Source organism: Meriones unguiculatus, chromosome 1, assembly GCF_030254825.1.
Source record: "Meriones unguiculatus strain TT.TT164.6M chromosome 1, Bangor_MerUng_6.1, whole genome shotgun sequence".
NCBI classification, from domain to species: Eukaryota; Metazoa; Chordata; class Mammalia; order Rodentia; family Muridae; genus Meriones; species Meriones unguiculatus.
The window spans coordinates 194,835,725-195,984,079 of record NC_083349.1 but is presented as its reverse complement, the minus strand read 5'-3'; the positions used below and the strand labels follow the sequence as shown (position 1 = coordinate 195,984,079).

The 1,148,355-nt window shown below is 46.0% G+C and overlaps 11 protein-coding genes, 3 long non-coding RNA genes, 1 other non-coding gene and 1 pseudogene across 46 annotated transcripts in view; 6 read left to right on the top strand and 10 right to left on the bottom strand.

Moving 5' to 3' along the window:
* Uaca (uveal autoantigen with coiled-coil domains and ankyrin repeats) overlaps positions 1 to 16,175 on the bottom strand; it is an 86,706-nt gene extending 70,531 nt beyond the window's left edge. For 2 of the 3 annotated variants that reach the window (XM_060375453.1, XM_060375457.1), the window contains exon 1: positions 15,952 to 16,128. In XM_060375453.1, the coding sequence (XP_060231436.1) occupies positions 15,952 to 16,038 (87 nt within the window). In that variant the 5' untranslated portion in view covers positions 16,039 to 16,128. Of the gene's footprint in view, positions 1 to 15,951 lie in introns of all 3 variants that reach the window. The other variant, XM_021641536.2, reaches the window with a different exon arrangement.
* A 23,765-nt stretch (positions 16,176 to 39,940) lies between these two features.
* LOC132652406 (uncharacterized) lies at positions 39,941 to 47,557 on the top strand. Its single transcript, XR_009589944.1, has 4 exons — positions 39,941 to 40,108; positions 46,007 to 46,244; positions 46,690 to 46,745; positions 47,138 to 47,557. It is a non-coding gene; the product is annotated as an uncharacterized LOC132652406 (long non-coding RNA).
* A 23,203-nt stretch (positions 47,558 to 70,760) lies between these two features.
* On the bottom strand, positions 70,761 to 91,374 carry Larp6 (La ribonucleoprotein 6, translational regulator). 2 transcript variants are annotated; one of them, XM_021641532.2, is made up of 3 exons: positions 90,981 to 91,374; positions 78,203 to 78,410; positions 70,761 to 72,269 (listed from the first exon to the last, which is right to left on the bottom strand). In XM_021641532.2, the coding sequence occupies exons 1-3, from the start codon at positions 91,178 to 91,180 to the stop codon at positions 71,202 to 71,204; spliced, it is 1,476 nt and encodes a 491-aa protein (XP_021497207.1). In that variant the 5' UTR covers positions 91,181 to 91,374; the 3' UTR covers positions 70,761 to 71,201. The 2 variants fall into 2 exon arrangements, with proteins under 2 accessions (XP_021497207.1, XP_021497206.1); XM_021641531.2 differs by having other exon boundaries at positions 78,203 to 78,413; positions 90,981 to 91,370.
* Positions 91,375 to 113,151: 21,777 nt separating this feature from the next.
* Positions 113,152 to 210,626, top strand: Lrrc49 (leucine rich repeat containing 49). 7 transcript variants are annotated; one of them, XM_021641543.2, is made up of 17 exons: positions 113,152 to 113,481; positions 114,099 to 114,155; positions 116,236 to 116,332; positions 120,405 to 120,602; positions 120,931 to 121,033; positions 123,921 to 124,124; positions 128,798 to 128,864; positions 135,081 to 135,224; positions 151,211 to 151,272; positions 176,527 to 176,674; positions 178,544 to 178,627; positions 183,247 to 183,410; positions 191,495 to 191,732; positions 194,200 to 194,385; positions 198,835 to 198,944; positions 204,993 to 205,146; positions 209,958 to 210,626. In XM_021641543.2, exons 1-17 carry the CDS (start codon positions 113,434 to 113,436, stop codon positions 210,159 to 210,161), a joined length of 2,268 nt encoding a protein of 755 aa, XP_021497218.1. In that variant the 5' UTR covers positions 113,152 to 113,433; the 3' UTR covers positions 210,162 to 210,626. The 7 variants fall into 7 exon arrangements, with proteins under 7 accessions (XP_021497218.1, XP_021497219.1, XP_021497220.1 ...); XM_021641544.2 differs by having other exon boundaries at positions 113,153 to 113,481; positions 116,236 to 116,323; XM_060375442.1 differs by lacking the exon at positions 113,152 to 113,481 and adding an exon at positions 113,788 to 113,882 and having other exon boundaries at positions 116,236 to 116,323; positions 209,958 to 210,625.
* Positions 210,627 to 274,443: 63,817 nt separating this feature from the next.
* Thsd4 (thrombospondin type 1 domain containing 4) lies at positions 274,444 to 790,542 on the top strand. Of its 2 annotated transcripts, XM_060375409.1 has the most exons (18): positions 274,444 to 274,646; positions 299,038 to 299,139; positions 314,881 to 314,950; positions 363,339 to 363,700; positions 393,270 to 393,693; positions 410,724 to 410,826; positions 538,791 to 538,927; positions 715,270 to 715,474; positions 756,988 to 757,163; positions 759,753 to 759,849; positions 762,521 to 762,796; positions 769,992 to 770,121; positions 770,933 to 771,137; positions 771,611 to 771,784; positions 775,890 to 776,063; positions 778,524 to 778,703; positions 782,124 to 782,268; positions 785,145 to 790,542. In XM_060375409.1, the coding sequence occupies exons 2-18, from the start codon at positions 299,111 to 299,113 to the stop codon at positions 785,285 to 785,287; spliced, it is 3,030 nt and encodes a 1,009-aa protein (XP_060231392.1). In that variant the 5' UTR covers positions 274,444 to 274,646; positions 299,038 to 299,110; the 3' UTR covers positions 785,288 to 790,542. The 2 variants fall into 2 exon arrangements, with proteins under 2 accessions (XP_060231392.1, XP_021497216.1); XM_021641541.2 differs by lacking the exons at positions 274,444 to 274,646; positions 299,038 to 299,139; positions 314,881 to 314,950; ... (2 more) ...; positions 410,724 to 410,826; positions 538,791 to 538,927 and adding an exon at positions 630,136 to 630,360.
* Positions 372,454 to 372,585, bottom strand: LOC132651765 (small nucleolar RNA SNORA17). The gene has a single exon (XR_009589335.1). It is a non-coding gene; the product is annotated as a small nucleolar RNA SNORA17 (small nucleolar RNA).
* On the bottom strand, positions 506,971 to 511,557 carry LOC132652405 (uncharacterized). Its single transcript, XR_009589943.1, has 3 exons — positions 511,488 to 511,557; positions 507,311 to 507,429; positions 506,971 to 507,180 (listed from the first exon to the last, which is right to left on the bottom strand). It is a non-coding gene; the product is annotated as an uncharacterized LOC132652405 (long non-coding RNA).
* LOC132650114 (uncharacterized) lies at positions 614,155 to 622,242 on the bottom strand. 4 transcript variants are annotated; one of them, XR_009588491.1, is made up of 4 exons: positions 619,282 to 622,242; positions 617,860 to 618,029; positions 617,013 to 617,683; positions 614,155 to 615,982 (listed from the first exon to the last, which is right to left on the bottom strand). It is a non-coding gene; the product is annotated as an uncharacterized LOC132650114 (long non-coding RNA). The 4 variants fall into 4 exon arrangements; XR_009588490.1 differs by having other exon boundaries at positions 617,013 to 618,029; positions 619,282 to 620,532; positions 620,880 to 622,242; XR_009588489.1 differs by having other exon boundaries at positions 617,013 to 618,029.
* A 12,520-nt stretch (positions 790,543 to 803,062) lies between the features above and the next one.
* On the top strand, positions 803,063 to 809,350 carry Nr2e3 (nuclear receptor subfamily 2 group E member 3). The gene is made up of 8 exons (XM_021641542.2): positions 803,063 to 803,433; positions 803,908 to 804,034; positions 804,170 to 804,273; positions 804,360 to 804,581; positions 804,665 to 804,822; positions 805,624 to 805,864; positions 806,100 to 806,205; positions 808,668 to 809,350. The coding sequence occupies exons 1-8, from the start codon at positions 803,337 to 803,339 to the stop codon at positions 808,798 to 808,800; spliced, it is 1,188 nt and encodes a 395-aa protein (XP_021497217.2). The 5' UTR covers positions 803,063 to 803,336; the 3' UTR covers positions 808,801 to 809,350.
* A 7,239-nt stretch (positions 809,351 to 816,589) lies between these two features.
* Positions 816,590 to 1,040,227, bottom strand: Myo9a (myosin IXA). Of its 6 annotated transcripts, none has more exons than XM_060375378.1 (44): positions 1,040,045 to 1,040,227; positions 974,002 to 974,912; positions 968,373 to 968,467; positions 964,383 to 964,445; positions 960,498 to 960,597; positions 958,768 to 958,824; positions 948,546 to 948,643; positions 943,174 to 943,300; positions 939,081 to 939,170; positions 935,323 to 935,439; positions 929,709 to 929,843; positions 927,669 to 927,790; positions 919,318 to 919,459; positions 915,406 to 915,601; positions 910,743 to 910,862; positions 905,640 to 905,715; positions 903,052 to 903,198; positions 901,001 to 901,040; positions 893,167 to 893,289; positions 891,338 to 891,418; positions 889,540 to 889,650; positions 888,095 to 888,217; positions 885,328 to 885,477; positions 880,995 to 881,314; positions 878,719 to 880,266; positions 876,111 to 876,192; positions 875,375 to 875,587; positions 866,757 to 866,869; positions 857,559 to 857,701; positions 854,356 to 854,579; positions 853,806 to 853,922; positions 853,289 to 853,477; positions 851,236 to 851,283; positions 846,491 to 846,602; positions 843,477 to 843,538; positions 842,543 to 842,735; positions 839,901 to 840,029; positions 839,086 to 839,191; positions 837,791 to 837,922; positions 837,217 to 837,340; positions 835,379 to 835,432; positions 824,758 to 824,960; positions 822,174 to 822,295; positions 816,590 to 820,997 (listed from the first exon to the last, which is right to left on the bottom strand). In XM_060375378.1, exons 2-44 carry the CDS (start codon positions 974,839 to 974,841, stop codon positions 820,537 to 820,539), a joined length of 7,848 nt encoding a protein of 2,615 aa, XP_060231361.1. In that variant the 5' UTR covers positions 974,842 to 974,912; positions 1,040,045 to 1,040,227; the 3' UTR covers positions 816,590 to 820,536. The 6 variants fall into 6 exon arrangements, with proteins under 6 accessions (XP_060231361.1, XP_060231356.1, XP_060231369.1 ...); XM_060375373.1 differs by lacking the exon at positions 1,040,045 to 1,040,227 and adding an exon at positions 1,010,928 to 1,011,274; XM_060375386.1 differs by lacking the exons at positions 958,768 to 958,824; positions 1,040,045 to 1,040,227 and adding an exon at positions 1,010,928 to 1,011,274.
* Senp8 (SUMO peptidase family member, NEDD8 specific) lies at positions 1,011,564 to 1,030,519 on the top strand. 4 transcript variants are annotated; one of them, XM_060375350.1, is made up of 4 exons: positions 1,011,564 to 1,011,707; positions 1,018,397 to 1,018,538; positions 1,023,225 to 1,023,296; positions 1,025,361 to 1,030,519. In XM_060375350.1, the coding sequence occupies exon 4, from the start codon at positions 1,025,397 to 1,025,399 to the stop codon at positions 1,026,060 to 1,026,062; it is 666 nt and encodes a 221-aa protein (XP_060231333.1). In that variant the 5' UTR covers positions 1,011,564 to 1,011,707; positions 1,018,397 to 1,018,538; positions 1,023,225 to 1,023,296; positions 1,025,361 to 1,025,396; the 3' UTR covers positions 1,026,063 to 1,030,519. The 4 variants fall into 4 exon arrangements, with proteins under 4 accessions (XP_060231333.1, XP_060231351.1, XP_060231329.1 ...); XM_060375368.1 differs by lacking the exon at positions 1,023,225 to 1,023,296 and having other exon boundaries at positions 1,018,397 to 1,018,504; XM_060375346.1 differs by lacking the exon at positions 1,023,225 to 1,023,296 and having other exon boundaries at positions 1,025,361 to 1,026,062.
* A 4,083-nt stretch (positions 1,040,228 to 1,044,310) lies between the features above and the next one.
* Positions 1,044,311 to 1,081,312, bottom strand: Gramd2a (GRAM domain containing 2A). Of its 3 annotated transcripts, XM_021638832.2 has the most exons (12): positions 1,081,215 to 1,081,312; positions 1,054,956 to 1,055,048; positions 1,053,873 to 1,053,930; positions 1,053,516 to 1,053,591; positions 1,052,925 to 1,053,028; positions 1,052,203 to 1,052,301; positions 1,051,855 to 1,051,926; positions 1,051,328 to 1,051,390; positions 1,049,805 to 1,049,949; positions 1,049,469 to 1,049,565; positions 1,047,058 to 1,047,162; positions 1,044,736 to 1,046,859 (listed from the first exon to the last, which is right to left on the bottom strand). In XM_021638832.2, exons 1-12 carry the CDS (start codon positions 1,081,253 to 1,081,255, stop codon positions 1,046,856 to 1,046,858), a joined length of 957 nt encoding a protein of 318 aa, XP_021494507.2. In that variant the 5' UTR covers positions 1,081,256 to 1,081,312; the 3' UTR covers positions 1,044,736 to 1,046,855. The 3 variants fall into 3 exon arrangements, with proteins under 3 accessions (XP_060231322.1, XP_021494507.2, XP_021494506.2); XM_060375339.1 differs by lacking the exon at positions 1,047,058 to 1,047,162 and having other exon boundaries at positions 1,044,311 to 1,046,859; XM_021638831.2 differs by lacking the exon at positions 1,044,736 to 1,046,859 and having other exon boundaries at positions 1,047,054 to 1,047,162.
* Positions 1,081,313 to 1,081,910: 598 nt separating this feature from the next.
* Positions 1,081,911 to 1,103,626, bottom strand: Pkm (pyruvate kinase M1/2). 4 transcript variants are annotated; one of them, XM_060375298.1, is made up of 12 exons: positions 1,103,487 to 1,103,626; positions 1,097,161 to 1,097,274; positions 1,094,955 to 1,095,121; positions 1,094,350 to 1,094,441; positions 1,091,331 to 1,091,462; positions 1,090,801 to 1,090,987; positions 1,089,650 to 1,089,920; positions 1,088,904 to 1,089,054; positions 1,088,652 to 1,088,804; positions 1,085,710 to 1,085,876; positions 1,083,073 to 1,083,254; positions 1,081,911 to 1,082,542 (listed from the first exon to the last, which is right to left on the bottom strand). In XM_060375298.1, the coding sequence occupies exons 3-12, from the start codon at positions 1,095,106 to 1,095,108 to the stop codon at positions 1,082,436 to 1,082,438; spliced, it is 1,596 nt and encodes a 531-aa protein (XP_060231281.1). In that variant the 5' UTR covers positions 1,095,109 to 1,095,121; positions 1,097,161 to 1,097,274; positions 1,103,487 to 1,103,626; the 3' UTR covers positions 1,081,911 to 1,082,435. The 4 variants fall into 4 exon arrangements, with proteins under 4 accessions (XP_060231281.1, XP_021494479.1, XP_021494476.1 ...); XM_021638804.2 differs by lacking the exon at positions 1,085,710 to 1,085,876 and adding an exon at positions 1,085,171 to 1,085,337; XM_021638801.2 differs by lacking the exon at positions 1,097,161 to 1,097,274.
* Positions 1,103,627 to 1,105,302: 1,676 nt separating this feature from the next.
* On the top strand, positions 1,105,303 to 1,107,129 carry LOC110549580 (alpha-ketoglutarate dehydrogenase component 4-like; annotated as a pseudogene).
* Positions 1,107,130 to 1,111,127: 3,998 nt separating this feature from the next.
* On the bottom strand, positions 1,111,128 to 1,144,061 carry Parp6 (poly(ADP-ribose) polymerase family member 6). 6 transcript variants are annotated; one of them, XM_021638808.2, is made up of 24 exons: positions 1,143,906 to 1,144,060; positions 1,142,595 to 1,142,857; positions 1,139,136 to 1,139,330; positions 1,138,474 to 1,138,551; positions 1,137,647 to 1,137,741; positions 1,137,178 to 1,137,238; positions 1,136,865 to 1,136,955; positions 1,136,138 to 1,136,204; positions 1,132,327 to 1,132,476; positions 1,130,827 to 1,131,037; positions 1,130,252 to 1,130,305; positions 1,128,595 to 1,128,690; positions 1,127,983 to 1,128,075; positions 1,126,606 to 1,126,731; positions 1,124,908 to 1,124,973; positions 1,123,942 to 1,124,009; positions 1,122,250 to 1,122,298; positions 1,121,877 to 1,121,989; positions 1,121,083 to 1,121,155; positions 1,120,423 to 1,120,492; positions 1,112,592 to 1,112,671; positions 1,112,049 to 1,112,112; positions 1,111,804 to 1,111,888; positions 1,111,128 to 1,111,484 (listed from the first exon to the last, which is right to left on the bottom strand). In XM_021638808.2, the coding sequence occupies exons 3-24, from the start codon at positions 1,139,136 to 1,139,138 to the stop codon at positions 1,111,382 to 1,111,384; spliced, it is 1,896 nt and encodes a 631-aa protein (XP_021494483.1). In that variant the 5' UTR covers positions 1,139,139 to 1,139,330; positions 1,142,595 to 1,142,857; positions 1,143,906 to 1,144,060; the 3' UTR covers positions 1,111,128 to 1,111,381. The 6 variants fall into 6 exon arrangements, 5 of the variants coding, with proteins under 5 accessions (XP_021494483.1, XP_021494486.1, XP_021494487.1 ...); XM_021638811.2 differs by having other exon boundaries at positions 1,121,877 to 1,121,986; XM_021638812.2 differs by having other exon boundaries at positions 1,130,887 to 1,131,037.
* LOC132650101 (large ribosomal subunit protein eL33-like) lies at positions 1,132,484 to 1,134,486 on the bottom strand. Its single transcript, XM_060375281.1, has one exon. The coding sequence runs from the start codon at positions 1,133,928 to 1,133,930 to the stop codon at positions 1,133,598 to 1,133,600; it is 333 nt and encodes a 110-aa protein (XP_060231264.1). The 5' UTR covers positions 1,133,931 to 1,134,486; the 3' UTR covers positions 1,132,484 to 1,133,597.
* Positions 1,144,062 to 1,148,355: the final 4,294 nt, after the last annotated feature.

Sequence of the window (1,148,355 nt, the reverse complement as noted above, 5' to 3'; positions counted from 1 at the left end):
CCAAAGCTCACGTACAGCCTAAAGCCATCTGTTTGACACCAACACCCTGTTCTCACTAGCCCCTTTCAGTACTCTGCAGCCTGGGGGACCACCAGTACCCCTTGGTGGCTGACACAGTTTCCTGCCTAAATGGGCACCCTGGTATTTATACTGCTTTAAGGGAATTACTCTAAATCCACGTTACCAATGAGCATGAGCGTTCCACAGGCATAACAGAAATCACCCACTTGTGCCTTAGACTTCGAAAGCCTAAGAGAGCAGAATTCATCATGTCTGAGGCTCTATTTACACCACCTTTCTATTTCCTCGACTTTGAGTTACAGTTTCCCACAGCACATTACACTGGAGAGAGTCAAGATGTCCTGTCCTCTTTAAGACTTATTTTTATTTTATGTATTTGAGTGTTTGGCCTGAAATTACTTCTGCACATTACATGTGTGCAACGCCCACAAAGGACAGAACAAGAAGTCAGATCCTCTGAAATTGAGGTTACAGGAGACTGTGAGCTTCCATGTGGGTGCTGGGAATTGAACCCAGGCCCCTTGGAGGAGCAGCCAGTGCTCGTAATTGCTGAGCCACCTCTCTAATGAAAGCTATTCTTAAGTGGTATGAAATATAATCCTATATCTTATCTCCAAATGGTTCAGTGAAAAATAATATACAGACTCTGTATGTTTCGTATACATATTCAAATGTCAAGAAAATATTGCCAGAGCTACAAGATGGCTCAGCCTGTAAAGACACTTGGTACCAAGCCTGATAACTTGTGTTTAATCCCTTGAACCCACTGGAAGAAGGAGAGAACCACCTCCTTCAAGTTGCTTGCTAGCTTTCATGCACAACACACACACACACACACACACACACACTCCAGAAAACAAAAGCTTAAGAGAAAATACAGTCAAACATCAGCCTCTGAATCTAACAGACAAACTCACCCTAGTTCGTTATGCCTATTTGTGCTCCGATATGTCTATAATGGAAATCAAGCACTTATCTGCTGAAACTACGCGCTAACAGTGATTAGTAGCCTACTACCTTTGATTGTCAGGGGCATTTTTCCAAACTCCCACAGCACACTGAGCCACTCATCTCAACTGGCCACACTTAAGAATATTTAAACAACACCTGGGCGGCTGATGGGTTACACACCAGGTCCCCTCCCTGCTGAGAGCAGAATTTCCAGGTAGTCGAAGCCTAGCTTCAAACGTGGGCACTGGTGGGAATATCCCAAGCTAGGAGTGGGTGGGACTCTGACAAGCTGTCTGTGGACTGGACGGCTTTGGTGGATCACTTGTGTGGGTCCTGGGTGCCCATCTCTCCCTCTCTCCAGTAACATGCTCTGGGTCCTCACCAGCTCCAGTCTGAACCACCGCAACAGCTCGGGACTGCTCCAAGCGTGACCCTCTCAGATCTGTTCTCACCACAGCATCCACAGAAAGCCACGAAAGCTGCACTGGAACATGGGACACCCTTCTGTGCTCACAGTACAAGCCTAACTCTCTTTTGCTTTTCTATGCAACTGTGTGTGAATATACATATGTGTGTTTGGACAGACAGAGAGATAAGCTATAGATACATATTTGTGCATATAGGTGTTTTGCCTGTATGTGTACTCCTGTGCACCGCATGCAAACCAGGCCAGGTGCCCACGGAGACAGATCACAGAGACAGAAGAGGCTGTCAGATCTCCTCGGTCTGGAGTTACAGCCATTTGTGAGCTATCACAAATGTGAGTGATGGGAACTGAACTCAGTGCTCTTCACTGATCCATCTACCAGCCCCAAGTGCAGCGTGCTTGAGGATGGCATCTTTTAAGACACTGTGACTCCCTCTCCCTGCCCACTTCCCACCCAACCTCCTAAAGAAAGACTGCCAATCCAGCCATCAGCTTCCTCACTCCGCTCTGTCTCTCCACTCTGTGCCCTTGCCTCTCCCTCTGAACGGCTTTTGCCCTTTCCTGGATGGCTTCCACCCACCTCTTTCAAGCTTCAGATTAAGCAGCTCACTCAGCAGCTCGGTGGTTGCCAGGGACGGGAAGAGAGAGGAAATAGACGGCATAATGGGTACGTGGCTTCCTTCTGGGATGAGGACTAAGTAGATGCAGGCAGAATCTGATAGCACTGACTGCACTGAGCATCAGGGAACAGCTCAAAATAGAGACCCCTGACTGACTCCCCACTCCTACGCCTCACCCCACCCAGAGGCAGCCAGCACACTCCCTCCTGGGCCAGGAGCTTCCACACACACCTGCTGTTTTAGCTTGCAGAGCTGCTTCACAAAGCTGGGGGCCTCTGATCTTCCAGGGCTCAGCCTAGGAGACAGAATGCTTGAGAAATAGTACTTTCCTCTCACTGACAGATACTGCAGTCATCAGGCAGCTACCAGAGGCAGACGTGGGTGAACTTTGGAAGTCTGAGCTAAATAAAAGTCTGCAAGTGCTTGTATTCCTCAGGGATGAAAGGACTGAAAAGACTTTTGCATACACACAAATGGGAAGGCAACAGAGCCAAACCGGTGCAACTGATGACCGTGACAAAATCTCTGAAGGAGGTGGCCGCAGGACAGATACTATGCGCATGGCCAGGCACTGATATACCTTATCTCACTTCATGCTCACAACTACTTGGCAAAACACAGTTATTAGCTTCCGTTTTCCAGATTCAGAAACAAATATATTTAAGTAGTTGGTCAAAGGACATGAAACCAATTACCAGGACTCAGAGCTTGCTCCCGGAATGCCAGCATGCTGACCTGGCCCCTTCCCACTGTCCAGGCACTTCCAGAGGCTGCAGACAGACATCCTTTGGCTCACAATAGGCCTTTGCTAAGACTGAAAAGTGCCTTCATTTTCTTCACCTACTTGTCCATCACCATGATTACTGCTTACAGTTTACAGAGGGTGGGTTGGTGGGTTGGTTGGTTATCTGGTTAGTTGGTTGGCTGGCTTTTTAAGTGGTTAAAAGCACTTCCAGTTCTTGCAGAGGACCAAGTTCAGTTCCCAGCACCCACAGTAGTGATGGCTCAAAATAACTCGAGCTCCAAGGCATGCAATGCTTCTGGCCTCCTCAGTCACATGCACATACACACAGACACACACAGTTATAAATAATAAAAACTAACATCTTTGTAAGAAATCTGTTGAAAGAAATGAATCATAAGAGCTACCACAGTTATGAGACCTCTTGCTGGGGGTGGTGATACCTGCCTGGAATCCCAGCACTTGAGAGATGGAGGCAGAGGATCAGGAGTTCAGGGCCAGCCTCCATTACATAAGCTTGAGGCCAGGGTTAGCTATATGAATGAGACTCAGTCAAAAACCTGCATAAACCAGCAGCAAGTGTTTCTTTACGGTCCCTCATAAATTCAATAGTGTGCCTGCTTTACTAGAACCACCCTCATAAGCTCCCCACTGAAGATTCAACTTCAGCTGAGTAGGCCCCTACAAATGAGAAAGCCAAGAAATAACCAAATAAAGAAGGAAGAACTGTACACTCCTATTTAGAAAGAATTACTGTAGGGCTAGCTGTGGGTAAAGCAACTGCCTGGCATGTGTAAGGGGGGGGGGGCCGCTTCTACCAGGAAGCACGATGTCTCAGTTTGTTTTCTATCGCTGTGATAAAACTCCATGGCCACAAGCAACCTCAGGAAGAAGAGGGCTCATCTGGCTTATCCCTCCACATTACAGTGCATCACTGGAGAAAGTTGGGGCAGTAACTCAGGCAGGAACCTGGAGACAGGAACTAGAGCAGGACCATGGAGGAATGCTACTTGCTGGTTGATCCCCATGGCTTGCTCTTGCTTCCTTATACCACCCAGGACCACCTTGCCCAGGAACAGCACTGCCCACAGTGCGCTGGGCGCTCCTACATCAATTATTAGTCAAGAAAGTGCCCCCACAGACTTGCCACTCTGAGGGAGGTAGTTCTCACTCAAGGGTCCCTGTCAGGGATCTCTTTAGCTTGGGTCAGGTTGACAGAAACTCTGCAGTGGCACAAACAAGAGGGTTCTCTGCCAGCTTCTCCCCTTTATTCTGTCCCACCCGTGATCTGGTACCCCCACACCTATGTGAGTCTTCTTTCCTTAGACCTCTCTGAAATGACTCCACACACCCACTTAGAGGCACCCTCCCTCACTAGTCACATGGACGATGATGATTACCCACTGCATGCATATAAAAAGGAAAACCTGACTTAACAAAGTGATCAATACAGTTAAAACTAATGTCATCCCCTCCCAAAAAAAAAAAAAAACCTGTATGCCTTTTCACACGTGTGCACACGAGTACACACACACTCACCATTCACACAACCTTCCAGACAACAAGCTGGTAATTTTAGTTTCTTTAGGTCCTCATGACTCACACCTTCGTAATTGCTGGAACTGGGGTTGACGGGATAATATGGCAGGTGAACACACACACACATACGTCTACAAGGGCAGATGGAGCAGAGTGAAAGTGTAACATCAGACCATGTGGAATCAGAGACGGCAGCTCTAATGGAACACACTAGAGACTGGGATACCATGAGTTATACTCTCTGTGGAGATAAAACAGCCAGGTCTTAATGTAATAACAGTCACATAATTAAATACTTAAGACAAAAACTCTAAGAAAAAAGAAGGAAGGAGACCATTAGAGGCAACACAGGCCCCTCCCAAGGCTGTGACTGGCCAGGAGGCAAAAACAAGGATGCACAGGAAAGAAGACAAAAAGCTCAAACAAGTAATTACTAAACACCAAGGAGCCACACACAAGAGCACATTTTCGTATGTCCAGTTAATGAAAACCTTAAGTTAAAGCAATACTTTCTCCTATCAAGTTGGCAGAGATCCTTAACTTCTTTGTCAGCAGAAGGGCCTGGGATGCAGCTCCATAGATCACTGGGAACCTGGTGTTGAGAGTTCTCACAGAAAACTCTTCCTTGCCTGTAAACCACCCCTCCTCTCATTTCCATATGGTTCAAGGTACAAATCCCCAGCTTTAAATCTTTGTTCTTGTTTTTGTGTTTTGTTTTGAGACAGGGTTTCTTGGTGTAGTCCTAACTATCCTTGAACTAGCTCTGTAGACCAGGCTGGCCTGAAACTCACAGAGATCTGCCTGCCTCTGCCTTCCGAGTGCTGGGATTAAAGGTGTGAGCCACCACATCCAACACTAAGTTTTAAATTGCATCCATTCAGAATGGTCAGGCCTGAGTGTCTGAGCCAGGTCACCAAGCTTTTTATTAGCTACTTGCTATAAACCACTAACTGTTTACCTGAAATCAAGGCAAAAGGACCATTTGTCAGGACTAATGTAAGGACTGAGTGAGCACACATCACTTAGAACACAGGTCAAGCAACACACTCAGTAAATGTCAGTTATGAGTACTGTGGCTAATATTCCTTACTCATGAGCAATATCTGTGCAAACATGAGCAATTAGTGTGTTCTTAATAGCTGCTCCAATAATTTCAAGTTACTAGTAACTTTTTAAAATATTTTATATGTATTTGCTTTGTGTGTGCACAGCACAGCTCATTTGTGAAGGCCAGGACAAGCTGGAGGACTTAGTTCTCCACTATGTGGGTGTTCGGGTTGAACTCAGGTTGTCAAGCTCAGGGACAAGAACTTTTACCCCCTTAGCTATCTTGCCAGCCCGATGGACAGCTTCCAAGTACAAAGTTTACTTGAATAAAACATGATTCAGAAACTATTACTGTGGTATCAAGAGGGTTAAGTGGATGACCAAACAGTGGCATCTTTCAAGCAGAGCCACCATAAGTGCTTCGAATGTTCTCTTACTCAGCTGTTTGTGGGCAGCTATGCTTTGTTTTCTACAATCAACATGCATGATCTTTTGGGAAGGAAAGCCTGCCTTCCAAGCAGGAGCTCCCTGGTGCTGAGGACAGAAACTGGGCCTCACGTGGGCTCCTCACAGCCCACTTAGCCAGGGTCTTTGGTCACTCACACATTAGCTCCTATCTGGGGACCCATGCTGGAGATGCCACTATATGAAAATGCCCATGACATTAGGATTTGTAACTATCAACAAAACTCTTTGTGATTACAAACCATCAATTTGTCTGTGGTAGCTGGGTTTTGGTTTGACTCGGTTGTTTGGCTGGTTGGTTTTGTTGGTTGGTTGACTGATTCATTTACATTAGCTAACTACAGAACAGCTACGTAGAACTTTCACTGTGTTACCATGTGAGGGAGGGGAAAAGGTAATAGAGTCAGCCATCCCAGCCTCCTTATGATGATTTCAGAGAGTCATTCCAGCCACCTGCTCTGAGGGCAAGTTCCCTAAAGAAATCACTGTGCCTATCTCCTGTGATTGCTCGTGCCTGTGGGGACACTAGCACCCTCAGGTGGCAGGGTGAATACTCGCCAAACTCTGATAGGGAGCAGTAGAGGTTTCTGATGACAGGGGAGGGAGAGAGAGCACACGCATGCCGTAATGTTTATCTAGTCTTCTTAGCTCTCCCTCCCCAGGACTCCACTGTTAAGTTTAACATGGCTGACAACTTAACTCTGCTCACCCGGAGAAAGAGACAAAGTTGTTACATCTCTACTGTAATAGTTTCTAATAATTTCTGAGGACAAAATTTCCAAGGCCCTGCCAAGATTTCTCCAAACAACCGATTACACTTGTCAAGTAATTCAATTTTTTAATTTAAAAAAAAAAAAAAAAAAAAAAAAGCTCCTTGATTCAGCGACCTCTACCATCCTCCCCCAGCCCAGGGTAACATTGTAGGTCTGTTTTGGCCTCACCCTGGGGTCCCACGGACATGTTTGCCAACTTCTGTCTTGGGCGACTTCAGATGCCTTCCCAGTTCTCTTCATACGCAGGAGACCAGGCCTTCAGCCTAAGTCCTAGAACTGCTATTGTCAGGCCTACACACACACATACAATATGTCTTGTTGCCAGACTCAAGAAACAGGCCTAAATGTAACATTTTACCATCCCTTTAGCTAAAGGACAATAAATGTTCACAGCAGTCTCACCTATGTCTCATGGTAAATAACTAGATACAAAGGCCCTCCCCTCAAAAAAAAATAATAATAATAATGTTTGAGAGTCTAAGAAAATGCCTTAAGATTGGTAAACACAAGTTATAAATGTCTAAGAGTCTAAAAGCGTCTTAGGGTTAATAAATGCAAGTCACAAAGGTTTGAGGGTCTAAGAAAAATGTTTTAAGGTGGGTAAATGCAAGTTATAATGGACAAGATCTAAGGTGATTTAAGGTATCCTAAATAGGTAAAAATGTTTAATAGTTCCTCCTGTTTCTATGCTACTGTTATGTTGACTATCCAGAGCTTTAAATTTATCAATAGAGCTCTGATTTATTAATCTAAGTCTAATATGAAAACATTCCACTATACTACGCACTGTCATGGTTCCAAGCTCAAGATTTTAAATCTCCATAATGTGTGCTTATACTAAAGGTTAAGATCAAGTGAGCTTCCTCTTCTGCTTCACGAAAGGCCTCTGCCTTTTCAGAGCTCACCTTAAAGAATGCTTGTGCTGTTAACACAAATGTGTATGTCCACTGCCTTTTCTGCAATGTATATTTCAGTGCAGATTACAATTATGATGCTAACATGTCTAAAGTTTTATCTCCTTCATAAAACTTAAAAATATTTCTTGTGAGCTGCAGGAAATCCACCTGAATCTACCTCTCAGGTCAAGTGGGCTCCAGATAAGTACTGCACTTATTGCCTATCTCAGAAGGTGGGATTCCTCCCCTTTCCCTGGTTTTGGGACTTCCCTTTCCTGGCTACCTGACTGCTATCTGCTCTGCTGCATGCAATACCAACTGGATTGGTGCCTTCTCATTGGCCAGCCACTGGATTGGTGAATTCACCTCATTTATCAGCATAAAACACCTCTCTTGGTTGGGGAAGCTTGACTGTTCAGAATCCAGCAATTTCCTACTATCATTTGAGACAGACGGCCCGCCCAACTCCTCGGCCATAGTCTTCACTGGCTACCAATGACCCTTTCTGCTGACCTCCATTTAGGACTTCCTCTTTCCCCTGGGAGAGATCTTTTCCCTCTATGTGCACAGTTCCTCCCCCCTCACGCTCACCTACAAAAATCCTAGCACTAGGCGAACTGTGTCTCCTATGGGCAACCATGCCCCTGGTCTCTGGCCAGAAGCTGATGAGCTGTTGGATCAGGCAGGACCATATATATGGACTGGGTCAAACCTTGCTCTTGGGACGCCTTGACAGGTCACGGACCCCTGCCCGCCCAATAGAAACAGTCCATTCGTCCGTTCCTCTACATTCTCCTCTCGGATGTCTTCCGGAGAATTTCAGGTCTCTACACCTACTGCCTGCTTTAAGGGCCTCTAACTTTACACACTTCTGTAACCAAACTTAACCTCAATTTCCTTAAAAGACAGATCCAAAGCAAAGCCTGTTTAATTACTGCCAGTGATTGTGTAAATGAAGGTTCCCTCGGGTAAACGGAGGTTCCCATGCTCAAGTCTCTTTGATCCAAACCTTCCACCTGTTTGCTCTCCCAAAAGTTTTAAATGTACACCTTAAGGATTTTCTCCATAACCTGCTTAACTTTATCTTCTGCATAAAGTTCCAGTATCCTACCAGACACAGATGTTTCCTATAGCCATAACAGCGCCAAAGCAGCTACACCAGTGCTCCAATCTGATTGCGCAGACTTCCATCAAGCTGGACCTGCACTTTCCCTCCCAGCCATGGATGTCTTCCAGAGCCTGGACAGCATCAAAGCAGCCTGTTCTTCCTGGACTTGGCCAACATTTCAGCCTTTTGACCTCCCTACAGCGCCCCCAGTGTCAGCAGGAAGTAGCCAGAAAAGAATCTATGCCCATGATTCACTTATTATTAACAAAAGGCTGGAATGGTGTACTTCAGGCCCAGGACACGGGGCTCCAGGTTCTCCCAGAATTCCTCAGTCCCTACCTGCTGCCTTGCATGGCGGGCAACTCTCTACTGACAACCCTCTACCCTAAATTTTCCAGGGCAGAGGCTTCCCTTCCTCCTCTTGACCATGTAATCTGACCATTTTGCTATTACTTCTTCTCTCTCTCTTAACCCCTTGCATGAAAACCAAGAGCTGCTTCCAATAAACCTAAATTTATATACTTTAACTTACCTTACGTAAGAAGCAGCCCAAGTTGCTCATTTTTTAATTATAGAAAAAGGGAGGAATGTTAGGATTTAGAAACCTGCTTCTGGGTTGCCTAGCAACCTATGATGTCATTATGGAAGGCGTGTTTACCTTGCCCCTTAAAGGAAACAACCCAACAATGGGGCTCTCTCTTGCCTTCTCTCTTTTCTCTTATCCCCTCTTTCCCTCTTGGCTCTCTGCCCTCTCTTTTTCTGTCGGGGCACCCCCGTCTCTCCCCCCATTATGTCCATCTCTCCCTTCTCTCTCTCTCTCTTCATCTCCATCTAATAAACCTCTTTCACATAAAGTCTGTTGTGCGCCTAATCGTCATTACTTAATTGTCCCCATCACTCTGTGTTTCTGAAAACGTGGGTTCTGAATGGGAAATGCTTCTGAGTTTGGGTGTGGCTCTTCTCATAAGCACTCTAACATGACAATGGACGTGAATAAATTTTGTCTGTCTATCTTTATTGAGACATTGGTAGCCTCTAATGGTCACTCTGTCCAGACTCTGAATCCATTAACTCACTGGGAACTGCAAACCACATGTAAGACATGAATGAACTCCACTGCCCCTTCCTCATTCATTAACTGGAACAGAATATGCAATGTTCTAGTTCTGCCCTTAGTCATCACTGTAAGAGTTTTCCCTTTCAGAGATTTTTGTTATGCTCAGATACAGTTCACATAGGGAAAGAACCAGAAACAACTTATCTTGTCTTTAATTTCTCTGGCTTAAAAGAATGCCTCTGTGCCCTAGCATCTTCCAAGATGACTAATGGTTTCTATTTTAAAGCACTGTTAGAGTGCAGTCCATTGACATTACCATGCTTTAAAAGTCCCATCCCTGCTTGGAAGGAGAGCCTCTTCACTGTGGTATCAAAGTCCAATCTTCAACAGCACTCTTCCATTCCAGTACAAAAACTGAGTCCAAGCTTTGCTTTCCCTGCCCCTGTATTGGAATTATCTAGTTCTCCAATTATTAACCCATTGTTGAGCCCAGTTCATGTTTTCCATCGTTTCAAAACTAAGTAAGATAACTACAAGGCTGGAGAGAGAGCTTGGAAAGGAAGTGCTTGCCTGGCAAGCCTGGGGACCAAAATTTGGGCCCCCAAGTCCATACAGGATAGCAGGTGCTGTACCCCAGCTCTGGGAAAGTAGAGACAGCAGGATTGCTGGGACTTGCTTCAGCTAACATGAATCCTTGTCTGAAAGATGTGCTCCTGAGATGACCTCTGAGCGTTGTCCTGGCTCTCCACATGCATGAGCACATACACCCAACACACGCACCCTCACATTTGTGAACACACGCACACATATTTAGTGTGTGGTTTTTAACCCGATGCTTCTAAATGTGTATATGATGCATAATCAGGTAACTAAAGTCCTAAACTACCACTCAAGTGTGTGGACTATGTGGGGGAAAGACAAGAAGCAGGAAGGAAGACATATGTGGGCAGGCTGAAGGGAAGAGTGGAAGTGGATGTGACTGAGATACACTTATACGTGTACGGAATGTTCGGTGAGTTTGACTAGGACACGGACACTTGCTGGTCTTGCAGAGGATGTTGGCTCCGTTCTCATCATTCATGTCAGGTGGCTCACAACTGTCTGCAACTCCAGCCTCACTGGGTTTGATGCCCTTTTCTGGCTTCTGAGGGCACCTACACTCACATGTGCAACACTCATACACACACAAGCATACAGACACATGTAATTAAAAATACATCTTAAAAATTACAAGAAAAAAAGCACCTGAACACTGTGGGGAAATGACGTTGAGTTTGCAGTTCAGACATGCACTGAATCCAGGTGAACCTGTTGCAGCATTAAGACTGAAGCTGAAGTATAAAAAGAGGACTCTGTGGCTGTGCGCAAACACGTGTGCACCCAGCATCACGTGTGCAATAAGAGGACAACCTGGAACGTCGTTCCTCAGGATCAGTCCCCCTTGTTCTGAGGCCAGGTCATGTCTCACTGTCCTAGGGTCTCTGGGTCCTCATGACCGTACAAGCTTTTCTCAACTGAGCCATCTCCATCAGCTCAGAGTCACTTCATTTGTAACTCCCTTCCAGGGCCACAAGGAAATGATGCAGAGACAACAGTAAGAAGCTGTCTGAACAAAGCATTAATTACGGTAAACATTTTCCATTAAAGGTTGAGCTCTTTAATGACAATGAGTAATTGTGCTGATCCCAAATTTAGAATAAGAGTAACAGCACTCTTAGTCACATTACCCTAACATGATGGCAGAATTAACTTTAGCATCATATCAAACACACTCAAATTCCAGGACCTAAAACTCGAAGCCTTCATTCTCAGAACCACAGCTAAAACAAATGCATGTTAAACCTTATGCTTTCTGATACATAGGAGCTAATATTCCTCGTGGGAACAAAAAGGGTACATTTTGATTTTGATTTTATGCTTTTGTTTTTGTTTTCCAGTTGCTCTATTTGTAACTTTAATCCTTCAGAAACATTTTTATTTTTTTTTTTTGGCCAGGTACTCATGGAGACTAGCAAGATGCTTCAGAAGATAATTAGTTAACTTACAAAATCCACAATTCTTTCTAACAAGCCGCCTAGAGAAAAAAACCAGCACAATGACATTCATGGTCAAGAGGCTACCAAGCCAGGCTGCAGCTCAGCAGTTAAGAGCAGCTGATGGTCTTGCAGGGGGTCCAAGTTCAGTTCTCAGAATCTGTCAGCTCCTAACTCCAGCTCCAAGGGATATGGCATCATCCTCTTCTGGCCTCTGCTGGCACTTTATCTACAAGGAAGTGCGCACACACACACAACTCCGATACATATGCCTAATTTTTTAAAAGAGCTAATAAACTGTAACGCTAAGGACAGGTAAAATTTAACAGGGTAGTCCCGCCAAAAGCTGCTACAATATTTGTTTGCACCTCCACTCCATCTAGAGGCCCCTTCATTTTATTGCCCAAATCTGAGCTATATGCAAATGCGCAAGCTTACTATTTCTGTGCACCGCAGACCTGACATAGAGCTGCCAGTCTATGCAGTGCTGCCAGTCATTTAACGACCCCGTTGGGAATCCGAAGCTTCAATTTAGTAATTAAGAATAAAAGTGTAAATCCGGGCACTGTGACGCCTGAAATCCTAGCACTCCAGGAAGCAGAGCGAGGTGGATCTCTGTAAGTTCAAGGCTAGTCTGGTCTACAAAATGAGCCCAGGACAGCCAAGGCTAAACAGAGAAACCCTGTCTCAAAACAAACAAAACAAAACAAAAGAATAAAAGTGTAATTCCAGGGGATCTGACACCCTCATAGATACATGCTGACAAAACACCAATGAATGTAAAATAAATAAATAAATAAATAAATAAACCATAAAAAAAAGAAAAACCAAGATTATTTAAAAGAGAGATGTGTGTCAGGTGTGTGGCTCACACCTATTAATTTAACATTGGGGAGGCTGAGGTAGGAGACTGCCATGGATTTTGGGGCCAGCCTGGGCTATACAGTGAGTTCCAGGCCAGCCTGGGATATTAAGTGAGACCTGGCAACACACAAAACAATCCAGTATAATACAGAGATTTCCAAGTTTGTGGTTAATGGAAGCTGCCATCTCCGAATATGAGCAGTAGCCAATCAGCCTTCAAATATATGCGAGCAGCATGTGCCGCGGGGCGGGGAGCCCCTCCCTCTAGGCATAGAGACCATCCTAGTCACGGAACTCTAGCCCCTTGGCATTGACTTAACGCTGCTGCTGCTGCCAGCGTTGAAACTCCCCTCTCCTCCACACAGCGACAGCTTGCAGGGGTGGTGCTGTGTGCTGCACACCGCCGTAAAATGCTCACACGTCTGCGTCTCCCAGTCTGCTGCTGCTCAGCTGAGATAGAAGCAAGGACAGCTACGGCACAAACATCAGAGTTGTTCAGAGGAAATCGTGATGATTCCGTGGAAGTTCAGTGAATGTTTTAAGACTCACATTAGGAGATTCAAAGCTGGGAGCAGGGGGCAGGAAGAAGAGCCAAGCTATACGCCCTCTTACATCACAGGGAATAAATGTTTAAAAATGAAACCCAGCCAGGCGGGGTGGCCCACACTTCTCCAATCCCAGCGTCCTGGGAGCCATAAGCAGGTAGGTCTGTAAGGACAGACCGGTCCACACAGCACATTCCAGGGCAGCAAGGCTTTATAGTTAAGATTCTACCTAAATGAATAAATGTAACAAAAATAGAAAGTAAGAAAGCAAACTACAAGAAATTTGGAAGGGTCTTGTTGTTCAATATTGCCACTTAAGAGGACCACCATGTGACATAAAGTGAGAGAACTAGAAGTTAAGTTGTATGAAAAAGCAACTGTCTTCTGCATAGGGAATGCTACAACCATAAAGGATCATAACAAATAGCTAAGAATCAATCTTAGATGTTTGTATGAAAGGTCTCAGTTTCCTAGATATGAAGCACATACACAAATCAAAAATGCACAGAAAGGTGCAAAGAACAAACTGTTTCTAGCAAAGATGCAGTTCAGAAGGACAAGAAAAGAGAGTAGAGTTCACTCACAAAGGAAATAGAGATTTAAAGTATCCTGAGGGTCTGTAAGATAACTCACTGAATAAAGGGGCTGGCTACCAAGACTGACCTAAGTTTCATCCCCAGGACCCACACGGAAGGAAAGACGCCTGGTAGTTGAACTTTGACCTCTATATGAACACTGTGGCATACATGTGACCATACACAAGCAAGCAAGCAAGCAAGCAAACACACACACACACACACACACACACACACACACAGTAAGAAAGCAGATAGATAGATAGATAGATAGATAGATAGATAGATAGATAGATAGATAGAATGTAATTTTAAAAAGTTAAAGCACCTGGAGACACTGTATCTTACCTATCAGACACATGTGCTGCTGTTTTGAGAGAGAGAGAGAGAGAAAGCGTGTGCGTGCGTGCGTGCGTGCGTGCGTGCGTGCGTGCGTGCGTGTGTGTGTGTGTGTGTTTTCCTTTCAGGCGGGATGTGCTTCCTTTGGAGGGACATGAAGGCAAATAATAACCCCAGTGGCTCCTGAGTGAGGTGGAGCTGGCGGACAGAAATGATAGACTAATAACCTGATAGTCCATTGCGGATGGCAGACATCATATGCTGGATTTATTCAAAAAGGTTTAAGGGCAAAAGGAGAGATGAAAAGAGGGGCCGCACACACCAAACCGGGGATTCTGGGCTACAAGACTGAAAAGCTTCAGGGTCTATCCTTCCTTTCACCCACATTATCCTGTTGGTGGTTCGTGGGCTCCTGCTAGGCACCACATCCAGCTACTTTCATTTCAAAACCGCTACAAAACGTGTTCTGCGCCTTAACAAGCTGAGAAGCGTGTGTTGCCCCGGAGAGAGCAGTTTTGCACCATGCATTTAACTGTTATGGTGTTATTTTAAGAGACACAGAATGCTCAGTTCAGTGTGTGCTGAAGACAAACCCATGCTCTGAGTGTACCAAGCCAACGTGCACACTGAAAACACCAACAGCTACAACCTCGAAGCTTCCAGAAAACAGGAGGGAAAAGAAGGAACATAAACCTCCAAGTGGAGACACGAATCCTCGGTGCAAACCAACCTGGCGACACACAGCTGCAGTCTGGAGAAAGGCACGTCATCTGCTGTGAGATGGGCAAGAATGATCTGTAACCATGGCTACCTCCAATACACTAAGTTTTTCTGCCAAATATTTTTTAAGTCAAGCAAAAGAAAACTTTTTTTCCTGTGAAATTACAAAGCGTATTTAAGCACAGTCAAACAGGAAAAAACCATGCCTTCTGAATCTGTTATCACTTCCTTCTCTGCCCCTGCCTCTCCCACTTTGTTTGTTTGTTTGTTTTTTAGTCAGGCTCCCATATATCCCAGGCTGGCCTTGAACTCATGATCCTCGCGTCTCTGCCACCCAAGTGCTGGGATTACAGACAAGCATCACCACACCCAGACTCCGAATCATTTTTCCCATATTTTTTTAAAGTCTATTTTCTACAGTTTCGCGTAAGGCCAACTAAACTGCTACTAAGGGATACCCTTTTGAGAGACACTGACCTGAATTAATTCAAAACCAGGCACACATTAATCTGTATCCTCAGGACGAAAGCATATAAAGGTCCATAGTTACAACCACCAGGTAATCAGGCGGTCTGCACATTCCTCCTCCTCTGTGTTTGACTCTGTGAGACTTTTAAAATAGAACTTCCTTAAGAGCAGAATTTTGACGATACCGCCATTCCAACCTGCCAAATTATCCAAGTTCCAACATCTGCAGTCAGGATGTTTCCCAAGATTTCTGTCCCCTCTGCCAACTCACAGAGAAGCTCCACTCTCTCGGCCCGCACACGGAGGCCAGGCTTGGCACCCACGTTCCGCACCCACCTGCCCTACAGGTGGGATTTACTGCCAACAGGACAATCACCTTCCCGACTTCGCCGTCTCCAGGGTCAAACACAAGCCGGGCTTTGTCTGCGCCCGAGATCCCTATTCCCGCCCAGGCTGGCCGAGAACCAGCCTTGCCCTGCGACAGCGGAGGGCACACGGCACCTCTCCCAGCCCTGGCAGCGAGTTCTCCGCGGAGCCCGGCGGGTCCGGAGTCCGCGCGGCGACGCCGGGGGAAGACCGGGGCGTCCGCCCGGGCGCGGAGGGGACTCGGGGAGGCCGGAGCGGGGAGCCGCCGCGCGGAGGGGTGGGGTGCGGTACCCCGCAACGGCCGGGGGAGGGTGGCGGGACCCCTCCGCGGAGCCCAGGTCCCCGGCGAGGCGCGCCGCGGAGAGGGTCCGCGCTCCCAGCCGCGGGCTGCTCACCGTGCTGCCGGTCACCGAGGTGGGCGACGAGGGCGACGCGGCGGCCGGCGCTTCCTGCCGCCACAGCCGGGACTTGAGGCTCTTCATGGCCTCGGTCCTCGGCGTCCGCGTCCTCACCCGGCGCGAGAGCCGGCGCCGTGGAGCCCGAACGCGCCCGGCCCGCCCCACCTGCCACCTGGGGCCCCGGGGCCTCGCTCGAGCTGGTCCCCCGGGCAGCCAATCGGAAGCGCCGCCCGCATGGGGTGGGGTCGGCCCTGGCCAATCGGAAACCGGGAAGTGGGCGGGACTTCCCTTTTAAACTCCAGAGCACTCTTCCTCTCCCCTCTGGAGGAAAAGTTAGGGAAGGGAACTTGGGCTCCGCGGCGCGTGGAGCTGGAGGAGAGGAGACCGAGCGCCGGCTCCTGGCCTGGAGTGCCTGCACACTGGGGGGTCCGAGGTTAGAGATCCAGCCTAGACCGGTTCTTATTTCCCCGCACTCCCCGGTTCTTCCCATTCGCTAGGCTGAAGTCCTTCCTTGAGGTCCTAGCTTACCTACACACGAACCAGCTTACAGGAGCAACAGGAGCCTCCTGAGAACAGGAACCCCAGGACCGCAGATCTCACCGCCACACGCGGGAAACCCTGGGACAAACGAGCCTGGAAGAAAAGGAAGGCGGTTGTGCAGACGGACGGTTACAGGATAGGGGTCAGTGCATGCAGTGTGGCTGGAGAGATGACTTAGCAGTTACTAGCACTGGCTGGTCTGGTGGAGGACATGGGTTCGATTCTCAGGACCCACCATGGAAGCTCAGAACGTCTTTAATCCCAGTCCCAACGGAAGTGATGCCCTCTTCTGTCTTCCGTGGACGCTGCACGGAGGTGGTGGATAAACATATGACACTCTAAAATACATACATAAAACTAAATATTTTCTCTTTTTCTTTTGTTGTTGTTTTCGAGACCGGGTTTCTCAGTGTAGCCTAGCTTTGTAGACCAGGCTGGTCACGAACTCGCAGAGATCCGCCTGCCTCTGACTCCATGAGTGCTGGGATTAAAGGCATTCACCGCCACGCCCGGCCTTTAATATTTTCTTTAAAAAGGATCACACTTGGGCTTACTAGTATAATTCAAGACATGTGCTAAGTGTTGGTGTGCTTCTGTGGAGAGGAAGCTGGAGAGGGGTGCTGTCAATAACTAAAACTTCACTGGTAGCCAGAGCGATGAAAGAAATTGATCAAGAGGGATTGGAAGGAGAAGTTGGGGATTAAATATAACATATCTTGTATATGAACTTCTCAAAAATCACAGGTAAAATATTCTAAAAGGTTTCATGTCCTTTTTGTAGACACACAGACATAGTATACAAGCTTATCCGACTCAAAAGTCTGAATCAGTGAAAACCACTTACGGTAGGATGAGGACACTGGTAAACAACACGGGATGATGTTCTGTTAACAGGATGGCTTTGAAAATCCTCCTTGGAGTGAGATTTTCCCAGAAAAAAAAAGTTTATTCTCACATACATCCTCATGAAATGAAAAGACAAACAGCCCACACTTCTCACAAAGGCTCTTTTTGTCTCCAAAGGCAGTTTGTTTCTTCAGCTTCCCCGCAGAGTGACTCAGGGTATTATTCAAAAAGTCCGAGAAAAGCTTCAGCACTCCCCTGAAGATGCACTCTTCAGAGATGTTAGTCCTCAGGAGAAAGCCAATAAGGAACACCTGAGAAAATGGCTCAAGTTTCTCTTTGTTAGACAGGGGGGTCTTGACTCTCTCCCTGTGAAGAGCTACAGCTGCTCTGACTTAGTTGACTGCGAGCCAGCTGTCTGTGGGTGGCAGGTTACTCTCTTCACTGTGCAGAGAAAACCAGCATTATCTCATGCTGGACTCCTAGAGACGCTTCCCAGTGTCTGAGACATTGTCCCAGTGTCTGTTGCTCGCCTTGCCCATTACAGCAAGTGACTAACGGATGCCTCATCTTGGTTGTCAACTTGACACACCTTGAAAGAGGCAACCTCAGTTGAAGAATTATTAGCATGTGAGCATGTCTGTGGGGCATTTTCCTGGTTCCTAGCTGACGTAGGAGGGCCTGGCCTATGATGGGCAGCATCATACCTAGGCACGTGGGCCTGAGCTGTATAGAAAGGTGGAAGATAAGAGCCTGGAAGCAAGCCAGTAAGCAGCATTCCTGCCTCCAGATTTTTGCCTTCAGTTTCTTCCTTGACTTCCCTCAATGATAGACTATAACCTGTAAGCCAAATAAACTCTTTCTTCCCCAAATTGTTTTGCAACAAAGAAAAATGAAAAGCTAACTATCACCGAAAAGGCTCACACAGTAAGTTCCTTTGCTTGAAACTCCCCAGGTAGAATCTCGGGGTGGTAGTGTGTTTGTATAGCGTCATTCAGGATGGTACATTAGTTGCTTTCCTCTTGCTGATAAAACATCATAGCCAAGACAACTTAGAAAAGAAAGAGTTTATTGGGGGCTTGCGGTTCGGGGGATTGGAGTCCATGACGGTGTAGCAGAAGCAGCAGACAGCAGGCAATTACATCTCAAGAAGCTACTGAGAGCTCTTGTCTTGAACCACAAAGGGAAGCAAAGAGCTAACTCAAAGGCTAGAACCTTTTGACAAACTTCCTCCAGTAAGGCCACGCCTCTTTCTCCTCCCCAAACTGCCACCAAATGGGGACCACATGTTCAAATGCCTGAGACTTATGGCGATGCCTAATTCTAACTGCTCAAGGCCGGAAACATGGCAAGGCACTGGTGAAGGAGAAGGAGTAGTAGGGGCGGGGGAGAAGGAGAAGCAACAGAGACTAGGTAGAAGCACAGCCAGGGACCTTTCAGCTGTGGATAAACTCTTACTGCCTGCCACCCAAGGCTCTGCCGCACAGAGTTCAGGGCCCACCCTCCAGCCATGGCCACCAGTGTCCACACTGTAACAGAGACAACCTTCTAAGTTTCCTGTCTGCATTCACCTAACAAGATTCTGTTCTCCAAGAGTGGTTGGGAAGGTCTTCGAGGCACAGGTTCACCCTCAAGGGCTGCACCCCATGCACCACTGGTGTGTTCAGCCTGTCACAGTTCAGGGACATGTGCAGTTTTAAGTGTTAGTTCGTTAGCTTGTTTGCTTGTTAGTTGTGACACCAGGTTTGATATGTAGGTCAGGCTGGCCTGGAACTCACAACCTTCCTGCCTGTCTCCTGAGTGCTGGGATTACAGGCATGCGCCACCACACCCAGCTCATTTGTGCTACGCTTCAATTAAAAGTCGATCTGAAAAAATAAAGGAAGAGTCCTTCCCAAGCAGGTTTCTCTAACAATAACTTCCCGGGTTGCCCGAGTAGGAGCAGACTCCCCCTTCTCCTCCCCACCCCACCCTTCAGAATGTCGGATGTCACCATTACTGAATTTCATTCCTTAGCACAAGAGAATAACAGAGTTTTTAATATCTTTTCGTGTGTTGCATGTACGTAGGTGAGTGGCAGGGCTGTGCGGCATGTGGAGGCCAGAAGTCGGCATCGGGTGTCTTCCTTGGTGGCTCTTCAGCCTGTCTTTCTCTAGGAAGAGTCCCTCACTGAACCTGGGGCGCAGTGATTGAGCTAAACTAACAAGCTCCTGGAATCCACCCATCTCTCCCTCCCAGCCTTCCTGGCTTTCCGCATGGGTGCTGGGTATTCGAAGTCATCCTCCTGCATACGTGGCAAGTACTTTACCCACTGAGCCTCCTCCCAGCCCCTCCACCATAGAGCTGAGTGTTTTGGAATGCTGGCATGGTGAATATTCAAGAAATACTTCTGAGTGAATTGACCCATTATTTGTGCTTATTGGAGTGGATTTGTGGTGGCTCTCTCTAAGTCCACGTGCTGTTTAACGGGGACCCTGACAGCTGTGAACACGGGTGGAAGAGTCTGGGGCCTGTGTTGCTGATTAAATACTCAACACCCATGTTGAGGACTCGGGATGAGCACCCTGACCCTACATGTTTGGCTGTCAAGCTAATTGTGGCCTTACTCTCTGGTGGTGTCCCCTGGAGCGTCCAGGTTACTGGAGCCTGGGTGACTGGCTTCATTTTGTTTGTTACTGAATAAAGCAAAGGAAACAGCCACAGCCACAAGTATAGTTTGCATCAGGGTCCAAAAATGTTGGGCAAGTTATTTTTATGAACTGTCTACATGATGTCCTCATGGTGTCTCATGTCCAGTGGCCTTTTTGGGATTGTTCCAGTCTAGAAACTTGATAGCTGTTGCTTGCTCATTCCTGTTTGAGAGCAGCTGAGAGCACTGCTCTGGATGCGAAGCACAGCCTTGGGTGCTGATGGAGAAGCACCCTGGGTGACATCAAGCCGCCATTATCCGCATTTAGCCAGACAGGCCTGTTCTGCTTTGGTTCATTAGTCTCACTTAAAAATAAAAAAATTAAAAAGAAAGAAAGATCATGTCTTCAGAGAAAACTTGAATAAATTTGATTTCTTACCATACTAAATCTGCAGAAGCCAGTTTTAGGCTTCACTTTCTACCAATGTATGTAAACAGAAAAGACAACGCACTTAAAGAATAAAAGATTTTCAGTTATGTCTAGGTGTGCAAGCCCGTGTGTGCAGATGCCCTGGAGGCCAGTCCAGGGCTTCAGAGCGCCTGGAGCTGCAGTTACCTGCAGTTGTGAGCTGTCCAACATGGGTGCCTGGAACTGAACTTGGATCAGAAGAGCAGCGAGTCCTCTTAACCACAAAGCCCCCTGGTGCTGTGCTATAAAAGGGGTTTCAGTAGCCAGGAGGAAGGGGCAGGCAGATCTGAGGCCAAGGCCAGCCTGCTGCACAGCTAATTCCAGGACAACTGGGGCTACACAGAAAAACCATGTCTTGAAAAACAACAAAAGATGTTTTAAAATGCTACAGTACACACACTGGTGGTGGTGCTGGGGCGTGTGTGCGAGCATGTGTGTGTGTGTGTGTGTGTGTGTGTGTGAACGATGAGCTAACAAAGATGGCTCAGCACTACAAAGGGCTCACACTGCCTCAGTACCCTGTTTCTTTGACCTGACCTCCCGTCAAGAAACATGTGCACTAGACGAGGGAACAGAGCCACCCTACACAGCTCCATTGGCTGCCTACTTCATAAATGACATAGTGGTGCAGATGTGACCCATGCTCAGAAGGGAAACAATCAGAAGATAAGCCTGCAGGCAGGGGCGAGCCCAGGCTTGGATACCCGTCCTGGAATGGGCATGAGTGAGCAGCAGAACCAGGAAAGCCCCGATACCCAGGGGACCCACCAAAACAGGGACGAGAGCATGGGTGAAAGACGATCGGATGATGCTGATGACAAAGATGGCCTGTCAGGAGGAGGAGAGTAAACAAACATAGCAATCCTAACCTTCACACCCCAACCAATCCCTCCCCAAACACCACCATTGGCTTCCAAGCTTGCATCCAGGAATCACACACCCTGTGACTTCTCCGTGATCTCACCCAGTTGAGGCAGTCAACAGTCCCCTGGAGAGGCCAGGACATCATTCGTCCTGTCCTAGTTCTGAGGCCAAGGCGAGCAAGCCCTCCAGCTACCCGGTCGTGAAGAGTGAACCTTGATCCAGAACTCAGCCCCCAAATGAGAGTCCAGGGGACAGATCTCACCCCTCCTCCCTTGCTTAAGTGAGCTTTAACCACTCAACAACCCTTCTTTGGCCCTAACTGTAAAACCATCTGAGTCCGGTGACTCCATCCTAGACACGGGAATGTGTGATGAGGAGATGGCTTGTTCCACATAACCTTCAGCCCCCGAGTGAGTTTGCACTGAAACTTCTAGACCTACCAATTCCCTCCTACAGGAAAACTTTTAAGAAATATACTCACGGTCTTACGTGAGCAAGACCGTGAGTGAGCAGGCACATGGAGACCAGAGGGCAACCGTCAGCCGCTGTCCTGAGACAGTGTCTCTTACCAGCCTGAAACTCACCAAGTGACTAGCAAGTCCCAGGGAGCCACCACCTAAAGCTGGGATTTGCCTATCTGGCTTGTTTTGTTGTTGTTTTGGAGGGCTTTTTGTTTTGTTTTGTTTGTTTTTGTTTTTTGGTTTACATAGGTTCTGGGGATTGTACTCAGGTCCTTGTGACAGCAAGGCAAGCACTCTCCCCACGGGGCCATCTCTCTAGCCACGGAAACAGCTTCTCTCCAGTCCCCTGCAGAGGATTCTTCCTGTTTAGCTTAACAATGACTCCTGTTTACCCGTTATCTCACAGAAAGTCTGCTTTCTATCTGTCTCCCTTGATGTTTACAGGCTGTCATTGATCCAGGACACATAGCATGCCATCAGTTTCATTATGGAAAGACTGAGCTAAAAAGCGGTGAGGGAGGTGTCACAGTCGGGATGGAAGCCAGACCTCTCTGCCCCTGGTGCAGGCCTTATACCTGAGAGCAGCTGAGAGATTCAAGGCTGTTTCATCCAGCTGATTTCTGTTATGAAAATTAGCCTTTGTTATCAATCTTGTGTACACAAAGCTCCAGGAATACCTCGGCCTTCCCTTTAATGAGATGATGGCTCATGGCCCAGGCTCACGCTGACGCTCCTGATCACCCTTTTCAAAGCAAGTTGATTTAATCCAGAGTGAAGATAAGCACCAGGAATTCGGTTCAGGGATCAGTACTTGGCTGAATCTAAGGAAATATTTCTGGACCTTGGAGTGTTCTTATCTTAGCTGGGATACCAGGATAAGCTCTGTAAGATAATAGCAAAGGTTTGGGAACTTGAACAGAAAAAGATGGCAAAGTCCACCTCTGATGATCTTAAGCAGTAAATTTACTTATTCTGACCACATTTTTTTTCTCTTCTAGATCTCCAAGAGACCTCTTAAAGTTATGGCAAGGTGTTCAGTAAATATTCTTGATTGGATGACTAAACCATCACTGCATAATGTACCACTCCACCTCCTGCTCCTCCGTGTCCCAAGGAAGAACACAACAGGAAGAAAAAGGCAAGCTGTCTGTCTTGGCCAATGAAGGTGCTGCTGCTGAGCCTGACAACCTGTGCTTGATCCCTAAAGCCCACCTGGTGGAAGGGAAGGAGAGAGTAAAATACTCCATGTTGTCCTCTGACCTCCATAAGAATGCGGTGGCAGAAGCATACCCCAACATACATGCATACACATGTAACATACACATAAATAAATAAATAAATAAATGTAAATGAATAAATAATGAATAAATAAATAAATGTATAATAAATATATAAATAAATGAATGTAAAGACAAGAAATGTGTCAAACTAAAGACACATAAAACCTTTGAACCAAAATGTGTCTTGTCTACAAGAAGTATTAGGGCAAAGATGGAACAGAGTTGGAGGGGACGGCAAACCAGTAACTGGCCCAGCTTGAGACCCATCCCACAGGAGAGGGCTGACCACCGTCACTATTAATGATACTCTGCTAAGCTTGCAGACAGGAGTCTAGCAAAACTGTCTTCTGAGAGGCTTCACCTGGCAGCTGATGGAGACAAATGCAGAGATCCAAGACCAAGCAATGGGCCGAGCCCAGTGAATACTGTTGAAGAGTGGGATGAAAGGATAGAGAGAACCAGTGGGATCAAGACTCCACAAGAAGACCTACAGAGTAATCTAACCTAGGCCCGCGAGGGCCTACAGAGACTGAACCACCAACCAACCAGTTTGCATGAACTGACCCTAGACCCAACTACACATATATAGCATGTGTGCAGCTTGGTCATCATGTGGTCCCCTAACAATAGGAGTAGGGGCTGTCTTCAACCACAGAAGAGCAGGCAAAGAGGATCACGAGTTCAAGGCTAGCCTGGGCTACATAGCAAGGCACTGTTAAAAACAAATCAAGCTCCGTCTCACTTTATTTCTTTTAAGATAGGGTTTCTCTGTGTAGCATTGGTTTTCCTGGACTCACTTTGTAGGCCAGGCTGGCCTCTGCCTCCCTGAGTGCTGGGATTAAAGGTATGTGCCACCAGACCCAACTTCCCATCTCACTTTCTAATGCATACAAGAAGCATCCTAATGAAGCTCTCTGGTGGCCAGCAGTCACCTTACAGTCTGCTAGTCAATTAAACTGAAGCTGCTGCTGACTCTGTTAGGTCCTGTTGAAAGGAACTGTATGAAAAAGTCATATGGACACACTTGTCATGTATTATTATACACGAAAGAATATATGAGCTCATTGGTAAGACTTTAAATGTTTTAATGTGCTATTTTAATTCTCCCATCAAATATGCTAACAAATGAATTGAATTTGTTGTGAATCTTGCCTACACGTAAAAGAGTTAAGTCTAGATAAACTGTACATTGAAAAGATTAATGTTGGGGCTGGGGAGTTGATAAAAGGCTCACTGGACAAGCATGACAACCTAAGACTGACCGCAGCACCCACGGGAAAAGCGGACACAGTGTAACCCCAGCACTGGGGAAGCAGAGACAGAGGGGCCCCTGGCACTTGCTGAGTACGGTTGAAACAATAAAGTTAGAGTGACCAAGAGAGACATCAATACCCACAAAGATTAATCTTAAAATTAATTCTTACATGATACATGATTTGCTGATTTTTCTTTTAGTGTGATTATGAAAAGACTAAGACTTTTGTCCCCCTGGAAGAGAATGGGGAGTGACTTCTTTACCTGTGTACTTCTCTCTAAAACTGTCTCAAGAATACACGGTTTTCATTGAAATGAAAATGTGATTTTACATCCAATTGCTAGGTGATGCTCACCATATCTGGGGAGATAGTTTTAGATCAAGGTGCAGGTCTTGTGTTTAGCACACGTTACGTTTAGGACATCAGAACTGCTTTTTAAAGCGCACTTTATTCGGAGAATTTTGTCTGCTGAAGTGCCTTCATGGCTTCATCATGATGAATTCTTTATGTCACCCATGTTTATGTAGTACAAATATCAACAAACATTCAATATAATGAACTTATTTACATATTTTATTGCTGCTTTTAATAAACGCTGTTGCCATAAGTGAATTATACAAGAATAACCAATAAACTAAAACACCAACACACTCTGGACTTCAAACAAGTTACATTCTAATTTCATCATGCTGGGAAGAGGTATGTATCTATTATGCTCCATAAACTTCAAAACCACCCTTGGACTAAACAGCAATTAAGAATCATTCCTTTGAACTTCAGAAGGGTGTAGCCATGCATTTACCCAAGATCAAGGCATAGCATTGTAAAGCTAACTGAAAGGTGTGCCTTCTCCCACTTCTGAGATGGGGTACTGAGAGAATGAGATGCCTGGGACCTGTCAGTTTTTTGGATCATGACTCTTAGTGACACATGTCAAATCAAAATGCAAATGAATCTAAGCCCCTCACACTCAGGGGGCTGGGACCTTAGTAGCAAATCAAACGCTAACTAGAGTTAGCGTTTGGGAAATCTTGGGAAATTTTCAATTGTGGATCGCAGAACTTCACCTGACAACAATGAAGACTGCCACACTGCCACACAAACCCTTCCAACCAGAAAGCTCTCGTGTAGCTCCACGCTGGTCCAGGTCAGCATCTCCAACAGGCAGCTGATCACCCCTTATTTTTAATGGTTTCATTTAAATCCCGTTTTGGTGTTTGAATTGCTGACTAATATCTGAATAGAGTGTGTAGTTAAGGAGAGCTTTGTTATGTCTTTATATACACCTGCCATGTTCAAATCAGGTAAACCTCGCTCTCCTCAAACATCTACCATTTATTTAGGTCAAAATTTAAAATCATTTTGGGAGCTGGAGAGATGGCTCAGAGGTTAAGAGCACTGTCTGTTCTTCCAAAAGTCCTGAGTTCAATTCCCAGCAACCACATGGTAGCTCACAGCCACCTATAAGGAGATCTGGTGCATAATGAGATCTTGTGTATCCATAATAAATAAATAAATCTTTAAAAAAAATTTTTAAATCATTTCTTCTGCCCTAACACACACAGCAATAATTATCTATAATCAGCCTACTCTGCAACAGGACAGTAGAGGTTATTTCTTCTATCTAATTATAATTTAGGACCACCATTCCACCTTTCTATCTCCCATTCTTTACTAAGTCAGATTTTACTCCAAAAGAAGGAGGAGGAAAAACTAAGATAAGGAGGGAGAATGTGTTCCACATCAGAGAACCCATGATTGTGGCTCTTGACTTTGAAAGCTGACTTTCAGGTTTCTAATGAGCGAAACTGTGTGTGACAGCTGTCAAGTCAGGAGCAAAAGACAGCAGCTTCTCAGCAATTGTTGATGCAGTATTCTGAAATTGTGTCACCCGTGAGTGGCTTTCCACGTAGGACAGGGAGCCTTGTAAGGGGCAATCTCAGCTATAAGCAATGTCATTGTTGGGCATTCATCCATTCCTACAGCAATTATAGGTTGGTCACAGCTGATGTGAGAGACACTGCTAGTGACTCAACAGGGACCATTAAGGAAACAGGTAGATGGTGACCGGGAGCAGGCAGGGGTGGTGATGTTTTGAAGGGAAGCTTAAGCAGTCTCTTCAGTCATTTTAGTTTGGGCTGCCCAATGAGCGGCTGAGTTTTCTCACCAACAGCCTCTTGCCACTTAAATTAAAAGCCTAGCCAGTGCTGCCTTCAAATCAAGAGTTAACAAAAAATAAAAAGGGACATTACAAATAGCATTCTTCAAAATAGAATTAGGCCAAGTTAGCTCTGAGAAGGGAGTTCAGTGTCAGACTGACTCATTGGAAAGGTGGGGTTGGAGACATGGCCAGAGCAGACGAGTGGCTTAAAACCATGGAAGCAGGAGAGGTACTTCACAGAAGGCCCAGGACGGTGATGCAGAGAGAAGGTATCAGCTAAAAGGGCTGGCAGGGGATGGCTAGGGAGAGGCAGCAGACCAGAGAAGGTAATGAGACAGCAAACAAGAGAGAGTGGGCTTTCTCGCATCAAGGCTGCCAGATATCTCTGAACGATGAACAGGCCATGGGGGGTAGCCACTAGATTTCACATTACAGCTGTCACCAATGGCCTTGATAAGGCAGTTCTCAAGAGTTTAGGGAAGGGAAGGTTGGTGAGTACATTTCAGAGAGAATGGAAGGTGGTAGGCGGAACCGTGGTATAGAAGGAGCAGAAACACACGGGCTCATCCGGAGAGCGCTGGCGCATCTTCGGGAAGCTTTCCACTTAGAGGTAGACACTGTTAGTTTTGTTCAGGCTTAGAGAATGGTCATGCAGGGGCCCAGCCTGTGAAACAGCAGCGCTCATCTGTGAGGCAAATCCGTGAGAAGGTGAGGAGGGGCGTGAGCCCTTAGATAGAAGCTTGGGCATAAAATAAGGGGACAAAGATGAAAGCTACAGGCACCAATGGGAATAGGCTGGCACACAGAAAAAAGTGGTCTCTCATGAGCGGCTCTCATCGCTGGGGACAGCGCTCAGGAAAGTGTGGGAAGAGATGGCGGGCTCTGGTGGAGGAGCCAGTACATTTCAGTCTGAGTATCAGCAAAGTGTGCCTGCTCTTAGAAACAGCCAGCGTTCTTCCGAGAGTGGAGATGTTTCTCGGCCGGCGTCTCTCCACGGCCAGCACACACTGGGCGCCCAGCAGGGAGCCACGAGGAGCGCAGCTTACGTACGTTCAAAAGCTGGATGGGGACTGAGCAACACACTGAATTCCCCGCTCTGTGCCCCTTACACGACAAGCGCGATAAATAGCATCTACTGAGATATTACCACGTGGCGGCGGAGGTGGACAGATGGACCGCCACGAAGGCGCTGGGTGTCTCAACTGAAGAGTCCCGGAACCTGACCACGGCTGGCGCGGCCACACAGTGCTGCCGACACCGGTGCCCAGCGCCGGGCCCGGCGTACTCCAGCGATCACGAAGGTGGTGGAGGGGACTGCGGCCACCAGCCCGCGCCTCCGGCCGGCCGTCGAGCAGTTCCACAACGCCAAGAACAGGTTCTGTGTTTTGCCTCACCGCGTGTTGCCAGGCCAGCACAATCCACGCTTCACCACCGAGAGGCCCAACACCCTCTAGACCCAGACACCCGCTGCTGAATAAAAGTCCAGAGAGTCAATAAATAAATAAATAAATAAATAAATACCACCAAGTGCACTGTAGTAAGTTCTTTAGGGGCATTATTTGAACACTCCCAACAACTAAATGGGTAATATATTCTATAATAATATCCCAGTTTTATTAAATAATGGACCTGGCGCATACACTGCTAGATTACATCGGCATTAGAGCTGTCCAGGGGAAGGAGAGGTAGCAATTACGAACCAGGCCATGCCCATACGCACCAAGAGTGTACATGGGCGTCAAACCACAACCAGAAGCAGTATTCCTGTCTGTACATAGTTCGTACGTACACCAAACCAACTCGAGGTGTAAATAAAACGATCCACACACGTACATGACATGCCATAGAAAGTTAATGTTCTAACAGAAAGTCAGACCCTGTTGAAAACGTCCGGGAACTCTGACGCCATCAATCCCGCTGAAAGGGTCCACCAGAGGTGGACTTGTAAGTTGTTTAATAACTGGCTTGTTGAGGCTGGGTGGGAAGGGACGTGGCTCAGCCCAGCAGCCGCCAATTTCCAAGGTGTAAATACTTCCACTCTGGAGTGCCAGCTCTCGTGGGACCTCAACCATTTCACCAAAACTCCTGGAAACGTCTCTGTAAGCAGCTCCAGCTCAGCACTGAAAGAACCTAGGGTGAGACGTGAAACTACCAGGACTGTTTTCTGGGGTATCGAGTGAGGATAAAAGCATAAGTTTGGCTTATGGGACCACTGCCCCCATCACACACACCGCACCGCCTAGAGACCGAGTTAAGGAAACAAAAAAGGACACGAGTACGCATGATAGGGATTACACTGAACCGCTGATGCTGGAGTGTGCTAGGCAAGAGGGTGCCAGTCCTGGTTTTTCTTTTGCATAACCCAGAAAATGCTGAATGGGCTATGTGAACAAGACAACAATGGAACACAGGCTCAATGTAGAGACTTTCAGAGTGATTGCTTTCCGTGTGTGTGTGTGTGTGTGTGTGTGTGTGTCTGTGTGTGTGTGTGTGTGACTCCGGCTCATTTGTTCTTGAACAAATACTGACAAGGTCCAGGTGTAGGAGTCTGAGACACTGGTGCCCATCTATCCAACCATGTAAGTGGCTGAGTTTTCTGTATAAAAAACAGTTCACTCAGAGAAACTTAGCTTAATTCTATCTTAACAAAGGAGTCATTGACCTTCCAGCTCCTAGTCTAGGAGCGGAACGCTTACGAGAGAGGAGCGTTCAGACTGGGTGACTGGGAGGTGAACTTTCAGAACTATTCCTCCCAGTTTCATTCGTGATTCATGTCAGAACAGGTGAAGCTAAGATTCCAGGCTTAAATAAGCCTTTTAGGCAGAGCTGTTTCCTTTTAGCTCTGTCCTCTGGAACTACTTCTCAGTGCTAATGTCCCTGATCTCAGGTGAACATTATGCTCCCCCATTTTGATTTTTCCCGTTGATTTGTGTGAGTGGGGGAGGGAGGGGTGTGCCACGCCAGATCACGCCTGTAAAGGTCAGAGCACAAGGACAGTTGGCTCTCTCCTTCCACTATGTGGACCACAGGGACTGAACTTGGGCCTCCAGGCTTTCAGCAAAGCTCTCCTACCTGCTGAGCTTTCTCACCAACCAAAACCTGCACTCATTTGTCATTTAAATTATAAACCTTGCCTCCAAATCAAGAGTCTAGATAGAGATTTTAAAAATATTTTTAAAGTGACATTACAAATAGCATTTTTCAAATGAGAGAGAATTACGCCATGTGAGAATTTATGACCAAAAATTTGTTCATGAACTCACTAAACATTTAGTGAGTTCTTACTCTGTGCCAAGTACTGTTTGGAATACTTGAAATTCACGACTGTATCTAAAGAAGAAGGAATTTCCCTGGCCCTTCTCAGGCTCTTCAAATATCCCCCTTTCATTGAGTCCCATCTTAACCTAGTCTGTGTTCCGCATCCGTGCCTCTTCAGAGGCACCAAAGTGATAGCCATAGCGCTGACAAGCCCTCTTCTGATCCGAGACCTTAACACGTTCAGTAGAGCACAAACAACTCCCTGACAATGCAACTGGAGCAGAATGAGCAGCGTTGAGAGGTGCAGGAGAGGAGGGTGTCTGAAAGCCTGCCTGGCAGGACACGGTCTGGGCTTAGGGCTTTGCTCGGCAGCATCAGGACCTTGTGAGGGGCAACTACGTTAATGTGCTGGCTAGTTTTTTGTTGTTTGTTTGTTTGTTTGTTTTTGGTCAACTGTACCCAAGCTACAATCATTGTGGAAAAAGCAACCTCACCTGGAAAATTCCCAAGCAGACTGGCCTGTGGTCAAGCCTCAGGGGCATTTTCTTGATCAATGATTGATGTGAGAGGTGCCCAGCTCGCTTTGGACAGCGTCATCTCTAGGGCTGTCATTTTGAGTTGTATTAAAAAACAACAAACAAACAAACAAAAAAACAGGCTGAGAGCTGAAGAGATGATTCAGAGGTTAAGAACACTGACCGCTCTTCCAAAGGACCTGGCCTGGGTTATTCCCAGAACCCACATGGAATTCACAACTGTCTATAACTCCAGTTCCAGGGGATATGGCACCCTCACACACACATGCATGCAGGTAACACACCAATGCACATAAAATGAATAAATAAATCCTTAAAAAGAAAAAAAAAGCAGGATGAGCAAGCTATGAGGAGAAAGCTAGTAAGCAGCATTCCCCCACTGTCTCTGCTTTCATTCTTGATTCCAGGATCTTGTCCCGACTTCCCTTGATGATGGACTGTGTGTTGGAAGTATAAGCTGAAACAAACCTGTTCTTTCTCAAGTTGCTTTTAGTTATGGTCTTTGTCACAGCAAGAGAAGCCTAACTAAGACAACCAAGGCTACGGCAGTAGAAGTGACTGGATTCTGGATACACAAGCCAGTCAACATTCCTAATGGCTGATAGGATATGTGAGTCAATTACAAATCTAATAGGCTGACGGGTTGTCCCTAGGTGAATGGGGAAAATTCTGGTGGAGCAGGTGGTAGAGAGGAGCTGGGATGACTGGACATCCATATTTACCGTGTTTAGCCTCAAGTAGGTGGCACACCCGCGTGGCAGGTTAAATCTATTCATCTGGAGGCCGTAGATGAGTCCCGAGATGGAGTGATAAATTTGGAGCCATCAGCACATGTTGGTGTAAGACTTCATGAGATTACCAATGAAGGAAATGTAAATAAAAGACACCAAGGGAGAAAGAAGAAGCCTACAAAGCAGCTGGAGCAATGGAGGAGAAGAACCGAGAGTATGGGGTCCTAGAAGCCAAGAGAAGGAGCTGGGCTCCTCCATCGAGGAAAAAGGGGGCTGCTGTCTGTGTGCTGGGTGAGGACTGACAACCACGGTAGATTTCAGTGGCGCTCATTCGCCACCCGGACCACAAGCAAGTAGTGCTGGTGGAGTGATGGCTACCAAAGGCCAGATGAGCTGAACGTTAAAAGAAGATTCTAGAAGAACGGGAACTCTAGCACTAGGTGAGCACTTCAAAGAATCATCCTGGAAAGGGGCCTGCAGATGAGGGGGCATGACGCTGGCAGAGTTCTTCCCAGACAGGAGGCAGCAGCCACATGCCCCTGAGAAAATGCTGTGTACGTAGCTCTTTGTGAACACTCCCTTAGCAAGGCTGCTATAGTCTTTACCTATCTCTCGCCGGTAACTTTAGCTCGGAGAGTTCTGACACGCTCATTTGGCCTCAGGCACCTTCATGCATGTGGTGCACAGACATAAACACAGGCACACACAAACATACATGTTAAACAAATAAACAAATATCTCCACCTGAATAAGCCTGGATAATACATACATTTTTAAACATTTATTTGTTTATTATGCCTACTATGTTCTGCCTGCATGTGTGCCTGCGCAGAAGCGGGCACCAGATCTCATTAGAGATGACTGTGGGCACCATGTGGGTGCTGGGAATTGAACTCAGGATCTTTGGAAGAGCAGTCAGTGCTCTTAACCTCTGAGCCATCTCTCCAGCCGCAATATAAATTTTTCAAGGCAGAGATTTTGTTTTATTCAGTCTGATAGGCTAACCTGAAGCATTCTTTTTCTGCACAGATGAATAAATGACCAAAATTTTAGTGGCCCCAAATAACTCAACTATAAGTTAGAAGTCTCACATAGGTTCACACAGCTGAATTCATTCCTCAGCTTATGGTCCTTCTATCCTCAAAACCCAGCTCAGGTCTTATCTCCCTCTGACTGCGCACTCAGTCATAAAGGTTCTTTGTTTGAAGGAAGTATGATTATATGGGGCCCACCTGGATTATCTCTCCACATCAAGTTCTCAAATTTAGTCACAGTTATAAACACTTTTTTTGTTTGTATGTTTGTTTTGGTCCCACAAGGTCACTTCTTCCTAGGCGGGTCTCCAATCTGCCTATCACATGCAATGCCAAAACATGTCTGGAGCACAAAGCCTATATGGTTTTCATTATGACAATTACAAGTGTTTCCCTTTATTTTACTGTTCTCCCAGGAGGGAAGGGTAGAAAGCCAGCACAAAATAAATATTAGGTGAAGAGCTGAAGACAAGCCTAGTCTTCCGTGTGAGCTGCCATACCAGAAATCTCTCTGTGGGGTGCTTGCTGATAAGCCTGACTACCCGAGTTCAATCCCTGAAGCCCACATGGTGGAAAGAGAAAACTGGTGCTCACAGGCCGTCCTCCAACCTCCACATTCTTGCTGTGTTCTCCATTGTGCCAATGAATAAACACATTTAAAGACTTTAAAAATAAAATAGTATTCATAGGTAATACATGTATTTAATTTGAATATGCAATACATACATTGAAAAGCAAGTTGGCTCTAACAGTTTATTTCTTTGGCTTTTGTATTGGGGGAGGAGGGGCTATAATCTAATAGGAAGGCTCTGCCTACACATTTTTTAATTTTTTAGAAAAAAATGAAACTGTCCTTTTAACCATCTTTTCTGTGACCTACTTTTTACTTAGCAATATCAACATTTCAACAGCTGCTTGGTGTGCCGACACGGGAGCTACAGGCATGAATCAAACCTTCATTAACAGTGCTTTAGGATGGAGACTCCAGTGAGGGAGAATTTTTGGCAGAGAGCATAGGGCCGGACCTGGGTGTGAGCAAACAGATGGAGACCGGTACTTGGCAGCCCAGAAAGGCGTCACCAAAATGACTAGAGGGAACCGCCCGGGAGGAATTGGGAAGCACTCGGTTGCCAGAGGAGGGAATCCAAGCCCAGAGGAGCAGAAGGAACGGGCACCTGGAGAGCTCTCTGCTGCCCCGCCCGCCCTAACCGGAGGCTTTGGCTCCCTGGAACACCTCCACTGTGACAGGTGTTTCCTCTGTCAGCTTGGAGCCTCTGCAGCACATTCCAGGGCTTTTGCTCACATCCTCCAGCTCCCTCGGTTGTCTGAAGCCTTTCTGAACTCCGCCCCCAGAACATGGTCACCTTGACTCTGGCGCTCTTGCGGCGTCTCTAGACTTTCTTCACCCCTTTTCCTGATCCCTCCTACACTGGCTAGCTACAGCTGCCATAATCATAGTCCACAATCGATGTGCTTACGCAGTAACTGTCTCCGAGACCAAAGGTCTGGACTTCAGGTGTTGGCAAAACTGTGCTCCTTCTGCAAGCCCCAGAAGAGACTCCTCCAAGGCCTTTGGCACCCTCCACCGTTCCCCAGCCATTCTGTGTAGATGTGTCACTTGGCTCCAGCCTCTCCTCTCCAGGGTCATTCTTTGCCTGCCTTCCTCCTGTAGGTCTTTAAACAGTCATTGTTCTAAACACATGTGCACGTCTCCTCATTAAGACACCAGTCAGTGTGAGCTATGGACTCACCCTACTCAAGTATGACCTCACCTTAAGAGTTATATGCACAATGACCTGGGCACATTCACAGTTTCCAAGGTTTAGATCCAAACACATTTATGTGCATGGCCGCATGCATGTGTGTGAGTGTGTGTCTGTGTGCATGCGCACCTGGTTACAGAGGTCAGATGAAAACCTTGGGTGTGGGTCTCTGGAAACCATCTACTTGGTGTTTTAAGAGCTGAGCTGGCAGACGAAGAACCCTAAGAATTATCCTGTCTCTGCCTCCCCTGTTCTGGGATTACAAGGGCATCACCACAGCTGGCTCTTGTTTTTAAAACGTGGGTGTTGGGGAACAAACTCTCATCCCCATGCTGGCAATGGAAGCACTTTATCAAAGCTGAGCATATTTTTAGGGGAAAAGTTATAGAAGGGACTAGTGGTTACAAAGTGAAGAAGGCTGCACTTAGAGTCTCCACGACAATCCTTTCTGGAAAGGGAAGAAGATACTAAAGTTTCTATTTCTACTTAATCTATACTTATGTTGTTGTTGTTTTTCTACAGAAGAGAAATGAATTCAGTTTTATTACTATTTAATGTGGGGACTGATACTGAGGACCGCCTTGTGTAGGCTATTTGTTAGAGCCTAGGACACAATCCATAGAGAAGTGTGATCTGAGGGGACACCAGCTCTGCTACAAACACCAGAACCAGAATGAGAGGATGCGCTTTGTTTTACCAAATCCCCAATTTTCTAATTTTGTTAGTCTTTTTTATGTTGACAAACAAGAAGTATTCTAACTATGAGATATGTTCTCTGCCTAAGGCCAATTAAAAGGCCGTAGTCATGCTGACTAAAGGTTATCTAACAAAAACTCAAGAAGAGGGCTTAAGAGAGTCTGAGATGTAACTGATAGACTTTAATGGCCTCTGATCTACTTAATTTTGACTGTCAGCTTGACACAGCTAGAGTCACCCGGGAAGAGAACCTCGGCTGAGGAATTAGCTAGATATTGGCCCACTGGCATGTTTGTGGGATACTGTCTTGCTTGTTGATTGCTGTGAGAAGACCCAGCCCACTTCGGGGGCACCATTCCCTAGGCAGAGGTTCCTGAATTGTATAAGAGAGGGTACAGCTCATTGAGAGCTGTTTACTCCCTCTACTCTTGACTGTGGCTGGGACACTTTGCATTCCTGCCTGCCTTGCATTCCCTGTAATAATGAACTATAACTTAAAGCTATAAGCCAAACAAGCCCTTTCTCTTGTAAGTTGCTTGTTGTCAGGCTATTGTATCACAGCAACAGAAATTAAATTAGAACAGGCCATTTAGATACAGTATTGAAAGATGCTAAGTCAAGGCCGACCTCCCAGGTTTAAACTAGAATATGTGAATGAATAATTTTCTGGGGTTTTTGTTTCTATCGTTAAAGCATTGGGGATGGAACTCAGGCTGTCTGACAGGATGGGCAAGTTCCCTACCACTGAACTGCACCCCTAGCAATAATGTCCTTTGACTAAACATGGACACTCACAGACAAATGAGTTTGTCGGGTAGGAAAGGTTTTGTTTGGGCTGTTAGACTAGAGAAACCTGAGCTACATCCAGCATCCAGGAAGATGCTTGGTTCTGGAGCTGAAGATAAAAGATTGGATATCAGCAGTAGAAGGAATGGCAAGCCATAGGAATACACAGGGAAGCCAAGGAAGTGTGCAGAGACATGCAAGCCTGGGACAGAGGCTTGAGATCAGCAGGGAGAGGAAGAGGGAAAAATCAACAACCCCAAGGTCATGGAGGCCAAACAGCAGTTACTACTAAGTGCAAGTGATCACTTTCCTTCTGTCAATGGTCAGTGGTCACTTTCCTCCTGTTACCGCAGAGGTGCTGTTCTTCCAAATGGCCGCCAGCACTTCCCAGCCCATTGTCTGCTGGCTCTTCATCTGTGAGAGAACAAAGAAGCCCGAGGCACATTTCAGTGGACCATTGGTTTGCAGACTTGATTGCAATTATTTGGGATAGCTATTTGTTCCGTTTTAGGTTACATTTATTTATTTGTTTGTTTGTTTATCTATTTATTTATTTTTGCGTGTGTATGTGCACTCAAAAGCAGAGAGGAAAGACAGAGAGAGGAAGAATAACTTGTGTGGAAGTTATTATTCCTTGTGGGAGAAGGGCACCCCCACTCCTGTAAGTAACCCCTTACCTATGCTCTGTTAAGAATCCCAATAACATGGTGTGTAAGTCAGGGAACAGCTGCAGGACTTTAATTCTCTATTGACTACTAGGTGGGTTCCCGGGGATTGAACTAAATTCATCAGACTTGGTAGTGAGCTCCTTCTACCCCTGGAGTCATTTTACCGGTTGTTTTTCTTATGTGCTGGTACGTAAATGTTTGAACTAGACTACACGCAGAGAAGAAGTTGGATGTTACAGCAACACATCCTTAAACTGACCAAGTACTCAATCCACTGACGGGAGAGCCAAAGACTTATCTACTGGATGTAGGAGTTTGCGTGATGATGCTCACCAAAGAAGCCTGGAGGGTCCCTACGACTCTCAAAGATCGTCCATGCTGGTATTCTTTCTGCATGTCTGTGGGGCCAAGGGAACAGGGCCAGCTCACCTCTTTCTCGTGCTGCATGTTACCTGTTCTCTGCTCACCCCTGTAACCTCTGTAATCTCTGGCCACTGTCATTCCTTGCTGCCACCATAAAGCTTTCCTTGGTCACTGTGACCTGTGGCTCTTTTTCCTAATAGAAGGTTTTGGCACGTGCTGTCTGCCACTCACCTGGTTCTTGGCACATGGTGTCTTGAATGAAAATGGATCCCATAGTCTCTTATGTTCGAATGCTTCTTCCCCAGTTAGTGGAACTGCTTGGGAAGGATTAGGAGGTGTGGCCTTATTGGAGGTGTGTCACTAGGGGTGGGCTTTCGCAGGCACATTCTAAATCTGTTTTACTGGGGTTCCTTATGCCTCTACCTCCCTTCTCATTCCAATCCTTTCCAATACCCTAACACTGGGTAGGAGAGAAAGATGGTTAGTGGGGGGTGTAGTTCTCTTTAGCTACTTCCTGCTGTTTAAGGTTGATGGGTTCCTTGGAGCAAATCCAATCTTCCTTTCAGAATATTTCCAACTTCACCTGAAACCACAACAGCAGCAACCAGGAGCTGTGTGTGTGTGTGTGTGTGTGTGTGTGTGTATGTGTGTGTGTGTGTGTTTGGGGCGTCGGGGGGTGCTTCTCTCCGGAGTCCTCAGAATTAAACTGTCTGCACCTGGCAAAAAATCATGTCCCTCTCAGAGCCTGCAGGAGGCAAATAGCCTGCTGCTCTAGACAATCTAAAGCCACATAACCCAGGATGAAAACAAAACATGTTTACATTACATAACCCAAACTCCCGCTGCAGGCTTTGAGGTTCCAAAAGCCCATGCCAGGCCCAGTCTCTCTCTCTCTCTCTCTCTCTCTCTCTCTCTCTCTCTCTCTCTCTCTCTCTCTCTCCTTACCTCCCTCCCTCCTGTCTGCGGGTATAAAGCTCTTACCTATTGCTCTAACACCATGCCTGTCTTCTTCACATCATGATGGTCTACTGACTAACCTTCTAAAACTGTAAGCAAGCCCCAAATTAATGCGTTCTTTTATGAGTTATCATGGTGCCCTTAGCAGCAATAGAACAGCAAGTAAGATGTGGTAATATTCAGTCTGATGATTAATGTCACTTGATCTCATTTCTTCACTTCTATGGCTTGTCGCCCCAAAGCTGTGTGTACTAGAGGCTTGGTCCCCAGCGTGGTATGGAGGAGAGAACACTTGTGAAAGTTGGGGACTTGTCAGTCCTGACTGAGTCTTCAAGGTTAATCCTGGATCTTTTCCTGGATCTTGAGTGTGGGTTGTAAGAAGAGAACCTGGCACCTCCCCCACACCTCTGTTACCTCCGTCCTTGTACACATGCCCTTTTTGTGAATAGCCAGTTTCTTCTCTTTTTCTTTACTATGTTAGACAACCAAGAAGACCCTTAGCATGTTGGTATCACTCTGCTGAGGGCCAGTGGTTACAAGGTCTTGTTCATTGCCCGGCTTCAGATGTTGTGTTGCAACAACACAAAAGAGAAACAGAAGGCGCTCTTCACTCTAGCTGCTGTCATACGAAGTATGTCGACATCCTTGGCAGCTTTTGCTCAGAGCTTTGGAAACAGTAATCTCTGTCTTCGGTGTAGATTTTTATTATGCAGTGAACTTCTAATCATATAATAAGATATAAAACACTGACATGTGAAGATGGTTAAGGCATGTTTAAAGTGTCAAGCTGAAAGGTCATCCTAACTAATGAGTTTATTTTGAAGTAATTCTTTTATAAAACCTTTGTTGCTTTTATTTTGTGTGCATCTGAATGCTTTGCCTACAGGTAAGTATATGCCACAAAGCCATCAGAGACAAGGAGAGGACTGGAGGACTGGAAACCGGAAGAGGACAATGGATGCCTCTGGAACTGGAGCCAGAGATGTTTGTGAGCCATCACGTGGGTGCTGGGAACCGAAGCTGGGTCCTCTGCAAGAGCAGTGGATAAACTCAATTAAAAAATTAAAAGGAGGGTTTCATTCTATGAATGTTTTCTCTTCATCCAGCCAGTGATTGTCAGAGCACCTTCGGGGGCTAGAAAAAGTGGTCAGAGCCTTAGATATTTGCCGGACGGTTTCCAGTTCAGTGGCATGGTTAACTTCCTTTTCACTTCCTATGGTGAGTGACTATCCTCCAGGGGAGTTCAAAAGGACCATCACAGCTGATCTTGATGATTTTTCCCCCAAGACAAGGTTTCTTTGTGTAGCCTTGACTGACCTGGACTCACTCTGTAGACTGGGCTGACCTCAAACTCACAGAGATCCATCTGCCTCTGCCTTCCTGAGTGCGGGGGTCACAGGCATGCACCATCACATCCGGCTCATCTTGATGACTCTTTATATTCTCTCATGGAGGATGACGGATCGTGAGACCCTCACCGAGTGTACAGACACTCCCTCCCACCCAGCATAGGCGTCTCTGCCTTAATAGGACGTGGCCTGGGAAGACTGGGGGTTCATGGGGGCTTCATCTATGCAGCTGAAGGGAACCCCTCATCCCAACAGGGTAAAGTCTTTCCCGGTGTGGATGGCTGGCGGGAAGAGCACCCACACTCCTCTAAGACTCGCCTTTGTAAGGAAGCCCAAAGAACAAATTGGTTCTCCAGAGTGAACTTGGTAGAATCATGCCTTGGTTGCTGCTGAGACCTTAGAAGAGGGGCAGATGTTACTTCTGTGTCCCCCAAGGAAGGAATTTAGCAGCACTGCCCATAGCAGTGAGTGCCCATCCAACTCATTTGACAGTGATCTCATTTTCTCTCTCCCACTCTAGAGGTTACTACAGATTTCTTTAAACCCTATAAATGCGCTTCGTTTCTTTAACAACGCAGCCAGGCGTCTACAACTAGTCCACGAGACGTGGAGGGTGGTCATTCCTCACACTCCTGTCTCTCCCCAGGGCCCACCGCTGCATTCTGCACACGATTAGTGCTCGGTGCCCAGCATGCTCCTTAATCCACCAGTCCATTGGCGATGACCGTACAAACACGAGGAAGCAAGGTGGGAGCAGTAACTCACCCCTGCGATCCCAGTACTGGGAGGCGGGGGCTATCCTGAGTATAAAGCTTGTCTCAAAAATAACCCCCCCCCCAATATAAAAGCATATAAGAGTATACCCCGGCTCTCAGGGAAGATTCAGTATGAATAAATGAAAAGGCCTCACTCAAAGTGTTAAATACCAACACAGGCAACATGGTGGAGCCTGTGCTTCATCGCAAAAAATGCAGAAGGACTTCAGTTCCTAGTCTGTGTACCTTGGGTCTCTTGTCAATCTATGTCAGGTGTCATTATACACACACACATACAGAGAGAGAGTGTGTGTGAGTGAGAGAAATGAGAACAGGGGAAAGGCCTCAAGATGAGGGAGCACACAGACAAACCGGAGCCCAGGTAGGAGGAGACCTCCGGTTAATTGACTTCTTTTGAGGGCATCCAGAAAATTAGCAAAGACAAGAGAAACAAGTCACCTTGGTAATGCATACCTGAGAGGCAGGAACCAAAGCCTTCCGTATCAGATTTTTACAACTGCCTAAGTGCCATAGGCAGCCATGCTGCACTGGCCACGCCCTCAACATTTAGCAAGGGCGTGCAGCACAGAACAAGTGAACGGAGCCGAGGCTGAAAGGGCTGCGCCTTCGAGTTAAATCCAGTCCTTCTTATTACTGCACAGGCGTGGAGAGGAAGACACACACTCGCGTGAGTCACCCCTTAGACAAGGTGCTTCACTTCTGGGCGCTTTGCTGTGAACTACAGGATCCTGAAGGTATGGGCTCCTAGTGTGACTCGCTCCATTCAGGTATTTCAGGTGGTGATGGTGGTTAAGAGAGCTGGCTCACCTCAAGGTCTTTGGGTGCAACTGCCCCAGTCCTGTGTCCTCGGAGAAGTGGGCAGGAGCCAGCTGCCCAGGAAGTGGAGCAGAAGCAATGACTTCCCGACGGAATCTGGGAGAAGCCCCAACAGGGCTTCCCATGACCCTGCTGCAGAGGCTTTTCCTCCGCAGGGGGCTGAGCCTCACACCCCTCTGTCTGACTTTTCCCTTTAGACCACAATTTTCCAGTCATCTCGGTTTACTCTCTATCGTTGAACTTGGGTTCACTCATGTCTAGAATGGCCCCGTTCACAACTTAAACCCCCAGGAAGAGGGCATGTAAAATTCCTCAAGCTCTTTTGGAAAATATTTTCATATAAAACACTGTGGTGCTTAAAATTATTCAGTCTTTTTACCACATAATCAGTCCTATATCTAGTAATCAATCTTTAATATTTAAATTTAACCAAGAGTGGCCAGAGATATTTTATGTAACCGAGGATGAACTTAAGCTTTTAAAAATATTTTATTATATATATATTGTGTGTGTGTGTGTGTGTGTGTGTGTGTGTGCACATAATGTGCAAGTAGAGGTCACAGGACAACTTTCAGGAATTAGTCTTCTCTTCCAATCATGTAGGACCCAGGGATGGAACTCAGTTGGTCAGGCCTGGTGACAAGTACCCTTACATGCTAAGTCATCTTGCAGGATCACTTTGAATTTTTGATCTTCCTGCTCCCTGAGTGCTGGAATTTCAAGGGTGTGTCCCCACAAGTATTCTTTGTGGTGCTGGAGGTTGAGCCCGGGATTCAGGGATTCTAGGCAAGCACTCTATCAATTGAGCTGCATCCCCAGCTGTGCACAACAATCTTAAGTAACCTAAATGTAGTCTAAAAGGGTAAGAGTTACATAAATTTGGGGGATGGGTGAAAATGCAATCATTCTAATCTAAGTATCCACAACAGAGGAATGGCCAACTTACAGTACATTGATGGAATATTGTGTTGAGAAATACAGAAATAGTTTGGAATTAAAATGTGATGATGACTGATTATTTCCCAAAATAAGTGGAGAGAGAAAGAGAGAGAGAGAGAAGAGAGAATTTATTATATGGCATGATTTCAACTCAGTAGAAAAAAAAGAAAGAAAGAAATAGGAAAAAAAAAAAAACACTGAAAAGAACCCTAGTAAAATCTGGGTTTTATGTTATCTCTTGCTCATTTTCATTGGTAAGTTTTTATTGCTGTCAGAATTAAAAATAGTATTCAAATACAAATATACAGAAGCCTGGATAAAACATCGGCAGTGAAGCCTTCTAGTGAGGGGGTTGGATGATGTTTATTTCCCTACAGATACAGATAGTAGGATATACATTCTCCCAATTGTATATTATTTATAGAACCAATGAAAAAAATGTACCACCCACAGGAAGATCATTGTCACCCTCAGCTGCTCAAGCTTCCCCTCTCCAGGTGGCCCTGAAGAGGGAACGAATGCTTGCTCCTTAGCCCCAAGATGGCCTGCCAAAGCGGTTGGGGAAGACGTGCCTGTCACTAAGTTTAGACTACAGGTGGCAGGAAGGACACTGGGGGAAGGATTAAAGCTCCAAGGGGGCGGCCTCTCAGGAAGTCTCAAGAACCTAAATCCGGGCCATGCTGTTGAGTGGAAACATCACTTCCAAACACCTCGGCCAGCTGTTGCTGCACTGTTGGTTCCTGGGGGTGGGAGGCGAGGCCACTCATCATAACTGGGTCCTGCTGTGAAGCCTCAGCAGGACCCAGCTGAGAGGAGAAGCCAAGTATGCAGGTACCCACTTAGGACATTGGGGTGTCCTCTGTTTGCTCCCAAGGCTGGCAGACACCAGCTGCTGGGATGTCAGGATGTCAGGCCCTAGGGACAACATTGCAGACAACTGGAACCAAACCCAGGAAACACCTGGGCAGTCATCTGTCTTCCCAAACATCTGGCATCCAGTGGAGCACAAGCCCTGCAGTGTGAGTCACACGGGCTTTCCAGCTTCTTCCACTTCCTTGTAGGAGATGCTGGACAAACTGATCTGTGTCTTTCCCCCCACTTAACACTTTGGATCTACTGCATCTCTGATGCATGGTAAATAAGGTTGCATGATGGACAAGGAGCGGGCAAGGCGGACCTCATCAAACAGGGCCCTGGGGAAGACTCACAGGACCACTTTCTAGGAAGAGACAGGGCGGCATTCCCTGCCCCTCACCCGTCACAACCACATCTCTCTGATGTTAAAGGAAACCCACTTTTGCACTTTGCTGACTTTCTCCTGGTAGGCAGGTCCCAATCCATACTCCAGTCCGAGGCTTAGCCTTACTCAGTGTGGATGGGGGTCTGGTGCTGGTGGGGGAAGCAAAGTCCCCACCAGCCCCCAGCGGGTGGGGTGGTGGGATCTGGTTTTTCCCTCTGTCTCACAGCCAGGCTTCCTCTGAAGGCTTCTCTCTCAACCTCAACCATGTTATTATATCATCTTTTAAAACGTGGAAAAGCGCCCTCTCCCCAGTTCCCACTAGCCTTACCCTCCTATACTGCCTCTGGTCACAGGCAGAGAAGTCCATACTTGGACTCTAACCAACTACAAGAGTCAAGGGAACCCCAGGAGACTTCAACATAAAAAGAAAAATAACAGCACAGTCAAGGCATTCCCAGGGGCCAGCCAGCAGACCGTGGAAGCCCACACAAACTGCTGAGTATGGAGAAGAGTGGGAGAGCTTCCTGTGTTGGGGTGTCCGGAGAGGAAAGATAAACACAAGAGAAAACCAGCTCTCAGAGAAGAGTGGAGTCTACCTCCGGGTGCTCAGGGCAGGTAGTGACCAACATAGAATATTAATTCACAGCCTTGGGTCACACTGCATCTCCATGAGCTCCGAATACACACGAGTATTTGGTGCATTTACTTGTCCAGAGATGGAGCACACCGGGAGCTAAGCCTGGCGATCAGTCCACGTTGGGAATTCAGGAAAGGGACAGGACATGTAATCAGCTGCTGCCTGGGGCTGGTCCGGGGAGATGGAGTTCTCCCAGACATCAGTCTCGTCAGCAACCACGTTTTGCTGGGCGACCAGCGTGTTTCTTTCCAGGCCAATTTAAGTCATCTGTCTGTCGGGACTAAGTAAAAACGGGGTTTTTGCAGGATTCCTATGTGGGTGCTGTGGTTAAAGAGAGATTCCTTTGAAATGATGCCTGAGCAGTAAGTCAAAATAAGGCCAGGAAGTCGAGGGGAGGAGGAGCGGGCAGGCAAGGGCATTTTTGGAGTGCCCCCTCCCCAAAGCTGAAGGCTCCTGCTCCAGCTGTGCCTGAAGGGCCTTCTGCTCGCCTTCCGCCCACTGGTGCCCTGCAGAGGACTGTCTCTGTGGAATCCTTGAGCTTGACCGAGTTCTAATGAGCCCAGTCAGTCTCCTTTTTCAAAGCGTACGTTTTGTGAAATTGCTTCTTCTCCGTGACAGTATCAACTGGTGGCTTAGAATGGAGAAAATTTAAAAACATAAACATAAAAAAAAGCTGCCTCTTTATATTAAAAAGCACTGCTGCTCATTCTAGAAAATATATGAATGAGAGGAGAAATATTTAAATACCCACAACCTCACTTACTTTAAACAATCATGGCCAGTACCATGTTAGATTATCAGAATACTCTCTTCAAGTTTTAAATTATATATCTACATGTGTATATACACATGTATGTTTGTGTATGTATAATACAAAATATACACAAATGTACCCTTTTCAAGCAAAAACAGGTTCATCCTATAATGATGCTTTTGCAGCTTTTCCCTCTTTGGTTGGCCAGCTCCTGTTGCTATGGATATGATTCTGAGGATCATTCTGACAGCTTTCCAGTGGCCCATCACTTGAAATCCTATGTATTGGTATAATGATCTCATCTTTGATAGGTAGGGTATGGCAACCTCTTCTCCAAATGTTGTAACGGTGGCCGGGGAGATGGTTCAGTCAGCAGAGTGTCTTGTAAGCATGAGGACCTGTGTTCTATCCCCAGCGCCACATAAAAAGCGAGACACGCCGGCATGTGTTTGTTATCCTAGCACTGGTGACCTGGTGTTCACTGGGCAGCTGGCCTCTACCGATCATTCTGTCTCAGAACTGCTGAAGCCCTTTCATCTCACATCAGGACATCTCAAACCAAAGATCAGCTTAAAGAAGGACATAAACGTTAGACAGTGGAGGTGGGGGAGGCGATAGATGACCCGGACCAATGGAGTACCCTTAAGTAGAGTGCTGCTTGCCCCATCCCGGGCAAGGAAAGGAGCCAGAGACACCATCAGTGGGACTGGGAGCCGCAGGGATAATCCAGCTCCTTGGGAGTGTGGGCCTCTGGTTAAAAGCCTTGCTGGGCATCCCTCATGTGCTGGAGCCCGGTTCAGAGGCACTCTTGGGATGTGCACTGCATCTTCTACCCTCCAGCGCGTACTCACCATCAGATGCACCCAGACCTTCCATCCCATCCAGGGCTTCAGGAGGAGCTGGGTACAAATGGTTCTAAAGGTTTAAGGGACTTTCCAGACCCGTTGTTACACAGGACTACTTTTCACCTAAACACCTCTGCTCTGAGGGTATTTGGAGGGACCGATCCAATGGCCTTAGGAGGAAACACAAATTATCATATTTACTAGGAAGTATGTGGGGATTCCCCCAATGCCACCTTAGCAGCTCAATTTAAACAGGCATCTGGGGGCTAGAAAGATGGCTTATCAGTCCAGAGCACTTGGTGCTTTTGCAGAGGATGGGAATTTGATGCTCTATGTCTTACGGCTCACAAAAGTTTGTAATACCAGCCCCAGGGGATCTGACACCATCTTCTGGCCTCTGTGGGCCCTTGCACACACATGTGCATACACAGAGACTAATGCAATACATGTAATTAAAAAATAAAATAAATCATTAAAAAAACCCTAATTTGAGACACTTGGTCACTAAATCTACAAGCTAATAGCCCTTCCTAAGGAGCTCACAGAGTGGCCAAGAATTGCAGGGGCAGGAAGCAGGTTTACAGGGGAATGTACTGTGGTATGAAAGAAACAAGAAGGAACACAATGAAGCTGAAAAAGATCTGGCCTGGGGATGAGGGAAGGCTTGTAGTTCTGCCAGCAGAGGCTTGGGGCTTTCAGGAAGTTGCTTTCCCTCTCAGGTCCCAGCTTTTAACACTTGGAGAAGAGCCACCATCATCTTTCCCTGGCTTCTCTCTTGCTTCCTCACTCATTCTGTAAGGTTCTCCTAGTGTGCTTCTGAGAATTCTTTTGTGACTTTTCACTGTGTTTAGAGATTGCAGAATCTTATAGACAGGTTCTGAGCCACTGACTCCATGTTGATGCTCTGGGGAGATGGCCGGTCAAGCTTTGATCTTCATAGTTGTTAAAACTGGAAACATAAAGCACAAACTAACAGTAAGAGGGCCAGACAGAAGGGTCACTGGGACTTGCTGGCCTGGCAGCCTAGCCCGGCACTAGCTGCGGTGAGGTACCCTCTTTCAAAAAGGAATGCAGAAAGAGATTCAGGAAGATACCTGATGCTGCCTTCTGCCCTCTGTAGGTGAACACACACACTCATGCACGCACACTCATGCACGCACACACACATACTTACATACTCATATACACTCATGCACACAAATACAAAAATAAATAAACATGCTAAAGGCCCTGGTCTCCTACTAGCAGCACAAAGCCAAGATGACCATATCCTGGACCTCTACAGACCACATTCTTTCTTGCTTTGATGGCTCACCCGAGCCACACCGGCCATTGATGGTGCTTTAAACTTCTCTACGCTGTTTCATTTTCTTTGAGTAATGCTGAGCCTCTCTCTTCCAGCACAGAGAACCAGGCTGGATCATTCACAGTTGACCTGAGGAGAGAATGCACACTCATCTGGAGAGATGGGCTGAAAAGCCAGTTCCTGAGATGTTTGACGTCTCCTCATTCATGTGAACATGAAGGGAAGCAAGCTTAACGGTGGTTGTCAGTGGAACCACAAGGTGGGAGCAGAAAACTCCGGAAGAGCTCCAAGGCAGCTTTCCTAGACTTGTGAGGGCATGCGTGCCTGTACATGGTGAGTCAGGACCTGGATCGGAAAGCCAGAGCTCCACTTCCAACCTCGGCACCCTGAGGAAGCAAATCCTCATTCTGGGCCTCAGCTTCTGCTGGAACATCCTGCCCAACCACAGGGCTAGCAGGGCCATGTGATAAGCGCATGAGCACACTCTACCAGAAGGCCCAAGACCAGCATTTGCAGGAGCCATGGCTGTTTATTCTCTCAGTGAGCTGTCTCTTTGTCATCACGCTAGAGAAGCTTTGGGGTCATAAGTATTTGACCTCTGAACTTTTGCTCTGGACTGGAGCAGCTGTGGGTGGCAGGAATGTGGGAAGAAAAGAAATGTAAGAATCAGCAAGCATGGGCCTCCATCTCAGGGTTGGCCAGGCTTCCAGAAAGGGGAGAAAAAAAGCTCAAGTAGCTCTTTGTGGTCATTGAGCATACACTTTTGTGCTTGTTTTAGGGTTTTAGAGTCTGAAAAAAAGCCTGGAAGGACTCTTATCACCAGAGAAGCAATGGGTAAGTTTGCCAAGTTTCAACTGCATGCAGCAGCATGAGTGAGAACCAGGAGAAAGTGTCTAAATAATTCCACAGCCTTTGTAGAGCAGACACATAGACAAAGAGATACAGGCACACCGGGACCATTTCATCTGTTGTCTCCTAGACAGGGGTTTCAATGTGTTTGGGGAGTCCCCCTTCTGCTTTTGCAGGACATGAGAGCCTTTTCAGTTTCCAGGGTTCTTCCTAATTACTTGATTTTCTTGTGCTCACCACCAAGGCAGGGCTGGCTCCCACTAAACCCTCGTGTGGGTTTGATCTACCAACTAGCACCCCGAGTGGGGTATATTGTTTCATCATAGCTTCTAATGAGCCACACCTTTCTGAACCCCTGTTCTTATGTAATCCTTTAGATGTCCATGCTGGATACTGTCACATGATTCACTTTGGCCAATGGGACCTTTGTAAACATGAAAAAAAAAAAAAAAAAGAAAAACAGAGGCTAGAAAAGTACTTATCTACTGGAATAATCCTATTGAAGAAGCCTAGGGAACCTGGCCTAGTCAACAGACAGCTTTAAAGACCAGTCATGTCAGAGACCGTTTGGCATCTTCAGTCTCGATAAAGATGCCAGATGCTGGGGGTCAGGCAGTGTCAGCGAAGAATCACTCAGCCCGCCAATCCGCTGCCTTCGAATCATGAGCCAACTAGCCAGCCCGGAACTCGGGCTAAGGCAGGAAGACTGTGAGTAGGAGGCTGGCGAACATGACAACCCAAGTTATAGTCTTAAACCACGGAAATTCTGTATGTTATAGAATAATAAATCATTGAGATGCCATTTCTGTAAAAAAAATTGGTGGTAATTTTTAAGTCAAGAATAAGAAAATATGTCATCTTCCACTTTTGATTGGTAGTGTTTTCTTTTTCTTGGGATCTCTCTCTCTCTCTGTGTGTGTGTGTGTGTTTGTGTTTGTGTTTGTGTGCACACACTCAGTACCATAGAAGACAGAAGATGTCATCAGTTCCCAGGAGCTGGAGTTAAAGGCGCTTGTGAGCATGGGTGGTAGCATCTAAACTTGGGTCTTTTTAAAAAGAACAGCAAATGTTCCTAACCACTGAGCCATCTCTCCAGCCCCTGGAGCGCTTTGTTAAGAAGAGCTTATGGGTCAAATAATAGAAAAGACAGCCACGATCCATTAGAATGTGCTCCAACAGGGCGGCCTGAGGCGGCAGTGTGTGAGCTACATCGCTCTCATCTTCCATGTTACCAATTCGACAGAAACCAATCAATAAGAAAAGCAAAATCATTAAATGGAAGAGGGCTAATTAGTGAGAGCTGTTCTCACTGAGGGAGGCTAAACTTCCCAGGAGCAGTGATAGCGAAGGCAGATCTCTATCAGAGGACCCCGCCAGACATTACTTATGTCACTGGGGAAGCTGTCAACAGCTTCCTGTTGAAGGGACTCCTCCTCCAGTCTATTATTCTGCTGGCTTCTCAAGATGCCTAGACACTGCGTGAGTTGGTTTCTATGTTGAAAGACCTGGTCCTCAACCTTATAGATCCAGAGAGTCATTATGTTGCTCCATTTTGAATTGCACTTAAGAATAAATTCCCTAAAAAGGAAGCACACTCCTAAAAAGCTAACAGCAAAATCAAAGAGAAGGCTATCCCGGGATATGACAGTTCTTGTCTGCTCACCAGACTAAATGACTCATCAAAGATGCTAGGTCTCAGGGAGCTGGAGAGATGGCTCAGCAAGCAAGAGCACTGGCTGCCCTTTCAGGGGAAAGGCAGCTCACAATTGTCTGTAACTCCTGTTTCAGACATACAGGTCAAAACACCAATGTACACAAAATAAAAATAAATACATTATTTTTAAAAAATGCTAGGTGTCTCAAGAGTATGGAGTGAGAAGGAAATAGAAAGTGTCCATGGGAATGTTCCATCTCTTCAGAAATCCGAATGCAACATCCCTACCCCACTGAAGTGTCCTCTTCAGCAGTGGGAAATCTCTGACTCCATCCAGAGCCTCTTCTGAGCATAACTGGGCCACCCTGACCACATGAGGACCTTGACTCTCCTGTGTCTCTACAGCTCCATGCCTTCTGGGAGATATTCTATCTTAGTTAAGGTGACTGTTGCTATGATGAAACCCCATGACCAAAGCAACTGAGGAGGAAAGAGTTTATATGGCTTACTCTTCCACATCACAGTTCATCAGCAAAGGAAATCAGGACAGGAGCTCAAGCATGGCAGGAACCTGGAGGCAGCAGCTCATTCAGAGGCCAGAGAAGAATGCTACTTACTGGTTGCATCTCATGGCTTGCTCAGCCTGACCACCAGCCCAAGGATGGCATCACCCACAAAGGGATAGGCCCTCCCTTATCAATCAGTAATTAAGAAATGCTCTACAGCCGAATCTTATAGAGGAATTCCCTCAATTGGGAGTTCCTTCCTTTCAGATAATTCAAGCTTCTGTCAAGTTGACCTAAAACTAGCAAGTACCCATGCTTTCCTGGACACAGTGCCATTTTTCTGTTCAGCAACACTTTGTGGAGAATGTACCATAACCAAAAGTTTCATTTTCCCAAGTCCCAGGTTATCCACTTCCTCCTTGATTCATAAGGTGTTTTACCCTTTTGGGGACTGACACAATACGTTTGATTTGATCTGTCAGAGAAAGGTAGTTTATAAGATTAATTTACGAACCCAGGACTCTCACCTGCTTTGAGCTATGTGAAAATACCCCTCGACAAATGAAGCAACAGATCAGCTCACCCTAGCAACCCTAGTAACTCCCTAGCACCCCTGTTTCTGTGGCAAACACGCCCTGGAACCAGGGAGGTGTACCTGTGCAACCTAAGGCTAGTTTGGGGCACATGCACAGTAAACTGTGTCCTCTCAGTTAAAGTAGAAGGAAACCCCCACCACCATCTTATGTATGCCTCTGAATGACTAGAATCATTATGTGCATTAGTATATTGGTACATTATGGGAAAGGACATACAAACAAAGACTTACATAGTCCAAGTCTATCAATCAAAACAGAAAACCACCCATATCTTACCCCTCGGAACCAACACTGTATGTCTCCTCCTGGACCCATAAAATGGAGTAGTTTAAGCAGAGGCCCTTAAACTACATTTGTGGGAGCACCTGTTCCCTTGGGTTGTATCTGGTATTGCCTTCACCTTGCCTTTGAACAAAATCACTTGCTACTATGATATTTGTGTGAGTCTTAGGTGTCTCACACTACTGTGATGAAATACCGAGCCAAAAGCAACTTAAAGAAGAAAGGGATCATTTGGCTCACAATCCTAGGTTGTAGTTCATCACTGGTGAAGAGACAGAAACTTAAAACAGCTCGTCATAGCGTATCCACAGCCAAGAGCAGAAAGAGAGGAGTTAATGCGTGGACGCTAGTGCTCAGTTAAATGCCACGCTCACACAGTGCAGAAAGCTCTGCTTGGGGAATGGTGCCACTCACAGTAGGCAGAGCTTCCCACCTCAGTCAGCATGATCACGATAACCCTCCACAGATGTGCCCACAGGTTGACTGTATCTACACCAGTGGTTTTCATCCTGTGGATTATGACCCCTTTGGAGGTCACAGGGGTCACATATCAGATATCCTGCATACTATATATTTACCTTGCAATTTTGCAGTCACAAAATTACAGTCATGAAATAGCAATAAAAATAATTATGGTTGGGGGTAACCACAACATGAGGAAGTGTATTAAAGGGTGGAAGCACCAGGAAGGTTAAGAACAATGGATATAAACAGTCCCTCACTGAGATTCTTTTTCAGGATGATTCTAGATTCTGTGAAGTTGAGAATTAACAGTAATCATCCAAGACTTTTCTTCAGTTCTCCAAATAAGATGGCAAGAACCTGGAAACACCCAGTTCAGTGACTACTGGTATTTTTTTCCACCCAGTCCTCCATCCATCCATTCATCCATCCAAAAATTACTCACTAGTGTCATCTGTTTAGTCAGTCTTGACTTGCACTCAGTTGATGCTTTCAAGGAGTCTCAAAGGTGATAAAGGATTCAGGAATCCAGGTGAGATTAGATCCTGGTAGAGTAGAGGTAAGGTGAGATTAGATCCTGGTAGAGTAGAGGTAAAGGAGGAAGAGAGATAGTTTTGATGCGTGCAAGGAGTCTCAAGGATGATAAAGGATTCAGGAATCCAGGTGAGAGACCAGACCTGGACCAGTTGAGGGGGAAAAATGAGGATTGGTAGAGCAGAGGTGAAATGGGAAGAAGAGGTTGGTCACAGAGAAGAAGAGATGCTGAAGACAGAAAATAGAATTAGTGGCTACCTTGTTGGTGGACAGTGGAGGAGGAAGAAACCATGAAAACATGATTATCGATAACTAAGTATTTATTAGTGTCAGGCTCATGATTATTATCAGCTGGCACTTACTATCCCCTTTCATCATGCCAGGCACCGTTCTAGGCACTTTATGGACAGAACCGCATCACTGCCTCACAACCCAGCGAGGTGGGCGCTGCCAGTGTGTCCACATTTCAGATGGGAAACGAAGACACAGAGAGATGAGTAGCTTGTTCTGGGTGGTGCCACCAGTAAGTGGAAAGGGTGGGGTGACTCTTGGGTGTCCAGTTCAATGCCAAGTGGGTGCCTCCCTCAGACACAGGAAGTGAAGGAAGAAGATCCAGAAAACAGATGTGCAATCTGAGATGCCTGAACCCACCCTGGGGAGAGCTTGGGAAGGCAGTGTGTGCCTAGGCAGGAGGCCAAGGAGAACAACTGCACTGGAAATGTCAGTTTTGACACCATCAGGTTGACCATGTTGGGGGGGCAGAAACCATGGGCTGGGGACAGAATGTCAAGGACAAAGTCAAGGACAGAATCTGGGAGGAAGCCCAAGAGCAAAAGGGCCTATGGAGGAAGTGGAGCCAGATCCAGCTTGTGGGAAGATGTGGCTGAAAGACTGGACAGGCAGCAGGAGGAAGCACGAGGTGGCACAGTCCACAGGGAGGAAAGGGTCTCTTACAAGGGTGCAGTGTGGCTGGATGTGTTGCCATGAGCTGGAGAGAAGCCACTTGGGGTATCCATGGGGTCGAATGCCTGGCACACCTCCAAGCCCGCGAAGCCCCTGGGTCAGGGTGTCACACTGGGGCAACCGGATCGCCGTGGCTCATGAACGCGCACATTCCTGGGGGCCTATTCCTAAGACTTGCACTCATAGGTTGTGGGGCTCAGGCCCAGGAATCTGAATGTTTAACAAGGCAAGGCCCTTAAGATGGTATTTATTTCCCCCACCTGCCCTAGATTCTAGCTTCTTGTTAAATGAGCCGTGTTCTCTGCTTTGGGAGATCAGCATGTGAGCGGCCAACCTTTTCAGTTCATGCCTTCCCCCAGGGCCATGCCTCACCGGCTGTGGAGGACAACCATATTCAAAGATTACAATGAGCAAAATCTCTGTCCCTCTGTCTCTGCCTGTCTGACTCTCTCTCTCTCTCTCTCTCTCTCACACACACACACACATAGAATCAAACAGAAAACCACTTGCTTCCAAAATAAGCAAACACATATCTACAGCCATAGCACCCTGAATGTACCCATTTTTTTCTGACCCCGGAAGCTAAGCCAGATTCGTTCTGGTTACACTTGGATGGGAGAAATAAACATAGCGAGTGCCCATAAGCGCAACTAACCCAACAAGAGAGAGGGAGAAACAGAACTATGAAGTGGTTCTGAGCCACTAGAGTAAATGCATTTATTCTTAGTGTGTAGGCAACATAGAGGGAAACGATGAGGATTGTGGGGGAAGAGGTGGGAAAGCTGGGCAGATGGGCTGGCCACGAGGCCACTGGCAGAGTTACACTGGGGCAACCTTTGAAGCATCCTTCACACAGGCTAAGGAACTTTGACTTGATCTTGGAGACATGCAGAGCCTTCTCGGTTTTGAAGGAAGGACCTGCATTGTGTTTTGGAGAGCTCAGGTGATCAGCTGTGGGAAGCTGGGAGAGCTTGGTCTCCTAAGATTTGCCGTCAGAGAGCGAGCGCTGGTGTGTACTGGGGACTGGCAAACTCAGGGCTTGGAGTCTGTCTCTTCTAAGCTGTGTAAGCTAAAGACTATGGTGTGGGAAATAAAACATGGGGAATGAGGAGTGGGGGGAGAGGGAGGGAAAGACACCACTCCATGCAATTTCTCAAATGGAAAAAAGGGAGGGGGAAGAACATTCCTTTCCTTATCTAAATATGCATTTAAAATAATCACAGAAAATAATGTTGAGTTTCTGCAGGCTGGGTTAAGGGAGGAGAACAAGAACTGTACAAAACCTTAGCAAAGTAGGAAAAATAAGCAGAGGAGAAAAGAATATAAAAACAGGAAGTCTGCAGGCAGCAGTTCCCCATGAGGTCATCAGCAGAGGCCCCAGAGGTTGATTCTCTGCAGGCCTCGGGTGTGGAAAGGAAAGCAGGAGTAGGAGCCTCCTCTCAGAGCCTTGGGCACTTGAACAGGGCCGAACAACGCCAGAGGCAGTTGAGAAATGTGAAATATACAGATGGGTGTGGGGTGGTCTGCAGGCGACCCAGCCTGGAGTGGGAGGAGTGGAATAGGAAATGGTCAACTGAGGGCCTAAGTCCCAGGCCTGGATCTACCTCCACAGTGCGGGGCCCACGTATCTACCTAGGACTGGGCATGGTTGGGAAGGCCTCTTCCCATGAGTGTCCTAGGGACATGACACCCAGTAGGACCTGAGACCAGGACAGAGTAGTGTATTTTAAATTTAGAGCCAACCATTGTCCTGACAGCCAAGTTTAGAGCCTGCAAAGCTGTGTCCACTCTGAGAGGTACTTTTGCTCCCTCATACACGGGGCTTCAGTGGTGGCTTTGAAAGGAGAGGCACAGGGGGTGAAGAGAAGAAGAGAAGGAAGAGAAGCTGAGAGTCCTTATGGGGATAAGGAGCTAGGACTTCCTGTGTGAGAGCTGCCAACAGCCAAGCTGGTGTCCTTCCTCCCCTCATCTTCTTTTGAGATGGGGCCTCTCACTGGCCAGGTGCTCAGCAAGCAGAACAGCCAGCAGGACTCTGCTTCTGTTTATTCTTCCCCAGATATAGGATTACAAGCATGAGCCACCAAGCCTGGCTCTTTTCACTTCAGTGCTGGGTGAGGTAGCTCCCTCTCCTTGTAGCATGTGTGTGTGTGTGTGTGTGTGTTGCATGCCTGAGTGTGAGCGCAGGTGTGTGCTCTTGTGCAGATCCTAGAGAAGCAAGGTGTGTCTTACCTAGCACTTTCTGCATCATGGAGCCAGAGACTCAGTTTCCATTAGGCTCTGCTTCTCACGATGCCGGGGTTATGGCTGTGTGCAGCCAGGCCCAGCTTTTCGCCTGAGTGCTATGAATTCAGAGTCAGGTCCTCGCGCTTACTTGGCGCCCTCTGTTTCTTATCCACCATTAGGTAAACTGCCTCCTCCACACACTTCTGCTGCCATGATGCACAGGGCATGGGGCCAAGCTCTGCCACAGAGGAGCCTTCTGAAGCCAAGAGCAAAAGAAAGGGCTCATGAATTGATAAAGCCCCAAACCTGTGTTTCCACAGTCAGTCTCCCGGAGTGCCCGCTTGGTGGGGAGGTCTTCGGGAACTAGATGGAGATGTAAATATTCTGGGCAGGGATTCGTTTGCATAGCACCCAAATGGGACCTCCTACTCTCTTTATGGACAAAATACTTTAGTTCTCAGAGCAGGCCGAACTTTCCAGAGTCAGTGAGCACACAGGTGTCAATCAAGAGGCTTTGCCACTCTAATCTTTTTTCTTTTTCAACAACTTTGAATGTTGACGATCCATCTACGTGATAAGATGAAGGGCCAAAATAAAGCAACAAAATTCAGCTGTGCTTCCTCTCCAGGTTGAGCTACTGATTCTTCTTTCTGTTTGGAAAGAAGCCTGAGCATTGCTCTACAGTGACCTTTGATGTTTCTCCATCAGTGGTCTCGGTGGTAGCTGCATGTTTACCACTCTGTGGAGTGTCCCCTCTGTCTCAGGGCCAGTGGTGACCTCCGCAGTTAAAAGCTCACCCTGGAAGGTGGTGGTTGCACTGCAGATGCTGCATCGCTGCAGTACTATAGAAACCAGGAGCATCATGGCCAAAGGTCACCTGGGGAAGAAAGGGTTTAGGGAACTTACATTTTCGAATCACAGTCCGTCACTGGGGAAAGTCAGGGAGTGAGGAGCTGAAACGGAGACACGGAGGAGTGCTGCTCGCTGACTCGCTCCCTCTGGCTTTGCACAACCTGCTTTCTTGTCCAGCTCAGGACCACCTGCCCAGGACAACTCACAGAGGGTGGGCACCACTAAATCAGTTATTAATCACAGGACAATCTGATGGAGGCAGTTCTTCAGTGAGGCCCTCTCCTTCCAGGTGTGTCAAGTTGACAACCAAGATGAGCTGTCATAGCAAGCCTGAGTCAGACATCATCCTGTTTGCTACCATCATAACTGGAAGGCTTCTTATCTTTCCCTGCACAGATGCAAGCAAACACAGATCTCCGCACATTTGCCACATGGATACAGAAACTTAGAAACAGCTGGCCCCATCTTTTGAGAATTTTAATAGTTCTCACATTTCCAGAGAGTTTCTGAGGGGTGCTAGAAGCTACCATTGAAGGAAGGTGGGGCTGGGGAAGATGGCTCAGTGGGTAAGGACCCACGTACAAGCCCCAGCACCACATAAAAGGCCAGGCGTGGTGGTACGTGCCTGGAACCTCAGCACTAGGAGTAGGGGGTACTGACAGCAGGTCCTGGGTGCTAGGTGGCCGGCCAGTTTATCTGGACCAGCGAGCTCCAGTGTCTCAAGACACGCTGCCTCAGAAAACAAAGTGGAAACGCAGCTGAGGGAACACCTGAAATTAACCATTGATCCCTTTCTGTGAGTGTGTGTTCATGTATGCTGGTATGTGTATACAGTATGCATGTGCATACATGTACAGGTCTGAGGACAATATCAGATGTCATTTCTCAGTAGTCATATACTTTATTTATTTATATATTTATTTAGAGACAGGATCTCTCCATAGCCTGAGGTTTGCTAATTAGGCTAGACTATCTGGCCAGCAAGCCCAAGAGATTTTTCTGTCTACCTCTCCAGTGACAGCATGCCATGCCTATGTGTGTGTGTGAGAGAGAGAGAGACAGAGAGAGGGAGGGAGAGAGGGGAGGGAGAGGGAAAGAGAGGAAGAGAAAGGGAGAAGATGAGAAGGAGGGAGAGAGACAAAGAGAAAGGGAAAGAGAGGGAGGGAGGGAGAGAAAGGGAGGAATAAAGGGATAGAGAAGGGAGAGAGGGAAAGAGAGGGGGGAAGAGAGGAAGAAAGAGGAAAAAAGGAGGGAGGGAGGGAGAGGGGGAATAGGAGAGAGAAAGGGAGAATGATAGGGAGTAGGAGACAGAGGGAGAGAGAGGGAAAGGGGAGAGAGTGAGATGGAAAGAGAAAAAGAGGGAGGAAGAGGGAAGGAGAGAGAGGGAGGAAGAGCACGTGCGAGAGAGAGCCATGGAGGCAGGAGGAGGACATCAGATGTCATGCTTCCTCACTCTCCACCTTACTCCCTGAAGACAAGGAGCTCATTATTTCAGGCTAAGTTGCTTGGCCAGAAAGCTCCTGGTTTAGACATGCCCCTGCCTCATAGCACCTGAGTGACAGGCACATGTGGCCATGCCCAGGGTTTTCACATGGCTCCTGGGGATTTGAACTCTGGTCTAGCAAATCCTCTCACCCACTGCACCATTTCCTCAGTACCTCGCCCCAGCTCTTGACGTGGGCTCTGCGGAACGGACCCAGGTCCTCATGCTTGCCAAGCAAGGCCTCCTTCAGGACAGAGCCACCTCCCCCAACACACAGTTTGTGAGCAAAGCAGTCCAATCACAGTGCTCTGAAGAGAATGTTTATTAAATACTCTCCGCCTCTCTGGGCAGAAGGCAGACAAGAGGTCAAGGGCAGATCAGGTGTGCCCTGTCACAAACCACTGTCTGCAGTTTTCCTTGTGAGCACCAGAAGCTTGGCCTTGGCTATTCATGAAAGCCCTCTGCTCAGTTTGGTTTGGGTAGCAGTGCCACATTCAAGCAGAGCCTTCTATAGACATAAGGTCATACCGTAGAGATGGCTCTGTATTTAAGAGTGCCTTTCCCAGAAGACTCAAGTTCATTCCCAACACTCTTAAATATCAAGCCATCGCTGGCTTACAACCAGCTGTAACTCCAGCTCCAAGGGATCTGATGCCCTCTTCTGGCCTCTGGAGGCACTACACCCATGTACCCGCACAAACACGTAATTAAAAACAAAAACTTAACTCTTATAATGAATAAAGGAGAAGATGGGGAAATAACTTTTTTTCTAAGGTTAGAGATGGGTCCCAAGGCCTTGTGCATGCCAGGTAGGTGCTGTGCCGCTGAGCTACACCCCAGGCCAGAAGGCAGAGAGCCCACAAGGAGCCTACACACTGGAGAAGAAGGCAGTCTGATACAATATCCTGGTTTTGACTACGCTGAGGAAACCAAGACCCAGAGATGGATGAGGGCCACTGACAAGCCAACGAGGTGGCCGTGGCTGGAGCCTGCTTCCCTCACTTCCCTCTCAGGGCTTGTTTGTGCTTTCAGTTTTCCCAGGTGTCTCCCTGAGCCTGGGAATTTGAACATTGGCTGTGGTAAACACACGGACGCCAACTCGTGGGAAACTCCGAGGAACTCACCAGCCTTTTATGGAGTTTTCTGGAGCCAGTTAAAGATAAGATAATAAGTTTTATTATCTCTCTGTCTCTCCCTCCCTCTCTTTTTGTAGAAGAGCAATTACCAATGTTAGTGTAGACAGGGGTGGGGTCTCTGAGTTAGAATTCCCCGCTTTGTTTGTGCGGATCCAGCCTGCAGGGCTGTGTGGGCTGAGTGTATCAAATGATTTCCCTTGAAAGGAGAACTTGAAACGGAGCCCCTGGCTTGGCTCTGGTGCTCCTGCTGCTGCTACCAGTGGGCCACGCCCCAGGCCTGTCACTCACAAGACGTTGCCCGCAGTCCAGGTGGCACCTTTGAAAAGGAGAGAGAGAGCAGGAAAGAGATGTGGGAACTTCCCAGAAATTAGACCCAAGGACCCTCTGGAGCGGAAACTAGCAACCCAACCTGGGCCTTCAAAGAGGGGCCAGTACAGACTGCTGTGCCCTCAAGCTGGAAGATCTCCTTTTACCAACAAGAAGGATGGCTATGTGGCCATTTTATCCAGCTCCAGCTGGGGATTTTGGGTGGCTATGATGTGTGGACACATGTCTACAAGCATGTCTTCTTGTGTGCAGCACACATGTGTGTGTGAAGGCCGGAGGCCAACCTCAAGTGTCCGTCCTCAGGTGATGTCCATCCATTTTGAGAGTGTCTCTCCGTAGCCCGAAGCTCTCCAGGTAAGCTAAGCAGGCTGGCCAGGAAACCCAGCGATCCAGCTATCGCCACGCTTGGCTTTTTAAAGTGTTCTCTTTCTTTTTTAATTTTTATGTTTATGTATATGAGTGTTTTTTCTTCGTGCGTATTCTGTGCACCATCACTGTGTGCCGTGCCTGTGGAGGTTATGAGAGAAAGCTGGGTCACAAATGGCTGTGCGCCTTCTTGTGGGTGCTGGGAATCCAACCCAGGGCCTGTGAAAGACTATCTGGTGCTCTTAACCACAGAGCCATCTTTCCAGGCACTTGTATTTTTATTATTATTATTATTATTATTTAGTATTATTATTAATTGGGTGCTGGGAATTGATCTCAGAAACTTGTGCATTTCATTTTTGCCTCCGGAGCTGAGCCACAGCTCCAGCCCCTTGGCTTTTTCTTCTCTATTTCCCTCTGACCTGTAGGTGCAGCAAAACCTTGCTGGCTGCCCTGCCTTTCCCACAGTAGCGGCCACCACGTAGCGCCCCCTGCTGGAAGCTGACACAGGGCTGCTCACAGTCTTGACCTGGCTCACTGCGCAGTGTTCCTAAGGTCAGAGTTACTACCCTGCCAAAGAAGCGCCATTATTCCCGTTAAGCCCCGCGACTTTGAAATTAGCCAAACAAGGAAATTCTAATCACCGGGCAAAACCAGACTGGCAAAGCAAAGTCCCTCCCGGGCCTCGCTCCTGCTTCAATTTTCCTACTAACTGGACTTCTTTTTTGGAGGCACGACTGTGTTAGCTTTTCTGCTTAACCATGCTTTTTAAATGCAGAAATACTTTTCTTTTCCTCATGTAGTAACCAGAATGACCTTTGAGAAGCAGGTCTTTGCCCAGCGCCTGCAGGTCCTCCATGGGCTGGACCGACCTGCCTCTCCCTGCCTACCTGCCCTTGCTGGATGACCACCTGCCCCCAAGCTCACCCACACTGCCATTTGCTCTAGTCACCAAGTTTTTTTAAAGGACATGTGCAGATGGCTCAGGTTTCACACTCACCTGAAATCCTGTTGTTCGTTTTTATTATTTTTTTTTTAAAGTTTTAGGTTTTGTTGTTACTGCTGCCGGATCAGCCTGTAACATTCCTACCCTTCTGGTTTCTCAACGCCATCAGCCCACAAAACCGTTCTACTGCCCTCAGCTCTGTTAACAACCCCTCTTACCCTCCTCTGGCACTGCTGATCTGTCCTCTGGCTTTTATTTTGCTCTTTCCAGGTTGCTGTATGAATGGGATCATGCACCGGATGAAAAGAATCTCTCTATGTGCGTGTGTGTATACACGAGAAGTGGGGAGCTCGCACATAGAGCAGCATAAATGGTGGAGTCAGAGGAGGATCTCAGGCGGAACCAGACCTTGAGGGTCACTCTGCTACACACACACAGCCTACACACAGCCTACACACACAGCCTACACACAGCCTACACACACACACAGCCTTCTGACCTTTGAGCTGCAGGGAGCATCCTGGTTCCAACCCCGCCTTTCTTTGGTGATAGTCAGATTATAGGCACAATACTCGGCCCCGCTTTCCCAGTTCTGGGAATTCAAAGGTAAGTCCTCATGCTTTCACAGCAAGGGGCTGGCCCACTGAGCCACCTCTGTTCCCTGGGCTAGCTCTGCTGCTTTCACTAAGCCTCAAGCAACTGAGATTTCACTGCACTGGTGTGCAGCTCATCCCTTTTTCCTGCCGCATGATATTCCATTGTATGGTCTTGCCACAGTGTGTCGACCCTTTGCTAGCTATAAAATGTCTGAAGGACTCTTAGCTTGGGTTGATTATGATTGATGCTTCTAGGAACACGTTTGCTCAGGCTTTCATATGGGTGTGATATGTCATTTCTCACTAGTAAACACATTTGGGTCAAACGGTAAGAATATATTTAAGCCAGGCATGGTGGCATACGCCTTTAATCCCAGTACTTGGGAGGCAAAAACAGGAAAGCTCTCTGTGAGTTCAAGGCCAGCCTGGTCTACAGTGTGAGTTCCAGGACAGCCAGGGCTACACAGAGAAACCTTGTCTTGAACCACCCCACCTTAGAAAAAAGAAAGAAAGAAAGAAAGAAAGAAAGAAAGAAAGAAAGAAAGAAAGAAAGAAAGAAAGAAAGAAAGAAAGAAAATTTAACTTTATAAGCAAAGTAAAGGAAAAATTCACACATTTAGGAGTTTCTGTCTTGTACCATGTATAATGCCTAGTTCATCTTAATGTGAGGCAAGATAAATACAGACAGCTATGAAGCATTTTTAAAGAAAACTGGACCTGAGAATTATCAAGCTTCTAGCCAAGGCCAAGACTTGGTGATGCCAAAGTCATCCATCAAGGTAAATAACACTTATCTTAAAAGATACAGTTTTTATTTTAAATTGTTATGTGTGAATGTACAAATGAGTGCAGTGCCTGGAAAGGCCAGAAGAGGGCACTGACTCCCTTGGAGATGGAGTAGACAGACATTTATTTGTGAGCCACCCAACGTGGGTGCTGAGAGCCAAACTTGGGTCCCCCGGAAGAGCAGCAAACCCTCTTAACCTCTGAGCTGCCTGAAATGACTCTGCTGCAACCCTGAAAGACAGGCTTAGCGTTACTCATTCCCCTTTGTTTCTGGCTCCAATGCCTCTAGTCAGACTGCTGATCCCAGCTAGATCTAATGACCAGCTCTGATGACCACCTCATACAAGAGTGAGGGACAGAAGAATGAATCTAGTGTGAGGGGAGATTTCCTCAACAAATAAATCACGTGATGAGAAACGAGCAAACGCATGTGGGACACCAGAGCAATCGTTCCATAGCTGTGTTCCTTTCTGATGCTCTTCACAGTAAAATAAAGCCGTAAAAGTTCCAGCAAAGATGAAACAAAAGGTACTTACAATCAGTTACTTAGTTCAGATGATTAGGCAACAAGCTATTTGTGAAATTTTCAAGATCACTTTACGATGCTCAAGCAATTATTTTATAATATTATAACAAAAGATATACGATTACTTTGGGGCGTTAAGTCATGGTCAACATAAGTATAAGCAGAAGCATACAGAATTTACCTAAACAAAATTTCAAGATGTTATCTAGTTTTGAGTTATCAGTGATAGCCGCTGAAGCGTGTAGGGGTAAATGTTCAAGTGTGGCGTATGCTGTTAGGCGGTTTACAAAGACTGAAGAAGGGCCAGGGAGGTGGCTCAGCAGGCAGAGGCACTGCCACCAAGCTTTACAGCGTGAGTTCAGCTGTGCTGCAGGTGCCCACATGTGTACACTCATACACACACAAATTAATAAATGTTTTTAAAATGAAGAAGGAAAAAGAAGTGGAGAACGATGAGGAAGAGGAGGAGAAATGAGAAAGATCGTGTCACATAAATAGAAAATTCATCGCTGTCAATCTGGGAACCCTTGTTAGAGTTATTGTATTCTTTGCTTTTCTGTTGGTTAAGATGTGTCCTAAGGATTTTAATAACTCTCTGCCTCACCCGCTGTGGTCCTCTATACCATGACCTGATGAAGTTTATTCATTCCTCTCAGAAAATAAGTGCCATCAAAGCAGGATGTCAAGTCTCGCTCCTCTCTCTCTTACAGGCTTTGAATCCACTCCAGTATGGCTCAAGCACTCAGTCAGAGGGCCAGGCCTTGCCTTTAGCCTGAGTTCTCAAACAGATCCTACTACACTTGATGGATTATTTTATTTCTGACATTATTCTTAAAATAAGATCTCAGGGAAGTCTCCCTTCCTGTCTCAAAAGAATCCCAACCCTTTCCCCAGGTGACCCAGTTCTTCTCCCCCGCTGGATGCGTAGGAAAACCAAATCCCCAGTGTGGGGTCTTTTCAGTCACTTTGTGACCCCCATCTGGGGATTGGTCCGTCCGCAGAGGTGGCAAACGCCAGCAGCCATTGTCGCCTGCTGACAGGCGCAGCGTGAAGCTGTTAATTTTGAAGAATTTCATGCTTTTATTGACCCCACAGTCTTATTGTTTTACCACCATCCTAAACAAAGGACAGACAGTACCGCCCCCCAGCCTGAAGCTGCCAGCTGTTCTTCAGTTCTCAATGTCAAAGTTGGCTTCCCTGCTTTATGGCTGAATAAAATAAGTCCCCATCCTAAAACGTGTCTCCTTCTATTTCCTAAGAGATATTTTTATATGTTTAAAAGTGAAAATGTACTTCTCTGTCCCACTTACATTCTTCTCATGGTTGTGAATTTGTGGGCCTGTGACACTAGAAGAATAAGTTAGTGGTAGCAGCAGCTGGCTCAGTGGACAAAGGTACCTGCTGCCGAGTTAATCCTCAAGACACTAAATGGTAGAAAGAAGAGAACCAGCTTTCCCAAGCTGTCCTCTAAGCCCCGCATCTGTTCTCATGTGTGCACACACAACACACATATCACAAAAGAAATTACTCTAATAAAAACTTTAGAAGAAAAGAATAATAGTTTTGGATGAAGAAAATGTTGCTATTCCTAACAGACTCTACCTGTTCTTCTCTATAGCTGGCCTCAGGGTGGACTTGGGACGGCACATTGGAGACGTAAGAACATTAGATTCGAATGAGTCGCCCAAGCAATGTGTGTTCCAGGCACCAGAGGCTCAGGGCACCACCTTGTTTAATTCAGAAGAATGGAGGAGTAGAGGACCTTGGATCCTGATTTCTGAAGAACCTGGTTGGCCCATGGCTTCTACCATTACTAAATAAGCCCCTCACAATCTACTCCAGGTGCCTCCTCCTTTTCAGGTTGCCAATGGACCTAGAACTCAGGAGTCCCCATCCCAGACTCTATTGTGAGATTCACAGACATTTAAAGGTGTGCTTGAGAGCCAGGGGCAAGTTGCTAAATGATGCTAAGCTAGAAAGCCCAAAGCAGACAGTCGGTCTGGACACTTGGAGACATGAAGCTTGTATGGTGCCATGAGATATTTGTGGGCGTGTATGTATGTAGTGCATGGGGGAGGGGTGCGTATATGCATGATTGGGAAGGCCGGAGGTTGGCGTCCAGTGTCTTCCTCAATAGATTTCCACCTACTATAGGGAGACAGCATCTCTCTTTTGACCCCAGAGCTTACCGCTTTGGCTAGCCAGTTACCACCTCGCTCCTGAGATCACTCACCTGTCTCTGACTCTCACACTGGATTATGGACAGGCTGTCATAGCTGCCTACTTATACATGGGTTTGGGGTCCTGAATTCCAGTGCTCATATTTGCATTGCAAATATTTAACCAGTGTGATCATCTTCCCAACCCACAAGGTATTGTTAATGATAGGGAGAATGTTTTCTTTTTAAATTAATTAATTTTAAATTAATTACAATTCATTCTTTTTGTATCCCAGCTGTAGCCCCCCATCCTCTCCCAACCCTACCCTTCCTCCCTCTTTTCCTCCCTTGTGCCTCCCCCAGTCCACTGATAGGGGAGGTCCTCCTCCCTTTCCCTCTGACCCTAGCCTATCAGGTTTCATCAGGACTGGCTGCATTGTCTTCCTCTGTGGCCTGGTAAGGCTATTCCCCCCTCAGGGAGAGGTATTCAAAGAGCCAACCACTAAGTTCATGCCAGAGTCTGCCCCTGTTCCCCTTACTAGGGAACCCAATTGGATACTGAGCTGCCATAGGCCACAAATGTGGTTCTAGGGGTTCTAGGTTATCTCCATGCGCAGTCCTTGGTTGGAGTATCAGTCTCAGAAAAGACCCCTGTGCTCAGATTTTTGGTTCTGTTGCTCTCCTTATAGAGCTCCTGTCCTCTCCAGGTCTTTTATCTTCCTCTTCTTTCATAAGATTCCCTGCACTCTGCCTAAAATGTGGTTATAAGTCTCAGCATCTGCTTCAATACACTGCTGGGTAGCGTCTTTCAGAGACCCTCTGAGGTAGGCTCCTGTCTTGTTCCCTGTTTTCTCCCTCTTCCAATGTCTATCCCATCTCCCTTTCTGAATGAGGATTGAGAATCTAATCCAGGCTCCTCCTTCTTGCTTAGCTTCTTTAGGTGTACAGATTTTAGTATTTTTATCCTATATTATATGTCTAATATCCACTTTTAAGTGAGTATATACCATGTGTGTCTTTCTGCTTCTGGGTTACCTCACTCAGGATGATCTTTTCTAGTTCCCAACATTTGCCTGCAAATCTCATGATTTCTTTGTTTTTAATTGCTGAGTAGTATTCCATTGTGTAAATGTGCCACAATTTCTGTATCCATTCCTCCACTGAGGGACATCTGGGTTGTTTCCAGATTCTGGCTGTTACGAATAAAGCTGCTACAAACATGGCTGAACAAATGGGTGTTTATTCAATGTTTTCTCAACAAATATTTCCTGAGCTCGGTCACAGGCCAGACGGTATAGTATGAGACCTGGCCTCCTTTCCTTGCGCCTCACATTCCAGCAAGGAAACAGAGCATAAACAGTTGACAGTAGCACGAGGTGACAGGTGCTCTGGAGAAAGTCTCCCCATCCTTATGCTTTAGAATGAGTTTACAGTCGAGAATCTTGGTGGTGATCTATTTTGGAAGAGCTTTTTTTTTTTTAATGTTAGTACGGTGCAATAATTTTTAAGTTATTCCCTTTAATTCTTACAAGAACACGGATGGTGCAGGCTGCCAGTTCACAGCTGAGGGAGCAGAGGGGCCAGCTTCACAGTGTGGCAAGTGGCACGGCGGGGATTTAAACAGGATCTCTTTTATTCCCCAGCAAAGGGAGCTCAAGCTTGGCGCTTCGGTGCCAGGCTGTGGTCCAGTTAGCACGGCTATACTCCAGTGTGGACACTAGAGGGCGATGAGAGCAAACCAGTGACGTTTCTCTCTGGGGCTACAACCGCGGGGCAGCCACAACAGACAGACCTTCCCACCTGCGTCTTTGAAGGTGGGTTGATGAGGACTGTGGTGTCTACTATATTCTGCGGGGACAGATGAGGACAAAGGTCACGGACTCAGCTTCCACCAAAGCACCTAACCTACGGCACTGCAACGTTAGGTTTTCTGCAGAGCCCAGCTGCTTAAGAAGCTCTGCTTTGATGTCTGCCAACAGCTGCAGGCACACGGCTACACAACTGGACGCTGTTCTCCACAGCTGCTCAGGGGTAAAAGATTTCTTAATGTGCAGCAACCAAAAGTTAATTGCAAATCAAATGGGGAATAAATCAGAGGTTTTTCTGGCAGTGCCCGACAGCCTGGCATTTCTGAACGCCACTGCAGCCTTTGTTCTGAACATAAATGCACACTTTGCCTGCCACTATCACTGACAAACACCCCAGGCCCAATCTGACACCGCTGTATGCTGTGGGTTGCAATGCTTTCGAAGCATGCCAAGTTTTCTGCTCTGATGGATCAGGGTGGCTTAATTATCAGGAGCAAAGGCTTCAAGTATAGTCTACCATCATTCCCCATCACCTACCTACAAGACTTTTGTATCTTTGAATTGTGTTGTATTCGAATGTTTAAGTTTTTAAAACTTATTGTCTTGATTTGATTTGATTTTCATCTAAAAATAATGAACTACATTAGCTTGGGATTAGGGCAGAGTTTCCAACATGTGTTAAAATGGCCCTAAACACATACTTCTGTATTATGCTTTTAGGATAAAAAGTGTTCTTGGACTTAACAATAATAACATCAAAATACTGATGAGCTCTGAAAAACACTGCAGATGCTCTCTTGGGATGCAGTACCAAATATTCAGTCAAGATTCAATTCTTAGCTAGGTGTGGTGGCACGCACCTTTAATCCCAGCACTTGGGAGGCTGAGTTTGAGGCCAGCCTCGTCTACAGCTAGAGTTCCAAGACAGCCAGGGCTACACAGAGACAGGGCTACCATGTCTCAAAAAATAAAATAAAAATGATTTAATTCTTTGCATAAAAATATAAGCTTGTCCATCTCATTAGCAAGCCAATTTGAAGTTCAGCTTCAAAAAACGGTAAATTACATATCCACCAAATTACTGTTTTAAAATAAACTCCTTGATGATTTGCTATCATCAAGTGTCTGATTGTAAACCTGGTTTAGATACCTGTATCAAACTGTAACAGAAATTTCTCAGGTGAAAGGGGTCACGAGAGGAAAGGTTTGGAGAGCCCCGGTGGAGCACTCTTGCTGTCTCGGGGAGGTGAGTCGGAGGCCCCTGTTCCGGTGCCCTCTCACCACTTGATGTTCTATGGTGTTAGTAAAAAGCACGTTTCTGCGAAGACGAACCTCAGCTAGAAAGTGGCTCCATCAGGTTGCCTGTGCGCGAGTCTATCAGGCATTTCTTGATCTAGGATTGCTGTGGGAGGGTCACCACTGAGGCTGCCAGTCCTGTGCTGTGAGAAAGCGGGCTGGAGAAGCCCTGAGAAGCAAGCCAGGAAGCAGCGTTCCTCTGTGGTTCTGCTCACCTCCTCCTTCCAGGTTTCTGCCTTGATTTTCCTTTCTGATGGACTGTGATCATGACATAGCCAATAAAACCCAAACAAACCCTTTCCTCCTCAAGTTGCTTCTGGTTGTGGTGACTTGACAGCTACAGAAAGACAACTAAGACAAGACACACCCGATGTAGCCTGCTGCTGCTTGACTTACAGCGGCTCCACGTCAGGTGCAAACAGCTGATGAGCTGGACGCCGGTCTAGGTGACAGTAGCCAGCTCACACGGAGCTTTTCCTTACACCCTCTGGATGTTCCAGCTGTAACACTCATTCCAGGTCTCCGAGCAAGGAGTGGCCGTCATGACCCCCACCATCTCCTCCCTCACAAAGTCAGGGAGGGCTGTCGGGAGCGCACAGCCTGAGGAAGAGTGATGAAGCCTTCAGGTTATTTTCTGTGAGAGAGCATGCAGGATTTATGACCTTGTTGAGAATGCCTTGTTGAGTCCCCGTGGACTCCGTCCTTCTGCCTCAGAGTTTTGCTGTTTGTTTCCGGGTAGCATTTTACAAGGCATATAGGGATCAAAATTACTGGGGAAAGCTACTTTATGATTTATGGGGAAGAGGTAAAAATAATGGATGAACCATTCATCTCCTAAGAGGACTTGCTGGCGCGTTCTGTTTCCTGTGGCAGAGGCCAGGCAGAGCTGTTTTCAAGCCAGCCACACCCTGGGGTGCTGCCGCAGCAAACGAGACCCAGACAGGACATGTTTGGGGATACAAAGCCTGTGTGCCAGCTCAGGACGTCACTCTGGGCTCTGGCAGGATGTGGATTCACCAAATTATGCTTAGAGTCCTCCCCACAAGACAGCAGCCTGGCAGGGCATTGGTGGTGGTAGCTGGGCAGCTCAGCCCTAAAAATGTGCAGAAAAACACAGGCAGCTTTGGTGTTTGTTTTTGTTCCTTCTGTTATGTTGTTGTTTTTTGTTGTTGTTTTTTTTTGTTTGTTTGTTTTTTATAGAGACGTTAAACAACAGAATTGTATTTTAGTAAGATGAATTTGGTGATAGGATGGAAGCGAGGCAAAGAGTCCTGAAGACAGAGCTGGGAAGACAGCCTAGCCAGCAAAGTGCTGAGGACCTGAGTTCAAGCCCCAGTATTAACATAACAGTAAAGAAGTAAAAATCCAGGCATGATGGCACATGTCTGTAATACCAGCCCTGGGATGCAGTGGCAGGTGGGCCCCTGGCTCTCGTCCATCCAGCCTCTCCTACTCGGTAAGTGCCAAAGAAGGTGGATGGTGCTTGAGAAACAATACCTGAGGTTTCCTCTATGCCACACAGACCCCACACCCACACACACTCGCACTCTCACACACACAGAACATGTGTATGCACATACATAAAATAAAAGAGATCTTGGGAAAGGCAGTCTTTAGAAATCTGACGCTGAGCAGAGGGTGAGGAAGACCCTTGGAGCTCCATGGATGACTGGGAGAGAATGCACACCGAGGGCAGCTTCAAATCATATGAGCATTGACCCTGAGCAAGTCTTCTGTTAGATTCAGACAAGTCTCAAGAGTTGGTCACCCCTCTTCTCTACCTGAGGGAACTGGGACACAAGAAAACTACATCATTTGGATTTGAACTCAGAACTAACTTTCTGCGCTTTGGCTTCATGGCCTCATTTCCAGTCTTGGTGCCTGGAAAAGAATGACAACATTTGTTGGGGTGGGTGGTCAGGAGAAAGAACAGGCAGGCATGTGAGTGAAGGCAGGATGTGAGTGAAGGCGCTGAGGTGGTTACTTGGACATGCGTAGAGAGCTGATGTCCTGCCAGCATCTTGAGAGGACATGTCCAGCAGACTCTGTGTTCTGGCATGGGGAGGGAGCCGGTTTTCATTAAAAAGAATGAAGCATCTGTAAAAGTATGATTGGCTGAGTTTCCTGGTCAAGCTGTTCAAGAAAAGCCAGCTGTGGTAACAAACAGGAAGGCCATGACCCGGCTGTAGACAGAGAGGTAGGCAGGGCAGGTCCATTGAAGTGCTCAGGCCTCTGGTTCATTGGGACTGCACCGACACTACACAGGAGACCAGGACCAGGCCTTGAAGGAGGGGAGGAACACATGTCCCTCAAGCTCCCCTTCTCGGGGCTGCCTGGCCACACAGTCATCCAGGGATCCTCACTCCAGAACCGTGTAAACCAGACCATCATAGGGATGAGCTCTGCAAGTGGTGTCAGCATGAGCCAAGGTCAAGACCCTTGGGAGGAAGGGTGGGCTGGCTTGGAGACAATGGGAAAGAGGGCATGCCATAATGCCTTATGCTACCTCAGGAACATCTACCTGATTCTTCTCCACTGGCTACCTGGGGAGACAGGAGCTGAATGCAGAAATAACTGTTCAGCTCAGCTATGTACTGGGAAACCCATGACTAGAACTCAGGCCTGCTGACCCCACATTAAGGACTCCAGCAGAACATCCCACAAGGCAGTTCCGGAGAGGCGAGGTCCACTCCGCCTGGATTCATGTACAAAGATGGAGGTCTAAGAAGTCCGGTGACCGTATGGGGTCTAGTGGGGTAGAAGGGTACACACGGGAACCTGAAGGGAAGATGGAGATGGAGAGACGGCCTGGCAGCCTGGGAGCTGAGGGGTGGCTGCAGGGAAGGGCCAGCCATCAATGAAGGGGGTAGAGTTGGGGAGTGAGACCCAGAGAGTGGCTGGAGGGGGCTGTGGTGCTGCACAGGGTCAAAAGGCCTCACATCTGGGGTCGAGACAACACGCCTGCAGCGGGTAGTGGGGGAGGGGAGGCTCGGTCCTGCCTTAAAGGGAACACCACCTTCCCAAGAAGATAGTCATCTACTAATTCGGACATACCCGTATAATTTAAAACACAGTCCTAGGGTTGGGAGTGAAGCTCAGGTGGCAGAGTGCTTGCCCAGGATGCGCCAAGTGGGTTTATAGAACTACACATGGCGGTAGGGTGTGTCCCTAATCCCAACGTCCCGTATTCTAGAAATGGAGGCTAGAAAAGGGATCAGAAGTTCACAGTCATGCAGGCACTCCTACCTCTGCAGCTTCCTGTGTAAATTAACCGGTAGAGCAGCCTGTGGGGGCTGAGGACAAGGGAAATAACTCATCTAACGGAAAGTCCGGCACACTGGGAACTGCCGACTTCACAGCAGCACATTTCCGAATCCCGTGCATCTGAGTGGCAAGCAAGGCTCAGCAGTGTCCGAACCAGTTAGTGGGGCCGGCAAGATGGCCCAGAGAGCAAAAAGGGTTGCCATGCAAGCCTGGCTACCTGGGTTTGGTCCCTGCAGCTCACCAGTGGGAGGAGACAACTGACTCCTGCAGCTCACACCTGTAACTCTTCTGACCTCCACACACATGCTCCATGGTGTGATCTGACTGCATACTGTGTGTCTGTGTGTCTGTAAGCTCACGTGCATGCACACACAAACACAACAACAATATGCTAGCTTGGGATAATGGTGCGCTTTTAGCCTCCCTAGACTGAGGCTGGGTATTGGGAGTTTGAGGTCAGCCAACGCTATAGGGCAAGACGGTCTCAGAAAATGGCACCACCCCTGTTACCAGCAGCGGAAGTGAGCCTCAGAGCCTCAGAGCCTCAAGCCAGCCGCTAAGCCTCGGGCAGGTTAGTCACCCACATGCGTGATCTTTTTTTTTTCCACATTGGTGTTGGGATGATTTCATTGAGAAGTCATGGAAAGCTTTTTATCAAAGTGTCTGGAAAAAATCACTACTCAATTTATTATTATTATTTTTGAGACAGGGTTTCTCTGTACAGTTCTGGCTGTCCTGGAACTCACTCTGTAGACCAGGCTGGCCTCGAACTCAGATTAGCCGGCCTCTGCCTCCCAAGAGCTGGGATTACAGGCGTGTGCTACCACCTCCCAGCTCACCATCCTGTGAAGCTCACACCTGTAACTCTGACTTCCTCAGATCTGAGGCCCCATTCTGGCTCCCACGGGCACACACGTGGCATACACTCACACGGGCAATACGAGTAAATAAAAATAAATCTTTAAAAACACACCTAGAATCCCTTCTCTGGGGCCTGGAAAGGTGCGTTTCTGGCAAGTCCTCGGGTGCTGTCAGTGCTGTTGGTCTGGGATGCCGTGGAGAAAGCAGAAGCTAAGCTGCTTGTTCAGGGAGACGCAGATAAACAGAACTCGGGGCTGCCAGGAGCGTCCAGGACTGCCCGGCCGTTACACTGTGGGGTAGAGAGAGGAGATAGAGCCTTATTGGGTTCCTTGTCAAATGGGTAGGGTCCGTGACCTCAGATACAGGACTCCAAGTGGGTGTTTTATCATTTATTCACTTGACAGGGAACAGACACTCAGTCCTGTGAGACATCATGCTGTTGACTGGAGGATTCACCATTGAGCAACACTCCTTTGAAGCCTTAAGAGGGGCCCTCGCACCGCCTGCCAAGGACAGCCCAACCATTGCAGGAAAGAGCCAGTCCTGTCCCCTCTAGGTCTTCTCAGCCTCTGTCCCACAGCCCTTCAGAGCCGTCACACTCGCTCCTGCCAGACACTGTCAAAACTACTCGCAGACAGAAGACGACCCCCAGCCGAGGCCACGCTGCACGTTTTGTCTACCTTACAAATGTATAAATTAAGAGGTCTACGTGAATACAAAAGCTTTCTAAGGGGACTGGACTCCGTTCTCTGTCAGGCTGTTGGCGAGGACCTCGGAGCACAGACGGTTTTCAGTGCAGCTGGTGTGAGAGCGCGTTAGGAGCAGGCCCGGCCTCTCTCGTGTCCACCGTGGAAGCCCCTGGTGTTGTCAGGGCCTCTGGGCAGCCGCAGCACCCCCACAGGCAACCCGTCTGCCGTCTGCATCCTCCGAGACAGCAGCGGGCTCGCCCCCGGGCTTTTCTCCTGAGTCCCCATCTCGGCCTGGCGGCGTCTGCGAACCCAGGGGCTGCCCGAGGGCGTGGCGCTGCTGTCGGAGGAGTAATCCGTGCACTTCCGGAAGGCCTCGGGGCTGCTGCTCCAGTTCAGTCTGCCTTCTTCCGCCAGCGGCGACTTCCTGGGCACGCCCTTGCGCTGCGCCGACGGGCTGCTCCAGGGGCTGGAGCAGGGGGAGGCGCTAGGGCTCAGGAACAGGCCCTGGTGGCCGCCCGGGCTGAGCTTGCCCGCGGCCGCGTGGCGCCGGCCCGACATCGGAGAGGCGGGGTTGCTCTCGGGGTCGGAGGAGCTGTTGGCGGACGACTCGTCCGCCGTGTACTGCAGCTCCTCCACCCTCTTGTTCAGGGACCTGCTCAGGTGCGGGCTGGGCGTGGGCTCGTCGTCGTGGTTCTTATCCCTGAGGGGCTTCTTCTTGGGCGGCTTCATGCCGATCAGCACGGCCTTCATGTTCTCCCGGCCCTGAGACTCGGCGGCCATGAACTCGTGGGCCCTGATGGCCGCGTCCACCTCCTCGAACTCCACGATGGCGCACTCCTGGGTCCCTAGCTGGCTGTAGCGGCTGCTGATCCTCCGGATGTCGGGCGGCAGCTCCCGCCCAGGTTTGAGCATCCGCACGGAGGAGATGACTCCGAAAGCCCCGAAGAGCTTGAGCAGGTGCTCCATCACCTTCTCCTGCACCCGTCCGTTCTTCTGGGGCGTGCCCGGCGCCCAGAGCTCGCGGGACAGGTGCAGGTCGTGCACCAGCAGCATCTTGCTGGGGAGGTTCTCGTTGGGGAACAGTGGCACGGGGGTGGTCCTCCTGACCTTCCGGTGGTCCTCATTCAGCTCCAGGGTGACGGAATACTTCAAGGCGTGCGCTGTGGTCCTCCAGTCCCGCGTGAGGTGTTTGACCTGGGGAACACAAAGGCAGGGCTGAACGGCACCTCCTCTCCTCGCCCACGCGAGTGTAGGCTATGTTCCCGTCCCTCCCCTCCGCGCCTCCACGACACCAACGACTGGTGTGGGGGACACTCAGACACCAGTCAGGGAGTGAGTAAATGAAAAAATTCTCCAACCACTTAATGGCTTCTTTCCTTAAAAAGCTTTTAGTAAGATTTATTATAAAAATTGTAAAACAAAAAGGGGGGAGGCTGGAGAGATGGCTCAGAGGTTAAGAGCACTGTGCTCTTCCAGAGGTCCTGAGTTCAATTCCCAGCAACCACACGGTGGCTCATAACCATCTATATGAGTTCTGGTGCCCTCTTCTGGCCTGCAGCATAGGTGTAGGCAGAACACTGTATAAATAATAAATAATTATGTCTTTTTAAAAAATTGTAAAATAAATCACACACTGAAATAAGTCAGCCCCAAAGCCTGTTTATCCCAAGGAACAGTTAGAATCACCATTCTGAAGCTTTCAAGCTTCACACGGGATTTTTTTTTAAATTCACTTTATTTACTTTACATCCTAAGGATTCCCCCTCCCTCCTCTCCTCCCAGTCCTCCTTTCCCTTTCCTCTACCTCCCCTTTCATCCCAGAAAAGGGGAGCACCCTTCCCCAGAACATCAAGTCATATCAGGACTGAACATATCCTCATCCCCTGAGGCCAGGCAAGAAAGTCCTGCCAGGGAGAAGTGATCCAAGAGCAGGCAATAGCGTCCATGTTAGAAATACACCCCCTCCACTCGATTACACACCCCATATTCATATTGGTCTTCACCCTAGACCGTACGACTTCACTATCAAATGTTTTCTCTGCAGCTACCATCACGCAACCCAAAAGACCCATGACAAAGTTACAAGTGGAAAAAACAGCCAGCTGTCGATCCTCTCCTCCTGTCCAACACCTGCACTCAGTCTTTCCCCAGCTAAAACTCCACCTTTCTTGCTCTCCTTTCTACGCAGTAAACTGCACTCTCGTGTACATTTGTTTGCAAACATAACATGCTACTGGCTAGATTCTGCATGTGCAAAAAAAAAAAAAACATTTTCTGCTTTCTGAGGTTCTGTGACTTCACTAAATATTATATTATTTGTGATAACATTTTTCCTTAGAGCTGAGTAATATTCATACATATATTTATTCACATGTGTGAATCTATAAATAATGGATATAATATGTATTCATTGATGTTGGGCAGCCCAGGTTGACTCCAGGTCTTTGCTAGAGTGACCAAAACAGCAATAGGAGCATTAGCTCGGGTCTCTCTTCTGATGGTCAACATCTTTTGCCTCTTTGTGTGTTTGTTTGTTTTGACAGTGATGGGGATTGAACCTAGTACCCACAGGGCAAGCGCTCTACCAACGGGTGCCAGTCCCAGCCTTTCTTTCTTCAGCTTCAGATTTGGGCAGTAGGTCTGGAGCGGCGCTGGGGAGTGGAGAACTGTGTGACAATAGAAACCCTGCCGAAGCTCACAGGTCAGATTGTGAAGTCCCCGAAGCAGTGGCTCTCACCCTTCCTAGTGCTGGAGACCTTAATACAGCTCTGTATGCTGTGGCGACCCCCAGCCGCGATGGTACGTCATTGCCGCTTCGTGACTGTAACTTTGCTACTGTCATGGATAGTAATGTAAACATCTAACACACAGGATGTCTGATATGTGGCCCCAAAGGGGCTGCGACCCACAAGTTGAGAACCACAGCTCTGACACAAGGCTGTTCTATACATAATGCAAGCTTACTTCCATCCACTAGTGAGACGTGGAAAATCATTTAACCTCCTCATCTGATGAATGTTCAGCCTCCTCATTTGAGTGCTAGAAATATCAAAAATGTCTCCTTCATAGTGCCATCACAAAGGTGAGTTGAGGGGTGATGGCGTTGGTCAAGTGCTTGTCACAGCAGCATGAGGAGCTGAGTTTGACCCCCAGAACCTGTGGGAGAAACCCAGGCAGGATGGTGTTTGCTTGTAATCCCATCACTGCGCAGGCGGAGACAGCCGCCAGCCAGCCACCAGCCAGCTTACCCTACCTGGCTAGTTCCAGGCCAGAGAGGGTCTCTGTCTCACAAACAAGGCGGTTGGCTTCTGAGAAGCAACGCTTCACACCGATCTTCAGCTGCTACATGTCTGCACATACACATGTTCGTCTGCGTGTGTGTGTGTGTGTGTGCGTGCGTGCAGAAAATACAGAGAGACACATTTGTGCATAGAATTTAAAATGGCACTTCATTCTCCAAGAATGCTCCACAACACTGTGCTACCACCATGTCAAACACACATGTCCCAGTGGGTTTGGGGAAGTGCTGAAGATTGGATGCAGAATGCCAGGCAAGCAGTTTCCCATGAGCTATAGCCCCAGGGTTTCACTCTATAGTCCGGGCTAGACTCAAACTCATGACCCCGCCAGTCTAGGCCTCCAAATGCTGGAACTGTAGACAATCACCACCAAACGTTCCTACTTTGGAAGGATTTGGAGAGCCTGACAGTCTCTGATGCTGTGATTTACAGTTGGTAAGGAGGAGCCTCCCACTGATCCTCCTTTCTCTGGAATCTCCCCGGAGAGTGACAGGCATGGACACCGCGTGGGATCACACGGACCTGGGCCTCTTGAGAACTGATGAAACAAGTCTCCCTTCCCCTCCCATGATGGAAACTGTGCATATTGATGCTGGGTATATGAAAGCTATATTTATTTCATAAAACGGCAGTTTTGCGGAGGCCCACTTCCAGTGAAGGGCATGCCAGCGAGATGAGTCACCCGCAAGAACTGGCGGGGTGGGTAACCTGAGCCCGCAACGGGAAATCACCCAGAGTCCTCTGGGGCGAGGCCCCTGAGGCTGGTCTGTAGAAGAGCCAGGGAGTCCTAGTGCCCCTGGGCCTCCAACAGAGCAGGCGCAGAAAGCAACGCAGCTGGATGCCGGGGCAGTGCGGGGAAATCTCCGAAGAGCCCAGAGTCCTGACACACTGCTGGGGCCTGCGCACTGTCCGCTCTGGCTGTGGCCTCTCGTTCTTAGCATGAAGAAACCCCAAGCTCCCTACAGAGTGACTGGGCTGATCATTATGCCACAGAGAAGCAGGTCTGGGCCTATGGTTGGATTTCTAGTGACAAGTCAGCCAATCAGGAATCCAAAAGGAACGGCTATCGCAAGGTTGTAGGGAAGCCCAGGCCTGGCATGATGAAGTCGTCTGTGAAAATGGCTGGGAAAGGAGCATGCAGGAGAGGCAGGGAAGTCCTGCCTAAGTTTAAAGTCAGAGCAGGAAGCATGTGCTGCCTCACCAGGAAGGGTGAGGATTGGGGGCCAGAGGAGAGCTCTGAAGGACTTGATCACACAGAACAAGAGCCAGGTCCCTTGAGAAACCTTAGCTACTCCCTGGGCACCTCAGGTCTGTGTTTGTGATCCTTTAGGATGGTTCCCAGGTGTTACATCAGAGAAGGAAGCAGGGCACTAGAGAGATGGCTCAGTGGTTAAGAGCACTGGCTGCTCTTGTAGAGGACTTGAATTCAATTCCCAGCACCCAGTGATGGCACCCAACACTCTCTAACTCCAGCTGCAGAGGACCCGACATCCTCTTCAGGACCCTGAGGTCCTGTATGCACATGGCACATATACGTACGCTAACACACAGCAAAGAAGTTGTTTTCTTTTAGGAAAATAAACAAGGAGGCATGTCCTCGTGCAACCCCCAGAGCTCTGTAAGACCCTCAGGAGCTCTGTGGGATGACTGAGCATCACGGTCAAGCTGACTGGACTGGAAATCCCTACAGCAACACACATCTGGAAATCCCTACAGCAACACACATCTGGAAATCCCTACAGCAACACACATCTGGAAATCCCTACAGCAACACACATCTGGATGCCTTCCTGAGGACGTTCCCGTGAGGTGCGACCGTGGAGGGGATGAACTCCTGGCTGCGCAGCAGCATCTCCTGGCTGGGCCCGACTGAATGAAAAACAGAAAGCAAGCAGGCAGCTGCACCCCTCCCTCTCTGCCTCCCGACTGTGGGGACCACGTGACCGGCTCCCTCGAGCTCACCTTCATGGCCATGATGGGGTGCACCTCAGCTGTGACCCAGGTGCTTTGTCACAGTGATGAGGAAAGGAACTACCATTTCGCAATCTCCCTGTGTTGGCTGCCTTCCTGATAAGATTTTCATTGTGATTAGCAGGCAACCTTCGAGATGGGAAAGAGTCTCTGCTCTGAATTTGGGGGTGTGGATCTGGGGGTTTCCACCTTGCTGCTGGTTGTGAAGAGAGAATGCTCCTGAGTGAATCTGTGTGTGGCAGCTGGGAAAGGAGAGAAAATCAGAGTTGCTCTTGGAAGCTGTTGGGGATCACAAGTGGGGGGAGGGGGCTGTGTAGGGGATCCCACTGGCTTTTTCATTTAAGGGTCCCAAACCCTGGAAATATTGCTCATATCGGAGCTTGTTCTCTGGAAATGAAATATTCCTTCCCTTCTGGACCTTGCAAACTCCTATTCATCTTCCAAGTCCATATCCCAATGCCACCACTCCAAGGCTTGTTAATTCTCTGGAAAGGGTGATTGCTCTGATCGGGTAGAGCCTGCATATCTCTATGTCTTACATAAATGTGTCTGTGGTTGCCCTGTAGCCTTTCATGGCTCCTTTAGCTTTTGTTGCACTGTAAATGTTTCAAGGAAAGACAGGATTCTGTGTTCATTTTCTATCTCGTGTACTTAACAACACTCATCAAATGCAGAGAATAATATGTTTGGTGAATGAATAAAGAAAAAGAGTCCAAGAAGAAGGCAGAGTATACCAGGAAGCCAGGCAGAGAAGAGCTCCAAAGCACGGAGCTTTCTCCGGTGCTTTCTGATAAAGGGTTCAGATATCTTGGCCAGGACACACCTCTTACATGGACCCACTCCTTACGTAAGCTGTTACGCAACAAGCTACAGGATGCTCTTTCATTCTAGTAAACACACCCTCCAAGGGAGATACAGAGCTATTATTCCAACTGGTTAGCTAGTCCTCTGAGAGCCAGGAGTTCAGCGCCCATGTTCTACATCTGTCCGCAGCAGGGACACGCAGTCGCCGGCCTGGCTGCCCTGAGCATCTCTCACTCTGGTGCACTGTGTTCTCACTGCTACCACACAGAGCAGATCCTGCTGGAGCCTGTGTTCTCCCCCACCCCGTACCGAGTCAGCTCAGCAAGTGGAAAGCCTGAGCAGGTGGCACGCGATTCCTGACCGAAAGGCATCTCTCAAGGCCTCGAGCAACCCTGGTTCTGGTGTAGCACCCTCTGGGCATCCATGTACCTGCCAAGAGGGCCCAAACATTACCAAGAACAAGTCACAGCGTTTCTTGATAACCACCAGCTGACATTTGTCCTAAAACTCAAAACCCTTTAGATAGCAAGTAAGAATATTGTCTAGAATGCGCTTGTCTCTCTCACTGTGTGTGCATGTTTGTGTGTGTGTTCACACACACGCGTACATGGGGACCGGATGTCACCCTTGGGTGCTGTTCCTCTCAGGTTCTGCCCACAGAGCTATTAATTTGTTTATATTCAAGATAGGGTTTCTCATTGGCATGAAGCCCACCCAGTCGATTAAGCTGTCCACCCATTTAGTCCCACTGATCTATTTTTTCCTCCCCAGCTCTAAAATTACAGGTGTGGAACCAAGGCTGGCTTTTTCACACAAGTTCAGGGGCTCGGACCTCTTGCATGGTAAACTCTTTGTTGACTAAGCTGGCCCCCTAGCTCCACTAAATCCCGTCTCCATACTTTTTCCGCTTTTTCGGGCCTCATATTTAATTGAAAATTCACTAGTCAGGGGGCCTGTGGTAGGGGGTGCAAAACAAGACACCCCAAATATTTAACAGCACAAGGTCCAAAGCCCCGGAGACATCCTGAGCGGCCTTTGAGGGCCTGGCCTCACCTTCTTGAAGGAGGTGAGCAGCTTGACGCTCACGTAGCCCAGCTTGTTCCTCCGCACGTGCTTGAGCAGGAAGGCGTCCTTCTCCAGGTTCTCGTCAGAAAAGTAGAACTCAATCTGGTCCACCAACTTCCTGATGAGCTCCTCGTCCGGTGGCTTCCACTCCGGCTCCAGTTCTTCCGGCTCGTTCTCACCTCCACTGGCCGTAGCACTGCTACGGAGAGACAATGAGTCAGTCAGTGGAGGCTTGAACCACCACCTTCCAGATTCGCGTATTGAAGCCTTGGGCCCTCAGAGCCTGAACATGGCCTTATCCAGAGCCAGTCACTTGGATGCTAACATAAGGATATGCCCATCGTAGAGAAGGATGGCTCCTCACCCCATGCAGATGGGGTCCTCGTAAGAGCCAGGAGCTTGGACATAGACGCAGACAGGGAAATGGCTGCTCGGGATGAAGGTGACAGAAGGAAACCAAGGAGGCTAGGAGCAGCCTGGCCTCATTCCCCAGTACCACAGAAGGGAGCAGGCCCCGCCCTAGCTCTTCTTTCTTCTCCCGTTTTTAAGTGTACATATCCTCCAAGCTTCTGTCCTTGTGTGTACATTGGACTTCACCTGAACTGGACTCCTCGCTTCACACTTGCCACAGATGCACCTTTGTTGTTATATACATCAGGTGTGCACCCGGTTGCCGTAGCAACCCTTGGAAATTAAACTGCTCATCTCTGAATTGACTTTCTCAAACATGGTTGGCCACATGACCATAAGAGGCTCAGAAGGTTCTGTCCTCGGAGAACACCTGAGAAGTCAAGTTTTTATCTTAACAAGTATAGAGGATCTTGAAAATAATAACACAGGGCTGAGAAGGTGGCTCATTCGGTTAAAGTGTTTGCCACACGAGTATGAGGCCTGAGTTCAGATGCCTGGCACAAGCCAACAGATGGTAGTTCCTGTCTGTGGTCTAGGGGAGCAGAGACAGACAGATCCCTAGGCTTGTTGGGCAGCAAGGCTAGCCAAATTGGTGAGGCCCAGGTTCAAAGTGAGGCTCTGCCTTCAGAGTTAAGGGAGAGGGCGATGGAGGAAGCTGCCAGTGTTGACCTGGCCTCCACGTGTATGCACATGTGTACATACAAACACACTTGCACAAAAATAAACTTTTTAAAAAGGATGTAAAAAATACTTATATCAGCAGAGCGTGGTGGCGCACGCCTTTAATCCCAGCACGGAGGGAGGAAGAGGCAGGCAGATCTCTGTGAGTTGTAAGCCAGCCTGGTCTACAAAGCAAGTCCAGGACAGCCAAGGCTACACAGAGGAAAAAAATAGTCACACCACCTGCTGAGATTTCTGTGTCACTCAGATGCTAGCAAAACACATTCACTCCGAAATGACATGCATGGCTCCTGTCCTCCCTCCCCATCTTCCCAACTCCAGGTGTGATTTTTGGAAGACAGTAGAGCAGACTGTCTGGATCTCAGGGCCTGTCCTGGAGCCCTGGGCTCTCCAAGGCCAGCTGTGCCAGAGATATTCCACACCAGTTATAAACAAAAACTTGATGCATTATCTGGCTGGGGCAAGTGTCTTCCTTCATGACTGTAGCCACAGCCACCGAGGAGCCCAGCTCGAAGGAGATGCAGCACACGCTAAGGACAGAAGCTTGGAGGGAGTGAAGAGAGAGCAGGCAGGTAAGGGGGACAAATCTGGACGGTAAATGGTGTTAAATCCTGTAGTGAGGTGCAAAAGGACCAGAGCAGCGTGAGTCCACGCAGACACGCTCTGGAGGGGATTGCGCAGACAAGGCCTCCCTGGACCCCTCTCCCAGGCCGTGTGAGGTAGCAGACAGGGTGCCATGCAGGGAGGAAGGACACACAGCTTCTCCAGGAAGCCTGGCTCCAGGCCAGGTCCTGGGGGCAGCGGCTCCGCTCATCGCCTCCTTTCCACCTTGCTTTCTTCATGAGTTCACCTTTGACTGGGAATCAACCACTCCAGTTTGGAGGAGAACACCCTGGCCTGCTCCTCTGTGTAAGCCATTTGTAGTAAGTGCTATCATTCGGCAATGCACCACAGTCCAGCCAAAGCTCTCCAGCGGCCATCATCATACACCTCACCCTACCCTCTGGCATCTCTACCGGTCTGGCTTCGAACCCCAGGCTTTCGTTACCATTTCCACTGGTGTAGTGTCTGAAGGCACTCCATTACAAAATGAGAGAGCTAGGGTCCCTTCTATCCCATGGCCTCTTCTTCCAATGTTAAAACCTTTGTTTTATTGTTGGTTTTTTACTAGTCATCTGTCTGTCTGTCTCCCCAGACAGACAGGGTTTCATGTAGTGCAGGCTAGCCTTGACGTCACTATGTAGCCACGGATGATCTTGAGCTCCTGATCCTCTTGCCCCCCGTCGCGTGTGTGCTGGGAATACAAGTATATGCCACCGAGCCTAGATTGCACAGTGCTGGGGATCTAGCCCTGGCTTCATGGGTGCCAGGCAACACTCTGGCAGCAGAGCCCCATCCCCTGTCCATTTGCCTTTGAGAGTACATCTAAGATGCTTTCTTACTTCACTGGTATTGTTTTAATTGCTGCTTGTTATGTGGACAGCACTGTATCATCCCAGCTTGCTGTCTCTCTTTCCACGTCCAACCCTCCAAATTTGACCGGAAGAACTTCCACTCCATTTTTGCCACAGTTTGTTACCTTACTCTGCGCTGCACAGGCAAGAGCTGTCTAGAGAGAGATGAAAGTCGGAAGTCCATCTGTTTTATCACTGTGGCCGTGTGAACACAATCCCTGCGCAGCACAGTTACCTGCGAAGCTAACATCTGTCTAAGAGCTGGGTGGGGTTACATCCAGGGTCCTGGGCGTACTAGGCACGCACTCTACCACAGAGCTACACACCATCTCTTTTGAGATAGTTTCCATTTGTTTTTGAAGCAGGTCATACAGTTTAGCTCAGGCTAGCCTTGACGTCACTGTGTATTCCAGGCTAGCCTTGGGCATCTTAGTGCCCCTACCTTACTCATGGTGGGATTACAGACAAGCACTGCCATGGCCGGCTAAAACTGTATGCATTTTCTAACATGCTCTGAGAGTCAGGTGACCGTCTGAGCTGATCGTCTCTGCTTGTCCTTTAGCGCGCCATCTGTCTTGCTTTTGGCTTTGATTTAGGAGCTGGGGATGTCACTAAGATCATTAAGCACGTGGTGGCTGTTCTCTCAATACTTAAAAATGGTTCTTGCTTTTCCAAGCCTTCCTTTCATGTGCCTGTGTGTGTGGGGTATGTTCATATGTATCCATGTATCTGCATACGTACTGACATGCCTGCCAGCGTCCATGCGGGTGCCGAGGACGCAAACGCCGTCTCTCACGCTTCTGCATCGGGTGCAGGACCCCCGAGCCACCTCCCAGCCCAGACAGTGCCCTTTTAAGAGCATCCTGTTCTTATTTGGTGAAAACAGCAACTTAAATTCCCTCTCAGGGCACCAACTGGAACACTGCCAACTTTTTTCTTTTCCCCAACACAGGGTTTCTCTGTGTAGCCCTGGCTATCCTGGACTCTCTTTGTAGACCAGGCTGGCTTCAAACTCACAGACATCCACCCGTTTTGCCTCCCCAGTGTGTGCCACCACGCCTGTCTTGGACACTGGCTTTGAAAACACCCCCACCTCTGCGCCCGGACTAATTAATTTTCATGCCAGTGCTTTGCTTCAAGTGACTAATAAACGATCCAATTTTTTTTTGTTTAAAATTTCAATAAGCTTATTTTAGAGTTACGGCAAAGTTATTAAAATAGATAGCACAGTGAGTTCCATGTGCCTCTCACCAGGCTTACTTATTATTAATATCTCCTATTGCTATAGTATACTTCTCAGCGAGATGCCAATTATGCAGTGTCGCTAGCTGGAGTGCACGCTTGTTTAGATTCTTTCATTTCCCCCTAAGGTACCCACCCAGGGTACCACATCACGTGCTGTATTACACATCTCCCGAGGCTCCTCTTGGCTGGGGCTTTCTCCAAAAGTCAGTGTTGAGGTGTCCTAGCTAGGTATGTCGTGGAATGTCTTGCCATTGAAGTTTCTCTGATGCCCCGATTATTTTAAGGTGTGGGATCTGGGGACCAGGCCCACAGAGCTAAAGGAGCATCTGTTATACATTGTATCAGTATACAGTTAACAATCCAACTTTGCACTGTGCTGGTCAGGGTTCTCCACTGCAAAACCATTCCTTTAACTTGGACGAAATCAGGAGTCCTCGCCCACTTCCGGAGGAAGTTAGATGCAGTTAGATGCCATACTCATCAGCTGGAAGAAGGAGGACCTGGCACTTTGGCTTGGTGGGTTGGTGGCTCCCCCTGCAGCTCTGATATTTGATGGAGGTAGGCTTCAATTCAGGGCAAACAGGCAGGCAGAGAGCCATCAGGCTGAGCCTTCCCACCAAGGTGGACCGGCTTTCTCCTGCAGCTCCAGCTCCCCCTTAGCCTCCCCAGGATTCTGTGGCACATTCAATTACTTCAGAAAACAACCTCACTTCCTTTCTCCTGCTTGGCAGTATCTGCCTTGCTGCCTGCGTCTCCTAGCTGGTAGACAGGGGCTGGAAAATAGGTCTAAAGGGAAAATAGAACTTCAGTTACAGTTCAGATATCGCATGTCTTTTTATTCTTCCATTTTCTTCCATTTCCCAAGCCAGAGCCCTTCTGCGGCTCCATCTTCCCACGTCCTCCCGCCTCTTGTACTGTATTTGGGCTCCAGCCTCCTCCACACAATGCCACATTGCATACTGTGGAGAAGCCTGTAAGACACAGTGGCTCTACTTTAACAATATTACTACTGATTGCAACTGGGTTTTCCTTGCCCGTGGAACAGCACCTGAAGCGCTTAGCTCCGCCTTCGAGTGCACTCAGAAGCTGGGTGTCTCCGTCTTGCAAGCTTGTTTCCATTTACTTCCTTCAATCCTTTGCAGCAAGCAAATAGAAAGACCCGTGTCACAAGCCTTCTCACTTCATACCTTTGCGCATGCTACCCTCGATCCTTGAGCAGCTTGTCCCCCTCTTAGCCACGCATCGCAAAAGGGACTCTCCAGGAAGGAAATGACCCCTCCTCCTCTATGCTTGTCTTTATTTGTCCCACAGTTCCTCATGTGCACACGTCATCAGCACCCTGAATCTTAAGCTGAAGGCAGGGTCTATAGTGGCTTCTCTTATTCCAGTACCATTTAAGAGGTTTGCATGTAGTAGGATTTAAAAAAAAGTATGTATCATATAAAACAAATAGGTTTTGTTGTGGTAAATCCTATCTACAGAGATCCTTTGTTGCTGTTGTTGTTTGTGTTTTGTTTTATTTTGAGACAGGATCACTGGATAGCCTTGGCTAACCTAGAACTCCATTTATAGAACTCATAGAGATCTAACCTGCTATTGCTTCCAGAGTGCTGAAATGAAAGGCATGCACCGCCATACCCAGCTCTCAGAGACTCTTCTGGAAAGGAAGGGACGCTGCTGGGAAATACATGTGAATTCCTCTTGAAGAAGACTTGAGCGCGGGGATGAAGCTCAGTTGGTAGGGTGCTCCCCTGGCATAGAGGAAACCCCAAATTTGATCCCAGCACCTCACAAAATAGGTGTGGGGATGCAGGCCTATAGCTCTGCTCTTGAACAGACAAGGCAGAAGAATCCTGGGTAACTCAGCTACCCAGAAATCAGTTACCCTCAGCTACCCAGAAATCTCAGGACAGCCGGGGCTATGCCTGTTAAAAAAGAAAAAAAAAACAAAAAAAACAAAAAAAGACGTAAGAAAGTTTTGAAGTTTCTATTTAAATGTTGCTGTTCACATGAAACAATGTAACTTGAGAATGTCTTTGGCTGTGGCTGAAATTTGGTAATTTCTCTGAACTTGACACAAAGGGTGGAAAGAGGATAAAAACATGACTGGCCCCGGGAGCAGTCCGGTAATATTTATCACTTTTGTAAGGAATTTGAAAGAAAAAAACATGAGTGAAATCTCCAAAGCGGTTTTTCTCATAAAAAAAAAAAAAATCTCAAGCTAATCTGGGTGTGTTAACTCAGTAGTTAATGAAAAGACGTTCTGAAAAAGGAAAACACCCAAATGTGTATTCGCAGTGTATGGGCGAAAACGATCCACTAGAGTGTCTGGGCCATAAAGAAGGAAATTGACAACAACAAAGAGGGCACTGAACATAAGAAACATCGGGTATAAAAACACTTCAGTTCAGAACCGTCTCTGTAGTAGCGGTTTTTTTTTTTAAAAAAATTCACTTCTACAATAAGAGAACGAATCAGAGTTAGTTCAAAAGAGGCAGGCAACATGATTAAAAACCGCGACACCAGGAGCGGCTAGGCTGAGGACGTAGCTGGGGCAGAGCACTTGCCCAGCAGGCACAGGGGGCAGGCAGTGCGTGGTCGGCCGGCCAGTTCCCATGTATTCTTATGGAAATCATAGGGAGTCAAAATTCTCCACGTGGAAAAAAAAAAAAAAAGAAGAAGAAGAAGCAAACAGGCAGATCTTGTAATGCTCAAATTGAATTATTATACAGATTTATTTTTTTTTAAAGCCCCAGCAGAAACAAGAACTTTTTATTTTAGGTCTTGGTTTCTAGATGCTTTCTCACTAGTTAAAACAAAACAAAACAAAACAAAACAAAAACAAAAACAAAAACCATGGGTTCCTGTAGAAATGGCCAAATTCCAGGACTAGAGTAGGAAAAGTACAAATTATGGAGTTCCCAAAAGTCAGGTTGTGCTTAAAGCCAAGAAGACATATGCCCAAAGAGTGTGCTAATGGCAACACGAAGGGGCAGCTCCAGCTATGTAACAGTCACCCCAAGTGTCAAAAATAGTTACCATAACTAATTATAACAAAGAAAACGGGTAAAAATCCACAAGGGAAAGTTCGGGTTTGAGGGAGAGCTCTATTTCAAAGGTAGGATAATTAAATCTCTCTTTTTACTTAATTGGGAGGCAGCTTCAGTCAATCCAGATGAGAAGGCAAAGCTCTTTTCCAAAGGAGAGGGCCTGGAGAGGTGGCTCCGTGGTTAAGAGCAACAGCTCACAATGGTGTATCCAGATCTGTGCATCTGATGCCCTCTTCTGGCACCCACGGACACTGCATCTACATGATGCACACACATACATGCAAGCAAAACATAAGATAATGAAACAAAATTTTAAATTAAAAACAAACATCCCCCATTTTTAAATAAGCTTGTGATTTGATGGTTTCACTACTGACTTTCACCAACATTTAGGGAAGGATTAATACCAATCATTTTTAAACTCATCTCAAAAAGCTGGATAGAATGAAATAGTCCCAAATGTGTTTTACAAGTATTACTCTGTTATTCAAGCCAGACAGGAGCACTACAAGAGAGCAAGTTACAGCCCAATGCCCCTGAAGAGCACAAATGCAAACATCTCAACACCATATTAAAAGGATTTTTATTCAGTAATCAGAGAGTCGAACTGCAGTCCCAGCCACTTGGGAGGCTCCTCAGACACTGTGAGCAAGGACAGACCACTTGCAAGGGGACAGACCGCTTACACCTAAGAGTTCATCAGCCTGAGCAACATGCTGGGAGTCCATCGCTTAAAACTAAAACAATAGGCTGGGTGTCATGGCACACACCTGTATCCCAGCACTCAGGGAGGCAGAAGCAGGCAATCTCTGTGAGTTTGAGGCCAGCCTGGTTTACAAAGTGAGTCCAGGACAGCCAAGGCTACACAGCGAAACTCTGTCTTGAAAAACCAAACCAAACCAAACCAATAAGCAAAACCAAAGGATTGGGTCTGGAGAGGCATATACTTCTCTTGCAGAGCGTTCGGTTCCCAGCACTCACGTCAGGCAGCTCACAACCACCTGTAACTCCAGCTCCAGGGGGATATGATGCCCTCCTTTGGCATCCAAGGGAACCTGCATGTGTGTGTGTGTGTGTGTGTGTGTGCATGGGAATCCATCAATGTAATCCACCATATAAACAAACTGAAAGCAAAAAATCCCACATGATCATTTCCTTAGATGCTGAAAAAGCATTTGATAAAATCCAACACCCATTCATGTTTAAAGTCTTAGAGAGACCAGGGATACAAGGCACATACCTAAACACAGTAAAGGGAATATACAGCAAACCTATAGCCAACATCAAACTAAACAGAGAGAAACTTAAATCCATCCCACTGAACTCAGGGACAAGGCAAGGCTGCCCACTCTCTCTGTATCTCCTCAATATAGTACTTGAAGTCCTTGCTAGAACAATAAGGCAACTAAAGGAGATCAAGGAGATACAAATTGGAAAAGGAGAAGTCAAAGTATCATTATTTGTAGATGATATGATAGTACACATGACTGACCCCAAAAATTCTGCCAGGGAACTCCTACAGCTGACAAATACCCTCAGCAAAGTGGCCGGATACAAAATTAACTCAAAAAATTACCAGCAGCCTTCCTGTATACAAAAGACAAATGGGCTGAAAAGGAAATTAGGGAAACAACAACCTTCACAATAGCTACAAAAAAACATAAAGTATCTTGGTGTAACTCTAGCCAAGCAAGTAAAAGACTTGTATGAAAAACAAAAACAAACAAACAAAACAACAACAACAACAAAAAAAAAAACTTCAAGGCTCTGAAGAAAGAAATCGAAGAAGATATCAAAAGATGGAGAGATCTTTCATGTCACGGATTGGTAGGATTAATATAGTAAAAATGGCCATCCTGCCAAAAGCAATCTACACATTCAATCCAATTCCCATCAAAATACCAACACAATTCTTTACAGACCTTGAAAGAATTCTTCACAGACTTTGCTTTTTCTTCATATGGAAAAACAAACAAACAAACAAACAACCCAGAATAGCTAGAACAGTCCTCTGCAGTAAAAGATCAGGACTTTTTAAAGTTCCCCAACAACTCATTTTTGCCTCAGAATCGTTATATGACCTCAGATATACAGGTATATAAACTAATATTTATTGATGATGAATAATAAAGAGATTTACTTTAAAATACATTCCTTGGTGATAATTTTTAATTTTACTTCATGCACATGGGTGTTCTGCCTGCATGTATGTCTGTGCGCCACCTGCATGCAGTACCCTTGAAATCAGGGGATCCCCCGGAACAGGACTTACAGACAGTTGTGAGCTGCCATGTGGGTGCTGGGAATCAAACCCAAGTCCTCTGAAAGAGCAGCCAGCACTCTTAACTGCTGAGCAGTTTCTCCAACTCCCTAATTTTATCACATATTAAAGACAAAACAAATTGGCACAACACTGAGATGCACATGATTGCTCTTCCATGAGGAGCAAAGCCTTGGCTAAGGCTTGGTACTGCAGGGTGAAGGACATCCTCCACGGTGTTTTGGAGATGACTAATATTTTGATTAACAGTTTTCTATTACCAATGCTGACAACACTGCTTTGCATAAATATATAATGCAAAGTGGCAGGAAAATGTCTAGAGCCATTTCATAATTGACTGAAAGTTCTGTGTCAATGCCAAGCGAAAACTCATTTAAGATGATCCTCGTGAAGGTCAAGACAGTAACCCAGAGAGCGATTTTCAAACATCAGCCAATCAGTCAGGAGCTGGAAAGATGGCTTACAGGTTAGGAGTGTTTGCTGCTCTTCCAGACCACCTGAGTTTGACTCCCTGCACCCATTTTGGCCAGCTCACAACCAGCTATAACTCTAGCATCAGGGGTAGGCACCTTTCTCTGGTCTCTTATTTTTATTAAAAATAAAAAGAAATAAGATCTTACAACTAAACAGTTAAAATATAAATTGATTATATATACACACACACGAAGGAATGACTAGAAAATATAGAAAGTCCATGTTTCTCATAATGAATCCATTGTTTCTGAGAGCAGAAAACAGAGCAGTCACTGCCGTTCCACGGCCTGGTATCTGAGCTGGAGTGTTCCGGCCGCCTTTGCGGGCACGGCGTATGTATGTCAGCAGACACACCACAGCACGTGTGCGCTATGCTCAGAACTAAGCTGCCGTGAAGCCACAGCACCTCACGTTCACTACACGCTTAACTTTGGGTTAAGCTTTGGTCATCGTTTGTCCAGAAGCCTTTCACTGTTGCTAAATTGATCAGAACATGCCACATTTGGGGAGTGAGGCCCCCTTCTGGTCTCCATGGACACCTGCGAGCCGGGCTCCCACACACACACCAGGTCTGGCTCAGCAGCTGTCTTTGCAGCTTCACCCTTTCAGAGAAGCTGAACTCTCCATGTAAAGGTTTTTCTGAAGCAGCCCTCTCGGCAGACTCTGCCTGAACTGCCTGCCCGCGGTATGAAGATGAAAGGCAGCTGCAGACCGCCGTGGGACGGTAAACGTGGAACTTGACTGTTCCGATCATCTGGGAGGTTAGATTGCCAGTTTGTGCTCGTTTTCCAAGCTGGCAACGGTAGTGCTAATAGCTTCCTAGGAAACCTCCTTGTTAAGAGTTACAAGAAGTATTTCAGGTGTGACTCTACATACCACATACTTTCACGTGGTATGGGAGAAACCACACACATCATATTCATTTGATAAATACAATCAAATAACAATAGTAAAACTGTTTTTACTATTTATTTGTCCCCAGGTTATAAGCCAGGTATTGGCCTAGGAACCACGGATGTGGAAAAGGCTAAGACAGAGCCCCTTCCTCCAAGGGTCTCACTGTCTCACAGAGTGTGCACAGCCCACACACATTTACAAGATGCCCGGTACATCTCGGTGCTGCGCACGGGAGCTGCGGCACAGAGCTCACAGACTTTCAAGGGATTTAGGACTGTGAAAAGTGTCAGAGCTAAAATGCACAGAGTGCCAAAGTAACAGAGGAGAGGGACCAACCTAGCTCACTAAGGGAGGGACAGGGGAAGGTGGGGAAGGCAGGAAGTTTGCCAGGCTGACTAGAGAGCCAATAGAGAATGTAACTATGGAAGGGCAGAGGCACGCGCATGCACACGTGTGCACACACACACACACACAAACACACATGCACCCCCAGACACGTGCACACACGCACTCATACACACGCATGCGCACACACATGCAACGCACACACACGTACTCATACACACATGCATGTGTATACACACGCATACACGCACACACATGCACGCACGCACCACCATGCTCAGTGGGACAGTGCTCCAGGAGCATGAGCTGAGACAGAAGGCGTCCGTGGGCTGAGAGGATGAAGCAGGCGCGTTACATCTCAAGTAGATTTAGGAGAGCCTTTAGGCACCCGGAGCTGAGAACATTCCTATGAGATAGCTACTGCCTTACCAGGCTGGGCCCAAACAGGGTCAGCATGATCCTGTCCCTGGCTGATTGTCCTCAGCCCCCTACCCCCGGGTGTCTACCCAGCAGGCCCTGCCAACTCCACCAGTCTGAGGAGTCACAGGGATTTTCAGGGGTCAACTCTATGCCACTAGGCTGAAAGCTCCGTGATCCTTGAGCCTTTAGAGCAGCGCGTGCCAAGGATGGCCCTGGAGTGACCAGGGAGGGGCAAGGCAAAAGGCCCTGAGGATCAGCTTCTCCTAGGACTCCACAGAGAGCCTTTCTCGGACCAAGAACTGCGTGGCCTTCACCTTGGCTACTCAGGGCGGAGCGGCTTCGTGCTGTAGCCGCAGGCCGACAAGGCCACAGGTGAGCAGCTGGCAAGCCTGTCGCCTGACCTCTGGCTCCGGGGCTGTCTTCACATGCTCGCCGTGTTGTGCGCAGAGAGCTTTCTGCACATGCGATGCAGGACACTGCCGTTCCTGTCCTAATCTGTGAGGCTGGTCTTTTCTCCTGCAACGGCTGCCTCTGCTGCTCTGGCCTGAAATTCGGGGTTCCAGACCCCTTTGAGCAGGAGCCAGTCTCTTTCACTGGGGTGAGGCAGCCCCTGGCTGCGGCCCCGGTGTGCCCCCCTGCTGGACCGGGTCTCAGCAACAGAGAGGGTTAGTCTCGAGAGCTGAGAGCCGGCCTTCAGCACCTCAAAGGGCAGCTCTTACCAAAGACAGGCCTAGAATTTGCTAGTGTCATCGCCGTTTTCTCATCAGCTCCACATGGGATATCTCTCTAATCTCAGTAAAGAAATCATGGCTGTGAAGGGCGCACACATTAGTGATGGGCGTCTGGCTCAGAAGAAAGCTCAGGGCCCAGGGGCAAGGTCAGACGGGTGCTATACCAACTCCAAGACACTCATCACTGAGCAGTGAGGGAGCCATCCCCAGACACAGAGGCAGGAGAAACAGAAAGCCCCTGCCTGAGGGAGGTGAAGCAGCAAAGCCCTCAGCCACCTCAGCTGAGGGGAAGAGAGCTCTCTCTACGGGGCATCCCTTCCTGGATGTCCTCATCAGCATGTGCCAGCTGCGCCCGGCCTGCGCCCACCCAGAGGCCATGATGAGGAGAGCCAGTGATGATGGTGAGGAAGATTCTTAGGACCACCGGCATCCGGAGGAAGAGGCCGGGTCTCAGGGGAACTCCTGGCTGGGGCAAGCGTCTGGTAGGGTGCATCTATGGAAGGGGGCGTCTCCTTCAGAAGCAGGATGGCGAGGATGGCCCGGGAAGATCTCCCTTCACCCCAAAGACTAGGTCCTTCAGATCCCCGCCCCCATCCTTGGACGCCTTTTCAATCAGGAATCAAGCCGTGCTCAGGGCTGGGGGAAGACTGCCCCCAGAAGCGGGTTCTGACTCAGTCTGCGCCTCCGCGGCGGGGCTAAGTCAAACCCTCTGCCCTATCCAGTTGTTGCGCACCGGAGTCCCGGGAAGCCCCGCCGGGCCCACGCCACCGCGCCTACCTGTGCCCGCGGCTCGGCTCCTCCTCACTGGCGCTGCCCCAGCCGGGACTGAGGTACCGGGCCGGGTCCCCCGCTGGCCGCGCCGAGGTCCCCTCGTCGTCCTCCTCCAGATCCTCCACGTCCTCGGCCTCCTGGATGGCGACACGGATCTGCACTCTGGTCTCGGGCCCGGGCAGAGCCTGGTCGCCAGGCTGGGCCATGGCTGGCAGGGTCCCCGCGCCGTGAGGCCGGGCCAGCCAGCAGCCCGCGAGAGCGACGGTCGCGCGTGGGCGGCGCGCGCGGCGGCGACTCGGCCCCGGGGAGGGACGGGGGTCGTGATCCGCCCCAGCCCGCACTGCGGGCACCGCCCCGAGTGCTCCCGGGGACGGCTCCCCGCGCTCACAGGCCTGTCCTGGGGTAAATCCCAGCCCCGGTCCCTCCCCGCATCCCTGTCTGGTAGCTCCCTCCTCCCGCCGACGCAGAGACGCTGCTCAGCTGGCTTCTGGCATTAGGCTGCTCTAGCAGAGCCAGGCACAAGTCAACAACTCCCAGGTTTGTCTCCCTGACAGACCTGCCGCCAAGGTGAGAGAAAGCACAATCTGGACGGTTAGTTCCTCTGGCATAGCCAACTTCAGGTTAGGGTGAGCCCTAGAGGCTCGGGAGCTTGGCCCTTCCCTGTGCGGCGGCTGTTCTAACACCACATTGTCAGGCCAGGCGCTCACGCTTGAATCAGGGTCTGCATCTCTCGATGACTCTGGAGCAACCCAAGTTTCAAGACCACCGTTGTATTGGGATAGAGCTGAGACATTCAGGTGAATAAATATTGGAGGAATAAAGGGACTGTTTAAATGCTACTGTGCTCTAAAGCCTGGACACACGTTCACAGCTAGCTTTAAGAAGAATCCCATCTCAGCTGCCGTAATGTCCAGAAACCAGGGAGATGAGAAGACTTGAGTTCGTGTCCACGAAGCTCTTCGTTGAAGATCTTAGGCATCATTTATCACATCTGCCCCATCAGGGTACCAAAGAACAGACCCACTGGCCCAGGTGGATCTGCTTTGCTGTAGGGCTCCAAGACAAGAGACGCTCGGGAATCCTGGTTTCTGCGATGGCAGCGTCCTGGTAAAAGGACACCATGAATTGTGGCCCGGTGGTTAGGCCAAGAGAGACCTACTGGCCCCGAATGGAAGCCCCTCCCCCTTGTAGGCAAGTAATGGATTCCAGGGTCTCCAGCACACGGACATTTGCTCCTGTCTCCGAGCCATAGCCACAGTCTCATGACCCCTCTTTTGGAGGCTTGACTAAGTCTGGGTTCCAATTTCTGTCTGTTGTATTTTATCTTATTTTATTAAGATAGAGCCTCACTGTGTAGGCCTGTTTGGCCTGGAACTTGCTATGTAATCTAGCCTGGCTTCAGACTGAGCTAACAGAGATCTGGCTGCCTCATCCTCTCAAGAGCAGGGATTAAGGGCCTGAGCACATCCCCCTCCCCACCATCATTACCCTCTTGTTAGATCTCTTTTGATAAAAGCCCCGGAGTGAGGGGAAAAAAGAGGAGGTCCTGGAGATGTCTGCTGTTTCTCTACAGACGTGTGGCTCACGGTTTCTGGGAAGTGAGAGACTAAGACAAAGAGGCAAGTAGTCAAAGTGTTTTCTCAGAGCTGCAGAGACGGCCCAGCAGTTAAGAGCACTGCTTGCTTTTCCAGAGGGCCCAGGTTCGAGTCCCAACATCCACATGGTGGCTCACAACCACCTATAAATATAGTTCAGGGGAATCTGGCCTCTGTGGGCATCAGGCACGTTCGTAGTGTACAGACACACATGAAGGTAAAACCCGAAACTATGAAATAATGCTTACAAGTATTTTTCAAAATCCAGATGCACTGCTTTCCGGACAGTGAGAATAAAGAACCCACACACACCTGGAGTGAGGTCAGGAGAGCGATTTGCAGTGGCCTCCCTGACACCTGACCATCCTGAGTTTCACAAGACAAAAACACCAAGGGTTGCCATCTGTACACAAACCAATGGTGCGATTAGCGGCTCCTACATTCAGGAGAAATGTGTAGCTATTTTTATGAGCAGGTTTGCAAATGCTTTGCTGTAAGAGTACCCTGGAGTTGGGGATGACACCAAGAGGTAGAGAGGCGCTAGGTTCAGTTCCCAGGACCAGAAGCAAAACAAACCAAACATCTCCTGGGACCTTTATAAAAGCATGGCTACTGCACGAAGAGTATGTCCGAGGTAGCAGGTAAATATGGTCCACAAAGCAATTTCATTTGGTTAAAAATTTTAAAGCAGCTCACAACTGTCTGTAATGCCAATTCCAAGGGATAGAACTCCTTCATATTAATGCATATAAAATAAAAATTAAACAAATTATTTAAAAAAAATTTAAAGCCAAATTGAATTTGGGGGATAGAAAGATGGCTCATAGGAGCAGTTGCAGCTTTTGCAAAGGGCCTGAGTTCAGTTGCTAGCACCCCCATCCAGTGGGCCCTCACCTGTAACACCAGCACCAGGGGGTCTGACATCCTCTCTGGTCTCTGCAAGCCCAGCACTCACATGCACACAGCCACAAGTAGATACACACAAGTCAAATCACATCAATCTTTTTTAAACAATGAATTTAGTATGTCCTGCAAATAGGCCTCCGATGCGCTTTCTGGTATTATTTATATCTCTGAGTAGAGTTTTGGATCTAGACATGTTGTGAGACATGACTCCACCCTGAGCTCTTGTATTTGTTACTTTCCTTGTTGCTATGACGACACAGATGCACTAAGCCAGGGTTGTTTTGGCTCTCAGTTTCAGGGTATAGTAGGCTCATCGTGATGGGGAGACACAGTGGCCAGCGCTTGCTCCAGGCGGCTGGTCACATGGCGTCCACAGTCAGGAAGCAGAGAGAGGTGAGTCCTGGCGCTCAGCCTGCTTCCTCCTGTCTTATCCAGCCAGATGAGGTGGTGCTCTCTGTGTTTGGGGAGGGTCTAGCATCCTCAGTTAAAACTCTGGAATACTCCTGCGGGCAGACACAGAGGGACTGTCCACCATGGTGACTACTGAGCACACAGTCCCCCTTGGCAGGAAGCAGGAACACTTCAGGGTGCAAACCTCTGGGGCTGAGGACATGTCTCTGAGGGTGCGCGACATGCAAGCACGATGATCTGAGTTTGACTTCCCGTTACCTGGGTGAAAATTCAGGTGTGACTGCCTACCTGTAATCCCAGAACGGCGGTTCTTAACCTGTGGGCGGTGTCAAACAATCCTTTTCCTGGGGTTAATATCAGATATCCTGCATGTCAGACATTTACATTACGATTGCTAACACCAGCAAAACTGCAATTATGAAGTAGCAGTGAAAATAATGCTCTGGGTGGGGCACCACAACACGAGGAGCTGTGTGAGAGGGGCCGCAGCACTGAGAAGGTTGAGAACCTTAGAATAAGTGGGGGAGAGGGAATAGCTGGGCCGTGCTGACTGCCACCCAAGCTCCAGGTTAATGAAAGACTCTGTATCAGGGAGATAAGGTAGGAAGTGAGAGAGCAGACCACGCAGGCACACACTAGCACACACAGGTACATAGCATGTGCATGCACACGCACACAGTGTAACCTCTTAACCAGGTCCCTGCCAAGGTAGGTTAAATATAGGGCATCTCTCTCCGTTACCAGTTTTGCTCAAATGTTTATAAGAAGAGTCATACACAAGCATTAAAACAACCTCAAATATTTTTGGAGTTGTAGGCAAACCTTAAGGCAACTTCACATAACATTCTCATGTTTAGTATCTGGCTCGGCATGAGGGCTCAGGGAGGGGGAAGACAAAAAAGCTCATCTGCATTTAGGGTGCCTCAGAGAGGGGTCAGTTCAGTCACTTGTCAAATGAGGCTTTCAGAGAGCACCCCCTTTCCTCCTTGCTGCACCCCTTTCCTCCTTGCTGCACCCCTGTACCCTGTGTTTGCTCCAGTGGAGCCTTGTTTCTGGAGCACGTGCTCTGTGAGGCTGCTCAGACCCCGATACTCCATCATTGGTGGAGGAACCAGGGGCCTTCAGACTCCTTCAGGTTTCCAGCTCCTTCCTCTCCAGAGCAGGAGTGGCGGCCAGTCTCCCCAGGCTTGTCTTCAGCCCCCCTGAAGAGCTGAGCAAAGTCTGTGAAAACAAAACCAGGACTTCACCAGCAACTGCTGGCTTTCCCTTGCCCTGGACTCTTAGGGACTTGGGTGTTTTCTCTTGCTTTTATTCCTTTATTTTATTCTTTTCTCATACATCCTGACTGAAGTTTCCACTTCCCCCCATCTTCCCACTTCCTTCCCCTACCTTCCTTCTCTTCCAGAATCCACTCCCCCTCTACATTCCTTTAAAAAAAAAAAAAGCAGGTCTCCCAGGGATATTAACCAAACATGGCATACCAGATTATAATATAATATAATATAATATAATATAATATAATATAATATAATAAGATTAGGCACAAACCCTCACATCAAGGCTGGATGAGTCAAAGGACACCAAGTGCAGGCGAAAGAGCCCGAGAAAGCCGTGATCCCACTGTTAGGAGACCCACAAGAACACCGAGCCACATAACCATGACATATCCTCAGACCCACGCAGGCTCTACACTTGCCCCTTCAGTCTCTCTGAGGCCCTGTGGATCCTGCTTGGTTGATTCTATGAGCTGTGTGTGTTCTTGAGGTGTCCTTGACCTCTCTGGGTCCTCCAATCCTTCCCTCCCTTCTTCAGGATTCCCCTGGCTCCATCTACTGTTTGGAAGCCTCTGCGTCTGTTCCCATCAGTTGCTGGATATGCCTCCCTGATGGCCGTTAGACTGGGCTCTAACTTATGAGTATAACAGAAAGAATATCCTTAGGAGCCATTTCATTGACTTTTTTTCCCTTTGTGTTTGGTTCTAGCCTTGGTCTCTGGACTGCCCTGCCTCTGGTTTCTGGCCATCAAGGTAGTGTTGGTAGTGGACTCCTTCTCTTGGCCTCAAGTTGGACCAGCCATTGGTTGGCCACTCCTATAAGGCCATTACCCCAAAACATCTTGCAGGAAGGACAGACTATAGATTGAAGGCTTGTGGCTGGGTTGATGTCCCCGTTTAACTGATGGAAGCCTTGCCTGGTTATAGAAGATGGCCAGTTTGGGCTCCATATCCCCAGCTACTAGGAGACTTCACCAGAATCACGCTCAGAGATTCCAGAGAGTTTTCACTGCACTGGGTCTCTACATAGCATCCCAAATGCCCCTCACCTCCAGCTGTCCCTCCCACCTCCCAGCAGAGCCCTCCTCCTGTTCCTATCCCTACCACCTCCAGTCTATCTGCAAAATCTATTCTATTTCCCCTTCCCAGGGAGAGCCATCCCCCCCCCCAGCCCCTCTGAGCCCTCCTTGTTACTTTGTCTTTCTGGGGCTGTGGATTGTAGCATAGTTATCATTTACTCTACAGCTAATAGCCACTTTTAAGTGAGTGCATACCATGTTTGTCTTTCTGGGTCTGGGTTACCTCACTCATGTTGATCTTTTCTAGTTCCATCACTTGCCTACAAATTTCATATCATTGTTTTTAATAGCTGAGTAATACTTCATTGTGTAAAGGTACCATACTTTCTTTATCCAGATTTTTGGTTGGGGAACATCTAGGTTGTTTCCAGTTTCTGGCTAGTATGAATAAAGCTGTTATGAACATTGTTGAACAAGTGTCCTTGGTAGGATGGAGCATCCTTTGAGTATATGCCCAAGAGTGGTATAGCTTGGTCTTGAAGTAGATCGCTTCCCAGTTTTCTGGGGAACGACTGTATTGATTTTCGTAGTGGCTGTACAAGCTTTCACTCCCACCAGCAATGAAGGAATGTTCATCTTAGGGGCTTGTTTCAATAGCAGACTTGGAGTGGGCAAAAGCCTTCTCATGAGCTCCTGAGGATGACTCAGAATAGGCAAGTGAGGTGCCATGCTAGATTGAGGTTCGGTTGAAGCCAAGACTCAGCCCTGCAGAAACCTTCCCAGTGCATGAAAGCCTGTTGTTTTTCAATAGGTTAGAAACATTTCAGGATATCTGGTGGGAAAGTTGTAAGCCAGGACCAAGGAATATGATGTGCCTACAGCACCATTGGGATGTCCAGGTGCAAAAGAGAACTCACTCAGAGATACAGCACCATTGGGATGTCCAGGTGCAAAAGAGAACTCACTTGGAGATCTGAGGGTGTTTTTGTAGAATCGATTTATCATTTGTTTAGGTGTGTGTTGGATACCACTCCCTGGACCAAACACAGTTTTGCGAAATGACAGGCATAACAAACGAATACCTGAGTTACAGATTGTATTAGTAAGAATACATGACTGCACTAAGTTCCCTAACAGATGACCAGTAAAGGTGTTCTAAAGAACGCCTTGAACGGTGGCTTTATTATTGTGTACATGTACACGGGTGCACACGTGTGTGTAGAGGCCCCGGGTCACCTTGGTGTTGCTCCTCAGGAGCTGTCTGTCTTGTTTTTACTTGTTTGAGGCAGGTCTCTCATTGGCCTAGGGCTTACCAATAGATGGAGCCTGGCTGGCCAGAAGCCCCAGGGATCCCACCTGTCTCTGCCTCCACAGCACAGGGCACCAACACCAGGCCTTATCACAGGCATACTGGGGAACTGAACACAGGTCCTTATGCCCGTGCAGCAAGCACTTTATCAACAGAGCTCCTGAAGCTTGCTTTGTGAGCGAGCTCATGAGCAGCAGGGTAAGCACCCGCCATGTTATCGAACAGGCCTAAACTCAGACGCCAGCCTACTTAGCTCAGCTCCGTCGTCTCTCTGATCATCATTTCTCTTGCCTGTAAAATGGCCTGAACGATCCTTATCAAATGGAGTTGGGCACACAGATTAAAATCCGATCACTCGTGGAGATGTCTAGCCCACAGCCCAGGCCCGGTAGGTGCTGAGTATGTGGTAGGTGTGGCTTTCTTCTTATAGCTATGCCAAGAAAATCAGCTGGGATTGAGTGCCCAAACATTCACTGCTCTGTCTTCATCTCCCTCCATTATAAATTAGGAAATGATGGTTCTGGCTGAGTGGTGGTGGTGCATGCCTTTAATCCCAGCACGTGGGAGGCAGAGGCAGGCAGGTCTATATGAGTTCAAGGCCAGCCTGTTCTGTAGGATAGCCAGGTTGTTATACAGAGAAACCCTGTCTGAAAAACAAAACAAACAAATAGACAATAAACAGACAATAGGTAAATAAATAAATAAGCAAACAAATAAAGGTTCTGCTTTATTCTGCTTTGGATTAACCACCAAACTCTTATAAATTGAGCCATTCAGCACCAACTTAATCCCAAATTCCCTGGCAAAGTGAAGGATTTCTCTGCGTTAATACCTAACACCTTCTTGTAGTTTATTCCCAATTTCAATACGAACTAAGATACTTATAAATAGGTGTGAGGTTTCTTTTTTGCTTTAGAGTATATTTTACTTATTCTTTGTCAGTTTCATACATGTATGCAATGGATCTTGAACACATCCACATCCCTGTCCTACTCCCCCAGACACCTCCATCAAGAGCCCCCCCACCTTCATGCCCTCCACTCCAACAAGAGCCCTCCCACCTTCCCGCCCTCCCCCCACTCCAGCAAGAACCCTCCCACCTTCCCGCCCCCACTCCAACAAGAGCCCTCCCACCTTCCCGCCCCCACCCCAACAAGAGCCCTCCCACCTTCCCGCCCCCACTCCAACAAGAGCCCTCCCACCTTCCCGCCCCCACTCCAACAAGAGCCCTCCCACCTTCCCGCCCCCACTCCAACAAGAGCCCTCCCACCTTCCCGCCCCCACTCCAAGAGCCCTCCCACCTTCCCACCCCCACCCCAACAAGAGCCCTCCCACCTTCCCGCCCCCACTCCAAGAACCCTCCCACCTTCCCGCCCTCCCCCCACTCCAAGAGCCCTCCCACCTTCCCGCCCTCCCCCCACTCCAAGAACCCTCCCACCTTCATGCCCTCCCCCCACTCCAAGAGCCCTCCCACCTTCATGCCCCCACTCCAAGAGCCCTCCCACCTTCACGCCTCCCCTGCTTCGTGACCCAGTGAGCCTAGTTAGCGCGCCTGCTGGAATGCTGACCGACTAGGTTGGCTTGCCTTTTGTGTGGGTGTTCTGAAGGGAACCATAGCTGCAGGGAGTTCATGGCTGGGATGAAATGTCATGTCCAGGAGGCAGCATTTCACAGCACTCTTCCCCAATCTCTGGCTCAGATCCTTTCTACTCCCTCCTCCCCCTAGCCATGAGGGGTATGGTAGAGATGTCCCGTAGGGCTGGGCACCCAGCCACTTCTCCTCAGCAGATCTAGGGTGAGCTGTCAATCTGTATCCATTCTCTTTTGTTAATTATGCCCCTCTCCAGTTTCAGACAGATACATGACCAACTAACTAGCAGTGATATTCCCCCAACTGCTTTGCATGTTGGTGTAACCACCTGACTAACTTCTGGTCAATAAAATGTATTTGTTTTCCATGCCTGGAAATGCAGCTCTGCTTCTCCAAACATTCCCCTCCACCCATTGTCTAGAGAAGTCATGTCAAGGCCAGAGATGGATAAAACTCTAAACTTGTTCATGATTTTCAAAAGAATAGATGAAATTCACACCCTATTTAATCCACTGTATTTTGAGGATCTTTTACAACAGTTTAGATTATATCTTAACCAACTCCTATTATTAATTCTAAGAGATAATATTAATACTAAAGTTGAATGACATAGCAGGGAAGCATCTGGCTTGGGCTCCAGGATATAATAGTTACTCAATAATTCAGATATTGGTTCTCCAATTTCTGGAATCCGAATTTAAGAAATTTAACAATCTAACAATTTATTGCATGCCAAAAGCATGAAACTTATAATAATGATGCGGGATTCCAAATGGAGTAATATGGTTCTCCTGCTAGGTAGGCAATTGTGTTCTCATGGGGGAGGAGATTCCATACTTTCCCCATCTAACTGCTTTATAAGAATTGTTTTATCGATGCAATCAGTGGAATCCCAGTCCCTGTGGCATGTGGCAGAGATGGCTGTGGATTCTGGAAGGCCCTTGCTCACTGTCACCCATTTTTTTTTTTTTTAAGTTTGAGGAATCCTCCAAAAAAAGTAACATTGTCCCAAGTTTGGGTCCCATCATTTAAAAAAGAGCACACGGGACCAGTGAGATGGCTCAGTGGGTAGGGTATTGGCTGCCAGGCCCGATGATGACCTGAGTTTGATTTCCCCAGAACCTACAAAGTGGAAGGCAAGAACTGACCCTGCAAACTGACCTCAGACCTCAGACCTCAGTGCAGGTCCCATCACATGTGTGAACTCCTGCGGTAGATAAATGTAAAACAAAGGCACCACATCTCTACCGAGGCATGTGCTTCCTGGGGATATGTTATTGTTTGCATATAAGATGTCCCCATACGAGCAAGTGTTTGAACACTTTATCCTGGGCTGTTTGCACTGTTTGGGGAGGTTGTGGGATATTTTAGAGGTGGGGCTTAACTGGAGGAAGTGAGTTTCGGGGTGTGAAGAACACCAGGGGTCATAGGAAGCCTGTGTCTCTCAGCTGTCCTAGCATTGGCCCATGAGTGCCACTGTGCCTTGTCACCACAACAGACCTTATCCCTTCCAGCCATGAACCAAAACGAGTTCCTTCCCGTCAAGTTGTGCTGTTGAGTGTTTTGTCCCAGCCCTGAGGAAAGCAAGCGGCACAGCAAAGAGCTAATTGTACTGTGTGAGCATGTGTACAGACTTTGCCTGCAGGTTTTGCCTGCTAAGGACTGGTTGATCACGACAATGGGGAGTGTGATATATGAGGAGTAAGTGGACCCTATTCACTAAGGGAAAGCCTGAAGAGCACCTACAAACCTGGACTACATAGATCAAGAGGAACAACTGCCCATTTTAGTCAGAAAGGAGATCCTGTCTCTGGCCCGCCAATCCCTAGGAAAAACGCACAGCAGCTAGTGTTCCGCCTTCATCAGGATGAGGGCTTTGTTAGGTCAAGGATTCATGGCTTTGACTTGATACTGGATATTAGAATCACTTGGGAAGTTTAAAATATTTTGCATACTCTGTTCAGATAGACTTTTGGGGTGAGTTTCAGACTTTTGGGGTGGTCAGGCTTTCAAAGTTCTCCAAGTGATTCTACATACAGGCAAGTTAAGAGCATCTGTGCAAGGACTGTCACGCTTAAGTTTTCTGTGCATCTAGGGTTTAGCTACTGGTTCTCCATACTTTAAGATGCAACTAAAAAGAATTACCTCAAGCCCAGGGTCTTAGAGTTTACTGAGACATTGGGAAATACCAGAATGAATTTCTCAAGTGTATTATATCAGATTTGAAAAATTACAGGAGCAATAAAATCCCATCCCTGGGCTGATAGGAGGGCTCAGTAGACAAAGGCACTTGCCTTTAAGCCTGAAGACCTGAGCTAGATCCCTGAGACCCATGTGGTAGACAGAGAGAACTGACTCCCCCGAGTTATCCTCTGCCTTTACACACCTGCTGAAGCCTGTTTACACACACACACACACACACACACTCGCACACACACACACACACCCATGGAAATGGGAGGGACTTTTTTATACTGTAATTAAATTTAAAAACTCCCCTCCCTTCTTTAGGCATTCTAGGGTGGTAGAAACAACCCCACACTGCAAGTGCTGGGAGGAGTGCAAAGCATCATCTTGGCTAAGGGCTGCATGATCTGGCATCTGCAGGGAACTGATAAGCAGATTCTGAAAGCTCCACAGGAGACACTGACTCCTCATCCCGGGGCTGTGAGAGCCAGGCACAAGCCTGACCCTCTAACAAAGCCTCCACTGTCAGAAAAGATGGATGATTTGGGGCTCAGATCAGTGTCTGAGGGAACTTGTTGTTGGTGGTTGTAGATCTGAGTCCTTTGGAAGCTGAAAAGACGACATCAAAATGGAAAGTGCTGGTTCTCCATAACCGTTACAAACTGACTTAATGGAAAGAATATGGCTTTGGAACTCCAGCAGCCGAGCTTACACATGGAGGCGCGTTCTCGGCCAATGCACAGAAAAATGCCACACAGCTCTGGCACCTCCTGGGCTCCCTATTGGCTGTGGTGCCCGTGGACACAACTGCGCCCAGTGAAATTTCAAAAAGGCTCGGAGGACAGGATGTTTTCCAGCAGAACGGGTGGGGCCAAGTGATCAAGTGGCAGTTAATTAAACTTAAGCACTAGTAAAGGGGAAAGCCTGATCCCTGAGCAAGGATCCCTGATCCCTCAGGAGCCTGATGGTATGCTAGACTCCTATCTGATGCTGTGACAAATACCTGGACCAAAACCAATTCAGGGGGTGAAAGAGTTTATTTGAGTTCACAATACCAGAGTGCGGTCTGCCGTCGAGGGAAGCCCAGGCAGGAAGTCAGGGCAAGACAGTGACAGTAAGGACGCTTGCTAGTCCATGAGCATTGTCTGACCCGAGGGAAGTCAAGGCAGGAACTCAGGGCAAGACAGTGAAAGTAAGTACGCTTGCTAGTCCATGGAGCATTCACTTCACACCAAGAAGAACGGCAGGCCTTGTGGAGGATATACTTGCTGGCTGGTAGCAGGCAATTCAGATAGCTTTTCCCCAGGACCTAGGGAATGGTGCCTCCCACAGTGAGCTGGATTGTCCTACATACATCAATAACCAAGAAAATAGCCCCCAGACTTGTCCACATGCCAATCTGATGTAGATATTTCCTCAGTTCTCTTTGTAGATTTTTCTAGGTTGTGTCAAGTTGATGGTCAAAGCTAATAGGAACCGATTATAACATTACCAGATGAGAAGGGTAGGCGGAAAAGGTCGAAAGCCCCAAAGTGACAGCCTCAAAAGACTATGTCCTCATTTGCCCCAAGGCTCATCGAATGGTTGATCTCTGAGAGGAGAAGTTTAGGTTGAGGAGGATGGTGGGGTTGGTCTACAGACGACTCAATATCAAGCCTGCCTGGCAGGAAACCTGGGCTTGGGCTTTGGCAACAGGCTTAAAGCAGTGTTGGTAGATGGTTGACAAGAACTCAGCTGGTGACTGCGGCTGGAATTTTGAAGGACCAAGAACAGGCTACTCCATCTCAGAGTCTGCTCTCTGCTTTCTTTCTCCTGTCTCCAGAGGAAGGTCTAGCTAGGACATGGACCCAGTCACATAGGCCTGACTTTGTGAAAGGAATCCTTATTTCAGCTCTCCAGCAGTGAGGCTGTGAGCAGTACAATGGGGTATGAAAGTAAAACAAGAACATTTAGACAAGTGCTTCCTCACTGTGGGGGAATGTCCCAAAGCAGGATGGGATTTATTCCATCTTTCTGAATATCAGCTCAGTGGAATTGTGCCCCACCCCTTTAGGTAGGGCACTGAGGTACTGAAAGGACACTGAAGCGCTCATTGCAAGGAAGAAGACTGGAATGACCATTAAATGTGGCCTACTTTAGTCTCTGCACGTGTCCCACGAGGTCTTGTTAGGAAACTGACACTCAGCAAATCTGAGCGCCACATGGTGTTAGTTTTTTCTGTGACAAAGCATCTAAACAACACAACGTAAGAGAGGAAAGGTTTGCTTGGCTTGTGGTTAAGGCTCCAGTCCTTTACAGCAGGAGGGTGAGGCAGGGCTGAGCAGCCCGAGATGGGAGTGAGCGTGGGCACTCCAGAGACAGAGAGAGTGAGAATGTCTGCGAGTGGGCCTACTCTCCCTCCTTCCCCTCCTCCTCTTCCCCCCCTCCTTCTTCTCCCCCTCCTCCTCCTCCATTCTGTTTGGCCCTCCTGACTACTGGATGGTGCCACCATCATGCAGCACAAATCTTCCTTCATTGAATTCTCTCTGGAATTGTCCTCACCGACACACTCTGATGTGTGCTTTAGTAATCCAGGTCAGTGGTTCTCAGCCTTCCTAGTGCTGTGATCCTTTATACAGTTCCTCGTCTTGTGGTGACCCCCAGCTGCAAACATTTTCTCATTGCTACTTCATTACTGTAATTTTGCTACTGTTGCAGATAATAATGTAAATATCTATATGCAGGCTATCTGGTATGTGACTCCTGTGGATGGCTCGTTTGACCCCAAAAGGGCCCTGGCTCATAGGTTGAGAACCTCTGATCTAGGCACTTCTTGATCCAATCAGGATGACCCACGGAACTTGCTGAAGACTGTGTGGTTGGAACTGACACAGTGTAGATTTATAACCGTGTTAGCCACCATCCAATCACCACCTTTCCAATGACACCGTGTGACATTCTTCTGAAGAAGCCCTGAGACAAACGTGTGAAAGATCTCTGAAGTGGGGATGTTATTAAATCCAGGTAAAGCAAGGAGACCAACAAAGCTAAAAAAACCTGAGCCCAGGGGGTCCTGCAGAGACTAATGCACCAACCAAGGACCATGCATGGAAAGGACCTAGACCTCCTGCTCAGATGTAGCCAATAGGCAGCTCAGTCTTCATGTGGGCTCCTGAATAAGGGGAACAGGGGCTGCCTCTGTTATGAATTCAAATTGCCAGCTTTTTAATCACTTCCCCCTGGTGATGCGGCCTTGCCAGGCCACAGAGGAAGAAGATCTAGGCAGTCCAGATGAGACTTGATAAGCTAGGGGCAGATGGCAGAGGAGGAGAACTCCCCCTTTCAGTGGACTAAGGGAGGGGATAAAGGGAAAGAGGGAGAGAGGGTGAGGCAGGGAGGAGTTGAAGGAGGGAGCCACAATCAGGATATGAAATGAATAAATTGTAAAAAAACAAAATAATAATTAAAAAACAAAACAGGTGAAGGAGACAATTGTGTCTGTTATGCTCTTTGAAGAGAACTGGAAATAATTTTCTTTCTTCTTCCTCGCTAAGTTTCTCCGCTGTAGCTACCATCTGCATTATTTTGAGACTAGCACCGGGGCATGCCTTTTGGAGCCGTTCTTGACAGGCTGAAGCAGAAGCGGCGGCATGTGCTCACAGACTTCACAATGCCATCTCAGTTGATACAGCCCAGATGCTGCAGCCCTGCCGGCCCCAGCTGTGGACCTGAGAGCATCATGTTCTTCCCTCTCTTTGGCTTGATTGTCCTTTCCCCTTGGGGAGGGGGAGGGCTGCTAACAGCCTGAAGAGCGGTCAGACTCCTCGATTTTGTAAGCTCTAGCCACAGCGCTGAAGAAAACTTCTAGCGTGTTTTCGTCCAGCACGGAAAACATGTTGTGTTCTGCATTCTTGCATAACCATGAAACATCTGGTGCAACTTAGCTGAAAATTTCCTTCCAGTGTCACATTTGGGCTAAATGGTGCAGAGACGTCTTCACCCGGACCATAAGACACAACAGTGTTCCAAGTCATCGTCACATGTGCTTGGTCACATACCCAGCAGGGACTCACCCCGGGCAGCAGTCTCTCTGTCACCTCATACTACCCTTAAAAGCGGACAGGGCCCAGGAAATGGAATTTAGGTGTTTAAAGGCAAGTGGCAAACACCTCTGTGGGCTTGGCAAGGACTCTTCAGTGCTTTCAACCAGTTCTTCCCAAACTTGAACTTGATCCGGACAGCTTTTTAAAACTCAAATCCTGTGCCTGGAAATATGGCTTAGTCAGCAAATTGTTTGCTCTGAAAATATAAGGACGTGAGTTTGATCCCCAGCACCGAAATGAAATCAGGATGCGGTGGCAATACTCTGAAACAACAGCATGAGGGAGGCTGAGCCTGGCAAGGTCCCTGCTCCATCCGCTAACTGAATCAGCAAGCTCCAGACAAAACAGAGACTCTGTCTCACAAAACAGGAATGGTAGCTGAGGTCAGCTTCTGGACACACAAACACATTCATCCCCGCATTCCGGCCTCCCTCTCCTCGAGACCCCGCCTCTCATTCTGAGTTTCAGATTCAGTAAGTCTAAAAAGAGCTTGATGAATCTGATTTTCTAATGATATCCAAGGTGATGCTGATGTTACCAGTCTGGGGACCATGCTTTCAGAATCACCTTAAACTTTGCTCAACCAAATCGAGGAACCGAACTGGCAAAACCTTCCCTTGTGGGGTCCACATGGGAATTACAGTGACCTCACTTCATCACTGCAGATGGGGGTACACTTTGGCACAAACTTTGTAGGAAAACAAAGTAAGTATCAGCACCATCTAGTAAACCTCAAGGTTAGGTATCTCTAAAGAAACTGTCAGAAATGAAAGACACAGCAATAAGCCATTATAGTATGTCAGTGTGCAAAACTAGAACAGGGTAGTCCGGTCTCACAGCTCAGACCTGCTAAAGCAGGGGTTCTCAAACTGGATGTCGTGATCCCTTGGGGGGTTCCCTGAGATCATCAGAAAACACAGATATTTTCATTATGATTCATAACAGTAGCAAAGTTACAGTTGTGAAGTAGCAACAGAAACAATTTTGTGGCTGGAGGTCACCACATGAGGAACTGTATTATAGGGTCGAAGCCTCAGGAAGGCTGAGAACCACTGCTCAAAAGGCAAGCTCATCGTTATTACTTTGCGTCACACTGCTCCTTGAAGGACAAAGGTGGCTGCGGATAGAGAGGTAGACATATGGAAATTATATGCATATGCAACAGCTCATTAATCACAGAAATCCCCCGTAGTGGGACATGATGCCACCATCAAAGCACCTAGGGAAAGATTTTAATGACAAGATAAAAATGCTTGTGTTGTTTTACTCAGTGAAGAGCCCAAGACAGGGTGGGTAGATGGCCCAGCTACCAAAGCACCAGACTGTCAAACAGGAAAATCTGAGGTCAGTCTCCAGAACCCAAGCCAGGCATGGGGCTGGAGAGAGGCTCCCATCGCTCTCCCAGGGCAGAGTCTATTTCCCAGCACAGACGTGGACACAGGGTCGCTGGCAGAGTCCTGCACCTCCAACTCTGGGAGGCCTCATATCCTCTCCTGGTGTCCTCAGGCACTGCAGGCATGTGCACAGTTGACCTTCAACACACGCGCGCACGCACACAATTGAAAGTAAACCTAAATCTTAAAAGAGAACCCCAGGTGTGGTGGTGTGCACTTGCAATCCCAGTGCGGCAGAAGCGGAAACAGGTGGCTGGGCAACTTCCAGGCCAGTGGGAGGCCAGCCCCAAACAGAAGAGGTGGACGGCACCCGAAACACAACAGGGGGGGTTGTTCTCCAGCCTTTATGCCATGTACATACATGTGCAGCTGTGCGCGCACACACAGACACACGAAAGGAAAACCAAGGCTACAGTTGCCTGTATGGCACATCAACGATACGGAATATCAACCTTTCACCCCTCTCTGTTGCCACCTCACAGCATACCAGCACACACTGCAATGTTAGTTCAATGGTTGGATGGCAGCATTTTTACACTTTAAATGCTGTTTCTGTCATACCTAATCTCCTGAAATAATGTCCCCCACCCATAACGCCTCCTCCCATAGTGCCCTCCCCAAAGAGGCTGCGTCTAAAGAGACCTCATCCTTCTAGTTGGTAGGTGATTGGGTACCGTACAGACACCGGAGCCAAGGTGAAGCCATCAGTGGCCTTGTGAATCTGGAGTGGCAGACCCCCGACTGTGGTTAGGCAGCTGCTGGGCTGTGGACAGACGCAGACGCAGGGCTGTGAGGGTCGTAGCCAGCACCACCAGAGGGGACTGCTGCAGACTGCAGTTTCATCAGCTCCCTCAGTCAGTACAGCGCGAGCTCAGAAACCACGCAGCAAACACTCGCCGCACCCATGAAGATGCTCTCTCAGTCTTCCCTACCAAGCAGACCAGGGAAGAGCCACGGCATGAAACTATTTGTAGCTCTGTTCTTTTATTCTTCTGGCCTTATGCTAATTAGAGTGGGTTCCTCTTCCTTGTAATTATGTCCCAAAGTAACAGGTTACTATTCATTTATATAACTTTCTTTGTTCTTACTCCCCCGGGTGTTTTAATTCTTTTGTTAACAAGAAAATATGACTAAAATTACAGTAATGAGCTCTAGCAAAACAAACAAACAAAAAAAAACAAACAAACCCATCAAAACAAACATATTCAGTGGAGAATTTTTTCTGGATTGCCTGTCCCTCCTCAGACACTTCTATTTCTTATACCCAGCTTCACAAACTGAAAGGTTTTGTTTGGTTACGTCAGCTTGGTACAGAAACCGGGAGACAGCTTATTTTAAATTTGGAAAACGTCAAAGCAAAATTCTTTTCCTGTACTGGGCTAAGATGATCCCAACAGCAAAGACCAATGTAGAATGAGTCGCAGAGCGTGGCTCTCTGTTGATTTACAGACCTGAAGCCTGGGACGGATGAGTCACGGCAAATGGGATTGGGAGGGGCTGCTGCGGGACAGCCCACACTCTGTCATCAGAACTCCACTGCGGCACCACACAGCTCGGCTGTGGTTTATCACTTGCAGAAAGCACACAAACGCTGCGCAGTTGCTTTGCAGTTCTCTGGGAGCCTCCCGGGTCACGTGAAGCCGCTCTGATGTAGTTCCCGGCAGGACTGCTAGGAATAAACTGGAGGGTCCTTCCTAACCCGCTCTCCCAGGGTCCTCATGTTGGGTTTTCAGTCTTTCTTCCTCCTGGGAATCAAGTCTTAACTACAAAATGGTGGAAATTCATTTTTAGACTTTCAATATGCTGGAAGATCTTTGAGGGCAAGGACGGATTTTTTTTTTTTAAATTTGGTTTCTGTTTTAGCCTCAGTTTATTGAATGAATGAAAAATGTTAAAAATGACTGTGAAGACGCGAGCCTAAGGAATGAGTATTTGGACCTTGAGCTTGTTTGGAGGTTCTAGCAGGGAAGTGCAGCTACTCACATACCCTTGAAAGGTCCTCCTCTATTTGGGGAAGGTTGTCCTGTTCCACTGAGCGTGCACGAAGCTTTGGGAGGGACGCACACGCAGTGGTGAGGGACGCACACACAGTGGTGAAGGAGGACAGGGACACCACCCGCCTGGCCAGCCAGATCAGCTGAATCAACCATGGCCATCAATGGAGTGACAGATGTCGCAGCCAGATCGCCCTCACATCCAGGAATGGGTATTTGGAAATAACCTCCCAAGATATCCAGTTTGGGGGATCTAAAATCGTGTCCTGGAAGTCTGGAATAGTGTTGGAGAAAAATCTGTGATGTAATTTAGGCTTCCAAAAGTTTACATGTCCTAAAAGGAAGTTTGTCAAGAAGGAGAAAATTGCTGGCATTTTTAATTAAAAGAGGCAATTTACACCAGAAAGGCTCATCAAGCAGATCTAAGGCAGCTGTTGTCCTTATAAATAACTGTGGAAAGTTATTTAGTTCTAAAACTGTAGAACACAGAGAGAATCGGGAACATGTTTTTCTTCAAGAGATTCCAAAATCCATGAGAGAAAACACGCGGGAGTCAAGTTGGATTTAAGTTTACATCTGCAATCGACCCAATTAAAAATATACTTATTTTTATTGGGGTGTATGTGAATGCGCTTGCTTATCGGCATGTTCAGATGCTGGTGGGGGCTGGAAGTGGGAATTTCAGGCGTTTGTGAGCTGCTGGATGTGGGTCTAGGATGCTGAACCTGGGGTCTCTGCAAGAGCAGCAAGGGCTTTCTCCTATTGAGTCATCACTCCAGCCCCCTAACTGACCCAATTTTAATTTAAATTATAGGCTATTGTTGTATCATTGAAGTAAAACACCATGTACACTCAAAATTACTAACCAAATAGATTAGTGTAGAAGAATAGGAAGATGAGGGCTATGGTGAGGAGAGACGAGAGTAATAACTGATATATTTTCTTCTTTTTTTAAGAAAGTCTGATGGCCAGGCAGCTGTGGTGCATGTCTTTAATCCCAGCACTTGGAGGAAGAGTCAGGCAGACCTCTGTGAGTTCGAGGCCATCCTGGTCTATAGAAAGAGTTCTAGGACAATCAGAGCTACACAGAGAAACTCTGTCTCAAAAAAACCAAAACCAAAACCAAAGTCTGATAAACCACTGGTATATCAGGTAGTCTTTGCTGCATAACAAATGATACCACAACTCGATGGATTAAAACCCAGTGCTGACTCACCTCACAGTTCCCTGGGTTGACTGGAAAGGTCAGTGCTGGCAGGCTCAGTGCTCTATGGCTTCCTCATGTGTAAGGAGAGCCTCAGTGGCCCAGTGTCCTCATCCACACAGGGACAGTTGGAGAACTCTTTCAAGGAGCCAGCTGCTTCTCTAGATGTCTTGTGCATTCTCAGCATGAAGTAGTTTTCCTTGTAGTCCTGGGGTCAGAAACACACCAAGGGGATCCCCATTGCCCAGGTTCTTTTCAAATCTCAGCTTGAGTTACCTTTCCTGGGAACTCAATTGGCCAGAGTAAGCCACTCTGCCAACACAAAGTCAAGAAGTGAAAAAACAGATTTTATGCTTTGATGGGAATGCTGAAAGTTTTCGGCCTTTAATGCAATCTATCAACTAGGCAGTACTGTTAGTGAAGAAATAAAGCATCAGTAGAGAAAATATAGAAATAACAAAGACACAATCCTTGGCTGTAGAGATTCATTATTCCCTGGTGGCAGTAGCTAAAACAATACCTGAATTAAAATTTAGTCCAACTAGAAAAACTTGTCTAAGGATTATCTGGTTTTAGCTATCTCAGTGTGCAGTATAATGTTGAGAATATGAAGTTACAAATACCATCCTAGAATGATAGCGGACATGTCCTAGGTGTCTGGGGTCCTTCCGACCTAAAACGGGCAGTGGTAATTTCCTTGGGATACTTCCCAGCCCATCCCCCGGTAGCATCGGGGAGAAGATCTACCTTTTCTTTTCCAGGGGCAGGAAGACCTGGGGGTAGAAAGCAGATTAGTGTGACAACACCTGGTAGCTGAGGTATTTATAACAGTATCAGGAATTAGACGCACGTGAATGTCAAGCCTTGCCTCAGAGGGAATCACCGAAATTAAAAATAAACTTAAGAATATGATCTAGAGGAGAGATTAGGGAACATTCAAAGGGCAGGTACATGACAGTCACGTAAAGAAGTTAAACAGTCTGGGTTTTTATGCGTTATTACTTTTTTGGTATGTGTACATACACATATATGCCATGGTGCAGTGGAGAGGACAGCTTGAGGGAGTCAGTTCTCCCCATCTATCTGTGGATACTGGGGATTGAACTAGGTCACCAGGCTTGGTGGTAAGTGCTTTTAATGGCTGAGCCATCTACCTGGACATAAATAATTTTTTAAGTTGATGAGCTAGGGAAGATTCTTATGTCATCTATCACTAAACAGTTGTGCAAGTGTTGGGAACCATTTCACTGCATTTTCTCCTTGACAAATTGAAGCATTCTGATTGGTGGATTTTCCAAGTTCTTTAAAGCTCTAACCTTTTCAGGGGAGCTGGACAATGAAAAGAATGGACACATACACAAAATGAATGAGTCTGTGATTGACAGGGTCTTCTTCAGAGAGCGCCGGGAAGATCTGAACTGTCTAGAGCTTTAAACACATGGAACACCTCCATCCCTACTATGACAGTTATTAGCTGAGCATCTGCGAAAACACATTCAAGGAAATACAGTAGTTAGTGACCAGGTGCGTCCTATCAGAGAGCTGACAAAGCCAATTGGGTTTGATCAGAGCACTCTAGAGAAATCCACTAAGCAGGACTCACTAGAGCATCCAGATTCATTACTGAACCGTTTCTGAAGAAGGGTGGGCTTGGGTTTGTCGGAAACTGGGAGGCTGGTGTATTAGTTAGTTTCTATAAGGAAGAGACTGATATACTCAGCATGTACTAAGAGGTGATTTACTAGACTGCCTTATAGGATGTGATCGTACCAGAGATACTGGGAATCTGCTAGTTGCTCAGTCCACAGGGCTGGGTGCAGTCCCAGGCTCGCAGGTAAAGCCAGCAGGATTCCTGGAGAGCTGCTCATCTTCAGACACTGTTGGAAGCCCTAAGAAGCTTTCTCTAATATTGGATAAGAAATGCAACAACAAGAGAGATGAAAAAACTTGCCAGGAGAAAAGGCAAGCAGGCAGAAGGCAAAGTTTCCGTTTTTCATCTCCTTTCACCTGAGCTGCCATCAGAAAGTGCCACTCACACTGAGGGTGGGTTCTCATTGCTTCAAATGATCGGATCAAGGAATTTCTCAAAGGAGTTCCTAGGGCCTTGCATTTTAGTTGATGATAGCCCTAGTCAAACTGACAAACAAGCTCAACCATCACAGTTGGATTGCTGAGAGCACTGCAGTTAAAGGTCACAACAAATAGGTAATTCCCCTGAGCTGCAGCTGCAACGGCGTGGCCTAACTCCCACAGTTTTATGCAGTTCCACAGTGCTACCTCAGGTGCCCAGTCTTCTCTCATCACCACATCTACTGTCTCCATGAGATTCAGGGTATTTAGCATTCAAAACATTGCTGGAAAATGAGTCAGTGAAGAGAGGACAGGCTGAACACGGGCTTCAGAAGCACGACGCATGGGCCAATGGTCAACTGTGATTACAGTCATTTTGTAACACGAAGGAACATAGAGGAACCAAAATCTGAGAAGGTCAATATTACATTTATGAACGTTTTGAGACAGTGGTATTAAACTGAACAGGTGTGGAAGGGCAAGGATCAATCCAAAACAAACAACAACAACAACAAAAAACCGCACACACATTCGAGGATGTGTAAATTGGGTAAATAATTTTTCTCCAAAGATTACATGTTTGCATTCCAAACAGTAATAGAATACGACTTTTTAGTATTCTAAAGAGAAAGAGTCCAGGCATCCCCCCAGATGTGGGAAGCGGCTCATTATTGTAGAAAGAATATTGGTCTGGGAATTGCAGCTATAATGATTCCAGGCCCCCGGGGACGTTAATTTCTGGATGAGTTTGGGTATGGAAAGGGTTACTATCAGCAAGCCTGTCTTCAGCAGTAGCCTCACAGCTTCGTTCCTCAGACGGGTCGACTGTCTTGGGGACAGTCAGTAGGGGCTCCCAGGTCCGGCGCACTAGGTCCCTCCGCCAGCAGTGGCCTCGGGGAAGCTGACTTCTTCTTCACTGTTTGTCTCCAATCGGGCTTCCTGGCCTCGGCTCGGCGGAAGAGCGCAATTGGGGTTCCAAATGAGAAGGTTCTGGGTATCTTTCTCCAGCGATTCCCTGCGACTCTTCCAGGAAATCAGGAAGGCGCAGGGAAAGGGAATCAAACTTCCCGCGGGCAGAGTTGAGGCGGGTCGTAAAAAGAAGAGGACCGGAAGTCGGGGTTGCCATAGCCACCAAAGTGTCCGGCCTCTTCCCCATCTTCTCCTCCTCCGGATCTCCCGCTGTTTTCACGCGGCCCGAAAAAGAGCAGAACGAGGAAGTGCTGACGCACCGGGCCCCACCGATACACCCGGAGGCCAGCCGCTCGGCCGGCCGGCAGATCTGGGGCGAGGACCAGACCGGAAATGGTGGTTTCTATGGCAACCACTGAGCGGGTTGCCTGGGAGATGACCCCTTTTGGTCTCTTTGAATCTTAGCTGTAGCATTACCTCGAAGGAGGATCGAACATCCTGGACAGTCTCCTGCCATGATTCCTGGGAAATACCGCTCCGTTTCTGGCCGGGCAGCAAACAACGTGAGCTGGGCCTGCCTGCTTTTCCTTCCTTTCCATTAGTCTTGTCCTCCCTGACTGGAGCCTTTGTCCTAGGTGATGGGCTGCATTACTGGGACCACGGCTGCTCAAGCTATTGTCTGACTGAGGCTAGGGGTTCCTGCGCTAGTCCAAAGCACTCCGAGAGTATTTGAATATTGTCTGATAGATGCTTAAAATCCTGTCCAGGATCTGAGCTCCCCAGAAGGTGGAGCTGGTCTGCTGGGCAGACACTGGGGTTCCTTTAGTTACCCCCTACCTTCTTTCTTTCCTTCGTTTTTCAATTGAGAAAGGGCCTGTTTTTAGACACTCCCAACTCCTTCATTCGAACACTGACATATTGACTGGCAGGAAAAATTGCGGGGATCCAAAGCCTGAGGTAGAAGGTGGGTTAAATTGGTGCCTCTGAAATTTTGAAAAATAAATCAGTGAAAGCGTTTAATTTATAGACATGATTTTACAAATCTGCTTATTTTCTGGTTCTTTACCAGAAAAGCAAACAAAGATGGAGCATTTGAGTGTGTTCCAAGCTTTAACTTTGTACCATGTGGGGGGGAGAATGTGTGCCTATAACATTTTGTAATTTAATTTTTACATTTCAGGTGAACTGTGGACTTCATCTGGTTATTCAAACGTCGTCGCTTCCTGACAAAAACAAAGTAAGATTTAATCATATTTGTATTTGTTGAAAATAAATTGTCAAATATTCCACACAAATAGTTGCATGATTAAAAATAGATTCTGACTTGGGGATTCTATTTTGGTCTTCAATGTAAAGTATATTCTGCCTACACTCAACCAAATCACCCCTCTTGTTTCAATTTAGGTCATTCCATTGACTACAAGAGTCCTGTCCCTTACATTTAAACATTTCTGGAGAAGGCATTTCTTAAAATTGGTTGTATGACATAATTTAATTGAGAAATGCTTTTATATCTTAGTTATAGGTAAAATGATGGTGTCATTCTAATAGTGGCGTCTCAGGAAGGAGAAAATATGACAGTTTAGGAGGGTTTCACTCTATGCCTCATTTCAAACTAGAGAAGAAAAAACTAGCTTAGTAGTGGAAATATTGTTACAGTGTTTTTATAATGTAATGAGTGTGAGATTCATGTGTGTGTGCGTCTGTGTCTGTGTCTCTGTGAGCCAGAGGAAGGTGTCAGATCCCCCAGAGCTGCAGTTACAGGCATTTGTGAGACACCTGTTATGGTTGCTAGGTGAACCATGAAACACTGAAACATCTTTCTACACTCATACCGTTTACTTGTAAAATCTTGGAAATTTCCAGAATCTCTGGGTTTTCACTTGCTTTCTGAGATTTTTTTTCTTCCTTTCCTGCCTCACCCCAGCACTCACGTATACTCACCCCCTCTCTGCCCGTGCTATTTGTACACAATACACTTCTGCCTTTAACCAGAATGTACATTCTCAACCATCACAATTCACTTGTTCCTTAAAAAGTTGTGAAATGGATATCACTGGAAGAACTCTGTAGCATAAAGGCTGGAGTTTACAGATAGTAGCAGAAAGAGCATAAATGAGGGCCAGAGCTGGGTGAATGGATGGGACCTCCAATTAGGAGGCTGCAGCTGATTAATTACATTTAGATGTGAAAGTAGTGACCACTTCCTTGTTTGAATCCCCTGGTGTTTGGTCATGTCCAATAACGACTGAATTAATGGAAATGTAGTTATCAGAATCAGGCATAATGGACTGTTTGTGAGACTGTCCTGATTGCCTTTGCCAGGTCAGTCCTTTCCCATTACAGTGCTCTTAGGAGTGCTGTGTTTTCAACATCCTTTAGGTACCATTCACTTCTGTGTGTGTAAACTCGTAGTGTTGATGATATGATCGTGAAAGGGTGGGTGAATGAGAAGCATCATAAGTCTTTGAAGATATATTTTAAAACTTTTTATGGATAAACATGAGGTCACTCTGGTGTTTGACCTTCAGTTCTACTGTGAAAAATTAGTTAAAATAGTTAAAATTCTTTTTTTCCCTTTGATTTTTTTCAACACAGGGTTTCTCTGTGTAGCCTTGGCTGTTCTGGACTCGCTTTGTAGACCAGGCTGGCCTCGAATTCACAGAGAGCCTCTACCTCCTACATGCTGGGATTATAGGCTTGTGCTACCGAGCCACACTTAAATTCTTAAGTATGCAATTTTATTGTGTTACAATTAGACATATTAAGGATTTAAAAATCAAAACAGTTCTACTTAGCTTTTATTGTTTGCATTTTTTTTATTGAACAAATAATCCTTTCAGTCATTGTGTTTGTGGCAATCATATTTGAGGAGAATTTGGAAGCATTTTAGTCTGATCTTGTATAACTGATTTAATCTCGTGTCTGGAAAATCTCGCCTCCTATGCACATTCCAGTTTAGCCTGTTTTAAAGTTTACAGCTCAGTGGCATCAAGGACATTCTCATTGTTGTGCAGCCATCTTGTCTGTTTAGTTCTAGAACATTTTCATCATTCCAAACATAATTCCATATTCATTAAGCAGCTGCTCCCTATTCCCCATGAATCCTAAATCCCTGGAAATATGCTTTCTGTCTTTATGAATTTTCTAACCATGGCTAGTTCATATAGATGGAATCTTATACTATGAGGCCCTTCTTGAAGTTTTCTAGGGCCATCCCTTTTAAAAGTACATTTTATCTGCTATTTCATTGTAAACTTCATTTCTGACTGTTAATTTTTTCTTCCCAATATCTTTTCTTAAACACCGCTTTTCAGCCTGAACTAAAGCTTAATAGAGAAACACCACCATTTCCTGGTAGACTGTTACAGCATGACCTGGAGAGAAACTACGCAAGCAGGCAAGGTACTGACAGTAAGCAGACTCAGATTCATTTTCTTTGAACAGTGTTATTTAATGTTGTTGTACAACTAGAGCCAAATAAACCTGAATTACAAAATGAAATAGTTCATTTGGTTACAAATTTGGTTTGATTTTTGTTTTTTGTTTGTTTAAATCAGAATTGGCAATATAGATCGTACACACAGACACACACGCCATAGTGTATTGCTTCCAGTGCATTAAAAAAAAAAAACAGGCCTTATTTTAGTTTGAAACTGGGTTACAATAGACAATAGGACAAGAATGTTCTGATCATATATTAGATATAAAAATAATGGTTAATCAGTAAAACAGATGGTATAGGAAGACAAGTATTTTGAAAATAAGAAAACAGTGGAAATTCAGGAGTAGAAAGAAACTATCTTTCTCCCACATTGTCACACAATCACAGGCATTTCGTCATCTTTAATGCCTTAATCTTGGTGTGAATCACTTGGGAGTTTGTTAAAAATTCAGGTTCTCAGTGCGTCTCTCTCTTCCCCCTGCTGATTTGGTAGGTTTGGGGTGGTGGTTGGGGTGTGCATTCACAATGCTACAGTGATTCTGACAGCGGTGGTGCTGATGTGGTTTATGGACTGCCCTCACAGTCATCACGTGAGTGGGCTGTACTGCCGAAGGATGGTTTTAGAGTCAATGAAAAGCCTCCTTGAGAGCATTTGATTCCCAATTGGGCTAGTTACTCGTGTGTGCTAGTGCTAGTCAGTTCTGGGTCCTTGGCTATAGCCCCACCTCTGCCTCCTAGGAGCACTTGCTTCCCATTTCTCTGCAACCCTCTCCCATGCTTTCTGGCTCTGTAGCTTTTTCTGCTGTGTCTAGATGCCTGTACAAGAGGGCTATTCAATAGGGGCTCCTCAATGATCTATTTCTTTCCTGTATAAACTAGGCGCAGTATTGAATAGTTTGAATATTGATTAGTGTGTCTTTTTTTTTTTTCTTTTTAAGTATCTCTGGGTCTTCCTCTTAGACTTGTATAACCTTTTCCATCTCTTCTCTTTCCTACATCCTCCACCCAAAACTTTGTCAATTCCTGGAACTGACATCAGCTTAGTTCTAGACCTGTATCTGTAGTGCGGAAACGTGTGTCTTGCCTCCTTCATTTGGTTCCGTGTGCATTCTAGATTGTGCTCCCCCTTCGCTCCTGTTCCGCGGGGAGCTGTAGACTGAAGGCTGCAAGTTCTCAGCGACAGGTTATTTGTGTTTTCATTGTGGATTTCTTTCACACTTTTTGCATAATGTCTTACTTTTCCATCAGCTATGAATGAAACATACTCTCTCACAGTTTTTTTAGGGTTAGAATAAGGAATTGGTGGTAATCTTGCAGAATCAGTGCAAAAGCACTACTAGATACTTGCTGATGAGGAAGTAGTGGGGATGTATTGATTTTATGAGCCCCAGAGGCAAAGTTTTATATAGAAAAGCCATCACTCATAAAATACAAAATAAAAATAAGTTTAGGCAGAAATTGAGTTGACTTCTATTTAAAAGATTCCATTCGGAATTATTGTTTGTGACAAGACGTTCTTTGCTGTGTCTCAAATGTGGACGTGATTTCCGGTGCACCTCTTCCACGCTTAGGCGGTGTTATGTAAAGAGGGCCGTGCAAGCTGTAACAGTTACCTTGACTCCTGTACTCAATTTTCTACAATTCAGAGCATACAACTCTGGAAAAGATTTAAATTCACAAAGTTTAAAATAAATGTAAAGCTGGTCCGGCAAAGTTTGGCCTCTTACATCTAGCCCTCCATAACCCATCCCAGACATTTATTGTTTTTTAAAAATTAGCCATGCATACAGCCTACCAGCACAACATGACCAATGGCACTCTCAGTCCAGATAAAGGAGCTCAGTGTTTCAAAGCTAGTTCCTCTAACCCTCGATGTGTGTTTTCCTTCAGGCCTCTTGAGGTCACTGAACGTTAGTCCTGTGTCCTCAGGGTTTTTTAGAGCTGGCTACTCCATTGGTGCTACCGAGATCTCATCAAGTCCCATAAGTAATCATGTAAAATCCGTACACAGTGGGGAGGAGGGGACAGTGCTCACTGCAGTGGGCTGGGCTGCCCCTGCAGCTACCTGTCCGTCTACCACCTCTCACACATCCATCGTCAGCCTTCTAGCTACACCACACTGAGTGTTAAACCAGCTGTAGGCCATTTTTGCCTCTGAGCACTTTACGGCGCCTCCTTCTATAAAATGCAGGAATTTCTGATTTTCCTTTTTTAATAGAAATAAAACCCGTATAAAGTGGAAGAGTAGTTCATGTACTGGTTGCCTCCTGTTCTGAACTCTGCTGAGATGTCAAATGAGGCCAGCTCCCAGGAGCTTACAGGTCTGGTGGGGGAGCCAGGACAAGTGTGACAGAGGAGGGGCACAACCTGTTAAGTCCTGCCACCTGGGGCGGTCTCCGTGTGAGCGCTCACACCCAAGGTAAACACGGCTGTTCAAAGACTCCGGGGTGTTCCAGTGCAGGATCTGTGTGTAGATTTTAAGGTCTTTTTTTAACCTAATCATTTCTGTCTTTTGCTATTTATGGTCCAGTGTATATTGCATCAATGGTAACTTATCATGCTGAAAATAATAAAATTTTGTATGTAAGGGGAGTTGAAATATTTAAAGATTGAATTATTTTATTCACAAAGTATAAATGAAGTTTATTCTTTGATATCTCCCTCTACATTCCAAATCAGGAAAGGGTTTGATCTACTGTTATGTCTTGGATTGCCTTGAAGTTTTAATAGCAACTCAAAGAGACTACTGAAATGGTAATCAGACAAACGAGACTCGTTATTCCCTTGCGTTTTCTTTCTTCATCTCTCACGACCTTGTCAACTAATATTTCTGCTGTCGCTAGTCCTCGGGCTGTTTTTGGCTTCAGACTTCAAACCGGTGAGAGCAGGTTCCTGTGGCTTGGGACTCCTGCCTGCAAGTGTTCGTATCGTGTGGTGCTTGTTGGCGAGCACAGTGCTGATTCTACATCTTATCTCCCGGGACAGCATGGTTAGCTGTCTTGATGTTTCATGTTACTAAGAAAAGGGAGATGGGAGCACTGACTGTTTTGTGGAAAGGGTGAGATGCCCTGGCCTTGTAGACCTGAAAAGGCCAGCAACACGATAGCACTGCTTCCCAGTGAAGAGTCAGGTGTGACTGATTTTAGGCCATTACCTTTTTTCAGTGACCTCCTGAAAATATGTCAGCTTCTTTTTTCTTTCTGGGTAGTTTAAGCAGCACAATTCTGTGGTAGTCTCGAGTTCTGTCATCCTGCCTCATGCTGGCACCAGGTACTTCCTCGTCACTTACTGCTTTCAGTGGGATTTCTATCTACAGAGACAAATATGGCAGATATACTCTGGTATTCACATTTTTGGAACTTTTCATCATTGCTTCCAGACCATTCTATAATCTTCTAGTTCTTTAGAATGTGTCTTGGTATCCACTTCTTCTTAAATTTGTCTGTGATGTCCATTGTTAACCAGTAAATAGATACGCCTAAGTGCAGATGTACTGCTCTTCTTTTTAAAGAGTAGTTATACGTATTTTTAAAGTTCATGTGGTATGTCTGCACCACAGGCATGCAGTACCAGCAGAGGCCAGAGGGGGAGTTGGCTCTCCCGAATTGGAGTCCTGGATGGTTGTAAGCTGCCGTATGTGGTTACTGGCAGTCAAACCCGTTCCTCTGTAGGAGCAGCCTGCACCCTTAACCACTGAGCTATCTCTGCAGCACTGCCTGTGCTTTTATATGCCGTGTTTTACACGCTGTTCTCACTCATTCATTTCCTATGTGTTTCTTCTCCAAGGTGAAAAGCTTCTTACTGTCGGAGACAGCCAGACTTCGTGGGCTGTCACCTTCTCTGTGTCCTCATTACAGTGGCCTGGATTTGTTGTTGTCCACTCTGCTGTCTTTTCAGCATTCTCTAATAATAGCAGTTGCCTACACAGAGGGAGGAGAATGGGAATGTGAGGTTCACATCTGCTATCCCAGACTGCTCTCTGTGTATATCCTATAGCAAGGTCATTATGTAGCTTTTAATCCACCTTTTGATATTTTGAAGGAGATGGAAGAGTAATAAGTCCTTCGCCACGCAATAAGTCATCATGCATCTCATCCACAACTAACGTGACAGAACTCTGTGGGCTGGACATGAAAGCTGCCACCAGCTCCCTGTCAGCATTCGGAGACTCTTCCATTCAGACACCTTCCAAGCCCAGAATCCGGCAGGGCTGTCATAGTGCTGGCCCCAATGTTTCGGGTAATGAGGGGCTATCGTGTAGCGTATCCTGTAGTTGGCGTGTAGCGTCAGGACTCAGCACTGGAAAGGGATAAAGAGAGCCAGAGTGCTTCTGGAGTTTTCTGCTGACCTGCAAGGCAAGGGAAAGCTATCTGGCACCCACAGAGCATAGAGCTGAGGGTTGAGAAGATGAAAACAACCCCAGCGTAATAATCAGCTTCCAGTACTGACACTGTGGAAACATCTAGAAAAGATATCCGTAGGCTCCAAAGAACTTTAATACAGTGGCTCTGGTTTCACAACAGTTAAGATTTGCCTTAACCAGGAATGTGTGTATCATTTTCAATAGGTGATCACATCAATTTGGTGACCTCATCGATGCCGTCATTTCCTATTCTCCAGCGCTCTTCTGAAGAGAAAATTCTTTACTCAGACAGGCTGACCCTGGAAAGGTGAGGACATCATCTTTTCTCCTTTCAGACGTCTGTCTCTCCTGTTTGCTTCCCTCAGGTGTCATCATCCCAAGGGTGACTTTCTGTGGCCACCTTCTCCCCAGACACAGTCCCTATGACCTACCTCTGCTTTATCCCCTGCCTAGTCCTTACCGTCCTCTAACACGCTGCTCTCGTGTGTTTATTGTGGTGGCCTGCTAGAATAGAAGCTTCACAAGCAGCGACTTTGGTTCAGTTGCGTGTCTTGAGCACCTACAACAGAGCCTAGAACAAAGTGGGTTCCTGATAAAATGGTGCATAAGGGGTGAACGTAAAGGCTTGATGCCCGTCTTTATACAGGAAGAGAGCTGTCACAGATCAGTGGGTGTTGGACCGATAGAGCAACTCTGCCATGCACAGCTGGCCTTACCGTGGTGCAGCTGACAGAAGGGAGAGGCTCTGTTGTGTAGGCCAGGTTTAAGTTGTGAACAACATCTCACGACAGCCGTAGAGAGTGAGTGGCTTTTGAGATCCCAGCTTAAATGCTGGCTTACGTTTATAGTTTTCTTAGTAGTGTTTTAATGTTTGAAGGGTCATGTAGGAACTTTCCCTTCTGTCATTAAAGACACAGCAAGACTAGGTACTCAGTCTCATGTCGCTTGGTATTAGCAGGGGCCCTGCTTGTAAGACTTAGGAAATTCAGTGTCGACCAGGGTGGCTTGGGCAACTTTAGAGATGAGTTTGTGGTAGCATGAGCCTCTAGAATAGAAAAACCAGCACTGATCAGTAGACACTTGCTTATCAAAAAGGTAAAGGACAAGGACACAGTTGTCCTTCAGAGGCTGGCTCTGAGATAGTGGCATTACAAAGATGCCATAAACTGTCATACGTGTAGTCAAGAAAGTTGGGCCAGCAGCAGAGAACCACCTTGGGAAACCTAGTAGTGATTTCTGCATCATTGTGTGGCTTCTTAGTCAGGGACTGAGTGTTCAAGAGAAGAGTCTACTCCAAGAAGAAAGACTTGGCCCTTATGATAGGAAAGGAGGCCTGAAATACCAGGAAGGTAGCCTTATCTCCAAGAAGGAAACAAGTCAAATCACAGTCCCGTACAGGTTTCGGCAATTGGGCAGGGAGCATCATAACCCAAGGCCCTTACAGGCATAGCAGGGCCCTTTTGGAGGTTGGTAGGCTTTGCTTCCTATCTTGTTTTGGTGGAGTGGCAGGGATTCCTGGGGTAAAGGAAAGTGACTTTATTTCGAGGCATAGCAGTTTGTGAAAGGAGGGCAGGAGGTGATTTCCTATGTGAGGAAGGACTGCTTCAGGGATTGGAGTTAATGCTCTCACTATGAGAGACAGGGGGACTGAGCAGGGAGGATGTAATTCACGTTTTGCTAAGAGCAAAGATACAAATTTCTACTAGCATATTTGTAATAATTTAAGTTATAGTTTGCATAACAAATGCCATCTGTGAGAGTGTAAAGTGTGAGATGAGTTCTAAATATGCGCCACACAAAACCGAGGCTATTCCCAGTGGTTTATTCTCACTTTCTATCCATTACTGACATAGAACTCACTGTGTAGATCAGGGTCACCTGAAACTTAGACACCTACCCACCTCTGTTCCCCAAGTCCTGGGCTTAAAGGCGTGCACCACCATGCACAGCTTTGAGGGTCTGTTTTTAAAGCATCATATCTTTATAACAATTAATATTCCCTAATTTGTTCCTGCTAACCATTTGGTTGTTTTTTTTTTTTTTCATTGCAAAAAGAATTCTGATCACTTCCATATTCTGCCTGTGTTTATAGCATTCTGATTTATCCTCGTCAAAGCTTCTTTTCACGGAAGTGATGTTTCTGATGAGCACTAATACTGTAAACGCACAGACAGCTGTATTTTCCTTGAAGAGTCTTTTACTCTTTATGCAGAATCCCTCAGGACCATGCGTGGTCTCTGTGGCCATGCTGTGATGGGTAGAGCTCGTGATAGGGCCGTGTCCTTACTCCTTCACAGCAGAGGCAGTCCAGCTGTCTGTCCAGAAGAGGCTCACTTTTAAATAACTAGACACACTCAGAATTGTGTCTTTCTCGGCCTGGTAGAAGCAGGCATGCTCTGCAAGAGTCAGGCTAGTGTTGGCCGCCTGAACCCTACATCCAGCCTTCTGTAGAGAGGCTCAGTACAGGCTGCCTCACAATACAGAATCTTCACATGGAATTTTCCATCAGAGTGTCCTGTTGTAGATGGCAGGGTTTCTGCTCACTCTCACAGAAATTTTTGAGTCAGTGATTCTAAAAAAAACCCTTTAGTATGGTTCTTGGTCCATGGCATCAGTGACTGACAACAAAGGCATTTTTTTTTCTTTCTGTTTTTGTGATGTTGTTTAACCATCTAAACCTTTCCCACAGAAGACAATTATATTTGAAAATTTTTGGTGTTAATGTCACATGAAATGATTGATACTGGAGACTTATTTTTAAAATACAATGAGAGTTTAGACTTAGCTTTAATTATTAACCTTGTTAGTATCTATTGGCCTTTTTTTTTTTTTTGGTGTTCAATTTACCATTAAATTTATATCTCATCCCTGAGGAAAAGAAATGGTCCAAATTACCCTTTTCTTTAAATTTTTAAAAAAATTTTATATGTATGCATTCGTACCTGAGCCTGTGAAGTCAGAAAAGAATGTGGGTACCTTGAACTGGAGTAACAGGCTGTTGTGAGCTGAGTGGTGAGGGACAGGGAACTGAACCTGGGTCCTCTATGAAAGCAGTAAGTGTTCTTAACTGCTGAGCCAGCTCTCTAGCCCCAACTTATCTTTCCCTGCGCAAAGCCTAGGTGCACAAACATGCTAGTATTTGACAGCGGAGGCAGGTGCTGACTCAGAATCTTCCTCACTCTGTTTTCTTCTAGACAAAAGTTGACCGTGTGTCCTATCATCGATGGGGAAGAACACCTTCGCTTGTTGAACTTTCAGCACAATTTCATAACTCGGATCCAAAATATTTCTAATCTACAGAGGTTAATATTCTTGGACTTATACGATAACCAGATTGAAGAAATTAGTGGTCTTTCTACTCTGAAATCCCTCCGTGTCCTTCTATTAGGGAAAAACAGGTATTTGTAAAGCAGTTTCTCTGTGTGTGTGTGTGTGTGTGTGTGTGCACGTGTGTGTGTGTGTGTGTGTGTGCACGTGTGTGTGTGTGTGTGCACGTGTGTGTGTGCGTGTGTGTGTGTGTGTGTGTGCACGTGTGTGTGTGTGTGTGTGTGCGTGCGCGCACGTGTGTGCGTGTGTGGTGCAGGGATATACACACACCTGTCTGTGCTGGCGATTCCAGTGCATATAGAGGAGGACCTTGGGTCCCGCTCCGCCGCTCTCTGCCTCTCTCTCTTGAGGCAGGCCTCTCTCTGAACCTAGAGCTTGCCTTTTGGGTGTGGGGGCATACTAGTGACCTGGCTGTGCTCGTTTGACCTCTGCAGTGCTCTGGACACTGCTCCACCAGCTTTTATGTGGGTGTTGGCGATACAGACTCAGTTCTCTGTGCTTGTGGAGGCAGCTGTCTAGCCGCTCAGCTGGGAAGCAGCTCTTGCCTGTGGCCTGAGAGCATCCTTCTCATGCTCAGGGCCAGGTCAGAGAAGAGCAGTCCAGCAGGCGTCATTAGAGGAAGGACCGGGGGAAAGCCGTGGGGGCACACCAGCCCAGCATGCCTGAGAGCCTGGCTTGGAGTTCTAGCACTGGAAAAACCCGTCATGATTTGTTCTGTGGGATTCAGTCTGACAGTCCTGTTAGCATTGCTCCCGTGCCATGACGTAACTAAAAGGGAAGGGAAGAGTCGGCTTTGACTTTATGGTTTTTAAGGATGTGTTTTAAGCATATGTGCCCACTTGAAGCTTGTGTTTCATCTGCCCTTCTTGCTAGTGTTTGCCTGAGGGGGACATTTGCTACTTTGTGACTGTCAAATCAGTGTTTGGTTCTTTTTCAGAGAGTAATTTTTGTATGTGTTATTTAAAGATTTGTGTGTGTTTTGATACTATGTAAAAATGTGTGTTTTTTTTGAGTGTGTCTCTGCACCCCCTGTGTACTTGGTGCTGGTGGGGCCGAGAAGGCGGTAGATGCCTGGAGCTGGAATTCAAGCCACCCTGAGCTGCCTGATGTGGGAGTTGGGAACCAATCCCAGGTCCCATGCGAAAGCAGCAAGTGCCCTAAACAGAGGAGCTGTCCCCCACCCTCAGCATGCTTTAGTGTCTCGTCTAGTCTGCACTGCCCTGGCTCCTTTTCCATAGCTCTGTCAGCAGTAGCTACACAATTCTTGACTCATGGGTAGTACTCATGACTTTTCATTCAGTTTTTCCAAGTAGCTTCTTAATACCTTAGAAGAAGGATTAGCAGAGTCATAAAATGAGTAAGTTTGCTTTTCCCCTTTAAAAGATTTGTGGCTGACACCCTGATAATAAGGAGCAGTTTGTAAGGGAAGATCCTAATAGGTTTGTACAGCTTAGGTGACGGGTGGCCTTCAGATAAGAAGGCCCAAAGGAAGACATTAAAGTTTCATTTGTCCTCAAAGGTTTGATGGCTAGTGGGCAGCCTTAGAGAGCCGTGACTGGACAGAGGGTTCCGTTCTGTGGTGGGAACCTGGGCCACTAAGCACTGCCCATTCATGCATGTTCTTCTCGTGTCTGTTAATCCCCATTTCTCTCTGCTTATGGTAGGACTCATCTGAACTGAGAGTCTTATGATAGACTCCCAAGGGATGTAGGCCAGAGAGGGTTTTTTTTTGTTTTTGTTTTTGTTTTTTGTTGTTGTTGTTTTTGTTTATGGCCTTAGGGTAAAATGGCGGGAGGAGGTCAGTGTGACCTTCCTGCTGCTCCAGTTTCCTTACTTTAAATTCAGCCCAAATTATGTAATATTCAAAGTGCTGTGTTTGGAAATGTTGTGTTCTTAGGTCATGTCCCAGAATTTTAGAATCTTATTTTCCCTGAAGTTTCTATCAGTGTAGTTTATTTAGTTCAAATGTTGTGTTAAGGATTCCACTAAAAAATGATAGAGTTTGAGGGGCTGGAGAGATGCTCAGTGGTTAGGGGTGTATACTGTTCTGGTGGAGGATGGCAGTTCATTTTCCACCATCCGCATCAGGCCTGCCCTCCACATAACTCCAGCTCTAGGGGATCTGGTGCCCTCTTCTGGCCTCTACGGGCACTGTACTCACTTGCCCTCCTCACATATAACACACAAGTGAACATAAAAATAAAAGAAAAAAAAAGTAAAGTTCCACATAGTTTGAGATAATTTGGAAAATTATAGAACCATGAATATGAAAATTTGAAGTGACCTCAGAAAAAAGTCCTTTCATTTTAGGGGTGTGGAAATGGAGATGCGAACGGACCTGGCAGAGTCAGACTGTATACACATGCGACAGTCACCACCCGGAGTGTGCGTCCGGGCAGCTCACTGAGCCGTGAGGTGGGAAGCAAACCCACTGCTGGCTCTAAGGCTTTCCTTTCCAGATCTCCATGCTGACCCCCACACGCATGGCTCCTCTCTGGCTCTGAGTTACTAGTGTCTATAGCTCACAGTTACCCTTTAGTGTCACTGCCTGAAAGTCTGCCTTTTCATCCTTAGGTCAAGATATTTTCTAGAGACAGCTGTGATTCCATCTCTCATTTTAAACTATTCAAATTCTGGTTGCATTCAGTTAGAATCATCTCTCTCTTCTTTCTGCCTGTTTCTATTTTCAGTTTCTCAGAAACAATGTGTTTATCTTGACCTAAACATCATTGTTTCGGCTTTATTAAAGTTCTTGGGGTTTCCTACTCAGAGGAACCTAATGCCATCTGCTACGTTCTTATTTTGCTTCCATAGAAGCAGTCTAACATAAACTCCTCTTTCTTCTCTTCTTTCTCCTTTGTCTTTGCTTCCTCTGGACAGCTGTCCTTTGATTTTCACAGAAGCAGATGCTGTTGAACAGTGGTTGAACTGCTAGGGCATGTGAATCAAAGGGAAATGTGTCACAAGAAAACTTGCTTCATTCTCCAAGATCAAGTGTGCCTCAAGTACATACACCTCTGATTCCGAAAACAGCTGCCAGTGCTGGTTGGCCGGGCATCCTGTGACCAAAGGCTTATGGAGAGCCCTGGAAAGCTCTGGTGAGCAGAAGGGAGCTGACTGAGCACCCCCAGCTGTGTCCTGTGGTGGCTTTCTGCCCCTGTTGGTCAGAGCAGATTTCTCCAGCTTCTTTTGAAAATCACTAGGCCCATGGAACCAGGGCACAGGAGCTTCTAAGTTCAGGGCAGCTTCTTTGGTGCCATCGCCTTTATTCAGCTCTGTTTCTCAAGAATCTCCAGCCCTCCTATCTGATAGCACAAGAGGATCTGACAGAATGGGCTCAGCCACTCCTCCAGCACCCCTTAGGTCAGATCGCTGATGGAAAGCATGGCTCTGCCTGAGCCATAAGGTTCAGCTTCTGTAGCTTTCTCTAAGTGTTCTAGGTATGTCAGGAGCACAGCAAATGCAAAAATAAAGTGAAGAGAAAAATCATCGAAGCTTTGTCTGTTCCATCTATGTTACTATCAACCAGCCAATTAGGTGTTAGCTAAGATGGTACAGAGTACTGGTCGTAGGAAAAGGCTTTTGAGTCCACAAGGATGCCGTTCGGCTGGATAGTGTGACATGCCCTGCCTTCAGCGAGTCCACAAGGATGAAGTGAATTCCGTAAGCTTGTAAGGCAGTGTGTTTTCCAGGAAAAGAACAGATTCTGAAGTTTTAGGAGAGACAAGTAAGGGTGTGGGGAGTGTGGGAGGTTGAAGGGAGAAGAGAGCTACCGACATGTTGCAGTGCTGCCTGGTGGGAGAGGAAACGTTTTTTATCAGGAAGATGGACTTAATTGGGTGGCGATGGAGTCGTTTTGCTCAGGCAGTGACTTCAGAGGCTGAGGTCTGAAAGCGGCAGTCATTCATGAGGGTTACTTGTGCACTATGCTAGCATGACGGAAGCATTGAGGAATGTGGACGTTGTTCTTTGAGATGATAAATACTGACAGACGATAAGTACTGATGGACCCTTAGTGGTAACAGTGAGATTTTACGTCATTTTTCTTCTCCCTTCTGAGTGGTTATGGTGTGACTCTGTAGGATCCATGGGAACAATGAAAGTAAGAACCTTTCATGCTGAGAGTGCTTGTGGGCAGCGAGGCGGGTGACAGAGCCCTCTGGCAGCGGTGGTGAGGAGAGTGCTTGTGGGCAGCAGGGCAGGTGACAGAGCTCTCTGGCAGCGGTGGTGAGGAGAGTGCTTGTGGGCAGCGGGGCAGGTGACAGAGCCCTCTGGCAGCGGTGAGGAGAGCGTGGCAGACCTACCAGCAGGGGAGGCTTCACTTTAGTAATGAAGTTGAATTTCTTTTCTTTTGTTTTTCATTTTAAAACATCATCCTACTCTGTTGCCCCAGGCTGGCTCTGAGTTTCCAAACTTCTGGACTCAAGGGATCCTTTGGCTTTAGACTTTCACACAGTTGGGGTGAGAGGCATGTGCCACTGTGCCTGGCATTCCCTTCCCCCACCCAAGCACACACTTTGACCTAAGGTTAGGCGTTGAATTGCTTTTCTCTAAAATAAGACATTTGTGCATCTTTCCCCAGTAGCAAGCATCTGTTATGTATGTTCATGTATGCAGTGGGGGAGCAAGAATTTAAATATTAAATATTCAAATGAATATACCTTCCTACCTCAGCAGGCATTGACGGACTCATAGATGTGAAGCATTTGCATTTCCATTAAATTCTGCTTATTTTGATTTTCAGAATCAAGAAAATCTCAAATCTGGAGAATCTAAAAAATTTAGATGTCTTGGACCTTCATGGAAATCAGGTACTGTACAGCTCCTTCCTTCCTCCCTCCCTTCCTTTCATCTCCCTCCCTTCCTCTCTTCCTGCCACCTCCCTTCTTCTTTCTCTCCCTCTCTTTCTTCTTCCTTCCCTTCTTCCCTCTTTACATCCCTCTCTCCCCACCTTCTCCTTGAATGTCTCAGCACATTTTATATTATAAATGTTTCAAAAATGATGCTAACATTAGGCAGTGAGAGTTACTTTCTGGATTCATTGCCTGTCTCAGGTCTTCAGCATATTGGTGCAGGGTTTCCAAGCTTCTTAGAAGTCAGCCACATGGTAGACTCTGGGGTCTAGTGATGAAAACTTGTACATGGGCGAAACTCGCACGTGAACTGTGGTCTTACTGACTCCCTTCTGCTTCATGCCTCTCCTTCATCCTGCCCCTTGCTTCTTCATCAAAGGTCATCGCTGTCCTGGATTTCATGACCATCATGCTTTTGTGGTTTAATTACTCCAGCTCCTTTTTGGGGTTTTAAAGCTGATTTTGTGCAGTAAGGAGTTGGTATTGTATCTTGTAGCACACTTAACTAGTTGGTTCTCTACAGGAGCAGAACTGATACAATGTGTAATGACATATAGTTTTATGTCAACTGGATACAAGCTAGAGTTATCTGAAAGGAAAGAGCCCTCAGCTAAGAAAATGTTTAAGATCCAGCTGTAAGGCATTTTTCTTAATTAGTGATTGATGTGGGAGGGTCCAGCCCATGGTGGGTGGTGCTGTCCCTGAGCTGGTGGTGTTGGGTTCTATAAGAAAGCAGGCTGAACAAACCATGAGGAGCAAGCCATTAAACAGCATTCCTCCATGGCCTCTGCATGAGCTCCTGACTCCAGGTTCCTGGCTTTCTTCAATGATGGTCTACAATGAGGACGTGTTAGCCAAATAAACCCTTTCCTCCCCAAGGTTGCTTGGTCAGGGTGTTTCATTATAGTAAAAGAAACCCTAAGACTGTGTGTGTGTGTGTGTGTGTGTGTGTGTGTGTGTGTGATGTATTAAAGTATCTCATACAGTATGGCTCACATAGTCCAACAATGGCTGTCTTCCACTGCTCAGTCTGCAATGCTGGGTGTTTCACAGTCCCAGTTTGGTGCAAAATCTTGGCGGATTCTGAGAGAGCTGCTTGCCTTAAATTTACACTTGAAGCCCAGAGAATTTAGTTCTAACATCAGTCAAGGGATGCTGTGGCAGAAAACCTTGTCAGCAAGAGCGAGGGCAAGCAGGCAAAAAGCGAAGTCTCCCTCTTCCATTTATCGGGGCTACCACCCCAAGTTAGGGTGAGTCTGTCCTCTTCAAGTAGGTGGATCAAGAGATCCCTCGCGAGCTCATCGGCTTGCATTTTAGCTGATTCCACATCCAGTCAACTTGAAAACCAGATCAGCTATCATACATATTATTTTTAAAACTATCATTACAAGTAAAGCTTTTTACTGTGGTAATACTCTTAGGAAGACTGTTTGGATATATAAATAATGAACACATTGTGTGATTCTCTGAGAGCCACGGGCACCTGCACATGAACGCACGTCCTCTGGCCATGCGGCACCCCCCCGCTGAGCACTGTTGGGAACACATTCTGTGCTTCATGGCCTCACCTATGGCGTGTCGCACGGCCTCCCCATCCTGACAGTCAGATCTGAAGATCTCGCATTTGTACCAAACACTTCGTTCCTCAAGTTCTGTAGTCACGAGGAGGAAATTTGAAATGAAAATCTCATTTCATGCCTTACAGCTGAATCTTAGGGAAACATTTTCTCAACTGAGGGCTCTTTTCCTCTCAGATGACTCTAGCTTGTATCAAGCGGACACAAAACTAGCCAGCACATATACATTGTATCAGTTCTGTTTCCGTAGAGAACCCTGACTAATAAGTATGCTCAAGATAAAATCAACTTAAAAAACCCACAAGGACATGACATTCACGAAATTTCTTTCAAAATCTCCTACTCAGCAAGCAAAACTTTGGTGTATTTCAGAGAGAAGAGGGATAGACTTGGTGATATTAGGGTCTTAAAATATCAAGAAATGAACCAGTCAGTACAAACATCAAGTTAGCACCAGGGCGGGTGAGAAAGCTCAGAGGTAAAGGCAGGCGTGTGCTCTCGGACCTGACAACCTGAGTTCCAGTCCTGGACGCACATGGTGAGAGGAGGGAGCCAACGCCACAATCTGTTCTCTGACCCACACTCACACTGGACATGTGTGTGCCTCCCACACTCACGCTAGGCTGTCCGTGCCTTCCCCTAATAAAATGAATAGATGTGATAAAAAAATAAATAAAACCAAAGCTTCAGTTCGGTGAAAGCTTTGAACCTTGGAGTTCTCTCATTAGCATTGCTGGAACCTTTCTGGAGTAAGCACTCTGACGCAGGTGAGAGTGAAGAGAGGTGTTAGCAGTGGAGGGAAGCCAGGACAGCTCCCAACGTTTTGATGCCAGGTCCAGTCTGTGTGCTCACTATGCTCTAAAACAAGGTGGGGAGCGAGTGTGCCTTACAGATGCTGACGTGGCAGCCAGCGAGAAGCCTGTGTGGTAGCCAGCAGGTTGTTAAGCTAACCTCCCACTGTTTCAGCTTTTTCTCCAGGTCATTCTGTTCCAGGTAGCAAGTGAAGCCAGGATTGGCAAAATGAAGCAAGACAGTGCTTTACGAGAATCACTAAATACATCATTATCTGATGTTGATTGTTTCTACCTCATTAGAAATTAAAATTACTTAGTGAACATACTGTTCAGCACAGTTGTCTTATGGATATAAAAGTGTCTTGAGAAGGGACTGTTCTGGCAGGAAATAGATGGGAGAGTGGAAGGAGATGGGGAGGTGATGTCTTAGTTTTCTTTCTATCGCTGAGGTAAACACCGTGGCCAAACTCACTGTAGGTCGGGAAGGGCTTATTCCAGCCGAAAGTCTGTAGTCCAGGAACAGAAGTCAGACAGGAGCCTGGAGGCAGCCACGAAGCAGGGACTGCAGGAGTGCTGCTGGCTGATCTCTCTGTTACTTGCTCAGCCTGCTTTCCTGCAGCAGTCAGGACCAGCTGCTCAGGGATGGGGACACACTCAGTGGCTGGCCCCTCCCACCTTAGCCAATCCAAAAAAAAAAAAAAAAAACCTAGAAGACTTTCCTTCAGGTCATCTTGTTGGAGGTACTTCCTCAGCTGATGGTCCCTCTTTCTTGATAACTCTGGCTTGTATCAAGGGGGTAAAAACTGAGCCGCACAGGGGAAACAGCAGTCACAACAATCCCATGATGGGAGCATGTAGTGCTAGGTATGTAGCAAGGGGACCCAGACTGAACAAAGATTTCAAAGTGGAAACGTCAAGACTCAGCCTTCTATATGAGAGTGGTGGGGAACGCAGAGGAGTCGGGGAGATCGGCGCTAGTTTCGAGTCTAGATTTTGAACCAGATTGTGTGCTTCTCCAGATGCTTTAGACAGGTACAAATGTGCTCAGTTCTGCTCTTTCAGCGCCAGCTTTCTCAGCGAGAACACCTCCTCCTGCGGTGGCAGACACCGCCCCTTCCTTATCCACAGGTGGAAAAGCTGTCTGTGTCCACACACCGGAGCACACAGCTGCCCGGGTTCAGAGCCCTGGACTCCAGCCAGTGTGGCTCACAATTAGGTTTTCCTAGTCAGCGTTCCCATCATCATCTTGTCTGCCTGGGAAGCAGGTCAACAGACTCATTGTGTGCGTTTGCATACCACTCGCCTGAAGCCGCTGTCTCCGTGTCTGCGACTTTGTCTACAGCTGAGAGAACAGCTGGCTGTGTCACCATCGCTGTGGCTGATGGAGTTGTGCGAAATTGGACAACATCCTAGTGATAGTTTTACAAATGTATAGATTCAGGAGGCTGAAGAGATGGCTCAATGGTTACAGAGGACCTAGGTTCAATGTCCAGCACCCTCATGGGCCACAACCGTCCATAACTCCAGTTCTAGGGGATTCAATGCCCTCTTCTGACCTCCACAGGCACCAAGGGCACATGTGGTACACACACATACGTGCAGCGTTTTAAAGTTATAGACCAATGCTTATGTACAATAACTAACAGTGTTTTCAGAGTAGCGTAACAAAAATACAGGAGCTCTATTTTAGGCCCCAAAGGTATATGAGGAATTGGAATGTTTTCTAAAAGGAATGTTCAGGAATCTAAGCAGAAGGGTGAAGAAATGCTGTACATGTACCTTAGTCAAGTTTGTTCACTAAAACAAAATACCCGGTATGTACTACTTGAGGAGAAAAGAAATGTTTGCTTTTGCTCACAGGGGTTCATATCCAAAACAAGATGGCTGCACTTGGGCTTCTGGCCAAGCCAGGAAAAATCACTAGAGAAAATATCCTCATCTTGAACCAAGAAAGAGAAGGCAAGAGGAGGTTGAGCTCCCATAATCCCCTTCAGGGGCACACCCCAGTGACCTAATGACCTTTCTCTAGCCTTACCTCTTTAATACTCATGGCACCTCCCAATATCTGCACCCTGGGAAACAAGCCTTTCTGTGGGGACTTGTGGGGCACACTGACCACAGCCAGAGTAACTCATTTTTTCTGAGTCCCAGAGAGTTTCACTTTGTTTCCAAACATGGCTTTTTTTTCTTGTCAAATTATAGTTTGTGTCTGTCTTCATACCACATTTCTTTCACTGTCCTAGATCTGCTTTTTCTCTGTATTTTGAGAGTTTTTCAAGCTTGTGTTTACATTACTGATTTTCTTTTATATAGTCTCTGTTGAAATTTTATTAAATCCATATATTTAAACTATATACATTTAATACCAAACATCTTACTCTGTATCTTGTCCAGTTATGTCATCTACTTCAAAACTTTATTTCTTGTAAAATTTTTATATAACTATTTCACTTTAACTCAGATGAAAAATCTTCAAATATTTTTAATTTATAATATACTTATACATAAGTCTCTTCTTGAGCCTAGAAAGAATATTGATGATGTTTGCTGATTGCAAAAAATCTAGATAACACCATGGAAACTGCATTATGAATCTAAAAAGAGATTCTTTTAGAAAACATATGCTTTAAAATGTTAGACTACAAAAATACCAAATTGAAGCCAGCATGATGGCACACACCTTTAGTCTCAGCAGAGGCAGGCAGATCTCTGTAAGTTCAAGGCCAGCCTGTTCTACAGAGTGAGTTCCAGGACAGCCAGAGCTGTACAGAGAAACCCTGTCTTGAAAAACCAAAAAAAAAAAAAAAAAAAACAAAAACAAAAACAAAAGAAACAAGTTGCTATAGCCATAGAAATGAGCAAATTCATATCCTCTGATGGTGGAATCTGTGCTTAAAAAAAAAAAAAGGTGTGTGTGGGTGCACATACCAGAAGAGGGCATCGGTACCCTGGAGCTGGAACTCCAAGCAGTTGTGAGCCTCCATGTGGGTGCCGGTAACTGAAGTCTGGTGTTCTGCAGCATCCTCGAACTCTCTCCACTCTAAGGGTTCTCCAGTCCCTGAAATGTACCCCTTAATGAAAAGGGTTCCTTGAGTGACCCACTGGTTCTTAAGGCTGTCCTGTGGAGAGGCATGAGTACCCCTTCCGGTGTCGGAGACACTCATCCCGTTGTGCTGTGCTGGCTGAGCAGCAGCAAGGGGGCTGGACATTGTGCTGTGCTGCCTCCCTTCAGGGTGAGAAGTGGGGCTCCTCGGAGGCCGTGCTCATGTGACTGGGAGGCTTCCCCACCCTAAGTTGTTGTGTTCTGCAGGCCAGGCCTGCCATTGCAACCTAGCTGAGCACTGTCCCCTCCTGTCCTAGCTTTTCCCACTGAGGCTCCTGCTTCCTCACTCTCTTCACTCAGACTCCTCCCCTGACAAGGTCCTGGCAGTCTTAAGTCAGTCCCGTCTTTTGCTTGTGCACAGAGAGGCTTTATCTGTGCTGTGGCTTGGGGCCAGAGTCAGTGTCTGTGTGACAGGCGGTGTATAGACAGAGGACCCGGCAGCCTTAGAGCTGCTCCAAAGGAACTCATTATTGAGGAAATTTACTTCACATGTTTATCATGGTCAAATTATCAACCAGGAGCCTTAGCTAATATTACAAGTTAAATAACTTCATAAGACTTGCAACATGAGAGGACTTTAAATGTCACCACCTAAACTTGCACTAAATCTGGTGACTTGAATATTTTATTTTTGGAGTTCTATAACATATATATGCTAATCATGCTCCTCTTATTTTATTTTATCTTAATTTTTTTACAGATTTCCAAAATTGAAAATGTTAATCACTTGTCTGACTTGAGAGTTTTAAACCTTGCCAGGAACCTCTTGAGTCACGTCGACAACCTCAATGGTCTGGATTCACTGACGGAACTTAACCTTCGGCACAATCAGATCACCTTTGTGGTGAGTACCGCTGGGGGTCCCAGGTGCTTCTCTCCCAGGGAAGTGATGTAAGCGTTCAGCGTTCCACCTGCAATGCTGGAGCCTGAAGTTATTTAGGCTTTTCTGAATCTAATTGTAAATGTAATTATAAACCTTTGTAATATGTTGATCTGGAAAGCTGTTTTCTGTTTTAAAAGATACATATGAAATAAAAAATGGTGGAAACATTAGCTCTGAAGGAAGCGGCTAGTGTTTGCAGACACTGACTCCTCATCCCTTTGCTGTGGATACTGAATTAGAGAGGATTACAAAGGCTGTTGGTGAGTGACAGCTAAGGAATTGTGCTCCCAGGAGAGGCACAGAGGGAAAGGAACATATAGTGAGAGGCCTATATGTTCCGCTTGGCGGTGCTAAGGAGGCCTCTTGATGTAAAGGGAAGAGTGCAAGACCACAGAGGCCTGGTTCTGAGTGATTAGCTTCGCCTCTAATCACTCATGTGACCCTGAATGAAACAATGGAACTTTCTGGGTCTGAGTTCAGATTTGTCTAAAGTGAAGTAGTTGGGCTTTATTGTTGTCTGTGTCTCTTTTGGCTTGCTGGCTCTAAAAAAGTACATGCCAGCTTAGATTACTGTGTGAACAGAGTGGAAAGAGATACATGTAGGAACAAAACCTGAGCTCGAAGACCAACTTGGCCAGTGGTTCTCAACCTGTGGACCCCCTTTGGAGGTCAAATGACCCTTTCCTGAATATCAGTTATTTACATTACGATTCATAACTAGCAAAATTACAGTTGTGAAGTAGCAACGAGCTAATTTCATGGTTGGGGTCACCGCAACATGAGGCGCTGTGGAAAAGGGTCGCAGCATGGGGAAGGATGAGAACCACTGGGCTCAGCTGTTGTGCTGTGTTGGCTGTAATACCATTGGGGCTTACGTCATGGGGTGCTTTCTTTCTCACTTCACGACAAGAACTTGGGCTCCTGCTGTGGCATTAGGAAGTGGGTTCAATTCCCAGCACCCTCAGGCGCCTGCCCCTACTTTTGCCCACCCCTGTAGAAGGACTTGATGGTTTTGCTAGAAGTAATCAGTTAAATAGGAGCTTGGGATGGAGGCCTTACCTGCTGACACAAAGGAGGAAGGCACTAGAAAGACACCTTCAGCTTTGTGGTGTGACGCTGGCCAGCTGGGCTTGACATTGTCATCATTCAAAAGTTTCCTTTGTTTCAACTCTGTAGTAAACTGCTTTTGGGCTTCTCTAAAAAAGATGTCATTCAAGCACTTTCAGAGGCACACCCTAATGGAACCCCTTCGTTAGCACAGAATACAGTGTGTCCTCTGGAATGCAGACTGGGGGACAGATGATGTCTTGTTGCCAAGCTTCCCGCACAGATTGGTTTCACTTTGTCTTTTCCTGGAAGATCCAAGGCAGCTAGCGCTCGCGTCTTCTGGAAGGTCAGATACTTTCAGAATCTTTTCTAAGACATGGGTTTATTCTAGAATTTCTGAGTTGTGTCGGGTCCTCCCCAGATTGATGAAATATTGGAGTTGCCAAGTCCTCCCAGGTTGGAGAGAGTGGTGGGGTGGGGCTGTTTGCTTCCAAAGCTTCCAGATTGGATTGCGTTGCTGAATTGCTGAGTCTTCACCAGTTGCTCAGTCAGGACTCGGTCTGTCCTCAGGACACTGGGGTGGGAAGCACCAAAAAAGCTCCCTCAGCTGGGGGCAGAATCTGTTGACCTGGCATGTTCCTGCCTGGATTTTGGCTTTCCTTGGAAAGTGCATGCTGCTCATCCAGGGACTCATGGCTAGCCCTGGGGGTTGTCTCCGCTTGTCTCTGCAGCAGCTGCGACGGCAACAGCATCTTGTGCTCTTGTGGAGAGGAAACTGTCATGCATGTAGCACAGGACCTGAATACACATGTAAGGGTGCATTAGGGTGTAGTTCAAATAAGTTCTAAGGGTACTCCAGTTTTTTTTGATTGTTGTTGTTGTTGTTTTTCTTTTCTTTTTTGGAGGCACAGTCTTCCTGTGTAGCTCTGGTAGTCCTGGAGCACACATGGGTCTACCTGCCTGTGCCTGCTGAGGGCTGGGATTAAAGGTAAGCGCTACCATGCCTGGTATGCAACCTTTGCTTTCAAAATCCAAAAGACTTTAACATCTGAGGTTACATTTTTTTTTTCTTCATCTTTTTCTGTCCTTAGAGTCAGTTATCATGCTTATTCTTTGAGATTTGGGGTGAGACAGGGTCTCATGGAGCCCACACTGACCTTTAAATTCTCTCTAGCCAAGGATTGCCCCCACCCCCAATGCTCCAGCCTCCACATCCCAGGCTTACAGGTGTACGCCACCATACCTGGCTTTCCCCCTATTTAATGGCTAGTGATTCTTTAAGATTTATTTTTTATTAATTTTAAGTGTGAGTACAGATGCCGGAGGAGGCCAGAGCTGGAGGCATCACATCTCTTAAGTGGGAGTTACGTTGGTCGTGAGCTGTCTGACATGGGTGCTTGGAACCGAACCCTGGTCCTCTGAGATTGCATTCTCTGGACCACTCAGCCATCTCTCCAGCTCTAACTGGTAGTCTTTAGGAAAATGCTCTGCCACTGAAAGACCCCCAGCCCGTTGACTGCTAACTTTAAAGTGGAAGCTCTTGTTGGGTAGTGGGTTGGTGTTTGAGCCCTTCTTTAAAGGGGCGTCTCTCCCTCAGCTGGTCGCTAGACTGTGTAACTTGTTGGACTGAACACACTGCATGTTCCTTCAGGATGAGTGTAAGGGAACCGTCTGGCTTACTTGGTAATTGCTGAAATAAAGATTCTACTTTGTGGGTAGAGGACTTTGTTTTCTTCTGTTGTGGCCGTTACTAACCATCTTCCTAGAAGAAGCGCCGTCTGGTTCCCACCCTACACTAGTGCTTGCTGATGAGAGAGCAGGTCTGGAGCGCCTGTGGAGACGCCTTCTTTAGGGTCTTCTCTGGCTGCATGTGTGTTTATGTGCAAGAGCAGTTGGTTCAGGAATTGCTGTTGGACAGGTGTTTAATCACACACCCACCTGCTGTGTGTCATGATGCAGCCCAGGCCTGATCTTTGCATGTCCTGACTGTGACTGCCATGGCCTCCCGTCACCGTGAACGGAGTCAAGAGCAGCCTCCCTCTGTGGTCCCCCATGAGTCCCTCTGCTCAGGGTGATCTCTTAGGCCTTCCAAAGTTCGCCTAAAATGTAGATCTGTCTGGGACAACGCTCCTGCTTTGTTGATTTCTGAGAATGTGCTCACCTTAGTGTGTTTCTATTGGGGAAGGGACACGTTACTTGACCCTCGTGAGCAGAGACTCTCTGCATTCAGGGTCTCATGTTTGTTTGCCAGGCTTTTCTTGGAAATTGGCTCAGTGTCAAGCTAAATATCTTCTTCGTTTCCATGGTGTTGTTCCCTTTTACAAATTACAACTTGGGTGTGGTACTAGGCCTATCCTCCCAGCTATTGGGAGGCTGATGAGGTTCACTGTGAGGTTAAGTACAGCTCGGCTACATGGTGGGTTCCAGATCAGCATGAGCTAGAGTGAGGCTTGGCAGCAATCATTCAGCAGTGAAATGAGCTAATTCAAGACAAGTTAGAGTTATAAATGCCGGTTTATTGGGGAGCGGCTGTCAATGGGTTCACTGGTCCTGAAGAATGGTGACTGAGGAGAAGTCACCATGCAGGGGGAGACAGAACAGTGCACATGCAGAGAGAGAGGGAGAGAGAGAGAAGAGAGAAAAGAAATGCAGAAAGAAGAGGAGGGAACCAAAATGTGTGGTTTATGTAGTGAAGAGCCTCTGGGGGAGGGGAAGCTCCCTTCTCCTCTCTCCCTCCCCCCCACTGCTGGAGAGTTCAGACTAGAGGGCAGGGTATGCCAGCCACAGCCACACCTTATAGCAGGGAGGGACAGAGGAATGCTGGGAGAACCTGGAGGTCAGGTCTGCCTTGCTTCAAGGGCACCTCAGCTGTTCTTCCAGGGTCCAGAGCCCAATAGTTCACCTCCTACTAAAATTTCTATTGAGACTCTGTCACCACTGTGGAAGGCTTGGGAGGTGGGGAGTGAGTTGGGAAATAGAAGTAACTTCTCTAGAGGAGAGGCCTGCAGGAGCCTGTTGCCCCTTTGTCCTGTGAGGAAATGTGGAAGAAGCCTTTAAGTGAAGGCCCCTCGCTAGATACTCAACTCGATGGTTCTGTCCTTCACTGATTTAGGAGAACCTTTAGCACAAGGCCGAACGAAGCGAAAGGGCAAGTGGATTCTTGGGTTATTCCTGATATAAAGAACATCTGTCACCAGCTACATTCATTGGCTGGCTGTTGGTGGCTGGTCTGGTGCTGTGTATTCTAACGCTAATTACTGGCTCCCAAGATCCATTGCCACCCAGATTGTGTTCTCACATGCAAACGATGTGGTGTACTTGACTTTATGTGACTTTGCTCATCAGTATTCTCTGACTGGTTAAATAAAGTAGCTGACAGCCTATAGCTGGGCAAAAGAGAAGTAGGCGGAGTTTAGGTTCCCAGGCTGGGGGTCTAAGAGGGACCACAAGGCTGGGAGGAGAAGGAGGAGGGAGAAGAGAAAGAAGGAAGGAGCTCTGGATTGGATGTGGCCAAGAGACGTTCACCCTAAGGACAGATTGATGGAGCAGAAGCTGCCTGGGAGTCATCAGATTGGCAAGTGACGGACATTTATGTGCATTTTAAAGGTAGTAGTGTTAGAATAGCTCTGAACCTGCCCAGCATAGTGCATACAGCCTAATAATAAATCATAGTCTCTTTGTGTCAGTCACTGGGGAACTAGCTGGTTAAAGAAAACTGCGGCCATATTGACCTCCTGCATACATTAGTATTATTAATCACTTTACAGCTGGCATCTATCAGTCTGAAAGTGTGTGTGGTGCGTGCATGCGAGTGTGTGAGTGCCCATCGGTGTGCATTCAGAGCTGAACAGGACTTAGAGCGCTCTTGCCCTCACGCCCCAGCTGTGCCGCCTTGATGGAGACACAGATGTGCACAACCATGCCAGCGTTGTCTGTTGGGGCTGGAGATTCAGACTCAGGTCCTCATGTTCACAGCACGAGCACTCAACATCTCTCCATCCCAAGAAGCTGTCTTCTATATTTAATTTACTTTGAGTTTATATTATGAATGATAATTGAATTTTATTAAAATATTTTCTATAACTCTTACATAAGTAATATTAGATTCACCCTTTATGGAGCATGTAAATTAATTTTTGTGACTTTTAGGTCATTCTGTTTTTTGTTTTTTTTTTTGATCAGATGTGAAGGATTTATTTGACTCATTAATGAACAGAGGAACCAGTGAGATCTGAGAACTGGTTTGTAAGACAACTTGAGCAGCCACACATTTCTATTCAGATAAGGAATGCTACGATAAATTACAGATGGATGCAGACTGTAAAAACCTTGTGTGTCCACAGAACCACACTTTTGTATTCAGATAAGGAATGCTACAATAAATTACAGATGGATGCAGACTGTAAAACCTTGTGTGTCCACAGAACCACACATTTCTATTCAGATAAGGAATGCTACAATAAATTACAGATGGATGCAGACTGTAAAACCTTGTGTGTCCACAGAACCACACATTTCTATTCAGATAAGGAATGCTACAATAAATTACAGATGGATGCAGACTGTAAAACCTTGTGTGTCCACAGAACCACACTTTTCTATTCAGTTAAGGAATGCTACAGTAAATTACAGATGGATGCAGACTGTAAAACCTTGTGTGTCCACAGAACCACACTTTTCTATTCAGATAAGGAATGCTACAGTAAATTACAGATGGACGCAGACTGTAAAACCTTGTGTGTCCACAGAACCACACATTTCTATTCAGATAAGGAATGCTACAATAAATTACAGATGGATGCAGACTGTAAAACCTTGTGTGTCCACAGAACCACACTTTTGTGTTCAGATAAGGAATGCTACAGTAAATTTACAGATGGATGCAGACTGTAAAACCTTGTGTGTCCACAGAACCACACTTTTCTATTCAGATAAGGAATACTACAGTAAATTACAGATGGATGCAAACCGTAAAAACCTTGTGTGTCCACAGAACCACACTTTTGTATTCAGATAAGGAATGCTACAATAAATTCACAGATGGATGCAAACTGTAAAAACCTTGTGTGTCTACAGAACCATCATCAGTTTCACTCAGTCAGATAATTTGCACTTACATGGATAAAAGTTACATCAGTATAATGTGCTGCAAGTTAATTTTTATATGTGTAGATTATGAAAGTACCTAGTCTGAGACAAAGCTAAAGATAAGCCACGTGAATAAGAGAGGATCCATTCCATATCAACGTATTTTGCAAGCCTCAATTAAGGAGGAGCATCTCAGACCTGTCTAGATCCACTTCACACCTTTGGTTGGGATATGGATCCATCATATCCTACAAACTTACCTGTTCTCATATTCTAGGCTGTAGTTTGTACACAGTCCTAGAGGCTTTTGCTCAGGTTGTTTGTAAGAGTTATGTCTATGGTTCATGACATGACCCACAATTCCATTCCCTCTTACTCTTCGGGTACTGATACCATGCTGCTCTGCCCGTCTGAGTGGGGATTGCAGAGGGCCTCTCTCTTGCACATTCTTTGGTTTCCCACTTTGCTTCTCTACTTAGAAATCTCCACCTGTGAGGTAAAGAGCCTTCCTTAGACATTTAGTAGAAGTTAGTTGGGAAATTGGCTGGGTGATTTTGACTTTGCCTGGGCAGTCTTGGCTGTTTTGATAGCTTCCTTTACTATAAGGACACTAGTTGTAGTTGTTTTCATTTTGGTCACTCTATCTGTATTTCTGCCTCGCCTCCATCACTTCTAATGCTTTTTTATGCTTTATTTTTTCTTGATTAAGATTGCTTAACAGTAGTTTAAAAACAGCTTTTGGGTTTTCTGAACCCATTTGTAATCTTTAAAATGCATAATTTTGTTCTCATCTCTCTTGTTCCGTGTTATTTTCCTGTGTTGGACATTTAATATTTAGTTTTTATTTTTATAATTTCAGCATTTATAGATATAACGTTTTTCTAAGAACCACCTTTGTTTTTTGACTACAGAGCGTACATTGTATAAAGTCTTTGTCTTTTGAGACAGGGTCTTGCTGTCTTTCTTGGGTCAGGCTAGAAGCAGCAGTCCTCATACCTGTAGGCCTCGGCCAAGGCCCCTGCGGTCTGTCTGTTATTGTATGGAGCTCCTTGCAGGAGGAAGTCTGTGTCAACAGTAGGGTTGTTTAAAAATGTGTGATGTTTTCCTTGCAAGATGGCTCACTCTGCAGACCTGAGTCCAGTCTTTGGAACCTGCACACACACACACACACACACACACACACACACTTACACATGCATATATGCATGAACACACACATGTATACACTATACATTTTTTAAATTAAAAAAATAAAATCCAGTCTTTTTCCCTTAGTGCTGGGATTAAACCCGTGGAGCCCCACGTTAGGCAAGTGCCCTGCCTCCGGCCCCTTGAATTTTCTTATCTTTATTATTTAATTCAAAGTGTTTTCTAAGCTCTATGTTTGAGCTGCATGTGTTTGGGGAATATATGTCTACACACACACATACATGCATATATATGTATGTATGTATGTATGTTTCTGTATGTGTGCATACACACACACATACACACAGTTTGGAGTGTGGAGGTGAGGGTGAGCATGCAGAGGCCAGAGGAGGACACTGTGTGTTTTTCCGTCACTTTCTATCCGGGTTCTGAGTTAGGCTGTCTCTTTGGACTTGAGGCTCACTGCATGGTCTAGGCAGACCGCTCAGAGAACGTGCAGAGTCTGTTCGTCTCGACCCCACGGCGCTGGGTTACAGGTGTGCACGTCTACACGGATGCTGGAGAGTTGAGCTCAGGTCCTGCTTTCACAGCAAACGGGTTACCACTGAGACCCCTTCCCAAGCCCCTGGAGTGTATTTTTAATGTTTGAAATATGCAATTTTCTTATTCATTTTATCATAACGTTCTTTTCTAATTTAATGGGTTCTTTGAAGTTTATTATAGTACCTCGCATGTCATCAGTATTTGTCTAGTGCATGACCAATATTTTGAAATTATGTTCTAGAAAATATAATTTTGAAATTTATATTTCTTCCTGGCATTGTTCCTTCCATCATTGTGTGTTGCTCACAGCTTTCCCGAGGAGCACCATAGGAGCATGCGCTGTGTGTCTCCCCAGGTCTTTAGTCCAAATACACGCAACAATCACAAGCAGCCTATGGCCCGCTTTCTCCAACTTACACACAGTCTCAAACTGCGTTGGTTTTTAAGGGGCTGCACATTCTTTGAATCCTTGAGTGCTGAGAACTCAGCATTCCTTCCTTCTGTGATGGCCCTCGCCAAAGCACATGAGCTTACTCTAATGACCAGGATGCTTTAGGCAAGTCCACACTGAGAGTCTCCAAACTGACAGGCTAGTGCTTTGCAGAAGTGAAATGTGACTGTCTTCAAAAGGGACAGGACTAGAGCAGTGAGAACCTCAGCCTAGTGTTGGTAGAATAGGTGGGTTTTCTTGGAAATGACCACACTTCGTCTACTCCTATAATTAAACATCAAATATGGCGGAAGGGTTGCAGCCATGTGTTCGCGGAGCTGCTCTGCGCTGTCACTGAGTGAGGCTAAGTAGTGCAGCGGGAAGGAGGAGAAAATGAGCAACCCCCTGAAATGGATGAAGGAAGTTGCAAAGTAAGAAGCCAATAGTTCATATTTTGCATAATTTATTTAATTTTTTCCATTCTTATTTTGTGGAGCTGATAGGGGAGTGGGGATTGTGTCTCCGAATGGGCGTAGCGGTCAGAGAACAATTTAGCAAGAGTCAGCTCTCTCTTAACATCATATTGGTCTCAGGGATCAAACTCAGGTCATCAGGCTTGGCCCGAGCAGCCGGGCACAGTGCACTCTCCCCAGCTCTGCTTTATTTATTTATTTATTTATGTGTGCATATCATCGCACACAGAAGGCGCTGTGACTGCTTGGGGACCGCTCCTGCAGACAGGAAGGAACCTCTGCAGCGTGCTGCATCCTCCACGCTCCCACAGTGCCCACGGCCTTTCTCCAGACCTGACTGAGTAATAATCTAGATGCAATAAAATAGAGCATCCCAGCTGTACAAGCCAAAGTGTTTGCATTTTGTTGAAACTCCCAGACAGAGCAAGATGTCTGAAATGTTTCCATTATTCTAGAAAGCTCTCCCTTACCCCTTTTCTAGTCAGTGCTGTCCATCCCCCAGAGGTACTCTGGTATCTGTCTCTGGATAATTTTGTCTACATTTGTACTTTATATAAAGTGTATACAGCCACATATGTCATAGCGGGGATGCAGGCTTGAAAATTTAGTCTTAGTTGGTTTTGTTATTGGATGGACACCACAGACTGGATGTAAGCTTGAGTGTGTGGTCTGCACACACCAAGATTATACTCTGTCATTAGCTGCCAGGCCGTTGCGTAGCATATAGTTAGGTAAACATAGATTCTTTCCCACACTTGCTATGTTTTAATGGTCATCAATTTGTGTTTCTCAGAGTTTTTAATTGCTAGATTGGGCTCCACCGGAGAAAGCCGTTAGGTTGGGTTGCACTGGAGAAAGCCGCCATAGCATTTGCTTGCTTGTTTTCTAATTTTCTCTCTATATTTTTGGCTAGCACAAGTCGCTATGGATAGCCATGTATTTATTTATTTATTGATTTATGTGGGCCTAAGGCCTTTTTCCTTTCTTTTTTTTTAAGATTTATTTATTTATACACGAGCACATGCCTATATGACAGAGGGCATCAGATCACATTATAGATGGTTGTGAGCCGCCATGTGGTTGCTGGGAATTGAACTCAGGACCTCTGATAGAGCAGACAGTGCTCTAAACCCCTGAGCCATCTCTCCAGCCCAGGCCCTTTTTCTATGTCACATGAATGTCTGAATTTATCAGAAACTGTCTGAATTTAGTGGAAATGCTAAATTTATCAGAGACAGTTGGCACTGAGCACCTGTGATTCGAATCTGTAATTCTCATGGTTTTAGATGTGCATTTCCTTGATGGGTTAAAGGCGCTGAGTGTCTTTCAGGCATCTCGTCGTCATCTGTGGTAAAGCTTTAGTCTAGACTGTTGATGGTACAAGTTACCTCACATTCTAGATCGGCCCTTGGATCGCTGTGTGTGCGGGTGTGTGTGTGTGTCCTATATCTATCTCTCTGTCTCTCTGCCACGGTGTCTTTCTCTATTTGTCTGTCTGTCTCTCTCTTTACCCTAGTACCTATCTGTATGTCTACAGAGAGTACATTTTCCATGGCTTGTCCTTTTCACTTTTTACAAACTCTTTGGTGTGTGGAAGCTTCCGGGTTTTGTGGTGTCGTCTGGCGCTTGGCCTCCTCTGCCATCAGTGTCTGCTGTGTCCTGTCTGAGGCGCTTATTCCCAGTGCGGTCGTGGCTCTGCTGTCCTGTCTCCTTCTAGGTTTACAGCTTTACGTCTTCATTCAGGACCATGAGCCACCCTTAATTAACTTTTCATTTTATCCACATATAGACACCTGTTTTCTTGGCTATGTTTTATTTAAAAGACCTATTTCTCCTTGAAAATAAACTTTCATGTTTGTGGAAATATCTGATAATTGAAAATAAGTTTTTCTGGACCCATTCTTTTCTTCCATGTGTTTGTCTACGGCTGTGCTCTAAGTTTTCTCGTAGACTCGTACTCTATGATATTTTGAAATTTTCAGTATATTTTCTTTGTATAATTCTCCTCTTAGTGTGTAGGAATGTGTAAAAGAATGAGTAGGTAAACCACAAGCATTCCTTCAGTTGCCACTAAAACTTCTCTAGGGTAGCGTGCCTTCACAGGTTCTTCATCTGCATTTTCCCACTTGCTGGAGAGATTTGACCATAGTGGTGATTTTTGTTAACAAACCTACGGGAACATTCTGTATCTGCATTTTCATAAACAGTCTCCGATTTTCTTTCTACTAAACCCTCAGAATATAGTGCAGGCCTTCCCATTACATTGCATCCTAATCTCTCTTTATAATTTCTGTCATTCTAATTTCTCCCAGGTGCATCTCTGCTTTCTTATTACTTCTGTAGTTACACCTTGAAATTGATTTAAAAAAAAAAAAAACTCTTATTTAATTAGATTTTCAGTCTTAACTATTGAATTTTCAGTAATTGCCTTTTTTTTTCTTGTAGAAGTTGTGTGTCATGTTTTCCATAAGCTTCCAAGATCCTTCCCTCCTGGTGCCACGTTTCCCCTAGGTCTCTAGTAATTTCTCAGGAGAGCTGTTCGTACCTGCACTGCATTACTCTCCCCGCCACTGCCTTAGCAGTTCTTCGCTCGATGCCTCGTCATTGCAGCTCAGTCTTCCTCGTAGTAATCATGTCTGTAGAGCTCGGTGCCCTGGGATAGTCGGAACACTACGAAACTTGAGTTGAGTTTGTGTCTTCCTGCAGCTTTGCTGGAGGCTTGAGGTGTGTGTGTCAGGTGCCATGTTCATCACTTTTTAAAAACTTCATTTTTAGATCTAGCTTGTCATATAAATTTCAGGGACACATTCAAATGCAGGAAGGCCACTGATTATGACATGGAGATGCTGTGTCCTTTTCCTCATAGCTATTAAAGTAGAGCTTCTAGAGTGCAAGGTTGGGAATCCCCCTAGTTAGCATACTGGCACCTACTTTCTAGTATGGTTTTTTAATGCCTCCTTGATTTTTTCCCTTGGTGAGATGACACAGTATATAGATAAAAATCAGATCAAAAAAGCAGAATGCAGCTAGATTGATTGATATTAATTGCCATAGAAAGGGTAGAAAAATAAAAAAGCAGATAAGAATAGTAATGCCTTTCAAAAACATGAACAGTTTTGTTTTTTTTTTGTTTTGTTTTGTTTTTGCACTTAAATAAGTGTATGATTGGAGTGCTGTATATGATGGCTTAGTAGTTACAGCTTTGGATAATGTATGTGAATCTGTATTACAAAATGAAGGCTAGAACAGTTAGTTTGGAATTAATTTAGTCTTTTAATGAAAAAGACTACTATTTTCTTTTTCCTGTTCTCAAACATGCACAATAAATTCATTTATAACTTTCCAAATAATTTCTGCTACATGTATTGTACTTAACTTTTTTAAATAACAAAAACAAGAATAAAAATGGTTTTCTTTCAGTCCTCTTTGTCCTGTGTTAGTACACTGTGTCTTCCCCTTGCTTCTTCCTTATTCCTCTGTAGGAAGAGTCGCTAAGAATAGCCCGAGTAATAGACTTCTATCAGGCAGAAGGCTGAGTCATGGAAATAGACGTTCTATGCCGGCAGGGGGCTGGGGCTGAGGCGTGCGTGAGTAATGGATATTCTGTGCAGGCAGATAGATTGCTGAGTCACTCAGTACTGTTCAGAAGGGAGGGAATATGGAGAACAGTGCTGAGTAGAGAGCACAAGTTCTTCACGTGCAAAGTCATTATTCTTTGGAAAAAATAAGGATTTCTAATCTTCACAACAGGCTTAGAGTTCGTAGTCTCACTCAGCTGTTTTTATCAGGATAATATTTTAAAACCATGTTAAATGCTTTAAATCATACTTTAGAAGTCTGTTGAATATAATTTCCAGTGGGTTTTAAGTCTGATAAATATAAGGTGATGAGCAGATTAATAATGTGACCTCTAAATGTAGGTATCAATATTTACTTTTCATGCTTATGTATGTTAATATTCTAGCTTTCCCACAATAGTTTCTCTTCCTATGGAATAGTTACCTCCATAAGAGATATGATGGGACTGTTGAATCCTTAACAATAAAATTAATTTGTTGGCTTTTCCTTAAGAAGATAAGACTTGAGCATTGTTGCAGAATTCCAACCTCCATTTTTCCTTTCTCTATCATTCCAAAATACTTACACCATAGCCCAGTGCCAGTTCTAGAGTTAAGTTTTCAGAATAGCTTATTGGCACAGCACAGCTCAACACACTACCTCAGTGTAGTGTTGGTCTGGTTTCTGAAGGTGAAGGCAGAATATTTGTTGAGATCCACACCAGGGAATCCAATAGCAAACGGTCAGCTCTGAGCTAATACACATAGAAGCAACAGTACAGACTCTGAACCAGTTGTAGTGATGTATTTAGAAATATATATATATATATGTAACAACAGTTAAAGAAAAAGAGGAGGGTCCATGAGAGAGGCTAGAGGGAGGAAAAGGAAGGAGGAAATGATGTAATGGCATTTGAATTTCAAAAACTGAAATAAAAAAACTCACCAGCAATAACAAAAAAACAACCTACAAGATCTTAATAAGAAAACTAAGGACCTTTAAAAGAAGATTTATTAAAAAAAAAAGAAAACTAGGCTTTAAGGGGTTGGAGAGACAGCTCTTTGCTTAAAAGCCCCGACTGCTCTGCTAGAGGACTCGGGCTCAGTTTCCAGCACCCACTTGGTTGCTCATAACTGGCTGTAACTCAGGTTCTGGGAGGAAGGATTCAATGCTCTTTTCTGGCCTCCAGGGGCACAAGGCCTACAGCTGGTGTGTGGACATACACAAGGGCAAACCACTCATGCACATAAGATAAAAGAATAAATAAAACAAAAATTTTAAATGCTCTATAAAAATGAGGCCTTAATGTAGGCCTTTTAATGCCCAACTAAAATCAGTCCCTTTATGCTTTAGTAGATCAGATGGTTAGACAAAGCGAAGCGAGGTTTTCAACGTTTGTTTTGGACTATTATGTTAAACTTCGATGGTTGTTTTTTTTTTTTTTTTTTCTGGACTCAGAACGAACTCATTTCCCCATTAATTGAGGTTTCAGGTATTAATAGCAAAGATCCCCTGAATGCAGTGACATTTCTCTCTATTTAGGACTTAAGGTGATCTGTTCCATTTGTCCCTGGAGCTGCCCCTCCCAGGACCCTCTTCTTCTGAGGGAGACTGTGTGAGCCCTTGGCCCCGCCCTGCAGACATTACAGGTCCCTCTTTCCTCTCTGGGTGGTGAGTGCTGCTAGCTGGACCTCACAGTATCCATTGCTGATATTTCCCTTCTTGTTAGAAGGGCCATATCTTAGTAGTTTCTAACAGGCTTTTTACTAAAGAAATTCATGCCTCGATAGTCAATTGGTATGACAAATATGTTTTCTTTCTATCTATTTTAAGGTTAGAAGTTTGCTATGAAAAACATCTTACAATATTTTTAAAAATTAAAAACAGTAATTTTCTCTTGATGTTAAATTTGGAACAACAAAAATATTGTGGGTAATCTATTTTTTTGAAGTCCTAGAAAGGGTTCAAAAGTAGTTATTGAGATTATGTAAATTTAGATCTTTTGTGAATACTTTTTATAATTATCAAGAAATGGCAGTTAACAATTTTGAAAACTTGGAAGACTTCTGCTAAAATTGATTTCATAAAAGAAGATAAATACAGAACATTATAATTTTGTAAAAAAAAATTAGTATGTCCCTAAAAATAAATTGAGTTTGTACTTTAATTTCAAAACATTTATATCTTGAAAGGCGTGTGTCTACTCCGCCTGTGGCATGGGAGACAGTGAGCCTGCAGTCTGAGTCAAGTAGATGCATGCCTGCAGCTGGGTGCCAGCTGGGCCAGGCAGCCCTCAGGTAGACCCAAGAGGAGTCTGGGGGTGAGAGAGTAGAGAGACGGCCTTCAGGCCAGCTCTGATGTTTGTTTCTGGAGAGAGAAGGGAACAGCTCCTTATCCTGTGGGAAACGGTCCTAGAATGAAACCTGGCACTCCTTTCCTCTTTAACTGTGGGAAAGTCAGAGAGAGGTCGCTTAAGAGATGATTCTAGAGGTTTGCCAACTCACAAGCCCATTGCGCGTGGGGGTACCGCTCTGCTGTCCTGTTTCCTGTGGACTAGACCTTGACCACAGAAAGATCCATAAACTGCTGCCTCACCTTCATGGCTCAGGGTTCTTAGGGAGGCCCAAGAATGAAGGAGGACACTGTACTGGAAATGAAGCTGTTTTTCATGTGCAGTGGAAGAGTGCATAAAGTCTGGCATGTCCTGCCTCAGCCTCTAGGGCTGTTGGCCACCCCGCCCGCCCTCCCTACACCCCGCCAGTCCTCTTCCACCCCGCCAGCCCTCTTCCACTTTGCCAACCTACCCCTCACCCTGCCAACCCCTTACGCTGCACCTGCAGCGACCTCAGTTGTTCTTTTCTCTAGACTGAGTCAAACTGCTCCATTTCCTCAGCAGAGTCCGTTTCTCTAGTATGTCAATTTTTTTCAGAAGGTTTTTGTTTTTGAGGTTTGTTGTTGCTGCTGTTGTTGTTAGGCCTAATGAAATAGAGTGTATTTATTTTGTAAATGATTTTTAGCCATCCGAGCCTAAATCTTTCAGTACTAACTAAGGGCAACCTTTTAAAATAGTACAATTTTGAGTGTTTGGTGCAAACCTTCAGTCTGTGCCTAGATTAGGAGCTGACCTTAGAGTGCCCTTCAGTGACATTGTGATCTGCTTTTAGTTTGGGGGTGGCTGTCTCTTTATTGTGTCTTTATAACTGGATGATCTATTTCCAGCAGTTTGAGAATAATGAGGCAATCACTTTGAAACTCGTACCATTGTTTGGAAAGCTTTTGACTGTCTCCTTTTGAAAGTGACTTTGAACAAGCCGTGATCACACCGCTTGTGCTACAGTAGATGCTGAAGTAGCATCCTGGCACCCTTCCCAAAAGCACGCCTAAGGAGGCTAGCCGCAGCGATCCCTGCTGCCTCCCCGGCTTTTACCTTGCTAGCGCTGGTGCAGCCTGTTCTGCGGATGTGCTGAAACCCTCCCACTTGCTCGCTCTGCAGCAGAGAAGAATGGATCTCCGAGTTCACTAGAAATGAACGGTGGAGCGAGGTTGTGGGAGGGGGAAGACAGGAATGTCTTCCAGCAGCTGAACAAGAAGGCATTTTAATACCATATTTTTTTTTCTTTCAACTGCTAAATTTTTGCTTTCTGTTTTCTTTTTTCTAGAGAGATGTGGATAATTTGCCCTGCCTCCAACGCCTCTTCCTCAGCTTCAACAATATATCTAGGTATGTGGGAACTCCCAGCTCATTAATAGATAACTTGTCTGTGTGGGCTCTAGCGCTTTGAGATCGTCAATGCCTGGAGAGTTTTACTGTCCTAAAAGATTGTACATTTGAAAATGAAGGACCGCCCATGACTAAGTTCTTTGTTGAGAAAAGGAAGCTCTTGTGTTTTCTGTCTCTGTTTCTAAAGATGATGCAATTAGCAAAATGAGGCCTTTCTGTAGTTACGCTGGTGGGCTGCGTGCAGCCAGGGCAGCCGTCAGTGAGGATTTGCTATCCTTTGTTTGACAGCCACTGCCTTAATCAGTTGAATCAGTTTCTTTCATAAATTACCATCTGCAGTTTGTCCTGCCACTGAGCAGTTTTGATAAAGCAGGCTGTATTTGACACTGGGCTGCATGGGAATTAGGCTGTGCCTGCCTTCTAGGTGAGTCTCTGCTTAGAGTGAGTGTTGCTAAGAGAAAGTCATTAGAACATACAAATGCACACATTTGCTTGTGGTCCTTATATCATGATGTCTCACCCAGTGTTAGGGTGGGAGGCTACAGAACTGGGGAGAGACTGAGGCCGACTTCCCAGTGCAGAAGACCGCCCTGTTCACTGTGCGGCTCTTCTTTCTCCTTCCCTCTATCTCTGTTTAAACTTGACTCTATAACTTTCCCTCTGCATTTTAGTTTCTCTTCAAGGCTGTTCTCTGGATTTGCATTTGTGCAAGCATGACCTTTCTTAAAGGCACATATCCTCCTGGACTCCAGGGCTGCGCTTCTGAGGACCAGAATTCTCTGCATGTTTCTGGCCACATCTTTTCTCTCTGCCCAGCTCATACCTACACTTAACCTCACCTTCCTATCTTGTACTTCCAAACGGAAACAGTTACTTCCAGATGGTGAGCATTTTAGAGGATGGTATTTCAGAAGTGCCCTTCAACCCTCCTTCCTTTATTCCTCAAGTTTTCTGAAGGACTTTCCATGTTCTCTCAGTCTGTATCCTGCTTTTCTAGCTTTGGGGGGGGGGCAGTTCTTTTGTTGGAATTGGTTTCCTTCAGGGTATTTTTACCTAAAGATTGTCAAAGCTCTGGAGAGACTATTCACCGTTTAGGCTGCTGCAGACCTTTAGATTTCCCCAGTCTTCAGTGAACTCACTCCTAGTTCCTATGAGCAACTGAAGAGATCTATGTTTGCTTACGTACAGATTATGTTCCTCCCAGGTACCAGCTCTCTGAACCCCTACACTTCAGGATGGTAAGGAGCTCACTTTGGTTGCTTATATACTGGAAAACTTTCTTTCAAAATCTGGAAGGGGAGTTTACCAGCAAAATAAGATTAATGGATTTTTTTTTCTTGGAAAAAAAAAAAGCAAAAGCAGAATTTCCTAAGAAACTAAGAAATAAGTACATAGCATTTCAAGGCTTTGGCCCCTCTCCCCACGCTTTCTCTTTGTTTCTCCATAGGCTGAGCTATAGATTTTCTTCATTGGGTTTCCACTTGATCTGCTTTAGGGGCAGAGTGGGTCTGTCTATGGCCTAGAGGTTTTGTATTGTGAATGTGGTGGGTCTGGGGAAGAAAAACCTCGCAGAGAACAAGCCTTGAACACATTTGTGTAAACATCCCTTAACCTGGAAGCGTGTCAGCCAGCTGTGCTGCAGAGCTAGAGACCACCTTTCATGTTAAGTCAGGGCTTTTCTGGGCTCCATGCTCTGCTTCAAGGCGTTGCCCCGCTTTCCAGTCTGTGTTCCTGGGGAGCAGTGGTCACAGAGAAGCACAAAGTGAAGGCCCATGTTATAGGAGCTGGTAGTCCTTGGTGTGGAGACGCCAGCTGCACTGCAGTGATGCTAGTGATGGCTGTTCAGAGGGCGAAACCTATTGAGCCTTTCTGTTGGAGGACTTCCTGGGTTTTCGCTAGGTTGTTGGAATCTTTTTTTTTTAATTTTTATTTTTTAATATTAGTTACAGTTTGTTAACTTTGTATCCCTGCTGTATCCCACTCCCTCTTTCCCTCCCAATCCCACCCTCCCACCCTCATCTCCTCCCTGTCCCTTTCCAAGTCCACTGATAAGGGGAACCTCCTCCCCTTACATCTGATACTGGTTTATCAGGTGTCTTCAGGACTGGCTGCAAAGTCCTTCTCTGTGGCCTAGCAAGGCTGCTCCTCCCTGGGGCGGGGGGTGGTCAAAGAGCCCGCCATTGGTTGTTGGAATCTTAATAGTCCATTAGCATCAGTTCTTAGATGCCTTGTGGAAATACAGAAACTTCCAAAATGAGATTTCGCATGAAATTCAGGGAGCTCCAACATGGGGAAAGCAGGCCCTTCTGTTGAATGCTGGGTTAATGGTGAACAATGAACAGGCCTGTGGTGTAGCTTCCTGAAGAGAGCAGAACAATGCCGTGAGTTCTGTCAGCAAGCATGGAAGACACTGTTAGAGGATGACCCTCCTACCCCATGTCACTTCTTCAATACACCGTGCTTCTGTTAAGTACCCTAGGCATGCTCATGGTCTCATGGGGAAGGCACAGAAGGAGATAGCACACCGTAGTGCCTGTGTTAGACTTAGTTCTATGGAGGGACAACAGGAGAGCACAGAGATAAATGCCCATCTGCTGCCGAGTGCGAAGTGGCTCGGCTGAGCTCTAGGTGGAGAATAGGCCTTAGGACAGTAAAGGATGCAGGTGACTCAGATGACTCAGAACTCAAGCTTCCAGGTCCACACTGTGGGAACCCTCCCTTCCTCATCCCGCACTAACCCCATAGATAGATTTAAGTGAATAAGAATGGCTTATATATTTGAATGTGTAGGGAGTGGCTTTAGGAAGTGCCTTTCTGGAGCAGGTGTGGCTTTGTTGGAGGAAGTCTGTCATTGGGGGTGGGCTTTGGGGTTTCAGAAGCTGAAGCCAGGCCCAATGGCTCTCTTCCTCCTGCCTGCTGGTCTGCTAACATAAACTCACAGCTTCCTCTCCCCCACTGTCTGCTTAAGCGCCACCATGATTCTTGCCATGCCGATAGTGGAATATAAACCTCTGAATATAAGCAAGCTGCATTAAATTAAATGCTTTCTTTGAGTTGCCATGGTCATGGCGTCTCTTCACAGCAACAGAACTAAGACAATTTATTTCCCCTACACAACCTTATTTGAAAGTCTCTGTGGATTTAGATGGTAAGTTCAAGAGGGAGGGAGCATATCTGATCTGTAGCTGGGCTTCTTTAGGATGTGCACATACAGTAAGGAAACTTGCCTCCTGGGAGTGGAGGGGCCCTGTTGACCTCAGCCATCAGAACATACTAGAACCCCATCCTTCCCTCAGGTTCTTTTCCAGAATGGCTTGGACAGTCTACTAATATTTGCTCCCAACACTTTGCTCTCACTGTTCTAAGAAATCTGAGGTTCTGATGATGACTTGAAATGTAATGGTTTTTCTCAAATGTCTATATCAGTAGTGTGAACCACCACGTTTGACTAGGTGTGGCCCCCACAGACTCGTGTGTGTGAATGCTTGGCCCACAGGGAGTGGCACTCTTAGAAGATGCGGCCTTGTTGGAGGAAGTGTGTCACGGTGGGGGTGGGCTTTGAGGTCTCCTATGCTCAGTCTAGTCGGAGTGTGGCATTCACTTTTGCTGCAATCCAGATGTGGAACTCTCAACTCCTCCAGTATCACGTCTGCCTGCACACTGCCATGTTTCCTGCCATGACGGTAATGGAGTAAACCTCTGAGCTGTAAGCCAGCCCCAATCAAATATTTCCCTTTATAGAATTGCCGTGCTCATGTTGTCTCTCCACAGCCATAGAAACTGTAACTAACACAGAGGTTGGTACTGAAAGTCAGGTAGTGCTCTGCTAAGCCTGCTGTGCTTTTGTTTGAAAGAATATGGACTTCGGTTCTTTGGGTCACAAAAGCAGTTGGACTCTGTAGTGGGGAGCATGGGAGACAGTGGTGCTCAGAGTGATTTGAGCTATGGGGACTCAATTCTGAAACTGGCTCAAGAGCTTTCAGAGAAGAGTATTACTATGTAGCCTAGAGGTTATTTTTGGGATATACTGGTGAAGAATTCGGCTGCTTTTTCTCCTGGTCTGAAGAAAAGTCTACCTGGCCCTAAAATGAAGAGTCTGGATTAATTGCACTGGAAGAGGATATCTCAGAACATTCTAATATTGCCTCTGCTGTGTGATCATTAGTGACCACTCTTGTGCGGATCTACAAGGAAAATCAGCAAGCTGAGCAAGGGAAAATACAAAACATATAGGTTGAGGAGAAAAGGGCACTCCTGTGCTGAAATGAAAGAAAATTCTGGTGTTAAATGGATAAAGGGAGTAGTGAGCTCAGGAAAAGATCCCACTCAGCTCAGCTTCCAATCTGTGAAAAGAAATTGAGGAAATCTTAGGTCTAGGTGTTGTGGCACATGCCCTCAATCCCAGAACTCCAGAGGCAGAGGCAGGCTGATCTCTAAGTGCAAGGCTAACCTGGTACAGAGCAAGTTCCAGGACAGCCAAGCTTAGATAATGAAAGAAACTGTGGAAACCAGGAAGCTGGTGAAGATGTAACTGGTGAGAGGGCCATATTCCAGCCCCAGCAAGCTAGTAAAACCTGGCTGCTTCAGCCTTATGATTCTGGCTTTCAAGTCAAGATAGAAAAGGGGTTATGGAATTTTTCTCCACAATTAAGGAAAGCCATTGAGGCCAGTCATGTGGGTCCCTGAATGGAGGCCTAGAAAGGCCAGTGCATGAAGCTGTGAAGTGAAGCCTGGATTGTCTTGGAGACTCCCAAGATGTAGGAGATGCCAGAGCTATGGTATACCTGCAGAGGAGAGCCCTTAGCAGGGAGTGGAGCCAGCTCAAGAGAGAGAAGTGTGCTGCAGTCAACAAGGCTGAAAGGAGTTGGAGGACTGAAGAGGCCTTTGACATGACACATGGAGATGCAAAGTCTGGAGTGTGCCCAGCTGGTTTTCAGTCTTGCTTTGGTCTAGTATTCCATCACTATGCTCCTTTCCCTACTTTTTGGAACTGTAATGTATATTCTGTGCCATTGGTGTGATCTGCTTTTTTGTTTTGATTTTCCAGGGGATTTCAGTTAAGAGATTGAATGAATCTTAGAAGAGACTTCGAACTTTGCACTTTTAAACAGGTTTAGGCTGGTATAGACTGTGAGGAGTTTTGAAGTTGGCCTGAATGCGTTTCTGCATTACTTTATGCTCAAAGCCTGTGGGGCCAGGGAATGGCATGCGGTGGTCTGAATAGACATGGCCCGCATAGGCTCCTGGGTTTGAAGGCTTGCTCCATAGGGAGTGGCACTATTAGGAGGTGTGGCCTTGTTTGAGGAAGCGTGTGGCTGAGGGGGTGGGCTGTGAGATCTCCTATGCTCAGTGTAGGCCTAGTGGGGCACTCCTTTTTTTACTGCCTGCCAATCCAGGTGTAGAGCTCTCAGCTTCTCTAGCTCCACGTCTGTGTGCGGGCTGCCCTGCTTCCTGCCATGACAAAATGGCCTAAACTTCTGAACTGGAAAGCAATAGAAAGCAATAGAAACCCTAACTGTGACAGTGAGGTATGTCCATCTTGCTTTGCAGCCAATCTCAAGGGCTCTTTCATCTTGTAAGCCTGGAGCTCTATATTCACAAACATTCCCTATCCTCAGCCACTAGCAACTTCTGTTTTACTTTTTGTCTCAAGAATTTGATTGCTAGAGGGAGATCCCTTGCAGGAATGAATCTTACAGTGGTTGTTTTTTATGTGCAGCACATTTTACTTAGCATAATATACTCAAGGTCATCTATGTTGCTGTGTGTCGGAATTTCTTTCTGGATTTCTCTCTTCTGAAGCTGATGAAGACATACATGGCTGTGTCTGAATACTCATGTATTCTTGGCATCGTACAGAATACACTAGAAGAGGGAGCTTTCAGAATGGGCCTGGCCTCCCTTTCCATTCTCAGCTTTTTCCACAGTGCACAGCATCCTGTCCCACCTAGCCCCTTCTGCTCAGTCCTTGTGTCTACCATGACGTCACCTCTCCTCCCTATCAGAAAAACTTGAGATCATCCTGTACCTCTCAGATTAAATGTCGCTAAGAGTGCATACGCTAAACACAGTGTTTGGAGTTACTTTTTGTGGGTTCTAATTCCACAGATCCCCCTAGCCTCAATCCTGTAGTTTTAAACCCAGTGCAAGAATTCATAGGTAAAGCCAGTAACCACACCTGACTTGAAAGTCCCACTGGTCTGTGTTTGCAAACTCAGGTCAGAACATGTCCAGGGATGCTACAACCAGCTTGGTTCTTTAGAACGAGGAACTGAGACAGAAGAGAAAACACCAGAGACCCCTCTGCACTCTATGGGAAATGCTGCTTCAGGAACATTTTCTACTTTTGTTTGCAAGTGGATGTCCGTGTGTGTGTGTGTGTGTGTGTGTGTGTGAGTGAGAGAGAGAGAGAGAGAGAGAGAGAGAGAGAGGGAGGGAGAGGGAGGGAGGGAGAGAGAAGGGCATGTAGGTACCCATCATAGGGGCCAGAAAAGGGCATCCATCCTCTGGAACTGGAGTTACAAGAAGTGAGCCACTTAATGGGTGTGGGAATCAAACTTGGATCTTTTGCAAGAGCATTTAGTGCTCTTCACTACTGAGCCATGTCTTTAGACTCACTCTTTAAAGACAATCACAGTGTTCTCAGCACAGTGTTCTTTCACATTTACATTTTATTACGGGCAGCTGCATGCACTACAGCATCCGAGTAGAAGTCAGAGGACAACATGCTGGATGAGTGTTCACCTCCCACCATGTGATCTTGGGGATTGAATTACCAGGCTTGGTGGCAGGTGCCTTTACCTGCCTTTACCCTGACATTGAAACTTCTAATCTAGGCATCTAATTTGGCTTTTGAGGATGCAGTGCTGTTAGAAACCATCTAATATGGTAGTAGAAGCAGCTTAGCGGTTCAGAGCACTGGCTGCTCTTCCAGAAGGCTCTGGTTGGATTCTTAGAGCCCACACGATAGTTCACAAATGTCTGCATCTTCAGGGCATCCACCATCCTCTCCTAACCGCTGCAGGCACCAGCCATGTGTGTACATGTGATGCTCACACACTGGTTTCTTTTAAAGAGAAAAATTCCAATAGCTGCTGTTAAGAATTGTAACCACTAATGATCACTTCCTTCGTGTGTGTGTGTGTGTGTGTGTGTGTGTGTGTGTGTTTTGCTGGGGCTAGATGGAGCTCAGGGACTGCACATGCTGGGCAAGTACCAGATTTTCCTCTGTTATGGAAACCAACTTGACTTCATTCTCTTACAACTCTGGGGTTTAATATTGCCTGTAAACGTTTCTGTAGATAAGTGAGCATCAGAAGTCAACTTCTTTGTATACCCTCTGCGTCTTTGTATTTGTCCAGTTGTAATTTGGGTGAGGTTCTCTTTGAACCTCTAACAGCGTGTACTTCCATTGTGTCTTCTAATTCACTAAATTGTATATGGAGTTGACTGCCAAGAAAAGCATCTAGGTGGTGTGGATAGAGCCTAGAGGTTCATTCTTGCAGTTAGCAGGGAGCCCTGAAAATCAGGCAACTTCCATCTGTAGCAGTCTTGCTTGAATGGGCTGCTGAGAATTTGAGAAATGTGGCCCTATGGCTTTTCTTTACAGCGGCCCTCTCCTGCCCTATGATTCTGCTCTTTCTAGTTTCAGCAACTATCAAAAGTGGTGTTTTCTGAGGACAGTGTTTGTAAGCCCTACAGTTTATTGAAGGGTCAGAGTTCATGAAGCAGGCCCAGCTGAAAGAAGGGAAGAAAGGGAAAGAAGGAAGGAAGGAAGGAAGGAAGGAAGGAAGGAAGGAAGGAAGGAGAGAAATGAATAGAATAGAAAAGGAAAGAGAAATAAGGTGACTGTAAGTTGGTGAGAAATCTGGGAGCCTCTATCAGGCCTGTTTGCTCTCTTACATGGTTGCTGAAGGAGATCTAATGTCCAGCATTACCTTTTTAAACCATTACTATATGCCTTCTTTTATTTTTTATTTTTACTACTGCTTTTATTGTTTGTTTTTATGTATTCTTTTTTAACATTTTTTATATATTACAATTCTCATCCCCTCCCATCCCTTCCTCATCCCCTCCCAAATCCCTCCCTCCCTCCCTGTTCTCCGCCCATGCCCTTCCCCCAGTCCTCTGATAGGAGAGGTTCTCCCCCTCCCATCTGACCCTAGCCTATCAGGTCCCAAGCAGGGTATTAAAGCAGATGCCGAGACTCATAGCCAAACTGTGGGCAGAGTGCAGGGAATCTTATGAAAGAAGGGGGAGATAGGAAGACCTGAAGGGGACAGGAGCTCCACAAGGAGAGCAACAGATCAAAAAAATTTGGACCCAGGGGTCTTTTCTGAGACTGATACTCCAACCAAGGACCATGCATCTATATAAACCTAGAACTCCTGCACAGATGTAGCCCATGACAGCTCAGTGTCCAAGTGGTTTCCCTAATAAGGGGAACAGGGGCTGTCTCTGCTATGAACTCAGTGGCTGGCTCTCTGATCACCTACCTCCCCCTGAGGGGGGAGCAGCCTTACCAGGCCACAGAGGAAGACAACGCCGACAGTCCTGCCTTATTTTATTATCCTCCACTTCTGTCATGTCTTACCTGTAGTTATTTAAAATATTAATTCTGCTGGTACAAAAGTACATAAGAATGCTGCCCTGGGTTGTAGGAAGGCATTCTGAAATGGGGTGTGGCACTGAGTGTACTGTCCAGCTCCCCTGGAGAAAATGATGAGGTTAATTATTCCACAGTTGTGTTTTCAGTTCAGAGATCACCTGTCTTCAGCAGGTACCAATCGAGGATGTGCTGGACCTTCTCAACCAGCTTTATAAATAAGCATATACAATTTTGAAGTCACACTGAATTTTCTAGCTCCTTTTATTGTAGTTATAAAGGTTCATTTTCACAAGTTCAAATAAATTGAGGTGTTTTCTGAAAAGAAGCCTTCTTAAACTAAAATTAAATGAAGGCCCTGGTTGCTGGCTGTTTACACACCTTGCATCAGGCTGAATTCACACTTAAGAAGCTGAGAGGTTTGTGGCTATTCATGGCAATGAATTAGCATAAATGTCTGTATATTATTTATTTAGAAAGAGGCTCTTGTTATGTAGCTTAGGCTAGTCTTGAACTCACTGTATAACTAAACTGTTAAGTGTTAGGATTACAGATGTGTGCCACCATGGTGGCTTGGTTAACATTTTTAATACAATATTTTTATCAGTCTTTGAAAATTTCACAGATGCAGGTAGAGCATTAATCACATTTACCCATAACTCCTCCCAGAATCACCCTAACCCCATCCCAGTTTCCTGTCCCCTTGCTTTTTTTTAATAACCCACTGTCTCATCTGTGCTTCCCCTTTACTGGTGGATCTGGGGCCACTCATTGGAGTAGGACGACAGGGTAGGGGCCTAGACACCAGCCATTGGCCAGCCCTTAAAGAAGACTGACTCTGTCCTGGAAGCCATCAGCTGTCCATCGCTTACCATGGGACAGAGCAGTGCTTCTCAGCCTTACTGATGCTGAAACCCTTTAATACAATTCTCATGTTATGGTGACCCCAAACTATAAAATTATTTTCTTTGCTACTTCATAACTATCATTTTCCTACTGTTATGGACAGTAATGTGCATATCTGTGTTTTCTGACCATCTTAGGCGACCCCTGTGAAAGAGTTGTTAGACCCCCAAAGGGGTGAGAACTGCTGGGGTATGGGCTTACAAGCCCCACCTTCTTCTATCTATAATATGGACTGGCTTGATCCTGCACAGGTCTTGTGAAGCAGCTATAACTGCCGTGAATGTGTGAGTGAGTGGTCCCTGGCATTCCAATCTTCCCTGACCTGTGGCTCTGACAATCTTTCTACTTCTTCCATGATGGTGCCTGAGCTTGGGGTGTGTCTGTGTGTGTGTGTGTGTCTTATAGATGTCCCTTTTGTAGATGAGTAAGCACAGACACTTATTCTCTGTTCTTTGGCCAGGTATGAGTTTCAGTGTTAACTTCTGTCCATTGAACAAAGAGGCTTCTCTGGTGAAGTCTGAGAGCTGGGTATAGAGATCTGAATTTAGAGGGCAGATTGACACTGTGTTCATTTAGCAAAATATTAGTGTGCAGGTTCACCCGTAATGCCCATGAGCTCCCCATCCAGTTCTTGGCCAGATTTCAGTACCAGGCATACTTTTGTTGTTGTTGTTTTGTTTCCCCGTGGAACGGGCTTTAAATCTAACAGGAGTGTGGTTACCCTTACGTGGTTGCCGTTATCACAGTCCGAGGCATTTGTCATCATAGCTCGCAGGGTTCACTCGTGGGTTAGACTGTTGATGACTTTCCCTTAGCAGCTTGCGTAGCACAGTCCAGGTACGAGAGCTAGCCATCGGGAATTGGCCCATTTGATTTTCCTATGTGTTGTGATCAGAATGTGTGGTGTCTTCAGCAATAGGGCCTTTTCAGGTTCTAGTGGCAACCAAGAGAAGGTGCCGTAGTCTGTTTTGGTTTGATTTGGATCTCTCAGACACCCTTGACCAACAACCTGAAGGAAGTATCCCATTCTGGTGCTGTACTCCTTTTCCTGCTTCAGACACATGCTCATCCGTGTTCATTGCTGCCCTACTCCTAATAGCTAGGACATGGAAACAACCTAAATGCCTACCAGCTGATGAGTGGGCAATAAAAACGTGATCCCTATACACAATGGAAATTTATTCGGCTGTAAATAAAAATGAAATCATAAAATTTGCAGCCAAGTGGATGGAACTGGAGAACTTTGTATTAAGTGAAGTAACCCAGACCTAGAAAGACAAATGCTGCCTGTGAGGACCCCAGCACCGAGTCTTTAGATAAGCTGGTCTAAGTTGGAGGACTTGGAGAATTTAGTAAACTAAAAATGGACCATTGGTGATCATGGCAGGAGAAAAATCTCAAGGGAAAGGGTTAGTAGAACACAGGTGATATAAAGGTGAGGAGGGAATGAGAGAAAGAATCGCTAACACTAAAGACATTTGAAGAAGCCATAGAGAAACTCTCTCTGTCTGTGTGTGTGTGTGTGTGTGTGTGTGTGTGTGTGTGTGTGCATGTGTATGAGAGGGAGAAACAGAGACAGACACAGACACAGGTACAGACACAGAGATGAAGAGAGATTTTAATTATCTTACCCTACATAGTACACAAGGGATAATGACATTTCGGAAGCTGTAAGTTGAATTGACATTTTTTTTTCATTTAAAAATAAATTTTATTAGTGTTAAATGAAAATAATAACTTGCATATTCACATTTTTTTCATGTCTGTCAGTATATTATAAACAGTAAAGCCACCAATATTATTCTCACCATTGGGAGACAGTTCTTTTTTTTTTTCCTTATCTTTTTTAAAATTCTTTATTAATTACACTTTATTCACTTTGTATCCCCCCTGTGGTTCCCTCCCTCCTCCCGTCCTAATCCCTCCCTTCCTCCACCTTCTGCCTGCATGCCTCGCCCCAAGTCCACTGATAAGGGAGGTCTTCTTTTTCTTCCTTCTGAACCAAGTCAATTAGGTCTCATCAGGAGTGGCTGCATTGTCTTCTTCTGTGGTCTGGTAATGCTGCTTCCCCCTCAGGGGGAGGTAATTAAAGAGCAGGCCAATCAGTTCATGTCAGAGACAGTCCCTGTTCCTATTACAATGGAACCCACTTGGATACTGAACTGCCATGGTCTACATCTGTGCAGGGGTCTAGGTTATCTCCATGCATGGTCGTTTGTTGGAGTATCAGTCTCAGGAAAGACCCCTGTGCTCAGAGTTTTTGGTTCTGTTGCTTTCCTTGTGGAGTTCCTGTCCTCTCCAGATCTTACTGTTTCCCACTTCTTTCATGAATTGACATTTTTAAAAGCAATGATGTATCAAAGACCCTCTGAGGTTTTGTTAATATGAAGGTTCTAAAATTTACATAGAAGTTTTTTTTTTGCATATTCTTAAAAGGAAGGCCCTTTAGCTTAAAATTATTGTGATTAAGTACTGGGTAGCTTTTTTCTTGGTTCAGAAGCAAGTAAGTATGATTTCTTTTTTAGTTTTTCTAAAAAACAGAAAGAAATCAAAGGTATATTCAGAAACAAATTTAAGGCATCATTAGATTAAACCCACAATTTAAAAACCAAACTCAAGATAACTCTGAGGAATAGTCCTAAGTGGTTCACCTCTTGTAACAGTGATTTTGTAGCTGCGTTGTAGGAACGCTGCCAAAGGCCAGATGCAGTCCTTAGTGCTCGAACGGAGCCCTGACTGCTGTGGTGTGGCCACTTGACACAGAGGCAAACAGAGAAGGGCAAAGCGTTGAAGTGACGACACAGTAGTCAGCTGATTTGAGCATTTGCTCCTGTGGACGGTCAACCGTGCCAAACCCCGTGTGGCCTCCCAGTTGCAGAACTTTGCAGTTGGATTCCATGGAGGGAAATGTGTTTCTTTTTACAATCAAAACTCAAATCCAAATGGAGAGAATTATTTTCATTCTGTGGGAATACAACCCCAAATGAAGAAATGCTTTTCTCTTTCCTTCCTCTACACTCAGCCTCACAGAGTACAGGGTGCCCAGGCAGCTCATGTCACTGCTCATGTCGCACCAGGCACACATAGGCTGGCAGCTGGTAGTCACTTGAATGAATGAATAAATAAGGCTGCACTGAATCTGATGTTCTCAGTATTCCTAAATAACGTTTACAAGCGTGTTTGAGTGTTTCCCCACACGTGTGTTTTATGATGTTTTTCTGGGGCCCACAGAGGCCATAGAGGCCTCTCCTGCATTGCATGGCTCTTTTGATGGCTTCATTCAGCAAATTCTCTCATGTGGCTGTCTCAGGGTTCAGCCTCTCTGTTCCGTGTGGCCACGGCCCAGCATGTGAGTCTGTTCAGAAGTAAACAGGACAGAGAAGTTGTTAGGATTGGGCGCACTCAGTTCCCTTTGTTGCTCACAACGATCCCAACACCTTCCACACCCAGTTTCCTCAGGCTTCAAGCTGTCAGTTGCTTTTTGAACTTCTGAAAAGATTTAGATTTCTTTCTTGGAGAGAGCTGACAGCTCCCTGTGGTAGCTCCTGAGTCCGCTGTTACAGGGAAGCGAGCACCGGCAGTGTGTGGTGGCCTGACCTGGAGGAGAGGTGACTTGCGCACTGCCATAGGCCCTGGCTTCCTGCCTCTCACTGCCGTGTTCTCCTTGGTGCTCTTTTCCCCCTCAATATGTGTTTCATATTTTATTGCTTATTTTCTGGTCGGGCAACTTATAAGGAATTGTGTTTTGGGCATTCCACAGTGTCAAAGCATTGGTGTGAGTGTGGGTAATGTTGCCTTGCTTAGAAGTACCAAGTGCTTGCTGCTTAACCTACTGAAGTGTCAGCTTTGACTCAGCTGAGACTCACATTAGGAATGCTTAGAGTTGTTTGTTAATTGAATAGGGCAGATCTACAGTGATACTTATTCTAGAACTAGGTGATACATTTTAAAATACATATTTGTGCTATTCTTACATTAAACACAGGGCTTCTGGATCCATGGGAGAGACAATTATTTACCCGCGTTGTTTTCCATGCTCTGTTTTGCCCTTTGAGGCTATGTGATAAAGGCTTATGCCAGCTACATGAATGAGGAAGGACTTCAGTACATGGCAGAGCCCCGCATTATTAGCCCCAGAATTTATATAGGAACTGTTTACACATCTGTACCTTCTCTCCAGAGATGAAAGAGAAACAGTGGAGAGGAAAGAGGGATGAGGAAGGCCAACCAACCTTATCTTCCTAGCATAAATATATCCTGAGGTGAACAGGCTGAAGTCTTAGCCTTTGGAATGTAAGTGAATGGCTCCAGATTTTATTTCTGTTTGAAGTGTAAACACATAGCTCTCGGAAATAAATATCTAGATTATTCTCTGTTTAATCACCCTTTCAAGCCTCTACCACACAGGAAGATGGAATCATCTTCTGTGATTACCCTGTACTTGAGGACAGGTAGCACGCTAGTGGATAATCCGGATATTCAGTGAAATTCCTTCCTTCCTTCCTTCCTTCCTTCCTTCCTTCCTTCCTTCCTTCCTTCCTTCCTTCCTTCCTTTTTTTTTTCTTCTTTTTGGTTTTTTAGAGACAGGGTTTCTCTGTATAACCCTGGCTGTCTGGACTCACTTTGTAGACCAGGCTGGCCTTGAACTCAGAGATCCATCTGCCTCTGCCTCCCAAGTGCTGGGATTAAAGACGTGTGAAATTTCTTCACTCTGTCTAGAATGCTGTTGTCTCCTAGTTCTAGGTGGTCTATAGATGCTCTTGATCTCACAGCTCCTCAACAGTTACATTTTGCAAGGGCTTGTGGCATCGGGCCTGCGTGTACATCCTGATCTCAGGCAGCTACCCAGAGACCCACTTACAGGCTCCTGGGTTTCCTCTGGGTACTGACTCCTCTTCGCTACCTACCCCTACACCCAGTACTCCCAGACCCAGAGCACGCCCAGTACACCCCAGCAGACCCAGAAGCTGCTCTGTGTTTCATCTTGCTCGTGAGACCTCTGGGCTCTTTGGATCCACTGCCAAGTGCACCCTGTGGTCTGGAAAGTGTCTCCAGGCAGAAGTCAAGGTCAATGTGACTTTCATATTCTTTCTCTCTCTCTCTCTCTCTCTCTCTCTCTCTCTCTCTCTCTCTCTCTCTCTCTCTCGGGCCCAGACTCTATACCATGTCTTATTTAACACTTGGATTCTCTTTTTCTCCTGTTTTATAGCAGTTTATATTGTGATAAAAAGCCTGATATCCTTGTGACTAAAACTGCAATTCTGTTTCTCAGGTTTTCAAACTGCTGACGGGACATTATCTTTGCCATTTGCTCATCTGTACCCATAGGCCATGAATTCCTTATAAATCATCAATAAAACATTGATCCATTATCTCAGTTCTAGTGATACAGTCTAATCTTTAACTGAAAGATTGGCCTTTCTGTCTGAACCTTTCCTTCTAACTGAGATGTACAATGTAGGAAAGGACTAAAACTATACTCTAGATTTTCAGATGCTACCCAGGTGTCAGCCCTGTACTTGAGTCTTCATTACTTTACCTCCCTATAGAAACAGTGTCATACACTAACTGTCACTGAGTGTTCCCTAATCTTTATTGAAGAGAACAGCAGAGTTAAGTGGACAGACTCTGAAAGGGCAGCATGGTGCTGCTTGGGCGAGAGAGCATGTGTTCCACTGTTTGTGATGGAAGCGCAAACACTGCTTTGTAAGCTGTGTAGGACTAGACTTCCCAAGAGTTGCTGCTGACTCGAGGTTCAGTAATTCTAGCCTTTAACCTCTGCTCTAAGTTTTGAATCAATTGAAGAGCCACTGGAGTCAAGACAAATGGTGTTCAAAATAACAGAATGTAATGTTGATACACATAATCAGAATCTTTTTTATATTTGTTTGTTTGTTTGTTTGAGATAGGGTCTCTCTACTGAGCCTTGGCATATCTTGGCTATGTAGACCAAGCTGGCTTTGAACTCACAGAGATCTGCCTACCTCTGCCTCCAGAGTGCGTGCTGGGATTAACAGTGTACACTTCCACCTGGCTTTTAAATTTTGATTTATGTATTTGTGTGTGTGTGTGTGTGTGTGTGTGTGTGTGTGTGTGATCTGTGATCTGTGCAAGTGCCTATATCTATGTGGGGGTTGGGGGGTGGTCTACACAAAGGCCATACAAGGGCATCAGATCAGTAAGAGCTAGAGTTCCGGCATTGGTGGGGAGCCTGGTTTATTGCCTGGATGCTGGGATAAGAACTCCAGTCCCCATAACTATGCAGCAAGCACTCCTAACTGCCATAGCACCTCTCCAGTCCACCACAATCAGGCAGTATATCTTTTCAAACAGAGTTTTGCTCACACCATTGCTGGAAGAGAGGAGCTGGAAGATAGGAACCATTTTTTCTAGGAAGAGCAGAGCTACAGCTCTGGTACCAATGGTTCAGAAAAGACAGAGAGAACTGAGGGTTCTTCGGTGTACAGTGGGCCCTCCAGCCTCTCCAGGGGGAGATGTCACATTTGTCTCTTTGGGGAGGTTTTCTTGGAAGGTGTGTCAATTTCATTGCTATGAAGAACTAGCAGAGAAATCAAAGGAGGAGGGTTAGTTTGACTTATGGGTTCTTGAGTTCCAGTGTCTTTTGGCCCAGTTGCCCTCAGGTTGCAGTAGCTCAGTATATCATTGCCAGAAGTGCCTGGTGGAACTCTCTCAAGTTCCTGGCAGCTTGGAAGGAGAAGGAAGGTGCAGAGATAGCACACACTCCTAAGGCCTGCACACAGGTTCCACCTTCTGAGGTTTCCACCACTCTTCTAATGCCCTTTTGAGCTGGGAATGCAGGCCTGAGGTCAGAACCCTTGTGTCCTAGTCACCTCCCAAAGGCCTCTGAACACCATTGCCTCAGGGACCAGATCTAAACACACCAGCTTTTTGGTAGCATCAAACATCCGAACTCTAAAAAGGCCATGAGCACAAGGTTAGGAGTAGTTAGAAGGCTGGCTCCTCACTCTTTCGTTCTCATCTTTAGCGTTAACGGCGACTCTCATGTGGCGCAGAAACCTGACCTGTCCAGGAAGGAAAATAATTACCCAACCTTGTGGAGTACTTGACTTGGTTAAAAGAGGGAGCACTATTTTCTCCTTTAAAATGCTTTCATGCTAGATGGTCTTAGGGGAGCACACCTTTAACCCCAGCATTGGAGAGGCAGAGGAAACTGGATCTTTATGAGTTTTGGTCAGTTTGGTCTACAAACTGAGTTCCGAGCTAGCAAGGGCTATGTAGAGAGACCGTGTCTCAAAACACAACATGTGTGTGTGTGTGCGTGCGTGTGCACGCACACGCGCACACACACACATGCGCGCACACACACACACACACACACACGCACGCACACACACACACACACACAGGCATGCATATGCATGAACTCCCTTGTGTGCAAATACAGTAGGTGAAGGAACTTCTGGATTCTTGCATTGAAGGGAAATCTAACAGCCTTGTTTATCCTGAGTGCATGAAAAGCTATGCCAGTGACCTAATTATAAATGCCAAATTCTGTAAGGATGGCTCAAAACTTTCAGCTAATCTCTGAGAACTGTTTTGGTGTTTAAAAAATACTTTTTATTTTATAAAAGCATACATGTTTATGGTGTGCAACTTGAGATGTAGAGACATTCTGTCATAATTAGCTTCATGTCAACTCACACACCCAGGAAGGACTCTCAGCTGAGGCATTACCTCCATTAGGTTGGCCTATGTGCATGTCTGTGGGGCATTTTCTTAATTGCTATTTGATGTAGGAGGATTGAACCCACTGTGCACGGCGCCATCCCTGGGCAGGTGGGCCTGGGCTGTATCAAAGAGCAAGCTGAGCAGCCATGGGGGGCCTCTGCCTCAACTCTTTCTTCCAGTTCCTGCCTCGAATCCTGCCCTGACTTTCCTAGAGTATAGGCCAAAGAAACCCTTTCCTCCCCAAATTTCTTTTGATAGCAGTGTTTATCACAGCAACAGAAAGGAAAGTGGGCCATTTGCATATCTTATGGAATGACCAGATCAATTTGCACTTTTCACACATATGCTACAGTATTATTAAACAGAACCAGCATGCAGTACGCAGATCTCACGCCTGCTAACAGAAAGGTGGATCTGTTGAGAACCCTTCCTCTCACCGGTCCTGCCCCAGCTCCTTGTAATCTCCATTCTGTTAAATGCTTTTATAAAGCCAGCTGTTTGAGATTCCGCATATAAGTGAGAGAAAATAGATTTGTCCCTCTGTCTCTGGCTTATTTCCCTCAGTCCAATGTCCTCTAGATTTATTCCTGTTATTGCAAAGGACAAGATTCCCTTCTGAGGTGGACTAGGATTGTGTTGTGTATATATACACCTCACATCTTCTTCCTCCGTGTCTGGGTGTGTAGGTGCCTGCGCACATGCATGTAAGAGTGCACATGTATATACATGAACATACATACATGTACCATCTTTATGCACATGGATGGCACAGGGCAACCCTCAGATATTGCTCATGGGCATTGTCAATCACACCACGTTTCTTTATCCATTCAGCTGTCGATAGATGCTGAAGTTGGTTCCATATTGTACCTTCTGTGAGTAGTGTAACCCTGGGCCTGGAGACAGCATGTCTCTTCACATTGTCATTTCATTTCCTCTGGATAGAAAATGGGGTTGCTCAGCCAAGCATGGTGGCACAGGCCTGTGATCCCAGCACTTAGGAGACAGAGGCAGGTGGATTTCTGTGAATTCCAGGCCAGCCTGGTGTACAGAGTGAGTCCAGGACAGCCAGGGCTCTGTTACGCAGAGAGACTCTGTCTCACAAAAGCAAGTAAACAAACCTAAAAGGGGATTGCGTGCTCATGGAGGAGCTCATGCTCACGGAGAAGCTCATTTCTTTTAAGCTGCTCCCCACTGTTTTCCATATTGGCTATGGTGACTTAGTCCTGCCAACAGTATGCTACAGTATACGAAGGTTCCCCTTCTCCATGTACTGCTTTTCCATCACTGTGACCACAATATCTGACAGAAACAAATGAAGGAAGGAGAGATTCATTTAGGCTCAGGACTTCTGAGGGTTTGGGCCCCGGTGGTGAGGAAGCCAGACTACTGAAGCATTGGTGTGGCAGGGACCCTTCAGGTCACAGTAGACTGGGAAGCAGAGAGCAAGAGAACTGCCAGGGGCAGTGAACCTCAGGAAACACTAGTGGCCTGCTGGGCAGTGGGGCCCAACCTTCAGAACGGGAGCCTGTGGGGACATGTGTGTCCTTGCTGACACCCTCCCCTCATGTTTTGATGTGGCTGTTCTAACAAACATGGTGAAATAGTGTCTCACTGTGTTTTCAGTTGGAATTTCAGTATGATGTGTGTGTGTGTGTGTGTGTGTGTGTGTGTGTGTGTGTGTGTGTGTGAGAGCCTGTTGACTGGTTGCATACATGCTTTTGAGAAATGTATATTTAAATTCTTTTTTTTTTTTCATAAAACTTTTCACAGTTTGTTGGCCTTTTGTTGGCACAGGGACCTCGAATGTGCTCCCAGTTTTCATAGGGGCTGAGTCAGGAGAACCCTAAGATACAGAGGGAAGCTGACCTTCGCCCAGAGCTGTGGCCAGTGTCCTCTGCCGTACCCTTTCCCAGCTCAGCACAGTCTCTTCCCCACTTCTTTTCTCAAGGAACTTGTTTTTACTGCAGCCAGTTGTTGATGACATTTCTTTGAGTAAAACACCACAGGGAGCATTGGTGAGAATGGCAGAAATTGGACGTATGGGTTTTCTTTCCTACAACTGTATGATCGAGTCACAGAGAACACACCACACCCCATGTGGAAGGCATGAATGTGGCAGGCTGTAGGAAAGCTGGCTCCATGCGTACCAGTGTGCCCTTCAGGGCTCTGTGGTGAAGAACATTCAGTCTGGCAGGAAGTTTCTGAAGAACTGAATGTTCAAACTCTCTGAACCGTCAACATTCACCTCACGGGGAAGCTTGATAGATGTTCCGATGGCCAAGCCCCATCAGAGGCCTCCTGGACCACAGTAGCCATTTTCTGGAGATCCTGGCAGCTCAAGGGCACATTTGGGAGGCGTTGCTGCAGAGGGTTTCAGGTGTCCTTAATTAGGCCAGGGAGCAGTCGGAAGCAGTCACCCTGGCCAAGGGCCAACAGGCAGTGTAAAACACCCAGTCTTGCAACTAGGGGCTGGAGTCAGCTTGCGGAGCGATTGCTGCAGGGAAGAAATTTGTTAGCAGGGAAGGGGAGCTGGCCAGAAAGATGACAGAAGATCCTGGTGTGAGCACATATCTTCATTAATGGCAGGACCTTCTATTCACTAGCACTCTAAATTCAACTCCCCCCACCCCGTGTGTGTGTGTGTGTGTGTGTGTGTGTGTGTGTGTCCATGCACGCCATATCCCCTCCTGTGCTCTACTTCAGTCTCTTTCACCTCATAGAGCCATCTGTCTGCCTGACCTAGATAGGCAAGGCTCTGCTCCCTCCTCCGTGTGGGACACCTGCTCTCAGTGAGGACTGGTGTGCTAGGCACGGGCTCCCACATGACCCTGCTCAGGTGTCACTTCTACTCCCCATGCTCTCAGGAGAGCGGGGAGCCTGTTTGCTCACCCACTGTGTCCATCCTGTCGCTGAGGCACCAATGTGGATTCTGCCTTTTACAGCTGTGAACCAGCTGTTCAAACACATACTCCTGTAATGCTTTTTTCTTTAAATATGCTTTACGCTCTAATACTTACACACATTTTCTGGGTCTTTCTAGTGACTTCATGTCTGTGTGCATATCTGAGGATGAGTGTGGGAGAGTATGCGTGAGTGTGAGTGTGTGAGAACATAGGTGTGTCCTTGAGTGCTGCAGTCCGGGAGCTGCTGGGCCTGGCGTCAGGGCAGGACCTGCCTAGAAGAACAGCCGCCCTCGCCCTGCGGTCTTCCGTTGTGTCTGAGTTGCAGGCGTGGAGCAGCTCGCTCTCTAGATCTCAGATCTGAAGGGTGGCGCAGTGATCACGGTAACAGCTTCCCTATCCACACAAACACAGTTTAGGCTCAACTTTGTTGAAGACAGCCTTCAGTTCAGTGTGAGGCACCACCCATTCTTTCAACTGAGAACTGGTAGACCAACCCCAGAGGGCTACTTGAGAGACAGACCTGAGGGGACTTACACTAAGAGGAGGTGCAGAGTGCTTGTTAGCTGACATTTTCATATACCCTTCGTGTTGATGATAATGTTACTTTAAAATTACCAGCAATAAGAAGCAAACCGTGGGCTCTGCAGTCTAGCTGGAGACAGTGAATAAAAATACAGGTAGAACCCACCTATCGTGAAATGAAGGCATCTCACTTTTCTTTGATTCTTGGCATGCGGTTTGCATTTTTTAGTGTATCTATCTGATTAGTTATGCACATCAGGTCATAATAGTTCTTGAGTGGCAGATGACCTTTTACACAACTATTAAGAATAGGATGAGAAAGTTTAGCGACAGGATGGACACAATGGGTGAGCAAGCAGGCTCCCTGCTCTCCTGAGAGCACAGGGAGTAGAAGTGACACCTGAGCAGGGTCTTGTGGGAGCCCATGCCTAGCACGCCAGTCCTCACTGAGAGCCTGAGAGTGGGAGGAGGGAGCAGAGCCTCGCCTATCTAGGTCAGTTTTTATCAGCAGAAAGTTATTTTTTGTTTTTGTTTTTGTTTTTTAATAATTAGACTTTGTTCTATCATCTCATCCAGAGTATTGCTTACAAAGTAATCTCATTTTTTCTGAATCAGTTTTTTGAGAAATAAGTTACATGAAATAAAATATACTCATTTAAAGACTAGTCTAATGAATTTTTATAGTGTTTCTGCCCTATAACCATAACTATAGTTAGTCACTTAAGAGAGAAGCCTAGATATTCAGCATTCTCTATCACATCCAAGTGATTACAAATCCCTGCCAATTCACAATCTTTTCATAGATCCTCTGCTCTCTATTCTCTAAACGACTACCATAGTTTTTATTACGCTAGGCCCTAACAACTTTTCACCTCCTACTGCAATCTAATTTACAGCTAACTTTCCACTCTCACCCTTTTCCTCCCTGTATTCACTACACAGCGTTACTACATGGTGATTCTTCTCAGCTACAGCTCTGGTCACCTCACCACCACCACCGCACTGCCTCCATTACCCAACTCCTCCATCTCCTCCCATCACGTCATTTTTAAAACCCTCTGAGGACTCCTCAGTCACTGGTTTGGGGGAAGGGCATCAAGGCAGAGTGGCAGCTGCTTATTCAAATCTACTAATACTTGAAGCCATTATTAGATTAGATTTTCAAACTCCCGTTTTCTCCTCTTTAAAATGCTTCCTGTAATTATCCTGCCGTGTCTCAAATGCCTTGACACACATCAGTTTATGAATTCATCTTATAGATCGATAAATGACAGCTAGGAGCTGAAACAATCTCAGGATGTTTTTACTTTGAATCTGATCAAAACATGAAGAACTGTCTGACTGTGGCAATAAAGGAGGAGGAGAGTGACTGTCATATGGCTGTCTATCGTAGCATGTCTATTGTAGCATCTCATTTATCTTCATGAGAGGTGTAATGTCAACATAAATCCTGAAACAGCACTCTTCAGCATAAGTGTATGAGTTGAGTGTTGATGACCTCTCGTTCATTAAGCATTTTCCTGGAGTACTATTTATGAAGTGATTATTCCCATCTTCAAAAAAAAAATCTTAAAATCTCAGTGTGTGGTTTTCTAGATATCATAAGATGTTTTCTACATCTCACATGTAAGGGCCAATACCCAGACTCTTGGCGTAATACCGAAGGACAGAGCTTGAAGAGTCACACTAGCCTGTTAAGTTCTGTTTCGTACAGTTAAGTGAAGTTGACCATGAAACTGAGATTCCATGAACCACAAGTTCATTGCCTGTGGGGAGTCCTCTGATTTTATTCACAGTGCTTGATGAGGGAGACAGGGATGTACTTGACAGCATCGTGACCACACAGGAAGTTTCTGTCTCAGTTAGAACCTAATTATTTCAGTCTAGGTACTGGAGTAGATAGAAAGTCCAATTAAGCTGAGGAATATTCTTCTCTTACATCCTCATGGCAGGGGGGAGTGGGGGCGGCGTCTTGACCAGCACAGGCAGGATCCATGGCAGTACACAGGGGCCTGCACATTCGTAAGTGGGCTGGTGCTGGGAGTGTGACTCGGTTTACAGTTTATAGCTGACAGGGGCAGCCCTGCCATAGGTTGGCTCTTCAGTGTGTCTGGGGGAGTGTGGACTGATACATATTTTGGAGTCTAATAGTTGAGGACAGTCATCTACCTGTGATTATATACAATGTCACATTTTCATGGGGAGGAAGACCATACTTCATGTTCTTGTCAGTGACACATGTCATTCATAGAGTGAACTCTGACCTGTTTAGACTCATTGCAAAGCTGTGTTACAGAGACTTGCTCTGAAGGCCCAGCACTTAAGGCCCGGGGCAGTGGTGAAAGAGTAGACACATTTATCAATGGGCCCGAGCACACGCCTGGAAATAGCCACAGATACAACCAGATGAATGTCAACAAAACATAGACAGTTCATCAATGTGGGAAAATGTGAATTTAGATCTTTCAGTAAATTAACTCCAAATGGGTTGTAAGCCTGAATGTAAAACTCTCAAAACTATAAATTGTAGAAGAAAACCCAGACATCCTTCAGAAACCAAACAGAATTCAAAGAAAGAAAAAAAAAGAAAGAAATTATTAAGTTATCTCTCATTAAAAACGAACCCCACTGCTCTGTGAAAGGCACTGTTAAGAATGAAGAGGGGCCAGGAAGCTGGCTTCACGGTAAAGGCCTGTGAGAGCCGGAGCTGATCCCTGGAACCCACATGGTAGAAGGGGAAAACTGGCTCTTACAAGTTTTCCCCTGACATTCACATGTGTGTCATGACATGTTTACATCACACATACACTACATAAGTAAATATAATTTTAAAAGAAACAGATAGTAAATACTTGCAAATATTTTAAATTGTAAAGTTTAACAGTAAGAAAACAAAGACTCCACTTAAAATAAGCAAAGGCTCTGAAAACACCATGAATTTACACAACAGGCAACTGTGCATGTGAGAAATGTTCAAATCGCTTGTCACTGGGGAGCTGCAGAGTAAAAGAGGCCACACAACTGTTCACCCAGCAGTGGGGAACTTCCAGAGACACCAGTGAGTGCCAAATGCTGGCGGGGACGGGGAGCTGATAGCGCTGGAGGAGTTTCTCACACAGCCAGATGACCATCCTCTGTGTAACCAGGCAGCTGTGTGACCTGGATCCAGCTGAGGTTAAAACATGTCCACACAGACAGCTGTGGACAAGGATTTACAGCAGCTTCACCAGCTGTCAACCGAGACACCTCCTGTAGTTGAGTGAAGAAAGTGATAAGCTCATGCGATGGAATATTGCTCAGTCACTACGAAGCCATGAGAAGACACGGGTGGATTGCCAAATGAAAGAGCAGATCATAGTACGTGATTCCAGCCACCCAGCATTCTGGAAATTGCAGAACTCCGAGAGTAAAAGATCAGTGCTTACCAGGAATTTGGGGGATCGGGTAAAGCACAGGGGAGTTTCTTAAGAAAATTATTCCCTATAGTACTTGAGTTGTAAACACATGCCTCTGTGCATTTGTCACAGTCATGGTGTGTTAGAGCCATACAGAGTGACCCTCAAGGTGTGCAGCATTTAAACACTGATAAGTTCTGACTGCATTGTAAATGTTTGAGGTGACCCCAGCTACGGAGGGACACGGCGGCCACCATAACACTTAAGCACAGCCATGTGATCAATAATTTTTGGGCGCGTTTAAAATTTTTAGTGCCCTATACATATGGTTCCTCTCTGCTGGAGCGGGGCATTCCAGACAGGGAGAGGGGAGGACGTGTGGATAATGGATGAGATTCGGAGGCGTCAGTGTGAACTTGTGTAAGTTGATGTAGTCACAGCTGGCTATACGGAGACATGCTAAGGCATGTGCATGCACATGCGCCCGGGGCAGTGTACACACGTGTCCTCTCTAGCAGACAGGCCTAAAGAAGCAGCGTCACAGTAGCAAGAAGCTACATTTCCCTTCCACCTTTTTGGCGGATCCTAACGTAAGGGACTGTCGTGTTGAGAAAGGCTGTTTCAGGAACGGGGCAAGGAATATGTGAGTTTCTAGAGTCTTGTAGTGCCAGACATTAAGGGAGCACTAAACATATTTTCACACATACTCACACGCGTATTTAACTAACAGTGTAGATAGAGGGGCGGAGAGGATGTATCTTCTCCGTTTTCCTGTACATCTAACTTAGTATTTTAAAGGATCTATTGAATGTGCTGTGCATGGTGGCACGTGCTGTCATGCCTGCACTTAGAGGCAGAGGATCATTGTACCAAGGCCTGCCTAGTGTACCTAGAAAGTAAGTTCTAGGCCAGCCAATAGTACGACTATCTCAAAACACCAAAACTAAAACAAAATCTCATTTAAAAAAACAAAAACAAAACAAAAAAAACCTGGAAGTATTGGCTGGTTGTGGTGGCACATACCTGCAATTCCAGCACTCAGGGAGGCAGAGGCAAGTGGATCTCTGTGAGTTCAAGGCCAGCCTGGTCTACAAAGTCCAGGACAGCCAGAGATTGTTGCATAGGGAAACCCTGTCTGGAAAAAGGAAAACAAAAAACTGGAAGTATTATTTAAAAAGCCTGAGAATAATGCAGTGCCTCTCTTCTGCAGCTTTGACAGTGTTTCCTGCCTTGCTGAGTCAACTTCCCTCTCGGACATCACCTTTGATGGCAACCCAATAGCTCAAGAGTCATGGTACAAACACACGGTCCTGCAGAATATGATGCAGCTGCGCCAGCTAGACATGAAGAGAATCACGGTGAGCACCCTTCTGTGCACCCACTGAGGGTGCCTCCACCTGCTCCTGTTCCTGCTCCCCCTGGTCCTCCTCCTGCTCCCCTGTGGTCCTCCTCCTCCTCCTCCCCTGTGGTCCTCCACATACCTCCTGTTCCCCTGTGGTCCTCCTTCTGCTCCCCTGTGGTCCTGCTCCCCTGTGGTCTTCCTCCTGCTCCCCTGTGGTCCTCCTCCTGCTCCCCTGAGCGTGGCTTCCCACGTACCCTCTCTACTGCCTTGAGTGTGGCCTCTGTGTACCTTGCTGTTTCCTTGAGTGTGGCTTAGGAAATTTGGGTTCCAGTTGCATGAGTGCTTGTTAATTTTAACTAATTAGGAAACTATGGGTTATTGTAATTATATACTTTATAATTTTAAGTACAGAATTTTTTTTAAACCATCATCCCCATATCCAGTTCCATCAAATAAGGCCTTAAAATCTCTAGGCTTCTATTTAAATCAAACTCTACATATTTTAAATTCTTGCCCAGTATTTAGCTAATAATTTATTTTGAAATAACAAAAGAGAATATCATAAGCGACAGTGCCATGCTGGAACCAGAGAGCAGTTTGACAGCAGGCTTCACCACTCCTTAGCAGCTTACCCAGTCTCTTTCAGTCTCCTTTTCCTTCCAGTAAATCACAATCCTAAGTACCCCAGACAAAGCACTGCGGGAGAATAAAAGTATAAAATCCTGTGTGAGGCTCCTAGGAGATCTGTGTAGTTCTGTGGCTGCTGTTACTGCTGTTGATGAAGATGTTGTATTTCTGGTTTGTGTCTATGACAGTGAGACATTTTGATGTGGCCTCTGCTCTAAGGGAGTCTGCATATGACTCTCTAGTGTTCCGTGTACATCAGCATGGCACTGGCTCCCAGAAGTTCTGTAGTAATGAGACCCACCTGCCTCTCTGTCATGATACCCTACAGTTATTTGAGTATTTGTTTTCTCAGAAAATAACCAAGGTAACTTCAGGATGGTCATCTCTGTCTGTAGTGAGGATTTTGGTTTCTTTTAAAAAACACAGAAATACTAATGGGAATGTTTTTGTTTTATTCCCAGGTGTGGAGTTATAGGGCTTCCTCACAGCAGCTGACTGTGATTTGCCTCGTGCTCTAGCAAGGGCGTGGTTTTGGCAGCTGCTGATAGTTTCTGCACATGTGTGACATTTGGAATTCTGGGAACTTTTCAGAGCACATATAAATGCTAGGGTCCAGAGAGGTGGGGTTGTTTTATTGGCTGTTGGTGGTTGGTTGCTGTTTGTCAAGGAGACGTTCAAAATGAGAAGAGAAGAAATTAAATATCCTGGTGGTGAAGATAAAACTTGCTCCAAGGAACTTGATGCCTCTAATCAGCAGGAAGTAGTCTAAGGATAACTTTGCCCTCTCTCCCCTCTATCTAGTGTTAGGGGGTTGAAAGGGAAGAAATAAAGGGGCGGGGAAGGGTAGAAGTGAGATTCTGCAGCTCGGTTCATTCAGTTTCCTCATGACTTACTCTTTGAATGTCAGCTTCTCGATTTGCCATTTCCATCGACCATTTAGTGACACTGTGGGCATCTGGAGTGGTAAATAGCTAAACATGTAGATGAACAAGCACCATGAGTTTTGGGCTTTTCTTATTCTCTTCTTTCATGATGGAGAAACAGTTCTTTGTCCTGTTTACTCAGATAATTTGCTGTTGGTAGTGATTTGTATTATGGGCTACTCTTTTCTCATATCCATGCTTTTCTGAATTTTGCATCCTGGATACTCATCTCCTGCAATGGGGCCAACACCTTACTGCAATGCAGCTGACATCTCACTGCAATACGGCGAACACCTCAGGATGCTTTCTCTAAAAAACATTTTTCTTTTCCCTAGGAAGAAGAAAGACGTGTGGCATCTGTTGTAGCCAAAAAAGAGGAGGAGAAGAAGAGGGAGAGTCACAAGCAGTCCTTGCTGAAGGTACTGCCCACAGTGTGGCCTCCACTGTGCACAGACACACCCCCACACTGGCCAGGAGCATGGCTTTCAAAACTCAGTTTGTGTTTTTGTAGCAAACACTCCTGAGGTTACTGTGGGGGATAGACCTGAGCTTAGGGAGTGCAAAAGTGCTGCCTAATACAAGGTGTGCAAGATGGATTGTAAAAGAAGGGATGTGGCGTCAACATAAAGGGAATTGGCATTGCTCGTGCTAGTGAGGCTTTTGTGCATTGCCTGGCATTCGTGTGCCACTTTGGAAAGCTCCATGGTTGACCACCGCGCTTATAGATATGCTTTCACGGGCTCTGCTTTGAGTTTTTAATAGCAGCTTTTAAAACCCACAATGTTTCTCCATTAGTTCTCTTGATACAGAAATGCTGAAAATCTTGAGGAATTCAGAAATGGAAATTTGTTTTAAAGTAGTTCTAGGCAATCTAAGCATATTTGATACCAACTTTCCTGAGTAGTGACTTCTCTTAAAAAACTTGATGTTATCATCACAAAGTTTGATAAAAACAAGTTAGAATGGCTAGCTCTTAGCTGTGTCACACTGGGTTCTAAATTAGCTGTCATCCTGAGAGTACTTTCCACCCTTAGGTAAGTGACATGAAAAATTCAAAGTGACCAGAAGAGACACAGCCATGTGTCCTTAGTTCCCCAAAGTGGCGGCTGTGTTCTGTGGCTTGGTAGGGGTCCTGGCTGCACAAGGGCATACTTTTGTCAGAACTGTTCTACACTATGAACAGTTTCTATGATGGTGCACGCCTGTAATCCCAGCACCTGGGAGGCAGAAGCAGGAAGAGCTCTGTGAGTTTGAGACCAGCGATCTACCGAGTGAGCTCTAGGACAACCAAGGCTACACAAAGAAACCCTGTCTCAAAAAAAAAAAAAAAAGAAAAAAGAAAAAGCTTCCTAAATTAGCATCCAAACCTGTCCCCAGCACCTTGCATATCAAGACTACAGATCTGAAAGTCACTCCAGCTAATGTGCTGACTGTCCATGATTGTTCCCTGCAGTTACCTCTGACCTCCAGACTCCTCCCCAGCTCTTGTGGTTATCTCCTATCCCGTTATTCAGTGGGCCTTAGCCCGCTCCTGACAGACTCTTCTTTACTCATTACCTAACAGGATTTTAATTTTCTTATGTTGGACTACCCCTAAGAGTTGATAAAAAATACATTTTAAATAATTTTGTCTATAAAAATGTAGCTACAGTGGTATATTTAAAAATGTATAGGAGCAAGATTAGCCATTGACAGGTCACACTGTGGCCAAACCTTTCCAGATTGCTCATGCAGGGGAGTGGCCTTCCCTGTCACACTGCTGCTGCTGTCCAGCCCTATGTGAGTGAGTTATTACATGATCCCAAACATGCATGTACATTCACAGTGAAGACTGTGGAGCCCTCCTGTGTGATAGACCCAGAGCATGGCAAGAAGGACAAACATGGAAATTGTTGATGAGTTAGCTAGAAGTCTGGCAGCCTACCAGTGTGAGGAGAGCCTGGCACTAGGCTGTCCTTCCTGTCCAACTGAAAGTCTACCTCAGTACTGGCCCCCACTCCCCAATTCAGCTGATTTTTTCCATAAGTATTTGGGGAAATATGCCACAAATTTTAGTGAGCATTCAAGGAGTATTTGGAAAGCTTTAGTGGCAAGTTTAGAACACAGCAGATTGGTGAAGTCTTGGAGTTCTGATTGATTATGAAGATTGTTTAGCTTTTTGGTTTTGGTAAGAGAAGTATTGGTATCAGCAGGCCCAGATCTGGCCCCTGAGTGGGGAAGCTTCAGAACAGAGCTTCCGCACCTCTAAAGCTGTGCCCCGCAGTGGCATGTACTGACCATGGAGGTGAGGGAAGCCAGGTGGGAAGGAGCCCAGGTGTGTGAGGCCTGTTTCTTCAGCAGCATCCATATTCCTTTCACATTCCGCCTTTGAGATGAAGCAAAGTGATCGCTGTGACAGACACTGACGAGGTCCTGCCTGGAAAGTGAAGAATAGACTCAAATGGAGAAAATGGACTTCGCCCCCACGTATTTACCACTTCTGCATTCACCTGCAACTTGCAGCCTCCTAAGTGATTACAGGCACAGCTGGCTGTCAGAGCTCTCTCAGGCACCCTTTTGGTCTTGCAGAGCCATGATCCAGCTCCTTTTTTTTCTTGCTCCATAGGCATCTTGAGCCCTCCTGTGCTCCCTGCCAACCAGGCATGCCCACGTGACCTCAGAATAGACTCGTGACTTACTGTACTCTTGTCCTTATCTAGACTCCAACAAAATCACCTATTCAGGCCGTCTTGTACCAAGCAGCTTTTAACAGCCTAAGGAAAGGAGGCTCCACTTTGGGCATGAGAAAGTGTTTGCATTTTCAAAGAACATCTTTCACACATTTATTAATATACCACGCAGTGGGAAGATATACTATGACTTTTTAAACAGTTATATCTGTCTCATTATGATTTTTTTTTTGCCAGCTAAGAAGCCAAATGTTTGGAGCCAATGGTCTTGCTACTAGGTAGAAATAACTACATTGTTTAGATTAGGGCTTGGGTTGGCATAGCCATCAGCAAATAACTGAAATTGAAGTCCATACAGTAAGTTTTGTTTAATTTTGTTTTTAATTCTAGATTAGGGAAATAGTGTTTTAGTAGAATAGCAGGATTCTAATTGCTGTGTACAAGAATGAATGGTACACACAAAATGTCAGTCATTTCAGAGATACACGCAGAGGGTTTTCAGTGCTCTAAACTGCACAGAAATTTGAAAGAATAAACTGCAGAGCAAAGAACTTGGGCCTAGAAAATTTCTAAACCTAGAAATAGAGTTTTGAAAAGGCTACTTTGCAGCCAGTCCTGAAGATAAAACAGGATCAGATGAATGGGGAGGAGGTCCCCCCCATCAGTGGACTTGGAAAGGGGCACGGTGGAGATGAGGGAGGGAGGGTGGGATTGGGAGGGAATGAGGGAGCAGGTTACAGCTGGGATACAAAGTTAATAAAATGTAACTGATAAGAAAAAAATAAAATAAAAAAAAAACCTTTATGAAACCCATATATAGTTTGACTATGACTATATATGTCTTATGTACTTTAAAAAAAAAAAAAGAAAAGAAAAGCTTGCTTTCATTTATACAGGGGCTGAGGCAGTGGGAAAGAAGCCTCCTAACCCTATAATCCCCTTTCTGGGAAGGGGTCGTTCATGGGCAAATTTTGAATGAAAGAGAAAAATGCTCTTTTCAGCATTCTGCTCTAACTGACCTCTAGCAATGTAAAATGGTAACTTTGAGGCCAGCAAGGCAACTCGGCCAGTAAAGGTTTGGCCATCAATCTTGACAGCCTGAGTTTAGCACCAAGAAATCACACACACACACACACACACACACACACTACAAAATGTAATAAAAATAAGAGCTGCAGACATGGCTGCACTGCAGAGACACTGGTTCAGTTCCCAGCCCTGACATGGCAGTTCAGAACTGTCTGTAGCTCCACTTCAGGGGACCTGACACCCTCTTCTGGCCTCCATGGACGCTGCACCCACGTGGTGCAAACAAAACACCCACACACATGAAATCAATAAAATAATGAAGTATTACTTTTTGATAATGGTGATAGTACCAGAATAGGAATCCTTCACCCAGTCACTCTAAGCTGGAACTCCACAGAATAGACATGTTAATGGAACACGGCTTCTTCAGGCTTACATCTCCTTTTCTCAGCGGGCTTCTATGAGACAGCTGGTTTTCAGTGTTCTCCGTGTGTGAGCAGTACTGGAGCTTGTTAGAGGGGCAGACTCCTGAGCCCTCCAAGTACTCCGTCAGAGTAGCCAGCTTCAGCATCCGTTTTTAAACCCCCCAGGTTAGTTGAGGCACCCTAAACTTGAGAACCACTGCCTGAGGCATCCATTGGTGTAATTAACTCATCTTTCCTTTCTTCTAGAATAATAGTAGTTATCAAGAAAAAAAAATTACTAAATAGAGCTTCTTCTAGTAGCCTACGTAATATTTCTTTCATCCTTATACGTAGGGCTGGAGAGATGGCTCAGCAGCTAAACCTCTGGCTGTCTTGCAGAGGACCTGAGTTTGGTCCCCAGCACCATGTTTGGGGGTTCATAATCACTTTAAGTCCGGTTCCAAGGGAACTGATGCTCTCTTCTGGACTCCCTGGACAACCCCTGCCCACATGAACATTAATAAAAAAATAAATATTTTTAAAGCAAGATATACCATGAAATATGAAACACAAATAAATCCCTGTTTTTTTTTTTCTCTCTCCCTTATCATTGAGTAAAAGATGAAGGTGGTTTTTTTTCCTTGCTTTGTTTAAGGATAGAAGCATATAACTTTGCCAAGTCAGAGTTTCAGTTAGTGAAATAAATCTATAACCCACTGTTCGGAGCAGGAAGTATTCATCTTATAGACAGTTTTCCATGCAGGCTGACATTGCTACTGAGATTTGAACACAGGGTGAACACAGGCTTATGGGCTTGCTTTAGAAGTTGTGTTGGTTGTTTACCTGCAAGGAGTCGTCTTTGGAAATTACCGAAAGCTGGTGCTTCTCTCTTCCAAATAAGCACTGTATAACTGTTGTTCCATTGACTTTCCATAGGAAAAGAAAAGGCTAACGATTAACAATGTTGCTCGGAAGTGGGACTTGCAGCAACGAGCAGCCAGTACTGACGCCACTCAAGACAGAAAGGACGCCGCATCTCCTCCTCAGGAACCCTGTCAGATTGACGGAAGCACCATCTCCGAATTTCCAGAGGAAACAGGGTATGCAGGGGCACGCTATCTTGCTCCTGGCATTTCTAGAGTTGAATTTAGAATGGACATGGGAGGCCATTTCACACATAATTAGTTTTGAGGAATAATTTTCTTAAAAACGTAAAAGGTGAAAGTAAAAAGTCAAGAGAGAAGTGTGAATCTGGCTGTACCATTGCCCTGCTGGAATAGCCCTCCCGCGTTTGTTATTTTTGTAGGGGAGAAGTGTAGGTGACTGAGTGCAGCCTGTGGGGCCGTTTGTCCATGCGTACAGCCTTCTAGACCCCTTGGCTCAAGGGAGCATCTGCCAGCTCCCTTCCTCCTCCGTGCACCTCCCTTTCCAGCCTTTTCTGTCTTAGGCCTTTTGGGGAGTGTGTTGCTTGCTGCATCTGCTATGCTATACTCGTGTGACAGCTACAGGCACCTTCAAATATTTCTGACAGCCAGGCCTGGTGCCAAAGTCCCAACGATGTGGGATGCTGATGCCAGCGGGTCACAAGTTCAAGGCCAGCCTGAGCTTTAGAGTAAGTTTAAGACTAGCCCGGGCAACTTATTGAGTCTTTGTCTCAGAATTAAAGAAAAGTAAATGATAGGAGGTTGGGGTGTGGGATGTGGGAGAGCGCTTGCTAGCATACACGAAGCCAGTTCCGATCCTCAGCAGTGAACACGCTTTGGACAAATGCCACCCCAAGGCTGCCTTAGACCCAGGAAGCTTCTAGTCAAGCTCAACAAGGGCAGACCTCCGAAGGGTCAAAGCCAGACACAGGAAAACATCGCCACAGTTTTGGGGACTGTGGTCTGTCCTGTGGCCCCTGGGTGCCTGCAGCCTGCCCCAGGAATATGGCTGCCACCTTCAGGACCAGCAACAAGCTGTGGCAGGAAGAACATCAACGGGATGGAGGATGCCAGCCCGTCTCCCTGAAATTTGGCAGACCATTTGCTGTTGTTCGTTGAGTGTTCTTCTGGTTGTGGTCACTTTTAGATGTCAGAATTCCGAGAACCCTGAACTGCTTGCTCTTCCTGGTGTGCTGCTTTGTGGAAGACTGGAGTCAGCAATCTAGCTTCTACTCTACATGCTTCCTCCCTCTAGGACTCCAGTGAGAGTGTCTACACCGCTGCATTGCATGATCAAGAACATTTACATCTGTTCTGCAAGCCTAAGGCTTCTCAGCAGATAGCACTAAAACCTTGAAAACCATTTGGTGGAGCTGAAGTGTCTATAGGACATGTGGTTTTAGATTTCAGAGTTGAGGTATGTACTCGGATGCCTTCTGCTCCCCTGGTCACTCAGAAGAGCCCAACATAAAATTCAGACACCCTCTTTGCATCATACCTCAAAATCTGCTCAACCCTTCCCACATTGTGGTCTGCTTCATACCTGAGCCATTCTCCTCTTACACAAATTGTTTTAATCTGGAATTTCATGTTGCACCCTGCTTTTAAAGCTGAAAGAAATGCACCTGTTCTGTAGTCAAAAGTTTCTCTTCTGTGTCTTCAATAGAGCTGCACTGAGTCTGCTCTCTCCATGACCAACCCAGACTCGTCCTGTCCTTTGTACTTTATTGTTCTATCATGTCATTAGTAGACTGTGACTTTTTTTCTGGTATTTTATTTTGTTCTCATATTCTCTCTATTTCTCATATTTCTTTTCATCCTTTCAGCTTCTTAAGTGGTAAAATGATAGGAGGTTGGGGTGTGGGTAAAATTCCTCAGCTGTCGCTCTGGTAATTTTTTTCTTATTCTCTACTGTTCAGCTTGGGAAGCTTGTACGTGTCGGAGACTTTACATGCCATGTGTAGACAAGGCCACCAGAATGTCTACCTTTTCCTTTATGGCTTGCCCATTTAGATGTTGCATAAGAAAGAAAAGATAAAAATCTTGTCCCCATTTTTTAATGAATGTTTGGAGTTTGGTCTTCATTGCACCTCAGATTGGTTTGTGTGATGGAGGTTAGCACTGATTTTTCATTTCCTTCTCTGAGAACAACCGCTTACGCTAATGTTGAATTCAGAATGCTCTTTCCTTTCCCTGTTGGGATCTATTTGAATGTTTTCTTAACAGTGGGAATAGGTGGGATTTTCTTTCTTCCTCACTGAGTGCTGGGAACTAACCCAAGGCACCACTGTTCTCCGTGAGAGCTCTTCCCCTGAGTTCAGTCCCCGAGCCCAGTCCTTCAGAACTTCAGCTACTCCTGTGTCGTCTCCCTTCTCACTGCCACACTATTCGTCCCTGCCCCTCTAAAAGCTCTCTTAGCAGAGTGCCTGCCATCTTTATTCTTATTCCCACTGCAGAGTCAAGGCAATGGTTTGTTCCCTTGGCAGCACTGGACAGTGGTCACTCTCCAGCCTCCTGAAGCTTGCTGAATGCCCTGCAATCGGCAGTCCTTCCACATCTAGTCACGGGACTTTATCCCTGCCCAGTCATTCTGCATTTACATTTCTGAATGACGCCTTGGAGGGAAAAGATTTAGACATGTGTGCGCATTCCTATCTGCTGTTTCCCGAGAGTACAGGGTAAAGCATTTTAAATGTTGGAGATTGTATTCCTACATTCTTTGTAAATAAACTAACACTTGCCTGTGTGAGCCTTCTTCCTAAAGGCGGAAAGCCAGTCTAGAGAACCACAAAGTCTTTTCTTTAGTGTTCCAATTTGTGTTTAAGTACTACAGGAGTTTTCCACTTTAAACCATCATTGATAGTCCTGAGTATTTCATAATGCTAAAAAGAAGATAAGTCATTCTTGTGTACAGTGTCCATGGACTTAAACCTATGAGCACATAACTAAATGCATAGGAACAAGTGTCCATGAAAACATCATGGCTATAGAAAGGAAAGACGTTCTTTAACACTTTGCTAGATTCCATTAATGATTTTACTGTTCCCTGAACGTGGGACAGATCTACAGTGAACGATGCAGAGAACTTTTGCCCAGCAGGAATGGCAAAATACTAGGTGTAATGTTTCCTTTGCTTACATTGGATGCATGCAGTGAAACCAGTTTATTTTTGGTCATTTCCTGTCTATGAACACTGGCGTTTTAGCCAACACTACTATAATAAAATATAATGCATAAAATGAATTTCCACACACATGGATGTTGTAATAGAAAATTCATAAAATGAGTTTTTTTAGAAATCGGTACCACTTACTTGGCGGGAAAAGAGTCTTCTGAAAGACTTGAAGTATTTCTGTTCTTGCCTGTTATACAAAGCCTAAAGGCAAAAAAGAAGAAAAAATGTATACAGGCCTCTGGAGTAGTACCTTTTTGTTGACATGTACACTGAGGTGAGGTTCACAGTCAGCCTAGCATTTAAAAATTTGACACTTTAATGCATCAAGTCAACCCCCATCTTTCCTTAGGTTCTTCCAGTACTTGGGAAGACACAGAACATTTACTAGTTGTCTTAGAGAGAACTGGTTGATACATGGTATTTGGACTTGAAATTAACTACTAAAGAGCTTGAACATAATTCCCATTGGCCATCTATTTCCTGCCGTCCCTTAATTTTGAATTGGAGAACATAAGTAGTGAGGTCCTGGCTTGATGTGAAATCAAGTATGAGGCCACAGAAGAGAGCACTCACTGCCTTCCTCCGGTGCAGGCTCAGGCTAAATGCAGAGAGGAAGCTGGCTGGACCCAGCATCCACTGACCACTAGAGGCTGAACTCATACCTAATTCTTCCTTCCTCCCTCATTTTTCATGGCCAATTAACCATGAAGTCCCTCTTTTATCTTCTCTTAAACACCTGGTGATATGCTCTTGTTCACTGATAATGATCTCTAAATGTATTGAGCTAAACACAAAATGAGGCTTTATGCCTTCATTATTTCTAGTCTTCCTAGCACCCTTGAAAACACAATTCTAGGATTACCATTTGTAGAAAAGGAAGCTTGAACTCAGAAATCCTGAAGCTTCTTGGGAGAGTGGCAGATTTGGAGGCGTAGCCAAGGGCTGCCTGGTTTTCTTGGCCATGCCAGCTCTCCTCTACTTGACCCTGTCTTTCTGTAATGTCCTCGTGTGAGCTGCTTGACATTGTGTTGATCTTCTTATTAGTCGTTAATCTCCCTGCATCCAGCCTCTTTCTCCCAAATCCTTCACAAAGTGCATACACTAACTGGTCTGCAGTGGGTCCTTCAAGGCAGGGGATGCATGCTCTGCGTGTGTGTATGTATTCCAGCACCAGTATTCACATGTGTGGCTCTTTGGAGTTAGTTACAAAAGGTTTTAATTGTGTAGTCTCATTCGCTGTCTCTGTCTCTCTCTCCATTTCTCTGTCATATCTGTGTGTATTGCTGGAGCTTGAACCAAGGGCTGTTAATGTTATTTTTATAAAACTGTGTTTGTTTCTCATTTTCTCTCTTAACCCAGCCACTACACAAATAATTGAGACTCTTTTATATTTGTTTAATAACAACCTCACAGCACAAGAACTGAGCAGTTCTTACTCTGTTCTTAACTCTCTTAGCTAATTGGTTTACTCCCAGCGAGCATCCCAGGGATTCTTGCACTTTGTGGCTTTTCTTGCTGAGCTCTCTCTCCTGGTCCCTCCTGGACATCTCCCTGTGGCTGAATCCCCTACTTTCTCTTCTCTAACTCCTTCTCCCATGGCTGGGAGGAAGTCTAGCCCTATTCTTTCCCCTGCTCAGCAATTAGCTGTAAGCTGCTTTATTGGCATTTCAGGAGACAATTGGGGAACCGTGTTTACACATTTCCACAGGAAATTCTCAGAAAGAGGATTGCAACCAGATGTGGGGGAGGGGAAAAGGTACGGAAAGCAGCATTTGAACGACACAATAACCTGTTCTCCACAGTGCCTTAGATATAATGGTGCTGCACTTCCGAAACTAAATCCCAAGTTTAAAATTGTCTTCTGTTCTTCATTCCTGTGGGATGACATCTGACTTTTCAGCTCCCTCCCACCCCCCACCCCGCTACCACTCTCCTGTCTCTCCACCTTAGTGTGTCTTCAGTTCCAGTCATTGAAATTGAGCTTTCACTACTGCTACAGATGGTCAGGCTTCTGTCCTTTCCTTGTTCCTCTTGCCCCTTGTTTGCTCCTGATAAAACAGTGTACCAGCTCCTCAAGAGAGTCAGTTCAAAGGCTGCTTCTTTCTGAGACCCAGCTTCTCCTTGTAAAGGAGTTTGTTATTCTTTCTTCTGTCCCATGACAGAAGGTGGAAATGCTTGTTCTGTGACAAGCACATTAAACTTAATGTATATTTTATCTTCTTTTTCTTTCCCTATCTAGATTGGAAAATCTTTGAGGGCAGGTATACCTTGCTTTCTTTTTATATCTCTGAGGCCTAGCATAGGACCTCCCAAACATCATAAGCTCTCTGTAAGACCCTACTGATAAATTCAATGACATAGTGAGGTCTTTCTGTTTGAGAAATTTCAGGTTGCTTGCTTGATAGGATTTCAGCAGCTGTATTTGGGAAATTATAGCTCCATAATTTGGCTTTACAAGAAATAGTCTTGATATACGTATGTGTCTGTGTGCACACTTGCGCAGGCTCTTCTAACTGTCCACATCAATACATACGTTGATCACCTGTGCCAGCAGACTTCGCACTGAGCTTTGCACACAGCAGCTGTCAGGAGATGTTTGCTGAGTGAATAAATGAGCTAATATGCGCATGTCTAAAGATATGAACGTGTTGACTACTCACACAAGGAAACCAGGAAGGATACTCTCCCACATATAAACATTGTTTAAAGCTTTCTGCGCCGTTTTTATGGAAACCAAACGTGCTGTTAGAGAAGCAAATTAATAAGCAGTGGCCCGAGTTTGAGGCTGACCACAGCAGCCTCTTCATGAGCTGGCTCATCCTCCCATGACCTGGCTAGCAGCTCTTCTGTTTCTGATCTCTACAGCCCAGCACCCATTTGTCTCATTGTATGAGGTCTGCAGCAGCTGGGACTCCTTTTGGCTCTGCTTTCTGATAGTGTTATGGCATCCTACCTGTAGGCTTATTTACTTTTTTGCTCCTTTTCCCAGCAGTTTGCATTCCAAAAATGTGCATAATATAGTCACCTTATGATAATACTTTTTACTTTAGAATTTATGTTAATCTTTTAATCACAGAGCAGAAAAAAAAGCCACTCCTAAATATCTGATATGGAATAAGATGGCTGCCCAGTGGGCTTACCCGTCATTTTGGTATTTAGCTAATTCTCCACTATGTTGGCATTAAAACTAAATGTTTCCCATCTGTGGTGTCTATAAGGCATCCCACATCAATTGGCATTATTTCCTTTCACTGTCTTTCACTGCATGTCTGTGTCACGTGGCCAGCCTTGTGAACTCTGCTCCTGTGTCCATGTCACTCATTCTGCCTGTTTGCCCAAACCATAGCTATGGTTGGAACATTCTTTGAAGATTTAACAGATTGCCCCCAAAGTCTCCTCAGTTTATTGATCCAAGCAATATTTACTGAGCTGGACATTGCTGATACTGCTGTGGTCCACTCAGCAGATGCTTGGGAGGGACCGCGGCCAGTGAGCAGGGTTGCAGCGAGCGAGCGCTGACCGCTGGCCTCTACCCTGTCAACGGCAACCGTGCCGCTCTGCCTGCCTCGCTCTGTTTTTCAAAGCACGGTAGATGGAAAAAGTTTGCATTCTGTGCTGTGATCAGCTTTGGCCTTCTGAGACCGTCTAAGGCTCATCTGCCCTGCTACTTATAGGTGTTGGATCAGTGTTGTCGTAAGCCTTTGATAGAAGTTAGGATGTGAAATAACTGTATAGTTTCTGAGCTGCACATTCACTTTGAGAACACAAATGCCGTTAGCTAACTTCTTAATGAATAGACAGATGTGTTAACAGTTCACTGGCACCTCTGGAATACATCCAATAAGCCAATGGGATAATAGTTGGTCAGACTTACCATCCGACATCAGCATTTGAACTCACTGAAGATCCTTCTTAATTTGTACACTGTGAAAGCCCGTTAGTGGACCTGAGAGTCTCCAGATGTGAAAACATATGGTCTTCTAGCTTTATGAGCTCACTATGTAGAAGAGGAAACAAACTTGCCAACATAGAATTGTAATTCGTCTGAGTCATGAAGCCCTGGACGAGTGTGCAAGTCCCAGCTAGCTGTACTGGGAGCAGCAGAGCACAGTGGGAAGCCACAGAGCGAGAGGCAAGTGCTGCCCAGGTTTTGAGCTGGAGCAGAATGATATGTTATTCTTCTGTTTAAAAAGCAGAGATTCTGAATTGGGTCAAGGGGCTTCGTTGGCTCTCTGCTTGCCATTCAGGTTGGGTCTCATAGGCAGCACGGCTCCCACCTGGGAACAACAGAACCGGCCTATCAGTAGAGTATCCAGTTCGACAGCATGCGTAGCATAATTGGTTTTTATCACTCTTGTTTCAGTTTCAGCAGGAAGACCTGGTTGATTCGTATTGATTACAACTGAACAATACTCTCACGGTTTTTAAGGCATCTGACCATTCAAAAGTAGAGTCAGCATTGTTTACTTAACTTGGTAACTAAGATAGAAACTAGCTTAAAGTTATCTACTTTACAAACATTTTATATTGTATTTTATAAATAATATTTTATGATTCTTTGGAAATATATTGTTAAATGTATTTTTCTAGCTAGATAGCTTTATAAATCAGGAAAATGTATTTATATTGATATATAAATATCTCAATGACATGTTTAAAGTATATGAAATTATATTTCATTAATATGATGAGGAATTTGGACTTGGAGGTGGTTTCTATAAATTTTCCAATACTCAGCTAAGATACATGATGGGATGTTAACCTTTCAGATAGTCTAATAATTTCGTCTGAGTACACATGTGACATGAAGGCAAGAGGGAGTCTCTGAGGGAGGAAGGGGAGCAGCAGGAGCGAGGTGAGCTGGGAAGAGGCAGGGGCGGAGGCTCAGCAACAGTGATTAGGAAATGGACATCCTAAGCCTGCTACTTTGCAATCTACTTTCTTAAATCGGATAAAGATCAGTGTAGGATGCTCTGGGTTAACTATGGAAGGGAAGTGGTGAGCATAAAGCTGTGGAACACTTCCGCACGCCGTCCTGGCCTGCCTCTTCCTGTGCTGCTCGAGACTCACACAGAGACTTTTGCAGGTCCCTAGATCCAGGGCTCAGCAGCGGCTTGCAAGGCCTGTCAGTCACAGACACACACCTGGTGGAGGTCGAGGGGGACACTCTCTCGCTGTACGGCTCAGGGGCGCTGGAATGCCTGGATCGGAACTGGAGTGTGCAAACAGCCGGCATGGTCACCACCGTCTCATTCACATTCATCGAGTTTGATGAAATTGTCCAAGTGCTTCCCAAACTGAAGATGAAGTTTCCAAATTCTCTGGTAAGCACTTTCCTTTGGAAGTATATTTGAATTGTCCTTCATGTGTGTTCAAGCCAAAGCCTACTTCAGCTTTGGTTTCTGCAGTTTACTTTGTGTTGATTTTGTGGTGCTGGAATTTAAATTAGTTCCATAAATGGCCTTGCAGGTTTGTGTTAATATTAGAAATTATGTCTCTAAAAACAGTCCTTTATGAAATAGAAAAGACCAAAGGAATTTTTTTTTGCAATTTAAATGTTTTATTTTTTCATAAGTGACCTTGGTCATTGTGTCTTATCACAGCAACAAATGTAACTAAGACACAACTGAATATAAAATAGGATAGATAGTATAATGCGTTTGAAATTAAAGAAGATTGGGATATTGGCATTAAAAAGATTAAGAATGAGGACAGTGGATGAAGAAGAGTGGGATTAGTTAGTGTGTTAAGCAAAACTAAAGATACACGGGAAAGCCTTATAAAAACCCAATTATTTCTTTTTTTTTACTTTCTTTTTTTTTAAATTCTTTATTAATTACACTTTATTCACTTTGTATCCCCCCTGTGGTTCCCTCTCTCCTCCCGTCCCAATCCTTCTTTTCTCACCCCTCTGCACGTATGCCCCTCCCCAAGTCCACTGATAAGGAAGGTCTTCTTTTCCTTCCTTCTGATATTATTCTATCAGATCTCATCAGGAGTGGCTGCATTGTCTTCCTCTGTGGCCTGGTAACGCTGCTTCCCCCTCGGGGGGTGGTGATTAAAGAGCAGGCCAATCAGTTCATGTCAGAGACAGTCCCTGTTCCTATTACTACGGAACCCACTTGGACACTGAACTACCATGGGCTACATCTGTGCAGGAGTCCTAGGTTATCTCCATGCATGGTCCTCAGTTGGAGTATCAGTCTCAGGAAAGACCCCTCAAATTTTTTGGCTCTGTTGTTCTCCTTGTGGAGTTCCTGTCCTCTCCAGATCTTACTGTTTCCCACTTCTTTTATAAGATTCCCTGCACTCTGCCCAAAGGTTGGCCATAAATCTCAGCATCTGCTTTGATAGTTTGCAGGGCAGAGCCTTTTAGAGGTCCTCTGTGGCAGGCTCCTGACTTGTTCCCTCTTTTCTCCTTCTTCTGATGTCCTTCCTCTTTGCCTTTCTGGAGAAGAATTGAACATGTTAGCAAGAGTCCTCCCTCTTGATTAGTTTCTTTAGGTGTACAGATTTTAGTAGGTTTATGCTATATTATATGTCTATATGAGTGTGTATATACTGTGTGTGTCTTTCTACTTCTGGGATAGCTCACTCAGATGATCTTTTCCAGATCCCACCATTTACCTGCAAATTTCATGATAAGATCCAGCTATACCACTCCTAGGCATATACCCAAAAGAGGCTCAAGTACATAATAAGGACATTAGTTCAACCATGTTGGTAGCAGCTTTATTTGTAATAGCCAGAACCTGGCAACAACCCAGATGCCCCTCAACTGAGGAATGGATACAGAAATTGTGGTACATCTACACAATGGAATGATACTAAGCAATAAAAAAACAAGGAAATCATGAAATTTGCAAATAAATGGTGGGAACTGGAAAAGATCATCCTGAGTGAGCTATCCCAGAAGCAGAAAGACCAAAGGAATTTAATGCACATTATCAATCTCAATCTATAAAGAAGGCCACACAGCCCTATAGCGTGCATTCAGCCTTGAAGCCGGTGTGGCTGGGATGTGTATGTTTGTTACATGATCTGGCAGCTCCTGCACCACTGAGAACACTGCGGTGCTGCGCGGAAGGCAGCCTCCCTGCTTTTGCAGACTGCACTGGTGGCTGATAGGCACTGGCGGACAGTGGCTTGACACTGTTTCCTCGGGAGCTCTTCCTACAGTGTTTCTCTATTTACCCTTTACGGTACATGTCTGTCTTCTTCATCAACCGAAAGATGATAAGTAGTAGTGGAGGCAGGTATTTAGGAAGGACATGCAAATTTGCACATAGACCATTTTGCTTTAGCATTTCTATTTTAGTAGTTTGATTCTCCTTGGCCAGTTTAAGTAACCAGCATGGTTTTCAGAAAGCTGCAGTATTATTGGCAATGCTGGTTTTCAGGACCAGGGTGAGTCCTGTACTTAGAAATTTCTGGAATGTTCCAGTCTTTCCTTTACACAGTAATGTCAGTATAGAATGTGTAGAATCTGCAAAGCTTGGAAGATTCTGAATTATTACATAGTGTTAAGGAATCGTGGTTGCTGATAGATAAGGATGTCCTTTGCAGAAGGAATCACCCAAAACTCCTGAGTTTTGAGCTGCCATCAATGACTGATGAATTGAGCACATTGAAGTTAAGTGAGCATAGAGCATTCGTTAGATTTAATGTAACTGAAAACATTATTTCTAAGCCTAAAGCTTACAGGGTTCCGGGGGAAAGGGCCTGTGGTTAGCGTCGGTGTGTAAGGCAGCCGAGCCAGCGCAGAGACTTGCCTGCGGTTTGTCGTTGCAGCACCTGAAGTTTAAGGAGACCAACCTTGTAATGCTGCAGCAGTTCAACGCCCTCGCACAGCTCCGCCGGGTTGACCAGTTGACAATTGATCCTCAGGGAAACCCAGTGGTCAGCTTCACACTCTGGAAGTACTACGTGTTATTTAGGCTCAGCCACTTCGGCATGCAGAAAATAAATGGAACAGAGGTAAGAAAAAGCAAAGCAGACTGCAGAATGATCTCCCACTTGATGGAGCCCCTGATAGCACACACAGTGGGGATCTAACTGTTAAAACTGCTAAGAAACACTGCTTCTTTTTTCAATTTTATTGTTTTACAATTTATTCATTATCTATCCCTATTGAAGTCCCCTCCCTCAACTCCTCCTAGTCCCATCCTCCCTCCCACTTCCTTTCCTATTCCCTTCCTGTAGTCCACTGAAAGGGGAGTTCTTCAACTCTGACATCTGCCCATTGCTTGTCAAGTCTCATCAGAACTGCCTGGATCCTCTTCCTCTTCTGTGGCCTGGCAAGGCCGCATCTCCAGGGTCAAGTGATCGAAGAGCAGTCAACCAAGTAGTTGATGACAGAGACAGCCCAGCTCCACCCAGCAGGGGCTCGATTGAAGCCAATGCTGGGCAGAGCACGGGGCGTGTTATGGAAGAAGAAGGGGTGAGAAGGATATGGAGGAGACAGGAGCCCCACACAGCTAAAAATTCTCAGCCCAGGGGTCCTGCAGAGACTGATGCACCAACCAAGGACAATGCATGCAGAAGACCTAGACCTCCTGCTCAGATGTAGCCCATGGGCAGCTCAGTCTCCAAGTAAGGGGAGCAGAAACACTGTTTCTTAAAAATAAAATCTCAGCATTCAAAATATTAGAAAGAAAAAAAAAAACATATAGAGGCCATGCCTGTGCACATCCACATACAACAATACCCCCACAAACATACACGCGTGTACGCGCACACGCGCATGCGCACACACACACACACACACGTCTATGTGGACAGGGTGTGAAGCACTAAGCAGATTTTTTTCTTGGTGAATAGTAGCTACGTGTTGTTTTTAAGCATTCAGAGAAGAGAAACTTTTTTAAAAAATGACATTAAGAAAATCTGACTTGTGCAGGTAAGGCAACCTTTCTAAAGTGCTCTGCAGACTGTGGCACATGAGAACATGGGCGTCACACCCGTGTCCACTCCTAAAGGAGGGAAGGAATAATGTGGCGAGAACAAGCCTAAGCACACGTCTGCACTGATCCATCCATAACTGGCCATGGCTGCTGTGGCATGAGGTAGAAGAACTCAGGTCCGAGCCGAGTAACTGGAACATTATTACGGGAAAGCTATTTTTAGATGGAGTTTTTCCTGAATTTGTCATAAGGCTAATCTCCTAGCTACTCAAAGACTGTGTTCTCTTTAAATATTAACTTGGGGAAAGTGGAAACTATGCTTTTATCACGATTGAGGCTAAATAGTCTTGCAACAGGAAGCTTCTTTAAACTGATGCTAGTCTCTGGGTGCCTCTTGAAGTTCAGAAGGTCCCCTCGTAGAAGGTGAACTATGCAGTCAGCTTCACTGGGTAATACTGCTTTACGACTCCGACACCACAGCTACCTCTAGGTGCAAATTACAAAAATCCAACATGGTGCTGGCAGCCTGGAGATCTGTGGGTCAGGGTCAAAAGTGACCATACTATGCAGCAACCATGGCAGGCCCAAGACTGTAGTGTCAGCCTTCAGTTAAAGTGCTAGGGAAGGCTAAAACATTGGGATAAAGTTTCCCATCTAGTTGTCAGGAGTCTGTACTCAGTCTCATGTGCCCTTCAGTTCTGCATCAGGCAGAGCTCGTAGCTCTGGTAAGGCCAAGTAATTAACGGAGGGTTTCAAAGTAATTCTGGACTAGAAATACAAAGGTTCTTCGGACTGAGTGAAGGATTCTTCCTCTTTGGCCTAATTGGGTGTGTGATTAGCTGTACAGAGTAATTCCCTCAGATGTGGGATTGTACTAAGAGAACTGCTGAAATAAGAAAGCATATTGTACAGAGAATTAACAGAACCAATGCAACACTTTAGTTTAACTTTTAGAAAATGCCAGTGTCAGGGATATTCAACATTCTATTAAAATACCTGAAAGAAATGCCTTCACACATGGCCTTGTCATTTTATATCATTCGCTATGTTTATACTTCCCTTTCTGTAACATAGTAGAGGTAGAACTGAGGGTGAGTGCCAAGAAGATGGAGCAGTGTCCTGTACCGGCCACTAGGTGACTGTGTTGGATCAGCAACTTGCTGTCAGCTAAAGGAAGGCTTTGAGGAGCAGCAGCCCTAACCTTGAAGGTCCAGGATAGAGAGCTCTACACGACCGATGTATATATGGTGTGAATTAACTACAGGTGTGAACTATGGGGTTTCCTCAGAAGACTCTTCTGTAATGTATTGTCACAAACACACATACTTGCTTTTCCAACACCAGAGGGCTGAGACAGAAGGTTGGCTGTGAGACCCTGTCTCCTGGGGCCCAAGGGCATGGGGCACTGCAGAAATGGCTCCATCTGAAAAGTGCCTGCTGTACAAGTGTGAGAACCAGGGTAGATCTTCCACACCCATGTAAAAGCTAGGCTGGCAGCACATATGTGTGACCCTAGAGCTGGGTAGGATAGAGAAAGGTAGCTTCCAGGGGCTCGCCAGCCTGTCTACTGTATCCGCAAGACTCAGGTCAAAGGAGGACCGCCTCATAGGCAGCAGGTAGAGAGTGCCACGGGAGACACTTGACAGCAGCCTCTGTCCTCTATAAGTGCATGCATGCATTGGTGAGCATTCCTACACACGCGCACACATACACAAGTACACATATACCATAACACACATATGCACTCCCTCCAAATAAATAAATGCATGAAAGCCCCTCTGCTTCTTAACACTCCAGAAGGACTTACACAAAGATAAGGGCTTTCTTAGCTTCTACTCTGCTGCCGCTGGGGCAGATGGCCACTGCAGCAATTCTCATGTGCATATAAAACAGTCAGCAGCATCGCTGGCTCTGTGCACTAGATGTCAGTAGCACCCTTCCCTGACCAGATGTTGTCAATATTCCTGAGGGAATAATTTGGATCTTGGCTGGTGAGTCAAATTCTACTATGTAGGTAAACTAACTGCATTAAAAATGTAGCTCACCCTGTTTGGCATTATTTTTTAATTCATCTCTCCAGTATCAATGTAATAGAATTAAAAAAATCAAACAGCAATTTTTCTCAACAGTTTATTGAGCATTTGTAACTGTCAAATGTACTAGGAGGGGCAGTAGTGGCGCACAGCTCCAATCCAGCACTCGAGGGGCAGAGGTGGCGCAGGGCCAGCCTGGGCAGGGCTCGCGTTCCAGGTCTGCCAGAGCTACAAAGTGATACCATGTCTCAGGAAAGCAAAACAGGAGAAGTACTGGAAGGGATACAATATCAAAATCAAGCGTTATTTTATCCCTGTTTTATATTAAATAGAAGCAGATATTAATCCAAGTCTTCCTTTAGCTGGTTGGTTGGTTGGGGACAGGGTCACGCTGTGTGGCCCACGGCTGGCCGTGGCCGACATATTCCTGCTCCAGCTCCCAAGTGCTAGGGTGGCATCCGTGTGTCGGCATTCCGCCTCAGCACTTCCCTGATTATCCAGGGATGAGCCTTCAGAGCACATACTTAGGACGTACTGTTCTCTATCGGGAAAAGGTTACTATGGATTTAGGATGCACAGGGATGTCTTTGCTACTATGCTAAGCATCCCATCGCTCAAGCAAGGGACAAAGTTGTCACTACAGGACCAAGTCATGACCACACCTTCTGAAGATGAATCTCCCCATTGACATTTTCCCTAAGCCATCCTACGTTAAGAAGCTCTAGAATTCCCTTAAAAATAGCCTTTAAGGGAACGGGGAACGCTTCAGCTGTTTAAATGCCGCTAAACAAGTGAGAAGATTGGCCGTTGGCTCCTCAGAATCCACCTGTAACTCCAGTCTTGGAAGGAATAGGTGCGATCCCTGGAGTAAGGTGGCCAGTGAGACTGCATGCTCCGGGATTGAGCAGGACCCTGCTTCAAAATCTAATATGGAAGATCGCTGACATCAGCCCTGGGCCTCCACAAGTGCCCCCCAACAACCATACACACACATGCACACAAACCACACACACACTCAACTACATGCACACATTCCTGCATACCAGCAAACATACATATACAAATGCATGCGTGCTGCACATGCCTACAAACACATACACACACCTGCAAAAACACATACATACCATACACACATGTATGCACAACACACACACACACACACACACACACACACACACACGATCAAAAAGAAAAACCATCCTTTATGAATTCAAGGTGCCTCAAGCACAGTCTTTAGGCAACCTGACGTGAGAATCAGAGCTAACTCCTGAGCCTGAGTCAGCCTCCAGGAGTCACGGCTGAGCAGCATCTCTGTGATTAGACTCCAGGGAAAATGAAGGCTTGGTGCAGATTCTTCCACAGTCCGGGGATGTGTCCCTTCCTGGGCTAGAAGAAAATACCTGGTCTAGACTTGTATTTTTGGAACTGTGTCTGTTATATCGAGAGAAGAAGCAATGTCATTTTGACCTGTCTCTACTCTTTCTTCTCAGGTGACCCAAAATGACATGATAATGGCTGAAAGGCTCTTTGGGATCCTAGCACACGTAGCATCTTCCGAGTTGCCTCAGTACCGCATGATTTCAATTCTGGGTGATGCCAGGTAACACTGGAGCTTTTATAGATTACTGTGGCGCTAGAAATGCCTCTTAACTCTGCCTCTTGTGTATTCTGCAGACAGTGTGCCCAGGCTTCTCTTGTGGCTGGGCCTGCTCAAGCTTAGAATGAATAAAGATGACAGAGACAAAGTCTGTCCTGTTCTGTGGTTGTAGTCTAAGAGCTAAAGATGTGCATTAAATAACTAAAATGTGGTATGTCGGGTACAGCAAGAGCACTGGAGGTGGAGGCAAGGTGCATTTGAGAACACGGGAAAAGGCCTCCTGTTTGATCTTTTTGGAGGAATGACTGTGGGGGGAGTAGGTTTAGAATATGGGGAAAGAGATCTATTTTTTAAAAAACAAAAAATTATAAACAGAGGACAGTTTGGTTCTGAATTCAAATTTTACTGAAGTGCATTTGATTGATCAATGTAAATCTCATTTACAACCCACAGAACTGTTCTGAAGGATAAACATCCTCGGGGTAAAGTGCTTGCCCAACAAACATGAGGACCCGAGTTTGGATCCCCAGCAACTGTGTAAAAGATGGGTGTGGCTGTGCATCTCTGCCCCAGAACTGAGGGACAGGAACAGGCCAACCAGTGAGTCTGTCTAAATGACAACCTCCAGGTTGGGTGAGAGAGCAACTGAGGGAGACAACCAGATGTCAACCTCTGGCCTTTACACACATGGGCATAGACACAGACACAGACAGACAAACAGAGACATACACACCCTACACGTCTCACATGCACACTCACACATATACACATATACCTGGACACGCATGCACCACACCACATGCACCACATCACATACACCACACATCACTTACACATACACTTAGACACAGTTCGGCACCTTCCCACTTACATACGCAAAATTACTTGGGGGCAAAAATACTAAAGAGGTATTGGATGAAGTGATAGCTTAGAAAGAAGTCAGTGAAAATTGTGCTCTTCGGAATAAACATTGGTGCATAGTGTTTAGAAGATTTAATGACTTAAAAATAAGAGTCCCTTATAACTCATATAAATAAGAACGAATATGAAGGATTTTAACAATTTATCAAATAGATATAGTTCAAACTTTGTTCCCAGAATCTCATTCTCAAAGTCACATTGGGAAAAAGTATCCAAGTTTATGTGGGATGTAGAGGCTTTGCAGAGGCCGAACACACCTTAAACTCAAAATCTCTGTGTATCTGAACACCGTCCTCACTTGAGTATTGTCTCCAATCAACATTCTACAGGTGGAAAACAATGAGACAGCGAGTGAGTTAGGAGCCTGGGGATGCAGCGCCATGGTGGCAGGGAGAGCACAGAGTTAGCTTGGCATGGCCAGCCAGGGAGGCCCAGCACTGAAGAGGCAGCGTTGAGATCGGCAGCTAAGCCTGTCATGGTGCAGCTGGAAAATAACAAAACCCAGACAGTGAAGTTGCCAGAGTATAAAGTAAAGGAGACTTTAAACTTTAAAAATAAAAACGAGAAGAGCCCGTTTGACCCCATTCAAAGCTATAGCCATGCACATTTTAAACATTAGTGAGGAGAGCCACAACCTTAACAAGCCCAGGACAAGGTGGGTTCTACGTGCTATTGCCCATGCTGGCTGACGCTGTGATGCTCTCCTATCAACATAGTAATGCCTGACACCTTTGTAGTAGCCATAACTTTTGACTTAGCTGTTTCACTGAGCAGAATGTCTTTCCACAAATGATTTTAGATGAAGATAAGTATGTGTCCAAGGACTTCCATCACAGCATGTGTTTGTGACAAAATAGTGGATGCGCATTAGTAGAGCAGACCTACTGCCGACAGCTGTAAAATGATTAGCAGCTCCTTGAGGAACTAGTGGGTATGTCCTGTTCTTTAGTGTTGTTTGGCTACAGCATACTCCCCTGGGAAGATCCACCCTCAGTTGAAGACTTGCCTGGATCAGATTGGCCTGTGGCCGTGTCTGTGAGGGGATCTTGATGGTGATTGATGTGGGAGGGCCCCGCCCACTTTAGGTAGCACCAAGCCAGTGGGCTGTATAGAAAGCTAGCTGAGCGAGAGAATAAGCCATTCAGCAGCATTCTTCCCCAGTTCCTATTTCCAGGTTCCTGTTTTGAGGTCATATCCAAACATCACTCAGATTGTGACCTGGATGAGTAAGCCAAATAAACCCTTTCCTCCTCAAAGTTGCTTTCAGAGACAGTGTCTGTCACAGCAAAGAAATGGGACTAGAGCAGGCTGTGTTGTCCCAGAACAGAAAGCCCCAAGGAGAGAACAGTTGTGTGCAGGCTCCAGTTGTGAAGATGGGGTATATAGTTCAAAAATCCTCAGGATACTTTTCTATATTTGTTTTGGAGTTTGGGCTTGGTTTTTGTTTTTTAAAGAACAATTGTCTGTAAGTGTTAAATAGGAAAAAGATTTTTAAAGTTGCCTGTGTATGTGTGGACTGCGTGGATTCTCGTTAGTGATTGTCCCGCTTGTATGGTTTTATTTTTTAATTCTCATTTTTAAAAAGCATGTTGAAAGCACTTTCTCTTTTTTACTGTGTTTTAGGTTAGAATACAAAGCAGTAGCTCCTGGTACAGCATTTTCCTCCTTGTGTTGCACTTTAGAAGTATTTCAGCTCTTTTGAATTGAGGAAGAAATTCAAGCTGAAATACTAAGTATGTGAGTGCACTTAACAGGTAGAACTCTGTGTGTTTGAACCCCTGGGATATGACCAGAGCTGCACTGAGAGGAAATGATGTATGTGTCTTTAGTGTACTTAATAAAAGATGAGAAAGAAAGTAATGAAAGAGGTTCCCTTCAAGGACCTAGAAAAATCCCTAAGTTGAAGCAAAAGCAAGCGGAAGGACTCAGAGAGGCAACATGACATTTAAAATAAAATAAAAACCAGGAAAAAGAAGTTGATGAGTAAAGGCGTTATCGCTCCCGGCATAGGCCCACTCCACTCGGGCTGTCGGAAGTTATCCGAATGTACCGTAATAAACCAAGATCCTCCGTCAGGCTGACACAGTGGCGACACGATCTGCTAGACCAGCACATTAGAGTCACACAGGAGTGCCCATCGCTGTGGTGCCAGCCCCTCTTACAGTGTTAGTGCCTCTATCCCCTGGCCATCTCAGTATGAAAATAGTCTTCATACCTGCAGTTCCAAAGGTGTGTGTGTGTGTCCATAAGTGTATGTGCTATGTGTGTGTATGTACATGTGTCCATGTGTGCATGCATAGTTTCTTCAGTATTATTACTATTTTTTAAAGATCTGTTTTAATTTTATGTGCATGAATGTTCTGCCTACATGTATGTCTGTGCCCCACATGTGTGTAGTGTCCTAAGAGGGCGGAAGAGGGTTTGGAGACATAGGAACCTGCAGTCGCAGACAGTTGTTATCAGCCAGTAGGTGCTGAGCATCAAACCCGAGTCCTCTGAAAAAGCAGCTAGTGTTCTTGTCTTCTGACCAAACACACCCGCACCCAGTTCCAAAGTTTTACTAGCATTTTTTGTTCAGGAATTGGAGAAGGTAGAGAGAGAGGAAAACTAAAAAGAAAGAAAAAGAAGGGGAAGAAAAGATAGAAGGGGAAAGAAGGAGGGAGGTGGAATAGTTAATAAAGCTGACCAATGGAGTCCACAAAGCATATGTCAACAGACCTCGAAGGACTGAAACCACGTGGCCTGTGTTTTCTGGTAAGAATGCAATGACGTTTAACCCAACTACAGAAGGGTAACTTGAAAATGCCAACGTATTTGGAAGTAAAGAGACAGACTGCTGAATAACCCACAAGTCAAAGGGAATTTTCTAATGGAATTATGCAAGTAATTTGTACTGAAATATAATGAAAATACTATCTTGACAAACTTACGGGATCAATAATACACTGCTAGACAGAAACATGTCAGACTTGAACTGGACATATTAGAAAGAGTAAAGGTTGAAAATTAATGATCTAAATATTTATTTCAGAACATTAGAAAAAGAACAGAAGAAAGTTAAATGAAAAAATGTTTAAAATAAAATGGAGCTCTCTATTTTAAAAGTCTAATAAAACATATAGAAGGGGCCAGAGAAATAGCTCAGTGGTTAAGAGCGTGTACTGATCTGGTAGAGGACCGGAGCTCAGTCCCCAGCACCCACGTGGGTCTGGCCACAGTCCTATGCAGTTCCAGCTCCAGGGGATCCAACCCTCCTTTCTGGCCTTCTCTAGCACCCACATTCATGCGTGTGTGTGCTGGCGTACACACACACACATTTAAAAGTTTAAAAGGTAATATAAAGTGTGTGTGGACATTACTTTTGTAATTAAAAAATCAGTAAAAAAAAGCACATAAAAGCAAATAGATCTTTTTTTTTTAAATGGAAGTGGGGAAAGTATGCTCTGTAAACATCTTGTAAAAGAGACGGGTGAGGAAAATTGTGATCCGCATCACAGTTGACTTCCATTCACTTATTAAAATTATGATTTTACCTTCAAATGTGTTGAATGCAAATACTGGATATTTATATAGCATTATTAACCGTAGATATTTCCTTATACTCAAAATGTATCCCTCTCCAGTTTTCTAAAATACATCACTTTACTTTTTAAAATTATTCACTTTACATCCTGACTGTAGCCCCTTCCTTATCTCCCCCAGGTCCCTCTCTCTCTTCCTCTTCCCCCTCATGCCCCTCCACTAGTCCTCTCTTACCAACTGGGCACAGACTATTTCTCTTCAGGACTGCTTACATTCTCTTCCTCTGTGGCCTGGCATTCTTCCGCCCTGCCAGGGGAAGTGATGGAGGAGCATGTACCAGAGTCCATGTCAGAGACAGGCCCTGGTCCCCTTACCCACATGGAGACTGAGGTGCCTATGGGCTACATCTGAGCAGGGGGCCTAGGTCCAGGGCCAGATGGTTTCAGTGCAGAATTCTACCAGACCTTCAAAGAAGAGCTAATACCAATACTCTTCAAACTACTCCACAAAATAGAAACAGAAGGAACAGAACTCATTCTCTGAGGCCACAGTCACCTTGATACCTAAACCACACAAAGACCCACAAAGAAAGAGGATTTCAGACCAATTTCCCTTACAAACATTGATGCAAAAATACTCAGTAAAATTCTCACAAACCAAATCTAAGGACACATCAAAAATACCATCCACCATGACCAAGTAGGCTTCATCCCAGGTATGCAGAGTCATTATACAGAAATCCATCAGTGTAATAATCCACTGTATGACCACACTATCCTTTTAAATTAGAGAAAGAAAGAAGAGTTTCTGCTCTCAGTCTGTAGTTCCCAGTGAAGTCATATTATGAGTTCTCAGAGGCATCCTGAGTAGTGGAAAAGGGACTCATGTGAGATGAGCTGCAGCCCCATGGGATTCGGGGTAGAGAGCTCTATGATGCTCCAGAAGCCATTGGTGTTCCCTTTGTGATCCCCAGATGCCTCTGTCCGTCACCTAGCTTTCTGCCATCATGTGTGGGGATTCTCACTGCTTTTGGTATCACTTAATGTTAACTCCACACTTAATTTGATTTCCTAGCTAGGAATATAACTCAGGTGAACAAAAGAACCCTGAGCTTTGTATGTGGTTATATGAGCAAACTAGCATGTCTTATATCTATGAAGACTGTGGTTTGGCCCTCCATCTTTTTCATTGGCTTATGCTTTGATTCAGTTTTTAAATTGTTTCCTGTTAAGGTGGAGTCCTTTTATCACTGTAGAAATGTTTGTGAGGTGTTAATGTTGATAGTTAGCCGTCACAGAACAAAAGCACATAGGTGGAGCTCAGCATGCTGTCACAAGTCATCACCTCAGGAGGCCAGGCGGAAGGACAGGGAGTTTGAAGGCAGCTGGGCTACAATGGCGAGGCCATGCCTCAAAACAAATAAATCATGTGCATCAAACACCTTAATTAATGGAAATATTGGGGTACTAAGCTGAGCTCAAACATAACTATTCAGACTCACAAATCTGGTCTTCAGCAAAGCATTCACTCCTTCTGACATCAGCAAAAGTTGTGCGTGATCTTTTTATTCTGATGAGTAACTCTGCGTCCCTTTACTATCTTCTGCAGGAAAAAGCAATTCCGATATCTGCTCGAAAGCAAAGGTAAAAAACCTGGCATCATCAGTGAGGAGAACAGCGACAGCAAAAGGCTCATTGGGGAAAACACGAACCGCGCGACACTGAATTACACCACCAGAGAATTCTACCACGAGAAGCTGGAGGTACAGTTCCAGGGCCTGTGGCTCCAGCACGGGTGCTCACGAGGGCTGGGCTGTGCGCTCGGTCCTCCTTACACACAGTGCTGGGGAGAGCGGCAGAACCTAGGAGGACAGCAAGCTTGAGAGGCGCCTCTGGCTCCCAGGTTTCCATCGCAGCTCAAAGGCATTGTCGAAAGAACTGCACCAAAAATCTGGATTAAAATAGGCCCCACACACCTGATCTACCTCAATTAAGAGAAAGGGGAGAAAGGCTTCCATGTTTGTCCAGCTGGAGCCAGAGCAACAAAGGACACAGCAGACTCTCCGCTCCAGAGCTCTGGGCTTGGCTGATGGTGTTTAGTTTATGCTTTTTATCCAATACCATAAATGTCCTAGTCACACTGCATGCTGCTTCCGTCTGATCAGAGCATCTTAGTGGGAGGAGAGGGGGCATATGACCATGCTCTTCTTAGGTTTGCTGAGGGGAAGCAGCATTGTGTGGCTAGAGCCGCAGCGCAGGACGCATGCAGCATCTGCCTTGATGGCACTCCCAGGTAAACAGCCAGAGAGTGCCATGCTGCAGCAGACCTGTGAGGTGAGAGACCAGAGAGCAAGAAAGCGTGTATGAGGCACTGCATGAGGTCTGTCTCAATGTCTGCAGCTCTTCAGACAAGTTAGATACAGCTGTAAACAGAGAGGGAGAAGAGAGGTTCACAAGTGTATATATAAATTAGAAGTAGAATTTAGGCAGGTGGCCTTCAGGTGTTCATCTGGCAGCTCTGACCTCTGCATGAAGACCAGTGCGCCTGACAGTGCACGCACATGCTGGTGCCAGAGAGGAAATGCGCTGGGGAGCGGCTAGCACTTTCTTTAATTGGAACTTAGTTGGAGTTTCTGGTTTTCCCCTTTCCCTTCACTCTGCCCTCAGTTGGAAGCACGTTTGGGTTTCAGACATAATCCACAGAAGCCTGTGGGCTTCTGCTGCGTCCTGAAGGGTGCTCTCTCCTGCCGTAAGTCCTAGTGTGGGAGGCCTGGGAAACTCCGTGGAGCATGTGCGCAGGGCGGAGGGTGCTTCCTGGCATCACGCATACTCACCTCCACAGTCGTGTTTCTGTAGTTGAGCAGAGCAGGCGAAAAGAAGTTCAGTGCTTCAAAGAAGGTGTCAAGTGAGACATGGAGCTGGCAGGAAGAGGCTGAGAGCAGAATGTCAGCTGATAAGGACTTCTTGGTTTTGCCAAAAGAGGGAAATGAAAGCCAGGCTGTCAGGATTATGAGTCCTCTTCCTAAGGATAGTTGGTCCTGTGAGTCAAATAATTAATATATACATATACTTAGAGAGTCTAAATATACAAATTCTCATGAAAGGATTTTTTAAAAAATGTAAAATTGCTGCATGCAGACAGGGACAATTTCATAGGGAAATCTGCCAAGTCAGTGGCCTAAAAAAAAAAAACAGGTCTCTGTGAATTTTAATTTTTAGTTTTTTGAGGAAAGTTTTAAAAAGGAAAACTGTTTTCTCAAGGTAGAGAACACAGCATTTACTCCAAAATCCACTAAAATTGCTACAAGAAGAAAAGCCAGATACTTAGACATACTGATGCAAAAATACTTTAAAATACCAAGTTGGGGCTGGAGAGACAGCTCAGCAGTGAGGCACATGTGCTGTTCTTGCAGAGGACCTGAGTTTGGTCCCTAGCACACGAACATTTTTAGGTCCAGCTTCACACACACGAATGAAGAAATAAAACATCAAGCAGAATACAGAAGCACATTAAATGGGTTACAAACCTTACAGCCAGTGTAGAGGTGAATCTAGCATGTTAGCATGTACTGGGACAGATAAGAGAATAATTATAAGCTGGGACTGGAGACAGCGCAGTCAGCAGAGTGTTTGCCTCACGGGCATGAAGGCTTGAACTGGGATCCCAAACCAGCATACAAAGCCTGATGAGGTGGTGTGCGGCTGTAGTCTCAGCCCTGGGGCTGGCTGTCCAGCCAGCCTTCCTGACTCAGCGAGAGACCCCCACCTCAGAAAATAGAGTGGGGAGCAGCGGGGAAAGCACACGCATCCACTTCAGCCGACACACGAACCAAACCATACATGCATGCCCTTACTGGGAGAAACTGAGCTTTGCTGCCGGTCACTGAAGAAGAACTGGAAAGTTTATATTCAGAGAAACAGCGCTAAATCTTCCTAAGTCGGTGGATATAGCGCAGTCCTAGTTCAAGTTTGTGCAGGGTTATTTGACCCTGAAAGTTATCAGATGGAACTAGAGCGTTAAGCATCTCGGAGTAAGGGTGTTTTGCCGGACACCGAGTAACTATGGTGAGGGTATGTGTCTAGTTAGGTGTCCGTTGCTGAAACACTGGCCAAAGCTACTTGGGGAGGAGTGGGTTTAGTTTGTCTCACAGCCTGTGGTTCTTCATCCAGGGACATCAGGGCAGGAGCTCAAGGAAGAAACTGGAGGCAAACTGGACAGGCGCCACGGTGGGGTGCTCCTTACTCCCTTGTTTCCAATGGCTTGCTCAGCCTGCTATCTTAGGCCACCTATGACAGCCAGCCCTGGGTTGAGCCCTCCAGCATCAATCAATGGAGAAAATGGCATGTACGTTTGCCTACAGACCAATCTAATGGAGAAGGCATTTTCTCAGTTGAGATTTTTGTTCCCAGGTGTCTCTGGATTGTGTCAGGTTGACAAGAGCCAAGTAGAACAATGTTATAGTTAAGGCAAGACAGGAATAGACATTGGACAACACAGAACCAAAGCAAGTGACCCTATGCATACATAGGTGACTTAGGCAGGCAGCAGCCATTGCAGACTGGCAGTCTACGTCATAACTAACGCTGAGGAAAATGTCCTGAACCCATTCTTAACGTGCAACAAAAAGTTAAGTCCAGATCAAATAAAAGCCCAAATAGAATAATTAAAACTTTGACGTTTTAATTTTTCATTTTATGTGTGAAGGTGTCAGATCCCTTGAAATTGGCATTACAGACAGTTGTGAGCTGCCATGTGGTTGCTGGGAATTGAACCCCGGTCCTTTGGAAGAGCAGACAGTTCTCTTAAGTGCTGAGCCATCTCTCCAGCCCATGAAATTTTAATTTTAAAAATTAGGAGGAGACCTTACAGTCTTGGTTGTGTAGATGTGGCTTTTGAACACTCCAAATGACCAACTATACAGGGAGGTTTTCTTTATAAATTTGGCAGTCAAGGTCACATTTTAATGGAAATAGCTTCAGCAGAATCAAACAAACAAGTCTGGATTAAAGTGGCTTGATCAACAAAAACACAACGAGGAAGTAATGTGAGGAGATGTCGGCTCCTATTCTGAGAAATCTCAAAGGTGAAGAAAGAAACCTGAAGCCACAAGCCACGGTGGGACAGGCACCAAGCTAGCCGTCAGGAGAGCTGGCCTTGCGCCCTGATCACCACTTACTGCTGGTAGAACTTGCCCGCGTCCCTTAATCTCTGCCTCTTGACTCACAGCCCAGCATTCCTTCTCTCCACCCTGCACCCCACATCTTGAAAAGCATTTACCCCAGTGCAGCAAAAGGGCTCAGCCCCTCTCTCCTGTGTGCACCGAGTGGCTGGGAAAATTCATGGAGGTGAGCTGCCCACAAATCAGGCTAAACAGTCCTTTTCATTGCTCGTCCTGTTGCTTGAGGCTCACCTATTGGTCCATTCTTCTGCCTCATCCAGGCAAGATTTAAGAGACTTTAAAGGGCCCAGTTCTCCTTCTAGACAGGCAAGGAAAACTGGAAGCTCAGGAATTGTCCAGGGTTGAGTTGTGAGTTCCTGACAGCTGCCGGATTGCTGCAGCCTCCTGAGTGCCCAGCCCAGGTTCAACTGTTTCCTGTGTTTGCTGAAGATGTCCTAGTACAGGGGCTGCCCTCTCTAGACACTGGCTGGCTAGCCATTTCACTTTGTTCATTAATTTAGTTCATCTAAGAATTTTTGTGCTTTGAGTTTGAGGTTTAAATTAATCTTTTCCTTAAATTTCTTTTCAGCATTTAACCTTGATCAGCGCAAGTTACTTAGAATATAATTCTCATCATCACATGTAGTTAAGGCAAGACAGGAATAGACATACTTTGCGTCAACTTTTTCTTCTAATAAAACAAAATAAATACTGAGTGTATGCATGTGCGTGTGCGTGTGTGTGTATTGGGAATCAGACCCAGGGTCTTCACGCAAACTAGACTAAAAACCTCTACCACTGGAGCTAGATCCCCAATCCCAACAGAATAGCTTTATTGAAATTGAAGTTGAATGCCCAAATGTTGTCTGGCCCAAACTCGCCCTGCTGTCTTTAGAAGCTGCTTTGTCATCTTCAGACTGCCAGACCCAGCAGCTGGGTGAGGATGCTGCTGCTTCCATGGCAGTGGCCTGGCGTGGGTCCTGGCTTACGGTATTTGTTCTTCCTCTTTGGCACTTTTCTCAGACTTTGTTCAAACGGTCTGGGCTACACTGTGGTGTTCTGTACTTTTCTATACTAGAGAGTAAACTCAAAGTGTGAGTATAAAGGGTTATACAGATAGTGGCTAACCCCAGACTGGTTAGAGTGCTCAGCCTCAGTACCCCAGCACTCTCACCTCTGGAAAGCCCCATGCTCAAATGAGACAGGGGACTGGAAGACAGTCAGGCCTTGTTTGCTGCCTACCGAGGTAGAGCCCTCCGTCACGAGCTGCGGGGAGAGAATTCTGCCCTGAAGGAGCGTGGCAGGAGAGGAATGGGGGTCAGAGCAGATTATTCTAAGCTTCTCTGATACTGTTAGTTACTGATTTGGCTTTTGGATTCATTATGATTTAATGTAAATTTTTCTTTTCTTAACAGGAAATAAAGGACAAGAAGAAGTTCTGCAAGATGTATGTAGAAGATCTTGTGAAGGAGGCCACGGCCATCAACATGAAGAACGAGGCTCTGCAAAAGCTGTGGCCACAGATGTTCATTGAGCTGGTGAGGGACGCTGTCATCGAGATCCGCAACAAGGACTCCTATATGAAGCTCTGCCTGCAGCAGATCACCGACCAGAAGTAGTCCTGCACCGGCGACCTGGCCATCAGAGCTCCGTGAAAGTTTGCCAGGGTGCTGGTTGGACATGCGCAGACAACACCACTACCCACAGACTGAAAAGAGGGCGTCACAGCCTCATCCCTACACTGTCAGAGGAGAGGAGAGCCAGGGAGAGGGAGGGCTCCTTTGTCACGCATGCTGACCACACATGGCCGCGACTGGAGCAGGCCTCGCTGCTGGGACGGAAATGCTTCTTCAGCTCCTGCTCGGACTGGTGCGCCTGCTCCAGCCCCAAGCGTGCAGTCTGCTGATGGGCTAGCATGAGATGCCTCTACCACCCTCTAGCTGAGACTTTCTCTCTCTCTCTCTCTCTCTCTCTCTCTCTCTCTCTCTCTCTCTCTCTTTTGCCTTTTTATTTTATGTCATGATTTCAAAGCCAAGCATATGTTCTTTTTTATGAGTGAAGAATAAATACATTAGTAAAAAAAATATGTCCAATGTCTTGTGGGGTTATGCTCTCCTGTTGCTGGGATCTCTGCTGCTCAGCTAGTCCTCCGGGAAGAGGAGGCTGGTTCAGGCACCTCAGGGCACCACAGGCGAGCACTGTGGCTGAAAGGAAGAGGATGCTTGGTCTGAACGCCTCTGGAGAGGATGGGAGATGCAGTCGTGTGTGACGCGCTCCTCCGAGCGGTGTTTCGTCCTGCCGTTGGCCACTGCAGGCCTCTCTTCATAGGCTGTGTGCATACCCACCCTTCGGAAATATTAGGGCGGAAGATTCTAGTTTTTAAGTTCAATTTGAAAATCAAACAGGAAAATAAGATGATGAGGGGTTTGAGCTGGCCCATTCTGATAAGAAGAGATGGTGATACAACCTCAGGAAGCCAGTCTTTCAGGTCAGTAAGGGACCCCTCCCTAATGCGCTCAGATTCTGCTTACAAGCTGTTGTGTCAGTAAGAACACCCCATGAGAGAGAAGAGAGCGAGATGTAAGACAACAAAGCCCAGCAGAAAGGCCTGCGAGGAAGCTGAGTGCTGCTGCTGCTGCAGCCCTAGGAGACCTACCTCCCCAGAACCTCTGCCAGCCTCTCCCAGGAGTGCCCCGGCTAGACGGTGAACATGATGCTCCTGAGCATGGGTCTCCCCAGAACCACCAGCCTCTTCCAGGAGTGCCCCAGCTAGACAGTGAACATGATGCTCCTGAACATGGACTTTTTCACGACAAGGCTGGGTTAGCAGGAGTTATTGCCTTACTAGCTTGGGATGCACCTGAACTCATTTTCTTCATTGTGTTACAGACCCAGTAATGGAAAGCCATTTCCTTCTGTTTCCTTCTGGCCAAGAGAATGGAATCTTCTCCTGGCCTGGATGGAGACTTGGGACCGCAGCTGGGCTGGTCAACAGGCTGGTTAAGTGACCACCCCTCAGGAAGATGGCTCACCTTAAAGGCGTACTAAAGAGGTGGGAGGAATAATTACTCCTTTGATGAGAATTACTCAGAAAGGTGAAACATGCCCTTTTCTGCATCTCTTCTGAGCATGGTTTTAGACACTGGGCTTTCTCTCTCATTTATCCATTAGCTTCTACACCCATTTATCCATCAGTTTCTACACCCAAAGCTCATTTTGCTTACTAGAGTTCTGAGGTGAGAATAATCACCTCTCAAGTAAAGGACCACCAGGTGACCCGGAGTCCTCTGTTGAGAGTGAGTGGAGATCCCTGGGACAAATTCTGCTTGGGATTTTCAGGGCTATAAGGTTAGGAGAACAAATGACAGACCTCCCGACAACCACCCCAGGAAGGTTACTGTGTGCCAAAGAATCACTTTGTTTCCTGATGTGATCTCAAGCAGAAATGGAACACATTTAGAAGAGGCTGGCCTTGAACCCCCAAAGTAGAACCACCCCGTCTCTCCTCAGTAGGGAGACACTGCGCCCATCCATGGTCAGCTTCAGCAGAACCAGCGGCACACTCGAAGTACCCGTGGATCTGCTTCAGGTTCTGCAGTGACTGTGCTGATCCCGAGGATGGAGCTGGCATCAACTCCCCACTCAGGGCGCTTCACCGAACGTCCGTTGTGTGGTCTAGCACAGTCTGTTCTCTTTCCTGGTCCATTCCTGATCAGGCCAGGGAACACAGTGAGACACATTTTCTCCTGGATGAATGATAGTGACCATGAAACCAAACCTCGCTGAGCAGTGTCTTAGGTGGCTAGGGCATTGCAGGTGCCCTCTTACTTAAACCAGCAGTTTAATGTGTGCATTTGAGTCACACCTATCTGCGTATTGAACAGCTGAGGCAGAGAAAAGCTTGGAAGCTCAGCCCAAACTAGAATGCAGGGCTTTCACTGTCAAGAAAAGTCTCTCTCTGTGTGTTATATACTTTTGTTCATTGTGTAGGTATGTATGTGTGTTTGTGTACATACTAAGGTATACATGTGGATGTCAGATGACAATGGGTACTAGTCTGTTCTCTGCTTCCACCACGAAGGTTCCAGGGATTGAACTCCATCAGGGTTAGTGGCCAAGCCTCCTCGCCAACCTCAAGAATACGCTTCCTGCTTAGTGTTCCTTTTGATCTGCTTTTGTGTTTTGTTGTTTTGGTTGTTTGGTTGTTTGTTGTAGTTTTTTAAGACAGGACTTGTCTGTGCCTTGGCTATCCTGCATTTACTTTATAGACTGGGCTGGCTTCGAACTCACAGAGATCCTCCTGCTTCTGCCTCTGCAAGTGCTGGGATTAAAGGCGTGTGCCACCACTGCCCAGCTTTGTGTTTTGCTGTTATATTGAGAACTTAAAACAGAATCTCTCCAATATGTATAGTACACTGAAGGACATAAAGTATAAATACTTACATGAAATACATATGAACATATACATACTGCTATATAGTGAAGATACATGAAAAGTATATCGGCCAAGTAGCCAGGTGTGGTGGTGCATGCCTGTAACCCCAGCACTCAGGGAGTCAGAAGCAGATGGAGCTATGTGAGTTTGAGGCCAGCAGCCTGGTCTACAAAGCAAGTCCAGGACAGCCAGGACTACACAGAGAAACTCTGTCTCGAAAAAAAACCAAAAGAACAGAACAAAACAGAAAGAATACAAGCCAAATTCTTACCAGTCATATATGGCTAATCAGCTTGAAGTGTCAAGTGCAAGAATGGAATTAGAGCGGCCATGCTGAGCAGGTACTGGAAGCATCCAGGAAGACACAGTGGGGGGTCGCGATGGCAGTGGTGGGGTGTCAGGGAGTGGTTGCACTGTGCATTGACATTATCGGCAGAGGCTATAGTATTTACTAACTGGTAGGATGTGGGGTAGGAGAAACAGGGCTGACTGATGGCCCTGGGGCATTGGCTTTGGCAAACAGGAAGACCCAGTAGCCAGCCACAGACGAGAGGCCGTGGTATACAGAACACCCCTCCAGAGAAGGAGCAGAGAGTGGCCAAATATCCACCTGCAGGTGTTTAGTGGGTGTGGCCCTAGGGATGTAGAGGTGAAAGGAGACGCTGGGATTGAATTAAGTTATAAATTTTGAGCCATCAGCATTTAGCAGCAGGTGTCATACTAGTTTACATTTTAGAAAATTACTGGTTTTTCTTTTGTTTCTTAATATAGTCACATCTGTTAGTGCTTTATGACTTTCTTGATTATAATTAATCTTAAGGAGAGTTGATAATAATTCACATCTTCCTATATTTTGGGGGTGTGTGGAGCGATGTTCACATATGTGTATTAGTGCATGTGACTGTGGAGGCCAGAAGTTGACGTCACTCACACTTTGTTTTTAACTTTTATTAATTACACTTTATTCACTTTGTATCCCCCCATAAGCCCCTCCCTCCTCCCCTCCTAATCCCACTTTCCCTCCCCCTTCTCCACCCATGCCCCTCCCCAAGCTCACTGATAGGGGAGGTCTTCCTCTCCTTCCTTCTGATCTTAGTCTATCAGAGCTCATCAGGAGTGGCTGCATTGTCATCTTCTGTGGCCTGGTAAGGCTGCTCCCCCCTCAAAGGGAGGTGATCAAAGAGCAGGCCAATCAGTTCATGTCAGAGGCAGTCCCTGTTCCCATTACTATGGAACCCACTTGGACACTGAACTGCCGTGGGCTACATCTGTGCAGGGGTTCTAGGTTATCTCCATGCATGGTACTTGGTTGGAGTATGAGTCTCTGGAAAGACCCCTGTGTTCAAATTTTCTGGTTCTGTTGCTCTCTTTGTGGGGTTCCTGTCCTCTCCAGATCTTACTATTTCCCACTTCTTTCATAAGATTCCATGCACTCTGCCCAACAGTTGGCCATAAGTCTCAGAGTCTGCTTTGATAGTCTGCAGGGCAGAGCCTTTCAGAGGCCCTCTGTGGCAGGTTCCTAACTTGTTTCCTGTTTTCTTCTTCTTCTGATGTCCATCCTCTTTTCCTTTAGGATGGGGATTGAGCATTTTAGTCAGAGTCCTCCCTCTTGATTAGTTTCTTTAGATTTTAGTAGGTTTATCCTATATTATATGTCTATATGAGACAGGGTGTCTCACTGCATCTGGAGCTTGCTGGTTAGGCTAGACAGGCTGCAGGTGATCTCAGGGCTCCTTTCTCTGCCTCCCCAGCGCTGGGATTGCAAACGTAATAACAGATTACAATACAGCGTCATCCTGGCTGCTTCACATGGGTGCTCAGGATTGAACTCGGGTCGTCATTGCTCACATGGCATGCACGTCACAGACTGAGCCATCTCCCCAATCAGCCCCTGTCCTGTGATCCCATGCCTGCATGGTAGACCTGCATATACCTGAGTCATCTCCTCTGTGGGTAAGTCCAGGCTTTAGTTCTGCCAGCTCTGAAACTTAGTAAGCTACTCTGGGGTTGGCGTCGAAGAGGAAGAAGTAAATAAGGGTGAAGGAGGGGCCTGGCTAGTTAGCAAAGCAAAACCAAGAAGAAATAGAGAGAAGGCTGTTCAGGAAAATGTTAATTTTAAAGCTTGAAGAACACAGGTTAGTTTCCTTGCCTGCTTTTCCAGGTCAGCCTGAGGTGGAGAGGTGGTTGCTGTTGCAGGAAATCCTGAGCCAAGCTGGAAACTCCATCACACCACTGTGGTCACCAGTATTGATGGAGTATCTGTTATCTTTGATCCTGGCCTTCTGCTTGTGTTTATGTCTCCCTAGTTCTTGGTGTATGCCCTTTCCTGCAGGCTACCTCGAATCCTTCCCTGAAAGAGCCAAAGTGTATTCAAAGCCCTAGAAAATCAGTGAGTCCCAGAGAGTAAGTTCACTCCCCAGGGAGCGAAATCGGTTTTCTTGGGAGACACTGAAACTATGAATTCCTTATTATGGCCTTCTACACTTCAGCAATAAGAGAACGGACTCCTTCTTAGTGTTTATCTTGAAATATTTCAGCATGCAGAAATGCACACTGAATAGTATCTCAAATAAATACCCAGCTCCACCACCAAGCATAACAGATCTTAATATTTTCCACATTTGCTTCAGGTTCTTAAAATAACACATTACAAATAAAGAACGAGCACCCGAGCCCTCAAGCCGCTCCTTCCCTAAAGGTAACCACTGTATTGGATTTCACGCTGATTTTCTGTTCCTGTTTCCCTTCTGTTCCTGCTGCGCATAAATGTATGGGGAGTGTATTTAATTGAGTTTTATATTTTCCAAATTTGTATAAATCGTACGCAGTTTTCCCTACATTTTCTTTTCACTTTTTCTGAGGGCCGTCCTCGTCGATGGTGGTGGTCGCTTTCTTTTCGTTACTGTTTGTGGTTCCTCTGTGGGCTGAGCCTGTGAGTGGACAGTAAGAGCTTCCCATTGAGCACACCTGTTGCTCTGGTGAACAGCATGCTCGGGACCTGCCGGCCTAAAGCACCTGCATCTGTAGTCATTCCTGTCACACTGCTTTAGAAAGGGAGATCTACTAGATTCCTCCACAAGCAGACAGTCCACTTGACCCACACCATCGCTGACAGAATGTTCAGGTTTTGTGAGCTGGCCTATGAAAGTTAGTGTGTGTGTGTGTGTGTGTGTGTGTGTGCACTCATGTATGTATGCCAGGTTGTATGTGAGTGTGTATTTGTGTGTTCATTTTTATATGACAGGTTGTGTGTATGTGTTATATGACAGGGTATATGTCAGGTTCTGTGTGTTTTCATGTTTGTATGTCAGGTAGTGTGTGTTATGTGTTTGTGTTCATGTGTGTATGCCAGATTGTGCGTGTATGCCAGATAGTGTGTTTGTATTCGTGTGTGCCAGGTTGTGTGAACATGTTCATGTGTGTGCCAATTGTGTTTGTGCCAGGTTGTTTGTATTCATGTGTGTGTGCCAGTTGTGTGTGTATGTTTGTGTGTGTATGCTTGTGTGTGTATGTTTGTGTGTGTATGCTTGTGTGTGTATGTTTGTGTGTGTATGCTTGTGTGTGTATGTTTGTGTGTGTATGCTTGTGTGTGTATGTTTGTGTGTGTATGCTTGTGTGTGTATGTTTGTGTGTGTATGTTTGTGTGTGTATATGTGTGTGTGTATGTATGTGTATGTGTGTGCATATGCCCAGTTGTGTGTGTATGTTTGTGTGTGTATGTCTGTGTGTGTATGTTTGTGTGTGTATGTGTGTGTGTATGTGTGTGTGTATATGCCCAGTTGTGTGTGTGCCTGGTTGTATGTGTTCTGGGGTGTGTGCCAGTCATGTGTGTGTGTGTCAGCCTGTGCGTGTACACTGCATAAAAACATTTGGTGACTTGTGCAGAGGAAAGAGGACTGAAGGACTTTGCATTTAGATGAGGGTTACATACAGCGCTGCTAGATTTGTTTTTGCCAAAGTGAAGTGATCTAGAGTCTCCTGGTCAGGAGGGAGGCCAGCTGAGAGAGGGCCCCCTTGAGTGGCCTGGCCTACCTGGGAGGCATTTTCTTGATTGGTGATGGAAGAGTGAGGGCCGGGCCCACCACAGTTGTTGCCACCCTGGCCAGGTGGTCCTGGATGGCACAAGAAGGCAGGCCAAGGCAGCCATGAGGAGCAACCAGGCCTCAGCCTTCTGCAGTGACCTGCACCTCTGCTCCTGCTGGAGTGTCTGCCCTGACTCTCCTTGATGACTGGCTGACTGGACTATGTTAGCCAAACCCCAGCACCCAATGAACCCCAAGCTACCTTTAGTCACAGTGTTAACGCAGTGATGGAAAGCAAGTTAGCACACAGGAGAATGCAGTGAGTCCACAGTTAATGCAGGCTGAAAACAATAATGCCCTGCTCACGCCAGTTCTCTCTAGACAACCTGAAGAAGCATCTCCGGCTGTCATTCCCTGCAGAGCAGAACCACTAGACCCTTCTGAGTCTAGTGTCTCGTGTAAGCATATCACAAGTTGATTGTGCATTCTGCTGGGCTCTTTCCAGCCTGGCTTCTGATAGGTAAAAACATTTTTGCAGCAACCATTTTCTGCAGCACAACTGCTTGTCACAAAATAGTTGCAAGTTTAATTTTCGAAGGGATGGCCATGCATTTTTCATCCTGGATTGACAAGTCTACACAGCCTCCGGCAGAAGTCATGGCCAAAGGCTCCAAAGCTATAAGCTTTTGTTGTGAGCTTCAAAACAATGTGAGCTATGCTCATGGGGCTGCTCCAAACATTTTGTCACTGCTTTAATTGTGTTTTCACTGATGTGGAGTTCTGTTGGGTACATTTTTGTGTGTTTTGTGGTCATCTTTAAATCCTTTGTGAAGTGTTCAGGACTGTGGCTCTGTGTTTATAGAAAGCCTTGAACTGTCTTCAGTGCTGATTTACGGTCCTCTGTGGGTTCTCTATGCAGTAGCAGGGTATACATTTCTATTCTGAGTGATTTCTAGGCTCGCTCTGAAAATGCTTTTCCTACCTCCCATTTCCGGATGGAACCTTGCTCTCAATTGGTCCTCAGCCTGTGGGCTGTAACCCCTTGGCAAACATGTACCTCCCAAAGTATGTACATTATGGTTCCTAACAGCAGCGAGATTGCAGTTAGGAAGCAGCAACAAAAATGATTTTATGGTTGGGTGCAGTGGCAGTTCTGGTTGTGTTGTGTGGACATGTTTTTGTTGTAGTCTCAAGGGTGGGGTGTGCGGGAATGCTTTGCCCATAGCTGACAGCAGCCGTTGGGAGACACATGATCTTTGTCAGCTGATAAACAGCCCGGTGAGAGGCTCCGGATCCTTGTTACCAGGAAACTCTCGTGAAGGGAGTGTGTGTGTGTGTGGGGGGGGGTTGGCCAGCTGAAAAACATAGAAGGTATAATTAGGAGCCCACAGACACAGAGAGAAAAGGATACACGTTGCTTAGCTTGACATTGCTTTGCTTCACTTCCTATCAAGCCGCTATGAAAGAGAAATGCTTCAGAGAAGCTTCACGGTTGCTGTGGCTGTTTCTGGCTGCCCTTGGCTCTGCAGCTCCTGTGGCTGGTGCAGACGAGGACTGTTGCTGCTGTTGCTTGCTATTTTGCTGTTTGCTGTTGGCTCCTGGTTGCTGTGCTATTAGTTCCTGGTTGCTGTTGCTGTTTGCTATTTGACTGGACTGTTGGTATCCTGACTATAAAGAGTGGAATCGCCCCAAGGAACTGCTCTAAAGAGGTCCACATCCCCCATCGCTTTTAACCTTCTTTCTCCTAGCTAAGGTTGGGTTGGAAGGCAGGTAGAGGTGTTTAAGAACCCCACAACCCTACCAGCAGGAAGTAGTCAAAGAGAACCATGCCCCCTTTCCCCACTAATGTTCTTTCTTTCCTACCTGGTGTTGGGGTGTTAGAAAGGATTGGGATGGAGAAGAGAGAAGGAGACGTAAGGAACCCCAAATGAAGTAGGGTTAAAAAAATCCAAGCCTACAGTTGGGGGTCACCACAGCATGAGGGACTGTATTAAAGATGGGCAGCTACAGGAAGGTTGAGGACCACTGTAAGCTTTAGAGTTGGGACCACAGCCCTTCTTGGATTGATTGGATTTTTGTTGTTTTGGGGCTGAACTCAAACTCAGTACTGTTGTCCAAGCTGTTGGTCCTCCTGCCTCAGTCTCCCAGGCGCTGGGGATATAAGTATACACCTACCATGCTCATCTTGGAATTTTCTTTGTGAATGGTGTGAGGCAGACATCAAACTTTACTTTCCTCCCCTGCAGAAGCCCACTTGTTCCAATATAGACTGTTTTGAAGGGTTTTATTCACCCACTGAACTGTCTTGTCATTTAAAAAGAAAAAGCAAAGCCCGCCTTTGACCTATCTACTTGTGTAGATTTCTGGTTTCCCTTTTTCATTTTTTACACAAAGCCTGTACTGTCTTGATTACCACATCGCTCCGTAAGTCACGAAAAGAAGTATCATAATACTGTGAACTTTGTTTCATTTTCAAGAGTTGTTTTAGCTAATCCATATCTTGCATTTCCATATAAATTTTAAAATCTGCTTGCTCATAATTGTTTAAAAATATTTGTTGCTCTGTCCAGTCTACGATGAACTGGAGAGGCTCTCAAACCATGGCTATCATAGATGATATGTTGCTTTGTGTAATTAAACACTTCTAGCTGTAAGTTTTAAGACTACATTTTATTCTGAGGCAAATTACTCCTAAGCATGCTGTCGTTTGAATCTTCCACTGTCTCCCAAAAGGCTGCGTGCTAAAGGCGTGGTTGGCTGGTGTGTGATTGTTAGGGCTGGAACATTTAACAGACGAGGAAACTGAAATGGAGTGTTTATCCTGGAAGGAGGTGGTGGAGCCTAACTTTGCTTCTTTCTTTGCTCCCTGAGGTAAACGCCTTCCCCACCATGCTTTCAAAACTACCTCAGATGCAAAGCAACAAAACCAACAGACTATGGGCAAAAGTCTCCAAAACCATGAGCCAAAATAAGTATCTCTACAGGTTGATTGTTTGTGCTGGAGAGACGTTGCAGTTGGCAAAGTGCTTCCCGGGAAAGCGCGAAGATCCGAGTTCAACGCTCAGCACACACGTGAAAACCAGGCATCGCTCCACATGCCTGCAGTTCTAGGCCTGGGCAGGCAGAGATGGGCAGGTCCCTCGGACCTTCTGGCTACCCTGTCTAAAGGGATCGATGAGTTGTAGATTCGGTGAGAGACTCTATCTAAAAAAAAAGAATGATGTGGGGAGCAGGTGAAGATTCCTTACATTGACCTCTGGCCCTACACAAATATGTACACACATGTGTATACACCCAGTGTATGCACACATAAACGTATACATGCACAGACACACATGTTGATTATTAACTGAATAACAGCATTTTTATCTATTAAAAGTATATTACAATGCTATGTCCAATGACATAGCTGTGTTATATTGTTGATTCTTATAATTCTAAGCTTCCATATTTGGAAATTTGTCTCCTAGATAAAAGATATTTGTAAACTTCAAGTCAGTACTCACAGAACTTTCCCAAATAATTGCGGAAATGCACAAGCTGCTTTAAAAATGCCTGGTAAACATGGTAAAACATGGTAAACATGCTCCCAGCAGAAGTCAAACAAAGCCACAGCTGCCTTCTCCTTTGAGTTCTCATGATGCAAGCAGGTGCTCCTGTCCCTTACTCTTTGGCACTATGCTTACTGCACTTTGTGCTCTGTGTTGGTGATTCTGCTATGCTATTCAGATGCTCCCACGGAGTTACTGATCCTACATTCTCTAGGGTTCCTATAGGCAAGGAAGTTGTGATGTGTGTCTTGGAAAAGAGTCATGTGTTACATAAACTTTGCTTAGAGCATGAGCTCAGTGTTAACAGACTAGCAGTGTACATTTGAAAAGATGTCTTTAAGCAGAAACACACTTAAAAACAAAGTAATGCATTGATTGCTTGATTGAAAGAAACAGAAAGAAAAACAATTCACAAGAATCTACTTGTGTTTTTCCCATAGGGGCAAATACTTGGTATTGACTCATTTCACGTCTGCAGCAACTTTATAGGAAACAACTATTCCAAAAGCTTCAATGATGTAAGTTTGCTATTTTGACTTTGTATCCCAAAGCCATCCCATATTACTTTCTTAGGACTTTTCACATTAAAAAAATTTTTTTTATATAAATAATGACACTTTATATCTTCTTTTCCTATCCTAATTTGTTTATGTTCCCCTCTTGTCTTATTGCATAGGTCAGGATTGCCGAATCGATGTCTAATGAAGGATGATGGTTATCTTTCCTAACCATGGGCTAGCTATGCTCAATATCTCACCCTAATAGGATTTTTATAGATTTGAAATGATTGAATAAGTTAGGGTTTTTTTTTCTTAGTTTGTTGAGATTTTTTTTAATCACAAAAGATAGTGAATTTTGTGGAACTTGCTCCTTCTTTTACTGAAATGATCACATGATTGATTTCTCTTTAGTGTTCTGATGATGTTGATTATACTCACTAGCTTTTCAAAGTTCAAGCCAGCCTTGCATTCCTGGAATAATTATGTATTATCCTTTCAAATATTGCTTGATTTTAGTGGCACATGTTTATTTGTGTCTGTCTCTTTGTCTATGAAATGTATTCATCTAGAAAACATTTTTTGTCCACATATTCCATCCTGTTCCACTTTATAAAGAAACTTGGAAGAGCCACATGCTTTAAAATATGTCCTTTACTTTCTAGTAACATCTTCTTTGACCCAGAGGCTGTTTAGGGACATACTGCCCAATTTCCGAGTTGTTGTTTTATTTTTTTTAATCTCATTATGTGAATACTAAGCCTTCTGCCCTCTTCATACCTGTATGTGATGTCATCGACGTCTAACCAGAAGTTTGGCTGGGACCTTTCATGCCATGTCTGAATGAGGATCACAACAACTGTTATTGTCAACTAGGCCAAAATTCTAAAACACCTGTCCCGGTCACCTTTATCCTTTCACTTGTCTACCTGGCTGATGAGTTATTAATTCCTTGGAGATGCTCTGTTTCTAGCAGAATTGTGCAGTTTTGTTTTCTTGAAGACAGAGTCTCACTGTCGTCTGGCTTCCCTGAAGCTTGTGCTGGCCCCTGCCCCTGTCTCCTGACCTTGGAGTAACAGGCACGTATCACCATACCCAACTTTCATTGTTTCTTTTTAAAGGTATATCTTGTAAAAGCCTATTTCTGCCAAACCCAATAACTAGCCCGTTAGAAGGGTGAATTTGGTCCACCTATATTTACTAATTACAAAATTAACTTAGATTAAATTAGAACCTAATGTATGCTTTTACTTGTTCTACCTATTCGTGTTTTACATTCCTCTTTCAGCTGCTGTGTTTATGACAACCACATTGTTTGAGTGTTGTGATGCTGCCAGTCAAACCCAGGACCTCACACATGCTAGCGTGTGCTCCACCTCCCGCCCAGTGAAAACTCTTTATCCACATAGTTCGCCCTTTATAGACTTACTAGCTGGACAATGTGGGTCTATCTCTGAAACCATTTCCCTAGAACTTATCACACAGTCCCTTTCCTTAATTGATTAATGCTGCTTTCTAATGTTCATCAAAGTCTGTTCTCCTTCTGGGAAAACACAGACCTTGGAACAGTTTTCTCCATCCACCTACTCTCCTGTGGGCATGTGCAATGCTTTGGGCATAGAGTGTCCCACGAAGGTTTGTGTGTTGAAGGCTTGGCGTTCCATCTTGGGAACTTTCAGATCCCATTTGTATTTCCAATCCTAGTGACCAAGTTTTATTCTGTGAATTCTGAAATCAGGGCAGATTGGAGTGCTGGAGTCACAGGGGTGTTCAGGAAGCCATGGGGGGTCCGCTGCCTTTCCTGTCAAGCTAGAGTACGGAGTAAGAACGGGCACGGGAAGCTCCTTCCCATGACACTCCTCACGTCTGTTCTTGCTTCAGTGTCACCCAGCTAGGGGTGTTGGTGCCAGACAAAAGATTTGTACAGGCTCATCCTCATGACTGTGCCTTCTCTATTCTGACAAGGCAGGCAGCCTCCCCCTGCTTCCTAGAGTCTCCTGAACCACTGCCGGCTCTAGCTGATCTGCCATTTCAGCCCCTGATCATCAGTGCCAGGAGCCCAGGTGATCTGTTCATACCTGAGCCACTCTGACAGAAAGCCTCATTCCTCGGGATCACTCAGGATGGGGCAGCCTCCAGGTCCACAAAGAACAGAGTAGCTGAGAAGGCAGCCCGAGTGGACATTCACTTCTTTTTAAAATTTTTAGGTTTTAATTTTTTAATAAAATATATTTTATTTTGTTTTTCCCTCCTCAAACTTATCGCAGAACCTCTCCATGTCCCTACTCACATGACTCTTCTTTCTCTCTCAAAAACAAAACAATGATAACAACAAAACAAAAACAAGCCAAAAACCAAAAACTCAAAACCACAAACAAAAACCCAGTAAGACAAAAAGTGCCAAAACAAAAGCCCCCTCCCCCCATCACAACAACAAAAACTAACATGAAGTTTGCTTTATGTTCCTCAAGTACCCCTGGTCATGCAGCCTGCCTTGGTGTGTGGCTAATTACCCAGTGACACTGCACTGGAGAACCCAGTTGCTAAATCGCTTCTTTGTGAGAGGCCAGATCCTCCGCCCTCAGCACTGGAAGCCTGTCTGGCCTGTGTGGCTTTGTGCCTGCTGCCCCAGTCTCTGAGTTCACCTGTGCATCAGTCCTGCTGTGTCTGGGAGACTGTTCCCCTGGAGTCATGCACTGCCTCTGCTCTTAAAATCTTTCTGCTGCCCTGTCCACATAGATCCCTGAGCCTTGTGGGAGGGGGTAGGGGGAGCGATAAAGACATCCCATTTAGGACATGTTCTTCCTTATGCTGTCAAAGCCACCTGTCCCCTGTCCCCTGGATCCCAAACCCTGCCATCCCCACATCTCCTGAGTCGTCGTCTGTTTCTTCACCTGCCAGAAAGGCAGACATGCAGCAAGTCCCCCTCGGCTGATTATTTTTATCATATTCTCAGCACAAGGAAAACAAGCCGGAGAGCTAGGGGGAAGTTCAGCTGAGAAAGTGCAGTTGTACAAGCATGAGGACCTGAGTTCAATCCCCAGCCCAGCAGCGTGGGAAAGCTTGGTGTGGGTGTGATGGATGCCTGTAGTCCCAGCCCTGGGGAGGAGACAGGAGGCTTTTGGGGCCTCCCATCCATTCTATCCAAATCAGTGAGTTACAGGTTTGGTGAGAAACTGTCTCAAAAAATAAGATAGGGAACAATTAAGGAAGACACTATTGACCTCTGGCTTTCATATGCACATGCATTTGTGCACACATACACACACACACACATACACACACACACGAGAATACAAACCAGTGGATTTTTTTTTTTTTTTTTGTAAAATACAGTGGGAATAGATCCCTTTTTTTCACATCAGTTTTCTTGCCTGGAACATAGCTGATACTCAGCCAATCACAAGCACCTAAAGACCTCATTTTCGGTTTACATCACAAAATTGGCATCAACTAAACAGTAAAAGAATGTTCTTCAGCCCGAGGTTTCTCTGGAGAAGATGGTGGCCGACTCTCCTCCCCTCACGCGTGCCACACAGACTGCCAAGTTCCAGTCTGAACTCCACACAGCCTGTCTTCTGCAACCACAAACATCTGTAGGTACACGCGAGAGAATGTCTGTGCTCGCCTCGAGTGCCAGCGATGTTACGCAACCCCAACGGCAACACGCGGTAGGAGTCCAGGTTTCCGTCCAGCCAAGCATTCATCACTCTGTGCACGGCTAGCTTACACCTCTGGACAGCGATGCGGCTTGGACCTCTTCTCCCCTGAGGGATGAAATATCAAATGCTTCAGCAGTTTGAGTCTCTGCCTTTAGTAGTAGAGTTGCCGGTTTCATATGATAAAGTGGTATGTTTTGTTTGTTCTGGAAAAGTTAAATTTATTTACCAAAACTGTGCTTTGTCTAATGACAGCGTAGTGCTAGGTGTAGTTCCATAGTACATAAGGAATGAAGAGCTAGAGGTGAAAAGGTCACCAGTTAAATAAATCCAATTAAAAAAGATTTACCCTTTAACACGTGTGAGTACCTTGCTTGACTACGTCTGTACCATCTGCATGCTGGTGGCTGTGGAGGTCAGAAGAGGACAACAGGTACCTGAAGCTGGAGTTACGGGCGGCTGTGAGCTGCCGTGTGGGTGCTGAGAGCCAAGCCCGGGTCCTCGGGAAGAGCAGCCCTCACTCTGGACACTTTACCAGAGCTGCTATTGCCACCTGTGCTCTCCAGCCACTCGTCCGTCCTTCGGCTTGTGCGAAACCATCCGTTTGCAGAGTCTCGCTGCTGTGTGCTTTTCTCATCCTGCTTTTACTCTGCGCAGCTCAGTATTTTACCTTATTTGCCTTTTAGCGTTGATTGACTCATCATGACTCTTTCAACAAACTGTCTCTTAAAGATTTATTTTTGTTTGTATTTATGTGTGTATACAACATGCGTGCAGTGTCCGCAGAGGACAGAAGAGGACGCTGGAACCCCTAAAACTCCAGGCACTTGCAGGCACCCAGCATGGCTGCTGGGAACCACTCTCAGGTCCTCTGGAAGAGCCATCTCTCCGGCTGTTTTTGAGTTGGCGATAATCACAATAGAAACAAAAGATTTGAAAAAAAAAATCAACAGAGATCTACTGAGCCTTTAACACACGCCAGACATGGCGCTGTATGAAGTCACACGCGTGATTCTGATGAGCAGTGAGAGCTGCCACCGAGGAATACATGTGGACATTAGAATGTGAGTTGGGAGAGGCTGCGCTGCCTCTGATTCTCAGCAGAAAACAACTGAGCACAGCACATACAACCAGAACATAAAAACAACAGGTCTGCATTAGGGTGAAAATGATAATTTTATGTTCCAAATTTTCGAAGTGTAGGATAAACAAAACCCAAAACTAGAGTAATTTTGACGAATTTGTCTATAGCCCACTCACTGCCTGGCCAACCGGTAGCCTGAAGAAAATGGCCAATAAATGCACATATCAGCGTGTGTCGCTGCCGTGTTGTGGCTGGTGTTTTAATGGCCACACAGCCCGCATAGCAGAACCGTGGCTGGGGGTCCTAGCTCTAGGGTGGACGTTGGTCGGCTTCTTGGTTTACACTGTTCTGCCTTTGCTACAGTCCCTGTGTGTTAAAACACTGTCCATGCATGGAGTTGCGTGAGGAGAATTCTCGGTGTGTGTGACCTCAGTTTCTTCAGAAACACAGGATTGTTCTTGGAATGTGCTTTTGCGCTCCTCCCAGGGGTAGTGGGCACAAGTGAACTTACTTCAGAATGTTTATCACGACTGGCTGTTGTTCTTCCTCATATGCCTTGGTGGGAAAACATGTTTTTGCCATGTGCGGCTTGTCTTGTGATTGGACGCTTTACTCAGGTGGCACTTCCTAACCCTCAGAGTAGAAATTGTCTGAGCTATTGCATAAGACTTTAGTCGGCCTCCTTTATCAGCTCTGTTCTCCCAGGCCCCATTGCCTCCAGAGTGACGCACTTGGAAAGTCAGCCAGACCAAAGCCATGAGCACATCAGTTATTGACTTCAGTAAACCCAGGAGCACTGAGCCATGCCACACAAGTGGCAGGCACAGGACAAGTTGGAACAGCCAGCGATTCCCTTCCGCCAAGCGGGTCCCAGGCACTGAGCTCCGGTTGTCAGGTTTGGCAACGGGCACCGTCAGCTGCCGAGCCATCTCGCCTTCCCATCAACTGGGTTCAAGCAGAGAGAAGTGCAGACTGCTTCATTTCACTTTGTCTGTGTGGTTGGGAACAACAGGGAAGTACTCTGAGTGTGGAGTGTGCAAACACAAAGCCGTGGTCCCTGCAGCTGCTTTAATGCCACAAGGAAAAGTGAGAGTGAGAAACCGGAGCAACAAGAAGGAGCCAGGCTGGACCGTGCTTGAACCTCTGCACTGCTAAACTCTATATCCATCATATGATGTCTGGGGCCTCAGCAAGGAAGACATAAAGGCTAGGGTCTGAAGTCATCTGAGGCTTAGTCACATGATGGTTGACACTAGCTAGAATTTCAGTGTTACTGTCACATAAAACAAACCTCTTCTATTGGCTGCTTGGGCCTCCTAGCATGGCGACTGGGCCCCAAGAACCAGAATCCCAATCTCCATTATCTTATGACCTAGGTCAGGAGTCACATAGCTTCTCTTTAGATTCTGGATCATAGAGGCTGAGTTCTCAGCAAATACCAAAGTCCCATCATCACAATTACCTTCTCAGAACTACCTCAGCAACCAGGGCTTTTGTGTGTGTGTGTGTGTGTGTGTGTGTGCGTTGACACAGGTCCTATGTAGCCTGGGCTGGCTTAGAATTTCTAATATAGCCAAGGGTGACCTTGAACTCCTAGGCGTCCTGCCTCCAGGACCCATGTGACATCACCCAGTTGCTATAGTTTTTGAAAATTACCATTTGCCATTTGTAGTGTTCCCTTCCATTCTGCTGTCTGATGAATCACACTAAGCCTGGCCTGAGTGAGGTACCTTCGTCAGCATGCATGAAGCACCCTACACTTCTTTTACTGTGTTAATTATCATAATTTTATGCTTACCTGTTCTTCTTGGAGCCTAAGTTTCCTTGGAATGTCTCTTTTCCTTTGTTGTTTTGACTCCAGCAGTTAGTAAAACATCAGTTGACTGTGAAAGCTTTACCTCTGGCTTTGTAGTCAAACCCATTCAGAGACAGTCTCCTATGCTGGTCTTAGCATATGTCTTATTTAGTTTTCTGTTGCTTTAACAAAACACATGACCATAAGCAACTTGGGAGGAAAGGATTTACTTTGCTTTATAGTTCCAGCACGGCCCCTCATCTAAGAAACTCAGGGCAGGAACTCAAGGCAGGAACCTGGAGGCAAGAACTGAGGCAGAGGGCATGGAGGAGGCTGCTTACTGGCTTGCTCCTTGCGTCTTGATTGGCCTGCTGTCCTAGATACCCGAGGACTCCTTGTGCACGCGTAGCACCCACACACAGCCCAACGCCCCTTCCACATTAACTGTCAACCAAAAAATTCCCATATAGACTTGCATATGGGCCAATCTGATTGGGACATTTTCTCAGTTAGATTCCCTCTTCTCAGATGACTGTAGCTTGTGACAAGTAGACAATAAATAAATAAATAAATAACCAGGAATCTTTACATCCTGCCATTCCAATCACTCTGTGCTGCTGGCCTGTGTGTCCCCAGATGCCAAGCCCAGACCTTTAGAAGTCAGCATCAAAGAGCATTTAGAGCAATCCCATGGTGGCTCTGCATGGCAGCCAACTGTTCCATCTTATCAAAGTCACCATGTGTGCACAACAAAGAGAGCAGAAAAGGAAAAATATGTACTCTTGATACTAGATAAGAAGACCCCACGGGTGTTGCAGTGGCCAAGGATGGAAATCATTAGGCGTGATGAAAGTGCCATAAAGCAGAAGAGGACAAAAATGTAGAGCATGTGTACCAAATGCTGGAAAAGCCTCTTCAAAGATGGAATGGGAGGGTGCATTACCATGGTATTCTCCCCCATCCCGCCTCAGCTTTCTAAGAATGGATTATCCCTCACAATGCTTAAGATCTCCTTGTGGTTGCTGGTTGTTGTGAGGTGGTACACATGTATGGTGCATGTGTTTATATGTACATGTATGTGCAGATGCATGTAGCTCTGTATGTTATCTGTGTGCATGAGACCAGAGGATTACACTGCTTGCCTTTCTCCATCACCCTTTGCCTTGATTCCATAACACAGGGTCTCACTGAACCTGGGGCTCACCATTTCAGCTGGGGTGGCCAGCCAGTGAGCACCTTGGATTTGGCTGTCTCTGCTCCACAGCGACAGGGCTATAGGCACACACAGCCAAGGTTGACTTTTTAATGTAAGTACTGAGGATTTAAACTCAGGTCCTCATGTTTGCCTAGCCAGTGCTCTTACCCCCTGAGCCATTTCTCCAGCCTGAACTTTTGGCTTCTTAACAAGCTTACAAGGACACCTAGGTTTGGAGCTTATCACACGTCTACATCAGCTCTGCCCGTCACAGGCACCTGTGCTGAGAACTTAGGGTGGCGATGGTGACCATTTTAATGGACCTGTGCATGACAGGTACAGCAGGTAGTTTAGGACTGGCAAGACTCTTTCCTAGAGGTTAGCAATGACCTCCCTAGCCTGGGAAACATTTCTTGAAGCCTGGCCTGAGCCGTCCTCGGGGCATTGCCCTTAGATGAGCTGTGAGAGGTCTTTAATTTTAAGTTGTCTGTCCCCATTCCAGCCCCTGAACAGGCTCCTGTAGGGCTCTTCTGCCTCGCACATTTGGGGACCAATATTTTAGACAATGGTGTCATTATAGTGAGGCACCTCTGAGCCAGTCCCTGATGTCAGGCAAGGAGTCCATTTTAACCTTGTTACCTGATCAGGTGCCAAATGCTATAAGCCTGTATCAGTATGAAGAAATGGTTTTGCAACAGGAAGAAAAATCCAAAGAACACTTCTCTAAATGGCTTCCACCCGTCTCCTCACTCTACCCATCTTCCGACGCCAAGGGCTTCCACCCGTCTCCTCACACTGAAATGGGATGGCTGATTTGGGTAGCCACTCTTCTAATGAACTTCTTCGGCACAGGGATAGGCCGGTCCCTGCTGCTGATGACATGTCTTCAGAATTATGTCACCAGAATTAGGGTCAGAACCTGGCCGAGCTAGCCAACCAGAACCAGCTGCCTGCCCCCAACAAGATAACAGTGAATTAAATAGACAAGATGACACAAACAGTAGAAAAAGTGTGGCTACTTTGGGAAGAGGAACAAAGAGGAGATCCAGTAGCATGCCCCGCTCACAGCCCTGATCACCCGCTGCAGTCCATCTTCCATGTCCTGAAATGAGGATCAAATGAAGGATCAGGGTCATGTAGATCTTACTAGTCCATGGCAAGGTGTGGCTCCCCCCATCATTTTCTGAGCTCCTGTCTCCTGCAAGGTCTATGAAATGTAAACCTATTTCCTGGAGAAAAGCCCTCCCCCAGGCTGGCACCAGGGACACAGACTTTTCCTTCTCACAGAGTGACTTTCCTGGGGAAATTCCAGTTTAGGGAGAAGGTCTGCTGTTTCAATAGTCTGGTTGCCAAAGGGAGGGATTCAAGAGGCTCTTCGGAATATTGTTATTCCTGCCAGGATGGTTACCGGGCAGGTGGGTGGTAGCAGGTCACGCTGTACAGTTGTAACACAGAGACTGAAGACTGGGTTTTCAGAAGGATAAGGCATCTAGCTTGCATGTTGGCAGACATGGAGAGTAGCAGGACAGGATGGTCCTGACTAGGCCTGTGGGCGGAGGGCAAGGCTGTCCCAGAAGCCCCAGCCCTGCATGTCAGAAAGCAGAGGCGTTGGAATTGTGACCGGCAGGTCTAAGTAGTCGTGGTTCTTAACAGTGGCCAAACGAGATGGCCATGAGGATGCTGTAGCCACACGTGAGGAGAATGATGACTGGCTCACGTCATTCAAACCAAATATGGAAACGTTCCAAGTCCTGTGGAGCCTGGCCCTGCTGTCTTCTCTACTCCGTGTTGTAGACACCGTTGTTACAGACATCTTAATCTGCTGGTTGCTCCCGTCGGTTGTCCTTGCAGTCCAGGGAAGGCCCTGCCTGTCCACCGCCTCCTCTGCCTCTCTTCTCTCCACGTTGCTGCCTGCCTCTCCTTTCCTGCTGCAAATACCTTCTGCACATAAGTCATCGTCTCCATATTTGTTTTCTCTACATTTCCTTTGGTCTCGTAACTCACTGTATTCCCCTAGTGTATTTCCACTCCATCCCTCAGAACCTTCTCCCCCCACGTAAGTGGCCCCCCATTACCCTCTGGGGGGTAGAGATGAAGAAAGTATTAGGGTTTTGGCAGGAGCCAGCCCCTACGAGTTACTCACAGGAGGCAAAGGAAGGGTGGGAGAGCTGGCTCGGTGCTGGCGAGCACTTGCTCTTGCAGAGGACCCAGGCTCAGTGCAGCACACACGGTGGCTCACAACCATCTGGAACTCTAGTTCAGGGGATCTAGGAACCTCTCTGGCCTCCAGGGCACCAGGCACATGTGATAGACACATATACATGTAGGCAAGACACACATGAAAGTTAAATTAATAAACCTGAAAGGAAAAAGAAGAAGTAAACGTTAAACACGGGGCATTTGATGACATGGCCACATGACCGTCTTACCCACCACCCTGCACCTTGGCAGTGCCCTTTCGTGCTCATCTCTGCTCCAGCCGTGACTTTTGTCTGTGTCTGAGCAAACCCACTTTCCAATCTGTGCTTTTATCTTAGCTTTCTAAGACCTCCATGAACATGTTTTTAAATCCTCATGTTTGCTGCTGTCTCCATAAATTATTCCCAGTGGTGTCATGTGGCAAGGGAGATATGGTATTTGAACAAGCAGCATCGAAGGCCCTAAGGCCAAGAGAACAGAGGAGGGAGGGACAATTCCTGTCTATCTCCTACTGTCCCCGCCTTCAGGGACAGGCTTCATGTATATTTGTTTGCCTGTCTGTTGACATGGCTGTTGGTATAGGTACAAAGTGTTAGTTCTAGAAGACACCACTTACTGCATGAAGAGTGGGATCTTATTGTATAGCATGTTTCGTGTTTTGTTTTTGAGGCAGGGTATTGTAGCCTAGGCTGGCCTTGAACTCACTAGGTAGCTTGCATTGAACTTCTGCTCTTCCTGCCTCCACATCTCAAGTGTTGGGATTACAGATGTGTGCTGTCCCACCTGGCTCTATGTGGTGCTGGGAGTACAGATGTGGTGCTGGGGACCCCAGGGCCCCTGCATACCAGGCAAGCACTCTGCCAGCTCAGCTACATCCTCAGCCACATAGAGCATCAAAAACATCGGAAACCGTGATTTATCTGAGAAGTTATTTTCCAAAGCAGATGGTTCAGCAGCCTTGGCAGAATTCCCTGGGTCTCCTTTCATCTGTACCCTCCCAGGCCCACTGTTTAACTCTATTGTGAAGTAAAAGAAACCAGGACCCCTTAGAGGACAGATGTACCCTTGTGTTAAGAGAGTCAGAATGAGCCTGGAATAGCCTGCTGTTAGCAAAAAGTAGGGTTTTTTGTTGCTTGTTGTTGTTGTTGTTTTAAATATGTTAGGGGCAGTAGCCAGACCAAAGGATCCAACTTAAGGGTCTTTGTGGATGAAGCACGGACTGTTTGAGCACAAAGAATTAATCTTTTTAAAGAAACTTGAAATAAGGCCTATGAAAGACCAATGGATTTATAATTATATCCTAAAAGAAAACTTATAGTTAGTATAAAATATAAAAATGTATATAAAACTAAAACTTAGTAGTAATTGTTTTAAGATATTCTTTTGTTTTCATTTGTGGTGTGTGTGTGTGAGAGAGAGACATGAGTGCATGTGCCAATGGGAGCTGCTTCTAAAGAGCAACGAGTTCTCTTAACTGCTGAGCCATCTCTCCAGCCCTGGTGGTAATTTTTAAAAAAGATATTTAGTTCTGGATATATTTCTTGATAATAAATTTTAAAATGGACATTATTATACAAGTAATTCATTACTCCCACTAAATGACTGTTTCATAAAAATATAAATGTGTGTACATATGTTTGTTTCTGAGGGGAAAGTAGGATGCAGAAACAAAAAAAAGCAATAATTCTGGGTAGCAACGAGCTTTATCAGAAAAAGAGAGGAATGCTTTGCTTAGTCCTGGGATTAACGTTGAATAATTTAGGCAAGCAAACGTCCAGCGTTTTATCTTGATCTATGATTGTACAAAACCATCAGGTAGAAGACTCAGTGGGCTGAAATTAAAAAATGCCATAAAGCAGGCGTCTTGGAGACAGCCCTGTTTCCCATACACTCTGGTGGCTGGAAGGCCAGGACCCAGATGCCAGCACCCTGGCTGCATGCAGAGGGCTCCTTCTCCGCAGAGGGCAACTTCTTGCTATGCCATTTTGGGGAGGGAGGGACAGACATGCTTCCAGAGGTCTCTTCTAGTTCAGCACTGACACCGCTCATGGGGTAGTCATGAGCAATCCCCAGAAAGACTGCATCTCACAACACCATTGTTTTGGAGATTAGGATTTCGGCACCTAGATGGGGGGGCACAGTTGGCTCTTAGTGAGGGTCTCTAAAGGAGATAAATTAACCAACTACACCAGAGAGGAAGAATGTAAGACCCATTCCCAGTGCTTCATCTCAGAGGAAATGAAAGCACCAGTTGACCCTATTCATTTCGATAATAAATTACCCATAGTGAATATGTAATTGTTTAGAAAGTCAGTATGTCATATTGATAAGACATCAGGTTTCGTAACTTTGGCAAAGTGAGACTTTAAAGGTTCATCATGTCTTAAAAAGTATCAGGTTGTAAACAACAATAATAATACTGGCAAAACCATGTAAAAGTGTCACCTTAAAATGGTGTTGTGGTAATTCCCAGTGTTGAAAGCTGCCCGGCCTGAGGGCGAGCACTGTGCACAGACTGACAAAGGACAGGCAGAGCCGGCGGAGCTGGCGGAGCTGCGCACAAGTCCTTGCTCTTTAGGGTCTTGTAACATGACTCGACCCCTGGGAAGATATAAAAATATACAACTGCAGCCTTAGGAAGATATTAAAACACATACACTGATATCCCCTAGGAAGGTGCAAAACAAGCACATGAGTTATCAAAGAAATGAATAAGCCCATTGTCTATGGCCTCAGGCTGGGCTGGAGGGTAAGCGTAATGAGCTTGGGAGTTGTGCATTTGTGCCAGTCTGACCAGGTTTGAGGAATTAAGGAAAACAGCTAGAATGAATTTAGACTTGTATTTTTAATGACTCAAGAGATTTTAATCAAATTAACATCATCTTAAACTATCAAGATAACTTGTTCAATGTTTTTGTTGCCTGTTACATATTTACAAAAGAATTTTGGAGGGAGTATTTAGAGCAAATCCAAGACATATTATTACACCTTTAAGTCTTTTAACATACATCTGAATGATAATGCCTTTAAAAACAGATACTAACCACCGTGCAGGGTAGTGTATCATAATATGAAATGTGTCACTTGGTGCTATTACACATTCGTATTTTTCTCAGTCTTAAAAAACAAAAACAAGCAAGGCAGTGGAGGTGCACGCCTTTAATCCCAGCACTCAGGAGCCAAGGGCAAGGAGATCTCTGAGTTCAAGGCCAGCATGGTCTACAGAGTTTCAATACAGCCAGGGCTACACAGAGAAACCCTGACTCAGAAAGCCAAAACAACAATAACAACCACAACAAAAACCCAAAAGCAAAAACCAACAAACCGAACTACAAAACAAAAACCCAACGCTTTGGTACTTTGAATCCAGAGTCAAACAGATTCTATGTTGGGGTTCAGAGAAGAAATATCCCCATACACATTTGTGTTAGAATGCTTGCTCCCTGCTGGAGGTACTGTTTGGGAAGGCTATACTACCTCGAGGAGGCGGAGCTTTGCTGGAGGAAGTGGTCATGGGGGTGAGCCCTGAATTCCCGTAGAACACTTCCTGTTCTCGCTTTGCTTCCCGGAGAGGTGGCTCAGCAGTTAAGGTTCCTGTATCAGTGGACCGGCGTTCGAGTGCCCGCACATCGGGCAGCTCACGAATGCGTGTAACCCCACGGGCTCTAGATCTCGACCCACGGGATCTCCACGGCTGCTTGGGTTGTCTTGGGCACTCTTGCCTCTGGGGTGCATATGCACACAGAGACGTGAAAAATAAATACAGTTTAAACGAAAACTTAGCAGGTCCTAAAGAACAAATGTTCTCTGACCGCATTGCAGTTATTCAGAAATGAATTCCACAACCATCTCGCTCGAAATGAGCGAGTGGTGGTCCCCGTGTTTTCCGGACCCTTCTGAGCAGGTGAACTGGTTGGCTTTTGTTCCAGCTATCTTTCCAAGGAGTTTATGGGAACAGCAGTGAAAACAAGCTCCCCACCCTCAAGTCGTAACCAGACCCTGCTGCAGACCCCTCCAGCCTCACACATGGATTCCTCACGTGTGTCTTAGAGAGGAACCAGGACAGCCCATGTGATGTGTAAGTGACGAGGTCCCTTGCCTTTGAGCCAGAGAGACAAGCTGTTCTGAAGCGATAGCTGTTTCATTGCTCTCCACAGGTCCATATTCTTATTGTATCTATTTATTTGGGAGGAGAGGTACGGCCGGCCGTGGCACGTGTAGGTCAGAGGACAACCGGACCATCAACCATGCAGATCCTGAAATGTTGAACTTGGGTCATCAGGCTTGACAATGGGTGCCTTCAGCCCGCTGAGCCATTTCCCCAGCCCTCTTTACACTTCTCGATACTAACGTAAAATAATAACCCAAAGGCATAATTGTGTCATAGCACACAATTAGATGGTTTTTAAGTTGATAAGAACTCATGAAACTATTAAAGTGAATAACCCAAAAGCACCTTAAGCCCAGCTTTACAAGTGCAGATAATCCAGTACTTAGAGGGGAAAGTGTAAACATTTAGACAAGTTTATTAGAAATCAAGAAATTCTGAAATCTATCAGGGCAAATGTTTAGTTCAAGATGAAGAGAAATGATTTCTAATGAAGTTAAGAAGAAATAGTAACAAGCAAAGAAACGACAGTGCAGCATTGTGGCGGTAACATCAGTCAATACTGGAGATAGGTAAACGTAAAAATTGTTCACTGTTTTATATGTATGTGTGTGTACCTGTGTGCATGTTCACGGTGTATAGGTCAAAGGTCAATCATGAGTGTAGTTCCTCTTGTGCCAACTGCTTCAATACATATGTGTGTTTGTGTGTCTGTGTGTGTTCACATGTGGGGGTCCGAGGTCACTGTCCCGTGTCTTCCTCTATCGCTCTATACCTTACTTTTTTGATACAGGGTCTTACCTGGAGCTTGCTCTTTTAGCCAGGCTGCCTGGCCAGCAGTTCCCTGGGATCGTTTTGTGTCTGTCTGCCCAGCCAGTGCTGGACTTACAGACACGTGCTGCCTTGCCTGCTTTTACACTAGCTCAGGTCCTCAGGCTTGCACAGCAAACACTGTTCCTACTGAGTCACCTTCCTAGTCCCCAGTCTCATGGTGTGGAAGCTTGATCACCAGCTAATATCCCCGTGTTGAAAGGTCCTGGAACCTTTGAGGAGTGAACACTAGTTGGACGTCACTGCCAGGGGCCATGCCTAGGGCATCTTTTCCTACTTCCTACCTAGTTCTCAACTTCCTGGTCTGCCATGCTGTGTAGGAACAGTCTCAAGGACATAGCCCCAGGACCTGAGGGCTATCACCTGCTCTTGTGGTGATGGACAGAAACCAAGAGCCCAAATCAGTCTGTCTGTCTTTAAGTTGTCTCTGTCAGAGATTATGGTCTCAGAGACACAAAAGTACTGAGTATATACATCACATCTGTTTGTGATGTTTTTGTTGGTATAAAACATCACAGAGGCTCAAACCATATGAAGCCAGAGATGATAGACCTGAAAAGAAAAATGAGCAGATTTCAGCATCTCTCAGTAATTGATAACACATGTAGAGAAGAGTAAGAGCACAGAAGGCTTGACCAACAGGCACGACAAATCAAACCATTTATTTATCTGTACTTGTAGACTTTACCCAACAACACGACATACATTCTCTTCAAGTATGTATGACACAGCCATTATTCTAGGATATGAAACACGCCCCCAGGAATTAGAAATAATTCAGTTCTTTCAAAGGACATTCTTTCTCTCTATATATATATAAAATCTATATATTATTATATATAATTATATCATTATATTAATATGTTTTATTATAATAATATATTATTATAATTATATATAATATATAATTATAATAATATATATTTGGAAATTAACATACAAGAAATGAAGAAGTATTTGAACCAGATGAATATCAAAACATAATATTTCAAATATAAATATACACTGATAAAATCATATTTGGACCATGGAGATGACTGAGCAGGTAAGGAAGTTTGCGACTGTGCCTGGGGACTTAGTTCATTTCCTGGAATGAACATGTGGATGGTGGAAGGAGAAACACAAGTTGTCCTCTGACCTCCAGAGGTGTATAGATGCTTCTCCCACACATACAAATACACAAACTAAAGTAAATGTAAAAATTTAATACCCGAAGGAAATATGCAGAAAGGTCTCCCCTTTAACAAAGGAAGAGTGAGACCGGAGGCCCAGCCTTCTGATCTCAGCACTGGGGAGACTGTGGCAGGAGGACCCCATGTGGGGGTGAGCCCTAGGCTCCAGGGGACTCCAAAATGAGTGAGCCCTGTCTCAAAGCAACAACCATAACCACACCCAAGACAGGCAAGCAGAGGAGGGAAGAAGGAGTGAGTGCAAAATAAACTTCAATTTAATGAGAAGCCAGGGCTGGAGAGATGGTCCCTTTGTTAAGAGCACCGGGGGCTCTTCCAGAGGGCACGGGTTCCCAGGAATCACATCCATTGTGCCAGCTCCAAGGGGTCTCAGCCCCTTTTCTGACCTCCTTGGGCACCACACACACATGTGCTGCATATACATACATACAAACAACACACACACACTTTTTTAGTTAATGAAAAGTCAAATACTAATTTTTAAAGAAATCAGCAAACTTCATAATCTCTAGTCAGAACTATTAAGGTTTAAAAAAGAGCTGGGTGCAGTGACGTCTGCCTCTAGTCCCAGCACGAGGGGAAGCAGAGGCCAGCCTGGTCTACAGAGCCCAGGCCAGGCTGGTCTACAGAGCAAGCCCAGGACAGCCCAGTCTACAGAGCCCAGGCCAGGCTGGTCTACAGAGCAAGCCCAGGACAGCCCAGTCTACAGAGCCCAGGCCAGGCTGGTCTACAGAGCAAGCCCAGGACAGCCCGGTCTACAGAGCCCAGGCCAGGCTGGTCTACAGAGCAAGCCCAGGACAGCCTGGTCTACAGAGCCCAGGCCAGCCGAGGCTGCACAGAGAATCCATCTCAAAACAAACAACAACAACAGGATTTTTAAAAAGATGATGGGAGATGCTTTAACGGCTATCGTGCTTTCTGGAGAGTTTGGATCCCAGCAGCCACAGAAATGCCTTGGGAGTGTGGCAACAGACCTGTCACTCCAGCCGGGGAGGCGGGAACAGGGGATCTCCAGAGGAAGCTGGCTGGTTGCCTAGCCATGCCTGCCGGCTCTGGGTCTGACTGAGAGACCCTGCCTCAGAGAAGAAGGAAGCAGAGCCATGGGGTGAGGGGAGGGGGGACGACAGATTCCTAATATCAACCTCCAGCTCTGGCCTTCACATTTATGTGAATCTCCCCCCCCACACCACCACACACACACACACACACACCACACACACACACACACACACACACACACACACACCACACACACCACACACCACACACACACACCACCACCACCACTACCACACACACACACACACACCACACACACACACACACCACCACCACCACACACACCAACACACACACACACCCCACACACACACCACCACCACACACACACACATACACGCACAAATGGAAAAAGCAAAAAATCAGAATGTACAACGATGTGAAGAAGTAGGAACAGACACAAACTGCAGTTTCTGCAGACATTAGCGGGGTCAGAAAGGAATGTGCGGGAAGTCCGCATGCATAGACTTAGCCGCTTAGATGAGCTGGGCCGTTAGCTGAAACAACCACAGTTCCAGACCCAGAATGGAGCGGTGAAACATTCTGTTTGGGAAGAGAAGCGATCTTCTACTTAAAAGCCTTCCCACAAGGAAACATCCAGCTTCAGCTGGCATCCCTTCGAAGCTGAATTTAAGAAATGGAGACTGCTAACTGCACACAAACGCTCCCAGAAATTTTCAGCAGACAGACGCACTTCCCAACTCCCTCCTAAGTCCAACACGACTGCTATGAAACTCAAGAACATTATGAGAAAAAATTCCATAGGGCTACAGAGAGGCCGCGCTGGTTCCAACCCCTGGCTGCTCTTGAAGAAGGTCTGAGTTTGAATCCCAGCATCCACATGGCAGCTCACAACTGCCTAGAATACCATCTCTACAGAATGTGACGCCCTCTTCTGGCATTCGTGGACACCCTACGCACGTCACACACACACACAGATGCACACACATACACATAAACAAACTCCTTTAAAGAAAATTTTATTTCAAGCCCTTCATGAAAACAGACACAAAAATTCGTGATCATATTTTACTGAATTCAACCTGATAACCTAAAGAGGTAAGGCAGCCGACCGCGCACCTTTCATACGGAATGAAGTGTTGGCATCACATTGGAAAACGCAAATCGGCGTCATCCCCATGTTAAGGACAGAAGGAAAACCAGATTATCTCTTGATTAGACACAGAAGTACTGTCAGCTCCCACACAAGACAGAGGATCTACCTGGTGGAGCGATCCACGCAGCCTCGGGAGGAACAATGAGCTAGAACCGTCTCCCTCACACGTCTCCCCGCTTCCGGGCTGGGACGTCTGGGCTGGCCTCGCCCTCAGTGGGCCGGCTAATGAGCACGCACCTTAGTACTGGGCGGGATAGCCCCCTGCTGCCCGATTCCCTCCTTAAGATAATGGTTTCACTAGAGCTAAGGTAGCAGGATTTCTGAGGGACACTGGGACACGCACATTTTCAAGCCCTTCTCGCCCCATTGCGCATGCCCACACCTCCTCCCCGCCACAGTCCCTCAGTGATGGCTAAAAGCCTTCTTCCTGTGGGACTCTGCTGTCAGGTAGGTAGTTACTACCACTCCAGGCAACCCCTGCTGTCTACGCGTGTGTGGCTGCTGCCTGCGCGCCATCCCCGCTGGATTACAACAGCAAGCCTTGGTTGTTTGCCTAGCCAGCCTCACTTGTGCCAACAGCTCCTGCTCTTACTATCAAATCACCCATCTCCCTTTCACAGATCAATCTCCATGCTTTGGTATGCCTCCAGCGGTCTCTACCCAAAGCCTATTAGCGTGGCCTCATCACTGAGGGGAGGGGAGCCTGCTGGCAGGATGTGGAAGAGATATTACAAACCCTGTAAACAGGGGCAGTGAGGGAAGGAAAGAACTGATTTCCACAAGTTGTCCTCTGAACCACACACTCATGGCGTGAGAGCGCGCGCGCATACACACACACACACACACACACACACACACACACACAATTTTAAGACTGCAGCCTTAGAAACACTGAGTTTTTAAATTGTCTCTGTTAAGATTTTCAAAAGGTCATGTGTCCAGGTGCATCTGTGCGGGAATTGGGGTTTGCGCACATGAGCGGTTCCTGTAGAAGCCAGAGGAGGGTAGCAGATCTCCTGAGGTGGGAGTTACAGGCAGTGGTGAGCTACCCGAGTGGGTGCTGGGAAGCAAATTCTGGTCCTCTACAAAAGAAGTCAGTCCTCTTACCCGCTGAGTCATCCCTCCAGGCCCTGACTTTTTAAAGGGTATGCATGTCGTTTGGGGATAACATAAAATTTAAATCAAAAAGGGAAAGAAAAAGCATTTGCTGCCTCCGCAGTCCCAGGCCCAAGCGACCAGCCTGACCCTTAGTAGTATTCTTTTCTGCCTAGTCAGCTCAGGGCCCCTCAGTACTGCCACCTGCAACTGTCATGGGGAACATTTTTCCATTCCAGATATTTTTACAAAGGATTTTCAATTCATTTATTACATAATATATACAGTACATCTACTACGTATGGACTCTGTCTGCATGGACACCTGCAGGTCGGAAGAGGGCACTAGATCCCAGTACAGATGGTTGGCAGCCACCCTGTGGGTGCTGGGAATTGAACTCAGGACCTCTGGAAGAGCAAACAGTACTCTTAACCTCTGAGCCATCTCTCCAGCCTCCATTCCAGATCTTGTCTAACGTTTGATTTTGTTTCCCGTGAACTGTGTGTCTTTCCTAGATTCCGACCTGCAGCCCACCAGCTCCCTGTACCCTGCCTGAGCCAACCAACCCTCAGGCCATGCGGGGCGGGGAGGTGGGGAGTCAAGGCTCCGCCCTCAGCCTCCTAGCCCCGCCCCCGGGCAGGCGGCAGACTGTCCCGCAGGAGTTGTTTAAAGTCCACAGAGACTCCCGGAACCCTGGGTACCACCAACGGCCCCGGAAGGCTCCAGGCTGTGCTGTTGATGGGCAGTGGCTCAGGTCCGTCTATACTTTTCTTCCTTTGAGAAAAGGCTGTGGGTAGAAGTCTCCAATTACATCCAAACTGTGGTGAGGGATATGAGGCAGGAAGTTAGGATGGTAGAGCTGTCGCTTCCTAGCCTGCCCATCAGGAAGCAGGCTGCCGCTTTTTATGAGGCAGTCTGGGAAGCAGAGCCATCAGTCATGTCAACGCGAGTAGGCCTCATAAAGTTCAAAATGAAAGTCACTCTGACACTTTACATTAAAAAAAAAAAAAAAAAAAAAAAGGAAAAGAGGAGGTTAGCCCAACTAACCTCCCCGGGTCTTTCCCTCTCTCCTGTCCTGTGACTTTACGACTTCAGTCAACAATGTAAAACAAGAGCAGAACGAAGAACACTTCCTCTGAAACTTAGCGCAGGGCTCTGGAGCAGGGCAGGCGCTTCCAGAGGGGTAGATGTGAAAGCGAAGAGGCCCAGGTGCATTCTGATCCCCAGAGCAGAGCATGCCTGTAAAATGCCTCAGTGCCTGTGCGCCTTCCAGCTGGCTCCGTCTCTCCAGACAGGGAGAGAGCTGACCGATAAGAATCTTCCTCATTAACGTAACCACGGTTTGTCATGTTTGTGGAAGGCGGTGAGAAAATGGAGCCAGGAGCCCGAGGCCAGAAGTTTCCCACACCTGCCCTCCGCATCTAGGCAAGTGAGTTTACATGAGCTACTGTACTGCAAAGCAAGTGATTTTAACTGTGTGTGTGTGTGTGTGTGTGTGTGTGTGTGTCAGGGAGGATATCATTTATGTAGGGGTGTGTATGTGTGTGTATGAGACAGAGAGAGAGGGAGAGAGCTAGAGGTCCATCACAGTTGGCATTACATATTGTTTTTAGAGACAGGGTCTCTCATTGGCTCACCAGGCTGGTAGGCTCCTCCCCTGCACTGGGATTATAAACCCAGGCCACACCCAGATGTTTTACAAGTGTTCTGGGGGTCTCACTCAGGTCTTCATGACAGAGCTATCACCAGAGCCCAAGTAATTTTGACTTTGCTTCTGTTTTTCTGTTGCCCTGAAATAGTATGTTTCCATGGCAACAGGGGATGCATTTTCCTCTCACTAGCAGAGGAGGAAGCATTAGCAGATCCTCCAGCAATACAGAAAAGTTGCTCGTTCCTGGGAGGCAAACACGCCCAAGTCTAGATAGACAAGCTACATCATGGAGAAATGACGGCTGTAGAAAATCGCCTGGAAAAGCCACAGGCAAGGAACACAGTTTTGGAAAAGCTTGTCTTAAGTTTGGCACACAATTTGGAATCCTTGCTGCAGGGATCAGAAATGCTGGGATGGGAAGGGCCAAGAAGATGGGGGAGCCGGCTCAAAGAAGATGAGTGCAGGGAGCCAGGAGAGGACTAACAGGAGGGAGGTGGCCCGTCCCGCAGGCATGTTTCCCTGGCTGCTCAGCTTCTCTCCCTCTGAAGCTTCCACTGGGCTGACGCAGGCTGCATCTGCTCAGTTTGTACCCGGGCCATCAGGCCATCCGTTTTCTTACCTTCTCGCCTGCCCATTCATTCAGATAATAGTATTCCATGCCACTGCAGGACAGATAACTAAAACACATCTCCCGATCCTGGGGTCCAGAGTCTGGATTGGAGATCAGGCTGATAACTAAACAGGCAGACACGGTGCCACTCAAGAGAAATGGTGGGCTAAGTGCTGTGGGCTCTGTACTGTGGAGGAGGGGCATTGCAAACCCCCGAGAGGCAAGGGACACTATGTTTGGAGGCAGGTTTTGTAATGACCCAGAGACCAAGAAGAGCCCGTGGTGCCTCCAGGCCTCCAGTGGGCCTGGTAACCCAGCTAGCAAATTGCTTCATGGTGGCCTTTCTCCTGTGCTGACTGAGCTGTCCCTGTGACAGCATCTCTTCCACAGGCAACCACCTGAGATCTGTTTGGGATGACTGTCTCTGACTCCTCTGGTTTCATTAAGATGGTTTTCCTACAGAAACAGAGGAGCCTAGAAGGAGGATGCAGCCATGGACAAGAGGGGTGGCTCGACTGGGAAGAACAGGTCTTTGCATGGTTCCCTCAGCCCATAGAGAGAGGGAAAAACTCGTAGGGAAGGATTATGACCTCGCATCAGCTCTAGAAGAAATAACACTCGCAGGACCTCATGCCATTCTCTAGAGAATTTCACAGAGTAGAAAGTGGAGGCTTGGAGTCCCCCTAACCCACGGCCTCACAGAGCGTTGAGAAGTTGGCCATGGTTTTCCTGACTCCATAAAGGCTGGGCACCCTCCTCGTACCCAGACCTTCGCAGGATCAGATCCACAGTGAGGGCAGAAGCAGCCCCAGGCTATGCCTGAGGCTCAGGAGGAATGTGAGCCTGCTGATGACTTGTGCATACATGGGACAAGGCTTGTATATGTCCTTCTGGGAGCAGGGAAGACTCCAGTGGTGGGGGATTTAGGAGATATCTTAAGTCGCTCGTTCACAAACAGCTTCTCAGCTGGCGAGATGACCCGGGGGGCTAAAGCACCTGCTACCAGGCCTGATGATCTGAGTTTGGTCCCAGAGACCCAGACAGCGGGAGGAGAAAATCACTTTTCAGGTTGTCGACTGACCGTTACTCATGTGCTGTGGAATACACATGTTCCCCTCCCCAGCTAAATAAATGTGATACATTTTTAAAGAAGAATGCATTCTGCTCTAACAAAGCAGCACGCAAGAGACAGGAGGCCACATGCTTAGGAGACTTGCATTCTGGTGGGAGGTACATAGAGCAGCAAGGAGCAGCTTTCTCTGCGGTAAGCTACGAGCTGGGAGAGAACCAGGGGACCTCGGGGCACAGAACACATCAAGGCAGTCGGTTTGGGGTGGCATGAATGGGAAAGTGGCACCGTGTAAAGGCCTGGAGGAAGTGGGGGTGGGGGCACCTGAGGGACAAGCGTTTCAGCGCGGTAGTAGGTAGGGCAAGAGGCAGGTGGCAAAGAGTGTATCTGGAAAGGGTGAGACCAGGCATGGAGCCTGTGGGTTGTAGTGCAGTGACTCACAGTGGCTCATGAGGAAGACAAATGTCAGCAAGGGACCAGGCCATCGGGTCAGAGCGGGGGGCGTTGCAAGTTCAGCTTCCTGCTCTGTTCTAGTTTTATCTCTGTTGCTGAAATAAAACAGTCTGATCAAAAGTAGCTTAGGAAAGAAGAGGTGTATTTGGTTTACAAGTCTAGCAATAAGGGAAGCCAGGGCAGGAACTCCGGCAGGAGCTGAAATGGAAACGCGAGGAACTCTGCTGGCTGGCTCAGGCTCATGCTCAGCTAGCTTCCTTCTGCAGCCCAAGACCACCTGCCCCAGGAACGGCTTCACTCTCAGAGGGCTAGGCCCTCCTACATCAGTTAACATCAAGACAGCCCCCAGATTTGGCCACAGGCCATTCTGATCTGGGCAAAACCTCAGCGGAGACTCCTTTTTCAGGTGTCCTCAGGCTATGCCAGGTTGGTTAAAGCTAACTGGGATAATGTGTGCTGAACCAGAACCCTTTGAGCGAAAATGATGACTTCCTTCTTTTGCCTTAACACCATCAAAAGTACTGTTCCCTCATCCACAGAGACAAAGCAAAGCAAGTAGGAGAATCAGGAGACAAATTCGGTGACAGATACTTGGGACCTGGGCAGGGGGAGCAACAGAGGCAGAGTGTAGAGAAAGAGTGGGATCCGAGCATGACTGGGAAGCTAAGCCAGCAGGGCTCACTAACAAGGTTGATGTGGTGATTCATGCAGGAAACTCAGCTGGAGCCTGAGGTCTGGAAGAGGAAAGGGAGATGAGTGAGTAGGTTGGAGAGGAAAACCAGGCGTATTTGTTAGTGTGAAGCAGAGACAGAGGAGTGTATGAAAACAGGGCAGGTCCACAGAGGCCAGGGATGGAAGAATGTGTGTGATCCACAGGGTCAGAGGAGATGTGCATTTTGAGAAGGTCATAGGAATTTGAGACGCTCAGGAGCCCATGGGCAAGTCATAGCATGTGCCAGCGATACCACCCTCCTTGATGATCTCTCCCTCCCTCTTCCTCTCCCTCCTTCCCCCGTGTGTGTTTGTGTGTGTGTTTGAGACAGGGCTTCATTATGTAGCCCAAGCTAGCCTTGAAATCACAACCATCCTATTTCAGTCTCTCACATTCTTGGATTCCAGGTGTGGGCCATCATGCTGGCTATTCATAGCTTTCTTCTGACCAGTTTCTTCATTCTGTTCTCTTTTCCAGCTCTTTACAGACCCATGCCACCCTGTGCCTTCTATACTGGCTTCAAAGCCTATCAAATGTAACTGTCATTTCAGAAATCTCTTGGCAAATGTTCTCTGTATGCCATGTATGCATTGATTTTTATAGGACTTTTATTTTCTTGCTAAAAATATCCCATTATCTCATGCCTTTCTGGAGGATGGCATGGAATGAAAAATCATTTCAACATCTACCTTAGAAATCTGCTCAGTGAAGCCAGAGCACTTACCTACTGCGGGTCTGAGCACCAGCTCCACGTGCCCACTGCTGGATGCCCTTGCCAGCATGTTCAGCCCAGGCACTTCCTGTTTAGTGAAAGCAAAGCAGGAAAGGGGGCCTTTCCACCCACTCTCCTTAGAAGCTCTGTCTGCATCGCCCAGACACTTTCCATCCCAGTAGATGTCACGGGATTGAGGTCACAGGGCACAGAGAATCTGAGCATCTGTTTCTGTGGTCCTCATGAGATCATTTGTTCTGAAACACCCTGGTCCCACACAAAAACCGATTCTAAATTTAGAGAGAAAAAAATCCCAGAAGGGAAATTCCCAACAGGGTGATGTTCTGGAACGCCCAAATATGGCTTTTATGAATGGACCAATTGAACAAGGGAGACATAATCATGTCTCATGGACATAGAGACGTAATCTCCATGACTCCCTGGGCTCTGTCCTAAGAAAAGAAGGAGGGGAAAAAAGATGAAAGTCAAACTAGACAATGTCATTGTCAGGTGAAACAAGGCTGAGAATTAGGATTTTCATGGGTCCAGGAGCTACTGAGTAATAACTCATATATAGAAATATATATATATATATTTGACTTCAAGCTAGTTCCATTCATATATCTGGATAATCAAACAACTGTTCAAAGAAAATTGACTTGGAGCCTGAGTTAGGATTTGGTTTGCTTTTAAAAGATAAAAGTCAGTCAGTCACATCCCATTTGTAGAAAGAATTGGACCGTGGAGTGACAGGGCAGAGGAACCAGAGGACTGTGCCCTTAGGTGACTCAGAAAGGGAGCTTCTTTGCGTTCACAGTCTGATGGCACAGTGAGGGCATCGCACTTGGAGCACATAGCAGAGGCTCCTCACATCTTGAGAGATGGGGAAGCATGAAAAGGACAAAAGCAGCTTGAGCTGAAGCTCTTAAGGCTCAGCCCCAGGGGCCAAAGTCACCACAGCCTTCTAGAACAGCAGCACTGAAACCAGGAGCCTGTGGGAAGCATTTCCTATTCAACCCTTCCCAAGGTCACTCACACACCGCCCCTTCTCACCTGAGCTCCCACCAGCAATCTGAGCCCAAGTCAATTTTTCTTAAAACACTTGCTCAGATGTCCTCTGATACATGAATGGAACATAAGCTCTAACAGATCCCTAGCATCTACTTTTTACTCTAAGCAATATTTTGTGAGTTCTTTGAGAATTCCATGCCTGGGTACAATGTGTTTTGATCATATTCACCCCCACTGCCCATCTACTCATGGATCGTTCACTGGAGCACGGTCAACCTTCTGGGGCCAGCCCCTAAAGAAAACTCACTCTTCTCCCCCAGAAGCCATAGCTCTGGGTAGCCCCCATGCTGGGGTGGGGTGGAGGCTCGATGCACCTCTCACTCCAAAGGCCCTGCTATCTCAATGGGATCCTCTTTGTGAAAACAAAACAAAACAACAAGAACAAAAGAAAACAAAACAAAAAACAAAACAAAACAAAAAACCACGCATCAATATTTGGGGGTTAGGGTTTTATCTTAAAACTTCAGAAAGATAGCAAAGGGTTTGCTCATATTTGCACCGCGGCTTGTGAATGAGAGCTTTGTGGCATCGTTATATGCACTGTTTACTTTAACTATATGCCTCTGAGGAGAAGGAAGCTGGCAGACGGAGGCTGCGCTCTTAGGAAGGCCTGGCTGGGCGCGCGGGAACTTGACTCATAAACTGGATCTAAACCCTCCATAGGACTCTCCCCAGCACCTGCAGGGCTATGTGTGCACAGTGCTCTCCAGACACCTCCTCTCCTTCAGAGGGTCTGGGATCCAGGGCCTGCTAGGCAGAAAATGCTCACGTGACCAGCTCTGGTCCACCACCCCCAGTCCCTGCTCCAAGTCTTTATTGAGCTTCCTACAGAAAACACCACATCTTGTAGAGGGACCTTGCTGGATATTCAGGATATCTGTCCTGATCCCACGAGCAACGGGCTTTTAGGAGCTTGCCCATGCTTGCTTCTAGTTTCTCCTCATGTGCCCTTTCCATTTGATGACTTTGCTTTCCGTCTTTTCAGTGTGTGTGTGTGTGTGTGTGTGTGTGTGTGTGTGTATGTGTCACTGTGTGTGTGTGTGTCACTGTGTGTGTCACTGTGTGTGTCACTGTGTGTGTGTGTGTGTGTGTTCTAGTTTGTGTGGATACACATGTGTTCAGGTGTTCATCATTCTGGACCCTCCTTCAGGGACCAGAAATATGCTCATGAATTAGATTATAATAGATAACACAATGGGATTTAGAATCACCATGGAAACCGAGAGTTGAACCCATGTCTCTTTGGAAGAGCATCAAATACTCTTAGCCAAAGAGGCATCTCTTCACCTTCACAGCACACACACAAACACATTTTATCTATATGTCTATCTGTCTATCTATCTATTTATCTGTCTATCTGTCTGTCTGTCTGTCTATCCATCCATCCATCTATCTGTCTATTTATTATTTTGGGGTTTACTGTGTTTTTTTTTTTTTTTTTCAATTTGAAATCCTGATTAGAAGAAAAGCAGTGAAAATAAAGCTTTACAAATATTGCAAAATTACTACATTATTGATAAACTCTTGCACTGATAAGATACAGAATGAAGGCAGTGACAGCATGTGCAAACCAAACCACCCCCCGGTGCCATCCTACCTGAAAGCTGCCCTGCTCAGGCGGGATTTTACTGCTGCTGGTCTCAGAGCTTGGAAGGATGCACTCCGAATGGCATCATCCATGAAAAAAAGGTGACTCTCTCCCACTAGCTAGCAGTGGCCAGAGGCAGCTTTCTGAAAACTTACAACCATTGTGCTGAGGGCTTCTTGTATATCTGGTGAGCACTGGGTTTTATCTGAACAAGGTCAGTCTCACTTCCAGTGACCACAGCCGGCCAGGCTGGCGTCATCTGGCTGGCCCCTTTCGTGGCATATGGACTCGCTCAGCACAGATGGCAGTTTAGAGCACATTGCAAAGTGGTCTTTAAACCGCTTTCAGCAAACCCAGGAAACTCCTGGCTCACACTGCTGACTAAATCTTGAGTATCCTCCATGGGAGCTTTCAGCTGAGGAAAACTTTCTGGGGTGAGGACCATACTGAAGCAGGCTCTCTGTCCCCAGCCTCCCCTCATCACGTGACAGAGGTGCTTAGTGTCTCCCAGCCAGCAGTCATTTCCACTCTGCTTCTTGTCATGGTTTCCCAGGCACCTGGATGTGAAAAGACATTTGGAATTCCCTGAGGTACCTGACCTGATGTCCAGCTCAAGGGCTCATCTGAATTCTGATGGGTAATGTCTGACAGATTCTCAACCTTCTTGATTAGTTCCTGTGTACACACTACTGATACAGGCCCCACGCCTCTTCTCCCTGCATCGCTGCCTGTAAATTCATCATGGTGTACAGAAGCAATAAGCGGGGAAGGGATTACTTCTTGGTATTTCCGCTCAGTTGACTTGAGATCTTTAGTTAAATCCTTGCCATATACAGTCTTAAAAGTGGCTTTAGTTTTCTGTGTCTGAGCACTGCAACAGTTGGACACAACATCTGCAATTGCCTGCTTGCCTGTACCAAGTCCGCTTTGTGGAGAATTTCTGCGTCTCCTGTAGCATCAAAGTTGGTGGCTGGCCAGATTGTCCCTGGGGTGACCTGGGTCATCACAATGGGCTGGCGAGGGTAAGTAGCTTGTCCCCTAGTGTTACTGATAAGGCGTCTGTCCTTCAGGGAAGCCACCTGCACTGGGCCCTGGGCTGATCCACCACCATAACCACAAAAGCTTGCTCCACCAGGTGGGCACCGAATCCTCGGGCTCCAGGATAGACTGGAGCTCTCCCTGGCTGTGAGGTTAGCCTGGAACTGGGTAACCTCCATGTGAAGGCTGGCTTCCAGCTCCTGGGTAGTTGCCACTTGGTGCTGGTGGGTAAGCACCCCTCACTGGAAGAAGGCCACCGGGATATGGATACTGACCAGGATGGGGAAAGATGACTTCTGACCTGTAGGAGGATATCCTGGGAAAGGTGGGCAGCCTGTTGGAGAGACAGCTTGGGTATGGCATTCTGAACCTGAACCTAGCCTTGTCCCGACCTTAATTTTTGAGGCAGAGTCTCTCCCTGAACCTGGAACTTGCCTGGCTTTTGCTGAGGATAGAACTTAGGATTTCAGGTCCATACCCCACCATAGAAGCTGGCTCTTCTAATTTTGCCCATCTAGGCTGAGATGTTGGGCCAACTCTACACATTTTCTTACTGTTTTTAATCCTTAAGATTTGCTTTTCTCATGCTGCTTTCTCTCATTTTCTGGAAGGAAAGGTATCTTAGTTTAGGGTCTCCATTGCTGTGAAGAAACACCATGACCACTGCAGTTCTTATAAAGAAAAACAGTTAATTGGAGCTGGCTCACAGGTTCAGAGGTTTAGTCCATTATCGTCAGGTGGGAGGCATGGCAGCATGCAGGCAGACATGGTGCTGGAGCTGCTGAGAGTTCTCCATCTTGATCTGCAGGCAGCTGGAGACTGTGAGCCACACTGCATAGCTTGAGCGTAGGAGACCTCAAAGCCCACCTCCATGGTGACACACTTCCTCCAACAAGCCCCCATCTCCTAACAGTGCCACTTGCTGTGGCCAAACATTCAAGCACAGGAGTCTATGGGGGCCACACCCATCCAAGCACCGCAGAAGGTATCTGTTAGCCTTCTCCCGAAATCAGCTGGAGGCATTTCCTCAAGCTAGAGCACCAATGCGTGAACACTGTAAGAAAGGGTTCTCCCAGTAAGAAGCAGGAGTTAGCAGATAGCTCTTCAACAGACAAGGCGTGTCTCCCCGTGTGCTAGAGGGTACCCACAGCAGTGCCATTCCTTAACATGTCCTTTGTCATCTGTCCTTCTACAGACAACACCCTCCTCCAGAGCCAAAGTGCTACCATCTTCAGTTCTGCTGTGCCCACTGGCAAAAGATCACAGCCAGTAGAGCTGGGCCTGTTGGCCGTTCCCCTTCTCTCATTGAAGGTGGGCAGGCAGGGGCGCGTGGAAGCCTCACCTGACTATACACCTGCCCTCTGTAACCAGTTCCTTGAATATCTGCCTGAACTGCTTATGGCTTCGAGGTGGGAGATGGAGGGAGTAGAGCAGTGGTTCTCAACCTTCCTAACGCCGTGACCCTTTAATGCCATTCCTCATGCTGTGATCCCCAGCCATAATTTTTATTGCTGCTTCATAACTGTAATTTTGCTACTGTTATGAATCCTAATGTAAAAATCTGATATGCAGGATATCTGCTATGCAACGCCCATGGAAAGGTCATTTGCCTTTCCAGAGGGGTCATGGCCCACGGGTTGTGAGTCACTGGGCTGGAGACTCAGGTGGGGGAGGGCGGAGGGGACTCATCTGTGCAGGTGTGGGGAGGCCATCATCACAGCTGGCTGCAGCGACCTTCCACCATGGGTGCTTTAAAGGCACCCATGCTCCTGTAACCCTCTCACTCAGTGCTCTGTAAGTCTAGTGTGCTCCTGGGGTCCCAGGGGATCTTGGGGGAACTGCACTTGGCTTGTTGTTAGGACCTTAGGAGGAGGGGTAGATGCTGTTTATGTCTCTCCCAGGGAAGGGATTTTAACATCGTCCTTCTGTGTTTTCCCCCCTCACTCATGCTCCTGTGAACGGAGCTCTCCAAGGCTGATTGACGGATGGAGAATTCCTGATAGAAGAGAGCCAGAACATAGTAGGTCTGGATCCAAACGATCTTCGCTATTGCTTGCCTCCTTAAAGTCCACGCATGGCCCTCCTCTGTGCTTCCCTAACATCCTTATGACTTAGGTAAATCCTTCAGGGAGTGTAGCGGTAGATGCACAGATCTCGAGCTTCCACAAGAGCAAAGTCTAGACCTCAGCTGATAGCATCTGAGACTCATCACAGAGACTTCCCTGCTCTTCTGTAACCCACCCACTTGATGTTCCTGGTAAAGCATTTTTTTCAGGCCTTAATTCATGACATTCTTTATCCTGTTTCTATAAACACTTCAGTATATGCTCACACATTGGAACATGGCACTAGGCCTGGTCACTCGATTTTTTGGCTTCAGAATTAACTTCCCCCTCCCCCCATTCCCTTTGAGGTGAGGGCTGTGTTCTGAGCTGACACCCACACAAACTTGGTCTACCGAAAGTCTAATCTCAGGGTCTGACCCAGACCGTCTTCCTCTTTGGAAATCCGCCCTGCCAGCTGATCTGGATGTACCCAGCAGTCATCGGGGAAGAAGAAGCAGCTTCCTTCCAGAACACTGCAAGGCACAGCTATTGTCAGGTTTCACTGAGTGTCCTCTCTCAGTTCCTCTCAGTGTGTGTGTGTGTGTGACCAACCCATATCATACATGTGAAAATGAGAAAATGAGGCTCCTCTGGGCATGAGGAGCACCTGGCTATCCGATCATGAGGATTCAGGTAGGTCTCTTTTAGCCAGGAAGAGCTTTGTAAGGACTAGGTCAGTTCTCCATAAAATACCTATCAGGGAGCCTAGCTGTCCTGAGTGGCGTTCATCCAGAATTAAGCTCCTTTTTCTCTTTGGCATCTATCAACTTTTAAACAGTCTTCATAGTTGGGTAGATGCAGATTGAGCAGTTCTTTAGATGAACACAGGCACGTGGTTCGGCAGTTTCCTCGGAGTCCTTGCTGCTCTCCTCACAGGTATTGATTAGAAAGGAGTGACAGAGCTGCTTGATGTGTCTGGGGAGGCTGCCCACCTGCAGGTGCTGGCCGGCCTCGGCCACAGCTGCTGGTCCCCCGCCCCATGGAGCCAGCCCCGGTGGCCGTGCTTCTCCATAAACAGGCAAGAGCCCTCTGAAGCCCCAGGGGAGTTCCAGGGGCAAAACAGCCTCAGCTAGAGCTCCAGCAGAAATGCAGGCTCATTCCAGAAGAGGCCCCTTCACCCCTGCACAACATGGCTAACCCACGTCCACCCTGGGAGCGCCGACGCATGTTGGCTACCTGAAGGCAGAGGAGCCTGTGTTCTGCCTGTTCGGGCTGTGACTCCTTCCTCTGCTCTCCATTATCGGTACCCCACATAGCAACACCGACAGCCAATGGAAGTGCCCTGTGTCGCCTTCTGAGCCTCACAGTGTCTCCTTAAAGAAACACACACCTGGAAATGGAGTCTCTCAAAAGATTCCTGGATACTCTCCAGAGGAACCCTGGCAACATGCACAAACACCTTTTTATTTTCCAATACAGCAACAAATACTTTCGACCTTTCTTCTCACTGGGACCAGGTTCAATACGCTTTCAGGTGTCAGTTTTCAGGGTTTGGTAGTGGACAAATGTGAATGATCAGCACATGTAATTTCCATGGGCACTATGAGTGTAGGGAAATGTTCCTGGAGTTATCTTCAAAATGAAGGAATTTTAAGCTATGAAGATGGGAAAAATCTCCATGGAAGAGAGAAAGGATGAAAGCGATAGATGAAGGCTGGGGCCTTAAAAGTAGGGTGATCATGTAATTTATTCTCAAATTGCAACACCTTTAAAAGTGACAGGGAGCCGTGGTAGGTAATGAGCCTGAAATGTAGACCATGATTGCATTGAACACATAAGGGCACGTGGTTATCCTAATACCAGAGCTGTCTATTGAGGGGGCTGCTGAGCATTTCTGCTGTTTGCACAGCCATGACGCTAGTTTTGTGACGGTAGGATGGCCCAGGACATGATGCCTTCGGTAGCCCTCACTGGGAGCCCCTTGTGCACTGAAGTTTCTGGAACATGTCTTTTGTGGCTAGCCAAGGTCTGCCTCACTCTGCTCATCTTCATCCTTCCACGGGGACAAGGAAGGGATGGAGAAGGCAAAACAGATGTGTGCATGTGAGCCAAATGTCCAAGAAGACAATCATCAGAATAATCATATCAATTGTTGAGCTAGAGCTACGGTTCTATGATAAACATACACCTCTTTTTTCTTCATGTGAAATGAAACTAACCATCATCCATATATTCTCCCATTCCAATTAAAAAAATATAGCTTAACCCAGCCTCGAACTCTCTATGTAGCTAAGGATGACCTTGAACTTCTGATTCTCTGGCCTCCACCTTGCCAGTGCTAAGATCTCAGGTGTGCAGCACCATGCCCTGTGTACATGGTGGTACACACAGAACCCAGGGTTTGTTCATAATAAGCAGGCAGTCTGCCAACAGGGCTACTCCCCGAGCGCTTTGATGTTCCCTTTGTTTCCTACCCAGTCTCTTTATTCAACGTCTTCTTTGTCTCCTGAGATCTTCATCCATGTTTACAATAAAACAAATAAAAAATAGTCCCAATAGCTGTTTCAACAGCTGTCTAGAAGAGCATACAGAGATGGAGCGCCGAGCAGGTCAGCCTCCTCTCTGACTCTCTAACCCTGTGTAACCCAGACTCCTCCCGGCCCCACCCCTTCCTGTTTCAGACCAGACTGAAAAGTGAACCCTCATTTGATCTGAGTCAGCGTGGTTTACTCAGGTTCAAATGAACAAGGCCATTCTGCTTGCCAGAGAGCTCCAAGAACCAAATGAAAGTTGGTTAAAACCAGTTTAAATTGGTTCCAAGCAGGTCGAACCCACCCTCCCTAGATCCAGCTTGAGAAAGGTAGCCTAAACAGGAAAAATGGTTCCAGGGGGAGACAGAGCTGGTTCAGCTTAGACGGCCCGACTGAGACCAGATAACACTTCACCCACCCTACTCTGTGGGCTCCACGTGGTGAGGGCAGATGGCAGTTCTGAAAGGACGCTGGGCGTGGCCCACATGGCTGTCTAACGTGAGAGGTAAAGGGTGTAAAGTGATTCTCAACAGAGCAAACAGACTCCAAATGAAGCTAGTTTAAAATCACATATATCATAGCAGACATCTTTAAACTCTCTCAGATAGGATCCGATTTCAATAGCTTACCCTGGCTGATTAGAACCAGCTTTGACCAGTTTAAGCCAGCTTGATTGATCTAGCAGCATTGCCAGATGGTTTCACAAATACTTCAATTATATATTTACTATGCAGGAAAGGTGCGGCTGGATTAATAATGTTATTCTACCGTATGCCTTTTCTGGCGCTGAGGATGGAACTTGGAACTTCAAACGTGCTGTCTCCACACTAAGCCTCACCCAGTCTTATCATTTACATTTTGCTTTCATCGATTATTGAAATACAAAGTTACCTAGAGAGGTGTATTTACAGGCGTCTGGTCTCTGGACGTCCCAAGAAGACCCAAACCACAGATGCTAATTTCCTTGTATAAAATGGAACAGTATTTGCATATTTGCATGTACATTCATATGTAACCTCTAAGTTAGCTCTTACATTATCATACATAATGCATATCAGCTACACAGGTGTTGAAGAGGTCTGCTTAGGGCATGACAGAATCCTGTACATTATCAATATAGACACAACTTAAAAAAACATTTCATTTATTTTTGATTGTGTATGTCTGTGTGGGAGTCTGTGCCGGTGTGCAGGTGCCCTCAGAGGACAGGATAGGGCATCACAGGATTCCTTGGGGTTCCTGCTGCAGGTGGCCGTGAGCCCCTGATGTGGGTTCTGGGAACTGAACAACTGAGCACTAAGGGCTTTTAAGTGTTGGACCACTTTCAGCCCCAGATACAACTTTTAGTGTTTCCGAAGAGGTGGAAATTGTGGAGATAGACTAGGTTCCTGTTCTTCCCCTCTCTGGCTCCCCATATAGATATAATTCAAAGCAGGGTGTTGGGTCTGAGTGTGGTGGTTCAGCAGGTGGAGTCATGTGCTGCCAAGCTTGACACCTGAGTCAACCCCAGAGAGTCAAATGATGAAAGGAGAAAACTGACTCCTGAAAACTGCCCTCTGACCTCCACCAGTGAACTGTCGGCCCCTCTATCAATCTATCAATCAATCAATCAATGTAATTAAAAGTCTTTATTAGTAGGTGTGGTGACACCTACTAATGGCACTAATCCTAGCACTAAGAAGCTGAGGCAGGAGGATTACAAGTTCAAGGGCAGTGTGAACTGCATACTGAGACCCTGTTTGTCTTTTTATTTAATCTAAAGGCTCCTCGGTGATTCAGCACATAGTTTATTATGTCTGCTGACTTAGAGATTCCTTTTGACACTAAAATGCTTTTTCCTCAAGTCATTTCTTACACTGCTTACTAGCCCAAGTTTTAATCAGCTTGGGAGAAATTTTTTTTCCCAAAACTACTTTTCCCCCTTAATTATGTAGAGATGGACTTCCTTCCGTGGAAGAAAACACTGTGTCCATGTGCTGGCCTTCTCATGGAGATGTTTTTGGGAAACGTTTTCTTTTCATGGGAACAACACAGTTGAGTGACTTCACCCAAAGTAATTCATGACGCGCCAAAGTCCAAGACAGGACAAAGAGAAGTGATTCTTGAGGGCCAAGAGGACGCTGTGTACAGAGTCACTCTGAAAATAAATTGGCCCCTGCTCAACAGCCCTTTCATAATCCCAGTGCACATGAAGTTCCGGGGAAACCTTTTCAGATTTCTTTATTCAGAGTTTTTGAACTAAAACCTTCAGGGAACTCCATAGCTTGTAAAGGGTCGCAGACCCCACCCGCCCCCCGCTGACTGGCAGGTGGAAATGAATTCAGAGTCACATGACCACTTAGGAACCATGGACTAGTAATGATGCTTATTTATCAGAAGTGGAGAGAAAAGGTATAGAGACTGAACAGGTTAAGGTATGATCCGACTCCCATTACAAATGAAGTGGGAGGAGAATGCACACCAATCACAGTTTGAGCAGATATCCTTTCCAGACAGAAAGAAAATATTGGACTTTGTGTTTGAAAACCAGATACCTACCAGCTCTCAAACCAGGTCTAATCTGATCAAACTTGTTTAAACAATTCTCAGCAAATACAATTTTTCTTTAGTTGTTTAAACTGGTTACAATTAAATTAAAATGAAACCTGCCTTTTAATGGTTCCACAGTGACCTTCAGGAAGGGCAAGTCTTGGCCAGACTGGATAAAACTCCCGACTCCTACTCGGTCCCCACTACCCACACGGCCCCTTTTCCCTGGTGGCAGATGCGCTTCAGGCCTGGCTGCAGCAGTCGGTTTGTGCTTCTCTGACACCCCAGCTGTGCCACACCCACTGGGAGGGAATGTGCGTCTGCTGTTAGAGAGAGGGCAATGCGCGTCAGTAAAATGCAGGTGGCTGTTGGTATTCTGCTTTGTTCCTGCTAGCCTGTCTGTTTGCACTGTTACTGAATAAGAAGTTCCAAATCCGTAACATTTGTTATAGATTTGTTACCTATCCACTCAGTTCTGTCTGTTGTGGTAGTTTTTATTGTCAATTTGATACCAGCTAGAATTGTAGGCTTAGATTTTTCACAAAACGTACTTTATTTGGGGTTCTTAAACACCTTTACCTCCCTTCCAGCCCCCTGACCTTAGATAGGAGACTGCAGACCTCTTTTATCTACTTCCTGCTAATTAGGGTCAATGGGTCTTTAGGGGATTGCCAAACTCAGTAGTCAGGATACCAGCAGTCCAAAGGCCTGACTCCAAGCTGCAAGACTCAGTGGGATTGCCTGGAGGTGTTCTCTGGAACGTTTCTCTCTGTGAAGTCAAGTGTGAAAGCACTAAGATCACCACAGCGATGTCGATCCAGAAGGCAGAGCCTCACTGTGTGTGGCCTCTATGTATCTCCTCTCCTCAGAGTCCACTCACAGATGTTCTCAGCTGGCCAAAGTCATGTCCCTCCTAAAGAGAGCTCACAGCAAAACATCACGTGCCTTCTCACAAGCCAGCCTTCATCACGTGCCCGGCTAGCAGCAAAAGGCCATGTGACAAAACGGACTTGTCAAGGAAACCAGGACCTTCCACCTCATCGAGTCACTTGGGAAGAGGGCACCTTCAGGTCAGAGTGACCAGTGCCACATCTGTAAGAGGTGGTCTCCAGGGGTCACTGTTAAGGGAGGGCCAGCCCACTGCAGGAGGAACCATCTTTAGGCGGTAGCCCGAGAAATGAAGACCAAAGACACTTTCTAAGGGGAGGGAAGGTAAGAACCTTCAGGCTACCACATACTGCCTAGAAGAAATGTTAGGAGAACATTTTCACAGTGAAGGGAAATGAGATGGTAGAGGGAAATTTGTATCAACAGTAACAAGGAAGGAGGAACAGTTGATGTGGTAAACAGTTTTCTAAGTTCTTTTAAAGAACTTAGATTTTTCAGAAGAAAGGAAGATACAAGTTCTGGTCTTAAGTCATGTGCTTAAGGAAGTGAATGACTTTGGCCTTTTGTACAGGTTAGAAGCAATACATAGCAGCTATTGGCATGTAAGAGGAATTATGCAGGGGCATCCATTCGCTATGGGTGGGGGCTATTTTAGGATCTGGCCATCAGATTTGGCAGGAAAAAGACAAGATACAACTACCTACTTTCTATAAAACTTATTTTACTTAAAAATTTTTTTGACAGAGAATGATGTAGCCCAAGTTGGCTCATGATTATCTTGCTTCAGCACAGTGATAGGATTACAGGCATACACTACCCTGGATAAGAGACTCACTTTAATACAATTGTGTGTGTGTGTGTGTGTGTGTGTGTGCGCACACACGCATGCCATGGTGTGTATGCATACGGGTTAGAGGACACTTTGGGGTATCCCTTCTCACCTTCCGTGGTGTTGAGGCAGGGTTTTTCTGCCCTGGGTACTCCAGGATAGCTGCCTGGGAGCTTCTAACGATTGACCTCTACCCACCTCCCATCTCACTGAAGGCATGCTGGGCTTACAGGTCCGTGCCTCACATCCATCTCTTTACACGGGCTCCAGGGAGCCACCTCACGTCATCAGGCTTGTGTGGGCTTGTTTTTGCCAGCCGGAGCAAACCTTCTCAGGCTTGGATGTGTAATTGCTGATTGACAATGTTTTTCTTTTAGCACTGGACATGGAATTCTGAATTGACAGATCTTTCTTTCAACACATTACAAGTGTTATTTATGTCTTCTTTCTGCTTTCATGGTTTGCTGAAAATAAACCTCAGTCATTGAGTTATTGCTTCCTGTGTGAAGCAAGTCATTTGGTTGCTTTCAGAAATATTTTGATTTTGGCTTTCGTCACTTTGATTTCTAATGTGTGGGTTCCTTTGATTTTATTCAGTTTTAGAATCACTGATCATCTTCAACATCTCTGTTTACTCTTTTAAACATTTTTGTGAACTGTGAGAAGTTACTCTAGCATGGTGGCTTATATTTTTTTTTTCTCCATTCAACACCTTCCTCCCAGTTTCTCTCCAGCAGAATTATATCATAAGATAAGTCTTATATACTTGGGTTTTCCCCACAGGTCTCTGAGACTCTATTTTTTTTTTAATGTTTTTAGATTTTTCCTCTATTGTTAAGAAATGATTAGATCACTTCAATATTTTCTATTAATATGTCTTTAACTTAATTTCCACTCAATGAATTGTGTTTGTTTGTATGTCTTCGTGTGTGTTTGTGCTTGTGTGTCCATGTGTCCATGTGGAGGCCAGAGGTCCATGTCAGGTGTCTTCCTCCGTCACTCTTCACTTCTGTTTTTTGAGACTTGGTCTTCCACTGAGTCTGGAGCTCACGGATTCACTTCCACTGGCTGACCCATGAGCTCAGGGAACTGGCGCTGGGATTACAGCTGCCTAGTGCTGCATCCAGCTGTTTATCTATTTATTCATTATTTAAATATTTTTCATTCAATATTTTTTATCTTAGTTTTTTTTCCTGTCCCCCTTCCCTTCCCTAGCCTTCCTAACTTCATGCTTTCTTTCTCTCTGTGTCAAATAAAGCAACTCCCCAAATTAAAAAATCAAAACAGACAAAAACAAGTAAGAAAAAAAAAACAAGGCAAAAATCATTCACAAAACTCCATAGTTTGTTTTGTGTTGAGCAGCTGCTCCTGAGGCTGGGCCCTGCCCTGGAGTGTGCCTGGTAAACTCAGTGTCTGTCAAGTCACTGGAAGAGGCTGCTTGTCAGTTGCGAATGGCTTCTTGGTTCGGGTCTCCATGCTGGATGTTGCCTAGTTTGACCCTGATTGATCTTGGTTACACCTGCTTTTTACGTGGTGCTGGGTCCACATGTGAGTCCTTGAGCTCAAAGAGAAGCACTCTACTATCTGTGACACCAGCACTCCTGAGGTGGAGGTTTAAGTTAGTGTGACTTTTTAATTAAAAATTTTCCACTTAGTTTGTGGTTAAGTTGTTTTTGTTGTTGCCTTTTATTAAAAAAATTCTCTTGGAATATTCCTCTTTATTTCATGCAGTGTGGTTATTCTACTTCCTGACTGATAATTCCAGCTTCTTTATGTGGTAAGGGTGGGCATCTCTTGCTTATCTATTTTCTTATCAGGACTTTAATGGTTCTTTATATGATGAATAATTTTGGATTACATTGTGACAGTTTAGCTTTATTTCATCTCCCCCTCTGTGTGTAATGTATGCGTGTGTGTTCCAGTGGGTGAATGTGGTGTGTGTTTCTGTGGGTGTGGGCATATACACCTGCACGGATCCCTTATGGGGAACAAGAGCAGATACAGACAGATGGGAAGGGTGGGGATGCGCTGCACCAGGCACAGGCATGCTTCCGGGGACTGACCTCGCCAACAAAGCCCAACCTCCTAAAACCCCGTTCAGCATGAACTCATCAGTGGATTAACCTGTCAGCAACATTAGAACCCTCGTGATCTAGTTACCTCTGGATAATAAGGTAAGACTGGTTGTGGGCTAAGCCTCAGGGACACTTCATACACAAACAAAAGTGCAGGAGGAAGATCACTCTGGTTGAAGGGAACTTTAATTCTTTTCTTCCCCACTCAACCCGCTACAATCCGTTTTATTATTTATTCACTCTTTGAGAATTTCTAATTGCATTGATTGCTCTTCCTTACTCCTTTTCTGGACTTGCTCATTCCTTTTGCTTTCTAAGCTTTGTCTTTGAGGCAGTGTCTCACTGTTGTCTAGGCTGACCACAAATCCTGAGCTAACATGGTCTTCCTCAGCTTCCTGAGTAGCCAGAACCACAGGCACATGCCACACCTGGCTTCCTATGCCTTTTTTTTTTTTTTACAGACTTAATTCACTTTAGTTTTCTTGTATAAAAACGCTTGTGTGGTAGCCATAGCTGGAGCCTGGATTCTCTGAACAGAGACTCTGGTGGGGGTTTTAGAGACGGTCAGTAATTCCTAATAAGAAGACGTGGTAATGACAGTCTCTTTCCAGAGGTGTGTAGGGAGTGGGGGGGGGGGGGAGGGAGTCAGTTAGCTGTGGATCTTGGAGATGGGCATCAAAGGTAGCCTTGGGAAGGTTGCCCAGGGTGGCAGTGCAGCCCCTGGCTGGCATGGAACAGTCATCAGCATCCAGCAGCAGCAGCAGCAGCTTCTTGGGCACAGGAGCAGCGACAATGCCAGTGCCTCTAGGGGCAGGAATGAGACGCAGGAACACAGAGCCACGGTGGCCTGCACAGAGCATAGCGGGGCTTGCCAACCCTGTTCCCCAGCAGCCTCTCTCACAGGGACAAGGGAAAACTTGGCCAGGATGACGGATGGCCCCTGGGGTGGCAGTGGCTACCTCCTGGGAGCACTTCACACCATACCAACATGGCCATCGTAGTCCCTAATAGTGACAAAAGCCTGGAACTAGTCCACATGCCAGCTTGGCTCTGCTTCTGCACTGGCATGATCTTTAGAGCCTCATCCTTTAGGGGTGCACCCAGGAAAAGTCAATAATCTCAGATTTCTTGATGGATCGAGAGAGCAGGTGGCTCTCCTCCATGGACTTGACCTTCACATCTTTAACCAGGTGGCCTAGCGTGGTGATGGGCCTCCACTCCTTGTCTTGTAGGTCCCTCCATGAGACCCACAGCCTCCTTATGCCTTTAAAACCAGTGGTGAGCCAGTTCAGTGAGTATATGTACTTGCTGCCAAGCCTGATGACCTGAGTTCTATCCTCGAGACCCACATGATATCCACATGATAGAAGCAAACTGACTCTGAAAAATTGTCCTCTGTCCACTTCAGATAAGCCCATTCCTGCAGACAAAAATAAATATTATAATAAATAAATATGATAAACAAATAAAACAGTCAATCAGTATGTGGAAAATGATCTTAGTTTATCTAAAAGACATGTATTGTCCTCCAGAGTGTCACTTAAAAGACTCTAGTGATACCAATACTGCTTTCATATAGCCTGCAACCATTGGGCGTTTAGAAGGAGAACTAGCAGGTGGTTTCCCACTCACAGTGTTCCTAGACCTAGGGCTTGGCTGCTCTTTACTCAATGGCAGCGGCTGGGAGCAGAGAGGCCGTGAAAAGGACATCAGCCTTGTCAACCCTGAGCCAGCATCCTGAGATGGGAACGGACAGGGTCCGTAAAAGTTCATCTCTCTGAACTTATTTACAAAGCAGTATGTGTGCATGTATGTGGGGGGGCAGGTGTGTGTGGGCATGCTCATGCGTGTACTTAGGGGTAAAGGAAGGGCCAAGAATCAGCCCTACCACCCTCTGCCTTCTTCCTGTCACACATGGTTTCTAACTGAACCTGGAGCAAGGCTGGTAAGTCCCAGTGATCCTCCTGTCTCTGACTCCCACAGTGCTATGGGACAGCGTTGGACTTGGCTACACATAGTTTTGTACATGGACGCCGGGACTTTAAACTCAGGTCCTCTGGCTTATGCAGCCATTGCTTTTATTAGCCATCTCCCCAGTCTCTAATGGGCTTCTATCGAAATGAAAGGAGGAACAGTAAGACTTCATGTTGAAGCAGGGCGTGTTGGCACACACCTGTAATCTCAGCACGCAGGGAGGCAGAGGCAGGCAGATCTCTGTGAGTTCAAGGCCAGCCTGGTCTACAAAGTGAGTCCAGGACAGCCAGGGCTACACAGAGAAACCCTGCCTCGAAAAAACAACGAAAGACTTTATGGTGAATATTTGTGTTTATTGCCCAGGGCATGTGCCTCCTTTTTGTTTGTGGGACACCTTAATCCCCATCTTCTTGCGGCTAGTTCCTGCGTATTCCTTAGAAGCCATGGTACTTTCCTTCAAGTTAGACCTCCCAGCAGTTAACGTGCTTTGTGTTCGTTAATGCATGGGATTAACAAACAAGGAAAAGAATTACAACTGTTGATAGTACATGAATGTTACCAGGTGCTTGAGGTTCCGTGAGTCAAAAGAGAGATTACGTAGCAGCTCACATCCTCATAATGTCGTTACAGCTACTCTTGAGCATTAAGAACGCTGAGCAAAAGGGAAGGGATGGACCTTGCAGGAGTGGTTTTCACGAGGAGCTGCCACTCACAAGGATGCCTCTAACAAGAAATGTTTGGGGATAAGCAGCTCTCCAGCTCTGCCTACAGCAGCCAGACATGCTACTGCTTATTCCGTTCTGGCACCATGGACCGGGAGTCAGCCTCAGACCCCAGCAATATGGCTCAGTTTCACAAGACTGTCTCCACTTTAGACGCCAATCACAAGGGTGAGTAACCATAGACCAGGCTTCCCGTAACTGCCCTCCTCAGGTTCAGCAATTTTCTAGGGTGGCTTACGGAACTCAGGAAAACACTGTCTTTAAATTTTCCATCTCATTAAACAGGGTATGTATAACATCCAGAGAGGAACCGAGGAGAAATGGGCTCCTGTCCCATTAAAATAGGGTTGTGCTATCTTTCTGTCGTGTGAATTCATTCACCAACTTGGAAGCTCAGCAAATCTCATCGTTCAAGGCCTTTTCTGCACCTGCCCTCTGTCTCCCCATCTTTCCACCCCACTCCTGGAAGTATGCAAGAAGGCTAAAAGTTTCAGCCTTCAAATCATTTGGCTTCGTTAGAGAACAGCCCCAACCCACACTCTATCTAAGGGCCCTCCCTGAAACAGCATTAGTCTAAATTCAGGTGTGTAAAAGAGGCTAACTACAAATGACAAGGGCACCACTATTCCTCTGGAAACGCCCCAGATTTTAGGCACTGTGTGCCTGAAACCAAGAGAAAAACCCAAATGTTACCCACATCACTCTATTTTGTGATTCTGCCATTAGAGACTCTCCCAGAGAGAATTCCCCAGGGGGGAAAAATCACTCCGACACTGAACCAAAAATCTGCCTGGCTCTATGCTACCCCAGCTGTCTCCCTGGCTTTCAGAGTTCCCTTTCATACTAATGGGGGCAAATCAGTGGTCCAAAAGGCCGTGCAAACTCTGAGAGGCCGAGCCTGACAAAGAAGATGACTTCCCCTCACCCAGATTGGGAGTTCATCATTGTGAGATATAGAATATGGAAAAACAGGGCCAAATGTGATGGGACATGCCTGAACTCTATGCATTTCTGAGGCAGGAGAATTCTAAGACTGGCTGAGCTGGGCTATAGTACTTCTCTGCTAGCCAGGGTTAATTGCAAATCCATATCTCAAAACCTAAAAGGAAAACTGAGGTTTTGGTGGAATGGGTATTGATATATTTGTAACCACCACGCTGTATTTAAAGAGGCTCCCAAAATATCCAGTAAACGGGGATCTAGAATGGGGATTTCAAAGGTCAGATTGATGGAGCTATCACTATTAACTAATCTCTTATATTGACTTCAAAAGACAATGCTAGCTTGGGAGATGGCTCCTGGGTAAAGGGCTTTATGTGCAAGCATGAGGACGTGGGTGTGGATCCCGAGAGCCCGTCTAAAAGCCCAGGCATACATCTGTGACCACAGTCCTGGCGTGGTGAAGACAGGAAGATCTTCAGGGCTCCACGGCCCGTCTAGAGAAATTAACAAGTTCCAGGCTCAAGGAGAGATCCTGTTTCAAAAACAATTGAAGAAGTCACCCAACAGCAACGTCTGGGGCACACACATGAACACACATGCACAGGAACCAAAGTGCTTATCTGTGCTGATGTTCCACACGAGCAAGGTGAGACCAAACCAACTGTTCACCTGCAGTCTGGGGAACTGGAGTGATAACGGCGGGCTTTCCCCGATAGACTGGTTTCAACCGGCATAATGACGGCATTCTTTGTACCTCAGCAGTAAAGTAATGAGGAGCAACATGCAGTAACTTGATGTCCAGCAGCAGCTGTGTGCACTATTGTCCTGTCCCCATGATGCCACAGTCTGAGGTCAGTGACTTGAGAAGAGCTATTGTTCTTCCGGCTGTAGCCATCTGTGCCATTTCACTCAGCAGACACTCATCTAGTCCGTGGAATAGAGTATGGCCTGATTTTAGTGCAGAGGAAAGCCAACCACGCCAACAAATAAAACACTCGACTATGCTTTACCAAGTTAAATTTTCGTGCTTCGACCGTGACCTAGATGCTGTGATGGAATGATGAATGGCTACAGAATGTGATGGAGGAAATGCGAGAGGAGGACAGAGTGCAGCATGGCGGGAGATGTAGACTAGGCCATGAGCAGAGCATGGGTCTGCTGCAAGTTGCCTCAGCCCCTGAGTCGGTGGTTTTGTCCCAACTCCTCCTGCTTATGCTTTTACTACTTCCCAGAAGCCTCTGCTCCTCAGAGGCCGGTGAGTTTCTATAAGCGTCTCCTTTGGTCATAGTCTAGGCCTTCATCTATGATGTATTGCAGAGGTGGCTTTTGGAGCAATTGGATCGCCAGGTCTTATTTCCAAAGACTGCCATATTTTGTCATAATAACTGCTGTTAACTGTTACAGCGTTCAGTAATAACTTCCAATCTCATTTGCTTAATACAATAAAAGATCCAGCAGGGCCTGAGCATTCTGGGCTCATCCCAGGCTTCGGAGACTCAGGCTAGGCAAGGTGCCATGGTCCTGGTCGCTGTGGGAACGAAGATCATGATCATATATTGATTTCATTGGATATTGATCAACATTTTTTGAATTAAAAAAACCAATAAACATATTCCCTGTCCACAGTACATCACATGACCACCTTTAAGTTCGAGGGGATAGGGACATGAAATCCCCTCTTGTCACCGAGGAGCAAGTGGGGACTCTCAGTAAGGTGACTTACCCAAATTGCAAGAGTCATTATTGCCACTTGGTGTTGGAAAACAAACAAACAAATAAACAAACAAACACTCAGACTCTATAATGTCACTTTTCCAAAAGCTTGGGAAGTGAGTGGAGCAAAGCTCACAGGCAAATGTGTGTTCGGTTAGCACACACATAGCTGAGCATCTCAGGTGCATGTTCTCCTGGCACACGAATGGCAGAGCAAGGATTATGGGTGCATACGTGTTCTCTAAGCACACACGTGTCTCCCTTGACTTGGGTACCTCCTCTTCACAAACCCTTAGGCAGAGGATGGTTTTTATTAGCTTCAAGGGAACTTCAGATGCTGACAAGGAAAAAGTGTGACCTAGCAGTTAAAGTTAATCTTGTGAAAATGTGTTTCTCTCCTCCCCTTGCAGCACCCTGCAGGAAGGGAGGAAGAAGTGGGGGGGGGAGGGGCAGACAGGGAAATGGGCAAGCACCCTTTGGCCTGCCCACAATATCTGATTACAGATTATTGGGTGATGTGTGGTTTTTCTCCCCTCTGGCATTTTCCATCCACCAGACCAGGTCAGAACGTTTATACCTTAACCCCCACACCTGTTCTCGCCTGTGTGTGTTCTCTGCTTGCTCCCATGCCCTTCATTCATCTTTAAGGAGGGTCTGTGACAGCCCAAGAATGGCAATATCGCCAGGCACACCAAGGACACACCGAAGCGCTGCAGAATCAGACTGCTCGGCAGGAAGGTCGAGAGCAGGAGTCTGTTTTCACGTCTCTACTGGCAGCAAGTTAGGCCTAGACCTCTTTTCAGAGGAGAATTCTGGGGCTCAGCAAGGTTCAGTATCTGCTCAAAGTCACATGGTTAGAGCCCAGATTAACCCTGCTTTTACTGTCATTCTCCCCCCCCCTCCCGCTCCCCCAATAGCTTTGTTCTTGTCTGTTCCACTTGGCTGCCTTGTGACTATCCTTCGGTTCCTAGGAAAACTGCCAGGATACCTGCCAGACAATGCAGGGGTCTTTGCCTTGTCTAATGGCATCCACAAACCAGGAGAAGTTTTATTACTTGCAGCAAGTAAGAGCAGGGGGGTTATTTGTTCTAAATGTGGAAATTTATTGGAGAGCTTGTACAGGAAGGTACATGGGGTGAGGGCAAGCACCTTCCTGAGCATGCTCAGAGTCAGGACATGCATCACTGGGATAGCAGAGGCAGAGGATGCTGGCTATGTCCTGAAGGTCCTAAGAACAGGAGTTCAGAAGGAAGAGATGGCAGACAAGAACTTTCTGGGCAGAGAATGTAGCATAAAGAGCAAAGTTTACACTAGGTGACCTGAAGGAATGAGTCAGAGCGACTGGGTGACCTTGGCTGCTTCCTCATGCAGGTGTGTTGATCTCTTAAAGGGACAGCAGCTTTCTCTCTGCCGGGGAAGATTTCTTTGCTGCTTGGCAGCTAACAGCTTATTGACCAGCAGAGATGAAGGAGACACATTATGAGGTGGCACCCATGTAGCTCAGCTGCTGGGCCCAGGCTCTAAGGAGCAGTGTTTCTTGGGCCTCAGAACTCTTTATGAACACATCTGGAAGCCTGGGGAATGAAGCTGAATTCTGCGAAGAACATAGGGAAAGGCAGAAACTGTAGCTGCATGCTACCCAGCTGGGTCTCAGGACAACCTGGTGTTCATGTGGGTGGGGTAGTGTGTGTGTGTGTGTGTGTGTGTGTGTGTCCGGTGGTGCTTTGATTTCACTCTCAAAGAAGGCAAACAACTTGACTAGGTGAAGCATCCTTTACACGGGGCTGAAAATGCCCAGGCTTAGACAGATGGTGGTGGCATGCTCTTTTAATCCCAGCACTCGGGAGGCGGGGCAAACAGATCTCTGCTTTTGAGGCCAGCCTGGTCTACAGAACAGGACAGCCAGGGATACACAGAGAAACCGAGAAACCCTGCCTTGAAAACACACATGCACACACACACACACACACACACACACACACACAAAGAAAGAAAGAAAAAAGAAAAGAAAAACCCAGGTTTAATGTGTGCAGTATTTGACACTTAAGGTTTCTTAGTAGCAGAGTGTCACTGAAATTGTCTATGATTTTAGGACTTAGGAAGCTACATGGAGATAACCACGAATTTGAGGCTAGCCTAGACTACATGCAGAATAAGAGAAAAAGAATCCTTACTTATTTCTAGGATTCCATGAGTTTAAATAGGAAAAGATGGACTTAGAGGGAAGCTGGCCTGCGGTTTTGGACCAGCACATGAGTCAAGGGGAATACGGGGGCTCTTCAGGATCAGTCCACAGCAGGAGCTCTGTGACTCCCGGATCAGGAGGCATGGGAGCTTGGTCCATGACCAGGACATGAGCTGTGGGGAGCCTTGTCCTGCGTGATGTGCCATCGTGGTTACATGGCAATCTTCCACATTGTGGTGAATGAAAGGAGTGATTTCAAATGCAGCTTGAAATGCTTTTTGAAAAAAGAGAAGCCACATACTTCTCTGCGTATGTCATGTTTTTCCCAGATGGATGGACCGTGAGCCGTGTAATTTCCCTCTTGCCTTTTCCGAGCCAGCGGCACATCTGAGAGCTGGAGGGGGCGCCAGGCGATGTGTGAGCAGCTTCCCTTCTCCAGCAGGTGTACTGCCGCTTGCCCACTGGACTGAGGGGCCGCTGCAGCTGTGGAGCCACGTTTTTCCGAAATAGACGGCCGGGGCTGCTGCTGACACAGGGACTCGGCTGTCTCAGCAAACTGCTTATAAACAATAGCTTCCCAGCTTCATGGACAGAGCTGCAGAGAGGAAACATTAGCGAGTGGAAAAGAGCAGAGGGACCGGGGGAAAGTCTGTCAACGGCCTGCATGGGGACTGTTGCAACACCCATGTAAAAAGCCAGGTGTGGCGACCCACATTTTTAATCTCAGTGCTGGGAAGGGAGACACACGCTGCTCAGCCAGTCCAGCCCAACTGTGAGCCCCAGGTCCCAGGGTAGGAAGGTGGGCTGAAGAGATGGTTCCCCAGCACCCTGGAGGCTCCTCTAGAGGACTCGGCTTGACCCTCAGCATTCACATGGAGCCTTGCATCTGTCTACAACTCCAGCCCCAGAGGACCTAACACTCTCTTCTAGCTTCTGTGGGTGCCGGGCACACATGTGGCACACAGACATATGTGCAGGCAAAACACATAGACACGTGAATAAAATAAAAAATTTAAAAACCAAGGTGGGTGGCTCCTGAAGAACAGCCCCCAGGTTAACCCCAGTCTGTGTGCAGGTACACACATGTTCAAGCATACACAGTAAACATAAACCACACCTTCACACACAAAGTTCCTACAGGGGTAGCTGAGTCTAGTGCGGTGTCACCACTGGCCCTCAGTAGGCAGCCTTGGGCAGAGAGGCGGGAGGAAGGTGAGCGAGGCAAGGTGAAGCAATCACCTCAGACTGCCCTCGCCTTCCTGGTGTGCCGGCCTTGGTCTTTACCTAGGCTGCACCTGACCAGTGCTCACTGGCTTTGCCATGTCTCACAGGCTTCACTGAGGGTCACCTTCAACAAGAAAGACGGTTTGCTCGCGAGGGAAAGCTGCCAGTGAGGGCAAAGGGAGAGTCATGTACAGCAGTGCAAGCTGGTCAGCTTCAGACACGGCAAGGGCCCCCTGACGGAGCTCTCACCCACTGGCCACCTTGGGTGTTTGCAGTCCTGGCCTTGGGAGAAGTGAGAGGCGCTGTGCCACTGTGCGCAATGTGTGAGGGACAAGGCCTTACTAGGGGAGTCTCCCAGGAAGCAGGGGAAGGCAAACAACATTCCTTTATAATGATGAATTGCTTTTATTTTGCTTTGAGTATTTTCATTACAAGAGAATTGTGGAATTATTTTTTGTATTACTTTTAATACATATTTTTAAAAAAACCAACAGAGGGCCACCCTCCCTGGGATTCCTTTGATTTGTTGGAGAATGGCATAGCTTTCAGACATGGTCAAAAGCATCTCTTATGGGCTTGCACAGAACAACTTTCTCCATTCTTTAAAACTAGATGCTTTTCTATCTGTTGACTGCAGCTACCACCTCAAGCTGTCCCCCTTCTTCGCTGGGGCGCTCCCTAGTTCATCGTCCGGGACATCAGGGACACCCTGTCCCAGCCTGCAGCTTCCCTTGGCTCTGATGCACCGAGGCCCTGGCCTCTGTGGTTCACCCTGCAGTGATCATTCACCTGGCAGGTGCCTCCCAGTCATCCCAGCTAACCCCTTGCCCCACATCCTCCACTTTTCTCTCTTGCACTCTGAGCCCTGGACACACTCAGAGCTCTGAGCCGCCTCTGCCTCCCTCTGGCCCTTTCTAAGTGGCTTCCTTTCTGAGCAGACCTTTCTCTTCTGCCCCCTGTACTGGTCACCTGGCTCAGGCTTCCCTCCTGCTTCCTCCCAGCACTGCCACTCTTAGTGAGAAGCAACGTCAGATGGAAGGCTGCCTCCTGGCTGAAATTGGGAAAAAGAGGAATAAGCAGAATGCTTGGAATTCCAAAAGTTGTGCTGTGCCAGGTAAAGCCACTTTGCTATCTCTGCTGACAGGATGTGGGCAAGAGGGGAAGAGAGAAAGCTGGAAATAGAAAGGGCAGAGCAAGATAGCCGGAGGTGTGCTTGAAGCCTCAGACACAGTTCCCTGACAGTCCATCTGAATACCTTGATCCCTGTGACCTCAGAGACCGTGGCCGCAGACAAATTAGTCTCTGGCCTAGTCTGTGGTGAGCAGTGTTTCAGGTCCAGACGCAGCCATAGACAAGGACACAGACTCGGTGTGTAGGTCACTATTGCAGACCCCTGGAGGAGGAAGAAGTGAGTTAAGGAGGCAAGCAAGAAGGAAAAGTTATCCTGAAATACTTAGATCCAGTTTATGGAGAGTTGATTTTTAATTGCACCTTTATAGTTTATGGCAGGGAGCACACGGTACCACAGTGTCTGTGGCAGGACAGCTTCCGAGTCACTTCTCACCTGCTACCCCGTGGGCGCTGGGGTCAAACCCGGGTCACCACACTCCATGGCAAGCTCCTTTCCCTGCAGAACCGTCTCATTGCCCCACAAGAAACAGGTCAAAACAATGCGTTTATTAGCACTGGAAGAGACTTTATTGTTCCTGACAAGATACCTGACCAAGCAACTTTGGGCAGGAAGGGTTTCTTTTGGCTCAGTACGCCAATGTCTTGTCTTCTCTCTCCTTTCTGTCTGGTCCAGAGCCATAGCTAATGGAATGTGCCACCCACATGCAGTCATCCAGGTTGGGTTTTCCTACTTTAATTAAGCCCCTCAGAGACGTACTAAAGGTGTGTCTCTAGGCAATTCTAGGTTCTGTCAAGTTGACAAGACCAACCTTCAAACCATGTCTTCTTGTTATTCATCTCCTGAGTGCAAGCCTGTCTTGACTTTACAGTGTATAAAAGTTTCCAAGTAAGAAAAAGAAAAGAACTATACAAGAACCATGATGGATCCTCGTGACTCAACAGAAGGTTGGAATGAGGGACTTGGATGCATGTCTGGTTTCTTTCTGCCTTCAAGTGCAAGCAGCTAGCACGGTGCTTTCCATCTCTGCTGGGGCACAACCCTGTATTACCACTGGTGTGTTCAGAGCTTGTAGTCTGGCTTCAGGAACATTCTATTGGTAAAACAATTCACAGCCAAATGACTGTGGCTACGCTGCCTCTGCCTCCCCTGTGGCTGTCTCAGGGCTGCTTAGTGCCGGAAGAGTCAGAATCCCATGCCGCTCTCCTTCCGCATGGACACGCCCCACTCTGACTCCTGCTCCGCTGGCTCTGGGACCTAGCCGTGTGCCCTTCACGTTTTTAGGAGCCACCACACTCCATTGCTGAACCTCCAGCCGGGAGGCGCATAATTGAACGAAGTGCCATGGAGCTCTCCAGAGAGGGCAGGCTCAAAGAGAGGACGTCTCCCACGGCTGACTACACCGTCTTCCATCCCATCTGGAGCAACACGAATGCATAATTATGCTGGGGAGACGGCTATGTACAGACGCTCTCCTCCACGTACAGAGCTGACACATCACAGAAGGATTATATATACTTTTCTACCATTTTAGGGGCCACCCACCTCTGGGACCAGCACACCAATGGGGAGTAGCCACAAGGAAGAGGCTTCGACTCAGGATTGAAAGGGGCCTTCTGTCAGAGAGCCTCAACCAAGAGCAACACTGTTTGAGAGCATATAAAATCCTATGTCTGCAGTTCTGCGAGGGCGGTTTGACCCGCCACCCAAGAGGTTATATCTCGATGGCGTTGACACTCAGGCTAAGTGGCTGCAGCTGGCCTGTGACTAGTCAGCGGCACCGGCCCTTCGTTACCCAGTCTTTGGACAAGGGTAAGGAGCTTATTTTATACATGAGGACAGAATCCTCCCCATCTGACTCATACATACACACATACACACATTCTTAGATACATACATATGTACATGAGTTAATAGCAGGATGTATAACAGGACTGACAGTAAACACTTGATGGGAAATGGGATGTATTCCACTTCAGCATAAATATTTAAAGTGCTCTTATAGAAATAATTCAGCTTATAATTACTGTCGCTTGTTTTACGTCTGGGTGAGTGCCTGCAGCGTAGTATAGAGCCCACAGAGGCCAGGAGAGGGCATCAGATCCCCAGACGCTCGCTCAGGTTACAGGTGGTTGTGAGCTGCCCAGGGTGGGTGCTGTGAGCAGAGCTCCGGCCTGAGGAAGAGCAACAAGCACTTTTGTCTGCTGAACCATCCATCTCTCCAACCCTTTGACTAGTTTTGCTTGAACACAGAGAGCCTTCTGTGACACAAGCAGGATGTGTTTAGAGTCGTCTCTGTCAGCGACTGCCCCTGCTTCACTTACTAGGGAACCCACTGAGCTGCCTGTGGGCTACATGGGGGGGGTCTAGTTCCTCTCTATGCATGGTCCTTGATTGCTGCATCGGTTTCTGAAGGCCCCCCGGCCTAGATTTTTTGGCTCTGTTGGTCTCCTAGGCTAGGGTCAGATAGTAGGGGAGGAGGACCTCCCCTTTCAGCGGACTAGGGGAGGGGCATAGGGGGAGAAGATGGAGGGAGGGTGGAACTGGGAGGAGATGGGAGGGGCTACAGCCGGGATACAAAGTGAATAAATAATAATAATAATAATAATAATAGACAAAAGAAAAGAAAACTGTGTTTAAAACACTGAACACTTTGTAGGCGGGTCAGGTGAGTCTGCTCACTCAAAGTGCGCTTTGGTTGTGTAACACATTAACTTTAGGGAGGGAGGGGGAGGGGAGGGGAAAAGGACGGGGAAGGCAAAGGGGAGGGAGAGGGGGCATTATTTATTCCCTTTATTATCTTTGCAGCTTTAAGCCCAGCAGTTCTTCAAAAGTAAAACAATAAACTCGTGTCCTTTCTTCTTGTGCTCTGTTCCCACTACATTCTGTTTAATAAGTACCCACTGACCTTTAAGAATTCTTTATTTCTGGTGGTGCTGGGGTAGACCCAGGGTCTCATGCCTGACAGGCAGGCATTTTGCCCTCCACTACACCCCCAGCCAAGCTTATGCTCTTTGCTTTGAGATAGGATCCCCCTACATTTCCCAGGTTGGATTTGAACTTTCAATCCCCTTACCTTAGCCTCCAGGTACCTGGGATTATGGACTGTACTACTCTGTCTGAAACATAGTTTCATGGCTGGCGGCATGTGGAGCTAGGGATGAATTTGGCCCCATCCTCTTGCCTTCTGCATCAAAGAGTTGGGACTGCAGGTGTGGGCCACCGCCTGGCCACTGCCTGGCCACCGCTGGGCCACCGTCTTTAAATGGATGAAAGGAGGTGGAGTTTGTGAGATCTATTCAAGTCTCTGTATCTGAACCTGAGACACCCAGGATTCTTCTAGCCACGCACACTCACACCAGATGCCTGTCCTCAAAATTTGTTTGTCTGAACCCGATGAACTCAGTCAGCCCCAGCTGTATCCAGGTGCCGGGCACTGAAACTTGGTTCTCCCCTTTGGCCTCATCGCTTGTGTTTCGCAGCTTTCTTTGTTATTTTTTGAATGGCGGGGTGTCTTTCCCGCCCACCCCTGGTGTGGCCTGACTCTGGGGTGCGGTGCTTGCTCTCTGCCAGCACCCACATCAGCACCCACGTGCACCTTTGCAAACACCCAGGCGGGCAGGCTTTTGAGGCAGCCGTAAACAAACGGGCTCATTCACGTCAGGGAGAGAGACTCCCGAGCTTGGGGGCCTCCCCAATTGTTTGAGGTCACCCTGCCCTCTCTGGAAGTGGGGGGTGGGGTGGGGGAGACATTTTCTCACTCGTGCTTCCTTCTCTCAGCTCTAGACACCTGGGTTTAATTTAAACAATTTAGCATCGTGTCTGGACTCAAGAAACTGGGAGTGAGACCAGCACGATGGCTTCGCAGGCAAAGGTGCTTGAGGCCACGCCTGAGGACCTTAGATCAGGAGGGCATGCGGTGTTCGGGTTCGCCGGGAGGTTTTCTCTTAGGGATGCCCTTCAACCCTGGAGGCCGGAAAGGAAGGCTTCACTGTAAACCAGCCTCAACCCCAAAGTGGCTGCTCTTCAATACTCAAGGCTGTCCTGCCGCTCTCAGTGATGCTGGCTGGGCTGAAGGAAGCCTTTGACTTTCAGGCTCTAGTCTCCACTGCCTTCCCCTTTGCTCTCCTTTTGGGGACGCTGGCCGCTTAGAGTTCCCTCCAAGTTCCATGACCACCACTCTCCAGCCCTCTAGCCTCTCAGACAGTCCTCCCCTCTCCTGCCTCTGCTGGTGGATGTCCCATCTCCAGGGGTCCCTTGGGATCACGGATTTAGAGGGCCCCCGATCCCCGGGGTGGTGAGGTGGGCCGGGGCCAGCTCTCCCCGAGGCGGCCACCAGGGGGCGGCAGGGGCGGCTGGAGGTGACAGCGGGAGGCCGCGCGGGAGGGCAGGGCGCGCGGACCCCGCTCTCAGTCCGCAGACTCCGCGCCTGAGCGAGCGCGCTGGGCACTCGCTGGCCGCCCGCGCACCGACGTAGCGGGGCGCCGCGGGAGCCCGTGCGGGGCGGCCGTCCGTCCATGCGGCAGCGCTCGGGAAGCACGCGGGGCTGAAGCCGCGGCCGCTCCGGACCAGTCCAGGTGAGCAGACGGCGCAGCCCGGCCCGCCACGGTCCGGAGCCGGGCAGCCCGCGGGCTGGCGCGCCTGCCTAGGTCGGGCCCGCCGCAGCCTTCCTTCTCTTCCCTTTCTCCTTCCTCCTGTTCCTCTTCCTTTCCTACTTCCCTTCCTCTTCTTCTTCTTTTCCTCTTCTGTTTCCCCCTCCTGCCTTCCCCTCCCCTCTCGCTTCCCTTCCTCTTTCCCTTTTCATCTTCCCCTGTCTTCTTCCTCTTCCCCTTTACCTCTTCTTTTTCTTTTGCACCTTCCCCTCTCCTCCTCTTTCTTTTCCCTTCCCCTTTCCTGGAGGCCTGCTCTGCCCTTACTCTGCAGCCCTGACTCCACTCTGGGGCCTGGCCACCTGGGGTTGGGGGAAGCCGTGAACTGGCCCTCCTGAGGTATGCTCAAACCAGAGTGGCACTCTGAGTCTCCCGTGCTGCACTTGCACCCTGTGCCAGCGCTGTTCCTTTTGCTTAGCCTGGGATGGCTGGTGGAGTGTCAGCATCTCCCGAGCCCCAGGCTGGGCCTCCATCATCCTAGCTTCTGGAAAGCCTCTGTGATGCCCAGGTCAGGATAGTCATGGCTAGCTCAGGTGGACCTGTTGCTCTTCTGTTCAAGTGCAGCTCGTATACCTGCGTGTGGCCCTGACTGTGACTGCAGTTAGCTGTCGATCAGTTGAAGGTGGGAAAGACTTGGAACCGAAGTTACATTTTTCTTAGAAACACTTTTCGCTGTGTCTTGGGAAGAGGACTTGGAGGAGCCCACTTTGCCTGTGGAATTATGGGTCTAGGGAGGTTTTAAGCAGCCCAGCAGCTTTCTGTGCTGTTAAAAAGTGCACCCCTTTGCCAGACTGTGTCTCGCCCTTTCGCAGGCAGAAGGTGAACTGAAGCCTAGGATCTGGGGAGCTGAAGCTCATTAGAACTTGGAGTAAGTGAAATAGCCCAGAACTCACAGAAATTATCATCTCCAACGTCCTTTGCATCCGAGACACCTGGACATCAGCTGAGATCTTGCCCTTCTTAGTGTTATCTTGCAAGTCTTTGACGTCCTGACCTGGTAGAGATGGAAATGCTGCCGTTGCAGGACGGGAGAGAATATCAACTGGTGTCTGTGTACAAAAGAGCAAATATTTTAAAAATGTGATTTAGGTGGTAGCCCTACTCAATTCCTATAGATTTTTGTTGGCACCATAGTTGAATTCCTTTGGAAAACACAATCCTGCCCCGGAAATTAATGTGAGGAAGCAGATGAGAGTCCCGGGACTTTCCTCTAAGCCTCCACAAGCTGGAGCAGGGAAATCCCAAGGGTCCAGCCTGGAAAATGAGTTTGGGTGATGAGAATATGAAGAGCCACCACTGACCCAGTGATTGCATTGGCGTCATGGGGATGACTGTGCTCCTGTGTTCTCCATGCCCAGCCCAGGGCTGGGTACCACTCTGGTCTCACTCTCACTCCTCTGCCACAAGGAAGTCGCTCTAGGCATGTGAAGAAGGAAAGCGGAATACAGTGTTGGAGGAAGATCAGGGCTTGAAGTTTTTGGTTTTGCCTAGCAACCTTGTCTGTTCCCTACTGAGTCTGGGCATGGCTCTTTCCTTCTCCACCCTTCATACTGCTCTCCTGGCATCGTTTTTATCCCTATTGACTGTTGGTATCCGTGTTCAGGTGCACCTCCTCCCTACGCCAGCATCCTCGTCCCTACATGCATTGCCCATTTTTCACAAAGCCCTTTCCACATTCTTCTGTGATGTCTCAAATTATTTTCCTGCCCCTACCTTAAACCATGTCCAAATTGCAGTAACAATCTTCCTTCCTGACCCGAAGCTATGGGTGGCTCTCTTCATTTTAATCCATCTTCTTTCATGCTGACAGATCATTATTCCTGAAATTCTGACTTCCCCACATCATTTCTCGTGAGAACTCACAATGGCTCTCCAGTATTCACTTCCATTTAATTTTTCTCCAGCAAATACTTCTGAACATCTGTTGCGTGCCAGGGACCATTACTGTGTGCTCAGGCCTTATACTGAATAAGACAGCATCACTGCCCTCCAGGGCCTGCAAGGAGAGTAGCTGATAAATGACCACCCAGGGAGAAAGAAGGGAAGGGGAAGTAGGGTGAGGGGGGTTGAGAGTGGCGGGTAAACAATGCAGGGAGGGAGAGAAGGAGAGAGAGGAAGAGAAAGGGAGGGAGGGAGAGAGAGATAATATCCATGTGCAGACACAGATGCGGGAGAAATTGACTCTTAAGCACATACAGCTTGGGAGACCTCAGGCCCACGCTGCCTTTTGAACCAGGAATGAGACTTTAGTGACAGAGTCCATCTCAAATGGCACATCACTTTTTCCTCTCTCTCTCTCTCTCTCTCTCTCTCTCTCTCAAGAAAGTCCTCACCATGTAGCTCAGACTGGCCTTGAGCTGTTCATCTTCCTGCCTCAGGTACTGGAATACTGAGATAATAGGTGTTACCTTGCCTGGCTTAGAACGCTCTCTCTCTCTCTCTCTCTCTCTCTCTCTGTGTGTGTGTGTGTGTGTGTGTGTGTATGTGTGTACATAGGTGCACATGTCATGTGCCACACGGGTATGAAGGCCATAGGATGTCAGTCTGAGTACCAGGGATGCGCCTGTGTTTGCCTGCCCCAGCACTGGTGTTATAAACACGTATCACTATGCTTGTTTTTTTTTTTTTTTTTTTAAGCAGAGGCCTTAACTCTGACCTTAAGGAGTGGGTAGTAGAGAATTTTGATTTCAGGAGAGCCCCCACATTTTTTTTTAAAGGGCCTTTGAATGAAATCTTTGAAACTCCATTCTCGCCCTACCTGAAAGCATCTAAGCCCTTCCAACCACGGTCTGAACAGGTATCAAGAAGAAAGATCAGAATGCTTTGGTTTGGGAAGCCCAGGCTGCGGGGCTGTCACACGGGTTGGAGTGTAGAGGCCAGCTAGCCACAGCCACTCTCCTTCCCTAGAGCAGCGCTGTCAGACTCATTTAACAACACTTTCTGTCTGCCCACCTCCCAGCCCCATCTTCACATGTAACAATGGGATAAAGCCCTTTAGGCCAAGAGCTGATACAGTGTTACTTCCCTTCTCTGCTGTCCACTCTAAGTAATCAGTGCTTGACGGAAGTGGGTACTCACTAAACAAACAAAACAAACAAACTTGCATACAGTTTTCTTCCAGTCAGGTGCAGAGTTTTGTCTGAAGGACTGTTAGGCCCCACACTGAAGCCCAGCCATTGAACACACACAGCTGTGCTATGGAATCCTCCAGCAAACATCTTGTCTTTCTCCACTTCCTGTCCAGGTTCCCCTGGGTTCCCTGAAGAGCACAGCACTGGGTAGGCAGTGGTTATGGCCTCTGGTCTTGGGGAAAGCGGCACTCTTAGTTTGTTCCTCTTTCTTTCCCTCATCTTTCAAGCTAAGCAGAGGACGCTGTGGTCTGTCCTGGAGCCTCAGGGATACCTGAGGTGGAGGCCAGGCAGTTCTCCTCTGCCCGGGTGTGGTCCATGAAGCCCTGAGCCAGGCTTGTGCCACTGTGTCTTGTGCCCAGAAGGGTGGCACTGGACAGCTCACAAGCAGCCTCCCAGGCCCCTTGGCAGGCTGCCCAAACTCTGGCCAGCAGGGAAGTCAGAGGTAGTGAGTGATTAATGGTGCCTCATCTAATCTCCTGCCAGGGGAAATGAAGGACCAGCCATGGGCTGGGGGCTGGTCTTGACCTGCTCCAGGTGGGCTTGGAATGTGCCCAGCTCAGGATGGGGATTAAGGCTTGAAAGACAGGAGGAAATGAGATGTTAACCCTTTAGGCCATGGCCCTCTGAGTCCCAGGGGGAAATGGCAGGGGAATTATCTACAGGCATCTGATGAAAGCTGGGCATCTCCTTTGATTTGTAGCAGGGATGCAGCCACGTGTCTGACTACCGTGGAGATGGACGTGAGCCTTGACTTTGTGATCATTCTCTTTGAGGTGAAATAATGAGAGAGATGATTAATTGCTGCTGCCCAGGCCTGCAGCCACTCCTGGGGAGCTACCTCGTTGGAAAGTTGCTGATGGTATCAGCGAGTGGTGGATTTGCAGTTACTGAACACGATTTTTCTCCTGCAACAGTTTCTCCAACAGCCTGTCATTTCCAGGAAGATAAACAAGGAAGGCATTTGCCCCTGGGATACTGTATCCCACAATGGAGTCCTGTCTACTCCCACATCAGCAGCACGTGTGAGGAGAACAGGAGGTGACAGCTTTCCAGGGCTGTCTGAGTCCCAGCCTCCGTCCCAAGCTTCAAACAAGGCCCTTCACCGCTGTGCTCTCATCTTCCCACCTGTAAAATGGGTGCTATAATAACAGCATAATGTATCCCCCAGGGGAGATTTGTGACTTTGTAAAGTTCTCCCAGCAGTCGCAGGCACACACCGGGCCACCTCAATCTTAGCTATTGTCTTATCCTTGCCTATCCCTGGACTCCCAGACCACAGGAGACAGAAGCCGCCTCCTCCAGGGGCTCCCAGGCGCTCTCTTCTGTGAAGTGACTTAACTCTTTGATTGATGTGGCTTGTTTGACCCCTGACCCTGCGTGCTTTAAATTCTGGTTCCACCTCCGCTGCTGGCCCCAAGGCCTCCTGCTGCCCTTTTGATCAGACCTCCAGCCCCCTTACCCCCTGACTCCATGCTAGCTGGATGGAATGCTGGTGGGCTGGAGAGTGATGTCAGCCTGAACCTGGTGGCTTAGGCCAGTTCTGCTTGCTCATTGCTAGCTTTGCTGTGACCCAGCAGCCCCAGGCCAAGTGGCTGAGGGTAGAAAAGAATGCAGATCAGGAGCTGTGGAGACCACCTGGCCAGGGTACAAACCCAAGCACCGCCCCCTGTTGTGGCTTCCCTGGATTGATGCTGATAAGTTACACTTCCCTAATGTTTGCTAGGAGGGCTATCCCCCCAGTAGATGTGAGATCTCCTGGAAGCTATGGAGAGCCAGGCTCCAGTTACAGGGTAGCCAGGAAGAGCCTTGAGGGACATTTTTTTGTTCTTGTTTTGTTTCCTTCTTTTTTGGTGATACCAGGGATTGAACCTAGGGCCTGACCAGGCATGCCAGGCAAGTGCTCTGCTGCTGAGCTATATTCCCAGCCCTGTAGGGATAAGATCTGAAGTCTCAGTACTGGTGCGTACTGACAGTGCAGCCTTTGGCTCCATGGAGAGTCTGGAACAGACTCTTTTCTACGCCTGCTTCCCTTAGGACGCCTTAGTCAGACGGAGGCCTTTACTCTGCTTCAAGTGGAGAAGCTCTGTGACAGCTGAGGGCGGGGAGCTGCTGTGCACAGAGCCCCGCATCAGGAGCTGGCTTACCCATGTGAACTCAAGTCCTCCAAGTCAGCCAGACATTATCCTGTTCCTTAGCTCTGACAGCGGAGACTCCTCTAGCTAGTGTACAGCAGGGTGACATTTGAGTTTCACCTGGCTCCAAAACAGATATTCTGAGGACAGACAGACCGCTTAGTGAATGATAACCAAAAAGCAAAACTCTGTCTGTCTCTCATATATGCAGATATATGCTAGCTGCCTCTAATGATTTGTTTTTTCCTGTGTATATGCTTAATATGTTTTTGGTATGTATGTATGGTATGTGTGTATACATGTTCATGTATGCTTAATATGTTTTTGGTATGTATGGTATGTGTGTATACATGTTCATGTATGTGCACATATGTGTGTGTAGGCCAGAGTCTGATGGTAGACGTCTTCCTCAAATAGTCTTCCACCTTAGTTTTGGAGGCAGTGTGCCCTCGTCTGTTGCTTTGTCAAATGCCACCACGGAAGCAGCTTAGGAAGGTCAGGGTTCACTTGGCTTGCATATCCTGGTGGGCCATGTCCATTCCACCACTGAAGGAAGCTGGGTAGGAACTCAGGGCAGGAACCTGGAGGCAGGGACCTGAGCAGAAGTCATGCTGCTTCCTGGGTAATTCAGCTGGCTTCCCTAGACCTCCCGGAACTACTCGCCCAGGGTTGGCACTGTTTATTGTGGGCTGGGCCCTCATACATCAAATATTGATTAATAAAATGCCCCACAGATTTGCCTATAGGCCAATGTGATGAAGGCATAGTCTCAATTGAAATCACTTCCTCCCAGATGACCCTTGTGTCAAGTTGATAAAAACAAACAAAAAACAAAACAAAAAACCCCAACCCAAACCAAACCAAAACAACGCACAAAAGAAACTAGCCAGAGCACAGGGGCTCTTTCTCATCCTGGAGGCTCACTGATTCAGCTGCACTGGCCAGCAGTTCCCAGGCACCCTCAGCATCTGCGTCCCCAGCACCGACACTGAGTGGGGCAATCATGCCAGGCCTTTTATGCATGTGCTGGGGACAGGAGCTCAGCTGATCGTGCTTGTGTAACAAGCACTTTTTTGACCGAGCCATCCCCCAGCCCCAGTTCAAGCTGTTGTTATAACTTAGCTGACGTACATTTGTCTTTTTAGCTAACATGGATCTGTGCAAATATTTCCCATTTTTAGACGATTGTAAGGAGGCTAGTTTGTTTTTATTCCCGTGTGTGTGTGTGTGTGTGTGTGTGTGTGTGTGTGTGTGTACCAATAGAGCCCAGAAGGCAGTGTCAGAGCCCCTGGAGATAGAGTTACAGTTGTGAACTGCTGATGTGTGTATTGGAAACTGGACTCCGGTTCTCTGAAAGAGCAGCAAGTGCTTTTAACTGCCGAGCCCCCTCTCCGGGTCCCCTTTTAAACATTCTCGGTTCCCATTCCGTAAGCTAGTGACGGTCTCCATAGCCCTTCCCTCTGCCGTGTTGAGAGCTAGAGTGTTTTCCCTTCTTCCCTAATCCCAAGGATCATGTAGCAGTAAAGGCACCCAATCTGCTGTTCTTTATGTGTTTATACCTCTTGTTCTGCTCTGGAATCAGACCCAGGCCACATGGTCAGCGGGTGGTCATCCTGACCCCTGGCACTCAAGAACCCCACAGAGAGCGAGCTGGAGGCCTGTGCGAGCACCAAAGCAGGAGACGGCTTACCAGCTGCTCACTTCTTCCTCGTTCTCTTCTTACCCAGGCTCTGGTTGAAGGAACCCTTCACTTAGCAGACAGGAAGATTCGGTGTAGGGCGGGGGCTTTCTGAATTCCACAGAGGAAACTGTCAGTATTCACAGAGGCTCCTTGAAGGCAGGTGTCGGCAGCTTCCTAGGTTATGTCCACACATGTTACTGATGCTCTGCATCCTTTGTTCATCATGCCCCCGACCCTCTTCCATTGCCACTGTGCACCAGGGCACAACACCACGCATTGTAAAATGTGTGGATTCCAGACCCAGCTGCTGCTTGTATGGCTTTGAACAGCATCAGTTTGTTCTCTTGTGAAATGGGCCAATAATCTCTGTACCGACAGAAAAGGTAGTGGAGATAACTCAGTGTCTGTGCACAATACTGTGGTAGTTAGCTTCCTGTTACTGTAACAATATGCCTGAGGCTATCAGCTCTAAGGAATAAGAGTTTGTTTTGGCTCATGGCTTCAGAGATCTAATGGCTGCTCGGTTCCATTGTTTCCTCTGTGGCACCAGAGTACATACATCATGGTAAGAACATATAGGACAGGAAGATGTTCGCTTCATGGTGGCCAAAAAACAAAGAGACGAGGAAGCTGGATCCTCCTCCGCATGCCTCCAAGGTTAGTCCCTTGGGGCCTTACTTCCTTTACCCGCCCTCTCAGTTTCTGCCACCTCCCTACAGCGTTAGCACCTGGGACTAAACTTCTAGCTCGTGGGCCGGAGGAACGCCTCAGTGCGTGAGAGCATGTGCTGCTCTGGCGGTGGACCACAACTGCCTACAACGCCGCGCCTTCCTAGACGCCTTCCTGAGGCACCTGCGCTCATGTGCACACTGCCACACTTGCCACACACACAGAAAATTAAAAATAATCGAAACAAATCTTCTTGAGAGAAAATAGCAACGGGCCGGCCCGTTCACATTAAAGTGGACATGAGAGGCCTGCTGTGTGCTTTCACGAGCATGAAGACTCCTGTCTGTCTTACAGGCCATGGAGATGGCGATTCTGCCTAAGAGCACTGTGGTTCTACAGCCTTAGGCAGAGGCAGGTGAGAGGAGAGTCATTTTAATAACCACGGTGAACAGCCCGGTAGACCCGGGTGAAAGTCCCTGGACTCAGAGGCAGGGCTCAGAGGAACTGAGGGGAAGAGAGGGTAGAGGCACGGGGAGTCATTTACACTTTATGGGAGTGCTTTGTTGGTCCTCCTAGGTGAGCTCCTCCCCCGTGAGGGCAGTTTGTGTGCTTCCCCACACAGAGCTCTGTGCTTCCAGTCCACAGCATCTCTTAACGTGGCCCCTCTCCGTGTGCCGTGGTGGTTCCTTTGCTCTGTCAGAAGCCACAAGGTTGCCTCTGCTGTCTTCCTCATCTCGCTGTGTCTGGAGCCTGGCTTGTATCACCGGGTGACGGATGGTGTCAGGCAGGGGTTGGCAGCCTATTCCTTACAAGGGGTCAGAGAGCTGACATCTGGGCTTTGCAGGACATGGATCCCTGTTGCACCTAATTAGTGTTGCCCTTTGAGCAGGCGTGAAGCCACAGGTAGTCCATAAAGGTCACTGATGCAGTCTAATAAAACTTTATTTAGGGGCTGGTTCGGTGTTGCTGCTCTGGTAGAGGAATGGCGTTTGCGTCCCGGTGCCCACACCGGGTGACTGCAGCTTCAGGGGACCTAACCTCTGCCAAGGAGCTGTGTGCACAACACACACACACACACACACACACACACACACACACACACATACACACACAAAATAAAATCTCATTTAAAACCCTTTATGGGTACTGGGATGGCAATTTCATCATCCCAGCATCCATTTCACATGTCACATCACATTCTCTCTCTCTCTCTGTTGTTTTTCAACCATTTGAAAATGTAACCACCACCACCACCACCACCACCACCTGTCCCCCTCCCCCCAAAAAAAAGTAGTCAGTCAGGCTTGGCTCATGAGCTAGAGTTTACTGACCCCTCGTCTAGATTGCCGCACTATTGAAAACTTTCTCAGTGGTAGGAAGGATGACTGTGTGAGGAATTCCGCCCTAACAAAATACCTGGCAGGCAGTGTAAGAGAGGAACAGCTGATCTGACTTATGGGGGAAGAGGATGATTCCAGCCTGGCCAGGAAGACGTGGCAGTAGGTGAGGGAGGGGCAGCAGCAGGAACGGGAAGCTGGATGGTCTCACTGCACCCACAGTCAGCAAACAGGAGGAGAACAGGAAGTGGGATCCGGACTATAAACCCCAGGGTCCGCCCACAGTAGTCTGCTTCCTCTAGAATGTTCTGCCTCTTAAAGGTCCCACAAGTGCCCAAATACCACGACCAAATTCAAGTGCACAAAAGTATAGACACCTGACGTTTAAACCACAGCAGTGTCCCAGAGAGTCCACAAAATTACAGGCGTTCGGTGTCCCTAAGAGTCTAGCTCAATCCATAAATTTCCAGCAAAAATGTTTGATTATTTATGAGCTTGGGTTATACCAACTGAGGTGGTCACCATAATGCAAGTTGTCTTACTTGAGTAGTTATTGTAGTGCATAAAAAATTACAAAATTTCAAAGTTCTTAGCAGCCGATGATTTCGGTAGTGCGCTACATCCTCTTACGATTCAGACAGCTGCAGATTGAATATATATATACACACACTATATATAACACACACCTATATGTGTGTATATACATATATATTGTTTGTTTGCTTCTGTTTTTCAGACAGGGTTTCTCTGTATAGTCCTAGCTGTCCTGGAACTCTCTCTGTAGACCAGGCTGGCCTCAAACTCAGAGACCATCCTGTTTCTGCCACCTGAGTGCTGGGATTAAAGGCATGCTCCACCACTGCCTGAAAATATGTTTTAAAGATTTCTATCAGTATTGAACATGTTCAGACCTTCATCCTTGTCTTTATCTCCTGAAGATATATGCTACAGCATCCATTTACACAACATGTGCATTTTAGGAGGCATTACCCAGGTGTGGTTTAAAATGGACAGGCAGGAGAATGAACATGGATCATAGGCAAATACCATTCCATTTACATGAGATAGCGCTTGCATGGCATTTGCACTGTGTCAATATCCCCAGGAGTAATTTAAAGCATGGGAGAGGACATACATAGGTTATATAGGAAAGTACCACAGCATTTTATATGGGGGACTTGAGCGGCCACAGATGCTGTTGGTGATGGGAATGCCGATGGACCAGCCATCCTAAAATATTGCCAGATGAATCCATTGTATCGTGTTTCAGTTCCTGATTGGAAGGAAATGTGCTTCACACACTGGTCTCGTGTGTGTGATCCTGGAGTACAGTAGTAGCCTGACTCCTGATATCCTGGTGGCTGTGGTAAGGAATTTGGACTTGATTCTGGCTGAACCTACCGGGGGGGAGGGGGGGCGGAAGGCGTTCCCAGGCTTGTGTTTGGCACGTGGTGAGTGCAGGATAGACTTGTTCCCTTTCCTTCCAACTAAACTCAAAAGTCCTGTGTTTTTGGTCAGCTCCAAAAACATGCTGGGCCTCTTTGAGCTTGTTTCTTTGGTTCTTTCCACATGCAATAAAGTCACTAACCTTTTTAAATGGAAACAAAAACAAAGACTGTTGGAAAGCTGAGTTCCCTGCCCGGGTCACCAGCTCTCCCTTACTGGACAAAACACAGCTCTGTGCAGACTGCTGGTTGGGGCCAGAAGAGAGGCCCCAGCTCCAGAGACCCAGGCTCCAGCTCTCCAGTCGGGAGGGGCTGCCTGGCCTGCTGGCTGCTCCCATCTCCCCAGCTCCTGGGTGTACCTTGGTTTCAGAGATTCCTATGGGCAAGAAAGCAGGATCCTCTCCAGATGGGAGACCACCAGCCCTGAAGGTGAATATGAGGCTGTGGTTCTTGGCTCCCAAACCCGCTTTTGCTGTGTGTGTTGGATGGAAACCGACTGGAGCCAGCGTGTATTTGTGTTGTGTAGGGGGCGATGGCACATAGCCATGTGTACTTTCTGGCCTGGGGGCTGGCAGGATGTGAAGGGAGGCAGCTGTTGTCCTTTGGCCAGAGAAGTTTTTTCATTGTTTTGTTGGGCAGGGGGCTGGTGTTCTTCTTGGGCAGGGAGCTCTTTGGTGTACAGACACATGCTCTTGGAGGTATGGGCCTAAATTTTGAGTTCTCCTTTGGCACTGGCTTACCATTTGACCCCCAGTAGTCATTGTCTGTTGTTGTGCCACTAATTCTTCATTGCTAAATGAACAGTGATTACCTAGGTCATTTCTAGGGAATGTTTCTCAACTGAGACAGGTGTGAACGTTTGGCCTTCACCCTTACCCAGCAATAAGATATCCTTCCCTTCCACGAAAGTTGTCATAAGGCCTCCTCCTACCGTCCACAGAAACGAGGTCATGCGTCATCTCTTGCCTGCCCCCACCTGTGGACTCAGTGGAGGCCACATGAGGAACTGTGGCATGTACCAGGCTTCATTGTTGTCCCCCTAGCAGGGGAATGCTTGTGGGATCTGCTGGAGAGCAGGAACCACAGCCATCCTACCCAGGAGTATGCATAACTCCCCCCCTTTTTGTCCCCAGCTGAGCTGGTGAGGGGAAAGCTCCTCCCTGACTTGAGCATGTTTAAAGAAGACAATTAAATGGAAGCTTTAACTAAGACTTTTGTTCACAGCACAATGCCTACAATGTGCAGGGTTAGCAGAGAATCGGTCACGAGAACCAGGAAGGCCTTCTGCTGAACGGAAAAGGACAATGGGTCGAGGCCAACACTAGGCTGACAAAGACGTGAGAGATACCCAATAAAGGTTCAGAAACCACCATCATGAAAGTGCCTCAAGAAATAGTCCTCAATATGCCTGCAAGAAAGGAAAGAAGAGCTTAGTAAAGATAGAAGAAAAGGGCTCAACAAATGGAGATTTTTCCCTATTATCCCTTATCCATCAATTATCTGTCAATCCATCTGCCCACCAAACATTTATCTACCATCTGTCTATCTATCTATCTATCTATCTATCTATCTATCTATCTATCTTATTTATCCACCCATAAATCAATCTATCATCTATCTGTCCACCAATCATCTACCTACCTTCTATATCTATGTATCTATGTATTTATCTATGGATCTATTCTTCCACTTGTATATCAATCTATTATCTCTTTGTCTACCATCATCTACCTGTCATTCATCTATCTGTCTGTCTATCATCACACATTTTCTACCTTTTTGTCTGTCAGTTCTGGATATATCAGTCTTCTACCTCTGTCTGTGTAATGCTGGGGTTAGATTTAGGGCTTTTCACATGATAAGTGAGTATTATATCACTAAGCCCTGAAAATTTTATTTTTAAATGTTAAAATTATTATAATCAACAAGTTATAAAACTTTCTAATTTTACCGTACAAAGTGGAGTGTTTAAATCAAGCTAATTTTCCTTCATCTCAGATACTTGTCACTTTTTGTAGTGAGGACATCTGAAGTGTACTGAGCAATTACAAACTATTCACTGCGCTGTCATTACCTACTCACCGAACTCTGCAATCGAGGAAGCACCAAGGACACTCTGGACCCTTCCATAACCTCTGCCTCTTGCCTCTGCTCTGCTGCCTTTAACCAGCATCTCTCTGCACTCCACGCCCACGAGTTGAATTGTTTTAGAATCCACATGGAACTGAAAGCATGCGTGTGCCTGCGTGTGTCTGGCTTATTTCACATTGTCAAGTGTGAATCTGTGTTGTCAAGTTCTATCCATGTTGTCCCAAATGACAAGGTTTCCTTCCCTTTTAACGGCTGAGTGGTATTCCACCAGGCATTTCCTCTCTCCATCCATTGGTCGAGAGCATCTGTGTTCATTTCCCGATGCGGTTATTGGGAGGAATGCTGCGGGGAACCTGAGAGTCCATCTCTTCACTAAACAGACTAAATACTTAAGAATCAATACAAAAAGAGGACTTGCTGCACCAAACTTCTTTAACATTTTTTGAGAATTTTCATATAGTATTCCATTACCACTGCTCTAACTCCCACCAGTATTATTTGAAAGTTTCGCCTCCCGCTACACTCGCTAACAACTACCATCCTGACGTGTGTGAGGTGGAAACTCATCCCTGCTTTCAAGTTCAGTTTTCTGATGCTTATGGACAGCAAACATCTGCACTGCTCTTATAAGAGCCATCTAACAGGGTCCCTCGTCTACTTTTCCAGTTTTTGTTTGTTGTTGCTGTTAAGTTGTTTGAGTTCTTTTCATTTTAGGTTTTAATCCCCTGTGAGATGTTTGTAAACATTCTCTCCTAGCTTAGAGGCTGTCTTTTCACACTGCTCCTTTTTCCTTTGCTTGCAACTGCCTTTGTGTTTGGTGTAATCTTGTTCATGGTTTTGTTTTGTTTTGTTGCCTGTGCTTTGAGGATCAGATTTTAAAAAATCATCACTCATACCAATGTTATGCAGTATTTCTCCAATTTTTAAAAATAGCTCCTAGTCTCATGTCTAAGTTTTTAATCCTGCATGGAATTTTTAGAAGTGAGACACATAACAACTGAAATCAGATCTTACCGGGTGGACTACAGAGGAGCGTAGAGGCAGGATAGAAACAACAGATTGAAGATGCAACAAGTTACCCAACCCAAACCACAGGTGTCTGTAGAACTGTAACGAAAGATCCAGTATTTGGGCCGGTGAAGGCCCAGGACAGCAGAGAGCAGGCAGGGCTGAAAGGCTTCACATGGACTCAGTCCCAAAGTTTTCAAATGCAGCGTAGGACACAACCTCAACTCAAGAGCCATCACAGTCCATTTTCAACTTTTGGGACAAGTGCTTTATGTAGCCCAGGCTAGCCTCTGGCTGCTGTCCTCTTGCCTCCATTACAAGCTCATGGTCAAACTTCTGAAAATGATTTTGAAGAAGAATAGAGGAGGAGCTGGCCTTTGCAGCACATTGGTCTACACGAGGAAGAAGTGGTGCAGTTGGAGAGACAGACACATAGGTCATGGTGACAGGCGTTCATCTGTGTCTGGGTGCATGTGAGTGTGTGCGTGTTCACATGTGTCTGGTTGCAAACGTGCACATGTGTGCATGTGGAGGCAGCAGTTGGTGCTGAGTGTCTTCCTCCATTGTCCCACTCTATTTGTTGATCTGGGTTTCCGGCTGAACCTGGAATACACAGACTCAACCAATCTAGTCAGCTTCCTCTGGGGATTCCCGGTCTCCACCTTCCAGATGCTGGGATTACAGATGTGCTGCCATGCCCGCCCGCTGTTCCCGGGAGTCCTGATTTTCATCTGCATGCTTGTATAGCAATGGGTCTTCATGTCAGCTGCCCACTGGAGTTTTGGGAGAAGTGTGTGCGGAAGTTAGAGAAACAGTTCAGTGGATGGGCTGGATGAGGCTGGGAAGAAAAGGCATGAGGGAGAGGCTGTGGGAGAGAGAGAGTGCAGAGGAAAGACAGGGCTGGAAAAAGACTGGACCGGAGACACGGGGGTGGGGCTCCCAGAGGACCTGCTGAGCTCCATTCTCTGGAGACAGGGCCAGGCCCCGCTGATGCCAGGGCTGGATGTGCTGCTGAGCTCCATTCTCTGGAGACAGGGCCAGGTCCCCGCTGATGCCAGGGCTGGATGTGCTGCTGAGCTCCATTCTCTGGAGACAGGGCCAGGCCCCCGCTGATGCCCAGGGCTGGATGTGCTGCTGAGCTCCATTCTCTGGAGACAGGGCCAGGTCCCCGCTGATGCCAGGGCTGGATGTGCTGCTGAGCTCCATTCTCTGGAGACAGGGCCAGGCCCCGCTGATGCCCAGGGCTGGATGTGCTGCTGGTGACCATCCTCTGGAGACAGGGCCAGGCCCCGCTGATGCCCAGGGCTGGATGTGCTGCTGGTGACCATCCTCTAGTTGCCCTGAGGTCAACAGGAGGCAACTAGGAGCTGATGGGAGGGTAGGGCCTGAGATGTGGGGCTCCTGGGAGCCCAGAGTGACACCCAGCCACAGAGGTCAGAATAAGAGAACAGTGGTCAGCGTTTGTGACGCCCGTGCTGTTGCTGGCAATTTTTCCAGCTTATGCTAGAGTGAGCCTGTAAAGGGAGACAGATGTGAACGGAGTCACAGTGTGCTGATGGGGTTCAAGCAAAGGGTTAACAGCTGTTAACAGCTTTCTTCTTCCTAAGCTCAATTTCCTTTCGTTGTTTTTCTTGAGCTCAGTTTCCTTCAAAGCCCTCTCAGTTTCTGTGCTGCACATCTCTTTGGTACTGGCTTAATCGTTTAATCACCACACCTGATTTCAGCTTGACCTAATGCTGGCCTGTCACGGATCGTGTCAAGGGCACAAGTCTAATTTGCTCAATTTTTGCTTCTCTCTGAAGGGCCACTCAGAGTTTCCAGAGGACAGGGTACAGCTGTGGTTGCTACAAATCATTAGCCAGATTTCTGTCACTTAAAAAAAAAACAAAAACGATGTAACACAAACCTGGGGGCGCAGGCCTCAGGAGCAGAGCAGGAAAAGGCAAATTCGTTCCCCTGACACTCGGAAACACTGAGGACAGAAAGCGGACCCAGCTGATTTATGCCTCATGGTCATGAGCAAGCATGCAGGGAACTGGGGGAGAGATCTTAGACTCAAGGCCAGAGCTGGCCGGGAACAAGCCGGGCAGAGCACAGAGTATACCTCCCTGCCTGGAGCATACCAGGGAACGTGGGCCTTCGGCTCTTTGGGGGATGTGTAGTTGATGCGAGTGCCAGGAGGCCTCAGAGCCATTTGACATGAGATCGTAAGACAATTCTTTTCTGGTCATTATCTCTACAGGTTTTTGACTTCTTTTAAGAAACATGCATGATTTTCTTTTCCAGTTTTTAAGATGGCAGTGAGGATAGACACCCAGGAACATGTATAATTTATATACATAGTTGTTTTTTCCCCCTAATAGAAAATCCATGTAATCCATGTCCCACTCAGCTCTGAAGTTTCACCAAGATCCATTTCAGAATGAATGTGTCACTTGCTCTGTAGGAGTTTGTTTTTGTACTCTTAACATGTATATGAACCTCCTTCCATAGTGTGTGTGTGTGTGTGTGTGTGTGAAAGAGAGAGAGAGAGACAGAGACAGAGACAGAGACAGAGAGCAAGTGAGCAAGAGACAGACACACACACAGAGGGAGAGAGACAGACACACACAGAAGAAGAGAGACAGACACAGATGGAGAGAGAGACAGACATACAGAGGGAGAGAGAGACAGACACACACACAGAGGGAGGGAGGGAAGGGGAGAGAGACAGAGAGCAAGTGAGCAAGCGAGAGACAGACAGACACATACAGAGGGAGAGAGACAGACAAACAGACACACAGAGGGAGAGACAGACACAGGGAGAGAGAGAGATAGACACACAGAGAGAGAAAGGGAGGGAAGGAGAGAGAGAGATGGGAATGAATACGTGTGTGCATGCATGCAGACAGTCCACAGAATGACAAAGGGCCGTTGTAGGCAGTGGGACATAGATTCTAACGAAGAAAAGGCAGACTGAGACCTTGAGCCAGAAGGGGAAAGGGGCCTGAACCGACACTCTCCTCATCCATGGCCAGAGTGTCTAGAGCACACATAGATGTTAGGAATGAGAGAGCTCACTGTTGGAGGCCCCATGGAGAGCCCAGCTGGAGGAGTCTGCTCTTTTTCCTTTGACAGCCACAACCTGGGCAGTATGGGCTGTTTTTGGAAGAAGATTAGAATCTTCTGAGTTGGGGGAAAGGCTGGATTCAGCCTGTAGTGACTGAATCTTAGGGAAGGTCCCCTGGAACCCATCGGGACTGTTTCCTGGGTGTTCGGGGCTCTGGTGGAGAAAGCTGTCCCTGCGTTCATCTCAGAAACACTTAGCAGTTGTTAGAGAAGACCACAGCTGCTGTTCAGACCCCCTGCCTGAGAGTAGAGCCTTCTGGTGAGGTTGAGAACCAGACTTGGATGTCACCCAAAGGGGCACCTGCTGTGCCCAAGCATGTGCCAAGCAGGACTCAGTAAAGAGGAGGAGGTCATGATGACGCAAGGTGACCATTGCCAGACTGGAGTTCCTTATATGAGACTTTAGACTAATATAATGCTACTAGGGTGATGGACTTCTGTGGTCAGATGCTGAAGTGGGAGAAAGTCCCTCCCGCTTTGGTCTGACGCCTCTGAGGCTGAGCAAAGGGACACTGCAGAGGCCGGCACAGATGGCTCGTGGATTTGAAAATCCTGCCTGCCTGGTTTTTCGGTACTTGAATATTTTCCCTAGTTACCTGGGAAACAAGTTTTCCTTTTAGGATTGAAAACAAACCTAAAACCACAGCAGTGTTAAAGACTGCAAAGACGGTGCAGTCTATGCTGTTAAGTTTTCTCCAGGTGAGGAAGGAGCCGCAAGGGTATTTTCACTCGGTGAAGAACAGAGCCTGTGGCAATGTGTTTGCTTGCAAGTAGCCAGGGAGTTTGAAGAGATCTCCACACTTTTTCCCTAGCTCCCATCCTGTGTTTCTTCGTTGCTCGGGGTGAGCTAGCCAGTCTGCAGTGTGGGGTTCCATGGGAAGAAGTGAGTTCTGCAGCCAGTGACAGAGGAAAAAGGGACAGGCCCTATGACGGTGCCAAGAAGGACCATCAGCCGAATACAAACTGGTTGGGGGAACACGCCTCTGGCCGCCCTCCGTCCAGTGGGGAGGTGAGCTGGAAATGTGGCCAGGTCAGCTCCGTGTGTGCCCCGAGGCTTGGCGCAGGATGTCCTGGAAGGGCTGTGTGGATTCATGACTGCCTGAAGACGGGTTGGGAGGTCCAAGCCTCCACAGACACAGCGTGTGTCTGCATCTGCAGTGTTCAGTCCATCTGCCCATGCCCAGGGCTCTCTGTGGACATTTGCAGAACACACACAGTAGCATCTAGAGGGAAATAAGATAGAGTCCTCCTCGCTGGTCCACAGAGCCCTGGCTGGGGAGGCGGCAAGGATGAAGCCCTGCCTTCTCTCCCCCAGCACTCACATAGGTAAAGGGATCTGTAGCCACAGTCCTGGAGATAGCTGGATCCCCTGAGCTTGCTGGCCAGCCAGGGTAGCCAACGAGGTTAGCTTCAGAGCTGAGTGGGAGGCTTTGTCTCAGAAAATAAAGGTCTGGAGAGATGGCTCAGCTGTTAAATACTCGCCACACAAGCCGGAGGACTGGAGTTTGGATCCACATAACCTATGTGAAATGACAGGTGTGTGGCACCTGCTTGTAATCCCAGCCTTGGGAGTCAGAGATGGGCTTTCCAGAGCAGGCTGGCTAGCAAGACAAGTTATATTGGAAAGCTCTGAGTTTGATTGAGGAACCCCACCCCAATGAATAAAGGGGGCAATAATCAACGATAATTCCACTAATCAACCTTGGTCCTTCAATATAGATGCAGACACATATGCAAAAACCAACTAACCAAACAAAAACCCACAGCAAACACACACACACACACACACACACACACACAGGAAGAGAAGGGAAAAAGGGAAAGAAGTAAGGTGGATAACAACTGAGGAAGACGTTTGACATGGGCTATGGTCTCTACCTCTGTGCACTGCTCCAGAAGCAGCACATCTTGTTTAGCGTTCATCCAGCCGGCTTTTTATCACACGAGCCATTCTCCCTGGCAGTGTGCCCAGACATGGGATTGCTGTAAAGGTAACTCTAGTCTCTTGCCCTCAGAAGCTTCCTATCTATTGAGAAGCAAGCCTAAGCAGATGATGCCTGATATCTGTTCAAAGACAAGCGTTACTTCTCTCAAGGTTCTATGCCCCTAAGCTGGCATGTCTTCTCATTATCTAATTAATTAACAGTTAATGCTAACTGTTGCTGGCATGCCCAGCCTTTTGACCTTTTGACTTTGCAATATGACATTGTCACCTACAAAGTTCCTTCTTGAGAACTATGCAGTCTACTTAAAAAAAAAAGAATTATAATGTTTTAAAGCATTTATAGTTGAGGGTTATGCTGCATTGGTGACTGCTCGGCTGCATGGAGGCTGCGGGCTGCATGTTGTACTGCCTAGATCCTCGGTCTGCTCAGGGTAGCCTGTTAACTTTACGCAGGGGCTTCCTAGAAAAAAAAGTAAGGCCATGTTTTCTGCATTTTGCTTTCAGCCACTTTTTCCCAGCAGCTTTCTCCCTTCCCCCACCAAAGCTCCCTCCATCCACCGTGTTTTCTCAGCTGGGGTATGGAGACACTCATGTCACCTCTCTGGACAGAACCGTCTTCTTCCAATGGCCCTAGACCTTGGTCTTCACCCTGCAGCTTGCCACAGTGCAGCTGGACGCTTAGTTCTCGCTCCCTGCCAGTCTTCTTTCTGCAGGGAAGGGTTAGCCACTCCAAACAAATTAAGCTCCTTGATGGCTCTGGGAGCTTCATCCATTACCAGCCCTCTCCCTACCCCCTCCCATCCAGATGTTGGTTTTCCAGTTTGTTTGAGGATAGCATGCTGTGTCCTGTTGAAGGTGCTTAGCAAAAGATGTTTTCCAGTCTTCTTTAGCTTCCCCAGTCATGGGGACCTGGGTAGATGGGACACAGCCAGGCCCATTCTGAAATCCTTGACCCAGGTTCTTGGCTTGTGAGTCACTTCCTATACCCAGGGACTGCTCGTTTGTTTGCCTGGGTGTTTGCTTTGCATTGTGTGCATTCCAGGCATGTGTGTGGGAGGCAGGGCCGAGGGGTGGAGGACAGGACCCAGAGTTGGTCCCCTCTGGTGTTGACTTGAGGGGCTGAGCAGGCCCACCTCTCTAGAACCAAATGAGTCAGGTAAGAGCTTGGTTCATACCCTGAGGACAAAGCAGGAAAAATGTGCCCGGTAGAGGATGGTGTAGTTGTGTCATAGCTCAGGGCACATTGGCATCTATATTCTGCTGGCTTGGATCTACCCTGATGCTGTTTATCCTTTCTGTATCAAGCCCTGTGGCCTCAGGGTATGAGGACTGTGACTGAACCAAACCAGGCGACTTCTTCAGCCTTACTGGATCTGAGAGAAGGTAGCTCTCCAGTCCCCGGGGAGTGTCCGTTCTTACAGAAACTCCATTGTTAGACATTGTGTTCAATGTCAAAGTTATAAATCATGAGCAAACCTCAGAAGGAGACTCAGCCCCATGGAGCCCTTGTTTACTCAATGGCTCAGCACACAGTTGCCAAAGTATCTTCAGGGGAACCTCATTTTACCATGCTCCCCTCCCCCAGAGCTAACAATGGCTCTTTCTTGTCCATCTCATTAAAATCAGCTCCTTGCTGCTTTACAGGGTCTTAGATAACAGGCTTTGCTGGGCTTCTCTCTCTCTCTCTCTCTCTCTCTCTCTCTCTCTCTCTCTCTCTCTATTCCACACAATCATAGTTCTAATCCTCTGCTGTGTCTGGCCTTCCTAAGAGGGGACTTTGAACTTGCTTGACTGTAAACTGCAGCTAGGCATGCCTCCCTATGTGTGATAGATGCTGGTGTTTCTCATTCATTTTCCTGTTAGTAAATGCTGGTCATGACTCACAAAGTTAACTCCACCATCCCTGTGGGCGATAGGGACCCACAGTCAGATAAGCTGTGCTGGTTAAATAGAAGACACTCAATGGAATTCAGTATGGACCCCAAGGAGATGACAGAGCTGACAGTTCTGTCAGGGGACATAGTCAGGATGACTAGTCAAATCTGACGAAAAGCTAGTCATCACGGATTCAAGAACTTTGAAGTCGGAGGCAGGAGGATCAGAAGTTCAAGGTCAGCCTGCATCATCATATAGTAAGACTGTCTCAAAACTCCATATTTAAACCAAAACCAAGAATTTAGTCAAAAGACATACCATAGTGTCCTCCTTTTTTAAACATTGTGCAGTTATTTTTTTTTTTTTCTATCAGTCAAGAGTGTATCCAACTCCAGTGTGTTTGGCTACTTTTTTTTTTTTTTTTTTTACCTATCAATGTATTATGTGACCACATAAAATATACTGGAAATATGAATTTTAAAGGAGTGACACGCAAATGAGAGAGGCCATGTTTTAAATGGCATGTAAGCAGACGCCTTCCTTCTAATGGGGAGAAGTCTTACAGCACGCTGCACACAGAAGGAGATCAGGCTGGGGCCTCAACAGTGGTTGGCTGTAAGGCTATTTTCAACCTGTGTGGATAATTTTATACATTTTCTGGGTGTCTAGGAGCTAGCTCAGTTGGTAGGGGCTTGCCTCACATGCCTGGGACCCTGCATTCAGTCCTAGCACTGCAGAAACTGGGCTTGGTGGGGAAGGCTACATGTTCATGACCCCAGGCCAATACAGCCCTTTTCATTGGTCCTTAACAAACGCCCCCCTCCTCTCCTGTCCCTTATGTTCAGTATATACTATATAATAGATATAAAATGTATATTTATCTATTATATGTTTATTAGTATCATATTTATTATACATTATATATTTCATTTATAGTATATGTTATATTATAATATACTAATTAATAGTTTATTATATTAATTTGTATATTATATTTTATTATAGATTTTGTCCCTCATATTTATTATTTATTATATTATATTGGTCAAAGATTTCCAGTCCTTGTCCTTGTAAGTTAATCTTGATGCCTCCCTATCTCCTGACATAGTACTGTGGAGGGGAATGAAGCATATCGCTTGTTGAGTAAATGTTTATTAGTCAGTGGTTATTAGGAGCATGGCCAAATTTGCTCTGCCTTCCAAGTTCAGGGCCTTGTCTTTTTGCGTACCTGCCCTGTAGCCCACAGGCGGAAGGCTATGCCGGGATTTAGAGAGGCTTTTAACTGGCGTGGTTTGCTGGCCTTCTTCCTGGTAGATCACAGTGCAACTTCTGGCTGACAGTCAGGACTGGAAGGGTCTTCAGTACCATGAGTGAGTTCATGAGCTGCTGATGGGCAATTAGGAGTGATTACAGTTAAGAGGCTTTCTTTCCTTAATAACCCCAGAAAGGGCTGTTGGTAACTTAAAATCTGGATTCTTTCCCTTGTGAATAGGCTTGTCCAATTCTCATGATTATCTTTTTTTTTTTTTTAAATAAATCTTTGCAATTTATCTTTCACCCCTGAAGTCCTAGGAAGAATGTGGAGCACACAATCTTTGAAAACTCTGCCTTTGTGTGAGAGAGGGCCCCCACACAGCTTGTAGTCTTGCTTCAAGCATCTTTCTTTCCTGTAAGGAGCAGAGGTTGGCCATCCTCTTCTCCCTCGATTCCCACTGCCTTCCCCCGAGTCCTCCCAGTGGGGTTTGCAGGTGAGGAGTTCCACCTACTTAATCTTTCGGTGGTGGCACACTCAAGCGTCACTTTGCTTCTTTTTGGATGAGCGTCGCTGAACCACCCTTTAGTCAGGGCCTCTCTGTACCAGCCACTGGCCAGACATTTCATGTTTCCTCGTTTAGTCCCCATGACCACCTGAGAGAGAGCTTGCTTTGTCTTGTTTGTCTCGCACATGCCAAGATCATTTCAAGCTTACCAAGTAGCTGAGGACGGTTTTGAACCCAACACCCAAGTGCTAGGATTGCAGGCCTGCGAGCCCTGGTTTCCCTGGTGGAGCCCAGGCTTCGTGCGTGCTGGGCAACTATTCTGCCAGATGAACCCCCTCTTGGCCGCTATCACTTGCAGTATTTTAGGCACGTTTTTTGGTGCGCCGGAAGTCCTGTGTGTGGTAAACAAGAAATTAGCTCTGGGCTATATTCTGGGCCCTAGGCCGTGTTTTTAAAGTGGTTTTATTGAGATATAACTCATATTTCACCAATAATTTAATGGCTTTTGATATATTCTCGGTATTAGTTTTAGTACATTTTAGTCACCCCAGGAACAAATGGGGTGCTTCCCCATGAGCACCTCTCTTCTTGGCTCCCCAGCTCCTGGCAGCTCCTCATCTACTCTGTCTATGTGTTTTTCTAGTCTCAATACTACTTGTAAAGGGAGTCGTATAATGTGTATTCTTTTGTGTCTGACTTCTTTCATTTAGAGTGCTCTTTTCAGGGTCTACCTGTGCCACAGCTCGTGTCAGCAATTCTATACTTTTAATGCTTAGGCAAAACTTTTACCATACTATACAGTCGGGAGACTGACATTGAGGCATGCCAAGTGACTTTCTCTGGTTGGGTAGCTGCTCAGAAGCCCCTGGCTTTCCCGTGCAGTGTGCCTAATCCACCCCTACATCACCCCAGAGCCCGAGGACAGCACCCTGAAAGGACTGTACTGATCATCTGCTGTGGGCTGGCACATTAGTAACTTGTTTTATTTCTGTGACCAAATAGAGAAGCGACTTAAGGGAAGCGTGGTCTGTTGTCATGGTTTGAGAGGATATTGTCCATCCAGATAGGGAAGGCATGACCGTGACAGAGGGCTCATGGTCACATGATGTCTTAGCCAGGGTTTCTGTTGCTGTGAAGAGACATCATGACCACGGCAATTCTTGTAAAGGACAACATTGAATTGGGGCTGGCTGACAGTTCCAGAGACTTAGTCCATTATCATGGTGGGAAGCATGGGGCTGCCTGGGCAGACATGGTGCTGGAGAAGAAGCCGAGAGTTCTACTTCTTGATCTGCAGGCAGCAGAAGTGAAAAAAGACACTAGGCCTAGCTTGAGCATATAAGACCTCAAAGCCCGCCCCAACCATGACACACTTCCTCCAGTGAGGCCACACCTACTTCAGCAAGGCCTCACCTCCTAACAGGCCACTCCCTATGGGTCAAGCATTCAAACACATGAGTCTATGGGGGCCGTTCCTATTTGGACCACCACATACAGCGCTCACAGACAGATAAAGATGAATGCTGGTGTTCATTTGGGTTTCTCTGTTTCCTTTGTGCGTTCAGTCTGGGAGCACAGCTCGTGGGTGATGGCACCCACATTCAGGATGGCCATTTTTTCCTCAGTTAAAACTCTCTGGAAATGCTTCCACAGGTATAGTCAGAGGTGTGTTCTCTAGGAGATTCAAATATCCTCAACTTGTCAATTAAGATTAGCTGTCTGATTAGGCCACACTGAGCGTCCTGGAAGGCTCTTTCCTCTTGTTCATTCAGCATCACCTTTCAACTGGGAAACCCTGGTCACCATAACTTCAAAGTGGCATTTTTCTTTTAATATCTTCTATTCTCTCTCTCTCTTTCTCTCTCTCTCTCTGTGTGTGTGTGTGTGTGTGTGTGTGTTGACAAGGCATACCTGTTGATATCAGAAAACAAATTGTAGGAGTTAGTTTTTTTTCTTCCACCACGTGGGACCTGAGAATAAAAGTCAGATTGGCAGGCTTAGTGGCAAGTGTCTTAACCTGCTGAGCCATGTTTTTTGGCCCTCTCATGTTTGTTTAATCCCAGTTTCTTTATCTGTCCAGGCTCTAGAATTTTTCTAAGCAAATGACGCTAAAATATAACCATGTTCATTTCTCTAGTTGTTGAGCACCACTTGAGCCTGCGGAGAACTGGGGACACCTCTGAGGAGCCCTTGCTAGGATCTGCAGCATCATGGTTTTCCATTGCAGAAGCTGTCTCAGGTAAGCAGAAAACCTCTTAAAACCAAAACCAGTAGTGGGGCGTGGCTCTGTGGTGTCAGCTTGCCTATCATGGCCAGGCTCTGGGGTCAGTCTGTATCTAACTAAATAAGCATATCCTCTTGGCCCAAAATGGAGTTGGTATTTGTGTTTTGTTATGTGGCTTCTTGAAGTAATTGGCCCTTAGGTTGTGTGTATCACTAGTATTTGATACAGTCGTCCACGTGTGCAGTTGTCTGCAGTCAGAATGTCCTTCCAGTGTAGCCAGTAGCTGCACACTGTAGGAGCAGTCCAGGTCACTTGAGCGGTGCTATTTTCTAGGAAACTCTGCAACTCAAAATTTGGTTTTAGATATATAATGGGATTATATCAGTGAGTATTTATTATAACTTATGTAACAGAACTACCCAAGAAACTTGAAAAGTATTATGGTCTCCTATGACCGCAGGTAATCTTGTTTACAACCCCTTAGCGTTTGACATAACCTATCTGGTATCATTAATATCCTTCTCCCTTGTGCTCAAAACTTCCATGAATTTCTACTTTAATTTAAAAGCCTGATTCCCATCTTAAGTATGCATATATGGTAAGGTGGGCAGGTACTGCCTTTTTATCTTGCACATTAGAAAATCAGCTCTCAGAGGCACTAAGCTATGGACACAGACTTGCATAATCGGCAGACTCACGATAAGGGCCCGGACGCTGGAAATGGATTTCATGTTACTGGAATTGTATTTATTTTATTATTTTTATATTAATTACAGTTTATTCACTTTGTATCCCAGATGTAGCCCCCTTCGTCATTCCCTCCCAATTCCACCCTCCCTCTTTCTTCTCCTCCCTGCTCCTCTCCAATTCCACTGAGAGGGGAGGTCCTCCTCCCCTTCCATCTGACCCCAGCCTATCAGGTCTCATCAGCAGTGGCTGCATTGTTTTCCTCTGTGGCCTAGTAAGGCTGCCCCCCCCACTAGGGGGAGGGGGTTGATGAGCCAGTCATTGATTTCATGTCAGAGACAGACAGTCCCTCTTCCCATTACTATGGAACCCACTTGGACACTGAGCTGCCATGGGCTACATCTGTGCAGGGAATTGTATTTAAACTAAAAAAAAAAAAGGCTGATAGGGAGCTGGGGCTGAAGCTCAGTTGGTAGGGTGCTTGGGACTCTCATTAGCAAATAAAGGGCATGGTTGCACAGGGCTATAACCCCAGTACTCTGGAAATAGAGTCAGGAGGACCAGAAACTGACTATATGACGAGTTCAAGGCCAGCCTGGTCTAATAAACTGATGCATTTTAAAAATTATTTAATCAGGGTCGGTGAGATTGCATTGTAGACCTGATGACCTAAGGTTGGCACCGGCACCCAAGGTGGGAACAGAAAGCTGACACCTGAAATTGTGCTCTGAATTGCACATGATCACTGTGACATGCGCGCTTGTGCATGGCGCGCGCGTGCGCACACGGGCACACACACACACAAATAATAATGAATAAATATTTAAATTTTATTTCATCAAAATCCTATGTGAGATCTCAATATGTAAAATAGACAACAGGATTTTAGTGATAAAAATGAGCTCTCTAGGTACAGATGTGTAACATTTAAACACATCAGATCAATGGATCTGTTGTAATGAATACCAACATTTGAAGTCAGGATTTCTGGGTGATTCTTATCTGTCTTCCTTGCATTTGCATTGGGCTTATTTAGTGGTTGTTTTAGCTGCACTGTCTCATGAGTATCCTGAACAACCCAAGTACAGTCCAGCAGATGATGACAGTTCTGTACTGAGGTCACCCTGAGGTTTGGGGTGAGAGTTAAGAGGGTGGAGATCTTTCCATAGACTGAGAATCAGGATAGAGGGAAGGGAGAACAAGTCAGAGCCGCACCCTCAGGCCATCTCAGCCTGGCTTCTGCTCTAGCCGGGTGTTAGTCTCAGGTGCTGACAGCTCATGCTAAAATTGCAAACGGTCTGTAACATGTTATGATGTCACTACATGCGATTGCCCAGCTAGGCGGCAGCATTTGCCAAGCAGATGCTTCAGGGCCCATGCCTGGCATTTAATTGAGTGTAGTGTATATGTGTGCTTTAGTATGTTGTTGCTTGTAAAATTTTACATGAGCAGTCGCCTGCAGGCTAGAAATCCAAAATCCCACGAGAACTACAAAACTGCGTTGATGACATGGTCCCAGATACATCAGAGGCCAGCAAGAGAGGGCAGAGAAACTTCACCTTTGATCTGTGTAAATCCAGCCATCAACAGAGCATCTGAAATTAACATTTGGTAATCTTAAGGTTTAACGCTTAAAAACAAAATTTGCCATTTTGTTCTGATGACAGTGTCCTTTGTGTTACTGAGCTTTTCAGTTTCATGAGGTCCCATTTATTGATTGTTGATCTTAGAGCCTGTGCTGTTGGTGTTCTGTTCAGGAAGTTGTCTCCTGTGCCAATGAGTTCAAGGCTCTTCCCCACTTTTTCTTCTAACAGATTTAGTGTGTCTGGTTTTATGGTGAAGTCTTTGATCCACTTAGACTTTAGCTTGTGCAGGGTAATAAATATGGATCTATATGCATTTTTCTACATGTAGACATCCAGTTAGACCAGCACCATTTGTTGAAGATGCTGTCTTTTTTCCATTGCATGGTTTTGGCTTCTTTGTCAAAATGAAGTATCCGTAGGTGTGTGGGTTTGTTTCTGGGTCTTCTATTTGATTCTATTGATCCACCATTCTGTCGCTATGCCAATACCATGCAGTTTTTATTACTATTGCTCTGTGTACAGTTTGAGATCAGGGATGGAGATACATCCAGACTATCTACACCTAAAGAAGCTAACCAAGAAGGAGGACCCTGAGTAAGATGATCAATCCTCATTTAGAAAGGCAAATGGGATAGACATTGGAAGAGGGAGAAAATGGGGAACAGGACAGGAGCCCACCACAGAGGGCCTCTGAGAGACTCTACCCAGCAGGGTATCGAAGCAGATGCTGGGAATCATCTGCCAAACTTTGGGCAGCATGCAGGGAATCCTATGAAAGGAGGAGGAGATGAAAGACCTGGAGGGGACAGGAGCTCCACAAGGAGACAACAGAACCAAAACAATTGGGCCCAGGGGTCTTTTCTGAGACTGATTCTCCAACCAAGGACCATGCATGGAGATAACCTAGAAGCCCTGCACAGATGTAGCCCATGACAGCTCAGTCTCCAAGTGAGTTCCCTAGTAATGGGAATAGGGACTATCCCTGACATGAACTCAGTGGCTGGCTCTTTAATCACTTCCCTCTGAGAGGGAGCAGCCTTACCAGGCCACAGAGGAAAACAGTGCAGCCAATCCTGATGAGACCTGATAGGCTAGGGTCAGAGGGAAGGAGAGGAGGACCTCCCCTATCAGTGGATTAGGGGAGAGGCATGGGAGGAGATGAGGGAGGGTGGGATTGGGAGAGGATGGGGGAGGGGGCTACATCTGGGATACAAAGTGAATAAACTATGATCAATAATAAATACATTTTTAAAAATTTTAAAAAGAAAATTTGTTTTGAAACAGGGTCTTCTATATCCTAGGTTGGCCTTGAACTCTCTAAACCAAGAATGACCTTTGAACTTCTGATCTTCCTAATTCCACCTCCAGAGGCTGGGATTATGTGTGTGTGCACCACCATGCCTTGGTTATGGAGTGGTGGGAGTCAAATCCGTGACTGTTTGTGCACTAGGCAATCCTCACATCGGCTGAGGTATCACCCTCAAACCATATGCTATTTCTGAACATACAGCATGTGCCAAACTTATGGAAGATCTCAAAGTTCTGTTGCAGAACCATAGGGGAGTGAGAAATGAAGACAAGCCAGTGGGATCATTAGTCCTCTTCTGCAACGTGTCACATGGCACTAGGGTACAAAGAAGTAGAAGTTACAGCCAGACATTGAACTGGATGGAAAGAGCAGGTGGAGGACAAGAGGGGGACTCTGCCTAGCAAGCTGCTGTCACCAAAAAGGCTCCCCAAAAGACATAGGAGCCTCAAAAATTTAACCATCCAGGCTACATAGGCAGAGCAAAAGTCCCATTTGCTGTTTTTTTCCTTTACATCCTGGAATTTGAATGGATGCCCCTTTTGTGTTGGTCAGAACATGGTGTGTGGTAGTCACCCTTCTCCGAGGAAGGCCTCACAGCAGGCTCGTCTCCTACCTCTGCAATGGGCATCGTTTCTAAGACATACCCAACACCTCTGAACTTAGCCTGCTGGGAGCCCCTGGAGGCTGCATGCGGATTTGCTGTGTGGCTGGTGAGGCTGTGGGAGCTTGGCAGGCCCTGAACAAGACTGTTTTGACAGGTCCGCTGTCAGGATGGGAGAAAGAAAATAGGAATTACGTGGGTGGGTGAGGTGATTCTACAGGAGCTTAAACTGAAGCTTTCCATCAAAGCCCCACCCCCATTAGAAGCCAGACATGCATTACCCACTGTGTATCTTTAAAAGTGTGTGTGTGAGAGAGAGACAGAGACAGAGGTGGGGGAGATGAGGGGGTCAGAGGACAACTTCTGGGAGTCAGCTCTCCGCTTCCACCATGGGCCTCATCCTGCTTGGCATCACGAAGCCTTTAACCCACCCAGCCATCTCACTGGCCCAACCATCACGTGCACGTTTTTTCTCCAGGCCCATGTAAATGTATTTTATCTTTTACAAACAAAGCAAACTAAAACAAACAAAATGAAAGCTACAATGCCTTTTGTTGAAATGCTTTCCCAAATGCCCTGGGGGAGAGAGTTTGGATCCAGAGTGAGACATCCCCAGCAAAGCTGGTGGAAGAGGAGCAAGCGCGGTTCCGTATTTATAGGAGCAACCAGATGCGTGGAGATGGATGGGAGGAGTCAAAGGAACTCTCTACCTAGAGAGAAAGCAGGTTGCAGTTAGGCGCGTGCTGCCCAGAAATTCCCTGAGAGGGGGGGAAGAAAAGAAAAAAATTGAAGGGAAGTCACAATTCCCACATGCAGAGATTTAGTTTAAAATCCGTCCCCAGTCTTTGCCAAGCCACAGAACAACAGAAAGTCAACTTCATCCACATCGAAGAGACAGTGAAGCCCCAGAATTAACATAGGCTCCTGCTCTGCTCAGAGTCTGCAGTAATGAAAAGAATCCTAGTCAAAGCCAGTAGCAGGGGACACATGCATTAAGATTTTAACCCTGAATGAACTGGTTCTTAAATCCCGGATAAGCTCAGATGCACAGGAAAGCTCCAGGATGAGTAAAATCCCTTTGGATAAAAAGGTCGGAGGAAGCTAGATAAATCAAATTTGTCTACATGTATTCCGAATCAGCAAGAAAATGCCCTAAGTGGCACAGCAGTGTTGTATTTCTGAAAGACTTCATGCCCCGTGTGTACATGCGTTTGTGTGTGTTGTGTGGTATATGTGAGTGTGCATGTTCATGATCACATGTTTGTGTCCACCCGTGCATTCAGGTGTGCGCATGTGTGTGGCGAATGCATGTGAAGGTCAGAGGTCTAATCCAGGCATCTTCTCTTAGAGGGTGTCTTGCTGAACCTGGGGCTCACTAAGTCCCTATACTGGCTGGCCAGGCAAGCCGAGGGGTCCTCCACGCTCCACCCCTCCAGAACTAGGATTACAGTTCCGTGCTGCTGTGTTCCCATACCGGGGCTTTTACATGGACTCTGGGGATATGAACTCAGGTCCTCATGCTTGCATAGCAAGCACTTTACTGACTGAGCCATCTCTCTAGCACCTTTATATATGCCTTTGTTTGAAGAGAGGGAACAAGGTGGAGGTGGAGGCATAAGAGGGTGGAGACCAGACCTGGGGAGACCAAGGGAGAAAGGACTGAAGGCCTGTAGAGAAAAGAGAAATTGAGGGTGGGGGTATCTCCATGACAGGCTGGAAAACTAAGACAGCGTAGGTTCCTGGGGGAATATGAGGGGGACTCAAGCAGAGACTCCTAGTAGCAGAGGCCACAGAGACTGAAGAGAACACCCTCTACCTAGACTAGTCTCCCAGCAGAGGGAGGGGAACACCGACCCACCCAAAAAACTTTGACCCCAAATTTACCTTGCCTACAAGATGAGCAGAGATAAAGATAGAGCAGAGAGAGAAGAGATTGAGGGAATGTCCAGCCAATGCCTGGCCTAACCAAAAACCTACCCTGTCAGAGAGTGCCAACCCCTGACACTGTGAACAATACTCTGCTAACCTTGCAGACAGGAGCCTGTCAGAGTTGTTTTCTGAGAGGCACTACCCAGCAGCGCCTCAAAACAGATGCTGAGACTCACAGCCAAACATTGGGCCATGAGTAGGGAGTCTTGTGGAAAAGTGGGAGGAAAGAGAAAAGGACCTGGAGGTGACAGGAGCTCCACAGGCAGAACAGAGCCAACTAACCAGGGCCCAGAGGTCTTGCCGAGACTGAAGGACCAACCAAGGACCACGCCTGTACTGGACCTAGGCGCCCTACAAAGATGTAGCAGATGGGCAGCTCAGGCTTCATGTGGGTCCTCTAGTAAGGGAAGTGGGGACTTCACTGGACATGGACTCACTTGCCAGCTTTTTTTCATCACTTCCCCCTGCTGGGACTATGTTGCCAGGCCACCAGGGAAGAGGACATGCTCAGTCCTGATGCAACTTGATGAGCTGGGCTAGATGGGAAAGGGAGCTCCCCTTTTCTGAGAATTAAGCAAGGGGGAAGGAGAGAGGGAGGAAGGATGGAACTGGCAAGGGAGGAGGGATGGAGCTACAGCCAGGATGTAAAGTGAATAAAAAAAATAATAAATAAATTTAAAAAAAGAGAAGGGAAACAAGATTTTCTCACAGGGAATCTTAGCAATCCATGACGAGATAGTCAGCTGACATCACCAGCCACAGCCACCCCCACCCCCCTACCCGCCCACCCCCGCCTAGGAGTGGCAGGTGCCCTCGCTCACTTCTCAGCACCTTAGCAGAGCTGACAAGCTTCACGTTTCCAATGAAAACATAAGCGGAAACAAAACTACCAAATGCCAAGGAGGTGGTTACATTGGCAGGAAATAGAATTGATTTGGCCGTTTTTATTTTGAACGGTAGTTTTTGAAAAGATGCAGATGTAATTAGGGTCATTACAGCTAGATGGTGAATTTTATAGGTCTTATGGAGGAGAGGTCTGGATCATTTTAAGGATTTTACAGTCCATGGCCTTAGGTCAAGTGTCTGGTTTTAGTCTTTGAAAACATTAGTCTCTCTTTTCCTTGATATATACTCCAGTAAAGTATTATTACTTTAATGCCTGTCAGCCATTCCACTTAGATATACAACCAAAAGGGATTGAGGAAATGAGAGTGAGGAGGGTGGCTGCTCTTGGGGCCACTGAAAAGGACCCTGAGGACAGGTGTGAGGGGAAGTGGGCTCAGAGAACTCTGCCTGTGTGTGGGAGTGTCCAAGACAGGGTTGGCTATTTGAGGTGCAGTCAGTAAACACTACAGTCTCCCCCAGGGTGAAGAAATACTTGGTAATCAGAAAGGTCAGAGGTCAATCACTGTCCCTTTGCTAGAGCTCAGGAAATAAGGAGGAAGAAGGGGATGAGGGGTAGAGAAGAGAAGAAAATGAAGTGAAGAAAAAGAAAAGAGGCCACTGAGTCAAGTATTTAACTTTCCTAGTATTTCTAATACAGGCCAGCCAGGCATGGTTATAGGCAATTATCTATAATTCTGGTACTGGGGAGGCTGAGGCAAGAGGGCAGAGAGCTAAAGGTATTAATGAGACCTTGTCTTAAACACAACCCCAAACAAGCAAGACGAGAAAAGTCAGGCCAGGATTTGTGTTAGCTGCAGCCCGCGCCACTACTCGGTGACATTCAGTACATACATCAGAGTATCGAACATCAGAGTGGCAGGCCAGCGGTGCAGGCCGGCGGTGCAGGCCGGCGGTGCGGGCCGGCGGTGCGGGCCGGCGGTGCGGGCCGGCGGTGCGGGCCGGCGGTGCGGGCCCGGCGGTGCGGGCCGGCGGTGCGGCCCCGGCGGTGCGGGCCGGCGGTGCGGGCCAGCGGTGCGGGCCAGCGGTGCAGCCCAGCGGTGCAGCCCAGCGGTGCAGGCCATAGCCCGTCTGACCAGGAGCCGTAGGATGGACCACTGAACACATGAAGTAATAATTCTCTTTTAGATGAGAGAAGTTAGGACAAAGCTTTATATTCCTGACCAGGATGATCAGTGACTTAATCACAAAAGTAGGTTGACGTGTGGAAGCCATACGAATGACATATAGTTTACATTAAACTTAAAACACATGTACATTCGCGCACAGTGTTTTGATGTGGGGCCAAGAGCGTTTCTGTGTGCACGAGCCCTGATTGTCTTTTTCTGCACAAACCCCACCCTGCAAGCATGATCCGAGGTTTCCACTTTAAAGCCGGGTGAGAACTTAAAGACATTCACAAAGCGGTCTGAGGACAGAATTATTCTGGGTTTTACAGGTTTCTTTTCTGCCCCTAATCATCTGCACTTATCTCATCCACACCTAATTTGCCAGCAGCTGCCTCCCCCTTGGCCGCCTGCCCTTATTGGACCTTTCCACAGCATTCAGCTCACTGTTGTAGAGACACCATCAGCTGCCCCTGCTGTGCTCTGGTTCACGGCTCCCTGAGCCACGTGGGTATTCTGTGCATTCGCAGAGCAGTGCTGCCCAGGTAAACAGGTTGGGAAACCTGGGCATGAGAGTGCCGCCATGCTGATGGGGAGGTGAAGGCGTATGTCCAGGAAGACCTACTAGAGTCTCATCCGTGGATTTCTGGTGGGAGCCATTTGAACGGCAGGCAGAGAGGCCAGAGGAAATAAAGTGAATTTCTGGAGGTGTGCCCTGGCAAGGCCTACCTATAAAATGACGGCAGGCATCCAGACAGGATTGATTTTGCCTTATGCCTGGCACAACCCTGTACCTGGACCCTGTCCTCGTCACTCAGTGCTTGATTGTGGGATTTGCTAGAACATTCTGTACTGAGATGGAGTTGAATGGTGTCAAGGTGTGATCACTGGGCTGCTGGCCATCCATTCCTTGCCTCCCCAGGTAACTGCTCTGCCTTCCTTCCTTAGGAGTTAGGACCAATTGCTCTAATCTGAAAGAATCTTCTTTTCACTGTCCTTTACTTTACTAGCTTTACTGTCTGTCCCATGGGGAATTATGGGATGCATTAAAAAAATGATGAGGAGTGTTGTATCACAGCCTCACTTTGATTTATTTCTTTTTTCTCCTTTCTCTCCTCTTTCTCTTCTTCCTCTTCCCTCTTCACCTTCTGCTTCCCTCAGCCCCCACCTCCCCTGTTCCTTCCTCCTCTTGTTTTCTTCTTCCTTGAACACGGACGGTGTCATGTAGCCCAGGCTGACCTCAAACTTACCTGTAGCTGAGGTTGATCTTTCCTCCCCCAACCTTGGGTGCTGGGAATGCAGAACAGAACTGCCATGCTGTGCCTTACAAGGTGCTGGGATAAGGCTTTAGGCATGCTAGTCCACGCTCCAGCACTGAGCCATACCCCTAGCCCCTCATTTAGCATTTCATTAGTACTTCCTCTTTCCCTCTTATTTCTTCCTCTCTTCTCTTCATTCTACTCTGTTCATTTCTTCCCTTAATTGTTTGGAACTGACCCACTATGCTGGCTTCAGAAATATACCATAAGTTGGGGGAGAGACTCACCAAAGGGCCCTGAGTCGTAAAAAGCTGTGGCATGATGGAGCACCTTGCATTTCCAGAGAACACGAATGGCTGCAAATGCCGAGGACCTGGAAATAAGCAATAAAACCCGACACACAGTTAGAAAGGTGTCTAAGTCCACGCTGTAAATGGAAATGTTTCACTTCACACAGGCCAGGCAGGCCTTTCCCTGAAGCCTGTTGGCTTTGATTTGGCACAGCTTGATTGTATAAAGGTTTCCCCGGCCAGGGGGGTGGACCTGACGGGAGCCAGGTTAAGAGGACACAGTTGTATGGTGAGCTTTCACCTGAGAGAAGCAGGGAGGAGGCAGAGACAGACAGACAGACAGGCAGACAGACAGACAGAGGGTCTTTCTCTCTGGCCAGAAGTCTTCTGTGCTCCAGAGACCAGTGACTTGAATGGTACTCACCCTGGTGATGCTAGATGACTAAGGTAAGTTACACGCTATAAGAAATAGGGGAAATGTATAAATTACACTTTAAACAATTGGAATTTACACAATTGCCTGTCACCGCTGCCATCATTTTCTTTTTCTCCTCTTCCCCATCTCTTTCATCATTCCCGTCTCTCTCCGACAGGGTCTCATGTAGCCCAAGCTGTCCTAGAACTTGCCATGTGGCTAAGGATGGCCTTGGTAAAGAATGGATGTGTGAGACGGCAGGAGGTTAGTTTGTAGAGATATGCTGTTATCCCCGGCAGCACCAGTGTCCGGCCAGTTTAGAGTTGGGGACAAGGGTGTGTCTGACCCAAGTGGGGAATTGCACAGCAGTGCTGAGACTTTGGCGAAGGTTGATTGAATTCTAGGTTAGTCCCTAAGTATCTCCTGAGTTGTATTAACAGAAGGAGAAATGAAAGGAGATGGGTTTTGTTTTAATACTTGAGGTGCTCAAATGGTACTGAGTCCATTGAAGGGGTGTGGACAAGGCAGTGGTGAGAGACAGTTCTTGCTGGGGTTGGATGGTGGGGGTGGGGGTGGGGATCAGAGTTGGCCAAGGCAAATGCAGAAGCCTAGGGCCCTAGTTCTGTGATGCAAATCTTACACCATTTCACTGAGAATTATTTTCTCATGGAGTGCTTGAAACCTATGCCAGCTGTAGATAAATGGCCTATCTGTCTCCTCATCTTCTTCCTCCTCCTCCTCCTCTTCTGCTTCTTTAATTGATGTGAAATGATGGATAGTTTCGCCTGCAAGGTAGCTCAGAAAGTCTTAGGAGGTATGTGGCTTCCCACTTCCACATTTAGGGTAGCTTGTGACTTGTTTGCCAAAGGTCCTGGTAGCCTTCAGTCTGTCAAAATGCTGCAAGCTGAGAGCCCTTTGCCAAAGCAAACTCTCCAAGTGAAATAACCCAGGATCCTCACACAGACACACACACGAGCTCCCATTCCCTAGCAGTTATCTGGAACTGGGTCAGGAGGAGCAGGGGTTTGTGCTGGGTTCTCCTGTGTTTGGAAGAAGTGTGGGCACAGGGACAGATTATCAATTAGTGAGGTATGTGTGAGCAGAGTTGGGTAGCTCAAGACAGCCTCTGCTGAGCAGAGGTGGAAGCCATCAGCTTTTAGCAGAGCTTCCTCTGGCCCCTGGGGTTATATATTGCTCCGACTGCTGTTATTGCAGCCCAAAGAATAATGTCCCCTCGGGGGAATTTATTTTATTCCATTCAGAGCAGAACCCATTTAATAGCTAAGATTTTTATCCCAGAATGATTTTGTTGGGGATTCCTATGTGTTTGAGCTTCACCAGGGCCCAGCTAGGGAAGAGACGAGACACATGTTGAACCTTTGCACTGAGACAAATCAGCGAATATCTCTCTTGAAAATCTGGTGAAATTTGGGCTGGGTGTAACATAGAGAAATTAAAAAAAAAACCTTTTAATGAAAGAATGTTTACAAAAGAACACTTAGAAGCTTCAGAAATTATTTTGAATGTTATAAAATCTGTTCATTCCCATCAGTTCCATCTGTCTAAAAGTTCAGAGGTCATCAGGATAGAGAGGCATTCAAGGTACTGTTCATTAGTTCCATGCACCATTCATTAATTCATCGTGTTATTCATTAATTCAATGTACCAAGCACTCTCTGTATCTAGGTATTCTGCTAGGTACAGGAGATAAGACAAGGACAAATTAATGCCCTCTACAACTTAATGCTACAATCTACGCATGAGTTTGTACGAATGGTGTATCTGTGTGTGTGTGTGTGTGTGTGTGTGTGTGTGTGTGGAAGTGTATGCTTGCATGTGGGTGGAGGTGCATGTATCTGTATACGGTATGGATGGATGTAGTTTGCATGCCAGAGGACAACCTTAGATATTATTTTGAAGATGTCATCCACCCATTCCTTAATTTTTTTTTTTTTTTTGAGAAATGTTAAATGTTTCTCACTGGCCTGGAGCTCACTGAGTCTGCTAGGTTAGCCTGTCTGTTGCTGCTTCCTCAGAGCTCTGGCATTCCATGGGAGAGCTGTCACACCTGGCTGGGCTTGAACTCAGGTCTTGTGCTATGCAGTCAGCACTTTCTTCACTGTGCTCTCTCCACAGCCTTGTGGTACTTTCTAATGGGAGGAGAGAGACATGTAAATGTTTCAAGAGTCATTTGGGGAAAAGGAAGCAGTCTTGGCTGGAAGACGGAGTAGTTCTAGGCAGTAAGGGCAAAGTCTCACGGGACACAAAAGCTAAGCAGAGGCCTGAGCAGCTGAGGGAAGAGGAAAACTGACAGGCAAAGCTGAGTAAGTTCTTCTGAGACAGGAAAACGTAACCTGTTCCCTCTCCTGCTCTGCCCCTTGAATGCTCCAGCACAGTCTGGAATCAGTGGTTATGCAGAACTGCTCCTGTTGGCACTACAAGTGTGTGGCCACTCTGTGAGCCAAGGCCTCTGGGGCACTGAGGTATGGCGCGTTTATGGAGCGGCTGTTTGTGTTTGTAATGAAGCCCAATCTGGTTTTCTTTGAAAAAAGTAAGCACTGCCAGGCTAGGTTAGAAATTATGCTGATTTGTAGGCACAGGTTCAAAATGTATGTTTTTAAGCATTACTTTGATTGAGGTGTCCTGGGAAGGCTGCATTATCCCCATTTACAGATTTGGCAACTGAGGCATGGAAAGGTGATCAACCAAGGTCATGCCACCTGGGATGTGTACTCTCAAGCCTTTTTGATTTCTGGAATAAACAGTCTAGTGGGTTAGAGGTAGAGAGTAGCCTCTTCACTCCACTGCCTGGGGAGCCAGTCTCCAGATGCTCCTCCCTGTCACCGGAGCACTCGCTGGTGGCTTTTTTGGTCTGCTGCCATTTTACCCTAAGATTCATTTTGTGTATATATGTGTGTATTTATGTGTGAGGGTATGAAGGTGCCATTGCTTAGGAACTGTTTGCCTTACTTTGAATAGTGATTCTCAGTGAGCTGGAGATTGCCATTTCGGCTAGGCTGGCTACCCAGAAAATCCTCAGGACCCCTTGCCTCTGCCTTTCTAGTACTGGAATTTCAAGTCTGTGCTACTCAGCCTACAGAATGGGAAAAGATTTTTTTTTTAAACCAACTACACATGCAATAAAGGGCTAGTATCCAAAAAAATATAAGGCACTCAAGAAACTAGATATGAAGAAAACAGATAACCCAGTCAAATAATGAGGTACAGATCTAAATAGAGAATTCTCAAAAGAGGTAACTCAAATGGCTGAGAAACACTTACAGGAATGTTCCACATCTTTAGCCCTCAGGGAATGCAAATCAAAACTACGTTGAGATTTCATCTTACACCTGTCAAAATGGCTAAGATCAACAAGAAACGTGACATCTCGTGCTGGTGAGGAGGTGTGGAGTCAGAGAAGCCCTCCTCCATTGCTGGTGGAGTGCAGACTTGTACAGCCACTGTGGAAATCAGTGTGGCAGTTCCTTTGGAAGATGAGAATCAATCTCCTCCAAGATCCAGCTCTGCCACTCGGGTGTATACCCAAACGATGCTTCATCCCACCTCAGAAACATTTGCTCAGTCATGTTCACTGTCATAGTCATAATATCCAGAAATAGGAAACAACTGAGATGTCCCCTAGAAGATGAATGGATAAAGAAAATGTGGCACGTTTGCACAGTGGAGCACTACTCAGACATTAAAAAAATGACATCATAAAAGTTGCAGGCAAATGTATGGAAATAGAAAAAAAAAAAAAAGGCTGGTCGAGTAAATGAAATCAGTGTGTGTCAGAGGGCATCTCTGGGATCGGAGGCTTCCAGGAGTTTATAGGGGGTGACCCCTTCTACCAGCAGGGGTATATGGAGCCTGAAGAGCCACCTCCTGTAGCCAGGCAGGACTTCTAGTGAAGGGAGGGGGGACACCAACCCACCCACAGAACCTTGTGACCCAAAATTTGTCCTGCCTACAAATAGTGCAGAGATAAAGATGGAGCAGAGGTTAAAGGAATGGCCAACCAATGACTGGTCCAACCTGAGACCCACCCCAAGGGAGACAGCCAACCCCTGACAGGACACTACTAATGATACTCTGCTGTGCTTGCAGACAGGAGCCTAGCATAGCTGTCCTCTGAGGGGCCGCCCAGCAGAGGAGGGAAACAGAGGTGGAGACCCACAGCCCGCAATAGGCTGACCTCTGGGAGTCTGTGGAAGAGCTAGGGGAAAGGATTGAGGGAGCCCGAGGGGTCAAGGACAACACAGGAAGACCCGCAGAGTAGACTAACATGGGCCCATGGGGCAGTCACAGAGACTGAACCACCCACCGAAGAGCATGCATGGCCCGGACGTAGATCCCGAAAGAACACATATTAGCAGATGTGCAACAGTTCTTCCTGTGGGGCTCCTAACAGTCGGAGCAGGGGCTGACTCTGACTGTTGCCTTCGTTGGGATGCTTGAGCTGCCTTGTCTGGCCTCAGGGGTAGAGGATGCGCTTAGCCCTGCCAGGACTTGGTGTGCCAGGCTGCGTTGGGACCCGTGGGGTGCCTCCCCTCGTCTGAGGATAAGGGTGTGGGGGAATGGTGGAGGAGGCGTGACGGTGGGACTAGGAGGAGAGGGAGGAGGGGATTGCGATTGGCTGTAAAGTCAATAAAAAGGTGAAAAAGTTAGCCCATCCTGTAGCAAAAAGAGCTGCAAGAAAGAAAAGCAAGTGTCTCTGGGAGAGGACCTGGGTTAGAGGTTTTTCCCAGCATCTACAGTGTCAGCACTACTAATCCGCAACGCGATGCCTTAATTAAAAACACATTGGTGCACAGTCTTAGGTGTTATTCCTCAGCTGCTGTACCCCCTTTTCAGACAAGGTTGCTCACTAGAACTCCCCGAGTAGCCGCTACCCCTGGCTTTTTGTTAAAGTGTACTTCTGAGGATGACACTTAACTCCTTGTCAGTGACAAGCACTTTCCTGACTGCGCCATCTCTCCAGCCCTCGTTTCTCCTCTGACTTATTACCTATGTATTCCCCGTGTCCGCTCCCCCCACCCCCCTCCCCCCGTCACATAGCATGGTCTTCACAGAAGATGAGGATATTTGTTGCTTGGAGACGCCAGCTTGCCCAGGGTCACCCAGCTGGGACTGGAGGATTGGGATCCATGCCTAGATGTATCTGCCACCAGGGCTTCATCCTGCTTTCTGTTGCCTCTGCCCCCCTCCCCCCCATATCGGTCTTTTACTTAAAATGACAAGTTCTAGACAGTGCTGGTGAGAGTGTGGCTTAAGTAGCTACTCCCACCCATGAAGAATGTGTGATACCAAAGGGCCAGCCAAGGCTGCTAGAACCCTAGGCTGAGCTCATTACCCTGCCAACCAGCACACGCTCACACGTGTGCTGTGTTCTGTGTGCCGGACGGCAGCCATCTTGCTCAGCCTCCTCCACTCCTTTGAGCCAACTTAGGGGTGACTGAGGCTTCTAGAAGGTGCCTTGGACCTACCAACGCTGCCAAGAGGTAGCAGGCCAGGGATTTGACCCCACTTCTGCCTCCGAGTCATGGCCTTCCCTGGCATGTTTCCTTTTCCTGTGGGCTGACCTCTCCCTTCCAGCAATGAGCTGGCTGTGCTGTCGGCCTACTGCCAGGTCATACTCTCATCCCTGACTGTTGCTCTTTTTCTCCCCTAGTGCCCTGGGCGCCCTCCTGCTGCTTGGTTTTCAGCTTGTCTGCCCGCAGCCCTCCACTGAACACAGAAAGGTAAGTTGCGGCCACTCAGAGCCATGTGCTTCTCTGCCAGAGGGAGTGGGGTCACCGTGGCCACTGTCCTTCTCTTTGTTCTGCCTGGAGGTTAGTCCCAGCTGATGCTGAGCAGCGCTGTTTCTAGAACAGTCAGCAGTCTTTCCATCTTTTCAGGTTCCTGGAACTCAATCTGAAGCCCATGTTCAGATCCAGGCTCTGACCTGTGTCCCCAGAGTTGCAGGCAGAGGCAACTCAGGAGTGGGAGCACCTGCCAGAGCTGGTGCCTGTGTAGACACACCTTCAAGGCCGTATGGAGCTGTGATCCCTGATAGAAGGACCCAGTCTCTGCTGCCAGGGAGGGGGGGAGGGAGGGAGGGGGGGAGGGAGGAAAGAAGGAAGGAAGGAAGGAAGGAAGGAAGGAAGGAAGGAAGGAAGGAAGGAAAGAAGGACGGACCCGGCTTTTTGTCATCCTACACCATCTCCTGTTGATGCTTCCCTTTGGATTACTGCAGAGCAGTGGTTCTCAGCCTGTGCGTTCATATATTGTATATCTGCATATCAAACATTTATATTACTATTCATAAAAGTAACAACATTACAGTCAGGAAGTAGCAACAAAAATAATTTTATGTCTGGGGGTCACCGCAGCATGAGGGACTGTATTAAAGGGTTGCATTAAAGGCTTGCAGCTTTGGAAAGGTTGAGAACCACTGGTCTAGGCAGGTGACAAGAACCCTTGAGTTTATTCCCTAGGGCCAGCTTCCTGGGCCCACAAACATGAAGAACGCGCTTCCCCTCGAGCTCCTCCTGTCCCATCTATCTGAGCCAGCCTGGTGCTGCTTGGCCGTGGGGCGGAGGCTGGCTCCGGCAGTGCACCTGAGCAGTACTCTCACGATACTTGGACAGAGGCCCTCATGGCCCGGTCTGTGCCTGGGTCCTGAGAGGAGAGTAGCCATTGTGTTGATGTGGGTGTGGGCTGGTTGGAGCCTTTGCTAGGAGGGTCTTCACAGGAGAAGTTCAGAAGCAAAGATGGACGGAGAAAGGAGCATGTGCAAAGCTTGGCCTAGCAGTTCTTGGTGTTCTCATCGATTTATCTAGTTTCTTTTAGATCCGGGAGTTGTGTTCTGTTTTTCTGGACCAGATGGAAGCCTCTATGGCACCTTGCCCCCCACTGGCGAGTCAGCCCCATGAGTGTGGTTCTCACACACTGCCCCAACTCTAGAGTAGAACCCGGCACAGTCAGGGGCTCAGTATAATACATTTTCAACGACTAATGGAGTGAGTGGGACCTGGCCAAGGCACAAACATCACATCATTTTGCCAGATTGATTTGGGAATTTATAGCCTCTCACTCTATTGTCTCATCTCATCCCCCGCCATCATTTCCTTCCTTCCTTCCTTCCTCCTTCCTTCCTTCCTTCCTTCCTTCCTTCCTTCCTTCCTTCCTTCCTTCCTTCCTTCCTGTCTTCCTTCCTTCCTGTCTTCCTCCCTTCCTTCCTTTCCTTTTCAGTTTTAGAATAGCCTTATCTTACCTGGGGCAGGGAAGATATTAACTCCCAGCCCCTTTACCTCCCAGCCCCATTCCAGGCCAATTGTAATACTTTCGATCTGGGCTACTTTCCATCCATAATTCCATAAATACTTGCTTACTCTTTCATCTGGGCCCTCCTTCCACCCATGCTGGACACGTGTTTCTCGCCATGATAACCGCGGGGGCTCTCCCTTCCTTTCTCTTCCTGTTTCCAGCCATAATTTCAATAAGTTGAAGGTTTTTTTAAAAAATTATTATTGTGCTCTCAATTATTAATGCTAGGTATCATTGGGATTAATAGTTCACTTGCCCTGATGATGTTCTTTTTGTTGTTTTTGTTGATACTCAAATATATAATAACTAAAGATATTTTATAAATAATCCAGTTATTTTGCCATCTCTTATCTTTTATTACTTACATATTTTATTTTAAAGAGCCTCAGAGGATGTGTAAAATTTAAGTTCTCATTAAATGATCTTTTTTAATTTCTATTTTTTATATTAATTACAGTTTATTTACTTTGTATCCCAGCTGTAGCCCCCTCCCTCATTCCCTACCATTCCCACCCTCCCTCCCTCATCTCCTCCCTGCCCCTTCCTAAGTCCACAGAGGAGGACATTTCGGGCAGTCCTGATGAGACCTGATAAACTAGGGTCAGATGGAAGGGGAGGAGGACCTCCCCATCAGTGGTCTTTTTGTCTTTTAAGATACCTGACTGATAAATATTGAATCTCAGGGTAAAAGGGTCACAAATAGGTGTTATCTTCATTTTTTTTTTAAAATTTTTGTTAAATGTGTGCTTGTATGGGTATGCGTGTGTGCCCGTGCACATATGTATATGTGTGTTTGTGTGTGCGTGCATGCATGGTGTGCATGCTAAGGCACACATATGAGAGTCAGCTGTCTCCTTCCACTGTGTTGAGCCTAGGGCTTGAACTCAGGCCCTCAGTCTTGGTAGAAAGCACCTTTACCTGCTGAGTCGTCTTGTCCACCCCCTTCAGCTTTCTCAAAGGTTTTCTTTTTCATGATAACAAAAAAGAAAGGTTTGTTAGCTGCTTTGCAGTGTCAAAGTTAAAACACTATGTAAAACGGTATCATAATATCTTGCTATATAGTACCTCCTTGGCAAACTGTTATTAAGAACTTTGCAATTGAAGGCGAGGCTCAGCCCCCGCCCCGAACATTTACAGATTTCGTCACTCAGTAGAAAGACACTTCAGAGCAGTTGTTGCACATAATAAACACATGTGTCTTGGCTGCCACGCTTCTTGTCCTCTGTCCAAGGAAAGAAGGCATGTGGGCTTCCTTGGGTGCTAGGTTGCTTTTCGATGTTTTCTTAGAGCTTTGTGTGACTGTGGCTGTCATCCTGTGACCCCTCAAAACCTGGCAACCAAAGCAGAGCTGGCAGTAGCGGCATTCACTTAGGCCTGCAAGAGGAAGACGAAGGAAATGCTTGTTAACTGGGCCTGCAACACTGTGCCTATGAAGAGACAAGACTAAGGAAATGCTCATTGACTGGCCTGTGGCTATAAAGAACTGTGTCTGGGCCATACTTTCTGTCACAATCATTTAACTCTTCCTGGTGGGGGAGGCAGCCAAAGGCACTGTGTCAATGAATAGTCATGGCTGCTTTATTTACAAAAATAGGTGGTGATCTGGATTTGGCTGGTGGGCTAAAGTTTGCCAACCTCTGCTCTAACGTCGCGATGAAAACGAATTAACTGGGAGCTGAGGATATAGTTCATTCAGTGGGGTGCCTGAGTTAGAAAAAGCCGTACTTAAAAAGCCAGGAGTGATGGCATAACATTGGGAGATGGAGATAGGGTGGGAATCCTGGGACTCCCCCACCAGCCATCATAGCCCACTTGGTGAACTCCAGATCAGTGAGAAATGGTGGGTGGTGGCTGAGAACAATGCCTGAGCTTTTTCTCTTACCTGCACGTACCACATACATGCAGTGGCATTCAAGGGCACATAAATATGCAGGAGCATGTGCACACGTGCATCTGCACACGTGGATTTTGGAATTTGAAGGTGTAAATTGTCTCCTCCTAAGGACTTGGATGACACAAAGGAATTGGGAGAAAAATAATATAGTTTTACATTAACATGAGGTTTATAATTGCTACCCAGTTGCTTTCATTACACAGATATACTCATAATCGAATTTTCACTGACCCACTGTTTTGAGGTAAAATTTGCTACTCCCGATTGTTAGCAGAGAGTGGCAGAAAAATTACAAACCCTGTAAGGTCAGTTCTTTGGGGACAGAGCCATTAATTTGTGTGTGTTATAGTCGACTGTGCATATAAAAGCCAGCTACCCAAAGGCTCTCTTTTCTTCCTTGTTACTGTGGCGTGTCCAACTTTAGCATATGGAAGTGTTTTCACAGCATAAGTTATTCCGACCAAGAGACATAATTTGTAAATGCTGTCAAGTAAGCTATGCAGGTCTCAGCGCCACTCGGGTGGCTACGTCTCTTTAGAACTGTCCATATGATAACGCAGGCGGAGGGGACCTGTGCGGAGTGTAAGGAGCTCTTTGAGATGTTTCCATCCGAAGGCCTCTTACTCTGGCAGAATTAACAACCCGCCAAGGACTCTTCCCCTCTGGTCTCAGCAATTAATTGCTGGTTCTTGGCAGATGATGGAAGTTTTAAAAGTTTTTTTTTTCTTTCTTTCTTTTTTGTGTGGCTTTATTTGTGAAGAGGACAGGGTGAAAAAAACATGGCCAAGGCAAACTGTACCCAGGAAGCTTATGGAATAATGTCATTTTATGTTAAATTTATTTATTTTGTGTATGTGTGGAAGACACGGGTATATATGTGCTTGTGTTTGGAAGCCAAAGGTTAACTTTGTGTGTTGTTCTACCCTTTTTTTTTTTTTTTGAGCCAGGGATTCTCACTGTCCGTTACTGATTTGGCTAAGCTGTCTGGCCAACGAGGCCCAGGATCCTCCTGTCTCTGACTCCGAAGCAGCAGGGTTACAAACACGCAGCGCCGTGCCCAGCCTTACACAGGTGCCGGGTGCAAGCTCAGATCCCCAAATACACGCAGCAAGCACTACAGGAACCCAGCCGTCCTCCCAGCCCCAAGCACTGTGCCTTGCAGCTTCTGGACATGAACATGCAATTAATTTTAATTGCTCAATGGTTCTTAAGTTTATTTTTAAATTTAAATTTCTCATTTGCTATAGAAAATGTAGAAAGTGATGATAACTAGAAAAAGGAAATAAAAACTCAGTGCTAGGGCTGCTGGCCAAAGGAGGCCCGCTCCGCAGCCTGCTGTTTACAGAAACTTTCAAACAAACAGAATGGAGACACTACAGACTGGAGTGAGGGAAGTAAAATATTTGCTTTGCTAACTGATAAGCAAGTCGTGATGCAAGTAGGGTACCTTATGATAGGTCATAGTCACCGCTGAATTAATGGGCCGTGCAGCCAAGAACTTCTAATACCCTCTCAACCATGTCGCCTGGTTGGATGCTGAGCAGAAAGCCTGTGGAAGAGCAAAAAAGCTTTCAGTTACAGAAGACTACTTATATTATTGATGCTTAGAAATCAAATGCTTCTAGAAGCAATGTAGGAGGGTACGTTTGTGATTTTAAACACTTCAAAATAACCTACGCATCTGAGGGTATGACTCAGTGGTAGGGCACCCACTCAGAATGCATGGACTGTGAAAACAAGCCAAGGAACAGACACACAGAGTAGAGAAGGGTCGTGGTGTATTACAGCTGAGTACTGATGAAAGTCAAAACACTCTAAAAGGGCAAAGTGCAGTTCAAGTGAAGAGAGTCAAATGGTGTGCTCAGAGTACACAAAGGAGCCGGGTGAGCGTTAGGAAGAGTCAAGCCAATTTAAAGATGGCTAAAACGGGGAGGGCGGATGGCTCAGCAGGGAAGGGCGTTTGCTGGGCAAGCCTCGTGGCTTGAGTGATGCTTGGCTCTCACAGTGCTGGGGAAGAACGGATGTCTTGATGAGACAGTGGGGTAGAGAGCTCGGACTCTGACGCACAGGGCCTGACCTCTGACCTCCACTGTGTGTTGTTGTGGGTTCATGCGTATATGTGAGCATGCATGCACGCACCCAAATAAGAGCGCACGGCCCATATGAGGGAACACCCAAATGGTGAAGAAGTGGGTGCAGAGCTGTTTGGTGAGACCCACTTGTCCCTGGATGAACAGGAAGCAGAATCTTGAGATGTCGCCACCATGGCTGCTGGAATGAAAACACCGGTCAGTACAAGTGTTCTGAGGACAGGCTCCGTCAGGGCTGCCTCATGCTGCTCAGCGCCTGAAAACAAAAGCTGCTTTGAAACAATAGTGACACGTGTTCAAGCCACACTCGTCTTCCTGTGATCTGCCTGTTTTCTTCTGGGTCCTTACCAGGGAGAAACAAAGCTAGGTGAGCTAACACAGTGACCATAGCAGCTTGCTTTATAATAACCACACTCTGGAAATGGCCAAAAACGCCACCAGCAAGAGGACGGCCAGGAGATCACAGTACATTGATATGTGACAGACCACCACGACAACAGAAGTGAACTTGTTTCCGGTCAATACAAGCAGCTGGAATTAGACTTACCCTCTCCCCAGACAGCCCCAAATGCCTTGGGAACATATGACCAGTATTGGTGAAATTCTTGGACTTTAGGCAATGAGTGATAGTATCCTAAGAGATGGGAAATTAAGCGTCCCCAAGTCCGGAAGAGTCCCCCGTGTACCGAGGGCCCACCCTGGGAGAGTTTCCTGCCCTGGGTGGACTCTGAGTGGGGAGATCCGAGATGGAGGCTCCCACAGGGAAGGGCTTCCCAGAAAAGGGGGCTGGAGAGCTCCTGGGCAGCGCACTCTGAGGCCACCTGTCAGGGCTGGCATGTGTTTTCTCGGAGGAAAACATCCGTGGCCGAGGAAACAAGGACTGCAAGTCATGAAAGGAAATAGTGCGTAAGTGTTCACCTAGAGCTAGGAAGATCAGCTGCTCCCAGGGGCTGGACTTTGAAAACTCAACCTCAAGGCTACTGTAGAAGTCCTAGAAAACTCTAGCTTCAGTGTTGGGGCTTAAGGCCGAGACTGTGCCCAGAAGTATCCAGTTGCCTCTTAAAACTCAACCCTATCCTGGTATAAAGCTCAAAAGCAGAAGAGTGTGCTGGCCTGCAGGCTAGCTCTTGGCAGGTTGTTTGCCTGGGGTGCATGTGGCTCTGGTTTAGTCCTAGGCACTGAAATGACAGAGTGCAGGAATGTAGAACACCCAACACTAGTCACCAGCAAGCCAAAGCTGCGTTAGCTGAGCACGTGCACAGAAGCAGAAACCTGCTTGCGTCATTCTCCATACGATGAGAGTAATCAAGTGTGACCAACGCAGGATGGACGTGTACTTTAGAGTCTGAAAGTAAAGATACTGGAACCTACCGAGGTGGCATTCCATCTGATCAGGAAGCTCAGCAGAGGCCTGGAAGATACGAGAGAGAAAATACCTACACAAACTTCTTGACGTGAAAATGACAATTAGAGAAATACAGTGGATAGGTTTAAGCACAGCCGTAACATTGCAGAAGAAAAAGCAAGTGAACTTGAGCATACGATGAGAAGCTTCCACAGGATGAAACTCGGAAAAAGGAGTTTTAAGCAGATGGACAGAACGTCAGTAATTTCAGGCAGGGCAAACGTGCAATCAGCATACCAAAAAGAGAGAAGGCAGGGAGACAGAAAAAATGCTTGAGGAAATGGTAGGGTAACTCTGAGGCAACAGTATCATTGAATTCAAGCACTAGAAATGTGAAGAAAATGCTGCTGATCAGAACCAAACTGCCCAAGGATAGTGGGAAAGAGGAAAATTTTAAATCTAAAAAAAAAAAAAAAAAAAAGGTCATATTGCATACTTAGGAATAACATTAAGGATGAGAATAGATTCCGTCTCTTGTCAGTATACCAGTGAAGCAATACCTTTGAAGTATAGAGATGTATATCCTATATCTGAGTGTAGTCCTATACAGCTAAACTTATCAAAGTACAGTACAGAACAGGTTACAACCCATAAGGAAATAAAACAGAATCCTAAAAATACTTAAATCAACAGAGAAATATGCAATGTTTATGGCCGAAGAAACTTAATATTGAGACAGGCATTCTTCCCAAATTGTTCTATAGCTTTGACATCATTCTAATACAATTTTCAGCAGATGTTTTTGCTGCAATTGACAAAGTGATTTCAAAATCCCGATGGAAACGCAGAGGACTTTAGATAAGTAAAACTAGTTTACTTTTTTAATTGCAAGATTTATACCATGTAATATCTTGTTAGGTAGAGTAATCATTATAAAGATAGTATGTTGTTTGCATAGAGATAGGAAAATTGATAAAGGGACATCATGGAGCATAAAAACTGCTCCATGTATATATGCAAAGCTAATTTTTGATATATAGCTTTATATGTCCAATTTAATATGATACTGGAATACTGGATATCCACATGCCAACATGTGAACTTCAATCTATCTTTTTGTCCAAGAGTATATAAATTGACTCAAGTTTAGCAAATGAGGAATGGAAGGAATTTTCCTTAGCATAACAAAGGCCATATATCACAGAGTCTGCAATATTCAGTGCTGGAAGAACCATAGCTAGAACAGGCAGAGGCCCCCACTTCTGCTCAGCCCAGAACTGGAACTTCTAAGAAGAGGCCCCAGAGGAAGAAAGAAAAGAGAAGGCATTCAAATAGGAAGAGAAGAAAGTCATCTCTGAATAGACGGAAAACATAGCTACAAAAAGTGCAACATATTTACAGAAATAAAAATGTTGCCCTAAAATTTATATGGCATTTCAAGAGAACAGAGCCAAAGCAGTCTTGAAAAAGGAACAAAGCAAGAGGTCTCATGCACTTTTTTGTTTTAATTTCAAAACTTACTATAAAGCTACACTGATCACACCAGAACAGTGTTAGCATGAGGACAGATACAGAAATAATGGGATGGTACAGAAAACCCAGAAGTAGAGGTTGAGAATTTTGAACTCTTCTGAATTTTACAAGGGTGCCAAAATCATTCAATAGTAAAAGGGCAATCTGTTTAGCAAGTGATGCTGGGAACACTGGATACCTACCTGTGAAAGAGCGGAGTTGAAGCTGCTTTACACAGTATAGAGCAATAACTCAACAGGGATCAAGCACTGAAATGTATGACAGCCACAAAAGTCTTCACAAAGCAGTTCTTAACCTGTGGGTCGTGACCCTTTGGGGTTGAATGACGCTTTCGTAGGGGTTGTATATCAGATATCATGCATATCAGATATTTACATTACTAGTCATAACAGTGGCAAAAGTACAGTTATCAAGTAACAATGAAGATAATTTTATGGTTGGGGGCCACAACACGAGGGATTGTATTAAAGGGTCTTAGCATGAGGAAGGCTGAGAACCACTGTCTTAGAAGAGAGCATAGGACAAAATCTTTAAGACTGTGGACTTGGAGTGATTTCCTAGATGTGACACCCAGGTTCAGTGACAAAAGAAAAGTAGACAAGCTGGACTTACTGAAAATAGGAACCTTTGACTGGAGGGAGGGCTCGGCGGTAGAGTGCCGGCGGCTCTTATAGAGGATCCGGCTCATCAGCACCTACATTGTGGCTCACACATTCCATAACCCCAGTTCTAGGGATCTGACACCCTCATCTGGCCTCCTTAAACAGTGTTCATATGTGGATACATTACATGCAGGGCAAAAAAATACATAAAGTAAAAATAAATCTTTTTTAAGGATAAAAAAAAAAATTATGCCTCAAAGCCAGTATCCAGAGAGTCTAAAGGAAATCACAACTTGGGAAAATATTTACAAACCATTTTTTTCTGATAAGACATTGATATTAAGAAAACACAGAGAACTACAACAGCTCAACAACTAAATGACCAAATTCATAAATGGACCAAGAACTCGAGTAGGTTCTTTTTAGAAAAACAAAAAGTAAAAATGGTGAAAAGCATAAGGAAAGAATAGTTCATGTTTGGGTGGGATGGAAGTAAGGGAGGAAGAGAAGATGACTAAGGGACAAAAGGAATTTTAGAATGATAGATGTCTGCGTACCTTGATTGTGGTGGCGGCATCATGAGTGAATACAAATGAGTCAACATCAGATTGTGCATTTTATGAACAGCTTATCATAGGTCAGTTATACCCCAATGGAACTCTTAAAAATAAAATACTTATGATGTAAGCAACAAATGAAGAAAAATTATTTTTAAGGACTTTTGAAGTATTCTTTCATGTGTATGTACATTGTACATGTGTGTGTGTAGGAGCTGGTTATGTGCATGTGTGTGCAGGTACCCACAGAGGCCGGAAGAGGGCGTCAGATCCCTGGAACCAGACTTAGAGCTCATGAACCACCTGATGTGAGTGCTGTGAAGTGAACTGTGGTGTGCCTTAACTGCTGCACTCTCTCTCTCCCTCTCTCTCCAGCTCCAACAAATCGATTTTCCAGTCAAAGAGAGCTGTGGTATGATTCCGTTTATATTTAGCTTAAAAATAAAAGAAAAGACATTTTGTGGAATATGATGAGATAATATAATATGAGGTTATAACATGAGAACGGTAGGTATCAGTGGGGTGTGGGAGTGGCTAGTGACTGGCAAGGGGCGCAAGAGGACATCCCAGGGTATTAGAACTATTCTGACCTTTGACACAGGTGGATGCCATAGGGTCTTGAAAGGCTAGAGCTACATATGTTTACAATGACCAGACCTTATGGCTTTAAGCGTATTAACCCTCAACTTAAAAGGTCAGTGGAGGGGCCAGCAACAGTCTCAGCCAGTGAAACCCTCGTCTTGTAAGCACGAGGACTTGAGTTTGGATCCTCAGAACCCCTGCCCCTGCTGGGCACCCGTGGCTCAAGCCCGCAATTCTAGCAGTGATGGGATGGAAGGCGGCGGCAGGTGGAGCCCTAGAAGCTTGGTGATGTGTTGGTCTAACCTAGATGATGAGAGGCTGTGGTGGTTAGGCTAATGGTCAACTTGATACAACCTCTAACCACACAGGGACAGTCCTCACAGGGCCGTCCTCATCAGGGTGGGCATGTCTGGGCAGGACTGTCTTGATGCCTCCGTAGGCGTGGGGAGACCCACCATATGTGTGGGTGGCCTCTCGAGTAGTGGCCCAGATGCAGGGGCAGGGAGGGCAGGTTTGCCTTGCTTGGCTAACACTCCTGTGGTGAGCTCGTCTGTCCTGGTGGCGCCGGCGCCATTGCGCATCACTTTGCTGACATTAGTGTCTCAGGCTTCTAATGTGACCTAAAGATCCGCAGCCCTCCAGGAAGCCTCCAGGCCTTGGGCACCAGCGGAGCAACTAATCGACTCATGGCCTCTCCCGTGTGGGCCAGCGCTGTTGGACTCTCCCAGGGATTGTGTAAGCCAGTCTAACAAATTCTCTTTCGGCATAAACTCATCCTATCGACTGTTCCTCTAGAGAGCCCTGGTTAGTATAGAGACCCAGTCTCAACCAAAATTAGATGGTGCCTCAGAACTGGCATTCAGGGTTATCCTTTGACTTCTGTGCACACACATACAAGTGCCTGTCACCCCTTCTCCCACAGAGAAAGAGAGGAAAGGGAGAGAGAGACAGAGATACAGAGAGAGAGTCAGTGGAGAAAAAACAGAAAGACAATGTGCTGAATGTAATAACAGTACTAATACGACAATCAAAGTCCCTGGAGAGGCATGGGATTGTCCTTTGGGAGTGACCAAGAGACAGAGATAATCTTCAAAAAGAATAGTCCAAGGCATGCTCTCAACAGGCAAATATCCAGCCACAGAGCCATGTGCAGTCAGAAGTGGATTCTGAAGCAGCCACTGGGTCCCCCTCCAGCTGCTCTGCATCTAACATCATGAAAATGACTGTTCGCTTCTGAAAATAAGAAAATTCATAGTCTCAAAGGCCTTGTTGAGAGAGGGCTCCAGCTCTCACTAATTCTTGTTATGCTGAACTCTTGGATTCAAATCCAGTCTCGGGAAAAACACATCACTTTTCCTTCTACTAAAAACACAGCAGTGAATGTAGGACTTGGTGTTGTGAGTCTTTGCAGCGTGCCGAGGGGGCCATCCCCAGGCCTTTAGCTTGGGAATCCCGGGGTGGGTCTGCAGCTCAGTTGCTCCGTTTTTACTATTTGAGAGCTTGCTTGTTGTTGCTAGGGAGACAGCAGAAGTGGAGCATGGTATAGACAGCACTGACAACGCCTCCTGGCTCCCTGGCTAGGACAGGGTCTGTGTTCTAGTCCCTTTTCTCATCGCTGTAACAACAGAAGTCACTAACAGACAGAAAGGCTTAGTATGGCTCATGATTTTAGCCCATCATGGCAAGGGAGTCAAGTTAGGCTGAGTGGCACCAGAGAGGATGTCAATGATCTTTAAGTTGGTTTATATGTAACTGATACAATCTTTAAATGCCCAGCCCTAGAGACCCATGTCCACCGCTCTGGCAGCTCCTAACAGATCCGCAGCCTTCACAATAATGCCCCAAGCTGGAGACTCAATGTTTACCACTGGGCTTGTTGGGGAGAGTTCAGATCCTAACAGCCTGTCCTGGCACTTGAACCCTTTGCTCTTTTCAGGCTTAGCCAAATGCATATGAGTTAGTTTTCTCTCACTCCAGTCTGTGGACTCCACCAGGGTCGTCCTGTGTAGGGGTGTGTGTTCTGGCCATCCTACTGTTAGTCAGGAAGAGAGGAGGGAAGGCACGTTTGTCATAGTGCCCTTGACTGCTCGGCCTGAGACTCATGTTGACCGTGCCTGCCTGTAGCTCTGGGCTATACAGCAGTTGTCCTGTGTGGGACAGCTCCAGGTCAGGATGCAGACATGGAGGTGCCTACCCAGGGAACCGAGGCAGAAGGACTGTATGAGCTCAGGAGTTGAAATCCAGCCTGGGCAATATAGCTAGACCTTGTTTCAAACCAAAACCAAACCTAAGGACCAGGGGTTGACTCAGGCAGCATATCACGTGCCCTTGGAAGCATGAAGACCTGAGTAGGACAACTGGAACCCAAGGAAAAATGCAGAGCATATTGGTGTGTGATTGTAATGTTAGTGCCTGGGAGGCAGGGATAGGAGGACCCTGGGGCTTGCTGGCCGGACAGTCTAACCTAACTAGTGAACTCTAGGCCAGTGAGAGACACCGTTTCTAAGGAGGTGGTGGTGGTCCTGATGGTGACACTGGAGGCTGGCCCCTAGCCTCCATGTGCACAGATACACGTGCAATCATGCCTCCATATACACTCAGATGTCTGCACACACGGGAATATGCACACATCACAAGAGAGTGGCTGTGTTAATACCAGACAAAAATAAACTCAGACAGTATGAAGAGAATAAAGAAAGACACTTATTTATTTTTATTTATTAAAGGAGAAAAATGTGAGTGCCCCCCACAACAAAACTTGGGTCACCGATTCTGTTTGTAAAAGTTTTAATGGCCGCTAGGAAGGGGCATCAGAAGTTGGGAGCCTCCCCCATTTATATGGTAAAAATGGAATTCATTGGCTCCTTCCCATAACACCCTCTGCCTGAAGAGCCACTCTTTGTTGGTATTTGGTTGTGACTAAAGGCAAATACAAAATTAAGCCAAACAATGCCAGTTTGTTATATCAGAGGCTTTTTAGTGCGTATTTTGCCTCCTTGACAGAAACGCAATCCAAGAGTATAAATTCCTTCCTTTGGAAGTCTGTGGTGCCATTCTAACAGTATTTAAAAATAAATACATTACAAATGTGTTATTATTGTCTGAACAAGCTCTAATGCCCGTATCTCAAATGTGATCTTGCCACAAGCAAGCCAAATGTCATACAGAGGAGTTATTTTTGTGTGTTTCGATACTAACAAAGTGATTTGGGGACCATAAATGGTTCTAAGAAAATGAGTATTTTATGAGCTTTAATTTTTTTTCCTCAAAATTTCCATCCCCTCCCACATTTATGCACACAAAACCCAAACCATAAAAAGGTGTTTTTAAATAGCTTCTCAGTTCTCCACTATGTTATATTTCCAGGCCAGATTACAGGAAAAACAAAGTTTTGACTGGCAGAATTACTTATAACCTAGGTCACAAATCTTAGTCTTTGGAAGAAAAAATGAATCAGTGCAGGTTGGGACCACTGTCCTTGAGTGAGTGCTTTTGGTGCTCTGTCTTCTCTGAATACTCACTTTGGATCTTGGTGAAGGTGTAACTTGGCAAGTAGAATCTTCTCACACCAGCTCTCTTCCTGCCTTCCCAGGATGCTGGTTCCCTCATCAGTTTGATGGCAGCGAAGAGATGCCCCGCCTCGTTCCTGGTTTTACCCCTGTTGTCTTGATTTGTTATGCATGATGTGTGTTTTAATTCACAACTTGTGTCTACACCCCCTATCAATTAATTATCTGTATCTAGTTGTTCTGAGGAGAACTTGGACCCCAGCAGACCGCATGGCTGGTACTCCAGTTATGCCTCATAATCGTGGAGCTTGGTCATGGTCTTGGGCTGCAGTCTCTCCTGCTACATGATGGGGTTGGCAGAGCATCCACTGGATGAATGGTTTTGAGAGTTACTTGAGTCACATAAAGGAGGGTTTAGAAAACCGTTAGGCTCATAGCAAATATTATGTAAGTGTTGGTGTTGGTTGCTGTTGTGACAAGTGCCGGCTCTGATTTACAGGCTGGGTGCCCAAGTGTTATCGTGACTCTCCCTCACTGTGAATACCTGGGCACGCATGTCCAGTGCAGGGGGTCTAGGGTGTTGGTCTTCGCTTTCATCTGGCTTGAGACAGTCTCTTGTTCACTGCTGCGTTCTCCAGGCCAGCCCGAAAGACACCAGGGCTGCTGCTGTCTCTGCCTCCCATCTTGTCATAGGAGTGCTGGAATCACACATGTGCTTTCGCATCTGGCTTTCTGCTGGTCCTTCACACACTGGAATCTTCACACTCGCACAGCAGGCGCTTTGGCCACCGAGCCACCTATCTCCCCAGCAGGCTCCTTCCTCCTACTGTCACAGCTCCATCTACCCAGGCCTCACAGACCCGCGTTGGAGTGGGCCAGCGTGTTATGCCAGACACATGTCATATTATGCACGGCTAGCAGCCTCCCATTCTCTTCTCACTCGATGCTGGTAAGATGCTTCTCCAGTGTGACAACCAAGTGTCTAGAGGCATTTGCAGATGTCCCCTTGGGAGAGGGCTACATGCACATAGAAATTAGAATCACCAATTTAAAGCACAATCGTTTCTGTAGACACTGGGGACCCTCCTTCCTGGGGAAGCTGCTGATGGCCTACTGTCATCTCCCCAGGCATGGGGCTGAAGAATCACGTTACACCTGCCTCTTAAAGCACACTTGGGAAAACGGCAATTTCTGGCATTGTAGTGAGCTCTCCTTCATAGAAAGGCCTCTTTCAAATGTCCTCTTCAGGGCCAGCGAGATGGCTTACTAAGCCTGGTATCCTGAGTTCAATCCCTGTGGCCTCCCTGGTAAAAGGAGAGAACTGACTTGCAGCAGTTTGACTGTCACATACCCATGCTATACATCATGTGTACATAGACACACATACACACACACACAGAGGGGAAGAGAGAGAGATGGAGAGGAGAGACTCTCACACAGGGGGCAGGGGATAAATAATTAAATTAAAAGAAGTGTCCTCTTCCTTGGAAAGCTTTCGGTTTCTTTTGAAAGAAGAGGGAGCGACAGGTCTTCCTAGGACATTGATCAAAGCCACCCTCAAAAACAAACCCCAGCCTGTACAGCTTGAGGAATTCACTGCTGTCATCACCGGGGAGGGGAGCCAGGAGCCAGGAGCCGTGAGTGTGGGGACGTGTGCTGTGTGAGATGGGATGGCCATGAGCCTTGCCCACACCCCTGCCCTTTGCTGAGTGACTATCGGCCTATGCTGGGAGTGTGGTAACGGCTTCTCCTTGTTACTGACAAGGAAATCTCAGCCTGAAGCCATGCTGTCCCCTGCTACCGAGCAGCAGAGACCTGGAGTGGAAGCGCTTACTTGTTATTCACGTACAGCGACATAAGGGCAGCTTCAGGCGGGGAGCCATGTGCTTCGGTCATATCTCCCTACGCCAGCACCCTGCCTTGCTCATCCCACGTTTCCCCTCTGGCCCGCTTTGTCTTACACACAGCTGTGCTTCAGCTTTCATATTAACACAAATACAGTTTCGTTTATCTATCAAGTCTAGGACCTAGAACTTAGAGCAAACATGGGATATTTGTCTTCCTGAGATTTAGTTTCACCTAATATGATGGTCTGTACTTACATGCCTTTTCCATACCTTCATTCTTCTCTATGGCTAAAAATTCCATTGTGTGTGTGTGTGTGTGTGTGTGTGTGTGTGTGTGTGTGTACACCACATTTTCCTCATCCACTACTCGGCTGGTAGTCACAGAGGTTAGTCCTTTCCTTTTCTGCTGTGAACACAGGTGAGAGAGTGTCTATGCGATGTGCTGACTTTGGGTAAACACTGGGAAATAGACTAGCTTGCTCATATGGTAGGGCCATTTTTAGTTTGGGGGTCAAAATTCTTCACCTAGAGATGAGTGTCCTGTCAGCTCACCCCGTGCCTAGTCCTCTGTTGCTAGAATTTGACAGTTTACTTGTTGGAATGTCCATTCGTACTTGAATTAGACTTAGGTTCCTATATCCCACCAGTGTCCATCCTGAGCCTCACACTGACCTGCAGTGTGATGGGGAGGGTCTTTTCTCACCTTGTTGTCATGACAGCAATGTCTCAGCTAAGACCTGCCCGTGTTCACTCCTGTCTCCAACCAGTAACTACCATCTCCTGTCTTTCCGTGGATAGGCTGACCTTGAACTTGTGTTGGCTGAAAAGGTTCTGTGAATTTTAAACTAGGGCTGAACTAAGCGTATAGGCTACCGCCAGGATTTCCTGGTTAAGTTTCTTAAAATCCAAATTTGCTAGAGACTAATTGCTTTAAACCAATAAGCTTCTGGGGTAGAGCCTCTCATCCCAGCAGTCAGGAGGCTGGAGGCAGGAGCATGTCTAGTATGAGGCCAGCCTGGACTGCAAAGTTAGACACACAAACTAACGTACAAATGGACAATCTCTGTGTGTGTGTGTGTATTTCTTTCTCCTGATTTTGAAAAGGAAAACCCACTAAAAACTATTCTATAAGTAGCAATATACCTTCATTTCTATCCTAGAACTCCACAAAAGGCACACAGAGAGAACTTAAGGCAGGGCTGGAGAGGAGGCTCGGTTGAAAACTGCTGGCAACTGTGAAGACCTGAGTTCAGTCACGGAAAAAGGCGATGGTGAGGTGGGAGGCTGAGCAGGCAGCTCATTGGAGCTTGCTAGCCAGCTAGCCACACGTGGTTGGTGACGTTAGTGTAAAAAGGGTCTGAGGGACGACTCCGAGGGTGGTATCTGGCTTCTCCATGCACACCTGCATATATGTATTAAGCCACCGCAAAGGTTCACACACACACACACACCAATAACTTAGGGCAGAGAGGAGTGACTGTACTGACTGTTGTTCAGAATGTACTGGCTTTTGGGGGGATCTTGTGCCTTTTTCTCTCTGATACAAGGTTAAGATTTGAGCAACTGATTCTTCCTTGGCCAATCCTGCTTTTTTTCCTCTTTTTTTAATTTTCCTTTCTTTCTTTCTTTCTTTCTTTCTTTCTTTCTTTCTTTCTTTCTTTCTTTCTTTCTTTCTTTCTTTCTTTCACAATTTTTTCATTTTATGTCCTGATTGTAGCCCCCTCCCTCATCTCCTCCTGGTCCTACCCTCCCTCCCTCTCCTCTATCCCCTTCCCCTAGTCCACTGAAAGGGGGAGTTCTCCTCCCCTGCCATCTGCCCCTAGCTTATCAAGTCTCATCAGGACTGTCTGGATCCTCTTCCTCTGTGGCCTGGCAAGGTTGCCCTACCAGGGGGGAGTGATTAAAGATCAGGCAACTGAGTTCATGTCAGAGACAGCCCTTACTTCCTTTACTCGGGAACCCACATGGAGACCGAGCTGTCTATCAGCTACCTCTGAGTAGGGGTCTAGGTCCTACATCAGTCTCTGCAAAAATCACTGGGCTCAGAGTTTTTAGCTTTGTTGGTCTCCTTGTAGAGCTCCTGTCCCCTCTGTGTCCTTTTATTCCCACCTCTTTCTTCCATAGACTCCCTGTATGGTACTCTGCCCAAAGTTTGGCTGTGAGTCTCAGCATCTGCTTTGATACCCTGTTGAGTGGAGCCTTTCAGAGTACCTCTATAGTAAGCTCCCATCCTGTTCCCTCTCTTCCACCACTTCTGGTGTCTATCCTGTTTGTCATTCTGAATGAGATTTAAGCATCCTCCCTAGGGTCCTCCTTACTGTTTGGCTTCTTTAGGTCTGTAGATTTTAGTATGTTTATCCTATATTATATATATACTTACAAGTGAGTATATACCATGTGAGTCTTTCTGCTTCTGGGTTACCTCACTTAGAATGATCTTTTCTAATTCCCACCATTTCCCTGCAAATTTCATGATTTCCTTGTTTTTAATAGCTGAGTAGTATTCCATTGTGTAAATGTACCACAATTTCTGTATCCATTCTTCTGTTGAGGGACATGTAGGTTGTTTTCAGATTCAGGCGATTACAAATAAAGCTGCTATGAACATAGCTGAACAAAATCCTTGTTGAATGGTGGAGCATTTTTCGTGTATATGCCCATGAGTGGTGTAGCTGGATCTTGAGGAAGCGCTACTCCTGATTTTCTGAGAAAGCACCAGATTGATTTCCAAAGCGGTCGTACAAGTTTACATTCCCACCAGCAATGGAGGAGGGTTCCCCTTTCTCCATATCCTCTCCAGCATATGTTGTTACTTGAGTTTTTCACATTAGCCATTCTGATATGTGTAAGATGGAATCTCAGAGTCATTTTGATTTGCATTTCCCTTATGATTAAGGACGTTGAACATTTCTTTAAGTGTTTCTCTGCCATTCAATATTCCTCTGTTGAGAATTCTCTGTTTAGCTCTATACTCCATTTTTAATTGGATTATTGGGGAGGGGTTGATTCTAATTTCTTGAGTTTCATATATACTCTGCTTTCTTTTTAATGAGCCCACATGGGTCCACTTTAATTTTCTACTCTATATTGTAACTGTTGGCTTTGATAACATTTGATAGCATGTGTTACAACCCTTTGTCTTTTTATATTTATGTTATTTTATTTATATGTTTATGTCTGTGAAAGTGTGTGCTATGCATGAGCAGGTGCCCCTGGAGGCCAGCTGAAGTTTCAGGAAGTTGTAAGCTGCCCAAGACAGGAGCTGAGACCTGAACTCTAGTCCTCTGGAAGAGTAGCGAGTGCTCTCAGTCACTGAGCCCTCTTTAATAAAAACAAAAAAAGGAACAAACCCACCCAATAACAGCACTGCACCCCAGCATCTCTGGAAGGCACTTAGAGAGAATAGACGTCACAGAATGTCAGAGGACAATAGTTTCACTGCTTCCGAGTAGCATGGAGAGCCTTCTGTCCTCGCCCTCCAGCTACCTCGGTGCTGCTCACACAGCAGACACAGCATAAACACGGCCCTCGGGCCCTCGGGAGCAGGGCTGGGAACCCCCCTGGGTGTACTCGTCAGTGTAAACAGTGCAGGAGAGTTAGTGGGCGGGTGCTGATGGGGTGCAAGGCCTAATGGGGTGGCAGGAGCAACACCTCACTGCAGTGTCTGCCCCCCTGCTGGGTCCGCACCTCCCTGCTCAGGACCTACGCCTCTGTCCTCTGTGTGTTGAGGACTGCTACTTTCTCTTTATCAAGCAAGGAGACAGAGCTTCAAAGAAGCCTCCAAGCAGAGTCTTAAAGCAGATTCGAATTATTCAGGGGGCTGGTCTAAGAAGTAAAAGGTGGACAGATGCAGTGGCACATGCCTGTGATCCCAGCACTCAGGGAGGCAGAGGCAGGCAGACCACTGAGGTCGAGGCAAGCATGGTCAACAAAGCAAGTTCCAGGGCAGCCAGGGCTACACAGAGAAACCCTGTCTTGAAAAAAAAAAAGAAAGAAAGAAAGAAAGAAAGAAAGAAAGAAAGAAAGAAAAAGAAAAGGTGAAATGTGAGAGCTGACAAGATGACTCTACATGTAAATACTTGTCACCAAGACTGACAGTCTGAGTTCTATCCTCCTGAGCCCACAGAACCAGCTTCCACATATGTGCTGAGGTACCCCCATAAGTGAATAAAAGAATGAAAGAAAGAAAGAGAAAGAAAAAAAGGAAAGGAAGGAAGGAGAAAGAAAGAAAGAGAGAAAAAGGAAAGAAGGATGGAAGGAAGGAAAGAGAAAGAAAGAAAGAATAAAGAAAGAAAGAAAGAAAGAAAGAAAGAAAGAAAGAAAAGAAAGAAAGGGAATAAAGAATTATCCAGAAGAAGGAAGGATAAATCATTCAGGCATGAGGGACCAGCAACCAGAAAGACTTTAAACAAATGGATGAGATGGGCTTTGTTGCCCAGGGGACAGTGGGAACTGAGACTCATTTGCAGCATCTGTAAATCACATGCCCCTCTCTGCTGACAAAGTCACCTGGGCTGCCCCACGTCTCCTCCATCCTCGGGCGGTGGGACCACTTCATTATGGAATGCTGCCCGTGACTGGGGAGATGAGCTCAGTGTGGATGTGGTTCTCAGCTTAGGCTCAAAAAGGGAAATAAGATCTGGACCTCCCTGGGGAAGCTCAGGCTGGCAGGACCTGCTCGTCTTCTGGTCTCCCAGGCTGCATTTCGTGTGATGTTAGGCAAGTCACTTCTGTCCCATGGTGTTCGCTGTTTCTTGTTCACCCTGAGAGTAGGAATTGGCTGTTCCTGGAAGGTGAACCTACCCTAGGGCCGCTAAAGTAGCATACCAGTTACCTCGAGGCATTGCTGCAGATCCACTGCATTTCAAGTGAAGGCCTCTAGTCATTAGAGAAAAGTGCAGGCAGACGCAACCCTTGGTTCACAGTAACTTTGGCTACAGCCCGATACAAACCTCATAAGCTTACCTAAAATGCTGTGATTTATTTTGTAAGCCAATTGCTCTCTTCTGAGTGTGAGCTTTGTGAGCGACATCTTGCAGTGTCAAGCGTCCCACGCCCCTGCGCAGTCCTGCTTGCCAGGTTTCCTGAAGTTGTCATCATCAACCTCTGCCTTCAAAGTTGTCAGGTGTGGCTGTACCAGGAATACCGTCCTGGCCTCCACTCTGTGAGGCTCCAGTTTATAGCCCGAGATATAGACAAGACCAAGCCAGAATCAGGGTGTTCTTCTGCAAGTGGGGCGTGGCTGCTTCTCCTCAGCAAGGAGAGCAGGCAGAGTGAGAGCAAGCAGAAAAACCTGGGTTCCTGATGGAGCCCTTGTCCCATGCCTTCTTAGCAAGGGCTGATCCCTAGAATCAAACAGGGAAGGGTGATGGCTGTACTGAAATACTTGCTAACAGGCCAGGCTTTCTCCTCCAATGAGCATTTCCTGAAAACAGGGCAGAGGCCGATAGAGTAAGCGGCTTTCTCTGATAGCCCCAATTACCCCTTGTATCTTTGTTACTGTGGCCCTGCCTGTTAGGTGCCCCCTGCCAGGGTGAGCAAGCTTGATTGACCTGTCCTTTTGTCCTTTCCCTGGAGCTGAAAACAGCCCTGGAAAAGTAGCATGTTGGGATGGAGGGGTCCCGGTGAACAAACGCTATAGCTTGCCAGGCCTGGACAGCAGTTTAGTCTTTCCAAGATGTGTATGTCCAGCGACAGTGACTTTGAAAGGGCTTTGGCTGTGGAATTAGAGACAGATGTTTAGCTGGCCATGGGTAGATATTAAATTGTATTAAACTATGCAAACTGTATTTCTCATGCAAGGCTTGCTTCAACCTTACGTCAGCCTTCACATTTGCATCTCTATAGAGAATGAAATAAAAGCAGCATGTAGCTTGCTCATTTCTATTCATAACTGTGAGCTGTGGTTATTCTGTCCTCTACCTTTCACAGGGTAGATGATCCTTTTTTTATTTTTTATTTTTTCTGCCTGCTCCTTTGTCAACTCCTGTTTATAAGATCCAGGAGCTGAGAAGGTTAGATATCATCAGAGGGTTAGACTCACTGAAGGCATCTAGAGGTCTGGGACAATGTGGTTTCTGCCTGTGGGCTTGCTACGATGATTAACACCCCCTTTGCTCTTAAAAGGGACCTAGTTTAATGGTGAATTACAGTTACCCCGTTCATGCCTGTCAAGTGCTTCTAAGTTAGATGGGGTGGCCAGACAGTTTGCCATGAGTAGTTTAAAGTGAATTAAGACCCAAGGCAGAGGCTGTCTAGAAGGGATGGACTGGGGAAGGTTAGGTGGGCCTCGGGTGGCTCAGAGGATGGAGATGGCTTAAACTAAGGGATCGGAGTGAGAGCATGAGAGAAGAGCGCGAGCATCTCAGGAGTTTCCCCTGAGGAGCTGTAGAGAGGTGGAAAGGGCAGATCTGGGGGTTGGAGGGACTCAGACTTTACCCAGAGGCCAAAAGGACCAAGGTTGAAAGGAAGCTTCAGGGATGGAGAGATGGCTTAGTGGATGGAGGCCTGCTGCATGAAGATGGGAGTTAAAGGCCCCCGAGCCCAAGGAAAACCCCGTGGATGGTGGCCACTGTAACCGCCCACTCTAGAGACAACGGAAGCTGGTTAGATAAAATATCTAGAGTTGGTGAGCTTCAGGATCAGTGACATACTGTGCCTTAGCACAGATAGTGGGAAGACATTTATGAAGACAACCTCTGGCCTCCACAGGCATGTGCACCATGAGCATGTAACCCCTCCCCCGATCTGCACACACACACACACACACACACACACACACACCACAGTAAAGAAAAGAATAAGGAAAAGGAAGATTCAGTCTGTCTTCGTCTTGATGGTCACTCAACCGCCTGCCAGTGACAGACAGGATTTGGCTCATGCAGATTGCCTCTGCCTATTTGCCACTATCTAGCCATTGTCTTCCCCTCCCCCACATCCCGTGACATTAGCTAGGGCAATTAAAGAGTTTTACACACGACTGCATGTAACAAATGGATGTTCTGGTCCCTTGATTTCTGCTAAGCAGAAGCTTCCAGCCAAGAGTTGACATGAGCCTGCTGTTTCAACATGGCTGAAAAGATTATTTCAACATAATTTTTGACAAGAAATAAAACCCAAAAGGACTCATTTCCGGGAGCCTGTGGCGAAGTCCTTCAGGGTCTGTCAGGGAAAGACTGTTGTCGGTGCTTTGGGTGGGTGAGCATCTATTCATATCTGCTGGCTCTGATCAGACCAAAGCTCCATGTGCCTGCTTCCCTCCGCCCTCCCTTCCTCCCTCCCTCCTCCCTCCCTTCCTCCCTCTTCCCTCCCTCCCTCCCTCCTCCCTCCTCCCTCCCTCCCTTCCTTCCTCCCTCCTCCCTCCCTCCCTTCCTCCCTCCTCCCTCCTCCCTCCTCCCTCCCTCCCTCCTCCCTCCTCCCTCCCTCCCTCCTCCCTCCCTTCCTCTCTTCTCCCTCCCTTCCTCCCTCCTCCCTCCCTCCCTCCTCCCTCCCTCCCTCCTCCCTCCTCCCTCCCTCACTTCCTCCCTCCTCCCTCCCTTCCTGTCTTCTCCCTCCCTTCCTCCCTCTTCCTTCCCTTCCTCCCTCCTCCCTCCCTCCCTTCCTCCCTCCTCCCTCCCTCCCTCCTCCCTCCCTCCTCCCTCCCTTCCTCTCTCCTCCCTCCCTCACTCCCTCCTCCCTCCCTTCCTCCCTCCCTCCCTCACTTCCTCCTTCCCTCCCTCACTTCCTCCCTCCTCCCTCCCTTCCTCTCTTCTCCCTCCCTTCCTCCCTCTTCCCTCCCTTCCTCCCTCCTCCCTCCCTTCCTCTCTCCTCCCTCCCTCCCTCCTCCCTCCCTTCCTCCCTCCCTCCCTCACTTCCTCCTTCCCTCCCTCCCTTCCTCCCTCTTCCCTCCCTTCCTCTCTCCTCCCTCCCTTCCTCCCTCTTCCCTCTCTTTCTCCCTCTTCCCTCCCTGCCTCCCTCCTCCCTCCCACCTTGCTCCCTCCCTTCCTCCCTGCTTCTCTCCCCTCTTTCTTTCCTCTCCCTTTCTCTGCCCTTCCTCCCTCTTAGCTCCTTCCTCCTTCCCTCTCTTTCCCTTTCTCCTCTTTTCTTCCTTCTCCCCATCCTCTTTCCTTCTTCCTTCTTCCCTTCCCTCCCTCCTTTCTCTTTCTGCAGCTCTCCTCTTTTTCTTTATCTCTCGCTCTCCTTTTCTCTACCAATCTCCCTCTTTTCCCTTTTCCCCCTTCCTTTTGATTCTAAGGGATTTAATTCTGCTCCTGAGACAGGGTTCCGCTCTGCGCTCTGCGTTCCAAGCCATCCTGGGACAGGCTGTCCTGCTGCTTCTGCCTGCTCAGCGCTTAGGTTACAAGTATATTCCAGCCTGTCCAATGCTTTATTGCTTCCTAAAAAGGTCAGTCCATGCCAGCTCTAGGGTCACACCCTAAGCAAGACACTGTCATTTTCTGGCCTCACATCAGGACAGTCCTCAAGGCAAGGACACCCTTGTTTTACAGAGGGAAAAATCAGCTTCAGAGAGATTGGGGACCAGTGGTATGTGTTGGAGAGCCCATTTCCAGGGAGGCTGTCATCAAGCAGGGTTCTCTAATTACTGCTGGGGATGCTACCGACAGGACAGTGGGCTCCTTGCTCCCCAGCCTGTTGGCATAGCTCATGAGAGCTCAGTGACCTCTGCTTGAGCAGCGTTGGTGCCTGGACTCTGCGCTCAGAGATCCTGTTACCGTGACTGCTGGTGGAGCTTGGCATCGTTACAGTAATCATTCTTAAAGTGTAGCGGGGAGAAGCCCTCCCTGGAGGTGAGAGCTCCCAGCACCCCCAAAATGGGTCTGAAAGTTTGCATTTGATGGGGTGTGGTGCTGACAACTGCAGTGCCTATTCAGGGCTGCTTCCTTGGAGGCGCCGGAGCTCATCCAAGCCAGCAGCTGCTGAATGGTGGGCCCACGGACTTGCAGTGCTCAGCAGGCTTCGATCTGCTTAGTGGAGGCTGTGATAGGATTAGAGACGCTGGAAGGAGCATGATCAAATCCTGGCCGCCCTCCCTCCCACCTTGGATCAGTTGATCCTTGTGCTCTTTAGAGCCCTGGCTCAGGGACCCTTTCCTTTCCCCGTAGCGTGCTGAGTTACACCAAGAGCACTAATTACATCCAAAAATCACTCCTCTGCAATATCTGTCGAACTTGTATTTCAAGTTCATTGGGAAGTTCTTGGTCTTGGTCTTGGTTAGAATCATTTAGGGGGTTGAAGCTTGCTTTTTTTTTTTTTTTTTTTTTTTTTAATGCCGGGCCACTTCTAGGTCAATTAGATGCCAGTGTCTGGAGTGCAACTGTGGGGAGGCAGCCTGAAGCAGATTGTGCGTGATTCTAGGGTACACACAGGACTGGGAATGTGCTGCTGGAGGCTCTGCAGTCACTCCTGCTACCTGCCCGCCCCAGCGAGGATCCATTGTTCAGCAAGCTTCCCTGCATCCTTTCCCACCAGGGACCGTGAGCCAGGGCCCTAAAGAGCACAAGGTCATCTGATGAGTGAGGTTCCCCCCTCAGAGGAGGCAGGATGGGTAGCAGCCACCAGTCCAAGAGCTGTCAGAGGAAGCCACAGGGCTGCAGCAGAGCCTAAAACACCGTGTGCTACCAGCAGCAGCTGCCATTAACCTCCTGGAGTTCTCCAAGCCTGGGAGAGGAGTGCAATCCCCTGAAGAGGAAGCGTCCTTCATGTTCGCATCCCACGCTGTTGTTTTTGCTGCTCTCCCCTTTCCATCATGGCCACTCCTAATGCTTCATGAAATGACCCTTTTTGTACGTCACTGGTTCCCTCCTTGGAAGCCCTTAGCTTTGGACGTAGGACTCCGCTGAGCATTTTCTCTGCTCTGCATATCTGAATGCACTTTCCCTCTTCATGTTTCCTCTGTTTCTTTGTTGGTGTGGTTTCCTGCCTGAACACGGGGTCCCTTAGCACCTCTTGCCGCACTGTTCTTCCCTTGAACTGCAGCCCTCCCCAGATCTGCGGTGCTGGCATGCTCTGTCCCTGTCAATACTTCCACAGCAGCTATGAACAGAACTTACGTTTGTGTTCACCAAACTGACCTTCTCTATTGACTTCTGTGTCGTGTGTGAGAGTGTATGTGTGTTCGTGTGGATGGATGTGTGTATGTGTGTATGCGGCCTGAATTCCATATGTCCTCCAAGTACAGTGGCATGTGTTTTGGATCCCTTTGACAAACTTTGACGTGACTCTGTTGTCGAGATTGCTCTTTCAGGTACCTAAGTCTCTAGGAGAGCAAGTGAGTCCTAGCACACTTCAGAGAGAGCTGAGCATCTTGCCCCCCCCCCCCCCCAAACAATGATAGCTGTCTGAATGGTGTACACAGAGATGCAGGCTCCACCCCATCCCCTGGGGCCTGCTCTGCGAAGGTGCCCAGTCCCCTCAGCAGCCCTCCACACAGCTGCAATTGGTTGCTAGATTAGTTTTCCATCCTTCCTGGGAATCATTTTTCTTCATCCATTTCTGGTTTTAAAGTTTGAGTAAAATGGAGACTTGGCTGTCCACCAGAGAGGTTTAGGAGAGAAACGAGCAGTGAGACCTCCCCAGCCAAACCTGGCTGCAAACCTCGGACTGACTGCACAGGAATACAAATGACTTTCCAGTGGGATGGGCGGGACCCAGGGGATGCTCAGCCGTTCCCAGATTTGCTCAGGAGGCTCGGCCAGCGCTAGGAGCATGAGTCTCGATGCAGCCAGCCCCCGAATGGTCCCCTGACCTGGGCCTTAGACAAGCCACCTTGGTGTGCTTGGTAATAGAGGTGGGACTGGGGATCAGCCTCACACGGAACTCTGAGCAGCACTGTGCTAACACGCTCAGCATTGACACTCATTGTACTAAGATATGACACTTAGGATTTCAACGCGGTTCCCATTGCTTGATCTTTGGCTCTCAGTCAATGTACTAGAACCTTGTTACTCAAAATAGGGTTACTGACGCTTAGTCTGTGTAGGTTCTGTTTCTCGTCTCTTTACTAGATAACAAAAAGTGATGGTCCCATCTCTAGCGTGCGAACCCTAGGTAACATTTCTCTCCATGTTTGGCTTAGCTTAGTTGGCCCCCAGAATTAATAGTGATCTGGCTATCCAAAGCATCAGGGTCACTCACTACAGAGGGCTGTAGAAATAGCCTGCCTTCTCCATATTCCGGCTCAAGGTGATTCCTGCACCAGCGGAACCCTGGTGGAAGCCTGAGGCTCTCATGTCCCTAGTCACCTATTCTGTTGCTATGTTGGCTTGCTGGATCTGCTTCCTCTTGGTCACTCATTCTCTCGGAGTCTGAGATAGGGCCAAAGTGTGGCTAGGCTGGGAGAGACCCTCACAGACCCATTCGGATCCTCCCAGGCCTCTGCAAGGATCTGGGTGCTTGCAGTCCCCTTAAGTACATCAGAAACTGCACACCCCTCTGGCTTCAGCCCCATTTCTACATGTCCCCCATGGGCTTCTATGGTTCAGTCTAGAGGCTTCTCTGGAAGCTGTGGGTAATCATCACCCTGTGGAATGGAGGTGAATCTGAAGGAACTGCCAAAGAGGCAGGAACAAGATACGGCCTGGTGAAGAGGGCTCAGGGCCAGAGCTGTGTCTGCCTTGTGCTGTAATACAGGCCATGTCCTTCACACTCTCCCTAGGAGCTCTTCCTTTAAGTTGGGAAATGATCATTTATTACTTTTTGCGGGGGTAGAAGGTAGAAGGATACTGCTAGAGGATGGACCTGAGAGAACTCAGCCTAGGGAAGTGCGAAGAAATGGTGGCATCTTTAGGGGGTTGTGTATAGATATAGCTTTCCAACACCAGAGACAAAGAGACAATGGAGCAGGACCGATGCAGTCCAGGGCAGCCACCATGCTGTGTGAGAGTCCAAGGGGGAGGCAGGCAGGGAGGACATTTGTCTAGTTGATTGTTTAAACAGGTGCTGTGGTCTGGACAGGAGTTCTTCAGAGGCCTGTGTGTTAGGTCTGGGGAAATGTCTCAGTCAGTAAAAGTGCTTGTTGTGCAAGCATGAGGCTCTGAATTCACTCACCCAGCACCACATTTAAGGGAAAGAAGCTTGGAGAGGGTCCCTGGGGATCGCTGGCAGACAGTCGGCCCAAAATGGAGTCAGTGAGCCCCATTCAGAGAGAGACTCTGTCTCAAGAAATAAGGTTGAGAATGAGGAAAATACACAACATCAGGCTCTTTGGTTTACACACACACACACACACACACACACACACACACACGCACAGCAATGAAAATAATTTTACAGAAGGTTCACATGTTAAAGAATGGCACAATACATTGGAAAGCAAAGGAGCCTTTAGGAGACGCGAACCCAGCAGCCCGAAGAAGAAGCTCCACCAGATCTTAGACTGAAACTTCTAGAACTATGAGATAAATTAAACTTTTTTTTTTTTAAGTCAGTTACCTCGGGCATTTTATCATAATGATGGAAATCTGACTTACACAAGGGAGCCAATGGGAAGATGGGAATAAATGAGGCTCTCTGATACTACTAAATGGACCCATCCATGTAGGGTACACATAAGGAGTTTTTGCTCGTAGGTTGTTGGTAGTGGGTGGCAAGGAGGTGGGGTTAGGCACAGCTAGTACTTTAAGGAGGTAGGTTGGTTGCTTCTTGCGTTTTTGTCTTTTTGTTTCCTAAGATCAAGGTAAAAAGGCAGGTTGAGTATGGACTGGGGAGACCTTAGATAGCAGACATGACAGACGGTCTGGGTACGGGATAGCACTAAAATTTGGCTGTGGAGAGGTGAAGGTACTAACGATGGAAGAGAGGGGCTGCGAAGGGTGAACTGAGTGGGTGTGACTGGGAGCAACTAATCATGACAGTAAGAACGCTGAGTAAAGATGTTGATCTCAGCATCCAACATAGTTTCGGAAGCAGAGCTTGTGGGAAGGGGTCAGATCAGGAAGACTCTGTCATAAAAATCCATTGTTTTATTGAAAAGTGCCAAGTTGGAGCTGCTGGGGACAGGAGCAGGAAACAGAAACATTGTGACTTCCCCTGACCACCCAGGGCCATCCTGGCTGAGATGCCCTGCGGAGGCAAGCTTCATGGTGGCCACGTGCAGCCCTGGAGGCAGCTGCTGCTTCTGGGCCCCGTGGTGCCTTCCCACTCCCGTGGTGCCTTCCCACTGGAGCCTCTCTATGACCAGCTCCATGTGCTGGTGGCTGCCGGTTTGTAAAATCATCTCTGTTATATCCATGTTACAGTAGGAAGTCCTCATCTGGGGAATCAGATTCTAGGAAACTTTCTTTGGTTTGGTGCCCAGTGATGCCCAGTGTAGCATCCAGTTGAAGTTCAAGAGTGCCATGTAACTTAGACTGTGAGCCTTAGTAGAACCTTCTTCATGACCAACAGTCTCAAGTATCTGGAAAGAAAGAGAGAAGGGAAAAGAAGAGGAGAGGGAGAAGGAGTGGGAGAGGGAGAAGAGGAGGAGGAAGAAACAGAGACGACCTTCTGTGAGGCAGAACACAGGCCAGTGAGTGGAGGCTTACAGAATGGTACCTCTGTTCCACTGGTCCTTTCAGCTTCTGTGACTCAGCAGCCAGTGCAGCAGCTTCTACGGGAGCCTCACAAGGGTGTGTTGACTGCAGCTCAGGCTGGGGTGAGTTCTTTGTGCTTGATTTATGTATGTATGTGTCTATTTATTTATTTGCAGTTTTTTGAGAATTTTATACACAAGTACCATATTTACATCATGCCACTGCCTACCTCCAACTCCTCCTGTGTAACCTCTCTCAAATCCACGACCTCTTCTTTAATTACACACACACACACACACACACACACACACACACACACACACACACACACATTTAATCTACTGAGTCTATGTAGCGTGGCTCATAAGCACATGTATTTAGAGCTGACCGTCAGGAGCTCGTCCCTGGAGAAGGCTGATTCTCCCTCTCTCCGTAGCCAATGACTGTCTACCTTCCATCTCAGGATGGGGCCTTTTCCCATATCCACATTGGTGTGCCAGCTGCTGTTATCCTTATGGAAACGTGTTGGTCCCTGCACTGCTGAGACTTCATGGCCACAGCTTCCTGGCTGGAAGACACCATCCAGCAGTAGGTAGCCTCGTCCTCCGGATTGTACGTTCTTTTTGTTTTGTTTTGCTTTTTGTTTTTTGAGACAGGGTTTTTCTGTGTGACAGTCCTGGTTGTCCTAGACTTGCTTTGTAGACCATGTTGGCCTCAAACTCACAGAGACCTGCCTGTCTCTGCCTCCCAAGTCCTGGGCTTAAAGGCGTGTGCCACCACCACTGCCCCGGCTGGATCTGACGTTGTTGATGACTCTTCTTGGGAGGTTTTCCATGAGCCCCTGGTGTAGGGTGGCATTGTAGACGTATCAGCTAAGGTCTAGGCACTGCACAGTCAATTATTCTCTACATTTTGGCCAGTTGGGGCTCTGTGATCGTTTCCACAGGTCTCTCTCTTTTTTTTTTTAAACCTTCTTTGATGAGGAGTGAGAGCCACATTTATCTGTGGGTATGCAGGCAATATTTAGAATAAAGTTAGAAATTATATTGGTTTAGAAAAATGGAAGACCTGTAGGGTCTTTAGCTTCTATAGCAATGTAAACACACTGAACCTCAAACTCCAAGCAGCTAGAAGCCCTAAGGTGCCCCAGTTTCCCAGGCCCGGAGCTGTCTCGGCACACAGCAGAGTCAGTTGCCGGCTTGCTGCCTCCAAGGGCACCCTGGTCTCCCGTGTCATTGACTGTGCACTTTGGAAATAGCTGTGGTTTCTAACACAGAGATGTTTCCTCTTCGGGGAGTCCAGGCGCTTGTCTCGTTTCAACAATGACTAGCTCCATCCCAAGATGTGGCTCTTGTTTCTCCCTGTCTAATGGACAGAGCATTTGCATTTGCATGGGCTTTTCTTTTTTTAATGGGCTGTAAGCGGTTGGCTCTGAGCAGGATTCTTGGTTCAGAGCCAGGGCGACTTGAAATGTTTTGGAAAGCCTGTGGGTTCTGTGCAGAGTTCAGGGCTCATTTCTGCTACACACATGACCCATGTCAACCAAGTAGATGGGAGAGAGGGGCTTTCTTGGTGCCACCAGCATGGCTGGAGGGTGGGCTGCACCTCAGCAAGTAATACGGGCAGGGCTACCTTTCCCATGAGCACCTGGACCCAGCAGACCAAGCCAGAGGCCATTAAGAGCTGCGCCCTTGCTATGCCAGAAGCAGTGGTGGGTGTTCCTAATTTGGCCGCAGTGAATGGTTAAGGTGGAAATAGTTTCCAGAGATTTTCTCCTTTAGGCAGGACCATACCTAAGCCATCCCAGAAAGACAAATCTGCCCCGTGTTGCACTGCTCTGGTCAGCTCTCACTCTAGCCAACACCTGGGGTGTGTGTGTGTGTGTGTGTGTGTGTGTGTGTGTGTTTCTGGGGATCAAACCCAGGAGCTCAAGCATGCTATTCAGGCAGTCGACCCCTGAGCTAAATACCCTCAACATGTGTTACCCTTACCAAAAGCCTCTTCTTTCTCTGCCTGCAAAGTGCTCTCTGTGACCGAGGGCCTGCCTAGGGAGGCCATCTGTTTGGCTGCATCTCTCTTTGCTTACTCATTCCGGTGTTAGCACTTTGGGGCAGCGGTCAGGACAGGAGGGGTTTTCAGGTGCTCCCGTCCAAATGCTCATGGTGCGGCCTGAGTGTCCTATATAGACAGCCATCAGAGTATGACATTCTGCCTCAAAATAAGACACAATTTTAAATTGTCAAAAGATACCCATTACTCAGATTAACAGTAAACAGGGTTGACACTGGGGAAATAGCCCTCTTCTAAATGTTTAGGGAAAATGAGGAACTTGAGGGTGTAGGAAGATGCCACTTGCTTCCTGCTGGGACACTTAGGCCCTTTGGCACACTGAGCCACCTGGGTCTGAGTATCCCAGACCACGGGCAGCTCTTGGCTGCTGGGGCCGGTAGACGGAAGTTCGAATTCTGACTGTGCTGGTTCCCGGCAGCCTGACCCTGGTGGTTTCCTCCGTGGCAGAAGGACAGCTTGCCTGGCAGGGCACAGCTGTTCCACAACCACAGCACCAATGGTGTGCCAGGCTCTGTGTTATAGGAGCTGGGAGTTTAAAAAGTCCTCGTGCACAGTGAGGAAGGTGGCTCAGACAACGGACAGGCCAGCAAAGAGTCACACCTCAAGCCAGGAGAAACACAGAGAACAAAGAAGCACGGCAGCGTGAGCGCGTGTAGGACGGTAGTGTGACTCTGTGCGTGAGACCGGGTGTGTTATTGTGGGTGTGACTGTGTGCGTTACTCTTTGCGTGTTTGCGTGTGAGAGAGACTTTGTGTATGACTCTGTGTGTCACTCGTGTGTGACTCATGTTTGTGTGATTCTCTGTGATTTCGTGTTTATAACTGTGTGTGAGTGTGTTACTGTATGTGTGTGAGTGCAAATGTATGTATGTGAGCATGTGTGTGAGACTGGATATGTGTATGTGACTGTGTGAGACTGTTTCATATGTATGACTGTATGTATGTGTGTGTGTGTGTGCTGTGTGTGAGTATGTATGTGTGGTGTGTGTGTGTGATTATGCGTTGAGCACACCCGTGTATGTGTGTGTGCGTGCACGCCTGTGTGTGTGTGTGTGTGTGTTTCCTCACAGGTACTCACTACTTGGTTAGTTTGGCCCTCACTGCTCGAGGGGCCTTTATGAAGGATGACTTTGGGATCACCATACCTCAGATAAAGGGGCAGCTCTGAGGACTGAATGACGTTAATAGATATTTGGCACATCAAAGCGCGTGGCCAGCTAGAAGGTTCTGTGGCGAAGGTGCTTGGCTCTAAACGTCACCACCCAAGTTTGGCACCCCCGTACTGTGCGGTTGAAGAAAAGAACAAACTCCTCCAGGCAGTCTTCTGATTTCCTCACACGCTTTGGTGTGTGCGCCCATACCTCCCTGTACTAGATGAATCAGCAAAAAGATGTAAATAAGTAACAGAACCACAGAGGCATTGTTTAAGCACAGGAAATGGATTTTGTGGTTTGTTAGATGTGATCAGGAGAATTTTGGAAATAATACGGTTAGAACACTTTTGACACCCCAGATCATCATATTTCTCTCAGGGATTGCTACTGGGAGGTTCCACTGAATGCGCTGAGGCTCTCTCTGAATGCATCTCAGGGATTGCTGCTGAGGCTTCCTCTGAATGCATTTCTTTTTAGGTTTAGGATTTTTGGTTTGGTGATAACCTGAAGACACAGCCCTCTTTGAGCAATCTGAGTGAGAATTTGGTAGCTGAATACTTCCATTTCCGTGAGCGAGTGTTGAAGCTCTTCAGCCCTCGAGGCTTGGTACCTGTTCCTGAAGATCTCGCTCTGTCGTGCTCACGGCTTGTTCCCCTTGCAGCCGTTCTGCCCGGTCATGTCTCTTGCTGGCCCTCAGTCACTCACTAGCAGTAGGTATGGTGGGAGTGGTATATGCTTCGCCACCAAGTGTCATGTAGACACCGATTAACTGTAGATCGGGCCTTTAAAGTAGTGGGCTAGGGCTTTAAAATGGGTTCATTTTTCAAAAAGAAAAATGTCTAAATAATGATCCGTCATAATTGAAGTGCTCCCTGTCGCCATATCTGATTGTACCTTTGTAGCCGTATTATCTATTCGCTGCATTGCCATGTCTGAGCAGGAGCAGTGTCTCCATCGGTAAATGCCTTCATAGCTTGCAAGCATGAAGACTTAAGTTTGGATCCTCAGAATCTGATGTGGGTGGTGGAGATGGGGGGCGCTCTGGAATTCTGTGGGCCCCCTACTCTGGCCTATGTGTCAAAGTTCTAGGCCAGAGACTCTGTCTCAAAGAGGGTAGAAGATACATAAAAGCTGACAACCAAAGTTAACCTCTGACCTCTACCAGCACCTCATGCATTTGCACCCCCATGACAATGCAAATGTATACATGCAATTATTGTTCATTTGAATTTGTATTTGATTCTAGATCTGTGTTTATTTCCTCTGAAACTTGTTTATAGTTGGGTCAGAGCAATAAGCCTAAGAAATGGATAGCTGGTTTTGGCTAACAGCCTGAGGTATGGCACACAAAAATAGAAATATATATAAGAATGCAGTGAGATAGACTCTAAACACCGTGGGTACCTAAAGGAGAAAGCTGTCGTCCTCACCTGGGGAGTCGGACTGGCATGCAAGTCAGCTATGAACCTCAGAATTTAGTCAGTCTAAAAGATGAGCAGGCATTTCTCAGGTGAGGTAAGATTTTGGAGGAAAGGCTTTTCAGGCGGGAAACATTGTTGAAAAGCTTGGAGTGGCTGACTGAAATGTTAGGACTAAGGAAGTGCTGGCTCAGGAGGCTGATGGGCTAAGGAGGCTGAGGAGCGAGGCCTCCTGGTGATTAGATTCAGGTGCACACAGTGCTCGGAGAAGCCAGTCCACATGGAATCTGGATGCTGTGGTTTGCAGGAATAGTTCTCAAAGTAGAGACGGGGTTATGGAGGGCTGGAGGGCAGAACAAGCAGATGGAAATGGGCTCTGACTAAGTTATAGGCTAGGAGGGTGGGAGAAGTGGAGTCTAGCAATGTTTCTGAATAGAACTGCCTGGATTTGTGTCCAGTTGGAGGAAGATGGGGTTTGGAATCACCCTTCCACCCAGAAGACATCACCACAAAGTGCATTGCTGATACACAGCATTTCTCCTGATTTGGAGGAAGTGAGTAGATTACCAAGATTGGCTCCCTAACTCTTGGGGAGTGGGAGGAAGAGAATGGAGAGAAGCCACAAAAAGGTAGCTGGAAGTTTAGGAGAAGAACCAGGACACTGTGGTGTCCAAAGCCGAGGGGAAAGAAAGTTTCAAGCAGAGAGCACAGCCAGGGTTCAAATTCTGAGTGACTTGCTTTGGAAAACAGAGGACCTGTCATTTGGATGTCAGTAGAGGCACCACTGATTCCCAGCCAGTGACTGAGCAGAGAAAGGACTTGTTTGCCATCCATCTGTCCGTCCGTATACTCCATTTGTCCTCTCTCCATCTGTACACCCATGTGCGCACCCATCTGTTTGCTTACCTGGCATTTCCCCAGGGCCCAGCCAATGACAGACTGTGCCTGAGCTCTTACTAAAGACAATGTGTGGAATACCAAGATAAAACAAATCATGATCTGTCCCCTGAGGAGCCTGCAGTGTCACTGAGAAGATAATTAGTGCCAGGCGTTAAGCGCTTAGGAAAAGGGTGTGTGCAACAGCAGTGGAAGGTGGGAGAGGGACCGTTTGGCATATGGGTGGAGACTGTCTGTTCACGGACAGAGGGAGGAGAGGAAAGAGTGGCCAGACCAAAGGGGGAGCACATCCCACTTCCTGTGGGTGGGAGGGGTGGAGGCCGTGGCAGAGCTGCGCTGGAAAGGAGGGCTGCAGCCGGGGTTTAAGAGAAGAATATGAGTTACGGATTTCATCCCTTAGAACATGGGGACCCAGGGGCCACTGCTGAGCAGAACATTTTCAGCAGGGCTGAATTTCAACAAACCTTGGTGCCGTAGGAGCCCTGTGTGTGCAGGGGATGGCCCGAGGCAAGGAAGAATCTGCTTTGGCTCTGTGTTAGTCCACTCGCCTTTCTCATTGAGCAAAGGGTCACTGAGCATTTACTCTGTGCACAGCTCTGTATTTGATGTTGACAAAGCCAGGAAAATGCTTTCTGTATAACTGTGTGTGTGTGTGTGTGTGTGTGTGTGTGACTGTATGTGTAAATGTATGTTTTTGTGTGTGAGCGTGCATGTTAGTGTGAGTGTTTTAGTGTGTGTGTTTTTGTGAATGTGCTTAAGTGTACATTTGTGTGTGAGTGCATGTTAGTGTATGGGTGGGTGTTAGTGTTGAATGTTAGTGTGTGTGTTAGTATGTTTGTGTGTGTGTGTTGGTGTAGGTGAGTGTATGTATGTGTGTGTTAGCTTGTGTGCATCAGTTTGTGTGCATGGCTTGTGCATGGGGGTGGGGAGAGGTCAACCTTGAGTCTCTAGAGTTGCTGTAGCCAACTGATTGAGCTAGGAATGTGGCTGGTGAGCCTTCAGGCCATCCTGTGTGCGCGTTCCTGGAGCTTATGGCTGCAGTGGGGAGAGCTGTGAGAGCTTCAGTGGTGAGGGGCTCTGATGCCGCCCCTCTCACTTCCTCGGTCACCTCCCAGCCACCTCCCAGCCACCTCCACAGCCCCATGGAGGGCTCTGATGCCGCCCCTCTCACTTCGCTGCAGTCACCTCCCAGCCACCTCCCAGCCACCTCCGCAGCCCCACAGCCTGCCTGCCTTACGCTCACACCCTTGTAGAAAGTAATGCGGAAGGCCCACCAGCTGCAGGCAGGCACATCACCAACAGGCCCTTCGGCTGAAGGTTCGCCACCCCAAGCCGGCCCTCAGTGCGCTGTATGTGTGCGCTGCTCTTTACTGTCACCCTTGTGCTTGGCCTAGTTCGCGAACAGAGGGCGAATGAGGCCGCTGCACCGAAGCGTACAGCCAGGCCCGTGCGGCAGCATCCGCTTCTGTTTCCCAGAAGCACCCAGCAGCTCGGGTGCGCTCGGGCGCGCTCGGGCCCGGGCACATGCTCTGGGCTGTGGTCTAGTCATAAGGGAGGACGGTGTTCCTGTGGCGGCCATGAAAGCAGCGCGGGTCAGCTTCAGAAGCGCCGAGTGTTTCCCGTTACGGAGAGCACATCCAGATATTTACCTCATCGCATCGTTTGGATGGGCCCCGCCTGTGCATTCAGCAGAAGCACATCCAGGCTTCCTTTGCATTTCGGAATGCAAGATATCTTCCTTGCTGGCCCGCGAGGCCGAGGCTTACACCGGATCGCCTCCCTTACTGTCATGAGGCTTGAAGCAGATTAATAAGTGGCAAGGAATGTGTGTGTTCATCCAGGAAAAGCCAAAGCCTGGTGGTGACAGAGGGGGTATGTCCCTGTCAAATCCAGCTCATCTGACCCACGGAGCCACAGACATGCCGGTCGCAAGTCACACGTGAGCAGGAGCAGCCTTGGCTCTATAAGCTAGTGTCTCCACCCATGGCGTTCCAAGCCTGCCCTTCCATCTTTCTATCGCTCATTGGCTGCTCAACCGGCTTATGGAGACTGGCTTTCCCAAAGCATCTTCTTGGCATACGTTCCATGTTGGGTAGGTAGGAGCACATGAATGTGTTCCTGTCCAATGTCACAGACTCTGAATTGGCTTCATGCAGAGTGGCAGAAACGGGAACAAGAGGCTTGAAGGGGTGAAATGACATGGCTGCATTTTGGGGGGGTCGGGGCCTGAAGGCCGTGGCAACGAAGGGTAGAGGCAAGGCCTGCAGGGTGGGCTCAGTTTACAGCTTCCCATTTCGAGTCTCGCCTGAGTTTATCTGTTGGCCAGTGTGTCTCCCAGACCTGGGGAGACTGTTGAAGAGCACATGCCTGGGTCTTTCTCCAGGGGCTCTCATTTACTGAGGTCTGTGTGTGAGAGCCAGGCTCCTGCCTATCTCAGTTCTTTGAGTGGTAGCAGGTCACCTTGAGGAATCACCGGGAGCCCCAGTGCAGGCGCAGAAGTAAAGGGTGGTGTTCCTGGGGTACCCTCTATTGACTGGTGCGTCAGACCGAACAGCATGTCTGTGTGTGAGCGTGGTGGAGATGAAGAGCCTGAGACCCGAAAGGTGGTGATTCTCCACTGGGGGGGGGGGGGTGGGTGCTGCAGAGAGAAACGGAGCAGGATGGACCGAGCAGCAGTCTGCAACACGCCCAAGCTGGCCCGTTTGGTGGCTTATGGCTGGCTGCGTGCCATTGGAGTCCTCTGTACGGCTTATGCTTTAACTAAAGCTTCCTCTTTCTGCCTTTCCCTCCTTTCTCCTGGCCTCCCTTCATTTCTCCTCATTTGCTTGCCTTTCGTGTAGATGCAGCCTTTCTTCTGCTCCTGAAATGCATTTAGAGTGTGCGTTCACGTGAGTGATTTTTACCCAGTCAAGACTGAAGGGTTTTGCTATATTTTTCCATATATGTGAGTTGTTCTCTCCCTCTCCCACTCCGTCTTTATGTATATGTGCACATGGATTGGACATACATGTGGAAATGGGTTAGTGTTGGATGCCTTCCTTGATTGTTGCTTGTTTGTTTTGAGACCCGGAGACGCAGTCTTATTGAACTCAATGCGCGTGGGTTTGCGTAGGCTGCCTGAGCGGCAAGCTCCAGGGTGCCTCTTGTCTCTGCCTCCCAGCACTGGGATTACAGGTGTGTGTCATCATGCCTGGCTTTCACATGGGTGCTGGGGCTCAGACTCAGGTCCCTGTGCTTGTGTGGCAATGTCCATCTTCCTAACCCTCTTTGGGGCTTTTGTACTTATTTTGTGTTGATACTAATTTCATTAATCTGAATGCTGACAAATAAGAATCGAGTCCTTTTTTTGTGTTGCGTCAGCGTAGGCGACCATGGAGTGAGAGCGAATCGTCTACTTACAAACAAACAAACAAGCAAGAAAGCAAGCAAGTGAACAAACAGAAGCTGTAAGTGACGTCCTTGGTGGAAAGGATCTGACTGGAGATTCCTTCTCTCTGGGTCACCTGCCCAGGGTCCCTGCAAGATGGCCTGGCCGAGCTGCCAGCTGGCAGTCCGGCTCTTCTTCGCCCTCAGCTGTCTGAAATTTTGTTCTCTGGTCTCCAACTCCAAGATGTCTTCTTCTAGTGTTTGCTTTAGCGTATTGACTTGGTTGTGTGGCTAAAGCAAACCTCCTCTTTCTTGTGTCTTCTAGAATAAGATGTTAGGATGTAAGAGACCCCTCTTCTATGAGGAACAGATGGGAGGCTCAACTTTTAGCGAGAGAGCTAGAAACCAGTGAGAGGAGACACGATTTTGCGTTAGTGCTGAAACCAAATACATTGAGGACACTTAGAGTGCGGCCGAGTTCGAGGCCTCCCGGGGCCAGGGAGACATTCCCGGCCCTCGTGAGCAGAACAGCCGTCCATTCTGGTTTAGTCTGTGCCTCTTACATCCCACCCCGCGATGTGTTCCGAATCTTCCCCCTTCAATCTATTTATTTTTATTTATTGAGCAAGGAATATTGTAACTGTGGCTGAAATTTTTGAAATTACAAGTAAACTCCCAGCTCAGCTTTGGTAAGAGCTCAGATGTTTCATTTTACCACGTCCCCTTCCAGACTTTGTTCATCGTTCTACAAGACCTTTACATTAGTATAATCGTGGTGTAATTTCAAGTTTGCATTTGGTATTTTTTTACTTTATATTATATTACAAGATGGTTTATTGTATTATATTGTTCATGATCATGGTGTTTTGTGGACTCACAAAACCCTAATTTTATTTGACCATCTTTCATTTGGCCTTACAGATTTATCCCTTATACAATTTTGGGTGTGGCGGTATATGGCTATAATCCTGATACCCCACAGTCTGGAGGATAGTGAGTTCAAGGCCAGCTATATAGTGTTTATATAGTTCAAGGATAGGCTAAATAGTGAGACTATCTCAAAACAAAACATGTGTTGTGTGTGTGTGTGTGTGTGTGTGTGAGAGAGAGAGAGAGAGAGAGAGAGAGAGAGAGAGAGAGAGAGATTGAGACTACACTCCACAGCACATGAGTGGAGGACAGAGGACAATAGGAATTGGTCCAGTGCTTCCTTTCTGTGGATTCTAGGGACTGAACTTGGGTTGTTAGGCTTGGGGATAAGCTCCTTTACCTGAGCCTCCTTTCCAGCTGACCCAGTTTGCTTCCCTGATGCTTGTGACAAAACACTAATGAGCACGACTTGGGGAGAAAAGTGTTTATTTTACCTGAAGATTCCAGATCACAGTTCGTCACCGAGAGAAGTCAGAGTAGCAGTTCAAGGCAGGCACCGAGGAGCAGGAACAGAATGAGCCAGAGAGGAATGCTGTTTATCGGATTGCTCTCCTGTGGCTTGCTCAGTCTGCTTTGTTGTTATTGTTAAATATATATACCATCCAGAGCCACGTGGGCCCTTGCACAGTGGGCTGAGCACTCCCACATAAATCATTAATCAGGAAAATTCCCCCACAGACAGGTCCACATGACCATCTGATGGAGGCACTCCCTCATCTGAGAGTCCTGCTTCCAGATACGCCCAGGTTTGTGTCACATTCACAGAGACAAAGCAGCAGAGTGGCCCAGACTAGCGTCTCTTTTGGCAATCCCCCGTAACTGCTTTCTCTCCTTCAAGTCCTGTGACAAAGGCAGACCTGGTTCATTTCACATCATGTTGGTTACCTCGTTTTATGTGTATACATCTGCCATCAATTACGTAACATCTATAAGCCACAGATGGCAAATGCAGCAAGGCCAGGCTGGGATGAGTTTAGGTTATAGGTAGGGCGTGAGTGTCACCTACAGCTAATACCAGCACGAGAGGGTCTCCAGGATAGACAGGTCAAGGGAGCATAGGATCAGAGGATGCAAAGCCATTGGTTCCTGGTCACTCTGTAGGAGGTAGCAATTCCAGCTGATCTACTCTGTCTACCTTGGCCTCAGCTAGCTGGCCCCTGAATACACCCCCACTGCCTTTTATGCAGCTAGAGACAGACTTCCTAAAGGGCCAGAAGGAAAAGGGGACCAGGCTGCCGTACACACGTGTCATCCCACATGTTTGGATTTACACTCATCTCTGTCTGGCAATAACTGGCAATAGGCATTTTCCAGATGTGTGTGCCCGAGTGGTGTTAGTTCCATCACCCGGAATCTTAGAGCAACTCCGGTCCTCCTTAGCATTAGCACGGCTCGGCTGTTGTGCATCCCTGTTCTGTGAAGTTGGGGTGTGATTTTCCGCTTTTCCTGTGTCTCTGAATGCCAGCCCTTCCTTCTCCCCCTTTGCCCTTGCTCCTTAGTGAGTATTCAGGCCCCATAGTGTTGGAGAGATGGCTCAGTCACTGAAGTGCTTGCCTTTTACACACAGGGACCTAAGTTCTAGCCCCAGAATGCACAGACAGAATCCAGGCATGATGGGGTGTGTTTGCAATCCCAGTGCTGGGGGGGGGGAAATGGGCTGATTGCTGGGCTTGCTAGCCAGCTGTTGTAGCCAAATTGGGGGATTCTAGGCCAGTGAGAGATCCTGTCTCAAAGAGCAAGGAGACAAGGCAGCTTGTGTCTTGAGGAACGACACCAAGGTTGACCTCTCACCTCTAAATGCACAAGTATCACATGTGTGTGTGTGCACACACGCGTGCACACATTCATACACGCACGCACAGGCACAGACTAATGCACCTCAGACAGAGGTCTAATTTATCTGTACCTGGACTCTCACCCTCTCCTCACGAGAGACACATATTTCCTAGAGAAGGGTCTCAAAATGGACACTTTGAACATATCTACTCTCTAACTCTGCCATCCTACCCATAAGCCTTTCCCATTGCCATCCGTGAAAACCCCCGGTGGAGCGGAGAGAGTGCTGCTTTGATGCTAGGTTGGATCTTCGTAAGCATTGGGCTTTGGACTCATGCCCTCCACCCTCCCAATAAGGAGACCTAGGAGCACACCCGCCCTCGCCCCTGCTAGGTGGAGTGTTAGATGTCCTACTTACCCAGCAACCCTGGTAGAGTGACATCAAGTCTGTGTTTCCGAAGCTTCATCATGCACTAGACTGCTCTATTGTTTAATGACTGGTCGCTGACGTGGAATGGGAGCCATGGAAACGCATACTGTGAGAATCAGGCTCTGGGTTGGGTTGAGCTGTTGCAGCGCACGAGGATGTTTGCCGTTCCCCTTTGCTCTTCCTGTTGTCACCCTCTACTTTTCCCCTGTCCTTCCAGAGGAGGTGTGGACCTTTTCCAGAGATGCTGACGCCATTCCTGCGGACGTCAGTCCCCACTCCTGCCCTTCCTTGCACTTTGCTGCTCTTTTCTAGAGTGGGAGGTGGTGTCTGCTGTTTGCTCCTCGCTGTTTTCCTTTTCTGGTGGTTTATGTAGTTTTACTGACATTCTCCTGAGGAGCTGCCAGCCTCAGAACGTCATTTAGAAGCAGCCACTCCAGTCTCGGTGAGCTTCTGTTTAACTGTGCCTTCTGCCCCGCAGATGACTCCAGACATGGCTGGGAATTGCCCCAGGAGCATCCCAGCTGCCTGTGAGCTGGCAGAAAACTTCGCAAACACTATAACTCGTCTGATCTCTCCAGAGAGGATGACAGTAGCTGTCCTGGGTGTTCAGTTAGCTAATACAAGTAAAGAAAGTGGCCCTCTGGTTGCCCAGGTTCTGCACAGCGTGCCTGGTGGTCGGCATCCCTGTTCTGCTGAGCATGTTCTAACAGGCCTGGCGCTCCAGCTGCCTGTGACATTCATGGTCCCCGGGGCAGCCCACTGGTGACACCGAGCAGGCAGAGCTGAGCAGGTGGGCGATGGGGCCACAGTGGCTCCTGCTCTTTTCATTCCTGCCGCTCTGCTTGGCACAGAAAGATTTTTCCAGATGGGGTCTTCAGGTTGGCAGAGCCAGAGAACTTTTAAGGTGTGTTAAGTAAAAAAACAAAACAACAACAAAAAACTGCTGTGAAATTGCAGCACTATAGATGAGATCTGGCCAGACAACAACAAAAAACTGCTGTGGAATTGCAGCACTGTAGATGAGATCTGGCCAGAGCATGACTTTATTTTAGTGCCTCAACCTAGTGCTTAGAGAGCGATAGCTACAACAGGTTTCTTATATTATCCCACTTTTGTTTCTCAGCAATTCACGCATTATAGAAACTATTTTAACTAATGTGAATCGGCCTCATTCTAACAATTCTATTCCGTTATGTAGAGGAGGTTCTTCTCACCTAGCGAGGCTCTTATTTAGGATGTATCTCGACTCACCAGAGTTGTTTTCACTTTGTTCTTTTCATATAACGATGCGGCATCAACTTCCGTGTATGCATTGCGAAATATGGAAGTAATATCATGGGCTAGTTTGAGCCTGGCTAGCATAAACTATGGAAGGTAGACTGTGCTGTTAAAACCCAGGTCGGCAGCGTGTGGCTGGAGTCTCATCGTGGAGGCTTGTGGAATTTCAGTGTGTAGTAACCACAGTATAAATTTGAGAATTCATGTCGGCAGAATAGGATGGAATGTGGTTTCAGGTTCCCTCCCCACCAGGATCTTGCCCCAGTTTGGCAGCCGGATGCTAAATTCGGGTGGGATTAGTTGAGGAAAGTGGTCCCTTGAGTACCTGCATGTCCAGAGGAATGTTATCTGTTAATGAGAGACTGGGAAGGGGCAGACAGCCTATATCCCCAAAGGTATCAGAAACATCTTCCTGTCTATCCCTAACCATCCTTGCACTAGGAAAAAAACCATACACATGGAATTACCCCTCTTTTTACTCTTGTTTTCCACCAATGGTACAGGCAGGGCGGGCAGTCTCATGAAGGAGGAAGCTATCCCCTGGAGACTCAGGGAACTGAGAACTGGATTTTAGGCTGATGTGTGCCTCTCACTAGCCTGAGACCAGCTTCTCGGGACCTCGGTTTCTTTCCCATGCACTCAACAGAATAACACCAGCCTCCCGGTGGCTGGTGGGCCGCTGGGGGTGGGGGCGGGGCTCTGAAAACAGCCCGGTGGTGCTAGCTTGTCTCTGTCCTGCTGTGGATCTGACTTATATGCACGTGTCCAACGGGAGAGCTCATGGTCATAGCCACTGGTATGCTGTCCTGCCTTGTCTCAGAGGTCCAATGCTCTCTTGCTACAGACGTGATGGCATAGAACAGCAGAGATGAATTCTCTCATGCTTCTGCAGACCAGATGTCACCAGACACGAGTGCTTTCCTGAAGCCCTGGGTGGAGATGCCTTCTCTGCCTCCCCAGCATCTGGTGCCCCTGGGCTCCCTGTGGCTTTGACCACATCCCCGCACTCTAGGCTTAGGTGGTTACATTCCCTCAGTCCTGTGTCTTCCCCAGCCATGATTCCTTGCCTCGTTCTGTGTTCATGAACGACAAGCCTTCTCTCTGGGTGCTTAGCGCAGTGGCGATGGGCTGAGGGACCTGACTGAGGTCGGAACTGCAGCCCTCTTGTCAGTGCTGTCAGTCATCACCCAGACTCGCCTCCTCGCACCTCTGTCGTATTCTTGCTTTGACCCTGTCTGCAGTCAGCTCACCCCACATCACCTGTATGCTTGCTTTGGCTCTCTGAAAGCAGCTTCCCCAAATCGGTTGGTTGATGCCAGCTGAGGTCTGCTGATGACCCCAGTATGGCAAACCCCTTGCCCCTCTGCTTGGCTGCTGCTTTCATCCCATCCTGCTCTAGTTACTTCCAGAACCTTCCAGAGCTTGAGCTATAAAGACTGTCTCACACCACTCTTCACTACAGTTTTGTTAAAGAAAGGTGAGCTCAGTGCCACCCGGCATTCAGGTCAGCAGCGTCTTGGTGACTGAGGCAGAACTCTGCTGGGAACTGAGTGCTGGCTTTAGTGACCGGAGAGCAGCTGGAATGCTTACCCATGCTGGCTAGGCAGGCCCCTGGTCAGTCCCCTGTGAGGCAGGGTTAGCACCATCACTCACGGTGACATCATGCGTGACACCACGTAGCATCCTCAAAGTCAGCTCTCTCAGGCTTGCTCCACATAATTCCTGTTGGCCTCACCACTTAGGGCCTAAGAAAGCAGAGGAAGAGTACCGCCTCGTGAGAACCTTGAGCTGGCCAAAGCCAAGGTCAGCGCAGACACAAAGGAAGAGCCGGGGTAATCTGCAGTCACTGCACAGAGGCCCTTGGCTTGTTGAAAGAACTCTGCTCTACTGGAAGCCACAGATTTCCTCAGTGCTCCAAGGATAGGAAGGACATTCTAGACGGCAGCTCTCGACCTGTGGGTCACAGATCCTTCTGGGGGCTGAGTGACCCTTTCACAGGGGTCACTTAAGACCATTGGAAAAAACAGACATTTACATTATAATTCATAGCAGTAGCAAAATTACAGTTATGAAGTAGCAACAAAAATAATTTTTTGGTTGGGAGTCCCCACAACTTGAGGAGCTGTATTAAAGGGCTGCAGCATTAGGAAGGTTGAGAGCCTGCTAGGAGGGTGTCCTAGGAGGATGCTCCGGAAGAGCAAGAACATCTGTCAGCTGGCAAGACAGCCAGGGCCAGAATAGGAAGGTTCGGAGAACTGGCTATGTCTGAACCCAGTGCAGTGACTGGGGCTATCCACACAGTGTCTCTGAGCCTCAGTTTCCCTCCCATAAAGTGGTGGACAGGCATAGGAGTCAGATTGTGTACACAGTAGGTGCCAAGTGATCAGTTACAGCTCTGGCTGGAACTCCCTTATTTCCTCTGGGAGGCCTTTTCAGCCTCCCACTGCTCTACCCAGCCAAGGCAGCCAGTCCGGCCCAGGAGCCTCCTTGTCATGTACTGGCAGCCCCTCCTCTGCTGCTGCTGGGCTTAGGCCACTCGTGTGAGCCTGGGTTCTCTCTTCTTTGTCCTTGGAGACTTCCAAGCTCCCTAGCTTGACACAGTCGGCAATCAGCCAGGAAGAAAGTCTCAGTGAGGCATTGTCAAGATCGGGTCGGCCTGTGACTGACTGATGTGGGGTTACGCAGCCCACTGTGGGCAGCACTGCGCCTGAGCCTGGGCCTCCAGCTGTATAAGGTCGGGAGAGGTCGCCGGTGGTCGCCGTGCATCCATTGATTGACCTCTGCTCTTGAGCGTGGCTGTTGTCTGATTCAGTCGCTGCTTCCCATTCCTGCTGTCGTCACTTCCCTGTAATGGCAGACCTGGAATTTTATCTAAAACAACCCTTTCTCCCCTCAGCTGCTCATCCTTGGGGTATTTTACTACAGCAACAGAAATGAAGTAGGAGGCTGCCTGACTAAGCCAAGTATACAGCTGGTGCTCAGAGCGTGTCTGTGTTGAGACCAAAACATAGCTGTCTCTTCAACGGAAAGAAGAGATAGTTTATTTCTGGAGCCAAATGGAAGTGGCCACGGTCCAGGAAAATAGATTCAGGTTATCTCAAACGCGGTGTTCAAACATTTGTGATGTTTTTATGGTAACAGAAAAAAATACAAAGTAATTTTAAAATACATTGGTGGGAACATCGGGAGGCGGGTCACAGCTGGGTCTGCTGTATGCCCAAGATGTCATCTAATGACACTCTTAGCCTTCAGGTTGGAGCAAGCAATCCAGAGGTGAGCAAGGACGGGATGCTAACGGGACTAAAAGGGACCCAGGGTCATTTGGCTCCTGGCACTGCAACCTTCTGGCTCTCCATAACCACAGAAGTTCTGCTTGGTCTCTTGCAGAATCTTTAGCACGTGCACAGCCTTTTTTTCTTGGAACTTCAGTTCACATCTGCATATCAAAGGAAGCTCGCTGGAGCTGCTTAAAAGCAGCTCAAGCACAGAGGCTAGTGTGGCAGGTTCCTGGAAAGGCTAGCTCCACAAAGCCTGGAATCACTCTCTGGCTAGGGCCTGCACACTGTGATGTTTCCCCACTGTTTCTGGTGTGTGGAAGCAGGAAAGCGATCATAATTGTTTGCTGCAAGTTAATGCCAATGTGCACAGACAACCCCCCTTATTTCCCTATGACCCAGAAGGCACAGGGACCCTTATCACATGGACTGGCCCTGGAGTCTCAGAAGCTTGCTAGTCACTGCTTAGGAGGTTGTAGGGCTGTGGACTCCTGGGCACAGCCTCCAGCTCTTCCAGCAGTCGCTTTCGCTACAGAGAGACACTGCCAATTCCCCTGCCAATTCCCCTGCAGCTAAAGGGAATCCAGACCTCTGGCCTGGGGGGAGGCATGAGCTGGAAGTTGAAGAGGAGGGACCCCGAGGACACCCTACCTCTTTGAGATGACAACTCATGTATTAGCTGCTTCTCTCATTTCTGAGCAAATATCAGACAGAAACAACTCACTAAGGGTTTCTTTAACTCACGGTTTGAAGATGTAGCCTCCCATGGTGGAGAGGGTGGGGAGGAAACTGGCCATATTTTGTGTGTGTGTGTGTGTGTGTGTGTGTGTGTGTGTGTGTGTGTGTGTGTGTGGTCAGAAATCAGAGAGGCATCAGTGCTGTTGTTCAGCTGGCTTTCTGGATTTTGTCTGTCACCCCAGGCTATGGCATAGTGTTATCCTTGCTTAGGTGGGTCTTTCTACTTTGTCTTCATCTTGAAAAAACTCTCACAGATAAACCCAGATTCATTAGTAGGGTTCTTTAGAGTCACAGAACTTATGGAATGAATCTATCTTCTATCTGTCTGTATCTCTCTATCTATCTATCTATCTATCTATCTATCTATCTATCTATCTATCTATCTGGGATTTATTGGAATGGCATACAGCCTGTAGTTCAGCTAATCCAAGAATGACTAGCAATGAACAGAAAGTCTAAGAACCCAGCAGTTGCTTCGTCCACAAGGCTGGATGTCTCAGCTGGTCTTCTGCATATGCTGGAATCCTGAAAAAGTAGGCTGCAAAGCCAGTGAAGGAATGGATATGCTAACGAGAGGAAAAGTAGGGAAAGAGCAAAAGCTTCCTCCCTCTGTGTCCTAATATAGACTTTCAACAGAAGGTGTGGCCCTTATTAAAGTTCTGTCTTCCTGCCTCATGATCAAGGCCTGTATCTTCCAGTCTTAAGATCCAGATCAAATCCTGAGTGATCAAATCCCAGAAGCAGAAAGACACACATGGTATATACTCACTTATAAGTGGATTTTAGACATATAATATAGGATAAACATACAAAAATCTGTATACCTAAGGAAGCTAATCAAGAAGGAGGACCCTGGGTAAGATGCTCAATCTTCATTCAAAAAGGCAAACAGGATAGACATCAGAAGAAGGTGAAAACAAGGAATAAGACAGGAGCCTACCACAAAGGGCCTCTGAAATACTCTACCCAGCAGGGTATCAAAGCACATGCTGAGACTCATAGCCAAACTTTGGGCAGAGTGCAGGGAATCTTATGAAAGAAGGGGGAGATAGAAAGACCTGGAGGGGACAGGTCCTCCACAAGGAGAGCAACAGAACCAAAAAATCTGGGCACAGGGGTCTTTTCTGAGACTGATACTCCAACCAAAGACCATTCATGGAGATGACCTAGAACTCCTACACAGATGTAGCCCATGACAGCTAAGTGGGTTTCCTAGTAAGGGGAACAGGGGCTGTCTCTGACATGAACTCAGTGGCTGGCTCTTTGATCACCTCCCTCTGATGGGGGAGTAGCCTTACCAGGCCATAGAGGAAGGCTATGAAAGACAGTCCTGATGAGACCTGATAGGCTAGGGTCAGATGGAAGGGGAGGAAGACCTCCATTATCAGTGGACTGGGGAAGGGGCATGGGAGGAGAGGGGTTTGGAGGGGATGAGGGTGGGGCTACACCCAGGATACAAAGTGAATAAATTGTAATAAACAAAAAATTATATTAAAAAAAGAATAAATAAATAAGTGTAATGAGAAAAAGAAAAAAAAAGGGGGGGGGGACCCGGATCAAAGGCCTATGTCTTCCTGCCTCAGGATCCGGATCAAAGGCATATATTCTTCCTACCTCAAAGGTATGGACTGACTAGAAGTGGATTCACCCGCTTCAAACCGAGCAGAAACTCTCACAGGTGTGCCTCCCGTTTCTGGATTGTGCTTCGTTCCAGATACAGTCAAGCTGACAACCACACATAGCCGGCACACCAGAAGCCTGTTTCCACAGGGATTCTGAGTCCAGTGAAGCTGATGAATATGATTAGCCATCACCATGCTCAAAGCCAGGGCTGCTCTGAGACTGTCCTGGTCACTTCAATTGTCTCTTAAGACTGAGTTGGTACAGATAGTGACCTGGGCTGAATTATGGGCATTCTGTTTTTGATTCTTAATTGTACCCTGTGTCCACATGGGTCCAGCAGAGAAACTAGTCCTGCAGCAAGCTTCTGAGGTTCGGGTCTCTAACCAGACTGTCTCTGCAGGTCCCGCAACGGATGGCCGTGGCCGAGGGGATCCCGGAGGACAGCAGTGGCGGCTCCCCAGGCGTGTGGGGTTCCTGGGGCCCCTGGTCTGCCTGCTCGCGCAGCTGCAGCGGCGGTGTGATGGAGCAGACCCGGCCCTGTCTGCCCAGCTCCTACCGTGCCCGAGGCGGCCCACGACCCAGCGGCCCTTCGCTATCCATCACTGGCCACGTTGTGTCAGCTGTGCGCACCTCAGTGCCACTGCATCGAAGCCGCGAGGAGCAGCGCGCCCCAGCTGGCTCCCATGCCAGCCGCCCAGGCCCCACAGTGGTTCGGGGCAGCCGGCACCCGCAGGCCCGGGGCCGTGAGCCCTCAGAGAGAAGGTATGTGCGCTCCGTGGTCCCTGTGCCTGTCTCTGCCTGGACAGCAGAGGAGCTGCTGCCCTGTTTCTGTACACTGGGAATTCTTGCCACCACCCCCTCTGCATAAGTGTGCACGGATGTGAGGAGTGTGCCAGCGGAGACCACAGGACAGCATCTCGTGTGAATCTTCAAGCCAAGCCTAACCCTTTTGTTGGTTTTTGTTTTTGAAAAGTAGTCCCTTACTGCTCAGGAACGTTTAGATTTGGCTAGGCTGACCAATCAGGAGCCACCAGGATTCCACTTGTCTCTTTCCCCTCTAACCACACCGGGCTTTGCTCCCCACAACCCGAATGTATTCTTAGAGATGAAACTTAGGTCCTCCTGCTTGTACCGAATTACTTTACTGACTGAGCCATTCTTCCAGGCCCCAGCTCACTTTGTAGCCTTTACAGCGCCAAGGCCACTCCTACCCTGCTCTTTGAGTGTGAAATTACTTTTCAAAGTGAAGGAAATTCTGAGAAGCCTAGATGTTACACTTTAGGGAGACCTGGAAGGACTGGAAGGAGGAGCCGGGTGGGGAAACCCAGTGTGCTGGTTAGACCCAAGTCAGACTCACCTGAAAGGAGGGACTTCCATTGAGAAATGCTGCCATATACTCACACTGCAGGGCATTTTCTCAGCGATGGTGAGGAAAGGCCCAGCTCATCGTGGGCGGGGCTGACTCTGGGCTGGTGGTCCTGGGTGCTGTAAGAAGGCAGGCTGAGCAAGCCATGGGGAGCAAGCCAGTAAGCAGCACCCCGCCATGGCCTCCGGATCAGCTCCTGCCTCCAGGTTCCTGCCCTGTGTGAGTTCCTCTTCTCGCTGCTTTTGATAGTGAACTGCTGCATGGAACTGTGAGCAAAAAAAGCCTCTTCCTTCCCAACTCGCTTTCGATAACGGTTTCACCACAGCAATAATAACCCTAATTGAGACATCTGGGTTCCATCGTGGCACCGTGTGCCGGGGGGAGTAGAAACCACTAGCCATGGGCTTTGTGGATGTAAGAGATGACGCTAGGCGCAGAGACTAAACAGACCTGGACAGTAGCAACACCACGTGTCACAGCAGTAAGCTTGGGGACTCTCACAAGTGCCCATATCTACCTGAAGGGCTATGGGCAATTAATGGCTGCTGAGAAGGGAGAAGGAGGCCTTTCCAGGGATAAGCCCCTGATTATCCAATCCCAGGAGGTCTTCCCTAAGTGGACTCAACAGGACACACACACGTGCACAAATATATAAACAATAATAATTAAAGAAGTAGGTGAAGAATGTCGCAGGGAATCTGGGGACACCAGATACAGAAGGAATTAGAAGGCAGATAGGGAGGAGTAGAAGTGATGAAAATTTAGTAGTCATATATGACATTCTAAAAAGAAAAAAAACAAATAAAGAAGGCAGGAGGCATATTAAGAGCTGATCTGTCTTGCTAGTCTTTAGACAGGCTACATGTCTGAAGTCTTAGGTGTGCCCTGAGTGTGGGTGCAGGATCCTTCAATAGTACATTTTTTGTTCTAGGAAGTTTCTAGGATGTATTTTCAGCCCTGGGACTGTGGACGCCAACTATGTGAGCTCAGGGCTCAGTGTATCCTGTCTTGCCTCCTCACTGCACTCCACAGCATAGTTCCCTTATCTGAGATGCATGTGGACATTGTGACTCATTCGTGTGTGTGTGTGTGTGTGAGTGTGTGTGTGTGTGTGTATTGTGAACCCATGTGTACAGAGGCCCTTGAGGATGATGTCAGGTGTCTTATTTCTTTGAAGCAGAGTCTCTCACTGGACCTGCTGGTGACAGCAAGCCCAGTAGTCCCCTCGTTTCTGCTCTTCACAATATTGGGGTCCCAGACATACACAGCCATGCCCAGAGTATGATGTGAGAACTGTGTATTTGAACTCAGATCCTTGTGCTTTCAAAGTGAGTGCTCTTACCCACTGAGCCATCTCCCCAGCCTACCAGTGTGTTCTAGAACACAGAACTGTCCCTGTTTTAGAGAGGTAGTTTGGGATGTATTACCTGTATGGCGTGGCATCATTTCAGTGGCCAAAGGATTTCTTACATAAGGAACTATGAATGCTTCCACCAAATAGGATAATAATAAGACTCTATATAGCCCATACCAGTGAAGACTAAGTTTGCTGCCTCCTGAGGTTGTCACCCAAACATAAAAAAGACGAAAAACAAAACCTAAGGTGCAGTGCCTGTTTCGTGCACACCAGACACGGGCCTTGCTGCTCTCTGCCAATAGCTGTCAGGCAGGTGCTAATGCCTGTCCTCCTCTTAGAGGCTCAAGACGTGGCGTGCTCTCCCCAAGGCCACCGAAGCAGTGGGCCAAGAGTCAGGGTTCACACTGTGGCCGTGGTGGCTCTGCGGAATTGATAAAGCAGAGGCGACACACTCAGTGTCTGGGGATGGAGGCGTCTGAGTGACAACCCAGAGTCGTAGAGCCGGCTTGTAAGGCAAAGCCGGAAGGTGTGTGTCAGACTCCGAGGTCTGTGTATCGCCCAGGGTTTGCGAAGCAGGCTGGGGCTAGGAAGCTGGGACTAGGAGGGAGGTTGTGGGTGGGAGCAGGCTTTGTGGTGAGCTTCTCAGAGATCTGCCTGGGGTGCAGGCTCTTGCGGGCCCCAGGCCAATGCTGCAGGCCGAGCTTTTGACAGGATACCTCCTCTCTTCTAACTAGTGACAAGGTGCCAGCTGTGCTTACTGTGGGCTTCCTATCGTTTCTATCGTACTCTTGCCATTTGACAGTTTCAGATGAAACAATCCAAATCTTAGCCGGGAGGCCTGTGCTGCTGACGGAGCTGGGCTCTTTCTGGCTGATGCAATCCACATTTGCTTATATTTATCAGTCATTAGGCACTTGTATAGTATATCTAACCCCAAGCAAAAATGTCAGCATGTTCCATGGAGAGCTGGCTGCTCTGTTCTCTGTTGTGGCTTTGAGATTTGAGGCTGGGGATGTTTGTATTTAGCTGCTTATGAAAACGGTTAGGTTGCTGCGCCAAGCAGCTGAGAACTAAGTGGAGCCATATAATAAATGGAGCAATCCAACCTTCCTGCAAATATTTAGGAAGGGTCATTATATCAGGAGGCCCTGGCAGACGTAAACCTGAATACAGACTTGTCTGTGGGACTGGAAGGCTCTTACTGGAAGGCTGGAGGAGCTGTTTGTAAACCTACTGCTCCGTGTGTGTGTGTGTGTGTGTGTGTGTGTGTGTATGTGTGTGTGTGCATATCCCCATGCCCACATTCATGCTCATGTATGGAGGCCAGAGGTCAATGTCAGAGGTTCATCCTCAATTGCTTTCTACCTTGCTTTTCTGAGGAAGGTTCTTTCCCTGGACCTAGGACTTACTAGTTTGCTAGAGGCTGATTGCAGAGACCCAGAGAGCTCTTGTCTCTGTCCCCTCCCCCAGCACTGGAGTTGCAGGTGCATGCTGCCATGCCTGACTCTTTTAAATCTGGGCTCTGGCGGTCAAATGCAGGTCCCTGTTCTGCAAAAAGCACTTTACTTTAGGCCATCTCCCTAGCCCAAGTTACTGTGTTTTAAGCATGAGAATCCTTTCTGCAAAATCAGTCTGAAATGTCAGCTCAGGTTGTAACCTGGGTACAACTGGGTTGTACCTGTTCTGAAGCCTTGAGGTCGGTGCCATAGAAAATTGCATTCTAGATGCAAATGGTATAGGGATTTTCACCGTTGCCTGGAGACGTGGCTCCTCTGCTCCCCCCAATCTTCTGGAAACCCTGACATCAGCACCGTATTCCAAACCTGCCTCAGACTCTGGGACTCATCCTCAGACAGGGGTAGGGAAGCAGTCCAGTCCAGGCCAGGCCAGTCTGGGAACAACTGGTCTCTGGAACATTTGTATTTGTTTGGAAAGGAATATGGAAATTGAACTCATCTTGCGGAACTTTCTAGGTTTAGTGGGCACATACCACAGAATCTTGCAGTATGTATGTATGTATGCATGCATGCGTGTGGAGAGGAGACACCTTGTTAAAAAACAGCTACAAGTCCCTACTCCCTTCTTATCTACTAGAGACTCTGAGCAAATCTTGGCTATCAAAGTCCTCTCATTTTTCAAGACATGTGCTCACTGTCTGCTCTCCCAGCAGCTGCTCTGACCACACCTGCTGGACACCAGTAGCCTCCCTTTCAAAAAAACCCAGCAGTGAGAAGTCACACGCTGTGCTCTGTCAGACACAGCCCTTGTGCACTTGTGTCTGTAAGGTGTCTTCTAGATAACGCTGAGTAGGATTTGAACCGCCGCCAGCTGCAGGCAGCAGCATTCCCGGGGCTGTGGTCCCGGGCTGAATAAGAAGGGAGCTGAGCACCCACAGCCATCCCTCCCTGCCTTCTGCCCGTGCATGCCACATGACCAGCCATCTTGTGCTCTGCCGTGCCTTCCCACCAAGGTCTGCCCGAAGGCCCCGGCACCGCATAAACCCAGACACAGCACACACACCTGTAACTCCAACTCTGGGAGGCCGAGATAGGAGAGACAGGAGCTCAGAGGACAGACTGGCCCAAACTGTGACCTTGTGAGTTTTGGGTACAGTAAAAGATTCTGTCTTGAAAATACAGTGACTAAGAACAGCATTGTGACATCAACCCCTGGCCTCCACAGACACTCACATGGGTAAGCATACATGTGCCTATGACAAACACATCACACACACACACACACACCCTACATTTGTGTGTGATGTTAGTCAGTACATCATCACTAAGCTACATCTTCAGGCCTGTTGTATATATTTAAATGCAATTTTTTTTTAAATTGGAGGAAAAAAAATGGGATGACAGAGGTTACATAATAACACAGTTCCTTCCAGCCCCCACCCCCTTAGTCCATAGGTACTTATTTTCAAAGCTGTGGGGGCCGTCTGTCCTTGTGAAAATTGTCTTCGGCTGCACGGGTGTGGGTGTCTACACTGCTGCTTGCTCCGGCAGGACTGACTTTTCCTTCCCCTCCTCTGCCACCTGTTCCTTCCCCCTTGGCCACGCAGGGGCACAGCCTTAGAAAGCGAGGAAGAACCTGGCTCGTGCCTTTATGGAATCCATTGGCTAAGACTGGAAGGTTGAACTGCCCCTCCCCGGTGCCTCCCGGACTGCTCTGTTCTGACACGACAGCGCAGGAGCGTCACTCGTGGTAGAAGGCATTTCTGGGCAACGTATTGGAAGAAGGAGCAGAGGGTGGGGAGCCCTGGCCCCAGGGTCTTGGCTGCACCCAGGAATCTCTGCCATCTAGATTCTCTCCTGGACTACACCTCCTGTGAGGCTTCAGGGTACTGTCTGACCCACTGAGCCACCTCCCCATCACCTCATCTTAGTCATCTTTCTTTTCCTTTTTTAATTAATTATTTTCACTTTACACCCTGATCACAGGCCCCCATTTCTCCTCTCCTCCCAGTTCCACCCTTCCTCCTCTTCCCTCTTTCTCCCCCCCCATTTCTCAGAAAAGGGGAGTGCCCCTACTAACCCGCCCCATCTCAGAAAGTCGCATGTCCTCTTCCCTTGTGGCCTGGCGAGGCAGCCCCACCAGGGGAAACTGATCAAAAAAGCAGGCAAAAGAGTCCATGTCAGAGACAGTCCCTGCTCCCCATACTAGGGACCCACATGAAACCTAAGCCGCCCATGGGCAACATCTGTGCCTCCATGCCTGGTCCTTGGTTGGTGCTTCAGTTGCCACAAGCCCCTCTGGGCCCTATTTACTTGGCTCTTTTGGTCTTTTTGCGGAGCTCCTGTCACCTCACATTTCCCCCACTTTTCCACAGACTCCCAGAGGTCAGCTGTGGGTCTCCGAATCTGTTTCCCTCCTCTGCGGGGTGGCGCCTCAGAGGACAGCTATGCTAGGCTCCTGTCTGCAAGCACAGCAGAGTATCATTAATAGTGTCCTGTCAGGGGTTGGCTCTCTCCCTTGGGGTGGGGCTCAGGTTGGGCCAAGCATTGGTTATACATTCCCTCAATTTCTGCTCTATCTTCATCCCTGCACATTTGTAGGTGGGGTAAATTTCAGGTCAAAGTTTTTGTGGGTGGGTTGGTGTTTCCGTCCCTTCACTACCAGTCTTGTCTAGAGTGTCCTCTTGAGCCTCAATGTCTCCTGCTGCTAGAGTCCACCCCGACGCCCCCCCATCCTCCCAGAAGCCTACCCTGCCTTAGGTCTCCAGCTTGTCACAGCAGCTTAGTCATCTGTAAGTGTATAGTTTAGTGACATCAAGTGCATTCATCTCTGTAGCCTGTTTCGTCTTTCCAGACAGACTTGAACCATTACGTGGAAACCCCCCTTTCTCCTTACACCAGCCCGGGCCCTTTCCATTTTACTTTTTGCCTCACCACTTTTGACTGTCTTACATACACTGAGTCAGACAGGATTTGGCATTGGGGATTGAGTTGCTTTCGTTCAGCCTAACGCCTGCAAGGTTTGTTCGCATTGTCACATGCGTAGAACACTAGTTTGTTGCATGTATGTGCCACGCTTTGTTTATCCGTTCATCCGTCAGTGGCCACCTGGGCTGCTTCCAGGTTTTAATTGTGAATGATGTTGCCATGAACATTGGTGTACAAAGGTCTCCTCAGGGCTTCACTCTTGGTTCTTTTGGTTGGATGCCCAGAAGCAAATTGGAATTACACTGCATTTCTGTTTTTCACTTTTGAATTATATTTATATATTATTGTTGTGTGTTTAGATGCACAGCATCTGTCACAGAACTAATGTGGAGGTCAAAGACAGACTTTTGGAAGTCGGTGTTCTCCTTCCCTCTGCCACTCGGGTCCCAGGGATTGAACCTGGGCCTTCAGGCTCGGTGGCAAGTGCTTCCACACGCTGAGCCCTTTCAGCAGCCTTCTGGTTTCATCCTTTGGAAGAACTGTCAACACTGTCTCCTCCAGCCAGCGGCTGTGCACAAAGGGCCCAAGTTTCCCTGCATCCTGTTTGTCTCTGCATTTGTGTGGAAGCCCCTCTAACAGTTGTGGAGGGACATTTCATTGTGATTTGGATTTACATTTTTTTCATGCCCTTGCTGACCATGTATGTATCTTCTTTGGAGAAATGTCACCTTAAGTCATTGGAGTACCCTTCCTTGTATAACATCAAAACCACCATGATTGATTCTCATTCTCAAAATCATTAGGGCAGGTGTTGTCCAGAGCCAGTCTCCCATCCCCGGAGACAAGAACACAGTCTCACACATGCATGCTTTTTAAAACTCTTTATTAGTTCTTTATGAATTTTCTCTCATCTCCCCCACTCTTCGTACCCGCCCTCTAGCCTTTCAACCTACCTCCTAACAGAAGAAAATCTCGTTTTGCCGCAGTGTGCCCACGGTATGCCCATGCTTCTCTGCTTGCAGACATTCATTACAGTGCCACGCTGGTCTGGTCCGAGGCCCCTGGCTTCTGCTACGCTATCAATACTGGATCCTCACTGGGGCTCCTCTTGGAAATCCTGGTGTTGCCCCGTGTCATGGAGGTCCTGTAGTTTTGGGTCTGAAGGACGGGCCCCTTCATTCACTCCAGCAGTTTGTCCATGGGATACATGTTGGGGTGGGCCAATTCAAAGCCCTGGTTCTGGGCTCGAGAGGCATCTGGGCTGGCCGGGCTTCCAGCCCTCCTGTTCTCATGACCTTGGAGTGGCTCACTGGCAATGCCCACAACCAGAGCCAGCTCTATGCTGCTGCCCAGGCTAGGTGCAGGGCTAGGGCCAGTTCCCATCCCCATGACCCGGGACCAACTCTTTCACCATCTACCGTAGGTGTTGAGAGATGAGGGAGGGAAGGAGGGCACCTCTCCCCTGTCCATGATACTGCACTGCAGACAGGAAGCAGGGCCAGCTCTCCCATGCTCACGTCCCTGGGCCGGCTCTCCTGTGCTCCCACCACCTGCCTCTGCTCTATCATGTTGCCTCAGCAAGGTGCAGGGCTCCACTCTCTTGAGTGTTGCAGCGGTTGAGGGCAAGGGCCAGCTCTCCTGCTGGCATGATCCCAGGACCAGGTCTCCCATCTGCCACAGGTGGCAAGGGGTAAGAGGAGAGGAGGGGATCTCTCCCTCCTCCATGCCACCGAGCAGGAGGTAAGGGCAGGGCCAGCTCTCCCACACTTGTGCACTCATGGCTGGCTCCCCCGGTCCCTCAGTGTATGGGGCCTCTTTCCCTGGGTACTGCAGCTGGTAAAGGACAGAGTCAGTTCTCCTGCTCTCCTGCCCCTAAGGCCAGCTCTCCCACAATGCCCAGGCAAGGGGTGAGGTCAGTTCTGCACCGCCTCAGACATCAGCATGTTCTTTGGCAGCAGCCCAGACAGGTACGTTGGAGGTAACAGACTCCTGCTGCTGCAGGACGGTGGACCCAGACATGACTCCCAGCAGCAGCACAGGCCAGGACCCCACCATGGTCCCAGGTGGCGTCACCAGCTACTCACATCAGGCTGCTCCTCACTACCAACAAGTCTCCAGTTCTGCCTCTGTTCCTTGTGCACACATCCTTCTGCTTCTGTCTCTCTCCCATTTCTCCACCACTTACTTGCTCCTCTTAGTGACACCCCGGGCCTCTGAGTGCTTGAGGTCATCTCAGGAGTGGTCTCGGGAGTGCTCTGCCCGCCTGTGCCTTACGGCACTGGGCATGATGGTCTCCTGCCCCCTCCATGTCTGTACAGCCCCAGGCTGATGGTCATCTTAGGCTACTGTCCTGTCAAGGAACCATGGCATCAGTCTGGTGGGCATCGCAGGCCTGCCTTTTTGAGCGAACGATAGGCTACTAATCATCCCGATGTTCACAGGTGAGCACACTGAGTGTGGACGCGGCCTTACCCCTCTCTGCCACCTGCGGAAGCACGTGTGGCACAGCAGCCGCACCTGCACCCCCTCTGGGGACAGGCAGACGCAGGCTTTTGATGCTTGTCAGTCACTGACTTCCGTTTCCACGAAGACAGTATGGCGAGCAGCGGCCGCTTCTCTGAGGGCTTCAGGAAGTTTCCAAGCACAGGCCCACAGGCCTGTTCTTGGGTTTCCCCGCCAGCGTGATGCACTCCGGACGCTTGCCTCCATGTGGCCTGGTGGCTTGATGCCACCTGTCAGTCAGCTGGAATCTGGGGAATGGGGTGCTCAGTAGCTTTTCGTCTTCTTTCTAGCAGGCCCTGCCAGCTCTCACCTTTTACCTCCTGGAGACATGAAGGCAGGTGCTCAGGCATGTATACCATCTGTGAAAGTCAGTCTCTCTCTCTCTCTCTCTCTCTCTCTCTCTCTCTCTCTCTCTGTGTGTGTGTGTGTGTGTGTGTGTTCCTCTGGCTGTTTGGCACATAATGAGGCAGAGAAGGATGGGTTTCCCAGAACTCCCCTGAGAAACAGAGCTTTTTCCTTCTGGAGACGCCTGACCAGGTCAGGATGCCCTGATCTGGGCTCTGCAGACAGACCTGATTTGCAGGGATGATTTATGGTCAGATAGCAATGACTGGCATTTTATTTTTAGTTTGTTCTTTTGTACGTGTGTGTGTGTGTGTGCTGTTTGTATTCCTCTTCATTTAATTAGGATTCCAGGAATGGACATGAGTAGGGGATTATTTACTTGACCAAGGGTAACTTACTTGTAGCCACAGCCACACACACACACACACACACACACACACACACACACACACACGAGTAGCTCTGTCTCTTACTGGCTAGCTCTTTGGGGGAGGCGGGAGCCCTATGAGCCCTTTCCTATGTCATGTTGATGGGCCCAGTCTTGGGCAGGTAGCCACTACTACTGTGAATTCCTGAGTATAAAGTAGCTATGCCTCACAGTTATGGACAGTTTAAGATGAAGTTCTGCATTGCATTTTGGGAGAACAGAGTCCTTGACAGGCTTGAGTAGACAGGGTTGTAGCCTCCACCTAGCCCGTCCGTGTGCTGGCCTGTACCCTGCCCACATTTCCCAGGTTCCCCTGGAGAGGATAAAAGCGCAGCTTGTCACTTGGTGCCTTGAGTTGAAAACCTTGTACCAATGGTTAGTATCGTGTGGGTACCTGAACCTGTTAGGTTTATGATGTGAGCAGGATTGCAAATGACTCCGAGGCAGATTACTGGGGAACGGTGGGTTTGTTAGAACAGTTACTAATGCAGGGACAGACAGAAGCAGCAGCATGGTGAGGTCTCTGGGGAGAAATGTCAAAGGACTGGGCCTCTTCTAGGTTTTGCAGGGAGTTGTTCCTCATAAGGGCCAGCAGACAGGCTCTCTGCTCCCCAGACAGGAAGCCGGGAAGGGGGTGGGGAGCAGGATGTGTTGGCACCAGTGCTCACTTTGATGCTAATGCACTTCCCAGGTGAGAAATTATAGTGTCCTACTGGGCATCCATCAGTATCTGTGAAAGGGAGGGGTCTTCAGCTGGAGTGGCAGCTGTTTTCTGACATTAAGCTCTTACTTAAGCACTCCTTAAGGTGGCCCCATGCCCTCCACGGGCCAGCCACACTGGCAGTGGTTTTACGCGCAATACCACCCCCCATCCCCATCTCAACTGTGTGGTAGGCCTGTGCCGGTGCCGGTGCCAGCTATGGAGAACAAACCCACAAGCCAGAGTCAGTGTCTGCTGCAAGGTCATGGCAGAGAGGGGTCGGGCTGAAACCCAAGTCTGCTCATGATCCCCATTTTACATTTGCCCTTCTGGAAAGCCCCCTTCCAACATTAAAGGTAGCACTCATCAACTAGACTAATAAAGCAATATTACTGTGTCTGAAGTGAAAAGCACAATTAGTTTCTAATATCTACCCTGGGGCTTTGCTATTCGAACACAGAAACTGCCTCTATCGGGTGCTCCACAGCTTCTGAGCGCGCTCCGAGGAAACTGCCAGCTAGCATGAGTAACCATGCCAGACCTTCATGTTTCGGTTTTGCCTGTGTTGCTGTGATAAAACGCCTTGTCAAAAGCAACCAAGGGGAGGAGGGTGTCTTTGGCTGGTGGCTTCAGGTAGCACTTTATTATTTCAGGGAAGTCAAGGCAGGCGCCTGAGGCAGGTAGTGCACCATCTAGCAGCAGAGAAAGAAGGCATGCACACCGGGCTTACTGTCCAGCTAGCTACCATTCTCTTACATGCTTCAGGACACAAGGATGCCTACACCCACCTCAAGACAGTCCCCTACACACACCTGCACGCCAGCCTGCTCTGAACAACACTCACTCACACTGTCTTCTTCCTAGGACGTGATTCTGGTTGTACCAAGCAGACAATCAAACTAACCATGACAACGTGTGAGGTTGTTTCTCTGCATCTTAGGGCTCAAGAGAGGTGACAGGGCCATTACTGTTGTATGTATTTTGCTTTCATTTTTTATTGCCTTACTCTTCTTTGTGTTGCTGGGCAGAAGATACTGTACTGGACCCAGTAGCAATAGACAGGTGAAAGAGACATGGCTCCCAGGACCCCTGTGTCTTAAGAGGACACAGCCCATGTTTGGTGATGGGTATGAGCAGAGGACTGTGGGAGGCCACAGTGGGTCTTGGGCAATCGAAGTGACCCTGGGAGAGGATACTACTGAAGGATGAGTCTGTGTTCTTATTAGGTGGGAGAAAATGGGAGTGAACCAAAAAAGACTTGACGTATGTGGAGAATGACAGTGGTTTTGGTGATACAAGAGGAGCATTTACTCCTTCTAAGCCTCAAGAGATGATGGTGGAGAGAAGACGAAGCAAAAGGATGCTTAGCTGATCGAGGGCCCATGGAGGAGAAGAGGGCTGCTCAGATGTGGGACAAGAAGACAAAGCACTGAGGAGCCAGGGAAGGCTTCTAAGAGGAAGTCAGTCATGAAGCTGTATTCTGAAGAGGGTGTTAGCACACGCTGGATGGAGAGGGCACTTCCCAGATAGTAGAGCAGAAGGGTGGAGACCCAGAGGCATGAGTGAGCCCGCCCGGCTCTAAGGTCGTAGAGGGCTTGTTGGGGCTGGAGCCCAGGCTAGCCTGGGGAAGTCCACAGCCTCCTTTGCCCAGGGAGAAACTTTCCGCCGGTGGAGACTGAACTAGGAATCCTTTGAAAAAGACCAGCCCCTTAAACCCAGAAAGACAGCTGTTTCCTCACTTGGAAACAGGCAGTGTGTCCATGTTTGCACTGGATTTGAAATCTCCTTAGCACCCTTGGAATCAGTCGGTAAGCTGTTCCTCCTGCCATCTCACCTCCATCTAGCTCAGGAAAGCGGTAGTTGCTGGCCGAGGAACTCGGGCTTTCTCTGTTAGTCCTGTATTAAATCCATTTGTTTCTGATGATGGTATACCATTCACCACAAACTTAATTGCTTAAAATAATGACAATGATGAAAACATATAATGAAAAAGAGCTCTTCAGGCCAGAGTCCAAGATTGAGGTGCAGGCAAGAGCATGTTCCTCTCCAACTGTATGGAGACTGTCCCATCCCTTTCCAGCGCCCAAGGGTGCTGTAGCCCTGCTTTCATAGGCTTCTTCCTTTTTAACCCACCAGCTGGCCGGGGACCTTCTGCTCTACCCAGATTAAAAGCTTGGACAGACAAGGAGAAGCTTTTCCTGTGCTGTTATTTGGGAGGCTGTGTTTCCTCTGGCATTAGGCAGCAGTGAGCTATGGCAGTGGATGGCTGGGGAGCATCAGGAGTGTAACACACGTTATACTGAGGAAAGGACAAGTCCAATTTGACTCACTGAGAAGCTGGCTGTAGGAGTGGCGTTACCACCTCACCAACTTCACACCCGAGCGTGTTTATGCCAAGTGTCTTTCTTTCAAGACCCTTTAACCTCCCCCAAGCATGTGACAGAGAGGGGAGAACAACAAAAGAAAAGACATGTGCTCAAAGCTGTAAGAACCAGAGGACCAGGAAATCTGCTGTGAGACTGTCTCCTACAATGACAGGGAGTCTATGCCATGAAACCTCACCACTATGGCTGCCTAAACAAGATCTGAAGAAGGCCAGCACGAGCTGACAGGCTGACACGGAAGGGGATGGGGCTGTAAGCCTAGTCAAAAAGCTACAGCCAGCTAAGGGATGCTGGGGGCGGGAGAACCAGTCTTCCCCAGGGATGAGCCCCCTGATTGGTTATCCAGTCCTGACTGGTCCGTCTTGAAGTCGTCACATACATGTACATATAAGTCACACTAATGAACGCATTAGGTTGAATTCATCTATGTATACATGTATGCATGAATATACATGTGTGTGTGCATGCACAAGTGCACATGATTAAAAAGAATGACATCATGAATTTGAGAGGCAGTGAGACCAGGGCTCATGCCAGCATTGGAAGGAAAGGGAAACAATGGTGTACTTATATTTTAATTTAAAGAATTAGATTTTATAAAGACCTCATACTGATACATGTATGAATTCACAGAGACGGTGGCAGCATGTGCAGGGCCTGCACCAGTCTAAGCAGACGGGTCCCAGCCCTGAGGGGACGTGAGCACAAGTCCTCATTCAGGTTTGTGTGAAAGTAACACGCTCCCTCCTTCAAAGCTGAAAACATGGCTGACAGATCACTCTCTAGACCAAACAGCTCAATGTTGTGCCTAAGGTGGGATTCATTGGCTCCTAACGGCAGCTGCTGTTACAGCTCTTGGCTCTAGGTCTGATGCTCCACCAGGGCCTCTAGGAGTTTTTCTGGGTTCCTGCAGCCTGGTTGCTTTTCCAGCTCAGCCTGCCCATTGCTCTGCTGTCCCTGACACGTCTTCTTTCGTCTTGGTACTGGTTAGCCTCACTGATGACAACAGGCAAAAACTACTTGGAAGAAGCTCTTTACGGGGCTAATGCTGCTGCAGAAATGGGGTCAGCATGGGAGTGTCTCTCAGAGCTAAGTGGTCTGGGTGTCCTGCTTATATAGTCAGCGAAGAGGTATTTGAACCAATCACAGGACACCTTACCTGTTAATGATGTTTTTGTGTTTGGACTAATCACAACATACCTCACATTAACGGTGCAGTTTGCATTTGGGCCAACCATAGTCTTCCCCCTTTAGCTCCCATCACACCAGGCTCCCTGTTAGGCAGCCTAGGAAATGGTACTGCTGGTGGCTTAAGAAGCGATTGTAGGCTCCCTGGAGTTCAGCAGGCTCACAACAGCAAAACCTCCCGTATAAACTGCTCTGAGTGGAAGTCACTGAGGGTGGGACCTGGTGCAGTCAGCTGCGATCCTTGTGTAATTCTCCGGTTTTGTCCATGGACTGGTCAAGATGGCTGGTGCTAGCCTAGGACAACTTAACTGGCTGTTTCACTAATGACCCAAGGTAGCCAAAGCAGCATGAAAAAGTCCAGGGCTTCCACTCGGGGAGTCAAGTTGCCGCATGCCCCATTTTCTTTGCTTGTTTGTAGGAAAGGGTAGGGTCGCAGTAAGAGCTCTCTGCTGTAAACGCTGGTAGCGGTTTTGATAGACTTTAACAATGCTTTAACACGCACGTGCTTTGTGCTCCAGGGAGAGGTGGCGTCCCTGTTTGTCTCACCATCATTACAGCCACATGCTATCCTGTTATTTTCTCCTATTGTCATGTCCTGTCTACCCCCTTCTTAGAAGGACCTGCGTCATTTCACTGAGCTACCCTGACAGTCCAGAACAATCTTGTCACAAGTTCTTTGGCAGTGATGACTTGCAATTTGCTGCCCTTCGTGAGGACCCAAGTTCAGATTCCAGCCTGCACACATGTCAAGTTGCTCACACTCACCTTTAAGGCCAGCTCTAAGGGGACCTGACAGGCTCTCCTGGCTTCTGCAGGCTCCTGCATGCATGTGCACACACCCACACATAGACACACAAATACGTACATAATTTAAAAAACTCTTTAAAGCACAGTAAAAACAATTGCAAGTCATCACTGCATCTCCATTGGCTTAATCTGAACTGCAAAGTCCCTTTGCTACATAAGGAAACGTTGACAGGTTGAGCCTGATAGTAGCCCCGCTACTGTCACACTATAATACCTCAAGGTCATTAGGATTTCCAAGTAGGAGAACAATGTCCTTGCAAGCTGGACCATCCACAGCATCCCTGGTTGTTGTTTGTGGAATTAGGTGATGTTTCTCAGAAAAGCAAAGAGGGAAACCACACGTTCCGCACCCTACCCTTAAGGGTTTTTATTTCGACTGGTGGTATTAATTAGGGATGGTTGTAATAATGAAGTTAAGACAGTACATGCCCAAGGAAGCTGATGCAGCGTGCACAGTTCTGCATCCCAGAGGCATAGCTCAGTCCCTGCTCCTCACAAATGCTTTTATTCTGGGTAAGTCCCCTCATGTCTGGGGCCTTAGTTTCCACATCCATAAATAAAATAGTTTCATCATTAAGGTTAAGGGTTGTTACGTGTTACTGTGGCGGGTTGTTCTATTTGTTTACCACAGGGTCTCATGTATCCCAGGCTGGCCTTGAGCCCACTATGTGGCTGAGGCTATCCTGACCTTCTGATCCTCCTGTCTTAATGTCCCACAGAGCTGGGGACCAAAGCCTGAGTTGGAGTCAGCTCACCAGAGTGCTTTCAAGCATCCTTCTGGAACTTTTGGCAGTTTGTTATTTGTTTTTCTCTCCTGTCCATGCATTGCTGTTACAAAGCCATGTCTTTAGACTTTTATCTTATTTCATGGATTTTTCTTAAGTGTCACTCACTTCCACTGTTCTCCTGGTGGTGGGGGTGGGGCCTTAGCCTTTTTGCATTAGAAGGCCTCCCATTTCTTACCTTATTGAAGTTCCTGGAGCTGGGAGTCATTAGGCCCCACTTCCTGCCTCAGATTCATCATTGGCTAATGGCAAGACCTAGGGGGATTGCTTAATGTAATCTATAAAACATGGATAATTACATGTCCTCTGTCCACAACAGGGGCATGTTATGGGGGGGGGTCAAATGAGGTAACAGCTGTAAAAGTTCTTCACTAAGTCTAAGGCTGCTCAAAACAACATGTTGTAGCTATTTTAGTATCATTAAGCAGATAGTCTTTGGAAGTGGTTCTGGAACTTCTTGTATGTATGTGTTCAAGCATGTTCATATAAATAAGTATGTGTCTGTATGTGTGTGTGTGCATTAATGTATGTACATTTTAAAAGGATTTGTTATTTATCTGTGTGAGTGTGTGTCTCTGTGTGTGTGCATGCCACCAGTGTGTGAGGGCTTGCCGAGGCCAAGAGAGTAGGAACCCCTGGAGTTGGAGTTTCAGCCACTGGACACAGGTGCTAGGAACGGAACTGGGTCCTCTAGAAGAGCAACACGTGCTCTCAACTATTGAGCCAGCTCCCTAGCTTGCTCTCTCTCCCTCTCCCTCTCTCTCTCTCTCCGTCTCTTTCTCTCTCTCTGTCTGTGTGTGTGTGTGTGCATGCCTTCAAACTTTATTAGCTTTCAGAAAGGACAGACAGGACCATGCCTCCATCACTGGTCTTCTTCATCCATTCTTACCTGCCCCTGTCTCAGCTCTGGCTGTAGGTAGCAATCATCTGTTCTCCAGGCCCTCCTATCCACCTTCTCAGTTGAGAGGCATGCACATTTTCTCATTAGTAGCTCTGGAGAAATACGTTATTTCTTCCTGAGGGCTCCTGCAGCTCAGGGATCCCTTCATGATAGAAAGGAAGAGGTGCTGTTAGTTCAGCTTCGCTGAGCAGCATGGTGGTTTCTGGCCCTCCCTGGATACCTAAAGAGTTCTGTTACGTGGCACAGGGGCGAGGCTGGGGGAGTATTTCAGACACCACATGGTAAGGAAAGGGAAATCTAATGCCTTGCCTGTGTTTGTTTTTGGACAAGAACAACAACAAAAATCTTTGGCCACACCAGGTAGGTGAGGAGAGCGTAGGTAGAGAAGTTTTGCAATGCCAGCTTCGGGGTTTGGTTTTGCTGTTGTTGTTTTTCTTTCTCTTCAAAGTAAAGGTTTATCTCTTTCCCTTCTGAGTCAGGGATAGCACGTGGTCCTTGAGTTGTCTGACATGAAGTCACCTGTGGATGCTAAGCAGATAAGCGGTTTAATGTGCTTTGGGAAAGCTCAGGCCTCACTCTGTGTAGCAGGGCTGGGCTCGCCTCTATGCACATTTCTGCCTGTAGGTTACGGAAGATTGGGGCCAGATTTTGAAGCTTGGGTTACTCTGGTCTCAGACAAGCCTCCAAAGAGCCCTTGTTCACTCCTCCTGGCATTTTGCTAAGTGTCAGAAGTATTCCATTAGTTATCAGAACAAAGATCACATTCGCTGTGAGGAATGCTGTATTGAACCCTCTCCAAGCCGTTCAGAACAGATTTGAGAAGAGAGATACAGCAGGTCACGGAAAAAGCCTGCCTACAATATGTGTGATTCAGAGGGTTGGGATCCTGGCTTGGAATATGGAGCCCTGGGGCTTCGGGGAACTCCTCGTGGTGGCCTCAATCGCCTTCATTAAGAGCGGAGGGGAATTTCCTGTGTGAGTAACTGGCGTTCCCTTCATCAGCACTACCTGCGCACACTGTCGAATCTGTCCTAGTGATAACGAAAGCTCATTTCTGTGCGCTACCTTAGTCCTGGCCATCCCTGAGACGCTGAGCTGAGTCAAAGATGTCACGCTGGCTAGCTATAGTGTAGGGCAGGGTGCGCCCTGGGTGTGGGAGTCCCGCCCTCAGGGAGCCGCTCTCAGGGAGCCCGCTCTGCCCGGTGCAGAGCCCACTGCTGTGGTTGCAGGTGACCTCACTGCAGGAGAGGCTTGGAGGGAGGCTGCTGCGGGTTTCTGCACTGCTCAGCCTTCTGTTGCTCCTTGGAATAAGTGCTCACAGCCCTCCTGGCAGCCCAGGATTTTCAAGTCCTTGCTTCCTTAGCCCTGACAGGCTCCCCTCTGCATGTAGAATTCTTTGTCTCATTTCCACTAACAACAAGAAGCAGAACTGTTCACACAGAGTGGTGGTTCACCCTGCACAGGAGGCTGGATGATCCTCTCCTCCCCCTGCCGCGGGTAGGGCAGTCCTAGCCCCTGGAGGCTACAATTGCTCCCTTAGTTGGAGGTCTTTTTCAGACGTGATCAAGTTAAACATCTTGGGATGGGAAGATGATTCTGGATTATCCAGGCAGTCTTCCTATTTTCAGTTTAAAAATTAATTTTTAGAGTCAGCATACAAAGGGTTTCATAGTGACATTTTCATATACATATGCCAGTCTACTCAGACCTTAATAGAAGAGGAATCGACTGTAATGGTGGGGGAGGAGAGGGTAACAGAATGCATGTGGATCAAGGCAGACATGCTTGAATGGGAAAAGGGACCAGCAGGAGGGGGTGAGAAGAAAAGGGAAGGGCACTGGGGGAGGGGACTTAAATGCAACGTGAGTGTCGTTATAAAAGTGGACGGATAGGGATTTGCTGAGCAGGCAGAGGACGAGGAGACAGAATAGAAGGCAGGCTACCTGCAGACTGAAGGGATGTGGTCACTGGATAGTCATGTGTTGCGCGGTGGTGGGGTGCGTTATAGAGAATGTGATTTCGGGGTTTTGTTGCTGTGTGGATGTTGTAGAGTCTGTTACACAAACCGAGTTGGCCATGTCAGTAGGTGACAGAGTCTGACACAACCACTGTTGTGTGCTCTTTACTGAAGACGTCATGAGGCACAGGATCGCAGCCCAGAGGGATCAAGGTCCTGCGGATGCCAGCCTTTCAGGGAGCAGCACTGACTTCAAACTTACCGCCTCTGGGGCTATGAGGGTGTTCACTGATTGTGGAGTTTGCCAGAGTGGCCGAGGAAGCCAACTCCACCATCCAAGGCCGTGGCTCAATTCACAGTACTCATGTGTAAGCCACGCAGATTGGCCTCCCTCGTTTTATAGCATGAGAAGCACTCTGTGCTTAGATAGACAGATGACAGGCCATGAGTCCCAGAACGTGTGTGTATGTGTATGTTGTGAGCATGCATGTGTGTGTGCATGAGTGTGCATGTGTGTGTATTGTAGAGCATGTATGTTTGAGTGTGTGTGTTGTGAGCATGCAGGTGTCTATGTGTGTGCACGTGTGTGTATTGTAGAGCATGTATGTTTGAGTGTGTGTGTTGTGAGCATGCAGGTGTCTATGTGTGTGCACGTGTGTGTGTTGTGAGCATGCAGGTGTCTATGTGTGTGCACGTGTGTGTGTTGTGAGCATGCAGGTGTCTATGTGTGTGCACGTGTGTGTTGTAGAGCATGCATGTATGTTTGAGTGTGTGTGTTGTGAGCATGCAGGTGTCTATGTGTGTGCACGTGTGTGTTGTAGAGCATGTATGTATGTTTGAGTGTGTGTTGTAGAAGGAGGCACTTGAGAATGTATGTAGGAGGGTACATGCAGAGGCTGAGGGCAACCTTGGTCATCATTACTCAGGTGCCATCTCCTGTGTTCACTGACACAGGGTGTCTCACTGAGCTGGAACCGGCCATGCAGCCCGGCTGGCCAGCAAGCCCAAGGTGTCCCTTCATTTCCCCTTTCCCAACATTGGGATTACAAACACTGTGCCTTCGCAGGAGAGGGGGTGTTTGTTTTAATGTGGGTTCCAGGGCTCCAAGCCAGGTCCTTGAGCTTGCAAGGCAAGCATTTTATGAACTGAGCTGTCTCCCCCACCCAAAGCCCCCGTCCCTGACTATCAGCACACTCTCCCTGTCCCCCGACTACAGGATAGCTGCTGGGTCCAGGCCAGACGGAGCCCCTGGAGCCCTCTGCTTCCTCCTCTGGTTGCCTTTCAGGCACATTGTATTTTCTTCAAGTCTCCATGAACCTTTTCCTTGTAAAAGCATGTGGTCCTCATGGACCCCTGTGGATGCGGCAGCCATGGGAAGACGGGTCCCTTTCAGTGAGCACAGCAGGGAGACCATTGCCTTCTAGTGCTGAAGACACTTTTTTTCTTGGCTTTGGGAGAACCAGTGTTTGTTGTTTCTGTTTTTCTATTTTCTGGTAACTTCTCATTCTAAGTTGTCCATGTCCATCATCTTCTATGAGTGTGAATTTGGCATTTGAAGACTGTACCGTTTGTTGTTGGCTTTGATTGCTTGCCAATCATTTATTCGGTAGCATTCATTAATACAATAAATGCCCAGATGTAGCCCGTCAGAGCTCAGTACCCAGGTGGGTGCCCTAGTTAGGGGAACAGGAACTGTCTCTGACATGAACTCAATGGCTGACTCTTTGACCTCCCCTCCCCAACCCCAGGGAGGAGCAGCCTTGCTAGGTAGGCCACAGAAGAGGACATTGTAGCCAGTCCTGAAGAGACCTGATAAGCTAGGATCAGATGGAAGGGGAGGAGGACCTCCCCCATCAGTGGACTTAAAGATGGGCAGGAAGGAGATGAGGGAGGGAGAGAGGGTTTGGGAGGGAATGAGGGAGGGGACTACAGCTGGGATACAAAGTAAATAAACTGTAATTAATATTAAAAAATAAATTTTTAAAAAGTTTTAAAAAATACAATAAATGATACAGAGAGTAATCGGCTTGGCAGGCTGTTTAATGTCACACAGCATTGCTTTCCTCATTTAGAAAAGGAAGCGAGACGAGCTGTTTCACTGCTTGTGTGAATGGCTACATGGTGGCAGCAGGAAAAGGGTTTTATGGCTGTTTGAATGCTGCACATGTCGTTTGTATGTACTGTACTCGCTATTTTGAGAGATCAAGTGAAACTCTAGGGAGAGCGCCTGCATCCTCCACTGAAATAAGGGCAGTGGACACATTCTTAGGGTAGTGCGAGGGAGATGCATTGTGGGATTGCTTTCCATATTTCTAATGAAGAAGAAGATGAAGTGATATATGGCAAGTTGACATGTAAAAAGTGGTGGAAGGAGCTGGGGAGGCGGCTCAGTTAGTTGGGGAGGTGACGGCAAGCACTCCTCATCACACTGGTGGGAAGCAGGGACAGGACGATCTCTGGGGTGTTTGTGAGCCAGCTGAGCCTGGCAGTACTGGGGCAGCAAGGGATCGAGTCCCAAAGGAACAAGAAGGAGGAGCAGGATATATAAACACACATGTACCTGTACACTCACACACACACACACACACACACACACACACACACACACACACACACGAAGTGTGGCATGGAAATTCAGAGAGGGAGAGCTATCTGGAATCCAAGGGAAAAAGCATTGCTTTTGCTGTGAGCCTGTCACGTAAAAGATGCTCAGAAGCCATAATTCATGTTAGAGTCATTATCATTTTTGTGTTAATGAATCCAACAGAACTTGCAGAAAATCAATTTTAAAGTTATTTTTTTTTTCCTTTTCAGCCCACAGAGGGTCAGCCTGGGGCAAGGGTTACTGTTGGAGAAGCCTCGGGGGAGAGGGGTTAGGAGCAGCATCGACTCAGTGTCTGCTCTGGTCAGGCCCTTTGCCCTACAGGTGATCCCATTCAGTTCCCCTTAAGCCCCTGTAGTCCCAAGAGCCACTGGGGCTCAGATTACAGCTCACACTGGCAGCAGCTTGGACTCCCAAGAGGGCTTCCCTTACTCACACTGAAGAATGAATGCACTCCCTGTTCTTTCCTGCAAAGCCAGTCCGTAGCTCTCGGTGCCATGCTTGGCAGTCAGCCTCTGCTGTGGTCCCCACGTGGAGGTCGAGGCTGTGTCATCAGCCCTCAGTGCAGTGCAGTAGGGGGTAGCCGTTGCGGCCACGCCTGGAGCTCAGGACTTCCTGGAGCCACGTGGAGGAGGCGTGCTGGAGAGAGGAGCTGGACATGGTTACCCAGATCACAAAGGGCAGAGCCGGCCAGGCTGATGGAATCTCTGGGCTCTTCTTACATCCTGTGGTACCATCTTTGTGCCAGTTAAATGCTGACCCTCCTTACATTACCCTCAGGGATGCCTTGCCTAGCAGAACTTTGGATATGGAAACATCTTTGCTTGAATGTATCTCTCTCTCAGATCTCTGCTGGCTTATCTCTTGCTTTTGTGAAAATCTCAAAGGATACCTCTTTCTCTGGTCCAAGCCTTTTTCCCAATGGGAGGACACATTTCACTCTCAGGTGCTCTTGTGTATTGAATAACACGCTTGGCTCTGAGTGCCATCTTTGCTGAACTCTGCCCATTGATTGTTCTGCCTTATAGGAACTGGTTTCCCCTAATGTCCATTTGCTTGTTCTTATTTCTTCGTGTTGGGACACATTGAATTAACATGCCCTTAGGGCATTCCTGGAAGCCCAGGTACATGGCACCCACGAGCACAGTTTATGACTTGCCTGCCCTTGGGACGTGGCTGATTCTGCAGCAGGAGTCTGGAGAACAGGATGCATGCAGACAATGTCTGGAGTTCAAGTCTCCTCCAGGGCTCATTACCAGGAGGACCCAGTCTGTTCTGAAGATTGCTGCTGTAGTCTGTTTTGGAGGGTGACAGTGTGCGGGCACTACCCTATGAACCTCACCCACTTGGCAGGCAGGGAATGGGTCATGGAGGTTAAGGTCTTCTTAAAGCTTGGCATCCTCCTGCTGGAGCTGGAGAGATCCTTGGCTGTTGAAAGGGCTTGTAGCTCTCCCAGGGGTCCTGGTTCAGGTCCCAGCACCCATGGTAGGTAGCTCCAGCTCCAGGGGATCCAACACCCTCTTTCATCCTCTTCAGACACCTACACACTTGTGTCATGTACACATACACAGAGACAGCATACATATACATAGATACAAATACAATGTTAAAAAGTAATAAAAGTATAAGTTTGGAGCCACTCCCAAACCTTCCATCCACCCCTGTGCCTGGATTCCTCGGCTCCTGCCTTCTGGGAGCACCCCCAATGGAACACACTCATCATCCCACAAGCTCCTCCCTTCCTCCCCAGCTGCAGAGAGCATAGGGGGAGGGGTCTCTTTCTTCCTGCAGGCTCAGAGCCTACCCCTCACCTTACCCAGTAGTGGAGCAGAGGCAGACCTGGCCAGGGGTTCGCTACACAGCAGTCAGCCAGGAGAGCTGTGGTGTCCATCATCTTAGTTTTTATTTCACCGAGTGCTCAGAATTTTGCTTCTTATCTTTTGTAGACACCAGACAATTTACTGCCGTGTGGAAGGAGAGAGCAGGGAGCTGCTGTATGTATCTTGAGCCAGAAGTAGAGGCAGCCTTCAGACGCAGTATCTCCGTACTTAGGAGTTTGTGATACATAGCACCATATTTCCTCAGGCTAGAATTTGGTGCTAAAGACTAGGCTGCAAAACGCTGGCTTGGTGAGTGTTTTTGCTTGCTAGAGAACAATGCAGAGTTAGGATGTGGCAGGAAGGGCCCCTCTTCTCCTGTGGGCATTATCCAGATACAGTTCCTGCTGTGGTTCCAACAGACCCTGACAGGGGACTTCCACCATCCTTACCTCAGTCCCCTCGCTCCAGGAGGATATGATCATTCTGGCCCCAAACATCCTCGTTGTCTTTTCTGGGGAAAGACTCATTTCTCCTAGCAACTTGACTGTGTGTCTGTGCACAAGGAATGCTACTTCTCTGACTAAGGAAAACCCTAGCCCGCCTCAGAAAAGCCTTGCAAGGAAACTTTGGCACATGCAGGGCATTAGGGCAACCCTCTGTAGAGTTCTCGCCCCTGCCAGCTCTAGGCCTTCCTTCCTGAGGCTTCTTGAAGGTAGCGTCACAGGGCTTGCTGCTCTCTGGGATGCTCACTGAAAATGGTTAATGTTAGCACAGCTGAGGGCTGGGCCTGGGCCTGATGGAGCTGCAGGAGTAAAGAGAATGGAAATAAACACGGAAAGCATAAGAAACATAAACAAGCCTGCTTCACAAAGGTCCCTCACTGCCTGTTCTACGCTCCACTGGAAATTAAGAGGTGGCCAGTCAGCTATCGCTTACACGTGACTGGCAGCCTTGCCCGGGTGGCTTTTAGCTCACACGGGCAAGCATAGATTAGGACTCTAAATTCCTTACTCCTTTAAAAAATGCATGCATGTGCATTTGCATGTTCATGTGTGTATAAATGCACACATGTGTGACCTGGGTATATTTCTTAGTTGGCACATACCTTTTTAAAAATTGTTTTTTAACAGTTTCTCACTAGCCTGGAACTTACAAGTAGACTAGGCTGGCCAGTCAGCAAGCCTTAGGGATCTGCCTATCTCTGCCTCCCAAGTGCTGGAATTCCAAACCCACTTCACCATGCCCAGCTTTTTAAACGTGGGCTCTGAGGAGAAGACTAGGGTCCTCATGCTTGCAGAGCAAACCCTTCACCGGCTCTCTCTCTCTAGCCTGCTTCAGCCTGTTCTCCAGCTGTTCTCACTCTGAGAGTTCAGGGTTCTGCTGGGACTTCCTTCCCAGTCTACCTGCTTCCCTAGTTGTCTGCTGTCTGGAATTTTCTCATCCAAAAAAGAACATTTTGATTCCTACTTAGAGGGAGGTGGCCTTGGCTGAAGGACCACAGTTGATTAATACTCTTTAGATAAAATATAACATTTCATTTGGTCCCAGCATGTTTTATCACTACCCAGCCTTTTGACTATTTCATAGCAAAGAAATAAAACAAACGCAATAGTTAAGGAAGGGGACTTGCTTCCTTTGGATATCAATGACTGGAGCCACTCATTTGTGTTTTACCATTTTCAGTGGTTAATTATTATTTTTAATTAAACTAACTTTATGTGTGTGAGGGTTTGCCTACAGGCATGTCCCTGCACAGTGTGTGCAGTGTCCGAAGAGGCCAGATCTCCTGAGACTGGAATTACAGAAGGTTGTAGGCCACTATGTGGTTGATGAGAATTGAAACCATGTCCTCTGCAAGAGCAGCAGCCAGTGCACTTAACCTCTGAGCCACCTCTCCAGCCCATCAGTAGTTACTTGGTAAAAGTGAACACCCATTAAATACTAGTCATTTTGGTAGGCCATGAAGATACAGATAAACAAGACCTAGCCTCCAGGACGCCTGTATGCTAGTGACTCTGACAGGAATATAACCACACATAAGAAAAGATGGCTGTGCTATGACAGCTCATGGGGTCCAATGGGAGGTCAAAGAAGGACATGTTTTCTGTAGCAGAGTGCTTTGGAGTTTAGATCAGGCCGAATGTAGTAGTTAGGCACACATTTCTGGTTCTATGCCGGGAAGGCAGCATAGGAGGCGGAGACGATACAGGCTGGGGCTGGGAAGGCCTATAGAGAAACTGCGGGGGCGGTGGCAGGGCTGTCCATCCAGGGACGGGGAGAGAGGATGCAGTAGGCATCTACACTGGCCAAGCGAAAGAATGTGGGCTTCCTGCAGAGAGGAGGTCCAAATGCAAGAGCCAGTTCATGTGTGGGATGGGGTGCGGTAGACGGCCAGCAGAGGACTGATGAACCAAGAACAATATCAGTTCCCTGGGATTGTTGAAAATACAGATTCTCAGGCCCAAGTCAGAGCTTCACAATCTGTTAAAACGCGTGTTGTAGGTGATTCTGCTGGTCACTCTGAGCGAGGCTCTGAAGAACGAGAAGGGAGTTTGTCTACGATGCTGAGCCTCCCCTGGGCCGTGCTAGTTCCAGGTGGATGAGGCAATGTCCAGGAGCTATTGCTAAGCTTAGCCCACAAAGGGCTGCATGGGGGATGCCAAACGGCTTATCACAATTGCAGAATCAGGCCCCTCTCAAAGCTGCCAGGTTACAAGGTTACTGTGACTATCCACACACACACACACACACACACACACACACACACACACACACAGAGGAGATTTACTTGTATCACCTAGGACAGACTAAAGTTAGGCGTGGCGTAGTGGCTGATGCTCAGTACTGTGGTACAGTCAGATGATCAGACTATGAGGCAGGCCATCTTTGTAAATGAGTATGAGTTTAGCACTGGGGTTGGGGTGAGACAGGTTCACAGCATGACATCTAAAACATCATCACTAATGGCTCCAGCTGTCACTCACCTGCCTGGAGGGTATCTCCTGAAATGTCACATCCTAGGGTTTCACCAAGAAGTAAACCTAGTTCTAACCCACTAGGAGAAACTGAGGCGCTAAAATGGAGTGACTTACACAAAGCTCCCGAGCTAGTCTACTGGCCTCTTTTCCACCGTTGGCAGAGCTGAGGTTCAAACTCCTGATTCTCGGCTTCAGGGGTGTGCAGTACTGTGATCTCCATGTCTCTGATCTCTGAACAGATCAGAGATCTGTAATGTGTCTTATTGCCTGTGCCAGTGTCATCTCTGTGACAAATACCCTGACTAAAAGCCACACAGGGGAAAGGGTTCATGTGGCTTACAGTTCCAGGTGATGGTCCATTATTGCGGGGAACTCAAGGTAGGAACAAATCCTCACAAGAGCAGATAGGAGCGAGTGCAGCCATGCCGCCTGCCCGCTCGCTCTCAGCTAGCTACTGCCTTCCACTTCACCTACTTTAGGGCCCGGCTTAAGGAATGGCGTTGGCGTGCTTTTTAAACCGTTTATTTATGCTTCATATACCTCTTCCTCCCTTCTCCACCCAGTTCCTTCCAACACCCCAATGCCAGGTCGGAGGGAGAGAAGGTCAGTGGGGAGAAGGGGCCGAGTTCGCTTTAGCTGCTTCCTGCTGGTTAGGGTTGTCGGGTTCCTTGGGGCAAGTCCAATTTTCATTTCATCTCTACACCTTCTTCTTGTCACACTGTGTCAGCAGCGACCAGGAACAGAGGGAGCAGCAGCAGCCTTCTTTCTCGGAGTTCCCCAACACCGTCTGGGCTCTGGCCTTTACTCCCTCTCAGAGTCCTCAGACTTACACTATCTGCAGCTGGCAAAGAGCCCCTCTCAGAGCCCACACTAGGCAATAGGCTGCTGCTGTGGACCATCTGAGTCAGTCCCGTAGCCCATACCTGGGATTAAAGCAAAACATGCTTACACATCATAAACCAAAGTGTCCACAGCAGAATGGTGCCGCCCACCACGGGCTAGGTCTTCCTGTATCAACTATCAAGGCTTGCCTACAGACATGGCTACCGGCTCTTCCATGTGACTCCAGATGCTGTGGAGTTGACAGTTAGAACTAACCAGCACACTGTCTAACTTTCATCAATTAGCCAAAATTTTGTCAAGTGAAGCTCCTACAGTAAAATTCCACAGCTTGGTTCCGGGAGACAAAGCTTAAGAATAAGCCAGCTTCCCGTTCCCGGGGACAGCTACTGCGTGCTCTCCCGGAAGGGTTAAAGAGCCGCACGGAGCCCCGCAGACACATCTGTGCTTATTGTCACAACTCTGTGTAAATTCACCCCACTCGGTGGAGGCCCCCTGCTAGTGGCCAGATGGTTTCTGTCATGGCGAGGAAGAGGCCACCCTGAACCACCCGGGTTGTTTGCTCTGATGGGTCACAGGGAATGCAAATGCGGCCCCAGCCAAGTGGGGAACTCTGTAGCCTACCCACGTGTTGGGAGTTAAGGACTCAGAGATCTGCTCCGAAGCATGTCTGACTTGCTCACTCGTTCTTTGTAGTCTCTTTGTCAGAATTAAATTATCATTTAATGCCTTCACACCTTTGTCTTGTCAAAGGTGGTATGATTTCAGTAATTTTGAATGTTCTTTGGATTATTGGGAAGAGCTTACCCTCCCCCCTCCTCTTGCTCCACAACAAAAGGCAACGTGAATATTCGTATATGTGTATTAGCTTTGGGGGTGAGGGCCTGTTTGGGGGACAATGCTTTCATCGTCACATGCCAGCAGCTTCTGTCTCTGCTGCCCTTGGGTGTTGCCAGCAACTGTGAGGTGCCCTACTCCAGCTGCCTGGCTTTCTCCGTTACCTTCAGCTAGAGTCTCCACTGAGCTCTTACTTTGGGGCTAGATTTCATTTTTGGTAGGCTTGCAGAACTTAAAAACACATACTGCAAAATTCCTTCCTTTGCCTTTCTATGATGTCATTCATTTTACCTGGCCTGCCACAAGAAAGAAAAAGGCAAATTGGGTCCAAGTCATATATGTATTCTAAGACTAACTTCTTAATGGCATCTGTTAAAGTCTCCACCATTAACTGAGTCCCAACTGTTGCCAAGATTAATTGAGAAATGCCTGAAGGTAAAATAAATATTGCAGCTTACTTTAATTCAAAACCATATCAGCCAAGAATGGAGGCGCAATTAGTGATAAAGATGTTAATAATTAGTTGTACGCTGTTAAGTTTTATATTCATGGTTATATAGAGTGAAGAAAGAATGTCCCCAGGAGGGCAGAAATCAATGTTTCACCTTGATTGCTATTTTAATGTGCTTATTTTAATGGGGCCATCCTGTAGAAACCCTTGGGCACATTTCCAGTTTTACATAAATGTAGAATTAATTATTATGGAAGCATATAATTTTAGAGCTGGAGCAACCTTGGCGGTCATTTAATTCAGTTTAGTCATTTCAAAAATAAGTAAGACTCAAATGGCTTACGTGTTTCTGCAGAGTACCGGAAGCTGGCCCTCTGCTCCAGGCCAGTGGCCAGGGCACCCTCTCAGGCCTCTTACCCCGAGTCTCCTGCTTCCTCGGCAGTCCCCCGACACAGCGTGGTAGATTACTTCTAAGGTTTCTGCCCTGTCCTGCGTGTTGCTCTGGCTGCTTTGGTTGTGAGGCTGGGGTCCTGGCACACAGCCCTGGTGCGCTTTTGCTTTTCTGTACCAGTCTGAGCTCTGTGTTCTGTCAAGGGTGGTTGCGTAATAAACTGACAACGCATGGGCCCAGAGGGTGTGCTCTTCTTGCAGAGGACCTGAGTTTGCTTCCCGCTGCCCACGTCTGGCAGCTCACCGCCTCCTGTAACTGAAGCTCCAGAGCGTCTCATGCCCTCTCTGCACTCTCCCACACAAATAAAAATAAAAGCTAATAAAATAAATCGACAGGCAGGAGAGTTCTGGGCCCATTTTTGCTTTTCCTTGGCAGCACTAGTACTGAGTGTGGAGAGCGAGCCTTGTGCACGTAGAGGCCGCTCTCTCTAGCAGTGTGCCACACCCCCAGATCTGCTACTTTTTAACCTGCTCATTAGAGCTGACCGTGTCCTCACAGTGGAGGCGTGAAGTTGGCCAAGGTGGGAGTATTTACACCAAAGCAGTGGGCAAGTGCTTCAGGTCAGGCCACTGAGAAATGCAGTGGGGTAAACATTTACGAGCATAGCCACTGCATGTGTGATCCTTATGAAGTCTCAGAAGGCAGTGGACCTTTTTAAACAGTTAAAGATTCATGTCAGCCTGAGGACAACTCTGCTTAGCATGGCTTTCCTCAGTGATGGACTGGTAAGCAATCACTTAATCCCTTCTGGTCTTTTAAGGTCAATGCGAGTTAGGTCTCAGACTGTAATAGAATGTCATGGCCCAGGCTAAGCTCCACTCACCCAAGAATGCGCTCTGGATATGCGTGGTCATGGAGATCCTGTGGAATATCAGACACAGCTCTGTGAGAAAAAAAAGCACATCATCAAGGAACAAAAAGTTAATGGGAAGTAACTGTTGCTGAAATTGCAATTACATCTCTACAGGACTTGGAAACCCTTAGTAGCTTCCCGTGGCCTGCAGAAATGGCCAAGCTTCCTGGTGCAATGAGCTTGCACTGACCACAACTTGATTCTAACCTTGTTTCTAGCCACTCACGTTGCCTCCAGGTTCATCCAACCCTTGATTCCCACCTCCATTCTACCTCAGTGTCCAGGGAGCCTCTGCCCTGGCTTCCATGATGTCTCTTTTGAGCCCCGGGCCTGGAACTCTTGGGTTGGTATGCAGGTCACATGACTGTTGGTCTTTGTTGTGTGCTTTCCTTTAGGGGCAGGACCCAAGGTCCCATCGGCCCTGGCAAGTATGGCTATGGGAAGGCTCCCTACATCTTACCACTGCAGACAGACACCACGCACACCCCACAGAGGCTTCGGAGACAGAGGCCGTCGTCCAGGCATTCCAGGTCCCGGGAGGCACCCTCTTCTCGACAGGGCTTCAGGCCCCCAAGCCGCCCGTTCTCCCACAGTGGCTCTCCTTCTGCACTGCCAGCTTCGGAGGCCTCTCACTACCAGCTGCCTTTGACTCACGATCAAAGCTATCCTGCAGCCTCCAGTCTCTTCTACAGCCCAGAAATGAGCAGCGTCAACGGTGCTAGGCCCCATGGGGCAGCTCAGGCTTTTCCCCATCATCTTCGGTCTACTGCAATCTCATGCATTGGGGCCTATCGGCAGTACAAACTGTGCAACACCAACGTGAGTACACAGCACCTCGGCCTGGCCATGGCGCAGCTTTTGTTTGTTGTTGTTTGTTTTTAATTTCTGCTCAGTTTAGCACCCAGCGCATGGAAGACTGAAGGGGATCCTGTTAACAGACCTTTTCTCTCCTCTCCCTTCTCCCTCCGTGTACTCACCTGTGTGTGCTGCGTTTGTCTGTGCCTGTGTAATGCTTTTAGAAAAATGTATTCAGCCAGGCAGTGGTGGCACACGCCTTTAATCCCAGAACTCAGGGAGGCAGAGGCAAGATTGCTGTGAGTTCGAGGCCAGCCTGGTCTACAGAGTAAGTCCAGGACAGCCAAGGCTACCAAGAGAAACCCTGTCTCAGAAAACCAAAAAGAAAAAAAAAATGTATGTGTAAGTGACGGAGTCATTTTAATAATCATGTAATAATGATATGATTAATTAGCTGTGACTGGACAACAACTTCCAAGGTCTAGGTGGCTAATGCTAAAAGTACCTGTGTATTCTTGTGTGTGTACCTATGTGTGTGCGCGCAAGTGTGTGTAGGGCAAAGGCCTATGTCACGTGTCTTCCTCAATCACCCTTTACCGTGCTTTTCTGGTCTTCTTTGATATTTATTTATTTATTTTTGTTTGTTTGATGTTTATTTCTATCTCTGTGTATGTGTGCGGGCCTCTCCGAGTTCATGTATATCCTGTGGACGCAGGAGTACAGGAAGGCCAGAAAAGGACATTGGATCCCTTGGAACTGGAGTTACGACTGCTTATGAGTCTGAGGTGGGTGCTGGGAACTGAACCCGAGTCTTCTGATGTGCAGAACATACCCGTGACTGCTGAGCCATATCTCTAGTCCCTAATTTTTTTTAAGCAAGCTCGCGCTGAATCTGGGGGCCATTGACCCAGCTTATTCTAGCTGGCTAGCAAGCCCCGAGGACCACCCAGCGCCAGGATGACAGGCGACAGGCACATGCCACCGTAGTCTTTGGTGGCATTTTACCAAAGTCTGCGTCTTCGCAGCCTTGAAAATATTTATTCTTGCTTGTGAGTCTACGGGTCAAGTGCAGTCTGGCTGCCAAGGAAGCAGGTGTTTGGGGAGGAGCCACCCAGCAGTCTTCTTGAGGGCTCCTCGCTACCCCATAGAGTAGCACGTGAGGTGATGTGCCACAAAGGAGAAAACGGTGAGCTCTTGAGCAGTTCCATCTTAGGAGAGAGGCCAGGACAGCTGGAATGGTAGGTGCGTGCAGAGGCTCTGGCCAGCAATTGCTTTCTCAGAGTATTCAGGGATGTAGGGATTTGAACAGCTGTCATGGTGGAGATAGTCTGAAGACTCACTTTGGATATTAGTTCAGCAGTAGTTATTGATCCCTCACTCTTCCCGCATCTCATAACCTCTGCTTTCGTTAATAACTCACCTCAAGCCAAGCAGTGCATGCGCTACTTTTCTTGCCTCCTCTAATCCTCTGCTTAGCTCTAGGAATTTGTTCTTCTTTCCGAGTTCCAGTTGCAAAGCAAGGTTCCACGGCCCGGGCAGATGCCACTGGTTCTGGGCAGTAAAGCAAGTGGTTGTTGTGACCTGTCAGTGACCAGGGGCACAACAGTGCAGGACTGGGGAGAGAAGAGGAAGGAGGGAGGGAAATGGAAGAGGTTACATTTCTAAGCTGCCACAGTTTTCATTAATAATTTAATCTACCTTAAGACTCGTCAGTGGGTAACAGGACAGCTGCTACACATTAGCTTCAATTTCCTCATTAAAAATCTATTTCCTGCTATGGAGTCCATAGAAGTGACTTAATTTGTGATCTTAATAATTCCTCCAAACGCCTGCTTTGCCTTTTAGTCTGTTCCTCTGCAGTGAGATTTCAGGGATTATTCGTTTCTATAAAGCACTCATTTTTCTAAAGCCATAGCTAGCCAGCCAGCCAAACTGCAATGAATATTGTGCCATGAAAGATAAAAGCCCCATTGTCTGTGGGGTGAGGATGAAGCTCCGGGTAGAGCCTTTGGCTGGCATTCGCTAGGCTCTCCATTTGATCCTCCATAATAATAATAAAAAAGTCAAATCTACTTTACAGTGTTGTTATGAGGATCAAATGAGGTGTTATCTAAAAACGTTTTATGAATTGAAAAAGTAAGGAGTTACTTGACTACAGGATGAAATGTCGCTCTTGTTTTGAATAGCCATTGCTGTCCCAACTAAAATGAAATCAATGTTTTGCAAAGTAGTACATGTTCTTCCGTTGACAAGTATGACTTGTGTTTTTGAGATCAAAGTGAGTCATAAAGAGAAAGAAAAAGATAGAGGGCATTGGGAACACCTGTGGGACCGTCATCTGCTTGGCCCTGCTTTCATTTCATTTTTATTCTCTTAAATTTATGTGTGTGAGAGAGAGAGGTAGACACAGAGAGAGACAGAGACAAGGAGAGAGAGCTGGTGTGTCCTGTGTGTGCACAAGTACTTGGGGAAGCCAGAAGAGTGGGGTCAGACCCCTGGAGCTGGGATTATAGGCATTTGTGGGCCATCTGAGGTAGGGACTAGAATCTGAACTTGGGTCCCCTGAAATAGCAGCAAGTGCGCTTGACCTGTGAGCCATTTCTCCAGCCCCATGCATATCAAAATAGGGAGCTAGGGCCAGGGATGGTGACAAATGTCTTTGATCCCAGCACTTGGGAGGCAGAGGCAGGCTGTTCTGTATGACATGGAGACATGCCTGGCCTACACAGTGAGGGCTACCTAGAAAGACCATCTCTCCGAAAACCAAACCAAACCAAAACAGAGAAAAACAAAACCTAACAAATAAAATAGAGCTAGGAATGGTCCGGAAAGACAGAAGAGAGCCAGTTGTCTCTTTGGTCCCTTGGTCTCCTGACTTGTACTTTTTACAGCACACACTCTGTTAGATCTATGTTACCAAAGCAGGTGGTAGCCAGGGCTTCCCCGGGAGCTGGAGTAAATGCAGAGAAGCATCAAGGAGACTGAGATGCAGAGAATAATTCGTCTGAGTTCTTTTATCTTTTTTTTTTTTCTGATATACGTTGCATAGGCCACCTGTAAACTCACAGTATAGTAAAAGATGTCCTTGGACTCTGCTAAGATGACTGTGTGCCCCATCATACCCAGTGCTCTGGACATTTTAAAACCAGGATATAGTTAAGTCTCCAAAACAGGACAGAGTCAAATGTCCTGTACCTTATAGGTTTCGTTCCACAGTTTTTGTTGTGACACAGTGAATGCCAGGGTTCTGGGCACACACCCTGACTGTCTTTATGGAGACCCGTCATCTCCCATGGGTCCTGTCATCGCCTACCTTCTTTTTGTAAGCTCTGGACTTCATGAAACCTGCACCACACCCCAAGAATCCTTAAAAACTTCCACTTTTTAGGCACCTCTAAGGCCAACCTGGGTATGATAATCTCCTGGGAGGTTTGAAAAGATTTAGTATATAGTTTTGCTCATAGTTTATTGTGGTGTGAATATACAAGGAAAACCTGGAAAGGAGAAAGGCTTAGGGGAACAAGTCCAAAACAGCCAGACACGGGCTCCCAGGAGTCATTTCCTTTGGAATCTCAACATAGGTCCTCTATGAGTTATTGAGAAACACATGAATTTTTCTGCTAGAGACTCATTTCTCTATGCTAAAGCTTTTGTATGTGGCTATTCTCTGTCTCATCACAAAACTCTAGACTCCCCAAGGAAAGCAGGTGTTCTGTGTGAACTAGATTGCCTGTGTGTGAGTCCTGGTGCCTACACTGACCATTAGCGGGTGAAGAGAGCAACTGAAGCCTAAGTTCCTAGGCTTCAACCATGGACCAACTTTGCCAACAGACTTTTCTGAGAAGAGCAGTCTCGGCCTCCTAGCACCAGTGACGCCATGCAGACATCTCTGTGCCTCCCCGTTCCCCACTGTGAAGAGGTGGCATGCATCCCTAGATCATGCAGATTTTCCTCCTCCTCCAGGAATACACATGGCGGTATTATAGAAACGATTACCTGAACCAGCAGAGAAGGCAGGTCATTACCTTAGGTCCTCTCCTGAGATTAAAAAGTCTGCACACACCTTTGCTCTCCTGGATTTTACCTGGGAGAAGAGAAAGAGGGGGACCTGATCCAGCACAGGTTGCAAACAGCAGTTTCTCAACTCCGTCCTTTACCTTGTGCTCAGCACATATTGCTTCAGGTTTGGTGGACCCCATCCTCCACCCCCATCCTAAGCTTCCTACACCAATGAGCTGCTCAGTTCTGGGGTGAATGGGGAGGAGGAGGAGGAGGCCGGTCAGGAGTGACTATTTTGCAAGCTTCTGAATGAACCCTGACTCCTTTCTGCTCATGGCTCCTTACTCCACAGAATAATGCTCTAAAACAGTGCTTCTCAGCCTTCCTAATGCTGCAGGCTGTTAATGCAGCTCCTCATGTTGTGGTGACCCCGACCGTAACTTCGCTGCTACACCGTGACTGTAATTTTGCTACTGTTATGAACTGTACTGGAAATACTTGATATGCAGCAGATATGATATGTATATCCTGTGAAGCAGTTTTTTGACCCCCAAAGGGGTCATGATCCACAGTTTGAGAACCACTGCAACCACTGCTCTAGACTTAAGAGGAAGGCTTTTTTTTTTTTTTTTTTTGTTTTTTGTTTTTTGTATGTGTGTGTGTGTAATATATCAGAGATGGGGAAACCAAATTTTTGGTGCCTTAGAAGTTGAAGTTAAAAGATCTTTTCTTGTTGTGTACTTGAGCATCTTTTGGTTATATGCCTAGGAGTGGTATAGCTGGGTCTTGAGGAAGCGCTATTCCTAGTTGTCTGTGAAAGTGCCAGATTGATTTCCAAAGTGGTTGTACAAGTTTACATTCCCACCAGCAGTGGAGGAGGGTTCCCCTTTCTCCACAACCTCTCAAGCATGTATTGTCACTTGAGTTTTTGTTCTTAGCCATGCTGATGGGTGTAAGGTGAAATCTCAGGGTCGTTTTGATTTGCATTTTCCTGTAACTAAGGATGTTGAGCATTTCTTTAAGTGTTTCTCTGCCATTCGATATTACTCTATTGAGAATTCTCTGTTTAGCTCACTAAGGACCATTCATGGAGATAACCTAGAACCCTTGCACAGATGTAGCCCATGGCAGCTCAGTGTCCAAGTGGGTTCCCTAGTAATGGGAACAGGGACTGTCTCTGATATGAACTCAGTGGCTGGCTCTTTGATCACCTCCCCTGCAGGGGGGAGCAGCCTTACCAGGCCACAGAGGAAGACAATGCAGCCAGTCCTGATGAGACCTTATAGGCTAGGGTCGGATGGAAGGGGAAGAAGACTTCCCCAAATTAGTGGACTCAGAGGCATGGGAGGAGATGAGAGAGGGAGGGTGGGATTGGGAAGGGACGAGGGAGGGGGCTACAGTAGGGATACAAGTGAATAAACTGTAATTAATAAAATAAATAAGTAAATTTTTAAAAAGGGTATTTTCTACTATCTGCTTCTGGGTCTATATTGGATTTGCTAAATCTATTAACCCACCAAGTCATCCATGACTGGGGTGTCTGTCTTTCCCTAGCATCTTCTCTAAGGCCCACTGAACTCTTTGCATTCTCCTTGGGGACCAGAATGATAATGTCTCCTCTGGGAGAGGTGGGCTGTAGAGTCACATGGTTCAGTGCAGGGACCACGTGATCAGTGGCAAGGGCTTTGGATGTCAAAGGAGCCACCTTGGACCTAGACTTCTTGCATGAAGTGAACTTTAGGGGAAGGATGCCTGGGCTGGAGGGTGCTTTCAGCAAGCACCATTGTCATGGATTCCATTGCTGCAGATTTCCTTGGGGTGGAGCTGGTCTTTCTGATGTGGGGTTGGTTGTCTTTTCCTTAGAATAAGAGAGGATGAAGGGAGGATGTTGAGCGGCTCTTCAGAGCAGCTGAGCGGGGTCTCTGCAGGCAGCTGTAATTTCTACCCTGTGTCTGGACTGGAAGGAAATAAGTAGGAGCTGAAAGACAACTCAAGAGTGCTGTTTGATGGAGGAATTTAGAAATTGTCCAGGTAAGAAGTGAATGTGCTTCTGAAGGATTGAACGCCTGAGCCACGGGGCCGTGACTGGGCTGGCCACCTAATGGCACCAGAATATAATCTCTTTCTGCAGCTGCTTTAGCTGAGAAATCCGTGATGGTGTAGGTGCTTTCAGCAGCTCTAATTCTACTCAGGGGTCTTGGAATCTTCACAGTAATTTTTCTTTTATGTATTTTCATATATACAAAGTATACATGTGTGTATGTACATAAATATACACAGGCACACAAGTCATACATGAGTCGTGCATACCTGTGTGCTGTTCACAATCAACACTTTTCATGCTTGTAATAATATTGTACAGGGCCAATGAAATGGCTCAGCCAGCAAAGGTACTTACCACCAGCTATGATGATCTGAGTTCGAGCCCCACAATCCTGGTCCATGCATTTGTGCACACACACACACACACACACACACACACACACACACACACTGACACACTGTGGTGGAGGGGAGATATTTGTATACATGAGCAAATACAAACAAAATGAAATGTAATCATGTTTTTAGAAGTGGTTTAATAAACAGTGAATATAACTGCTTTACAATAAAGTTGTGCAAGTAGCAACACTGTGCTATTAAGATGAGTGTATCAGGCTCCCAGGACAGAGCTCTCAGTCCTTAGATGTGGGTCCTAGGCCAAGGAAGGGCTCGGTGTGTAAAAACCCGAGTGTGACCCCCACACAGAGCCCAGGTCAAAAACAAAAACAAAAATGGTGTCTTGGAGGTGTCTACTCACAATCCCAGCCTTGTGGTGTGGCTAACCAGGCCTAATCAGTGAGTCACAGCAGCGTGAGACCCTCTCAAAAAAAAAAAAAATCTGGACAGCATCTGAGAAATAACTCCTGAGGTATTGTCTGGCTCCCACACAAGTGCTCTTGCACCTGAACACACACACACACACACACACACACACACACACACACACACAGTTCCTGAGCCCATCTGCTTCACTCTGTCAACTCCCAACCTTTCCCCATTGACTGTGAAAGGAAGAAATCATCCCTTCTCTCCTACTCTGTCAGTCTCTGTCACATTTTTCCTTTCAGTCATAGTCCAGTATGTTGGTTTCTTTTCTATTAAAAAAAAATCAGTCATCATTAAAAAGGATCCATTGACTCCTTGTTTTGCTAGATTAGACGCTGAGTTTCCTGCTGGCTAAGCACCAGCTAGCCCCCCTTTGTCCCCTCCAGTCCCTGCACACCCCTACCCCCTCCAGATACACAGGTCCTTATGTACCTTTCTTGAGTTGGCCTGTGAGACCCCAAGAAGCCATGGTGTGAAGCTTCTTTGTGTCCTCATTAGCCAGAACACCTAGCACAATGACTGCCTTGGAGTGGAATTTCCTACCCTTCCAGGCAGGCAGCAGAGGGCGAGGAATCCACCCTTGTCAATGGAGTTTCTGACATAGCCACCAGGAACTGTAAGTTCCTTAGGACAGTTTGCACGTTTGAGTAAATGTATACTTTGTCAGGTGGTTAGCAGAAAAGCATTCTTTTAAAAATGTACAGGTATAGACATTAAAAAAAACAGAAGTACATGAGTACATAAATGACCTGAGACAGGGCCTAGGGCTATGTGTGTGTGTTTATGTGTGTGTGTGCAGAGAACTTAAAAATAGAAGATTCTGGCAGGGGATGTGGCATAGTTGGGGGAGTGCTTGCCTGTCATACACAAGGCTGTGGGTTCGACACCCAGAACCACATAAAGCAGATGGGATATATAGCCTGTCATCCCATCACTAGGGAAGTAAATGCAGGAAGATCAGAAGTCTAAGGTCATCCTTGGCCACATAATGAGTTCAAAGCCAGTCTGGGATACATGAGACCTTGTCTTTAAAAACAAAATGTTCTTCTGGGTGAAAGGATGGATTTAGTTACGCTGACATGCTTTGGGGCTTTGACTCTGGGAAAACATTATGGGCTTCTTCTCTTGGATGGAAAATGGTGCACTTGGGAATTAAGAGAAATTCAGATTAGAAATGCAATGCAATGCCTCGACTTCAGGCAAACCATATCACTGCCCAGAGAACTACAGGAGCGGTAGGAGGTGGCGGGGACCTTTGGAAAGATGGAGCTGGTCCCGTGTGGCTTGAGAAAGGAGATGGAGCACGCTCTCTGGTAACTGGGAGACCCTTACTCTTCATATGGAGGATGAATCGGGTTGAAGGAGTGTGAAAGAGAATGTTTGCCAGGAGTGCCAGCCTTCCAGTTGGTCAGGCATAGGTTCCGGAACCGCCGGATCCATCTTTGGTGTATTTCATGAAGCTGCCATTCATCAACAGTGCCATGAGCTGTTGCATACTGGGTTAAACCTCACTCAAATTTCTAGAGATTTGGTATGGACAGGGGAAGATGCAAATTTTACCATTCCTTGTGATAATTTCGCTGTAGGCCATGAGAAGCTAAGTAGGTGGTGTGTGTACACATGTTCAGACGCGCCCACATGAGCACACGTGTGTGAAGATCAACTTGGGATGTCTTTCCTCAGTCTTTCTTTTCTTTCCTTCACTTCCTTTTTGGTTTGGTTTGAGACAGGCTCTTTCCATGCCTGTTCAGCCAGTGAGATTCATGGCTGTTCTTGTCTCAGACCCTTTAGTGCTGGGCTCACTGGACTCTGCATTACTGTAGCTTTTCACGTGAGTTCCGGGAGCTTCTAGGAGCTCTGAACTCGCTCCTTATGCTTCTGTGCAAGCCCTTTTCCAACTGAGCCATTTCCCCTAAGTAATTCTACAGCAGTTATTAACTTGGGGGCTCACAGTCTGTCCCAAGTAGGTCTAGCTACCTGTCTTTAAGAAACTAACCAGAAGAGCCAAATTAAAGGAGAAAAAAATAGAAAAGGGTTTCAGTGGAACCCTCAAGTCCCTCTTCTTCTTGGGGTTCAGAAGTAAGAACAAAGTTTAAATAGAGGACCAACAATATACACCTCTAAGAAGTCCAGCCAAGGTGTGGTCAACCCCACACTGACCCATTACTCTACAGGTTGCAGTTCCGTCCCGTAGGGTGGTCTGACAAACTGCTAAAACTGTGTGACGTGTCTTTCCTGGAGACATGGTCTCTGATGGGCGCCTTTTCCTTCTCCCAGCATCAGAGTCCTGGGGGGCTCTGTGTTTCAACAGTCTAATAGACTGTGAGATGCGTTCCTCTCTAATGTCTTCTTTCTGCCAGCTACCTCCTCATGAAGGCAGGGTAACGTTTCTAGATTTCTTTTTTAGATCCCTTCAAGGAAGAAGTTAAATGTGCCCTCTGTTGCCATGGTAGCTGGTCTTTTGATTGAATCCAGAGTAACTTCAAGGATTTTTTAAAAAAAGAAAGAAAGAACATATCTGACCCAGGCAGATTCAAGGTCAAATTCTTGGCACCATCTTCACTGAGCTTGGTGCTCCTCATCTCCTCAGGAGAGGAAAGTAATTTAATTACCGAAAGGTAAGTGTTGCATCACCGATGGTGGCCCACTGAGCAGTGGAATTAGGCAGGCCAAGTTGTCAGCTCTGATTAACCAGGGTCGCTAGAAATGTGGCCAGAATTTCCATAACTCTCTGTGTGACTCAGAGGGTCCCCAGGCGCTCGTGAGACAGAATTTTGGACAGGGCATGTGCTGCTTTATAAGGACTCAGCTCACATTAAAGTACATCTTCGTTTTTCTTCCAGAGGCTCCAGTGGAAACATCTCTCCCTCCCTGGGGCGAACAGGGCCATCTGAGGGAAGGCTGTCTCCCCAGGGGCATTCCTTGGCTGAAAAGCCCCAGCCTTTGTTGGTTCCAACCTGAACAACCCTGCTCTCTTTCTACACGGCTTCCTACCCCATCCCCACCTCCCACCAGTTTTCTGACCTGAACAGTACAGGAATCTGTGCCCCACGGTCAAGGCTCTGTTCCTTAGGATCCTGCCCAAGGCCAGCTCACAGCCTAACAGAGAGATGATTACTGACAAGGTGAAGGGTGACTCAGCCTATGACATCAGGAAACAACCAATTTAAAACTCTTATAAATGCACAGGCGTCTGTAACCTGGAAGTATTAGCTTCACAGAGTCTGCTAAAATGAGGAGATTATATGCTGATAATAGGAGACAAGTACAAACAGATGTCATCTACAAAAGAGACATAAAACAGGATTTCCCTGTCCTCCTTGGTGTCATTCTTGCTACTTATGGCTGCAGCTGCTTCACCAAACCCATGAGGCTGAACCTGACCTAGGCTTTAGACACGTCCCAGTGGCTGTTAGCACCTGCCGGCATTAGGTGCTGGGTGCCAGTATTTGAATGTGTGCCCTCGCTCTCCTGCTCTCTCCCCCAGATGCTGGAAATCCAATAGTTTCTTTCTTTCTTTCTTTCTTTCTTTCTTTCTTTCTTTCTTTCTTTCTTTCTTTCTTTCTTTCTTTCTTTCTTTCTTTCTTTCTCCTTTCTCTCTCTCTTTCCTTCTCTCTCTCTCTCTCTCTCTCTCTCTCTCTCTCTCTCTGTCTCTGTCTCTCTTTCAAAATAATGTTTTTATACATCCATTGAGAGTTTCATACAATGTATTTTGGTCATCATTCCCCTCTTCCAGATCCTCACCCACCTTCTAGCACCCCTCTTCCCTGCCTCAAACCGTTGAGTCTAGTTTGTATCCACCGACTGCTCCTGAGCATGGGACCTGCTGTGGGATGGTTGACACGCCAGGCATCAGCCCATCAAAGAAAGCGACTTTCTGTCTCCCAGCATCAATCAAATGTCAACAACTCCTTGGCTGGGTGGAGCTCCATGTCCACTTCTCTTCCTCCATGACCTTGGGTTTGAACCTGTACATGCTGTCATAGTCACTGCGAATTCATGTGTCTGTCAGCCCAATAGGTCTGTAAAATGCTGGTTCCCTGAAGTCGGTCACCATCTCTGGCTCTTTCACTTTCTCCCACCCTCTTCCTCATAGATCCCGAGCCTTCAGGGGAGGAATGTGATATGAACCTCCTGTTTGGGGCTGTGAATTTCGTCTTTACGCTTGCACAGTGGGATGTGAGCAGCTGAGCTGCCACCCCAGCCCCAGGAAGCAGTGTTCTAACGAAGCCTTTAGGCTCTTCCCTCTCCAGGACGGTGCTGAGGACTGCTACACGGACCAGTCTTTCCCTTTTACTCAAAGTAATTTTTTCTCACATAACATGTCCTGATTATGGTTTCCCTTCCCTCTTCCTCCCAGGTTTTCTCCACCTCCAGTCCCATTCAGGTCCAGTCCATATCTGTCTCTCATTAGAAAACCGATAGGCCAGCCGGGGTGGTGGCACACGCTGTTAATCTCAGCACTCAGGATGCAGATCTTTGTGAGTTCAAGGCCACCTGGTCTACAAAGCGAGTCCAGGACTCACCAGGACTATTACACAGAGAAACCCTGTCTCTTGGGAGAAAAAAAAGAAAGAAAACCAATAGGCTTCTAAAGGATAATAACATACTATAATAAGATAAAACAAAAACTAATAATACATCTAAATTGGAAAAAAAATAAACAGAAGGAAAAGATCCCAAGGGAAGGCAAAAGGAACCAGAGATGCACTCATTCGCCCTCTGAGGAGTCCCATTAAGAACCCTGACGTGGAAGCTGTAACGTGTGCAGAGGACTGCTGCAGACCCATGCAAGCCCTGTGCAGGCTTCTGCAGTCTCTGTTAGTTCACACGAGCAGCTCGTGTTCATTTAGAGGGCCTTGCTGTCTTCATTCTCTCTGGCTCATACACTCTTTTTGCCTTCTCTTCTGCAGGGTGCCCTGAGCTCTGAAGGAGGAGATTTTATGGAGACATCCTGTTTAGGGCTGAGTGTTCCAAGGTCTTTCACTTTCTGCATAATGTCTGGCTGTGGGTCTCTGTATTTGTTTCCCTTTGCTTCAGGAGGAAGCTTCTCTGGTGATGGCTGAACATGGCACTGATTTATGAGGATGGCAGAATGTCACTTTATTGCTGCCTTTTTTTTTTTTAAGAACGGTGTTATTTGGCTTTACTCCAGGTCCCTGGGCTATCTAGTCTCATTTTCTTGGTCACCCAAGCAGTGTCAGGGTACAGGTTACCTCATGGTGTGGCCTTAAGCCATACCACATATTGGTCAGTTACTCCTACAAGCTGTGTACCACAGTGGGTAGGACACCACTGTAGATCGAAGGGTTTGGGCCTGTACTGGTGTTTACATTTCTCTTTGGTAGCATGCGGAATTCCTGTACTGAAGACACTAGAGTGTATGGCGTGAAGGCTCTGGAAGGCACCAGCTCAACTTCTCCATAGTCACTGAGTTGTGTAGGTGTTATATTCAGCAATAGGGCCTTGCTGTCAGTTTGTGGGGAGCAGCTGTAGTCTTGGCAACAGCCAGGGTTATTTGCAGGATTCCCATGGAATCCCTTTGGCCAACAATTCAATTAGATGTAACCTAATCCCAGTACTGGAAACTTCCTTAGGTGACAAGAGATGGCCAATTGAGGCTCTGTCTCCTCCATTATTTGGTGATTTTTGTTAGGTTTCAAAGAAACTCAGGGTGGATGGCTGACAGAGGTACCTATTTAACAGATCAGAGCAGAGGCTGGCAGCCTGGCTCTCAGCATCTCCTATAATCCCTATTACAGTCATCCTGACTAATATATCCAACCTCTTACTCCAAATCTCTCCAGCCTCTGAGCTTCCCTTCCCTCAGCTTTTCCAATTCCTGTAAAACCTAACCATGTTGTCTGTGAGCTTCTCTTGATCTCTAGGTTCCCAAGTTCTCTCTTCTCTCCCCCTTTCTCTACCCCACTCCCTCTCTGTCATGGCCAAGGTCTGCTGGCCTGGTTCAGTCTGCTGGCCAGGCTTAGTCTGGCCCTTCCAGATGCCCCTGGCTGTTTTCTCCCTCATATCTATAATAATCCTCTCCTCAACCATACCTAGGAGCAGTCATGTCCTTGTTTTTCATTTAATTTTATTTCAATCACCTTCATATATGTTTATATTTTAGGAAGTTTCTACTGTAATGGGTTTCCACACTACCCTCAAATGGACCTTAACTCTAGCTGTCTCTCCCTGTATCCTCTCTCTTTCCTCCTCTTCCCATTCCCTCCCTACCTGAGCCTCTCATTCCAGTCCTCTACCACATTCTCTATAGCTGTATTTTATTTCCTGCTCCTAATGAGATCTATCTGTTACCCCTAGCCCCCAGCTCCAGATGATTATCTAGGTCCATCCATTTACCTGCAAGTTTGATTTTGATTTTTAATGACCAAGTAATACTCCATTGTGTAAATTTACCACATTTTCCTTATCTATTCTTTTGTTAAGGGATATCTAGGTTGTTTCCAGTTTCTGACTTTCGTGGACAGGAGCAGCAGTGAACATGGCTGAGCAAGTGTCTCCATGGTAGGATGAAGCATTCTTTAGGCACATGCCTAAGAGTGGTATAGCTTGAGGTCGATCAAGTCCCATCTTCCTGAGGAACTGCCACACTGATATCCCTAGCAACTGTACAGATCTGCAGTTCCTTCAGTGACACGCTTCTGCCAACAAGGCCATCTTTTTTAACCCTTTCCAAACAAGTCCCCCCTACTGGAAAACAAGTATCCAAATATAAGTCACCAGCCCATCCTATGTTCATTAGCAAGTCCTAATGGATACTTTTTTCTCTCCTTGACACATTTGGGGACTGATTCAGGGACGGTGACTGGGAGACTGGCTGATCTCAGGCCAACTGTGCATGACTCTGCAAAGAGGGCATGAAAAGCATCTTGCCCCAAATCTCATGAGTGTGGCGGCTCAGGCCTGTAATTCTACTTGGGAGGTGAAAGCACGAAGATCAGGCGTTCCAGAGCAGCTTTGCCGCGTGGTTTGGGGCTGACATGTGCGGCCTGGTCTTCCCCTTTCCAGCTGCTGCTGTTGGGGACACATGCGTGCAGTAGTCAGGGTGGCTAGCAGGAAGTGGGCTGCCCCAGCCTGTCGGTTCCCACGGACTGTCAGAGCTCGGCCCGCCCCTGCCCACCCAGACCCTCTCCTCACTGACTCCACATTCAGCCTCAAATGGAATCTTGTTCCATATGGTTTGCATCAGGCCCAGCAGGCTCTGGCCACCCTGAGGTGGGGTCCAAGAGCCTCCCTCCACCATCCCTCCCAAGCAGGGGATGGCCTCCTCCTGCTGGGTCTCATTCCTCCCTCTGTTCTTTCATCTTCCAGAAGATCTGATGCTTCTGATGACATACAGCAGAATCCTTTATAAACCCTTGAGGATTTTGAGCTATTAGCAGTTTATTCTGGAAATGTCTATGCATAGTGCTTTGTAATGTTTAAGAGGCCACAGGGCTCCTTTCCTTTCCCTTCTGCTAAAACACACACGCACACACACACACACACATACACACACTCATACACACACACAATACACACCATAAGCATTCACATATACACGTAATACATACAGAGATACATATACACACCACACACACAGAGGAAAGTACACACCCATAAGCACACACATAATACACACAGATACATACACACACCACACACACATACATATACACATACCACACACACAGAGGAAAGTACACACCCATAAGCACACACATAATACACACAGATACATACACACACCACACACACATACATATACACATACCACACACACAGAGGAAAGTACACACCCATAAGCACACACACACACAATATACAAATTTATATACACAGAGATATATACATACACATTCACAGAACATACATAAATGTATATATATGTATAGATATACACATATACACAGACATATACACCACACACACACACACACACACACACACCATTTAAACAGGCTGTAGCTGGGTTTTGAAATGACAGATCATCCTTTGCCACAATATAATTTAGTGGTTCTAATCTCTTACATATATATCAGGTACCCACTCCGTTAGCCGCTTACAAACGAGGTAGAAATAAGGCCTATGGAACTGCCTGTTTTCATTGGGTCTCAGAATCTCCTGGATACATTTCATAAGATACAGATTCATAGACCTCCTTCTGGACTGAAGGAGTAGAAATACTTTGGGAAGGGCTCCAGGGAGCAAGATCTCTGCGTGAATTTTGTGTATGTTGGAGGTTGGGAGCTCCTGCTTTGGAGGGAAGACAGAATTCAGACAAGAAAAGATTGGGAGGATGAAGAGAGCCGAGCACTTGATGAGGGCCATCCTGTGTGGACTGAAATCTAGGGAACCTCCCTGCCACCTCTGTACCTCAGGTGTCCTGTCTGTGAAAAAAGAATTCTATGAAACTATGACATTTGTTCTATTGGTGGCTGTGGGGATAGAGTGAGTGACATGTGAAATACATTTGAAGAGGGTCTGGTGCCTGCTGAGGGCTCTGGATGTGTTAGCTGTGGGCATTGTTCTGTGCCAGGGGAAGGATCTGCAAAGGGCTGGCTTTTAGAGGGAGGGAAGCACATTTAGCAGTCCAAAGCTGAAGGCTTGGCAAACCATTTACAATAAATTAACCTGGGAGGTTTTTGTTGTTGTTTTACTTTTTAAAAGGAAAAACAAAACAAAACAAAACAAACAAGCCTAACAATGGTTCTAAGCTGCAGGGAAGCCTGGAGATCTGCGTTAGAGTAATCTCAAGTTTTTCTCATGAGTGTGCACATTTGCAGGTGTGCACACAGTATGTGCTTAGATGTGTGGAGCCCAGAGCCAGAATTGAGCATTTTCTGTCTTCCTCCATCTTTCTCTGTATTGTATCATCTTCTTTATTTGAGATTATAATTTAATTAAAGCATCTGTTCCTTCTCTTTCCTCCCTCTACCCTTCCTGTATACCCCTCCCGCTCTCCTCAATTTACTGACCTTGATTTTTATCAATTGTTATTGGATGCACATATGTATTTGTGTATACATATATTGCTAAATATATCCTATGAATTGATATGTTACTTGTATGTATGGGCTGACCATATGGTGCTGGACAACAGTGTGCTCCTGCCTGGGGAAGACCACCTCTCCCCCAGCTAACTTTCTTGGTTGCCTGTGGTCCTCGGTATAGGTTGCTAGGCTTTGCTCTGTCCAGCTTGGCATGTTCGTTGGCGTCATCCTTGTTCAGCTCACATTTGGGCGGCTGTGTTGGTGAGATTTCACAGGATACCTTCTGACACCACTAGGAAACACAGTCTCACAGCAAAATCCCTGACCCTCTTGCAGTCTTCCTGCCCCCTTCTCCGCCATGTTCCCTGGGCCTCATCCACATTGGTACTTTAGACACAACCTTGCACTGAGCCTGGACCTTGCCAGTTTGGCTAGACGGACTGGAAGGCTCCACAGGGCTGGGCTTATGTACCTGGTTTCTTCTTTTTAAAAATGGATTCTGAGGATTCCAAATTCAGACCCACATGTTTGTGCGTTTCCACTGAACCATCTCCCCAGTCAGTAAATTCATGTTTTTATTGTTTCTGTGTTTATTTATACAGTACTAGGGCACCCAGGACCAGGCCCTACAGACTAAACTGGCAACTGTCCCACTGAGCTGTAACCCCACCCTAAACATTTAATAAAGATGACCAGCGATTTTTCAGAAACCCTGGTTTCATTGGAGGAAACCTGGTTTTCAGAGTTGAAAGGTAGCCGTGTGGTGGCCCACACCTGTGATCCCAGCACTCAGGGAGGCAGAGGCAGGCAGATCCCTGTGAGTTTGAGGGCAGCCGGTCTACAAAGCAAGTCCAAGATAGCCAAGGCTACACAGAGAAACATTGTCTTAAAACAAGCAAAAAGGAAGGAAGGAAGGAAGGAAGGAAGGAAGGAAGGAAGGAAGGAAGGAAGGAAGGAAGGAAGGGAAAGAAAGAAAGAAAGAAAGAAAGAAAGAAAGAAAGAGAGAGAGGGAGGGAGGGAGGGAGGGAGGGAGGGAGGGAGGGAGGGAGGGAGGGAGGGAGGGAGGGAGGGAGGGAGGGAGGGAAAGAAAGAAAGAAAGAAAGAAAGAAAGAAAGAAAGAAAGAAAGAGAAAGAAAGAGATCCTAGGATTACAAGCATGAGCGCTAACTACATGTTTTATATCTACTTTATTAGGCGTGTCCGGAAAGTGGAAGAAGTATCCGGGAGGTGCAGTGCGCATCCTACAACAATAAGCCATTCATGGGCCGGTTTTATGAATGGGAACCATTTGCAGAAGGTAAGGCAGCCGGGTCTGTCCCCCTGACTCAGCTGTGTCAGTAGAAATAGTATTATTATCATTATCATCATTATTATCATCATCATTGTTGTATCATCATTATTTTGTCCTATCAACTCTGTTGTTTTCAGCCTGTGTTGAGGTGATCCTGGCTAGAGAATGTGACCATTGGAGCAAAGTGACCTACAGAGGTCTTTAACAATTGTTGCCCAGCCCGGAGCATACCTGGACTATCCTTGCCTCTGAGGTGTGGCTAGAAGCAGGCAACACCTGAGGATGGCAGAGACGGGCAGAGCAGGGTTTGGGGAATGATGGGTAGATAGGGTATGAGCAAGCTGAGAGCCAGGGATTTTTTGTTTCTTAACCTCCACACGTTAGAAAGGCTGGTGAGTGTGCAGAGTGATAATTGTTCACACACTGGGAAGCCTCTCATGTTTCCTCCATACATGGAGAGAACAAAAGGGCGCACCAAGGCCCCTTGCCATATCGCAGTGATAGTCAGTGCCATATCACAGTGATAGTCAGTGCCATATCACAGTGATAGTCAGAAGTTGACGGAGCTTGTCAACACTGTTGTGTACATTGGAGTAATTTTTTCTTTGTCAAAATTCATCTAGTAGCGTGGAGTTTGGACTGAGATATGTTCGGTTCTGAGATATTTCCTGTGAGGTAGCCTCAGCAGGTCCAGAACAGTGTGTGCAGTTCTGTGCTAGCAGTCCAGTTGGCTGAAGCAGGAGCCTGCTGTCTTCAGGGTTAAGTGAGAAGCCCGAGGCAGTGGCTAGAGCTGCTGGGGTGCCTCAAAACCAGACTCCAAAACATTGCTTCTCTGTCCAGGATCTTGGAAAATGTCAGGAGAAAGCTCAGTGGTAAGATATACTTGTGTTTATGGGGAATCAACTCCCTCAGGGGCCAAACCAGTATCACCTATGCAGACACCGAGGTGCTTCTCCTGTCCCTCAGTAAGAGGCAAAGAGATTGAAAGTCAACTGCTCTGTACAAAGTCCTTACTGTCCGGTATTCCCAGGGGAGAGGCTGTAAGCTGTTAATTTCTCAGATGGTCCTGTGACATCAAGGTTGTTAAGAGCAAAACTGACTTTTAAAGTTGAGGTATGGGATCCAGCCAAGAAAGGCATGCATATGAGTCGTAGAGCAGCAGAACACAAATCAGAGAGGATATGAGGTCCTGGGGAGCAAAGGAGGGAAGGCTCAAGGTTGGTGGGAGCAGGGGAAGGAAGAGTCCACGGTCTTCAGAGCGTCCGGGAAGGAGGGCCCTGGGTCCTGGAAGAATAGGGAGAGTTTGATGTTCAGTTCAATTTGAGGTCAGTTCAGATCTTTTCCTTTCTTAAAATGCTATGGAATTCTAACTCAGATCCCAATAAGAAGGGCATTGGTGGAAACGTGCTGCAGGCACAGCATGCACAGAATTCGGATGGCAGCACTAGGCCAGTATGTTGGTTTCATATAAACTTTCCTTCCATGGTTTTATAAGGTTGGAGCAAGTTGGATGTACTATTTTTGCACTGTTCCATCAACGGTTTTAAAGTATACTCTTTTTTTTTTTTTTTTTTTCCCATAAAAGAGGTGCTTTCATTTAGGTAGGTCTTGGGACAACTCTTGTTTGGTTTTCTGTGAGGCCTGTGTATGGATAGGAAGAGCACATAGGATTAAATTGGGTAAACTGCCCCCTCGCCATTTGTACCCATCCTAGAATCTCAGCATGCAACTTTCTTTGCAAACAGGGTTGGGCTGTTGCAGATAAATGGCCTTAGGGAAGGGACAGAAAAGATGACTCAGCAGTTTAGATTACTTGCGGATTTCCAGACAACCTGAATTCGGGTCCCTGTACCCAAACTGAGCAGCTCACAACCACCTCTAACTCCTGCTTTAGGGGTTTAATGTCCTAATTCGGACTCTGAGAGCATCTGCACTTACATGTACACATTCCCTCACACAAACATCTATACATAATTAAAAATAAAATTAATCTTAAAAATTTAATTGCCTAGACTAAGTCCACACTGGAGCTGATAGGTTTATAAACCCTAATGGGTGGTATTCTCATTAGAAGAGAAAGTTGAAGTTGGGCAGAGGTGGCACAGGCCTTTCATCCCTGCACTGGGGAGGCAGAGGCAGGAGGATCTCTGTGAGTTTGAGACCAGCATGGTCTACAGAGCAAGTTTCAGGAAAGCCAAGGCTACACAAAGGAACCCAGAGGGAGGGAGGTAGGAAAGGAAGGAAGGAAGGAAGGAAGGAAGGAAGGAAGGAAGGAAGGAAGGAAAGAAAGAAAGAAAGAAAGAAAGAAAGAAAGAAAGAAAGAAAGAAAGAAAGAAAGAAAGAAAGAAAGAAAGAAAGGAAAGTTGTTGTTCATGGACATGCAGGAGGACAGCGAATTATGATGAAGGCCTGTGAGCCAAGTAACAACATCATAATTGCTGGACACTATGGGATCTAGGAGAGGCAAGGGAAGGGTTGTCCCCTAAAGCCCTCAGGATGAACATGGCCTGCCACTATTTGCAGTTTGATTTCCAGCATTCAGAACTGTGAGAAAAAAAATCTTCTGTTGTTTTAAGCCATGTGAGTGTGTTGTCTTGTCATGGTGATGGATGGTAAACAGAGAGAGAGAAATCAGGTTGTGGTTCTACTGAACCGTGTAGCTCAGGAAGGAATTCTTCTCATGAATACTTAGGAGATCGCTGGTGAAGTAAGACACGTGAACAAACAGAACCATCTGACGAACCCAGGCCCATACAAAGAAATGTTCGTCTGAGGCATCCAAGAGCCTTCTAGAAATGTTAGTGCATACCCCCCCGACTGATTTAATCAGCTGCGTTGCATCCTGGGTATCTAGAATTATTATTGTTGTTATTATCATCATTTTATTTGTATCGTCATCATCATCATTAATTAATTTAAAGATCCAGGTGATTCAAGCAGGGTTGAGAATGTTTGGTTTCCTTAGAGCAGCGTCCTTCCGTTGTTGCCAGGCTTGTGCCTAACCAGCCATTTCGTGTTACCCACGGGGAAGAGCAGAGCAGTCTGTGATGCCAGGCACAGCCCGCTGCACCTCTGCAGCTGAAGCTGTGAACTGCATCTTCCCTGCAGGGACAAGGTAGTTGGTAGCCAGATGCTTGTCCCGGCTCTACAGGCGATGGACCAGAGTCTAGGCAGAACACAGAAATTGCCCTGCAAGCGTGTCCTTGTGTTGTTGCTGTTGCTGTGGAGGCTGGTTCTTGTCTGACTTAAGTATGGTTCTACCCTTCCTTTCCTCTTTTGTTCTGGGCGTCAACAGAGACCTGAGAGACTAGCCCAAGACTGAGAGAGTGCAGGCCCACGTATGTCCCAGCCTGGCTCCGCACTCACTATAGAGCTTGAGGGTGACCTCAAACTTCTGATTTTCCTGCCTCTACATCCCAAATACTAGGATTACAGGCATGTGCCACCATGCCCTATCGAATGGCTGATTAATAAAAAAAAATGTTTTTTTATAAATACCCCAAATAGATTGTGGGAAACTACTTAGATTCCTATTATACAGCAGTGTTCAATGCTAAATGTACGAGTTACCTCATCATTGTGAGAGAAAGCCAAACAAAATAACTTTAACTGGAAAAGGCATTTTGTTGGTTATTGCTGAGAAATTGAAAAGGTGGGCTGGGTCACGTGGGCTGGGTCAGGTGGGCTGCTTTCCAGGAAACCCAGACTGTTATCCTTCAGTCTTCCTTCAGCCTTGCTTCTGCTTCTCTCAGGCGGGTGAGCAGCCTGAGAGAAGCTCCCGTGGCTTTGCACTGAGAGCCCTCACAGGTGAGACAGTCTTTCGCCTGCTGCTTTGTGCCAGCACAGAGGTGCCTCCCTCCCCGCTCCTGCAAAGACACATTAAAACTCTAATTCAGAAACAAACAAACAAACAAAAAAACCAAAAAACTCTAATTCAGGGCTTCTCAACCTTCCTAATGCTGCGACCCTTTACTACAGTTCTGTATGTGGTAGAGACCCCAACTGTGAAATTATTGTTGTTGCTATTTCATAACTGTAATTTTGCTACTGTTAGGAATTGTAATGTAAATATTTTTAGAGACAGAGGTTTGCCGAAGGGGTCATCACCCATAGGTTGAGAACAGCTGCTCCAGTTTCTAGTACGTGTGGACGTGACTATGTTGCCTAGTTTTATGTCACCCTGACAAGAGCTACAGTTATTTTGAAAGAGGGAAGCTCAGTTAGAAAATGCCTCCACCAGATTGGGCAATCTTATAGCGCATTTTCTTGGTTGATGGTTGATGTGGAAGGTCCTTCTGTGCTGTGCCTGCTCTCCTCAGAAGGGGTACAGCCATGTACACCGAGAGCCCAGGCAAAGTCACAGACATCCATGACAGAGGCAGACAGGAAGTGAGGTAGTGTGGCTGTAAGCCGAGAACACCGGGGATTGCCAGTGACTGCCAGAAGCTAGGAAGAGATATGGAAAGAGTTTTTTCACCACCACCCTCCCTGACACTTCACAGAAAGCGTGGCTCTGCTCACACCTTGACTCACTTTGATTTCCGGCTGCTATGCACAGTTCCTGGTGCCAGTATTTTATGTGGTGTGTTACACCAGCACGTGGAAACTCAGATTCTTGATAATTTTCTAAGTCAGGAAAACTGCATAGTGATCTTTTCTGATCATATTATCATCCCTGAACCCTGTTTTAAGGCATGGGTTCCTTGCTCTTGCTCAGGCCAAGTGTCTGACCCTGTCATCAGGGACCCATATCCCAAGAAGCAAAGGTAGTCAACTAGAGGTTGGGCTGACATTCAGACATTCTTCCACAAAAACAACACGAGGTTTGGGGAGATAGATTAGCCACTAAAGTGCTTACCGTGCAAGCCTGGGGACCTTAGTTCGATTCTCAGCACCCACGGAAAAAACCAGGCACAGTGCATGCTTGAAATTCCAGCATTGGGAGATGAAGACAGATTCTAGGGCCAGCCAGCCTAGAAAGGGTCTGTCTCAAAGAACAAGGTGGGCGGTCCCCGAGGTACCTCTGATCTCCATGCGTATAGACACATGTGGCCTCACACACACACACACACAGTGAAAGAGAGAGAGACAGAGACACACAGAGAGAGAGAGTACGCTTGCCTTGACTACAAGCCACATCCACAATAGTCCCACTATCTCCTACGATGTGTTACTAGAAAATTCAGCTGTCTTTTATAGCATTTACTGATAGTGGTGTTTCTCACATACTTTCAAGGAGATAAATGGTTATGGAAGTTGCATTTATTTTGGCTTTGCTTAAATAATTGTCTTTCTCTTTTTTCCCATAAGATTATTTTTTTGATGTTATTCTTCTTCCTTTCAAATGACTCCCAGGCTGAGCAGTGGGAGGAAGCCGCTGCTAGTGTTCCTGTGTGGTGTTCAGGCTTGACGGCTGGATTTTGCATTGCAGCCCAGCGTGCAATACGGCTTCTGCTATTCACTTGTGCCTACTTAGGGAAACAGCTGCATTCATTCAGCTCAATGCCACATAGAATAGTAAAAGCAGAGTGCAGCCCCTGATAAACACATTAATTTCACCAGATGGTTCTTCTTGGACCTTTAATCACAGTTCCTGGATTTGTTGACCTCACTTCAGATAATGCCTCTAGGAACGTTTGTCACAGCCTTAAGCTTGTAACGGGGGGAAGGAGACTCGGGGTGCCCCGTGTCTTCTTTGGGCTGTCATCTCAGCTCTATTTCACTTTCATATTTGGTTTGGATAATGCATTATGTCGTCAGCATACCTGCAATGGAACAGTTTAATAAGAAGACTTGGACACTGGGGCAGTCATATAGTACTCCATCTTGTGTTATACGCGATACATACATCCCAGGTCCCCTATAGGCACGGAAACATTGGCTAGGACCAAGTCCTGTATTCCTTGTTGTCTTCACTGCTTCCCAATTGCTGTGATAAAGGATGCCTACACAAGCAAGGTGAGGGAGAAAGGGTTTATTCTCTGTATGCTTTTCGAGGGTTACAATCTACCATGGTGGTCTTCATGTCATGGCACACATGTCATGGCAGGCATGACAGCGGGAGCAGGAAGTTGGCTGATCACGATGCTTTTCGATGCAAAAGGCAGAGTGAACAGGAAGTGGCACTATAAGCCGTTGAGGCCTCCCTGCAGTAACCCACTTCCTCCAGCAAGGCCCCAACTCCTAAAAGTTTCACATGCTTCCAACAGTTGTGTGAATGTGACTTCTCTTTTAAGACATCTTAGTGGTCCCATCAGTCTTAGCAACCATGACATGTCTCTGTCTGTCTGTCTGTCTGTCTCTGTCTTTCTTTCTCTCTCTCTGTCCCTGTGTATGTGTGTGTGTGCATGTGTCTGTGTGTGATGGGTGCATAGGTGCATGTACATGTATGCAGAAGCCAGAGGAAAGAACATCAGGTGCTATCTCAAGTACTCTCTGCCTTCTTCCCATGAAGCAGAGACTCACACGAAGCTAGAGGATCACCATTTTGGCTAGCCTGGCTGGCCAGCAAGCACTCAGAATCCCCTTGTCTCCGCCCCACAGCTTGGGGCTACAGACACATGCAGCCATGCCTGACTTTTTACAGGATGCTGGGGATTTGATCTCAGGTCCCTTAAGCTTGTACTGCAGGTGCTTTTCTTCAGTCTCAGGTCTTTCTTTGTTTTTCTTGAATGCATTTGTTTGCGTTTTTAGGAAGTAATTTACTATGTCATGTGTCAGCCTCCATAGCCTGGTGCTGTACAGCCATTACTAAGTAAAGCTGAGCCCGGCATTGAGCTACCATATGGCAGCTGAAGTGACGACTGAGGCAGCTACTAAAGGACCAACAGGTGGGCAGTCTATATTTCGTGGATCTGCTTGACACAGAGACGATGCATGTCCCAGGAGGGCTGGAGAGGGATGCTGTAAGATTTTGCCGTGCTGCTCAGAATGGTGCGCAAGTTAAAATTCAGGAATTGCTCATTTCTAGAAGTTTCCATTTAATAATCTTTCAGTTCGTGTGGACCCTAGAAATTGAAAATGGAAATTGAAACCACATAAGGAGACACCACTGTGCCTATTCTCATGCGAGGACCCTGGCCTAACACTCAGGGGTCAAGTTTTGTTAGTTTATTGTAGTATAGATGGCAGATACCAGAATTTTTTAATCTCCTTATTTATTCTGCAGTGCTGGTAAAGGAACCCAGGACATCATGTATGCTAAGCACTCTGCCACTGAACTCTTCGCGTATAGATAGCAGTGTTCATTCACAGCCATGGGGCAGATTTGTGTTTGGGTTCTCAAAGATTCTGTGTCCCTAAGGGCTGAGCTGAAGAGAGTGGAATTCTGAGAGCCAGAGGTACGGCTGAGTCAGGAATGATGGGAGCATGTCCACTGTGACATGTAGCTCAGCTGGCCTCTGAGGCCCCGGCTTTGGTCCCCAGCACCTCACAAACTGGGCACAATAGTGCACGCTCCTAATCAGCAATTGGGAGGTGGAAGCAAAAGGAGGCGAAATTCTGGGCCAACCTTGGCTATCTCAAAAAAAAAAAAAAACCTAATAATAAAATAAAATAAGAGGCTCAGCCATTAAAGATGGTCCAGAAATGTGGTCCAGTGGGTGGGAGAGAAACCAGGACATAATAACCCCAGGGTATTAAAAGGAGAAATATGTAACTTCATATGCTAATGACGCTCAATAATTATAATGTTCTCATTTATGTACTATAGTGAAAGCTATGGACTGAGTGTTTTGGACCATCAAAAAGTTTGTATATTGAAGTCTTAATCCTTATTGTGGCTGTATTTGACAATGGGACCTGTAAGGAAATAATTGCATTTAAATGAGGTTCAGTGGGTGGGAGGATGGAGCAGATAGGGCTCGTGTCTCTGTATGAAGAGAACCACACCAGCATTTTCTCTCTGAGGAGACATGTGCATATGACACAATAGTGAGGCAGCCCAGAGGAACAAAGCCCACTCTGATACCTTGATGTTATGTTTCTTGCTTCCCGCACTATGAGAAGTAAATGTCTGCCATTTAAGCTACCCACTCTGTTATTTTATTATGCAGCTCACATTGACTTAGACAATGAGGATAAAATAAAATGTTTTAAAATCTGCACATATTCGATTGAACATATGCTGTGTACGTGGCACAGTTCTGAGTACTAAGTCCCCCTCATAGTGACCATTTAGATAGTGTTATGTTCCTCATTGTATACAGGAAGAGGAGGTATAGAATAGGCAAGTAATTTGCCCATGACCAGCCTGCTAGCAAATAGTACAGCCCACCCCAACTCAAAAGTCTGCCAATAGAATCTTGACTCTGATGTGGAGGGGTCAAGAGAAGTGTCCCCAAACGCCCATGAAATGCTGCTGGAGACTGCAAGTTGTGAAGAGAAATGAAAACTCCCAACACAAAACTGGAATGGCCCGTTGCCCATTGAAAAATGTTCTAGAATGTTGCCCGCTGTAGTGTTAGTCCAGAGCTGGAGAAAAGTTAGGGAGTTAAGAGTCCGCCATGAAGAAGGCATGTTGAGAATGTCCATTTGTTTAAAAAGAGGAGAAAGACTTGCTGAGAATGGTGGAGACGTGAGGATGCCTGTGGACCAAGGTGAGTCTAGGATGAGATTGGAACAGAGGAGCAAGATTAGCTAGAATTTTATCTTTGAACCTGCGCAGTCCTAGAAGCAAGGATGCCGAGAAGGCATTATGCTTTCTTCCTGAAAAAGGTTATTACTTCTTTGTGCAACTTTCAAGAAAACTTCTTCACTGTTTAACAAAAAACTAATTTATTCAAGACAAATGAAAGGAAGCATGTGTCTATAGCATTGTCTATAGCAATGTTTGTTCAAAATGTTCTCAGTACTTTTTTCCATGAGAGATCAATTGGAAACAAACCAAGTATCCATCAACAGGATTCTGCATAAAATAGCTGTACATTCATCTGGTGGAGTATTATTTGGCAATAATAAAAAAAAAGAATGTGCTACTGATGCATACATATAAAAACCTGGTTGAAGCCCAGAAACATTATGGTGAGCAAAATTAGCCAGAAAGAAAAGAACACATTGTCCAATTCCATTCTTGTGATGTTGTAGAAGAAGAAGAAGACAAAAGATAATGGAGAAAGAATTCCAGTGTTTGGCCTCTCCAGGTGGTGGGGAAGGTTAGCTGGCCGGGAACACGTGGACCCTTCTGGATTGATAGTGAGGTTCTCTATCATGATTGGCATGGCTGTTATATAGGAACATACCATGTTCCAAACCCATGGGACTACTCCCTTGTAACCCAAGCATTTTATTGTGTAGAGTCATGCTTTAAAAAAAGTATTCTTAAGCCAGGCACGGTAGCACACACCTTTAATCCCAGCACTCAGAAGACAGAGGCAGGCAGATCTTTGTGAGTTTGAGGCCAGCCTGGTCTACAGAGCAAGTTCTGGGGCAGTTATACAGAGAAACACTGTCTGGAAAAAAACAAACAACTAAAAGGAGATGGCTCAAAGGTTATGCACACTGGATTCTGTTCCAAAAGACTGAAGGAGTGAGACCCTCACAGAGGAGCAAGGATTTGCTAGAAGCCCATCTATGGACCTGTTCTGTCCTAGAAACAAGGGCGCCAACGGGGCACTATCTTTTCTTCCTGCAGGATGTATGTTATGATGTCTTGTTGGTTCCCAGCACCCACAGGGCAGCTCCTAACGATCTATAATTCCAGTTCCAGAGGATCCAACACTCTCTTCTGGCCTCTACAGGCACACATGTGGTGCACAGACATATGTGGAGGCAAAACATCCACATGCATAAAATATAATTAACAAAAAGAACTTTAAAAATCTGTTCTCTGGCTAGCAGGATGGCGTGGTGAGTAGGGTGCTTACTGCTCCATGACATGTGTTCGATCCCCAGGTCTCACGTGGTAGGAGAGAAATGACTCCTACAGAATGTCCTTTTGACCTCAACACACACATACACACACACGCACACTAAATTAAAAGTTAATCTCTTTCTACTTCTCTTTTGTTCTTTCAGTTCTGGAAGGTGACGTTTATAGCCAATGTAAGTATCATAATTGTAAAAACTATTCTAAGATTTCTTAGCCCCCCCCCACATGCACCATTTGAAGTTATCATTTCTTATTGACCACAGAGCAAAAAGAGGACTTTAGGGGAACTGACTCAAAAATGCAGTGACAGTCAGAAGACAAGCAGAAGCAAACCAGATCTCCTTTGGCTTCTGGCAGGGACTTGTGGTTTGCAGAAGATGGCCCCGTGGGCTCATATATTTGAAGGCTTAGTCACTAGGGAGTGGAACTCTCTGATAGGATTAGAATGATGAGGAGGTGCAGCCTTGAAGGAAGTGTGTCACTGGGTTTGAAAAGTCCTTGTGTCTGCAGCTGTCCCCTCTCCCCTAACCCCCCTCAGGATCAGGATGCAGCTCTCCGGTGCGCCGGCACTCACATGCCACCGTGTTCCCTGCCATGACGACAATGGACTAAACCTCTGAAACTGTAGACAAGCCTCCAACTAAATGCTTTTTTAATAAGAGTTGCCTTGGTCATAGTGTCTCTTCACAGCAAAAGAACTAAGACAGAGCTCAAAGATCATAGATAGAAATAGCAAACATGATTGCAGCAAACTAAAGTGTTTCTCTGCCTAAAAGAATTAGTCAAGAGAAGGAAGAGGCAACCCACAGTTGGGGGAAATTGTTTACAAATTGTGCCTGAGGTCAGAGCTCATGTCAGTTTACGTGTGGAACTCAAGTGAACCCACAACAGGAAAGCAATCCTATTTAAAATTACAAAAGGCCAGCGTGGGCATTTCTCAAGGACATACAAAAGGCCAACAGATGTATCATAAAATGCCCAACATCACTGAATACCAGAGAATGCAAATTAGAATTTCAAGGCAGCATGCCTCCCGTCTGTGAGATGGCTGTTAGCTCGGGGGCTGGCTGCCTGCCTTTACAGGATCCGAACTCCAGAGTGCGAGTGCTGCACTCGCTGAGCCAGTCCCAGCTTCGGGGAAGACATCTCGACACCCTGGAAGATGGCTGAAATTGTGCTCTAACTCAGGGGCTGGCGGGCTTCCATCCTTCTTGCCCTGTGTGAAGCCGGTACTAATGGTCTCCCTATGTGAGGATGGCATGAAGCTGTGTGGCTCCCATTTGCCTATAGTTTGCCTGGAGCAGCTCTGACTGAATGCTGCACATTTCCACATGGGCGTGGGACACTACTTTCAGTGTAAGTAAAGCCCTCTCAGGGCTGTGTGTAACAAAGCAAACTCATGAAGATTCTCTTCCCTCTCCTCTGACGGCCTTACTCCTACTCAGTGATTGGCTCTCCTCCTCCCTCCCCCACGAGGAGTAGGATTATGGATGGGGAATGCTTCTAGGACATGCCCGCTGCTTGCCTCCATGCTGTTCTGGCTAGCTGAAGATTGAGGGTGGGGCCAGCTTCACACAACCCTCCAAGCCTTGTCACTGGGAAGTTTAGGATCAGGAAGAGGAAAGATCACTGGAGGGAGAAAATTGCCTCTGCTCTGTGGTATTCTGGAAGGTGCTGCTGATTCTTGTAAAAGCTCCCTCTCTTTTTTTCCTGGCACTTGAGCCAGTGTCATCCTGGGTAGTTACTGAAAAACAGCCTACGGGTGTGTTTCAACATCTAATAAGCAGATTAGTCTCAATACGAATCAGCTTAAGGATTTGAAATCAAGCATAGAACTTAAGCCCATTGCAAAATATTAAACAATGAGCCTCAGTCCTGTTTCACCCTCAGTGTTCTGCAAGGACTGCTTCGCCGAGTTCTGGGAGTATGAGTGGTCAGGAGGGACAGGGCTGATGTCATATTCCATAGCAGGTCCCTTCTACGGCTCGTGGGAATGGGAAGGCCTGAAGTCGGCGTGGTCTGGCCAGGTTCAAAGAAAAGATGGATGCACTAAAAGGTCCTGGGTGTAGAGGAGATGGCTCAGGAAAGTGACTGCCTTACAACAGGACGACCTGAGCTCAGGTTACTCCAAGAGCTGCGGTACATGCCTATAATCTCAGCACTGAGAGAGGGGAGGCAGAAACGGGGTCCCTGAAAGCTTGCAGGCCAGCTAGTTCGGCCGGCTTGGCAAAGTTCTAGGCCACTGAGCGTTACTGACTCAAACAAAAGGTGGAAGGTGTCTGAGGACTGACACCCAAGGTTGTTTGTCCTCTGACTTTACATATGTGCCAAATGCCATACCCACAGTTCTGTGTGCGTGTGTGCACACACACAAACACACACACATACATACTCATTGCATAAGCACTGCCTCCCGGGCTGAGCGTAGTCATGTGCCTCAGGGGTTACCAAGAAATTTCTCTGCTCCTTCAACCAACCTATGGCTGATCCACTTTCTTTGAAAACAAACAAATGTGTTTGTACATGAAAGGCTGTCAAGACTTTTCCAGGAAATCCTGGGCTTTCTCTTAATCTCCTGCAGCACCCTCTTTTCACTCTTTCAGAAGCCGCCCGCTTGAATGTCGGAAGAGGGTACCCAGAAGGAGTGGTTGGGCCTTTTGTCGCACCCTGTACCCTAATAATGCCTATCTGGCTAGCATGAAGGGGATTTTGGAGTGAGACGGTTTACAATTAGAAGTTGACCAACAGATGGGCAGTGTATGTTTAAATTGGAAAATCAGCTCTCCCTTTACATACTTATCAAAAACATCCTCTCCCACTGACATCATCTGTCCCTCAAAGCTGTGAAATAGTGCCCATCCCTGTCTCCAATTCTCAGAAATTTCAGAGAACATTCCGTGATTCAGTGGGACTTGCTTCCAGAGGACTAAAGGGAAAATCCCACGTATATCTACAGTCCAAGGCTGAAGAGTGAGGCTCTTCCTGCCCTGACCTGGGTGAGGTCGGCCTCCAGGCATGCTTATCTTATCCTTACGCTTTTCCCTGAAGAGATTATTTATGGCCACCCTTCACAGCCCCGTTGAACTAAGGCCCAGCTTTCTCCACTCAGATCTTTTACAGCATCCAACTTTTCATCCCGGAGTGTCCTTTTGCAAGGCTGTAAATATTCCTCCTTCCTTCAGCTGGTTGCTGGGGTCTGGGACCTACTGTCTGTTTAGCACGTGGGCTGTGCCCTTTGCGTATAGTGCACTCCTCCTAGGTGCCAGCTTTGAGTGTGGCCGATGAGCTAGGCTCAAGGAGCGTCAAGGATTGGTTAGTGATGTCTTGCTGGACACGGAAGGGGGAAATAGTAGCAAACCTGCTGCTTTGTCCATTCTGTAGCTTTTCAAGTTGTGCTTACAGAGCTAAGCATGGTGAGCTCACTAATGCTTGGAAAATCAGGGTGAACCTGGACCAGGGACTGACCAGGGAGGAGATTCTTTTCACCTTTATATTCTGGGGAGACAAGGTCTGTGAATGCCACGCCGGCCTTGCACTCTTCAAGTAGCAGAGGTTTGCCTTGAACTTCTGAGTTTTCTGCTTCTTCCTCCAGTGTGTAGGGACTGCAGGTGTGCACTGGCACCCCCGTTTGTGCCAGGCTGGTGACGTCTGACGCAGCCAGACGTCAGTGCATGCTAAGCAAGCACACGCTGCGCAAGGGAGCCACGTCCCCAGCTCCAGGGATGCGATTCTCGCAAGGTTCGTGATGTGAGCCAGGTCGCCCCTTAGGTATCGCTGAATCCCTGTAAAAAGGCTCTGAGTGTTAGATTTTAGTGATGTGAATATGAACAGACACCACTGTACATTGTGTAACGTGGGCTCATGTTTTACATGAAAAGAAAAATCCAATCACATGTATCTGACAATAAGAATGCTTATAAAGATTGAAGGTCAGAGATAGGCTTCTTTTATAGCATGTGTGTGTGTGTGCACGTGTGTGTAAGAGAGACAGAGAGTGCTCATTTGGGGGGGTGGAGTATGCAGATGCCTTGGGCATGTATGTGTATGTATGTGAAGGCCGGAGGCAAACTTAGGTATTGCTCTTCAGGCACTGTCCATCTTGCTTGTTTAGACAGGATTTCTCGTTGGCCTGGTGCTCAGAATGGTGTAGGCTGGCAATAAGCTTAAGCCTGTGACCTGCCTGTCCTCATGCCCCCGTGGGAGTACAAACATGCACCACATGCCTGGCTCATTTACATGGTTCTAGGGCTCGAACTGAGGTCCTTATGCTTGTATGACAAGTCCTTTACCCACTAAACCATCTCCACAATTTCTCTTAGCACAGTATTTAGACTTGAGAAATTTATGATTGGAGTAGTAGATCTCAAGGAACAAAATGAAGGTGAAACAAAATGAAAACACTGTACCATTCCTGACAAACAGGCTTTCTTCTGCTTTTGGTTCTATTTCTTGTCTGTATCTACGGTTGTATGTACTGCAGTAAAGGAAAATGAGCCAGCAGCCATGATTATATGTGCACTGTTCTGCTTCCAAGCCCAGCTGTCGTCAGCCACGGCCCAGAGAGCACTGTCATCAGATTCTGAAGTCACATGAATCATCATCACCTCTTAGTCTAGGCTTTACCAGCAAGTGACTATTGGAGGTCCCTTGAACCCATGTGCTTCGTAGCAGAATACAGGCAGGGACTGATAGTTCTCTAATGTTGTTAATAGTGACATACGTTACCCAGAACTGCAATCTACAGCCTTTTTTTTTTTGGTTGTTGTTCCTGTTGTTGAATCCAACAGGCATTTCTAGAGTTTCACTGTTTTCCCCTCATCCTGTGGCTGCCGCTGTCTCCGCAGGGTCACTCTTGGCCGCTGACCATGCCTCTGATCTCGAGTGGCCTCTCTGAAGTTGGCATGTTTTTCTGGTCCTGTGGATGCAAAGCCTAAGATGGGACCAAGGCTTCATTCTCCCTCCATGCAAAGCACATGCAATCACCGTGGCTCCACTGTAACCATTGCTCCCATCAGTGCAGAGTGTTTGGTTTTCAATGTGTACTCGCTCATTTTCTCCTAGCATGGCAGACAAACTCCACCACCAGCACCAGCACTACCACCACCTCCACCATCACCACCACCACCACCATCACCACCTCCACCTCTACCACCTCCTCCACCTCCCACCTCCACCACCTCTACCTCCACCACCTCCACCACCTCCACCTCCACCTCCACCACCTCCACCACCTCCACCTCCACCACCTCCACCTCCACCACCTCCACCTCCACCACCACCTCCACCTCCACCACCACCTCCACCTCCACCACCTCCACCACCTCCACTTCCACCTCCACCTCCACCACCTCCACCTCCACCACCTCCACCACCTCCACCTCCACCTCCACCTCCACCACCACCACCTCCACCTCCACCACCTCCTCCACCTCCACCACCTCCTTCACCTCCACCTCCTCCACCTCCACCTCCACCTCCACCACCTCCACCACCACCTCCTTCACCTCCACCATCACCACCTCCACCACCTCCACCACCACCACCTCCACCACCACCACCACCACCTCCACCACCACCACCTCCACCTCCACCACCTCCACCATCACCACCTCCACCACCACCTCCACCTCCACCACCACCACCACCTCCACCTCCACCACCACCACCTCCACCACCACCACCACCTTCACCACCTCCACCACCATCACATCACCACATCACCATCACCACCATCACCAACACCACCATCACCACATCACCACATCACCATCACCACATCACCACATCACCATCACCACCACCACCACCATCACCACATCACCACATCACCATCACCACCATCACCACCACCACCACCTCCACCACCATCACCACCATCACCATCTCCACCACCATCACTACCACCTCCACCACCACCTCCACCACCATCTGTCACCATCTACCATTAATTTTGTGGACATTAATGTTTAACCATGTTTAAATCAGGAAGGGCAGGGATGTTGCTCGGGGGCGGAAGTCCTTACCCATCACGCACAAAACCCTGGACTTTGTTCCCCGGCCTGTGTATGAAGTGAAGAAGGTGGCGCAAGCCTGTAACCCCAAGAGGAGGTGGAAGCAGACGCACCTGGAAGGATCTCCTCCCTGCTCAGTAAGGAGCATAGGTCCATCCCAAACTGTCAAGCTGTTAGTGACGTTACTTGCTAGTTATTACATAAGCAGGATTTGAAATTCAAGGTCCAGCTCAAGGCCAGCTTGCGATACATGAGACCCCGTCAAAGAAAAATAAAAACAAGTTTGAATAAGATTCATAATAATTAATACTAATTTATTCGCACTAATTTAATACAAAGAAAACAGAAACAGATCAACAAAAGTCATCCTTTAAATTCTGGTTTTGAACTCAAGATTTAACAGTGGTTAATGCCAGCAGCCTGGAAGTTGGCAGAACTAGCAGCTGCTACGAAGCTTTAAGAATAGTTGGGAAACTCCAGGCCCCACTTTGCCTATGGTTGATCTGTGTCTCTGATATCCTGATGGTTTTCCTTTCTTTCTGAGGCCAGGCTGAGGAGAGTGAGACCTTAAAGGGGCAGAGAGACCTATCGAATGTCAGGGTAGCACAGCACTCCAGGGAGGCACAGCACACACACCCCATCTCCATCTCGGTAGAGCAGCAGGGAACTGGCCAAGCTGCCAAGGATCTCACAAACGATTGCTGCATTTAGTTCCCAGCACTTATGCCAGGCAGCTCACAACTACCTTACCGAGGCCCCTGGGGATCTTATTCTGCTCTCCATAGGTACCCACACGGAGACAAACACATATACACACAATAAACAATAAAATAAATCTTTAAAAATAGGTCAGATTTAAACAAGACACTGGCGCTTTGGGTTTGGGGCAAGTTGTTGGTTCATTACTAACTACTGGAAGCCCTGCTCTCTGTTCCCAAGACCTGCCCATCATTTAAAGAGGGAGAAGATGGAGGAGCTCTACATTCCAGCCATCCACACACTCTCGATGCCAAACAAGTCAGAAAGGCAAGCAGGTGAGATGTGAACGGCCCACATTCCACTCGTTGCGGCTATGTAACAGCTCGTCATGTAATAGCTTTGGCCTTTATCCAGGGAGTGTGTAGCTATTGGGCTTCGCTTGCTTAATAAACCTCCATCAATCAATCACGGCGCCGTGTCCAACACCCAGTCGCTGTTTGCTTAAGCCGGCTCTGGTGATTGTAGAAATAGCTTTACCTCTCCCACCCATGCTGATAAATGGCTCCTCTGAAACATCCTGCAGCAGCACGTGATCCAAGGCTGGTTATGGTGCGCCTTCTCATGGCATCTCCAAGGCCGAGAATGTGAGGCATCTCCCCCACCCCGGCGCCCGAGCCTCTGACCTTCTCAGTCAGCTAGTGTCCTGCCCTGCGGAGCCTGGCAGGGGCCATGTGGGGGGCTGCCAAGTGAAACCGTGACTCAGGACTGGACAGGTGACTTGGAGTTCACACAGAAGGCAAAGGCACACTTTTCTCTACCCCGAGAAGACAAAACGACATAATGCTGCTTGGCTGTTTCTTGAAGCCATTTGTCCTGGGCAAAGGCCAGGCCTCCTGTGCTCCTGCCTCCGACGCCATGGATTATAGGCATGCACACTGTACCTGGTTTATCTAGTGCTGGGAACAGAGCAGTTTCATGCATACTGGGCACACACCCTGCCAAAGCTGGGGGAAGCAGGAAGAAGAGCCGACGGAAGACCCCACCCCTGGGCACGTGTCCCACCCTTAGAAGGGCCTGTTTCTTACACGGAAGATTAAGAAATGGCTTGCTCCTATTGTGAGGTTCCAGTGAGGTGCTGTGAATAAAGGTGTGTGGAATGCCTGTTGCATGCATGACCCCAGCTCACAAGAGGAAGACAAGCTGGTCACATGCAGACAGAGGAGGAACGACATTCTTGGCAGAGGAAAAAGCATAAGTAAACTTCTAGGCAGAGAATACAGAATACACAGCAGAGTGGGTGGAAATAAAAATCTTAGGAGTTCAAGGCCAGCCTGTGTGACATGAGAACCCATATCAAAAAGTACTAGGAGGAGGAGGAGGAGGAGGAGGAGGAGGAGGAGGAGGAGGAGGAGGAGGAGGAGGAGGAGGAACAGGAGGAAGAGGAAAAAGAGGAGGAAGAAAAGGAAAGAAGAGGAAATGTTTGAACTAAAAGATACAGAATGTATCAGGGAACATCAGCGAATATCCTCTGGCTGGAGCAAGGGTGGGTGAATGAGAAAAATGCCAGCTAGGCTTGGCCTTGATCACTGGGCCAGGTTGCAGAGGGTCCCAAATAGGAGGCTGAGGAAATTAGACTTACTTTATAGGCAGTGAGGGGCATGAGTAACAGGATCACAGCTAAGCTTCAGGAAAATTAATCTAGCAGTGAAATACGGCAAAACCTTTGGGACAGAAAGGGGCAGAGATAAATAAATTAATTCAGAAATTTGGCAATAGTGTTTTCAAGTCTTTTGAAATGCATAAGCTAATGTATTTCAAAATGATCATGTAATTTTGTTTCTCATCAGCACCTAACTTCTCTTTCTTTTCTGTGTTCCCTTCTTCTTCTTTGTTGTTCTTTTCTTCCTTCCCCTTTCCTCTCCTCCTTTCTTTTTATTTCTCCTTTTTGCTTTTTCTGGTTTTTGAGACAGGGTCTTATATAACCCAGGCTGGTCTCAAACCTGCAATGAAACCAAGAATACCCTGACCCTTCTGCCTCCACTTCCCAGGCACTAGGATTTCAGACATGTGGTAGCATGCGTGGCTCTGCTCTGTACCCTCACCCTGACCTTTGTCTTCACTCACTTACACACTTACTGTGCACCTTTCAGGGTTCTTGGTAGGTTCTTTTCCTTTTTCTTTTTCTTTCTTTTTTTCCCCTTTGGTTGGGGAGAAGTAACCAAACTCAGCAAAGGGTGAGTCCTAGGAAGGTGCTCCAAGAAGATCCAATGGCTGGGGGTGTGCCCAGCATACCAATTGTAGCTAGTTCTGTTGCTGAAGACAGTGCAAACTTCAAGCTTAGTCTTTCATCAACCCAGACTTACGAAGTGCAGTCTTGGGGTCCAAGTGGTCATTTGTCTGCAGCAAACCCAATCAACTCAGCCAACTTCTAAAACTCACACCTTATCTCTCTCTCTCTCTCTCTCTCTCTCTCTCTCTCTCTCTCTCTCTCTCTCCCCCACCCCCGTGTATGTGTATGTGTGTGTGTGTGTGTGTGTGTGTGTGTGTGTGAGTGAGTGTGCGTGTGTGTGCATACCAGGGTGTGTTGTTGTGCAGCATCTCCAAACTCTTCACTTTGTTTTTGAAGTAGGGTCTCTTGAACCCAGAACTCACCAGTTTAGCTAGACTGGCTGGCCTGCAGGTTTCGGGGATCCGCCCCTCTGCAGGGAGGATGGGCACCTACCCGCTTTTAAAATCGGCTCCTGGTGATCTCACTTAGCTCCTCCCGCTGGTGTGCCAAGCACTGTAGCAACTGACTTGTCTCCCCAGGCCCAGCTCCTATAGTTCTGTCTTGTTTTAACAAGAGCGGTGGAATGCTGTGGGTTTCACAGATAGCCCCTACTCAAGACAGTTCAAGTGCTTGGACCCTCTGTGCGTGCGTGCACTTCACTTGCAGGCTGGCAGCTGGAGATGTGTCCCCCAGGCCTTCAGGGCTGTGCTTCCCGGGAAGCGACTCAGCAGCTCCTTCACAGAATAACGCCAGGCACAGGGGGCTCAGCCTTGCTGCTCTGTGCTCCAAATACACATTTACAGTGCTCACTAACTAATAAAAATAATTTTGTGTTGTGAAAAACAGCAGTTAAGTAAGAGGCTGTTTTTTTAAGTCAGTGAAATTCAGAAGTATGGTTAACTTGTCAGGTAAGGCTACAGCCAGGAAACCCATACGACTCTCCATGGAAATGTGATTCAAGACAAAGCTGGGAGCCTCTATAAACATTTTTGTATTTGTGACTCCAGGAATTTGAGAAGGTTCCGGATGTATGCCTCAGGAATGTCAAGAGTCTGCTGTAAATCCAAATTTCCAAAACAGATAAATTATTGAGTGACTATGCAGATTGCAAAAACGATTCTTCATTTTATTAAATATTTACTGTGTTCACCCTCGCAAAGTCCTTGAGTAAATACAGTTTGAATTTGATTTATAGGAGGTCAGCGTATACGATGGTTTGGGACACAATTTAGTGAGTGAAATCACCTTTCCAGAGCGTTAGAAAACTTGGAGATTTTGTGCATGCCATTTCAAAAGTATTTGCATAGATGAATAGGGCTCATTCAGTAGTTACAGATTGGTTTATAACCACTGGGAATTTGGTATTATGAGTGATAATTCTAAAGCTGTTTGACAACAAAAGTTCTAGTTTATCATGATCTGTCACGGCCTTACATACTGTCCTTTAGCATGGAGCCATGTGAAATAATTATTGAAGTTCCCACTTTTGAGCCAATGTGCTCCAGGACAGAGGCCTCAGCCTTCCTATCAGTAAAATGGGCAAGTGAAATTCCCTCAGTGGCAAGAGTTTTTGCTGTGGGAGGGGTCTAGGCAGTCTCTACCTCCCTCTTTCTAAGGTCCCAATGACAAACCAAAATTCAGTTCCACCAAAGTTCCCCCCTAGGCAACTAGCAAGTTTATTGGTCTTACTCTTAGAGCATGGATGTTCCTGGTAGGAGTTTGGGTAATGACAAAGGAGCCACTCTGGAAGGTCTTCACCTAGTGTAAATGATGGCTTCCCCATGGCAATGCAGGTGGAAATTATGAAATCAGTTGCTCCCCTTCCCACCCGTATACCCTAGCTTCTGGCTGGGAAAGGTGTCTGGACACTCGGCTGAAGGCAAGTCCAGCTACAGTAAGCCTTGGCCAACAGGCACAGCGAGCTCTTCGACATGACGGCTGTGGCTGCTGGGCTCGGAGGGTGGGGCTGTGCCACCCCCTGTCCGAGGCTTTGGGGAGTAAATGAAACAATCCCTGAAGCACCGGCACTGCTCGGGAACTGTTAGCTATCCCAGTGTTTACGGTGGCATTTTCTCCTCACAAAGGTGAGCGCAGCGCATTTAAGCTGGGCGTTATTTGTTGCCAGAGGGTATGCCTACAATTAGTAGATTTGGTTTATTGCTGATGTACCAAAGTTTCTTTCCTTCCTATGTTTTCTTCTTCTTCCTCCTCCTCCTTCTCTTTGTCTTCTTGAAATCTTTGAGTAGTCCATTTCCTCTACTTTATTTCAAGTACCAATATTCTATCTTCTTTTTAATTTTTTACAATTTATTCATTTTATATCTTGATTATACCTGTTCCCCTAGTCCACTAAAAGGGGGAGTTCTCCTCCCCTGCCATCTGACCCTAGCATATCACAACTCATCAGAACTACCTGGATCCTCTTCCTCTGTGGCCTGGCAAGGCTGAATCATCAGGAGGAAGTGGTCAAAGAGCAGACAACTGAGTTCGTGACAGAGATAGCCCCTGCTTCCCTTACTGGGGAACCCACACGGAGACTGAGCTGCCCGTGGTCTGCAGGGGGTTTAAGTCCTCTCCATGCATGGTCCTTGGTTGATTCATTGGTCTCTGCAGCACCCCCTCTCCTGGCTCAGAATTTTTTTAGCTTTATTGGTTTCCTTCTTCCATAGACACCCTGTGTTCTGCCCTGTGTTTCGCTATGAGTCTCAGCATCTGCTTTGATCCCCTGTAGGGTGGAGCCTTTCAAAGGAGCCCTATGGTAGTCTCCTGTCCTGTTCCCTCTCTTCCACCACTTCTGGTGTCTATTCTGTTTGTCATTCTGAATGAGATTTAAGCATCTTCCTAAGGTCATCCTTGTTGTTTAGCTTCTTTAGGTCTATAGATTTTTGTATGTTTATCCTATATTATATAGCTAATATCTGCTTATAAGTGAGTATATTCCATGTGTGTCTTTCTGCTTCTGTGTTACCTCACTCAGGATGATCTTTTCTAGTTCCATCCATTTGCCTGCAAGTTTCATGATTTCCTTGTTTTTAATAGCTCAGTAATATTTCATTGTGTAAATGTGCCATAATTTCTGTATCCATTCTTCTGTTGAGGGACATGTAGGTTGTTTTCAGATTCTGGCTATTATAAATAAAGCTGCTATGAACATGGTTAAGCAAATGTCCTCGTTGAATGGTAGAGCATCTTTTGGGTATATTGCCCAGGAGTTGTGTAGCTGGATCTTGAGGAAGCACTATTCCCAATTTTCTGAGAAAGCGCCAGATTGATTTCCAAAATGGTTGTATAAGTTTGCACTCCCACCAGCAGTGGAGGAGGGTTCCCCTTTCTCCGCAACCTCTCTACCATGTGTTGTCACTTGAGGTTTTGATCTTAGCCATTCTGATATGTGTAAGATGGAATCTCAGGATCATTTTTATTTGCATTTCCTTGATGACTAAGGATGTTGAGCATTTCTTTGAGTGTTTCTCCACCATTCAATATTCCTCTTTTGAGAATTCTCTGTTTATTTCTGTACCCCATTTTTTAATTGGGTTATTTGGTTTGCTGGTGTCTAGTTTCTCGAGTTCTTTATCTATTTTGGATATTAGCCCTCTGTCAGATGTAGGGTTGGTGAAGATCTTTTCCCAGTCTGCAGGCTGTTGTTTTGTTCTGTTGACAGTGTCCTTTGCTTTTCAGAAGCTGTTCCGTTTCAAGAGGTCTTAGAGCCTGAGCTGCTGGTTTTCTATGTGGGAGGTTGTCTTGGTCTTTCATATATTTGTGTTCTTGTGCTGGGAGCTGGCATGTGGACTTTGTTGATTGGTGGTGTGCCTGGCGTGAGGTTCTAGCCTGTCTGTGTTGAACAGACATGTGGTTTTGTTTTCCCTGTTCTCCAGACTTGCTTAATTTTAGATCACGGAGGAAGAGATTGTAGGCTAGTCCCTCGGAGACTCAGTGTTGATTTTTGATTGGCAGGACGAGCACAGTTTGAGCTTAATGGGTTGACAACGGGCATGTGGTTAGTTTCTGGCCGAGTCTGGGATGGGAATGGTGAGTCTAGGCAAGCAGTAGGGCAGACTCACAAGAAGCATCTGAACGTGGCTCCTGGCTGGGCCTGGGAATGGAAGGGCGGCCCAGGGCAAGGGACATGGTGCAGACTCCTCTAGAGTCTGCATGGCCGACTCCTGGCCGGGCCTGTGTGGAGGCAAACCCTCCCTCGATCTGCTTCTCCGAGGGCACACTGGCACCGCCACGAGCAACACCTCAGCTCCCTCCTTGGCATGAAGCACACAGACGCATGCAGTGAGCGCTTGCTTGCTTCCTCACTGCCAGATGTGGTGTTTTCTTACTCGGAGCAGCTGCCTCACCAGGACCTGCCGCATGTGTCATACTGCATAGGACTCTACCAGTCTCTCTGGTCTATCCAAATCTTTTCAAAATTTCAGAGCCCACCGCAAAGCTGAGCAGATCTGTGGAGGACTCTCCTTCCTTCTGCTCACTTCTTCCTTCCTCAACTTGTATGTGCATGCGTGCGTGCGTGCGTGTGTATTGTGTGCCTACAGAGGCTAGAGGACACCAAGCGCCCTTCTCCATCCTGCTCTTCTTCATCTCTTGAAACAGGGTTTCTCGCTGAACTTAAAGCTCGCTACTTCGGCTTGACTGGCAGTCAACAACCCCCAAAGATCTTCCCATTTCCGCTGCCAACAGCACTGCAATCACAGGTCTGCACATAGCCACATCCAGCTTCTTACACGGATGCTGGGATTTGAACTCATGTCCTCCTATTTTCACAGCAAGTACTCTCACACATAGAACCATCTTCTTAATTCCAAACTCCTGTTTGAAAAAGTGTATTTGAGATAAAGGCATATTTATAAATATCCCTGCCTTCAAAATACAGCAGAGAAAAACATAGTATTTTATAATAGAAAGTAAAAGCAAAGGCCTGGGGATGTAGCTCAGTCAGTGGGGTACCTGCCTCCCATGCCTGGAGTCGTGGGTTTGTAACCCAAATGTGTAGTTGCTTAGACTTTAAGATCTCAGCACTTGAGAGGTGAAAGCAGGAGGATCCAAAGTTCAAGGTCTTCCTTGCTTGCACAGAAAGTTTTGGGCCAACCTGTGCTACTTGAGACTCTAAAAAAGTTTCTTTTTCTTTCTCAAAAAAGAAAGCACAAACAGGAAAAGAGAAACAAATAGAGAAGGGTAAGAAGGAAAAAAAAAAGGGTAAAGCAAAGTACACACAGAGCCAGTGATTGCTAAATATATATATGGGAGGCAACAGAAGAAAGTTCATCATTTTACAGAACACTACGTTAGTATTTTTAATGTTTAGAAAGCAGTAACAGCATCCAAGAAAATTTGAGTATAATCTGCTTATTATCCCATTGTGTTTTTATAAAAACTGCAGGTCTGGACTGTCCCTCGAAGCTCTATCTGTAATAGGCATTATGGGATAATATGAATGTTCTTAAATTCTTCTCCAATATGCATGATGACATTTTAAATTTAGACATTTTATGTCCAAAGCAGTTCCAGAAACCATCCAAAAAGCAATCTGATTTTCTGTGACAAAAGAAATCGTATATTCTTAGAAAAAACCTTCAGTAAAGAGTTTAACATGAGATTAAAAACTTTCAAACTACCCTTTCACGAGACAAACATAAACTTGCTAGAAAAGGGTCTTGTCAATTTTTGAAACAAAAATGAGCCCCTGCCACCCAGGAGCAGGTGAGCAGCCACCCTGGGGCAAGTGGCAGAGGGTGAGTTTCAAGCCAGTAATAGACGCTGCCTCAAAAGAGTTGTATGGCCATCTTTGAAAACAAAAAAAAACCAACAACAAAAACACGCATGGTTGTCCTCTGGCCTCTACACATGTGCACACAAATGAACTCACACAGATATGTGCACATGTGTATTAAAAATAGTCTTTTTTATAGTGCTCTCCAGCCCATACACAAGTCCTTTTGCTGCCAAGAGGACTGTTTCCAACTCCTGATTCCTAGAAAGGGCCCTCCTGCTTAATTCACTCCTGCTTAACTTCAAACATCATGTAAGTGTCTACTTTGCTAATGCTTTGTCAGTTGCTTAACCTTTATACTTTTCTTGAGACTCATAAAACACTTAACACCATACAGAGTCACTGGTTAGAGATAAATAACCTTGCAAAAGGTGACAGGTCCAGTTGCGGCCACTGCCAGCTCTGTCCAGCCCTTCTTAAGATGAACAATTACAGCACCAATGATCTGTCTCAAGAGCCTGCTTTACTTTCCTGAATTTTATTTAAAAATGCATGCATGATATTTTTTTTTAAATCATGTGGACAAGCTTCTGAGGAAGAGTATTCTTCCCGAGTTCTGCTCTGTCCGCAGAAACCACTGGGCTTCCTCTGTGTCATCCACTGCAGTGTTTCTAGACAATGCGAACTCTTGTGCGAGTCGTCCCTCTTGGTCTCTTAGAGTGCAGTCGTGTGTCTTCTCACACACACCGCCCATCCCAGCCTTCCTGCCCTTTCCTTGTCCTCCCCATGTCATCACAGCTGAACTTTAATTCTTTTTCATTTCACTTTATCCCTACGGGGATTTTTCCTGAGTGCATGGCTGTGCAGCTCCTACAGGTACCGGAGCTCAGTGTGTGATTAAGCATGGAGTCCAGAGGGCAGCCTTGTGGTCTCTCAGGCCCTGTTCCTCTTTTCAGAGACAGGGCCTCACTGGCCTGGACCTTGCTGAGTAGGCTAGGCTGGTTGGCTCAAGAGCTCCAGGATATGGCCTGTCTCCATCTCCCAGGGTTGGCATTGCAGGCTTGTGCCATCATGACATGCTGTTCTAGTTAGTACGAAGGACTCCAAATTCAGGTTCCCCATGCCAGAAGAGCCAGCAGTTTACCCCCTAGCTATCTTCCTAGCCTTATTTATTTATTTATTTATTCATTCATTCATTCATTCATCTATTTTTACTTTTGATTATGCATTTCATGTCAGGGACTCTCCCCAAATGTCCGTCATCCCTTAGTGATTATCTGCAAGGCAGTAGAGGCCAAATGGAAAGTTCTTTTGCACAGGTGGAGTCCTTAACCAGTGAGCTTCTCTTGTGGAGAACAGATTTTCAACTGTGCCGATTTGTTGGAAACACACACACACACACACACACACACACACACACACACACACACCAGTAGGTAGATGCCTTTCTTCTGAGGCTGTTTGCTTTCTCCTGAGGAGCAGCCCTTCCTGGAGAGGTGGACATAGGAATGGCGTGTGGGTGCACCCCGCCCGCCCCTGCCTGCTCCCGGCTCCCTGCTTCCTGTGCTGCAGCCCCTCTTCTTCTCCAGACCTTAAACCCGTTCTGTATTTAGAGAGGGCTGTGGGGACACACAGCGGCCTGGCTGCACCAAGTGGGCCCTGTAGCTCGTTTTCTACTGTGAGCCTAATCCCCACCCTCCTGGTACCTCTTCTTCCAGGGACTGGGGTTCTGGGGCTCTGTGAGGCCAGATGCTTTTGTCTGCTGAGTACTAAGTTTATAATTTAGACTTTATTACAACTCTTCCACCCACTTGTCATCAAGATTAATGACAACAAAAATCTTTTTCTTCATACATACCTCCTGTTTTCCTTTCTCTCCACCCCCCTTGCTTCTGTGAGTTGAAGCATCTTACGGTTTTTTAGTTGACCATTTCTTGGGGCTGTAGGGAGAGGAAGGAAACATATTTAACCAGAGGAGGAAACATCTAAGCTTGCTTTCATGGGGGGAGGGGGTTGCTGCCTGGGCCCCGGCCACCATGAACCCAGGGCTTTAGGCACACATGCGCTGTGTTTGCTGTTCCTGCCGCAGATGCTTGTTCTCCACCTTTGTCTTCCTCCTCCCTGTATTTTTCTAGCCACAGCAGTTTCACCATCTGTCTTCTTCCTACAGGTGTTCATCTAGTCTTCATCTCCTCTCCAGCAAGCCCAGCTTTCCGTCCCGCAGCCTAAGCCTGCTCAGGTTCATAAGCTGAGCTTCTCTTTCTCTGTCTTCTCTTCAGTCCCAAGTGATCCTTTACAGGGACCATCTTTCTGTAGTCACTCTCAAGCTCAGGAACCGTGAACGGCACACACAGCATCCCCACCGAAGTCGGGTTCCTTCTGCATCTAACAGAGCAAGCAGGATGTGGCCTGAGCATGGCAGGTTGGATGGCCCCTTTCCTCCCAGGCCTTTTGATATGGTGACCCTCAGACGGCTGAGAATCCGGAGGGTGGCTTCAGTTCAATGGGCAGAGGAACAACTTGGTCTAAATGTGTCCCACCCCGACCCAGGCTCAGTCTCTCTCTGACTGTCGAGGCTGCCGTGACCATCCCCACAGCTAGCACTTCTTGCCCCACAATGTCTGTGTTCACATGGGGCTTTCTGATTAGTTCACAGTGTAAATGCCCGGCCCCAAACGTATGGCCTGAGTTTATGCAAGGCCCAAACAATCATCAAACATTCCTCTCAGATAGAAGACAGATTTCTTTCCCTTGGCAATGACTTCTAGCTGAGCTATATTACAGGATGTTTTACATTCTCTTGGTCTTGTAATAACACCACACCCAATCCAGTATTTGATGCATTGGTGGCTACTTGGAAGGTTGTCATTTTTAAATAGGTGTTCTTAGTCTGAGGCTCCTTTATTTGTGACAAGTACAGTCCTGTTTCAGCCTTTGCAGAGTGTTATGGTACCTGGGAACTTGCATCAAGCAGAGATGGGGACCGATTGGGGTGGACAAACACACAGTCTGTGAGTCAGGGAAAATGGGAGCTCGTCAGCAGGAAGGGATGGCTGCTTTTGGTAGATAGCCTGTAGATAAACAGACAGAACTGGTGGCTGAGGTTTTCCATTAGTCAGGGAGGAAACCTTCCGCAATCATCTTTTGCCTGGCTGTTTAATGTCTTCCTTCCTGCTTCTGCCGTGATCCTGGGAGCCTGGCATTATTGCTGCCTTTACAGATCCATAAACAAGAAGAGACAGCGGTAGGTGAAGTGACCAGTCCCGGGCCACCCTGCACCCTCGGGGCCACGTGTCTCCATGCAGACCCCAGGTCCTAGCTTCTTTTGATGCCCTACAGCTGCTCCTCAAGCCTTCTCCTGGATCATTCCAGCAAAACAAGACTGCTTCCTGCTATTTCCAGGAAAGGGGGAATTAATGGGGATGTGCTAATTGAGGCTGGTGGTCAGTTCTCTTTGATTGATTTCTGCTGATCACTCCCCCTTCCACACACACAGGATGATGTTTCCATTTGTAGAGCCCCAGGCCCACTGCCTGCTGCCTCTGTAAGTACACCTTCTGACCCGAGGGACTCGTTTCCCTCTCTGGGGTGTAGTGTCCGCAGCGTCATATATAAGAATCAAAATTCATTCATTCTCCGATCCTCTGGGACATGTATTACTTACCGTCCTCACTGCTGTGGCCTCTGCTACCGGGCGGGGAGGTCACAGCGGCAGGAACTCGGGGAGCTAGTCACAGTGCTCCCGTAAGGTGGAGGAAGACGATGCAGGCGCTCCGCTTTCTTTCCTTTCCCTCTTCCTCAGACGGGGCCTAAGGCTCTGGAGAGCTGCTGCCTACGTTTCGGGTGGATCTTCCAGGCTCAATTAACCCACTCCAGAGACTCCCTCATAGACGTGCCCATTATATCTCCAGGGTATCTGCTAGATCAAGTTAGAGGGACTTAAAAAAATAATTTAATTCAAGTATACAATTCAGTGCAGTTTAAAAAATTTTTTTTAGTCATTTGGTGCAGCCATCACCATAGATGAGTTTTAGAACATTATCAATATGTTAGTCAAATTCCTCATGTTCACTTGCCTCGTTCTGCTCCCTGTACCAAGTTAGCAGTGATGCGTATTTTCTGTTTCTGTAGATTTGCATTCTCTGGACATTTTATATAAGCACAGTCGTGCGATGAACGGTCCTGTGCAGCCGGCTCCTTTTGTCTGGTATAGTGTGGTCTGGGGCGCGGGGCGTGCGGTGTGTGTCAACAGTCCATTGGTTGTACTCAGGTGTGGGAATAGGCTGCATTTATCTGTACATTCATTTCTTGGACATTGACCCACTTGGTGGACTCCGCATGGGCCTGCTAAGAATGTCCGCACGAATGTTTTTGTAGGGACGTATGTTTTCATTCCTCTGGAGTGTGTACCCAGAAGTAGAATGGCTGGGTCATCTGGTAACTGTGTTTAATTTGGGGGGAAAATTCCCAACATGTCTGTACCATTTTACATCCCCACAAACAATATGTAAGGGCTTCTCCTGGGGGAGCTTTTTAAAAATTCTCATTACTGGGCCCTACTTCCCTGAGGTCTGGAGTGGGACCCAGGAATCTGCATTTAACAAGCCCCCAGGTGACTCAGCTCCATCTGGTTACTGGACGTGTTTGAACTTATTTGGATTGGGTCGCCTCTGCAGCCTCCCTGAGGCCAATTGTTCCTGTCAGTTTGTGCCTCTAGGGCAAGACACAGGCTTTTGCCAGGCCTGTCTCGGCATTTGCTCTGGAACCAGAAGAGCGGTTATGGCAAGCAGGGCTCCAGGTCGCTCCAGGCAGCGTGTGTAAATCTGTGTAGCACCTGCCCTGCATTATCCCCAGAACAGGCCAGAGCTCTGTGTCCCCGGCTTCATGCACATAAAACTTGATCACAGGTTTCTATGTGTTATCACATTGTAAAAGTGCTGTAAAAGAAGGGGCTAGTTTTCAGGGCATCTGAAAATGGCCTCTTCCTGGAAGCCACGATCTCAGTTGCTGTTACTTTGGTGAAAGCCTTGCCCCAGCCCCTGTCATTTATTAGCTGTGAGTTGGTTCCGAATGGCTGCGACTCTGAGACTCTGTCCCCCTGTCTGCAATGTGCAGTTGATAACAGTGGCATCAGAGGTCTGGTGAGAATGTCACCTATAAAATGTGACTGCAGCAGAACTTCGTCCTTTCTTTTTCCTCAGCCTCTCGCTGTATCCTCTTTTGCTATCACACATCTTTTCCTGTGTCATTGGCCACATGCTAATAAGTTGAAGTTTACATAACATAAAATTAATAAATTTCCTTCACACTTTGCCACTCCCCTTTTTCTTATTTCCTCCCCCTTTTCCTTTTTTCAATAGGGTCTTGCCATTGATCAGGATGATCTTCAACTGCTAATTCTCCTGCCTCCTCAGAAGTTCTGGGATTATAGGCATGTGCGTCTTAAAAAATATATATAAGGGGATGGTAGGGAGAGGAAGTTGCAATTGGGATGTAATATATGAGAGAATTAAAAAAGAAAAACAAAAGACACAGCCACCCTAGTGGGTATGAAGTAGAATTGGCATTGCCATTTAGAAGGCATTACTTGAATGAGTGAGCATCTTTTCATGTGTTTATTGCCACTGGTTTATTTGCAAAAATGTCTATTCAAATCTTTGGCCCATTTCTAAATCAGATTGTTTTCTTTTATTGTTTAGTTATAAAAAGTTCCTAATATAGTTATGTAATGCCTACTAATAGGGATACACTCAGAAATGCAGTGAAGAGATTTTGCCACTGTGCAAACCTCACAGCATGCTTACAGAAACCATCACTAGGCAATCTTTTTTTTTTCTTTTGAGACAGGGCTTCTCTGTGCAGCCCTGGCTGTCCTGAAACTCACTCTGTAAACCAGGCTGGCTTTAAACTCAGAGAGACTGGCCTGCCTCTGCCTCCCAAATACTGGGATTAAAGGCCTGTGCCAGCATTTCCCAACCATCAATATCATCGTACAGGACTACCATGATGGTTAATATGTCACCTTGGCAGGATCTAGATTCGCCTGGGAGTGCGTGCGAGCATGTGCGTGCGAGCATGTGTGTGCGGGGCTTTCTACTCTGCGTTAATACAGGAGGGAAGACTCTCCTCAAATGTGGCTGGTGCCTGCGTATGGGCTGGGGCTCAGACTGAATAAAGAAGGAAGTGAGCTGAGCCCAGCTTTCTCTCTCTCTGCTTCCCAACTACGGACACAATACAGGCAGCTGCCTGGTGCCATGTCTCCCATGCCATGCCATACTGCACCCTCAAACAGAAGAGAGAAGTGAGCCAGAAGAGAGCCTTTCTTCTGTACATTCATTTGCTTAGGTCTCTGTCACAGTAACAGGAAGAGTGGTTAGTGCAACTGCTGTCGTGAATTCGGCCGTCATTGGCTAGAACTTGCCTCCAGGACCATATTCTGAATATCGGGCCCTTGCATGATTTTCAAGCACCCCTCACTATCCTTTTACTTTATGGGTAATGTCCTCTGGCAATATTGATCACCCTGATCTCCAGTTCATCTCTTTCTTGTGTTGCTTAACTTTTGAAGTCCTGCTTCAGATCCCATTGCCAAGTCCCAGGCTGTTAAGATTTACCCCTGTTTTCTTCCAAGAATTTTATAGTTCCAGTGCTTAAGTGTATGTCTTTGATTATTTTGGGTTAACTTTCATATGTGGCATGAGGTAAGGGCTCAAATGCTTGTAGCTGCTTAACTGTCTCAGCATTATGTGTTAAAGAAAATATTATTTTCCTTTGACTAGTCTTGGTACCTTCATCGCAAAGCCCTTGCCCACAGACTTTGAAGTCTATTGTACTGATCTGTATGTCTAACCTTTCGCTCTTCCTACGCTGAGTTGTAATTATGACCTTTAGCTGTGAGGCTTTAGTGCTCTTTGTTCTTGTATGCCAATTAGCAACCCCATTCTTCATCAACACTCAACAGCACAAGGATTTTTAAAAATTTGCTTATTTAATCTCTTTACTTCTCGACAAGGGTATCAGCTGTGTACATCATAAAAGCCACAAGTGTATTCATTCTTCCTCCCTTCCCTCCCTTTCTCCCACTCTCTCTCTGTTTAATGCTATGAGGCTTCATTTCTTCCTTTAAAGGCTTCCCTGAATATTTCCTCCTTACCAGAGATCAGGAGCTTTATGGCTGATCAGGACCCTCAGCCTAGGGCCCCCCTTAAGGAGCATACCCAGCTCTGTCTTTTCTGCCTTCCTTATCAGCCCTGGTGCTGGTGGACTTCCCCAGGACAAGGCATCCCTGAATGAGACCCCAGGAGTCTCTGCAAGTGGATTGTAATTGAGGTCATTTTGACTGGGTTTCTCTGATGTCCTCCATGTCATCAACTTAGCTAGTCAGCACTCCCCTATAATGGAGTTTCCAGGGTGAGGAAGAGGGGGGACTCAGCCCAGACCATCTTCTGATATCCCAGCAAGTGATAACTTTCACACGGGGTTTCCATCCGACTTTCTGTGAGAGCATGACCATGAATTCAGAAAAAGGCAGGCTTCACTCCAGCTCAGGCCCTACCTTAGACACATCTTTAGATGCTGTGAGCCTCCAGTTCTTCCTCTGTTGGGGAATGGAGGCAGGATCTGCAGGATCAATACTCAGATGAAAGGGAAGGTAGGAAAGCCATGGACACCCCACTGGGTGAGGACTAAGGTACTCTGAAAAGCCTCCCATCTCCTTCACAGAAACTCTCATTGTGCAGAATGTCTATATTCTTCGGTTGTCCCATCTTCCTGGATACTCAAGTGAAAAACAAAAACAAAATCTGAAGTGAACAGATTGGAAAGACCACTTTATGAGCTGTCCTGAAGTAGCTGAAGACAAACAGGCCTCATCGACTAGAAATATGTTGGGTAGTCTTCACTGCTCCATCACGTCACGTTCATGGCCCCTCTTTACTCCTCTCTTGACCTTCAATTTGGAAGCTATTAATTTTATTTTCCCTCTGTACTGGTATGGCACTTTTCTCTTTTGCCCTGGCCTTTCATGAGTCTCTGGTCTGAGTGGGACGGTGGAGACAGGAAGCACAGAAGAGAATAATCAGAAGAGGAGCAGTTGGAGCATGGGTGGCTCTTTATGAGTCTGTTCTAAATGTTTTGCTGTATTTTGAAGTTTTAAGCCATAGGTCATAGTCTAGTGTTTACTTTCAGAATGTTTGGTTGGGAGATAGAACAAGTTGACAATCTAGATGCTTTGTATTCTTGGCATATTTGTTCTGCTCTTCAGAGGGTGGATGGGGAAAAGCAAGGCCTCTGGGGTAGCGGCTCCTCTGTTGTTCTGGGCAGTTCCCCTCTGCTTGGAAACTCAGAGACCACCAGAAGTGAAACAGAACAGTGTGCACAAAGCGAACTCTACTGAGAAATTTGGTAATCCCTGCTGTTGTCCGTACCACCCTAAGAACCCCCTCTGCAGGATTCCCAGTCATTTGCAAGGCCTTTCTTGGAAGTCTGGAAACTGGTGTTTTCTCCTCTCCTTAGGTTGGGGCTCTCAGAGCTGTATGGCAATAGCAGGGATCTTGGGTTAGTTGGATGCCCGTTGACTGAAGAGATTGGAGTGGTCATGCTATATTCCTTGAAGTTTTTCCTCACCTTCCTACTAAACCCCTTGGCATACATGTGAGTGGAGTTCAGCTGTTAAATGTCTATCACTTATCATTCCCCTCCCCTGAAAGTCTCTAAGAACACACTAGGGTAAGAGGAGAAAGTCCCAATAACATTAAATGCTCTTTTTGATAGCTTTGTCTTGTTTTAAGCTCTTCGTGTAATGTCTGGTGGGAAGATGGCTCACAAAAGAACTCGATTAAGTACCAAATTAAGAACTTACAAGCACTATAATAAAATAAATGGATTGTGCTGGCAAGTTCTGAGAGGAGATCAAAGCGTCTTTGATAAACATCTTTCCCAGGAACCAACTCCCAGCTCCTGGGGGTGGGGGTGGAATCTGTTTGCTCCACCACCATCCTCCAAAGAATGTCCATTTATTTCCCTTTTAGGACACAAGAATTTCCTGGCTAAGGTGATTCAATCCAAACAGAACAAATTTCATATAAAATAATCTAGGTCTTTGATTACAGGACAGAAAGTATCCTCTGCCCTCAGATCACTTTCCACCAATGACCTTAAACAGTTCTTCTGTTAAAGGTTGTGAGTGTGTATATTTGTTGTTTGTTTTTTAAGCAGAAACAGAGACTGAATGTAATATGGAGGTAAAATCCACTCAGTTTGAATCAGTCAGAAATAACTAGTCATTCTTTCCCTTTGCAAAGCTGATTTCTTTGTGGTGCTTCTCTGCATGTTTTCCAGCCATTTGTATCCTTTTAATGAATTTTTGCTTGTTTTTTTTGTTGTTGTTGTTTGTTTGTTTGTTACTTAAAGGGTTGCTCTTTCCATATGCCTTTCATTTACCCTCATCTATTGGGGCAGAAGGGGAACTTTGTTCTCCCCTACTCTTCACCCCATATTAAATGATTAGAGTTTTCTAACAGCGATGACACATTGGAATCCATTTCCTGACATCTTTCAAAATGATTGAAAGTCCATCTTCTGACCCTACACTAACTGAATTGGTCTAGGGCAGAATTGTTGCTCTAGTCTGAAAGTCATCGTTCTCACTTATGCGGCTGGTGTGTGTGTGTGTGTGTGTGTGTGTGTGTGTGTGTATTGTTGTTTTGTGGTTGGTGTGTGTGTTGTTTTGTGGTTGGTGTGTGTGTGTGTGTGTGTGTTGTTTTGCTTTGCTTTGTTTTGAAGTAGTCTTGTTTTGTAGTGTTGACTGGCCTGAAACTCATGCAGATCAGACCGGCTTCTAACTCCTGGGTGATCCTCCTGTCTCTGCCTCATGATTGCAGGCATATTCAGGGTTCTCTGCCTTTGTTTGGGGATGGACAGAGCTGTTTTCTCCCGTGTTGGAATGGATATCATTGGTGGAGGCTGGGATGGACAGAGTAGAGCAGGCATCCAAACAGAGACGTGAAGACCCGCTGAGCTAGAATGGAAGCCAGAGGGTCCAACAGAACAGAGGCCAGAACAGGCACCGGAACTGAAGCTGTGGCTGGAAGGCCAGTGTCAGGCATCAGGAGGACAGCTGAGCCACAGTTTCACTGGACAGCGAAGTTCTCAATGTTGCAGGATATTTGATTCCATTGTGAACCCAAATTTGAGAACTGTAAACCCCTGTTTCTTTGGTGTGGTGGAACCCTATCACACACCTTTAATCCAAGAGCTTTCTGTCTATTGTAAACTGGTAATTATGGTGTGGAGCTAATAAAGTTAACCCTAGGTCAAGAGGCAGAGCAAGAAACCAGCTGACAGGGATTAAAGAGTAGGAGGGTCTTTGAGTTGAGGGATATTTAAGACAGCGTGGAGAAGAAGAAAGGGCTATTAGCTCAATCTCTGGCTTTAGCTTAGGCTTCAGCCGCTCCATTCCCTGGCTTTTGGGGCTTTGAGCAGCAAGCCTTTGGCCTTAGGCTTTTGTGACCTTTTGCTCCTGGACTGTCAGCCGAGCCTTTGTGTTTTTTCCATTAAGACCTGCTCTGAGAAGGAAGGCTAGCTGGGTACTTTCTCTGCCTCTCTGAACTAGCAGGTTTTCACCCCAGCATCTGTCTCCTGAGTCACTGGTAAAATCAAATGGTTGGGATTTTCATTTATTTATAACAACATGTGACAGCTATGCAGAGCAGCCCCAGTCTGCTTGATGCCTGAGACGGGGCTCATACTACCCATGAAAGAACCATTTTCTGATTACTCAGGATGTAAGTAGGCCGGCTGGAGAACTGCTGGAAAATGGGCACTGCAGATTTGAGGTCACTGTCTCCACACATAGTCCTTCCCACTCTTGGGCATCCTTTCCTTGAGTCAACAGAAAGTATGTTACTAGAGGGAAAATCTGCAAGTCACAGCTGGGTTGATGAAGCTTGAGTGACAGAGCTGAGTAGTGTTATGCCCTGATCACAAAGACCCCAAAGACCACCAGGAGACTGACCCTGTCTGCGAGAACAAAGTGCCTTATTTGGGGCCCAAGCTCAGATTCCCCACCATCCAGCACAGAGGACTGGGGAGGGAAGCCCCAAGGAGCTGGGTTTTTATTATGGTTTGAGCAAGGAACAGGACTTTCAGTGACATGATTGGTTCACGTTTAGCGGAAGCAAGCTTGTCATAAACTGATTGGCTGGTGCTGATGGGAGGGGGTGTGTCATGGAGTGTCAGAGTAACAAGGTGTGCCCAAGTAACAGAGAGTGCTTACAAAAGGTGCCCAGGTTGGTCAGGTGCTTAGGGACTTTCAAGGCAGGTACTAAACTATTGCTTCTGATTTTCAGGGAAGTTATTGAGTTATGGTATCTTGTTTTCATGGACTGTTGCTTCACGTTCTGAGAAACAGATATAGGATCTAAGCAACTGTGGGAACATTGCAAGAAACAGAAACTTAGGCCCACAGTATCTTATGAAGCCTGTCAACGCAGCACAGCAGCTGCAGTGCAGCTTCTTGGGCCCTTCAAAGAGTACCGTTCTTTCAACATTATGGCCCACAGATGCTTTGTGCACTGACTCCTCATCTAGACCTTCTCCCTTTGACCATTCTTCACTGTGCAAAGGGCTCAGGCCCATCCTCACACTTGCCTGTGAGACCCTGGTTTGGACCTAGTAGTAGCAAGCTCTAAGAGGCTAATGCTGCCTGTGGTACCCTCCTTGAAACTCGTGGTCATTCTGATCCCAAAGCTCTCAGTCAGGAGGATTGGGTAGGGGAACTGTTGAAAGTTTATGGGCTGGGCGTGGTGACACACACCTTCAATCCTAGCACTCTAGAGAAAGAAGCAGATAATCACTCTGGGTTGCAGGTCAGTTTGGTGTGTATAGCAAGTTCCAGACCAGCCAGGCATATGGAATGAGACCCTGCCTCAAAAAACAATATGAAAGAAGATAGAGTTTTCCTGGTTTGTGGCAGGAGGGCACAGATACTCAGGAGTCACTGGTTCTAAGCACCGTGCATTTGACATCACTCACAGAACAGTGGTGGGGTATCTGAGGTGGAGTTCCCACAGACTCTGATTAGGGTGACTAGGGAAGAGACAGGAATTGACATGGGTAAGTTGTACAAATATTTGGCACACTGTGTCGGCTTCAGCTGTGGAGGGATAGGAGGGAAATGATGCAATGGTCCCTAAAGTTGCGAAGGGTCATGTGTGAGTGCTAGCTTGTAAATGGGGAGCACATACATGCTGGGTTGTGGGTGGATCACTGCCTTTGAGACTTCCGCTCCTTCGGTTTTGCCTTGGCATCTGGAGTTTGAAGGACTGTAGGCTTTGTAAGTGTTGGCGTTTGGGTTTTTTGCTGCATTGTCTCCTCTAGACTCTTGTATTTCTGGCTTTTCCCTCTAACCACTCACTACAGAAGTTTTCCATTTAATATCACTCTTCCTAGGTGCTACTTCTTCTTTTACTGATGTCCTGGGTCCTTGGGGAGGATATTTTACTGGCATTCCATATTTACCTGAACACAGGTCCTTTAGCTCTTCTGTGTCTTGTACTTTTAGACACCACTGTGCAGTGCCCAAGAAGGCATGTGCTTAAGTTGGCCTATCTGGCTGCTTTTCCTGGCATCATACTTCCTGTGAACAGGTCACTGAAAAGGGCATGTCTGCAAGCAAGGACACTGAGTGCTCACAGCTAAAGATGGGTGCAAAGTCTCCGTCCTTGGCACTTTTATGGATAGGATGCCCTCCACGCTGGCACCTGGACATGGAAGAAGCTGCCCCAGAGGTGAAAGACCTATGCCACGTAAAGGCTGGGGCCCTTCTCCTCAGGAACAGGAAGCAAATTTTGTTCCTTCTAGATGAGACCTGCTGAAGTGAGGAGGAGAAGGTAGCCTGTGTGCCTTTCAGAGGATGGATGTTACCATGGCAACGGTGTTCCAGACTGAAAACTGTCCTGGGTGGAGGTCAAGAGGTGATGCTAAAGTTGCCATAGAGAGAACAATAGCTCTGTTCTAGTAGATAACGCCTCCAGTGAAGCCAAAATATTTTGATATTGCTCTGCATATTTAAAATGTTTGGCAGTACAGTTGTCGGTATTATCACTGAAATTCCAGCCCCAAATCTCTGTTCTCTCGTTCCTTGCCCAGCCTGAGGATCCTTTCAGTGTTTCCCCTGGAGTCTGAAAACATGTATGTATTCCCTAAAACCCTTGACATTAGTTGTGGGGATCCAGGTGCTACTGGTTTTGGTGGTGCCTCGAGGGAGTCTCTAGCCTTATCTGTGGCAGAGCAGGTTCCATGTTGGTCCCTGCTCAAAAGGAACCAGCAAACCCCGTCCCAGGTCATTAATCTCCCTCACAGACTTGGGGGGTTATGCAAAGTGAGTAGCGGAATATAAAAGCTCATTAATCATCTTGGCATCATGAGCTCATGTTGTTATGAAATAAATATGCTCTCTAAGTAGCTCCAGATGCTATCAGATACGTGTTTCCAATAAAGGCTCTTCTCGCCGTGGCCACAGCAGGAAACACACAGGCTTGCGTGGAGCCCCTCTTCTGTGTGCTGCACATGCACCCTGTCCTCTCTGTTAACCTCTTCCCCGGTCCTCTCAACACTGGTGAGAAGCAGATGAGGCTTTTCTGATAAGAATTCTAGGGAGAGCTCTAAAAAGGTGGAAGATGTTTCTCCATGTCTCAAGAGTTGCGGGATGATGGGAAAATGGAAATCACATGGTCAGTCATGTACCAGCCTGGAAGAGAACATGTTGCTCTATTCATGATCTTGTCTGACACATCAAAGTATGAATTCCAACCCAGGTCATTCCCAGTCCCCAAGAAGACATGTTTGAGTCTTAGATACCCTCTACACTCTGTTGTGCGCCGTGGAAAGTTGGAGCTGTGTGCAATTGCAGCCAAAGCCCAAGTTCTTGATGTGGGTGGACTGTCTGCCCAAGACCACCCCCGGGATGGGCCACACGGCTGCAAGGCAAAGGAGAAAGGACTTCAGAGTGAGTTCAAGCAGTGGTTATCACAGATTTGGAGACGGACACTTGAGGCTTCCAGTGCTGGCTGCGGCTTACTAGCTGGCACTGCGGAAGCTCTTCTGCCTCCCTGAGCTCATTTTCTCTGTTCTTCTGAGCTGATGGGAGGATTAATGAGGTTGTTATCCTAAACACCCAGTATCTGAGATGTGCCTAAAGAATAGCAGCCATCATTATGATTCTTTGAAAAGTCACAGTTGGTGGAGTGGAGATATTCTAATTTGCTTTCTATTGCTTTGATAAAAACCATGGTTAAAAGCAACTTGAGGAGAAGGGGGCTCACCTTATCTGACTGGCTTGCTCCCCATGGCTTTCTCCACTTGCTTTCTGATACAGCTCAGGCCCACCTATCTGGGAGTGGTTCTGCCCACAGTGGGCTGGGCTCTCCTACATCAGTCATCAATCAAGAAAGTGCCCCACAAATCAGATTGAGGCGATTTCTTAGTTAATGTTCCCTCTTCCTAGATGACTCTAACTTGTGTTAAGCTGACAAAAAAAAAAAAAAAAAAAAAAAGAAAGAAAGAAAAGAAAAGAAAAAACTCAGCAGCACAGAGATTGTTTAGAAGCAGATGAAAAGAGAGGAAACTCTTTGCCTTAACAGCATGTAGATGAGCTAGGCGGGTAGTGTTGGCACACTCCTTTTTCATTATTAATTAAGTTTATTCATTTTGTATCCCCCCTGTACCCCCCTTCCTCCTCCCCTCCCAATCCCACTCTCCCTCCCTCTTTCCCACCTGTGCCCTCCCCCAGTCCACTGAAAAGGGAGGTCTTCCTCCCCTTCCCTCTGATCCTAGTCTATCAGATCTCATCAGGAGTGGCTGCATTGTCTTGTTTGTGGCCTGGTAAGGCTGCTCCCCTCTCAGGGGCAGGTGATCAAAGAGCAGGTCAATCAGTTCATGTCAGAGACAGTCCCTGTCCCCATTACTATGGAGGCCACTTGGATACTGAACTGCCATAGGCTACCTCTGTGCAGGGGTTCCAGGCCATCTCCGTGAGTGGTCCTTGGCTAGAGTATCAGTCTCAGAAAAGGCCCCTATGCCCAGACTTTTAGGATCTGTTGCTGTCCTTGTGGAGCTCCTGTCCTCTCCAGGTCTTACTATCTCCCCTTCTTTCATAACATTCCCTGTACTCTGTCCAAAGTTTGGCTCTGATTCTCAATATCTGCCTCAATACTCTGCAGGGTAGAGCCTTTCAGAGGCCCTCTGTGGTAGGCTCCTGTCCTGTTCCCTGTTTTCTCCCTCCTCCGACATCCATCCTCTTTGCCTTTCTGAATGGGGATTGAGCATCTTCGCCAGAATCTTCCTTCCTGATATTTTAGCATGTTTATCCTATATTATATGTCTAGTATCCACTTATGAGTGTGTATATACCCTGTGTGTCTTTCTGCTTCTGGGATACCTCACTCAGGATGATCTTTTCTAGTTCCCACCATTTACCTGCAAATTTCATGATTTCCTTGTTTTTTATCACTGAGTAATATTCCATTGTGTAGATGTACCACAATTTCTGTATCCATTCCTCAAATGAGGGGCATCTGGGCTGTTTCCAACTTCCTGGCTATTTTTTTAAATTTTTTTTCATTTATTACAATTAATTTACTTTGTTTCCCAGCTGTAGCCCCCTCCTTCATCCTCTCCCAAACTCACCCTCTCCCCTCTTGTTCTTCCATGTGTCTTCCCCAGTCCACTGGTAGGGGAGGTCCTCCTCCCCTTCCATCTGACCCTAGCCTATCAGGTCTCACCAGGACTGGCAACATTGTCTTCCTCTGTGGCCTGGAAAGGCTGCGCCTCCCCTTAGGGGGAGGTGATCATAGAGCCAGCCACTGAGTTTATGTCAGAGACAGCCCCTGTTCCCCTTACTAGGAAACCCTCTTGGACACTGAGCAGCCATGGGCTACATCTGTGCAGGAGTTCTAGGTTATCTCCATGAATAGTCTTTGGTTGGAGAATCAGTCTCAGAAAAGATCCCTGTACCCAGATATTTTGGTTCTGTTGCTCTCCTTGTGGAGCTCCTGTACCCTCCAGGTCTTTCTATCTCCCCCTTCTTCCATAAGATTCCCTGCACTCTGCCCAAAGTTTGGCTATGAGTATCAGCCTCTGCTTTGATACACTGTTGGGTAGAGTCTTTCAGAGGCTCTCAGTGGTAGGGCTCCTGTCCTCTTTCCTGTTTTCTCTTCTTTCTCCACATCCTCTCCAGCATGTGTTGTCACTTGAGTTTTTGACCTTAGCCATTCTGATGGGTGTAAGGGGAAATCTCAGGGATGTTTTGATTTGCATTTCCCTGACAACTAAGGACATTGGGCATTTCTTTAAGTGTTTCTCTGCCATTGGATATTCCTCTGCCACACTTAGGCACACACATGCACACACACACACACACATGCACACACACACACACACACGCACACACACACACACACACGCACACACACGCACACACACACACATGTATATATGCACTCACACACATAGCGCCATCCTAGAGGTTCCCCTATTGTTCTCCCTTCAAGTATTGCTCTGTAGTCACTCCTAAGGCCACACTGTCTCCTTTATTCTTGGGGACTCTGTGGGGCTCCTTCCTGGGAAGGTCATTCTTCTTAACCAGGAGTCCATCTCCTCTGCCCTGTGGGCTGCTGAGCATGACCTCAGTGACTGGTGACGCTGGATCTCCACATCGTGCCTTGGCCAGCAGCGGCAGTACAGCCTTGGTGAAGTTGCCTTTCTCAGCTGCGATTCGCTGTTGTGTTCAGTTCCATGCACGCTTCCAGGTGTGAGGCTGCCAGATGAGCCATTGAAGGAACCACAGGACCCGGGCACCCTTGAGACCACTGGTTCTCAACCTTCCTAATGCTGGAACCGTTTAATACAGTTCCTCATGTTGTGATGACCCCCAAACAGAAAACTGTTGTGTTGCTTCTTCCTAATTGTAAGTGTGCTGTAGTCATGAAGTGTAACCTAAGTATATGATCTATGGGATACCCGTATGCAACCCTTGTGGGCTCTCGACCGTGAGGTCGAGAACCACTGCTTTAGATGGCTCGTTACGGTTTACACACTGCAAAGAGATGTTTAAAGTTGAGCAGAGGGTAGAAGAGCACTGGGGTAAAGTCAAGGGAAACCAGATACAGGACTCCATGCATTCCCTCCCAGCAGAGTTTCAGCTGCTCCATCCCCAATGATAGATGACCACAAATGTGAGGTGTGGTTGGCCAGAGAGTCACCCTGAGCCCTCGTGTCCAGAGTTTTTATTGAGTCAGTCACAGTGCATCAGTTTGTATGATTGACATCAGATACCTGGTTCCTAACCCCTCATCCGGCCAGAACAGGCGTTCACCCTGAAATTGGGTGGCCCAAGTCCCTGAGCACGCAGAAGCCTACCCTTTGCGGGTTAGGTTGAAGGCTTGATGCCCCCGAGGGCCAGCCCTGAAGACCTTGCTTTAGAACATACAGGCTTGAACATTGCAGGCCTGCTCTGCTGTGTCTTCTGGGGCCCTCTTTTTTTGCGTTTTAAAGGATTTATTGTTTTTATTTTATGTAAATGTAAATTTTGTTCTCTCAGGATAATGCAGCCCAGTTCGAATGCCAGTAGCCAGAATGGTTTCCCCTTCAGGGACCTCCACTCAGATAAAGTCATATCCTTGATTATACCTGAGAAGAGAACTTGAGGCTGAGTCATGGTGAGTGAGTTTGTGAAGCAGAAGTAGGGGTAGATACAAGCATATAGGAAGATGGCAGTGTGTCCCCAGTGTGAGTGTGAGCCTCAAGAGGACAAATCATGCTCAGACGTTTTTATACTGACTAGACACGTGCTCTGTGTCTTTGTAAGTTACACTGTTCAAAGGAAGTAACTTATAAAACATTTAAATATCAAGTGAAATTTAAAAATTAGGTATAACATTGTCACCTAAACAAGACCTGCCCAAGGACAAAACCTGTTGACATCCCAGCATGAATGGATATAGTCTCCTGAGGCTCCGTCTCTAGATGAGGAACTCCAGGTAACCAATGCCTGCTAAGAGAGGAGGATGGTTTTTCTCCAGGGATGAGGGCGCTAAGTGGTCATCCTTAACCACACATACATATCGGCAGCTCTAAATGGGCTCATCACGTTGTGTTTATACAGCTTGTGATGTGTGTGTAAAATGTAAATACATACGTATATATTTAAAGAAGAGATGAATTAAGGGGAAATGAGGACCCAGAAAGAGTTGGAATAGAATTAGTGTGGAATGAAAATAATGTAAATACAGTATTCACGTATGACATTCTCAAACATAGTAACAAAATAAATGTTTTTCAAATTAAGTAAAAATATATGGATGTTACCAGGTGTGGTGACAGGTGTCTTTAATCCCAGGAATTAGGAGACAGAGGCAGGTGGATCCCTGAGTTCAAGGGCAGCCTGGTCTACATAGTGAGTTCCAGAACAGCCAAAAATACACAGTGAGGCCCTGTCTCAAAACTATATATATATATATATATATATATATATATATATGCAGGTTTACTTATTTACTTATTTCTCTAAAAGTTTCCCTTTTCTGAAAAATTAAAAAAATTTTTTACAATTTCATATATATATAAATCAAATTTTGACCATTTTCCTCCTTACCCCAAACACCTTCTCCATCTTCCCCTCTCCTTGTTTCTCCTTTCTGTAGGTGAGATTGTAAGGTGGTCTGACAAGGTCTGTTATTCAGATCCAGGGGAGAGAGGAGCTGTGGAGATACCTCAGTTGATAAAGCACTCACCTTGCAAGCACGAGGACTGAAGTCAATACACAGAACCCACAGCAGCAGCAACAACAAAACAGAAACAACCCTGACGACAAGAACTAAAAAGCCCAGAGTGGGCAGCACACACTCATAATTCCGGCAGGACCCACCAGCCATGAGCCTTGCTACGTGTTGAGTTCCGAGCTATGCACAGAGAGATCTCAAAGCACAAGGTGAATGGCCTTGAATGATGCCTGAGATGGTCCTCTTGTCTCTCCACACATGCACACACACCCGCACACAAGTGCACACTCACAAACATACACACATAAAAAGAAGAGGGATGACGCTGTTACTCCGAGAGCATAAACATTCTGGCCCGAAGTGAGCGTCGTCCGTGTGCTGTTTTAAGCGCCCTCGAGATGTCTCTTGGAGACAGCATTGACCTGGAGGCAGCAGCCTCTTTGCCAGTTGGGTTGAAGTCTGACTCTTACTCAGCATGAGCTGTGAACTAGAGCCTAGTGTGAGTGACTTCTCTTTCATCTCGAATTGCTGTAGCTTTCCCTGTCTTTTTCTCCTGCCTCAGACAGCATTCCCCACTTTTTAGCTTTTACAGTGTGCAGTTTGAGTGCAGTCTCTGTGTTGTGTAATCATTGCTTAAGTTAATCAGTAATTTTACAGTCATGCCCAACAGAACCCTCTGTTTCCCAGCCACCACTCTTCTTATATCCTGAAGCCACTTGGCTGCTCTCTTTTTCTGGAAATCTTCCTACTGTAGGAGTTTCATACAAATAGAGTTATTCAGTCCAGGGCCATTTGTGACTTCCTTTATCTAGCTCATTGTCAATCAACAGCCTTCTGTCATGGCACGTCTGGGTTCTGCACTTGTTTTAATCAGTGCATCATCTTCCATAATATACTCCACTCTCTTCATCTGCTTACGGACGCTTGGATGCTTTCTGCTTCTTGATACTCACACATAGTGCTGCTGGGAACATTTATGTATGAGCATAGTGTGGACACATGTTTCCTTTTTCTTGGGCATATTCCTGGGAGTGAATTGCTGAATCATCTAGTGACTCCATATTTTTCTTTCCTGAGGAACTGCCAAACTGCTTCCCACGGCACTGAACCATTTCCCATTCCCGCCAGCATCGTAGTAAAGGGTCCAACTTCACTTCCTCGTTGACATGTGCTCTTCTCCATCTTTTCTGATTTCAGCCATTTTATCATTTAGCCATTTTAGTAAAGTCATAGCTTGTTGGGGTTTGGTTTTGTCTTGCACTAATGTCGTGTAATGTACACAGTTTGTATGTTTATGGACGATTTTCATTTCTGTTTAAGGACAATATTAATTTGAATCCCTTGTCCACTTTAAAGCCGCGTTGTTTTTATTATTGTTAAATTGTGTTGTTTTTATTATTGTTAAATTGTAACTATTCTTTATGTACTCTGGGATATTAATCAGATCCATGTTTTCTCCCAGTGGTTATCTTTTCACTTTCTTGGTTGTATCCTTTTAAGTGCAAAAAAAGTTTTAAGTTTCAATTACTGGTTTTTTATTTTCTTTCTTCTGCTTCCTGTGTACTTGGTTTTTATATTTAAGAACTCACCTTCTCATTCAAGGTCATGATTTCGCACGTTTTCCTCTAGTAGTTTTATAGCTAAAACTTCTGTCTTTTTGGTCTCAGATAATTTGGAGTTAACACATGTATATGGGTGAGGTAAGGGCCCAGCTTCATTTTTTTGCATGTGACATCACCATTTGGGCCTGGCACCATTTGTTGAAGGGTCTATTTTTCCTTGAAATCATTCTTGATTCTCTCAACCTCTCTCTCTCTCTCTCTCTCTCTCTCTCTCTCTCTCTCTGTGTGTGTGTGTGTGTGTGTGTGTGTGTGTTTTATTTCTTAACAGGTGGGTGTGCATGCAGACCCTATTATAGCGAGAAAAGGAGCCAGCAAGAAGGCCCCAATGCTCTTGTCTCTGCTTTGGTCCCCGTTCCTCCATTCTACTGCTGACATCCTGAAGTGACGCTGGCACCCCACCTGGACAGCTCATCTTCACACTGCAACTTTTACTATTCGCATGAGCCCTAAAAGTTTGAGGAATGACTCCAGCTGCCAGACAGACGAGCGAGATGATGCCCACACCAGTGCCATTTAGGGGAGTTGTCTGCAGCAGCACTCCTTGAAGCCCTGCCTCCTCCTAACTTTTCTGCCTGGACTCTCACAATTCTGCCCACCTCTTCATCTACTTAGTATGATTTCATTTTATGAAACCAATGCAAACTTTATGACTCTCAGACCAGGGGGTTGGGAAAGATCTGTTAGAAACTAGTTATCACTAAGTTAAAGCTAATGCCTGGAACATTGTGTAAGTGTCCATCCCACGATGCACCAATTATCTTCTGCCTACTGCATCAGCTCAGATTGAGTTCACTGTTAAAACATAGACACCTCACCCCCCACACACAAAGAAAGTGGATTAAAGAAGACAAGTAGATGTCTACATGACTTAAAAATTTACTGGGAGAAAAATGTAGCCTCACTTTTTGCTGCTTTTTGGGGTTCTTTTTCCTACCTCTCTACATTACCCCTATCCCTTCCAACTCCTAGTCATAGGTAGGAGAGAAAGAAGGTTATCGGGAAAAAGGGGTGTTGATATCATTAAGACTACTTCCTGCTGGTTAGGAGCATCGAGTTCATTGGGGCAAGTTTGATCTTCTTTGTCTTCAAGAGACCTCCAACTAGCAAACAGCAACAGCATCGGGGGCAGCAAGGGCAGCAACAGCGGACCCACCTCTCTGGCACTTTTATACCATCTGGAGAGTTCCCAGAATTCCAAATGTAAACCATCCTCAGCTGGCAAAATCATGCTCCTGCTAGAGCACAGGCAAATCATAGTCACCTGCTGTGGACAATCTGAAGCAGTCTCATATCCCACACCTAGGATTAAAGCAAACACATAACATGGCTATGTTTTTAAGGAAACCAAAATTCTCACTACAAGATAATCCAATGCTAGAATGACTTTATACCTGGAACTTCCCAGGTCACCACTTGGGTGAGTGAGTGAGAGACCTTCTGGGGCTTTGTTCATGCCCAGCTAGTGCCAGCTAGTGTCCTATAGTGATACATCACTATGCACCACTCATCTGTCCTATAGAGCTACATCCCTATGCACCACTCATCTGTCCAGGATTTGCTTCTAATTCATAGATGCAGTCAGAGGCCCAGCCTTCGGGTTGTATCTCCATTTCAGGAGGCAGCTTAGAGAGGAGGGGAAGTGGTGAGGAAAGGGCTCTGACCTGCTGCTTCAAAATGGAAATTTCCAGGGAGCCACCATAGGATGCATCCACGCACATCCCTCTGGCTACAAGGGCCTCAACTGGCCACACCTAGCTTTAGAAAGGCCTAGAAATGTAGTTAGGAAGGGAAGGGCCACGGGCTCTGCTGAAAGTTCTATTTTTATGAAAGATACCGTGTTTGGGAAGGCATCCAACATTCTCTGGCATGGATGTACTATTGAATCGCTCCTAGAACCTGACCTAGTCCAAGAAAAATTTTAACTAATTGGAGAAGTGCTTTACCTCAGAGTTGCAGTAGTCTTGGACTCCGAAAATTCTGTGATTTACATGAGGCATTGGCTGATTTTCTCTCTAACGTAGCCTTACATCTAACCTCTACAAATCATTTGTTTACACTTACAGATGGTGGCTCTAGTGTCATGTGTTGACGTCACATTTCTGTTGTGTGCACGTACCCACGGCCATCAGCTCTTTCTCTATGTCTCATGAAAGGCCTACCATTGCCTTAATTGTTCCAGACCAAAAGCTTAAGCGCCACCTTTGCTTTCTTATCAGCTTGCTTCAATCCATTAGCAGTCTTGCCCTCTCATCCTGGGCACACCCTGTTTCTCTCCTCTTTTCTCTCCATCCAGGATACCAAACACTTCCTGTTCCCCACTGTCACCTCCTGCCCAGACTGCAGCAAACACTCCTGTGCCTGTCCTGCTACCTTTCGGTCCCCATAGCCCATCTCCATGTACCTCAGCAGGCAGTTGGTGTTTGCTTAAGTCCAGCATTTTCCTTCCTCACATATTTAGGAAACAACCCAGACTTCTTTGTTTCCATGACCTGCGTTCAGAACTAAATTATAAACCCCTCCAGTTTATATATTGAAATTCGAATTTCTAGTTTCTCAAAACATAATGTAATTGGAGTTAGGACAGAGAGAGAGAGAGAGATTTATAATGATTTCATTAGGATGGAAATTAATTCTCTCTCCCTTCCTCCCTCCCTCTCCTCTGGCCCTCCCTCTCCCCCTCTCCCTCTCTTTCTCCTTCCCTCTCTCCCTCCCTCCACCATCACAGGCCTTTCTGCATTTGTTGTCTGACCCTCTTACAGTTATCTGATGCTAGGTCTCCCTATGGCTTCCTTCTTATCATTCAGATCCCTCTGCAAAGGCTCTCACGTTTATATTTCAGTTCTCATCCCTACAAAAAGCAGCTTAGGGGAGAAAGGGCTTGTTTTAGCTCACAGTTCCAGGCTTATACCCATCACTGCAGGGAAGTTCCTGCGGCAGTAGGTTGAGCCAGCTGGCCTCGGCACTGCACCATCAGGAACACAGGAATGCCTTCCTGCCTAGCGCTCAGCTGGCTTTTTCTAGTCTTCCACAGTCTAGGGCCTCAGACCAGGAATGGTGCCGCCCATTTTGAAGATCAGTCTTCCCACATCAGTTAAGACACTCAAGACTACAATCCTCCACTGAGACTCTAATCCCAGGTGATAGTATGTTGTCTCAAGTTAACAATTAAAAGGAACCATCATAATAGCCTTGCACTCTGCCACGCCTTCCTACCCATTTTCTTCAGGGTGCTTTGAAGTCTCCGGATGATTGATTGCCTGCCTGGAATTGTAGTTCCACAAAGGCAACCATCTTCTTGTCTCATTCCGTTCCTTGCTCTGTCTCTAAAGTGCTAGGACTGTACTTGGCACCTGCTGGGACAGTGGATAGCCCGGGGAATGAAAGAGTCAGTGAGTCTGTATGAGAAGGACAGTTCCAATATGTGGGCAGCTGAAGATTCCTAAAAATACTGCTTTGAGAGGGAGATGGAGTTGGAAACAGTCTCTTAAGGGAATCCTATTATCTTTTACTTTCCAAGTGTTCATGCTTAGCCCCGCCCCAAAGCAGCTAATCATCGTGTCTTGTGTAGCCTCTCTCCACTTAGCAGATCGGTACAGGTTGAGTGACTCTCATCTGCTTGTTACTGGGATCTCAATTTTTTATGTTTGCATATTCATAATGAGCTACCTTGGAAATGGGACTCAAGTCTAAACGTGAAACTTGTTTGTGTTTCATATACCTTCTGGCCAGAAGGAATTTTTAAAGCACGTTTTTAATATGCCTGTGTTTTGACAGCAGGCTGTCACAGGGGCCAGGTACAGGATTTCCATCTGGATTTCCGAGTTTTGAATCAGGAGTGTCCAGGCTTTACTGACACCAACTCTGCTGGCCTTTATGCCACCACTGCTCTCATTGCTGGCACCCCCGGTTTCTGTCAGGTAGACAGAAATAACATAGGCTGCCATCAGTCAAAGCAAACAAAAGCCCCCATTTAAATGTGTTCCATTTCCTCAGCACACGTGCTCAGGTACGTGGAAGCTCTCACTGGAGTGTGCGTGCACGGGTGACGTCTTCCTTTCAAAGATGTTAGCATATAGAAGCATTATTACTAAATGTGTTTACTGTAGGGGTAGGTGTGCATATGCATGGGTTGGCGCAGGTGTGGAGGTCACAGAACAGCCGTGGAATCAGTTCTTTACTTTTGTACGTGTGGAATTTCTCCCACCTACAGTGCCGTGTCAGTTGGCATTGTTATTGTGCTGGTCTTGTTCAGGTAACCATATTGTTGAGTATTCATAGGTGCATTTTCCCTGTCATCCCTAGGGGGCTCTCTACAGGCATCCTGGCCTTCTGGCTCTGAATCTTCCCACTCCCTCTTCTGGGAGGGATCCTGAGCCCTGGTGGCACATTGCATTGAAAATGTATTGATGAGGATCGGGCACATTAAGAATAGTTAGTCTCTACATGTTGACTGGTTGTAGTCTCTAGAGTAGATCCGCAGGCTGGGCTGGTGCACAGGCTGCAGGATGGAAGCCGACCCGGAGGCTGGGGATGGCACCCCGGGACCTGCATTACATTTTTTTGACGGCACCAGAGTAAAGAACAGATAGATAGAGGAGCAAGCCACACTTCTGTTTGCCCGTTGGCTAGCAGAAATTGTTGGACTGACTGCTTCTGCTCTAGCGAGAATAGTCCTGTGGAATTGGCCAAGGAGACATGAGAGGAGCCTAGTACTATTTCTGCCAAATAATTTCTGCTGCTCCTCTCTGTTCTGAGTCAGACTCCTGCCGCCCTGTGGGTGTGACTTGGAAATGTTCTGTGTGGTTTCCTAAGCTTTGCTGAGCTAAGGTATCAAGTCACGGAATTGTCAGTCACGTTCTCTCTGAGCCAGGCTGCTGGGTGGACTGTGCTCTCTTTCAAGTTGTAAAGCACTTAGAGCTTGAACAGCAATGATAGCCATGTCAAAGGATGAGGAGAGGGACGAGGACCCCCTCAGTGTCCACTTTACCAGATCAGGATTAGATGTTAATGGCTTCTATCACATGAGCCCCAGCTGTGAGTAACATCCACCCCGTGAGCTAGAAGACCCACACTAGCTGGTTTCCACGCTCCTCTCCCCGATGGACAGTGCATTCTTCCAGTGGTGCAGCCGTTAGCGTGACGCATGATCTGAACCAGGGCTGGCAGCGCAGTGGTTGCTGGCTGTGACTGATGCCATCTTGCCTCTGTAGAGTTCGCTGTTCTTACTCATAAAATAGCATGATAGCCACCACGTTTAACTGACTTACAGGGGATTAGATAGCCTAATCTAAGGCTTTTAATAAAAGGGTTCTTGCCCACTGAGTTTGAACAGAGTTAGCCAAGGAGGGCTTAAATGAAGGGCTGGATTGTCTTTTGTAACGATCAGAGTGTGCATGTCCTAGAAAGCAGGCACTCACCCTGCTTGTGTAGGACACCCCCTTCCTGGGTGTGACAGTCCATGTTCTAAGGACTCCTTTTCCCGTTGCTATGCAGACACCTTGACCTCTTCCCCTCCTCAGCAGGCAGTCCTTCACCTAGGAATAACATCTCCCTCCCTGTTTCTCTGCTTGTTTTGTTATTTTGTTTTTAACAGAGGATCTCACTACGTAGCTCAGGCCAGTCTCAAACTCACAACCCTTGCTCCTGAGCCTCCTTTAGTGCCATGATTAGAAGTACACACCATGTTGCCTGGCTTAACTTTTCACAGGTTACAGTTAAGTGCATCTGCTGAGGTGTTTCTCCTGTCTAGACCAACATTTCTGCATTTCAGGATGATTTCTGATTATTACACTTATTGTATTGACTGTCCAAATGCATGCTTAGAAAGGACTTTACTTATAATAACAAAAATGATTAAAATATACCCCTTTCATCCAGCAGCTATTACATGTCTGCACTATGCAAAGTGCTTCTTACAAAACATATGACTTGATTTAATCCTCATGAGGACTCCCCAGGCCAGAGATATCGTTGCTCTCAGAGTGAGGGAGAGCCTCTGCAGGGTTGGTATGTCAATGTGGCCATGCCTCCTTTTGCCGTGGTTTTAGGGGTTGCACTTCCCGTTGCCTTATAATTTGGTAGTAGTGGATAAATCCTAGTAGTTACCTAGACCCTTTTTTCTACTTTTATGACAGTAATATTTAAAGTCAATACTTAAAATGCAGAGAAAAGCATATAAAAAAGTGCGGGGCTAGGAATATAGCTCAGTTGGGAGAATGCTTGCCTCTCATGCGTGAGGCCGTGGGTTCAATCCCCAGCACCACAGAAAGTGATTCTGGAGGCACAAATAATCGTAGCATTTGGGAGGTAGAGGCTGGACAACCAGGAGTTCAAGGTCACCCTCAGCCACAGGGTGAGCTCAAGGCCAGATGAGATCTATAATAGAGCCTGCCGCAAACAAGCAAAGAAAATCACACTGAGTTACTAGCATGCTATGCATACTCCAATTTCACTGTATTTGAGTTAAAATTTCAAAGATACAGCTGCAGGCAAAAACTCACCTCGTCATTTCCTCTCCTTCCTGAAGAGCAGAAACTACAAGCTAAAAGCTACAGATGCATTTTCCTTACGTGATTTTACATGTTGGTGACTTGTGTGTATACTCCACAAAATAGGTGGCATTTCTTCAATGTGTTCATAAAATGCTGTTACCTAACACCCCCTTATGATTTTCATTTGCTATTCATTTTGTTGGTACGTGTAATTAACTCATTTCCGATGTATGATTCTGCGGTATATGACCATTTAAGAGCTCAGAAAGTTAGATACCCATGGGTGAGCTTGTAGGTTACTAGCCGTGTGGGGGAGGGGGCACTGCCTCCCTCCTCGTGTGTGTAAATGAGCCAAGCATACACCAGTTTTTCAAATAATATCCATTGCAAAATTTTCCACTATACCAGTGACCGGCAGTCTCTTCTGCAGATTCTAGACTGTAAATGTTAGAGGAATCTGAGGCTGTAGAGACTGTGTCAGTTACTCAGCCCTGTCCACGGCATAAAATCAGGCCTATCGGGTCCGTTAACAGTGCTGCTGTGGTCTGGTAAAACTGAAAGCAGGCAACAGGCCACACTTAGCCAGAGGCATAATTCACTGACTCATGTTCTAGACCTTTGCTTATTTTCTCTTTTTGTAAAGATTTGTTTTATTTTAATTGTGCATATGTGTCTATGTGTGTGTGTGTGCACAGGGGTCTAGGTGTTTGTGGAGGCCAGAAGAGGCATCAGGGCCCTGGAGCTGGGTTACCGGAGTGTGTGAGCTCCCTGACGTATGGGTACTGGGAACCTAACTTGGAACCTCTGAAGGAACAGTGTGCGCTCCTGGCCACTGAGCCGTCTCTCCTCTCATACTTTTGTTTACGAAGTCGTTTGTTCTACGGAACTTCTGTTTGAATGTGGTCCATTTTCCTAATGCTCTGCTTTTGGTTTGCACTTTTGGTTTTCTCTGTGTATCAAACACTTTTTCCTTACACTCCCAGAGCTTGCTATATTTTAAATTTAAATTTCATTTACATGAAATTTGTTTTGTATACTATTTACTGTGCATATAATTGTTCTGTTTTCCTTTCGTTCTAAGGCATGGCTCATTCTGTATCTGGCCTGGAATTCACTATGTAGACTGGGATGTGCCTGCCTCTGCCTGCCTAGTCCTGTGCTTAAATGATATGTTTTTAATGACTGTATTTCTCACGGAGTGGTCTACCTTTTATCCCCACCATTTTGTTATGTTGCCTTTGGCATATAGAGCTCTGTTTTCAAAGAACACATTGACCACTGAGCTGCTCCCTGAGGATTCTCATCTGTGTGAAGAATCTAGCCGAGACTGAGACCCTCCAGTTAGCTAAAACTTTGGATGTTCCTGAAAGAAACAATTACGGGAGCATAACGGCCTTACCAGAGAAGAAGGACTAGGGTGTTGACACTTAGGCCCTGGGTGCTCACGATGCTAGACTTGGTACTGTAACAGATAACCCTCAGGTCTGTGTGAGCGGAATGAACATGTTCCAGATTCTTCTACTTCATGGACGTGCTATCCCTTAGGGCTTTTGGGACCTCCAGTGCTTCCTATGCCACAAGACTGTGGACAGGAAGATATAAGCCTATGGAGCTCCTGACGACGAAGTCAGCAGGGGGCATATCTTGCTGTGGCCCATGTACCCTTACCTACAACTCAGCTAAGTCATAAGACTGCACCCAATGAGAGGTTCTGAGAAATGCAGTCTAGCTAGGAGCCTGGGAAGAGGTGGGTTAGATAAACACCAGGTAAATAAGGCCCTTTCTTCAAACCCAGAAACCATTCATCCTCAGAGAACATGCTTGCTGCATTCCCGCTGGCTTCTCAGCATCTAACACAGATACCCGAGTTAGGATGGGGACAATGAGGCAGGGAGGGTGGGAGAGAAGGAAAGAGAAAGATAGAATGGGAGTAAGAACAGAGGGTAAGAAATAGGGGCAAAGAGAGGGAGGGTAGAGAAGGAAGTGAGAGAATGGACCCATGTCAGACTTTAGGGAAATGGTAGGTCAAGCATGGATCTGCCTTGATGGAGTAGAGTGATGCCTGCATCTACAGAGACTGGGTTGTTTGTTTGTTTGTTTGTTATTTTGTTTTGTCTCCTTAGATGCAGTGCTCCCAAAATTGGCCATTGTTGGTAGGGAAGGCCCGTGTCATTCTTCTGGAATTGGCTTCTGGAAGTCTTGATGGACTGTTGAGAACTGATCATGGGGAAGGGTTTCCCTAGTTCTGGTGTGAAAATAAAGCTCCCAGAAGCTGAAAGATGATGCTCCCAGTGTGCCGCTGGATTTGGCAAATTTCCCATTGGGAAATTTGTCTGTCTTTACAGCTCTAAGTTATCATTTCAGCCTTCAGAGAATTGGGGAGTGTGTGCATATTTGCATGTACATATAAACGTGTGTGTGTGTGTGTGTGTGTATGTGTGTGTGTGTGTTTGTACACACACGCATGCACGCACATGCTAAAATGCTGGTATGAAACAAGAATTCCAAATCTCTTAAAATGTTTCCCAGTCCACCTCCATATTTAGGGTGTTTCTGTTCTGCAGCATCTCCCAAACCAATCACTTCTCCCTGTTTACTGGGGACCCCAGCAAGGAGGCGTTGTCTAACTACTTATTTCCTCCTCCTAGAGGACCCTGCTTCCCATAAAGCTTTGAGTAGTTCAGCTCACACATCCAGTTTTCTTTTCGTATTTTTAATTTCTTGGGTGTGCATGCATGTTCCGCGGCGCGTGTGCGGAAATTAGAGGACAACTTCGGCGTGTGTGTGTGTGTGTGTGTGTGTGTGTGTGTGTGCATGCATGTTCCGAGGCGCGTGTGCGGAAATTAGAGGACAACTTCGGCGTGTCAGCTCTGTCCTTCCACCGGGGGTGTCCTGGGCCCTGAACACGGCTCTTCACACCTGCTTCCATTACCTTTATCCTCTGGCCAGTATTTGGCTTTTTGACACATGTCGTCCACCGTAGGTTGGTGGAGTGCACACGAAAGAGGCTCTGGTTCATCCAAGGAAGCCTGTTCCGCGGGACCCGTCCTCCCAGCCCTGGGTTTGCATGGGACCTAGAGTCCTGGGTGTGGTCGCAGAATCCTCCCATGGAGATGCCTTTTTCAGTTCTCTTTCTGCCCCCAAACCACATATTTTTAAACAGCAAGGAAAACGTTGCACCAGCTATGTTTTCATCCTTTCACCGAGCTGGCCTTCAGCAGCACCTGAAGGCAGTCTGATAATCAGGTTTGCTTTCTTCTGTGTTTCACTGTGAGCTCTTACTGGTGGAAAGTGATACAGCTTTTCCTTGAACCACAGTGAGATGAAATTGCCTTTGACAGCTGCCTTTACAACATCTAAACAAAGACTAGTGCCATTGTGATAGCAGCTGCCCCGTCACTCTCTCAAATGCAGCCACGTTATGGGCTCTGTGGACCCATTTTTTAGATATGTAGGTTGATGCTTGAAGAAGCCAAAAGACCTGTGACAAGCTTGGCATGGTGGCACACTTCCTGTGATCCCAGCATTCGGGGAGGCACAGGCAGGAGGATCTCTGTGAGTCTGAGGCCAGCCTGGTCTACAGAGCGAGTCCAGGACAGCCAAGGATACAGAGAAACCCTGTCTTGGAAAAAAAATAAAAGGGAAAAAAAAAGACATGGGACAATTGACTTGTCCCTGCTGGTGTGACGGAGGTGATAAGAGGTAGAGCCGAGATCTCTAGAGCAGTAGTTCTCAACCTTCCTGTTGCTGAGACTCTTTAATACAGTTCCTCATGTTGTGGTGACCCCAACCATAAAATTGTTCTTCCTACTTCATAGCTGTAATTTTGCTGCTGTTATGAATTGTAGTGTAAATATGTGTTTGCTGATGGTCTTAGGTGACCTGTGTGAAAGGTCAGTCAACCCCCAAAGGAGTCTTGACCCACCGGTTGAGAACTTCTGCTCTACAGTCTTCTGAACAGTCGTCTTTCAACCCTTAGGCTAGGCCTATCCAGTAAGTGAGAGTACTGTAGTTTATTAAGTATTTTCCCTCCCTGCAGCATCTCAAAACCATATCCTGAGAACAGATTAGAACTAAGTAAGTCATTAAATAGTAAAAGCAGCTGTGGATGAGAGGGTCCTGAACTGAGCAGGTATAATTGCATTCTCAAAATGCTCTAACAGAAGACAAAGATTTTTAATGAGTTAAATGATCTGACCACAACAACTTATAGTGAGTTGTAAACCCAAGTAAACAGCAGAGAGGCTAATGTGGGCGATGCTTAAAGGAGCCCGAGGACGTTACAGTCAGCTTAATATGGCCAGACTTCCCTTTTGTGTTCTCAGAACTCCCCAAAGCAGCTGAAGCAAATAAAAGCCCCAGTCAACAACTGCAAACATTAATGGCAAAGACCATTAAAAACTAAAAGGAAATTTAGACCAGAATAAGACAATAGCGCAGGTTTTTCTCTGTTCTTTTAATGAGGGTCAGGTTGAGTTGAAAGCAAGCTTGGAGCACATTTAAGCACAGCCAGTATGATCTCACCAAGACAGGTAGGTCGCTTGTGTGGCATCCGGCCTGGGAAGGACTCACAGCTTTTTAGGAAGGTTGAGGGCATGGCCTCCTGAGCCCCCTGCCTCTCTCCTCCCCATGCATGAAGAGACACTCTGAGGCTAAGAACGAAGTGACCTGCATTCAGCCTTGCCTGAAGGCTTTGGGGCTATTATGATCATCCTGAAGAAAAGTGCAGGGCAAAAGAAATTCTGTCCAAGGAACAAACCCAGATAATGTCCTAGGTTAGGCTTGTTGAATCTTTAAGACGTCTCCTTCCTTCCTTCCTTCCTTCCTTCCTTCCTTCCTTCCTTCCTTCCTTCCTTCCTTCCTTTCTTCTTTTCTTCCTTTCTTCCTTCCTTCTTTCTTTGTGTGTTTTTTGTGTGTGGTGTTGGTATTTGTACATGTTCATTGTAGATGAGTGTGTGTGTGTGCATGTGCGCATGTAGAGGACAGAGGTTGACATTGAAGGTCTTCCTCAATTACTCTTCACTTTATTATTTTCTTACCTTATTAATTACTAAAAAATAAAGTGTTTGTATATATATATGTATATATGTGAATATGGGTGTGTGTTACAGTGTGTGTTACAGTGTGTATGTGTGTGTGTGTCTCTGTGTGTGTGTGTGTGTAGCTCAGAGGACAACATTCATGACTGGATTCTCCCCTTTGCCGCGGGATCCTGAGGTGAAATTTCAGTTGCCAGCCTTGTGAAGCATCTTGCTGGCCCATTCACTTTATTTTTTAGTAATTAATGTAGGATCCCCCACTGAACCCAGAACTCACTCATTTGGCTAGAGTGACTGGCCAGTAAGCTCTGTGGAGCCTCCTGTCCCCATCCCTGGCCCATCCTCTCAGAATGGGGGATTGTAGATGTTTGGCACCCCAGCTTTTTACATGGATGCTGGTGATCAAACTCGTGTCCCCGTGTTCTCATAGTAAGCACTTCACTCACCTAGCCATCTCCCCATGTCCAACTCTCTCATTTTAAGGTATTAGACTTCTAAAAGCACCCATGCATTAGTTAAGTACCACTACACAATAAATTATCCCAAAACTTACTGTCTTAAAACAACAATAAATATCTGTCTTGAAAATATTTCTGTGAGTTTGGACTTCAGCCATGTGGGTGGTGGTTCTGGGACAGTGTCTCTCTGGGGCTGATGTCCATGGAGGATGTACTCCCACAATGGCCGAGCTCTCCCATGCCGGTCCTCTGGAGGAACATTCAGTGTTCTTAACCTCTGAGCCAACTAACCACAGATCAAAATAAGAATTGCATCTGAACTGACATGCAGGGCCTTTCCTCCCGTTATCACTTCCTGCACAACTCAGCATGACATCTTATATGCAAATCATATGCACACTGTATCAGCTGTGGAAAATACCCTGAGTTGTTTGAAAGAACACAAGAGGATGTGTGAGGGCGAGTGCAAATATGAGCATGTTATGTAAGGGGCTTCAATGGCTGAGGATTGGGGTATTCACAGGGTCTCGGAGCTATTTCCCTCCACTTCAGAGGCTTTCCATCATGGGGAACCATTTTGCCACCAGTTATTACAACAAAGGCCAAAGAATATGAAAGCAGTAGAGAACACTCAGGCTTTCGGGGGTGGGGGGAGCCTAAAAGATAGAAAATGATGCTGTCTTACAGCAGAACAGGTCACTAAGTCCCAGGAAAGGGACTTGATGGAAGATGTGACTGAAGCCAGCCAGTGAGGAGCTGGGGAGGCAAGGAGCATTCAGCAGGCCTGTCCTGTCTTCTCTTCTCCCCTGCAGACTGTCTGCAGAGTTTGATGCTTATGTGGGTTTTAGGAAGGTCATCATAGCACAAAGCTATGAGCACCACACCACATCTTGATGTTAAAGTTAATGAGTCCCGTGGCTGCAAAAGCAAAGCCAGTAGCTAGGGAAAAATAACCAATAAAGCAAGGACTGTCTATGGATTCTTTAGCTAGAGCACAGGAATGATGTGGAGTGTGCTCACTGACTGAGTTTTCTCGAATGGAGTATGGGTAGAGGGGCTGGAGAGCCGGCTCAGTAGCTAAGGGCACTGGCTGCTCTTCCAGAGGGCCTGGGTTTGATTTCTAGCTCATACACGACAGTTTACAACCTTTTCTAACTCCGATGCCGAAGGATCCGGCACCCTCCTCTGGCCACCAGGCATGTAGGTTTTGCCGCACCACATGCAGGTAAAACACCCATACACATAATTTTTTTAAAGATTATGTTTAGGATTGGGTATATAATCCAGCAAGCAAAGCCCTGGGGTCTGTCCCCAGCACTGTGTAAGTTCAGGCATGGCGGTGCATGACTGTAACACCAGCCTAAGGAGGTAGAGTCAGGAGGAGCCTTAAGCTGCCGGTTCCTAAGTCAGTGTGGGCTATATAAGACCCTGTCAAAAATGTTTATTATATGCACTTTGAAAACTGCAGATAAGCAAGGAGAACGTAAAAATAATTTGTAGCCCCAAGTCTGAACTCAAAGACTGTTATATAAAATGAGTCTGTGTTCTAGTGAGAGGAAAAATTAATACCTCTGTGTGTGTATGTGTGTAGTGGTGTTAGCTTGTTTTTCTGTGTGGGTAAAGTGGCCTCCTTCCTTGCTCTTCCCACGGAGCACGGTGTCTAAGGTGGCCTTTTCGGGAGCAACTTACAGCAGTGCTTTTAGCCTGTTGTGCATCAGTGCCCCAGACGACAGCGTCCTAACACCACCACAGAAGAGCAATGCCGCCTGTGTACGGTACATTTGTTTTATGTTCCGGCCTCCAGTGAACTCACGTTTACCCTCCTGGACGGCACATTCACTGCAGCTATCTATTAAAATGGCTTTGTGACATCTTAAGTGAGCGGGCAGCGACTTATATTAATCAAGCCTTCCTCCTGAGAATGTGTTTTATATCCAGACTTCACATTCTAACTTACCACAGTCTCTTCATGCTCCCTGTGAATCTCCTTCCTCATCCAGAAGAACAGCCTTCCAGCCTTCATTGTCTCTCCTCATCACATTTGAAACCTTGGGTTTTCTTTTCACTGCTCACTTCAGTAGCCCCTGAACACTTCGTTGGCAGCTAGTCCCAAGGCTAATAAATTAATTTTTTTTGAGGGAGGCAAATGTAGGAATGAGAAGGATACAGGGAATGTGGATACCCAAAGAGAACCATAGAATACTCTTATCCCCACAGACTTGTCCAACCCATGGCCTATTGGCCAACTGCTCTAAGAACAGCTATGGAAGCAGCTGTTATAGCAATCATAAACTTACTTTAAAACAGTATGAATTTTTAGTGATTTATTTTTGTTCCGTGATTGTATAATATGCTAGTGTAAATTTTACAGATGCTGTAAGCATAAGGTTATTGTGCATTTCAGATGATGAATCTGTATCCCCCATATCTGACTGCAATCCTTGTTTCTAGAATATCCTATCTCTATGTTGTGTAAACACTGTTCCTCAACTGTCTCCTGACATGAAAATAAAGTATCTTACGGCCAATCACTGAGTAAGGGAGAGAATAAGGCTGGACTTCCTGTCAGCCAGGGGAGGAGGAGTTAGAGGAGGAAGGAGGAGATTCTGCCCAGGGATTCAGCCACAGGAGAGGTTCAGGAGACACCAGGTGAGAGAGAGCTGCAACATGAAAGCTACAAAGTGCAAATCTCTCTGGGATGTGTGTTGGGAGGAAGCCAAAACAGCTTAAAGGGTTAAAAATAGAGTAACAACTGCTCAGTTCTTGCACTGTGATGCTTACTATTACATATAAGAGAGCCTCAGTTATTTGTGTGATAGCCGGGTTAAGAGAGAAGCCAAAAATAAACACAGTTTATACATACATACATACATACATACATATATATATATAGATATATCTCCAGATGCATGATGTTAAAAAGTTGGACTCAACTGGAAGAGGTTCCAAGTGAGACACAACGTGAGCACCAGTTCTCTGAAACTCAAGTCACATGATTCATGATTGCGTCAAACCTCCATTTACCCACCTGTACAGCAGCGTAGTGATGTTGACTAGTTTGTGTGTTTTGGTTTTATTTTTAGCTTTGGTTATGTGTATTTGTATGTGGGTATGTGCACATGTGTGCAGGATACACTTTTAAGCACTGAGGCAGCTCTCCATCCCAAATATTGACTGGTTTTTTTAAATGCCTCATGACTGGGGCTCAGTTGGTAAAACGCTAAACTCAGATCAGAATGTGCTCAGAAATGTTAAGTGGAAACTCATTGTACTTCTGAATGTGATACTAATTAAGAAAAACGTTAGGAATTCTAAATAGTGTCCCATGTCCAGGGGACCCTGTCGGTTTATGATGACATCAAAGTCAGAAATCAAGATTTTACTGGGAATGTTTTCTCTCTCTTCTCGAGTAATTCTAATGATATGCATGGGAGATATATTATGGCAAACCCTGTAATGACTTCTGCCTTAGTAACGAATGTTGTCTTCCAGTAGAGCAGGAACATCTGCTTAATAATTCCGTGTAACGGCTCTGCAGAGCTGCCAGAAGTGGAATGTCGTCAGATAGGCACAGCGTGAAATGGACGGTGTGGGAGAAGGGTGGGCCGGGACTCCACTCAGTCACTGCTGTAAGCTGAGCCAGGTGACCTCTCCAAGCCTCGGTTCCCTCATGCACAAAGGGAAGTAATTACTGCAGATCCTAGAGCGTGGTTGTGGGGACTTCGTAAGTGAATGCGTGTTAACATCCCCCGTCATCCTCTGGTCCAGCGTGAACTCTGACTTAAGGGTGAGACGATAGAAATGCCGCTGATAATAGTGATGGGAATGGTGATGATGGTGGTGATGAATGTGATAACAGTACCAGTGGTTATAGTTATGATAAAGATGTGAATGGTACCATTGTGGGGAAGGCGGAGATGGTGAAGATGGCGATGGGGGTGATCATACCCCTGCAGGTGGAGATGGTGATGATAATGGTACCATGCTGGTTATAGTCAGGAGGATAATCATGGTAGCGTCCATAATAGTGCTGGGAGTAGTGATGATGATGGTGATGATTGTGCTATTGGTGAGGTTGCTGTAGGTGGTGGTGGTGGTCCTTATGCTGCTGCTGACACTCATAATGATAGTGATGATGATAATGGTCCCTGTGGTGGTGATGGTGGCGGTGTTAATTATGCAGATGGCAGTTATGCCATTTCTGATGATGGTGATGAGTGATTATGGTGACACAACAAGGATAATTGCACTGATGATGATGGTAATAATGATGCCGGTGGCGATGGTACCAGAGACACTGATGGGGTAAAGTGTGAGTAATGGGCGCATCGCAGCCGTAGCCAAGATGCAATGGCTGGGAAAAGATTATTGACATTTATTTGTGAAGAACACAGAGCCCGCCTGGCACTGAGACACAGTCAAAGAAACGGAGCTGTGGGGCCAGTGCCCACAGCTTGTCTTCTGTTCCTCCAGCGATGTCGGATCTTGGTGAGCATCCGGCATCCACCTGCGAAGCAGAACAGGCTTCTGTGGGAGAGCAGGTGCTGGCAGGTTGATGAGCTAATGGCTTGTGAGCAGGGTACTCAGTAAACCACTGGCCACCTCATCGGTGCACTCTGCGTTCCGTTTCCTTCTTGTAATTGCCCATGGCAGCCTTGTCACCCATGTGAAGTGGTCATGGTAAGGGAGGAGCTCACTGCCCTCCCCGTGCCATTGCCCCACCCGATGCAGGGTCCTAAACTCTGCCCCCTTCTGCCACCTCCCCCCAGGAAGCTGTCCCTCGCGCGCTGCCTCCTCCAAGGGTCTTGTTGATGGGGGTCTCTCCGAACCTCCCTGCTTACAGGACCAGTTCACTTGCTGTGTGATGTTTGGAAATGGATACTATTTGCTTTATTGCACGTGCCTCATCTCTAGTAAATTTGAACTTCCTGAAGTTAAGAACTCTGTTATATTTATTTTTCAGAGTCCTCTCTCCTTTCTTTGATGACATCTGTTTTCTGCACACCCTCATCAGATTCTTCACAATGAACATATAGGGAATATTCAGTAGATACAACTGTATTTATTTTTTTCTCAACAAATTCTTCCTTTTCTCTCTTTTTGTACCCACTTCTCATATCATGTGCTGTCTAATATACAGAAATAATAAGCTGTCCTGTTTATATATTTAGTGATCTTCTTGCAAAAATAAATGTTCCGGGATGAGGCCTGAGGCAACTCAGGTTCCATCTGATCCTTAGGACACACTGATTAGCCCAGTCTTGTCTGTGAATGAATGATGACTTCTCAATTTAAATAAATGCCCCCTACCAAGCATGGCCTCTTTACCCGCAAGTTACTCTAGTATGATAGGACCCCGAAGGTCCGGCCATGCTGACTGTATGCATGCTGTTCCCTGCCAAATCCTGAGTTGTTATAATGTAATAAATCTCAGAGCCCCATGCCACTGGGACCCAGATGGCTCCTTTGCTGTCTACTGTGTCACTCAGTTCATCCACTCCTTCTTGCCCATTCTGCTTTTCACTTCCATTTTTCTCTTTTATTTGTTCTTCAGTCATAGGATCAGGTCCTTGTGTAAATGAACAAAGCCAAGGGGCCTCCACCAGCCCTTTATCACCTGACTGTACAAGCCGTTCCTATAACCTCTGAAGCACAGTGCAGCAGTACAGCTGGGTGGGCGGTTGCTGAGGAAGGAAGCTTAGCTCTGCATAGTAGGTCTCTGTTCTCTCCTTCCTTCCAACACCCGTGTCAGGCCTGATACTTATGTTCATCAAGTCTGCTCATTTGTTCACTTATCCGGCCATTTTGCCAGTTAACAAAATGTCTGCCAAGGATGCCTGTGTGCCAGGTGTTATTCCAGGCCCTGGGGCTGACTGACAGCCCTGCTGAAACCTTTTTTAGACTTTGGGGCTTTGACCAAGTCTGCTTTCCCTGGCTTATAAACACGCGGGACGAGAGGAGAGCCACTGCACAGAGGCCAGCATTCAGCAGAGGAAAGCTCCATGTGCGCAGCACACTCATTTCCTGATTTCTAAGCAGCATGTGTCCTCCACAGGGGTCCCGTGTGACAAGCTCACAATGGTCCCCAGGGGCAATTTGGTGTCACAAACCACCAAAGCTTGACCAGGCTTTATGGTGCAACTTATTCAAGCTTGCCTGGCCTCAGTTTCCCTAGCCCGCTTGCTCTGATACTCAAGATCTAGACCCTGGGGCTAGAGAGATGGCTCAGTAGGTAAAGTACTTGCCATGAAAATATTAGACACTGACTTGGGATCTTCAACACTCAGAAAAAGCTGGACATTGTAGTTCATGCCTGCAATCCTAATGCTGAAGAGGTAGACACAGAAGAATTCCTGAGCTCAGCAGCCAGCCAGTCATGATGAATCAGTGAGCTTCAGGCTTCCTGGGGGACCCTGCCCAACAAAAGCAGGTGGAGAGCAGCAAAAGAAGAGACCCGGAGGACCTCCAGTCTTCAGATGGTCACGAGCATGAGTGCTCACTCGCCCATGCGCACATGTACATACGCACATAAACCGCACCACATGCTGCATACCTCAAAGATCCAGATTGTTTTCCTGAAGAGCTGTTGGCCTTGTGCGGCCAGAACTTGAGCCAGGGCATCTGAGAAAATCTGAGCTTCCGCTGCCACATTGCAAATGTGTTACCATGAGAACCTTGGCTGGCGGCCGTGTGTACGGCTGTGGGTGCTGTGCTGAGGCCTAAAGTTAAATCTAGATAAAAATCAGCCAGGAGCTAAAAATATTCCAGCTTCCCTGACAGGTTGTATCTATCACCATGGGAGGACAAACAAGAACGTGGCTGCCTGGAGACAGGGAGCGGGCTGCGGAGGGTGAGGTCAGGCTATGGCTAGAAACTCGCTGGCGAGAAAGGACAGGGGTTTCCTGGGAAGGCTGAGGCAGACCGTGGGAAGATCCCGCCTCAGTATGACGCAAGATGGAGACAAAGGTAGACAGGCCGCTGCGTGATGCCCACTGCCCGTGACTTCAGAAGGTTTGCTGATTTTTAGATAACGCACCTTAAAGCGTTGCTGTTGCCAAAAGGCACACTTGTGGGGGGGGGGGGCTAGGGGGGTGGATTTTGTATGTTTTTATGCGTGTATGTGCCCCTGTATGCAGGGGACCTATCCATATGTGAATGCAGAAGTCAGTGTCTGGTGTCTTCCTCGGTCATCCTCCGTCTTTGTTGCTGTCCATGGAGTGTCTCACTGCACCAGGTGGACTGGCTGCTCAGTGAGTTCCAGGGATCCGCCTGTCTCCGCCTCCCCGGAACTGGGGTTTTCAGACATGCATTGGCATAGCTAACTTTTTACCTGGACGCCGTACATCTGAGCTCTGGTCCTCATGCTTACGCTACAAACATTTGACTGAATGGGCTATTTTCCAGCCCCTGAAGCCGTTAATGAAGGGGAAATGTCAAGACTGAGTAGCTGGAGCCTCTTGTAAGATACCATGGAAGACACAATGGAGGTCCTGGGTTAGAATTTAGAACTGCTTAGAAGACCAGTGTTCCGAGGCCAGGGTTGCTCCCTGTGGTACTGAGGCAAAGTTGCTTGGCTGACAGCACCACAGTGCCTTTCTGCACATGATAAATGTGCAGGAATCAACGTGGTGCTGCTTACTGTTAGCTCAGCTCAACCCCGAGCATGCCAATCCCTGCTCTGCCCGGCCGTGACTGTCCTACCAAACAAGCAATGGCCACAGCTGCCCTAAGCATGCCCTTTGGTCAACAAGAAGGCTCATGGTGTGATTTCAGTCAAGCTGTCCCCACTAACCCTCTGACCTTTTGTGAAGCTCATATGTCCTGAGTCCCTCTTCTCAAAAACAGGTAAAGCATAAACTGTCTGAAGTCATTGTAAGAATTCTATGAAGTGGATGGCCAGACAGCTCAACAATTAACAATTCTACTATGCAGAGGACCTGGGTCCCATTCCCAGCAGCTGTATGGTGCTCACAGTCACCTCTAGCTGTAGCTTCAGGGGAACTGACTCCCTCTTCTGGCCTCTGCAGGATGCTATACTCATATGGTACACATAAGCTCACACAGGCATACATATTTACATAAGATCAATAAATATTATCTGAATACACGAGAGCTGGCAGGAAGGCTCAGTGGGTAAACCAGTGCCAGAGGTCAGAAGAAGTATCAGATTCTTTCGAAGTGGAGTTTTGTTTTGTTTTGTTTTGTTTTTTATTTTATTTTTTTCTTATCAGTTACATTTTATTAACTCTGTATCCCAGCAGTGTCCCGATCCCTCATTCCCTCCCAGTCCTTCCCTCCCTCCCTCATCTCCACCGTGCCCCTTTCCAAGTCCACTGATGAGGGGGACCTCCTCCCCATTCATCTGATCCTGTTTTATCAGGTATCTTCAGGACTGGCTGCAAAGCCCTCCTCTGTGGCCTAACAGGACTGCTCCTCCCTTGGGGGTGGGGAGGCCAAAGAGCCAGTCATTGAGTTTCTGTTAGAAATGGTCCTTGTTCCCCTCATTTTGGGAAACATATTGGTTACTGAGCTACCACAGGCTACATCTGAGCGGAGGTTCTAGGTTATATCCATACATGGTCCTTGATTGAATGTCAGTCTCAGAAAAGACCCCTGTGCCCAGATATATTTGGTCCTTGTGGAGCTCAAGAGAACAGACATGTCTGTTAACTCCCCTTCGGGGAATCAAACCCCGGTCTCCCGAGTGACAGGCGGGGATACTCACCACTATACTAACGAGGAGCACTTGAACTGGAGTTATGGTCAACTGTGAGCAACCGTGTGGGTCCTGGGAATTGAACCCAAGTCCTCTACAAACATAAGTGCTCTTAACCACTGAGCCATCTCTTCAGCTCCATAAAAATATTTTACAAATAATAATTACATCATTATTTACATAACCAAAATGTATGGTGTGTGAAAGCTATTTGATAAAGTTGGGAAGTTGTACGTCGGCCTTGGCAATAGAGGGTGTGGCTTTGAAGTTTCCAGCAGGGAAACTCAAACAAGGGATGAATGAAGGTATATCTTTTGCAGGAAAATGGAGACATCATATTAAGCGAATCAAGCCGATTGCAGAGAGACAAACAACATGTTTTTTTCTCATTTGTAGTTCCTAGATTTCATATAGATACATAAAATCATATATGTATATATGTGTGCCTCCATATATGCATCTATACAAAGTACAACAAGCTATTTCTACCTTTGAGATACGGTCTCATGTATCCCAGGCTGGCCTCAAACTCACTTTCTAGCCAAAGAGAACTTTGGTCCTCCTGCCTTCACTTCCTGAGAGCTGGGGTGACAGGCATGTATCCCCACACTTGGCTTCTGGGTTCTGGGGATGGACCCCAGAATCCCAGCCAGGCTGGACAACCACTTTACTCATTGACCTGTATCTGCAGACACCTCCACAGAGTAATCGCTAATGTTGAGCAGTCAAAATCCAGTTTGGGTCTATATTCCGTGGAGAGGGATTAGGAGGACTGTTCACAACTCTCAACATCTGTTTCTTCTTCTGTGAAATGGGAACGGTGTCAGTTTCCTGGAGTTTCTGGGAGGATTACATGGCATAGTTGATGCAGATCATTGAGCACCCAGTGCCTGGCACACAGAACAGGCCTCTGTCACCAGCCACTTCCTTCCTTCCTGCTGTCTCAGTATCTTCTAGCGCTACCTTGAACTACAGCTCTGTGCTGCCCTAACTTACTGTTTTATAAAACGCTCTTTCTCTGCTGCTGCCATCACTGGCTCCGTTTGTCACCAAGAGTGAGGAAGAGGCTAAGTTGGTACATAACTTAAAACAGACATCAGTGGACAGTCCACGCTGGATGACACAGACACGAACCGGTTTCTCAGGCATCTCTGGCCATGAGGCCTTGGCAGCCCATTCTCCCAATGGGACAGGCAGATTGAACGTTTTTCCCTGTGCTTCCCTGGTGGACTTTGTCCAGTAAAGCTGTTTGTTTCTCCATCCAGTTTCTGCTAAGACATTTAAACAGTGCTGATTGGTTTTCCTGAAGTGACCATGGCTGTCTCCCCAGCCACTGATACAAAAGGCAGTGTGTATGGCCATGAGGAGGCCTGGCTGCTTCGTCCTGGGCTCCTCCTGGCACTGGGGGAAACAGCTCTGAGATCTCCAACTGGGACAGCCAACAAGAATTTTGATGTGGTCACACGAACATTTGATTTCCATCTGAAGGCACTTAGGTCTCCTGCAGCCAGACTTGCTGAGGGGACATGTTGCTTCACTTTTGACTTTTCAGATGGCAAGACTAATCATGTCTCCTCTGGCTTCACTTTTATGAATTTGCCAAGTGAGACTGTACAGGCAGTAGGTGTGATGAAGGCTGCAGAGGTTCTCAGTCCCTGGGATGCCACCAAGACCCGTCCAATCCCTAAGGTAGAAGGCAGGAGGGACCCTTTAGACACCGGAGACTTATGTTTTGTCCTCTGCTCAGTGTTCCTCAGGCATGGGAGCTAGGAGCATGCAAAGGTAGACCTGGTTCTCGGGAAGCACCTCAGGACGGCAGTCCAGGGCTGCTTGTGGAAGGGACGTAGGCTTCTGGGGTACATTCTAATGCACAGAGAGCTGGTCCTGAACTGTAGTGCCTTCCCTGCCACCTTTATGCCATTGAGCTGGTTTTTGTCTCCTGGGCTTTTACTTCTCCAACTGTGCTAAGACATGGCACAGATGTATTGTCAGCATCTTCTAAGAACCTGACAACAATATGGAGTTAAACATGCCAAGATTTTATTAGAGGAAACATGGTTAGGAGACCACTCAGACAGTAACACAAGCCTGTCCTCCATCAAAGGAGGGAGAAGTCAGAGGTTGGTGGGAAGTATTCTCAGGCACCAAGGAGGGTCACCAAAGCCATCTAGGAGTCTTTTAGTCAAGTTAGCTTCCAAGGGTGTCCTGGATCCCCTGGGAATAGACTTGTCTTTGTATCCCACTGGGATCAGCCATCGCCCTTGGGAACAGGCCGTGGGAAGCTCAGGTTGGTGCCAACACCACTGTTGTAATGGATTTGGAGCATAGCGGCTGGGGTCCTGCCAGTTTCGTGACCTGAGGTCTGCAGAGCGCATTCATTCTCATGGTGCCACGCACAGCTATACTGCAGTGGCCGGGAGGATGAGACGGAGGGCATGTCTTATTTAAGGATGGCACCTCTCTAGGTGTGAATACAATTATGTATGGGCATTTGAGAATACGACATGGAGGAGTGTTAATCTTGGGATGGAATCAGGAAAACCTGAATAAGAAAAGGGTCCTGCCGAAGCCTTTCAAAAAAAATTTTTTTTCGTAATTTAATCCTCCAAGAAAGCTGGCTGCCTGAGATCAACAAGTTAGAATGCAGTGTGCCTAGGTATGAACCCTGGCTAAAGTCTTGTGACGTTATGATCCAATTGCTGTCACAAAGGCAGACATAGTTAATGCTGAGGGAAGGGTTTGTCTGCTGTGCTACACCTAACTGTTAGTGCTTATGAAGGTGCCTATATACAGAAGGTGCTCAGGACATGTGTCTGTACACAGAAGGTGCTCAGGAGCTTAACGTCCAGTCTAGCTCCTCCAGACTTCATTTGAGAATCTCCTTCGTTAGGTCTCTGTAGTGGCACTGACTCTGTGGGTAGCATGGAATGCTTGGGTGAAAGCCCCCCCCCCCCCGCCCACAAGGACCCGGCAGAAGTAGCCACTTGGGCACGAATGCCTTCTGGACAGAGATGTAGGATGTGTTGACATAGCAGCTCAGCCTGAGTGTGTGAGCCTCCTCTCTCTGTCGCTGAGGCCTGGCTTCAGATCAGGCCTGTGTTCTGCGGGTGGGTCCAATTAGCCCAGACTCCCCTTGTTACTCTCCTTGCCACTGTTACTGTGCCATGGAAGAGGAGAATGGCTTGGCTATCCCAGACAGCTGCCTCCTCACTTCCCGTTTGTGCTGTGCGGCCTCTCAGACATTAGCTTTCTCACCCTCAGTGTGCACTAATTAGGCCGGGCCTTTGTGCTTCCTTGGCCAGGAGCCCTGCCATTCTGGCATTTACAGTTCTGGACAGGAAAAATGTGGACTGGAGTGGTTGGCAGCTAGCACCATGCAGAAGGGCAGAGATGTCAGTGAGCATTCCCATGGCACCAGCGCAGGCATTTGTGTTTCTCAAGCTCCCTGCGGTGTGAGTGGCCGTGGCCATTGCTGAGAACACAGGAAGCTTATGGCCCCACTCCACGTGTGCTGTTTCGGCTCAGCCAAGTTAGCGTTTGTATCATACCCACATCGTGCATCCATGTCTGTGGACATATTAACGTGTGTGTACTGTGCGCACAGATGTGTAAAGACCGGAGTTCAGTGCCAGGCACCTTCTTCTATATTCTTCAACTATTTTTGCTTTGTTTTTGTTTGTTTGTTTGGTGATGTGTGAACCGGAACCAGAACCAGATGTGTGAACTGAGAACCAGAGTTCTCAGTTTGGCTAGGCTGGCTGGTCAGCAAGCTCCTCCTGTCTCTGCCTTCACAGCAGTGGGATTACAAGTGTGTTGTGGGACCTGGATTTTTTGCATGGATTTCGAGAATGGGTCCCAGTTAGTCTGATGTCTGCTTATTACTTTCTGAGAAAATGTTAACATTTCACTTAGCTCTGGGGATGGAACTCGTGTGTCATGCTTCTCCAGCAAGCACTTTCCTGACTGAGCCATCTCCCTCAACTCCCCAGACATCAATTTTTAAGACAGCATCAAGCAGATAGGAAATATTTCTTAGCCAATGCTTGCTAGATAACTAAAGAAGCTTGTGGCTCTGCTTCTCCCTCCCTTCCTTTTATTCTTTATTCTCAAATAGCATTCCTCCACTGGGACTCTTATGACTAATATGTGGACTCAGCAATGAGTGAGATGTGACCTCTGCCCTCAGAGATGCACTGCCTCCAAGCCCAGATCTTTAGTCACGAGTTGAGTCTTAAAGAGTCTGTTGGTATGGGTTAGGAGCGATGTGGAAGACTGACAGCAAACAGGAAACAAAAGCAGCGTATCGGCAGATGTAATCGCCGTAAACTGGGGCTCATTTAGGTCACACGAGCAGTCACAAGCATACTCGTGGGCCATTTTTCTCTACGACATCAGGGAAGACTTTCCTGCTCACAAGAGAAACAGAGTTTGAGACCTCCTCACAGTTCCAGCCTGACAAGCAGCACCGGGCCAAGCTGAGGCCCTTTCTCTGAGAAGTAAAGATGTACCTTTCCAAAGCCAAGGTCAGAGGAGAGGGCAGGGTTGAAGGGTGAGACTACCTAGGAATCTGCCGTGGCATGTTGCCTGAGACTTACTAAGTAGTCTTATGAAATCAGTAACTTTCATTTTATTGTGAATTTTATCATCACACTTGTTCTTTTTCTCAGGGCCCAGTTCTCAGGGCAGCTGGTACAAGACTGACCTGTGATCCACAAAGAATATCCACCAGGGTCAAATGATACCACACATGTCATTTCCCAGGGCCATGGCCCAAGGCAGCCCAACATGGCAGGTGGCTCAGCATGCCGGTGTCCGACCCAAGCACAGAGCAAACAGCAGCTCCCTCACTGGCTCACAGCGTGAGGCCTTGGCATCACCAGAGTTGTTCTAAGACAGATTTGTGACCCTCTCTGCTCTCAGAACTGTCAGCAGAGATTGAAGAAAGAAAAGGCACATCCTTTATGGAAGCCACACTGCCCATCTGGGACAAATTGGGAATATGTTACCAGCTGCCTTTTGAAGCTGGGCATTCAGAAATAGAACGTGGCCGAGTGACAGGCTGGAACAGATGGGCCCGGGCTGGGCCGGATTTCAGGAAGGCCCTGCTTCCCAAGCAGAATTGCTGGAGGTCAGGTCCTGGGCGGGTGAGCGCACTCTTGGCACGCAGAGGCCCTGTGTGACTTAGGCTGCGTTCATCTGTGAAACACGTTGGCTCTGAGAAATGAGTCTTGGATCCTGCTCGCATCAGCATCATCTTTTCTTAATTGTACAAGACAGTACATGTGACACGATCAGGGTAGTGCCCAGCACAGAGCCCCCGCTCAGAAGCCTGCGCGGGCCGAGCAGCGGCATCTTCCTCTGGGTGGTGTCTCTTTGCTTAAGCCATAGCTGTCGGTTTGGGAAGCCATGTGTCAGAGAATTGTGCCTGCCTGCTTTGACGAGGATTTGAACCATCTATAGACTCCTAGGAGAAATTTTTATTTCAGGGGTTGTTTGTTTGTTTTGTAAAATCTCTACTCCTTAGAATCTTCACTAAAATTAGGCTTTTCTGAAGGAAGCTAACAGATTTCTAGAGAATTTTGCTTTCTAGGCAGGAATAGAACTCACTTGGTGAAATGTGTGCCTGATATGCACACAGCCCTAGGTCTGATCACTACACAGCCAAGAAAGAGAGAAACAGAGAAAGAAAGAGACAGAAAGAAAGCAAGAGAGAAGAAAGAAAGCAAAGCAAGCACGGCTACAAAGCAAGCATGGCTATAACCCAGCACGTAGGTGGAGCTATAGGGTTAGAAACTCGGGTCCAGCTAGCTTCGGATGCATGACACTCTGTCTCATAAAAGGAGGGTAGGCCTTCAAGACTGCCAGGACAGGGGTGGAAATGTAGCTCAGTTGGTAAAGTGTTTACCCAGCATGCCCGAAGTCCTGGATCCCATCTCCAGCAGCACATGGAGTAGGAGTGCTGGTGTATGTCTCCATGTGGCACCCAAGAGGTAATGTTAGAAGGATCAGAGGTTCAAGTCCTCCTTAACCACATAGTAAGGTAGATGTCTTTAGAAGTATAGGGAAAGCCGGGCATGGTGGCACACACCCTTAATCCCAGCACTGAACTGCAGAGGCAGAGGCAGGCAGGTCTCTGAGTTCCAGGACAGCTACACAGAGAAACCCTGTCTTGAAACACACACACACCTGAAAAAAATCCCAAGGTCACAAACAGATTTTTTTGGTTGGTTGGTTGGTTGGTTGGTTTTGGTGTTTTGAGACAGGCTTTCTCCGTGTAGCTTTGGCTGTCCTGGACTTGCTTTGTAGACCAGGCTGGCCTCTAACTCACAGACATGTACCTGCCTCTGCCTCCCTGAAAGCAACGATTACTGGTGTGGACCACTGAGCCCAGCTGTCACAAATAGATTTAATGCAGGATTAGCATTACCGTTTTGAGAGGTGATCTGATTTGAGGCTTATAGGAAATGATGCAGCTATTGATTGGTGATGTTTTCCAGAAGTGTGGGAAGAGGGTCTGGGGCATGCGGCCCTATTTCTCCCTCTCTGCCCTCACCGGGGACCCTGTGCACCCAGCAGTCTTGGTGCAGTGGAGCGCAGGTCTCTTCTGAAGCCTGCCATTCTGGTGGGCAGCCGAGATCCCAGGAGCTGTGTGTGTTTTTGGCTGGCTGTCTTTTACCGAGAGGCCAGGGGTGAAGGCTCCCCCACATCTGCAGGGAGCCGCCCACGGAAGGCAGGTGTATAAAATAAACCCTCAAATCAAAGTCTGAGCACATGGTAGGCAGGGTTTCCCACTCACAGCCATCTCTTGGGAAAGGGTTGTGAGGCCCATTGTTGAGACAAAATGTGGACAGTCACGTCAAAGAGCTGGACCCCAGAAAGCACAGCACGCAACAAAGCCTTCAGACCAGAAAGTCACTTTCTTGGACAGTTTGGACATTGGTATCCACTGCAGGGAAGCAGGGTTAAAGCAATGGCTTCCACGCCCTACTCCTCCAGCCTGTCTGTGAAGCCTGCACCTGCTCTCTCCTCTTTCAGAGACACAAGCCTCAGAACATATTTAATCAGTTAAGTAATTTCGGACAATTGTTTTTCAACTTGCAAAATAAAATTATTGTGTGTGTTCATGGGTAGGTGTTTGTGTTCACACATGTGTGGTACACATGCATCCATGTTCATGTGGAAGTCGGTGGCCAACCTCACGTGCTGTTCCTTGGGAGCCATTACCTGGATTTTTAAGACAGGGTCTTGAACTGGTACTGAGGGATGGCTGATGAGGCTGGCTTGGCGAGCCCGGAAGCTGCAGCGACCCACCCCCCTCTGCCTCCCCAGAACGGGGCTCTAAGAGTGCTCCACATGTTCAGCTTTCCACGTGGCTGCTAGGGTTCAAACACATCCTCGTGCTTACACAGCAAGCACTTACGGACCAAGCCATTGCCTCAGCTCCAGCCTTTACAGCAAAGGCCAGCTTTTATGACTTTGTTCTGAGTAGCAAAGGCCTTACATAAGTGGCGTGGGAATAAGTGGTGGATTACAAATGCCTTCTATGAAAGTGTATAGTAGCCTGTAAGATGCGAAGACTCGTTTCTATTTGAACACAAAGAAACAGCTGGGGGTGGCGGTGCATGCCGTTAGTTCCAGCGCTTGAAAGGCAGAGGAGAATAGAGCTCTGTGGCTTCAAGGCCAGCCTGGTCTAACTGTGAGTTCCAGGGCAGCTAGGACTACATACAGAGACCCTGTCTCAAAACAAAACAAGAACAAAATTGTAAATCCAAGTTAAAAGGCTAAAATTTCTCACTATATATATATAAAGCATGGCATGTTCTGGTTTATCATTTAACCTTTGAGGAAAGAGTGAGTGACCCTTGGGTAGACTGTTGATTGTGAAGTTGAAGGCAGTCTAAGCAGTAGGTGTTAGCGCTGGTCGTGACCCGTGGTGCATGTTTAACATGTCCCGGGCTGCTGCCAAGAACCACAGGTACAAGACCAAAGCATTGTGAATGGCTGTGTGGTCCTCAGCCACTTCTCAATCCCCATGCCCAAAACCCACTAAGAAAGTGAAGTGGCGATGTCCCAACCCAAGAGAGAATCGTGGGAAGCGGCAGAAAGTGCAGATGCCATGAAGGGCGGCCTGAGCGGGTGCCTGCCCCAGACTGAGGGCCGGGAGAACAGGTGGCTACATTACAACCCGGTGGATCCAGAGGGAGCCAGCTGTAGGAACTGGAGAAAAGCCACAGTGGCGGTCAGCAGGGACCCTAAGGCGGCTGGAAGAGCCTGCCTGGGGGGCAGCAGGGCGCCCTACCCGGAAAAGGTGTTTGCCCAGTGAGTCAAATCCTGTTTCACCAGAATCAGCTGGTTAGCTAAACTGAAGCTGACTAAACTGGCAAACTGTCCTGCCTGGTGGTGTTCATGGCTTGTGTCTTTATTGAGCACTGCAAGGCTTCCAGAAGCTGGGCTCTTAGGACAGGCCCCAGCCAGGCTGACAGAAGAGCCTCTGTGAACACGCACAGGGCAGGCTTTTGGCTGCCCTAGATGGTCCTGACAGAGGGTTGAGGTCTCAGCCTATGCTTTGGGCCAGAGGATTAGGGAAAATGTTGGCGTACTGTAGGACACAAGCAGAATGGCTGATTTCAAGAAGAAATGGACTCCACTCTGGCCTCTCGTTCCCTGATACGTAGCTACAAACTGTGGACATATTTCTCCCTTCCTCAGTTTCTTCCCTGTATAAACTGGTGCTAGTAACTTCTTTAAAGGATTATGAGAATTAAACAGAAACAAATTTTGTTTGAAGCACCCAGGAGCAAGCAGAGCCATCTTCTCAGAGGCAGCCCTTGCTGTGTTCTGTCGTTAAACTGTCCTTTCTCATATTTCCCCAACAACTAGATTCAAAAAAATGGTTTTATGGTTTTTAGTTTATTGTTTTTTTAAAGATTTATTTACTTTGTTATACAAGTATGAGTGCTTTGTGGGCGTGTGTATCACTGTACTGCTTGGATGCCTGGAGCCTGAGGGGCCAGAAGAAGGTGTTGGATCCCCAGGAACTGGAGTTGTAGGTAGTTGTGAGCTGCCATGTTGTGCCGGGAACCAAATCCGGATCTGTAAAAGGCAGCCAGCGCTCTTAACTGCTGAGCTGTCTCTCCAGCACCTACCCCCTTTAAAAGATTTGTTTTATTTTTGAGATTTTATATTTTTGTCAGCACACATTGTACATATTTGTCGAGTACAGTGTGATGCTTCAGTATACACATGGTGTGTCATAACCAAACCAGGATAATTAACATAGAGATCACCACAAACGTTTATCATTCTCTTCTGATGAGAACATTCAGTGTCCCGTCCTCCGGCTAATTTATAACCCAATGCCTGGTTCTAAGTGTGTCACCCCTAGACCCACTATCCAGACCTTGAGCGTTGAGTCTTGGCGTGTCCCTAATTAGCTTTGTGGCTTACAGCCAGACCCTGAAGTGAAGGACTCCCTGCGTGATGGCTCAATGGCCTCTGCTCTGCCATCTCTGCTGGCCTCCCCTTGAGTACAGGAGAACTGGAAAGTAGAGTGTGCTTGCGTGTTTTCTGAGAAATGCTCTTTGGCCCTGGAGTAAGGCACCTCAGATGCCGGGGACTTTCTAGTCTCCGGGTGTACGCTTGCGTGGATCTGAGATGCAGGCCATGAGCTAATGCCCAGAGCATGTGGACCGCTGTAAATTAATATGTGGGTCTGCTCTGCAGTGAGGTCCTTGCTGTTCTGATTTCTCCTTTTATGGTGCCTTTAGAGAAAGGCAGGGAGGCTTGGAGGCAGTTGACCGGGAATTTACTAACACGGAGATCCAGCACATTAGGACTGGGAATTTGGCTTTGTTTTTGAGCTAGTTCTCTTGATTGGGCTTGGCGTATCTGTGAACCAAGCTGGGGGGACTGGAAGGCAAAAGCTCCCCTAAGCAGCCTTTGCAATGACAAGGATTTGGTGGGAGGTTAGGAGGGTGAAGGGGACAGAGTAGAAAGGACTGTCCAGTTCAAACCACCAGACCGCCAGAACTTAAGGTCAGAGGGTGAGAGGGACCAGGACAAAGTTACAGGGCTGTTAGTGAAGAGTTGCCTGTCAAGTGACACTGGCAAAAACTGTGTGGAAGAGCAAACTACCCCCTCCCCCTCAGGGCCAGTGCGCTGGCTTGCTGCCCTGTTGCGTGACTAAAACGCTGTGCCCACGATCAGCTTGGGGAGGAATCAGCACCGGGAAGCAAGGGTGCGCTTGGCTTCTACTTCCAGGTCGCAGTCCATCACTGCGGGAAGTCAGGCCCAGAACTCCACCCAGAACTGAAGTGGGAACACAGAAGAATAATGCTCCACTCGTTTGCTTGTCTTTCACTCAGCCGCCTGCCCGCTCAGAGACAGTCTACCCATAGGCTGGGTCCTCCATCAATCAAAACAGTTTCTCACAGACATGGCCACAGGGCAGTCTGATCCAGTAATCCTTCAACTAAAGTCCCTCATTCCTCGAGACTCTAGGTTGCTTCAGCTTGACAATAAAAACGAAACAGCACAACCAACCAGGGAGCATAGAAGGAAAAGAGGGCCTGGGGGTCCCAAGACTCTTAGAGCTTGTCTCTCAATGGCCTGAGAACCTTCGAGGCCATACACTTAAACAGCGCCACTTCCGTTTGCACTGCCTTCACGGGCCTTTGAAATACTCTCAGATACAAACCGTAGCAGCTTCAGTCCGTGAGATGGCACTCAAAACAGTCTTTCTCTAAAAGAGGAGGGGGGCATGATGAGTATTACATGGTAAGCATGCATGAAGCTTGCGAGTGCTCTGGCTGAGTAGCATTGAGGTGGATCTCATGTCCTAAGCTTCGTTTCAGCATTTGGAGCCTAGCACATTACCAACACGTTTGCTGACATGCTGTGCATCATGAGTCTCTCCGCCTGGGCTCCACACTTGGCCACATAGCTGTCACTGCGGGTGATTGGGTTCCCTCCTGCTGTGATGGGCCTTTATCCGTGCTTCAGAGATTAAGGCACTAAGGCTCGGAGAGGGTAAGTGATGTAGAGGGTGTGTTAAAGACCGTGAGTGCCAGCAGCCCGGGCAGTCTGCATGGGAACTTGAGCCTGAGAGGCTGGTGTGTCCTTGTGGCCAGGAGCTTCCAGCCTGCCAGATCAAAGTCCGAGAGCTGGCTGATGCCGTCCTTAGGGACCCCCACCACCCAGCCCAGCCTTAATGAGTGCCTGCAGATTTGTCATTTGCACCTTGAAAATGCCATCACAGGCATTCTCTCCCGTGGCGCAGGCAGAAGGGGCCGCACTGGTCTGTAGAGTGCAGGGGGGGCGGGTGTGCGGGGATGGGTCCTGTTTTGTTATACATTCCGAGATCGATTTAATGAACGCCAGTGAGATGGCTCAGCCAGTCAAGGTGCCTGCCACTTAGATCAACAGCCTGAGTTCAGTCTCCAGAATCCACACTGACAAAGGAAAGAACTGATTCCCAAAAGCTGTCCTCTGCTCTTCACAAATATGTCATGGTACATGTGTGAATGCTCGCATGTGTGCTCATACCACAGACACACACACGCGTATATAAATTATATATAATATATAAATCCTATAATAAATATATTTACAAATACATTTATATATAAATATAGATAAATAAATGTTAATGTATCCTTGGGACTGGAGCGATGATTCATTGGTTAAGCTGCTTTTTTAGATGCCCCAGGTCCAATTCTTAGCATTTACATGGTACCTAATAACTAACTGTAACTTCAGTTCCAGGGTATCTGATGGCCTTTACTGGCCTCCACAGGCATCAGGCATACATGTGGTACATACATACATTCATATATACATATACATTCATATACAGATAAAGGCTTGTATACATAAAACTTTAAAAGTATGCAGGTTTCTAAGGAGGAACAACCCTCCTTTGGGAAGAGACCCTTATTATTCAGTATTAGTTGGTAAACCTTGAAGTCACATGTACACAAGTAACATTAAAGAGACTGGGAAAGTCGTGTTTCTGTATTTATGCATATACACCCAGATATAAATACATACACAAAACAGAAAGGAAGGTTGGAGTTTGAGGGGAAGGGACATGGGAGAATGGGAGAGGTTGGAGGAAGCAAAGGGGAGGGAAGGAAATGATGAAATTATATTCTAATTTCAAAAACAAAAAATAAATAAAAGTGTTGACTTAGTGAACATGGCCTTTGCCTATGGAAGGGTCTAAGTATGAGCCTGGGGGAGGTGATGCCTTCAGGTGTGGTGTGGGGAAGCAAGCAGAGAATTCCAGTGTGTGTGAGATCATGGGGAAGCGCCTCTGGGGAAGTGTGAAGGCTAAACAGTGTGAAATATCTAGGAGAAAAAGTAGAAACAGGTGGGTTGAGGTTTCTTCTTTTTTATCCTGGATCATTCTCAGTCCAGCATTGTGACATTGATTGTAATCACACAGTGATTTCTCATGTCTGCAGGAGCTACTTCTGGCTCTGTGTGTGTGGGGGGGGGGTTGACTCTGACTATAAAGAATTGTACACTAGCAATCTTAGGAATTGGACAGGAATAGAAAGGGCATTTTCAAGAACCAGCAACCTCCTGAGAAGAGGGGTAGAAAGAAGCTGAGCTAGGTGGCTGAAGGATACCCAGGCACTTAATGAGAAAAAGTGCTGAATTCTGTGCTTAATTGGATCAAACAGGATACACTGGCCAGGGCTAGGAGGGCCCTGGTTCTACCACAGTGTCTACAGACAGACAGACAGACAGATAGACACACACACACACACACACACACACACACACACACACACCAGTGTTCACATGGCAATGGACACTTACAATCCCAGTGGAGACAGGTGAGTTGCTCATGCTTAGTGGCCAGCCAGTCTAGAATAATTGATGAGCCCAAGGTGGGTGTCTCAAAATAAAAATAAAAATAAAAAAACAAACAAGGAGCCAGACCCCTCAGGAATGATGGCAGAGGATGACCTCTGGTATCCATAGACATTCACACCTATTTGAGTATAGCTGGTCACACACACCCACAAAAGGAAGGAAGCTGAAAGAAGGAAAGAAAAGGAAGTTGTTCTTCCTGTTACTCTGAGATTTGGACAGCTTATTTTTCAGGTCTTCCTCCCCGAAGCTGTGATAACAAGCGATGTTAGGGAGAGAGAGTGTAAACGACTCCACTCGCAGTTCCAGGCTGCAGTCGCTGAAGGAAGCCAGGGAGTCTGCAGCTTGAAGCAGCCAGTCCCGTTACAGCCACAGTCAGGAGTGCAGAGCAGCTGTGCTCAGCTGGCTCGCTTCCCTTCATTCAGTTCAGGCTAGCCCTGCTGTGGTGCTGCCCACGTCAGCGAGAGTCTCCCCACTTCAAGTAACCCAACTAAGAAAATCGCCACAGGCTGGCCGGTAGTCTAGCCTGCTGTAGACACTCCCTTATCGAGACTCTCTTCCCGTGCGTCAGCTGACAACTAAAGCTAACCCTCGTGCTTGCGAACCTCAGGTTCAGGCTGTCTTTTCCGTCCCCTGGCACCCAGCCCTTGGCATATGGCTTCCTCCTTGACATTAGCCTCTTCTAAACTTGACTATGTGGAAATGTCATTAAGATACACATTGTAGGACAGCAATGTGCAAGGGATCAGCAAGGAAGGGCCACTGAGCCTGCTGACTGGAGCCCAGTCCCGGGGAAGGAGAGAACTGACATTTGAGTTATCCTCTGACCTCCACATGCATTATTTGATGCACATGCACACACACACACACACACACACACACACACACACACAGTGAGAGAGAGACAGAGAGACAGAGCAAGAGAGAGCTAGAGAGAGAGAGGTTTCTGTTCGGTAGGTCTGGGTATGTCTGGATATGTCTAAGGCTCAGCATTTTGATGAGCTGCTCTTTCTCTGCCCCAGGACCACACCAGCTGGTCCTCAGTGTCTGAGAATAGGATTGGTGTGGGTTGGGGCTGGGGTAGGCAGTCTTGCTCACTCTTAAAGGCCACAGGGGCTTTGTAACTACAGTGGAGACTTAGTGTTGGCTGCTGCTGGGAGTTGCAGAAAGCAGTAGGGCGGGGCGGGGCCCCTTCTCCTTCTGCAGGAGTGCAGGGTTCCGGTCCATTAATTTTAACGTAATGCAAATCGGTTTATGGAAGTGCTGACATGCTGCTCTTAAAAAAGAAAGAAAGAAAGAAAGAAAAGAAAAGAAAACCGTGGTAGCATGGTAATTAAATCTCCATCTACATTCTCGCACATTTACAGTGACTCCTCGCCCAGTGATGTGATAGAGCTCCAGCCCTGTAATTGCATAAACTGCAAAGTTTAAAGGGAGTAGGTTGTGATGCCAAAAAACAAGGTGGGTCCATTAACTTGAGCTTCATTATTTTAAGCAGAATCCAGTGTTAGCCCTGACTTTGACCACAAGAATGTAGTCACTAGAAACGCCCTGAAGTCCTGCTTTCCAGTAAATAAAGTGAGGGGTGCTGGTGTCTGTTCTCTCTAACCCGTTCGCTTTGGAGTGCATGTTGTTGGGGGGAACCAGCCAACCTAGAACGCAGTCACTCGGACTCTAAAGCTCTGGACTCTGGGCCTGAGGCTGCCAGGAACCGCCTGGCTGGCTTCCCTTCTGGATCTTTGTCATAGCAAGAGCTCAGTGGTAGAGTTTCTAAAATGAACATGAGTTTGTGTGTTTGCTTTTGAGAGAAGCTTGTGTGTGTGTTAGGCTAGCCTCAAGCCCCTGGGATAGCTGAGGATGACCTAGAATTTCTGGTCCTCTTACCTCCACCTGCATAGTGCTGGGATTCTGGGTGTCCGCCATCACTCCCAGCTGGTAAGGTTCCCGGGATGGCAAAGCCATCTGCCTGCCAGGCAAGCACTCTGCCACATCCTTGCCCCTGGAGTGAAAACACCAAGGTTTTCTTTTTCCCCTTCATTCTTCAAAGCAGCCACTTCCTGCGTCGTCCCGTTATAGTCCCTTGAAAGGACACCCGAAAGCTGGATTTCTCTACTTTCTAAGAAACTCAGTGAGACTGAGCATCCAGCAAGCCTGAGGTATCCTTGGCAGTTCAGAGGCAAGACACAGAAGAGAGCATGGAAGGAAGCAGAAGGAGAGATGGGAAATCAGAGCTGGTGACAAGGGTGCACTACTCCCAAATCTTGGGGAGGAGGCTTCCCAGGAATGCATTGCTGTAGACCAGGTGCGTGACCAAGCTCCTATAGCTGTGCATGAAGCCTGCTGCTAGTTCTGAGCAACACCCTCGTGGGAAGTGGAGGTTTTACGGCCTTTGAGATGATGTGCCGTGCGAGGCCACTCAAGTCCCTGTTCGAGGAGTGCCACCAGACAAGCCTGTCGACACCTGGCGCTTGGACCCGCTCTGCTCTGAGTGCTAGCCGGGGTACCGACGACCTCTGTTTGGAAAATGCCTTCCCGGGCCAGCTGTGCTCCTGGAGGACTGGTGGCTCACTGTGAAAGGCCCCTGGGAATAGCAGCAGTCCATTCACGCTGTCAGCAGGCAGCCTTGCACCCCAGCTCAGCTCCGCATGGTAGATCGATCACAGGATGTGAGTGCTGCAGGGTTCTCGGGAGCATCTGGCCCTCCTGCCTGCTGTGGAACACAGGCGCCAGCTCTGCTAGCGAGCGAGCGGCAGGGCGGTGTGATGCCGCTGCTGAGTTGAGCTGTCTGCATTCCCCACCATGGCGTACTGCTTTGTGTCCTTATTTCAAACAAAAGGAAGAAGGGAGAAGGGAAGACAGCCAGGAGGAGAAGAAATCGGGTGAAGAAGACAGGAGGAAGACGTGGAAGGGGAGAGGAGCAGGAAAGGAGGACGCGGTAGTACAAAGTCCCTTCTTGAGGGAAAGCATCGATAAATGAAGCACACGTGTGCAACAAGCCCCCTCAAACAGCCACTCCTGTGGCTCGCCTCTGTCCGCTCAGTGCCAACCCTGCTGTCTGCTTATGAGTCTCACACAACCTTCAAGCTCACTCTTTCTGCCAGCCACCTGCTCTAATTTTCTCTCTGGACCCAAAGCTAAGGAAGCCCTTTTCTTTGTCTTTCTTTCCCATTTCCATGTGCGTGCATGTGTGTGCATGTGCAGTCCACACGTGTGGAAGCCCAAGTTTAATGATAGGGATCACCCTCTGTCAAGGCATGCCTGCAGCTCTCACCCGGTGGGATGAGAATGGAAACTCAGAGAGGCCAGACTTGGTCAGGTTGCTTCAAGACTTCTGGAGTCTGACCTCACGGTTTAATTTTCTTATACATGTAAACATAGTAGAGCGATGGTGAAAAAAGTCTCCATGTGACATCTCATACAAAACTTCAGGGATGGCTACAAAATCTCCTTACCAAGTAGTGATGCACCTGTGGCCTTTACAATAAGAATGGATTCTGTTGAGTGCTACACACAGGGCTAGGAAGACTGTGGAACAAACATAAGGATGGGTTCTGTTGATAGAGGGTGCAAGGGACCCGTTCTATTCACTGAGAGACAAATGCCAGATTAGGGCTGAAGTGTACTGGGGGGATTCAGCTGAGAACTGAGGCCCAAGGATATTGGGGGATTCAGGTAGAAGCTGGCTACTAATAGAATAACAGAAGATTGCCAGACTGTCTGACCATGTCACCCCAGTTCTCCAGGTGACCAGGCATCCCCTGTGACCAGCCAACAATCCTGGTTTCCTCGGTGCTCACTCTACGCCGTGCTTCCTGCCATCCTGCATTGCTCTCCATCTTCTCCAGTGAAGTGGGGTCTTTCAGTCAGTCCAGAGCTGGCCGACATGGCTAGCCTTGCTAGGCAGCTTGTTTGGAGGATGCCAGGCCTCTGTGTTCTGAGGCTGGAATTAGAGGCAGGCTACCATGCCCACCAAGCATTTACAAGGTTCCTGGGACCCAAACTCTGCTCCTCACATTTGTAGCTCAATCACTAATCACCAAGATGTCGCTGCGCAACAAAGGAAGCCTTTTATAACCCCTGAAATCTGTTGAAATATTCCTCACACTTATGCCTCGCATACATGCCTTCCATGTGGACCTGTTGAACTTGGGCCCACAGCTACTCCCATGGTCTTAGGGGGACTAGGGAGACCTACCCCAGGGACTGGAGATGCGGAGACGGAGTTCACTGGCCATTTCTCAGAGTGGTGCGCATTTTCTCTATGGACAGGTTGAAACGGCATGGAACCTCCAGGTGCATCTCCCTGCTTTCGTCTCGCCACTCCCTTTCAGGGCGTGGGATTCAGAAGTCCATTGCCAGATTCTGCTGACTTCTTTACTCTGCTCTCCTTTAAGGAGCCTCGTTCCCTTTTGGCATTTGACTTTCCACCCACAAGCCTGCAAGCCCTGGTTCTCTAGTTACACCTCTCCCACATCTGTACAGCTACCCAACACAAGCCCCTTTGAAGAATCATGACAACTCTCTTCTTCACATCATTCTTCTTAGTTTTCCCAAGGTGCCTAGCAATGGAGCAAGAGAAGTTTCCGCACACATTTATGCTTGGCAGAGTTGCGCTTTGAACGTGGTTGATGCTTTCCTGTCTTCCCCATCTGTTTAGCATCCTTTTCCAAGAAGAAGCAAACTGAGGGTCCATTTGGAGACCAGAGCCTCCAGGCCTGCCTGGAGTCCCTGCCTGTGTTGCTTACACTTCTTAGCCACGCTGAGGTTTGATGGTTGGTCTGCGAGGTAAATTTCTGGCTGGAATCACAGGCTTGATTTACTCCCACTGGTTGCCAGCCGTTGCCTCAGACGGAGGAGACCTGTTTCTTTTCCTTACCAACGTGTTTATACGGAGGTGATTTACGGAGGTTTCTCACAGTTACAGCCCCAGAGCTGAGGAGCAACGTTACTCGGTATACTGGATCCCTTACAGACATGGTTGAAGGGTCAGGGTCTTCAGAAGCCAGGAAAACTGGAACATAGGGGCCTTGCTAAGCCCTCCAGACACCCTGGGCTTTGCTGGTCTAGTTGAGTTCATTTCCAAAAGAAGAATCTCAGTGGAGATTGAGATCCTATGTGGTCTGTTAGGGATCCATGGGACCTCTCTTAAGAGCTCAGAGTCGCCGGGGAACAGAAGAGAACAGTTATAACCCAATGTCCTATGTACTGTGATCGGGGCTTACCCATAGCGCTCTTGTGAGCCTTGATGAAAAAGGATGAAGTCTAACCAAACTGCTGAGACTGGGAAAAGAAAAGCTTAGCATTTAAGCTGAAAAGTAATATATATAATGATATAATTAATATATTACATTAATATTAAAATTAATATATTATATATAATGAGTGCTTGCCTGCATGTATATTTGTGTGCCACATGTGTGCCTGTGCCCAAGAGGCCAGAAGCAGGTATCAGAACTCTAGGAAATGGAGTTCCAACCAGCTGAGAGCTTAGGATCTGGGAGCCTCACCCAGGCCCTCGGCTAGAAGAATACATCACTGTCAATCTCTGCGCCATCTCTCAGCCCTCAAGGTGGGTCTTAGTGGAATTTTCCATTTGGATATACTAGTGGAAGGATATTCTAAGAGGAGGCAAGAGTGTGAGTAAAGGCCCAGAATCCCCTTTAGCCTAAGGAAAGATGCTTCTTCTGCGAGGCCTATCTAGACTTTGGATGGGTAAGGGGGAGGTCCACGAGGTAAGGCAGGGTCTAAGCAGCTTTCCGGGAACTTTGTAGGTGGCGCTGCACATTCATTCATCAATTCCTTGCGGCCCTTTGCTTTATTTAGTAGCCACTGTGTCCTAATGAGCCATTCATTCATTCATTCATTCATTCATTTATTATTTAAGAGAGAGAGAGAGAGAGTGTGTGTGTGTGTGTGTGTGTGTGTACAAGCACACAAGTGCACCGAGGTTATGTGTGTGGCCAGAAGGCAACTTCCAGCTGATTCTCAGCCTTCTTGCTGAGGCAGAGTCTCTCAGTGAATTCTGCTGATGCACTGCAGGCCAGCTGACCCTTGAGCTTCTGGCTGAATTTCCTGTCTCTGACACTGATCCCCATGGGCTTCTGGGATATCAGCTGAAAGCTGCCACCTTTGGCTTTTTCTGTGGGCTCCAGGGAGAGGATTTACCCACTGTGCGCCACCAGCCTCTCCTCGTGTCAGCCCGTGTGCAGCACGCAGCGCAGGAGCAGAGCTGTGCTAGAAGGCCACTCTGCTTTCACCCTGGCGTGGCTCCTCTGGATGAGCAGAGGGAGAGGAGGAGATCAGACCTTCATGTCGCTGCGTCTATAGGTGGTTTAAGCCACTGAAACTGACAATAAAAAAGCTATGGTGATAAAAGTTGGATGTACTATTCCATTTCCTTTCGGTTTCTGTTTGAGAAAAGTTCTTATGCAGCCCTTACTCTAGCTGCGTAGTGAAGAATGTCACCCCGAGTTTCTGACCCTCCTCGCTTTGCCTCTCAAGTGCTGGGGTATAGACATGAGCCTCCTTGCCCAGTTTATTTTGTGCAGGACACAAGACAAGGTCCTCAGACACACTAAACAAGCACTCTGCCAACTGACTTACAGTCCTACCTCCAATTGTTCAATTTTAATTATCGTTACTGTTTTTCAGTCCTATAGATTGTACCCAGGGCCTTGTGCATGGTCGGCCAAGTACTTGACCACTTAGCCAAATTCCCAGCTCTTCATTAACACATTTAACCTGCTCAGAAAACCATCCATAATGTACTGTTTTCATCTTGCTTACTGGAGCAGGTCAGAGAGAAAGATGAGAAAGAACACCCACACAGCAGTTTCTCTTCAAAGCAGTTCAAAGGTGTTTACAGCCTGGGGATCTTAAACCTGAGCCCCCTGACTTAGAAGGAGTTGGTGATGAGCTTCCAGAGGCTTGAGGACATACTCTAGGTTATACATCGAATGCTTCTTTTTCAACACCTTGATGCGTATGGAGACAGTAGGAAGAAGACCTGTGCTTTCACACCATCTCAGAGGCTGTGTCAGCCTCTAGAGTCACAGGAGCCTCTGCTTTATAAGTTATCCATGGAGTGCTGGGCCACAACTGCTCCTTCAGTGCCCGGCTCGTAAACTCTCGCCTTCCTTGCTTAGAAGAAGCGGGCCTGAGGAGCAAATGAAACTGAATTCCATTTGCTGCTTGTGTGACCTTTTACTTGTAGTTCCACACTTGGAAAGTAAGGTGGGAGTAAGTCAGGTGGGTCTGTCCCCTGAAGTAAAGAGAAGGGAGGAAATCCCCAGGTGCTGAGAGAAGAAACCGAGGCTGGAAGCATCCAAGGAAATATCTGCAAATGGGTGGGGAAACTGAGGGCAAGTCCTGACGGAGCCGGAGGGCAAGGGTCCAGGACTAAGGGAGGAGGGTTCAAAGAAGGGAGCGGGAAGACAGCTTCAGGCTGAGCTGTCTAGATAACCCTCACGCTCAGACCCCAGGGAGTAGCTCTCCAAATGGTCGCTCAGGAAGCACTTGGTGAACTGAGCACTCTACACAGCTTTACTGGGTACTCAGTCTGTGCCAGGCGAACCCACTGATGTCATGGGGCTCTTTTCGTGGCTACTTAGGCTCTAATACCTCTTCCACCCCTTCTTCCCCTATGGTTGGTTGCTGATGGTCACAGAATGAACCAACATATAGGCCCGTTGTGTGGTCTTGAGCAACTACATGACCTATGCAGGCTTAAGGATAGAGTCCACTTACTTTTACGTGCCTTCAGTGCAAACTAAATCCTACATCACTGCCCTGGCAAGATCGGAGTCCTGGGTGGTGGTTGTTCCGTCTCATCTACACTTGTGACTCTGGTTGCTTCTACAATGCTTTCAGTGATGTTCTCCTTAAACTCCATGGTCCCCTTGCTGATCTTGACTTGCTGTTGTCTGAGCCTGCACTGATCCTGTTGCCTTGGCGTCCTGGGTGCTGGGATTCCGGGCATGAGCCATCAAACCAACTTTGCATTTCTCGTGTCTGGTTACTGCTGTGATCCTCTTTGGAGGATAAATCTAGGAGGTAAATCTAGGCCACCAACAGATACTTCTTTCTCCCCCTGGAGAATCCTGTTCTTAAAAAGAAGAAAAAGGAGAAGGAGAAGGAGGAGGAAAAGGAAGAGGAAGAAGAGGAAGACAAGGAAAAGGAAGAGGAAGAAGGGGAGGGGGAGGAGAGAAAAAGATAAGAAAGATACCATCTGGGTTAGATTCTTGTAGATCCGTGACCTTCCTGAGGTCAGAGCCTTCTCTCTGAAGACTTCCATGCACTGCAGATTTAACCATGTTCCAGATAAAGGTCTGCCTGGCACAAGCCGCCCGTGATAGAAGACCGATACGGCATGTTTACTGCAGGAGGTGAGTGTTAATCCCAGCCTCCTTACACCCGACCCACAGAGGAACTCTCCTTTGCTTGACTTTGGCTCCCAGACCTGATAACTTTCTGAGAAAGTCATGCTTTCCCCTGGCCCGTTTGAACTTTTCCCTTCTTCTGGAGGCATGTGTGTGCATCTGTTGAGTGTGCACACTTGGGCTCAGAAGGGAGGAGCTAACGGAACGCTTCTCGGTTTGTTGGCCTTACCTTTCTGTACAGAGCTTTCTCTTATTTATCATCTGAGAAAAAATAATCCTCCAGGCAGAGCGGCTGCTCAGTGAAAATATGATGAATAATGGCAAGAAGGAGAAGACAAAAAGAGGATGAGAAGAGCTTTAGCAGAACGGCAACCTGTCTCCCATCAAGCCCACTGGAGCTGCAAAGGCCCTGGCCCTGAGGCCCTTGAAGCTCGTGGTGCTCACGTCCATCTTTCCCTCTCTGAGTGGTTCCTCTGCTCCCTGAACACCTGCAGTCCTGCTGAGGTTGGATGGGCTCTGCCACAGCTTCCCAGCTCTTGGAGCCCGGAGCTGCTACCCCTCAGCCCCTCATCTAAGCCCAGCTTCCTCTCGGAACCTCAGCAGCACTAGGACGCTGAGGGACATCACAGTCAGGTCTGGTCTGGAAGGCAGAGAGAGGATCTGCACACCATGGCAGTAAGAGGATATTTTCCGTTAAGCTCGGGGTGAACACCGGAACTCTGTCACTGCTGAGCAATAGGGGCATGGCAGCTTCTCTGAGCATGCCCTGAGCCTGCTATTTAAGAACAATGCTATTAAAGGACGATGCTGTTTAAGGACCATGAGTTCCTAGAGTGTCAGTGAAGGCCCTTTGTCAGCCAGCTGCTGAGACAATGCAGAGAAAAACACCTCATCTCCACTCTTCCTGTCACTCCCCCAAGCTGGACCCTCAGATCACCGTATCTGGGTTTGAAGGCCCTGTTTGGACAGGCAGCCAACTATAGGCCATTGGCCGCAGGAACTGTCAGTATATCACCCATGTGTCCTAGTCCCAGACGCAGGTGCCTCCTCCCCTCCCTGGGATGCCATCGGCGAGGTCTGCCCAGAAGCCCGGGCTTCTCTACACCCCCCTCAGCCAGGTGGGACCCGACAATCTCTTCTGTGCACATTTCAGCGTACTGACCAATGGAACTCCCCCAGGGCCAGCTTCTCCTCAGGGTGTGGGTTGCAACAGCCAAGAGCTGTGGGGGCAGCTGCCAGGTTTAGGGAAAGCATTCAAGGCACTGGGAGCTGAACAGACCCCACCCCCTGGCCTGCTCCCTCTGGCTTTCCAGCCTGCAGTTTCAATAAGGGCGGGGGCTGGATTAAGTGTCTTGGCAGCCTCCAGCAAAACCTTTCTGGCAGAGAAAGAGGACTGCACATCAGGATCACATTCCAGATGTGGGGATGGAGATTTGGGAAGGATAAAGGAAAGAGAGTGAGAAAATTAAATGTGGCGAGAAATGGATTTTCCCTCTCTGCCGTCTGAAAATAATTGAGTTGGGTTATTTTGTAAAATAGTCTGTTTTGAGGCCTGTTCCTCAACACACTACCAACTGCCATATTGATCTGAAAAGTAAGAAGTAATTCATGCTGGCCCCTGGCTGTGATGGATACCAAATCCTTCCACCCTGAAAGGTTCTAAGAGGTGCCTTTGCTGGCCAAAGATGGTGGTTTTGGCTGACTGTAGATATAAGACTGGAGCCAGGGCTTTTGGGGAAAGGGCAGCTAGGTGATCTTTCTCGGGTTTGCCCTGCCTGGACACTCTGTCCTACAATGTCCACTACCCTGCCTGCCCAGCCTCTTCTGTTCTGGGCTTTGAAAGGCTTAGTCAGTTTCCCTGGAGGCCCTTGCAGGTGCTGGTCTGACCTCATGAGGTGATGCTGTGGCCTCCCTTCCATCCTTCCCATCTGGGCCTTCAATTCTGTCCTTGGCCTCTGTTCTTGGAGGTTTAACAGAGAGTTCCCATGTCAGGTTTGTCCTTATGGTGAGACATCTTTATTAACCATCCAGGGAATATTCAGTTCTTGTTACTCACTGCACTTGAAGTGGGGAGTGTGCTAAGAAAGGACTTGGCACCTTCTCTTTAGCGGAAATCCCACCAGAGGGATGGAGCTGGCTAACTTGGCACGGTGTTTGCTGTACTCCAGAGCAGGTACTCCAGAGGTCCAGAGCTCAGTTCCCAGCACCTGCTTCCAGCTTCAGGAAATCCAGCCTTCCCTTTGGCTCTCCCTGGACACTGGACACATGTGCATAAACCATGCCACTATTAAAAAATAAATTATTTTAAAAACAAAGTGAAAGACCCCTGTGGAAAGATACCCAAGGCTGAACTCTGGCCTCTACATACATGTGTGTCCACCAAAGTATAACCCACTTGGTGGCATGGCATCACTGCCAAGGCCAAAGGTTTCAGAGTTAGAGATTGGGGCCGTGTTCTGTACTTTGATGTGAGCACCGGCTGCAGAGCCTCTGGAAGACAGGGTTGCTGAGGGACAGATGTTACTGGCCAGAGTAGATCATCAGTTTGACCAAACCTTCCCTGCTCTGATCCTCAAAAGACATTTGTCTGTAAGGAGGCCCAGAAATGAGAGGGAGAGCCACAGAATTGTCCCTAAATATGTGACTGGAAAATACAAGTCAGTGACTATGGTTAGTCTTGTGGACCTTTTGGATTTTGAACCATTTTTTTTTTAAAGAAAATTAAAATGAGACACATCAAAGCAAAAAAAATCAGAATCAATGAACTGTTAAGGCAGGGGTGTCAGATCCGAGAATAATGCCCTTGCTTCAATCCACCTCATTAGGCCCAGAGTTTCCATGGAATTTGCCCATCTTCCTATTGCTTCCCTTCATGTCTCTTCCAAAAAGAAGGCCAAGGTCCATTGTGTGTGTGCCCGAAAATGTGTGTGTGTGAATGAGTATGTGTATAAGTGTGAATTCGTGACCCCTGGGGAAAGGGGCCACAGGGAAGGTGAAATCACCATACTGAGAACAGAACAGAGCAGAGCAGAACAGAGCAGGATAGAGTAGAGAGAGAATACAGTGGCTGGGAAAGAAGGAGAGGAAAGAATGAATGAATGAGTTTCCCAGCTGATTGGCAGCAGTGGGAAATGTGGGATGCTGTTTTAGAAAGAAAAAAGAGAAAATCATAACTCAGTTTCAAAATAAAATGAACACCTGTCTGAGATTTTATTTAACTAACGAGGGTCCCTCATTAGTCAAATGAGCTCTTTCAGAGCTGGTTTAGAGAGAGCAGAAGGAAGAAAGTGCCATGAGGAATGCTGAAGGAATTTGCTCCCTCAGTAAAGCTGGCTCCCTAGGGAGCAGACATGCTCACAGTTGCCTCTCTACAGACAAAATTAATTTGCATTACTATCAGTTTCTACAGTTTATAGAGTTGTAAAAGTAGCTTAGTTAAAAACAATGAGAAGCACAGACCTATAAAAGCTGATGATGCAGAAAGGGCTTTTTAAACACTGCCTTCTTCTTCCCTTGGAAATGTACTCAGAACCTGCCCTCAGCCCTCCTTTTTGAAGCTTTCTTCAAATAAACCTTTCAGACACAGTATTCCATGCCTTCATTTTCTTCTGGACTGGAGAAGCTGTGAGATCTAGGTAGCCATTTTTCAGACCGGTTTCATTAAAATGGTGGGCAGCGTCGGCAGGCGCTGTGCGTGTGGGGGCCAGAGGCCAGTGTCAAGTGTCGTCCTCACTGCTTGCTTTCTAATGTTTTGAGACAGCGTCTCACCGGGTAGCCTTGGCTGGCTGGGAGCTTGCTGTATACCAGCCTTCCTCCTGTGCGCTGGGATTAAAGTCACTCACCACCACTCACAACCTCTAGTTTCCTTTCTGTTGCTGTGGTAAAATACTGACCAAAAGCATCTCAGGAGAGAGAAGAATTTATTTGGCTTCTACTGAGAGAAGCCAGGGCAGGAGCTTAAGCAGGAGCCTGAAGGCAGAAAGTGTGCAGGGAAGCTGTTTGCTGGCTGCTCACACAATCTCTGGCTTTCTGACGCAGTTCAGGGCCGCTTACCTTGGGAATGATGCCCTCTGCGGTGGGTTGGCCCCTCCTGTATCAGTTAACACCAAGACAAACCCCACCGACAGGGTTATAGACATGTCTGATCTGGGCAGTCCCTCAGCTGAGCCGCTGTCCTCAGCTGTCCTGGCTGCATCAAGTTGACAGTGAGAGCAAACGGGGACGTCCGGCGAGCCCCACCGTGATGGGACTGCGCATGCTCACTGCCACTCCAGCTCTTTACATGGGTTCTGGGGCTCGAATCCAGGTCCTCACGCTTGCACCGCAAACGCTTTAACGGACTGAGTCATCTCGCCTGCCCTGCGGCAGTTTCTTGAGACTGCAGAGGAGCAAGGTGGAAGACTCAGAGGGAGGCGCACTTGCCAGCAGTCATTTAGGTGAGGACAAGTTTGGACAGTGAAATTTGGAGAAAATGGACGTTTCTGCCAGAGTGAGAGGGACAGAGGCGCAAGCTGTCGCCGTCAGCGCCTGGAGGAGGCTCCTTAACCTTGTAGGGGCCTTAACTCAGGTCAAACCGAGTCCTCAGCCTGGATGAAGGAAAGAGCTAATGTGACCCTGCTTAGTGGAGGAGAGGTAGGGGTCCTTTCCACTCTCCTTTCATTCCCCCTCCACTTCTGTTCATGGCCTTCTCATGCTGGTGCTGTGGGGTGGGTATAGCTGTGCAGTCTGCAGCGCCAGCTCCAGTTCTGATGGGCTGGAGCCGGGGTGAATGTAGAGGCAATGAGCGTGTTAAAACCATGTCAGGGAAACCGAATCCCAGAACTTATCAGACACACCAGACCAAGGGAAGGTTGTGACTCCCTCACGTGGACCCGTAAACTTATGAACACCTAACAAAGAATGGCGTGGCCGCACGCCAGCCTAGCAGCTGATGCCTGGCGTGTGCCCCAAGGACCAGCGGTTCCTCTCCTCAGCTTTGTCCCACGCGGCTGACATAGCCTGGTCAACGGTCTGTCTGTTTACCCAGTCACCTTTCTGGACCTGGACCTGACCAGCAGTTTCCTGCTCCAGCCTTTCATTTCACAGCCATTCGCTCTTAAGCCTGACTCCAGGAGCTCCATAGCTCCTCCCCAGCATGCCTTTCTTATCAATGCAGATTCTTTGCAGCCCACTTCAGAACTCTTAGGGCTCAGCCCTCCTGAACTCTGCGGCAACCTCTAACTTGTGTTCATCCTGTAACTCTCTCTCTCACACACACATGCACACACATGCACACATACACACACACTAAGAGGGGTATATTATGTGTGATATGAGAGTTAATAATTAAGGTTGAAATAAAAGAGCACAGTGATGGTGGAGCACACCTTTCATCTCAGCACTCAGGAGGCCTAGGTGGGCAGGTCTCTGTGAATTCCAGGCCAGCCTGGTCTACAGAGCAAGTTCTAGAACAGCCAGGGCTACACAGAAAACTACCCTGTCTTGAAAAACAAAAACAAACAAACAAACAAACAAACAAACAAAGTGAGAACATTGGACTAAAAGAACTTGCTTGCATTTGCCTCAGTCTGCGGCTACCAGTGAGGGAGATTACATGACAAATTGCTGTCACTGAAACTGTTTGTCTTAGTTATTTCTATGGCTGTGATCAAACACCATGACCCAAAGCAACCCAGGGAAGAAAAAGCTTATTTCTGCTACCGTTGTAGTCTGTCAGGAAGGGAAATCAAGGTAGGAATTAGGTCTTTGGAGGAGAGTTGCTTACTGGCTGGCTTCTCTTAGCTTGATCAGCTCCTTTTTGCATACGACCTGCCCAGGGGTCACTGCCCCCAGTGGGCTGGGCCCTCCTCTATGGATTGGCAATTATCCCCTATCAGTGGACTTGGGGAGGGGCATTCGTGGAGAAGGGGGAGGGAGGATGGGACTGGGAGGGAAGGAGGGAGGGGTTTGGGGGATACAAAGTGAATAAAGTGTAATTAGTTAAAAAGACAATCCTGCACAGACTTACATATAGACAATCTGCTGGAGGCATTTTCTCAGTTAAGGCTCTTCCCAGATAACTCTAGCTGTGTCCAGTTGACAAACAAGCAAACCACCAGGGCACTGCTAAACTTTGTTGTATATATTATTCTTAAGTAGATTGTCATTGTGAGTGACAAGAGCATGTGCATCTATGTTTGGGCACAGTTCCCTTACAACATACTAAGTTGAGCTGTGTTCCCCTGTTGGCACACAGTGCCTGCCTTTGGCCGATCACCCTTTCTCTGGCCGTTTTTCTTAGTGATCCATCCTGAACCTCTCAGTTGGAATTCTGTACTTCCTCGTGGAATCATCTTAGGTGTTTTAGACAGACCCAGACAAACTCTTTCCCCATCATGTCTGGTCCACCGGGAACACAGCTGTTGTGTTGGCCATACCCAGGACATCTTCTTCTCCTCTCATTCCACCAGACAATCTTGTCTTTTAGGTTTCCCAGACAAGAACTAGACCTGGCACTCACCATCGCTGTAAGGAAACCCAGCTGAGCCCTCTAGTGGCTCCCAACATCCATTTCTATTTCCTTGAGGGAGAAGGACTCACCTCTTTGCTTTAGCAGAGGAATGCCAGCAAAGCCCCCGCCAAGAAAACAAGCTCTTGCTTATTCAACTCTCCTGCCCCCACAGCGAGTCGGGCATTCCAGAGTCAGCTGGTGGGTTCTGGCCCTTCATGCTGTGCCTCCCGCTGCAGTGTCTTCACTCAACAGGAACAGCCTTATCTTAGCATCTTCCCTTCACAGGCCTCCCTGCTGTGCCAAACCCTCTTCTGTGTGTGTGACAGCCGCCTTTGAGGGACAAGAAAAATCAAGAGATGGAAGGATTGTCCTGAGAACCCTCCGATAGTTTGGGTGGTGGATGGGAACAGTCTCTAAGTGCTACCTGGTTTCAGTCTTGATGGCCCTTTTAATTGAAATGTTATTTTTTTAAATGTCTGTAACTTATAAGCCATTGAATTGCAGCATACTCTTTATTTTTAGTGTCTAATGCCTGAGTTCTTGTCCTTCTGTTTCATGAGAAATGACATATAAGCATCAGAATGTGGTGATCTCTGTACTGTGGCCGAATGTGTGGACAGGGTTAGTAACTGGGCATTTTTAAAGAATATGTTTGCTTTCTTCTTTGTTGGGTGTAAAGTTCTGAGGCTCTCTCTGAGCTTGGGCTTTCAAGTCTGCTCATTCAGAGGGATCACAAATGGTATTTTAGACCCCAAATAGCAAGTTATCATTGTAGCACAATTGACATGCAAAAACTCCGTGTGTAAAAAGTCTCTCCTGGGGCTAAAAAGATGGATTAGCAGTTAGGAGCGCTTGTTCTCTTGGAGGGACCCAGGTTCGATCCCAGCAGCCACAAGGTGCCTACGACAATCTGGAACTCCAGTTCTAAGCCTCCAAAAGCTACTTCTGACTTCCCAGGTACTGGGCGCGTGCATAGTGTACATATATGCACGCAGGGAAAACACTCATCGACCCAACACATTTCAAGATTTTGATACATTAATAAAGGTCTTTATTCACTTCGTGTGTGTGTGTGTGTGTGTGTGTGTGTGTGTGTGTGTGTGTGCGCGCGCGCAGCGTGCGCGCGTGCATGCCAGAAGTCAACCTCAAGTGCCATTCATTCCTCATGAACTGTTCATCTTGTTTTCTAACACAAAATCTCTAACTAGACCCTGGGGCTTACTACTGAGGCTACTGAGTTAGGCTGGCTGGTAGACGCCTGGGATTGCCTGACTCTGCCTCCCCAGAGCTGGGATATAAACGCACAGCTCACCCTTAGCTTTCCGGTGGGCACCGGGGATCACACATAGGCCCTCCTGCGGGCAGGGAGGCCAGTGGAATGCTCTGGGCCTCCCAGCCCTCTACCTGTGTTACTCCTGCACTCCCTGAAGAGCAGCTCTGCCTCCTGCTCCTGAAACAGCCTTGGATGAGAATCAGGGCACCTGAGTTCTTAGCGCAGTGCTGTCCTGGGTTTGTCCTTCCATGAACACAGAGTGTAGGCAGATGCTCTCAACCTTCGTTCTCCTTGCAAAGTCTGTGACCGTGTGGCAGGTCTCTGCTCTTTCATCCTGAGGGTCACAAGCAGTGTACAGGCCAGCGTGGCCACTGAGAGGGAGGGGTTTTTTCTTTTTCTTTTTCCCCAGAAAGCATTACACACACAGAGATGTTCCTCCCTGGTTCCTGGGAATTAAAGTCACGGTTTTAGAAAGAGCTGCAACCGCTGGTCAGTAAAGTCACCAACGTAACCCTTCCTTGGGATGTTTTAGGAACACAAGGAATTCCGTTCCAAGCGAGGTCAGGGTAGGCTGGAATATGCAGAATGCTGCCTCGTGTCTTGCCCTGTGGAGCAGCTGCGCAGGAGGGTGACACGTGGCCTCCCCTGGGGAGATGCAGACACATGTTTCTGTGCTTGGAGCCTCTCTGCTGAAGCCCTTGACTCTGGGAAGTGATTGAGCTCTCAATTGGGGAAATTTAGTGGGAAGTGTAATTTTCCGTGTAGAGCACTAACTTTTCATGGTTTTTGCTTTCAGGCGGTCCTGTCTTAAAGGGAGACTCAATGGATAAGAAGGAAGGGGGGTGGGTATTTGCTACTTGTTAACCCTATAAATGTGAGACAGGAGGTGACTGCATTTTGTGTGTCAGTGGACACAGTGACAAAGGGTCATATATACTCTTCTCAATTTCAAATGCAGAAAGTGTTCTCTAGCCTAGGGAGATAGCTTTGTCGGAGGGATAGGAGTTGAATCCCCAGGACTCATGCGGGGGGCGGGGGGGAAGCCAGGCATGGTGGTACACATTTCAATCCTAGGACTGAAGAGTCAGAGACAGGTAGGTCCCTGAGGTTTTTGAACAGCCAGACTAGCCCAGCTCAGTGAGGTCCAGGTCATTTGGAGACTGGGTCTCAAAAAACCGGAGTGGCATGCATGCAGAAAGGGGAGGGAGGGTGGGATCGGGAGGGGAGAAGGGAGGGGCTTATGGGGGGATACAAAGTGAATAAAGTGTAATTAATAAAATAAAATTAAATTAAAAAAACACAACACCAAAAGGAAAATAAAACAAAAAGAAAAAAAAAAAAAAAGAAAAAGAAAGAACCCAACAGCAACAAGATAGCCATCATCACAGAAATAACAGCCAGGCTTATTCTCCATATACATGCAAGCACAAGTGGACTTGTAAAGGACATGGACACACACACACACTCACTGGGGGAGCGACAGGGACAAGACACACAGAGAGATACACACACGCAAAGATGGTTCTGGGGGAGAAGATTATTTTTCTACCAGTTCAGCTGTCAGAAAAGCTTCAATTACCTCAGCAGAGCCCTGGGCATCTCAGCAACTTCCTGGAAGTTGTGCTACATGGCATCCCGAGAATGAGCAATGCCCTATACACACTGAGTTCTAGGAAAGAGGTTTGAGGTCAGCTTACTCACTTGAAATAAAGGCAGTGAGGGCAAATGCCCGATCCCTATTTATAACAGTGCAAAACAATCCCCTGGACAAGCCATTCATCAAGCAAGAGGCTACTCACAGATGGCTTGGACTGGGAGTTGATGCGAAGGGGGGGACAGTGGCTCATTAATCATCATCCACAGAGAGGCTGCTGGGCATCAGTGAGTCCACAGGCTGAGGTCAGCTATGCTGTCGGGGCTTAATGTTGAATTATATATGCGTGTAATACCTAGCAAAAGTCACAGGAAGCACCAGAAGTCCACCCAACCCCAAATCTCTTCACACTTCCCTTTCCTCCTTGCCTGCTTCTTAAAGTCAAAACAACTCTGAAAGATGGCAAATGTGTGCTTTCCATCACTGGATAAACATCGTGGGTTAAGGTACCTGCCACCCGACTGTGCTGTGTGGACAGGATATTAGGGCTTCTCTACCCCAGGTAGTTTCTGAATAATCAAGACAGAGACCTTTCAGATTAGTAAAAGCTTCTCTACCCCAGGTAGTTTCTGAATAATCAAGACAGAGACCTTTCAGATTAGTAAAAGCTTTAAGCACCATTCCTGGGCAGATATCAACCCTCTAAGCTATTTTACTATTTCCCAGATACACAGCCCTAGTTACTTGCCATAATTGTTCCTGCCTGGGCTGCTTCTGTTCCATCAGTCCAGCCCTCATGGCCATGTGCTTGTGGCCCTTACTGCCCCGTGGTGACTCCCTTCACCCCAGCTTCCTTTTTCCTGCTACATCTCCTCTCCTACTCTTCATGGTCCTCCTGTGACCCCCGGCCTGGGAACCCAATCTCCACCTACTTCTCTTCTGCCCAGCTATAGGCTGTCAGTTACTTTATTTAACCAGTCAGAGAATAGAGAATATTGGCAAGCAAAGTTTATGCCACATCCTTTGGTGTATGTGAGAATGCATGTGTCTGGGTGGCAATCAGGTCTTGGGGGCCAGTAACTAGCATTAGAATACGCAGCACCAATCCCCACATGAGTCTGAATCCTGAATCCACATAAAGGTAAGATGAGAGAGCTGACTCCACAGAGTTGCCCCCTGACCACCACATGGCCACCACGGCATGCATCATGCACACAACACAACAATTAGAACCTTAAAAGAAAACTGTCTGCTAGGGCCCGAGCTACCTAAGGAACATCAGGGGAGCTTAGCAGTAATCTCTTCATCTAGATAGGTTAGTCAATCTTCAGACAGGGAGATAAGACAGAGGAGTGCATGCAGGCACAAGTGCATGCAAAAAAGAAACAGGCAGGCAGGAAGTAGGCCCCTCTGCATCTCCCTGTTTCCCTTCTCTTGTGTCTTTAGGCCCCAGTTAGTGTGCCATCCTCTGCACAGCCTTCTCAGACCTCCCCAGCCTTGACTAGCTGTTTCTGACCCTGCTTCCCAGCAGCCTGCGCTTGCCATTCTGCCTGCTTTTCACGTTGAACTGTGTCTACAGGTCCCAGGTTTGCATGTCTCGTACCTACCATCCCAAACTGTGGCTCTTTCTGGAGCAGGGCCTTTGCCTGTCTGTGTCACTCTTGGTATGATGAGTGTTTTCTGGAAGATTAGGTAATCATATGGATGATGATGAATGAGGGTAGAGAGCTGGCGGAAAACCCAGGAGGAAGGATTCTCTCTGGCCTTGAGAGCTAAGGTAATGAGGGGTGAAGATGATGTGACTACTTAGGGTACCTCTTAAACCTTCCCAAACAGCATCACCAACTGGAAGCCAAGTGTTCAAATGCCAGAGCCTAGGGGAGGATGATCCCTCACTTAAACTGCCACAACCATCCCAGGAGGTGGCAAGAGGGGGGAAAGTGAAGAAAGGAGCTATGGATAACCATCAGGGATACCTGTACTGGGTGAAAAGGAATGGAACCAGGCAGGGTAGTGGTCAGAAAGCAGGAGGACATGGTAGCCGAGAGCAACAGAAGAAAGAGAAGGGACTTGTTGAGGCTGTGCCATGTGTACATGACCTCAGCAGAGGGCTGTGCTTGCAGGACAGGTATGTATTCCAAAACTAACAGTTTCTCCTCAGGAAGAGCTGTGGCCCAAGAGTTGGCAAGTCCTCTGGGCTTGGGAACAACTCCGGATCCCACATCCAACAGCAAGTGTATGTAGAAATTGCTAGAGGCAGGACTCAGACTTGTCCAATTCTAGCCCATCATTTGTTTTCCCTTTAATGGCATAATCTTAAATATTAGCCCTTGTGAAAGCATACTTTTAAAAATGGATCTCCTATTGTGAGTCACTACTTAATAACCCTAATTCTTTCTTCTTGGGCTAAGAAGGTAACGTGTTTGGAACTGATTGTTGGGATCAAAAGCTTTTGAAGGTTTCTGCTTCTGCTTCTGGATCAGGCAGCCGTGGTCTGAGGGAGGGCGTGGCCACTTAGGCCTTCACACTGTTTTTATTCCATTTTGCCTGATGTTTGTGGAGGTTGAAAGAAAGTGGTCCCCGGAGAAGTGGGGGGAGGATCCCAACTGTCTTGCGTTTTATTGCTTTTTGTCATCGTCAGGTGTTCTCGAGTCTGGCTTGGCCCTTCACCTGCCCTCCGTTGCTAAGCGGACAGTGCTCTTCCCACCTCTGACTCCACCAGATTTGTTAGATAGAAAGCTGCTAGAGCAGACTGGCTTCGTTACTCGTGTGCCTTTCCCTCAGACCTTCATAAATAGGATGAAACCACCCCCACCTCCTCACTATATGCCTAAAAAGAGAGAGGCCCGGGTAGCCATTCAGATTTATACTGTGACAGTAACATGGGGAAGTAATAATTTATCAATGGAATTAAGTATCAGTTTACTCTTTAAGAAGTGAATGGACAACTCTGGGTCAAGCTAGAAACTTAAGACAATAGAAACTCCCAAGAATCTATGAGGGTGATCCTAGCTAAGACTCCTAGCAATGCAAGATATTGAACCTGAACTGGCCATCTCCTGCAGCCAGATGAGACTGCCAGCCACAAAAACCTCAGACCCACAATTTGTCCAGCTTCACCCAGCAACTGATAGAAACAGATGCAGAGACCCACAGCCAAACATTAGGCAGAGATTGGGAAGACTGGGCGGCAGGGAGGGGGGAGGTCTTGAAGGAGCCAGAGGGGTCAAAAACACCACAAAAAAACCCACAGAAGCAACTAACCTGGGCCCACAGGGGCTCACAGAGACTGAACTGCCAACCAGAGAATATACATAGGACAGACATGGGGCCCTCTGCACACATGTAACAGTTGTACAGCTGGGTCTTCATGTGGGACTCCTAAAGCTGGAGCAGGGGCTATTTCTGACTCTGTTACCTGCCTTTGGATCCCTTTCCCCTAACTGGGCTGTCTCATCTAGCCTTAGTAGAAGACAATACGCCTGGTCTTACTGAAGAAAAATAAAGTGAATGAGGCATATGAGATAGCTCAGCATGTGAAAGTACTTGCCACCAAAGCTGAGGACCTGGGAGACATCCCTGGGACTCCATGGTAGCTGCAGAGAATTGACTCCTGAAAACTCTCCTTTGACTTCCAGGCACAAGCACACACACACACACACACACACACACACACACACACACACACACACACTCTCACACACACACACACTCACACACACACACACACTCACACACACACACACACTCACACACACACACACTCACACACACACACACTCACACACACACTCACACACTCACACACTAACTATATATACTAAAAAAGAGACTGTCATGGCGGTGCAGAAGGGATGTCTCAGCAGTTAAGAGCATATATTGCTCTTGGAGAGGACCTAAGTTGGGCTCTCAGCACGTCCATGTTGGGCATCTCACAGCTGTCTGTAATTCCATCGCTAGGAGATCTAATGGCCTCTTCTGTAACTCTCTGAGCACCTACACTCACGTGTGCATATAAATTCAGATGTGTGCATGACACTTACACATGTATACGTAGTTTAAAAATTAAAAAAAAAAACTTCTTAAAAGCAACAAAATGAAAAGAATGTCAGAATGGAGTCTGAGCTGCCGAGGAAAGAGGAAAATGGTGCATAGAGAGCTGCTGAAGAAAGAGGAAAAGTGGGGGAGGAACCTGGTGCTCTCTGAGGGAAGAAGGGCTCTCTGACTGTGGCAGGCCCCCAGGGCTGTGTATTGCCCAGCTTTCTGTCACTACACTGGAAAGCTGCTTTCTGCCTCACAGATCTGAATGTCGGTCTACATAAGGTGGCTGCTCCCTTGCCTATGATAGGATGGTAGTATTACAAAAGAGCAAATCTACTCACCTCATGACTAGGACGCAAGAGAGGAAGAAGAAGAAATGTGGAACTCTCTAATCCCGTGATGGGACACCTCCTCTCGGCCTCAGTAACCTGAAGACCTCTCACCAAGCCCCACCTCCTGACGGTTTTGCCACCTCCCACCAGCACCAACTTGGGAACCAAGCCATTGACAAGACTCGGGAAGGAAGGTCTTGTGATCTGAATTGTAGGAGGCAGCTGTTTCCGAGGCTGTCCATCAAGGTTGAAGAACGCTTTCATACATAGAACACCAGCATTCAGAGGGACAAGAAGTCTGGCAACGTCAGATACACACACCAGAACAGCAAACAGCCTTACCCTCACCACCCATGTTTATGGGTTTGCTTGCTTTGGGAATCAAAGGTGAAATAGACAGTTATTGAACAGTTTCCTGTGACAAATAAAGGCACCCAGGCAGTGAAAAGCTAAGATCATAGTTCAAAGGAATGTCAGCCCATTGAGTGCAGAAACCTCTGACCTTCAGGCAGACAATCCCCTAACTCAGGAGGGTTTTGCAGAGGTTTTTAAGACTGACCTAAAGATGTCCTGTTGTCAAGGAAGACAGATGGGAAGGACCTGCTTAACCCTGGGCTGGGGCTAAGGTAGTTCTGTAAACATCACCACTGGGACCTCAGAAAACGAAGAGAGAGCTGCTTTCACTCACACAGTGACAGGTAGAGGGGGAAAATAGAAGCAGATGTTTGCATAGGTTTCAAAATGTGCCTTTCTGCCCTTGATGCAGACATGCGGGTTTCCAGCAGATGGAGATGTTCCCACGTGAAAGGGGACTTCTACAGGTATCCCAGCCCCAGACTGGCCCTCTTCAGACCAGATCATTGCTTCCTTGGGAGAGGCACGGGAGACTTTCCAGAATGTGGGCTTCCTAGCTTTAAATCAGCTTGGCTTTCCATGGAGACCTTCAGGAAGACCCCGGCTTTTAACACAGAGGGTTAGCGTTTGTAAGGCTGAAAGCCTCAGCCAGCTCTTTGCTTATTTGAGGTGGATTTATCCCTCATCATCTCTTTCCTAAGCCTTGAGTGTGGAAGCTGTGGACAGCAAAGCATTCTGGCCGCCTTCCCATCAGCATGTATTTGCATCACAGTACTGAAAAGCTTTAGGAGTCAAGATCTTGAGGTTTGCAAGGTTTGGGGTTTTGTTGTCTTTTTTTTTTTTTTCCTTTAGTTTTCTACTTTTCTGTCTGTGGACCTAGGGTCAAGTTGTTTCCAGAGCCAGCCTGTATTCTGTTTGGGGGCCTTTGAGGACTTGGGCAGGGTGCTTTTGCCACAGTTTGGAACAGCTGAATAGCGGAACACTGGGGGCGAGCAGCTAGGCCCACCTCATTAACATTTAGGACAACACCAGCAACAGGTCCCGCCCAACTGCGGAAGAAAGGGGATCAGGAGACTTGGTTGTCTGGGTGACCACAGGGTTAGGGAAACATTTTCAGATCTGCCTCAGGCTCCCTGGTTTGATGCATTTTCTCTTGCTACAAATCAAATGGCCCCCACGGAGGGTTTCATGAGGATTAGCTGGAGGTGACAGCATGCCTTTAAGCTTAAAGGGGATCATTTTTGGTAGCTTGGCTTTTCTTCCCTGGTCTTTTTCCAAATGATTTTTTAAGTAGGGACTGGAGAGATAGCACAGTCATCAAATACTCACCTTGTAAATGTGACCTGAGTTTGATGTTTTAAGAAAGAAAGAAAGAAAGAAAGGAAGGAAGGAAGGAAGGAAGGAAGGAAGGAAGGAAGGAAGGAAAGAAAGAAAGAAAGAAAGAAAGAAAGAAAGAAAGAAAGAAAGAAAGAAAGAAAGAAAGAAAAAGGCAGGTTTGGTGGTGTGTACTTAGAATCCCAGAGCTGTGTGGAGACAGGTGTATCTGTGCAGCTCCCTGAACAGCTAGCCAGCCTCCTCAGTAAGCCCCAGGCCAGTGAGAGAGAGATCCTGCCTGAAAAACAAACAAACAAACAAACAAAAAAAGACCAAACAACAAATTGGAGAAGAAAGGGTTTGTTTCGCTTACACTTCCACAGCACTGCTCATCATGGAAGGAAGTCAGGACAGAAACTCAACCGGGGCAGGATCCTGAGGCAAGAGCTGATGTAGAGGCCATGGAGTACACAGCTACTGGCTTGCTCCTCATGGCTTTGCTCAGCCTGCTTTCTTATAGAACCCAGGACACCAGCCCAGGGATGGCCTCATCCATGATGGGCTGGGCCCTCCCCATAGTCACTAACACCTGTCAATCACTCATGAAGAAAACGCCTTACAGCTGCATCTCATGGACTCCATGAGGTCCTTCCACTCCGATGGCTCTAACTCGTTCAAATTGACAAGACCATCCAGTCCATACCTCTGGAATGATAGCAAGAATGTGCTCTGGCCTCCATAGACATACACACACGCACACACACAGAAATCAGAAAGAACAGAGTTCCCTGGGTCACTCAAGGTCAACCTCTCTGTCTGCTGCATGCAAATGAGTGCTGCCTTCAGCACTAGGGCCTACTGTTCAGGTTGGGAGTAACCAAGAACAATGACAGCAGCCTATGTTGTTACAGACACGACCTGCAAAGGGTCAAGCCAGTCAAAATGCCAGCATGGATGGTGGAGTGGCCCCAAAGCTCCGTGCTTGGCAGAGGAGCTACTGGCAGTTGATGGCTGCTGAAGGGGCACGCTTCTTTTCTATGGTGATGTGGCCTCTGGTTGCCTGTGCCTCCGTAGATGGATGCACACCCATGGGTGATGGACAGCACTAATTAGGCTAAAAAAAACCAGCACACGATTGGGGTGGTGACGGGGTGGGGTACTGCGTGCGTTTGGAGGGAGGTAAAGGTAATGGAGGGAGGGATGTGCTCAAAATACATTTTTAATGACTGTAATTTTCAAAGAATAAATATATAATATTTTTAAAAATCTGTTTTGTTAATTAGTATATACAACAAAGCCCTAGGAGTGAATATGAGAGCCAAGGACTCTCAAGCAAGTAGCTCAGATTCCCAGTGAGTTTATTAGAAGCATCTTTCTTGCCAGCCAAGACCCCTCTTCCACATTCCTCTTGGTTCAAGCAGAGGTCACCTCTCCTCAGGCCAGGAACTCTCTAGCTGCAGTCCAGCCAGGAATATCTGGACTTTCCTTTGATCTAGTTTTTTTCCCTCCACATAGAGCTATTTAATCTCTCAAGGGAAAGGCAGACACATTTGTGTCTTGGCCATCAACAGTTAGGGGCTTTTTTGGATTCCATGCATGCACAGAGACAAATCAAAACAGTGCTCTGGATGGCCCACATCCTCTGTAAAACCAGACTTTGCAATGAACTCCACCTTTGCTGTGCAGGGACCACTCCTTGGAGTTGTCCAGCAAGAGGCGATCAATCTGAGGTTTGAATACGCTGAGGGCTTCTTAGGTTTCTTCAGGCGAGCTGCTGGCTTTCCTCCCCTTCCCTCTCCAGGATTCATTCATTTGGCCAGCAACGCTGTGGAGAGCCGCTGTGTGCCAGCTCTGTGCCATCGCAGGTGGGGCTGCGGTGTGCAGCTCAGGAATGGCGCACCCAGCCAGCTTCACACTCGCCTCATTGAGTTTAGGTCAGTCACGTCACCTTGGTTTCCAAAGGCCGGCTGGTGTTTCCATCCACCAGAGCACATTCCTTTCTGGGAGGTTTGGGTTTTCAGATCCCTGTATTTGCCCTGCTACAGACAGAGGGGACCAATAGAGTGCGCAGACCATTGCGCACAATGGCCTGCAAGGAAATCACCCTCTGCCCTTTGATCTGGCCCCTGGCACTGATTGGCGTGCTCACTGGATACTTTGGGGTGTGTAGAGAGAGGATGAAAAGGCTTTTAGGGCAGTTCTCAGCCTGGCCACAAACCCTCTGAGGGTCAAATGACCCTTTCCCAGGGTCACATATCAGATCAAAATTACAGTTATGAAGTAGCAATGAAATAATTTTATGGTTGGGGTCACCACAACATGAGGAACTGTATTAGAGGGTCACAGTGTTAGGAAGCCGAGAACCACTGTTTAAGAGGTTTGTGTGGACTCTAGCATATTAGGTTTTTTAATGCAATATACTCAAAATTTACTGTCTCTGCTGTTTCTAAGTGGGTAGTTAAGTGGCGTAGCACATGTTCAAGCTGTGCGAGCAATCCCCAGAACGCCTTATCTGTCAAAACGGACACATTTCCCATTAACAGCAACTTCTTGCAGATGGAGAGTGGCTTCCACGAGTTAGGCTATTCGCTGTGCGAAATTGGGACCTGAGTTCAGATCCAGCCGCCATGTAAAGAGTAACACACACACGTGATATCAGCACTGGAAGGGAGGAAGATGGGGAGGGAGGGCTGGGGGAAGGGGGATCCCTGGAGCTGGGTGGCTGCCAGGTTAGCTCCAGGGTCAATAAGGGACCTTGCCGAAAGAACATAAGGTAGAGTGATCAAGCAGAGCACAGGACTTCCCACTCTTGCCTCTGTGTGTAAACATGAAAGTGTATTTAGCTGTGTACACTTGCCTCTCTCTCTCTCTCTCTCTCTGTGTGTGTGTGTGTGTGTGTGTGTGTAATCATACAGAGTTTGACATTATTTCACTCAAAATAATATCTTCAAGTTTCATGTCTATTGCAGCAAGTATTCAAATTCCCCCTTTGAAAACTGAATGACACTGCACTGCATCTTTTATATTCATTTTGGTTGTCCACTATTTTTGAATCCTTTAATGTTTCTATGAACATAGGCATATACATTTCTTCAAGACTCTTATATCCTTTCAACTTTTTCAGGGATATAACTATACATATAGCATGCTGAGTCATGTGTTAATTCTTTCCTAAATATTCTTGAAAAATAATTCTATCATTTTCCGCAATAGTTCTATTTTACATTCCTAACAACAATGTGTAGGGTTCTGGGTTTTTGTTTTTTTGGTTTTTTTTACATCCTTTCTGTCTTAGTTGCTTTTCTGTAGCTATAACAAAACACTGTGGCCAAAGCAACTTATGAAAGAAAGCATTTAATTTGGGGCTCATGGTTAGAGTTAGAGTCCATGGCCATCATGGTGGGGAGCACGGCAGCTGGCAGGCATGCAGGTGTAGCGCGGGAGCAGCAGCTGAGAGCTCACACCTAATTCACACCTAATGCACAAGCGTGAGCCAGAAAGAGCAAACTGAACATTGCGTGGGCCTTTGAAACCTCCCAGCCCACCTCCGGGGACACAGTGCCACCAACAAGGCCACACCTCCTAATCCTTCCCAGACAGTTCCACCAACTAGGTACCAAGTACACACACTTCTGAGCCTGTGGAGGCCATTCTCATTCAAACCACCATACTTGCCAACACGTATATTTTGTTTTGTTTTGGTTTTGGTAGTAGCCATCATTCTAGTCATAAAGTGGGAATTGCATTTTCTAAGAATAAATAACATCCCATTTATAAATAACGCTCCATTTTTGGGTAAGTAGATGCATATCAGAAAATGTTAACATTTGCCTTTATTTATCTATTCTCAAAAATAAATGGTATAAAAGTCCAAATAGGATGGGCCCAATAGGATCCAAGCCAAAGGCTTAAGAGAGCTTTTATTTGCTGTTTGTTAACTTGATTACCATGGGTGTCTTAGTTTCTTTTTGCTATTGCTGTGATAAAATGCCACAACAAAATCAACTTAAGAGAACAACAGATTTATTTTAATTCATAGTTCAATGATGCAGTCTATCATAGCAGGAAGTGAAGGCAGTATGGTCTAAAAGTAGCTGGTCCCATCATACCCAAAATCAGAAAGTGGAGATGAATGCTTTCATCTAGCCTTCTCCCTAAAGAAACATTATTCATTCATTCATCCATTCATTCGTTCATTCTTGTCTGTGTGCCTGAGAGTATGTGTATGCGGCACATACATGAACGCCTACTAAGGCTAGACGGGCACTGGGTCGCCTAGAACTAGAGGTGACGGGGGCTGTGAGCTACCTAGTGTGAGTGCTGAGCACTGAACTCAGATTGTCAGGAACAATCGAGTGTTGTTGGCTTCTGTGTCGCGTCTCCAGCCCCACTTCCTCCATTTTATATGGTCTAGGCCTCAAGCCTAGGGAAGGACGTCATCCACTTCCCTGGGAGTCCTCCTACCTGAACTAACCCAATAGACAAGATCCCTCAAGGCCTTCCCAGAGGGTGGGCAATCCCTCACGGTGTGTCTGGAGATTTCGCTCCTGTGTTTCCGTGTCCTGCCGTCGTGACAGTGACTACTCAGTGTTGCAGTAGGACTTTGCTTTTGATGAACTGGCTCCGTGGCTCTAACTGAAAGCGGAAACCCAGGCTAGATGAGAGAGAATTTGAAGATTTGGACTGGTGGGAGGTGTGTGGGCTGCAGATAAGCTACCGATGTCTGCCTTTCGCAGCCCTGCAGAGTTCAAACCTAGTTTTGGCTGGTCTCCACCGTCTCAGAGCCTTCCTCTCACCTTAGGCCTCTGAAACGGGGAAAGACCTGAGTCTAAACCAGGGTTTGCCCCTTAGCCAGAACCTTGCCCCAGGAGCAGTTCGCAGTACTGAGTTACCAGGAATGTTTACAGTATCCTGGTCTGTGTGGTGCAGTGGGAAGGAGAATGGTTAATAATTGGGACTGCCCCATCATAAATCCGCTAGAGGCCGGGGCAGAGCGCCCGCCCCTTCTCTGGCCCCTCCGACTTTAGAGAATTATGGCTGGCTACATCTGTCCAAAACCGGAGCATTAGGCTGTGTCTGCAGAGCCACGGTGAAGCGCGTACCTGAACTCCAGGGAAGTAAAGGCGGCGACTGCACTCTGTATTCATGCACTTGTAAACCGTGTGCGTGTGTGTGTGTGTGTGTGTGTGTGTGTGTGTGTGTGTGAGATTCCAGCCTTACAGATCATTTACATTATTACACTTTAACACTGAGAATAGTGTTGGTGGGGGTGTTTGCTGACGTAAAACACTAGTAAATAAATACCTTGTGTTTGTTACTTTTCTGTTACTGTGATAAACTACCATGAAAGAGCATATTTGGGCTTGCATTTCCAGAGGGAAAGTCTGTATTGGTGGGAAGGGCCTGGCAGCAGGGCGTCAGAGCAGGAAACTGGGAGATCAAATGCGTCTTAAAGTACACGAAGCAGAGAGAGTTGGGGTGAGAAGTGGGGGGAGTCCTGAGAGTTAGGCAAGGCTATAAACTCCCAACCCCCCATGACATACTTCCTCTATCAAGGCCACAGCTCCTAATGGTGACCCGTAGGACCAGGTGTTTAAATTCCGAAGTCTTTGGGGGCTATTTCTCTTTTAAGCCACGACATCTCTCATTAAGATTTTATTTCCCAGCGAGGTATGGTGGTACACACCTGAAATCCTATCACTCAGAAGGCTGAAGTGGACAGAGGGTGAGTTTGAGGCCAGATGGGGCTACACGGAGAGATCCTGTCTCATGATGGCAGGGTAGTTCAGTGGGTAAAAGTGCATGTTGCCAAGTCTGGTGACCAGAGTTCAAGCCCCAGAAGCCACAGGGTAAACAGCGAAACTGACTCCTGCAACAGTCCTCTGATCTCTGCGCATGTTTCTGTGTGTCTCTGGCACCCAGACAAACAAATATATATGTACATATATACATACATAAATGTAGTTTAAAAACAAAATAAATGGGTTATTTATCAGCAGGTAACGGTTGAACTGCTGGAGACCCTTTGGACCACAGCAGACTCTCATAAGCACGGAGATTGAAATGATCTCTCTGTGCAAGTCCATTGACAAAATAAAAACTGCAGGTGGCTGCTTGCAAGACCATGAAAAGAAAGGAAGTTGAGTCATGAAGCCCTGAGCAGCATTCGCAAGGTTTGGCCACCAACTAGCTGGAACCCTGAAGTACAGCCAAGGCACCACTGAACTGCCCTGCCTACTCTTCTTCCAGGCGTATTTCAACTTGGCCATGCTTCCATGATGACTATCAAAGAAAATGAAAAGAGCAGACAACTCAGAACAGACAAAAGCCTAACAATTTGCTACCTTCCAGCCAGAGAAGACGTCATAAAAGGAAAAATCTGCTACTGGTTGCTGCTTTGCCATCAAGACCCATAGTTCTGTGTGTGCACTTCTTTTAAAGCTCCATAGGTGGGCGGGCAAGCAGGCAGGCCGGAAGGAAGGCAGGAAGGAAGGCCACCACTTCCCTGAGTATTCGGTTTCAAGACAGGAAAAAAAGTTTGGTTTTGCGCAGTGCCTGTGTGTTTATAAGCATGGCTAATCTGTCTCTGAGTCAGGTCATTGAGATACGCAATACTCATGCTGACAGATAAGAAAGGCAAGGTTCAGAGCCAGAGCTTGTCCAGTGGCACAAGTTCAGTAGTGGCAGAATCAGACGCAGACCAGAGCAAGAGCCACACAGAAATCGACGCATCACCACCACCCCACTCCTGCCGCATCACCACCACCCCACTCCTGCCGCCTACGTGCGGACCGGTGTGTGGAGCCAAAGGTTGATACAGGATGTCCTTCAGCAGCTCTTCATCGTATGTTTTGGCATGTGTACCTGGCCTTTACATGGATGCTGAACACTACACCGGGTCCTTGTGTTCACATGGCAAGCGCTTTTCTAGCTGAGCTTTCTCTGCAGTTCCCTCGTCTCTTCCTGTCTCTGTGCCTCTCTTCTGTTCTCTCACTGGATGTTTGTCCTGGATCTAGGCAGCGCCTTCCACGCTGTCCTTCTTTGAAGACAATGGCGGTTTGAAGAGCCTCTTGGGCCCTAAAGGCCTTGGCCGTGGCATCAGAGTGTTGGCAGCAGCTAGCTTTGCGAAGTGGCCGCAGGTCCCAGTTAGCCTGGGAGGAAGGCTACACCTCATTTAACTCAGTGGCCACCATCCAAATTGTCCCACGGTCAGGAACGGGGCTGTTTTCATGCCTCTCCTGTGCATAGCTTTTGTCTTTCCTCTTTGTCTGTGCCCATCTTTTCTCCCCAGATACTGCAAAACACTGTTTCAGCCTGAGGTTTCAATTAGGTTCTGGCGTGATGTGCTCCTGCCACGCTTTGTGTGGCCCAGAGAGAACGTCCTTCCCGGGGCTTCCTCTGAGAGGGAGCTGTGCTGCCCGCGGCATTTCCTTTTCTTGCTGCCAAAAGGGCACCTCCACTCTCATTTATCCAAAGCCTCCTTTGTCTTTGGGGACGGAGATGCTGGCCTGATTGGGGGGCGGTTAGGGATTGACATCTTTTAAAGCAAACCATGATCACTGGAGGGATTATTCCTCCCCAGCATTCATCCCAGCAAGCATGGAGCTTGAATGCTGGGGGCTGCGTTCATTTGTTAGGTAGCGATGAAGAGAGCCGCCTTTTCTTTTAAGCCTCCTTTTAGCTGTGCAGATTTGGATGGGTCGTGTTCTGCCTGTAGAGAAGGCCTGAGGGAACAAAAACAAAAACAAAGAAACAAACACGCAAAGCAAAACAAACCTCAAATACTGGAGACTGAAGTAGCCAGTGTTTCCACCCCACGGCTGAAAGGGCTGTCTTTCACATTTGCCCTGGACGAGCAAAGGACCGCGCCGGCAGGAGCCAGCCTTCGTTCCCAGGCTACTGTAGAAGCTCGTAGAAGCCAGGCCTGGAAAGGCCACTCTCAGGCGTCCTTTGTGTCTGCCTTGTTTGTATCTGAGCTGTCTGGCTTGCTGCGTGTTGTTTGGAAAGCTCCTGGACGTCTGGACGTGTCTATTCAGCCCCCTTGGCACAGACATGTAAATGAGTTTGTTAATTCAAGTGAACAACTGATTAAGCTGTTTGTTTGGTTGGTTGGTTGGTTTTTTTGAACTTGTTGTTTACCTAGGCAAAACAGGGAGGCATGAAAGAAGCCCAGAGGTCTCATCTGTGACTTTGAAAGCCCCACACACCTTTCTGAGCCTTTCCTGGCTAAGGGACAATGGTCAGACTAGCTGAGATTTGTTTGCTTGTTCTAGACAAGGTCTCACCGGTGTGCACGAGGCTGGAGCCCGCCTGCCTCTGCATCCTGAGTGTCGCCACATCCAGCCTGAGTGCTTGCTTTCTTTACGCACCCGTGTGTGGTGGCTGTTGTGAGGGTGTGCACCGCGCGCAGGTCTCCTTGGAAGCCCAGTGTGTCAGGTGCTTGTGGAGCTGGAAACTGAATGCTGGTCCTCTGGGAGAGCAGCCTGTGCTCTTCATTGCTGAGCTCTCAAGGACTCTCCCTGCTCTGAGTCAGGGCTGGTGATCAGCGAGATGGAACGATATCAAGGCAGCTAAAAGGTCAGACGTTTACCATTAAGAATGCAGTTCATCGCGGGAGGTGGCGCAGTCACTGAAGTGCAAGCCTGAGGCCTGGCTGTGGAGTCCCCGGAACCCATGTAGATGCTAAGTCGGTCTCTGATGGCAGAGGCAGAGCATCCCCAGAACAAGCTAGCACAAGACCTTAACACCCATGGCTTGTTCATATTACTGTTGACAGCTCTGGCTTAATACCAACAGACCCCAGAAGAGACATGTCTGCATGTACATACAAATGCACACATGTATGTATAAACACAAAACCTACATATATAGATACAACTCATAAACATGCTCATCCATACCATACATACATACAAGATGTGTCATACATGTACACACACGTACATGCATGTATATGGATCTTACTAAATTGATAGCATCTGGAAGCCGAGTGAGCTGATTCCCCCTGGCCTCACTTGAGTGCCACCCTTGCCTCTGCCTGAGGCTCTCTGGCTGCCGAGAGTTTTCCGTAGAACGTTCTGTGCCAGAGTTCACTTCCTTCTCCCAGCTCCCGAAGCCTGAGTCAGGCCTCCGCGCAAGAGTCCTCCGCCACATGGCCTTTCCGGAGGGCGTGCGCCTGTCATATTTTTCATACATATTATCCACGCAGATGGGCATATGTTTTCCCAAGCCATAAGAAACTCGTTAGGAGCTCCTGCTTCTGCTGACGCTCAGGCTGCCTTCCTGACAGTGGGCCAAGCTGGTTTCTACTGACAGGACCCCTTTCAGACTTTCAGTTTTTATTAAATAGAATATTTTCAGATGTAACACCCCACGTCACCCAGCTTGAAGAGTTTGAACAGCACGGTGTTTTTCCCCCACCATGACATTTGTTTTCAGTCATTTTTTCCAGCTTTGGATTTACTGTGACAGGAGAGAAAAAGGACACATTTCAGAAGGTTGGCTGACTTGGGCAAAGTTGGCTAAGCCGGTTCCCATGAGACTGTGGGTCCAGGAACTTGCTACAGCAGGAAGCCACTGCTGTTTCCGTGTCTCTCTGGAAACATGTGTGGAGGGAGGCCCTGATGCCCATAGGACTCCAGAGAACCTTCTTCGTTCTGTCTATAGGAACACTGATCACGCCTGGCCTGGGCTGCTCCTGCAGCTTGTCTGCTGTCAGTCAGGCTCCACGGCCTTCTTCAGACATGGAGAAAATCTCTTAGCTGCTTCAGTGTGTCAGGTCCTCAGCCTCTAGGCACATCTCTTAGTGTGGGTGGAATTTGAGAGTTATCCAAAAGATCACATGCCAAGGGCTTGGTCTGCTTTGTGGAAGTGTTGAAAGGTGGTACAGCCTTCAGGAAGTGGGGCCTGGTGGGAGGTCTTTAGATGGTGGAAACGAGTCCTCAAAGGGAAGTGTAGGGGCCATCTCTCTTCCTCTCTCCCTTCCTCACTCCGTCTCTTCCCTTCTCCCGCCTCTTTTCCATCTCTAACTCTCTCTTTCCCTCATTGCTGTCCCCTTTCCCTCTTTTCTTTTTCTTTCCCTTTCCCTTTCACCTATTCCCTCACCCCTCCACTTCCTCCCTGTCCTGGTTGTTTTGGTTTATTTTCAACTTGATACAAACCAGAGTCATCTGAGAAGAGAGAATCTTAATTGAGAAAATCCCTCAATGAGATTGGCTTGTAGGAAAAGACTGTAATATGTTTTCTTGATTAATGATTCAGGTGGGAGGGCCCAGCCACAGTGAGCAGTGCCACCCTTGAGCTAGTGGTCCTGGGTGCCATAAGAAAGCAGAGTGAGGGCTGGAGAGATACCTCAGAGGTTGAGAGCACTTGTTGTTCTTCCAAAGGGCCTGAGTTCAATTCCCAGCAACTACATGGTGGCTTCCAACCATCTATAATAAGATCTGGTGCCCAATTCTGGCCTGCAGGTGTACATGCAGACAGAACATTGTATGCATAACAAATAATAAGTCTATTTAGAAAGTTTTAAGAAAACAAAAGCAAGCAGAGTGAGCAACCCACGAGGAACAGGGCAGTAAGCCACCTTCTTCCATGGCTGCTTCAGTTCCTGCCTCCAGGTTCCTGCCTCGAGTTCCTTCCCTGACTTCCCTCAGTGATGGATGTTAGCTGAAAGTGTAAACTGAAATAAGTCCTTTTTCCTCCCAAGTTGCTTTTGGTCGTGTTTGCTTTTTGTTTTGTTTTCTCACAGCAGTAGAAAGCTGAGACTGTCCCTCTGCTCTCCCTCCTTGGGTTGAAATACGGCCCTGTGTTCTGACACTACTCCCGCCCACTGCCGCCCGTAGCGCTGAGCCAGTACGGGCTCCTTGCCTTTGAGCTTCTAAAACTGTAGTCATGTAGTCATGTAGACACCTTTTCTCCCTGTAAGTTCGTTGCCTTGATGCTTTAAGTCCAGGAACACAAAACTGACTGGCACTTTCTGCCCAGAACACTCTTCTGTCCTCCCTTTCCCTTCTCGGGAAATCACCACTGTGACAATCTCACATTTTAATGTGACATTTAGTTGATGTCTGTGTACTCCATGAGATTACAGTCTCACTAGGACCTGGTGTATTTTCCTTATGCCCTTAGCATGCACTGTGATAACTAGAAGACAGGCTTTTGGCTTGCGTGAGTGAAGTCACAAGTCTGCACGCATTGATTGTCCTACAAGGGCAGAGACTTTTGGAAATGCTCCAGCATGGTGCCTGACACAACAGTGACCAAAAAAATCACAGGTGAACAAGTGCCACTGCTTCTGTGACACCATGCCTGGTGCTGCCCTGGACTCTGAGGAGATGGATTTCCACTTCAGAGTTTGCACTGCTTTGCACCAAGAGGAAGGAATTATAAAATAATGATGAGGGCTGAGAGCCAGACTTCCGTATCCGTATTTGTGGGGCACAGGCATGCCACTCCACGCCTGTGGTGGTCAGAAGACAACCAGAACGTCAGTCCACCTGGCTTGAGACAGGGTCTCTTTTGTTTGCTGCTGTGTGCTTCAGGGTAGCTTACTGAGCTTCCAGGGATGGATTCCTGCTATGCCTTCTATCTCAGCAAAGGAGCACTGGGGTACCTTGCCAGCTTTATGTGGGCTCTGAGGACTCAAATCAGGTCCTCATGCAGGAATGCTGGTGTTTTGTTCACTGATTCCTAGCCTTCCACGTTTTTTGGGTTTTTTTTTGAGACAGGGTTTCTCTGTGTAATCCTGGCTGTCCTGGAACTCACTTTGTACACCAGGCTGGCCTTGAACTCAGAGATCTGCCTGCCTGTGCCTCCAGAGTGCTGGGATCAAAGGTGTGCGCCACCATGCCCGGCTAGCCTCCCGTTTCCTAATGGTGTGGCATTTTAGCAAATTCACCTCTAGCCTCAGGCTTCTCATCTGTAAAGTAAGATGCGTTGTTAAGGTAACATCGAGTGGTCCACACACAGTGCCTCCAAGCACACAGCACAAAACGAGCTCTCTCACCCTGGGCGTCACTGGGAGTGACTCAGCACATCTCTGCGCGTTCAAGTGTCCTGAGGCCTCTTTCCTTTCCTACTGTGGAGGAGAGGACTGGGGCGAAGCTGGTTTCTTCCCAAGTCCATGCAGCAGGAAGATAGCAAGATCAGAGGGAGTGACTACAGCAGAGCAAGTTTCCAGGAACTGGCTGCTGAGCCACATCTGGAAGGTTAGACAGAATTTGTTTTAGGCAGAGAGTAGATGCAAGGATGCCAGCCAGATGGAAGAAGGGGTGGAAAAAGCCCCAGAAGCGGAGAAGGCACACGTTGTGTTTAGGCTGGGACAGTAGCGGGAATGTGGCTCCCTAGGAGGGAAGGAAACACACGTTGTAGAGCTGGTTCTTGAGATGGAAGACTTGGGGATCACACTGCTTGGAGAAAAATGACTTGGGTGAAGGCAGGAGCTTGGAGTGAGGGACACTGAGCAGGAGGTCATGTGGCCTCTGACAGCACTGACTGAGCCGAGGCTGGGATTGGCAGGATGAGGGGCAGTTAGCTCTAGTGCTTGGCACGGGGATAGACCCATCCACTTCAGCAGTTGTCCCAGAATGGATGGTGGTATGCTGAGGAATTGGGGAAAGAACACATGTGCAGCTTTAGAAATACAGAACAGAAACAGGCCACATCACAGCCTTAAGATCAAGGCTGGAAACAGGCTTTCTCTACCAGCTGCTCTAGCACACACCCAAAGTCCCCAGCTATCCAGGATACCCTGTGGACATGGGAGGGGGTATGTTAGGTTGGCATCTGGGAGATGACTAGGGTGGCGGTGCCATGGCTACAACCCAGAGCAACAGCTGGAGGCATCTGTCTGTCTGTCTGTCTGTCTGTCTGTCTGTCTGTCTGTCTAGAGCAGCTCTTGGGGCCTCCAGCATGGGACAGTTCAGACGGAACATGGTGCTAATAAGGGTTAAGCTGCCGATGGCAGGGCTCTACCATCTTGCTATGTGTTGTGAGTGAGCCACTCAGTGTCTTCCTTCTTCAGAGCTGGTTCAGCTTATATAGCGAGTCTGGCAGTCGGTGTTCAGTGAATGTAGGCATGAAAAACTGCGAGGCTGGGATGTAGCTCACCTGGTCGAAGGCTTGCCTGGCGCTGGAGTCCCAGATTTTTATCTGGTACCACATAAAAGCAGATATGGTGACACACACATAAACTTACAGTACTCAGAAGTAGAATCAGGAGGATCAGAAGTTCAAGGTCATTCTCAGCTGTAGTGGTATCTTAGTCAGGTTTCTATTCCTGTGATAAAACAACAAAAGCAGATAGAGGAGGGAAGGGTTCACCTCAGCCTCCAGCTGTCAGGTCACAGGCCATGACGTAACGAAGAGCAGAAGCTCGAGGCAGGAACAGAAGCAGAGGGCACAGGGCAATGAGGCTTCCTGCCTTGTTCCTCTTGAAGCCTGGTGACCTGAGTTTGACCCCAGGAACCCACATCAGAAGAAGAGAACTGACTCTCACAAATCGTTCTCTGACCCACCTCTCCCATCACACAGTCCACATGCACAAATGAATAAATATAACAAAAAGGTAGAGCGGAGAGAAAGTGAGGAAGATCCTGCTGCCGATCTCTGACCTGCTCGTACGTGCGTGTGTACCCTCAAGCACGCGTGCACACACCCACACAAACAAGCACTTGAAGTTTTTGGTGACTGTCCCTAATCCTACGCCTACTAAGGAGACTGTCAGTGAAGCAAGGCTGATGGGCTCCACACACAAAGGTCCAGAGCTTAGGGTTCACGAGCGGGTGGGAGGTTAGAGTACCAGGCAGCTGCTCAGGGGGATGTTCTTGCATTTAAGCTTCCATAGCGGCATGTTCTCCAAACTGTTTCCCTCTTCTGAACAGGAAGAGCTCGGCATCAGACAGTCGCGCCTCTCTGCTCTTCTGCTGCTTTCAGAAGAGTTTTACAGTTCCAGGGCAGAGCCGGGCCCTTAGAAGTGTCAGCCCATCTGATTTTCCATAGCTTTGTCCTGAAAACTGCAGTCTTGGCAGCGAGGGGAGCTGCTTAAAGCGTCGTCGTCCTAGCAGGACTCGGAGTCCAAGGGCAGGCGGCTCACGTAGCCACCGCTGCTTCTGGATTAGCCACTGGGATCAACTCCAGAAACCTGTGTCCATGCTTTTATGTCAGGCCACACTTTGAGCCCTCACTCACAACTGCATCTTCTCTGTGCCTAACTCATTTACGCTTCTCTCGTCAGCTCGGGTTAGGGCAGCACCCTGCCGTGTCCAGGTTTTATGGGCTCAGTACTACACTTGGGGTGGACTCGGAAAGTCTTAACGGGTCCTAAGCCCAGGTGTTCCCCATTATCCAAGAACAGACCTGCTCTCCTCCATGCTCACCTGAGATTCTCTCCCTGTGAGGAGCCGGAGAACATGCGCTTGCAGGGACAGCTCACATCTCGCCGCCTTCTGCCTTCCTGACATCCGCCCCGCCCGGAGGCTCCTTCCTCACTCATCAAATGTGAAGCTCTCGGAAATCTAGAGCCCCCAAGTCAGGCACATCAGCCTTTCCTAAAAATGACTACTTTACTTCCCACTTACTAAGAATTCCTAGAAAGAAAGCAAAGAGTCATTGTGTTTTGTGTCTTTCATCAGAGAGGAGAGGGATTCCACTTCTGAGGCTGGGACCTTTATGTCCTTTGAAAGTTGTTTTTTGTTTTTGTTTTTATTTAAACCCATACCTATCTTAGAGTAAGTTAGCTCTGAAACTTTGACCTTTCTTCAGTACTCATTGCTATTTATTTCTTTATTTTTGGAGTCTTACTCTGAAGGCTGGTCTCAAACTCATGATCCTCCTGCCTCAGCCTCCTGAGTGATGGGATTGCAGGTGTGTTTGTCCGTGCACACCTGTCTGGGTGGGGCTTCTTTCATCCCAGTCTCCAGCATTCTCTGCTTTCTTCAAAAATTTAATGTATGTTCAGTTACCATCCGGCTTTAAGCTCCTGTTAAGAACTCTGATGCTTTTTTGTCGGTGTGCTTCTTCCATCTGGGAGGCTGTGGTCTTCCTTGTCCTAAGTGCTGTGAGAGTTTGCAGTGATGTGGCGCTGGTTTGAGTTTATATCTGTCCACAAGAGACAAGTACCCTTAAAAGTCTTGTGAAGTGGTCGAGAGTGCAGGGGCCTGAGCACTCTAAAACCAGATCACACGTCAAAGTTGTATATGCACGGAGCAACTTTGAAGTAGAGAATGAGCAGAGTATCCATTGCTCCAGGAAAAGCTGTGGATCCCTTGAGCTCAAGGATCTTTAGCTGCGTTGCAGACCGCTGCATCCCTAGTCTCCCATGAACAGAGTACTCTTCCACACGTGGAACTTGAGAACAAGAACACTGAGCGACCCTGCGGCTGTCCCCCACACCCACTATCTCTGGCATGAGAGTCTTCTACAATCCACTTGTACTCATCACAGCTAACTCAGTCAGTGTAATTAAGTAAAATTCAGATGGCGCTTCAGAAGCCATTTCCCCATGGACCAAGGGAAGTTTTCTGTTTGTTTGATGATTTCCTGTACATCTAGGGAGAGAGCTTTCTGAATCTCCTACGTTTTTAAAATGCGAATCTTATAAAAGCCACCAACTCAGTGGCCACTGGTGTGTTTGGATTGTTATCTACTATCTCTGTTACAGAAACTGCAGAAGAGAAGGTCATGCCAGCTGCACACACACAACCCCCCTCCGTAGCCCCTGCTAACCACTCATCTGCTCTGCCTCCGCAGAACACTCTGTGTAAGTAGGGTTACACAAGGTGTGGCTTCACCTGCTGGGCTCCACCGACTTAGCACGCTTCCTCAAAGAGCCACAGGTGTCTGCGTAAGTCATTCCTTTGTACTGGCCAATGCTGCTGCGTGGTGTGGAGATCAGCGTATGTTCTTCGTCATGTGTCCCGGAGGGTATTTGAGTTGTTTCAGTGTTTATCGATGATGAACAATGTTCCTATTATAACCCAGTGCCCACCCCAAAATTCCACATCTACTGTCAGGTGACGAGGGTGAAGCTTTGCCAAAGAGCTATCTTTGTTTGTTTGTTTGTTTGTTTTAATGTGTTTTGTCACAAATAAAGTTCACATTGGGTGTGTCAGTGCGGTGGTGTGGGGAGGGAGTGCCCGTAGAGATGAATGCTTTTCTTAAGAGACAGGACTAGCTCTCGCAGGAATGGCTTTCTTTTCTCAAGAGTGCTCTGTTCTAGTTTTGTTTCTGTTGCTGTGATGAAGAACACTACCAAAAAGCAACTCAGAGGAGGAAAGTGTTCACTTGGCCTGGAACTCCAGGTGCAGCCATCTCTAGGGAGAGTTAAGTGGGAACCTGAGCAGCTGGCCACATCCCACCGCTGGTCCAGAGCAGAGAGAACAGATGCCTGCTTGCTCGCCGTAGGCGCAGCTGGCGCTCTCCACTCAGCCCATGACATGCTACCACTCAGTCAGGGCTTGTCTTTCCACATCAATTATAACATGCATGCATGCCATGGACCAACCTGGGCTACAGACGTCTTTATTTAGACTCTTTTCCCAGACGATTGAATGCCAGACGGGCTGTGTCATGGGTGCAGCTGGTACCAGCCCACTCAGGACTGATAAAAGGCCTTGGAAGTGGTGAACACTGCTTTCTCATCCGATTCCATCCCTTTTTCCCTCCTGTATTTTGGGGTCCACTGTAATGTCTTTCTGATGAATTACCCCCTTGTCACTTTAAAATGTTTTAGTTTAACTAGTAGCTGTTTTCAAGTCCATTTCATCCGGATGGCAGTAAAATAGCCACCCTAAAGGCTAGAGGGGTGGGGCACACCTTTAATACCAGCACCTGGGAGGCAGAGACGTGTGGGTCTGAGTTCCAGCCCAGACTGGTCTACAGAGTGAGTTCCAGGACAGCCAGGTCTACACAGAGAGACCCTGTCTCAACAACTCCCACCCCACCGGAGAAGGAGGGAAAGAGAGCACCACTCTAGATGTCTTTGCCAACATCCAAACTGTGCTCTGTACAGGTCGGTTTTCAGAGCACTGCACAGTCATGGCCTCCACACCTAAAAGATGTCTGTGCATCTTCCCGGTCTCCTCTTTCCAAAGCTTCCCTTGGACTTTCTGAACTGCTAAGCTTTGATTCCCGCTTGAGAGCAGCTTTCTTGGGTACTTCTGTTTCTTAGATTCCGAAACTGTAACTGTTAACTTTTGTCTGTTGTCGTATTTTCGAGTTTTGTGTATGACATATATTATGTCTGTGTATCTGTGGAGTGTGTGTGCATGTGTGTGCGCGCGCACGCGTGTGCACAGAAGCTAGAGGCTGGTACTGGATGTGTTGCCCCTTCACTGGGTTTTGAGCCAGGATCTCTCACTGAACATGGTGTAATGGCTGGTTTGACTGGCTGGCAGAGGGGCTCTGGTGAGCTGGCAGTCTCCTGCCCAGCACTAGCGTTACAGACACCCAGGTTGTGTGAGTGCTGGGTGCCCACGCTCACGTTCTCATGCGTTTACGGCAAGCGTGTGATGAACTGAGCACACTCCTCCAATTCTGAGTTTACTGTTAAAAACAGAAACAGAAACTCTATCATGCCCATGGATCTTCCCAAGCTCAGTGACTAATTTAAGTCTTTTAGGTGTGTTAGTAGGTCAATTCTATAGCGATTAGCTGGTTTTTGTTTTTGCTTTTGTTTTTAAAGCAGTCTCGATTTTCTTATGTTTTTTAGCATTTTTCTCCTGACCAAAGGACTTTTTTTCATTTGTTTTTTTATTACAGTTTATTCACTTTGTATCCCAGCTGTCGCCCCCTCCCTCATCCTTTCCTAATCCCTCCCTCCCTCTTCTCCTCCCATGCCCCTCCCCAAGTCCACTGATAGGTAGGTCCTCCTCCCCTTCCATCTGACCCCAGCCTATCAGGTCTCATCAGGACTGGCTGCCTTGTCTTCCTCTGCGGCCTGGTAAGGCTGTCCTCTCCCACATGGGGGAGGTGATCAAAGAGCCAGCCACTGAGTTCATGTCAGAGACTGCCCCTGTTCCCATTACTAGGCCACCCACTTGGACACTGAGCTGCCATGGGCTACATCTGTGCAGGGGTTCTAGGTTATCTCCATGCATGGTCCTTGGTTGGAGAATCAGTCTCAGAAAAGACCCCTGGGCCCAGATATTTTGCTTCTGTTGCTCTCCTTGTGGTGCTCCTGTCCACTCCGGGTCTTTCATCTCCCCCTTCTTTCATAGAATTCCCGGCACTCTGCCCAAAGTTTGGTTATGAGTCTCAGCATCTACTTTGATCCCCTGCCAGGTAGAGTCTTTCAGAGGCCCTCTGTGGTAGGCTCCTGTCCTGTTCCCTATTTTCTCCTGCTTCTGATGCCCAGCCCATTTGTCTTTCTGAGTGAGGATTGATCATCTTCCCCAGGGTCCTCCTTCTTGCTTAGCTTTTTCAGGTGTACAGATTTTAGCATGTTTATCCTCTATTATATGTCTAATGTACTGAGGACTTTTTAACACCAGCAATCTGGGTACCTGGTAATACTGTAAACAACTAAAGAGAGTGCTCATACCTGGGCGGATAGTGTCCTGCAGTTTTCCTTTGTGGTGATGGGATGGAGCCGGAGCTGCCTGTGTGCCAGGCAGTTACTTTACCACTCAGAGGCCTCCCAGCCAGTATTGTCTTTACCTCTGGGACCCGAACACCATTGGCCCAAGGAAGAATGCTCATCATCTTCCAGATGTACTCCCAGCTGGACAGTTCTTGAGAGCAGTGGCTCAAAAGCCTGACGATGGGCAGGCTTCATCCCCAGGGCTTCTGCCTCAGAAGGGCTGGGAACCACACTGTGAATTTCAGCAAGTTTCCAAGGGACACCTGGTGCTGAGGGACCCCCCCAGAACCAATATTTTGGGGGTAAAGGATCAAGGGTTCTCCCAGGGAACGAGGGGAACATTGGAGAGCAAAGGAGATCAGAAAGGGAGAGGAATAGGCAGAAGGGACGTGGAAAAGAAATGTGTGCCCCTGGCACTTAGCCCACAGCTGTTAGCTGGTGACTGTGTTTTTGACTCCTCCTTCCCTGGCTCTATTAAAGCATGGTGAGTCTGCTCAGAGACAGACCTCCTGGTGTCAAAACTGCATTTTGTTTTCAGTAGGGCTGGGACTGAATGTGAAGCCTTGCATGTGTTAAACATGCTCAGCCACTGAGCTACACAGTTCTAGAACTGTACTTCATGCCAGAGAGAAAAATAGAAAGGGCACGGACTCTTTCTACCCATGCTTCCTTTACAGCCCTTCACAGACACCTTGTTTGGAACTGTGAGGGCGTTAGGAAGTGAGTGAGTGTGTGTGTGTGTGTGTGTGTGTTTATGTTTGTGTGTTTAAGTGTGTGCACTTATGTGTATATATGTGTGCGTATGTATGTATTATGCATGTATGTATGCATGTGTATATATGCAGACTTCAAAGGAGTGTGAATGCAGTCTGCTGAGGAACTCTGGGGTACTCCCTAAGGCATCAGCACTCTAGGCAGCTGTGGCAGGGAGTCGTGTGAGCTCAGGCTTCCGTTGTCTCTTGGGTACAGATAGGAGAAGAAAGGATCGCCATGTGAGCCTCGGGATCTGTGGCCCAGCCCAGCGACTCGTTGGAACAGTAGGTAGAATGAATCCAGGCCTGAGGCCATTCTTTTTGGTTGTTTCCATTTGGCTATTTGGAGATTCTGTCATAACTATCTCATGTTTAAACTTCTCTTAAGTTAAGGTCACCTTTGCTGCAATGAAGCACCATGACCAAAGCCACTTAGGAAGGGAATGGTTTATTCTGCTTATACCTCCACATCATTGTTCATCTGTGAAGGAAGTCAGAACAGGAACTCAAACAGGGCAGGAACCAGGAGGCAGGAGCTGATGCAGAGGCCACAGAGGGTCCTGCTTACTAACTCACTCCACATGGCCTGCTTTCTCATAGGCCACAGCATCACCATCCCAGGAATGGCACAATCCACATCAGGCAGGGTGCCCCATCAGTCATTATTAAGAAAATGCCTTAGGATATAACTGCCATTCCTTTCATTCATAAGACGTATTGCTTTAACTTCAGACGTTGCGTCTGACTAGACTGCACACTGAGAATTCTTTCCTTCTCCTGTCTGAAGTTTCTGACAGTTGCTCGTAGTGTGAGCAACTGTGGTTGTTCCAATGCAGAAACTAAGCGCTGGGCACTGTCAGGTCCCTGATGAAGTTCATGGCAGATACCACAGTGTTTTAAACAAAATTTTAAAAAATGTTACTTTCACTTAAGTGACTGTGTTTGGTCAGAATCATCAGATTCTAAAATCATATTTTATTATGAAATCACAAATGTTTTCATATGAAATAAAGAGCTGCTGTGTGAGTGGTTGGCTAAACACGTTACTTGGACATTCAGTGATTATTAGGTATTGCCCCTTTTTTAAAGAATGAATTAAAAATGAAGCAGCACCCCTAATTTTAATAAAATGATGTCCCTCTTGGTTTCTTTTTTATAATTTTTTATTAATTTCACTTTATTCACTTTTTATCCCCCCGTGAACACCTCCCTTCTCCCTTCCCAGTGTCACCTTCCCTCCCCCTTCTCTACGCATGCCCCTCCCCAAGTCCACTGATAGGGGAGGTCTTCCTCCCCTTCCCTCTGATCCTAGTCTCTCAGGTCTCAATAGGAGTGTCTGCAGTGTCTTCCTCTGCGGCCTGGTAAGGCTGTTTCCCCCTCAGGGGGAGGTGATCAAAGAGCAGGCCAATCAGTTCATGTCAGAGACAGTCCCTCCTCCCATTGCTATGGAACCCACTTGGACACTGAACTGCCATAGGCTACATCTGTGCAGGGATCCTAGGTTATCTCCATTAATGAAATAAATATCAATTATATCCTAAGGTTTTGTCAAATGTTAAGTAGTGTTAACATCTATTAACACGATGAGAAATTTAATTCAGAGGCTACCACATTTAGAAAGCTATTTCAAATATTAACGAGTAGTTTTCTCTTGATTTCAATTTAAAAAATTGTTAACAGAGAAGCGGCTTATATCCTAGATATTTTTTACTTGTAGAGGCTGGGACTCTAATGATAAGGAAAGAGTCACATAATATAGCAGCTTTGGCAAACTGCCTCAGTCCCCATGAAGCCACTCAACAGACAAAGGGGAAGTGAAATGCAATGCTTAAAAAGATGAGTTTGGGGGGTTTGATAGTTTTGATTTAAAATTCCTGATCCCATATCTTTGTACTCTAGTTTTCTCAGTGGTGAAGTGAGGGGTATAATTTATATGGTTATTTTGGATGTTAACGTGAAACTATAAATAAACACAATACCTTAAGTGATTATATAATGGCAATTATTTTTCTTTATAAGAATGAATAAAATAGACTTCAGTCCATGGTTCTGAAAAAAAAAAAAGAAAATGCCTTACAGTTGGCTCTTCTGGAGGCATTTTCTCAGTTGAGGCCCCTCCTTCAGATAACTCTAGCTTGTGCCAGGTTGGCACAAAACTAGCCAGAATGTTCTCCAGGCAGCGTTTTATCTTTTGGTTGCAAATGGTAAGAAATAAAATTGTAATCAGGCATGATGGCGCATACCTTTAATCTCAGCACTTGGGAGGCAGAGGCAGGTAGATCTCTGAGTTCAAGGCCAGCCTGGTCTATAGAGTGAGTTCTAGGACAGCCAGGACTACAAAGAAAAGCCCTATCTTTAAAAAAGCAAGCAAACAAGCGAGAGAGAGAGAGAGAGAGAGAGAGAGAGAGAGAGAGAGAGAGAGAGAGAGATTTGTGGCTGCAATCGATAGTATCAGAAAGGATAGAAGTCACTGGGAAGAGGCCAAAAGAAGTCACCCAAAGCATGTGCCTGTCAGAGGCACACTTACTACTTAAAATGCAGTGTACCTGGACAGTCCTGGCTAGCTCCTCATGGAGTGGGAAGCAGAAGAAAGGGATGAAATAGGAAAGCAAATTATTAGGCTGGAGCGATGGCTCAGTGGTTAAGAGAGCATGCTGTTCTTGCAAAGGACCTGAGTTTGGCTCCCAGCACACACAAGGTGGCTCAGAACTGCCCAAAACCCCAGCTCCAAAGGATCTGAGGTTCTCTTACTGTCTATGGAGGAGCCTTGCTCTTGTCTGCATGCCCTTACCTCCACCACCCCCTTGTTTTTCAGCATTGGTTCTGGTACCCAGTGCCTTACACCTGCCAGGCAAGCACTCAGCCATAGAGCTGTCCCTTCAGACCCTGAATTTTTACGTGTGTGTGTGTGTGTATGAGTATGAAAATTATATATATATATATATATACACACACACACATATATATATATATACACTAACTTTTCATTGATTCTTTGTGAGTTTCACATCATGCACCCCAATCCCACTCATTTCTCTATCCCTTCATACCTACCCTCCACTGTTGCAACCTCCCCCACAAAAGAAAATTAAAAAAAAAATAAAGCAAAGCAAAACATGAAAAACATCTCCTCGTGGAAGCTGTGGTGTGTCGCCCAGTGTACTCTTCTGTCCACAATTATTTACTTGTAAATGTTCATGGCAATGAGTCATTGGTCTGGTCTGAGGCCTCTGGCTTCTGCTACACCATCAGTACTAGACTCTGACAGGGACCCCTCTCTGATATCCTGTTGTCGCCCTATGTCATGGAGTTGGTCAGCCTGCCAGGTCTCCCATACTCACAACCCCAGGGCCAGCTCTCCAGCACTGCCCCAGCTGACTCACCCAGTACTGTAGCCAGCCAGGGGCAGGGCCATCTCTCCTTCCTGCTTCAGGTGGCAAAGAGCAAGGTCAGGGCGGTAGGGAGGGCGTCTTCCCAGTGCCCACACCACCTCATAGCAGATGAGCGGTAGGACCAGCTCTCCCAAAGCTCAGTCCACCAGGGCTGCCTCTACTGTGCTGCCTCGGCATGGTGCAGGGCCCGCTCTCTGGAGTGCTGCAGCTGGTGATGGGCAGGGCCGGCTCTCCTGCATGCTGCGGGTGGTGAGAGGCAAGGGGAGGGAGGGTATCTCCCTTACCTATGCCACCACATGACAGGCCTCTTGCCACCATGCCCTCAGGCCAGCTCACCCTCGCCTTTGCCACCAGGGTCAGCTCTACTGTACTACGCAGGCAAGGTACAGGACCCATTCACCTGAGTGCTGCAGCCGCAAGAGGCAGGGCCAGCTGTCCCACACTGCCCGGGCGAGGTGCAGGGCCAGCTCTGCATAGCCCTGGGACATCAACATGGTCCCAGGCAGCAGCCCAGGCCAGGGTGTGCATGGCCTCAGTGGTAACATGAATCACGGACATTGACTCCTGCTGCTGCATGGCTGTGGACCCAGGAATGGCCCTCAGTGGCAGCCCAGGCAGGGACTTTACCATGGCCTCAGGAAGCAGGGCTGGCTACTCACATCAGGCTCTTCCTCTCCACCGTCATGTCCCCAGTCTGCCTCTCTTCGTAGTGCTCAAATTGTTCCGTTTCTCTCTCTCCCATCTCACCACCACCGCCTTGAGCACTGCAGTGGATCCTGCGGCTGGCAAGCCTCTGGCTCTCTCCCCAGCCTGTGGTGGCAGGTGGGCCTCCGTCCCTGGGTTTCTTAGAACAATGAAATGATTTGGTTTGGGGGAAATTCCCAAAGACACTTCCATCTCCGTATTTGGTATTATGTGAGGTTAGTTTTCCCAAGATCATCCATTCAGTTTTCATGTGGCCCCGTGGGAAAGAAGTCTTGGGCTTATCATCTACAGCCTAGAGCTCAGAGGACTCTGCCTTCCCCAAAACCCTGTGGTCCAGATCCTCCCTGGCCTTTCCAGTTCGAAGGATCCAGTGGCTGTGGGAAAAAAGGAGGTTCATTGCTGTGACAGGCAGGTAGCCACTCTAGGGAAAACATGATGCATCGTGATGTATTGGAAAAACCCAGTTATTACCAGATCCAGTAACGTGGGTTTTAGACAGGCATGACCTGAACATGCTGTCTGTGAGCGAACATAGAATTTATATTGTCTCAAAAGCAGGTTTTAAACTCCGAGTGTGGCTGGCCTGTCTGTTTCTTTTAGATATGAATTATATTTTACCTAAAATTTTTCCCTTTTGAAAACAACCAGATTGTTTCTCATTACAATAGTTAGCACACATTGAGCACCTGCTGTGTACCAGGCTCTGTAATAAAGGGATAAAAACATAAAGAGTCAGAGGTAGGGGAGTACAGTTTGCAGGTGGGCAGGTGAGAAGATAGGAAAGCATGTGTTTGTTACTTTCCTTGCTGCTGTCACAATAAGGACGGCACAAAAGCAACATGGGAAGGGAAGGTTTGTTCTTGCCCATCGCTTGGGTCTGTAGTTAATCACTGTGAGAAAGAGTGTGAGGCAGCCAGTGCCATGGTGTTCCTCTCAGGAAGCAGAGAGAGAGATGCTGGCTCTTAGCTCTCCTTCCATGCACTTTGGGAGCATAAAGATAATACACCCCTGAAGGGTTTTTATTTGCTTCATTTGGATACAGGACTTCGCATGGCCCAAGCCCCCTTTGAACTCACTATGTGAGTGTCCTGGTTTGTTTCCTATTGCTGTAATAAAGACTGTGATCAAAAGCAGCTTGAGAAGGGGGCAGTTTATCTCCCAGCTTCCACTCTGTCTTGAAGGCAAGTTAAGACAGGAACTTGAGGCAGAATCCTGGAGGCAGGACCCGAAGCAGAGACTTGGAGAAACGCTGCTTGCTGGCTTGCTGGCTTGCTGGCTTGCTGGCTTGCTGGCTTGCTGGCTTGCTGGCTTGCTGGCTTGCTGGCTTGCTGGCTTGCTGGCTTGCTGGCTTGCTCTCCGGGCTCACATTTAGCTACTTTTCTTATATCTCCAGGACTGCCTTCCCTGAGGTGCCCGTGGAGTGCTGAGTCCTCCCCCATCAACCATTAGTCAGGAAAAAGCCCACTGACAGGACAGCCTGGTGCAGGCATTGTCTGAGCTGAGGTTCCTTCTTCCCAGGTGACTCTGGCCAGCATACTCTGTAATCCTGGAGGTGGCCTTGGCGTGTGCCACTGTGTCCTATTTATGCCATGCTGGGGATCCAACCCAGGGCCTCATGCTTGCTAGGCAAAATTCTATCAAATGATCACATTCCTAGTCCTGTCCCCAGGCCCCACGTAGCTTTCAGGTTATAAGACAAAACATAGCAAAGCTTAAAAATTACATGCTCTAGAAAACTGCCAATTCATAGAATATAACTACAACAACAAAAAGCATGGGGTGTGTAAAAGGAGGCTCGTGTTTGCAATGGTGAGACCTTTAAAAAGTCCTTTACAATTTTCTGTGAGCGTCAAATCTCCACCACACACCGACAAATGAAGAAGTGCCTCCCCTAGATTGTCAGTTGGTCAGGTGGTTTTCTTATCAGCTGTAAGGAGCATGTGAGAAAAGACAGAGCCACACACAGAAGGTGAACTGGCTGCCAGGCTGGAGAAAGGGCCAACTGGAAGGGCAGCTCAAAGGCATATGTCTCCTTTTGGGGGTAATGAAAATGTTTTGAAATTTGATTATGGCAGTTATAGAACCTCATGACTACACCAACCCCACTTTGTTCTGAGCAGGTGACCTCCACAGACGGCAAAGCCACCTTCTGGGGAGGGCCAAGTCTGCCGGAGTGGGCTCGCTCAGGCCTCGTCTATGTTCTCTGCTTTTTTGGTAGTGAAGGGTAATCGCAAGTGTGAGCTGAACTGCCAGGCGACCGGCTACCGCTTCTACGTCCGACAAGCCGAGAAGGTCATCGATGGTACCCCCTGTGATCAGAACGGCACGGCCATCTGCGTGTCGGGACAGTGCAAGGTAGGTGCTTCTGGACTCAGGGTCTGACGGGTTTTCAAGGATGGCCTGGGGCTGTGAGCTCTGGGGCGGTAGGCGGAGGTGGACCAGCTTGTCAGCGACCTGCTCTTCGAGAGTCGCCTGTGTCGTGCTAGCTTTTCAGTCATGGAGTGACTTCGGTTCACACTGATGCTTCGCAGGGACCGAGACACTTGCCAGCCCTGCCTGGTGAGGTCTGGTGTTTCCTCCCCTCCTGGGAAGTGGAGCTGTGAAGAGGGAGGGCTGTCTCAGTGGGAAACTGATGGCACCAATGTGTGGGCGGCATCTTAAGAGGACAGAGTATTTTCCCCTGTCTCCCCCACATGAGGCAAGCTTCTGAAGGGAAGGGGTTGAGGTTTTCTGCCTTTTATAGCAGAGGATGGCCCTAACCCAGGAAGCTTCACACCTCCTCAGGCGTCTGAGATCTACTCCACATATTCCCCAGCCTGAATTCATTGGGATGTGCCTAGGTGACAGAAAGTACCATTTGGTTAAAAACACGCGTCTTAAACATGAGCGCACAGGCTTCAGAACCAGCTGTGTCTCTGCCTGGCTTGCTACCCTCCTTTATCTGCAAATGTACCTTGGGAGCTGAGGCCTGATTGCAGCCTCACCAGACAGGCTGCAATGTTGTCTCTGTTGGTGTTCGTAGCTGGCGGAGTTGACAGTCAGCGAAAGGCAGGCCCTTTGGCTGCAATGTTTTTGAATGTAAATTTCTGTGTGTTTAGTATCAGAGCTAATAAATATGATTTATATATCTCTATATACAGTCTCTTCCCTCATCACCTTCAAAAACAAGCAAACCCCTTTGTGTATGCTTATGTGTGGATGTAAGTGTGTGTCTCTGCCACAGTACATGTGTAGAGGTCAGAGTTCATGCCAGTCCTTTCCTTCTACCTTGTTTTGAGACAGCGTCTCTTGTTGTTTGAGCCCTGCTGGTCCACGCTTTCCAAGATTCTCTCGTCTCCACCTCCAATCTCACCAGAGGAGCTCTGGAGTTACAAACCTGCATTTCACATCCGGCTTTATGTGGATGCTGAGGACCCGAACTCAGGCCTTCCTGCTTGCAGCGAGGTGCTTCTCCTACTGAGCCCATCCCTGAAGGCTTATCCTTGCTTGTAGGAATTTGCTTTTCTATAGAATTTAGTTGTTACAAAAGTTCCTACAGTCACAGTTTCCAGAATTATATTAATGTTAACATGCAGAGAACATTTGTCTTTTAGTGCTGTTTTGATGAGATAATTTAAGATAAAATGTAGAAGAATTTATCAAATGCAGTATTGGTCATCTTAGATGGAGAATGAAAAGAAGTTGAGAAAGATGGGGCCTTGCCTTAACATCTGATATGAATGAAATGTCTTTGGAGGAGCCAAACCATGAAAGGTTTAGGATGTGGCCCCAAAGAGGCAGGAAGACACCCCAGTGATGGTCTCTGATCTCCATGAGCACACCCCACAAATGTACACCACACATATAACTAAGATACACCCTCTGGAGCCAGGCTCCCTGAGTCTTGTCTTTTTTTTTTTTTGTCTTGATTTACTGTATAATTTTGACAATGTTCCTTAAGTTCTCTGTGCCCCTTTGTGTCCTGGACAGGATTAGAAGGGACTGTCTTAGGTAGGTTTTCTGTTACATGATAAAACCCTATGACCAAAGGCAACTTGGGGAGGAAAGTGTTTCTTTCAGCTTACAACTTGTATCCTTCCTCCAAGGAAACCAGGGCAGGAAGTCCAGGCAGGAACTGCATCAGAGGCCATGGGGGAATGTAGCTTACTGGCTTGACACACGCTCTGACCCAATGGCTTCCTCAGCCTGCTTTCTTATACACCTCAGGACCACCTGTCCAGGAGCAGCACTGCCCACATGGGGCTGGGCACTCCCACATCAATCGCTAATTAAGAAAATGCCCCCAAGCTTTCCTACAGGCCAGTCTGGAGGTGGCATTTTCTCAGTTGAGCGTCTGTCTTCCTAAAGGACTCGGGCTGATGTCCTGTTGACATGAAACCAGCCAGCGCAGGGCGCCTGTCCCGTGCTGAGATGAAGCAGCGTGGCCTGGCGCTTGGTGTGCTGAAAGTTTAAATATTCTCACAGGCCGCCCCACATACATCCCTTTTCTCCACAGGAGCTTTCTGTGTATCGATATTATACCTTTTCATGATGTGTGTGGAAAATTACAGATTGGTGAGATTCATATTGCCTTCCAAGGGCGTGCCTACCCCGTACTGTGAAAGCTCAGAGTGGTGTCATGTTGGTTCAGTAGTTCCGTAGAGCGGTGGGGCAGTCTCCTCACCTGTGGGCTCCCACGTGGTGCAGGTGCGGTTGGGTTCTGGACGAGGCAAGGTTTGAAGGGCCACGGTTAGCAAAAGGCCAGCCATGTAAGCAGGGTCGGTGAGAGGACCGGGGGAGGGATGCAATGCGCTCTTTCCACTAGGGAAGCAGCGTGTTGGTGCTGCTGGCTTTGGGTTCGGTTGGCTAAGGGGAAAACTGACTTCCTCACTTGCTCTTTAACTTCTGCATGAGCACCATGCATGCACATGCCCTGCCCACCTCCTCTCAAGCATAAATACGTGAATTCACACCTGCTGCACAGCAGTGAGGGTGATAGAATTGTAAGCCAGACGTTTTCTAGATGCATCTTTTTTTTTTTTCTGAATAGGCACCATACATATATGCCATGCAAGTATATGATATGCTTTAAGCATATTCCCCCGGCCCCCCTATTATTCGCCCATTACTTCTTTGTTCCTCAAACAGGATGACTTCTATTTGCTTGTGGTCGTACATAGCTGATACTATGTATCTATAACGTTTCAGATGCAGAAATGAGAGGACACCAGTCATATGAGTCTTTCCAAAACAGATTTAATTAGCATAATATGATTATCTTGAGTTGCACCCATTTTCCGGCAAGCAACCTAACCTCGTTCTCCTTCACAGCTGAAAAAGAGCCTATTGTATATCTAGAAAGTGCCTGTCTTAGCAGGAAGCTGATGCTGCCAGGACCATTTTGCCACTCTTCCCATCATCCTGTGCAGTTACTTGAAATCTCCTTGCTGAAGTTGCTAGAGGCACTGACTGCTGACGATGTCCTTTGGGCCGTCAGTTTAAATAGCCAGAAGTGAATTTGCTCCCCATTTTTATAAGGTGAAGGTTCCTTCTGATTCTGAGCCTGGGGTTCACATGGTAACTCTGCTTCCCCGACACACAGCTGAGAAAGTTGTCACCCGCAGACAGCGCTCCCTCGGACACACTGCTCTGCCTCCCCCATCCTGTGGAGCCTCTCCTGGTTATGTGAAGTAAAAAGGAAAGACTGCCCCAACCCACCAAAATCAGTGGGGAATGGGTATAATCATTCCTGGAACCCCAGAGCGTGAGAGTGAGGCAGGAAGCTGGTGGGCTTAGGAGTGCTCCGAACGGCGTAGATGGACGCTGAGAGGCGACATACCTTTCTGAAGTGTAAGCACGCCAAGTAGCGAGGGGAGCCAGACACACTGCCCACTCGGCTCTAGGGAAAGTCTGCATTTCCTTGGCTGCTAGAGTTCCTGAATGCTGGAAGGATGTTAGCTGGACTGGCTTCCTGGAAACTGAGGGATGAGGGAAAATCTGGGGTCCCTCTGTAGTCTCTCAGTGTTGGGTGATACTCCCATTTTGACAAGGATCAAAGGATCTCCCATGTTGCTTTCCAGGCCAGTGACTATGTGTAGACAGGCCTTAAAGGTCAGGGCCAGGCCAACCCTGTCCTTCAAAGGTCAGAGAAGGAAAGGGTAGCCATGGGGAGCCCAGCCCCCTCCCTGTCTACACCAGTGGGACTATCTGGCCAGTCTTCAGAAAGATCTCTGAGATGGTCCCAGCCCTGTCCAGTCAGAGCTGCCATTGTGAAAATGCAGTCACGTTTGGGAAAATGAACAGAGAGCCCAGCCATGCTGTCTAACCTTAAGGAGTTCATCAAGCATGTTGGACATAATAACTCTACTTTCCTTAACTTGACCTTGTAAATGATAATGGCCACAGCAATTCCCGAGGGCAGGAGGTGGGCCTCGTGGTCCTTCTGAACTGCAGGCTTGGACGCCTGTGCTTTCTGAACGGCTGCCTCCGGGAATATCGGGACTTGCTGTCATTTTATACATGTGACCTGGTTCCTTCGAACGCCGGCTCCCCAGGTTCTCTTTGGAGTGTTTGCTTTGCTGAGTGAACTAACTTCTCCGAATGTCTATGTCTCTAGACTGAATTCAAAAAGACAAGACTCAGGAGACCCCAACAGAGTGTGTGTGTGTGTGTGTGTGTGTGTGTGTGTGTGTGTGTGTAAGTCGAGTTTATATTAATCAAGAAATCAAGACAGGTTTTAGTATGTTAGGTAGTTATCCAAGTGGCTAAAAACGAGAGAAAGAATACCTACTAGAAAAGAAATATATAACTAGGGAAATTCATCAGGTTTATGTTCAGTTTCAGCCTTAAAAACGTTTAAGGCAGATTGCCACAGGCAACACCTCATTTGCTGGAGTCCTGGCTCCCCACACGTCTTCACACACGAGGGCTCGTCTGGAGGTCCTAGCACAGCCACAAGAAAGTTCTTCTTCTTCTGAGAGCGTGTGTGGAGCTTCAGGAGGCGCACAGCACAGGCGAGGTGAGGGAGGAAGGAGGCGCCTGCCTGGCTGCTGGAGCAGCAGCATCAACACTGAGGAGCTGACGGTGTGGCCAGGTCCACTCACACCTCAGAGCGAGGGCTGGAAAAGCATAACTCTCTGCAGTCTCATTCTTGGTTCTTTTCAGGAGAGGAGGTTTGCCACAAGCCTCTCAGTTGGCCTAGTCATTCATACACAAACATGAGTAATTTATAAATTTTAAGCACTGAAGACAAAAAATATATGAACATGTATAACACACACACACCAGACATAATAGTCTCCTGGTTCAGGCACTCTGTCACTGTTAACATGATGACACTTTTAACAGTCACCACAAGGCACCATTAGAATGATTTGCTTCAGGTAGCAATCAGAGAGAGTCCCCAGTGGGGCTTAACAAGCCTGGAATTCAAATAAGTGACTCATGTAACTGTCTAGAACAAATCACCCAATTCAATTAGCCGAGTGACAATATTATTCTAAACAGAGTCTCCATGAAGCTGGCGAGCTGGCTTAGTGGGTAAAAGGTTCTTGGTGCCAACTGATTCTTCCTAGCTGTCCTCTGAGTCCTCTGAGACCCTTTCTTGGCACACGTGTACCAAGAAAAAGTAGTGAAAAGCCAGTTGAGTGGCAAAAGAATTGCAAAGTTGGATGAGTTCTCGGCAGTCATCAGGGCCCCGAAAACGTGAGTGATTGTGGAAAGCCATGACAAATGGAGTGTCACAGGGAGGAGTCTGAGGAGCATGGGGCCAGGTGACAAGTGGAGGCAGTGCAGGTGACCTCCATTGACCTCTGGCTGCTGGAACGGGGCGACCTGGTTCTCATGAGGTGCTCAGGGGCTGGCAGGTATTGATTGAGATTCCTGTCTTGTGTTCCCTCTGACCATAGTTAATCTAGTGTCTTGATCCATCCTTAGCTGAGGGAGCCTTCCATCTCTCTAATCATGTGCTGGCTTTAGCAATGGAAACCTTCACAAAGCCATCGTCTAGGCCTCGGCCGACTCCCCTGGGAGCAGAACGACATAGTGAGGCCAGAAAAGAATATGCGGTCATGCAGGATGTTCGCTATCAAAGCAGGTCTGTGGGTGGGATGGGATGTCCGTAGCCTCCAGGTCGTCCTGATGGTCCCTTTCCCGTGGTTTCTGAAGAGAGGGGGATCTTGCAGTGAGTGCTCTGTCTGCATCGGCAGCGATGGTACCTGACACTTAGTACTAGGAAAAGAGGGGAGCCTCCACTGAGGCCCCGCTCCTAAACCAGGCACAGGCTGGCACGGTGACTACCATCTGCTTGGTACTGGAGCCAAACAGCCACACAATGCCCATTTGATCTATCACCCCTGTAGGTACTATCCCCAGGGCGTGACATAAAGCATTAGAGGTTCAGACACCCAAGCAGGATCTGGACAGCTTGAACTAAGGGGCTAAGAGGTACTGTGACAAACACCATGACCAAAAGCAACTCGGGGAGGAAAGGCTACATTATTATTTCCCTCCCTCATGGAGGGAAATCAGGGCAGCAACTCAAGGCAGGAACTGGAGCAGGAACTGGAGCAGAGGCCACAGAGGAGTGCTGCTTACTAGCTTGCGCCCCTTGGCTTGCTCAGTTTGCTTTCTTATATACACCAGGACCATCCGCCCAGGGGTGGCGCTGCTCAGAGTGTGCTGGGCTCTCCACAGTGATCACTAATCAAGAAAACGCCCAAAGGCCGGTGTGATGGAGGCAGTTTCTCGACTCTGGCTTGTGGGAAGCTGGCAAACACCAACCAGCCCAGGAGAAGTAGCTCATGCCTTCAGGTCCCTGCACATGCCACTGCTGAGGCAACTCACGTGATCTGCTGCTAGCCTGTGGATCACACTCATATTTTTATGGGCACAGTGTTAGCACAGTGGTGGCTGGGGTGGGGACCGGCCTGTGTGTGCTAGCGAAGACGTGAAGGGAACATCTGTCATCTCGCCACCTCTAGGCATCCTCTCTAAATCGCTGCCAAAGTCTGGGTGAGCCAAGTACTGCTTTTGCATCACAAATTTGATGGGAAACCTCCCGAAAGACAGGATGGGGTGCTGCACACCTCAGCAGAAGTCAGACAAACAAATAGGACACCATTTCTTCGTGGTTTGTCCAGTGCAGGGTGTTGTGTGTCCCAGGCGGACCTTGAACTCACTAAGTAGCTAAAGCTGACCTTGAACTCCTGCTTCTCCCGACTCCATTTCCCCAGTCCTGGGTGTGCAGGCACAGACCTCCACACTGTCTTGAGAGCTAGCCGAGGCCCTCGTGCATGCTAATCCCATTCTGTGCTTTTGATATTCAGAAATTTATCTGATTTAAACATCAAAATATTATTCTTTCCTGCACCATCTGCCTGGGACCTCATACCAAGGGAGAAAACCACCCCCACCGGCAGCCGCCTCTACGAAGACGGGGTTTTATGCACCTACCTGCCAGTTAGTCTTAGGATTTTCTCTCAGAACTTATTTTACGACATTTATTAGTACATGTCTGTGTGGAAGCATGCCGGTGCCACAGCTCACACGCACGGGGCCAGAGGTGACCTGCAGAAGTTAGGTCTCTGGCTCCCCCAGATCTTCAGATGTGTAGCCTTGGCCCACCGCGCCATCCCGCCAACTCTCTCGCTGTTAGTTTCCCTCCAGCTGACGCTTGGCCAGTGAGTCCCAGGGATCCAGACACCTGTCTCCACCTCACTACCCCTGGGATTGCACACACCTGCTGCTGCACGCGGCATTAAAAAGCCTCTGGTGTCTGAAGGGCAGACTCAAGCCCTCGCTTGCGACCAACTGAGCTCAGTCCGCAGCCCAGAGCATGTCCGCCTCCACCGTGCTCCCCGTCAGTGTCTGGAAGTCTAACTTAAATACTTCATGTGTGTACTAGGTGAACTTTCAACACATTATAAAAAACAGGAACTCACCCCCCTCCCGCAATGCCTGCTGGGGTCGTGGTGCTTCCTGCACTCTACTTGTGAGGAAGCACTTTAGGAAAACAGACGTTTGATTCCCCCCCAGACTGCAGCTGGCATCATGTCACGTCTGAGCAGCAGCCTGTGTCTTACTGTGTGTTTCAGTCTTTATAGATAAGTCACACATCAGCTGACACTTCGGGTGCATAAAGAGATGACTTTTTAAAAACATGGAACTGGTTGATACTGACATCTAGTGGTCAGTAGTGAAATTGCAATTCTTTAGAGCAGCCCAGAAGGGAACTCTCTTAATTTGCTGTTTTCGTTGAGAGATGGCAATAGACTAAACAGAACAAAATGAAATAGATGGAACTAGATTTCTGTGGTTAAGAACTGGGGGAAACTTCTAACTGAAAGAGTGAATTCCCCTTATGACAACAGTAAGAGCCGTAAACAGCACCTAGGCACGTTACATACAGAAAATAAACTGCTGCCCAAACTTAATTCTAAATTAGCGAGCTAAGTGTTTGTTTAAAATCAGCCTCATGCTAACACTTCACCAGTAAGATATGGGTGTAAATTCACTAGTCCAGTGTCTTGAGCAGGTCATGCGTGTTTCTGAGGAGCCTTCTGTAGACTGGAGAGGCAGACGGCGTTGCCTGCTTCTTCAGGAGCATTAAAGGGCTGGTTTGGCGGGTGAGAGCTGGACCGCGTGGCGTGGGTAGGGAACACCGAGTGGCAGTGCTGGGGGTGACGGCGGCAGAGGCTGCTTCAGCAGTGGTGATGACAGCTCCCTCTGCTCAGGAACTGTCTCTCTCCTTTATCTTCCGCGCAGTGGCCTTTCCGGGCAGCAGCCCTGAGCCTGGCCAGCGCCGTTCGCTACTCCAGCTCTCCATTCCCAGCCCTGACAGCCTCCCGTGTCCCCATCAGAGACTCCACACACCTGAGCACCTGGATGAGCAGTGTGCTTACGAACTGTTGCTAGAATTGATCAAGATGCAGAAGCTGCTGGTAGAATCAATTAACACGCAGAAAACACGGCTGGAGACAGAGAGGCCAGTATAGCCCACTCTGGACCAACCTCCCGCACACTTCCCTCAGCTTTGATGTCTTTCAAAGGACAAAGTTGGATGGGGGAGAAGTTAATATTTTCCATTTTCCTTACTGAATTCAAAGTGTTTCTTTAACGGAGAGAGGTTGGACTGGAACCCTGAGGCCTGTCCTGTGCTCCTCCCCTCTTTCTTGCCTGACTTCTCTGGGTTCTCATAAATACTGCTCAGAACCAGAAGGTGGATGAAGCTGACAGCTGGGGTCTGACCTGTAATGAAGAGAAAAACATTCCACTTATGGACTTCTGGTATTCACTGGTCATGAACTTGAGGCGGGGAATGGGGAACGCTGGCTTCTGCTAGGAGGGAGATGCCATGTAGTTCCCTAGGAGGAAAACAACAACAACAACAACAAAAATGAACAAAACAGCAGCAAACAAATGTTGTAAAACCAAACAAGCCGCCCTTGGCGCTGTGCATGGTCGCTGCTGGGTTTCCTGCCGGCAGTTTTCAGACCTGTACTACCCTGATTTTTTTTTTTAAGGCACTTTGAAAAATAGCACCAGGCAGTGGTAGTGCTAGTCTTTAATCCCAGCACTCAGGAGGCAGAGTTAGGCAGCTCTTTGTGAGTTCAAGGGCATCCTGGTCCAGTGAGTTCTGAGATAACATGGCTACATAAAGAAACCCGGTCTCAAAAATCTGGCATCTGCTCAGGCAGCATATGCAGTGCTGGATTCAAGCAGAACGGCTGAGATTTCAAATGTTTAAAAGGTGTGTGGCAGATGCTCTTCAAAGGCTTGCTTGTTTGTTTGTTCGGGAGAGAAGAAGGTCTGAGACAAATGCTAGAAGGAAAGATAGGTACTTCCTGTCAAACTGAAATCTGAAAATCGTATAATCACCCAAGCACAAAGCTTTTTATCTGTAGCCAATACAGGAAAAACAAAAACAAAAGCAAAAAAAAAAAAAGTTCAGAGGGCTAGGGATGCAACTCCAGTGTAGGATTCCTGTCCGGCATGCAGGAAGCAGTGCCAGCCCTGCAGAACCCTGGGCATAGCAGCAAATATCTACGAGCCTTAGCACCATGGAGGTACAGCCAGGAAGATCCAAATTTCAAAGCCGTTTGTAACTACATCAGTTCAAGACCAACCTGACTACATGAACAAGACCGCACCTCAAAAAGAAAAGAAAAGGCCCTAAGAAACCCACAGAGTGGCCCCTCCTGCAGGGATGCCTCCCTTCCCGGTGGCAGGGTTGACCACACTGTGAATGCACGGGTAGTGGCCATCTGGGACAGAGAGGTGGACACCAGTGATGTCAAGGCTGAGGGTGACAGGCTGACGAGCTGGGTGGGCTGGGGCAGAGGTGGGGGTGTGGATTCAGCACCCTTTGGACAGGATCCCCTCCACATGCCTTTGCTTCTAAGTTACAGCAAGAAAGAAGTTCTGAAGAATACAGCAGGAAGTCTGAAAATCCAGAACAGAGTGCAGCAGGAGAATCCGTGTGTCCTCTGCAGTCCGGACCTCTGTCCTGGGCTCCAAACTCTGTGATTCATGTCTGCACCCGGTCTCCAAGCCTCCAGGCCTTGCCATCAAATCTTGAACCTGCTCTTAAGTGTCTGATCCTGACAAGAGGCTTTCCCTCCTCCCCTCTTCCCTACTTTTATTTTATTGAGACAAGATCTTACCATGTAGCCCAGGTTGGCCTTGAACTCCTGATCCTCTTGCCTCTGCTTCTCAAGTGTTGGGGTTACAGCTGTGCCCCAGCATGCCATCTTACACCTGTCATGCTCCATTGTCCTTTCAAATCCACATGTCTGCCTCCCCATGGATGCCAGGAAAACCTTGGCCTTAGAAGCAAGCTCGTCTGATTCATCTTTGCTCCTCCCACTGGCCAGCACAGTGGTCCAGCACGCGGTCTTTACACAGAAGACATGTTTGAATGACGAAGCACCATGAGACAGCCTTGGGAAGCAGCAGGACTCACCTGCCCTCACATGATCGATTCGTTCCTAACCAGGTGTCCCTGGATATCTTCTAGCACAGCTGTGTCGTCCCCCTGGGCATCCAGAGGCCACATTTTGGCACCATCGGCTCCGTGGGCAGGAGATCCTCGATGTTTTCAGACGATCTTCCTGGTGCATTGCAAATGGCAGTTGCAAGCGAGCAGCTGGGTACCCAAGTCAAAGCATGGGTCATAGGTCACGTTGTTTTGGCTGGAGGCTCTTACAGGGTGATGTAGGATTCAAAGCTTACCTGCGAGGGGCGCGGACTCCCAGGGTTTTCTGTGTACATCCTGGGCCGTCCTGTCTCTTAGGTTGCTCTTACGTTGCTCACACCCTTGCCAGTGCCGTCTTCCGAAGTATGAGTCTAAACATGCCGCTCTCCAGAAATGTGTCGATTAATGTGCGGGGTCATTCCTTCCTGGTGAGCTTGCATCCTCTTCACCAGCCTGTGCCCAGCTTTCCAGACAGGCCACCTTCTCCCGCGTCTCTCGGCCCTTCATGTCTCTTCCTTCTCCCGCGTCTCTCGGCCCTTCATGTCTCTTCCTGCCTCACCTATGGCAGCTGCTCTCGGCCTGAGGATTGACTCCTTTGAGGGTTGAACGGTCCTTCCACAGGCCCCTCACCCCATGGCGACCGAGGCAGCCCTCCTTGCTCAGGTACACCCATGCAATCTGACGTGGGAGATCCCTCAGTTAGACTCCCTTCGTAGACTCTAGGCTGTGTCAGCCGACAGTTAACGCTAACTCCGATGTCCCCTCCTCTAAGAATAGAGGATAGATCCCAAAAGACTGAGGTCCAGAGAGATGCCACAACCCCGAGAAAAAAATCAGGTATTTTGGTGACATGGACCATTTATGAAACATCCAATCCTTGACTTCCAGTAGAACTTTTGCACCGTCTGCAGGGAATGAATGATTTTAGTGCATACGAAAAAAAATCTCGAGGTCATAAAAATTGGGTTTATTAACTTCTTTTTCCAACCTTACATGACAAACTCTTCAAAAACAGAAAAGCCACAGTTATCTTGCATGCTGGATCCATGAGGGTGTGTGTCTGTGGTGGTTCTGGAAACCTGAAGGAAAGGCTGTGCGCACGGAGACGTGCAGTACCGCCACTCACCCCTAGATGGCGCTCCGCACACGCTGAGTGGACCCCAGACGGGGCTCACTTTTAACTGCCTACTGAATTCAAAAAATCTTGAATAAAGCTGGCGAGAAGCTCAGCGTTAGTGGCTCTCGGGTGTGTCTGGATGGATGGCTCTAAAGGCGAGGTGGTGGAGACTGAGGAGTGCCTGTAAACACACCCAGTGATTGTGTAGACGTCATCCCTCTGCCTCACTGCAGCCATGCAGGGAAAGCAAGACGCAGACCTGCCGCTGCTCCCTGTCGGGCCGCAGTACTCAGCGCGGCACCGGAGAACCCTCTTCTCCCTGTCACACATCCTGACATGCGCATCACAGAAGAGGGCTGCTTGGTCCGTCAGGACTTGGCTATCCAGGGGCTGAGGGGGTGTGTGATGTTAGAAGAGGCTGGCTTTTAAATTTCCCTGTCAGCACAAACACACGTGATGACTCACGCCACGGACAGACAGGTTGGGGGGGGGGATATTGGACACTGTTGCTGTGTGACAGTTCACAGTTCAGCAGACTGCAGTTCTAACTGGTAGCATGGTGGCCGAGCGTGCTCACCGCCCTGGATTCAGTCCCGGGCGCCCCAGGAACAGGATGTGGTGGGAAGAGCTCCAGCGCTTGGTGACTGGCTGCAAGAGGATCCTCTGCTGTGTAAGGGGCGCAATGCCCTCCTGGGATGCATCAGAGCAAGTCTCTTAACAGAAACAGAAAGAGCAGGAGCCAGCCTTCCGCTTATTCTGTGGTCAGCTTCCAACACGCTTCATAAAAGCATTTGCAGACAGGAGAAAGACTCACGTAGGCTAAAAATAGAAAGAGGAGCTATAAACAGCATCAAAGTGATACCACAGTGCGGAGTGGGCTCTGATGTGGGACAGTTCCCCCCCGGGAGACGCGGTTATTAAATCCAGATGAAATTAAAGGCAGAAACAAGAGAAGGAGGATTTGGACCAGAGACCAGCAGTGTAGGTAGTAGGTCTGGAAGTGTACCTAACAGCACAGGGCACAGTGGGCCCGTCACCACCGCAGTGACACTGAAGGACCTCAGTGTAGCCATGGGGCCTCGAGTTCCGGCAAACTGTGGGGACGGAAGACAAGTGCAGGAGGCCACCCTGCCAGCGTGCTGTGGGGCAGCTGGAGGCTCGTCCTTGCTCATTTACCCCACAGAGCTGGGCCTGCACAGAGAAAACTGGGGCGCCACAGAACAGGCGGCCTCCAGAAGGCACGTTGAGCCTGTGAACACTCAAGCTCACATCCAGCTTTGCTCCCGTGTAGATAAGTGGTTTCTGGTACTCGAGCATCTGCAAAGGGGAATTAGTCACCCTGATGCCAAAGGCGGTGTGAGAAGTAGGACTAGCCACGGAGGGGGGTCTGTGAGAGAGCACGTGTTCCTGAAGGAGCCGAGTTGCTCTTGCTCTTGCTTCTACCCAGTGGATGTAAAAGAGACATGGGTTCGGGCGGGCACAGCACTTCTCTAAGTCAGTGGGCAGTCTCTGACTTCACAGCTCTTGGAAAGCCCTGCTCTCTCTCTGGTCCTCCTTCCTTCTCAAGAGTCCCTTTCCTTCTTGGTCTCCAGCTGTTCCCCTGGTGGAGTCAGAGGGAAATGTGTGCAACTGAGGTGATTTCTCTCAGGAGATTGGAACTGACACACACGTTTTAATGATTGACGCTAGGGTTAGGACGGTGGCTCAGCAAGTAAGAACACTTGCTGTTCTGTGCAAGCACAAAGATGTGAGTTCAAACCTACAGCACTCATGGAACAGAGCCAGATCTGGCCATACACACACCAGGACCTCCAAGCACTGCCGGGAGCAGAGACAGGGTTGCCGGGACTTCCTGGCCCACTAGCCTAGCTCGGGGTTCAGTGAGAGACCCTGCCTTGAGGGACTAGGAAAAAACCCCAGCAGAACAGAACATCCAGCGTCCTCCTCTGTCCTCCCCACACATGCATTGGCATGTGCACCTGGACACACGTGTGCATACAGTATACATGCTTACTTGCACACGCACCATGAAAGAAATAGGGTGGAGGCTCATTAGAACAGAAGCCTGAGTGGAAACCAGCTCAGCAGAAGTGTTTAAACACCTCGTCTGCTCCTCTAGGACAGGAGTCTGAAGGGGAACAGAGAGAGGAATATGGTTTAGTGCTCAATCCAAACAAGGCAGTTAGTGTGTCCATGTAACCAGATAGCTTTGAGAGGGAGGGTGGGATCATCTCTGGCCGGGGTCCGGGGAGCCTGGCTGCCAAGGAGAGGCGCAGCCTGGCCTGTCTCCTGGCTGTGAGGCTCCAGGCCCGAGGAGCCCCAGCCCTAGGAGTGACACCTCACTCTTCAGACACTCTAATTTATAGTTAACGCCTTTTAAGCAAACAAGAGGGAGGGAAAAAATCTGCTTCATATTACAACAGCGTGCAATGAAGTGAAGTCTGGGAGTTCAAAGGAGAAACGTCCCCGGAGAAGCTCGGGCGTTGACATTCATTTGGAGTGGCCGGGAAGGTGACTGGAAATTGGAATAGCTAAGATCCCCAAAACTCGGTTAGAGGGCGGCGAAGTGTGTGTTCTTTCCAAAGCCCTTTCGACCCACTGTGGCTTTGCTTTTGAGGATGCTTCTACCCAGTGGATGTAAAAGAGACATGGGTTCGGGCGGGCACAGCACTTCTCTAAGTCAGTGGGCAGTTCTTCTCTGCATGGATCTGAGGTGTTTTCTCTTTACCCACACAAACCTTTGCCACCTCTGCTCTCTGGGAGGGCTTGGAGGGAGGCTGTGCATCAGGAGAGGAGAAAGACGTCAGGCGGGAGCCGGAGCTGCTGCAGAAAGGAAGGTGTTCTCCAGCACTATCATAACTGTGCAAGGCTGCAGTTGTGTGGACCTCTGTGGTAGTTAGGGTTTCCAATGCTGTCACTAAACGCCATGACCAAAAAGCAAGTTGAGGAGGAAAGGGTTCATTTCCACCTACTACTGTTCAACATATTGCTGTTCATTATTGAAGGAAGTCAGGAGCTCAAACAGGGCAGGAACCTGGAGGCAGGAGCTGATGCAGAGGCCATGGAGGATGCTGCTTACTTGTTTATTCCCTCTTGCTTGTTCAGCCTGCTTTTTAGTAGAACCCAGGACCAGAAGCCCACTAATGACACCACCCATAGTGAGCTGGGCCTCCCTCCCCATCAATCACTAATTAAGAAAATGACCTTCAGCTGGACCTCACGGAGGCAGTCTTTCAATTGAGGTTTCCTCCTTTCACGTAACTCGAGCTTTGTCAGGTTGGCACAAGGCTAGCCAGGATAGTGTAGTCACTTTAAGGGGCTTATAATTTAGACAGAGGGTTGATGTGGTGTTTCAGTGATGGGGAAGTGACACCCAGCTCTCCGAAAGGTCGCTTGCTTCCTCGATGGGAGGAGCCTGTGTCTAATGAGCATCTGTCTTTGAACCCGCCACCACCACCAAAGCTTGTCTCTTCAGCCAGGTGTGTTTTCATAGTAGCTTTTCTTTCCGATGTAACGGAACTGAAAATTTTCAGCTCACTTTGCAGTGCGTGGACGTGCAGTGGCAGGGAAGGCCTTAAGGGCTCCAGGCAGTGAAGTCATGGCAGCCGCAGCTGGAAAGTAGAGAGAGATTAAGTTCTGGTGCCCAGCTTGCTTCTGCTTCATGTTCGGGCCAGAACTCCAGCCCAGCTGCCGACCATTGGGCTGTGTCTTCTCCTCCATCTAACCCAGCCTAGAAACAGCATCACAGTCAGTCCTAGAGGGTTGTGGTTGTGTTTACTCTAAGTCCCATCACACCCGTATCACCACAAGCACCATCCCCAGGCCTGGCAGTTTTCCTTCAACTTCAGAAATTGGGCCATAATTTGATGTTCTCCTTAGTGTCATGCTACCTTCCCTGGTGTAAACATGAACTTGGGATCTAACTTCTATGGACTGTAACTGGGTGAGAGGCAAAGAACAGAAATGTGGCCCTGAAAGATAAGCTGGAATCATCAAAGACACAGTTGGCATCTCCACCATGTGTGGCCCTGGACTGAGGTTCACAGAGTCTGGTGCTTTTCCTGATAATTCGGTTTCTCTTGAGCAACAGAAGCTGTTGTTGACCTTACCTAGACTCAGTGAGCTCAGTTTCCCCTTTTTATGAACCTGCCCAAGAGTCAGATGTCCAAGTCAGCCCAGTCTGACCCGCTGACCTTTTAGCCTGGACTGCCTTCTGCAGCTAAGGCCTGGTTGGCTTTCTTAGACTCCCTGGGAGAGGGGCAGCGTTACTGTGCACAGCAGAGAGGAGGCAGGCGTTCCTTCATCCTCTCTGACCTCTTACGGTTTACTTAAATAGACTGGAAACATTCCGCACGAGCCCTGTAAGGGCCTTACGGCAGCAGCGCTGTTTGCTCATTTCGTTTTCCACCGTGCGTGTTCCCCTTCACTCACACTGCAGGCTGTCTTGGGCTTGTGAAATTTATTCTACTTCCAGAGAAAACATTAGCCCACAGCAAAAGGCTCCACCTAAATATGTTGGCAAAATAGCGAGGCAAGGTGACATACACCCTCAATCCCAGCACTCACTTAGGAGGCAGAGGCAAGAGGGTCTCTGTGAGGTGAAGGCCAGCAGGGCTGTGGATTGCCACCCTTGGTATAAGACAGTGACGATGCTGAAGGGGTCATGTTTCCTGCAGGAAACAAACAAACAAACCAAAGGCAACTGAGTACCTGGAATTCCATCCCATGGAAAGCCCATCCCAACCCCCGAACAATTTTACAAGGTATGTTTATCACAATCCTAAATAGCCTCTTAGGTCGGAGAGCCCCATGCACAGTAAAGTATCTGAGGTCTTGAACCTGGTGAAGTGCTTGGCAGAGAGGCTTCAAGTCTGGGAGCACCCCCCAACACAGGAGCAGCACCCAAACACTACACAACTTTGGAACAAGGATTTTGTGATGTTAATACACAGAGAGACATAGCTTGTTCATCTTGTTACATAGAGAGAAATCCCTGGGGTTTGGAGCTCAAAGAGTTTTAATTTTGCTGTATTTACAGGAACATTATCATAGGCAGCATACTTCCCTTTCTAAACGCCGGGGTCTGATCTCCGGCATGAGGACAATGCATTTTCGAAAGGACTGCAGTAGGTCAGCCCACATCAATGAGAAGCACCCCGGCAGTAGCGCATGCCCAGCTAAGCACCCAATACGTGTTCACTGACTTCTGAACAGGCACTTCCTCGCCTGTGAAAACACAGTGCCCAGCTCTGGGAGCTCTTATTAAACTCAACTAGAGCATGTGCCAAAAGAACTGTGCGCAGGAAAGCATAATGTCACCAGGACATGACCATGTAATCCTCCTCTCAAAACACTAGATACCCTGAAACTTTCCACAAGAGACATAGAGTGTTTTGTGTCCACCCTTATTAGAAAAAAAAAAACATGACATTTCTGTTACCTAGAGATGGTCATTCTTTGTGTTCCTTAGTCATTATGACTTTGTGTTTTGATCTTTCATACGGAATCATCTTAAGATTTTTATTATTTATCTATTTTGTGTGTGAACATGTGTGCTCTTGTATGTATGTGGGCACACACATACAATGGTGCATACATGTAGAGGTTAGGGAACAACTTGAGGAAGTTGGTTTTCTCTTTCCACCATGTGGGTCCCAGGGAATTGAACTTGGGCTGTCAGGCTTGGTGGTCACTGAAGCATCTTGTCAGACAAGATTTAAATAAAGCTTATTATTAGTTAAGAACATCGTTTCTGTTGTTCACTTACAAAAGTGCTCTGTATAAATAACCAGTCACGACTTCTCTTTGAAAAGAGTGATTATATTTGAGAAAATAGGACACACTTTAAGGTAGCTTTCTGGTAAGTTCCTGGCCTGGGTTTTGTTAGGTCTGTTTTTGTTTTGTTTTGTTTTTTGAATCTTAGTTGGACATGGCCTACTCACTTCCCCCCCTGTCTAACTCCTGAGCTGGTGACCAAAGGAGTCCGATGCTGTCCCAGGCATGATTTGTCTGGCTTTTGGTTCAAGGTAGACCGAAACAGTTCTATGGCAAACTTTCTTCAAAATGCCACTTCTCTTGCATAAAAGTAGAGCACTAGAAACAAGGTTTATTCTTGTTCTTTGATTTTTTAAAAGACTTTATTTTTTTACTTAAGTGTCTATGTTGGGGGGAGGTGTATGGCCGCCAGAAGGGGCATCGGAGTTTTTGGAGCTGGAGTTACGGGTAGTTGTGAGCTACCCAGCGTGGGTGCTGGGAATAGAACTCAGCTCCTCTGCAAAAGCAGTCTGTGCTCTTAACCACTGAGCCACCTCAGCAGCCTGCTCTTTAATCTGAAAAATCCAAAAAGGAGCACATATATACCCAAAGAAAAATTTATTCATAATCCTTATAGTTAAAATATTTATAAACTCTGGTGTGATTACATACATACACACATGCATGTCTATATACATGAAAGAGTTCAGCAGAACCGACAACTGGTCATTCCAGAGTGATGTCTGTGTCTTTAAGAGCTCTGGGTTTCTTCACGATTCTGGGCTGGAGTCGAGGTTAGACTGATACACTGTGGAAGCATCATTAGGCAAACAAACTTGTGCCCAGAACATGTTAAAGTCCACTCATTGTCTCCTGCTCTGGGCCTGCGGCTTCGCATTTGCTCTGGTCAGCAGTCCATCTGTGGCCCTGGAGTGACCGGCATTCCTTATTTAGAAGCAGGTGTGTCTCTGATTTCTCACATGTGGCCACACCGGTGTGTCTTCTGCGAGACGCCCACCTCCCCTGAGCTGCCCTGCTTTCCGCTTGAACTCTTGAACTCTGTGGTCTGTAATACTGACGGCAATTTCCTTTTTTTTTTTTTTTTTTTTTTTTTTTTTTTTTTACCAGCACATTCCCAAAGGGTTCCCTCAGGGAATGGCTAAGAAGTTGAAATGCTAGGCCAGTGGTTTGAGGTTTGAACCTCCTCTACTAAAGAGAGGAAATAAATCACCAACACTTCAAAAATTATGGGAGAGAAGCAAGGAGGAGAGGCATGTGTGTTAACCGTCGTTGTAAAGATGTATCCCATTGGCCCCATGCAAACCCTCGGGTAGCTTAAGTGGTGTGTAAAGAGACACTGAAGTGTCACACCTGCCCTCAAAGTCAACGACGGTACACATTCCACAGTCTACAGAACGGGGTGACGTGTGGACGCACTCGCAGGTTCTAGAAAAAGTCTGATTTATGACCACCAAGTCCTGGCCTCATGCCAGAAGCTGGCCACCAAGCACCTGGCTGGGCCCGGCTGACTTCCCCAGGACCCAGGGCCACAGACTTCACCGTCCGGGTCTGAGACTTCACTAGAGGGGCTGGTAGCTGTCTTTTTAGCGAAATTAGAAATGCCTATCTTGTGAGAGCTGTAAGTGTGACCTGTTGAAGACAGCTCAGACTTGTCTGGGGTCTGGTGTCGAGGGCACTACCTTGGTAGTGTCTGATCATTTCACCCCTCCCGGTAGGGCCGCACACTGGAGATGGCTGCCTAATCAGTTTGTTGTGCAGGGAAATTATATTTTTTCATTCATTTTGGGTGCTGAAGAGCGAAGCCTGGACCTTGCAAATACTAGGTATGTGGTGAGCGCTGCCACTGAGGTGGAGCCCCGGTCCTGTGCCTTATTAATGACAGCTCTGTATTAATGTCTCAGCACATTTTCTGGTGCACACTGGATTACTTTAGAACCCAGCAATCTAGGCGAGATGGCTCGTGGTGCAAGCATGATGGCCCGAGTTCAGGCCCCAGCAAACACGTACTTGACGCGTGTGGAGACACATGGAAAAGTCAAGGTGTGGGTGCTCTCAGCCATGACTTCTGCGCACGCCTTTCACACTGGTGGAACTGTGAGCGCGCTGTCAGCTTCCTTCCTTCCACGCTCTCAGCTTCCTTCCTTCCACGCTCTCAGCTTCCTTCCTTCCTTCCATGCTGTCAGCTTCCTTCCTTCCACGCTCTCAGCTTCCTTCTTTCCACGCTGTCAGCTTCCTCCTTCCTTCCACGCTCTCAGCTTCCTTCCTTCCACGCTGTCAGCTTTCCTCAGTGTCTGTGCTGAGGAAAGTTAAACAAACACATCAGAACTCAGCCTCCTGTCACAAGTTACCGCTCTGGGTTCCCACCCTGGCGTGGGGGCCAGTTTCCTGTGTTAGCAGCTGCTCTGAAGACCGCCGCCAAGATTGCCTGGCACGGACCTCTCCAGTGAGCTGACGCTTATTTGGAACTGAAAGAACAAACTGACACAGCATCATAAAATCTCTCTCTTCAGGGATGCACGTGTGTGTGTGTGTGTGTGTGTGTGTGTGTGTGTGTGTGTGTGTGTGTGTATCTACTAATGCACGTGTGTGGGGAGGGATTGCACACACGTACAAGTACACGTGCAAGCTGGAGGACAGCGAGGATGTTGTCTCTCAGGTGCCTTCCACACTGGTTGTTGAGATGAGACCTCTCCCTGCCTAGAACTCACCAAGTAGGCTAGGCTGCCTGACCAGCAAACTCCAGGTATCCACCTGCCTCTGCTACCTCACACTAGGGTTGTAAGTTCACACTGACTTTTTAAACACGGGTTCTAGGGATCAAACTAGCGTCCTCCAGTGCCTGCCTCACTGTGTTGTCTACCTCCTGAGCCCCTAGAGTCAGATCTTTACAGAGACCTTCCAGGCTGGCTTCCCGTGGATAGCGCTCTGAAACTCTAAAGCTGGGGCCAGTGGCTAGCCAACCTCTGTTTTAGCGCCTGCAATAAGAAAACACATTTCTACCACTTCTTTACACTTTTCTTTCTTTTTTGGAGAGGCAGAGGATATTTGGAGACAGCATCTCGATGCAGTAGTTTAGACTGGCTTCTCACTACATAGCCCAGGCTGGACTTGAACTTGTAACCCTCCTACTCTTCTTCCTGCTCAGCCACCGGCTTCTGGGTTTATAGGTCTTTGTCACCACACCCAGCTTCAAACAAGTTTCCCCATCCACTGGAGCCAAGCCTTAGCTTCGCATATCATCTGGCCACTGATCCTTGAGATTTTCCCCCTTGAAACAAAATGAAATTTGATATTTCTTCAAACCTTTGGAGCCTCCTCTCATGGGGGTCCCCTCGGCTTTCTCCAAGGTGTGCATTCCACGTTGGTTCAGGTCTCTCTTCTTAGGACAGTCTCCAAATCCCTTTCACGTTGAGATCCATCTGAGAGCGTGGTAGCCATTCATTTGCATGGCAAGTATTTGCCGAATGCTGTCTATTGGCAAGGTGCCGTGCCAGACAGATGTCTGAAAACAGCAGAGTGGAGCAAGCAAGACTGTTCTTCCAAACCCGTTGATTTCTGTTGTTCTATTTCTATTGTTATACCCAAAGATTCCACTGGCTTCCTTTGGCAGCCATGTCAAACTGCTGGGCTCTTTGGCTGTGATGAACCAGTATTATCTGTTTGTTGAAGGGAGCTGTTGCCAGACAGGCCTTCCCAAGTCTGTGTGCATATAATTGGTTTCTTTGAACCTGAGTTGAAGACTTCACATTTATCCCTATCCAATTCTTTCTTTGGTCCAGCTCCTTGTTCCAGCCTGTTGAGCTCATTTGATATTTTCTAAATCTTCGATCTTGATTCCATCGTATTAGTGATTTCGCCTAGCTTTGTGTCCTCTGTGGTCTTGATTAGCTCTGGTTCCTTTGGTGTTTGCATCCAAGTCACTCACTGTAAGGAGGAGGCTAACACAGCAACATTGCCTTTTGGCAGGGCCCCCAGATACCTTCCTTTCCCCTTCCTCCAGCGCTCTTGAGGACAGGTTTTCAGCCAACTCTGAGTCGCCCAAATTATACTGTCATCTGGTCTGCATTTCTCCATCTTGTCCACAAGAATTTCCTGAGAGACTTTGCCAAATGCCTTGATTAATCAATACATTCTGGGTCTCTGACATTCACAGTCGTCAGTTGTCATGACCTGTTTCTTGCTCCGGAGGAAGAAAAAGGATAGAGCAAGCTCAGAATTGTCTTCTCTGTTAGCGTTCCCCAGCCCACAAATCAAGACAGTACTAGGTTCATAAAGAGAGATCTGTCAACCCCCTCCTCCTCCAACTCCAGAACCAGGACTTCCTCGTTGTCTCTAAGTATCTAAGGCAGCTGTGATGTCAAGTCGGCTAACTTCCAGTCAGTTGTTCCTTCCGGCTATCCTGTCTCAGTTTTTAACCTCATTCTCTCTACCATGGTTTCAACCTCAGAGTCATGGACTTTTCTCATAGAATTATTCACCAAACAGTTGATTACATGTGCAAGGTCCTGGGCAAGATTCGTCCAGTCCATACTAGCACCTTTGTGTGCACCCTACCCAGCTCCCCACACTGCCCAAAGGCAAATCTAAAGCAAGACATCTTGGAACTTAGCTCCAACTTCAAAGAAAGCCCTTTCAACCTGGGATTCTCCCACAATCCTAGCGACCCAGCCATGTGCATCAGGACCTCTGACTGTGCCCTCTGCGTTGGCTTTAACCTGATTACAAACCCCACCTAGGGTGGACTCTCCTCTAGCTCAGCCCTTGTTCTTCTTCATGTGTGTCTTTGCATGAGTCAATCACTGTAGATAAAGAGAGGAATCATGGTCCATGCTGACATCTGCCAGAAAGATCCAGAAAGGCAGTGGTACTGGTGGAAATGGGATGAAAAGACAAGCTTCTGGTTAGCGAATCGTTTGAGGGTCAGCACATTAGTACTGCGTTAAATGGAAGAAGGGATGCTCTTCCCCCCGATGTGTGGTCCTAAGATGAAACTGTCATTCTTGGAGGTGCTTTTTGGAAAGCACTTGTGACCAAGTGTCACAATTCAGGGCAAAGGTGCCTTGATCTGTAGCTTCTCCAGTTTACAAGGACCACACCTCATCAGCTTGCCCCAATTTCTTTATAGGGGATACAGGGGTGGGTGGTTTCCCCTGGGACACCCACCATCTCCAAATTCTAATGTCACCATTTGACCACGCGACATGTTCCTTCGGAAGTGTAGCCTTTAATCCTCCATTTTAGGAAGCATAACTGTGCTTTCCCAGCTTTGGGGAGCCACACAGTGTTATACCCAAGTGTTGACAAGCCCTCTTGAGGGGAGCCCTTTGGGTAGCAAGCCACCAAAGCTGCTCTGGGTCCTTAGAAACTTTGACTTCTGTTAGCATAAGAGATGAAAACACCCTTTCCCTTAAGCCCTCAGTCCCTACTTAGGAAAAGTTTATTTGTTTGTGTGTTTGCCTTTTGGGAACAGCATCTTCCTGCATAGCCCAGGTGGGCCTTGAACTCATAACCCTCCAGCCTCAGCCCCCCAAGTGCTGGGGTGATAGCTGTGTCCCACGCCCTGCCTGGCTCTGCATTTCTGATATTAGTTCATGTACTCTAATAACCATATGGGTAACACACTTAAAACTCAGTAAATTTTCTGTTTGTTTGTGACACTTACTTGAATAGTTTCTTTTCCTTGAGGGGTGAATGACTGGAGATGAAAATCAAATTCCCGATTCTTGCTAGACCTTAGCTCAGGACATCTTAGCCGTTAGCCACTGACTGCACCAGCCTGTCTCCGCTCCTTTTCAGATACCCTAATCTCCTCTGGCATGCCACTTCAGAACAAACAAGGCTTGTGTTAACTGCACTGAGGCCTCCCAGGAGTGTGCTGTGAGGGACTCCTCGTGACATAACAGTGCTGAACAGAGGCTGCCCGCTGAATGCCGCAAGGCAGACTCCTGCTACGCGCTGGCCGGGCCCCCAACCTGACACTCGTGCTACAGTTAATTAGGGTGACTGAAAAGCAGACGGGGACAGACCCAGGGCAGGACTGACAGGCTGTTTCTCATTCCTTTTGGGAGTTCAAGTCCTTTCTGCAGCCGCTCCTGTTGGCTTCCTATTTGACGAGTCCAGACGAAGGAGGACTCGTTATTTCAAACTGGGTGACATGCATTTCAATTCAAGACCTGTGTTGGCCCAGATGTAACCCGCCATCCACGTGGAACTCCCCCCTGGACCATGGTTTCGTTAGCTGTCTCTCCTGTGAGGAAGGTTCAGCCTCGGGTGGTTGGCCTGAACTCAATCTGTTGTTTCTTGCTTCAAATCTTCCTGGTATCAGTTGGAGAGGAGAGGTGCCTGGACTGGCCTAGATCAATTCCTGTGAATTTTAGAGATTTCTTTCTTAATGCATATATGTGTGGTGCCTTCATGTATGTCTATGTACTGTGTGTGTTTCCGGTGTCAGATCTCTTGGAACTGGAGTTACAGAATGTGCGCTGGGAACTGAACCCTGGTCCTCTGCAAGAGCAGCAAGTGCTCTTAACCACTGAGCCACCTCTCCAGCTCCCTTGCGTGGGTTTTTAAATAAGGGCAAATAGTGGGCTGGGAAGACTGCCCAAGGGGTAAAGTTACTTGCTGTACAAGCTCGAAGACCTGAAGTCAATCCCAGAAGCCATGATTAAAAAAAAAAAAAATAGCCAGGTGTGATGGCATGCTTGTAGGGACAGATGGCTGCCTCTCTACAGCAGGATAAGAAGTCTTCCTGACGGAGTGGTGCTGAGGACTCCTGTAGACCCACCCACGAGTCCACGCATGCCAACATTGAGATAACAGTGAAGCAGAGCCCAGGGAGCCGGGGCACAGAGAGTGTTTCATGCCTGCCCGGCCATGTTCCTGTGAGCTTGTCAACTGTGCTCTCTAGAGTGTTCATAACAGCCACACCTGCATTGTTGAACAGGCGCCATGACCTCAGTTTAGCCACGTGCCCAGGATGCATAGACCCTACGCGTTCAATGTTAGCTGCTCTGGGGGATTGTTTGTTTGTTTTTAGAGATGGGGCTTTCTCTTTTCCACCCAGGTTGGTCAGGAACTCAGTTTGTAGCCCAGGCCAGCCTAGAACTCCTATCCCAGCCTCCATAGCGCTGAGCTCATTAGCATGAGCCAACACCCCCAGCTAATGTCACCGTCATTATTTTCAGTCATTGAACTCATCTTACCACCATAATCCACTCTGGAAAAAGGTGGCTGAGTGTCTATAAAAGGCTCCCGTGGACAGGGGCAGGGACCCTTTCCAGCAAGACTCAGCTCTCCCTGGAACCTTTCATTCTTGAGGTTCCTGGTGAGGGAAAGGATTCTTGGCAATTCAGAGTGAGCAGAGCCTGACTTTTCTAATGAGCAGAGCTCCTCAGCAGGCCATGCAGGATTGGGCTCCTCAGGGACCCCCCCTCTTCCTAGATGAATGTTCCAGGAATAAACCCCTCTCTGGATTCATCTTTGGAAGTCCTGGTCACTGACGGCTGTGGACCTGGGATTCAGGTTTTAGAGCGGTCGGCTTTCACAGGTGTTTGACAGCGTGTTCTTCTCATAAAGCTCATCTTAATTGAAGCTGTGTCTGGTGCACTGGATCTAAATTTAGAAGACCTCTCCTGAGGAGGAAATGAAACCTTTGCAGCAGCGGTGGGGGCCACGAGAGCTGTCTCCCGTCCCTGGGTTCTGCAACCATACACCTCACAGGCGCTGTGACTGGGGAGCTGTTTCCACAGTGCGTGTTCAGGCTTCTGATATTGCTGTTGTTGGAGAACTGAGCCTGCAGGAGCCAGCTGCCCATCCATGCCCCAGACAGGTCGCCGCTGCTTTCCTTTCCTGTGGGATGCACCCATGAGGACCCAGTCGCATCTTCCCAGCAGAAACCAAGAGCCTGGCTTCCCAGGTTCCCAAGTGAGACTCCCCAGCATCAATTTCAACCAGTGTGTAAATCCAAACATGCGGCTGTGGTTGGCCCTATTCTTACCCGGATGTCAGAGAATACAAGCACAAACCTCAACAGTCTTCTTTAGCCACTCCGTGCACCTTATGTTAAAACATTTTATTACTCTTAAAATTGTGTTTGTGTGTGTGCGTGTGTATGTGTGTGCGCATGTGTAAGCACATGGTCCCGGGATCGTGCATGCCACACTGGCACTTGCAGGTCATAGGGCAAACTTCAGGAGTCTTTCCACCATGTGGGTCCTGGGGATTCGTCGCAGTCATCAGGCTTCGTAGCACCTTTACTCGCTGGCCATCTCACTGCGTGCCTCAGTGACCTCTTAGAGTAGCGAAGAGGCACAGTGCACGTTAGGTGAAGGAGACTGTGCCCGTGCAGTGCCAGCCAGCAGACTGACTGACGGGAATACTCTTCTTTTTTAAGAGTAGTGGTGAATTGTAAAACTACAGCAGCAGGCAGCAAGTTCTGCTCAGAATTGTGTGTGCTGTGCTGTCTTCCCACATCTTAGTGCAAAAGGTGTGTTTGAACCAGCACCGCCACCAACGCATTCAAAATGTGTTACACTGTGAGACTATAGAGTTTTGACATCGCTAGGTGACAGGGATTTCTCAGCTCTGTTACAGTCTTTCGGGGACCATTCTCCCATGTGTTATTAAATGTTCAAAACATCACTACACAGCGTGCAAGCAGCTTTCTGGGGAACTTGACTATGCCCATTCTTATGGACACACTTGTGGAAATACATATGTAAATTAAGCCCTGCCCCCAAGTAACAGTTCAGCAAGGTGAACAGACAATTTGTACTAAAGATTCAGGCCCACAAAGGAACATCTCACAGCCCAGAGCTGTGCATGAAGGCTCTGACAGGAAGCCAGCCCTCCACCCGCGCCCCTCCAGCCATGCAGAGCCACAACCAGTCCCCACGGACCCTGGCTTCTTCTGTTCAGTGTGCCCTCAAGGGAGAGCACACACTGGCAGCAAGTGCACACCTGTGGAGAATGGCTGGGGCCTCGCGGAGGCTGTGCAGAGGCAGAGGAAGTGCGGTGTCCTGCCATGCCACGGGTGGTGAATCCATTTCCCCACGCTGAAGGCAGCTTGGGTGCCAGAGATGAAGAGAGGCGTGGACAGGGGTGGTGGGAAATGGAGGCCACGTTGGACAGGACAAGGAAAAAGGAATCAAAGCTGCTGTTTCCTGTGCCTCACGAGTGCCTCGCTATCCTCGGCCCCGTCTCCTCCTGCATCACCCTCCTCCCTGGAGGTGCAGAATCTCCTGACTTTCCTCCACGTAGCATAGGTCGCCTTCAAGCCTCCACCTTGCACCTCTGGCTGGAAGTTCCATCACCAGCACCCCTGAAACTGCCATCTCTCCTCCCCTGACTCCACCCTCAAGAAAATCTTCACTTGAGGACTGGGCTCTGCCCCTAAAAAGATTGCTGCTTAAGAGATTGCTGTGAAGAGGGCTGAGGAGACGGCTCAGCCATTCCAGTGCTCAGGACCTCCATTCAGTCTTCAGAACCTATGGGAAGTAGAGTGCATAGCACATGCTTATAATTCCAGCACCAGGGAGGTTTAGATGGGCAGATCTCTGGGCCCCCTGGCTAGCCAGCCCAACCTGCTTTTTAAATCTTAGACCAGTGAGAGACCTGGTCTCAAAATCACTCAGTCATAGGCACACATGCGCCTACACACACACACACACACACACACACACACACGCACGCACGCACGCACGCACGCACGCACGCACACACACACATATTCGCACATGCACACTTCAGAGTCTGGCTCTGTCTTAAGCACTGTGCAGAGCTGGGTGTTCTCCGATAACCCTAAGCCCCATCCTTAGGGATGCTGTAAGAAGCCCCGGCCATGTCCCTGCTCGCTTGCCATCTTTGCATGGTTTTTTCCTGAAAGCGTTGCTCACCGTTTTGCCCAGCAGCCATCATGGACCTGCGGCTGAACGAGAATGAGGACGCTTGGGCGAACTTCCTTCAGGTGTGGCCGAGTGGGGATAGCGGGCTTTGTCCTGAGCAAGCAGCTGCTTTCATGCTGCTCACACCGAAAATATTCTGGCAAAAGCAACTTCAGGAAGAAAGGGAATAATTTCAGCTCACAGTTGAAGTACAGTCCACCCTGGTGGGGAAGTCAAGGGAGCAGAGGCTTGAAGCAGCTGCTCACGTCATGTCTTCAGTTAGAAGACAGCACTGAATGCACGCATCACACCACCTCGCTCGTTCCTTTCTGTGCAGCTTGGGATCCCTGGCCCGGGAAATAGTCCTGCCCACAGTTTAAGTGGGCCTCACGGTACCAATGAATGCTAGCAAGGGAGTCTCCCCCCAGACATAGCCAGGGGTAACCTCCCAGGGGACACGAGGGCCTGTCCATCAGCAGACCGCACCAGCATCACGCCTTCGGCTCACTCCCCTGCTGCACTTGTGCTCCTGTCTAAGTTCTCAAATACGCGTGAGCTGGTGTCTGCCGTCTATTTGCGCAAGCCTCCTTTAAGGTGGTTATGACGCACGCAGAATTCTGTCCCCACATGCGTGTGTTCATAAGTGGATCTACGCGTACAGTATCTGTGGTGACACAGCTGCTAAACGGAAACATGCAGTTTTCTAGACAGCACAGTTTGCTGGAGTCCACCCAAAAGACGACCAGAGTCTAAGCCACAGTACTTTGTGCAACAGTATCACAGAACAGTGTCGCGTTGTGAAGGGGTTCAGGCCTGGGGGTGACTCTGGAGGATTTCAGATCAAGGCGTGTCAGAAGGAACCTCAGCAGTAGGTAGCAACTAAAATTCAAGTCACTGTAGCTTCAACACACCTACTTCTGGGATAATTACACAGCCTGTAGCCAAAACAAGGTCTGCGCTTCTGATAATGGAGGGTCCTTAGCAGCCCATGAGTGACTGCGAGAGACAAGAGCCACGCGGGCCTTTGGAGGCACTGGGCAAGGTGTTCTGAGAGCCTGTCCCTCCTGGTCCTCCCCAGGGGCCGCTAGAGAAGGGGGCGTTCAGCAGTTAAACACGATGAAAGTTTCTGCCATTGCTCCATTGCTCTACAAGTGAACAGGTCTTTAATATTTCCTGAAACCACAGGTCTGCTTCGTGTCCAGTAACTGAAACAGTTTATAATCCTCAGTGCCAGCATGCAGTGGGCTCCTGCCGTGACTAGCAGTCCTGGGGGAACAGAAACAAGTGTGGGGAAATTAGGCCATGTATGTTTGCAAGCTCTGGTCTGGCTCTGGCTGCCAGCTGGCTCTGGAGGCCTTTTCTTTTCTTCCCTTCCTTCTCTTGCTTTAATTGAAATGTTTTTATTCTCTCCTTTACCTTAGAGAATTACTGGGTAGATGTATTCTGCACGGATTCCTAGGAGACTTAGATAATGACCACCATGTCCATCTATGCATCTGTGTTATTTGTCCTCCACACAGCTTGCTTCTGATGACAAGCCTCAGTCCTTTTTAATTGGCTTTTCTCGTTCCCTGACACTCGTGAAATTGCTTTTATTGGAGGCTGTGGTCTCCTAATCATGGCTTCTGGATTGCGGGTTTTATGGGTAGATCAAGGACAACTCCCTGGGAGTTAGACATGGGAGAGAGGAGAATTTGACCTTTGGAAACAGAGAGTCATGTTTGGACACTCTGCTCAGAGGCTGAGGCAGGCAGGGAGCTTTCATCAGTTGATGCAATAAACAGACAAATCTGTGGGAGAAGCAGGCTGAGCCCTTTTTGTGTATGCTGAAGGGCCTTCAGTCTAACTTTGGAGGTATACTTCAGCTTTTAATTACTAGATTCAAAACAAAACAGACCTGTAACTTCTTAGAAAGTTTGCAAAAGGCTTTCCTTTCTTGGTCAAGACAATGACACCTTCTCAACTTATAGTCAGAATTATCTGAAAGCTAAGTGTTTTTTAATATTTAAATGAAATAATTTCTTTTCATCATAAGTAAAATTGCTATGTTTGTTTTAATAGAAGTAAGGAACGAAGTACAATATTTAAATTCTTTCTGCTCAGAGAAAAAATGCTGTAACATTGGTATATTTCCTGTATCTCTACTTTATGCTGAAGGATTCGCTCTAGTTTCTTAAGATGTTTTTATTTATGGGTTTGTGTATGTATGCATGTAGTTGCCCATGGAGAGCAGAAAAGAACTGGCTTAGAGTGGTGTAAGCCTCCTGATGTGGGTGCTGGGAACCAACTACACTGCTTTGGAAGAGCAGTACCCGTCTCCGCAGAGCTGAGCCAGCTCCCAGCCCCGAGTCACACTGTTGTAGCTATGTTTATCCCTTGTTTTTTTTTTTTTTTTTCTTAACATGTCTCATTTCCTGTATCTCTATACAGAAAGAGATATAAACACTAATATTAAAGAAAATGACTGTTTGATGCACCATTATCTTAGTAATTTTTCTATTGCCAGGACAAAACACCACGAGCGAGGAGACATCTAGAAAGAACAATGAATGGGAGCTTACAGTTTCAGAGGATGCGCCCAAGACCATCACGGGCAGGGAAGCATGTCGGCAGGCAGGCAGGCGTGGTGCTGGAGCAATAGCTCAGGGCTTACTTACATCTGATCCATAAGCATAAGGCAGAGAGGAGCAAACTGAGAATGGGCCTTTGAAATCTTAAAGCCACCCCTGCTGACATACCTCCTCCAAGGCCATAACCTTCTAATCCTTCCCAAATAGTTCTGCCAACTGCATTCAAATACATGAGGCCATTCAAACTACCACAATAATATATATCACAACTTATTAAATTATCTAGGTTTTGAATTTAGGTTGTGCGTCAGTCAACTATTGCCATAATATAGCTGTATAACTGTGCCAGAATCTTAGTGACGGTCAGCACTCACCCCTACCTCCTTCCTGAGTTTGCATGATGGCTCAGATGACCTTGCTTGACAATGAGGCAAACTGGAGACTCTGCCCTGTCTCTCTGTGCCTTCTGGATTGCGTCACAGTGACACCCCTAGTGCTGTGCGTGCTCATGGTGGCGAAGGAAGCATGGGCGCACGTCATTCGCATCCATGTGTTCAGACCTTAGGAGGCGTCCTTGCGCACGGGCGCTTCACTGACTGCAAACTGAGCTGCTTTGCCGTTTAAGTTATTAATTGGTTGGGGGAGGTTGTAGAAAGAAATCCAGGGCCTCAGTCTCTCTTGCGAACCAAGCCTTCTATCACAGTTCTCTCTCTCTCTCTCTCTCTCTCTCTCTCTCTCTCTCTCTCACACACACACACACATACATACATGTACACACGTACGCATACCAGCATCCCCAGCCCAAAAGAGCTCATTTTACATCTCATTAGCCATTCCCATTACTAGTTATCACTTTGTCTGGAAGTTTTATTTAGTATTGCGTATATACAGATACATAAAACATGTATATGCACATGTGTGTGCCATGGTACATGTGTGCAGAGCAGAGGACAACTTCGTGGACTTTTCCTTCTACTAATAAGCCACCTCACCAGCCTATAAAATGGGATAAAAATGAAGATGTCAAAAATGTACGAGTGTTAAGAAGATTGTTGGTGGCAGAATGGCAACAGGAAGGAAAACAGAATACCCAAGTGTTGTCTTCAATATAAACAAACCCAGCATCCAGACAAAAGAGAGATACAAGTGAGAGTCAGTTCTTATCTGTTTACATCTGCTCAAGTACCTTAGTGAGTGTGTGTGTGTGTGTGTGTGTGTGTGTGTGTGTGTAGCATGTAGGGCACACGTGTGCCTGTGGGGTGTGTGGAGGATGGAGGCCAGAAAACAATCTCAACTCTTTCTCTTTCGACACTATCAACCTTGGTTTTCGAGACTTGCCCAGTAGAGAAGGCTTGCCAGGCATCTGCCATCGCCAGCTCTGTAGCACTGGCATTACACGTGTCTGCCACTGTATGTGCAGGGGTGGGGGGTACTTAATTTTTGAGTACTGCTGTGTTTGGATGTTGGACACCCCCTGGAGGTCCCAGGGTTAAAGGCTTGGTCCTTGGAGTGATGTTACTGGCAGAGGAGGAGCCCAGTCTTGGGCCTTTCGCCCTCTTCCTTTCTTGCTTTGCTTCCTGGCCGTAGAGCAAGCAGCTTGCTCCTCCACGCTCTTCACCATTACTCTTCCCACTTGATACCCAAATCAACGAACCCACCCAGTCTTGGACCTGAACCTCCAAAACAGCGAGCTGCAGTAAACAGTTTTCATGGTAAGTTAGGGAAAAGTTCTTCTCTTAGGGATTTTGTTATAGTAATGTGAAACTGACTAGCACAAACACCATCTTCTGAAACTGCTCCCAAACCTCGTGCGGGTCAATAGAGGTAAATGTGAGGCTTGTATCTCATTTCAATTTTAATGTACGTATGTTGGCTTCCTAACAGGCACGGGATTGTTAATTACTCCGATCTGAGGCATGTTTGGGTTTTGATTGGGCAGATTTCATTTCAGTGGGAGTGATATTATAGACCTTGGCCACATGGAGTGAGAAGTGCGCAGTATTTAGAACAGTATTTAGCTAGCTGGTTGGCGATTGCTCAGGAAAACTAACTTGGACTTGAGTTTTCTTGGGGAGGGCAGTGGAAACAGCGTTCACTCTGCCCGCCTCATAGTCGATAGGCTTTGTGGAAATGTGGTGCGTGTTCCGTTGATAAACTGTGCCATGCTCTTAGAGCTCATGGAGAAGCTGGCTCTGGGATTGAGACTACCCTCCCCATTTCAGGCCCAAGTGTGTCTGTTTCAAAGTGTCCTCCAAGGTTTGGGGGAGGGGGCATACTGCCTAACCCCGTGCTACGGAAGAAACAACAAACAGACCCACAGCATGGACATTGTGCGTTGAAAACAGTGAGAAGGAGGGTCTTTCCAACAGAGGTCACGACTGTTCACCCCTGGTATAAGAGTTCCCACAGCTGGAAAGGAAAGCTGCAAGTTCAGCCCTGGAGAGAAAGCTGAATTCAAAGCCGCAGCTGGTGCCTCAGCTTCTCCGATGTGTTGTGATCATCAGGTAGATGACGTTAGCTCCATTTTGCTGTTTGCTCCTTTACTCGGAGGCTCATCCAAGGGGTTGCTCTGTTCTGCGCTAGACTCGACCTGTTGAGAAATCCAACTGGCTGCCATAAATGGGTTTCCCCAGGCAATTTCTGCTAGATGTTTTGAATTCCCAGTTTGATGATATTTTGCCATCCATCCAACCAACCATCCATCCATCCATCTATCTATCTGCTACTTGCTATTTATTATTTCACTTTGGCCTGCTATGTACTTAATTATCCTAGCTTGCTGATCCCTTCTCTTCCCATCTAATGATGGTAATGTTTTCCTCTCTGTCTCTGTGTGTGTGTCTCTCTGTCTCTCTCTTTTATTTAATCACCCAATGAGTTAATATTAGGGCTGTTTACAAGAGCATGGGTACCTTACCAATTCCCACCACTGAAGGAAATGTCTCTCTTTCCCCCAGTAACCACTAACTGTATAGGTCCTCGGGGATGAGATGGCCACAGGAGCTCTCTCTTGCTCCTGACAACATGTTGATGGCCCAGCTTCACAGCTGCCATGCCACTCATAAGGCAGCGGCCAGGCCATATCTGGAAGCCAGTGTTCCAGCGTAGCCTCCACCCCACAGACACTCCTGCACCTCTTACGCTCTTTCTGCTCTGTCTTCCTCAGTGTCCCCAAGCCTTGGAGGATGATGGAAATGCCCTGCTTCTGCCTGGCCATTCGGCTGTCACAGTCTAAGCACACTGACCAATTTTGAGCCTCTACACTTAACCCTGCCCATCGAAGAAAGAGCTTCTCTGATTACGGCTGATACAGCAAGAACCTGTGGGCAGAAATATATTTATTTAGGAGGCAGCTTGATGAGCACGTAACATCCATATAGCAAAATGGAAGCAGTAGCTCCTCCCTTAGAGTCTATGGCAGTCCCCAGCCTCACTTCTGAGCAGGTCTACAGTACTCTCTGGAGTGGGCCTCACATCACATCAGAAAGCGCTTGGTTGGCCCTGTAACAGGCTCAGTCATCTGCATCTTTGGCAGATCCTGTTACGGCATTGTTCTTAACCTCACCTTCAACAGGGGCCAAAGGGACTGACACAAAATCCGGCCTCCTCTTCTTCCTTTTCCTTTAAGCACATTTCATGTAACCGCTCCTTCACTCTGTTTGGTTGATGAAACTGAGTTTATAGCCTCATTTTGTATATGAGGAAACTGAGTCTCAGAGACATGTCACAGCCTGTCCATGACACTGTAGAATTTGCAATGGAGTGAAACCTCATTGTCGGTAAGAGCTGGAGCTAAGATTCCCTCCCAACTCACTTGGATGCATTAGGGTTTTTTAATGTCCTGGGTTCAGGACTGATGAAGCCTTCAGGCTAGTCCACTGAAGATATGCCATGTTCTCTGAAACTGACCTCTGGTCCAGCCTGCCATCATGCGGAGCATGGTTTGGTGGTATTTCAAGAGTACTTCCAGCACTCTGCCTTGAAGCATGCCGATTCTCTACTATTTTCCCTTCAGCTGTCCTCCCTAGCTAGAGGCTCCAAGTGCGGAAGCTTGGGGCCAGACTAAGGGGAGATCTGGAGTGAATAACCCCACTGTCACTTCTGCTCTCCTCCGCAATGTGGTGGCTTTTTCTAGACCTCACTGGCTCAACCTCTCTGTGTATATTTCTAGCCTGTTTTTACTCAGTGGCCTGATCCTTGTTTGCACAGCCCGAGGTAGAGAACCAGACGAGGCTGGTTCCAGGCCAAGGTCAGCACCAGTGGTGATCTTCCTCTCCCTCCTCAAGCCTCCCATCATCATCCTTAGCTGAGACAGATGAACAAGACACCCTCTAGGGAATTTCCCCAGACTTCCTTTTTTCATAATAGAGTTACGCTTCACCATTATTGACTAATTTTGGCTCAAAATGATTGTAGTTGAGTGGTAGAAGAGGCGCTTAATGTAAATTCATCTTCAAAATGCTTTAAGGTCATTATAAGAAAAAGGAGCTCAGTCATGGCCTCCTGGCTGCTAGGCATTGCCAGTCTTGCTGGGGAGAAGGAGACCTAAAGTAGAGTAGAATTTGGAAGCAAAGTTGTAGACCCTAGACTTACCTCACACCTCTCCTTCTATGGAAGAGAAGACCATGCCCAAATAACCTACCCAAGGTTCCAGGCTCTTTAGAAGAAGCAAAGAGGGCTAAGATGATGGTTCAGTTGGCAAATGCAAGCAAGAGTGTCCTGTTTGAGGCCCACTCCAGGACCTATACAGAGCAGCTGCTTGTGGTGGCACTCTCACCACTCAGCATTGGGAGGAGGAGGCTGGCTGATCCCCGGAGCCTGCTGGCCAGTCATCCGAGCCTCCGTGGCAAGCTCTAGGTCAGAGAGATCCTGTCTTAAAAACGTGAGCATATGGAATCCTAAGAAATAACAACCCAAGGTTGGGCTCTGATCACTACACACATGACCCCATGCATCTGCACATACATGAGCATGTGCGCACACGCTACACACAGGCAGAGTTTTCTACATTGTTTTCCATGGAGTGGCACATTGGTATTAATGGGCATTTGTTGCCATTCCCCAGGAGGTGGCTGTGGGTATCGGCAGCACACACTGTCCTCGCTGTGTGTGTTGTGTGAACTCTGCAGCCCACTGACAGGTTCCTTTTCAGACTATGGGTATAGTTACATTATCAAATACCATTTCATGATTAAAAATGTTCTACTCAAGCATAGCTCCCTTTCCACAGTAATTACTTGTGGCAAATGCCCCCCACTTTTTAAAAAAGAAAATAAATTCTGAACAAATTGAAGTCAGATCATTTTTCCTCCTTTCTTGCAAAATAGTTGTTGGAGAGGAGCTTAGGTTTGGGTCCATGAGACATTATATATCTATTATGTATTTAGTCTTGAGTACCCTCAGTACCCATTCCTGCATGTTCTGCACTTTGTTTCTGCTGCCATGATAAAATACTCTGACCAAAAGCAAATTAGGGGAAGAAGGATTTGTTTTATCTTGTAACTTGAAGACACAGTCCGTCATTTCAGCTCAGTGAAGACAGGCAATTTCAAGCAGCCAGCAGCATCACAGCCACAGCTAAGTGCAGAAAGAAAATCAAAGGCACTCGTGCTGCTGCTTGCAAGCTCCCTTCACGCTTACAGTCTCACACACCTGTCTGCCCTCCCTCCTGCCTAGGGAATGGTGCTGCCCACAGTAGCTGCTTCGGTCCTGAGGACAGTCCCCCACAGGCCAATCTCATGTAGACAATCCCCCGCTGAGACCCACTTCTCAGGTGATGCCAGACTTTTCCAGGTTGACGGAACTAACCAGCACAGCACATCGTAAAATCCCCCCTTCTGTAGCCAGGGTTGAGCTAGTGTCTATCTCCCTTTCCGATCAGCATTCTCTCATTCTGTTCTGCCCCCTGGGAGATTTTAAGCCCCTAATTCTTTCATTAACAGCCGTGACTCCCCACTTCTTGGCTGGCTTGGGAATTCTGGTTTTAGTGATGAGGCTCTGGGTAAGTTGAATTTTCTAAAGCCCTGTTGAGAAATAATGAGAGGAATGGTTTTACCCCGAAGGATCATTATTGTGTGGCTGGGAGGAGAAAGCCACTTTCCAGAACAAGGCTCGCTGTGTGATTCTCATTGGAAGCAAGTGTCCACTCCCCCTGTGTGACTGCCTTGACATTTGCTCACATCTTAACGAGACCTTTATGGGAACTTGCTGTCCATATGCCGCATTCCGTTTCTCTTCTGGCTTTTCTTTTCACCCCCTCATATTGTGTGTGTGTGTGTGTATAAATATATATCTTATATATTACATGTATTTCTCTATTAGAAGGCAGACACCGTGATGCACATGTGAAGTCAGAACTTGTGAGAGTCAATTGTTTCCTCCCACCATGTGGGTTTCAAGACTTGAACTCAGGTCCTCAAGTTTGGCAGCAATCCATCTCATAGACCATATACATGTGCACACACGCACACAGGCATGCACACACGTACCTGAGCACTCATTTCTGATGCAGCCCCTGAAAGCCTCTTTTGGGTGGACCCCTCCCTGCAGTCTCTGCCCGTGAGTCCCTCTGCTTGAGAAGGCCGCTGCTTGGCGGCGGCCGTGAACCTCCGGTGTGAGCCAGTTCAGAGGAGTCCTTTACTAAGGACGCCCCCTTGCCTTGAGTTAAATAGACAACCGGTGGGGAGCACGTGGGGGTACCACAGAAGCAGCTTCCTGTTAAGATCTGAATTCACATAAAACAAGTGTTTCGGGAAAGTGCTGCTTGTTATCCTCCGGCTGGAGGGTAAGGCTCTTGGGTCTTTTCTGAGAATTCTCCTCGCATGTAGGTCCCTCTGGGTGTAGAAGTGACTGGCTACAGGCACATTTATGAACTGCAATGCGATTGCATCAAAACCGCAGCCAGGGCCGGGGATGCAGGTAGCTCAGCGGTAAAGCTTTAGTCTGTCATGTTTGAAGCCTTTGGTGCAACTCCTAGTTTTGCAATAATTGAACAAATAAGTAAAATCTGACTTTGTATTTCCTCTATTTGTTTTGCGGTAACTTCAGGCTTCTCTCTGTTAGTCTGGATTTTTTATATGCTGTGTTTGTGTGTATGTGTGTGCGCATGTGTCTGTCTGTCAGTCTGTCTGAACAGGCCTGTACATGTGCCTAGAAGAGAAGGCTTGGTCATTTGTATCATTTGCCTCACCCTAGGGCGAGAGGTCCTGTTGTCGGTGGCTTTTGCTAACCCCACAGACCAGTGGGCAGCTCCGCAGCGCAGTAGACACTGCACTGCACAGGGTCAGTGCTGGCCCGTTCTTGCTGACCACAGCCACAGCTGCTGGGTCTCGTATGTGGCTAGATGCGGTGAGTGCCTTAAGAGCTGCAACGTTCACGAAATCGCCAACAGAAGCTCAGACCCAGGCTGTGTGGCTTGAAGCAACCCCTGTTTGACCTGTGTCTGCAGGAGCCACCAGAGCGAGCACAGAGTCTCGCATCTACATGTCCATCTAGTTTTGTGGGGGTGGAGAACTGTTGCTCTATGTACACATCAAAAAAAGATGTCTTCTTTATTTATTTGTTGTATATGAGTGCTACCTGCATGTACACCTGCAGGTCAGAAGAGGGCATCAAGCCCAGGAGAGATGGTTGTGAGCCACCTGTGGTTCCCCAGGAATTGAACTCAGGCCCTCTGGAAGAGCAGACAGTGCTCTTAACTGCTGAGCCATCTCTCCATCCTGTGTATATACATTTAACATAATCTTATAATTTAAGAACATGAAATGACTGTATTCAGTTATTCTTTTGAAGCCTTTGGAAATGTTTGGAGCACCGTGTAAGTAACTTTCACATTTCTTAAACTGTCTTCTGTGTATTTCATCATTTTTTTCTGCTGTTGTGAATTTTCTCTAGGATAGTTCAAATGTACTTACTGTTCATAAGTATAAAAGTTATTGGATTCTCTAGTTTTCTATTTCACTTGCTTCTTTTTGATATTTAATACTCATAACTATATCATCTTCTTTTTATCCATGATGATTTATCCATTACTGGTCAATTGTTTTTTAACCCTCAGTTTTCTTTTCTTATCTAATGTCATAGGCTACCACCTCCAGAACAATGTTAAATAGAAGTTAAATCCTTGTCCTATTCCAGATAGTAACAAAAAATGCTTCTTACATTTCTCCCTTCTGTGTAATAGAAATTCTTAGGAAACAACAGTAGACTTATTATTGTTATATTAAAGTAGCATTCTTCTTTTTTAAATGTTCCTATCAAGACTAGTTAATTAAAAACTGATGTGGTGGTGCACATCTGTTACCCTGGCACTTAGGAATCAGAACTAAGAAAATTGTCTCAAGTTTGAGGCCACTCTGGTCTAGATAATAAATCCCAGGGTAGCCAACGCTACATAGTGAGACCCTGCCTCAATTCCTCAGCAACTAAAAAGAAAAAAAAAGGAAATTAATAAGACAAGTTAATTGATCTACTATAATTAACTGTTTTTATTCTTATCATAAACACCACCTGGTTATGATTATTCTGGAGTGTCCTGGCGTGTTGGTTAATATTTACTGCATGATTGTTACACCAGTATGTACACAGGTGCTTGGTGATTCTGTTTGGGGATGTTTTGTTTTTTAGCACTCACTTTGGAATATGTGGGAGCTGTGTCTCACATCTAAGTTCTAGAATAGTCTTGATAACGCTGACATTTTCTGCCCTGTGAAGCTGGATAGAAGCCCTTGTGGAGCTGGGTCTGGTGTTTTTTCGGGGAAGAGGCTCCTCACCAATGGTCCTCTTTATTTCTTTATGGAAATCAGTCTGTTTGCATTTACTCTTCTGGAGTCAGTTTAGGAAAATTCTTTTTTTTTTTTTAAATATCCCATTCCTCTAGGTTTTCACAAGTGTTTGTTTTGATTTTAGTGAAGCAGTCTTTTATGACTCCTGCTTAGATCTTGTGGTTTCTTCTTCAGAACAGGCCTTACTTGAGTGTTTGCTCCTTCCCCCTTTCCTGACTAAGCCGGTTAGCAGATGGCTGTCTTCCACTCTAAAAGCTTTTAGTTCTGTCTTTCTTCTATCAGTGAGTTATTCCACCCCTCTTCTACCCGCTTCATTTCTATTAATTCCTTCCGGCTTCTTCTCTCCAGCTTGTTTTCTTGTCTAACTCCCAGTGCCCACATGTTCTGGGTCTCGGTTGACTGTTGGCATAGCCTGAATGCCCGGTGCCCACTCAGCGGCCCGTCAGTTGGCTGGGGCTTATCTCCGAGGACTTTTCCCCCAGAAGACCTCACGTCCTAAAATGTGATCAAGACCGTGTATACAAACAGAAAAACAACACTAGAGCAAGCTGCAGCGTGGAGTGGGCTTTCCGGGAATGCACTGTCGGGAGGCGGCTCTCCAGAGTGCATCGTTCTTAAGGTTTTACGGAATTGCGTCCTGTAAAACCTCCCTTCCTTTCTTTATGCTCCCCCATCACTCCTCTGCAGAAAGCGTATCTGCTATCCGTGTCCCTTCAAGAGCTTTTGACGTTTATCAGGAGCTGGAGAGGTGGCCCAGTGGCCAAGAGCACACACCAGTGGCCAAGAGCACACACCAGTGGCCAAGAGCACACACCAGTGGCCAAGAGCACACACCAGTGGCCAAGAGCACACACTGCTCTCCCAGAGGACCCGGTTCTTCTGTTCTCGGCACCCATGTCGGGGGCTTACACCACTTATGCTCCAGCTTCTGTGCGTGCAGTTCCCTCCTCTGGCTGATGTGGGCATGTGTGCACATGCACACATACACACACATGCACACATACACACACATGCACACATACACACACATGCACACATACACACACATGCACACATACACACACATGCACACATACACACACATGCACACATACACACACATGCACACATACACACACATGCACACATACACATGCACATGCACACATACACACACATGCACACATACACACACATGCACACATACACATGCACATGCACACATACACACACATGCACACATACACACACATGCACACATACACACACATGCACACACATGCACACACATGCACACATACACACACATGCACACATACACACATACACATGTGCACATACACACACATGTACACGCGTGCACACATACACATGCATACATACATGTAAAATTTTTAAGTATTTTAAAGTTTTGCTATTTGTCTCCTGATTCGACCAGACATGGAACGTGTTGGGCTTTTCCCTGTCTCCAAGTCTGCATCGTCTGCACATGGACTAGGGGAAGGACTGATGAGCGCAACAGTTTTCACAGCAGAAGTCCGCTGTGTCCTTTCAAACTTTGTTTTCTCGATCAAAAAAATTAAACACGCGCATTACAGGGAATTTGGGACCCCGAGAAGTCTACAGAGAAAATCGAAACCGCCGTTGCTGTTGAGATCTTGTCCTTTCTTTCCAATCCTTTTTCCATGCTTACACACTCTCTTTCCCTCGGGGAGCCAGGGCCACTCTAAGCCCGCGGCCTGTGTCCAGACTTTTTCTTTTTTTCCCAAATAAGTGCGTTCTCGCGTCCCTAACAAAAGGTTGTAGCGACATAGGAAGTATCTGTCGTTTCCGGGTGGTAGAGGTAGGTAGCTCCACTTTTTAGTTATAATTTATACTGTCAGGTTGGCAAGTTACCGTTCCCAGCTCACGCCCGCGCTGGTGCTTGCCGTGCCCGTAGGTTTTTACGGGGACACAGTCATGCCTACATGTTCATGCATTCAGTGGCAGGTTTACTGGTATTTACTGGAACAGAGGCGGAATTGAGCGGTCTAAGGGACCTGCCCAGCATAAAGTGTAAGCTAAATGGCCTTTCAGATGCGTGAGTGTGAGTGCAAATGTCTCTGGGAGCCGGAGGACACGGTCGGTGTCATTCTCGGGCGCCATCCACCTTTTTTTTTTTTTTTTTTCCTGTGACAGGGCCTTTCACTGGCCTGGAACTCACAGGCTAGACTGCTAGCAGGCTGGCCTCAAGGCCCGGCCTGTGCAGCTTCCCCAGGACTGGGCTCAGCAGTGCACACCACACCCAGATTTTTTGTGTGAGTTCTAGGCTGGAACTCGGAGCCTCGGGCTTATCATCAGGCAATGTGCCAACTCAGCTGTCTCTCACTAGGCAAGTTTCTACCAATCCCCCAGCCCAGGGCACTGGTTTTTAATTAAACGTTTCTGAAAGCTTTCAGGCAACCCAAGTCAATATTATGTAATGCTTCCTTCCTCACTATTCTCTATTCTCTTTCCTTCCACCACCTCGTGATGGGACCCCCCCCCCACAGAAAACCCTCTGGCTTGGTGCCTGCCAGGGCGCAGTGCCCTTCTCTGTGAAGTTCTGCCTTTGTCCAGAGGGAGGCACGGGCTTCATGAGGCATTACCAAATCAAAGCCCGGCAGAGGACGGAGACAGCCATACATCGGGATGAATTATTCTCGGCCCTTGACTTTGCACCAGTGCTAGTGAAATTTCACAGCTGCCTATTAAAAAGTCCCATGTCAGGGTTATATGCTATTTATGTCACGTGAAGCTGGAAGAATAAAATGCTCTAACCATAGGAAAACGTTTTATAAATCGGCAGCTTTGGGGTGTATTTTTCTCTTCCAAGGCCTAGGAAGTGATTTATGGGAGCTGATGAGGTGCTGGGAGACAGGACCCCTCTGCTTCCCTACTTAATGGGCCAAGCACCTTCCCAGGTATGGATACAGCTGACCGGCTATGGCTCTTGGCAGGGTCAGGGGAGGGAGGCTGAGGAAACACGGATGATTTACAGATTTTCAGAAAGTAGGGAGATGTGGGGGAGACCAGAGTCAGTTTCTTCGGAAGGTAGAAACAGCTAACCCGCTCAAGGGGACGGTTGCCAGCAGCTGCCCAGCTTTGCTTTTCTCGCTGGAAAGTGGAGGCATTGGCTGATTTTTACAAATGCTGAAATGAGTGTTCTCCTCCTACTGCTGGTAGCGATGCCAGTCCTGCCCTCAAATGTGGGGCCCTCAATCCTGACACCCAAGTTCCTTTATCGGAGACAACCAGGCACCCAGAGCCCGTCTCCCACAGCTCAGGTGCCAGGACAGCTGAGGACTCCGAGCACGGACTAGCCCTAGCATCTTTAGCTACTCCTGCTCCACCGGAACACCCTAAGAGGAAAGAGGACCCTAACCCTATCATCTCTTCCTATTGGAAAATGGCAAGGGAGGAAACTGGGCATTTATTTCTGTTCTCAAGGCTTCTGACACCCCACAACTCTAATGAGTACAGACTACGTAGTGTCCAGGTTTAAAGAGGGCCAGTGTCATTGTCATTGTGGTGGGTGGGCGTCTGGAGCGAGGGCTGTGGGGTTCCTCCTCCGGTAGATCAGCTGCTGTCTGAACACGGTCCCCAGAACTCACTTGGTAACGCACTGCGGAGGCAGAAAGAGAGGGGCAGGTCCCTGGGCCTCACTGGCCAGTCATTCCAGTAGGAAAAAAAAACAAAAAACCACAATCAGGCCCATGAGATACCCTGTCGCAAAAAAAAAAAAAAAAAAAAAAAAAAAAAAAAAAATCAAGATGGATGGCTTTCGAGGAATCACACTTGAAGCTGGTCTCTGTGCACATGACTGAGCACACACATCTGGAGGGTGACTCCTCCCTTGTGCCATAGAGGAGTGAATCCACCAGGTCACTGTTTCACACACAGGCTTCCCCACTCCCAGGGCCCCACCCAGCGCTCTGTACGTTCAGTTTCCAGCTGCTTTCTGGGGCTTCCCTCCTCAGGAAATGAACACACACGTATGTGTCTATGACACGCATTAGAGGGGCCGATTCAAAGTCTAGATTTGGGGGCGTTTTACTCTGAAAGGACAGCCAGGATTCCCTGCCTCTCTCCCCTGGCACAGCAAACGCCCGACCCTTCATGGTCCTGTCTGCCAGCAGCAGCTGCTCCCTAACAGGAAGAGATGGATTATGGCTAAATACCCCACAGCGGCTGCTTAGGTTACAGACGCCCCGGTTCTGTGTGGATCTGAGATGCTCTTTAGTTAAGCTGAGGTAAGCCAATTTAGGGATGTGCAATCAGACCTGTAACCAACCTGAGCTACAGCTTTAATCCTGATGTCACTTCATGGCATAGCAAAATAAGCTCTGCACATCAGTCCCAGAAGCTTGTTTTGTTTCACTGTTTGTAGTTGTACTTGGAAGGAATTTGAATGCAAGCAGCCATCATGCTGAATTCCTCCTGCGTCTTTCTTCTGACACACTTAGCACGTCCCTCTCAACCATCTTGTTCCAAGGCCCATGTGGCTGCTGAGCCCCTGCCAACAGAGCTGTAACCCAGTTTCCAGGCTAAGGGAAGAGGTAAAAAGCAAAAGGTGTATTCCTCGGTGTTCGTGGTTAAGGCCTTTCTCTGGAGAAGGGGCAGAAACTGCAGCCATCCACACAGACACATTGATCATAGACAAACAAACTGGCATTCTGTTGGCAGGAAGAGGGGAGGAGGGAAGCAGAGGGAGTGGCTCAGATCCTCTGCCACAGCAGAGGAGCAAAGGAGCATGGCGTGCCCTCTGCCTCTCCGCTTGGGTGGGGCCCTGGCCGAAGGTGAGAAAAGCCACCCTGAGGACATTTTCTGAAGCTTTCAGGCTTTCAGTCCTGAGTGGAGTAATGGATTTAAGGACAAGAAGAAAATACAAGAGCCCAGAGCAAACTTGAAACCTTCCCAGCCCAGGACTGAGACCGCCAGCTGACACTGTGCTCTAACCCCAGATGTGGTTCAGCAGGCAGGAAGGACACTTCTGCAGAATAGAGCTGTGCCCGTTGGAACATGTCACAAAAACGTCTCGATAGTAAAGAGGAGAGAAAGGGCGTTTGGTTGCGTCTATGACTGTCTGCATGTCCTTGAAAGAGCATACATAGATAGACAGAACATAAAAACTGGTACGGCAATACATGCCCACAGTCCCAGCACAGGTCCCTGAAGACAGGATTGGAAGTTCAAGGTCATCCTCAACTTCAGCCAGTTCAGGGCCTGGGATCCGTGAGACTCTATCTCAAAAGAAAATGTAACTGCATATTCAGATAAGCTTATGCTCTAGGGATTAGCTCTCCTACTTTCTTGTGCCGGGAAGATTGTGTACCGAAAGCAGGTTTAATCTTCTAAAGCTGCCATGACTGCCAAACTGGCCTCGTAGGTCATGTGGGTCCTCATTCATAAAGCCTCTGATAAGGCACCTTTTGTTTTGTTTTGGTTTCGAGACAGTGTTTCTCTTTGTAGCCTTAGCTGATCTGGACTCACTTTGCAGACCAGGCTGGCCTTGAACTCACTGAGATCCACTTACCTCCCAGAGTGCTGGGATTACAGGCCTGTGCCACTGTGCCTGGCTTCTGAAAAGCTTTTTAAAATTACCGTTATGTTGGTTATTACTTGAAATGTTTCTTTTTAATCAATGTATACTCTTTATACAAAGAAGTGGGCTTTGTGATATTTTAATCCATTTATATCATATACTTTGATTATGTCCCTGCCCCACTCCTTCCTTCTGTCCTCTTCCATCTACTGGCCCCCTTTTCTTCCTGCTTAGTCCCATGTTTTGTTTTATGCTATGTGTGTGTGTGTGTGTGTATTCCCAATAGCCAAGTTATGGGATCAGCCCAGGTGTCCAGAAGCAGATGACGACACAAAGGGAATATGAGACATCTACCCAGTGGGGCTTCCTCAGCCATCAAGATAAAACATGTGCCATTTGCGAGGTAGAGAGATGAGGTGGCTCAGCAGTTAAGAACACATATTGCTCTTCTAGAGGACTAGGATTTTCAGTTCCCAGCACCCACCCAAACCCGCCTCTGATTCCAGCCTTAGGGGCCTGGCGCCAGCTCAGGAACTGCATGACCGATACATGAAGACCACACCCTGTAAACTTAAAATGGAATAAATCTTTAAAAGTGCACATCATTTGCAGAACAATGGTCAGAGCTGAGCTCACCCTATTGAATGGAAGAAGCAGGATTCACAGGATAAATTCGCGCTCCCTCCCGTGTGGAACCTGGGGTGGCTTGCTTTCCATTTATTGGCAGAAGGTTGTCAGCCTCTGTGTGTAACCGTGGGGGCTACAGATTTCTCAGAATGAGTTTCTAATGCCTCATCTAACAAGATAAGTGCTTCTGATACTCTGTGAATCAGGGAATTGCTCTGGGGTCATCTACTTAATGGATTATAGCTGGGATTAAAGGCCTGGGCCATGCTACTGGGATTTTCACACTGAGGAATTCATCATTGTTTTGTGGGAGTCAAAATCATATTCAGAGGAATCTAAATTCTTTGTGAGGGGTAGGCCTGGTGTGAGTGAGCCGACGACTCCGGTGTTTAACCCAGGGAGGCAGCTGTGAGAGTCCAATACTCCCTGCACTCGGACGATTAAGTACTGCTTAACAAACGGAACCCTGCTGCCAGATTAGGCTACTCCAGGTGAGGCTAAGCTTTGTAACACTTTACAAACAGAAAGAACCGAGGGCACCATCATTTATCATGCTTTCTAGGGAACGACTGTTCTTGAGAAAGCTGATTACTTCTGCCCTAATTAAAAATGCTAACATTTTAGCATTTGTTGCAAGCTGAGACCCACAGAACCTTCCTGCTGGGTCTGAGTGCCGGCGACTGAAGTTGGAATACTTTGCTTTTTTGTTTTCTTTTTTCTGCTCTAGTTGTACTTGCAAGTTAATGATGTTTGGCTAATCATTGGGAAACTTCCTTGTTTGTTTTAATTTTTTAATCTCTTGATTTTTTCCCTCTGTGGGAGTGTTCACCAAATGCTCTTCTGCACTGTCTGCCTAGATCCCACCTTCCTCCCTCTCTCGTGCTCCAAGTTCAGACTTCTCCTGTGGCTCTGGGACCCTGTGGGAGCCATGGGCCATGCTCTCTGCTCCTCAGTTCTGCCATAAAAATCTCAGCGTGGCCAACAGGTCGGTCTTCATATGAGTAAGTCTCGGTCATTGGGTCGGCAAGCTCGAGAGTGTTTGTTGCTGTTGAGTTGACGGGAGAGCAGGCTCTAAGTACTTCCTTCACTTGGCAGGGCTGCCAGGAGCCAGCCTCTCCCGGCTCGTCTCCCGGAGCCTCTGAGCACATGCTCCCGCTGTCTAACGCTTGCACCACTCCTCATTTCCAGTGCCACCCTCCTCAGACTGCAGTTTCTGAGTCCTCCTTCCTCCCAGGCCCTCGAGGCCTCTGTTTGCTGTGGAGGCCCAAGGAAGAGCAGACCTAGTGTCTGAATGGGGGGACAGCATTACTGTGTCACGTAGAAACCATGCGCTTCATCATCTATACACTTACTTACACAATACACAATTGTGTGTGTTCAGGTGTGTGCATGTAAGTGCCTACCTGGGTAGGTCTGCGTGTGTATGTGTGTGTGTGTGGATGTGTGCAGAGGCCAGAAGTTGACCTTGGGCATTGTCCCTCAGGCAGTTCATCTTTCATTTTGTTTTGCTTTTGTAGACAGATTCTCTTTACTCTAGTTTGGCTGGCCAGCAAGCTCCGGGAAGCTGCCTTTTCCACCTCCCAAACACTGGTACTTTAAGAGCATGCCACCACATTTGGCTTTTTAGCATGGTTCTAGGCCTAGAACTCAGGTCCAAGTGCTTTACTGGCTGAGCCACCTCTTCAGCCCTCCTAGGCAACTCAGTATGTCTGGTATTGGGCACATTATTTTGCAATGCGGAGGACCAAGCCCAGAACCTCTCACATACCAGCTAAGAACTCTACCACTGAGTTACATCCCTGGCCCTTTCACACACGCACACACGCATGAGCTTTGCTCTTCGTGGAGATTTCCTTGGTGTGTGTGCATGAGAGAGAGAGCGACACAAAGGCAACGTGGAAGAGTTGGTTCTCTCCTACCGTGTGGGTAGGACTCTCAGGGATCACACTCAGGCTGTCAGGCTTGGCAGCCTGCGCCTTTAGCCACTGAGCCGTCTCTGTAGCCCCACTATTGAGTCCTATACGCCACCACTATGAGGAATTTTCATTTAGTACAGATTTTTATATGTAACAACGAGGCACTTCTTGATGGTGAGACAGCGTTGAGAAAGCCACCAGCGCGCGCTTGCCCTCCCTCCCCATTTTTCCTGAAGAGAAGATAGAAAGCAGCAGCCGCTGGTATGTGCGTAGCACTGTCGTGGTCTCCGGCACTTCCTGTGCACGGCTAGCCCCGGTGCCGAACTCTGCGCTGTGCGGCTGTGTTCTTACTCCACGAAGGAAAAGGCCCGGACACTCGTTTGATAACGTGTGCTTGCGAAGGCGGCGTGGCTCCGTGCACCGGCATGGGATCATCTGGCGGCACCGGTTTGTCTAGCTTCCGCTCCTTCAGGCCTTTTCAGCCTCTCCTGTTCCCACCTCTCCTTTTCCAGCTTCACCACTGTGAGCTGTCCTCATACCAGCGCTAGGTCATGCCAAGGTCACTGGGAGGAAGCCTTTCGGCAAGACAGGGCTGAGCGGCCAGACCAGCTCAGTGACCTGGAGCAGCCCACGTCAGTGGGTAAGTCTGAATTTAAAGCTGGAGATAACCCTTCTCGCACCACCCCATGGTGACTCATCAGGGCCATCTCCCGCCTCCTCTTTCTCATCCCTGCACCCTTTGTTTAGTGCCTGTTACAGAATTCCACCACAAGAAAGAATGTGTCCTGCTAGAGACACACACTGCCTGGGCTCTGTTTAAGATCTGCCCGGGAATGCAGAACATTCCCGTAAATGTGAGACTGAATGAGGACTTTGACAGTGATGGATGTCCGGAATAAAACACAGCTAATCCGTAATTCTGATCTCGTGGAGACCTGTTTCACAAAAGTCCAGAACATCTGTGGGAACTGGACCTTCTGAGAGCCCCCCTGTACAGGATCAACGGTCAGGTCGCTGGAGTTGATATAGTTACGGAAAGGAAAGGGTATGCCTGGGGCGGGTCCGCTACGCGGGGCCAGAATGCAGCGACAGCAGTACTGCAGAAGGTCCCTCTACACTTTCTTTCGGTGACAGGGTTTCTCTGTGTAGCCTTGCCTGGTCTGAACTCACATCGTAGACCAGGCTGGCCTCGAACTCACAGAGATCCTCCTGCCTCTGCCTGCTGGAGTGCTGGCATCCCTCAACATTTTAATGTGTCTCAGATATTAACTAGGAATAGTAATATTAATCAGAATATTAGGGTGAAGACATGAATAAAAATAATGTATATTCTCCCAGGGTAAGTAGAAAACTGTTGGAAAGGCACTGGCAGCTGGCTCAGCTAGTGAGAGAGCTTGTTCAATAATCATGAAGCCCTGAGCTCAGATCAGGCGTGGCACACCTGGGTCTCCAGTGCTGTGAAGGGTGGAGACAGGAGGACTGAAGGGCTTGCTTGCCGCCAGCCTCACTCCAGGTTCACTGAGGGCCCTGTCTAGAGGGCATACGGTAGACAGTGACTGAGCAGAGCACCCAGCGACCTCTGGCCTTCACTAAGCATGAACACGTGTACCTGCACATACATGCACAAACACCACACACATAAAGAGACAGACAGACAGAGAGAGAGGCAGACAGAGAATTTGAAACAATCTAGAGGTCTTTATGGGTCTCAAGTAAAAAGGAACATATCTGTCATCCAGAAGCCAGAAAAAAGGGGCTAGCGAGATGACTCTGCAGGTAAAAGAGCTTATGGTTGAGCTTGGCCAGAGCTCAATGTCCGTGTCACACGTGGTGAGAGGAGAGGGCAGACTACTGCAAGCTGACCCTTGACCTGTGTGCAAGGCACCATGTCACATGCCCCCCAATAAACAAACAAATGTGTGTGTGTGTGTGTGTGTGTGTGTGTGTGTGTGTGTGTGTGATTGTAAGCTTTGGGGAATAAAGCAAGTTAGAGGCATGTTTTTGCAGTGCTACAATCCACCCCATCGTCCGACCTGAGCTGCCGTTCTGCTGACTACTGCTTCACTTGTTAGAGAGGTGGAGGGACCTTGACAGAAGCTGAGGAGACAGAGATTAAAACTCTGTGCACTAAAGCATCGGAGGAACCGAAAGAGCTGGTATGACACTCGCAATCATCATGTATGCTGTGCCATGAATCTAATGCTATATAAAATATTATATATGCACATATACATACATACATATTATAATGTATAATAGAAGCAAGGTGTTCTACAGAAGATAAATCCAGCTCCATCTTTATAGGGATAATGATAGGAAATATTTTAAATGAGAATTGGAGAAAGAAAATTAATTATTTTATAAATGAAGTCTTTGTGACAAATGGCCAAAATATTAGAGTCCTCAGTCCTAAAACTGAATAAGCTAGTATTTTAGTCCCTGTGAGCATCAGGGTCCTCTGTCTGCTCAAACCTACGTATAGTCACATGAATGCCTATGATCATAATTGATTATATGGCATGTGAGCTTATATAGAATACAATATTGTATTATTCCATTTTATACACACGTATGCATATGTGTGAGTATGTGTGCATAGTACATCCATAGGTGTGAATGTGTGTGCGTATGTGAGTGAAGTTATAGGAACTGAGTTAAACATACACAGTTCAGAACTGACTTCTAAGTGGTTTAGAGTACCATAAACCAAAACCGTTTTGGAACCACTGAAATAGTTTCTGAGACAGTGAGCGAAGGATTACTTTAGAGAAAATGACTGAATCCCTGGCCCTTCCTGGAGACAGTTGAGCTGAGGTTGAACACGAAGCCTACCACTTCCCCTCAACTCGCGTCCATAGCACGCCCTCCCATCACTCCAGGACCCCGTGGCCAAGGCCTCCTGAGCTGACGTGGATTTTGTGTGGAGTCGTCACCTTGGGGCTCTCAGCCCAGCTCTTGAGAGCCCAGCTGAACGTGAGCCAGGACGTCCTCCATCTTGCCCTGTATGGGAAGCCAGCAGAGCTCCACCAGCCTTCTTAGGACCCAGTTCAGAGGCGTCTGTATTCTGCATGCCAGGGGGCTGCCCCAGGGCATCTGCAAAGAGGAGGGCCCTGGTTCTCTTTTCATGCTGGAGAGTGAACCAGGGCCTTGTCGGGCAAGTGCTCTGCTCCTGAGCACTAAGCTTCACCCCCACACAGGGGCCGCCTCTGACTGACTGCTGAGGCGTAGGCCTCATTTCCCTGCGCTTGGTTTAATTTAAGTGAGATAGCATAGCATTCATGGAGGCACCTTCTATGACTCTCAAGGAGGAAAGTCATGTGCCAAGCATAAGAACGGGTCCCTGCACTGCGACATCCATGAAGTGTGGATCCGTACAGTGATCACCATGTCACTGCCTGTTGCACCAAGCTCCTTTGTGAGTTAGGCTTCAGGGCGAGGATCAAGGAGTAGAAAGAAGGAAAATGAAGGCTTTGCCAATTGCAGAGAGAGCTACGGTTCCCGGCTCAGCAGAAGCCTTGAGATAGGCCTTGGCTTGTCATAAGCAAGCTCTACAAAGCTCCGCATCCTTTGTCATGACGGACGTGATGGGCTGGCACTCCAAGAGGAAGATCAGATCAATAGCAGCTCAGGTCCTAGCCTGTGGCAGACCCAGGGTCTGCATGGTAACTACATGGGCAAATCAGCACATGACGCGTATAAGGCTAAAGACCGTGAGTGGTGCAGATAGTCACTATTGTTGATTTGAAGAAGCACCGTGGATGCTTTTCGCATATGCGCATACATGTGTGTTTGTGCATGTGCACACGTGTGTGTTCATACATATGCACGTGTGTGGAAGCCAGAGGACAACTTTGGCCGTCATACTTAGGAAGCCATCCGTCTCCTTTGAGACAGGGTCTCTCATTAGCCTGCTGCTCCCTTGAGGTTCTTTGGCCAGCAATCCCAGGACCTTGACCCCCATCTCTGCCTCTGCACACACCACCATCCCTGGCCTTTTCACATGCACGCTGGGGACTGACCACAGACCCGCATGCTGACAGGGAAAGCACTTTGGTAACCAATCCATCTCCCTAGACCACAGTGAAGGATAAAGGAAGCACTGGACTGAATCAGGAGAGCTTGGTGGAGATCTTAGCAGAAGGAAAGCCAAAGCCAGGCATCTGTCTCACAAACAGCTTACTCGAAGAGGAGAGGTAGACGTAGAGCCTGCAGCTAAGGCTACACTCCCAAGCCATCGAGAGATCCCTTATGCTGCGCAGGCGGCCTTTCCTGGGTACCTCTTCTGTTCCGAGATTGCCAGCCTCTGTCGCTGTCCCAGGCCACTGCCGCAGCGTGTCTTTCAGGGTGGAAAGCTGCTCTTGGCACATCGGTGTTGGCTGTGTTCTAGACTTCCTCGATTTCTGAGTCTCTCCCTTACTGTTTGGAGTCTGAATCATGTGTCTCCATAGTGCTCAGGCCTGTAGCCATGTTCCAGCCTTTTCTGGTTTTCTGGTCTTGGTGTTTTTGAAGGATGTGGTCAGGTTTGTTATGGACTGTCCCTCAATATGGGTTGTCATATGTTTTCTGGAAGTCAAACAGGGACAATGGCTTTGGGGGAAGAAAACCGCTGAGGTTAAGTAGCTTCATCATGATTTTAGAGGGTGCATGGTCTACATGCAACGCTACTGGGGATATTAACATGAATTTGTTGTTAGCTGCAGTCTTGTCTTCACCCAGCACCGATCTTTGAGGGTTTCAGAGGTGGTAAAGGAACACTCAGAGATGTCATCTGTGCCTCATTGAGAGCCTACACCTATCAGGATTCTGGTTGGCTTTCTTACCAAGAAGGTAAGAAGGGTTTTAAAAGGAGGGTTTTTGAGGGCTTCGGGGAAGAAAACCAAAAGAGCTGAAATGCTAAATTAGATATAGAAAAAGAACAAAATGGCGGCCAAAAGTAGACCGCCAAATCAAACAGGACCAAAGTTTGTGACTAAAAAAACAAATGTCAAAATGGAAAAGCCATGGTCAGAAGCTGAAGTTTAAAAATAAAAAGGAAGGAGAGAGTTTCCAACTTTAAAATTTTGCAAAAGCAGAGGAAATTTAAGTGGTTCAAGTTTGCATAGGAATAGAAACAGAGATGAAAAACTACATTTCCAATAGGTAAAGTGATTTTTTAATGAAATGCCAAATAATACAGTTATCTGATCTTGCAAACGGAAAGTGCTATAATTTAGAAAGCATAAACAGCCCTTTGGCAGCCCCTGGGTGATTAATAGCTATTAGCTCAGGCTTAATGAGGATGTCGAAGGACCGTCCAGCGGTCCGGCACTCCAGTCTGTTTTCTTTGTATAATCAGGAGGTCCAGATGTTTGTTTAGTTTTGAGAAACAAACAGCAAACGATTTCAAAAAAATTTTTAAGAAATCTTTTTAAAATACCAGGTCAGCAAAATGCTGTTTTATTTGTTTATTCTGAGGGAGAAAGTACAAGAAAAGTGTTTGCTGAATGTGGCCTGTGCCCAGTGTCATAATTAATGTTTTCTTTTGTTTGGGAGAAGTTGCTATGACCTTGTCTGTTCAGGCACGGTGTCAAGGGTTGGTTTCTGCCCACAGGAAGTCATGGTGCAGTTACTTTCAACCTATTTCTTGCTTAACTCCCATTTGCAGTTCTGTTGATTTGTGTCTTGGGAACCGAATCTCTGTGATCAGATTTAATTGTTGTTTGTCTTCCTGCTTGCTTGCTTTCTGAGACAGGGTCTCATGGAGCCCAGGCTGGCTAGAACTCCTTATGTAGCTGTAGATGGTCTTGAACTTCTGATCCTCCTGCTTTAATCTTCCAAGTGCTGAGATTATAGGTGTGAGCCACCTGGTCTGTTGGGGTGAATGATGACTTGCTTGCTCTCTCTGAAGCCTTCAGGAGTGTCCAGGAGAGGCGCCTCTCATCTAGTTGCCTTTGCTACAAAGGGGCCCTGGGCAAGCCTCCTCTAGATGGCGCAGCTTGTGCCATTCCAGCTCATATAATGATGCTGGGTAGTTAACAAACGGTGGCAACAAAAGACAGACACATATAAAATCTCAGCACGCCACGCAAGTTGGGTTGACTCATGCATAATTAATTTCTAGACCGTGAGAGATAGAGTAGTGGATGTTGAACTGTTATCTTCAACAAAAATGTGTGTGCGCGCACGCGCATACACAGAGAAAGAATGAGAAGGAGGGTTGGAAGACTCAGAAGTTGCTAAGTACACAGGAACTTCTGAGAATGATTTTAACCCAGTTCAAGCGAAACAGAAGCCCTGGGCCCCTCTAACTTGCTGGGCTCCAGGTCTGCAGCTGGCTGGGCTTTCCATTTGGACTTTCTGTGGCTGCACTCCACATCCTCCGCTCTCCCGGTAGCGACAGGCCAGCACACGTCCTTCTGGGTCCTGTTTTAACATCCTCTGAGGCAGACTCCAGATGTCCACCCTTTCTACTTAGGGAGAAGTCATTACCCTTGGTTTCCCACGGAGGGCGCTCTCTCAGACCGCTGCTTTAGAACCCAGGGCTTTGGGCACAAAGCCTGTGCCAGGGACACTGCCTTCTCCATCTTTCCAAACCGTGAAAGGAAAGGACTGAGCAGTAGTAACTTTTAACTGCGACTCTTAGCAGTTACTTCATCTAGTTTCGTCTTGAACTTCATCTGCCTCCCTGTGCACTCAGGATCCACAGAGGCAAAAGACCAAATCTTCAGACCCCATGCCCATCAGCCTCGCTCAGAGTTAGCATGGGTCCTTGAGTTTGGTCTACACAGATATGCTTCCCCATGGAAGCGGAATCAGAATCATGCTTTTAAAGTATCCACTGTAACTTAGCTGCACTCATCTACCGGTTCCCCAGGTAGATGTAGCAATGTGTGACACCACCACCCTTTTGACACCTCCACAAGTGAGGAATGGTCAGGGCATTGCTACCAAGGGCTTCATTTTAAAACAAGTTTTCTGTTTCACAATGACACAACATGGTGACCGAGAGATGGTAGCAGAGGAGAAATAGTGAACATGAGATTGAGAAAGTGTTTTCCTGTGGGCTTGAACTTGCTAAGGAGGAAGAGAGAGAACGTCAGGACCTGGGAGTGAGTTGCTGTCTGGATATGCAGTCAGATGCAGAGGCTGCAGCTGGCCCCTCAGTGTCTCCCTCAGAGCCCACCTCCACCCCTGGACAATAGCCTTCAAGCTGTTCTTGCTCTGGATTGAGACACGCCTATCAGCCGCCAGCCGTTAATGATGGTAACTTGTTCAGGCCTGAGGGACGGCATCTCCTCTCTCACATTCGCTACAGCAGGGAACTTCAGCAGCTGCCAGCAGCCAGTCCCTTCGCTGATGAGCCGTCCAGAGGCTTCAGTGGCCCAGACCCTTCTACCCAGCCTTGCTCTGCTGCCTCTCCCAAATCCCTAGAGGACAGGATGAGCCACAGCTCTGAGAAAAGAGGTTGGGTTCACAGAGCTGGTAGCTCTGTGGAAGGGGCTGCTGGGAACCTAAGGCAGGTCATTTAAAAGTCTGTTCTCTGCACCTTGCTGATGAAACAAAGAGGTTAAACCAGAGCTTTCTCTTCTGAATAGAACAATGGATACAAATTGTCATTGTAGAATCTGTAAAATACACACACACACACACACACACACACACCTACACACACACACAAATCATGTATGTAACAGGTTTATAAATATTATAAATACAATTCTAGATCCTGGATCCTGCAATTTGTATTTGTATGAGATGCTCTGTCAGTGAACAAAAAACAAAACTGTGTCTGGATTGTTTACTTTTTTGTTGCTGCAATAAACCTCTACAGCGGCACAGCTTAGAGCAGGGTTTGTTGTAGTGACAGCTCGATAGGGGACAAGGTCCATCAGGGCAGCCTGGGGCTGGCCTGGCAGTCAGGATGCAGAGAGGGAGGAGAGAGGGAATAGGAAGTGAGGCGCGGCTGTAAAGCTTCTAAGCCCACCCCCAGTGACTTACTTCCTAGAGCAAGCTGTACCTCCATAACCTCCCCAGACAGCACCAGCTGGGGACCAGGTGTTCAAACACATGAGCCTGCAGAGGACATTTCTCAGTCAAACTGAAAAAAAAAATGTCATATTAGAAAAGCTTTTGCATGAGTGTGTGTGTATGTGTATATGGAATGTGACCTGTGTATACAGATTTTTACATTTGTGTGGGCACGTTGCATGCATTAGAGTGTCCTCCTTGGTTGCACTGCACTTTCTCTATTGAGGTGGGTTCTCTCTGTTGAACCCAGAACGGCTGCTTTGGCCGCTCTAGCCAGCCAGTTTGTTCTGGGGCTCCTCCACCTCCACCTCCTGAACACTGGGGTTATAGGCAGGCTGATGTGTCCAACCAGTGTCCATATAGGTCCTCAGAATCGAAACTCGGTTCCTCGTGCCTCTCTTTGTAAGCGCTTCACCAATATAATTTTTAAATTATAAAGATATGTGTATAGTTACATGTGTTTTTCCTGCAAGCATGTCTATGTACCACATGCATGCCTGGTGCCCATGGAGCCAGAAATGGGTGTCAGATCACTTGGAACTGGAGATACAGATAGTTTTGAGCCACCATGTGGGTGCTGGGAATCAAAGCTGTCTCTCCTGGAAGAACAACCATTTCTCTCAATTACTGAGCCATCTCCCAGCCTCCCAATATAATTTTAAAGCTTTATAATATTTTAATTGTATGTATGTGAGGAATGTGCACATGTGAGTGTCGGATAATCGGGGCTGGCGTCACAGGCAGTTGTGAGCCGCTCAACATGGCTCATTTCAAGAGCACAACACACTCTTTGACACTTAGCGACCTCACCGCCACATGCCACCACCCTACTTGTGTCATTTTTAATAACCCCTTAAAACTTTAAGCTATTTTCAAAATAGCCTTCTATTTCCGATCATTTAGAAGAGACATTTAGAATTCTTCAAGTGGTGATACTGAAAGCAACATGGGTGTTATAAAAGGGAAGCCTTTTCAAGAACAACAAGAAATAGCATCTTCAGAGCATGCTATCATTGTGTTTTTCTGTGTTGGGAGACAGTTCTCTATGGGTGCCTCATGGTGATGGATTCCTGGCATGCCAAGAGTAGGGGTCGTAGCTGCTTCTTCCTGGAGCCACTCTCCAAGGTTGTGTTTGGAGTGAGCCATCTTTAGAAATAAGGTCTATTTCTAGGCTTGCTTATTTTTTGAGATTTATTTTTTTATTTATATGTGTGTATGTGTCTGTGAAAATATGGACAATTATGTGAGAGTACAGACTCCAGAAAAATAGTGTTGTGTGTCCGACTCTATCATTCTCTGCCTATTCCTTTGAGGCAGGCAGGTTCTCTCTCGGAAAGACCCTTTGGGTCTGAAAGCCTTGGGTCTCGAAAAACCCAAGGCTCACATTTTCTCAGCAAGGCTGGAAGCAAGCAAGCCTGAGTAAGCCTCCTACCTTTCCCTCCATTTCAGAGCTGGGATTGTGAGTGGGCACAAGGTACCTGGATTCCTGGATTGTTACATGAGTTTTTAGATCTGACTTCCAGTCCTCATGACTACACAACAAGAAGTGTGTGTGTGTGTATGTGTGTGTTTCAAGACAGGGTTTCTCTGTGTAGCCTTGGCTGTCCTGGACTCATTTTGTAGATCAGACTGTCCTAGAACTCACAGAGATCCACCTGCCTCTGCCTCCCAAGTGCTAGTATTAAAGGCCTGCGCCACCACACCTGGCCACACCAAGAACTCCTAACTGCTACTTACTTTTCTAGTGCCAAGGCCTGCTTATTGATTTGCTGTGAAAGCCTTACATCTCCAAGTTCTGTGTTCTTCTACTGCAGTGCGGGCATGCCGCAGAGGCAGCCTGTGCCGGGAGAGTCCAGCCCAGATCCTGTGGGCCACAGGTGCCCCAGGATAGCTGTGAATGCCATCCAACACAAACTCATAAGCTTACAACACTAGGAAAGCATTTTGTAATTTGATGTGTGTTTAGCACACGTGAACTTTGTAGAGGACAATGTAGTATGATGCTATCAAGAGATTGGGCATGGACCTAAAGAGATGGCTCAGTCTGTAAGAGGCTTGCTGTACAACAGGAGACCCTGTGTTTGATCTCCAGAACCAACATTAAAAAGCTGGGTGTGGCAGCAAGTTCCTGCAGTTCCAGCACTGGGGAAGCAAACCAGTGGCCCTGGGTCTTGCTGGCCAGCAGCCTAGCCGGACCACTGATCTCCAGGGTGAGTGAGAGACTCTGCTTCAAAACTTAAAGCGAGCCAGGTGTGGTGGCTTACACCTGTGATCCCAGCACACAGGGAGGCAGAGGTAGAGGCAGGAGGATCTCTGTGAGCTTGAGGCCAGCCTGGTCTACAAAGCCAGTCCAGGACAGCCAACGCTACACAGAGAAACTCTGTCTCGAAAAACCCAAAACCAAAACACACATACACACAGGTGCACACACACACACGCACACACACACACACACACACACACACACACCACAGGCAGGATATGCTGGTAGGCCTATCCACCTTGACTCAGTGAACTTGGGATAAAAGTAATGAGTGCAAATGTGGACGCCCATGCTGCCTGCTAAGCCTTGTCTCTTTGTCTCTTTGTCCAGCCATCCCAGGTCTGCCAGTATCTGTGAAACCTCAGCTGGTATGTGGGATAAATTCAAGCCCTAGACCAAATAATTCATGCATGCTAGTTATGCAGTGACATCTGGGCAGCAAGTTCATCAGGATGTCAGGAGAAAAAGCATCTCCTTAAGTTTATACAGCTCAAACCAGGACTGAAGCAAACCTGGGTCTTTTAGACCTCAACGACTACAAGGTTTACCAGCTGCTTTTCCCACATTAGATCTCTAGTAACCAGAAAGTGAGTGGTGTGAAATGAACTGAGCGTGTGAGGTGGCTCTTCAGGGAGCAATGGCTCGGCCTTAGCTGGCGGGCTGAGGCTGCCCTTCCCCAGAACATTTACCATCTGTGACTTGTTTGGAGGACTCATTCACCAAGCCGCACAACTGGCTCGTTCAGATTGAGTGAGAACATCTAAATCTGGTCATTGTGGTGTTTTATCGGCTTTAAAAAGAGCTTTTCTCCCCCTCCAATAATATTCTAAAAATGAAACAAAGACAGCGGGAATCATTCTAACACACATTGGCAGAAAGCATAAGCTCTCCACACTGGGGTGAAGAAGGGTTAGTGAACAGCCCTGGGGCCTGGTGACGCTCTTGTTCTAGGGCAAAGGGCTTTTTATTGATTAAAAGCAGAGCATTTGGACTTGATAGAAAATCACTTTGCTGGAGCACCCAGAGAGCTGCTTGCTAACGGGACTCAGCATAGTGTCTAGTGTCTGGAAAGCGCTCTTCAGCTGGTAGGCATAATTATGACTTGGGATTGATAGCCATTCTCCTAGTGAACGAGAGTTGCCTGTGGATCCTTTCATATATTCCACAGTCCTCACAGAGCATCTGTTAAAAGGATGGACCCCACACGAGGCACCAAAGGCATAGCAGTGGGTGAGGCTAACACTGTCACCCTTACTGAGGGCGACAGATGATAAACAAGTACACGAACATCAAATATTAGTGAGAAGAGCTCAAAAGGATGTCTAAGAGCTGGGGAGGTGGCTCAGCAATTAAGAGCTTGCTACGCAAGCCTGACTACATGAGTTCAATCCCCGGGACTCGTGTAAAAGAAAAGCTAGACAGCATGGTGTGTATCTGAGACAGGAAAGTTTGTTGCAGCAGAAAGCAAGACAGATCCTGCTCCAGAAGAGGAGAGCACTGAAGAGTTGTCCTCTGACTACCCATGCACCATGGCACATACATGCTCCCTGCTTGCACACACACACACAATTAATTTTTTAATATGTACAAGGAACATTTAATTAGGCTCTGGGAAGACTGCTTAGTGAGTAAGCGCAAATGTGCAAACATGAGGACCTGGATTCAGATTCACAGCTCCCACGTAAAATGTTGGGTGTGCGACATAGAAATCCGTAATCCTACTGCTGGGGCCCAAGAGGGCTTGAGTGGAGACAGGAGGATTGTTGTGGTTTGCAGACTGCCAGCTTAGCTCCAGGTTCTGTGAGAAATCATGCCATTAAGGGTACAAGGTAGAAAATGAGAGAGGGAAACACCCAGGGTCCTCCTTTGCCCTCCAAACATGCACATCTGTTCAAGCACATGTGCATACAGACTTGCACTTCTCCACACCTATACAACACACACACGCACACACACACACACAAAGAAGCTGGAGGAAGATCTGTTGAAGGAGCTGTCTTCGATTGTGGGGTCAGGGGTGGCCCTTGCACAGGCATGGTGTGCGCTGAGGACATGAATCAGGGGAGGGAGGGAGCAAGGAGACACTCTCCCTGGGTGTAGAACAAGCATGGAATTGGACCGAGAAGGAGCCAGGTTAGTTTGCAGACCACCCCTTTCCTCTCTTCCGGACCCAGGTCTCCCTTGAGCCTCAGTCTCCCCCCCAGGGCCCAGACCAGAGGCAGTGGAGCTCCACACAAGGCAGAATGCCCAGAGCTCTCCTGTGCACCTCAGGGACTGTTGCAGGGCAGAAAATATGTTCTTGTTGGAGCGTCACAAAGCTCAGTACATACAAGGCCCTTACACAGTGGGTGAGGAGTTGGTATTTGGGCATGTGCTTAAGTAATTTGCTGGAGAGGTTTGAAAGGGGATAAAGATGGATGCATTCTGGCCCCTGATTAGAGAGAAGTCAAAGGGAAATGAGGAATAGGGGGAATCTGGAGTAGGGAAGGGTTGTGCTGTCTATGTCCCAGTCACAGACTTAACACAAGTGTAGTCTTTGTGTACATTTGGAATTGAACCAAGGTAGAGGCTGGGGACATCTCCAGACTTCCCTCTCTAGGCACCAAAGGAGACGTGGCGGTTCTCTCCACCATCAAGGTGAAAGCTGGCAATAAAGGGGACAGGATAAGGACTTTTAAAACCTGAGTATTCTCACTGAGTTGCATACCACAAAATGTGTTAGTTCTTCTAAAAAATTAATTTAAACATACTTTTCATAGGCTAAGGATGTCACTGAGTTAGTAGACATGCCTAAACCCTGGGTTCTATCCAGGATGGTGACGCCTACCAGTAATCCCAGCACAAGGGAGGGAGAAACAGGAAGATCAGAAGTTCAAGGTCATCCTGAGCTAGTAGCAAATTCAAGACCAGCCTGGAGCAGTTAGAAGAGACCCTGCTATTGAAAGAAAAAGAGCCTTTTATTGGACTTGGAGGGAGAAATGTATACAATTTATTCAAATGCTGATTTCTCTCCCCCACTATCTGGTTTCAATCCAGACATTGCATTGTGATGCTTATTCTAAGCATCACCTGTCTCAAGTTTGTGTAGACATGCCACCATTTGTTCTCTGTGTTGTCAATTAAAACAACCAGCCCCAATGCTGAGCAATGGAGGGAGAGAGTGGGACATCCTGGTCCAGAGTGGGAAGAAGAAGGGAGCAGGAGAGAAGAGGAGGAGAATCTGCAGGAGAGGTCTTGGAACCCTGTGGAGAAATGAACTGGACCTAAGATACATCTAAACGCAAGTATAGTGGGTGAAATCTGAATGGTAGGAATCTAAGCAGGCTTGGAGGTTTAGGATGGAATAACTATTGCCCAGCACTGTGCTCTAGGTTAACTAAATAAATCCTGGTCTCTGCGTGGTGATTTGGGTATACAGCTGTTTAGGAATGACCGCTGCTTAACTAAAAGATATCAATAGTAAATTTCAATATAACACAATATCTTGATTTAAAAAAAAAAAAGTTTCATTACAGCTGAGCATCTGTTTGGTTTATATTCATGAATGAACTATGTGGGGAAAACCAGATCCACTAACTCTTTTACCCCTCATCCCCAGTTTGGTTTTGGCTTTTTACTTCAACTTCAACATTGATTCTTTGAGCCTTCCAACCATAAAATCATTTAAGCTACTTCGATTAAATCACTGCTCAGCCTCAAGTTCTCTGTCTCATGACTGTTTTTTGTCAGGTTCTGTGTGTGATTGCAGTGAAGTTCAACAAAGTATGTTCAGGTGCCAGAGCACATGGCTGCCCACCAGGATTTCAGGCGTGGCCCTTCACCTCTGGGATATTGATGAGAAAATCCCGGGGTTTAATGCGCACACCCACAGAGCTGTGTTGGGGGTTGTAGTCAGTGTTTGCTAAGGATCTTTTCTGAAGGCGCTGGACAAGGTGACACCTAGGAGTATTTCAATGTGCAGTGGGATGGTTCTAGAATGACCTCTTGTTTGATTCTACATTCCCCACAGAAAACCTCTGACCCCTCCAGAAACTACCTTCCTTCCTTCCTTCCTTCCTTCCTTCCTTCCTTCCTTCCTTCCTTCATTTCTTTCTTTCTTCCTTTTTTGGTTTGGGGGATTTAGAATTGTTTTATCTGTCTGTCTGTGTGTTTGTGGGTGCACACATGTCATAGTGTTTGTGTAGAAGTCAGGAGACTGCTTAAGGGAACCAGTTCTCTCCTTCCTTCTACTGTGTTGAAAAGACTCATTCCTGGGGTCAAACTCAGGTCATTTTAGGCATAAGAGCAAGCGACTCTACCCATGGTGCCATCTTGCCATATTTATTATAAGAGTGAAGGTGAAGTTTTGTTGTTGTTACTAGGGACCAATAAAGGGCAAATTCTCTGCCTTGCTTCATGTGTTCCTCTTTGGTGTGAAGGTTCTGGTTCGGTGGAGTTCCGAGACTGTCAGCAGAGGCTGCAGCTCATAGGCCGCTCCTCATTTTGAGGGTTCATGCAGACCTGTGAAATGCCAGACTTGCAGCTCAGCTCACAGTTTCTCTTGAGCACTCCAGCAAATGACTCTTTTTCCCCTCTTGTATTCTGTGTTTGTGCTTGTGCGCCCACGTGGGCACACACCTGCTGTGGTGCATGTGTGAAGGTCAGAGGACGGCCTCAGGCGTGGTCCTAGCCTTTCATCTTGCTTGCAGCCAGGTCTTGCTGCTGTGTCTTGTCGGGCTGGCTGGCCTGTAAGCTTGGAGCTGTCCTCCTGACTCTGCCCCCTGTCCCAGCGGAGACAGATTACAGATGTGTGTTCCCAGCTCTCTCCCAGGTCTGGGAATTAAATCCAGTTCCTCACATTTGCAGGACAAGTGTTGAGTTCATGGAGCCTTCTCCTCAGCCCACAAATCACTTTTCACTTTGCTTCTCCTTCAGCCCCATCAGCTGTGCCAGTGGCTCCTCTGAGGTTTACCTGTCACAGAGGTTGAACCACTTCAGGGCGGCTGGTATAGCTCTGAGGCCCCTGCATTTACAGAAACGATCACAGACGACAGTAAAACACATAGAACAGCCATAGTTCAAACCGTTCCCACTGCTTCTGAAGTGATTGTTTCTCTGCCGCTGCAACGTGAGCTGGAGGAAAGGCGGCAACAAAAACCGTGGGTTTGAGGTTTAAGCTAATATTTAATGTGGGATAAGGACTGCTGGTAAATATTGACCTCTCTTCCCTCCTGGTCCCCTGGGGGCTCAGTCTTTCCACTCAAAACATTAAACAGTTGTTTATTATTCCACCAGCATTGTAAAAACAAAACCAGGATTCTTTGCCGCCTTCCTCCCCTGAGTTTCTTTTAAAGAAATGAAAGAAAGCATTCAGTATTCCACAGCACAGGGCAACTGTGAATGTGCTGAGTGACACTGTGCGAAGGCACCGTTAGGCCTCATGCTTTGCAGGGACCTGCTTCTTTGTGTGGTGCAAACGTAGTGTCGGGTGTCACAGGCGGGAGAAGTCACCGTTGCTGCCGGGCCTAGGCAGCAAACAGTCCCCGTGGGCGCCCTCTGGCGCAGCCCGATTTGATTATAACCTTCTGCTGCACCGACACTCTCCCAGTCACTCACGACCGCCGAGCGCTGGAGCAGGAGCTGAGTTCTGAGTCATTTTCCTATTTAAGAACTTGAATGTAAATAGCTGAGTGGGTGTATGCTCTACCTTCATCTCCATGCTGGGAAAAGATACCAAGGCAAATTCGGGGAGAAAGGTTCTTATTCAGCTTACAGTCCTAAGTTATAGTCTAAGTTATCGCCGTTTTGTGGAAGCTGGTGCAGGAACTCAAGCGTCTGGTCCCGTCACCCTCCCAGCGGAGAGCAGAGAGGAGTGAGTGCTCGCTCCGATGTTGCTGTCTGCTTGCTTTCCTGTGTTTCAGGAGCCTCTCCCAGGGAATGGCGCTGCCCATAATGGGCTGAGTCTTCCTGCTTAGGCTGACAGTCAGCATAACTCTCCACAGACATGCTCCAGGCTAGCCTGACACAGTTGTCCACTGAGGCTCAAGTGAGCTGAGCTGGCAGGTGGACACTGAAAACTAGCCATCCCAGGGCAGCAAGCTTCCACGTTAGAACATGCTGGTAGTTTCTTAAGAGCTTAAACGTCTATAAAAGGACCACAAGACCAACAACGGCTCCTGCCGCTTTGAGCTCAGGCAAGCACTCTAACTGTAGCTCCCGCCCCGGGCCGTGCATCTTGGTATGGGAATTTCTGCTTGTAGCACCATGGTGGTGGCACTCATAAGATTTGGGATTTTGAGTCTTTGAAAGTGGGATTCAACCCATATGAGTTAGTTCTAGGAAATATTTGAAAAGAAGGAGTCAGAAGTCCTAGGGGGGGTTGAAGATTTCATTTCACAAAAGAATTTCCCCCCAAAGTTCTTTCTCCAACAGATATAAAATATCTAAGTTTACTTTCAGATCGTAGTAAATGGACATGAACATGCAAAGCAAGGACCAAGCACAAGGAATGAGCAGACAGGGACGACGGGTGCTGGGGACACCTCGTGGCCTCGGCAGCCTCGGCCTCCGCGGGGTGTACTCCTCTGCCGTCTCTTGTGGGGGTTCGTGCACCTCTGTCTTTAGCAGCTGAGTGCCACGGTGGTGGTGTGCAAGCGTGGGAATTGCAGCAGTGAGCAAAGCAGACCCGGGCTTTGCCCACACACTTTAGCTGAGCCAGCAAGCCGGCCAGTGCTGCCGTACGGGCACTCTGCGCTGTGCCCACGGCTACCCCTGCTGTGTGCCCGCCTGTCTTCTCTGCTCAGTGTTCTCATTTAAACTGAAGTTCTTGGAGAAATACTTACCTGGAGGTGGTTATGGACTAAGGTTTTCCCAGCACCTTGAAGAGTTAAGCATTTGAAGAAGCGTGTAATGGGAATGTCTCACTCCGTCCTCATCTTTCTGACGTATTACTATCATTCAGGCACTGTATAAACACTGCATTTCCAGAAGAGGGCAATGGCTCGGAGGCTAAAGCTCCTACTGCATAACCAAGAGACCAGCCTCTGATCCCTAATTGCTTTTGGTCAGTGTACTTGGCACGTGGAGAAGAAAGATATTTGCACAGTAGCTCACACTTGTGCAGCTCTGCTAGCGGCCACCATTGCCTTGTACACAGGGGTGATGTCACCCTTGCACTGTTCTAGGTACCATTTTGCTGTCCCTTATAAACTGCAGGATAAAGTTCCATAAACTGTCACCGAATCATCTCGTTTGGTCCTCACTTTGAGAGAGTATGAAAGTACCTCAGAACCATTTTAAATGATAAGGGACTTGCACGCAAAATATATAAAGAACTCAAAATCTGAATTGTAAAACTAACAACTTAATTTTTTAAGGGCATATCCAAATTTGTTTAAACAGAATCTCAGCTATTATCTATTTAAGAGTTGGGTGGGGTTTTGTTTTTGTTTTTTTCCAACATGCTGCTACTGCCCACTGCCCTCCTGTGAGAGCATCTTCTTTGCTCAGTTTTTCAGAATTTCTTTAAGGAACGTTTTAGAAGTCAAATTCTGGGTTAAGGGCTTTGACATTATTGTTCTGACAGTGTTGTCAGAGTCTCATTTTTCATGATTTTATCGATTTGGATGCTCAGCAGCAGTGAGCTGTCATCCGCGTCCTCTGAACTCATGGGTAGCACCTTGATGCTTGTGTTAAGTACTTTCTCTGCCGAAAGAAACATGGTCTCTTGGGGTTAGGAAGCCATCTTTGATATTGTCCAGCTCTGGCTCCTAGGTGATGCCTTTCATATTCTACTACACTGAGATGAAAGAGAGTTCTTAAAAAATGTTAATTTGAACACATGGGTAGGTTGACTGCTGTAGAAAAATTGGGGAGCTGGAAAAGGGAGTCATCCCACAGTCCTGGTACTTTGGTTTGGGGGCTGGCTGAAACACTCTCTTGCGGTAAGATCTTGGGCATGTGACTGATCTAACCCTCTGGCCCTGGGTCCCCACCCCTAGGGTGAGGGACTGAGGAGGGCATGGACTTTACTTGGATTTCAGTTATGGCATCCTATAAATCACCTGCTGTTTTCTCAAAAGCTGGGCCTGTTAAAGGAGTGTCAGGTCTTTGAAATACAGCTGTGTGGGAAAGGAAAAATCCCAGCAGCTAGCTTGCTGGGACCACAGTTCTGTTCTTTGTGAAGTCATAAATCGTGTGTTGGCTCCCAGATTATGCCAGGTTGCCTCCGGTTCTGCAAGTGGCTTTTTCAGGAACAGTTCCCATTGCCGGAAAGTGGGTGTTAATTTGTGCCTTGGCTATCTTTCAGGGCACACTCTGGCAAAACCCTGGCATCTTTTTCCAAGGATCAGCAGATGTAATGGCTTGTGAGATGCTCTGCTTGCAAGAGGATACGCTCTCCACATTCGCAACCCGGTCGGAGGCCAGGCTTTTACAGGGCACTCATCCTGGGCCTGTGTGGGGTTCCTAGCGTAGGAAACAGATACTGAAAAGCTTGCAGGGGTTGTATTCTTTACAAAGCGTCTGTGGCCCACCAAAACAGTGCGTGTGGCACCCTGAGGAGATGTTAGCAAGGGAAGGAAGGAGAGGATCAAGCAGAATGACATTTGAACTTGGTTTGCAGACTGTGGGCATGCCTCAGCAGCTCCACACCGTATTTCTGGGATCTTGTCATGGACATCTGCCCAGTTTGGACAGTGAAGGACCTGATGACCTCTCTGGCAACCTCAGAGCTCCGTTTAAGCACCCCCACTTTCTCAGATCACCCAGTCCCTGATCACTCACTCGTAAGTGACAAAAACTTAAAATGTCCCTCCTCTTACTCTCTGAGCTCACAGTAATGAGTTTTTTTTTTTTTTTTTTTTTTTTTTTTTTTTTTTTGGAGCTTCACTGAAATGTGTGAGTGCGTGCGTGTAGACTCCCCAGTCAGCCCCAGGCCTCATTCCTCAGGAGCTACCTTGTTTTTGCGCTGTTTCTGCTAAGCTGCCTGACTGTCCAGGGGACCGTCCACTGTCCACTTCCCCAGTGCTGGGTTCATTAGTGCACACCACCATGCCTTGCTCTGTACATATGTGCTGGAGACTGAACGAAGGTCTTCATGCTTGTGCAATGAGCCCTTTACCCCTGTGCCATCTCCCTGTCCCCAGACTTATATATTAAAAAAAAAAAAATCCTGCCAGTGCTGCAAAGCTGCGGAGAGTTCCCCGAGGAAGACAAACAGGGCATAAACAGATGCTTCTCCCTTTGGCTGTGAGTGCTGGCAAACAGGACAGCCCAGATCTCCTCTTTACTTAATTATCCAGAGACCCGAGGCAGGGCAGTATGGGAGAAGTGGATCTGGGAAGCCTCAGAGGTACAGGAGGCCCTGGGAACGTGTGTGCGTTATTTGATTACACAAAGCAAGTCGTTCCCTGGGAGTATGAAGTCGAAAGGTTCCTATATTCTGTCCTCCATTCTTAAACATTCAATTAGGCTGTGGAAACTTTAGTTCCTCTAGCTAATTTATACAAGATGTTAGGATACCTGGGGATCCCGCATCTGTCAGCCATAAGCCCTAAAATATGGACTTGGTTTCCATCAGGAAGGCCGCACGATAAGCGATACCTCTCCTGGACAAAGGAAGGCAAGTTTCCAAGCAGGAAGTCCGTACCTGGCCGGATGGTAGAGCTCTCCTCGGCTAGGTAACCTTCCTGAAAGGTTTTCATCTTCCCACTGATCAGAGCTACTCCAGTAGCTGTTCCTTGTAGCTGTGTGGTAGCCAGGGTGGACACAACCTCACAGGTCCTCACTGTGGCCTAGTGATGTGACCCCACACACACACACACACACTTTGCTTTAGTTAGAATTTGAGTCCCAGAGAAGAAAGTTTGTCAAAAACCACATAGAAAATACAGATTCAAAGCCAAGTGTGTCAAATGGCAGAGCTCTGTGGGATTTGAGCCACACTGTCTTGTCCTCATCCAGCGATATTCGTTGAGGATTACTGTGGGCCAAGCACTATTCTAGGCTCAAAACGCTCCATAATGAGCAGTGAAGACACACCCAAAGTGGGGATCAGTTGGCAGAGTGCTAGCCTTGTAAGCAGGAAGAGTCTCTCTCTCTCTCACACACACACACACACTTTTAAGGCACAGCACATTCCTGAGGCTTGGTGGTCACACACAGTGCAGGCTGGTGAGAGACTGACTTTAAAAAGATGTGGACAGGGCTGGAGAGACGGTGCAGAGGTTAAGAGGGTCCCGGTTCTAGTCCCAAGCACCCGCATGGTGGTTCCGGGGAATCTGATAACCTTTTCTGACCTCTGTGGGCACCAAGCACGTGCATGGCACGCATACACACACAGGCAAAAGTCATACATGTAAAAGAATCAAATAAATCTTTTAAAAAATTGAAAAGGGCCGGAGGAATGACACTTGGGTTGTGCTTTGACTTCTACATGTGCTTACACACATATTCAGATGCACACAGACACACATGCACACACAAATAAAAACAGATTATAAAACTACAAGTGTTGTGCCAGATGTGCGTGATTGGGGTGCAGTAGAGAAAGTGCTGACATGATCGTTCAATGTGATCGTTCAATGTGATGGTATAGTCAAGGGAAAGGTTTGCCTTGTAGATGAGAGAGACTATATCCAGAGGCGTCTGGAGGAATTGAAAGCGGCGAGGAATCATAGTAGACGGCACAGGGCAAACAGACTGGACATTGCTAGGGCTCTCTCGGCAAGTGTGGAGGTGTGGATAAGAAAGGCTCCCGAGACTCACATTTGAATACTCATGGAGTGGTGTTAGGAGTGTGGCCGAGTTGGGGTAAGTGTTTCTCGGAGGTGGGGGGTGGAGGGGTGGGCTTTGGGATTCAGGCGTAGGGGCCAGGCCAGCGGCTCACTCCCTTCCTGCTGCCTGCTGATCCACGTGTGGGGCTCTCAGCTCCGTCTCCAGCACCATGTCTGCCTGCGTGCCGCCATGCTTCCCAGCACAACAACGGACTAAACCTCGCTCTGAAACAGAAGCCAGCCCAAATTAAATGCTACAGTCATGGCGCCTCTTCAAAGCAGTGGAAAGCCTAACTAAAAACAGCAAAAGAGGAGAGAAGAGCAGGGGATGGAGGATGGAGAGAGCACAGTGAGAATAGCACTCGTGAGTGGGGGCCGAGGGAGCCTGGAAGTCTGCGTGGGCCTTGATGTGCTGGGGACCACAGGTTTCTGTTACTTGAGTCCTTTTAGAGGGTACAAGCCTGCTTCATAAGTTCCTAAGGAATGCTGGCTTTTCTCTAGCCACCAGCACTCCCATACTTCACATTGAGCTCATTTCTGGATATTTGGACTGCTTTTTGGAGTTTGGGGGATTGGAGTTTCCTTTGGACCTAACAAAATGTTTCAAAGGATACATTTGATCTTATGGAACTCATATCCTGGAAATTAAAGGCAGAGAATCAGGAAGTGTAAATAAATATTATTTATTTATTTATTATACTTTATTATATATATATAAAGTATAATACACACACACACCTAATGTGTGTGCGTGTGTGCGTGTGTGTGTGTGTGTGTGTGTGTGTGTGTGTGTGTGTGTGTGTGTGTATGGTGTTGATAGAGCCCTGAGAGCACTGAAGTCAGAGAGGATGCAGCACTGTTTGCACCAGGATGCCGGTGGGATCGTTTAAGGAGGTGACTCCTTAACTAGACCTGAAGGGCGTCACAGATGTGCGGATGAACAGGCAATGAAAACCCTGACTGCAAAGTCCCTGGGCACAGAGCAAGGAACAGCTGACTTTTGGGGGACAGTCATGCAACATAGATAGTGTTTGGGGTTTGTTCCCAGTACTGCTGGATGCCACAGACGGCTCCTGTCTTAGTCAAGTGTTCTGTTGCTGTGAGGAGACACCATGACCATGGCAACCCTTAAAAGGGCAGCATTTCACTGGGGCTGGCTGACAGTTCAGAGGTTTCATCATCATCTTTGTGGTGGAAACATGGCAGAATGAAGGAAGACATGGTGCTGGAGCAGCTTAAGAGTTCTACATCTGCAGAGAGAGACAGGGAAAGAGAGAGGCTGAGCCTGTCTCAGGCTTCTGAAACCCCAAAGCCCACCTCCAGCGGCAAGTCCTCCAACAAGGCCACAATCCTAGCAGTGCCGGTCCCTGGTGACCAAGCATTCAAGTCCATGAGCCTGCGGGGCCATTCTTACCCAAACCACCACAGCTCCTAAGCAAAAAAGAACGGCTCCTGAGCAGAGAACTGAGAATTGAAACAATCACTCTGGCTTCTGTGGGGGAGTATATAAGCACGACAGAAAGCAGAAGAAATGCGTGGAAGAACGTGAACTTGAAAAGGACTCAAGGCTTTGGGGTTAATATGTTGAAACCAGTGAGGAGGTTTGAAAAAAAAACATTTGTTTATCTTCCCTCTAAGTATAAAATACGAGCAGGGACTCCGAGAAGCCAGCCAGGCACTGGTAGTGGGTCAAAGAGAGGGGAACAGCCAGCAGAGAAGATGATGGTGTTGGTTTAATGTTCTTTTGGAATGTATACACTTTACCCTTGTTCATTCAAATGCTGATTTCTCTCCCCCACTATCTGGTTTCAATCCAGACATTGCATTGTGATGCTTAAGCATCACCTGTCTCAAGTTTGTGTAGACATGCCACCATTTGTTCTCTGTATTGTCAATAAAACAACCAGCCACAATGCTCAGCAATGGAGGGAGAGGGTGGGACATCCTGGTCCAGAGTGGGAAGAAGAAGGGAGCAGGAGAGAAGAGGAGGAAAATCTGCAGGAGAGGTCTTGGAACCCTGTGGAGAAATGAACTGGACCTAAGATACATCTAAACGCAAGTATAGTGGGTGAAATCTGAATGGTAGGAATCTAAGCAGGCTTGGAGGCTTAGGATGGAATAACTATTGCCCAGCACTGTGCTCTAGGTTAATTAAATAAATCCTGGTCTCTGCGTGGTGATTCGGTAATACAGCTGTTTAGGAATAACTGATGATTAACTAAAAGATAAATCAATAGTAAAGTTTAATGTTGTACAACATGGTGGCTGCAGTGGACTCTGCCCTGGTGTTGGTGATGAGTCACAGTAGGAGCCATTTTCTCTTGAACTGCTTTTACAGTGGCTCCCCAACCTCTGCACAGGCTCCATAATTTGTCCAAAGTGATGAATTAACTGTCCTGGAAGAAATGGAGATGTTCTGAAGAGAAGGCTTCAACACCAGACTAGCAAAACTGTGGTCTTGTGGAACTGGGGAGTTTCCCCAGGAATCTCACGCTAGGAGGAGGGAGAGGACTGAAGCTGCTACCAGTCAGAGAGGGAGCTTGTGTCTTGGAAAGAGATTTCATGCAGTTCTGGCAGTGTGTCACACCAGCTTTCAGGAGAGACTGGAGCCCAGACATGAAGGCCAGGACCACATCTTAACCAAGACTGCTTAGCTATACACAGCTCCTGCCTTCTAGTTAATCCTAAACCTCACATCAGAACCCCAAAGACAGATTTGGGGGCCAGGTGTGGGGGTGTCCACGAGCTTCTTTATTAGCTCCTCTTCCCAGCATCACCACGCCGAATGAATCTTCCCTGTTTTTTACTGTTACTTGTTTGTTTACCTGTCCTGTCAGCGATGGGTGGCTGAGCCTGGCTGGTTAGGACTGTCTCGGCTCTGACCCTAACCAGGCTGGTCAAAGTGATGTAATGAGTGAGATCTGGCTCCTGATGGCTGGGCAGCAGAGGTTCTGTGCACTTTGGTGGGGTGCTGGACACTTCCCAAGAAGTCTGTGTGCGCCAAAAGAACAAATGGCTGTTGCGACACCAGACAAGAAACTTGGACAAGGGCAGCCAACATCTCTTTCTGTGACCATATGGATTTTGAAATGTTGATAGGTGAAGCAGCAGTGCCAGGAAAGAATCTGAAGGTGCTGGCCTTGGGGGGAGCCAAGGGTGGGAGGGGAAGGTGATGTAAATACCAAAACGTCATTAGCTCCCTTGCTTTCCACTGCTTAATCTAAAACTCAGGCTATTTGCACGTCCTCTGAATTTCACCCAGTAAGCACCCCCTCCCAAAAAAAAGCTGTCTACTTCTCCACTCTTTCCCTCAAACAAAACAAGCAGCGAAATTACGGACAATTTCTGCCTTAGCTTCCCACAATTTTAAAGGAAGCGAAGATGCGGGGTAGTTTCTATTCTGTTGCTAGGGTAAAATATGCTGATCCAAAGTGATTCAGGTGGGAAAGGGCTTACTTTGGCTCCTGTGGGTAGAGTTCACTGCGGTGGAGGAGACAAGGCGGTGTGATCACATTTCACCCTCACTTAAGAAATGGAGAGGAGACAGCAAGTGGGACCAGGCTATAGAACCTCAATGTCCTCCACCCCAACCCCATGGCATAACTCCTCCAGCAAGGCTCCACCTCCACCTCAGCAACCTTCCCAACAGCACCAACCAGCTGGGGACCAAGTGTGTGAACACAACAGCCTATGGAGGACACTTCATAGTCAAGCCAAAATGCAAGGCATCTCCAAAAGGAACTGTTTAAGTAAATAAAAGAAGGGTCTGTAGGCATCATGTTTAATTCAATCTATTTTGTTGCTTTTTCAAAACCCACTTTCTTTGACACGTATTTACTCCTATTTTAAAATGTGGGTGAAAGGTCAGACCTCCACTGTGTGGGCTCTGTGACCGCGGCGCCATGATTGGTCACGCACTCTGAACGGACAGCCCTTAGCCATCCAGGGCAGCTGGACTGCTGCGGCCTTGTCTTTCCGTGTCTGACAGAGAGGGCAAGCTGGGCTGCTGTCAGAGCCTCGTTCTGCCCTAACGTCCCTTGCTAGCGAGCCAGCTGGTTTTCCTTGGCCTCCCCTCGTAGATGAGGTTTTGCAGCAAACTGGATGTTTCCTTGAGTTTCTCGGAGGAAATTCTTACAAATAAGGGACATTTGTTCAGCATTTGCAAATGTGTGTTGACTGCCTCCTTGTCCCAGACTCAGCATAGTAAGCTGGCGGAGATTCCTCACAGAGGCTGCTGCCTTAGGGAAAGATTCCGGCAGTCAGGGGCCGTTTCCTACCTGTGTACTTACCCAGCCTGCGGCCCTGTGCCTTCTGTGGGATCACACCACCACAATCTCATTTTGTTTATTTGGTTTTAGTTTGTTTTGTTTCCTGGAACTAGGTCTCAATAGATGGCCCAGGCTAACCTTGAACATCCGATCCTCCTGCCTCAGCGTCTCAAATGCTGCGTTCAAAGCCACACATCACCATACCCGGCTCAGCTAGGCTTACTTGAACATTTCACATAATTTTCCCGTTACTGCTGCATTCACCCTGTGCCGCTATGGACCATAGCTTTACAGGTCCTGAAGGACTCCAGCCTTTTAAGGAATGGTGGAACCCAGAGAGAGACCCAGCTAGAACTGGTGGTGCCAGGCCACACACTTCTTTCTTGATACTCTGTGAGGACCCTTTCCTCTAGCTAAACTGAAATTCTATGTTAGTTGTATACTTAATGTATATCTCCAAACCTCTCCAATGTGTTTATTTTTCTTGCCTGGGTGTATTTAGCAAGTATCTTTCACAATATCATGTCAGTTGAAGCAAACTCAAACTGTCCTCTAAGGCTGAGATGGCTCAGTGGTTTGTGAAGCATTCGACGTGCAAGCCCAGGGACCTATGTCTGACTCCCCGAAACCATGTAAAAACCAGGCATAGAAACATAATCAGTAACCCTGGTGCTGCTAATGTGAAATGAGAGGCAGACACAGGAGGGGTCCTAGAAGCTCAAAGGTCAGCTAGCATGATGTATGCTGCAGCAAACACCACACACACACACACACACACACACACACCATGTACCTGCCCTCTGGTTTCTTCTCACTCCCTGTGCGTGGGGGGGGGGGGTCAGGGCGGGACTTGAGGTTGTACCCTCAGAAAAGCCAGATGCGGTCACAGATGCCTGTAGTCACAGCACCGAAGGGATGTGGTGGACGCGGGGACTTGCCATCCAGACAGTCTACACAAATCAGTGACCTCTAGATTTAGTGCAAGTCTGCCTCAAAAACCAGGGTGTTTGAGGAGGACACTCAGCGTCAACCTCTGGTGCCTACAATCATGAATGTGCACGTAAACATGCCCAGACATCTGCCATCGGATTTAGGAACCAGCCCTGTAATACACAATGATCTCATTACTATCATCTGCAAAGACCCTTTTAAACAAATAAGGTCCTGGGATTAGGGCATGGGCACCTTTTAGTGGCACTGAGGTGGCAGAAAGTTGGTTCAATGGGGACATAGGATGGCAAGGGTGGTGAGGGAAGGCGGGTGGAAACCCCTGCTCACGGGCTGCTCTGACCAGTGGCAGCTACCCCAGGTGGAGCCCATGGGAACACAGGACACAGAACCAGGAGAGACCTTATGGGTGGCTGTGCTTGCTGACTGGCCGGCATGGATCGGGGAAAGGAGACGTCTTAGTCAGACGTGTGACTGAAAGCTGTGTGCTCCGGGACACCAGGTCTCAAGGTGTGATAGCGCACGAGTGGACACTGAGAAGATGGTCCAGTGGACCACCGTGCTGGGCAGGCCTATGTCCTTTTACGTGATAGTTACCGTCCTGGCCTTAGGAAGGTTTCTGGGGACAGCCTTTACCTCCGGACCGTGGACCGCTTTGGTCAGGTTGTCCGAAAAAACCACTATTCCTCTGCAGTCCACACACCTCTGCAAAGCACTGCTGTGTGGCTCCCTGCTCTCCCTCCGAGGAAAGGGGATGTGTGCGAGGCCCCAGAAAGACAGAGGAGAAAAATTGAACCAGGTGGCCCGTTGAAGGCCAGATTTCTCTTTTGAGCTCTGCCAGCCTTGCAGAGAGAGCCACAGGGACTCAGGCCAGCAGCTGGCAGTTGCCAGAAGCCACTTGCTGCCTGGCACAGACACTGCATCCATTTTTTGCAGAGTCTATACAGCTGTCGTGTGGCTTCATTTTTTCCCTCCAGAACCTTCTCTGTGGCAGAAGCTGCCACTTTGGAATAGATGTGGCCACCGACGTGTGGCTCCCGTCCCTTGGGTGGCTGGCTTCCGTGCCAGCGTGGAGGGAGCAGGGCTGCTGAGAGCGCAGCAGGTGACCAGCAGTGTCTGCCAGGAGGACAGGAGAGACAAGGAGCTAAGGCCTGGCCTCCTTCACACCCCACTCTCTTTCTTTAGGAGTGTCAAAGGGGGCAGCCAGGACCAGCACCCCAGCCATGGCCACACTCAGCTTAGCTCTCCAGCTCACTCTCCTCATTTAAAAGGAAAATCATTGCTACTCAGAATACTCATTTTTTGTAACAAAGAGTAAAAAGAGCCAATAGCCAGTCTGATGGCACAAGCCTGTAACCTCAGCAGCTCGAGACTCTGAGCCAGGAAGATTGTAAATTCAAGGTTTGCCTGGGCTACAGCATGAAATCGAGGTTGGTCCATTCAAGTGAATGAGACCACATCACAGTCAAAGGTCAAAAGAGGGTTGGAAATACAGCCCAATGGTAGAGCACTTGCCTAGTATGAGCAAGACCCCGGGCTCAATTCCCCATTCCTTTGCCCCCAACAGCCCAGAGTTATTGGTGATTTACTTTGCATTAGGTACCATGTTACATGTTTTGAGTGTAATAGTTCATTTAATTCTTCTTTTTTATTTAATTTATTTAGTTAGTTAGCTAGTTGTGGCTTTTTGAGACAGGATTTCTCTGTGTAGCTCTGGCTGTCCTGGAACTCATGCTGGAGACCAGGCTGGCTTCAAACTCAGAAAGACATACATGCCTCTGCTTCCCGAGTGCTCGAATTAAAGGCAAATGCCACCACCCAGGCTTCATTTAATTCTTATAACAGCATTGAGGGATGCGTGCTGTGAGTCATCTGGTTGTATAGGTTAGGGACATGGGCGCAGAGATTAAGTTTACCAAGGGCACACGGCAAGAAAATGTTAGGTACATTTGGCTCAGGGAGATTACATGTGAAACTGACACTCCTAGTCACCAGCATGTGGATTTTAACTGTGCTTTTCTGGGAAGGAGACATTGCTCAGACTTGCAAATGGGAGTCGGCAGAGTGCAGGACAAGCGAGAAAGGCCAGTCCCGGGCACAGGGCTGCGGAGGACATAGTGGAGAGGTGCTTGTGAATGTGAGGCAGAGAGTCACAGGACAGAAAGACTTCAGGCAAAGGTTGTGTGCGCAGCAGATGCTTTTCTCACAGTCCGCGGACAGAACATTCTCACTGCTCACCGGACACAGACTCACCAGAAATTACACCAAATGCAGGACCTCCTGAGGCTTTTGAGAAGTTGAGAGATTTTTCTGCACTCGCGTGTGCAGAGAAAACCGTGGTGCTTGGCCGGGGAGATAGCGCAGCTGATGAGTGTCTCGCCAACAGGAGGACCTGATTTGAATTGCCAGCACCTGTACAGCACGGAGTCACAGTACAGCTTTGTGATCCCAGAGCTGGGAGGCAGAGACAGAGAGCTGCGCCGTGCTCCCTGGCCGGCCTGGCTTACTAAGGCGGCAGTCAGAGCCCGCGTCCCTGAAAAGAGAGGTAGAGGCGGGCGGGCAGCTCCGCACACACTGCAGTTCCCAGTCAGGGGGCTCACAACTGCCACAAACGCCCACACCTCCAGCGCCAGGGCTCTAGCTCCTCCTCCTGGCATCCGTGGGTACTGCACTCGTGAGCACAAAGCCTTGAATAGACACACAATGTTTTTTAGGCTCTTAAAGAAGAAAGGTACTCAGTGGCAGGCTCTTTGACCTCCCCACCCCCCAAGGGAGGAGCAGCCCTGCTAGGCCACAGAGGAGGGCTTTGCAGCCAGTCCTGAAGGTATCTGACAAAACAGGGTCAGATGGAAGGGGAGGGGATCCTCCTCTATTAGTGGACTTGGAAAGGGGCAGAGGGAGATGAGGGAGAGAGGGTTTGGGAGGGAATGAGGGAGGGGGCTACGGCTGGGATACAGAGTTAATAAAATGTAACTAATAATAAAAATAAAATATTAAAAAAATGAAAAGAAGAAGAACGGTAGATGTCACCCGAGGAAAGACGCCCAAGGCTGTCTTCTGGCTTCCACACACGGGTGCGTAAAGAAAGCAGAGGTGCTTGGTAAAAAGGGTGCACGGATCTGAACTCTATAGCTGTTGCTAGCTCACTTGAAACGCTGCCCTTCCAAGCCTTGGAGGCTTTGAGCTCTGGAGGGCAGAGCCAGTGTGGCTCATCAGGGGTGTCTGGCCTCCGGCTCCCTGCAGACTCCTCTTGGAGCTGAAGGAGAGGAGACACTGTTCAGCTGCATCCGCTCCGGGCTACCTTCTCCTGGGTTAAAGCATGTCAGTGCCCCGCCACTATTTCACTGTAGAAGTCTAGCCTTTCTCCCTGGAGCCCGTGACAACACCACGATATATTGCTACCTACCGGAACCAAGTTTCAATTTGTTCTGATTCATCGTCTGCTTCACAGTCTTTCTAAAGTCTCAGTCTATGGACTCGACTTCCTGGTGGTTTAGAGAGAAAGGAGCCTGGATTCCAGGGGGTGTGAATAGGTTCAAACTCACAGGCGGCTTCCAGGATCCCTGCAAAGGTCTCCGAAGCCTCGAAGTATTTCCTTTCTTAAATCACAGGACCTGGCGCAGACAGACATCGTCAGTCCCTCCTTCCCTGTTTGGAGGTAGTCATTGGCGCTCCCGGCCAGACAGGCAGTCGTTCTTGGCACGGTGCGTGATTTCCCGGCTTTATCTGAATGATGTTTTTCAAGTTGTGTTTGGGGGCTGGGGGTTGTTCCTGAAGGGAATTGTTTCTTCAGTGTGCATTGGAAACACAGGTTTGAATCTCTTTTGGAGTGTTTATGGGCTGGATGACAGACCAGGCATGTGAAAGGAAGCTTTATCCATCGCTTGCACCAACACCTCAGCTTTTATTTGACTTACTTCCATTTAGGTGATGCAAATGCCTAAAACCAGCCTGGTGATGGATCACCACTTAGCAGGACACATGGCCATTCTGCCTGGCTCCTGGATCTGTAAAAAAAAAACAAAAACAAAAACACAACCATTTTTATGCTTTATCAATTTGTCAGATTCAGCATTTTATAGACATATACATGGATTCGGTCGTTTGTTGAAATATGCAAACACTTCCTCTCATGACTATAAGGAAAAGCATTATGGGCAGGGCAATAAAACAATACTCTTCATATGGCAAGGCCACAGAGTGGAGAACGCGACAACAGTGGCAATCTCTTGTGCCTTCCTGAAATTTATTTTTATCATCATTGTTACACTTAGTGCCCTTAGATGCACAACTTCTGAGTATTTGAAAGTGCCTTATGTACACACATAAGAAGCTTGCAAACCACTGGTTCATTCACAACAATATCAATAGCCCCTAGAAAATCAGTCTCTCCCTCTCCCACTCTCTCTCTCCCTCCCTTCTTCCCTAGGCCCCCTCCAGTTGTTTACCATTATGGGTTGGATTCTCTTCAAATTTTGTGGGACAGGCTAGCTTCGGATTCACTATGGCCAAGGACAGTTCTGAACTCACCATCCTCCTAACATTTCCTGCAGAGCGCTGGGATCACAGGCATGTGCCACTACACCCTGTTTATGAAATGTTAGGGATCACACCCAGGGTTTGTATCTGCTAGACAAGCACCCTCCCAACTGAGCTACAGCCCAGCCCTGAGTGATTTCTTTCACTAATATAACCATGGTTTTGTTGGTTTATTCTCCTGGCTTTGGTGCATGCTGTAGTGTCTTGCCTGAGGCAAGCCTGGGAAACACAGCAGGGCATCATCGGGGTATCAGTTACTTTTCCAATGCTAGAATGAAACACTCTCATCAAGGCAACTTAAAGAAGAAAGAGTGTATTGACCTTTGAAACCTCAAGAACCTCCCTCAGGGACACGCCTCCTCCAACAAGATCACAGCTCCTAATCCTCCACCAACTGAGGACCAAGTCTTCAGATAGATGAGCCTGTGGGGCCCATTCGCCTTCAAGCCACCACAGCTGCTCTTGGGGAAACACTCCAAGTTTTAAAATACCTCTTACCTGGAAATCACAAAAGTTGTGTATGAGAGGCAGCTGGCTTGAAAGCTAAGGTCATCCTTCCATCCCTGCCATTTTCAGAGGCCGTGAAAGGGTCAGAGGCGTTGTGATATTTTGTGATGGACAAAGCTCTCTGACTCTGCAGAGTTGCCATAAGAGCATCAGGAGCTGCCTCTGGAGGGCTTCATCAGGGACTTCCCATTCAGGCCCTGTCACAGGGACTCCATGGTCGCAGTGTGTCAGGGAAAGCACCTAGACTTGGGTCCATTTCTATGATGCTGGCAGTCATCCGCTCAGGGAAGGCACCTTCTCATCTGGAAAATGGGCATGAAACCTCTTCTCTTAATGCTTTAAATAGAATGATGGCCCAGATATCTGCAGAGCGGGTCTTCAGTCAATGCTCTCTTCCTTGCTCCCGACACACTGGCCACAGCTTCTATTTCTGGATGTAAAGTAGCCAAGGGTTAGCTGTTGGGATGGTGAGACTTGCTTCCTAAAGGAGCTCATCTTGGCTGGATGTAGCTGGGTCAGGAGCAGAGGAAAGTCTTAGTATTGGATGTAGCTGGTGTTTACTCCTCATGGGCCGGGAAGAAGTCTGGGCTGCCTGGCACCTTGTGACAAACATGCTTCATGTAACACAGGGGTTGAGCTGTCTGCTCCGGGACCTCTTGACTCTGTGGTGGAGAGCACAGAGTTCTTTGTCACACCTGTGCCCATGTCTCTTTCCTCCCAGCCCTCTGGCCCTCTTAAAGATGGATAGGGCCCGTGAAAGGTGGGCCAGTCCTGAGGATCCTCTGCCATCTCCTCTCCCCATTTGCCTAGGTGGGTAGCAACATCTAGGATAGATGACCTTGGAAATTCCATGCTCAAGTTCCGGTGCATCAGGAAGCCTGGGTCCCTCGGAGCTCCTGAGGAGCAGAGCATGGCTGCCCTCACATCTGACTGCAGCATCAATCAGCAGTGGGAGGTGAGCTCTGCAGTCGAGATGCCAAGGTGCTAGCGTTCTCTTCACTAGTGAACCTGCTGAAACAAGGGATATGCTTTTAAAAAATGTCCCCCTCTTGGGACAATACTTGACATTCCTCAGAACAAGACAGCACATTTTATGTTTGGTCACTATGGGAGAAAAAAAATTCACAGTTGCCTAAAAGTTAACTCTACCGTTTATTTAAAATATTCTCCGCCTAAGACATATGGAATGTGGTTCTCTGCTGGCGAGAGGTTTGTTTGATTTTTTTTTTCCTTTTATCCAACAGTTTTAAGCTGAAAGCTGGGGTTAGTGATTAACTATAAGCATTGTGTTTTAAATTAAACACTCCTGTGCCAGGTGCTGGGTTGAGCTGAGTACCTTAAATATAGGATAAACCTACTAAAATCTGTACACCTAAAGAAACTAATCAAGCATTTTGCTAAATGCTCAATCCCTATCCAGAAAGGCAAAGAGGATGAACATCTGAAGAAGGAGAAAAGACGGAACAAGTCAAGAGCCTGACACAGAGGACCTCTGAAAGGCTCTGCCCTGCAGACTGTCAAAGCAGATGCTGAGACTTATGGGCAACCTTTGGGCAGAGGGCAGGGAATCTTAGGAAAGAAGTGGGAGTAAGATCTGGAGAGGACAGGAACTTCACAAGGAAAGCAACAGAACCAAAAAAATCAGAGCACAGGGGTCTTTCCTGAGACCGATATTCCAACCAAGGACCATGCATGGAGATAACCTAAGACTCCTGCACAGATGTAGCCCATGGCAGTTCAGTATCCAAGTGGGTTCCATTGTAATAGGAACAGGGACTGTCTCTGACATGAACTGATTGGCCAGCTCTTTGATCATCTCCCCCTGAGGGGGGAGCAGCATTACCAGGCCACAGAAGAAAACAATGTAGCCACTCCTGATGAGACCTAACTGACTAGGATCAGAAGGAAGGAAAAGAAGACCTCCCCTATCAGTGGACTTGGGGAGGGGCATGCGTGCAGAGGGTGGAGGAAGGGAGGGATTGGGATGGGAGGAGGGAGGGAACCACAGGGGGGATACAAACTGAATAAAGTGTAGTTAATAAAGAATTTAAAAAATAAATAAATTTAAAAAAAGAGCAGGAGAAAAAACTGTATTTTTCTCAATCTTAAACTCATAAATTAGGAAATTACTTGGTTTTGCTCTAAATATCCGTCTCAATTGGCATCTTATCTTCTGGTGTCTAAAATAAAGCACGCTGAAAGACATCCTCCCACACTTCCGCTTCAGCACGTCTAAAAAGAAGGGCATCATAGTCCACACCTTCTCCCAGCCGAATGCAAGTGAACCGTGCGCAGTCGCTCCACAGGCCTCTGGATTGCCTCAGCGGCTTTGTTTGTTGACATTTGCTTTGGAGTCATGAACTTGAGCTATCCTCTTTGGCTGCTACTCCCAGCACCCACAGTGATTGCTGGTGACTCTCATTACGATGGCTTCTGTCCTTTCTGTTGGTCTCTTCTTCATTTGGCTATTCGCTGGGGCTGCTGTCTTCTTTGAACACCTTCTCCTAGGGTGAGAGTAGGAAACACCCTATGGAAGAGATTACTGCTAAAAATGGAGCAGGCTTTGACATGGCCGGTGCCGATTTACTTAGGGCCAAGACCGGCTGGTTCCGCAGGTGGAGGTTAGCAGGACTCGGGGCTCTGCCCTCACTCTGGACTTGATGGGCATCCAGCCAGCGCAGTGTCATGGCTGGGAGAAATGGAGAGAGGAAGTAAGTCAGTGGAAAAAGATGTCCAGGCTTTGAAACAAGTTTGAAGATAAAAATGACGCGGCCAGGCATGAAAACAACAACAAAAGCATCATTTGTTTACCCAGCAGGAATGGGTCAACAGGCTTCCACTGTGGTGCCAGTCCCTGTGCCAATGTCTTGAGGAAGCCTCGTCTCCTAGTATCTCCTGGTCCAGTGTGCCTTGGCTGGGGATGTCTTACCTAATTTCTTCGGATTGGGGTGATGTTCTTTCACTCAGGTGTTTGCCCAACAGATACACTTTGACCTCTACGGGCTGCTCCCTTGCCTCCCCAAAGATTCTGACATGGGGCTCTGCCATCAAAACCTCACGCTAGTTAATCTTAAACGCATGAGGAATCTGTGCTGTAGACGGGGAAAGGGCCCCAGAGCGAAAAGTGAAGGCAAGGAAAGGAAGTATGCTGGGATTGGGATTGGAGCAAGGCAGAGCATGCTCATGGAGAATAAGACCCAAGAGGAGGTTTCCCTTGCCAGGCAAAGCGGGAAAGGGGAGAAGACAAGGTGGAGTTTACCCAGAGGCAAAGTGAGCAGGCAGGAGCAGTGGTGCTTGAGTGCACTTCCTGGCTCTGCCAAGGACTTCTCTTTTAAAGTACTTTTGTTGGGCTGGAGAGATGGCTCAGAGGTTAAGAACACCGGTGGGCTGCTCTTCCTAGAGGTCCTGAGTTCATTTCCAAACATTGTGGCTCACAACCATCTATAATGAGATCTGGTGCCCCCTTCTGGCCTGCAGGCGTACATGCAGACAGAACACTGTATACATAAATCTAAAAAGTACAATAAAATATTCTTATTAATTCTGTGTGAATTTTATACAACACACTTTGATCCCACCCACTCTTCCCAGATCCACTATAACCTTCCTACCATCCCCAACTTTGTGTCTTTTTACATAATTTAATTAATTCTTTGAGAATGTTATGCAATATATTTTGATCAGATCTATCCTCAACTCCTCCTCCTCTCCCCTCCCAGATGCATCCCCTCAGATTTCATACTTCTTAAAATTCAGTAACCCGTCTATTCATCTGGTGCTGTCCATGTATCCCTGGGGTGTGGGGCCAGCCACGGGAGCGTCAGCCTACCAGGAGACGCACACTTGGAGAGCACTGACCTTCCCTTCCCAGCCCCTTTCCCAATGTTAGAATGTTGGCTGGCCTGTCCTTGATCTCGTGCAGGCAGCCACAACTTCTGTGGGTGCAGGAGCGCAGCGTCCTGTCGTGTCTGGTCGTCTCTGGCTCTCTGCCCCTTCTTCCGTGATGGTTCCTGAGACTTGTGGGAGGTTCCTCCTGTGACCGAGCACGCCACTGATGCCCTCTGCACTGTGACAGTTATGAATTTAGACATTAGCCACCAACCCCTGCACAAAGAGCTTCCCTGCTGAGGTCTGAGGGCGGCACTAATCGAAGGGTGGAGAGAGGAATTCAGAGAGTAGTGGAATGCCGCATCCATTGAGCAAAATGGTACCACTAGGTTTACCCTGGATCTGTGGGCGTCCCACCCACGTGGTCTTGACCAAATTTACAGCCCTGGGCTGTGGTTCCTCCTGGCTGCTACGGACTTCCTAATTCAGGTCTAAAGGCTTTCTCGTTTACCTCAGGGTCAGCAGGAAACCTTGCGGTAATGAGGGGACAGCCTGTTTCCACCCTCGCTTGACAGTGTCGCTCAGGTAGAACCTTGGGGACCTGCTAGGAGCCGTTGAAACGGTCTGGGCAGACGCGGCTTGGCTAGTGAGGGCAGTGAAGCTGTACAAAAGGGGGTGAATTCTGTCACAGTTGCAGGTGGTTACGGTTCAGTGTGGAGACAGAGGCTTTGGGTTTGAATTTCTGCTTTGCCGTCAGTGACCAGCCTTTTCGGTGTCTCTAAGCCTTGGTGCCTTCATCTGCAAAAAGGCCTGATTAGCTAATTTGGAATGTGGTATAAGTGATACAGTACCGTCATGCTCTCTTAGCACAGTGGTAGCGGCAGAAATTAAGTCTTCAGAAAATTTATTTTCTTTTGTTGAAAGGCAGGGAGGGGAACCTTTCAATCAAGTTATGACCTACTGCTTGCTCTGAATCAGTATGTCAGATCCATTAGCATTCTGTGGTGTGGTAACATTCCCGAGATAGCACCTTATAAGGAGGAGACGCTAGATTTAGAGGTGGTTCATTCAATAAAGTATTTACCCTGCAAGTGTGAGAACCTGGGTTCCTTCCCAGTAACTCACATAAAAATGCTGGATGTGCTGACACACTCTTGAAATCCCAGTGCTGGGAGAGCAGAACCCAGTGAACTCCTAGGGCTCCCTGGCCAGCCAACCTAGCTGAATTGGAAAGTTCCAGGTAAAAGAGACATATCCTGTCCAAACACACACACACACGCTGGAGGATGACCAAAGAAGCCACCTTCAGATGACCCCAGGATAGGTTGACTCTGGCCTCCACATACATGTGTATTCTCCAAGCTCTTACCACAGAGGTTTAGGGGGGAACAGACCACCACACGTATTCTTCAGCAGCCTAATACAAGATGCAGAAGCTGGCACCATGCCCCTAACGTCTGGTGAGCAGCCCAGCGCTGCCTCAGACTCCTTCATGGACTGGGCACACATCAGCACACCCCACTTCCTGTCCTCTCTTCTCGCTCACTGCTAGGAACAGCCTGAAACTCAGATTACAAGGGCGTTTCTCCAGTTTATGCTACCTCTTACCCCCCCCCCGAAACTTTGCAGCCTGAAAAAAGGACCCATACAGTGCTGAGGAGTGAACCCACTTGTACCATAGAGGTTCAGCCATGACTGGAAACACAACAGAGTCTTGTGGAACCTTGTGGCACTCATCCCACCGCCTTTGCCTGGAAGAAGCAAGGCAGGAAGACAGACATGGTGGGAGGTCCCAAGACTAAACTCCTGTCACTGACCAGAACTCACGTACTGGTTAGTTTTTCCTTGCCACAACCAAGACTCAGCTGGGAAGAGAGCCTCGGCTAAAGACCTGTCTAGATCCGGCTGGCCTATGGGCATGTCTGTGGTGGGTTGTCCTGACTGTTGATTGACCCAGCCCGCAGCAGGCAGCACCGTTCCCTAGGCTGGACTGTCTCAGCATGAGCAGCAGAGAGCAAGCAGACAGCGTGAGCACATTCGTCTCTCTCTGCTTTTGACGGAGGATGTGGCGTCACTGTTTGCATTTCCGCCTTGGCTCCCCTCAACAGTCAGCTGTAACCTTGAGCCCAGCGGACCTTTCCTCCCGTCAGTTGCTCTCGCTCAGGGCATTTTGTTGTGGTGATGAAATCAGAACAGCTTTGAAGGTCGTGTTTAGTGTGGGCCTTACCTTACGGGTGTAAGCCATTCTCCCAACGTATGTGGGCTATTACTTTACTCTGCTAGGAGTCTGACAGGTCTGTTAGAACAAAGCCAGAGAACAACAGTCACCTCCTGTCCTGTTCAAATCAGAAAATTAGCCATATTTAATTGGGTCAAAGTAACATTACAAGAGGCTGATACTTGGAATGTCTGAGGGGAACCAGGCTAATCCGTTAGTGCACTGTTGTGGATCCACTGGAAATATGTCTCAGTCCTGGTGGTGAGAGGTTCAGAGCTCCCATTTACACAGAATTAACACAGTGGTGTGAGAAACTTTGTGCTTCTAAGATACCCAACTGCGTTGCTGGCCCTCCTGCAAAGTGAGCTGTTTCCGGTGTAGTCCTCGTCACTGGGTTCCTGGGACCAGGTGCCTGCAGTTTGAGGGAATGACCTCTAGAGGGCGCTGTTGCGTGTTTTGCTAAGCTGGGTCCCGAGGATCTGAGCAGGATTCAAATAAATTTCACTACTAAAGGGCCAGCCTTCCCGGCCACGGAGGAAGACAGTGCAGCCAGTCCTGATAGGCTGGGGTCAGATGGAAGGGGAGGAGGACCTCCCCTATCCGTGGACGGGGGAAGGGCATGGGAAGAGAAGAGGGAGGGAGGGTGAGATTGGGAGGGACAATGGAAGGAGCTACAGCTGGGATACAAAGTGAATAAATTGTAATAATTTTTTTTAATTAAAAAAAGAGTACTAAAATTTTGTGAGTTTGTGATGGGAACATTAAAAGACGTAGATTCGCAAACAAGAAAACATAAAAAAAAAAACTGCTCTGAGGTAGCGAGCATTACGGTGCTGGAGAGAGAGCCACCTTCTCATGGTGAAACGGTCCAGGCCTCAGAACTATGCATTGTAACTTCTTTGCTTGATAAGTAACCCACATAGCAAGTCCAGTCAGTGTTAATCCCGGGACATTACGTCCTGCCTGCAGTCCCCCCCAGTCTCCCCACACACCTCCCCTCCCCGGCTCCACCCCTCCTGTTTTCCTTCAGAAAAGGGCAGGTGGCCTGGGATGTCACCTTGATTCTGCGGGCTGGGAACACAGTATTGTGTAATTAAGTGCTAGTCAAAATTAAACGGTGAAGGGACTCAGTGCCCGCGGGTGAGTATTCACACCGCTAAGCTTTTCCGCGCTTGCAAACAGGGTTGAGAACTGGCATTAGACAGTTCGGACTCACGTCCTGGGCTTTCCCAGTCTCGGATCTTTCTGTCGTATTTTTAATTGACAGGTGAAAATCATACATGTATGTGCTGTACCACATATGGTTTTGATATGTTTACATCATGGAATGACTAAATCAAACTTTTGTCAAAAAGTTTTACTTACCACCTCATATTCTGGCTTCATGGTTCAGACTGGAAATTTGCTGAGAGAAGATTTTAAGTAGATAACCCAACATATTATACAATTTTCTATACCAGCACTATACACTGGGTAGCATAGGATATTACATACTGTGGTCGCTTTGGTGGACAATCTGGTCCCTCTTGAGCTCATTTTGGATGCAGGAGAATGTAGAGGTCCCAACTACCTTCTTTTGAATGTTGCTGTCCATCTGTCCTGGTGCCAGGGACGGAAAGAGTTCTTCACTGTGTGGTCTCCTTTTGTCTTAAAGCATGGCCTAAAAATGTGCCAACATCAATAACTAAGTGATTGGGTGGGATTTTATCTGGGGGGAGGGGTCTCCTATGCTTTATTCAACCCCTCTCCTATGCTTGTTTGTCAGACCTGACATTTCACTGTTGAAATTGCCTTTATGATCTGTGCACTTTTAAAGACATATTACGGGAACGGCCCCCTCTCCTGACGCACACTCTAGTTGGGATCACTCACGGCTTCCACCACCTGCTTTTAGCTCTTCCCCTTTTAATCCAGGCTGTAGTCTTCCAAGCCCTTTCCATCCTTCCTTCCTTCCTTCCTTCCTTCCTTCCTTCCTTCCTTCCTTCCTCTTCCTTCCTTCCTTCCTTTCTTCTTTTTTTTAGTAAGTTTTTTTTTAATTTTTATTTATTTATTTTTATTTTATGTGCATTAGCATAAAGTTGTCAAATCCCCTGGAACTGGAGTTACAGACAGTTGTGAGCTGCCATGTGGGTACTGGGGATTGAACCCAGCTCTTTAGGAAGAGCAGACAGTGCTCTTAACCACTGAGCCATCTCTACAGCCCCCCTTTCTTTTTTTAAAAAAAAAAAAAAACTTTTATTTTTTTCTCCACAATTTATTCATTATATATTCCGAATTTGAAGCCCCTCCCTCAACTCCCCCAGTGCCTCCCTTCCTCCCTCTTTCCCTCATCCCCTTCCCCTAGTCCACTGAAAGGGGGAGTTTCCACTAATGCCATCTGCCCTTGGCTTGTTAAGTCTCGTCAGGACTGCTTGGATGTTCTTCCTCTGTGGCCTGGCAAGGCTGCATCAACGGGGGTGAGTGATCAGAGAGCTGACAACTGAGTTCATGACAGAGGCATGTTCCCCTGCTCCCCTCACTCAGAGATCCACATGGAGACTGAGCTGCCAATCGGCCACATCTGAGCAGGGGGTCTAGGTCCTCTCCTCGCCTGGGCCTCCATCAGTCTCTGCAGGACCCCCTGGGCTCAGATCTTTTAGTTTTATTGGTCTCCTTGTGGGGCTCCTGTCCCCCCCATGTCCCTCTAACCCCAGCCCTCTTCCTTTCTTCATGCCTTCTGATCCCTCTTGGTACAACAGAGTAGCCTTTGCAAAATGCAAACCTCGCCCTGGAACTGCAGTCCCTGCCCTGTCAGCCGTGCTTATTGGGAGAAAGACAAAACTCTCTCATGGCACCTCCCTTTGTCTTCAGCGCTAGCCGGTGCTGGCCTCCCTCCTGCTCACTCTACTCACACACACCTCCCTCTCCAGTTGCCATAAAAGCCATTATTGCTCCCGAGGCCAAGCAGCCCCCTAATGAGGACAGGCCTCTCATACCGACACCTATCCTTCCTTTGCAGCCCACCATTGCAGTCTCAGGCGCTTTTCTTGGATTTCATTAGCATTGACCTTCTGAGCCAGCCAGCTCCACAAAGACTGGGGCTGAGTCTGCTTTTGCTGATCACTGCGTTGTCAGACCCCATAATAGGAGCCTACGTTTTAGGAAAACGAGCAAGTGAAGTATCTATCTTACTGTGCATCAGGCTTTTAATTCTCTTTATGGTGCTTTTGAAATATGTATATAAATATGTAATTTTAAAACTAATTTCTGTTCTTGTCAGAGCCGTGTATTCAAGTCCTTTCCCATCCCAAGAATATAGAAACATTCACTCATCTTCATGTGCAATTTTCATACTTGATTTGTTTGTCTGAACTCTTTAATCCATCAGAAATTTATTTTGGCATGTGGTGGGAATTGGACAGGTAACTTCATTGCTTTCCGATAGTTAGCCGTGTCCCCAACCTTTTTAATTCTTCCTTCGCTGGTTTGAATTGGCTTGATGATCACAAACCAGTGCTCTGACTCGTTTAGTTGGGGACAGGGCTTGCTTCTTCCTCCACTGGTGGAGTTCTATTTATTGTAGAGTGGCACAGTGCTTTAATAGCTGGCAGTCTTGTTTTATAAGAAAATAAGTTTTTATAAGATAATAGTATGAGCTGAAATTTGAACTAACGTTGACTAGACAAAACCATCACTTAGTGTCGATGTTTAATAGTAAATAGGAGTCAGGAAGTAAAAGCAGTCATTTGTATCTCTGTAAGGTTTGGGTGAAGATGCTGATCCAGAGAGCGCATTTTGAGTCTGTACATTCACGCAAATTCTTGAGGTAATGAATGTGGCATCGTGTGAATAGCCCTGCCCCCTCTTCTAAGGTAATTCTTTGGGGTGTCTCTGTAGTTAGGATGAACCGAAGCACATGAACGTCATCCTTTTGAAGGTCAGTACTCTTGGCTGTATGTCACATGCCTGAACCCCACTGAGCCAAGCAACTCAGCCTCCCCACCCCTGGATTCTGTAAGCCCACACAGCTGGCCTGCTGACCACAGCTGCTCATACAGCCGGGCTCTGGCTCAGACAGAGAAAGGAAGGGCAGGGTGGCTCCCTGTCATAGGTGTTCATGATTTCCCTTCAATGGAGAGAAGTTGCTGGGAATGCAACAGTGCTTTCCACTTCCACCTCTGTGGCCAGTTAATGGCTCTTCAGTTCACACAAAGGGAGCGTTAATTGCTAACACCTGCGCTCCCCATGCTTGGGCCAGAGCCTTGACTGCTGGCCCTGCCCCTGCCATAGGTCTATTTCATACAACACAGACATGCAGCGTGTGCCTCTCTGAAGAAGGTCACATCTTCCTTCTTCCTTCAAGTGAGGGACAGTCTTTACAGGAAACAAGCTAAAATCTTGAGAGCAGAAAATGCATGGTGAATTCATTGTTGGTAAGACAGAAGTGCACATAATAGAAGCGATATGTTAGAACTCTGATATTTGTCTCTCTCGTGCATACTTCCCTTGTTGCTTAGGTGTTCCCTGACAGCATTCTGGATGTTCTCCTGTGTTCTTTGTAGTGTTGCTCGCCATCACCCTAAAAACATAAAATGAATGTCTATCAGCCTCAAATATTATCGAGCCTTAAAAAGGAATGGCGTTTTTATATGTGCCACAGTATAAGTAAATTCTGGAAACAGTTCACTATGTGAAATAAGCCAGACAGAAAGGGGCAAAGTGTGTCATTCCACTTCTGTGACTAAACAGAGTCATGGAGAAGGAAAATAGATTAGGGGGTGCCCAGGACCAAGGGGAGAGAGAGGTGGGGAGTTGTGGTCTAATGCACACATATTTCTGTTGAGGATGACAAAAAAGCCTGAAAACAGATAGTCCTGAGGGCTGCACGGTACTGTGGGCATTCCCAGTGCTGCTCAATTGCATAACGCATGCTGGTTAAACCCTAAGCCTGCTATCTCTTACCACAGCACCTCTCTGAAAGGGCATCATGGTTAGTGCTGAGGAGAAGACACGTGGCTAAAGCATGACCTCTTGTGCACGGGGGTAGAGGCCGCTGCTGGCATTTCAGGGCTCCTGCGATAGGGAGGAGTGTCAGAAGTCACCTTGCAGGACTGGGGAAACACCCTGTGCTGGGAAGACACTTGCCTCGAAAGCCCGGGCACCTGAGTTGGGATCCCCAGAATCCACACAGACAGGTGAGAGCGCTGACACAGGCTTATATGGTGGAACGGGAGGTAGAGACAGGCATACCTGGAGGCTTGGGGGCCACCCGTCCTGGCCTGCTGGGCAGAGTTTCCAACAGGAGACAGTTTGTCAAGTTCTACTGTGACACGGCCACATGTCTTGCGTATTGCCTGAGGCCGTTCATTTGTTATGATGGTAGGTAAGTAGTTGCCGCAGACACGAACATATGGTCTGCAAAACTTAAAGTATTTACTACCAAACCCTCCGTGGGGAATTTCCCACCCCCTGGCTAGGAAACATCCTGGTCTTCTAAGGAGCTGGGCCTTCTTAAATAATGCTGTACTTCCGCAGGCTACTGAGTCGGTAAAGGTGCCTCTTCCAATGGGAAGCAGAAAAGGTCCATTGTGGCGGACACATAATGGTGAGTGGGAAGGAAGAGAGGCTGCACAGACAAAATGAAAATAAACCCTTGCACGTTCCTTTCCTCCTCCTTGCTGCGTTCCCTGGTCGCTGTGCGCACACCTGCAGCTGGAAAAATGAGCGTGGAGGTAAGGGTTCGAGCACGGGAACCCAGGTGTCCTGCCAGCAGAGTGGTTAAGGACCTCACTCTCGGGCTCAGAATGGCCACCAAAGTAGAGCTTGTGGATATGGGGACCACAGCAGCCTCCTGTCTCTTGATTCTCTGTGAAGAGGAATTCCAAGTGCTTTTCCCCCAAGCCTCCCCGGGAGTCTCACCAGTGAACGTCATCACATGGTCACTGGTAACAAGAAGCTGCCAACTGCAGTTAGGTTCGAGAGCTCCTCTTTCGTACAGGATGATGCTCCCAGTCCGGAGTGTTAGGGAGTTTATTTTACTTTCAGGGGCTGAGTTCTGAGCTTAGGTCAGACCAAAGACAAAGCCTGGGTCTCTAGAACTCGTATGGCACAAACGGTGCCAAGTTGTGTGCCTGTGTGTGACCTCTGATGTACCATCGGGTGACATGTCCCATTTCACAGGAGGGACCACCAGGGCTTTTGTGTGCCTTAGCAGGCAGCATCCAGTACTTTGTAGATTGTAGCCCTTGGACCTTGCTTCAGCCTTGCTTTCTACTGTTAGAGTTCTGCGGGCTCCCGCAGGCCTGTGTGGGCCTGTGCTCCTCACGTCCCCAGACTCACCCTGAGTCTAATGGGAGTTGAGCCTTCTTTCTCCAGAGCACCCTGCACACCACACTCTGACAACATTACCGCCCAGAGTTCACCTGTGCCCACTCTCCCTCTGATGTTTACATCCGCAACAACAATTCCTCACTATAGTGGTTTAGGTGCACTGACCCAGGAATGCAGCAAGAGGGAGAAATTGTGGCTCCCTCAGTCCCCATCCATTCATGTTCATGTGACAAGCAGGTGGCCCACTGATGACATCCTTATTTTCTAGACTGCCTTTCATAATGGAGTCTTTGCTTAGGTTTTTGCAACCATCAAGTCAGATGGAAAAGAGGAATGCAGAAGCCATCCACCCATCCCCTGACTTGGGACCAGTGAGAAAAATAAACTATGTCCCAGAGCTGGCAACTTGTGTAGGTCACAGAACCCTTCAGACCCAGACCTAGAGGTAAAAGGGCCCTGGGTCTCATGCTTCTCCAAACTGCCAGCCTGCAGCTCCTTCTCCCGGAGCCACTGCCTCCTGCCTGCCTCAGTTGGGGAGGCAGAGCCATCCCCTGCTTTCAAAGTGCTTACCTTGGAGCCCTTTTCATGAATGAGGCCAGAAGCACACTCCACATTGATCATTTCTGTCCCTCCCCTTTTCTGCTTTCTGTTAAAGGCAGCCCCCCAGCTCCCAGCTGGCTCCTGTCCCCTCCCCCAGCCAGGAGAAGTTATTACATGAAGAGATCAGCTTACCAGTTTTCTTCAGAGCAGAGGCTGCGCTCGGAGCCCGGGGTAGTACAGTGAGGGAAAGAGCCAGGGAGCCAGCGCGGTGCCTGCGGAGCTCCAGGCTGGACTCTGAACACAAGTGCATCTGCCAGCATTGGCGCTTGGCGGACGGCTTCTCCTCCAGGGCAGCTTTGACTCTGGGTAATAATGTTTGCCGGCTACCTTTTATTAACATTGTTCCACACTGAGACAGCAATGTTAGCAAGACCTGGGGGAGAGGTAAGCCAAATAAAATCTCTTGTCAGAAATTATGTTTTTGTCAGCAGTAAATTTCCCCTTCTCTCTATGAAGAGGGATCGGGGAATAGGTCTCTGCAGTGTGCAAAGAATAATGCTTTATGTGGCTTTATCTTGGGCTTTTCTTACAGGGAAACTCCTATTCTTCTTGAAGAGTCCTGTACTTTCTAGACTCTTGTGCTGAGATGCAGTTTCCACCTTGGGGACCTGGCATGGCCTGGGTGACACTCCTAGGGCGTGCTGCTTCTGCCGTTTTCAGGGGTCTGGGAATGCGTGTCAGATTCCAGTAGCGTCTGGTGCAGACGCAGAAAGGACACTGCCTTCAAGGCAGTTTCCCTCTCGTGTGCAGGAAGAGTATGCATGCACGAGAGATTGCCTTTCCGTACCTTCATGCTGTGCTGTGCGCCTTCACTTCACTGTGCCTGGGTAAACCTGTGTTTCACTTTCTGTCATGGGTGTGAAGAGGGAATGTGGTAGCCAGAGGGGCTACCGGTGTGCCTGGATCTGCTAGGAAACAGGAGGCATGTTTTAGGGTCTGTGAGGACAACTTCCTATTGGTCTGGCTCGTGTGTTTGCTGAGCATGTTTCTGGCCATCGCCGATATCTCCAGGAGCCAATTCTGATGCATGCAGAGCCGGGAAGTGTTGATCACTGAGCAGGAGAAAGGGGACATTTAGTATTTCCACCGCCCCCCGCAGATGAGCCAGCACCAACTGGACTCTTCCTCCATCCCTTCGCTGCTCACCCTGATGGCAAGTCTCAGAGAACAGAGCAGTCAAGTGCAGCCTTTCTCCTGAACCTGCTCTTTGAGGAGCCTCATGACCACATATACCTTTTAAAAAGGCCAGGAGGCCACTTCCTGGCTTTGCCTTTTGTTCGCCTTGTCGGGAGCCAAGTGAGCCCTGAGAGCTAATGTAATTGCTTTTCCCCTAAGCAGGCTTCCACGCTTACAGCTTGCTCCCCAGCCCACGTTGCAAGACTGAGGTGGTCATTTGTCCTAGGCTTCCGCCTGGTAGTTACCCAAGCCCTCTGCTCTGTGGAGAGTCCCTGGGGGAATGGAGCTCCTGAGAGGGACGTGGAGATGCCTAGTAGGTTAGAAATGCTGAAAGCTGAAAACACACCAGTGGCCTCTGCTTGTAGTTTAAGTTTGTAACTTCCCTGTTTTTGTTTTGTTTTGTTTTGTTTTGTTTTGTTTTGTTTTTTGATGTGATTAAATGACAAATGTGCCCACCTCACTCAGGCCGGAGTACTTAGGCAGGCGAGAGGAAAGCTCATATGGAAAGTATTTCTCTCACCGCTGCCGACACATCTGGTCAGGGAGACCCCCGCACCGAGCAGACCAGCGCCGCAGCAGCCCCTCCATGGTGTGCCAGTTGCTCTTATTAGCAGCCTCAGTCACCTGCCCACGACTGGCTTCTGGGGAGGGCCGCTCTGGAATGCATGCCTGGAGCTCCTCACACAGGCCCTGGAGCTCCTCGCACAGGGCTCCGCTTCAGCTCACGGCAAAGCCGAGCAGGAACGAAGCGGAGCTTGGGCACACCTTACCTTGATGGAGTGTGGATGGCACTGACACTCAGGAGAGTAGGCCCAACTGTCTCAGGAGTCCGAGTACGCAAGCTCAACACAGCGGTCAGAAAGCCCAAACAGAAGCAGTGAGATGCCTGCCCTGCCATGCCTGGCGAGATCTCCCGGCGCCTTCTTCTCTTTACCTCTCCATCGTGTGTGTGTGTGTGTGTGTGTGTGTGTGTGTGTGTGTGAGCACGTAAGTGTGTGGCTTTTTCTGCGCGGTTGGCTCTGTAAATGCCTGTGCTACAAGAAGACGGTGTAATTAGGATTCCTTTCACTGGTTAGAAGTGAAGTGATGAGGAAGGAACATGCCGGAGAGCCCCACTCCTTAAAAGAAAATGTTGTTTATATAGAGCTTTGAAAAATGTGGCATTTTATGGGAGCTTCTTTTTTTATGGCTGTGTTTCTTACAAAAGCAGACCAGCAAACATGTGGGGGCATCCCCGAGTCCCCACAGTTTTCTCTCCTCCTGCCTGCCCATGGGTTTTCCTGCAGGTTCTGATTATCTGCTCTTTGGGTGTTCCTTAAAACACACAGGAGGAAAGGAAGAGAGGAGAGCAGGCGAAGTCTACCCAGGCCGCTGTGCTGGCTGTGTTCTCAGCCTGGGACTGAGAGCCAAACTGGGGCCAGTGTACAGAGCCCATTGTTGTCTTGGGTGTGAAGTCCTTCTAGATAAGCGGGAGCTTGAGGGCCATAAGTGGGGGAGTGAGTGTGCGCAGAGGAAGCCTCAGTTGGCTGGCTCTGTAGGCACAGGTTCTTGCAGTCCAAGCACAGAGTAACCTGGCATTAATTCAGTGCGTTAATTGAAAAAAGCTCCTGTTGCCTTTGTTTCCTGGTTCCCACGGTGCTGAACCTAGAGCCCTGGGTCATTAGCATGCCTTTACCTTTGATGAGATCAGAATAGCAGCTATGGACACAGTGCTGTAGCCTCTGAAGGACTGTAGAATACTTGTTGAAGTCAAGCTGGACTTTCAGGGCATTTTTTAAAGTGTTTTTATCTGTAATTATGTCGGGGCGGGGTAGGCGCGTGCACGAGTGCCACGCCCACAGGGGCTGGAAGAGAACACCCAAGCTCCCGGAGTAGGACGTACAGGGTGTTGTGAGTCACCTGACATGAGTGCGGGGGCCCAGTCTCAGGCCTTCTGCAAGAGCAGGACACCCTCTAACTGCTGGGCCATCTCTCCAGCCACTGGTACAGTTTTTAAACATGCTTTGCTGCCATTTAGTCCCTGTTTCCAATACTGAGGATGGCACCATGGGCCTTGCTCACACACAAGGCAAGAGATCTACCAGTGCATCTCATTCCCAGCTGATTTGGTACCTTTTTGAGTGTGAAAGCGTGTCTAGACGCAGTCAGTGTCTGTGGAGACAGAGGAGCAGGGGGCTGCATTTTCTGTCCTTATCCAAGGGGATCAGTGAGGTCCTGTTACATGCAGAGAGGAGGAACAGGGGTGAGGTAAAACCCCTAAGAAAACGTAGACTGCAGTGAGATGCTGTCAAAGGATGTTGTTTTAATTTTGGTAAAGCAATGTGCCAAAACCCATCCAAATTAAAAGAAATATCTGGGCTGCTAATGGTTGCCAACTTTCCTGTTGTGGTGATGAAGCTGATTTGGAATTAGGTATTGGTGGCTGGGTAGCACCTGTTTGTGACCACACTAAAAGCTACTGATGGCACCTCTGCCCTTCCTTCCTCCTTCCTTCCTTCCTTGCTTCCTTCCTTCCTCCTTCCTTCTTCCTCCCTTCCTTCTTTCTTTCTCCCTTCTCCTTCCTTCCTCCCTTCCTCCTTCCTTCCTTCCTCCTTTCTTCCTTTCTCCTTCCTTCTTCCTCCCTCCCTTTCTCCTTCCTTCCTTCTTTCCTCCTTCCTTCCTTCTTTCCTTCTTCCTTTCTCCTTCCTTCCTTCTTTCCTTCCTTCTTCCTTCCTCCTTCCTTCCTTCTTTCCTTCTTCCTTTCTCCTTCCTTCCTTCCTCCTTCCTTTCTCCTTCCTTCCTTCTTTCCTTCCTTCTTCCTTCCTCCTTCCTTCCTCCTTTCCTCCTTCCTTCCTTTCTCCTTTCTTCCTCCTTCCTTCCTCCTTCCTTTCTTCCTCCTTCCTTCCTTCCTCCTTCTTTTCTTCCTCCTTCCTTCCTTCCTCCTTCTTTCCTTCCTCCTTCCTTCCTCCTTCTTTTCTTCCTCCTTCCTTCCTTCCTCCCTTCCTATCTTCCTTCCTTGCTCCTTCTTTCTTTCCTTCCTTCCTCCTTCCTTCTTCCTTCCTTCCTCCTTCCTTCCTTCCTTCCTTCCTTCCTATCTTCCCTCCTTGCTCCTTCTTTCTTTCCTTCCTTCCTCCTTCCTTCTTTCTTCCTTCCTTCCTCCTTCCTTTCTCCTTCCTTCCTTCTTTCCTTCCTTCCTTCCTTCCTTCCTCCTTCCTTTCTCCTTCCTTCCTTCTTCCTTTCTCCTTCCTTCCTCCTTTCCTCCTTCCTTCCTTCCTTCTTCCTCCTTCCTTCCTTCCTTCTTCCTTCCTCCTTCCTTCCTTCCTCCTTCCTTTCTTCCTCCTTCCTTCCTTCCTTCCTCCTTCCTTTCTTCCTCCTTCCTTCCTTCCTTCCTTCCTTCCTTCCTTCCTTCCTATCTTCCCTCCTTGCTCCTTCTTTCTTTCCTTCCTTCCTCCTTCCTTCTTCCTTCCTTCCTTCTTCCCTCCCTCCCTCCTTCCCTGTGCTGTAGAAAAGACCTAGAGGACCATGTGTGATAGGTATGTAATCTACCACTGAGCTACAGTTCCAGATTACGTACTTTAAAGTGTATGTGTGTGTGCATGTGCCCGTATGCGTAAGTATGCCTGTGTGTGCAGGGACATGTGTGTGTGGAGGTCAGAGGTCAATGTCACATGTCTTCTCTCTCTACTGTACTTTTATTATTTTTTAATTTTGAGATTATGATTTCATTTCATTTCTCCCTTCCATTTCCTTTCTCCAAACTCTCCCATATGCCCTCCCTGCTCTCCTCCAAATTCAAAACCTCTTTATTCACTGTTACTGAATGTATGTGTATGTGTACATGTATATACATATATGGCTACCTATAACCTATGAAGTCCATGTTACTTGTATGTATGTGTACATGTATATACATATATGGCTACCTATAACCTATGAAGTCCATGTTACTTGTATGTATGTGTACATGTATATACATATATGGCTACCTATAACCTATGAAGTCCATGTTACTTGTATGTATGTGTACATGTATATACATATTATTGCTACCTGTAACCTATGACGTCCATATGTTACTTGTATGTATGTTTTCAGGGCTGACTGACTGGTGCTGAACAAGCAATTGCTGTGTTCTCCCTGGGGAAGACCTCCTCTCCCTCTCCCAGCTCTCCTCGGTTGCCTATAGATCTTTATGTCGGGTTGAGCCCTCTTGGGCTTTTTCCACATGCAGTTTGGCATGTTCACTGGTGACGTTCAGCTCATTGACTCTCTTCACCTTAGGGAGTTTCACACATTGTGCAGTTTATGGCCGTACCCATCCACCTCTAACTCCTCTACTGCCCTTCATCCCGTCTATGGGATGTAGCCCATGGGACACAGGGCACCTACCAGCAGCCATAGCTCCAAAGGAGAGTGACCCTCCCTTCCCTGGCAACCATCATTGGCCAAGAGCCCAATAGCAGGATTTCCCTGTGCATGGAGCCCTCTGATTCAGCTAGCGGGGTTCACTAATGAGCCCTTGGGATGCCGCTGTCTCTGCCCCCCAGTGCTGAGATTACAGACAAGTACCATACCAGGATTTTGAACATGGGTGCTGGGATCTGAACTCGGGTCCTCATGCTTGGCAGGGAAACACTTTACCAGCTGAACCGTCTCCCCAGCCCCATTTTTCAGGGTTCATCTTTATCCTTAGTTGTTCTTTTTCCCTTCCTCAGATAAAACTGTGGTTCCTAGCCAGGTGTCCTCCATCCAGAATCCTCTGTGTGTATTCGTGAATGAGAGTCTGTGCGCGTGTGCATGCGTCCGTGAGGACAGGTACCCTCTGGTTCACACACGGCAGAGTCGGCCCTTTGCTGGCCTGTTCTTACCTGTTGGCCTACTGCACTTGCAAAGACCTCTAGAACACAAACTTGAGTCAGAGCAATGGAAGCCAACGGTCTCAACTCCTTCCAGACTTAACTGGGAAAGCTGGAATTGCACTGCTGCACACGAGGCCTGCCAGATATGTGAGGTGGATAATGTCTTCCAATCATAAGTTCCTATCCACTTTTCTATCAGGAATGGTTGTTGAAGTCTTTGAAATTTTATTCACCTTCATCAAAATACTCATTTGTCTTTTCCTCTGATGCATTTACATAATTCTATGTGGTCACAGCGTTCTGCTTTTATAGTTACCTGTCTACTGATTTGCTTATTACCTTTGCTGCTTGATATGCATTGTTCTCTTCTGTAAATCAGTGCCATTGGGTCCTGGTAAGCTTTAATTGAGCTACCCAAAGTTTATAAAATTCAAAAGTCTCTCATCTTCTCATGTGCTTTCAAATGTTTAAACACCAGAGGAACTCTTTTCACTCAAATGATTTTTAATATGAAGCATAAAGCCAGACAGCTGCTTTATAAAAAGACATCTTTTGAGTATTTAAGTGTTTAAATCCTGACTCTTGTTCCTATGGAAGGTGTAGCATTTAATCTGTATAGGAGAGAATGTGCTCTGTGAATGATAAGCAGACAGCTGTGAGCACTGCTCGGCTAACACCACCAGGCCTTCCGGCCCTGAATGTGCTGCCAGCTCTTCTGCCCTCCCTACTTTCTCTTCCTTGGAGAAATACTCTCCCATAATGTTATGGCTGTCCCATCATTGCTTTTAAAAACAGCAACTGCAGCTCGTAGGGGGTAGGTGATGTACAGCTGGGTAGAGGCACACAAATCTATTTTAATTCAAGACCAGTTTGGTCTACACAGCAACTTCTAGGACAGCTGGTGTCACATAGTGAGATCCTATCTTACATGATATAGTAGTACTAGCTACATATGTATATATCTCTAAAGGTCATATCATTTGATTTTGTTTCCTTTTATTTTTTTTTAAGACCATAGGAAGGAGGTGAAGCTTTTCTCTGGCCTTCTTTTATTAATAGTAAAATAATAGACAGTGGCACTCTAAAATTAGTCTAAGTCTTTTTTTATATATTAGTTACAGTTTATTTACTTTGTATCCCAGCTGTAGCCCCCTCCTTCACTCCCTCCCAATCCCACCCTCCCTCCTTCATCCAAGTCTTTTTTTAATATAATTTTTATTTATTATAATTTATTCACTTTGTATCCCAGTTGTAGACCCCTCCCTCATCTCTTCCTAATCCCGCCCTCCTTTCCTTCTCTCCTCCCATTCCCCTCCCTAAGTCCACTGATAGGGGAGGTCCTCCTCCCCTTCTATCTGATCCTAGCCTATCAGATCTCATCAGGACTGGTTGCATTGTTTTCCTCTATGGCCTGGTAAGGCTGTTGTCCCCTCAGGGGAAGATGATCAAAGAGCCAGCCACTGAGTTCATGTCACAGACAGTCCTATTCCCCTTACTAGGAACCCCACTTGGATACTGAGCTGCCATGGGCTACATCTGAGCAGGGGTTCTAGGTTATCTCCATGCATGGTTCTTGGTTGGACTATCAGTATCAGAAAAGACCCCTGGGCCCATAATTTTTGGTTCTGCTTTTCTGTTTGTGGAGCTCCTGTCCCCTCCAGGTCTTTCTGTCTCCCCCTTCTTTCATAAGATTCCCTGCACTCTACTGAAAGTTTGGCTATGAGTCTTAGCATCTGCTTTGATACCTTGCTGGGTAGAGTTTGTTTGCTTTTAAATTGTATAAACATGGTCTTTTGACATTGTATTCAGCTTGATTTCTCATTTAACATGGATGATACATGAAGCTATGGTTCCTTCATTTTAGTGTAACACAGCATGAGTATATAGAATTTACAATATGTAAATAAAGCATCATTCTTACTATAAACACTTATTTTTTTAATAAAGTTCTTTTTCTGTGTATGAGTATTTAGCCTGCATGTATGTATGTGCACTCAGTGTGTGCCTGGTGCCCTTGAAGGATGGAAGAGGGCATCAGATCCCCTGGAACTAGAATTACAGATGATTATGAGCTACCATGAGGGTGCTGAGAATCAACCCCGGGTCCTGTGTAAGAACAGCCAGAGCTCTTAACCACTGGGTTTTTCTTGTGTGTTTTCCTACCATGAACATTCTGGAACATGTGTCCTCATAAATATCTGCAAGTATCCCTGCAAGTTGTGTCGCTAGGTCATGTAGCTTTAGACTAACATAGATAATCCCAAGTTGGCTTGTACGGGTAGTTGTGTCCATTCTCATGTCTCCTACAAGGCAGGCACATTTTCAGGGATGCATGAGCTTTAGAATATTTGGTATGGTGGAGACTAATTTTACTGATATGTTAGGTATAAAATAGTGCCATTGTATAATTGGCATTTCTCTGACTATCAGCTGCTACTGTGTAACCGTGTATGTGCAGAGTATCCATACTTATGCTGTGAAATGTCTGTATCTGCCTCCTGATTTTAAATTTGATATTTGCTACTTCGACACCAAGTTAGGGGTTCATTACATAGTTTGAATCTGAATGCTTTGCTTGTTATCCCCTGGTAATTATTTTTTCAGTAGCTCATATTAAATTTTTATAGTATTTTTGGCTCAAAGGAGGCCCTTAGTTTTAATATATTTAAATGTGTGTTTTATGTCTTTCTGTTCTTTCTGCTTCTTAAGAAACTATTCCCAAGGATGTGAAGCTAACCTCTTACATTATTTTCTAAAATTACGAAGGTCTTGCAATTCACATTAAAAACAACAACATTCAATTGTATTTATTTTCAAGCTTTTTATGTTGAGCATTTTCTCCACCCATACTTCTGTGCCGTCCCTTCCCTCCCCTCTCCTCTTTCCTGTGGGTCTCCTCTGTCCCCCAGACAGTTTTACACACACACACACACACACACACACACACCTGCCTAAGAACTATAAATGAGCGAAAACACGTCATATTTAATAGGTTAAGTCTCTCAATATGGCAATACCCAGGCCTGATTTTCCTATGTTCTGTGAGGGTTTATTTCAGTTCTGTCTCTCATTGATAGGCCTGTTCATTAAATAGCCTCCTTCCTTCACCAAATTCACAGTGTTCGCTCTGTCCAGTACGAAGTTTCCAAATGTTTTCCTCAGCATCTGTCCTCTGTTGACCATCTCTCTGCCTCTGTGTCTGTGATCAATGTTCTTAATTACTAGAGCTTATAGCAACCTGTAAAGCCTATGTCTCCATCTTACTCCTTGGGAGGTGTCAGGGCTTTATGGAAATATTCACTTTTCCTAATGAAATTTGAAATTGTATTGTCAATTTTCCTAGAATCCTTTGGAGCTTTTTTTTTTTAATCAGACCTATGTTGAATCTGTAGTTCTAGATGAGAACACTGACATCACTTTTATGTTCAGACATTATATCCATGAACATAGTATAGCCTTCACATTTGCCTATGTCTTTGAAGATTTTCAAGAAAATGTAACCTTTCGTTACATAATTAATTAAGTACACAATCTAAGTACATAATTAAGTTATTTGTAAACGATGACCATTTTGCCTCTTTCAGTTTCTACATGTTGCTGCTGAGAACAGCTTGCTATAAAGTTTTGCTTTGTACACATTTTTGTTTTGATGATGCCTCTTCTATTCCTACTCTGTCTGAGGGTGAACTTTTTTATGCATAGCTATTGCATTTTTTCAGACAAGGATTCAATATGTAGCTCTGGCTGAACCAGAACGCTTTGTATACATTAGGCTGACCTTGAACTCATAGAGATCTCCCTCCCTTTGCATCCCAAGTGATGTAATTAAAGGCATGCTACACCACACTTGGTTTTAGGTATTGGATTTTATTTGCTGTTTTCTATCTACCGGGGTAATTTCTTCTTACTATTTTGGCTATATCTTATAAGAGCTGATATGTGATGGTTATTATTCAGCCTCATGTTTATAAAATTGACATGATCCGTGCGTTATGTAATTGAAAAAATAAGTATGGAGAGTTGGCCCTTTTTTCCTAATTATAATTTGACCTCTAACTTGATTATATTGTGGTCATGAAATATGGTGTCTGTGATTCTGAGGTTTTGAGAGTTGTGGCTTCATGGCGTGTTTTATGGAAAGGCTTTCTGTAAACGTTGTCAGAGTTAATTGAGGAAAATCTTCATTTTGATGCATTTTTTTTATAATTGAGTAAAGTTGTATATAGGGTGAGGAGGTGGGAGAGGTGCGCACATGTGTGTAGATTTGTGTGTGTGCACACGTGCGTGTATGTATGTATGTATGTATGTGCCCGTGTATCTCCATACACAGAGGTCAGCGTTGGCTGTCCTTCCTTAGCCGCTGTCCAGCCTGTTGTCTGGGAGAGTCTTTCACTGGGACCTGCGGCTGGACAGTTTAGGGATCCTGTGGCTTTGCCCTCCCCTAGCAATGAGGGCCCCTGCATTGTCAAGCCCCAGGTCCCGATGAAAGTAGCCCAATAGGCTCAGCTTTTTACACAGTGCCTACGCCAAAGCATTTTATCAATCAGCTACCTCTCTGCTAGTCTGTTAAATTGTCATTGATGCAATAATTTTATGTATTTACGGAATACAGTGGGATATTGCAATACACACAATTTGCAAGAAATTTGGCGTATCCATGCCCTCAAATATCTTTTATTTATACTAGGAGTTTTCAGAACCTTTTTTTTATTAGCTGTTTGAAACCGCACAATTAATGCCAACCGTAGCTATCTTGCTGTGTTGCAGAACCTTAAAACTGTTCTTCCTGCCCAGTTTCATTCCTGTCTCCATCACCCAGCCTTCCTCCTGCCCCTTCTTCCACTGTTGGTAACCTATGGTAACCAGTATTCTGTCTACCTTCATGAGGTCCATTTAAGCTCCCACAGAGAGAGCGAGCAGTCCTTAGCTCTGTGTTCCTAGCTTGTTTCCCATCCAAGTTGCTGTAAACGACATCTTTCATTCCCTTTAGCTGAATGAATGACACTTCCCTGTGTGTATGTGCCCTGTTTTCCTTATCCGTTCATCCACCGATGGACACCCAGGTTGATTCTTTTTGTGAACATGCACAGTAATAGGAATGCTTTGACATATCTAGTAAGCCAAGGCTACAGAGGAAGTGGCTCGTGTCTTCCATGTCTTTACCGGTGTTTGAGTGTCTTTAGATGCTTGAAGGCGGCATGTTGAGATCTCCCGGCAGCAGCCTGAGAAGGGGTGGGTCCTGGCTGCTGTCAGTCATCCAGTCATCCTGCCCTTTGTGCTAATGGCCGCCAGGGCTCAGCAGCCCTGCCTCAGTGTACCCAGCCACTCCTGACTTCTGAATGTTTCCATCTTCACAGTGATCTGAGCAGCCACTTCCTCTGAGGCTTCTTGCCAACATAAACGCTCACATCCAGACATTCCTCGGAATTCTTATCTGCTGACCACTTCCTTGCTTTCTTGTTTTATGGTTGTTGTTACATGTGTATCTTTTCTGCCATTACCAGGGAATTTGGGAAGGGAAGGACAAACATCTGTGTTAACTCTGCCAACTAACCCTGTAAGATGTATCTGGGTCCTTTCACTCCTCCGAACAAAACTTTATTGGATAAACACTTTTTCTAGACCTCTCTTGTCTCCTCTACAAAATGAGGGGATGGTGACACTGCAGAGTATATGCAGGCATTAATAAGGTGGCGCTGATGAAGCTTGGTAAACTACAGTGGTCTGTGCCAACGTGAAGGGTGGCTGTCTGCATCTTCCTTGACCTTTTCCTTTTGTGTTGCACCAGAGAAAAGTGGCCAGTCGTGGTTGCAATATCACGAGAGGCTCAACTGAAATTTACTTCAAGAGCATCACTCATCAACAAACTACTGGGTATATTAGTAGAAAGACTTCTATTCTGAGGCTGGAAGGTTGGCTCAGCCCATAAAATACTTGCCTTACGACTGTGAGGATCCGAGTTCAATTCCCTAACCCACATGGAAATGCCAAGTGTGATGGCATGCCTCTGCAGCCCCTGCACTGAGATGGTGAAGACAGAGAGGAAGCTCTGGAGACCCCAGCCAGCTGGCCCAGACTTCTCGATAGGTTCCAGACCAAGGAGACTGGCCTCAGGCGAGGTGGGTGACATTCTTGATGATGATACCCGAGACTGTTCCTCTGGACTCCATGTGAACATATGCACTTTGTCCTAGTTCTGTTGCTGTGATAAAACACTGGCCAAAAGCAACTGGAGGAGGAGAGGGCTTATCTGGCTTACACCTTAGAGTCCATCAAGGGGAGCCAAGGCAGGAACTCGGGGCAGGGACCTGGAGGCAGGAACTCGGGGCAGGGACCTGGAGGCAGGAACTCGGGGCAGGGTCCTGGAGGCACCGCCCGAAGCAGAGACGATGGAGGAGCACTGACTACTGGCTCGCTCAGCCTGCTTTCGTATACAGCTGAGGACTGACTGCCAGGAACAGCACTACCCACAGTGGCCTGAGGCCTCCCATACCAACCATTAGCTCAGAAAATGCCCCACAGACTTGCCTACAGGCCCATCTGATTGGAGACATTTTCTAGACTGAAGTTCCCTCTTCCCAGATGACCCTGGCTTGTATCAAGTTGACAAACACTAACAAGTGCACACCTGCCTATACATAGTCATGTCTATAACACACACACACACACACACACACACACACACACACCATGTACATGCATGCTTTTTAAAAAGTCACATATTTTATAAATAAAAGTACTGTTTGTCTAAAAATAAATCCTATCATGGGTGGCTTTTTTTTCTGTTTCTTTACATTAACTATTGACACTCATACTCAATTAGCCGTTTCTCCTTTTAAAAGATGTTTTGACTTAATCCTACTTGCTGATTCAGCCTGTTATATAAATTTGTTTACTTTAGCTTAGAATGTTAATGCAAATCAGTAGAAAGAATGCTACAGTTTCAACACAGTCATATTTAAAGGACAAAATGAGTATTTAATATAAAACAGAGTGGTTTCTATTAGAATATATTGAAATTGGTATATGCATTTATTTCTACATTCCCGCAGTGCAAGCAACTCTGCGTTTACCCAGCATCTGCGCCTTGAGGACTGTTGGAGGTGGAAGGCCTCGTGCTGTGTGTTAGAAATCCCTGAGGCTGGCCTCCGTTCACTCCGGAGGCTGGCGCTAGGGTGTGTGTTAGTGGAGGGTGACATGTGAGTTACTCTATGTGAGGTCAGGACCAGGCGCGCAAGAAGACAGTGTTGGAGGTGGGCTTGAGGAGAGCCTAGGAATTCCACAGACAGGTACTCGGGGAGGCGTTCTAAGCCTCGGAACAATATGGACAAAGAAAGTATTGAGTTGGGAAAGCTGGGCACATTTAGACAATGGCAATCTTGCTCCTTTTGGCTAGAACATTAAGTCCCCACAAGAGAAGATAATGCTTGTAGGCTGGAGGGCGTGTTGTCCACAGAACAACCCCAGCGCTTTAAATGAAAAGGACTGAGGGGAGGTTCTCGTGGCCAAGTATACCAGGTTTTGAAAGTGTTCCATGGCAGCTTGTAAAGAGAGACTTTGTATTTGTAGTGAAAATACAGATGTGTGTAATGTGTGGGCACCCGTCCATATGGTTGTGCCATTCCCTGATTCTGTTTGGATGTGCTAGGGTCTCCAAGAACTTGCTAAGATTAAATGATTTCCTAAATGCATTTCGGCCCTAAAATTGCCTGAGCTGCAAATGTAGGCTTGGAACCCTGAATGGCATCAGTGCCCAGTACAGAGGGCACCTAAAGCCCACTGTTTGAAGGCAACCAGACCTTGGCTTGGATCACTGGTCCTCTGTGTTCCTTGCTTAGCTGGGCTGGGTAACTCCTTTAAACTATCACTTGGCATTGTTCAAGTGGGAGAATCATGTGGGCATCGGTGTTGGGGAGACTGAGGAGAGGGCTTCCACGGAGCGTTGATCAGTGTTGGGAAAGGTGATGTTTGTGTCTGTTATGATCTCAGTATGACGCATTAAACTCCTCTAGCTGGTGGTATTGTCTTGGAGTGTTCTGGAAACCTTAGCATGTGAAGTTAACCTGAACTAGGAACTAGGTCTTGGGGGCAGAGAGGGTGCGATCTATCCCTGGCTCCTCCCAGTTCCTTTCTGCTTCATGCCTACAGTGAGGTGACGAAAACTCCTCTCAGCAGCTGCCACCACCGCGATGGACAGAACCTGTTAATCCATGAGATGAGTCCTTTATCTTTTAACATGTTCTTTCACACAATTTGGTCATAGCTACATGAATATAACTAATAAATCTCAAAAGCCTAGAATAAGGGCAATGGGGGTGGCATTAGGGGAGGCGTGAGTGGGTTTGTCGAGCTAAAGCACAGTGGAAGGATGAGAAGACGGTGCAGCTGGTGAAGTGCGTACCACACAAGCCTGAGGACCTCAGTTTGAGCCCCCAGATCCACATTTTAAAAAGCCAGACTGCCAGGTGGGGTGGTGCACACCTTTAATCCCAGCACTCAGGGTGGCAGAGGCAGGTGGATGGCTGTGAGTTTGAGGACAGCCTGACCTACAAAAAGAGACAGTCCAGGACAGCTAAGGCTACACAGAGAAACCCTGTCTCAAAAAAACTAACTAACTAACTAACTAAATAAATAAATAATTTTAAAGCCAGGTATGGTAGTATGCAGCACGTGCTTAAAGTCTCGGCACTAAGGAGGGGAACAGATGAGTCCTGGAGCTTGCTGGCCAGCCATCCTAGATTACTCGGTGAGAAACCCAGTCTCTAAAACAGGTGGAGAGCACCTGAGGAACACACTCCCCGAAGTTGACCCAAGGGCCCCCCCGCCACACACACACAGGTGGAGAGCACCTGAGGAACACACTCCCCGAAGTTGACCCAAGGCCCACACACACACACACGCAGACTTTTACGTCAATGGAAGGAGAGATGCTTCCAGGATCGGGAAGACGCAAGCATCCCTGAGAACAAAAACGAACAGAGGAGCATGGCGAGGGGAACCCAAAATGGGGGTCCTGAGGCTGCAGCATGGTCATAGCATTCCGGATGACATCCTAGCACAAAGCTGGGATGTCTATATGATTTTCACAGCGAAGAGCCTCACTTGGAACTTTGATTAGCACACTCTCTTCACTAGAACCAAAAATTAAAAGACTAATGTATTAAATGCAGCTCCTCTTGAGTGTACGGAGGGAAGGCTGCATAGAGCTCATTTTACATAGACACAGAAATCACCGAGGGGCTTTATGGTGTCAAGGCCACTGCACGGCTAGCCAAAGTTGACCAGGGTTCAGGGGTGGGGTGTTCAAGAGCAACTGGATCTTCAGAAGCCAAACGTGGCATCTAAGACCATTGAACGAGCAAAGGTTAGGGGTACTTGGGAATGCCTGTGGGTTTTAAATCAGTGTGTTGAAACTGGAGACGTGTGTCGACTGCTGTTTGCATGGGGACTTCAGTTGCATGCAGTGTGTCCCCCAAGCGCGCTTACCCTGCAGTCTTCCTTAGAGACCAACACTAGCCACCCGAGACTGCTGGACAGCAGTAGAGGAGGAGGAGAGGGGCAGCACTTCACCTCTGCCCTCATTTACTCAACACACTATTCACAAAAGCTGGGAAGCATTCTGAGCATACACCGGTGGGTCAGAGAAGATCCTCACTTCAGCCTAGCTCCCTTGCCCTGCAAGTGTAACAGAAAAGTAGAGACCTGAGACTTACTGTGGCCTGGATTACCTTGGGGTCCACCTCCAACCCTCTGCCCATTCAAAGTCCCACCCATGCCAGGACACCTGAGCATCCCATTCCTGGCTTTCATTTGCCACAGGGTACCTTCTTTGGCATGCTTTGTAACATCAATCTTAGGTCTAGTTTGGCCTTAGTTACTGTCTTGGCAGTTTCTTTTTGGACCATCTAATCTTCATTGAGCCAGTAAGCACCTAGAACTGGGAAACCATCCTTTCTCTTTCCCTCCCACCTCCGACAATGCTCCCCCTCCCCTCTCTTCTATCTCTATTTGTTTATTTTTGTTTTTTAGAGATAGGGTTTCTCTGTGTAGCTGTGATTGTCCTGGACTTGCTTTGTAGACCAGGCTGGCATTGAACTCACAGAGTTCCATCTGCCTCTGCCTCCTCGAGTGCAAGGATTAACAGTCTGTGCCATCTCACCCAGCCACCTCTCTGTCTCTCTCTGTCTCTGATTTTGGTCACATGGATACATGCATATAGCACACAGCCTTTATATCATACTGGGGTAGAGGTTGTGTTGTGTGATTTGGGGAAGGGGGATTCTGTCAGAGACAAGGCACAGTGGAGTTTTGCTAGCAGCCCACCCTACTGGCACAACCACCTGAGAACCTTCTGGGTGAGCTTCAGAGAATGTGAGGCTGCACAAATGGAACTGTGTTTTCTCAGTGCTCTGGAAACCTGCTCAAAGGCAGTCACGGTCCCGAACACCAGTGACGTCAGACGCACGTGCTCTGTGTGCATGGCTGCAGGCCGCCCGATGCAGGGAGTCCTCTAGTTGGGAAGCTTCTTCATGATCATAGGATTCTAAACCAGTACCTGAATCCAGACACACGTCACATGGCTAGGCCAAACAATAATCGCTGTCGTACTTGCTCCTGAGAAAGAAAGCACACTGAAGGAGAAAGTCACGCTCCCATGTGTTACTTAGTCTAAATAACCAGGATGTGAGTGCGCTCATCACCTCTGATTCCCTGGCTTTGGAGTCTGTTTGTCAGTACTTAACAGATAAGTCCTTGTCTAGTCTCAAAGGGGCCACTCTGCAGCCGGCCTCCCTTCTTCCTGGTCAGGCTCTCATTGCCAATAAATCACCCAGGGAAGGAAGTCTTTCTTTCCATGTGGCAAATACACAGTCCCCAGCATGCACTAAACTCAAGAGGGATCCTGTGACTGACAGGTCTGAGGTTGCCTTGGCTAGTTGGGATAAGGAGGCGGCTGTCCATCACTGGTCCCGGTGAATGTGCCTGTTAGCACTATAGTGCATTTCATTTCTTATAGTATTTTCCTATATTGCATTTTCACAGAATAGGCTATGCCAATGCTTGTGCTTTCTAACTTAAAGAATTCGATGTGTGTGTGATTTCAGTGGCTCTGTGACAACTCCCGGGCTTATGCCTACGCTGCACACACTCTGGCCCCCAAGACAAGTCCCTGCTCCTAGCAGGCAGGGAATGCAACAGGGTACACAGAGATGACCGAGGCACAGTGTAGAAACCGCTGGAAAGTGCATGGATAGATACTTGATTTTCTGGCTTTGGGGTTCTTTCCCCACTGAGGCTTGAAGGGAGGGCCCTATACATGCTTGTCAAATGCTCTGTCTCAGGCTATGTCACTGACCCTTATCTTGATACTTGGAGAAGAAAAGCAATAGCATCCTGATTCTGCCGAGTAAGTAGGTCAGGGTGTGCGTCCCTAAGGGAAGGAGATTCATTTGGAACATATGAAATAAGCAGAACTTTTTAAGTTGTGAGGGATGGGTGTGGGGTTAGGTGAACTTTCCAGATGGGAAATAGTATGTACAAATGCAAAATGTCTGCTCAAGTTCATATTTCTTATCCAAAACACAGATGTTTCAAAATATGGCAGTATGGAATAAGACTCAGCGTAGGTTTTATTCAAACCCTTGACTGTGTCTGAACATTCGTAGAAAGGTGGTTCACCAAGACTCTAATTAATGGCATGTCATCAGTGAAGCCATGTTTCACAACCAAATGATTAGAAAGCCAAACTTACCATAAATAAATAACCAAACATCAGTCACTAACAATCCACCTTGAGTTGTTAAGCTTCTTGGATTTGGCGACTTTGAATAAAAGAATGTGTCTGCAGTCCCAGCAGAGGGTCCTGTCACAGAGCTGACTTAGGGCGTATGCTCAGCCCGGAGCCCACGGGGGAAAGTACACCAGCTGACAGGCTTAAGGCCTGGCACAGACCTGGAACTAGGGAGTAGGGTCAGCCTGCTTGGACCATAAAGTGACGTGGGGGTTGAATTTCCAGTAAAAGTGAAGCTTGGTAAGCAAAAAACCACAAGTATCTGGGTCTGGAGAGATGGCCCAGGGATTTTCAACAGAACTGCTGTGGCAGAGGACCCAAGTTTTCTCCCCAGCACCCATCGTGGGCAGTTCACAGCCATCTATAACTCCAGCTCCAGGGACTCTGACATGGCCCTGAGGACCTTTAAATGTAATTCAATTAATAAAAGAAATCTCTTTACAAGTCATAGATATCTGCGACATGGACACCGAAGACGTGACCACACAGTCTGGCTAACTACCACAGAGTCATAGGAGCAGAGCACCGTGGGCTGCCATCTCCCCTATCCGAGAGCCCACTGGAGGCCCGGCACCAGGGAGTGGTCTACTTCCCATAAGCCCCTGCTCAATTACGTGCTGCTGACGATTAGAACTTTGCAACGTCTGTAACAAGGTGCTAATTGCACAGCACAGAGGTCGGACGGCTTAGAAATGCAAGAGTCTGCTGCAGGCTGAGTTTCAGGGAGCTGGGGCTGAGCCTGGGAAGACTTGGTGAGAGCGATGGCAGGGACCCATCATCTCTGATTTCTGCTCACAGGACTCTGTTGTGAGTCTAATTACAAACAAGCATGGCAATGAATCTTCAAGGAATAGCAGACAGATTTTCCTGGGCCTTGAATGAACCTCTGAGACTGCAGGACATAAATTACAGGGGAATGGTGACAAGGAGGAAAGCATTCCCTAATTTATTGACGAGAAAAGAAAAGGAAAGAACCCATTAGGGTTAGACAGGCTAAGCCGGCTTCAGCGGTGCTGAGCACACAAGTGTGACGGGGCACACAGAAGTGGCTCTTCATGACCACATAAAGGACTTGTTTCTCTGCTTTCTCGGGGATCCTAGAACTGAAAGAGACCAAAAGACCTAAAAGAATAGCACTTCAGGGGCAGCTGGCCCATCGCCACCTCAGTTTTCATGATGGGAAATCTGGAGTCCGGGGAGGAGAATCGTTCAGTTTAACAGCTAACTCTTACAGAAAAGTCACAGGCAAACTTTCATTTGGTTTTGCTTTAGAGTTCTTCCTTTCCTTCTTTTTTCTTTTTCCCTGAAATTCAATTGTAAAGTCAAGTACCCTAAGGCTGGGCATTCTACAAGAATCTGAGCATGTTTTTCTTTTTACAGAGATTTAATCAAATAAAATGCAAAGTAGGTCTGAAAGAGCCGTTAGTCAACTGCGTACTCTTAGAGTATTGGCACATCTGTGGCCCAGGATGGTGCCCTTGTACTTCCTGAACTCAGGACCAGCCAGCAAATTGCAACCCTGGTGTTCACGGGGACATCTGCCTTGTGGTTGGAGTCAGACAGTCTTATGCAGTCCCTCCGTGGTCCTCGGAGATAGAGATTACTGTCACACTGTGGAGTTAGAGAAGGAACGTGCTGCACATAGCTCGCTGAAGGGCGAGCGTAGGAGTCTTCCTTGCTCCTCAGACCCTGCCTGACAGCACCTGCCCCGGAGCTGCTGCTACAAATGCTGCTCTGCCCCACGCTGTTCTGAAGACTCGGCAAATGCTGCCACTTGTACCTTTCCATGCCTCCCAAGGCCCTGCTATTTCCTGCCCTTTTACCAATTGCCCTCGCACCCCGGGACCCACAGTGACTACTCTGTCACTGTCAGAGTTACTTCAGTGAGGTATTGTGCTGAGAGGTGTGAAAGGCTCTCCAGATGTTGGTTTTTCTCTCCTGTAGGACCAGCTTGTAGCTTCTCACTGTAGGCTCCAGCTGAATGTACTGGGATTCTGAAAAGCTCACTGGGAAAGAACCTTGTGATTTTTTTTTCTCCCCAAATACTTGAACCCACGTAGAAGCAGCATATTGTATGTTAAGGGATTTCAAAGGCTGGAGAGATGGCTCAGAGGTTAAGAGCACTGGCTGCTCTTCCAGAGGTCCTGAGTTCAATTCCCAGCAACCACAGGATGGCTGTCAACCATCTATAATGAGATCTGGTGCCCTCTGCTGGCCTGCAGGCAGAACACTGTATAATAATAAATAAAAATTTAAAAAAGTGGGGTCAGAACCAGTGGGACCAATGAGCAGTTGGTTCTCCCTTGTTAGAGCCTAGTAAAGTGGGCCAGGATGTGGCTTGGATGGTGGAATTTACCTCGCATTCAAAGAACCCTGGGTTCAATTCCTAGCATCATATACAATCAGGTGTGACGGCACATCCCTGTAATCAGCACTTGAGGAGGTAGAGACAGGAAGGTGAAGAGTTCAAGGTCAATCTCAACTGTATAGTACTCAAGACTAACCTAGGAGATAGATATATTTGGAGAAAGAGAGGCACACAGAGCTGGGCAGGGCGTCAGGGGCACAGACAAACAGATTAGGAAGCTGCAGGCTAAATAAAATGAGTGGTTCAGGGTCACACAGCGATGCTACCAACTTATTCTACGAAATAGTCCCTCGCCAGAGCAGTGCGGAGAGAGCCTTGGCACCGATCGCGCGGCTCTGCCTGGGCTGCCAGGAGGCCGTACCTGTGAGGCAGTGTTTTCTCCACCACTGTGTGCTGAGCCATGTTGAAAGCACTGTTGACTAGAGCCCAGGCTCTCTGTTTGGTTCCGGTCCTCCCAGGGACACACTGTTGAGGCCTGGAGAGAGCATACCAATACCGAGGTCACCGTGGGTGCCCAGGTTCTGTTCTGCCGGGGGCTTCTGGGAGTTACTGTAGCTCAGAGCTGAGAGTTATCTCGTGGAGAAGCAAGAAGGATGGTGTGCTTGTCCAGCCAAGGGCAGCTTCAAGAGTGAGTGTGTGGTATGTGAAGTGTGTGTGTGTGTGTGTGTGTGTGTGTGTGTGTGTGTGCTGTGTGAGAGTGTGTGTGTAAGTGTGGTTTCTATGTTGTGTGTATATTATGTGTGTGGTGTGTGTGTAATGTGCATATATGTTTGTATATTGTGTATGTGTGTATATGTGGTGTATGTGGTGTGTTAGTATACTGTGTGAGTTTGTTGTGTTGTGTGTTTGTTCACACACAAGTGTGCAAAGAATTGCAGGCTTTAGGCATACCTCCAAACACTGGTTTTGATGACACCTTGTGTCTGCCCCTCCATTTTTGTCATGCAGAAGCCCAGTGTGTAGCCTCTGCTGCTAGATCTGATCTCTAGGAAGAGAATCCTTGAACCATTCTCCCTTTCCTTCTCTTCCTTGCTTTCTTTGTTCCTTGTTTTTCTTGTATATTTATTTTTATCCTTTCTTGTATGCCTTTGGAAACCCCAAAGTGCATTTATTGGTATAGGATAGGTACAAATAATTACAAAAAAACAAAACCAAAAACCAGTTACCCAGCAAAAAAGCGGAAACCTGGGGCTAGTCACAGTGCCCACCACACTTCTGGCTATTCTCTTGTTTTATATAAATTTCTGTTTTAAAACAAAGTCCCGGGTCTCCACAATTACGATCCTGACTGCATGAAAAAACCACTGGGCCTTGCCCAGGCAGCCACTGTGACCTGACTCACCAGAGAACTGTAAATTAAGTTATTTGCATGTGTTCTTCAAAGTGACTGCAGAGGCAGAATGTCTGTCTGCCCTGGGATGTTATAAAATAGCAAGATGAGTGACCCTCTGAGAGGTCTCCCAGGGCCAGACCCGATCCTGTGATTCTTAGTTTTGTGGAGATGGAATTCAGAACCCTTTCAAAAGACCTAAAGCAAAAAAATATATATAATAAAAATATAGACAAGCAAGCAAACAAAGGTAGCTGCAGAGGTGGCCTCCAGAGCCTTCCGTAACTGTAATCTCATGTGCACCCCCAGGTAAAATTTAAACTATTTCCTTCTGTTCGTGATTTTTTTCTATTACTTTTTCACTGCTTATCCGTATACTATGTGGTAATTTTCTTTAATGAAAATGCATTCCTTTCATATGGGGAGAAAATAGAAATTATTTTATCCCATCCGAATACTCTTTATCACTGTATCTTCCCATCTTTGTCTGCCCTCCTAAATGGCTTCCTTTCTAAAAGTAGGTTCCTGCCTAGAAGCATGCAGGATCAAATGTGACCTCACACAGAAAGAGTCAAACTTCTGGTTGTTTTCTTCATTAGTCCAAGGTCTGAAGGAGTGTAGATTCTGTCCTCTGGTCTCAGAGGTGAGGCAGACCAGGACTGAGGTTTTCTTTGCCATTTTGGTTTTGTGTTTCAAGGAAAATATCACACATGTAAGAGTCAAAAAGAGGACAGAATTAGGAAGGGGACTTTTAAAAGGTAAATTCTACTCTTGTTTGTTTGTTTTTACATTTACTTATTTTGTGTGTTTGTGAGTGCATGCGTGTGTGGCATGGCACGTGCAAGCCAGAGGACAAATTGCAGGAGTCAGTTCTTTTCTTTTATCATGTGGGGCCCAGAGCTCAAACTTAGGTCATCATGCAGTGAAGCTAGTGTCTCTAACCTGCTCAGCCATCTTGTCAGCCCTCCGTTCCTTCTCCATAATCGACCATGTTGGCTGACCATCTCTTAAAAGTTATTTGCTTATGAAATTTCATTCCAAAAACAATTTGAGGCAACCTTTATAAATTAAGTAATACACGTGAAGGAAAGGTAAGGAAGGGAAAATGGAGTAAAGGAGAAGATTGGGTAGAACAAAAGTAAGACACAAATAGGAGATAGATGGGAGATTTTTCTCTGAACTTGCTAGCAGAGAAAACAATGTACTCAGACAGGCAATTGGCAGAGCAGAAAAACAAAGCCCATGCATTTGCGGAGAGCTCAATGGCTGCTGAACTAAATGGCTGCAGGAGTGACACAGAGGGCTTGAAGATTAGCTATGACCTGGGGAGTCAGAGCCAGTGTTGATAGCTGAAGACATACAACCCAGCACAGCTGAGCACTCCTCACGCATCAGCTGTGACACTGACCAGTGCAGCCACAACACAGACATGCCATGCACCTGCCACTTTCATCTCGAGAGCAGAAGTGAGGTTCCACGGATGTGTGTTCTTACATCACTGCTCTGTGCCAGCGGCAGCATGACATAGTGGGTGTCCCCATGACAACAGACCAGGAAGCAGAAACCCTGGGACTGAAACCAGGGGCTGGGTGTAATAATCCTGAGAGAGTCACCCCAGTGACCTCTTCTGCCCATGAGGCCCCGCCTCCAAAGGGTAATGCCTCCTCCTAGACAACGCTGCTAGCTAGGGAATGGGCACTCAGAATCCACACGTGTGGGAGAAACAACTCAAACTCCATTGATAACATACGAGGCGAGAAGGCTCACATAACTTATAAATCAGTCACAGTGACCTGGGCTGTGAATCTGGAACTTTCCACCACTTCATTATTTAAGGGGATTTTATGACTTTTCTTGATGATGTGACGAAGGAGCTGATGAGCAGTTTATGGGTGGGAGGGCTTACTTAGCTCACAGTTTGAAGGATACAGTCCAGCACAGCTGGGAAGTCTTGGCGGTTGGAACATGAGACATTTGCTGACACAGGAGCCGCAGTCAGGGAGCAGAGAGAGACAAATGCTGGCCTTTGGCTTGCTTTCCTGTTTTATTCAGCTGAGAGCCCAGCCTGTGCTCACCTACAATTAGCACGGACCTTCCCACCTCAGTTAACCCAATTTAGAAAGCCCCTTACAGACAGAGCCAGAGGTTCGCCTCCTAGGTGAGTCTACATCTAGTCAAGATGACACTTGGTGGCAACAGTGACAGGGAGCAAGCCCCGGCGAGAGCAGTTGGAGCATCCAGCTTTGGGGTTGAGTGCTCGGCCTGCCGTGAAGTGGCTGGGCAGGGCTGGGCAGGGCTGGGCAGGCCCCTTCTCCTCTCGGAGCTGCCCTTCAGCTGGAGAGTGAGGGCTGGTGACCCATCTTGGAAGATTCATTCCAGCTGCAACAGTCTAGTGTCCCTGTGGCTCGGGGCGGTTTCCCAGACTACAGTCCGGGTGCTCCAAGTTATTTTCGCATTAACAGTTGTTCTGCGGTAGGACTCCGAGTGTCTGTATCACTTACCGGTCTCCATTGCCTCAGCTCGGGGCCGGGGAGGCCGAGTCTTACAGGCTGAGTGAAGCTAGATGCCCTGGGAGTCCAGGTGCAGCTCAGGGCGTCTCCGAGCCCGCTTCGTCTTCTCGGATTGTCTGAGCAAGAGACAAGGCTGAGCGCTCCAGGCCTGGACTCAGACCCGATGCAGAACTCAGCAGAGAACAAACAACAGCTCTGAGCCCAGGACTCGGGCACACTTGAATTTTTCCCTGGGGAGCAGGGGCAGAACGCCGTGTGCCGGCGTCCTGTGCCCAGATAAACAAACCCATCCTAAGCGTACAGGCTCCAGGTCTGTTTCTGGCACCCTTGTGCCTAAAAGTTTCTGTATCGAATAAAACAGAAATGTTTAGCAAATCCCAAGAAATTCCTTATTTAATGGAAAAAAGAGATCCCCAGGCTTATATTTCAAAATGTGATTTCCATGTTCCCACTGCATGAGGCAAGGTCACATCACCAAATCCTCAGCTGTCTGGCACGGTTTGGTTTGGTTTTCTTCTTAAGCCTGTACTTATCCCCTAGAATGCATTCTGAGTACTTATGGTGAGCAGGATTCTCTCACAGCCCTGCAGGAGACATGGAGATGAGGAGTCTTATAAAGCTGCAGAGGAACTGGAGGCCCAATGCCCCGGCCCTCGGGCACGCCTGTCTCCCTGCGTGCCGGCCTTCTGTACTGTGCAACAATGCGCTCGTGTGTTTATCTGTGTGCCTTTACATACTATACAGTATTGCACACGTGTTTATGTATGTGTGCATGTTCATCTATATCCACGTGTGAGTGCCATGTGTGTGTGTGGGGGAGGGGGTTGTGGACACACTTGGATGGTGGGCAGAGGTCAGTATTGCGTCTTCCTTTATTGCTCTCCATTGTTTGTTTTTGAGACCTCCTCTCTCAAGGAACCGGGAACTCAGAGTGGCTGACACTGTTTCTGTCCCAGCTCTGGGATCGCACATGCATGTAGCTGAGCCTGGTCTTTTTATAACATGGGCACGGGGGATCTGAACTCAGGTCCTCCTGCTTGCTCAGCAAGCACTTCACCAACTGAGCCACCTTCCCAGTCCTGCAGTATTTCACTTTTATGTGGCTATCTGCCCAACTTGAAGGCAGCGGGACAGCCAGCGGCTGGGGCGGCCGCAAACAGCTCACCTCAGTAGCTAGCATGGCATAGCTAGCATGGCTCCTGGAGCAACCTGGTGGCATGTCTGTCTTTCTCAGCAGCCCAGCAAATCCACCTCACGTCCTGCTGCCTGACCTGCTCTTCCTTTGGGGCATTTGTCTTTTATGGTAGCTGTAACTTACAGTGATGATTGAGAAAAGGAGACAGGCAGGAAGAAACAGACGCTATTGGGGAAGAATTAGAATAATGTAATGAAAACAAAAGCCCACGGCAATAAGCTTACTGGTGTCAGAATTTTTTCACCTTAGTTATTTTATGTGTTGGCTACTGTGTCTGTACCTGGTACCCGTGGAGACCAGCAGGGCATCAGTCGCTGGGACTGGAATTATAAAAGGTTGTGCTAGGAAGTGAACCGGGTCCTCTGAAAGAGCAGTCAGTGCTCATAACTGCTGAGCTCTTGCTCCAGCTCCTGCTATTAGTATTTCAGATTTGTAAAAGTATGTTGTCAGGGCCAGAAAGATGGCTCAGCCGATAGAGGCACTTGCCAAGCCTGAGGACCTGAGTTTGTTCCCCAGAACTCACAGGGTGAGAGGAGAAAGTGAAGTCCTGTGAGTGCCCTGTGACCTCCACACACATCCCAGACAAACGAATGAATGAGTGGAAACGTGTTTGTTAAAGCGGGCCTGGTGTGCACTGCAACCCCTCCACCGGGAGTCCTGGGAAAGACGGGCACGTCACTGGGGCGGCTTGGCCTCTGTCCACTCCCAGGTGGCTTGGGAATAAGGGAGGTCCTGATAGAACCGGACCCTCAGGATATTCCACCCGCCTCCTTGTATGCACAAGCCCTTACACACACACACACACACACACACACACACACACACACACAAATAATAATAATAATAATAATAATAATAATAATAATAATAACCTAAAACTGCATGTTTGTCCATAGTTAGCTATCCTCAATTGTTGCCAGTTACATGAATTTGCATTTGGAAGGTAATCACTATATGACACTATAAACAATTGTCACACATCACCGTTGTCAAGATCTGTGCACCAGTGAAAGGTGTGAAGGAGACACTTACGTTAAGCACTTTCCATGCTCTGAGCGTCACATAGTTTCCACCTTTTTACCTCAGACCCACTTTCCGGCGGGCCACCATGGCATGATGGTCTCACACAGGCTACATGGTGCATGGTAGGCACTAGGTCGGGTTGAGGGGCACGGAAATTAAGACACCGCTTACCCTGGGGACGGGGAGAGCAGCCCCTGGCGTTAGATGTGTGCCATGCCTGCCAGCACAGTTCTGAAAGCAGGAGGCAACCTCAGTGTCACGGAATAACCCGAGGGCTGCTATCTGGAGGTGGTATCAAAGGATGGGAAGAGGGTCCCCCAAAAAACTCATCTTCTGTTTAGTGTGTGTGTGTGTGTGTGTGTGTGTGTGTTTTCATGTGTGTGTTCATGTTTTGCAGGTACACATGTATGTAGGATGCATGTGTGTGTAAGTAAGTATGCATCACATGTGTGTGAGTATGTGGGGATCACGGGGCAATCTCGGGTCCTGTCCTCAGTTGTCATCACCTTTGTTTGTAAGCCTGCCCAGAACTCAGTGTAGACTGGGTGCCTGGCCAGGGCCCCAGGCCCGTCCTGTCTCTGTCTCTCAGCACTGGACCTGCAAGCACACCCAGTTTTTTTCATATGGGCTTTTGGGAAGTCAAACTGGGTTCCCCCCGCCTGCAGACACACACTTCACCATCTCAATCATCTCCCGGCCCCTCCATCTATTCTGTAAAGATAAAATGAGGTGGAGAAGGGAGTGGTCGCTGGAGGAAAGGCAAACGCTGACAAAGGGACACCGGCTGGGCTGGGTAGTTCCAGGGCTGTGTTTGCCAAGCTTAGGTGCCTGTGAAAAGTATGACTGGGTTACATACGAATTTTGCTGAAGACGGGCGCTCAGAGGCCCTTGATGGCGCTTGGCGGAGGGTGGCATGGTGCAGTTGCGACACGTTGCCCGTGGAGGCCTGACCCAGCGGAGAACTTAGGTTTATCGCGTCATCTGTGAGGAGCAACCGGCAGCGGAACTGAGAGACTTGAGTTTCTGGGGCTTATTGGTGGATGGAGATTCTGAGTCTTGCAGGCAAAGGAACTGTGACTTCTCTTGACTGGACGGACCCACTGCCTCGCCCGGTCCCTGTGCACGCCCCGGCGCTCCCTGCTGCAGCTGAGAGATGCTGTCAGGGAATCCAGGCTGGGAGTGCTAAGGAGAGCGGCCCTGAGGACGGAAGACAGCGATCCCACAAAGGGGGATTTAGGGAGGGCACAGATGAGAGAAACTGGTTTTTAGAGCCAAGCGCCCACAACACTCTTTTTCATTTTTTAAGCCAAGAACAAAAACTAGAGTGTGGCTTTTGAGAAGGCCTTCAGCTGCAGGAGCCGACTGGCCAGGGGAATGTTTCCAGACCTTCTAAACTTGAATCTCTGCTTTGCGGATTGCATAGTTTGATTCTCAATGGGTCCCTTCTCCCCTCAAATGCCACCTGTGAAATAAGTTGAACACCATACTGTTTCAATGTAAAAATGTTTCCTGAGACCCACTGTATAAATGAAAGAGTCTCTGGGGAATTCGATAATCTAATTTCCCCTCGACAATGTGTTCATTCACGTGCTCACCGTCGCCGTGAGGGTGGGTTATGAATCAACTGTTTCTGAAGGATTATGGCCCATAATAAACGTCAGTGTGAGGCCTGATTGATCTCTTGCGGCCTCACGAGCTGTGACTTCATTTAGAAATTTAATACTAATTGCGTGGCTCTGATTACCTTTGATTCCCACTGTCTCCCACCTCCCGCTAGATGCCTGACAAGCAAGGTACATAATGAATGCCCACTCCATGTAGGTCTTCCAGGCTCTAAAAACTGCTCCTCCGAGAAGCCGAGGAGCCGGGGAGAAGCCCTGTGGTTCAGGAACCACAGGCTTAGCTGAAACCTGCAAAGGTGACATTCGCGCCCTCCAGTGCTCCGGGCCCAGGCATACAGCAGACCTTCGGGAGGCACCGCCCGAGCTGAGCAGCCCGGCTGTCGCCCTGCTGTCACGCTGCCCAGTGATGCGGGCAGCTCTCCGTTCAAGAGCTGGGCAGGAGCTTTACTGGGGAGCCAGCTTCTCACCCCACCCCGCCGGTGTGCTCCTTCTAAGCTACTTGCTAGGAAACTTTAAGGTCTGGCCTACTGCTAGCAAGTAGGAGGATTGGGATGTGTGCCTTGGTACTGACTTCCGCCCCTTGTGGATTGGCTCTCCTGCTTACTTGAAATCTTCTTTTATCGTACTGTATACTTTTGTAAATTGCTTTGAAGCTGTTTTTAAAATATTCTTGTGAATTCTTTGAGAATTTGATTTTCATATTAACAAATCCTCCGGTGCCTCCCAGTTCCCCCTCACTGACCACCCCACCCAACTTTATGCCCTCTCTCTCTTTCTGTCTCTCTGTCTCTGTCTCTGTCTTTCCTCTCTCTGTGTCTGTCTCTGTCTCATTGTCTATCTCTGTCTCTTTGTCTCTCTTTCTCTGTTTGTCTCTGTCTCTGTCTCTCTTTCAGCCTATTCAATCCAATTTGTATTTCCCAAATACTTTTGAGTACGAAGTTAGCCATGGACCTTGGTCAGCTTACCACCCTTAAAGAAAACCGACCCTCCTTCTCCCAGAAGCCCTCAAGTGTCAATAGCTCCTTGGGCCCGGTGTGCCCACCTGTCCTCTCCTCACGGAGCTTCTGTCTGGCCTGAGCTTGCCCAGGTCTCCTGCATGCTGTCACACTTGTTGTAAGTTCCTGTGTGGCATTGCCCCGTCGCGCCCCTCACAGACAGCAGCACCTCTGGCTCTTTCAGTCTTTCCTCCCTATCTTCCATAAGGGTCCTCCAGCCTTGGACACAAGAGTGTGACCCAGATGACTCAGTTAAGACCGAACAGTCTGCACTCTATTTCCTGGGTCTTTATGGTTAACCTTTTTAGGAAAGTAATCATGGAATAAACAAACAAGGAAAATGAAAGCCTTTATTTATCTATAAAAATACTAAAAGCCAGGACAGGTTGTTTCTTTCATTTAATAGGCTATATTCAAAGTTCTGTAATGAGTCAAAATGCACACCTAAATTGCCCATATCAGAGGAACCATATTCTGAAATTGCATATCGAGGCTTGGAGTTACCTATGTGACCACTAGACGATGCTGGCTTGTCTTCATCCCTAAAATGGATCTGATTATATGGTTTCTTCCCAGAGGGGTTGGGGGTTGTTAGGATTTTATTTCTTTTTAGTCAAAGGTTTTGTGGGTCTCACTCCCTCCACTGGAAGTCCTGCCTGGCTATAGAAGGTGGCGCTTCTGTCTCCGTATCTCCTGCTGCTAGGAGCCTCACCTAGAGTTACCCCATATCCTCCCAGGAACCTACCCCATCATGGTCTCCAGCTTGTCCCAGATACCCCTTACCCCATTAGTTTCCCTTCTCTTTCCCACCCCTGCTGGCCTCGCCCCATCCCCCCCCAGTTCCCCTTCCCACCCCCTCTCCCATGCAGGCCTTTCTCTTCATCCACTTCCGATATCTGCTTTATTTCCCCTTCTGAGGGAGACTCAGTCATCCTCCCTTGGGCCCTCCTGTTTCTTAGCTTCTTTAGGACTGTGGATTGTAGAATGGTTATCCTGTAAATTACACGTATGAGCATTTTGCCTTTGTGTATGTATGGGTGCCATGTATCTACCTTGTGTTCTCAGAGGCCAGAGGAGGGTGATAGATCCCCCGGAACTAGACTTACTGAAGGTTGTTAGCTACTCTGTGGGTGTTGGGAACCAAACTCTGGTCCTCCGGAAGAGCAGCCAGTGCTCTTAACCACCAAGCCACGTCTCCAGGCCCCTGTGGGAAATTTATGCATGACCCCATCTAACTTTCGTGTGAGGTTGTATGTACAAGCATTTAACAAGGCCATGAAAACGTCAGGGGGGATTTGCTGTATAGAACTTGCCTTGCCTACAAGGTGCTTACAGTGGAAATCAGAGTTTCCTGAGCCTCCTCAGTGCACTGGGCCCTAAGCAAGTGTCATAATGAAAACTATTTTGCAGTCTTCCAGGAAGCTAGGTTTATTCATTTGTATATACACTCATCTCTTACTCTGGGCTTATGTCCTTTCTATTATTTTTTGTGATTTTAAAATGCCTTGTATGAAACGATAGTAAAAACTCAGATGGTAATTATTTCTCCTTTAAAATTTTCTTAGTGCAGGACATAGTGGCACAGGCGGCAGAGGCAGGAGTCTCTCTGTGAGTTCAAGCCAGCCTGGTCTACATAGCATGCTCCAGCCTAACCAAGGCTATATAGTAAGACCCTGTCCTTAGAAAAATCCATCTTCCTTAACAACAAAGGGTAGGCAAACTCACAGAGATGGCTGCCCCTCTCGCGCCAGGCTTCTCTTGCGCTGGACATGGTGGCTCGGCTCTGCAGCGTTTGTGGAAGATGCTGTATGACCATTTCCCCGTCACAAAGGTGGTGGTGTAGGAAAAGGGGTTTGTAAGCTATGAAGCGTGAGACAGTGCACTTCTTTGGTATTAGGCCAGTGACTAAACTAGCGCTCTCTCTCTCTCTCTCTCTCTCTCTCTCTCTCTGCTTCTTGTGGGATCCCTATAATACATATGTTGATTAACCTGAGGCTATAAATCCTTTAGGCTTTTTTCACTTTTTGCCATTCTTGGTTATTAAATTTTTGTTATTATAAATGATCCATTTTTGAGTTCCCTGGTTTATCTGTACTGTTAGCACTCATTTTTTTTTTAAGTTCAGTAACTGAAAGTTTCAGCTCTGGGGTATTTTATCCTATGAGCTCTATTTCTTTATTGAATGAACCATTTTTCATGTATTATTTTCCTGATGTCATTCATCTACTTATCAATCTGTGCTCTTTCACTGAGCTCGGAGTTGCTTGTTTTAAACTGTTAGGCTAGTTAGGTGTGTTTCAGTTAGACTTAATTTCTGGCATGACAAAGCACCATGACCAAAAGCAACTTGGGGAAGAAAGTGTTTATTTAATCCTGTAGTTTTAAAGCTGTCATCCAGGAAAGTCAGGGCAGGAACTCAAGGCAGTAACCTGGAGGCCAGAGCTGGTGCTGAGACCATGGAGGTGTGCCACTCACGGGTTTGCTCCCCACAGCTCGTTCATCCTGCTGACCTAAAGCACCCAGAGCCATCTGCCCAGGAGCGGTGCCGCCCACGATGAGCTGGGGCCACCCACATCAGTCTCCACAGGCTCGCCTATGGGTCATTCTGCTGGTGGGCATCTCAGCTGAGGGTCTGTCTTCCCAAATGACTCTAGTTTGCAGCAGAACAGACAGAACAGTTGCCGCTGTCCCCTTCCTTTCTTTTAGTGGCTCTTTTCATGTGGGGTTGAGGGGATTGAGGATCAGACTCAATCCCAGGTTCCCAGGGTTGTAAGGTAAATAAATACTCCACTGTCTAAGCTGTCTGTCTCATTCTCTGCTCTTGGAGGGGCCACGTGATTGGCTCAGGTCACTAAGATAATCTGCATATATGAACACTGGCTGCACCATCTGCTGTCCCTGGTCACAGATTAAACGCCAACTTGACTACAGTCTTGGATTACCCAGGATGCACCTGATACCAAGGCAGGAGCTCTGAGATCATCTTAGAATTCTGCCTCCACAGTACTCCAAATTCCTTTCATGGAGCTGTTTGTACACCTGAAGGCCTGCTTATCAGAACCAACAATGCTCATTGCACAAACTGCACAAGGCCTGTGGGAGATGTACAATGTACCTCCCCCTTTTCTGCCCTCCTTGAGAATGTTCAGAGCCTTTCCTCAGCTGGGCGTTGTTTCTCATTTTAAAGGTTTGGGTTTTTTCCTTCTGCTTTTTCAGGCCTGGCAAAGTGGCTCATCAGGTAAAAATGGTTGCTGCCTAGCCGGACAATCTGAGTTCGTTTCTCCAGGACCCACGTGGTGGGAGGAGAGATCCAACTCCTGAAAGTTGTCTTTTGATTATACATGTACCCCGAAACACGCACACACACACACACACACACACACACACACACACTACAATTTATTTTAAAACTTTTCAGTTTAACCACATTATTTTTTCATGAATGAGAAAAACTGGAGCTTAGAGTGGTTCAAAGATGAAGAACAAACGCAAATGTCTGGGGTGCGGGACTCTTGCCTCAGGAATGATACTTTATGGCTCTCTACACAGGCCTCTGTTATCAAGCATCTTATCATTTGGGAGCTGGGCCTTGTAGTGCACACCTTTGATCCCAGCACTTGACAGGCAGGCAGATCTCTGTGAGTTTGAGGCCAGCCTGGTCTACAGCGTGGGAGCTGTATCTCTAACAATCCCCCCCCAAAGAATTAATCGTATCACTTGGAGCTGGAGAGGTGGCTCAGTGGTTAAGAGCATTCATTGCTCTTGCAGAGGAACAGTTAAATCCCTCGCACCCACCTGGTGGTTCATAACCATTAGCTCCCCCAGTTCCGGGGGATCAGCTGCCTTCTTCTGACCTCTGTGGGCACCGCATTCAGGTGGCCACATACACACATGCAGGCAAACGCTTATATACATAAAATGAAATAAATAAGTAACGTTTTAGAGGCCATAGTAAAATTTTAAAAAAGACTCTTGTCACTGGGAAAAGCAGGACATCTTTGACAGTCAGAAGGAAACAGGGTAGAAGTAACTTTTAGCTGGGCTGAAGCTGAAGGGCAGCATGGGCTGGGGTAGGATGGCTGCACGTGGGGAAGACAGGATCATGTATCCAGAAGGGCAGAGAAAAGAACACGGGGTAGGGAGCACTGCTTGAGGAGAGGGAAGAGCAAACAAAGGTTGTTGTGGGTGCAGGAGGTGACCTGCTGGGCAGCTAATTGGTGAGTGCTGACAGTGTGTTCAGGGGGCAGCTGAGTCACCAGGAGCCTGGGGAGAGAGGGAGGGCCATCAGGAGCCTGGGGAGAGAGGGAGGGCCATCAGGAGCCTGGGGAGAGAGGGAGGGCCATCAGGAGCCTGGGGAGAGAGAGAGGGCTATCAGGAGCCTGGGGAGAGAGGGCCCCACTTTGCTGGAAGACTGACTTCATCAGGGACCTGAGTGGTGTCATTGGTCTTGTTAGTCACAGAGTGATGTAGCTTCTGTCACAGGCAGGCGAGCTTGTCCTGGCAGAGCCCTCTACCCCTTCTGCAATCCCAGGTCCTGGAAGTTCACTAGGGTTTTTACTGACATTTAAAATACAGACTAAAATGGGATCGGATGAATTAAAGGACACAGGATACACTAAGAATAGCATCTTAGTTCTTAAAATAGCTCCAGGTTGTGCCTGTGGGCACACGTGTTTTGTTTTGTGTAGAGCGACCATGGGAGTTAGTTAGAGAAGCTGGGGAAACACGCACTATCCAAGGAAGTTCAGCATATTTGTAGACAGAGACAAGTTCAGTGACGCGGCTAGCAGCGCTGCTGATAATCACCAATAACTGGAAACACACTTCTCAGCATCTGTCCTCGGGAGAGCAGATAAATAAGTTGTAAGTTATGCGTGTAATGAAGTTCAGAGTCACACTGGAAAGCACAGACAGACTAGAGCCACATGTGGCAGCATGGGCAAAAAAAGATCAATTTTTAAAGTTGTTTCTGACTTATACGTGTATTATTGTATGGCTTATATATAGGTTCAAAATTTGAAACATTTCCAGATTATGTATAGATGTGTGTGTATTAGTGCGGACGTAACTATGCTTGGAAATGACAGTGTCACACTGAAGACAGTGGTCCTGGCTGATGACAGGGGAGGGGGAGGGGGTAAGGAGCAAGGACTTCAGCCCCACCTGTTGGGTCACCACAGGTGTGGTGACACCATGTCTGTTTGTCACCACGAACCTTTGCCACAGACTGCACATAGACCTTAGCGTTGATAGACAGAATCATAGGGCTATTTATGAGCTGGGCCAGTCCTGGTGCGGAGATTTACAGTAGAGTGGCTTTGAGGGGGATGAGGAGAGGCCATTTCCATGCACAGGTCTGTATGAGATCAGCAAGGACGGTGCTGGGCAATGTTTGTTATTATTTTAAAAATGATGCACACAATAGGTATTACATAAGAGTTTAATGGAGGGAAGGGAAGCAAAAGAGAGTTAGAGTCATGAGGGCGTAGAGAGAGAGAGAAAGAGAGAGACACAGACACACACAGAGAGAGACAGAGATGTGGGGAGGGAGCACCCTGACAGAGAAAGGGGAGAGAGCAGGAAAGGAAGAGTAAGGGAGAGACAAAGTGCTGGATTGGTCCTTTTATATCACGTGTGCAGCTGAACCGTGTCTGCCAGGTATGTCTATCACACACCTGGTGTGCAACACACGATGACATCATAGGTTACTAGGCAACCCAGAAGCAGGCTGACTATATACTAATACTTTTCAAGATAGAAAAATCCTTGCTACCCAGGTCTTCTTACTTTATTGTTGCAAAATTCAGAGTGGTTGCTTATTATTAACCCCAGAAATCCAGTCATCAAATCACACGCCCAACACTCACTATGGGGCAGTAGTGGGGAAGTGAAAAGAGGCAGCCCTGGGGCTCCCTGGCCAGCTACCCTATCCCAGGGAGACAAACAACCAAAACCATGCGGGCAGCCCCTATGGAAGGCCACCTGAGGATTTTGGGTACTACACACCCCTGAGGGCTCATGTGGACAGTCTCAAGGGATGTTCAGTGACTGCTCCCGACACCCTTGGAGCCATCCGGGCATGCGTTTGGTCACTCACACTGCTAGCCCAGGCCTCAGCGTCACCTCCTCGTGGAGGTTGGGGGTGGGGTGTAAAGGTGTGTGCCTGACAGCACGGGTTATAATTCAGGACAGATGTTCCCATGGAAACCATATTCTCCTTGGCAGCTGGGTTTTCATCTGCAGAGCAATGACAGAAACCAGTTTGGGCCAGAGTGGCTTTCCTGGGCAGGCCGTGGTACCCAAATACGCCTAAGGAATGTATCTGTAGTTCAGCTTCCAATCAAACGCCTAGCCTGTCTGCAACACTAGAAGAACATCAAGCATTGAGGTCTTAGTACTCGCTGGCTGAGAAGAAAGAGAACTGACATTTAGACAGTAACCGTACAGACCAGGAGCCAGGCCGAGTGGTTATAAACCTTCCCTGGATTCCAGCATAGCTCTAGGAGGCCGTTGGGAACATCCTCGTTTTAGTATTATGGATTGTCAGCTTCATGTGCTATGTTACAGTCTAAAAGAAAAGAGCATGCTCTGTTAGTCTGGAGGAACTCATGACTAAGAGAGAAAGAACAATGGACATAGTTTGCTTTATGCACTAACGATGTACAGAGAACCAATCTTCCTTAGGAAGAAGAGAACGGGGGATACCTTCTTAGAGGTAACATGTTAGCTGGGTATTGAAGGAGGAGTAAGGACTTACCACTTTATCAGGGATCAGAAAATCCCAGTGGCAGGAACTGGGAACAGTGGGTGTGCTGTCAAAGAAGTTTAGTGTAGAAGGCAAAGAGAAACCAAATTTGAAAGTAGGTGATATTTTTACTAAACTAATGCATGGCCTTCCCTCTTTAACCAGGTTGGGGTTAGATTCTGTGAAGGTAGAAAATAATGTGGGGAAATAATTTTGGGCAGAAAGGCCTAGAAAGCTGTCTATGAATTCTAATGCTATTTAAACAAGCAGCAGAGCCAGAGCTTTGGCAACTCTAAGACCTCCAAATTGCATGTGTAGGTATGAGCATCTGGAAAAAGAGGCGCCCTTCCTAGTTTTTGTAGTTCATCATTAACTGCAAGTGTCTTCCAGTGCAGAAGAGTCTTCCTTGAAGGTTCCATTGTTCTAGACTCTGAGAATTCAGTGCTCTCTGGTTAAAGATGGTTGAATCCTGTTACGCCATTCTGTAGGTGAACCCAGGAGCAAAGGAACCTACAAAACTTAGCCAAGATCTGCCTAATTTACCACGAAGGATCTGAGTCCATTTGCATGGCAGGATGTATGGGAATGACTGAGATAGCTGCCCCAGCTTTTCCCAAGGACATGTCAAACATTTCCAACTCACTGTTGTTTTCATTTCACCGAAGGCTCCATTTGTCTTGTGTTTTTTGAAATCACAACCAGAATGTCCTTGAGGTCTCTTCTCCTGAGCTTGTGTTCCTTATGACTGTTCGTCCCCTCCTTTATTAAAACCACATCTGGCACACCACTGTGTCTGTGGTGATGAGTGAAATGGGCGCTCCTTCTGTTTTGCTGACTGGTTGAGGGGAGAGTGGCCTTCCACAAGCACCATGCTGCGCCTCCCTGCTGGGGGTGGGCATGTACTCACCACTGTGACATCAGTGAGGTTTTTCTCCCTGTGTTCTCTGAGGACAAACATATGATCATTATCCAAAAGCTCATTTCTTATGAACATCTTACCCCACATTCCAGAAATGGCCATCTGTTTCTCTGACGCAGTAAATCCAAGTGTCTATCTTCTAAACGGTATGGTGAACACGTTGGCTAAGAGTTCTGTGCTGAATAAAGATTTGAGTAGTTGAGATTGTCTGTCGTGTCAAACTAAGGCTGGCTCCATGGGGACCACTAAGATATTTAGCTGTGTCTGGTTCTTCCAGATTGATTCACTTTGGGCAATTCTTTACATGCTGAAGTTCCCTGGTGTTAACTTCTAGGCTGATAGTTGTTTGGATGAGGCACTTTAGACTCAATTTAGCCAAGCTGTCAGCGATGAGACCTTTTCTGTTTGTTTCCCCTTCTGCCTGGCGGGGTGGGATTCTGTAGGTTTCCTGTGGGAGGAGCTGCATTGCTATGTTGAGGAGCAGGCAGATCCTGGAGAACAGTAAGAGGTACCAGTGCCTTGTTGGACTCTTGAGTGACCTTGGCCCTCCAGCTTTGGAATGCTATTGTTTAGAAGCTACAGCCAGGGGTGGGGGTGGGGACTAAGGAAAGAAGCCAAGGAACATTGGAGCCCACAAGTGTTAGGGAACAGGGCTGGGTGAGGCAAAGAACTCTTGCTAAAACAAAATATTTAACTAGATTTCACTTTTTGCTTTCAGCTTGAATTCTTGCTTGAAAGTTGAGCTTTGAAGTTGTTTCTTTTCTTATTGTTCCAACAATATTGTGCTTTTAATCTTGTATCTTTGGGTGGACCCAAAGACTATTTAGATTATTTTGAAATTGTAGCATCGAATTTCTCAGATTCCTGAGTGTGCTTTCTATCAGAGGCTTTCCTTGAGGCCACCCAGACTCTTTCTCTGCTAGACAAGAATGTATAAAAAACAGCCTGGCTAAAGCTCACGGTGTTCTAAGTTTCTCAAGAGCTGCTAAATAGATTATATATGCTAACACAGGTACATGAACATGCACACATGAGAGAGAGACTGATCTTCCTGGATTTTTAATACAGAATATTTATATAATGTCTTCTTATAGACAATATATACTGCAGACTGTAACTATAGAAACCATTCTAAAATGAGATTCAAGGCTGAAGAGATGTGTTTGTGGGTAAGAACACTTGTTATACAGAATGGGCTGTGAATCCCTAGCACCCATGTAAAAATCTGGGCATGGTTGCATGTGTCTGTAACTTCAGTGTTGAGAAGGCCCAGACTGCTAGGTCCTGGGAACTTGCTAGCCAGCTGAACTAGGTAAAAATCCTCTGGTACCAACATGTGCATACCATGGGCATATACACCCCCACACAAATACCATACACACATATAAACATACACACACACACCACAGAACTCATCAGGACAATGAATGAGAAGAGCCTTCCAGGTTGTGAGAGCACAGGAGCTTGAATCCTGGCCATTGACCAATGCTAATTAGGCTGGTGTCTCGAGGAATCAATGTGGCGTAGAGAAGTCAAAGGCCAGAGGCACATCTTTATGGTGTTAGACCCATTCTAGAGGCTAAGGTTTGACTGAAAGTGAGGGACAGAGTCATAGATTGTCGCGTCTACTTTCCCTGCTACTTTTTTGTTTTTTTGTCTCCTACCTGACATTTTATGCTGAAGTCTCTACTTACCCTCGGGGACTCAAGGATGCTAACAGTCATTAAGACCGTCCTTTGAAAGCTGGAGAGATGGCTCAGCATTTAAGAACACTGATCACTTTTGATTTTCAGCATCCAGATGGCAGCTCACAAAAGTCTGTGATTTCAGTTTCCAGGGATATGATGTCCTTTTCTGGCCTCTGTGGCCACTACATGCGTGTGGTGCACAGAGAGTCCTGCAGGTGAAACACACACATAAAATAAAAAATGTAAAGATGTTCTGTGAGGCAGGAACCAATCAATAGGACTTGTAGGTGTGTTTGAAAAATCTCTGCCATGCTCTGTGAGGACTCTGTGCCATAAACCTTGCTCATCTTTGCTTGTTGGGTTTCTGGCATTCTTACAGACGGCAGACTCCCCAAGCCAGTTCAAGAACAGTGTTCTCACGATCACTCTCTCGAGCAGCTGCTTCATGAACTCTTATTTAGTGTGCCCCAGGCAGCAGCAGATCAGCTGTGCTGTGTGTTCATTCTCTGTCCCTTCCAGCTACGTAAATGTGGGATCCAGAAAAGCTGTTATTTTAAAAGTGCTTTGGGAAGAGCCATATTATTTTATAATTCCTGGGGTGAGACTAAGGCTTGGGAGAGTTGGATTATATTGGGTTCAAGAAAAACTTTGAGGTCAAATCCTCTCTCACCTTTGATTAAAACAAACCCAGCTTCACAAAACCACTGCCTCACAAGATTTCTAAGTGAAAACGATAAAGCCTATTTCCTTCTTAGAAACTGTTTTTAGAGTGGCTGGATTGATAGCTCAGTCACTGTGGTGCTTGCTTTGCAAGCATGAAATAAGTTCACTCCCCAGAACCCATGTTAAAAAAAAGAAGAGAAAGTCAGGCATGGTTCCCCGGGGAGGAGGGGATTGCAGCTGTGTGGGGCTCGCTAATGAACTACTTGGTGAATTTCAGGCCAGGGAGAGGCCCTGTCTCAAAAGCAAGGTGGGTGGTTTCCAGGGATTAGCGCTTTAGGCTGTCCTCTGGCCTCACACGTGCTGACAGTGATGAAGATGCGTGCCACCCACTTAGGAGTAATGTGGCCTTATGTCCTGAGCCTAACGTTACACCTTTTCAGCTACTCAGAATTGTTTTCTTCCTCTCTGAACTCCGCTTATGCTGATCAGTAGTCACAACAAAGACCACATGGACACCTCAGTAAGGTCCTAATGGTTTTGGGTTGAGTATGTCATGTGACTTCATTTTACCTTCTCTTTTGTTGGGGGGGCGGGGGGGGTGAGACAGGATTTCTCTGTGTAACCTTGGCTGTCCTATGTAGACTAGGCTGACCTTGAACTCAGAGATCGGCTTGTCTCTGCCTCCCGAAGGCTGGGATTAAAGGCGTGCACAGCTACTGCCTGGCTCTTTTTGCCTTCTTAACTATTGGTCTTTGTGATTAGAAGCGTTTTAGAGGCTTCAGACTCTAGCAGAGCTCAAGGCTGATGTTATACTTTGTCCGGTACAAGTATTAATTAGTTGATTTGTTGCTGCTGCTGATGTGCAAGTGGAAACTCAGGCGCTTGATCCTCGAGGAGGATGCCAGGCCTCAGCTGAGGGCTCGCTTCTTGACAATTGCTTTGCACTGTCACAAACTGACAAGCTCTTTACATATGCTTTCTCTGAGCTCCTGAAGTTGAGGCTCTGAATCCTGAAAATGCGTCACTGTCCTGACCTGGCCTCTGCCGCCTTCGAGGTCACAGAAATGCAAGGCATTGTCTCCAAAAGTGGAAAGCCCTCCCTCCTCCCCCCCCGGAAACCCAGATCCTTGCCCAGATCACAACGCAGCCTTATTCCACTCATCCGTCCGGCAGTATGTGCTCCCTTAGGGCAGTTCCATTCTGCCGCTCAGTTCTCTGGCGGATTCTGGCTGCTGGCCCAGAAGAGTCCATGTGTGTACATCCAAGGGCAAATGATGCCTCCCTTATAGTGTGGAGAAGCCATCTTTGTGCCTAAAGACCCAAGGGTAGCACAAAGCCACCAGTGTTCCCCATGGTGAAGGATGCCTTTTCATCACCGAGCCTGTATCTACACACCGAGGGGTACTGTGGCCCTCTGTTTGCCTATAAACTCCTCTCTCAACCATCCGGAGTTTGCCATAAACTCCTCTGAACCATCCGGGCTGAGAGTCATCTTTCTGTTGTGGCCCCGTCTGATGAAAGCCTCTTACTTTCTCTTCCAGAGGGAGTGAGTCAAGCTACAAAAGCATTTTCTTAGAGACTGACGTAGCAATTAAGATGTTGCAGCGTGTGGCCTTGGGAAAACACCACTAAGTGGTTCCAGTCTGCAGTGTGGGCTAGACAGAATTCCGCGCAAGGTCGTCACTCACGGAGAGCTCTGCTCTGACGTTCGCCTTCTTCCTGTACTGCCACTGGTCCCACAAGGTCCAGCCTCGTTACTTCAGTAGTCTGAGAACTACCTCCTCCAGAAAGCCTTCTCTGATCGTCGTTCCTCGCTCGATGCGTTTGCCTTCTGGACCTCTGTAGGGTTTTCTCTAGGCACTCTTTCCATCGTCTTCGTTGTGGCATTTGGGGAGTGTGGTGGGTGGGTCTGGGGCCTGTGTGTGAACAAGCGTGGAGGCTGGAAGTCCACCTCGGCAGTTATTCCTCGGGAGCTGTCCACCTTGTTTTTGAGACAAGGTCTCTCACCTTGGTTTTAGACAGACCACTGGCCCCGGAGTCCTCGAGGTCATTAAAAACACTGACGTGGTAAAAGTGAGGTTTAAAACTAAACCATTGGCAGCCAGTCCTGAAGATACCTGATAAAACAGGGTCAGATGAAAGGGGCGGAGGTCCTCCCCTATCAGTGGACTTGGAAAGGGGCAGGGAGGAGATGACAGAGGGAGGGAGGGTTTAGGAGGGAATGAGGGAGCAGGATACAGCTGGGATACAGAGTTAATAAAATGTAACTAAAAGAAAAAAAAAAATACCTAAACCATTGGCCACAAAGCAAGGTACTGAAATGCCGCTGGCTAGGGCCTCTGCGTTGTCTTATCATGGAAGTTCAGTTACAAGATCAGAAACCTCTCCAGATGGTTTTAGGACATTCTTCTTTATTGTAACAAAGCAGCTGTGTGCGTGTGTGTGTGTGTGTGTGTGTGTGTGTGTTTAGATGTGTGTGTGAGTGTACATGTATATATGCTCATGTGTGTGCATGTATATATGTATTCATGTGTATATGTGTGTGAGTACGTATGTATCTATATGTTTGTGTGTGAGTGTGAGTTTGTATGTGTATGTGTATATTTGTGAGTAAGTATATATGTGAGTATGTGTATGTGCTTATATATGTATGAATGTGTGTGTGTGTGTGTGTGTGTGTGTGTGTGTAGTCTTGTATATGTCACAAAATAAAGTCTAGAATAAACACAAGTTGAATTATCTCAGAGTTGTGGCCAGAATCCCACTGTAGGAAAGTTAAGCTCCAAGGACATTTTCCTTCTTTCTAGCTAGCTTCAGAGAACCATGTGTGAGGTGGTTGCACTGGAGCAGCTTCCTTGGGAGGAAATGGGTCCCAGTCAGGGCTGAGAGGCAGCCCTCCACAGAGCAGAAGGGAGCAGAGGGCTAAAAATGCAGAGGTGGGGTGGGGTAGGAAGCACGAGCCATCTGGAATGAAGGGTGTCATCCCGGACTCCTCTTAGACACCAGATTCCTGCTGCAAGCGTAGGAAAGCAGCCACCCTAGATGGAAGTTTATGTTCAAGTCTGAAGACAGAATGCAGATCAGTGATTTCCAGGCCTGAGAGGAGGGATGGGAGTGACTGCTAACGGCTGGGCTTGCTTTGGGTGTTCTGGAACAGGTTAGTGATGGCGGTTATGTGATTGGGAACCCACTGCTGAATTACAGGCTTCCAAAGGCTAACATGTAACAGTATTAACTACGTCAAAGAGGAAGAAGGGGAACTGTGACTCAAAGACAAGCTCTCAGGAGTGAAGCTGGCGGGCAAGTGGGCAGGCTGAGATTCAAACCCGGGACCTCCTGGCCTTCCCCTGTACCGTATTGCTTTTCGTCTTTTTGGGACCTGTGAGGGTTATGTTAACCACAAGGTCGGCTGTAAACTGTCAGGCAGAGGGTGGAGGGCAGCGATGCTGCCTGGCAGGGGCGGCGTAGAAGAGGGGTCACATATCATGTGGTGAACTGTAGACAACACACAGGAAACTGGCTCTCAAGATAGATGCTCCGAGACTGAGCCGTCCTGGTGGGTGGGCAGTGTGGAAGCTGGCAGGCTCCAACAGGGAGAGTTGGTGAGTGAGAACCAGATCAGGAGGGGCTCCTGATTCCTTAACCCTGGCGGTTGAGGACATGCCTTCAGGTGGCGGCATGTCAGGTAGATTATAGCCGGAGGGTTCGGTGGGTGGGAAGAGGGGGCTGGTGAGAGGGCAGGTGAGAGCAAAGAGAACAGAGAGGGTTGGTGAGAGATGGGAGAGAGCAAAGATAATAGTCGTGGCCAATTAGGTGTGATGAAGAAGCTAGTTTATGAGTTCGCTAATGGGATAGGAGAAAAGGTCTCGATCCAGGTAAGAACCGGATGAAGGAAATACAGCCTGCATATAAATTATCATCTGCGGGGAATAGGCTCTGTCCCGCCGTTAGTACCAACCCCTAAATGTACCATGCTCTGTTCTCAGACATATATACCGATTAGAAACTTTAATTTGTGAATTAGGTACCATGATAGATTAACAGCAATAACTAGTAATAAAATAGAGTAGTTGTAATAATATTTGATTTTCAGTCTTAGAATTTTCCACTTTAATATTTTGGGATTTGGGTTGACTAGGAGTACCTGAAATTACAGATAGTGAAATGTTGGTCAGGGCTCTTCTGGACCAGCCCATGGCCACAGAAGGTAGAGGGGAGGATTATGGAACACACACTCTGGGTTTCCAGGCTGGATTGTCTTCCACAAAATCTAAGGGTAACTATATGGCAGCAAGGGGACAAGGTAACTAGATAAGCTTAGGATGTAACAACGTTGGGGTAGCGACCCTGGAGGATGATCAAACATTTTGCTAACATTCACCCAGGCCCTCAGCCCAGACAAGTGTAGCCCTCTCCCTGCTTCTACTTTGGGAAGGCAAAATCTCCTGTGTTGCCCAGAAGCCTCCCAAGGCGGAATCATGCTGGCCACCAGGTATCTATCTACAGTACTTGGAACCTAAGCAGGGTGCTCTGACAGCTTTTCATGACTCGTCGCTTTATGAACCCATGCTGTTGGCCATTTGAGAACCTCAGATCAAATGTGCTGAATTCTGAGGATGACCTCGAGTGTATGACAGGGAACTCAAAAGGAGAAATCAGAAAGGTCCTGAGTATTTGAATGCCAGGTACAGCATTCCACCAGCAGATGAAACACTGAGCATTGTCTGTTAAAATCAGCCAGTGAGCCGGTGTGTGGCTAGAGCAGAAGGACCAACAGACATGGGGATGGCAGCCTGGTGTTGATAGGGCCAGGCTCTAGGGCATTATGGGAAGGATGAAGACCTTTTTGGCCCTGAGTGACTCAAGTTTATGTTTGCTCTGTAGTTGTTTTATTCTCAGAAGGATGTCCGAGTTAGTGTCACCCTGAATATATGCCATCTAAAGACTAGGAGCTTTGTGCATCTCAGGATGAGAACCCCTAGGGGTTTCCATCACAGACCATTCTGACGGACAGAGGAGGGCCAGGCACTGAGTACCAGACTGTTGAGCAAACCCAGCAGAGAGGAAAAGGGTGCCTGGGCCATACTGGTAGCACGGCGACATTCTTGGCCTCAACATTTGAAGGCTCTCAGCCACCCAACAAAGTGGCAAAGACTTGGAAGAAAAGATTTGGAGGGCAATCAGAGATCTAGACTTTGACTGTGAAGTTTGCAGAGCCTCTTGGACCCCTTAGCAGAGGTGCTACAGAGCCAGCGAATACAAAAGTACAAGGTTCAGGGTGAGGTTAAGCCTGGAGATAGGAATGTGATATTTAATGTTGAGAGACTGGATGAGATTACCAGGTGTGGACAGAGGACAAGAGGCCGAAGGATAGAACCGTGGCATTTTCCAGGATTTAAAGTCTAGGAATGGAGAAAGGAAGATGGAAGGACGAAAAGAAGGAAGGAAGGAAGGAAGGAAGGAAGGAAGGAAGGAAGGAAGGAAGGAAGGAAGGAAGGAAGGAGGAAGGAGACAGGGGAAGAAAAGAAATACTGGCAGGCAGGAAGGCAGCTGTTCTGGAAGCCAGCTGATAGCAGCATCTCAAGGTGGCAGGTGTAACCTGTTATGCCCCAATAGGTAAGATGGGGACTCAGCGCGGGCAGACAGATTCAGTAGCCTGGTGTCTTCAGGAACCTTGACAATAGAAATGACCACACAGTGAGGGCAGAAGTTTGGCCGCAGCAAGTTGAAGAGAAAATGCTGCCATCTCTGGGTTTTTGAGTGTTACTTCCCTGACCTCAAACACTCTCCCCCATCCTTACGGGAAGACAAAGGCAAAAGAAAATTCTGCAAGACACCTTTCTTCAATGCCTGTTCTGTGGCTGGGCGGAGAGACCCCAGAAGCTCTGCTGTTCTCTACTGTCACCGCCTGGCTCCTCTGGGGAGGGCCACTGTGCAGCAGTGTGACCATTCGTTTTATGTTCTCTGCCACTTAAGCTTCTGGGACAGAGAGGCGTGCAGCTTGGAGGCTTCAGACTCCAGCAAGGGAACAAGAGAAAGTGCTCAAAGGGGCAAAACCTCCCAGAAGTGATGTATTGCACGGGACACTTGTGGCAGTACTGAGAAGGTGGGGCTGGGTGGCACTGGACACAGAGGAAAAGAAAGAGTACACCCACGTGCTTGGGGAAACTGAAGCCTCAACAGCACGTGGAACATGCTGACAGAACGTGCTGACAGAAAAATGAGCTCGCTGGGACCACGTGGTAAGACAGCCAGGAGCTCTGGAAGGGGACTTCCCGGAGATGCTCCACCAGAGACCAGAGAGCCTGAGAGGGAATGTGGCTGACTGGACTGGGAAGCGCTGGAGGGGCCCTGTCTCATAGCAGAGGGAGATTTTAGGAGCGTCACAAAGCTCAGGGACAGGAATTTCCATCCTGGGAAGATGGGATAATGGAGGACCGTCATAGGTGATGCTTCCCTCAGCAAGAACATTCAAAGGCAAGAGTGGTGCCATTTGTGAATGCCTGTGCTCCCATGACCTAACTGCTAAGACCCAGCTGCCCTGCCCTCTGTGAGAACGCACCGGTGAGAAGGGTGCTCTGTGCTCTCACGCTGTCGCTTGCTGTCATTTGGGGAAAACCAAGTGCACGGGCATCACTGTTGTCACACTGGGACCGAGAAGGGCGCTCAGGAGACCCCAGTGGAGGCATCACTGTTGTCACACTGGGACCGAGAAGGGCGCTCAGGAGACCCCAGTGGGCATCACTGTTGTCACACTGGGACCGAGAAGGGCGCTCAGGAGACCCCAGTGGGCATCACTGTTGTCACACTGGGACCAAGAAGGGCGCTCAGGAGACCCCAGTGGGCATCACTGTTGTCACACTGGGACCGAGAAGGGCGCTCAGGAGACCCCAGTGGAGGCATCACTGTTGTCACACTGGGACCGAGAAGGACGCTCAGGAGACCCCAGTGGAGGCATCACTGTTGTCACACTGGGACCGAGAAGGGCGCTCAGGAGACCCCAGTGGGCATCACTGTTGTCACACTGGGACCGAGAAGGGCGCTCAGGAGACCCCAGTGGAGGCATCACTGTTGTCACACTGGGACCGAGAAGGGCGCTCAGGAGACCCCAGTGGAGGCATCACTGTTGTCACACTGGGACCGAGAAGGGCGCTCAGGAGACCCCAGTGGGCATCACTGTTGTCACACTGGGACCGAGAAGGGCGCTCAGGAGACCCCAGTGGGCATCACTGTTGTCACACTGGGACCGAGAAGGGCGCTCAGGAGACCCCAGTGGGCATCACTGTTGTCACACTGGGACCGAGAAGGGCGCTCAGGAGACCCCAGTGGGCATCACTGTTGTCACACTGGGACCGAGAAGGGCGCTCAGGAGACCCCAGTGGGCATCACTGTTGTCACACTGGGACCGAGAAGGGCGCTCAGGAGACCCCAGTGGAGGCAGAGCCCGCGCTGTCTCGGTACGGGCATGTGCTTTTAGTAAGAATGAGCGATGTTTCCTGAATCCACACAAACCAGTCCTCAAACCCAGCTCGGCACTTTCTCAGCAGTGGGTGGCTCCCCGCTGCCCACGGGCCGCCCACAGGAGGAAGTTGTGCCCCGGCCCACTCATCGTGTCTGGTAGTCTTCCCACATCTCCTGAAGGTCAGAGGTAATGCTCTTCCAGGGTCTGGGCACACCCTGGGGTTTAAGCACAGGCAGATCAGATGCATGGACTTGTTCTGCTCTCCTCAGAGACCAAGGGAGGTCAGTCATTTCACATGGTCGCACGGAGAAGGGGAGTGCGTTAGAGTAATAGCAACCAGAATGACTGTTATTGAGTACTTACTATATGTCAGGCAATTAGGGAGAGTGATTCCCTCTGGCGTGTTTGGGGCCCAGTAAGCAAAGCAAATTAAGTGCAGGCGCCCTGGCAAAATGTCCAAGACTATCTTCCACGGTGAGGAGGTGAAAACTGCTTGCTAACAGATTGGAACAATCCATTCCAAACTCAGCCAGGCGTGCACATTTCTTCCTCAGCTCAGACACACGGTGTCAGGGAGGGGGAGCGTGGGCTTGGCAGCGGCTGCCTCCTTCCTGCTCTCAGTGGGTATACACGATGCAGAATGGCAGAGATCTCCGTGGGGGCAGTGTCCTCCTCCACGCAGGGCCTCTCCCGACCTCCTCATCTTCCCCTGCTCAGATGACACCCAGTTCCTGTCAGTAAGGAGGGCCATGCCACTTCATAAGTAAGTGAACGGCAGCAGGCCAGCATGGCCCAGTGAAAGAACCGAGGCCTACTCAGAGCAATGGGGTTTCTCTTTAAAAAGAAAAACCCCGGCTGGAGAGATGGCTCAGTGGTTAAGAGCTCTGTCTGCTCCACCAGAGGACCGGAGTTCAATTCCCAGCACCCACAAGGTGGCTCACAACCATCTATACCCTCTACTGCCCTCTTCTGGCCTGCAGATGTGCATGCACATAGAACATTCAAAATAAAGTCTTAAGACAAAATAAAACATACATAAAAAAAGAAGAAGAAAATCCCGTGACAACAGGTCTCAGATTAGCAGTGGACTCTCGGCTTTGAGAGCGTCCTGTAGCTGAGAAGGAGGCTCCAGCGGAGGTGACTTCTGTGGAAGAGAGTTGTTAGATACGCGGGGCCCTGCTGAATGCGGCCTCAAGTGTAAACATAACGTATAAGCCTTTGTGCATGTGCGTGCTATCGTCTGCTCGTGCGTCAAGTAGGTGCTCCCTTCCCCGCACTGTATGGAACGCTCGTCTTCACACTGCTGCGCTTACACACCAAGAGGCGGTGCTCTGAGATGAATCCCTCAAGCGCAGATCGGAGACAACACGGGCGATGAGAATGGGGTATCTAGAGAGACACCCCAGGTGATTCTGTATGTAAGTGTGTCATCACCTATGTTTATACGCATGAATATGTTTCTGTGTGTGTGGACAAGGAGAAAGATTGGGGTCTGGAGAAGACCCCACAAATAACAATGTACTAACTCTAAGTCTCAGCATACAGCTATGTGCAGACATCTTTAAAATATTTATTCATTATTTCATGTGTATGAGTGTTTTGGCTGCATGAATGTTTGTGTGCCATCTGTGCACCTAGTATCTGTGGAAGCCAGAGGGTGGCATGGGGATTCCATGGGGCAGGAATTAGAGTTATAAACCGTTATGTGAGTATTGGAAACTGATCCGCCGTCTTCTGCAGGAGAAGCAAGTGCTCTTATCTGCTGAGCCATCTCCCAGTCCTGGTATGTGGACAATTTTTAAAGCACTTTTTTTTTTTTTAAAGATAGGGTCTCTCTACATAGCTCTGGCTGTCTTGGAACTCCCCATGTAAACCAGGCTGGCTTCAAACTCATAGAGATCCACCTGCCTCTGCCTCCTAAGTACTGGGATTAAAGGCATGTGCTACCATACCTGGCTTTAAAAAGCACTTTTAAATGTTGTGAAAGGGAAGAAACTGGGTTTATGATCAGCACAGTGGGCCTGTCGTCAGCTGATAGGATGCAAATACCAGCCTGGATGAGACTTCTAAAAGGAGCAGTTGAAAGGGTCATATGCCAAAAGAGGACCCAGCTCTGAATTATTTTCCAACAGAGAGGCAATGCCTTGAAGTGCTTCAAAGGCTCAGCACAGGGTACTCTGGAGAATTCAAGCACCAAGCACCGCTGGCTTGATGTTTCTGAAGGTTGCTGAATTCTGCCGGAGGCATAATGGTTTGCTGTGATTCTCAAACAGGGCGATTCTGATGTGCTCGCCTGTCTTGAGAGATACTCTTTGTTGCGCACAGGCCTCTGTCTCACAGCCACATGTGGAGCCAGAACAGAACCTGTGGAGTCCACTCCTTTATTAAACAATGTGTCACTCACTCACCTTGGCTCCTTGAAAAGCAAATGAGCTTTCATGTGCTGACCACCACGGTCAACAGCATAACAGTGTAACAGGCAGGGCTGATGAAGAACAGTCTTCAAGCTTCCCAGGACCTCAAGCCCCAGGAGAGCCCTGCACAAAAAGAGTATTTATACAAATAAATGTAAGAATTGCTGATATTGTGTGCCCCTCTCAGGAGTTTCATAAGGTCTGCTGGCACACCAAAAACTAGGCTATTGAGGTGTGCTCGTTTGAATAGGAATGGCCCCAATAGATTCAAGTGTTTGAATACTTGCCCATAGGAAGTGGCATGGCACTATTAGGAGGTGTGGCCTTATTAGAGGAGGTGTCGCTGTGGAGGCAGGGCCTCAAGGTCTTGGGTTTCAAGCTGTGCCCAGTGTGAAATACATCCAGTCCTGTTCTGCCGCCTTCAGGTCAAGGTGTAGAACTCCTCCAGCACCATGTCAGCCTGCATGCCGCCGCCATGCTTCCCACCATGATGATGATGAGGAAACCTCCAAAACCGTTAGCCACCCCAATTAACTGTTTCTCTCCACGGCAATGGAAACTCTCAGATGCAAAGGAATTCGGTTGGTTTAGAATTTACCATTTTCCCAGACATGTCCTTGAACCATTGTTTGTTCATTTCTGTTTCATCATTCTGTTCTAGATTTATAATGACTTTAAGAAATGCTGATTTAGAGAATTAAGACACTTGAAGGAGTAGAGTCAATGAAGCATCAGTTATGTGCACACGCGCATCTCTGTGTGTGTGCAGGTACATGTTATAAGCGCATGCATCTAGAAGCCGGAGAGCAGCTATGTGTCTAGGTGATTTGCCTGCATGTATGTCTGTGTACTGTGTGTGTGTCCGTGCCCATGGATGAGAAGGAGACAGCGGATGCCCTGGAATTGGAGTTGCAAATGATTGGAACTGCCCTGTAGATGCGTCAAACCCGGAACCTTGAGAAGTGTCCCCGACCATTTGAGCCGTCTCTCCAGCCTCTGGTTCTGCGGTAGACGAGGTCTTCTCCAGGGACCTGGAACACGCCAAACAGAGCTGTCTTCCTAGATCTTGTTTCAGTTTAGCAGTGGTGACCCGGGTACCTTTAGCTAAAAAGATATGTGGAGCTACATAGGTGAAATGAGTCACAGTCTCTATCCAAATCTCTCTGCCACCCAGACTTCCTACACCCACAAAGACAAAGCCAATCTGACCGCATCTTCATGTGCTCCCCTTCAGCCCGCCCATAAACCAGACTGCCCCGCCCACGCCACAGTTCTAATGGGCTGAGTCTGCCGTTACCCAAGAGCATAGCTCTCCTAAGCCAGTAAATCCATGTTACTCAGTAAAGTAGATCATTTGGAGGCCAAACTCCCAGACGACTCACATGGCTCCGTCGGCTCCTCTGGGTGTGGTTGTGTGTGTGTGCGCACGTGGAGGACAGAGGTTGATGCTGTGTTTTCCCCAATCACTCTCCACCTTAATTTTTGAAGCAAGGTCCTCAGTGAATGTCCACTCTGGGCTTTGGCCAGGCTGGCCACTGAGCTCCGGAGGCCTACCTGAATCTGCTCTCCCAGAGCTGCTGTCACAGACATACAAGCTGTACCTGGCTTTTCCATAGGTGTCGAAGATCCAAATCAAGTTCTCTTGCTTTATGCAGCAAATACTTGACTGGCCAAGCCCCTCCTGAGTTTTGCTGTGTTGGCCCACAGACAATCAGGGAAGCAGGACAGATGATCAGGATAAAAGGTGTTTGTCATGAGGGAAATCCTAGGTTCAAAGTCAAAGCACCTGGATCAGGGTGAACTTTCAGACCTCACAAAGCCAGTGAGCTTTTCTGAGGATTAAGGGGATTAAAAAGCATTAATTCTCGCCCTGTGGAGACCTACAGTATAAATGTAGAAGCTGCTTGAGGGACATGAAGAGAGCTGGACAGATGTCATCACCTTCAGAACAGAGATTGGTCTTTAGTTGAGAACTCCAGCTAGACAGGCTTCACAGTAGTTTCTCTTTAGGTCTAGAACTGATCTGATCAACTGATCTCAGACTGATGTGGAAACCCACGCTGACCTTCAGTGAAAGGCCAGGAGTGCCTCGAAAGTGTTTAAGGGGAAATGTAGCTTTGTATTACGCTCAGAGAGATGGGAGTCCTGAGCAAGCAGGTTCTCTTCTCTGTCTGCTCAGCCCATATTGTGTTCTGTTCTTGGGAACTTATTTTAAGGTGGGTTGTTCTATATCTGAACAAAACCATGGGAGGGTGGCCAGGACCATTGGTCTAGGGTTCCTACAGAAAGAACACTGCTAAAGTGACTCTTCTTGAGAAGGCCACATCTACACTTAAGTATGTCTCCCCCCCCCCTTTCATTTTATTAATCTTTGTGCTTAAATCTGTGTTAAAATCTTTTGAATAAACTCCAACTCCACTTTTGAAGAACTAGAGTTCAGGAGGGAGAAAGCTGGCATGGCTTAGCCTGCAGAAGGCGAGGCGAAGATTGGAAAAGGAGTCAACAGTGCATCTATAGTGCCATAGAAAATACAAGTCTGTCTGCTTCCTCTGACTTTCGGTGACAGAGCTTAACTAATGGGTTGAAATAATGGAAGGCATTCAGTCCACCTGAAATTTTCTAGAAAACAGAATTGCCTCCAGATGCCAAGAGCTCGCCTCCCCGCCAATGTTGTAGAAGCTAGAAGCGGCCGGCTGTCAGTCCTCACTAGGAAGTGCATGGGAACCCTGCAGTAGGTAAGCACCAGCTGGGTGGTCTTTGGTGCCAAGCATCCGTGCCTGTCCCACCGTACTCGTCATGAGTGGGATTAAATCTCTACAAGGAGCTTTTCTAAACAGGGGCCTCTGTGTATAGAGCCCTCCGGGAGTTTCCTGCATTTATTTTACCCTGCCTCCTACTCGTAAGAAGCCAGACCATAGCAAGGACTGGGGAAACTAGAAAGAAGTTAGCCATTCGTAGCTGCCTTTCGCCCGGTACTGGCGACCTGCGATCACTCCTGCGTATTGGAAGCTGATTGCTCAGTCACCCCGTGCCGAGTGTTATTGTGGCAAATGGCAGGAAACGATTTCAGTTGCCAAATCAACCCTCATGAATTAATTCCACAACCTTCTCTCCTCCAGCTGTTTTTAGAACATTTAATGGCGATCTTCTATCTAAGTGAAATCAGATGCCATCCAGAAATAAATTGAGGGAAGCACATGAATGGAAGTGTAATAATTTTTCTGAACTCATTTGTTTGAACTGTTTCCACCATCATTGAGCTTCAACTTCTGTTTTGGTCACAGTTTCTCACTGCCTACTCCTTTTCTTCGTTTTGCTTCCTTTCATCTCCTTTTTCGCTAAGAATGTAAAATTTTAAACCTTCCCAGAGCTCAATTAGCATCACTTAAAATGGGGGTGGGGTGCAGCAAAGTGTTCAAGCTTCTGTCTAGAGTACCCAGTGGAGCCCCGGAAACCAGATGTGCAGGCAAACATTTGGCTTTTGTTTAGAGCAGAAGTCAAAGAGGGGAATTGACACACAGATGTGGTACAAATCTGGTCTTAAAAAATACAGATGTTATTACCTTGGGGCCCTGGGGACCGGGAACAGAACCCAGCGAACCACCCTTGAGGTGAGACAGTGGCCATAAACTGGTGTGTCTATCCTTGAGTTTGCTGAGCTGTCTCTGCAACCTTTGGTGACTACTTAACAACACTAATGGCCCGCAGGAATAAATTGCTAACGTTTGGGGAACAAGGTTATGTAAAACAAAATTGAATTATGAAAACAGTTTCCCAGTCAAAAAAGGAATTTCTTTATTTTTCCTCAAAGGAGCCATTTACCAATCCCTACCCAGCTGGCACCAGTCAATGTCCAGAGACCCCAAACGATCAGCACACACCTCTGAACGACAAGGGTCTCATTGTCCATCCTGAGTGCCAAAGTCTGGAGGCAAGCTCAGCCATGGAAGGATCTAAGAGCCTCAAATGTCCGCCACAGTCTTCTGAAGAAAATCACGGTGCTTATTTAACATAGCTGTCCTACCCTAGGAAGGCTGAAAGAAGAATTATTTAGATGTAGAAACCATGTGAACTGATAAGCAAGGCTTAAAGACAAAAAATTGACTGGTAAAATGAAAATACACATACACCAATAGCAAGCAATCCTACTTTTGGCTATGCCCTCTGGTCATGCATCTGTGAACACACATGCACACACACACACACACACTTTACCTCCCAGAACTTATGAAGAAACTAGAAGCAGATGTGTGGACATGGATAGATCTCAAAGCAACTCAAAGGGAAGAAAGCTGTGAAAGATACATTACCGCTATGCAAACCTTCAGTAAAATACAGAACATCCATTTGAAAGCACAGTTATATACCCCAGCAGCCCAAGCTAACCCCAGGGAGCAGAAGCAATGGAGAAGGACACAAAGGTTCAGCTTTAGCCCTGATGTGTCCCCTTTCAAGAGAAAATACCTTGGGGCTGGTAAGATGGCCCAGTGGGTAAAGCCTGATGAACTGAGTTCAGTCCTCAAGAGCCACGTCATAGAAGGAGAAACCCAGTTCCTGTACGTTGTCCCCTGACCTCCACGTGCACACAATGGCAGGCATTTTTGCATTTGCACACAATACATACATAGTTTACATAACTGTAAATAAGTAAATAACTCAGGCTACCGAAACCCAGGCTAAGCAAATGTGAGCGCTAACTATGCAGCGCTTAGTTGGACACAGCAGGCGCCTCAGTATAACTCTGTAATGCTTTTCTGCGCCATCACATACTCTACAAACTTAGTATAAAGCCAGACCGGTGTTCATCTGCAGGAAGGATGGAGACATGATGTAGCTCCCAGAGCAGGTGAGGTGCTATCTGGGAAAACGGGCTGAGTCCGCAGCCTCAGCAAGGACAGAGGGACCAGTTATGTCCGCAGCGACCCAGGATGCTTCTCAGCAGCTCTAAAGGCATCCCTTCTTCCTGCTGAATGCCTGAAGTCCTGGTCACACTCTCCTTGAGCGCTGCAGAGTTTTGGTCCTGCTTGATGAGAAAAATAAGTTAAAATTTCCCTTGCCTCTAGCTCAGTATTCCGGGACTTCACACGTGTGGTCCCAGACAGGATATACAAACTAACAACACAGATACTTGCCCACTCCAGGGAGGACTTTCCTGAGGAATTGCTAATCCAGATAGAAACGGCCAAACCCAAATGTTCAAACACTGAAATGCTCTAAAATATGAACATTGGTAGCATCAACAGGTTCTCTGTCCAGCTTCATGTGAAAAGCTACCATCAAAACATTAAAGATGCTGTATCATTCACTTTCAGGATTTTTTTTTCAGACCCAAAATGCTATGACATGCAAACTTTATTATTTTACATAAATTTAGGTTTTGTTTCTTTGTTTACTTGTTTACTAACTATAAAGAATTTGGGGGTAGAAAATCAGAAGATTGTCACAGCCTAATAATTTTATACAGATACATTCAATGCAGTATTAACTGACATTCTGATTAGCTCATTGTAAGTCTTGTGATATAGGGACTGTTCGTAAATAAATACACTTATATATTATAACTGTTAGAAAAATGATCGCACATCTGTTGATGTCTGAAAAGGTCCTGTAGAACTGAAGAGATGGCTCTGTAAATAAAAGTGCTCAGCAATCAAGCACGAGGACCAGTATGCAGACCCCGAGAGGGCACGCAAAGCTGGATGTGATACAGTCTTCCAGCACACCAATGCTAAGATCGGAGGCGGAGGCAGGAGAGTGCCCAAAGCTCGCATGCCAGCTAGCCTGGTATGCGCGGCAGCAAATAAAAGGCCAGCATCCAAGGTTTCCCTCTGGGCAGCACACACGAGCCATGGCGCATACATACCTGTGTTTACATGTACACACCTGAGCATGCACACATGCACAAAATACACATTACGAGATCCCTTAGATGCTTAGGAAAGCTCAAGAGCCACTTGCGATAAGCGTAGAACCGTATAGCGAACATACGTTTACTTGTGCCCTCTGTGAATCACGCATCCGTGCTGGCTCCTGCCTTGCTGTAACAGCTGAAGCTTTTCTTTGAGAGAGCAGGCAGCGCAAGAAGCCATGCTGTCTCCCAGCACCGCGTTCCTAGGTTGCTTCTGAGCGACCCTGACAGATTCTGTCACATTCTCACTGGGTTGTTAACGTGGCTGGAAATCAAAGTGATTTTGAACTGGCCATCTGAAGAAGAAGGTGCAGAGGTAGGACGCGGTTGACCTTGGAAAGGCTGTTTCAAAATCATTCCCACTTCCAAAATCTGGGATCAGTTACCCGGAGGGCTGGGTTTGATTTCGGGCCTTCCTAATTGATGGTAGAAGTCTCACTTTATCACATGTCCCACAGATTTTAGTCTGAAGGAATTCATCAAAAGGCTGTTTCTATAAACACTTTTATTGATTCATCATTTCTGAAATCATGCAGTTCATGAGTCAGTCCTATTTTGGGCAAGAGCAATTACTTAGAAAAGCTGCTAGATAGTTTCTGTCAGGCTTAATTAAACCTTTTTTCTACCGGAGACGGTCTCCAGGGCTTATGAACTGTTGACTGCTGATACCGTTTCACATATTGCTCACAAACTGGAGTCTCTACCAGTAAAAATGCCTCAGAGGCATCACTCCCTTGAATCTGGAAGCCAGTTGACTCCTTTTAGACAAATCCCATATGTCTTCTTACCTCACCCCAGCGTGGCATTTGCTCTTCTGGGTTACTTATGGGTGAGAGTCACTTTTTCTTCCTAACATGGTTTAAGTCTTTCCTTCCTTCCTTTTTTCTTCCTTCTTTCCTTTCTTCCTTCCTTCCCTTCTGCCTGCTGCCTCTTTTTGAGATGTCCACTCTGTATTTCACTTCCATTCTTTTGTCAGTTTTAATGACATGAAAGTATTTAAGGACCATGGAGGCCTCAAAACAAAGACATTTGCGGGAAGTTCCGATAAAGAGCTCACCAAGAGCCTTTGCAAAATCTGTTTTTAGACATTGTTTTATGCATGCAGGTGATTTCCCTGAATGTATAGATGTGTACCCAAGGAAGTCAGAAGAGGAAGTCAGAAGAGGGCATCGGATGTCCTGGATCTGAGGCTACAAATGGTTGGGAATCAGCATGTGGGTGCTGGGGACCAACCCGGGTCCTCTTAACAACAGCTGCTCTTAACCGCTGGGACATCTCTTCAGACCCATCTTTTTTGTAAACTCAGTTATGACCAAAAGAAAAGCCCAACCTTTAGGGACACCTTTGATCATACAATACTGGGAGTGCAGGAGAACGCTGTGGGGAGGGAAGGCTCAGGGGAGGGTCAGATAGAGAATTAACCCGAGAGGCCATTGGTGGGGCCTGCATTGAACTGAGGAGATTCTGGAATGGCAACAAAAATAAGGCAGAGCAGCCCTGACTGTGCCAGAATAGTGAGGCGCAGGCCTGAGTGGGGTAGGACAGCGTCGTGGGGCCTGTTTGTCTCAGTCTGGGTTGTCAGAAGTGGGAGAGTGACAAAACGATGTTATGTCTTAAATGAATTCAACGGACGAGAACTAAGAAAAGTAAGGCCACACCAGAGTGACACCAGGGGCGCCGTTGCCACCAGCTAATTTGCTGCCGATGTGTCCCAGGCTGTGCTCTGTGCTTTACATGGTTTATTTGAGGAGAGAAAAGACTGTTTTTTCTTCACATTTGAAACCACATACGACATTCCCCTTTCCAACTCTGCAGGCCCCTTCAGGGGATCTTCCCTGGCTCTCCAGTGGAAAATTCTTTGTGATTTTAAATGTTTTATTCGAATCCCATTTTCCGGGGATTTCATTTACCTGTTTTCCCCTAATCCCTGGGGTCTTGACTTAAGCCCAAGATATGATTGACATGGGGCATCAGGAATACTTTGGAAAGCAGAAGTGGCCAATACTTATCCTGATCAGCTCTAGCCTAGGTACGATGACAATTTAAAGGTTCTACCCCAGGTATTTAAGAAATGAGAAGAAAATCAAGTTTTATGGTGTTAAAACATTTGTAGACCAGACAGGTATCACAAATTGGGTCTCTTAAGAAACAGGTTTTTGGGGGCTGCATGTATTTGGGCATCTTCGGAGAGAATGTCAGGGACAAACCCACGCAGGGCACAGGGAGGCACAACAGAGACCTCAGCTGATACTCCTGGAATTCAGGAGCCAAGATGGCCTCTCAGAGAGTCCCAGTGGTGGCAAAGGGGTGTGCCAGGGCTTACTTACACCTCCGTCGAGCTGCCGTTAAATGTTGGCTGTGCTGGGAATGGCACATCCCCTTTGAGCAGACCAGCTTCCTAGGACTGGTGACAGGCCCCGAGCAGGAACTTAGCTCTGACTCTCTGACTACAGTCCTCCAGGAGGTAGAAGGGCCACACCACAGGATCCGCCATACCATGTAGAGTGTGAGTGTGTGTGTGTGTGTGTGTGTGTGTATGCATAGTCTACATATACTGCCTAAGTAAGACGTGAACAAGGACGACCCCAATAGACAGGTAACATGGAAGGGTCAATCTCATAGGCCCCCACCCCCAGACAAGAAACTATAGGCAGCTAAGGAACGCTGAGAATGGGAGGAGTCTTCCCCAGGGAAGAGTCCACTAAATGGTTATTGAATAACAAGTATTCAGCCTTGAAATCATATCCATTTAAGTAACATTAAAGAGTCTCAGTAGGTTATATTTATAAATGTAATAATTAAAGAAAAAGAAGCCATAAACTGAGAGGGGGTATGGGAGGAGTTGGAGGAAGAAAAGGGAACAAGGATGTGTGTGATCATATTTTCATTTTAAAGAAAAAGAACAAAAATTTTAATTACCTTTTCTCAATGTGCAAACAGGTACATTTATATTTGGAAACGAAACATTTCTTTTCGAAGTGCTATTTTGGCAGGGTGCGACCCATCCATTTAACATTCGTTGATGGAGAGGGGGAGGTGGTTCTTCATGAAAGTAACCAACACGGAAGGCATTCTGTACATGCTCAGTTGTAACATGTGCCGGGGTGTAGGTGTGTAAATCCAAATCATTTCACACCTGCCTTCTTTTCTGTGATGCCTCGTTCAAGGAGAACTCTGGTCTGGCTTTGGTGTAAACACGGCCGTGGACTGCCATCATTGGCCAAGCATCCCTATATGGCATGAAGCGACCCGTTAGGTCCTTTGCAGAGATGCTGCCAGCCTTGCGCGTAGAGGCAGGGGTGTGCCAGAATTACTCCAGTGCGCCGGAAGCAGAGTCGCAGTGGTTGCGGTGGGATCAGGCAGAGTTGCTTCTACATTGTCTCTGGGTTGCCAGAGTGAGAACACTTTCCTGGCCCGTGGGCAGCTATGCTGACTCAGTCTACTCAGCCAAAATCCCTGGTGGATGAGCTGAGAGTTCAGTAGGGTAAAGCACAGAGGGAGTCATCTTAGGAGAAACAGGAAGTGCCATGGAGAGATGAGAGGGAAGGAAGTAGGAAGCATTGGGTGGAGATGAGAGAGAAGACGGTAGCTGTTTGAAACCCCACAACCAAATGAGAGGGAGAACAGAAAAATGAAGGACAGCATTCGGAACTACAGACCAGGGTTTCTATGAAAAATCTAATCCCTATCTTTATAGTACTTCTTTTCATTGACTCATCCAGTACTCTTAACTGAAAACCGCCTTGTTTTTATCTTGGTGGATATCCTGTAAGCAGGAATGTGTAAATATGAATCTGTGTTTCTTTTATTCACGTATGCAATGAGCATTGATTATGTAGTTGCTGTATTCCTAAGCAAGAAGCTTGAAGTAGAAGATGAGGAGGGTTCAGTGTCTGCCTTCAGGGAGCTCACAGTCCCTGTGAGGACAAGGAAACAGAATGACGGAGGACAGAGCTAAGAGAGGGCAGGGCGTGGAATTAGGATGGCCCGGATGGCACTGCTTGGAGAGGGAGAGCCTTCCTGAGGAGGCTCTGGAGGACGCTGCAGGTCTGGAAATCGAATCCAGTGGTAACTCTCTACTTGTTTGTCTTTATGTCCTATGAGAAGACATTTGTGTTGTTTCCCATAAGATATTATCCGCTGTCCACGAGCTGATGTCCCCAATTCTTCATGGTAGCTGCTGTTTCCTAGAGGGACTTTTTATCTCTATCCTATTGCTGTCGACTATAGAAAACACACCCGAGTTTGGCACCTACGTCCTATTATTACATCATCGTACTCTTCCACTGATGCAAAGAGTGGAGACGTTATTGTTTAGGTGAACAGTCTCATCTGCAAACACTCAGCCTCACATTTACAGTCACTGTGAGTCTTTCTTTTCTGTGTGCTGAGTCTCCCAGTATCTGATTAAGCTGTGACTCCTTAGAGGAACTCTCTATTGGTGAATGTGTTAATCCATCCATGATGTCAGAACCTTCCTGAGCCAGTCACCTCCCAGAAGCCCTACCTGAGCAGGCTGCGCTAGGACCAATCTTTCAACGCATGGGCTGGGAGCAACATTTTATATACAGACCACACCAATGGACAGCCTCTCTCTCTCTCTCTCTCTCTCTCTCTCTCTCTCTCTCTCTCTCTCTCTTTCTCTCTCTTTCTATGCATACGCACATACGCACATATGTTCACACTGAGGTATGTGTGGATGCATGTGTTGTCACATGAGCGTGGAAGGCAGGGGTGAGCTCTGAGCGTCATTGCTCCGTCACTATCCATTTTGTTTGTTGAGACAGGGATTCAGCTAGGCTGGCTGGCCAGCTAACCCTCCTTTCCCCACCTCCCCAGCCCTGGCATTAGATGCCACCATGCCCATATTTTTGATTGTTTGTTTTTCTCATGGTTGCTGGGGATTGAACTCTGTACCCTTAGAAAGCCTCAGCACTCGTGGTTACATGGCAGTTTTACCGATGGAGCCATTTCCCCTGCCCACTCTCCTTTTTCTATAATTGGGAACAAACTTTTTGAATGTTAGATCTGGTGTCTGAGAAGGAGGAGGTGTGGCATTAGGTGACTATTATCTTGTCACTGTAGTGACCAGTTATACTGGTCTGTCCATGTTTTCTGTTTGTTGCCTCTAGCACTCATTTTAGTTAGGTAATCACTGAGGAAAAGGAAAATAGCCACCTACGGGTTACAGGGTCGCTACTGCTACAGGAGAGCGAGCCTCGCCGGGCTGGCAGAATCTGTGTTCCTGTGAAGGGGGACCTTAATGTTCCCTCTCATCTGTGTACTTTTGTACTCTTGCCTGCAAGTCGTGGACTTTTTACTAAACAAGAAGTAAGGTTAGCTTTTCGAGGGGCACAGATATTGTGTAGCTCATAACGGCATCCCTGAGAGCTTGCTCAAAGCTGTAAGGAGTCTGGAAGTCTCTTATGAGGACCACCTGTTGAAGCAGGCTGGGAATGGTACTGAGGGGTATGTTAAATGTCTTCTTAACCTTTAAAAAAAAGCTCTTTTGAGTGAGAATTATAAAGTGTTTTCAGTGGAGAGTGCTGCGCCTGCAGCTGCAGGAAATGGCCTTGTGCTCAGAATAAAGCTTCCCCAGTTGAGCTGTGTCTTCCCCCAGTGGGGGTGGTGCAGGGTTCAAAGGGTTTATCTGCTGGTTCAAGGCAGAATTTTGGTATTGACGATGAAAGGCGGGTGGGAGCCACAGGCATACAGCACCCTTTGGAAGACAGTATTTTAGAGGGAACCACACCTAGATGGCCGAATATTCCCTAGGCCATTGGGTAGTCCAGATTCTCCCCTGTGTAGTCTTGCAACTCTGGCCCCTTTAATACTGTGTAACATCCCTATGTGGTTTTCATCCCCATCGTAATTATGAGAATGCTGGGGATTAAAACCCAATTTATCCAAGGTTGCACAGTAGCCAGGAAGCAGAGAGCAGTTCAGGGCTGAGGTGTGGCGTGCCTGGCCCCACTTCAGTGGAGATTGGGTTGTGTACGTGAGCCTCCGGCAGTCCTGCTCAAACAGCTTCCCTCTGAGCACGTTCACAGTGGGAGGACCTGCTGCTTCAGGTTTGTCACAGGCCACCAGGGGATGCTGCTGCCAGTGGCCTTCAAGTGCCACTTCGTCATCTTCTGATGACGAAGAATATCCGTGCACATGGATAACTGAGCATCAGTCCTGATAAAGTTTCTCAGACACCTTTGATGGCTCATACGTTTGATCTTTCTGTGTCTCTGTGATGGCCAGATTTATGTCAACTTGACACAAACTATAGTCATCTGACAGGAGGGACTCAGTTGAGAAAATGCCTCCATGACATCCAACTATAGTGCATTTTCTTAATAAGTGATTGATGTTAGGGGTCTAGCCCATTGTGGAAGGTATCATCCCTGGGATGTTGGTCCTGGGTTCTATAAGGAAGCAGGACTGCCAGGGCATGAAAGAGGAGCCAGGCTGAGCAAGCCAGTAAACAGCCTCCTTCCATGGCCTCTGCATCAGCGCCTGCGTCTAGATTCCATCTCTCGAGTTCCTGTCCTGACTTCCTTCCGTGAGGGACTATGATGTGGAAGTGTAAGCCAAATAAACCCCTTCCTTCCCAACATGCTATTGGTAATGGTATTTCACTGAAGCAAAAGAAACCCTAACTAGGATGGTTTCACATGAGAAAACTGAGAGAGCGTTGGCTCTGATGTTCATACAGTTGTGGGAAATCCCCACCTTGACCCCCATGAGGTGCTTGTCCCACCAGGGCATGAAAGAGGCCTTCCTGGGAGTAAGAAGGGAGCCAACAGTGATGGAGATGCGGATGAGCCTCCCGTCTTTCTGCTCATGCTTCCTGAATTCTGCCCTGAGCAGGAGGCCATTCTTGGCATTTGAATGAGAAGTCAAGTAAGGCTCTTCTGTATCTAATGGAGCAAGTCTAAACCAAAACAGTTACCACAAGGTTTGGACATGTGTCTGCCTTACAGCTCTCCTGGCCCTGAATACACTCTGACATCGCATACTCCATAACCTCTCTCTCTCTGTTCAGGCTGTCATCAGCCTGGTTCTGTGTGAATAAACAGCAGCGAAACTGCCAGAAATGTGGGAAGGAGGACGCAGAGCTGGCTGTGGGACCGTTGAGGACCTGGCCCACCAGCCTGAAGCAGGGCAGTTGGCTGGTTTTGTCACTGGGTCCCACCTCAGGCTCAGTGGGAACTGGTACAAAGTTCCTTGTCCAACAGAGAGCAGCCAGGTGGTAGAGGGGACTATTTCCCAAAAGACACCACAGAAAGCCCTAAGGGCCCCCGTGCCCTCCCCCAGCTGCCCTTCCACTTCCATCTTACTGCTGTCCTTCCGCTCACTCAAATCCTTCCTCTTCAATTGTCCAAGCAAAAGAAAGCCACTCCTTCCCATGTCTCGGTGTCTTCTCAGCACTCAGCACTCATTGCTATTTTGTTTCTTCTTTTTTCATTTAGTTCCTGTTGGGGGTGGGGTGTGATATTGTGAACAGGTGGGCACACACCTGTGTGTGCAGGCGCATGTGGAGGCCCAAGGTTGATGTTGGTAAGCATCTTCCATCATTCTTCTACCTCATTCTCGGAGGCACGAGCCCTCAGTGAAATCCAGAGCGCACCGATAAGGGTGTAGTCTGCCCAGCTGGCCTATAAGTGGGCTTCCAGGGGTCAAAACTCTGGTCTTCACACGTTTACAGCAAGTGTTTTAACTGCTGAGTTATCTCCGCAGCTATTTGTGAGCCAGGGTCTCACATAGGTCCGCCTGGCCTCAGACGGAGAGTGTATTTGAGAATGACCTCGGATCTTCCTGCCTCCCCTTCTGGGTGCTGGGACCATGTGCTATGGTGCGTTACCTCTGTTATATATCTGTTGGTCAGAATAGTTTGGCTGACTCAGGTCTGGAGACCTGACACCCAGCATGATTTGTACATAACTCCTCCCAGCTACTCCTTTGTGACCCAGATTGACATGCTTTCTTCCCATCCAGACCTACACTCATGCCACATCCTAAACCCACAGTTTCCAGCCTCCCGGTAAGGTTCTCTTCGCTTTTCTTATGCCCTGTCCCCATCCAGAGCAAAGCAGTCATATCCGAAGCGGCCAGTGCACCCTTTCGGCTTGCTGACAGTAGCCTCGGTACTTTCTGGCTTAGTTCCTCTGTGCTTTGCCCACACAGCAGGGTGGGAACGTCTGGGCTCTGGGATCCTTTGGGAGCACATTCGCACCCAAGACCCAAGCGGCCAGGTCACCTGCATGCTAAAGAGAGGAGCCCCTGTCCACCCTTGACCACCTTTCTATCTCTTTGCCTCAAGTTTGAATGTCTGGGTGTTTTCCACTTTCGAGGTCTCAGACATACAAGTCTTTGAAAGCTGGCTCCATATCTATCACAGTCTTTCTTTTACTTAAATGTGCTGCAATCTAACTGTGCTCAAAACAACCCCCACCATAAAACAGAAACTAAGCAGACCATAAGTAAATAAATAAATAAACAAGCCATCCTTTAATCAACGCACACTGTCTAGCTGGGGCTTCAGATGCACTCTTCTTAGGGAAGCAGGGGGCCACATGGCTGTTTGCAGGGAGGGGAAGCAAGGCATGCTAAGTTGGCTTGGAGCACCACTCTGTCTTCTCACGGCACCGTCTTTGATCTTTAATTTGAGCCATTCTAGGCAGGGCTCAGTGCACTCTGAAAACGCACTGTGTGATTAAAAAATGTGTGCTACATCAGCCAAAACATTTGTTTATATTTTACCCGCAATTTCAGGGTTCTTGTTTCTTGTCATGCTTTCCCTGAGAACTTTCTTTATGTAATTAAAGAGGTGTGAGTGCTCTGAGCATGACTGTGCAGAAGAATGTGAAGCTGGGGTCCTTGGTCTGAGCACAGAGAGAGGCCCTCTCAAGCGTGGAGTCCACAGGACATGACGAATCGGCCTCCGCTGCATTGTTTGAGGATGGTCACAGGAGGGTGGGAATGTAGCTCAGTGGGACATGCCTTACTTTGCATACACAAGGCCCCCCCGAGAAGAAGCCAACCCGGGATACCCAGGCAAGAAAGCTTCCCAAAGACTGAGGAGCTCCATGCAGGATCCCTTGGGAAATCTGAGCTCATGAAGGCATGTCTCCATTTCTGGCAGTAATTTCTCAATAGTAACGCCAGCCCTTGCCATAGGATGCATTCGGTAATGCCCTGTGCCTTGCAGAATGGGTAGCAGCAGCCACAGCCTCTGCCCTCGTCCACCAGCTAAGAGCAGCGTCTCTGCCTCTGCTGCGGTTGTAGAATCAAACTCCCCTCTAGACATTTCCAGATGTGTCCTGGGGAGAGCGAACTTTCTCCAGTTAAGAGCCACTGCGATGGGCAGGCTTGCATGCGGAGTTCCTGGGCGAAGGGACAGGCTCTGCTGGCCAGAGCAGTGAGGGTACGACACAGTCAGTCTCCTGAGGAACGCTGAACTGATCGCCGAGGCCAGGCCTGCCCCAAGGCAGGGAAGGCTGTCTTAAGAGCAAGGGTTGAGTATCCATCGGCTCCAAAGGCCCCTGAGCTGAATCTAGCATACACTTGGAGTGGAGAAAGAACTTTGGGAGGAGGTTGACTTCTTGGCCTGTACAGGCTTGGGCCACTTCAGTTTCGTTAACAAGGGAGTCAGAAAGGAGAGGAAAGTGACAGACAGCCTGACCAAATGCCTGTGTCTCTCTTCATGGCTTTGCTTAGTGGCTGGTGGAGCTCGTAAGATGAAGAAGGTGTGTGTTTTGGGTTTTCCCCCCTCTTAGGATATCAGGAAAAGAAGAGCTGTGGAGACTGGATGACACCTCACATCCAGCGTCATAGTTAGCTGGGCTCTCAGCTTGACACAGGCCTAGAGTCACCCGGGGAAAGGAAAACTTCAACTGAGGAATTGTTTTCATCCAATTGGCTTATGGACTTGTTATGGGGCATTTCTCTTTATTTGTAATTGGTACCGATTCCTAGGCAGGTAGGCTGGACCAGCCAGTAAGCAGCACTCCTTCATGGCTGCTGGTTCGGTTTCTACCTGCAATTCCTGCCTTGAGCGCCTGCTCTGACTTCCCTCAGGGATGAAGTGGGACCTATAAATGAAATAAATCCTTTTCTCCCCAGGTTTTCTTTATCGGTCTTGGTGTTTCTCACAAAAAGCAAAGAACAGCCAGTGTGTGAGGGGAGAGTCCCTAAAGGGGAAGAAAGGGCCTTGGGCACTGAGGCTTCTGGGAATAAAACACGTGCAGAGTTAGGCCCAGAGGGCAATGGACCTGTGGCATAGCAGTCAACCCTTCTCAGTGCCCATGGCTCTAGTCAGAGAGGAATTAGAAAAGGCTTCAGACTGTCAGTTGAGGGAGCAGCTCATACTGTAAAGTATGAGCTGTGTAAGGAAGAGAGCCTGAGCCCAATCCCCAGCATGCCTGTAAAAATCTAGGTGCAGTGATGGGTGTCTGTGATGTGTAAGATTCCTGCTGAAGAGAGAAGCCAAACATTAGGATGCTTTGGCGTTCTGGTTTCTGGGTTTCCCATCACACCACGACTACCCCAAGCTACGAGGTGTGTGACCATTTCACACTGTTGTTTCTATTACCACAGGGAGGTGTCATGTTTAGCTGCTGGGTTCACATCTTGTTAACTGAACTAGCTTAGGGCAAGGAATGACTTGGCCTCACTGGGCCTCAGTTTTCCCTCTTGTCAGTTGAGTAATCGTCAGACCTAGCTCCGAGCTGGCAAAGAACTGAACTAGATAACAGCCGGCAAGTGCTGAGGCCGCTGCTCTCGGGGCATCAGCTGCTGTGGCTGGTTATCCTTGGGCTCTAACAGAGGGATCAAGAAGTCCTGCTCTGAGCTCCGTGGAAATGTTTTCTAAATATCTGCTCTCCCCCATTCCTGCATCTGTTAGTATTGCCTGAGCTCTGGGCCACCCGTCATCTTTCCTGAAATGTCTACCTTTCTCTGCCACTCAACTGACCTTTAACCGGGTGTTCCTAGCATCATTTGGACTGCTCAGGATCACTGCCTGAGGTTTTCTGCAACCAACAAGCTAAAATCCAAATGTCGGATGGTCAGAACAGAGTCCTTAGGCAACCCTGTGGTTGCCCGGCATGCTGGAATCCTTAGCTGTGGTTCCCATGAGCAGAGAGTGCTGGCTGGCTTCCGTGCTTGGGTTCTGAGTGCCTGTCTGTCCTGAAGCCTTGGTGTTGCTCACATGCACTTCCCTGTCCACCGTTGGTGTGTTTTGGACCGAAATGATGCACACACACACACACACACCCATTGTTATGTTTTAAATACAAAAGTTTCGTTTTCCCAGTGAGCACAAGGCATGGTTTGGGAGCATTGCCTGGTCATGATTAATTTCTCTCCTGCATCTCACATTGGACCTTATTTATTTACACGAACGAGACAACTTCACAAGCAGCTTCCACATGAGATTTTTTTTTCCTGGCAGCACGGATGATGAAGGCTAGTGCACACATACATGGACAAACTACTTCATGGAGTGAGGGGAGGTTGAAATCAAGGTTCTTTCTGCTCTTGTCTGAGCCTGTCCCTGCCACAAGCCCTCAAACAACAGGCCATTGTCTTGGAGAGCGTTGCCTTACTCAAGTCCCCACAGCTTGACATCTTACTTGACAGCTTGCCCTTTATTTGAAAGTGAAGTTGGGACAGGAAAGTAAATGAACATAACAGAAAAGAGCTACAAAGGACAAACAGTCTCAAGGAGATGGCTCCGTTGGTAAAGTGGCTGCTGTGCAGGTGTGAATACCTGGGTTCAAATTTCACCTAAAAGCTGAGTAAGGTTGACCTAGCACTCGAGGGTAGGGGCTGGGGGCAGGGAGACAAAGGCAAACAAATACTGGGAGTTCATTGGTCTGTCCACTTAGCCAAATCAATGAAATCCAGGTGCAGGGAGAGACCCTGACCTAAATATAAGTGAAGAACCACCCAAGCCAACACCTGGAAGGGACTTCTAGCACAAATGTATGTGCCCACACAACACACACACACACACACATACATGTGCACATTAGCACACACATGCACACATACATGGACAAACTACTTCAAAATCAAACTTTTAGGGACTTCTGGACCTTGGTTAACTGTGGAGGAATTTTAATGGCTGCTCTGGCAAGAGAGCACATCCAAAGACCTTCCAGGTCTGTGTGATCCGGCTGGAACACAAACACACCTTTAATCCAGAAGACAGAGGCAAGCAGACCTGAGTTCAAGGCCAGCCTGGTATAGAGCAAGTTTCAGATAAAGAAAAGCTTAGGTCTAGGCACAGTGGTACATGCCTTTAATCTCAAACAATGGAGGTAAAGTAGAAGGAAGCACCCGTGTTTGAAAGTGACGTCAAATCAGAAATATGCCCAGAGGGGGGGAAAGCAGTTTTACTGGTTACTAGAAGAGAGAGGTTGAATGAGAGAACAAGCTAGATTCAGGTGAAGACCAAAGAAGCCAGAGAATAAAAATGAGCCAGGAGATTAGAACAGAATGCTAGAATTAGTTTGGGGCCAGGAAGAGCCTCTTCTCAGGACCAAGAGAGATACCAGATTGAATAAGTTAGATGGGAGAAGAGTTTGAGCCAGAACATCTGAGTTGAACCAGCCAGCCCAGAGCTCATTAAGAACAAGAAAGGGCGAGCTCTTTCAGCAGGAAGGTTCAGAGGCTGAAAACATTCTAGGCCTAGGTTAGATGGTGGAGGCTGGAAGCTTCCGGGCCTGGGTGAGCAGACGGAGGCAGTGAGCCTCAGAGACAACTGAAACGGGAATAAAAGTTCTCTTTGCAGTTGACCTCCAGCAGGCCTCCAGAGATATTCTCCTGATGGCCCTGAAAGTTAGATTCTTCAGTCTTGTCACTGCTATTTGTCAGGCCAACGACCACCCTCACCTTGGAGAAAGATCCCACTGACCGGGGATGCACGGTGCCTCACCGAGGACACAGCTGCGGTGGCTTGAGTGAGGAGGCCCTCCGGAGGTCTCGTATTTGAATGCTGTTTGGAAGGATTGGGTGGTGTCTGTGGCGTTCCTGGAAGACTATGTCTCTGGGGTGGATTTTGAGGTTCTGAATGTGCCCTCTGTCTCCTGTTTACAATTCAAGACGGCAGCTTTCTTGTCTCGGCCACCATGACCTTGCTCCCGCCGTTGCAGACTCTAACCCTCTGGTACCCTAAAGCCTAATTAAGTCCTTCCTTTTATAAGTTGCCCCAGCCATGGCATTTTATCACACCGATAGAAAATTAACTAATACAACGGTCTTTTTTAAAGTTAGTTAAGTGTGTTTTTATCTTAATTAACATGTGGCAGTTGTCAGTGTGACGTTATAACACATGCCTTTTAGCTGAACACCATTGTCTCATATGTCACCTCAGCTGTGCATCATTTCTGCAGAGGGGACATTCAAACTCTCTGTATTAGCCACTTGAACATTTAAATTTTCCTATGTTAACTGTAGTTAGCCTGCCATGCTGTAGAAGATTACAAGTGTCCATCCTGGAGCTACAGAGATAGCTCAGTGACTAAGAGCACTTGCTCCTCTTCCCGAGGACCCAAGTTCATTTCTTAGCACCCACATTGGGAGGCTCAAAACTGCCTGTAACTCCAGCTTTAGGGGTGCCCTCTTCTGATCTCTGCAGAGATTTCACTCACTTGTATAAACCTACATACAGACATGCATACCCATAATTAAAAATAACAAAAATAAGGTATTTTAAAAACCCTCCCATCCAATTGCATTTATGTATATATTCTCCATCTTTTTTCCAACCTCCCTCCCTCCCCATTTCTCCCCATCCAGGCTCTGGCAACTATTCTATTCTTTCATCCTCTGAGATTAATTTTAGTTTCCTCGTTGAAGTGGGACCATGTGGCGTTTGTCAGCAATATTTCTTTTGAGGGGGTAGTTCTGATTCCTTGGCCATGTATCTTCATGGTTTTGTTATATAACCATCTTCTACCTGCTGCCGTTTCGATGGGTTTTGATAAACGATGCTTTGAAACTGATGTGTCACCTTCCCGCTGCTAGAACGTGCAGTAAATCGCGGAAAGGAAAGCCGGAGGAGCAGGAATGATGGGGACACAGGCCTGCGCAATGGATGAGCCTGCTCTGGTCCAAGCTCAGCTGGTTACTCGCTCCCTTGACTGGGGACAGTCATCCCCTGGCTCTTCCATGGAAAATTAAGTTTTGTCATCTGTCAAATAAGAACCTCACTGGGCTGTTGAGAGCATTACGTGGGATTTCTAAAGCTCCTCACAGAACACCCAGGATGTTCAGCCTGTGGAAGATGTCAAGGTGATAAGGATGAAAGCAGGCTGTGTGTGTGTGTGTGTGTGTGTGTGTGTGTGTGTGTGTGTATACACATGTTTTGTGATATGTTGATGCATGTGGGGGACAGAGGTGAACATCACATGTCCTCACAACATCACATGTCTCGGCCTTAACCACTTTCTAACTCATCTCCCTGAGACAGGCTTGCTCACTGAATCAGGATCTCACTGTCTGGCTAACCTGAACAGCAGTGAGCTTCGGGGTCACTCATCTCCACCTCATCTGTGCCAGCCTGCAGAGACGTGTGACCATGCCCTGCTTTTTTATGTGGGTTTTGGAGATCTGAACTCAGGTCTCCATGCTTGCTTGGCAGGCACTTGACCCAGTAAACCATCTCCTAAGTCTCTGAAAAGTGACATTCTTGAATCTCCCTGTGATTTGAAAGGTATCCTAATCAAAAATCTCAGACCAGAGACCTTGGTTAGAGAGGGAACTTGGGAACAAAGAGCCTTACTGAAGGGACAGTTGGAGCAAGTGGAAGAAAGGTATATCAAAACAATAGAGTAAAACTCACTTCAGAGGTCAGAGGCAGAGAGCCTGAAGGCGGCTAGCCAGCTTCTTGCTCAGGGCAGCAACAGGGCTGAAGCGAGAGCCCATCCCATGTCCACTCGACCATCACTGTGCAGGACACAGTGGACACTCTGTCATACTGCACTTGAGCTGCTCCATTCTTTTTCCTTTTTTCTGAACAGCAGCTCTCTAAGGGCCTCTCCACCCACCACAGATGGGAACCATCCTAACGGCTCTCTGCTGTGCTGGGGTTTGCTCATCATTGTTTGTGCTCAAAAGCCCGAGCATTAGGATGGTCAGATACTGTGTGCAGCCGCCTAGTCTTGTGCTCATAAGCTTCCCCGTGCTATTTAAAGCTCCTTCTTTACAAAAATATGCTTTGGTCACATTTGTATACCGCCCATTAACTAAGGCCAGATTTGAAGCCCTCTGAGCCGTCACTGCTATTAGCTGACTGCTGGAAACAGAGGACTTCATTTCTCCGGGAGATAATTTGGACATGGGAGAAAAGCCAAGAGGTCCTTGAACCCCACAGCACTTACCTTGACTTCCAGGCCTGTAATGAAAAAGCTTCTTAGATAGAAGTGGACAGAAAGACTCTTTCATGAAAGCTATCAACATTTTGTGCCAAACAGGAGATTTATTGGGTGGGAATATGGACAGGACACACACACACACACACACACACACACACACACACACAGGCTTTGTCTGAGGCACCCTGGAAAATGAAAGTCTATCTAGGAAAAGTAATCATGAGAGAAGATAGTCTTGAAGATAACAGCTTTGTTTTCTGTAAGATTAAAAATGGATCAGTTTACAACCTTGCTCTACTAAAAAGCTTAAGAATTTACTGTATTTTTCTCTCTGTCTTTCTCTATGGGGAACCCATGGTTGCTTGGTTGGGAAACATGGGCCAATTAGCAAATGGCTTAATTAATAATAAGTCGATGGGATGCCTACATCACATCCCTCTTTCTATGGCTCAGAAGTCACCAAGGAAGAGAGGAAGAGGGGTTGTACAGTCAAACTACACAGTTTGACTCTAGTGAAACTCTCCCAGACACAACAGGGCAGTTGTGTATCTGAACCAACAGGAGCTGTGACTGCACACAAGACCTGAGCAGGATGAACCCAGAGAACATCGCAGCATAGACTGGGAAGGTGGTAGGGAGGTCTCGTCCCTAGCTGAAGAAACATTGGCGACTGATGGCTGCTGAGAGGGAGAGCCGTTTTCTTCAGGGATGTGGCCATGAGTGGCTACCCATGCTCCAGCAGATGGTCATACGCCCAGGCACACGTGGAAACCCTAAATGCACTCTGTGGATTTAAAACAAATCAAAACAAAATGAAAAGAAGTAGCACGTGAGACTGGGAGGAAGGAGGATTGGGGAGATGGGGCAGGAATGGAGGTGGACTTGATCAAAACGTTACAAGCATGGGTGAGGGTCTCAGTCAGCAAAAAGGGCCTCCAATAGCCAAGCTATGCAAAGATTGCATAGAATTACTATCTGTATAACTCTCAAATTAGTCTGAATCAAGAGTATGGTATGGGAAGTACCGCTATGGACCCTTACATACTCAGGGAATTCATGCTTACTGGGGGTTTATACTCTGACATTTTAAAAGTATTCTGTGACCCACCCGTTGGTCCTCTGCAAGACCTTTGCTGTGTGCTCTCTGGAGAATGAGGGCAGCCTTGCCTGACAGTTCAAAGTGACCAGAGACATCTGCTTATGAAACTGAAGCTTTGTCTCCTCTCCACGCTGTGGCTGGCTCTGTACTAGGTATTTGTCTACCTTGGCTTAGTTATCCAGGAAAAATGCTCTTCTTTTTGTCCTGCATTCTCTGCACTCCCATCTTTAGAGAACTCTCTGGCTGGTCCAAGGCAGCCATTGTTTAATCTAGGAATGGATAGAATTTGTATTTCTTTGCATTTGCTATGCTCACTTTCACTAGATTTTAAATAAAGTGTAATAATATCGAGGGCCTCTCACATGCCAATGCTTTTTATAAGCATAGGCCCAGTATTGTCAGAACACTCAGAAAACCCAGAACACACATTCATAATTACTGCCACCAGTTAGTATGTCCTATCATCTTAAAAACGTATTTGCCGCCCAAGCATAAAGACAAGGGGTTATTCCCAAAACTTCAGCGTTTGTGGGAGTTACGCACACCTGGAGAAAATGGTTCTGCAGCTTCTCTTCCTGGAATCAGGGACTTAAGTGTGTACTAGGAGGAAATGGCTGGCTTGTTTAAGTGACAGGTGACATCAGGAAGCCTTTTGAGCCCAAGGAATGACATGATGACAGCCCCACCTTGGGAAGATGAATCTCACATGTACACGCAGAATAGATTACCTCAGGCTGTGAGGCTTCACCTCGCCGATGGGCCCACATCTGGGGGCATGATTTAAAAGCCCATAAATATGGTTAGGATTTTTAGGAAGGGACTGGTGAAAATTAAGAATTTCAAGGTTCCATCAAGGGAGGTGAAGGATCAGTGTTTATCCAGCTGGTTTACGTGTCCCAGATATTTGCTGTCACAAGTCCGTATCCTTGGCGTGGTGGTTGGGAGGCACCAGCAGGCGCCACGTCTGCTGTTCCCCACCTTTGGGGTTGGAGCTGTGAAGGAAAGGAAGTCCCCTGCAGCATGAGCAGTGCTCATCTGGACACCACCTGCATGATGGTGGAACATGCTGGGTTTGACAGATAGCCCTGTTCTTAGCCGTCCTTCGAAAGATGTGTAAAGGAGCCTTCATGTTTAAATATTTCAGCCAAATGTCTTCCTTCACATGGAGTGCAATGTCTTTATCCCTTAGTGAAATAAATGTTCACAGTGGGTGTATTTATGGTTTGGAGACAGAATAAGGAGAAACTGTCTTTAATTTCACAGTCATCAGAGCCTGAAAAGGTGAGCTCTTGGATTGGACTGTAACATCTCCCAAAGAACCTAGTGGGTCTTTTTAGATCATAAATATTAACTGGCAGTTTCGGTTCCCAGAAAGACAAATGGGGAAATTAGGCATTGTTTCATTGAGAACTGTGGGACCATGAAATCCAGCATAGGAGGAAGGGCTGTTTGCTGCGTGTCCCCGCTAGAGTGAGGACCACTGCTGAGATCTTACTGGAGCTGAGAACAGGGAAGCTGCAGAGGAGGCTGTAGTGTCCTTGTGTGAGGGGAGCCTGGGGCCGGGAGTTGAAGGGTCTGTGTGGAAGGGTCTTAGGGAGACCTGGAAAACAGCCCAGGAAATAGAAGCAAGTGTGTGCCCCTTGAGCAACTCGCAAGCTTCGTTCTTACTGGAGGAGAGGGACCCACTGTCCTGAGAACTGTCCACCCAGCAGAGGAGTCTGGGCTCCGGAGCAGTAAGGCCCCCTCAGTCACCTCCCCCACGTGATCGTTGACATAAACTCTTTTCTACGCTTTAGCACCAGTACGAAGCGTGATTTCTACCTCTTAAAGCAGGTAGGTATCTCCACCGTGGATGGAGACTTCAGCGAGCATGCGCAGAGCTGGGAGTGGAAGGTGTTTGAAGCCAGCGACCTTCAGAGCTGAGGTTACCACCCCGAGAGCTGAGGTTACCACCCCTGGCTTCTCTCCCTCCCACTCATGGCTCTCCACCATCTCCTATTTTCTCTCCTGTCTTTTTTTTTTTTTCCTTTGTCCTTCCCCTTCTTTCCAGCTATAGAGACCAGGCTTTTCTTTATTGTATTGCTTTGGGTGCTGGAGATCAAACCCAAACCCTCAGGCATACTAGGCAAGTGCTGTACCACTGAGCCAGATCTCCAGCCTGAAGCCAGTCTTTATCATGTGGCCTTACGGCAAGTTAACCATTGTGGGTTATATCTTCCTGCCATGGTTTCTATTGATCCCCAGTCTCAGATCATAACCCCACCCAAACAATTCATCCATCATAAAAGGAGTGTCTGTCCTTCACAAGGGGTTGCTACAGTCCCAGCGTAGATAAAACTGCCCTCACCTGGTCAAAGGGGGATAATTAAGAAGAAAGGGAAGAAGGCAGGCCATTTGATGGGAGAAGAGTCAAACAGCCAAACCCAGGCTGAAGAAGGAGGGCTCCATGGTGTCACGAGAAGGAAGCACCAGGCAGGAAGTCCCCACCCCACCAGCTTGGAGAAGTCCCTTTGCCTCCTAGGGCCTGGCTTCTTTCTAAAGCAAGGGGCTAGGCCTCCAGATTCTTCACTGCTTTGAGGGACCGGGCTTCTCGGAGGATGAGTTTATGAACATGTCTGCTCTCCAGCTTTGCCCCCATTGTAAATACCACAGATGGAAGCTTTCCAAAGGCATTTTCTTTCTATTTGAAGCCAAAGAATGATTGTGTTATGTTGCTTTTGTTTTGACTGGATAGAGAATTGATTGTCCTTTAGGGTGCTGGGATGCAACTTGAGAAATGAAGGGAAAACATACAGTAAATAGAAAGTGACCTAGCGGGTCAAATGAGCCCAGATTGCAGCATCTTTAGCCTCCTTGAATGCCTCCAAGAGAAAGAATTGTTTTAAGTCATCTATCAAGAAACCGGTGAAAAGCACAACTCTCCCTTATCTCCTGCTTAGTGACCTAAAAATGCATATAGCAAAGGGTTTTAGTATGACCTGATGGCAGACACAACCAGGGTCAGGTGGCAGCTCTGTGCAAACTAGTGGCTGGGTGCCTTGAGCAAGTTCCTAACTCTCTGAGATGCGGCCTCGCTAGAGTGGGTTGCTGTGGGAATTCAGCACCTTGAGGAAGAGGTAGGGGGTCACCGAAATGCATGACAGCAGCTTGGATTCGTGGGGTACTTCGCGCTTAACAAGCTCCTAACTTAAAAGTATTTTAAATTCTTTTCATTCTCCCTGAACCTCCGTACAGTAAACAAAGGGGCATGGGGAACGCCTCTTAAAAACAACTTGGAGCCAGTCAGCAACTGGCCCAAGACTTTTCACTAAGCAAGTGGCACAGCTGAAAACTCACTTTGTTGTTGTTGTTGTTGTTCAGAAAGTTCTGGGTTATTTCATTTGCCCTTTGGCTATTTCCAAGTGACAATAAGCACACAGAGAGTCACAAAGGTGGCCGACAGCTGCAGGATGTGACTCCCAGTGTCTAGAAGGCATGGAGTCACTCTGCTGATCCAGCCTTCAGAGACTTGGGGAACACGCTAAAGCAGGACATAGAACACGGTGGCCAACGCGGAAATCTAGCCTGGGAGCCAGAGCCAGCTGTCGGCTTCTATTCCTGTAAATGAGGTTCTACTGCGACAGCTCTCAGACTCACACCCAGCTGAGCTGTGATGGGAGAGACCATGTAGTCTAGCTCTGTACAAGACATTGCTGAGTGCTGGGAACCAGGCAACCCTCTGCAGACTTCAGAGTACTCAGGAATCACCTGTGGGCACTGTTAAGCTGCAGGTTCTGACTGTGCCCGGGAAGGCCTATATTTAAAAATAAAATAAAATAAAATAAAAAGGCGCTGGTGAGACCTGGTCTGCTATGCTGTGGCTACACGCACACTAGAGGCTGAAAATGTAATAAGCTTATTGGAGGTATACACACACACACACACACACACACACACACACACACACACATTGAGATAGGTTCTCTTGTAGCCCATGCTAGCCAAACACTGCCATGTGGTTGAGAATAACCTTGATTCTGATCCTCCTGTCTCCACCTCCCAGGTCTGGGATTAGAAACATGCACCACCGTGCTCAGTTTACGCAGAGCTGGAATGGAAGCCAAGGCCTCGTGCATGGAACCTGGTGCTGCATGGCCAGCACTGTCAGCTCAGCTATATTCCAGTTCCCAGGAGAAGCTTGTCAATAGTTTTTAAAGTATTCAATATGCTTTAGAAGATTCTCACTCCAAACTTAAATGACAACCTTTTCAGCTGTAGAAGAAAGTTCCAGTGGAAGAAGCAGAATGAGAAGATTAATATTGAGTGAATTCAGTGCCGGGTAAATAGGTGAACGATCATGGGGAGCCAGACTAGACCCTGGCTGCCAGATGACTCCATCACGGGACTGCCTCGCCCCTGCCCTGTTGGATCTGAAGAGCACTCGTATTCCGGCAGGCCTCAGGCTGTGTACTTAGGCTTCATCGCGTCCTCATCTGCGACGCGGTGGCCATCCTCAGTCCAGTCGGGCTCTCCTTCAGCACACCGTCCTTGTGCCCTCACCCTCTCTTCTAGAGCTAGTCCCGGCGCCCGGCCCTCTGCGTCCATCCTGATGCAGTTGACTGTGTTTCTCAGCCTCCAGGCTCCTCCATCTCCTGAGCACAGCCAATGTCAGCCAGGCTTCATCTGAAAAACTTCTCAGTCCACCACTCGCCAGCCCACCCCTCCCCAGCCAGCCCAGCCAGCCCACCCCAGCCAGCCCACCCCTCCCCAGCCAGCCCACCACTCCCAGCCCACCCCAGCCCACCACTCCCAGCCCACCACTCCCAGCCCATCCCAGCCAGCCCACCCCAGCCAGCCCACCCCTCCCCAGCCAGCCCACCCCAGCCAGCCCACCCCTCCCCAGCCAGCCCACCCCAGCCAGCCCACCCCTCCCCAGCCAGCCCACCCCAGCCAGCCCACCCCTCCCCAGCCAGCCCACCCCAGCCCACCACTCCCAGCCCACCCCAGCCAGCCCACCCCAGCCCACCACTCCCAGCCCATCCCAGCCAGCCCACCCCTCCCCAGCCAGCCCACCCCAGCCCACCCCTTCTTCAGCCCGAGAGACTCTGCTTTTCTTGTTTTGTATAAGGAATTTTTGTGGCTCTATAAAAAGTTTTCTTTGAAATGAATGATTTTTTTTTCCTGCTTAAAAAACAAGGAGGGCTGGGGACATAGTTCAGTGGTAGAGTGTTTGCCTAGCATGCCCAAGGCCCTGGGTTCTATCTTAGAAGCACCCTGAAAGCTGAAGACTTGCAGTAGACAATGCTCTGTGTATGTGCATGCATGTTTTCATGTGTGTGCAGTCATGTGTTCATGCAGGGACACGTGCACACACACGCATGTCCCTGCTGATGCCAGAGGTCAACATAAGAGGTCTTTCCTCTATTCTTTCCTTGTTTGACAAGGTTTCTCACTGAACCCAAAGTGTGCTGATTCTACTTGGCTGACTGGCCAGGGAGCACCCGAGATCCTTCTGTCTCTGCTTCCCTGGCAGCGGGATTACCAGCATGCACCGCCTCGCCCGCTTTCCACACAGGTGCTGTGGATGCAAGTTCGGGTTCTCCTGCTTGTGGGCCAAGCGCCTGACTAGCTGAGCCCATCTCCTCTGCCACTTAGGTGATAATTTTTTGCATTCTATATAATAACGAAGCCAGATTAGAACAGAGCAGAAAGGACATAGACGATCCATGATGGGCTGTGAGAGCCATTCTCTGTGCCTCAGTCTTGCCTCACAGGAGTCTGGGCCGCACCCTTAAAGCATCTACGAGCCAGATTGAGGTGAACTTTTCATGTCTTTCTGTGTAGACCAATGACTGGCAACTTTATTCTTTAAAAATCTGATTATAACATGTTAGTGTTTGTGGACCAGACTGTGTTACTGCCCAGCCCTACTGATGTACCCCAAACAGCACAAACAATTAAGAAGTCCGATGTTTGTGTTCAGGTTGGTCTCTGTTTATAAACACAGGGGTTGGGCCAGATTTGGCATGGAAGCTGTGGTTTGCTAGCCCAGGTTAGATGCTGGTTTGCTAGCCCAGGTTAGATGCTAAGCAGGGTTCGTGTCCAGTACCTCTCCATGCTCTGCTCTGACATAAAAAAAAAAAAATATGCTGAATAGTCCAGAGGGTCAGGAGTACAAGCATACCTTCAAGAACATTTTAATAACAATAACACCAAGAGAAAGAGCCACCCAGCATTTTCCAAGGAGTCCATATGTTGTGTAACCATTTCCCTGTGTTGAACACTAAGGATGATTCCAATGGTTCTATTATTGAAAATAACACTGATGAGCTCTACCATCCTGAAATTGTTGGCCTCATTTCTTATCAATTCCTTTTCGTAAGTTCCTAAAAGAATGCAGTGTTGCAGTGTTTCAAGCGGTATAGATTGCTAAATTGCTTTTCAAGAAGGTGGTATTCATCTGCATTCCTCATGGTGACGTGAGAGGGAGATTTATCATATGCAGAAGGCTTCTTTCACCAGAATGTCATCCATAAAAGTTTTGGACTCCATATGTGTTCCCATGAATTAGCTCACCATAAATACAAGAAAATTGGTGTTAGCTCCAAATCATTTTACTCTTCTCCCACACTGCTGTAATGGCGTGCTTATTAAAGCTCCCTGTTTTACCTCTCAGGGCCAGCTAGCAGCCAGCTGAGGTTGCCCCACATGGTGTGTGCGTGGGGCAACAGAGAACACCTGCTTCCCATTAGAGACTTGTAGCCTCCTCCTCCCCCCATTATCTGACTGCCTGGTACCGCCCTCCCTGCTGTGATGGACAGAGCCTTCTCCCTGTGAAATCCACCACCAAATATGTCATCCAGATTACTCATTTCCCTCGGGAAATCTTATTTAGGTTAATTCTGGCACACAGTTGAGGGTAATTCTTGAGCAATTTCTTTTATGCTGGCTTGCAGCATGTAAAATTTTCCTACAATGTGTTTCAAAAGAACTCACTGGAAAACGGTGAGAAGATCTGATGCTTGCCCCGTCATCTTCGTAACAGCAGGGTTTACCTCTTTGAAAGGTTGCTCGCGGTGGATAGAGAACGCAGGCCAGGGGTGGTTGGTGGGAAGCGGATGTTTGCTCTGCTGTCGTCGGTCGATGCTGTTTGAAAGGGAAGAATGGAGAAGCTTTGTAAGGAGCTGTCCGCCGTGCCCTTCCTTTGGCTTTTTGAAAAAAAAAATTTTTTTAATTTGCCTGATTTGAAGAAGAAAGTTTCTAGTTGAGGAGTATTATAGAAGTAGAGATGGAACCTCTGATTTCGTGATGATGAGCTTTACTTAAAAAATAGATAATTTTGAGGCATAAGCAAATCTGTTGAATCACTGCTAACAAACCCCAGCATTCTCCCAGAAGCTACTGCAGGACATCTAGGGTTCTGCCTCCTGTTTCCTTACCTGACCCTTCCAAGAGCCTACAAAAGTCAGTTCTCCAGCATCTCCAGTCCCAAACCCAAAAGTACCAAAGAGCCAGCTCAACTGGAATGTCCAAAGAATCGGGACACATAAGCACAGAGCCTGGGGCAGAGCCCAGGGCTGCAGACTCCATGCTTATCGCATGCACACTGATGGCACTTCCTGGGGCCTCCAAAAGAGTCTGGGAGTAAGACCGCAGTTCTGAGTCATCCCCGTTAGCCCTGAGTGTGCCAGCCTCCTGATACATGAGCCAGAGCTCCAGCCACTGTTCCCTGGTATCTCAGGATAGGATTGTCCTCAGCACCTCGTAGAGAAGTAGCCTGCCTGTCATCCCTTGTTAAGTTAGAGACGAAGCCAGGACTAGGCTCCTGGGTTCCTGATTCCCACTTCAGCATTCTTCCCTTCATTCCAAACTGCTTTTCCTGCTAGATGGAGTCAACTACACTTAACAATTACAAGGCCGTGTTCTTGCAGGGAGGTGTCCTAGTTTGGTCTTTCTTGCTGTGATTAAGCACTCTGGCTACAGACAATTGAGAGGAGGAAAGGGTTTATTTTATATTTCACTTCCAGGTGTCAGTCCATCGTTAAGGGAAGTCAGGGCAGAAAGTCAAGGCAAGAACACAATGCAGAAACCACAGAGGGACACTTCTTGCTGGTACGCTCAGCAGTCTGCTCAGTGGCTCAAGCTCAAATCACATTTTTTAATCGCCCAGGACCACCTGCCCTATGCACACAGTGTGCTGAGCCCTCCTCTGTCTGTTAATGGCCAAGTACTTCCTCACAGACATGGCCACGGAGCAGCTGATCCACGCAAGTCCACAGCTGAGGCTCCTTCTCTTGGATGATGCTAGGCTAGGTCAAGGTGACAATCAAGGCTAACCAGGACAGGGTGTCTCAGCTGTTTAAAGGAAAGAAACATTACAGATGTGACAGTATTTCATAGAACCATTCACTCCAAGAAATAATGGCAAAATTCAAATTAGTTAGTGGTACAATGCCGATGCCAGCGGTATACGTGACCTTGACAATGAGATGTAATCATTAGAGGAATCTGGGTAGAAGGTCGACAGAACTGTCTGTACTGTTTTTACAGCTTCTTGGGAATCAAAGTATTTCAAAACAAATAAAAATCTCTTACAATAAGAAATTATTGTAATAGGAAGACAAGCTAAAATATTTATTCATTTGCTACATGTAGAGTATAATGTTCAAACAGCCACTATGGGAGTGATACAGCACGTGGTTGGTCCTCCACAAGACTAGGAAAAAAAAAAGGCACTCTGGCTGAGCTCTGTCCAGGATTCTTTGGTGCTCTCACCTTGAACTTGTTCTCTGCACTAGGTCATTGCCACCTTCCACTCCTTCAGTGAAACTGTCACCTTCCGTATGACCTCTGATCCTTTGACCTCTAATCCTTTCATAAAGATTTTTTAAACCTTGTCTTTGTTTTTTGAACCTTACAACTAACAGCCTAGTCTTACGCCAGACATTTGGCTTCTTAAGTCTTAGTTCCTAGTAGTTTGTAGCAATGTCGTGGACCACTTTTAAAATGAAATAGAGAAAAATTGGTGCTCAAATGACCTAAATATAGTAAAGGCTCTGTGAGTTTTCAGCATTCCAAAGTTGAAAACAAATTCTGGGAAAAGGAGAAAGAGTAAAGCTTCCTTCTCCTCTTACTCGTCTGTCAGTCAGAGGGTCCTGCTCATTTGTGTCTGAAATCACTCAGTCCTCACACCCTGCTTCAAGCTGAGATCCTCTGGTCTTTATGTACCCAGTTTCCAGGTCCTAAAAGAGATTTGATACTATCCTAGGAGAACATAAAAATTGTAGGGGGTTCTTGTTGCCCAGTAATTCCTAATACTGTGTGTGTGTGTGTGTGTGTGTGTGTGTGCACGCGCCCGCCAGTTAGCCCTGAAAATTTAATCCCTCTCCCGAAGATAAGACTTGACTCTGGTTCATCTGGGTACTTTCCAGATGCCTAACCTGCTCTAGTCACCCGATGCTGCCATCAATAAAATATACATTTACATGGTGAGATCTGGTCATGACAAATACTTCTTGTCCTCTGAGTCCTGATCTGAAGTTCACTTTTCTAGTCAGTCAAACTGTCCATTATAGCGTTGATCTTCAGCATAGCCCTGTCAGGGGGCAGAGCAGTTGTCGTGACACTAAGTTCTCTGTGTCCACGGCGCTGGGAGTGAAGGTCTTGAATTCATGTTATCTGTAGTCGTCTCCCTAGAGTGGCCTCTCCTGCTCCGTGAAGTGGGTGGCATCTTGTTTAACTCCGTAGCAAACCTGTCTCTCCGATGGATGAGACGCCACGAGGACACCACAAAGATGTTCCAGCGGTTTGGTTTGGTTTGGTTTCTCATGCCTTGGGGAAGAGTCACACACTCTCTGTTTTGGTTTCTTTCTTGAGAAGTGAACTGCAGGCACTGAGACTCCAAGGCGAGTTCTGGAAAAGAGGAGGGATGCCGTTGGTAGCTCTCGGCGGCACGCCACCCTTCACTAGAGTCAGTCTTCGAGCTGTGTGGTCATCTGCCGGGAAGACTGCTTTGGCAAAGTCTAGATCCATCCGAAGGGCCTGAACTGGGCAGGAAAGCAGCTGGGGATCCAGCCAGCAGTGCTGAGTGTCTTCACACTGTCTATAACTCAAAAGGGCAAGCAGCATTTTAGCTGTGCCTCTGGCTGTTCAAAGGGGTGTGTGTGTGCAATTTCCCCCTGACAACCCTATTCTGAATGAACTGGAATAGGGGATTGACACGATGCAGATTGCATCTTCCATGTGTTCATTCTTGAAATCTTCTCCACTCCCTGTTTACAAGAGAGTATTTCTGTAAGAGGCCTTCCAGACTGCCTGGTCCCCTGCCCCACATAAAGCCCACTCCACGTGGCAGCCAACATTTTGTGTTCAAAACACACCTTGAGCATGGCCCTCCATTTCTCTGTACGTCTGGTATTTGTTGATCCCGTAAGTTAAAATTCTAATGCCTCACCCTGGAGCTCCTAGTTCTCTGGCCTGATTTCACCCCTCACTGCAACCCTGCCTTGTAGTCTTACCTTATAATTTAAATGTGAAATGTCTCCCACAGGCACATGTGTTTGGACACTAGGTCTCCAGCTGGTTGTGGCAGCTTGGGAGGCTTTTCAATCTTTGAAAGTTGGGACCTCGATGGGGAAGTGGGGAATAAGCTTTGAGGCTGCCACTTCCAGCCTGAGCTCTCTACTTCCTGGTTGGCACTGTGACCAAGCAGCAGCCGCATACTTCCCAACCATGAACTCTGCATGGCTTCCCCAGCACGGTGAACTCTCTCCTCTCAAACCTGAGCCAGAATAGAGCCTTCATCCTTTATGTAGCCTCCGCCAGATGATCTGCCTCCGCACTCTGTGCACATGGTTTGTTCATTTCTTCCTCTGTGCCTTTGTGTAACTGTTCCATCTACTCAAGATGAGTCCAGGGTTAGCCAGAATCTACCAAAGTTTGTGTCGGGGCGAAAGAAGACCATGAGCTATCTCTAGGGCTGATCAACTTTTCTGTCTTAGTTATGTTGCTGTGATAAAATACCACCAGCAAGACAACTTACAGAGAGAGCACTGAGTGCTCACGGTTCTGGAGGGCAAGAGCCCAGGATGGCAGAGCGAAAGCCTGGCACAGGGCACAGCTAACGCTCACCTGAAGGGACTCACTTCCTCCAGCAAGGCCATGTCTCCCAACCCCCTCCAAACAGCCACCAGCTAGAGACCAACTATTCAAATGCCTGAGCCCGATGGGGGACACCGCATTCAGACTACCCACCACTGAGACCATCCATCTTACCTGCCCATAATCATCAATTTAATTAAACTCTTGGCTTTGGTGGAATAGGATCCATTTTCTTTTCTTTTTTAGGTTTGTTTATTTTTAGTTTATGTGTATAAGCACTTACATATGTGTATGTATGTAAACCACATACATGTTCTGTCCGTGTAGGCCAGATCCCTTGGAGCTGAAGTTAAAGATAGTTATGAGCCTCTGTGCAGGTGATGGGAACCAAGCCCAGGGCCTCTTCAGGAGCAGTAGGTGCTCTTAAGCAGTGAGCGTCTGTCAGTCCCGGGGTGTCTATCTCATGGAACTCTGGCGGTGGCAGCGTTTCCTTGTTGCAAAGCAATGGTGAATGCAAGACAGTGAGGGTGTGGCTATCGTTTTCCTGATTCTTCTGATAAAATGCTCAGGGGGTGAAGGAAAGACATTTTTAAAAGGGAAGAAAGACATAGCAAACATGACATTTTGAAAGGCTAATTGGGTATGGACAAACATATTGAGGTGGTGTCCTGTTCTTGTCAGAAATAATGTTTTACAGAGCAGCAGTTTGTGGAGAGACCAATGATTACTGACAGACTAATGTGCATTCAGGAATATGGAAGCAATAAGGCAGAGTACAGTGCCTGCAGAAAGATGTCAGTCAAAACCAAAGAGCAAAGCTAAACACCTTCTGATCCGACCCTACCTACAGAATTCGACCTGTAGACCCATGTTATTTGGGGTCATCAAAAGTGACCTTGAAATGGCCTGCTGAGCACTCTGCCCCTGCAATGTGGTCTCATGTTTGATATTCAAGTCAAAGAATCAGAACAAGCTTCTGAGTCAGGGAACATATGTCCCAAGTTTTGAAATGCCATTCTGATTCCATCTTCTGTAACCTCACAACAATCCTATAATCCCAATATTTCATCATCCAAACTACATTCTGCTCACTCCCATCAGCCCATGGAAATGTGACAGAATTCTCAGCTCAGATGGTGAGTTGCAGTTTTGAAATCAGGAAATAGGATCATGAGCCCTATGGAGCCAGTGTGGGCAGTGGGAGAAAGAGTCCAATCAGGATCATCCCATTTTGTTCCAAAGTGTTATATTTAATGCAAAATAAAATTGTCTAAGAGGAACATGAATGGGTGGTAAGAAATAAGGCAGGGGAAAAAACTGAATAATGAGATTTTGGGAGGGATGAGATTCAAGTTAGCTAGGAGTTTCCACAAATGAGGTTGGCTGTTTGGTGAAGTCTGTTCTTAGGAGCTTGCTGGGCAGTCTGGTGATGGTGTAGGCATTGTGCTTAGGGAGGTGCCTCAGAGAGACAAGCAAACATGCATGGGCTTGGGTCTCCAGAACCACAGTTACCAGGGGAGGCTCGGAGCTCAAGCCCTTGTTTTCCACGAGACTGGGCCAAGGAAAAAGTACTTTGGGGGAGGGGGTTGCTGTGTCTTGTGGTGGTAGGGTCTGCCATGTGGAACAGACTCAGGTTTAAATGGGGTGTTTACTGTGATTCTAGGGAGATTTTAGAAATTCCCAGATTGAACATCCATGACCCTCCATAATCCCCGGTGGAGGGGCATTAAAATAACTTCTCTGTCCAAAATTATATAAATATTAAGCCCTGCCTCCTTCCTACTCATTTTCTCCTGATCAAATACTTCGGCCAAATGTACTATTGGTTTGTCTTGTTTGCTTTGTGGGCCTCCTGCCCAGCCCCTGGAGTATACAGTTCATGAGTAGCTGAAGGGAAGGCTCCAGCCTAGAGTGGTGTGGTGTACATATCTGTTGAATGAAGGCATGCATGAACTGAAGAAGTGCTGTGCGCATGTGTCTACTCACTTGTAAGTGGACACTAGACCTATAATAGAGGATAAACACACTAAAATCTGAACTCCCGAAGAAGCTAAGCAAGAAGGAGGATCCTGGGTAAGATGCTCAATCCTCACTCAGAAAGGCAAAGAGGATGGACATTAGAAGAGGGAGAAATAGGGAACAGGACAGGAGCCTACCACAGAGGGTAGAAAGACTCTACCCAACAGGATATCAAAGCAGATGCTGAGACTCATAGCCAAACTTTGGGCAGAGTGCAGGGAATCTTATGAAAAAAGGGGGAGATAGAAAGACCCAGAGAGGACAGGAGCTCCACAAGGAGAGCAACAGAACCAAAAAAATCTGAGCACAGGGGTCTTTTCTGAGACTGATACTCCAACCAAGGACCATGCATGGAGATAACCTAGAACCCCTGCTCAGATGTAGTCCATGGCATCTCTGTGTCCAAGTGGTTTCCCTAGTAAGGGGAACAGGGACTGTCTCTGACATGAACTCAGTGGCTGGCTCTTTAATCACCTCCCCCTGAGAGGTTAGCAGCCTTACCAGACCACAGAGGAAGACAAGCCAGTCCTGATGAGACCTGATAGGCTAGGGTCACAGGGAAGGGGAGGAGGACCTCCTCTATCAGTGGACTTGGAGAGGGGAATGGGAGAAGAGGGAGGGAGGATGGGATTGGGAGGAGATGAGGGAGGAGGCTACAGCTGGGATACAAAGTGAACAAACTGTAATCAATAAAAAATAAATAAAAATTTTAAAGGGTGTGTACGCGTACAACTACGTGTGCCTGTGGAGGTCAGAGGCTCTTTTCCTCTATTGCTCTCCATCTTAGTTTTGGGGTGTCTTGTAGACACTGACTGGCTAGACTAGGAGCCCCAGGAGTGGCCATTCTCTCTTCCAGTGTTGGAGTGTAGGCCTTTAGGACCACACCTGGACTTTTACATGGATGCTGGCTTCCAAGCTCAAAACCCCATGTTTGTACAGCAAACACTTTGGCACAGAGAGCCATTTCCTGAGCCTCGGGAGTAGGTCAGCAGGAAGGGCAGGCTGAGCCCTCCCCCCCAAAGACCTGCTTCCTTCCAGAGGTCCTGACCTGTGCTACAGAAGCTTTTCTGTCTTTTTGCAGAGCATTGGCTGTGACGACTTCCTGGGATCCGACAAAGTTGTGGACAAGTGTGGGGTGTGTGGCGGTGACAACTCGGGCTGCCAGGTGGTGTCCGGAGTGTTCAAGCACGCGTTCACCAGCCTGGGCTACCACCGCGTGGTAGAGATTCCCCAGGGAGCCACAAAAATTAACATCACAGAGATGCACAAGAGCAACAACTATTTAGGTGAGTTCGTTTATCTTTCACACACACACACACACACACACACACGAGACTGTTTTTGAAGCTGATGAATTCTTTCCAGGACGATGAGGTGAACACAGCGGTGGCCAATCGTCCCAGGACATTACAGAACATGCCGTTGGGGTCTTCCTGACCAGCCCTTTGGGCTGGAGTTGGCGTGGGGGATTCTTCTAAGAACTAAGTGGTTAATGTCTATCCACTTAAACCAGGCTTTCCTCTTCTCAAGAAAGATGTGGTCATGAAATGGGCAACCGACTCTTCTGAGCTGGGAGGGGCTTTTTGTCAAGCAGGGAGGGCTGCTAGGCTTTGTTCTCTCAGGGGGTGGAATGGGCAGCTGATGATTCCTCCCAGACTTTTACTCCCAGGAGGTCCAAAGCGGAAGCAACCCTTGCTGTCTCCCTGCTTCATAGACGGGGCAGCAGGCCCGTGCCTGTCTCAGAAGTGCTGCCCAGCCCTCGGCAGTGGTCTCAGCCAGTACTGTCTGCATTTAACCCATGACCCTGCAGGCGAGAGCCTTGCTGGTGCTTTATTCTGGACATCTGGGTTATTTGCTTTCCTTCCGTTATACAGCAGTCACAAAAACAAGCATTTACCAATTTCTAATTCAAATAAGCATGTGCAAATCAGTTAAGCAGATATATAGGAGACTTTTTTTTTTTTTTTTTTTTTTTTTTGAGACAGGGTCTTGTTCTGTAGCCCAAGCTGGCCTGGAAACCATAATATAAATCCAGACTGACCTTCCTCCTACATGCTGGGATTATAGTCGTAAGCCACCAAGCCTGGCCTGGGGTATCATTTCTTTAAGGCATTTAATGGACAACAATAAACATTTTGTTTTTAATTACTTATTGAACAGGAACTTGTCTAGAACAAATTACGTGTCAAGCAATATTTACAGCTTTTCCTGTGCACAGTCCTGGAACACTGTAAATAGCCTAGAGCCTACAAGCTATTCCCAGGTTTGTTCTACAGATAAAAGAGACATGTGGAGATTATAGACATTGCCGAGGTCACACGGCAAGGAAGAGGCAGAGCTGGGAAGCGAGCCAAGGGTGTGTCGCTCCAGGCACGGAATTCTGGCGAGATGTAACACCAGAAACTTCCTCTGTTGCACCGCTGCTCATGTGGCAGCGTCACCAGAGATTTTGAAATACCATCCATTTTGTAGTGGATATGTGTATGTATATGTACATATATGTACATGGTTACACATACATGTGAAGGCCAGAGGCTAACCTCAGGTGTCCTTCCTCAGGTGCCAGCCTGCTTGCTTCTGAAGCTTGAGTAAGCTAGACTGATTGGCCAGTAAGCCTTGGGGATGGGCCTGTCCCTCTGTCCTTAGCCCTACAGCTACAGCAGAGCATTGCGGCTACTTTTCTTTGCACACTCTAAGAACCTCGGGTCTATAGTTTGCCCAGCAGGCACTTTACGACTGAGCCATCTCTCCAGCTATCACTTCACAGTTGTCCCTGCCCTGCCCACTCTGATGCAGCCCAAATCAACTTGGCTTGGTTTGAATCTCTAGAAGACAAAGGGTGACAGATGGGTCTCTGAGAAAGACCCAATTAAAGCAGAAAACGGCTACATCTTCTCTGGTAAATCCAGGAGCCACCAAAGTGGCAGAGAGCCTGGTTTCCCCATGAGCAGTTTGTGTTATTTTAAATCTCAAATAATGATCTCTGTGTGTTTCCGCCTTTTCCTGATGCTTTTACAAGATCACATCTCCACACACATCCTGCTGCCTACAATGGAAAATGTTCCTTGGGGATTGTTTGAAGCGTGATTGTGTTTAAACATGCTGGCAAACAATGCCAGTTTTTATTAGCTTTATGTTGTTTTCAGCAAGCATTCCCTGGCTATCAGTGGCCCCATTTGGTAATCAGTTTCAGACCCCTTCAACAAACGATGGATAATGTGAGTGAACATCCACATGGCGTCTGGACAGAAGCGTGTGGAGCCTGCCTCTTCCCATCTAAAATATGGGGTCTTGTCAGAACACCCAACAGATATTTCAGGGAAGGCCTCTGGCACTTACTTATGGGTGGCTCACAGTGCCTCCTCCCTTCCTTTTGTCTCAGAGTTTGTCAAGGTATAAAACTTAACATGGAGCACAGCTGGGAGATGGCTCAGGATAAAATACTTGGTGTCCAAGAATGGGGACAAGAGTTCATATCCCTGAAACCCATGCCAAGAGGCGTGTTGTCCCAGCTCTGTAATCCAACCTGAATCCCAGGACTCAGTCAGGACCAGAGACCCAAGCCCTGTGGCAAGCTAACTAGACTGGCCACTCCACGTTCCAAGTTCAACAAGAGGCCCTGCCTCAGTAAATAAAAGAGAGATGCCCAATGTCAGACTCTGCCGTCTATATGCACACAGCCCCATGCATGTAAACATGCACACGCACACACACACACACACACACACACACACATATATACATATACATGTACACACAGAGACACACACACACACATAGAATAAAAATCTCCACTTCCCATAAGAAAGGTGAAGAGAAAGCAGATGGAGAAGTAGCAAGAGTCAATGGGAGAGGACTCAGGAAGTCGTTTGACTCCCTATGCCCAGAATCCAGCTGGTCCATGAGAAAGGCACCATTCATGACAGGTCACATGATGTGTGTCAGCATGGAGAGGGCAGCAGAGGCAAGCTTCGAGGAAGGCGTCTCCAGGAATGAGGAACACAAGCTTCCAACCATAGCGTTTAAGTCACCTGGAGCAGTCTAGATTTTCTTTCTCTTTTTAAAAATCAGGATACAATTCACATACCATAAGCCTCACCCTTAACAGTACAGTGGGTGGGGTGGTCTTTTATGTTTTTTTAATCCCAGGCCTTTATCTAACCTCAGCTGTTCAGCTCCTGCTCCATGGAGTCCATGAGAGTTTGCATGAGGTTGCCTGAGGTTCACACACAACCTCAGCATGTAGGCACAGCTATGGTTTCTAAACTGCAAGGCCATGTTTCCATTAGCCATTGTCAGACAGTGAAACACTTTTCGAAGAGTCACCTACTGCACTTGCCTCAAGATTTGGTGGGCCAGTGAGAGAGCTCACCAGATAAAAGTTCTTGCCTGATGACCTGAGTTGGACCCCCAAGACCCACATGGTGGAAAGAGAACCAACTCTCTCAAGTTGTCCTCCGACCTCCACACATGCACTGTGGCACTTGTTTTGCCCGTGTGTGTATCTGTCATGACTTGCATGCCTGGTGATGTCTGGTGACCCAGGAGGCCAGAAGAGGGCACTGAATCTCCTCAACAGTTGTGAGACCATGTGGATTCTGTGAATCCAATCCAGGTCCTCTGGGAAAGCAGCCAGTGCTCTTCACCCGAGTCATCTCTTCAGCCCATAATCATTTCCTAATTTTATTTTTTTTTTCAAAAAGGATTTTAGAGGTACTCATTAACAGTACAATTTTAAAATTAGAGTTTGAAAATTGAGCAACAAAAATTTTTGAGACATTTCATCATAGCACCCAGATCGATCTCAGACTTGAAATCCTTCTGCTTCAGCCAACAGGTGCTGGGTTTAAAAGCCTGTAACATCATTTCCAACTCTGAAAATTAAAATTTTAAAACAAAAGCTAAATAGAAGGGGAAGACATGTATGCCAACAGGCCATAGCTGATACATTAGCCATAGTGCATTAAGCTGAACCTGGGCTTTTCCAACAAGACCAGCCTGCTGGCCCCTGCCTTTCCGTAGCTCATGGGAGCGCTGGCTCCGTGGAGCTGGGGGTTCGGGCCACCTCCAGTGAGCAACACTGACAAAACTGGGGCGTTTAACAATGCACACACACGTGAGAAAGGACACGCGCTCTTCTCATTTCAAATCGTAAAACCGAGGACACTCCAGAGTGGGCTTCAATTTTTTAAAAGTTGTACAGTAGCAATTGTTTAAGTCCTTCAAAGCTTAGCCTATTAGTCAGCTCTCGGACCTAATTGGAAAGATCTAGTTAGAACTGCCGCCTGTTGTTACGCTTCATAAGTCTCCTTTCGTGTGTGGCTTATCCCCAGACTTGCTTTCTGAAGGAAAATCATTGGATCCAATGTTATTGAAAGGACTGGCAGCTTGTATTACTTACTTCTCCCTTAATTAGATGTTGTAAAGTCATCTTAGCTGAAATATCAAAGTTTGGCCCAGTGGAATCAACTCTGTTTAGTAATGCCGTTATGCAGCAGTTCCGGTAGCAGACGCAAAGGCGCACAGGCAGAATCCGACCGTTCCGGACCGTTCCGGCCTGCCAACAGGACACCATCAATGGCTGCAGACTTGGCAGGCGTTTTTGAAGATCTGGCGGATTTCAAAACAGACTGGCAATGCAGTTCCCTTGAAACATGTTCTCAGGAAAGTTTAAAATCACAATAACTGGCCCTGGAGAGTCATCTCAGCAGTCAAAAGCACTGGCTGCTCTTGCAGAGGGTTGGGTCCGGTTCCCAGTGCCCACATGGTAGCTCACAGCTGTCCATCATTCCAATAGCAGGAGATCCATCGCCCTCTGCTGGCCGCTGTGGGTCTAGCTGTGTGCTCAGTACACTTTTATAAATGTAGGCAAACACTCATACATATAGAATAAAAATGAATAAAATGTTTAAATAATGGTCAACGCCTCACTCTCAGGAACCATCGTGGAGAATCTGTAATTTGCAGAGCTCATTAGCCGCACAACTTTTTACAGGAAGGCCTAGAATGTCGAAGAGAATGTGACATCCTGGACTGGAGAGATGGCTCAGCAGCTAAGAGCACTTTCTGCTCCTTTAGAGAACTGGAGTTCTGTGCCCACCTCACGGCTAGCCCTGCTCCCAGCTCCCTGGGACCTGTCCCTGCACTCACGTGTATGCCCTCATGCATATACATAATTTAAAATAGTTTAAAAACTCAATCTATTTTTAAAAAGGCACGTGATGTCTTATGCGTAAATGACAGTTAATCCAGAAGATGTTTTTAGTTGACATTAGAAAAATGTTGAGCCATACAGGCAATGGAAAGCAAAAAAGATGAGATTCTCTCGTGCCAGTCTGACATTGGATCCATTGCCTTTAAGCAGACTTCATGCACAGGCATAGCCTCAGTGCCAATACTGTATGCTTTCATTTGCATTTTCCAACCACTAGACTTTTTAAATTATTTTTCATATTCTTATGAGTTTGCCCATTTAAAAATTATTGAATTTTAATTTTGCTAGTTTTAAAATTGAGATTCTCTTGCTGTTTTTTCACAGTCAACAGTAATATATAAATTTTCTTTCATAGAGTAAATTTCCTGGTCAGTTCTGGGTTGATTTCTCTGCGTGCTGTATCTGAAGTCGCTGATGTCTTCAGTGATAGGGTCTTAGGTATGGCGGGCCACCGAGGGCAACGGCGCTGTCCTTTGCTTTGGGTGCCCCTGGGGCCTGCCTAACGGTAACCTGTGGGGAGGCGGCCCGTGTCTGGCAGTGGGATTTGCTAGTGACCTGCATCTTAGAGCAGCATCATTTACCAGACAGGGCACTTCACTTCAAACTGTCAAATTAATTAGTTAATTTTAGGCAATTTCCACATAAGGCTTTTTCCTGTAGCCTTAATTTTCACTAGCCCACCCCCTGCCCTCTCCGCTTCCCAATCCCGTTATCCTTTCTTAAACTTTTACTCTTTCTCCAGTATCTTTCTTTCTCCCTCCTTTGGTTCATTACTGTGCATTTAATCCCAGCACACAGAGTGAGTTCCAGGACAGCCAGAGCTACACAGAGAAACCTTGTCTTAAAAAACAAAACAAAAAAAAAATTAACTCTAGATTTTTTCAAAGTAGAACTTCCAAGTTATATGTTTTAACTTCCTTAAAATATATAATTGATTTGAATATGTACATATTTTATGTGTGTTTTTCGTAAGTATTATGTATGATTACTGTCATTGTGTAATGAGTTTTGTTCTTGTAGGTCACCTTTCTTCCCCTTCCTGTTTCTTCACTGGATCAGTTGTTCTTGCCTTAAATATTATTGTGTATTTTTTATTTACTTGTTTTTCTAAATGTATGTTAAAGTCAGCTTTTCAAAATCCATAAAACCCACTGGGATCTTAACTGGGATTGCAGTAAATGTGTAGTAGTTAATTTGAGGTAGAAAGAGGGTGTTTACAGGATGCTGAGTCTTCTCAGTCAGGAGCGTCACAGTGTATCCTGGGTTGGGGCCTTCACTAGGTTTCGCCGTGTTAACCCTGTCAGCTCTATTGGGTATACCTGTAAGTATCTTACAGCTTTTGTTGATTCAGTGTGTAACACTTTCTTCCCCCGTCGCTGACAGTGTGTGTGACATCTGTTTGTCTCAGACATCGGTTTTAGCTGTACATTTTGCTAGATTCTTTTATTTTTTTGGAAATTTTATTTTTATGTGTATGGGTATTTTCCCTGATGTATGTGTGTATGTGTGTGTGTGTGTGTGTGTGTGTGTGTGTGTGTATGCATGTATGCATACCATGTGGGTTCTGGGAATTGAAAAAAAAAAAAGATAATAAGGAGCCAGAGAAATGGCTCAGTGGTTAAGAACCTTGCTGCTCCTCCAGAGGAACCGAGCTCTGTTCCCAGCACCTGCCTGGTGGCTTCCAACCACCTGTAGCTGCAGTTCAGGAATCCAGCCCCTCCTTCTGGCCTCCATGGCCTGCAAACACACAGTGCACAGAGGACAAACGTATGTGCAGGTAAAGTACCCACACACATAAAATTCATTTTTGATGACGACTTTGCAGTGGCTCACAGTAATTCACAGCCAGCCCAAGCCCCCTTCTCCTAGGTTACCTCAGTGTTTCACTGAGCTGCTCGGCAGGGTCTCTGCTGCTGTCTCTCAGCCACTGAAAAGCCCAGCCACAGAACCCTCAACTTACAACTCTCTTCAGAGCCTGCCCTCCTGGTGCTTGGAGTCCTTTCTATCTTATTTCCTGTCTTCTTATGTGGCAGAAGAAGAAAAGGCAAGACAAAGAAAGTTCAATTTTTCTTCAGCTTTTCAGAGGACTTTGATCTTCTCCGCCACCCCGGCACTTGCCGCGCTCTATGGCTGTTTCTCTGAGGCCGTGCACTCCTGATGACAGCCAGCCTTAGACATTTCTTCTCTCAGTCCACACCCTGGCCTGGGGAGCAGGGCTGGAAAGCGGATCTTCAGAAACAGAGGTGGTGCTGGCTCCCAGGGCTGGGGGAGGGCACGCCAGACCTCTGAGGGTCTCTGTCCAGAATACCTAGTCCACCATCTCAGCCCTCGCTTGTGATACGGAGGTCCTATTACTCGCTGGACTCTTGGAGTCCTACCTCCACCAGCTTCATGTAATCCTCGCAGTACTCATGTCAGCTGGTATTCTATTTCCTCTCTTTTGCTGCCACAAAACGCTCTGACCAAGGTTTATGGGGAGGAAGGGATTATTTTAGTTTACAGATTACAGTTTATATTGAGGGAAGTCAGGTATGAACTTGAGTAAGAACTTAAAGGAGAAACCATGAAAGAGCACTGCTTGTGGCCTTGGCGACAGGCCAGCCACAGGCCCTTGCTTGGCTAGCTTTCTTATACAGACCAGGACCACCTGCTCAGGGGATGGTGCCACCCACAGTGGGCTGCCGTCCCATATCAATTACAGTCAAGACACGCACGCCTACGGGCTCATCTCATCTGGACATTCCTCTTTCTGGAGCCTTGGGCTGGCCCATTACTGTAGGCTGATTGGCCAGGATGCCCTAGGGGCCCTCCTGTCTCCTCATCCCCCGTGCCGTGGATTACAAACACAGCCCGGAAAGCCTCACTTTTTTTACATGACTGCTGGGACCAAACTTCAATCCTCATACTTACACAGGAGCCAGTGTGCTGCCTGCTTTCCGCCCCAGCCCCAGAAACTGTGCCCTTAGTGTGCTGTGACAACCACCAACACTCTCCGGCATCAGAGCCAGACACTGAGATGGACTTGGTGGCCCTCCTAGTTACCTGAGACCATTTATGACAATCCCAGGAGATGGTCAAACCACAAGCACCTCATGGTGAAACCCTGACTCTTGGCTGGATGTTTCTCGTCCATCTGGCAGACAAGCAAAGTGATCATGAAGATTTTGGTTTTGCTTTTCTTAATATGGACTCAGTTCTTTCCTCCTTTTCAGCACAAGATTGGATGAGGGCTGTACAAACCCAATCTTTGCAAAACAAATTCCCCATGACAAAGAGACCATGACTATCTGCTGTGTCTTTTGTTTTAGTGCTCCTGGACCTAATTTTGCATTGCATACTTCCACCTGGAGGCTGCCAGTGCTCTTCCCTTTGATTTAGGAGTGACCCAGGGTCCTTGCATCTGTTTGCAGCAGCTTGCTTTTTGCTTTCACAGCTCCTCTGCCTTGACAAGCTTTTGGACATGCTCTGCCCCTATCCTCAGGCTCATTTCCTTTCACATTTTCTGCTGTAGAATTGACACCTCTACCCTTGAAACAGCTTCTTTGTTATGTATTTGTCTTATGGGGAAGAGTTTAACTGTGGCTTGCTTTTACTTTTAATTATATTTTTTGCCTCAGGAAATAGGCAAAATGTCAATTTCTGCTTTTCAATACCTACTGGGGGTGTTCTCCTTGAATCAAGAAAACACCCCTGAGCCCGCCTGAACTTGGGTTTTCTGTTTGGTTGATTGGTTTTGGTTTTGATTTTTGAGACAGGCTCTCTCTCTTCAGCCCTTGCTTGCCTGGGATTCAGACTAGGTTGGTTTGGAACTCACAGAGATCCACCTGCCTATGCCTCCTAAATGCTGGGAGTAAAGATAAGCACCACTACAGCCAGCCCATTCTTGGGTTTCTTATAGAAGTAATTTGACATCTTCATCCTTGTAAGAAGAACATCATTCCTCCCCACTCGCACCCCCTGCCCCCGATCCCCATTCCCCTAGGCAGCTCCTTTCAGGACTGCCAGTCACACTCTAGGACCCTCCTACCTGGATATAGGAGGGCAGACCGGGATTGCTCTTTGAATCAGTACGGGCTAGACAACATTAAGTCTAAAGTCCATCCATGACTGGCTTGCTATCATGCCTTAGTCTTCCCTCTTTGAATCACACTCCGCCTTTCCATGTTAGATCACTGAGGCAGCAGAGATGTAAGCAGCATGCAGTGCACCTCATGAAGAGAAATGACAACCAAGAACAGCAGCTCTGCAGTTGTCTGACCTCCAGCTGCTTCCTGTCCAAGATCTCTGCTCTCACTTGGCCCTTCCTTGCCTTCTTTGAATGTCAGAGCTTCAAAAACAGCAACTCTACCCTTAGATTTCACCACTCTTTCCTCAGCACTCACCTTTCTCCCAGAGGTCAGGATATTTCACCCTTCCTCCTTAAACAGAACACTTGTGGATTCTGCTCTCTTAGATCTTTACATCTCTGAAGTGGGCTAAGATGATTATTTTCTTTCTTTTTAAAAAGATTTTATTCTAGACGGGTGTGGTGGTGCACCTCTGTAATCCCAAAACTCAGGATGGCAGAGGCAGGTGGATCTCTTCAAGTTCAAGGCCAGCCTGGGCTACAAAGTGAGTCCAGGACAGCCAAGGCTACACAGAGACACTTTGTCTCCAAATCCCTACAGAAGGTCTGTATGTGAGTGCAGTGCCTGAGGAGGCCAGAAGAGGGCAGAAGATCCCCTAGAGCTAGATTAGAAGTGGTTGTCAACCCCACAACATGGGTGCTGAGAACAAACCCAGATCCCCTGCAAGGACAGTATGCATTCTTAACTCCTGAGCACCCTTCCTGCCTCAACAATTTTCTTTCTAACTGTAGTCTGTCTGTATTAGCTCTCCCCCATTTTCTTAGCATCAGCACCTCTTCTAATACCGTCACAGAGCCCAGTCCATCAGCTTACCTTACGACCTGAGGCACTCCTGTGTTTGGTAGGCTTGGGGAACAAAACGGGCCTGCTTGTCCAGACTCTGTCTCCCTTATTATCCAGTATTCAGGTCATCTGATTGAGAAACTGCTTTCCTTGAAGGAAAACACTGCTGTTTATCTGATTTGATACCTGAGCAAAACAAACATTAATCTAAAAACATTCCCAATGGTTAGATATGAGCACTTGCCAAATACAGCACAGAGAGTAAGGCAATACTGGGCCCCTGCCTTGCTTACAGTCTGTGTGGGATGAGTTCAGGGTAGTGTTTAATGAGTTTAATGAGTTCAGGGTAGTTTCTCCACCCTTGTGTTCAACAAGGCCATCTGAGTGGCACCATAAGTGCTTACTAGGCTGTTAGAAAGAGCTGGCATCCTTTTGGTTTGGTTTGGTTTGGTTTGGTTTGGTTTGGTTTGGTTTGGTTTGGTCTGGTTTGGTTTGGCTTGGTTTGGTTTGGTTTGGTTTGGCTTGGTTTGGCCTGGTTTGGTTTGGCTTGGTTTGGCCTGGTTTGGTTTGGCTTGGTTTGGCTTGGCTTGGTTTGGTTTGGTTTGGCTTGGTTTGGCCTGGTTTGGTTTGGCTTGGTTTGGTCTGGTTTGGTCTGGTTTTGGAATGCCATAGAGTGGATATCTGAATATTTTCAAGCCAGTGAGTCTGCTCTAGCCACTCTCCTGCATAGAAAGCAGCCATACTGCCCTAACTTCTCTGAATTTGGAAGTTGAGCAGCACTGAACCTGGTTAGTGCTTGGACGGGAGATAAGAACGGACAGACATTGCTGTGCCCTGGAAAAACAAGATTGCTGTACTTTGTCTCCATGCTGTGGCTTTCCGGTTCTTCTTAGGATTGGGCTTTTCTGGAAGTAGGGGAAACAGCATCTCTGCGTGAAGCATTAGCGTGGGCAGTACAGAGGAGGCATATGAATGAGCGTGCTGAAGGCACGGTTCTTGCCAACGAGCCTAACACTAACCTGTGAGGATACAAGTGTAGGGAACACCCAGGCTCCAGGCTCCAGCAGACCTTCATCCCGAATTACATCCTGCGGGTCAAATCTTCACTCAGTGTCCAGCCACCGAAGATGGTTACCGCAGCTGGATATGGCAGGGTCATGCCCAACCTCTGAAGCTAATGTTTCTGTGACTGAAGAGAAGGACAGGCGACGGTGATTACTGCAGAAAAACCAGGTCCATAGCAGGAGTCTGAGGAAGGAGACATGACTGGCAAGCAGAGATACAGATGTATGCATGGGCTCAGTGAGTCCGAGTGATACATTTTCCTTTCAATAAGTAGTTTTTGAGCTTGAGTGAATGTAGGTTAGGTATCTTACTAAAGAAAAAAGTAGCACAGCCTCACACCAAGCGACTTCTGTGGGGTAGCAGCAGGCTGGGCGGCACTTATCATCTTGAGAAGGGCAGAAGGAGCTGGGGCATTTCAGGCGTGGATGGTGCTCTAGGAGAGGTCTGATTTATATGTGGGAAAGGCTGGGTCCTTTCCTCGTCCCTGAGGCAGCACAGTAGAGCCTCGCCCCAGTGCTCTTTACTTGGTGGTGTGCTGCCAAAGTCGATGGGCACTGAGACCTTCGCCCTGGGAAAGGCGGGATCCTAGCAGCAGGCAGCACGGCCCCGCCCTATCCTGTATGCGTGCTTTAGGTTGAATTTCTCTGTTTAACAAGGCTGAAATGAATCATATGTTGGCTGTTTCTAGAACTGCTCCAAGAATTCCAGAGCAATGCAATGTTAACTGTGAGGGCACCTTTCTATTAGTAGGATGGAAATTTGGTCATAAAAAAAAAAGGAAGCTGATCTAATCAATTGGCTTACGTAGGTTCTAGGGATCAGAACACCAGCCCTTGTGTTTGCCTAGCAAGCACTTTAACCATCAATCCACCCTCTCAGCCAATGATGGTGGGTGTCTGTGTGTGTCATGTCGGAGTCATGTTTGTGTATGTGTAGGGGCCCAGAGGTCTATAGTAGGTGTTTTCGCTCTGACATAGCATCTTTCCTGGAACCTGAAGTGACTGGTCATCTACACTAACTGGCCATCAGGTCACCGTTACAGGCACTCACAGCGGTGTTCAGGACTGAATCAGGCCCTCAAGTTTACACAGCAAGCACGTGACTGACTGAGCTGTCTCTTCAGCTCTTCTAGAACATTTTGTTAAGAAATTACTTAAGGACACCGTGTCTGAGGAGCAGGACCGCAGTGTCAGCACAGTGACCAGAAGACTGAACTCTGGGCCCTAAAGCACAGTGACTGTGATTCCAGGAATCCCATGGTGTGCGAATCATGGGACTAACCTCAGGTCACCCAGTCAGTCCCTGGAAACGATCCCCGAGACCAGCGGGCACACAGCTGCTATCCCAGTGCAGGGCCCTTAGCCTCCAGCCTGGAGTGGGGCACACGGCTGCCATCCCAGCGCCGTGCCCTCAGCTGCCAGCCCAGCATGGAGCCCTCAGCCTCCAGCCCAGAGCTGTGTGCACAGCTGCCAGCCCAGAGACCTGCTGTGTGCTGGACTCACTGTCCCAGAGAGAACTGTGGGCCCCAGGGCACCGGAGACTAAGTTCTCCTGTCAGGAGAAAACCCCACATCTAGGGAATCAGCAGGTCTGAGCTCAGAGCTTCCGGCCGATCGCTTCCCCATCCCCACCCCCGACCCCCACGCAAAAGGTCTTGGGAAAAGTTCCCAGGTTCCTGCAGGCGCTCAGTTGTCAGCTTGGAGCCACCACTCGTCTGCATGCTCTCCGCTCTACCCCAGAGAGACCTGTGGACCCCAAACACCACAGACAGGGTCTCCCTGTTGGGAGGAAACCCCATGGTGGTGGAGGGTAAACATCTGGCTCAACCTCAGGACACCCAACTCTGGAAAAGTTTCTGGGTCCCCGCAGGCTGCAAGCTCTAACCTCCTGCTGCACGCACTGATTACTGCGTGGGTACTGGGGCACAGAGCTCCAACCTCAGACCTGCAGAAGCCTGGGATCCCTGAGATCAGCCCCCAGATACTGCTCCAAGGGCAACCAGTTATCCCTAACTAAACTGACCAAACCGCGGGGCTGCCAGGTTCTTCAAGAGGCCTGTGCCTGGAAAACAGTGTGAGAACAGCAGCAGCTCACTAAATTCAGAGCAAGAAACCCAGCATGAGGGCACCTGTCTCCAGGACTTCTACAGGTGAGAGGAGAGCCCCCACCTGACTAACAAAGACCACAGTTACCACTCAGGTCTATATGCCTGAGGTGAGCTGTGGCAATTCCTGAGAAACACCAGCCAGAGAGTGACCATAACCAAAAAACAGAGGAAGCCTCCTTCAGGAAAAACCATCTTTTTGCCAAAGGGATTCTCCCCAGCCCAGGATTGCAGGAAGCATCAGAAACTAACCAACACCTAAAATAACCCAATGGGTAGCCAGCATAGAAGCTCAATCAACGAAAAGCAGATCAATATGGCATCTCCAGAACCCAGTTATCCAGGGGCAAGCAGCCCAGGACACCCCAGCATAATTGAAATGCAAGAAGATGACCTTACAGCTATGCTTATGAAGAGGATGGTAGAGGAAACAAATAAAATGTGTAAAGAATTAGAGGAAGATAAAGTCAGATTATGGCTATCCATAAAGAAATGGAGATAAAGACAAACAGATTTATGGCCATCTGTAAAGAAATATGGGAAGATTCAACTAAACAGTTTGTGACCTTTAAAGAGGAAATAGTTAAATCATTGAAATAAATAAGAGAAACAGAGGAATATTCAAACAAACAGCTGAAGGAATTGAAGGAAAATACAGTCAAACAGGTAAAGGAAATCAACAAAACGGCTCAAGATCTGTAGATAGAATTGGAAAAATTAAAGAAAACACAAGCAGAGAAAATCATGGAGAGGAAGAACTTTGGGAAGAAGACAGGAACTACAGAGGTAAGCAAAACCAACAGACTACAAGAGATGGAAGAATGTCAGGTATGGAAGATACAATGGAAAAAAATCAATGTATCATCAAAGAAAATGTTAAGTCCAAAAAATTCCTGACACAGACCATCCATGAAATCCAAGACAATATCAAAAGACAAAAACCTAAGAATAATAGGAATAGAGGAAAAAGAAGATTCCCATCTCCAAGGACCAGAAAATATGTTCAACAAAATCATAGAAGAAAATGTCCCCAACTTAAAGAAGAGGCCTATAAGTATACAAGAAGCCTACAGAACACCTAATAAATTAGACCAGAAAAGAAAATCCCCCCCTCCACATAATAATCAAAACTGTAAGTATGCAGAACAAAGAAAAAATACTAAAAGCTGCAAGGGAAAAAGGCCATATAACATATAATGGCAAACCCATCAGAACAAGACTCATAACCAAACCTTGGGCAGAGTGTAGGGAATCATATGAAAGAAGGGGGAGTTAGAAAGACCTGGAGAGGGCAGGAGCTCCACAAGGACCAAATATATCTGGGCCCAGGGGTCTTGTCTGAGACTGATTCTCCAACTAAGGACCATGTGTGGATATAACCTAGAACTCCTGATCAGATGTAGCCCATGGCAGCTCAGTACCCAATTGGGTACCCTAGTAAGGGGAACAGGGACTGTCTCTGACATGAACTCAGTGGCTGGCTCTTTGACCCCTCCCTGCAACCCCTGAGGGAGGAGCAGCCTTTCCAGACCGTAGAGGAGGATATTGTAGCCAGTCCTGATGAGACCTGATAAGTCAGAGTCAGATGGAAGAGGAGGAGGACCTCCCTATCATTGGACTTGGAGAGGGGCAGGGAAGAGATGAGGGAGGAGCCTCCATCTGGAACAGAAAGTAAATAAACTGTAATTAATATTTAAAAATAATTTAATTTAAAAAAGAATAATTATAATAACTAATAAAAAATGACTTAAGGGTACTGGAGCCATGGCTCAATAGTTAGGTGTACTGGCTGCTCTTCCAGAGGACCAAGGTTCAATTCCCAGCACTCCATGGCAGCTCATCACTGTCTGTAACTCCAGTCCAGGGGATCTGAAATATATACTGTCCTCTTTGGGCACTGCACACACAGTACCCCAGATGCATGTAGGCAGCTCTCATACCCATAAAATAAAAATCAATACATTTACAAAAACAACAAATTATTTGGAGAACTTTAGAATGCCTGTAGCTTTTCAGTGTCTCGTATTTTCTCAGTCATCTCCTATGCACTTGGATTTTGAGATGGAATCTTACTGTGTAAGGGGGAGGGAGATGCACCCCCCCCCCCGCTTCCCATATGTTAAATGAGTGATGTCGCCAGTCAGCTTCTGCCACCGTGCTTCCTCCATGCCGTATCTTCTCTGTGACGGACTCCATCCCTCTGGAAATACGGCCAACGTACACCCTTCCATAAGTTGCTTTGGACATGACATTTCATCGCAGCAACAGAAATATAACCAGCACATACATCCTAGCCACCACACAATCCATACATGTCATACACATCACGTTCATGCACATCACACACCATACATCATGTACATTATATACACATTACATCACACACCTCCATGTCACAAGCATCACACAGCAGTCACATGTACACACTGTATGTTTACACACATATGCACACATCGCATGTATACAAGCACATATGCACTAACACATTTTTGGTGATCATGTCCCAGGTATTGCTGTGTGCTGTTCTGAGGCTTTTGTCTTGGCTGCTTATACTCTCACCTCCTTGTAACCCTCGCTCTACATGCCTGAGAGAACGAGGGACAAAGGTGGGATCAATACCTCAACAGGAAGGAGCCCCTGGCCCTTGAGGAGGCCTCGGCCACCATACTCTTTGAAGCACCGTCCAAACCCGTGGAAATGTATCTAATAAAGAGGCAAAGAGGCTGGAGACGTGGCTCAGCCGTTAAGAGGGTTTGTCCCTGCAGGGGCAGAGTCGCGGCTCCCAGCACCCCCATGGGCAGTCACAACCATCCACAACGCCATCGAGGGGTTCACATTCCATGGCCCCTGTACACACATGGTGCACATACATACATTCAGAAAACTACACTCGAAAACATCAACAGCAGGAGAATGTAAACTAGCTCGTAGAAGGCTACGCTCAGGGCCAGGGCCTGGCTTCGCTTCGCTAAGCAGGAGGCCCGAGGTACAGCTTCCGGCACCCACGGGGCAAGGTTTCAGAAAACATCTGGGGCGTCAAAGAGAGGAGGATCCTAGAGGCTTGCAGGGTTGCAGGCTGCAAGCACAATGAGAAACCCTGTGTCAAAATAGAGGAAGATGCCAGGCATCAACTCTTGGCCTACACACACACACACACACACACACACACACACACACGTACTCACATATAAACACACACACACAAGCACGCATACTCACATATAAACACACACACACAAGCACGCGTACTCACATATAAACACACACACAAGCACGCGTACTCACATATAAACACACACACAAGCACGCGTACTCACATATAAACACACACACAAGCACGCGTACTCACATATAAACACACACATGTATTCACTTATACATGCACACACATACATGTGCATGCTCATGCATGAATGCATGCACATATACATACACACCACACACAGTAAAGAAACAAATAAAAAAAGGCTGAGCTCAACAATTAAGCCTAAAAGCCAGCATTTCAGAAATTTAACTGCAGCGCCCAAACGCATTTAGCGAAAACATCGCAACCCACAAAGGAGGTGCCCTTGTGTGCTGTTCACCTACCCTCTCACGTACGCTCTCGGTCTTTCATTCAGAACTCTTTCCCGGTTCACTGTGAGCCCAGCCTGTCTCTGCCACCTTACGGCCTCTGCTCTGATGGCAGTTGTTTTGTTCACACCCGTTTGTGCATGTTCTACATTGTAACTAAGTCTCCTTTCCCTTTCAAACAGTTCCTCTGAACACAAATTTGATTTTCCCCACAGTTCCCAACTGAGTGTTCTGGATACAGTAAAGATTTAGTGCATGATTCTGATTTCCTGGCTGGTAGGAGAGCCTTATAATTCAGGCTTCTGTCTGAAACCCCATCCAGAAGGCCTCCCTACCTCCCTGCGTGTCCTCACGGGCTGCACACAACCTTTGCCTTTCTGCCTCTAAGAGTGCGTGTAAAATCTGTCACCACAGGGACCCATCCTCACCCTAAGGATGAGTGCATTTGCACGCTTAAATGAAGTCATCCTGAAGTAATGTTCTGAGCCACATCTAATTTCTGAAGAGACCCACATTATATTTGATTCATAAAACTGAAAAGTAAAATGTTAACATGTAAAACTGTCGTTCTGGGCAATAAAAGCTTTTCCCCAAGCCCATATAATAAGCCCCGGCCCAGATGACAAGCTTATTAACAGAAATAACAGAGCAGGAAGAAAGGGAAACTAAAACCTTCCTAATTAAAAATAACACTCCTTTGCTAACTTACCTGTTTAATAAATTTTTTCCTTTTTGTGAGCTGCCTATAATGTTTTTAAAGGCTGCTGTGGAGAACGAAATGTTAACAAGTTAGAATAACTGCCCCAGCCAGTTTCTCTTTGTTCTTCCTATTTTATTTCATGTTGTGTCATTCGTGCCGACATTTCATTCCAAATTTCGACAGTCGTGACAGAATTGTGTGCCAGTCTCTCCAGACAGCAAGGGCATCTTCCTGTCCCTCGTCTCTGTCCATCTTCACCTGGCAGGCAGACGTCAGGGGCTCCACACGCCGATACTCTCCCAGAAACGACCCACCAAACTCTTCAGTTTCCTTCCTCCTGAATGAGTGTAAGATGGACAAATTTTCTCTATATAAATCTGAGTTAAGCCGGCTTTAGTGGCACATGCCTTTAATCCCAGCTCTCAGGGGGCAGAAGCAGGCAGATGGCTGTGAGTTCCAGGCCAGCCTGGTCTACCAAGCAAGTCTAGGACAGCCAGGGCTACATGGAGAAACCCTGTCTTGAAAAAAAAAAAATCTGAATTCACCAGATTTCGGATCTGGTGCCATCGTCCTGGTAGCTAGCTGGTTAAGGTGACGGGCAGCTCTGAGCTTCCGGAGGCACCGACACTGAAGAGACGGGGACCTGGTGGCAGGGCTTTGAACTCTGTAGCGCCTACTCTGTATGCATTGTTCTGAACGCTAGGCGCTCCTCCCCTTCACTGTGGTGTTCTGGACAGTGTGGGGTCCCGGAGGCAGTGCTGAGCTCCTGTGCAGTCGCCTCTCTGCAGTAGCTGCTTTCAGTGATGGCGAGGTGAGGCACACCTCTTCTCCCCTCTTAAGGAAGAGCTTGCTTTTAGACAGTGGCAGACTGACAGCCGCTTCCCACCGTAAGGCTAGACAGACTCATTCCGAGGATTCCTAGTGATTGCTCGAAGGCTTCGGGGAACCCCTGGTGGCTAGCCACAGTGAATGCGTGCAGCTTTGGCATACCCTAGCCATGGGGCAGTAAAAATGAAATGCAAGTCAGAATCCCCAGAGGTTAGGCTGTCCACATGAAGCCTCTAACCACAGAACAACGGTAGGGTGGGGCGGGGCGGGGTGGGACGGGGCGGGGTGGGGCAGGGCAAGTTTCCAGGCAGCAAGGTTACTGAGAATAACAAGCAGTCACACATGACTTCTTGACACAAGTGGCCAGAGCTCCCCTGGACCCTCCCAAATGATTACTGTAAGAGTAACAAATTACCAGAGCATTAATATATACAAATAAGTGTTCCGAATCCCCAGCATAAGTTGATAAGTGAACCACACTGGATGCTCACATAAAAATGATCATGATTCTGATTTCAATGTGCTCATTTTTCTCAGCTGAATTGCTACTGTGCATCTCCAAAATTGCAGAAATGACACATTCCAAGACATTCTTTAAAATGCTCCATCTCACTAAATTTCTGTTGTTGAAAGCCACAGAGATTAGGCTAGAAAAAGGCTGTGTTTTATGGCAGGATAGTTGCATTTTTTGGGAAGCGGCAGGACTGAGTCAGGAGGCCTGGGTGTCCTGGTGCACTGTAGGTGTTTGCTGCTTTTTTTTCTGTGTTTGTTTCTGGCAGGAAGAAACCCTGCTCCTTGCCGATTTTTATGTACTAGTGAAAGCATTTGGATGTGCAACGCCTAAAATTACCTTCTTCACAGTTATACTGTGTTTATAAGTCACCGTCCTGGTGTTGTTCTTGTGTAAAACTTGTAGTTGTGGAAAGAAAAATCACTTCAGAAGTCATTTCTAAACCAACACTGTCCATGAGGTCATGGTTCCTTCTGAAAAGAAGTGAACATCCCAGATTTCCTGCCGTGGTTCTGCACTGTTTGTGATAAATTTGTTCGGGTAAAGACTGATGCTCACTCACTATTAATTTCAAGATGTGAGGAGGAGAGAAGGAAATTGGTTTGGTGTATAAGGGAAGAAAATCAGGAATACCCCCTGCCGGTACCACTGCTCGATGGAGAAAACTGTCTCAGCAGGAAGCACTTCTGGGTGGTGCAGGGAGGTACAGGGAGGGCCACATTCCATAAAGTGTTTCCTCAGATCCCCCAGCGCAAAGGTCCAAAGCAGAAAGCTGGAGAGATGGCTCAGTGGCGACCAGTGCGAATATGCAATCATGAGGCCTGGAGAGCAGATCCCCGAGCTCACACAAGCCATGCGGCATCCTCTCAAATGCCCACTCTGCGCTGCAGAGAGATATAATGCCTTCTTCTGGCCTTCGTGTGCATACACATGCGCACACCCACATGCATGAACACACGCACGCACACTCACTTTTCCAGAAAGCTAAGTCTTTTTTTTTAATCCTGAGTGGCTGGAGAGACGGCTCAATGGCCAAAAGGACTTGCTGCTGTATGAAGTAGGAGGGTTTTGTCCCGTGCCTCTTGGAGGGTTTTGTCCCATGCCTCTTGGAGGGTTTTGTCCCATGCCTCTTGCAGTGGCTCACAGCCAGTTTTAGCTCCCGTTCACTGAACATAGATGGCGCACATACATACATGCTCAGACACATTAAATTAAAATAAATTTTAAAGAAACCCTGAACTGGAAGAAGATATAACATCCGACATGTGAGCGTGTAGACCCCCTTCAATGGGCCTCAGCCGTGGGGCAAGACCAAGTGACAAGCGCTCACGGTGAGAGCACCACGGGAAAAGCCACCATCAGCTGAACACATGTCCATGTGATTTTGTCCTTGTGAGGTCATGACCAATTCTTCTCGCTCTGGATGTTTAGACTTCTACTCTTTCAGTGTGTCCCTTTGTGATCTGTTTTACCCTAACATGTAGATTAGACCTGTTTAACTTTTCATCAAGTGTCTCCAAGACCTGCAGTCTTTGCCAACTTTTAATAAAGGTCTGGCATGCTTTTCTTAGAGTTTTGGATCATGGTATTTTCTCTTAGAAATGGTTTGTTAAGCTTTCCAAGAATTAAACATTTTGCTTTGATTTATTCATTAGGCTGTCTGGCAAAAAACTTCTCCTTCTCTGTATGGGTTAATTAAAAATTTTATTGAAATAATCATGGCTTCATGTGCAGCTATAAGAAATAATGCTATTAGTAGCTATTTCAGTTTCTAGCAGACTGAAAAACATGTATCCCCAAATATACTAAAAAATGGAAAATATCTGGTGATTATCGGATCCCAAGTGAAATTGTCAAGGACACTGTTATAAGTGCACAATCTTTGTCCAGAGCCTGAAACAGTTCTGTGGCAGCCCAAAGCCTCATCATAGCACTGGGCACCACTATAGACCTCACAAGTCCTGGGCAAAGAATGTGAACTATTTCACAACACCTGTGTGCCAGAGAGAAGCCACTTTCTTACATTTGTTTATAACTTGTTTACCCTTACAGTTTATCCCTACCCATCTGTAATTAGGTCTTTTAAACTTCTCCCAACCTGTAGGTTTTTGTAACATCACCTCTGTTTCTATGTAACACTTATTTTGGAGAACTTGGGCCTTTGTTGGCAGGGTGTGTAGGCCATCTTGCTGGCTTTTGGTGCTCTCCTCTGTGATCTCCGAAACCTGTTCTCTGTGAATGGCAGTGAGATTGGAGTATCTTTCCATTCAGGCTTGGTCACGTGGGTGAGACACGGCTCCCGAAGGTTAGCCAAGCTCGGTCAAGGTCCTGGCAAACTGCAGCTCCTCCTTACTCAAGCTCAGAGTCCACCCTCAATTCCAAGAGAGAGGCCTGCCTGACCACAAGATGTCCCTTATCCCAAAGAAGGCAAACAGCCACAGTGTGAAGACCAGACATCCCCTGCCCTGACGCCCGCACAGTGGGAAGGAAGGCTCTAGCCTGGCCCGGCTGCAGCCATGTTTACTGCTGCCCTGTGCGCTAGGTGAAGGGAAAACTCGTAGAGACAGCTAAGTCAGCTAAGTGCCTTGTCTACCCCCATCCTCAGTACCACCAGCTCCTGCGTTCGTCCAGGCGGATGTAACTTCCCTCTGCTCGCACAAGGGACCATCGTGTGGAGCCAGAGTCAAGCTCTATGATCTCACCGGAGTTGCTTCGCCTCTTTGAACCCTTCCGCGTCTGTACCGTGCAGTGACTGATGCTGGCCCAGAGACTTTGGGAAGAGTGCATGTGATAATGTGACATGCTGGGAAAACTGCTTCCCTGTAAGAGGGACTAGCAGAGGCATCTTCCTGCTCAAATAGCCGTGACCGTCTACGGAGGACACCCAGGTGCAGCGTGTAGGCATGCTCATCCCACCGTGGGGGACAAAGGACGACAGAGGAGTGGGCGTTCTTAGCCATTGTCATCTGGTTTTCTTAGTGTCGTGTCACGTTCTCAGTACATCTCAAAGTTCTGTTCATGGCAATTACTTTCATCTAAAAGAAAATGAAGGATTTCCAAGGAGCTGAAAGCAAGGATGGCAACCGGGTACCCATTTCCCAATGTCCCTGCACATTCATTGCAGAACATCAAGAAAAGGATTGAGCACAGGGCTGGAGAGGTGTCTCAGCAGTGAGATGCCTGCTGTGTAAGCATGAGGACCCTGGCTTAGAATCCCAGCCTTCACCTAAAGCCCGGGGCTGAGGGCTCCTCTGTAATCAGTGCCCAGTGTGCCTCTGTAGCCTCTGGAAGTGTTCCTCTGTAACCCCTAGGCAGTGCTCCTCTGTATCCCAACCTGGACAGTGCTCCTCTGTAACACCTGGGCAGTGCTCCTCAGTGAGCCATCCCCAGTCAGTGCTCCTCCGTAACCCACCCCTGGGTAGTGCTCCTCAGTGAGCCATCCCCAGTCAGTGCTCCTCTGTTCCCCTGGCAGTGCTCCTGTCCCCCTGGCTGAGGGGAGGCAGGGTGTCCCGTCAGTCTAGCTGAGTTGATGAAATCCTGCATCTAAAAAGCCAGCGGCAAGCGATCATGGCAGGGAGCACATGCTGCCCTCTGTGCCTCGTGCCCGCACACTCACCACACACACACACACACACACACACACACACACACACACACACACACGCGCGCACACACGCACGCACGCACGCACGCACCGGACACATCCAGGGGAATGAGGTCACACTGAAGTCATAGCATGACTTGAGGGCAGAGAGCATCACTCAGTGTGGGGAACAGCCAGGCCCAGCAGATGGGAACCGCCGCTCTGGAGAAGGTGGTTCGCTGGAGGCAGGCCTGGGAAGCAGGTCCATCCATGGCTGCTGCTTGTGCCTCCTGTCTGGGCCATGCGAACAGGGGCCACCACAAGCTCCACGGCCTGAGCTGTCCCCACCATGACGGGCTGAGATTTTTCTGAAACCATGAGCCAAAACTCAACCTTTCTTCCCTTGAGTTGTCTCTGCCAGCCGTGAGCACAGCAGCAGGAGTGACTGAACCACAGAGTGTGTCTTGGCCCACCTTCCGGGAGTCAAGGTACACTTGGAACTATAAACTCTCGCGAAGTTTACTGAAGCCCAGCGTTAGGAAATGTCTTCTCTGGGAGCAGGAAAGGTAACTATTTAGAAATGTTTCATAGCTAAGAATGGGATTATCTGATGTTCTGTCCTCTGATAGGTTCTCTGCAGATCTGCACGGAGAGCTCAGAGGACAGCCTTTGGAAATCAGTTTTCTTCCTACCACGTGGTTTCTGAGGCTTGGTGCGAAGCATGCCCACCTTCACAGCTCCAATTTTAAAATTAAGTCAGATTTATAAATCTTTAAAATGTCCATAGACCCTGAAACAATTTAGAGTCTTGCTAAACTTCCTCTTGTCAAGTGACTTGAAAGTTATTTCCTTGAGTATTTGTATAGATCGTGCTTATCTCTATTTTCTTGAGATGTGTTTATAGTTTCACCTTGGACTATATTGTGAATGACCTCTCCACGCATGCTGAAGCACATACATGTGTACAAAGAAATGTAGTAAAGTAGCTTTAGGCTCACTTATCTTATGGATAGCGCTTCCTGCATGCACATGTGTGTGTCACATGTATGCCTGGTGCCCAGACAATCAGAAGAAGGCAACAGACCTTCTGGAACTGCAGTCCAAGATGTTGTGAGCCAGCAGGTGGGTGCTGAGAACGGCATTTGGGCTCTCTGAAAGGGCAGCCAGTGCTCTTAACCACGGAACCATCTCTCCAGCCCCAATAAAAGCATTTTTTAATTGGAGGCTTCTCTATGTCCAAACACTGTGTTAAAGAGAAATAGCAGACTGGGAACTACTTAAGAACACAGAGAAAACCAAATACTAACTAATGGTTACTGTTTCTAATATTTAAAACTAACTCCTGCAATATCCCAAGGGAAAAAAAAGAAAAGGACTCAATGTAAATGAGGAAAATGATAGAAACAACTCATTGGAAAATGCCAATCATGTAATTCATGAAAATAGTGACCAGGACAGTACAGATTGTTAGGGCTCACTACAGATTTTGCCTAGCACATTGCAAACATTTGAAATGTTGTAAAATCGGAAAGTAAAGTTGATGATGTTCATGAAGCATGTCATAGTCTACTCCACCTGAGCATGCAGCCTCGGGCTAGAAAAGGAGCCAGTTGAGGGCTGCCAAGAAAACTCAGTCAGTAAAGCTCTTGCTTCAAAGCCTGAGGACCCGAGGTTGACCCTCGGCACGCACACAGAAGGCAGGTGTGGGGTGACCTGTGATCTCAGCACTGAGATCACAAGAATGTTCATTGCAACCAGTGTTATAAAGTGGGGAATGGGGAAATGGAATTTGGTCTATGGAAAGAGTGAGAAAATGCCAACTGTACAATCATGGCATGTTCCTCAGCCCTCAGAACAGGGGCGTTGCTCTGCATCTAATGAAGGACGTTAAAGTGATCTTGGGATAAAGGAAATTGTGGAGTCCCATCCAAGTATTTTTAAGATGCACTGTTTAGGGGCTGGAGGATGGCTTAGCAGTTCAGAGCACTGGCTGATCTTTCAGAGGACCCGGGTTCAGTTCCCAGCATCCACATGGCAGCTCACAGCCAGCCGTGACTCCAACTCTAGGGGCCCAGATGCCCCTTTCTGGCCGCCTAGGTAGGTGCATGTGGTTCGCAGGCATATACAGGCAAATAACCGTGCACATAAGACAGAAATAAGCAATTTTAAATGTATTTATATGCATAGCAAAGTCTGGGAGGGTCTTGACTGGTTGGAGGTGACTGTTAATGACATGGGTGGCTGAGGAAACAGAAAAATGAAAACTGCCGTCTATCTTAGGACACTTAATTTTTTTTAAACAATCCCGATTTATTTCTGTTATTTTAAAAAATTGAAATTGTTCTGATGAAAAACATATGGAGCATGAAAGTGCCAGGGGTGAGATGGTTATACGGTCTATAAATCAAATCTGGAAGGCCTCTTAGACAGACATGCTCTGCCAGCCTCATTCCCATCTGAGGACACTGAAGAAGGCTCATAACGCTCCTGCAGATGTCGGGTACCATTGCTGTCCTATCTGCGCACAGCAGACCCTCAGCCATCGCCTTCCTAACAGCACTACCCTCAGGCTGAAACCCAGATCATCCCCCAGGAGAGAGGGGAGGAAGCTGGCACTGAGTCCTTAGAGCTTGCCGTCTTACTGAAACTCCTAATTGATTTCATCATTTTCAATTTATTGTTTTAATTAAATTGGATCTTTGTATAAAGACTGTTTCACTTTAAGGGGACCTTGGAGATCTTTCTAGTTCAATCCTAGCATGTGAGGACTGAGAGGCCCCAGGAAGGTTAGTAGAGTTTTCAATGTAAGGCCATGAACAGGGCTCAGATTGGTTAAGTCTCAGAGTTTATCAGAGCCGATTCCTGTTCCTGCTCAGCAGGTTATTGCCAGGGCTCTGCGTGCCTGGCTCCAGAGGTGAATGCAGCCGTGTGTATTCATGAGAACTAAAGTCACCAGCCAGATCTTCAGTTACTTTTTAAAATCAAGTCCTTCTGACCGTGGGGCTTCCACAGAGAAAGTTCCCTCGTTCTCCTGCGGCCTTCCCTGCCCTCTGGAGGCAGCTCTTTCTCCACACTCAGGCAAAGACCAAAGCCCTCATCTAAATTAGATGCCTTCCTCATCATCCTTTCAGTGTCCTCTTTCCAAAAACCAGGAACCACCGCTGGCCTGGGAGGATGTTGTTTGTCTTGAGACAGGGCTTTACTGTGTGATCCTGGCTGCCCTGCAGCTGGCATGTAGGCCAGCTGGCATGTGTGTAGCCTCCTGAGTACTGGTACTAAGGGTGAGTGCCACCACACCTGGCAGTGCCGTTTCTAATAGTTATCACCTGAGAACCACTGTACCAGGTGAAAAGGCACGTAAGTTTATGCTAAGTTACACAATTGTAAGTTAAGTGTTTGTTTCCTTATACAAACATTTCATTTCTCCAGAACCCTAGGAACCAAGCCCGTGGCTGTGGACAGGTAAAGGCCAGTTAGACTGAGCCCGTAGCTACAGTGTTTAGGGTGACCCGAGGAGCATGGCACTGAGAAACAGCAATGATACTGGAGGCAAAGACTACTCTGACTTGGACACAATGAGCAGTAGCGGAGACAGTGATGCCTTTCTCCCAGACTCTGACTAAAGTGCTTGCCTGGGAAGGGAATGAAAAAGAACTTCGGGTCTCCAATCAAGAAGAAAGGAGTACTATAAAGCAGTCAGAGATGGAAGGTGTGGGAAGCAGGGTGTGTGTCTCAAGTCTTCAGGAAGGGGTAGAATTTGGAAGAGAAAAAAATGGAAGCCAAATGATGGAAGTTGTCACCACCAGAAAGCTGTGGCTGTTGGGGAGTTTCTGGGTGGGAATTCGGGGAAGCAAACAAATGGAGACCCTGGGACCAACATAGCCAGGCACCCCTAAAGCTGAGTCTTCCAGTACTTGTTACAGTCCTTTTCCAGAAGTCATTTTCTGTGTGAAGGGAAGGGGTGCCAATGCTGACTGCACCCCAGTCAGCAAAGCCAAACCCCTAAGACAGGCAGGCCCACAGTGTCCAGGGGCATCGGAGGCCTCTCTTGCCAGCACTGCTCCACTGTGGAAGAGGCGGCCTCCAGGCAGCATAACCTGGTATCGTCCTTACCACTCGTGGACAGTCCTCTGTCTCGTTACTTTTCTAGATGATACTTAGTGTCCTGGAGACATTTTCCAGTGCCTTGTGTCTTACCACTCCAACAGCTGACCGTCCACCCGGCTGGCCCATCCTCGGCCCAGCTCTGAGAATGGCTGAGCTACCCTGACCCTTCCTCAGGATGCTGGCCAAAGGGAAGTTACAAACATGTAAGCTTTCTTCCTGAAGGAGGGCTTTCTAGATGCCCACTCATCCTATAACTGCCATGAGCACCTACTGTATACACAGAGGATCAAAGCAAGCAAAGAACTGGATGGAAGCACCACACTCCAAGACTCAATGGTCACTCTACCTGATAATGGAGAAAAGTAATTAAGGAAAAGGTGGCCGGAGAGTGACCATGGTCCACCCCAAACAAGCCAGTGAAGAACAGTTCCAAATGAGCTGGTAGCTAAACACAGCCCTTCCCACTGGGCAAGCCTCCAGAGAGACCTGAGCCTGGGTCACAGTGTGGGCTCAGCCTCAGCATGCAGCAATTCTGGGCCACATTTGGCAGAAGGAGGAAACAGGAGGGGAGTCAGACTGAAGCATGAAGGAAGAACCAGGAAAACCATCAGTTCCCAGATGGGTGATTAGGGAGACACTAAGTCAGTGGCCAGGAGAAAATGAGAAAAAAAAAGATATGTTCAGTTTGGGACACTGAACTGAACTGTGTTTGTGAAACGGGCAGCGGAGTGTTCTAGCAGGTGATGGGAACACAGTGCCACCACTGAGGAAGGAGCTTAGCAACAAGTGTAACCTGGGAGTCATCCCCAGAGTGGTTGGTTAGTCGATGCTGCCCAAGTAACAGCACAGGGACAGAATCAGAGGCTCCAGAAATCATCCCTGCGTGTGGCGTGTGGGGAGCAGAGCTGCCTTCCTCACATTCCATAGCACCTCCAGGGGAGAGGGACCAAGGCCTAGGCCAGAGACAGGGACCAGGGTCAGAGGTTTAAGGGATAAGAGGGATTCAGGGAAGGGCAGCTTAAGCCTTATCACCAGTGGCTAATGCCAGACATGGTGCCTGGGGAAAGAGGCAGGTGGAGCCAGAGAGAGAGAGAGAGAGAGAGAGAAAGAGAGAGAGAGAGAGAGAGAGAGAGAGAGAGAGAGAGAGAGAGAGAGAGAGAGAGCATTACTCTCAGGCAGCCAGAGGAAGTGTGATCTAGGAAGCATGACAGCAAAGGCAAGGAGAGAGACTAAAGGGTGCCAGGGCCAAGGCAAGATTTTACTTTCCTTTTCCTTTTAATATGCTTCTTGGGGGAGGGGGGGATGAAGAATTGGCTTCGAGAAGGTTGGAGGTGGGAGAGAAAGGGGTGTGTGACTGAAGGAGGCAGGAAGGGTCAAAGTTGAGGCCATGACCTGTTGACAGTTGAAATTGAAGTCCTGAGCTAGGTGGGAAGACCAGCTGTGGGAAATCCCACCGGGAGATTCACCCTGAAGCCCCAAGAATCAGGTTATGCAGCAGGAAAAAGAATAAAGGGAGGGGGAGGCAAAACCCAGAGTTCAAGGTCACGCCAACCAGCCGAAAGGTAGGGACTGACAAATGCAGTGCTGACAGGGGAGCCCGAACAAGCCAGTGAGCCTAGAAGCTGAAGCTGAAGGAAGGTGGACTACAGGCTTGTTCTTAGGGACAGATTTGAGTGATCAAGCTAAAGCCGTTAGGCCACACATCAGATGCACGATCTCTCTGCTGATGAAGAACTTCAGCCTCCAAATATTTTAATTAAACCAACATGTAAACGTTGTTACAGATATCAAAAGAGCAAGAGTGTTATTAATTGAGTCAAGACAAGTGGTTCCTTTATCCTTACAGGTCATTCCCTCCCTAGTTCCAGACTCGGTGGCAGAGGCATTCCTCATCTCTGCGTGATAAGGGCCACAGTTTTGTTTTTGTACCCTGTCACAAGCGTCTTCCTTATCTTTTGGGCCCTTTTGAAACAAGCAGTTATCAGATCAGCATTTAGCTTACTGGCCTTGGGTTAAATAATTTCCTCCCTGACTCAATGGCTTCTAAGAATCCAAGCCAAAATTCCAGGCTGCCTTCTATAAACACTGTGGTTAGCGTCCTACCAAGCCAGCTAGCATTCTGCTTGGAGACAGCATCATTTCCCCCAAACAAACGACTTCCAAATAAGAACGATTTCATGGTGTCCCTTCGCACCATGATTCTTTCCAGTGCTTAGAAATAGCCAATATGTTGTATGAGAAACTTTCTTGGTGCCTTTAAAATCCAGTTTTCTCTGGGGTTTTATTTCTGCTGGAGTCCTCCTGAGCCTCCTTCCAGTCACTATTTACGAATGTATTTATTGATGTGTGTGTCTGTGTGTATACTCTTGTGTGTGCACTCTGTGTGTCTGTTTGTGCCTGTGTGTGTGTGTGTGTGTGTGTGTGTGTATCTGTGTGTCGGGGGAGGCTGGGGAAGGGGTCTCTCTGAACCTGGAGCTACACAGGCGAGCAGCAAGCCTCCGCTGCCCTCCTGCCTCTGCCTCTGCAGTGCTGAGGTTGCAGGCGTGCCCGGCTGTGCCCAATTTGTCACATCGGTGCTGTGACCCAGACTCAGGTCTTCACATACACAGCAAGTGCTCTTACCACTGAGCCACCTCCCCATATCCCATCGTGTCATCTTTGTCCGGCCCGACACATTGGACAGAAATGGATCCCAAGGCTGTAGCGGCTAAGGTGGCAGTCTGTGAGAGAATGCCACCGCGATGTGCCTAGGTGGTTCAGATCCAATGGGGGTGAAGGTTATAACAGTGATAATAAAGAATTTCACTTTTAGATGACTGGTTATTGCTTTCTATTTCCTCTGCTGTGGGTTTTGCTTTTGGTGTTGCCATTGTTTTTAGGTTTTTGCTTTTTTGCTGATTTTAAGTCTGAGGCAGAGCTGAGTATGATGGTACCCAAGAGGTTTTAATCCCAGGACGATTTCTCCGAGTCCAGGCCAGCCTGATCTATGTAGCAGGTTCCAGGGTAGCCAGGGCTACATCATGAGATCCTTCTGAAAGAGGAGAGGGGTGCAGGAGGAGAGACAGAGAGAGAGAGCAAAGAACCTACAGATAGTACACCCCCACATTGGCTGCACCCAGGATGTGCCACGCCCAGTGTCTTGCCAGTGAGTGTCTCACCTTCAGTTTATGCCAAATAAGAGAAGTTAAGGAGTTTGGAAAGAGGGAGCCCCAGAGACTTTCCTGATGTGCAGCAAGAAACCGATGTCCACATCAGAGCAGAGCTGGAAACGGAAAGCTTTTGTGGAGAGAAGTTGCTAAAGATCTTTCAAGTCTGAGGAAAAAAAAAGTGATTTCAGGAACTAAGAGGAGAAGACTCATGCAGGAAGGCTTCCAGCATGAGGTGGATTTGAATTTTCGCCAAGCAGGTTGCTATAAATTATGTGTGCACTTGCTTGTGTATGTTTGTGTGTGTGTGTTTTATGCACTCTTGTGTGGGCGTGTTTACAACCAAGCACATGGCAGCCTTTCTCCATGGAGGTTTTTATCTAGCCACATAATTCTGCCAGGATCTGGAGTGAGGGGCCTTTGGCGCTGCCCTGAACCCTGGCCTGCTTCCTCAGCACTGTGCTAGCGCCTCCTGCCCTGTGGCTATTGGCTACACTCAGTGCTTGGGTGGCCCTGGAGTGCTGCCACGGCAAACACCGGCCCAAACCAGAGGCTGGTGCTCTGGGAGGTCCTGTCACCAGCCTGCTGTGGACAGCGCAGTTCATGGGTGGCTCTGGGGCCTAGAGGAAGGACCACTAAAGGGGGCTTTGGGTCACACCCCAGCGTCCGTGGCTCGGGTCACACACAGTTTCTTCACCTGAAAATAAGAATTGGAAGAAGGGGGTCTGAGGGGAGGTGCCTGTGGGAAGAACCCACAGGCTCTGCTAATTTGATTTTCTGGTTACTGTGAGGCCTCAGTCAGAAAACTATCCAGATCCCACACTGGAGGGCAGAGATTAGCAGATGTGCCTGTGTGAGAAAGAAGGTTTATCATACGAGGGCCTAGCAAGCTATAGCCGTGGGAGCAGGGTAGAGAAAGGCAAGTTCTGTCTGGATGCATCGCCCGGTGGGGAAGCATGCCAGGCTCCAGAAACAGACCAGCCAGGTGCCGGGAGCAGGGGGCCCTTCAAGTCCACCTGGCCTATTTGCAGAGTAAGTGCCAAGGTCAGACTAAGGTTGCATAGTGAGTTCCAAATTGGGGCTAAGGGTGTGAAGACGGTGTCTTGAGGGGTAGGGGGAAAACAGTGTACTGAACACAGAACCAGAACTGGCCACAAGTGTACTTAAAGACGTTGGTGTCCCCTCGGGGTGCCTGAGAAGATCACTGGCTACGCTGCCCTGTTCCAGCCCCTCCCCATGGCGGAGCACACATGTTCTTTTCGAGGGCCCATGAAGCAGCCACTGTGACAAGCCATGTCCTGGGCTATATAGCTAACCATATAAGCAGGGGTTTTCCCAAACAGCAGACTTTAAAAGAAAATCAGTAACGAGAAACTGGAAGCTTCCAAGTATGTGGAGTTGAACAATACTCAGAAATGAAACAACCAACTAGTAAATAACCAGCCAGTGCCAACTGAAGTCACAGGAGAAGTGAGGTCACTCAGCGGCTAAGGTGATGCCTTCACACCTGACACGTCCTTCAATCCCCGGGCCCAACATGGTGGAAGCAAACAACCGAGTCCCACAAACTGTTCTCTCTCTCTTCCTCCATCTCTCTCTCTCTCTCCCTCCCTCTCTCTCTCACACACACACAAACGTAAGTAATGAAGGACTGGACAATACAGTGTAGAACACATGGAAGAGGCCAAGACCAACAGCCACACACTTGTTTACAAGAAAGCCTGTGCAGTAAGTTAGTTACCGAGGGGTGGAGAGGATTATTGATGACTAGAGATTTCTCCGGAAAATGAGGCTATCATAAAATTATGCACTAATGTTAAACGTGCAGCTCTGTGAATAAAGACCAGTTAACTGCACACTTTACTTATTCTTGTGTGTGTGTGTGTGTTGCCTGCTTGTACAGCTGTTAAAAGTGCGCTTTAAAACAAGGGAGAACATTATAGTGTGTGAATTTTGTCTCAGTAAAGCACTGTGGTGTTGGAGAGATGTCTGATGCTCTCCCACAGGACCTGAGTTTGGTTCCCAGCACTCATAGGCTCACAGCCACCTGTGCCTCCAGGGGCTCTGATGCCCTCTTCTTGGCCTCTGATAAGCCAAAGATGAGAAGAGCCACACATACATGGCATATAGTCATACAAACACATACATACTCAGCTTGTGTTTGTTTCTTTCCTGTTGCTATGGTCAAACCCTGTGGCCAGATGCAGCTATGGAAGAGATGGTTTATTTTGGTTCCAGCTGGTGCTGCTGTTTTCAGAGGTGCAGTCGATGCAGCCTTGTTGGAAGCAAGACCCCACTGGGGGTGAACTTTTTTCAATCCACCACTCACATAAACAAAAATACAATAGATGTGTTTAAAATAAAGCAAAACAAAATTGATAAATCACAGAATACTGTGATCCGGGACTGAAGAGAGAAATCTGGGAGAAAGCTGGGATAGTGTGAATTGCTGTATGTCCACAAAGTCAAACCTTCAGAGAAGTGACTTCCCAGAGTGAGACAGACCACAGAGACTCCGACAAAGAGATAGATAATGTGAGTAGTCAGCATAGACACAGGCCATGGCGCTGTATTAACTAACCCTACAATATGCCTATAGCAATAACATCTATAGCAATGAGACCAAGTCTCAGCCATCTCGCCCAGAAAACCAAAGAAGAACAAATACTTCCCAATTCATTTTACAGTTCCTCATTATCCTGACCCTAAGTCCAGATACAACACTATAAGAAAAGAGAAAGACAGAAATAATCCTTGCCAACACAGGTGTAAAATCTAGAAAGAAAGATATTTTTAAGATATTAGAGAATGGACTTTATCAAATATAAAAAGCCAATACATCACAATCAAACAAGATATATTCTGGGAAAGCAAGGCTAGTTCAACACTGAAATCTATTCCCTGGGTGAATGGTAAAATGTTGGTCTTTGGTACCAAGTCACAGTTAGTTATGTGGAAGAAAGGGCTTCTGCATATTATCTGCTGACTGTGCATATTATAGTGTGTCCTAGCACAAAGAAATGGGAAGTGTTTAAAATGAGAAGTGTTTAAATGGATACCTTAGCCTGCCGTGATTATTATACAGTGTATATGCGTATTGAAACATTACATAGTATCCCATAAATATATACAATATTTATGTATCAGCTTCAAAATTCAGTTACTTGGAGTCAAGAAGATGCCTCAGAGGGGACTTGGTAACAAACGTGAATTTCCGAGTTCAGATTCCCGGAACCCACATGCAGGAAGGAGAGAGCTAACTTTCCTAAGTTGTCCTCCAACCTCCACACATGCACATGGTAAACCTTGTTCATGCGTACATGGACACACACCATTCCTTCCTGGTCAAAAGAACAAAAGCAAACTCTAAAAGGAAAGGAATTCCTACAACTCGTTTTAAAAGATCTGCAAGGCAAGCAGGGAAGGCCAGCCAGTGCTGAGAGTGACTTCTCCGGGGCCTGAGGAGCACCACTCCAGTTCACTCTGTCCCGGAAATCCTAGCCGGAAGAAGTCAGCCGTGAATGGGCTGTAAAGGAGAGCCTGAAGCGTGACTGTCGGTAAACAGAGCGTGTACAGAGAGCAGATGAGCAGTGGCCCCTGAAGGACTAGAAAGGATTTACTACTTAATGGTTACGAAAGGGAACTGAGACTATACAGCATGGGGTCCAGGTCTGAGAAGGTCGAGGTAACTTAATGCCCTCCTCGTCCTACTGCTCAGGCAGGAAGGTTAGGCTTCTGGCAGGCTGGTTTACTGAGATTAGGGAATGGGAGTGAACAATAGCTGGAGGAATCCTAATCCAAGAAGCCGACAGAGTACTCGCCAGAGACGTCTACTCGGCCTCCTGTGCTGGGGAGCACAGTGCTCTCGTGCTCTTGACAGGTGTTAGTTAGCTTCTTCCTGTTCCGGGCTGTGCGTGGGCTGCGTGCTGACCCTCGGGCTCCGCCCTTCCAGCTTTCTGGGTTCCTCTTGTTGCTCTTCACTTGTGTTCTTCATGTCTCCCATAGTCCCCCATGGGTGGTTGCCAGATTAAATGCACGTGGTTCTCCCTCCCCTATGCTACCATCATTCCTTTCAGCACCTATCACCTCTTGGGGTTCTGTAAAAAGAAGGAGTTGGGCTTACAGACCCTCCAAGAACCTTCCATCAATCAATATTGTGCTCAAATTGAAAGGAGGAGGACTTTGACATTAGGATTGTTTTTTAATTTGTGCATGTGTGGTATTCTCATGAATGTGTTCTCACTTGCATGTGCGCATGCGTGTGTGCGTGCGTGTGTGCGTGTGTGTGTGTGTGTGTGTGTGTGTGTGTGTGTGTCTTCCTGTCTTGTAGGCCAGAGGCTGACAGTGGCTATCCTAGTGCTCCAGCTTATTGTCTGAAAGAGGGCCTCACTGGACCTGAAGCTCCTCAGGTCAGCTAGGCTGTCTGGCCAAGAAGCTCCAGGAATTTGCCTGCCTCTGCCCGTTTGCTTCCACACAGAACTTGAGCACAGATGTATGCTGCTGTGGCAGCTGTCATGTAGGTTCTGGACACCTGAACTCATGCTTTCATGCTCGCCTGACGAGCATTTTCCCTAAGCCACCTCCCCGGCCCTAAACGTTAAAGTTTCCAAGTAGGGATACCAAGATGGAGAAGACTTCTTGACATCTGTAGAATGCTTTCTCTGGGATGTGCTTCAAATTCATAAAACAAAATAAAGAAGAATACAGTGGAAACCAACTACGCTGTGCAATTATAAACGAGCAGCTAAAACAGTAGGATGCTATAATAACAGGCAGGTTTTGCTTTGTGTTCTTTTTGTTGTTGTTTGGTTTTCTTTGTTTTGTTTTGTTTTGTTTTTTTGTAGACCCTATAATAGAGGGCCTTGTCTTAGTTAGGCTTCTATTGCTATGATAAACACCATGAGCAAAAGCAACTTGTAGAGAAAAGGGCTTGTTCTTCCACATCACAGATAACCCTGGAAGTCGTGACCGGAACTCAAAGCAGGACCATACCCAGAAGCCATGGAGGGGTGCTGCTTACTGGCTTGCTCCTCATGGCTTGTTGAGCCTGCTTTTACAGAACCCAGAACCACTAGCCAGGGATGGTCCCACCCACCAGAGGCTGGACCTCTCACATTCATGGCTCATTTAGAAAATGTCTTACCGGCTCGCCTCCAGCCCAATCTTACAGAGGCCTTTTCTCGATTAAGGTTTCCTCCTCTCAAACAGATGTTAAGAAGTTTCAGGGGTTGGAGAGATGGCTCGGTGACTAGGAATACACACTGCTCTTGCAGAGGGTCAGAGCTTGTTCTGCACATGTGTGTCAGAAGCTCACAAATGCCTACCTGAAGCTGAAGGGACTCATCACTCCTTTTGGCCTCTCTGAGCATCTTCAGGCACATAGTGTGCACTCACATAGACACACATATTTACACTTGAATCAGATAAAAATTGGGGGGGAGAGAAGCATGGGGTGATGGACTAGGGTTCCTGTTCTCAAAGAAACAAACAAATATCTAGGTCACAGTGATGTGTTTCCTTCCACATTTTCAATGCTGTTGTGGGAACAAGCGGTTTGGACATCATCAACACCTGGCATCGAGAGTGTGGGGGTAGGGGTAGAGGGAAGCTCCGTCAACACAGCACTACTGCAAGCATGAGGACCTGGCTTTGGTCCCCATAAAACAAGCAATGCAGAGTGGCTCATGTCGTAACCCCATTTTCAGGGAGGCAGAGACAGGCAGACCCCTGACCATCCAGCCTAGCCTAACTGGCAAGCCCCAGGGCAAACTCAGGGAGACATGCAAACCCAAGGGGGGCAAACCCAGTGCAGCTGTGCAGGCCTGTAACCTCAGCATTATAGTGGAGGCAGGAGGATCACAATTCTCAAGCTAGCCTGAGGCACATAGTGAGTCTCTGTCTCGAAAAGAGGCAGGCCAGGGAGGCGGGAGATAGAGGCAGGGCATATGTATCAGGTCCTGCGTGCATGAAGAACTGCTGTGGGTATCCCAGAGGTGGGTGCTGCTATTCCATTGCCAGTGTCTAAGCTCGGCATAAGCCGGTGGCAAGCAGAGTGAGGGCTCTCTTACAGTAAAGGTCTGAGGCTGCCGTCAAACAGGCTCTGCACTGGTCTTCACCGAGTCCACCCTCCTACAGAACCTTAGCCACCTGGCCCTCTTCTGAGACCAGGCCTGGAGCTGTTTACAGGCGCATAATATGAGGCTGCAGCTGCTCTTTCCCGGTGTGTCCGGGTGGGGCTCTGTCTGCGGCTGTGTCAGGAGCCAGCCGGGCCACATAGAGTCCACATGGCCCAGAATCCGACGGGTTCTCTTTAACTAGTTGCACCTGCGTGGTAGAAGCACATCTAAACTTTCAGAGGGACGAGGTGGGAACAGCAGTCCCTGGTAAAAGGAGTCCAGATCCCTGGGCCTTATCTCCCATGGCAGCTGCCATGGCTCCCTCCTGTGGTGTCTTGGTTGCTTCATTAGTGGACTCCTGGGATTCCGGAGAGCCACCTCGTCCTCCACACCACCATTCTCAGCCATAAAACTGGAGCCAGAAATGGCCCCAACTCCGAGTTTTTGATACTATAAATGAATTTTTAGGGAGAAGCTGATGGGGGGGGGAATGCAGGAGTGTTTCTGCTCTATGTCCCATGTATTTAATTTCCAAATATGCACACTTTAGTGAATACACATGTATGTGCAAGATGAATTTTAAGTGATAATGAAAGGTTCGCATGAAGCACTGGGCGTGGTGACACGTGCCTTGAGTCTCGCCACTTGGCCTGGAGAGACAGGAAGATCTGTGTGTTCAAGGCAAGTCTAGTCTACATAGCAAGTGGCCAGCCAGCTAGGGCTAGAGAGACAAACCCTGTCTCGAAAAGGGAGTGGGCAAAATGAGAACCAAATGCCTTCATTTGCCCACATTAACTCATGTCCAGTTGTCGCTCCAAGTGCTGACAGGTGTGTGTTCTAAATAGTTTTGTATGCATTTATGCACATACCCATGTGTATCCGAATAAACTCTCCACAGCGTCATTGAAAAGCATGCTCAGTCAAAGAGCTTTGCACAGGTCTTCATTCTTTTTTGACTATTCTGTGAATACTATTTTAAAAATCACTGGACTGGAGCGTGGCTCAGCGAGTAGGGTGCTGGCCCCACACGCATGATCCCTGGAACCGACACCCAAGCCAGACGTGGTAGCACACACCTGTATCCCGGTGTCCCTGCAGCAGCGTGGGGAATGGAGAGGTGGAGATCCCTGGAAGCCCGTGGGCCAGATCGCCTGCCGTGTAGAATAGTGACGATCCTATCTGCAACCAAGCAGAAGGTGAGGCCCGACCCTCTCGGGCATTCTCTAACCCCTGCAAGTGCGTGATGGCGCGCACAAGCGTGTGCACACACATGCACTAACACATGACACGTACACACATTTTAAAAACACGTCCTGGACGCAGACCCCCCTCATCATGTGGGGCTGGCGCTTCCATTGTGTGGGTATCAGTGTCATGATTTACCTAAGCAGCCTGACGGGCACTGGGGTCGTCTGTGTACGTAGAGAGCATCGCCATTATAAACAGGTTTGTATACGTGCAGAAATAGATTGCTCAAGCTCTTCTCCAGAAGTGGAGTTCTTGGGCCAAAGCACACACGGGGTTTTAACAGCGAGATCAAATTGCCCTCCAGTGAGGCAGAGCCAAGCTCTCCTCGGCTGTGTCGGGGTCTTGCTTACTTTGTATCTGGCAGTATTGGTAATGTTGAATTTTTTTAGTTCTAGCCCAATACAATACTTCATTTGCTTTTGGAATACTTGAACTTGGCTCTCTATGAATCGCCTGTTTCTTATTCTTTCCCCAACTGTATTTTCCTTCTTTTTCCTCTCAAGTTTTCTTTTTTTTTTAAATTTCAGTTTATTTACTTTACATCCCTTGCTCCTCTCCTCCCAGTCCCTCTTTCCCATCCTTTGCCTCTCCCCCCCAAAAAAAAGGGGGGACTCCTCATCCCCATCAACCCTCTCCAGCACATCAAGTCACATCAGGACTGAGCATGTCCTCATCCTCTGAGGCCAAGCAAGGCAGCACTTCCAGGGGAGGTGACCAAAAGCAGGCAATGGAGTCCGTGTTAGAAACAGCCCCCCCCCAGGCTCCCCACATGAAGACCAAGCCTCCCAGTGGCCACATATGTGCAGGGAGCCTCTCAAGTATTCCCATGTTCAGCAGGTATCTCACATATGTGCAATGAGCCTCTCGAGTATTCCCGTGTTCAGCAGGTATCTCACATGTGTGCAGGGAGCCTCTCGCGTATTCCCGTGTTCAGCAGGTATCTCTGTGCTGAGCACTGTGTTGTGCCCTCAAGATGTGCTGTGGATAATCATTAGTCTCTTAGTCTTTTAGAGCTTCGTGGGAGGCAAAGGGATGGTGGCCTTGAAGGAAGGCTCTGCACCTCTTAGAACACATCAGGAAAGAAACAGGCTACACTGGACAGAAGACTCTCCCGAGGAAATTAGCATCAAAGGCATGAGTAAGATTTAGAGGTGGCTGGGCAGTGGGGGCGCACGCCTTTAATCCCAGCACTCTGGGGACAGAGGCAGGCAGGTCTCTGAATTCAAGGTTAGCCTAGTCTACAGATCAAGTTCCAAGACAGCCAGGACTACACAGAACACAGAGAAACACACACACACACATACAGAGATTTAGAGGTAGAGGGACATTTTGAATGAGAACCTAGCATCATGAAGGAAATGTCAGTTAGAGGCACAGGAGCAGACTTAGCAACAGCGAAGTATTAAAAACCTTCACTTTAATTTCTTTCAATGGACTGTTGAGGTCAGAAGCCAAAGGAAACCTTGTCTGGGCATTGAGAGAAATGAGCTGTGTTTGTTCATTTGTTTGTTTAAGAATATTCTTTTTATTATGTTTTCACACAAGCTTCATGTGGAAGTTGCCATAGAAAACAGAAGAGGGAGCGAGAGTTACAAGGGGTTCTGAGCCACCCAGTGTGAGTTCTGGGAACAAACCCCAGGAGGAGTAGCAGGCAAGCACGGCCTGGTAACTGCCGAGCGGTCTCTCCAGCCCCAAGTGTGCTTCTTTCCAAAGGCATTCCTCTTTCGTGTGTGTGTGTATGTGTGTTTGGCCTCCATGTATGTCTGTGCACCATGTGTGACACTGTGACATCAGAGGCTGGAAGAGGGCATCGCACCTGCTGCAGCTGGAGATGTAGCCAGTTGCGAGGCACCACCCCGGTGGGTGCTGGGATTGAGCCCTGGTCCTCTGCCTGAACAGCAAGCGTTCTTCCCTGCTGAGCTGCTCTCTGGCCTGCTAACTTGAGACAGGATCTCGGGCAGTCCATACTGGCCTCAACTTCACCAGGCGACCAGGCATGACTTTGAAATTCTGATCCTCTTGCCTCTGCTTCCAAGTGCTGGGATCCCAGGGGTGAGCTACCCACACTAGGTTCTTTGCAGTGTTGGGGGCAGAACTTCGGGCGTCTGTGTACCATGCAGGCACTCCCCCAACCAGCTGTCTGTGTCCTCAGCCTCTGAGGATACATTTTTCAGTGGCTGAATCTCCTCTTCCTTAGTTTCTGCCCTTGGTTTTTGCTATTACAGTCAGGCTCGAGTGTGCAGGGGGAAATGTGTAAGTATCTGGCTTTCTGTCCTTTCACGAAGCTTCTGGCTCTAAAGGCCTGGTCTCTAAGAAAATCCACTATAGACACGCTCCTGAAACAGGCCTCAGAACAGAAGAACCCTTATACTTAGGGATAAATGAAATCGTGGCTTTGCAGAGTGCAGTAAGATAGTCTGTGGGTGTGATCCCTATGGGAACTGGGTGATTGTCACACTGTCCTGTCTAATTCTGTTTATAGCTAAATTTTTCATGATGGAGTTTTAAAAGGTTGAATTGATTCATTCTGTACAGCGAAGGCACAAAGAGATGGAGGCCCACTGTGTTTGCTGCGTATAGAGTGGGAACTTGTGGGGGTCAACATCTGTATTGTTTTAGACCTTTTTACTTATCCTTTGACGGTTCCATACATGAATCCTGAGTCTTGATGATCCCCACCCCACACTCCGCTGCCACTGTTTCCAGACAGTCCCCCTCCTGGTGCTGCCAGCCTGTTGAGTCCAGTCAGCACTGGCTGCTGGAGTGTTAGCTGCGCTCGTCAGGTCTTGCCCAGGCAACCAGGGCTGCAGTGAGCACACGGGTGCAGTGGCCAAGTGACGCCCAGAAGACAGCGCTTCCCAGCACGGCTCCGTCCACTGGCCCTGCAGCCTGTCTGCCTGCTCTCCCAGGATGCGGCCTGAGCTGTGGGGGTTTGCTTCAGACATCTCACTTAGGGCTGAGCACCAGCCTCACTCACTCTCGCACCTTGACCAACTGTGCGTCTCTGCAGGGCTGGCCGAGGCTGACTGCAAACATAAATAACAGAAGATGGCTTGGCAACATATGTGACAATGGGGACATCTTTCAACCAAGTCCACCATTGTCATGTGGGTTTCAAGGTGCCAGCTGTTCCTAAAAGAACTCCCATCAGTAATGCCGTCCTTTACCTTCCCGTTAGTCCAACACCTTCCTCGCCCTTCTTCTTCTCCCTCTTCTCCTCTTCCTCCTCTTCCTCCTCCTCTTCCCTTACTGGGATCCCAAGTCCTCATGAACTTACGTCGCGTCGTGTCCCTGAAGCAGTGTACTGTTACTTAAGGCGGAAAGGATTTCTTTGGTCTAGAGGTGTCAGGGAAAGCAGGGCCGGCATGAGGCAGCAGCTGGATGCATTGTAGCTGAAATCAGGAACCAAAGAAAGGTGAACAGGAAGTGGGTCCCCAGGGCCACCCCCAGTGACTACTTCCTCCAGGAAGGCTCCGCCTCCTAAAGGTTCCCCAACCTTCCTGAACAGTCCCACCATCTGGAGTCCAAGTGTTCAGTGCACGAGTCTACGGTCGGCCTTTCACGTTCAAACCACGAGTGTCTGGAAAATGAAGCTCACAACAGCTGCTGGCAACAGGGTGAGGACTACCTCTGACAGCGGCACGGAAGTCTCCAGCGCAGCCCGCGGCTCCAAAGCCCACAGGGGCTGGGGAGGTGGCTCAGCAGTCAAGGCACATTGTGTACAGCCATGAGGACCAGAGTTTAGATCAACAGAACTCAGATACGTTCTGGATGGGAAGGGACACCTGCTCCCGTTCAGAAAGTGCTCTGCGGAGATGGGAGCCCCAGAACGAGCCAGCCACACCAGCCAGTGTCAAGGTCTGGGCTCAGCTGAGAGACGCCACCTCTGTGAATAGGATTGAGAATAACGAGAGGAACTCCCGGCATCAACTTCCAGCTTACACACGCAGAAGTCAGGAAGGGAATGAAAAAGAAAGCAACTGCCAGAAACAACAGAAGACTGTGTGGTCCTTGTTGAGTCCGCCGCTGCCGCTAGGCACACAGTCCAAACTGAAAGGAAGCCTTTGCCACTGTTGGTAAGCGTGCAGCCGAATCAGTGCTGTGCTGCAGGGAGAGGGGCGAACATTGGAACTGTATTCATCAGTGGGGCTCGCTCGCTGTCGGGGGATGACGGACAGTGGGCTGGGACAGGAAGTGGTCTGAGAACCTGTGGCCCTGAGAGAATGTTGAGCCAAGGTTAACATGCCTTCCTGTTTTACACGAAAATCCAGGACTCTCAAATTTTTATGTGAAATTTCCTAATTCTTAAATCTATGCTTCCTTATATTAAAAACAAAAAAAAGCAAGCAAACAAACAAACAAAACAGTACAAAACTCAAACCGAGCCAAAATCAGCACGCAGACTGGCCCTCACCTCAGTAGCGACACAGGGCATAAATTAATGTCCCTCCACACACACCTCATTCTCCTCTTGCTGTCTTTCCCCTCTGCTTCTCGTCCTTTTCTCCCAGACCTGGCTCCCTCCTCCTCTTTCAAGTTCACGTGGAAGGGAGCGGTTGAGGTGAGGGGGTGGTCAAGACAGAGGGGTGCTCTCCAGCTCTGCACACCGCAGGGCCACTGGGTGTGACCTGGGTGCTCAGGTTTCCGCCTGGTGCATGCTCGAGCTTAGCGACCCTGCCGCGTTTGTGTCCACAGCCTTGCGAAGTCGCTCGGGCCGCTCCATCATCAACGGGAACTGGGCCATCGATCGCCCGGGGAAGTATGAGGGCGGAGGGACCATGTTCACCTACAAGCGGCCCAACGAGATCTCCAGCACGGCCGGGGAGTCCTTTCTGGCTGAAGGCCCCACCAACGAGATCCTGGACGTCTATGTGAGTTTGGGTGTTTGGGGTGCCCTTTGGGTCTGGGCTCCTGCAGCCCCCAGGGAGCACTCTGAACAAATAGGCAGCGTGTCTGTGCCCAGGCTCCACAAGTTGGTTTGAGTGGAGCCTGTATGAGGGACTCTCCGGTGCTTGGCACCGGTCTTTGACATGTACCCCTGAGTGGAGGAGCCCCACAGAAACAATAAACTCTGCCAGGTGCCTTATTACTCTCAGAGTTTATGGACCCAGTAAAACCAATCTTCCTTGTTGAACTGAATCAGAGGCAACAAATCCTGTTTCATGAGCCCTGGAGCCCCTCCAGGGTCCTTCCTCCCGATGCTAATTTGGCATGTTTTCTTTTACGGCAAAAGAAAGAAAATGCCAAGTGCAGAGCAGCCCACAGGTCCAACCTTCTCAGTTCTGCCGAGGAGGATGGAGAAGCAGCACTCCAGATGACCCGGATGAAATGCGCTCCACGGGCCCTGCTTCTCACACACGGGGCTGCCGCTTCTTTACCTGAAGCCAGAGTATTCAGCTGGCCAACAGTTGTTCTTAATGGTCTTTTTTTTCAAGACACTACGAGAGGGGGCCTGAGGCACAGTCCATAAAGTCCTGCAGGTGGGAGAACCTGGGCGCCAGCCTCAACACCCATGGAAAAGATGGGTGGCACATGTCTGTAGTCCCAGAACTGTGGAGTGAGACAGAAGGGTCCCTGGGACTCGCTGGCTTGCCCGATAGGTGAGGCCCAGGTTTCGGTGAGAGAGCCTGTCTCAAGCAGCATGGCGGTCGGCTCCTGAGAATAACAGCCAAGGCTGACCTCTGACTCCACATGCACACACTCACATATGTGTGTATACACAGGAAGCCACTATAACCTGAAAAGATGAAGAAGTAAAGGTGACAGGAAACAAAAGCTTAAAATAAATACACAGATACCTACTGTCCCAGAGCCGTGCTGGTCTCTCTAATATTTGCTGAGTCAGGGCTTTAGCCTCCCCAGACCTACAGGCCTGGTCTATTCCTCCTGAGGGATGGAAGGCTGGGAGTTACAGAAGAAGCCTTGTTTTAGTAAACGTGTTGTTTTGTGAGCCGCGTGCTTGGTTGGTTGACTCTGGTAGATCTGAATGGTATGGGAGGTGGCGGCTCTGCCTGGGAACAGTGGGGACGGCCTCCTGTGGGTGGTCTAGGCAAGGTGGCCAACAATAACCCATAAACAGCGCAAGGCTTTCAGTGGCAGAAGCCAGTGTGTTTCCTCACAGAGAAGGGGTACGGGAGAGGGCAGAAGGAGAAACGGAGTGTGTGCAAAGGGAACTGAGAGGGCCGGGTGGACAGCGAGGACCTGCACTCACACAGCTGAGTCCCTCAGGGGTCCCGTACTCAGCACCATCTTTCCGCAGTGCCAATGAGTTGGTCTTGGCTCCTGCTATGAGGAGCTGAGTGCCTCTCACATCTGCCTGCCTCTGGGTGAGGGCTGGGGAGGGGGAACACATTTCATGAGTGGGGACAAGGCAAGAGAGAGTGACATGAGTGGGAAAGAGATGCACAGGGCTCCAGTGTAGACGTGGCTTGGCATACATGCAAGGCAACGAGACCTCAAAAACCAATCATTCCTCTCTTCCCCCCTCCTGATGGAGAAGGTAAAACATGGATCTGGAGACTGCCTCTGGGTTGCACAACTGCTCAGTGAGAGCCACTTATGGAGAAGAGATGCCAACAGGACAGTGTCCCTTGTTGGCCTCCCGCCGTGCTGCTGCTCCCGTCCACCCATCTCCTGCCCCCTACCGTAACAGCCGTGAGCACAGGGCGGAGAGGGGTTACCTCTGTTGTCCTTGCTCACCTGTCTCGGGCCTCTGTCCCAGACTTCTGCAGCCCACGCGGCTTCCTGCTTGCAGTCCTGCTTAAATTTCTTTATTTATTTTGTTTGTTTGTTTTTATCATTGTTTCCTCAAAGAATATGACCCAGGCAGACTTATTTTTTTACTGTGTTTTTGGCCTGGGTTTTGGTTTTCTACTCCATTTCATTACAGTCCTGGGGCTTTCTGTGGGTGAGAGTGAGTGGGACCCAGGCAAACTACAAGGGACTAAGGACTGGGGCAGGCCTTGTGCCTAGTGATGGATATTAAAGGGCCCTTGCTGGTCTAGGCTAGCCCTGCTCAAGAGAGTTGGTGGTCCTTGTTTGCCTGGCTCTGTGTCACCACCTAGTGTTCAAACAGGTTCCTCTGCAGGATAAAGATCTGGGGACACTTAAGAGGCCACAGATCTGAGCCCCGGCCTGAGGATGGCTGACAGCACAGGTTCTCCTACAGAAGAGCCTGTCCAGTTTGGACTTTATAAAACCTTAACTCTTATCTTCATAAAATCTTGACCGCTCACCCACTGTCCTTCTGATTCATACTCACGTGAGGTCTTTAATTCCTCAAGAGCAACTCACAAGAAGCCACTGGAAGTAACCTCACCTGATGTGCTACAGACTGTTTGCTGTGTAACGAGATGAGACCATGCACATTAACCACAGTAGCACACGCACTGTTGCGCTCCAAGCCAGCAGGCGGGGGAGGCAGTGTGCAGGCTGTCCTGACCCTGACTCTGTGTCCTCAGATGATACACCAGCAGCCCAACCCAGGAGTCCACTACGAGTACGTGATCATGGGCGACAACGCCATCAGCCCACAGGTGCCACCGCACAGGAGACCAGGTAAAGCCGCTCGTTTTGCCAGCAGGCCTTCGGAGTCCCTTTGTCTTAAAGCTCCCTCTCTCCTTGTGCCCCTGCCTTCTGTGTCCTGAACAGTGCAGAGAAAGCTGTGGGCACATTTTCTTGTTAGTGCACTTGGTCTCAGAGCATGCTTTGCCTTGGGTCCCGCTGATGGGTTGTCCACTCACTCCATGCTAAGCCACAGTCCTGCCCCCACTCTGAGAGGATTGTGTTGGCTTCCTATTGCTGCTGTAGCAAATGACCTTCCGACCGGTAGCCTCAAAGAAGATCCAGACAGTGGTCTTACAGGTCTGAGGTCAGAGGTCTAAAAAGGGTTTCATGAGGCAAGACCAGTGTGTCCCAGGCAGCGTCCATTCCTCTCCTGCTTCACCTCCTCGGAACCTCAGCCTCCATGGCTTCTGACTCCCTCCTCTACCTCCACGGCGAACACAATACACACTTGAAGACTCACTTTCACTACGCTCCCTTCACGGCTCCATCCCCTCCGGCTCGCAGTCACCCATCTGTTTCCTTTCTAAGGATACCTGCGAACACCTCGAACCCTGGTAACTCCTTCCTGTCCACCTAAAACTGCTCTACAGATAGCACCAAGGCTTATATACCCAGCAAGGGAAGACCAGGGTTCAGGGCTCCAGAACCAACCTAATTGCCAGGCGGGCGTGGCAGCCTGCCTGCAGCTCCAGCACTCAGAATGCGGAGACAGAGGATCACAGAGCGGGCGGCCTGGCTAGAGGGGCTGCAGCAATGTGCTTGGGTTTGGCTGAGAGACCCTGCCTGGAATACGGTAGAGAGCAACCAGGAAGACTCGTGCTATCAACCTCAGGCCTGCGTATGCAATCTAACACGCATGCATTCGCATATATGTAAACACATGTATACATACACACACAAAGAGAAAAAGTAATAACAACATAAGTTAAAATGAAACAACAACAGAAGCATCAGCCTTCAGCTCCCTTTCTCCCACAGAGGGAACCGCCCTCATCAGTGCAGTGACCCTGCCTCGCCCCTTTCCATTCAAATCCAGTCCTGGCTGCGGATAACTGAGCATTTGTCCACATACCAGAGATCACTGTTTGCAGTTTGCAGACTTAAAACCAACCTGACGTCACATTCTTCTGCAGTATGCCGAACAACATTCCCTCTCAAGTCAACCCGAGGCCGAGCACACATGATGGGTGTTCGTGGGCACACACACATGCAGCAAGCAGAAGGAAGGGGCCTGGGGTCTGGTGGACTGAAGCAATGTCTGGAGCCCTGAGGTGCTCACAGGAGCTTCAGGGAACCTTTCAGCTCGTGCTGAGGGCAAAGACTGGAAGGTGGGATTGCAAGCTGAGGCCCTATCTCAGCCCAGATGTGGTCTGCTCTAAGGACATTGTGGGGTGCATGATGGAGTCCTTGATGCTCAGGAAATGTGCAAAGTCTCAGGCCACATTGGCTATGTCTCTGTCTGAAAAGTCCTTCTCCATGGCACCCTCAACCTGTCCACCCCGATGCTTGTGGGAACTCGGCTTTCTCCGTCCTGAGATCCCAGGCTTGCGCTGTGCTAGCCACACAGCTTTCACCTTATCTGTCAGAATGAAAATACGAAGAAAAGCTAAGAGCACCGCTACCTTTTGGATCTGACAAGGAAGGGAAACAGTGAGGTCCCATGCCTCTAAAGTGCCCTGCCACTCGCAGCTGCACACGTGTGTGTCTGTGTGTGCACAACCCCAAGTCTGTGCAGTTTTCAGCACGCGTCAGTCATGCCACTGTCAGAACATATCCACGCTGCATTCCTTTCCATGTCATGGTTGTGCTGTGATGTTGTTTAAATGTTACTGTCCCTTCACGTCGAAGTCTGTTGTCTTGCTGTGTCATAGAATACTTTAGTGTTTCTATGCACAGCTTTAAGTGAAGAGTGAGAATGCGTGTGTGCTTAACAGTCTGGAAATGACAAAAGTAGCCAAAGGGTATGTCCGGTTACTATTTGGAGCACTGAGGCCAAGCTGCTCTGCAAAGGCTGGCTGTTTGCACACTCATGCAGAGCGGGAGAAGTGGAAATCACCTTCCAGCAGAGGGTTTGGGGACTTGAGCTTCCAAACTTCCTAACTCTTATTAAGGTTTAAAAAAGAGAGTCAAGGGTCTCCTGGTCCATGTTTTCATAGGTGATTCCTTCACTATGAGGGAAATTGAGAGTTAATGCTTTTGGCTGTTTGTATGTTTCTTTGTATGTTTGTGGAAAGGGATTGTCTTCCCATGGCCTTTGACAGCTCCTTACAGATTTTTTACAGATTTTTTAAACTATTATGAGTTTTTTGTCATGTGCTGCATTTGTACCTGTGCTCTAGGGGGCCAGAAGTGGGTGTTAGATTTCCTGGGACTGGTGGGAGCGACCACGTGGGTGCTGGGAATTGAACTTGGGTCCTCTACAAAAGCAGTGAGTACTCTTAGCTCCTGAGCCATCTCTCCAGCTACCCACTTCTTACTGATTTTTAGTAATAAATGCTTTAAGTATGAGAGAAATGAGTATTTCCTTTTTTAAAAATGTCGCTATGATTCCAAGTGGAGCCCTGTTTTCACTCTGTCCAGTGGCAAAGCTGTCTCCCTTTCATCCTTTCTCAACAAAATGTCCAAAGGAATCTCACTTCTGTGTGTGTGCTGCCTCTCCCAGGAGAACCTTTCAGTGGGCAGTTGGAAGTGGAAGGTAGAGGCCAGGAGGACAGAGAAGACAGGGAGAAGAGCCAGGAGAAGGAAGACCCACATGGCGAGGCCCCTGAGGTGTTCACGTCAGAATCCACACAGACCTTCCCAGTCAGGCATCCCGACAGATTCCCCTCCCACCGACCAGACAACCTGGTACCCCCAGCACCGCAGCCCCCCAGGCGAAGCCGGGACCACAACTGGAAGCAGCTGGGGACAACAGAATGCTCCACCACCTGTGGGAAAGGTAAGCCTGTGGGGAAAGCCCCAATGAGGAACATAAGGGAGAGCCCAGCAGGTGAGGCAGCCCTCGCCAACGTGAAGCAGTCGAGACGGCTTGCTCCTGTGACATATTCTGTTAGAGTTCCAAAATAACCCACAGCCTCGCCCAGTACTGGGACTCAGGGATTCGAAAAATTTCCTCACATCCCTGTTTATCACAGTGAAAGAATACAGATTCGTGTGCGCACATGTCCGCATGAGCTAAGTTCAGGAAACCAGCCTCCAGGTGCCCCTCCCAGCCACCAGACTCTTCCAGCAATGATGTGTGACAGGTCATGATGAATACTGCCAACCAGAGAGGCTCACCGCGCTTTGGTACACAGGTGCTCGCATAAGCGTCCCATACACTTCACCAGCACCGCAGAGGTCACGCTGACACAGTAAGCCAGGGCATCCACACACACAAACAGACATGTGCTGACACGCCAGGCCTTCATGGCTCAAGAGCTCAAGCATAGGAGACACTCAGGCTGAGCGTTACCATGTCCCAACAAATAAAAGCAATTAAAAAGAAAAAAGAAAGAAAAGAAAGCCAGGCAGTGATGGTGAATATCTTTAATTCCAGTACTCAGGGGGTCAAGGCAGGTAAATCTCTGAGTTCAAGTTCAGATTGGTCTACAAAGTGAGTTCCGGGACAGCCAGGGCTGTTGCACAGAGAAACTATGTCTTGAAAAAACGAAACAAAACAAACAGACAAAAGCAGCTGGCATTTGGGCAACACAGATCTGCTGAGTTGTGCTTTCCCTGTACCTACATTGTCATCGGTAACCAAAGAGCATCCACACACTTCAGAGGCTAAACGTTGATAAATCAAGTTAACAGATGGCTGATTGGATGCCATTCTCAAACCTAAAGATTTCAGATAGTTGTAACAACTCTCTGGGTCTTGGGGTTTCACCCATTAGCTTTCATCCTCATCTTCTCCTTTCCTACTCTCCTGATAAAGATTCTAATCCCGGGTTCACCCAGTGTAACCAGTCAGCTAGAACCGCAGGAGAAAGTCCCATAGCCTAACAATGTCATATTTATTAACTGTTGCAAGAAGAGAGCCCACGTGCCAGAGGCAGCATGCAGCTTCTCTCCAAGGAAAAGGCAGATAGGAGTTGAGGAGAAAGGTGGAGTTTCAGTGAAACTTAGATAGGCTCAAACCAAACATGGCTGTAGTTTTTAATCAAGGGTGACGTGTGCAGGGGACTAAACTGTATTATATACTGTAACACAGATCCAGGGACCTTCCCTTGGAAACTCCAAAGTCAGGAGAGATGGGGAAAGTGGCATCTGGAACCCTCGTGTGATGGTTAGTTTTGGGGGGCCCTTGGTCTGGAAGTTGACTCTGCCTCTGTTTCAAGGTGACTCGAGGTCCTCCTTGCAAGGAAAACCCATGACCCACACAGTTTTACTCTTCTTCCTATACAGGATGAGGGTATCTTATTCTGCTGTTGGCCTGAAATCGTCCATTCTCTGAGGAGAGGTTACTATAGAAACAAAGGCTGTAACCCGTCCTAAGCTTTCTAAAGCCCGGAAGGCTGTGTGATCCACCCTGGACATTGATTTGATGATTAGTTTTTTGTTTTGTTTTGTTTTGTTTTGTTTTGTTTTTCTTATTTTCAAGATACTTGAATCTGGGCTGGGGAGATGGTTCAGTGTGTGAGAACACTTGCTGTGCGAGTGTGAGGACCTGAGTTCAAATCCCAAAACTCGAATAAGAGTTGGCCACGTAGCATAAGCGCCCTATGAAGAAATGGGAGATAGGAACAGGAAAGTTCCCAGGCACCTCCAAGCTGCCTGTCCTGGCCTACCCAGCAGAAACAGCAAAGAAAATCTGCCTTAAACAAGGTAGAAAATGAGGACCAACACCCCAGGTTATCCTCTGACGTTTATGCATGTGGACACACACAAAGAGAGTCTTGAGTCTGAGGGTATCTTTTTCAGAAGAGCACTGGCCTAATAGCTTTTGGGACTAGAATTGAAGTCTTTGATTCTTTGCATATTCAGGGGGTAGGAGGGTGGGGGTGAGTGCTGGAGTTCTCTGTGCCCAAGGCCTTGGCGATTCCGCCATGACTCTACCTGGTAATTGGAGAATTACTTGATGAGCTCTTATTGCACCGGCTTTGTTGTGCTCAGACTACACGAACATGGAGAATGCAGCCTGAAGAGTGACTGAATTGGCCTCTATTATGAGTTTGTAAGGGAAAATGAGATGCCTGTAGACAGTGTCTTGACAGAGTCAGACAGCTAGAGATAATTCTTCCAAAAGGCCAAAGTCATTTTAATAAGATTTTATCCAAGGTATTATTAGAGATAAGCAGGGCATTTCAGCATTGACAAAGGAACCTGAGATCCAAATGGACTTTTTTCCAATTCTTCTGCCACTTACGAATTGGTGTGGTGCCCAGATATCTCAAATGAAAACTGTCACGGTGTGATTTGCAATCCAGGATTATGTGTATAGAAGATTCTTCCCCGCTCTGTCCAGGGACCACATGGTAATGCTCTGTGGGTCTAGTGAGGCAAGGGCCCATGCGTGTAACCCTGCCGCCTGCCCATCCAGGTGGTCGGGCCCTCTCCGTTCCATAGCAGACATGATGGAGGAACACTGTAGAACCAAAGGTTCTGGCCATTTGTGCCCCCAGATCTCTCCCTCTCTCTCTTTTACTGTCTTCTTCCATACTCCGTGTTAGTCCCATTGCTGTGACAAAAGGCCGGAAGGAAGGGTTTGCAGGGCTCACAGTTTGTGGGTGCCACCCGTCAGGGAGGAAGTCGTGACAGCAGAATCGTGGAGAAGCTGGTCACGTGGCATCCACAGTCAGGCAGCAGAGGCCATCAGCGCCTGCGCTCGGCCCCGTTTCTCCTTTTCATTCAGTCTAGGGCACAAGCCTAGGGAATGGTGCTGCCCACGGGGACGGTGGGTCTTTCCGCCTGAGTTACCTGGATACTCCCAGGCATGCTTGGAGACTTGTCTCCTGGGCAATTCTTCAAGGTTATAATGTTAACCATCACACATTCCAAGCCCCAGTCAGGTGTCCCTGCCTGCCTGACTCTGCATGGTTCCGGTGAGCACTCTTTCCGAGGACTCACAGCTCATCAGGACACATCCCTCCCCTTGGCTGCAGGGTCGCCCTGGGTGTCTGCTTCCCAGCCTGTGTGCTCAGCATAATGGCGAGCCCAGGATGTTTCTCTTTGTGAGTTCCTCGGCTGTTTCCTGAAAAAACTGATGTTTAAAATTGTTGCCACCTTTCAAACGTACACAGTGCGAACTATCAGAAAAGGCACAAGAGTAGTGTTTATACCTTTGTTGTTTTTGCCCTTACCCATGCCCTGTGAAGAGCATAAAGAATGTGAATTTAGTTTTCTAATGCCCACATAGTTGCCGTGCACCACATGTATGAAGGTCCTGAAGAGGCCAGAAGAGGGCATCAGATCCTCTGGAACTGGCATGATGGGTGGTTGGGAGCTGAACCAAAATCCTGTGGAAGAGCACCATGCACTCTTAACTGCTAAGCCTCCTGTCTAGTCCCGAGAGGGTAAATTTAGGTGCCAAGTTAAATTATGTATACTTTTTACATTGGACAGACAGACACATGCACACGCGTGCGCACACACCCAGAATGTAAAGTGTGAAAAGCAGCACTCACGCGACCCATTTAAGTATGTAGTCCATATGTACCCACGTGTGCATGTGTGTGCCACACGGCATTTGCTGCTCTGAGTGTCTGGGGTGGCTGTCGCCGTCACGTCTTTAGCCCTGCAACAGCTGGTTGTGAAGTTTCTGTGTTTCTGAAGAGGTGCCTTGGAAATAAAACATTAGTGGAGATGCATTTTCCCCTCCTTTCCCATGTGACAAACAGCAGGAGCTGACAAATGCCTTCTTCACTCCCCGAGGACGCGTTTCCGTCCTTTCGATGCTGTGCCGTAATATTTCCATCCACAGAGTTCCTGCTCACGAGCCTCACAGTCACGTTCAGTGTTGTTGTTGCTGCTGCTCTTTTAAGCTTACAGCTTTCCTCTTGAGCCACATTCATAGCTACGTTTGGCCACACACACAGCCCTTGGGCAGTGGATGGACATACCCGGAACCTGTGCTCCATTGGAGTGAACAGACGTTCAGGGCACGGGCCGTGCAGATGAGTAAAGCATGTGGCTAAACTGAGTCTCAGCACCAATGACAAGTGCGCTGGCTCAGTGTGGTCCTCTGCCCTGGAGCGGCCACCAGCTGTGCCTCACAGACCCCTCTCGGATCGCTCCCATGCCCCCTGGTGAAGCTCACCAGGCCTGCTCTTCTCCCCTGCACTCTAAGCATTAAGAAATTGCTTTAGGCAGCACCTACCAACCGAGACTGCATTTTCTCAGGAAGGCACCCAGGAGAGGCTCTTGATCACTGTGGCCATCAACCGTGATGCTCAGACTCTGCCAATCTCCTGGGCTGGCTCTTTGGTGCTTCCAAGTCTGGGGTTAGTCAACTTTTTCCCGATCCTTCTTTTGTCTGACTCTTTCTAGTGTCTTACAGACCTCAAGCTCTGCTTCCATTCCCAGGGTGGCATGTATCTTCGTAGATCAGTGTGGCTGCATAGGAGCCAGGACAGTGACCCCCCAGGTTGCCTGAGCCAGCCAGCGCCTCCCCCACCCTGTCCTTGCTTGTTGGCAACCAGAGGAACCATTGCTTCGCAGTCTTCAACAATGGAAGAACTGCAGGTGACGAGCCAAGTCCCGCTCTGCAGATACAGAAACCAGAGGCAAAAGTTAAAAAGCCGATATTTTCTCAGCATCAGAGAGACAAAGAGCCTCTGGTTTCATTTCTTTGGTGCCTTTCCATGGAGCTGGAGCATGGACAATGGGCAATGCATGTAAAAACAGCCAAATGGGAGGGGAGGCAGGCAGTGGCCATCTGCCAGACAACCCCAAGCAAGCCCATCTTTCCAGCACAGAGTGTTCCTACAGGATCCTATATCATTTGTGCTAAATGTATTAGGTTTCTCCTTCTGTGAGTGCCAAGCAGTTGGGGTACCTTACTTTTGCTTTTCAATCCCACAAAGCTGTAAGTGGAAAAAAACCAAAAAACCTTGCATGGTCTAGGAGGAAAGGAGCGGGCTACCTAAGATCTTTACCTAATCCCCTAATAGCTCCGTTTCAAGTACACACCGCAGGCTGTGGGCTGAGTCTTACTCATCTTTGTAACTAGGCACAATGTGCTCAATGTTGGTCGAATTTAATTTAAAAATCTCTCCTGGGTCTAGAGAGATGGCTCGGCAGTTAAGAACACTGCCTGCTCTTCCTGAGGATCCAGGTTCAATTTCCAGCACCCGCATGGCAGCCGACAGCTGAAACTCCAGAGCTCTGACGCTGTCCTCTGGCCTCTGTGGCCGCTGTGCAGATGTGGTGCACAGACATACCTGCAGCCAAAATACCCCTACACATAAGGAGAAATTGATCTTTAAATGTGTAATAAACTGTAGCCTATGAAAGGGATGCAGGCATGTTGCTGAACAAAGTTAAATACCAAAGAGGGAGTTGCTATTAATTCCGTAGTCATGACTGCTTTTAAGTCAGCTGGTAGTTGAACTTAATTGCAAGATTGTAAAGAATGGTCTTGCGTTGTAGCTATGTGTACCTCTTCACTGCCGTAATCTCAACACAGGATATCTCAGACGCAAGGCTCTCTTACAAACTGTTATATTTCTTATATAAACTACACTCAGGGCTCAGGGTGTCACATGAGGCCAGCGTGAAGGGTCCCTGTGTCACATCTGTGATGGATAACCTTGAGGCACTTGTGCTAAAAGCTGTGGCTGAGCTCTCAGTCTCTTGAACGGCGTGTGGCTGTGCAGCCATCCACTGCAGAGGGACACTTCTCTAAGACAGAGAAACAGGTATAAGCGCTTAGAAGGCAGCTTGATGCTCTGTCACGTTAGCAAGGTGACACGGAGAGCAGCTGGCAGGGTCCCCCAGAGCCCAGCACCTCCTCAGCTCGGGTTTTTAACTGGGTTTACACCAGCAGGTATGGACTCCCTGAAGGGAGCAGGCGACGACGGGCGGGAGGGTGAGAGTGTAGGGCTGCCTACGTGGAGAAAACTGTCAAAGAGCAAACTTAATAAAAGATTTCTAAAGGAACATTTAAAAAGTTAGTCTTTGTGGTACAGTTTAAATTGTAGTGAGTTACAGTTCTTTAAAAAGAATTCCGACCGGTTAGAAGCACAGATAAGGTGGCTTTAAATGATTGACAGCACTCCGCCTAGGAAGAGCGTTGGCGTAGTCTGGGGCCAAGTTAACGCTCCGCTTCTTAAGGACCTCCGGTAACACGCAAGTTCGGCCAGGAGGTGGCAGCAGAGAGAAAGGCAAACTTGAAGCTAGGCCTAGCAACTACCCTTAACCGGCTTTTTATGGAAAATGTTTGTCTTCATTAAGGCAGTAAAACTATTCTGTGCATTCAAAACAAAAACAGGAAGCAGTTGCTAGCGTTCTAGAAAAGTGCTACAAGCTGAGACCTCTGTTAGGTGCCGGGGTCTGAGGGGTGAGCCGGGACTGCCCTGCCCACGGGCAGCGGCCGTGCTGAGAAGCCAGAGCCTGGAGCAGGACAGTTAGGGAAATGTGTCCCAAGGCTCTTCTGGAAGTCTTGACTCTCCTCTGCCTCAGCCTCAGGTACACTCACCTGGCTAGCAGGCCAGTTCGCTCCATATCGGCCCCGTGGACAGCCACCTTCCCTGCCACGGGTGCGCAGACTCCTGGGCCTGGCCAGGTCTCCACTCACAGCTCCGCCCTCCAGGGCGCTTTCTCGATGACACCTCTACACAACACTGGAAAAGCCTCTGCTGTGCCCATCCACACTCACTCCATCCACTAGTGAGCTCTTCCACCGTCCCTGTGTGTGCATTTGTGTGAGCGCATACATGTATGTACATGTGTGTATACATGTATACGCGTTCATGGCTGAATGGGTACACGCGCGCGTGTGTGCGTGTGTGTGTGTGTGTGTGTGTGTGTGTGTGTGTGTGTGTGTCCCCACTTCACAGCCACGGCCCCCGGTAGAGATTGTGGCTGTGTCTAGATCAGCAATCAAACTGAAGTGCTACGGGACCTGGCGCCTCTGGTCCTGCACCTGCGTCCGTCACCCAGCGCCTGCGTCCCAGGGTGTGGACAGACTCAGGCCTTCCCTGTCGTTGCAGGATCGCAGTACCCCATCTTCCGCTGTGTGCACAGAAACACCCACGAGGAGGTTCCCGACAGCTACTGCGACCCCAGCATGAAGCCGACCCCGGAGGAGGAGCCCTGCAGCCTGTTCCCCTGCCCAGCCTTGTAAGGGGCCTCCTGGATAGGCCGCCTGGCCTCAGGCCACGTCTGCTTGACGACCGTAACCTCTTAGTTGAGGTCTTAGCCCCAGATAAATTTGACGTGCAAATGCTGGCTGAACTGCGCGCGGGATAGACTGCTGAGCAAGCCTGCCTGTCCTTCTGGGAGAGCTGGGTTGCTGGTGGTCTGTCACAGCAATCGGGCTTAGCCAGGAAGCCCATCCGGGAAAACAGGGGAGGCCACGGGAGTGAGAACCCAGGGAGGCAGTTTGTAGCTGAGCTGAGCACAGACAGGTGAGGCCAAGTTGGCCAGGAGCCAGGGGCATGCCCAAGAAAGGTTGGCAGCGAGTTATTGAGTGATAACTGAGACGGTCTCAGGTAGGTTGGGGCGGGTCCTAAAAGGTCAAAGCTTGATCCTTAGAGTAAAGGAAAATAATTTTTATCCAAATACATACTGAACTCACGATCGTGTCCCATCCAATAACTGTCAAGATTGGGGCACGGAAATGGGGAACAGTAGAGGAGGCCTGGAGGAAGCTCTCTTGGCTCCTAAGTGGTTAGTGTTATAGGGAAAGTAAGCTAATTTGAGGGGCCTTGAGGGGTTCTGCCTTGATCACTAGATAGAAGTCATCTGGACTTCCTCTCTCTAGAACTGTACAAAAGCCTGGGCAGTCCCGTCAGGTGAACAGCGTGCCCAGCAGGCTCTGTCCCAGCCCCCAGCCTGTGGGCTCTGCTCTGGGAAGAGGGACCCCGGGGATTTTGCTGTTAACTAGTCTTCTCTTCACCTCCGCCCACCACGAACCCATTCCACGGAGCAGCTGGGACATCGGGGAGTGGTCTGAGTGCAGCAAAACCTGTGGCCTGGGCATGCAGCACCGCCAGGTCCTGTGCCGCCAGGTGTATGCCAACCGCAGCCTGGCAGTGCAGCCCTACCGCTGCCAGCACCTGGAGAAGCCGGAGACCACCAGCACCTGCCAGCTCAAGATCTGCAGCGAGTGGCAGATTCGGACCGACTGGACTTCGGTACAGGGCCTCTGCCTCTCTCTCCATAGCTCCTTCTAGGATGCATAGCGCTTGGGAAGGGGGGAATGTTTGCCGGGTTAACCTGTTTGCAAACAGCTCACACCAACAGCTGTGCATGCCTGCATCCAGTCTCGCGGGTGAGCCTGTGTGGGTCTTGTGCCTGCAGACTTCACCTGCCCTAAGCTGCCCATGTGACAAAAGAGAGTTAGCAACCACTAGCAGAGCCAGCACCTTCCTTCCAGTGCTGTGCACCCCTCCCGCAGATGGAAGGCTGAGGCCCAGAGCAGGCGGGGAAGCAGGATGCCATCCAAGAAGGTTCTTAGAGGAACAGGTCCTGGAGTTTTCCGATGATCACTCCTTCCCCATCCCACTCCCCTGGGGGTTCCCGGCAAAGCGGGGGCCTCCTCACGGCAGCTGTTGAGGAGCAGGTGACAAAGAACGAGGACACAACAGCAAAGCCTGCTGTGTTTCAGTGCTCAGTGCCCTGCGGTGTGGGGCAGCGGACGCGAGATGTGAAGTGTGTGAGCAACCTCGGGGACGTGGTGGAGGACGAGGAGTGCAACATGAAGCTCCGGCCGAACGACATCGAGAACTGCGACATGGGGCCCTGTGCCAAGAGCTGGTTCCTCACAGAATGGAGCGAGAGGGTGAGTGTGCCGAGGGCACAGATCAGGAGGGGATCCCTCGTGGCTCGGGATTTCACCGCGGCTCAGAGACACGCTGGTAGCTCAGAATCCCAGGTTGGTTCCTTCCCCAGAGAGACGACAGTGACGTCCCCCTCCTCCTCAGATTCCAGTGGCAAACTGGGAGACCAGAGTTTGCAGGCTTCCTCGCAGAGCGTGGGCGAGGGGTTGGCACGGGAGTGTAGGTGAGCCCAGCACAGCAGCTTCAAGAGACGCAGGGCGGCTTCCCCATGGCTGCAGAGCTGGGTCCCCTCTCCGGTTACTGTCTCAGTCGGTTTTGCTGTGAAGAAACGCCATGACCATGGCAACGTCTGCAAAAAGACAGCATTTAGTTGGGCTTGCTTCCAGTGGCAGAGGTTTAGTCAAGGTGTGTGGGGGGGGATTAACAAGGCTCCACCAGGCACACACGCTGCTGGAGAAGTTGAGAGTTCTATATCCAGATCCAAATCCAAAGGCAACAGGGAGAAGAGATACTGGGCCTGACTGGAGCGTTTGAACCCCAAATCCCACCCCCGTGGCACACTTCCTCCCAGAAGGCCACACCTCCTAATCCCTCTCAACTAGTGATACTCCCTGTGAACAAGCCTTCAAATATATGAGCCTGTGGGTGGGGACAATTCCTATTACAACACCACAGTCCTCACCGCCCCCTCTCTATATTCTCAGATGCTCCCAGGCCATGTGCAGTTGGAGAGCTGCATGCCAGTGGCTGGAGCCTGAAGCCAAGTCCAGGGACCCCCCACCACGTCCTCCCTCCCTGAGGAATGTCAACACTCCCCAGGCCCAGTTGTGACTGACTCTTACAAGCAGGCTGATCTGTTAAAGATGGCAGCTGTTTTGCTCAGAGGAACACCAGCTGCAATACAAGCTTTGGCAAAAAAGCTAGAGATGAATCAGGTTTATAAACTCCTATGAGGACCAAGGGTCTCTGCAGTTAAGGGGGGGGGACTGCTTGCTTCTCCTTAGCAGTCTATAGATTAGGGGACGACTTCATAGATTCGGTGTCTGGACTACAGTAGACATGCAGTGATTGTAGGCACCCTCCCTGACCTTCAGAGGCTAAAAAGCATGTTGTTCCCGCCGTTCCCCAACCCCAGAAGTCTGGTCTTTCTCAGGGCCGAGCTGTTAAAGAAAACTCAAGGGCAAATGCAGATGATCTGAGTCACCCCCTTAGGCAAGAGGAGCCAGGAGTCAGTTGAGTTCATCTGTAAGAGACAAAAATGGAATTTCTCTGAAAGAGGGATTCTGGGGATGGATGGAAAGAAGAGTCACCCAATAGGGTAACGGCATGAGAGTGGTGAAGACAAAGCTTGTGGTGGCTGAAATGTGGACCTTTTGAAGAAGAAGGTAGGGGCTAAGGAGATGGCTCAGTGGGTACAGTGACTGCTGCTCAAGCCTGAGGACCTGAGTTCAGATCCCAGCACCCACATGAAAGCCTGGCATGATGGTAGCACTGTAATTCTAATCCAGGGGAGGTAGAGTTCCCCAGTCAGCCTGTCTCGGTGAGCTCCAGGTTCAGTGAGTGGCCTTGACTTGAAAGGTGAAAATCCAGACATTGTGGTTCGAGCCTTTAATCCCAGCGCTCAGGAGGGAGAGGCAGGTAGATCTCTGTGAGTTTGAGGATACACTGGTCTACACCACGAGTTTCAGGACAGCCAGGGTTATATAATAATTCCCATCTCACAAAATAAAAATAAATCAATCATAAAGATAAGACGGAGAGCAACCGAGAAACAGTTACGACAGCCTTATACTGAGCTGCTGCTGGCATCAGGGCGTAGCTTGGGAATCCCTTGTGTGGCCTTCATCAGGCCCCGGGTGTGACTGTGGTGCTGTCTCTTTTCTGCCTACCACAGCAGGCCCGGCCCAGCTTTCAGGAGCACGTCTAAGGGTGGGAGAGCCGAAGTGTGCAGCTCAGTCCCTGCCGCATGAGGGGGTTCCCCGTCTTCCCCCGTTCTTGCTGGCAGGCTTCCAAGGCCTGAGATGCTCCTTTCAAATCCAAATCCAGCGAGCTTTTCCGCAGCCACTGGTGAAATAGAGAAGCTCTTTCAGGTCCCACCATCTCCTGGTGAAATAGAGAAGCTCTTTCAGGTCCCACCATCCGGTCCCCTCCCCGGGCTCAGACTCCATCTTTGACTAATTGAGAACATGGGTGATCTTGAGCTCCCGCCTGCCCCCGGCACATGTACAGCCTAAGTGTGGAAAGCAGAAGACTAAGTTCATTGCCAGGTGGAAACCGTGCAGGGAAAAATGTCTGTAGAAGGCGAGACATCACAGTAAACAGCACTTAGTTCACTCCGCTGATTGTTTATTATCTGCTTGTGTGTATGTGTGTGTACCATGCTCGTGCGGTGGCCACAGAGCACAGCCAGGGCATCGGATCCCGAGACTCGTGGTTACACACAGCTGTGATCGGTTCTGTGTGGGAGCTGGAACCAGACTCGGGCCCTCCGCAAAGGCAGCAAGCACACTTTTTTTCTCTTCTTTTCTCTTCTTTCTTTTTTAAAAAGTGTGATACAAGGTCTTTCTGTATGACCCCGGCTGCCCTAGAGCTCACTGTGCAGACCAGGCTGGCCTCAAATTCACAGAGATCAGCCTCCCAAGTTCTAGGATTAAAGGCTTTTGCCACCATGCCCAGCTAGCGAGCACTAGTACCTGCTGAGCCATCTCTCCAGCCCCCTTGACTTGCTTTTTTGTACAAAAGATTTTAAATACCTTAAATCTCACAGTTGTGAACTTTAGACCACATAAGGTAGAACAAAAATGTTTCCAGCCTCTGTTATCCCTTTACCACAACAAATAGCTTTATTAACCCAAAGAATTGATTCATTGTCTCGGAATCTTCATAATGATACAAACCGGTAAAGTAGTAAAGACAGCTGTGACCCCAGCTGGGTCAGGACTCCCTACACCCTCAGGTTCTCTGGCTTCAGCCTGCAAGTGCCCTAACAAAAGCTCAACTAGAGAACCATATTATTTTGTCATCAATAACATCACATTACATGAATATGGTAAATGTATATGGTATATATGAAATGCGATGTTAATATATTTCACATATATATGAAATTTGATGTTAATATTTTATGTTACAAAGAAAACTTCATAGGAAAGAAGTGAAGACCACAAAAAGCTAGCATGTTTAGAGGGCTTGGGCTCTGCTCCAACAAGGAGGAAAATACATAGTGACGTGGCATGAGAAAAGGGCTTTGGCCATCACAAGATGGCAAATGTGGCAGGGACAAAGACATGAGTTGAAGTGGCAGGAGAGAAAGGTTGTTTAATTAACCAGCTCTGGTCTGTAAGAATTTTCTCTTCTCTCTAGCAAGCCTGGCACTGGAGGGGTGGGTCCCTGGGCTCCGTGGTGAGGCGGTGTAGATAAACTGGTGAGCTTCAGGCTCAGTGAGAGCCCTGACTCAAAACACAAGGTAGAAAGCGAATGAGGAAGACATCCAACATGAACTCCAGTACCCCCACACAGGTGTGCACACACCTACACATACTCACACACACATACACAGAACATATATACATACTTATACATTGTACATACACACAAAACTCTTAATTTGAGAAACGAAGGAAGGGGATAGAGAGCAGCGTGTGCCGTAGAAGGCTGTAGGGTATGTGAAAGGGCATACAAGGATGTTCTTAATTTAGGACATTGGAGACCATCCCTCAGGTTCTGGTGTTTCCTGTGGGGGAGGACCTCCGGGAAGAGGGAACCGTGTGCCCTCAGAGCCTCTCACGTCTCAGGGACTGCAGCCGTGCTGCAGCGTGGGGTGAGGGGTAGGATGCTAGGATGCAATTCTAGAAGAATGACCACTTAAAACTGACAAGTTGTCTGTTTCTAGAATTTCCCGTATAAAGTGTGCAAACACTGTCCGTGAGCAACCAAAACCACTGAAGCGAAAGTAACCGATGAGGAGGAGGAGACTCCTGCCACGGAGCACGCCGTGTGCGGGAGAGGTTGTCAGCCACTTACAGAAGAAAGAGTTTGAGGGACGGTGAGGCCGTGGCATCATTGGGAAGTATCGCCCTGCTAACACGGCTTCCTTCCGTCCTGCAGTGCTCGGCGGAGTGTGGGGCCGGAGTGAGGACACGTTCTGTGGTGTGCATGACCAACCTTGTCAGCAGCCTGCCTCTGGAAGGCTGCGGGAACAACCGGCCGGCAGAGACTACGCCCTGTGACAACGGGCCCTGCACAGGCAGGGTGGAGTGGTTCACTGGCGGCTGGAGTCAGGTGAGTGCCAGAGCCGGGCACACCGCTCTGCCCCGGGGGTCGGTGAATGCCAGAGCCAGGCACACCGCTCTGTCCCCGGGGGTCAGTGAGTGCCAGAGCCGGGCACACCGCTCTGTCCTTAAAGGACGCAAAGTAGGTTTAGAAACCAGCTTTTAATCTGGCCATGCTGCTAGCTACTTGTGAGCTGCAAACGCTGCTGTGTTCCTGGTGCCTCATCCAGCCAACGGGTGCCCCCTTCTGCTGTGTTCACTTACACTACGTCAGTGAACAGAACAAATACCTGTGCCTCAGGGAGTGACCGTGAGTAGCCTAGTGCCTGACATACAGGCTCCTGCTGCTGTGCCGCTGCCACTGGTAAAGCTGGTTTGTCAGTACTTGACAAGGTCAGAAGGTTCCATTTAAAAATTTGGAGGTGGGGCTGGGTGTGGACGCACACGGCCTTAATCCCATCGCGGGAGGCAGAGGCAGGAGGCTCTACCCAAGCTCCAGACCGGCCTGGAGCTCGAGAGACCCTGCCTCAAAGCAGACTGTGAGGGCCGACAATGCAAGCTTGTGGGACGTCCACAATGCGCCACGGTGCATGCATGCACACATACACACACATGCATCATACACACAGATTATTTTTGAAGCTGGAAGTATATATTATAAAGAACAGATAATAAAAAAAACTAAAGTAACTTGAAAATTAATGGCTAATTTTTTCCATCCTGTTCCAGCATTGAACATGAACCCCCAAGGAAAATATAGAGAGCCATCCCAGTGACTGCCCTGTCATGGCCCCTACCCCCAAAGCCACTTTGGACCTGAGCTGTTGGCCCTCCTAGCACCGGCTCCCAGGCCTGGCTGATTCTCCAAGGCCTTTTGGCCGAAGGTCATGATTTGTACATTATCCAGACTCTGCTCCGTAGAGATTTTTTTTGAAGTGGCTTTAAAAACAGACCTGATAGAGTTGGCCAGCTTTCCCCCTGTAACTAATACAGGCCCTTTGGAAAGCAAGCGGACAGCGAAGGGCAGGAAGAAGAAAGTGCCATTTGTCTTTCCCTGGTCACCCTGCCCCACGGGTCCATTTTAAGGAAAAACTCTTCAGCCGGGCATGGTAGCACAGGCCTTTAGTCCCGGCAGAGGCGGTAGAACTCTGTGAGTTCAAGGACAGCCTAGTCCACATAGTGAGTTCCAGGAGAGCAGCACTGCACAGTGAGACCTTGTCTCCAAGCGCAATTTTAAAGAAGCAGTTATTCAAAGACAAAGGCAAACTTCAGCAGGAATTCGCGTGACCTCAGGATGTTTTCATTGGTCCTTACCCATTAAAATAACACACAGCCATAACAACCGTCAAGCCAGGGGTGGTGAGACACACCTGTAATCCCAATAGGATGGTAGAAGATCCAAGGCCAGCCTCATCTACACTCAGCAATGGTCGTTAGGGTGCCTGTGGTGCGCATAGAACAACAGCCAGTCAGAACATGAAGATGTGAAACCGGGGCTGGAGGCGTGCTCGGGAGCTGCCCACCAGCGCTGCTGCTCCTGCTGAAGAGCTGACCTCAGTTCCCAGGACACACGTGGGGATCACAACCGCCCTTAGCTCCAGGTTGGGGGATCCGGTACCCTCTTCTGGTTCTGTGGGGACCAGGCACTTATGTGGTACACACACATACATGCAAGCCCACACGCATAAAATTAGACATCTATAGATTCATATTAGTTCTGGAGCGCCTCAGTGGCTGAATATTTGCCTAACAGGCGTGAAGCCCCAGGTTCAGCTACATAAAGTACACGTGTGCATGCCGTAAGCCCAGAACTTGGGCAGAAGATCAGAAGTTCAAGCTCATCCTCTCCTGCATGGTTGAGGCCAGCCTGGGCTACAGACACCCTGTCTTGAAAAAAAAAAAAATATATATATATATATATATACACACATACATACATATGTATGCATACACACACGCACACACACATGCAGATATTTTCTAATCTCAACCATTTCAGTGACTTGTTTTTGTAGACAGCACGGGAACATGTTCTCTTCCTGGACTTTTAATGTTTTGATTGATAAAATCTGTAAAATTCGAAAGATTCAGAGAGAACGGTTTGGAGTGTTTCCAGTGCTGCTCTCATGAGCATCCCTGCGGGACACCAGTGTGACTAAACCCAGCTCGGATCTCATGGGATTCCCGATTCGGGGGGGTGATCTCTCCTCAATCACAGAAGACAATGCCGGCCTCCCGGGCTGTTAAGAAGAGCCTCCTGCTTTGCCTTCCTCTTGCTATGATAAAACACTTTGACAGAAACCAAACTGGGAAGGAGGGGGTCCATTCCATCCAGCGCTGTTCTAGGTCAGAGTCCATCATTGCCGGACGTCAGGGCAGCAGCTCAGGCAGGAGACCTAAGGGCGCTCCTGAGGGAGTTTTTCCCCTCTTTGCTTTGTGTGACACCCATCTGTCTCTGCTTCTTCTCCAGTGCTCCATTGAGTGTGGCAGTGGGACACAGCAGAGGGAGGTGATCTGTGTTCGGAAGAATGCAGACACCTTTGAAGTGCTAGACCCTTCTGAGTGTTCCTTCCTGGAGAAGCCCCCGAGCCAGCAAGCCTGCCACCTCCAGCCCTGTGGAGCCAAATGGTTCAGCACAGAATGGAGCATGGTGAGTCGCAGTGGCCTGTAGATGACGCAGGTGGGGTCCTTGGCCCAGCCAGGAGGAGATGCTGGGTTCCCTGTGGTCACAAGGAGGGGGACCCTGAAGCACGCAGATGTGGGCTTCCACGTGGAAATGTTCCTAATGCAATGATTCTCAGGCTTCAGGGTGTATCTGGAGGATCTCACTTGAAAAGACTAATTCCCGGCCCCTCCGAGCTGTGAAACTTGTGTTTAACAGGCGGGTTCCAGGTGTCCTTGCTGAATTTGACAGAATTGCTGCGGGGAGTGTCTGATGGCTGAAGGACTCAGACAGTGTTAAAGCACCGCACTGTAAGCTGGGTTCCGCAGCACCTGCCGCCCGCCCTGGGGGGTAGACAGGGGGTCTCCAGGTAGAGACCTGGAGCTCACTGCTCAGCCAGGCTGGCTGAGATGGTGAGTTCAGTTTCCATGAGCGATGCTAACTCAAAAAATAAAACGGAGAGCTACACACGGCGGACACGCCTTTAGTCCCAGCTCAGGAGGCAGAGGCTGGCAATCTGTGAGTTCAAGGCCAGCCTGCTCTACATAACAGGTGCCAGGACCGCCACAGCGCATAGAAAGACTACCTCCCTCCAGAGTAACCAAGTCAATACAGTGGAGAGAAAACTGGAAAGGGTCTCTGTCATCAACCTCTGGCCTGCACGTGAACACCCACACGTGTGCACATGTACCCCACATATACACAGGAACATACACACACACGTGTTACATCATCTGTGAACTTATAAGTTGTCTTTAGGTAGCTGCCTGTGGTGGCGCCCACCTTTAATCCCAGCGCTTAGGAGGCAGGGGCGGGTGAATCTCTGAGTTCAAAGCCACCCTGGTCCACAAAACAAGTCCCAGGACAGCCAAGGCTGTTACACAGAGAAACTCTGTCTCAAAACACCAATAATAATAATAATAATAAATTGTCTTTTAGAAATTCTTTCCCAGTTCCACCCACTGAAAGAGCCTAGAAATCTAGTGGCAAAGGGACTTTCTGCCCTCCAGTACAGCCTTGACTGACACTAGCAGGAAGTAAAGAGGCTTTGAGAGAGCATGGCAACTCCATAAGCTACACTGCCCAACCTGCCCCGTCAGCTGCGAGGACGTCCTCCAAGACCTGTTCACGTCCAGAAGACTCTGGAGGCAGCGTTACGAGATTCCTGCTGGCCACGGGTGGGGACGGCTTGCACATCAGTAAAGTGGCCGCAGTGGGAGGGATGAGACTTGCTGTAGGTTTAAATCCGTGTATGTGTGAGTCAGAGATGACTCCAGAATCCCTAACACGGGTGGAAATGGTGGAGCTGCTTCATTCTGGGAGGGATGGGTTCTGACCCTGTCTTCAGAGCTGGTGACTGTGGAGGCAGGAGTCTTAAATACTGAGCCCTATTCGGGATTCGAATGTCCCTATTTTGCTACACCAGGTGTGCTAAGTAGATCGAGACATTGCATGTCACTGGCTGCTGACATCCCTAAAAGAGAGATGACCGCAGGACCCTGGGGCTCAGGCTGTGCTTCGGCCTCCTGTGGATCCAGCTAACAGTTCCCAGGAAATAGGAAAACAGGAATGTGTTAAAAATCTGCCATTGGGGATACAGCCAGCAATCAAGACAAGGAAAGTTCCACAGGCAAACGGCTCTCGGTTCCTTCCACAATGGAAAGTTAAGTGCTGAGGACGTGGCGCAGCTGTCAGGGCGCTTGCCTTGCACGCACAAAGCCCCGAATCCATGTCAGCACCAAAGAACCTGGGCGTGACGACGCGAGCCTGGAGTGGAGGCGGGAGAATCCGAGGCTACCCACGGAGACCTCTGCCAGAGGGCCCAGCAGCTGTCCCTCCTAGGCAGGGAAGGGAGTCATGGGGTCCCGCCCATCTCCAAGGGGCTGTCCACAGTGAAGGGTGCTGGGAAAGGGGCAGTAAGTTTCTTCAGCAGCGTAATCACTGGTAAATTGCCCACCCCATGCCCGTGCAAGCAATCCTTCCCAAACTCAATGAGTTACAGACTCAAGCAGACATGAAAACAGGAGGCAGACTTGTTGAGGGTGAGAGCGTCAGTACGGATGGGAAAGGGCGGATAGAAATCGCACAGGAGGAGAATAACTGAAATACAAACCCGTCCATCTGAAAACGACACTGTCAAAGAGTGATAAATTTTAAAGACAATAGGTGGAGAGAAGATCAAGATCATCCTCAGCTACACGGGAAGCTTGGGGCCAGCCTGAGCTACATGAGACCCTGTCTCAAAAAAAAAAAAAAGAGATAAAAGAGAGAGAAGCAGTGAGATGACTCAGCTGGAAAAGGCACTTACCGCCGTACCCGAAGACCTGCGTTCATCTCTGGGTTGTCCTCTGACCTCCACACACACACCACGGCACTCGCAAACACACACACTAAATGTAACTAGAAAGAAATAAGCACTGTCAGATGTGGTGGGCACACCTCTCATCCCTGCCCTCATGAGGCAGAGGCAGGCTGAGCTCTGTGAGTTTGAGGCCAGCCTGGGCTACAGAGTGAGTTCCAGGACAGCCAAGGTTACATAGTAAGACCTTGTCTCAAAGGAAATTTTTTCTAGTTTTTAAACAAGCACAAAACAATGGAAGGGAGACCTCCGGGTGTAGATTAAGAATTATGAAAGTGGGCTGGACAGATGGCTCAGTGGCTAAGAGCACTGGCTGCTCTTCTAGAGGTCCTGAGTTCAATTCCCAGCAACCAAATGGTGGCTCATGACCATCTGTAATGGGATCTGATGCCCTCTTCTGATATGCATGAAGACAAAGTGCTTATATACATAAAAGAATAAATATATATTAAAAAAAAAAAAGAATTATGAAAGTGCCGGTCAGCTACAACGAGCAACTGAGACACGGCCCTGGGTTTTCTGTTGTTTAATTTCTTATTTCTTTTTACCGTATGTGTGGGCGTTTGGCCTGCACATACGCCTGGGTGCTGCCTGCCTGCAGGGCCCTTGGAGGCCGTCAGATCTGGGGCTGGAGTTACACACAATTGTGGGCCACCACGTGGTGCTGGGAACCGAACGCAGGTCCCCTGAAAGAGCAGCCGGTGCCCTCGACCTCTGAGCCCTATCTCCGGCTCCTTGTTTTGTTTAGTTTCTTTTTTTTTTTAATAATATTTTTATTTATCATTTGGAAATGTCCTGCACTTACACAGCGCATTTCATGTCTACTCGCCTCCACTTCCTTCCAATTCGACTTTGATTCTTAAAGGAAAAAAAAAAAACAAAACCTATTTTTTAAATATGTAAGAGTCACCAGATTAAAAAAAAAAGGGGGACTAGAAACCCTAATACATGGCTTTGGGAATGATAAAGAACGGCACCTACGGAAGGCGGCCGGGCGTGGGCGGGGCAGACGTCTGGGCGGCCCCCTGACCCCTCCGTCCTCCCCACAGTGCTCCAAGAGCTGCCAGGGCGGGTTCCGCGTGCGGGAAGCGCGGTGCCTGTCGGACGACGCCACCCCGGGGAGCCTGTGCGACCCCCGCTTGAAGCCAGAGGAGAGAGAATCCTGTAATCCGCAGGACTGCGTCCCTGAAGTTGGTGAGTTCGGGATCCCCCGGAGAAAAAAGGAAGGAGCCCCTCCAGCTCTGTCCTCTCCAGGGTGAAAGTGGCTCCGCCAGGTCCCCATGACCTGTGCAAAGCCTGGAGTGTGTGTGTGTGTGTGTGTGTCTGTGTGCGCGCGCGCGCGTGTTTGCGCACGTGCTGGGGCTGCTGGTCAGGGTACTTGGAATGTTATCTAATTTTATAGTTTAAGACAACAACCCTCCGGGATGTCCTCTGCGTTTCATAATGAGGGCTCGTGGTTTGGACTTTTTAAATTTTTCTTTATTTTATTATTATTATTATTACTTTACAATTTCTTCACTCTGTATCCTGATTATGGCGACCGTCCTCATCTCCTCCCAGCCCCACCCTCCCTCCCTCTACGCCCCTCCCCCATCTCCCTGGTCTGGGCCTTTTTAGCAGCTTTGCTTTGACAGAGTCATTCTGAGACACATCAAAGGTTATCAACTTTTGTTTATATATTCTACTTTGTTAACCTTGTAATTTCTTTTTCTTCCCCTTTATTGGATTTTGTGTTGGAAGTGAAATAGTTTTTCCTCCCTTGAAGAGACTCCGTGGCTAAGTGTAGCAGACCAACCAGAGCGGTTTTTAAGAATCCTCGTGGCCTGGAGTGGTCTGAAAGCTTGTGTATGGAGCCCTGGGCCTCAACCCCAGCACCACATAAACCAGTCGCTGTGGCTAGCGCCTGCAATGCCAGCAGCCCAGGGCTGAGGCAGGAGAATCAGATCCAGATGACCTTCTCCTGTATCAAGTTCAAGGCCAGCCAGGGACGCATAAAACCCTGTTTCAAAAACCAAGCCCCTCTCGCATCTTACTAATGAGAAACCTTCCACAGGCGCGTGCTGGGCTTCAGGACACACGAACTGCTTACGGCAGCTCCTTGCTTCTGAGGATGTGGCAGTTTTTAATTACCCTCGTCTGTGCGCCTGAGAAAACTTTCTTTTTGTACTTTAATGCAGCCTTTTAAAAAGCAACGCAAGGAATCACTGCCGATCCAAATTTAAATCACTTCAACTCTGTGGTGTTGCCAGGGCAAATAGATAAAGAGCTTGTGCACATGAGGCAGATGTGGGAATTCTATCGATATTTCTTTTGAAGCCTCCTGCCTGCAGAGACTTTATAGTGATTACAGTGCGTATTCCTAAGATGCGTCTCAAGTGTTTGCTCACATCTCCTCGTCCATCACCTCCTTCTCCTCCTTCTTTCTTTATTTTGTGTTGGCGTCTCTCACTGGCTTGTGCCTGGCTGTGTAGGCATGGTCAGACAGCAAACTTCAGAGAGCCACCTGCCCCGTCCTGGCACGCTGGGGTTACAGGCGACATGCCAGTTCCTTCCTGCGGGCCCCGAGGCTCAAACCCAGGTCCTCCTCACGCTTGTGCAGTAATGGCCTGAGCCATCTTCCCAGCCCTCCAGCAATGTCAGTCAAAATCCCAGTCCCCACCAAAAAAAAAAAAGAAAAGAAAAAGAAATTCTGCTGTTCTGCCAAGAGATGGAGGGCAGCCATCACACCTCGAAAGGCTGTCTGAAAGAAGACCCAGAAAGAAGACAAACACACACAAAAAAAAAAATGCTTAAGAGTTTGTTATAGCAGAAAAAAATGAAAACAAATGTCTACCAATGGAAATGCATACAGTATATATTTACATAGATTTCTCCCCAATAATAAAAGTGAAGGAATAAATTCAATACCAGACAAGTGGCCAAGAACTATGGTATGTGTAATAGCTAGGTTTAGTGCCACATAGTGGTTCAGGACGCCATCACAATACGATTCAAGTGTGAGGAAATGTTCAGAGGCCAGGGGCGTGGGCTCGGTGGGTGAGGAGCATGAGTCTCTGAGTTTGGATGTGCAGCACCCACATTAAAGCTGGGTGCAGTGGCACATGCCCTCACCCCAGTCCCGGAGAAGAGGACACAGGAGCCTCCCTGGGCTTGCTGGCTAGCCTGGCTAGCCAAACACTGGGGTCCTGGTTCAGTGGAGAGTAGGAAGTGAGTGGGGCCCACACATAGCCAAGGAGCTACATGCTGGCATTGATGGTGGCTGGGGAGGACTCACCTTCGTCAGTAGCCACTATCAGCTGCCCTACACCCATGCCCGTGCCTGCAGAGCATAGAAACATGTGAATCCAGCTCCCCTCTATGATCCTTTTCTCCTTTCTTCTTAACTCTTTATGGGAAGAAACTCTCAAATTTGGTATTCACCATTGTGGTCAAATCTCTTCATGATGATCATTATTTTGTTGGTTTTGTTTGTTTGTTTGTTTGTTTGAGGCGGAGTCTCACTATGCTGCCCTCGCTGACCTTGAGTGTGAGTATTACAGGCATGCCCGCCATCCCTGGATGTTCCTGAACACATATTCTCTCTCCCTCTGTGTGTGTGTGTGTGTGAGTGTGTGAGAGTGTGTGTGTACATATGAATGCAAACGTGTGGAGGACAAAGCTGAGGTGGCTTCCTCAGCTTCTCTTCAACTTAATTCTCGAATGTTTTTTTTTCTTTATTATTCTTTGACAAGCTCATATGCATATACAATATTTGAGGGTCTTTTAACACCCCTCATTACCTTCTCTCAACCCCTTCATGCTTCTGTTGAGCCCTAACAAGGCCCCTCCCCGACATCTCTGACATCCTGCTCTGCATGTGCTGCGCGTGCTCACTCAGGCTCCTACAGACACGCAGAGACCCCCACATACATGCATGCACACACATGAGCGTGTGTTTGTGCACACACACCCACACACCCACACACCCACACAAATAAGCAGGGCCCAGGAACCGTGCTGTGTCCGCCCGGCTTTCTCTCCCTGCTGGCCGTCTTGGGCTCAGGAGTCTCCTCCGTTCCTCTCCGCTGCAGATGAGAACTGCAAGGACAAGTACTACAACTGCAACGTGGTGGTCCAGGCGCGCCTCTGCGTCTACAACTACTACAAGACGGCCTGCTGCGCCTCCTGCGCCCGAGTGGCCGGCAGACACGCGGGCTTCCTGGGGAGCCAGTAACACCACCCTCCACACGGTGCCCAGGAGCTTAGAAAGCCACAGCAGCCCTTTGAGCATCGCCCCGTCCTCCCTTCCTCGAGACCTGGTGCCTGCTCTCGGCGCCTCCGAAAAACCAAGCGTGCAGCTCTCAGCCCAGCCTCAGGCTTGCTGGGTCCAGGTCAGCAGCTGGGCCACTGACCACGCACAGCCTCCTTCCAGGTGCTGCCGGCCTGCCGCTGTTAGCACCTTTGGAAAGTGGAGAAAGGACAGAACTCCATCCTACCACACCAACAAGCCTCGCTGAGACCTGTGCGCCCCTGTTACCCCAGCCCCGCTGTGCCATTGCCATTCTTAAAGACAACAGACTGTTTCCTGCCTCAGGACAGAGGTAGCGCACAGCAGGGCTTTCATCTTTAGCAGGTACGCACACTCTCAGACAGTAACTCGCTGGAGGCTGCAGCACCCCAGAATGGGCTCAGGGGTCAACACGTGTTCCCACTTTACCAGTAAGGAAACTGAGGCTCAGCTCAGGTAACTGACCTGCTATTTTGTGGCAGGGCTAAGTGCCTACCCCAGATGGCTGAGCACAGCCCTCATCCCACAGCACCGCCAGTGGCCACCCGGCTTCTGTCCAGGGCCTGGGGCTTCCTGTCCAACCAGGAAGCTGAGAAGTTGTGCGTTCTACGAACAGTGGCTGTCCTCTGTCCCTAAGTGCTGCCTCAACTGAGATTTTAGTTCTTTCTGGATGCCTGCACCCCTGGCCCATTTCCCTCAGACAGCCCTGATGATAGCACCCTGTGATGTTTGCTAAGGTCCATCTGACAGAACTGTCGCACAAGACAAGAAAGCCACAAGGAGAGCTGGGCCGTTGCCAGGGATTCTCTGGGGCAGAGCCAACTCCCGAATCCCACAGGCTCTTGCTTCAGTCTCTCTGGGTTCTTCACGATGTACCACCTAGTGGAAAGGCCCGTCTTACCAGCAAGTCTCCAGGTTGCAGTAGGAAGGGTCTTGGGGCCTTGTGGGTTGACTAACGAGGTTCTTGCCTCCCAGCCCTCTCTTCCACTGAGACTCATGACTCTTCCCACAAGACTTTGCCATCAATACAAACTTAAGTGCTGGGAGAAGGGGCTAGGAAGCCCTCCCTCCCCATCGTTGCTGACCCACATTGTTGCCCTGGGCCTGAAGGGACTCGGTATATGGAAAGGCAAGCCGTCTCGAGGTGCGTGGGGAGGCGATGAGGGAGAATGTTCTTTCTTTAAAATTGTAAATGTACAGGAAGTCTCTTCTTTCGGGCCCCGGCACGCTTCTCTCAAAGCAAGCACGTGTCCCCTGCACAGGCTGCCTCCCATTGCCTGCACCAGCCTGCAGTGTGACGATGTTCGGCTGTGGGGATGGGGTCTCCTGTCTGACCCGACGAACTCCGCCAGGATCCCGCTGGCTGTCTTCTGTGAGTAGCTCCCGGCACCCATCTCTGCCTGGGAAGCCAGGCACCACAAATCAGCAGCGGCGCCTGTAGGTGCAGACACAGCCCAGCAGAGGCCGCTCTTGCACTGGCAAGCCACCCTTTGGCAGTTTCTGTCCAGTTCCCACTCTGTCCCTCTCACTGCGCGCCTTGGCTTGTCCCAGCCACTTTTCCCCTCTTTCCTTTTTTCCCTTCATGCAGCGAGTCTCAGACCTTGCTGGACAAACCAGTCATTTGAAGGATCACTTGCGAGGTGTTCGTGTACATGCCAGAGAGTAAGACATGAGCGACCTGTGGGTAAAGTGAGGGTCGGCGTTAGCTCTAGGCAAGGAAAATGTCCTAACGACAAAAGCCACCCAGCAGTAGCTGTCACGGGGCCCAGAGGACTTCCCTGCAGAGAGTGAGCGCTCTGCTCCCTCCAGTTCACACATTCCCAGGGCTGGGGTGTTGGTGGCTTTGTTCGTCCTGTGTCTCAGATGTCACCAGCCGTTCTTAGGAACAATGATCTTCCTGTAGCCGGAGTAGGTCAGAGCAGATGGGTTAGGTCCGAGTCTTCAGGAAAATAAATAAATAGTAATAACCAAAAAAAGAAAGAAAAGAAAAGAAAACACTCCTCTGAGCTCAATGGATTTTTTGGTTTTTTTCGAGGAAAAAGGGACTGTTTCCAGGAGGTCAGTCCCCTTCAGAAGGTGAGAGGCTTCTAGAATGGGCTCAGCTAGCCTCCTTGTTTGGAAGGCCAGTCTGCTGATGTCCTGGCTTCTTTCCATCACTGCATCCCTAGCACAGTATATGCAGGGGAGCCTTGGGGCTCCCAGTGACCACTGGGGATGGCTGCCTGTCCCTACCCATGGTTCCTTATCCGCCATCTCCTCAACCCTCTCCACATTCCCTTCAATTGTGATGTGGAATTGAAATTTCTGTTTCAATATTGATCCCCCTCCCTGCCCCCAGTGTGCCGGATGGCCACATCCCCAGCTCTGAATGAAAAATTAGATAAATTAAAGCTACTGTGTAGCCTTTCTCAACAGAAATCAACAGAGCCCCAAATGAGGAGCATGCGCTATTTCTCACTCATTGGAAAACAAAACTTTCCGCTGCGCAGTCTGCATTGCCGGTGACCGCTCAGGCCAGCTGGGAATATGCTATCTGGCCCTAGAGAGAGCAGCTCCCCTCGTAACCGTGTTCAGACTAGGGAGAAGTCCGGGGAGCTTTGCTCCTCCATCTCAGAGGCTCAGGGACTGAGTTCTCCCAACTGCCGCAGCTGCTCCTTTTAGTACTGTCAGCCCAGGGTTTCTGTGTTCTGCCTTCCCTCCTTGATTTTTGCCTGCATCTTCTGTTTGTTCTCTGAGCATTTACACTCAGCCTTCTCTTCTTTAAAGGCGGCTTTCTAGAGGGCTGGATGAAAGGAGACGCTAGATTAGTTTGTTGTGTGGTACGGAGAAATCTAGATATCGCTAACACTTGCCAAGACAGTCTGCCCACTCCGTTAATAGCTGTCTTAGCATTTCACACAGGAGACAGAGAGTTTTCCTACATAAACATAAGGAGCAAAACAAGGCAAGACTACATTGCAACCGGGTGAGGGAGTCCTGAGCCCTGCAGGCGGAGACCAACAGCTGGTGCTTGCCAGATAAAACATTTTGATGGTAGCCTAGATGTCTTAGAAGAAATAGCCAATGCCCTGAGCTTGGAGAGCCAACAGTAAGGACAAGAGGGGCCTGAAAAGATTTAAAACAAAAACCAAAAAACTGAAGAGAAAAACCTAGATTTCAACAGTTCACCGGGAAGTCCTCCCTTCAGATTAAAATAATAACTATGCAACTGAAAGGTGATAGAAAGGGAAAAATTTCAGCTAAGTTCAAGGTGAGTCAAGAGAGGGGGAGGAAGTGTCAAAATACCAGCAAACCCTGGACCAGTGAGTTAGCTCAGACAGCCAAGTGCTGAGGAGCTGAGTTCGAGTCTCAGAACCCACATGCCAAAAGCTGTATGTGGTGGTACTCAGTGTAATCGCGGCAGAGGCAGAGACATGCCATCCCTGGGCTCACTAGCTGGCCTGCTTGGCAAGTTCCAGGCCAGGGCACAAAACACCTGAAGAACAGTCCCCTGATGTCCACATGCACGCCCATATATGTATGTGTGGATAAGCTGTTCTGCTTCCCCCACGGCCACAGAGAAAACACGGGTGAGGGTCAGGCCACATGTGTATGTAGGAAGACTGCTGCTCGTCTGCAGTGTTCAGATGGGGTTTCCCAGTCCTGATAAAGAGGACAGCGGGACTTCTGAGGTGTGATATCAGCAGGAGTGACACCAATAGAATGCTCTTAGGAGACAGACGGAGAGGCCTCAGCAAACCGGTTGCTCTAACAGAAGAGCAACTTTCTGCAGCTAGAACCTTCCATGGGTGCAGGGAAGCTGGGAATAGTGACCTTCCAGAGAGGTGTCAGCTGAGACGCTACTCTGGGGTGTTGGGTGGGAAGGAACCCGGATCCCTTTCCCGGATCCCTTTCCTGGTAACGTGCTGTTCAAGGCCACCTCCGAGTCCAGGATTCTCCAAGTGGAAAAGCTCTGAACGACTCATTCATCTCATTCCTAACTGCGACCACCTTGTCACCATTTGAAATCCGTTAGTCCCCTCCTGTGAGGCCTCATGAGGCACGTGGCCTCACACGGCAGCCGCTGTCAGCCCGGAAGAGCCATCTCCATGTGCTTCCCAGAGGGGCACACGGACACAGGGCCACTAACCGCCTGCCTGGGGTCACATGAGGAGGCAGCCTTGACCGGCGTGGGCCGCTCCCTCTGGTCTCTTTTGTAAAATCACCTTGCCTTCCTGAGGGAGCCCTTGCTGACAGAGTCACTCGCTGCCCCAAACCACCGTTTGTGCCTGAATCCTCCTTCTGTTGGGATGCCCATCAGGCTGTGGAAAGTGCCCCAAGAGCTCCCAGTCTCTGCCGATGATGAGCCCCTGGCCCCATTCTGTTACACCCACTAACTCCCACCTTCCTGGGCCCCCCAGACCCACCAACCACCTAACAGAAGGATATACTTTGCTGTAACTTATTATTCTCTGTAAATACAAGATGTTTATAGGAAATATGTATTCTGAACTATATCTGCAGAACGGATTGTGACACCCAAATAGTTCTGTTATTTAGAATATATTCATCTTAAAGGGACCTAACTGGTATTTATTTACATATGCCACCCACATTTGCATAAAATTGTTTGCTCGTACTAACCCAGCTTTCTGGCATGTTTCTGCACCACAGTGTCTTAATCTGCATCAGTCCTTACAGTTATTTAGTACAGTGATTGAGCAAACTTTTGAGGGTTTAAGATCAAGTATAACTAGCTTTCCCCCCTGGTATTGTGCCTGACGAAGACTGTCACCTTTCTGTCTTAAATATTATATTTTCTCGTATAACCCACCGTCTCCTCCCACCCAAGCACTTGGAGGGGAAGGGGAGTTGTCTTTCTGGTCCCTCCTCAGTGTGTGGTCTGCTGTTAGCTTCACCAGCCTCCCAGCTCAGGAGCTCCGAGCTCTGGGCAGCTTGGCTTGAGGGAAACACTGGGAGACAGAGCATTCTCAGCTCTGATAATCCCAGGTCTCTGTTGGGGGTTGTAGGGCAGCCCCTCAAGAATGACCTGTGAACCGCAGGAGTAAGAAGCCGCTGAGGACATCTTTTACAGTGTTAAATTAGTGCGGAAGATGAATGGACGATGAATTATAAGAGCAAATGTGGGCTGTTTTCAGCACTCTTTTGTGTACAACTAATTTATTTTTACTGTAAAAATACAATAAACTGGTTAAAATATCTGCTTAGTTAGCATGTTTGTGTTCTTGTTTGTCTTAGTCACTGTTCTATTACTGTGAAGAGACAGATGACCAAGAGGACTCTTATATAAGGAAGTATCTCATTGAGGCTGGCTTACAGTGTCAGAGGCTTAGTCCATTATCACCATGGTGGAAAGCATGGCACCAGAGCAGTCCATGAGAGCTACATCCTGATCTGCAGGCAGAGAGAGAAAGGGAGAGAGGATGAGACTAAGACTGGACTTGCCACAGGCTTTTTAAACCTCAAAGCCACCCCCAGTGACACACTTCTTCAACAAGGCAAACCTACTTTGTGAGGCCACATCTCCTCATCCTTCTCAGAAGAATAGTGCCACGCCCCAGTGACTAAGCGACCAGATGTCTGAGGGGGCCATTGTTATTCAAACTACCACACTGCTCTAGTCACAGCCCTGTGAACATTTCCCGGAGACCTGAGCAAGTGGCTGCTGACCTCAGATAGAGCGCTAAGAAACCAGAAGAACATTCCACTCAAGTCTAACTTGGTGAGCTGACGAAGTTGATACAGAACAGGGGCAACCAAGAGTGACTCTGGTGGGCTGAAGAGATGGCTCAGAGGTTAAGAGCACTCGCTGCTCTTCCAAAGGTCCTGAGTTCAACTCTTAGCAACCACATAGTGGCTCACAACCATCTGTACTGAGATTTGGTGCCCTTTTCTAGTGTGCTGGCCTATATGCAGACAGAACAGTCTACATAATAAAAAAGAGTGACTCTGGCCCCCGGCAGTGGCTGTGTGTGCACACAGGGAAGGGGAGCTTAGTGAACACTTCCCTCTGTGACAGATGTTAGTGGCCCCGATCGTATGCGTCTCTTGGGGATCATCAAAGCCACTGAGTTCACAAGACAGCGTTCCTGTGCATTCCACAAGGGCGGTTTTCCTAGTTTCACTCTGTCGCTATAACAAATACTATGGCCTAAAACAACTCGGGGATGGTATTTGGCTTACACTACCAGGTCACAGTTTCCTCACGGAGAGGAAGTCATGGCAGGAACTAAAGCAGAGAAGTGGACCAATGCTGCTAGCCGGCTGGCTCACTGTCCTGCCCTCAGCTGGTTTCTTATCCGGCTCAGGTGCACCTGTAGGGATGGGGCCGCCCACAGTGGGCTTGCCCTCCCACATCAACCATCAATCTAGGACTCTCACAGACACCACAAGCCAGTCTGATCTGGACACCTTCTAAACAGCAGCCACTGGGAAGCAATGTTTAAATGCCTGAGGCGGTGGGGGACTTTCCCATTCCAACTACTCAACTGTTGCCTCAGACCTCAGACTTGGATACATTTGAGTGAAAGAGGCAGTTTGAGAACACAATACCCAAGCCTCCTCCAGGCGCCCTCATCTCCTGGTTCTGCAGGACATTGCCTTGGCCGTTACAGTCAGAGGAGAAGCATAGAGATAGCAGGTGGGCCACCTCCCAGGACTGCAGTTTTACACGTTTTTGTGACATCTTTAACACTAGAGAAAAGGCCACAGAGAAACCCCAAGTCCTCAGGAGCCGGCTTCACCTTGGTCTCTGTTTTAACAAGATGTTTGGCAAAATCATTTGGCTCATCTTGATTCCTGATAAAGCAAATCAAGGCGGGCACCACTGCCACGCTCCTTGGCTGTAGTCGGGGAGTGCCTCCAGCTCCATTCTGGCTCCATCCGCCCTGCCTAGCGCTTCATCAGAACTCTAGAAACAGAGTTTTGAGTTTTGTCTAAGTGGCTACCTCCTTCCGCTTATATTCATCTTTCTACCTTGAAAACGTTCCTTTGCTCTCTCTCTCTTTTTTTTTTTTTTTTTTTTTACAATTTTAAAGATAATTTTATTGTCACCATTGGATTTTTTTTTACATTTTTTTCTTTATTAATTACATTTTATTTCCTTTGTATCCCCTCTGTGGTTTCCTCCCTCCTCCCATCCCAATCCTTCCCTTCCTCCACCCTCTGTATGCATGCCCCTCCCCAAGTCCACTGATAAGGGAGGTCTTCTTTTCCTTCTTTTTGATCCTAGTCAATTAGGTCTCATCAGGAGCTGATACTCCAACCAAGGACCATGCATGGAGATAACATAAGACCCCTGCACAGATGTAGCCCATGGCAGTTCTGTGTCCAAGTGGGTTCCATTGTAACAGGAACAGGGACTGTCTCTGACATGAACTGATTGGCCTGCTCTTTAATTTCCTCCCCCTGAGGGGGAAGCAGCATTACCAGGCCACAGAGGAAGACAATGCAGCCACTCTTTTCTTATAAAATTCACTCAACATGAAGTTCATCATGGTAATCATGCCAAGTACGCAATGAAGCGGTATCCTCAACATTCCTTGGGCTGTATGTACAGCCATTACCCACAAAGTTCACTATTCTTCACTGTCCAGTCAGGAGTCCATGCCAGACGACAGCAGGCGACCGCCAGTACAGGGAACACATTTTGGAAAGTGAGGCACTGACCGCTTCAGGAGTATGGCTGCTCTTCCAGAAAGCCACGCAAATGGCATCTGTTACCTTACAGAATTTTGTTTTATAAATAGACTAAAGTACTCATGTTTTTGCAATGATTGGGGATCAAACCCAGACCCTTGTCGAAGCTAGGCAAAGGCTGTGTACTACACTAAAGGCCCAGCCCTAAAAGTTCAGAGACTCAACCTCTCGGCTCCCCCATCAGTCAACAAAGGCTTTTGTGCCAGGTGTCCCGGGCTTAGCTTCGTTGTACAGATCATCTCATTTGTGGCCATCTGAGCGGATATGAGGAGACCCTGCCTCTACCAGCTTAGGTTCAGGAGCTCGGCAGTTTGGGTCAGCTTCTCCGGGTTCTCTGGGCCTCTGCCTCATGATTGCGTGACAGCTGTCACATCACCTTCAGGGAAGAATGTTCATGGTAGGTGCTACATTCAAAGAAGTCCATCTGTGTCAGCAGGTGTCCGCTTGGGTTTTGTAGGCAGTGAGCTCTGTGGCCACTCCTACTTGCAGAGGAAGCTGAGAAGACATGATTAGTCCGAACCACTCAGGAGCCATCACTGAGGAAAGTTAGATATACTGTGCAGAGTGGGGGCTCTGTGCATGGTCCTTGTGCCCTCGAATAGCACAAGCCTCAGAACAGGAACAGCAGAGCCTCCCTCCCTCCCTGGGGGACCGACTAGTTCCACTGGCCCTGGCCTCTGCCCTCTCCTTCACTGAGCACAAACTATGTGGTCAGCACCGTGCGGGGCGTTGGAAACATAGGCCCCGAGCTCCTTCAAGAAGGCTGTGTGCCGAGAAGTGCCCGAGGGTCGGGAGACCCCAAAGGAGTCAGCACGCCCGCCTTCCAGCGAGAACAGCCTTGCCACAGACATCGTGGCTCTACATTTTCTCGCAGCTGGGTCAGGTGAGACCACACAGGTGGCCTTCAGTTCGGCTTTGTTTGTGGCACTGGGGCGCCCACACCTGTGAAGAAAACTCTGTGCCGAGCCGCACCCCGGCCTGGCAGGCCTTCTCCCTCCTGCACCAGGCAATGGGAAGCTGCTGTCCCAGCACATCTTCTGCCTGTTATCTGCCTCCCTGTAACGCTCAGAAGGACACTCCTCGCTCTCTGGGTGCTCCCACTCCATTTTGCAGCTGGAGAGCCAGGCTTCCTCCAGATGAGGAGACTGGTTCATGATCACACAGGGCACACCTGCCCAAAACATAGAGTCCAGGTCCGTCTGGCCTCAACGTGTACGTGATCCCTTGGCCCCTGACTGCCTTTTCCAAAGGAAACACACAGATCTCCTGTGCATCGCCCGCTCCCTGAAGGTGTGCCCTGATGGTGGCAAATGCTGCTGGCAGTTGTGGCCTGCTCACTCCGGGATGAACAAGGACCCAGGACAGTGGGTGACACCCTGTTGGGGTATCCGCTATCCTCTCTGTCTCCGTCTGTCTGTCTCCCTCTCGCTGCTAACAGAGAAGATGCTTCTCTGAGCAACCTCTACTTCTCTGTCCCTTGGCATACTTAGAGCCCAAAGCTGGTTTTCTACATCTGACATGGTTTCAAGTCTCAGCAGTTAACAAACAGCCCAACCTTGGGTCCTCCATTTGGGAAGGGCTTGGCTGCAGCAAGAGCCCAGGGCACAAGCCAACCAGTCACCCCCTGCCCAGACGTCTCCAGGCCACACCAGGCTCCCCGGGTCATGCCAGGCTCCTCAACGGGTTCCCTAACAGGATGCCCAGCCTGGACATGGAACCTGTGAGATCTCTCCACTTTTTATCTTTAATGTGGCAATTAGTGACAAGAACTTGCCTCTTAAACTGCTTCCCTTGTGTCCCACAAATTTGGTATGCTGTACTTTCAGTTCCATCCAGTTCTAAAGTTTTTCATGTCAGGACACTTCTGGCTGTGACAGCGCTCTGGGAAAGCCGCGGGCAGTTCTGTGTCCAGAATATTTGCTGGCCCTCAGGCTCAGCTGCTCCCCCTTGCAGGCCACAGGTGCTTGCTCCCAGGTGCTCTGAATCTGCAGCCTCTGCTCTGTCCCAGGGCCTCCTCCGCCATCACCAGAAGTCAGTCTGTCAGCCTTCGCCCTCCCTCCTGTGCTGTCCTAGACTGCAGCCAGCCAAGTCAGAGGCCGTTTCAGACCAGGCTGCGGTTCTCGATCCTGTGCGTTTGTCCACTTGCTAATAGAGTACTCCTCCCCTCGCTGCAGACATCTGTGTGCCTTCAGACCCTCCGGCTCCTGCGAATACGTGTGCCAGCAAGACCCTGCCTGGTGAATTGTCCATGTTTACTCCAGAAGTTTCCCAGTCTGGATTCAGTACCTGTCCTTTCTGCTCATTGCTCCCCAAATCCTAGTAAGCGATCCTTCAGATAGTGACATCTGAAATGTAGAAAAACTAAGATTTAGCCAAAAATCTACCTATGGCCTTTTGACAGGCCAATGTGCCAATCACTGATTTGATTCAACAAACCCAAATCCCTTCCATTCAGCACCCATCTTCTGGCTGCCAATGACACCAGTGAGCAAGTATGTCAGACAAAGCTCAGCTGGCCGTCGCCTCGGTGCTAATATTTCCGCTTTAGGGGAGAACGCCAAACTGGAGACACTGAAAGTTTTGCCATGATCCATCACTAAGGGTTTAAACCTTTGCCTGAAGTTTCCACTAGGTATTGATGAAGTTTCTGTACTTTCGAGTTTCAGTAAATGTGCTAGATTTCAGAGTCTGTGGAGGCAAAGCCACCTTCGTGGGATAAGGCTGCCATCTTGTGGTGCTTCTGGGTATTGCCAGTGGGTCAAATTAAGCGTCCTGTGATGCGGTCAGCCTTTAGACACGTGACCACTGCTTGGCGTGAGTGTCGGAGATCCACCATAGACAAGGGGCTGCCACCTCAGCCCGGGCTCCCCAGCGGCACTGTCTCCTCATTCGAGGAGGGGTGCGAGTGTGAAGACTTGCCAGTTCCCCCTGAAGTGACGCTAACTTCTTCCTGTGAGCCAAAACCACCGGAAGGACCCGTCGGTGGGGACCCAGTTAAGGCAGGAGTGACGGAAGAGAGGGGGAAGCATAAAGAATCGAGTGTGTGTCATGAAAATAAATCATCACCCACACTAACCACGTGGTTCGCTCCTACTTGTAGACACATTTTACAGTAAGTTTTTATGATAAAACATTTCAGTCACAAGCAAAATTGTAGCTAATAGACGATGAGACGCATCATACCCATCGAGTTCAAATGTGGCTGTCTCAGCCTCGCTTTCCTTTCACTCCGTTTGGATATGCTCGGGATCTGTGCATACTGAGCAAGGACCCCTACCGCTGAGGGACACCCTGGTCCTCAGGAATTTAGTTATTTTTAAAAACTCTCCTGCTGGCGAGGTGGCTCAGCGGTGAGGGTGCTTGCCGGCCCTCGAGCCACGAAAACACACACACAGTAACACCAACAATTGAGAGTTTTATGCTGCTTTGTTGAAAGTTTCAGAAGCAAATGTCAGAACTGCAGGACGGGTTTCTAACAGACGCGGCCGTTTTGCTGGACAGAGCCACGAGTCACTGCCACAGCAAACTAGGCCAACGTTCCTTAGTGTTGTTGTTGTTTTGAGACAGGGTTTCTCTGCGTAGCCTTGGCTGTCTTGGATTCACATTGTAGACCAGGCTGGCCTCAAACTCACAGAGATCCATCTGCTTCTGCCTCCTGAGAGTTGAGCTTAAAGACACGTGCAACCACAACAGCCTTTATTTCTGTCTTAAATGTTTTATTTTCCAAATAATCAGACTTCCAAAAGCATTGTTTGGTTTCAGTGTCTATGCAAGAGTCTCACCTTGGAATAAAATAATCAATCACAGCCTAAATTAGAAGTTCCTTTTAAAAATAGACGGTCAGAAATTTCATCTACTGAAGAACTAGAAAAGATCAGTAAAACAACAAGACTAATGTTAATACTCCACTAAACAGACAATAGGTTTAAATTAAATTTAATACCCACCAGCATTCCTTTGGCTTAGTGCGATCTTTGGGTTTGTGACAATTTGTAACTTGCCTTCTCCTTACTATGCACAATCCTTTCAGCACCTTGGAAGCCGGCCATGACTGAATTGTGGCTGGGGCTCAGGGCAGAGGGTGCACCCAGCATGCCCAAGGCCCTGGGTTCAATACTTAGCGCCCCAAAAGAAACCAGGGTCAGGGAAGGAAGACAAGGGCCGTAGTATAGCAAGTGGAACAAGCTAGGATTCTTTGTGTGGGCATTCGTGACAGGAGGCCTCATCTTCTTGGTAGACTCTGACTGTGTCAGAAAGCCTGACAGAAGACGTGAGCGACAGGGACCCAGAAGGGCTGCAGAGATGGCTGCACGGTCAAAGGGCAGGCTGTGCAGGCACTGGGAGCTGAGCCTGCATCCCTAGAAGCCCATGCGAATGCCGGGGGCAGTGTCAGGCGACCTGTGACTCTAGCCACAGAACTGGAGATGGGCTCTCCACAGCCAGCCAGACAGTGAAACTAGCCATGCTGATGAGCTCCAGGTTGGGCTAGAGTGAAAAAGCAATGGAGGATAATTGTTGACATCAGTGTCAGGCCTCCCCGTGCACACGCACGCATGCCATGTGCAGGGAGCACATGTTCTGTGAGGGGCTGGTGAGTCGGGTCTGGGCAGTGTAGGCTGAAAGAAGAGGGGCAGCCGTTCCTACGCAGGACCCTCTGCGCTTTCTGTGGAGAACTGCTTTGAGCGTGTGTGCTTTCCAGAACGCCTCCCGAGGGAGCAGCTCTTTCACCTGCAGGGTTACCGGATGTGCGGGCCACAGTTTAGCAGTTCTCACAAATGGGAAGACACAGCTAAGAAAGACAACCAGGGAACAGCTCATCATCAGAAGTCACAGAGGAAGCGGTGCCGTGTATTGGGTTAGACACTCCCATTTGCACAGCTCTGTGGGGAATTTCCTGTAACCCTTGCAGCTGTCGTGACGGTTTCCAGGGCCTCAAGGTTCGGGCAGCGGAGTGCCGTGCCAAGCCAGCACAGGCCACCCCTCGAGGTCTGTGGCCGTCCTCACCCTCGAGTGTGCTTTCCTGCACGTTCGCGCACACACAGCTTTTGGCATTTCCTCGGCTTCCCCTTGACGCCCCAGAAACTCTACGAAAGCTGGCATGGAAGGCCAGAGGTTCCCCGGAAGAGACTCCTTCACTCTTCCTGTATGCTACCTGTACGCTACCAGGCCCGTGGCTACCTGTGACCGGGCACGGTAGTCCACGGTGCTGAGTCCAGCTCTCGGAGGCTGCGGCTCGGGCTGCACTGACCCTGTCAAGGCCCTGTCTCAAAACAGCAAACACAGTTTTTAAAGTATTCCCATACTGTACTCTTCCTCACCCCTGTTGAGATAGTCCCAGCCCAGGCCTGGCCCAGGGCCCAGCAATGCCCTGGTTTATACCCTGGTTAGAGTCAGCAGGCTACCTGCACCTCATTTCTCCATAAGTGCTCATGAGTACTTCTTTAGGTAACATGGTCTCCCCCTGACTCACTGTTTCCAAAGACAGAAAACACTTTCTTCAGTTCTGATTTTAGCTGTAATACACATTCATCAGGAAACATTAAAAAACAGGAGCTTTTTACTGCCGCTGAGAACTTCTGCCATGAGGAATCTAGAACGTTCTAGGGAAGGCAGCTCAGTGAGCAAGGTGTGGCTGTGCAAGCATGAGGACGTGAGTTCAAATCCGTGGCAATCACGTAAAAGTAGAGCATGGGTGTATGTGCCTGGACTCCCAGCGTTGGGGACAGCGGCAGGCAGATATCAGGGGGCTCTTCCTGAGCCAGCCTCACTGCACTGGGGCACTGCTATGAGAAGTGTCTCAAGGAATCAAGGGGAAGCGAGATACCTCTGTCCTCCAGCATATGCCCATGAACACACACCACACACGTACACACATACATGCATGCAGAGACACTCATACATAAATATACATACACAGTCACACACTCGTATTCACACCACATATTCACACACAGGCACACACACTCTTCTGCTAGGAAGCAGAGGAGCCTCCCCTCCAGAGGGCCTGGCAGGAGGGAGGGGTTGACCCAGGTGTGATCACTTCCGGTCACCTCAGGCGGAAGAAGAACGAGATTCCCTGCAGCTGGAGCCCAGGATAGGGCCTTCTAGGTCTACTCAGTTCTTTAGAACGCTCAAGGGCAAAGACTCCCCTCTGAAGGCCTGGGCGGCTGAGCAGAGGAATATCAGGTCACTTCTGAATGTTATCTCCAGAGCAGAATAAGGAGCCTTTGTCAGGAAACTGCTGGCGCCTGCCTTTCTGAGCTGTGGCCTGACGCTGCCATGCTTCAGAAAGAAGCCATTGACTCAGCTAGGCCAAGGAGGCCAGCATGCTGTGGCCTTTGCCGTCTGAGGCCTGGGAAGTGGAGCTGGAAAAGTTTGGTGTGGCTTTGGAGCTGCGACAGCAGCAGGTGCTCCCGCCTCCGTGAGTGGAGACCCCCCCCTCAACCGTAGCTCTTCAAGGAGAGTGAGGCCACCTGGGAGTGTGGCTCGGTGGGCAGAGTGCTCGCGTGGCCAGCACCATTCCTTTCTCAGAACACACAGACCAGGTGTCCAGGTTCATCCTTGAAGTCCCAGCTCTAAGGAGGCAGAGGCAGGGGGATCACAAGCTCAAGGCTGACCTCAGAGCAGCTGTGGCCACTTACACAAGACAGGCCCTTCTCCTCCCTACGGAATAGTGGCTACCGGTGGATTCTGAGGGAGGGCAGCCACTGCCTACCACTGAGGAGTCCTCCAGACCATAGTTCAAACTGACACAGACATTTCATACATTGCATAGTTAAACTCACTGGGTCTCAAAACAAAACAAAACCCTACAAAGTCAAAATGTGATGTTTGTTGCTGGTTTGTTTGAAGGGAGGTTGTGGGGAGGAAGAGGAGGGATAGTGTGGGTGGGAGGGGCTTCGGAGAGATGCAATGATCAGAGCACACCTTATACACGTATGAAATGGTAAAAAAAAAAAAGTGTTTGTTTTATCATTTAAGTTCAAGGTCATTCTCAGCTGCACAGTGACTTTGAGGCTAGCCTAGAGTACAGGAGATCCTGCCAAGTAAATGGCCCTGGGAGGAGACCTGTTCCGGGGACCCCGTGCTGGCTAGATTTCGTCCTGCACTTGCTGGAGTGACAGCAGTCACCAACCTCACTGGCAGCAGCCATCATCCCAGCCTGGCAGGGGCTGCCCCCTCCATCAGGCAGAGCCCTGGCAGGTCAGGCCTCAGGCTTGAGCCCTGGAGAGCCAGTTCTGAGGATTTCCAGCCCGGGCTGGAGGAGGTCAGCGCTGCAGCTTGCATCATGGACAGCTTCCGGCCCAGGCCTTGGGGAGTCAGAGGAAGTTGCTGACCTGTCCCCTAGAGGAATAATTGCATTAGTAAGGTGGCCTCTGGTGCTTCATCAGCAGTTTCCAGGCTTTGTGTAGAGTAATCCTTTGGCGTCTGCCCCAGCAGCTGGCGGTCAGAAGCTGGGGGACACCTCCCCCGGCAGGCTTGCCTAACCCCTGCGTGGTCTATCTCCTGTCACCTAACCATCTTGTGTTCACTCTCACCAGCACAGGGCTCAATCCTGGGGAGCCCAACATGCCAAAGAAAAGAATGTTAGGAGGATATACACCCAGGGCCAGACCTGCTGTCTAATGAATGCTTTCTGATCAGATGCTAAGCCGAACTCTCCCCCATTCCTGGAATCCTCCATCTGGACAGAGAGGGAGCAGACCTGGACAGGCTCCAACGTTAAGGACACGCCTGGCCCTGGACAAGATCTAGCCGTAGAGAATGGGTGGGTTGAGAGGACACTGAGCAGGCCTTGAAGGATAGGCAGGGATGAAGCAGGGGAGCAGGGACACCCCTTTCCCACTTCACCTGTTTGCTCTGCCTACAGGGTGCTCCTCGGGGCCTGACCAGAGGCAGTGCGCCATGGGGAAGGCATCGTGTCTGTCCTGTGGCCAGATTCTCCCAGCACCTGCTTAGAACACACACCTGGTAGGTCAGGGTCTTTGGGCTGTTTGCCACAAAGCCTCCCTGAGGTGCTGCCGGCCACCCAGGACTGTCTCCCTTCCTCGGTCCTTTTTCTATACTGTCAGCCCCAAATGAGGCCCAAGCCCACCTGGGAAAGAAAAGAACTCCCTTCCCTGCTGGCCTCACCCTCTCTCTGCTCTCTTCCCTACTAACCCCTTACAGAATGTCTCCCATCCCCCATAACCCCTCCACCCCAGGACACACACCTGCTTATCAATGAGGAAACAGAAGTGCCCATGCTCAGAAAATAAAATGACAGGATCGGTGCCGGCCAGGAGCTGTCCTTTGGCCCGTTGGTCCTGTCTTCAGCCAGCCTGTCCTCCTGGCACACACTTACCCAGATGTCTCCCCAGAGACTTCGGGGTGGGTCTGCGATGACCTACCCCTCCTCCATCCTGACTGCTCTACTATTCCCTAGCTTGAGGCAGATTATCTCCCCCTCTGGGCCTCACTGACTCAGTCTCCCACCTGTGAGTTGAGCTCATGGTGGGAAGCTTCTCTGTAGGATCACTGTGAGGTGTGAGTGTGTGCCTGGTGTTTGTGTGAGGGGTCTTGGAACCCTTCCCCAGAGATCTTTGTCTTTGACTCCTCCTCCATATCTTCCATGCCCATGGGTCTTATGTCTCCCTCTGTGCTGGCTCAGCCTGACCCATTCTGCCCCTGTACATGATTGCACCCCTAAGTCCCCAGGCCCCTCTAAGGTGTCTGTGCAGGTCAGCTGGAGATGAGTGGAATGTGGGGTGAGGTATTGGGTGAGGACAGACACTGGGGAGAGCCTGGCATGGGGCTGTCTCGGAAGCCATGACTGTCTTCCAGATTGCCCCGGGGAGGATGGAAGACTTGCTAGGGTGACTTGGACGTGTGAAGCTGATGACATGTTTAGAGTACAAGCCTGTGTCCTTGGCTTGGATGCTAAGTGGAGCTTCAGGGCCTTGTCCATGAAGGGTCCTGAGGGCCTTCTGGGTAGGAGTGAGGACAGAGAGGGCAGGCAAGAGCCTTGCAGCCTTGGCTGATCATCCTGCAAAGCCTCTGAGCTGACTTTCCAAATCCCCAATAGTGCTTCCCTGTCACAGAGAGGGTTAACCCCACTTAAGAGGCCACACCCAACCTTCTGTCCCCTCAACTCCTTGATCCTAATAGATGCCCCCAGGCCTGCCCCACCCCACCCTGGGAGGGAAGGCCAGCTGAGGATGGGAATCCCCTGCCCCCAGACCAACATGCCATCTCCTGACCCTCTTGGGCAAAATCAGCAAGGGGCAGAGTAGCAGGGACAGGAAAGGATGTTTACCTGGTGATGTTCCAATTTTTTTAGTTTGTACCAGGCACCAAAACATGTTCTGGGAATTACCTAACTTCAACTGCCCAACCATACCGTAAGACAAGCATTTGTGTCACCCCAGAGGAGAAAACTGAGGTTCACAGAGGCCGAGTCACCAGCTGGGGGCTGCGTGGCCCACGACAGAGTGGGGACAGACGTGGAGGTGGAGCAATCCTTGCCACTCTTCCTGTGGGGGCCCAGGTACTGGAAGGACCGGACTCCCATTCATAAGTTGTGACCCACCTCATGGTGCCATGGGAAAATGTTCTCCCCTCCCCAGCAGGCCTAACTCCCTCCACTGGACCTGATCACAGACATCTGGTGATGCAAGTCTTCCAGGGTCCCCAAATTGTGCTTTATCAAGAGACTAGAGTGAGAGCCACCAGGAGGGAGGGTGCGTTTCCCAGGATCCAAAATGGCCAAGCCCCCAGGCAGGGACGGCTGCAGGTACAGTGCTACCTACACAGGCATCCGGGCCTCAAATATACGGCAAACAGCAGAGACTTAAAGTCCTTGGGGCTGTGGGATGAACAGCACCACCGATAAGATTTGTCACTAGATAGCAGGCATCTGAGACACACAGGCTCAGCCAGACTCCGTGCTCCCGTGCGCTCTGTGTAAGGACAGCAGAGGATGGACAGGCCCCAGGGTGTTAGGCTGCGCGGAGGAGTCAGTGTGAAGACAGCAGGACTGAGCCGCTCCCAGGAGGCACCTGGGTAAGGCCGCAGGTGTGGCCAGCTGATCCCCTGCAGAGACAGTAAAGATTAAGAGGATCAGACCCTGTATCCAGAGCGGTGCTGGGAGAAGGCTGGATCCAGAGCCCAGGTGCCGAGAACGCTCCAGAGGAGGAAAAGCCAACTCACTCGGGAAGGGAAGCAGAGGAGAGACAGGCACAGACAGACCGACAGACAGAGGCAGAGACAGAGGCATAGGCAACCCGTAGCAGGCTGCTCCAGGGACCAGCAGCGTCCAATGAGCTCCACAGTGGCTGCCTCGGCTGTGCCGGTGTCTGTGACGGCCTCCAAGAAGGAGTCTCCGGGCAGATGGGGCCTGGGAGAGGATCCCACAGGTATGATTTTCCTGGAGGTGAGGTCTGGGCCCTTGGGGAAGAGAGTACAAGCAGTGGGTTAAGGGGGGCTGGGAAAGGAGCTTCAGCCATGAAGCCCAAGCCTGCCAATAACCCCAGCATCCTAGAAACTTAAAGGCCAGCAGAGCAGACAGCCAAGTGGAGCTGCAGAGGGGGGAGATGGGTGCTCCTGAGACACAGAGAGATCCTGTGACTTCTCGGGAAAGCCTGAAGCCACCCACGGGGAAGGAGTGGGGCTGGGAACGTGGAAGCAGCATGGATGTCTTGCTGGAGACAGACTATGGCTGGAGCAGAAGAGGGGAGGGGCGGGGGCAGGGGCAGGGTGTCAGAGGAGGGGAGGGGAGGGGCGGGGCAGGGTGTCAGAGCGGGGAAGCTGCTTTTTCAGGTGGGAACCCATGGACCCGGGAAAGGACGGCTGGGGACGCGCACCGCCTCATTCCTCCTGCCTCCCCCCAGGTGTGGGCTCCTCGCTGCAGTGCCGCGTGTGTGGGGACAGCAGCAGTGGGAAACACTACGGCATCTACGCCTGCAACGGCTGCAGCGGCTTCTTCAAGAGGAGCGTGCGGCGGAGGCTCATCTACAGGTTCGCCCCTGCTCCAGCCTCTCGAGGGTGGAGGTGGTTTGGGGAAGCGGAAGATGAGAGCGGGGCAGAACTGTCCCCTCGAGGCCTAGGGCCTGGGCACGGCACTGGCCCTCAGCAGCTCCCTGCCCTCTGCAGATGCCAAGTGGGGGCGGGGATGTGCCCCGTGGATAAGGCCCACCGCAACCAGTGCCAGGCCTGCCGGCTGAAGAAGTGCTTACAAGCAGGCATGAACCAAGATGGTAAGTGGTGGGCACAGTGCGGTGGGAAAGGCCGAGGAGCAGATGGATCACTGGCGGGCGGGATCCTGAATCTCCGCCCCTCCAAGCTGTGCAGAATGAGCGCCAACCCCGAAGCGTGGCCCAGGTCCACTTGGACGGGATGGAAGCGGGCAGCGATCCCCGGCCAGAGCCCGTGGTGGCCTCCCCTGCCCTGGCAGGGCCGAGTCCCCGGGCCCCCACGTCCGCATCTGCAGCCAGAGCCGTGGGCCACCACTTTATGGCCAGCCTCATCACCGCAGAGACCTGTGCTAAGCTGGAGCCGGAGGATGGTAGGCGGACAGCAGTGGGTGTGGCTCCCTACACCCCGCTTCCACAGAGCAGGCACTAAGGTCGAAACCTCCTCCTTCAACAGCTGAAGAGAATATTGATGTCACCAGCAACGACCCCGAGTTCCCCACATCCCCCTGCAGTCTGGATGGCATCCACGAGACATCAGCTCGCCTGCTCTTCATGGCCGTCAAATGGGCCAAAAACTTGCCTGTGTTTTCCAACCTGCCCTTCCGGGACCAGGTACCCAACACAGCCTGCCTGCTGGGGCTGGGCCAGGCAGTCAGCAGTCACTGGTCCGCCAGCTCGGGGGAAACATATCGGTGAGGGCTGGAGGCTTACACAGCTCAGATGGTGACCCCGGGCACTTGTGTCTCTGTGCTGGGGATGGTCAGGACAGTGGCAGGGGCCATCCGTAAGTCCCTGAGGAAAGATGCTAGCCAGAGATGCATGGAGCCTGGGATGCAAAGTGGGACCTGTGGCTCTCTGGGCCCATTGTCTTTCATCTTTGCAAACTGGCCTTGTAGCCATGCTGTGAGAGGCAGCCACCTGCATGCCCTGAGCCACGATGTGGCTGACTGCCGGTTCTTTAGAGCACAGGCTCCCGTGACTTCAGGGCTGAGTGTCACCTCAGCCTCTCCACATCTGGAAAAGCGCCCTGAGCTTCTGATGGGCAGGCAGAGATCTTACAGTGACCCAGGAGAGAGTGCTTTGCCAGAGGTGCTGAGCCCTCAGGGAGGCTGTGTGCTTGGAGGGAAGAGCTTAGAAGCATTAGCCAGTCTCTTGAACTCACTCAACGTGACACTCTTGAGCTCATCTTGCGGCTGCACAGCGTCTCCAGGCTCTAGGCTTATCCTGAACGACCCAGCCACAGCTCTGGATAGAATCCATGAAGAGGCTGGAAATCTAGGTAGCTGAGCCAGAGCCTGTGCAGGCAGAGGTCAGGAGAAGGCTCCAGATGCCTGGAGCAGGGATTCCGTACCTGGAGAAGGTGACAGGCTGGGAGCACTGGAGCTCTGCAGCTGGAGTCCTCTCTGCTCACAGGTCATCTTGCTGGAAGAGGCATGGAATGAACTTTTCCTCCTTGGGGCTATCCAGTGGTCCCTGCCTCTGGACAGCTGCCCCCTGCTGGCACCCCCAGAGGCCTCTGGAGGCTCTCAGAGCAGGCTGGCCTTGGCCAGCGCAGAGATGCGCTTCCTGCAGGAAACCATATCCCGGTTCCGTGCGCTGGCGGTGGACCCCACAGAGTTTGCCTGCATGAAGGCCCTGGTCCTCTTCAAACCCGGTACTGAGCCTTGGTTCTAGCCTTCCAGGAACACGGTTGAGAATTTAATGGGGGGTAGGGGGACAGTTTCTGGAGACTTCCCTCAGCTGAGATCCTCAAACCCACCTGGGAGAGAGGGACAGTCTTTATTTCTGAGGGGGGGAGCAGAGAAAAGAGATGTGGCCTGACAAAATACTTTGGGGGTGTGGGGTGAGGCTGACTTCTGGAAGAGCTCACTGGTACTGTTTCTCCTCAGAGACACGAGGCCTGAAGGACCCTGAGCATGTGGAGGCCTTGCAGGACCAGTCCCAGGTGATGCTAAGCCAGCACAGCAAGGCTCGACACCCCAGCCAGCCCGTTAGGTGACCGCGATGGCCCGCTTGCCCCTCCCCTCCCCACTTCCCTCCTTCCTCCTTCCTACACTGTCTCCGGGCTTCCCTGCTTAGACAGGATAAAGGGCTCAGTCAGCCACAGCTTGCCAACATCTCTCGTGGATCAGGCACAGTGCCAGGTCCCAGGAGGGGACCAAGAGACAAGCTTTCTGGGATGTTCAGCATAGCAACCACATGAAAGACAAGAGTCGTCTTGGTCAGGTGTGGAGTGACCTGTGTCTCAACGGGCAGCAAATGCTAGGCTTTAAATTTTTACTTTTTGGACTGGGGGGTGGTGGCACACACCTCCAATCCCAACACTCAGGAGGCAGAGGCAGATGAATCTCTTTGACTTGGGCCAGCCTGGTCACAGAGCAAATTCTAGGACAGCCAGGGCTACACAAAGAAACCCTGACTCAAAAAAAAAAAGTAAGTAGTCAGGAGTCCAATATGGAAGGTTCAAAAGATTCTTGCTGGTAGGAAGGTGGGAAATGGAGCTGGAGAGTTACCCTGAATCCAGTTCAACTAGAGATCAGAATGCCCACCAAAGGTGGGAGAGGTGGAGGGGACCGCTTGAGAGTCTGGGAGCAGAGCGAGCGGAGCGAAGGGCCGGTGCTAAGGCTGGCAGAGCATCACAAGGGTCATCGCGGACGCTCGGAACCGGTGTCTTCCCAGAGCACTTCCGGGGCTGCCCTCAGAGGCACCTCGGCCCGTTGATTATGTATCGTGTTTCGGAACTATTGGGGAAGACTCCCTATGTGGGGGCAGGGGAAGCTGACCCAGCCCGACTCTGCCAAGCTCGAGGACCCAAGTTTGGATCCGCAATGAAAGGTAGGCGTGGTGCAGGCGCCTGTCACCCCAGCACTGAGTTAAGGGGAGACAGGTGGATCCCAGGGCTCATCGCCGGCCTTGCTGAACTGATGAGCTCCAGGCTCAGCTGAGAGGCCTTGTTTTCAAAAAATAGGAAGGGCAGGGGGGAATGGGTCAGTGGGTAAGAGTGTTTGTGTGCAAGCGTGAGGACGTGGGTTCAAATCCCCAGCACTCTTGAAAAAGTGAAAACTCCTGGTACGGCAGGTTGAATAAATAAAAACAGCGTCAGGCAGCAGAGACAGGGCCATCCTGGCAGCTCTCTGTCTAGCTGAAGTAACAAGGTTCACGTTCAGAGAGAAACTTTGTCTTAGGGGAATACGGCAGGTATGTGCAGGGTGCCTGTGTCTTTTCCTGGCCTGTGTGTGTGTCTGTACACCAGAACACATGTGTTCACATATGTGGTGCATGTACACACACACACACACAATTGAAATAAGGTGGGTAGTGATTGAAGAGGACAACCTCTGGCCTCCACACGCAAACGGCCCTCTTCCTTCTGCAGTTTACTACTTCCTCCGGGCGGGAGTGTCACTGCAGCAGGCTTCCGGTCTGGTCGGCGTGTTTTAGCCCAGCCTACGAAGAGACACTGAAACAAGGTCCCCCGTAAACACCCCCTTGTATGGTTTGGATGGTTGCTCTGGTATACTATTCGGAGGCTAAGTTTCATGTCATCCACGCTGTGCAGCTGGGGGTCCGTTTAAGCTTGAACTCGAGTGACAGGTATGTGCAGCCACACGTGGTCTGCATGCTGGGGACGGAGCCCGGGACCCCATGTCTGCCGGGCGAGGACTCTACCGAATGGGCTACATGCTCAGTCTCTGTTGTTTGTGTTTTAATTTTATTTGTTAAAGTCTAGCTGTGACTCCAGGTGTGTGCGTGAGTTCTCAGGTGCTGCTCACAAGAGAAAGGAAGCTTTATGCGGGAAGCCGCTTGTGGCCGAGAGTGAAGGGCGGAGCTCCTTCAGGTGCAGCCAGCAGCTGCCTCCGTGGTGGGGGCACTGGCCCAGCCGCCGGCCTTCTGCCCGGGGTCACCGGGTTCGGATTTTTTCTCTTTTGCACCGGGGACCCCTGCGTTAGCAGATGGTTCCTACTTGAAACTGGGATGGACTTTTTGTGGGAGGTATGTCTCAGCTTGCCCACATCTCCCTTGACTTCAGAATGTTTTTAGTTATGGTTACCGTCATCTTAGGTGTCCCACAAACAGGAGTCATTCTTCTGTGTAAAGCTGCTGTGACTTAGCTCTCATATTCATGTGCCCAGTGAACACGAGCGTGATTGCTGCAGCGGCCCACGGGCTGGGAGCCTCCTCACAGTGCGGAGCTGAAGCGCAGACTCCTGGACCCCGCAGGAGGTGGCAGCCGCCTGCAGTCTCCGGGGAGACCGACCCAGGGGTCCCTGGGCGAGTTAGCTGGGGGCGGGGAGATTCAGGAAGACACTTGACCTCAGTTTCCACCCAAACACATGAGCATCTGCACACACACAGGCCGTCAGACATGCAGGCACACAGAAACACCAACACATGCAATTATAACCTTGACATACAATAAGCAGGACTATTGACAGTGCCTTCCGCCCGCCCTCCAGGTTCGGAAAGCTGCTCCTCCTGCTCCCGTCGCTCAGGGGCCTCACGGCCGAGCGCATCGAGCTCCTCTTCTTCCGGAAGACCATAGGGAACACGCCCATGGAGAAGCTCCTGTGTGACATGTTCAAAACCTAGGGGTGGCAAGTGCCCGCAGCCCGGGCGGCGCTTCAGCACACGCTTCCCGCCTCTCCTTAGCCAGGCCACCCGCAGGCATTCGTACCTGGCACAGGTTTCTCCCAAAGTCCATGACTGGAATATTCGTGCCGTCTTCCTCATAACACCCCTAACTCTGTTTGGACAGTAGAGCGCACGGGTGTGTTACAGTCATAGGAAAAACAGCTGTGGTGGGGAAAACCAAACAGGGTCCACGTGACAACATGGAGCCAGTTCATAAGCTGAACAAGAGCCAGCCATGGCTGACATTTACACCGTGGTCAAGACCAGGGCCAGGGCGGGGAAGGACAGAAGTGGGAATGAGAAGAGAAAATGAGAAAAACCAATCCAGATGAGGCTGGTAGCGATAAAGCCAGGAGTCACCCTGGGGTGGGAGAGGGAGAAGGCCCTCGCTAGAAAAGCCCTTTACTGTGATCTGGAGGAGACGCTGATAGTCATTAAACAATGAGCACTTAAAAGCCATACGCTTTGCTGTATTTTCTTTGACCTTAGTTAAAATAAAACCAGAAAACTGCATCGGGGCTCTCTATTTGAGGACGCGGAGACCTGAGTACAAGCTGTTGCCAGTCAGAGTCCAGGCGCCACGAATTCAGGCCCTGGGCAGTTTCCCACAGGATCCTACCAACGCCCCCTCCTCCCTTCACATCTGTAAAGCACCTGCAGCTCAGAGGAGGCAGTCGCGGGCCCTGCGTGGGTGCATGCGTGTGTGCGTGCGTGCGTGTGTGCGTGACCGTGTAAGAGCGCACGCTCGAGCATGCGTGAACACATGCTCAGATGAAGACGTTGGAAGGCGCTGAGTGTGGGTGTGTGCGAACTCTTCACTGTCGTTCCTTATGGAAAGAACTGGCTCAGACAAGCACTCTTTCACAAAGAGACCCAAGCGAGTTCGTGAGATGTGGGGAATAATTACACACTTTAACTCATCGACTGGCCGTGGTCCAGCCGAGAGCACTTGCGTAGTGCGTGAAGCCCTGGGTCAGGGGCCCGGCACCACCCGGACACAGGTCTACATGTGTCAGGCAACGTGTACGACAGGCAGTGAGCCGGGACCCCAGGCTGTGCCATCTGGTTCTCACCCAGCTCCGAGGAGGCTCTGTTGTCACAATTTCTGAATCAGCAAAGGTCTTGTGGACGCCCACACTGTGGTGCCGTCAGTCACCCTCTGCTTCGTTCTGCCTCCTCTCCCCTCTGCTAGAGCATTCCGTTGCATTTCCCGTCTTTAGAGAAGTAAAACAATGTGTGAGGAAGTGACAAAGTCTAGGGGTGGCCTGGCCTTTGGCCTTCCTTTGGATACAGCCGCAGAGGCTCAGCTTCTGTTCAGGAAATGGCTGAAGTGGGCAGGGCTGAGAGAGGACCGAGTCAGAGCAGGCCAACTAAGGGAGATGGTAGGATGGCTCAGTGAAGAAACAACACTGGTCATCCGCTGGCCTCAGTTTGAACTTAGAGACCATGTGCTGGAAGGGAAAAGCCAGTGCCTGACCTCCACTTGCACCCGCACAGAGAAACAAACAGACCAACAGTCTGGTGTCTGCCCTGCTATCGCTCTAATTTCACGTCAGCACTTGTCTGTCCTCTTAAGGCCTGAACAAAGATGCTGATGAGATCACATGGTTGAAATGGGCCACATCTGCCCAGCCGATTCGTTTACAGTCTGGCTTTTGACATCACCAGAGTGTAAAGGGGGCCTGCTGAAGCTCTGGCAAAGAACTCTGGGCTTTCCCAGGAGGAAGTCTTGGAGAACTCAAGGAGATGTTTAAGCTGAGTCGTCTGCCCTCTGCCTGGTTTCAGAGCCAGCTGCTCCTCCAGGGCTTTCCACTGTTGCTGGAACACTGGAAAATAAGTGTTTTGGTTTGGATGGTAAATGTCCCAGGGAGGAGTGAGAAGCGTGGCACCAGCCCAGGGCTCTGGTGAGGGCTGGTGTAACCTTTAAGAGGCGGGTCTGGTTGGGAAGGAAGGCGGTCGGCCTGGACGCTGGCTCCTCCTCTCTCACTTTACCCTGTGAACACCTGAGTAGCTGCTTGTCTCCTCTACCAAGTGAAAGCAACAACGGAGACCATCAGTGGTGAACGAAACTGTGAGCCAAAACCTCCTTTTTTAAAGAGTTATTTTGAAGTGTGTGTGTGTGTGTGTGTGTGTGTGTGTGTGTGCGCGCACGCGCGCGCGCGCGCGCGCGCGTGCGTGCCCGCAAGTGCGTTGGTCGCTCATTGGTACTGGTGCCTGTAGAGCCCACAGGTTTTAGAGCCTCTGGAGCTGGTTTACAGGCAGTTTGAGCTGCCCTAAATGGGTGCTAGGGACTGAACTTGGTATTTTGTCACCTCAAGACCGGCTGATGAGCACACACAGATGGTGACGGCTTTCTTTTGTGTCCTTTTGAGAGACTTGCTTGGCTTGGTTTGCTTGGTTTGGTTTTTGCCCTCAGTGCCAGAAGCGTGCTCAGCCGTGAAGTTCCATGGACGTCCCTTTGGCTTACCCCGGCCTTTCTTGGCAAACTGCATTTTTGGGCTCATACACTGCTTCTCCTCTATGGCCTAGCCAGGCATTTCAAGTAGGAAGGGCTGGGAAGACTTCAAGATAACCAGAAAGACCAAAATTAGTAAGCACACCTAGAAGGAAGCCAGGCTGCCCTGCCTCGGTGGGTGTCCTTGGACCAAGACTACGAGCCCAGTGTGGGCCAGGGGCCTCTGCTGTAGTTAGCGTTCTGACCCAAGAGTAAGCACGAGGAGGCTGAGGCCGGTGGCCAAGTTCAATCAAGACTTGGAGCCCGAAGCCGCCTGCTCTCTGAGTCCCAGATACCCATGAGATTTGACAAACGAACTCTCCTGGTTCTCCCTGGCTCAAAGACACTTACTGCAGACCAACCAGGGAAAGAGTAATTCCAAGGAACATAACCCACCTGTGATCTGCTCGTGACCTCATCTCCTCACACCTTTCTGCTCTCAGGGCTTCGGGATCAGAAAGGGTGTGTATGGACTCAGTCATCTCAGGGGCAAGTCCCAAAATATCATTTGTCGGTTTTATTTGGCCAGTTACAGGCATTTAAGAAACAGCACTCACTCTTCTTATTCTGGTGTGGAAACAGGAAAAGGCCATCTAGGAATTTTAGAGATTAAAGGTAAATTCACTGGTTTTTTTTTTTTTTTTGTTTGTTTGTTTTCTGTTTCACCTTGGACCTGGCTTGATCCCAGGCAGGCTGCTTCTCACTCAGGATCTAAGCAGCCCAAGGGACCCAAGACAGGAAGTTCTTCTCCGTGAAGCTGACACCCATTGAGTGATGATCTTATTCCTGGTAGCTAGTGAGAACTGGAGACAGCAAACCCAGCTGAAGGGGGCAGAGGACAAGTCTTAGAGCCACTGTCCTTAACACAAGAATAGAGTTATTATCAGTTAGCAGAGGATACCTGGGGAAGATAATAAATGTCCGGATACAAAAACTGACACTCAGAGAGGGCAAGTGACTTTCCTGGTGTGACACAGTAGGGCAGCAGAAACGACATTGCAATGGGGAAAATAGAATGATAATAAAACATCTGTTAAGTCCATTGCCTGCATGGGCATTTAATGGGGAAAGGCTGACTTTGCCTTAAATATGCACTGCCTGTTGGCTTAGCATTGGTGTCTGTCAGTTTGACACACGCCTGGGAAGAAGGAACCTCTGCTGAGGAACTGCTCCATTCGATTCAGCTGTGGGCAGGTCTTGATTGCTAACTGCTGTAGGAGGGCCGGGCCATGGTGCACGGTGTGACCCCTGGGCAGGTGGCTCTGCACTGAAAAATAAACTGAGCAAGCTGGTAAGCACTGTCCCCCACGGTTTCTGCTTCCCATTCCTGCCTCAGCTTTCCTTCGTGATAGTCCGCAAACTAAGCTGCAACAAACCCTCTCCTTTCTGGTGTTGCTTTGGTTACGGCAACAGAAGCCAAACTAGAAGAGCTGTCTTCTCAGAACCACCCTCGTCATCTTCCTGCCTTTCTGTGGTCCCCAGTCATCGTCCATGTACTTCCAGGACAACCTTTTTAGTTACAACTTATGAAAGATAACATTTAATGCTTATCTTGATGCGTCTGGTTTATCTTGTTTTACCCCCCACATGGGCCATCTATTTAGCTGCAAATGACAGGGTTTCAGCTTTCTTTACTGACAAAGAAAACCCCATTGTGTAGGCGTGCCATTCTTAAAAAATTCATTCAACTGTTGGTTAATACTTAGACTGTATAGCTTGGATATTGTGATTAGTGCTGCAGTAAACATGAGCATGAAGGTGCCTCTCTGGAAACTGAGAAATCAAAGCATACATATGTCTGGATAATACAGTCATTGTGGCTTTTACACACACACACACACACCACAGGATCTTGTGAACTCCAAGCTTTGAACTCCTGATCTGTCTGCCTCAGCCTCCCAAGTGCTGGGATCACCGGCATGCATCACCACTGTGCCTACCTCTGCAACTAACTCCCTGGGAATCTCTGTGCTGTTCTCCAGAGTGGCGATAATAACTTATATCCCCACCAAGAGTGTACAGGAATGGCTAAGAGCTCTTCCTGCTCTTCCAGAGGCCCTGAGTTCAGTTCCCACCCTCCACACCCTGGCTAACTTCAGTTCCAGGGACTCTGACACCCTCTCTCCCTCTTCTGACTTCCACAGGCACTCATACATAGCTCTCTCTCTCCCCCTCTTTCCCCCTCATCCCCTTCCTTCCTCCCTCCCTCTCTTCTCTCCCCACAAAATAAAAATGAAAAACTCTTTTAAGGAGTTTCTTCCAGTCTGCTTCATTACTCGTATTCATTTACTCAGTGACAGCCATTCTAACTGAGGGAAGCTAATGACTCAACATAGTTTTGACTTGCATTCCCCCATGATTAATGCTATCAAGCATTTTTCATCTCTTATGGTGAAGGTTCCTTCTGGTCATGTCTGTAAGCTTCCTGCATATAGATGTCCATGCTTTCCTATGATTAGTAAGGCTGTCCACTACTATTTCACTGGAAAGTTTCTCCATGCTACTAATCTTTTGTCTCCTTGCCTTTGGATAATCTGGATGTTTGTTGATTGAATGACCACAGATTTGTTAGGTTCTCTCCTCCTCCACTTTGGTGTTTTGAGACAGGGTCTCTCTGTGCAGCAATGGCTGTCCTAGAACTCACTCTGTAGACCAGGCTGCCTCAGAAAGCCACCTGCCTTTTTCCCAAGTCCTGGGATTAAAGGCGTCTTCCACTGCCTGAATTTTCTTTCTTTTCTTTCTTTCTTTCTTTCTTTTCTTTCTTTCTTTCTTTCTTTCTTTCTTTCTTTCTTTCTTTTTTCTCTTTCTTTCCTTCCTTCCTTCTTTCTCTTTCTTTCTTTTCTTTTTCTTTCTTTTTCTTCCTCTCTCTCTCTCTTTTTCTTTCTTCTTTTGGCCTGAATAAGTTATTTAAAAAGACTTTATCTTCAAGCTTAGACAGTATTCTTCCACCCAATCTAGTCTATTGCTGAGGCTTTCAACCAAAATTTTTAGTTGACATATGTGGCTCCCTTATTCCTAAGATTTAATTTTTTTTTTTTTAAAAAAATTCTCTTTGCTGAGTATCTCATTCATATCCTATATTCTCTTCTGTGTGTATTTAAATGTTTGTGGCTTTAATTTCACTGAGCTTTAAGAAAAGTTTCATCCATTCCTCTTTCCTTAGGATCTATTACTAGAGTTATGATTCTCACTGATTGACTTACATGTTTGTATGTATGTACAGGTAAACAGTTCAGTGTGTTGTGCTTGTGGAGATCAGAGAACAACGTGTGGGAGCCAGTTATTTCTTTCCACCAATTAGGTCCCAGAATAGTTACTCAGCCTTGGCTGCAAGTGCCTTTACCCACCCAGCGTCTCGCCAGCCCCTAGGCAGCCTTTCTTTGACAAACCAGGGCAGTCTGCCTGTTTTGGACACTTTGAGGAGTTCATTGTAGTTGCGAGGACCACTGCAACCACACCACTACTCAAGTCATCACTCGAGCCAGACAGCCTGGCTCTAGGCAACATGCCCCAGCTATAGAAGACGCCACTGTGGGCAAAGCGAGCCTTTGTGAACTTTGGAGGACCCTGCTCACCTTGCAGTATTCTCACTCAGGACTGGAGGAGGTGGCTGGAGTTTCATAATCACCAGGAGTTGAGGGCTCTGACACTCTCGGTAAGTCCAGAGCTGGAATGTGAGGAAATGACTAAGAACTCCAGTGACTCAGCCAAACATTGATGATCAGTGTAGTGAGGCTTGTGATTGGCAGGGCTAGAATTGCACGCAGTGCTGATCGGTGAAATAATATCTGTGCATGCCACGGCCCTCTTGCTATATAAGCAGGCTATTCTCCACTTCTTGGTCTAATCTGGGAGGCTCCTTCTCCCCTGTGCACTCTTAGGTATTGCCCCATTAGACCCTAATAAAAGTATCCTGTGAATGGTCTTTTGCCTACATGTGGCATGAAGAACAGACCAAAAACCTGGGTGACACAGTGAGAGGGCAGTTGAAGATTTCTGAGTTCTGAAGGCTCTAATACCCTCAGAAAACTCAGCATTGACGTCAAAAGAGTTGGCTAACAATTCCAGAGAGCAAGAAGCAAACTGTCAAGTATGGTGGAGGTACTGAATGTGGAGAAGCTTTGACTATGGATGAGGTTTAATATGCGAGCTGAGCCTACAAAGACGGCACATCTGTTTGCTCCAAGAGTCTGGAGAGAGCTGAGAAGGGTTCAAGACCAAGGTTTCCAACCCCACAGCTTGAGAGCTACAACTCCAGCCACTAGGTGTTGCTTCTTCTAAGCCCAAGGCAGTGAAAAGGCTTTGAACCATAAGCTCCTTGTAGTTTTCAAGACTTTGAGAGCTAAGCCTAGCTTGAGAACCGCTAGAACTTGGGCCTGTTACTACTGAAATGGACTGCCTGTCTAGCCATGTTCAGATACAGCAACATGATCCCTCGTCCTGGAAAGCAGTCACTCGGGACACCATAGGCAACAGCTTCTACTCCTGGCCCTGTTGTATGTACCGAGAGGGCAGGCTGCTTACCATGTTTGACTTGGAGGTACTTTTTGGACAAAGTTTGGATTACATGCCAGCCAGCTGATGGGCTAGCAAAATACAGAGTCTGTGAGTTCTCAGAGACAGGAATGTGTAAGGCTTTATGACCCCTGCAGCCATCCAGACTCAAACAAAAGTTCTCTTTGTAGGTAGCTCCTGGCTACAGCATTGAGGGTTCACCGGAAAATTATATAAAACTTGTTTTCAAAGCAAGGCTGCTGTACAGACTTCAGGATAGACAGCGAGCCTATGTGGATTGTGAACCCTGCCAATGGCTGGGATTGCCAGCATCCACACTGGCTGTATGAGCGGAGGCTTTTTCTCCTTAATCTCTGTAGAGGGGTGGCTTTCCCTCCCTGTTATGAAGCAGGGAGGTGCTAGAATATTTTTTTATTTCTTACTACAATTTTGTCCCAGGCCTCTGAATCTCACAAGGCTCTGATGTTCTTTTAACTGTCTCTCACCTCAAAATCCAGCTATATACAATTTTTGTCTGGGTCTTTTCTCCACAGGGAGTGAGTGCTAGGTACCTCTAGTCCTCCATCTTGGTAGTCCCTCCAAAATGTCTTGACAGCCAGCAGACCAGCAGCACCTTGGATTGCTCCTTCAGTTGAGTTCTTACAGCTGTCCTTTCCTTTAATTTTATCAGTATAAGAAAGCAGTGGTCTTCTTTTGGGTTATGAATCTGATTGAGAGCCAGAAAACAAACCACACATATGCACTTCTGGAAGCTTTGTTCTTTAATGAGCCATGGAGTGACTTGTTCAGCAGGCTGCTTTTGTGTACCATACAGTGCAAATTCTGAGAGACGCAAACTGCACTTCATACAAATGTCCTGCCCCCTCAAAAAAAAAAATTACAAAGTGCCACTGACTGCATTAGGAGTGTCATCAGTTCTGTGAATGAGATAAGTCATTCTTACAGAATTCTTAAACAGTAAAGTGGCGTATTTCACAGGATATGTCCTTTTATAATACATAGTATTTTAAAATTTTACACTCACCGTACTTATAAATTACTTTAAATCCATTAAAATAATATAATACTAATCTGTAGTCCACACCTTTCCCATAGTAAATACAAATACTTGGTTCAAGAGGTGCAATTTTTGTATGACCTAAGAGGGTTGATAAATAGGCATTTAGAATGGGTGGGTAACATGGTGACAGACCCATCGTTAGGGCTTTTTTGAAGTTTAAACCAGAAGATCAATGGAGATTACCCATTTAACAGCAAATCAAGTGAGAGAATGTTCCAGAGAAACGTGATCAAGACCCCAGGGATGCAGAAAGTCAGGGCTCCTACAAACCTGAAGTTCTTACTACTAAGGCCAGCATGGGTTTGGGGCGCAGTGCTGGGAAGTTATCGAAAGGGTGTGGATGGCTAGAACACACCATTCAATACCGAAGAGTGCAGGTCCCAGGTCTATTCCCCAACAAGAACCTTCAAAGTGGCTGAGAAGGCCACCTGGACAACTTCTTTCTATAGCTTCAACTCTCTCAATCTCATACACCTCCTGAGAATCCTTCCTTCTCTCTAGCTTATTAGTTAATGGTAGAAAACACACAGCTAATGGGTATTAAGGGGGAATACCACCTTGATGGATCATTTCATGTCTGCACACTTCTGTGACTCTGTCTTTGTGATACACGGAACAGTCTTCATCCCCTATGCAAGGTAAGAGTGACAGCAAGCAGGTTTCCAAAGACTGGCCCTAGTGATCTGTGCCCTGAACTCACATCTGTCTCGCCCAGCAACACTCATCTCTCCCTTTGTTTCAGATGCCCAGAGTGGCCACAGAACCTAAACGGCAGGAAGTACAACTTATGTGCAAACTAAGCATGTTGCCTCCCTGAATCCTGCCTGCATTTGCTTCAATCTGTGATGCAGAATGAATTTGCTTCTGCCAAATTTTCTATGATACACAGCTACAGACACACATTAATGGGTAGAAAAGAAAATGCAGGGGTTATCGAGGGCTAAAGTATGTGACGTAACTAGAATGCTCTGAAATATGAAACACAGGCTTCGCCTGTGAGCCACTTCATTGCTGGGAGAGAGATTCTCTGAGGCACATTTTGGGATTGAAGAGCAGTGAGGCAGAAGCAACAGAGAACAGCAAACCTGATGTGGACTGTGTCATGAGTGAATGCAATATAGTGTTGCTATGTGGTGATGCAGAGGCCCTGATAAGAACCAAAGGGAGTAGAACATTTGGTTCTGGCGGTACTGAGTTATGGCTTCATCCCTATCAGACCAGTAGTACCTGCTGACCCAAGAACATGGTTCTTTTTCTCAAAGGAGCCTACCTATACTTGCTGAGATAATTCTTATAATTGTGTGAATCCCCGCCCCCGTTCTGGTGGCTTGTTAAATGATTAGAAATTCACAAATCTAGCAACTGAAAGTTTTTATTTAACTTTATTCAAATTCAGGTTTTAGGTCCCTGAGAAAAACGTCTTTTAGTATCAATTACCTAGTTCCTACAAAGTGACCTATGTAGGTTTTTTTTTTTTTTCTCAGCCCCAAATTTACCATTTGCCTTATAGAAAAACAAGCCAGGTGTGGTGGCACATGCCTTTAATCCCAGCGCTCAGGGAGAAAGAGGTGGATCTCTGGGAGTTCAAGGCCAGCCTGGTCTACAAAGCAAGCCCAGGACAGACAAGCCTACACAGAAAAACTCTTGTCTCGAAAACAAAACAAAACAACAAAAAACAAAACTAAACTGAAAAACTTTAGGGGGAGAATGTGTGTCAAGTGCCGAGTTCAGGCCATTCCTCTGAAACAAAGGGCCCTGTCCTGAGCCGTGCAGAGAGCAGCAGTCACCACCCCCAGCAGCTATTCTCCCTAGCCACTAAAACAGACTGTAGAGTTAGCAAGGACCAAAGCAGTACCCCACCTTGTCACAGCCAAGCTGGCTTCTTTTAGGACAGTTTCCAAAATTCTTATTGTTAATGCTTGAGGGATATACAATTTACCATTTTCTGACTAATCACTGGGGACGTTTTCAAAGCTTCCTTCATGTGTCTCAACACTAAACCCATACCAGGGAGAGGGAAGACCCCTGTCACCATGGGCTGCTGTTTAGAATGATGCCACAAGTCTCATCTATAAGAGCCGGCCAATGAGCACTGGAGCAGCGGCATGAGGTTCACTGTTGTTTAAGAGGAGAGACGCTGTCTTACCAAAAGACTTCCTATTCTCATAACTTCAAACCAAGAAAACCAAAATTCAGGTTATAGATGGTAAAGGCTCTTCTTGGAACAGTGCATGTGGTAGTTAGACAAAATGTATTTAGTGACTTTAAAAATAAACATTTTCACATACTTAAGAAATGGTATCATGTTTCATTTCACATACATTATAAATAGCAAAAACATTTCTATTCCCACAATTGCTAGTACATGATGCTTCCGACATTATAACTTAGGTACATGGAGACCACCAGTGATGAAAAAGATGCCCTTACTTTTCCCTCAACCCAGGGGTGACTGGTTCTCACCACCTGTCCAATGGCCTCTCATCTGTAGAAAGAAACTCCACGGGAAGAAGGGGGAAGCACAAGGTTAGAAAGAACGAGGCCTATACTATACATGTGTATTTACAGTAAACTTCAGGAACAAGTAGATTAACAAAAATAGCTTCAAGTAGTCCTTGATTCTTTTCATCTAATACTGATGGTCTGAGAAAAAGAAGGTAAAAGTTAAATAGATCATATTAAAACGTTCCAAACTTTTTTTGGCAGCTTTCTGTAACACTCATGCAACATTGTATCTGAACACTTGCAGAGAAGTGATTAAATGGTCACATCGGCTATGGTGGTACTCCACCAGATGAACAGGCTCGGATACAGTCTTCAGTTTAGTCTATACAAGAAAAGCCTGGATCAATCAGGATGAAGCCTTCACATTTAGGGACTACCTAAATGTGTCTTTGACATATTAAAAACAAACAAACAAAAAAACTAGAGGAATCTGATCTAGTAATCAGGGTGGTATGGCTAACAGAATTTTATCCCATGCAATATATTTGGCAGGAACTAACCAGGAGTTAAACCAGCACTGATTATACCAGATGTCAACAAGGGGCAAGCATGGTCTCTTCACTGTATGACTAGTTAGCTGAGACATGCTCTGGAGGTTAATGGGAATCACAGTTTCTATTTCCAAAATATAACATGAAGTATTTTGTAATTAAATTTAAAATAGAGGGCTTAGGTTTTTTGCTTATAAATCCTTGGGCAAATTTTTATATTTTACCACAATTCCTACCATTACAAATTCAAAAGCTTTTGCTTTTATGGTTAAGAGAGGTTTTTATGTTTTCTTCAAATACTAGAAATGAGAGAGCATTCCTCAGGATCATAACAGCCCCATAATTCAGTAACTAACTGTGGGAAGGAAAAGGGGGATGGGGGAAGCAACTACTGTTGGTCAAAATCCCCCAGGTTCTAGGTGGCTTTTAGTGAATCTCAAATAAAATACAGCAGCCAAGGCACAGCTGGCCCATCCCTAGAAAGCTTCAGAGAGGTCTCATCTGCAGGAAGCCCAGCGATCCAGCACACAAACTGTCGCCTGAAACAAGAGGCAAGACCATCAGGACTGACTGTTACAAAGTGAGCAGAGGAGGCCCCAAAGATGAGATGTGGGGACATATCTGTCCATTCAGACCATAAACTCATTACTTCCAAAGAGTGGTAGCTGCTGTGTAGAGCTGCAGTCCGGGTCCACAGTTTTCTTTCTGCCAGATGTGACTGTCCCCTCTGGGGTCTCTTTGGTTTTTTGAGGTGAGTTTTTCACATTCTTTAACTTTTGTTTGCCCTTTTCAGGGTTGAAGGTTCCTCTGCTGATGAACTGAGGCCTGTCTTCTAGAGATTTGGCTTGGTTTAGTGGTCCCTCCGTTCCCAAGGCCTCATAAGCTGAGGCAGCTCGGTAAAATGGAGACTTGGAATAAATCTGAAATCTTTTTCTAGTGCCATGAGATGACGTAGTGTTAGATAAACATGAAGAAAGGGAAGAACTGACTGAGTCCAAAGAGTCTGGCTGCTTTCTTAGCTGCTTTCGCAACTTGCTTGAAGGCTCAGACTTGCCAGCTGCTTTCAGGGAGCTAAGGGCTGAGCTTCTCTCTTAATGTAAAAACAAAAAATTAAATTGTGCATTGTAGAGTCCACTTAAGCAACATCACATAACAAACAGAAGCCAGTGTTCACATGTGAAACTGAATGGGTTAAAGTTTTGAAGATCTAGTCGATTTTGTACAGAATCAGTCCTTTAAAAGTTCTCTTGGAGCTGGATGGTGGTGGCACATGACTTAGCACACTCAGGAGGCAAGCCAAATGGATCTCTCTGAGTTTGAGGCCAGCCTGGTCTGCACAGTGAGTTACAGGACAACCAAGGCTAAACAGAAAAACTCTGTCTTGGAAAAAAAAAAAAAACAGAAAACAAAAAACCCACACATAACACATAAGCCCAAAGCGGAGTCTTTTTTACAAATGGTCTGAACTCCCGTGAAAAGATAACAGGTTCCTAACGAATCATGGGTCTTCGTGATGCTTCCTCATAACTGTTCACTAGATTTAATTTTGGTAACTTACCACAGGGGTAAAAGGCAGTAATCACAGTAATGCCCACCCTGTGGCCATTTTTCTAAGATGCCCACACTGTGCCCTACTGCGAAGGCAGAACTGCTACATTAACTGAGTGGTGTCTCTGAGGAAGACAGAATTATTATATATTCTGGGAGCCTTTGGAATGATGACTGTTCTAGGTCTCTGACTGTGTCATATTCAAACATACCAGACTTCCCTAGTATTTATTATATAGCTTCTTGGCTGGCATGGAACTTCTATAGACCAGGCCAGCCTCGAACTCACAGAGATCTGTCTACCTCTGTCTCCTAAGCTCTGAGATTAAAGGTATGTGCCACCAGGCCAAACCCAAGAAAGCTTTTTTTTTAAAAAATAAATTTTATATATTTAAAATTGTTATATTTAAATATTTAAAATATTTATTGTGTATTTTCTCTGTGTGTACGCTGTGCCTGAATGTATGTATGTGCACCAAGTGCATGCCTGGTGTCCTCAGAGGCCAGAAAAGGGGTCACATTTCCTGGGGGTGGAGTTTCAGCTACCATGTGAGTGCTGGGAATTGAACCAGCTCCTCTGGAAAGAGCATCCAGTGAGTGTTCCTAACCAGTGAGCAACCCTTCCAACCTTAGCTTGTGAATTCTTATTCCTTCTTTAAAAAAGAAATTGTGCCACTAGTCTACTATATTCATTTATTAACTCTCTCAAAAATGGTACCTTCAGAATCCATATTCAAATTTTCTGAGCTATCAGCAGTCCCAATAGAAGCCTCAGACTCAAGGGTTTCATCATCAGAGGCACGAGGTTCCAACACAAGCATCTCAAATGTTAGTTCTTCCCTATGAGACACAATCAACAAATTCATTAACATGATGGGAAATAGAAAAAAAGATGACATTAAAGCAAAGAAGCTAAATAGCAAAGGCATTTCTTACTGTTCCACCAAGGTGACCAAAAGGATTTACCTCTGTGGAAAGCAGTGTGAACGGAAGTACAAGACGACAATAAATTTATGAGTTAATGGTGAAGCTAGTGGGAGGGAGACTGAGGTATGGTGCTGCCAACTGGGAGATATACGAAGATGAACTCTGGACTGAAAACCAGAATTTCAGGATTCCAAACTCATTTGTGAAATACCTGGACCTCAGCTTCTTCATCCAGAAAACAAACTAGATCATCTCCAAATTTCGTTTTTGCTCTTACACTATCTTTGGATGAAGTTTTAATCACTAAACACAGATAAACTTTATTTTCTACCTTGACTATATCAATGGATAAGCAAAACACTGAACTTTTCCGACCTGTGAAGCTTGCATTATCTCTGACTACAGTACATTCTAATTTATCAGGATCACCCACCATCACCCACCATCACCCACCTACATTTTAGTAATGTCCCTTCATATTTTGTAGTTATTAAGAATTTGCATTGAACTTTATTTTCCTAACCAGGGCCTTGTCCACACTTTCCTCTATTTCAATCAGTACCTTTACAAAAACTTGGAAGGGAGAGTGAGGGTGGGGCTGGGAGGGAGGGGCTGGATCAGGCTGTAAAGTGATTAAATTAATAAATTTTTAATAATCCTAGTACCAAAATATCCTTATGTCTGCAACCCTTTCCCTCTATGTAATTAAATTCCTCCAATCAGCAGATCATACAGCTTGTCAATTCCTACAAATAAGCCAGCTCTGACTCTAATGATCTCTCATCTTTAAATAGCCTGACATCCATAGACCATCCTTTCAAGGTCAGCCTTTCCTGCAGCTTATTATTTCCATGTGCGGTCACATCTTTTGAGATTTATGCTTACACTTCTGCACATTTTCTTTCCTAACAATTTCCTATTTACCCTTCTGTATCTCCAATACCAGGTTCACCAGAGCTGAGGTAGGTCATCTTTTCAGCGCTGTTTAGTAACTTGTGCCGCACTTTTTCCACAGTTGAACCTTAGCACTTTCAGTTTCCCTAAATTCCAGAATCAATCCTAATATTACAGTTTCCTGATTGCTTGGAATCAAGTTCTAAGACCTAAGAGGTTTGCTCCAGGGAATTAAGGAAACCTTAAGGATTTCTTAAAAGAGCAATTAATGTCAATCAGAACTAGTACCTTTAGGGAGAACTATGGGATAGTGTCAACCCACTCCCACCAGGGTGAAGATGGAGATAACAGAATTTAACTTTCTCTTTTAAATAGCTACAGGTTTTTCTACCCAGTACTACAGGTGCTGCCTTGTTCTATTTAGTTGTTGGGCCCACGGTAATATTGATTTTTAAATTACAACAGTTCCTTCAGGGAACTGTTAATTAATGTCTACGCTTGAAAAGGGCTTTGTCCTGAAAGGGTTAGACTAACTTTGTAACCTGAATGTCTTCTAAAGCCTATAGTTTTGAGTTTTAGATTCAGGTTAAGCTAAAGCCTCTTAGTACCTTTCCAGAGAATAGAGAAATGCGACCCTATCTGTGAGGACAGATAGAAAAAAAAGCAAGCAAGCAATGACCTTCACTCAGCAAAAAGAATGACCAGACCTTTGCCTTCAAGATAGTGTTTCTTAGCAACCAATCCAGAATTCTTCTGAGTAGCTTTTGACCTCCAGCCAAAATTCCACAGCCCCTAATCTTCAAGGATGAGCTAACCACCCCCACCTTCAATTGCAGCTGCATCCACGCTTGGCAGGACTGGCCAACCTTGAGCACCTAAGACTAACCAATTATCTTACTTTATAGCTTCCTCATCCAATCCTAAATTGCCAAAACTACAACTTCAAATCTCCCACAATTTTTCTTTTAAAAACCTAAAGGCCTTTGTCTCCCGGTGCCACTCTTTGCTGACCGGCAGGGGTGACCCCATTGCGTAATGGTTAATAAACCTCTTGCTTTTGCAACGAGTCGTGGTCTGGGGGAGTTTCTGGGAAGGGCGTGATCTTGAACTCCTGAGCTGTGAGACCCCAGGTCTTACAGTCTTAGCCAAGGAACTCTTACTGTTCCATTTGCTCATCTGATATGGAAACTGGTCCCTGACCTGTCAGGATTATAATACCTCACCTTGGCTCTCCATTGTTCATGGACTAAGACTGGCATACCCTGGGCATGTGATCCCCCCTTTTTCTAGTACTGCTTAGCACCAAGATTCCTGTGAGGACTTCCACGCTTACCCTGAGTATAGGCAACAAGTCTTTGTCAATTCCAAATCCCCCAAGATACCAGACATATTGACACATGAGGTATTTAATGACAAGAAGGAAAAACAAAGGGTAGAAGGAAGGAAACACAAAAGACATTTTAATTATTTTGGACACTTACTTTTCTTTCTGTAGGTTCTCAATCTGCTCAGTCAGTACTTTTTCCTCCTGCTGCATTGCTGCTTGTTGCTGTTCTGTAATGTCGGTCTCCATGGCTGTCTCACTAGTCAAAGTCTCTTCTGGGACATCAGACATGGAAGGCAATCGGACTATAACAGGAGAGGATGGACTTGGATAGTTGCCTCGATGTATACGCCCCTTCCCCTGCAGAGAGCATTCATTTTAGAAAGTAAACTGTGTCAGTTTTACGTTGATCACTTTGAATAAAAAGTGTCCTTCCAGCACATCATGAGAATGACAGGACCCAAACAGGCATAGGATATTTAGCAAGATATTATAAATCCAACAAATGAGGTTAAAAGAATTCTATCAAGAACACTGAAAAATGGACACAGTTTAGCTCTGGGCATTAAGAACCATTGTGCGGAGCGTCTTCTTTTAATCTAAGCTGTGTAATAAATAGCTCCAAGCCAATTAAAACTGATCTCTGTGGCCACAGGAGCCATCCATTTCAGGTGCACAAGAGCAGCAAACAGTTGACTCACACTAACACTGAAAGCACACACTGTTTTCATCATTATGTAAGTTCTGACAACCTCTCTGGGAAAATTGAAGAAACATGTCCTGAAACTTAAGTTTTTAAATTTATTTTTATTTATTATAATTTATTCACTTTGTATCCCAGCTGTAGCCCCCTCCCTCATCCCTTCCCAATTCTGCCCTCCCCCCCTCTTCACCTCCCATGCTCCTACCCCAGTCTACTGATATGGGAGGTACAACTACTTTGGAGATTGATCTGGCCCTTTCTCAACAATTAGGAATAGTGCCACATCAAGATACAGTTATACCATTCCTAAACATACATCCAAAACATGCTCAAGTATACAACAAGGACATTTGCTAAACCATGTTCATAGCAGCTTTATTTGTAATTGCCAGAATCTGGAAACAACCCAGGTATCCGTCAACGGAGGAATGGATACAGAAACTGTGGTACACTTACACAATGGAACACTACTCAACAATTAGAAACAAGGAAATCATGAAATTTGCAGGCAAATGGTGGGATCATCCTGAGTGAGGTATCCCAGAAGCAGAAAGACACACACGGTATATACTCACTTATAAGTGGATACTAGACATATAATATAGGATAATCATACCAAAATCTGTACACCTAAAGAAGCTAAGTAAGAAGGAGGACCCTGGGTAGGATGATCAATCCTCATTCAGAAAGGGAAATGGGATAGGCATCTGAAACTTAAATTTTAAATGAAAAGTCATATAAGGGATTGCTATTGTGATATGCTTTCTCAAGAACTTTCTATTCTTGAGATGAGGAAGGGAAAAACTCACTATTGTTTTCAACTGGTTGCCTTAGGACTTTAGTTTTTGGTAACAGCCAACTAGGTTTAACAGATTAAATCTCCTGCTAGGAATAACTAACTCAACATAAACTGTTGAAGATACTGGACAGCTAAGGGGCAGGAAAGGCTGGCCCAGCAGTTACTGGTAATTTGTAATATCACAAGAGGTGGCCGAGTCTGAGCAGAAATTTGAACATACTATAGTTGGCAAAGATAGATTAGTCCAGCAACAGTCTGGAGCTACATCTAGCCTGTATACATGTTTATAGGTCTTTATTAGAATAGATGTTATTAATGGATTATCTACAGCTGTTTTGTTCAACACTGGCAGGGTAACTGTGGGACAGAGGTTTTATGGCTTATAATATCTAAAATACTTTATGATCCTTCAGAGAAAAGCTGGCCAACCCTTGAAATATAGAGTAAAAGGGTATGAGTTGCGGCCTAACACTGGGATCTCAAATATCTGCATTTTAGACAGAGGGTAAACTGAAATTACCACAATTCTTACAGATATAGTGGCCTAGCTTCAGGTCATCTGAAGGGTCTCTATATATTTGGTATAAAAATTTTAAACTTCTAAGACTGGATTAAAATGGTACAACTGCTAGTACCTAAGGATCTGGCAGAAAAATAAAATTTTCTTTGTAGGTAGGCATTGTCATCCCAGGACTCAAAATTCTTTCTATAAATCATTTTTCAAATCAAAAGTAACTAGGAATAAACAAAATGACAGCCTACAGATTGGGAAAAGATCTTCACCAATCCTATATCTGACAGCGGGCTAATATCCAGTATATATAAAGAACTAAAGAAGTTAAACAGCAGAAAATCAAGTAATCCAATTAAAAAATGGGGTACAGAGCTAAACAGAGAATTCTCTGCAGAGGAATATTGAATGGCAGAGAAACATTTAAAGAAATGCTCAACCTCATTGGCCATCAGGGAAATGCAAATCAAAACGACCCTGAGATTTCACCTTACACTCATCAGAATGGCTAAGATCAAAAACTCAAGAGACAACACATGCTGGAGAGGTTGTGGAGAAAGGGGAACCCTCCTCCACTGCTGGTGGGAATGTAAACTTGTACAACCACTTTGGAAATCAATCTGGCACTTTCTCAGACAACTAGGAATAGCGCTTCCTCAAGATCCAGCTATAGCACTCCTAGGCATATATCCAAAAGATTCTCAAGTACACAATAAGGACATTTGCTCAACCATGTTTGTAGCAGCCTTATTTGTAATAGCCAGAAGCTGGAAACAGCCCAGATGTCCCTCAGTGGAGGAATGGATGCACAAATTGTGGTATATCTACACAATGGAATATTACTCAGCAATAAAAAAACAAAAAAACAAGGAAATCATGAAATTTGCAGGTAAATGGTGGGATCTGGAAAAGATCATCCTGAGTGAGCTATCCCAGAAGCAGAAAGATGCACACAGTATATACACACTCATATAGACATATAATATAGGATAAACCTACTAAAATCTGTACACCTAAAGAAACTAATCAAGAGGGAGGACTCTTGCTAAAATGCTCAATTCCTATCCAGAAAGGCAAAGAAGCTGGACAATAGAAGAAGGAGAAGAGAGGGAACAAGTCAGGAGCCTGACACAGAGGACCTCTGAAAATCTCTGCCTTGCAGACTATCAATGTAGATACTGAGACTTATGGCCAAACTTTGGGCAGAGTACAGGGAATCTTAGGAAAGAAGTGGGAAATAGTAAGATCTGGAGAGGACAGGAACTCCATAAGGAAAGCAACAGAACCAAAAAAATCTGAGCACAGGGGTCTTTCCTGAGACTGCTATTCCAGCCAAGGACTATGCATGGAGATAACCTAAGACCCCTGCACAGATGTAGCCCATGGCAGTTCAGTATCCAAGTGGGTTCCATTGTAATAGGAACAGGATTGTCTCTGACATGAACTGATTGGCCTGCTCTTTAATTTCCTCTAAAAAGAAGTTAGACAAAAAAAAAACAAAACAAAAAAAAAAAAAAAAAAACAGAAAAAAAAATTCATCTTATCTTTAAATACGAGGTGAACATCAGGCAAAGAGATAATAGGCATTGATTCACTGTCCTAAGCTAAAGGAAGTTCTCAACAGCAAGGCGGAAACACTCAAGAAGAAAAGTTAGAGGTGCAGGAATGAAAACACAAATGAAGATAATGTACAGACTATCTAAAACAAAATGTTTTGTATTTAAAATCTACAAAGAGATAAAAATCTGCCAATAGCAATGAAGTCAGACAATGACTAACATATTAAAGTCCTTGCACATTATCTAGGAAAAGGATAAAAAGTACCAATTAATGAACACTGAAAGGGTTAATGATGTGATCTTTAGACTAAAAGAGTATAAGAACTCTAGCAGAATAAAAAAAAAGAGAGATACTATCAAGGAGGAGGCAAAAAACAAAACAAAAGCAAAGGTGGCAAGAAAAGAAAAGGAACACATGCCAGGGGAAAAACCAAACCAAACCTGCACAATAAATGCGTTTAAAATATAAACACAGGGGCTGGATCTGGCTCAGCAGAGCAGTTGAGAACACTGGCTGCTCTGGCAGAAGGCCTGGGTTCAGTTCCAGCAGCCACATGGTGGCTTCTAACCATTGACACTCCAGTTCCAGGGCATCAGATACCTTCTTCTGGCAAACTCAGATGCCAGGCATGCCTTGAGGTACAAGACAGACATGCAGACAAAATACTCATACATAAAACATTTTTAAAGTCTTAACAAATCCAAATATAATATCAACAGAATTAAATGTATATAGATATATCAAATGCTCCTTTTAAACTTGGAAGATTGTCAGAAACATATTGAAGGGCTACATATAAAATATTACTCAAATACTGAAAGCAGTTGGGGGGTGTGTGTAGCTCATCTGTAATCCTAGCACTTGGGAGGCTGTGAGTTTGAAACTATCCTAGGCTACATAATGAGTTCCAGGCCAGGTATACAGACTGATTTTATGTCTCAAACAAAAACAAAGTTTAAAAAAATAATAAAAAGTGGCAGGTATGTACTATTTAATCCCAGTATCCCTAACCCTTCAAAGGTAGAAACAGAAAAATCTCTTGTGATTTTGAGGCCAGCCTGGTCTGGTTTACAGAGTAAGTTCCAGGACACCCAAGGCTACATAGAGAGACCTTACCTCAAAAAACTAAACATAAAAACTTAACATAAAGTAAGAAGTGCCATTTATAATAGAAGGATATTTCAGAGTGACAAAAGACCAAGTAATGACGATAAAGTATTTTCAAATTTGTATATGACTATATATCTATAACCATTTCTTTTTTTTTGAGGGTGAAATTGGAAGTTTACTGAGGAATAAGACAATAGAAGTTGACAAAGAGAAAATAATATGAAGTGAGCAGTGTCATAATTTTTAATTTATTTTTAAGTTAGTTTGCATTGATTCATTGTTCATTTGATTCTTTTGTTCCTTATTTTATTTTTTTAATTTTTTAAAATTATTATTTCTTATTACAATTTATTCAATTTGTATCTCAGCTGTAGCCCCTTTCCTTATCTCCTCCTGTTCTCATCCTCCATTTCTTAACCACTGAGCCATCTCTGCAGCCCCAACTACAGCCATTTCTTAACAGCTTCAGAAGATTTGAAATAAGTTAGCAGCAGAAACAAATGGACAAACCTGTAGTCAGCAACAAGGGATTATGTATACATAGTAAAATATAAGAGAGCTAACAGATTCATTCTTCCACATATAAGTGATCTGACAGATACATTTTTCCAAATAATTAAAATGGACTACATCCCAATTTGTTTTGAGGAATGATCTCGTTATGTAGTCCAGGTTATCCTGGATTACATTATATATACCAGGCTGGCCTCAAACTTACAGAGATCTACCTACCCCTGCCTTCCCAATGCTGAAGGGTTAAAGTCATGTGCCACCATGCCCAGGCTAATTTGTTTTAACACAAATTAGAAAAACATTAACAAGGTCATTTAATGGAAGGGTTACACTGTGAAACATCTCAAAATGGCATGAAAGACTTCAGTGTGGATATATTAAAAACAGAAAAGCCAACATAATACCATAAAAACAAATAAGAAAGCCAGGAATCAAATGAACATACTTAATCTCATAAAGAATAAAAATTCTACAGCAAACATCAGGCATTGTGGTTAGTGGAACATGCTAAGAGTGATCATTACTACTGTTTCATTCAACACTGAATGAAGGTTCTAGTTCCTTTAGAAAAACAAAGAAGAGGTTCAAGAACTATAAAAAAACAAATGAAATGATCATTCATAAATGATACAGCTAGGAAATCAAAAGGAATATTCAGAAAAATACCAAAGTAAATTGGATATTTTATGTAATAAGCAACAAAAACCCAAAAATTTAAAATAAAAATATTACATTCACGTTACACATTAATAACTACAGTTAAAGATAATTAAAATCTCAACATATAACACTTGACAGAATTAATGATATATACAGGGAAAGATCATGCTCATGAACAGGAAAATAAATACTACTGAATCATCAAATCTGTAAATAGCAATTTACACATGCTGTGCAATATAAAAAAAAATCAAATATCCCTTGGGTTTTTGTGAAGATGACTTAATATTTTGTCTGACATTATGAATTACAAGTAGTAAAACTGAAGAAAATAGGATGACTTTTAAAACAGTTTGTTAAAAAGCTGAAAGAAGGGGGAGTTAGTAAGACCTGGAGAGGACAGGAGCACCACAAGGACCAAATATATCTGGGCCCAGGGGTCTTTTCTGAAACTCTACAACCAAGGACCATACATGGAGATAACCTAGAACCCCTGCTCAGATGTAGCCCATGGCAGCTCATCATCCAAGTGGATTTCCCTAGTAAGGGGAACAGGGACCGTCTCTGACATGAACTCAGTGGTAGGCTCCTTGACCCCTCCCCCCTCGAGGGAGTAGCAGCCTTGGTAGGCCATAGAGGAGGACTTTGCAGCCAGTCCTGATGAGACCTGATAAACTAAGGTCAGATGGAAGGGGAGGAGGACCTCCCCTATCAGTGGACTTAGAGAGGGGAAGGGAGGAAATGAGAGAGGGAGGGTGCTACAGCGGGGATACAAAGTAAATAACCTGTAATTACTATAAAAAAATAAAAATTATAAAAATATATATTACACTAAAATTAACCTCTGTCCATCAACAGCTTCATTTATTTATTTATTTGGTTTTTTAAGGCAGGGTTTCTCTGTGTAGTCTTGGCTGTCCTAGACTCACTTTGTAGACCACGCGATCCTCAAACTCACAGTGATCTGCCTACCTCTGCCTCCCTGAGTGCTGAGTTTATTATTTTTTGAGGCAGACTTGTTAAAAAGTTATAAAAGCCAGGCTGAGCTTCAACTGGTGATCATCCAGCCTCTACCTAAGTGCTGAGATTGCTTGCATGTACCAGCATGCCTGCCCTGAAAGATACTTTTAACAGAGAGAGAGAAAAAAAAAAAATCAAACCATAAAATGGAAGATGCTTGCAACAGAAATAACTGATCAAAGGATTATATGCAGGACTCAGAAAGAATTAGAAAAAAAAATAAACCATCTAAGAATAGAAAAGCACAAAAGCACATTTAGCATGTTCACAAGACAAAGTACATGAAGGCTGAACCGATCTGTGCACATTAAAGTCACAGAACAAAACTTGAAATTTAAGAAGTGATGCATTTTATAATGACTAAAAGTATGTGACAATACAAGTGTTAGGGAGGTAGTGAACCATTCAGAAATTCCTGTACACTGAAGATTTTAGTTCAGCCATTTTGGAAAATGTTGTTTCCAATGACCCAGAAATTTCACCCATAAATAACACCCTACCAAAAATGCATGCATGTTGCCTATTCCCCCAAACAAAACACATAAACAGTATGCTGGATAAACTGTGGCACATATATTTTAGAACAGGATACAGCAACAAGAGTGAGCTGAGCTACAACTAAACACACCATGGACAAGCCTTACATACATAAAGATGATAGGAATGTCAGATACAAAAAATAGATATTACATGACTTCATTCATATATGGCTCAGAAACAGCACTGTGTTCAAGGATACAAATTTCGGTGGCAAACAACAAAGAAAACAAAGGAAGCATTTGCTACAGTAGTCTTTATATGCCTGGTCTGCTTTTAGGTAACATGTTTTGATTTTGACCATCTTATATTGACAATACCTATAGTTTTATTGCACTGGGAACCCTGAGAAAGGAGGACTCAGGTTCAAAGCCAGCCTGATCTATGCAGTGGGGGAAAAAAATCAGAAAATAGAACTCTGTTTCATAGATCTGGGTTAGAATGCTACAAGGCTAGCCCATAGTTGGTTTACAAAACTAAGAAAAACACTGGGATCCGAATGTTTTAAAGTTAAGGATTCTAAGTGAAAATACTTTTTTTTTTCAAAGTTTTCCCAGTTTACCTAACACGTCCATTTTTTTTTCTTAAGATTTAAGTAGGTAACAGTGAAGATATATAGAAAATATACTACAGCGCTAAAATGATTGTGGCCTATGAAGAGAGTCTACTAAACTTCATTAAAAAAAAAAAAACACAACAGGAAGAAATAGCAAGACATAACAGATTAGACACAAACTCAGTGTTGTCAATCAACATAAGCCTACATAACTGAAGAATGATAATGGAATATGGACTTTGAGTATGTAGGATGACAGTCCCCTCGTGAAGAGTTATAATACTTTCTGATGACTCAAACAAAGTACATGTAACTGGGGTTTGTTTGTGGGTTAAAAATATAAAGAGTAAGAACTGTGCAGTTCCAGATAGTAGACATAAGTAGCTGGAGCACAAACCTTAGAATCCTAACAGAAAATCTGCCCCAAATAGGGAATGTAAAAGATCACTGTTGTCATTCATTAAGCCACAAAAACAGGAAGGAACTGAATTCTCAAGACTGTATCTGAGGGATCTTCTTTCTTAGACAGGAAAGGTCATTTATTCAATGTTTTCCTACCATCCTTGCATGGCAGTCCTGCCTAAGTCCATGCTTTGTATGATATTGAGATATGAGCTATCTATGGACGCAGGTACTGAGGCTGGTTCAAAAGTTATATCCCACACCTGTAACTACAGTTCATCCCATAAAGAAAGTTAGTAAAGACTTTAAATGGAGTCGCTACATGCTTGCACATATCTTCAGACGTTCTATGTAGTGTAGTGAAACAGCCATAGTTATTTTTCCCCTGCCCAACCCCTCGCCCGAGAATTGAACCTAGGGCCTCAAGCATGAAAGGATGCTACCACCAAGCTATGTCCCCAGCCTTGGTTTTCTGGTTCTGAATACACTTCACGGGTTTTCAGTAGGGGTGTGGAGGCATTCCCAAAGGATCTACAATGCAGACTCTGCTTTTATAATAATGCTAAGACTCTCTTTGTCCTTCCCACTTACTAACATTTACATTTAGATAAAAGCAACAGTGGATGAAAACACAGTGTTGACACCTCTACACGATCAAGGTAATGATACAAAACTGTACTACTAGTCTTCATAGTCTTTACTATCATGTATTCACAGGTAAAAATTAGTTTCATGCCATCAGTTAAGTACTTTAATTATTAACCCTTAAGAGTCAAGTTCACTGGTTTTATTTGTGTATAATAAAATGATAAGGACACAAAAAGCACCCCTCCCTGCAATGTGCTGAGGGTTATCCGAGTAAACAGTGTTTGTACAACTAGCTGAATAGCAAGCTGAATGACTTTGCTGCTTTTATCTCCTTACAGTGCAACAATTGACAAAGCATGGCTGTTCACATTTGAGTATGCTGTACAGACCCTGATCATATTTGAAAAGAACCTATTTTCTAAAGTGACTTTTTTTTGTCAGTGATAATTCTTAAGCTTTCTAAGCAAATATTAGAAAAATATTGGAAAATTTGTAACTGCCCTGACAGTTTGACAGCTTCCCACACCATGTCAATACCATCAATCAGAATTTAGATAGAAAATGCTGTCCCATCTTAAACCAGTGGTTCTCAACTTGTAGGTTCCAACCCCTTTGACAACCCTCTATTTCCAAAAATATTTACATCGTTATTCATAACAGTAGCAAAATTACAGTTCTAAAGTAGAAATGAGATAACTTTATAGCTAGGGGTCACCCCAACATGAGGAACTGTGTTAGAAGGTTGCAGCGTTAGGAAGAACCACTGCTTTAAACAGTCCTGGCAATGCACAGAGATGACAGGTCTGATGTGACTGTCAGGAGAGTAAACCTTCAGTTAGACTATTGACAGAACAGCAGTGTAAAACAGTCAAAGAAAACTGGCCAACAATGGAACAGCATGTAGAATTTTGTACCCTATATTTTTTTTCTCCAGATAAAGGTCTTGCTGCCCTGCAAGGAAGTTTAGCCTATCATTCCCCAGATAAAGGTATAGTCTATAAGGAAGTGAGACAAATACTGGATATCAAGCCTCTGACTGAAATTTTAATATGTGTACTTTATTTTAAATGAGACAGAAGCATTTGAAAGAAATGTAATAGTGACATGCTGTTACGTTGATACTCTATGGGAAAGGGAAGCTTGATATGGTAGAATTGATAATTATTACATAGTTACTAGTTACTAGTGAATGATACCTGTATTTAAAAATCAACAAGTACACAAAAATACATATTCTGAAATTAGTTTCCACATAGCTTGGTGTTTTAGCTTTCAACTTTTCTATTTTTCCTTTGCACAGATATTGTTTAAAAGGAGGCAACAACAACAACAAAATCCTGTCTGACAAACACTTAAGTAGCTAACAGCCAAATTTCTACATCTGGGAAGATAACACCAATCAGTTATAAACAGATACATAAGCATTACTCATGATAGATACTAAAAAACTTAACAGGTATTTCAAGTAATAAAGTGGATTTGCTAGGAATGTAGCTCATACAGCAGAATGAACTCGATACCTTAGTATCTGTGACCTCCACTTTTAAAGATTCAACTAAAATAGAAACTCAAAGGAGGATTATCTGACAATATTTCAAATGAACATTGTTAACCTGCATAACACAGAGAAAGGAAAGGGAATGACCTAAAGAAAGGTTAAGAAGAAGGCAAGTGAAGGCTGATCAAAAAGTAGGCCCTGAACAAGGTTCGAACATGTGAGGCAGACAGGCATGAATGACTGACAGAGCAGAACAATTCCTGGATGAATGAGACACAATGATGTGAAGTGACTGTGACACAGTGCAATATTAATACATACCGAGACTGAACTGCGGGTAATGCTCATAAATCTAACTGCAATTAGTACAGGTTTCTGGATTAGGAAGGACATGAAAAGGAAAGCAGAAGGTTAGAATGCACATGTCATTGCCCCATTAAAAGAGAAGGCTAAATCTTTCAGTGGAATGAATACAGTCGTTTTCTTCAGTACTGAGGAGGGAATGCACAGCTTTTCCATTTGCTTTGAAATAAAGTTTTGCAGTTAAGAAGCTCTTCCTAGGTGGGTACTGAAAAATTAAACCTCTCAATACTAAGCTAAAATTCTTAATATAGAAAAGATTTGTGTTTGTTTGCAGTGTCAGGGATAAACCTTGTCTTAAGGACAAGAACTCTACCAACTGATATAATGCCTTGGGCCCATATTTTACTTTTTCTTTTTTTTTCATATTTTACTTTTAGAAAGGATTTCCATTTTTAAGGCCTTGGGAAGAGATTTAGATAGTATTCTATGGTGAGTGTGCTGGCTAGTTTTATGTCAACTTGAAACAAGCTGTGTTGTTTTCAAAGACAAAACCTCTATTGAGAAAAATGCCTTCATCATATTGGTCTGTGGGCAAGCCCGTGGTGCATTTTTTAGACTGATGGTTATATGGGTGGGCCCAGCTCATTGTGGCCAGTGTCACTCCTGTGCAGGTGATCCTGGGTGGTCTAAGAAAGCAGACTGAGCAAGCTACACGGGGCGAGCCATAACAGCACTTCTCTCACAGTCTCTGCTTCCATTTCTGCCTTCAGGTTTCTCCCCTGACTTCTTAGAATGACAGGACCACAAACTCTAAGCCGAAATAAACCCCTCCCCCACTGAGTTGCTTATGGTCATGGTGTTTTATCATAGTGATGGGAATCCGAAGTCAGTGAGCTTCATATAATGTCTGGAAAAGGCTATGCTTATATTTGCTTTTAGAGATCATCTACTAACCCTACCAACAGACCTCTGTTGAACATCTGTACTGTGCTAGGAAGCTTAAAATAGGAAAGGAAGAAGCAGAGTTATTTCAACAGACTATAATGACATGGTTCAAGAAGCACTGCTGGGTCCCAAGAAAATATGAGAATGAGAACTTGGAAGCTGCTGTTTGAGAGATTTGCTGGGGTTCTGAAGGAAGTGCCTGCTGCTATGATGTTATCCTACAGTTGAAAGGAGGAGTAACAAGTCAGTAAAAGTTAAACCTGAATGCATCAGTTGTTTACCAGAACACAGATACTATTGATTCTTAGTTAACAGTAACTGGAGTTATCTACATAATCACTGGCCACTAGTTGTAACAGAAGACACTAAATATAAAGGTCAGTAAATGAAGAAATTATCACGTGGTAGGCTCATCTCAAAACAAAACAACAAATCCCTAGATAAATATTTGACCATAGAAGACTCATAAATGGAGTTCTGCTTCTGTATGAATCAAGCACTTTAGTTCATATTCAATTCCAAATGATTAAGTTCTCTACTATCAGGAATATTGGAAAGGCCATCAAAAATGATGTGGTTGAGAACAGGAAAAGATAGCAGAAGGATGTGGAGAAACGTTAAGATAAAGTTAAGTTTTCATGGCATGGACAGTTAAGGATTATATGCAAGGAAGATTATAAGCCACCAACTTTTTATTCAAAATATTTTAAAAATTCTGCACATTTATTTACATATACTCTATACACATAGCTATAATAACTTAAAGATCATTACATATTCACAGCACCTGTGTTTCTTTTGAAAAGTTTCTTCTGTGCATGATCTGTATATGTCACAAACACATACTTACAAAAAAAAAAGAACAAGAGGACCCCCCCCCCTTCACAGTGGCTCCATGTTTTGAATCTTACCATTGATCTGCGAATCAGTGAGAGTCTGGTCTTTGCTTTATTTTCAGCAAATTCTAGGCTACTGATATCTTTCAGACGAGCCTTGTATTTATTCATTTGTTCTACAACTATCAGCTCCACACAGCTGAAACAGGAAGAGAAAACTGTTACAAGCCGAAGTAAATCCAATGAAGTGTTATCTCTCTACAGGACTTTTAACTAAGTGTCTTTGACAGTTTAAGGATGAAGGAAGCATCATTTATTTTATGACCTCAGAGAAAAGTAGATTCACAACAGTGGTTGACAACGCTGCATTTTAGAAACCAACTGAAAATAGTTACAAATCATAACACCCAGATCAATTGATTGAAATCAGGTAACTCTGGAGATGTTTATATATATATAAAATACCTTGAAAAAACAGAAATCCATTTAAAAATTCTAAAGCAGTCTTAAGTTGAAGCAAGCTTTAGCATAATAACCAAGAATCTGCTTAAAGGTACAGGAACTTATGAAGTCATTCGCTGTGTTTGATGCTTGGAAAAAGTGGACTACACAACTAAGGTCCAGTAGAGGTGAAGATGGCTGGCCTTACGTGGTAGTCTTACTGATGTCTTGTACACTTTGTAGTGGGTCAGTAGTGTCAGGGCAACGGAGAATGCAAGGTGCAAACACAATAGCCAAAGCATTAGCAGACATCCGATTAGTGTCTTCCTGTAGAGCAATCCTAAGGAATAAAACAAACCCAATACAAATGAAAGGGTTATGGTTAAAAGTAACAGACTAGTGTGAAGAAATGGAAAAAATATGCCACCAACCCCATAGTACTGGACAGATTCCCACTTAAGTTTAAGAAGACATTGTAAACTTCCCCAAAGCTATCCCTTTACCTGGAAAATGGACTTCTACTACTCCCTGAAACAGTCTGGGTCATAGGTCAACATACAGAATATCAAGGGAAGTCTGTGACCTGCTGCTTAAACCCAGTATCATCAACATGTCTGCAGAATGCAGAAGTTGTATTGGATTTTTTTCTTAGTTTAAAAAAAAAAATTATTTTATGTGCTTTTTTTCCCTGCATGTATGTCTGTGGGACAGTGTCAGATCCCCTGGAACTGGAGTTACAGACAGTTGTGAGCTGCCATGTGGTGCTGGAAATTGAACTCAGGTTCTCTGGAAGAGCAGTCAGTGCTATTTAACTCTGAGCCATCTCTCCAGCCCCTAGAAGTTTTAAGGCATTTCCAAACATAACATACATCTGACCAGAAAGAGGGCTGTATTTCCAACCACTTCTAATGTTTGTACACAGGGAAATATATCTACTCCTGAAGCCTCTAGTCAAGCAGTTCCTGAGTATAATCTGAATCCAGCTTCCCCAAAATAAGTTATGTCCCCAGACACAAACTCTTCTACTTCAGGGATTAAAATGGCTAAGTTACTTGGTGCCACCATGAAGTGGAAGCTGCTACATGACAACAACAGTCACTCAACTTAGCAGATTTCTGCTTGAGGGAACCCTAAACCCCTATTTAAAAGCACAAAGATTAGATAGGAAGAAAGGTGTTTCATTGCTGTGGGGAGGGGTTGTCCTTTTTAAGCATTGGTAAGGACCAAACCAAAGGCTCTGTTCATGCTAACTAAGCACTCTTTTTGCTGAACTACATTCCCAGGCAAGACACTGACTTTATATATTCAAGTTCTTTATTTAAATGAGATCCTAAGTCCCTTCCTTCCCCCCAAAAGACCAGGCATAGTGATGTATGTCTTTAATCCTGGCACTTGAGAGGTAGAGGCAGGAAGATATCTGTGAGTTCAAGGCCAGCCTGATCTATACAGTGAGTTCCCAGATAGACAAAGATATACAGTGAGAGCTTGTCTTGAGTAAGTTACCTAACTAGATGAAAGATAAGGCGCTCCAGTGTATTGAGATGAGTTCGGGAAAGCTGATCAATTACAGAGTACACACCACGGATTGTCTCCTTTCTCTCCTGAAGGCCTAAAAAAAAACAAAAAAAGGCAAAAGTAGCAAGTTACACTGAATATCCCTGATATATGCTGTATCTTCCTCCTGGATGAAAGCTCTACAGTAGAGAATGATGGCTCCAGCTTGGGGAGACAGAACCATGGTTCTCAGCTATATAGCTCCCTACATTTGAATTCCCAAAGTTTAGTTGATAAGCCCTTGAGGATAGCAAGAACACCAGTATCCTAGCATTTCAGACATTGTATGACAGACTGGTGTCTCATTAAAATTAACCAACTGTTTGATGTAATTATTAATCCTCAGGTCTAAATGCCTCTGGGCATACTTTTACCAATATACCACATACTACATAAAGCACAGAGCCCAGCTGGTATAAACAGCTAGCCTTAGACACAGTTCTGTTTAGACCTACAACTGACCGACTGTTAACCTACCCTAAAAATCTTCTATTTGATATTTTACTCTTTTTTATAACACCTACATTTTTTAGTTACTGTGAGAAGCAACAAAGTGGCTTACTAAGAAACTTTTAGAAGAGTCTACAAGAAGTCAACATTTGAATAGGAACAGTACACTGGAAGTTTTGTATTGACTGTCAGAGGCTTAATTTAGGACCTATAAAAGCTAAGCTACTGTAGGAGGGCTTAATAATGAATACAATAGATGACGTTACTTAATCAAGAGTAGGCCTTTCCTTTAAACCCAGTAAGTTTGTACTTACCCATAGCTCGAAGAAATTCCTCATAGAGTTCAAAAGTCATGAGTGGATTGGGCAAATCACGGAGCCATTGTTTGAATACACTTGCAATGACATGTATGTTATAGTCATCTAGGTTTACATTTTCAGCATCTATTTAAATAATAGCCAAAAAACATGCAAAAAAGATTTAAACAGTGTACTTCACAAAGTAAACCTACAAAAAGAAGCCTTCATGTTTTTTAATTAAACAAATGTATATTTTCCAGCCTGGTTCCAAGTTTAGAATTGCCACTTCTAACCATGCAGGAACAGATTTTTGTGTCTATGTTTTCTAAATCTTTTCTGAATGCAAATGTAAAAGATCACATTTCCATGAAGAATCAAACTGCTACAGAAGTTTCTATTTGCTTGCTTTTGATTTTTGTACCGTCTTGGTCCATATACCTCATACTCTTCTCACTCTTGAGAACCAATGCTTTAGAAGTCTAAGGGGAAAGCTCTAAAAGTAAGGATGACTTTAAGTCAATCTTAGAGATAAGACAGCAGGGAAATGTGACAGAAACATCTTCATCCTATTTTGCTTATAAATTTCTTAAGGATAGACAGGAGGATATAGAACGAATGATTTACATTTGGGCTGTTGCACAGTTCAAAAGCAAGCCCAACCTGAAAAGTGCCCAGGAACTAGAGTGATCCAAGTTCTGTCAGTCAGAATTTTTTTTCTTTTTTCTTTTTTAATTCTTTATTAATTACACTTTATTCACTTTGTATCCCCTCTGTGGTTCCCTCCCGCCTCCCGTCCCAATCCCTCCCTTCCTCCACCCTCTGCATGCATGCCTCTCCCCAAGTCCACTGTTAGGGGAGGTCTTCTTTTCCTTCCTTCTGATCCTAGTCAATTAGGTCTCATCAGGAGTAGCTGCACTGTCTTCTTCTGTGGACTGGTAGTGCTGCTTCCCCCTCAGGGGGAGGAAATTAAAGAGCAGGCCAATCAGTTCATGTCAGAGACAGTCCCTGTTCCTATTACAATGGAACCCACTTGGATACTGAACTGCCAGGGGCTACATCTGTGCAGGGGTCTTAGGTTATCTCCATGCATGGTCATTGGTTCTTCAACAAATGGTGCTCATCTAACTGGATGCCTACATGTAGAAAAATGCAAATAGATCCATACTTATCACCCTGCACAAAACTAATGTCCAGGTGGATCAAAGACCTCAATATAAAACCAGACACACTAAACCGCTTAGAAGAAAAAGTGGGGAAAAGCCTTGAACTCATTGGCACAAGAGACAACTTCCTGAACAGAACACCAACAGCACAGGGTCTAAGAGCAACAATCAATAAATGGGACCTCATGAAACTGAAAACTTCTGTAAAGCAAAGGACACTGTTGTCAGAACAGAACGACAGCCTACAGATTGGGAAAGGATCTTCACCAACCCTGTATCTGACAAAGGACTAATATCCAGTATATATAAAGAACTCAAGAAGTTAAAGAGCAATAAATCAAGTAATCCAATTAAAAAATGGAGTACAGAGCTAAACAGAGAATTCTCAATAGAGGAATATCGAATGGCAGAGAAACACTTAAAGAAATGTCCAACGTCCTTAGTCATAAGGGAAATGCAAATCAAAACGACCCTGAGATTTCACCTTACACCCATCAGAATGGCTAAGATCAAAAACTCAAGTGACAACACATGCTGGAGAGGTTGCGGAGAAAGGGGAACCCTCCTCCACTGCTGGTGGGAATGTAAACTTGTACAACCACTTTGGAAATCAATCTGGCACTTTCTCAGACAACTAGGAATAGCGCTTCCTCAAGATCCAGCTATAGCACTCCTAGGCATATACCCAAAAGAGGCTCAAGTACACAATAAGGACATTTGCTCAACCATGTTTGTAGCAGCCTTATTTGTCAGTCAGAATTTAATGCCTAGGTTTACCAGGCATTTCCTATTATTCTTATACTAATTCATTTCTCACTGATTAGTTCCTGAGAAAAACCACAGTGATTCTTAGTCACATAAAGACAACCTTTGTATCTAAATTTGGTTTAAAAAGAACTATTTTCTTCTAACAATGATAAACCAAAGGCGAGCCCTGTAGATACTCTGGGACTAAGCTTTACACTAAGTGTTCAACTCACTATTAGTTTAAACAATTAAGTCCTCAATGTAGACAGGCAGGCAGTAAAAGCTACTGCAAAGAATAACACCTGTAGTCAGAACAGTAAAAATGAACAGGCAGCACTTTAAATTATGGTTGGTGATAAGCAGTTAGATAAGCTGTTCTATCAGCCTGGTTCCTTATCTGTAACTGCAGATAAATGATGTCCCTGAGTTCACAAGACGGTTTCTAAAAAATCTTTAATTCTAGTAAATTCCTTGAACATACATTTTCCTCTTCATAAATTACAAATATCAGGATCTAATTAGGCTGTTAAATAAATTGAGATCATTTTTTAAGTACTTAACAATACCTTGTATAATTGATACTGTCAATACATGTTTGATGAGTTAACTAAATACAATCAAAGGCTCAAAAATAGCAAAGAAGTACCACAAAGAAGGTCTGGCCCCATGTTTAGAGAAACAATATATAATAAAACTGAAATAAAATTTAAAAGTATTACGTCTTGATTTGGGGGCACACTATCTTACCTGTATCTAGACCTTGTCGAAGCTCCTTGATTTTATTAGTTGAACCAGACTTTCGATAAATACCTTCGGTATAAAGTCCATGCATTTCAATGTAGTTTATGAGCTTTTCCACCACTAAAGGAACAGCTCGGTCTTCACTAGTCAAACGGGACAGTTCAACCCCAAATTGCCGCGATGACAGCTCTGGATCATACTAAATGAAAGATAAATTTTGTTTCTAAATGTGTTCAAACACTACAGAACATGCTTAGCCAATTCTTAAGAGGAATTACTTTTTATTTCTCAATTTTATGCAGATAACCCTAGGAATTGGGAGGAAAGAGAACTGTGGTTTAAAAAGTATAAATTGATGACATAATAGTTTCAGAAATTAACTGTGATTTACTTCACTGCTTCTTTAGGTAAGAAACTGCTTCTGTTTGGAGTACTATACCGTTGTTTTCCTTTATTATCCTATTTTATGTGCTTTAGGATTTCTGTTTATTAAGTTGTAGCCCTGGCTGTCCTAGAACTTGCTGGATAAAGCAGGCTGGCCTCTAATGCTCAGTCTGCCTGTCTCAGCCTCCTAACTGTTGTGTTAAAGACGTACGCTACCGTGCTAGGCTTAAATATTTCACACTCTTATGTGATGTGCTGTTCAGTATCTCCTAAAATGTTATATCTGCTTTGTTTTTCCTCATTTCTTCCTGGATTTTAATAATGTGTGTGTGTGTGTGTGTGTGTGTGTGTGTGTGTGTGTGTATTTAATAAACTGAGCATGGTGGTATACACTTGTAGTCCCAGTTCTTAGGAGGTGAAGACAGAAAGACCTGGAGTCATGAAATTTGAAGACCACTGTATTATAAAAGCTACCAAAAAAGCCCCAACCTCTTTCCATTTGGCAAAAAAGATCTGTAAATCCACTGTCTACCACTGAGGAGCAGTAGTGCCTTACCTTCTTAGAGCACTTGGCTGTGGTTTTCAGACAGCACTTCTTATGGCAAGCATACTTACACACTGGAAAACAGGTTAAGGATACAGCAATTTTAGTCTGCAAATCAATGGCAACTTAGCAAGCTCACAGTTTGTTTCTTGGGAGCTGAATTTACTCTAAGGTCATAGATACATTTCAGACAGTGTGAATGAACAAGCTTTCTATGCTTTCTAGGTGCCTGTTCTGCTACTGCACTCATGTCCCCACCTCACAGTCCCAGCAGGTTATATCTTTATATTTTGATTCACAAGTTAGTGTATATGTTCTGCCAGGTTGTAAAACTTCTTACAATTCCAGAAATCCCAATTAAGAATGGTAACTATGGGCATTAGGATTGAGAACCACTGCTTAGCCTAAAGCCATAGTATCTGAATCAGGTACATTTCAGATTAATCGGGTACATTTCAGATTACTTCCCATTATCAATCTCCTAATTTTAAGACCACTGATAAGAAAATGAAGCTCTTCTTTCATTTACATTTGAATCTGAAATCCCCACTGAATCACTATTTAAATGTTTATTCCTCCTCTAGTGGCACCATTTGGGGGAGGTTGTAGAATCCTTACAAGGTGGAAACTCACTGGTAGGTCACTATGGGCATCTGAAGGCTACACTCTGCCCCTCCTGTGGGTCACAATCACTGCCTCTTGTTCTGCCTCTACTACACAGCCCATTTAGCATGAAGGACTAAAGCCCCTGAAAACAGGAGCCAAAACAAATGATTTTCTTTTTCCTTAAATTGTTTCTATCAGGCATTGTGGTCACACCAACACAAAATTAACATAGAAAACTGGTATCAGAAGTGGGGTTGTGGGCTGGAGAGATGGCTCAGCAGTTAAGAGCACTGTCTGCTCTTCTAGAGGTCCTGAGTTCAATTCCCAGCACCCACATGGTGGCTCACAATCATCTGTAATGTGATCTAATGCTCTCTTCTGGCGTGCAGGGATACATGCAGATAGAGCATTCATGTACATTAAGTAACTAAATAAATGAATAAATAAATCTTAAAAAAAAAAAGAAGTGGGGTTGTAAAAACTCAAGTGACAACACATGCTGGAGAGATTGTAGAGAAAGGGGAACCCTCCTCCACTGCAAGTGGGAATGTAAACTTGTACAACCACTCTGGAAATCAATCTGGCACTTCCTCAGACAACTAGGAATAGCGCTTCCTCAAGACGAAGCTATATAAATCCTAGGCATATATCCAAAAGATGCTCAAGTATACAAAAAGAACATTTGTTCAGCCATGTTTGTAGCACCTTTATTAGTAATACCCAGAACCTGGAAACAACCCAGATGTCTCTCAATGGAGGAATGGATACAGAAACTGCGGTACATTTACACAATGGAATACTACTCGGCAATTAAAAAACAAAGAAATCATGAAATTTGCAGGCAAATGATGGGATCTAGGAAAGATCATCCTGAGTGAGGTATCCCAGAAGCAGAAAGACACACTAGATATATACTCACTCCTAAGTGGATACTAGACCTATAAGACAGGATAAAATCTGTACACCTAAAGAAGCTAAACAAGAAGGAGGACCCTGGGTAGGACGATCAATCCTCATTCAGAAAGGCAAATAGGATGGTCATTGGAAGTAGGAGAAAACAAGAAACAGGACAGGAGCCTACCATAGAGGGCGTAGCAGTGTATCAAAGCAAATGCTGAGACTTATAACCAAACCTCAGGCAGAGTGCAGAGAATCGTAAGAAAGAAGGGGGAGTTAGTTAGACCTGGAGAGGACAGGAGCTCTACAAGAACCAAATATATCTGGACACAGGGGTCTTTTCTGAGACTGATTCTCCAACCAAGGACCATACATTGATATAACCTAGAACCCCGGGCTCAGACATGGCCCATGGCAGCTCATCATTCAAAGTGGGTTTCCCTAGTAAAGGGAACAGGGACTGTCTTTGACATGAACTCAGAGGTGGGCTCTTTGACCTTCCCATCCCCTGAGGAAGGAGGAGCCTTGCTAGGCCACAGAGGAGGACATTGCAGCCAATCCTGATGAAACCTGATAGGCTAGGGTCAGCTAGAAGGGGAGGAGATGAGGGAGAAAGAGTGGGGTTGGGAAGGAAGGGGCTACAGGTGGGGTACAAAGTAAATAAACTGTAATTAATATAAAAAATTAAAAAAAAAAAAAAAGAAGTGAGGTTGTTGTCTTGAGTAAACTTGACAAGCCTTTCAAAGTGCCTGGCAAGAGGAGTGTGGAAAAGTATGGAACTTCAGTAGAGAAAAGCCCTAGTCCTAGAATGTTGCAAGCAGATCTTGATGGGATATTCTGGAAAGAGGATAGAAAACCAGACTGCTAATAAGAATGGGGACACTGGAGACCAGGCTCATATGTTCCTTGTGTAAACAATGGCCCCATGGTAAATTGGGACTAAAGGCCATTTGTATTTTCTGTCAAAAAATTTATCTATTTTGATCCAGGTTCTGAAATCTTCAGTGAGGCAGAATTAAGGGACTAACTTGGTGGAGGAAATTTCAAGAGAACACAGCATTCAAGCTGTAGTGTGGTTACTGCTCACTACATTTAGCCAAGTTTATGTTGATTACCTTACTGTTTTGTAAGGTAAAGGGCACACAGGTATGGATAAAAAGACCTTGGTTGCTATAGAGCTTAGCACAATTAAAAAGAAGATGGTAAATTTGCACTGAAACCAAAGGAAGGGTTCCTTGAAGGCATTTCAGGCAGTCATGACAGCCTGTCAGAGCAAGTTTCAGGGTGGCATAAAACCATTTCGTTTGAAAGACTGCATTAAAAAGAGGGCTATACTCACAAAGGGCTAAACTGTTTTCCAAAGTTCAGCTGCTCAAGCACTAAAAAGTGATGCAGTTATAGTCCAAGAGGGCTTGACTATTATTCTAAGTGGTTACAGAACCTGACATGCACGTGGTAGTAGCTGTGCAGAGAATGAAGAGAAGACAATGAAGACTTTTCCCTCAAAGATGTCTAATACTTACATTTGCAAACAGAGGCTCTGTCCATTATCCATATCAAGGAAGAACAGTATTCACAGTACGTAGGAATGCTATACTGGGTGGCCTTAAAGATGTGGCCATTGTGCTCTTCCACCTGAATGAAGAGATTTCACTATTTATACCACAGCCAATGAAGTAAATGCTTCCCTAACATGGTTAGCAAATGAGAAATCCTCCAACCTCTTGTTAAGACTTCACTGGATATTTATTCCAGGTAGAGAAATATGATCCCCCAAGAAATAATGGAAATAAAATATAGTTGGTCCTTTAGCTAACAATGTAGATATAATCAATATCAGAAACAACACAACTCAACAAACACATGATGGCTATCTTATATGACTCTGAGTTGCATGTTAAATTGAAAGCAGAAGTTCTAAAATGCTTATTTTTCACTTCCAGGAATGGTTTACATTATTGAAAATCAAACATGACCCCAAAAGGCTTCTGTTTTCATGAACTATACTTATTGCTATTTAGAAATTAAAGCAAATTAAGTATTGACATAAATAATAATTTTTATGTTTTCTTTCCTTTTTCCTAATTAACTTTCTGGGTTACTATAAAAAAGAAAATGGTTTCATTGTGACATTATCAATACACATGTCTTTCTTGTTTATTTGTCTGAGACAGGGCCTCGGTATGTAGAGCAGGCAGTTCCATTCATCTTACTGCAAATGTCACAATTTCATTCTTTATAATGGTATACAATTTCATTGTATATATGCAGCATTTGTTAACCACTAATCTGTTGATGAACATCTAACTGGCTTCGTGTCATGAACATTGTGAATAGTGTGTTGCAATACTCATGGCTGGACAAGTATCTCTGTGGTGTGCCAGATTAGACTCTTTGGAGAATATACCCAAAAGAGGCACAGCTAAATTATATGGTGTGGTGGGCTGAATAGGTGTGGCCCCAACAGACTCCTGGTTTGAATGCTTGGCCCACAGGGAGTGGCACTATTAGGAAGTGTGGCCTTGTTGGGAGTAGGTGTGGCCTTGTTGGAGGAAGCGTGTCACTGTGGGGGCAGGCTCTGAGGTCTCCCATGCTCCAGCTACGCCCGCCCAGTGTGGCTCACAGTCTCCTTCCCCAGCACCATGTCTGCCTGCACACTGGTGTTTCCTGCCATGACAATGGACTAAACCTCTGAAAATGTAAGCCAGCACCAATTAAATGAGTCTCTTCACAGCAATAAAACCCAAACGAAGTCATGGGAGTTACCATACTGATTTCCATTGCAGCTGTAGCAGTTCATATTTTCCTGAGTAGCCTAGAAGGGCTCCTCCTCTTTGCATATATGCTCACTGTCATTCTGACAGGGGTAAAGCGTAGTTCAAAATACAGTTTTTAATCTGTATTTCCCTAATGGCTGAGGGTGTTGAGCATTTTCCATGTGTTAGCCTTTTTCTTCTTTCCTCCTCTATTTTTGAGAAAACTTTCAATTCAATTGACAATTTGAAAATGTCTTGTTTGGTTTTTAATTTTTTAAGTAATTTACAGTGTCTATTAGATGTATAACTGGCATCCACCCCACCCAATGTCTCTTCACTTATGATGTTTTCTTTTGTTATGAAGTAGCTTTTTAATTTTGTGAAACTCCATTTTTAAGTTTTTGGGATTATTTCCTATACTATGAGTCCCTGTCAGAATGTCCTGCCTACACTTGTAATCATTTGCCTATCATTTCTTCTAGTAGCTTCATACTTTCAGATTTTATACTAAGGTCTTTGATTCACCCTGAATTGATTTCTGTACATGGTGACAGATACTGATGTTAATATTCAGTTTTCTCAGTACAATTTGTTAACAGGCTATATTTTTCCATTTTATGTTTTTTGATGCCTTTGTCAAATACTAAATCTCTATAAGTTTATTTGTGGGTCCTTTACCTCTATTCCATTGGCCTAGCGTACCTATTTTTGTATTAGTACCATGCTGTTACTATGGCTCTGTATCATAGTTTGAGTACAAGTATTGTGATGCCTTCAACATTGTTCTTTCTTTTTAGGGCTGCTCTGGCTTTCAGGGTATTCTGTGTTTCTATTCAACTTCCAGTATTTTCTTTTTTTTTAAATCATCCTTTTAAAAAGAAAACTGCATTGAATCTGTAGATAGTTTTTGGTAATACAGTCTTATTTTCATAATAATGATGACTCTGTCAATCCAGGAACATGGGAGATCTTTTTCTTGTTCTACTATCTTCTTCCTTGATACGTTTTTTTTTTTTTTTTTTTTCTTTTTTTAAAGCTGTTGTGAGTGGGATTATCTTTCCTCAGCAAATTCATTACTGGTAATAAAAAGCTATTTTATGTTAATTTTTATCTTGTTGTATTGAATAAAATGAAATAGGTTTTTGGTACAGTTTTTAGGATTTTGTGAGTATAGGATCATTTGTAAATCAGGATAATCTGACTTCTTTTTTAAAATTTGTATTTCTTTTATTTTTGTTCCCTTGTCATACTACTCTAGCTAAGATTTTGAATACTACACACAGTAAGAGTAAAGAACAGGCATGATGCTTTTGTTCCTGATTTTAAAGGAAATACTTTCAGGTTTTTTATACTTAATATAATGTCGGTACTTGGTTTATCAAATATTCCACTTATTATGCTGAGGTATCTTCTATTTCCAGTTTCTTCATGGCTTTTATCATGAAGGACTCTGGCAAAGACCTTTTCTATATCTACTGATATATAATCTGGGTCCTCAAACATATTTATGAGCTTTATTACATTTATTGACTTGCATATGTCAAACCATCCTTGTATCCCTGGAGTGAAAGAATTAAGTTCTTAAATTCTGCTTGTTAAGTGTTTTATTGAGAATTTTTTCTTTCTGATGTCAGATTGACATTGTGTGAAGTAATAATTTAATACACCATTGAAAACCAAAATTTATGAGTACATTCTGAGCAGCACTGTAACACAGACAATGCCATCTGGGTAAATTAATACTGAATTCTCTTACCTGAACTATTTTTATTGTGACATACCAATACTATAGTTCTTTTAATTTTAGATCCTTTGTGTTTTTCTAGTTCTTTTTTTCTTTTTCTTTTTTAAAAATTCACTTTACATCCTTGTGGAAGCCCCATCCTTCCTCCCCTCCCAGTTCTATCTTTTCCCCTTCCCTTTCCCTTAGAAAAGGGGAGCTTCCTTTTCCATCCACCCCAGTTCATCAAGTTGCATCAGGACTGAGTGCAACTTGATATGTAAGGCCTCTTCCCTTGTGGCCTGGTACTGAGAATTTTTGTGTCTGTGTTAACTAAGAACACTAACTGATCTACAGTTTCCCTTATGTTGTGTCCGTATCTGGTTATAGTGTCAGGGTGATGCTGATTTCAAGGGTTTAATGAAATCGAGCAGTGTTTCTATCTGCTCCTCAATTTTACTTTATTGTAAGACTATTTCTTAAATTAGCTACAAAGCAGTAGCTTAACACACACAAACACAGTTTTCATGACTGCCATTCTCACTGGGGTAATATGGAAGATCTGAGTAGTTACAATTTATATTTTCCTGATGGCCAATGATGTTGATGCATTTAAAAATATTTACTGCTCATTTGTATTTCTTCTTCTGAAAACTCTATGTTCATTTCCTCAGCCCATTTTTTACTGAGTTGTGATCCTATCTGTCAATTATTGATCTTTTTCTCTATACAAAGTCCTTACACATTGCCCACACCTTTAAGTGTTGTCTCAAATTTTTTCTCCAGCAGTTTCAGGCCTAATGCTAAGGTCTTTGATTCATCTGGAACTGATTTTTATGCAGACTGAGAGAGAAGAATACAGTTTCAATCTTTTACATGTACGGTGCTAGCTTTCCCAGCATCATTCCTAATATATTAAGGTCATAATCTAACAAGGCAAACTAACTTACTAATGAGTAAATTCTAAATAAATATCCCATCAATGAAGTACAAATTACTAAGATGTTTAACATCATTAGCCATAAGGGAAATGCAAATTAAAATGACAATACCACTACATATCAAATAATGGCTGCAGCACAAAGATACCCAGTAACATCAGGTGGCAAAAGTGCTGATATTGCAACTCTCTCAGCACTGCAGGCAGCGTTTTTCACTTGGAAAACAGATTAGCAGATTCTGAATTTTTTAACTAAAGTTATCATATGACCCAAAATTATACCTTCAAGGTTATATATGAGAGAAATCATAGCATACATCCATAAACAAACCCAAATGTCTATTAACTAATAAATAAAATATGAAGGAAAAGGTTGGGGCTATGAACTCCATGGTAGACTAACTGCCTAGCATGCACAACATCCTCAGCATAATCCCCACAAAGTGATGTCTGCAGCGTAACTCTACTGTACTCAGTGCAGCTCACTGCTACAACAACATGAATGAACCTCAAGAATACCAGGCTAAGAAGCCATATGGGAAAACCAGGGATTATACAGTTCCATTTTCGTGAAACGTTCACAAAGCGCTAACCTACAGAAATAGTAAACAAACTGGAAAAAAGTTATTTACACCATTTTGAGAAAATATTCCATTTTTTTTTTTTTTTAAATTTTAGTAAACCACTGTTGAAAGTAAGTGTTCATGAGATCCAGGGCCACTACCAGTCCTACTTTGTTAAAGGATCTGGTACCTATTACTACATCATCTATCCACGGGAACAGAAGACATGTTTTAAGCTACTGAGCTGGAGAGTATTATTTTTTTATAAAATACCAAGAGTGTAACTTACCAAATCAGTTTCCTTTTTCCTCCTTTTCTTTCTTTCTGTTTTAGGTACCTGGCAGAGGTGAGGAGAAAGATAAACTGAGATTACAAAGACTAATATACTCTCTTCTTTGCAAAAGTTTGAATGGCTTCAAGAGATAATAAAAGCTCTTTATTCTTCAAGAGGAATTGTGCAGAGCTTAAGTAAATTTGACAAAATATTTAAGTTTGATAAAATGAAGTGCTAACAGAACCAGAAGAACGAAGGAACTTTTAAATGTCAGTTCATTCTAATGGAACATCATTCTTAGCCATTTGAATCACTGGTCAAGTGGTCAACGACAAAGGTTTGCTATGTGAGACAGATAACATAAAGGGCATGCAGAGCATGGGAAGGCTGACAGGATGACATCTCCTGATGACCACAGGACACAACAGCGTAAACCTGCCCTTTAAAGGAATAGCAACCAAGACCTAAGAAGCTTCTGCAGAACACACAAGCCTGATTTCACAACACAAGAATTTCTACAACTTGTTTACTTTAAAATGATTTAAAATGGTTTAAAATTTTAATTCATAAGCTAGAGTAAGTAAAAATAAAACAAAGCACAATCAATATATAAATACTGTTACATCTGTTGTAATGAAAATACACTGATCATCATGTTTAGACAGCTATCTCTTTCTTTAAAACACACACAAATATTTTTGTTAATTTTTTTTTTAGTTAGATTTTCTCTATATAAAAACAGGCTGTCTTTGACCACTATATCCTCCTATTTTAAGTCTCTAGACTGACAGTGCCACTACAACCAACTGAAAAATATATGGTGTTTTCCAGGCTGGCCTTAAGCTCACTGTGTAGCCAAGGATGACCCTGAACTGCTCTGCTTCCAGAGAGCTGGGATTAGAAATGTGGACCTCCACACCTTGTTTTATATGGTGCTGGAGCTCAGATCTGGGCTTTGTGGTTACTTGGCAGGTACTCTAGCAAGTGATCTACTTTCCTAACTCCTACCCGACTATCTCTTTTGTAATACACATTATAAAATATTAGCTCTAAACCACGATTTAATTAAAATATCAAGCAGTCAGATTCCAAGTCTTTTTTTTTCCTCTATAATTTTATTAATTTTTTCTTCCCTTGGACTTTAAATATTTTTTTATTTTTAAATAATTTTATACATTCGCTTGTATCCCAGCTGTAGCCCTCTTCCTCTTTCCCTCCCAATCCTCTCCTCCCTCCCTCATCTCCTCCCTGTCCCCTTCAGAGTCCACTGAGAGGGCCGTGTCCTCCTCTCCTTCCGTCTGGCCCTAGCTTATCAGGTTTCTTCAGGATGGTTGCAATGTCCTTATCTGTGGCCTAGGACAGCTGCTCCTCCCTCAGCGGGGAGGGGAAGCTCATGAGTTCAAGACAGAAACAATTCCTGTCCCCCTTACTAGGGATTCCAACTCTTAACAGGACTGAAAAGTGAAAGTTAATATTTCTGATGTTTAGATTTCCCACAAAACACATTTTTTCCGAAAAACTGATTCAAGAGAGATCTAACTTGTAGGTTCTTAGGTGAAAGTTAAGTGATACATAATTCATTTCACCTTTAACCATTATTTTTCAGAAGTCAATTCATATATTAATTTCCATTAAAGCTGAAAATATAATATTGTGGACACACTATTATGTTTTAATTGTGAAGGATATGTTCAGTGAAGCAAGTTCAGAAAAAAATATATGGCAAAATTATTAGAACAGAGTTTGGAGGATCTAAAGCAATCGTAAATTGGCATGTTCTCTGTCGTATTTTGCTGAAATGCAGCTTTACAGTCAGTTATAATCTAAGCTAGTGTTGAACTATGACCCTCCTGCTTCATCCTCTTCAGTATTTGACTACTGGCATGTGCTGCCATGAACAGCAAAATCATAATTGCATTGTATAGATGTAGGAAAATCATAATAAAACCTATCATTTTATAGAAATAATATACACTGGTACTAATTTTTAAAAAAATGTTTCCTAAACAGATTCCTTTAAAAAAAATTCATAATTTACTACTTCTGGAAATCAAAGTAATTCATTTACCTTTGAGGCTGTGCTATCCAAAGTCTTGAATTCATTCATGTATTCATCTAAAAACACCTTGAAAGTGTTAACCCAAACTCTCACTGGAGATTCATTCCAATCACGTTGCTCAAGCCTCATAGTCTTTTCCAGAATCTGTTCAAACAATGCGTACAGGTCTTTATAGCGTATGCTTTTCCCATCATCCATCTAATGAGAAGGAAAAAAAAAAAGTTAACTTTTATGGAGACAGTCTTTAAATATTGATTCAGCTTATACTGGTAAAATATAGGTTAGGCTCTTCATATAGTTTATAATGAGCCAGCTCAAGTAGTTATCTAGCATTCACCAAGTCCCACGATAGCATAAAATATAGGCAGGATAAATCTACTAAGTAGTAGTAAAAAACATAATAGTTGAAGTCATATAATAATTAAACAAGTCCTAAGAATTGCTCCCTTGAGGCTGGCTTTACAGATTATTAAAATTACAAAGCCAAGCTGAATTGTGAATATGTCCTAACACGGCCTTAGCTTACCGCCAATGCAGATGAATAAGAGCTGAAGATATTCTGCCGAAATTCTTTCAAGGCTTTTTTAAATACAACATCCACTAATGTATCCTTCTTGCTGTCTTCATTATCTAGGTCATTCATCTAAGGACCAGCCATAGAAAAAGTTGTTATACACAATTAATTCATCAAAAAGATACAAATGCAATGGTTGAAATGTCTCTCAAGCAGTGATATTCTAAACGTACAAGCCACTGGATGTCACAGGACCTAGGAAGAGGACAACACACTGCATCATGTCTAAGTTCCCTTCCGACACTTTGATTTTACAGTTCTGTCAACAGAACAGCTACAAATCTACAAGCCTCACCTTCATATACGACAAATGTGAAATCACAGCAGAGACTAAAACTTTAAATCCTGTCTGATTGTGCATGCCCTATTATCTGACCTTTTGATAACAAATCCACTGCCTGTGTGACTGAAGTTTTAACCTGTCTTATAACAGTATACCCTGTGTATACAAGTATTCTTTAGCCAAATCTTCTCAGAGGCTAACTCGGCAAGCAAAGCGTACCTTTTTCAGAAGAAATTCATCCATACTTTTTAAATCATTGGCACTTGCTATGATTTGAACAGAGTCATTTTGCCAATGTGTAGAGTCTGAGGCCACACTGCTGATTTTCACACCCCTCTTGCGCTTTGCCTTTGGAGAAGGCTCCTTATTCTCTTTGAATTCTTTTCGGCAACTCCCAGGCAGTTCTGGGCTCAAAGGAGGTGTTGGGTGGTACTGAGTTAATTCTACAATTCAAAACAAGGGTAAGTAAAAACAAAGGCTTAGTAAAAATATTGAAAATCTCTATCCTTACTGTAAAAACCTTAGTCCCAAAGATGGGGAAGAGTAAGCTACAAACTAGCATATTAAATACTGTCCATCCAGCTGTAACTGTGCTGTGCTTGTCTGAAGGAATATCCAGTTATTATATCTAAGTCTAACTAACCAAAAGGAGAATTTGATAATTACAGTTTTTACTGTAGTCTACAACCATGACCACAACAGCGACACTTCCTGCTGATAGTTAATACCTTGTTAGGAAGTCAAATAGGTCGCCTGGCTTGCTTCTGCTCTAGTATCTTATTGAGGGTTTTCTTCTACACACCCCCTATAGCTGTCTAAACTCTCACAGGATCTGTGGAGCAAACTGGCAGTATATATTACAGAGAAAAGTACCACATTTTCCTATTTTTTTCACACTAGGGAATAAAATTCTATGCTGACCATTACAATTTGGAACCACAACTAAATTAGACTTGCAAAGCCCTATCCAAAACCGAAGGAAAATGTTGGCCTCTTCTCATTCCACATGTGCTCGCTTCCTCAACATGTATGTTCCTTAACTTCTCAACAATGGCTTATCCTAATTCCATCTAAATGCTTACCCTGATAATAAACCAAACAAAAAGCAATTCCTTCTATAATAAATGCCGCTTCAGGCAGGAATTGGGACAAACTCAATCTCAATTGGGACATGACACCAAAATAAAGCCATATAAAAACTGATATAAACTGACTTCATTTTAACTAACTAAATAATTATTTTGCAAAGTTAGTATCCTTTTTAGAATGAAGTAATCATATCGTGTAAATTATCTCAGTTTAGCATTAAAAACAAAGGCTACCTTATTAATTTTTTCCAAACAAAAATAAAGTCCATAATCCTAATTTTTTCATAAATGTCCCTTATATAATGACATCTGCTTATAATGTATATTTTCAACTAATGAGCCTTACCACTCTTTTTTGGAAATTATATTAGAATATAATTACTGAAAATGATAATATTTAGAATGAAGATTGTCAATTAGATAATGTATTAAGAAAATGAACACTTGAGTAATGCAATGGGGAAAATTAGAAGTTTTTCTAATCTAAATATAATTTAAAAGTTAGATTCGGGTTAGATAACCACTGAATTTACTATTATTTTCATCTATATCAGACGGTAAGTTGACAGGAACAGGGCTACAAGATACGAAATGAGAGATTAATTCCATCTCTACCATTCTTTCAAGTGCTAATTGCTCCTCCTGGGTACTTTCAAATGTGTTACATCTATATCCTAAAAGTCAAAAGAATAGCTACATTATGAAATTGTAAGCATTAGTGTATAGTAGATGTGACAGTTGATATGTCAACTTGACAGGATCTAAAATCACTTTGGAGACAATTTCTGGGATTATTGAGATTAGGCTGAGCAGGAAGACCACCATTAAATGTAGGTAGTACCATTCTATGGGTTAGGGTCACAGACTGCATTAATAGGGAACTGAACACCAGCATTCTTCTCTTTGCTTCCTGAATGCAGACTCATATTCATGCTGTCATGCCTCAGTTCACCTCAAATTATAAATCAAAATAAATTCTTCCTTTTTAAAAAAGGAGAGCAAGAAAGTTGGCCCAGCCCCTCACAGGCGGCAGCACTTGGGAGAGTGGCCCCCACATCTTAATTGGGCTGCACTGTGGAGCTGACTCTGGAGGTGTGGATGCAGCTGAGCAAGTACCTGAGGGCCTGAGAGCAAGAAAGCGGACCCTGCCTACTGCAGATGGCAGCAGGGGGCAGCATGGCCAGAGCAGTGCTGGAAAGCTTACCCTTGTGGTGTGGATAAGGGAGAAGCAGTGTGCTGACCAGCTCAGCTACCACCAAGATCCACCTCTCTGAGTTGGCCACCCCAAAATCTCTATCATCTGTAAATGGTTGGGACACATGAAAGGGCCAGTCCTACTGATCCAAAACTGCAGGATGTCCATGACACAGAGCAACAATGGGATAACCAGAAGTCCTGGTGATGACCCAATATTGATGGTGTCACATGGTCTTTGAGCATGAGCCAGACTAATGACTTATCGCAATAAACATTTGCAAATGAAGAAGCGCAGACAGAGGGATCTACTGTGGGACACACTGTGACATACCACAGCTTCTACAATGAGATGTTTTCTATACTTTGTTTTAGTTTGTGTGTTGTTTTTTGTTGTTTTTGTTTTTTGAGGGGAAGGTTGAAAGAGCAAAGGACAGATGCGATGGGGATGGGGAAAGGAGTGGGAATATGGTGCATGATTATAGAACTAACAAAGAATCAATAAAAAGTTTTAAAAGTTTTAAAAATACAAAGTTCTACACAGTTCCAAGACAGCCAAAGCTACAAAGAAAGACCTTATCTTAAAACAGACAAATAAAATACAAGAAAAACAAAAAACAAAACAACAAAAAATAATGTCAACTCTGGAGTCTGAATGCCTGAACTCAAATCCAAATCTTAGGTCTTCTCATTTCAATATGTGTAAATAGATAACTTCTTATCCTTTGGTGCTATTAACCATGAATAATAATCACAGCAATATCAGAAAAACTGTAGATTTAATATATATAACATGTTATTACAGTTTTACATAGCACTCAATAATGAGATCATGCTATGAATTACTATGAATATTATAAAGTACATATATCAAGGGTAAACCTTTACAATTTAGAAAACAAAGGCTAGCCCAAGATTCATCATCACCGAAGTGGCTGTGCTTCACTGTTCTATGTGACATTCTTGGAGCATCTCATATAAGCAGAGAATATTCCTTGCTTTACTAAGAAAGGGAGCACTTACTAACACTAGTCCTATCATTAAAATATCACTCCAAGAGGAATGTCATTCTGAAGAAAGCATAGTACACTTTCAGAATGAGTAACAAATTATGAAGCTCCACCCCTTGTCCATTTTTACCATCAGAAAATGGATGAGCCGGTGTCACATCTGAGCCAGCGAAGAGTGATGAGACTTCCGACTGGGTAGCAGGTTTTACTCTAGTAGTCTTCTTCTCTCCTTGTTTCCCTTTGGCCCAGAATCTCATCTTTGTTCTCTGAGGTCTGTTTTTAAAACAAAATACAGGTAAAATGGAAATCAGATGTCTCCGTAATACTTGTGTTTCCTCTTAAGCTTCTACACTCTTCATATGTAGTAGTCTGTTTGAACTTCAATATTCAAACCCTTGGGTGGAAACATGCTAGGCAAAACTTTTGAGCCATACTCTCAACTCTTCATCTTGAATACAAGTTAAATCATTTGGTAAGTCTCAAAACAGTGAAACTAGAATTCCAACTTAAGCTTCCTGATGGCAAACTGCCATCTTTTCATTGTTATAGCTCAAATGTAGCTTCAAACAAAGAAAACTCATTCAAATAAATCATTGTTAATTACTAACCACTCTAAAAAAGATGTTCCTTTATACTGTTAGCAATTTCTTCCTGGTCTGTCAATAGAAATCTTAAATTTTACTCACAGAAATCATGATTTCAATGTAATTTTAAACGTTTTCACTCATTAGCACTATAATTAGCCACAGACACTACTTATTTGAACATTTGCTAAGAGCAGTGATGAGTACTATTACTTTAATCACACTTTTCATATCAGGTTAAACATCGATGAAAAGTCTGAATCCCAACTGCTCTAAAATACAAAACATGAGAGCTGATGAGGGCAGAAGTGAAAAACTCACCTAAGTGACAGGTCATAAATGAACTAACTATACAAAAAAAAAGTATAAAATCATCCACCACCTATGTGTATAAGGTGTAAATTAACTATAAATAACTTGTTAGTACATTTAGCTCCTATTCCACTATGCTCCACTATGCATATGCAAATATTTCCCAAAGTATTAAAAAATCTGAAAACACTTTCTAGTCCTAAGCATCCTTGATACTTTCAGGTGTTGTAAATATTTTTCTATTTAGGAATAGAAATATTTCACCATGAAAACCTGTAAGTTGGGCAATGGTGGTACACACCTTTAATTCCAGCACTTGGGATACAGAGGCAAGTGGATCTCTGTAAGTTCGAGGCCAGCCTAGTCAAGAGTGAGTTCCAGTACAGCCAAGGCTGCACAGAGAAACCCTTTCTCAAAAAAACAAAAAACTATAAATATTGACTTCCTTGTTTTTAATTGCTGAGTAATATTCCATTGTGTGAATGTACCACAATTTCTGTATCAATTCTTTGGCTGAGGGACATCTAGGTTGTTTCCAGATTCTGGGTATCACGAATAAAGCTGCTATGAACATAGTTGAGCAAATGTCCTTGTTGTATGGTTGAGCATCTATCCGATATATGCCCAGGAGTGGTATAGCTGGATCTTGAAGAAGCACTATTCCTAATTTTCTGAGGGAGCACTAGATTGATTTCCAAAGTGGTTGTACAAGTTTACATTCCCACCAGGAATGGAGGAGGGTTCCCTGTTCTCCACAAATTCTAGAGCATTCTAGAGTTTTTTATCTTAGCCATTCTGATGGGTGTAAGGAAATCATGAAATTTGCAGGCAAATGGATGGGACTAAAAAAGATCATCCTGAGTGAGGTGATCCAGAAGCAGAAAGATACACATGGTATATACTCACTTATGATGGATATTAGCCATATAATAGAGGATAAACATACTAAAATCTATTGTCCTAAAGTAGCTAAACAACAAGGAGGACCCTAGGAAAGATGCTTAATCCTCATTCAGAAGGGCAAACAGTATAGACATCGGAAGCAGGAGAAGACAGGGAACAGGGCAGGAACCTACCACAGAAGGCCTCTGAAACAATCTACCCAGCAGGGTATAAAAGCAGATGCTAAGACTCAACCAAACTTGGGCAGAGTAGGAGACAGACAGACCTGAAGGGGACAGGAGCTCCACAAGTAGACCAACAGAGCCAAAAAACCTAGGCCCAGGGGGTCCTGCAGAGACTGATACTCCAACGATGGACCACACATGGAGAGGACCTAGACCCCCGCACCGATGTAACCCATAGGCTCAGTCTCCAACTGGGGTCCCTAGTAAGGGGAGCGGGGACTTTCTCTGGCATGAACTCAGGGGCAGGCTCTCTGATCACCTCCCCATGTGGGGTGCAGCCCTACCTAGCTACAGAGGAAGACAATGCAGCCAGTCCTGATGAGACTTGATAGACGAGGGTCAGATAGAAGAGGAGGAGGATTTCCTCTATCAGTGGACTAGGGGAAGGGCATAGGGGGAGAAGATGGAGGGAGGATGGGACTGGGAGGAGATGAGGGACAGGGCTACAGCCAGGATAAATTGTAATAAATGAAAAATAAATAAATAAACCTTGAGTGACTTTTCTAAAATTAATCCTCCGGTGAGAATTGTTCCTACCATGATATATACAAGTATTTTATCTATTTGCTTGTTAGTGTTTGTTTATTGTTATGGGAACTGAGCCTCTGGCATCCTACATGCTAGGCAAGCACTCTACCACTGCAGTGATTTGAAAGAGCAATGCCCTCACCGACTCCCTTGGGTTCATGTATTGAATACTTGGGTCTCCTGGTGGCACTACTGGATGGGTTGTGGAAACACCGAGAGGCAGCATTACTGCAGTAAGTCACTGCAGGCACACTTTGTTTATAGTCTTGCCCCACTTCTCGTCCATTCTCTGCTTCCTGCTTGCTGTCACAGATGTGAGTGATCACTTTCCCAATCAAGCTGTGATGCCTTCCTTCCATGCTGGACTCTTTCTTATCCCTTTGGAACTATAAGCTAACATCAACTTTTCCTTCCATAAATTGCCTTGATCATGGTGTTTTACGACAGCAAATGTAAAGTAACTAATGCAACACTGAACTCCATCTGTCTCTCTTCTGTTCTTTTATTTTGTGACAGCATCTCACAAGTTGTTCTGGCAGACCTTAAGCTCTATAGCTCCAGCAACCTCTGAACTTGTGTTCATCCTACCTCACCCTCAAGTAACGGGGATTAGTGGTGGTGTGCCATCAGGCTGGACAGTTTGCTATACTATAATGACTCTTTATATATAGATGTCTCTTTTCATGAAAATCAATGAAGTACACTGAAATGCTAGCAGCTCACATGTACTATATATTCTAACTTTATACTGGGGGTTTTAATTTGTAAAATAATTTGTGAATGAACATAAAAATTGAATTTGAAAAATTTCAACACCTACTAGGCAACAAGCCTATATCTTGTTCTGGATTTTAGTGAAACTAGTTTGAGTGTCTCTCCATTTAATTTGATGTTGGCTATTGACTTGCTAAATATTGCCTTTACTATCTTTAGGTATGTCCCTTGTATCCCTGATCTCTCAAGACTTATCATAAAAAGGTGCTGAATTTTATCAAAGGCCTTTTCAGAATCTAACGAGATGATCATATGGTTTTATTCTTTCAGTTTGTTTATATGGTGGATTACAATGACAGATTTTTGTATGCTGAACCTCTTCCTGGGTAGAGGAAATAGAACAGATACTACAGATGGACTGGGGGCAGGCAGGGGAAGATGTAGGAAGACAGTACTGGAGAGAAGACAACTGGAATTGGCTAGGTAGGAAGACTCTCAGAGATGAGCTAGAAATCTAGTGCAATAGAAAGTCCCGGGAATCTCTGAGGGTAACCCTAGTGTGTGTGTGGGGGGGGGGTGGAACAGGTAAACCAACCATCTCCTATAACCAGGCAAGACTTCCATTACAGGGATTAGAACACTAATGCAGCTTTAAAACTTCCAACCTACAATTTGTAGGTTTGTCCTGCCTACAAAATGTGCTGTGGTAAAAGTGGTGTAGAAATTGGGGGAGAGGCCAACTAGTGACTAGTCCCGCTTGAGACCCACGCCATGAGAGAGAGCCCAACCCTGACATGGCCTGAAGGGCCAGGAACCAGAGGCTAGATAGATAGCCCAGAGACATAGGATAGAACCAAACATGACTGGCACACACAAAAAAAGTCAATTAAATGATGCCTAATGATATTCTGCTGTACTCATAGACTGGTGCTTAGTCCAACTGTCACCAGAGAGGCTTCTTCCAGCAAATGATTGAAACAGACACAGAGAACCACAGTCAAACATTATGTGGAGCTCTAGTAGAATCCTGCAGAAGAAGGAGAGGAAGAAGAGTAGGAGTCGGAGGGGTCAGTGATGTCACAGGAGAACCCAAAGACTCAACTAACCTGGGCTCATAGGGGCTCAGAGCAACTAAACTGACCATCAGGGAGCCTAGATGGTACTGATTTAGGCCCTCCACATACATGTTACAGTTGTGTAGCTTGGACTTCTACTGGGATTCCTAACAGTGGGTGCAGGGCTGCCTCTGATGCTTCTGTAACCCTGTTATTACCACTGGGTCACCTCATCCAGTCTTACTAGGGGGGAAGGTGCCTAGACTTACTGCAAGTTGATATGCCATGTTTGGTTGATGTCTTTGGGAGGCCTGCCTTTTTCTGAAAGGAAATGGGGGAGTAGACAGGAGGAGGCACAGCAGGGGAGCTGGGAGGCCTTGGAGGAGAGGAAGGAGGAAAAAACTGCAGTCAGGATGTAATATATGGGGGGGGCGGAGAAGAAAGGGAGGGATGGAGGGATAGATAGACAAGTAAAAGAAGATGATGATGACGACAGCGCACTTTTACTGTTACAATGGAAATACCTTTTAAAGTACAAGCCTACTTTTATCCATTACAGTTTTCAGTCCTTACTGGGGCGTCAGTTCTATGAAATTTGGTTGCATTGGGTTTTTTTTTCCCCCTTGAGGCAAAGTCTTACCGTGTTGTCCAGGTTGACCTCCAACTTTATATTCTCTACCCTCCACCTCTTGAATGAATGCTGGGATTACAAGTATGTGTCACCACACCCAGCCCAATTTATTTTAGAAAGAGTTTGCTCCTCTACATTTTTTCTTCGTTATTAAGTAACTGATGTTTTAAACTTCCTTATCTAAACTGATGTTAGAACTTCCTTATCTCATTTATGTATTTTTCTTTTAGGAAAACTTTCTGAGATATATTCTTTACTTTCCTGCCTTCTCATTACAATTTTGTATTATTAGTAGTAGTAGTAGTATTAGTATTAGTATTAGTATGTGTTGCCAAGTGTTCTCCTCAGTTACACTCCATCTTCCTGAAATGAAGTCTCTCACTGAACTTGAAGTTTACCAATTTGGCTAACTGGCCTGAGCAGTAAGCTCCAAGGATCTACTGTCTCTTGCCCCTGCCACTAGAGACACAGCTGTAGCTCCATACCTGGATTTTTTTTTAATTTATTTTTTATATTAATTAGTTTATTCATTTTGCATCCCAGCTGTAGGCCCTTTCCTCATTCCCTCCCAAGCCCACCTTCCCTCCCTCATCTCCTCCTATTCCCTTCTCCAAGTCTACTGATAGGGAAGGTCCTCCTCCCCTTCCATCTGCCCCCAGCCTATCAGGTATCATCAGGAATGGCTGCATTGTCTTCCTCTGTGGCCTGGCAAGGCTGCTCCCCACTCACGGGGAGGTGATCAAAGAGCCAGCCACTGAGTTCATGCCAGAGACACCCTCTGTTCCCCTTACTAGGCCACCACTTGAAAACTGAGCAGCCATGGCTACATCTGTGCAGGGGTTCTAGGTTATCTCCCTGCATGGACCTTGGTTGGAGTATCAGTCTCAGAAAAGACCCCTGTGCCCAGATTGTTTGGTTTTGTTGCTCTCCTTGTTGAGCTCCTGTTCTCTCCAGGTCTTATTATCTCCCCCTTCTTTTATAAGATTCCCTGCTCTCTGCCCAAAGTTTGGTTATGAGTCTCGGCATCTGCTTTGATACCCTGCCGGGTAGAGTCTTTCAGAGGCCCTCTGTGGTGTCCTGTTTCCTGTTTTCTCCTTCTTCCAATGTCCATCCGGTTTGTCTTTCTGAGTGACATACCTGGATTTTTTGTGTGTGATGAAGATCTAAACTCAGGTCTTCATACTTGCTTAGTAGCACTTTATCCATTAAGCTGCTAGCCTCTAACACATTATCACTTTTAATTTTCAGAAATTATTTTTACTTTGAATGTTTTTTTCATAAAGTTTTGTTTCAGCTATATTAATTTATGTAGAATTTTCATTATTAATTGTATCTACTGGTTTTGAAGTTTTCTATCTTGTAAATTTTTGTTTTTCTTAAATGTATGATCACTGATATCTAATTATGACTAAACATGAGGTTTAAAGTGTTGCTTGGAACCTCTAGTGTGCACTAGCAGAGCTCCTAAACCATGACTTCCTTATAGGGTTATCTGGCTGGTCAATTTTGCAAGGAAATCCCTTCTAACTGTTCCTCAACAGATGAACAAAGTCCCCAAAACTCTTTGAACCATCTGCTCAAAGGGTATAAAAACATTACTTAGCAAAGAAAAAGAAAGAGCTGAGAGATTTAAGCATTTAATGTGTAAAATTCATTTAAAAAAATACAGGGGATAGGTCAATAGGTACAGTGTTTGCATGAAACCCTGAGTTCAGTCCCCAGAGCCCTTGGGTGTGGCCTTGCAGGCTTATAATTCCAGTACTGCAGGGGTGGAGACAGGGAGATTCCTGGAGCTAGCTGCTGTCCAGTCTAGCCAGACCAGCAAGCCCAAGAACTCAGTAACAAACCTATCTCACGAAACACAGTAGCTAGCACCTGAATGGCCTATGACCCTCACATACATACACCTGCACTCAAGCACACATATACCAGTACATTCATGCATCACATCACACAGACATTAAAAATAAAAATAAAAAGAACCCAAATACTTGGCCCACACCTTAAAAATATTGGGCAAACTTGCTGGCAGCTGTGGTGTAGTCCTTTAATCCCAGCACATGGAAGGCCAGAGGCAGGTGAATCTCTGTGAGTTCGAGACCAGGCTGGTCTACAGAGCAAGTTCCAGGACAGCCAAAGATACAGAGAAACACTGTCTGGGGTGGAATATTGGGTTAGCTTAAGTCTGGAGATCTTCTGCTTTCATCTTTTCCTAAAAAATAGCTCATTATTTTCTGCTAAGAATAGAGAGGGCCAGTTAGCCACCTATATGTGTCCTTCTCAGTTTTGCCTACTTGGTTAACATTGAGCCTTTTCTCACCTACTGAGACATTGACATGTTTGATTTTTCTCTCTTGTTTCATCCTTTGTGGTCATTTGGGCAAATGAAGTGAAAATTAAATTTACGTATTTAACTATCTCTAATTATATGCCCTTTAATCTATTCAATCTTCTTTTTCAATTCTTATTTGTGGTATAATCTTTACTGGTCTTAAGTCCCTTGTAAATCCCTCTTAGTCTATAAAAAGTGTTCTACAATTAAGATTTTTTTTTTCTTGAACATAGCTTGACATCTTTCTTTAGACAGGGTCCAGATGCTTATATAATTTTTTTTAAAGATGTCTAATTAAAAATAAAAAGTCCATGAATTCTGTGTGTTTGGGTGTATACACATACAAAAACCTGTGTATACAGATGAACATCCCTGTGTGTACTAGAGGCCAACAGAGGATGTTAGGTGTCCTGCTCTACCACTCTCTTCTCTTATACCCTGAACCTGGAGCCTAGACTACTGACTAGCAAGCCCCAGTGATGCTCCTGTCTCTACCCCTTCCACAGTGTTGGGGTTACAGCTGTGAGCATGATCATGCACACGCATACACACACACACAAATAGGTATGAGTATGAGTGCTTTAAAAGCCTGCCATGTGTGTATGTGCACCACAGAAGGCCTAGTATCCTTGGAGGTCACATTAGGGCTTTGGAGTCTCTGAAACTGAAGTTAAAACAATTTTGAGCCACAATATGGATGTTGAGAACTGAACACAGGTCCTCTGAAAAAACAGTCTGTGCTCATAACTGCTAAGCCATCTCTTTAGCACCAGACGTTTGTGTGTGGGTATTTCCTTAATTCAGGCCCTCAATCTTCCAGAGCAACTCCTCTTCTGTGCTACATGCAGCGCAGCTACACCCCAGCTCCCCAACGAGCACTCCAAAAGAACAAAATTATTTTCTGAAAATATTTTCATTTTGGTTTTTTGAGACAGAGTTTCTCTGTGTAACAAAGCTCTGGCTGTCCTAGAACTCAAAAATATTCTCCTAAAGCACTTAGTGCAGAATATATCACAAGTCCAAAGCTAAATCAATCTCATCCTATCTAATCTTTCTCCTTTTACAATACAGTACTATTAATGATTAAGAACCTTCCCCCAATCATACTGCTATCCACACAAGAAGATAAAGCTCAGTGTGTGTGTGTGTGTGTGTGTGTGTGTGTGTGTGTGTGTGTATAAAGTACTTGGTAATACTGTTACTTATTTCTTACATTTTAAAGGAAAAGCTGCTGGGGCATGGCACCACCTTCCAGTAACACACTAAAGTGAAAAACACAAAGGGAAAGTGGAGTGGCACCTGCTATGTGTGCCCTAGGCCTTTAGAAAACATGCAGGTGTTCCTCTGGCCACATACAAGGGAATCTATAAAGGGTGATAATGCAGACACCAAGGGAATGAGCACTGTTAAAAAAGAAATGCCTCACAATTTAGCATGGCGAAACAGGAAGATTATAAATCATCCAGCATGCCATGGGCATCATTATAAACAAGCAAGATAAGGGCAAGATTCTTGCAAAGAGAGATGATGCAAGAACTGATCCTATTAAGCACTCCAGGAGACAGCTTCCTGAAATAGGTGAAGGAAAATGACCAGAAAAAAACAATGCCAAATGAAGCACCAGCCTGCTCTACAAGAGAAGCACACTGTATGTGAATGGAAAGGTTAGTTGCCAGAGTCCAAGGCCTTTGAATTCAAGGCTTAGTCTACAAAGGGAAATAAAGAGAGCTAGATTGTAAAAATTTTTTTAAAGCAAATTTATTTAATTTAAAAACTCAATGTATCAATTATGCAAAGAGATCATTGAAGTTATTATATTATTCAGGGCTGGAGAGATGGCTCAGCTGTTAAGACCCAGCTGTTAAGCTGGGTCTTCCAGAGGACCCAGGTTTGATGCCTACCACCCTCATGGTAGGCATATAACTCCAGTCATTAACTCCAGTTCCAGGGACCTGTCACCCTCACATAGACACACATGCAGACAAAACACCACTGCAAGTAAAATGATAATAAATTAAAAAAAAATTAAAAAATTAATATCATACCTTATGTCCAAATCTGAAGACTTCTGTCTTACTGCCAATTTAGTAATCTCTCCTTGAGACATAGCCTTATGGAGCCTTGCTTGTTCATCAACTGAAGAAAAGCGTTGTGATGTCTGTAGGAATTACACATGGAAAGACTTAAAACCAAGTAAATGTATTATAGCATGACTGAATTACAATTCAGTAGCCTTCAGTTCACATTTCCTGGCAAGTTAGCAAGAATCTCATCAGGTAAGTTAGGAAGACAGTCAAGACCTTTCAAAAATAAACTCAGAAAAATCTGAGGCTAAGAAATATGATAACAATCATTATTATCTTTTACACCTCTTTTTATTTGTACCTCAAGGTGGAGATTCTTTTTGTGGGTTATAGATTATTGTTATATTCATTCAAATTAAAAAACAAACAACAAACAAAAACCCAGGTCACACAGAAGAAAAACCAATTTATGTCATCAAACTAGAACTTCAATTTCATGTAACAATTAGTGTACCCCCTCTAAGGACAATTAATTCTGAGAATTCTTGTTACTCATTCAACTAATTTCCTTGTATTTCATCTGTGAAAATATCCTGTAGTTTTTTTGATATGCTTGACTATGGCACAAAAATCAGGCAATACCCAGAGTTCTTAAATACAGATGTCTGTGGCCAATACAGCATACAGGAAATCCATATCTAATGTACAAAAAGTCAGAGACAGCAGGTTTTAAGACAACTGGTGAGAAACAAAGAAAGCAGGTGGCTTACACCTGCATCTACTTATTGCTTCAAGATGTTACTAGTTTCTGTGCTGTGACAAAGAGAGGGGGAACCCAGGTAAAACTTGCGAGGTATCTTTTGCTGAACACATTAAAATAAAAGTTCATGGCAATCAAAGTGACCAGCAGTACTGGGGAGGAAAGAAAGATAGAAGAACTCTGTAGATCTAGAAAAAGTTCTCTTTGCATATTTGGATTAGTACTAATCAATAGCTTTGTATGTGAAAACAACAGGAGACCGAAGATATAACCATCTGAAGTGATTAAAGGTAAGGTTGGCAGTAATGCCAGTGCCCAGGGGCCAGGACCTGAACTTCATGCTGCACAGGCCACTAAGGATACAGATGAACTTGCCTTAGTAGTCAAGAATAATTTGCCTTTCCAACTGACTACTGTTAGGGTCTACCGATTTTGAAGGCCCTGAAAATTATCAAACTGTTGTTTCCAGAACAAAGCTCTGGAATATTACCAGAAAACTATAGTATACAAAATATTAACTGAAAGGAAAAAAATAAATCCTTCAACTAACCAGAAAAAAAAAATCACAATGTAAACTACATAAGTTTTAATAAGAGAACTATAAAGTAGAAATATATGTTCCTTAACATAAAGAAGTAGAAATAAATATATGTTCCTTAAAGATAAAATAAGCCATTTACATTGATTGAATTGCTGTTCGATTTGAAGGATACTAAAATAGTAATAATTATACTCTACATGATGAAAAAGGGAAATTGAAAACAAAAATTTATGGAAAAGACTCAAGCTTCCAGAGATGACACCTGAATATCAATTTTACAAAAGAATTCTTCCTACCACATATTATCTAATTACATTTCTACAAAGTTCGAGAATAGTGGTTGTTTCTGAGAGTAGTGTAAAAAGAGGGAAATTGAGCAGAAACATGAGAAAATTGTTGATATTAAAGAAATTTTGATACTTGAAGCATAGGTTTCATAGTTGTAAACATAGTCCTCAAAACAGCAAACTGTCAAATGAAGATTTGTACCTGTCACTGTAAATCCTAGACCTCAATTATAATGTTAATTATATTATAGACCTCAATTACAATGTTAATTATATTATCAAGTCAATAACAATGTAATCATACAGTCAATTTTACAAGGATAAAAGTTGTAGCACTTAGTATGTGGTTCAAAAGAATATATCACTACCTAAAAACTATGTTCCTCACAAAAATATTAAAGTCAAATATTAGTCTAACACTAGAATTACGTGGGCACTTAAAGCACATGCGCATGTGTATAAGCTTTATTTTTGTTTCAAATTCATAGAGATTGCCAATCAGGAGGTTTACTGTTTACCCTTGCTTGGGATAAAGAATAACATAATGTTGCAGGTATAGAATAAAATGGAAGATGACTGGTAATGGGATACAGATACCGAAAGTGCAGAAAGATTTCAGAGTAAGTAAATGTGAGTACTGAGAGTGAACATGTATGACCTATCAAAAAACAAATGTAATCAATAAAAAAAGATAAAATTAACTTGAAAATAACTTAAAAGGGATCAAGGAAGAAAAAAGCACAAAATTTTAATAGAGAAAATAATAAAGAATATAAAATAAAAATAATAAGGGAGAAAAAAACCATCAGAGGTAAAACAAGACAGGCAAAGAAGAAAGAAAGAAAAACCAAAATACCAAAGCAAAAACCATTATTAATACCTGAAGTTCCTAAACAAGAGAAACAAAATAATGGAACTTGGCTAGTAAATATTAAGATAACTTTTCAAAAGACAAAATAAGACAAGCTTTTAGATACAGAGTCTAGTGGATAAAACGGATCACTAATCTATAAGGATCAACTTGAAATCATATCCTACACTTACACAAGAAGTCTGAGAACCTCCAAACTAAAAGATCAAATGAATCACTAATATAAGAGAGTTAGAATGGCAATAGAGAATACTACATAAAGAAAGATATCAAGAAAACAACATTTTCAAAAAAACTCCGCGACAGCAGTGGTGAAGCACTGACTTAAAATCTGGATTTAAATTATGGATTTATTTTGAATTGAAGAAAATTTATCGTACTTTGTGGGCACAGGCGCTTTACTTGGATGCGTGCCATGTGCATCCTAGAACTGAGGTAATGGGCTTTTGTAAACCGGGATGCGTGTGCTCTCAGCTGTGCATGCCTTAGAGGACCTCCTAGAACTGAGGTAATGGGCTTTTGTAAACCGGGATGCGTGTGCTCTCAGCTGTGCATGCCTTAGAGGACCTCCTAGAACTAAGGTAATGGGCTTTTGTAAACCGGGATGCGTGTGCTCTCAGCTGTGCATGCCTTAGAGGACCTCCTAGAACTGAGGTAATGGGCTTTTGTAAACCGGGATGCGTGTGCTCTCAGCTGTGCATGCCTTAGAGGACCTCCTAGAACTGAGGTAATGGGCTTTTGTAAACCGGGATGCGTGTGCTCTCAGCTGTGCATGCCTTAGAGGACCTCCTAGAACTGAGGTAATGGGCTTTTGTAAACCGGGATGCGTGTGCTCTCAGCTGTGCATGCCTTAGAGGACCTCCTAGAACTGAGGTAATGGGCTTTTGTAAACCGGGATCCGTGTGCTCTCAGCTGTGCATGCCTTAGAGGACCTCCTAGAACTGAGGTAATGGGCTTTTGTAAACCGGGATGCGTGTGCTCTTAGCTGTGCATGCCTTAGAGGACCTCCTAGAACTGAGGTAATGGGCTTTTGTAAACCGGGATGCGTGTGCTCTCAGCTGTGCATGCCTTAGAGGACCTCCTAGAACTGAGGTAATGGGCTTTTGTAAACCGGGATGCGTGTGCTCTCAGCTGCTGAGCCACTTCTACAACCCTAAATCAAAGATTTAATGTACTCACGATGATTCCTCAAACATCAAGGCTACATAAAAGCCATGAAATTGAATACTTAAAAATCCTTCCTGAGTAACTACAGTCTGCTAGAAGAGTTTCATCTAAATAAATAAACTTAGTAGATCAAAGGTGAACACAAAGCTAGGACTTAGAGCAAGGTAATATTAAAGTACATGTTCTGACAAAGAAAAAAGCTCCCAAAACAGATATAAAGAAGATGAGGAGAGCAGAATGACTGGTGGTGTCACAGATGTGAATTAATAGGGTATTACTTATTGGTAACTGATTAGGTTGGGTACGGTTTTATTTTATTGTAAAAAATAAAAAGTTATAACTGACCTATCAGATCAATAAATAAAGACCTGACTCACCCATGAATGGAAAATACTTTAAATTTTATTCAAAGTAGGACTCAACTATATAGAAACATCTAAGTGAGGATAAAAGAAAGGGTCAAGCAAAAGTCTATCAAGTAAATGGAAGTAGTAAAGAAAAGAGAAACAGGTATTAACAAGAACTAAAAATAAAAAGCATTCAATCTGAGAGGGTGCTTCTTTAAATATTAAAAGCCACAATTAAGAAGGAATAGAAGATTTATCCTACCATTCTCAGCCTGAGACAGCTCAGTATACAAAATATAATGAAGACATCGGGGACTAGAGATGCTGAGCATATTTTGAAACTTTACACTCTGAGCAGAGTACTTTTATCAAATACTTATGGTTCATCACAAAAATTGTATTAGACAGCAAAGAATTCATTAATAAATCCCACCAATTATAAGCACTAGATATATAAAGATAAAATCAGAAACCAATGAAGTAGAAAACAAAAAAAAAAGCATAATAAATAAAAATTATAGCTCTTCGGAAAAGATGAGACAGACAATGATGTGCTATAATTTGGAAATGGTGTGACTCTCAAAGGTTTTTGTTTAAGATTTCAAAGCAACAGTGTTTAGACACAGGGCTTGAGGAAGGTGACTGTATCATTATCAGTCCATTGATAGACCCATAATGTGATGGCAGAGCTAGTGGGAGCAACTAGGCGACGGGGCTTGTCTTGGGAAGATACACCCTTACCCTTGTCAGCCATCACAAAGGATATATACTGCCTTGTCATAAAACCAAAGCAACAGAACCACCTGACTACAGCTATCATTTATGCTGCTACTTCAGGTAATTTTGTTACAGTTACGAAAATCTAGAACACGGCTAACTTAAAAATAAACACTGATCTAAAATATAAGAAATAGTCAAGTGGGTGCGGTGGCACAGGCCTAGCACCAGCACTCAGGAGGCAGAACTTTTTTTTCTTTGTCAGACATGCAATATAGTGATTTCTAGGAGTTCCAGCCCAGCCAAGCTATAGTGAGACACTGTCATAAAACACAAGGGGGAGGGAAGCAATCACTTACACACAGTGATTTTTAAAAAAAAAAAAAAAAGTTGTAAGAAATCATGTTCCAGACTTCTATGCAAATAAATATTTAAAGTTAGATGACCTGACTAACTTCATAAACAACAAAAAGTGAAGTTTACCAAGATTTATTACGTTAGGAAATACATTTTAAAAGACCAACTTCCTGGTCAAAGGGTGGTACACTCCTTTAATCCCAGCACTTGGGAGGCAGAGGCATAGGAATCTGAATCTCTGTGAGTTCCAGGTCAGCCTGTTCTACAAAGGGAGATCCAAAACAGCCAAGGCTATACAAAGAAACCCTGTCTCAAAAACAAAACAAACAAACAAAAAAGAACAACTTCTCTAAAGAAAGGAGAAAAAAAAAAAAACCCTTAGCAAGGAACTATGCCACAACAATAGCATTATTTTTAGGTGGTTTAAATCTGGATAATGGCAAGGAAAACAAACAAACAACTTAAGTGTAGATAGGTATGTTTCCTGTACTAATCTCATAGATAAGGAACATAAACAATTTTACTAATTCATCATATAGAAGATATATAGAAAGTCATCTTAAAAATGTAGCTTAGCAGAATATGCTCTTTTTTTTCCTTCTTGGGTAAACACCAAGGTGGTAGACATTTAAACCAAGGGAGGACAGCACACAGGGGGTATTTAAGAGGATAAAAGTCCCAGAGGCAGAAAACTGTAACTACTGCCTACCCTCCCCTGCAGCATCAATGATTATTAATTAACCATCTTGACATAATGTTTACCTCAAATTCCCTTTAGGTGATTAATCTGCAATTGTTTTAATCCTGTAAGATCAGTAACTTTAGAAATAAAAAGAGCAGATGGCCATTTCTGCTAAGAACTAATGCCATACTCCTTGGTTAGCATATATTGGTGATAACACTAATTTGTCCAGGGGGGGGAAATCGATTTTTTAGAAATTCATGTCCCCAATAAACTCAGATTTACTTTTAAAAAAAATGTGCACTTTGTAACTCCAACAAAAACGCTGAATAAACAGTAAGATTCATCATCACAGTAATGAGAGAATGTTAGAATATGACACATTTTCAAGATCAAGAGAAAAACACATTTAAAACCATCCCTTCCCTCCCTCCACACCCACACTTCACTAAGTATCTACTAGCTTATTCTACAAAGCAAAGCTGCTTCATGCAAGCATCCACCAGCAACCAGCACCACCACCTGTTCCTCAAACACGATCAAAGAGGACAGTAAGAGAGCTAGAGGTGACTAACACACTGTGCAGGAAGGTGTTCTACGACTACAGGCATGCAGTGACTGTCAAGCAGGTGAACAGAGGCTAAAACACCAAAAGGAGCCAAATGCTCCAAGCAGAAAGCCTGATTTTGGTTCATCCCAGCAAGAGTTCCCAGTGTGAATAGTATTCTACCACTGAAAGGACTAAGGATTGTCACAAAAGAAACTCAGGAACAAAGCAACAGTTATAAAGTGCTAAGTTCTTCCATAAACAATAAATCTCTATGAAATAGATCAAAATATATTTTTCAGTAAGATTTGTTTGTTCCACCGTAAAATTGTAACATATATAATTATTTATAACTCAAATATAGGGCACCTTCATAACCGTTACTAAATCCTACAGTCAAGAGACCTGAGCTCTATTTATACACATTAACAGAAGAGTACAAATCATTTCTAACTTCTGCAAGTTTCAGGTTTATAACTCATGTTGTTTTTCAGGGAGCAACATGTCCTGCACTTTGTTTGTTTTGGTCTCCACAGAATGTCAACATTACTACTTAAAAACGAAGTCTAAGAGATAAACACAATTAGGATATTTTAGAAACTTGAAGAAATCCTAATTGGGTGTAAACATAATCCAAGCCTAACAGTTTGAACCTCAAATATGTAATGACTCAAAGATCATCATAAACTTGCACAGTGAACAGACATTAAAGACTGGAGAACCAATTTATATAGGAAAATTAAAGAAACTACTTCATCAACCATCATGTTTTGGTTCCTATTAGACTTAGTTGAGTGGAATCTCTATACTGGCGTTTCCTAGAACGACCACAGATAAAATGTGAGCACGTGTGTGCACATGTGTATGTCTTCCTCTATCGTTCTACTTTTTCCAGAAAGAGTCTCAATCTGTAATCCTGGATAGCCTGGCCTGACAATTGGTATGTACACCAAGGTGGCCTCTGATACCCAAATGCCAAGTGCCGGGATTAAAGGCATAGGTCACATTGTCTGGCTTTATGGGGTTTTTGTTTTTTGTTTTGTTTTTAAGACAGAGTCTCTCGCTGAATCCAGAGCTTGGCCATGTGGTGAAGCTGACTAGCCAGAGCCCTTGGGATTCTCCTATCTAAGCTCTGACGTTAAGGGCTCACAGTAGCATGCTTGGCTTTTTACATGGATGCTAGGAGTCTAACCCCAGGACGATGAGCACCAAGCACATTACCTAGTAGCCATCATCCCAGTACAACGAATGAAACTCTTCACTTTAAGGTATGTACAAATACAATCATACATGTTAACATATTTACCTAATTGTGGTTCAGATGATAACAGAAGTTATATTCTTCGCCAAAATAAGTGTAGTTTTATTGAAACTTAACTAAAATGTCATGGTTTCTGGTTACACAAATCCACACCATATGCAGCCTACTATTTGGCTGGGTTAGTCCAGGACGGCACATCTCCCTCACTAAATTGCATGTGCCGAGCTTTGTCAGAGCTCAGGCCAGAGTTTTACAGGTACATTTCGTTTAGTGCTCTGAGACAGGATTTTGCTTTCTATTTTACCCTACCCTTCAACTCTGTAGTTCATGTTGGCATCAAAACCTGACAATCCTCTTGCCTCAGACTTATAAATGTGTGACCACATCCATCTTTGTCTTTGGTTTCTGAAAACATGGTCTCACTGCATAGTTCAAGCTGGTCTTGAACTTGAGGTAATTCTGTTCCACCATGCCCAGTTGAGTTATATAAAATGCATGTCTCTCTTCTATTACTGAACATAAGGAAGGCAGGAACTTTAAAGCTTCCCTACCTCTAACTGCTCAGTGAATAGTCTTTCAGTTAAAGTCCGAATTCATTAAGTAAGTATCTTACTCTATATACCAGGTCAGTAAAGCTATGACAAGTTCTGCATACTTATTAGAAATGACATGGCCTTTTTCACCTTCTTGTCTTTAATTGCTTTCACATGGCAATTGTCAAGTTAAGTATCTATAAGCAACAGAGACCATGATCTACAAAGTCTAAAATATTATCTGGCCCTTTACAAAAACAAAAATAAAAATTTTTTTTAAAACTTAGGATTCCTACTCTAGACCTTTAAAGGTATAATAGTCAACATTTCTACACAAGTGCTAATTTAAATAATCTTACTTTTGGCTAATTTATCATTTGATATGAACAGTTAAGGTGCCCCTAATTTGAGTACTATTACATTAGACTTAGCTTATGTTGCTGTGTTCACTGAGGCTTCTCATGTACAAGCCATTACATGGAAGAGGCTGTGAAGGTTAGCTGTAGATTAGCAAAGACTACTCCGAGCAGATCTGTTTGCTGTTTCTTTCTTATTGCTGTAAAAATTACCATTTCGGAGTCACTGTGAGAGGCCTGACCCAGGCTGGATACAGGCCCTAGCTCAGAGTGAGAAGCTTGGTCAAGGGAGAGAAGGGGCTCAATAATGTCATCGTAATCATCTTCCTCTGTATCCCCCTCCCCATCGGCAAAAGTACCTCTAGTCAAGAAATCGGAGCGCGTCCGCGCCATTCGAGCTTTCTTTTTATGGGCCGGTCTGGCAACCTGCTTGACCAAATGATAAAACAAATAACACAACAATGTTTTGTTTTTGTAATTTGGGAAAAGATGCCAATGAAAGAGGGCTCATGAATGTCTGGAAACTTCCCTCCGCCCCACCAAGCCCTGTCTATTAGCAGAAGTAACAGGGATGACCAAAAAGAATCCATATTCATTACTGTGAACAGCAGATAAGGATCCAAGCTAAGTCTACACTAGTCTTCCGCGGTGAGCTAAGTCACCCTCCACTGCCACAGGTCACACCAAAGTCACCTGAACAAACTGTCCTTTTTTTTTTTTTTTTTTTTTTTTTTTTTTTGCCTTAGCCTTAGCAACTTCTTTCTTTTCATATAATTTGTACTTTTAGGCACCATTCCTTGACTAATTATAAAAGGCTAGCCTACCGCTTCTTTCTCTAAAATCCCCTAAGAATAAAAGGGTACATATGGTGTTCTACCTACAAAAATAGTGAATTCCAAAATAATGTGCACCTCTTCTAATTAAAAGATAAATGGGATCCAATACTTACCCCTTGTTGCCCGGGCCCTGCTAACTTAGGTTTCCAAGCTGGTTCATCTTGTTTGTGGACTTGAGGATTTCTACTGCATACCCTTTAAATATAATAACAAGATTATATTTAATTCCTAGTAGATATTCCATTGAAGTAATCCTAAAGGATGGCATTAATTGTATATATTTTTTTGAAGCAGTGTCTCTCTATGTAGCTTTAGCTGTCCTGGAACTCACCAAGAACATCAGTCTAGCCTTGGACTCAGTGATCTGCCTGCATCTGCCTACTGGGTATTAGGATTAAAGGCCTGTGCGCCACTATACCCTGCTCTGAATTATAATTTAACAGGACAGAACAAGTCAGAAGCCCAGCAAATTCTATAAATAATTTAAGATCTGAATTATAATTTAACAGGACAGAACAAGTCAGAAGCCCAGCAAATTCTATAAATAATTTAAGATCTTAGTCAATTCCAAAACCTGATTTATTATATTTATTCTCATATAGAATGTGTATGTTTATGCAGGCATGCACATGGACATATAAGTACGCACTTGTATGTGTCTGTATGTCATCCTGTGAAAGCCAGAGGACAACACTAGGTGTCCTGTTGTGTTACTATGTGTCTTGTGTCCCTCAAGTACCTGGAGTGTACTTGTTCTGGCCAAGCTGATTAGCCAGCAATTGCCAGCAATGCTCCAGTCTCCACTAGTGCCCAGAACTTGGGTTACATTTGTGTGCAGCCACACTCAGCTTTAGTGTGGGTGCTGGAGATCCAAACTCTGGTCTTCATGCTTGTGCGACAAGTGTTCTTCTCCACAAAGGCACCTCCCAAGTCCCTAGATTTATTCTTCTCCAATCAATACTGTAACCAAGAATCTACACACATGATGAATTCTTAAGAGGCCCATGCGATAATCACTGGGTACATTACACTATGGCAACATTTCATTTGAGAGAGGTAGTAACAAAATTGGTTAAGAACCAAAGTCAGTCCACTAATGAGAAAATAAAAATTCTAAATTCCTCACATCTTTAGGATACTTGTCTTAAAGAGGTTCTTCATATAATCATAAAATATATGATAGTAATGAAGATCCTGTTTTACTCTGGGGTGGTTCTTATTAGTTAGGAAAAATATAACTTTCTGAACACTTCTAAGTTTTCATCTACTATCTTAACATTAAAACTTGAGACTATGAGGAATAATATGAACAATGGCAGAATAAGAATTGTTATTACACAAAATGAAATATGCTGCAAACAATACAGGTACTATAGTATAGTGTTGAGTTATGAAAGTTTAATTTTGTCTGAAAAATTCACTGATAAGACTTATCATTAAATTCTATGTTGAAACAGTGTCAGAGTCTGATGAAAATTTAAACAGTACCTAAATTTTCATGGGACTAATTACTTTAATTCAGTATTATGAGTTTTAAAATTCATCATTAGATTACAAATTCCTTGGGAGTCATAACTTAACTATGAGCATCAGACTAGTTCAAAACAGATAGTAACTTGCAACAGAAGATGGTAAGTTAACTGTTTTCCCTTTAGCGATCTTTTACGTAATATTCAAAAATAAACTCTAGGGGTTGCAAGAGGTTATCTTGGACTGGGGAGATGACTCAATGAGTGCCAGCTACATAAGCCTGGTACTTGATAAGCATGTATTAGTCTCAGGTTTGATCCCAAGCATCAAAAATTTAAAAAACAAGGCAAAACAAAAACCATAAACCAGAAAACTGCTCCTCATGACTGTTACGAGTTAAAATGATTTCGTGGTTATCATCATTTAAAGCAGACAATTATAAAAACTAAAAAGAATCCCTTCTTACAATAGATGCCTAAAGCTGTTCAATTCTTAGAAACATAAGACAGATTTGGGCATGGTGGCACAACACGTTTCATAGCCCCAGCCCTCAAGTTGGCAGAGGCAGGCAAATTCTCTGTGAGTTCAAGATCAGCATGATTTACATATCAAGTTTCAGGCAGTGAGGTCTACATGTAAGACTCTGTCTCAAAAATATATAAACAAAAATCAAAAGCCAAAAACCATAAAGTAGAAGGTAGTTGCCCACAAGAGAAGAGCTATTTAGTGAGTGAATTTCAATACTGCAAGATGAAAAAGACATGTTGTGTGACAACTTATATACAACTAATACTACTATACCATACACTTAAAAGTTTATAAGTTTCATATGATTATACACCAAAGACATAAAGACATTATTGAAAACTACAAATAAGCCAACAGTGTGACAAAACATGCTAAGTTCTGAAAAGCCTCCCAATAGTATAGTTTGTATCAATACATTTCATAGCTCTACAGCAACTAGGACCTGCTGAATGCCTAGTACAATGGTAAACACTGTATTGCCCTTTTACAAATGCTTTTTCAATTAGCAAGGAAAAATGCAAAAAAAAAAAAAAAACCAAAAACCCACAAACAAACAAAAAAGTGCTATCTACTTTCAAAGATTCCTAAGGTCTAATTACTCATACTTTTCGCAGAGGGAAAAAAACCCACAGATTTGCGCAGCACTCGTGGACAGGGTGGAACACAAAGCTCTTCAACAAAGAAATGTCCCACTTAACAGATGAAAATAAAAATTTCACTTACAGTGGAATAGTTGTATTGTCTTTTGGTGTGAAGAAAATGGTTCTTGAACTTCTGTCTCTGGAAGAGTCATCAGATCTGTGGCCATAGTGAGCTGACCTAAAGTGCTCTTTTTCTGTAGTGCGATTATTAGAGAATTTAACAGCAACATTATGTTGGGTGCCCATCCTTTCTGTCTTCGATAATTCATTGACAGTCCTAGATTGGTATGGGCTTCCTTTCTTTTCAAAGAACAGGGTGACAGGTCGGTCCTTTGTGGGTAAAGAAATGGAGGGACTGTCTTTTGTGGCAAGATCGGCATCTCTTTCAGTGACTGCTGATGGAGAACCTAGTACGCCAGCTTCTGCTTTACTTGGGATATTTGGAATATGCAAAGAAGATGGCCTCTCTACTCTTTGTCTTGACTGATAAAAAGCTGGTGCCAAGAGAGAATCCTCCATTCGTGACTGTTCAATTGTCTTGAAGGCTTTACGTTCCTTCTCTAAAATATATGTCTGCTGACGAATCTGTTCCATCATTTCTTTTTCATTCTGCTGCTGCAGCTGCTTTTGCCTTTTCTCCTTTTCAGTATTCAGCTTTTCTAACTTCTTAAGCACAGTACATGAAGAATCTGTATTCAAAGAAATCATCTGATCTCCTGAAAACTGACACTTCCTGGCTTCTGTGGCTTCTCTTTCTGGTAGTTTGTTTCTTTGGATACTTGTATCTAGCTGGGAACTTGTTTTCAGAGGTTCTTGATGGGGAATATAAAAAAATGTAGGCAGACTACTTGAAACAAAAGAATCTCTCAGCTGAGGTTTACAGGTGATAGGCTCAGAACTACAGACAAGCTCTTCCTTTGCAGCCCCAGAAGATGCTTCTTTTCCAGCCACTGCAAAGCTAGTTTCACGTGAGGCACTGAGGGAGTTGTCTTGTGAACCAACTTTCGGGTTAGTAGATACACTGGGTGATGAAATTTTCAATTCTCCCTCATTTGAAATGAGGGACTCAGGTTTGCTTTTTTGGTTCTCCTCACAGATCAGAAGTTCTAAGCTCCCTTGAGAGCTCTCACTATCAGGTGTACCCTGTGGAGATTGAAGGCCTTCAGGCATTAACTCTGTAGACCACCTGCGTTCATCTGAAGGCGATATGCCACCAAGACAACGGACTTTCAGCAATTCTAAGCTAAATATAGCTTGTTCTAATTCTCTCATTCTCCGACTTTCTCTTTTGGCCCGACCTACTTTCTTCTGATGGAGATCTTCCAAGGACTTGGGCCTCTGTCTTACAACCACATCTCCCTGCAAGTCTGTACCACTTTGGCTTCTGACTTTCTCCTGTTGCTTTTCTGAAGACTCCTTTGAGAAATCCAGTGAACTCTCATGGCTAATTCGATTACTTTCTATCACAGATTTATATTCCTCTATGGCTTTTACTCTGTTGTCGAACGAACAATCCTCCCACTCAGAAGGGTCTGAACCCTGAATTTGTAGAGTTCCACGTGCCTTGATATGCACCAATCCATGCTCTAGTTTTGTTTCTTTCAGCATTTGCTCTTTTAAAGCTTTATATCTATACAAAAATAGACAAAGTTGGTTACAGATAGCTCTTGGTTACCAATGAAGATAATTAAATTTACTACAGAAACACTGTTTGAGGTGGAGCCTTGCTATTCTTAACTATGTTCAAAGTTGGCCTCAAACTTAGCTAGGACTAGTATGTACCACTCTACTCATCTATGTATTTCTAAAACTAACTTGGATGTACTAGTTCAAATTTTCTTCTTCTTCTTCTTCTTTTTTTTTGTTTTTTGAGACAAGATTTTTTTTCTGTGTAGTCTTGGCTTTCCTAGATTTGTTTTGTAGCCCAGACTGGCCTCAAACTCACAAAAGTCTGCCTGCCTCTGCTGGGATTAAAGGTCTGTGTTACCATTCCTGCCTATCCTCTTCTTTACATAAATAATTCCTAACTAGATAATCTAGAAAAATGTTAGCTAGAATAGAGATCTGTGTTCATAAAGTAAGAAAAAAAAGTTGAATATTTCCAAATTTGTAAGACTAAACCAAATGCAAAAGTTTTTTTCTAAGCAGTTATAACCATAGGTCATGGAAGTTTCCAACCTGATTTAATTCAATGAACATTTATTTAATTTCTGCTACAGCCCACACAATACAGGTTAGAGCTGACAGAATTTTATCACAGTCTAGTGATAAAAACATAACTGATAATAAAAGTATTAAAGCAGGTTTAAAAAAAAAACTATGAAAACAGAAAAAAACGGTTTCATTAGCACAGATTACCTTTGTCGAGCTCGGAATCCTCTACATATTGACTGTAAAAGGATAATTTTGTTCCTTTGTTCTTTGTACTTCTTACTTTGCCTGTAGCCCCTCCATCTTGCCTGGATACAGGTAGCAGCCTTGTGCCTGCTCCTATAGAGTTCCTTCCATCGCTGCTGGATGATGACAGCTGCAGCTCGTAACTCCAAGTATCGCTGTCTCTCTAAATGAGCACGCCAGGAAGCCTGGAGAAGAGAAGCTGCACTAGCCATTACAAAAGCATCTTTCTCCAAAGCTGCATTTCTGATATGCTTCTGATTTAGGTAATTCCTCCAGAATCGCTAAGGGGAAAGAAAAGAGAAAATGGCTATTACCACTCACTTCATAAAAAAGGTTAACAAGGCTAAATGTCTATGTCATTAGTACTTTCAGTATATAAGTAGCTAAGCTGCTGGAAGATAATATTAATAATGATGATAACACTAATAACTATAATTGTGCTGATGCTCTGGGATTGGTCTCACCTATAACCTACCGCTGAGCTCTCAGAGGGCACTGCTGCTATAAGTTTAATGGAGACTAGTACTACTTTACAAGAGGTGCTGAAGATCACCTCTAAGACTGAAATGCCGTAACAGATAGGATCTACAGAGATGCCAAAGCCTTAAGCAAGTACCATGCCCACCGTTATGGATTTGCAACCACTGATGAGCCTAAATGTACCATACTGATGGAGGCCCTTTATGCTAAGCACTCAATCAACCTTATTGAGGTTGATGAACACAAGAAACTAAGAGAACAGAAAGGCCTCAGCAAAAATTCACCAAGAAAAAAAAATCCACGAAGAAGTTGAGGATTATGGCAAAAACCAAAAAACTTCAGGTAACACTATTATTCAAGAATACTTAAAATGTAAAGTAATAAGTAAAATCTTGGCTCGTTAGAAAATAAATAAAAGCCTTTTTAATCAAAAATTCTTATTTTAAACTGGGCCCTGGGGGCCCTGCAGAGACTGATACCCCAAACAAGGACCATGCATGGAGAGGATCTAAGACCCCTGCTCAGATGTAGCCCATAGACTCAGTCTACAAGTGAGGTCCCTAGTAAGGGCAGCAGGGGCTGTCTCTGACATGAACTCAATGGCCAGCCCTCTGAACGCCTCCCCCTGGGGGAGAGGGGTGCAGCCTTGCCAGGCCACAGAGAAAAACAGTGCAGCCAGTCCTGAAGAGACCTGAGAGGCTAGGGTCAGGTAGAAGGGGAAGAAGTCCTCCCCTATCAGTGGACTGGGGAGGGGCATAGAGGGTAAAGGAGGAGGGAGGGTGGGATTGGGAGAAGACAAAGGAGGGGGCCAGAGCTGGGATACAAAGTGAATAAATTGTAATAAATAATAATAATTTTAAAATTCTTGTGGATATTAGGCATATAATATAGGATAATCATACTAAAATCTGTACACCAAAAAAGCTAAGTAAGGAGGACGCTGAGTAAGATGTTCAATCCTCATTCAGAAAGGAAAACAGGATAGACACTGGAAGATAGAAAAAACAGAGAACAGGACAGGAGCCTACCACAGAGGGCCTCTGAAAGACTCTACCCAGCAGGTTATTAAAGCAGATGCTGCAAGTCATAGCCAAACGTTGCTAGTGTGCAGGGAATCTTATGAAAGAAGGAGGAGACAGAAAGACCTGGAGGGGACAAGAGCTCTATAAGAAGAGCAACAGAACAAAAAAATCTGGGGACAGGGGTCTTTTCTGAGACTGATACTCCAACCAAGGTCCATGCATGGAGATAACCTAGAACCCCTACACAGATATAGGCCATGGCAGCTCAGTGTCCAAGTGGGTTCCTTAGAAATGGGAACAGTGACTGTCTCTGACATGAACTCAGTGGCTGGCCCTTTGATCACCTCCCCCGTGTGGGAGAGGACAGCCTTACCAGGCCACAGAGGAAGATGATGCAGCCAGTCCTGATGAGACCTGACAGGCTAGGGTCAGATGGAAGAAGAGGAGGACCTCCCCTATTAGTGGACTTGGAGAGGGGCATAGGAGGAGATAAAGGAGGGAGGGCGGGATTGGAAGGGGATGAGGGAGGGGCTACAGCTGGATACAAAGTGAATAAATTATAATAAATAAAAATAAATAAAATTTTAAAAACAGGAAACATTCTATAAAAATTTAAAAAATCTTATTTTAAGCAATATAACCTAGATGAGGTTAACTGTACAATTTAAATTTTTTATATATTTTCATGCTCTGCAAATTAGTAAGTTCTATTTTCTTTCTTTTTATTTATGTATTTTCTTTTTGCCATGGTCTCTCTATTGTAGGTCTGACTGTCCTGGAATTGTATGTATATAGGCTGTCATGCTGCCGTGAACTCCAAGTAATCTGTCTGGTGTTACAAGGATTTGAGAAATGAATATACTGGCACAGGAGACAACTTTCTGAACTAATAGTGCAGGCACTGGTATCAGCAATTAACAAATAGGATGTCATGAAACTGAAAAGCTTCTAAAAGACAAAAGATTGTCTGTCAATAGAACAAAACAGCAGCCTAAGAATGGGAAAAGATCCTCACCAACCCACATCCAAAAGAGGGTTGAAATCCAAAATATACAAGAATTCAAGAAACTAGACATCAACAAACAAAATAACCCAATTAAAAATGGGGTACGGATCTAAACTGAGAATTCTAAACAGAAGAATCTCAAATGGCTGAGAGAAACGTTCCGCATCCTTAGCCATCAAGGAAATGCAAATCAAAACAACTTGGAGATTCCATCTTACTACACCTGTCAGAATAGCTAAAATAAAAAACACACGTGACAGCTCATGCTGTTAAGGATGTGGAGCAAAGAAAACACTCTTCCATTGCTGGTGGGACTTCAAACTTGTACAGCCACTAGAAACATCAATATGGCTCTTCCTTAGAAAATTGCCAATCAATCTACCTCAAGACCCACCTATGCAACTCTTGGGTACATACCCAAAAAACAACCCATTCTACCATAAGGACACTTACGCAACTACATTCATAGTGGCTTTATTCATAATAGCCAGACTAGAAACAACCCAGATATCCCTCAACTGAAAAGTGAATTTTAAAAAAGTGGTACATTTACACAATGGACTATAACCCAGCTGTACAAAAAACCAAAACAACAAAAATCATTAAATTTCCTGGCAAATGGATGGAACTAAGAAAAAAATCATTCTGGGAGAGGTAGCTCATACCCATAAAGACAAACACTGTATGTACTCACTTATAAGTAGATATTAGCTGTAAAGGATAATCAAGCTACAAACCCAAGAGAGTCTAAGTATTAAGGAGGGCTTAAGGAAGGACACAAGGATCTTCCTGAGAAGGATACAGAATAGGTTTTGCAAGTGGAATGGGGGCCAGTGAGGACAGGAACAAAAGGAATCAGGTATTGGTAGAGAATGGAGTGAGAGAAATACTAGAAGAGATGACTAGAATTGGGGGGCATTTCTGGAGTTGAAAACCCAGTGCAATGGAAATTCCATAGAATCTATGAGTGCGACACTAGCAAAGATTCCTAGTAATGGGGAACACCTGAACTGTCTATCCTCTATAACTAAGCATGGCCTCAAGTGGAGGGATTCGGATACCAAGCCAGCCACAAATCCTGGGTTCCACAGTTTGTTATGCCTGTAGGATGTGCTGGGCCTAGCATAACTGTCATCAGAGAAACCAGACTTTATTAAGCCAAATATTAGGCAGAGCACAGAAAGTTCTGCAGAAGAGGAAAGATTGAAAGAGCCAGAGGGATCAGAAACACTACAAAACAAAAAGAAAAACAAAACAAAAACAAAACCCCATAGCCCACAATCAACTGACCAGGGCTCAATTGGGCTCACAGAGATCAGGGAGCTGGTATGGGTCTGATGAGGTCCTCTGAATATATGTTATAGCTGTGTAGATTTGGTGTTCTGTCTCTAACTCTTCTGCCTGCCTTTGGCACCCTTTTCCTCCTACTGGGTTGCCTCACCCAGCCTTTCCAGCCTTAATGTGAGAATATATGCCTGGTCTTATTGTAGCTTATCATGCCATATTTGGTTGATGTCCCTGGATAGTCTGTGCTTTTCTGAGAGGAGGTTAAAGGGGGATGGATCCAGAAGAAAGAAGGGGAGAGAGAGTGGGAGAAGTGAGGGGAGGGAAGCTACAGTCAGGATATAATATATGAAAGAAAAATAAATAAAATAGAAAAAAATGAATATGATTCATTCTCATAAGTTTCATTATTATTTATATGTTTCACAGTAAAACTGTTCTGTTTACTGAATGAAGGTCAAACAAAGTCACTCTCACACAAAGAATTACTTTCTCATCCCACCTGGATAATAATCGATGCCTGTCTCAAATGAAGGAACTGCTGCCTACAGAGCAAGGCTCTAAACCACCTCTGCAACAGTACGATTCTGCGAAGCACTTCTTGATGAAGCAGATCTTGTAAGTGCTGTCGTTCATGTTCCTTTAGGAAAACCTATTAGAAGAAAAAAAAGGACAAGGGATAAAGCTTAAGAAGAAATGAAAACTATTCATGAATTGTTTCTGTGGTAAGCTTTCAGAGACAAACACATATAATAGCAGGCATGCAAATCAAGTGCAGAAAAATAGTTCTATCACCTGGACTAAAGTAATCACTCTCATACTAAATAAAAGATACTAGGACATGAGAGGAAATGGGAAAATGAGAAAAAGAACCAAGCTTCCAGTGTCAAACACTTTACTACTGTCTCTAATCTGGAAAAATCACTGCTGTAAAAGACCAGTACACCACTGGTTAATATGTGACAGTTTTTGAAAATGTTGAATCGGGGAAACTGAGAATCACAGATCTTAAAAACTGATTATAATATGAAGGAACCAAGAATAACCATCTATTTGAAATCTAGTATTCGTTAAAGACTTCTTACTCACCACAGTCAAAAGCAGGTATATACAAAGGATAAACTAGACATATCTCCTTGAAATACAGCTATGGTTCATCTTTAAGGGCAAGTAGATATTATATATCAAGAGTTAAAGAGTGAACTACTAAGGACTGGAGATAGAAGATCTTACCTGAGCAACAGCAGGAGTTAGAAAAACTAAAACCCCTAAAAAATAACCCTTCATAAATTACTGTTAACTATTATGATGCTACAATATGGAAGTGTTTTTTGTTCGTCTTGTGTTTTCTGACAAATGCTCATTTAGCCCAGGCTGGCCTTAAAATTCTCTGCAGTTGAGAACGGTCTTGATCATTGATTTTCCTGGCACTGCTTTCTAGTGTTTGATTTATAGACAGACAATACTACTACCCAGACAATAAGGAAAAGCAGTCAGTATGAGTAAGGAAAATATATACATTTTTCTTTTTTAATTTTTATTTAGTTATTATTTATTACAATTTATTCACTTATATTCTGGTTGTAGGCCCCTCCCTCCTCTCCTCCCAGTTCCACTACCTTCCCTCTCCTTTTTCCCCCTACGCCCCTCCCCTAGTCCACTGATAGGGGGAGGTCCTCCTCCCCTTCTATCTGACCCTAGCCTATCGGGTCTCATCAAGACTGGCTGCATCATCTTCCTCTGTGGCCTGGCAAGACTGCATCCCCTAGTGAGAGATGATCAATGGTTTTTCAAGACAGGGTTTTTCTGTGTACCATTGGCTTTCCTGGCCTCGCTTAGTAGACCAGGCTGGCCTTGAACTCACAGGAATCCACCTGCCTCTGCCTCCCTAAGTGCTGGGATTAAAGGCATGCACCACCATGCCTGAAGATACATAAATTTAATGGGAGTCTATTGAGCATGAGGTCAAAGTAAAGAAAGTAGCATATTTGAGTGATTTTAATGGGCAGAATGAGTTAAATGGAATGACTAAAATAGAGCAAAAATAGCAGTTTAATATTGTCAAAGTAGGGCTGAAGAGATGGCTCAATGGTTAAGAGCACTGTCTGCTCTTCCAGAGGTCCAGAGTTCAATTCCCAACAATCATGTTGCAGCTCACAGCCATCTACAATGTGATCTGATGCACTCTTCATGTATGCAGGTATGCATACAGATAAAGCATTCATATACATAAAGATAATTAAATCTAAAAAATATTATCAAAGTAATAAAGAGAAAATTATGTAAAGAATAGAAATAAAATGAAATCAGAAATGGAGAAACAGGCTGAGATATGAGAATCATTTCGAAGAAAAAAATCAAAAGAAATTTGGTAAAACAAATCAGAGAGTAAGCCCAAGATGATCATGGTTTTCTGTTTGAAAAATGAAGGAAGGAGAGGAAGAAATATAAATAAAAGATAACAAGTTATTGTGGACAAGGTAAGTTGGTCATTTCAACAGGCTATGACATGATTTGAATCACAGCTGAAGGTATAGTCAGAACTAGAGTACTGGCCAGAAATTCTGTGACTAATACCGATTACAACATTTCATTTTATGTTGCGGGGGTAGGTCAGATAACAACTATTAACAGTCAGTTCTCTTCCACATACCACATGGGCTCTGGGATTAAACACAGGTTATCAGGCTTGACAGCAAGCACCTTTATGCTAAGCCATTAAAAAAAGAAAAAAAAAAAAGACCTAGGATCAGTTAAGAGGGTTCACTGGGTAACAGTGCTTGCTATGTAAGCATAAGAACCTAAGTATCATCTTATGAACATAAGATAAAAGGAGAACCAACTCCTGAAATTTGTCTTCCATGAGTGTGCTAGCATTCACACATTACTCACACAAACATACAATAATACTAATAAATCAAATTTATGGGCCCCCAAAATAGCAGAGTAGGTAAAGGCACTTGTTGCCAAGACTGAAATTTCCAGTCTTATTAAGGGACTCAGATGGTAAAGCAGGAGAGCTGACTCCGTATTTTTGCCGCTGACGTCCACAACCATGCAATGACACATCTCTGCCTATACACATGCACATAAATTAAAAAACAGATTAAACAAACAGTAAGTACATCCAAACATTTAAAACCACTTAGCTTAATCAAATTCCTTGTAATACTTGATACGTACTATCTTTTCATAAAACTCATAGACAAAGACAGGTCTTATTAAAGTATAAAATACTCTCAATTTTGACTAAGGCTATATATACTTACCATGGTTTTTCCAACTTGATAATTATCGGGATTAATATTGATTTTCCTTAAGAAGTCTTGAATGTTAAATTTAGATGGAATAATATTTCGAGGAAGAAGCACATGAAAGTGGCTCACAAAATCCTGAAAAGCAAAAGAAAATGGTTTCAAATCACTAAATACCTACATGGGTATTATGTCCTAAACTGACTGACTATCCTTTTATTACTGGGTTTCTCAGTCTTTTAATAAAAAGGAAACTTTACTTAAAGGAATGCAATGGGAAAGAATATGAACACACTGCAAGAAGGCAGTGAGCCACATGAGTGAAGGTACTCTAGGGTCTTTTTTATCATTCTTTTAAAAGTAGAAGGCGGCAAACTGGCAGGGCTAGCAAGAGCAGGTATGAGAGTAACCAGAATTATTATATACATGTATGAAATTATTGAAGAAGAATTATTAATAAAAAGTAGGATGAAACAAAGTATTTTTTACTTTAAAATCTAAATAAGGGCCAGAAGAGATGGCTCAGTAATTAAGAGCACTGGATACTCTTCCTACAGTCGGGGTTGGAGTCCAGTCATCCACGGCTGCTCACAGCCATCTGTACCCTGTGCAGGGGAGGATGACAACTGCTTCTGTCCTTCAAAGCCACTGCGCTCTAAGGGGGTGTAACTATACATGCAAGCAAAACACCCATAAACATACAACAAAAACATAGAAAGATCTCTTTAAAATAGAGTTATAAAAACACAGTAAGGGGAAAGATACCAAGTTTGAAACATTATGTTATCAAATGGAAACTAAGTTAAAGTTAATTATTTTTTTTGAGAAGGCCATACTAAAAACCAGAGAAAAGTCATTTCACAGGAACCTGAAATCTTAGTAAGGGGAGAAAAGAAATACAGCAGCTATTTGGACATACCAGTGAGAATCAAGCTTTTTCTTTCCATACTGAAAAAACTGCTCAGTTCCTGAAAGTTTCCAATACAATTTTTACCCATAGAGCTGTATAGCTAATGATTGCTGAGTAACACTCTAGTAGTTTCCTAGGTAAAAATTCTTACTAAGAAAACTTACGGGAAAACCAAATGAAGCCTTTTTATTTGACTAGATAATTATGACTGAATTATTTCATTTATTGGAAAAAATCAGTGTGAAAACTACTAAATTGTGGTCACACTTAATAATGGCAAACATTCAGATCAATGAGAATAGCCAACTACTGTATTTTATCACAACATATACGTTCAACAGGACTGCTGTCCTTCCAAAAGAGTGAGTACCCGCAACTCTTTTTCAGCTCTATATAAAAATAGCAAAATTAAAACATGTGAACAAGTCCCAAAATATATAATAAGCAACACATGTAGAAACAATTTATTTGACAAAATACGTATGTATATACATATATATTCATATAAAATATTATATATTCATGTAAATATATTATAGAAGCAAATAACCTGGAAAGAATATTTTGAGCTGTATCCTGATTGGCGAATTCGAACTGTTTCCAGCATCCCAGTGTACCGAAGCTGTCTTAGTACCAAGGTATCACTGAATCTTAAGGGCAGCTAAAACAAACAAAGAAAAAGGTTAGTAGATCTCCAAATTTAGATCTGTCTTTAAAGGACCTTTGAGTATCCAGGGACTGACAGATTAAGATGCAGTTGAAGAATGAACAAGCTCTTCTAACCGGCAACTTATATAAAGATGACTATCCTCCTGGCCTGGAGTTATGAGGGTGAAAGCAACTTTCCAGGCTCCTATAGTCAAGAATGCAAATGAACAACAAAGCTTGGTAGAAATGTGGCTGTGCAGATGTCTCACAACTCAGTCACTGCAAACTAATGTACTTAACCAACTGTTGTTTATAATTCTGTGTTTCATCAAGATGTTAATCTGGTAATGTCACTAAATAACTGACCTACTTCAACTGTTACTTAAGCTAAAAACTGACAAAATTTGTTGTTTATTTCCCTAATACTTCTGCTTATGACACAGGCATGCAACACAGAAAAGGGGGATATAAAACACTTGTAAGTCCTGGGAATGTTAAACTGGTTTATTACACAGGCAATCACAGGATCTTGCTACCTACCCTAGGTGTCTCCGTTGCTACATTTCTAGGCATTCTAAAGAGATAGATGTATTTGTAGCTTCTGGTATCACATCCTGGTCAGCCTCTTAATGTTATTTTTAACGATCTGGGATTAAGACAATCCCAGATGAATAATTCAAGTTAATAACAGACTTAACATATATATGGGTACTGTTATATATATGAACAGATATAGATATATACAGAACTCATCCTAGGACCTCAAACACTATCAACTCAACTTTCAAACAGTAAGGTCTCAATAACTGGAACTCAAACTTCTAGTCAATACAAGCAGAAACTAAGCGCTTCATAGCTGTACGCTATTAATACTCAAAAAGGACTATAAATTTAGTACTATAATTAGAGTAGATTACACAGATGAAATACTGAAGTCATGGAATAATGAAGTAACTCAACTACAGTCTGTGTGCCACGACATACATGAGGAAGTCAGAGCACACCTTACTGGAGTCAGTCTCCTTCTACTATATGGTTCTGAGAATAAAAATGTCACCAAACTTGAGTCAGGAGCCTTTACTTGCTGTGCCATCTCACAAGCGACAAAACAACACTTGTAAACAGCAGAACCGCAGACTGTTGATTAAAAGGAAGTAAACTATGGCTGATAATGCCCACAAATTGTCCTCTGGCCTCCACATGTGCACTATGGCACTTGTGCACATACACATACAAACAAACAATCAAGAAAGATGAACTTCATCTCTGCTGTATTTAAGCTTTTTTTGCTGCAAACTTTTACCTCTTCTGAACATGAAGATGACAAGCAGATATACACATTATATTTTGACAAGTGCTAATTAAAGGCACTACAACAGAAAAAGTAAGGGTAAATATTTCTAAGCATAAAAATACTAAACAATTTTTAAGAGACATAGACTATACCCAAAAAGAGGAGATTAATTAGCCTTTAGAGTAATAAAATTTTCATAGGAAAAAAACCCTTTTTTTTTTCTGATGGCATTTCAAAGGGTATTAATAGTTGCCTCTAAGACTCTAATACATGCTGAATCAACTCCACAAATATATATAATTTTCTATACAAAAAGTATGCACAGTTTCTCTGATCCCATTTAAGGGAATTCAGATTTTCTTTTGAGGATCTGACTGGTGTGCTGTTATGTATAGGATACTTTTACCTTTTCAGCATTTGAACGGATGCATTTTACAAAATAGGGTTCTGCCTGACCGAGTGTTTCCATCAGCTTGCTTAAGGAGGCCTGCAATAGAAGCAGTGACATTAGGAAGCTCTTCCAGTCAAGACATGACAATAAGCAGCTTACAAATATAAACAGTGTGGCAAAATATGCAAAAACCTTCTAGACATACACAGAAGGGTTTGTTTCTGAAAAGGAAATTGTGTATATTCCTATTCTGGCTAAAGCAAGAATTGCTAAATTAACCTTAATCTTAAAGCTCATGCCCCAGCAACAGTCATTATTGTAGATACATTTCAAAATACTCTAAATAGAGAATAGTTTTTCACTATTCTTCACATTTCACTATTCTTCACATTCATTAAGTAACTTTGCTCAAACACACATTTCAGGTAGTTCTTCTCCCCCAACTCCTATCTTTTCTCTGAGATAGGGCCTTTATATTTGACCAAGGTTGACCTATAATAAGCTATGTAGCTCAGGCTGCCCTTAACTTGTAATGTGCCTATGCCAGTCCTCTGCATGCTGGAATTAGAGGCATATGTCACCATGCCCTCCCCTGATATTCTTCCATTCTGACCAACTTTTAAAATCATCCAGAAAAGAAGCTCTACCTTAAATTAATTTTTATGTTTATGGAGGATGTAGTGATATTCTCTCTTCTACAGTTGGTTTTATGCATATCTCATTAAGTCTGGCTAAAGGCATTATCAGTTTTTGATCAGCTCAAACAATCAGAGCTTTTATTTTACTTACTTTCTTCCAAAAGCCTTCAGGTTTCATTTGTTTTCTTTTTCTAAATTTTTCTTTTTAAGATTTATTGTATGGCTGAGCATCTTTCAGATTTATGCCCATAAGTGGTATAGCTGGTCTTGAGGTAGCACTATTCCCAGTTTTCTGAGAAAGCGCCAAATTGATTTCCAAAGTGGTTGTACAAGTTTACATTCCCACCAACAATGGAGAGTTCTCCTTTCTCCACATCCTCTCCAGCATGTGTTGTCACTTGAGTTTTTGATCCTAGCATAAAGAGGACTTAAGACCCCCTGCTTAGATGTAGCCCATAGATGTAGCTCAGTCTCCATGCGGGTTCCCTGGTAAGGGGAGAAGAGACAGTCTCTGACATGAACTCGGTTGCCTACTCCTTGATCACTTCTCCCTGGTGAGGCAACCTAGCCAGCCCACAGAGGAAGAGGATCCAGGCAGACCTGATGGGGCCTGATAGGCTAGGGTCAGATAGTAGGGGAGGAGGACTTCCTGTATCAGTGGACTAGGAGAGAGGGATAGGGGAGGAGGAGGGAGGAAGGAGGGTGGGACTAGGAGGAGATGAGGAAGGGGGTATAACCAGATACAAAGTGAATAAATTGTAAATAATAAGAAGAAAAAATATTAATTTTATTTTTAGTTACGTGTCTGTGTGTGTCTATGTGCTACAGTGCTGCTGTCCACAAAGGCCCAAAGCCACAGAGTCCATGGAGATGGAGTTAGAGGTAATTGTTCAGCACCTGTTTGGTGTTAGGGACCCAACTTGAATCTTCTGCCAGCACATCTGCACTCTAAGCTGCACCTCTTAGTTACAGCTGCACAAACTTCTGTTTAACTTTGTTTCTTTCCTTCTGTCTCCTGGCTTTGGGTTTAACGTATTCTTCAATTTCTATTTTACTAAAGAAAAACCTTTGATTCTTGGACATACAACCTAGCTCCTTTTCTAATAAAACACTCAATACTATAGCTTCTTAGGCATATAAATCCTATCCCATCAATGATCTTGCAGTTCACAGATTTGATCTGGCATGAGTAGAATAGGTAATGACCTGAAACTGGGCACTGATACTGGGCGGTTTCTTCTTCTTGTGCAAATGAAGAAGAGATTTGGTGATTCGATCCTGAAGGGTCAGTCTTGTCAGGTGCTTCAAAGAATTTACCTCCAGCAAGTGCTAAAGACAAAGGGAAAAACATTTTATATAAAATATCACCAACCTGTTTTCATTATTTCCAACTGTGACATATTTTTTTTTCTATCAAAGTGGGCAGTCCTCTGTGTTGATTAATCATATCAGAGTGTGAGGCCTACCTCCCATCAACAGGATAAGGATAAAAGACAAACCCATTTTGGCAAAAGTGTTGGCTAGCTAAATTTCCATTCTAGCATGCCTTTTCTGCAAAACCAGAAATCACCTCTCGGATTTATGTTTACTTTGTGTTACTCTGTGCAACGCTGTAATTACTCACTTCCAAAACTACGCACACAAACATTTTATGTATGAATATGATCACATGAAAAATCCGAGTTAGTAGCCATTCTTCCCTATCCTTCCTCCAAAAGCTACAAAACTCAAAATTAAATTATATTTCCCAAACAACTGCATCTAGAATTCTGGAAATGGCTTAAATTTAACAGTCAAATGTTGTATGAAACTGGAAAGGAATAAGTGAGGCAGAGGCTCTGACTATTAGTTTTGTTCTTTTGGCAAAATACTCAAAACAGCACTTTCAACTTTCTTTATTCCCAATCTCTAGGCATTAGAGTTTCTGAGTGTTCAGAGCCAGAGTAAAGGTCATCTGTTTTCTCACAATTACTACAGTATTTGTGAGAATAAATATAAGTTTATCTCTGTGATCCTTTTTTTTTTTTTTTAATCTTTTGAGACAGGTTTTCTCTGTGTAGCATTGGCTGCCCTAGAACTCAACTATGTAGACTAGGTTGGCCTTCCTGCCTCTGCCTCTCAAGTGCTGGGATTAAAGGCTTGTGCTACCATCACCCGGCTGTGATCCCCTCATTATATATTTGGTAGTGCTCATAAGCAGCAGGATGGCATCGGCAGGTTCCTTCTGACTGGTTATAACTGGAGCTCAAGCTGAGGTGATGTTTTACTCCTCTAGTCTTTAAGGATTAGTCATGTGCATAATTAGTTACATCTTTTTTACTTTAAAAATATCTCTAGTAATATACTATTATTTTATTCAACTTACAACTTTTACCAAATAATTTCTCAACTCTCTCCAATTGAAGCCTGACATAAAATGTGACTAAATTCAATTCAATTACAGCACTACAGAAGAAATGAGAGATACATCTCTCCCTGGAGTCCTAGGCATGTGTATAGCACTGATACTGGAGTGGATACAGAAATTCTGGTACATTTACACAGTGGAACACTACTCAGCTATTAGAAACAAGGAAATCATGATATTTGCAGGCAAATGGTAGGAACTAGAAAAGATCATCCTGAGTGAGGTATCCCAGAAGCAGAAAGACACATAGGGTATATACTCACTTATAAGTGGATATTAGACATATAATATAGAATAAACATACTAAAATCTGTACACCTAAAGAAGCTAAGTAAGAAGGAGGACCTTGGGTAAGATGTTCAATCCTCATTCATAAAGGAAAATGGGATGGATATCAGAAGAGGGAGAAAACAGGGAACAGCACAAGAGCCTACCACAGAGGGCCTCTGAAAGACTCTACCAAGCAGGTTATTAAAGCAGAAGCTGAAAGTCATAGCCAAACTTTGGGCAGAGTGTGGGGAATCTTATGAAAGAAGGGGGAGATAGAAAGACCTGGAGGAGACAGGAGTTCCACAAGGAGGGGAAAAAAAAAATTGGGCACAAGGATCTTTCCTGAGACTGATACTCCAACCAAGGTCCATGCATGGAGATAACCTAGAACTCCTGCACAGATGTAGTCCATCGCAGCTCAGTGTCCAAGTGGGTTCCCTAGAAAGGGGCACAGGGGCAGTCTCTGACATGAACTCAGTGGCTGGCTCTTTGATCACCTTCTCCTGAAGGGGGAGCAGCCTTACCAGGCCACAGAGGAAGATGATGCAGCCAGTCCTGATGAGACCTGATAGGCTAGGGTCAGATGGAATGGGAAGAGGACCTCCCATATCAGTGGGCTGGGGGAGGGACATAGGTGGAGAAGAGGGAGGGAGGGCTGGAATGGGAGGTGATGAGGGAGGGGGCTACAGCTGAGATACAAAGTGAATAAATTGTAATAAATAAAAACAATTACAAGTAAAAAAAAAAAATCACCCTAGTAGTAAGATTTTAAATTTCTTATTGTAAATACTCCTTCTGCTGTTCCTCTTCATGTAACTAAGTACTGAAAGATAAAGCAATGACTCCCTAATTAGCAACTTTTGTACTCTTTGTTACCCTGGCAGCCTTAACCAAAATAATAGCCAGTGCCACTACAGCTCTGTTTTGAGCAGTGTAGGGACCACCCTGGCAAAGTAAGACACTGACTACAGCTGACTAGACTCTAGCTCTTGAAGACACAGCCTAGCTAGAGCTATTTCAAACAACTTGTACCAGAGACTGTTTGCTATGGAAAATTTCAGTGAATTGTAGATGACCCTGCAGTCATTTAAACCTAATCCAGAGAGAGAGCAATTGCTCTAGAAGCATAGCAGAGATTGTTCTGGCTGGTACTAAAAATAAAAGGTGATGATAAAAGGTACTCATAAGCTTTCTTTGTATGAGTAGTATGCTGTGATTGGTCAATATATAAAAATACTTAATTTGCATATAAAGGAAAGCTGCCCAGGTGCTGGGTGTCACCATCTGATGGTGCCTCAGCTATTATTGAAATGCTGAGCCCACCCAACAAAACCTCTCTCAAGTGAGCTTTCCTTGTGGGTACTTTTGGTAGTAAGGGATGAGCTGTTATACTAATAAAAAGAAGCAGAGAGAAGCATCTGTCTCAGGTCAAACTACAAAAGTAGCAAGGCAGCTGACTGCTTAATGGCTAAAGAAATAAAAGTCGAGAGGTTAGCAAGCCAAGTAGGTAGGGGTTAGTGTAGCACCAAAGAGGCCACTTCTACACTTTAATAGGAAAGAAACGCAGGCAACAAAAATAGGACAGAGAGCTAATGCTGAAGGATAAACGAATGTAGGGAGTCAAAGAAAGACCCTGGTTACTTGAGTTTCAGAGATGTCAAAACTTTAGGGCCAAGGGTCCTAAGGCTGCTATAACACTGGCCTCTAACTATGCTAAGGTTAGACCCCATGCAGGGTCTTAACACTAGTAGACCCCAATATCTGAAGCTTGCATGAGATCTGTAACACAAAAAGATGCGACCTGCTGCTCCTCCTGCAATATGCCTACCACGGCTCACTGAAGATACATAAGGAGCCAAAGCCAGCACTTAAAAGATTGACTCCTTGCCTACCCACACTTGTATCTGGCTAGAGCAAGAGGACCAATGAGCTGGTGGGTAAGGACTTCTACCACATTAGGATACAAAAGAAGGTATTATGAAAAATGGGTTATCATTAGATATTAAATCCTTTGGTACTTTGACCCTCAATTTTGAGGAGTACAGAAATATAAGCAATGAACTTCCATTTATAAGCTAACAGTTCAATGATATATTTTAACACAGCAGTAAAAAGACTAAGGTAATTCTCATGTTGTTAAGAATGATTCAAATGGGAAATAAAGCTAACTGATCCTGAGTATAAAATTTGCCAGGGAAACAACACAATAAAAACTATTTGAGGTGTGAGAAATGAGAGAAAAGGAGGATGCCAAAGCAGAAATATACAACAGGGCATGTGGTGGTTTGAAGAGAATGCCTCCATATGCTCTTATGTTCCAGTGTCTGTTGAAACTGTCTGGGAAAGCTTCAGAGGTGTAGCATGTTAGAGAAGGTACGTCATGGGGGTAGGTGTGGTGGTTAAAAACCTCATTCCCATTTAGCTCGCGCTGGCTGTGGATCAAGATGTGAGCTCTTTAGCTCCATGACATGACTGTCATGTGTTCTACCCCCTCTAAAAATGTAATCCCCAAATAAACTCTTTCTTCTATATATTACCCTGGTCATGGTGACTTATCACAGCACTACAAAAGTAGCAAAGACAGAGCAATGCAAAATCACTAAAGGAATGCACCTCAAAAGAATAGTTCATGAAAGTCTATTAAAGTGGAAGTGACAATTCTGAATTATTAGAGAAAATAAAGAGAACCCCCACAGCACTATTATTATAGGTATTATCTTGCAGATGGGTTAAACTGTAACCCATGCAAGCAGCCCCATTTCAGGCGGGTACTTCTCTGCATCAAACTAACCTGTTATCTAAAAGATATGTCATCTCAGATCTCTGGATGTGTATAAACTAAATGCTAAATTTGGTACAATCCAAGGGGTCTGACAGAGGGCTCTTCAAATGACAAGGATTTAATTTACTCTGTAAAACTTATGACTTCCTAAGACATCTTCTAAGATGTCTTCCCTTTTTTTGTTATTTGTACAAATTTATTTTTAATTAAATTTTTATTTTTTTACATTAATTACATTTTATTTGCTTTGCATCCCAGCTGTAGCTCCCTCTCTCATTCCCTCCCAATCCCATCCTGCCTCTCTCATCTCCTCCCATGCCCCTCTCCAAGTCCACAATAGGGGAGGTCCACCTCCCCTTCTATCCGACCCTAGCTGATCAGGTCTCATCATGACTGGCTGCAATGTCCTCCTCTGTGTCCTGGCAAGGCTGCTAACCCCTCAGGAGCCAGCCACTGAATTCATGTCAGAGACAGTCCCTGTTCCCCTTACTAAGGAACCCACTTGGACACTGGCTACATCTCTGCAGGGGTTCTAGGTTATATCCATGAGTGGTCCTTCGTTGGAGTTATCAGTCTCAGAAAATACCTGAGCCCAAATATTTTGGTTCTGTTGCTCTCCTTGCGGAGCTCTTGTCCTCTCCAGGTCTTTCTATCTCCCTCTTCTTTCATATGATTCCCTGCACTCTGCCCAAAGTTTGGTTATGAGTCTCAGCATCTGCTTTGATACACTGTTAGGTAGTCTTTTAGAAGCCCTCAGTGGTAGGCTCCTGTCCTGTTTCTTGTTTTCTCCTTCTTCCAGTAATAAAAACTTAGGTTGAGTGATCTGGCTTCAGGTGTATATGACACAGTGGAGCTTGGATTGTAAAGCTAGTTTGGTGGTTCAGAGGGTTGAAAGAGCTTAAATTTTCTCTAACTAAATAGGCTTTTGAAAAACTACATTCACTGGCCTTACATAGAGACACAAGAACTTTAACCTGGTACACCTTAGATAGATACTTTAAGTTTTCTTTAAACAATCAGTGCCCTGTATCTGTACCTTTGTAAGTGTGGCATCTGGATTTATATTATGTGCTTCCCTTCTTGAGCCATCCAGCATTCATTATTTTACTACTCTATATTTTTTTGAGCCCAACTTTTTAAGATTCCACATATGAAACTCAGCACTATGTCTTCATCTGGTATTTTTCACTACACATAACCATCTTTAAGTTCAGTCCTATGGTTGCAAATCACAGAATTCCTTCTTAAAAGATTGAGAAGAATCCCACTATGGCTATAAACTACGTATCCTTTATCCCAACCCTCTGTTCACTGAGCAAGCCCTCAATTATTTCTTTATCTTGGTATTTTGCCTATTTTAAACACTGAAAATTTTAATGCTGATCTCAGCTCTCATGGGATAATATATACCCAGAAGGACTACTGGCTTATACGCTATGTTTTTACTTTTTTAAAGGAATATCCATACTATTCTCAAAGTATCTGTACTTACAATACCCATTTTTCCATGCCCCCACCCATACCGCCACAAATGCTGAGTTGAACCAAGGGTCTCTCCTTCATGCTGGGCAAGCACTTTAGCATTGATTGACCTATATCTCCAATCCAACTTTCATGTTTTTGATAATAGTTGTTCTAACCAGAAGTATGAACTGATATCTCATTGTGGGTTTTATTTGTACTACTCTGATGATCAGTGTGATGTCAAGCGTTTTAAAAATAATGTGTCTGCTGGCCATTTGCATGTCTCCTTTGGAGAAAGGGTTCTTTGACCTTTCTTTCTTGAGACAGTGTTTCTCTGTATAGTTCTGGCTGAACAGGAACTCACTCTGTAGGCCACACTGGCGTCAAACTCTGAGAAATCCCCTGTTTTGACAGCATCTCTAAGCTTGGAAAACAAACACAATAAAAAGTAGATCCTTTGCTTGCCTACCTAAAGCTCCTCCCTGTATGGTCTAGAGCAGGGGTTCTCAACCTTCGTAATGCTGTGTCCCTTTAATGTAGTTCCTCATGTTGTGGTGACCCCCAACCATAACATTATTTTTGTTACTACTTCATAACTGTAACTGTCCTGCTATGAATAGTAATGGAAATATGTGATATGTAGGATAACTGAAATGTGAACCCCAAGGTTGAGATGCTCTGGTCTAGAGACTCAGGAAATTGGAATCCTTCCAGAGGTAGGTAACTGAGAAGTACTTCCTTTAGGTGAATGCAGTAGAAGCGTGATATCCAATGTACAGATGACCTTGTTTCAGGGACATTCAAGACCTGATTTTGTCTCAAGAACAATTAACAGGAAAGAGCCAGGACATGCACTCTTACGGTTCCCAGGAGTTTACTGGTTCTACAATGCAGACTAGCTCTGAGATCAATCTAGCACTCTCAACCCTATTTTTCAAAAAAACTTCTTTTGAATATAAAAAACTATAAAATTCAGTGTCAGTGTTCATAAATGAATGTTATCAGCATAAGGACTTACTTATCCAGTTTCTTATTATCTAAAGTTGTGTTTCTACTACAACAGTAGACCTAAGTACTTACAGCAGACTGCTGACCCACAGAGATTGTTTAACTTCATAAAAACCCTGTGTAACATCTTTACTAGATGAGAATTACGTAATAACTAATAACGTAATAACTAGAAATGTTTTCGTAATTCAGATTTTCACTTAAGCCTGGCTGAAAGAAAAATGAAAAGCAGCAATTACTAAATAGAGCTTGCATATTCAGGAGGTTTTAAAAATACTAAAGAATGGTTATTTATCACCAGTAATTATTTAACTGAACTATTAGACATATCCATTTCCTAACAGATTTTGTTATGTCTAAAATGGATTAAATTAAGTACATAGTCTCTATTTTGGACATACATAAGATTTTTCTTATGTCTGATTTATAAGCATTTGTGGAATAAATAATAAAAATAGTTAATATACAGGGAACTAATAAGAAAGTTTTTTCCACAGGGAACAGAACAGGAGCCTACCATAGAGGGCCTCCCAGCAGGATATCAAAGCAGAGGCTGAGGCTCACAGCCAAACTTTGGGCAGAGTGTGGGGAATCTTGTGAAAGAAGGGGAAGATAGAAAGACCTGGAGGGGACAGGAGTTCACAAGGAGGGGGAAAAAAAATTGGGCACAAGGATCTTTCCTGAGACTGATACTCCAACCAAGGACCATGCATGGAGATAACCTAGAACTCCTGCACAGATGTAGCCCATCGCAGCTCAGTGTCCAAGTGGGTTCCCTAGAAAGGGGCACAGGGGCAGTCTCTGACATGAACTCAGTGGCTGGCTCTTTGATCACCTTCCCCTGAAGGGGGAGCAGCCTTACCAGGCCACAGAGGAAGATAGTCCTGATGAGACCTGATAGGCTAGGGTCAGAAAGGAGGAGAGGAGGACCTCCCCTATTAGTGGACTGGGGGAGGGGCATAGGTGGAGAAGAGGGAAGGTGGAATTAGGAGGGGGCAAGGGAGGGGGCTACAGTTGGGATACAAAGTGAATAAATTGTAATCAATAAAAAAATTATTAATTTAAAAAAGAAAACACACACACACAGAAAATTTTTACACAGTACTCACCTTTGGAAGAACAGGTTTTGATTTGAAATTTTTGTTTCTCCTATAAAGATAAAAACATTCATTAGAAGAAAAAAAAAGCCTATAGTATAAATGAGTGATAAAAGAGCCTTCTTGGTGCAACTAAATTCCTCTATTGGGGAATGTGAGCCTTCTCTACAAAACATTTTTTTCAGTTAGCACTGAAAAAAAGAGATTAAAAACAAGACCAAGATACATAAGAAATAACAGCACTGTAATTTGGATACAAGCAGAGTTGAGCCTGAAGATCAGTGACATGGGGCTGTACTTTCAAAGCTTTTAAGTTTCGCTTTTTGGTATGTAGTTAGGGTTCTATTTTCCAACACCTACCAAGATTTATTTCTACCATTAAAAGATTTAAGATATGTCTAAATTTTGTAAATAATTAAAAATATACATTTCAGCAAAACATAATCTTTCATTTTAAAAATTAAATTTTTTCTATTCATTTTTCCTACTCATAAACAAGATTAACGTTTATTATGGCTTCAGAAAAGAGCAAATACAGCTCAATGCTTAGAACATTGGCTGAGAAGTTGTGAAGTCCTATCATGAATCTAAAATTTTCTACCTATGCAAGTATTACTTCTCTAAAGCTTGGTTTCACTATGATAGTCTATAAAGTGAAGAGTAAGACCATGTGTTTCTTAGCATTGTTGAGAGAATTAAGTGAGTTAGGACACATTTCCAAAGTAGAGGAAGACTCATATAAACTAAGCCTATTGGCAGTAAGCAATTACTTCAATAGAGATTCAAAACTCCAATTTAGGCATAAATCTAGTTTACGACACATTAAAAATAAATAGCGAGAAATGCCTGAAATAATTAATGCTATCAACTAAAATTTACTTTAGTTTAATGGAGCACCATGCAGAGTTATCACCATATCTACAGCAGCTCTTTCCTCAGGTAATGTCACATGAGTTTTGTATGACACTAACATGCTACCATGCACCATATGCATGAGTTTTTCTTGTCCAAGTACTACATCCAAAGAACAGTAATTGTAGCAATGCCAGGAAATCATAAAAAGCTAGGTTTTGTCTTTCTCTAGAAGAAAATAACAATAATCATTCCCTGTAATTAATATTTACTCTTCTCTGGTTTTTGCTAGTGAATAGGGAAAACTAAAACAGGAAACAAAGCATTAGACTCCTATTTTTAAAAGCTAAATACATATCAATCTTTTTTTCTTAATTTTTATTATTATTTATAATTTATTCACTTTGCATCCCAGTTGTAGCCCCCTCATCTCCTCCCAGTCCCACCCTCCCTTCTTCTTCCTTCCCTATTCCCCTCCTCCAGTCCACTGATAGGGAAAGTCCTCATCCCCTTCCATCTGACCCTAGTCTATCAGATCTCATCAGGACTGCCTGGATCCTCTTCCTTTGTGGGCTGGCTAGGTCACCCCACCAGGGAGAAGTGCTCAAGAAGCAGGCAACAAAGTTCATGTCAGAGACTGTCTCTTCTCCTCTTGCTAGGGAGCCCACATGGAAACTGAGCTGTCTATGGGCTAATCTGAGCAGGAGGTCTAGGTCCTCTCTATGTATGGTCTTTGGTTGATACATCAGTCTCTTTAGTGCCCCTGGGCTTTTTTGTTTTTGTTTTTTTGTTGTTGTTGGTCTCCTCGTGTGGCTCCTGTCCCCTCTGGGTCCTTTTATATCCCCCTTCTTCCATAAGACTCCCTATGCTCTGTCCAAAGTTTAGCTATGAGTCTCTGCATCTGCTTTGATCCCCTGCTGGTTGGAGTCTTTTAGAATTTCGGTCTTTTTCAATCAAAAGTATAGCCATGAAACACTACTGTGTCTCTCATTATTTGCTCAGTAACAAAATTTAGTAAAATACTTCTTTTAAAAAGTCTACTAAGCTGGGGGCAGTGGCACATGCCTATAATCCCAGCACTCTGGAGGCAGAGGAAGGCGAATCTCTGTGAGTTCAAGGCCAGCCTGGTCTACAGAGTCCAGGACAGCCAAGGGTACACAAAGAAACCCTGTCTTGGAAAAACCAAAAGTCTATTAATAATCAATACTGACGTGAGAATTCCATGAGCTCTTTCCAGGAGTTTGCTGCTTGTCGAATTAGCAAATATTCCATCTTTATCAAGCAAGGAAGTGTTACTACTTGGTAGTCTGCTTTGGCGAATGCCAGTTCTGACATTCCAAGCAATATCAAATGTATCGCTGAAAAAAAAAGCATAATTTACTTAAGTTAATTATACTATTATATTAAAACAAAATATAGTATGTTATACAATGGAACATTAAAAAGATTTTAATGCTAAGCAGCATAAAATGGTTTATTACATGAATACCAATCAAGTGGGACTTCTCTGTCACTCAGAAAATTTTTTTACTGGATTCTGACCCATTCATATACAAATGTACAGGTAGACAAATACATCATATAGGTAACATCATTAACATTGTTATGTGTAAGTTATATGTTTTAATATATAATAAAATCTGTGATGCCTTTCTTTTCTAGAACTTTCAAAAATCTTTATAGGGATTTATAATACCCACATGATTCTATTGAGTATCTATTTCTTCTTGAGACATCTTCTTCATAAACATAAATGCTACTGACACATCAACAAGAAATATTAAGCTGTTGCTACAGATTTGAGTGCTATTACCAACATCAGAGGCAGAGGAATGAATGAATAATTACCAGTGATTATAGCATAATATTTAGTTAAGGGCTTCTCAGGTAAAGATAGCATATTTAATGGCCTCTTCAGAGGCCATTAAAAGATACAAACTATATTTTACAGGAACTCACTTAAGAACAAAGAGAATAAACTGAGAACAGTGACGTATCTTTACAATATGGGTGGCACATTAATTTCTCAGGCTTTGTTCTTTCTTTATGTGAACAAGAGGTGAAAGAGAAAGTCTGTAATCCAAACAAAGGAATGCAAAGGTGAAGAGAGTAATATTATGCACAGAAGTTAAGGGCAATATTTAAAATAGCGGTACTGAGTCTTTTTATCCAGCTTCTCTAAGAATGACAACAGCTGAGAATATATAAGCCAAGTAGTCAGATGGAATAAATTGTGGGAGAGAATTTAGCTAACTAAAAGGGAAATACTGATCAGTTTCAGGCAATGACCTCACACACCCAAACTGATACTGCTGTTCAATCTTAAACATGAATTGTTGACCAATACTCACTAGACATCCAAGGAAAGCACCTAGCATGAAAAAGAAACCAACATGGAAAAGCGGAATTGACACAAAGGCACAGGAACCAGAAAAGTGCTTTGTTTGTTTGGTTGGTTTTTTTGAAACAAGGTTTCTCTGTGTAATAACTCTGGCTCTCCTGGAACTCAGACTGTTGACCAGGCTGGCCTCAGACTCACAGAACTCCACCAGCCTCTGCCTCCCATGTGCTGGGATTACAGGCGTGGGCCACCATGCATGGCAACCATAAAGATTTTAATGAAGAGCCAGATTTAATGTAGAGGTTTGTAAACCTCTACAAATCCCAACATTTGAAAAGCTTATGCAGGAGTATGCATGCAATGCCAGTAATGCAACTAAATGAAATGCCAGTACGGACTACATAGCAAATACTAGTATAACCAGAATCACATGGCAAGATCCTACCCCAAACAAAATAAAAGAGTGACAAAAAAAGAGAAAAACTAACAACATAAAGTGAAGAAGCCTAAATAAGAAACAAGTTTAAAAGCATTTAAGAAAATTCAAGCAAACAGAAAGAGAAAAACAAACCAAATCAAAAAAAGAATAGATGACACATACAAAGGGTGACCTGATTTCTAGTTACTACATTATACCAACCAAAACTACATACCAACCAAAAACATAAAGATTAGAAATCATACTCTCACACACAATACATACTCACTCAGAAAGCATGACCTATTCAGGAAAAATAACAGCAACAACAACAACAACAACAAAAAAAAAAAAAAAAAAAAAAAGGAAAAGAAAAAAGAAAAAAGAAAAGACAAATAGCTCAGCAGAATGCAGCTCTTGCTGTCAAGCCTGAGAAGATCAGTTTGATATCTGGATCCCCCTGGAGGAAGGAGAGGACCTGGTCCCTCAAGTTCTTCTCTGACATTCCCCCACCCCAACAAATACAAAACAATAAATAAATTTTAAATTTTAAAAACAAATCAATCTGAGGACAGGGGAGAAAACTCAGTGCTTTACAGACTTGCTGCACAGGCCTGAGGATCTGAGTCAATCCCACAACTAATGTAAAGAGCTGGATGCCATAACAGGAATCCCAGGACTCCTACTCTAAGACACAGGCAGACGCAGGACAATCTCCAGAAGCTTGTGAACCAACTCGCCTGATATATACAGTAGTGACCTCTAACAAGGTCAAACACAGGGGCTAACATCCAAGGCTGTCTTCTGACCACCACACATAATATACTCTCACCTTTACACACATAAACATGCCCACAAAACATTTTCACAAATACACAAAAACATTAGTCTGAGTAAGTGTGGTGGCACACGCCTATAATCCCAGGCTGGGGCAGGAAAATCACAAGATGAAGTGCTGCCAGGCTATATAACAATATCCAAAAACATCACTGAGATACTTATTCATCTCATATTTCCTTATAAACATATACCAAACTTACTGTTGATTTTTTTCATTTAGAGTATTCATGCCCTGAAGATCAGAAAGAGGTGTTCTTGGGTTTTTTCGGGTTATACCTAACAAAAGAAAAAAAGGTAGAAAACCTCAAATTAGTGCACCTTCAAAATACTAAAAAATAAAATAAAATTCTAAAGAAAAAAATAAACTTAGTTTTAAGCACTTCGTAAATATCAGATACTAAGTAAAACATTAACATTACTAAGTATAAAATAAGCAGGCTAAAGACTAAATACATATAAAATACATGTATTCTGATACACAGAACACTTTTAACATGATCCCTTTGTATCACTTTTTGGCAACAAATACACTGCTGATTATGTAGCACATACTTTAGAGATCTATTGATTCTACACATAACACTGAAAATCAAAGACTGTCTACTTACAGATCACGAATATTTGCAAACAGAAGTTTCTTATAGGCTCAGTAAATACAAGGCCATCAATTTCATATGTATACATATACAAACATTTCAGATACATTGGAAAGAAAGAAATCATGCATCTTTACAGAAGACTTTTATGAGAAATTATAAAACCATACAGAGAAAATCCTAAAGACTCTAAAAAAAAAAAAAATCTGTTAAAGCTAATACATTCAGCAAAAATACAGGAAATTAAATTGATATGTAGAAATAATTCCATTTCTGTACAAATATAGTAAATGATCAAAGACTAGTAATTGCATTCATAAAATCATAATAATGTAGATATAACAGAATAAATAAAGATGTCTACACTAAAAATTGTAAAATATCACTAAAAAAATCAAGGGTCAAATCAACAGAATGATATCCATTCTCATGATTAGAAAATGTATTTTCAAGATAATAAAATGTTCCTCAAATTATTCTACAGGTACAAACCTATGTATTATATATTTCACTTGTAAGTACATTACTGTGTATCAGAATTAAAAAACCATTAAATATGCTGTTTCCCACGCTGTGGTATGATTTTTGTTCTCTTACTATTATTTGAAAATTATTAAGTTTTCAACTCAGATAACTCTTAACTTATCCCTTTCCTTTACTTTTAGTTCATGCCTATATATACTTACAAAAAAAAAAAAAGATCTTTGTCTGCTTTTTTTTTTTCCATCAAGTTTTCTTAAAAACTTAATGGCTTTGAACTTTAAATCAGCATGACTCATTTCAAGGTCACTTTTCCTAACATTAGAGTTCTCTTTTAACCAATGAATACCAAGTTATTCCATGTCATTAGCTTGATTCCACTAAACTATCTTAGCACCTTGGTAGAAAACCAACAGACCGTATGATGCACACAATCCATCTCTATACTTCTCATTGGTTCACATATCTCTTTCCTTCTCTCCTCTGCCCCTGCTTTCCAGTCCCCCCGTCTGCAGCCCTGTGCACCGAACCCAGCGCTTTGCCTGTGCTACACAAGAGTCCTACTACGCAGCCCCCGCCCCACTCCCAGTCCTCCTCAACATACACACGGGTGTTTTTTTCTTCCTCACTGCTGAGAAAAGTTCTCCCTAAGCTACTCAGGCTGGCCTTTACAATCCTCCTGAGCCAGTCTCCTCAGGAAGAGGAGATTTTGAAGTCTGCTTCCAGGCCTATCTATCTCAGTTTTCAAAAGCTGAGAATTAGAAGTTGCTTATCTAGGTAGTTTTAAGTCAGGGTCTAATTAGGTTTTACTCAAGCTGCCAAGCAAGACTGCAGTCATCTTGGGACAAGAATGAAGGATGCTTCAACTCTCAGGTCACCCCAACAAGTTGGTGAGGAAGCCCAGCTCCTTATTGCCTGTTGGCTGAAGACTCTGTTAGAACTCTGAATGGAGCTGCTCACAGAGGCTTCTCTCACAGCGATGTAAAAGCTAACAAATACCGAAGACTGGAGTAGTAATCTTTTCTAATAATATTAGAAGTGACACACCTGCCATGTACTTTTTCACATGGACATACTCTTGTAAACGTGAGAGTAGGCTAGCTGCCTCAAATACTACAATGACATTTATAAACTTCACTGTCCTAGTATTTAGGGTTAAAAATATAATTTTATATATTTATTAAGTATCCTAAAAGATTGTTAAGTTCACGTTTTAGGTCAAAAACAATTTTTTAGATTTTTAAATTTATGTATTTATTACAATTTATTCACTTTTTATCCCCACTGCAGCCCCCTCCCTCCTCTCCTCCCAGACCAAACCAACCCCCTCTTCTCCTCCTATGCCCTTTCCCTACTCCCCTAATAGGGGAGGACCTCCTCCCCCTTCTATCTGACCCTAGCTTATCAGATCTCATCAAGGCTGGCTGCATCATCTTCCTCTGTGGCCTGGCAAGGCTACACCCCATAGGGTGATCAAAAAGCCAGCCTCTGAGTTCATGTCAGCGACAGCCCCTATACCCCTTACTAGGAAAGCTGCTTGGAAACTGAGCAGCCTATGGGCTTCCTTTGAACAGGGGGTGTAGGTCCTCCCCATGGATGGTTCTTAGTTGGAGTATCAGTCTCTGCAGGCCTCCTGGGCCCAGATATTTTGACTCTGTTGTTCTTCTTGTGGCGTTTCTGTGCCCTCCCAGTCTATCTCCCTTTTCTTCCATAAGGATTCCAGTAGATTTTTACCTTTACCTTTTTACCTATAGTCACGTTAACTAATTCTTCCCTTTCAAATACCTTTTATAGCTCTTTGTTATTGTACTACTCTGTCTGTGACCCTGATCTGAAGTGGCGATATGAAATGTCTTTACTTCTAAGTACTTGGAGAAAGACTAAGCTAAGAGTTTTCACACAAACCCTTTATAAACTGGGACCCTTAGCTGCCAAGTTTTAAAAGAAATGGGTGCAGAATCATGACAACCTTTTCTTCATCTACTGAGATGATCACATACTTTTTCTTTTACAGATGGTTAACACAGTGAGTTAACATCTCTTGGATTTTGACTGTCCACCTAAACCGCTGCATTAGGAGTTTGGTTCTCAGTTTGTAATGAGGTAGTGCAATTTTTTGAAGTAGTGGGGCTGGTGGTAGGTATTTGGATCATTAATAGTACATGCACAAAGGTGATTCTGGGACTCCAGCCTCCTCCTTCCTAGTTTTGAAGTGAGCTTTATTCTGCTACATACTCATCTTATAATATGCTGACTTATCTAAAGCAACAGTATAAACATTACAGACTTGCTTTCTATATCACTTCTTTATAGCAATCAAAATTATTTGCTTTCTTTTCCTTATTAAAGGTCTATTATGTTGTTTTTCCTAAATTCTTAAAATGAAAGCTTAAATTGTTATTTTAGTGCATTATTTCTTTTTTAATTTATTCATTTTATATCTTGATGTAGGCCTCTCCCTCATCTCATCCTGGTTCTACCCTTCCTCCCTCTTCACCCCTATTCCCTTCCCCAAGTACAATGCCCATCTGACTCTAGGTTATCAGCATTATTTCTTAATGTAAGAATTTTTAAGGGATGGAGAAATGGCTCAGGGGTTAAAAGCACTTACTGCTCGTCCAGACGACTGAGTTTAATTCCTGCGCATGTGCGCACGCACCCATACACACACACACACACACACACACACACACACACACTAAATGTAAATATAAATAAAAATTTAAAAAATAATTAAAAGCTACATTTAAAAAAAAATAAAATAAAAGCTACATTTTTTTCCCTTTTAAACACTAACAATGCATTCTGCACATGTAATGTGCCACCATTATGTAACAGTAGTACCAAAATACTTTAAAGCTGCACTTGCATGTAACTGCAGTGGGAAATGGAATACATGCATAAAATAAATATGCAGAAATTAGGAAACTGCCAATGCATAATTTCATGCAGCCTATGCTGTAACCCATAAGCTACAAAATGATCCAGTCTACAGTTTTCAGGCTCAATCATGAAGAAACAAACAAGGTAACAGAACTATGTGCAACTACTTTAGAATTAAGTAAAGTTCATTTAAGCTGTCCTCAAAAGATTTGTAGACTGTTTTGAAAGACTGAGAATACCAAAATGAACAGTTAGAATGAGTGCTGTGTATCTTTAGAAATAACAGCAATGATTAATGATAAATTCTAAAGATACCTTTTTTTAAATTACTTACCTTTATTCCTACTACAATAAAAAATTATGTATTTTCTCAAAATACATTTTCATTATATATTTTCTTACAGCAATACAGTGAAAAAGAACTCACTGCATTTATTTTTAGCACTTCTACTTAAATTGTTCTTTTATTAAGTAAAATGTTACGGGATTTCAACTAGAAGACTCTAGTAAAAGTAGTAACCAAAACATGCGGCAATTTATTAAATGCACAAAGCAGATTTTGAGTAAATTTGGTCCACTATAAACAAATAACTTAGTTTTCTAAAGAACTCATTTATTATCACAATAGGAGCAAGGACAATTATTGGAACCACACAGCAGATAAAAGAACCTATTTTCATGCAAACTAACAAAGAGCTAAGAAAGAAATGGAGACCAAGTGCGTCTTTTATATCACTTTTAAATAATAAACGGATATGTATTCTGATTCTGTTACTCTTTATGCTGAAATAATGATACAGTTATTTCTCTGAGACATAAAAAGTCTGAGCCAATGGCTAAATCAACTTAAATGGGCCCCATAGAGACTCACAATTACAACATTTGCTGATGCAGGACTCAAACATAAGCAAGTACAAAAGTTATCCAGATAATGAGGAAACTGTTAGGGAGTGCTGAATATCATGATCATTTTATGAGTTTTATATATATGTAAGATTTACCAAATTGTTCTCTTTTATTGTACTTTACATTTCAATAAAATGTTCAAAAAGCAAGTAGGAGAAAAAGTACTGTTCATTTTTATAAAATGAATCAGATGCTTCCAAGATTAAAATGAAAACCAATTCAGTGATACAACCTAGATAATCAATAATGTGGTGATCATAGCAAACAGGACAGTCAGCCACATTAAAAAGCAATTTCAAAAGGAAGTACTAGATTCTGAATAAAGGGTTGTGAAGCTCATGTTGCCTATGCAATTTCCATGCTACCCGGATGAATGCTCTTGATTTCCATTTCGAAACGAATGTGACACACAGTGTTGATGAGGATTTGCAGCCTTACTGTACTTCTCTTCCTTGCATCTCTGCAGAATCTCTAAGCTCCTCTGGTGGACTGGGTGTTGCAGAAAGCTAATACTATCCATACTTTTCAAAATTGCACATGGCGTTGTATCATCATGTCCTTAAGAAGCAAAACAAAACCAAAAATAGAAAAAAGAAAAAGACATTATGAAAGCCAAACCAATAAGAGAAACAAACACAATGCTGCCAACTATCTTAATATATTTTAAAATATCAAATAATGTGAATGATTTTTCCCCAACTAACAAATCATGGAAAAAACAAATATTCTTTTCAGATATAAAAAATGTCTATGTTATCATTAATCGAAGTATTCTGAGCCAAATGCCACATGAAAAATTCTAGATTAAAGTATAAGGAACAGTTCAAACAAGTTGTTTACTTGGTTGTTCTTCAAAAGTTATTCATTTCTGAAATATCTTTAGCACATAGTTGGCAACATTGATAGAAATTAATTGATAGAAAATAATTTCTGACACAAATTATACCCAAACAAATTACCAAAAAATTTAACATTTTTATTCCAACTCTGGAAATGAACCATACTCCTAAGTCGTCTGTCAAATGTGTGAGAAGTGTAAGTAGTAAATCAGCAGAGCAGGGACCTGAGCAGCTGGAGCATCTATACCTCACCACCGAAAAAAGAGAAAAGTGTATTACTAGCAGGAAAGAGAAGAGCTACAAGACCAAAGCCCCAAAAAAGTGCTAACCAAGTGAATCATTATTGCCTTGCAATAAGGCAAGGGGTAAGGGCAGCTTCAATACCATAAATATCAGCAAGAAACTTATTTAATGTAGAATACAGAGTTTCCATATTTCAGAAAAGATGGCTCTGAGCAACATTCCCTTAGATATCACCTACAGAGTTAGGGAGTAATGGTTACATTTAACAATTATGCCTCCAAAAATAAAAACCGAATAACTGAGAAACAAAGTAAGTGACATGAATTGAAGGTCCATTAGTATAATTTATTATAGAATTAGGAATGAGTATCAATGTCATAAATTACAAACAGTTCTCAATATAGTTATTTTAAAGCTCAAAGAAAGACTAATTTAAAAAAAACCCTTGTAGAGTATTCTTTTCATCTCAAAGAAATACCCTCAGCTAGATTCTAAGTTCAGAAAATGCTATCTACTCTTATCAGAAAAAACACAATCTTGTTAATCATCAGATAGTACATAAAAACAGCAGGCTTTTTTAAATGATGAAATCTACTTGAAGAATTTTATCAAACTGATAAAAAATAAAATGTTACATTAAAAACATTATCAAAGAAAATGTAATTCTTTAATTAAATATATAAAAGTAGCAGATTTTTAAAAGATAAAATCCATTTCAAACATTTTAACAAGCTGATAATAAAAAGTAAATGTTTTTAAAATGGTTCATTTACCAAAGATGAGAATCAGTAATTGGAAAAATTTTAAATTTTTATAAAAAGACAGCTTGCCATCACTTCATTGCCACAAAATACTTTAGTAGAAAAATACTTAATTTCCATTATTACCAGTAATTACCCTTGATGGCTAAGTATTAGACTAGCCTGCACATGGATTGACAGTCAAGTAAAGTGGACAAGTTTGGGGAGAAAAGAGGATACTCAAACAGTAGATAATCTGATAATTTATTAAAAATACTTCAAAAAGATGTAAAACTTACTTTCTGTGCGAAAATAGTTATTAAAATGCACTGAATTACAGTGTAGGATTTTAAGAAGTTGCTAAATATTACTTTACCCATTGTGTTCCATTTTCCATTTGATCTAATATTTTATACCATTGTCGCTGTAGTATTTCCCACTTGATCTAATATAGCAGTGTCACTGAGGTATTTCATATTTGATCTAATATATTATACTAGCATTACTGGGATATTTTTGTAATCTTGTAGCTTTGAGAGTGAATGTCACACCTAGTGTAAGGTTTTTAAATAACCTGTGTCCTATTTCTTTCATTCTACTTGCTATACCTTTTACAAACATTTTTAACTGCTTTAAACATTACTTCCCAGACTGTAACACAATTTCTATACCTTAAATTATGTAATACAATTTCTATACCTTAAAAGTATAAGAATTTCCTTTCATATCTCCTATGGGGTGTATGTGGTGGTTTGAACAGGAACGGTCCCTAGGACTCATGTCTGAACTCTTGAATTAAGGAACAGGGCTGCTTGAAAGGGCTTAGGAGGTGAGGCCTTGTAAGAGTACATGTGACCTTGCTGGAGGAAATCTGCTGCTCAGGGGAGGGGCACTCTGGGTTTCACATGCTCACACCAGGCCTCATGTCTCTTTCTTTCAGCTATTTTCCCAGCAGCATGTCGGCCTGATTACTGCCATCCTTCTGGCCATGACAGAAATGGACTGAGTCCCTGAAACGGTGAGCCAACCCCAATTCAATGTTTCCTCTCTAAAAGCTGCAGTGGCCACAGAGCCTTAACTGACACAGTGGGAAAGCCTACTGATAAGGGCACTTAGGATCTATTTCCTAAGACTATCTTGTGCTTTTAGTATTGGGGTTTTTGGTTTTGTTTTATCTTTGAGACAGGGTCTCTCCAGACAACCACCTTGTGGTCCTGGAACTGACTATGTAGACCAAGCTCGCCTGGACATCTTCCGGCTTCTGAATCTTAAGTGCTAGGACTAAAGGCATGCATCACCACACCTGGCTATCTCTAGGAATACACTTAACCACTATGTCTGAAAGACATTTTACATTCGATGGGGGTAGAATTATTCATTATATTTTTTTCTTCAACATTTTAAATATGTAATATTCTACTCCCTTCTACTCCAGTGAGATCTGATGAGAAATCATCTGTTCGGTCTATGTCCTTTTACATGACAAAGCACTACCACTTGCTCTTCATAGTCTCTTCTATTTTAAGTTCTTACTACATTTATTCATGGAGTGTGGGATGCACACTGGCCATGGCCTGTGGAGGTCAGAGGACAACTTGCAGGAGTTAGTCCTTTCCTTTCTATAGGTCAAAGAGACCGAATTCAATCATCAGCCTTGGCAGCAAGTGCCATTACCTGTCTGTTAGGCCATCTGGCCAGCCCATTTCTAGGTGGTTTATGACATACCTATGTTTGGATCTCTTTGAATCTATCTTCCTTGTCATTACTGATAACCTAGCATGTGTGGATTAGTATTTGTCAAATATAAAAAAATTTATAGCTATAATTCTTTCAAATATTGTTTCTGACTTCTTTTCTTTTAAACAACCAGATGTTGATATATTTGATGTTGTCCAATAGGTCTATTTAGATTTGTTGATTTTTATTTCACCTCTTTTTCTTCTTATTCTTCAAACTAAGTATCTCAAAAAAGAAATTTTTTTCCTTAAAGCTTTTTTTTTAATCAACCTCTTAAAGAGGAAAAGCAGATTTGAAGTAGTTCTTTTAGTTCTCCAACAAATTTCAATTATCCATATTTACAAGAAGTAGTTAACACATCTCATAATATAAAATAAAAAATGAAGCTTAAAAGCGGACTTAAAAGCTTGTTTACTCCAATATATTTAAGTAAGGTTGGGAATCACAGAAGAACAAGAAAGCACTTTTACAATTCGACTGAAAGGCGTGTCCCAACTCCACACAAATCAGAAAACTCCAACCAGGCAGCAATGGTCTGAGACTACAGTTAGAGCAGGCACTACAGCCATTCCAGATGCCCACAAGGGCCCATGGAATTGACCCCAGATAAAATACAAAATGAAATGTTTTATGGCTTAAAAAGGTAGTACCCAGGGGGGAAAAATCATTTCTAAATTTCAAACTAAAAACTCAATAAACTGAGAGATGGTTAACAGGTTAACAAAAAAGAAAAAGTTAATGAACAAACGCAGTATTAATTACTTAATAAGAAAGAAAAAGTGCTCTAACTTATAAAATTGGTCAACAGATAAGGTGACACTGGGGTAGGAGACTCTACCAGATTACACTGTATGACCAAACTTTTGTTTCTTAATTTGCTTTTCATATTGAATTATAATTGAATTTGTATTAAAAGAAATACAGATGAACAAAGGAGAGAAAACATTAAAATTAATGATTATCAACTTGCATTTTTGTTCATACTACTACATGCCTTATACTCATTATGGTTGTTTGAATGAGAGTGGCCCCTATTGGCTCATTAGTTTGAAGGCTTGGTCTGTAGTTGGTGGAATTGTTTGAGAAGAATTAAGAGGTGTGGCCTGTCAGAGGAAGTGTGACTGGGGCTGGGCTTTTGAGGTTTGAAAAACCCTTGCCAAGCCTAGTTTCACTCTCTCTGCCAATACCTTTCTGATCAAATGTGAGCTCTTGTATTCTGCTCTGAGCACTATGCTTGCCTGCACCACATGGCCATGGACTCGCCTTCCAAAACTATAAACAAACTCCCATTTAAATGTTCCCATTTATAACTAGGCTTGGTCATGGTGTTCCATTACACAATAGTAACTCTAACTAAGATACTCTTTATTCCTACCAATATCTATTAAAGAAAATATAGCAGCAACATATGCCCCCATATATATAGAAATATACATTTTGTCACTTACAGGTCTGTGTGATTTATCAGCTATGAAACATGACTTCAGAGAATGGAAAAATAAAAAGAATTATTATAGCAGAATACTAGCAAGAACAGCTTACCACTTTTTCTCTGAATGTGTCTTTTCCCAGCTTCCCTGAAAGCAACCATGGCTCTGAAAAAAGCTCGTAGAACTGCCCATCGGAAAACAGCTACAGGATCAATTCCTGTCATCCCGGAAACAAAGGCATTCCTGCTACTTCTCAGAAGAGCCACAATGTCTGGACGCATATGATCTGTATTTTTTTCCCGAAAATCCTATGAAAAAAGTACCAATGTTATTTTTAAAAAGACTGTTAAAATAAAAAAGATAACAGGTTTGCATGGTGGGTGAACAGAGATTACAGAACTGAATTCTATTCTGATTAGCTATCTGAGCCAGGCATCTTCTAAAAGGTGCCAGCTAATTTTGAAACTACTGAATTAAATACTCTATAATTTTGTTGTGGATTATTAGACAGCCAATTTGAAGAAGTATTAGATAAAATGATAAAATAGCTAGAAAACTAAAAAAAGCTAGCCTTGAGAAAACTAGGCAAGAGGGCAACTCACTTGTTCCCTATGGTGCTAAGTGGGCAAGTTAGAAGAAAGCAGTAAAGTCAGGGGCAGAATGGATGGGCAAAAAGTCCAAGGGATGGGAAAATAGACAAATAGCATACTTTAAAGTCTATAAAGCACAGCTTGGTTTTATTTTGTTTCATTCAATGATAAAAGAATTGGAAAAGTAATGGTAGCAGCCAGTCGGTGTTTTATAAACACCTGAGGCTGCACAGAGAATGAATAACAGAGAAGAATAAAGTACCTGTTATTTTTGATACCTATAATTTATATACTTTTTGCTACTCTTCTAATACACTTTGTTTTGTATTTTTATGTAAAAAATGAACCTGGCATTAGACTTTGTTGATTTCATTTCAATTTTTGTGGGGTTTGTTTTGAGACAAGCTATCATTACATTGCCCTGGCTGTCCTAGAATTCATTAGGTGGATCCGTCTGACCTTGAATTCACAGAGATCCCATCACCTCTGCCTGGGATGAAAGGTATCTGCCACCACTCCCAGAAGCTTTACTGATTTCCTTATGGTTCTTTTTATGTGTTCATTTATCTTTATCACGTCTTTCTCATTCACTTAGGTTCAATGTGCTCTTTTCCAAATTTCTTAAGATAAAACCTGATATAATTACTTTTTAATTATATCAGTAATTACTGATATAATTACTTTTCATACTAATTTCAAATGTCACGCATTTGTTTTAAATAATTTAACTGGATTCTACAATCTTTAAAATAACACATTTTAACTATTTAGTTGAAAATACATCTTCTTAGTGCAGCAAGTACTTTCAGTTGTGACTTTCAGGACTGATTCACCAACTAGTTAGAAGAGTTTTGCTTAATGTTTAAGTACTCAGTAACTCCCTAAAGTCACCTTATGACATGCAACTGGGACAACTGTCTTCAAAGTGCTTCCCAAGTTTTCTCTTTGACATTTTTTTGTTTGTACCCTGTGGTACAACAAAGGATTTATCTACAACTACTTTTATTTGTTACGGCTTTCTGCAGTGCTAGGAATTAAACTTACAGCATTACACATAATAGACACACACTCGACCACAGATACATTCTCAACTCTATAGCTACTTTTGGGATTTTTTTTTTTCTGCTTCTATAGTCTGAATCAAATTTATTAGGTGTAAACAACTTTTGATTAACATTTTATCACCTGGCCACATTTATCATTGTGAAATATCCCTTTTATCTCCAGTAAATATCTCTAGTGTTTGTTTAATTTTGTCAATGAGTATATAATTACACCTTTTTAATCATCTTTTAGTTCCAACCCATTCGGTAACATAAACAACACAGAAACAGGTGTGTACACTGTATGATAAATGCCCCCTTAGTCTTGAACATTTGAATACTTAGTTTCCAGTTGGTGGTACTGTTTGGGTAGGTTCAAGAGGTGTACCCTTGCTGAAGTATGCCGGTGGAGACAGGCTTGGAATTTAAAGCTTCGGGGCATTTCTAGTTCCCATTCTCTACTTTATGTGAGCACCTCAGCTTCTGTTCCAAGCACCAGGCCTGCGGGTTCCCCCCACCACAAATTCTTATCCTTCTGGAACAGTAAGCCCAAAGAAACGTTTTCTATAAATTGCCTTGGTCATGGTGTCTTACTACCACACTAGAAAAGTAACTACTACAACATATAACAAGAGGCTCAAATTTTTTGTTTTTTTTTTTTACTTTAAAATATCTAAAATCTGCTTCTCACCTGTGTTTTCCATCTCAGATATGGAACCTCTAATAGATTCACTTCATTCCCACGGTAAATCATTCATTTAGAACATCTATAAAGTGTGGGGAGATCTCCACACTGTACCTTATATTAGATCTTCCCCATTTCTACTGCTACTTTTGTGGTTCAATTTAATGTTTCACCTCATTTTAAAAGGAGGAGGTTGATAAAGAGAGAGAAGAGAATTTACAAATTCCAAGAATCTAGTCTTGCACCCCCAGCTGTTCTAAAAACACGAATCTACTTAAAATAGTTTCACAGTTCTTATAATAATTTCAACAAGAAAAACTACACTCCAATAGTAAGGTTAATGGTACACTTGCAACTGAAGCACTCCGAAGCAAGTCTGTCACTGAAGCAAGTGACAGAAGCAAGACTGTCACTTCTCTAACAGTGGGGGCTACACAGGGACTCCTCAACTCCATTAAAAACAAAAACAAACAAACAAAAAAACCTAAGTTCTTTTAATGTGGCCTACAAGCCCTTGAAGATTTAACTTAGCGTCTGTTCTCAGAAGCCATAAAATTATCTCACTCGTCCTTATAGTGTCATCTCACTGACTTTTAATCCACTATTTCAGTATACTAAAACTCCTAACTCCTTTCTTAATTTACAGCCTATAATTCACTATCTGAATTCATCAGGGAAACATCTTACATTCATTTCTCTCTTAAAAGCAAAGTGTTTTAGAAGAAGTACTTGTGATCCTACAAATTAAAAGGTAATTATTTTATTTCACAGAAAATTTATTTATAGCACAAGGCTAAAATAAATGTGATGTTCATGTGATATATATATTTACAAATATGTCTGTCTAGCTTATCACTATATCACTGCAAATACTGAACAGAGAATCTGACACATGGTTTTTAATATAATTCTTAAATAAATAATCAGTAAGTGGTTAAATGACCTTAATTAGGAATGTCTACCACAGTCAGACATGATGACTTATCTTTATACTACTAACACTTAGGATGCACATGGAGAAGAAATAGGAGTTCAAGGACATCCCCTGCTACACAGAAAATGAGACTAGCCAGAACTACATGAAACTCTGTCTCAAAAACAGAAAACAAAACAAAAACCAATGATCTCAAGATGTCATTTCATTACTGTATTACAAAGAAAGTTAAATGTCTTAAGTGGCAAGTTTAAGCTTCCCAAGATTTAAGAGTTAACTGGCTCATCAGTTGCAAAAATACATGTGTTAGTACTAATAAACCTAGTAAAAATGAAAGCTCTTAAGTACCTAATGGGCTCAGAACAGAAGCATCTAAAAGACTGTTATGAGCATCATCAAAGAAAAACAAATGAACTATGAGAATGAACAATTAGTTTGAGACTCACGAGTTTCTGTTCTTCTAGATTTAAAAAAATGACTAATAGGTTCATCTGCAAGGAAACTGGCAGAAACATTATCTAAAATAGTAATAAGCTGAAAAGTAGTTACCAATTCTAGTTCTATGCTTACAAAATGTAAGGCTACTGACCCAGAGCTCCAATAACTACAAGAGAGGGTGGTCTGCCAGTCAGAGTAACCATTCATCTGTGGGAAGACTTAGGATCAAAAAACAATGTTTACATGCATAAAACTGTCAAGGAATAAGAAATGTCCTATATTTTAAGACACGTACCTCTGTTCTAAAACCATATTCAATAAGACAGTTACTGACCTTTACTCCATATTTTACTTTTCCAGCATAATGTCTTATGATAAAAGCAGGCTCCATTACAGCTGGAAATTCAATGTAAGAATTCTCTTCATGTTGATGCTTAAACTTGTCTAGTAATGTCTGATTTGTAGCCTGTGGAAAGCTGAATTGAGGGAGGTAACAAATTATAAGAAAAACATAGTCATTTATATACCATAATACTAAAGTACATTATAATTACAGACCTATACAGTATCTAATCACTCTTATCTTTTTATTTGGCAGGGTGGGGTTGGGGGAAGGTTAGGGGGTAAAACTGAGGCGTACTGCGGAGCCTTGTTTGTCCTGGAACCTACAATGTAGACCTGGCTGGCTGTGAACTCCTAGGAATCCGCCTGCCTCTGCTTCCTAAGTGCTAGGATGAAAGGTTTGTGTCACCATACCCAAATAATCAGACTCTATAACAAACTAAAAAACTGGGGTTCCTGTTGAGGAATCATACTTTACAGTTAGCCTGAGAAATTAGCTAAAGTCACTTGTTATTTAAAAGTTACACTGTACAGCAATAGTACAGAGACCAAAGGAAAATAAAACCAAAATCATACATATTCTTTGGAGTCACTATCTTTCAAAAACTAAATAATTTCTTGTTCTTCAATAGGTCCTTAAGTATATACCCATTCTTTGTTTCTTATTTTTCATACGTAAGCAGTAACTTTCTAATCTTTAACAATTACTGTGTTAAAATGCTGAAAGCAGAGTTTACTTGGAGATTTTAGAAGAACTCAGAAAAGTCAGAATGTTAAACAAAGTTTCCCATGGAAAGGAGGGAAACTGGGTTTGGTCGTTTTTCTTCCTTTTTATTTTGGTCATGCCCTGAAACTTTCTGTAAAGCTGACTTTAAAGATCACTGGTAGATATACCACAATTTGTGCATCCATTCCTCCAGTGAGGGGCATCTGGGCTGTTTCCAGCTTCTGGCTATTACAAATAAAGCTGCTACAAACATGGCTGAGCAAATTTCCTTATTGTGTACTTGAGCATCTTTTGGGTATATGCCTAGGAGAGGTATAACTGGATCTTGAGGAAGCGCTATTCCTAGTTGTCTGAGAAAGCGCCAGATTGCTTTCCAGAATGGTTGTACAAGTTTACATTCCCGCCAGCAGTGTTCAGTATCCAAGTGGGTTCCATTGTAACAGGAACAGGGACTGTCTCTGACATGAACTGATTGGCCTGCTCTTTAATTACCTCCCCCTGAGGGGGAAGCAGCATTACCAGGCCACAGAAGAAGACACTGCAGCCACTCCTGATGAGACCTAATTGACCAGGATCAGAAGGAAGGAAAAGAAGACCTCCCCTATCAGTGGACTTGGGGAGGGGCATGCATACAGAGGGTGGAGGAAGGGAGGGATTGGGACTTGAGGAGGGAGGGAGCCACAGGGGAGATACAAAGTGAATAAAGTGTAATTAATAAAGAATTAAATATAGATAGATAGATAGATAGATAGATAGATAGATAAAAGAATTAATTTTTTTTAAATCACTGGTTAATTAATCTGGGGAGGTAATTTCAAGACAAGCAATTCAGTTGTGTGATGCATACTATCGGCTACGTTTTGTCATACCCTGAAGATCACCACCAAAAATCAGACCAGACAGATTTGACAAACTTGTAATTCAGAAAAAAAGACTACTTTCAAGTTTTATATGGTGATAACAGGGCATTACAGGAACTTCAAGGAAAATGCAAGCTCAAGAGTGTAAAAGATGACTAAGGATGTTTAGCATTTCTTTGTTTCCCTGCATTTCAATATTCCTCTATTAAGAAAGGGAGGAGGGAGGAGTTTATGGGGGGGATACAAAGTGAATAAAGTGTAATTAATGAAAAAAATAAAAATAAAAAAAAAGAACTCTGTTTAGCTTGGTACCCCATTTTTTAATTAGATTAACTGATTTGTTGCTTTTTAACTTCTTTAGTTCTTTATATATCCTGGATATGAGTCCTCTGTCAGATACAGGGTTGGTGAAGATCCTTTCCCAATCTGTCTGCCGGCAGTTGTTTTGTTCTGAGGACAGTGTCCTTTGATTTACAGAAACTTTTCCGTTTCCTAAGGTTCCAATTATTGATTGTTGATCTTAGAGCCTGTGCTGTTGGTGTTCTGTTCAAGAGTTGCCTCCGGTTCCAATGAGTTCAAGGCTCTTTTCCATGTTTTCTTCTAACAGATTTAGTGTGTATGGTTTTATATTGAGGTCTTTGATCCACTTGGACTATAGTTTTGTGCAGGGTGATAAGTATGGATCTATTTGCATTTTTCTACATGAAGACATCAGGTTAAACTAGCACCATTTGTTGAAGATGCTATTTTTTTTCCATATGGTTTTGGCATCTTTGTCAAAAATCAGGTGTCCGTAAGTGTGTGGGTTTACTTCTGGGTCTTCTATTCGATTCCATTGATCCACCATTGTTTCTAAGCCAGTACCATGCAGTTATTATTACTACTGTTCTGTAGTACAGCTTGAGATCAGGGATGGAGATACGTCCAGATGATCTGTTGTTGTACAAGATTGTTTTAGCAATTCTGGGTTTTTTTTTTATTTTTCCATATGAAGTTGAAATTTTTTTCTTTCAAAGTCTGTAAAGAATTGAGTTTGTAATTTGATGGGAATTGCACTGAATCTGTAGACTGCTCTTGGCAGGATGGCCATTTTCACTATGTTAATCCTACTGATCCATGAGCATGGGAGATCTTTCCATCTTCTGATATATTCTTCAATTTCTTTCTTCAGAGACTTGAAGATTTTTTTCAAATAGGTCATTCACATGCTTGGTTAGAGTCACACCAAAGTACTTTATGTTATTAGTGGCTATTTTGAAGAGTGTTGTTTCCCTAATTTCTTTCTCAGCCATTTTGTCTTTCATATACAGGAGAACTACTGACTTGTTTTCTTCTTTTGTTTTGTTTTTGTGTTAATTTTTTATCCAGCCACTTTGCTAAAAGTATTTCTCAGCTGAAGGAGTTCTCTGGTTGAATTTTGGGGATCACTCATGTATACTTTGACTTCTTTCTTTCTGATTTGTGTCCCCTTGATCTCCTTTAGTTGTCTTACTGCTCTAGTGACCCTGAGATTTCAACTTACATGCATCAGAATGGCTAAGATCAAAAGCTCAAGTGACAATACATGCGGGACAAGATGTGGAGAAAGGGAGACCCTCCTCCATTGCTGATAGGAATGTAAACTTATATAACTACTTTGGAAATCAATCTGGCATTTTCTCAGAAAATTAGGAATAGTGCTACTTCAAGATCCAGCTATACCACTCTTAGGCATATATCCAAACTAGGCTCAAGTATACAACAAGGACATTTGCTCAACCAAGTTTGTAGCAGCTTGCTTCACAGTAGCCAGAATCTGGAAACAACCAAAATATCCCTCAACTGAGGAACGGATACAGAAATTGTGGTACATTTACACAATGGGATACTACTCAGCAATTAAAAAAGGAAATCATGAAATTTGCAGGCAAAATGGTGGGATCTAGAAAAGATCATCATGAGTGAGGTATCCCAGAAGCAGAAACACACTCATGGTACATACTCACTTATAAGTGGATATTAGGCATACAAAATAGGATAAATGTACTAAAATCTGTACACTTAAAGAAGCTAAGCAAGGAGGAGGACCCTGGGTAAGATGTTCAATCCTCATTCAGAAAGGAAAATGGGATGGATATCAGAAGAGGGAGAAAATAGGAAACAGGACAGGGGCCTACTACAGAGGGCCTCTGAAAGACTCTACCCACCAGATTATTAAAGCAGATGCTGAAAGTCATAGCCAAACTTTGGGCAGCGTGCAGGAAATCTTATGAAAGAAGGAGGAGATAGAAAGACCTGGAAGGGATAGGAGCTCTACAAGAAAAGCGACAGAACCAAAAAATCTAGAAACAGGGTCTTTTCTGAGATTGATACTCCAACCAAGGTCCATGCATGGAGATAACATAGAACTCCTACACAGATGTAGCCCATGGCAGCTCAGTATTCAAGGGGCTGTCTCTGACATGAACTCAGTGGCTTGCTCTTTGATCACCTTCTCCTGAGATGGGAGCAGCCTTACCAGGCCACAGAGGAAGCAATGCAGCCAGTCCTGATGAGACCTGATAGGCTAGGGTCAGATGGAAGGGGAGGAGGACCTCCCCTATCAGTGGACTGGGGGAGGGGCATGGGAGGAGAAGAGGAAGGGAGTGAGGGGGGCTACAGGTGGGATACAATGTAAATAAATTGTAAATAAAAAATTAATTAATTTTTTAAAAAAGTGTAAAAGAGGTCCTCATAGCTTATTCAAACAAGGCCTACTGGAAAACTGTTTTCCCAAGGTTCATTTTCCCATGGCCACTATCCAGGTACTCAAAAAGTTACTACAGCCAATGATAAACAGGTCCCAACAGTAAAGATTGCACAAAAAGCAGTTAGAGCCATCCTGGTGATACAGGTTTTCTGCAAATATGCAAAATGTAAGAGATGTTGTGGGATTGTGAGGGATTCCACCAGATTTCACAGGAAGGTTAGGGAGGCCAAGGAAACCGTGCAGAGCCAAGACTGTGCAGAGTCAGAAACCTAGAAGAGGGCTATGAGTGAGCCCAAATTGTGGTGGAAACTCCAAGAATTTGGAGATGGCAAAAACATGAAGTTCTTCAAGGAATGCCATTGCCAAGCCGCTTCAGAGAGTTGCCAGGAAAGCAGGAGACTGCAAAACCTTAAAGGTGAAGCTGCTCAAGCACCATGAGAGTTCAGATTATACCACCATGTTGACTTGGATGATAGATTTGGATGTTCAAGATTTAATGTTGCCCTAGCGGGTTTCAGTTTTACCTTGGCCTAGACCCTCTTTTCTATGCTCCCATTCTTACCTTCTAAAAAAGAATGCTGATCCTATGCCTGCCTTTACCACTATATGTTCAATGTATACAACTTGCATCTTTAATTTTATAAGAGATCACAACTAAAAGTTGCCTTCCAGACTTGAACTTTGGGATAAAGCTCAAACTAATAAAATTGCAGGGGCTCTTGGAAGTAGACGAGTTTGCATTATGAGCCAGAAATGAGCCTTTGGAAGCCAGGAGCAAAGAATTATGGTTTGTACATGAAATGTTTCCTGATGACTTGTGTATTTAAAGCTTAGTCCTCAATGCTGCAGTGTTCAAGGATGGCAGGGTCATAAATAAATTCACAAATAAACAAACCATTAGGAGGTATGGCCTAATTCAAAAAAGTGAGTAACAATGGCCCACCTTCAACCCATCTCTGCTTCTAGGATATCCTGGGTTGAGCAGCCTCCTCAAGCCCAAAGGAATTGAGCCAAGGAAACAGACTGAAGCCTTTTAAACTGAGACACAGACTAAATTTTTTCCTTCTTTTATCTTTCCTCAGATATTTTCATCACACTAATGGAAGTGACTAATTACTAGGAGTTCCAAATAGAAAATCTGACAGAAAAAGAAGAATCTTTCAGATAGTAGTTTAATGTTAGCCTAAGTAATGAGTAATATTGTGACATGGTTATGATGATGCTAAATGTATAAAAATTATTCAAATTTTTAACAAAAACAGTTAATATATATATAGTAAAGTCAGGAAAGAGAATGGCCACTAGATCATACTAGCTTTTATTAACAGTTCTGTCAGTGTCCTGAAACAAGACAAGTAACCTTTCATAAATGGTTTTCTAGTTCACCAAATAAGTATAATGATAGGTATAGCATGCTCATATGCAATGCTCATTTTTTAAACTCTACTTCATTTGGGGTGTTTAGGCCTCAACTTCCCTTCTAACCTCCAACCCTAGGTAAGAGAGAGAAGGTTAGTGGGGAGGAGCCCAGACCCCTTTACTTCTCCTGGCTCATTAAGGTCAATGGGTTCTTTTACAGCTCTGTATCAGTCTCCATCAACAGCAGATGCTGCAGGCAGTCTCCTCAGCCGCTGTACCCTGAAGTGGTTCTCTCAAGTGTGTCTACTCCAAACTGCCACACATTCTGTCTCTTGGGTCTCTCCAAACTGCTATATGGCACCCAGCCACACTGAACACCCCCAAACCTTCTCTGGGCTCTCTATATTTTGAGAGTCCTAGACCACGCCCCTCTCCGTGCTGCATGTGTAAGGCTTTTACCAGCTGACAAAAGACATGCCCACATGAGACAATTAACAGCTGTGGACAAACTATAGTCCACACTTGGGATTAGAACAAAAACATATGAACATCACATAACTGAATTTACAAAGAAACCAAAACTTCCACTACTAATAAAATCAAACGCTACCCACCACCATACAGGGACTAAGCAAATGTTAACAGACTTTTGAATGTTCCCTCCCCCATCTCTCTTTTGGGAAGGGGGTCAAGACAGGTTTTCTTTATATAGGTCTGGCTGTCTTAAAACTCACTCTGGCCTCTAACTCAAGAGATCCACCTGCCTCTGCCTCCTGGGAGCTGGGATTAAGGAGAAGCACAATCACTCTCCAGCCTTTTGTATGTTTTCAACACTGAAAACATGGTTCTACTACTAACTGGTTGGCTTTTGCATTCAAATTTCACCCTGTCCTAAAAAGTTCTACGTTCACTAGAAATTCTAGAGCCGTCTGAGAAAGGGTTATTATTCTTACAGTCTGAAGAAGCTGCAGTTCTACACTACTATCACCAATTCTAATCCCACTTGGTTGAAATCACAAAGCCTATTGTCAAATAAATTTCCCTTTAACAGTGTTTTAATCGCGTGGTATTCCTACTCAGAAAATTTATGAATAGCAAAGGTGAAAAGAGTGAACAACTCCAAATTGCAGCCTTGGAAAGCCTAGCCCTCTCCATTTACAACTCACTGGAGTGCTCTGCTCTTCCAGAAAGACACTAATCTTACTGTGTAGGCAACAGTTTATCTTCTCCCTAACACTCAGGGTGATTTAAAACTGCAAGATAAATGTTTCTCTCTTCTTGAAATGGAGAAAAAAAAGTTTCTGAAGAAGCAGATATAAGAAGAAAGACTTAAGTAGACATAATAAGAAAAGCTCTTCCAGGGCATATATTCAACCAACACTCACAAATATGTGTTACTGTTGTTGTTGTTTTGGGGGTGGGAGAAGACATTTAAAATTATTATTCATTTAAAAGCAAGCACATTTCCTGTACAAAACTTAGTTCAATGGGTAAAGGCATCTTCTCCAAGCCCAACGACTTTAATCTCACCCCAGAACCCATGTGGAAAAGGAGAGCAACTCTTTCTTCACGTTGTCCTTTGACCTCCCTACAAGCGCAACAGCATGAACATGCTCCACCCTCAAATAAACTGTAAAGAAAGAAGAAAGAAAGAAAGAGAACTCATCTAAGAGCTGAGTGAGCCATTGCATTCCAGCAACGCCAGCACTCAGGAGGAAGAAGATCTCAGCTTCGAGAGCAGACCAGGCTATTTAGCAAGACCCTGTCTAAGAAGTAGAAAAAAAGGGAGACAGAAAGAAAAATCTTAAAAAAAATGTATGCCAGGATGTAACCAGTGGTAGATTTCCCATGCTCCAGTAGGTGGATCCAGATCCCAGCATATATGCAGAAGTAGACTTAGTTGATAATCAAAACAACAGCCGAGTATGATGGTACATTCCTTTAATCCCAGCAACTAGGAGGCAGAGGCAGGTGCATCTTCCATGCCAACCAAAAAAAGTGAGGGAAGGGAACAGGACACGAAATTAGGACTACTGGAAGGAGTTAAAGGAGAAAGAAAGGATGGATATACTCATATTTCATTGCATATATATGTAAAATGCTCAAGAATAAAGAAATATGTAACAATTTGGGGGGAACTGGAGGAGAGGGAAAGTTGGGTTTTTTTGAAACTGGGTTTCTCTGTGTAGCCTTGGCTGTCCTAGACTTGCTCTGTAGATCAGGCTGGCCTTGAATTCAGAGATCTGTCTGCCTCTGCCTCCCCAAATGCTGGGATTACAGGTGTGTGACATAGCACCAGGCTATGTATCAAAAATTTTAACATCAGACCATGTTAAGAGGACTCGGGGAAAAAAAATTGTTCAAGAGCAAAGTGCAGTCTATGTACACAGAAATGTCTATTTTTTCAACACACATACTTAAAACTTTATCTGAAACATTATTGGAGCGTTTATCCTTACTTAGACGTAAGCTAATTGGTGGTACATGCTGTATAGCTAGCACTGAAGAGCCTAAGATAAGGACTAAGGTTGAGTCTCAGGCTCCCCTGGGGCTGCATCAGTCCTAGTCCCAACCTGGCCACAGTTTCACGGTGAGGCCCTGTCTCAAACAAAGGGGAAGCACACTAAAGCACCATGGTCAGTTAGGAAAGTGAAAAGCACCATACTCACTTGCTTTCTTCATCCAGAAGATGAAGCAGGCCTGTTGGTTTTTTGCTAATAAGATTTATGCAACATGTATTATCAATATAATCTATGTTGTGCCAACTGATACCTTCAGTTCTGTATTCCTCCTGGAGAAAACAAACAAAACATCAACTTACTGATCTTGCAGAAAAAACAGGCATATGACAACAAAGTGCTTATTTAACTAGGCTGCAGCAGCACCTAGGTCATCTAACCTATTTCACTGATCAACATGGCTGTTTAAGGACTAGTACCATGTTTTTGTTATTATGACTCTTTACTATAGCTTAAAATCAGGTTTAATGGTATATCCTGCATCATTCTTTGTGTTTGGGACCATGCACTCCTGTGTGATTTTTTTAGGATTGGTTACTTCTGTGAATAAGTGACTGATGACAACTGCTCTAAATTTATATTACACTTCTGACAGTACAGGTATGTTTAAATTCTTGTAATTCACGATCATGAAAAAATCATTCCATCTTTGAGTTCCTCCATTTCCTTTCTCCAGTATTTTCAAGACCTCATTGTACAGGTCTTTTGTTACGGTTATTTTTACAAAATTGTGTTTGTTTCTAGGTTTCTCTCTTAACCCGGCTATCACACAAATAATTGAGACTTTATTAATTTCTTTTACTTTTATTAATTAGTTTATTCACTTTGTATCCCAGCTGTGGACCCCTCCCTCATCCCTCCCAATCCCACTCTCCCTCTTCTTCTCCTATGCCCCTCCCTCAGTCCAATGATACGGCAGGTCCTCCTCCTCTTTCATCTGACCCTAGTCTATCAGGTCTCATCAGGACTGGCTTCTTTGTGTTCCTTTATGGACTGGTAAGGAGACCAACAGAGCCAAAAAAAAAAAAAAAACAAAAAACAAAAAACTGGGCCCAGGGGACCCTGCAGAGACTGATAGCCCACCCAAGGACCATGCACAGAGAGGACCTACAACCCCTCCTTGGATGTAGCCCATAGACTCAGTCTCCAGATGGGTTCCCTAAAAAGGGGAGCAGTAACTAGCTCTGGCATGAACTCAGTGGCCTGCTTGGCTCTCTGATCATCTTCCCCTGGGCGGGGGGGGGGGGGGAATTCAGTCTTGTCAGGACACAGAAGAAGACAATGCTTACGTCTAAGTAAGGATAAATGCTCCAATAATGTTTCAGATAAAGTCTTAAGTATGTGTGTTGAAAAAATAGACATTTCTGTGACCATAGACTGCACTTCACTTTGCTCATGAACAATGTGGCAGGTATCTGATGAATCAACTCCTGTACAGGCTCAACAATATCTGAACCCACTTGGTGGTAAGACATTGCCATTCTTGGTCCCTCAGTTACGGCACTGCACCCTTGGCACACCCAAACAAGCACAAAGATTGCATCTTACTGGAGAAAGGTAAAGACCAAACCTGCAACAAGCTCTTTATGTATAAGAGCAAGGTGGAAAAGGCAGCTCAAGAGATGTAGACCATGACAAGCTGTCTGAGATGGCACCCAGAGTAGACAAGCCACCAGCCCAAGCTGAGACCATGGCCTCATTCCTACAAAGTCCTGAATGTATCAGGAGGCAAATTTAGAATCTCTTTCTACTGAGAAGTTCCTGTGGTAATTTTAACCAGACAAAACAGTAACAGATATGGTACTGAATGGCTGTCTCCTTTAACCTCACTGACTGGGTAGGACAGGGTTAGTTACATATGTGGGACTAGCTTCTCACGGGTTCTGTTGACATCAAGATGGTCACACAGAGAACTGTGCCTGCCAGACAGCCAAGATACACATCTGTGGGGAGAAAATGATTGCCTTGGGTGATTGTCCACACACCTAGTAGGCCAGTAAGGTGAAGAGTGCTGGGAAAGTGGTCCCCAGGAGTGTCTCGCAGCAAGGGGGTTGGTAGTGATACTTTTGTCAGCAGTCCGAAAGTTGATTGGACTTCTTAGGATTGGTTCAAAATATAAACCATAAAACAGTTATGACAATGATTAAGGAGTTTAAGCAAGAGGGCAAACACACATATTTAGATACTCACTTGCTCCAACTTAAAGATATGTTGATTAAAGTAGTGCTGTAAACGTTCATTAGCAAAATTAATACAGAATTGTTCAAAACTATTATTTTCATAATCTTCAAACCCAAAAATATCAAGAACACCAATGGACAACGTCTGTAAAAACAAAAGAAAATTTATTTAAAAATACATCTACAATTTATTTATATCACAAGTAATAAAATACTCCTTTCTGCAATAGTTCTGTTCTGTCCAGCATTCAAAAATACAGTGATTAACATCTGTTATCACTAATGTAAATTATCATATAAAACCACTATAACAGGAAATTGTACTTCATTCTAATTTTGGAAGCACATTTGGGGACTAGAAAGATAAACTGGGCAATTAAGAGACCATGCTCCTTTTGCAAAGGACCCACCTTCAGTTAAATGCACCCACATCAAATAACCACTAACCACAATCATCAGTGACTAGAGCTTCAGGGAACCTGACACCTCTGGCATTTGTGTGCACTGAACACAAATACAAACACATACACATATACATACACACATACATCTATATAAAACTAAAAAAGTAATTTTTTAAAAAAGTAATTTTAAGTTTAGAAATGTTACACGTAATGATAACCGTTTGTAGAAATATTTTTAAATACATGGATATTTATTAACCATTAGACTTAAAATTGAATGGATTTTTAGGAAAACGGACTTGTGACAGATGGTAAAACATGAAAAGTAGCATTCAGAACAAACTATTTTTCCTATTACAGTTGTTATCATATGATAATTTGCATCAGTGTTAACAGCTTCTCTCCACTTTTAAAACAATTATTAGTCAAGAACTAATAAAGACGCAGATTTTAGTAGGGAAGGAAATGAGGAAGACATTACCTTAACTCATCATCAGTATATTTGCACATTTTTAACTATCTGAGAACTCATATTTTAGGGCCTTAAGCTAACAGGCAAATTAACTAAAGTAAGCTTTTTTCCATTGTAAATATTTCTTTAACAATACAAATTTGAAAGCCAGGCCTGGTGGTACATGCCGTACTCCTAGCACTCGGGGAGGCAGAGGCAAGCCAATCTCTGTGAGTTCAAGGCCAGCTGGGTTTACAAAGCAAGTTCAAGACAGCCAAGGCTGCACAAAGAAACACTGTCTTGAAAAAAAAAAAAGAAGAAGAAGAAGAAAAAGAAGAAAAAAAAAAAGAAGAAAAAGTTGGGAAGAGCCTTGAACTCATTGGCACAGGAGACAACTTCCTGAACAGAACACCAACAGCACAGGCTATAAGAACAACAATCAATAAATGGGACCTCATGAAACTAAAAAGCTTCTGTGAAGCAAAGGACACTGTCGTCAGAACAAAACGCCAGCCTACAGATTGGGAAAGGATCTTCACCAACCCGATATCGGAGAGACAGCTAATATCCAAAATATATAAAGAACTCAAGAAGTTAAACAGCAACAGATCAGTTAATCCAATTAAAAAATGGGGTACAGAGCTAAACAGAGAATTCTCAATAGAGGAATATCGAATGGCAGAGAAACACTTAAAGAAATGTTCAATGTCCTTAGTCATCAGGAAAATGCAAATCAAAACAATGGTGAGATTTCACCTTACAACCATCAGAATGGCTAAGATCAAAAACTCAAGTGACAACACATGCTGGAGAGGATGTGGAGTAAGGGGAACCCTCCTCCATTGCTGGTGGGAATGTAAACTTGTACAACCACTCTGGAAATCAATCTGGAGCTTTCTCAGATAATTAGGAATAGCGCTTCCTCAAGATTCCAGCTATACCGTAACTCCTAGGCATATACCCAGAAGAGTCTCAAGTATACAAGAACATTAGCTCAACTATGTTTGTAGCAGCTTTATTTGTAATAGCCAGAAGCTGGAAACAACCCAGATGTCCCTCAACTGAGGAATGGATACAGAAAATGTGGTACATCTACACAATGGAATATTACTCAGCAATAAAAAACAGGGAAATCAACTCCACAAGGAGAGCAACAGAACCAAAAAAATCTGAGCACAGGGGTCTTTCCTGAGACTGATATTTCAACCAAGGACTATGCATGGAGATAACCTAAGACCCCTGCACAGATGTAGACCATGGCAGTTCAGTATCCAAGTGGGTTCCATTGTAACAGGAACAGGGACTGTCTCTGACATGAACTGATTGGCCTGCTCTTTAATTTCCTCCCCCTGAGGGGGAAGCAGCATTACCAGACCACAGAAGAAGACAATGCAGCCACTCCTGATGAGACCTAATTGACTAGGATCAGAAGGAAGGAAAAGAAGACCTCCCTTATCAGTGGACTTGGGGAGAGGCATGCATACAGAGGGTGGAGGAAGGGAAGAGATTGGGATGGGAGGAGGGAGAGAACCACAGAGGGGATACAAAGTGAATAAGGTGTAATTAGTTTTTTAAAATAAAAAACACAAACACACATACACACACACAAAAACAACAAAAAAACAAACAAAAAAAAACAAACAAACAAGGAAATCATGAAATTTGCAGGTAAATAATAGGAACTGGAAAAGATCATCCTGAGTGAGGTATCCCAGAAAGACACACAGGGTATATACTCACTCATAAGTGGATATCAGACATGTAATACAGGATAAACCTACTAAAATCTGTACACCTAAAGAAACTAATCAAGAAGGAGGACTCTGGCTAAGACGCTCAATCCCCATTCAGAAAGGCAAAGGGGATGGACATCCGAAGAAGGAGAAAACAGGGAACAAGACAGGGGTCTGTGACAGAGGGCCTCTGAAAGGCTCTAACCTGCAGGGTATCAAAGCAGATGTTGAGACTTATGGCCAACCTTTGGGCAGAGTGCATGGAATCTTATGAAAGAAGTAGGAAATGGTAAGACCTGGAAAGGACAGGAGCTCCACAAGAAAAGCAACAGAACCAAAAAATCTGGGCAAGGGGTCTTTTCTGAGACTGATACTCCAACCAAGGAGCATTCATGGAGATAACTTAGAACCCCTGCACAGATGTAGCCCATGGCAGTTCAGTGTCCAAGTGGGTTCCCTAGAAAGGGGCACAGGGGCAGTCTCTGACATGAACTGATTGGCCTGCTCTTTGATCACCTCTCCCTGAGGGAGGAGTAGCCTTATCAGGCCATAGAGGAAGACAATGCAGCCAGTCCTGATGAGACCTGATGACAAGGATCAGATGGAAGGGAAGGAAGGCCTCCCCTATCAGTGGATTGGGAGAGGGGCATGGGTGGAGAAGAGGGAAGGAGGGTGGGATTGGGAGGGGAGGAGGGTGGGAGCTACAAGGTGGATACAAAGTGAATAAATTGTAATTAATAAAAATTAAAATTAAAAAATACAAACTTAAACATATGTAACTTCTGCATTACAGTATTTATACAAAGTGCAGGGTGAGTGAACTATTATCTTAATTTGAGAAAGCAAAAAAATCCCTAAACTCAAATGTTCTTAAGTCCAATGAGGGAACAGAAGCATAGGTGTAAGAAAATCTTACCTAAGTGAAAGATTAGTAAGATAACAAGAAAACTATGTAACTCTTCTTAATTTGATCTTAACCATGAACAATTTTGCTATCAGTACTAAATTAGCAGGTATACAAGATAGCTCAGCAGGTAAAGGAGGTTGGCACCAAACCTAACAAGCTGAATTCTATTGTAGAATCCACCTACTGGAAGAGGAAAACTGACTCATAGACGTGGTCCTCTCACCTCCAGATAGACACAAACACAAAATAAACAAACAAGTAAGTTGATAGGTAGGTAGATAAACAAATAAATTAATAGACAAAAAATTGATAAATAATGTTTATTTTATACCCCACCCCAGCAACCCAGGCAAAAACAAAACAAAACGAAATAAAACCCAAAAACTAATTTTTTCCTCATGGTTAGTGTCTGCAAACAGCACTGAAATCCTAGCTAATAGAGGACATAAATGTCTTCTCTTCTCTTTTTGGATATTTGACTTCTAAGAATTATCTTTGTAACACCTTACTATGAATGACTCCAATTCAACTCTAACATGTAACCAAGTTTGATTATTAATATTCATTGACAATTTCACAGAATCTAGACCCTCCTAAGAGACAGCTCTCAGGAACTGTCTGAGACATTTCCAGGGAGTTTAAATGAGGTAGAAAAAACCTCTTGACTGTGGGCAGCATTATTCAATCGGCTGGAATAGGGGAGAACAAGGGTGGTGTCTCAGGCTGAACACAACGATGAGAGAACTGAACACCATAATCTATCTCTTTCTGCAGACACGAGAGCTACCTCAAGATCTTACTAGCATTACTTACCCACAATGGAGGGCTGCAACCTCACAATGTAAACCAGATAAAGTGTTGTTAAGTTACTCTAGCCAGCTATTTATAATACCTAATGAACCATTCCCTCTTTCCGCCTACTTCCCAAGCCCCTCTTTGAAAATGGGTCTTTGCCTAATCTTCCTATATTAGCCTCTTGAGTGCTGGGATGACAAGAATGCACCGCAACCCCAAGCTCAATCTCATTCTAACATAAACATAAAACTCTTGATTAAATGAGAAAATTTCTCCACTGGTGCTAACAGACACAGTCAACAAATTAATATGATGAACATAAAAGATGTTTTGAAAACTGTATCAAGAGGGTTTTACATAATTATAGTACCTAAAAAAAAACTAGACACATAGAATAAAATGAAATAATGCCCTTCACAAATAAGTTCATTTAATAATATGTTTGAGATTTAATTTTATAATTATGAAATTACTTGAAATATAAAAAATAAAAATATTTTGAGTCAGTAGGATTAAACAATAAAGTTAACTTTTTAAAATTTTATTTATATATTTATTTGTTACATTTTATTCACTTTGTATCCCCACTGCAGCCCTCTCTCTTGTCTCCTCCCAGTCCCGCCTACCCTCCCCCTTCTCCCTCTATGCCCTTTCCCTAGTCCCCTGTTATCTTAAAGATAATATTTTTAATCAGATTAAGTAAACTGGGCCATAACGGCTATTAAGAATAAAAATTAATCTGAAATTATTAAAGCTATATGTATATAATCTGTCACAGAAGTAAAGTCCAAGGGTGGGTGTGGTGGCATGCATCTTTAATTCCAAGTGAAATAAGGAGAATGGTTAGGTCATGCCTAAACTGCAATGTCCTGTCTTAAAAATATGAACAAACAAGCAAAATGCAGGGCATGATGACACACCCCTTTAATGCCAGCACTGAAGAGGCAAAAGCAAGCGAATCTGTTAGCTCAACCCCAGCCTGGTCTACATAACGAGTTCCAGGACATCCAAGGCTATGTACAGACAGTCTGTCTCAACAAACAAAACAAAAAAAAAGTTCCAACTTGACAAAAAATTCTAAAAGTACAATACTAAATACTTTATAAATTAGGACTAGAAGAGCCTTTCTACATAAGTTAATACATAACTGAAAAATTATAAAAGAACGGCAGAAATGGAAAAAAACGGCATATTTAAAAAGTAACTAAGAGAGAAAATATCTGCAGTAAGCATCAAACTTCACCCCTAAACTCTTCACAGCACCTCCTACAGATTCAAATGCTCACCAGTTTCAGAAGCAGTTCTCAGTAAAGTATAACACAACAGACCTTTACCTTAGTTTCGTGTTCCAAATCTTTACTATTCAGAAGTGCATGATTAATACGAAACACTATCCAGTCAAACAGAGCACTATATAAAGACTTCGCCATGGAGTTTCTCACTGTCACAGCCTACAAAACAAAGACAATTATGAGTGCAAAGAAGAATGGTAAGAAGGGATTTTTTTGTTTGTTTTTTGTTTTTGCTTTTGTTTTTTCAAGACAGGGTTTCTCTGTTTAGCCTTGGCCTGGACTCACTTTGTAGATTAGGCTGGCCTCAAACTCACATCAATTGGCCTGCCTCTACCTCCCCTGAGTGCTGGGACTAAAGGCATGCACCACCATGACCTGCTATGAGTAATAATTTCAATAAGATACAATAACAAGAACTGTTACTTTTTTTTTTCAGAAAAAAAAAAACTATTTTTGAATTAGAAACTAGTTTTTCTGTCAATTTAAATAGCCAATAATGAAAGTTTTCTATAAGTATTCATTAATTTAGTCCAACTCAGGGATCTAGGAACAAATTGCCATGAAACAAAAACAATGTATGAATCGCTCAATTCAAAGCGTTTTTTACTGACAATGGGGGCATATTTTCTTTCAGGTAAAGGTGGTAAACAAATGACCATAACAACTATGATATCAGTGATTATTTTAGGTTAAGAAAGAAATCTGAAGCTGGGTAGTGATGGAATACATCATTAATCCCAGCACTCGGAAGGCAGAGGCAGGTAAATCTCTAAATTCAAGGCCAGCCTGGAGTACAGAGCGAGTTCCAGGAAAGCTAGGACTACACAGCTAGGACTATCTCAGAAAGAAAAGAAAGAAAGAAATTTGGTGGCACAAAAAAGATATTATCATTTGTAAACTCCTTCATACACTCTTAAAACACAGACATAAAAATGCCAAAATGATCTACTATCTATCCTCAGTTTGTTACCCAAGAACTGTTTCATCCCAACAAATAGTAACAATCTCTTAATTAGGGAATTATGAAATTTACATTTTCTCTCAGTTCACTATTTTCTTGGTACAATCCAAGCCATCTAAATTTGTTTGGGGTGGGCATTTCAGCCTTCATGCATGTAGCTCCACGCAGAAGAGAAGATGGGGATGCACCTAGCAAGCTGGCTACCTGGAAAGCAATAGGTTTCACTGAGAGACTCTATTTCAAAAAAAAAGAAAAATTAAAGTTTAAAAAATACAAATGCATGCAAATACACATGGAAACAAAGGTACAAGAGATGCTATTAATTAAAGAAAAATCTCTTTTATAGAAGAGTTTAAAGCCAGGCCTATTGGCTCAAACCTGTAAATCCCAGCACTAAAGAATTTGAATCATCATCAAAAAAAAAAAAAAAAAAAAGATTTTGAATCATGACCAGATTTGTCATGAGCTTTAGTGCAGCATGAAGAGATGGGGGAAAGAGAAAGAGAGAGAGACTTTGGTTTACAAAAATTGAGTCCTGCCACTTAAAAGAATATAAATGCTAATAATGTTTTGCTGTTTCTATTAACATCTGTTTTCAAGTGATGAGGAAATAAGAGTGAAGACTACCTGTCAATCCCTGTTTCTGAACTCACTCTAGCTGTGTGCACCAGGCAAATCACAGCACAGACATCTATAAATTGGAGATAAGCTATAAACACAGATCCACCCGCCTCTGCCTCCCCAGTGCTGGGATTAAAGACGAGTATCACCACATCTGGATGAGAATTTTCAAGTACTTATTAAACAACAAAATACATCAAAAAATATTATGAAAAAAATAAAACAAAGATTAAAAGCTAATTTAAAGGTAACACAATTAAAATTGTATCTTTTGTTAAAAACACTGGTAAAGAAAATATTAAGCTGGGTGGTGGTGACACACGCCTTTAATCACAGCACTCAGGAGGCAGAAGCAGAGGCAGATGGATCTCTGAGTTCAAGGCCAGCCTGGTCTACAAAGTGAGTTCCATGACAGTGAGGACTACACACACACAAACCTTTCTCAAAAAAATAAATAAATAAATAAAAGGAAAGGCAAAGTATTATAAGCAGCAAATGACTAAAGAAAACTATTCAAGAAGAAATAATCAACAGGTTGCAATTCTGCTTTTGTTTATATAACTCTATCATCTGTTTGCCCTACAATATTAAAATGAAATAGAATAATGAGGAGGGGCTGTGGACTTAGTTCTGTGGTAGAATACTTATCTAATACATACAAGGTCCAGAGATCAATGGACTGGAAAGACAAACAAAAGACTAAAATCCTTGAAGAGGGGCTGGAAAAACTGTTTAGGGTTTAAGAGCACTTCTAGACAATCTGTCTAGAATTGGGTTCAATTCTCAATACCCACATGGTAGCTCACAAGTGACTCTAACCTTTGCCTGCATGGGCACTGCACACATACGGTACAAAGACATAACTGCAGACAAAACACCCATACATATAACATTTTTTTAAGATCCTTGAAGAAAAATAAAAGCTTACTATTTAAAACCACACTGAGTCTCTGGTACAGAAAGGTACTCTGTACATTACCAAAAGAGTTTGTATGTAAACACCAAGCTAACCTTTTCTTTGTAAATACCAAGCTAGTCATAAACCCTCTGATCTATAATACGACCCTGCCTATAAGATATGCTATGGCAATGATGGCACAAAGCTTGTGGGAGTAGGCAACCAATATCTGATTTGACTTAAGGCCCACACCACCAGATGGAACCCAAACCTGACCCTGCTTGAGTGACCAAGAACCAGAGGGTATAAAGCCCAGGGACCTAGGGTAAAATCAAATACACTGATCTAAAACATCATAACAAACAAAAACACAGTGATAAAATGACTCCTTGTTCAGACATCATCAGAGCTTCCTTCTACAATGCGAGCAAATACAGATGGCCCATACCCAGACATGGAACAATCAGCCTAAATGGGATGTCTCTATAAAATCCCTCCCCTCAGAGCTCAGGAAACCCCTTGGAAGAGGAGGCAGAAAGAGTGTAAAAGCTAGAGATGATGGAAAACAACAAGAAAACAAGACCCTCTAAATAAACTCATACAAACTCACAAGACTGAAGCAGCACGCACAGGGCCTACCCCAGGTCCTCTATGGCTCTCAGTTTAGTGTTTTTTATGAGATTCCTGAGCGTGAAAACGAGTGGCTCTCTGATTTTTATGCCTTCTCTGGGGCTTCTTTCCTTCTGCTGGCTTGTCATGTCTAACTTCGATGTAACAATTTTTGTATTATCTTATTATATTTTAATATTAAAATAAATAAATACAAAACCATACTGAATTTTAAGCTTCCAAATCTATGAGAAATTTATAATGTTTCCTAGAAAATATCTCAATTAACATATTTTGCCTACTATCATCTTCATTTTGAAAAGAAAAAGGAAAGAAAGAAACCCCTACAAACCCTATATCTTGGACTATTTCTAACAGGAACTCAATGGCTGCCTCTTTGACCTCCCCACCCCCCAAGGGAGGAGCAGTCCTGTTAGGCCACAGAGGAGGGCTTTGCAGCCAATCCTGAAGATACCTGATAAAACAGGATCGGATGAATGGGGAGGAGGTCCCCCCCATCAGTGGACTTGGAAAGGGGCACGGTGGAGATGAGGGAGGGAAGGTGGGATTGGGAGGGAATGAGGGAGCAGGATACAGCTGGGATACAGAGTTAATAAAATGTAACTGATAAGAAAAAAATAAAATAAAAAAAAACACCAAACCCTGTATCTTAGAATATTCAAAATATTTTGATTTTCAAGAAAATCATACCTCTGCCAGCTTATATGGTAAAATAAGCTTTTCTCCCACTGTCACTGTCTTCCTTGTAACTAATGCTTCAAATAGCATCTCTTCTTTAACCTATAAAGCAGAAAGTTATATTCAATATATAAAGTTTATGACAGAGAATTACTATATTGAAAAGCTAAGTAAAGAAAATTTTTAATAAAAGTCATAATGCAATGAATATAAAGAAATGCAAAGAAAATATACGTTATCTTAATAATAAAGTGGAATTTAAGCACACCACTAACCATAATTCCTAACACAGAAAAAAAGCTATACCAATTGTTTTGTTTGTTTGTTTGTTTGTTTCAAGTGCTTCCAAGTAAGTGTTTAACTCTACAATAGGGAGCTTGCCTGGCATGTGAAAGATCATGGATTCTCACCAGCATCCTACACACACACACACACACACATCTAGATTTCACAATATAAAGAACACGGACTAGGGCTGGAGAGATGGCTCAGAGGTTAAGAGCAGTGGCTGCTCTTCCAGAGGTCCTGAGTTCAATCCCCAGCAACCACATGGTGGCTCAGAACCATCTATAATGAGATCTGGTGCCCTCTTCTAGCGTGCAGGTGTATATGCAGACAGAACATTGTATACATAATAAATAAATCTTTAAAAAAAAAAAAGAACATGGACTAAAAGATAATAGCACTCCTTGAATTTGAGGAATACTCCTAGGGAATATTGTGTTCCAGAAATTTATTTTTATACTTGAGCATTAAACTTTCAGATAAAGATGCTCCTTTACTCTTACCCAAGAAGTAAATAATATCATGTTTACTTGTGATAGAGTCTCACTCTATAGCCCAGGCCAGCATCAAACTCATAGTGAACCTTCTGCCTCAACCTTTTGAGTATAGAGGTTCCAGGCATGTACCATCAACATCTAAATGAATTATTAAAAAAAAAAAAAAAATGGGGAGTGGAAAAATGGTTCAGTGGTCAGGAAAACTTGTTCTTGCAGAGGATCTAGTTTCAGTTCCATTACCAATATAGTGGCTCACAAACATGGTAATTCTAGTTCCAGAGAATTTGACATCCTCTTGAAACCTTCCTGGGCATCAGGTGGTACACATACATACATTCAAGCAAAACACTTACACACATAAAATAAAAGAATTTTCAGTACAAAAAAACTTTGATGTCTGCATCTGTATGTGTGCACAGTTTGTGTATGCTCGGGTACATATACACAGGTGCTGTGGAATCAATGTAAGGAATCTGTTTATTTCTCCCCATATTTTGTTTTGTTTTTCTTTTCTGAGACAGGATCTCTCTCTGCAGTCCTGGCTGTCCTGGAACTATGTAGACCAGACTGTCCTTGAACTCACAGAGATCCATCTGCCTCTTCCTCCTGAGTACTGGGATTTAAGACACAGCCACCATGCCCAAATCTACCTTATTTTTCCAGGTAAAGGGTCTGTCGTTTAACCAAAGCTTACTGACTGGCCAGTAAGCTCAGGGTATTTGCCTTTCCTGCCATCCTCCCTCACACTCACCCTTCCAGTTCTACGGTTGCAGATGCACAATCAGACCAGATTTTACTTGGGTGTGTGGGTGCAAACTCAGATACTCGTGCTTGTGTAACAGGCACTTTACAACTGAGTCATTTCCCAGACCCTGAATTTCTCTTTGAATTTCTTAACTGGTCTCTGACAAAAGAACCCTAAATTAGTCGGGCATGGTGGCTCATAGTTTTAATCCCACCACTCAGGGAGGCAGAGGAAGGCAGATTTCTGTGGTTTCAGTCTGGTCTACAAAGAGAGTCCAGGAAAACCAAAGCTACACAGAGAAACCCTGTCTTGCGGGGGTGTAGGGAGAGATACTAAATTTTAAGACTAAAATTCTTGGTACTTATATCTAGGTTTAAAATAAGACCACAAGGCACAATGTCCTAATTTATTATAATAGATAGTTGACTAAATATTACCTGAAATGCTTGACTGAAATCTCAACTATGACTTTCAAAATTACAGATACAGATTCAACAGTCTACATCTTGGTAAGAATGTATTCCAGTAAGTGGAATAGTAGTTCCAATTAAAGGCACTCCTTTTTCCATCCTCTTCTGTCACAGTATCATTTCACAGAAGGTAAAAAGCAATGACCAGTCATATATAAAGAAAAATAAACTCTGCAGTTAGGTATATGAAAAAGAGGTATCCAATTCTCTCACTGGCATTGTAGCTTTATAATGGACACATAATAGTAATAATGTTTTTCTTTAAAAACTAACCTAAATTATGCCAAGGAGAAGTAACTGGTTCTATACACAACGAATTAATTTAGACTTCTAATGAAGGGGCACATGAACCAAGATGTGAAAGATATTATTTTAAATTTTAAAAAAGCACATTAAGGACTGGAGAGATGGCTCAGAGGTTAAGAGCCCTGGCTGCTCTTTCAGAGGTCCTGAGTTCAATTCCCAGCAACCACACGGTGGCTCACAACCATCTATAATGAGATATGGCACCCTCTTCTAGTATATAAGTAATAAATAAATAAAATAAATTTTACAAAAAAAAAAAAAAAAAAAAAAAAAAGCACATCAAGCTATCCCTACCTGCACCAAACCAGAAACAAGTGAGATGCTGGGCTTCAATCCACAAGTGGATAAACAACTCAGGTGCGCACACACACACTGTAAGTATTATCCAGAAGCAAAAGAATGCGTTTTGTTTGTTTTTGACACAGGGTCTCTCTATGTTGTCCTGCTTGTCCTAGAATTCGATACATAGACCAAGCTGGCCTTGAACCCACAGAGACCCACCTGCTTCTGTCTCCCAAGTGCTGAAATTAAAGGTGTGCACAACCACTGGTTTGACCTAGAAAGATGCATCTTAAATGCATGCTACCAAGTAAAATAAGTCAATCTAGAAATACTACTAACTCTATAATTACAATTATAGTACATGTGGAAAATACAAATTAATATGAAGATGAGTTCTGGAGCAGTAAAAAGGTTCTGTATAAGGCTATTACTGTGGACACATGACTTCATACATTTGTCAAAACCCACTCAGTGCAAAGAGTGAACCCTACAATATACAAATTTTTAAAAATACTAAAGGCAGTAAGAGATTCCAATAGGAGTAAAGGCCATGATGAAAGACTCTAGCTATATAATCTATGAAATAATCTCAATGAAGGAAGGTAGGAAGAAAAAGTAAACAGCTAAACAACGCTGAAAACAAATGCAATCTACAACTAAAGCCAAAAGGGAACACTTGTAAGAATTATCCACTGATTTAAAATCATTTTGCACAAGAAAACAAGGGTTAATTTGAATACTGTTATAAAATGAATCTTGTCAATGAGAAGTATATGGGTGGCAGAGGATGAAAAGGAATGTTTCTACCTGTTGGAGTGGGAGCTTACAGATATGTAAGAGGAAAAATTTGAACAACAGTACAGAAAATTTACAGACATTGATATGAAAATCATTAGTTTATATAAATACAAATGTTTACATTAAAATTTTTTTGTCTGTACACAGTTAAAATACACTCATATATTCTCTTTATCTTTTAGATGAAACAGCCTAAAAGAAGCAACACCAATCCGATGGGGTAAATCTGGTAAAATTAAGAGTTAGCTGGAAATTATGACATACCCTAACTCCGAGAAACACAGCCTGATGTGTAAAAAGACATGGACCTCCTCAAGCAATTAAGAGAAAAATTTTAAAGTTGCACCTCTTTTCACTACTCGTCAAGGCACCCCATCTTCCAATAATATCATCTAACCACAATTTTATTGAGAAACCTCAAACTGGAAAGAGCAACATTAGCACAAGCCCAGGACATTACACAAGCTAGAGTGGAAATGTTCCACTAAGGAATTATATGTGTCGGGGAAAGGGAGAAAACAAAGACCTAAGGGTCCTGGCACACTCACAGGTAAGGCAGGGATGCAAGAGGATGCCAACTTCTGAGAAAACATTTTTTTAAAACAGTAACAAATAAATCCATTTTTAACTAAATAAACCCATTTACAAGTTAAAGTATATGTAAAATAAAAATGAGAAGTTACCCAGTATCTGAAATTAAGGACTGAGAACAAATGACTCACTTCTAATAATTCTGAGACAATAGGCAGTACTTCAGGATTACAGATATCAATAGAATCATCCCGGTAAGTCTTCTTTTTATAGGAGATATTACCCAAATGTAGTATTGCTGACAACAGAGAGAAAATCCTATGAAAATAAAAAGCACAGATTAAAGTTTGCAACGAGCATTCTCAAAACTCTTCACTCCAAAATCCAAAACCAGTACAAAGTATGAGGTATTTAATCTTCACAAAAGAATATTAATTTTACCTAAACTTTACTATTAACTGTATGTCAAGTATTAATCAAATTATTTACATGTAACATTATACTACAGTAACATATAATGCTACATATAATATACGGCATTTGTTACATAATTCTTCCAAGAGTTTCTTGAATTTGCTGTAATGTTTCACAACAGCGATTCCTTTCTAAATGCTTCTTCTGTCTGGAATATCTTTGCCTTGTATCATTTCAGAAACAATGAGTAGGAATCTCTAAAAGGAAGTCCTTACAATCCGTATTTTATTAGGTATCCTAGGAAACTTTTTATAATTAATCTTATTTTTAAATGTTTTCCTACATCTTATTATGGGACCATTGATAAATATTACTTTTAATTATAAGGCTGGTGGAATTTACTAGCAAATACCATGTCTTTACTATAAATACTTTCAATTGGATACTCTACTTCCCTCCTGCAAAATGCCTTCTTTTCAAAATTAATCTCTCATGCTGGAGAGACGTCTTAGTAGTTACGAGTACTGGATACTCTTCCAGAGGACCTAAGTTCAATTCCCAGGACCCACACAGTGGCTCACAACCGTCTCTAACTCCAGCTCCAGGGGTTCTGAGGTCCTCTTCTGGCCTCCACTGGCACCAGGCATGCGCCTGGTACACAGACTACTACACAGACTACTACACACTACTACACAGACTACTACACAGGTACTCATGCAGGCAAAGCACCAATATACACATAAAAATAAGATGTAAAACAAATTTTAAAACTAACACTTCCACTAGTACCCTATAGCCTGTCACCCCAGTCAACTCAGAAATCATACTGTCTTTGTTTCCTACCTCCCACTTAAATTTTTAAGAACTTTTATCAAAATACTGTTTATTTTCTCCTATTTTAAATAAACCACCATAGACTCAACATGTTCTCCTACTTACGAACAAGTTTACAAGTTTATTGCTATTCACCACCATTTAACATCTGCTGCAATCTCATATAACTCAGAGGTTACCAAGGACTTTCTTCCAGTTAGCTGACATTTCAGACATTTAACACAGCTGAACACTCTAGCCCTTCAATGGTTAAGAGTGGCTGTTGTAGGATCATGAGTTTGGAACAAGCCAGGCTTCCTGCAAATGCCTGTGACACCAGTTCTAAAGGATACAGTGGCCTCTTCAGGATTCCCTGAATACCAACACACACAAACATGTGTATATACACTCACAAAGAAATATACACATAAATGAATGTGTATACACACACACACACACACACACAAATTTTTACAGCCCTTCAATAAGGGCTTAAGAGATGGCTGGCTCACAAGTTAAGAGCACTTACTACTCTTTCATTTTACTTTGTTTGTTTTTTGAGACAGGGTTTTCTCTGTGTGGCCTTTGCAGTCCTGAAACTCTCTTTTTACCAGGCTGGCCGCCAACTCACAGACACACATGGTATATACTCACTTATACTTATAAGTGGATATTAGACATATAATATAGGATAAACATTCTAAAATCTGTACAACTACAGAGACTAAGCAAGAAAGAGGATCCTGGGTAAAATGATCAATCCTCACAAAGGGGATGGACATTGGAAGAGGGAGGATACAGGACAGGAGCCTACCACAGAGGGACTCTGAAAGACTCTACCCAGCAAGTTATTAAAGCAGATGCTGAAAATCATAGCCAAACTTTGGGCAGCATGCAGGGAATCTTATGAAAGAAGGGGGAGATAGAAAGACCTGGAGAGGACAGGAGCTCCACAAAGGGAGCAACAGAACCAAAAAATCTGGGCCCAAGGGGTCTTTTCTGAGACTGATACTCCAATCAAGAACCATTCATGGAGATAACCTAGAAACCCTGCACAGATGTAGCTCATCACAGCTCAGTGTCCAAGTGGGTTCCCTAGTAAGGGGAAGAGAGTCTGTCTCTGACATGAACTCAGTGACTGACTCTTTGATCACTTCCCCCCAAGGGGAGAGCAGCCTTACCAGGCCACAGAGGAAGACACTGCAGCCAGTCCTGATGAGACCTGATAGGCTAGGGTCAGATGGGAGGGGAGGAGGACCTCTACTATCAGAGGACTTGGAGTGGGGCATGGAGACGAGGGAGGTAGGGTGGGACTGGGAGGGAATGAAGGAGGGGGGCTAAAGCTGGGATACAAAATGATTAAACAAAAAATGTTTGAGTTTTTAAAGCTTCTCAGATTGTAGAATGGGTTCATGACTTTGTTTTGTATTCCTAGTCTAAAATTCGCAAATGCTCCAAATTCTAAAATATTTTGAGCATGTCAATATTCACAATATTTTAAATTTCAGATAATTTCAGAATTGAACTTTTAACATTAAGGTCACTCAGTCAGTACATAGCCTAACACTTGCTTCAGTTCAGGGTCACATGCTACCTATGAGCTATCCCGAGGGAAAACAGAACAGAAATTGAGGGAGCTCATATATCAACTTTCAGTGAATTGCAGTTTTTATAACCAATTACATATGTTTGAACATTTATACATTATACTGTTTGGTTTTAACCAACTTCTCATAAAAGGAATTGAGCAAAGAATTTTAGAATTCAAGAGGTCTATCATAACAGGTCAGGCATGTCTTTTTCAACTTCTGGTAGACACTCTTCACTCAAGGTTATTCATTCCTAACACACTCAAACGATGACAGTCTTCAACATGAATCCCATAAACCCTTCAAAAACAGTTCTGAAACAGCTAGACACAAAAGTGCATGTTTGTACTTTGAGTTAGTGGGGAGGCTAAGGCAGGCCTTTACACGCAGATCTTTGATGCCGGTCTACAATACATAATGACAAAACCCTGTCTCCAAACTAACCAGATAAAAGTTATGAGAAAAGTATTTCTCTCATAAGACAAGGCTGTATCTTTACTTCTAAATAGTTTGCTTAAATAAAATAATTCAGTTTTTTGGTATATTCTGCTGCTGTGCTGTTGTACATGCATGTGTGTGAGTGAACACATACAAAGTGCATGTGCACGTGACTGAATGAAGATGGAGGCCCAAGTGAGACATCACGTGTCTTTCATCTAAGTTTCCATTTTATATGTATGCCCACAGTATGTCTGTGCAACACATTCATGTAGTACCTGCAAAGGCCAGAATAGGGCAGCAGATTCCCCAGAAGCAGCAGTTACAAATGGTGGTTGCGGGGCGATAATGGTATTGGGAATGAATTAAAGAGCAGCCAGTGTTAAAATTCTCCACCATTTCTGCCATGCACAGGTTTAAGAAAATGCTTCTCCACTTTGAGACATATATTGAGGTAAGGTCTCTTACTGAACAGGAGCTTGCTTTGTTTTTTGATATCTTGATTATCCAGATCGCTCTAGGGATTCCCCATCTTAACCTCCTATCCACTGGGACAATCACGCCTACCAGGATTTTCTGATATAGGTTCTAAGGATCAGAACTCCTATCCACTGGGACAATCATGCCTACCAGGATTTTCTGATATAGGTTCTAAGGATCAGAACTCCTATCCACTGGGACAATCATGCCTACCAGGATTTTCTGATATAGGTTCTAAGGATCAGAACTCCAGCCCTCATACTTGCAAACCAAGAACTTCATCCAATGAGCCATCTCTTCAACCTGATCAAAACTTTTTACATTTTCATTTTGTTCATAGTGCCATGAATGAAGGCTTTGTAGTTTGTTTGTTTTTTGAGAGCGCTACTGTTAGGGATTGAGTCTATGGTCTTGTGTCTGCAAATCAAGCACTCCTATCATGGAGCTACATTTATGTGTCATGAATTTTTAATATTACAAACATATAAATATTATGTAATATTACATATGAACATGTATGACTTAACACTACATCACTGATGTGGAAAATTTAAAGCTGTTTTTTAACAAGTAGTAGATTTTATGTTATGTCTATGGCTGGGATTCAAGAAGTTTATGAAGTCCCCAAATCATATGCAAATGTTTATGGACATACATTTTAACAAAGTATTTTAGCTTTCATCAGCTTCTCAAAGATTATATAGTTAAAGGGGGGGGGGCTTTAATTGTAATGTGGCTAAGGTAATGATGATACCATTTATAAAACTGTTTAACAGAACCAAGGAAAGTGCATGACTGTTACAAAGATAACCAACTGTTTTCTGATGGGATCTGAGGTCTGCTCCACAGGAAGGAATGCATGGTCGAAATTGTGACCATGGCCAAAGGTCCAAGAGGCTGTAAAAGGCTTGGCCCCAGTAGAAGGACCCAGGAATGTTATTTTGTCAAACTGTCTTCTAAACATTTATGTTATACCAATAGATTAGTGCTTGTTCTCAACCACAGTCAAACAAGATTCTTTTTGCAGTGGGAAATCAAAGCAGAGACTCATAACTGACCAAAGTGTTAGAAAATACATGACTAAGCTGGGCATAGTGGCGCATGTCTGTAATCCCAGCACTCAGGGAAGCAGAGGCAGGTAGATCTGTGAGTTTGAGGCCAGTCTGGTCTGCATAGTGAGTTCAGGACCGCCAAGGCTATACAAAGAAACCCTGTCTCAAAGAGAGAGAGAGAGAGAGAGAGAGAGAGAGAGAGAGAGAGAGAGAGAACAAGTGACACTTGAGTCCTCTGCCCTAGTCCTGAGTTTTGTATGAATCCCAGAGCTCATAGAGCTCCACAGAAGACAGAGCCAAGAGCCAAAGAATAGAGAGGAGTGCTGCAAAATGCTGTCTTCTGGACATTACATGGTCACTGAACTGACCAACCCACAAAATCTACCTCAACTTGCAAAATCAAGGCAGAAAATAATCTCAGCATGACTAAGGGAGGGATTCATGAGGCTCCATCCCTACCAGAGAGTTATTGGCAACTGGTGGCTACTTGGGGCAAGAAAGTCATCTTTCTTCATGGAGATGGTTGCAAGCAGGCACCATACTTATACAAAAAAAAACCAATTCTACTCATTGGGTTACAGATGAAGGAATAGGAAGAGGAAGCTGAAGGTGGATATATAAAAATACACTGTATATATATATATATATGAAATAGTCAAACAATAAAAAATGTTTTTAAAAGAATTAAGATGGAGAAACCTCTCAAAAACACATCATGTTTTGTTTATTACTGGAAATATAAAACTACAGTAAAGAAATAAAAATTTTAAAACTCACTGTCTTCGTGTCTTGGGAAGAAATCCTACCATTTCCATGGCCAATTGTAAGCGTTCAAAATCATGCCTCAAATCTTCTCCCTCCACTGTGAAGCAATCCTGCTTAAGACAAGAGGTAAGAGAAAATAGATCAAGATGACCTGTTAAACAATGTGAGCCATTCATTAACTTAAGTAGACCTCTATGTAGATGCAAATAAGAACTAGCAAGACATTTACACCTAATGAGACTCATTAAACCTCTTAAGAGTAGAGATGAAGCAAACATATCCACCAAATATTAATAACACCTTTTTTCTTCCCTTAACAATCACCAGCATAGAACATCAACAAAGACAAGGTAGAGAGCTGGCAGAACGTATAAAAAGTGTGGATACCAAGTTTGGTTAAAGAGTTTTAAAGCTTTAAAACATATAAGAAAGCTCAAGTCCATAAGATATTAATTCATTCAACAAATTCTAACAAGTGTCTATCGTACAGAGGGACTTGAATTAAACACATTCAAAAAAATTATACAATTAGTATAATTACATAATTGACACAGTATACAACTGAGATAAATAAAATGAAGCCTAGATTTACATAATATAAATCAGTTGGTGGTATGGTAAGAATATAAAGGAAAAATTAAAATAGCAAAAATAAATGAATGACTGAATCGTTGAATTAATGAATGAATGAATACATAATAATCAACTGGAAAAAAAATTATGTCAAAATAGAAGACCCTCAAAAAACGTATGCCACATAAATCAATAAAAACAGTACTGAGGGACTGGAACGATCATTCAGCACTTTACTTTCTGCTCTTTGAGGAGACACATGTTAGTTCCTAGCATCAGGTGTCTAATAATCACTGTAACTCCAGCTCCAAGATATCTGATGCCCCTTTCTGACTTTAAGGGGCATAGGCATACATGTGGCACATATTTACATAAACAAACACACACACTAAAATAAAAATAAATATTTTTTAGTTGTTGCTAAATGGCAAGATAATTCAGTAGGAAAAGCACTTGTTCAAGCCTGCCAAACCTCAGATCAATCTCCAGAAACCACATAAAATCAGAAGAGAACTGATGACTTAAAAAAGTTGTCCTTTGATCCCAAACACACATGACTGATACATTCACATACACACATCAAACACACATGAAATACTAATAAAATTTTTGAAAATAGCTATAGCTGACAACATGACTCTGCAGGTTAAAGGCAGTGACCAGCTTGAGGATCCAAGTTTGATGACCAAGATGCACATAGTAAACTGGGAGAACTGATTCCCACAAGCTGTTGTATGACCTCCACTTCTACGTGGTGGCATGTACACTGTAGCACACACATGTATGCACATTCACAATAATAATTTAAATTTATAGTCATGGACCCCAGAGAGGTACCATGTGCTTGTAATCCTAGCACTAGTAGAATGAGGAATTTGAGGATAGCCTCCGCTACATAAAGAGTTTAAGGCCCGAGGGGAGAGGAAGAAACAGAATAGTTGTTCAGCACTGTATTTTTTAAATATTTGAGGTGCTGGAGAGATGATGCTGACATTCAGAGTGCTCGCCTCTCCTGAGGAGGACTGGAGCTCAGCTCCCAACACCCATGCTGCAGAGCTCACAAATGACTGTAACTGCAGCTCAAGCGGATCTGTCTTCTTATGCAGGTATTCAAATGCACGAAAACAGGCAAGCCACACGCACACATCTACACATAAATAAAAAGAAATCTTATAAAAATTAAAAAATTATATATCAGCCTGGATATGGTAATATGCCTATGATCACAATACTCAAGACACAGAGGCAGGAGCATCACAAACTATGCCACCCTGGACTGCAGAGCAAGATCCCAGTTCAAAAATAAAACAACTAACCAGCAACTTTGTTTTAGTGTAACCTTTGTCTTTCAGCTCACAAAATAGTCAACAGTAACATTACATTTACATGATAGCACGCCACTTTATAGTGAGATTATCTAAACATCTCAAACTTCAACTTACTTTTTGATGTCTATCTTCCTAGGGAATGTTACATTAATTATTACTCAACAGACAAAAAAACTGATGTTTTATTCATCACAAATCACAAGCATCAAGTCAGTGCCAGATTACTGAAGTGAATGTGAAGAAAAAAAGGTTGAAAATAAAAACAGAAATTGCTCATCAGGGCTGGAGAGATGGCTCAGAGGTTAAGAACACTCATTCTTCTTCCAAAGGTCCTAAGTTCAATTCCCAGCAACCACCTGGTGGCTCATAACCATCTATAGTAAGATCTGGTGTGTAGGCAAATGTTGTATAAGTAATAAATAAACCTTAAAAAAAAAAAAAAGAAATTGCCAATCACTCAATACGTGAAACCTGACTCCACTAACCCATAATATCAAACATTTACAGTTCACAACAGCAGGAAATTACAGTTATGAAGTAGCAACAAAAATAATTTTATGGTTGGGGGTCACCACAACCTGAGGAACTGTGTGAAGGGATCACAGCATTAAGAAGACTGAGAACCACTGTGACAAAGGAGTGTAGCAATAATGACTCCTAACGACATATTGCTGTATTGTATTTAGATCACCCCTCATCAGAAAAGCTTCTTCTTGCAGCAGATGAGAACTACAGAAGAGATCCAGCGTATGCAAAGAAGGAGAGGCTTAGAGTATGCAACTCTACATGGAATGTCTTCACCAAAGCCCTCCTCTCAAGACTCAAGGATCTACATGAAAAATGCACAAATATTTTAAGAACCAGAGGTGGTGAATGGCTCCAAAGAAACAGTGTTTTACAAATTCAGCAGGGATAACACACATGCGAACTCACAGTACAAAACCTGAAAAAGTTGAAACCAGGAACTCCCAGCACAAAGAAGTGACCACAAAGTTACACCAGGTAACCAGAAACCATTGTCTACTGGTAACTGCTGGGAAAGGGAAAATCAGTTTTGTCCCCCAGGGTGACACTGGGAATATAATCAACACTCCATGGCAGTCCCAATGCCCAGGAGTAGCTGACCAACACAAAGAGGAATCAATTGTGTGTGTGTGTGTGTACTTTTCAGTTTAGTTTGTTTTTGTTTTATTTTTGTTTTGTCTTATTGGGTTGTTTTATTTGTTTTTCTTTGAGAGAATGTGTATTTGTCAAGCTAGGTTAATAGAAAGATGGGGAAGATCTCAGAGGAATTAGGAGAGGAGAAAGAATATGATCAAGTAAACCATACCAAAAAAAAATCTTAAATGAAAATAAACACTGTCTCACTCTGTAGTTCAGGCAGGCCTGACCTCACAGCAATTTTCTTGCTTCAGACCCAAGTATTAGGATTATAGCCATGAGCCATCACACTTAGTAAACATATTTAAACAATAAAACATTTAAAGTTTTTTGGTTTAACCCAAGACCTCAGTATGTTCATTTTATCACACATTTTTAGTAACAAGGACAGTGTAAAAATGCTTATACAAATGCAACATACACAGCAGTGATCCTTGCAACTGATCAAATATAAAAGTATTTCTATTTCCAGCATCTTTTATGTTACTTTACCAGTATTTTAGATTCCTGTTTCACTCACCTTTGAAGCAAATAAGAACCACATCAGTTGTAATCTTTTATTTGTTTCAAAAGTGAGTGAAACAAGGAACCTAAAATACTGAGAAAGTAATGTAAAAGATATGCTGAAAATAGAAATACTTTGATATCTGTAGTCATCCTTAATCAAATATTTTCTATCACAAGTATAATGTGATCTCAGGAAACAGCAAAATCAAAATTAATTTTTAAAAACTATCTTGAGGGGCTGGAGATGGCTCAGTAGTTAAGAGCACAGTCTGTTCTTCCAAAGGACCCAGGTTCAATTCCCAGCACCCACACGGCAGCTCAAAACTGTCTATAACCTCAATTCTAAGGGATCTGATACCTTCACACTAATGCACATAAAATTAAATTGAATACATTATTTTTTAAAAAGAGCAAGGACAAAGGAAACACTTGATTTTTTTACTTTTTTTTAAAGATTTATTAATTACTTATACAGTGTTCTGCCTACGCGCCAAAAGAGGACACCAGATCTCACTATGAATGGTTGTGAGCCGCCAAGTGGTTGCTGGGAATTGAACTCAGGACCTATTGGAAGAATAGCCAGTGTTCTTAACCTCTGAGGCATCTCTCCAGCCAAATAAATTATTTTTTTAAAACACTGTCCTGATTTCCTTAACTGTTTCTGTAATGGCAGCTGCAGAGGAAAAACAAGGATAGACTTAATTTCCTACATCAAAACTGTTCTTTTCTTCAATGAGGCTCTTCTGTAAGACCAAGATGCAAGAACTACTAGGGAAAGAAGAAAACATTAATAAAAAAGAAGGTAGCCTAAATAGAGTACACTACAAAAATAACCACCACAGTGAATACTCCAGCTTCTTTTCTGTTGCTGTGATAAACATTCTGATGAAAAGTAACCTGGAGGAAAAGGTTACAGTTCCAGGACAAAACCCACCACTGCAGGGAAGTCAAGTCAGGAACTTAAAGCAGCACAAAGACAGTCAAGAGAGAACAAATGCATGATCCTTCTTTGTTTGGCTGCTCATTGGTTCTCAACTAGCACTCTATTTTTACACCAGAAAATCACACAATGGTGCCACTCACAGTGAACTAGGTCTTCCTCTGTCAATTAACAATCAAGACAATTTCCTCACAGGCCGTGCCCAGAGGCCAACTAACCTAGGTAGTTCACAAATGAGACTCCTTTCTCAGGTGAGTCTATGCTGTGACACTGTAAAAACAACCATCCCAGTGAGTAACTAGAGCTTGATCCCAAAGTTATCTCTGGGAAACAATATGAAAATAGAGCCAAGAAAGTTGTACGCACTGGTAAGTGTAAAGATAAATATATAAGTATAAACATATATAATTTATCCCTACTTTTATAAAAAAAATATTTTTTGCTAAATCATGAAAATGAATAAAATGTAGTCTTGGGAAAATAAATAAACAAACAAACAAAAACCCTTAAACAGTTACATGAGGCTAACCTTTACAATGAAATTACACACAGCATGATTAAGTTGCAGTGGTAATTGATAATAACATATTATCAAGCTGAACATGGGGCTCTATAATCTAAGTACAAGGTCAGCTGAGGCTACAAGATTGCCATGAGTTGGAGATCATTCTGGGCTGCACAGTGAGTTCAAGGCCAGACCAAAATAACAAACACAAAAATACCACATATTCTAAGTATTTAATTCATTGTTCGCATTTCATAACTGGCAAAGCAAAGGGCAAGAGAGCCCAATGATAATGAAAAGCCTTACATTTACATATACATCAGCCACTGAAGATGGAAAATATGCATTCACTAAATATCTACGCAATAGTCATCATCTTTTGACCAAATAAACTCATTACTATCTCAAAAGATAAGACATATTATATAACAGATTACAGCTCAATAGCTGTTCAAAGCCAAAAACCTTATAATTAATCAGCTAGCCAAACCAAAATGTAACTGTTTCAAATACTGTTTTCTCCCATATAATAATTCTCCTTTAAGTTAGTACAACAACTCTAATTAACCTAAATCACTATGTAATGGACAAAATATCAATTGTTAAAAATAATTCTCTCACTAAAGATTCTCTTGGGACCATTTCTGTGTGTGTGTGTGTGTGTGTGTGTAATATAGAACAATTCTGTTTATATTACTAGTCATGTAACATGAGGAAAATGTGATTTATTTTATCCCCCAAACATACTATGAGAAAAATCTAACAGGAAAGAATAAACTACAAAATATACAGAATAACTACTTGATTTTTTTAAAATTTCACTTAGAAGAAAAAGAATCATGAGCTAGATGTGGTGTCTTTAATTCCAGAGGTAGAGACAGGAGGGTCTCTGTGAGTTTGAGGCCAGCTTGGTCTACATACCAAGTTCTAAGACAGCCAGGACTAAATAAAGAGATACTGTTGAAAAAAAATCATAAGGTAATCAAAGTTCAGGCTATAATTATTTAAAAATACAATAAACAGGACTAACAGTGCTGAAAGTCATATTGAGAACAGAAAATTATAGGCTGAGGAGCATTCCGGTAGGTAAAATACTTGCCCCGTACGAATGAGGACTTGAATTTAATTTCTAGGGCCCACATTTTATTTTAGTTTATTTATTTGTTTGTTTACTTTTGGTTTTTCCAGACAGGATTTCTCTGTGAAGCTTTGTCTGTCCTGGACTCAATTTGTAAACCAGGGTGGCCTCAAACTCACAGCTCTCCACCTGCCTCTGCCTTACAGAGTGCTGGGGTTACAGGCGTGTGCCACCATGCCCAGCTAGGGCCCACAGTTTAAAAAGCTGAGCATGGTGGCAAGTGTTACTAGGCAGGTGGAGACAGGCGGGTCCTCGCTAGACAACAAGTCTAGCCTACTTCCAAGTCGCAGACCAGCGAAAGGCACTATCTTAAAATAAACGAACAGTGCGGACAGCACCTAAGCACAACACTCCAGATCGTTCTCTGGCCTCTACACATGTGCATAAACACATACAAATACAAAACACAGGCACACACATGAGGATAGGAAATTATAGCTACAAAATTCTTTTAAAGAAAAAGAATGTATTCTGATTCAAATGATGGCAACAATGTAGAAATGACATTTTTCCTTAGCACTTGAGTGTTTGATACTCTATAAAATTCTTCATACATAGTCAATTTTAATACAAAATTTGAAAACCACTTTTGAAGAATTTTTTGTTTGCTTGGTTTCTTAGAGTGTGTATCTCAAGCTGGCCTCATATTTGCTAAGCAGCACAGGCTGGTCTAAACTTGAGATTTTCCTGCCTCAGCCTGAGGCTTTTCAGTCCTGAGACAGTCTTGCTACATAACCCAAAGTGCAAGAACATAGGCATGCTGAAGGGACCAAAGACTGAAGCTGAAGGCAGGAATAAAAAAGATTAAGTTAAAAAAAAAATTCAAAAGAGTACCAGCAAAAAGCTCCACCCGACCCCCTGTTCAAAGGAAGCCCACTGGCTGCTCAGTGTCCAAGTGGGTTCCCTAGAAAGGGGAACAGGGACTGTTTCTGACATGAACTCAGTGGCTGGCTCTTTGTTCACCTCCCCAAGGGGGGAACAGCCTTGCCAGGTCACAGAGGAAGACAATGCAGCCAGATAGGCTAGGGTCAGAGGAGGACCTCCCTTATCATAGGACTAGGGAAAGGGCATAGAGGAAGAAGAGGGAGGATGGGTGGAATTGGGAGGAGATGAGAGAGGGGTCTACAGCGGGCATAAAAACTGAATAAATTGTAATAAATATGTAAATAATCACTCAGAAAGACAAAGGGGATGGACACAGGAAGAGGGAGAAATCAGGAAACGGGACAGGAGCCTACCACAGAGGGACTCTGAAAGACTCTACCCAGCAAGTTATTAAAGCAGATGCTAAGACTTATAACCAAACTTTGAGCAGCATGCAGGGAATCTTATGAAAGAAGGGGGAGATAGAAAGACCTGGAGAGGACAGGAGCTCCACAAAAGGAGCAACAGAACCAAAAAATCTGGGCCCAAGGGGTCTTTTCTGAGACTGATACTCCAATCAAGAACCATTCATGGAGATAACCTAGGACCCCTGCACAGATGTAGCCCATCACAGCTCAGTGTCCAAGTGGGTTCCCTAGTAAGGGGAAGAGAGTCTGTCTCTGACATGAACTCAGTGACTGGCTCTTTGATCACTTCCCCCCAAGGGGGGTAGCATTCTTACCAGGCCACAGAGGAAGACATTGCAGCCAGTCCTGAAGAGACCCGATAGACTAGGGTCAGATGGGAGGGGAGGAGGACCTCCCCTATCAGTGGACTTGGAGAGGGCATGGGAGATGAGGGAAGTATGGTGGGATTAGGAGGGAATGAGGGAGGAGGCTACAGTTGGGATATAAAGTGAATAAACTGTAATTAATATAAAAAACTAAAATTTAAAAATATATAAATAAAATTAAATTAGAAAAGAATAAAAGGTAGGAGGGAAAAAATTCAAAGAAAAAAAAAAGAATTAAGTGACCTTCTGAAGGTCTCAAAGTTATTAAGTGGACAAGCTAGTATTGTGGTCAAGCCAAACAACCTCATAAACTCACATTCTTACGTATTACTTTAACTTCAAACAAATGCAGCCCAATCCACAGTTCCAAGCAAAGTCTGAACAAGTAATAAATCACATTTGCAGAGTGAGTTTGCAGTGGCCTACCTGCTTCCCAAAGAGGAATGATTCAGTTGATGTGGTAAATGAAAGACATACCAGAAGAGCTTCTTTCAAGTAAAATAAATTATACGTTTTCTAGAACAATTCATGAGGAGAAATGTCTGTTTCTCAAAAGGTTACATCAGAAACCAGTAACTTCTTGATTATGAAATGGTAATGTAAGTAAACCTTGTCTGTAGAAAAAACTAGTACCCACAGATGCTGATGCTTCATGACTCTGGCACAGGCAAACTTAGCAATCAGTACTGTTTACAACGGCATGCAATGAGAAAGCGTGACTCTTTAAAGCAAGAGTTAAGACATGCTCTATTTACAGCAAGAATAATTGAAGAACCTAATTAATTAGTTAGTAAATACACGTAAGTGTACCTATGCTTTCAGCCTTTTATAAGTGACCTAACTAGAGTGAAAGAAAAGTATTTTGTTATCATTTTACGGTTACAAATTTGTACTTATATAAAATATGACAGTTACACTGTCATTTTCTATCACCTATGCCTTTACGTAACTCAATTTAAAATCCACAACAAATTTTTTGAAGATTTTTATTTCTGTGTAATGTCCATCTATTTTTGTGTCAGTACATGCACATAAATGTAGGTATCTTCAGAGGCCAAGAGAAACATAGGATCCCCAGAAACTAGAGTAGCAGGTGCCAGACATGGCTGCTGAGAACTAAGCCATGATCTTCTGCAGCAGCAAAAAGTGTTCTTAACCTCTGAGTCATCGCTCTAGCTCCATAAAATAATCCTATTTATAAGAATTTCAAAAATTTGGAGGCAATTTTTAAGACAAAAGGTTTTCTTGTTCTGTTTTTTCAATTTTTTGAAAAAGAGTTTCTCTGTGTAGCCCTGGCTGTTCTGGAACTTGCTCTATACTCCAGGCTGGCCTCGATCTCAGAAATACACCCACCTCTGCCACCCAAATTCTGGGATTAATAGCGTGCCACCACAGCCCCACAAGGCAAAAGTTTTATAGTATTACTAGTAAAAGAAAAACATCAGTGAAAAAAAGCATTTACTATATGAAACAGAGTAACACCTAATACGCGTGGAAGCCGGAAACTGCTTTCAGGTGTCATCCCCTATCACTCTCTACCTGAGTTATCTGCGACAGGGTCTCATCCAGCTTGGAACTTACTGTTTCGGTTACACTGTCCAGCCAGAGAGCCCCTGAGAGCTGTCTTTGTACCACCTCAGCTGTGGACTACAGACCTGAAAACACACCGAACTTTCACATGGGTCCTAAGAATCTAAACTCAAGTGTTCAGGCATATACAAGAAGCATTTCCTCCAAGGAGCTATCTCCCTAGCGTCTAAAAAGTAATGTCATTTCATTTTTGAAAGATTTATTTTTATGTTATTCATATATGTGTGTTTACACATGGATGGTGGGTGCATGCTCTCAGGGGCCAGAGAGGGCACTAACGCACCTGGAGATGGAGTTACAGGCAGTGCTAAGCCACTTGACACTGGGTGCTGGAAACCAAATTCCCATCCTCTGCAAAAGCAGCCAGGACTCTTCACCACTATCACTCTAGGCCCCTGAAAAGTAATTAACTCTAAGAAATAAGTATCAAGCTAGGGATGAAACTTGATGGTTGAGTGTGCGGCTAGGAGTCACACTGCACCAAAACAAAGCAATAAAAACCTCCAGGGGAAAAAAATACTAGAGCTGAAACAGCCACTTCAGTGCTAGTGATCAGGGATGTGGTCAACTTACTGTTTGTGAAAGTAAATGTTAAATGAAGATTAAACATTAGGCTTAACACACACACACACACACACACACACACACTAGTGAATTGGTCTATAAGCAACGAACTATTACATGAAAATATATCAAGGAAACTAAAAATTAGTGGTTCTCCTTCTAGCCCTGTTGGTACATCAGCTCATCTTCATGCTGACTGATGAAGATGGATAAAAATGAACAATATGAAGGCCCTTTAACAGGAAAAAAATCTTTCAGTATTTGTACTGACCGGCTCAGAATCATAGCAACAATCATCCCAGCTCGGCCTGAGGGGTTTCTTTGTTATCTGAAAGTAAGGCACATTTGTTAGGTATAAGTTATTAGATGGGAGTAATATTTTGGTAATGATCTGTTAGATGCAATATTAAGAAAGCAAGACTACAGTACAGTTACTTGGCATAGCAACACATACTAATAAAAACTAAATAAATATTCAAATTCTAGGAGATCATATATTATTCTATTAAACTTATATATGCCATAGCCCAGTGGCTCTGATATTTCTATTAACCACTGAGATCCCTTATCGTGTGGGTATTGACATTACGTATGCATGCCATCACCACTCGTTATACCAAAAGTCAGAAGAACTATAAAATTAAGTCAGTAAAAATTATCATCTCATTTATAAGTGATTACAATTTTTTTTAATTTTATTATCCTTTATTACAATTTATTCAATGTGTATCCCGACTATGGGCCCCTCCCTCATCTCCTCCCAATTCCACCCTCCCTCCCTTTCAATTTTGTTTAAAAAAAAAAATTACTCATGAGCTGAATTAGTATTTTTTTAAATATGCTTAATTTCTTACAGTAAAAATTTCTAGCATTCAAACAGAAAGTCATATAATTTCTAAGTTCTTGCTCTATTAACACAAAGTTAAGGTAGTTTATATTAGTATGAAGTTTTAAAGTTAAAAAAAAAAAATACCAGATAGAGTATACTGTACATCTGAGGAAAAGTCCATGGTGTTACTTTCATAATCTTTAATAGCTAATTTTTGACTCACTCAAGTGTAAATTAAATGAAAAAATCCTAAGATATTTTTCATTGCCATAAAGAACTTTTTCCTATAAATATTATATTTTGCCTCAAAACAAGAGAGATTGTTTTATTCTTTAAATAATGTAATATAGTAACAATTCTACTAATAATTGGATTTGGAATTTTAATGAGAAATTTTAATTCCACGAGAAATATCGTGGAAATTTGTGAAGATCACTCCTCACTATGGAAGCTGAAGGCTGAATTCTGAATTTTTCATGTATTCTCTAAATCATTTGCCTTTGAGGCATTTCATACTGATGCTTTGTTCTATTTTGTTTGTTTTTAACACAGGAAATCACCATGCAGCATAAGTTGTCCTGGAATTCACTTATATAGACAAAGGTGACCTCAAACTCATGGTAATCCTCCTGCTTCAGCTTCCAAAATGATGGGATTATAGGAATGAGTCATCATGCCTGGGTTCCTATGGAATATTGATGAGGACTGTTCATTAAATTATACAGGGATACTCTATGCCAGTATCATAGCATGCAGATACATGTGCATTAGACTGCAAAACATGCAAACTGAGTTCAAACCAATCTTTTTGCAATAGATAAACATTAATTATCAATTACACTTAACATACTGGGATATGAAAAAGGTTAAGTCATGAGAGAAAGAATGTAACACTTTTCTGATAAGCAGCATAAAATAGCTTAATATTCTTAAAAAGAATCTCACAAAATGGACAGAAAACACATTTAATTTTTATCACTCATATGAAGGAGATAATAATTTTTAAATTTGGAAGTTACACCACATAAATTTTTAGAGTGCCTACATAAAGGCACTGGCTACAATCCATTATCTAGTTTGGGGGGGGGGGGGTGTGAAGCACTAGAAAACTTTTTCAGTAGCTAAAATCTAATTATTCCCTATTTTTCTAAACTTTTTTCCTGAACTCTTACCTGATTGAGATAATGATACTCCTCAGGCTGCTTAAGGTGGAATGCCAGCCTCTCTTCTTCACTTGCTCCTGCCAGCAGGTAATAGAATACATGATAGTTCCTGTTGGGGACAAAGCATAAAATGAACATGACTAATTCTAGTTAGATTGTTTTGTTTTGTTTTGTTTTTAAAAGAGAACACATTACTTAGTAAAATGTTTGATTTGCTTCATTTTTTTAAGATTTGTTTATTATTTATACAACATTCTGCCTGCACACCAGACCTTACTATAGATGGCTATGAACCACCAGGTGGTTGCTGGGAATTGAACTCAGGACCTTTGGAAGAACAGTGAGTGTTCTTAACCCCTGGGCCATCTCTCCAGCCCGATTTGCTTCATTTTTAAGGCAATGTGACAAATTCAACAGTATGCCTATAAATAAAATGTAGAATACCAAAAAGGGGGAGGGGGCCAAAAGTAGTAAATTAAAAAGCAGGGTCTTCTGACATCTGTCATCTTAAACAACAATGGAAAAGAACCTCACAAATTTGCCTGAATTACTTTTTCAGAGCTCCAAAAATTAATCAAAAACTTACAGTAATCCAGTGGGGTATTTATCAACTACACCTATACAACAACAAAAGTATATACTTTTTCTTAACTCCACATGAAACATTACTAGACAGTTAAACAAGCCTGAACACAGTCAAATGAAACCCAACCACGGTATAATGAAATTATAAACCAATGATGGAAATTTCCAAAATTCAAAACTGTGTGGTCAAATGTGAAGGCTTATGCCTATAATCCCAGCTTTCAGAAAGCTGAAACAGAAGACTGCTATGAGCTCAAGTCAAGCCTGAGCTACACAGTAAATTCCAGGCCAGCCATGGCTCAAAAAACTAACATAGAGAACAACCAAAGAAGAGGTGAAAAGAAGAAAGAAAACAAGGGGGGAAGTGAACAAACTAAACCCACCAAGCATTAGAAAAAGCAATAACAAGCATTAGAGAAAAAAAATAGAATAGGAAGTAATAAAAATTAAGAGTACATCAAGGAAAATTTAAAAACTGGTTCTCTGAAAACATGTACAAAATTAATAAACCTTTATTTAAACTGGTAAGAGAGACTAAGACTAGTTCAAAGTCAAGAATAAGGAAGGAGAAACACAGCCAAACTTATAAAATTTAAAAAGACTATGACACAGTATACGTATTAAAGTTAAAATAGCCTACATAAAATGCAGATTTCTAAAAATGCACAAGCTAGCAAAGCCAACTAAAATACAAAATCCAAACAAATCTTCAACCACTGAAGTGTTTGAGTTAGGAATCAAAACTGTTTCCAAATAAAACCGCAGAACCAGATAACTATGCTGGTAAGTTCTACCAGATAATATAGGAGACTCAATCTCTCAGAAACTCCTGCAATAAATAGCTTTCATTCCATTCTATGGAACTATAAATTAGACCAGAAAGGAAAATCTTAGATAAGTAGTTCTCAACTATCTGACCCTTTAATACAGTTCCTCATTTTATGGTGACCCCACTCTCAACCATAAAATTACTTTCGTTGTTACTTCATAACTGTAATTTTGCTACTTTATGAATCTTAATGTAAATACCTGTGTTCTCCAATGGTCTTAGGTGATCCTTGCAAAAAAGTAATTCCACCTACAAAGGGGTCACAACCCACAGGTTGAGAACCAGTGCCTTCTACCTTTATAAGCAATATATCTTATGAATACAAAGAGAAAAATCCACAGCAGAATAACAGCAAACCAAACTAAGTAACACATAATATGGAGAACACACACACACACACACCTGTTGCCAGTCTCTGCTACTTCATGGGTTCTTCTTTTTCCCACTCTTTATCCCTCTATCTCCCCCACCTTCCCCTAGTTTCACCCCTTTTCACTAGATAGGAAAAAGAATAAAGATGAAAGAGAAACAGAAGGCCTAGAATCTAATTTCTTTTTTCTTGTTTCTTTGTTAGCAGTAATACTAACAAACTGCAAACAACTCCCAGGAGCAACCAAAACCACCACCTACAACAAGGCTCTAGTATTTATATAGCCTCTGAAAAGTTCCCAGGATCCCAAGCATCACACAATCGCAGAAACTATCTCCAACTGGCAAAACCAACCCTCTGTTAGAGCCCAAAGCAAATCATAGCCAGCTGCTCTGGACAGTCTGAGGGAGCCCCATATCCCCACACCTGGGATTAAAACAAAAACATATTCTTATAATATTTGTGTTTTTTAAAGAAACCAAAATTCAGCTGGATGTGGTAGTGCATGCTTTTAATCCCAGCACTCTGGAGACAGAGGCAGGTGGATCACTGTGAGTTTGAGGCCAACCTGGTCTACAAAAAGAGTTCAGGACAGCCAAGGCTACACAGAGAAACCCTGTCTTTAAAAAAAGAAAAGTCCATAATGCTCTTAGACACACCTATCAAATGAAGCAATCAAAACAATTACTTTTGTAAACTGTGTAATGTCACTTCCATTCATTCTTAAATCCAAGAAACAAGGATCGTATCCCCACTGCTCCATTATAAAGTTCAAAAAACCACACTGATTAGTTACAGCGGTCACTGAGCCAGAGTTCTGTGCCTGTGTTCCACTGAGCATACCTATAACCTTCTCTCCATGTATTCAAACATCTCTAATACAAATCTTCTTTTATTATTATTAAAACAAAATAAATTCTTAACCTAACCCTGGCAATAATTTATTGTTGTCAGTCATTAATTACTGAGCTTTTATTACATATAAGCACCATACTAATCATGTTATAAATCTTTTAGGACCAAAAGTGGTGTCCTACACTTTTATTTCAAGCACTTGGGAGGCAAAGGCAGGAGAATTGCTGTATAATTGAGGCCAATCTGGTCAAACAGTGAGTTTTGGGGCAGCCAAGGCTTCATAGAAAGAGTGTGCCTTAAAAATAAATAAATATGTAAAACGATTGTTGTGGCACACACCTTTAATCCCAGGACTTGGGAGACAGAAGCAGGCAGATCTCTGAGGTTGAAATCAGCCTGGTTTACAGAGCAAGTTCCAGGACAGCCAAGTCTGTTACATAGAGAAACCCTGCTGGGAGGGGAAAGCAGGGGCAGGGGGAGGAGGTTAGGGGGAGCGGTATTATTTCATTTAGGCCTTGAAACAAATACAGAAAGAGTTTAAGTACTTAAGAAGAAAAGTGAGATGCCCAAGGTATACATAGGAGTTCAGAGATATTTAACTTCATACTCTGAGTCGTAACTTTATTGTAACACAATAACATATAAAGCAATTAATTTACCTCCCTAAATTTGTTTTCTTCATCTGAAACATATACCATATATCATTTCTAAAGTTCTATCTACCTCAAACATGACAATGGAATTAAAAGATTTTCTGAAAACTCATTTTGTTTCTGGTGACTTTGGAGAAAGGGTCTAACACTATAGCCCAGGCTGACATGGTACTTATTACATGCCCTAAACTGGCCTTGAACTCATAGTAATCTTCCTGACTTGGCCTCCCAGGTACAGGGATTATAGGAACAAACCATTACACCTAGCTTAAAACTACTTTCAACTGAGAAAAAGAACACTAGGAAATAAAAAAAATTAAAAAAAAAAAAGCATGGCTTATGAAAGCAGATTGCTCAAGGACGAATGAGTTATCTGAAAAAGCACTTTCTGTCATCAATCTAGAACTGAGAAAGAATAACATTTCTGCATATCCAATAAGAATCTTCCAACTGCCTTAAAAAAAAAAGCATTCTACCCAAGAAAGAAATAGAAGTTACATAGAATAACTATGCATAATATACAATGAATTAAAACAAAGAACATAAAGGGAATCTGTGTGGTGCTCCAAATTTGATCTTATTATACAAATAAAAAAATATACCGTTCATTATGCTCTTGATAAACAAGTCTAGATTTTTCCAGTAGATATTTTTCAACATAGGCCCTGGAAGAAAATGAAATTGGTTGATATAAATAATACAAGTAAGTTTATATAAGTAATAAAGTTTAATATAAAGTAGATTTTACTTATTTAGACAGTTAAAAAGTATAAGGCGCATTCTCCAGATGGCAGCAATACATTCACCATTAATTGTTATAGATATTAGCATTATCTATGTTAAATTCTCAAAATAAAAAATCAAATGGCTAGCAAATGCGATAACCAGGTGAACATATCAAGAGTAAAATATACATAATGAAAACCTTTTTCAAGAAATAAAAATAAATCAAAATTATATACTATTAGTCAGCAACACAATCATCATTTGAATATAGACCTGTATCTGATTTTATTACAAAGGGTGACTTTCAGTCTTTTAATTCCTACACATCTTTTTTCCATCCTAATCCACGAGTTCTCCGAGTGCAACGATTATCAGCTCATAGAAAGAGCTAGTCACATTATGCCTCTACATTTATCTGCTTCCCACAGTATGGAGCACATCACCTGTGTCGGAGAGTCTACTTAAAACCAGCATAGAAAAAGAAGGGACAGATGAATTACATATGGTAAAACTTAATCACTGTTGAATCTACTTAGGATGTCCTTGTTCTATTTAATTTTTTTCTCTATTGTGTACATACTTGACTTTTTTAATAAAATTATCTAAAATTTACTTCACAATATCAAGATAATTATAAATATTAGTTTTATATTCAATTTGACCAAACTGACATCTATGACAACGCTCTACCCATTTTTTTCTTGCCTCTTCAAATACAGCAAGCTTTGTTATAATGACAGTCATTTATTAAAAACAATTTCTCACCTCATAAAATGACCTCCCAGTCCTTCCACTTGGCAATTTTAATACTCAGCATGAACACCAAAGGAAGGTTTGTAGAAGACCTCCAGAAACATACTTTAATCAATCAACTTATCATTTACTATGACCAACTAATATCTATTTCCCCAAAAGACAATGAAAACATCAAAGGCAAAGAACATATTTACATGGTTTTTTTCTTAATCTTCGATGTTCAGAACAATGCCTGATACTCAAAATGCATACCACAAATCTATGGTTAATACATAAAAAAATAAATTAATAGTGCCCAATCCATATACATGCTGCTTATTCGGCTTTTGTTCACCATAAAAAAATGTTTAAACTTTTTATTTATTTATTTACTTACTTACATCCTGGCCATAGCCCTACCCCTCATCATACAGTCAACAGAAGTCAACTCCTGCATTTCCTTCCATGAAGTTAGTTAGGTATGTACTCCATAATTCACAAACTATCTTAATCCAGGAAGATATATACTGTTATGTCTGAGGCTAAAAAGCAATCTATGTGACTTTGCCTATTGCCATCCTCTTCTGAAACACAACTAAAAATCTAACTCCTTGACTATATCCAACTTTTAAGAGAAAAAGTACCAAAACTGGTAAGACTTAAAAATCAAGAAAAGAAATGACCTATGAAATTGTCACTGAACATCTCCTGTGGACTTCTGTGGTTGTTCGTGACATTGGTTTTAGGTTCTTTACAGATGGGAAGAAACATTGTATACACAGTAGTTTGGGCCATGCTTTTTTTTTTTTTTTAATTTAAATTCAGAAATGCAGAAGACTGAGATTTAATTTAAATAACACAGAGAAGTTATCAACTTACTAATAGGGGTACAAAAATTGTAATAAAAACCATCAAATAGAAAGATAGTTTATATGTATGTATGTGTTTATACTGACCATTTTTCCTGGAACGCAAAACAATTCAGTATTAGAGAAAAAAAAAAATGCAGTATCAATGTTTTCAGGATAAAGACATGTTATCTACATAGATCCTAAAAATACCTATGCTAATACTTAATGTGCAAGACTAACATAAACTCAAGACAAAAATCAATGTTTAATTAATTCTTTAGGTAAAATTTTGCTTAGTGGAGAAAACAGTATTGACATAAAAGGCAAAAATATTATTACAGTGATATCTGTAGTGGCTTGTTTTTATTTATTTTATGTATATGAGTGCTCTATCTGTGTGTACAACTGCATGCCAGAAGAGGGCATCAGATACCTGTATAGGTGGTTATGAGCCACCATGTGGTTGCTGGAAATTTAACTTAGGACCTTTGGTAGAACCGACAGTGCTCTTAACCATTGAGCCTTGTCTCCAGCCCGTGCCCTGGCTTTTAAATATCCTCTACAAAGGCCTTGGCAGCTCAGTATCCAAGTGGGTTCCCTTGTAAGGGGGACAGGGACTGTCTCTGACATGAACTCAGTGGCTGGCTCTTTTATCACCTCCCCCTGAGGAGGAAGAGCCTTACCAGGCCACAGAGGAAGACAATGCAGCCACTCCTGATGAGACCTAATAGACTAGGGTCCAGTGGAAGGAGAGGAGGTCCTCCCCTATCAGAGGACTTGGAGAGGGGCATGGGAGGAGAGGAGGAAGGGGAAGTAAGATTGGGAGGGAAGGAGGGAGGAGGCTACGGTTAGGATACAAAATGAATAAACTATAATTAATATAAAAAATAAAAATAAATCAATAGTTTCACACAACAAGCAGAAAAAACTATACACTCATAATAAATACTTAACATAAACTCAAATATACAAAAAAATGTGATTCTAAAAAGTACAAAGATGTTAATCATCTCTAAAATAATTGCAAAACTAAATGTTAAACCAATGAAAGCAAGCAACACCTATAGAAGAACCTTAAGTACACCGTTAACTTAAAGAATCCGTCCTGAAAAGGCTACATACAATATGATTCCAACTCTACATTTTGGAAAAAGTAATATGGCGATAGTAAAAGTTCAGTAGATACCTAGACTGGAAGGTAGCAGGGCTGAATAAATCAAACTCGAAAGATTTTTAGCAAAGTAAAACTATGCTGTATGTACTAAAATGGAGACTATGATCCCTGAACTTCTCAAAGCTAATAGAATGTACAACACAACACACAAACTTTAATACAAGTTATGGATTTCACAATTAATAAAAACGCGTAAGACTGCTTCGCCAACTTTAATAAACAGACCACACTAACAAAAGATATAACAGGGGAAGATATGCTTGTAAAGATGGAAATGACAAATGGGAACTCTCTGTAATTTCCATTTCCTTCTGCTGTGAATCTAAAATTGGTCTAAGAAAACTTTATTAAATAAATTTTTAACCTATAAAATACATTGCTGGAACAATCAAATGACTAATCATAGAATATGTAAGGATTTTTACTATATCAAAATCAAATACCTCGATTAGGAGCATACTAATGCAAATATGTAGAAAAGTGTGATTACATTCAAAAATACAATTAACTAAAGAGCCATTTTTCTGACTTGAAAATAAATTTTTGAAAGTTTATAGTATAAACATAAATGTGTGCAACTGCTGATAGTTAACTGCTGAGCATGGTAAGAACTATAATTAGTCCTACAATTTTCTATTGAAAACCACCAAAAAGAGAGGAAACTTTTATGCAGATTCCAATGTCAATTCATAGCCTATAAAACTAATAACAACTAAAATAAAAATATGTTCCAGGGACTGGAGAAATAACATAGCAATAAATAGTACTGGCTGCTCTTTCAAAGAACCTGAGTTCAATTCCTAGTTCTCACATGGCAGCTAACAACCATCTATAACTCCAGTTCCAGGTAATCTGATGGCCTCTCTTCTGTCCTCCAAGAGTACTACATTCAAGTGATATACACATATACCGAAAATAAAATAGATCTGTGTGTGTGCATATGTGTGGCATGCATACGTGTATGTATGTGTGTATACATATATACGTGTGTGTATATAGTAAATATGTGCATACGTGTGTGTTTGTGTGTGTGTGTGTATATATATATATATATATATGCATATATATATACCAAAAATCTATTGCTTCTAAATGGCAATACTTACCCAAGTACAGTGCCTGTTTCTTGGTAATTTACTTGAATAAACTTGCCAAAACGACTTGAATTGTTATTATGAGCTGTCTTTGCATTTCCAAAGGCCTGTCAAAATAAATAATTTTTATTTAAAAATAATTTTTAAACATTGCTTAAAGACTAAAGCAATTTATTTATATATTTAGAATCATTCATAATTGAAGTAGAATAAAACAATGAGCCAGGCAGTGGTGGCACATATGCTTTAATCCCAGCACAAGTGAGGCAAAAGCAAGCAGATCTCTGTGAGTTCAAGGGCAATCTAGTCTGCAGAGTGGGTTTCAGGACAGCCAAGGCTACAGAGAGAAACCCTGTCTCAAAAAAAAAGGAAAGAAGAAAGAAAGAAAGAAAGAAAGAAAGAGAGAGAGAGAGAGAGAGAGAGAGAGAGAAAGAAAAACAAAAACAAAAGGAAAAGAAAAAATGAAAAGCTGAACATTGATTTTCACTGTATACTAATTCAATAAAATAAATCTCAATTTTTAAAGCCTAATACAAAGGACTGAAAAAAAATAACTTGGACTGCTGGGCACGATGGCACACACCATCAATAGGGAGGGGCAGGTGGATCTCTGTGGGTTCAAGGTCAGCCTGGTCTACAAAGAGTCCAGAACAGCCAGGAATACACAGAGAAACCCTTACTCGAAAAAAGTGAATCAATGAATGAATAAATAACTCAGTTAAGACCATTTATTGTACAGGCATGATTGTATTCAGATTGTAACAACCCAGGGTAACAGCCCAGTGTGGTGACGCCAACAGCTGTGATGCCAACACAACAAGAGACAGAGAGGAGGAAGGCTGAGGCTTGCTGGCCATCCATTAGTTCCAGATTTAGTAGGAGACCCTACCTCAAAGAAATAAAACACAGTGTGACGGTACAGTGTCCTGTCTTGTCTGTTTTCTATTTCTATCTCTACAGGCACGTCTACCTACACACATTTGTGCAAATAACACACATATTCATACATCCACACTCACACAAAATTAGTAAAATAAAAACATGCTCCTTTGCTGGGTAGTGGTGGTACACACCTTTAAACCCAGCACTCCAGCACAGAAGCAGGAGCATTTCTGTGAGTTTGAAGCCAGCCGGGTCTACAGAGTAAATTCCAGGACAGCCAAGGCTACACAGAGAAACCCTGTCTTAAAAAACAACAACAACAACAAAAGCCAAAAAATTAAAAACAAAAACAAAAAAACGTTTCTTTAACCCTGGCAACTTCAGAGACATGGCAACCATAGCAACAGCCAAATCTGTAAGCAACAGAAGCACCCAGGAGGCCAGAAAAATGTTGATGGCATTCACCACAGGACCAAATACAACAAATATCATCGTCAGGTGACCCTAAACGGCATAACCGATAAAAAGGAACTAGAGCTTCTGCCTGACAACCTTGGGAAACTGGACACTGGTCAGCGAGCAAACATGGCTAAATGCGCCAAAACAAGACTAGGGCTGCCTCGCACTAATGATGCTGCGCAAGCGGCCTGTGAAGACCAATGCCCATGCAAAGAGTTAAGGAGAAAAGTAAAGGTGTGAGGTGGGTTTTTGTTTGCTTGTCTGTCTGTTTGCTTGTTTGTTGGAGGAGGTATCGGGGGTTGGAGTATGCTAGTGGCTTGAAGCCACACAAAGAGGCTCATTAAAAACTAACAAATTCTTTTAAAAAATAATTTCATTATCAAGATTTCTTCATATTCCAAAGATAGAAAATTTATTCTTAAATTAATTATTAAGATATATTTTATTATTTATAAAGATATATTTTATTTATTCTTGCTATATGTGTGGCTACAGGCCAGAAGAGGGCACCAGATCTCACTATAGATGGTTGTGAGCCACCATGTGGTTTCTGTGATTTGAACTCAGGACCTTTGGAAAAACAGCCAGTCCTCTTAACCTCTGAGCCATCTGTCCAGGCCCTCTTCGTAGATTTATACTAAAGCATTTTGCTGAAATAAGAGGCTAAGAAAATATTACATTAAAACTGATCATTCTAGAAGTATATAAATGAAGTTTCATTAAAGTACTATACTTATCTATTTAAAACAAAACTATTATTATACAGATAAGAACTAAAAGCTCTCTGTGTCATTACCTCAAGTATATACCAGGCAATGGAATAATGGCCAGCAATAAAGAAGAATTAATAAAAAATACCAATGAAGAATGGCCAACACTATGTTAAGCAAAACAAACTAGACATAGAGTACAATTACATAAGCCATCTAGATCCAATTCTAAAAAGGATAAAATAGTAATAAGAAGTAAACTAGAGGTTGTCTGAGAATGGAGATAGAATTGGGCTATGTCCACAGGACCAATGGTTGAGAAAGATATTCTGGGACCAGCAAGATGGCTTTGGAGGCAAAGGCTCTTGCCAGAAAACCTGCAATCTGGGTTTGGTCACCAGGTCTCACATGGTGGGAGAAGAAAGCAGAGTCCCAGAAGCTGATTTTTGACCTCCACAAATGTGGGTAGCACTTTCACATCCACACATATATAAACAAACAAATATTTTTAAAAGATATTCTGAAGTTTTATTATATGACAGTTAAATGGGTATATATATTTTACATATTTATGCATTCATTAAACTGTACATTCTAAATGTAACTTATAAGTTATAACTCAATAAAATTATAACTTTTGTAAAAGCAGGAGCTAATAATGTGTATCAATGCCACCAAAAATAAATTATCTACAGCCTAGAATGGCCTGCTCACAGTATCTTTAAAAAACTTTGATTTTGAGATGATTCACTGACAGGTTTCCTTGTAAAATTCAATAAAAATCACATATCTCTAATTATACACACACTCACAGAGTGAAGAAATAAAACTTAACTGATACTTCTACTCCTACAGGTATCAGAGTAGTCAAGACACAATGTAAGTCTGAGAAACATTGTCTATGTATGTCAATTACTGTGAGAGTGTATTGAGTACTATAAATTATGATACAGTGACATAGTAAATATCTATTCCTGAAAATCTCTAGAAATAGCACTTGTGAATGTTTGTAATCCACTATATTATACTGAATAACAGATGGGAAGAGCTCGGGCTGTCCAACACTATCAAGAAAATTGTGAGATACACATACACACAGACACTTACTCTTTGTCAATATATAACTTTTAGCAATAGTGAGATTTGAACGCCTTAAATAATTTGTCAATTCTATCCTTCCTTTGTCCACTATAAAAAAAAAAAACATTTTCTCAAGAAATTTATAAAAATATAACAAAATAAAAAAATTAAGTCTTTATCATTTAAGTTTAGCAAAAGAGAGAGGAAAACAAGCAGGATTAGAGAAAAAATAGTTTCACAGTATACTATTCTTCTTTTCACATGTGCAACTTTTTTGTTTTGTTTTAAAGACAATCTCACTGTAGTCCAGGCTGACCTCAACCTCCAAAGTGTTATGATTACAGATTTGCACCAATGAGGCTGGGTATGTAACACTTAATAATGGAAGCAGAAAGTTTCCCTGTTATTTAATTTTTTTATTGAAATGCAAATCTGTCAATCAGGTGAAACCCTTCCGGACCATGTTGAGAGAGTCTTGTAGACACTTCACCACAGGAGACAGCAAATACATATGGGAAACACGGTACTGTAAGACTACAGTTAAGACCTCAAGGTACCCAATACAGTGCCAGTATGTACCTATCAGAATGGCTAGAAAAAAATTACAAAGACAAACACTGCTATTAATATTTGTTGGTGAAAAATCAAAATAATAGAACCACTCTAACTTTACTCTTAAAAAATGATCCAACAATCCTATTTCTTGACCACAGACGTTAGTAAAACTGTCAAAACAAGGAACTCTGAAAATCCTCCTTCATACAAGAAACAAGACTTCAGACAAGAACTGTCCATAGAAGATTTTTTAAAGAACTTTATTGAGTAAACAGGATCATCAATAATCAACTAATGCACACTTAAGATACCAGCTAAATTTGTGTTTTTATTTTTAAATAGGCACTTAAATTTTGTATCTATTTTATTCATTCCTCCCTACCTCCACAGTAAAAGAGTACACCCCACAACGATTTTTTATAAAACATTCTAGACACCACCAGAACAGAGTTGAGGGTCTTCCATAGCACTGCTCGTCACGATTTAACTTGTCCAGCATTTTCCTGGAAAAATCTCACTTTAAGGGTTTTCATTATCTAAACTGACTCACTGATCACTCAACTGAAAACAGCCTCTCCACACCCATTATCACCATGTTTGTTTCTCCAAATCAGAGGCAATCATTTAAGCAATGAACCTAAGCTGATAACAATAAAGTTGGGGGGGGAGCACCTTGTAAATTACCTGCTTAAAGTGGGCTTGAAAAGGTGTGAAAGACAGGGCTGGAGAGGTGGCTTAGTGATTAAAAGCACTAGGTGCTCTTAGAGAGGACCAGGCTTTAATTCAGAAAACTCTGGTGGGACTAATAACCATTTGGAACACCAGCTCTAAGAGATCCAATACCCTCTTCTGGCCTCTGCCAGCACTACACACATATGCAGACAAAATACTAATATACAAAAAATATAAATGTCTCAAAAAAGGTATTAAGAATTGCTTATACATGTAGAAAGCCATGTGCATGCAAGAGACATGTGTCAAAGAATATACGAATGTCCAGTAAAGAGCTCTGACTTGTATTTGAATGTGAGTCTGCATGACAGCAGAAAATAAAAATACTTATTTGTTGATACTTAGCAGACTGAGGGGAAAAAGGGAGAGGTCTTCAACACGCACCTAAAACCTCAAAGAAAAGCCTGAGAACATTAATATGTGTAGGCTTCTTTAAAAGTCCCCAGTCATTCCAAGTCATGAAAACAACCAAATAGGAGTAACAAAACTAATATTCACAACTACTGGGGAAATTTATTTATTTATTTCCAGAAGTATCACATTCTATTAAATTCTAGTTTTCACCTTCTTCCTCAAGCCCTGCTTCATTGTAAAGGGATGAACTACTATTCCCCTGGCTCAAAGAAACTCTTTTTTTTTGTTTGTTTTGGGTGGTACTAGTGATAGAATCCATGGTTTGCACATGACAAGTAAGTGTAGCAATCACTGTAGGAGTGTAGCTAACTCCTATGAGAATCGCTTTAAAAAAAATTATTAGTATCGCACCTGCCTTGTCTCTATCATTTTCCAGCTTCCCTTGTCACTACAAATGTCTGTCTTGTAGTTCTATTTCATCTTCTCATATATACCAATTTTTCTTGACTACTTAAGAAAATTATTTCAAGCTTAGTGTTGTAACACATACCTTTAATCCCAGCACTAGAAGCTGAGATAGGTGTAGCTCCATGAGTTCGAGGCCAGCTTGGTCTACGTAGTGAGTTCAAGGACAGCCAGGGTTTTGTAGAAAGACTTTGCCGTTACAAAAGAAGAAGAAGAAGAAGAAGAAGAAGAAGAAGAAGAAGAAGAAGAAGAAGAAGAAGAAGAAGAAGAAGAAGAAGAAGGAGGAACGAGAGAGAGAAAGAGAAAAAAAGAGAAAGAAAAAAAAGAGAGAAAGAAAAGAGAGAAAAGAAGGAAGGAGGGAAGAAGGGAAGGAAGGAATAGAAAAGTATTTCTATGTACCTTACCTCAAGCACTGGTCCAGCTCCAAGAATAATCTGTTCTACTCCACTGGCAAATCCTTTCTGACTGAGGGCAGTCAGGTGATGAATAAGAAAGTTTGTGCTTTGAGTCTTCCCAGAACCACTCTCTCCTGAAATCACAATACACTGATTCTTTTTGCGTTGAAGCATAGCATGATAAGCTACGTCAGCCACAGCATATATGTGGGGTTCAAGTTTTCCCAGCTGGTGGTTATCATACATTTTGACATATTTGGGGTTATAAATAGGAAGAAATTTAAATGGGTTAATAGCTATTAGAATACTGCCAACATAAGTATAAATTTTCTCATGCTTAAAGCGATTCCTTAGGTTTTCTAAGAGAGTTTTCTCATTCAAATCAGGTAAGCTACATAAATCATCAAAGTCTTTCTGTTGAGGCTGTGGAAGAAAACCTCGTTCCATCATCCTGCGGCGCTCTTCAGTTACCCGTAGCCATGACTGGAGGCTACCATAATGGATTGATCCATCAAGGTTTTTTTCTCTCAGAAGAAAGCGGTAGTCCTCTCCACTCAAGCGATTTTCCAAAGCCATTCGGGGCCACAACATCATTCGTTGAACTGGACAGTCGGTTGGATTGAGTATCCATTCTTCTCCACCAAATTCCTTTACCTCTGCTAAAACATAGCATTTTGTTTTGTCTAGGTGAAGTCTGTTTATAAGAGAGTCAATCACCTCAGCAGCTGTGGAGTTTTTTCTGGCAGGAACTGGACAGTAAATCGTTCCTTCTGAAATTGTCCCAGGATATATCCGTAATGTGTGTTCATAATCCTCAAAGCGTCGTCTTCCTCCATCACTTACATTCATATTGGATCTTGTCCCATTAGAAAGGACAGTATGTGTTCAGGACTGGGCAGACCATTTTCTTGGCAAAAGAACTGGAACACAAAAAATAGAAACACTGAGTAGTCACATTGAATATCGTTTTTTGTACCCCAAAATGAAAGCCTTAACAAGCATATTGACTGCAGCTTTCTGAAAACATTCTCTCTCTCTCTCTCTCTCTCTCTCTCTCTCTCTCTCTCTCTGTGTATGTGTGTGCGTGTGTGTGTATGTGTAAGAACAAATATTAAGCCAAACATGGTGGCACATGCTTGTAATACCAACACTGAGAGGTAAAGGCAGCAAAAAGAGTTCAGGGCTATCCTTGGTTATCTGGTAACTTTATGGTCAGCTTGAGTTATATGAGATCCTATTTCCAAGGGGGAGAAAAAAGTAGCAAGTACTGAAAATAGTCTTATTGAAAGACAAACATGGTATATACTCACTTATATAGACCTATAAGATATGATAAACATAATGAAATCTATACACCTAAAAAAGAAAATCAAGAGAGCGGACATGGGGTAAGATGATCAATCCTCGTTTAGAAAGACAGATGGGATGTGCATTGAACGTATGACAGGAGTCTACTGAGCGCATCTGAAAGACTCTAACTAGCAGTGTTTTCAAAGCAAAGACTCATGACCAAACCTTTGGCAGAGTACAGGGAATCATAAGAAAGAAGGGGAGTTAGTTTGATGGGGAAAGGATAGGAGCTCCACAAGGACCAAATATACCTGGGCACAGAGTCTTTTCTGAGACTGACATTCAACCAAGGACCATGTATGGATATAACCTAGAACCTCCGCTCAGATGTAGCCTGTGGTAGCTCAGTAACCAATTGGTTTCCCAAAGTGAGGGGAACAAGAACTATTTCTAACAGGAACTCAATGACTGGCTCTTTGGCCTCTCCACCCCCCAAGGGAGGAGTAGTCCTGTTAGGCCACAGAGGAGGGCTTTGCAGCCAGTCCTGAAGATACCTGATAAAACAGGATCAGATGAATGGGGAGGAGGTTCCCCCCCATCAGTGGACTTGGAAAGGGGCACAGTGGAGATGAGGGAGGGAGGGAGGGAGAGAGGGACTGGGAGGGAATGAGGTAGCAGGACACGGCTGGGATACAAAGTTAATAAAATGTAACTGATAAGAAAAAAATAAAAAATAAAAAAAAATTTAACTGTCAAAAAAAAAAAACCATATAACATTAAGTTTTACTGTCCAAGTCAGGGTAATTTCTAAAAACATTAATATGAAAAAAAGTTTCGTTATTTTATTATTCAACAATTATACAAAAAGGAATAACAAATTATCTTTCTGCTATATCTTTGAAGACTCTCACTCAAGACTGAATTAAGGGGACAGAATAATTACACAAAGCTAATTAATCATCTAACACAAAATTTCATAAGAAAAATGCAGAAACAAGAATGAATGCCATCAATAGAATAGAGTTTTGGGAAACTCATTAAAACATTAAAGACGAGGGGGAAACAGAAATTGAAGTTATAAGCAAGAAACACTAAGAAACCTACTTACTACTACTCATACATTTTTAGGGAATTCTGGACCTGATTTAATAGGTTCAACACAAAGATCATGGCCTTAACTTGTTAAGCTGAAGTTGACAAGGTTATACAAGTAAGTACTATTACAGTTGACAAGGTTATACAAGTAAGTACTATTACAAAGTTTATTGTAATGCCCTACTTTGTCCTTCAATGTTACTGGTTCTACTTTTATCAACTTGATTCCATTCTTCATATCCTTCAATTTTAAAATTCCACATACACTACTTCCAGATGGATGATTTCAACTTTTACAACTTACACAAAAAAAACATCTCCTTCAAATGATTTCTCTAGCTCACAGTTTATTTCTATCTCTTCTCTATCTTCCTGCTAGCTACAAAAAAAGAGAGAGAGAGAGAGACAACCTTTCTAAGAACAACAAAAGCTTTTTATCTTCATTGTAATTTAGACCCACCAAGTTAAAACAAACAATTGGTCTAAGGGAGTATTACAGTGTTTGTCACACAAATTTGGATCCCTAGAGCCCATGTAAAAGGTCAGACATGACGGTATGTATCTGTAACCCCAGGAGCAGAAGCAGCAAAGGGTGGATCCCTGGAGCTTTGCAGCCAGCCTCTTTAGTCAGATCAGTGAGGTCAGTTCAGTGACAGACCCTGCAAGGAAAAACAGAGACGAGGAAGACTCCCAACACTGAGTCTCTAGCCTACTCCTACACAAACACACACAGACACACCACAAAAAAACTCTGTTATCTTTCTCATTTTACTTATCTCATTCTTTAACATAAAAATAAGGGCTTTTAAAAAAAAATTCTACTTGAAACAAGATCTCATATTAGCCAAATTGGCCTTGAAATCACTATGTATATAAAGATACCTTGAACCTCTGACTCTCCTGCCTCTACCTCCAAAGTTCTGGGCATATCTGCTACATGGTAATGCGCAATTTTTTAACTTTTATTTAGGTGTATGCATATATATTTGTGTGTGTGTGTGTGTGTGTTACACATCTGTGTGGGTCTTGGTAGTGGCCAGAAAGAGCACTGGATCCCTTGGATCCCTTGAGTCATAAGCAGTTGCATGCCACCAGACATGGGTAATGGAAATTACCTAGACACCTCTGGAAAAACAGCAAATGCTCTTGACCACTGAGCCATCTCTCTAGTTCCTAATATACTCTTTTCTAAAACACAAAAAATTCAGTTACCTCAATTTTTTGCTACTACATACTCTGTAAAGACCTCTGATCAAGAAATTACTTTTATTTTTATCCTAGATGGTATTTAAACAGATGAACACATAAAAGGTAGCCATAAATCCACAGCTCAAATGCAAGTTTCAAATGGTTATAAACTTGCTCTACAGAGATGACCATTATCTTGAGGTTGGTATTATACTGATATGTTTATTATGTATATGTATAAATTATATATATTCATGGAAACATAAACATATAAATATGTTATGTAAAATATGTTTATTTATGTTTCCATAAATACATATAATACTGTTTCATGTTTTTAACTTTTAAGAAATGATATCACATTATACTTAACAGTGTGCTGATCCTTTCAAGTTCAGTAAATACCAAATCATATATATATATATATATATATATATAAATCTGCTAAAAATTTCTTTGCAAACACCAGTGTAATATCTAGTTTGGAGATACCTGTTAAAAATCAGATATTATAAAAAAAAATAATAAAAAAAAAGTTGTCCAAACAATAGTTCTGACAGCAAATGTGAAAGTGTGAAATTTTCTGCCTCTTTATCAAACATTAATATTGTCAGAATTTAGTGTCCAGCAATCTAAAGTATGAAAAGAAGTCTAGCGAACTGGCTATTTGGATAAAGGTGCTTAGCCCCAAGCCCGATGCCCTAACTTTGATATCTGGGAAGCCACATGATAGAATAAAAAAACCAACTCATTCAAGGTGTCCACTGACCTCCACATGGAGGTTGTGCTGCAAACACACACACCGCACAATCAAAACAGATTTAAGAGGCTAGTTCATTTTACTTTGCATCTCTCTGATTTTATTATGTCTGGGTTACTCTAATCCTTTTATTTGCCATTCCAGCTGCTGGCTTTTGTTTTTTGGTTTGTTTGTTTTTTTTTTTTTGATTGTTTTTCTTTATGAGATGTATTTTCCTTATCAATCTGTGTGATTTTCTTTTTTTACATTTTATTCTGGATATCAACCAATTTTCAGTTGGATCTGCAGAATACATTTCCTAACAACAGGTGGCTAATATTTTAATTATATTTGTATGTAATTATTTTGTGTGTATGTGCCAAAGCACACAGATGGAAATTATATGACAACTTGTATTTTGATACTGCCTTGGTTTATAGATCAGTACTGAAAACATGGTAGCACACACCCGCAACAGCAGCATTTGAGAAAGGGCAGGAAAATCATTACAAGTACAAAGCAAGTCTGGTCTAATCCTGAGCCCATCTCAAAAATAAATTTTTAAAAAAAGAAAAGTGACATTATCTCTCTTTCATGTTGTTACGCTTTTTAAATTATTTTGGTTTTTTTTTTTCACTTCTAAAGTCTGTAACTTTCATATCCACTAGATCTTATGGTGCCCATTCAATTTCTTAACTGTTTTAAGTCCTGTTGCTTCCTTACTCATCCTGAAGAAGCCTAATAAGCCTAATCTTTTCAGACTAATGTCATTCACATTACTTTCACTTTGTATCTTCCACAGCATTTATTACATTGACTCTGTATGTTTCAGAATTTAGCTTTGTGACACACTTCTCATACAACATTTTTTCATACAAACATTTACTGCAAATCTATTTATTGTTTGTTTAAAACACTACTACCACAATCATGCCTTTAAACTAGTAAATTTAGGGGCTGAACACTGGCTTAGTGGTTAAGAGTACTAGCTGTTCTTGGAGAGTAACCAGGTTCAATTCCTTAGCAACCCACTTGAAGGTTCACAAGTGACTGTAACTCAGTCCCAGGGGATCCAACACACTCTTCTGAACTCTGAGGGCACAGCATGCATGTACATAAATGCATATAAACACTCACAACCTAAGTCTTTTTTAAATTTGTAACAATAATCAGTATTCCATTTCCCTCCTTTATTTCCTACAGTTATCTCAACCAGCAGATTCTGCTCAGTAACAGGAGTGAACACACTTAGCAAGTTCTAATTGTGACCCTATGGCCTCTGGCAAGAGTCAACAGCAGAGCTACATCTTACAGTGAGGCTATGCCATATACTGCTCCAACTGATACAATGAATAACTATGACTTAATCCCTACAGATGTACTTAACCCAAGAACTGAACTCAGGACCTTCTTTTTCAATAGAAGAGCCCTATGCTGGAGCATGATTTCCAGCAATAAGCCCCCCTCAGTTACATCTCAGCTGCTTTACCTGCTGTTCCACAATGCTTCACTCAACACATTGTATTCTACTCCCTTCCTGAATAATAAAGAAACTTGAGTGCACTTCCCACTTCCCTAGCTTTATTTGTCATTGCCTCAGGCTTCAAAAAGTTTACCAAAGAAGAAAAAAAAAAAAACCAAACTCAAAACTCCATCTTATAACGACAATTAGAATAAATTTCAAGCTCATAACAACAACTATATGTATATCCATCTTAATAACAGGACAGTCCTTGCAAAACTGCTAAAAGTGAGTGGGGTGGTAGATATCTTTAATCCCACTACTAAGAAGTCAGAGGCAAATAGATCTCCAAATTCAAGGCCGGCCTAGTCCAAAGAGAAAGTTCCAGGAGAGCCAGGGTTATACAGAAAAACCTTGTCTTGAAAAACTATTATTATTATGTTAAATACATAATTATTATCTATATATTTGTATATGCTATACAACATAATAATTATCTATATACTTATTTATAATTATACAATAATTATTAATATAGTAAATAAACCATTTTTATTATATTTAATATAAGAAAATAAGTTAAAAAAAGAAGAAACATTTTGCAGAAAGAGTATATGCCAGCTGATCTTCATCACAAGCAGAACAAAAGTTCGTGCTTTACCTACAGTAAATCAACACTGAGTAAAAGCCAAATAGGTCGTAAAAGAGAACACATTTCACAGAAATTAACAAATGGGAGGGGGAAATGAAGTTTCACATGGCAAAATCTCATAGTGGTACCAGCGACATTTGTCAGTCTGCCAAAAGTACTCTGTTTTTTCTTCTAGTTAAAGAACTATGTCCTACTTTGAAATTCATCCCTTGTCAACTGATACAATTTAACTGGACTGACCTCATTCTTCCTGCACAGAAGAAAAAGGGAAATCAATTGTAACCAAATTTATTTCATTCTTCCTAGACAGGCTGATCAAGGAGAATCTATACTCAAACTTTTGCTGCTATTAAAAAGTATCTTAAAAAGGGGGTGGGGGCAGATATGATGGTGCACGCTTTTAATTCTAGCATTTAGGAGACAGTGGCAGAAAGCTCTCTGAATTTGAGGCCAGCCTGATCTACATAGTGAGCTCAAGAACAGCCAACACTACATAGAAAAACCCTGTCTCAAAGAACAAAAACAAAAAAACAACAAAAAACAAGACTGCTAACTAAAATGATACAGATCTAAAACTGCTGAGAATAATCTACCCTGAACCCACAGAAATAGAAAAATTACACTAACAGAAAAATTTACACTAAATTAACAGAAAAATTACACTAACACATACAATAAGGTCTTATCATACACCTGTGCCAATAAATCCAGTTATGACTTAAATAAACAAGCTCAACCACTGAGTTTCTAACTATGCTAATGAACTCCCTTTTGTTCTCTGAGCCATTAAAAGGTAAATTCCTCTTTCCTATAATTAAAAGAACCCATTATAACATACAGTATTTTTTAATTTACTTTAATTTATATATTTATTTATTACAATCTATTCACTTTGTATCCCTGCTGACGCCCCTCCCTTGTTTCCTCCCAGTCCCATCCACCCTCCCTCTTCTCTCCCTATGCCTTTTCCCTAGTTCCCTGATAGAGACCTTCTCCCCTTCTATCTAACCCTAGCTTATCTGGTCTCAAGGCTGGCTGCATCAACTTCCTCTGTGGCCTGGCAAGACTGCACCCCCCTCCCTAAACGGCGGGGGGGGGGGAGGTGATTAAAGAGCTAGCCCCTAAGTTCATGTCAGAGACAGCCCCTGTATCCCTTACTAGGGAATCCACTTGGAAACTGAGCAGCCTATGGGCTTCCTTTGAACAGGGGTCCTCTCCATGCATGGTCCTCGGTTAGAGTATTGGTCTCTGCAGGGACCCCTGGGCCCAGGTATTTTGGCTCTGTTGTTCTCCTTGTGGAGTTCCTCATTTATAAGTGGATATTAGCCATATAATATAGGATAAACATACTAAAATCTATAGCCCTAAAGAAGCTAAACAACAAGGACAACCCTAGGGACGATGCTCAATCCTCATTCAGAAGGGCAAACAGGATGGACATCGGAAGTAGAAGACAACAAGACAGGAGCCTTCCACAGAGGACCCCTGAAAGACTCTACCCACCAGAGTATTGAAGAAGATACTGAGACTCATAGCCAAACCTTGGGCAGAGTGCTGGAATCATTATGGAAGAAGGGGGAGATAGAAAGACCTGGAGGGGACAGACAGTATTTTTATTTGTATCATTTGCACACTGCTTCTATCTGATTTCCTACAAGAAATGATTTCAATAATACATGTAACATTGTCTAGATTTTTTAAATGAGCATGTAGGTGCTTACTGACTAAGAGCCCTGGATTTCATGAAATAAATATTAATCAATGCAAATGGACACTGGATCTGACTTTCTCAAGTTTTGTTGTCTATTTGGGCATTTGGAGAAAAAAAGTACATTAATACCCATGTTAGTTTGCATTCCTGAAATTTTGTACAATTTGGGCTAAGTGATCTTATGGAATATAACCTATTAAAGCTCAAATGCTAAAAAACTATTTTATGTGTATAATCTGGAGTAGGCATGTGCCAAGGGTGTGCATCTGAAAGTCAAAGGACAGCTTGTAGAAGTCAATTCTCTCCTTCCATATCTGGGTCTCAGCAATCAAATTCAGGTCATCAGACTCAGCAGCAAATGCTTTCATCCACTGAGTCACTTCACATTCATTTTTACCTAACTCCTTATTGTTTAATTTATTTATTCACTTTACATCCTGACTGCAGGTCCCTCTCTCCTCCCAGTACCCCTTGAACACTCCTCTTCGACATTCTCTCCTCCTTCTCCTCTAAAAGGGGGAGATTGCCCCATCCTACCCAGTTTCTTTAGTGAGAAAAAAAAATGTTGTTTTTGTTGTTTCTTTTCTGAGTCAGTCTCCCTGTGTAACATAGGCTACTCTCAAACTCACAATATTCCTGGTTCAGCCTCCTCAGGGCTAGGATGAAAGGCATGCACCAGTTTACTTGGATTAAACACTTGAGAATCCTAAAAGGATCTCTAAATTACTAATAAGGACAAAAGAGAACCCAATATTGTGATACTGTCCAAATATACTCAGTTACAAAAATTAAACTTGCAATCCAAAAACAGTAATTCATTAAAGAGATCATTCGCTAAGTCAGTAAATGTAATACGCAAACTTCATGATCATCTCATTAGATGAACAGAAGACCTTTAATAAAGTTCAATGTTTTTCATGATGAAGGCCCTGAAGAAACTAGCAATAGAGGCAACATAACAACCTAATAAAGGATATATATGACAACCTGTAGCCAACTGTAATGATCTGAAGGAGATGTCTCCTATAATATGTCTTGGACATTTGAATACTTGGTCTCCCCAATTGATGATCTTGGTAAAGGAATTATGTCACTGCGGTGGGGCTCTGACATTTAAAAAAAAAAAAGTCATTCCCAGTGTGCCCTCTCTGCTTTCTGTTTATATATCAAAATGTGAACTCGCAGCTGATGCTCCATCACCATGCCTGCCCGCCTGCCTGTTAACATGATCCCCATTGTGATGAAGTTTTACTCTTCTCGAACAGCAAGCTCCTTTCTTCTACAATTTGCCTGAGTCATGGTGTTTTGTTGTTGTTTTTGTTTGTTTTGAGAATGCTCTTTTATTATTATTATTATTATTTATACAATATTTTGCCTGCATATATGCCTACATGCCAGAAGAGAGGACCAGATCTCATAACAGATGTTTGGTTGTGACTACCATGTGGTTGCTGAGAACTATACACTGAACCTCTGTAAAAGCAGACAGTTCTAGTGCTCTTAACCTCTAGACATCTCTCCAGTCCTAGTCATGACATTCTAAGATAGCAACCAAAGTGGGCCATCACTGTGACAGACCTGACTATCGGGTGTTTTGGACGAATGTGGAGGACTTTGGGACATTGGACCAAAAAGCTGAATGCTGTAAACAGAGAGTTTAAAGAGCCATCCTAGTAGAAGTTTAAAAGATAACAATAGTAAGAGCTATGTAGACTGTGAAAGAACAGCTCAAGAGGCCTCAGAGGATATCAAGGACTTTACCAGCAACTGAGCTAGAAGCCATTCCTGTGATATTTTGGCAGACTGTGGATGCTTCTACCCTAGTCCTAAGAATTTGCCTGAGGCTAAGTTGAAAAGTAATGGGCTAATTTCTTTGGTAGAATTTCAAAATAGTTTAATATTGACTCTGTCACATGGTTATTAATAGTCACTCCTATGCAGGTCTATACTTGAAAAGGGCAGGCGGACTAAAAGAAATACAAAATGTACAATTTGAGAGAAAAAGAACACTAAAAATTTAATGTTGGGGTGGGGCAGTAGTGGCACATGCCTTTAATCACAGCAGTTGGGAGGCAGAGGCAGATGCGTCTCTGAGTTCCAAGACAGTCAAGAATACACAGAGAAACCAGTTTGGAGAGATAAAATAATAAATTATTATTTTAGTACAAACCAAGGCTTGTAATAAAAAGAGATAAGGAGATTGAAAATAGGTAAGAGCCAGGAACTGTGGTGCATGCCTGTAACCTCAGCACTCTGGGAGACAGAGGCAGGTGAATCTCTGTGAGTCCAGCCTTGTCTACAGAGTGAGTTCCAGGACAGCCAAAGCTACATAGTGAAGCCCTGTCTCAAAAAAGAACAGGTAAGATCCAAAATGGAACAGAGGAAGTGGTGCTCTCAAGGCTAGACCCCACCCACTAAGCTTCCAATTTACAAGAAGGCCTAAAGAATTTCCTGAAAAGCTACTGCAAATATGATTCAAGGGGGCCAGGCTCCATCTCAAGTGGGCAGCTGAATTTGGCAGGGGTTGTCCATGTGGTTCTGGCTTCAGAGTCATGAAGAATATATGAATAAGGGGGCTGTAGAATCTTCTTCTGTGGTTACAGAAAGCCTCTGAGGCCATACATATGTCAGGGGAGAGCCTGAATGGAGGCCCTAAGAAGTTGTTGTGTGAAGCTGTGAAAGTGAAGAGCCTGGATCGAGTCAGAAACTCCCAAGATGTTAGAGGTACCACAACCATGGGATATCTGCCAGGGAAAGACACACACAGTGAGTGGAACCAACCCAAGGAAAATGCATGTTACAAGCAACAAAGCCAGAAGGGAAGAGACATCTAAGCTGTCTGATATCAGACATGGGGCTTATGTTGTGAGTGACTGTCCTTCAAGACAAGCAACAGCCATCTTGAGGAGTTCAGCTGTGCCCCATGCAAAAGATTATCCCAGCAGGGCTAGTTAACAGTCTACCCCCCAGCACAGAGGCATGGAGGAAGGCGTAAGATTTTTCTCCTGAATATCCAACTGTTCCCTACCACCTGGCAATGCTGCACATGGCCTGGAGGAGTTAAGAGTACACAGAGTTCAGAGAAGACTAGAAAAAGGGGTTCCATCTATGCAGCTATAGGGATGACCTCCTCCCTGTTGGGTAAAGCCTTTCTAGGTGTGGCAGGTTTGGGGAGGAGTGCCCACACCCCTGTAAGTAACCCTTCACCCAGGCTTTATCAGAAAGCCCAACAAATTCATTGGTTCCTCTGAGTGAATTTTGGCAGAAATATGATTACAGGGAGGAGAACTTTCAGAGGAACTTCAGCAACAGAACTACAGAATTTGGAGTTCGCCCCACTGGGTTTCCATCTGGCTTTGATCCAGTACTTTCCCACTATTCCCCAATTCCTCCATTTTAGAACTGTGGTCCATATTCTGTGTCATTGTTTGTTGGAAGTATGTAAATTGTTTTTACAGGGGATTACAGTTAAGAGACTGTTTTAAGTCTCAGAAGAGATTTTGAGCTTTGGACATTGAAAGAGTATTAAGACGGACTAAAAAAGCATGGAGATTCTTAAGTTGTACTATCATTAGACTCTGGGGCCAGTGGTAGAATGTGATGGTTTGAATACAATGCCCTTTATAAGTCTAATGCATTTGAAAATTTGGTTTCCAATTGGTAGCTGTTTGGGGAGGGCTTGGAGATACAGCCTTGCTGGAGTGTGTCACTGGGAGTGGGCTTTGAGGTTTGCCAGTATGCCCGCTCTGCTTCCTGTTTGTAGATCAAGATGTAAACTCTGAACAGCTGTTCCATCACCATGCTTGCCTACCTGCTACCAAGCTTCCCGATATGATGATGATGTACTCTTATTCCCATGGAACAAAAGCCCCAAATAAACTCTTCCTTCTTTAAGTTGCCTTGGTCACAGTGTTTTATCACTAATGACAGAAAAGTATGTAATATGCCAGCATTACACTAAATTGGGGAAAACCAAACCCATATCCTCTAAAACCAGGAATGAGACAAGGATGTCCTTTTTTTCCCCACTCCTATTTAATACAGTGCTTCAAATCAACCAACTCAGTAAGGCAGGAGAAAAAAATTAATGGTATATAAATAAGAACTCAAATTATCCCTATACACAGGCAATATAATCCTGTCCTTAAAAGACCCCAGAGGGGTCTGGAGAGATGGCTCAGTGCTACTCCACAACCATAACAATCTGAGTTCTGTTCCCAACACCCACATAACAAGCTGGGCGTGGTCCTGTACACACTTCTAACCCCAGTCCCACCTGAGTGCGAAGCCGGTGGAGACAGGAGGACTCCTGAGGCTGGCTGGCTGTCAAGCTAGATGAAAATGAGCTCCAGGTTCAGAGAACCCTGCCCTAAAAGAATTAGATGCACAGTGATAAGAGGACACTCAAAGGCTCCTCTAGCCTTCACACAAATACACACAGGTGTAAACACACATACACAAAGAGAGACTAAGAAAAAGAAAAAACAGAGAGAAGAAGCCCCCCTCCCCCCAAAAAAAATCCTAGTAAACAATTTCAGTCCTGCCAGGATAAAATAAATTAATTAACTACATACAGAAAACTAGTTTTTTTTTCATACACCATTAATAAGCATGCCAAAAATAAATTCAAATCAGTAAACAGTATTCACAATAGCCTAAAAAGAAGGTAAACAACTACAATGAAAACTTTATACTGAAGACATTAGAATATGGAAAGATGTCCCATGCTCATGGATCAAAATTAGTATTATAGGCTCAACAAGGACACACTCCTAACACAAGCATCTCAGAGTTGAGATCTCCAGAAGCCACATTAAAAGAAAGTCAAACATGGCAACCCATTTATAATGCCAGCATGTGAGCAGCAAAGACAGGAAATGTCCAAAGCAAGCTCACAATCAGACTAGCCAGAACAAGCCCCAAATTCAACAAAAGAATTTACCTAAATAGGAAGACAGAGTATATAATTAAAACACAAAAGCCTACATACACATGCACACATATAACCTTTCATACATCCATGCATGTTAAACATGCAAACACATGGAAAAATTAATATCGTAAAACAGGCTTTGTTAGGACTGGAGAGATGGCTCGGAGGTCAAAATCCCTTGCTACGCTTCTAGAGAACATTAAAAAACTGGCATTGTTACCAAAAGTGAGCTATATAGTTAATGCAATCACCACCAAAATGGGGGGAGTGGGCTTCAGAATTCTTAAACTCAAATAAAAATATTTAAAACTAGCAGGGCGCGGTGGCACATGCCTTTGATCGGGGAGTCAGAGCAAGCAGATCACTATGAGTTTAAGGACAGCCAAGCTACACAGAGAAAGCCTGTCTCAAAAAATAAAAGTAAAACTTTTTTTAAAGACTATTTTTAATGATGTGTGTGTGTGTGTGTGTGTGTGTGTGTGTGTGTGTGTGTTCAAGTATACATTCCCTGATACTTTAGGACTCTTGGCTCTTTCTCTCAAGCTGCCACTCTCAAGCCACCTCCTTTTGTGGCTGCTTACCAAACCTCCACACCTAACTCAGAAAAGGGTTTTCTCTCTTCCTTCTCTATCTCCTTCCTCCAGCCAGCTTTCTTGCCTTTGGATTTTTCTTTTAGACTGTAATAATGATTTGTCCTCAAGCTTTTTTAAAAGGAGGGAGGGCTACAGAGTAAATGTCAAAGTATTACAACTGTTGAAGTGGGCAATGAATAAGGACTGGGTAGAGCTTAGCATTTGTGAGGTAAGATAGGGTTAGGGGAGAAAACAGGAAATGATAATGATAGCTAAGGAAATAATATATATTACTTAAACCCAGCAGCAAATTTAGAAGTGAAACAAAATAAGACAGTGACTTTCTTCATATTTTATTTTTATCCTACAATTTATTTCAAATTACCCTGCTTACTTAAGCACTTCTTTTGATGTATCAGAACTATTGTAAATACATCCATAGCTACTTATGACTTCCAAAAACTCTGTGCATTTGGAGACCTTGTTGAAGACATACACTTAATTGGGGCAGGACAGTAAAAAGGAAATGTTTCCAGGCTGGAGAAATAGAAAGACACCCCCCCTCACCTTGGTTTCTCGTTTATGTTTCCAGTTGCCTAAGATTCAAAAAACTCATTTTCCTAAAGATATCTTAAATAAGAATGTTTGAAACAATAAACTATGTTTGCTTGGGAACAAAATACCTATAACTGTATTAGCACTCCTCTCTTATTCCTAAACCCAAGCAATGTGCCCCTTAAGAGTCACCTTACAATTTCATTTACAAAAGCAAATTCTTTAAGTAACTCATATACTTATGAACATTTACCTCATATAGTCTTTACTTCATTTTAAACTTTAGTTTTTGAACTTTGCTTAATCTATAAGCTTTGTAAATTATATCCTTAGAAACTTGTAAAACACTATCACACATACACATAGCTATTATAAAAGATACTGAAGCATAAACCAATGGCTCAGGGCATGTAATGAATATATACTTCATACATGCCCCTTTCCCTAAATGCCTATACATTTTCATATCTAAAGCATATATGCTCCTTTATCTCTACTTAGTAAACTCACTAACTTTGCTGTAGTCTACAGCATAACCAAAAATTCAGCTTTACTTTAGTAGGATTCATAAGAGGGTGAAATTCCTCACCTACTAGTATCAATACCAAGCTGTCTACTTTGCCAGAACTGACTATAAAGTGAGCATCAAAATATTCAGCATCACTTTCCATATTCTCACACCTGACCATCCTATCCATAAGGATATAGAACTTATTTGGGATGATGACCTAGGAACATCTTTCAACTCAAATGGTTTACCTGTGGGAGATACGCTTCCATAATGGGACTGTCTGCATGCAGTCAGTGACTTTTCAGATGTATATGCTGTTCAGTTCAACAATTTAAGACGTATACTTACAGACTCACATTTGTATTGTGTGTGTGAGTCGCTCAGAGTCATATGAGTTGACTGCTTAACAAACCACCTTTGTCTATTATAATGTTATAATGTTCTTTATTTTTGCTCAGTTCTTTAACACAGTCAACATTCTAAGACTCAGCAAGTAAGCAAGAAGAGGGATATAATGGGCAAAACAGGAAGAGAAATTAACAAAATAATTTCAGAAAGTACTTTTCTGTAAAAGGCAGGACAGTAAATATTTTGCACTCTGGGGAACACAAAGTCTTTCATATTAAGATTTTTCTCTGTTTTCTGTTTTACAGTCCTTAAAACTATGAAAACCATTTCTAGCTCTCAGGCAGGACAAAATCAGGGAATCCTCAGGATTCAGCTTGTGGGCAACAGTTTGCCTATCATTATACTAAAGAGCTATAGCATGCTATTTTAGTTATCAGAGGGATTAAGTAGCTTCTCTAAGGCAGTAAAGCCTATAAGGCATGTAGGAACCAATTATACTAACACATGGGAGAAATGCTTCAAGCTAAGAGGAGTGAAGTAGGCAAATGTCTCAACAAAGAACAAGTGAAACTTTAAAAAATAAAGAAATCACTGGTTTCAAAGCCAAGTAGGAAAGTAGTAAAAAAGATGAAGTCGAACATATGACAGGATCAGATTACACAGTGCCCTGTGGTTCCATTCTAATCGTAAAAGGCCTAAACATTCTAAACAAAGTTGGCTCAAGATGAGACCCAGATGGTGGAAGGATCCTGTAAGTTGTCCTCTCAACTCTACCTGTGTGCTCATGGTGTATGCACACACACAACATTAACAGCTGAATTTATTTAAAAAAAAATGTTTTTGTTTTTTGGAGACAGTTTCTCTGTATAGCCCTAACTGTCCTGGAAGGCACTCTGTAGACCAGGCTGGCCTCAAACTCAAGAAATCCAACTCTGCCTCTGCCTCCCAACTGCTAGAATTAAAGGCCTGCACCACCACTGAACAGCTGTGTATTAGTGTTTTGCTTAAATAAATATTTTTTAAAAATAAAATAAGGTGGAAAACAACTGAGAAGACATCCAACATCAACCTCTGGCATTCATGTATGCTGTATCCACACAAAAGTACAAATGTGTATATGGCAACTGCAGACATGTATGTTCATACACACACCAATATGTACACTCATGTAACCAAAGTACTCCAATTGCCAGATGGCAAGTAAATTAAAGTTGGGGAGTCAATTGTGAGTAAAGCTCAAGTATGACTTTGCATTAAATCAATCATTTTGGCTCTAAAGATCCTAAGACTTATTATACCAAGACCCACACATTTTCAACATTTGCTCCCAGATAATTAAAAATCATTTACATGATCCTGTAACAAGAATAAATCAGAAAGCACAACAATCTCAATCAACTATCACATTGATTATCAGTGTCTAGGAACATCAAAAAATTCACACACAAAAAAATGCATTTGGCACTATAACCATTCTATCTTATACATTGTTGTAGTGAATTTGTTTCGTTGAGCCTACATATCTTTTCATTCATGTCTCGATAGAATGTACCTTAAAATACAATAAGTAGATAATCTCGGAAAAACCGATCAAAAGCCAGGAGTAATATACATGCCTAATCAGGACTCAATAAATTGTTAGAGGAGGATCATAAGCACAAACTGGGCTACTGAAAGAAAAACATAGATTAGGAAGAGCTGCAATTTGAAACAAAAATATAAGTACGGCTAGGATTAGCTGTTTAGCAATATACAACACCGATTTCACAGCAAAGCCCTTGGGGACTTAAATGCATTGACATACAGAAATCTTTCCCTATTTGAACAACTTTTACAAGTAGAACTGAGGTAGATACTGATCCAGAGAAAACAAAAAGAAATGACAACACTGACAGGGAGAATGTGAATTCACTATTACAGTTTAAAGGCACTCCATGAAGTTTTGGGGAAGATAGGTAGAAAGCAGTAACTGTGAGACACTTAACTTGAAATGCTATTTAATCAAAGTCTAGTTTCAAAGTCATTAGCATTCTTTGTGAAGTTCACACAGTGAATATGCTATGTTTTCACAGGTCACACGGTCACTATCCCAACTACCTGGTCTGCCTTTACATTATGAAAGTAGCTATAAACAAAAACTTATTTGCATAAAAGTTTCTAGGTGCAGTGATGCTCTGACAATCATGGAACCCACTACAATAAAGCTCAACATATCCAAAAAGAAAGAAACACTTTCCTTCACATCACTTGCCTTTTAAAAGCTGAAATCTCATGGGAAAAAAATAACTGAGAGAAAGGGAAGTTTGACAAGGCACTTCAATAATAATGATGCTTAACTAACTATAAACTGTACTGTATTTCAATAACGATGATAAATTAACTCTAAACTATATAGTTTCTATCATCGTCAGTGGAAATGGAGGGGCAGAATACTTAGGTCATCCCATCATTTCAGCAAATCTGTTAGTTATTAAGGGTATGGCAGTAGCTTTTGAATCTGTACAAATTAGGAAACCAACAGAATGAAATACTGAGAGATTTCATTCTAGTGTAAATACAGATCTAACAAAATCTCTCACTTATTACAGTAAGTAAAAGGGCTGGATAAACTACAAAATCAAAATTGTGAAACTCATTTGAGCGCTGAGAATAAAAAAAAAAAAAAATCTAAACAAAGCTCAATTCCAGACACCCTTTCTAGGTAAACAGTAAAATTACTAACTTCAGCTCTTAAGCTCAATGTGAGCAAAGGGGCAAACAATCAGTCTTCAGACCAACATGACAGACCGAAATTCAGGAGTTTCAGAGGCAAAGCTACCCAAACACAAGCTAAAAAGTCTTCCCAATGGAACAATCAGCCTATGGCCACATCATCCTGAACTGATTCCAACCTGTCTGACCTTGAAAACTAAGTACGGGTCAGGCTTAGCTAGTACTTGCATGGAACATAAATCAGTCTACACCAATCAAAGAGTAGACAGGGAAGACAAAGTAAGTCTCTCCTGAACTGAAAAACCAAGAACAGAGGTATTAAGCAAAGAGAACTTTACAAACTAGCTCAACTTAAATAGCAATTTTTGTTACAACGTGGAAACTGAACCTATATAACATAAATTAAAACCAAAACTATGGTTGTAGCACACCCATAAGTCAATTCAAGGTCAGAAAAAAAAAAAAAAAAAACCTTAAAACACTTTTAGTTGAATTAACATGCCTCTTCCAAGAAGCAGAAATTAGAAATTTCACTCTCGTTCTTAGCATCTATAATATTCACATACAGTATAAGAATAACAGGAAACCTAAGGGTTTCCATGAAAGCATGATACAGAAACAAGAGAAAAAGGCAAACCACTGATCACTCAAATGGAATGACTTTAAAAATAAATCTCATAAAAAATATTTTTATATACCACCAGAGAAGGAAAATGATTTAATATATTTTGGCAGAGAAGTGTAAGTTTAAGTAAAAGAGCCAAAGAATAAGATACAGCAAATACATATATATATATGTATTATATAGATATAATATTTAAGATGAGTCTGTTCTACGTAGCAAGTTCTAGGACATACTGTCTCAAAAAAAAAAGAATATTGAAGATGAAAAGATTACTGAAAATGCTTAACAACATACAGATTATACATTCAAATCAAAAAGAACAATGGACAATATCTAAAATAAAGCATAGAGAGGGAAAAAAAAAGAAGTAAAAAGGGTAAGGATCAGAATCAGGCCAGAGACAGTTCCAAACCATCTGAAAGAAAAAAACAAAGGAAATGAAACAAGACTGAACCTTTCCAAAATTTATACATAAACCCAGAAGTCTAAAACTCAGCAAAACAAAGGGAAAAACAAGAAACAATAAATAAAACTGAGAGTTGGCTCAGCAGTAAAGAACACAGGAGTAAAGCACTTCTGGAGGTCCTGAGTTTGATTCCCAGCATGCACATGGAGGCTCACATCTGTCTGTAACTACAGTTCCAGAGATCGAAATACCCTCTTCTGGTCTCTGCAAGTACCAGGAATGAATGTGGCATGATAAAACATCCATACATATAAAACAGTATTTTTAAAAGAAAAATAATTTAATGTACCCAAAGAAAAATGACACATTACAGTAAGAGTAACAAGAATACTGACAGTTGACTTTTCAGAAAAATAGCAGAGGCTAGAAAACAATAGATAAAATTGCCAACCTAAAAATACAAACTCTGAAAAACATTTTGTTTGTTTTGTTTTTTCAAGACAGTATTTCTCTATGTAGCCCCAGCTATCCTAGAACTCACTCTGTAGAAGAGGCTGGCCTTGAATTCAAAAGATCCACCTGCCTCTGTCAAGTGCTAGGATTAAAGGCACACACCACCCTGCTGAAAATTATCCTTTACACATGATTAAAATGCTTATTTTTTCAGTCAAAGCTAAGATAATCAGTGCCATTAAACATAAAATTCATAAAATGCAAAGAGAGATTTAATTATTAATAACAGAAAAAAATTATGTCGGACAGAATTCTAAATCTGTGGAAAAAAATATTAGAAATTCTGGACACCAGACAGCTATATCTACTCTCTTCACTTCTATTCACTATTGCTATAGAGGCACAGTATCATGATTCAAGAAAAAGGGCTTAAGTCGTAAAAAGGAAAAACTGAAAATTACTTCTAGTCTCAAACTCTGTCTCTCTATATAAAGAACCCAAAGGAATACACAAACATGTGAAATTACCAAATGAATCCACAGAGCTCAAAGGACACATCTATATACAAAAAGCAAGTATGTTTCTAAAAATTACATGAAACAATGGAAAGTGAAACTTGAAAAGTATCTACAAAAGATTTTTAAAGGGAGTACTTAGCAAGAAAACTAGTAAAAAATACAGAAAACCTCCAAACTGAAAATTACAAAACTTTCTTGAAACAACAAATGAAGATAAATACATTAAGTATCCTAACAATGCAAACTTTATATAAATCTATTAATCTATAAACTCAATCCCAATCAAAACCTTGGCAAAAGATGGTACCTACAGTAACTAACTGTAATTCATTACTTGGGAACATATGATGGGAAGCTGAATGCCCTTATAGACTACAGAATAAGTCTAAAAGAACCCAAACAACAAAAAAACTATCTCTAAATAAATAAATAAATAAATAAATAAATAGAGATAAAAGTCTGGAGGTATAACTAATTCAGTGTCAGCGTTGACCTGTTCAAGGACTCTGAACTTAATCCCTAGAATTGAAGGGGGAATAAAGAAGAAAAAAAAATCAGCAAAGTTACTTTCTGGATATAGGCAAACTTATTAGGAAGTTCACATAGAAAGAAGCCAGGTATGATGGTACATATGTAAAATTCCAGCACTTGGAAAGTACAAGCAGAAAATTCAGGAATTAAAGGCCAGCCTCCACTGTATAGCAAATTCAAGGCCAGACTTGGCTACAAATGACCTTGCCAAAATAAATTTTAAAATAAAGGTAAAAGACTAAAAATAGTAAAAATAGCTAACACCATAAATAGAAGAAAACAAGATTAAATGTCACAAAACTTAGTACAAGAGCCACAATAATCAACGTAATAGAATAACGCTCAAATAGGTCAATGGCACAGAAAAGAGGCCCCCAAAACAGAACCATACAAGTAATATTCAACCAAGTTTTGACAGACAAAAGGAAAAATATTGAACAGAATAAAACACAAGAATGTAAACCTCAAGATTATAACAGCATAAGGGGATCCAGGTGAGCTTAAGTTAGTGATTCTTTACATCATACCAAAAGCACAACTATGAAAGGTGCACATGGTTAAAAGAACTTCATTAAAACTAAACATTTATACTCTGCCAATGGTACTATTAAAAATAATAGGTAAGTCTAAACTAGAAAAAATCTTCTCAAAACACACAGACATTAAAGGACTAGTACTCACAATATTTTTTTCAAAAAAACCTAAAACTCAACAAAAAGATTCTACTGATAATTTGCAAATGTGGGAGAGGGGATCTAAATACTGAGATTTAAAAAGACATATTATGGCAAATAAGCAATACATCATTTAGGGAATGAAAAATAAGACATTGAGAGAGTACCACATAACTATTAGACACCAAAATTCCAAAGCCACAACACGACCAAATAATAATAAGAATGTGGGATTGGTGGTAGAAATACAAAGGGCACAAGCACCAGGGAAGAATGAGTGGCATCTTCTTTTACACTTGGATCATGTAATTCTACCATCTTACTTCTTGGTATTTACCTACTGCCTCTGCCTCCTGAATGCCAGCCTGTGCCACCACAGCCACCACACCTGGCCCAATAGTAATAAAACTTGTGTAAAATCCAAAGAACCCAAAGATAACCTATAATTCTACAATTTTAAATAAAGAATATTGTCTTTATATAACTGGAAATATTTTGAAGATACAGCTATTCTTGCCAGATCCACAAATGTGATTTTTAGGGCTACAGAGACAGCACCCTGGATAAAGTACTGTTGAGCATGACTGCATGAGTTCAGATCCCCAAATAAAAGCTGGCCACGGTGATATGCATCTGTAACAACAGCTTTCATGATGGTACAGGCAAGATGGTAGAGGCAGGAAGATGATTAAGTTAAGGTCATTCGCAACTATATATCTAGTTTGAGGCTAGCCTGAGCTTTTATTTTTTGGGGGTTGGGGTGGCCAGAAACAAATATAGTTGCTACATATACAACTGAAGAATGTCTAAAACACATATAAAATTCCTAACCATCCTTGAAATAAAGACTGAACCCTTAATAGAAAAAAATTAAGTAAACAATCTGAACAGGTAATTTCTAAGAATTCAAATAATGAGGTACATTCATGCCTGTAACTCAGCACTCAAAACTCAGGCAAGAGGATCTGCAGTTCTAAGCCAATCTGGACTTCAGAGCCAGTTTAAGATCAGCCTGAAACCGGGTGTAGTGGCGCTCCTCTTTAATCCCAGTGCTGGAGAGGCAGAGGCAGGTGGATCTCTGAAAGTTCTAGGCCAGGCTGGTCTACAAAGCAAGTCCAGGACAGCCAGGGCTTGATACACAGAGAAACTCCATCTCAAAGCAAAAACAAAAACAAAACAAAACAAAACAAAAAACAGAAAGTAAAGTAAAAGGTAGAAAAGATACCCAGTTTCAATAATAATCATGGAAATAAAAAATCATGAGATACTATCAGTCGGCAAAAATTAAAGAATCTACAATATCTAGTGTTGAAATGGATACAACACTGTATCCATTTCTGTGTTGGTAAAAGAAAAAACTAAAACCTCTGTCATCATCTAAGTTTTAGTTTGTTCATTCTTTGTAATCTATCTACCCTTGTAACCAAGCAATTCTGCTCACACACATTTTTTAAAATTATCTGCAAACAATGTGCTATTATTAGATATAAGCATATCACCATTCTATTATTTGTCTCATCAGAGGAAGAAATTGAAATCAATTCAAATGTTCATCAAAACTAGAATGGATAATTGGCATATAATCTAATAGACATTTACCACAATGAAATCTAATAAATTATGACTAACTACAACAATCTGAAATTAACTTTGCAATTATTACGCTGAACTCAATATCTTTCTGTTTGTTTGTTTTGTTTTTCGAGACAGGATTTCTCTGAGTAGCCTTGGATGTCCTGGACTTGCTTTATAGACCAGGCTGGCCTCAAACTCAAAGCTATCTGCCTGCTTCTGCCTCCCTGGAGTGCTGTGATTAAAGGCATGCACCACTACACCTTTTAATTTCTTTGTTTTATCACATAAAATATGCAGTTATTCAATTCAAATGTTTAAAAATAAGGAGGACTCACTTGGGAGGCAGAGGCAGGTGGATCTCTATGAGTTTGAGTCCTGCCTGGTCTACATGGGGAGTTCCAGGATGGCCAGAGCTATATAGTGAGACCCTGTCTTGGAAAAAAACAAAAAACAAAAAGAAAAAATAATTAAAAATAAAGCTGGGCAGTGGTAAAGCACACCTTTGGACCTAGCACTTGGAAGGCAGAGGCAAGTCTCTGAGTTCAAGGCTAGCCTGGTCTACAGAGTGAGTTCCAGGACAAGCCAGGTCTACACAGAGAAAACTTGTCTTGAGAAACCAAAAATAAATAAATAAATTACATGAAGAAAATTGTAATTTAAAAAAATTAAAAATAAAAAATCTTAGAAAACATTTCTTGCTGGCCTTATGTCTTGTGCTTTCTGTGTCCCAAGATCTGGTTGCAGTCCAGACATGGGCATTGCCATTTTTATGAAGAATCTCCTGTATCAATGTTGTGTAACTATCTCTGACTGGTTAATAAAAAGCTGATCAGCCAATAGCTAGACAGAGGACAGGAGGCAGGCCTTCTGTTCTAAGTGTGTGTGAGGAGGGATGACGGTCTCAGGCAGGGACTAGAGGAAGAAGAGAGGGAAAGGAGGTCACCATGAAGACAGAAAACAGAACAGAAGGCCAAGGCAAGACTGGATGGCAGGTAAAATGACATGTGGCTGGGAAGTAGCCAGGCTAGTATAGACAGGTTAGAATGGATGAATGTCTGCTCAGTTACAGTGTTTAAAAGCTTGTTGAATAAATCTAGTAAGTCTCTGGGTCAATTACTCAGGAGCTAGGGCAAGGACTGGAAAAGGCCCTTACGAACACCCTATTTCAACAGCCTTAGGCTAAGCTATATGGCCAGAGCACCAGGGTCTCCACCTCCCCAGTACTGGAATTACAAATGCACGCTATTTGTTTTTTTCTTTTAATTCAGAGACAGGGTTTCTCTGTAGAACCACCCTGGCTGTCAGTTCTGGGAATCAAACTCCGGTTGTTTACATTTTAAGTACTTTATTGACAGCTATCTTTCCAGCATCCCACCCTCAATATAGTTTACTGAGATACTATAAGTATGATACTTGGTATACAATTTTGGTTTGTTTGTTGGTTTGTTTGTTTGACTGGATGGCTGACTGGTTGGTTGACTGGTTTTGATTTTGAGGGGGTTTTTTTGTTGGTGGCAATGGTGGTGGTTTGGGTTTGTTTGTTTGTTTGTTTGTTTGTCTGTTTGTTTTTAGAGACAGGGGTTCTCTATGTAGCCCTGACTGTTCTGGAACTCACTCTGTAGACCTGGCTGGCCTTGAATTCGGAGATCCTTGAATGTTAGGATTAAAAATATGCACCTGGAATAAAAATGTGCACCATCACCAACCAGCTTAGTAAACAGTTTTTTAAAAACTGACATAATTACCAGGCTCAGTGGCACACGCCTGTAGTCAAACCACTCAGGGATGCAGAAACAGGCAAGATAACTGTGAGTTCAAGACCAGCCTGGTCCAGGACAGCCAACATACAACACAAAACCCTGTCTCAAAAAAAAGAAAAGAAAAGAAAAGAAACTGACATAATTATGTAATTAAATATTCTCCACAATGCTGATCACTAGAGTAAAAGACAAATGAAGTCTGAAGAGTTCGGCTCCCTAATTTCTAACGGCTGGTCTGTAACATTAAGGTTTGGATTACTTGTATCCTAAGCTTCCCTTCTCTCACCATTTACAGTGTTTCTGCTCTCTCAAGTCTTATACAGTGTGCATCTCAAGAGGTCTTACTGTACTCTACGCTGTCATGCAGTGAATGCTTCATTTCTATAATCTGAGAGACTCAGGACAGAAGGGACCATTAAAATTAAAGAAAAAAGGAAAGAAATCAAGTACTTAACAAAAAATATTGCAAATATCAGGTTGTTAGTTCCAATGCTTCAAGTAACCAGGCAGCATCAGGAAAAAAGTAGGGAGCTTATCTATTACCCTTTCAGACCCTAGTATCATTAAACAACTAATACCCATACTCTTAATATTTGGAGACAGAAAATAAAACAGGGTACCTAAACACATATATTACTTTTGAAATTCTCTCAACAAGAAAACACAATAAAGTCACTTCTGACCATAAAGCTCTCTAGAATTCAATTATTCCTCAATTACTTGGAGTGAAAATAGAATCCAGAGTTTTGTGAAACTATGCAAGCAATATACTGAGCCACATCTCTAGCACAAAACTTTATTTTCTTTATTACATTTATTTAATATATTGTATAGTTATATTTATTTATTAAATATAAACAAGAATGAGGCTAGTGAGATGGCTAAGAGACAAAGGCACTTGCCAATAGGTCTGATAACCTGAATTTGACTACATTTTCATTGGTGAAAGGAAAAAACTGTCTCCAAGAAATTACCCTCTAATCTATATAAGTTAAGCATAGCATGTACATATTCATACACTCTAAATGTAAAATAGTAATAATAATAACACCTATAAAAGAATAAACTAGGGCTAGAGAAAAGGCTCAAATGTTAAGAGCATTTGCTGCTCTTCCTGGGGACCCAACTTTAGCTCCCAACACCTACACGAGGCAGCTTACAACTAAATGTAACTCCAGTTCCAAAAGAACCCATGACCCTCTCCTGGGTTCCACAGGTACCAGCACAAATGTGGCATTCATTCACATAAACACATAAATAAAAATTAAAAAATTTTTAGAAAAAAAAATTTAAATACCTAAGAAATCAAATTCATTGAATAAATTATAGCATATCCACATAAAGTATCATGTCTCCACTTTAAGAAGACAATGTGATAGGTGCCTGAAGAGATGGCAACCATCTCTAACTCCAGTTCTGGGGGACTCTAAGGCCCTTTTCTGACCTCTGTGGAAAACAGGTGTGCAGGTAGTTTAAACACATATTCAGGCAAAATACACATACAAATAAAATAATAATTTAAGAAGAGTTTTAAAGCTGGGAGTGGCCAAAAAATTAAAATTAAAAAATAAAATTTTTAAAAAGCTGGTTGGTGGCAGTGCTCACCTGTAAATCTCAGCACTCAGGAAGCACAGGCAGATAGGCAGGTGGATCTCTGAGGACAGCCTGATCTACAAAGTGAGTTCCGGAACAGCAAGGACTACATAGAGAAACAAACCCTGTTTTGATTGGGGGTGGGGAGGATGCCAGGAGTGGTGGCTTTAAACCCAGCACTCCAAAGGCAGAGGCAGGAAGATGCAAATTTCTGCATTCCATAACAGAAAGAGCTACATAGAGAGAGCCTGTCTCAAAATACAAATAACAAAAACAAACAAACCTGCAAGAAAAAGGAGCCAGGCATAGAGATGCCTTTAATCACAGCACTTGGGAGGCAGAGGTGGATCTCTGAGTTCAAAGCCAACCTGGTATACAGAGTGCACTCAGGATGATGGGAGCTACACAGAAATGCCCTGTCTGAGAAAAAAGAAAAAAAGATAATCTTTATGTGCCAATATGGAATGGTCTGGTCTGGTCCAGAAAATGAACTAAGTAAAATTTTTTAAATCAAGTACAAAGCAGCACATACATTATGCTAATTTGGGTGTATACAAAAAGAATTTGAAATAAAGAATACTACATAAATGACAATCCCAGTTTATCTTAGCCTATAGCTTCTCCTTCTGTACTACTTTACATTCTCAAACAGAATTAAATAAAGAGAAATGGATCCTAAAATAAAAACTAGACATTAATACATATCAAACTGGTACCAACTGCACCAAGAAAATAAAGAGTACTGTGTATTTCAAACAATAAATATATCCTTACTAAAGTACATTCTACAGACAAAAGAAAAAGAAACTTCAACTTTACTGAGTACTGTATTTTGAAACAAAAACAATTGACAATTATTAAATCACTAAAGAACAGTGTCAAAGTGTAACTCCCATAAGTCAGTGTACTTGATTATAGGAGTAGAAAGGTAGTTTTAAAGTGTAAAGCCATAGCAAACACCATCTCAAACTTGGATCACTAATAGTGGAACACCTAGCATTGTATGCCTCCACTCAGGTTTGTCCAGCATCTTAATGCTGCAACACCATGCTGTCATCTGCTTGCTCATGCTTGATAACCTCTCAATAGGATCGCCAAAAGAAAAAGAATTTCAAAATGTATTAGTTGACAAATTTTCGTTGGACTGAAGTCATCGATATCCTCATACGCGTGATCTGCAGCCTAGATGATGGATACATATCATGACTGATATATGCCATCACCTATGAAAGATTTTGCTAAAAAATTAACGTATTAATCAAGCCTTAAAAACATAGCCTCCTGCTAGGGTCAAACAGTAGGGAAGGAGGACCTCATCTATCAGTACACTAGGGGAGGGACAAAGAGGGAGAAAAGAGAGGGAGGAGATAAGGGAGGGGGCTAAAGTGGTATACAAAGTGAATAAACTGTATATAATAATAATAAAATAAAAAAATAGACTCCTGGATCACTGTGAGTTCGAGGCCAGCCTGGTCTACAAAGCAAGTCCAGAACAGCCAAACTACACAGAGAAACTCTGTCTCCAAAAACAAAACAAAACAAAAAAAGCCAATTCAAAAAGAGAAAGCAAAAAACAACAACTTGAACAACAGCACAAAGAATCAATTAGACAACTCCAGAAAACAAGCCATTCTTCAAATTAATCTGCTCTTTTCAAAGCAATTTCAGAATCTTAGGGAAAAGAACATTTCAGTATAAGAACCATTCTCAAGCAAAAGAAATAAATGAAATGCAAAAGAAAAAAAAAGAATACTAATTTGAAATTTTATTTTAAGGATAAATGAAAATTGTGAAATACAGACTGAAAATTAAATTTTTTACTGGAAGGTCAGCAAGATGGCTCAGTTGGTAAAGTCACTTCCATATGCACACCCTGAACACAAACACAAAAAGTTAACTTCTGGAGAATTGCTGTTCTGAGGTACTGGCAATGGTAAATTAGTAATGTAAAGAATATCTACTTTTTAACAAATATTTTCTAGCCAGGCATGATGCCACATGCACTTTAACCTAGCACTTGGGAGGCAGAGACAGGCAGATCTCTGTGAGTAGAAGGACAGCCTGGTCTACATAGCAAGTCCAGAACTGCCAAGGCTACACAAAGAAACCCTGTCTCAAAACAAACAAAAATTTTTTCTGTGCCTGTGAAATGGCTCAAGGCTACTTGATTTCAATCCCCAGGATCCACACGGTAGAAGGAGAAAATCAACTCCCATAAGCTTCCTCTGACCATATACATACACAAAATAAGCATTTTTAAATTATTTTCCAAAATATTTTAAAACAAACCTTGTCATGATATTTGTCATTTACTTTTAAAAAGTTTAGCAGCTGGCCACTAGTGGTACAAATTTTGAATCCTAGCACTTCAGAGGCAGAGGCAAGTAGATCTCTGAGTTCAAGGCCAGCCTGGTCTATAGAGTTCTAGAAACCCCAGGGTTACACAAAGAAACCTGTCTTGAGAGAGAGAGGAAAAAAAAAGGTTCAGCAAAATACGCACATACATAAAGAACAATCCAGCAAATCACACCACTATGGAAGCAAGCAGTGCTAACTTTGAATATAGACTGCAGATATGTTCCACCTTTTAGTCTCCCTTTTAAACTTTTCAATGTGAGTAGCTTTAATAATTAACCTCCCCCCCCAAAAAAAAGGCCAGGTGTTTGGTGGTTCACAGTAAGAAAGGGACAGAACTAAAAGAAAATAAAGTTGCAAACATTATTCAGAGAAAAAAAAAAGATTTAGCAGTGTCCTGGAGAACTTTCTCCCTTAGATAAAAATAAAACAAAACAAAACAAACAACAACCAGAGATTACCCAGCCCACTATCAGATAATCAATAAATGTAAGCAGATTTCAAACAAATACTTAACACACTACAAACAGCAATAGTACTAAAATCTGTCAATGATTTAAGGAATGTCTGTCATTGCCAAACTGAACACATCCTGAACACACACCTCACCCAAAATACATTCTAACATCCATTAATCCTATACACTGAGATGACAAGAAAAGCCTCAGGTTTTAGCACTTCATAATAGCTCTGGCCAGCCTGGAACTCATTGTGTAGAGCAGGCTAACCCCAAACTTGCAACAATCCTGCTGCTAAGTACTAGGATTGATTAGAAATGCGTACAGCCATGCCCAGCAACACATCTCTTTCAAATATTTTGAACTGTAAAACAGGCTAATTCAAAGACAGTTTTTAAATTATCCTAATATTTACTTGTTGACAAAAATAAAATAACAAAAAAAGGCAACTGTGGTTAGTCACTTATCCTAATGAAATTCTAAACATAACAAGAGGCAGATAAACTGAAGAAAGCTCTTACATACTCAACTAAGCCAACCTCTGAGACATTTATTTACCTGTCATCACAACTGCTACCACCAAGGAAACTAGTGAACAGCCTTGGCAACAATTTATCAAAATCCCACCTCCAACCTAGAAGTGGTGGCCCACGCCCTTAATCCCAGCACACTCACAGAGATCCAGGCCAGCCTGGTCTACAGAATGAGTTCCAGGAAGCCAGAGCTCCAGAAAAACCCTGTCTCTGAAACACAAAAACAAACAAAACGATCCCACCTCCAAAAAAAGAAAAGCCTTAATAACCTTGTGGGGGGGAGGGGGAGAAATACTATCAGATAAACATCCTGAATCTCTCCTGTGTTCAGTGACTTACTCATACACAAGTGATGCGACTGCAATTTGAATCCAAATCTGTTAAAATCCAGGTTTAAGACTCCATACTCTTAGCCCAGCAGAGAGTGACCGGCGCTTTTAATCCCAGCATTTGGAAGGCAAAGGCAGGTGGATTTCTGAGTCCAGGACAACCAGGGCTACAAAGAGAAACCCAGGTCTCCAAAAACAAACAAACAAAAAAGATATACATTCTTTTTACTTAATTAGACAAAATGGATTTAAGATTTAGAAAGAAAAGCCTAAGGAGAAAATATATTTAAAAGAATACCTACATACATACTCAAATAACTATATATACCTTATGGTTTAAGAAAAGTAACAATTATTGCTAGTAGTGAAAAAGAAGCAATTTTTTCCAAATTTAGCTATGACACAGGACAACTAGTTCTTTCCTCATGCTGAGGAAAATTATACTCCAGTTGCCTCCTGGATGACCCCACTACTCCTGGATGACAATTCCCAGCAACATAGTTCACATTAAAACCCAAATGCCAAACACAATTCTGAAAGTGTTTTGCATGTTTACTGTAACTATCCTAGGTCTCTTTCACCAAATATACTTCAATTTATCTAATATTTTATACCACTCTACTCAAACAAATCCTTCCAAATAGAGTCTATACTATAATTTTAGTGTGATGTGATTTTAGCTTGTCTACTGTATAAAAATAGAGCAACTGTGTTTTTACAACATAAGTTACACATGGTCTCTCTACAAAATCAAATTCCTACATGCCATGCCTGTTTAAAGATACACTCAGAAATACACCTGTAATCCCAGCACTCAGAAGACAGAGGGGCAAGCCGACCTTAGCTCAAAAACAAACAAGCAAAAAAATTAATTCTAGCATTTGGAAAGTAGAGGCAGGCTTCTGTGTTAATGGCCAGTCCTGTCTATAATTCCAGTTTCTGGAAAGCCAGAACTACACAGAGAAACTCAGTCTCAAGAACAAACATAAAGAACAAACAAGCAAAACAGGGAGAGAAAACTATATGTTAATTATCCCATTTAAATTTCAATCCTCCACGAAATGGATTAGGATGAGAAGAAAGCATAGGTATCTTGAGAAACTCTTAGCAATACTGTTTTGAGGTACCAGGCACTGCTCATATAAAGATATACACTTGATGAAAACTCACTGACCTGTGTATTTATTATCTATGGACTTTTCATGTACTGATGATAGCCAATTTACAACAGTAGAACTTTCTCATGATACAAAAGCGGTACTGTGTCACTAATACGGCATTACCAGGTTTAACTGTGTTAAGTATATTTTTAACTTACAATGGTTTTATCAGAATGTTATGATTTCATGGGAAATTTATAATGTTTAAAGGCAGGATTATAATTTTAATATTAGAGAGACTAAAACAGGAGAAATGCTGTGATTTCAAGGATAGCTTGTACTACACAGTAAAACCCTGTCTCTAGATAGACAGACACACACACAAAACGGGCTGGTAAGATGGGCTCATTGGTTGCCAAGCCTGATGACCTGAGTTCTAATCGGCAGCTCCATTGGGGAAGGAAAGAACTGACTCCTTTAAGTTGTCCTCTGACCTATACAAGGCCCGTGTGTGCCCACAGGCATACACACTCACACAATAAATAATAGAACCTACAATCTAAAATGCCTGTATTACTATATAGCACTTACACTATCCCCTTTATCAAAAAAAGTAAAACCTAGAAAAGAAAATAGACAAGAAATTAAGTGACTTCCTCAGAGGGCTGTCACAGACAAACACATACACTTTAATCCAGAAGGAGTTAAAGGAAAGCTTCCTGGAAAAGATACACCTGAACTGAATCTTGGAGGTCAGATAGGAACTAGCCAAGCAAGGAAAGGGTTGAAAGGAAACAGAGCATGAAGACAAGGAAACTAAATTCAGTAAAAAATGCATTAAAGAATTCAAGGAAGACAGCAAAGAAAGAAGCTCAGAAGTCTGAGGAAGAAAAACCAGGTCCATGTTCAAGGCCAGCCTGAAGTACAAAGTAAGACCGTCTCAAAAACAAACAATCCCAGATCTCAGAAGGCAGAGGCAGGAATATCTCTGTGACTTCGAGGCCACCCTGGTGTACACAGCAAATTACAGGACTGCCAGGGCTACAAAGACCTTGTCTCAGACAAAGCTGGAGAAGATGTGAGTATGACATGCTACAGCTCAAACTTTACCCTGAAGCCAACAAGAAAGCAACTGAGGGCCTTTCAACCGGAAGGAAATTAAATGTGCATCCCTATCATCCATGTCTACGGTAATACAAATGCCTCCTATGCTTACAATCCCGTTCTTAGGAACTAGCCTGCACACTACTCTATACTTTGAACCATGATTCTGCCCTATGCACACTATACACACATATTACACAACCAATAAATACTGAATGGCCAGCAATGGTCACTCCATCTTACTAGCAGCCATCGGGAAGGGGAGGGGAGGCAAAGAAAAGAACTGAGCCAAAGAAACTGTTGCACGAGCATTCAAATAAAAAAATCCTAGTCTGCAAAAGAGCTTGCTCAAGATCTGAAGTTTAAAAGATAGTAGCCAGGAAGCAAGGTGTTGGCATGGTAATGACATGGTAGTTACAAAAGGCAGAAATGAGCAACAAATGGAAGCTATAAAGAGGAAAAAGTATGCAAAAACTAATAATGCAGCAACTGAACTATTCTAGGTCTTGAGTGTGGCTCAGTAGTACAGTGATTCCTCCGCATGTACAAGGTCCTGGGTCCTAGTCACAGCACTGCCATCAACTAGAGTGAAATCTGTCTTCTGCTTACAACTTACCAGGTTCCTTATCTTCTTGACATCACCCTGTTTCATTTTTCCTGGGTTCCCGTCTACATGTGCTTGTTCATTTTCCAAAAGCACTCCTCAACTACTTAAGGTAACCCGAGTCTCTTTCTTGCAACTCAAAGAGCTTAAGAGTATTTTACAACACTTATTTTGGCAGCAGTGAAAAGAATGTACAAGAAAGTATGGTAAAAAAAAAAAACAGCAGAAGACAGAAAGCATCACAGAAGCCTAACAGGCATCTGAGTTTATTTAAAATAAAGAGAATATAGGAGAAGAGAAACAAGAAAGGTGTGAAATATTCTGATAAAGAAGGTACAATACATAATGACAAACTGGATATTGGTAGTATGACAGAGTAGAGTGGAAGATTTTCATGGGTTCCTGAAAGCTTTATGGGACCTGAAGGGTGCCATTACTCAAGAAAAGAAATCAAGATAAAGCTGGGCAAGGTAGCACATGCCTATAATCTCAGAACTTGAGGAGGCAGAGCCAGGTGGATCTCTGTAAGTTCAAAACCACCCTGGTCTACAAAGTGAAATACAGGACAGCCAAAGCTACAGAAAAACTCTGTCACGAAAAACAAGAAAAAAAAAAAAAGAAAAAGAAATCAAGATAAACTGAGTTGCAGTTTCTGTCTGCTCTGCTCCTAGTTTTGTGGAGAAGAGAGGGAGAGACGGTTCTGTATTTTTGGAGTACTTATGAAATGTCACACGATGTGGAGGTCTATTACTAAGTGATTTACAGAGGAGTAAAGCAAAGTCAAGAGTTCTAGACAGCCTCTGTACACATGGGAATCCACACATTCAACTGATGTGCTTCTGTTAGTCACAAAGTGTGTTCTGCTGTTGTTTTGAGGTCGTTTGTTCTTTTTTGAGACAGTCTTTCTACATAGCCAGGTTTGCCTTGAACTACTAACAACCCTGCCTCAGCCTCCAAAGTAACGGAATTACAGGTCTATAATACCATGCATGACTCAAGTTGATATAGTTTTCAAATATCTGAAAAATCTGTCTACTTTCAACTGTGAATATACTTAAAAAATTCAATCATTCAAATTTTAAAAATCTCAATATTCTTAGCCAACCTTATTCTCACACTTCCTGAACCTCTTTGAAAATATTAAAGATTGAATAAACATCTATATAATCCCAAATGATTAGAAAAGATGAGGCTTATATTACTATTGTCTACCTTAGTTATACTTCTTTTCTAACATGTTAAAGTTAGCTGAGCGTAATGATGCACATTAGCAGTTCCACCTACCTAATTAGGTAGCTCAGCCCATGAGTTCAAAATACACCAACAGCCATGTACATGCAGTAAGATCACCATCAGAATAAAAAACAAAATGAAGCAATCTATACCATCTCCTCATAAACTACAGACCACTAAATTAACTGAAGAAAAAAAAATGTTTAAAAGTCATACATTAGCCCTGTGTGGGCTATATAATCCGAGGACTTAGTATTGCTCAAGATTTGAGACCAGCCAAGACTAAATAGGCTAAATGGGGAAACACTATCTCAAAAATAATAATTGGGCTGGAGACACAGCTCAATCAATAAAGTGTCTGCCTCGCATACACAAAGTCCGAGAAGCAATCTCCAGCACTGTAGTAAACAGACATGGCAGCACATTCATGCAATCCCAGCATTCCAAAGGTGGACTTAAGGAGTTCAGGGCCAGCCTGGGCCACATAATGAGTTCTGAGGTCAGCCTGAGAACATGAGAGTCTGTTCCATAAACTGACAACAGTGGAGCTAGACAGACTTCCGAGGTTAAGAGCTCAACCTGCTCCTGTAGAGAACCCTATTAAGATTCCCAGCACCTACATCCAGCTGCTCTAACAGCCTCTAACTGCATCTTCAGAGGGTTCTGACAAGCTCTTCTGTCCTCTACAAACAACACACTCACATGCATGTAAACACACACAGACACTAATAAAAATAATCTTTAAAGCAGCAATAATAGTGGTAAAGAGCACATCAGATTGTGATTTTTCACTACTGGCACTAACTTTTGAAAATAATTTAATCTATTTATGTGCTTCAAATATTGAGTTTCTGCCCGAAATCTTTTCCTTGTCTATACATCTTTGTCTTCAAAATTTACTACTAACACTGAACCTGATGTTATGAATTTCAGTCACAAATTCAGCTACCTAATAGCCATTTACTTAACATGTCACAACAAAACCTATCCTCATAACATGAAAAAATAAAAATCTTCACTATGCGGCTCCCCACATAAGGGAAAAGACTGGCAAGATATCTACAAAGTGGTCCTCTCTATATCGCTTCCCTCAAATTACCAGGTCTAGTCAACTAACTACCAATACCCAAATTCAGAACCATTGTCACCTTTCTGATATACTCCTGGCTTTAGCTTTATCCTACTTTTAATCTGCTCTAAAGTAACTTTTAAAATGCAAATCTGGACATTTTGGTCCCTAACTTCAAATCCATCAATAATTTATCTGATAAATATAATTACCATCAAAATTTAGTAACATAGTTGTAGCTCAGAGAGTCAATCAGAATATTATTTTAGATACACTTCTCTGTATAAGTTCAATACAAAAAAAGAATCATCAGAATTTTTTTCAAATCATGAAAATTATTTATATATATATAACAGCTGAAACACTTGAAATAAAAGCTTGCAGCAATTTTTGGAAAAGGACTGAAAATAATCCAAGTCCATCAAAATGAAATGCTATATAGCCAGTAAATAAGGTTCATTTATGCCTACTATTGCTGAATGACCTCTATGACTTAGCAGTATTATGTGAAAACAGAACCATTTGTGTGCACTTTGTGTATCTGAAGAATGTTAAGTAGAAAACCGGCACGGTGGCTCACACCTGTAGTCCCACACTCGGAGAGGCAGAGGCAGAGGCAGTTTGAGACCAGCCTAGTACACAATTCAAGCCCAGGACAGCCATGGCTACACAGAGAAACCCTGCCTCAAAAAAAAAAAAAAAAAAAAAAAAAAGTAAGTAGATATAAGGTAGATATAAGTGTGGAAATGCTGGAAATATGGAAATATGACCCCATATCATGATAGTTATAGAAGCTGAAATATAGAAAATGAGTGACTGGAAAAAGAGAAACTTTTTACTACATTATTCTTCTGAACATTTTGACTTCTAAACAGTGTTAGTATCTATACTATCAATTAATTTTTCTCCCTATATTACATGCACACCCACACACACAAAATGGAAAAAAACTTAAGTACTAACTACAGAGATATTATTATCCCTCACGCTTACATAAACATTAAAATTACACACTTAACACTTAACATTAGATTTCCTTCTTGACTTCTCAGGAGTACAACTTCAACAAACATTTTAGTCGATATTTTACTACTTTGAAAAAGCTGTTAGCAATGGCTTCAACACTAAATGACATTACACTAGCTTCTTGGAGAAAACAGCAGTACTGGGCAGTAAAAATTACTAAAATGACCTTAGTCTTCAGGGGTTAAGAACAGCTACAAATCCTGTTTTTCTAACAAGTTCAAAAACAACAAATCCAAAACTCCTCTAGTTAAAACCCACGTATCTGTATAGATCTATGAAGAGGTGAGACTATATGACATACTATATGAAGATTGGTTATCTTCTTTGGAGTAACGCAACTTAGTCCTTAGAGAAAGGCCCCAAATGTGAGCTTTAGACTGGTTCTTTCGTTCTACTGAAGAGACAAGATGAGGAGCAAGCTGCCCGACCTTGTAACGGACCGAATGCCCTCCCTCTCTGGGCTTCCACACTCTTCCCTCTCTTTTCCTTTCAGCAGCCAGCCCAGAGGTTCCAAACACAGGTCTCAGTCTGACCCCCTTAAAATACACTGGACTGAGTAAATAACCCTTCAAGTTTTCCTGGGAATTTCTTTTCGACCAAAGAAAGGATCCCGACTGGGTAGCAAACAGGTAACAAGGTTTGCTCGTGGAGAAGTCTTCTAGAGAAGCTGCACCAGAGCATGGGGAAGATCCCGAACTCTGACGGAGATTCGAAGGGCTGACCAGAGACCTACTGGGTAGGAGCATCGTGACATTGGGGCTGTCTGAATGCTTGGACGGATAGGGGAGAAAGCTAGAAAACTCGGCTGGAAGGAAGCTGCAAAGAGGGTCCCTAGGAAGATCTGGGACGTCGCAATGGATTAGGAAGCAGCAGTGGCCTTGGCACCTGGACTGGGACCCGCTCGGACGTAACGGTGTCCAGAGGCTCCAGGCAGGGTCCTAAGAGAGGCTAAAGCAGAGGTGGAAGGGGCCAGTGACACTGCCCAGAGTCGCCCGGGTGGCTGGGGGGCAGAACGGTGTCCGGCCAATGAAAGGCATGAGGGGGTTAAGAGCCTGGGGGGTCCGGGCCGCCCTCCGGTCGGCGAGGCTCAGGGGCAGAGCGGCTCGCGGGGCGTCTCCGCCGAGCGGGGCGGGGCAGCCCTCCGGGAGCCACAGAGCCGAGCGGAGCCGTGGGCCGGGCCAGGCCGGGCGGCAGGGCCGCTGGTGCCGGGGCGGGTCTTACCTCGGGCCGCGCCGCGGTGGCCGCCGCGGCCCCTTCCTCTCGGGCGGCAGCCGCTCCCCACCTCGGGTTCCAGGGTCAGGCGGCGAGCAGCGGCGGAGGCCGAGGCCGCCGGGGGTCGGACGGCTCTGCGCGGGTGGGCCCGCCGCCTCAGGGTCCGAGCGAGCGGCGTCCGCGCATCCCCCGCCCTGTCAGAGAGACTCCGCCCGGCCTGGGCAGCACATCCCCCGCCGCACCCCGCCCGGGAGCACGCGCCGCAGCGGCCGCCTCGACCGCGCTCTCCGCTCCCGCCCGTGGCACCGAGACCTCCGCCGCAGCCCCTCCCGGTCCCGCCAGGACTTTCCGTCAACCACCGCCAACTGCCTCCGCGCCCCCGGTCCGCTCGGGCCCGCGCGCCCCCGGCCCCCGCTCACGCGGCCCCGCCCCGCGCGACTCTCCGGCAGCCGCCAGGCAGGCGCGCGCGCACTCGCCTCCCACGCCCCCTGCTGCCAAGCCCGGGACAGCCCCACCCGGCCACGCCTCCGCACGTGACGGCGCCGGAGCGCGCTGCGTGCGCCTGCGCGGACACGCCCCTCTCCCCCGCCCCCGAGTGGCCCCGCCTCCCCTTTCCTTCCTCACTTTACGGCCGTGCCGAGAACTCCGAGTTAGACTCTCTCTCTACTACTAGATGGAAATGTCGTAAGGCCGGAGAGGCACGCTCTGGGTTTGCGACCTTAGTTCTCACTTTCCGGCCAGTACGGAGATCCCTGAAGGCTGGTTGGGTTGGTGAGGCCTGAGGAATAGGTAAGGAGCCTCCTCCCTGCTTGGGTTTGCCTCAGTCTGTGGAAGCCGCGGGTCGCCTGGCGGCCCACGGAGACTGTAGCGCACCTGAGCCCCCTCCCCGGTCTGCGCTGGCATCTCAGCGCCTCCCCTTTTCCACACACGCACGCCCCTCCCCCTCTCGTCCCCGCCCCCGTGCCCAAGTATTTCTTTCCATTCATTCCGCAGACTTTTCACTGAGTCGCTTCTGTGCTGTAAATCCCAGCATACCAAAAGAAAATGAAATAATCTCAGCTTTTCGAAGCGCTGTGGTGTAGGGAGCAAAGAATCCGCAGTGAAAACACAGTGAAATGACACGGGGTGATCTGAAGACAAACTAGGGCTCCATGACGGCAGAGGACTTTTCCCAGGTGACTTCCAGGCCTGCCGAGAACTTGTGTTAGGACCCTGGCGAGCTTTACTGGTCAGAGAAAAATGGGAGTAGAGAATGGCCAGTACAGAAGCTTGTGACAGGGACCTAGAGGAGTAAAAAGCAAGAGGATTGCCATATACCTACTAAAAACCATGCAGGTAGACTTCCATTTAAAGCAACAGCCTGCGTGGCGAGTTTGAGGCCAACCTGGAGTACTTGGCAAAATCTTAGTCACAAGGAAAAAGAACTTAACAACTAGTGAAAGAAATGAAGAACCAGATGTAGGTGCAAAGGGTCTTTTTAAAGTTGACAGATTATCTGAGTTGGCTGGCCTGTAATCCAGCTCCTGAAAGTACAAGGCAGTTAGATCGCCAAATGGGAAGCCAGTGTGAACAGATTTTAAAAAGAAAAGAAAAAGGCAGATGTGGCGTTTAATCCCTACATTTGGGAGCAGAGGCAAGCCAGCCCAGCCTGTATAGAGTTTCAGGCTAGCGGGGGACACACAGTGAAACCCTGTCTCAAAAAATAAAAGAGTAGTTTACCTCAGTAGAACAAGCACTAGACTCTGGGTTCTGGGTCAGTCCTTCTTTGGGGGCTTGAGGGAGAGAAAGGGAGGTGACAGGGTGACATGGAACCCGAAAGTGAATGACTGAAGGGTGAGGAAGGGTACAGAACAACAGCAGTAGAACACGAGCCTGTCCATTAGAATCACCTGGGTTGCTTTTTTTTTTTTTTCCAGTAAAACTAGTACCATTGGCAGCCCCTTCCCAATAGTCTATAGCTCACCAGGTGACTAATGGTAAGTGTAGAGTACCACGGAACTACGCAAAAGGGAAAGAGGAGAGCTGGGGACAGACAAATTGAGGGAGTTGATTTTGCAACCTTAAAATTTGAGTCCTTTGACAGCAAAGAGTTGAAGATGAGATGAGAAGCTTGAGCAGATATTGAAAGAAAAAGCTGCTCTGGGAACTGAGAGAAGGGGAGCCACTACTGCCTTTCCAGGCAGGACAGTCCCATGTCCATGGGAGAAGAGGTGTGTAGGCAGCAGACTCTGTGCCTAGTGCCTTAGGCTTGCTAGCAGTGTTCTACCGCTGAGCTGTGTCACCAGCCCTCTTTCTGCTTTTCTGCTGTTTCTTCTGGTTTTTGCAACAGGGCCTCACCGAGTTGCCGAAGCACACCTTGAATTTGTCCTGTAGCCTAGACAGACCTTACATTTTCAGATCCTCTCTGTATGGGCCACAGGTTCTGCTTCCCATCCCCAATTCTAATCAAATCCACCTCAGTTACAGACCCTTCCTCTTCCTGGTAACCAGATTTTATAAGCTGTATGTCCAGTCTCAGAGCTCAAGATCCATCCACATTTGTATTCCCCCTGAAAAACAGAGATGAGCCGATTATGAGATTCTGCGCCCAACATCCGCCCAACTCCCACTAGGCATTCCTGTACACTTGACAATTCTAAGTGTCTTGCTCATTTATTAATATACGAACAAGATATAAAGATGTTTAAAACAGCCCTCTTAAAATCACACAATATTGAGGAAAACAGAGTTTTAAACAAAGAATAATTCACTTGGCAGTCAGAAAAGAGCTGTATGAGGTAAACACCACGAAAGCATGGATGCTGTATATTAATTAAGGTTAAGCCAAAAAAACCTGTCTTTCTGCCTCCAGATAAGAATGTTGTCTGATAAGGCTAGAGCATGGTATGAAGAGTAGGGGTGGGGGAAAGATAAAGATGATAAAATGTGTGAACATATTATGAGGAGCCTTGAATTCCATGTTATAGGACTTATCTACTAAATGGCAAAAATCTCTTAACCTCTTACAGTCTGGATCTTTTTGGCAGTTTGGTCTGTCAACCTGTTCTCTGAAAATTCACTTAAATGTATACATTAAAATGCATAGACCTGAGAAACCAATATTAAGTACTTAAACGCCTTAAAATATGCAGTGTAGTTCCAGATGTGCTTCTTTCTGCGTTAACTTCACCTGGCCACAGACCTAGTTACATAATGTCAAAGGAGTGAGAGGATAAGCTAGATCGGATACCTGCAACAGCTTTAATGTGTGAGAATGCCAGATTTCTACTGACAAAAACAGACTATTAATACAATGATTGTCTACAATTATTGAGGAAAATGCTAAATTTGAGCCAGGATGAATTGAAAATAAAGGCACATCCTCCCCTCCCTGCCCAGGCCAAGCTCTTAGAACCCTTAAATTTTAATCACATCCTGATTTATGAATCCCCAGTTTCAAAAGGGGTAGAAATGAAATGACTAGATAATAAACTAATTTTGAAAAATTAAATTAACACTTGATGCTCAATAGGGTATTGAATGTCATCTGTATTACCAGCACTTGAGGGTAAAACTGAAGGATCCCAGAGAGCTTACAGCTGGCCTAGGCTACATAATGTTGCTCTGTCTCAAACAAATAAACAAAAAGAACAACCACTACCACCACCACAACAAAACAAATAGGAAGATGAAAGGAAGGAAAGAAACAAAACAAACCTGTATTAGGAAAAAAGTACATCTCCAGTATGGATCAACTCATATTTTATGTGGCTAAGAGGAAAGCCCAGTCTTTAGCATCACTAATTCTCCACTATTGTTGGTGTCGTTGTAAAGTGATCACCTGACCACATGCTCAAAGATATCAATAATGGCTTCTCGATCAGATTGCGTCTCTGTATGTATGTGTTATTCATTTTGGACTTGAAAATGAACCTTTTTCTTGTGTGAAGCCATCCTACCCTACACGAACCAGATCTCATCTGATTTCAGAAGCGAAGCAGGGTCAGACCTAGTTAGTACTACGATGGGAAGCCACTTCTCTTCTTGCCAATCCTTTCAACCCCTAAAATGAGTAAAACTAACAAAAAGATCCTCAAAGCCCAGATAACCTATTTCAGACACCAGTCAGTGTACCTGCTCAAATGTAACTGCTCAGTGTAACTGCTCAAATCCCAGTTAGTACCCGAATTATGTGCTTAGTATAGTCAAAATATGAATGTAGCATTTCAGTATGACTAATCAGAATGAGTGAAGTTCCTTAACTTCCAGAGCCAGGTTCTATGAGAGGCCATCTTCTTTAGCATAACTAGCCTAAACTGACTTTCTGTCCAAAACAGACTAAAACCTCAAGCTCTGTAGAGTGTGAGGTTCTGGTGTTTGTCCCCTTTGTGAGGTGGGGGATGGTAACAAGACTGATATCAGAAATAACACTAAAAGCTAGTGAAGCTTTTGTTTTAAGTTTATTTGTTTTTATTTTATGTGCATTGGTGTTTTGCCCACATGTATATCTGTGTGAGAGAGTAAGATTCCCTGAAACTGAAGTTTATAGACATTTGTGAACTGTCATGTGGGTGCTGGGAATTGAACCCAGGTCCTTTGGAAGAGCAGCAAGTGCTCTTAACCTCTGAGCCATCTTCTCAGCACCACTAGTGAAGCTTTTTTACAAATTTTATTACTTACAGAAAATCTCCGTAAGGTCCTTTCTCTAACTTCCAATTAAATTACTACCTCTTCCATAATTATCTGTTAGAAAGATACTATATCATACTCAGGACATCAAGAAACCTTCAGTTGTCTCAATTATAGCTATTATCTTGAGAATCTGTATTATAGGTTAAAAAATCTTAGTCCTGCCTTCTCTGATGGCCAATGAAATAAAGCCCTTTCAGAGAGGTCTGATAAACTCAGTTCCTCTGAAACAGAGGCTTGGGAATTTTTAGCCTTAGCTCCTTTCTCACAAATTTGTTTTGTTTTTGTTTGTTTGTTTGTTTTGAGACAGGATTTTTCTGTGTAACAGCCCTGGCAGTCCAACTCACTCTACACCAAGCTGGCCTTGAACTCACAGAGATCTGCCTGCCTCAGCCTCCCGAATGCTAGGATCAGAGGCATGTGTTACCAATCCCTGGCCTCTCACAAGTATTTTTGTAACAATTTTTAAGTTTACATTAACAATTTAACTAAATGACTCAAAATATTTAGCCCTATTTAATATACTTGGCCCTACTTGGTCCAGTATTGTGTAAGTGGCTGGTTGGTAGGTTTTCTGGTTTGTTGTTGGTTTGTTTGTTTGTTTGTTTGGGGTGGTTTTTGGGTTTTTTGTTGGTTTCTGTTTTTGAGCAGGGTCTCACGAATCCCAGACTGGTCTTGAATTCACTATGTAGCTGAAGCTGACCTTGAGTTCCTAATCCTCTTGCCTCTGACTCCCAAGCATTAACATTTAAAGACAAATTGCTAAGGCAGAAAGTTCTATGTATCATGACTAGATCCCATTAAAGTCCTTATTTTCCTTTCAGCACAAAAACATGATTCTGTTATTCATTAGCTATTTACTAAAGCCCTACTATGTGCTGTGTAACTCCAGTAATTGGTTAATTGGTTACCTCTTAACTACGAGGCTTTGAATTTTACACAAAAATAACATTAAAAGATGGCCCAGGCATGGTGGTGCATACCTTTAATCTCTGTAAGTTCAAGGCCAGCCCAGGTATGCAGTGAGTCTAAGACAGGACCACATAGAGAGACCCTATCTCAAAAAAAAAAAAAAAAGCTACGGGCATGATGGCACATGACTATAATACTATCTCTTGAAAGGTACAACAATCATCAGTTCAAGGTCATCTTAAGCCACATTACAAGTTCAAAGCCAGTATGAACTACACAAAATCCTAACCCCCAGTAAAGGATTTAATAGTACTTTATACATACTAAGTTTAAAGTAAAGACAATCATAAATTGTACTCTTGAAGTCAGAATGCTAAATGGTGAATAAAATGCCTTTCGTAGTTCATAACATCTTTTGTGTGTGAGTGTGTGCTAGGATTGAATTTAGTGTCCAATGCTGCCTTACAAATGCTTGCCCACTGCATGCACTGCGTCCCTGACCTGTTTTGTTTGGTTTTGTTCCTAAATTGCCTCCCTACACTGACCTCCAATTTGGGACTCTAGGCATGTGAACTATGCTCAGCTACAAATATTCTCTTATTTACATTATTTTGGTGTACCTTTCTCTAGGAGAAATTTTTCAGTGTGGAATTTCTGGGCTTAAGGATGTATATAAAAGTTTGCTAGCTACTGCTAAAGCTGCTTTTCTAAAAGAACTAATTACTCCAGGAGTGCAGTTTCCCCACATATTTCCCTCTGTTAGAGACGACTAGTGTTATTTATGTTTCTCCCTATAGGGTAAACTAACCCTAGCCCCAGTTAAAAAAGTAGATGCACAGGGGTTTCACCTGCGTGTCTGTGTGCAGTGTGCATGCAGTGCCCTCGGAGGCAAGAAGAGTGTCAGATCCCCTGAAACTGGAGCTCCAGATGATTGTGAGCTGGCTTGTGGGTGCTGGAGAATCAAATCCAGGTCTTCTAGAGGAGCAGGCAGTCCTCTTCACTGCAGAGCTGCCCCTTCTGCCTCTGGTTGTTTGTTTATTTTATTTTTCTTGGTTACACAGAGAAAAATACAGATCTGTGTATGTCTCTGTGTAACAGCCCTGGCTGTCCTAGAACTCACAGAGCTCTACCTGCCCCTGCCACCCAAGTGCTGGGATTACAGGCTACTACACTGCACCCTGCCTTGCCTTTATTTTTTAAGCCCCTTCTCTTCAGTGAAGAAAATTGAGAGCCTCCTGGTGTTTTCTTAATTTTATTTTTTGTCTATCTTTATAACTTAGATCTGGAGCCAGGCATAGTGGCACACGCCTGTAATCCCAACACTCTGGGCAGCAGAGGCCACTGGATCTCTGTGAGTTCAAGGCCAGCCTGGTCTACAAAGTGAGTCCAGGACAGCCAAGGCTACATAGAGAAACCCTCAAAAAAGCTAAAACTAAATAAATAAAATAACTTAGATCTGTTTTGTTAATTTTTGTCTTTTCCTTTTTCCTTTTTAGGAACTATTTTCTTATGGACATTGCAGATACATAGTTTAAATATATAGCAAATATTTTCTGTCTTTGTTATTTGAAGATTTGTTTATGCTGTTTTTACCTGTGTCTTACATTTTTTGCAGGTATTTCTGTTATTCTCCTGCTATATAGCTTGAGTTTATGTATTTGTTTTACTCATATAGGAAGAATCAAATTATTTAGTGTTGTGTTGGTTTGAATGAGAATGGCCCCCCAGAGACTCATATATTTGAATACTTGGTCTCCTGTTGGCAAAACTGGGAAGAGTTAGGAAATATGGCCCTAACAGAGGAGGTGTGTCACTGAAAGTGGGTTTTGAGATTCAAAAGGCCATGCCACTTCCAGTTAGCTTTCTCTTTCTCTGCCTTGTGGTTGTGTCTCAAATAGCCCTCAGCTGCTGCTCCAGCCCCATGATTCCCTGCCTGCTGCCATGCTCTCTGACATGACGGTCCTGGACTCTCACCCTCTGAAACTGTACCCTAAATACATTCTTCTGTAAGTTGCATGGTCATGGTCACAGCAATAAAAGGTAACTAAGATAAGTAATGCTTTTAGAACTTTGGGGTTTTGTTTTGTTTTGTTTTGTTTGCTTGTTTTGGTTTTTCTAGACGCTGTTTCTCTGTATAGTCCTGGATGTCCTGGGCTTCCTTTGTAGACCAAGCTGGCCTCAAACTCACAGAAATCCACCTGCCTCTGCTTCCTGAGTGCTGGGATTAAACACATGTGCCACCATTCCTGGCAGAACTTACTATTTTGTGTTTAGGTTTTTTTCCAGTTGAAACTTTTTTTAAGTTTTGAGGAGCTTATAAATCACCGTGAACCCAGGCTAGAGTTGAACTCATGATTCTCCTGTGCATCCTCAGTGCTAGAATTATAGGCATGTGCTGCCACACCCAGCAGCTGCAGAATTTATATTTAGGCTTTTGAAGTCCAATTTTATCTTCTTCGTCACCCTTACAAACCAGTTTACATTCTCAAGCTGATTGAGAATGCCATCTTGGGCTGGGGAGATGGCTCAGTAAAGCACCTGCCACAGAAACACAAATACTTGAGTTCAAATCCTCAACAGCAACGTAAAATAGCAGGCATGGTAGTGTGTGCTTGGTAAAAAGTCAAGAGGATGTCTAGTTCTTACTAGCCAGCCAGTCTAGCCAAGTCAGTGAGAGGTTCTGTGAGAGAGCCTGTCTCAAAAATAGGTGGCAAGCAATTAAGGAGAACACCCAACATTGACCTCTGCCCTCTACCTACACACACACACACACACACACGTATACACATACAAACACATATATACCACACAAAAGTCTTCCCACTTAATGTTACTATCTTAAATGTACTTGTTCTTGCATTAAATTTTCATATTCCAAGAAACCTATAGCTACATGAAATAGCTATATAAAATTTATTTAAATTACTAAACAGTCTAAGCTTACCTTGAACTTTCTCTGTAATCCAGGCAGCTCTAATTTACCTCTTGCCCTAGCTTTCATGCATCAGAGATTATAGGTCTAGACCACCAGGCCTGACTACCCATGCTATGCTAGCCATTGATAGCTATTTTTACTTATAAAACAGTGAGAGGAGAGCCTTAGTATTAAAGAATAAGTTCCAAAGGATCATCTGGTCTGCATGTCTGGTCCAAAGCATAACCAAGTGGCAGGCTCAGCAGATAAAAGTACTTGCCTCCAAGCCTGATTGATTTTAATCTCCAAGTCTCACTTGGTGGAAAGAAGAAACCAACTCCCAAAAGTTGTCTTCCTCTGACTTCCACATGCATGCCATGACATGCATGTCCCCAAACACACACTAAATAGTAAATGTAATTTTAAATGTTCTTTTGTTTGTTTTTGTTGTTTGAGACAGGGTTTCTTTGTGTAGCCCTGGCTGTCCTGGAACTCATGCCGTAGGCCAGGCTGTCCTCAAACTCACAAAGACCCGCCTTCCTCTGCCTCCCAAGTGCAGATGTTTAAATGTTCTTAAATGAGAGTGAGGCCAGGTATGGTGGCACACGCCTTTAATCCCAGCACTCAGGAGGCAGAGGCAGGCAGATCTCTGAGTTTGAGGCCTGGTCTACTGAGTGAGTTCTAGGACAGGAGAGCTACACAGAGAAACCATGTGTTGGAAAACAAAAATTGCTTTGTGACAATTTTGTGTTCCTAAGAAATTTTCAAAATAGATTTCTCTATTTTACTAAGGTAAAATATTCACTTATTAAATCTCTCCAGTTTGTAAAACATTGAAAATAAATGAATGAATAAAATCTAATCTTTGTATTTGAGAGTTATATAACTTGGTAATTTTTTTTTTTACAAAACACCTTATACAAATCTCCAATAATTTAAGCTTCCTTTAAGAGAAAATATCTAACTAGAGGAAATGGAAACAAACAAACAACAAACAAAACTTGAGTTTTCTTTTTTTTGGTTTTCAGTTTTTGGTTTTTGGAATTTCTAGGCAGGGTTTCTTGAACTCATTCTGCATGCCAGCATGGCCTGGAATTCAGAGATTAGCCTGCCTCTTTCTCCCAAGTACTAGGATTAAGGGTGTGAGACCTGGCTAGACCTAACCTTCTAATACTTGTAAGCATCAAACTATTTTCAAATGTTGTTTTTGAAATATCTTCTCCTCTGAATATAAGAATTTTGATGATGTAATAGTTATCTAGGAATACCTTATTATTTCTATCTTGCTGATATTTCATCTTATATTGACAAATACCCTATGATAAAAAGAAGTTGTATATTAATAGTCCTATTTTACGGAAGAAGAAATTGTGATTTATAAAAGTAATTTCCTTATGGCTACAGAGCTGATAAAGTACGTAACCAAATCTGTAAGTGTTTAGGTTGAAGATTCAGAGTCCTTTTCTTGGCTCGGGTAGTTTGACCTAAGCCTAGGTTTAGTTCTATTTTCATTAGAATTTAAGGAGTCGAACTGTCATCGACATGCTGTATGAAATCAAATCAATCTTTGGTCTACATTCTTGATTTCTTTTCATTTGTGTGTGTGTCTGTGTGCACAGGTGCAGAGAAGTGAGCGTCAGACCCCTTAGACTTAGAGACACTTATGAGCGGCCCAGTATGTATGTGGGACCTGCACTCCAGACCTCTGATAGAGCGGCCAGTGCTCTTAATCTCTTCACCTCCATACTAGAGATTTAAAACTCAGACAAAACACAAAAGTTTGCCCTGTTTTCTGGTGCTGGAGATGAGATGCAGGGCTGTATGCTAGGCAAACACTCTGTCGTTGAGCCAGTCCCCAGCCCACAAAAGCAATTGAAATAAAATTGGAGCTTCACTGGCTATGATGGCGCATTAAGGAGGCGAAGGCAAGAGGATCAGCCCAAATTTGGGGCCATCTTAGGCTACATGAAACCTCGTGTCAACAAATCAGTAAGTTAGTAAATAGAAAAGAGCCTTTGACTCTGAAGGGACTTTTGAGTGATTGGAATGAAGTAGGAGCAGATGGAGTGTAGACAGACACAGGTCAGAAGATGATTAGCTAGTAACTGGTAACAGACTGAACACCATGTGAAGCCTTGCAGTCACTTCCTCCAAGGCTAGGCAGACTGTCAATTTGAGTACTTTTCTCACATGCTTATTTATACCCCTAACTGGCTGTTAAGCTGGGGGTCATAGTAGCTAGCAGTTAGACAGCTCAGATGTTTGCCAAGTTGTATATCCTGACATTTCACCCCTACGCTGTAGTTATTGATGGTATAAAGTGGTTCTCAACCTTCCTAATGCTGCAACCCTTTCATCCAGTTCCTCTTGTTGGGATGACCCCCAACCACAAAATTATTTAGATGCTACTTCATAACTGTAACTTTGCTACTGTTATGAGCTGTAATATAAGTATCTGATATGCAGGATCTCTGCTAAGCAACCTCCAAAGGGGTTGGAACCCACAGGTTGAGAACTACTGGTATAAAAGTGTCCAGGAAGCCTGGCTTGACACATGTGTAGCCATGCCCCTTTATATAAGGTCTTTTTCTATCAAGCCCAAGTGCTTAGCCTCCACAAGTAGCACTTGACAGACTGACTGCGGTGTCATTTGTTGTCAGGACAGTTTTTTTAAACAGTGGTATTAGAACTTGTACATCTCTCATAAAGATTGTGTGGAGAACACAAATTATGGTATAACAATTTATGAAGATCTCTTGAGGAAAAAAAAAAAATACCATCAGAGCCTAAAGTGGTGGCTCGTGCAGACAGGATCGCTGTGTGTTGGAGGCCAGTGTGGGCGACATAGCGTTCCAGGCCACCCTGCCGCAAACATAAACAGCAAAGCTATCAGATCTTAAAACAAAGAATGCCGTTACCTTATGGACATTGTGAATATTTAACTCTCTGGCTAGCTGCCAAAAAGCTTAGAGCCAAGTTTGAGGCTCACCCATAACCAGTGTGCTCTATGCCTCGTTAACTTCACTCCTGACTCCAGTTTGTCTGAACTCAAGTTATTCTTTCTTCTTCCCTTTTTTTTTTTTTTTTTCTAGTTGGCTTGCTTTTGTGCTGTGGACTACCACTGAGCTGCTCTCCTAGCATTGTTACTCTTTTTCAGTAAAAACTTAATTTCTACTTGGAAGGCCAATGAAGGAGGATTACCACAAATTTCAGGCCACCCTGATCCACATAGCAAGTTTCAGACCAGCCAGGGCTACTTTTGAGAATTTGTCTCAAAATGTTTTTTTAATCTCTTAATTTATGGCATTCCATGTATACAAAAATACATGTAGTTTCTCATAAGCAGCTTCACTGGTTTTTAAGTCATTCAGGTTATCACATGCTGTGTATATATATAAAACTGTCTTGTAGCTGGGTGGTGGCGCACACCTTTAGTCCCAGCGCTCGGAGGCAGAGGCAGATGATTGCCGTGAGTCTGAGGCCAGGACAGACAAGGCTACACAGAGAAACCCTGTTTCAAAAAGCAAAAACAAAAATATCTTGTACACATCAGTAATCACCTCATTTTACTTTACTTTAACATCTTTAAAAAATAATAATAATGTTTCTCTGTATAGCCTTGGACTCGTTTTGTAGACTAGGCTGGCCTCAAACTCAGAGATCTACCTGCCTCTGCGTCCCTGAGTGCCAGGATTATAGGCATGCACCACTGTGCTCAGGTAACATTTTTCTTGAAAGGTATTTTTGTACAGCTTTTTGTGGTTTTGATTTGGTTTGGTTTGCATTATCAAGACAAGGTTTCTCTGTTGTAGCCTTAGCTGTCCTGGAACTGGTTCTGTAGACCAGGTTGGCCCACCTCTACCTCTTGAGTACAGTGACTAAAGGTATGCACAACTGCCCAGCTTTGTATGGTTCTGATTACATGGAATTGGTTCTATCAAACTTGTATGGCTTTTTGTAGTATAATCAAATGGTGCAAAAGTAATTGATCTAATGGTTAGATTGGTGTCATAATTCCATGTTCTCATATTAAGCTTTGTTTTATTCTTTCAGTCTCCTGTGATCCTTTTCCTGATCTGTGGTTTTACAAGTACTGCTGAGTGGCCAGCTCAGTGCACAGCAGTTAACAGTTACCTCAGTTGAGTCTGTAGGCTCAAGTAAACCATCTGCTACACTTGCAGATTTGCTTTTGTTATGTTAGTATAGCCTCAGCTGTTCACAGCATATTAATCCCATGAGACACTGTGTCTGTGTTTCCTCTCAGTTAACCAGCCTGTTATTTAAACAAGTGACTGTGAATGGGTGTTTTGTTCCAGCCCTCATTTGCTATAATTGGTTTGTAATACTAGTTGGATTTTCTGATTGTATCTATGGTGTCATCTAGTTGATAGCATGAATATTATGTGTACAACTTTTTTAACCTTTAAGTTCTGGGCTTCCTTGATGGACGCTTTTAATCCCAGCACTCAGAAGACAGAAGCAGATGGATTTGTTTGAGTTCAAAGCAGGCCTAGTCTACATAGTGAGTTCCAGACCAGCCAGGTCTATATAGTGAGAGCCTGTCTCAAATAAGTAAACTCTGGTTATCTTCAAAGAAAGTTAATTGGCCTTCTTTGCAGCTCTGAGTTATGTAATGCTCTTTTTACCAGTGACCAAAATCAAGACAGTGGGCCAACAAAATAGGGACGCAGCCTGGTCACCTGAAGACAGTGCCCTGCACCCACACTATGGAAGGAGAAAATCAGCTCCTGCAGGTTGTCCCTGAGCGCCACCAGTGCATCAGGGCATGCACATCCAAGCACACACAGCAGATAAACATAAACAAGGACAAAACCATTTAATGCAAAACAATACTAGCAAATCAGTATTAAAAACTAAGGCTCAAGTCAGGAACCCAGATTCCTATGCCAATATCTATCGGAATATCAAAGAGCTTCTGACAGACATTATAAATAGGAATACATAGCCTTTACCCCATGTTTAAAGGAAATAAGCAAAAACATAACTCAAGCCTAAAGCTGGGCCCAATTAGGAATGGGTTTCCTTTGTGTTGCTTTATCTGCATGGTTTTCTGTTCTTGAAATCCCCACACCTTTTAACTGCTGCTATCACCATTGTATGAAAGGAAGAAGAAATATTTTATCTGTTTAAAATTAATATTGTAATGGAAATTCTTCCCTTTGGTAATTAGTAACTTTTTTCTTCAGACTCCGAATTCATCTTTAATCTAAAAGTAATTTGTTGGTAGCATACACATTATCTTATTGAGGCAGGATCTCGTGTTAATTGTTGTTATCATACATTATCATATTGAGACAGAGCCTTGTGTAGCTCCAGCAGACCTCAGACTTACTCTGTAGCTAAGAGTGGCCCTGAGCTCCTTCCGCCTCTCCCTCCGACATGTAGGGATTACAGGCGTGTGCCACCACGCCTGGTTTTGCATAGTCATTAGAGTCAGAATATTTACTGCTGTGGATTTTGGCAAACATCAGCTATAATTTTAACCAGTCTCTACATTTAAAAATAATATTAAAATTCTCTATTGTCTCCGAAATTTTTCATTTTCATTCTAATTGTTAACATCTAGTACATAAGCTAAAGTTTCTTTAGTGTGTTCTTTTTGTTTGTTTGTTTTGTGTTTTTATTTATTTATTTTGATTTTTCAAAGCAGGGTTTTTCTGTTTATCCCTGGCTGTCCTGGAACTTGCTCTGTAAACCAGGCTGGCCTCAAAGTCAGAGATCCACCTGCCTCTGCTTTAGAGTGCTGGGATTGGAGGCCTGCACCACCACTGCCTGGCTTTAGTGTTTTATGATGTCAGCATTGATGGAAATTTTTTATTAAAAACTTTATAATTATATGTCATATTTCCCACAATCTGTAAGAGTTGTACTGTTTATAACCCAGTATCATGTTCCACAGTAAATGCTGTCTTCTGATTCTTCTTCAGCCTCTGGAGTTTCCGAGAAGCCGTGCTCAACCCAGGATGGACCCTGTGGTCTTGAGTTACATGGACAGTCTACTGAGACAGTCAGATGTCTCACTATTGGACCCGCCAAGCTGGCTTAATGACCATATTATTGGGTTTGCTTTTGAATACTTTGCCAATAGTCAGTTTCATGATTGCTCGGACCATGTGTGCTTCATCAGCCCTGAAGTCACCCAGTTCATTAAGTGCACCAGCAACCCTGCAGAGATTGCCATGTTTCTTGAACCCCTGCGTCTTACCCACAAACAAGTTGTATTTTTAGCCATTAATGATAATTCCAACCAGGCAGCTGGGGGTACCCACTGGAGTTTGTTAGTTTATCTACAAGATAAAAATAGCTTCTTTCATTATGATTCCCATAGCAAAAGCAATTCAATCCATGCAAAGCAGGTAGCAGGGAAACTGAAAGCTTTCTTAGGGAGCAAAGGAGACAAACTGGTCTTTGTGGAAGAGAAAGCGCCAGCTCAACAGAACAGCTATGACTGTGGGATGTACGTGATATGCAACACCGAGGCCTTGTGTCAGAACCTCTTTAGACGGCAGCCAGAGTCCCCGCTGCAGCTACTCACCCCGACATACATCACAAAGAAGCGGGCGGAATGGAAAGATCTAATTGCCAGGCTTGCTAAAAAAAAAGAAGGAGCTACTGAAGAATGCTTGTGATGTTTGAAGTCTCCTCTTTCTGCCTTTCCCTATGTGACAGCATCAGTGCCTGAGGGAAAAACACTAGTAGAAGAAAGTTTACTATGCCTGCTTCTTTGTTGTTTTGAAAGAATGTCATCCTCTGCGTTATCTGAATGGGAAGTTCACTTTAGCCCTGAGGAGAGCAGTGTGTTCTGTGAAACCGGCTTGAGCTTCTGTACCGAAACCTTACAAAAAAAAAAAAAAAACCTCATTATACAGTGTCAAATAAGAGTCTTCCTTTCTTGTTGGTATAAAATTAATTCCCTTTTCGTCTCCCTTCCTTCCTCACTGGCTTATCCCAGAAAAGAAGTGAGTTCTAAGGCAAACCAATGACATACGAAATCTAAAAACATGCCATAAAGAAAACAGCGGAAGACCCAAAATCGTGTTGCCCAGCCATGGTGAGAGGTGTCTGACTGGAAGTAGATCATGACTAACTCCACTTATGGCCTTCATATTATAAAAACAAGGCATTCTCTGATAGAAAACTATCCCATCTGCAAATAGTTAATAAAGATGACTGTAGCTCATCTTCACCTGATTCCCGAGTGCTTTAAAATAAATGGCTGTGGACTGGGAACAGAACTTTGAGGTAGAGCACCTGCTGTGTTGTACTGGAAGCCCTGGACTCAATTCCAACCTACAGTTAAAAACACAAACACTAGTGTGTGCTGCATCTCTTGGTCAGCTCAGTGATTGGGTAAATTGGCTCCTCCAGATTAATAATGCCTTTTCCTTAAGCATGTGCATATTCCCTCATTTTTTTTCTAACATGCTTTGGTTGTAGAACTCACAGTTGATCACTAACCAAGATCAGCTGTTATTTCAAGACATGTTTCTCCTTTGGGTAGCTATAGCTTTTACATTAATTTGGCAGAGATGTGTTCAGTTATGGCATGGTAATCTCCAGACTATTGATGTTATGAAACAGAGGCCGTTTATTTTAAAAAAGTAAAGAAGTCACCTTTCTCAAACTTCATTCAAAATGCAGACACTAGAGTTTTAAAAGATGGAACCAAGTGTAAAGAGAAATACTCTCCCTCACAATGCTATTGATAAGGGTTTTGTGTTGTTGTTTTCAGTAATTTACACAAAAATTGGACAGACACATTAATTAGGTACCTGATGACAATTTGTAATGCATATGGGATGTAAAAACCAACGACGTGATTCACCCACTGAAACTGACTTCAACTACTTCTCCACTCTAACCCTGATCCCAGCCTTCATGACCCAAAATACCCTTTCCTGTCAGCAACCAGAGAGGTAGTTACTCAGTTCCTTGGAGCCAGGAAGGGGAAGATGGTAAAAGTGTAGAAGCACAGGCTACAGAAGCTGCTTCAGTAAAACAGGATCTGAAACAAGTTAGAAAAAGGAAAACAAGTTTCCATTTCAAGTTAGTATGTTTCAAACCAAAAGACTTAATGAAAGATATGAGGCAGAAAAAATCTTAGAAATTGGCAGTGAGCCTTAGATGAAACAACAGCATAGGGACAGTGGTTGCTTATAGGCCAACAGTGGAGATAAAGACAGCAAAGCAGTGTCATTTCAGTGACTGTTGACTTAGGCAGCTGATCTAGACCATCAGAGAATCTACCCTCTCTGGGGAAACTTGTCTTTCTGATAATACAAAGTATGCTTGTTGGCTTAAATATCAGATAGACTCCCATTTAAGCATATGAGAGCAGTCTTACCTAATGCCCTAAGAAATGAATTATTTTTTTAACTAAACTACTAAGATTTTCTTTAAAAATATAAAAATGTATTCTCTTTTTCCAAATACATCATATAGTTGAAACCAAGCCACAAGTTAGTCTCTTTTTAAAATATGAGTAGGCTTGGAGAGATGGCCCAGAGGGCTAAGATGTGTGCCACCAAACCTGAGGACCTGGATTTGATCTCCAGGTCCTACTTAGTAGAATTGGCTCCTTGTAAATTGTCCTCTAAGTGTAAGAAAATCTTGAATGTATCATTTGAAAGTGTTGACATTGTAAATTACAGGGGGGTTTGAGACAGGATTTCTCTGTGTAGCCCTGGCTGGCCTTGAACTCACAGAGATCCACCTGCCTCTGCCTGGCCTTTTAATCTTTTTGTTTGTTTGTAAATAACAGAGTTTGAGCTGACACCATATTATTTCACTAGATAGCAGGATAGTCCATAAGCTATAAAACCTTCTCAACCATACACCATTAATGATATACTAATAATACTATACTGCTAATAATATAAATATATTAATAATACTAATTTAATATAATACAGTTTTGATTTCAGATATCCTATTGTGCTGCCCCATAAATATATTAAAATTTGCCCAACCTGGGTCTCAATATGAAGTTGAGAAGTTATCATATATAAATTCAACATTAGCTGGTAATGTATATAGTAACATATATACATATATAAGTGTGTGTGTGTGTGTGTATATATATATACATATACACTCTACCTTGGCCATACCTTCAACCCTATTGTTTATTTTTTCACTTTGGGTTTTGGGGTTGGGTTGAATTTTTTTTGTTTTTTTGAGAAAGGACTTCTCTGTGTAGCTGTAGCTGGCCTGGAACTCAGGTCTGCCTGCCTCTGCCTCCTGAATGCTGAGATTAAAGGTCGTGTGTGCCACCAAACCTAGCTCTCTCTCTCTCTCCATATGATTCTCATAACCCTAGTCATTCTAGAAGTCACTATTTAGACCTGGCTGGCTTCAAACTCAGACAGAGGTCCACCTGCCTTCTCTGCCTTCCAAATGCTGAGATTTTATTTTATATTTTTTTGAGTCAAGGTTTCACTTTGTAGCCCAGGCTAGCCTGAAGCTCACTATATAGCTAATGCTGGCCTGGAACTCACAGCAGTTCTTTGGCCTCAAGGCCCCAAATTCTGGGATTAAAGAGTAGAACCACCATGCCTTGCTAATTTGAGATTCAGGGCAGCTCTGTGGAACAATGCTCGTGTGTTTAGGTGAGTGTGATGAGGACTGACTAGCAGTGGGAAACATGACAGACACTGAAATAAGCATTACTTCCCTCTGTCATTCTTTCTCCTTGCATTTTAAAAACCAATAGCAAGTTTCAAAAACTTTGTTTTAGCTAGGCATGATGGTGCAGGTCTCTAATCCCAGCTCTTCAGGAAGCTGAAAGGGGAGGGATGCAAAATACAAGGCCAGAAAAGAGGCTGGGCAGTGGTGACTCATTCCCTTGATCCCAGCATTTGGGGGCAGAAGCAAGTGGATCTCTGGGAGTTAGAGGCCAGCCAGGTAAGTAAAAGGGGACTGGGTATGATACAGTTCAGTGGTAGAGCACTTGTCTGTCATGCTTTGAGGACCCAAGTTTGGTCCCTAGTTTTCTACGGATACAAACAAAATTAAAGTTAGACTGGCTGCAGTTAGAAGCAGTCGATGAGTCGCATGTAGCAGGCACTCAGGAGGCAGGGGCAGGAGGGCCTCTGCGTCCCAGGACAGTCGTGAGGAAATAGTGAGGCACTGTCTCAACAATTTTTTTAAAGCCTGATAAGTACTACTAAGTTCAAACAAGAAACTTACTCAAGTACAGTAAATGCTAACAAATAACCCACATAGCATACTGCGTTACGCAGTTAAGTACTTGAGATACCCATAAAAATGTATGTGCACATATTGCTGTATTTTAAAGTACTAGATACATTATAAAGGTTTTTACACATATATAGTCATCTTTTACTGATGCCTTTTTTTTTTCAGGGATGGGGAAATTGAGACAGTCTCTCAGCCCGGGCTGGCCTAGAGCTTGCTCTGCAGTCACACCTGGGACTGGAACCTCGGGTGCTCAGGCCTCCACCTCTAGAGGATGAGATACAGGTAGATGCCTCCACTCCTGCCTAATCTCACTTGTTCTCATGTCTTCTTTCCAGGTGTCACTATTCCCATTTTATAATAAACTCAAAGAATGTTAACCATGCCACCTGTGTCTCCTCACATCCTGCGCACCTAACCCTCCCCCACCTGAGAAAGCAAGGCAAGAAGTCCTTGCTCGAATAACTTCTAATGCAATCTTGCTTTCCTTTCGGAATTTAACATGTTCTGCTGGTGTGCTGCAGAAACTAGCAGTAACTGCCACATAACTGTTAGGCAGCAGAAGCTGGGTAGGAACTGGCTTTGTTTTATACATTAGGTCATCGTTGGACGAGCTCCTGATGTCGATGTACTGATCTAAGGTTCTGGAAAAAGCCCTACTGTACACTTCCTATTTTAAATGGCCCTTCATATTTTTTATATATGAAAGATGGGGAATATAACAAGAACAGACATCTGGAGAATCTATTAAAAGGGAAGGGGGGACTTTAGGGATGTGTCAAAAAATCAAGACTCAGCAAAGATAAAGTGTTTTACACAATGTAAGGAAAACTAGTCACCAAGTTCCAACAAGAGGTGGAATTTCCATTAAGGAAAATGAAGTGTTAAATGTACTTAAATAAAATGTGTCTTGGGTCTAGAGAGGTGGCTCTATGGTTAAAAGCACTTACTGTTCTTGCGGAGGACCCAGGTTTGATTCCCAGCATCCACATGCATCATGGCTCATCACCATTGGTAACTCCAGCTCCAAGGATCAGATGCTCTCCTCCGAATTCTGCTGGCACCAGGCACATGTGAGGTACACATACGTATATACACTTTTATAAATAAAATGCAAGTGTTCTTGAGTAAGAGGCAACTAACGTGGCCGTGTGTCCTTTAGTGCCCATGGTAGGGGTGAGTTTTTATTCTGGGGGGAAAAATTACTTTTAAGTCCGGCAGTTTGTGTTAAAAGGCAAGAGAAGGGCAGCTCTCTGGATCGGTTTCCTTCACATACTAGCACCTTAGCAGTCCATGTGGAGGACGGGCCCTCTCCCCACAGGGCAAGCTTAGACAAGATTTCTGAACTAGTTCTGACCCAGGCTCTGCTCTTCCGGCCAGCTCACAGCACTCTCTCTGCACAGGGCTTCACTCTCCTTTACCCTCAGCCCACACACCCCTCATGACCCTCAAGCTAAGGCCAGTCTCCCCATCTGTGGACAAGGACCTCACACAAACAATTCCTTCATACACACATCATTGGCCTTTGCTGGTGCCTGGCCAAGAGCTTTAAAGCCATGAAGACACCTCTAAATACTAACTTCTCCCTCTAAATACTAACCTGTTACTTCCTACTTTGACAGCCTCGTCCAGGGTGTCTATACTAGGCTCTGTAACTGCTTTCCTCCCTCCCAGTTCTCAACCCACTTTAACCTGGCTTCTGCCCCAGTTCCTCCACAAATGACCCTCTCTACTAGTTCTTATTTTATTAGCAGAGTCAGTAACGCCAAGCCCTCCTTCTCACACCACTCTTCCTTAACTAAGGCAAGACCCAGGCTTCTCTCCACTGGTCACTTTCTTACTTGCAGTTTTATTTCCACAGCCTGTGTCCTCAGGGTTTAGTCCCACAGTCCTCTTCTCGCCACACACTTCCTACACAAACCACTACCAAGACCAAAGGCAGATTTTGGCACATCAGACCTACCCTCCTCTCCTGACCTTCGACCTGTATATCCATGTACCTACTGCACATCTTCACTTGGGGATTCCATAGCATCCCCTCCAATTACCAAACCCCAAGCCCAGCTCATCTTTCCCATCCAGCCTGAAGTGAAGTCACCCTTGACCTTTTCTCTCACACTCCACATCCACCAGCCTTCTAGTCCTGTTGATTCTACATGTAAATATCCTGTAGCTCATTATTTCTCTCTCTGTCTGTGTCTCTGTCCCCAACCCCTCCATTCCAAACAACAACTCTCACACCAGGTTTGGTGATAAACACCTGTCACCCCAACACTTGGAAAGTAGAGGTAGAAGGACCATTGCAAGTTTGAGCCTGTTCTGCTCAGTGAATCCCAGGCCAGCCTGAACTACAGAATGGCAGCCTGTCTCAGAAAGACAAAAATGAAACTGAGAAGACAGCCACTCTCCTGTGTAACGGTTGAGCATCTTCGAAAGTGTCTTCCACTCTCCGGCCCCCCAGACTCTCCTCCACTCTGTCTTCAGCAGAAACCTGGATGATCTGGTCCTCCCTACCCACATCGCCTCCTCACCAGCCCCTCATTCTTATCTGAGACCCCCTGTCCTTATTCTGTCTGACACACAACATTCTTTCCCCTAAGTCTTTCACACAGGACTGGGTTTGCCTCAGTAGTAGAGTGCTTGCCTACCTACCTCACATAAGGTCCTAGGGTAGGGGCAGGGAGGACAGGAGGGGAGTGAGCACCAGCCTCTACTGGTCCTCCTTAGGAGAGTCCTCCCTGACGCCCCAGGCCAGTTTGGTCCCCTTATTTATTCCTAGAATCACAAATCCTCTCAGTGGATCTAAACCACATATAATTTCTGGTATTGTGTCTCCTATTAAGCTACAAGCCGTTTACCACAATACCTGGCACAAAAAAAGATGCTCCTTATGGTTTGTTGAATGGATAAATGGGAATATAGAAGCTATTTATCAAAGAAGAAAAGAAGCCCATCATCCTTCCGTGGCATAGCCATAGAAATCAAAATGCTATACTAATCCATGTGACTTTTCATGCTTGCATAAGACCAAGTTACAGGAGGAGTGAACTTAGGTAACCTGACAGAAAATACGGAACCCACCAAACTGGCCAATATCTTTTTAACTGGCCTGCTGCTTTCTCGGGGGTTTTCACATTTTACCTAGTTGCAATCTATATGCAAGCACTATTTTAAAGGTAACAGGGAGTTCTATGAGGCTAATAAAGTGTCATTTTCTAAGCCATGTCTGTCCTCACTCTTGGGCTTTTGGTTAGTTCTGACTTCCGGATCTTAGGAATTCCAGTGCTATAGTGATCCTTCAATAACTTTTACTTCAGTTTTTCCCAAGAGGCCAGAGAGATGGCTCAGCAGGTAATGGCATTTGCTGCCATGAACCTGAGTTCATACCTTGGAGACTCACAAGGTGGAAGAAGATAACCAGCCCCCACAACTTGTCCTCTGATCTCTACATGTGCACAGATAAAAGAAAATATATTTGCAAATACATGTAAATAAAATAGTTAATCAGAAATTTTCCTTGTATAAAAAAGTATGGTTTAGACATCCAAAAAACACTCCAGAAATAGGTATAATTACTATGTGTTAATGAAAACACATACCAAAGCCAGGCATGACGACACTTTGACTAGAATCTCAGTACTTGGGAAGTTGAAGCAAGTGGATCAGGAGTTCAAGACCCAGTCTTGGCCTCATGAGATCTTGTCTCCATGTCCCTGCCCAATCCCCTCAAAATAAAAAATCAAAGTGTATGTACAGTTTTCATTCTTACATATAGACAGCCAAATCCTTTTATAAAAATCAGTATGGACTATTGTATTGTGTAATATAAAACTATATCTCATTCCATTTAGCTCTGCCAGCATCAAGGGGTTTTTTGTTGGTTGGTTGGTTGGTTGGTTGGTTGGTTGGTTGGTTTGGTTTTTGGCTTTTTTTAAGACAGGGTTTCTCTGTAGCCTTGGCTGTCCTGGACCTCCTTTGTAGACCAGGCTGTCCTTGAATTCACAGAGACCTGCCTGCTCTGCCTCCCTGAATGCTGGGATTACAGGTGTGTGCCCAGCTCTTGCATCCAGTTTTATATTTGCTTATGTATTGATTTTTTGGAGACATTGTAACCCTGGAAAACCTGCAACTTGCTGTATAGACTAAAATGATCTTCAAATCTGAGGCAATTTCCTGCCTCCTGAGTGTTGGTGTCACAGGTGTGCACCATCTCACACAGCTTACATTTCTTTCTTTACATTTAGCAGATAGTAACTAACAGTAGTTTAGTTCTTTCTGTGTCCCAGGAACTTCGGAGGAGTTGGCCTGAATTTTCTTGTATGATAATCACTATTGACCTGAAAGGTAAGTTGGGGCTGGATAGCTCTTACAGGGTTTTCCATTTGTCACCTCATACTGTGCCCAAAAAGTCAGATTTTGGAGCTTTCTGAATTTTGGATTAGGGAGGCTGTTTGTAGGTGCGGGTGTATGGAAATAGCAGCAGGTGACTACAGATGCCAGAAGCATCAGACCCTCTGGAGCTGAGGTTACAACAGTTGTGAGCTGCCTGGTATAGGTGCTGGGAACCGACTGGGGTCCTCTGGATGAGCATCAAGTGCTCTTAACCACTGAGTCGTCTCTCTAGATCCAACATGTACACTTTCATCCCTCTTTTGAAAAAGAGGACACTGAGACTCGGAGTTGCTGAAGTAAATAGAAGTTTAACTGTAGATCTACTGATTCCAAAGCCTGTGTGTTTTTTCTGGTGTGTTTTTTCTGGTTGAGTTAGGGGACAGGGCAGGGCGGGATTGGGGCTATGAAAGAGAGGGAGAGTTAATTTGTCTAACGGAGCCTCGCCCAGACTGGCTTTAAACTGAAACTGACGCTATAATTTCATTTGACCTTGAACTTCTGATCCTCCTCCCTTCCCCTCAAGTGCTGGAATTTACAGGTGTGTGGCCCCAAGCCAACCAGAACTTACATTCTTAGCTAACACAGGCTATATCTTGATTGTTAGTCCTAGTGGTGCTTTTTCTGTTTTATTCAGTAGAGAGAGAAAAATACTATTAGAAACAAAAAACTGAATGTGGCCCCTCTAGTTTCCAGGGGTGGTGGCACACACCTTTAATGCCAGCACTTGGGAAGAGACAGAGGCAGATGGATCTCTGAGTTCAAGGCCGGGCTGGTCTACAAAGTGAGTTCCAGGACAGCTACCCAAAGAAATCTTGTCTTGATCAACTAAAATTAATAAACTAATTAATTCTAAAAGGAGGGGCTAAAAAGATGACTCAGTAGTTCAGAGCACTGGCTGCTCTTACAGAGGACCTGGGTTCTATTCCCATCACCCACATAGCAGCTCACAAGTCCAGTTCCAGGGGATCTGATGCCTCTTCTGACCTTCAGGGGAACCACACATGCAAGTGGTGAATATGTATACATGCAAGCAAAATACTCCACATAACAAAGAAATCTTTAAAAGATATGAAGGTAAGGCAAAAAAAAATTTTTTAAGGATTTAGGCTTATGTGGACTGGGAGGATACAAGACAGATGGATTATTATAAATAATTTTTTAAATTAGAGTTTTCAATTGATATCTTAGAGAAATAGAATGAGGCTTAGAAAAGAAAGCCACAGTGGAGGTCAGCGAGATGGAAGCATCCTAGAAGTAGGACAGAAGACAGGCTGGGACCTACACAGGACACAGAGATTGAGGAAGTTCTTACTGTTGCAGAAAATGGCTGGCCAGCTTCCCCATGAGCTTGTTGCGCGCTCAACTTGAAGCTTTCTGCTGCGCGCTGTGGCATTCTATTGGGTCTACCAGGCATGTCCAACCTTTGACATTGCAGTGTGATGAAATCATCTACAAAGTTCATGGTGGGGAACTGTGCAGCTGAGTTACAAAAAAAAAAAAAAAAAAAAAAGTTGAAAAAGAAGTGGGAGAAATTAAATGTCTCAGCAAGTAAAAGTGCCCACGCTGCAAGCCTGAAGACTGAGTGGGACACCTCAACAACTGCCATGTGTGTGACACAGACTCCTGGCTGCTACACGTGTACCACCTCACACACACACACGGTCATAATAAATAAATTTCTAATTGCAAAAACTAAACCTCGCCATGTTTTAAGTACATTTACAGTTTTTGTTCTGAGCTGCACTCATGGCTTTTCTTGGTCACAGGTGGCCCAAGGACCATGAGTTGAACACTCCTCAACTTTTCCTGCAGTTTGACTCCATGGATCATTCGGAAGAATGAAAGGTAAAGAGTAACAGAAATGCCATGAAGCAGAAAGGCCAAGAAACAGGAGACACTGGGCAAGCACGGTGTGATCCAGAGAAGCAGAAGCAGGCTTGGAAAGCCTTAGAAGATTGAGACCTCAGGGCTTCCCACCACAGTAGAAAGTGGGTCTTAGGAATACCAGGTAGGGCCAGTCGTGGTGGCACATTTCTGTGATCCCAGCATGTAGGACACTGAGACGGGCGAACTGAAAGTTCAAGATGGTCTGACCTATATAGCAAGACTTTGTCTCAAAACATCAAAGAGAAGGAAGAGGAGAGAGAAGGGAAGGAAGGAAGGAAGGAAGGAAGGAAGGAAGGAAGGAAGGAAGGAAGGAAGGAAGGAGAAAGGAAGGAATGACTAAAAGTATTAAAATATTTGAGGTTCCAGACTGGAAACTTCTTGGTCACGTCCAAGTACAAAAAGATCATCATCAGTGGGGCTGGAGAGATGACTCAAAAGTTAAGAGCACTGGCTGCTCTTCCAAAGGTCCTGAGTTCAATTCCAAGCAACCACATGGTGGCCCACAACCATCTATAATGACATCTGGTGCCCGCTTCTGGCCTCTGGCATACATGCAGACAGAGTACTGTATAAATAATGAATAAATAAATCTTTAAAAAAATCATTGAGTGAAGCCTGATATCCTGCACATGCCTGTAATTCTTGTAATCACAACTTGGAGGCCAGCTGAGCTTCAGAGTAAGACAGCTTGGGCTACAGAATAAGAGCCAATTTAATTTAATTCATTTATTTTGGATTTTTGAGACAGGGTTCTCTGTGTATCCTTGGCTGTCCTGGAACTCACTTTGTAGACCAGGCTGGCCTCAAACTCTGAGATCTGCCTGCCTCTGCCTCCCTGAGTGCTGGGATTAAAGACATTTGCTACCACCACCTGGTCATAAGAACGTAATTAAAAAAAAAAAAAAGCATTTGTTGAAGGACAGTAAAATGAACTAAATTCATTAGCATTAGACCTCGTGTCTGTGCCAGTGTTCGGCAATTAGCTGTCAGGACACCAAGCCCTTCTGGTTCCCCTGCCTCACCAGGAGCTGCTCAGCTTCCTGTGGCACTTCCTTGTCCTCTTGGCGATCTCTCTGTGACACCTCCCTCAGTTTCTGTTCTGCTAGCACGTTCATTCTTGTGATCTCATCCAATGTCGTCCTTCTAAGTATTCCTATGGCTGGCCTAGGGCATACTGACAACTGTTATCCCACCACTCAGGAGGCTGAGGCAGAGGGACTGCCATGAGTCCCAGTATAATCTAGGCAACTCAATAGTGAGTTTCAGGATAGCCTGCGACACAATGAAACCTTGTCTCAAAAAAAAACCAAAAAACAAAACAAACAAAACACTTGTGAAGCAGAAGACAGACTTCTGTGAGTTCCAGCCCAGCCTGTGCTACATAGTGAGACTCTGTCCCCCAAACCAACAAAAAAAACCTACAAAAGTTATATCCCAAGCTCCTCTCCCACACTCGGGCTTCACTCATTTGACATCCCCACCTGGCCAAATCTTACCTCAGACTAAGCATGTAAAATACTGTAATTTTTTTAAATTCTTTGTTTAATCAGTGGGGATGCAGTCCAAGGACAACTCAAGAGCACGGGTTCTTTCCTTCCACCGTGTGGGTCCCCGTGCTCAAACTCAGGTTGTGGGCTTGGCAGTCTCTACCTCCTGAACCATCTCATCTGACTCCAATATTACATTTCTAATCATTGTCTCCAGAACTCTATTATGGAGACCTCTATCCTTTCAAGCCACAAATCATAAAGTCATATTCAAGTTCTTCAATACCCTATTCCCAGTTTGACAGGCAGTCCTGGCTTCCACATACAGCACATGCTTGAGCCCAGCCCACTCCACCCATGTTCACTTTCAGTCAGACTGGGCTTTCCTTAGCCAAAGTGGCCCTTAGGTAAGACAGGCTTGGGGGATTGGGTAGCAAGTGAATCCTGCTATCAGCCACTCTCTTGTCTCCAGACATTATCTATCACATCAGCCTCTGTTCTGAAATGTTCTGATGTTCAGAACAATCTACTTCTGCAGCCTCTTAGGCAAGGAAATTCTTTGGCATCAACAGATTTCCTGTGGCAAGGAAATGATTTTTACTTTATCAGCTATTCCGAAAGTCAATAGACTTGATCGGAGTGCTAAGGAAATAGCTGCTGAGTTGGAAGTTGTAGCTCAGGGCTGGCTGTGTAGTTCAGCAGCACAGCACGGGGCCCTGGATGCATTCCCCAGCACCACACACACACACCAGCACCAACAACAGGACGTTTAAAAGCCTGTCAATATTCTGAGGTAAGTCTTTAGTTCCCTGCTATCCAGATCAGTAATTTTCAATTGGAGACAGTTTTGTCTTCTCTAAAACAGATATTTGGCAATTTCAGGGGCAGTTTGGGTTGTCACAGCCAGAGGTACGGGTACTTCAGCATTGGGTGGGCAGAAGCCAAGGCTACGCCTAAGCATCTCAACACAGGACAGCCCCATAGTGAAGAACTATCCAGCCCCAGACACCAGCACTACAACACTGGGAGGCATGAGCTAGACTCTGAGACAAGAGGCCCATTAACAGCTAATCTGGCCTTTTCTATGAGACTTGAAATTTACCAGTTGATTCATCCTAAACTGCAGTCATTCCAGTAGCTTCCTCACTCCCTGAAGGATCAAGTTTCTGGTCCTCACCATAGCACTGGATCCTAAGACCTTCTACAGGACCGCTGCCTCTCTGAAGGGCTCCCCTGCACCTTCCTCACGACACCACCCTCCTCCTGATGGTACCCACAAGCACATGACTCTCCTCTCATCCAGATCGCACTCTGGCTTTGAAGCCCACACATGCCGCACACCCATGGCTGACTCAGTCTTTCCCACAAGTCTTACATCGTTAGCTAATGCCTCTAGCTTGGCCCCCACTAAACTCCCTGGAGGGGATCCACGTCCTGTCTCAGACCTGTCTGTCTCAGTATTGACAGTCAAGTGTGAAAAGCTGTATTGCTGTTTTAAAAGTCAAACGCAATACTGAGCATAAAAGCACATTGTATAGGGCCTGGTGTGCTATAAACGTTTAGAAAATTCTAGTCAGTACCCTAGTATCTGTAGAAGCATACATTCAGCAGCTCATAGCAGACACTTAAAACATGGCTCAGATGGGGTTATGTGTTGGAGAGAGCATGGCATTCCGATTAGCCTGCTATTCGGAACTAGCAGCAAAGAAAAACTTCCATCAGAAATCCTACACTCATTAATACGCCTCCATGCTCCACTGAATCCAGGAGCAGTGGGTGTCACATTTTCCCAAAGCGGTGCCCAAGCCAACCTTTCTGCATTTAGCAAGTTAATGAACAGCTTGTGGGTAACTCTTGGCCCACTCCAGCCCAATTTAGAAGGCTGCCAAGGGGATAAGATATCAGTATGCCACAGCCTCTGCACCGCTGGGGACCCAGCTCTGCAGTGTCCCCCTTCTCCCCCACCCCAGCGCTCCTGTGTTCTTCAGTCACAGCAGAGTCTGACATCCTCAGAAAGGAGAAGTCACAGCAGTGGGCTGAGGCTGCACGCGGGCCTGGCCTTTCCCCAGCAGAAGAGAGCGCCTTGTCCGAGATGCTGTGAGAGATGTGGGTGGGGGCATCGCATTCCAGGCAGCCCCAGGTTTGGCTGGGAGCCAGGGGCCAGTGCCAAACAAGAAGGAACACATTCCAGGGAGGCAAGGAGCCCTGCTGGCCCCGCCAGGCACCAGGTGCTGCTCATCTGGAGATCTCTCATGCAGGGGAAGAACCCTAGCTTCTCTGCTGTCCTTTCGGAAGCTTAAATGCCTCTCTCTCTCTCTCTCTCTCTCTCTCTCTCTCTCTCTCTCTCTCTCTCTCTCTCTCTCTCTCTCTCTCTCTCTCTCTCTCTCTCTCTCTCTCTCTCTCTCTCTCTCTCTCTCTGGACAGAGCATGTCTAACAGTCAGGTTCAGGCCACCCTAAGGAAAGCAGGAGCAGGGCAGTGCTGTGGGCCCTTGGGTCACACCCAGCTGGAGCCAGGTTTCTTTCATTCTGTGCCCAAAGAGCAGATGCTATTAACAGCAAGAGTGGTTGCGGGCAGGGAGCCTGGGTCCTCTGTCCTTAGACACTCAGCTCCCACCCTTGACTCCCCACCCGAGCAGTTGAGACACACCTGCTCCCCACACCAACCAGTCCGCCTTCCTGGCAGCCAAACCTTCAGGAGATGTGGAGAGTCCTTGGAAGCGTTTGCCCGCCTTTCACCGGGCCGGAAGGAGGCGATGAGGGGGCAGAGGGCTGGGCTATTTCAACTGGGGGGAGATGGCCCCACCGCCTGCCTGAAGAGTCCATTACAAACTAGAAGCCGGGCCAGATTTCAGCCAGCGCGGAGAAGCCGGGAGGGACCGGAGCTGAGATGAAGTCCTCTGGCTGCACTTTGCTGCCACCTAGTGGGCCGTTTGTGCCCGCTCGCCCTCGCGGGAGGCAACTTGAGAGTCAAGTAACCTTGAAGTGGTCTTGAGGCGGACAGGAGAGCCTCCCGGAGGAATTTTCTTTTATTCAGCCCTCCTCACTTCCGGGCGCAGCGGCCTGGGGGCCGTGGGGACCTCACCCTCCCGGCAGGCGTCCTAGGGACAGGGTAGTGAGCCGGGAGGGCCGCGCTGGCCGCGCGGGCAGCTGGGGTGGGGTCTGTCTCGGCTGGACGAGGGCTCTTTCCGCTAGAATCCTTGTCTCTCCGGGACCTGTCCTCTCCACTCAAGCACCACAGATATTCATCTCGGGGTAGATTAGCTCATTTCAACACAAACTGAGAAAGACGGGATTGCGCGTCCTGTTAGGGGCGCTGCTGTTTCCGGGGATGAGAGGCGGGAGCGTAGTTGGAAGAGGTTTAACTTGTCCTAGGTTCTTAAGAGTCTGCAGCTGGTCGCCTGTATCTTCCAGTTACACGCAGATGTTTATTTCTTCTACTCTCTACTAGAGAGCACCTGGCGTCAGCAACCACTAAAGAGCATCCCAAACTCCCAACTCTGCGTACACGTCTGTGGCGGCTTGCAGAGGAATGGCTCCCGAAGACACAGGGGTTTGAACGCTCGGCCTTAGAGTGGCACTGTCAGTAGCTGTGGCCTTCTTGGAGGAAGCGTGTCGCTGTGGGGGCGGGCTTGGAGGCCTTCTGTGCCCAAGCTGCCGCAGTGTGGCACAGTCTCCTTCTGCCGCCTGGGACAGAACTCTCGATCCTTCTCCAGCACGGCTGCCTGCAGGCTGCCATGCTTCCCACCAGGACGATAACCGACTGAACCTCTAAACTGTGAGCCAGCTCCAGTGAAAAGTTTTGCTTTACGAGAGTTGCCGTGGTCATGGTGTTTCTTCACAGCGATGAAACCCCAACTGAGACCCCGAAATAAAAATCCGCATTATCTATTTTTAATTTTTTGTTTGGGTACAAATCATTCAGCTCGGCGCAGCAGCTATGTTCTTCCTTCCCTTGGTGCTAATATTGGATGCGGAGCCCTGAGCAAGCCAAACGTTTGTTCTGCTCTCCCAGCCACAAGCCGCAGGACCTCGTTCGTGCAATGGAGGTCAGTTGTGCCATAGCCTTAACAGCTGTAACTTTCCGCTTGACAGAGGCCATCTTAATCACTGTGCTAGCCTCTGCGCGGTTTTTAACTCAAGGAGAAATGCTTGCTAGTTTTTTGTCTATTGACTATTTTCTAAAAATCTTTTGCCCATTTCCCAGTGTGTTTCTTGTTGGTTGGTTGGTTGGTTGGTAGTTGTGGGTTTTTGTTTTGTTTTGTTTGGGTTGGATTTTCCCCAGTAGTCCTGGCTGTCTTAGAACTCACTCTGTACATCAGGCTGTCCTGGAACTTACAGAGAGAGATCCTCAGCCTCTGCCCTCCCGAGTGCTAGGATTAAAGGCGCGCACCACCACTATTATTTTATTTTTGCTGTTCGTTTCTCTAATTAGCCTCTTTAAATTTAGTTTTATTCATTTAGTTGTGTATGGTGTGTGTGGAGGTCAGAGGACAACTTTGTGGAGTCAGTTTCCCGGGCTCAAAGTCAGGTAATCAGAACTCACTGAGTTCCATGCCCGCCAGCCTGAGTGTTAAAGGATTTTCTTTTCTTCTTATGATTATTGTGACTATGTGTACTTGATACAGGGTGAGGGGTACAAGTGTGACACTCGGAGCACAGCTTTGTGGAGTCAGTTCTCTCCTTCCACCTTTATGTGGTCCCAGAGTTCAAATGCAAATGGCTCAGGCTTGTACAGCAAGCACATGTACCCGCTGAGCAGCCTTTCTAGCCTTCAGCCTCTTTTTATCCCCCTTCCCCCCACACACACTTGGCTGGTATTCCAGAGTCATATAGACAGTTTCTCTGTTTCTTAGCCATAAATGCTTTTCCCAACTTCTACAGTCACTGAGCCCTCTCCTAGAAATGGCTCTTGTTCCAGCTCCTCTTCTGACTGGCTCTTCATCCTTGGGCACCAGGGGACTACCTTGTCTGAAGCCAGTTTTCTCCTTATCTTACATCATGGTTTCCCAGCCACAAGCTCTCGTTACTCTGGCTGTGCATATTTATTAGAACTCACCTTTATGTGGAATTCAAGCTAAATGCCTTTAGAACACACATTGCCATCCATGGCCGCCACTGTAGCCCCAGTGCTAGCATGCTGGCAAGGCTGCACTCAGTAATAGATACTGAATGAATCCCTGCTAGAACGGGGGTGTTACAAGAAAGAAAAGGTTGATACGGACCGGAGAGCGGGCTCTGTGGGCAAAGTGCTTGCTGCACAGACCTGCCAAGGACAGCGTAGGCAATGTAGCCAGATCCTGGATCTGACATCTTCACACTAATGCACATAAAATAAAGTTAAATAACAAAAAAAACCAGTGTGTGTGTGTATGTGTGTAGACACATACTGTGATGTGTGTCGGGAAACCAAAGAACCTGCTGGATGGAGTTCTCTTCTTTCACCACGGTCAGGTGTAGTGACGCACCTTCCTCCACGGAGCCATCTTTCCAGACCCTCCTCCACCTTCTTTAAGATTTATTTAAGCCAGGCAGTGGTGGCACTTCCTGTGAGTTTTATACTTCCCTGTGTGCCTTACTCAGCTCTGTTGATCTTCTGTGGTTTGCAGTGTTTGAGAGGCTGAGTGCCTTAGGCCCCATCAGCCTCTTTGATGAGACGTCAGTAAGCATGTCTGGCGGGAACCCCTGCTCACACCTCAAGCTGAGAAGCCCTGTCTGCCCCCTTCCTCCAACCCCTCCTGAACTGAGAAACTGAACAAAGGAATGTCGCCAAAAGCCAAAGCCCTGTTCTACATTTCTGACAACCTCCACAGTTTCCTTTCTGACATGACTAGCCTACCCAAGTGCTCACCCAGGGACTTAGCTTTTGGCCATACCTGGGCAAGTCCCAACTCCTGGCTGACAAGTCATCACCCCGTCACCTAAAACCCCGTCTCAAAAAACCTCCTGGCCTTAGCTTGGGGACTGACACATTCATCAGTCCCAGGACTGATGAACTGGCTTGGGAGCAGTATCTAATAAACCAGCATTTATCTGCTTTAATCTGGTCTGATCTGGCCTATACTTACATCAGAGAGAGAGAGAGAGAGAGAGAGAGAAAGAGTACCTTTTTCTGCCAGAGTAGTGACGCTCATGTTTGATCCCAGCACTCAGGGAAGCAGAGGCAGGAGGATCTCTGAATTTAAGGCCAGCCTGGTCTACAAAGTGAGTTCCAGGATAGCGTGTATGTGTGTGTGTGTGTGCTGGAGACATGGCTCAGCAGTTAAGAGCATTGGTTGCTGTTCTAGAGGACTTGAGTACAACCCCCAGCACCCTAACCACTAACAACTGTCTGAGATTCCAGTCCAAGGGGATCTAGTGCCCTCTTCTGACCTCTATGGGCACTGCACACCATGGTTTACAGATTGACATTTAGGCAAACACTCATATATATACAAATATAATCTCAAAATTAAGTTTTTAAAGATGAAAATGTAGACTGGAAGATGGCTGGGTGACACGGTTGGCACACAAGCATGACGGCCTGAGCTCAGCCCTTCCACATAAAGGCAGGTCTGGTGGAGCAGCTTGGAGCGGTGAGGCCAAGGAGGGAGCAGGAGCTGCACTAGGCCGACGAGGCCAGTCTAGACTACTCTCAACTCCACAGTTCACTGAGACTCCCCCACATCTACCCCGTCTGTGACCTGCTGGAGCAGGTGACAGGCCAGTCCTGCAGAAGCAAAGCTGCAAGATCTCCACGACACAGGACAACCGGGTGTCCTTGAGGAGCCAGTATTGACAGTGTGGCAGAAGCCGGAGGCCTCGGACCAGACCGATGCTCACTGCAAAGAGCATCTGCAAGTAAAGCTGTGTGGACAAAAGGGTGTGCTGTGGGACACACTGCAGCTTCCACATTTTAAATCAATTGTGTTTTTATTTCTATGTTTTGTTTTCTTTGGGGGGGAAGATTGCAAGGGTGGATATGGAGGGACCGGGAGATGGTGGGATTGGGTTGCATGATGTGAAATTCACAGAGAATCAATAAAATGTTTCAAGATAGAAAGGGAGAGAGGAAGAGAGAGAAAACAGAGAGAGATAGCAATAGAGATAGATAGATAGATAGATAGATAGATAGATAGATAGATAGAGACAGACAGACACATAAAATAAAGTTAAATAACAGACAGACAAAGAGAGAGAAAGAGACCCTGTCTCAAAGTGGATGGTGCCTGAGGAAAACACCCAAAGCTGTCCTCTGGCTTAAATACACACATACACACACACACACACACACACACACACACACACACGGTAAAAGGGTGTTTCCTCACCACAGGACACTAGAAAAATCAAGGTTTTTATTTTTTTAAAAAACATGTTTTTAGTACCTAGGATTTAACCCATTTTTTTTTTAATCCCAAAGGCTAATGCCATGATGGACAGCCCACTGTTACTGAACCAGACCCTCAGAGAAGCAGAGGCGTGTTGGCCAACGCAACTGGGAATGCAGAAATACTCACAGATTATGACAGCCTCAGCCGACACACAGCTCCTCCAAAGGAGCAGAATCGGGACAAAGAGGAGACACACAGCTGTGTCACACAAAGCCCTGGCCCCAAGCAGACCTCCAAGGCTAGCTACCCCACAGCCTGCCCTTTCTGAGCCGTGGTTGGAGACACGGCTTTCCACAGCACGTTGGCACAGGCACTTGTGACTTGGTACCTCTCAACCCTGGCTCAGCCTCGGAGATGGATTTGTCTTCTTACCTTTTGGCAGAGACCAGGGAGGGAAAGCGCTGGGGCAGGAAGGGTTGCTTCCCTGAAAATGTGATGGCAGACAGGGATGGGGTGGCTAAAGCGGGAAGGGCAGACATTAAAGAACAGCATGTGAGGGTTTGGCTCGGAGGGGACCAGACGGGCCCTGGTTCACCTGAGATGTGAGGATTTGGTACAGAGAATGTATAAGGCTCAGTTCCTCACTCAGCCCTTGACACTAGCATAGGGTGGTGGTAAAGGCACCTCTAGCTGAGCTCAGGGAGCTGTCACCTGTTCTCCCTCTCTCCAGCCTTTCTTGGATTCATCCTGAGTGAGACAATCACAACTCTGCAATAATTTCCACCTGGATTTCTTCCCCCAGTTAAAACCCCGGCACAAGACAAGGGGAAACAACGCCTCTCCCTAGCACCTCCCACCCACTGCCTGGGCCTTGATGGCTTTCCTTGATACCCCTGGCTTCCTCCCTAAGGCTTTTCTAGAACCTTCAAAGGCCCTGTCTTAGCAGATGAGAGTCCCGAGGGGATGAACGAGACTTTGTTTTAGAAGACAAGTAGATAGAGAAAGCCTATGGCAAAGCCATCAGTGTGCACCCACCTCGTCTCCCACCCATCGTCTCCCTGGGGATGGAGACCTTTTCCCCTGGTCTCTGCACTGGGCCGTCCCACTGACACTCACAGCTTATTCATGATCGCTGGGCCCTATGGAGTGGCGTGGACCATCTGGCGACTACAGTCCTGCATAACGAGACCGAGCTCTGCCAGGAAGCACCCAAACTGCCAGACCCCACTGCCCAGCCAGGCTGCCCAACAGTACACCAACCACTGGCCCTTCAGTCAAAGTCCCTGCCTTCCTGCCACTCACGGCCAGGGCCGTGGAGCTTGTCTGTGACCACAGGGACTAGGCCCTACTGCAAAGTCCTGGTTCCCCTTGTCCTACCAAAGAGGGGGCTGCTCCAGAACAAGGACCTCCTAACTCAGCCCCATCCATTCCTCCCCTGTAGGTGGCCTATCTCCAGGTTCAGCTAGACAGCTCCAGGAGGGCCAGCCCAGGTCACTCAGCTCAGCTTGGAGCACTCTTTGCCATGAGCTCTCTTCTCCACATCCCTGCCTTCTCCCAAGCCCCGTGCTGGCGCCCTGCAGAGAAGTCCTGTGGGCTCCAGAACAAGGACTCTGCAAGGCCAGAGTGAGATCACAGAATGGCAGGAGGCAGCAGCACTCACAGAGGCAGTCTGGGCCTGTTACCCTCCCCCTCCTTCTGCCCGCCCCCCCCCCAGGTGGCACACTACAGTGTCATGTGACAGCAAGCGGCAACCCAGGTGTCAAAGCATGCCCTTGCCCCTGGAGGTGGCTCCCAGGCCTCTGTCGGTGTGCCAGAGCCACTGTTTAGAAAAAACAAGTTAGTATGTTCTCCATCACTTAGGCTGAAGCTTACAGAACTCCTGAACTGATTAAAGCGCACACACACACGCACACAAAATCTAACATTTTGTTTGAGTCCAAAAATTGTAGGAGCCAGGTAATCTGTAAACAAGTACTTCAGATCGCTCATTGAGGGGGAGAGTGTTGGGGGAGGGGCAGGAGAAAGGGTCTGGAATATGGTCCTTCATACAGTCCCAGCACAGCTGCAGTATAAACCCCAGGAATCGTTGGTAGAGACAGCGCCCAGAGCATCCATGAAGAAGGCATGGGGATGAAGACCACGTGGCTGTTACCTGCACACAAGAAAGATGCTTACATCAGAGAAAAGGCCCAGAGACCCTGCTCCCCTCCAGAGCGGGCCAGGATGAGATCTGTGATACCCTGCACACATATCCAACCTTGCTTAGGGCCAAGTTCAGTCAAGGTTGTGCAGCCTGGCCCTAACCTTCTACCTTCAATCCCAAAGACCTTAGGAAGAGAAAGGGCCTCACCTGTCCCCTGGGAGTGGACCACCCCAGTTCAAGGAACATAATTGCTGTTCCAGCCGGGAGATGCGGAACGCCAGATAGGACGAGGACACGACTAAGAAGCAGATCCTGGAGAAACAGGGGCGACGAGGGGTTGACTCTTGTTCTTGATTTTCGGTTTTGTTTTGATTTAAAGATTTTGTTTGTTTGTTTTGTGTATGTATGCAGGTTCCCACATAGGCCAGGAGAGGGCATCAGCTCACCCAGAACCGGATTGCAGGTGGCTGTGAACTGTCCCACAGCGCTGCTAGGAGACAGAACTCTTGTGCAGGCTTCACTGCCTGCCTCTGTTTTGTTTTGTTGAGACAGGGTATGCAGTCCAGGCTGACCTCACACAATATATGTAGTCATGGATGGCCTTGAAATCATGAGCCTTCTGCTTCCACCTCTCACCTGCTAGGATTATGGGCACGGGCCGCCATGCCTGGTCTCGATAGTGCTGGGGAGCCAAACCCAGGGCTCTGTGTATGCCAGGATACGCCCTTCAACCAAGGAATATCTCCAGCTGCCTTTTTTGGGTTTTGGTTTTGGTTTTGAGTCAGGCTTAGTTTTGTTTGGGGGACATCTGAATACATAGTCCAGACAGGCCACAATCCTTCTACCACAGCCTACATTTACATGGCCGTAAAGCCATGTGCATTGCGCACCTGGCTAGGAGCTGAACCTGTCTCCTGAAGAAAGGGCATTGGTAGAGGTGCACCAGAAATAGCACCGCAACTATCCTGTTCCCCAAATTGGAGGGTTAAAAAAGTCCTTTGCTCCGGTCCATTAAACAGGCTCTGACATCACTCTTCTTAGAGGCCACAGGGGTGGCCTGAGGCTTGTCTTCACTGAAACACCCTTACAGCTAGCAGGAATTTGAGGTCCTCAGGCAGAGCCCTGGAGGAAGCCATAGACAGACAAATGAAGGTGTTTTCCTACTTTCTCAATTGCGAGCCACCTCGGTTCTTCCTAACCCTTCTCCAGCAGCCGTGGAGGGGTGTTGGTGTCTAACGCAGCAGGCCCATTCCCCTAGAGGGGCTGAGGTTGAGAACCAAACCTAGACACAGAGGATGTAGACGATGAAGGGTAACCGCCTACACGGCAGAGACAGAGTGTGGATGACGAAGGGTTAACACCTAAAGTGGACCCTGGGGTAGACTGAGAAAGTCTGGACAGGAAGGCCGACCTGACTGGCGATGACACCAGTAGAAGCTCTGAGAGCCACACACTAACTAACCCCACTGCTATCTGCCACTTCCGGACTACAGAGGAAATGACGCTTCCGTTGCCAAAGCCCCCCCTTTTCTGTCTTACTAAACCCCAAGACCCCCTTGCCACATAGGCACAGAGCCTGCGGCCCTTCCAGTGCTGTGATTAAAGACCAGTTCTACGTCTGGAGGTGCCTCCATCAATCCCATCTAACATTTGCTCCCAAAACCAGGAAAAGGTTTTGGGGTTCCACATCCCAGCCTGCCCCCCTCTCTGGGTGACTTTTCCCATCTCCCTTTACCTACCAAGCATATGGCCACTGGCCAAGATTACTAGGGCTTAACAGCCACCAGTCTCCAGCTGAAACTTCTGAGTTTTTAGTCTGTCAAGTAAATAAGCTCAGATCCTTCCACTCCTCTGCTTCTTTTTCCTCCCCCACCCCCTTTACTATCTCCCAATATCCAGAGGCCCTTTGCCAATTGGAAGGTAAGCCCTGGCTAATGTCTGGAGGTGCCCAGACCAGCCCCTCTCTAGGACCCTGGGAATTCCGCTTTTTCACATGATTTCTGCAAATCAGGCTCATCCCTGCAGCCATTCTCTGGCCCTAGGTGACGACTTGGGGAATGGCTACAGCCTCTCTCTCCCAGGCTGGTTCAAATGAGAAACCCTGATGCATAAGTTGGAGAGCAATCAGGGAAGAAAGTAATGTTAACCTATGGCTTTCATGTGTACAGGTATATACATGCCCTCACATACATTTGAACATGCATACATACATACTGTGTTTAAAAAGGAAGAGGAGAGAGGAATACAGACAAACAGTTGTCCTAACGGTAGGCACTGGAAGGTCATGTGTTTCCCTGGCTAGGATTTCTCTCCATTATCTGATGGGCTCCACAATTCTGTTAACCCTCTCTCCTCAAGCCAGGGCAGCAACTTTTCCTTTTCTCAACAGTTTACTCTGCCGCTTGCCGTAACACTGCCTGAAGTTTAACTTCAGGCGCTCAGAAATAAAGCTGGAAGGATGAGCCACGAGGCCTTCAGAAACCACCCAAGAGCTTGAGTTGGTTTGGAACATTCCCTTAGCTCTAGGTAATAACCACCCCACCCTCTCACCCCCCAGTTCAAACCTCTAATCACCAACGCCTGAGTGAGTCTGCCCTCCCCTTGCAGTAGACACCTACATCACAAAGATGACTTTGAGGAGCCGGGAATCCCACAGCCTCAGTTCCTGTTCCGCGGTGGACTCTTCCTCCAGGACATCTTCCTCACAGACGGTCTCTGCAAAGGGACAGCAGCTAGACATCTTCCTGGGGCACAAAGGGGCCCACCCAGAGTGGGGCAGCTCCCCTCCTTCATGGTCAGAGGCTGCTCGGGCTCCCGGACTTTCCATATGGATTTGGGGAAAGAAAGAAACAGCTCTCAGAAGCCTGGTGGGCCATGCTGGGCTCTGTGCGGAGAAGTGAGAGAAGAGGCGGAGCCTCGCCAGGTAGTTGCCACAGCCGAGATTCTGAGCTCACCGGTCGCTGGCAGCTTCCTAGAGGGGAAGCAGCTCTCTGTGGAGTCTGTGGGTGTCCGAGAGATGCAGGAGATGCCATCTGGGAGTGACAGGGATGGGGAGGCGGGGCGTACTTTTCTCCACTTTATCTCAGGGGTAAGCACGTCCTGCAGAGAAGACAAGTGAGTGTCCTTGTCCTGAGAGCCCACTCCAGGGTGCTCAAGATTTTCCCCAGCCATTGCCAACCCAAAGGCCTACTCAGGAGCAGAACACAGAGACATGTCTCTCCTAGCTGTTCCCTGGCTGTAGTCTCCCTCTGCCAGAAAACATCTTTATATATTAATTAACAACTGTAATTATATCATTCATAATATTACAAAAAAAAGACATTTGGTTGAATTTTACATCATTTTAAATTATTTTATACATATATAATGCATTGTGGCTACATTTACCTGCATTACTTTCTCTTGACACTCTCCCTCCCGTCCAGCTGGTCTGTTCTGTCTCCCTAACTACTCCTACTCTTTGTTTTTTGGCCCCTGAGTTTAATTCGAGTTCCTGTCACGAGCATGGGCAACTTACCAGTAGCTAAATCACCAGGAAAAAAAATTGAGACCCTCCCCCCAAACAATATCTTTGAAGACCACAGTGGAGAAGTACAATGACTGTCTGCAGTCAGACAGCCCAGGGCTGAGTTCAAGACTGCCTCAGACGGTACAAATTATGGCCTCTTCTAATCCAGCCTCTGACTGTGAACAAGCCACTGAGGTAGGCAGAGGTGACTTATGGCTCCTACAATACAGAAGGGAACATCACCTCCTGCCCTTGCATGGCGTTCTGTATGCTACATGCTTGGCTAAATGCTTAACCATCCCTGAGAGGGTGCAAAACTCCTTGAGGTTACTGCCTCTCCAGCTCTGCCCTCAAAACTCAGCCCTCCCTACCCAGGGCCTCAGCTCCTAGAGGAAACTGCAAGTCTGGGTTGTCAGTGACACCCTTGGGGTTCTTTTTTTTTTTTTTATGGTTTTGTATGTGTGTGTATGTGGCGGGGGGGTTGCCTGCTTATATGTCTGTGTGACCACATGCATTCAGCTAGCTCAGGAGAGGCCAGAAGAGGGCCTTGGATCCCCTGGGACTCGAGTTATGGATGGTTGTGAACCACCATGTAGTTGCTGGGAATTGAACTCAGGTCCTCTGCAAGAGCAGCCACCACTCCTAACCACTGAGAAGCCTCTCCAGGCCCTGGCTTTGGAGTTCTTATCTAAGGATATGTCTGTGGCTTTGAAAGTCCTCCTTCCTCCACCGAGAGAGAATGGGTGAGTGGCTGTGCATCGGTTTGGCTTGGGGCTCAACTTGGCCAGTGTCTGCGGGATAGACTTCTGTTCAGAGTCAACAAGCCCATTGCGGATGTCTGCGGACTGCGAAGCGTGCAGTCTAGGACACTTTCCGGCACACTGTGGCCAGTGGCTCTAGAACCCAGTGGCCCCAGAGCTTTGAAGACCTGCCCACTCTCAGGCCCTTGCACCCAGCCTCAGCTCTCACCGGGGACGCGCACTCAGCTTCCTCTGGGAATTTCCTTACGCTCAGGCTCTTCTTGCTGGATGGCTGGGGAAGAAAGGGAACAGGCAAGATCAAACACAGGAAGGCCCTGTAAACAAGCCACTAGGTGCCAGCGAGGCCCAGGTCACAGCGTTTGTGCACAGCAGGCAGGAGGCAGGGGCATCTTGTACTACTTTAGAGAGACAAATCCCAGGCAACTCATTTTCCATGCTCCTGCTTCCTCCCTACTTCTCCTTCCTCACCTTGGCCAGAGGACCTATTGAGAAAAGCAGCTGTGTGCCCTGTCTATTTGAGGCATAAGTGAAGGCAAAAGTCCACATGAGGACATAGGGCTAACCAAAATATATGTTTGGTGATGCACAGTTCAAACCCCGCCTCTGGTGCACTGTGCCCCGACATTCAGTTCCCCTCTCTCTGCTCCCATTCCGCAGTGCTAGAGGAACAGGCTTATCTCCCCTAAACGATCTGGTGCAGTCTTGCAGCTCAACCCTTGCCTCCGGGTCCCATACCTGTAGATGAGTGCAGACCCTCCTCAGCAGGTCATATACACTGTCCCGGGAGAGCAGAGACACAAAGACATACTGGGACATGAAAAGGAAACAGAAGGGCTGGAGTGAGACGCGACTTCCTGCTGCCCAGCAGGCCGTGTCCGCGAATTAGGGGTGAGCCTGGACGTTCATGGGGCTGTGAGCAACAAGACCTCCCTCCTGGGAAAGCTTCTTCTAGCTCATTAGTTTGAAACATCTCCTGAAAAGCTACAGGGCAAAGAGAAGCAAGGGCCTGGGAGCAGGCTAGCATCAGGTCATGAGGTACAATGGGAAGAAGGACAAGAGCTGTTGAGCCAGAGACTCACAAACCTTCTGGCTGGTGTTGGTGGTAATAGCCAGTCCGTTGGGAAGGAGCCGCGCCATCTTGTGTTTTTTGATCAGTTGCACAGATACCACAGGAATGACCACCTGAGGGGGGGTGAGGAGGAAAGAAAGATGTCTCTCAGGACTTATCCCGCAAGAACACAGGCCCTTGGCTCTCTGCACTGGGGCAAGGGATAGACATAGCTAGCACCCAGGCAGGAATGCACACACTGGCGAAGCCATGTTTGTGTGTGGTAGCGGGGATGGGGGTGGGGTGGGAGGTGGGCCTCTAGACCTTCCACTTTCTCACTCAGGGTCCCCTTCCAAGTATCCCTACCTCCTTCCCTCAGCCTTGATAACTCATTGCTTAGGACTCAGAGTCCCCTGAGCTGGCTCTTAGTCAGACTAGTGACTCTGCCCAGAAATAACAGCACACTCTGACCTGAAAGCATTTCTGAGATACCTGAAGCTGGCATAATTTAGCTGTCAGCTGTTGAGGCCAGGTGTGAGATCAAGATGGGGCCTGTGCTTTAGAAGGGAAACTGCCTCCCTGAAGATGGGGGGAGGGGACACCTGCTCATCCAACCAGTGAGAGGTTTCACCACGTACTGGGCACACAGAGGGGCAGGAATGGCTTGAGGCATGCCCGCAGGCTGGGAAACTGTCCCTCCCTTGGTCCCAGGCAGAGGCCCTCCTGGGTAATAGCAAGCCTTACCACTCATTACTACCTTGATATCCTTGCCAAAGAGGCTGGCATGGAAGCAAAGCCAGTTGGGGGAGATGTAGAGCCGGCCGTGGAGAAGGAGGTCTCTCTGGAGGGCACAGGAACACACTGGAAGCCACAGGAGGACAGACAGTCATGAGCCAGGCTAGCCAGAGCCCCACCTTCTCTGCCCCCACTCCATATAATCTACCCAGCCGCGCTTGCAGGGCCTTCGGAGAACCCCGAGTGTCCCCCCACCCTGCCAGGCTGCCACGGGTTTGCTCTTTCTCCATTACCCATGAGGTCTGAGCAACTTCCTGCCTAAGTCTCCAGGCGTGGATTTCTGTTACCTCAGGGAGAGGCTTTACCCTGCCTGGAGAAGAGAGTCTAGATGGTGTAAGTGTCCCTGCATGCTCAGTGAGAAGCCTGGGCAGGGACAGCACTCACTGGCGAGAGGCACGCAGGGCGCTGGCAGTCTAACCTTTCCTCAGACAAACCTGAACAACTCAGCTCCAACCCCAAACCACCATTTCCTTAGGCTGTTGAGGAAAAAAAGGACCGACTGCATCTAAATTGCCCCATATGTGAATTAAGCATAAAGGCTCCCAGTGCTCACCTTTGAGAACCATCTCCTCCAAGGGGATGTCTTTAAACAGCTTGTGGTACTGCTGGTTGTATTTGCTCATTAGTGTCTGGAAACAGAAGGCCCAGGTCTGAGAGGTTGCAGGCTGGAGATCAGACCACCACAGGGCCCTGCTCCAGCCACCAGGAGACCATTCATCTCCTGCTAATGTTAAGTTCTGACAGGCTTAGCCAGTGACTAGAGGGGACATGCCATCTCCACCAAGGCAACTCGGGTCTTCTGGGTTCCTGGCAACAAGCCTGGTGGCCAAGGGACCAAGAGCGGGTTTGGGCATCCCGGGGCACCTCCCTCAGTGAGCAGCACAAAGGCGGCCCGGCCCCGCACACTTACCCCTTCCCGGCCATACTTCTTTATGTCTTCAGCCCTCAAGCCTTCCGACCAGTGCAGACTGCAAAGGAGACATGGCATTCCAGGGACACGGGACCCGTGAGTCCGACCCATATATCTCAGTGCCAGTTTGGCCCTGGCTTTGAGCCAGAAAATGAGAGCAGAGATTGGAGACTAAGGCCCTTCTCTCGGAAACACGGTAAAATAAGAACTTCAGGCACACGGCTTATCTCTGGGGAAGGCACTCATGAGCCCCCTTCCTCACACCTACAAAGGTATGCTTGGCCCGAGCCTCAGCATCCCAAGATGCTAATTTCTCCAGCCAAGGAGTAGGCAGAAGCACAAGCAACGAGGGTCCAGAGACCAAGTCTGGGGATATACAAGATGGAAGCGTTAGACTCACAGCTCCAGGGCCATGATCCGGACAGATCTGCCCTCCTTGCAGCCTCCCTGGGCAAGCCGCAGTTCCTCATTGAGGTACTCAGCACACTCAACTGACTGACTGAGGCTACTGAGCAGGAAAGAACACGTTGAAATACAAGGCTTTGCCCTGGCCAGGTTGGCCCAAGGACAGGTGGGCAGGGTGGAGATGAGTAACCTGAGAAGCCCGCCCCTGCTGGGTGCCAAGGTGCAGGGGCAGGCTGCAGGGTGGAGGAAGAGGCCTCCGCAGGCTGTGCCCAGCCTACGAGGCACGCTCTGGAGTCCTGCCTGACTCAGTCTGAAGGTCTCCCTCTCACATCATGTGTGCAACCTGTGAGAGTCACCCCTGGAAAAGCTCTCCACGTCTTAGGAGGCAGGAGCTCTCACCAGTCAGGAGTCCTCCAATTAGGCCAGACTGCCTGTCCCAAGAACCTCACAGCTCCTCCTGTCTCTCCCTCCCCAGCACCAGAATTACAAACATACACTGTCAATCAGCAGTGGGCCCCGAGCTTGGATTCAGGTTCTCACCCTTGGACAAGCGAGCGATTTGATAAGGCATCTTCCCAGCCCCTTAGAGTGTGCCATCCACCTCCGAGGAGCAGGTCCCTCCTGACAATTCCCACGCTTCCCAGTATGGGCTTATCTCTGATTGGGATGGGACCTTACCTGCTCTCTGGGGGCTCCTGGACCTGTTCTGATTCCTCTGTGCAGGGCATGGAGCTCTTTAGAGGTGTCATCTTTCCATGCATGTGTTCCTTGCTACAGAGAAATGGGTCCATGTAAGAAAGGAGCTTACAGGAACCTCACAAGAAGACCAACAGAGACAACCAACCCAGCCCCATGGGGGCTTTCAGAAACTGAGACATCAACTAAGGAGCATGCAAGGTCTGGACCTAGGGCCCCTGCACACATGCAGCTGATCGGTGGCTTGGTCTTCATATTGGGTGCCTGGTGAGTTGGGGGGGGGCTGTTTCTAACATGGACTCTATTGCCTGCTTTTGGATCAGTTCCCCCTGGCGGGGCTGCCTTACTTGGCCTCAGAGGATGAAGATAAGAGCAGTCCTGATGTAACTTGATGTGACTGGAAGGTTAATACGGGGGAAGGGGAGGGGCTTCCCTTTTCTGGGGGGAAAGTGAGAGGGAAAGGGAGAAGGAGGAAGGTGGGAGGCTGGGAGGAGGGAAGGGAGGGGTCACTCTTGGGATGTAAAGTAAATAAACCAATATAAAATTTAAAAAAAATAAAAGAATTTGAAAAACTAAAGGGGAGCTTGGGGCCATCTTTTCCTATCAGCCTCATGGTGTCCAGGGCAGCTGCTCTGTCCTCTAGCCTTGCTTGATGTGCAGGGTAAAGTTTAAAGTGTCATAATTTGCAGTCATCTTCAAATGCTCATTAACCCAGTGACCGCGTCCTGAGGGAACTCACCTCCGCACATCCGAACACTACTCTAGATATTTTGGCCCTTTCTCACCTCTGCCAATTTGATAGGTAAAACTATATCACCTTCATTTGCATTTTGTCACTGGGGTCTCCCACAGCATAGTGCCTGGAAACCTAAAGTCCAGTTACTACCCGCCCGGAAAAACAAAAAGAATCAGTCTGTCCAGCTTGTTTTAAATCCTAGGCAACTGCTTGGCCAGGCTGTGCGGAGCCTCCAGCCCCGCCCTGGAGGGAGGACACAGACTTGTTCATGCTGAAAGCAGAAGTCTCTAAGGTGCCCAGGCAGCGACTGTAAACTCCCAGGTTCTGGGAAAGGCCACTGTGCACAGGTCCTTTATCAAACATTAGTGATGTGGAAGGTGGATTCCAGTCAGCCTACAAGTGAGTAGAGCTGGGTGGAGTGGGGCTGTCCCGGAGTAGGAAGCGGTGGCCTCAGTCACCTTCGGACAGTTAAAGTACCTTAGCCATGACAGCCAAACTACTTCAGAAATGCCTCAGGAGAAAGGAGATGGTCTTCCCCTGAGCAGCTGGAGCACCCCCACCCCGTAGCCCCCGAGGTCCTGCTTCTATAGACCTGCAGCCTTCACTCTTGCTTTTCTATCAGCAAAGCCCAAGATGTCAGCATAACCCCAACTGAGTGAGCTCAGGAGTTCTTGGGGGAAGAGGGATGGCCAAGAGTCAGAGTCAAGACAGGGCAGTTCAAAGTCTAGACTGTGTAACAAGGTCCTGTGCACTGGTCCCGTTGCGTGTAAGAAGCTGGAGCCCGAAGCCTGAGAATCCCCAAGGCTGTTTCTCTCAGTTCTGTGACCGGACCAAGGCAGAGCTCTTTTTCAGGGTGTGGAGAGAGTCCAGTCTGTAAACTGCTCCCTTGCACACAGAAGGGCATGGACTCAAACCTCAGGACCCGTGTGAAAACTCCAGGCCCGGAGCACACACAGTGCAACACCCGCACTGGGGAAGCAGAGATGGGCTCCCTGGGCAGCCCGTCAAGCCACTGGGAACGTTCCAGGCCAACGAGAGACTGTCTCAAGAAAACAAGGTCAGCTAGCATGCCACCAAGGCTGGTCTTTGGCCTCCTCATGTGTGTGCACATACGTGCAAACACAGCCGCAACACACACATGTGCCCTCACATGCAAGCAAACAAATACCTTGTCTTCTTTAAAACAGAATTACAGACTTAGCCCAAGGCCTTCCAGGACCCTGGTTTTTCCAGTCTGACACTCCCCAAACACAACACTGCACAGATCAGGTAACTTAACCCTGACAAGGGACAGGCCCTGTCTGGTGCTGTGAAGGTACCAGGCAACCTCACTCATAAAACCAGCCTAGTCACACGTGACCTGGTGACCTCTGTACTCAGCCTCACAGAGGGTTTGACATGTATGTCACCATATACTTATATTCCGCTTGCAGTTTCAGCAATGGTGAGCAACTCATACCTCACATCGCATCACAGCTGCCTGAGATTGCATCACCCGGTGACATCACAGCTGTCTTGGTTCCTATAAGCATGCGCCACCATGTTCGCACCCAGCAAAATCTACTCGTGACACATTTCTCAGCATGTTGTGGCTAAACAAGGCGTGATTGCACTTACTGAATAAAGCGACACTATATTAGTGATTTGACCCTGTGTTCCTGAGGTTACTTCCTAGGTATGTTTGGTTTTATCACCCCACTTCACAGAGGGGCTTTTCTTAACTTTTTATGTTTGCGGTGGAGAATATGCTTAAGTACAAATTAAGTTTATAAATGTTTGAAAGCAGCCATTAAAACATCCCCTCCAAGTTGCTGGGGCTCGGAGGGGTGGCACACACCTTTAATCATAGCACTGGGGAGGCAGAGGCAGGTGGATTTCTATGAGTTGGAGTCCAGCCTGGTCTACAGAGCAGTTCCAGGACAGCGAGGGATACACAGAGAAACAATATCTTTTTTTTTTTTTTAAAGATTTATTTATTTTATGTATATATGTGTTCTCTCTGTGTTTAACATCTGCCAGAAGAGGGAATCAGTTCATATTATAGATGGTTGTGAGCCACCATGTGGTCGCTGGGAATTGAACTCATGACCTTTGGAAGAGCAGACAGTGCTCTTAACCACTGAGCCATCTCTCCAGCCCGAGAAACAATATCTTGAAAAAAACAAAAACAAAAACAAAAACAATCCCTAAACAGAACTGAGGCTGTGGTTCAGTTGGTGGCATGCGTGGCTAGCATGTAGGAGGTCAGTCTGTACTCCAAAACGTGACCCTCCTTCAAAGAAGAGAAAAGGAGGGGAAGAAAAAAGCTCATTCAAGTCCTTTGCCTGTTTTCCTAGTCTTAAGCATAAATGTTTTATATAAATAGATCACATAGCATACAGTCTGTTTGTGTGACTTTCGTTGCTTCCCATGATTTCATGGGAATTCTCCTGTTACTTTTCTCAAGCTCTTTGGAGCCGCCTTCAAACTGTTTTCCGTTTTCCATATGCTGTGCCAGTGAACCCACTGACCAGCACTTGAAAAGGCATCTATGCCCTACATCCAAGCCCCAGCGTGAAAATCAGCTTTTTCTTGTCTGCTAGTTTGATAGCAAAAAAACATGTCTTTTTAATGGTGGGAGGGGCAATGTTTTGTGTTTTTGTGGGTTTTTGTTGTTGTTGTACTGATAGATTTTCTTTCTTTTTCTCTTTTCTTTTTCTTTCTTTTTTTTTTTTTTTTTTTTAGATAGGGTTTCTCTGTGTAGCCTTGGCTGCCCTGGGCTTGCTTCGTAGATAGGCTGGCCTCGAACTCACAATTCACAGAGATCTGCCTGCCTCTGCCTCCCAAGTACTGGGTTTACAGGTGTGTGCCTCTGCCCCCAGCCACATTTTTCTGTAAAATGTTGTTTTCCCGGGGGAGGGAGGGGCAGGCCACAGTGCCTATGAGGAAGTCAGAGGATGGCTTGCAGGAGTTGGTTCCAAACATCTACGAAGTAAAATCGGTCTTTCTATGTGAACGGTAGGATAGTGACAAGCCAGTCAGCTTTCCGCTGATAATGCTGTTGGCCCGGGGACCCAGCCCAGGTGAGCAAACCCACACAGCACCTAAAATCTTCAGCTCAGACCTCCTGTCGCTAGTCATGGATCCTCCGCTCTGGTGCCTGTTTAGATGAATGAAGAGCAAACACCAGAGCTACAACTCAGTTGGTAGCGTGCTTGCCCTAGATCTAATCTGAAAGCCACATACAATCCCAGCACTCAGGAAGTGGGAGCAGGGAGAGCAGAGATTCAGGGTCATCCTGGATTACACATAGAGCCCAAGGCCAGCCTGGGACCTGCCTAGTAAAAACGGTGGGCCAGGAAGATGGCTCAGTGAATAAAGGCACCTGCTGGCAAACTCAAAACCTGAGTTTGATCCCTGGGACCCACATACGGGAAGGAGAAAAAAGACTCTCAAAAGTTGTCCTCTGACCTCAGCATGTGTGCCAATGCATGCATATGTCCATGTATGTGCACATACATACCTAAATAATAAGAAAAATTAAAGAACCTGGGAGGGAGGGAGAGAGGAGCGGAGGGAGGGAGGAAACTAGAGCCGAGCACTGTGGCACATACCTGTTATCCTAACACTTGAGGCTCCCCTGGTCTACCATAGCAAGTTTCAAACCAGCTGGAACTGCTTATCAAGACTGTCTCAAAACACAGAAAAGGGCTTGTGAGATGGCTCAGGGATTCGAGTGCGTGGGCTAAGCCCGAGGACCTGAGTCTAATCCCTGGGAGCCGTGTGGTAGAAGGAGAGAACTGATTCCCACAAAATTTCCCTCTGACATCCACTCACGCAGTAGCACATCATACACACACGCACGTGCGCGCATACAAATAAACAAGTGTAATAAAAATGTAAAGACAGTAGCACCGATGCCATTGAAGACCTTTGGGCTGAGTGGCTGGCACTCACATTAGAGCCCGTGAGGCTGCAGGGCGCCTCACCTGATAACTGCTTGGACTTTGACCAAGGGGAGCAGAAGGGAACGCTAATAACGTGGCATTCGGCCCTCCGCCAGACCTGCGGGCAGCTGACGCCCACCCCTCTGCCATCGATTTTTCCTAAAAGCAGCTTCTCAGAGCCCAAGGGCCATAAATCATGCCTATCACGCTTCGTCCTGTCCAGCCCTGTGTTCAAACTGTGGACTTAATATCAGGGTTTAGGATCCTGAAATCTGTAATCTGACATTTAGAACTTACTTTTTATTTTATTTTATGTGTATGCTTGAGTACAGTCTGTGCTCTAGCGCAGTGCCCTCGGCAGCCAGAGGCATTACATCCCCTGGATCTGGAGTTATAGGTGACTGATTGTGAGTGCTGGGTACCAAACCCTAGTCTTCTGCAAGAGCAGTACATGCTCTTAACCACTGGACCATCGTCTCCCCAGAGCAAAATAACTACTGCCATGAACAGAAGGAAGGAACAGGGAAATGGCAACATCCTTCCACAGTAAAGGGAAGACTGGAAACTGCAGATCTCAAACCAGGTCCTTTCTTGAGCTGGTTCCAATGGCAGGCAAGCCTAGGAGAGGGCATGGCAGGGGTCTGGAGTCCCGCTGGCAGGCGCAGAGTCCCTGCCAACCCCTTCCTCCTTCCTTCCTTCCTAGAACCTTACTGAGGTTACCATTGCTCCTGGTCTGGGGTCTGTCATGGGACAACAGGGTGGGCTGGGAAGCAGCAAAGGGAGATGCCAAGAAAGGGTGGTGTAAGGGGAGAGAGAGGCAAGGCCAGAATGTTCAGCTCGTTCTCCTTCCACCCAACGTGGTTCTGAGAGTCTGACCGCCACTTAATCACAATGTCTGTTTCTCCATTGTTGCTACAGCAGGCAAGCCCAGGCCATGTTGTCTTTTCCCCCCTTGGATTCCGGCCACCTCTTGCTAGCCATGCCTGCCCCAGCCTCACCCTCACACACGTGTCTCTCTCCTATTTTCACAGCCATCTGCATCCCAGCTCTGCCCCTACCTTTCTCTGACGAATGCCTTACAGTCCCCCACCCTAATCCCTGCTTCTCTTTTTTGTTTTGCCGTTTTTGAGACAGGGTCTCACTGTGGAGCCCCGCCGTCCTGGAACTCACTCACTATGTAGACCTAGCTGGATCTCATAGACCCACCTGCCACTGCTCCCCAGAGCTGGGATTAGAACTCATCACCAGGTCCAGCCCTGCAACTCTTTCCACCCTTACAATTCGCCACTCTCCCCCGTGGTGCCTCCCTTTCTCCGCCGGAGCAGCCCCTCACAGCGGAGTCCCTCACCCGTCTGTCTGTCTGGGGAGTTTTGGGTCTTCTTTGAACCATCAGTTCAGATGCCTCTGTGGTGTGGGGCTTTCTCTCCTTCCTCCAGGCTCCTCACCCCACCCCCTTTTTGCTGCTTTGTTTACACTCTTCCTCAGTTGATTCTGAGCTCCAAACCAGGTGTTTCTGCACCCTACACCAGCACTGTTTGCTGAGGGGAGGAGGCAGGAGAGAGAGAGGGTCAGACACAGAGACTATGAATGCTTCTTGACACCAAGAGAGGACAGAGAAGAGGTGGGGAGAGCAGTAGGAATGAGTCAGAGAATAAGTGATATCTCATGGGAAAGGAAGAAAAGGGACGGACAGGAGCTGGCAGGCTCACCCACGCTGGGTCCTTCCTTTCAGTAACCCTGGTCTGTGGGGGAGGCAGACAGCGCTGGCCCAGCAGTAGGAGTCACTCCGCCTTGCTTGACTGATCAAGAGGGCCACAGAAGGCCACAGAAGCATGAGGAGAGCTACATGAGCAGGCGTGGCATGCACACCTGCACTACCCGCACTCGGGAGGTGGAGACGTTGGGACCAGGATTCAAGTTCATCCTTGACTACATATTGAGTTCCAGGCCAGCCAGGACATGAGATACTGTCTCTAAAGAGAAAGAAAAAGAAGAGGAGGAGAGAAAATGAGGAGAAGATGGAGGGGTGGAAGGAGAGAAAAAAGACAGACAAGGAGGAGGAAGAGTAGGAGAGAAGACTAGGGGGAGAAGAGGAAGAGAAGAAGGAGGAGGAAAAGAGTAGGAGGGGAAAGAAGAGGAGAGACGAGGACTATCTCAGGACAATATGCGGTTTCACACAGGCGAACCCTATAGCCTCCAACGTCCTAGGCTGCACTCCTCCAGCAAGGTTTGCTGGAGCCACGCTCCCCAAGTTTACCAGCCTCTTCCCTGCCCTCATCCCGCCCTCCAGGTCTCATCTGTGCCCCTGGCAGTGCCTGATGCGAAGCTGAAGTCTCAGTCAGACCCTGCCCCCCTGAGGCAGCAGGGCCCATGTGGCCACAGCTCCCAGTGGAATGGTCCCTTGGGTGACTTCTCCCTGACAAAGGTACCCACACTCTCCCAGGCTGACTTCTTGTGGACTTCTGAGATACTAGAACTCCTTGCGGGTCCTGCCAACTTTTCTCGGAGCCCAGCCCAGGGCCAATGTCACCTCTGCAGACAGCCAAGACACTAAGCCTCTGTGGTCTCCGGGGAGAGAGCTGCCAACACTGCTCTCTTCAGACAAAGGCCACATCACATTGCAGGCCCCTGACAGGACAAATCCAAAAGTCATGAAAGGAGCTACAAGGGACAGGAAGCCAGGTAGACTTCTGGCCTGGGTAGACCTTCAAAAGCTATGGTTCAGCAACCTGGGCTTGGTGTTCTGCCATGATTAGTTCCAAATCCCCCAGGCCTCTCTACCCTACCCTCTTGTCTCAGTTCACCTCCCACCTAACAGAGGAAAGATCCCTGCTGTTAGCATTAATGTGGGGTCAACTGACTGGATTCACATTAGAATCACCAGCAGGGCTTTAGAGGGAGAAAACCAAACCAAACCAATGCTGTGGTTGTACAGGTCAGTAACTCCTGTACATGGGACACTAAGGCAGGAGGGTGCCGAGTTCAAGGCCATCTTGCAATATATAGTGTGTTTAAGGCTAGGCTGAGCTAGATCTAAAACAAAAATGGCTGGGAAGATAGCCCAGTGAGGAAAGCATTTGCGCCACAAACAAGGGGATCTGAGTTCAAATCCTCAGGGCCTAAGTAGAGGTCACCACTAACTCTAGTACTCTGAGAGGTTGAGACAGGAGAATCCTCTGAAGCTTGAGGATCAGCTAGCCTGGCTTACCACAGCAGCAAACCACAAAAAAACAAAACAAAACAAACAAACAAAAAAAAAAACACCAACAACCCTGTTTTAGACAAGGCGGTAGGACAGTGTTGACCCCTGTAGCTGTCTTATGACTTCCACATAATGTGTGCACACAGGTCACATACATGACACAGTCACACATAAAAGCAAAAAAAGAAAAGGATGCCTGAGCCCTGTTTAAGAGCAGCTATGTAAGAGCCTCCAAGAGTTGTACTTAAGTGACTATTTTTAGGTTGCTATTGAAGTATAATTTACACATAGCAAAGGAAGTGTACAACCCAATACTTTTCTTTTCCTCTCTCTGTCTCTGTCTCTCTCTCTCTCTCTGTCAGACAGAGTCTGATAGCTCTGGCTGTCCTGGAACTCACTATGTGAATCAGGCCAGACTTGAACTCAGAGCTCCACCTGCCTCTGCCTCTGCCTCCTGATTGCTGAGATTAAAGACCTGCTTTATCACATTCAGCAGACTAACCCACTTAAAAAACAAACCTGAAACCAGCTCCCAGAGTTCCCCTTTCCTGCCCTTTAAAAGAAAATTATTATTATTATTATTTGTTTGTTTGTTTTCAAGACAGGGTTTCTCTGTGTAATAGCTGTAGCTTCCTTAATTGCTTTGTAGACCAAGCTGCTTTGAACTCACAGATATAAGCCTGCCTCTGCCTCTCAAGTCCTGAGATTAACAGTTTGTGTCACCATGTCTGGCTCCAGAACTCCTTCTTGCTCCTTTTGGTTTTGTCCCTACCATCCCCCAAAGAACCATCATCCTGACATCTGACGGCAGACTGCCCATGCTTCCTGTCATACAGACTGGGGCCACAGCACCCATCTTACAGTGTGTTTGAAAGACTGAAAGGCACATCCACGGGGCTGTGTGTATATCTGTTTGGGTCTTAGCTTTTTGAGACGGGATCCATGCTGGCTTAGAACTTGCTCTGTAGCTGAAGATGACCTTGAACTTCTGATCCTCCTCCACATCCCTCATGCTGGGATTACAGGGATAGGCCACCATGCTCCCTGACAGGGCAGTCCTCAAGACCTTGTGCACGGGAGGCTAGCACTCTTCCTAGCACCATGCTGTGTTATATTTGTAAACTGCATTCTCACTAGCAATTCCATTATATGGATACATTTAATTTATTGCGTTCCTTTTACTGATGACAGGCTTGGGCAGTTTTCCAGGTTTAGCTTGTTACGAAAGCAACGAAAACTCTGGTGCCAGCCTTGTGAACACAAGTATTCACTTCTGTGGGTAAACACTTAGCACCAGCATTGCTAGGTCACAGGCAGGTGTCTGTTCAGTTCTGGCTTTTAAATGCTCCAAAGGAAATTGAAGCTAGTTAAGAAGCCACAGGAAGAACCCTGCCTACTGTGTGCTCTCTTTGTGGCTCGCAGGGAAGCACGCCTCCTTCTTCCCAAGGCCAGTTGGCCTGCCTGGACTAAGAGCTAGGGTTCTGACCATACCGAGTTTCAGAAACGCTGTGGCCAGGCAAGGTGACCCCTGTTACTAGGGAGTTCCCTTGTCTGCTGAGGCCATGTAACCCACTTCCTGTGTTCTGCCGAGGAAGTGACAGGTTGACTTTCCAACGTGGCATCGGCTAGCTCAGAATCACTGTGGTACTCTTCCTGGGTATCTTCCTGTGTTCTCTCAAAGCACAGTCCTCCACACAACCTAGAGACTGGCTGGCAAGATGGCAAGAGCCCCCCTGACGACAAATAGGGCAACATCACTGATATGCTAAAATGTGAGGATAAAAGGGAGTTTCTTTCTTGTGGGCAAAAATAATTCTGTAGTTGCTCTCTTGAGGCCACGCCCAGCCAATGTGTTACACTGAGAAGATGGCTGGCTATGCCCTTTTGCTAACTAGAGGGGGGGCAGGAGAACCCCACAGCCAAAATTCAGACTAGTGCCTTGGGGCAGGAGCAGTGAATTGGAGGTCCTAATCCCACTGCCCCAACACAGCATCCCTGGAAAATGGCTCAGGAAGGAGATGCACTTGTCAAGTTAGCCACAGTCCCCACCCAGAGAAGGGTCTGAGGCCACCCAGACTAGAAATGTGCTCAGTTTCCTTTTATTGCTTAGGGAAGCTTTGAGGGAAAAGGAGATGAAAGGCGGGCAGAGGCTCTTCATCCAGAGACTGTGGGAAGATCACGCACAGCAGCCAGAACCCACACAACGCCACCTGCACCTGGCCAGGAGCCTCCCAAGAGTGAAGAGGTTGCACGTCAGATTCCCTTTCCAACGACTCCAAGCCGGGAGACAGGAGGCAGGGAGCTGCGCAGATGTTCCTGGAGGAAGGTCTGGAGCGAAGCAAGGACGGCAGCCACCGGCAGCCACAGGCCAGACTTCAGCCTAGGAGAGCGCAGGGGCATCTGCTCCCCCTTTACTGCCCATTGGCTTCCGGTTCTGTTTGCAGTGTCCAGTGCGCACAGCCAGACAGGAAACCTCCAGCCCAGGTTTGCCTCAACACCATGTACCAGGCACAAAGGTTAGCTCTCATTTAGGCCGTCAATGTGACGAGTGGTACTGCCTCTATCCCACAGCTGGAGAACGGGAAGCAGCTGGATTCTGTGAGTTTGCAGGGCGGGACCTCGTGGAGGTGTCTGACAACTAACCCTAGGCCAGAGCCACATCTGCATGAGTCTCGAGGGCCAGGAAGAGCAAAGGCACGCACGTTCAAACCATAACAAACTTCCTTAGCCCAGGGAGCTCTGAGAGACAGTAAACAGGTCCAGCTCAGGTTGCCTAGCATCTGCCCCAGGTCCAGCTCTAGCCTTGTAAGAGAGATGGCAGCTCTGCTCTGCAGCCCAGAGCCAGGGCTAAAGGCCCTCCCTCATTCTGAGTACCTGGAGAAGAGCAGAGCCAGTTCATACTCTGGTCTAGACAGTGGTCCTTCCTCCCTGGTGTCACGTCCCATTACGTAGCCAAGGACAACCTTGAATCTGCACCTCTGTCCTGCCTCTCAAGTGGCTGGGGTTACAGGCATTGGCCTCCACACCCAGTTTCTGTGGTGCAGGAGGCAGAACTTGGGGCTCCATGCGTGCTAGGCAAACTCTCCACTGACTGCCACATCCCCAGCTGCTGGTGCTCACAGCCGGTGATGCCACAGTGCCCTGCAAAGACCCTAGGACAGAGGGCTGTAAAGAAACCGCTGGTGCCGGGGCACACACGTTTAATCCCAGCACTCTGCAAGGCAGAGGCAGGCAGATCGCTGTGAGTTCGAGGCCAGCCTGGTCTACAAAGTTTAATGAGCCCCAAACCCTTTTCTCCTGTTTCCTGACCTCTGAACCCAAGTCTGGATTCTCAACCTGCCAAAGGGACACAGCTCCAGGTGAGATAGAGGTCACAGCAAGGTCACAGCCAGCCTCCATCTGGAGAAGAGGTTAGCTGATAAGCTGCTCCTCCCAGCTCTGCCAGCCTGCTTCTACCCAGGATGGAATTCCCTTGTCTTTCTCTTCCAGCACCTCTCTTCCCTGAGGGGTGCATCCAGGGATGGAAGTGATCTCCATTGCGCCCAGAAAATTCCTGGGCTGCGTGGCTTGCCACTCAGTCTCTCACATTCCAGGGACCTACCCAGTTTCACACATACAGCAAGTGTTCAATAACAATCCACAGACCAAACAAACACTCCAGCTGAAGGGCTCCTCTGTGTATGCAGTTTCTCAGAAATGGAGGGTCCTTATGGTGTAAACACAAGCCCAGAGTCACAGCAGTTTCTGGTTGTACCTTGAACCTCTGGTGATCCTGTCACTTGCTTCTGACCTGTGCCTCTACAAAATAGGACAGAAAATCCTCTTGCTTATGTGCTATGTGATAATCTGCAAGAGGTCAAAGTGCAATCCACAGTGTGTTGTGGGGAGGGTGTCCTCCTAAAGCCCCACCCTGTGAGCTTCCCATCCCTTTCCAGCCCACTGAGAGCTGGAGCCCCATGTCCCGCCACACTCCTGGAAGGATACCTAGAGGCAGAGCTCCCTCTCCACAAGAATTAACAACACTGGGGGCACACCTGGGCCTCCTGTGCACCGGCAGAGATCCACACGTGCCTTGCATGCCTGCACCTCGTCTTCGGTCTACAACACAAGAAAGCAGGGGAAGGCATTCTGGCTAAGAGGCTCTGAGGATGCCCATCTCAGGGATGGGCTCCCACCTGCTGGCCAGGAGAGACAAAACTACCTGGGACCCAGCCATGCTCAGAAGCCTTGCCGCTCCTATCTCCACTCAAAGTTTGAGGGCAGCCATTTCTGTCTCTGTCTTGCACAGAGCTCAAAGACCTGCAGAACGAAAACAGCCACTAGGGAGCCGCCCAGGGACAAACATCTGAGACCCAGGAGCTCCCTTACAGGACATCCGGGTTTTCTTACAGAGCCTGGGCCACATTAGGCAGGCAGTGAGTTCTACAGACTGCCAGGCCAGCAGCTAACCTTGCCAGCAGCGCCCACAGCTGGGGGAGCATCTGTTGAGCCATCCCCCCTGGACCTGATGACAGACCACTTCTTTTTGGCAGGCTCCTTGGGACCTGGCCATCTCCACACAAGAAGCTGGTCATTCAGGTCTTAAAACAGACTTGCATTCACTCAGAAACAGAGCACCCCTGTGGTCCCTCTTCTGAAGGGAGGTGCACAGACAACCTTGGCCACACAGATGCCCCCACTCAGGCTGCCAGGGGTGCGGCTGCTCTCCAATGACAGGTCAGCTCTGTTTACCCCTGGGTACTGTCCAGCAGAGCCCACACTAACATCTGAGGATGCCCATCTCAGAATCCCTCCAGCCCTGTGGATGCTCCAGACGCTGCTCAGAACCACAGTGACTGCGAGGCCCTGGGGCCCTGATGAAGACGGGGTGGAGGCAGGCCGAAAACCACGACTGCTGCTGGAGGCTTGGAGGAAACCACTGTTGCTTTCTGGGACAAGAAAGTCTCTGCCGGGGGTGGGGAAGGCAGAGGCCAGGAAGCCAGGTGACCTACACACGGCCACCTGCTCTCTGTGTCAGAAGGATTCCTGTCCCAGAAGGGATTGGCGGTTTGCTCAAAGGACTGCCAGCCCATCTCCCTCTGCCTTCCTTCTGCAAATACCAACTGAAAAATGAACGCTTGTTATTCCCTCCACTCTGGTAAGTGCTGTGTGCTCCAGGGAAGGGAGGCGAGGCACTACCCACAGCGTGTCTGCTCGGGGAGGCAGACGTGAAGCAAATATTAACATAAACCAGTACATAATTATAAATCCGTAATGTACGCCCTGAGGAAAAGCATGGGTGTGAGGAGAAATTCTACCAGAGAGGCCAGGCTCACCTGGATGGCCAGGGTGATTCTTTTCAAGCAACCAAGGCCCTGCAGCTGATCTCCATTGGATGTTCACCACATGGGGAAGAGAGAAGGTGGCTGCAGAACGGTCATTAGAGAGGTCAAAGAGCAGGAGGCCAACAGTGCAGGAGTGTAAGAGGCCTGTTTCTGGAGGGTTTTGGTGAGCAGTGAGGTGGTGAGTAGTGAGTCAGAAAGGTGGGCAGAGCTAGATGGTACAGACTGCATGGGCTCCAGTGCGAATCACTGCCTTACAACAATGGGTGCCCAGAGGAGGGATTTAAATGAAAGAAGTATACTATCAACTTTTTGTTTTTTTTAATATAAATATTTTTATTAATTTGTGTATGTATATAGATGTGGGTGCCTGTGGGGGTTGGAGCATAAGTTCAGAGGGTTGCTTCTTTCTTTCTACCGTGTGTTTCCAGGGATTGGATTCTGGTCATCAGCCTTGCTGATCCATCATGCTGGACCTTAACACTAACCTGTATCCTTAAAATGATTGAGATGCTATGTTTTGTGTTATGTGGAGTTCTTAAATCGCCATTCATTCATCCATCCATTCATTCATTCATTCATTTTGAGACAGGGTCTCACTATGTAGACCAAGTTGGCCTTGAACTCATATAAATCCACTTGCCTCTACCTCCCAAGTGCTGGGATTAAATGAATGCTTCCACACCCAGCTCAACAATTTAAAAAAGAACCCTTACAAACTCAACAAGAAAAAGACAAACGGCCACATAAAGAATGGCACATAGCTGAATCAGTATTTCTCAAAAGATGATAAAAATGTCCAGTAAGTATGTAAAAAGGTCATCAACATCATTAGCCACGAGGGAGAACCACCCACAAAGCGTACCTCTCCACACCCCCTCAACCCTCGAAGCCCGCCATCAGTGACAGGTGCGGGAGAGGCTGCGGGGATACAGAGACCCTCTCTCCAGCTGGAAGTGGTGTGAAATGGGCTGGCATTTTGGGAAAACAACCACTGAAGTTACCATACAACCTAGCAAACATCCCTAGGAACATACGAAACAGAATTAAAGATGCATGTTCAGACTGGAGAGATGGCTCGGTGGCGGTTACGAGCATGCGTTGCTCTCCCAGAGGAACAGAGTTCAATTTCTAGTACCCACATCACACAGTTCACAACCACCTGCAAGTCCAGCTCCAGGGGACTCTGACACCTGTGGGCTTTCAACATGCACAAACACACACAGACATGGCACAAAACTAAAAATAATAAATAAATGAAAATGCATGCCCACACTATCCATAAATGCTATCCATAAATACTATCCATAAATGCTCACAGCAGCATTGCTCAGAAAAGCCAAAAAATGAAACAGCCTACACGCCCATCAATAGATAAATAAAATATTTCTCTTCAGCCATTAAAAAAAAAGTAAGCAAGGAAACCTGACCCACGCCAATCATGAACGGTGAAGGTGTACACAGGGGTGGTTGAATGCAGAGCCTGCAGAGGCCGGAAGGGGACGTCAGATGTCTGGAGCTGGAGTTACAGGCAGTTGAGAGCCGGCTATAGCAGGGGTGGGAGCTCAACCTAGCCGCTCTTACCTCCAGGAAAGGATCTTCAAACTACTGTTAACTGGAAGAAGGCAGTCACAAAAATACCGCTTCCTCTACGGTTCCGTGTGTAAGGAAAATACAAAACTGGCAAATCCATACAGAAAGAAAGCAGATTGGTAGATCCTGGGGTGCACAAAAGGGCAAATGGGGAGTGATGTCTAACTGCTCCTTTAGTTTCTTTGCAGGGCAAATATTCTGGAGTTACACGGTGGTCTTGGCTGCATAACTGTGTGAACATCAAACATCACTGAACTGGACACGCAGCGTGTTGGCTGCGTGGTACATGTGCTTAGCATGTATAAGGCCCTGGTTGCATCCCTAGCACTGAATAAAAAAACAAGCATGACTTTGGTCTCAATGCAGTTGAGGAGGGAGGGAAGGAGGAAGAAGAGACCCAGGGCTTAAGGAATGCTTGAAAGAAAAAGAGAGGGGCGGGCCCGCCAAATTATGTTATAAAGAGTGTTTGCCTTGGTTCTCGCTCACTTTTAATCCCAGTACCCAGGAGGCAGGGAGAGGATGATCTCTGAGGTTGAGGTCAGCCTGGCACACAGAGTAAGTTCCAGGTCAGCCAGGGCTACACAGAGAAACCTTTTTTTTTTTTTGAAAAACAAAACAAAACAAATAGAAAAATATAAAACTCCAAGTGTGTAGGTTGAAAAAAAAAAGCATTTCCAAAGGAGGACTGGGCGAACAGCAGAACAAACAGTGCTGAGGTTTGCTGAGGGTAGGCGACAGCAGACCTTGAATGTGGACACTTTGGTGCTGTGATGGGCCGGGCTCCTCCTTCCTTTCTCCCTGACTGGTGACTGGGAGGGACAGTGAGCCTGTGACCACATGTGAGGAAACCGGGCCACTAGCCAGCTGAGCACCACAGCAGCCTGGACGCTTGCCTCCCCTCACTTCCAGTGACAGACAGCGGGGTTGCCTGGATGGCGGGGCCGTTCGCTCCCCCGTGGTCGGAAAGTGCAGTTGAGCGCATCCGCGCCTCGGAGACCCGGTGCTGCCTCACTGCACTGCCGGGTCACACCCCACCCTCCATCCGCTCTCACCTGCAGCTCCTCCACCCCAAGAACGCACCAACCACAAGAATCTTTTCTAAGCCTGCCCTGGAAAGGACTGGGAAGATCAAGGTCCCTCAGGCCCCGGTGGCAGCCACACCCGGAATTCCAGTACCACACTTAGTGGTTCCTAAGGCGGTGCCTGCGGCGACACAGATCGCGTCAGGGTGGCGCGGCCTAGCCCTCTGCCAGCTGGTGAGTCGAGCTGGTAGCACAGAGCGTAGACTGTAGATCAGGAGACCTGACGTGAGGGCAAGAGCGGCGCCCCCACCAACCGGTGTCCCGGGATGATGAGCCTGCGCCCTGGAACTGTGCCCGGCTCCAGCGCTGGCAGCTGGCCGCTCCTGTGCACGCCCCTGGCGGGGCTGGAGTCCATACCCGCCGCAGGCTCCTCGACAACGTGGCTCCTCAGGCAGATTCCTGACCAGTGACCCAATCTCGAGCTCTGGAGCCTCTTCCCCAGGGAGCGCCCCAGACCGCAGCGCTGATCAAAACCTCCTAGAGAGTGCCATCTCTCGCCGCTGTTACTCAACACACGAAGGGTGTAGCTATTGTACGAAAGGTGAGGGAAAAAAGGTCTCTTTGTTTAAAATAAATCACTGTTATCTGACTGTGAAAAAGCAAACAAAACAAAAACCTTAGGGGTCGGTGAGACGCCCAGGCGGTAAAACGCTTGTCACGAAAGAATAAGGGCTTGAATTTAATCGGGAGAGAGGAGACAGAGGGCAGTTGAGGTGGACACGCCATCTCTGACACAAGTAAGAACACACATGAGCGTGCGTGCGCACCCGCGCGCACACGTTCTCTCTTTCTCACACACATCCACACTTGGAGAGACGGAGAGTGACAGAGAAACTATATTTGGACCACACATAGCTTACAGGAGAAGCCCCAGCCCACTGGAGGTGCCTCACACATACTAGGCAGGAGTCTACGACCCCACCCAACGGCACCCCAGCCATAAGGGTTCATTACTACCCACTGTTACAGCTGGGTGGGGGGGCATGCCTGGTCTCATGAGGAGCATGAGGAGCATGATGTCAGCCTAGGCTACAGAAGGGGAGGGCTGGGGAGAGATGAATTCCTTTTTTTGTTGTTGTTTGTTCTTTTGTTTTGTTTTGTTTTTCAAGACAGGGTTGCTCAGTGTAGCCTTGGCTGTCCTGGACTCGCTTTGTAGACGAGGCTGGTCTCACACTCACAGAGATCTGCCCATCTCTGCACACACACACCCAACACTGGGATCACAGGTGTGTGCTAATGCGCCCAGGGAGATGAATTCTTAATAAGTTAACTCTAAATGGCCCTACCCTTTATTTGATCTGGAAGACTATATTCTTGAGAAAAGTCAAGACTTTTTTTTTTTTAAAGAAAATGTGGAAGCCTCACCTAACCAGGCGTCAGAACAAATTACAAAGGGATTGCTGGCTTACAGAACAGTAATAGATCGACGGGACACAGAGTCCAGCAAATGATCTCTGGATATAAGATATTTGAGTACAGAGTGAAAATATTTTGAGAAAGAAGATGAATTGTTTAATAAATGCATGGGATAAAGGCTGTCTCGAATCTCTCACAAAAGACATTCAAGGTACAGTAAACATGTACATATCTCTAACTCTGGGGTTATTTGAACTCAAGCCAGTCTTCCCACTTCAGCCTGGGAGTGCTGGGAGACAGGCACATGTCACCATGCCAGCTAAACACTTAGGAGTCTAAATCTACAAAGAATTAGAATATAATAGAAACAATTTTTTTTTTAATGTCAGAAAAGTTTCCCAAGTAAGGCACAAAAATCTAGAAAGCAAAGATTTCACTGTATAAGAAGGGACTGGAGGGATGGCCATTGGTAAGCACACTGGCTGCTCTTGCAGAGGAGCCAGGTTCTATTCCCAGAACCCACGTGGCGTTCATACCTGTCTGTAACTCCAGTCCCAAGAGAGCTTATACCTCCCGCCTTCTCCGGTACTTGCACTCACATATACATACATATGCAGACATGCACACACCTAGACACAGTTCTAAAACAATAAAGTTCTTGATTGCACAGGAACTTTTAAACTCCTGTACATCGAGCTTTAATATTTGGCGAAATGTGCCCGTCACTTCAGTAAGCGGAGCCGAAGCTGGCAACCTGGGCGACATAGTGGGAACTTCTTCTTCTTTGTAATATTTGTACAAGCAACTGCTTAAAAAAAAAGACACAGATACATCCAAGCCAGTAAGCAGCCTAACAGAAAGTGCACAGAGCCACTGCAGAGGGGCGTGCCTGCAGCCCCAGAACGAGAGACCAAGCCAAAGTTGGGGAGCATTCTAGGCTAGGTTGGGATACACAGGGAGTTTCAGACTAACCCTGTTTCAAAAAACAAAACAAAACAAAAAAACAGTGTTGGTAAACCTTACAAGCCTGATGACCTGAGGTCAGTCCTTGGAATATAACAAGGAAGGAGATGACTTCTGAGAGTTGTCCTCTGACCTCTGCATGCATGCTGTGGTGCCCACACGCACATGTTAACACACACACACATACATTTTAAAAACTGAAGCCAGTCTCAGTGGCACACACCTGTAATCCCAGCACTCAAGAAGCAGGAAGATCTCTGTGAGTTTGAGGCCAGCCTGGTCTACAAAAGGAGTCCAGACTGCCAAGGCTACACAGAGAAACCCTGCCTCAAAAACAAACAAACAAACAAACAACAATTAAAAGACAAAATATATAAAACTGATTTGAATCTACAATTATGTCAAAATAAAAAATTTACTTTTAAGAATTAACTTTGGGCTGACAAGATGGCTTAGCAGTCTGGGGATGCAGAGCTAGGTCCCGAGTACCCATATCAGTTTGCTCACTCCCATCTGTGACACCTGTGACACCAGCTCAAGGGGATCCAAAGTCTCAGCCTTCTAAAGCACCTACACTCAAGTGCACATTCCCCCACATACACACAATTTTTAAAAAGTGAACTTTGGCTGGGTGTGGTGGTGCACAATTTAATCCTAACACTTGGGAGGGAGAGAGATCTCTGTGTGTTCAAAGCCAGGCTGGTCTACAGAGCAAGTCCAGGACACCCTGGGAAGAGAGAGACACTGTTTCAAAACAAATAATGAATAAAGAAAATTGGATCTGCTGTCCTGGTTGTTTCTGTTTGTTTGTGTGTTTTACTTTATACAAACTAGAGTTATCAGAGAGAGGGAATCACAATTGAGAAAATGCCTCCGTACGACTGACCAATGGGGAGGCCTGTGGGGGGTTTCTTAGTTACTGATTGAGGCAGGAGGGCCCAGTCCTTTCCAGGTAGGGCTAGCACTGCGCAGGTGCTCCTGCGCTCTGTGAGAAAGCAGGCGGCAGGCTATGAAGAGCCAGCCAGCTGGCGGTGTTCATCCATATGGAAGCTCCTACCTCCAGGCGCCTGCCTTGAGCCTGCCTAGACCTCCCTCAGGGATGCAGTGAAGCCTGAGAGCTACAACCTGAAACAAACCCTTCTCTCTCCAAGTAGTTTTGGTCATGGCTTTTCATCATACCACAGAAGCTCTGACTTAGACACTTGTGGATGTGGCTCAACGGCAGAGTGTTTGTCTAGCTTGTGCAATGCCTTGGGTTTGTCCTTAGCGTTGAAAAACTTCAAGCAGAATAAACTTTACACTTTACAAAAGAAGGCAGAGGAAGTTCTTAGAGCTGGTGCGGAATCACTGGAGACTCCCAGCTGGAGGCACTTGAAGAAGATACCTCTGGGTGAGCACGTACTCACTGAACTGCACAGCCTGGGGATCTCTGAGCCACGAGTTCATGTCTGACAGCCAGCCCGGAGCTGAGAGGCGAGACTTGTAGAGCAGGACCTCAGACGCAGATCTGTCCAAAGAGTTGGACTATCTGCATGTATCACATTGACTTCTACTTAGAAGTGATATAAAAGACCAAAAGAAAGAAAGAAAAAAAGCAACACAACCTCCTCCTCCTCTGTTTTTGTTTTTCGAGACAGGGTTTCTCTGTGTAGCCCTGGCCGTCCTGGACTCACTCTCTAGACCAGGCTGGCCTCAAACTCAAAGCTCTGTCTGCCTCTGCTTCCTGAGTGCTGGGATTAAAGGCGTGTGCCACCAAAAGTCCTTTTCAATGTTATTCATATCAAAAAATTTAGCACCAAAAAAAAAAAAAAAAAAAAGTTCAGAGCTGAAGAGATGGCTCGGTGAGTAACAGTGGAAGCAGGAGCTGGGGAACAGGGATGGAAAAGCCCAGGCGGCGCTCTCTGGCCAGCCAGCTCAAGTGGGGAGCTCCAATTCAGCCAGACCCTGTCTAAGGGATAAAGCAGAGGGGCCTGAAACACTCTTCCAGCCTCTACACGGATGCGTGTAACCACATACCTACATGCATGCAGTACACACACACACAAACCCAAAAGTGGGTGGACAGAAAGATGGAGTTGGGCTTAAAACAAAATGTGGGCCCACTTATTACTATCATCCTTAGGCACATTACTGCAGCCATGATTCCCAAACCCAGAGGAACCATTCTCTAGTCAGTGACCCTTCACCCACAGCAGTCCTGTCATTCTGTCCCTCCTTTAATGAAACCCTCGTTTGATTGGTGCAGTCAAGGCCACGCCCCTCTTGCCCACCCCACTAAGTCACCTTTCCACTTCCTGCTTTAAATGGAAGCAACTGGTCTTTCCCAGTCCTCCCGTCTCCTCCCACCTTCCCAACCCCAAGTGACAGGCTAACCGACACAGTAAGTCTCAGCCTTCCTAATGCCACAACCCCTTATCACAGTGCCTCTTCTTGTGGTGACCCCAACCATAAAATTATCTTCTTTGCTAGTTTCTCACAGCAGTGTTGCTACTATTATGAGTAGTAATGTGAGTGATGTCTGCTATGTGAACCTTGTGAATGAGCTGTTCCTTTCCCAAGGGGGTCATGGCCCGCAGGTTGAGAGCCACTGATGTACCCCATCCCTCTGGGGTAGGCACAGGTTGCAGGGTAGGTGTGTGAACTCCTGGCACTTGGGGAGAAAAGCATCTCACTTTAATTCCATCAGCAGCAAAACAGATTCGAAACACAGGTCCCGGGATGGACTGAGAAAGACTCCTCGGCAACTGTGGTCTCTCTCTTTCCCAGAAGGAAAAGGGCTTCTTAGAGAGGAGGCTGACGCTGAAATCCAAAGGAGATGCTCAAGCAAGTCTAAAACAGCTACTCCTCCCAAGAATGAGGGAGTCATGGCCAAAGACTCAGCGACCAACTAGAAAGATGGTGCACTCTGAGTGGCAACCAGAACGGCATTTACCGAGGGCCACAACCCGCCACCCTGCTGAAGTCTACAAGACCATGTGACACAGGAGAGCACACCTCTGCTGAACACTGGAGACCCAGCTCATGATTTTGAAAAGCAGTAAATATTTTTTGAGATTTTATTTTATTTATTTTAATGATCTATTTATTTATTTATTTATGTGCATTGGAGTTTTGCCTGCGTGCATGTCTGTGTAACAGAGTCTGAGCCCTTGGAATTGGGGTTAGACAGTTGTAGGTGGTCATGTAAGTGCTGGAAATTGAACCTGGGTCCTCTGGAAGAACAGCCAATGCTCTTAACCCCCAAGCTATATCTCCAGCCCCTGAAAACTTGTAAATAAAAAGAGCCAAGTATTTATTCTGCCTGCTCAGTACTAACTACCTTTCCTCAGAGTAGCCACATAATCAAAGAGTGCGCCTGATAAATGAAAAGACTTGCAGAATTAGATACATATTCCTTTTGGTCTTTAATGAAATGGGTCTACATGACATAACAATCAGTGGCTACTTAAAGGGATAGACCCAGAAATGTCATGTTTCCAGAAGTGTAAAACCCTCCCCAGGGATCTAGGTCCAACTTCCAATTTATATGCTATTCAGGAGTCTGAGGAGTATAAACTATATACACATACATAGTATATATGTAGACACACAATTTATATGCATGGGTGTTTTGCTTGTGTGCATATTTGTCTGTCTGTGTACTCCCTGCAAGCCTGGTGCCTGTAGAAGCCAGAAGATGGCAACAAATCTTTTGCAACTGGAGTTACAGATGGTTGTGAGCCACCACTTGGGTTTTGGGAACAAGCCTGAGTCCTCTGAAGAACAGCCAGTGCTCTCAACTGCTGAGCCCACTCCTCAGCCTCAACAGTATTTTAACCACCACCACCAAATTGGAGTTAGGCATTGTGACACATGCCTGTAATCTCAATGTCTGTGCGGCTGAGAAAAGAGGATCCCTACAAAATCCATTTTGGTCAGCCTGGACTACAGTGATTCTCTCTCCCCACCCCACCGTGTGTGAGGGGGGAGTGTGTGTGGGTGTCTCTCTGTCTGTCTGATACACTTTAAAAATTAAAAAAAGAAAAGATCAAGCAGAAAGATCTTCTATGTGTTTGGTGACAAAGGAAGCCTTGTGATTCTGAATGTCACTGACTTACCTTGAAATTAAATTTCTGAGTAGCCCTTCAAAGTTCAGAAGTTATTTTCGGAGCTTAGGACATAGTTTAGTGGTAGAATGAATGTCGAGAGTGTATGAGTCCCTGGTTTAGATTCTCCAGCACCACCAAAGAAAAACAACAATTATCATTCCAATAATGATAATAATGTAAATAATGTTCTGTGTGGCCTGAGTGACCACTGGCAAGGTTTGAGTCATTTGGTTAATTCAAACACAAGTTGAAAAAGGAGAAAGGAACAGTTTTATAACCAGAGAGAGTCATTGTCCCAGGCAAAGCAAGGTTGACACTGACCCTCAGCCAGAGAAGAGAAACAAAATACCAGAAGGACTTTGACAACTATTTAATAAGCCTTTGATAAGCTATGTTAGCACATGAAGAAGGAAACTGATTCATGTGAGACTTAAACAAATTCTTTAAGTGCTTTTTATTTCCACTTAAAAAAAAAGTTTCAAGCTGAACTTAGTGGTGTAAGCCTGTAATCCCAGCTGCTCAGGAGGCAGAAGCAGGAGGACTGAGAGTTCGAGGACAGCCTGGTGAATTTATGGAAACCAGTGAAGATTTTAAAGGGCTAGCAAGCCTCAGGCTTGTACAGGCTTGTAATCCCAGCACGTCTGAGGCAGAGAATCAAGAGTTCAAGGACAGGCTGGTGAGATAGCTGGGATGATTCTCTAGCAAAGACACCTGCCTTAGAAGCCTCAGGACCCGAGTTCAAGTCCGAGAACTTATGGTGGAAAGGAGAGAACGATTCCCAAAAGGTTTTCCTTTGCCAGATGTGATGGTGCACGCCTTTAATCTGAGCACTCAGATTAAAGGAGGCAGAGGAGGCTCGGTGAGCGTCAGCTCAGCTAAAGGTGCATAATGAGATTCCTGACCCCAAAACATAAAGGAAAAAAATGTCCTTTGACTTCTCCACCTGTGCCATGGCACACATAAGCCTGGAACTGTGCACGCACACTGATAAATAACATAAAAATGAAGAGTTCAAAGTCGTTTTTAGCTAGCCCAGGCCCTGTCTGAAAAAATCACTAATAAGCAATAAAATGAAATTTAAAAAATTTTGAAAGAGTTGGGGATGTAGGTTAGGGTTAGAGCCCTTGCATAGCCCTGAAGCTGGTACAGCAAGACGGACACAGACAAACAGCCTCATGTGATTTTTTTGTTTTTGAGACAAGGTTTCTCTGTGTAGCCCTGGACCTCACTTTGTAGACCAGCCTGGCCTTGAACTCACAGACATCTGCCAGCCTCTAGAACTTCCCGCAGGCTGGCCAGCATAATGTGATTTTAAATACCATCGAGAAAATATTAATTAAGAGCAAAAATTTAAAGGTTGATTCATTTACTACAAGTTATTCAGACTAACTCTAAATTCTAACCAAGCATTTCTCAGCTACCAAAAAAAGTGTGCAGATATGGGAGGAAGAGGGGGAGGGGGAAACAGCTTGTCCCCCTGAAGCATCTATGCTTAAGAATAATGAACACCCCCACAGCAGGCAGAGACACCTTAGGGAAAACTGCCAGTTCTCAATCAGATGGGAAGCTCTTTTCTGTCTGTGTGCTGTGAGTATCTGTGCACAAAGAGGCCAGAGGACGGCCTGCTCTGTCGCTCTCTACTTTATTCCCTTGAGACAGGGTCTCCCACTGAGCCTGGTGCTGGGCTGGCAGCCAGCAGGCCCCTGCGATGTCGCTACCTTTTCGTGTATAGTGCTGCGGTCGCAGGGCAAGCAGCCACACCCAGCTGGAACTCAGGCCCTTGTGCTTAAGCAATGGTGTTGCTATCTCCGGTGCCATCTCCTCAGCCTCGGGGAAACTCATTCCTGGGGCTATCTGCTGTGGTCCCCATCCTCCCCTATATTTGTAAACAAGTAGGAGAATTAACCTTCACTTACAGGTTAGAGAGAATAGGTGACCGAGAGACTGATGCCCTACAGCCCATGGGAAGAGGTACGGAGGCCCAGCCTGACCTCTATCAAGCTTATCACTGCATGGAAGACAGGTACAGAATGGAGGGAAACTTGTCTTCCCCTCTCAGAGAAGGATGAACACACTATTTTCCAGCACACAGACTCAGATGCTAGACACGGAAGTGGAACGCTACACCCTTCCTGGCTCGATGGGCTTCCAAGGCATGTCACAGCAAAGGGGGAGATTTGAAAAGAACTGAGACACCTTCAGCCGTGGAGGGGGAAGCGTGTTAGCAAGATCTGCTGACTGTGTGGTAAAGCAGAGGAGAGGGAAGCGATTTGCTCCACCGCAGCAGAACGGGAGCAGCACCTGAACGCACTCTGCCTCTCCGAGTGAAGCTCTTCCTGTCAGTCTTATAAATAGGGACCGTGTCCCTCAACCGCCAAAGCAACAGCTTAGCCAGCTTAAGGGCTGGGTGGAGTCACCTTGACAGACGCTAGCAGCTCCTGGAAGAGCTAGCTCGCTGGAGGCCAGCAGGCATAAACCATCCTGAGCACTGCTGTCCTGCCACAGTGGGTCAGCAGGGCGTCCCCAGTGAATGAATTAGCATACAGGTATTTCTAGTCCCAGATAAAATTTTGAGGACCCAGCTGAGCTCAGAAATTTGAAAGCATGCATCAACTGAAAGGCCTGGATGGGGCCCAGGCTGACCTCTCCAGGGTATTTAGAAGATCCTTGCCCTCAGGGAAGTTTAGGAAAACGTCCACTTGGCCCAGCAGACACCTCCTGAACGCATGGTGACAACTAGTCAGCTTTGCCCTCCGCGTTTGCCACCAGGTACCCACTGAGAACATCTTTAATGACTGCCAAACTGTAACCTCTACTCTAAGAGTGACCACTCTCCTGGCCTCCAGCTGGCCTTATGAGAAAGACTGTGGAGCAGTGGGGTGGGGGCAGGTATCCTCTACCCATCTTTTCTGGCACTCCTTTGTCTCACTGCCTTAGGAGTGGAGTTCAGAGTTCACAGGGGAGAGGGAGAGGTGACATCCAGCTTGTCAGATGTCTGCAAGGAGGGGCACCTTTGCACAAGCCTGTATATGTTGAGGGTGGAGGCAAGCACAGAGACAAAGGCAGATAACAGCCGGCTGGACACCCCACCCCCTCAACCCTTAGAAGACTGAGCCGCTAAATCCACGGTACCCATGGTCGATGCGGGAACAAGAAGATCACATTTGCCCTGCCTAGATCCACCCTGGCTGGCCAGGATGTCCAACTGTGTAGGCTTGGGACTGGGTGAGAGCTGGACTTCAGTTTCATCAATGGGCATCTTCCCCCAAAAGAGTCCTCCACAGGACTTCAAGCGTTATCTTCCCCCGACTCCCCAGAGCTGGGCCTGAATTCGTTATGTGGTCCGGGATGACCCAGAATCTCAGCTCAGCTCAGATCTTCGCAGCGGCTACTGTGCTCTTACTGGAGAGCATCGCCAGCGTCCGGTCTCCGCGGTGAGCTGCGCTCCTGGTTCACCACTCTAGGTGCGCCACCGCGTCTTCCTCCCCCACTCACGCCTCTCCACCAGCAAGAACTTTGCTTTTCTCCCCGGCTCTCTGGGCTGGAGACCGGCCCCAGCCCGCCCGGGCCTGGCGCACGGGGTGCGGCCCAGTCGTGCTGGGACAGCTCCACGCTGCCTCCGGGGCAGCCGCGCGCGCTGCTCGAGTAGGTCCCGCTGGAAGAGCGCAGCAGCGTTTCTTGCTGCGGATCGACCGGCAGGGAGTAGAGACAAGCGGGACCGGGGGTCGTGAGAAATGACCCGGGGGGGTGAGAAATGAATGAAAACACAATGAATGCACCGCGAAGGTGGCCGTCAGGAGGTGACGCTCGCCCGAAGCCACCCAGACCGACCCTCGGACGCCGCGCTCCGCACGCGCGCACCTCCCAGCCCCGCGGAGGAGCAGGGGCCCCGCGGCCGGAGCCGGGATCCACGCGGCCGGGAAGGTCCCAGAGCCGCCCTGACGCGCGCCGCAGCCCCCGGAGGCCGCCCTTACCTGCCCGCCTCGACAGGCTCGCCGCGGCTCGGCGCGGTCATCGCGGGGCCCTCTGCGGAGCCCGCGGCCGTGCGCCAGACCCGGGGCCCTCAGGGGCCCGCCCCCCCCCGGCCGAGGCCCGCCCCCGCCCTCCTATTGGCTGCTCGCGCCAAGCGAGGCCAGCTCATTGGTGGAGTCTTCCCGGCTGCAGACCGCCCCAGCTGCAGGGTCGTCTTCAAAATTGCGAGGTCCCAGAAGCCCGGGTCTGCGACTGCCAGACATTCCCGTCGTTACTGTCCCCTCGGGGCCCCTCCGTCGGCTCGGCTCTCCTTCCCACCCCCTCAGCTCCCTAACCCGAGCTCCTCTCAGTTTCACAGGCCTCAGTCTCCCCAGCGGGCCACTAAGAGCCAAGTAGCTGTGGGGCGAGAGGGTTGAGGTATCAAACAGGGACTCGTGCTACAGCGCCCTCAATTGCCGGGACCGGCCCTCGGGCGCAGGGCCCCTAACTCCCACCGTCACAGGCCCTTCCTGTCCTGAAATGGAGCAAGGAGCTTCCCACACACAACTTCTATGCCCAGAGTATCCAGGCATATAAGTTGGTCCTGCGCCGGGCCAGGGCACTCAAAGCTGCCTTGTGGTAGCTATTTTCACCTGTTCAGAGGGCAGGGCTCAATCACACACCTCCCCCCCCCCGGAAAAAAAAAAAAAGGACACAGGTGCTTCAGCTGCTGTTTATTGACATTCAGGTGGGCACTATAGCAACAGGCCTGGAGGTGCTGCAGAATAGGAGTGGAGTGTCTGCAGAGCGGAGTGCACGAGGAGGAAGAGCGGGGGAGGCCAAAGCTGTCGGGGAAGCGAGTCAGGGCCAGGGCCAAAGATTATCTACACTGGAACCCGGGCCCCACGCCCTCAAGCCCCTACTCTTGCTGTCTCCTGACTCCAGGCCAGGGCTGGGAGTTCTCTGGGCAACTTTCTACAGGAGCAAAGTACACAGAGATGCTGCTGCTCCTCTGTGGTAAAGTCAGAGGGCTTCCGGTCCTGCATTCCTCCTTCACCGCTCGCTGGGGCAGGGCCATGACAGACAGCTGAGCTCTATTCCATGTTTCTGAGGCATGAGTTTTCCCTGGCGTCCCAGCCCACCAGCGCCACACTGTGGCCCACAGTGAGCACTACAAGCGTTGCTGGCCTAATGGATGGGATGGGGGAGGGGACAGGGGCTAGAAGAGGGGCTCCAGAGGGCCATCAAGGCACAGGCACTACACGCATGGTGTTGGTGAAGCCAGAGCCAGGGCGCCAGCCGGTCAGCACAATGACCACATCTCCCTTCTTGAAGAAGCCCCGGGCCTTGCCTGTAGGAGGAGGAGAACGTTGGTGAGCAGAAGCATTCTCTCGAGCTAACAACTCCAACGCCCCACTCAGCCCTCAGTGAGCAACCCTTACCCTCCCTGACCACAAGGTGGCGCCTTCCTCCCAGTCAAGACACAGGGAAGCCAGGCAGGCGCAAATGCCACCACAGTCCTAATGGAGTTAGGGGGCTAAGCTGCCTGACGATTACTTCTTCCTACCACAAGGTGGTGCAAGCCGCCTAGTCTAAACAAGGGCTGGGTCACCATTCAGTTTGGACTCCAGAGTGACCACTTGGCCAAGGTCAAGGTAGCAGCCTCTACCTTATAGAGGAGTAAAGGCTACAACATGAGTGCCCCACCCCACAAGGCTCCAGCCAATCTTGAGAACCGACGATGAGAAAGAGACAATTAGCTTTGCCTTGGGCACAAAACCCGGAGGGTAAGGACAGAAGGGCTCAGCCCACAATGATCATTTCAGGGAGCCCCAGAAAAACCATTTCTCATCACCCCGCCCCTTGCTTCCAGCTACATACCAACATTCATAGCAAAGTTTACGCGAAGGTCAACGTCCTCAGCCCAGGCATCCTGCACCGCTTCCTTGCACAGCACGGGGAAGATGCCACGGTACAGGTGGGCCTGGCGAGCTGTCTGGGGGTTGCGTGTCACGGCAATGATGGGAGCACGCGGGCGGTACCTGGCCACCTGGTGAGCACTCCTGCAACAGGGAACAGGTCGGATGGATGGACCATCAAACACTCACCACGAGACGCTCTCAGGAGGCATGAAGCAATGCCCTCTAACACACCTCCCAGACCCTTCCATCTGGCAGGGAGATAGCTTTGGCCTAATCTCACCACCACCCACTAACTTAGCTGGCCAGCTGTTCTGAAATGAAGCAGTACCCGCCCAGCTGCTGCCTGGACCCTGGGAGCCAACAATAGTGGCTGCAGCTCTCTGTTGCCCCATGGCAGTCCAAAAGCTAAACTCAGTTTAAGAGGCTTCAGGTTTTCTGTGTTTTGGGAAACCTGGGTGCTGCCGGGCATGGTATAGGAATGCTTGGCCCATCTCTATGTTTCAGGCTTGCTAAATTAACTGGGCAACTGCCGAGGGCGCCCAGGAAGAAGCATTAGGGAACCAGGCATTCACAACAGAGAATGATAACTTAAGGCTAGCTTGCATACACAGGCTTTGAAGGAGGTAGTGGCTCGAATCAGGAACTCCTCCATGAAACCCCAAAAGACGACGGCCAAGACTACTCAAATAGCTGGCAGGTGCTAAGGCGCAGCAGGATAAGCACAGACCTAGCTAGCAATTTGGAGGTCCTGCTGTTCTCAGTGCTAGCGGAAGGAAGCACTCACTGCGCTGGCGCTAAGGAGCACACAGCCTACCTTGGAGTGAGGACCCATGGGTCTTTTCCTAACCCTCTTAGAAAGGCTGCAAGGCAGCAGAGACCTGCTCAGGGGAGCCCGTCCTCTCTGACTTGCGCTGGCTTTCTGTGACCTAGGCTGAGGGGAGCCCGTCCTCTCTGACTTTTGCTGGCTTGCTGTGACCTAGGCTGAGGGGAGCCCGTCCTCTCTGACTTGCGCTGGCTTTCTGTGACCTAGGCTGAGGGGAGCCCGTCCTCTCTGACTTGGGCTGGCTTGCTGTGACCTAGGCTGTGTAGCGCAGCCTGGACTCAGCTGTGAGCTCGCCTCCTCTGCTTCTTGAGTGCGGGAATTGCAGGCACGGGGCGTCACGCCTAGACTTTCGCTTATGTTCCACATGTCCACTGGTGTGCCACAGACATGTAGTGCCTGTGGGGGTCAGCAAAGGACATGGATTTCCCGGTGATGGAGTTAGATGGCTGCGGGCTGCCATGGAGGCTTCTGTAATAAAGGCCAAGCCACCTCTGCAGACCGGCTTCTCCCCGCCTTATTTTGTGCGTCTCTTACTGGACCTAGAATTCACTGACTGACCCTCCGGGCCAGCCATCGGCCTCTGCCCATCTGACTACACCCCCTCATTTAAGCCATGGGCGTCAGATCCAAGCCCAGGTTCTCGTGTTTGTGCAACAAACCCTTTACCCTGAGACAGTATCTCCAACCACTCCGAGTGAGACGAACAAAAAGTTGTATTCTTTAGTGTATGCATCCTTGGGCACGCATATATAATCAGGAGCCAGCTTTCTTCCTCCATAGGTTCTGGTGACCATCTACAGGCCAGGCTTGTGTAACAAGCAATTTTACCAGTCAAGCCATTTCATCAGCCCCCAAACTGGATTTCTTTTCTGTTTGTTTCCAGAGATAGGGCTTCTCTGTGTAGCCCTAGCTCTCCTGGATCTTCCTCTGTAGACCAGGCTGGCTTGAACTCAGATACTCACCTACCTCTGTGCTGGGATCAAAGGCATGTTTTTAAAGTCCACATTGTGACTAACCTAAGCAACAACTATACACTTTGCTTCATGATCACTGTGAGGCAGGCTGTGGACTTGCACCGGAGCCAAATGGCTTGGTCTACCTGTGAGTACCGCCTGGAGTCCTTTGGTGGCGGCCAGGAGTCTTAGTCTTGACTCGGCCCAGAGCCACTCTCGGGAGTTCCCAAGGAGAGGCGCCATTGAGCAGGGCCTTCCCAGGAGCCACTGCCGCCTCCTACCTGCCAGACTTGGTCAGCACGATAATGGCCCCACTGCAGCACTTGAAGGAGGCCTCGACAGCGCCCACGGCGGCAGCTTCTGTGGGGTCGCTGGTAATGGGCGCCAGGCGGCGGAGCTCCTCGAATAACTGCAAGTGGTAGATGGCAGCCTCTGCCTCACGGGCAATCTAGGGGAGCAACACCCGTCCAGAGGGACGAGGAGAGGGGACAGGGCTTTGTCAGAGCTTTGTCACAAATGGAGAGGGAGGAAAGGAGTCACAGACACCAGGGAAGGACCACGTCCCCGGGCACAAAAAGGCGAGGAGCTGAGTCACTACATGTTCTGAACTGAGCAAGGCCACACGCTCCACAGGGACCATCCTGCGCCAGGTGCCTGTGACTTGCGCTGGGCCCACGAGGGAATCCTTTGGTGCTGCCCTATCATGGCCTCCTTGGCTGTCTTCCTGTGAGAGAGGCTGTGCACAGGCTCAGGCACACAGCTGGCCTAGTTGCGCGAGTAGCTGCTTTTCCTATAGTGATACCTGCCCTTAGGGCCCTACCTGCCAGAATTCGTCAGAACTATCAAAGCTGCTGCTAAACACTTATAGGAAGCCTCCACGCTGCCCATGGCGATGGCCTCTATGGGGTCTGTGGAGTGCCTGGAGGACCGCACAAGCTCTTCAAACAGCAGACGGTGGAACATTGCTGCCTCGGCCTCCACAGCTATCTGCAAGGTTAGGGTCGGAGGGAGAAGGAAGAGGGATGAGAAGGCAAAAAACGGGAAAGACAACACATGGAAAGACAGAGAAGGAATTAATCAGGGAGGAAAGTACCCTTAGGTAAATCTTTCCTTCAGGCAGGCGCAGAGGCAGGGTGGTCAAAGTCTACATGCTTTTTCCCCCCAACACAAGGGAAGTTCTACCATTATGGAATATTTTTACCCAAGGGATTTACTTTCCCTTTTGTTTCTTAAAAACAAAAACAAAAAACCTCCCCTACTCCCAATTGGCCTTTTGAGAAGATCTTAACACATAGCCTTTACTGGCCCTAAGCTCGCCAGGTCTGCCTCAAAAATCATTACTCTGACTCAGCCTCCCAAGTCCTGGGATAATGGCCATGTACCATCAATATTTGGCAGTAGGTTTTTTTTCTCTCTCCTTAGATTGAAGCTAAGAAAAGACACAGTGGTAGGTCCTTAGGACCTTGGCATGGAAGATGCCAAGGCGGGGCCCCCACCATGTCCGTTTGACCACACTGCCTCATGACACAGCTTACAGGGAGAAACAAAACAGGGGCCCTTCCCTCCTCACATGGCTGTCTGGCTACAATAGGGCTTCCAGCCCAGCCCACCCATGCACAGGAGTGCTTGCCCACTGTTCAGTGGAAACACTGAGGCAGCTATGAAAGCTGGGGTCAAGGGTCAAAGGAGCCAAAGTTGCAGAGTGCACCAGTTGGAGAACAGTGGCAAACTGGCTCACTGGGGCGCAGCACATTGAACAGCCACGTGAAGAGGCAGGTACCTGTGAATGCGTGCAGGCCAGTCCCTCCAGACACTGATTAAACTTAATAATCAGACTGTTACAAGAAAGCCAGGGTGTCACCAACCAGGCTTTAGAAAGGAAATGCAAGTTTTAGAGAATGCTATCAGAAGCGTCTTAGTGTGGGAGGGATGAGAAGGACCAGCATCTATCAGTAGTATAAGCAGGTGCGCAGGCACATGGCATTCTCTTGGCTAAGAATGCAATGCAGCCCAAAGGACAAGGACCATGAGCAGGAAAAACAGCCGGGATGCCTAGCGTTTCATTAGAGGTCATGAGCCGCCTCAGTTAGACACAGGAGGAAATGGCAAACAGGTAAAGGGGAAAAGCTGTCCTAAGTGTTAATTAACTGATGACAGAGGAGAAGCTCACGCCCCCTGAAGGGCGGCCAGTCCAACCCGGACTCTCACTCATCTTCTGAGCCCTGCAGTCCCAGACGCCAGGTTCTAAGGTGTCTGTTCAAGGGAAAAGACCAGGCATGGGAGAAAGGACAAGGACATCAAAACTAACACCAACTCTCCAGGAGACCTGTCGACGTTTGCTACTCGCCCTGCTCCAGCATGTTGCAAATGATCAGCTGGCTAGCCCAATAAACAGTAAACTGGGGCGCCCCGAATCCATTCATTACACCCTGTGATGATCATTCACAAACAGAGGAGATGAAGACTACATTGACATGCTCAGAGGCTTACCTAACATTTAACGGTGGCAGTAAATGTTTAATATCTCCTCAATGCCATCTTAGGGCAAGGGTCGAGGTCACAGAACTCATCCACAGCTTTCCAAAAATAAATACAGTGTGGTTGCTTGCTTCGGAATGCCTGGTCAAAGTCAGAGTTAGCCTGTTCCTGACCACGCTAAGGCCAGAGCACAGACCTAGGCAGGCAACTGGACAAGGGCAGTGGTAGGAAACCACCCAGCTGCCACGGGCAGTTATGAGGACAAGCCTATACTACCAATCAGAATGCCAACTGGCTCACACAGCAGGTGATAAGCCACCCGAGTGCAAGCTGGGCACCACCTCTAGGAAACTGCTCTGTCAGTTTCACAGCCACCACAATGCAGATAAACCACGGAGGTCACCCTGCAATCTGCTCAAACTCAAGGACCGTACACATATGTGGAAAAGGCAGGTGGCCTACTGAAGAGGGGGCTTGCTTTCTTTTCAGTTGTCTTTGGGGGCTGTGGGAAACTGGGACCATAAAAAAGGGCAGGGGTCCTTTGATAATTGACCCCCTAGTTAACTGGCTAGGAAGTTCCAGGGCAGAACACAGGACTGAAGGATTAGGTTGTCAACCCTGAGCAGTCAGCAGGACACAGCTCAGCTGGAATCTGTTGCTTCTATGTCTTTCTCTAATCCAGGCCAGCCTCAAACCCTTAGCCATCCTCCTACCTCAGCCTCTGAATGGTGGACTTACATTGTGTGAGCCATCACTGTATCTGACTAAAGTCTTAAAAAACACATTCCCAGAGAAGTCTTCACAATTGCTCCATATTCCTAGTCCTGAGCCTGCTGAGTTCAGCACCCATTCCGCACCTCCAGTGCTTCTGCAGCCCTGCTTTGGGACTCACACAGCAGGGAGGCAGTCCCGTGCCACAGGCACCATGCAAGGCCAGCTGGAAGCACTCCTTGTGGCCACAGCCTGCAATGAAGCATCTGCTCATGGGACCAGCAGGGGATGGAACTGAAAGCCAAACCAGGAGACTAGGTAAACTAGGTAAACACACCCTCACCTTCTTCAAAACAGAGCAGAGGCACCCAGGCCCTCTGGCTGCCTTTGACTGCATCCCAGGACTTAAATTTAGCCAGATGTGGACAAAGTAATGAAAACGCAGGCAGGGAAAGCACAACAGAGAAATCAAGAAGCACCCTCCACACACCTCCTCACCCGCCCTGCTGTGATGGAGCCGGGCGGGAGGGTGCAGACGCCTCTGCGGCAGAGCTCTGCGGGGGGCTGACTTACCAGGTGCTGCATGCGGACAGCCTCCACGGGGTAGTCGCCTTTGGCTGTCTCTCCCGACAGCATGATGCAGTCCGCCCCGTCCAGGACTGCGTTGGCCACATCGCTGCCCTCGGCACGGGTGGGACGTGGCTTCTTGATCATGCTCTCCAGCATCTGGGAGGGGGCAGACAGAGGGCACTCGGTAAGACCGCCAGCAGACCGCCAGCAGACCACGGGCCGGGACAGGACAGGAAGGAGGCAAGTGGCACATGCCTGTGTGGCGCAGATGACGGGCTTCCCAGCCCGGTTGCACCGCCCAATCATCATCTTCTGAGCCAGGAAGACCTTCTCTGCAGGAATCTCAATGCCCAGGTCACCACGGGCCACCATGATCCCATCACTGGCCTCCAAAATCTCATCAAACCTGACAGAGAAGGGAAAGAGAATGCACTTCTCTAGCCAGCACTTCCAGGACAGGAAGCCCAGGACCGCCTACGAAGGCCCACGGCTTCACTTAGGCATGAGTCTCCGTGCTGCCTTTGAGGCCTCTCACGCCCCAGGCCCTCTACCAAGGCCAACCAGCTTATGGCTTATCAAGATAGAAAAAGAGACCCCAAACTGTCCAGTATAAAGGACACAGAGCCAAGGACAGTGAGTGATTACTGACAGCTGCTACCAACTCTGCAAGCCCACTAGTGACCCACAGAAGTAGGTCTGGGGAAATAGTAGAGAAAGCCAAAGCTGGCCTTGAGTTCCTGACTCTCCCTCATTCACCTCCCAAGAGCTGGGAGTACAGGCGTCTATCCCCTTCTCCCCGGAGTCTCATGATGTAGCCCAGGCTATCCTCGAATTTACTGCAATCCTCCTGCCTTGGGCTCCCAAGCGATCAGTTAGGTTCAAGGTTACAAGCCTCAGCATGGACAGACCCTAAGTGGTCCAGAGCGGGCCTAGCAGGCTGTGGGACACATCATGGACACCTCTAGAGGGCCGAGAGATGGAGACGGGGCTCCAGGACGCACCTGCGGACGCCTTCGTGGTTCTCGATTTTGCTGATGATCTTGATGTTCTTGCCCTTCTCCCCCAGGACCTTCCTAACCTCGTGCACATCGGCCGCCTTACGGATGAAAGACGCAAACACCATGTCCACATCCTGCTCCACGCCGAACTTCAGATCCTGGATGTCCTTTTCTGACACGGCAGGGAGGTCCACAGCAGCTCCAGGGAGGTTCACCCCCTTCTTGCTGCCCAAGGAACCACCATTCTCCACCTCCGTCACCAGGAAGTCGGCACCTGTGAGAAAGGGAGGAGGAGGAAGCCGAGCGATGAGGGCCAGCCTCAACTCCCATGAGCCCGAAGCAGGGTCCTCCGGCCATTTTCCCAGTTCTGCGAAGTACATGCTATGGTACACTGAGGACACTAGAGCCATGGTTAAGCGAGGCTCCAACACCCCATGCAAACCATGTACGGCAGTTTCCTATAAACACCTGCTCACGGGTTGCTAAGAAAATGAGTTTGGGATGTGGTAGCACAAGCTTTTAACCACAGCCACTCAGGCAAATGCAAACAGACCTTAAAACCTTGCCTCAAAATGAGGAAACAAATAGCCATGCATGGTGGCATAGATTCCTTTTGTTTTTTCAAAGACAAGAGTTTCTCTGTGTAGTCCTGGCTGTCCAGAACTTGCTTTTTAGACCAGGCTAGCCTTGAACTCAGAGATCCACCTGCCTCTGCTTCCCTGCATGCTGGGATTACACTGCATTGGTGCCACTGTGCCCAGCAGCGGTATATATTCTTAATAACAGCATTTAATATGAAAATCAAGAGTTCAAGGGCAGCCTCAGCTACAAAGTAAAGTCCAACTTAGGCTACAGGAAACTCTTAATTGTCACAAAGTGTTTAGAATAGGTCAGTTTTAACCTTTCCTCTAAGGCATCCGTACAGTAGGAGTCTTATTATATGGGCCACCGAGAGATCTACTGCCTCTGACTCCAAAGTGCTGGGATTACAGTAGCATCAGCTACTGGCCCTTTGTGGGGTCTCCTTTTTTTTTTTTTATTTTAAGGCAGTATTTCAGATAGGCCAGGAATATAGACCAAACACCCCTGAACTTTCGGTCCTCTGGAGAGCAGCCCCCACACTCAGCGCTCTGGGCCGCGGGCGCCGCGCTCACCTTTCTCCTTCACCTGCAGCGAGATGAGCCCATCGTCCACATAGATCTTGCTGCCCACGTCCACCACCTTGCAAATGTTCTTATAGTCCAGCCACAGGATGTTCTCGTCACACTTCTCCATGTAGGCGTTGTCCAGGGTGATCTTCAGCGTGGCTCCCTTCTTCAGCTCCACCTCCGCAGTGCCGCTCTGCAGTCAAGACAACCCCCGGGGGTGAACACCGCAGAAGCCAGCGCGCCCGGTGGGCGCTCAAGCCCCGGCTCAGTCCAAGAAACCTCCCCCCTCCGTGTAAACTCTATGCATGTCGAGGAGAGGAGTATTTATAACAAAACAAACAAAAATCAAAAACCTGGTTCCCTGGGGTGACGAGCTTTTACAGTGTAAAAATGTGGTCCCACAATATTTCCTACTAGGCAGATGAGAACAGATTGCTAAAAACAGATTGACTAAAAACCTCATTTGTAGACCTAACTCTAAAACACTCACACAGCATTGCCTGCTCTCAGCTCTCCCAGCTTCCTAGGATACTCACGCCCTTGATGAGTCCAGTCCGGATCTCAGGTCCCTTTGTGTCCAGAGCCACGGCAACAGGCCGGTAGAGGATGGGATCAGATGCGAAGCTCTCCGTCGCTGCCCGCACATTCTTGATAGTCTCTGCATGGTACTGGGGAGAGAAGAAGTGAAGATTTGACAGGTGCCCTCCACAGCCAACTCCAGTTCCCACTCCCTACCTGAGAGCCAAAGATGATCAAGTAGAAATCTCACCCCTATCTCCTAATCTTACGAGCACCCACACTTCCCTCTGCACGGCAGCCTCACCCCACCACCCCCTTTCCCAGCAGCCTTGAACACATTTATCACAGCATCAACTCTAATAACACATCTTAGGACCTCCAGAATACTGCCACTAAAACCTTTGAAAGGCAAGAATGTGACCCCGTGCTCTGTTCAAGCAGTGGCGTGGCCCTGCAGCTGTGCTAGTACCCCTAGGACGCGGAGAAGGCTGATGACAGGGTCAGTCCCAGGACCCAGAGTTTGTTTGCAGTCTGCCCTGACAGTCTGTATCAGACCTTTCTCACTATCGATCCCACCTCAATTCAAACTCAAAGCTGTTGACATAAGTGTGCAATGGCCCAAGCTCAACAGCTCATTGCTCTAGTCATGCAAATACCAGCTTTCACAATCACTTTCTCAGGATTAGAAAAGGGAAGTGAAGAGGACCAGGTAACCCACTGTTGCCTGTCTCTGGGGGAGCACCCTTTGCTGTTCTTCACTTGCAATAAAATCTCCCCAAAGCCTTTCCCCTTTGGCCACGATAGACAAAGAATCTGTGGACAGTGTAGACCCAGACCATTTAATCCAACACTTTGTGAGAAGAAAAATACATGTGCTGCAAGCTTATTTTATCTACAGGAGACTTGGGCAGAGCTGGAAGCAGTCCTTCATCTGCAAGGACCAAAGCTGCCTCAGGGCTGAGTATCTAGAAACCAGGCTCCAGACACCACTACCCTGACTCTGCCTGCCTTGGTTAGCTTTAAAGGTCCTTATGAGTTTGGAACCTTAATTTCCATTCTAGAAGTGTGGCTGTGTAATTCCACCTTTGTAGGACTTAAAAGTCTTTCCCTGGGCCTAACATTTTTCCAACTGTGACTGAGGTTGAACCTAAAGATCTGTTCCTGCTTGGCAACCATTCTGTCACTGGGTCACACACCTCGCACATTCACGAGTACTTTAAAAATAACACCTGTACATAAAGCCTCCTTACAATCAGAGCACGCGTGATCCGTCATTAAACTCCTGGGCATGCTAAACTTCTAGGATTGTGCCTTCCACTGTCAAGTTATGGTTTTGCTGGCACATTACCGAATGGCAAAGATGGTAACCATCTGTGCCATCCTTACAGAGGCTCTAAATTTAGGCTGCTTAAAAGTCAGTGTGGGAGCACAGCACTGCCTGCTCAGCAAGAACAACACATCTTGCCATGTGAACACCAAAAAGTTGGAATTAGAGACACCACCACAGCTGTCAAAAGATCAGGTGCAGGGGGAAGATGTGCCCCTCAGAGGGAGGCTTCCACTGTCTCCAAGAGTACTTAAACCACCAAGACCAGCAGAGACACCCAGCCCTGAGACATGGCTCAACTGTTCATGTTACGTGACTTAACAGAACTTCAGACCAGCTTCCCAAAGCTGGGGTTTAAACTCATCCCAGTCTAAAACCTAAAAATAAACATAAAAGGACTAAAAAAATAATAAGGTGCAGATAATCTCCAATGCCTTGTAGTTTAAAAAAGTAAAGGCAGAGTTGCCCGCCTGGCAACTGAATGCATTGGCTCACTGGCCACTGTCCTCCCAGAGCTGCCCGGTGTTATCTTACAGGACTTAAGAGCCGAGAAAGCCTAAAGGTCAGTGTCCGGCTATTTTTGCCTGTCCTGCCATCTAGAGACCGTACAGACTATTCACAAGGACCATAGCAAGTGCGTCACTTCTCACTGTGCACTGGGCTTGGCTTGTGTTCATTCCCAGGCACTCCTTGCCGAGAGCAGCAGGGCTTGCAAAGCAATGAGCCCTCTCTTTGGTTTGTAATAGGCCCTTACTATGTTAGTAAGGCTAGTCTCTAACTTGCTATGTATCCCAAGCTGGCCTTGAACCCACAATTCTGCCTCTGGTTCTGTGCGACCACACCCAGCACAGATGCTTCATATACTGCTGGCTGGACTATCTCAGACCCCATGACATTTTGGGGCTAGCCTCCACCAGGCTATTTATAGAGTATAAGTTAGGGAATCTATGATGAAGAGGCTCATGTTCTGGGAAGGAGGGGTTCACGTCCTGTACTGCTCTTACCCATCTATTTTTAGTCCAAACAACTTCCAAAGGTCAGAGGGCAAAATAGCACAGGTTTTAATACTTTACTCTGAACAGGACACACAGAAACCAAGAGGTGGGGAGGACTGTCTCCTCCCTCCATCAATGCCAGCCAGTGGGAAACCCACGGTTTGAAACCGTTTGAAAGGCAGATCTTCAGACTGCTTCCTGGGCACAGCCTCACTTCTCAGGCCACCTGACAAACAGCCCCCGCTGAAATGCCTTCCTACTTCACTCCCACGTGGAGGCCCCGGGGATGGGACGATGCCACCTGAGCAGGGATAGCACCTGTCACAGTGTTCGTGCAGTCGACTCAGCCCTCCACTCCAGACTAAGCCAGGGCCAATCTTCTGCATGACCTTTTGGTTCACCAGACCCACAGGAGTCACTGTAGAACTCATGAGGCGTGGTGCCAGGTGCAGGGCCCAGAGGAGACGACCTCGGGTTTCCAACTAAACCCTTCTAGGCTCTCTTTTGTCAAAGGTAAGGGTAGCGATAAGCCCCGGTCGGTGACAAAGCACACCTTATTTGTACGGGCTAATGAAGGTGGCAGGAGAGAAAAGAAGGATGGGCTAGAGCAATGCCCCATTCACCAAGAAACCTGGACTCACACCTGCCTGCAGTATCATTGTTAATATATCTCCCGTTTCCAACAAATATCCCAGAAGTCCAGCCCAGGCTCACCTCATGAGTTCCATGTGAGAAATTCAGACGAGCCACATTCATTCCAGACTTAATCATCTCCTTCAGCATCTCCACAGATCGGGAAGCAGGACCTATTGAGCATTTAAAAGCACAAGAAGAAAATCATGATACTCAGGTAGGAAAATGTGTGAAATTCACTCAACCTCAAAACAACTCTTCATCTTCGGGTTCTAGCCACCCCTCAGAAATCAACAGGTCTTTCCAGGTACAGAAAAGACTACGACAGCACAAGTCAAGTCTCTCTATGTGCGAGGAGAAACCACATCTGCAGGGCCCCACACGTCAGAAGAGGGAAGAGGAGGCAGTGTCTGACTCCAGAATGTCTAACTGCTGAATGCGTTGGCGACATGAAAAAGATCTAAGGTCCCTGAAAGACCCCTCTACAGAGGCCCACTAAGGAAGTGGGCTTCCTGAACTTTAGCTACCACAGAATACGTGAAGGATACGAATTCTTCTCGGCCACTTCCCAGGACTTCTATTCTAGAAATATGCACAGGACCTCACTCAGAACACAGCCTAGTTCTGTCACGGCTATGCCTTTCACGTCAGGCAGGAGCCTCCACGGAGGGAGGCCACTCACTCACCGATGGTACAAATGATGCCAGTGTTGCGGGCTGTGATGGGCGCCGAGTCAATGTCCAGGCGGCACATGTGCTCCAGGAAAGTGTCAGCCATGGCTGCGTGGAGCTGCTGGGTCTGGATGAAGGCAGTCCCCACTTCGCTGTGTGACTTCAGCATGGTGCTTGCGCTCCTGGGCCCCGGAGAGTAGAACAGTGCAATTAGGCTGTGCAGGGCTTACTTAATGAGCTGCTTGGCAATGTGTCTCCTGCTTACACATTAACCCAAAAAGACTGCTCTGCACAACCACAGAGGCCTGGCACGTGCTGGTTATATGGGTGCTCCTCAAATTGGGCAAAGGGCTCGTGTGACTATGAGCAAACAGCAAAGACCTTGATGAACAAGACTAACTTCCTACCCAGTGCACAGACACAGCCGGGGAGCCAGCCTAAGCAGGCTCCTTACACAGGCTGCCACCCATTCTGAAAGCTTTTGCACTACCCTAGAAAGAACATCACTTTCTATATACTTCACCAAAGCTGCCATCAGAAATATCCCCCAAAGCAGGCTGTAAGCAATCTTCTATCACACAAACACCTGCTTCTTCTTCAGTGTCTTCAGAAGCCTAGCATAACAATGGGTCAAATCTCCAAGTATCTGCTTTGGTAGGACACCCACGAGCCCCTCTTTTCCATGTTCACCCAAACCCAAAGTGTCCCAGGTCCTTCTTTTTAGCTCCAGAGTCCATGCTTCAAAGCATCACCTAAATGTATTCTTTATTTAGCTTCTATTAGACACAAGAATAAGGTCCAAATGACAGGCAACAAAAAAGTAGTTTTTCTGGGCAGGGAGCAAAATCCAAAAATTCTTTAGGAGAAAACCAACAGCAAATCTACAAGACACACAAAGCAAACCTGCACAAGGGTCCTGGGATAGCTCCAAAGTCATTACACATCAGTAAGAGTCACCTTAATCTAGGAGACAAAACCGCTCTCGGTAGCCCGTTTAAGCTGGCCTGGCACTCACAAAGCAACCTCGGCTGACCTTCAACTCACTCACTAGTTTTGTTCTTCCCAAGGGCTGACATTAGACCCGGCCCTCCCTAGCCCCAGTTCTGGCTATCTGGAGCTCCTTTCTGTCTGATAGGCACAGCACTCGGTAGTCAGAGCATCTGTTCCAGGTAATTAACCACCCAGGTCACAACCCCAACAGCCACCCGACCTTTGCTTTAACTTTATTACAGACTTACATCTAAGGGCTCAGTGAGCTGGTTGGTTAGCCAGCGGCAGAGCTCAGGAGAAGCCCTGTGCGGCACCTGACAAGCCATCGAGGTGTGAGCCAAGTTGGCGACCTTTTGAGTTTTCACTCGGGCCACAGGGCCCGTGTCTCCACACCTGAACACAGTCTTCAGCCTGCATTCTACGGTATCTCCCCAGCCAAGGACGCTCACTCTACCCCTGACTATGGCTTTTCTGGATGCCTCAAGGAGCATACACCCAAGCCCACCCCTGCCACCTGGCCACAGCCAAAGGCTTCTGCCACCTACTGCTAGTTATGAAATGTAAACGGAGGCCTGCAGGCCTCCAGACGTGAGAGCTCACCACCAGACAAGCTCTTATTTTCTGTATCCCAGGCTAGCCTTGGAACCCGGCAGCCTTCATGCTCCAGCCTCCCTGAGAGTGGAGGGGTCACAGGGGCTGCACCGCTCCATTCACTGCAGAACTGAAGACGGTCAAGGGAGGGGAGAGACCACTAGCTGTGCCAGTGGCCAACACTGTTCACTCCTTACTCCAGACTCTAGGTACCAGCCTTTCCTCCAGGGTCTACCTGGATTTTAGGCCCCAACACCTTGTAGTATTAAATGAGCCCTCAAGTCTCTTCCAAAATCAGTTCTGCCTCCTCTTGCCCACACCCAAATCTGAAGAAGTTCTGCATATAGCATGTCCCGGGCAGCCAGGTCCTTGGTCCACCCATGGCGGGCAAACTCTCATAGGCCCCAGCAAGGCTTAGGTAAGTGGCTGCTGAGGGAACAGTACAGATGGCACATAAATAAGCCAACAAGACACAAAAGCCTTGCTGTGACCATGATGGGACAATGGACAATTAAGTCCACATGAGTGGGAGAGACACCGGAACCTAGTTTCCGGAAAACCCAGCCACCAGGTGGCTCTTTTCTGTCTGAGACAATGTCTCCTTGCAAATTCCTGCCTGTGCCAGGTGATCAGGTCATACCTTTTGATGTCTGGGCCTGGGCTTCTGGTGACATATTGCTGTTTTGACTCATGGTGGCTCTTTGACCTCACTTGTAAAGTCCGCTCAGAGCTGAGTACTGTTTTCCCTGGAGTGCTACAAGGATTAAGGTAAAGGCTGAATGTAACTAAAGCTCTTTGTGCTTATCACCTTAATAACCAGGCAGAAGTGGCTCTTAGAGACTAGGCTATGTTGAAACACACACACAGACAATAATGAAACCCAGTGGCAAAAGTGACCCCTTACTGGCTCCGTGGCTGTACCCTATCCTCCTAACACCGAAAAACTTTGCTACTTAGCTTTAGGGGTGTGGGGCGGGCACTGAGAAGGGACCGGAGGACAACTGGAGGGACTGCTCTCTCCTCCTGGCGCGTAGGTTCCGGGGACAGAGCTTCCTCGGGCCCCATTGCTTTACTCTCTTCCCCCCTTTCTTGGCGGTGTGTGGGGGTGGCAGGAGTTACCACACCCTCCTCCTTTTCTGACAGTATTTCACGTTGTCCCGGAGCCACCATAGGTGCTATATACAGACCAGAGTGGTCTCCAACTATGTAAGATCCACCTACTTCTGCCTTTCTAAGGCTGAAATTAAAGATTTGTGTCACCGTGCCCAGAACCATCCTTTTATTAATAAAGCTGTTGGTGTGAAATGCGTAAAGAAAAATTGAGCGCAGTCTCTGAAAAATGACACGTGATTTCCATGCATCCCAAAAGCTCACGGGAAGAATTACAGGCCATGTGAAGTTCCCCGTGTCAGCCCCAGGCTCTTCAGGATCACTCTGCTAAGACAGTGAAAGATGTGCTTCCCCCCTCCCCCCAGACAAGTGCTCCAGACGGCAGCTTCACTGACCTGGGAAGCGCAGCCTCATCTACCAACTTCAAAGCCAGTATCTAATCCTCAGGGAAATTCACAACCAAACTCTATCAGTTCTGGTGTCAAAGTCCAGCAGTTTAGCACTTAAAACTGCAAAAATCTCTTTGGCCTCAAATACACACCCCATTTCCCCATCTAGAATTAAGCCTGAAGTCTGCAGGCTGGAATATCCTGCTACCAGAAGCAGATGGAGATACCTATGTATTTCAATGGACTGATACAATGACTCCTGACAAAATTTCAAAGTTTCAAGGCTCCTCCCACTCTCATCCCATCTCAGCTGTTTCTCTTCTGCGGGTCTGACCCGGAGCCCCCACCCACCCAGGGCTCTTCTGCCTGTAGGGAAGTGCCTGCCTGGACACGCAGACCCAGCCACCCATACCAGCACAACTCTCTACCGCACCCTCCTCAGGAGGCACCCACATGCACAGCCAACCTCCAGCAGGCTGCAGAAGCCTGGGGTGTCCAATGACAGCAGCAAACACCATGCCCAAAGACAGGAGCCTCACTCTTGGGCCTCAGCCCCTGAAGCAGGATCTTCCTCAGAGCCATTACCCCTCTGTGGGAAAGGAAACACCAGCCCAGGCCTCAGTGTCGGCTGCAGGTTGAAGCACACACAGGCCCAGCTCTGCTCTGCTCACTTGGTTCTGCCCTATCCTGTCTAGAACAGTTCCTGGCCCTACACATTCGTTTTCCTCGTGTCAGGAACAAAGGTCATTAAAAAAAAAAAAACACCAAAAACTGCCCAATGCCAACCCAATTTCTTAGGGCCAGCACTCTTGTCACGCTGCTGAAGTGTCCAGAATGAAAGGAGGTGACAATCATATCTTCAGAAGCCAGTCTGGAGCACAGTACACAGCATACAACAAAAGTAAAGAGATGTAGAGATGGCTCAGTTGCTAAGAGCACTGTTTGCTCTTCCAAAGGACCCGGGTTCAATTCCCAGCACCCACATGACAGCCCACAACTGCCTGTAATGCCAATCCCAAGGGATCTAACCCCTTCACACCAACGCACATAAAAAAAGAGCCGATGTATGGCAGTGAGGCACGGATCACTTAAGAGGGAGATTTTTATTGGGGGAGGGGGTTAGAGACAGGGTTTCTCTGTGCAGCCTGGCTGTCCTGAAGGCATTTGTCACCACCGCCCAGGGCCTTACTATAGCCCTGACTAGCCTAGAACTCCATCTGCTTCTACTGGGATTACAGGCATGTGCTATGATCAGAAAGCAAACTGTCTATTAAAACCAGCTTGCTTTTATTCAGCTTTAACAGTCCTACTTTAAATTCTTTCATGGAATTATGAGAGCCCCCCCCCCCCCCCAGAAAGACCATTCTACTTCAGGGCAAAAGCACAAGGCAAAAACCAAAAACCCAGCATGAGATCTGTGCCCAGCAGAGTCGGAGCAGGAGGAAGGTCATTTGGAGACGTTTCTCTTCTGTTGGCACATGTGCCTATGTAGCAGTTTTAAGCAGCCAGTGTTGCCAGGAATGATGTCCAAGCCCTGGACCCTCATCACTTAGGAGCCTGGAGAACCAGGTGTAAGCAGAAGGCACAATTGCCCCAGCAACAGGAGGCCCCGGCTTGGCATTTAAAGGAGTGCCCTGGACCACAGCTGGGAGGGATTAGAGGCAAGACAGCACCAGCTGTCCACCAGTGACCTACTTACTGAGTGCCTGCCTACAGTGACCTTTACAGATCTGCCACTATTGCTTTTCCCAAGGGTGAGTGGAATCCCAAGCCTCGCTTCTCCACCACCCAGAACTCAGCCTCGACCTGTATATGTAGACTTTCCAAAAGTAAACACGCATCCTGATTTTATTCAATTCAAAAACAATTTTGTTCTTTCATGCCTGACTTCACGCCCCCAGCCAGTCTTCCTCCCACCCCCCAGAGTAAATCGACACCCAAACACTTGTCTACTTTTTTTGTTTGATACAGGGCTTCATCTATCTCCAGCTGACCTTGAACCAGCTCGCAGCTGAGGATCCTCTTGCCTCTACCTCTTGAATGCTGGGATTGCAACATGCTACTATGTCCATTTTATGCAGCACCAAAACCTTGGTTGAAGATTGAATAGAGCTGGCTGTCTAGACTCGAGAGACCTGCCTGCCTCTGCCTCCGGAGTGCAGAGTGAGACCTCGTGCCACCACACCCAGCCCTGCCCCACTTTGAAGTTAAACCTCTTCACTCCTCCGAAATTGGCAGGCATGGGACAACGTCCTTTCCAGTAATTGCTGAAGACCTCAGTAGTCTAAACTCAAAATATGACCTGTAGGTTAATTAAACATTTTGAGAGGAATACAGACAGCTTCCTTTGAGACTCAGCTAGCTCCAGGATAGGCTGTTTCCCAGAACCTTGGGTGGAGAAAAGTGGCCCTGGTGGCCACTGGAGGTACTGCAGCCTAGCCCTCCCTCCTACGTGCAGACAGGCTCAAACCACAGCAGGGGTGTGGCCTCACTGCACAGCTTGGTGGCTCTAAGACCGCCCCCAGGCCCAGTGGAGCGGAGCTGCTAATGAGGCCTTTAAGAGCCCTGTGCTAGCAGGCCACCATCCACGTGGCTCACCTCTATCTAAGTCTGGCTCTTGGTAAAGATATCAAGATCTAGGAGAGTATCGTGTCAGGAAGAATGGTCTTCGTCAAATGGTCTGTCATTTATTTTTATTATAATATTCTATTGTAGGCTCTACAACCGAAGTTTACAGGGGTGACTCAGTCCTTAAGCACTCTTCCCAGCAGCATTAAGTAAAAATCAGTTAACTTGGCTGTGGGTTTTTGGCATGATTCAGAAACTGAAAGTCAAACGAGTCATTTTCCTCTCCCTCCATCTCCACCTGAGTCCGTGGCCAACTCCACCTGCTACAGGAGAGCTAAAGCAAAAGACACTAAAAACCCAAGTAATGTGAGTTTCTGAAAGAAATGTTTCTTTCCTGTCCGGGGCTGTTTCCTCATTTTTTCCACTCATATTAAGCAATAAGATGTCTTTTCCTGTGACCAACACCTTCATGTCACAACACAGACGGCCTATCTAACCCCCATGAGATTCAAGCTGTTTGGCATCAGCTATGAAATGAGCCAAGACACTCAACTGGGATACAGTTTCCTTGAGACAGTTTCACTATGTAGCCCAGGCTGGCTTGAACTCACAGCCATCTGCTTCATGTTCGCCTCCAGAACACTGGGATTAAAGGAATCATGGGCCATCACAGTTGGCTGGGACACAGTTAATATTAACTCTGTGGAATAAATATGCCTACAAATTAGATAATTATTTTAAACATAATGCTTAAAATGGAAATAGCTATGTACTAATTAAGGAGTGATTAGTATCCATAGTTTGGCTTAAGAAGCAGGTTCTCCCCAGGTGTTCTCAAACTCACTGAGCTCCCGGCCTGGTCCGGCCTCCCCAGATTAAAGTTGAGTACGCCACCACACTCAGCCTGGGTGAGCCACGTTTAACTTGGGGAAATACACACTAGTTCAGTTTTTGACTCACTAAAAAAGTACCCTACTATTCTACATCTGGGAGGCCCCGCGTGGTTTCCCCACTCACCCAAGGATGAGGACCTTCTCAAAAGCTGACAGGTTGAAAGGGTGAGTCATCTTGCCCAGGCCCGGTGATAGCTCACACTTTCCCACCCAACAGTCTCACTGGCTTACCTACACATACTCAGACCACTAGAGGGCAAATTATTTGCTAACAATGCTACCTTGGGCCTTGACCTAAGGCCCCCTCCCCTCCGTACCCCAGAAAGCAGGCACACCCTGGGTTTTGGGGTCAGTACTGTAACAGTCTCCAAACTTCCCTCCGACAAGCCAGGAAGCAAAAAGGTCTTACAAGAAGAGTCAGGTGGGAAGATTTCGATGCGGATAGCGGCATCTTTGTTTCTAACCTTACAGGCAAGACAAAGGCTGCGGCGTCTCTCCTCACGGGGCTGGACTCCTTCTCCTCAGGAGAGCTGCAACATTACTTTGTAAACACTGACGGGATTACTAAGAGACTTTGTTTCCAGGGAAACCCTGGGTCCTTAGCGCCCACCCGCCTCTCCGAGCTCAGCCCTAACGTGTACAGGAATAACAAAGAGACAAAGACTCAAGTTCGCGGTCTTCAATGTAACTACTTCTTTCATTGACAAAAAGGTCAAACGCAGGCCCTGCTGCGTTTCTCCGGAGGTTAGTCACCGCACCTAGGGCGCTCCGTGTACACGGAGGCCAGTAATTCGGCAGCCTGAAGCAAGTGTTTCCACTGTGGCACAGGACCAGAGCGAAAACCTCAGGAAATTAATAAATCACACCGGGATCCAAAAGCCTGCTCATGCTCCGATGCCTCCACGCAGGACTGGCTCTTCACAAGGGCTCACTTGGGTTTGGAAGACCCCCGAGAGCTGTCTTACTCTGGGTCTTTACATAACCTTCCCACTAGCCGCTGCTTTCCTGCCTCTTCAAAGCCAGTGTGCCAGCCGCATCTGTGTGCGGCCCCGTTCTTCCTCCAAGCACTGACTAGACAAATTTTGCTTCCCTAATTAGACTGAGCTCTGTGGGCTATGAGTGTTCTGATGGCGTCGGGCTCCGGGTACCTTCGAAACTGCTCGGGGCTGAGCGCCCACCCTCCCCGGCAGCACGTGGGCGAGAGTACGTGCAGCCCGGGCGTCGCAGGATGGAGCGCGCGGGCCTCGCCGGCCACCGCAGGAATCTACGGACACACAAATTCAGCAGCAGGAGCGGCCAACCATTCCTGCCGGACCACCGGGAACACTAGGCTTACGTAACTCGTGGCTGCAGCATCTAGGATGGCCACGGACTGCATCCTTCCTACATGCCCCGGACCACGAGGCCAGGCGGAGTCCGCGGACGTGACCAGAATGCGGGAGGGGGAGGGGAAAGGCCGAGCGGAGGGGGAGGGGTGAAAATCTGGAGCTGAAAGGATGCAGTGGCGCGGACGTGACCAGAATGGAGGGGGAGGGGAGCCCGGGAGCGGCGGACACAGGCGCGGGAAGAGCACGCTGACCTGAATGAAGGATGAACTCCGGGCCGAAAGGGGAGGGGAGGATGCAGGGTCATTATTTCAAGAAGCGATTACAAGGAGGGCACCGAGAGAGGGGGGCACAGAGCGAAGATTAAGGGCAAAGTGCTAGCGAATGCAGGAGGATAAGTATCGGAGCGGAGGGAGGGAGAGTAAGGTGACGAGGATGGCAGCAGGAAGATAAGAGGCTGGAACCAGATTGAGAGGCGAGAGGGCCCAGAGCGAGGGTGCGGTGAAGGGCCTCGTCGGAGCCCCTGACTTTGGAAGGTCAGGACCGGGCTCCAGCTTCTCCCCCCGCCCGGACTGGGATGCGCGGGGCCCGGGGCCTGGGTCCCGCGGGGGCAGGCAGGCCTGCGTTGCGCACCAGCCGCATCCGCCCTGGGCGCAGATGGCGTCGGCTCTCCCCGCTCACCTCGGGCGTACTCCGGCGTGTGCTGGACTCAGAAAGAGAGGTCCGCAGAGGCTGGACGCGTCGCTGCAGTGCGGGTCTGCGCCGCCTGGGCCTCAAGGTTATCCCAGCTGCAAACGCAATCCCTCCGCAGCCCCGCCCCTCGCCCAATCCCCGCGGCGGCCAGCGACGCCCCGCCTCTCGGGGTGCCGGGAGCCCGCACCTCCGGAGGGAAGCGCGGCGGAGGCGGGACCGGCAGGTTGCCCTTCGGGGGAGGACTACCTTCTGTGGCGGAAGGACACCGCAGACCAAAATTGCGCATGAGCTATTCTGATGGCCAATGGGGAAGTGGCGAGGGAGCAAGGCCCGCCCTCGGAGCACCGACACCGCCATCCCCAGATCGCCGGGCGCCGCGGCCACCTGTTGCTTTACACTTGGGTTGCTGGATACCGGTCCCTTTTTGGCCCTCTGCCCAGATCGCCCCATCTGCCCTGGGCTACCAGGGCGGTGCCCAGATTTATAGGTCCCTGGACATTCCTCCAGCCCCGCCCGGGGACTCCTCACCCTCCCAGGGCCTGCACCAGCACACCCTCAGAGTCTGAACGGAACTGGGGTGATGGGAGCCGAGGGTGGTGGGAGGTCTGGGCTGCCTCCTAGAGGGTTCCAGACTTACAGGCTGGGTAGAGGGAGCCATGTTAATACTTGCAGCAGGGTCTCAAATCCTGCATTAAGTGGCTGGGAGCAGAAGACCAATCCATGGTAATTAGTGCAGACCTGACCTTCAGGCAGCCAGTATCCATGCAGGAGTCAGCACTGGTTATCGACTGTCGTGTATTTAAATATGTAGTACTGGAGTCTTCCTAACAATTTTTTTCCTACGAGGTATTTTCTAATTTCCCATTTGTAGTCTTAACCAGTGCAGTTACCAAGCTGGATCTATTAACACTGTCTTCATTCAGCGAAGTTTTGAAAGTGGATACAATGTTGCCACATTCTAACTGTGAAGACTCTCTTAGTCCCCCGCCCCCACCCCACCTTGGAAAAAGATGGGTGTGACCAACTCAAGCAGACACCTTCTTTGTGGCTGAATCACAGGCCTTTGTTCCACTTCCTGTCAGTTTAGACTGGAGGGGAGGGTGGCAGCATGAATGTAATTTGCAGTGAAATAATGTCCTTTAATCTCTTTAGGAGAGGAAGGAAATGCTTGGTGGAAAGGGAACACGAAGTTGAAAGAAAACGTTCACATCTATGGGGAGGATCAAATCCCTCTCTGCCAGAGAAAGGGATAGAAGAAACGACCGTCTTTGTGCCCTGGGCCGAAAAACCTGAAAACAACATGGTGACAGCTCTCTACTCATGCGGAGGTTCCCTGTGCACGCTAGGCCTAAAGTTCTAAATCGAACTGGGAGTTAGGCTGTGTGGCTCACATCTATAATCCAGCACTCAAGAGACCAAATCTGGAGAAACTGCAGAGCAAGGTCACCTTGCGCTACGCAGTGAGCTCTAGGCCAGACTAATGTCTCAAGATGTGGATTCATATTCATTCATTTCTTCTCTCTCTTCCTCCCCTCCCTTCCCATCACCACAAATCTACATACCAAGGGAGGTGTGCCCAAGTCTGTGATCTTGGCGTTTAAGAAACTGAGGCAGGACTGGAGACCAGTCTGGAGAACTGGTGGCAGCTGAGAACCGCCCTTCATCTGCAGGTTTCAGATCTGACAGTTACACAGATGGGCCCATGGGAATGATAGACTACAGCCTGTCATGTTCACTTTAGATGACAAAATGTGTCACGGTGACTTCCTAAAGGTTACTGTCTTGCTTATGCAGAGAAGTCAGCATGATACAGAAGAATAAGGTTAGGTTGTATCTTATCTTTGTTCTAGTTCTAATCACTAACCCTATGACTATACCTGTAATTTAACATGTACAGTCCGTTAAAAGTAACTTGAGGACAATCCTTATTTCATAGGGTGGAGTCTGTTCAGTCAATTATATGTGAATGAGTCCAACAGGCACCTTCTTCCTTTGGCAACCACCTGCCTAATCTTGGAGGGCTTTCTGGTGATCAGAGCAGAACTACTTTCTGATTTGCCTTCTCTGAGCTATCTCTCTGAATCACCATTTCGTTGATCCACAGCAACTCCAAGGCTACAGGAAAGCAGGGTTGAAGGACATAGGCCTTACCCAGCCTAAAGTAAGCCCTTCCGTTGTGTTCACTGACTTGATCACGATGGGAGGAGAGTAAGCTGCTAGACTCATTCACTGTAATGTGGGTTTTTTGCCAAAGGCCACAGAATCTGGTTTAATGGCTTTACAGTTCTTAAAATTTAATGGGAGTTCTTCAGGAAGGTATGTAAAACAAAACAAAACATACTCCAATCCAGGAGCTGCAAAATAAACGCTGGCCCTGCTGATGGCGAGATTATAAACTAGCCCCATATATCATGTGACTTGTTGGGCTCTGCAAACAGCAGTGTCATTTCTGAGGACAGCCTGCCTAAGCAGCCCACAAGCTTTGAACGTCAGGCTTAAAGTAGAACCTAACACTTCAGGCCTACGTGATCCTTAAGCTGGACCTGTTAGACTTGTGTCTTGAGGTACGGTTTCACTCTATAGCCCACGATGATCATAAATTCATACATTACATGGCTGCACCACCATGCCCAGGAGGGCTTTTTATACCATGTCTTCTTCAAACATCTAAAAATTTCTTTTATCACAATGGTAGAGCAAACTTTTCCCCAGACAAATTCTGAAAAGAAGAAAATGATAGATTTTTTGGAGTTAAAAAAAAGTTGTCTCTGTGGAAAAGAGAAGACTTCCAGACGGAGAAAACATTTTAGCTATACATGGAAGGTCAGTTTCTATATGGAGGGCCTCTCCAAGATGTTCAGTATGCAGTAAATGTAATTTTTGTAAATACTGAAAACACATGAGTGTTCTGAATGCAACTCTGTGTCTGGGCTTTCCCAGCATCTTGCAAATGCTGCATCAGCCAAGAGAAGCAGGAAGAGATAAGCGTGAGGGCTCCCTTATTCTCTCTGTAAAGCTTGATCTCAGCCACGGAGGCCTTGTCCGTGAGATCCGGAGGATCTCACCCGACATGACCTCCAACTTTTCTCTATCCCAGAACTGCTGGGACTCACTGAAAAAAGGTTTCTTAGAATGTGTAATCCTACCCACCAACTAACTCCCTAGAGGTCTTGTGCTCTCCTTTCTCCCTACATTTGTAGCTAAGGCTCCCTGGTGTGCAAATTAGAGAATAAGTAGAACCCAGAGGAACAGAAAGGGGAAGATCCTGACACAACAGCTGTGTGATGAGATTGGGGATGAGGTATCACTCAAGATTTGGAAGATAAAGGCATCATGATGGGCAAGATGACAGCCACCAGAAAGTCATCCAAGTAGTGAGACCAAGTGATCGCTCAATAAAGTTCCCTTACAGAAGAGACCACCTCAGTGCCTCAGAAACTCTGAGAACAGTGACCATTCCTCCCTCTTCTATAATTTCCTATCATTCTAAAGGAAGTATATTCACAGGTATGCTGCTAAGTCAGGGCAACCAGACACTGCAGAAATAACAAAACCATTACCTCAGAAATACAGAAGGAAACCTATGTCTCAAGAAGAAATGGGCTTTATCCAACTTGGAAGTCCAGAATGATCATTGTGGCTGCTCTTTGCCAGCCAGAATAATTATCTTTCCAATAAGGGATTCTCAAAACGGTAACTGAGGAAATGGTCTCAAATAGCCTCAATATTCTGCAGCTGGGTGGTAGCGTCCCTGCCTCAAATCCCAGCACTCAGGAGGCAGAGGCAGGGGATCCCAGAGTCCCAGGACAAGCCTGGTCTGCAATGAGTTCCAGGGTGATCAGGGCTACAGGGAGAAACCTTTCGTCAGAGAACCAATAGGTAGGTAGATATTCTGAAAAATAACAAAAACAAAAACAAACAGAAGACCAGAAAACAAAGGATCAAGTGGCCTCCTCCTAAAAAGTCCTACCATTTCCTTAGATGTGTGTTCTTCACCCATGTGTCTGTCCTTACAGACTGGTTACCTGACTCGCTCGTCCCAAGGACAACTAGAACTAAAGATACTACGGTTCCTCTCCGGTGTAAAATTATTTCTGCAGACAAAGATTTATGAGGGTAGCATCTCTGGCCCTGTGGTGGTGACAGTGAGGTAGTCTGAAACTCAATTTGTGCAAAGTCCTTTGCTCCAGAGGCCTTTGCCTCTTCCAATGAACTGAAACCTACCTTTTCCTCATCCTTGGAGTGGAGGGCTCCGGTGGAATTATGTGATCCACAGAACTTCCTCCCTAGGTCTCCCAGAACAATCTGTGTGAGCTGGTAAGAACCAGCAATGACTCAGCTCCAGAGCTGCTCCTTCCCAGCTGGAATTAGAGACAGAAGTAAGCTCCTCCCCAGCTGATGCCACATCCTTACCACAAACTGAGTCATGGCCACACCCAGCCTATATGGAAAACTACCAGGAAGGGAGGGAAGGTGAAATTCAAGGAGTTTTTGAGTTTTGAGTCCAAAATAACAACCACAGTACTCTCCACCTGGCACTAATTGAGGAAAACGGTTCCTTTTCCTGACTCATCCTTAAGCATGTCTAGGTCTGACGGAGGCAAGATTGCTTACACACCCTGGTAAGTGAAAGTTGGATTGTCACTGTGAGTGTAGTCAGAGCCCTGGCCTCTGTGAAGAATGCTGTCTTGTAGCTCACGCCTGTCTTCATGGACCTCACACCTTCAAAGTAGCTAGGTTCCCAATGCTCCCTCCAGGCTGTGAGCCGACACCTCTCCAAACACCAAGACCCTACAAAGCAAGTTTCTCTGCAATAAGGGCATTCTTCTGTCGGATAAGGCCTTCTCTTTTTTGCAGTACTGAGGAACGAACACAGAGCTTTGTATGTGTTAGCACAGGTGCTTCCGATATGCCATAGCCCCTGCTTTCAAAAGGCATTCTTGATTTTGGTTAGAGTTTTTTTTTAATCTCATGTTTTGTATTATAATTTCATTGATATAAAATGTTTGTAAATAGGAAAATTTTCTTAATTTCTGAAATTGCCAAAAACAAGCAGCCACACATCTAGGTCCAGGTAGGGCACACTGAGCACCAAGTGTGGTGGGGCATGCCTTCAAGGCTGGCACTCTGGAAGTAGAGATGGGATTTCTGTAAGCTGGTCAACACACCAAGTTCTAGGCCAACCAGGGCTACCTAGTGAAACCCTTTCACATGGGCAGCACATCAGATATCCTGCATATCAGGTATTTACACTATGATTCATAAGAGTAGCAAAATTGCAGATAAGAGGTAGCAACAAAAATAACTTTGGGGTCACATAATATAAAATAATGTGGCTGGGGATCACGTGAGGAACTGTATTAAGGGTTATAGCATTAGGAAGGTTAAGAACCTCTGCCCTAGAAACCCTTAGGATCTCTGAAGAAAACACGTCTCCCAGCTTTGCTGTGAACAGTGAATGAGGCTATGGCCAGTCAGAACAGAAATTCTGGGGTCAGTTTGCTACGATTACCTGTAGAATTACTATCCTCTAGGATTATTTTCTCATCTGCAAAATGGGAATAACAGCGCCTATGTCTGAGGCTTCTGTGAGAATTACGAGTCAATATATGCAGCAAGTCTGCAACAATTACACTTACACCAATGGCATTTAAGTATTAAGGTACTTTGCACACTAGTTGGAAATTAAGTTGTCAGAACTAAAGTTTGTTAGCTATCTCTCATGGCGTATCATGGGTTACAGAGTCTTCCCCGGAGGCAGACTTCAGTTGCAGGTAGGTGTCCACCGACAGTCACTTATTTGGTGAACAGTCACTGCTCTAAGGCCTGCGTCTCGAGACTTCAGTGTTAGAATACACTAGTTATTTCCTTTTTGAGATGGGATTCTTGCTAAGTTGCTGAGGTTGGTCTTGAACTCCTGGGCTCAACTGATTCTCCCGCCTTGGCCTCCAGGGAATAAGTTGAACTGCAGGTGAATCCTACCATACTGTTTTATGATGTACTGATCATAAGGAATTGGGAAGACAATGAAATAATCCGTTTCTGGGTCTTTAAGAGTGGTACTGACTTGTTCAAAGTACCAGGAACTATAGCTTAAGTAAGAGACCCAGGTAAGAAGGTGCTGTGAAATATGAAGGTCGCAGAAGACAACAGCCTAGAGCAGGCTTTGGAAGCAAGAGCTTTAGGATTTGGAACTGTGTCACTGAGGGCTCGCTTCAGCAGCGCATGCACGAGCCTTGGAACCACACGGAGAAGATCGGCCCCTGTGCAAGGACGACACACAGCGTAAACTCACGAAGCGTGAAAAATTGTGTCCTTGAAAAGCTGAGTTTAAAATGCTTTGTGGAGCCGGGCACTGCGGCACATGCTTCTAATCCCAGCACTCAGGGGGCAAACACAGGCAGGTCTCTGTGAGTTCAAGGCCAGCCTGGTCTACAGAGGGAGTCCAGGACAGCCAGGCTATACAGAGAAACCCTGCCTCGAAAAAAACCACCAACTAAACAAACAAATGCTTTGTGGTATTTTCTGTATTTATATCTTTGTTTTTCATTAATATTTCATAAAATATTTGGAAATGTTCAACATATCTTGCTATGCTTAGAATTAACTAAGGAAATAGGCATGGTGGCAAAGCCTTTAATCCAGGACTTCAGAGATAAAGGCAGCTGGTTCTTTCTGAGTTGGAGGCCAGCTTGGTTTCTATGTAGTGAGTTTTAGGACAGTCAGGGATACATAGTGAGACTACCTTAGGAATTACCAAGTGTTTTTGAGTATATGGAACAAGTCTGAAAGGCCAGAAGCTTCCTTAACAAGACAAACCCAACCCTGCAAGGTCAGCCAATGTTAAGAAAGGGAGTGGCTTCAGGGCACCTACCTGTTCAGGGAGTTCCATCTTCTTCCTGGTGAATTCCCACTCCAAACCCTGACAGCGCACCATCCCCTTAGGGCCTCATGCATGCTAAGCAGGAACTTTACCACTGAGCTATACACACAGCCTAGGTGAGCCTTTCTTAAAGGACTTCAGGCTAAAGAACTCAGCTTTGGCACCTGCCAACTTATCCGTGCACCTTATTTATCCCAACTAAAAGGCAGGCAGCCAGGCTCAGATACAGGGCAAGGATGGCTGACAGGGCTGCTTTTGTGTAAAAAGCAGCTAGTCCTGAAGGGGAAAATAGCAAAGCACCTTTGGCTTCAAAGACCCCTTTAAATCTTGAGAAATTGTCATCAGTAGTATTCTTATCCTGTTTGTTTCCTCTATACAACTGATAAACTTCCCCTCTTAATAATTTTTTTTTTTCCGAGACAGGATTTATCTGTATAATCTTGGCTGTCCTGGACCACTTTGTAGACCAGGCTGGCCTCCAATTCACAGAAATCAACCTGCCTCTTTTACCTATCCAGTGCTGGGATTACAGGCATGCACCACCACCGCCTTGTCCCCTCTTAATCTTTTGATTAAAAATAAAGTCATATCTGTGGAATAGAAAACTGAAACTAAATGGATGCATCTTTTACTTCATGAAACACAAGTAGTCCCAACCTTCAGGATCTTCCACTACCACAACACAATCCCTCCCTAGGACGGCGGTTAGGTGCTGGGCCAAGGCTAGTCAGACCACAGTGATCATATCCAGTCCACAGCACCTTCCATTTTATTGTTTATTTACAAACAGGGTGAAGTCAACTGGGCAAATCAGGGGTGGGAGTCAGGGCCATCCAAATGTGGAGTAGTTCCTGGATCGATCTCCACCATGAAGGCCGCCTCTTCTATCCTTTTCTTGCCCCTTGAATTTCTCAGGGCAGCCTCACTTGCTGCTTCTGAGCCCTTTTACAAGGGCAGATGGATCCTGGGGGAACAGGGTGGTGCGAGGGCTGGGGCCCCCTCAGTTTGTGTAAACCTGAGTTCCGATCACACGCATGATTTCCTTCTGTATCTTGGGGTCCTGAGTATTAATGTTGGCATCGCCCACCTGCCCATCCTCATATCTGCCAAAGATAGGGCAAGTGTAAGCACAAGAGGAAGCACAATACCAAAATAACGTCTACCAGAGAAAATATGTGTCAGGACATGATTTCATCCTAAAGTCAAAGGTCTCGTCACTGCTCTTTAGGGTGAAGGGGTCAGCGTAGGAGTTCTCTACAGAGTTCAGCGACCTGTCCTCATCTCTAAGGACAGGTCCCAGTACAAGCTAAACTGGACAGCAAGAGACAGGACTCAGACAAGAGAAATGAACACCCCCCGCAGTTGCACACCGTCCACCACCCTCACTCTTCAAGTAGTCCCAAAGGCTCTTTTCAGACTCACACAAAGAAGAACCTTGTGCAGACATGGTCGGACACAGGGCACACCCAAATGTTCCCATGCTTCTGGAGGTCCTTAGATGTAATCACTGGGAGAAAAGGAGGCAGAAATCACAGATACAAAGTTAAGACAGCTCAGTTGGAAGGAGAACATGATGCTTCAACATAGCTTTTGGCTGAATCATGTGCCAAAAGGGCATCAGAAGTAAAGCTGGGGTCACAAAGAGACACGACTGGATGAATACACACCTTCACAAAGTGCTATACAGTTGAGATTCCGACTCTGCAGGAACCTTGACTGAATGGATCTGGTCTGAAAAAGAAAGAAGCAAAGCAGAGCACAAGGTAAAAGGTTAGAGCTTGTTGGGTGTGGTGGCGCATGCCTGCAATCCCAGCACTCTGAGAGGCAAAGAGGCAGGTGGATCCCTTGAGTTTGAGGCCAGCCTGGTCTACAAAGTGGGTCCAGGACAGCCAAAGCTCCACAGAGAAACCCTGTCTTGAAAAAGAAAAAAAAGAGCTTGTCTCAGGGATGACAGGGGTAGGAACTGGGTCTGCTGAGCTCCCAGGCACCCTTGGAATATGATGGGCCCACAGCTTCCATATTCATCTGTTTCTTTAGAAACCTGCCTTTGCTTCCACACATACAGCAGAGACAAGTGACTGAAGAGCACTTTACAACCTCCTAATGCCATTAAATGACCTGCAATGGCACCAGCCCCACTGTTCTCCCATCCACGTTTTCTAGCAGGATGAGGGGAGAATCCTAACTCAGGCAGGGTCAACAAGCAATACCTGGGGGATGGTGTTCATCCTGTTGTATCTCTGGACTAGCTCATCCTTGGAAGGCATCCTGTGCTGTCCTTTGCCCATTCCTGTCGCAAAACAACAAACTCAGTTAATTTGCCCATTTCTTAAATATTTACCCAAGTACTTACTAGATGCCAGACACAGCTCGGGACACTCGGTGACACATGGTGACTAAAACAAGCTACTTTCCCACACAGAATTTAGTTTGGTGGAGACTGCAGGCAAGGAGTGGTGTGTGACAGTGAGCTTATGGAGCACCATGTAAATCAGAGAAGGGGAACTAGCCTAGCCCAGAGGTGTGAGAATGTCCTGCTTCCACAAAACTCAAAACCTCAGGATTAGGAAGAGTTCATATAATAGACTATGAAAAGCATAAACACAGGGCCTGAGGACTTAACTTGCATATAGTATAATGAATGACAGAAAAATGACAACAGAAAAGATGTAACAAATGCTAAGTCGGGTCAGATCACGCAGGGCTTTTGGGCTGTTAAGGCAACTGGGGTTTATCCTCTAGGAACACCAGGGAACCACTGAAGGGTTCTAACTTAGGAAAGTAACACGTGAGTCAAAAAGAGGGGCTCAGCAGAGGATACCAATACCTGAAAGTCACATGACAGGAGACAGATGAGTTAGGAAAAAGCAAGCAGAAGTTCAATATGCCGTGGTTTTGAAATTCCGCAAAAGACTGAACATTCAGGATAAAAGGAAAAAAGGCAGGGTCCTTCCACACGGAGTCTCCACAGATACAATGTCTTGAAGAATGCCACCTTTAGAAAAAAGTGCTAACTCTCTTTCATTTCTACACTATCTCACTGCATAATTTCACTACCATTTTTGTTTGTTTGTTGAAACAGGGTTTCCTCTGTGCAACAGCTCTGGCTGTCCTGGAACTCACTTTGTAAACCAGGCTGGCCCATACTCACAGAGATCCACCTGCCTCTCCCTCCTGAGTGCTGGGATTACAGGCATGTGCCACAATGCCCAGTGTTTTTATAAAAAAAAAATAAATAAAAATAAAAAAATTTAGGCTTATTATAAGCACAGCCTTACCAGTTAGGGGTGTATGCAACCAAGGAGACACAATCTGGGTTCCACCCTCACCATTTTACTTCACCATAATCTCCCTCTGCTTTAATTCTTGGTTTTGCCACTAGCTTTTGACTTCAAAACTTGAAACTTAGTTTTATTTACTCTTATGTGTCCATGATGGGAGTGTAGGTGCACAAGGAGGTCAAATGGGTTTCATTGTTGTTGGGATTTGGTTTTTTTATTTTGTTTGGGTTTTGGTTTTCCAGTCTTGGCTGACCCAGAATTCACCGTGTAGACCAAGCTGGCCTCAAACTAACAGAGACCACCTGCTCCTGTAAGTGCTGGGATTAAAGACAATGTGAAATACACCAGATCAGAGGACTGCTTTTAAGAGATGGCAGGGATCAAACTCAGATTATGAGGTTTGGGCATCAAGTACTTTTACCAGTTGAACTATCTCACCAGCTTATTCTTGGTTTTCTAACAGCTGTGCTGTAGAGGTGGGAGGTCATAACCACTAGACTAAAATTCTTCACTGAAAAAGCAGGCTGTCAACTCAACATGCACCCCACTATAACCTCAAGCTGCAGTCATAGCCTGAACAACACTCTTCCTCACAGGACAGCAACCCTCTACTTCTGCCTTCTCCATCACCCTTCCCAACTCTGCATCCAAACACCATGACTGCAGCCCAGATATTTTATTGGAAAGATTCTCCCCACTCCCTCAAGACAGGGTTTCTCTGTGTAACCTTGGCTGTCCTGGACCCACTCTGCAGACCAGGCTGGTCTCAAACTCATGGTGATCAGCCTGCCTCTGCCTCCCAAAGTGCTGGGATTACAGAGGTGTGCCACCGCACCCAGCTTCATTAGAAAGATTCTAAGAAAAATTCCCATTCAAGTTCTACTCCAGAGAAAGCAATCAGGAGAGAGAGACAAAAAAAAAAAAAAAAAAAAAAAAAAGAATAATTTGATTTCTTTGGTGAATCTTAAGAGTTGGCCCCTTGAAGTAACTGAACACTTGTTCTGTCTCAAACCTGTGGCACTGTACTGAGACAAATAATCTCTGGGCTCAACAGGACTAAACAAGAAAATTTCCAAATCATTCACTGATCCTCATTTCTTCTGACACTAACGCCTAAGTTACCAGCAATGCCATCGGTTAAGGACATGTTCTCTGTTCACGCTGACCCCCACATGGAAAGCACACCCAATGCCACCAACCCAAAGGTACCCTGATGAAAAAGAAACAAAAAAACAGAGCAGACTAAGAAGAGAACATGTAAGGGAGGTGGTCAAATGCCAAAGTAAGAGGAGTATGTGGGACATTTGTGCAGAGCACCTTGCGGGACTCCAGAGACAGTCATTCAAACAAAGCCTCCCCTGGGCAGTCCAATAGAACAAGGAGAACATTGCAAGTCAGGAGACTTACATTCCAGTCACATCTCTGCTACTCAAAGCTGCGAGACTTAACCAAAGTGTTTGCTTTTCTAAGTATCAGCTTCCTTATCTATTAAATAATATGAAATTGGACTAGATGATCAATAATTTTAATAGCAAATTCCTATTAAAATCCTTTGGTAGTCTGGATCTATACTAATCAATCAAGAGTAAAATCTTACGATCTGGAAAGGACAGTGTGACATAATACTTTAATGTAATTGGTAAAGTACTATGGAGGGACAAGAAATCTATTAAGAGTCTTGGCTCCATATGGTAATTAGAGTTATCCAAGCACCCATTGATCTGAAGAAAGTAAAGAAAAGAAAAAGGCTTGATAAGAGACGAGAAAAAGAAAGGGAGAGAACATGGACACTAAACACCAGGAGAATCTAATTACTTGGAAAATAAGAAATTAATAAAAGGAATGTTCAGGCTGGAACAAAGACAGACCCAGAAAAATCTAGACAAAGAAGATGTCTCTCTCACTTTGAACCTATACTAACAGCACAGGATTCAGTCACACATTTGGATGCATTGGGTACTTGCACTGTGTAGATTAAACATGTTACTTCAAGATAGTCTGACTCTAAGAGACACATATTGGAGGACTGTTGCCCTGAAACTTAGGTAAAGTTTTCTCTGTAGCACTGGGAACTGAAGCTAGAGCCCAGCATTCACCGTAAATGACATGCCTAGCCCAGAGTTTGAACTCTTTCACATTTTCAGTTTTATCTAGTTTTATCTCAGATTTGTTATGCTGCCTTTGAGTAATATAAAAACACATTACACAGTCTTCTGGGACTTGCCTGTTTTCTTCAGTATCTACCTGTCTGTCTGTCTATTTATTGTGTATTTGAATGCAAGTGCACACATGCCACAGTCAATTCTTTTTTTAAGTTTAGTTACTATTTATACAGCATTCTGCCTGCATGTGTGCCTAAGCACCAGAAGAGGGCACCAGATCTCACTATAGATGGTTCTGAACCACTGTGTGCTTACTAGGGATTGAACTCAGAACCTTTGAAAGAACAGCCGGCCTTGGAGCCATCTCTCTAGACCCAGAAGTCAGCTCTTAACAATTCCATCTTGTTCAGGCAGGGTCTTTCTTGCCATTTTATCTCTGACTTCTGCCACCTCTCTCCACTGGCATTACAGATGCTTACCAATAAATCTAGCTTTGCTATGTGGGTTCTAGGTACTAAACTTGGGTCATCAGACTTTTTTTTCCTTTTCTTTCTGGTGAGCCACCTGCCTCTGCCTCCCTGAGCACTGGGATTAAAGGCGTGCACACTACATTTGGCTTGGGTCATCAAGACTAGTATGGCTAGCACTTTTACCTACTGAATCATCTCTTCAGCCTGACTTGCCAATGTTTAATCAATATTACTAAGATTTGTCTATTTTGTTACATGCTACTGATGTCCTTCATTTTCACTGCTCAATAATAATCCAATGTGATTATATCAAAATCAAATTATCTTTTACTCCGACGGTGAGGATCTGAGCAACTTCTAAGATCCGCTGCTCAAGTCTTGTTGTGAGCATTCCTATACATGTCTTTGAGTTTGCATAAATAGGAAGGAAAATGCTATGTCAAAGAGATAAACTATGCTGCTTTATAAGGTAAAGTCAAATTGTTTTTCCGGGCTGGCAAGATGGCTCAGTGAGTAAAGGCACTTACTTGTAACCAAGCTTCGTGACCTGAGTTAGACCTCTAGAATCCTCAGTAGGAGAGGACTCCAGTAAGTAGTCCCTCTGATGTCCAAAGGCACAAATATGTGTACACACACAGCACAATAAATGAATGTTTAAGAAACCTTTCTCCTAAAGTGGCTGTACCAATTCACATCTATACAGAGAGTAAAGGATATCCTGTGGATTTTTACAGCCTTTGGTTTAACTGGGTATTATCAGATTTTGTACTTTTTGTTGATCCACATGCTAAAGAAGTTATTTTGGTGTTATTTTTCTTCTCTCTAGAGGTTGCACAGCTTTCATTTGAGGAGGGGCATTTCTTCAGTGAAATCACCATTTATATTACTTGCTTGTTTTTTCAATAGGCTTTGTATTCTTACTATCACTCGAGATTGAACTCAGGACTTGGTACATGCTCTAACACTTAGCTGTATACGGACCCTTCTTTTAAAAATCTAAGATAAGGTCTTGCTAAGTTGCCCACACTATACTTGAACTTGCTATAGAGCTCAGGAAGGTCAAGAACTTGTGATCATGCTTCCCAAGATACAACTGTATGCCACCATACCTGGCCTAAAAATTTTAAGATACACTCAATTAACAAATATATACATAAAATGTTATGTATAGGGCTGGAGAGATGGCTCAGTAGTTAAGAGCATTGTCTGTTCTTCCAGGGGACCCGGGTTCAATTCCCAGCACCCATGTGGCAGCTCACAACTGTCTGTAATGCCTATTCCAAGGGATCTGACACCTTCACACTAATGCATATAAAATAAAGTTAAATAAATAAAAATATTAAGAAAATGTTATGTATATAGCTGTGCAACACGTGCATGTCCTTGGAAGCCAGAAGAGTGTGTCAGATTTCCTGAAACTGTGTAAGTACTGGGAGCTGAACCTGGGTTCTCTGAAAAAGCAGCCAGTGCTCTTAACCACTGAGCAAGCCATCTCATAGCCCCTTTCAAATATATTTTATGATTACCCCTAAATTTTTATTCATCTTACAGGTATCTTTTACTCGTTTGTAGCTGTCTAGACATTCCTTTAAGCTATGCTCTGACAGCCAGGCGTGGGGGCTCAGCCTTTCATCCTGGCACTAGGGAGGCAGCAGCAGGCAGATCTCTGAGTGTGAAGCCATGGTCTACAGAATGAGTTCCAGGGCAGCCAGCACTACACAGAAAAAACATGTTTCAAAAGAACAAAAGCATATGTGTGTGTAAGAGAGAAAGCGAGAGAGATAAGTGGAGAGCTTTAGTTTCAATGAGATCTGCCAAACTTTTATTAGTTGTTTCACTTTTTCTATTTTGTAAGTTTTTACCTAAGATTAAAACAAGCTGCTCCTTAATAGTTTAAGAGTCGTAAGACTATGGACAGAAGGGGTAACTCAGGGGCCAATAGTGTTTATCTTCAAGCTCTGGGTTCCATCCCCAGCCAAATAAATAAACAAAACTCCAAAATGCTATTTGGGCTTGGTTGCCACTCATATTTTCAATTTTTGTTAAGTTATATTTTTCTAGTTTTGTCAAAGTTTCAAATTATTGATAGGACATTTACAGACTTTACTCCTCAGCTTTAAAACTTGTTACATCGGTAGGTGTACTGAATGTTTGTTCACAATGGTGCCCACTCTTCTCAAACTACCCACACGCACAGGCTGACCTCACTGCACATACTAGGCAAGCACTGAGCCCCATTTGTCAGCCTGGTGTTTGAATAGGACCTCGTTCTGTAAGCAACGTGGCCTGCAACTTACCGTATAACTCAGATCGCCCTTGAACCCCTGGAGGCCCCCCTGTCTGCCTCCCAGGCTTGGAATGCCCAGCTTTTGCTAAGTTCCGTAAAAGAAGCAGCTGGCCTTTTCAGTCTGTATTGGCATACTCATTTTTCTTTTTACCTATCACTGCCTCTTCATTTTTGATTGGTTTGTTCTATCATTAAAAACGGTTCTTTGTTTTTTGTAGTACTGAAGATTGACCTTAAGGGTTCTCGTATGCTAAGACTCCACAATGGACCTATATTCCCAGGCATTTTATAGGTTTATTTTGAAACAGGTTCTCAATAAGTTGCCCAGGCTGACCTCAAACTCATGACCCTGTTGCCTCAGCCTCCTGAATATCTGAGATTACTGATATATACCACCATAACTAGATTATTAGTTTCGTAGCTCTGTGACTATAGCTATGTTTCCTTATTTCTATAATGGCTACAATTACTAAAAATACTAAATACCAATCTATTTTTTTAATAACAATCTATTAAAAAATCTAGTATAACTGCTTTTCTATAGAGGACATGCAACTTCATGGTGGCCATCACTTAGATAGAGGCTCCATTGAACAAGAACAAAAACAGACCAAAGAGTAACAGAACCTGGAAAACAAAGAGTTTTAACTCCAATTCTTTTTCTGAGCTAGATAACGCTAGCATCATCTCCTTAGACTCTGGACCACATTCATGCGTCTAGCATAAAGTACTTTCTCTTATACTCAATGTGACTCGGGTGAAAGCAAATGATTACCACCATTAGCATTTTTTAAAAGATTTACTCATTATTTATACAGTATTCTGCCTGAATGTGTGTCTGCATGCCAGAAGAGGGCACCAGATCTCATTATAGATGGTTGTGAGCTACCATGTGGTTGCTGGGAATTGAACTCAGGACCTTTGTAAGAGCACCCAGTGCTCTTAACCTCTGAGCCATCTCTCCAGCCCAACCATTTAAATTGTAAAAGATTGCTGAAGAAGAGAAGAATAATGTCTCCAAAATTATAAGATCAAAATAATGACTCTAAAATCTTTTGTTGTTGTTGGTTTTTTGTTGTTGTTTTGTTTGTTTGTTTGAAACAGGGTTTCTCTGTGTAGACCAGGCTGGCCTTGAATTCAGAGGTCTCCCTGTTTCTGCCTCCTGAGTGCTGGGATTAAAGGTGTGTGCCACCACTAACCAGCACTCCAAAAATTCTAAGACCCCAACATTCAAAACTATTCAAACGTGAGTTCACATGTATACACATAATTTGTAATTGCACATATCAAAAATGTAGTTTACAGGGGCTGGAGAGATGGCTCAGCGATTAAGAGCACTAGTTGCTCTTCCAGAGGACCCAGGTTCAATTTCCAGCACCCACATAGCAGCTCACAACTGTCTGTAACTCCAGTTCCAGGGGATCTGACACAGTCTCACAGACATATGTGCAAAAACACATAACAAACCAATGCATAAAAATAAATAAATCATGTTTTAAAATGTGGTTTACATGGGCATGATGAGACATGCCTGTAGTTTCAGTTCTTAAAAGGATCTAGAGTTTAAAGTCATCTTTGGACACACACTGAGTTCAAGGACAGCATGGGCTACACAAGTCCATCTTAAAAAACAAAGCAAATCTGATCTATAAAATCCTGTGCTTCTTTCAGTTATTCATTAACCTTTTCCTACACTGAATAAAACACCATTCTTAACAATAACTACCCTAGCCTCATAAATCTAAATTTCCAATGAGAGAAAACAGAAAGAGACAGATTATATATCCATGATTGGAAAGGGTACTGACAAAGACCAAGTGTCCATGATGGGAGACAGCACAGATTGTGTGTTCACAAATGGATGCAATATAAAGAAACAAGGTGGCCAGAGTATTGCTTACCTGAGTATCCAAAGGAAATACTGGAGATGGGGCTCAGGTAGATGCCTTTGCCATAGGCTGCTCCATGCAGCTTGCAGGGAAACACCAGGATGAATATATGCGCCTGGGACCCCCATGGCTCTATATTAGGCAGCCATAACACTTATGCAGCCCTCTGTCCCTCCACTTATCTACCTTCTTACTCATTCAAACAACTCCAATCACCTACTCTTGAAGAGCTGCCTGGCTGAAAACTGCTTGCTTACAAAACACTAGAGACCAGTGTCCTGGAGAATGGGACACTGCCTCAGCATTCACACTTCTGATCTTAGGCCTTCACACATTTTCAGTTTCTCAACAAAGGGACCATGAAAGAGGTAGCAGGAAGAGGAACAAAAACCACTTCCAAATGTCTCAGGGCAATGAAATAAGTCTTTGCAACAACTCCTTGAAGAGCCACAAAATGGAAATTCTTTGCCATTGTAATAGGTTCATTCCCATTCCCCAAATTACCAAAATACACAGCTCAACTTAAAATACACAACAGCCACATTCTTTCCACATTTACAATTCCGCTTTTTCTGTGGGGAGGTTCCCCAGACAGGCTAGCAAGGAAGAGATATTCCAACAAAGCTGAGTGAGGTGGGAAATGGAAAGAAAGGGAAAGGGACACAGCCTCACCTGCAGTTTGGTGTAGGATGCATTGACCAGCCCATTGCGCAGAATTGAATGCCAGTTCTCAATGTGGGACCCACTGTAACACAGGATAGACAGTTACATGTCTCCTCATAGTAGGAGATTCCTAGAAGTACTTCCAAGACTGCCATTCCCACCCTCCTTACCCACACAGTTCATGCAGATGGACAGACATACCTAAAGACTGACATCCTCACAGATATAGTTATAAGCAGCAAGAAGTGTGTGTGTGTGTGTGTGTATGAGTGTGTGGTTAAACCTTACATCAGTTGTTCAGCTAACCATATCTAAACCCTTAACTACTGGTTTAGGATTTCCATTTGCCTACTTTTCTGATGTTTCAAATTCAATAAATTCATCTTAAATTCAACACACTTATCACTGATCTCAAATATTGTTTCTAGTCCAGAGGTCACATCATATTTTTTTTAAATACTAAAACTCCTTCTAAATTACCGTTAATATGTTGGTCTTTTTCTACCCACCTCCACAGTTAGAGAAATAAATTGTAGATTTCTTCCAAAATCTTTCAAATCTATCCTTCCAGTCTGTTCCTTTTTATCTTTTAACATGTAAATATTTTTCATTCAACTATACCATAAGCAATTTAAAAATAAAAACCATGTTATACATAGCATTTTATACTTTATAGCACCTACCACAGTAGCATTTAATAAATAACTGTTCACTACTTCACAATCATGAAAAAAAACCCTCATGTATCTCAAGACCCTGCTACCCTATCCCACCTACTGCCATCCAGCCTCCACCTTCCTTACTGGAAGGCAAAGGTGCTTCCGTAGAGCTTCTTGGCGGTCCGGAACCGAGCCTCCTTGGCAGGAGGGCTGCTCAGCAGGAGAAATTGGTGTGAGGTGTGCATGAACTTCAGCTGCTGCCCAGGGTGGGGGTGCGATAAGAAAAACAAAACAAATAGAGATCAGGGAGGGAAAGGTTGGGTACAGGAAACAAATCAGATTTAAACCAACCACAAACAAGGACAATAAGAACAAGGGTAATACATCAAAGATCATGCTGATCGACAGTACCAATCAAGCTCATTAGGGATCGATATGGTTAAAAAGGAGGGTACAGAGACCCTCCTCTGTCTCTCACCACAAGCTTGAAGCTTACAGAGGGAGAATAATCACTTACCCTGCTGAGAGGTAGTTTGACAATGTGTGACCTGTTGCTAGAAATTATCCTGGGAAGAAACAGAAAAAGGGGAAGGAACGAAATAAGTATGTGGTAAAGGAGTCCTGAAAGAACAACTTTGAATATAGGGACAGCAGATAAGATTTCAGTATCTGAATTGCGTAATTATATCCAGGTCACAGCTGACATTTCTTTTAAGTAATAATACTGGCAAATGTATTATATATATGTCAATGTAAATTATATATAAATGTGTAGGTTGTAAAAAGAAGCTACCAACCAGACCGACTAGTTATCAAGCAAGTAAACAATGGATAAGAAGAGTCAGGGAGAAGGCTGCTGTATCTAGGGAGAGAAAAGCACGGAACAAAAAAATATTAGATAGTAGTAGAGGGGGAGATTGGTCTGAATTAAAAATGGCTAAACTTGTGCCCGTGGTTTGAAGTCTCAAAACTGAGACTCAGGAGCCATCCTGCATAAGCTCAAAGGAACCTAACGTCTCCCAAGAATAGGAAAATAGAAAGATACTCTCCAGGGGAAAAAAAAAACAGAAGAAACTAGAATGAGCTTTCTGAAGGAATCAAGGACAAGCGTTTAGGCTGAACACAGAGGGCAGGAGAACAAAGGCATAAAACCCTGAGGGTTCAGCAAGAGCCTACTCTGGCCTACAGTGGCTACAATGTATTTTCTGTACTTACTCTATGTACTTATTTTGTGACTGTTTAAATTGTTGGATGTATGTGCAAGTGTGCATTGGCCAGGAGGTGCAGATACATGTGTGCTCTTGGAGACCACAAATCAAGTTCAGGTGTTGTTCCTCAGGAGATGTCCATCTTGTTTTTGGAATTATGTCTTTCACTGGGACCTGGGCTCACTGGCTGGTAAACCAAAGGGATCTGCCTTTCTCTACTTCTCAGTGCTTACAAGTATATGCCATCATGCCTGGCTTTTTGTATGGGAAAGTTGTCAGGAAAACAGAAGAGAAATCAGCAGCAGGGAGTCAGAGGAATAGGGGACAGCCAAATTCTTTGCCAGCTGTAGAAAACAACAAAAGTACACCCAGCTCTAGCCTCTCTACATCAGGGAAGGAGATAGCAGGTATAGATGAATTTCTTTGGACACACAGAAAACTAAGTTGAAAGGAACTGTGATAAGAAACTCAAAACCTACTGATGGCAACTATAGTCAATAACATTAAATTTTTGAAAATTGCTGAGCCTAGCTGGATGGGGTAGTGCACACCTGTACCTCCAGAACTCTGGGAGGCAGAAGCAGGTGGATCTCTATGAGTTCAAGGCCAGCCTACAAAGTAAGTCCAAGACAGTCAAGGGTATACAGAGAAACCCTGTCTCAAAAAAAAAAAAAAAAAAAAAAAAAGAGAAAAAAAGAAAAAAAAAAAAAAAAAGGAAAAAAAATTGCTGCACCATCATGGGCAGTATCTCAGAACTGAAAAAAACCCTAAAACCATTCCATACTGCATACATGACAAATACACACACTTTAAAATATTAGTGAACTCTGTAGGATCTTAGTTACTGTTGAAATCAAGGCTTGCCAGCATAACACCAAGAAAAAGTAGTCAAATTTATAACCTTGTACAGAATGCTGACATGCCTCTAGGAGACGGTGTAGACCATGCCCCGTAACTTTTCTTTCCCACTCCCTATAAAGCCTGCACCATTCTATCCGTACCACTGCAGGAGAGGATGAGCCAAGGGATCCAGCTTGTCCATCTGTTTCTTGATTTCCAAATATGAGCCCTGTAAGACAATGGTCATAAGATGATCTCACAGGAGAGAAAGGACCCCTCCCACTTTCTACAGGCCACAGGGGCCCAAGGCAAGATAGGTAATTGGAGGAACGAAGACAAGGGGGTTCCCACCCTCAAAGAGGCCCAGTTGGGTTGGGAACACTTATAAATATGAAAATGACTGAAGATGCTTACAAAACAACATGCAGGTGGGTCTCCCTCATTTTATGCAACTCCTACAACTCTAAAAAGGTTGCTTATAAATTAAAATAAATAAAATCAATGTCCTCCAAAGATTAGGCTAAAGAATCTGGTAGCAAATCTTCACATAAAACAGTCTTTCTAATAAATAAATCATCCCTTCTAGGTGTGCCTTCTGTTAAACTGCACTGTGATACATAGGATTTGCTGAGAAGAGGCCCACCTGTAAACGTGAGTACAAATGAATGTCTATTCATGCAGAGACTGCAGACGAGGGGGGGGGAAATCTGGTGAGGGACAGCCTTGAGTCAAAGGATGATCTCTGCTCCGTGTGGCTGCCCCACCCCTAGAAGGACAGAAGATGCAGCCCCTGGATCTAGCTCCTTATCTTCAAGCCTCCTCTTCACCCTCCCAACCTTGGGCAGAGGTCTTTCCCACACCTTCCTAATTCCCCAAGAACTATGGAAAAACATTAAAATATGAACAACTTGTGAAAGATCAGTAGCAAAAATAAAGGTTGAGAGAGACACTAGGAGTGAAGAGATTTGGGGTAAGAAAGCTAACACAACAGAGAACAAGAACTGGAAAGTTTACAAAGGAAACATAAAGGAAACAAGAATTTGAGTAGTTTCTCTAAATCTTTATCCTAGTCTCATGAATTACAAGCATGAAAGAGCACAGAGCTAGACAAAGAAAAGGCAAAATACCTGGGTCATCTCCCGAATGGACATCACACTATCCAGAGCTTTCTGAAGCCGCTCATAATTCTTCTTCTGTTGATAACCAAAGAGAAGAAAATACTTAGAAAAATAAATACAAATCAGATACAAAGATATGATGAAAGAGAAGGTCAGCTTAAGTCTAGACTTGTGTGCCATGGAAACACAAACTTTACCAGTAAACTCTAGAGTTACATGCTAGCTAGAGTTAGATGTAATTGACTGGGTAAGTCACTAGTAATACACCTTAAAGTATTATAAGTCCTGTTTGTAAATGACAGGGGTGTTCTGATTGTTTGAACTTTGCATGTCAAGATTTTGGTGATGCTAGGGATTGATCCTATGGCCTCACACATGCCGATAAGAGCTCTCCATTGAGCTAAACAATTGAGTATACTCACCATTAAGTATAGTTACTCTGTAACTAAAAATAGTATTTCTGTGGTCATCCTCAGAGATAAATATATAAATCTAGCTATACTGGCCTAATGTACTGACAGATAACAATGAGGGATTGTGATATAATACAGTGATGGTTAATTTTAGAAGTCATTTTGAAAGCTGATGGCTCATGCTTAATCCCACACTTGAGAGGCAGAGGCAGGTGAGTTCCAGGATAGCCTGGCCTACAGGGTGAGTTCCAGATAACCAGGGCTAAAAAGAGAAACCATGCTTTTAAAAAACAATAGTCAATGGAGTACATACTTAATTGGTCAACACATGGTTTTTGGGTTTGTTTTGGAGGTATTTTGGTGTTCAGATTAACAGCTGAATCAGCAGACTGGGCAAAGACGATCATTTTGGTAATAAAGATCTCATACAGTAAAGACTAAAATAGAATGAGAAAGCTAATCTTCCCCAATCCTGGCCCTTGAATAAAAGGGTATTCCTTGCAAGCTGAGGGATCACCCTTCTCCTGGGTTTAGACTTGAACGAATGACAAAACTGGCCCTTGGGGTCTTGACCCTGCCTGGTTCTACTCTCTGGGGTTTCCGGCCTGATGGCTGTAGATGTAGGGACTTCTAACTGGGTGGGACTATCCCTCATGATAAACTCTCTCCTCTATAATTCCCATGTAGATGAATGTAATATATTTGTAGTTATCCATGACATTTTAGCTGTTTCTTTGGAGGACCTCATACGGTATTTTATATACATTATCTCTCTCTCTCTTTTAACACTCCACAAAATACAGGCAGGCAGTTGAAACTTAGAAAGATAAAGTACCTTCCTAGAAACATTCAAGTAGGAAGCCAAAGATCCTCTAATAGAATCCAGGTCTGCCTGCCTCCCATCAAGCCTATATACCTCATTGTTGCTCTGCTTTACTTTCTTCCCAGTCATGACCTCAATGTGTAGCCTAAGCCACCCTGAAATTTACTATGTAATCCAGGCTGGCCTCAACCCTGAGCAATTTTCCTGTCTCAGCCCAAGTGCTGGGAGTGCAGGTGTGAGGCAGCACACCTAGCCCCAGCCTACATTCTCCCCATCACCATGTAGCAGTGCTTATTTTCTTCCCTTCTTTTGACAAGCCCCGCTGTTTCATCAGATTACCTCTAGAGTTCAAGAAGCAAGTGTACTATTTCTTCTGTCCGGTACTTGAGCTGTTATGTATTGGAATGACAGCCCAACCTCCCATCATTTACCATTTCTGTTGGTTAGCTCTTTCTTCCCAAACAACTATACCTTAGGGTTAAAGGCCAGAGTCTTGGGATCAGTGGGGTCCACCACAGAGGGATAAGGCTCGAAGATGATGCTCTTTCTAGGGGACTCCAAAGCCGCTCTACACATGGCCACCAGCAGATCTACCACCTTAGGAGAGAAGAAAAAGAAAGAACTAAATTACTGCCCAGTTCTAGGATCAAGTGATCTCCAGAACTCAAATGGTTTCATGCCTTCCTAAAAATTTTAAATATTAGGGCTAGAGAGATGACTCAGAAGGTAACAATACTTGATGCTCTTGCAAAGAACCCAGGATCAGTTCCCAGGACCCGTATGACAGCTCACAATAGTCAGTAGCTCCAATTCTAGAGGATCTGATATCTCCCTTCTGATCTCTTTGTCCATCAGAAAACCCACATGGAACACATACATACATGCAGGAAAAACACTTATACCAGTAAAATAAAGATAAATCTTTACCTAAAGTGCAAATACTAGCAAAATTATTAAAGAAAAGAAATACCATCTTCAATCCCACAAATTCATTTGCTCCCAAGTAACTATAAAATTTGATGAATATCCTTCCACATATTCTGATAAAAAAAAAAGTTACTGTTCTTTCCCTCATGAGCAAAGAGGGCTGGGGAATTAATGGAGGATCTCATCTCTGATACACATTTGTAAATCTTTAACTGAAATAACTGTCCTGCTTTGGCCCTCCAAGCAGCTAGAAAGCTAAAGGTAGCTAAAGGAACATGCCACCACAAGCCTGACATGGTATTTGATTTTGGACATAACTGTGTATTACAATTTTACGTGTATAAATAGTATCTGTTCAGTATTTTCAACATAAAAATATGCCATAATTTGAATGGCCCTCCAACAGAGTCCATTATCCATTTTTGTTTTATTAAAAGCTTTCATTAAGCATAAAAGCATATTTGGAAGCTAAACTACAAGGAATAAAACTGCTGGGTTCCTTTGTTTTTATTTTTTTATTTTGAGATTGGGTCTTAATATGCAGCTATGGTTGGACTAGAACTCACTATAAAGACCAAGTTAGTCTAAAACTCACAGAGATGCTCCTGCCTCTGCCTCTTTTTTTTTTTTAATTTACTTATTTGTTTGTTTTTTTGTTTATTAATTGTTCTGCCTGCATGTGTGCCTGCAGGTCAGAAGAGGGCGCCAGATCTCATTATAGATGGTTGTAAGCCACCATGTGGTTGCTGGGAATTGAACTCAGGAACTTTGGTAGAACAGCCAATGCTCTTAACCTCTGAGCCATCTCTCCAGCCCCTGCCTCTGCCTCTTAAATCCTGAGATTGAAGGCATTGCCATCATACCTGGCCTCTTCTGCTTTTCCTGATCCCAGTTCCCCAGTGTCTTTTTCCTCTCTCATACCTCTGCTCCAGTAGCCACCTCCTCTGCGGCTCCCGACATGACTCCCAGGGTGTAGAAGGAGAAGACGCATAGTTCTCGAGTACAGACAGCTGGCTAAAGGGGCACATTAAACAGAGAGCAGATGGATGGTTGTTACTGAGATGTAGGGAGAGAGAGAACTGACTTTAGGCAACACCAGAGTAAGGCAAGAATCTGGGGTGTGTTGAATGTTGAAGGGGACTATCAACCAAAATTTAAATGCCTTACTAGTAAGTCTGAGTGATCTTGCCTACCTATAAAGGTTTTTTTTCTGGTCTTTAGGGTGGTTACATGTTTTCTCTTCTGAGTTTCCAGAATATTGTTCCTCACTCTTAAATATATACACACAGATTATAATATGTAGCTAAGTGTTCTGCCTACCCACAGAGGTTTGGGAATCACCAAGTATACCCTGGTCAATACCAAACCCCTGTTTATAATCCAAAGAGGACTACTGAAATTTATTTTTTTAGAAAACAATTATTTCTAGAGTCTCCAGCATTGTGGACAAAACTTATCCTTGAATACAGGCCTAGGAAGAAATGGGAAGTAAAGGCTGTGGCCAAGGAAGAGGGTGAGAGCAGGGGCCCATACCTTGAGCATGGAGCCATTCTGGAAGACATGCTGCTCATCGCACACCACACAGTACTCATTCAACGTTGGAATCCTCTGCTCTGCATACTTCATGATCTGGGGAGAGAGCGGAGTTTACATCTTTCAGAATTACAGAAGTTTTCAAGTTGTTTTTAGCTTAGATCCTGAACTTAAACTGATGGCCTTACTATACTGTTCACTCTGTATGATACTGTACAAATAAGATCAGCACGACCTTTCAAATAGAAGTCTTGAGTTGACATCCTACCTCTCTATTTACTATCACAAATAACTAGGCAAGTCAGCTAAATTTAGCCTTGTTTGCTTCATAGAAACATAGGTATACTCCAAGAAGTAAGATTTGTCCACTGAAGTATTCAAATTCGGGGAGATGGCATTAAGCTTGTCAGCCTGAGTTTCTGGGACCTGTATGCAGGAACCAACACCCGAGAGTGTCTTCTGACCTTCACACAGTGTTACAGAACACATGTGTGTGCACACACACTCTCTTTCTTCCCTCTAATTAATTAATTAGATTAAAAAAATAAAATTTTAAGGCAGGCAATGGCAGTATATGCCTTTAATCCCAGCACTTGGGAGACAGAGGCAAGTGGATTTCTGTGAGTTCAAGAACAGCCTGGTTGAGTTCCAGGATAGCTAGTGCTGTTTCACAGAGAAACCTTGTCTTAAAAAAAGAAACAAAGGAAGAAAAAGAAAATGTTGGTTTTAGTCTTCATCATTATGTATTTGGTAAGTGGAGGGGCGCGGGCCACAGGCAATGTAGAGGTCACAGGGCCACACTGCGGGTCAGTCCTCTCCTTGCACCTTTATGTGCATTCTGGGGATTGTCAGACTTGCTCAAGTGCTGTTGCTAGCTAAGCCACTTCAAGGCTCCCATGAAAACAGCTTATAAACAGGTCCTAACTAATCAGTTACAGTGGCTGTAGTCATTATAGACTTTCTACTCGTGTCATTAGAGTATTCGAGTCAAGATTAGATGTTGGAGGGCAGGGCTTAAGTAATTTCTACCACCTAGGACAATTAACCCATCTCCTACACACGCACGCACGCATGCACACGTACACACCTCCCCCCGCGCCCCCCAGACTCCATGCTAAGAAAATGGCACAAATCAGGAGGTCTTATAGCGATATCTAAACTGCTTGGTTTTAAAGTCTTTCTTTATCTAATACTCACTTAACCTGTTCTTATGTACAAATCAGGTTGTTCCCATTTACGCGTCTATGACTTGGTTATTGAGCTGTGAGTCAGTGGTTCCACACCTGTGGGTCAAGACCCCGCTGGGGAATGGAAAGAACCTTTCACAGGGTTCGCCAAAACCACTGGAAAATATTTACACTGTGATTCGTAACAGCAAAACTACAATTATGAAGTAGCAATGACAATAATTTTATGGTTGGGGTCACAGCAATAGGAAGGTTGAGAAACACTGCTATAAGTGTTCTCAACAATGCTGTGGTCCTCTTGAGGATGGAAGCCTGGCTTTCTTTCCTCTTAGTTATTCTATCAATACTCAATATAGTTCTGGAAACAAATCAACTCAGGAAATAACTGACTCAAGAGCTAGGAGATCGTAGGCAGTTAGATGGGTAAACAACAGAGACGAGCTTTGGAAAAAAGCTCTGAAGTTGATCACCTGGACGAGGAATCCATACTCCAGGGTGGGGATGTTCTTGCAGTGACCACTGACCTAGTAAGAGTACAAAAAAGACCCCATGAGTCTCTTACAAAGTGGGGCCCAAACACACCTATTTTATATGGACAACCCAAAATTCTCCTATAATAATTAAGCCTTAGCTTAGATCAACCTAAGTACTCACAGAGCTGGAGAGATCGTTACAAGTTTTTGTTATAGGTTCTGGGAAAGTTCACCTGTCTTTAACCCTCTTCAAAGTTAGAATAGGTTCACACAGCAACTGACTATCAAGTAGTAACCGTAACCTAATAATATTATACATGACTTCTCCTGGGCATGCCAATCTCCAGATTCTGCTTCATAAACTACTATCAGACAAACCTCTCAGATATTGCAGCTTAGATACAAGCATTTAATAATTAAAAACTATTCCATTCTATACATTCATGATATATACCTAGACTTGGGTGGAAAGCTCTAACCCCTTCCCCCCCCCGGCCCTTTGAATAGTTATCCCCTATATTTCCACCCTCACCCTCCTAATGCCCACATCAAACCATTCCCAGCCCATGTACCAAAGGAGAAGTCCGTGCTGGGGGAGGGAGGCCCACGTGCTGGGGGCACAGGAGACCTGCCTGGGGGCTAGGGGGATAGCCAAACACCTCTACTTTTGGGTTCTTCATGGTGCAAGAAATGGAACGATTCATAAGGCGTCCAACTCTAAGCTCTGGTACACCCAGTTTGCCTTTCAACATGGAGTCCTGTATGACAGGAAAACTGGGAGACCTGCAGAGAAAGAGCAAAGAAAAAGTAAGAAAAGTTGGGTGGTGGATGCAGAGGCAGAAAGATCTCTATGAGTATGGTCTACAGAGTGGGTTCTATGATAGCCAGGGCTACAAAGAGAAACCCTGTCTTAAAAAAAAAAAAAAAAAAAAAAAAACAGAAAAAAGAAAAGAAAGAAGGAAGGAAGGAAGGAAGGAAGGAAGGAAGGAAGGAAGGAAGGAAGGAAGGGAAAGAAAGAAACAAAGAAAAAATGAATAAAACTGGGAATTCATTATGAGTTCTAGAAGAAACTTAGAGAAAAGAACATCAGAGGCCACAAAAGATCACAAATATAAGGGATAGTCTATTGTTACCTTAAGTAGTGTCAAGAGAAAATAATAAATTACACAACTGGCTTTTATATCATGATTTGTATGTTCTTCAGGTTGTGGCATAGAAGAAAGACAGAGGCTAGCCTAGGCCACTGTGCCATTAAAACTAAGTATGGCTAAGTGTATTCTTTGAAGATGGTGTGCTCATTTTTTGTTGTGAGAAGAACTAAGCATGCAACGCCATGCTAAGCAAGTAGTTGCATCTTGAACCTTGCCTAAAGTTGACTATCCAACCATCCATAGTGATCCCTGAGACACTACAAATGTAGAAATGTGACCACCTTTGGAGGATGAGAAGACACTGAAGTGCAGAAATGTAAAACCAGGGTCAAAGGGGAGCAAGGTGTATTTCCAGAGCTTAGATATCAGTACATTCTCCATAAGAGCAGGAAGTTAGTATCTATTACTCTGTCTTTTCATGACAAGAAATAAAGATAAGAGCTGATGAGAAGACAGAAAAGACAAAGGGCTTGAAAAATGTTTCAGCAGCTCTTGAAAGAGGACCCAAGTTTGATTCCCAACACCCACATGGCAGCTTACAGCCATCTGTAACTCCAGTTCCAGGGGATTCAATACCCTCTCTTGGCCTCTGAGGGTACTAGGCACATAAATAGTGCAAGCAAAATGCCCATAAACAAACAAACAAACAAACAAACAAAAAGCAATTTAAAAAATATGGAAAAATAATACACTTGCCTCCAAAAGTTAGATACTGAATTTTACATAAGAGATGAGTTACAAATATGGAAACAAAGATTAAGGATAAGAATACAAAGGGGATCAGTACCATGTGTTGCTTTTAGTAGCTGAACGTTTAGAATTTAGTGGACTCAGAGAAAAGACATAAGAAATTAATCTAGGCATCTGAGAAGGAAACAAGAAAGGTATTTTGGAAATGATTAACTCTAAGGAAGTGCTTACTTGGGAATGGGTGAGAAGATGCTGAGGCCAGCTCGGAACTTCTTGATGGTACCACTTGCCTTGAACCAACTGTGCCTCTTCTCCTGCTGGGTCTTCAAGAAATCATTGCTCAGATGTTTCCATTGTTGGGATGTAAACATACCCAGGATCCTGGAAGATCAAGAAGATTAGGCAATTTCCAACAGAAGAACAGGACTAATAGAGGAAATTAATCTACTCATAGACTATAAAGCTAGTTATGATAGAATAACGTATGCCTAAAGCATCCTTGATTTAACACTGAACCATAGAAATACTGTCTTAAAGCACCTTCATCCTAGGAATAAATACTTACTCCCGTTACCTAACTAAATGGGCTGCAAAATTTCTGAAGAGACTATAAAGGTGAACATTCAGCCTAGAAAGGTTTAATGTCACAGATAACTACACTGAGAACAGAACAGAGGTGGCAAAAGAGAATACAACCTTGCAATAGTGCAGTAACTATGGCCATGAGGTACCACCCGTGTTAGGTGAATCTGAATTTATGGCCTTCACCTTGCAACCCAACTTGTCAATCACCTATCCTTGACCAGTTCTTAGAAGAATTCCTCTAGGTTATCATGATAAAACCACATCAGCTTCTTCAAACTCAAAACTTCACCTACAACCAATCTCTTTTTCTTCTCATCAGAGAACATCATAAGGTGTCAGTTTCCCTAATTTTCCAACCCTAATACAAAATCTATTTCTACTTCAACTCTTATCTCCAGCCCTTCATTCTCTGGAGACAAGTTAATCCTCCTATTTAAGACTGACTTCTCTATTTGGGTCTCATCTGTAGAGACCACTATCACACTCTCCTGTCCTGTCAGTTCCTTTCCCAAAGTCTCTAAAATACTTCATCTTTCTCCATCTCAGCTAGGCAAGTGCTCTACCTCTGAGCCACATCTTTAAGGGGATCCAGGTTCCTCTGACCTAGTTTTCATGTTTCTTCTTCCCCTGTCTACCCTCCTGAAGATTTCTTGGTTACTTTGAGTTTTAAAACATGTTCTACCTTTGATTCTCTTTCCATCCCTTCACTCTCTCCTTTAACAGTCGTACGTCTGCTGGTTTCAAGTCCCCCCACTGAAGCTTCTCCCAGCCCTAACCTCCCTGTGTCGAGTTGGCATGCTGCACACTGAACATCTTGCATACCCCAAAGTCGCCTTTTAACAGCACGTTTAAAATTCTTACCCTACAAACTTAGGTCCCCCCATAAATCCACTTTGATTTATTTACTTTTCATTAGTTTAAATCCAGGATGGGTACAGCATCACAGGGAGTCTGTGTCCAATGGCCTTCAGAGAAGGGTTGTTTTGGAATTTGGTGTGAACCAGGCCACTCTTTCCATGGGACCAAGTTACCTTTCCCCAGATCACTCTGCTTTTGTTTGGTTTGCCTCCAGGAGTCACTGTATTGTTTTTTGCTTTATACGCATAAGCACATCTGTTGCCTAGGTAGAATTCGGTTTCATCTCGGGCACAAACTCTTTCAATTTTAAGAAGGGCTGTGTGCTCTCTTTGGTTCCAGAGACTTCTCTTGTAGCCAGCAAAAATGGCTTTGCACCACAGCCTTCCAAACATGTTTGCTGCTTAAAAGTCCTGTTCCCAGGCCCCAGAAATCTGACCCTGAATTTCAGAAGCAGACTCTTCTTATTGGTAGTATAAGGTATACTATTAGTATAAGATATTTGGGCTAGCAACCCTGGAATTATTCCAGTATTTCTGGATTCTTAGAATATCCAATATATCTAAATCAGCCCAAGCAGCTGTTGTCTACACATATGTAGGAAAAACATTCACATATAAATTAAAATAAGTAACTATTTTTTTGTTTGTTCATTTGTTTTCCAAGACAGGGCTTCTCTGTATAGTTCTGGCTGTCTTGGAACGCTCTCTGTAGACCAGGCTGAGCCTTAACTCGGAGATCTACCTTCCTCTGCTTCTGGGATTAAAGGCATGAGCTACCACCAGGTAGTAATAAAAAACTGTAAACAAAGGAAAGTTATTCTGGCATTTTGCATGCTACCAGAGTGGTTTTCTAAGCTTTCAATAGGAAGCTGGAGATAACCAAATGGGTGCTTACAACTACTCTTTAAAAAAAAAAAAGAAATTGTTTATTGATTATTTGTAGTGTTCTGCCTACCTGTATGCCTGCATGCCAGAATAGGGCACGAGATCTCACTAAATGATTGTGAGCCACCATGTGTTGCTGGGAATTGAATTTAAGAGCTCTGGAAGTAAAGCCAGTGCTCTTAACCTCTGAGCCGTCTCTCCAGCCCAATATAAATATCTTAAAAGAAAAAAAAAAAAAAAAGCTTTTCAATAGATGCCAAGATGGCTCAGTAAATAAAGACTTGAATGAGTTTGATTACAGGGACCCAACATGGTAGAAAGAATTAACCCACAAGTTCTCCTCTGATCTCCATACATACACTGTGACAAATGCACTATGACACAAACATGCCCATGTAACAAATACTGTAGTTAAACAAACCGTGTTTCAGTGTCCTTGCTGCCCCGGCCAAGAGCTCAGTATCTCCCTGGAATTGAAGTCTCGTTTCTGGATTTCTTACACCATTTCCTATGCTTTACCACTGCATCTCCCACACACAGGCTGCTTTGTGTGTCTATGGCCCTGCAAGCGTTATCCACTCTTGAAGTCTGTCTATATACATAATTCTTAGCCATATTTAAAATCAATCAAGCATCTTCCTTCTGATGAAGATTGAGCCCCTCCTTCCTCTGTGTCCTTCTAAACTTTCAATCTATATTGACCTCTATAGGAAGGGAAGAGAAAGTAAGAAATGTCCAAGGTAGGAAAATGTGCTTCAGTTCTCCAAACACTAGAATAATAAACCATTAGCATAAAAAACTTTTTTTATTGTTGTTTTGTTTTGTTTGTTTGTTTTTTTCAAGACAAGGTTTCTCTGCTGTCCTGAACTTGCTTTGAAGACCAGGTTGGCCTCAAACTCAGAGATCTGTGTTCCTCTGCCTCCCTGAGTACTGGGATTACAGGCATGCACCACCGTGCCTGGTGCACATAAAAATCTTAATACATTCAACACCCTAAGCTTGTCTAAGTCCCTGGAGCCCTTCTGAGTAAACCACAAGAGAAAAACAAGAATAGTGTGGCTCTGATTCCTGTACTTTCGCTTAAGCACTGATTAATGAAGAACTTCTCCCTGAATTTCCCGAAAGTGTCATGTCTGACATTCAAAAAAATCACAGGCTTCTCCTCCACAACCAGAAATCTAGCTTCTCAATTTTATTTTAACTTTTCCTAGTAATCTTTTAGAGAAACATTCTTTGAAGAAAACATGACATTCAAGGCTCTGAGACATCTGTTATTAAAGTCTAGATTGTGACTGTCCCCCAAAGGTTAACACGCTGAAGACTTGGGCCCCAATCTGCGGCAGTACCAGGAAGTGGTAGAATATTTGTGAGCTAGGACTTGGTAGAAGGAAGAGAAGTCACTCACTGCAGGCATGCCCTTGTAGGGGATACCTGACCCCTCACATGGGTGTGAGACTTCCTGTCTGTCTGTGTTTGCCAGGCACATTGTAGGTCGAACAGACCCTTTCTACACCATGCTTCCACAACAATACAACACTGTGCTGTCAAAGATCCAAATAAGGTAAAGCTACTATGGGCTGAAACCTCCAAATTATGAGCCGAAATTAACTTTTCTTCCTTCTAAGTTAAACGGTCACAGAAATGAGAAGCTAAGATACACATATATTAGACTTTCTCTCTCACATGTCCATGACCAAAAGAAAAAAAATTCTTACTTTTTCAACTGAAGACCTAGCCCAAACCCTTCCTTATTCGATGGCTGGAAAACCTCAATTGATGGCTCTGCAAAGAAAAGAGAGAGTTTCCAATATGTATACATCAATATGTGTACATCTCTAGCCTCCACCAAGTCCAAAGTAACAGTTCAGTAGGACAGCACCCTCAGAGTCTAGACCCAGCAGTTGTTAGTTCAGTAGGACAGCATCCTCAGAGTCTAGACCCAGCAGTTGTTAGGCACCTCAGGCATAGCCATCTTGCAGTGGAGAGTAACTATGACTGTGGTGGCTGAACACAAAACTGCAACTTACTTAAAACATTATAAGAATTCTTATTTTCTTTTTTTTGTAACTTAATTGCTCAGTTTGTAAGTTTGTATTTTGGAGAGGACAATGTGTTGGAATGTCAATAAGTTGGACATGCCTGCACAGCAGGAAGGAAACTTGAGAAAGCAATAGAATCTAGAAGCTATAAAATAAATTTCAAATATCTTCAGTAGAAAGATGAGAGTTTTGAAGAAGAATAAATATCTTCAAATCAATAAAAAAATTTCACAAATCAAGAAGGCTATCAGATGACTAGAGATAAAGACACTAATGACAAAAATGGAAATACAGGGCGAGCACAAAGATCTTACTTCTAATTTTATTTTTACTTTAGTTAACTTAGGACTTTGGATCAGACCATACTCAGACTACCCACTTGTCCAAAATCACTGCCCTTTACCTGGTCCATCGAGGTACTGGGAGAGAGAAAACCGTAGCCTCAACACAATAGGTTCTGTTCGAAGGACCTTCCAAGCTGTAGATACTTCCTCCTAGAAGAATAAGAGAAGGCACTTCTGATTTACACTGGAGAAGCGGACGAGAAGTTTCCTCTCTGAGGAAATGTACACATGTACATCACAGTCCACACCACTGTCTGCTGATGCTCTTGACGGATGAAGAATATATGCTCAAATACAGCACTCAAGAACAAGATACAAGGTCCTCAGGAAAAAACCACGAGGCAAGCTACACATGCTATTGGCACTACTCACATCAAGGAAGCTGATGTTGATGTGGAGGTCAATGTCCACGTCATCGATAGTTCCATATTCTCTACAGAGACACAGGTAACCACAGGTGAGGCTCATTAAGAGAGAGAAGGAAATAGAAGGTAAAGCAGAACTGAACCTGGGACCAGGAGAAAGGGTAAAGGTAGCTTGACATTTCAGATCTTAGCTACATGTCAGGCTACTTGCATGACCACAGCCCTTCTTACCTCAAAGGTGAAACTACTAACCTAGAGGCATTTAGAATGAGATGGAACAGCTAAGAAAAGGAGTTCTAACCCCTAGACCCTACCATTAGCATGCTTCAATATTCTGAACAGCCTTTTATTACTAAACTCATACATTTATTACCCCATTGTACCATTAAAAAAACAAACAAACAAACAAACAAAAAACCACACCAAAAACCTCTAGCCTTTTAAAGATCATTGTCACCCTGAAGTGGAAATCCCACCTGATGGACACGGAGTTCTCACTGTAGATCTCTTTCACTGCTTCAATGTCTGCATCAAGCTGTGGGTGTCTATATAGGTCAGCTGCACAGCTCCCCTGATAGAGCAGTAAAAATATCAATGGTAGCAGGGGTAGAAAGTTAGACAAAGGGAAAGAAAGAAAAAGAGAGAGAGAGGGAAAGAAAGAAACAGAGAGAGAGAGGAAGAAGGAAGGAAGGAAGGAAGGAAGGAAGGAAGGAAGGAAAGAAAGAAAGAAAGAAAGAAAGAAAGAAAGAAAGAAGGAAGGAAAGAAAGGTAAAAGAACATGAAGCTACAGCAGGAACAGGAGAAACCCAAGCGAATAGAATGGAGCAAGTCCCTCCCCACCCCTCCGAGAACACCTCAGCAGGCCAACAGGCAGGCTTTGCTGAGAGTTCACATCCTTCAAGCTCTAGATTTTTCTTGCAAACTTTATCTTCTATGGAAATTCAGAAGAGTTCTCTCTGAAGAGCATTCTGAGAGTCTGAGCAACTTTGCTCAGGACTTTGCTCTGGGTAACAATGATAATGCATTCTCTCCAGGAGTCACTTAAAATTTGGCTAATGAGAGAAGAAAATGATTGTTTCTAACTAACAGATGGGTAGCTTTCATGAAGAGGATACACTTTACTGTACGATAATGACAAGTCCTAGGCATGAGCAAGGAAAATGAATCAGTTCTGAGAGACTCTTATCAGGCCCCAACATTACATCTCATTTCATCTCTCTTCAGAAGAACTTCTCTTTCTTGATATACCCAGCACATAAAATCTAAATTATCCAACACTGAGTTTTGAGGAGTGCAACCTCACCTGAACTCCATACAGAAATTCCTCTGATTCATTATCTCCTTCAGAATCATCATCATTCCAGAACTGGCCTTTGATGTCCTGGAGATAAACAAACAAAAACAAGATGCAGCATCCTTTATTAGATCCTTGTTATTGCAGAACAGAGTAGGGCAAAGGACAGGAACTGGATCCTCACATTTCTTGGGATAGAATGGCTGAAGCCTTAATCCTTTTACCCCACACACTTCACTCTGAGTCCAATATTTATCTACAACCTCGCTCTGACTAGGTGGGATAGAGGAAAACATACTTAAGCTCTGCCTCATCTCTTGTCTTATGTGTTGTCTTTGAGGCAGGGTTTTTCTCTGTAGCCCTGCCTGGTCTGGACCTTGCAGCAATTCATCTGCCTCAGCCTCCCATGTGCTGGGATTACAGGTGCAGGGCATCACAGCTGGCTCTCAGCACTACTCTTCTATCTCCTAGAGTCTTAGGAAACACTCCCCTTCCTTTTAAAGGGAACAGCCCTAGAGCCCCTAAAGTAACAGTTTCCACGTTTCTTTCTTTTACTTCAAACATCTACTGTCAAAAGGGCAAGAGGGGGAAATAGCAGGAAAAGGTAAGGTCGGCTTTGTCTTATCTACCCGCAGATGATTAGTTAGGAGACATGAAGAGTCAGTCCTCACCATTGGGTCAGTGGGTCTCACAAACACTCTCAGGTCAGTGCTAGGCAGCACCCCTCCATACCACCAACTGAACCCAGGCCAACAGAATGAGCATTTAGGAGACCACAGAACAAGACAACGGAGGGGATGATGTCATAGGTACTGGCGATCTGCTGGGGATGGCAGGCTCTGGTCTTGCGGGAATAAGTCAGTGTCCTGTAGAAGGGAGATAACAATTGGGTTCACCACTTACTAGTGGGGTAGTATACACATAAGTATATTTTAGCCAACTATGGACACATGCAAAGAGGCAGAATTCATGTAGATACACACGCACACCTCAGCAGTTCTTTAACCAAGTTGAAAGCAAATAGAATAAACATCTCTCTATTCCACTCAAAGTTGAAAGGTGGGACTCAAGCATCTTCTCTAGTCTAGATTACAATAAGCTTACAGCAAAGTGACAGCGGCAGGGACAACTCTATTCTAACCAGTTCACTTACGAACTGTCACCAGCCTTAAGAGCCAGAACTCGATCCTTTTTTAGACTCTTTGCTCCTATTTTCTTACTGGATCATTATGGTTTTTTTTTTCCTTTGCATATGCATTTGTGTGCAGGCAAATGTGTATGCAGGTACCTGTGTGTGTGTGTGTGTGTGTGTGTGTGTGTCTCCAAGGCTGGCTTTAGGAGTCTTTTTCAATCATTTTCTACTTGACTGAGACAAGGTATCTCAGCTAACCCTGTATCTCACCAATACAGGCTAGTCCAGCTAGCCAGCTCACCAAGACCCTATGCCCACATCCCCAGGGCTGGAGCTACATGTAGACACCGTGCCCACCTGGCATTTATGTAGGCTCCAGGGGTCAAAACTTTAGTCCTCACATTTGCATGCAGACATTTTAACCAACAAGCTATATCCGTAGCCCCTCATTATTACTTATAAAAATTAGTTTTAGTTGAACTCAGTAGCATACACAGTCCCAGCAGTAAGGAGGGAAATCTAGGAAAAGGAAGATCACATGTTTGAGGTCAGCCTGGGTTACTATGAAGATTTTTGTCTAAAAAAATGAATCCAAGAGGGCTGGAGAGATGGCTTACAGAGAACCTGAGTTGGATTCCCAGTACCAGGCAGCTCATAACTGCTACAACTCTAGGTCCAGTGGACCCACCTGCACACATTCATAAAATCTAAAAAAATAAAAGCAGTATTACTAGAAGCCATTCTATGACAATCACCTTATTTAGAGCTCTCAGTGACACTGAGGGTGCTCCGGTAAACACTGAGTTGTCACAGCCGAAACAAGGCTCCAGGGTCATCTTGGAACCTCCACACAGTTACAGTAATAATCCAACAGGCACTCAGACAAGTGCTAACCTCTTCCCCTACAACCTTCATCCTATTAGTCTATTTTTAGCCTCGCTGAAGCCTTCACTAGCATCAGGTCAGGAAAAAAAAAATACTCAGCTATGAAATTATGAAGACTTGAAAGGTAGAGGTTGTCAAAGCTACTGAAACAGCTCAGCAGTAGCGGAGCTACCTTCTGCAGCTCTCTAGATCAGTAGGTCACAAACATACATCTGGGGAACTTTCAACTAGGACCAAAACACAGCTCTACCCCATATCCAATCAGTACAATTTCATAAGAATTAAGCTTAAATGTTAAATCAGTTAAAAGCTCTACTATTAAGACAAAATTAGGAATTACTATTCTAGCCCTTCTTGGCTCTACAGATACCTCAATCTAACCCACTCCAAACTCAGGGGTATTTTTGGTCATTAAGGTGATTCTATCCAGCCTTACTTTTCTATTTTCTACATCAGTGCTTCTATGTGGAACAGTGTGCCTAAAGCATCAACATTCCCTGGGACTTTGTTAAAATGCCAATTCTTAACTCTCAACCCCTGGAACTTAGTGAAGCAGAGAAGCTAGGGCTGGAACTCACTGATGTTTTAACAAGCCTGAAAGTTATTATGCTACATGATAAAATCTGAGATCCATTCCTCTAGGTCATTGCTACATGATAATATCTGAGAAGCGTTCCTCTAGTTCTTCCAAGGGTCTGTCACCTGTTCTCAGATACCAAGATAAACCTGGCAATCGGTCCAAGATGGAGCTATAAAGTACAATGCCAAAGCAAAATCTGTGTTGCAGTCCTTGGGCTCACAGTACTATCTGACTGATCAACATACAATATAGAAAAGTCAATTACAACTGAAGTTATTAGAGATAGAAAACCTGATATCCGATAATTGCTTTAAAATACTCCTGAGAGGGAGAATATGAGCTAGGTACAATTATATGTATGAAAAAAACTCATTGTTTTCAAGATCAATTAGAATTTTTTACTTTTATTTATTTTAGTAGTAGTAGTAGTAGTATTTTTTGTTTTGTTGAGACAGGGCTTCTCTTTGTAACCATGGCTGTCCTGGATCTTGCTCTGTAGACCAGGCTGGCTTCGAACTCACAAAGATCTGCCCGCCTCTGCCTCCCAAGTGCTGGGACTAAAGGTGTGTGCCACCACCACCCGGCTTTAGAATTTTATTTTCAATTTTAAAAATTAAGTATTACTCCAATTCCAAATAAAATAAGTGGGAAAATATATTAAATAAATTTTGCAAAATATTGATAGCTATAAATTAGGCATGGTGGCACATGTCTTTAATCTCTACCTTCTAAATTCAAGGTCAGCTTGGTCTACCGAGTGAGTTCCAGGATAGCCAGGACTACAAAGAGAAACCTATTTCAAAAAAAAATCCCAGAATTTAAGAAGCAGAGGCAAATGGATCTCTTTGAGTTCGTGGTCATCGTGGTCTAAATAATTAGTTCCAGGACAGCCATGGGATTCTAAAATCACATGCTCTCCTTAGAAAGTCAACTCTACATGTTAACAGCAAGATTCCCTTTGTCCCCCTGCTACTGTCCAAGCACAGCAGGCACAGTCCCTGTATACAGCCTTGTCTCTGCTGCTCTCCCCTTGTAGGATGCCTCTTCAGACATCCACACTCTGCTCAAAGGTCACCTTGTCTACACTGTATAAAATACCCACAGTAGCATTCTCTATCCTCTCTACAGTATTTCCTTCCCCACAGCTCTGATTACTCTAATATATTTCTCTCTCACCAGAGTATAAACTGTATGTATCTGAGTGTTCTGTATGCACACCAGAGGAGGGAATCAGATCCCATTACAGATGTTTGTGATCCACCATATGGTTTGCTGGGAATTGATCTTAGGACCTCTGGAAGAGAGTGCTCTTAACCACTGAGCCATCTCTCCAGCCCTGACTGTAAACTCCGTAGGTAGATTTTTACTGTTTTCAGCGTTATCAGCCTCTAGAACACATTTACTGAATTAGTGAATGATCCCCTCAGCTATGTACCTAGACAAATAGGAGATAAATATAAGAACTTAAACGCTGCTACTAGACATCAACAAAAATCACACAAAATGCTTTTTAAAAGTCAAGACTTCATTCACCTTCAAAAGGAGCCCGAGAAGCAAATTGTGAAGTTCTAGGGTCTGGGACTTTTTTTTTTAGATTTGAAAATAAACAGTCAAATGCTGATCTGGATGAACATGGAGGAATAAAGAGAGAAGCACTACTGTCCAGCCTGGGTTGTCTTGGGGTGAGTAGAATGGCGGCAGCTTAGGCTAGAGGTGCCAACTTTTTCAAGGTCTTTCACTGTAGAAGTCAAGAAAACCCATGCATTTCTTCAGCATTTGCTGCTTGGCTTCTGCTCCTATTAAAAGGAGGGAAAAAGAAATCAGAGATTTTCCAAGGGAAAGATGGTTTTGAAATGACCAGCTTTTCAAAACAGACTGTTTTAGTGACAGAGACTTGAATCCTCAACACTAACTGCCCTTCCCTTGGAGTTGGGGAGTAGATTTAAAATTTGGAGAGTAGAAAAAGGCAGGTGGTGGATCATGGGATTCACAGATGTTTAACAAAAGATGTGAGGGGCAGAGAGAGCTGAAAGATGACCTAGTTCAAGGGTTTCATGTTACATATTTGATACTCCAACCTAGGGAGGTCATACAACTTGCATAAGTAACCTGAACATTTGATAGGTCCTAAATTTATCCATGTTTCACTTGATGAAGCAATAACCAAAGCAGCGGTTAATGAACTAAGAGGGGGAAAAAAGATCTGGAACCTTGCAGGAGGAGCTGAGCCAAACAGGGATGGTAAGAGTGCCCAGGGATGTGTGCTGTTAAGCTCAGCGTTTATTTTGGGTGATAGCAGCTCGGGTAACATGCACGATCTATTTCTATGAGATAATGCCGAAGGTAAATAAGCCTTAGGACGACTCACAAAGGTCTTTTTCCCTAGGTCCACAGGCACTTTTCAGAGTGACCACTGACGAGTACCTAGTCAGAGAAGCCTCTGATCCCAACGTCTACATGTTGGGCTGGACTCCCAGCTCGGCGTGCGGGGAGAGGAAACCTACACCGCAACAGGAGTATCAAAAGGACCAGGCTCCCAAACAAAGGGAGGAGCGGGCGCCGAGGGGCGACAGCCGCCGGCCAGCGCTACCCCGGCGCCCGCGGAGGGAGAGGACTCCGCGCCTGCAGGCAGGGCCCGAGGCCTCCCCTCCGCGGGGGCCCCGGGGGAACCTCGGCTCGGGCCCTCCCGGCGAAGAAGCCGTCGGCGGCTCCGGCCGCCCAGCCGCGCGAAGCCCGCCAGCGACCCTCCCTCGGTCGCGCAGGCAGGCAGGGCGGATCCCGCCCGCCCCGCCCCGCCCCATCCCCGCGCCGGCCTCCCCACACGCAAGCCTAGAGAGTACTCACGGCGGGCGACCCCGGGCCGCGCGCGGCCGCCGCGGAGGGGACGAGCGGCCCGGGACGCCCCGCGGGGGCGGAGCGGCAGGCCGAGGGGCGGGGACAGAGGCGGGCGGCCGAGGTCGCGCACCCCACGCCTCAGCGTGCCGTCTCGGGCACGCCGGGCCACTCTGCGCATGCTCGGGAGGGGCCACCGGGGACACGTGCCCGCTCCCGACCAACCGCCGTGCGAGCTGGACCTGGGCCTCTCCCCGCCCCGGAATGCCCGCCTGGGCGCGCGTGCGCAGTGATCCATAGAGCTAGGCGTGAGGGAGCGAGCGGGCGGCGCTTGCGCCCTGGGTCCCGGAGGGAGCGTGAGCGAGAGATGCTCCGGGCTCGCGAAAAAATTATGTTTTTCTATGCCGCCTCGTGTGGCTGGGAGGATTGCGGAAGGAAGGCCATCTAGCTTGTCTAATTAGAAATACCGAGATGGCCCCTTGCAGATTGAAAATATGAATCAAAAGTTAAAAGTCTGAAATCTGACTCAACGCACCCTGGCTTTCTGCTCAAACAACTCTGCAGGTGCTGGGGACGTAGCTCTCTTGGTAGAGTGCTTGCCCAGCATTCGCAAAGCCTTGGTTTATGCACAGCTGTGTAAATCATGCAATCTGTGTTCTCAGCATTCAGGAAGTTGAGGCAGAAAAATCAAGTTAGAAGTCTTCTGCTATATAGCGAATTCAAGGCCAACCTGGATATATGAGACCATCTCAAAATGAACTAAACGAGAGGTTTTAGTCGGGGTGGAAGAGATGGCGCAGCTGTTAAGAACAGCGGCTGCACTTGCTGAAGACCTGTGTTGGGTTCCCAGCACCTACATGGCAGTTCACAATCTGTATTTCCAGTTTTGTGAGATCCGCCACCCTCTTCTGGCCACCACGGCGACTAAAAACCACTGTGGCGCATACACATGTATGCAGGAAAACACTCATACATATAAAATTAAAAAAAAAAAATTAAGCTCTGGTCAGTGGCGGTACATGCCTTTAATCCCCCCAGCCTGTGAGAGGCAGAAGCAGGCAAAGGCCAGTCTGGTCTACAGTGCTAGTTCTAGGACACCCAAGGCTACTCCAGAAAGGAAAGGAAAGAAAAAGAAAAAGATGAAGTGATTGTATGTGGGATCAAAGCTTGGCTTGAGCAGTTGGGGGTTTTTCACTGGATTCTAGTTTTTCTCTTTGCCTATACGTGGTTCCCATCTGGATAGACCAAAGGGTCCCCAAGCAACTGACTGCTAAAAAGTTTCAGTATTTGTTACATTGTAGTAACTGGGGAAAAAAAGAAAAGAGGAATATAATTCAGTCTAAGGGTGCAAAAGTTCGTAACAGTTCAAGAACAGGTTTGCCCTACTCATGCCTAAGGGTCATGGTCTTCTGAGAGCCATGCAGTGTGGAAATGTGCTCAACATTTAGAAAACAAAAGAGTTTTGTCCCCATGAATGAAATGTCAAACTGCAAAATCTCACAGCTTCCCAGGATTTCCTCTGTGGAACCCTCCCCTCTTATGTCCAGGTACTCATGGCGAATACTAACTGTTCTATAGATGGCTAGGCTCTCCCTGACTGTGTTCATTTCCCTGTGCACACATATCCTTAAGTCAGTTACCCGCTCCTTCCTTTCCTTCCTCCCTCCGGACTAGCTAAGACTGTAGGAAAGTACCGCCAAACCCATCCAAATTAGGAAGGTGTTGAGGAATAAAAAGCTACTTGAAAAAATCCAGTCTTGTTGAGGGTAGATGGGAAGGCGTGTGACGTCCCTCACACCGTCACGGCTGCCTAGCCTCCTTATTGTGCACAACACAATATTCATACCTTTTCCATGATCTGAACACTGCATGGCTTCCAAGCAGTCAGCAAGCAACTACTCTTTTCTTCCCTTCTTAAGTGGTTTTGTGCCGATTCTGTCCCGTGGGCTGGAGTCAGTCCTGACATAGGGAACAGATGGGGCTATCAAAACAACAAATTACAGAACATTGAATTAGTTGGTGGAACCGAGGTAAAATGGAGGCAGTAGGTAATCCTGTGCTGGGAAGCTAGAAATCCACTGTTATGTGATTTGATGACTGTTTATACTGAGATATGGGTCGTATATCCATCAACAGTGGAGATTTCAGAGCTGCATTAGAAATAAAGGCATCTGAGCCCAGCGTGGCTGCACACAATTTTAACCCCAGCACTCATGGAGGCAGAAGCAGGAGGATCACTGTGAGTTTGAGGATAGCCTGGTCTACAAAGTGAGTTCAGGACAGCCAAGACTACATAGAGAAACCTTGTCTAGAATGCCCCCTCTCTCTTTTCCCCCCAAAAGAGAAAGGAAAATGTCTGGATGTTGGAGCATGTTGACCTCTTCCTGAGGTTTATAACAGAAGCTGAACAGTACATTTTGCTTCCTTAAGCCATCAAAACCAGACCTTCAAGACTAAAATAAGTGTACATGTTGGTATTTATGAAAGTGAAATTTTTTTTCCTAATCTTTTTAAAAAATTTTTATATGTGTGTTATGTACATGTGTGCACATGAATACTGTTTGAATGTAAAGGGGCATATTTGTATGCTCGTACATGAGGAGGCCAGAGGTTAATGCTGTAAATCATCCACCGTATCTTTTCTGTCAGGTCCAAACAAACCCTGGACAAATAGCTAACTGTGGTGCCCACACTAAGGTGCCTATGGCTTCCAGACTCTCTCAGCAACTACCTGTTCTTGGCATCCCAGCCCCCTCAGCTTTTCTCACACTGCTCTCTGTCCTAGACTTCTCCAGCCTACAGGCTCCCCCCAGTCCCCCACCTCTCATAACCCTGCTGTTTTGGTCATGTGCCCTCTTTTGCCCTCTCTCCTCTTGGCTCTCTTGCCCCTCTCTTTTGGTCCTCCTCTCTTGCTCTCCCTCTCTCTCCTCTCATGGCCTCACTCAGACTAACCTGATCATGTTTAGTCTACTATTTTCTCTTCCTGCTTTAGGCTCTTCCCAATGCCTCTGGCTATACTTTTCCTCATATCTAACATGAAAACCTTCTCCTCAACATACCCTGGGCATATCCTCATTTTCTTCATCTTCCACCTCATTCATAGAAGTAGCATATCTCAAACTCAAAGCTGGTGGGTGTAGCCGGTCTCCCCAGGCAGTTTGCTCTGAAGGTCCCCTCTCCATCTCTCTGATCTGGAATTACAGCAGTACACTCCCTGGCTCTTTAGTATGTGTTCTGAGGATCTGAGCTATGGTCCTCAACCTGTGCAGCAAGCATGTTAACCACTGGGCCATTTCCCCATTTCCCTCTTTCCCCCAATCTAAAGTGAATGAGAACAAAAGGACCGAAGTGGGAAATCCAGGAAATACCGAAGTTTAGAGCTTAGGAATATCCAGGAGAGAAGGATAGAAACCTGATCATCAAACCACACTTAAGTACTTCTTTCCTCTTCCAAGTTAAGATTTATTTGGCTTGGAATCAAGGTTAGGGTTCTGCTGCTTGCCTGTCCATCCCGTGCAGTGCATTAGACATAAACTTCATGCATCTTTTTGGATGCCACAAATGACCTCTTCCTTTCTCTGTGGGGTCCACCCTTACTATGCCAAGTAGCTCCTCTGCTTCTACATCTTTGGTAGAAAGGCACGTTGGCCTTCTCAACACCCAGTGAACAAATGATGTACCTGAGAAGAACCTGGGAGTTGAACTGTGGGGTGTTAATGGAAAATAAGAAATGAGGAAGGGGTGGAGATGAATAAACCACTTTTGAAATCCCCTTGGTGAACTGCTCTATGATGCAGTGTTTTCTGGAAAATCTGACATGCTTAGAAACAAACCTGGACCTACCCTGTGACTCGCCCTTTCTTCACAGCGTATGAAAAGCAGCTGTCAGCACAGTGCTACACCATTTCAATTGCCTCCTGTCTTTTTCAACCGCCCCCCCATCCTGGGTCTCAAGTTATTTTCATATTTGTCCCATAGTCTGCTTTCCAGAAGACATAAGATGTAGACATGAAATCAAAGTCCCCATCTCAACACAGGGTCCTAACGATGGAGAACTGATTTTTCCTATTTAACTGCAATTAATCTAGCCTGGATGGCTAGCTTTCTTTCGGAGCCCAGAGCCAAAGTGGCTATGTTAGACCATTTGTGGACCACTTATCTGGAAGATGAGCTCTTTCTTCCTGGGTTCCTAAATTTTCTGCCAGGCACCAAAGGCATCTCTTGGGAAACACCAGACTCAGTTTTCAGCCTATCATGATTAGCTGGGTAAGTAAGGTCTGTAGAGATGAGACCAAATATAGGCAGAAGAGAAAGCTGGAAGTGTTGCAAGATATTTGCTCACACTGTGAACCCCGAGATTGTGTTGGTTACTGGAAAAACCTGTTTCTAGTGGTGATGTGGCTCAGCCCTAGCATACACCTTTAATTTCAAGAGCTTTCTGCTTGAATATTGTAAACGGGAT

Excerpts from the sequence above, each read along its gene's own strand:
- Thsd4 (XM_060375409.1), top strand. The coding sequence starts at position 299,111 with ATGGTTTTCCATTGCAGAAGCTGTCTCAG. Across the intron at positions 314,951-363,338 it reads CCTCCACTGAACACAGAAAG|GTCCCGCAACGGATGGCCGT; the intron begins GTAAGTTGCGGC and ends CTGTCTCTGCAG. Across the intron at positions 393,694-410,723 it reads ACAAACTGTGCAACACCAAC|GCGTGTCCGGAAAGTGGAAG; the intron begins GTGAGTACACAG and ends CTACTTTATTAG.
- LOC132650101 (XM_060375281.1), bottom strand. The coding sequence starts at position 1,133,930 with ATGTTTGGAAGGCTGTGGTGCAAAGCCATTTTTGCTGGCTACAAGAGA.
- Senp8 (XM_060375368.1), top strand. The coding sequence starts at position 1,025,397 with ATGGACCCTGTGGTCTTGAGTTACATGGACAGTCTACTGAGACAGTCA.
- Lrrc49 (XM_021641543.2), top strand. The coding sequence starts at position 113,434 with ATGATTCCTGGGAAATACCGCTCCGTTTCTGGCCGGGCAGCAAACAAC. Across the intron at positions 178,628-183,246 it reads ACAAGCAGTCCTTGCTGAAG|GAAAAGAAAAGGCTAACGAT; the intron begins GTACTGCCCACA and ends GACTTTCCATAG. Across the intron at positions 194,386-198,834 it reads AGAAAATAAATGGAACAGAG|GTGACCCAAAATGACATGAT; the intron begins GTAAGAAAAAGC and ends CTTTCTTCTCAG.
- Nr2e3 (XM_021641542.2), top strand. The coding sequence starts at position 803,337 with ATGAGCTCCACAGTGGCTGCCTCGGCTGTGCCGGTGTCTGTGACGGCC. Across the intron at positions 804,035-804,169 it reads CGGCGGAGGCTCATCTACAG|ATGCCAAGTGGGGGCGGGGA; the intron begins GTTCGCCCCTGC and ends TGCCCTCTGCAG. Across the intron at positions 804,823-805,623 it reads ACCTGCCCTTCCGGGACCAG|GTCATCTTGCTGGAAGAGGC; the intron begins GTACCCAACACA and ends CTCTGCTCACAG.
- Gramd2a (XM_021638832.2), bottom strand. The coding sequence starts at position 1,081,255 with ATGACCGCGCCGAGCCGCGGCGAGCCTGTCGAGGCGGGCAG. Across the intron at positions 1,053,931-1,054,955 it reads CAGGAGCCCCCAGAGAGCAG|TCTGCACTGGTCGGAAGGCT; the intron begins GTAAGGTCCCAT and ends TCTCCTTTGCAG. Across the intron at positions 1,052,302-1,052,924 it reads TCTTTGGCAAGGATATCAAG|GTGGTCATTCCTGTGGTATC; the intron begins GTAGTAATGAGT and ends ACCCCCCCTCAG.
- Pkm (XM_060375298.1), bottom strand. The coding sequence starts at position 1,095,108 with ATGCTGAAGTCACACAGCGAAGTGGGGACTGCCTTCATCCAGACCCAG. Across the intron at positions 1,088,805-1,088,903 it reads CCGTCATCTGCGCCACACAG|ATGCTGGAGAGCATGATCAA; the intron begins GCATGTGCCACT and ends GCCCCCTCCCAG. Across the intron at positions 1,085,877-1,088,651 it reads CTGTCCGCATGCAGCACCTG|ATAGCTGTGGAGGCCGAGGC; the intron begins GTAAGTCAGCCC and ends CTAACCTTGCAG.
- Myo9a (XM_060375378.1), bottom strand. The coding sequence starts at position 974,841 with ATGAATGTAAGTGATGGAGGAAGACGACGCTTTGAGGATTATGAACAC. Across the intron at positions 876,193-878,718 it reads GACAATACAACTATTCCACT|GGTATGCAGTAGAAATCCTC; the intron begins GTAAGTGAAATT and ends TTATATTTAAAG. Across the intron at positions 837,923-839,085 it reads CTTATCTTTCATCTAGTTAG|GATTGCTCTACAGGAAGACA; the intron begins GTAACTTACTCA and ends TTTATTCCTTAG.
- Parp6 (XM_021638808.2), bottom strand. Across the intron at positions 1,136,956-1,137,177 it reads TCAACATCAGCTTCCTTGAT|GAGGAAGTATCTACAGCTTG; the intron begins GTGAGTAGTGCC and ends TTATTCTTCTAG. Across the intron at positions 1,112,672-1,120,422 it reads TATTTCCTTTGGATACTCAG|GAATGGGCAAAGGACAGCAC; the intron begins GTAAGCAATACT and ends GTTTTGCGACAG.
- Larp6 (XM_021641531.2), bottom strand. The coding sequence starts at position 91,180 with ATGGCCCAGCCTGGCGACCAGGCTCTGCCCGGGCCCGAGACCAGAGTG. Across the intron at positions 78,414-90,980 it reads GAGCCGAGCCGCGGGCACAG|CAGTGCTACGGCCAGTGGAG; the intron begins GTAGGCGCGGTG and ends GTCTCTCCGTAG. Across the intron at positions 72,270-78,202 it reads TGCTCACCTCCTTCAAGAAG|GTCAAACACCTCACGCGGGA; the intron begins GTGAGGCCAGGC and ends TGTGTTCCCCAG.